The sequence below is a fragment of the Microcaecilia unicolor genome, chromosome 9 (genome assembly GCF_901765095.1).
Source record: "Microcaecilia unicolor chromosome 9, aMicUni1.1, whole genome shotgun sequence".
NCBI lineage: Eukaryota > Metazoa > Chordata > Amphibia > Gymnophiona > Siphonopidae > Microcaecilia > Microcaecilia unicolor.
In genome coordinates this window covers 135,824,252-136,977,684 of record NC_044039.1, presented here as the reverse complement: position 1 = coordinate 136,977,684, position 1,153,433 = coordinate 135,824,252, and the positions used below count along the sequence as shown (strand labels likewise).

General features: G+C 43.1%; 3 protein-coding genes across 12 annotated transcripts; 1 reads left to right on the top strand and 2 right to left on the bottom strand.

Moving 5' to 3' along the window:
- Positions 1-32,190: 32,190 nt before the first annotated feature.
- On the bottom strand, positions 32,191-93,061 carry DCAF4 (DDB1 and CUL4 associated factor 4). 5 transcript variants are annotated; one of them, XM_030214316.1, is made up of 13 exons: positions 92,960-93,061; positions 87,967-88,055; positions 81,130-81,284; positions 76,468-76,550; positions 69,800-69,908; positions 68,229-68,372; positions 62,429-62,478; positions 49,257-49,336; positions 48,599-48,724; positions 45,420-45,517; positions 37,070-37,246; positions 32,665-32,779; positions 32,191-32,465 (listed from the first exon to the last, which is right to left on the bottom strand). In XM_030214316.1, exons 2-13 carry the CDS (start codon positions 88,010-88,012, stop codon positions 32,251-32,253), a joined length of 1,398 nt encoding a protein of 465 aa, XP_030070176.1. In that variant the 5' UTR covers positions 88,013-88,055; positions 92,960-93,061; the 3' UTR covers positions 32,191-32,250. The 5 variants fall into 5 exon arrangements, with proteins under 5 accessions (XP_030070176.1, XP_030070179.1, XP_030070180.1 ...); XM_030214319.1 differs by having other exon boundaries at positions 48,599-48,694; XM_030214320.1 differs by having other exon boundaries at positions 48,599-48,691.
- A 57,362-nt stretch (positions 93,062-150,423) lies between these two features.
- On the top strand, positions 150,424-584,271 carry DPF3 (double PHD fingers 3). 4 transcript variants are annotated; one of them, XM_030214247.1, is made up of 13 exons: positions 150,424-150,497; positions 232,526-232,675; positions 233,760-233,812; positions 355,667-355,827; positions 404,296-404,403; positions 454,731-454,855; positions 463,476-463,568; positions 468,031-468,109; positions 497,365-497,511; positions 524,934-525,062; positions 570,302-570,414; positions 578,296-578,377; positions 582,501-584,271. In XM_030214247.1, the coding sequence occupies exons 3-13, from the start codon at positions 233,769-233,771 to the stop codon at positions 582,569-582,571; spliced, it is 1,152 nt and encodes a 383-aa protein (XP_030070107.1). In that variant the 5' UTR covers positions 150,424-150,497; positions 232,526-232,675; positions 233,760-233,768; the 3' UTR covers positions 582,572-584,271. The 4 variants fall into 4 exon arrangements, with proteins under 4 accessions (XP_030070107.1, XP_030070111.1, XP_030070110.1 ...); XM_030214251.1 differs by lacking the exons at positions 570,302-570,414; positions 578,296-578,377; positions 582,501-584,271 and adding an exon at positions 547,636-549,057; XM_030214250.1 differs by lacking the exons at positions 570,302-570,414; positions 578,296-578,377; positions 582,501-584,271 and adding an exon at positions 536,765-537,208.
- Positions 584,272-648,057: 63,786 nt separating this feature from the next.
- RGS6 (regulator of G protein signaling 6) lies at positions 648,058-1,143,161 on the bottom strand. Of its 3 annotated transcripts, XM_030214494.1 has the most exons (17): positions 965,726-965,806; positions 903,741-903,859; positions 902,445-902,481; positions 881,460-881,559; positions 782,372-782,422; positions 764,782-764,888; positions 756,584-756,635; positions 750,766-750,830; positions 747,782-747,858; positions 746,381-746,462; positions 742,892-742,966; positions 734,537-734,635; positions 729,787-729,848; positions 728,999-729,109; positions 721,340-721,465; positions 703,721-703,907; positions 681,307-681,553 (listed from the first exon to the last, which is right to left on the bottom strand). In XM_030214494.1, exons 2-17 carry the CDS (start codon positions 903,782-903,784, stop codon positions 681,344-681,346), a joined length of 1,485 nt encoding a protein of 494 aa, XP_030070354.1. In that variant the 5' UTR covers positions 903,785-903,859; positions 965,726-965,806; the 3' UTR covers positions 681,307-681,343. The 3 variants fall into 3 exon arrangements, with proteins under 3 accessions (XP_030070355.1, XP_030070354.1, XP_030070353.1); XM_030214495.1 differs by lacking the exons at positions 902,445-902,481; positions 903,741-903,859; positions 965,726-965,806 and adding exons at positions 648,058-648,787; positions 1,143,071-1,143,161 and having other exon boundaries at positions 681,464-681,553; XM_030214493.1 differs by lacking the exons at positions 902,445-902,481; positions 903,741-903,859; positions 965,726-965,806 and adding an exon at positions 1,143,071-1,143,161.
- Between the last annotated feature and the right edge of the window lie 10,272 nt (positions 1,143,162-1,153,433).

Here is a 1,153,433-nt window from a genome sequence, read left to right as displayed (position 1 = left end):
AAGCGGGAGGGAGCGCCGGCATAATTTAGATATCAATCCGACCACCGTCAAAACGGGGGGAGAAGAAGTAGCAGCTCACTGTAACACAAAATTGTCCCAACTCAGGAAAAATTCAATTGGAAGAACTTGAACACGAAGTCCTCCTGAACAGGAAACTTGAACCTGAAATATAACCAGAACACAAACAAAACAGACATCTGGGAGGGGCTATGGATTGATCTGCTATAATTAATGGAAAGAAAATTATCAGGTATGATACATAATTTTACCTTCCATATCATCAGGCAGATCAATCCATAGACTGGTGGGATGTACCGAAGCAGTACTCACCCAGGGCAGGACATGGAAATCCCTGAGCGCAACACTGAAGCTCCAAACTGGGCCTCGGCCCGAGCCGCCACATCCAAGCAGTAATGTCATGAGAAGGTATGAGCCGCTGCCCAACTTGCCTCTCTACAAATCTCTTCCAAGGAGATGGACCTGGACTTGCGCCATCGAGGCCGCCTGCGCTCTAGTGGAGTGAGCCTTCAGCTGAATAGGCAGAATCTTCCCTGCGGCCACATAAGCTGCCGCAATCGTCTCCTTGACCCAACGTGCCACCGTAGGCTTAGATGCCTGCAGACCCCTACGAGGGCCTGCAAACAGCACGAACAGGTGGTCCGATGTCCGGAAATCATTGGTCACTTCCAAGTATCTGAGGATGACTCATCTAACATCCAGACATTTGAGAGCAGGGTACTCCTCTGGGTAATCCTCCCTACGAAAGGAGGGTAGACAAAGCTGCTGATTCACATGGAAGCGAGAAACCACCTTGGGCAAGAAGGAAGGCACTGGGCGAATCGACACTCCTGCCTCAGTGAACCGCAGGAATGGCTCGCTACACGAGAGTGCCTGAAGCTCAGACACTCTTCTGGCTGAAGTGATAGCCACCAAAAAGACCGCTTTCAACGTCAAGTCCTTCAGTGATGCTCTCGACAAGGGCGGCTTCTGCAAGGCCCGTAGCACCAGATTGAGATTCCACGTAGGCACTACTGAGTGCAGAGGAGGGCACAGGTGATTAACCCCTTTAAGAAAGCGCACCACGTCCGGCTGCGAAGCCAGGGAAGCACCCTTCAGACGACTCCTGAAACAAGCTAGAGCTGCTACCTGGACTTTAAGCGAACTGAGCGACAGGCCTTTTTCCAGACCTTCTTGCAGGAACGCCAGCACTGTAGTAATTGGAGCAGTGAAGGGCGATTGAGAGCCTGCCTCGCACCACGATGCAAAGGTGCGCCACACCCTGGCGTAAGTACAGCGCTTCCTCGCTCGCAGCATAGTGGCAATGACCTTGTCTGAGAAGCCCTTCTTCCTCAGCCGCTTCCGCTCAAGAGCCAGGCTGTAAGAGCAAAGGGGGAGGGATCCTCCATCACCATGGGACCCTGATGCAACAGGCCCCGCTCCGCTGGCAGCCACAGAGGTCTGTCCACTAAAAGCCTGATTAGGTCCGCATACCAAGGGTGTCTGGGCCAATCTGGACCCACCAGGACCACCCGGCCTAGGACTCTGCCCATCATCGGCCAGGGCGGGAACACGTAGAGAATTGGCCGAGGACGCCATCAGGTCCAAGCTCGGCTTGCCCCAGCCCTTCGTGATGTCCAAGAACGCCCGAGCAGACAGCTGCCCCTCTCCAGGATCCAAGGTATGGCGACTGAGAAAGTCCGCCTTGACATTCATGACCCCCGCGATGTAAGCCGCCTACAGCTGTTCCAGATTCACTTCCGCCCAAAGGCATAGCTTCATGGCCTCCCTGGCTAGGGGGGTGCTCCTGGTACCTCCCTAGCGATTGACATAGGCCACAGCCGTGGCATTGTCTGACAGGACCCGAACTGGCCTCAGCACCACTACCTGAAGAAACTCTAGAAGCGCCAACCGAATGGCTCGGAGTTCCAAGAGGTTGATAGACCATAGCCTCTGCGCTGTCCTTCCCAGGCAGTGGGTTCCCCAGCCCGTCAAGCAGGCGTCCATCGTGACGACAACCCACTCTGGCTTCGTAATAGGCATTCCTGCGGACAGCTTGTCTGGCCTCAGCCACCAACTCAGTGCCTTGCGCACCGCTGGATCCAAGGGAAGGCGCATAGCGTAATCCTCTGAAACCGGAGTCCAACGCCGCAGAAGAGAGTGCTGTAGTGGTCTCATATGGGCCCTGGCCCAGGTCACCATTTCCATTGTGGCCGTCATGGAACCCAACAGCTGCACATAGTCCCAAGCCCGAAGAGTAGAGGAGTCTAGGAACCGGTCCACCTGGACCCGAAGCTTGAGGCTCCGGTTGTCTGGCAGGAACACTCTGCCCACTTGGGTGTCGAACCGAACACCCAGATACTCCAGGGACTGAGTCGGGTGCAGCTGACTTTTCTCCCAGTTGATGATCCATTCCAGGGAGCTCAGAAGAACAACGACCCTGTCTGTAGCTCTCCCACACTCCGCAGTGGAGGGGGCTCGAATCAGCCAGTCGTCCAGATAAGGATGGACTTGTACTCCTTCCTTGTGGAGATAAGCCGCGATGACCACCATTACTTTGGAGAAGGTCCGCGGAGCCGTAGCCAACCCGAATGGGAGGGCTCTGAACTGGAAGTGCCGGCCCAGTACTGCAAAGCGCAGAAAGCGCTGATGAGGCGGCCAGATGGGAATCTGCAAGTAAACCTCCTTGATGTCCAAGGATGCCAGGAATTCTCCTTTTTGTACCGCCGCTATCACGGAGTGGAGAGTCTCCATTCTGAAATGCTGTATTGTCAAGGCCTGATTGACTCCCTTGAGGTCGAGAATAACCTTCTTTCTTTGGCACCACAAAGTAAATGGAGTAGCGTCCCTTGCCAAGTTGATCTTCTGGCACTGGGACCACTGCGCCAAGGCGGATCAGGTTGTCCAGAGTCTGCTGCACTGCTGCTGCTGTGCAAGGAGACTTGCAGGGAGAGTTCACAAACCCGTCGCTCAGGGGCCGGCAGAACTCCAACTTGTAGCCGTCTCTGATGACTTCCAGAACCCAAGCGCCTGAAGTTACCCTGGTCCACTCGCCCAGAAATGAGGACAGCCGTCCTCCTATCTGCTCTGGGCCATGGACCAGGGCCCCGTCATTGGGTACGAGATCCTGGGGGAGGGCCGGAGGACAAACCTCCGGGACGGAGGTCTCTGTGAAAGGAATGCTGCTTGGGGGAGAAGTTCCGCTTGAAGGAGGAAGAGGAGCCTGACTTGCCCGGGCGATACCGACGGGCTTCCTGAAAACGGCCCTTGGAGGAACCAGGGCGAGCACTGCCAGCCCACGCCCTGACCTCCGGCAACCTCTTGCCTTTAGAACTGCCAAGCTCCGTCATGATCTTGTCCAGCTCGTCCCCAAAGAGCAGCTTGCCCTTATAAGGCAACTTGGCTAGGCGAGATTTTGAGGCATGGTCAGCAGACCAATGCTTAAGCCATAGCCACCGATGGGCAGACTGTCTGAGCCATACCTTTAGCCGAGGCTCTCGACATCATACAGCAAGTCTGCCAAGTAGGCCAAGCTCGACTCCAGGGCCGGCCAATCCGCCCTCAAGGAAGGATCCGAGGGGGAGGACCGCTGCAAAATGGTCAAGCATGCCCTGGCCACATAAGAGCCGAAACCGAGGCCTGCAAACTCAGGGCGGCCGCCTCCAATCTCCTGTCCTGAGCTTCCTTCAGGGCAGTGCCACTTTCCACCGGCAGGCCCGTCTTCTTTGTCACTGCGGTGATTAGAGAGTCTACTGTGGGCCAGAGAAAAACCTCCTGTTCCCCCTCCGGCAGAGGGTACAGACGGGACATGGCCCTGGCTACTTTAAGGCTCGCTTCAGGAGAATCCCATTGAGCCGAAATTAAAGTCTGCATGGTGTCATGAACATGGAAGGTTCTGGGCGGGCGCTTTGTCCCCAGCATAATAGCTGAGCCTGCCGAGGCTGAGAGAGGGTCTTCCTCCGGAGAGGAAATGTTTAAAATGCTCGTGGCCTGCAATAACAGGTTGGGCAAATCCTCTGAACGAAAAAGTCGTGCTGCAGAGGGGTCATCAGCTCCATCAGAGCGAGGATCAGCCTCCTCCAAAGAATCCCCTAAGGACCTTTGGGAAAACTCAGAGACGCTGCCCTCATCTACATCAGAGGAGACAGAATCCCCTAAGGCCTGAAGATCCACCCGAGGGTGTTTGATCAGGGAAGCCTCATCCCCCTTGTCTGACAGGGGCGCAGGAGCAGTGTCTTGCAGCAGAAAAGCCAGATGCAGCAGCAAAATAAATTCAGGGGAGAACCCCCCCTCCCGTCTGTGCACCTCTGCAGCCTGGGCCACAGCCCTAAAGGTACTCTCATCCTCCGCTCCAAGGAGTGGGGGGAGAGACGCGCTGCGCATCCAAAATGGCACCCGTCGCTCTGCGAAGGAGCCGCGCGGGAAGAATGGTGCTTCAATTTCGCCAACTTCTTACTGCCGCCCAAGTCAAGGGTGGCCATCTTATTACTGTCTCCCACCTCAAGTAGCCGTCCGAGCAGCGTGGCCGGCCAACACCGGAAGGGCGGCCATCGGGGGATGGGCGGCTAAGGCGGGAAAAAACACCGTTGCCCCCTCGGAGGAAAAACCGGCCAACTTGCCAAACTCCTGGAAAGCGCCCAAAAAAGGTGTCTCTGCCTCCGATCCCCGCGCGCACGCGGTCCGGGAAGCACTTTTTCGCGCCCTTGCTATCCGACGCCATTAGCCACATGGAAAACATTTGGGGACCCCCCTGCCCGCTAGGAAAGGTAAAATTTACCTGCTTCTTGCCCCGAGCTGCAACAAATTGGTGTCCCAGTGATCAGCTGCCAGGAAAGCTGTTCTGCTTCAAACTGTTTTTTTTTTTAACAGAGCCAGCGGGAGGGGGGAGAAAAGGAAGGACCTGGAACCACCAGGTTTCACTTGCTCACGAAGAGCCCTCAAACCCTAGGTACTCAACAAAACCTAAACAAATAGGCTTGGAGACCTAGCCAGAGCTGCTGCTGTGTGACCACACACATGCTGAGATAGAGAACATACTGAGGAGTTTCCTGCAGCACATGACCACATATAGGAAGGCAAAAGGATTGCTCTCTATCTCCACCTGCTGGTAGATGGACACAACACAGCAGTCTATGGATTGATCTGCCTGATGATATGGAACAGCTCACAGTGTAGGTGACTGCCTAGCGGCTCGCATCAGCTATGTTTCTGAAAATCTAAGAAGTGACAGTATAGAAAATAAACAATAATAATAATAAATTTGTCTGCCAGTGGGAAATCCAAATGCGTTGGACCTAATTAGTTACATGTGAATTAATTATTGTGGGACTATAGTCAATAGAATATATGACTAACCTATACTTTAACATGTACATGTAGATATACATGTGTGTCAGACTCCAAAACATCACAAGTGACTCAGAAAATTCAAAATGGGGATGATGCAGTAATTATTATAACCACTTACAGCAATTTGGAAAGAGCAAGACACAAAATTTGATCATACAGACCTGCATGGGTTTCTTCAAATTCAAAGTGCTCAAAGGTTTTCTGGCTTACCAGACCCAATTTGCACTTAACATAAATATTTTTTAAAGTTTTATTTATACAAATGTATGCATAATAAAGTTCATAAGCAAAACATTTGATACAGAAAAAAAAGGACAAGCTCTAGATCATAGTCCATCAACAAAAAGTATATGATTACAGGAAAAGTATATACAGAGAATTCACTCTTCCTAGCCCTCAACAGGTGAGATAACCAGAAACCAAGGAGGAATATAAGGAATTACTATATAAATCTATACCAAGGAATAAGGCATAAAGCAAGTATTGTTCAAATACCCAGCATTCTACGAATACCCATTAGACCCCTATGTTTGTATTTGCATTATTCACTTTAATCAAGCATTTCACAGGAAATTGAAGAAAAAGACACTTCCATTCTGAATCCCTCTAGTATGTTGAACTAGAAATTGCTGGTGGCATTCCTGAATCTCTTTGCATACATTTGGGAAACACCAAAGTTTCTTCTCCAAAAACATTTCAGTTCAATGAAGGAAATAACATATTTTGAATATGAAACTTATCAGTTTCACAAGTAAAGGATATCATCAGTGCTTAACATGGTAAGTTCATTCTTCATTCTGTTCACTGCTGGACCATGGAGCAGTATGTCTTTCTCAATCTCTAGTGTTATGGCTGGACTAAGACAATTTGTACCAAGGTTTGAAAATTTCACTTATTAGAAGGCTGCAACTGATACAAAATGCTTCTGTTAAATTGGAACCAAGAAATATAACTACTTTACTTAATAATTGGTTGAAGAACACTGGCTTCCAATTTCTTTTTATAGTCCAATTAAAATCCTCATTGTTCATTAGGATTTCTATTTGAGCAGCCTCTTGTTTATAATGTACTAGCTGTTAAGCCCGTAAAAACGGGCAAGATTTCCAGCTACCCTCCTCGCCGCCGCTGCCTGCAGCGCTTTCACATGGAGGTGAGAGGCGCTGTCAGGTCAGTGCAGGGGGCCCGGCACGGAGGGGGGAGGGAGCGGGGATGGGGGTGGAGGGTGGAAGTTGGTGCATGCGATGTTCGTTTCCAGGCGGCAGCGTCCGACAGTAACTCCGACTCTGTTTTCCTCTCTGTTCCGCCCTCTGACATCACGTCTTGACATGAGGGCGGGACAGAGAGGGAAATCTCTACTGCGCATTTGCAGGTGAGTCGGTCACTTGCTGTTTATATGTTTGATAGGGAAGGCTTAAACCCTTTGTTCTTCACTGCAAAACCTGTTATTTATTGCATCAAATGCACAGATGCATTTAGACAGGGGTTATCAACCCATTCCTCGGGACACACCTAGCCAGTCAGGTTTTCAGGATACCCACAATGAATATGCATAGCAGATTTGCATAGAATGGAGATAGTCTATCTCATACATATTCATTGTGTATGTCCTGAAAACCTGATGGACTGGGGTGAGAACCTTGGATTTAGACTCAGGCTGATTCACAGGACAGGGTTGTCCAGTCCTGGGTTTACCCCAGTGCATACTGGGCCTTGTAGTCTTGTGGTTTTTTTTTTTAAAGGGCATGTAATAGAGAAATCAGAACTGCGAGTCCCTGCAAGCAATAGGATAAACCCTGGACTGGATCAACCCTGTCCTAAAAGTCTAATCCAGTTGGCAGACTGGATTAGACTGTACTAGGTGCTGGTTAAACCTTGCTGAATATTGCCTGTGAACACCCAGGCTCTGTCTGGTTAGGACTGGCACAGTCTGGGAACAAAACCAGAACTTAACTAGTTAGCAGTGAAATACAGTTCACTAACCAGTTAAGTGGATAAAGTTAGGACAGCAAAAACTTAGTCTCCAAAGTAGTACACAGTACTCTAAATGAGGTCTCATCAGAGACTGATACCTAGCCTCTGTCATCTCTTTTTTGCTGCTGGCCATTCCTTTCCCTATGCCCCATGCATCCTTCTGACTTTTTTTTGCCATTTCATTTTCTACCTGTTTGGCCACCTTAAGATCATCAGCTAGATGAACCCCCAAAGTAGCACTCTTACGTCCAGAAGTACTTCACCCTCTGTACTGTTCTGCTCCCTTGGTTTTTGCAGCTCACACCTATGATCTTGCATTTTTTTTAGAACTGAAATTTTTAGCTTCCAAATTCTGGACCATTTTTCAAGCTTTGCTAGATCCCTCCCTCTTGTTGTCTACCCTATTACAGATTTTGGTATCATCTACAAAGGGGCAAACCTTTTTACAAAAATGTTAAAACGAGCCAGACCTATAATTGATCCCTGCAGCGCAGGTAACGCCTTTTTCCTTACCACTACGCTTTGTTGCCTTCCTCGCAATCATACATATTGTTTCACTAAGTCAGTTCCTTCAGGTGCCACTACCTAGTACATAAGTACATAAGTAATGCCATACTGGGAAAAGACCAAGGGTCCATTGAGCCCAGCATCCTGTCCACGACAGCGGCCAATCCAGGCCAAGGGCACCTGGCAAGCTTCCCAAACGTACAAACATTCTATACATGTTATTCCTGGAATTTTGGAGTTTTCCAAGTCCGTTTAGTAGCGGTTTATGGACTTGTCCTTTAGGAAACCGTCCAACCCCTTTTTAAACTCTGCCAAGCTAACCGCCTTCACCACTTTCTCCGGCAACGAATTCCAGAGTTTAATTACACGTTGGGTGAAGAAACTTTTTCTCCGATTTGTTTTAAATTTACTACACTGTAGTTTCATCGCATGCCCCCTAGTCCTAGTATTTTTGGAAAGCGTGAACAGACGCTTCACATCCACCTGTTCCACTCCACTCATTATTTTATATACCTCTATCATGTCTCCCCTCAGCCGTCTCTTCTCCAAGCTGTATAGCCCTAGCCTCCTTAGTCTTTCTTCATAGGGAAGTCGTCCCATCCCCGCTATCATTTTAGTCACCCTTCGCTGCACCTTTTCCAATTCTACTATATCTTTCTTGAGATGCGGCGTCCAGAATTGAACACAATACTCAAGGTGCGGTCGCACCATGGAGCGATACAACGGCATTATAACATCCTCACACCTCTTTTCCATACCTTTCCTGATAATACCCAACATTCTATTCGCTTTCTTAGCCGCAGCAGCACACTGAGCAGAAGGTTTCAGTGTGTTATCGACGACGACACCCAGATCCCTTTCTTGGTCCGTAACTCCTAACATGGAACCTTGCATGACGTAGCTATAATTCGGGTTCTTTTTTCCCACATGCATCACCTTGCACTTGCTCACATTAAACATCATCTGCCATTTATCCGCCCAGTCTCCCAGTCTCGTAAGGTCCTCTTGTAATTTATTTGAAATCTATTTTATTGACGATCATAGTAATACAGCCAATACGAAGACACATATACATTATCATCATAAACCCATAACATTCTTTAACTAGTTCCATAACGTCAATACCTTTTAATTTTCTCCCCCCCTCTCCGAGTATTCACAATTCCCTTCCTCTTGACCCATTGAAAATGACACTCATATATAATTAATACATATACATCAACACTTCCATATGAGGCTTGCCTCACCCATACAAATTGCCACCTTACACAAATCGTTAACTTGGAGTACTCTTCCCCCCTCCCCCTCCCATTCCTTATAGGTCTCCCCCACAAAATGATCTTATACCCCGTCCCCCCCTTCCCCAATCCCCAGACTACAACGTGAGAGTATTCATCAGTAAACTACGAGCTCTGCTAGACAGGGCCTGCACATATGGTTCCCATATCTCCCAGAATCGTTGCCTATTTCTAGGACCCCGACTCGCTCTATATGCCTCCATCATCACCAGTGAGTGAAACATATTCCTCCACAGCCAGTAAGATGGCCCTGTTTCCAAAGTCCAATATTGCAATATACATTGTTTCCCAATGATTAAAGCCTTATATATTAATAGACGCTCCCCTTGCCAAATAGCTAGCCCACTCTCATCCAGTCCCAGCACCATATTCTTGGGTGGCAGACTTATCTTCTTTTTTAACAATAGTTCACAATATTCCATGATTTTACCCCAAAACTGCCTAATTACAGGGCATTCCCATAGCATGTGAAATACAGACGCTCTCTGAAAATTGCATTTACTACAGTTTGGCTCCTGAATTCTTCCAGCATAATAGGCCTGCACCGGGGAAAAATATGCTCTCAATATGATTCTAAATTGTATCTCTCGATGTCGAGCACTGGTTACTTTATGTGTTATCTCCTTCAGGTATTTAACTATGTCCCCACTTCTTATCTCCACTCGCATGTCAGTAGACCATTTCTGAGCCACTACCTCATAACTTCGGGGTGGAGCAATCATTCTTAGCTGTTTATAAAGTATTGATACCGAAGTCTGTTCCCTACCTTGTGGTAGAAATAAGTTCACCAATAAATCATAGATTCCTCTATCACACTTACTTCTAATTAATTGCATAATGTAGCTATGTAGCTGATGATACTCATACCATGTCACATTCTTTGCGCCCTCCAAAGCCTCTCTTGCTATAACCTTCCCCGAGTCCTGCATAACATCCGCCACCAGGATCACCCCCTCCTGTGCCCAATTAGCAACCCTCTTTTGCATGTTCCCCGGGCCAAAATCTGCATTCCCCACTAATGGCAACTGGTCGGTACAATGTGGATTCTTATTCAATTGCTTTAATATGTGTTGCCACATACTACGCATCGGGTGCAATAAAATATGTTGCCTCCAACTCTTAGGCAGGTTTTTACCCTTAAGATGTAACAAATAATATGGATGGTAGGGACTGAATATTTCATACTCAGTCTTCCAATCCGTATACTCTTCCGTTTCCAATATCCAATCTGCTAAGTGTCTTGTCAAACAGGCCCAATTATATTGTTTTATATCAGGCATCGGTCCTCTTGTAATTTTTCACAATCCTGTCGCGATTTAATGACTTTGAATAACTTTGTGTCATCAGCAAATTTAATTACCTCGCTAGTTACTCCCATCTCTAAATCATTTATAAATATATTAAAAAGCAGCGGTCCTAGCACGGACCCCTGAGGAACCCCACTAACTACCCTTCTCCATTGTGAATACTGCCCATTTAACCCCACTCTCTGTGATATATTGATGGCACTGGATTTTCAGTCTCCTGCCTTTGTCTACTCTCTGCCATTTCAGGCCGATCTCCTTGTGCAGTGGTTGATTTTTGTAATCCTTCCATATCCACCAGCATAAGGGTTTTTGTTGCTTCTACTACAATGCAAACTCTTTAATGCTTCTTCTTTAAAGGGAAAAGTTTAAACTGAAGGGGGTAAAGCCATTTGCAGTATGGGTGTGCAGCTCAAAAATTTTAATTTTGTTCTGGGAGCAATATTATTTGTACATACTATTTGTGAAGAGGGTGAACCATTTACAAAACAGGATAAAACCTAAAATGTTGTTTTCCTGTTTTGAGAAATATTTTCCCCTGTCGTTTCAGGTCAAATGTCATTGACATTTCCTATGTTGTTCATATGTATTGTAACCTGGTTAGATTTTTTAGTGTGAGCTATACATATTTTTAAATAAATAAAAACCCCTCCTTTGTAGCACATGTTTCACCTGGCAGTTTTTTGATGCCCTGGTCAAACTCCCTCCTTTTGTGCAGCAGCACAGTTGAAAGGTCTGCAAATATGTTTACCGTGTGCTAATTAGTATGTCTGACTTGCTGAGCCACTTGAAGACCTCTTTATCAAAGAAATTAAGGAAGCATGCAATAATGTTCCTCAATCTATTACTGTTTCTGGGCCCAATATCTTCATGTGCTCACTTTCTCATTCACAGCCCTTTCTCCTAACTCCCAGCCACCTGCATGAACTCGGAACAGACATTCTGCGTTATTTCAATATAGTTCTCCTCACATATTTTCAGGGAGCTCCCTTTCTGGTAACATGTCCTGCCTGGACTAGTTTTCCAGATCCTCAGTTTTTAGGAGGATCTATGGTTGGGTTTTGTCAATTTGTTTAGTTGCTATTGTAATATTCTCTCTATAGTCTAATGTACCCTCAGCTTCCTCTATCCTGTGCTGTTTCATTAATATCTGCCCACAGTTCTTCCAGATCACTTGCTCTTGTCAAATCATTGGCACAGCTCTGTATGCCATGGCAGCTGTTCCCAGCTCGTGAGCCAGCTCTTGATACTACATGTCTGCCATGTGGACTGCATTGTCTGTCTCTCTTGGGCTTCATGGCTAATTCACCCTCTAAACTGCTGTTCAGCTTATTGATATCACATCCTTTCAGTTACATGCTCCATTTTTCTCTCTTCTACCAATTATTTTTCCCCCATGTCCCTAACCCTATCTATGCCGCCATAACAGCTTCATGCCTCACTCCCATTCCTATGCCTGTTCTCTATTTCCCAACTCTTTCTCTCTTCCCCAGCATCATCCTTCTCCCTCCCTTATGTATCTTCTGCCGCATGCCTCCTACCCTCCTCTTCCAAACTATCCACTGCCCTTCCTCCACCTCTCTCAGTAACTGACCATTTCATATGGTCTATGCCAACATATCAAGCATTTCAAAATCACAAGCTGGTTGCTGATCACCTGCTGTTATCAATAAATGTTAGTTTCTTAATGTACTACACAGGAACAATAGCAATATATATGAAATAAACTTAAAGGGCTTCAGGTGGAGGGCATGCAGTGTGTTAATTTTTCTCTTGCTCTGACACAACTATGACCCCATCTACTGTGGTAGATTTCAAAATTGCATCTAATTTGCCACAGTTTAATATCACAGTACATGGATAAACTGGTCACTAAGCTCCCCTCAGTTATGGCTACAAAATCTGCAGAGGGACAAGGCCAAACCTGTGGATGCCTGGGAGAAGAACAAAGTAAGTACTGCTAACTCATTAGTGCAGTAATCTACTTTCTCTATTGTTCAGATCAATTAGCTTCCATGACCCAAGAATTATCTAAATAAGGGATAAGGATCACAGGCATAGAACAGCGGATACTACACATGAAGCCATGACATAAATAACTGTCTTAAAAAAAAAGATTGTAGCAGCCTATAAAAGAAAGCTTGATGAACTGGAAAATAGGTTGCGGAGAAGTAATCTTTGCTTTGTTGGGTTGCCCAACTCATCTATATGCTGAATTAGTGGGCTTCCTTGAGCACTGGCTGCAGACAAATTATCACTGAACAGTAATCTGGGCAAAATGTGAACAGAGACAGCCTACCAGTTGGGGAGGAAAAATACAGATCCAATTGACTGCAAGTCATAATTGCTAAATTGTTGAACTTTGCCCATAAACCAGTCCTTCTGTAAGAATAGAAGAAAAGAAATAAGTTATGATATCAAATGTTTCAAGACTACTCTGCCAAGGTATATGCAACGTGGACAGACAGTTCACCAGGCTGCCGGAATGAAAATCTGCTTCACCATACCCAGCTACATCTAAGAGTTTGCACATGTGCTCTATTGATTGCTAATCGAGTACCAGGTCCAGTTGAAGGTCCTTTGTCTGGTTTGCCAAGCCTTATTTCAGGAAGGACCCTTATGCTTGTGAGACTTCTTACAGCTGGATGGAGGCTGAGATCCTCCCAGTAGATTTTCCTTTAGTGCATGAGAATTTTATTCAGGGTCTTATATTATGCTTCTATCCTGTTAACTTCAGTGTAGATTACAATCAAGATAACCTTAACATATGAGGGAGCTTACAGACATCTAAAATTCAAAAGTACATTAAACATTTAGGGCTAGATTCTACATATCATGCCTTAAAAAACATGCCAAAATTTCCATGCAGTATGCAGTTTATGGAATTATGCCAAACGCCCATCCACACAACTAAATTTAGTTACAGGAAGTTACTTGGTTTAAATGCCGATGCCTAAATTACATGCAGACTAGGTGTATTCTATAACAACATGCATACATTTTCGAAATGCTCATGCCCACACCCCTTTTCAATTATGCAACTTAAAATATATGCACATCACATTACAGAATATGCTTAGTTGTGCATATGAATTCTAATTAATTTCAACAACTGTCAATAATTGCTTAATTAGCAATGCTAATTGGCTTAACTAATTCAATTGCATGTGCAACTTCAAAATACGCCCAGATTTGTGCATGCAACGTACGTTCAGCTATATAGAATCTGGGGGTTGATATAAACAGATTTGTTTTAAGAGCTTTTTGAAAATACAAATAAATATCAATTTGTCTAATTTGAAGAGGAAGCTGATGCCAGACTGAAGTTCATAGTGAGTCCCAATTGCATCTTCTGACAAATACTTTTGAAAGAAGGAAAATCTAATTTCAATAAATAGGTACTCCGTGCAGTTAAAAAATGCATAGGAATTCTTAAACAATGAGCTAATCTCTCCAAAGTAAGACCATAAACTAATTTGAATACTAGACATGCAATTTCAAATTTAATTCTAGACCTCACAGGTAACCTTCTCAATACTAGAGCCGCTCTCTCAAATTTACTCATACAAAAAAAATTAATCTTGCTGCAGTGTTTTGTAATAACTGCAGTCTATCAGCCATACCACTATATATTGAATTACAATTGTCCAGATAAGGAAGTACAGTAGATTGTACATTGATTCGAAAACTGTGGGAACTTAGCACAGATCTCAATTGTCTCAATCTGGGGGGGGGGGGGGGGGGGGGGGGGAAACAAACTTGTTTTGACAATGCCTGCATCTGATATTCAAAGCCGGTTGATATTGTGTATCTGGATTTCCAAAAGGCGTTTGACAAGGTACCTCATGAAAGACTCCAGAGGAAATTGGAGAGTCATGGGATAGGAGGTAGTGTTCTATTGTGGATTAAAAACTGGTTAAAAGTTAGAAAACAGAGAGTAGGGTTACTGGTCATTATTCTCAACGGAGAAGGGTAGTTAGTGGGGTTCCCCAGGGGTCTGTGCTGGGACCGCTGCTTTTTAACATATTTATAAATGACCTAGAGATGGGAGTAACTAGTGAGGTAATTAAATTTGCTGATGACACAAAGTTATTCAAAGTCGTTAAATCGCAGGAGGATTGTGAAAAATTACAAGAGGACTTTACGAGACTGGGAGACTGGGCGTCTAAATGGCAGATAACGTTTAATGTGAGCAAGTGCAAAGTGATGCATGTGGGAAAGAGGAACCCGAATTATAGCTACATCATGCAAGGTTCCACGTTAGGAGTCACGGACCAAGAAAGGGATCTAGGTGTCGTCATTGATGATACATGGAAACCTTCTGCTCAGCGTGCTGCTGCGGCTAAGAAAGCAAATAGAATGTTAGGTATTATTAGCAAATGAATAGAAAACAAAAATGAGGATGTTATAATGCCTTTGTATCGCTCCATGATGCGGCACCCCGAATATTGTGTTCAATTCTGGTTGCCATATCTCAAAAAAGATATAGTGGAATTAGAAAAGGTGCAGAGAAGGGCGACGAAAATGATAAAGGGGATGGGACGACTTCCCTATGAGGAAAGGCTAAAGCGGCTAGGGCTCTTCAGCTTGGAGAAAAGGCAGCTGAGGGGAGATATGATAGAGGATTATAAAATAATGAGTGGAGTTGAACGGGTAGATGTGAAGCGTCTGTTCATGCTTTCCAAAAATACTAGGACTAGGGGGCATGCGATGAAGCTACAATGTAGTAAATTTAAAACGAATTGGAGAAAATTTTTCTTCACTCAACGTGTAATTAAACTCTGGAATTCGTTGCCAGAAAATGTGGTAAGGTAAAATTATGTATAATCATACCTGATAATTTTCTTTCCATTAATCATAGCTGATCAATCCATAGACTGGTGGGTTGTGTCCATCTACCAGCAGGTGGAGATAGAGAGCAAACTTTTGCCTCCCTATATGTGGTCATGTGCTGCCGGAAACTCCTCAGTATGTCGATATCAAAGCTCCATCCGCAGGACTCAGCACTTAGAGAATTACACCCACGAAGGGACACTCTGCCCAGCTCACCACCGCCGAAACGGGGGAGGGGAATTAACCCAGCTCATCCCCACACAAGTGGGGGAGGGGAATCCGTCCAGCTCATCCCCGCGGAGCGGGGGAGGGACACCACACCCGCCGATGCGGGGGATCTGGCTTATCCTGCAACCGCAACCGCGGGAGGAGCTGACTGACCCTAACACCGCCGAAGCGGGAGGGGTACAAAGCTGCCCTACAGCCGCACGAAGCGGGAGGGAGTGCCGGCAGAATTTATGTCTCAATCCAGCCCCGTAAAACGGAGGGGAGAGGAATGCAGCAGCTCACTGTAACACAAACTCGTCTCAACTCTTGAAGAATCCAAGTGAAAGAAGAACTTGAACACGAAGTCCTCCTGAAGTAACTGAAGGCTAAACTTGAACCTAAAATTCAACCAGAATATAAACAGTACAGATATCTGGGAGGGGCTATGGATTGATCAGCTATGATTAATGGAAAGAAAATTATCAGGTATGATTATACATAATTTTACCTTCCATATCATCAAGCTGATCAATCCATAGACTGGTGGGATGTACCGAAGCAGTACTCACCCAGGGCGGGACATAGAAATCCCTGACCTCAACACTGAAGCTCCAAACCGGGCCTCCGCCCGTGCAGCCACAGTCAAACGGTAATGCTTGGAGAATGTATGAGCCGAAGCCCAAGTTGCCGCCTGCATATCTCTTCCAAGGAGACGGATCCGGCCTCTGCCATCGAGGCCGCCTGAGCTCTCGTGGAGTGAGCCTTCAGCTGGATAGGCGGCACCTTCCCCGCGGCCACATAAGCCGCTGCAATGGCTTCCTTGACCCATCTTGCCACTGTAGGCTTAGCAGCCTGCAGACCCTTACGAGGACCTGCAAACAGGACAAACAGATGATCCGATTTCCGGAAATCATTGGTCACTTCCAAGTATCTGATGATGACTCGTCTCACATCCAGATATTTAAGAGCAGAGTACTCCTCTGGTAGTCCTCCCTACGAAAGGAAGGGAGACAGAGCTGCTGATTCACATGGAAGCGAGAACCAATCTTGGGCAGGAAGGAAGGCACTGTGCGAATAGTCACTCCTGCCTCAGTGAACTGCAGAAAAGGCTCTCGACATGAGAGCGCCTGGAGCTCGGAAACTCTTCTGGCTGAAGTGATAGCCACCAAAAAGACTGCTTTCAACGTCAGGTCTTTCAGAGATGCCCTCGACAAGGGTTCCAAAGGCGGCTTCTGCAATGCTCTTAGCACCAGGTTGAGATTCCACGCAGGCACCACTGAGTGCAGAGGAGGGCGCAGGTGATTAACTCCCTTGAGAAAGCGCACCACATCTGGCTGCGAAGCCAGGGAAACACCCTTCAGGCGGCCCCTGAAGCAAGCCAGAGCCGCTACCTGGACTTTAAGGGAACTGAGCGACAGGCCTTTCTCCAGACCTTCTTGCAGGAACGCCAACACTGAAGAAATTGGAGCAGTGAAGGGAGAAAGTGAGCCTGCTTCACACCATGCTGCAAAGATACACCAAACCCTGGCGTAAGCAGTAGAAGTAGAGCGCTTCCTCGCTCTCAGCATAGTGGCGATGACCTTGTCTGAGAAGCCCTTCTTCCTCAGACGCTGCCGCTCAATAGCCAGGCCGTAAGACCAAAGGGGGAGGGATCCTCCATCACCACGGGACCCTGATGTAACAGGCCCTGCTCCACTGACAGCCGCAGAGGATCGTCGACAGAGCCTGAACAAGTCCGCATACCAGGGCCGTCTGGGCCAATCCGGACCCACCAGGATTACCCTGCCGGGATGCTTTGCCACCCGGTCTAGCACCCTGCCCAACATGGGCCAGGGCGAGAACACATAGAGGAGCTCTTGTGTCGGCCACTGTTGGGAGAAGAGCATCTACTCCCAGAGATCGAGGGTCCCGTCCTCTGCTGAAAAAGCGCGGCACTTGGCCATTGGCCGATGACGCCATCAGATCTAGGCTCGGCTGGCCCCAGCGCTTCGTGATGTCCAAGAACGCCTGAGCAGATAGTTGCCACTCTCCGGGCTCCAAGGTATGGCGACTGAGAAAGTCCGCCTTGACATTCATGACTCCGGCAATGTGGGCCGCTGAAAGCTGCTCCAGGTTCGCTTCCGCCCACTGGCAAAGACTCATAGCCTCCTTGGCTAGAGGGGCGCTCTTGGCACCTCCCTGGCGGTTGATATAGGCCACAGCCGTGGCATTGTCCGACAGGACCCGTACAGGCTTCAACACCAGTACCGGGATGAACTCCAATAACACCAACCGAATGGCTCTGAGTTCCAGGAGGTTGATAGACCACTTGCCTCTGCAGGAGACTAGAGCCCCTGCGCTGTCCTTCCCAAGCAGTGGGCTCCCCAGCCCATCAAAGAGGCGTCTGTCGTGACGACAATCCACTCCGGGGTCACCAGAGGCAATCCTGCAGACAACTTGTCTGTCTGCGTCCACCAGCTCAGCGCCTTGCGCACTGCTGGGTCCACGGGAAGGCGCACAGCATAATCCTCCGACATCGGAGTCCAGCGCAGCCGCAGAGATAGCTGTAGTGGTCTCATATGAGCCCTGGCCCAGGGCACTACTTCCATCGTGGCCGTCATAGAGCCCAACAGCTGCACGTAGTCCCAAGCCCGAATAGGAGAGGCTACTAGGAACTAGTCCACCTGAGCCTGAAGCTTGACAATCCGATTGTCTGGCAGGAACACTCTGCCCACTTGGGTGTCGAATCGAACTTCCAGATACACCAGGAACTGAGTCGGGCGCAGCTGGCTCTTCTTCCAGTTGATGATCCATCCCAGGGAGCTCAAAAGAGCAATTACCCGGTCCATAGCTTTGCCGCACTCTGCATAAGAGGGGGCTCGGATCAACCAGTCGTCCAGATAAGGATGGACTTGTACTCCTTCCTTTAGCAGGAAGGCCGCTATGACCCCCATTACTTTGGAAAAGGTCCGCGGAGCAGTAGCCAACCCGAAAGGGAGGGCTCTGAACTGGAAGTGTCGTCTCAGGACTGTAAAACGCAGAAAGCGTTGGAGAGGAGGCCAGATGGGAATATGCAGGTACGCTTCCTTGATGTCCAAGGAAGCCAAGAACTCTCCTGCCTTCACTGCCGCTATAACAGAGCGGAGAGTCTCCATGCGAAAGTGCCGCACTTTCAAGGCCCGATTGACCCCTTTGAGGTCGAGGATAGGCCGGACAGAACCTCCTTTCTTTGGAACCACAAAGTAAATGGAGTAACGTCCCTTGCCAATCTGATTTTTGGCACCGGAACGACCGCACCCAGGCGGATCAGGTTGTCCAAGGTCTGCTGCACTACCACAGCTTGACCGGAGACTTGCAGGGAGAGAGTACAAACCCGTCTCTTAAGGGTTGGCAGAACTCTAGCTTGTAGCCGTCTCTGATGACTTCCAGCACCCACGCGTCTGAAGTTATAGTGGTCCACTCGCCCAGAAACGAGGACAGCCGTCCTCCAATCTGCACTGGGGCGTGGACCAAGGCCCCGTCATTGGGTACGAGACCCTGGGGGAGGACCGGAGGGAGCACCTCCGGGACGGCGGTCTCTGCGAAAGGAATGCTGCTTGGGGGAGAAATTCCTCTTGAAGGAAGAGGGGGCAGAGGAACCCGACTTGCCCGGGCGGTACCGATGGGCTTCCTGCAACCGTCCTCTGGAGGTATCGGGACGAGTACTAACCCGAGCCCTGACCTCTGGTAATTTCTTGCCCTTAGACGTGCCGAGATCGGTCACGATTTTGTCCAGCTCGACCCCAAAGAGCAGCTTGCCTTAAAAGGCAATCTAGCCAGGCGGGATTTAGAGGCGTGGTCAGCAGACCAATGTTTCAGCCAAAGCCACCGCCGCGCAGAGACTGTCTGAGCCATGCCTTTAGCTGAGGCTCTCCAGACATCATACAGCAAGTCTGCCAAATAGGCTAAGCCCGATTCCAGGGCCGGCCAATCAGCCCTCAAGGAATGATCCGAGGGGGAAGCCCGCTGCACCATAGTCCGGCACGCCCTGGCCACATAGGAGCCGCAAACTGAGGCCTGCAAACTTAAAGCAGCTGCCTCAAAGGACGACCTTAAGGCCGCCTCCAATCTTCTGTCTTGGGCGTCCTTTAGGGCCGTGCCACCTTCCACCGGCAACGCCGTTTTCTTAGTCACCGCAGTGATTAAAGAATCCACGGTAGGCCACAGATAGGCCTCACGTTCACTCACAGCCAAAGGATAGAGGCGGGACATAGCCCTAGCCACTTTAAGGCTCGTTTCCGGGACATCCCATTGAGCCGCAATTAAGGTGTGCATGGCATCATGCACGTGGAAGGTTCTAGGCGGGCGCTTCGTCCCCAGCATAATGGCAGAGCCAACAGGGGCTGAGGGAGAGACGTCCTCCGGAGAGGAAATCTTCAAAGTGTCCATGGCCTGTAACAACAGGTTGGGCAAATCCTCTGGGCTAAAAAGCCGCGCTGCAGAGGGGTCATCCGCTCCAGCCGAGCGGGGATCTATCTCCTCCAAGGAATCCGCAAAGGATCGTTGGGAGACCTCAGACACGCTGCCCTCATCTACATCGGAGGAGACAAAAGTCCTCCAAGGCCTGGAAATCAACCCGAGGGCGTTTACCTCTGGGAACCTCAACCTCTTTATCAGAAGAGGGAGCAGGGGCAGCGTTTTGCATGAGGAAAGCCTGATGCAGCAGCAAAACAAACTCGGGGGAGAAACCCCCCAGACTGTGCACTTCCGCAGCCTGGGCAACAGCCCTAGACGCACCCTCAACCGGCGCTCGCAATAGCGGGGGAGAGACATGCTGCGCATCCAAAATGGCGTCCGGCGCGAAACTCCGTGAAGGAGCCGCGCGGGAAGAACGGCGCTTAACTTTAGCCGCTTTTGTGCCGTCGCCCAAATTAAGGGCGTTCATGGCATTAATGTCTCCAACCTCAAGGGCGGCCCCGAAGAAGCCGTCCGAGCCGCGTGGCCGGCCAAGATGGCGGAGGCGAGGAGCGGGGGATGGGCGTTTATGGCGGGAAAAAACCGCCACGCCGGAGGAACGACCGGGACATTCATCGGTCACTAAACTATCACCCATCAAGGGCGAATCAGGTTGTAAAACCCCCGCATCCCCTCTAGAAGCGCTCCAGCGATCCGGGGAGCGACCCTTTGCGCCCTCGCCCTCCGACGCCATTGCCACGAGGAGAAGAATCGGGGAACCCCCTGCCCGCTATAAAAAGGTAAAATTACCTGCTTGCCGCTCCGAGCTGTAACGAACTGGTGTCCCAGTGAGTAGCTGCAATGAACGTTTAAAGAAACGTCGAATTAAACGCCTTTAAAGACGTTTTAAAATTTTTTTTTTTTTAAACGGAGCCAGCGGGAGGGGGGAGAAAAGGAGGGACCTGGCACCACCAGGTTTGCACTTGCTCAAAAGAGCCCTCAACCCAGGCCTCAACAAAACCTAAGGATTAGGCTTGGAGGCCTAGCCAGAGCTGCTGCTGTGTGTGACCACCACCTGCTGAGATAGAGAACATACTGGGGAGTTTCCGGCAGCACATGACCACATATAGGGAGGCAAAAGTTTGCTCTCTATCTCCACCTGCTGGTAGATGGACACAACCCACCAGTCTATGGATTGATCAGCTTGATGATATGGAAAGGCTGTTAGCTTAGCTTAAAAAAGGTTTGGACGGCTTCCTAAAGGAAAAGTCCATAGACCGTTATTAAATGGACTTGGGGAAAATCCACTATCTGGGATAAGCAGTATAAAATGTTTTGTACTTTTTGGGATCTTGCCAGGTATTTGTGATCTGGATTGGCCACTGTTGGAAACAGGATGCTGGGCTTGATGGACCTTTGGTCTTTCCCTGTATGGCAATACTTATGAATCTACAACCCCAAGATTGCTAGATCTATCGTCCATATTTAAAACTTCACCCAACAGCTCATAATTGCCAAACCAGACTAACTTTTTCTTTGTATGGTTTTATTTCAGAAAGTTATTGCACCCCTGATACCTACGTCAGATATAATTTGTTTCAAAAATGTCAGAGTAACTTCAATTTTATCCATTTCTGGATGTAACAGAAATGTGTCCTCAGCATATGTGAAAAGGCACTAAATTCAGAAAGCAGTCCTCTAATGCCTTAAGACAGATATTGAACAGAGTGGGAAAAAGTGGGAACCTTGAGATACCCCACAAAATGCCACCATGAGAAGGCTGTACTACTTCCTTTTTTTTTTTGCAGTTATAATATACAAAGCCTGAAAAACAACTTTGAAAGGGAATAATAAGAAAATTTAACATGCCAATTAATAGCATTAGCTAAGTACCCATAAAGAAAAGAAGGAAATAAAATTCCAAACTTGCTGACATCATTAGCAAGGCATTATTTAAACAGAAATAAACAAAACAATATAGTCTACAAACAAAGAAGGGGGAACCAAGGAAAGCTCCATGAGAAAATGGAGAAAATAAGAATTAAGATAGGAAAAGAGCAGTACCCTACAGATAACATTAAATAACCTACCTGCACTTCAAGAAGCTACAGTGACCCCATTACCCTCCAACAAGAACAATAATTGGGCAGGTTCATAGAATATATATCTTTTCCCTTCATAGGTACCAAAACATTTACAAGGAAACCGCAATTGAAAAACTGCTCCTAATGAAATAGTAGCTTGTCTATATGATAGAAATCACTTGCTCATAATTTTTTGTCCATCTTGAGACAGCTGGAAAAACTAATGGTGACATTCTTCAGCCCAAAGTAAAGTCGTAACACCATCTCCTTATCCTGTATAAAAACAAAGGAAACAAGCAAAGTAGCTCTTCTAGATACTTCTATTTGCAATGATTCTAACAATTCAGATAAGTTCAAATCCTTCCTTCAAATCACTTTTTGATTCTGATTCAGTATGTTGCAAATAAATCTTCTGACCAGGAGGAATGCTAGTTGCTGCTATCTTTAAAATTGTTATCAGGAACTTTTTAAAGAATTCCTGGGGCCCCAACAGTCTAGAAATTAGAAAATTAAGAAACCTTAAATTCAAACACTTATTTTGGTTCTCCAAGTTCTCAATCTTTCTCAAAAACAAAGTTTTATCATCAGCCTTTTGTGCCATCATATTCTGAACATCCAAAGAAGATTTCTTCAACTGATCCAACCTAGAAGAGTGCTGTTGAACCAGTGACTCAAGAGCTTGCAGCTTAGTTGATGAATTTAAAGACAGTCACAAAATTTGCATATACCAAGTAAAGGTTTTCCATAGCAAACCACATTGCATCTATAGTGACTGTCATCAGTCTCTCCAGTGGCTTAAGAGGGAATCATATGGATAGATTTACAGAAGCTAGAGAGCCAGAATTTCCTTGGGGTCTCCTGTTGCTCCACTCACTTACCAGTGCGAGCTACTGACTCCAGTTCACCCCCCCCCCCCCCCCCCAGGTTTGCTGTACATCCCCCGCAGGGCTGACCGCAACTCATCCTCCATTTCATGCACTGAGGACACCAACAGTGAACCAGGTCAAGGGGGAGGGGGGACAAGGTGTTCCAGGGCTCAGCAAAACATTGTCGTCCATGCCAGACTCTTCCTCTAGCCCAGCAGTGGATACACCCAAGCCTGCAGGGACGGTAAATAATGTCATTACCGTCTGATAAGGAGATGAAATCACAGAAATGGCTGGAGGGAAAACCCTCTGCTTTCCTCTTCTCTTTGGCATAGAAAATCAAAAACTGAGTAAGTAACCAAAGAAAAAATGCCAAGGAAGCGGGAGCCCTCAGCTAAACATCCTGCTAAAACGCCATCTTGGTTATACTAGTTCCCTCCTGAAACTTATATGATCTTTTCCATAGAAATCCTTCAAACCAGTTCAATACTTGAATTCCTAACTCATTCAATATATACAGAAGGAATGGTCAACTGCATCAAAAGCAGAAGATATCAAACTGTTAAAAGTACTGCCTGCTTACTCTTACTAAATAAAATCCTAATTTCAGAAACCAGCTCCACTAGCAGTCTCTATGCTTGTGCAATGACCTAAATTCATGTTGGGAACAATGAAAAGAATTTGGTAATGAAAGGTAATCAGTCAATTGAGAAAGCACTACAAACTCTAACATCCTAGCAATAGGTCTATAGTTTTCTGGTTTGGTTATATCTGCCCTAATGAGTTTGGAATGGTGGCCAAATACTTGTGTCAAATCATTTGGCTAATTTCCATCACATAAGACCAAGTTCACAAATTTAATCATACTATTAAACTTTCTGGAACATTATTTAGCAAATACAATGGACAAACATCTAACACACCATATTTTGGGGAAAGCCTCTTCAAAATATTCTCAACTGTGGCCTCATACACCAATGAGAATTGTGCCCAATTTCTATCACTTGATATTCCACTAATGTCAACTAAAATATCTTCCCTTTCTGCCAAATAATTTTGTGTATTCAAAGAAAACTTGCTCCGCTAGCAGATTCACACTTGGTTAAAGCACTAAACATGTTGAGAGAACTGATTCTGTTTAAGTTAAAGTAGAAAAAAAATCTGAAACAAACTCTTAGATGAGTTAGTAGCCTTATTAATTTGCAGCTCAAAATGCTTCTTTTTAGCATCCTGCACTGTCACTTGATATTGTTTAATCTATGATCTCCAGTTTTGATAGGACTGAGAGGATCCTGTTTACTAAGCTGTACTGTTTTTAGCGTGCACTAACACGAGAGACATCCATATATTCCTATGGGTGTCTCTCGCGTTAGCGTGTGCTAATTTTTAGTGCATGCTAAAAATGCTAGTGCACCTTAGTAAACAGGGCCCTAAGTCTCTTACCTTTCTCCACAGATGTTCCAATTTTTGACAACTTTTCTTTAAAATAAACAAAGTCTCTGTAAACCAAGGGTTATGCTTGGCTTTAATCCTACTGTTCCTCATTGGAGCTATTATAGCCAGAAGTTGAAAGTATAGTATTATTCCAAGATTGCAACATTTAAAGCTGGACTGCCCTCCTCACAAACTACCTCATTATCAACCTTTTCCAAAAATTCTCTGTATCCACCTTACTATGCTTAAAAGTATAAGGGCCCTGTTTATTAAGATGCACTAGCATTTTCTAGAGACACCCATATATTCCTATGGGAGTCTTTAGCATTTAACATGCGCTAAAAACGTTAGCGTGCCCTTAGAGTTGCTTAGAAAACAGGGCCCTAAGTATTGCTGGCTTTTTTCAGAACCTGTACATTAGGAAGTTTTAAATAGAAATTTGCCAAAAAGTGATCTGACCAAACAACAGGGTCCCCTCATCTTTGGTCAATAAGCGGTGTACAAACCTTCTCTTTTAGTAAAAGCAATAAAATCAAGCATATGACCTTTCTCATGAGTAGAATTAACTACATCTACCTGTAAGTTTGACTGATTTAAAAACTCCAAAAATTGACCCGACAGAATTATTTACATCCACTAGATATATATTAGTAACATCTAAAATAACCATATTTTTAAAGGTGGTTGAATAATAACTTATTAATTCAAATAACTTCTGGCTGATTAAATTCCATTTCCCAGGAGGCCTATAAATAATAATAAAGTTCACAGTATCACTAGTTACAGGCTGCAAAAATTGACAGACCATATACTATAAACCTTTGCCAATATGAGCTATCCAGTAATTTGATAGACTAAGGGTCCTGTTTACTAAGCCGTGCTAGAGGCATGTTAGCATTTTTAGCGCACGCTAACCGTGTAGATGCCCAAAATATTCCTAAAAACGCTAGTGCACTTTAGTAAACAGGGCCCTAAAAATCTTTGTAAATGAAAGTCAGACCCCCTCCTTTCTGATTCTTGCTTCGATAATGCATGGTGCGACCGCACCGCAAATATTGTGTTCAATTCTGGTTGCCGCATCTCAAAAAAGGTATAGTGGAATTAAAAAAGGTGAAGAAGGGCGACAAAAATGATAAAGGGGATGGGATGACTTCCCTATGAGGAAAGGTTAAAGAGGCTGGGGCTCTTCAGCTTGGAGAAAAGGCGGCTGAGGGGAGATATGATAGAGGTCTATAAAATAATGAATGGAGTTGAACGGGTAGATGTGAAGCGTCTGTTCTCGCTTTCCAAAAATACTAGGACTAGGGGGCATGTGATGAAGCTACAAAGTAGTAAATTTAAAACGAATCAGAGAAAAGTTTTCTTCACTCAACGTGTAATTCAACTCTGGAATTTGTTGCCAGAAAATGTGGTAAAGGTGGTTAGCTTAGCAGAGTTTTAAAAAGATTTGGACGGCTTCCTAAAGGAAAAGTCCCTAGACCATTATTAAATTGGGGAAAATCCACTATTTCTGGGAAAAGCAGCATAAAATGTTTTGTACTTTTTGGGGGGGATCTTGCCAGGTATTTGTGACCTAGATTGGTCACTGTTGGAAACAGGATGCTGGGATTGATGGACCTTTGGTCTGTCCCAGTATGGCAATACTTATGTAATGCAATGCTTCATAACCTGGTGGGCATACATTTAAAATATAAGGTGAATTAAAATCTGGCAACCATGTTTCAACTATAAAACCCAAGCCTGCTTGTGAATCTCCAATCAATTCTCTAACTGTAAGTGCCTTATTACAAATTGATCTAGCATTAAAATGCAAGCATTCAACTTGGATATCATCCTCATCGCTAATAACCATTTGTTGCAAAGTCAGCTGCCTCAAACTGCTAACATCTCTGCCTCTAAGCTAACCTATAAAAGATTTTAATTTTGGCTGTGGTCTTTTTCCAATTATCACTTCTGGATGAAACAAAGAAAACTTAGCACAATCAAAACATTAAGGTTCCTAGTTTCATTTAAAAAAACTGCCTGTAGTGGAATAACATACCCTAAATCCTCCACCCGATACCCACCCAACATGCCCAAACTAAAATGAAATAAAAATCAACAGTGCAATCCAAGACATTGTTCCTTCGCTGATACAATTAATAAAAACTTATCAAATATTTGTCCCCAGAAGATGCCTGCTAAAATACTGTGCTTCATTGGTATGCCAAGGACGTTGATGACATCACCAGGAGGCTGGGCTACACACCACACCGCTTTGCAGGTAACCGAACTCTTCTCAGGGTAGTGGTGGAGCAGAGAAAAGTCCAAATCTGAACTAAAGATGGGTAAAAAAACCACTGGGAAGGTACCCACTGAAATACTATGCTCTGTTGTTATGCCGCAGACATTGATGATACTACCGGGGGCAGGGCTGCACCTGCACTGCCAACAGCAGCGATACAGTCTATTTGTTCATGTGTGTTTATGGTGTGTGGCTCCAAATTGTGGAATGCACTGTTGGCTGAGCTGAAGTGTGAGAAGCATTATTTATTTATTTATTACATTTGTACCCCACACTTTCCCACCTATTTGCAGGCTCAATGTGGCTTACTTAATACCGTAAAGGCGTTCGCCAGTCGGTTGATAACAAATACAAGGTTATGTTGTGGTCGAATGAGGTAGTTGTGTATCAGGTACCATGAAGGTTGGAGGGAGTGAAGATTGTGTATTGTCAGTATGATCACTGGTTATGCTGTGTTGCTAGGTGTGGGGATTTACGTTGGATCGATGGGGTAAGCCTTTTTGAAGAGGTTTAAAAAAAATGTATTTATTTCAAATTATTAACAAGAGTACACTTATCAAATGAAATACAGCCAAGAATTATAAAAGATTTTTCTTTCCAAGCAACATAAAATAAAAGCACGGCGGCGGAATCCCACTTCAGCTGAAAAAGAAATTAAATCAACTATTATAGCATTTTAAACATTACGCTTTCTCAGACCACAATATTGGGGGGGGGGGGGGGGGGGGAACGAATAGAGAAGATTACATTACATATAACTATTAATTAGGCAAAACTGCGTATTCCTCCAATTTAATATTAAAGATGTTATTTCAGTTGTTTCATATCTAGAAACTAGGAAAAAATGCCCGTTTCTGAGCGGAATAAAACGGGCGCTAGCAAGGGGCCCCCTCCCTCCGTCCCTCGAAGCTACTTGCCTTGTTCGCCCTCCCTCCGTCCCTCGAAGCTACTTGCCTTGTTCGCTGTGGGCCGTTTCGGCCCTCGAGTGTCAATAGCTCCGCCCTCGACGTCATGACGTTTTGACGCGAGGGCGGTGCAGACACTCCAGGGCACACCGGATATCTCGGGCGCCTCAACTTCCGTGGAGGCTTCAGAACGTTGGGGTTGCCTTTTATATATATAGATGATTTTAGCTGATCAGGTGAATAAATAACGTATTTCGTCATACCCAACTTTACAATGCACTTACATGGATAAGCTAGAAAAAAGGATGCCCCAATTCCACTGTCCTTTTCTTCATAGCTAAAAAAGCTTTTCTTTTCTGTTGTGTTTGTTTTGTTACATCAGGATATATCCACACCTTCTCACCTCCAAGAGGATATTAGCGTTCTTAAAGTAAAGTCTCATAACAGAGTTAAGATCCTGTTCAAATATGAAAGAAACAATGAGTGTAGTCCTTTCTGTGGTATTATCTAGGGATTGTTCCAAGAAGAGGTTGGTTTTTAGTGATTTCCTGAAGTTTAGATGGTCATGGATTATTTTCACAGTTTTGGGGAGTCCATTCCATAGTTGGGCGCTTATGTAGGAAAAGCTGGATGCGTAAGTTGTTTTGTATTTGAGTCCTTCGCAATTTGGGTAATTTAACTTTTAGAGAGAAGTAAAAAATGTGACTTATCAGTCAGAATTTTGCTTAGATGGATATGGAAGTGGAGACAGCTAAAGGAAGTATAGCAGAATTAAGAAAGGTAAAAAGAAGGGTGATCAAAATGAATAAGAAGGCACTACTTATTCCTAGCATCCCTAGCATGGAATCTTGCTACATTTTTGGGATTCTGCCAGATACTTGTGACCTGGATTGGCCACGGTTGGTCTGAACCAGTATGGCAATTCTTATGTTCTTAGGGGTTGCTAGGGGAGGGTGGATCATAATAGATTAGGGGATAACATTTTGGGTGGTTTAGAAATGATTAAACATGTATATGCATCATATACTATATTGCTACTCAAGTACAATTATTTATTTCTTCCCTCCCCCCTCAATTTTTAGTACTGTAAACTGTGTGGAAGCTATTGTTTCATCGCGCTATAATAAGAAACTGTAAATAAATATTTTGACTAGGCTAAGCCACTGCTTCTTAACCCAGTCCTTAAGGCACACCGAGTCCCACCAGATTTTCAGGATAGCCACAATGAATATGCATGATATAGACTTGAACGCACTGCCTCCTTGGTATGTAAATCTATCTCATGCATATTTATTATGGATATCCTGAAAACCTGATGGGACTAGATGTGCCTCAAGGACTGGGTTGAGAAGCATTGGTCTAAGGGGCCCTTTTACAAAGCTGTGTTAGTTGCTAACACAGCAAAAAATGCCCTAATATGGGACTTTGATAAAGTGTTCTGTGTTAGTTTTGCCATGTGTGCACTCTAACCGTTTGCTAAATATTTTTTTGTATTTTATTTTGAGGGGGCATGTCAGGGGCTGAGAATGGGCATTCCTGTGCTAACGAGTTAGTGCATCTATATACAGCGTACTAACTGGTTAGCACACAGATACTGTAGAAGCCCTTGCCGCCTACAAAATAGGTGACGATAAATGCTCCCACAATAATTTTAAAAAATAGCTGCTCGCTAATGGCAACATTAACCTACAACTATTAGTGAAATAAAAAAAAAACAATCTGTTTTTTTTTTTTTTTTACAGTGGCAGTAAAAATGGCCTTAGCGCACGGGAATGACCCGCATGAGGGTGCACTAAGGCCAATTTTTTAATGTAGCTTAGTAAAAGGACCCCACCGTGATCTATTGTAAGTGTGCTAGAATGACAGGGCTGTTAACTCACTTCTCAAACAGTTATTTATATTACTCCAGTATCAAATAACATCCACCGGTTAAAAAAAGTGCGTGAATTTCTTTATGTGCTTTTCAGTTTTGCCATGTAATGTTACAGTTCAGTGAAGTGTCCAGAATTCAGATTTATAATACATCTTCCCCCATCTCTAGCGCATTTTTAATGCAGTCAGCCCTTTTTCCTTCTTGCCTTCTCTTACAATCTTTCCCACTGTATTTCTCCCATAACCTTCTGACAAGTAGGGAGGAAAAATGATTCACCTTATGCCTTTAGTTCCTGTGTGTGAGTAGTAAATTCACAGATTCACCTCCTAATAAAATGGCACAAACCTGAATGCTGAAATCAATTTGAACTACAAGCCTGGGCCTCAGAGTGTAAAAAGCTCACATAAATGTGTAACTCAACTGGCTGTAGCTCAAATGCCAGGGGTGGCAATCTGCAAATCAGCTGTTTGATAAATTTAAATTCAACTCCTAATAAAAAATGGCATTAAGTTGAGTGCTCAAATCAATTCACACTATAGACCGAACACACACAAATGTGAAATTTCTGACATCTGGGAAAGGGAAACTGCTCTGCTCTTGAATGTTCGTTGTAAAGCAACAACTCAAATTCTTATGCTAGTCCAATAAAAGGTATCAATATGCCAAGAATCCATTTGTACATAGCCAACACAAAAGTATTTTGTAGTTTCCTACATAGAAACATTGCTATGAAAGCAAACCATTCACAAGCTGAACTGTATAACTTTTCCAGTGCACAAAACAGGTACTTGAAATACAGTTCTAATAATTTCTGTTTCTAAGTTTTACTTTCAAACTTACAGTTGATGTTTCCCACCTATGGTCTTAAAGAGTCAGATATATGTGCGACCCAATCAAATTCCATTCTTGGTGATGTCATTTGTGATCAGATGAGATGGCAGTTTTGACTTTCCCCAAAGGCGAGCTGGCTAAATAATTTCAATTCTAACAACGCAAAAGCACAGTTTCCAAATGATACAGGTTAGGTATTATTACTTGCCATGAAGACTTTTTACAGAGCACATGGTGGATTTTAATATTCTTTCAAAAATCAGTATAATTCGAATTATAAGATAAATGAGTGAGAAAGCCTGTCCTATATGACAGGAAAATAAAATCACATCCCCTATTCTGCCACATCCTCTCCTCATTCCAGGTCAAGCTGACATCTTCAGAGACTCAAATAATACCCAATCACCCTTGCCCAACTGGCACTGAAATGCAAAAGGTTTCGCAGCCACAATTTTGAATTTTGCAGGTAGTTTAACAGAAATGATCGGGTATGACCTTTGTCCCTCAAGGTGATAGCTTTCCCTGGATTATATGACAAGTTCCAAACGGAGAAGGAAAACAATTCTTCACAGATGGTGCCGATTGTGTTTGTGCGCATGTGAACTATACAGAGCATGCACGATCCCCCTAATCCTAGACAGTGTGCCAAAATATACCCGCCAAAATGCACGTTATGTGTCATAACGGAGGTGCTATTCTATAAAGAAGCACATAACTCCAAGGGGGGCATGCTTGTGTGCAGCTCATACACTTATGTGCGAAACTTATACACTTAAGTGCATGTCAACATTTAGGTGTACATGTTTATGCCTGCTATGTACATGGCTTAAGTAGGCATGTCATTGCAGACTTGCCCCAGTATTCTATAATGGCTTTAGTCTGCAAATTTGCCATTACAGAATACTAGCTTTGAACTCAGATTTTTGGCATCTTTTAGCACTCATTATAGAATTGCGCTCCTGTGTGTAACAAGCAGATGCTATTCCCAGTTAGCAATAAAACAAAGTAGAGGAGACAGCAAGAGTTAACAGCTCTGTGAGTATGTGTAAAAAAAACCCCACACAGGTAATTGTCCAGGAGAAAACCTATATTTGCATCAGTATGGACGCGACACGGGATCGTGTTTCAGCGGGGCAAACCCACCTGCCTCAGGGGTCGTAGAGTGGTTTGCTTTTTGATGTGGCGTCCTGTTGAGACTCCATGACACACTGTGGCTTTTTCAGCACCATTTTGTCTTACCATTCCCGGAGAGCAGCGTCTGTCTACATGTATATGGAGAAATTAGATCTTACCTGCTAATTTGCTTTCCTTTAGTCCCTTCGGACCAGACCAGGATTGGACTGATGGGTTGTGCACACCTACCAGCAGGTGGAGACTGGTGGGCTCACCTCCTGCCTGCTGGAGACTGAGAAAATACTGAGGCTAGGTTCACATGGCCAAGGCTCCTAGTCTTAGAATTTTCTCAGTCACCACCTGCTGGTAGGCGTGCACAACCCATCAGTCCAATCCTGGTCTGGTCCGGAGGGACGCTAATGAAAAGGTACTTACTCCAGGTTATTTGACTGTACTGATTTCCAACATCCATCGGTGTCTCTATGACCCCTGAGGCAGGTGCGTTTTCCCCGCTGAAACACGGTCCCGTGTCTGGTCCATACTGGTGCAAATAAAGGTTTTCTCCTGGACAATTACATGTATGGGATTTTTTCGTATATACTCCCAGAGCTGCTACTTTTGTTGTCTCCTCTACTTTGTTTTATTGCCTTTGTATCCTCATAGAGGTGGTTTCCGGTTCTCCTTGCTTCGGTTTTATTCCCAGTTAGCATGTATTAGTTCTAAGTAGCAATACATGTACAGACCAAGAAATTAAACTGCAGAGATTTGTCTCTAGAGAGAGAATCTGTTGGCATGAGTGACCCTCCACTGTATCTCTTAATTTCTTCAGTTCTGCTCAAAAGGGAAAAAAATTGTAGAAAAGGTATAACCTGAGCAAGTGCACCAGGCTTCAGATATGATGGGCATCAAAACTCTCTAAGCAAAAGTGAAAATCAGAATTTAATATGAGAATCGCCATTCTGCAAACTTTCTGTCTCTTCTTTAGTGTTCACACCAAGTGTCTGTATTATAAGAGAAGTAAAATAGGTCCTGTTTAACAGCCATCAACAGCCCAGGAACTCCTCGTCGGCCTCCAAGATGGGAAGAGAATGCCACATTTGGGATGGAGTCTTTCGAAGCGGGGTATGGAGAGGGGATGGTCCTGAGCAGTTGACTGTCTTGAAGACTCCAAATTCTTGTGTAGCAGTCTTGACCAACTAGAGAACAGCATTAAAAATAAATAATTTCATTTCATTTTTTTCACATATACAATAATTCTTAAATGTCACTTTCTTTATAGGGCCTCATTGTAATTATCCCATGGTGGTCAGATATCAAAACCAAACATCAAAATGGGATGTGCCAGGGAACAATAAAATAAATGTATTTAGTAAGAAAACAAGGTAACATCCATACCTGCTAATAGCAGCCCTGCTTCCTCATTAACATGCAAAGGAAGATGTGCATATTGGTTGTTATGACCTTCATACTGTTTTACACATTTCCTGGTTCTCAGGTCCCAGAGTTTGATCTGAAAATATACCATCACCAAGACTAATTAAAAGCTGAGACAAGGAATAATGCCCTCTTTATGAGCTGCCATTCAAAACCAAAATCAGGATGCCAGAAAAAGTTTTGAAATGTTGGTATCATGGATGGTCTATATGACTATTTCCAGTGGCGATCCTAGCCTGCATGACACCCGGGGCAGATCGCCGATGCGCCCCCCCCCAGGTGCAGCGCGGCCCCCCCCCCAGCGAAATGACACACACACCCCCGGTTGCACGTCGCTGGGGGGGGGGGGGCCGCGGCACGCGCCTGTCAGCTGAGTTCGCTAACTTCGCTGCAGCTCCCTCTGCCCCGGCCGGAACAGGAAGTAACCTTTTCCGGGGCAGAGGGAGCTGCAGCGAAGTTAGTGAACTCAGCTGACAGGCGCGCGCCGCGGCACCCCCCAGCGGCGTGCACCCGGGGCGGACCGCCCCCACCTTGGTATGCCACTGACTATTTCAACTCTAATGTCTACAGAGTGTTCCTCCAGCTTTTTTCATTTTTTTTTTAAGTGAAGAGTTCCAAAACTTCTGGGAAAAACTTACTGTTTTAGGGGATAACATTATATAGGATTTTTTGAATGTAAAGACCTGTTTACATGTGTGAGAAGTCTTTATAAAATTACCCCAAAGATTTCACATGTAAAAATATAGACAGTGTCAAGAAGTATGTATGTACTTTTTTACATGACCCTGCATATGGACACTGTGAATCTACCCGTCGTTTGACCTTCTCTCTGGAATAATTTGCCTCCTTAACTTCGAATGGAGCTCTCCGTTGTTAAGTTTAAATCACTTCTTAAACCTCATTTTTTGTTAGCATTTGGCCACAAATTACCACTACTACTACTTAACATTTCTAGAGCGCTACTAGGGTTACGCAGCGCTGTACAATTTAACAAGAAGGACAGTCCCTGCTCAAAGGAGCTTACAATCTAAGAGCCCAGTACAACTTGCTTTTCACTTTTCTTAGAGTGATAAGAACAGCTGTTTTTGTTTTTAATCCTATTGCTTCTGTTAGTTTTAGTTCCAGCTTTGGTAGTGTTTGTTATCTGATTTTGGCATTGATTTCAGTCCCATCCTTTTTGGAATGTTGGTGGGGTATCAAGTTTTTAATAAACATAAACATGTTCAGTGGTGGAGCACAGATGAATCACAATTTATGCAAGTTGTTTATCAAATATGGATGCATGTGTGTCCTTTATGCACAAACACTGCAATGTCTATGGCTTCAATCCAGTTGCAATTTCTGCCACTTTGCCGCTAGTGTTTTACAGGGCACCTATGTCTTTATAAAACAGGCTTGAAATAGGCGCAAAATTGGCCAGCACTCATAGACAAATTGAGAAGCGGTAATTCTATAAAACAGGTTATATACGTAAATGTTTAGAATAATGGCGCACATACGCTAGATGTACGCCTATGTGCTATTCTGTGTGTATGTGTGTGTATGTATATTCATATATATATATATATATATATATATATATATATATATATATATATATATATATATATATATATATACACACTAGCCGTTGAGCCCGTTAAAACGGGCTAGTATTGGAATGGGGGGTTTTCCAAGGCCCCCCCCCCCAAGGTCGCTGCTACCAGTGCCCCCCCGGGGCGAGGGCGGGACACAGGCAGGGAAGGAAGGCCGACGGGAGCTCAGCTGATCTGCATGCTGCGGTGATATAAGTTGAATAGCGAAGAGAGGGCCCGGGCCGGGTGGAGGGGTGGCGACTCCGGGGGGGGGGGGGGGGGGGGTACCGGTGGCGACCTCGGGGGAGGGGGGAGCGGTAGCGATCGCGGCAGTTCCCTTCTTCCCTCCTCTTTGCACAGTTCCCCTCTCTGTCCCGCCCCCGTCATCACGTACTGACGTGGGGGCGGGACAGAGAGGGAAGTCTCTACTGCGCATTTGCAGGGCGGGACAGAGAGGGAAGTCTCTACTGCGCATTTGCGGGTGAGTACGGTCACTCACAATTTGTATGTTTGATATATATATATATATATATATATATATATATATGTGTGTGTGTGTGTATCTTACAGAGTGCATGTTTTACAGGTGTGTACGTACATTTACGCATGTAACATATGGAATACTATAACCTATGCACTTATCACTGCCACCTAGATGTACACACACTGGCTCTGTGGCTGGTTTGACATAGTAACATAGTAGATGACAGAAGCTAAAGACCTGTTTGGTCCATCCAGTCTGCCCAACAAGATAAACTCATTACGTATGGTATGTGATACATCATATATATACCTGGTCTTGATTTGTCCTTGCCATTTTCAGGCCATAGACTGTAGAGGCCTGCTCAGCACTGTCCTTGTTCCCCAACTTCTGAAGCTGAATCTGTCCAGCCACGATCAGAGCACAGACCGTAAAAATTTGCCCAGTACTAGCTTTGCTTCCCAATTACTGGTGTTGCTTCCTAATCTCTGCTAAGCTTCTTTGGAACCACTCCTAAACAAGATTCCTTTGTGTTTATCCGCCTTTTTGAATTCCGGTACCATTTTCATTTCCACCACCTCCCGTGGGAGGGCATTCCAGCTATCTACCACCCTCTCCCATGAAAAAAATACTTCCTGACACTATTCCAGAATCTGCCCCCTTTCAACTTCAATTCATGTCCTCTAGTTCTGGTGTCTTCCCGTCTTTGGAAAAGGTTTGTTTGCGGATTAATACCTTTCAAATATTTGAATGTCTGTATCATATCACCCCTTGTTTCTCCTTTCCTCCAGGGTATACATGTTTAGGTCAGTAAGTCTCTCCTCATACGTCTTGCTACGTAAACACCATACCATTTTTGTCACTTTTCTTTGAACAGCTTCTAGTCTTTTTACAACCTTAGTAAGATACGTCCTCCAAAACTGAACACAATACTCCAAGTGGGGCCTCACCAACGACTTGTAGAGGGGTATCAACACCTCCTTTCTTCTGCTGGTTATATGCCTCTCTATTCAGCCTAGCACTCTTCTGGCCACAGCTCATATCTAAAGCACTCATTTGCATATACACCCAGTTAAACTAATATTCCATACAGGAAAGTAGGCGCTTACTTTCCTTTATAGAATATGTCCCATATAGAGATGGAGTTATAGAATTCCCCCGGTTGTGATGGTATACAAAAACTGATTATTTATGTGCTGCCTGAGTGCATAAATGTACAGAATACTGCTGCTTACTAGTGACAGCGACAGCATGGCCAGTAAGTGCTAATTTGTAAGGGCAGTGGCATGGTACGTAAATACAAGGTGGGAGGATACAGGGGCGGGGTTCTCACTTGCGTCCTTGCTGCATTTACACCAAGTGTATGGCTGGTGTAACTGCGAGTGTGTTAATGTACAGCTCACCAATATAGAGTGGGGCTGGGTGTCAAGATGCTGTTAGAGAACAGGCTCTTAAGGCGCAGAATTGGGGAGTCTAAATGGAGATGCCCACTTAGACAATTGACTCCTTAACGCCTTTACATTTTTAGAAGACCAACAACCCGAGAGTTTATTTACTATAAAAAGACTAGCTACAAACCACAGCAAATCAATCAGGTGATGCAGTTATGTGATCAGCTGTAAAAGTGCACACTAGTGGAATCTTACTAGACTCAAAAGTCTGGAGGGGCAGAAGAAGCTCAGAAAGATTGGGCTGAGCACAAGTCAGCATCGGGACAGGATGAAAAGGTCATCTACACACGTACCATGGCAAAAAAAAAAATTAAGAGACTGCACCATCTCTAAGTCTAAATATTTCAGAATCAACGGGAGGGCAGGGGAAGAGAAGGGATGGTTGTTCAAACACGGCATCTGGTACATACCCGTTACAGAACTTAAAGAAAGGACAGCTATAAACTTCAGGATTCAACAAATCCCAGCCACCAGGTCACCTATTAAAAACTTGGCTGTTTGAAAATACTACAAATAGTCAAGAACAAGTATATAAGATAAGCAGTGGAACTTCTATTTTTTTTAGTGATATTTTATTACGTATATTGCAAATTATCCTGTAAGTGGTAGTCTGTCATTACTATGTTTTTAGACTGTCCACCAGTTTGTATGCTCTGGAGATGATATTTTTTCTAAATTAAAAGATAATTTTAGATACATTTTCTGAACGTGAAGCGTCTCATTTTGGTTTCTCACTCCTCCACTGGTTTATCTCACCAAAATTAGCACAAACCTGCTGAAACAGATGACAATAGATGGACAGCCAGTAAACCAGCCAAAACCAATAGGTACTTTCAATCATTTGAAATGCGTCTAATTACCTTCCCAGCCATGTCTGCTGCCATCACGTAGTTTTCATCTTGTAAAATCTTCAAAGACGTAACAGCAGAATTGTGGAAGAAACAGACACGCTTCCTTCTGCAACGTTTCTTTGCATGTTGTCGGATGTCAATGCTAAAAATTTCACCTGAACGGCAGCCATTGTACAGTACTGGAGTCTGCAATAAACATATACATGCAATTTATACACACTTAGATATGTGCAACATGGGAAAGAGCAATTCTTATACATTGAAATGCAGAGCTGGTCAAATTCAAAACTAAGGGCAATGATGACCCTGCTGTTCCATCTAGACATTAAATTCACACATTAGGTGTCCTGAAGGAGTTTGGCTTTGAGGCTTTCCCATGGAATGGGGAAGAAATATAAGGGGAAAACTCGATATTTCCCCTCAGAACCTTAGCAAGCGCTGCCTTTTAGGCAGGCAACTATCCTGGAGCTACTCACCAGAATACCATCGTCACTGGATGACTGTGGGATGACTAAAGCAGTGTCTCTTGGAGAGGCAGAAACAACTTTGAGCCTGGTCCTGTGTGAAGCTCCACCTCCTCCAAGGACGGCATCTTCAGAGCTGGAACTTCAGCAAAGCCTCTCGCTTGACGGCAGGCTGGCTGCTGAGGTGAGTGACTGCCTGAGAACAGAGAAGCCTGGAACACCTCCCAAGGAACAGAGGGCTCCCGAAATTGAGGGAATGGCAGGAAGAACAGAGAGGATGCCACCAAAGCAGTCCTGTTTAGGGCAGGATAATCTGGAGCCTATAAGAAGCATTTCTCCTTTAGAGAAACCATCTACTGTGATACTGAGCTCTTTGTGGGACACTAATGGCACAAATCTATTACAGTTCTTACAGTTGCTGTGGCTCTTAATCTGAAAAGTTCTTCAGAAATATTGGGAACATTTACTACCACCCAGGAGAAACTGGATAAGTTAGAGAGGCAAATATCTGAGACACGTACTGCTCAACTAGATTTAAGTAAAGATAAGAGTCACATTCACAGAAAGCTTGAGATTAAAGAAAATTCAAAGTGTAAAAAAAAGTAAAGTGTTACCTTAATTTGCGTCTCTTAAATTTTTCAAAGCACTCTATTACGTCTGCTACAAATTTATTGAATAAATATCTGGTAGAAGTTCTGCATGTGCCTAAAGATTCACTCTCCCCCCTCCCCCTTTGCTAAGGTGTATTATATACCTCAGAAAAAGTCTTTGGACTTGGTGCACAGTGAAGTTGTTACTAAGACGAATGCAGATTTGACACAAAATGAATGTCACTACCTGCTCCCTAGACTCCATTCCTTCATCCTGGATTAAAACTTCGACTCTTGGTCTCTTACCCATGGTTCACCAGTGTATTTCCAAATCTTTATGTGAAGGTTAACTGTCAAAATCCCTTAAAAGTGCCCTAATTATGTCTATTCTAAAAAAAAAATCCCTAATTATGTCTATTCTAAAAAAAAAACATCCTTCCCTCGATTCTTGCCTTCCATCAAGCTATCAGCCTACCTCAAACCTACCTTTCTTATCTAAACTGATTGAAAGCACTATTTTTGTTCAGTTACAGGCCCATCTTGAATCAACTCTAATTCTTCATCCTCGCCATTCAGGATTTAGATCTGGCTTTAGTACAGAGACAGTTCTGACTTCTTTAGTAAGTGAAGTATTATCAGAAACTAGATGAAGGATTATATTGCTTTGGGTGTGCCACTGGATTTATCTGCAGCGTCTGATATCATTGACCATGCCCTCCTGTTTCAACGTTTTGCTGATTGTAGATTGTCAGGCGTTGTCCTGAAATGGTTTATATCTTACCTCCAAGATTATTCTTTCAGGGTAGTTATTGCAAGTGGTCAATCTGAATTGCGTACTCTGACTTGCAGAGTCCCACAGGGTTCTATCCTTTCCCCATCCTATTTAATACCGAGTTCAGCCCACTTGCATTCCTTATTCAACTTATCGGCCTTAGTACATATTTCTACGCTGATGACATCTTCATCATTCACTATGTATCCAGACTTTTACCAGATCTTACCCCTCTTCAGAAATGTTTAGACCAGGTTTCATCATGGTTAATAGAAAACAGTTTGATTTTAAATCCAGATAAAACTGCTTGTTCGCTAACTGGCCATGAACCAGTGCCAACTCTGGTTCCTGTACTATTTGGTACCCCTATTCAGCCAGTAACACAATTTAAATATTCAGGTGTAACCCTGGACTCCCGGCTAAGTTTTTCTATTCATATTTCTACAGTTCTTAAGTAAGGATCCTTTGCACTCTGGAGGTGTATTCTTGACTTTAATGTGCTCCATACACTGTACCACACATTTGTTGGTTCGCAATTAGATTACTGCAATGTAATTTATGCTGGTATCCCAAACTACACAGTTAAGAGATCGCAAAACACAGCGGACGAACAGCTGTGTTCTGAAGGGTCTGCAAAGTGTTGGGATCATGCAACGCTCCTGTTGATGAGACTACACTGGTTGCCCATTCATGAGCGTATCCAAGTTCAAAATTCTTATGTTAACCCATAAAGCTGTTCATACTGGACTTCTGGGATATCTGGCACAATAGCTGTTCCCTATGCTCCCTTTTGTTGTTTGCGTTCAATGTTCCCTAGTCTACGTCAAACCTATTGGGAAGTAACCTGTAAAAGTGCTTTTTATTTTTTGGCCCCTTATCTGTGGAATTGCCTTCCCCTTGACCTTAAAGCAGAATCATTCTTGAAAATTTTTCAAGACTAACTTACACCCCCCCACTTTACAAAGCCACATGGTAATGCTGACATCCCATTCAAAGTGTCGGCATTGCTGCGTGGCTTTGTAAAAGGGGGGGAATTAAAGACCTACCTGTTTTTCCAGGGCATTTCTACAGTGAATCTGGCAGGCACCCGAGATCCCAGTGTAGAAACATGGGGCCCTGTTTACTAAGCTGTACCATATGCACGCTATCGTTTTTAGTGCGCACTAACGCTAGAAACACCCATATGAAAATATGCGTGTCTCTAGCGTTAGCCTATGGACTTTTTAATGTATGTCTGATCTTTGGTATGTTTGTTTTTTATCCTATAATTTTATGGCGTTCCTTTCTTCTTCCGTTTTTTTTGAATTTTTAATGTAAGTTGCCTTGACTTACATGTTAAAAAAGGTGATCCATCAGATTTTAACAAACATAGACAGCTTGGGCCTAACTGCATTTCTGGAACAAACTGACTCAGAAGTTGTTAGTTGTGAAACTACAGGCCGGTAAGCCTCAATTTGGTTATTGGAAAAGTAATGGAAGCGATGCTGAAGGAAAAGATAGTGAATTTCCTGGAAGCCAATAAGTTGCAAGATCCGAGACAACATGGTTTTACCAAAGGTAAATCATGCCAAACGAATCTCATTTAATTCTTTGACTGGGTGACCGGAGAATTGAATCAGGAACGTACTATAGATGTAATCTACTTAGATTTCAGCAAAGCTTTTGACACGGTTCCCCACAGGAGGCTCTTGAATAAACTTGACAGGCTGAAGACAGAACCCGACGTGGTGAACTGGATTAGGAACTGGTTGATGGACAGACGCCAGAGGGTGGTGATTAATGGAATTCGCTCAGATGAGGGAAAGGTGAGTAGTGGAGTGCCTCAGGGATCGGTGCTGGGGTCGATTCTGTTCAATATATTTGTGAGTGACATTGCCGAAAGGTTAGAAGCTAAAGTTTGCCTTTTTGCGGATGACACCAAGATTTGTAACAGAGTGGACACCTCAGAGAAAGTGGAAAACATGAAAAAAGATCTGCGGAAGCTAGAAGAATGGTCTAATGTTTGGCAATTAAAATTCAATGCGAAGAAATGCAAAGTGATGCACTTAGGGAGTAGAAATCCATGGGAGACGTATGTGTTAGGCGGTGAGAGTCTGATATGTATAGTCAAGGAGAGGGATCTTGGGGTGATAGTATCTGAGGATCTGAAGGTGACAAAACAGTGTGACAAGGCGGTGGCCATAGCCAGAAGGTTGCTAGGCTTTATAGACAGAGGTGTGACCAGCAGAAAGAGATGTTGATGCCCCTGTACAGGTCATTGGTGAGGCCCCACCTGGAGTATTGTGTTCAGTTTTGGAGGCCGTATCTTGCTAAGGATGTAAAAAAAATTGAAGCGGTGCAAAGAAAAGCTACAAAAATGGTATGGGATTTGCGTTACAAAACGTATGAGGAGAGACTTGTTGACCTGAACATGTATATCCTGGAGGAAAGGAGAAACAGGGTGATATGATGCAGACGTTCAAATATTTGAAAGGTATTAATCTACAAACTAATCTGTTCCAGAGACGGGAAGGCGGTAGAACTAGAGGACATGAAATGAGGTTGAAGGGGGGCAGACTCAGGAAAAATGTCAGGGAGTATTTTTTCACGGAGAGAGTGGTGGGATGCTTGGAATGCCCTCCTGCGGGAGGTGGTGGAGATGAAAACGGTAACGTAATTCAAAAATGCGTGGGATAAACATAAAGGAATCCTGTTCAGAAGGAATGGATCCTCAGAAGCTTAGCAGAGATTGGGTGGCATCACCGGTGGTTGGGAGGTGGGGCTAGTGCTGGGCAGACTTCTACGGTCTGTGCTATGAAAATGGCAGATACAAATCAAGGTCAGGTATACATATAAAGTATCACATATGAGTTTATCTTGTTGGGCAGACTGGATGGACCATACAGGTCTTTTTCTGCCGTCACCTACTATGTTACTATCCAGCTTATTTTCGAAAGAGAAAGACGCCCATATTTCGACCCAAAGCGGGAGATGGGTGTCCGTTTCCCGTGGGCGCCCAAATCGGTATAATCGAAACCCGATTTTTGGCGTCCTCAACTGCAGTCCGTCACAGAGACGAACAAAGATAACGGGGGCGTGTTGGAGGCGTGGTGAAGGCGGGACTGGGGCGTGGTTATCGGCCAAGGAGAGATGGGCATCTTTAGCTGATAATTGAAACAAGAAGGGCGTTTTTGACGAGAATTTGGTCCGCTTTATTTGGATCCTTTTTTTTTCAGGTCCAAGTCCCAAAAAAGTGCCCCAACTGACCAGATGACCACCGGAGGGAATCGGGGATGACCTCCCCTGACTCCCCCAGTGGTCACTAACCCCCTCCCACAAAAAAAACCCCACTTTACAAACTTTTTTTCCCAGCCTGTATGCCAGCCTCAAATGCCGTACCCACCTCCATGACAGCAGAATGTGTTCTATCCTCTGACAGGTTTTCCCTGGTTCTGATGTGGGTCTCGGGTGAGTGTGACACCTTTTCTGTTAAGGGCACTGCAGAGTCACATCAGCAATGCATTGTGGTGGGTGTAGGGTATTGGGCTCTGTGATTCCACTAGCTTGTGTTAAATGCTCACGATGTTGGTAGTTGGTAGGCTCTACTCCCATGGTGCTTTCCCCTCTGCTTACTGGGTCAGTGTGCCCTGTTTTGTTTCCGGTAGTCCATGAGGTAGTGGCCATTTGTGTAAGACACTTTTAGATCCCTTTCATGTGTTAGCCACGTTACAGCACTTAGTTCTTACCTTGGATGTTGCTGAAAGAGGGCAATGTACACCATTCTGCCAGCTCGGACCTACTGCTAATCTCAGCACCAGCGAGACTCGTTGCCAGTGGGGCACAACCTCTGATCTGCAGTTAACTGTGAGTAAAGGTGCTTATTCAAATAAAGGATGTTTTCAGCAAGATTAATCTTCAGGTGTGAACTGCTGTGCCAAGGTTATACACCAGCAACAAGTCCTGTCCCTGGAGCACTTTTGGTGGGTACTGCAGTGCACTTCAGGCAGGCAGACCCAGGCCCATCCCCCCCCCCACCCGTAACACTTGTGGTGGTAAATGGGAGGCCTCTAAAACCCACTATACCCACATGTAGTTGTGTTACGTCTGTGGCCGTGACCACCCTCAGACTTACCCTGTTTCTGGGAGTCAGTGGCTGTGCTGGCTTCTGCTTGTCTCTGTGTCTGTCTTAGTTTCTCTCTGGCTCTGTGTGCTGATTGCCCTACTGAACCTCACCTGTGTGGGCTATGCCTTTTCCAAGATGGCTGCCGCCGACTCCTCTATGCCAGTATCCAAGATGGCTCCCGCTGGGCTGACTTCTCTGTGTCAAGCCTCTGTTTGGATGCAAGGTGATTGCTGCAGCTGTGCCTCTGGTGTGGAAAGGCTTTATTAATCACTTAGAGACTACAGCCCTGGCCTTTGCATTTCATCTAGGGCCCTGGTGTATAGAGTGCTCTGTACACTGTTTCAGTGTTTGCTCTGTGTGAGTTTCTATGTTTGACTAGATAGCTTAGGCACCGTGTGGCTTGTTAGCCTGTGTATAGCTTTGCTAGTGCTCTGTGTTTGTTTAGACTAGCCAGCTTAGGCACCGTGTGGCTTGTTAGCCTGTGTATAGCTTTGCTAGTGCTCCGTGTTTGTTTAGACTAGCCAGCTTAGGCACCGTGTGGCTTGTTAGCCTGTGTATAGCTTTGCTAGTGCTCTGTGTTTGTTTAGACTAGCCAGCTTAGGCACCGTGTGGCTTGTTAGCCTGTGTATAGCTTTGCTAGTGCTCTGTGTTTGTTTCCAGTGCATGACTTGTTAGCTTGGGCACAGCTTTGTTGTTAGCTGGTGTATAGCTTTCAAGTCTCCTGAGTGTGCTCTGTGTATGTTTCTTGTGTATGACTGGTTTGCCTGGGTATAGCGTTTCTATTAGCCTAGGTACAGTTTACTAGTCATTGTGTTTAAACCTGCCGACTGCCAGAACCCGGACAGTCCCTGCCTGTCGGCCTTGCCTGCGCCTAGGTGCCAGGGGGCACTCCTGGATCTTCATTCCTGCTGTTCCTGCTTGCAAGTTCCAGTTCCGGGTTTTCATGTAAGTCCTACCGGCTGCCAGAACCTGAGGGCTCAACCCTCGGGGAAAGGTGGTCAAGCGTAGGTGAAGCCTAGGGCCAGTGTGTTCCAGTCCAGCGGGTTTCACTCCTGTATGTTCCAGTCCTGTGGGCCCTCCAGTGTGTGCCAGTCCAGCGGGCTCCACTCCAGTGCGCACCCGTCCGGTGCGTTACAGTTCCGTGTATTCCGGTGTAGAACTCCAGTCCGGGGTTCCGGTCCAGTTTTGTCTCATCTCTACCTTGGAGGTGATCTTGCCTGCCACTGCCGCTCCACGGTAGTGGCCCATGGGCTCACGAACCCAGTGCTCCTGGGGAAGAAGCCTGACAGTATGCCAAGGTCCTCGAGCATGCGACAAGTTGCCCCCTTCACCCCTAAGAGCTATGGTAGTGTTGTACATTTGTCCTGCCCACGACCAAATGGCTTGGATTGGGACGTTTCTGAGCTGGGTGTTTTTAGTTTCCATTATCGCAAAAAAAAAAAAAAAACCAAAACACCCATCTCAGAAGGGACCAAATCCATGGCATTTGGTCCGTCCAAACCGTATTTTCGAAACGAAAGATGGACGCCCATCTTTTTCAATAATACAGTCTGTCCCGCCTCTTCACATACCCGTTTTCGGACATAGACGCCCATGGAGATGGGCGTTCGCGTTCGATTATGCCCCTCTATGTCACACCGATTCAATCCATGGATGGAACCTTTCATTTATAATTTCCTTGCAAATGTTTAGTAGTTATTTCCTTAACTGTTTTATAGAACAGTGCTCAAATGCAGGGGCCGCACATTAAATTTAAGCATGTCCATTTCCACCAACAAAAACGTGATGTAAATACCCATGCCTAAATTTACACGCAGAACCCCCTTATTCTACCCATGTTCCGCCCTAAAATGCCCATGAACCTCCCATGTCTGCACCCACTTTTCTGGGACAAGCAGATCACACAACCTAAATTTACATCTTAATTGATTTCAATTAATGCCAATAACTGTTTGTTAAAAAACCAATTATTGGCGCTAATTGGCTTGTTATTCAATTAAATTGCACACGCAATTTGGGTACATGCCCAAATTTGCACACACAATTTTTAGCGCTTTTTATAGAATTAGGGGGTTTGTCTTTTGCTCAATTTCTACTGAATATGTAATCACATTTAAACAATAATGACTGAGGTGTTATCAGGATATCCCTTCACAAGAAGCACTGCTTCTGGTTGCACAGTTTTATACTATTTTCTTAGGACTTTCAAACATTTCACAATTAGAATTATACTAAAAATTTCAGAGTGGTCAAACGAGTGTAAAACCAAGCAAGACATTATTACAGAATTTTCTAAACATATTGCACAGCACACACTAAAGTTCAGAAGCCACTACAAGCTGGGGGAAAATTAAGCTAATCAAAGGTGGGGGGGGGGGGGGGGGGGGGGGCAGGGGGGCGGCACTCTGGATGGATGGAAATTCATTCTCACCCGGGTGGCAAACTGTTGTGCCAGGACATCACTCTCGGTTGAAAAAGTCTGCGTAAGGCCTGTCACAATGTTGGTCACATACACCCGTCGGGTCGAACCTTAAAAATAAAATAAAAATCAGAAGGTCATGGTGCTGCATGGGCCTCTTGAGGCAGTCAGAAGTGTGAGTAGAGAGAATTAATCAGGCTTGGTATAGCTAACAACAGTGGAGCTGAAGCCTAGTGGTTAGAACTGTGGTCTGAGAAACGGAGAAATCAGGGTTCAAATCCTACTGATTTTCCTTGTGACCTTGGCCAAATTTCTTCACCTCCACTGCCTCAGGTACAAACATTGACTATAAGCCCTCTGGAGACAAAGAAACACCTACCTCTGGGGACAAGGAAACACCTACTGTTCCTCAATGCAATCCATCCTGAACTATCAAAGAAAAGGCTCAGTTAACCCTAAATAAATCAGTGTTAGACCAAGCCTGGATTTCCCCCCTCATTCTATACGTGAGTGCTTACATCTATGCACCATTTGTGGCTCAGATTATAGAATACTAGCACTTACGCATATGAATGTTACAGATTTTTGTGTAAGCACTAGCTATGTATCACTCCATGGTGCAACTGCACCTTAAACAGTGTGCAATTCTGGTCACCACATCTGAAAAAAGATATAGCAGAATTAAAAAAGGTACAGAAAAGGGTGATGAAAATGATAAAGGGGATGGAATGACTTCCCTATGAGGAAAGACTAAAGCAGCTAGGGCTCTTCAGCGTGGAGAAGAGATGGCTGAGGGGAGATATGACAGAGCTCTGTAAAATACTGAATGGAGTGGAATGGATAGACGTGAATCGCTGGTTTACTCTTTCCAAAAACACTGGGACTAGGGGACACACAATGTAATTAATCTTAATTTGTTGTCAGAGAATGTGGTAAAAGCAGTTTGCGTAGCAGGGTTTACAAAAAGGTTTAGCAAATATCCTAAAAGTCCATAAGACATTATTAAGATGCACTTGGGAAAATCCACTGCTTATTTCTAAAAAAGCAGCATAAAATCTGTTTTACTTTTCTGGGCTCTTGCCAGGTACTTGTAACCTGGATTGGCCACTGTTGGAAACAGGACATTGGACTTGGTGGACCTTTGATCTGTCCCAGTATGGCAATGCTTATGTTCTTGTGTTAAAAGCGCTATTATAGAATCTTGGCATGCACCTTGCACAGCACACTTTTGGAAACAGCATAGGCACTTCCCATAATTATGCACACTTTTTATAGAATAGTGTCATTTATGTGCACATATTTACATCTGCCATAGCCATGGTGTATGTGGTCACACCTAAATATGCTGGTGCATAAATGCCACCTTACAATTGTATTCTACAATAGAATGTGGACACTCAGATTTCATTATAGAAGTTGTGCTCAGCACCCAGTATTTTGGCACACTTTGTAGAATTGCTCCCTATATGCACAGGTAATGTAGGTAGTTGTATCCAGCGCCATCCGATCCCTATACCTGGAAATTCTCCCGTTTCACCAGGAGACAATGTACTGGACAGCCCTTGCTGTATAATGCTCTGGGCCCTCGCGTTCAAGTAGAAGGCAAAGAATTTTTTTTTTTGTGGGGGGGGGGGGGGGGGGGGGACTGAAGAATGGAGCAGAGCAACTGATTTTTCCACTGATGTGTCTATTCTATCTTCACCCCATCTCCTCCCAAGTGAACAGGCAGCATGTGGGGGAAAATGAAGGGGAGGGGGCTGGGACAGGCAAAACTAACTCCTGCAGCTATCCGAGATTCTAGGATTTGAAGATCAGCTCAGGACAGAGTGGGGGAGGTGGAAGGAGAAACCCCACGGAAAAATGAATTGGCTGCCATATGCATCGCCTGCCCCACGGCTCAAACTTGGGGACGCTTCACCTTTGGCTGGGTGCTATAACTCCATTTAACAGATGTAAAAAGATAGAGGGAGTGTGATCGCTTGTATCTGATACAGCACCATAGGAAACCAGGAAACAGTTTGGGAAAAGACTGCACTGAAAGTCCCCTTTTTTGTAAATTTCATTCCCTTTTTGTTCCTTTCCAAAGATAGGAGTGCATGCTGTTGGTAGCTCCTGCTATTGGACCCACAAAGGGTGAAAAGTGAGCAGGCACCACCTGGTACAAGAACCACAAGTGTGGGAAATCAGATCCCAAATGGGTTTGTTTCTAAGGGGTTGGGAGGGAAAATCATCCCCAAAGGACTGTAGCCCCAAGTATTCCCCCCCCCCCCCACCAGATTCAGTCTATACACTGGTAATCTATAACTAAAACCTTCCTGGGAGCAGCCTACTCACAGTTGCTGCACCAGGCCACGTGTCTGTACCATCTGCTGGTGACAGAGAAATACTGAGGAGCGAAGGCTCCACCAGCTCCTATAAGGATAGTGAAGTCAACTGAGTTTTTATTCCCTGTCACCATCTGCTGATAAGGAACAAGAGAGAGATAAAGAGTATGTGTGTGTGTGTGGTACTGTGGACTGGCTGGGGAATGGAGTGAGAAAGTTGACATGCGTCCCTCAGCTCTCACCACTAATCAACAGAAATCTCAGGATGACCACAACTCAAAAAGTCTGCAGGTATGCTGATCTGGCCCAGATCCGGAATATTGATAGGTATCCAGATGGACAATCTCCCCCCCCCCCTCCTTATTCATGAATGTAAATGGCAAGAAGTTGGCACAGGGCCTATAAGCAGAAGCACACTCACAGAACCTATGATGGCCCCTCCCTTTCATGTGTTTCTTTACTTAAAGGAAGCCTTTGTGGATGAAAGGGCAGTGCTTCTGAGTGCACAGTGCTCAAAAGCCCAACACCAACTTCTTTCCATTGCTGCTATGGACAGGACAGAGACAAATGGAGGAAGAGAGGCGAAAAAGACTTCAGAAAGTACAGAAGTGAAGAATTTGGAAAGGGGCACCCACTCTTCCTTCTGGTGCTTGGGCCCCTCTTACCCCCTGCTGACAGCACCTATGGGCATCACATCCAGTCCTGGACCAAACAGATTCCTTTGAAAAATGAACTGATGCAACCTGAAAACTTTTCTACACCAACATCTTTAATTGATTCTTTTTGGTCCAATATAAAGTAATAATAACCTGCAAAAACAACAGTACAGCAACTAAGAAGAAGGAAAGAATGTAAGGTCGGGCCTACCTGTGCTGAAACAGCTACCAACCTGGGGGTTCAGACCCCAGGCGCAGGACCAGGCCATGGGGATCTTCACGCTGCACAGCATTCTGGACTGAACTGCTAGAGACAGGAAGAGGTAAACAAGGACATCTACTACTACTAATATTTGTATTGCGCTACCAGGCATATGCAGCGCTGAACATGAGACACACAGAGACAGTCTCTACTCAAAGAGCTTACACTCTAGGTAAAAACACCTCCACCTCAAAATGTGAAACTATCCACAAACTAATCAAGAATTAGAGCGTATTCCCCCATCTAACAGTAGAGGAAACTGTTCCTCAAGTCCATATGAGGCAAAGTTATAAGAAACTACACGAGTCACACAGAAATTTAGTTCTGTATATTTTTTAAACAAAAATTTAAAAAATTCCCTATTCTTCAGATTCAATTTGTGTGTGCGAGTGGCAACAGGGTAGGGTGGGAGCATGAAAATGCAAATATGTTTCTCTGTGTTCATCTCTCCACCCCACACTGGTATCACTTTCTCCCCACTTCATTCCTCCTACCCAGAAGTTGGGCTTTAGGAGCTGATCCTGGACCTCCTGCATAGTACAGTACTACTGAGATAGCCTCCAACAATACACTGTTCTGCTTCATGTCATGCTACTAAACAACCTACCTTCACTGAAGTTGCTGAACTGGGAAACTGGAAGCAATCCAGAAGAGCCCGGAGTGTTTGCAATGCCCATGAGACACAATCTGAGGAAAGCTGTTAAAGAAAAATACTTTAGGGGGGGGGGGGGAGGAAAAGGAGACAGAAAGGCACTAACCCTAAAGTAAAGGAACCTCAGGCATGCACTGAAAACACTTTAAAAGTTTTCTGAAACTAAAGCACCAAACAATACCAGAGCTAACTCTATGCAAAGTACTTTCAATAGGATGGAGCTGCTACTAGGGAGGTATTAATTTAGGCCATCATTTTACAAGCCTTATTTGCATTTGATACATGCATAAACCACAGCTTAAAAGTTTATTTATTTATTGCATTTGTATCCCACATTTTCCCACCTATTTGCAGGCTCAATGTGGCTTGCACAGCCCTGTTGTGGCATTGCCATTCCAGGGTAAAAGATACAATTGGTGTTACAAAAGATCAGGATAACAAAAAGAACTAGTCAAATAGTTATAAAAGAAGACTTTCAGGGAAGGGTGGGGCAGTGAAGTGTTATACTTAAGCTACGGATCCTCGGGGTAGGCTTTGTTGATGAGGTATGTTTTCAGAGATTTGCGAAAGTTAGTTATTTCATTAATTGTTTTCAAGCTAGTTGGTAGTGCATTCCACAGCTGCATGCTCATGTAGGAAAAGCTGGTCGCATGTGTTAGTTTGTATTTTATTCCTTTGCAGCTGGGGAAGTGTAGGTTAAGAAATGTGCGGGCAGATTTTTTAGCATTTCTGGGGGGGAGGTCTACAAGGTCTAACATGTAGGACGGAGCATCTCCGTAAATAATTTTATGAACAATCGTGCAGATCTTGAACGTGGTGCGTTCTTTAAGTGGGAGCCAGTGTAGTTTTTTTCTTAGGGGTTTTGCACTTTCATATTTTGTTTTTCCAAATATGAGTCTGGCTGCGGTATTCTGGGCTGTTTGGAGTTTCTTGACCGTCTGTTCTCTGCAGCCAGCACAGAGGGCATTGCACTAGTCTAGGTGACTTAGTACCATTGACTGTACTAGGTTTACGAAAAATGGATCTTGGGAAGAAAGGCTTTACTCTTTTGAGTTTCCACATGGAATGGAACATCTTCTTAGTTGTATTCTTCATGTGGCTTTCGAGTGTAAGATTTCGATCAATGGTAACTCCAAGAATTTTCAGAGTGTTTGAATAAACATAGAAACATAGTAAATGTCGGCAGATAAAGACCTGCACAATCCATCCAGACTGCCCAACAAGGTGGCCAGAACTGAACTTTGAACTCTGCACAGGTTCCATTTCTTCATGATTAAACACAGGTATACTTAATCTCTGTCTGTCCCTGCCACTTTTGGGGCCACAGACCATAGAAATCTGCCTGAACTGGTCCTGCTTCCCAACTACTGGAATTGCCATTAAAGCCCACTCCAGCCTTCATTCTTTTTTTCCCCCCACTTTTATTTATTTTGTAAAACATACAGAACAGCATCATCAACAATTACATTCATCGTAAAAATGTTCAGTAACCTAAGCATATAACATACCGTACTCTGGCCTTGATTCTGATCTGTCTTTGCCATTTACAAGACCTAGACGACCATAGAGAGCAGTGGCCTAGTGGTTAGAGTGGTGGACTTTGGTCCTGGGGAACTGGGTTCGATTCCCACTGCAGGCACAGGCAGCTCCTTGTGACTCTGGGCAAGTCACTTAACCCTCCATTGCCCCAGGTACAAATAAGTACCTGTATATAATATGTAAGCCGCATTGAGCCTGCCATGAGTGGGAAAGCGCGGGGTACAAATAAAAAAAAAAATAGAAGTCTGCCCAGCATTAGTCATACTTCTAACCTCTGAAGCTGCCGTTAAAGCTCACTCCAGTTAAGAGGCGACCCTCAGGGGGAGGAATGCTGGCTTCGGTTTAACCCATGGTACGCCTTTCCTTGGCTGAGAGGTGCCCAGCTCTACCACTGGCTGCCTTTCAGGTGCTGTGGAAGACAGGTCATCTGCATATCCTTACAGCCTTCTCCGGGGTGACTCCCAGGTCCACTCCGATCCACTCGGGGCCTCCGCTCTAGGTGCCGCACGCCATATGGCGCGTGGGGCATTTTTTTCTTTACATTTATTTTTCTCACAGTTACTACTTATGGCTCCAGTACACTTTCTCTTCTTTGTACTGTCCCTTCCTAATCTGTTTCTCCATCTGAAACCACTGTACACTGCTGGAACACATTGTCCACCCTCTGTATTCACAATCTCACCATCTCTTTTTTCCTTTTCCTTCTTCTCAGCTCTCAACCTTCAACATTTCCTTCCTTCCATTAATCCCTCTCCTTTCTGAGTACATCTCGCCTTCGTCGCTATCATCATACCTCTCCTACTCTTCTCCGTACTCTCTTGCTCCTTCTGCTGCTCTCTGCTGGGGACATTAATCCCAATCCTGGTCCTCCACACCAGCTCTCATCCTATTTGTGCAGGTCACACCATGATAACTCCAATCTAATTTCTGTTCCTCTCCTCCCCCCTTCTTCTCTGCCTTTCACTTGTGCTCTGTGGAATGCCCGCTCTGTCTGTAACAAACTTTCCTACATCCATGACCTCTTTATCTCTCGTACTCTCCATCTGATTGCCCTAACTGAAACTTGGCTTTACCCTGAAGACTCTGCTTCAGTTGCGGCTCTATGCCATGGAGGTTATCTTTTTTTCCATACTCCTCGCCCAGTTGGCCACAGAGTTGGTTTCGGCAGTGGCGTACCAAGGGGGAGGCGGTGGGGGCGGTCCGCCCCGGGTGCACGCCGCTGGGGGGGTGCCACGAGCCTGTCTGCTCCGCTCATTCCGTGCTCCCTCTGCCCCGGAACAGGTTACTTCCTGTTCCGGGGCAGAGGGAGCCTGGAACGAGCGAAGCCGACAGGCGCGCTGCACCCCCCCCCCCAGCAGGTAAAAATGCACCCGGGGGGGTGTCCTTTCACCGGGGGGGTGGGGGGGGGTCACGCTGCACCCGGGGGGGGGGGTGTCCTTTCGCCGGGGGTGGGGGGTCGCGCTGCACCGGGGGGGGGGGGGGGGCGCATCGGCGATCCGCCCCGGGTGTCAGCCACCCTAGGAACACCACTGGGTTTCGGGCTACTACTTTCACCCTCTTGTAGATTTCAACCTCTTCTTCCACCTCACTCACTACTTTTCTTCCTTCGAAGTCCACTCCATCCATCTATTCCCTCCTCTGCCTCTCCGAGTAGCAGTCATTTATCGACCCCCTGATAAATCCCTTTCTTCCTTTCTCATTGACTTTGATGCATGGCTTTCCTTCTTTCTTGAACCTTTATCCCCTTCCCTCATTCTTGGGGATTTTAACATTCATGCTAATGATCCCTCTGACTCTTATGCTTCTCAGTTTCTTGCTTTAACATCCTCTTTCAATCTTCAACTGTGCTCCACTGCCCCTACTCACCAGAACAGCCACTGTCTTGATCTTATCCTCTTCTCAAACTGCTCACTCTCCAGTTTCAGTGCCTCAACTCTTCCCCTCTCTGACCATCATCTGATAACTTTCACACTTAAACACCCTCCTCCCCAGTCCCATCCAATCTTAAGTAACACATTTAGGAATCTTCAGGCTACTGACCCTTCTACTCTGTCCTCCAGTGTTTCAAATCTCTTCTCTACCACTATGTTATCCAAGTCTGTCAATGAGGCTGTCTCTTCCTATAATACTATTCTCTCCTCTGCTCTGGATACTCTTGCTCCTCCCATTTCCCGTTCTGTAAAATGTACCAAACCCCAGCCTTGGCTGACCTCTAGAATCTACTACCTACGTTCCTGTACCCACTCTGCCGAACGCCTTTGGCTAAAATCCTGTTCCCATGCTGATTTCAAATTCTTGCTGACCTCCTTCCAGTCTGCTCGTTTACTTGCCAAACAGGACTATTACATCCAGTTGACAAATTCTCTTTGCTCAAACCTCGACGTCTCTTTGCCACAATGAACTCTCTCCTCAAAGTGCCTTCACCTCCAACTCCCCCTTCACTTTCTCTCCAGACTCTGGCTGAGTACTTTCATGATAAGGTTCACAAGATCAAACTTGAATTCTCAACCAGGTCACCTCCACCTCTCCTTCCCTTAATCCATTCTCTCAACCCTCCAACCCCTGCCTCCTTTTCTTCCTTTTCTGAAATCACTGAAGAGGAAACTACACATCTTCTTTCCTCCTCGAAACTAACTACCTGTTCCTCTGATCCTATTCCCACCCATCTACTTAACACTATCTCTCCTACTGTCATCCCTTTTATCTGTCATATCCTCAATCTTTCACTTTCCACTGCGACTGTTCCTGATGCTTTCAAACATGCCGTAGTCACACCACTCCTTAAAAAACCTTCATTGGACCCTACCTGTCCTTCCAACTATTGCCCCATCTCCCTCCTCCCTTTCCTATCCAAGAAACTTGAACGTGCTGTTCACCGTCGTTGCTTTGACTTTCTTTCACCTCAAGCTATTCTTGATCCACTTCAATCTGGCTTTCGCCCCCTTCATTCAACTGAAACAGCGCTTGCTAAAGTCTCCAATGATCTATTCCTGGCCAGATCCAAAGGGCTTTATTCTATCCTCATCCTTCTTGATCTATCTGCTGCTTTTGACACTGTTGATCACAGCCTACTCCTTGACACGCTGTCCTCACTTGGATTTCAGGGCTCTGTTCTTTCCTGGTTTTCTTCTTATCTCTCCCAGCATATTTTTAGTGTATACTCTGGTGGATCCTCCTCTACTTCTATCCCAATGTCAGTTGGTGTAGCTCAGGGATCTGTCCTGGGACCTCTTCTTTTCTCCATCTATACTTCTTCCCTTGATACTCTGATCTCATCCCATGGTTTTCAGTATCATCTTTACGCTGACGACTCCCAGATCTACCTCTCCACACCAGAAATCTCAGCAGGAATTCAGGCCAAAGTATCAGCCTGCCTGTCTGACATTGCTGCCTGGATGTCTCACCGCCATCTGAAACTAAACATGACCAAGACTGAGCTTCTTATCTTTCCACCTAAACCAACCTCTCCTCTTCCCCCATTCTCTATTTCTGTGGATAACACTCTCATCCTTTCCGTCTCATCAGCTCGTAACCTTGGGGTCATCTTCGACTCCTCCCTTTCCTTCTCTGCACATATTCAGCAGACTGCTAAAACCTGTCGTTTCTTTCTCTATAGTATCACCAAAATTCGCCCTTTCCTTTCTGAGCACAGTACCAGAATCCTCATCCACACACTTATCACCTCTCGCTTAGACTATTGCAACTTGCTTCTCACAGGTCTCCCACTTAGCTATCTCTCTCCTCTTCAATCTGTTCAAAATTCTGCTGCAAGACTAATATTCCACCAGTCTCGTTATGCTCATATTAGCCCTCTCCTCAAGTCACTTCACTGGCTCCCTATCCATTTCCGCATACAGTTAAAACACCTCTTATTGACTTATAAGTGCATTCACTCTGCAGCTCCTCAGTACCTCTCCACTCTCATCTCTCCCTACACGCCTCCCCTGGAACTCCGTTCACTGGGTAAATCTATCTTATCTGCACCCTTCTCCTCCACCGCTAACTCCAGACTTCGTTCCTTTTATCTTGCTGCACCATATGCCTGGAATAGACTTCCTGAGCCGGTACGTCAAGCTCCATCTCTGGCCATCTTCAAATCTAAGCTAAAAGCCCACCTTTCTGATGCTGCTTTTAACTCCTAACCCTTATTCACTTGTTCAGAACCCTTATTTTATCATCCTCATTTTAATATTCCCTTATCTCTTATTTGTCCTGTTTGTCTGTCCTAATTATATTGTAAGCTCTGTCGAGCAGGGACTATCTCTTCATGTTCAAGTGTACAGCACTACGTACGTCTAGTAGCACTACAGAAATGATAAGTAGTAGTAGTAGGTCATTTAAGTTTTGCTTAAATTGGATTTTATCCTTTTTCTATATAGTGTTCCTCTGTGTTTATCCAAAACATTCTTGAATTCCATCACTGTTTTTGTCTTCCTGCGGGAGGGCATTCCAGGCGTCCACCACTCCTTCTGTGAAAAAGTATTTTCTTATGGCGCTCCTAAATCTCTCATCCTACAACCTCAACTCATGACCTCTGCAGTAGTTTACCGCTTCCCCTTCTCTGAAAGATTAGTGGGCAGAACGGGGCTGGAGTTGCAATGTATGCATGTATTTTACACATTACATGAAAGCACACCCATGTAGAGTGCGCACCTGCTTTGGAGTGCATGTAAATTTGTGCATCAGAATTTAAACACTACATCTAAGTCCCCATTTTACAAAGCCACAATATGTGCATAGTAACACAGTAAATGACAGCAGATAAAGACCTGAACGGTCCATCCAGTCTGCCCAACAAGATAAACTCATTTTACATGGTATGTGATACTTTATATGTATACCTGAGTTTGATTTATCCCTGCCTTTCTCAGGACACAGACTGTAAAAGTCTGCCCAGCACTGTTCCTGTACTAAAAGTTCTGAAGCTAACGTCGAAGTCCCTTAAAATGTACACTCCAGCCCATCCATATCTATTCAGCCTCAATCAGGGTGCAGAGCGTAGATGTCTGCCCAGCATTGGTTTTACTCTCCAATTACTGGCGTCGCCACCCAATCTCCACTAAGATTCCATAGATCCATTCCTTCTAAACAGGATTCCTTTGTGTTTATCCCAAGCATGTTTGAATTCCATTACCGTTTTCATCTCCACCACCTTCCGTATCAAACCCAAGTGCGTGCAAATGGCCAGGGGCACGGTCTGCTTGTGTTTTGTATAGGACAAAGGTGTGGTAAATTTATAGACATTTATTCTCCATTTCAAAAAGAGACGAAACGTCTATGTACTAAAATACCGATGTTGGGAGTTATACCTGCTAGCAAGAATGTTTAAGATTTGGGAAACAGCTGCTACTGAGCAGTGCTCCACTGAAGGTATTAGTAGGGGTGTCTCCTTAACCCCCCAGCGGGTTCTTCTCCCCCATACAAACTGGCAAAAAAACATGTCGCTGTGGGGCCCTTTTACTAAGGCGTGCCGAAAAATGGCCTGCGCTGGTGTAGGCGCATGTTTTGGACGCGCGCAGATCCATTTTTCAGCATGCCTGCAAAAAAGACCTTTTTTTGCAGCTTAAAATGGACATGCGGCAAAATTAAAACCAACGCGCATCCATTTTCAGCCCGAGACCTTACTGCCACTCATTGACTTAGTGGTAAGATCTCATGTATTAACCTGGCGGTAATCGTCAGCGTACGAACACTGCTGATTACCACTGGGTAAGCGCCACACGGTACAAAATTTCTACAGCGTGTTTTGGATGCGCGTCAAAAATGGAATTACCGCCTGGGGCATGCGGCTGCTCCAATCTGACATGCCTAGGTGCCTATGCGCCTCAGTAAAAGGGTCCCTGTGAAAGCAAAAGTATAATAACTGGTTACATTTCTAAGATCCCAAAGAAAACCATTATTTACCAGCTTCGAACCAGTCAATATTCTATATGTTTTTTTTCTTTCTAAAATAGATGTTTATGTTGCATGTGTCTGTCAAATTAAAGGCCATTTCTCCTGTATTTCAGTACAGGCTCTCTGTCGACAGATTCTGTTGTAAAAACCTGAGACAAACTGATTGAACGTCTCAATTCCTAATTCTATGACCTCTAAAATTGGGCTGGTAATGTAGTTAGAAGCAGAGGGTGGGTGTAATAGTATTAAAAATGAACTGATCCAGACTTTCGGTATTCCAACTATGATGACTGAATACATGGAATTTACACTCTTACAGCCTGATTTTATATGTGAGGTCCAAAAAAGGCACCTACTTTATAATGGCAGCATAGGAGCCTATGCACATTTATAACTAGTTACCCAGAACCAGGCCCTGTAGTATGTAAATGGTGACACAAAAATTCACACCCACTACAAAGCACACACACACTCATTTATTGTATAAAGCTGATGCAGACTGTCTGTAAGCACTTTTAACTGCAGATGAGGCCTGCAGAAATGCACATTTTCACCTGAAAGCATAGGAAACATCCACAGGAGTCAAAAAAAGCAGAAGGTCTTGAAAATGGACACATTACCTTAAACAAGGCAATTTTCAAAACAACACAGGGTTGTTGCAAGATCCCCGAGTACCTATCCCCCCAGATTTCACACCAGTTCCCTTTCAAGACTGCGTAGGGGAAAAGTCTCTGCAGAGATAATACCTCTGGCAAAAACTCACCAGCCTAGCCCTGCTCTAGGAATCCCTCCAGGAAACAAAAGGCACATGTTTTTGTTTTGTGGAACAATGTGTGCTTCCAGGGTGGGCAATTCTCTAAACTCCAGGTAAATGGCTTTTGAAAAGTGCCCTCTAAGGAGGTAACTTTATGAAGGTTTTTTTTCTGTGTGCAAAGCCTGTTTTAAATACAAACAAGGGTTTTATAAAATTGCCAGAAAGATCACATACACTTATAAACATACCATACGTAGTTATTTTCAGGACATAACTACAATGTACCTGTGTCTTTGTCAAACTATGTGACTACAATACCATTCAAAAGTGGTGATAGGGAAGAAGCTGGAAACTACAGGCCGGTAAGCCTCACTTCGGTTATTGGAAAAGTAATGGAAGCGATGCTAAAGGACAGGATAGTGAATTTCCTGGAAGCCAATAAGTTGCAAGATCCGAAACAACATGGTTTTACCAAAGGGAAATCGTGTCAAACGAATCTCATCGAATTCTTTGACTGGGTGACTGGAGAATTGAATCAAGGACGTGCTATGGACGTAATCTACTTAGATTTCAGCAAAGCTTTTGACACGGTTCCCCACAGGAGGCTCTTGAATAAACTGAACAGGCTGAAGATAGGACCTGAAGTGGTGAACTGGATTAGGAACTGGTTGACGGACAGAAACCAGAGGGTGGTGGTGAATGGAATTCGCTCGGAGGAGGAGAAGGTGAGTAGTGGAGTGCCTCAGGGATCGGTGCTGGGACCGATTCTGTTCAATATATTTGTGAGTGACATTGCCAAAGGGTTAGAAGGTAAAGTTTGCCTTTTTGCGGATGATACTAAGATTTGTAACAGAGTGGACACCGGGGAGGGAGTGGAAAACATGAAAAAGGATCTGCGGAAACTAGAAGAATGGTCTAAGGTTTGGCAATTAAAATTCAATGCGAAGAAATGCAAAGTGATGCACTTAGGGAGTAGAAATCCATGGGAGAAGTATATGTTAGGCGGGGAGAGTCTGATAGTTACGGACAGGGAGAGGGATCTTGGGGTGATAATATCTGAGGATCTGAAGGCGACGAAACAGTGTGACAAGGTGGTGGCCGTAGCCAGAAGGTTGCTAGGCTGTATAGAGAGAGGTGTGACCAGCAGAAGAAAAGAGGTGTTGATGCCCCTGTATAAGTCGTTGGTGAGGCCCCACCTGGAGTATTGTGTTCAGTTCTGGAGGCCGTACCTTGCTAAGGATGTAAAAAAAATGGAAGCGGTGCAAAGAAAAGCTACGAGAATGGTATGGAATTTGCGTTACAAGACGCATGAGGAGAGACTTGCGGACCTGAACATGTATACCCTGGAGGAAAGGAGAAACAGGGGTGATATGATACAGACGTTCAAATATTTGAAAGGTATTAATCCGCAAACGAACCTTTTCCGGAGATGGGAGGGCGGTAGAACGAGAGGACATGATATGAGAGTGAAGGGGGGCAGACTCAAGAAAAATGTCAGGAAGTATTTTTTCACGGAGAGAGTGGTAGATACTTGGAATGCCCTTCTGCGGGAGGTGGTGGAGATGAAAACGGTAACGGAATTCAAGCATGCGTGGGATAAACACAAAGGAATCCTGTGCAGAAGGAATGGATCCTCAGAAGCTTAGCCGAGATTGGGAGGTGGGGCTGGTGTTTGGGTGGTGGGGCTAATTCTGGCAAGACTTCTACGGTCTGTGTCCTGAAAATGGGGCTAGTTCTGGGCAAGACTTCTATGGTCTGTGTCCTGAAAATGGCAGATACAAATCAAGGTAAGGTATACACAAGAAGTAGCACATATGAGTTTATCTTGTTGGGCAGACTAGATGGACCGTGCAGGTCTTTTTCTGCCGTCAACTACTATGTTACAATAACATTCAAGTTGGGCACATTCATTTACCAAATCCTGCATGGGATATCTCCAGATTACATGTACCATCTAACAGAGATATCTTCACGAAAAGCCTCACTTCATGCCAGAGACTCCCTTCTACTCCATCCACCAAATTTTTAAAAAGTAATATACAAATCTGTTCTTTCTACTGACTTCACCTATATTGGAACCAAATATTGGAATTCTATTCCTAAATCTATTAGATTACCTACTATTCCGCAAATTATTAAAATCACATTTCTTCTCAAACTCCTTTCAAAATCCATCTCATTAAACTTTACCCTAACAAACCACAAAATTCCAGCTTCCTATTCTTTTATGACTTAATAGTTTACAAACTTTGAAGTTCACTTACTATATTTATATATTCTATAAAATGTCATTATCTCTCTAACACTGTAATATATTATTTTCTTTATTTTTGCAATCATTAATCTAATTCTCTAAACAAAATATGTACGCCACAATGAACTTGAATATACTTTTGGGATAACGTGGGATATGTCATAATAATAATAACAACAACAACAGGTGTATATTTATACGAAAGCATTTGTGTGCTATTGGGGCTGGTTTTGGATGCCTATGAGGCATATTTTCAAAGCACTAAGCCTTCCAAAGTTCATAGAAACCTATGGAACTTTGGAAGGCTAAGTGCTTTGAAAATGAGCCTAATAGGTAGCTATGTTGCCTTTATAAAATTAATAATCCATTAAGGTTCCAATAGTTTGAGAAAAATGAACACTACATTAAATACATGTCTCAAACATAAGAATAATTAATGTGATGGCCCATCAAACTGTGGAAATAGTGCTGAAGATTTAGGGGGAAATTCATCAAGCAGAATTATGGCCTTAATGCAAGTTAAGGAGATTAACGTGTGTTCTAAACTTTTCAGCATTAATGGTCCAAAGCTACGGCACTCCTTACCACCCTATCTGCGACTGCAACGTTGACTTGACAAATTTAAAACAGGCTTAAAGACATTTCTTTTCCAAGATGCCTATTCCGATGATGGCTGAGTCGGAGCATATATGCATGCACTGCTGTGTCCCTGCTCCCTTCCTTGTCACCCTCTCTGTCTCCTCTCCCCTATCAAAATTGTAGTTCCTTTCATTGTTTTTGCTGTATTGTAAATTTGTGAACCGCCTAGATAGTTCTAGTGTTGATGCGGTATATTAAATAAACCTAAACAGGAAACTTAAAAGCCCATAGTTATAGAATGGGCCTTTAGCATTTAGTGTGCACTAATTCCTTTAATGCATGTTAAGGCCATATTGCCGCATGATGACTATCCCCCTTAATCCACTATGGAGCCCTTTTATTAAAGTGTGTTAACTGATAGGTGCTAATAAGTGCTTAACCCATTAGTGCCCAATGTTCCCATATGTGGGAACAAATATGGGAGCATTGGGCACTAATAGGTTAATGCAGGAAAAATGGCCTAATGCAGGACATGGTAAAGTGTTACAAAATAAAAACCAGAGCGTGGCCATTTTTGGCCTGAGACCTTACCACCACCCATTGACTTAGCAGTTAAGGTCTCATGCGTTACCCAGGTGGTAGGTATGCAGCACGCGCCCACTGATGTTTACTGCCGGGTAAGCAACAACGAAAACCACAGGAGTGGAAAGAACACCGAGATCCCACGAGGAGTCACACAAAGAGAACAAGGAATGGGAACAGAGTCAGGCTCTTCAAAACAGACCAGAGATGCTGGATGAGGATAATAAACTTTTAATGAAGAGCCTGACTCCGTTCCCACTCCTTATTCTTTTTGTCTTAACTGCTGGGAAAGCGCCACGCTTTAGAAAATATTTTGTATTGCGCGTTTTCAGAATTACTGCCTGGGGCACGCGCGTATGCCCTTACACGCCTTTGTAAAAGGGCTCCACAGTGAATTATTTCAAAAATATTTCTTTCTAAAAATTTCTCCACTTATTACTTATCTTTAATGAAGCTTATATCATATCTTCAACTGCCATGCTTCATTAAAGATAAACCGGCTGATATTCAGCAGGCCGGAGGCAGGCTGGCAAAGTCCTGTGATTGGTGCTGAGCCCGGATATTCAATGCTGGGCTGTTTCTGGTGACCAGTTTTGAATATTCGGGGGGTGGGGATTGGCTGTTTTAAACTTAACTGGCCGAGTCAATATTCAGTGCTGGTTGGTTAAGTTTAAAGTGACCAAAAATAGGCCTGCTATTTGGGTGGCATGATTTAGCCGCAAAACTTCGCCAGCGATGTGCTGAATATTTGTGGCTAGCCGATTAGCCGCTATGCACTAAATGGTAATATTCAGTGGAGATAACCAGCTATCTTGCGCTGAATATTAGTGCTTAGTCGGTTAAGTGCTATTTAACCGGCCAGGAGCTGTTCCTGGCCACTTATATAGCGATGAATATCGGCCGGAAAGTAGTAATACATGGAGAAATAATTTTCACTGTGTGTGTACTGAAGAAATATAGAGGATTAAATTTTTTCTATTATTGGACTTATGATAATTTTATGGTGAATGCTGATTATTTTTTCAACTATATTCCCATGGTTTGATGGTCCATCGTGTTAATTATTCTTGTTTTCAGATGAGTATTTAATGTGAATATTAGTGCTTAGTCGGTTAAGTGCTATTTAACCGGCCAGGAGCTGTTCCTGGCCACTTATATAGCGATGAATATCGGCCGGAAAGTAGTAATACATGGAGAAATAATTTTCACTGTGTGTGTACTGAAGAAATATAGAGGATTAAATTTTTTCTATTATTGGACTTATGATAATTTTATGGTGAATGCTGATTATTTTTTCAACTATATTCCCATGGTTTGATGGTCCATCGTGTTAATTATTCTTATGTTTTCAGATGAGTATTTAATGTGACCTTTATAAGACAGACGTAAAGTAGACATATATTAGACTTTTCACATAGTTGCCTCATTAATGAAATTATCCCTCTTCATGGTGATCTTGCAAAGCAGATGCTTAAAAAGCAGCAACTCAATCAAGATATCGCTTGTTGATTTTTGAAAGGATACAGCAGATGAGAATCAGGATGAGTTACCGATACCCAGCATGCCGCATTTATCTGGAAAACAAATACAAGCCATGCATTTGATTTTTTTTAAACCCCTCCGTATTTTTCTAGTACAAGAGTGATTAGTAGTTAATCAATATGCTCTGGTTCAGTTTGATTAAAATGTTTTGCAGACACAGGACTTTCTCTTGATTACAAAAACAATTTACTCTGTGCTCTTTGGAAAGTTGAAATTTACACATCACTTGCAGTCTCCTCTTACAAGAGTAGCTTCACAGGAAAAACAGGCAGTTTTGTATGTCAGACTAAGGCCGCTACTTTAGCACCATTTACATGTGTATAATCGCATGCATGTATAAATAATATTAGAAAACCACTATTTACATATGGCGATCCACACCACGCAGAGATCTGGGGGTGGTTTCGGCACTGCTTGAGCAGAACTAAATTCTGTGGGATCAATATTCAAAATGATTAAAAAGAATTTCTTGTCCGGGGCTAACCAGGCGTTTTCAGTGACACTTAACCTGCTACTTTGGGGGCATTCCGGGGGTGAAGTCGGAACATAACCTGTAAATGTTAACCACACAAAAAGACAGTACTATCTTTATGCAGCTCTTTATAGCTGGTTAAGTGCTGAATATCTCACTTAACTGGCTCAATTTTGGCTGGCTCTGTATTCCTAGAAATTCAATGCTGGAGCATGGACATTGGCCGGCATTGAACTTCCAGGTACAATGCTGGCTGAACATCAGTCTCTACGTTCCTCATTTTATAAATGGAATATGGGTGTTTGGGGAAGAATATCCATGTTGGGCTTTACACCAGCTCAAAGTCACATGTAGGTTTTTTAAAAAGTGCTTGTGTGACTTAATAGCTTTCCCTTCCACTGGGTTGTGGAGAAATGGAGGCAAGATTTTGAGGTTTACATAAGAATAACCATACTGGGTCAGACCAATGGTCCATCTAGCACATTATCTCACTTCCAACAGTGGCCAATCTAGGTCACAAGTACGTGGCAGAAACCCAAATAGTAACCACATTCCATGCTACCAATCCCTTGGCAAGCAGTGGCTTCCCCCCATGTCCATCTCAGACTATGGACTTTCTCTCCAGGAAATTGTCCAAACCTTTTTTAAACCCAGATATGCTAACCCCTGTTACCACATCCTCCGGCAATGAGTTCCAGAGCTTAACTATTCTTTGAGTGAAAAAATATTTCCTCCTATTTGTTTTAAAAGTATTTTATTGTTTTAAAAGTGTAATTTCAATGAGTGTCCCATGGTCTTTGTACTTTTTGAAAGAGTGAAAAAGTGATTCACTTTTACTTGTTTTACACCACTTAGGATTTTGTGGACCTCAATCATATCTCACATCAGCCGTCTCTTTTCTAAGCTGAAGAGACCTAACCTCTTTAGCCTTTCCTCATATGAAAGAATCTTCAAAAAGGATTACAGGGTAGAAAGTAGCCATCTTTGGGAGCTCCACTTTAAATTTCTTCTTTGCTTATATATTAACCCATCCTGGGCTAAGAAAATGGGGCTGTTGACAGATGAAATATATCAAGCGTGGATATGAAGGTGGTACATTTAGCACTGTGTGTGGGAATGTCCGGGCATATCTGAATTTTGGCAGACTGTATGGGAACATTTGGGATGGATGTACGATTGGTGCTTCACTGTGACCCCCCCCTCCCCCCCCACACACACAATAGAAGTTTGCTGAATTGATGGATGATGTGGTTGAAGGTGAAAGTTTCTACTCTGTTTCTCTGTAAAGCATGCCTAATTGCAAAAAGATGAATTATGTCGCAATGGATAAAAGAGCAACCCCGACTCTGACGCTTTGGCGAAATCAGAAGCACTAACTCTTATGCACGGAGAGAATGTTGAAACTGCAGATATATTGTCTAAGAAACACTTTTCTAAGACCTGGGATCCTTATTTAGGAACTTTAACCACCCCAGTTTGATCTGCCTTGTTAAAGCATTTGGAGATTTAAAAGATCTGTCCTTCTTCTGGGATGTGTGTGTGTGAGGGGGGGGGGGGGGGGGCAAGAGTAAGAATTAAGGGGCCAAGGTAGTTGGGGGAGGGGGCATATTATGATTAAAACTGTTGTCATCTTTACTGTGTTCCTCAAATGTTGTTCAATGGACAATTTATTGATTTGTTTTGTAGGAAAGTTATGTGACTTAATAAAAGATACTTTCACCTAAAAAAAGTGCTTGTTACAACCAGGGCTTTACACAAGGAATTAAGGGAGTCTTTCTTTAATCCCTCATTGTTTTAATTTTGCCACCAAATGAAACCTAAATTGCAGCCTCACTATTTAACCGGTGGCACTTACGTCCGTAGATTTGGAAAATGGAGCAGCTACGCAGCTACATACAGTGGGGGAAATAAGTATTTGATCCCTTGCTGATTTTGTAAGTTTGCCCACTGACAAAGACATGAGCAGCCCATAATTGAAGGGTAGGTTATTGGTAACAGTGAGAGATAGCACATCACAAATTAAATCCGGAAAATCACATTGTGGAAAGTATATGAATTTATTTGCATTCTGCAGAGGGAAATAAGTATTTGATCCCTCTGGCAAACAAGACCTAATACTTGGTGGCAAAACCCTTGTTGGCAAGCACAGCGGTCAGACGTCTTCTGTAGTTGATGATGAGGTTTGCACACATGTCAGGAGGAATTTTGGTCCACTCCTCTTTGCAGATCATCTCTAAATCATTAAGAGTTCTGGGCTGTCGCTTGGCAACTCGCAGCTTCAGCTCCCTCCATAAGTTTTCAATGGGATTAAGGTCTGGTGACTGGCTAGGCCACTCCATGACCCTAATGTGCTTCTTCCTGAGCCACTCCTTTGTTGCCTTGGCTGTATGTTTTGGGTCATTGTCGTGCTGGAAGACCCAGCCACGACCCATTTTTAAGGCCCTGGCGGAGGGAAGGAGGTTGTCACTCAGAATTGTACGGTACATGGCCCCATCCATTCTCCCATTGATGCGGTGAAGTAGTCCTGTACCCTTAGCAGAGAAACACCCCCAAAACATAACATTTCCACCTCCATGCTTGACAGTGGGGACGGTGTTCTTTGGGTCATAGGCAGCATTTCTCTTCCTCCAAACACGGCGAGTTGAGTTCATGCCAAAGAGCTCAATTTTTGTCTCATCTGACCACAGCACCTTCTCCCAATCACTCTCGGCATCATCCAGGTGTTCACTGGCAAACTTCAGACGGGCCGTCACATGTGCCTTCCGGAGCAGGGGGACCTTGCAGGCACTGCAGGATTGCAATCCGTTATGTCGTAATGTGTTACCAATGGTTTTCGTGGTGACAGTGGTCCCAGCTGCCTTGAGATCATTGACAAGTTCCCCCCTTGTAGTTGTAGGCTGATTTCTAACCTTCCTCATGATCAAGGATACCCCACGAGGTGAGATTTTGCGTGGAGCCCCAGATCTTTGTCGATTGACAGTCATTTTGTACTTCTTCCATTTTCTTACTATGGCACCAACAGTTGTCTCCTTCTCGCCCAGCGTCTTACTGATGGTTTTGTAGCCCATTCCAGCCTTGTGCAGGTGTATGATCTTGTCCCTGACATCCTTAGACAGCTCCTTGCTCTTGGCCATTTTGTAGAGGTTAGAGTCTGACTGATTCACTGAGTCTGTGGACAGGTGTCTTTCATACAGGTGACCATTGCCGACAGCTGTCTGTCATGCAGGTAACGAGTTGATTTGGAGCATCTACCTGGTCTGTAGGGGCCAGATCTCTTACTGGTTGGTGGGGGATCAAATACTTATTTCCCTCTGCAGAATGCAAATAAATTCATATACTTTCCACAATGTGATTTTCCGGATTTAATTTGTGATGTGCTATCTCTCACTGATACCAATAACCTACCCTTCAATTATGGGCTGCTCATGTCTTTGTCAGTGGGCAAACTTACAAAATCAGCAAGGGATCAAATACTTATTTCCCCCACTGTATGGAAGTAGTTAACAGTTCCATGAGGAAGTTGTGGGTTTGTACCTTTCCCCCCCCCCCCCCCCCCCCCCCCCCCCCCCCCCCCCCCCCCCCCCCCCCCCAACATGTTTCTTTTTGCAAAATGGCTGCTCTCACTGCCAAGTGTTAGCAAAATACACGAGTGCTCCTGCTGGTATTTTAGAAAAGGCTCTGCATCAGATCATTTTCTAACACCATCGGAACTATGTCCTGACCTGAATGTCTCAATTCCGATCTCTACTTTCTACGTAAAACGGGGTTCTAAATAACACAAGACCTGTGACTCACACTCTTTCACTTTGAACAGCAACTAACTGCAGCTCAAAGCTTTTCATCTTACAATTTCAAATAAGGCAGCTGGGATGGAGAGATGATGAAAGTGATGTATGCCAGCCCCAGCTGGGTCACAGTAAACTGGAAGCTAATCTCACACTTTTTCATCATTTAAAAAAAAAAAAAAAAAAAAAGATTAATTTCCTTTTTAAAATTAAAGCTTTTCACCCATCAGTGGTTCTTTTGCCGATTCTTTTCATCCTCTTCTCTCCCCTCATGGTCTACAATTTAAGCACTGTACTCCTCAGATGCACAAATAAGCATGAATCCTCGGGAACACGTAAATTGTGATTTTAGTATTGTATACTGCTTTGGGGTTGAACTAAAAGGTGGCATATTATGATTATTAAACTAAACTAAACTGAAGAAACAATCAGCACAAGAAAAAAAAAGCATAAAGCAATGAAACTGAACCTTGGGCATATGTTTTGCTTCCTTCCCACACCTTCACCTGCAGTGACTCAGTTTGAGCTTATGATTTGATATTCCTTGCCAAAGATGCAGAAAAGGTGATCTTTACACCAAGGAGGTTATTTTAGAAGCATCCCCACCTGTGAATAGCAGCATTTACATGTGTAGATCACATCCAGGTGTAAAAGGCACAATAGATATGCTATTTATTAGGGCTGCAGTTCGATTACAATTTTTAATTGTGATTCAATGTGGGGCATAGCCAGCAGTCCACTGGGGGAGAGGCATGGGGGGGGGGGGGGCATGCATCCCCCCCCCCCCCCAATTAGATATCATACTTTTAATGGTGGAGATGCTGAAGTCCTGCCAGTCAAAGAAATCCACTGCCAAAGCAGTCCCCTTCCTCCTCAGCGGGGTGCCTCCAGCTGCCGATGCCAGCACTCCCTGAACATGTATAGTTCATGCACAAACTGAGCATGCTTGAGGAGTGCAAGCATTGGTGGTTGGAGGCACCTCACTGACTTCCTTGCTCCTGAGGCAGTATTTGTTTTACCCTTAATGGAACCCTTGCATGAGCGAAAACATGGCCATGTTGGGTCTTTTAATTAAATTATTTTATTAAACTTATATGTTTGTGTAATTTGCTTTGTTCTTACTCCTAACACATATTTCTGCCACACTGAGTCTACGTGTCAGAGAGGTATGGTATGGTTTTCAGTCATTTTTTAAGAATTAGTCACCTTTCCAAATCAAAAGTTCAAGGTCAGCAGGAAAGGTGGGTTCTTCCCTGATTTTTGGCCCACTGTGCTAACTATTAAGCAACTCTTCAACTCACAGTACAAAGAGCATCTCGCTGGCAGTGCATCAGAATTTCGCAAGTCACCAGGCTCTCGTTTCCACTTAAGTGGATAAACTGTCCCTGGGAAACTAATGAAGATCACCAGGTCAGGAGCTGGGGGGTTTGATGCAAATGCTCGTACGCTTAACCTTGCTCCTCTGGGGTTCATTTATACCTCACCATGAATGTTAGTTCAGGGGACTCCTTCCTGGAAGGCATACCTTGTGGTTTGTGAAATTGAAGTTGTCACACATATCTACTTGGAGGTGATCGTTCCATAAACTGTCCAGCTTTATTATTCCATACTTGCACTGTCCACGGTCAGCAGCGTTTACCGTGAATACCGTTTCACATGCTGTGTCTGCCTAGGAACAAGAACAATAAATGAGTTAACCAATCAGTCTGGGATATCTGATGGTCCTTCCATCTGGTTAAAGGAATATTGTCCTTTTATCATTAAAAAGTCACAGTTACCGTTCATTATACTCTCAGCGGCAGTATTGCATACTGCCCTCAGGAGGACCCGGGTTTAATTCTGGGGACCAGCCTTTCACACTTTGGGTTTGCTATGCCTAGGGAAGTTGTGGAGGCAGCGTTCAGGGCCTAGAGGGAGTAGAAAATTTATAGTCATCGTGCCACAGCAACACCTTGTGGCCAGAGGTAGGGCCCAGAATGGTAGGGTTCTAGGGGCAGTTCTGGTACATCGCCCTTAGCCGAACAATGTTGCCGCTAAATAAGTTGGAAGATAAAAATGGGGAAACAATCCCCCAGGTAGTTGCAAATGAAGATTCCTGGTGCCAGAGTCCAGTCCTGGTTCTGACAGAACTGGAAGCCCTAAAAATCAGGAGGAAACGGTTGGTACGAAATAAATAAGTAAAAAGTCTCACTTTAGTAGGCTACAGTGAAAAACATCTTGGCAAGATCTGCTTGGAAGGCTCTATGAGACAATCAGTATTAGAGGAACTCAGACACCCTGAACACATGTACCTGTGCTTGGTGAATATCCTGCCAGTCATGCAATGAAAAAGTGCCAACTCAACTAGACAATGCAAGGAACAGGGCCCTCAAAACATCTAGAGAGGACTAAGAAAATCCCAGGACTAAGCTCTGATGCTTCTGTACCTGCTTCGTTTACTTTGCAGTTAAACACAGCTCAATAGCAGGGGGGGGGGGGGGGAGAAGGGCAATTTTCAGAACTTTTTTTTTAATTATTATTATCACCACCACAAGTTAAAGTATTTATTTGTGAAAATCATACCTTCTGAAAACTGTCCCTCTCCCACAACATAGGAGAAATAGGATGAGGTAAGGCCAGGACCATTCCAGCCATGAGTATGCAAGGCATTTTATATATTTATTTTCTTATATATCGCCTGCAAGCCCAGACACTATCGAAGCAGTGTACATTCAGGTACTCATGAATACCTCCAAACAGGTGTATTCACCTGCAAACTCATGTGTAGAGTCCCTGCTGAGCCAGAGATTTTCTTTTTTATTGAATGGATTTTTCATATACAATTAACCAAGTGTGAGACACTGTTATTCCTTCAAACCAATATACATCCCACAGTATTCAAATAGATTTGAGCCAAAGATTTTCAATGGAAACCTCTATGGAGAAGTTCATGCCAAAAAGTAGGCAAATTTTCAGATTGCCTTAAAGGTATTTCTTCTAAGTGGCTGCAGAGGTCCCACAACTTTATTCATTAAAAAAAAAAAAATCTGATGCAAAATTAGTAACCAATAAAGAGAGGTTCACTTTCTATTTATAATGAATGGAGACTCAACTCACCAATAGCAGCTGAAAAGGGTTAGCGCTTGTGCTGTCAAAGAAATCTGGGGGACTCCGAATCTCCACCTTCTGCCTCTGCATACAGTTCACCTTCAGTTCATGGACACGCCTGTGTCAACAAACAGAGCAACAGAGCTGAACTCTCACTGCCATTACAAAGCCAAGAACTGGGGAGAGCTGAGAAACTTGGCTATGTGGAACTCCTCCTTTGAAGTAGAAAAAGCATTTCTACAGAGTTGAGATGGGACCACGGCAATCTAAGGATTTCAACTTGGCCAATGAATAGGAACACTTCCACGAATACAAATACAACATGTGCAGTCTTTTCTGACCTGTGATTAACATAATTTAGACCCATAAAAAACCATCTGGTGAGGACCCAGACATGCTTTGTCTGCTTCTTAACCATTCTTAATGACCTTTGCGCTAATCATGGTTTCACTGAACAGGAAGACAGAAGCAGAGAGGAACCTTCAATTAAAACCTCATACCTTGGCTAAAGCAGTGGTTCTCACCCCAGTCCTCAAGAGTACACCCAGTCAGTCAGGTTTTTCGGATACCCACAATAAATATGCATGAGATAGATTTGAATACACTGGAGGCAGTGCATGGAAATCTCTCTTATGCATATGCATAGTGGGTATCCTGAAAACCTGCCTGGCTGCATGTCCTGAGCACTGGGTTGAGAACCTCTAGGTTATTGGAAACCTCTGCAGAGGTAGGAAAACCATAGCAATGGTAAAACCTCCCCTGGTAGAAGTCTGAATGGAAGATCCTTGACTTAGAGCACCACTGCACCATACAAGGTATGAACCATAGAACAACTATTCCCATCAGTTCTCTTGCAAACATTTTCATATTAGTCCAGCTTTACATTATTTTCATTTTCTAAACTGCAGATGAGAGCTCCTTTACACAGTTTACACTGATTTAGTTTAATATTAGAACTGATGATCTACTATAAGTAAGACAAGACATCTCAAAGTGAAGTAACCCAAAAATACCATCACAATAAATAAAAACAAAAATTAAAAAACAAACAAACAAAAAACAAAACAAAACATGTGTTGTCCTATCCTAAAGGCCAAACAATAGACTTCTAAATGATTATCCTGGGTACTGAGTGCCGCTATTTAGGTCCAGTTCTCATGGAGTTTCTATTACAGACTCAATCACTGCTCTGTACAAGTTCAATACTTCTTTCTACCTTAAAATATTAAGCTGATTATATAGGATAAATTACTGTACGCCAAATGTAAATAGAATCAAATAAGAGAAGGAAGGTAAACAGCTGAAGGGAAATCAGTGGCTGGGTCTGGGCTGGGTTGGGCTTACATTGCGTGGGGTACCAGGGTGTGGAGTGGGGATTTACTGCTGGATTTTGGTGGAGGGAGGGGTTGAATGGTTAATTTGTGGTGCCAGGCAATAGCAGGAGGGGTATCACAAGATGGAGAGAGGCTGGGGAGGTTGGTGCAGCACTGGTCACCTAGACTTGGGTGAGCCAGCAATAAAGAAGAGCTCCTGGTCCCCTCCTCCCCCCAGTTCTGTTACCATCCCAGAACCTCTACAAAAGATCGCAATGCCAAACCTAGATTAATACTGGGAGCTTCTGTGGAGATTCTGGGGCATGGAGGAGAAACTGGGAACACTTTTCAATACTGGTGACATTGTATGGGAGGGAGGGGGGTTCTGGAGATCTTCAGTAATCATATATATCAGGAGAGAAGATGACTAGCTTGGGAGGGAGGTAGGAGAGGACTGCATTGGCAAATGCTGATTTTTAGCACTAATCAGCTATGCTTAAATTCTATAAAGTGTGCCTAGATTTATGTGTCACAATGCCACGCAGTGAGAGCCATTTTCTATAATGCAATCTGGACACCCAGATTCTGCTACAGAACACTAGCATAACCTGGTATCAGCACACCTTGATGCCCAGTCACATCAGCCATAAAACTTGCGTAAATGCAGAAACTTACTGTATTCTGTAAGTTGTGGCATACGGGACAGCCCCATCTATGTCCCACCCATGAATTTCACGCTACACCACTTACAGAACAACACTTAGATATTTTGCTGCCACCTAGTTGTGAAAGTGACAGTATTTTGTACACTTATGCGCTCAAGTGGTGCATATGTGTAGGTGCCCTGCTATACAACTATCCTTTCAGAGGGGAGCCTAATCTGTAAAGGAAAGTACTTTCCATTGTGGAATGCTAGTGGAAGCACTTGCACCAGCCAAAGAACTGGTGTTAACGCTCACACCTAGAAGGAGGCATGTGTGTAAATTTTGGTGTTCTATAAGTTACACATGTAAGTGTGAATCCTGCTCAGACTCTGCCCACATGTATGTCTACATTTCAAATACATACTATGTAAGATATGTGCGTATTTACAGAAAACGAAGTTACTCAACTGTAGCAGATGCTTTCCTGAGGATAGCAAGCCAGGTATTCTCACAGTTGGGCGAAGTAATCCGACACAGCCCAGTGCGGATGCTGACTAGTGAGAAGATTGTGAAAGTTTCTAGCAGTGTTCTACCACGCATGCACTGGTGCCTTCCCACCTGATGTGCAAGCACGGGTCTCTCAGTCATATGTAATATAGCTAAAGAATTCAACTGCAAGGGGAAGTGGGAGGGCTTGTGAGAATACCGGGACTGTTGTCCTTGGAGAACACCTGCTACAGGTGAGTAACTTTGCTTTCTCGGAGGACTGGCAGGTCAGTTGTATTCTCACAGTTGGGAATCCCTAGCTACCAGGCTCACCGAAAACAGCAATGCTAGGACAACAGGCCTTGAAGTCAATCAACCTGAAAACTATACACATTCTAGCGGTGGAGGTGCAGCCTGGAACAGAACAAAACTGGGCCTGAGGTGGGTGAAGTTGGATTCGAGACACTGAACAAGTTCTGCAGAACTGTTGGACCGAACCAGCTGTCACGCTGAATATCCTGCTCAAGGCAGTAATGAGATGTGAATGTGTGGACAGAAGACCACGTCGCAGCTTTGCAGATTTCCTCTATGGAGGCTGACCTCAAGTGAGCTACCAACGTCACCAAGGCTCTGACATTATGAACCTCGACATGACCCTCTAGAGTCAGCCCAGACTGGCATAAGTAAAGGAGATGCAATCTGCTAGCCAATTTGAAATTGTGCATTTGCAGATAGCTACCCTCATCCGGTTTGGGTCAAAAGAAACAAAAAACTGGGTGGACTGTCTATGGGCTTTAGTCTGCTCCAGATAGAAGGCTAAGGTTCACTTGCAATCTAAGGTATGCAGTACACTTTCACCAGGATGGTCATATGGTTTTGAGAAAAATGCTGGAAGAACGACTGATTAAGATGGAACTCTGACACTACCTTAGGAAGGAACTTGAGGTGCGTGCGGAGAACTACTCTATTGTGATGAAACTTAAGGTACTGTGGATCGGCCACTAGGGCCTGAAAGCTCACTGGCTCTGCGAGCTGAAGTGACAGCCACCAAATATTTCAGATGATAGGAATCAAGTGGCTCAAAAGGAGCTTTCATCAGCTGGGTGTGGACAACGTTGAGATCCCATGACAAAGTGGGAGGTTTGATCTGGGGGGGGGGGGGGGGGGGGTTGTCAACAGTAACCCTCTCAGAACAACTAGAGGTTGAGAGATGGGCTTACCTCCTACATGATGAAGGTAAGCACTGACTGAACTGAGATCTACCCTTACAGAGCTGGTTTTCAAACCAGAGAGTTGCAGGAGGTATTCAATCAGTTTTTCTGTAGGGAAAATGAGGGGGTCTAAGATCTTGCCCTCACACCAGATGACAAACTTTCTCCATTTAAAAGAGTAACACCTCTTAATGGAGTCTTTTCTGGAAACCAGCAAGATGTGAGACACACCCTCAGACAAATCTAAGGACCCAAATTCTACGCTCTCAACATTCAAGCCTTGAGGGCCAGGAATTGGAGGTTGGGATGCAGAACAGATCCTTCATTCTATGTGATGAGTGTTGTAAAACAGTCCAATCTCCACGGATCTTCTTAGGATAACTCCAAAAGAAAAGGAAACCAGACCTGCCTCAGCCAATAAGGGGTGATTAAGATCATAGTTCCCTGTTCTTGTCTGAGTTTCAGCAAAGTCTTCTCTATGAGAGGTATCGGAACATATGCATACAGAAAACTCTCCACCCAATGTAGGAGCAAGGCATCTGATGGTAGTCTACTGTGTTATCTGAGCCTGGAACAAAACTGGGGGACTTTGCTGTTGAGATGAGTGGCAAAAAGATCCATGAGGGAGTGCCCATTTCTCAGAAGATCTTGCGGGCTATGCCCATGTTGAGAGACAACTCATGCGGTTGCAAAACTCTGTTCAGTCTGTCTGCCAGATTGATTTCCATGCACTGCTTCCATTGTATGCAAATATATCTCATAAGAACATAAGAATATCCATACTGGGTCAGATCAATGGTCCATCTAGACAATAATCCTGCTTCCAACAGTGGCCAATCCAGGTCACAAGCACCTGGCAGAAACCCAAATAGTAGCAACATTCCATGCTACAATTCCAGGGCAAGCGGTGGCTTCCTCCATGTCTATCTCAATAGTAGACGATGGGCTTTTCCTCCAGAAACTTGCCCAAACTTTTAAAAACCCAGATACGCTAACCACTGTTACTACATCCTCTGGCAATGAGTTCCAGAGCTTAACTATTCTTTGAGTGAAAAATTATTTCCTCCTATTTGTTTTAAAAGCATTTCCATGTAGTTTCACTGAGTGTCCCGTGGTCTTTATACTTTCTGAAAGAGTAAAAAATCGATTCACTTTTACCCATTCTACACCACTCAGCATTTTGTAGACCTCAATTATATCTGCCCTCAGCCATCTATTTTCCAAGCTGAAGATACCCAACCTCTTTAGCCTTTCCTCATATGAGAGGAGTTCCATCCCCTTTTATCATTCTGGTCACTCTTCTTTGAACCTTTTCTAATTTTGCTATATCTTTTTTGAGATATGACAACTAGAATGGAACGTAATACTCAAGGTGAGGTCGCAACATGAAGCAATACAGAAGCATTCTAATATGCTTGGTTTTATTTACCATCCGTATCCTAATAATTCCATATTCATTGTGTAAATCTTGAAAACCCGACTGGATTGTGGCCTCTGGTCTAGATAATGTCTTAAGAGTGCCTTCCTTCTGCTCAAAAATGATCTTCCCAGTCAGCAACAAAATCTCAATGAAACCCAGGTGCACTGGATAGCTTTCTGACAGTTCTCTCCTCTAATACCAGTGCCACCATAGATCTTCCTTTTCCACTGTACAACAATGCTAGTGGCAATTTTAAAGGTCCTGGTGTCGATGACATCATAAAGATGCCTTCCTTTTGCCCACATATGACCTTTCCAGCCAGTGACAAAACATCAATTGGGCAAGGATGTACTAGGAAGCCCTTTCACAGCTCTCTCCTCTAGCACCACCAACACAGATCGTCTTCTGCTCCCCACTAGTAATTATTAAAAATCCACCATCTAACTTCAGCTGCCGCATGTAAAATGAAGCAGGGTAGAAAACTGCCACTGTAAAAGAGCCAGTACCTTCCCATTTAATCCTTTAAAATGCTAATGCCTGCTGCTACAGTCAGCCCACAGCTGGCTTCCTTTCCCAGGGTGCTGTACAGCAGGCTAGAGAGTGCACGCAGTGCTTGGGCAGTTCAGAGGAGGCTCTCCTCTCACAGCTGCATGCGATTCAGTTTTCAATATATTTCTCATTTATATCTCGGTGGTTTAAAACAGTTAACTTTATAAATGACCTTATATTTTGACTTCTGTTGCAATGTATTCCGTGATTAAAAATAGGACAAATATAATGCATTTGCCACACTCTGGGAATCAGTTTCATTCAGTTAAACGGCATCTGCTACATGCCTCTGAATATTTTCCAAATTCTCTGTTGGTAACACATAGCAGAAATAAGGAGGCAAGCTTATAATTTGGTGTCTCCAGTTAGGTGTGCCGATTCTATAATAGCATCTGTGCACCAAAATGCCATTATAGAATACTAATGTAAACCAAATTGGTGTGCCTTTAGGCGTGACCATTTATGCTAGGTGAATGGCAGGCACAAATGGGTGCGGCTAAGTGCACCATGCAATATCAATAACTTACAAAACTCTATAAGCTACCCATGGTAAGTTGGAGACACACTCATGACCCTCCCAAGCTCCAGCCATATATAAAAGAGACTTGCAGTTTTACGTGCTTCATTATAGAATAGCGTATAGTGCACTTACAGGCATAAGTGCCAATTTTCTCAGAACTTACACACAAGACGTGCATAATGGCAGGCACCTAGTTATAGTGACACATTTTTCCTACTGTATCTCTGCTCATTTTTTTTCATTGTTATTTGGTTGAGATTGTTGTGCTATTTTGAATCCCTTCCTCATGTATTTTGTGTTTTGAGGCTGATTTTAATTTTTAATGTAAACTGCCTTGATGCGTAATCTCTATGTGAATGACGGTACATTAAATGAAGCTACTGTAGAGGTAAAGCAAGTGATGAACAAAACTTCACTTGGTTATTTGGTGACCATCTTTACCATCCTGAGGAAGTTTGCGCAAAATCTCACGATGTGGATCTGGAGACAGAAATCACGTTAGAAATGATAGGAAACAATGTCCCAGCATCTTACCTGCAATAACTTGTGGAACTGAGCAAACCCAGCTGCCTCTTCTGGTGCAGAAATAAGGAATTCAGACCGGTTCTGATGGCTTTCTAGTTGAAAAGAAACATGTATTTATTAAAGCAAAATAACGTGCTTTACTGTATATAATTTTTGTCAAACCAGCCATTCCAGGGAAGAGACTTAAAAAAATCAGGGGTACAAGAAGAAGGTGCACAGTGTTCAGTCTTAAGGGGTGGGGGGGGGGGCAAGAGTAGTTACAACACTTTGGTTATACTACAGAAAGGTGGTAAAGTGGAACCCCAATATAATGCTATGATTGGGATCCATAAAATATAATTGCGTTAAATATGGGGTTGTGTTACAGTGGGGTCAATAGAACATGAACACAATTGAACCAAAAATTGATCTGTTACAAAGGAGCTATCTATAAAAATAAAAAAAAAGGGAGCCAAAACATGATTGCATTATATGTGGGTTCATATTATTGGTGGGTGAATTATATTGGGATTCCACTGAATATCAAGAATTTCATAAAAGAACATAAAACATAATTTCATAATAGGGCATCTAGGTGAAATGTCCAAAAAGACACCTACTTCACAAAAGCAATACGGACAGCTGTGTGTCTTTATAAAATAGGCTTGTGCAATGATCCAAGCAGGTCACAAATTTACAACTGCTCCGAAGGTGTAAATGTGTATTCATGCATATTTAATCAAATACATGCATACATCACAAGCCTACCCAAACTATACCCCAGGGAATGCTTACACACAGATCCCATATGACTAGGTGCAGTACATCTTTTACATGAGTATAACCCCAAACAATTTTATAAGATCCATTTTCTGAACTTCTAAAGCACATTTAAAATTACCCCCAGACATATAAAATATAAGAGCTAGAAGTCTTGACACAAAGGAAAGGAGAATCAGGAATTAGAACAAATAAGAGACCAGGAAAGAACTACGGGACCAATATTCAAAAGGTTTTTTTCTTTTTGAAATGTGTGTTAATCGTTTTGTTTAAAATTCCCAATTATTATTACAAAATCTTTTTATTGAAAATAAAACAATGAATATAAGTAATAGTATCATTACAAAAAAGTAGACCACTAACAATATACAACTAGATTAATTGCAATCTCCCCCATAACCCCTCTCCCAAAAAAAATTAACTAAAGCAATATTTCAAATAACACAATATCATGACCTGAGATCTTGACTCTGATGACCCCCGACCATCAATACAACAATATTCAAATGCTTAATTCCCCACTGTTTCCGGAAGGACTAAAGAAGTACCCTGAAATTTATTCAAAACTTGACTAAGTGCTTTTGGAGAAACTGATTGTAGGTATGGCTCCCAAATCAATAAAAATCGTTTTTGCCTCTTTGGATGGCATCTGGCCCCACAGGATTCCCACAACATCAGGGCATGGAATTTATTTCTCCAGTACCAAAAGGTTGGAGGCAGGTCTTGCATCCAATAGTTTAGAAGACATTTCTTTCCCACAATGTAAACATTTCCCAGTAAAGATCTTTCCCCGTTATCCCTAGCTCCATATACTGTAGACCTATAATACAATCCCTTCAACTGCCAAATGCAAAGAATGCCCCAATCGATGCTGTAAAAAGGTGAGAAGGGTAACCCAAAACACCTGTATTCGCCTAAATTGCCACAAGCCATGGAAAAGGGCGTTGTCACTGTTCTTACACTTCGCACAGCGAGGGATGTTGGCACAACCAGCATGAAAAGCCTGCTTCTGTGAAAAATAAGCCCTATGGACCACCTGAAATTGACACTCCTGCAGTTCTGCATTATGAACTAATTCAGGCATTGACTTTTAAGCAAATCCTGACACAGTCATTCTAAATGGTCTACCCAAATCTTTAATCCATGCATCCAACAGCGGAGTGTACAGTTTTGAAAGCTGATGTTTACTTAATGCCTTCTGAAACCAAGAGATAAATATCTGACCTGCCACACCTCCTTCTAAAAATTCCCGTAGCAGGTTGCCAAAACGTAAAGTTAGACTTTAAACAAGCCAGGTAGTGGGATATGTGTATGTATGCAAATCTATCTACAGAACTAAATGAAAACCATTGTTGTAATTCACTGGCTTCCGATCAGATACTGCATTCAATTCAAGCTTCTTCTTACCTACAAATGCACTCGGTCTGCTGCCCCTCACTATCTTTCTACCCTCATCTCCCCTTACGTTCCCGCCCGTAACCTCCGTTCACAGGATAAATCCCTCCTCTCAGTACCCTTCTCCACCACCGCCAACTCCAGGCTCCGCTCATTCTGCCTCGCCTCACCCTATGCTTGGAACAACCTTCCTGAACCCTTACGCCAAGCCCCCTCCCTGCCCGTCTTCAAGTCTTTGCTTAAAGCCCACCTCTTCAATGCTGCGTTCGGCACCTAACCCTTACCGTTCAGTGAATCCAGACTGCCCCAATTTGACTGCCCCTATCGGACCGACCGTTCACTTGTCTATTAGATTGTAAGCTCTTTGAGCAGGGACTGTCTCTCTTTGTTAAATTGTACAGTGCTGCGTAACCCTAGTAGCGCTCTACAAATATTAAGTAGTAGTAGTAGTAGTAATTCAGCAAAGGATAAGACAGAACCATCTTCTTGCATCAAATACCTTGAGCAGTCCAATGCTGTAACACCACATTATCCAGTCCAGGCTGAAATTCGGCATTCCCCAGAATAGGTAACAGTACATTGCTATTTGGGTCTTGATTCCAAAATCTAAGCAATTCTCTACACAAATACTGTAAGGGTCGCAACATTAAACTGTGCTTAACTTTTTTTTTTTTTTTGGGGGGGGGGGGGGATCTGAGGAATTCAAGCGTGTAATAAATAAACAGGATAACAAGGCTTAAAATAGTCATATTCAAAAGAGATATCAGTATAGAGAGTAGTATCTAATATCCAATCTCTGAGGTGGCGGAGTAAGCAAGCTTGATTATAAAGCTTTATATCTGGTATACCTAACCCACCCTACCCCCAATTACCTTTCATGTAATGCCATCACATTTTGGGTTTCTTCCTACTCAAGCAAAATTGACTTAAAAGCCAAAATTCACCTGATTATTAAATATATAATCTCTGATAACATATTTATCCTCATTTACTAATTTACCACACTAGCGACTGCTGCGTGGCAATGCCAACACAGCCCACTCAAGGTGAACAGGCTGTGTGGGCATTACTGCACCAACAGCTGCTAGCACGACTTAGTAAACAGGGGGGTTAATAATAATAACCAGAAACTAAAAATAAGGTTTTAATAAATTCTGTTACAGCAAACAATTTGTAATATAATAGTCCAAACCCCATCCTTTTATTCTGGGAGAAAAAAAAGTTACAGAAGTTTAAACATGTAACTTTTTCAGACTGCTTATGGACACATGACATGAAAAACTGGCCAGTCTCAACATTTTGGATCTGAGACTTGTAGTCACCTTATCTCAGAGACAGTCACATATTATCTTAGGATCCTGTTTACTAAGGCACGCTAGCATTTTTAGTGCTCGCTAATGCTAGAGACACTCATATATTCCTATGGGTGTCTCTAGTGTTAGCACATGCTCATTTTTATCGTGAGCTAAAAACGCTAGTGCACCTACAGCGGGCTTAGTAAACAGGGCCGTTAGATTTTTTTTTTTTAGATCACATTTTATTTCACAATTGTGATGACAAAACAAATGGTGTATAAATAGCAGGGTTTTTAGCTTGTAAGACTTACCTGCTGTTGGGTGAGTTATTTTACTAATACTCAAGTTTGTATATGTTATCTTATACTCTTGACTGCATTGAATTATGTTCCTGTTTTTAGCTTTTGCAACCTCAACTGCTTTAAGAGTTTTTATGTGATTATTAGATCTCCACTGCGTATGTATTTTTATTTTTGGAATGTCAGAGATTCGTATGTTTATTTAGATTTCATTATTATTTCTTATTTGATTGTGCTAATTTGTGTTTATCTCTTGATGCATCCCACTGGTAGGCAAAATGAGGCCATGTCGGGCAACTGTTGTGCGAGATCTTCACCAGTTGAAAATAAATGTTTCTGTCCCCCTTTTGATGTGTTATTTGCTCATTTGTGTCACTTACGAATCATCAGCACAGAAGAGACACAAAAACAGAGTTGAGGATGCAAGACAGACCAGGGTAAATGTGAAAGAGTCTTAGGGAAGTGAGATTTTTCCAAGAAACATCAATGTTCATTTTTTTGCATCAGGAGTAATGCTTCTTTGATATACCACCACTCTGTGGTACAATCAAACAGGTTTACATTTTGTTATATGCAGGTACTTTCTCTGTCCCTAGTGAGCTCACCATCAAAGTTTTTGTACCTGAGGCGATGGAGGTTTGTTACTTGCCCAGGGTCACAAGGAGCAGCAGTTGGAATTGAATCCAGTTCCTCAGGTTCTCAGCCCACCGCACTAACCATTAGGCTACTTTCCAACTACTGTTTGTTGGTTAAAACAATATCAGAAGCCCAGTTATAGGCAACTATCCATTTTAGAACAAAACATTAGAGATAAAAATATAGCTTTGTAATCAAGCAAATACAGTATTTTGGTGAACAGTTTGACAACACAATTTGCAATCTTCAGTACAGAGAATAGGGTGGAAAAACTGCCTACAGCCCACCTTTCTCTGCCGGTCTTCTTCTAAGAGCCTTAGTCTTTTGCTCTCCATCTCCCTCTGCCGAATGCTCTCCTTGGTCAAAGGATTGCAGTTGTTATTCCCAGGCAAGAGACGAAAATAACGATTCTTTTCTGGGTCATAGTAAAAACCTGGCAATTCTTTCAAAAGAAGAAAAAAGACAAGAACAGAAAACTGATTCCATTCTGGTTATCATACAATATCCTCCGTCTAAGAAGATGAGGGTGATTCCATACATTGCACCCAACACAACTGGTGGCTATTAAGTTTTTGAGGCCTGCAGGACAAGAAGCACATTATCAAAGGAGAAATTAGGTCTTACCTGATAATTCTTTTCCCATTAGTCCATTCCACTATTCCAGAACCTGTGGAATAGTTGTGTCCATCAACTAGCAGGTGGAGATAAGAGAACTGAAAATGGAGCTGAGACATCACTCTTGGCATCCAGTCCAGGTCCTCAGTATTTATGTAGACAAGCAGTAAGGGTAAACTCAGAATAAACACAACAACCTTAAACAACTTGCTAATCTAACTTACCAGACGAGCAAACGTGTAGACCTCTCCCATCTCTGGATAACTTGTAGAGAGGAAGAGATATGCAGGAAGCACCATGCAAGGTGACAGTTGTTATTTGACCCATTTTTTCGCATCAACTAAACATCTCAGAAACCTCAGATGGGCCTCTGGAATAGTGGGAAGGACTTCAAGAAGAAAGGAGCGACTGGGCAGGAGAACTCCGACTTGTAACCTTCTGTAAGAATATCCAGAATCCACTAGTCTGAGGTGATTTGGGCCCACACATCCCAAAGCGCCTGAAGACATCATCCCACCTGAAGAAGAGAAGAGCGGACCAGCCTCACATCATTGTGAAGCTCGGGAGACACTGGATGCTCTAGCTGACAGAGAAGGACTTCCTGTCTCCACGAAAGGAAGATTGGTGTTCCTGAAAATGGGACTTCTGACCATACTGCTAACGACCAAGCTGGTACCATCTGCTGTCTTGAAATCAAGAGCCCCCCTGAAGATGGACGACCAGAGGCTTTCGGCTTGCACGCACTACAATGCCCCAACAGGAAAATCACTTAACTGCTTCTGTGGGAGTCGCCATTCACCTCGACTGGCACAAGTGCAGCACAACACAGTCTCAAGTAGTGAGTAAGAATCCTTCCTCTGCATCAAGTAGAACTTGCAGCTCCAAGCTGTTTGAGTCAAACATAAGTCGGACTTACTACTGTTGGCTGCTCCCTCCAAGCTCAAAGTCTCCACAAATCTTACGACAGATGAAAACAATCAGGACTGATACTCTGTCCCATGCCCTCCAGCAAACCTCTTTCCTTCTTTTTTTTTTTTTTAAAGGTTGTTGTGCTGGAAAAGGAGAGCTCCACAGGAAACAGTGGAGAGATGAAGGGAGAGAAGAAGTAAATTTGCAGGGCGTCAAAGACAGGGATCTGAAGACCATCAGATTTGACTCTGTAGCCTCAAGCCACCCACAAAGCTCAACTGAGGACCAGTTGACCAACTGGACCAGAAGCATATCACTCAGGACCAGAGGCTGAAAAGTCTGTCCATCCACTTGCTGGAGACAGAAAATACTGAGGAGCTGGACTGAATGCCAAGACATATGTCTCAGCTCAGGTTTCAGTTCTTTATCTCCACCTGCTGGTTCTGGAATAGTGGGAACGTAAGTAATGGAATGCCATTTTTTTCCAAATATGCACTGATGTTAGCTCATTTAACAGCACAGGTTACTAAGATGCTGCACAAATAAAACTCTTAATACATTTATTTTAAAAATGTATCGTCTGCTAACCTATAATTCTAGGCAAGTAACAATAAAACATATGGTACATATTTAAAAACGAGGTATCAGATAAAATCAGACATGTTGAATTACTCCTTTAAGGTGGTTAGGACACAGCTCTCTGAGAAGGAATGCGACTTCCTCAGGAAGGAACTAGTACTCTGGAACAGTGGCCTGACATGCACTAGGAACTGCAAGCCTACTTGCTGGGGAAGAAGCAACCCCTTGAGGGGCTATCACAGAGGTCTGCATTAAATGATCTGCTTGGTCATTCATTCAGCAAGGGATGAAAGAGATGTAGAGCACCCAGGAAGAACAGAACATTTCCTTAAAAACTTTATGTAATTGTAAGTTTGGTATGTCTTTTTCAAACACTGTAAAAAAACATAAATAAGCCTACACAAATCAAAATTAAAAAACAAAAGCATGATTTATTCTAAAACGAATATAAATCACAGCCAAGTTGACAAGCAGCAAAAAAAGGAAGAAAAACACTGTCCCATCTTTGATGTTGGCCACCTTGGCTCTGATTCTGAATAGAGTATGTTTTAAAATGTGACTTACATTCTGTAAGTGTTGGGTTATGTTTGCAGAAGTTTTGACTTGTGTGTCAACTGTTGGCCATGCACAGTCTGTGCAAGCATCAATGGGCCTAATATTCAAAAACCCCATAACCAACATTTTGCAATGTTTAAAGAATTCACATATCGTCAGTACCACTATCTGTAAAAGCAGCGGCAATGAACATATGAAGACAGCGCTGACCTCCACTTCTATACAGACAGTGGTGACATATCAGCAGAGCTGAGTGGTTTAAGTTAGGACATTGTAAGGAGGAGGTAGAAGGAAGGCAGAGAAGAGCTGATAGTGACAGTAAGCGAGGAAAGGAGAAAAACCCTCAGAGGGGAAAAGGGAGTAGGAGACTGATGAAAAGGGAAGAGAACTACAGAGCCCAGCAACACTTGCAAGGGAGGAGGGAACAAGAGAAACAGTACCACAACTCCCAGCCGGTAGTAGAGTCAGGGGGTGATTGGGAGATGGAAGATAATCAGGGGGAGGGGCAGCACCTGGGAGAGAGGGTGGGGGAAGACTCCATGGAGTGGGAGGAGATTGAACTAGGAGAGGGAAGTGAAAATGTCATGAAGGAGAGTGGGGAGGAGCAGATGGAGTTCTTTTGCTCTAGACAAAGGAAGGTGGAAATGGGTGAGACTGCACAGAGAGAAGCCAGAGGTTTGGGGCCGCTAAGTGACAATGCCTAGTGGAGATCTGACTTCATGGAACTAGCGGGATTAAGTACCTGAAGAAGGTCAGTCTGAACATTTATGTGGGAGGTTGTCAGAGTGCTGGTGGCTGACAAGCGAGGGTGGTGAAAATGCCTCCAACTCCTAGGCAGTAGAAGAAAGGAGAGGAGGCATAGACTGATCCACAGGTTTATCCCAAGTTGTTGGCGAGTTCTAAGACTGAACTGTTCTGAACTGTTGTTGATTGTTGTGTGTTGGAGAAGTGAAGCAAGGTGCACAGAGACCAGCAGCGGTAGTACAGTGGACATACTGTTTTCCCGCTGTATTCCACAGTACTGTGTATAATTACTTTTTGCAAGTGAGCAGATGCAGTTCCTCTTAGGAGGTGGATTAGCCCCAATTGGGTGGGTGAAGGCGGACAACACGGAGAGGTGTTAAGTCGCGAGCAGACAGCACGGAGAGGTGTTGAGTGGAGAGCGGACAGCACGGAGAGGTGTCGGATCGAGAGCAGACAGCCCGGAGAGGTGCATGCTGACAACATCTTTGCTCTGCGCTGGCACTATACAGATAGCACCAGGGTAGTTGGAGTGTTTATGTTTATTAACAGTACTTGATATACCGCAATTTCCAAAAAGAGGATCATATTGATGCATAAACAATAGTAAAAATTAACAAATAAAACAAGGAAGGGAATGCCATAATTAAAAGCAAAGGTAAGTAAAAGTAAGAGGCAAACACAATAAAATTACAAGTCACAGGTTACAGGAGATTATACAGCTGTCAGAACTCAAGGGATGAGCCAAAAACAGAATGAAAAAAAATGAGTATTTAACAAAATCTTGAACTTGACAAAGGATGGTTTGGAACAAATCTCTGGAGGAAGGTTATTCCAGAGCTTAGGAGCTATGAAAAAGAATGCCGATTTCCGAGTAGTCTCATAGTGGGCACATTCTGGAGAGGACAATACGAGATGATTGTAGTCCAGAGACCTGAGGGCATGGATGGGAGTATATGGGATAACTACCGAAGAAATGTATGAGGGAACTCCTAGGTGTAAGGCTTTATGAGTAAATGAGAGGACCTTAAAACGAGTATTCAACGGGGAGCCAGTGGAGGCTGGAACTGAGCCCTGGACTAAGCTCTGACAAATCATATGCCGAGCTAAAGGCAGTAAGCCATGTCTAGAGGAAAACAACCACCTTGATGGGAGAGGATCAAGTGAAGAGGTGGTCAACTTCATGGTTTTCACATAGCTGTGTGAATTAAGAATGGCAGGGAGAAGGTAGACCAGACCAAGAGGAGGATAAGTCAGAGCAAGTAGAGTCTGGTATATGAGTAGGTAAAGGAAAAGAATTGTCTGAAGGAAAGGACGAAAGAAGATTATCAAACTTGGCTGAAAACAAAGATGAAAGGGCATCAGGGAGTAGTTGAACATGAGTGTTAGAATTGGAGGTAGTTGACAATATGAAACAGTTTTTTAGCAGGGTTGTGGGAAGTGGCAATCTGCCTAGAGAAGACGACCTTTTTTGCATGTTTGAAATGGGAACTGTATAAACGTGAAATGTTCTTGAAGGAAAGACGGGTGTCCATCATGTGAGATTTACGTCACAAGCGGTCAGATTTGCATAGCTGACGTTTGAGTAATAGTAATCCTGAATGGAACCACTGTTGCTGACTGCTACGAGCAGTGAATAAAACAAGATTCGAAGGATAAGAAGAAAAGGAACGCAAAGTCTGGTGCCAGCAGAGACTTATATCAGACAGGGGAAGAGAGGCAAAGTTATCAGGAAAGACAATAAACAGAGGGGGATATTCAGAAGGGTCTTTAGTCAAGAATGAGACGATAGCGAAGGGGGATAAGTCAGAGGAGAAGCAGTGGGAGGAAAGTGCAGAGTGGCACTATCTCCAGGATTCTGTATAGGTCGTCCAAATTTGGGTGCAGATCCCAGATCCACGTGTAAACTAATTAGCCAAGTAAGCGCTAATTATTGATGTTAACAAGCACTTAATTGGCACTAATTAGGACTTAACTGCAGATCTGCCCTATTCTATAACATGCACGCCTAAATTTCATAGCATGCAACTCGAAAGAGGCATGGCCACAGGAGACGCATGGGTGGGTCAGAATATTCTCAAAAATTAGGCACAATATTATAGAATACTTAGATTTGTGCACACAACTGCCATCAGCTGGGAGCAAGGATTTACACCACCTTTTGGCAGTAGCAAGTTCTTGTGCCTAGGCCCAGAAAGTACGCTACCCTAGTATTCTGTATGTAGTGCTATAGAAATGATAAGTAGTAGTAGTAGCATTAAAGGGCATTCTGCACACAGTGTCCTTTACAGAATACTAGCTTAGCGTGAATCTTAATGCCATCTAACTTTGGAAGCTGTTTACTAAATCTGGCCTTATCTATATAATACCACACGTTGATAACTTCCCCTTTCACTGCTTATGGAAATTTCAATGCTATTGACCATATCCATTAATATTTTTTAGTGTTATTATAATTGCTAAGCCAGCTTAGAAACACATGGAAAGGACAGGTAGGCTGGTCTGGCACTACATTTCTGCAGAAACCCCACAGAACCTGCGTCCATCCCTGCGGACCTAGTGGGGAATCCCCACAGAGTCCTGTGGACCCAGAGGGGACCCCTGTAGGATTCCCGCTAACCCCGTTCCCGTGCAGTTCTCCAGCATGGAACTCAGATCTGTAACTGCCTCCTCTTGTAATGTTATAAAATCTGGCATTGTTTATTTACTAGCACTTCCATATGTAAATACTGTCAAATACATGTCTAACACCCCGACTGAAGCCGCTCTTTCTCTGCATGTTTTTTGTGTAAATGTCGGCAAATGCACATATACTCCTGCATGTCCTTTTACATATTTTACAAAAAACCTCTGTGTTCAGTGAGCTTTTTATAAAATGACCCAGGAAATCTTCAATGTCCCAACTCAGACCCCCCCCTTTTCTGATCTAGACATCCTATGTAAAATGGGTACGTTTCCAACAACTGAAGTTACTTAATAGTTACACAAAATCCAAGCACACAGAAATGTTAAATATTAATTTTCAGTACAATCTTTAAATCAGCCTTACTGTCCACAAACCCCAGATGAACTGCAAGCTCTTCTGCCTAACCCCCTTTCAAGACTTTTCACAGCAAATCCAGTTCCACTAGCAACTGATATGAAGAACCTTACTGGGCTTAAAATGCATACACTATGCACTCCTGCCTACCACTGAATAATTTGGAAAGAGCAGTGGGAGGGATTATAGCGGGAGTACACAGTGAGTGCATTTCTTTCTTGAAACATGCAACTCCCCACTCAACTCAACTCTCTTACAGGCCCTACTCCCCCTATTTCCCCTCTCCCAGATGCAAGACTTTCCTCCTCCTCCAATTTCCACCCCCAATTCTCCTCTCCTCCCCGAACTCCCTCGCTCTCTTTTCTCCATCTCCCCACTCCTTCCTCCACCTGCTGCGGTTCTCTTTCTACCCAACTAGGCCTCAGTTGGGGACCAAGGACACAACTTCCTCCTCCTGCTGGGGATCTGGACTGGAACCAGTTGTATGGCTTCCTCCTCTCCAAGGCCAGTTCAGGGCCAAAGGATTGTGCTAACTCTCCAATTCAAAAGGTCCCTTCGGCTTTTTCAAATTCAGCTGTATGCACAGGGGAATATAAATTTGTCAACCACGCAGAATAAACTTTGCCTTTTATTCTCATAACCAGGATCTTGCAGATGACGATGAATCAGTATGAGCCTCCAATACCTGGTACTGTAGACGACCGAGATGTGACAGAGGAGGAGGAATCCATGTTGCTTGTGTCTGCATTCACTGGGCCATGAGGGTCTTCAGGCCTAACAAACACAATCACAACTGTTAAGGGACTGCACAACATGCACTAAAGCCATTCACAATGATGTACCAATGTGCATCTCTAAGGGAACATGAGAGTTATTGGCAAGCAAACAGGAAGGTGATGACAGCCGGGCCGAATAAGACTATGTGGCTGACGCTTACTTGAGAGGATGGAGAAAAAAGGATGTGTCCTAGGAATGTACATCTCAACAGGATCCAGCAACTTACACCTGCAAAACAAGTAGGGCTAAAGACTAGCACACATCCATCATGCTACAAAAAAGGATTCAGATAATTACATAGAAGAATAGAAAAATGAAAGTAGATAAAGACCATGGGGGTCAATATTCTGCTGGCAGTGATGTGCGTTTTACTGACTGCTGCCAGCGTTATTCCCAGATATTCAATGCCAGGCCATGTCCGGACTTCAGCACTGAATATCCAGCTTTTACGGAGCCAACTAACGCATAGCCAGTTAAGTCGACATCCAGCAGTTAACTGGTCATGGTTACCGCATAAAGGTAGGCTAGATTTTTTTGCAGTCTCATTTATGCAGTAACCCTGGCCTGTTAAGTGCAGAATATTGGCACTTAACCGACCAAGTGCCGACTCTGCCCCGGAACGCACCCAAAATAGCCGGTTTTGTGTTAAGTGCTAACTGGTCATTTTCAGTAGCACTAACTGGGTACGTGCCGCTGAAAATTAGTAGATAGCCCCAACCAAGTAATTTAACTGGTCAGCGGCCATTTCTGGCTGGTTCAATCAGTTTGAATAATGACCAGTTCATGGCCAATCCAGTCTGCCCATCCATGCCATCTACATGGGGCAAGCGAGAAATACATTCTGAACAGGTAGGCTTTCACAGGCACTACAGTTTTATCTAGTGCTTCTTTTTTGTACCTTCAGAGGTTTCCCAATAATACCCTTTATCTCATTTATATACAGAAAGCGTCTCACAAGATGCTGCTCTTCAGTGTTACCAAGCTTATTATATACAGAGTCCATAGAGCTTTCATATGCACAAGAATATCCCAGTTACAGGAGTCTTGAACAGAAATGTCATGTCTCTTCCCTGCGTTTGATGTTTGAAATGATAATTGCGGGTGCACGATGTCACACAAATTTTATTTTCTGTCTCTTCTACCAACAGCTGATTGGGCATGGCCCTTTTCCAGTGCTGCTTTTGGCTCTCTCCAGCTCTGCCTGGTCAGCAAAATAGCTGACTTTTATTTATAAAGCTTTCTATACCATTAGATCTGGCCAAAGCCATTCAAGGCAGTTTAGATGGTAAGCTCTCTTATGTGTGTCTCAGCAGTGCTACGCAAAGGTTTAACAGCAATACTAGAGAGAACAGAAAGTGGGAGAGCGACTCCCACTTTCTGTTCTCTGTTGTCTTTACCGTGGGGCGTTTGAGTTCTCCGCTTGCCAGCGGATTTTCTCTCCTCTTTAACAGCAATACTAACCACGATGGCTGCTGTCACACACCCAGAACAAGCTCTGGGACTGCCCACAATGAAAAGCAGGCACAGAACCCAGTATGAGAAAACAAACAGAGGAATACCAGCAACAGAGATCTCCATCATAGTTAATTGTTCAATGAAAAGGTGGAAAATCTCTGCGTATTTACAATGGGGTGGGGGGGGGGGGGGGCTGATGCAGGACATAAGTCCCTCTCCCTTGGGGCAGGCTTCATTTTACATCTTTTTGAATTTTGCCTTTGTTAAGATAGGAAAGAGGAAGGGGCCATCTTTGGAGCCTTCCCTCTGATGGAGCTGCAAGATTTCCTTGTCAGAGGGCAACCAGAGGTCCTGGATATGATGAAAGGTGCAAGTTTGGGAGGGCTTGTGTGAGATCACACTCTTGACTGTGAGGATACATTCACCCTTCATCAGCGCACACCTCCTCCACCACTTTTGGTAGCATCAGTGGGCTCCCTTGATGATCTCACTGCATCCAGAGCCAGACAGCTTAACATGCCAGATGAGAAAAGGGACTCCTTTTGTGGTAAGCACCATAAGAGATTGTACCTTAAGATCCAAGGGGGCTGGAGCCCCACTGGAAGCCCAGGCTGCTGTATCTCCAGTTAGGAGGCCAGAGTTTACAATCAAGCCTGGGAGCTGGAATGAGTTTGCAGGTCCTACTGATGCAAGGGCTGGATTTGGGACTTTGACACCCAGTTATTCAGTGGGGGTGGGAGCAGGGGGGCAGGTATTGGACAGTAGGGGGAGGTTTCCTAGGATGCTCCTGCCCTGGTCCTCCTCTCTCTATGCCCCCTGCTCTCTTTATTCCTCTCCTCTTTCCCCTTGACCATGATATGAATGGCAAGAAGTAGCACTGGACATGCGAGGAGGTGCGTGCTCAGAAGCCCTACAGCAGCCCTGCTCCTGTTACTGTGGGATCTGATGTGAGATGGGGAGGGTGTCTCAAGGTTGGGACAAAATATTTTTATATTGCTGCCAGAAGCAGGAAAAAAGGAGGGAAAGGACCATTTGGAAGGGAGAGGGGATGCTGGATTTAGTTCATGCCTTTTCAGTGGTAGCTCAAGGTGAGTTATTTTCAGGTGCAGTGGGTATTTACCTGTCTCTGTAGGGTTTACAATCTGAGGCAACAACTTGCCCAAGATCACAAGGTGCCGCAGTTGGATTTGAGCCAGGCTTCCCTGGTTCTCAGCCCACTACTCTAACCATTTAGGCTACTCCTCCACTCCACTGGATCCTTGCCAGCAGGACATACTTGGGAACTGTTGATAAGCAGGTTGAGGAGAAGGGTGTCAACTGATCTTTCATCTTCCATCCCACTCCCTATGCCAGTAATCCACACTCTTTCACACAATACTCTCTTTCCCCTCTGGGGATTCTCCCAATATTGTTCTCCTTCATCTCTCCCTGACTCCATATTCTCTTCCTCCTGAATTGTGCTTCCATTTTGACCTCATCTCATTCCCAAATCTTGGGATCATAGAGAACTGCAAGCTGAGCCTTAACTGTTCCTCTCCTGTTTCTCCTCAAAATCCCATCCTGTACCCTGCACACGGGAAGGGCAGGAGGGACAACAAGCAACTCCTGGGTACAAGGACCAGATGGAGCTTTCCAAATTTGGAGCTGGAGGTGATTGCCTATTATTCCTAAATGCAGGCCTAGGACTGCTGAGGAGTGATGAACTTCATGGAAAAATTTGGATATTTCACCACTGTCAGCATGAATCAGCACATTACAGGTCATACTGACACTTCAATTCTTTATGTGAATTGGTTAAAACTGCATTTTTATATACCAACTGCAAGCCATCAAGGTGGTGTACATTCAGGTAGACTAGGTATTTTTCTGTCTCTGGAGGACTCACAATTTAAAGTTTGTACTTGATGCAATGGAGGGTTAAGTGACTTGCCCAAGATCACAAGAAGCAACAGTAGGATTTGAACCCAGCACCCCATGATGTCAAAGCTGGTGCTCTTACTACTAGGCTACTCCTCTACTCCTGTCAATCATATGTTGGAGGATCAAAGTTTGTCTCTTTAAAACCATTCTTAATTTTCAGAAACCATGCTACTATTACTTATGCTATAAACCAAATATGTATGAGTCAATCCTTGCTCGACAGAGCTTACAATTTATTCTAGACAAACAGGAGAAATAAGGGATTAGGGAACTACTTACTGGGGGAATGATTAAAACAGACTCGCCCTCCCACAAGGTCCACCATCTAACCATCAACTCCCCCCCAATGGTTCAGCATTCTTTCCTTCTCTCTGCCTCCACTCCCCCCAATGGTCCAGCATCTCTCCCTCCACTCCCCTCCTCGTGGTCTAGCATCTCTGTCTCTTTTCCTCCACTCTTCCCCCCAATAGGTCCACCACTCTCCATCAACTTCCTCCCCCAATGGTACAGCATATTTCCCTCTCTCTCCTTCCACTCTCCCCCCACCCCACATGGTCCAACGCCTCTCCCTCCACTCCTCCCCTATAGTCCAGCATCTCTCTCCATTCACCTCCCCCCCAAAAGTCCAGTATCTCTCTTTCCACTTCCCCCCCCCCCCAGATAGTCCAGCATCTCTTTCCACGCCTCCCTCCCCCCCCCCCCAGATGGTCCAGAATATCTCCTTCCACTCTCCTTTATGGTCCAGAACCTCTCCTTCCACTCCTCCCACTATAACATAACATAGTAACATAGTAGATGACAGCAGAAAAAGACCTGCACGGTCCATCCAGTCTGCCCAACAAGATAAACTCATATGTGTTACTTTTTGTGTATACCTTTCCTTGATTTGTATCTGCCATTTTCAGGGCACAGACCGTAGAAGTCTTGCCCAGCACTAGCCCCACCTCCCAAGCACCAGCCCCACCTCCCACGGCTCTGCCACCCAATCTCCACTAAGCTTCATTTCTCCCTACATTCATCCACAATGGTCCAGCATCTCTCCTTCTCTATCACTGCACTTCCCCCTACATAGTCCAGGATCTGCAACAACTCCTACTTCCAAGGTCCAGCATCTTTCCCTCTCTCTCCCTCCACCCCCCCCCCCAACATGGTCCAACATTTCTCCAACTCCTACCTCCAAGGTCCAGCATATTTTCCTCTCTCTCCACTTCCCCATATAGTCCAGCATCTCTCCAACAACTCGTCCCTTTCCCCGAGGTCTAGCATATTTCCCTGTCTCCTTCCACTCCCCCACCAAGATGGCCCGACATATCTCTCTCCACTCTCTTCCCACACTCCAGTACCTCTCCATCAACACTCCCCTCCCATAGTACAGCATCTCACTCTCTCCCCCACCCCACATGGTGCAGCACCTCTTCACCTACATCCCCTCACATAATGCAGAATCTCATCCCGCACCCACGCCCCGCTCCCTCACTATCCCGCATTTTCCCTTCTTGCTGAACTCTTACCCCACCTCAATCTACCTTAAAACGTCTTTTCGCTTTTATAGGTCGCTGACAGAGGCAGTAACTCAGATTCGGCAGTGCCACTCTGTCTCTGGCTGAAGCAGGAGCCTTTCCTCTGGCTCTTCCGCCCCTCATGTGACGCAACTTCCTGTTTCCGACGGGGTAGATATGCGTCACACAGCAAAGGTTCGGGATCGGTCGGGTGATTCGGGGTCGGTAGCAGACAGTTGTCAGCGCGTGGAAATCACTGTCGTTTGCTAGCGACCGATACAAATGAAAAGTTTTAAGATAGACCGAGGTGGGGTTCAGAGAGAGGGAAAAAAAATTCCGTGGGTGGTGGGGAGGCAAACGGAGAGAGAGATATGCTAGGGTGGGGAAGGGAAAGAGTAAAGAGAGAGATGCCGGGCTTTGGGGAAGGGAAGGGAGAGATGCAGGGTTGCTGGTGATGGGAAGGGACTCGAGAGATAAATGCCAGGTCACTGGAGGGGAGGGGATGGGTGGGTAGTGTAAATGTAGGGGGAGAGCAAGAGCAATGGGAGGGTAGTGGAGGGGGAGAGATGCTGGACCCATGCCGAGGGAGGAGGAGGAGGAGGAGAATGGTGGTGGGGTGGAGTGGGGTAGTGGAGGGGGAGAAATTTATTTATTATTTGGATTTATTTACCGCCTTTTTGAAGGAGTTCATTCAAGGCATGTACAGTAAGAATAGATCAAACATGAGCTATAGGCAATTACAGCAGTAAAAATATTCTAAAACAATACAAAGTATGGCATGGTATAGTAGATCACAAAAAATCAGGAAGAACAAATCCACAAACCAAGTTAAACCTTAAACTCACTATATTAAACTTGGGTTCAAAATAATTTATCTTTTTTTATTTTTATGTATGCACTTTTAAAAAAAATACTATAAAGTGTTTTAAATTATTTTAAATGTGCTCAGACCATACCGTTTACACCCATTATATCCCAAAGAGGAATATGTGGTGGTGTCACAATGGAACCATCAGATGGTTATAGCATTTTTTTAAAAGTGCATACATAAAAATAAAAAAAGATAAATTATTTTGAACCCAAGTTTAATATAGTGAGTTTATGGTATAGTAGATGCCAGATTGTGAGCAGGGTATGGTGGGAGAGATGCAGCACCACAGGTGGGGAGAAGTTCCAACATGCTCCTTAACACATGTGAAGAAGGTTCTTGTTATGTGAGCATATGACTTGGTATTTCTTGCATTTTGTAAAAAGGTGAAAGGCAATTTTATAAGATGTGCCTAAATTTAGGCACAGATTACAAGCACCAATTTCTAGAATAGGTGTACTTATGTGTGTAAATGATTTTGCTAGTTGGAATTTACATGCATAAGTGCTAAGCGCTATTTCATAAAAATAGATGCCAAAATCACTTATCACATGGCGAGGGTGTTAGCTTAGCGGGGTTTTAAAAAGGTTTGGAAGGTTTCCTAAAGGAAAAGGCCATAGACCATTATTAAAATGGACTTGGGGAAAATCCACTGCTTATTTCAAGGATAAGCAGTATAAAATATATTGTACTCTTTTGGGATCTTGCTCGGTAATTGTGACCTGGATTGGCCACTGTTGGAAACAGGATGCTGGGCTTGATGGACCTTCGGTCTGTCCCAGTATAGCAGTACTTATGAAGTGGGCAGGTCATGGGTATATCTCCGAAATATAAGATTCTATAAGTTATGCACATAAGTTATGTGCACTTCAGGGCACACTTAGGTGCCAACAGTTATGATTGCCGCCAATGCCAACTTATGCTAGTATTCTGTAACAGCATCTTGGCGCTCAGTACATGGCATTGGTGTGCCTAAATTTATAGACTTGCCACCATAGCTTTGCATGATTTTGAACTATCTTAACATAGAAGTTTCAAATCACACTTTGACTGTGAAGCTGAATATTTACCTTGAGGGAATAATTCTATAAGGAGCTGCCTAGTTTTAGGTGGCAAGGAAACATTTAAATGGTGATATTTTAGTTACTTATGTGCGTAAGTGGCTACTTATAGAATAACAACTAGTGGAAAGTATGCACTGTAATTTCTGGTGCATACTTTGCATGGGGTGTACACATGACCACAATGTACATGAATGCATGGAAATTACAGATTATTATAATGTACTCATCTTCTGAGGAAAGACTAAATAGGTTAGGGCTCTTCAACTTGGAAAAGAGACAGCTGAGGGGGGATAAGATAGAGATCTATAAAATTCTGAGTGATATAGAATGAGTAAACGTGAATTGATTTTTTTTTTTTACTCTTTCAAAAAGTACAAAGGCTAGGGGACACTGAATGAAATTACATGGTAATACTTTTAAGTTTTCAACATTTTTATTGATGACAATCAGAATTAGACATATTCCATATCTGGCCTGAATAACATGGCCACAACATAACATATATAACAAAAACTAGTGTATAAGTCTGTCATCAACTTTGCTTTTTCCCCCTTTTCATCCCCCCTCCCACACCCTCCCCCCTCCCCTATCCCTCCCTCTCGTGCCCCAGGGCTTGGACTCTGATAGTCCTAGGGCACCCCCCCCTCCCCCCCTAGTGAAGCCATATATATCGTTTGGACGCTCTCTGGGACTCCTTTAGTATCCTCTTACCCCTTATTCAGAAGCAAGCTTCGCCCCTTAGGACTCAATGTCTGTAAATAGGGGCCCCAAATCTGTGTGAACCGCGCTAAGCTCTTCGGGGACCCCTTAGCCCCCCTGGCTTCCCAAGTAGCCAGCAAATGCACTTGGTTTCTCCAGTGCCAGTAGGCTGGCACCTCCGGTACAGTCCAGTATTGTAAGATGCTTTTCTGGGCCACCAAGCACAATTTACGGCTCAGGAGTCGAGCTGTCTTAGAGCACCTACCAAATGCCCCTTGCGTATTCAGCACAAAGTGTTCCCAGGATCCTATCACAGGGGTCCCCAATAGTTGAGTTAAGAATTTAGTAATCTCCCCCCAAAAAGCCTTCACTCCGGGACATGCCCAGAAGGCATGATATAATGTGTGTGGGTAGTGGCCGCACTTAATACATGTGGCCCCTTGCAGAAAATCTACATGAGCCAATTGTTGTCCCGACATATAGGCCCGTAGAACAACTCTAAACCCACTTTCCCGGAGCCTCTCGTCCTGGGTGATGGCTGGAATTCCCTGCAATGTGAGCCCCACATTCCATCCCGTTAATGTTGTCCCCGATTCCTGTTCCCATTTTTGCTTGATTTCTGCAAAGCTTTTAGGGGGCTTGCGTCTAACCAAAGCTCTATAGAGCGCTGACACTGACATTCCCGTGACTTCCATTTCCCCGAAAAAATCTTGTAGTTTACTTCCCAATCGTTGCCGTAGCAAGTCTGGATCTAATGCTGTAATGTAATGCTTCGCTTGGGCATACGCAAATCTAGCCCCCCAAGCCACCCCGATCCGAGATTGTAGTTCCTCATACCCTATTAAATTCCCCTCTTCACTTAATAGGTGTTCAATCTTGGTTATTCCCATCCGCTCCCACTCCATAAACGTTGGGTTATCTAGGCCTGGCAGGAAAGCTGGATTCCCCCTAAGGGTCAGCTGATCTGATGTCGAGGGACTCCCCCCCACTACCTGTATTAGTCCCTTCCATGCCTCTCGAATGGACTGTAGCATCACACTATTCCTCAGGCAAAGTGGGAGTTGCTTACGTGGAAGATGTAACAACGAAAAAAGTTCATATGGAGCAAAGAATTCCTTTTCCATGTCTATGGGAGTGTAAATGCAAGTTTGTGTGAACCAGTCCCCTAAATGTCGGGCCAGGCAAGCCTGATTATATAAGGACAAGTCCGGTATCCCCATACCCCCCTGTCTCCAACCTCCTAGCATGTATTTATATCGCAATTTAGGTTTCTTCCCCGCCCAGCAGAATTTACTGAAAGCCTTATGTATATTTTTCAAGTCTTTGCTTGTCAATCGGATTGGTAGTGTCTGTAACAGATACAGCCATTGTGGGAAGAGGATCATCTGTATCAGATTCACCCTTCCCCTCAGCGATAGGGGAAGAGGGCCCCACTTCTCCAGCTGCTTCTTAGTACCCTCCATAAAAGCCGTATAGTTTATAACATGCAACTTCCTCAAGTCCAGGGTCAGCCTAATTCCCAAATATTTAAATGCTCCCTCCGCCCAACTCAAGGGAAAGTCTCCACCCATCTTGCGTTTCACTTCTGCGGATGATGCCAATGCCTCAGATTTAGTTAGATTTAAACGTAGGCCTGCAAAATCACCATATTCCTTTATAATTTCCATTAAGGCCGCAAAAGAGGCCTGTGGATCTGTTAACATTACCAGTAGATCATCCGCAAAAGCCGCTATTTTAAATTGAGACGACCCTGTCTCTATCCCTTTTACCGATGGGGTATCTATAATATCCCGAATCAATGGGTCCAGAGACAGTACAAATAAAAGGGGGGACAGCGGGCATCCTTGTCTCGTTCCCCTGAGTATCGGAAAGGTTCTTGATTCCATCCCATTTACCAAAATCCTGGCCTGAGGGGAATGGTATAGGGCCCGTATCGCTGACATAAACCGCCCAGTAAATCCATATGCCTCCAGTGTGGCGAACAGGAAATCCCAATGGACCCTATCGAACGCCTTTTCAGCGTCGAAGCTTATAAGTAAGGACGGTGTCCCTTTCCTACCCCTTGTCTCCAATGCTGTTAAGATTTTTCTTAGGTTTTTTGCTACTGTTCGCCCCTCCACGAAACCCACCTGCGTCTCATGTACTAGCTCCGGCAACACCCTTGCCATACGATTCGCCATGAGCTTAGCCAGTATTTTCGCCTCTACATTTAGCAGGGATATAGGCCGGTATGATTCTGGTTGTTCTGGGTCTTTACCTGTTTTTGGCAGCACTACAATCTGCGCCAACGCCAAATGAGGCGGCAGTTCCTCCCTGTCGATTGTTCTGTTAAAATACTGAGTCAGGGTTGGTATTATGTCCTCCCCCAGCATCTTATAAAATTCTATCCGTAATCCGTCCGGGCCAGGCGCTTTAAGTAATTGGCTCCTCGCTATCACCACCGCTACCTCCTCTTCCTGCACTGGGCGATTTAATTCCTGCACATCTTGCTGTCTCAGGGAGGGCAAGTTAAGATTGTTCAGATAATTAATCCCTTGGAGCCCCTGGTCCAAAGGTTGTTCATACAATTGACTATAAAACTTAAGGAAAACCTCACAAATAGCCCCATCGGCCCGCACTTTCCCTCCTTGACCATCCTTTAACTGAAGCACCCTACCTCCCCCCCCTTTTGGACGTGCCAATCTGGCCAATAAGCGGCCTGTCTTATTTCCATGCTTGTACAGCTGGTATTTATAATAGGCTAAGGATTTGGTGGCTCTTTGGTGTAACAGCTCATTAAGCGCCACTTGTAATTCCATTAAACGCGTTCTATGCTCCCCCTTATGCGTTCTACCAAACAGTTGCCTGGCCCTACAAATCTGGGTACTTAATCTCAGTATTTCCCTGTTCCGCGCTGAGCGTGCGAAATGTGTATAGCTGATTACTTCCCCACGGAGCACCGCTTTCGCGGTATCCCAGAACAATACCGGATTGTCCCTATGTTCCCTATTTGATGACTCATATGCTCGCCAGCACTCCCTAAGCTTCTCTCTCAACCCCACATCTCTATACATCTCCACTGGGAATCTCCACGGACCATGTCTATGAGCCCTGGCTCCCATCTCCCATTCCATGCTCACCCAGGCATGATCCGAGATTGTATAAGGTCCAATTTCCGTTTTAGTTATTTTGCCGAATAAATCCTGTGAAGTTAGGATGTAATCAATTCGTGCCTGGGTGTCATGTGCACGGGAGAGGTGCGTATAGTCCCGCTCCATGGGGTGCAAAGTTCGCCAGATGTCAATCAAATCTAATAGGTTCCCCAGTCTTTTTAAGCCTTTATTTGATGCCCCCAAGTCGCTGCGAGCCCCTTGAGAACAATCAAGCTGGGGGTCCCACACCGTATTAAAGTCTCCGCCCACTACTACCGGTACTCCTGGATGATTCACTAGGTGTCCCACTACCTCTTGATAAAATTTCTTATCGTATTGGTTGGGGGCATAGATATTCCCAAGTAAGATTTTTTGACCCTTGCTCTCCATTTCCACCACCACATATCTCCCCCCCTGGTCCACATATAAGGGTTTGACCGCTGCTGCTACCCCTTTACGAATTAACACCGCCACCCCCCTTTTCTTCCCTTGGGCTGCCGCTGCCACACACTCCCCCACCCACCACGTTTTTAATTTAGCATGTTCCGCCTGACTGAGATGGGTTTCTTGTAATAAAGCAATATCAACCTTATGCCTCTGTAGGTGCTGTAAAATTTTTGTTCTCTTTATTGGGGAGTTAATGCCTCCCACATTCCATGTTACCAACTTTACCATATGTGTGGTGTTTTGAGCCACTCCAAGATAGTATCTCTATAACGAGACTCGAGCAGGCGTCCCAGCCTCCACCCTCCCAAGTCCACGCTCGTTTTCCCAAATATATTCCACTTGCCTCTTAGCCTTCTGCAGATTTGTGTGTCCCTTAAGCGTCCATCTCCATATCGTATTAATTCTTGATAAGCTCCACCATTCCCCCGACTCCCCCTCCCCCTCCCTCCCCCCCTCTCCCCACCCCCTTTCTGTACCCTACCCCCCAGTTCCCTTGTTCCCTGCCTGGGAACCATCACGTGTAGACACCCCCTCCCCTCCTTCCATTTTTCCAGGTTCCCCCATAGACTTCCTCATCATATCCCCCAATAGTAATCAGATTTTATCCCTCCTAAACAACAAAACATTTTCAACTGTTCAACACTTAAACATTAACGCTTCCAAACCCAACTTTAACTCGTTGCCCCCTTTTCATAGCTTACACTCCCCAAACCTATGCATTCAGGTTACTGTCCTCCATTTTGATTGTGGTTCCTGCCAGACGGTGTTCCACCCTCCATTCAGGTCGCCGCGCCTTCTTCTGCTTTATCCGCAAGCTCTGTTTCCAGTTGGGTTACAAAGTTCTTCGCCTCCTCAGCTGACTCAAATGACCTTGTTGTCCCCTTGTATGTTACCCTCAATGTAGCCGGATACGTTAAGGTAAACCGCACCTTCATGGCATACAGTTTAGCACACAGGCCCGAGAACGCTCTCCTCCTCCCTGATACTCCAGCTGAATAGTCTTGAAAACACAGGACTCTTTTATTTTCAAATGTTAGGGCACCCTCCGATCTTGAGGCCTGGAGAATATATTGTTTATGTGCAAAGTTCAACACTTTCATTATAATCACTCGCGATCTGGAGCCCTCTGCCTGGCGGGGACCTATGCGATGTGCTCTCTCTATTCTGAGGGGGCCCATACTGGCAGGGAAGTCAATCTTGTCTGTCAGCCATTGTTCCATCGTAGTTGCCAGATCTTTTCCCCCTAGGGCCTCTGGGATCCCCACCAAGCGCAAGTTGTTTCTCCTGGATCGATTCTCCAGGTCTTCCACTTTTTGCTCCATGTCCAACAGCCTCTTCTTGAGGCTTTTCTGCTCTCCCTCCACTTCCGTTACTCTGTCCTCCACCTGGCTGGTTCTGGTCTGAAACGCCACACATTCTCGGGTCAGGTCATCCATATGCGCCTGCAGCCTCTCCAGTTTTGTGTCTAGTGGTGTCAGCCGCCTCTCCAGCATCTCCTCTAACACCGCGGTCATCTCCGATGTTATCTCCGCGACCCATGCTGAGGCAACAGAAGAACCGGCGCTTTGCATCGGAGACGCCATCTTGGCTTCCGCCGGTTTGTTTCTGAGCTTCTCTTTTTGCGCCGCTTTCGATGCCATTTCGGGGCTCCCGATTCTCCCGCTTGACTGCACGGCGTTCCGCTCGTTGCCCGCTGTCAGATTATTTGTTTTGGGTTTTTTATGTTCGGTTTGATGCGCATGGGGAGAGTTCAGGGGCCGGAGAGTTCTTCACATGCGACCTCTCTCCGGCATGGCGTCACGTGATCCATGGTAATACTTTTAAAACGAATAGAAGGAAATATTTTTTTAACTTAATGAATAGTTAAGCTCTGGAACTCATTGCCACAGGATATGGTTACAGCAGTTATCATATCTGGGTTTAAAAAGTTTCTGGAGGAAAAGTCTATAGTCTGCTATTGAGACAGACATGGGGAAGCCATTGCTTGCCCTGGGATCCATAGCATGAAATCTTACTACTGTTTGGGATTCCTCCAGATACTTGTGACCTGGATTGGCCACTGTTGAAAACAGGATACTGGGTTAGGTGGACCATTGATGTGACCCAGTATGGCTGTTCTTATGTTCTAGATGATTATTAGGTATGAGCATTTTCACTAGCTGCAGGGCAAAGTGATTGTGCCTTAAAGTGTTTTAGGCCACTTGCACTATATTCTGTAAAGAAAGGAGCCTTAAATTAATGTCTTGCACATCTCCAGGAGGCCTTTAAGATGTTAATCCACTAATACCTTAAGAAAAAGAGACCCATAACTGATCTATTTTGTGGATCATCGGCATTTTTCTAGTTCTGCATATCTTTTAAAATTCCCAGGTTAGAGCTCACAGCTATAAAAGTTTGCTGTGATGATATCTTAGCTACATGATATTTCTGTCTGTAGTAACTGCGAAGCTATTTGGGTCAATTCATTGAGGGGAAAATTAATAGCCTGGGAATAGGAGATGACTGTAGGAGACGGCAGCACCAAAGGTTAGGGAGGTCTTGGTCTGGGTGACAGTTCTGGACAATAGAAATAGTAATTTATACAGTAGTGCGTCTCGTAACATAGCCAAAATGATGAAAAACAAACAATGAAAAAAGTTAATTAGAGAGATTTATCTCTAACACATTTCAGCCCAGATGGATGCTGGCATATTTTAAGCTAAATATTTGCCCTTCTGAATCTGTATAAATCTTGGTTTTACCTCTGTGCTTGTACTCATTCTGTCCTTGAAGCTGTAACTTGGACAGAGGCATGCTTAGACATCTGCAAAATGCTGCCTGACCTCAGTTTTGTCCTGACCTGAGGTGTATTTAACATTGAGGGGCCCAGAAAAGGAGTGGAGGAGTAGCCTAGTGGTTAGTGTAGTGGACTTTGATCCTGGGGAACTGAGTTCGATTCCCACTGCAGCTCCTTGTGACTCTGGGCAAGTCACTTAACCCTCCATTGCCCCTAGTACAAAAAATAAGTATCTGAATATATGTCGCTTTGAATGTAGTTGCAAAAACCTCAGAAAGGCGGTATATCAAGTCCCATTTCCCTTTCCCTTACTGGAGTAGAAGGCCAGGGTTAAATTTTCCTTGCTGTTTCAGTGCATCCTTGAAATCTTGACTCAGAACTATCCTGTAGAAAAGCAGAACACCCATTGTGATAAAATGCTATTTTCTCTGCAGTGTCAGGGCTGGTAACACCCACTTTACTGTCCTATAGTCCTGTGTGTGACCCACTAAACACTGCTCTGGGTGTGTAGATGGGGCAGGATTAAGGCATAGGTAAATTAGGCATGGGCCTAGGGCCCAAATGTTATGGAGGGTGCCGCTCATATGTGCTAATTCAAGGCAACGGGTAAGTAAGCTTCTGGCAGAAAGAAGGGAGGGGGTCAGAACTACAGCTACCTGCATTGGTCAGTCTGTTCTCTGCACCCCCTTTTTTTCAGTGAACAGCACCTTTTACCTGATGCTTCTTCCTCTGCCTACTCTCCCCTTCATATAATACAATAAGAGGAAACTGCCCCCTTTTAAAAAGTGGAACATCAAATAACAAGAGAAAAGGGGGGAACATGTAAATTTTCATGTAAAGATATACACTTCTATATGAAATAAATTGATGGGATATCTAAATATGATAACTAAAGAAAAAATGACAATAATAATAAAATCAGCACAATCTTAGGACCTCTTATAGTGCATCAAAGGAGATACTTCTTTCAAGTTATAGGGACTGCGATAGGGGTGACGGTTGCACAAGATGTGGCCAACTTGTCTGTGGGGCATTTCGAATCTTTTTTTAACCGCATTTCCATTCCAATATATTCTTTTGGGGGAGGGGTGTTTCATAGATGATGTGTTCATTCTTTGGCAGGGGACTGAAGTTCAGTTGCAAGAGATTTTGTATGGTTGAATGCTTGCGATAAGAATTTAAAATGTACTTTTTCATGTGATGCACATTGCGTTCATTTTTTGGATTTATCGGTTACACTGGTCATAATTTTTTATGATCCATCTATCGCAAACCAACAGATTCACAACACATTACTTCCTCATTCAAGTTGTCACCCAGTAAGCTACGTGAGGGGATTCCTGTTGGTCAATTCTTACATTTGAGAAGCATTTGTTTCACAGTTCAAGATTTTAAGGTTCAAGCTTCTCATTTATTTCAATGTTTTTCTGAATGCAGTTATCCATATTCAGTGCTAAAAAAAAGGTGTATAAACATGCTCGGTGGGCTGAGAGATTTTATTTGTTACTACCTGCAACTCGAGATTCTCATGTGAGACCCACTTCTGTGTTACCATATTCTCCACAGGCTCACTGTGTTCAAGCAGTAGTTTTAAAATATTGGCATATTCTTCAGCTGCATAGATGTTTTTCTGCTTCCCTATTGTTTGCTTTTAAGAAGGGCTGTAATCTTTGGGACATCTTAGTTCCCTCTTACTATCACTGCAAACATCTCCTACCCTTGAATATACTGTGGGACATTTTTCCTTGTGGGTGTTACAGTGTATGTGGATCCTCTCTGGCTCTGTTTTGTCTTTGAATTCTATTCCTGTTCGGTTCTCCAGCCGTTTTATGTGTCAGACCTCTCAGATGATGTATGCTGTTTGGTGTCCCTGTGTATTTGTATATGTTGGGAATACATTAAGATCTTTGAATATTTGACTCATTGAACATTGTAGTTCTCTTCAGTGCCAGGATCATGCTGCACTGTGGGTTTCTCACTGCCTTGAGTTTTCACACACTTTTAGGGGACCTTTTAATAAAGGGTTGCCGTGTAGTAACCTGGAACTACCGCCGGCGGTAGTTCCACCTCGAGTGTGCGCCATTTCTGGTGCTACAGAAAATAATTTCAGAATTTCTAGCACCAGGTTACCTCGGGAGCCCTTATCGCCACCTCAGTGCTCCCCCTCGCATGGCCGTGCGGTAAGAATAATCTTACCACATGGCCATGTCTTTTTAGGGGCTTTTTACCCGCTGCGGTAAAAAAGGCCCTGGCACATGGCAAAAATGGCTACCTACCGCAGGTCCTTTTTTTTACTACAGCTTGGTAAAAAGACCCCTTAATGATTTGTTTTACAGTGGAAAGATGGTGGATACATCAGTTATCATGTCTTGAGCCTCGTGGTTTAAATTGATCTGTTGATATAAAATTTGTCTCTTTTTGATTATCGTCTGCTTTGGTTTGTTCTAGATTAGAGCTGTGTGATAAAGTTTTCTTTGAATCTTTGTATCGTAACATCACTATGAGGGGCATAATCGAAAGGGACGTCCAAGTTTTGTTGAGGACGTCCTTTCAAAACGTCCCGATGGGCGGGGAAACCCATATTATCGAAACAAGATGGTCCTCCAATCTTTCGTTTCAATAATACGGTCAGGGACGTCCAAATCTTGAAATTTAGGTCGTTCCTAGACTTGGCCGTTTCTGATTTTCGGTGATAATGGAAACCAAGGACGTCCATCTCAGAAACAACCAAATGCAAGCCCTTTGGTCATAGGAGGAGCCAGCATTTGTAGTGCACTGGTCCCCCTGACATGCCAGGACACCAGCCGGACACCCTAGGAGGCACTGTAGTGGACTTCATAAATTGTTCCCAGGTACATAGCTCCCGTACCTTGTGTGCTGAGCCCCCCAAAACCCACAACTGTACACTACTACTATGGGACTTTCTGGAAGGCAATATGGTGGGTCAAGTCGCTGTTTCTTTGTTTCAAAGGGAATTGTGTAAGTTTCAATTCCCTAAAATATACACTCCTTTATTGGACACAAGAGCTAAGGATATAGGGCGGCCTTTATGGGTATGGTCTCTTCTGGATTTGCTTAAATCAATACCTGGGGTATTACAGGAGTGTCGATTGCGGGTAGTATATAGAGCATACTTCTGTCAGGATGTGCTGACCCCCCCCTCCCCAAATGTCTGAAATGTAAGTTATGTGACAACACACTCTTTCATGGCTTGCTGCAGTGTAGACTGATAAAATGCTTTTGAGTAGCACTGCAGGCTCAGCCTCTGACATTTTGATATTGGAGGAATAAATTCCACACATTGATGTTGTGGGAGTCTTATGCTGTTTATTACCACCTAAAAAGGCAAAAGAGATTTTTGATGATATGGGAGCCTTATATTCACTCGATATCCCCAAAGGCACATAGTCAAGTTTTGAACAGGTTTCATGATACACATAGGGTGGCACCTTAGATCTTCAGGGCTTGAGGATGCTTGGGCTAATATTAACATAGCCTCAAGTCATAGGAGTCTAGACCTTTGGTTTTTATTGATGTTGTTTTCAGCTGTGGTGTCCTGTATGCTCCTTGTGGGATTGTTTTTTTTATTTATTTTTTTTTTTTTGGGGGGGGGGGGGGGTTATTATTGTATCCTATTGAGGTTCTTACGTTTATTTAGTTATTTGCAAAACTGTTGCACTGCGGTATGATTCTTGAATGTTTTGTCATTTCAATAAAAACAGATTTTCTAGTAGGTGTGTGTGTGTGAATATATTCCCTTAAACAGAATATAATTTATTTACAAAAAAAAGTCAACCTTTAAATAATAGCAGCAAATTATCCTTTTTTTGTTATCTTGTTTGTAATCACATATAATTGATAGTTAACCCTTCCCTCATGTTTAAATGGCATTACTTTTTGTTGACACAAAGGCCCAGATGCACTAAACATTTTTCATCGTTAAATGAGCCCTTAAGGAAGAATTTCCTATCCTTTCCATGCACTAAAGCCTATTTTTCGACGGCAGTAGCAGCTAACGAAACTGGAATGCAAATGAGAAACTACCATTGAAATGTAGACAATTCGGAATGCACTAACCATACCGACGATAGCAACGATTCACTTACCACCAGAAATTTAACGTCAGCTCAGACCTGTCGTTAAAGCCTGAGCTGTCATCTCCCCACTGCCCCCTGCACGATGAAAAACCAAATTGCTGGCATGTTTTAAAAGAAAAGTGGCTCCCTGCTTCCCTGTGCCTAAAATAAAAAAGGAAACTAAATTAAAAAAGGATCGGGAGGGGGCAAAGGCGCTCATCAGCAGCGTCCTGTATGGACGGCCTGGCCTGGCCTGGCCTGGCCTTGCCTTGCTTGCCCCCCCCCCCCCCCCGAAGTCCCCGCTGCTCCGTTTGTGAAATAAAAGCTTTTAAAAATGAAACCTTTGCAGTTGCTGGGCTCCCCCTCCCTTCCTGTGTCTCTCTTTAGTCGGCAATGCTCCGCCTCCTGCCCTCCTCCACCTCTGTGCCCCGCCCCCCCCCCCATTTTGTCCCCGCCGCTCACCCCCCCCCCCCACCGGACCCCCCCCCTCCACCATAATGGCCGGTGCAGCGCCTCTCACCTATGTTTGAAGGCGCTGCACAAGGTGGATCAGCTATTCTTGAGCTCTTCTGTCTCCTCCGATGTCTCCTTTTTCTTCCTGTGACCGCCCTCCTCTGACGTCAGTTATCTACGTAGATAGCTGACGTCAGAGGAGGGCGGACACAGGAAGAAAAAGGAGACATCGGAGGAGACAGAAGAGCTAAAGAATAGCTGATCCATCCTGTGCAGCGCCTTCAAACATAGGTGAGAGGCGCTGCACCGGCCATTATGGTGGAGGGGGGGTCCGGTGGGGGGGGGGGGAGTGGCACAGAGGTGGAGGAGTGCAGGAGGCGGAGCATTGCCGACTAAAGAAGAGAGACACAGGAAGGGAGGGGGAGCCCAGCAACTGCAAAGGTTTCATTTTTAAAAGCTTTTATTTCACAAACGGAGCAGCGGGGAGCAGCGGGGACTTTGGGGGGGGGGGGGGGGGCAAGGCAAGGCCGTCCATACAGGACGCTGCTGATGAGCGCCTTTGCCCCCTCCCGATCCTTTAATGTTTGTGGAGACATGCAGGGGAAAGTGGGGAGCCACGTGTTTGTGTTTTCTTTTTTTTCTTACGTTTCTGGCATGCGCAGAGCAGCCAGCATAACGCTTGGCTGCTTTGCACATGCTTTACGAGCCGATTACCGACGGGGATTAGTGCATCGTTCTTTCCAATACCGCACCAAACTTTTTGGGGCTGTGTTTTTGGAGCATGCTTCGTTATTTGAGATTCGGTAAAGGTTTTTACGTTTCTGATTTTTTTACGTTTGCTTGATGCATCTACCCCAAAGTCAGATAATGAACAGAAGCTGAGAAGTATACCACTGGGTACAGCAATCACTCAGCAGCAAGACTCTGATCCATAAATAACACACAAAGATGTAGTGCCATAGAAAATGAAATCTAGATATTATTTAAGAAATATGAAATTCTGTTCTGGGCCTTAAACACAACAGACAAAATGTCATCAAATAAATTTAACACAACTTGAAACTCAAGCTTCACTGCTGATTATAGCACATTCAGCATTCTTTTTTTCAGTCAATAATGTATAGATTGTTTTAACATTTCACAAAGGCCTCAAAGATTTGTTGTCCAGGAGCATGCAGTGAGATTCTGTGCTACCACTGGCTCCATTATGCAGTAAGAGAGAGAAGAGAGAGAACGAGATAGTGAGTAAGAACTGCAAAAAAATGTACTTTTTATTCCTTTACATTTACATGTGCTACCCATCATCTCCTTGATGACCTATCAATTGATTCTGTAACTCAGAGGTTCTTAACTAGTGGTATGGAAAAGGGTCTCGAAATCTGAAACAACTTATTGAAGCTTTCTAGACAGCGTGAAGGCAGTTATTGGAAGTATAACCGTGTACTACTGTAATTTTAGTGACATGAGCGGCTAACTTATGGTAGCAGCTTCTCCTACATGAGCACACAACTGTGGAATGCATTACCAAAAGCCGTGAAAACAACATACGACCATCTAAACTGCAGGCAATCACTAAAAACTTACCTATTCAAAAAAGCATACCTTACTGACATAACCTAAAAAGCTTGAACCCTGCTACACAACTAAACTATCTAAAGCTAGTAAACAGACTTAATGCAATTCCTCTTCTCTACGATTCCTAAATGTGTCTGTAACACATGTATCTTATTCCATCATATTACCACTTTGTATTTGTTCTTTACCAGCTTGGCGTACCCCTACGGTATTATGTAAGCCACATTGAGCCTGCAAATAGGTGGGAAAATGTGGGATACAAATGTAAAAATAAGAATAATAACAGTGAGATACATAGCTCTCAGTAGTCACTAGTGGATAAATGGTTTAACAAGAGGTTGCTAGGGTTTCACTGATTAAGTTAAAAGCGTGCAAGAACTTAAAAAGGTTAAGAACCCCTGCTGCAACTCTCTCTTTTATTTAGGGCCCTGTTTACTAAGCCACGTTATAGGCGCATTAGCATTTTTAATGCACGTTAACCATGTACGCGCATTTACTGTGTATGCGCCTACAATATCCCTATAGGCACCTACATGGTTAGCTTACGTGCCAATTGTAGGCACGTTAAAAATGCTAACACGCTTTAGTAAGCAGGGCCCTTAGTCTGCTAAAAATCTCGGTGTGTTACAGGATCCTGCTCATATGGCCTCTTGGACGTCTGGAAGAATTTTGTTCCATAAAGAAGAGACCGCAAGCTGACTACATGGGATAGTCTACCGAGTGTGAGGTTCCCAAAGAAGACAGCAAGTAGGTATATCTGAGAAGAACAAATAAGAGAGAAACAACATGAAGCTAACTCATGGATGCATTTGAAAGTGAAAATGTGGGCTCTGAATACAATGCAATACAGCTGGGAGTCAGTTCAGTGAGCAAAGGAGAACAGTGATGCTAGAATCACAAGGGAATCCTGAAGAAGATGAAGTGGACATGAAACAAAGTATAACAGACCAGTAAGGAAACTTACATCAAAACTCAGGAGAAGAAAACGACTGCCAGAAGGAGATGGCAGATATGGATGATAACAGGTTACCTGTGTATGAAGGCCAAGTAGATGGCTTTTTCATTTCTGGCATGACTAGATTGAAGCTGTGGACATTTATGGCTGCTCTTGAAGATGTACAAGCCAGGTATGAATACTCAACACATAGCACATTCCTATTGTGTTCCCCCCACTTTTCTATCATAAATTGTAGTTCCCCCCCCCCCCCCCTGTTCTCACTAGCATAATTAGCTCATGCACTTTACCCCTTTTTTACTTTAAGATTGTGAACCGCTCAAAGACTTGGCTTGTTGAGCATGGTAGAAAACTCTTGAATAAACTTGGAAACTTAAATGTTAGCATGTAAAGTACACGTGATTTACACACCTGTAAAACAGCATGTACAACTTCACACAATTTACAGAAGATGTTAGTGAATCTAAATCACCTTCACAGCTATGCCTTCACTATCACATAGATAATGATAGCAGGAAAATGACTTCACAGTATTGTGGCTTTAAAACATCAATGATCATAACATCTCCAACGCCTCCTGTACTTACATGTTAAAACTGCACGTTCATATATGTAATTTGTGATTATGAGTATATCTTATGAAAAGATCTCTATGAACTCTTGGCTTCAAAATTGCACTGGTGCGCCAGTGCTTTGTAGCAGTACCGACAGTGGTAACTGTTTTGCGTACTCAGATTCCTCAAGATATGTTACTGCTACACCCATCGGTGCTCTGGCTTAGGATACCACGCTGTCATGAAAACTTAAGGGTTGCTGTGAACAAAAGTTCATACTTTGAGGAAGCCTGAGTAAGCAAAACTGGCTGCTGCCAAAAAAAAAAACACCCCACAAACTGTAACCATGGTGACACACCAAAGCTCCCCCTAGATTCAAGCAACCCCTGGATCTTATACCCCCTGATGCCAGCCCCAACCCACCCCCATAGCCAAACACCTTACCCCTGAGAGTTCAAAACCCACCCCCTGATCACAGACTCCCACAAAGTCTGGTTTTCACCCCTCCCCCACCCCAAACTTAGTTTGGATATTCTGCCGATATAGTGCCTGAGGTAGAAGCAATCCTCTTAAGCTTCTACCCCATTACTGCCTGGGTTCAGAATGCAGGCTTTGACCCCCTAACAATATCTCACAGTACTACCAATAGGGGTCAATTTTCCCAAATAAGGTGTGATAGCCTTATTTGGCAGATTGACCCTTAGTGGGGCCAGAGCTACCATTTTGAACTTGGATGGGAGCAGGCCAGGAGCATAGGGGAATCACTCCCATCCTGAGCCCTATACCACCAGGGACACCTCCACGTAAGTACCAGGGGAATTTTGTGGGGTTGGGTGTTTGGGGGAGGAGCCTGTAATGGGGGGGGGGGTGTTAGTCTTTGAGGAAGTCTGTGATCATGGAGGATTTTGGACTTCAGGGGAGGTTTGGCGCTGTGTCCAAGGGCCAGGTATTGGGAAATAGGAGAGGGTATGGAGCTGTGATCAGAGAATATGGTGTTGGGCTATGGGGGTTGTAGCTGTGATTGGGGAGGAGGTTGAGACACTTCACTGTGATTTTTTTTTTTTTTCGGTAGTGCCGAAGCCTGAGTTAGATGCATGGTTTACCATGATGTAAACTTGAGCCTTTGTGGTATGTGTGCTGCCTGTGTACTAACTGCAGGGCATTTGCTGACCATGCCCCTGACGGCCAAAGACTTTGCACTTATCATGCATTACTTTTTGCACCTAATACTTACTGCAATTTAGTAAACATGCCCCTAAATATATGTGTATTAAAAAAAAATCAACCATTATTTTTGGCTGTATGATTGCCAATTATAACTGGGCCATTATAGAGTTATACAGGAGCCATAATCTATATTTATTATTATTTCAGAGAGAACTACAGTTTAGTGACTGATCTTTGTATCCAAACAACTTTGGTCTACCATCTTGTTTGTCTATATGTCTCAACTGCACTTGTCACTTCGGTTTTCTGTTCTACATGTGGTGACCGACTATCCACTCACTTCGCACCTGGATTAACTTGCTACACACCCTGTAACTTAGACCAGTTCCTCATATCTTATTCAACTGTATAATTTGCTTTCAGTTAGCCACCTGTTTATCCCAATGATATATCTTAACTGCACTTGCCCTCTCTGCTACCTATTAAGATGTTTTATCATATTGTACAGTGTTAGTGCCATATATTATATGAGCGTTCTAATGTGTGCCTATTAAGGTGTTTATTTGTATTAGGCTGATATTGTGAGTATCATATCTGTGTTATAGGAATGTTCAAATGTGTTTCTATTAAGGGGTTTCATTGTATCATGCATTATGAACATCATACCTGTTATTTGAATGCTGTAATATGTTCCTTTTAATAAGGTGTTCCGTTTGTATTGTGCTGACCTCATAATTATCATATTATCTGTGTTATATTTAATATTCTGGTTTTTTTAGGGGCAATTTATCCAAATGGGTTAGTTTTGTGCATTCCATGACAGGAATGAACCTCACTCCTAAGCCAGGGTATGTGGAATATAATATCAGCCTCTCAGATAAATTGCTAACGCTAAATACAGGGTGTATAGTGTAATAATAGCAGTACGTTATTTCCTTTTTATCTTCAAGAGTCCATGTAACAGGTTTTAATCCTTTTACGTTTTTCGTCATTTTCTGTGGTTTATCTCCTGCCTATGGTGTATCATTTGTACTCTGCTGGCTGTCATATATTTGATATATAATTGTTTTACTGTGCAGTTTTAATGTGTATATGTCTGACACCATACCATGTTATTCATTTTGCCTGTCAAGTTTACCTTTTTGATTGATTGTATTTATACTTACATTTGGTCATTTTACTATTCTTAAATCTGTTAACACAATTGTAAATTTTAATTCAAACTGTACCTGCTCTTCATAAAAGTGGTTAATCAATTCCAATAAATAATTTAAAATGAAATAAAAATAAATATTGCCTATTGGGGATAATTTTATAAAGCTTAATCTGTGTGTAAAGCCTATTATATACCTAGAAAAAGGGCCTTTATAAACTGCAATTGCACATGTGTGTAAAAGTACATGTACAGAAAGTGTGTGGGTACTTTTGTTTGACCTGCACTTGGAGTATACTTTGGGTAGAGTGGCGGCTTGAGCTGTGATGTATATTTTATAAAATGTGTGTATTTTTGAGTACATGCGTGCATTTAACCAACTTTGGAGCAGGTAAATATGTGTATTGGCATTTCTTTTTGACATTATCCCATAGGCATCCTGTTAATAAAATCAAGCCCTAAGAGGGTCATTTTATAACAGGGGCACTATGGGTAGGTGTCTACAGCTCTCCCTACATTGGCACTATTACAGAGTCAACTAGGTGCCTACTTGTCTTTATAAGATACTAATGTATATGGCAGAGAACACATCTTGAATTTAGGCACGATCTCACCTATTCGAGAGCTGGTGTAAATGAAGATATGTACTTTATGTGCATATGTGTGTAGATTAAGGTATTTCTTAATTACATGTGTCCTAATTCCACTGGTTCTGTGCCCCAACTCGGCCCCATTCGTGTTCACCGACTACTTGCCATCATGTCATGGTGTGTAGTCTGTATAACAGACCATTTACAAGCATATGTGCCCACAAATACGTGTGACTGACTATCTAAAATTAAAATTTGTATGAACTGGTGAGTCACATGTTCATATTCCAAGATTGTTGACATAGCCGTTTGTCCTGTCAAGCTTGTAGGTGGATAGTGCTAATTATGTATTTTCTTTTCAAATGTAGTCTGCTTCCGTATCCTGGATGCGCCTTCACTGTGCTTACAACATTCACTTTTTGCTGTGCTGCATTTAAAGTGGAAAAAATCCAGATCCCTAGAAAATAGCCTTTCATATGACCCTCTGTTTCACCTTTATCTCTTCTTTTGTTGAAGCAAAATCTAATTATCGCTTCCTTATCTGCTGATCAGCTTCTCAATCTCACTGTCAATTCTGCTTTCTACAAATATCCATTCTCCCACTCCTGTTTTTAAATCAGCTACTTATCCCAGATCTCTTCCACTTGCTCATCCATTTCCCTGTTCACACAACATTCCTTTCCTTCTGAGGCTCCTAGGATATCTCATTTCCCCCCCCCCCCCCCCCCCTTTTTATCTCTCTCTTTTTCTGACAGCATTTCTCAGGCCAGTCCTGGAGTATGCCACAGTCAGGTTTTCAGGATAGCCTTAATGAATATACGTGAGAGAGATTTGTACATGCTGCCTCCATCCCATACAAATCTATCTTGTACATTTTCATTCAGGATATCCTGAAGACCTGATTGGCTAGAAGGTTTTCTAGGACTGGCTTGATAAATACTGCTCAAAGATGTCTGACATATTTTATAGATCCAAGTCCTGCTCCAGCCTCTCCTGTCTTCAGGAATCTTTCTAAACAGCCTTCAGCAAACTTGAAAATAAGGAGGGCCTGGATGGACGGTTCAGTGGAAGTCTGGCAGCATTACACAGTCTTTCACTCCATGGTCACCAGTTCTGATCATGCTTGGAGCAATAGAGGCAGGGGTTGTAGCTCTGCTAAATATATGGCTTCCAGTTTCGCTCAATGATTCAAGTCTTGCTTCATTTACCATTGTACTCTGAAAGTCATTTAACAATCTTGAAACAAATGGGTATGTGGCTTTAATTCAGTTTCCAGTGGAGGTGTCCAGATTGCTAAAATACTGAATCAGAATTTAGCATTAAGTGGCATCATTGGCAGTTCCAATAGAGGCCAAAGCTTAGCAGGGAGAAGTGATCTTCCTACACCAGGATTGAAGCACACTGGGGAAGTTTGCACTGCTGCTGCCCGTGTTGTACCTGTAATGTGGATAAATGGAGGATTTGTTTCCAATGCTGTCAGTTTTGCACTTTCAAAAGTGCTACATTTGAAATGTAAGTTATTTTTTTGTTTTATATATATACAAGCTAATTTGCTCGGGCTCAGTTTCTGATGGTCTAAGGGTTCTCTGAGCAGTCAGTCAGGTGGTACAGACGATGGGTGAAAGCTCTCAAAATTTAAGACTACTAGATCCTTCTGTAGCAGCTGTGATATATGTAAATCATGTATTTATCAAACTCAAATGCCCCTAATAAAGTTTTTAACAATACCTTTATTTCAATATTTTACCCTACCACCCCTAATCCATACATTACAGTCTCAGGAACTCAATCTCTCAAACCTTTCACTGCGCCATTCAGCTTCCACACCAGTTCCTTATTAATTAAACATGGTTCATCTTAACTTCTTCAGCATGCTACCCTGCTCACACAATACACAATACTAGTATGGTCAATTTAACATCTAGAGCAAAACACCATCCAGGAACAAGTCCATATATGTTGTGCCTAAGCACAAAGTCCTTACTGGCAAAGCAGAGTAGCTTTTGTGAAAAATAGTTCTTTAACAAGGTGAACCTTCATCCATACGCAAATAATAATCGCCGGTCAGCTCAATGGGTCAGTGTAGCTTGAAGAGAGCTTCCATTTGACTGCATCAAATTTGATTAAAATTCCTCTCCAGATTTACGCTCCTCTATGCGAGACCGCATTTCAGTTCAACCTTTCTCAGGAGGACCAACTCCCACAACCTGAAAAAATGAGTGTTCTTGCTCCTAGATAGTATAGTTATCCCCGGTTAGAGAGATATGTAAATCATGACCTGAAATTTCTTCAGATAGCTTTGGTTCCAGTTTGACTTCTTTACAAGGCTCTGCATTGGCACAATGTGAGTGTACACTGCTCTTAATTGTCTGTAGTGAGCATAGAAGGTTCCACACCACATTCCATTAGAGTTCGCAAACCTTTTCTTCCAGTATTGGTTTAACCTGATCTCAATCCAGTAGACAAACCACTGATGCATTTTATTCAAACTTCAGAAATGCTATACTTGGGATATGAAAGCACACAGCTTCTCCCCAGTTTACCTAAGCAAAAGATCTTCAGACTCCTCTGTTGAGCACTTTGCTTTCTTTGCTAGAGCTACCTAGTGAATCTTTCTCTCCCAGAGGTACAGTATAGTGGGGTTTCACATTCTCCTTAGAGTGTTTGTGTTGAACGACAGAGTTCAAATTCCACTTCTCCTACTGATGCTGCTTGTGACCTTGAGCAAAGCTCTTCTCCCTCGCTGTTACCTCAGGTAAGCCCTTAGGGACAGGGAACTAACTTTCACAACCTCAAATATAACCTGCATTAAGCTCAGATTTTTAAAAGTTAAGTAATGAAATCTAAAATCTGAATCCAGTTTTACTCACTCTTCCAGTTCTGTTTAATTTGGAACATCACACCAGTGGTGATCCATTTTATTTCTATGGACCCTGGTGCAGATAACTGGAGCTAAGCTTTAGTAAACAACCCCGTACGTTTGTACCTGAGGCAATGGAGGGTTCATGTCTTTTGCCAAAGATCACAGAGAACTGCAGTGGAATCAGCCCACTGCTCCAATCATTAGGCTACTCCTCCACTTGCAAAAATAAATGCATTGCCATGATGGTGCATACTTTGCTGGTAGGTGTGTACAAGAATGCGTTTGGGTGTAGTGCAGGCAAATGTAAATGTCTACGCCTGCAATGTGGGCACAATTTCTGTTGCTTTTGCTAGTATTTAAAAAAATAACACCTGACTAGGCATCTACTAGCCCTCTTAAATTAAGTGCCATTTATAAAATTACCCTCTGAGGGGGCAATTCTATAACTGGGTACCTCCATTTAGGTGCCCCAAGGCTGTGGTTTGAGCCTATTCTATAATGGAACTTGGGTGGTTAGGTTGTCATACAGCTGGGGTAAGTGTAAGTTCCTAAATGCAGAAGGGGTGCACATAAGTAACAGTATTCTGTAAGTTATACATGACAGAGTCCCACCCATGTTCTGCTCTTTGTACCCCCTGCAAATATGCGCGATGTAAGTTAAGTGTGCTGTTACAGAATAGCCCTTATTCATTTTTTTTTTTTGTTACATTTGTACCCCACATTTTCCCACCTATTTGCAGGCTCAATGTGGCTTACATAGTACTGTAGAGGCGTTTGCCAAATCGGTTGATAACAAATACAAGGTTATATTGTGGTCAAATGAGGTAGGTGTGAATTAGGGTTGAAGGGAATGAAGATTGTAAATAGTCCAGTACGATCATTGGTTGTGCTGTGTTGCTGGGTGTGGGGATTTACATTGGATCGGTGGGATAGGCCTTTTTGAAGAGGTTGGTTTTTAGTGATTTCCTGATGTTTGGGTGGTCATGGATTGTTTTCATTGCTTTTGGGAGTCCATTCCATAGTTGTGCACTTATGTAGGAGAAGCTGGATGCGTAAGTTGTTTTGTATGTAAGTCCTTTGCAATTTGGGTAATGTAGGTTTAGGTATGATAGTGATGATCCGATTCTGTTTCTGGTTGGTAAATCTATGAGGTCTATCATGTATCCTGGGACTACACCGTAGATAATTTTGTGGACCAAGGTGCAGATTTTGAAGATGATCCGTTCTTTGATTGGGAGCCAGTGCAGCTTTTCTCGAAGGGGTTTAGCACTTTCGAATCGTGTTTTACCATATGTCAGTCTGGCTGCTGTGTTTTGGGCGGTCTGGAGTTTTTTTGTGAGTTGTTCTTTACATCCCACATAGATTCTGTTGCAGTAGTCTGCATGGCTTAGGGCAATTGATTGTATTAGGTTTCGAAAAATTTCCCTTGGGAAGAAAGGTTTTATTCGTTTGAGTTTCCACATTGAGTAGAACATTTTCTTTATTACTGTGTTTACTTGGCTGTCGAGAGTAAGGTTGCGGTTGATTGTGACACTGAGTATTTTTAGGCTGTCTGAAATAGCGAGGGTGTGTTCTGGGGTGTTTATGGTTGTGGGTTTGTACTTGTTATGTTGAGATGAGAGGATGAGGCAGTGTGTTTTTTCAGTGTTCAGTTTCAATTGGAATGAGTTTGCCCAAGAGCCCCTGATGTTCAGGCCATCATTGATTTCATTGGTTATTTCTGTCAAGGTGTGTCTGAGGGGAATGTAGATTGTAACATCATCTGCATAGATGAACGGGTTGAGGCCTCGATTGGATAAGGACTTTGCCAGTGGGATCATCAACATGCATTGGTGATAATGGTGATCCTTGAGGTACTCCGCAGACTGCTTTGAAGAAGAAGTATGCTTTTACCTGTGGCTATTTCCTGCTTGAATTTGGCCAGGAGAGTGACTAGGACAGTTTCAGTACTATGGTGGGAGCGGAATCCTGATTGTGATTCGTGTAATATTGAGAACTAGTCCATGTATTCCGTAAGCGGTTTGGTCACCAAGCTCTCCATCAATTTTACTATTTCTCATTGAACCAAATCAAAATGGTTTACAATGTACAATAAATAAAAACTAGAAACTGGGAAAAGAACACCATACATTGCTAGGAAAGCACAATCTATCACTCAAGAACAATCAGACAGTCAAAATGCGGGAGTGACAGACTCTGCACACAATACTTTTAATAGTTTTTAATTATATACACAATCTCACAGGCAGTAGTCTACAACAATGTAAAAACACTTAATGTGGGTAAGTGTACATATACCTACGTAAGTGCTAGTATTCCAGTCATGTCCAAAGAGTGCATAAATGCAGGTGCCTAGATTACAGGATTGTCTTTTGAACGTCTAGCAGGCTGATTCTCAGAACTCCCTCAGTAAAGCCAACAGTGCAGATCCCATATCACCAGAGCAACGCAGAAAAATAGCTCTCCAATGCGCAAAGGAAATGATATTCAAATTATATGCATTCTATAAAAGCGAAAGCAAGGAGGAGGAACGTTCTTGGTGCATGCACAGAAGAATTTTGCGGTAAGCGTAGCTCTTGTGAGCAAGCACCAGGCACAACCAACTGTGAAGCACACATCGGTGCTACTCTTCTGTGCCTTTAAATATAAGCTTTTTAATTTTTTTTCTACTTGGAAGGCTTATATTTAAGCACAGAAAGCAGGCACCCATGTGTGTTTTCACTTTGGGGTTTGCTCAGTCTTGTGCACATTTATTTCTTAGTCCCAGCACTTACAGGCTTGCACGGGCTTCTGCTTCCAAAAGAAATCAAAATCATCAGATTTTAAACTCTACATCAAGACAAATTCTCTCTTCAAACCTTCCACTGCCAGCTCCGAGTTGGTGTTATTTTTCATGCGGCAACAGCAGGGTTTGTGCGCTGTTTTCTGAGCATTGGGAAAGCATAACAACAATGTCACTACAAAGTCAAACCTTGTTTGATTACATTTAAATACAATTTGCGGCCATCTCTTCCACACACGTTTCCCGTGCTAAAGCCCTCTGAGCACTTTGCGCAGATTTATATGCGTGCTATTTCTACACTAATTGGTCTTACCGCCGGTGGTAGGTTTTGAGAATTGGCTTGCAGGAGAGATGATTGACTGTAGAACAGCAAACACTGAGGCCTCAGTAATGGCATTACTGCTCACAAGTTTCATGCTTGTTTTGATTTAAACATTCTTCTGCATAGAAACCAGAGCTTCCAAGGAGAAACAATTTTTAAGAGGTGGATTTTCAAGCCACAGCATTGCATACTATCGCAGCTCCCTACACTGCCATCCTTTTAATGAAGTATCTTATTTAACCCTAGTGTTCACAGGGCTGGAGAAGAAAGGCAGATGGCAGTTCTCCACATCCATCCCTGACATAGGGAAGTTATCTAGCACATAAACCTGTATAATCTTGTGGAAGGCAGATTTCTAAGCCACTTATTCACATAAATTGTCTGCCTTAACTCAATCTGGATAAAACTACACTTGGAGTTCCATAATAGTGCATGTACTTTGAATTGAGGGGTAGGGGTGTGCTTTGAGTAGGATTGGAAATGAACGTGCATATACTGTGTAATGCCCCTATGTCTAATCACCTTGCTAGGGTGTCCTTGGGTCTCAAGCTAACCTTAGGTACATTCTGCTGGTCCCTGAATACTTAGCACCTAGTGCCTCCCACTCGAAAAGAAGGATGTTAGATGGGATTCCTTTCCTTCTTCCCATGGCTAGCAGTATTTACAAGTTGTATTAAATTATACAATGGTAGGTTCATAGAAAGTACCAACAGTATGTTTAAATAATTTGGTATTGATCCACATGAGGCATAACTGTTCAAGGAAAAGAGAATCTCCTGTGCATTTCTACAAGCTATCAGAAAGCCAATCGGGGTACTAATCCCTTCATAGTATTGCCATCTTGAAGTACACGAGAGCCCCTTGTTTTCATGTGTTTCACAACAGTTATCCCCCCCCCCCTTTTTTTTCTTCTCACTTTATCCCAAGTCTCACCTATGTGAAGGAATATATAGATCTAATTGGACCAATAAATGCTGGGACTCAAATGGAGGGAACTGTGTGTCTGGCCTGACCATCATCTCTACTGTCAGACCCAAACTTCCACTTCTGCTAGGTCCACCTCTCTTGGGGGGAGGGGGAGAGGCCCTGCTTCATTGCCTAGGTCCTACCCCTCTGTCCAGATTTCATTCATACTATCCAGTTCTGAATTTCTCTATGCTCAGTCAACCTACAGCTTTCCATCTCTCTCCCTCACTCCAGCTCTCCCATTCCCCTTCCTCTTATTCCCCAGTCTTCCATTAACTCAATCCTCTTTCCCTTTCCATCCAGCTTTTCCCCCTTTCTCGCCCCCCCCCCTTTCCACTTTGTATTTCCCCTCTCTCCTCCTCCCAACCAGCATTTCCCCTTTCCCCCAGCTTCTCTCTTCCCCCTTTCCATCCAGCATCTCTCTCCCCTTTCCATTGAACATCTCCCCTCTCTAGCCTCGCTTTCATCCAGTATTTCCCTTCTCTCTCCTACAATGCTTAGTGAATTAAAGTCAATATTTAAAACTTTATGCTTCACAAAACCAGTAACCAATGTAAAGAAAACAGACTAGGAGTGTATGCTCATAATGAGTAGCTCAATCAATAAGTGGGCAGCAGCATTTTGCACTACTTGTTATGCCTTTATCAAATGACTTGGTAACCCCCAAAGCCAAGAATTACAATACCAGAAATCAAGTTTTGTTAACATTAGTGCCTGCAATACTGATCTAAAATTCTCAGAGACTTAAAAAGAAACAAAAAAAAAAGAAACAAAGTTCATCAACAACTTAAATTCTTAAACTGCAGAACTGAGAAGCCACAGCAACCTGATACATTCATTCGCCATTCAATTGGGGGGGGGGGGGGGGGGGGGGGGGGGAAGAGAGGATGCAATAGAAAGAAGTGAACCTGTTTAACAACATGACTTCAATTCTAGCAGTGTTAAATACAAGTCTGTTATCCATCATTTATGATTCAATGTCACTCAGGCAATCATTAACAAGGTCAGTCTCAGTATCTGTTGAAGATGTAATGGAGGAGAAAATTGAATGTCATCTGTGTAAAGCCTGTACTGGACATTATACCATGCAACATTCTGTTTCAGCCTTAGAGTTCTGTTATTGCATATTTGTGTAGCAGTATGGGATTTTTACCTTCTCAATAAAAGTCAGGAATTAGTATTTTCCACCAGTAGCATAGCCAGACATGCGTTTTTTTTTTGGGGGGGGGGGGGAACAATGAGTGACATGGGTGGGCATTACGCATTCCCTTTCCTCTGCCTCCCCTTTCTTCCCCATTCCTCTTCTCTCCCACCCTCCCCTTCCCCCCACCAAAATAAAATTAAAAATACCTTAGCTAGCAAGGATCACCAAGCTCCACCAGCTGAAGAAATCTGCAGCCCACTTCCAAGTCAGCTAAAGAGTGGCAGTTAGTGGCAGAACTTCGAACTTTTGATGCTAGCACTGCTCCGTTCTCTTAGGCCATGATAACTAGCATGCTCTTGCTGTACTTTTTGACTCAACTCTAACCTTCTAACCCCTCATCTCTCATGTCATAAAAATGATCTACTCTATAAAGAAACTTCACAAAATCTGTGAATTTTTATTCATACTCTAGAAATCTCAAATTTTGACTACTGCAACAGTCTGTTGCGGGGAGTCAAAGTCTCTGAACTGAGTTGCTTACAATTAATCTAAAACTCAGCAGTAAAGCTTCTTACAGGCTCAAAAAAATTTGATCATGCAATTCCACTTTTACGTGAGGAGAACTGGCTCTCAATTACACACCGCATCTCCTTCAAGAATCTAATCATTGTACACAAAGTACATTTTTCAGGCTCTTCTCCCTACCTCTTTTGCTTACTAATCTCCTATGTGCCATCTAGTGTCCTTCATTCCTCCCAATCTAATACTCCAATCATTCCCTCTTTCCGTCATATCTGCTATGATTTTGTCAGGAAAATTTCCAGTGTGATTGGCCTATCCCTATGGAATGCTGTCTCATCATATCTTTGCCTTGAACAATCCCATGCAAAATCTGGATTAAAGATGTTTCTATTCAAAGATGCCTTCCATAACTAATTTTCCCTGGAAGCAATAATCTGGGAAATGACACTGGATGCATGACCTTGTTTGTTTGCTCTACAATGTCTCTAACGTTCCTCCCTATGCTATCGATTGTAGTTCTGCTTCTTCCTCTCTTCTTTTTCTCTTTGTTATATTTATTTACTTTTTATATTTTAGTTTTAATTCTATTTCATCCTTTATTACAAATTATAAACCACTCAGAAAGTATTTTGTATGAGCAGTATATCAAATATTAATAAAACTTGAAACGTTTTGCTCCTTATGGGCTTTATCCCTGTTTCCTTCACTCTTAACCATCTCACTTCTCACTCAGCTTATCTTCCCTTACTTCCTCTTGTACTTTATCTCTTATTGCACTCTCTCTCTCACCTCTTCTCTTGTGAGTGTCTGTCCCTTGCCTTCTCTTATGAATTTTCTCATTCTGTTCCTCATGATCTCTCCTGTTTTCTCTGTTTCTCATATCTCTTCTGTGCTTTGTCTCTGTCCTTTATCTCTCCTGTGCTCTCTCTAACCTTCATCTCTTCTCAAGCACACACTCTGTCCCTTTCTCTCTCCTGCTCATTCCTTGTCCGTCACCTCTTTCTGCACTCTCTGTTCCTCTCCTCCTCCCCAGTGCTTTCTTCCTTCCCACTCTTCTGCACTCCGTTCTCGCTTCTCATAAGCTCCTTCTGCTGCTTACTACCTCCTATGCTGTGTCCCTCACCTCTTCTCAAGTGTTCACTCTCTCTTCCCCTTCCTTCACCTATTGTGATCATGGCTCTTTTGTTTATTAGGGAAACCCAGGAGTAATGAGCATGCAATAGGCTCCTCCCCTAGAGATGAAGTTCCTGACCTGTAATGGATGTTTTCCCTTTGGATTGAGATCTTTGATGCTGGTGACCACTGGGTCAGTCTTAGCTCTGGGGAGAAGTACCCAACACTGAGAAACTCTGGAGGAGAAAGCAGGGTGCAAGAGCCAATGACACTGAGGAGCTGACCTTAGGAACAAGGATGGATTCCAGCAGAGGTTTAGTGGTACTGGAACAAGAAGACTTCCCTGGAGTAGAATTAGAATCTAAAGTGCAGAAAAGAAGTAACTAGGAATCCAAACACAAGGCAGCTCTGAAGGAGTGAAGAGCAAGCTTTGGCAAAGAGACCAATAAAGGACAAATAGGCTTAAATAGAAATCCACCAGGAAGAAGGCATAGAGCAGACCAAGGCAGCCAGCTAGCCTGCTCGCACCTAATGGCTGAGGTCAGGAATTCAACTAGGCAAATCTTTCTTAGTAACTGAGCCCTCTGCAGGTTGGTAGTGGAACCTCACCCCTATGCTCATTGTCTACCAGTCAGCTGCCTCTTCCTCACCTGCATGACATTACAGATCTTTCATTCTGTTTTTCCCTTCTGTTTTCCCAGGAGCTAGCCTGTAACCATAAAGTTAAGAATGCTGTTAGCTCCAAAGGACAGTTGTGCTTTCACTCCTATCCTCAGCCAAATTAATTGGCCACTGTTCTTCCTGAGGGCAGGGAGTGGAGAAGATCAATGCCTCCTGACATTGATTGGCCACAATCCTTTAGAGAGTGCTGTCTGTCAGCTGCTGTAGTGTAGATTGCACAGGAATCGGAGACAGACATTTTAGACACAGGAGACAGTCACATACATGGGTCTAGGGATGTGCTGTTATTTCAAATGACCCAGAAAATGTTAATTTCATTTGCTTTGGGCCACCATTTTTTAAAAATATGGCTGCTTGATGTCTGCTCTCCCTCTCTCCCAACCCAATGCTTCCATTGCTAACTATAAAACAAAAGCCCCTGGACCTCCCTTGGGTCTCAGACCACCAACTTTTCCTATATGCTAGTCTGTAAGGGCAGAAGCTATCCCCCATCACTCCTGCCACTAGACAAACCCTGAAGATTTAGAACATTTGGTGTAACCTGGTATCCACGTGCTTCACATTTACGTGCCCACAGTTACACAAAGCATTGACCTGGTGTTATTGCAGACATGTAAATGCAGCAAGGGTGAATGTAAATTTCAATTTTCTGTGAGTTACGCATATAAGTGGAAGCCCCCATTGCCTGCCCATCATCCATGTATGTGCCCCACGTCAATGTGCACGAAATATCCAAATCCTGATTTTCCAAAGGCAGAAAAGGGACATCCAACACTGCAGTACATCCAAATAGCAAGGGGACATATTGTGGGCATGTTTTGAGTGGGACTAGGGAGGACTTGAAATCAGGATGCCCCAACAGCGATTACCAAATAAGAAGAAACATCTAAGCCCCTGTCTCACCCCTGAAAGTGAACACAGAAAGGGATTCCAGGGTCTCTGACAGTTTCAGATATTATGGGTTTGGACAAATTCCTGGAGGAAAAGTCCATAGTCTGCCATTGAGACAGACATGGGAAGCAACTGCTTGCCCTGGAATTTGTAGTATGGAGTGTTGCCACAATTGTCTTCCCACCCAAACCCACTTCTCCTCTACCTCCACTCTCTATCTCAGTTGATAACACCCTCATCGTCCCCGTCTCATCTGCCCGCAACTTCGGTGTCATCTTCGACTCCTCCCTCTCCTTCTCTGCGCACATCCAGCAGATAGCCAAGACCTGTCGCTTCTTCCTATATAACATTAGCAAAATCTGCCCTTTCCTCTCTGAGCACACCACCCGAACTCTCATCCACTCTCTCGTTACCTCTTGCCTTGACTACTGCAACCTACTCCTCACTGGTCTCCCACTTAGCCATCTATCCCCTCTTCAGTCCGTTCAGAACTCTGCTGCACGTCTTATCTTCCGCCTGAACCGATACACTCATATCACCCCTCTCCTCAAGTCACTTCATTGGCTTCCGATCAGGTACCGCATTCAATTCAAGTTTCTGCTACTAACCTACAAATGTACTCGATCTGCAGCCCCTCCTTACCTATCTCCCCTTACGTTCCTACCCGTAACCTCCGCTCTCAAGACAAATCCCTCCTTTCAGTACCCTTCTCCACCACCGCCAACTCCAGGCTCCACCCTTTCTGCCTCGCCTCACCCCAAGCGTGGAACAAACTCCCCAAGCCCATACGTCAGGCCCCCTCCCTGCCCATCTTCAAATCTTTGCTTAAAGCCCACCTCTTCAATGTCGTCTTCGGCACCTAACCTCTACACCTCTACCCAGGAAATCTAGACTGCCCAACTTGACATTTCGTTCTTTAGATTGTAAGCTCATTTGAGCAGGGACCGTCCTTCTTTGTTTATTTTGTACAGCACTGCGTAACCCTAGTAGCGCTCTAGAAATGTTAAGTAGTAGTAGTAGTAATTTGGATTTCTGCCAGGTACTTGTGACCTGGCTTAGCCACTGTTTGGAAAACAGGATACTGGGCTAGATGGACCATTGGTCTGACCTAGTATGGCTACTCATGTTCTTATGGGCATTCTTAACAAAGCAGGAAGTAAGTCTGAGGAGTAACCTAGTGGTTAGTGTAGTGGATTTTAAACCAAGGTTCAAAATCCTACTTTAGTAGCCTAGTGGTTAGTGTAGTGGACTTTGATCCTGGGGAACTGAGTTCGATTCCCACTGCAGCTCCTTGTGACTCTGGGCAAGTCACTTAACTCTCCATTGCCCCTGGTACAAATAAGTACCTGAATATACTATGTAAACCGCTTTGAATGTAGTTGCAAAAACCACAGAAAGGCGGTATATCAAGTCCCATTTCCCTTTCCCTTTAATTCTTTTTTTTTAAATTATTATTATTGTGACCCTTCCAGAAACAGAAAAATACTCATTTTATATGAATATACATGGCGCCTGCAATCCTGAAGGCTATTGAAATGATGTACATTCAGCTATAGTAGGTATTTTTCTATTCCTGGAAGACTCACATTTACAAGATAAGAGTCAAAGTGGGATTTGAACCTGAGTCCTTTGCTAATCACTGGGCTGCCCCTCTTCTCTTTGCAGTGTGATCATTTGCTAAGAATGCTACCATACTAATGTCCATGCCCCATGTTTCTTGCCATTCAGAATTGGATGTTCCAGTTTGTAAAATGACCATGCTGGATATCTCCAACAGACAGACGTCCATCTCACGCATTTTCAAACAGGAAGCGAAAATACCTGTGAGATGGACGTTCCTACTTTGACTTGAATGTGCTTTCGAAAACGCCCCTCTTTATATTTACCCTTTTAGGGGGTAATTTTTCTAAAGGCCTTTTCATGCATCTAGGCTAGTTTATGTGCATAAAAGACCTCATATAAAATGACCCCTATGTGAAAGTACGCATGCTGACATGGTGGGAACGTGCTCATGTCTTAGTTTGGGCAGAGTGTGGATGAAGTTGTGAATTGTGCATGTTGTTATTACAATACACACATAGAATTACACAAGCTCCCGAGCAGTTGTACTTATACACAATGTCTTTTTACCCACAATTTCTGCAGGCGTTCTGCCATAAAATAGGCACCTACTTGACCTCCTCACTGTTACACATTTACCTTCCACATGCAGAGCTCCAAATCTAGCTTCAAAATAAAATCTTAGAACCGTATATTGGGGTCACGTGATGCTCTTTAGCTAAGCGGATGTCTCTTAGCCAAGCTCCGCTCCAGCCACCCCAAAATCATTTAATTTACCTGCGAGATCTTCCCTATGGGGGCCTAGAAGATCCCTGATGGCGAGATTAAGTCTCGGTGCACCCTGTGACGGAGCTCAAGTCCATCCTAACGGTAGAGCAGGGGGGTTATGCCCGTGAAGATCCCGCGACAGGAAGGCACCACGCACAGAACTTGGGCCTCAAGATGGCGGCAACGCAAGTGAGTCCTCCGCCGGCAAGTCTCTCGGTGGAGAGCACTAAAGACTTAATGCAACAGATATCAGCAGTGCTTGAGGACAAACTTTCTAAGCTGCAAACGTCAGTGGATCAAATTCGGGACTCCTTGGAGCGGCAGGGCGCACGTATCCAACAAGCAGAGGACTGTATCTCGCGCCAGGAAGATCGTGCTGAGATGGCGGACATGAAGATTTTGGCACTTGAGAAGCAATGCGCACTTTTAATGCAACAAGTCGATGACCAAGAGAATAGAGGATGGCGAAATAATCTCCGAATCATAGGCTTACCTGAAACTGTAAAAGAAGATGATCTATGGAACTTCATTGAGCGGTGGCTGTTGGAACAATTAAACATACAGTTACCAGACAAGGTAATGAGACTCGAGAGGATCCACCGAGTTGGGGCTATGCATGAGGGGGAACAGCACCCGAGACCTGTAATGGCCAGAGTACTTAATTATGCGGATAAAGAGCGAGTGTTACAGGCATACAGAGGAAAGAAATCGCTTGACTACAATGGTCATAAGCTTCTACTTTTCCAAGATTACTCGGCACGTGTTGCTGATCAGAGAAAGCAGAAGCGCCGACAATGTAAGTCCATGGGGGGTATGGAGTACCGAATTAATCTGTTGCGGATGATATGCTCCTAGTACTAGACAACGCGTCCTTTGGCTTGCCGCAGGTTATGGCTATCATATGGGAGTTTGGTGCATTCTCCGGCCTTAGTATTAATTTTGGGAAATCAGAGGTGCTGCCCATCAGTCGCCCTTGTGTAAGCATTTCTTTGCCCAGCTTCCCTCTGTCGTGGGCTGGGGTGGGCCTCAAATATCTTGGGATATACTTGGGGGCGGATCAAGCCTGGGTCTACAGGAAAAATGTCTTGGAAAAGTTAGATGTGATAAAACAATTGTGTCACCGCTGGAAGGACCTCCCTGTAAATTTTATGGGTCGTGTTGCATTAGTCAAAATGGACCTCCTGCCTACAATATTGTATCCTTTACAAATGCTACCACTCTGGGTATGTGGATCGGAGGACCGTCTATTCTGAAGCATCGTTAGTACATTTATTTGGCATGCCAAGAGACCTAGAATATTTTTTTAATAAGTTGACTTTTGGCAGAGCTCGGGGTGGGGGGGGGGGGGTCGACTGCCTGACTTGAGGATGTATAATGTTTCGGCGCTTCTTCATTGGGTACATGAGATCCAATCGGGAGTCAATTTCTTTGCCCCAGCTGATTTTTGGGATAGCTGGAGTGCCCCTTACAACCCTTTTGCAGTGTTAGGCCCTCATCAACCATGGGGTCTGGCTGTTTTACAGGGAAACCCTTATCTGGGTGCTCTGAGGCGAGCATGGGAGTGGTGGCAAGCTTGCATTGGAACAAGGGGAGGATCTAGCCCTTTTTTAAACCTTGGTGGGTAACCCCAACTTTCCTGCCAGCTGTGGTTCCCCAGTATTCAAGCGATGGGCTGAGAGTGGGTGTCGGTACTTGGGACATCTGAGGCAACTGGGGGGCAAAGACTTTCCATTCTTAGATCAAATCCAAGCGTGCATGGAATGTCCCAAACAATCACTTTTTTGTGTACCTCCAGGTGTGGGACTGTGTTCTGACCCTTGAGCGTCGTTGCAGGATGCCCGTGGCTTTCCAACAAGCGGACATGTTTTTTCTAAACCTGCCACCCAAGTTAAATAGGTACCAGTTTATTCGGGACTCCAAAAAGCCCCATTATTTGATTAAATTAGCTGGGGAATGGAGCTGGGATCTTGTGGAATGTGTCTCAGAGGCACAGCTGGGGGCTGCATTTGAAAGCATTAGCTCAGTAACACCTAATGTGGCATTGCAGGACATCCAGTTCAGGGTCCTACACAGAGTACATATCACCAAGCAGAGAGGGAAGACCATGGGGCTGTGGGAGAGTGATTTGTGTGTTAAATGCAAGGCGAGTGCTGGTACCTTCCTACATTCTGGTGCTGTCCTCAATTTGGACCAGGGCACTGGGAGTCATTGAGGCCACTTTCAGTCTTATTTTTGAAAGAGAAGGGCGCCCAAATCGGCATAATCGAAAGCCGATTTTGGGCGCCCTCAACTGCTTTCCGTCGCAGGGACGACCAAAGTTCCCGGGGGGCGTGTCGGCACTGTAGCGAAGGTGGGACTGGGACATGATTAGAAGATGGGCGTCCTCGGCCGATAATGGAAAAAAGAAGGCTGGCCTTGACGAGCATTTGGCCGGTTTTACTTGGTCCATTTATTTTTAGAACCAAGCCTCAAAAAGGTGCACAAACTGACCAGATGACCACCAGAGGGAATCGGGGATCATCTCCCCTTACTACCCCAGTGGTCACCAACCCCCTCCCACCCTAAAAAAAATGTAAACAAATTTCCTCTGTGCCAGCCTCAAATGTCATACTCAGCTCCATGACAGCAGTATGCAGGTTCCTGGAGCAGTTTTAGTGGGTGCAGTGCACTTCAGGCAGGCGGACCCAGGCCCACCCCCCCCCCCCCCACCTGTTACACTTGTGGTGATAAATGTGAGCCCTTCAAAACCCACCCGAAACCCACTGTACCCACATCTAGGTGCCCCCCTTCACCCCTTAGGGCTATGGTAGTGGTGTACAGTTGTGTGTGGGGGGAGACTTCTGATGCAGATACTACTCTTTGAGTGTCCCTGTGGAGGGAGGGTGGGGAGGGGAGGTGGTGGGTTTAAATCAATAAACTATGAATCAGAGGGGGGAGCTGAATCTAATCTTGGCAACTAGGAAGACCGGAATGTGATTATTGAGTTTGAATTTTACCTCTGTGTATTCTATTATGATTTGTAATGTGTTCTGTTGTAGTGCTTTTGCTGCACTCTGTTGTATGCATTTCTCTGATTCAATAAAGATATAAAAAAAAAAAGAACCATGTATTGCATATTTTAATTTGACAGCATTTTTTTTTTCTTGTTCAGGTTCTTTGTTCAGACTTCAAATAAATATATATTTATGATCTGTTCGTCCTAATTTGGTACATAAAGAAATATCCAGTGTTTCTGAAATCAGATTTCTCTTAGGTTTACTATACAAAGTAGGAGTCTGAGTCAGTCAGTAGGAAAATAGAGGAGTCAGAGTCAAAGATTTGGTGTACCAACTCCACAGCTAGCTCTATTCACATGGCAGCTGGTGGGCATCTTTTTTATGATCAAACCAATTGCATGGATCTTATTCCCCCCAGCATTGTTGGTCCATGTGGACATAAAAATGTGGCGTTGATTTATTGTCAGTTCCTGTGCAGGAATAAAAAGAACTTTGCCCAGATCAGTGATCAATAAAAATGATGTCACTTCCCCCTAGCACCAATCATTTAAACCATTCTACCTTTCTTATGTTTGCTCGCCACTTAAAAGGCAGTCTTTGGTTCTCTGTGGTATTCACAAGTCAAAATGTGTCGCAGCAATGATTAAGTGCTGAAGTGAAGGGGAAGTATTTAATCATATTTGAAAACCTTTTACTGAGACCATACTCTAGGGTAAAGAGCTTAAAATTAACTCAGGCAAAATGATTTTTTGTCTGTAGCAAAGCAGTAAGAATGGTGAAATAGACACTAACAGTGTGGGAGAGATTGCTAGCAAAAGAAAGCCTCAAGAAATCAGGCGTGTAATAGTGTGCTTAAAAGTGAAGAATTAAGAGTGGGTTTGAAGGTGAGGATGGGCCTTCTTGTAGAAATTATTTGTCAAATTGATTCTAGCATCGGTTTAGTTTATGCGGTGTTTATAGTTTCTGTGATAATGAGGGATGTTTTTTATATTCCTTTGCTGAAAATGTTTACTTGACAAACTCTTCCTGAGATCTGGTAGGTATTACTCACTCTTTCTTATAGCCACCAAAGTCTGCGGGGCCCTTTTACTAAGCTGCGTAGCGTCTACACGTGCCCAAGGTGTGCCAAAATGGAGTTATTGCCTGACTACCGCGTGGCTCTTGCGGTAATTTCATTTTTGGTGCGCATACAATATGCGCATCTGAAAAATATTTTTTATTTTCGGGCACATGTAACGGACGTGTGCCAAGTGGCATGTGGCAAGTGACGGTCATTACCGCCTGTATTCTTTACCGCTAGGCCAATGGCTGGCGGTAAAGTCTCAGACCCAAAATGGATGTGTGGCAATTTTCATTTTGCTGCACGTCCGTTTTGGGCAAAAAAGGCATTTTTTTTGTAAGTGCGCTGAAAAATAATTTTGCTTGTGTCCAAAACACGTGTCTACACTAATGCAGGTCATTTTTCAGTGCACCTTAGTAAAAGGACCCCTAAGAACCAACCAACCCACCCTCATTGTAGGGTAATTCCCTTCTTTTCCATTTCATTCATTTGCACAGAACTAAGTTGCAATATACTTTTAATCATATTTTTACTATGTTGCTAAAAGCAACATCAGGAAATATTTTTTTCACAGAAGGTGTAATGGATGCCTGCAATGCCCTCCAAAAGAGGTGGTGGAAGCAAAAATGGTGCTAGAATTCAAAAAAGAGTGAGATCTACACAGTAGATCCCTAAAAAGCAGAAGGATGTAAACCCCTGCTTTTTTTTGTAGGAAAAAAGAACCGGTACTCATATAGGGTCAACCTTAAGGGCGAGTGACTATCTATGACTCTGCACCTCACCCATTTTACCAGCCATGGAGTATATCAAAAGGCATCATTGAAAATACTACGCCAGTCCCTAGACCAACAAAAGAACCTCTACAAGTGACCATAAACTAATAAATTCTTTTTTTCTACCTTTGCTGTCTGGCCACATACTTTTTTTCAATTGTCTTGGTCCCAGTCTCTGGTTTCTACTTTCCTTGTCTTCTCTTAGCTCTGTTGTCAGGATTTCCTGTTCATTGTCATTTTTCTCTCCTCTTCCTTTCAGCTTTCTTCAATTTATTTTCTGCCTCTGTCCAGATTTAATTATCTCTATCCAGTTTTCAGTTTCCCTCTTTTGACTGTGTCTACCTAATCCCACATGAGATAGCCCATCTGTGTCTATAGCTTTCAGTTAGGCCACTGCAGGTATAGCTCCCTCTGAAGCATCTGAGAAGATGCAGATTTCTTTGTAAAAGGCAGTACTGAGTGCTGCACGGATGTGCGTACTTGGGATGTGCATAGCCACTGAGGGGGGGCAGGGGGGACAAAATTCCCCGGGCCTGGGCCTCCAAGGGGGGGCCCGGCGCCGCAATCCCACCCACCCTCCGTCGTCGACCGTCTGCCCCCTGCATTGAAATTGCAGTCTCACCTCCGTGAAAGCAGCACTGCAGGCAGCAGAACGCCTCCCTTTGGCTCTCCTTCCCTCCCTGTCCTGCCCTCGTCTGATGTAACTTCCGCGAGGGCAGGACAGAAGGAGGGAAGGAGGGCCGAATGGAGGCGTTCTGCTGCCTGCAGAGCTGCTTTCACGGAGGTGAGACTGCGATTTCAATGCAGGGGGCCCGGCCCGGTGGCGGACGGAGGGGGGAAGCGGCAGCGACCTTGGGAGGGGGGGGGGGGGTGCGGCGGCAGGGGCGGCCTTGCCTCGGGCCCGGCCCAGTCTCTCGGTGGCCCTGGGGATGTGCATTTGTTCCAGAATCTTTAAAGAATCTTTCCATTTCTCCTATTATTGTCCTATTTCTGGTGGTAGTGGAACATCCTACTCATCAGTACTTTGAGAAAGTTCTCTTAGTAGGGATCTTCCTTGAAAGGTGACTGGAGCAACAAACCCCAGTGGGTTGTACAGACTATTGACTGTAGACAGGACAGCTCTGCATGTATATGGCTTCACTTGGGTGGAGGTTTGAAAGGTGAAAATGTCTCTCTTTATATCCCAATGTAATTCAAGGCTTCTTTGAAGTGGAGGGGTGTCTACATTTTAAATCTTTGGCACGATCCTCTGCAGGAAATGCTCTCATGACTTCTGGACTGTTAGAGGTGATTTTATGAAGTCTCAGATTGGCCTCTGCCAGTATTGGTTGTGTTATCTTTAGCAAGTCATTGGCTTTTCCTACAGTAGGTAAAGACTTCAAACCATCGTCAACGTAAAAGTCTCTCTCAATGAAACATCTGGAATCGGTACCATATTCTCTTTCTCCCTCTTGAGCTGTCCTTCTAAGCCCATAGGTTGCTACTACAGATGATGGACTGTTACCAAAGATGTGAACTCTCATTCTATATTCCACAATTTCCTGGTTGATGTCATTTTCATGGTATCACATGAATCTCAAGTAATTTCTGTAGTCTGAGTGTACAACAAAGCAATAGAACATTTGTTGGATATCTGATGTTATGGAAATAGGGTACTTTCTGAAGCAGATCAAGACTCCTAATAAGCTGTTGATCATATCAGGCACAGAAAACAGCACATTGTTGAGTGAGATTCCTTGAAATTGAGCACTGGAATCAAACACAATCCTAATCTGGCTGGGTTGTTATGGATGATACACACCAAAGGTAGGTAAGTACCAACATTCCTTGTTGTCTTTTAATGGTGGAGATGACTCTGCATGGCCATTATATAGCATGTTCTGTATGCATGCTGTAAAGTGCTGTTTTCTCTCTGGTTTCCTTCCCAGAGTGTTTTGCAATGAATTGAGATGAGAAAGAGCTTGTTCTTTGCTGTTAGGTAGTCATGTTTTGGGCAACTGAAATAGTAGAGGATCCACCCAGCTATTTGACTCATCCTTGTAGAATTCCTTAGCCATGATTCCACTGAAAGCATTGGTTTGTCATCATCCTTGGTGACTTGGAGCACTGAGTTCCCCAGATGTTCTTCTAAATCTGGTGGAGAGGTATCCTGACAAATGGTTGAGCTAGGGTCTGGTTATTCCCAGTTGTAAACCTCCTTCACATGCAGATGGTTATGATAATGCTTGAGAGAGGGGGGGAAGAAAAATCCCTGAATATAGCCCCCAACGTACTGTTTATACTTTACAAAAGCCTTCCTTCAAGCTTAGAGTATAGAAAGAAAGAGAAAAAAAAAACAGTGGGATTTGAACCAGCACCTCTGGATTTCAAGATCACTGCTCTAACCATTAGGCCACTCCTCAACATCAGTTACATGACACCAATTAATAACATTTTACAGACTTTCCTTCCCACTCCCCTTCCCAAACCCTTTCCCTCCCAACCCTAACCCTCCTCTTAACTTCTGAATACCTTAGAATACCCTACGAACATAAAAGTTAACAAGACTAAATACAAGTGAATAGTATATCTGGGGTCTATTTGTTCAACAGGTGGCTTCTTGCCACGGTGGTCATTGTATTCCAGAACGGGCTCCAGCATTGCTGCAGTTTTACCCCTCCAGCTGAAGCAAAGTCATGAATTTCCATCCGCTCCATCCTCATGAACATGATCATCCTCATTCTCCATTGTTGAACTGTGGGGTAATTGTTAGATAGCCATTCTGTCAAAATGGCTTGTTTTGCCACTATAGTGGCTTTAAACACAAATCGTTTCAATCCACTCGGAGAAGGAGAACTTAATGTAGGGTGTCCAAACAAGAGCACCAAAACGTAGTTCCATCTCACGTTCCACATCCTAGACACCTGAATCAATATGTCTTTCCAGAATGTTACAATCCCTATACATGTCCGAAACATATGTCCCAATGTTAACCCTTCAGCTCTCCAACTGCAAAGAAAGCGCTTCCCAGCAAGGCTCTAAGGCCTTTGTCACAGCTGTTGTTAATTGTGCAAGTTGGGAATCCGAAAATACTGTGGTCGACTCCCGCGGGCTCTCCGCCATCTTGGGGTCTCCGCTCCTGGTTTTACTCTTCTCTTTCCTTGCCGATTTTTGTGTTATCGCCAAAGGAGATTTCTCCAGGAATCTGTCCATTCAATTAGCACTTCAATAATAAGCGCGGGGTGAGCAAAGTGCTAAAAAAAATTACACTAATACAGGGGTGTAGCCAGGTAGCCAGTTTTGGGTGGGCCTGAGCCCAAAATGGATGGCCACAGAATTCAAACCCTCCTGGCCTCCCTTCCACTCTGCTGTCTGCTCTCCCCCTACCTTCAAACAGAAAATATTAAATACCTGAACTGGTGTGGATCCCCAGATTGCACCAGCTGAAGATTTATTCCTCCTTGGGCAGCCAGTGCTCTTCCAAATAGCAGCTGGCAGCACTTGACTTGAGCTGACGCTGCTGCCAGAAGTCCATACATGCTCAGTGCTTCCGTCTGGTGAAAACTGAGCATGTGCAGAGGGGCCGGTGTGTGATGCCAGCTGCCGTTTGGAAGAGCATTGGCTGCCTGACAAGAGGAAATCTTTAGCTGTGGGATTTGAAGATTCCCATCAGCCATAGCAAGAGAGCCACAATTTTGGGTGGGCCTGAATACAAATTTGGTGGGCCACAGCCCACCCAGGCCCACCTGTAGCTACGCCACTGCACTAATATGGCTTGTTAAGAGGCGAGGGTCCCGAAGCAACAAGCAGAGGCTGCTTCTCTGCTCACTGCATCACGTGATCCCTCCCCCCCGGCACTAATTTTATAGCGCTGTTCAGAACAGCACAGGAAACTTGATCATCGGCCCCTAAGTGTTTAAAACATTATATTCATAGTGATGAAGATTAGCAAACTGAGTGGTCCTTTTACTTAGCTGTGCTAGTAAATAGACGTAATGTGCCCTAACGTGGGACTTTCCCATGCGCTAAGCCCATTTCTAGCAGTACCATCAAATAGGCATTTTTCTATTTGTTAAATTTCTGGCCATGTGCTCATGTTAGCATTAGTGTGTGGCCATTTAACACAGAATGCTTTAGTGTGTCCTGCAGCAGGCCATGTTTCCTGCATTAAGAATGCATAAGTGCTTAAAACAGCTTAGTAAAAGAGACCGAGAACTGTGTGGAAAAAAGTGCTGAAAACTTCAAAGAATATATCTGGATATAAAAAAGGTAAATTTGGGACAAAAGTTGTAGGTGGAAAGAACTCTTCAAGCAAGTAATAATTTAACTAATGCCTAGAAAATGAAGTGAGAGTTGAATAGTGACCTCATCCCTGAGCTGAAACCATAGCAGTTAAACTCATATGAAAAATTCCCCACAATAGTGCAACCAGCTTGTACTGTCACATTTACCCCCCCCCCCCCCCCCCGAAAGACAGGCTTTTCTGCAATCAGGATTGAAGGCCTGTGAAAAATGACACTACCATAGAGAAAACGTTAGAGAGATTTGTACCCTGTAGTTTCAACATGACTAGAAGATGAAGCATCTTAACAGATTTTAATACAAACTAAAGAATATGCTAGAGAAGGAAGGGCACAGGAGTTTGGTTTTTAAGGATATCACACACTAAAGCTCAGAAGTGTCAAGGTTGCCACTGTGTCGGGGACAATGTAGGGAAAACGCATTTCATCACCTAAGGATCACTTTAGAGCTCTGTACAGAAGGCAAAAGGGCCAACAGTGGAAACTGATACTGAGAAGTCCAATGGGATAAAAGTCTGCTCATGTACTTCGCTCCATAAACAGCCGTTAAATAATTCTACCAGGTCTGCAGGCCACACAACTTGAATCTACCAGATGGAGTGCTTTCTTTTTCACTGCAACCTTTCACTGGAATAATCTTCCATTCTCAATCCGTAGCAAACTTTCTTTTAATCATTTTAAAACAGCCGTTAAGACCTGACTATTCCAGAAGGCTTATGACTAGACTGTGATCATCCTCTTCCTCTCTCTCTATCCAGCTATATTTTATTTATTTATTTGGATTTATTTACTGCCTTTTTGAAAGAATTCACTCAAGGTGGTGGGTGTACAGCAAGAATAAATCAAACATAAGCAAATAGACAATTACAGCAGTAAAAATATTCAAATAACAATACAAGGTATGGCATAGTACTACTTACAATGTCAGTACAATGTGCAATACAACATTTTAATAGACAACTTATGGTAACCAAAGAAGGAATATATAGACAGATAAGACAGAGTAACAGGAGTAGGAAAATAAGGGGATTAATGTAAAGAAAGTTGCACACGAAGATAGAAAGGTGCATGACTATAAGCTCAGCTAGGATAGGAATGGATAAGATGTCCTGCTACCTTTTCCTCTCCCCTCTTCCACCCACCCACCCCTTCCTTTTAATTTGAAAGTTTGATCTTTTTGGGTGTGCTCTGAGTTCTTTTCTTACCTTTTTCCTGTAGTTTGTACACTGCTTTGTTCTGGGTGTCAGCTAAGGGGGTATAGCAAATCCAAAATTAACAATAAACAATTGTTCTGGAGTAAACACCAGCGTACCCTAGAACCAACTGTGTGTGTCAGAGAGGGAGGGAAGAGTAAGGCGTTAGATATGATCCACTGGAAAGGCAGATTACAGCAAAGAAAAGGCACAGTTGCTGAAAAACTGAAGATGCAAAATTCTCCTGAAGCAGAAATGCAGCCCCTGTCATAGTGTTTTACATCTTTCTTGGCTCAACGAACACATGGATGAATTATATAACGTTTTTGCACAGCACACCCCTTCATTGATTAATATTACAATTAATGCAAGTACTTTTAAACAGAAATTTTTGTTCTTCTTGATCCCAGAGTCAGGTGATAGGAGCTGGAAATTTTGACTCTGTGCTGGAGAGTGCTGCCCTGCCCCAGCCAGGATCCACCATGTTAGGGACAGCAGCAGGGTCTTGTTGCCATCCTTTTGGAGAACTTTGGAGGCCGTTCCACCTGAGAGAGAAACCACAGGGTCCAGGTACTCTTGCTGGTAGAAGAAATTCAATTCAATTAAAATCAGATCGTATATACCGCTAATATCCCCTGTTTAGGGTTCAGTGCGGTTTATATCATCTGTGGGATAGAAGTTGGTGCAATATTATTAGCAGGACATTGGGTGTTATACAGTGTTGTTGGTTGTATGTGGTTGGTACAATATTATTGATGGGATGTTAGGTGAATACAATCTTGTTGGTTACATTCAATGTTATCTAACAACTCTATAACGATATCGGGTGTGAGAGAGTAGTTGATTCATATGGTAGTTCTATAGTCCACCGGGGACTGAGGAGTAGTGATTGTTATGTAGCAAGCTTTGGGAAGAGGTACATTTTTAGTCTTTTCCAGAAACTGAGGTAGTGCAGTGTGTTTTTTCTAGCAAAAAAGATGTCGGCACTCAAATGCCAGGCCACCCTTCAGGGGTGGGGTGATCACTGAGGGACCCACCCCACAATAGCCAGGACCCTGCAACCAGTCACAGAATCTATGACAAGGCAGAATTGGTGTGTAGAGCCTGAGCTCTTTCATTAAAACTTGGGGACCATGGGCCAATTTTAGCAGACAATGGAAAAGGTGCCGGTACTCAGTACCCCCAAGTACCCCCTCAAAAAAAGCCCTGATTTCTCATCTCGTAGCCAGAGGGAGTGAGTTTCATAATGAAATGAATCTCTGTGGAGGAGGGCAGTCAAATATCTGACTAAAGCACCGTCAGATCCCAGAGCACTGGGAGCTCACACCCCCTAGGGCTCATCCTGCCATGTGACCCCCACCTAACTGTATTTTAAGAGAAAGGGTGTTAACCACCAGATTCTATATATCGCTCCCAAAATTGGGTACTGATATTTGAGCGCCATCCATAGAATTTCTCCATAAGCCCTTAATGCTGGATTAGCACATGCAAATAGCCTGGTACAGAAATGCGTTAAAGCGTTTTGCAGTATTTTGCCTATTTGTGTGTGCTAACCTGTGCATTACTGATTTAAAAAATATATATATTTTTGGGAGGGGGCATGTCATGGGCAGAGAGGGGGCATGGAAGCATTAACCAGCTAGCGCATTATACTTAACACGTGCTAACTGGCTAACATAGAGTTAATGTGGAAGCATTTATCACCTCCTAAATAGATACTAAGTACCCATGATAACATTTCACACCACCTGTAATAAAATATATTTTAAGAATCTCTCAGAAGTGCTGCATTAAATCTGGACTTAGTGCGTGGTAAAATCCCGTGTTACCATATGTTAAGCCCAGATTCTAGTGCATTTTTGTAAAAGGGCCCCTTTATTTGCAGCAAACTAATTCATGCTGTCAACCCAATTCTACATAGTAACATAGTAGATGACGGCAGAAAAAGACCTGCACGGTCCAACCAGTCTGCCCAACAAGATAAACTCATATGTGCTACTTTTTGTGTATACCCTACTTTGATTCTAGATAACTAATCACTCCGGGCTTTTTAAAAATATACTGACCGCTTCTCAAAATTTTAACTTACTATCATTGAGGTATATTTTAAAAAATTTAGGAGAGAGGGAAGTTATCAATGTGGGCTACTCTTAAGATGTATTATTTTACTGGTAACTCCAGTTATTTGTAGCACCAGTTAATGGTAAAATAACACGTCTTAACAGTAGCCCATGCCATACTGATAACTCCCCCCCACACACACTTTAGTGTGAAGAATTTCAGTCTCTGGCAACCAGAGCTGATATTGTGATGTTGCAATGCCTCAAAACAACTCGGGTATACATATAAAGTATTGCATACCATGTAAAATGAGTTTATCTTGTTAGGCAGACTGCATGGACTGTAAAGGTCTTTATCTGCCGTCCTTTACTATGTTACTATGTTATGTTTACTGTATGTTACTCTGTATTGAGCAGCGACGGAATAGCGCGGTCAAACAACTCTCTAATGCTCAATGCTAATGAGATGCTAATATAGGCATGCTGTTAGCTTTCTGCATTAGGGAGTCATTTTGAAGTTAAGGAGAGGACGGTGACTGGCGCTTCCGCTCAAGAGCAATGTATTAAGCACAGCTCTTGAGCGAATGTGGAGGAAGAGGTGCTGGTTGCCCAGCTCTGCACTTTTGGCAGCAGCACCCATATGAACTTAGTTCCCGATGGTTGACCCTTGTATGAGCAGTAAAGAGGAGATGGAGGTATTCAAATGTTCCCCCTCCCAAGAATTAAAAAAAAAATTCCTTATTGAAGAAAAAGCCACTCACTGACTTTCAGACTAGACTGCTGCAGAATGTGGGGGCTGGTTGCTCAGTAGTTGGCCTGACTGGTGGGAGAAACCTGCAGCGGGTGTACAGACTGTCTGTGAAAAACCACTAGCAAGTTTGTTCATTTTGCTGCAGCAGGACTGATCTGTTTTCACCCTGGATTCCCAGAAAGTGTCATGATTCATTGCTGGATGGGTACCCCAGACACCCTAACACCAGCTCTGAGCTGGTGTAGGATTTACAGTGGTAAAAGCTCCATTGTGAGGTACGCTGTTTTCTGATCATTGAATAGGAATATGAGAGAAACTCATATATTGTACATATTTCTGCCTACATTTGCATGCCATTTGCGCCATTCTTTCCTGCACTTGTTGTTTTCCATGGCGAGGATCTCTGACTATAGTGCGCTCGTTAATGCAGGCGCTAGTCTGGCACTAATGGCCTCTAGCACCCGCGTTTACTTCTGAGCATCGGCCTATAAGAGCCAACCTCATCAATGATGTCACAATGGCTTGATTGCCCTATACTTGGCTTACTTTTCTAATATAATAATTTGCTATGTGAACGTTCTAATGTGTCTCACTGGGATCGTAACCACCTGCTGATGTCACTGGCCAGCAGTAGAACCCTGCTTGCCTGACGTCAGCAGGGGGTTACGATCCCAGTGAGAGATGTGCGTTGAAGAACAGCGGGAGTAGGCAGAGACGTCCCTACGTGCATGTCACCCCCCTCCAAAATCGCCAACCTCCTTCTGCTACCCTCCCTTCCCCCCCTCTTACCGGGATCCCGGCGGCAGCAGTGAAGAGCCTTGCGATTCTGCTGCATTCCCTTCTCTTCGCTCTCAGCTCTGACTCTGGTCCTGCCCTTGCGGAAACAGGAAATGAGGGCGGGACCAGAGTCAGCGATGAGAGCGAAGAGAAAGGAAGGCAGCAGACTCGCGAGGCTCTTCACTGCTGCCGCCGGGACACCGGTAAGAGGGGGGGGGGAGGGGAGGGTAGCAGAGGGGGGTTGGTGATTTTGGAGGGGGGGCGACATGCATGTAGGGGGATGGGTGGGGCCAGTGTCGGGGAGGGCCGCAGGTGGAGGCATCAAAAGGACGTGTCTGTGAGACAGCGAGGAGGGGGGACTGGAACTCGGGGGAGGGACAGAGGGAAGGAGAGAGAGGGAGGGAGGGAGGGAGAGAGAGGGAGGGAGGGAGGGAGGGCCTGGAAATCGGAAGGGAAGAAAGGGGGCCGTGGGACTTGGAGGGGACAGAGGGAGAGAGCGAGGGAGGGAGGGAGGGCGAGAGGGATAACCTTGCTAGCGCCCATTTCATTTCATACCTAAATGGGCCTTTTTTACTAGTATTACATAAAGCAGTGATTTCAATTTCTATAAATATTTCTTCTTTCCTTAATTAAGGGGGAAATTTATCAATGTGGACTACCGTTAAGATGTGCTATTACTACTGTTAATCCCAGTTATTAAAATGGGGCCTGAACTAAAATAGCATGTTAGCAGTAAAAACAACCCACATTTTTATGGTAGCCTATGGTGATAACTATAATTCTTAATTGTTTATTTTATGCTTACAGTTCTGACCTTTTTAAAAAATACATACCTTTTTTATACTTGCTGATCAGTGCTGATTTTCTTTTAGGTTATTGACCACAACTTTAAAATAATATTTATCTATGCATTTTCAAATAACAAGTTACAAAAGTAAATACTCGTTCAAAAAAAAAAAAAACAGCCAGAAAACAAAGAAACAAATACCGTCAATAGGAGAAAAAAACAAAACCTATCCAGGAAAATCATCTGTTGTCAAATGACTACATTAGTCCCCCTATACAGGGCGGAAGGAGATAAGAAAGCCAGGGGAAAAATAAAAAAGTGAAAAATGAAGAATAGGCCCAGGTAAATGATTAGCATTCAGCCCTTACCACCAATCCCGGAGGTACCCAACAGTTTCTTGGCATCATGAAAAAGGCACAGCTGCTCAAGGGACAGAAAGCATTACTGATTTCCACATATTTATCTATACATTTGCATAATTATTACAACACAGAAAAATGCACCCAATCCGCAGTTTCCTGATGCATTGTCAAAAAAGCTTAGCAACTTTCCTGTGTAACCTTTGAAAGATCTGGATAAATTCAGATTCTACACCCAGAACACAAGACCAGAAACTTGAAGAGGGGGTCTGCTGCTAGCTCCAACCAAGTATCTTATTGTTTTTATTTTTAGATATTCACCACTGCTAATGTTTCTTTACCCTACTTTCCAAATTTACGCCCCCTGTTTATTAAGCCGCACTAGTGGCTGCTGTGCAAAGTGAATGGGCTGTGTCGGCATTGCTGCGAGGCAGTCGCTAGTAAGACTTAGTAAACGGCCCAGCATTGAATATCCGGGCTTAGCGCCGACCACGGGACTTAGTCAGCTTGCCTCTCATAGGCTGAAATTAAAAAAAGAAGGTAAACGTGGGGAAGAGGAGAGTGCTGCCTCAGGTCCCCGCCTCATTTGGCCTAATGGTAGGGCCATCACCGACTGTAGGTTTCTAAAACGTAGACACTCCATTATAGAATTATCCCATGGAGAACAATTCTATACACAGACACCTAGATTTAGGCATCTTGAGGGTGTCTACTAAGGAAAGCAGGCAATACTTTCCTTTAAAGAGTATTAGGATAACGAGATGTATATACAAGTATGTGGCTAGATGCGATCACTTAATGGCATACCAGCACATATGCGCATAAATGACAATTTCCTGTAAAGTCCTAGCAGGTAACAGCATGCCCTAATTTACATTGTGCATAAAATGCAAGGAGGAGTGAACACATGGGTGCGGCTGCCATTTACATGTGCAAATTACAGAATACTGTAAGTTACACGTCTTCCAGCCACATTACAGACTAGATTCTATATAAGATGCCTAAAAAATTGGCGCCAAAAGGAAATTTAGGTGTACTTTATAGAATAAGCCCAAATTTCTGCATGGTTTATGGAATATGCCAAACTCCTGTCTGCATAACAAAATATAGTCAAGGGCATTTACGCTAAGTAAAATTAGGTGCAAATGCCGAAACCTAAATCAGGCACAGACCGCGCGCATTCTATAACAATGCGCATAAATTTTAGAAACACCCATGACCCTCCCATTCCACACCCATGCACCTTTTTCAACTCTGTGCCTTAGAATTTACACGCATCGTGTTATAGAATACGCTTAGACAGTTCTGCGTATAAATTCTAATTAATGCCAATTAGTGTCAATAATTGCTTGTTAAGTGGCAATTATCAGCACTGATTGACTTATTAACTGATTAAACTGCATACACAAATCCAGAATACGACTGGATTTGCGAACGCAATGTAAGTCGCGCTATACAGAATCCAGGGGTAGACGTTTGCACGTATGCCAGGGCAATAACATGATATAAATGCTAGGTGTGATGATACTGGGTTACACTAGTATTCTATAACAGAACCCGGGCACCCAATATAGAATAGACCCCAGGGGCGTAGCCAGAGCCCAAGGTGAGGGGGCACAATTTGGTCGCTGCCTCCTCACCGCCCACCACCACCGCAAATACCTTGGCTGATGGGGTTTCACAACCCTCACCAGCTGAAGACTTTGTCCAGCGCTGGTCTCCGGTGCTGCCGCATTGCCTGCCCTGCTCTCTCTTCCCTTAATGTCCGGCACACTCCTTTTAGTGAAACTGAGCATGCTCAATTTCACTAAAAGGAGTGTGCCCGACGTGAGGGGAAGAGAGAGCAGGGCAGGCAACGTGGCGGCAACGCTACAGACCAGTGCACCTAACGCATGCCAAAATGTAGTTAAAGCACAGTTACCGCGTGGCTCTTGCGGTAATTTCATTTTTGGTGGGCGTCCGATATGCGCACCCGAAAATAAATTTTTCAGACGTGCGTATTGGACGCAAGCAAAGTGGCACTTGACGCGCATAGGTCATTACCGCCTGATTACCATGTGAGTCTTTACTGCTAGGTCAATGGCTGGCAGTAAGGTCTCAGACCCAAAATGGACACGTGGCAATTTTGATTTTGCTGCACGTCCATTTTCAGCAAAAATTTTAAAAAGGCCTTTTTTACAGGCGCGCTGAAAAATGGATCAGAGCGCGGCCAAAGCCTGGGCCTACTCTACCACAAGCCATTTTTCAGTGCACCTTAGTAAAAGGATCCCTTAGTTACTTCTTCCATTAAAGGCCTGGCTATGGAGGACAATGCACTATAAAAATTGCACCGATTCCATGAATAATAACATTTTGTTCCAGATCAAACTGAGAAGACCTGATACCAGTCCCGGCTGCCATTTTTCCCCATAAAAACACTACAAATGCTTATGCATGTAGTTTGTGCTCATATTCTGTTGTTATTTCATCAGTATGCCAAAATGTCAGCATACAGTACTTTTTTTCATGAACTAAAAACATTTATGGAGAGTTTGAGAATTAAAAAGTTTTAAAGAACAGATCTCTGCTCTGCTATCATATGTACTCATTTTCTCTTCACAACAGTTGGTAATGGAAAACTCAAGGAGCACAGACCAAAGGACTTCATTTTGTAAAAATGTGTTTTAGAGAGCTGGTGGGATTCCTTTCTCTTCCTGCTGGTAGCAGTGATGCTAAGATCAGCACTGTAATCAGAGGTGTTACTGGCTGCGTACAAAACCCCTCTCTCCCTCTTCTCTCCTGGTTTCATCCTTTCCCACAATACAGCAAAAAGCACCAGGAGACTTCAAAAACGGGACACAGTTGTTCCCCGACTCAATTACGAAGGGACGGTTTTTGCTCTGAAAGTGCAGATTAACCACTTTTTCAAGTGGATGGAATTTGTCAGCTTCATTTTTTTGAAGACGTTTGTTTGCACACAGTATTCATATCATATTAGAACACATTGGACCCCTGAAGCAGGCGCTGTGTGCCGAAACACGGCCCGTGTTGGGTCAGCCTTGTCAATTTACCTCCTAATAAAAGGAACTGTGTCCCATTTTTGAAGGTTCCTGGTGCTTTTTGCTGTATTTTGGACTTTGTTCTGTACTTTGGACCCTCTCCATCCTTTCCCACCCCATCTCCATTGGTGCAATTTTCCTCTCCGCCCCTCCTCTCACCAACAGGAGGAGAGCAGCATTATGTGCTGAAGTCAAGGCACAGAGTTCCCTGCTGGGTCAGATTGAAGCTGGAAGAGGAACAGATGAATACTGCTCTCATGTCTGGGAATGAAGGGGAGAAGGATCACTTGGAGGGAGGAGGAGAATTGTTATGCAAAGGATTAAATCCAAAGGGTGAAGGGAAAGAGGATCACAGCATGACATAAGACATGCCATACTGGGTCAGGTCAAAAGCCCTTCTAGCTCAGTATTCTGCTTGTAAAAAGTGGTCAAGCAGGATACTGGTAGAATGCCCCAAAAGAAGGAAGACTCCATGCTACCTAACCCAGGGATAAGTAATGGCTTTCCCTAGGTCTACCTTAATAATTGTTTTTCTTGTCCCCCCCCCCCCCCCCCCCAATTTTTTTTAATAGAACTACATTAACTGCTTTTACAACATCCTCTTGCAACAAGTTCCAGAGCTTAACTGGGCATTGAGTAGTAAAATATTTTCGCCTTTTTGTAACCAAGGCATATCCCCCCATCTTTGTATTTTTTTAAAGGGTAGTGGAGGAGTGGTCTAGTGGTTAGAGCACTGCTTTTGACATCCAGAGGTGGCCATTTCAAGTTCCACTAGTGCTCCTTGTGATCTTGGGTAAGTCACTTAACCCTCCGTTGCCTCAGGTACAAACTTAGATTGTGAGCCCTCCTGGTACAGAGAAATAGCCAGTGTATCTCAATGTAACTCACCTTGAGCTACATCCCATTCTCTGTACCTTTTCTAATTCTGCTATGGAGATATTAAGAATATGCATCAGAGAAAAGAAACGTTTTGAGCTCTGTTATAAAGTTTTGGAGGGATGTCTGATGCCGAAGAGGCCGTTGACCAGTTAAATTGCTTGTTCAGGGCTGCTAATTTTCAGCGGCATTTAACCGGTCATTGCTACTGAAAATTAATGGTTAGCACATAAGTGAAAACTAGTTGTTTTGGGGATATTCCAGAGGTGGAGTCAGCAGTTAGCTGGTTAAGTGCCGATATTCAGCACTTAACCGGGCAGGAACCTAGATCAATGGGACCATATAAAACACAGTCTTATTTTATGTAGTAACCCATAGCTGCTTAACTTCTGAATATCGTTAGCTGGCTCCACATGAACCGGATATTTAATGCCGAAGCCCAGATATGGCCTGGCATTGAGTATTTGGGAATAACGGCAGTTGTGGTCATCAAAACGCGCATCTTGTTGGCTGAATATTGACCCTCATATGGTCTATCTAGTCTGTTCATCCGTATCATCTATTATCTCTGCCTTTCCCTTAGATATCCTTGTGTTTGTCCCATGTTCTCGTGAATTCAGATACAGTCTTCATCTCCACCATATCCACCGGGAGGCTCTTTCATGCACCCCCCAGTACAGAACTCTGTGGTTCTTCACTATTTTCCACTGAGAGAATTGTCTATTTAACTCTACTCTCAGTTTTCTATCTTTTAACCAGTTTCCAATCTACAACAAAAGTCTCTCATGAGAACTTTGTCAAAAGTTTTCTGAAAATATAGTGGTTTTCCTTTATCCACATGCTTATTCACACCTTCAAAAAAATGTAGCAGATTGGTGAGGAAAGATTTCCCTTGGCTAAATCCTTGTTGATTTTCCCCCATGAAATTACGTTTATCTATGTTAATTTTGTTTCTGTCACCTTGCCCAGCATTGATGTCAGGCTTACTAGTCTATCGTTTCCTGGATCACCTCTGTAACCCTTTTTAAAAACTGGCATTACATTGGCTACTTTCCAATTTCAGATATTATGGAAGATTTTAATGATAGATTAAAGATTACTAATAGTAGATCTGTACTGGGATATACTGCCTATACTTGTTTGTATGAATAAGGTCTGCACTGCCTAACTGAGGCCTATGAGCCAAATTCTGACTAGGCCAGGAACCATTTTTAGGACAATACTGTTATGGCTGTTACAAGACTTCCTACAGCAATGGAATTCTGTCTTTTCCCTCTCTGGGGCAAAACCTACAAAGTGAGATTTACACTGACACTGGTATATGATCATCTTTGCTGACCATAAACCACATAGTCACCTCAGGTATCACTTGCGGTATATCAATTGCTGATTTTTTTTTTGTTAGGCGTCAGCAGTACCAGTTCTGATCAGGAGGATCATCACCAAGGCCAGGAGCTTCATTATACCTTCTGCACAGGCCTTCCTGTGCCCAGCTAATGAGAATTACCATCTGGTTACAGTGATCCTAGTAGACCCACTGTCCACGTGCACACTTCATGCCAGCAGTCTTTGTCTGCCCAGCTCATCCAATCAGAGAACTGTTACACATGTGATATGATGTGCACTATATGACTGAGAGGAGAGGAGTCTACTCAAGGAGTTAGACAGAGTCAATTACTCTGGGTATCACGAAATTTCAATATTGTTACACTCTAATAAATTAAAATATCAATAGTAACTACTACTACTACTACTATTTAACATTTCTAAGGAGCTACCAGGGTTGCGCAGCGCTGTACAATTAACAAAGAAGGACAGTCCCTGCTCAAAGGAGCTTACAATCTAAAGGACAAAAAGTGCAGTCAATCAAGATTGAGGCAGTCTAGATTTCCTGGATAGAGGTACAATGGTTAGGTGCTGAAAGCGACATTGAAGAGGTGGGCTTTGAGCAAGGATTTGAAGATGGGTAGGGAGGGGGCTTGGCCTATGGGCTCAGGGAGTTTATTCCAAGCATAGGGTGAGGCGAGGCAGAAAGGGCGGAGTCTGGAGTTGGCGGTGGTGGAGAAGGGTACTGAGAGGAGGGATTTGTCCTGTGAGCGGAGGTTACAGGTAGGAGCATAATGGGAGATGAGGGTAGAGAGGCAGTGAGGGGCTGCAGATTGAGTGCATTTGTAGGTTAGTAGGAGAAGCTTGAACTGTATGCGGTACCTGATCGGAAGCCAGTGAAGTGACTTGAGGAGAGGGGTGATATGAGCATATCGGTCTAGGCGGAAGATAAGACTCGCAGCAGAGTTCTGAACGGTTCGAAGGGGGGATAGATGGTTAAGTGGGAGGCCAGTGAGGAGTAGGTTGCAGTAGTCAAGGTGAGAGGTAATGAGAGAGTGGATGAGAGTTCTACTAAATATAAAATATACCTTTATTGCACAAACTCTAAATTTGCAATATTACTCACTCTGCTTCATTCACACTGCAATAAATGTATACACTATTTTCTTCTTTCTTTTTTTTTTGTTATCTTTTTCCTTTGCTTAAAAAAAACACCCAACAATCAATAACACTAAAAAAAATATATAGAAATGGCCACTTAGCTTCCTCAACAAATCCGGCCACTTCACTCCCAGTCTCGTTACTCCCGACGGGGACCCGTTTCGCCCTCTGGCTTTCTCAAGGGAGAACGGGGAGCTCACCAAGGTGTTTTGTCTTCTTCCTTGCATTCAGTTCACAGTATGCTCAGCTCCCCGTTCTCCCTTGAGAAAGCCGGAGGGCGAAACGGGTCACTGTCGGGAGTAACGAGACTGGGAGTGAATTGGCCAGATTTGTCGAGGAGGCTAAGTGGCCATTTCTAAATATTTTTTGGCATTATTGATTATTGGGTGTTTTTTTGAGAAAGGAAAAAGATAACAAACAAGAAAAAGGAAAATAAAAGTACTCATTTGAAAGAGGTTTTTGGCCAGTGATAATGTCACTGTAGCACTGGGGCTGCTTTGAGGTCTTTTCCTCCTTATGTTAGTTTTACTCTTAAGCAGCAGACAAGTACATTTCTACAGTGTTTTGTTGCAAATTTGTTGAAGTTTCTATAGAAGAGTATACACGTTACTTTGAAGTACACTACTATATGCAGATCAAAACTGTGAACCTGCAATTACAAATGTCCCATAGATTGTTCACAACACCCTAGATCAGTGATGGGCAACCTTTTGAGCTTGGTGTGTCAAAATTCGCCAAAAAACCGAGCATAACTTGGGTGGTGTGTCACTTTGAGAAAAAAACCATAATTTCGCGATATTTATCATGGCATAACCTGCTGTTATATTACTTAAATTTATCCCAAACAATTTATCATGGGAGTCCATTCTTAAGAATCTTACCTCACTGTTATGGCGGCGGCTAAGCAAGGGGCAGGCAGGGCACAACAAGAGAAGAGTCACAAGACAGAGACCAGACCGTCCCGCTGCAGCCTCGTGCGCTCGTCGACTTGCGATTATTATGGCAGCGGCTGAAGAGAAGGTGGCAGGCTGCAGACAGTAGAAGTAAGCCACTGCGCCTGCGTGAAGCGTGCAGGATTATCACCAGCTGATGCTGAGCAGGCAGGCGCTGGCTGGCAAGCGCACAAGCACAGATGCTGCCTCTAGCCTGCCTGCGTCGCCATCGCACATGCATCAGAGCAGAGGAGTTAAGAAGGTGAGGGATTCGCGTGCTCATCGGAGGATTCTGTCGGGGAGTGCGGGGCGGATTTGTCGAGAAACCTGGACCAATCAAGGAAATGCAGAAATCCGCCACGTGTTAGCGAAAATGGTACACGTGTCAGTGCTGACACGCGTGTCATAGGTTCGCCATCAGGGCCCTAGATTCAGAACATGCGACTAATAGTTGCTGCTTCTGATAGAAGTACAGCTGTCAGAATCATTTCCACATCTATCACTGTTGTCATACAAAACTACACAGTCCAAATGCGATTCAAATTCAGGAAGTTCTCACGCTGAATCTTTGTGTATGATATGATGGTGCTGCCAGTCGCGCTATCATACATAAATGCGGATTCCAATTTAGAGTGTCTCAGCACCACAACGGCGTGCTTCCAACTCTTGACTTTACTGTCTATTTAGTGTATAGTTTAAGCCCAAGATGGTCCCATGTTTCACTGTCTCAGCAAGTGTCCAAAACACGCACTGATGATAGCAGCATAGTAAAAGGGCCCCTAAGAATCTATGGGGAAAGTTGTTCAAGGTGATAAGCATCTGTTTGTTCTGTTTTATAATATATTGAAGCAAAAAAAAAAATCTTAGCATGAACTGTTTTGGGTTTCATTGCTTTTCTGGTGGTTTGTAAAAGAATTGCCAGACAAAAGTGGCATACCATTGCAACTTTCTGGAAAAATTTGAATAAAATGTTCCTAAAGCTCCCCTTTTCATGCTATTTTGAAGGCTAAGATGGAAACAAGTTATAGCAAGGAGATGCTTTAAAAGTTACTTTATCGGACTGGATATTGTCATCTTCCATACTCTGATGATGAAATGTAACTTTTAATTCCTTCTGACTCAAAGTTGATTGTTAAGTTATTAAAAAATTCTTACCTCATAACTCATACTAGTTTCTATATATTCAATAGGCCTAACATTCAGCCACATAATCCTAGTTAATCATTATCAAAAGGCACCTTAAGTGTAAAGATTTTTGTCCAGGCCCTTTGCATACCCAGATCTCAAGATAATGTAGTTGGGCCTCAAAAAGATACTAGACTTAACAAGTCACTCTTTAGACTTAGAGAGTATAAACAAAAATAGTCCAGGAGTCTGTTTTTGACCATTCTCCATTATGTAACTATTGTAGTGGCTGCAGGATAATGGCTGACACTGATAAATTCCAGGGGATGTAGGAGGGGAAGTAGTGGGGGTTGCACTGGTTGTTGGCAGGAGTTCCAAGGAGTCCTGGGGAAGGTAGCTGAAGATAAAGAAAATATGGGAAAGTGCATTAGATTCCTACGCAGCAGCAAATGTCAGGTCACACGCAATTTATTTCCTTTGATGAAATGGCTGGCGTCCAGTTTTTTGTCAAAGAATAAGGCGGCTTGCTCTTTGGACATGAGACAGAGGAACGAAAGAAGACAGCGCATGAGCCGTTTTCTTCCCTCGTGGTTTGGTTTCTTATTTAATCTAAAGACGGTACGTTGCTTAGTGGGTGAGCGCGACGATCAGCCAAAAGTCAGATCCGGTTTGGCTTAGGGCTGACGGCTCAGCACTGCACCTTTAAGACTTACTCTCTAATCTTCCAGCTCCACAAACGGGAGTGACCTCTGGGCTTTGACAGCTCCCTAATTACTACCAGCCTAGACCCCGCCCAACCCTTGCACTGTCACTGCGATTGGGCGGCGGACCGGTAGTTTACGCTCTGATTGGCTGGCACATGCCTCAAGCGAACCTTCAGAACTCTGAGGCAGACAATATTCTGTTACATTGTAGCAAAATGGCGACTGTCATTCACAACCCCCTCAAAACGTAAGTAAGAATAAAAAAATGTACAGATTGCGCGTGTTTAAATATGAAAAAGGCGCCTTTCCACCCGCTGCATTGCCAGGCACCGGTCTGTGCAGCCCTGAAAGCCGGAGCTGCAGCTATCTGGCTTTCCCCCCCCTGCCTCTCTAGGCGGAAGGCATGATCTGCACTTTGGAGGGACGCGCAAGTTGCAGAAATTGTTTCTTTAGGTTTAATGCCCATAGTTTTTCTTCTCGGCTGGTTACTTGGGGGATCGACGGGCGGCTCCGATCGCAGCGGGTGGGAGGTGCTGGCGGATGGTTCGGGGGCTCGAGTTCTGGGTCTGTACACTTGCCGGAGAGTTCAGGCGTACCGAAGAAAGTTAAAACAGGATCTTCTATGGCAGCACATGTAAGGGATCCGTTAGTGATGCGGGACCCTTACTCTTAAGTGGGTTGTTTTGTGCAATGTGCGTGATCAGGGTTTTTTTTTTTTTGCGAGCTCTCAGTGCTTCTTTCAGTTTCTGTCCTCTGCTCCGCCGATAAGTGACAGCCGAAAATAAACAACCACATGAATTCTCCTGGGGAAGCCTGGTGGACCACACTCCGGAACTGGCTCTTATGCATTTATTTTTGGCAGAATAATTATAGTGTGTGTGTGTGTGTTTTTTTTTCTGGTTGCAATCATTTCCGTGCTGCCACTGTCTAGTGTCCCTTCATTTAGGCTTGAACCTGTATGTTGTGCGCGGGAGCGATTGGGTTTTTGTCTTTCGGGTGGAAGTGAAAGCTGACCGCTTTTCTTTCGTGTCCGGAGAGTGATATGAGGTGCACTTTTTGGGGCGGGTGGGGGGATTTGGCTTCTAGATAGAGAGGATCAAGAGATGCAGCGGCTGATTGCGTTAATGAGGGGCGGGCCACGGGTTTTCTTTCTGGTCTGCGGTACCTTTTTTATACCCCCAATGAACGAATCGAAGTTGCAGTGCCCAGTAGAACAGCGAGAATCGAGATGCAGCTCTTTCTGTACTTTATTTCTGCTCGGAGTTTCTGTATGCTCATTTCCTATTTTCTTCTGTTTTGTTTTGGTTGGTGTATATGAAAGTAGCGCAAGTTTTTAAAGAGATACAGTTCGAGATTTGAATTGGATATTTTCGGGCTGCTTTATGATAGACAGAGCAGTCCGATTATGGCTAACCCTGGTCAGATGAAACATCATTTTGTTGGATTGTATTTGATAGCTGTGGAGGTGGAAATATGTAGCTGGAAGTGAGTCACGATCACCTTATGTTGGATGTTTATACTAGGTTATCTTATCAGAGGCTAACATTTCGACTTACAAAAATAAAAATGGGGCTTTATTGGTTTGCAACGGAGCCAAAATATAAGCATACCTCTCAGTACAGGATTAGACTAGCAGCCTGACTGCAGGCAAGGGACATGTTTTTGGCTTTATTGGTATTTGCTAATGATATAGTGCATTTTTTTTTCTTTTCATATCGTGGAAGGTTCTGCTTTCCATCACAAGCATGGAAATATTTATAAAACGGAGGGTGAATGAGAGGAAGAAGACTGCAGAGAGGAGCACCACAGCTGGTTTAGCTTTTTGGAAAAAGTACAGATAAACATGGGAGCTTACTAAAAATAAGATTCGTATTTGTCAGGCAGCGTGCGGTGGCACTTTACATGCTTGTGTTGGTGAAGAGAGCCTGGAGGTAGAGAAGGTTTAAAGGAGAACAATTTTACTCGATGGGATCTGTCCGCTATTATGATTTGGGGGGTTTGGCTTTAAGATTTCAGATCAGCAAGTTGGTGAAGTGTTTGGATACCGACGTTCCCCGTCAGCCATAAAGAGCAAACGTGCCATTGATTTCAATGTAAACACAATATGGGAAAAACTCGTGCCATGACTGGCCATTTGGTGCCGTCCTTGTTATGTCTTATCAAATGCTGAAAGTTGTTGATGAAGAAAATGACTCGTGTGCAAAGAGTTAATTTGCCTTAAGCCAGGCGATTGTAAAAGAGGGCCATGTCATTTGTCCTTCCTGACAGTAGGGAGGGAGTTGACTGATATTAGCATTTTTTGTAAGCCACTCACTAACGCCCCATGCAGAAACCAGCCACACAAAAATGACAGAGGCAGATGGCACCTTCTAGATTAACTAATTTATTGATGGTGGAGCTTTGGGGGACCAAGAGTCCTGGAAAGCTCCTGCCTCAATAATTTGGTTAGTCTAGAAGGTGCCACCTGCCTTTGTCATATTTGTTACACCAGCCTAACACAGAGACCCATTTTAACATTTTTAATCACACAAAGGTTCCCCTTTACAGAGTGAGTAATGCAATATTGTGTATCCTCAGTAAGCAAAATTGATGATGATGATGGACTCTTCCCTTCTACCATTATTGTGGCAATTCTACAAATTGGCACCTCAGTTTAGGGGCCTCACTGCTGTGTACATAGCAGCGATTCTATAATGGCATTTTGGCACAAGTTCCTGGAGGAAAAGTCCATAGACACATGGGGAAGCCACTGCTTGCCCTGGGATTGGTAGCAAGGATGGAGTGTTGCTACTAGTTGGGTTTCTGCCAGGTACTTGGATTGGCCACTGTTGGAAGCAGTATGGCAATGCTTCTGCTGTTCTTAAGATTCTACTACCGTATGTGGGTATTGGAATGCCCATGTTTAGGTGTGCCCTCTTACACTATGTCAATGGTAGGCATAAGCTGGCACACCTAAGAGCACCAAGCGTTGTGTACAATTTTTAATATTCTATATACTGCTTGCATAACTGGGAAACCTGCTCATGACCTGTCCATGTGCACACCCTCCTTGCAATTAGGCGCTGTGGCACTTATGTGCTCCCTTATAGAATAATGCTTAGTGCACATAGGTGCTTAACTGTGAATCAGTGGTGCCTTTGACATGCCGAAGTGGCACATACCTCTAGGTACCGACTTATAGAATTGCCCTATATGACTTTTCAGCAGCTCCCTTTGACTGTTTATATGGCTATTGATGTTCTATAAGACCAATCCTTGACCATACATGGTGCAGGTGAAGCTTGCAGTTGGACACTGACCTTTCTTCTCTTATTCCTTTCCGTTGCTATTTGTGTTCATTTGTTTTTCACTGTTTGGGCAGCGAGGTGGCAGAGCTGCATCCATCTGACCCTGTCCAAGGCTGGGTCTTCTCAACTATTGAAATCTACCTGGTTGTACTTGAGTAGGAGTTTGTAACCTTTTTTGGTCTCCGCACTCCTTTAACTGATCAATGAAATCCTCGTACACCCTTCCTAAACCACATGTACACTAGTGATTACTGTCATGTCACTGTTAGCCACTGACAGTGCTAACTGCTAAAATTACAGTAGTACTTAGTTATACTACCAATAACTGTCCTAATAACTGCTCTTCACTGTCTAGAAAGTTTCAATAAATTGTCTTAGTTTCAAGACTTTTCTCCACACCTCATCTAACCACTTCCATACACCTTGAGGGTGTCCTTGAATGCAAGGCAGGGTTTTCTCTGAGATCTGTAATGCAAATTTTGGAATTCTAGTGTACTTTCACCATCATTGCCTGCACAACTGAAGTAAAATACGCTTTTAATATGGTTTTAAAGAGTTGTGAGTATATGATGTTCGATAAACTAAAATGCATTCTTTTGAACAGATCAGTTTCCAAATTCATGCCATCTTTCAGTTTATGCAATGCTTTCATTATGTCAGATGTTCATTTATAAGGATCTCATTCCATGTCAGGGTTGAGAAACAGAAAAGTGAACACGTCAAGGGAACTTTTGAACTAGTGCCTAGCTCTGGACGTGTAGGGCTATATGTTTTTTTTCTAGATGAAAAATAATGTTTACCAAGGTATTCTGGAATTTTTATGTACTGGGTTCTTCTGATATCTGCCCTCTTCTGATATCTGATCGCTGCTGGATCCTAGCAGAGAGGTATAACACTGGCTTTTTGAATCTTCACTCTAGTTCTGGGTTGCAGAGTGTCAAAGCGGGGAGGGGGGAAGAACACTTAGCACCCAATCATAATACAGAAATAGGATTTTTAAAAATAGCCTCATTTTCTGTCCTTCCTACCCTGAAATACTTGCAATGCAGACCCTTTACTCACTGAAATCTGAAAAGCCTTCCATGGAGCCAAACACTTCAGTGTCTTTGTTGAACAGCAGAGGTCATCCTTACAGGGAGGCAGGCCTCCTCTGTGTCCCCTGGGACTTATTGCATCACCAAGGGTGGGTGAGTGAAACTGGGCATCCTACACAGCATCTCATCATGTTGCCCTTCGAATGCCTTGCTTTATTTAAGTCTTTGGTCTTTACTCCCAGTCCTTGAGGGCTGCAGACAGGTCAGGTTTTCAGGATATTACTACTACTATTATTACTATTTAACATTTCTAGAGCGCTACCAGGGTTACGCAGTGATGTACAAAAAACAAAGAAGGACAGTCCCTGCTCAAAGGAGCTTACAATATAAAGGACAAAAAGTGCAGTCAATCAAAGATTGGGACAGACTAGATTTCTTGGGTAGAGGTACAATGGTTTGGTGTCGAAAGCGACATTGAAGAGGTGGGCTTTGAGTAAAGATTTGAAGATGGATAGGGATTCCTAATGAATATACATGAGACAGACCTGCATGCCTACCAACTCCATTGTAATCAAATCTCTCATGCATATTTATTAGATATCTTGAAATCTTTACCTGTTGGTGGCCATTGAGACCCGGGAGTGAAGTCCAAGGATTTAAGTAAATATTAAAGCCCTGTTGAAGTGTTTCTTTAAGAGACCTGCTCTTTTCATACTGCCTGCTTTTTTTATGAGAGAATTATAAATTCATTCAATTTCCATAAAATGTACAAATGTAGTATGAAAGAGAGACATAAGTTAACTTTTAGGGGTTGGTTTACTAAGATTTTATTACAGTGGTGTTCACTCTCAGTCTTTGAGAGCCACCAGTGGGTTCGGTATTAGGATATCCCTAATGAGTATATGTGACAGAGATTTGCATACACATCTTTCTTATACATATTCATGAGGGATATCCTGAAAACTCGACCCACTGGGAGCCCTGCGGGACTGGGAGTGAATATTACTATTCTATTGGACATGATCTTGATGAATCAGACTCTTAATACAATTTATATTATTGTATAACTTTATTTTTTAATTAGAAGTTTAATCTTTTTAGTTTTGGCTTAGATCCAAATGGCTTCAGTGTGGTCAGGAGATAGAATTAAACCTCTTCCCCCAGCCCCTATCTATCACAGAGATTCTCAACATCAACTAAAAGGTTGAGAAGGAACTCTTCTGATGATAACCTCAACCTTACATCCTTTCATATGGTCTCGATCATAAGAGGCTGATATTGCCCAACAGATTGGATCCTAATGCAACTGACACTTTGACTGAGCTACTTCCCACTGCTGCATCATTCAGTCCTGTGTTACTGTGAGCGCTTAGATCTGGCGAGTTGAAAAACCCTTTAGCTCTTAATAAAATCCAAGAAACTGTTGGTTCACTAGACTGACTTAAAAGAAGACATTAGGGGCTGGCCTGGTGGCTCGGTGCTGGTTCTGTACATTCCATATGGAAGGTCCCTGGTTGGTTTGGCCAAAGCTGGAGATGTGCAAGAGGCATGTTCACAGCCCCCAGGAGGAAGTCTTGGTCATTTCTCAAGAGTGACACCTACTGGCTGGATTTAGGGGCCAGGACTGATGGATTTGCCAAAACTGTCACTGCAATGGTCAGACTAGATCTGAAGTGTGGGGGGGATGGGGGATATGACAGAGGAAAACTCCTTGGCTTATTGAGAATGAAGGTTCATGGTGCCAAATCCTAGGTCTGGCTCTGAGCTGAAGTAGAAAGGAGCAGGAAGAAGCTATCAAATCAGAAACAAATCTGGACGCATCCTCATTTGTTTGTAAGTTAAAAAAAAAATAAAAGACACACCCGACCATTTGGAAGTCAGTCACTTTTATTCTTCAGTTTTTCAAGAGGTTTCTCACTTTTGGAAAAAGCTCCGAATAGAGGTAGTCTACTCACTGTTGGGCCTCTGGAATTCTCAATCTTGAGCCATTCAAAGCAAACCAGGCAGCCAAATATCCAATGACCTAGCAGTGTTCTAAAAGTTTCCCTCACTTTCTGCTTATGCAAAACATTTAAGGGCCAGTTCAAATGATTTCCATGACTGCATGTTGGCCATGCAGCTTGGCCATATGTATCAGGAATGTCTGAATTGTCAGACTGGCCGGTTGGGCTCATGGTGCCAAATATTGCTGAGATGCACATGCTGACTTCTGCAGTGCAGATAGTATGACTCTACCTTTTTGTTTGATTTTAAACATGTAAATATCCCATAAAAAGTTACCCCTCCTTTTACAAAGCTGCGTCGCAATGCCGACGCAGCCCATTCATTTTTGAACAGGCTGTGTCGGCATTACCGCACCGGCAACTGCTAGTGTGGCTTTGTAAAAGGGGGGAGGGGTAAGCTTGCAAACTACAGAAATTTGAAACAGCTGTTTGTATAAGGCTGAAGGCATTAAACCTATCTTGCTTTGCCCTTTTGGGCTGGGCAGTGTAGGAATGGGCACAGGAGCCACACAACCAGCAGGGAAGAAGCTCTTTAGTGAGCTGCAGCAGGTCTCGTGCCTTCAGCTGTGGCCTGACAGCTAATATTAAATGGTTAATGGACTAACTGGTGAGAATTTCTTACAATATTTTGTGCTCCTATTTAATTTTTCCCTTCATTGTTTTACTTTCCTCATCTACCTACACTATTACAGTTTGCCCCTCTTGTATACTTTGCTGTGTCTCTCAGTTTGGCTCTGCTCACTTGTTCTCTCATTGAGCTCTGATTCTCTGCTTTGTACCTTGCTGACATGTTGGAAATCCTGGCTTCCCACTGAGACTGCTGGCAGCTTTCTCATTCCCAATCACTGGTGGGTGTTCAAACCATCTTATGATTTTGAAGTAGCAGATGACCTCCGCGTTGACCTGCCGTCTCCCTGTTACTTCTTTAGAAGTTAAAAAATAGTGTTGTGGCTAGACTGCAAACAGGCATTACAACTAAGATTGAAGACGGTCTCTGGATGACTTTAACACTTTTTTTGAGTAAACATTTAAAATTTAAAAAAAATATATTTAAAAAAATGTAAAAAAAAGAAAAAAAACCTAAAGAAAACCATTTCCCCCCCAGACTTTATCTTTCATAAAGGCCAGAAATCCTTTCCCTCTTTAGCCTTATCTGCATCTGATAAATTGCAGGAGATCCTTTTAGATCCACATAGCTTAGTGTCTGTGCTGGTTTTCTTCTTGCCTGTTTGTAAAACTGCAAATCTGAAAAAGGAAGACCTTTGTATTTCTATGTGTGTGTTCCACAACAACTCAACTGTTGCCCATTTTAGCTTCCAGGAAATGCGGGGAAGTCCACAGAACCCCACCTGTTTGAGAGACAAGTGAAATTGGCAGAGACATAGCAGTGGTAATGAATCTAAAGTAATTGATGCAGTTTCCTTCAGGGTCTGCCTTTACACTACTCTAAGTTAGTTGGATGTACTGAGGATCTAGGGTAAGTGTTCCCTTCTTCCTCCACCCCCCTCTGGTTCACCCTGTAGTGTCCAGCCTTTGGCATGTGAGGGTGCGCTGGCTCAATGATGCATGGCGATTGCTTTTAATGAGCTCTCTTTGGTACCCTTCAGGGATCAGGCCTGCATCAATGATTTGAATATCTGGCGTTTTAGTGTACTTTGTTAAAGATGAAGAGAAGGAATAGAAAACCCAACCAGGCATCTAGATTACAGCTGAAATATTATGTTTAGTTTTGGAGGGAGATGATTGGGGGATCCTTCACATAGCTGTAATCATTAACTCGGTTATGAAATGCATCACTTAAGAGCCCTAGTTAAACCTAGTTCTGTAGAACTGACATATAGTGGGCAGGCCTCACCATACAAATCTTCCAGTGCCCCTTTGTGGCTGTTCCTTTTCCTGGGACTAACTAAGCCACTGCTGAATAGACCGCTAGCGATGTCGAATTGTGCCTTTTACACTGATGGGGGGGCAACGTTTCGAAATGGGTTATTTTTGCACATACCGTGACAGTGATGGACCTCACTCCTAAGCCAGGGTATATGGAGTCTGCTCTCACTCTCTCAAATTTACTAACGCTCACTGTGTTACTTACATTGTGCCAAAGAGCTTCCTTCTGGAGTTCATAAGGCTTTGTGGTGTATCCAGAACTCGCTCACATACAGCCAAGGTGATCAAACTTGTGACTTGGTTTGACCCCTGCTCTGCCGATTTGATGCGTGAACACCTAGTCTCTTGCCTTTGGTAGTGAGGCTAGTGAAGAAAAAGCACTTCCTAGAGTAACCATGTGGTATTCTGAAGGTTTCACAGTATGAACTGGAAATAGTGCCTGTGTTTATTTTATATTTTGCAGTTTGATTTCATAACCTCTTATCCTGGAAATGTACTTTTGGCTCTGTTATCTCTGGAGTCTTCAAGGTTACCCATTGCTAAGTAACCACAACACGGTTTGGGACTATTCTGCTGATGTGCTGTGAGTACTTGTTGGGTTTGATAAGACGCCAGGGTCCCATTTCTGCTGGGAAGAGAGTGCAAACAGTCTTGTAGACAAGATGAAGGTCTTTTTGGCTGGGTGTGTGAATAGTATTAGGTTGTTAATGCTTTGTGAACTGTGACATTTCCCTTCCTGGATGTAGGCCTACATCACAGGGCCTGTAGCTGTCTACTGCTTTGCTTTCCAGTGAGAATGCTGTCCTTATCATTTTGGTAATTAGCTAATATTATACTAGTACAGTGATTGAAATAAAAATGAGTCTCCTTTCTCAAGCAATTAAGCAGAACTCATCCTATCAGACCTCGACCTGCCAGTGGTGCATTCTCTTCCTCTGTGGAACTTTCTCATTGCTGTAAGTGATAAGGGGATAGAGCTAGGAATCAGGGTGGAAAGGGTGCTGGATACACTGCACGGCAAACTGGCGGAAGCAGAATTCAGGAAGGTGTGGGCTAAGCAAAGAGGACACCTAGTTGTGAAAGAAGGAAGATAACTAAGGTTTCTGGCCCTGGAACAGGAGTTAACTTGCACAGCCTTGTATTCTCTGTCTCTGTGTTAGTCATGTCTATATTGCACTGCATTCATACTGGAGTATCGCAGTGAGCTGCTCTCTCTTTGAGTGTCTGTATACCTGACTGTTAACCTTTTTTACTGACATTTTTACCAGAAGGCGGTCAGGCTTATGAAGCATCTTTGCATTAGACCAGAGGTTCTCAGCTCAGTCCTTAGGACACACCTAGCCAGTCAGGTTTTCAGGATATCCACAATGAATATGCATGAGATAGGGCATGCAAATCTATCTCCATTGTATGCAGGTTTATCTCATGCATATTCATTGTGGGTATACTGAGTGGCCCTTTTACTAAGCCACGTAAGCATCTACACGTGCCCAACACGCTCCAGAATGGAGTTACTGCCCAGCTACTGCGTTCTCTTGCAGTAATTTCACTTTTGGCGCGCATCCGATATGCCGAAAAATAATTTTTATTTTCGGACACGTTCCAAGTGGCATTTGATGCGCGTAGGTCGTTACCGCATGAAACTTGTGACAAGGCAAGCCCCAGAGATTCCCCAGTGAAGCAGTTGAGCCCAGAACTACAGGTCCCAGAAGTCATTGCAAGAATGAGAGAAGAGAGTAGTCCTAAAGAAATGGAATGGATTCCCAGTCCCAGCAGGTGGAGCAATGGCTCGAGGCAGGGTGAGCCTGTTACTCCCTTCCCCACTAGAGGGAGAGGGAAGGATGAAGCTCAGTTTCCCTGGCTTCACCATCAGTATATAATTCCCCCAAGCTGTGAGAAGGGGAGAGCAGATTTCTTGGAGGCTCTCAGTCACCAGGAGAGAGGAGAGACGAATGGAGAGAGAGATTCCATGGAGTATGTGGAGGAAGGAAGTAGCCTGCCACTAGAGCTGCCTAAGGGAGAGGAGCCAGCTACTATGGAGTGGGAGAATTCAAAGGTTGCCCTGCCCAGCACTTGAAGGCAGTGGAGGAGGCCACACCAGGCGTGGTGCTGAGAGGTGGGAGAAACTGCCAACCCTGCTCCTTACAGGGTTGCCTCTGTGCTGTGAAAAGGCAGGTGATTTGTGGTATTGGTTTGATGTGCAAAGACTGTCCATGAAGATTTGTTCTGAACTGTTGTGCTATATTGGAAGTGTGTTGAACTCTTACTAAACCCTTCTGAAGGAGGGGGAAGGGAAAGCTAATGCCCTAATAGAAGACCTGAGCGTTTGCTGAGGGATTTTGGGACCTGGACTGTACCTTTTTTTTTCTTTTGAAGACTATATTAAGAGGGCTGTACTTTTTGTTTTGAAGAATATAATTATGATTTTTGGTATGAAATTGCCTTGATAATAAAATACTTTGGCCCTGAGTCCCAGTATCAGCAGCATTCTGTCCTGGAACCCTGGGAGCCCTGCAGGCTTGCTGGCTCCACCCAAGAGGAGGAAGCGGACCGCCCCCCCCCCCTTTACAGACTTTACCGCTAGGTCAATGGCTGGTGGTAAGGTCACAGACCCAAAATGGACGCCCGGCAATTTTGATTTTGTTGCATGTCCATTTTCGGCAAAAAGTTTTTAAAAAGGTGTTTTTTACAGGTGCGCTGAGAAATGGATCAATGTGCGCCCAAAACCTGTGCCTACACTACCGCAAGCCATTTTTCAGCGCACCTTAGTAAAAGGACCCCTGAAAACCAGACTGGCTAGGTGTGTCCCGAGGACTGGATTGAGAACCCCTGCATTAGACACAAAACTGCAATGCCTGGAAATAAGTCGGTGCCTGAAACAGCTGTTGACACATGAAAGATTTTCATTTGCCTCTTGTTCTGCGTCGCTGTTGTATCTTACAGATGTCTAATGTTAGACAGCTGCCTAGATGGGCAGTCCAGAGAGATGGCTTCACTTTGGATGTCTAGATGTAACTTTCAAATCACAGGAGGTCCAAGTGTTAATGTCACAGTTCTTGCATCTCATTGTGCCTCTAGTATTAAACCATCTCAGCAGGAAGATGTTTTGGCTGGGAGGGTTGCTGTGGCTTTTTTTAAAACTAATTTTCTAGCAACAATTTATACCCATTTTTGATAACATACATTGTAGTATTGGACTCTACGTTTTCAAAAGATGTGTTTTAATTTCTCCAGCGTCGTATTGATTCCTGCACAGTCTCTACGCTGTTACACAAGAAATCTTCTGTATTCATAGGGTGCTATATTCAGAGTTTTAACGCTATATTGCTGTTCTCTTTATAAATTAGCAGTGTGTTGTGCTGCTCCCTTGTGGTACAAAGCTAAGGCAGTTCTTATGTATCAATGCCTTGATTGGTTGGCTCTGAGGTGGGAAGCAGCATATTGTGAGTATTTTTTACCCCATGTGGCAACCCAGTCCTCAGGACACACCCAGACATTCAAGTTTGCAGGGTGTCAACTATGCGTATACATAAGATGGCTTTGCATGCACTGTTTCACCTCCTGTATATTCATCAGGAGTGAACTGACAGGGATCTAGGTACTTGGGCAATAAGAGGGTCCTGGGCCCATCTGCCCCTGAGTCCCATATCCCTCTCCCTCTGCCCCTGGGTCCCACATCTCTCACCCCCCTCTTTGTCTCTAGGTCTAGCACTCCCTCTCTCTCAATACCACCTCCCCTCCCCTTCTCTCATCCCCCACACCCTCCCATTTACCTCAAAAGTCCTTTCTCTATACAAGGCCCTGACTGTCTGCCGCTGACCAGAACCTTCTCTCTGCCGCTGCCCACCCTTGTGGAAGCAAGAAGTTATGTCAGAAAGGGGTAGACCGTGGCGCAGAGAAGGTTCCTCTCAGTGGGAAACAGCCGGGCTGTGTATGGAGAAAGGACTTTTGAGGTAAATGGAGGGTGGGGGGTGAGAGAGGGGGAATGGAGGGTGGGGGGTGAGAGAGGGGGAATGCTGAATTTATCTGGATGTGCCACTGAATATTGGGCTTAAATAACTACATTTGAAAGGGTCTAAAAACCTGGGGCCCGATATTCAGACCACGGGAGGTAGCTGGGCTGCCTCCTGTGGTCAGTACTGAGCCCAGTGACCGGCACTGAATATCCAGTTTATCTTTGGCTGCGAAGAACATAACTGGCCAAGTCGATAGTCAGTGCTGGCTGGCTAAGGTCATAGAGGCCAATATTCAAAGTAATTTAAGCTTAAATAGCTTCCCACTGCCTAACTGGGGATATTCAGCGGCACTTGACTGGACAGTGCTGCTAAGTATCCCCTAAGACTACCTAAACAAAAAATGGGCAGATCAGGGGCGGCACTGGGGAGTAGCCTCAGGTTATGCAAGTGCTGGCAGTAATCAGTGTTGGCACCCGCATAGCTAAGCGGCTTCATTTAGGACAGCAGCTGTCCTAAATAAGGCTGCTTAGCTATGTGGGTGGTGGCTTTATCGGACTGGCACCCGCTAACTTAAAAAAATGTTTTTTAATTTCTTTTTTTTTTTTTTTTAAACTAAAGCCTCCATCCCCTCCAGCCCACATCAAGACCTCCCACCCCGCCAGCCTTGCAGCCCTTATGCAGCCCTGGCTGAATATTGTCAGGGCCCGCATAAGTGCAAGGTGCCCAGACCGCCCACAGAAATCTCCGATATTAAATTCCGGCTGGGCACTGAATATTGGGGGATAAGTTGGCCAGCAACAATCCAGCATTTAAAAAAAATGCTGACCACCACCGGCTGAATATTGGGGGGGGGGGGGGGGGGGGGGTTAGTGGCCAAAGATAGACCTGCTAGTGATATGGCCAGGTTTGGCTATAACACTTACCTGGTGAAGCAAGATACAACTGACCATCCACTAAGCGCTAACCAGTGATATTCAGCAGGAGAAAGCTGGCTATCTCCCGCTGAATATTGCTGGATAGCTGCCTAAGTACCATTTAACCGGCCAGGTGCCGTTCCTGGCCGGTTTAAATGGTTTTAAATATCGTCCAGCTGGTTCTTTCAGCAGACGTTTGGGGTCCCAGAGTAAGAGACCAAAGTGCGTGGGATACAGATATTGGCTACTTTTCCTTATACTTAGATTGTGAGCCCACTAGGGACAGTGATAGTACCTGCATATAATAAAAACGAAAACCGCTTTGATTGTGCCACAGAAAGGTGGTATATAAAATCCCGTTACCCACTATTCCCTTCTTTCTCTCCTTTTCTACTCTGTTTTGAATTTTTGTAAACTTGTACACTGCCTTGATACCCAAGGGTGCAAAAGCAGTGCAGCAAATGTATATTGAACATACTAGGGTCCCTTTTGCTAAAGCTTAGCATGCGCTGATGGACATTAGCACATGCTAAATACTGTGTGTCCTATTTTATATCCGTAGGTCTTGTGTCGCTTAGCGCATGCTTCTGCCTGTTAGCATGCGCTAAGCTTTAGTAAAAGGGTGTCTCAGAAGCCCTTAAAGGGAAGGGAAATGGATATGGGACTTATATACCGCCTTTCTGTGGTTTTTCCAACTACATTCAAAGCGGTTTACATATTATATACAGGTACTTATTTGTACCTGGGACAATGGAGGGTTAAGTGACTTGCCCAGAGTCACAAGGAGCTGCAGTGGGAATCGAACCCAGTTCCCCAGGATCAGAGTCCACTGCACTAACCACTAGGCTACTCCTCCTTAAAGAGCATTAAACCCTCAGCTTGTGGTTAGTGTGTGAGAACAGGCTACTGCAGAAAAGCGTTAAGGTGTTTTGCAGTATTTCACCTGTTTGGATGCACTAATCAGCGCATTATTGATTAAAAAAATTTTTTCAGAGGCAGCATGTCATGAGTGGTGAGTAGGCATTCCTATGTTATCCTACTAGTGCGTTATAATTAGTGCGCTATGATTAGCGCAGACTTAATGTGGGAGTACCTAGTGCCTTCTAAATAGGACGCAGCAAGTGCTCCCATGTTCTCTATGTAGGTACTGCAGACTAATAACATTAGCGCATGACCTACAATAAAATATTTAACCTCCCCCACTCCCCCCATAAGGGGCAAGGCTGGCGTAGGCTTCAATGGCAAGTAGGACTGGTGCCAGGCACACTTCTACGGTTTGTGTTCCAAAATTGGCAGGGATAGACAGAGATTAAGTACACCAGTGTTAAATCATAAAGAAGTAGAATGAATAGTTCCATATTCAACTCTGTCCACCTTGTTGGGCAAACTGGATGGACCATGCCGGTTTATATCTGCCGACATTTACTATGTTATTATAAGTGCCTCATTAAATCTTAGCGTGTGGTAAAATCACACATTAAAATGCGTTAAGCCCATATTTTACTGTTCTTTAGTAAAAGAGCCCTAAATTGTCTCTTCTGAATAAACATTAGAATTAATAAGCAGGCCCTGTTTACTAAACTGCGCTATAGATGCGCTAGCGTTTTTAGCTCGTGCTAAATGCTAGAGACACTCATAGGAATATATAGGTGTCTCTAGCTTTTAGTTTTGCGCTGAAAACGCTAGTGCATCTTAATAAACAGGGCCCTAAGACTGGAACCTTTCTGTGTAAGATTTAGACAATTACTAAAGTTCTATTTATTTAGGACGATCTTGAAGGTCTAATTTTTTGTTCTTTCATTTTCTTGATATATTTTGTGTTATATTATCTGGGATATTTTATTTCCCTTCCTAATACCTTTCTTTACTGTAATCTGCACTAAGCCTTCTGGCAAGTTGCAGACTAGAAGTCTCCATCTTTTATGGTATCAAATGCACACAAATAATGAATGCAATTTCCAAAAGTCGTTTACCCTGTTAAATGGGCTGTGTGAAGTTGCCCACCCATTCTGCAGGTTAAAGTACATTGATGACTCTTTGTGTGGCTGTTGGGATCTGTTGTTTTGCTTTGACTGCATCCGCTCTTTGCTGTCCACCTGAAGCTGCTGCCCTCGGCCACTGCCTGGTTGCATTTAATGGTTGAGCCATCCCTGGCCTGTGCTCCCAACACAGGAAAATCCCTTGTCAAGACAGCCGCCAAATTTCCAGCACTCCTCATCCCCAATGGACCATAAGAACATAAGAATAGCCATACTGGGTCAGGCCAATGATCCATCTAGCCCAGTATCCTGTTTCCAACAGTGGCCAATCCAGGTCACAAGTACCTGGCAGAAACCCAAATTGTGACAACACTCCATGCTACCAAACCCAGGGCAAGCAGTTGCTTCCCCATGACTGTCTCAATAGCATACTATGGACTTTTCCGCCAGGAACTTGTCCAAACCTTTTTTTAAACCGAGATACGCTAACCGCTGTTACTACATCCTCTGGCAAAGAGTTCCAGAGCTTAACTATTCATTGAGTGAAAATATATGTCCTCATATTTGCTACTTGCTAGGTCCTTAGCAAGCGTTGGATTGCATCCTCTTATTACCACTGCCAATCTGGTTCTTTAATTCTAATTCTGTGTGTTTGTTTACTACCAGTTATATTGTTCTATACATTTTTCTTTCTGTTTTATTTGAGACATGTGTTCTGACTGGAAGAAGTTTGATGTTGCTCCTTGCCAAAGAGTTTGGATCATTGTGATTCGACAGTTCCTTTTTGTGCAGACCAGTGTCATGGAACTTTCTAAGGTCCTCTATTACGCACAGATTGAGGGGTGAATTGACTCCTAAGCTGTGTCATTGATTATTTTCCTCAAAGTGTTGTAATAAATGATGGTAAAAGCTGCTCTCTGTAATAGTCCAATTATCGGGATTGCCTGTACTACTCTTTAGTATTCTACCATGTAAGACTTTTGAATAATTGTCACACTTTCCCCAGTTGATTGTAGAAATCTCTCTTGGGCTATATTCCTCTCATTTCTGTTTCATTGACATATGTTGATTGTACAGGGGGCAATTTCATAGACAACTTGTTTACATGCTGAGTGTGAAGGCTCTCAGAAAACAAGGGCACCTATTTGTATATATTCCCAGGGATGGAAAACAAGACGCAGTGGAATTCAGTGCAGGGGCTTAAGAACCAGGAGAACTGGGTTCAATTCCCACTGCAGCTCCTTGTGATTCTGGGCAAGTCACTTAACCCTCTATTGCCCCAGGTACAAAATAAGTACCAGTATATAATATGTAAACCACTTTGATTGTAACCACAGAAAGGCGGTATTTCAAGTCCCATCCCCTTTCCTTTCCCTTATCTATTGTTTTTAGTTGCAGGTGTTTGTTAAATCAAGTATTGTCCAAATGAAAATTTTTTTTTCTTTTAGTGGGGTAGTTACTTATGTACATTGAAGGAATAAAGCACTAGTTTTGCCACAAAACAAGCATTAAATGACCAAAAAAGTCATGGGCCTAATATTCAAAAAGAGCTGAGCGTCTAAATTCGGCTCATACTTTTGTGTCTTTATTTTCAGCCACACTTAGGAGCCTAAGGGGCTCTTTTAGCAAACCGCAATAAAAAGTGGCCTTAGCGCATTCTTACTTGGGAAAGGGAAATGGGACTTGATATACTGTCTTTCTGTAGTTTTTGCAACTACATTCAAAGTGGTTTACATATTATATACAGGTACTCTGGAGGGTTAAGTGACTTGCCCAGAGTCAGAAGGAGCTGCAGTGGGAATCAAACCCAGTTCACCAGGATCAAAGTTCGCTGCACTAACCACTAAGCTACTACTTGGGTCTTTCCTGCGCACTAACACCATTTTTACTGCAGGTGTAAAATGGCTTATTTAGCACATGGTCATTAATACTGCAAATAGAAAAATTTCCCATTAGCAGGTGGCCATTAGCGCGTGGCAGGGGCGTAGCCAGACTTCGGCGGGAGGGGGTCCACAGCCCAAGGTGAGGGGGCACATTTTAGCCCCCCCCCCCAGCGGCGGCGCTGCCACCACCAACTTTGACCCCCCCCCATACTGACAACCCTCTCGACCTCCTCCACCGCCGTCGTTGCCTACCTTTGCTGGCGGGGGACCCCAACCCCCGCCAGCCGAGGTCCTCTTCTTCCGGCGCAAGGCTTCGTTTTGTTTCTGACAGGACGTCAGACTCACAGAAACAGAACAAAGCCTTGCACCGAAAGAAGAGGACCTCGGCTGGCCAGGGTTGGAGTCCCCCGCCAGCAAAGGTAGGCGACAGCAGGTTGGCGGCGGGAAGGGGGTCGAGAGGGTCGTCGGCAGGGGGGTCCAGGGCCAAATCTATGGCCCCACATAGCTACGCCACTGGCGCATGAGCCCCTACTGCCACCTATTTTGTAAATGGTATGGGCTGACACGCTAGCTGAGCCAACTGTTGGAGAACATGCTTACTCTCCGCCTCAGACCCTGGATAATGCACGCTGATCCCGAACTTAGCGTGGGATACCCGAGGCATTTTTGCTGTGGTAAGCATTAAAAGGACCCCTTAGCTTTCGGCTGAAAATTCACCTTAATTTAGGAGCATAAAAATGATTCTTATTAATTTAGGCCTGCTAGATTTATGAGCCTAGAGCTGAAAATCAGTGTGATGTTCATAACCTTTATTTCCCCACCTTAAATTCACCTCTGTTGCTGCCTCATTTCTTTTCTTATGCTCCCAGATTTAGGAGTTTTGTTACTGCTTGAGAGAGAAGGCTTACCGCAAAATGCAGTAAAGCGTTTTGTGGTAATATTTTTGGTTTCATGCGCTAAGAGTGGGTTTAACTATTTTTTAAAATTATATTTTTTTGAGGGGGCGGATCATGGGTGGAGAATGGGCATTCCTGCATTATCCAGCTAGTGTGTTAACCCACCATTATCCAGTTAGCATGTGGTAATCTTAACATGGGAGCACTTTGTGTCTCCTGTGTCCTAAATAGGAGGTGTTATTATTTTGCACGTGTTGCGTGGTAATGGGAACATTGTCGCATGACCTGCCAAAAAGCAAAGATAATGCCCAACGTTAATACTGCAATAAATCTGGGCATAGCATGTAGGGAAGTCCTGCGTTAGGAACGCGCTAAGCCCAGATGTTTTTTACTGTAACATGTTAATTTACCTTGATGGACATTAGTTAATAGAGAAACAAGGCATGCAAATGCATGCAAAGCACTTCACTGTTAACGCAAATTGAATAACAGAGCTTAGTTTAAACTTAGCCTTCTTTTGAGTCATAAGAGCTCTGTTTCTCCTTAGTGTGACTTGCCAAGTGCAAGCAGCCTTTGTGCCTAACATTTATTTATTTTGTATTTATTCATACTTGTGTCGCTCAATTATCCAAAAACAAGTTTCTGTTCAATGTGGCTTACATTTAACAGTTGTTTAGAGATTACATTGATTCAATTACATTTACAAGGTTGTATGATGCTGTGTTTTACAGTGGTTGGCAAGATAGCAGCTATTAGTGCGTATGGAATAGTCATTGGGTTTCTTGAGAAGATATTTCTTAGTTCGTTTCTTAAATGAAAAGATATGTTACAGTTAGAGGTTGTGTTGTGTATTGTTGTTCCAGAATGATTAGTGCCACACTATCCACACTAGTTGCATTTTATTTTTTAGTAGATTGTTACTCGTTTTTCTTAAACTGTCTATTTCCCTCCTTTTTCTGCCCCCATATTGTGGACTTTAAGGATAAGAATGGAAAGAAGGATTTTTTTCTTTTTAGTTTTTACTTTTATTTTTCTTTTTCTTTACAGTGTTGAGGTTGCTTGTTACTTGTCAAGTGTTATGCTTGTATAAATTTTGAAATGTTATAAATTTAAAAATGCTGCCTCTAAGCAGCCCAACACTGAGAGTGGACTGAGGGCAGGAATCAATATTATCCATATAGGGATAAATTCTACAAGTGGCACCTAAAATTGGTGCCAAAACTTTTACACACTGAATGCTATTCTACACAGGATACATGTCCTTTATAGAATAGTGTTTGTTTAGGGCATAAACTGCGCCTAACTTTAGGTGCTGGCAATAACGCCTGCTAAAAGCTGGTGTAAATGCCGGTGTTTAAATTAGGTGTGGTTCAGCTGAATTCTGTATTTATGAGTGTAAAATTTTGTAATACCCCTGAAATGCCCCTAACCTTGGGCCCCCCAAATTTACACACATTAGGATTTATGCACGTACCCCTAAATAAGGCTAATTAACACCAATAATTGGTTAGCAGCCAATTATTTGCACTGATTGGCTTGTTAAGCAATTAAGTTGTGCATGCAAATCAGCTATGTCTACCGATTTGCACCATAATGTTAGTCACTGTTTATAGAATCCAGGGGATAGTGGTGATATTCTGCCTTTATTCTCCTAATTCTAGAAAACTAGGAACCCAACTTTATGCTTAGTGCGGCACTTCCGGTTTAGCGAACGGTATGCCAGCGTTGGGCTTACCGCCGCTAAGTAAAAGACCCCCTAAATTTCTGCACCACTTATTGAATTTACCTCTATATGTTTAGTTTAGGCTTTAACTAGATTGATTGCAGTGGTGGCTATCACCACTTTACACGTATGTTCAGCACCACGGATGTACATATAAAGATGCTGACTTTATGCATTCATTTAAATGCTGCTCATCATGGTTTTGTGGTTTTCTTTCAGTTTTTTTTTTTTGGTCCTTGCCCCATGGTCTCAGTTCTCTTCTATTAGAAAGGGGTGTTAAGGGTTCAATGCTGTTTCTTATCCTTTTTAGTAATCCGTATTCATTCAGTGAAATTAGGCTATTTGTTTGACTTTATGGCTTACATTTATGTGGTCAATATCCAGAGTTATGTCTTTTAAGAAGAATGGCAGAGGTGCTCAGTTCCCTGAATGATTATGGGTTTTGGGAGGGTGTTTGGGAGCAAGTAGTTTACAGCTGAATGTGGAGAAAACAGAGGTTTTGAGGTGAGTAGCTCCCCCTAACTTGAGGTTTTTTTTTTTTTGGGGGGGGGGGGAAGTGATCAACTTGGGCTACCATTAAGGTGTGTTACATTACTGTTAACCCCAGTATTTAGGTCTCGCATCATGAAATGTGCTGAAATAGCATGAATTAATGGCAAAATAATACATCTTAATGGTAGCCCACATTGAGAATGTCTCCCCTTAGTGTGAACAGTTTTTCAGTGAGTTTCAATCTCTGGGAACCAGAGCTGATATTGTGATGTCATAATGCTTTATTCCACCAATGCCTAAGAGCCAACCTCATCTGTGATGTCACAATGGCTTGACTGCCCTATACTTGGCTCACTTTTATTACATATAGTAATGATTTTGATTCCTTGAGACATTTCTTTTCTCGTTAATTAAGTGGGGAAGTTATCACTCAGGGTTACCACTAAGACATGTTATTTTACTGTTAACCCCAGTTATTAGCAACTAGGTCTCGCTGCATAAAATAGGACCTGAGCTAAAATAGCATGAATTAGTGGTAAAATAACATGTCTTAATTTTAGCCTATGGTGATAACTACGCCCCTTAGGTAGACCACCCAGTAGTAAAGAAACTATATCCTTTCTACTGGAGGTGCATAGTTGAGAAGTTTTGTTGAATTCCTCTCTTACTATGGAACCCCAGGTAGCACCGATTTGAAGAGGCTGACTGAGGTTGAGGTTGGTTTATTAAGTGTAGTCCTTCTTGGATCCACAACATTTTTAAAAGTGTGTTGCTGGCTGCGTTTGTTAGTCCCTTGGATTATTGTAATGGTCTTTATGTTGGCTTTTTTGCCTCATAAGATATTAGGAAGACTTTGAAAAGTCTGGCAGCTGAGGTCATCACTCATAGTAGCTGATGAGATAAGGTTTCCCCCTTCCTTCAGGCTCGTCACTGGTTACCTGTTGAAATGTGTATTTAATTCAAGATACTGTGTGTGAGTTTTCATGCCTTACAGGGGAGGGGGCCTCTATATCTCAGAGAGCAGCAGTCTAGATATATTCCAGCGTGGGCTTTGATCCTGTCAGGCTTTTAGGGGCCTTTTTACTAAGCTGCATTAGGCACTAACACAGTTTAAAATGGCGTGCCATGGGGCGTGCTCATAACTGGCAAATCTGTGTTCACTAACTGCGTGCTAAAAAAAATATGTATTTTTGGAGGGGTGTGTGTCTGGGAGGTGGAAAAGACCTGGGCTGGGAACTGAACCCAGATCCCTCTGCCGGGCAGTAGATACTATTGAGCCATTGGCTGAGCCTGTCTACGTGTGTTAACACCACATTACATGAAGCTTTATCGAGATGGTTATAAGTGATGAACTATAAACTAGCCTCCAAGGTGGGGTAGAAAGTCACATGCAAATAACATGTATACCATGGCGATAGTAATACTTCAGGTTAGGCAGCCCAGATTTCTCTGTGCTAAGAGTCCCTAAGTGAAGGATTTTCCCTGACTCCTCATCCCGAAACACGATTTCAACCATCCCATCTGCCACCCCATAATCTATTACTGGCCTTTTAGAGTCATGCCCTTCGCCCCTAGACCCTAGGGTTTCAGAATCATTGTTTGCAGGTAAAAGCCAGTTTGTTTCCTGATGGCAGCAGGGTTAAAATCACAGTGGAGGACAATTGATCGTCTTCTGACCCAAGCAGCAAAGCATTTGGTGATGAAGAAGAGTGCAAATTGAAGACCAGTCAGGCTCAAGATATTTCTTGGGGGGGGGGGGGGGGTCCCTGAAGAACTGAGGTATTTTGGGGTTGGAGGGAAGGGTTGGATTTGTTGAGAATCTGTAAGATTTATTAGTTTTTATTGCTGGGGAGGGGGTGGGGGGCCCACTCTAATAGGGTTCTTAACGGGATTTTGTTTGGAGAGGAGGAGGAAGGGATTTGGGATTGGCCTGAAGGTCCTACTTTCTGTTCCAGGCTGGGCTTTGGACCCTGGAGGTTGTTAAAGTGAAGTCTATTGTTGATTTGCAGTAATAAGTGGCTCATGTTAAGCCTCATGGATATTAACCTTGGGTAGTATAGCCAGCACTGATGCCAAATGAGATTATTTGCGTTTTTTGTTTGCTTATTAGGCCATTGGCATATGTCAGTTGGGAAATCAGTACTAGTGGTAATGTACATACAAATACATTGCGTTGTACATGGGCATTTGCTAACAGACTAATACCCCTTAGTACTTAGGCCCTTCTACAAAATATTTTTGCAGGGTCAGGAATTAATGTCCCAGGAGTTAGCATGCGAAGTAGCAGGGTCTGTTATTTGTCATTATAAGCAAGGTCATTTATTTTTTTCCCACATACAGTTTTCATTTGTGGGAGTAAACTGAGAACTTTTCTCAATCTGCTTTTGAGTTTTGGTGATATGAAATGTAACAATTAAAGAATGTTTGTTTATTTTTGGCTCCTCACTCCCCTGATAAAGAAATTATTCATGTGAGAAATTACTTTGTTTTCATGGCCATGGTGGGGTTGGGGATGGGATCTTTCCCTTTTCTTCCCTTTTTCCACACTTAGTAGAAAGCTCTGCAGTATTTACATAAAGGAACATTTCTTGAAGTTATTAGGGAAGGAAATACGTAAACCTGCTTCTCACTCTTCTGAAGCCTCCTCCTATAACTTCCCCTGTACTTTGTTTCCCTATGATTGTAGGTAAAGTGTGTATAAAAAGGAACATTTCTTGGTTATTAGGGAAGGAAATACGTAAACCTGCTTCTCACTCTTCTGAAGCTTCCTCCTGAAGCTTCCTCCTATAACTTCCCCTGTACTTTGTTTCCCTATGATTGTAGGTAAAGTGTGTATAGTGTCACATATACATAGACACCTTTAACACAGATATACACACATACACATATATTGGTCCATTGGAACATCAACCTTTCTTTTATACATTTCTATGCTCATTGATATAACTCAATTTCATAGTTTCCCTAAGATGGCGATTTGAGATTGTTGGCTTCCTGAACAGAAGGGAATTCTGAAACAGCTTCTCGCACTCCTTAGCAAGAAGAGTCAGAAATATCCTTACTGTCTTGTTGTGACTGATTTCCTGCTTTTTCACGGTTGGAGGAGATGATGGGGGAATTTGAAAAAAACAAATCAATGTGTTGATAACCAAGTTAAAATTTAAAGCTGACTTGACACAGACTTTCGAGTTTGAAGTACACTTAAGGGGCCCTTTTTACAAAGCGACGGTGAGCACTAAAGTGTGCTTGCCGCGTGCTTAATAAAGCATTACCGCGGGTTGCGCTCAGGCACCCTGCAATAGTTCTGGGATTGACACGTGCCCATCCTCCACTAAAAAATATAAAATAATTTTTAGCGTGATAATGATGATCTGGTTTTATATCCTGCTAACACCTCACAGTTCAAAGTGGGTAACATAAGTACAAGAGACCAGAACAATCTTCTGGTAGTAAAGAACAAGAAAAAATGATTGCAATTGGGGATTATGGTGCAAGACAAATTTCCTAAGAAAGAAATGCAACTGAGAAGAATGAAAGATGTCAGCAAGATCCTTACAGTGACTCGCTGCCTGGAAGGCCAAGGTTAATTTAAATAAACATGTTCGGAGGTGGAGAGTAGGTGAGCCTTGCGCTAACTGGGTGGTGCACTAATTGGGAAATTAGCAGGTGGCCATAAAGGAGAAAACAGAAATTGCGGCCACTTTACAGCCGCATTAAAAAGTGGCCTCAGCAAGCGAGAAACCCATGTGCTTAAAAATAGCGCAGGTCAGCTTTGTAAAAGGGCCCCTTAGTTTTTCAAGGGCTCAGAGTCTGATTCTAAACCATCATGAACGACCCCGACCTGCAAATCTTTTTCAATTTTATAAAAAAATGCTTATTTAGTGCTCTCTTTCTCCCATTTTTAGCTCTTTCCTGCTATTTTGAATAATTGTATTACCAGAGGAAGCTTCTCTGTGGGTGAAGCACAGCTTTATGTGCAGAAATGGGCTTTTACACAATCACATGCCCAATATGAGGTACATTTTTAGGACAGGGCACCTATACAAATTTCCAAAAAGGCTTACATTTTATGCCTGTGTGGAGTGGAGGAGTGGCCTAGTGGTTAGAGCACTGGTCTTGCAATCCAGAGTTGACCAGTTCAAATCACACTGCTGCCCCTTGTGATCTTGGGCAAGTCACTTAACCCTCCATTGCCTCAGTACAAACTTAGATTGTGAGCCCTCCTGGGACAGAGAAATATCCAGAGTACCTGAATGTAACTCACCTTGAGCTACTACTGAAAAAGGTGTGAGCAAAATCTAAATAAATAATAGATACATACAGAAAACCCTCTAAATGCATGATTTAGTGGACCATCACACTTTAAGCAGTTAGTGGTCAAATAAGCTATTTTTTCAGCTTCTATAATATAATTGTCACTCCATATCAGTACAAAAATTGATTTACTTCCTTTAAAACCTGTTTATTTTCATGCATTCTAAATCACCAGTAGAGCATCAAAAGGATCATTTTAGAATGCTGGTACAATCTTTGATTTTATCGCAGATAGATTACTGCAATGTTTTGTATGTGGGCTGTAGCACTTTAGTAAAGAAGAGATTGCAAACTGTGCAAAATGTAGTTGCTATTTTATCCAAAACTAAGGGCCCCGTTTATTAAGGTGCACTAACGTTTTTAGCGCGTGATAAAAATTAGCATGCGCTAACCATGTAGACACCCATAGGAATAATTATGGGCATCTACACAGTTAGTGTGCACTAAAAATGCAAATGTGCCTCTAGCACAGCTTAGTAAACAGGGCCCTAAATATGAAAGAGTGACCCCTTTTGTATGTTGGAACTACACTGGCTCCCAGTTGGCGGCAAGGGGGATTTTTAAGTTGCTTACTTTAGTTTGCTTGATACTGTATAGATGGAATACTACTCAAATACTCAGGCATTTATTTCCCAACTATAGGAAGAGGAGCTTAGCGGGTAATTATCTAGATTTAATATTCCTCTCACCAAGAGGAATTAGATATAAGACATTAACATGAAATTACTCTACCATATTCGTCGGCAAAATGGTGGAATGATTTACCAATTCAGACAAGGATTATCTCCTGTTATCGAATGTTTCATAAGACTTTGAAAACTTGTTTGATTGAAAAATATGGATTGGATAGAATTTAGGATTTGAGGATTTGAGCCATTTCTTTTTTAATTCTCATTTGTGTTATATTGTAATCTCTTGATATATTTAATTTATTTCTTATTAATCGTAAACATATCCAAAAAGAGTTCTGTGCGATTTACAAAACAAAGTAAGTTAAAAAAAAAAGTCAAAAATGTATCCTGCACATGCACATTCCAAAAAATTCAAACAAAATTAATATACCACATATCTTAAAACAAGCTCCATGAAGCGTATCTCGGCCTGTCTTATACGCCTTTAGAAAATAGGCCCTGAACCATCTCCAGTAGTGCACAAATGCTTGTGCACACATTTACACCTTTGGGGGCCTCTCCCTAATTTTTGCCCTGGGCCTCAGCATGTCTGATACTCGCCCTGTGAGAGAGAATACCACTGCCTTAGGAGGTCATTTTAGAAATCAGTTTTGCAGGTACAATAGCATTTTACCTGCAGAAATGGGAATTTATAACATTGCCTGGGGTATATCTGTGTAAACTTATGCAACTACAACCCTATATGCACATAAATTTCTCATAAGAACATAAAAGGTGCTGTACTGGGACAGACCAAAGGTTCATCAAGCCCAGTATCCTGTTTTCAACAGTGGCCAATCCAGGTCACAAGTACCTTGCAAGGTCCCAAAACAGTACAATACATTTTATGCTGCTTATCCTAGAAATAAGCAGTGTATTTTCCCAAGTCCATCTTAACAATGGCTTATGGACTTTTCTTTTAGGAAGATATCCAAACCTTTTTAAAATTCTGCTAAGCAAACCACTTTTATCACATTCTCTGGCAACAAATTCCAGAGTTTAGTTACACATTGAGTGAAGAAATATTTTTTGTTTTAAATTTACTACACTGTAGCTTCATTGCATGCCCTCTAGTCCTAGTATTTTTGGAAAGAGTAAACAAGCTATTCACGTTTACCCGTTCCACTCCACTCATTGTTTTATAGATCTCTATCATATCTCCCCTCAGCTATCTTTTCTCCAAGCTAAAGAGCCCTAGCTGCTTTAGCCTTTCCTCATAGGGAACTCGTCCCATCCCCTTTATCATTTTTGTCGCCTTTCTCTGTACCTTTTCTAATTCCACTATATCTTTTTGAGATGCAGTGACCAGAATTTGCACAAGGTATTTGAGGTGCGGTTGCACCATAGAGCAATATAAGAGCATTTTAAAATTCTCATTTTTGTTTTCCATTCCATTCCTAATAATACTTAACATTCTATTTGCTTTCTTCGCCACCGCTGCACACTGAGCAGAGGGTTTCAACGTGTTATTAACAATGACACCTAGATCCTTTTCCTGGTTGGTGACTTCTAATGTGGATCCTTGCATCACATAGCTATAGTTCGGGTTCCTCTTTCCTACATGCATCACTTTGCACTTGCTCACATTAAACGTCATCTGCCATTTGGATGCCCAGTCTCCCAGTCTAATATGGTCCTCTTGCAATTTTTCACAATCATCTTGCGATTTAACAACTTTGAATAACTTTGTGTCGTCAGCAAATTGAATTACTTCACTAGTTATTTCTATATATAGATCATTTATAAATATGTAAAAAAGTAGTGGTCCCAGTACAGACCCTTGAGGAACCCCACTATCTACCCTTCTTCATTGAGAATACTGACCATTTAACCCTACTCTCTGTTTTCTATCTTTTAACCAGTTTTTAATCCACAATAGAACAGTACCTCCTATCCCATGACTTTCCAGTTTCCTCTGGAGTCTTTCATGAGGTACTTTGTCTAATGCCTTTTGGAAATACCTTTTATCCACATGTTTGTTCACCCCTTCAAAGAAATGTAATAGATTGGTGAGGCAAGATGTCCCTTCACTAAATCCATGTTGGCTTTGTCTCATTAATCCATGCATATGTATATTCTATGTAATTTTGCTCTTTATATTAGTCTCTACCATTTTGCCTAGCACCAATGTCAGACTCACTGGTCTGTAATTTTCTAGATCACCTCTGGAGCCCTTTTAAAATATCGTCGTTACATTGGTCACCCTCCAATCTTCCGGTATCATTCTTGATTTTAAAGATAAATTACACATTACTAACAATAGTTCTACAAGTTCGTTTTTCAGTTCTATCAATACTTTGGGATGTATACAGGGCCAACGAGAGACTGGCCTAGGCCCGGGACAAGGCCGCCCCCGGGCCCCCCCACCCGAGGTCGCTGGGCCCCCTCCACCCGCCACCGGGCCCTCTCTGCACCCCCGGGCCCTCTGCACAGACCTTAAGTGCCTCACCTTCGAAAGCGCAGCAAGCAGTGGCAGACCACTCCTTCCTTCCGTGTCTTGCCCTCGCGGGTTACATCAGGCGAAGGCGGGACACGGAAGGAAGGAGTGGTCTGCCGCTGCTTGCTGCGCTTTCAAAGGTGAGGCGCTTAAGTTCAATGCCAGGGAGCGACGGAGGGCAGGCGAGCCGGACTGCGTCGGCGCCGGTCCCCCCCCCCCCCTGGAGTCCCGGGCCCGGGGAATTTTGTCCCCCCCTCTCGGCGGCCCTGGATGTGTACCATCTAGTCCACTTGAACAGATGTGTTATGCCCAGATATTCAGTGCCGGGCCACCAGCATTGAATATCCGGGTTTGTATGGCTGACTGTCCCTTATCGGTTTGGGTTTGATGTTCAGTACTTATCCACCTAGATCAGTGGTTCCCAAACCTGGTCCTGGAGGCACTTCCGCTAATCAGGGTTTCAGGATACCCACAATGAATATTCATGAGAGAGATTTGCATGCATTGCCTCCACTGCATGCAGATCTCCCTCATGAATATTCATTCTGAATATCCTGAAAACCTGACTGGTTGGGATGCCTCTAGGACCAGTCATGGGAGCCACTGGCCTAGATGAATCCAGACAAAGACAGGACTGTGTCTTATGCAGTCCAATTTGCCCAGTTAAATCGCTGTTAATATCGACACCCCCCTATTTGTTTAATCAATATTTGTAAGAATAATCTTATGTGGTTAATTCATTTTCTAATCTGCATTGAACCTCCTGTGTGGTAACTGCAGAATATAAGTGCTGTATTGTATTGCATATGCTCCTGGGCTGGAATTTGTACTTAAGCACATAAATTAAAATGAAAAAGTTGTGCATTCTTCAGAGCAGGTGTAACTGTGCAAAATCTGTTGGGGGGGGGGGGGGGGGGGGGGGGGGAAGTAATTTTACAATGTCACTTATGCCCCTATGTTTTCTTTCTGAAATAGGCAGCACAAGTTAAACCCATGCACTAAAAATAGGACAGAGAACGTTAGTTTTTCAAGACCTCTGAATCTGAGTTCAGATTCTAAATCATCATGAACAACCCCGACCTGCAAATGTTTTGCTATTCTGTTAAAAATACTTATTTAGTGCTCATTTTCTCCCATTTTTGATTAAACATTTCGCAGGTCTCCTTCTACCTTACATCGTTCAAATAATACAGAAGAGCATGTTGGAAGGCTTAGTGCCATCTTAGTGGAAATTGGCCACTTTGTGTCCAAAAATTAAAGATATCCAACAAGATAGGGACCTGGTGTCCAACTACAGACCATTAGCTTAGCTGTCATTTATTTCCAAAGTTGCTGAACAGATCATCCTAGATTATCTGACAGCTTTTGTGGAATCCCATCATGCGTTGCATCCTCATTAGACAGGTTTATGCCCCCATCACAACACAGAGGCTGCTACGTTAGGTCTTTTCTTAACTATTCAATCAGAACTGGTTAAAAAGCTGTCTGTTCTTCTGCTGTCCCTGGTCCTGACAGCAGCTTTTGATATGCTTGTTCATGAGTTGCTTCTTTCTCGTTTGGTGGAGATTGGAATAGAAAGTTGAGTACTTCAATGGCTTCATTCATATTTATCTGGTAGAAAGTATCAGGTTCTTTGGAATGATGTGCGTTCCACCCCCTTTGAGTTTCCTTGTGGGGTTCCCCAGGTATCCCTACTCATCCCCATTTTATTTAACATCTACATGTCCTCATTGTCTTCATTGATACAGGCCTTGGGATTTACATCGTACCTTTATGCGGATGATGTCCAAATTTTGGTGCCATTGGATTCAGTAGACGCCACCTCCTTGGCGACTGTTGGTGACCACTTCCTGCAGATCACAGAAACTTGTGCTTAACATCCAGAAGTCATAGTTTCAAATATTTGGTAAGTGTCCATGGCCCATTCAATTACCAACACTCCAAATAGGGTCAGATATCCTTCAAGCCAATAACACTATCAAGGTATTTGAAGTGGCACTGGTCTCGGCCCTTTCATTTCATATGCACATATCGAATGTGGTTAAGCTTTGTTTTTTCAGTTGAGATGCATTAGATCAGTAAAGCATCTGTATAACCAGAATGCACTTCACATTCTTCTCCACACATTCATTATAACTCAAATTGACTATTGTAATGTCCTGTTGAGGGGGCATCAGCCAGAGAGAGATCAAGAGGAGATGGCTGATTCAGAAAATAGTGGTTAAGCTACTTTTTAATGCCAGTAAATTTGACCACGTGACTTCGCTGCTATGCGATGAGCACTGGCTTCCAGTAGAATGCAGTATTAAATATAAAATTCTGCTACTGGTATTCAAAGTGCTACATTTGGGCACTCCCATTGTTTTGCTCTCTCATCTGACACCTTATGTCCCTTTCTGAACTCTGCTGTGTTCAGGAGGTGCCCTCGGGCACATTCCAGAAATTAATGTTCAGTATAGTGGAACCTTCCTTGTGGAATGGTCTTCCTCTTACACTACATACAGAGGATACACTTTCCAAGTTTAAGAGTATGCTAAAAGCGCATTTGTTCTGTTCAGTTTATGGCCTCTGATTGTTTTTTGGATAGGGCAGAATGATTTCATGCTCTCCAGAGCCTGTGGACTCTGGATTACAGTAGTTTTCTTATCTTTCTTTCTTCTTCACTTTTCTATTCTTCTCCTCTATGTAACTTTATTGAATTGGTGTTCTTTTGTGATTGATTGTACCTGCTTTGATGGGACATCCTTAAGCGGAATATCAAATAAATGTAACCTTGAGCCTTGAAGCGATCTGTTAACTAATTATCCCCAAGAGAAATAATTCTGAAAGGGACTTAAGTATATGGAACTATTTTATTCATTCAGGTAGGTTCTTATAATATTGTCTGGGGGTATATACACATAAATTGGTGCACAGAAACATAGCATCAACTTTTTTAAAATGATATGCATACAGGAAAATAGGCAAAATGAGGATAGGATTGGCACTTCACAAATTCTTTCACACAAACTTACAACTGCTGTAAAGAAGGTGTAAATATGCACGTGTGTACGTCATATTAGAGGGCGACCGAAACTGGAGCTTTCAGTTTCAGTCCAAACGGAATCTGAGGCTGAAATTCACCACTTGGTTTTGGCTGGAACTGAAACTGGAACAGTCATCCCCACCCCTTCTGCAGAAGGGCCACATCCACTGATGACATACTCCACCATCCCCCCACCTGTAGGCCCTCCCCGGGCCTGCCTTCAAAGCCTAGTACTGTAGTGGTATCTTCAGGGCAAGAGCGATCCCTAGTTGCTCCTGCCCCTACTGACTTCACAGTCAAAATGGCTGCCACAATTTCCAGCTAATGAGACTGCGGTTGGAGGTTGTGGCAGCCAGTTTGAGATTGGAACCAGCATGGGCCGAGTGACTGGGGATCACTTCTGCCCCAAAGAGGCCACTAAACCATTAGGGTTTCGAAGGTAGGCCAAAGAAGGGCCTACAGGTGGTGGGAGGGCAGTAGAGAGTGGTAGCGGAGGGGGGTGTAGAGAATAAGAAAATTAAAAAGAAATGATGGAATTCTGGAATATAAAATTTGATAAGCAAGAATGGTGACTTTTTAAATTGCATCCTAAAGAAAATAGGAAGTCAGTGCCTCTGCTCTTCTGATAAAGGTATACTATCGTATAAAGGAAAGTAGGTGCTAACTTTCCTTTATAGAATAGGTGTCTAAACCTAGAATTAGGGAGATGGGGCAGCCCAGCACGTAAAGTTGAGTGCCCAATTTATAGAATAAGGTCAGTTGCGCTCACAACATTTTAATAATTGGTTGTTAATTGGAGTTAATAGCCAACTATTGGCTTAAATTGCTGTTAATTGTCACCAATTGGCAGTTGTACATGCAACTGACGTTAGTTGATATTCTAGAAGCTGCACCTGTAATCTCTGTCACGCACAGCTTCTAGGGTGCATGGTCATGGGTGAGGCATGGGCAGGTTAGTGGCATGCCTAGGAGTTACACATGCATGCTATAGAATGCCATGCACGAGTACTTATATCAGCCTTTGACATTGCATAAGTGCTTGTGCCTAACGTTAGGCATAGAAGTACAAACTTAGGCTATTGTTCTATAATGGCAGTTCTGTGCAGAACTGCTGTTATAGAGTTCATGCTCGGTGTGCGCCATGCTGGCATCTGAATTTTGGCGCCATTTATAGTTACCCCATGTGTGCAAAATTGTAGCATTCTATATGGCAGTGGCATAGCCAGACCTGTCATTTTGGGTGGGCCCACAGTTAAAATGGGTGGTTCTTTCAAAGCTTTCCCCTTTTGTCCTTTGTCTCTCTCCCTCTCCTCCACCCTTGGATCCTGCATTTGCCCCCCCATCCGTGGCCCACAATACCTCACCCCTTTCTGACTTCCCCCTTTTGTCCTTTGTCTCTCTCCCTCTCCTCCACACTTGGATCCTGCATTTGCCCCCCCATCTGTGGCCCACATCACCTCCCCCCTTTCTGAAACCCTACCTCGACATCTTTGCAACAGCAGCAGTGATGCACATCCCTCTGCTGCATCCCACCCTCACTGACACCACTTCCTGTTTCCTTTCTGGTGGGACACGGCAGAGGGAAGCCTGTGAGGCCGGCACAAGCAGCTGCTGTGTCTTACTGTTGCTGCCTGTGAAGATGCAGAGGTAGATCGGGGAGGGAGGGAGTTGCTGGGCCACAGGCAGAGGACAAATGCCGGATTAAGTGGTGGGGGAGAGGTGGTTGCAGCTGAGCACTTTTGGTACGCCTAAGCCAAGAATGGCCACCCAGGGCCACGTATCTAAATCACTGCTATATGGTCTTAAAATTGGTTAGAAAAAATTAATACAAATAATTTATATAGGTAAGAAGCAGCCATGTAGTTTACATTAGAAGCTTCTACTGTGTCTTTTATTAATGTTCTCTAAGATCTGACAGTAAGCGTTTGAAAAGCGCTTTTACTCATACAATTGAATTAGCTCGAGACTGATGAAAAAGTTCATGTCCCTGAATTCAAACAAGAACATGCATCTTGAAAATGTCCACATAAGTTTGTATAGATTTTTTTCAAAACTTGTGTATCATTTTTCTCTGAAAGTGATTGTCTTTTGTGTATGTGAAACACTTTTGAAGTTGGCTCCTTGTACATCTACCAGTCATTATTCCGCCTGCAGCTGTCCGTTTTTTTTTTTTTTAATGCTGGGCCGTGTTCTGGTCCTGGATCTGAATATCTGGGGCTAATGTTGCATATGTTGGCCACCGGAGCTTATGTGGGTCCTGGCCGATATTCAGTCAGGATCTGCATCAGATACTTATGTGGGCCCTGGCTGAACATCAGCTGGGACCTGAAAAAGTAGGAGTAGGTTCCCTCACTCCCTCCAATTCCTTCTCCTTCCCTTCCTCAGTCCCCTCTCCCTCCTTTCCCTGAAGCCAAATCAAGCCCCGGCCTGAGCCCCCACCTCTGACCTCTGTAGGTTTCCCCTTGGTATACCTTGAATCTGATGGTCTAGGGGGTGCTACAGGCAGGAGCGGTGCCCATTCAAGGTAGGCCCAGGGATGTCCTGTAAGAGTGGTGAGGGCTCGATTTGCCTTTAGGGAGGGGTTTGGGATGTGGGGGGGAGGAGAATCCAGAAACCTCAGTGCTGCTACCTGAAAGTTAGTTGGACACCAGCCAATATTCAGATTGGTGCCTGGTTAGCGCCACAGCTAAAGTTAGGACAGCCCTTTTGCTGTCCTAATTTTAGCCACTTGCTTAACCAATTAGTGATCTGAATGTTGCTACTAACCGGTTAAGTACCGGCTCTTCCTAGGCTCCGCCCAAGCCCAATACTAACAGTGGAGGGGCGGTTAGTGCTGATATTCAGAAGCACTGTCTGGTTAAGTGCACTGTTCCCTCTAAGCTGAACAGGTGTCCTCCTACTGCATTGCTACCAGTAGGGGGTGGTGCTTCATTATTGTGTTTTCAATGCCTAGGGACAGGCAGGTTCCCTGGAGTCTGCAGAACTTGCCTGTCCTTCACTATTGAAAATGTGATAGTGAAGCAGCAACCCCCCCACTGGCAGGACAGTAGATAGAGGACTCCTGCTCAGCTTAGAGGGAACAGTGGTTAAGTGCTGCTGGATATCAACATTTGGACGGCCACAAGCAATTTAATCAAGCAAGAGGCTCTCCTATCCAGTTAAATCGCTTTGAATATTGGGTGGCTAGAGTCGATTTTCAGTGGGATAGTGATCATTTAAAGAGACGAAGAAAGTTTAAATGGCTTTATTTCACAAGTAGATGAATGGACTCGACACGGCACCGTGTTTTGGCAATAGCGCCTGCCTCAGGAGTCTAAAATTTACAAACAAGCATCTCAATATATATATATATATATATATATATATATATATATATATATTCACAAATGTAAATGCAATAAATAAGTTTAAAAAAGTTTCAATCACAGATTAAAAATATATAAAACATTCCAAAAATAAGCAAAATAAATAGTTAAAATATATTAAATTCAAATCTAAACCAAGTTAACGTATAAAATGAAAATGTATACATTACATATAATACACATATTTGTTGGTCATTTTTTTTTGTCTCTGGAGCAAAGTTTAGTGCACACTCTAAAGAGAGTGCACTATTCGGAAAAAAATGTACTTTTCTGAAACAGTACACACTCCTTTCCTGATAGCATTCATAGGCGCTGTGTTTGCACCTGTGTGATGGTTCGTGCTTGCACAATGGTGCACTATCAGGGAAAGAGTGTGTCCTTTTTCCAAATAGTACACCTTATTTCAAAAGAGTGCAAACAAAAAAACATGAATTTTTTTTTTTTTTTGGGGGGGGGGGGGGGGGGGCTCTGCTCAATTTTAGATTTTAACAACATGCAATGATATGGGATATGTTGTTGACATTTCCAGAGTCGTGGCAAATGACAGCCCATGTCTAATTTCTAACAAATTTCTAATAAAGAACATGTGTTGTAAAGCAAAGGAACATTTGTACTTGAATTCAGGGCAGTAAGTCTGCACTAATACTGGAGAAGACAGTGGTGGGCCAGAGGAGTGAAGAAAGAGAGAGAACTTAGATCAGGAGTAGGCAGCCTCAGTCCTCGAGGGCTGCAACCCAGTCGGGTTTTCAGGATTTTCCCAATGAATATGCATGATAACTATTTGCATACAATGGAAGCAATATGTGTAATTATCACTGCGCATGAGTAGCGCTGAGAGAGGAGTTAGTTGCCTTTTCCTGAATACCGGCGAGTGGACTATACTGGCAGAAGCCACAAGAAACAGATAATAACAGCAGAAAGTCAAAGCCCCTGACGATGCTAGAAGCGAAACGCGTAGGGCCTTGACAAGTTTTAACTAATTGGCAACGCTGGAATCACAACAAATCCTATTGAATTGCCAGAAGTCAAGAATCATAGAGTTTTCGATTTAAAGGAAAGTGAAATCTTTTGTGAAAAAGAAGAACGGATGACCTAACAAACTGTTAGAAGGACTGAACAGTTCATCAGTCAGATAAGTGGAATATTAATTGACAACATCTGAAGAGACTGTGATAACAATAACAGACTTTAAACTTTATTACCTATAACGATCTGGTATATGTATATGGAGGATAAATATAAGTGGGAACATGTAGACAAATAAACTGTTATTGTGAACTATGTTTAAATGTATCCTTCAAGAAAAGGATAGTAGGAATCCGTTGAGAGGAAAGAATGTGAATGAGAGAGTAATAAGGCATAAGGCACTGTTTTAAAATTGTACAAGTATATAAAGAATAAAGATAATAGTGAAATAAAAGAGAGTGATAGAAAGAAAATTGTGGAAGTGGTACTGGATTTAGAAAGTATGCGTGTTCATTGGGGAAATCCTGAAAACCTGACTGGGTTGCAGCCCTCGAGGATTGAGGTTGCCTATCCCTGACTTAGATAGTTGAGATTTTCAGCTGCCCTTCAGAATAGAAGATAACTAGTGAAGGAGATCAGGGCAGAAGGGCAATGATGCCATCTGATATCCCATTGAACTTGGTCAAGGATGGAGCAGCCTAGCTTCTTTGCAAGCACATTGTGATGAGTCTGATGAGGAATTAGTAGTGAGATTAATGCTAAATGTCAAATAATTACAGAAATACACAAACTACAATATCTCCATTCTTCTAACATTTTAATGGACTTTTTTTTTTTATCAAAATGGCACATTTGTACAAGATTTTCAGAGACCTAAGTCTGTGCAAGCACAGCAGAACAAAAATTAGATGGCCATACACTAGTATAAACCTTGCTGGCAATTTATCAACCCCAATTCTGGCTGAATTGCTGTCATTAGACTATCACTAATGAGAACACACTTTAATGGTGCTTGTGGGTGTACCTCCTGCACAACATGAAGCTGTCTCACGGTACAGATATTTGTAACGATGTTAGTTACATAGCTTAATCTCATCTGAAAACTGTTAGTGGTATCGTTTATGTCATTTTTTTGTAAATGAAAAGTAATTAATGTAATTTAACTAATATGGTTCTTCAGTGGACTGTGTGCATGGAGGGAGATTTGGGAAAATAGCTGCTTCTTAATAGAAATATGCTGCAAGCTGTCCAGGGAAGGATTTCCAAAATGGCCCGAGGTCTGCAGTAAAAGCTCTATGATAAGACTTAAAAATTCTAAATGTATACACCCAGGAGGAGAGGAGAGGCAGGGATATTCAAAAAAACTGGAACACCTGAAATGGAAATCCCTAAATGGTGTCAAGGGGGAAGACTTAGGTTTAATGTCAGGAAATGCTTTTTCACAGAAGAGGTGGTGGATGCTTGGAATTCCCTCCTGGAGTGAGCAGGGGAGGCTAAAATGGTAACACATTTTCTGAAAGACATAAGGATAAACACAGAGAATTGTTAGATGTAAAAAAGTAAAAAGTAGTCCTTCAGCTAACAGCACATGTTTTGAATGTTAAGTGCCATATCAAATGACTCAGTCGTGTTTGAGCTACTAGAATGTTAAAGTGCTTAATATGAAATGGTAGAAGTTGGTTTATTTATGTACACCTATGATGCATGATCTCTATGCAAATTGCAAAAAAACCCCCAATGAAATCTTCATAATATAATGCTATGATAGAGTTAACTATCAGCTGGTTCTGTCTGCAGGCTGCAGGTACAGTGGAAGTCCTAGTGGAAATATACGCATTCAGATATTTGAGTATGTCTGGTAGGCTGCAAGTACAGTGGAAGTACTAGTGAAAATTTATGCATTCAGATAGCTGGGTCTGTCTGGCCAGGGGTGGATTTGACAGTGCCCTGGGCTCCCAGGCAGTGAGGGTCATTGGGTCCCCCTGGCTGCTGCCTGCCATCTCGCCACCCCACCCCCGTCCTCACGCTGCTGCCGCTGCCCCATCTCACACACTACAGTCCCCCTACTGCTGCAGCTGCCACCCCCCTCCCACACTACAGTCTTCCGAGCTTCAGTGGGCCCTCCCCAGTCCCACCTTGAAGGGCCCTGGTGGTCTACTGGCTTCTTCAGGAGGGGGGCAGGAAAGAACCCCACTCTTTTCTGCCCACTACTGCTATTCTGCCCTGGGTTTTTAAAATGGGTGCTGAGAATTCCTATGGTAGTCTCGCGGGCCTCGACAGTATTGTGAGACTGCTGCAGAGAGTCTTGGCAGCCATTTTAAAAACATGGCAGCGCTGGGCAGAATAGTGGCAGTGGACAGGAAAGAGTGTTATTTCCTGCTCCTGCGGAGACTAATAGACCACCAGGGCCCTTCAAGGTGGGTCCGGGGAGGGCCTACTGAGGCTTGGGGTTCAGTAGTGTGTGGTGGCGGTGGTGAGGTAAGAACCTCTGGGCTCTCGGGCACTGGCCGGTGGTCCAAATTGTCAATCTGCCCCTGTGTCTGGCAGGCTACAAGTACAGTGGAGGTCATAGTGGAAATGTACGCATTCAGATACCTGGGTCTGTCTAGCAGGCTGTGTTGTGGACTTAACACTTAAGAGGCCAAAGATTTGGGCAGCAGCCATGCTAGGATGAGTAGCTAAGTTAGGTGAAGCTGCAGTGATAGAATTAAACTTAGGGCTCTGTGTGGCAGACTGTGAATATAGTTATAATTTAGAAGTCCTAGTGAAAATGCAGGCATTCATATAGCCAGTTGTCTGGCATGGTGGACAGGGAACTAAGGAGGTCAAATATGCAGCAGCGTCCGTGCTGATATTGGTTGTAATTGAAATTGTTACAAAACTTGTGTTTAGTTGTAAGAAAGGAGGGATGTGGATATGAAATAATAGGGAGCTCTTGTATGACAGAAATCATTCTAGATAAACAATGATATCTTACAAGCAGTCATGATCTTTGAGTGGCAACTGGGCAGACTCAATGTAACCCTGGGGGGCCCTTTTACAAAGGCGCAATAGGGCTACCGCATGGGTAGCACATGCCAAAACAGCACTACTGCTGGGTGCTCCATGGTAGTAATTCTGATTTTGGTGTGCTCCGTTTCCCGTGGTAGAAAATAATTTTCTAGCGTGGGGTCCTTTCCTGTGGTAATCGGCAGCGCGGCTACATTGGCACACGCTGCCCGATTACCACTCGGTTAGTGCGTGACCCCTTACAGCCTACTAAATAGGAAGCAGTAAAGGCTCACACGGTAAATGGCCAGGTGCTAATTTAGAAACTAGTGGCTGGCCATTATTGCCATACATGGAAAATTTTGGCTTTTTTGCAGTCGTGCTAAGAGGTGGCCGGAGCACATGGGAAAACCACATGCTACAGCAACAGACAATTTTTCTTCACTCAACGTATAATTAAACTCTGGAATTCGTTGCCAGAGACTGTGGTAAAGGCGGTTAGCTTAGCGGAGTTTAAAAAAGGTTTGGACGGCTTCCTAAAGGAAAAGTCCATGGACCGTTATTAAATGGACTTGGGGAAAATCCACTATTTCTGGGATAAGTAGTATAAAATGTTTTGTACTTTTTTGGGATCTTGCCAGGTATTTGTGATCTGGATTGGCCATTGTTGGAAACAGGATGCTGGGCTTCATGGACCTTTGGTCTTTCCCAGTATGGCAATACTTATGTACATCCAGCCACCTTTTAGTGCACCTTGTAAAAGGACCCCTTGGTCTTTACTTGCCATAATCTACCGTGCTACTGTATTATTAAAGGGGCAGAAACTTGGCCTCAGAGTGAGACTGGACAGTGGTAATAGTATGCTTCAGGATTACTAAATCTCAACCATTACTTACAACGTGCTTCAAAATATGGAACTCTCAACCTACACCCATCAGAACAGAAAACAACCTCAACTTCAGTAAGAGGCTAAAAACCTTACTCTTTCCAAAGACTGCTTCATTCTAATCCATCATGACTTCTACCTCCCAGTATCATCCATTATCCTTTCCTTAATGTTTTTAGTCTCATGCATTAATCCAATGTTCTCTAATGTTTCTCAAACCTCACACTAACACTATTTGCTTTTGTCTCACCTACAACGTAAACTGCACTGAACCCTGGAAAGGTGATATCAGCGGTGTACAAGAATTGATTTGAATTGAATAATCTTTCGAGACCATTTTTGTAAAATTAGAGTTACTGTATATCTTCTGGGTAATTATTCTGAAGAATGAGAAGAGATAAATAGTTTTTTTAGATGGAGTTAGTGATTTGATAAAACAAAAATAAGACACTAGTATATTTTAGAACATTTGATAGGACATCAGAGGTAAAAATAGCACATTTGTTGCTTAAGATTTCATTGGGGTACAGTATTTTTAATCACATCGAGTTATTGCTGTTCTATCAGAAGTCTGACTTGGGAGGACTCATGTCCCTGGCGTATTGTACAGTCTGACCTTTTGCATCTTCATGTAGCTACATCTGGGGACCACCTTTTTGCATCTTGATTTAATTTAGTATGTGGTCCAGCTGGTGCCCAGTCTGACATGTTTCAGTGTTTAAGTGGGTGTGTTAAGATATACTGTAGTATACAGTTCATGATAACAGAACCGTTCTGGAAGCATGTATGCTGAAGAGAATGCACAGAAATATCAATAAGAGGCATATTATGTGAATCCTTTTGTTACAAAAATTCTACAAAATCACATTAGATTAAAAAGCCATATAAACTATATATGTAAACATAATTTACATACTGAAACTAAAGGGTATGTTTACTAAATATATTTTTGCGTTTATCATACCTAACTGCAAAAGTGAAGGTGCGATAAATGCAAAGCTTGAGCAGGAAATGGAGTGGGCATACTTTGCATCTGCCCTGTTTTTACCACACAGGGCAATCGCTTACTGCTCAGGCCCTGTGGTACATACAGTTCCAGATAGCATGGGAGCTCTCACACGATCAGATATTGCATGTAACGGACTGTCAGCAGATTGAAAGTCCCTGCCTGTGGCAGTGCATCTAGCCCACCCCCTGACAGTCAAGTCACCCCTTCTTATTCCCTCCTGACAAATAGAAGAATCCTACACCCCCCCCCCCCCCCCCCGGAGCCCCCTGAGAACGTGTGCATGTGAGCAGAGTTTGGACGTAGCATGCACAGAGTGCACAAATATGCGCATAAATTAGAGTGTTCTCTAATTCCTACGTATTCTGGTTAACTTCTACGTGTAGGTATTTACACCAGCTATAGGGGCTGGTGTGATCGTGCCATAAATATAAGTACTTTTTCGGCTACTTGCACTATTGTTCGTTTAAAAAAAATGTTTTTATTATTTTATTTATTGCATTTACATTTTATTTCAACTACATATTCTTTGAAACAGAAAAGATGATTACAAGTCAATATAAATGTTAGGAAATTACAAGCATAATTAAATCTTAATCTTTGATCTTTTGCTCATCTTTAGTCCACAATATGGAGACATTACACAATTACAAAGGAAACCTTTAATTAATCTCTACTTTATAGAAAAGAAAAAGAGAAAAAGGCGGCAGAAAAGAAGGTCTAGTGATATTATACTTATTGCGGCGTTGAAGTTCTTACATTCCTTGGTTGTGACATAGGTGAATTAGCTATCTTGGCATCCAAAAAAAGAGTTCAACTGTTTAGAATCAAATAAAATGTATTTAACAGAATTAAGCTTTAAGACACATTTACAAGGAAAGTTTTGCACTATTGTTCTGTAAGGGAAAGTAAATGCTACTTTTCTTTACAGAATAGGCTTGTAATAAGCACTTGCTTATCCTAGGAAATGGTTTTATAACAGGCACCTTCAGTTAGGCACCTTGAGACTGTGCGGTAAGAGTCTATTCAGTCATGGAACATAGGTGCTTTTCATGCCTCTCTCTCCCTTTCCACAGCATAATGCAGCTGTAATGATCTATTTGATAAAATTACCTTACTTGTCTTGACTTTGCTGTCCACCTGCAAAAATCCATATTAAAAACCCACCAGCTTTCCCACTATAGATTTTACACTTCCTCTTCTGTCCTGAATAATTTGGTGGCCTTCTATCTTACGATTTAGGTTTTGATCTTGTTCTTTTCTACCCGTGTTTTTTCCAACTATTCCTCCAGCTGTGGTTCGTTGTGTATGAGTTGAAGTTGATATGCAGAATTAGAGGTCAGAAATACAATAGAATATTAGTGTAATTTGATATCAGCGCAAGCAGTTACTGTAGCCATAGAACTGGTGTTAAGTGTGGGCGTTTAAAAGTGACAGGGATGTACATAGCTCTCTGTATTCTGAAAGTTATGTGCTTGTGGGAGACTTGCATATCTCCTTCCCATGCTCCGCTCCTGTGCGCGCCCCCTTGCAAACATTTAGCTATTTGCATACCAGCGCCTAGGTGACCTGATTTGCACACACACGCCTAAGTGCTAGTATCCTAAACATTTACACATGTAGGGTCAAATTCTATATATGGTGCTGAAAAAAAATGATCTCTAAGTGGTATTCTGTAAACAGAGCTCTGAGTTGGGCACTATTTATAGAAAACCGCGTAGTGATGGGATCTGTGCTAAACTTTCAGGTGTGAGGATTTATGTCAACTGAAACCTGGTGGAAATTTAGGCTCGGATCTGCCGTATTCTTTAACACTGCAAGCAAATTCTTGGAATGCCTCTGACCCACCCGTGCCTGTTCCATGGCCACTCTCCTTTTCAGGTCTATGCATGGGCGTAGATTGGGGGGGGGCGAGGGGGGGCATTGCCCCCCCAAACGAGTCGCACCGGCGAACTGGCGGGGCTTAATTGTGTCTTCCCCGCCGGCGCTGCCTCGGTCTCTGACTCCCTGCAGCATTTTTGTCCGTCGCCGTCAGCGCTGCCATGCATTCTCATAGGCAGCCTCGTTCCCGCTCCCCTTTGCCGCGTCCTCCGGCTCTCTCTGATGCACTTCCTGTTAAACAGGAAGTGCATCAGAGAGAGCCGGTCGGAGGAGTGGACGCGGCAAAGGGGAGCGGGAACGAGGCTGCCTGTGAGAATGAATGGCAGCGCTGACGGCGATGGACAAAAATGCTGCAGGGAGTCAGAGACCGAGGCAGCGCCGGCGGGGAAGAGCGAGGCAGCATGCTGGCTGGTGGCAGGGAGACAGGGAGAGACAGTCACAGGAGCACTGTTGAGGTGATGGGGTAATGCTAGGTAGAGGTGAGCGAGAGAGGTGGGGAATGTTGGTGGGGGGAGATGCATGGGGGAGAGAGAGGGAGAAATAATACTGGATGTGGAGGAGGAGGGAGGGACAGCAAGAGAAAAGGGGAAATGTTGGAACATGGAAGTGGGAGGGAGGGAGACAGAGAGAGATGCTGTATGGGGATGGGAGAGATGCTAAAAGGGGAAGGAAGAGAACGAAAGAGATAGATGTTGGGCCCAGGGTGCAAGGAAGGGAGATACTGAGAGTGATGTGGGCAGTGAGAGAGAAGACGGAGGGAAGAGAGGTTGTACATGGGGATAGATGAGAGGGAGGGATAGATATACACTAGAGGGGAAAGAGAAAAAGAGGGAGATTGTGGATCCAGGGACAGAAGGGAGTGAGGGAGAAATGCTGGACAATTGGAGGGAGGGAAGAGAGAGAGGAAGAAATGCTGGACCACAGGGAAGTGGGGGCTGGAAGATGCTGGGGTGTGGGTGTGTGTGTGGAAGGGACAGGGAGATATTAGGCTACAATGGGAGAAAGGGAGCAGGCGTGCTGGGCTAGAAGGTTGGAGGGAGGAAGTTGCTGCAAATGGTGGAACTATTTGGGAGAGGCCAAAGGGGAGGTGGGAAGGAAACAAATGAGAGGATGATAGTGATGGGGGGGGGCAGAAATGTGGTAATGGAGAGTTGATTAAAGATGAAAGGAAATTAAAGGTTGGAGGAAGGACTGAGAAGAGGAATGGGGCAGCTAGTGGGTGAGAGAAAGAAATGGAATTTGATAGCTGAAAACTAAAAAGGAGAAGGATGAGGACGAGGGTGAAATTTAATTGATCAGAGAGGAAAGAGCTAAAAAAAGAAATAATGTGTCAAAGGTAGGTGTAGTGAAGGAATGGAATAAGACAGGAGAGAAGAGAAAAGACAAATGGACAGCAAGCAGTTGAAGGAGAATTAGCAGAAAGACAGGAAAAGAGGAAACTGGAACCAGCATGATTGAACAGTAAAATGTCCAGACAACAAAGGTACAAAAAAGTATTTTATTTTGAATCTATTAAATGGAATATCAAATGGAAAGAAGACACTGCATAAAACAGAAGACACTGGGACCAAAGCGAATAGAAAAACTAAATGATCAGACAACAAAGGTAGAAAAAAGTATTTTATTCAGAATTTATTAATTGGAATGTCAGCTTTCTGTGAAATTTTGCATGTAAGTTTCAATTTTTCTGGTATTGCTGCATGCTGAGTCTGACTTCTTGAGTTAACTTTCCAGTTCAGTATTTTGCCTTCATATTTTCTGCTTTCTAGTTCCTTGTGTCATGTCTGTTGTGTCATGTGTTTTTCACGAGGTAGTGTATTGGTGTTTTAGAGCCTGGTGTAATTACAGTTCTGCCTTTTCACGCATAAGGTTGCAGCTCGTCCTGTCCTTGGAATTAGTGCTGTTATGGTTTAGTAAGGTTATGAGTGTGTTTTTGCACAAGTTTGTGTATAGTGTGTTGCAGTGGAGAGATTGTGTGTTGGCTGTACTGAGGTGGCACCAAAACATCAGAAAGGGTGTAGAGCGTAAATCATGACACACTACCTCTTGAAGGATCTACATATAGAGCTTATGCATTTCTAAGGTCAACACTGGCATGGTATGGGAAAAGGGGTGGGGAAATACTACTGGAGTGGAAGAAGGAAAGAAGGAAGGGAGAAAGAGCTGGCTTGATATCTCATACATATTCATTATGGTTATTCCCAAAAAAAGCCAGCTTTTTTTCCCTTCCTTCCTTCCTCCCTCCGTATTAGCATATTCATTTGCATATGTATATATGCAAATGAATATGCTAATATGCTCCGCCCCATCCTTTGCCCCCCCAAATGAAACAGTCAAACTACGCCTATGGGTCTATGCATAAGAATTCATGAATGCAACTGTATAGAATAGTGCCTAGCAAGATGCGTGTGTAAATTCTAATTATTGCCTATTAGCGCCCAATTAGCACTAATTGGCTTGTTACTCAAGCTGTGTGTGCAAATTGGGCGAGAGCCCAAATTTGTGCGCACAATTTGAGCACCATATATAGAATCTGGGGGGGCTTATAGAATACGCATAGTGCTCTCCCCACAACTAAAGTTTAGGCATGGCCATTTACGCCAACTAAAACGTGAATTGGGCATATTCTATAACAGTGCATGTAACTTTTAGGATGCCCTTGATGTGCCTATGCTCCTCATATGGCCATGCCCCTTTTGAGATCTGCATGGTAGAATTTACGCCCACCACTTAAGCATATTCTATAAAGTTGCGCACATGATTTGGCAGTTTGGCCAAAATTTGCACGCGCAACTTTAGTTGCCATATGTAGAATTCCTCCCTTAGTGGGTCATTCTATAAGGAAACAATAAAAACAAAAGAGTGAGGACAAATATGGAGGAAAATCCAAGAACCTTTATTGATAATCAACTAATGACCTGACACGGCCGTGTTTCGGCATCAAAGCCTGCATCAGGGGTCAAACAAATCTTCTATGGTTGTCACTTGATTAAAAACCAAAAGAAAAGAGGGTTGTTGGACCTTAAAATGAAGAAGTTGAGAAATCGGCTATAAAGCGCCTCGACGGCAATACACAGAAATATAAAGGTTCTTGGATTTCCTCCATATTTGTCCTCACTCTTTTGTTTTTATTGTTTTCGTTTTGCGTGAGGATTCTCCTCTCCGCTTGTTGCTTTCCATCTAATTCTATAAGGAGCCATGTGGTTCTAGGTAGCAGGAATATGTATAAATAGTGGTATTCTTGTCATTGATGTTCATAAATCACTGTTTATAGAATACCATCTAGCAGTAAAGTACCCACCATGATTTGATGGCATGTACTTTGCCAATGGGCATGTGCATGGGTGGAGTTGAGGTGGAGTATGGACAGACTGCCCAGGTATGCACATAGATTATAGAATTCTATCATTTACACATAAACATGCCAAAGATTAGCCATGACTTGAAAGGATAACACTGATCTTGTGTCAGTGGAGGACAGCTATAGTCAATCTTCTAACATATCCCAGCACCATGCAAAACTCTCTCTAGTCTTTGTTTAAGGTTTGAGGGACCATCAGAAGGAGGTTAGTTCTTCAGATTCACTTGTGTCCGAGAACAGCTACATCCAAACTTGTCATGGGTCCAAACATTTATGTCCACCATCTATCAAAATTCTTCACTCAAAAGTATTCTTTACTATGGGGGTCTTTTACAAAGGTGGGCTAACATTTTTAGTGCCCGCTAAATGCTAGAGACGCCCATAGAAATATATGGGCTTCTCAAACATTTAGTGTGAGCTTATTTTTGGTGTGCCTTTGTAAAAGGACACCTATATCAATTATCGTTAAATGTAGCTTTTCAGTGTGAAAGACATGAATAATGTTTCACTTGTCTTGCATCATGGTAATTGGTCATCTTAAAGCTAGTAACTGTATGGGAACATGCTGAGAGCATCCCCAACAGTTAGTGTGCAAGTTTTGCACTAACTGCGTATTAAGGTTTACCTCTAATGCATGAGTAAGTGCAAAACTTTGCTGTAGTTTAGTAAAGAAGTCTCTTTGTCTCCTGCAAATGAAACTTAAACATGTGAAAAATTGCTTCTTGTGCAAAATATTTTTCCTTGGATTCTATAAAGAGTGCTCAAATTTGCGCACCCAAATTCAGTGTGATTCTAAGATGCACTCGCAATAAATTGGGTAACGAGAGCCAATTAATGTAAGTAATTGGGCACTAACAATCGATTCTTGATGTTAATTGGCACCAATTTGGATTTGCGTGCACATCTCGCTATGCGCTATTCTGTAAAACTGCACGCTCAAATCACATAGTGTGCAACCAAAAAGGGGATGTGGCCATGGGAAGGGCATGGGTGAGTCAGAGCATTCCAGAAATTTGTGCGAAGTGTTATAGAATACCACAGATGCGTGCCCAAATTGGGTCCCAGGAATTATACCCAGCTTCAGCAGGCATAAGTCCTGGCAGCCAAATTTGTGTGCGTGAATCGGCGTTAGGCATTATTCTATAAAGGGCTGTCAACCTGGAACACCCTTTTTAGAACAGCACTGGGTATCAATTTCTTTTTACTGAATCTGGTCCTTTGTGCTGCTTTAAAATATTTTGGATCCTTTTAGGAATATTAATTTGAGATATTTTGGGGAATCACATTTTTGTAAATCCCTTTTTGTCTTAAAAGCAGACACATTGGAATCACCATACTGTATTACAGAGACTAGATAATGTACCATTTAATACCATAACTCTCTTTATAAAGGAGTTAACAAGATGCATGTACATGCCACCTTAATAAAAATGATACATTTTCTATAAGAACATAAGAATAGCCATACTGCATCAGACCAATGGTCCATCTAGCCAGTATCCTGCTTCCAATTAGTAGCAACATTACTTGCTACCAATCCCAGGGTAAGCAGGGGCTTCATCTTCTGTCTCAGTAGCAGACTATGGACTCCTCCTCAAGGAACTTGTACAAACCTTTTTGAAACCCAGATACGCTAATCACTGTTACTGCTTCCTCCAGCAAAGAGTTCCAGAGCTTAACTATTTATTGAGTGAAAAAATATTCCCTCCTATTTGTTTTAAAAGTGTTTCCATGTAACCTCCCCTCATCCATCTCTTTTCCAAGCTGAAGAGCCCTAACCTCTTTAGCCTTTCCTAATACGAGAGGAGTTCCAACCCCTTTATCATTTTGGTCGCTCTTCTTTGAAACTTTTCTAATTCCGCTGTATCTTTTTTGAGATACGGTGACCAGAACTGAATGCAGTACGCAAAGTGAGGTCGCACCATGGAGCGATACAGAGGCATTATAGTATTCTCGGTCTTATTTACCATCCCTTTCCTAATAATTCCTAGCATCCTGTTTCCTTTTTGGCCTCCCAACTATTGGTATTAGAGAATCCAAGTGAACATGCAAGGCCAGAGATGCTAGAGGCAGTCCAAAAAGAAGAAAAACAATTTTTATAGGTGTGGGAGCACTATCTGCACAGCCTACATTCACGATTACGAAGTCTCTCTTGTTGAACACCTTATAACTGGGAATAGAGGATAACGTAGGGAGGGTATAAATCAGAAGCACATGAAGGGAGGTATATTAACTGGTGTGATAAGGGATAGGATGCCATTTTTAATACAAAGGCATGGAGGGTACAAGAACAAACGCCCTCTGGAGTTGGACTGGTTGTTGGGGAAAGTGCCTCCTACACACTGTTTAAGTGCATGAGGAGGAGTTGAGGGGAAAGAGGTGGGTGGGATGGTTTTGGATTGGGGAAGGAGGGGGTAGGGGTCCAAAATATTGTACAAAAAAGAAAAATAATAAGACTGTTATATCGTTGATGTATTGTAACTTTTATTTTTTGTTACATTTGTACCCCGCGCTTTCCCACTCATGGCAGGCTCAATGTGGCTTACATGGGGCAATGGAGGGTTAAGTGACTTGCCCAGAGTCACAAGGAGCTACCTGTGCCTGAAGTGGGAATCAAACTCAGTTCCTCAGTTCCCCAGGACCAAAGTCCACTACCCTAACCACTAGGCCACTCCTTTTATTCATGATAATTGTTTTAAACTAAATTTGTTATAACTGACCAGTGTAGTCTTAAAGCTTATTTCTACAGGTTAGGGATTACCATTCATGATTTCTGAACTAGGGCAAGAATTTTCCATAATCCTGTTAATAAGAAATAGCAGTTTTTTGTAAGTTTGATATAAACTGATGGTGGGTAGTTCATGGGTTTGTCACTAGCACTATCAGTCTGTAGGCATTCTGGCAGCATTTCTATAAAGAGGCGTCCGTAGGTGTGCCCGTGTATGCCAGGTCAATGGCAATGCCTAAAAGAGCCAAGTAGCATGTGCAACTGATAGTATTCTATAAGCTGAGCATGTATGTGGGAGACACATGTCCCACCCATGCTCTTGTCATGTGTGCACCCCCCTTGCACATGATAGCAACTTGGGCGTTTTTATGCATAAGTGCCAATTAACCCTGCGTTTAAAAGTGCAAGGTGCTCATAAGTGCAAGCCCGTAGTTCTAGAATTGCCTTTTGTGTAGGGTTGGGGAATGTCCACGTCATTTTAATTGGCGTCTATCTTTCAAACTTGACTCTTGGTGCACCTTGCGTGAAATGCTTATCAGGCTTTCTGTTCTACCCTGACTTGGTTTATTTTGCTTGTTTGCTGGATTATCTTTCTGTTCCCCTGGTTTTGTTGCTGTACACTGCTCTTCCCTGCTCTCGGCACTGCGCTTCTGCCATTTTCTCTTATTACAAGGCTTGGAGACTTTGTGTGGTATCGCTTGTTGCTTTCTGAGAGAATATACAGGCTGAAACGGAGTACATTACTGAAAGGTGTACTGAATCAAGGCACGGAGATGTAGTTATACATTGCCAGAATGGCGATGGAGGCGTGAGGAGAAGTTGTCCCCAAGGGTAAAGACAGAAGAAGGAAACTAATTGCCCTGTCAAAACGGCTGCAGTGTAGCCCACAGCCCTATCACAACCTGCCACCGCAGCCACTGGAGCCGCAGAGCCTGAAGAGAAGAGAATGCAATAAGAGAGGAGACAACTGAAGTAAATAAAAAAAAAAAAGTCACAGAATGAGCAGAAGAATTCTGGGTCTGAAGTAAAAGAACAGAAAAACTGACTGTTTTCCTTCTGTAAAATAACAGGCTGTTGCCTGTATGCCCAAATCAAATTGGGAGAGATGCTTAGCTCGTTTAACATTTTGTCCTGTTGGAATCCTTCAAGTGAATTTGTGTAGCATTTGCTACCTGAGACACTGATTCTAAAAGAAAGAAACCAGTGAATGGAACCTGGATCACTCTTTTCTTGCTATGTTTCAAGGTTTAAACTGTCTTTCCACTATATCAGTGGAACAATGTATGATTTATAATGTATCATGGGACATTTAGGACTTCATTCACAAAGGATTTTCTCCTATTCTGTGTCTATAGTATTATTATTATTATTATTATTATTAAGAGATGCCCTACTGGGTCAGACCAAGGATCCATCTAGCCCAGTATCCTGTTTCCAACAGTGGCTAGTCCAGATTAAAAGTACCCAGCAGAGTCCCAAAGAGTGGAAGTATTCCCTGCTACTTAATTCCAAGGGTATAGGGAGGAAAAAATTTAGATGGCCTTTTTAAAGGGAGTTAGCAGAGGGACTCTAAAGCTTAGAATTAGTTTATATCTATGGGCTTCTTAGCATTTACCGTGTGCTAATTCTGTTTGCGTGTGCTAAGCTTTAGTGTAAAAGGGCCCCTAAACCTCTGGTTTTGAAAATTATACCCTACTTCCCTATTGAACAGTTCAGCCTAGTATCCTCAATTCACAACGTGGCTAAATTTAGCCACTTAAAAAGCTAGATTCTATATATGGTGCCTGAAAAATTATGCCTAGGTATAAAGTTCACCTAAATTTTATAGAATACACTTAAATTTCCGCGTGGTATATAGAATTATGCCGAGTGCCTCTCCACATGACCAAATTTAGTTGCAGCCATTTAAACCATGTTTTACTTGGCATAAATCCCTATGCCTAAATTAGGCGCAGAGTGGGCGTATTCTATAACAACACATATAAATTTTAGAAATGCCCCGCCCATGGCCATGCCCCCTTTTCAACTGTGCAACTTAGAATTTATGTGCACCATGTTACAGAATGTGCTTAGCGAGTTTTGTGCGTAAATCTTAATGCCAATTAGTGCCAATAATTGCTTGTTAACATCCAACTGACAGCGCTGATTAGATAGTTAACCAATTAAGGGGCCCTTTTACTAAGGTGCTTAGGTAACTACATGCATCCAACATGCATCAAATTGCAACTGCCACCCAGCTACCACATGCCCTGGGCGGTAATATTTTTATTTTCTACTGCGTGGCGCTTACCCAGTGGTAAGCGCCAGTTTACACGCACTGATGCTTACCTCCCGGTTAGCGTGTGAGACCTTACCGCCAAGTCAGTGAGTGGTGGTAAGATCTCAAGCTGAAAATGGACGAACGCTGGTTTTAATTTTGCTGCATGCTCATTTTCGGCCACAAAAAAGGCCTTTTTTCCAGGCTCGCTGAAAAATGGACCGGCACGTGTTCAAAACACGTGCCTACACCAGTGCAGGCCATTTTTTGGCGTGCCTTAGTAAAAGGGCCCCTAAGTTATGTGCATTGTTATAGAATACGCTTCGATTTCCACACGGAAATTAAGGCGCGATATATAGAATCCAGCAGAACATGGGCAGCAGTGTGGGTGGGCTCAAAGTTGGCTGGCTAGCATGGGTTTTCAATCCTACCTGACTAACTTGGGCAAAAATAGGTATGCAAATTGTAAGGTTGAGGCCATTATTTTAGAAACGTATCCATGTGTAAATAGCTAGATTTGCCCATGTATGTTGCATACACATGTGACCAATTTCAGAAAGCCACTGTTTGCACGTGAAGTTCCACACCATGCAGAGATTTCACCTGAGGGTAGTTTGGGTGTGGCTTGGGCAGGACTAAAATCTGCATGTGCATTCCCTATTTTACAAATTTAATTGGCATTTATAATCTGCTTAATCTTGAAGTTCTATGTGGAGGACAAATCCATTCAGGAGCAGAATTGCACTTTGAAACTCAATTAACCAAAAAATCCTTACATGAAAACAAAGGTAAATATCCTGTGTAATAATTTGCACCTCCAACATTCTAGGTCTGGATGCCTGGGTTTGTAACATCCATTCCCCCTTATTGCCCCGCCCTTGCGTCAAAACGTAATGATGTCAAAGGATGGAACAATGAGGGGGAAGGGAACGCTGGAGGTGAGATGATGTCAGGAGGAGAGTATCGCGGGACATCGAGGGGAGGGAGGGAGGGAGGAAGGGGAGGACAGGGCAGAGGAGAATTGATGGACATGGATGTGATGGGAGGACAGTCATAGGTGCCCCGTATAAGAGGCTTGAAAAGGCTAAACCTCCCGAGCCCAACCATGACCTTCTCCTGGCTGCTGCCCCCCCCCCCCGAACGCAGGGCTGCCTCCACGTTTAACCCTTTTACTATGAAGCACAGCGACGGCAGTAAAGAGGACAACACAGCTTCTCCCTTCCCTCACACAGTGTCCCGCCTTCTGCAATGATGCATTTCCTGTTTTCGTGAGGGCGGGACACTGTGTGAGGGAAGGGAGAAGCTGTGTTGTCCTCTTTACTGCCGTCACTGCGCCTGAAAGTGAAAGGGTTAAACGCGCACGGGGGGGAGGAATGGAGAGGAGGGCTGTCAGGGAGCTGAGGGAGGGCAGGGAGAATCGGACACGGATGGGAGGGCAGGGGGAGGGAAGAGATTGCTGGAATTGTAGAGGAGGGCAGGGGGAGAAGAGATCGCTGGAGAGGAGGGGAAGGCAGGGGAGAGAAGAGATCGTTGGACAGGAGGGGAGGGCAGGGGAGAGAGGAGAATTGCTGGACATGGATGGATGGAGGGGGCAGGGGAGAGAGGAAATTTGCTGGATATGGATGGATGGAGGAGAGGGCAGGGGAGAATGGAGAGTTGCTGGACATGGATGGATGGAGGGGAGGGCAGGGGAGAGAGGAGAATTGCTGGACATGGATAAATGGGGGCAGGGGAGAGAGGAAATTTGCTGGATATGGGTGGATGGAGGAGAAGGCAGGGGAGAATGGAGAGTTCCTGGACATGGATGGAGGGGCAGGGAGGGCAGGGGAGAGAGAAGAATTGCTGAACATGGATAGATGAATGGAGGGGGCAGGGGAGAGAGGAAATTTGCTGGATATGGGTGGATGGAGGAGAGGGCAGGGGAGAATGGAGAGTTGCTGAACATGGATGGATGGAGGGGAGGGAAGTCAGGAAGGAGATGCACATGGATTGAGGGGAGGGAAGAGAGGAGAAATGATGGACATGGACTGAGGGGAGGGAAGAGAGGAGAAATGCTGGACATGGACTGAGGGGAGAGAAGTCAGGAAGGAGATGCACATGGACTGAGGGGAGGGAAGAGAGGAGAAATGCTGGACATGGATGGAGTCTGCATACTCTTTATCTTTTAAAAAAATGCTATAAATAAAAATCACAAAAAAGAAAGATTAAAAAAAAAAAAAAAAAACATAGATAAAACAATCCGTATCTCATACCCCTGGAGCATATTACTCATTATACACCCTTCCCAATTACTTATCATGACAGAACATAATTGCCATTACATGATAACCTTGCTAGCACCCGTTTCATTTGAGAAATGGGCCTTTTTTTTACTAGTTGTTACATAAAACATAGGAGAGTAAAGTTACAAAGTGTGTGTGTTTTCAACCAGGTAGCTGAAAGTAATTCTGAGATTAATGCAGAGTTCATGTCATTACTTTGAGATGTTTGTGTTCTTATATTGAGTCCCTTAGGAGGTCTTTGAGTGTAATTCCTATGTTCCCGTGGTTCCTAAGTTGTGCTCATTTGTGGCCCATAGTGTTTGTGAAAAAGCCAGGTTTTTAATTCTCTACGGAAGGCCAGGGAATACATGTGTATAGGGAAAAGTTTTACATCAGCTCAAAGGGATACCTAGGTTTTTAAAAGTGCTCATTTCAGCCAGGACCTTACCTAAGAGATTAAGGGAGTTATTCTTCTTAATTCCATGTAGTTTATTTTCAGCTCAAAAATGAATCTGTTAAAATTGCAGCCTCACTACTTAACTGGCAGAAAATACAGTTGCAGATTTATGAAAAAAAGGGTCAGCTATATGTGATCCGCTCTGGGAAAAGGTGACTAAATTCTCAGATCCAAAACGTTCAGAATGTCTGATTTTTCAATGTTTTTTTGATATTTACTGACCTTTATCTGTCTTGTCCATAGTTCAAAGGTCTACTCTTTACGTAAATTGTTAGAAATATAAAATTCTCTAAACAATTAACATCATTTCTAGCTATCAAGTACCTTTAATTTGGAATGCTCTACCTGAAGCAATAAGATCGATTAAGAACTATTAGATATTTAGAAAAGTATTAAAAATGTATTTGTTTAGAAAGTTTGTACTAGATAAATGGTGACTGGCCACATGATTTAAGTTACGTTTTGATATTGCAAACTTGTCGTTGTTATGGATTTTATTGTGACTTTCTAGGGTTGCCTGGTAATAGATTGTGATCCACTATGAAACAAACAGGTATTTGTGGAATGCAAATGTTGTAATATAATGTAAAAGTCACTGATCCTTAAGCAGTCTGAAAAAGTCAGATGTTTGTACTTCTGTAACTTTTTAAATTTTTTTTTCACATAAAAGGGTAGAGTTTGGACTGTTGTATTACAAATTGTTTACTTTAACAGGTTATATTAAAACCAGATTTTTTGTTTCTGGTGACTTTATTCACCTTTTCCCAGAGATTGTCCCATATGTGGAAGTAGTACCACTCACATGTAGAAGTTGTCAAATTGCCACTTTCATAAATAGCTGTGCTGATCATTTTTTCACGTGTATTGCATTTCTGCAGCTATTTTAGAGAAGGCTCTGTGTTGGCAGATTCTTTTCTAAAATACAGCTAGAATTGAGTATATCTTAACCTGGATGTTTTAATTCCAATCTATATACTACTACTACTACTACTACTATTTAGCATTTCTATAGCGCTACAAGGCATACGCAGCGCTGCACAAACATAGAAGAAAGACAGTCCCTGCTCAAAGAGCTTACAATCTAATAGACAAAAAATAAATAAAGTAAGCAAATCAATCAATTAATGTGAACGGGAAGGAAGAGAGGAGGGTAGGTGGAGGCGAGTGGTTACGAGTCAAAAGCAATGTTAAAGAGGTGGGCTTTCAGTCTAGATTTAAAGGTGGCCAAGGATGGGGCAAGACGTAGGGGCTCAGGAAGTTTATTCCAGGCGTAGGGTGCAGCGAGACAGAAGGCGCGAAGTCTGGAGTTGGCAGTAGTGGAGAAGGGAACAGATAAGAAGGATTTATCCATGGAGCGGAGTGCACGGGAAGGGGTGTAGGGAAGGACGAGTGTGGAGAGATACTGGGGAGCAGCAGAGTGAATACATTTATAGGTTAGTAGAAGAAGTTTGAACAGGATGCGAAAACGGATAGGGAGCCAGTGAAGGGTCTTGAGGAGAGGGGTAGTATGAGTAAAGCGACCCTGGCGGAAGACGAGACGGGCAGCAGAGTTTTGAACCGACTGGAGAGGGGAGAGGTGACTAAGTGGGAGGCCAGCAAGAAGCAGATTGCAGTAGTCTAAACGAGAGGTGACAAGGGTGTGGATGAGGGTTTTGGTAGAGTGCTCGGAAAAAAAGGGGCGGATTTTACGGATGTTGTAAAGAAAGAAACGACAGGTTTTGGCGGTCTGCTGGATATGAGCAGAGAAGGAGAGAGAAGAGTCAAAAATGACCCCAAGGTTTCGAGCTGAGGAGACAGGGAGAATGAGAGAGCCATCAACAGAAATAGAAAACGGGGGGAGCGGGGAGGTGGGTTTGGGGGGGAAAATGAGAAGCTCGGTTTTGGTCATATTTAATTTCAGGTGGCGTTGAGACATCCAGGCAGCAATGTCAGACAAGCACGCTGAAACTTTGGTTTGGATGCAAGGTGAGATATCAGGGGTAGAAAGGTAGATTTGGGAGTCATCAGCATAGAGATGGTAGGAAAAGCCATGGGATGAGATTAATGAACCAAGGGAAGAAGTGTAGATAGAAAAGAGGAGGGGACCAAGAACAGAACCCTGGGGTACGCCGACAGGCAGAGGGATAGAAGGTAGAAGAGGATCCACCAGAGTGAACACTAAAGGTGCGGAGGGAGAGGTAGGAAGAGAACCAGGAAAGGACAGAGCCCTGGAATCCAAGTGAGGACAGGGTATCGAGAAGTATGCTGTGATCGACAGTGTCAAAAGCAGCGGAAAGATCAAGAAGAATGAGGATGGAATATTGACCTCTGGATTTAGCCAGTAATAGGTCATTGGAGACTTTAGTAAGCGCAGTTTCGGTTGAGTGGAGAGGGCGAAAACCAGATTGTAATGGGTCAAGAATAGCATGTGAGGAGAGAAAATCAAGGCAGCGGCGGTGAACAGCACGCTCAAGTAATTTGGAGAGAAAAGGAAGGAGGGAGATGGGTCGGTAATTAGAGGGACAAGTAGGGTCAAGTGAAGGCTTCTTAAGGAGAGGTGTGACCACAGCATGTTTAAAGGCAGCAGGGACAGTCGCAGTGGAAAGTGAGAGGTTGAGAATGTGACAGATAAAAGGAATAAGAGCAGGAGAGATGGCATTAAGAAGGTGGGTGGGAATGGGATCAGAGGAACAGGTGGTACATTTTGAGGAAGAAAGGAGAAGTGTAGTTTCCTCAATAGTAACTTCAGGAAAGGAGGAAAGGGAATGAGGGGAAGGAGAGCGAGGGGAACGGACTAGTGGAGGGAGAGCTGGTGAGGTAGAGAAAGCAAGGTTTATCTTTTGAACCTTGTTGTGAAAGAATTCAGCAAGAGTCTGAGGAGATAATGAAGGGGGAGTTGGGGGAGGGGGCACCTTGAGGAGAGAGTTCAATGTGGTGAAGAGAAGTCGAGGATTAGAGCCAAGAGAGTTGGTCAGTTGGATATAATAATCCTGTTTGGCACGTAAAAGAGCAGATTGGAAGGAGGTCAGCATGAACTTAAAGTGTAAGAAATCAGCAAGGGCCCGAGATTTCCGCCAGAGGCGTTCGGCGGAGCGGGTACTCTATCTCTTGCAGTTACAAGATTAGAAATTATGAACTTTTTGGTGGTTGCCTCTGAGCTGCTTTAGTGTAAACTGTTAACATTTTAGGAACCCTTACCCTGGTCCAAGTGAAGGTGCCCACCTACTACATATTAATATACACAAAATTTGCTTCTGGGGGAATTCAGCATCACAAAAATAGAACAATTTTCTGCTAACAATATTTAAAAATTTTGGATCTCTAAGGGCTTGACCCCGATCATCCTCTCTCCCTTTCTTCCTCCCCACTTCTCTACACCTTGATACCAGATCCTCTTTCCCTCTTCCTCTTTCCCCAGTCCCCCATGGGAAGTTACAGTTGCATTTTGAAGAATACAGTATCCTAGTGATATCCTGGCATACCCACAAGGCTTGCTAGTGATATTGTTTGGTTAATAGACCCATGACTAGAACCAGTAGAGCAGGAATTATTATGAAATGGCACTAACCTTCTCTTCCTGGCACTGTTCTCTCCATGCTGAGTGGGAGTCCTCCACCTACAGTCCTGCCAGTGGAAGGCGCTGTTTCACTGTCACATTTTCAATAGTGAGGGACAGGCAAGCTCTGCAGGACTCCAAGGAACTTGCCTGTCTCTAGTGACTGAAAACACAATATTGAAGCACTGTCCCCACTGGCAGCAGTGCAGTTGGAGGACTCCTACTCAGAGGGAACAGTGCTTTGTGGACTGGTGGATCTGGGGAGGGCAAGCAACTATAAATGGAGATGAACAGGGGGAATGGGAGAATGTGGGTCCATAGCAATTTCCATGGAATAAAATGTATATTCTATGCAAATACTGCAATACAATTACACATTGCAGTATTTTTCCAGGAGTAGAAGCTAAATAAATTTATATCACTGTTTTACTCTAGTACATATATATCACAGAATCAGAGCAGGGAAATCAAATAGAATACATTTAGAGCAGCATTTTAGAAAGGACATGGAAACTGGAATTGAAACCACCAGGTTGGGATGTCTCAAGTTCCACTAGTACAGTGATGGCGAACCTTTCAGAGACCGAGTGCCCAAACAGCAACCCAAAATCTAATTATTTATCGCAAAGTGCCAACAGGGCAATTTAACCTGAATAACAGCAACGTGGGTTTTAAACTGGTTCTAGCCAGTTTAGAACGCAAGTAGCTATAGAAATGATAAGTAGTAGTAGTAAACCGGGGACATGCACAAAAGGGTATTTTCCTGTCACAGTAGCAGCCAATGAAAATGATATGCAAATGAGCAAATTAGTATTAAAATACTAATCCGATGCGATGCACTACCATTTTCCGAGGAAGTCACCGTGGAAAACCTAACGGGAGGTCTGCACCTCCTGTTAGGCTTTTCTCGTTGGGGCTGCTGCCCTCCTGCTCGCCCTCCCAGCACCAGGCATCAGGCTTCCCAGCACCAGACATCAGGCCTCCCTCCCTCCCAGCACCAGGCATGCCTCCCTCCCAGCACCAGGCATCCCTGCATGCCTCCCTCCCTCACAGCACCAGGCAGGCCTTCTGAGCACCAGACAGGCAGGCTCCCTCTGAGCACAAGGCCGCCCTCCTGAGCACAAGGCTGCCTGCCCTCCGTCCGAGCACAAGGCCGCCTGCCTGCCCTCCCTCCCTCCGAGCACCAGGGCCCCCCTCCGAAATTTAAAAGTCATACCTGGTTGGGGTTAAGGCGGCGTCGGCAGCGGCAGTGAAAAGCGTGCTGGCTCGGCACACTTTCAGCCTTCCTTTCTGTCTCTCAAGCTCTGGTCCCGCCCTTGCGGAAACAGGAAATGAGGGCGGGACCAGAGCTTGAGAGATAGAAGGGAAGGCTGAAGCCGCTCTGAGCCAGCGCTTTTCAATGCCGCTGCCGACGCCGCCTTAACCCCGAGCAGGTATGACTTTTATTTGGAGGGGGGCTGGAACTGGCTGAGGCAAAGGGACGCGTGCCAACAGAGAGGGCTCTGCGTACCCTCTCTGGCACGCATGCCATAGGTTCGCCATCACTGCACTAATATTTGAGAACGGGACCTGCCAACATAGAGCCTATTCTAATATACATCAAGGACAGGACATTTATATGCTGGTTTCACACAGCAGGAGCATTAATTTTAAAACCATAAATCTCTCAAATATCAATGGGATTAACATGGAAAAATCTACTATAATAAAACTCACCCTCAACGTTCTGAAGACAACGTTCTGAAGTCACTCAGTCACTCACTGAAGGTTTCATGGATTCATGGTGGTGAAGCCACAACACTGACCATGTCTCTCTGCCCCGCCCTCGCATGACGGACCAATCAGAAAAAACACCCTCAACATTCTGAAACACAAAGGACCATCACAACACCGTTCCCAGGCAACACTAGGCAACGTAAGACGGACCAATCAGAGGAAACTACGTGACAATAAGGGAGGAGCATTCCCCAGCAGAATGGCTCATTATCTGTGCAGCACGGAGAGCACAGAACCACCGCTGGAACGAGAGAAGAATATTCCTGCTGTGGGTATGTGCAAAAATAGACCGGGGGAGGGGGGGGAGAAATTTTTAAATGCCTAATGCCAGTACTGAAGAGTGCCAGAGGGCCTATAGCACAGACTATATTTGGGATCGCTTGACATGGAGTCAGAGGAGCCAGAAAACAACGTGCCCGTCACCATCTGGGACGTGGGCGAACAGGATAAGCTGCAGCCCAGCTGGAAGGATTACCCGCGACCCAGCCAGCAGCAAACAGCGACCAAGGAAGGGGGAGGAGTACTCCTTCCCTGCCTAGGAATCGCTGGAGACTGGCTGCCAAACTAACGAAACAACCGCACACCGACGCACCACCTCCATCATTCGAAAGGCATCCACTCTTTCTTCAACAGAAATGCAAACTAATAATACAAAACAAAGAATACATGGTTTCTTAGGCGGCTGCAGGTAACTCCCCACCCCCTTCCTCTTCCCCTTTTGCCGAAGCGGCCAAGGATGTGCCCAACCATCCCCAGCCTCAGGCAAGCTGTCTCCCACCTTGGGGATTCCCCGAGCACCCGGAAAAAGACGGCGCTGATTCCTGCAGCGCATAAATGTTCCAGCATTCCCCTGCAGCCGGCCTGAAATGGACCAAACAAGTGCCAGAGCTTAACTATTCTTTGAGTGAAAAATTATTTCCTCCTATTTGTTTTAAAAGTATTTCCATGTAATTTCATTGAGTGTCCCTTGGTCTTTGTACTTTTTGAAAGAGTGAAAAATCGATTCACTTCTATGCGTTCTAAACCACTCAGGATTTTATAGACCTCAATCAAATACCCCCTTAATCATCTCTTTTCCAAGCTGAAGAGCCCTAACCTGTTTTGCCTTTCCTCATATGGGAGGAGTTCCATCTTCTTTACCATTTTGATCACTCTTCTTTGAATCTTTTCTAATTCTGCTATATCTTTTTTGAGATACTGCGATCAAAACTGAATTGAATACTCAAGGCGAGGTCACACCATGGAGCGATATAGAGGCATTACAATATTCTTGGTCTTATTTTGCATCCCTTTCCTAATAATTCCTAGTATTCTATCTGCTTTTTTGTCCGCCACCACACACTGGGCAGAAGATTTCAGCATATTGTCTACAGTGTCTACACCTAGGTCTTTTTCTTGCATGTTGATTCCTAAGGTGGACCCTAGCATCAGGTAACTGTGATTTGGATTATTTTCCCAATGTGCATCACTTTGCATTTGTCTACATTAAATTTCATCTGCCGTTTGGATGCTCAGTCTTCCAGTTTCCTAAGGTCTTCCTGCAATTTTTCACAATCCGCATGTGTTTTGACAACTTTGAATAGTTTTGTGTCATCTGCAAATGTAATCGCCACGCTTGTTGTTCCGTTTTCCAGGTCATTTATAAATATGCTAAATAGCATCACTCCCAGTACAGATCCCTGCGGCATTCCATTATTCACCCTTCTCCATTGAGAAAAATGGCCATTTAACTCTACCTTCTGTTTTCTGTCCAGTAGCCAATTCCTAATCCACAGAAGGACATTGCTTCCTATCCCATGACTATATTTATTCTATTTCTTGGAGAGATTTCAGATATAACTCCAAATGTAAAGCGGGAGTTGAATATTTGAAAAAAATGGGCCTCAATGTTTACCATATTTTTCGGACTATAAGACGCACTTTTTCCCCCAAAATTTGGGAGGAAAATGGGGGGTGCGTCTTATAGTCCGAAGGTAGCGAGTTCGGGATCGCCCTCCCGTACTTACATCACGCGATGTTCCCTGGTGGTCTAGTGACGTCTGGGCAGGAAAGAGCCCCCTTTTTCCTGCCCAGCGCGCTGCTCTCCGTCCTCCTGACTGCTTCCTGACGGTCTCGGCGAGATTCAAAATGGCCGCCGAGAATCTCAGCGGCCATTTTGAATCTCGCCGAGACCGTCAGGAAGCAGTCAGGAGGACGGAGAGCAGCGCGCTGGGCAGGAAAAAGGGGGCTCTTTCCTGCCCAGACGTCACTAGACCACCAGGGAACATCGCGTGATGTAAGTACGGGAGGGCGATCCCGAACTCGGACAAGACGCACCGGAGCACCTAGGTTTTAGAGGAGGGAAAAAGGAAAAAATTTTTTTTCCTATTTCCCTCCTCTAAAACCTAGGTGCATCTTATAGTCTGAAAAATACGGTAAATTGAAGCTGAATAAGGAAACAGCAAAATTTTTGCTACTTAATAGTTCTTTTCATACTGCTAGCATTATTGACAGAATTAATTTCCCCATAGAGTCTACTTAAAAAAAATTCTGGGAGTTATTTTTGATAGATGCCATTTGAACTTCAGATATCTGCAGTGGCAACTAAAGTTTTCAAGTTGCTATGGAAATTGAGATGCATTAGATCTAGGAATCGCCACCCAGGAAAAGGATTTAGGTGTCATTGTTGATGATACATTGAAACCCTCTGCTTAGTATGAGAATGTTGTAATGCTTTGGTTTCTGCATTTTTGTTTTAGTTGTGACAGCTGTTCTGAGAACCAGGGTGATTTTCGAGTAGTTTGACCTTTTTAGAAGTGATTGGTGCTATTTTATCTAAGACTGTGTTGACTTTGGTGTCCCAGTCCGTTTTTACATATTCTTATGTGAGGCTTTCAAGGGTGAGGGAGTTTTTTAGTTTGATCCAAAAGCTGGATTCATGGATTTTTCCCTCTGGTGGTTATTGACTTAACAGAGGGTGATGGTTAGGATGGTTCGTTAGGCAGATATTAATGGTAAAGTCCAATTGGAACTGATCAGACCAAGGTATAGCCTTCCATGTGGAGGATCCAATCAGGTTGGTAGGGTAGGAAGTAAGGAAATATAGAGTGTGGCCTTGCTCATAGGTTGGACCTCTCCCATGTATAGTGAGTTCAGTTGATCTCAAGAATGATTTGAAGTTATGAACATTGGTATCTGTGTCATTCTCTAGGTTTAGATCTCCCAGGACAACTAATCTGGGAAATTGGGACATTGCAGATGAGATGACCTCCAGTATGATAGGTTTGGCCTTAGTCCAGGCTTCTGGTGGATGATAGATCAAGAGTAGAGTGCTCTGACTAGCTTCTTTGGAGTTGTCATGGAATTTGCATAGCATGTATTCTAGTTCTGGGAGCATTCCTGTTGTAACTAAGGATACGTGCAGAAAGCTTTTGTAGATGTGTGCTAGGCCTCCTCCTTTTTTTGTGTAGTCTTGGAGAATGGAGAATGTCATATCCGGTGGGTAGAGATAGGGTAATATTGGGCTGTTGATTTCTGTGAGTCATGTTTCTGAAATAAATAAATAAGCCTAGATCAGACGATTCTAATAATTCCCTTATTAGTAAGGTCTTATTTACCACAGATCTTGCTTTGATATAGATTCCTGATGCAGGAGTTGGATGGGTCATGTGGTCTGAGCATGAGGGTAGTTTGGTCAGGTTCAGAAGAAATCGTGTTTTGGGTCGAGTGATGGGCTTCTTGAGCGGCATATGGACCTTTGCGGGTGTAGAGCTCTGTGGCCAGGTGTCAGAGCTCTCTGAAAGGTGTCTGTTAGTGGGTCTTTGTTGTTTATGGGTATTAGGTTTTCTGGGTAAGTCGCAGATTATTGGAATTTGTTTAGTGTCGACTCCTTCAGGTAGGTTGTCCATCAAGAAACCCAAGAGGGCTAAGACTTGTTATTTTTCATCCAGGCGGTATAAATTAATCATTCGGAAGGCTTTAGTTTCCCTTCCTGCTTTAAAAAAATGTTATTAAAAAATATATTTTTATTTGTGTGTGTGAGTATGTTTGCTTGTGTGAGCTCAGTGGAATTTGGTTTCATTCTTTACCTGGAGTCGACTTCCCTACTGTCTCCCATATCAGTTCTGGATTGTGGCGTTCAGTTTCATTCGTTGCCTGGAGTTGTCTTTCCCGTCTTTCTCCCTCTTACTTTTGGATGACCCCGACTCATCTCTGCCGTTTGTGCCTGCAGTTACAACAGGTTTATGGTTGTGTAGATATGAGGGGGTCATACTGCCAGGCTGCAGTGGGAGCCTGGTTTCCAGACTCTGTTGCAACAAAAAAGTCCATAAGCCATTATTAAGATGGACTTGGTTAAATCCACTACTAATTTCTAGGATAAGCAGTGTGTTTTAGTGTTCTGGGATCTTGCCAGGTACCTGTGACCTGAATTGACCACTGTTGGAAACAGGATACTGGGCCTGATGGACCTTCAGTCTATCCCGGTATAGCAACGCTTATGTTCTTGTGTTCTAATTTTACTCCTGATGTTTTGAGAATGATCACACAAATAATGGTACTAGCCCATATATATTACTGTAACATCATCTGCTTGGGCTGTAAAGAGATTATTATAAAGAAAATACCGCATGATTTTTACGTTGCTAAATTTGACAGGGCTATTCCTTTACTGTTGCAATTGCACTGGTTTCCGGCTCATCCACACATTATATTCAAGTTGTGTTCATTAGTCTTTTTGCTTTTGCATGGCTTTGCTGTAAGCTATATATTTTTGCTTATTCATTTATCAGCCAGAAATTCAAGCCCTGAATCTAGGTAATTCTTCATATTATATTATCCTGACCCTAAGAAGATTGTCTAAGAAGCTTTTTTTCGGCAATGTTTGCATATCAGGCTGCAAGTTATTGGAATGAGCTTCTGGGTGTGATTAGATATCAGACAAATTATGGTGAATTTCAAATAGTGAAGACTTATTTGTTTAGGAAGTATTCGATCCTTAACTGATTTTAACTGGGTTTTTTTAAAGTACTGTTTTGTGATGCTCCTGGGAATTCCCAGTTTCTTATTCTGTAATTCACACTGAACTCGGGAGGTGTGTGTGGGGAAATAAATGTCATCATGTAATATAACATACATGTTTAAATGTCAGTTTATGAACATCTAAAATGTGAACAAAGGGCTTCTAAAATATATGCCTTAATTGAATACAGCTAGGAAGATGAAAAATGTAAAAAACAGACTGATTTTCATAAGAACCTGATATTACAGAGTGGGACTAGGAAAGGTAAAATCAGAAAAGGAAGGTAGAGATTAATGTTATTTTTAGTTATAATAGAATGAAGGAGTAATATGTATCTGCTGGCACAAAGTGTATATAGAACTCGAAAGATGTCAGTCAGTGGAAGACGATCTGAAAATAAAATTGGTGACTAGTCCATTTTTTTATTCAAACTGACTGGCCTGATTTTGTTAGAGAAGTCAGAATGATGTGTTCATGCAGGGGTACAGCAAGAACTGGACCAGTGCGTATTTAAAACAGAACCGGAAGGAGCTGGCATTCTTCTCTGGAAATAAATAGGAATTGAGTGTTCTCGTTTGTTTTCCTTATTCTTCTTTAGTAAAGTATTCTACAACTGAGTGTCTGTGTTTACACGACCCGGGGATGCTCAGTGGTAGCCTAATGGTTCCATTGTAGAATACTACTGTAATCTTGTATCAGTGCACCCAACATTTAGGTTATCACAGTTTCACCAGCCATAGAGTTTACATAACTGCAGCTGTATAAATGTGGCAGGGAACCACGCCCCTGCCCCACCTACATGTACACCCCCCTTGCAAATACATGCCACGTATGTTAAGCAAGTGTTTCCAGAATAGCTATTGATTACATGGAAAGTGCACACAAACTCCTGTGAGTGCATATATTCTAGACTTAAGTGTGCACGTGCTGCGTAATTGGGGGCATCTAGGACCCGATAGATATTCAGCCCACCTCAGTAAACGGCTTGTAAGTCACTTGCAGCCACGGGCTGAAATAACACTGGGTATTCAATGCTGGGCATGTCCAACATCTGGCACTGTTTTCCAGGTATCTGCTGTCACCCAGAAGTTATCTGGGTACCGGCCGATATTCAGACCGGCTAACGGCAGATAAAGTTAGGACTGCTTTTTAAAAATCTTTATCCACATGCTTAGCCAGTTAGTGGACTGAATATCACTGCAAACCAGCTACCTCTAGTCTGTGCCTAAACTCTGCTTCCTGACCTAGCTGGTTAAGGAATGACCAGTTAGAAGTGATATTGTTCTGCTGAATATCGGTGGCTGCCCAGCTCAGCTGAGTTAAGCCAGGCCCCCAGTTTATAGAATTGCCCTTCACATGTTTAAACTGTAAAGACAGTGTTTCTGAACTGTTTTTCTCCATCCACTTCTTAGACCTGAGTTGTCCTTTGACTCATTCATTTTCATTTCTGAGCCTCTCTCTGGAGTTCCTGTCTTCAACACACAGATGTGCATACACACACCCCACTGCTTCCTGTTCCACTCCACCACATCCCATCACCCACATTACCATCTGCTGTTCTATCATCCAAATGCCTTCCATTGGACAAGAGCCTGTAGGATCATCTGTCCCCTTCAATTAGTGCAGAAATTACTCTAGAAACTAGTGGGGGTTCTAAAGACTTCTGAAGAAGTTTAACTGACAGAATCCCCAGCATTAACATGGGGGGGGGGGGGGGGGGGGGTGAATTTCCAGCATTTTCCCATACAGTTAACAAGTAGGAAATGTTTTTAATACATGTTATCTGCATTGCAGGTAGCACAGTGCAGTTAGTTACCCTTACTAAGGAGATGTTAATTGCACACAGCTTTATTAGCAGTAACTAATTCCAGCCCCCCTTCTGGAATGTAAGCCACATTGAACCTGAACTCTGTTTGGGATAATGCTGGATACAAATGTCATTATAAATAAATAACCCATTCTGTATTAGCTGTGAATGTAAAAAAATTAATGCAATGTGTAAGCGGATAACTTTATAATTGGCCGCCTACTTAAGAGGGCAAGAAGGTGCCTGGCTTTAGCTGATTTTACAAAGAAGCGTGGGGGAATCTATCAAGTGGTGTTATGGCCTAAACGCGCGTTAAAGGAATTAGCACATGCTAAATAATAAAAGCCCATACTATACCTATTGGCTTTTAGCATTTAGTGCACGCTAATTCCCTTAATGTGCATTAAAGTCATAACAGCACTTAATGAATTCCCACCCCCCATAGGTACCAGTGAGGCCCTTTTACTAAAGTGCACTAAAATTTACAGTTAACACGTTTCAACACAGGATATTATCATGCAGCTGCATATTTTACAAGACACTTTTTTTGCAGGTTGTGCACTATTGTTACCATTAGTCCGGGGTAGCTGTAGAGAATTAACGTGAGAGCACTTACTGCCTTTGTATTGTTCCATGGTGCGTCCACACCTTGAGTATTGTGTTCAGTTCTGGTTGCCGTATCTCAAAAAAGATATAGTGGAATTAGAAAAGGTTCAAAGAAGAGTGACTAAAATTTTGTACCTGTGCCACTGGTGCATGCTGTCAGATTCACAGCAAATGCAGCTTACTGAACAGACCCCAAACAAGGAACTACTAATAAACTTGTGTGAAGGCTGCGTGGTGGCGCAAACTTCTTTGGTAATGTTCCATTCTGAGGTCCTTTTACTAAGTTATGGTAAGCACTAGCCTGTGCTTACCACAGCAAAAAAGGGCTCACCGCGGGGTGTGTTCAGGCATCCCGCGGTAATTTTTGAATGTGTGCGTGCTACCTATGCGGTAACAATAACAATTTTATTAATTTTTTTATTGCTGGGGTGGGCCGGGTGAAGAATAGGCGTGGTTTGCACTAATCGGGTAACACAGCTACATTGCCACACGCCAGCCAATTAGCATGTGGTTAGCACGTGAGCCCTTTCTGCCTACAAAATAGGTGTCGGTAAGAGCTCACTTGTTAATGGCCATGCACTAATGGGAAAATTAGCGCATGGCCATTAATGCTGGAAATGGAAAAATCGGCCTTAGCGAGCAGGAATTGCATGCATAAATACGTGCTACGGCCACTTTTTACTGCAGCTTAGTAAAAGAGCCCCTTTATGAAGGATGTGTTTTTTTATTTTGTATTAACTTGCATGATTTCATAAATTTAGGGGCCTTTTTACTAAAGTATGTTAAGCCCTTAACGCGAGGCATGTGAAAACAGAATATCGCACAAATGCATTAAAGCATTTTGCAGTGTTTTTCCTGTTTCCGCATGCTAAACTGCATTATTTAATTTTCTTGGGGTTTAGCATAGGCGGAGCATGGTTGTGGAAGTGTTAACCAACTAGTGTGTGATGATTAGTGTGCGTAACTGGCTAACAAAGAGTTAATGCAGGAGCTAAGTGCTTCTGGTTTAACTTTCTCTAGGTTCTACGCATTAATGGGAACATTAACGTATGACCTGCAAATAAACAGATTAAAATCTGGGCTTACCCACGTTATAAGTCCAGATTTTATTGCACTTCAGTAAAAAGGCTCCTTTCAGGCTTATTTTCGAAAGAGAAGGGCGCCCATCTTTCTACACAAATCGGAAGATGGGCGTCCTTCTCCCAGGGTCGCCCAAATCGGCATAATCGAAAGCCGATTTTGGGCGTCTTCAACAGCTTTCCGTCGCGGGGACGATCAAAGTTCACGGGGGCATGTCGGAAGCATAGTGAAGGCAGGACTGGAGCGTGCTTAACACATGGGTGTCCTCGGCCGATAATGGAAAAAAGAAAGGCGTCCCTGACAACCACTTGGGCAACTTGGCCCTTTTTTTTTTTTACGACCAAGCCTCAAAAAGGTGCCCCAACTGACCAGATGACCACCGGAGGGAATCGGGGATGACCTCCCCTTACTCCCCCAGTGGTCACTAACCCCCTCCCACCCTAAAAAAATATTTTTTGCCAACCTCTATGCCAGCCTCAAATGTCATACCCAGTTCCATGACAGTAGTATGCAGGTCCCTGGAGCAGTTTTAGTGGGTACTGCAGTGCACTTCAGGCAGGCGAACCCAGGCCCACCCCCCCTACCTGTTACACTTGTGGTGGTAAATGTGAGCCCTCCAAAACCCACCAGAAACCCACTGTACCCACATCTAGGTGCCCCCCTTCATTCCTATGGGCTATGGTAGCGGTGTACAGTTGTGGGGGGTGGGTTTTGTGGGGCTCAGCACACAAGGTAAGGGAGCTATGCAGCTGGGAGCTTTTTCTGAAGTCCACTGCAGTGCCCCCTAGGGTGTCCGGTTGGTGTCCTGGTATGTGAGGGGGACCAGTGCACTACGAATGCTGGCTCCTCCCATGACCAAATGGCTTGGATTTGGTCATTTCTGAGATGGATGTCTTCGGTTTCCATTATCGCCAAAAATCGGGGATGACCATCTCTAGGGATGACCATCTCTAAGAGCGACCTAAATGCTGAGATTTGGGTGTCCCCGACCATATTATCGAAACGAAAGATGACCGCCCATCTTGTTTCGATAATATGGGTTTTCTCACCCCTTCGCGGGATGTCCTGAGAGGATGCCCTCAGGAAAACCTGGACGCCCCATTCGATTATGCCCCTCAAAGTGTGAAATGAACAAAGAAGTCCCCAAATATTGGGGGATAAAGTTGAAAATGAACCACTTGGCTGCTGCTCAGTGGTAGGAAGAATTAGAGGGTCAAAGAGGGGAGAATATGAAGCATCATGCAGAAAGTGGCAGCATTTCTAAGCCCAGCACTATGGCTGTTAGGCTTCAAGGAGTCTGATGTCAACCCAATGGAGTAACCAAATGTTTCAACAGCGGCCTCAGCAGTTTTGACACCTTGAGCCTTCTGATACGACCAAGGTTGACTATTTGGAAAAATGAAATGGAACGAGAAGGAGTCCCTACCATTGTTTAAGTGTGGGAATATCTGTGTTTGTATACCAAGAGTGATAGATATCCAATCAGAAAGGCAACTGGGTAATAAGCTGGATGGGCCAATTGTATTTATCCACCATCATCTGCTGTGTTAGAAATGAGGTTGCGCTGGTTTGTGAAATTTCTCTGAGCTGGAGATATCATATGTACCAGCATTAAATATTTGAATCAAGTCACTAAAGAGTCTACGAGACTGCAAGACCTCAACAAACGTCACACTTCTGGTTCATTTGGTAAGCAGTTTGAGTAAGTTCTTATATGAGATTAACCAGACACCAGGCTGATTAATTGAATATTTAATCCTAAATAAAGTAAAGCAGCAGAAGTTTATACAGAAGTTATTTTTGTGAATAATCAAAGGTCAAAAGTAAGTAAATTAAAACAAAAAATTTGAGTATAAACAGAGAGCAGAACTTTTACCTAGTAACAAACTGTAACAGAGGACAGCAGATCAAGACTGATCGGCCCACCCAGTTGTCCTCTATACTGTATAGGGCTGGATTTAGTAAATGGTGCTGAGAATTAGGCACCGGGAAGAATAAGTGCTTAGTTCCATTTTATAAAGGAAGCTCCGGGACTGGTGCTCTTTATAGAATAGTGCATAGCACCTGTTCTTGTGACCAGCTTTGGTTATAAATCCTGGCATGTAAGTTGAGTGCACATCTCTGGAATTGTTTACGGGATGCCCCTGACCTGTCTATACTCTCCCATGGCCACACCCCCTTGTGGGTTGCATGTTATGGGATTTGTATGCGCAGTGTTATAGAATAGCATACAGCCAGACCCAGATGCACGTGCAAATCTTAATCGTGCCAATTAATGTCAATAATTTATTGTTAAACTCACTTTAAATGGCAATCACAATATTTAATTCCAAGGATACAATATCCAATGCTTTATAAATTGCTGGAATTTAAAAATCTATTCATTAGCCAGATGCATCGTGCCGACATAAAGCCTTCAGCAAAGATGGCGACCAATGAAGAAGGTGGTGCTTAAGTCTTGGTGACATGAGTTAAGTTCATTGAGCTGCACGGCTGAGGTCTTTTGAACCTCTTAGAGTGGTGATTTTTAAATTCCAGCAATTTATAGAGCATTGAATAATTTATTGTTAGCATCCAGTTGTTGACTGTTAATGGCTCATTAACCATGAAGTTGCATGTGCATTTTAGGATTATGCTCAAATTTTGGCACATAAATTTGAGCGACCTATATATAGAATCTGGGGGATAGGGGGCAATTTTATAAAACTTTTCTATCTATATAGGGCCATTTTTTTACAATTTGATCCCTAGTACTTGCACAGTGGGACTCCTGCTAGGGGTTGGGTCCCCCATTCCAACCAGCCACCGGGGAAATCCCTATTAAGTTCTGGAGGTAAAGGGTGTAGTGAGGGTGGGGGAGGTTTTGGGCTTGGGTTGTCATGTCAGGGAGGAGGACTACGGGGTGTGAAGGTTAAGTAATTGTCACGTGTCCATTTAAGTGGCTCCTTGGGAGCTTCAGGCCACGTGTTTGTGGCTTGATTCTTTTGATGAGGAAAGGCTCATATTAACTTTCCATGCGTAATACAACTTGTAAAGTTAAAAGCAAGCTGCATTTTTTGATTTTCATAAAAATTAGGGTTTTTTTTTTACATGCTTTGCATTTTGTCAATAGTTCTCATGTGTCACGGTTGTGCCCCTGTTTCATGCTCTCATTCATCTCGCCACCTGGTGGTCAGACCTGGTGGCTGCGATGGATTGTCTGCTGTTTCCCATGTTCCAGAAGTCATGCCGGTCCAGTCCGGATCTTCCAGCCTTCCAGACTGGATTGGGATTTTTGGAACTTAGCAGCACCCTTCCTAGTGAACTCCCTTGTATGTGGCCTTTATTAAGCACCTGGGAACTTTCAGACTTTGCCTTGACAACAGAGGTCTTCAGTCCTGTTCTTGTCCTTGTTGGTCTGTTGCGATTCCTGCCCTGAAAGCTTGTTTTGCCTGTTTTTGACCTTGCTTGTTTCCTGGTTTGTTCTACTGTCTGCCGCCTGCCCAAGACTCTGCTTGATTCCTGATTTACTATTGATTGCCGCCAGCCTACAGACTCTGTGTGGTTCCTGGTTTCCCTACTGCTTTGCTGCATGCCGGTAAGACTGCTTGATTCATGGACTATTCTCCTGCTTCTGCTTAGTGCTTCTGCTCCAGTCCAGCTGCTCCAGTCCGGCCTGTGCCCGTCTGTCTGCCTTGCCTCCTGTTTGGGTGATTTGCCTGCCGCTGCTGCTCCTTGGCAGTGGCCTAAGGGCTCACTTTTCCTCACCAGTGTGACAGGTTGCCAAGGCCATGAGCTCAGCAAGATCATCCTTCCAGCTGGGCTTCCAGCCCAAGACTGTTTTTTCTGTTGGCAATCCAGGTCTAAGCCCAGGTCCAGCCCCTAGTTCCAGTTTGGATTTCAGTCTCGACCCACTTTCTGCTCTTGATGATTTGATGACACTCCGAAATTACCGTGATAAACTTTTTCTTGATCCAGCCTTGAGGATAACTCCTGAAGCTGCAGCTGAGAGAAAGCGTGCCTGGGGGTTTGGGTTTTCTGCAAACCCAGTTTCGGCGATTGATTCTTCTATGATGTTGACATACTACTGCTACAAACTTCTCTCGGATCCAGCCCTGCAGGATACTCCGGAAGCTGATGCCGAAAGAAGGCGCTGTGGAAGTCCCGAGTACAGGGCTTATACGCAGTTTTGGGGAGATTTCTGAGGGCCACTCTCGGTTCAGTTCCTGATTCCAGTCCGGGTCCCAGTCCCGGTTCAGCTTTTGTTCACAGATCCAGCCAAGAGGCTGAGTCCAGACCGAGTTCCAGTTCCAGCCAAGATGCTGAGTCCAAGTCGAATTCCAGTGCCAGCCAAGATGCTGAGTCCGGATCGAGTTGCAGTTCCAGCCAGGATGCTGAGTCCGGATTGAGTTGCAGTTCCGGCCAAGATGCTGAGTCCGATCGAGTTGCAGTTCCGGCCAAGATGCTGAGTCTGCTCTGAATTGCAGTTCCGGCCAAGATGCTGAGTCTGCTCTGAGTTGCAGTCCCAGCCAAGAGGCTGAGTCCAAGCCGAGTTACAGCTCCAGCCAAGAGGCTGAGTCCAAGCTGAGTTCCAGTGCCAGCCAAGATGCTGAACCTAGGCTGAGTTCCAGCTCCAGCCAAGAGGCTGAGTCCAAGCTGAGTTCCAGTGCCAGCCAAGATGCTGAACCTAGGCTGAGTTCCAGCTCCAGCCAAGAGGCTGAGTCCAAGCTGAGTTCCAGTGCCAGCCAAGATGCTGAACCTAGGCTGAGTTCCAGTTCCAGCCAAGAGGCTGAGTCCAAGCTGAGTTCCAGTGCCAGCCAAGATGCTGAACCTAGGCTGAGTTCCAGTTCCAGCCAAGATGCTGAGTCCAAGTCGAGTTCCAGTTCCGGCCAAGATGCTGAGTCCAAGCCGAGTTCCAGCTCAGACGCTGAGTTCAATCCGAGTTCTAGCTCCAGCCCAGAGGCCAAGTCCAGGTCGATTTCCGAGTCCAGTCAAGATGCTGAGTTCATTCTGGGTTCCAGTCCTGATTCCGGTTCAAGTTCCAGCCCAGCTACCCCTGGTCATGTTTTGAAACTCCTCCATAGGTTTCATCATTCCTACCCATGGAGACCTGAATCACCCGGGGAGACCGGGGGAGCATTGAGGGGGAGGTACTGTCATGGTTGTGCCCCTGTTTCATGCTCTCATTCATCTCGCCACCTGGTGGTCAGACCTGGTGGCTGCGATGGATTGTCTGTTTGCTGTTTCCCATGTTCCAGAATTCATGCCGATCCGGTCCGGATCTTCCAGCCTTCCAGACTGGATTAGGTTTTTTGGAACTTAGCAGCACCCTTCCTGGTGAACTCCCTTGTATGTGGCCTTTATTAAGCACCTGGGAACTTTCAGACTTTGCCTTGGCAACAGAGGTCTTCAGTCCTGTTCTTGTCCTTGTTGGTCTGTTGCGATTCCTGCCCTGAAAGCTTGTTTTGCCTGTTTTTGACCTTGCTGGTTTTCTGGTTTATTCTACTGTCTGCTGCCTGCCCATGACTCTGCTTGCTTCCTGGTTTGCTCTACTGTCTGCTGCTTGCCCAAGACTCTGCTTGTTTCCTGGTTTGCTCTACTGCCTGCTGCTTGCCCAAGACTCTGCTTGTTTCCTGGTTTGTTCTACTGTCTGCTACCTGCCCAAGACTCTGCTTGTTTCCTGGTTTGTTCTACTGTCTGCCGCCTGCCCAAGACTCTGCTTGATTCCTGATTTACTATTGATTGCCGCCAGCCTACAGACTCTGTGTGGTACCTGTTTTCCCTGCTGCTTTGCTGCCTGCCGGTAAGACTCTGCGTGATTCATGAACTATTCTCCTGCTTCTGCTTAGTGCTTCTGCTCCAGTCCGGCCTGTGCCTGCCTGTCTGTGGTCTGCCTTGCCTCCTATTTGGGTGATTTGCCTGCCGCTGCTGCTCCTCGGCAGTGGCCCAAGGAGTCACTTTTCTTCACCAGCGTGACATCATGTTGTAGTAATGTATGATTTTCTATTTAGAAGGTCATTATATGAGGAGAGTGCCAAGATTTAGCACCAATTGCCATTAAAACCGTAAACCTGTATTGCCAACTAGTAAGATTGCTGATCCACAGGGTGGACTACAGTGCCACTCAGTGGAATTTTGCCTAACTAGCTTCTGACACAAAGAATGTGCCTTGGTCCGGCAGACCAAGAGACCTCTGGGATCTCAGTGGTGTGTGGGAGAAGAAACTATAATCCCCACCAACCAAAGAAAAGGCAAAAGTGCAAGAAGTCAAACACCTACATAACAGTACTTAAAAGATCACTTCATTGCCACACTAAAGGTTCCCCCAGCACCCCCAGACCACCCTTTGGAACTATAGGACTGGTGAATGCCAGATGAGCTGCAAAGAAATCCTCAGTGATCCATGATGTCATATGAACAGCATCTTGACATCCTAGGAATAGGTGAAACCTGGCTAGATGAAAGTGGTATACCGAGCAGCTTGTAACAACACATTGTCTGTGCAAGAACTCCTAGACATTACTTAAGTGACTCTGAATTGCCCTAGGCTGGTGATCATGGGAGATTAAAGTCTACACATTGAAACAGATACCACCACAGTTGCTTTTCTGCACACGATGACAACACTAGGATTCATGCTGTTGATCAATTCTCAGCCCATGAAAAGGGTCACATATTAGACCTGGTATTCTACAAAGGGGTTGATATCCCAGAATTCTGGGATAACAGTATTGAAATAACACCCCTATCATGGTCAGACCATTTTCTAATTAAATTTTTCCTATATGACCACCTGAAACAAATGGCACCTCCCAGAGTTTGGAAGGAAATCAGAGACAAAAAAAAGCTCACCGTTGAGAATGTCCTAGAGGCCTTGGACTATCCACAGGTGATTAAAAAGAGAACTGCAGTGTCATAACAGGTTGACATTAGGAATATATACTTAGCCAAGTCCTTAAAGAAAATGGCACCACTAAAAAAGGTCTTATGCCCCACTAACAAACGCTCATCTTGGTTTTCTCCAGAACTTCAGATCCTTAAACGTGAATGATGGAAACTGGAAAGGAGATGGTGTAAATCTCGCCTGGATGAAGACAGGCTAAACTGTAGGAAGCACACGATAACGTATCGCCAAGCTTTAACAGCATACCAACAATATTTCTCTTAATGCATTGCACAGGCTGCCAATTCATCCAAGCAATTGTTCAGTATAGTAAACAGCCTTCTGCAACCCCCACAACAGAACCAGCCTGCCCAGTCTAAACTGAACTACTATGATTTTGCTGCATACTTTGCCAACAAAATTAAGTCTCTACCGGGATTTACAGGAAGTCCCACCCAATTAACCAGGAGAACACAAACTTACCCCCTCCTGATAGAGACAGATGGGACACTTTTAATCTAATGACAGAGCCTGGACAAAATCCTAAGAGACCTTCGACCAACTACTTGCTCTCTCGACCCCTGCCCATCAAAGATAGTGCAGCAGGCAAGTATGGGCCTCATAGAAGGTGCCACAAAAATTGTGAACTCCTCTCTTTCTAATGGGCAACTACCAACAGCATTAAAAAGGGCAGTGGTTCACCCTTTGCTAAAGAAAAACAACCTTGACAAGGACAAACTTGAAAGTTACCGGCAAGTATCCAACATCCCATTTTTAGGGAAACTTATAGAACAAACAGTTTGTGTTCAGCTCAGTGATTGGCTAGAAGAGAGAAACTGGCTAGATCCATGTCAATCTGGATTCAGACCTGGTTATGGAACAGAAATGGTCCTTGTATCCCTACTAGATGATCTTCACAGAAACTGAGACAGGGGATTCGCCTTGGTGTTAGATTTTTCATCAGCAACTCATCGCCACCATGGGCACTGACCTGTGGGATACCACCAGGGGCGTAGCTACGGGTGGGCCCAGGCCCACCCAATTTCAGCTCTGGCCCGCCCACTCCCATTGCCGGCCACTGCTGCTTTTCCTGTTGAGCAGCAGGGCCGGCGCTACAAAAAGAAGAAGCGCTCAGCTGACTGAGCTGAGTGCCGCCGCCAACGTTAACAACGAGAAAAAATGTAAAAAAAAAAAAAAAGCGCGGCACCGCAGGCAGCCTCAAAGCATTGGCTGCTGGCTCTGCAGGCTCCTCCCGTCTCTTACGTCACTGCCCCTGGAGCGAAGCAGGGGCAGTGATGTAAGAGACGGGAGGAGCCTGCAGAGCCAGCAGCCAATGGTTCGAGGCTGCCTGTGGTGCCGCGCTTTTTTTTTTTTTTACATTTTTTCTCATCGTTAGCATTGGTGGCGGCGCTCAGCTCAATCAGCTGAGTGCTTTTTCTTTTTGTAGCTGGGGCTGGCAGGCCTGAATCGGGTGGGCCTGAATCGGGAGAGGGAAAATGGATGGCAGGATGGGGACTGGGGAGAAAGAGGGAAAACAGAAGGATGGGGAGAGAAAGAGGGAAAAACAGAAGGATGGGGAGAGAAAGAGGGAAAACAGATAGAGGGAAAATGGAAGGATGGGGAGAGAAAGAGGGAAAACAGATAGGAGGATGGCAGAGAAAGAGGGAAAACGGAAGGATGGGGAGAGAAAGAGGGAAAACGGATGGATAGGGAGAGAGACACTGGATGGAAGGATGGGGAGAGAAAGAGGGGAGATGGATGAAAGGATGCAGAGAGAAAGGGGAGAGACTGGAAGGATGTGGAGAGAGAAGGGACACTGAACAGAAAAGGGTAGAGAGACACTGGTTAGAAGGAGGGGAGAGAGAGACATTAGATGGAAGGATCAGGAGAGAGGGTAGATGGGTGGAAGGATGGGGAGAGAAAGAAGAGAGCTGCTGGATGGAAAAGGAGAGTAGTGAAAGACTGGAGAATAAGAGGAAGGGGCATGGGGAGAACAAGGGTGAGAAAAAGATGAAAAGCCATAAGTAGATGAAGGAAATTAAAGAAAGGATAGTAAGAATGAATTAAATCTGGAGAGAGAGAGAGAGAGGCAGAAAAATATTGAAGAAAGCAAAGAAAAAGGAGAGAAAAATGACAAATGGCCAGGAAACCCTGGCAGAAGAGTTAAGCGAAAACGAAGGAAAGCAGAATCTAGAGACTGGGAGCAACACAATGAGAAAAAGTAAATGGCCATACAACAAAGGTAAAGAAAATAATTGTATTTTTAATTTAGGATAAAGTAATATGGTGTTAATAAAGTTTCAGAGACCAATACTTTCTTCCTTAGGTCAGGAGAGGATACCGTAACAGCATTATACTGACCTGAGGCAGGAGGTTTTGGCCTCTGACTGCTCACTGAAAAGGATGTTAGGCTATTAAATAAATTGTCTGAAATCTGATGCACTGAAAAGCAGCACTTTACCCTGTGTGACAAATGTATCTGAGTGTGACTACATTTTGCTTGGGGAGGGGGGTAGAGAGAAAATTTTGTGCCCACCCACTTTGGGTTCAGGCCCACCCAAAATTGGCAGTCGCCTATTCTGTTCAATATCTACCTCAAGCACTAACTGAGCTGATTTGGTCAGTGGATACTCAGTTCTACATCTACGCGGATGATGTGCAACTAGTCAAACACGATCTAAAGGAAATCACCAACGAGATCAATCAAGGCCTCCAAATCATGCAGTCCTGGGCTGATGCATTCCAGCTAAAACTCAATGCAGAAAAGACACAATGCCTTATACTCACCTCACAACATAACACAAATAACTTCACCACCATAACCACACCTAACTTTTCTCTACCTGTCTCAAACAATCTGAAAATCCTCGGAGTTACCATCCATCGAAATCTCACACTCGAAACCCACGTGAAGAATACAATGAAAAAGATGTTTCACTCCATGTGGAAACTCAAACAAGTAAGACCTTTCTTCCCAAGATCCATTTTCCGTAACCTGGTACAGTCAATGGTGCTAAGCCACCTGGACTACTGCAACGCACTATACGCTGGCTGCAAAGAACAGACTATCAAGAAACTTCAAACAGGCCAGAATACCGCAGCCAGACTCATATTTGGCAAAACAAAATATGAAAGTGCAAAACCCCTAAGAGAGAAACTTCATTGGCTCCCACTTAAAGAACGTACCGCGTTCAAGATCTGCACGATTGTTCACAAAATCATCCATGGAGATGCCCCGAACTACATGCTTGACCTCGTGGACCTGCCTCCCAGAAATGCTAAAAGATCAGCCTGCAAATTCCTTAACCTACACTTCCCCAACAGTAAAGGATTAAAATACAAGCTAGTACATGCGACTAGCTTCTCCTACATGAGTACACAGGTACGGAATGCACTACCAACTGACTTGAAAACGATCAACGAAATAACTAACTTTCGCAAATCTCTGAAAACCTATCTCTTCAACAAGGCCTATAACGAGAAACCATAGCTTAACCATAACACTTCAACACTTCACCCTATTCTGATAGTCATCTTTCTATAACTGTTTGCTTAGATCTATTGTCGCATCTTTGATCTTGTTGTAACACCAATTGTATCTGTTACCCTGGAATGGCGATGCCATAACAGGTCTCTGTAAGCCACATTGAGTCTGCAAATAGGTGGGAAAATGTGGGATACAAATGTAGTAATAATAATAATAATAATAATAATAATAATAATAGAACCTGACTTACCTACAGCCCTGAATAAACTAATTACCTGTCTAATATCAATTCAAGAATGGGCTAAACACAACAAACTTTGCCTGAATCTAAGTAAAACTGAGCTTCTCTAGGTCCCTAACACAAGTGGATACATACCTGACATCAAAATCTCTTTTGGGAAGTACAAACTCCCCCCTCAAATCACAAATCAGGAACCTTGGAATACAGTTATATTCAACACTTACTCTTGTTTCCCCAAATCGAAGCAAACTTGAAGAGCTGCTTACAGCTACGCTGCCTCTCTCCATACATTGATAAGGTAAATCTTATCCTAGTTGTGCATGCCATGATAACATCAAGATTGGATTACTATAATGCACTCTACAACGATCCTACTACAAAGAGCCTGCACCAGCTCCAATTGATTCAGGATGCTACCAATACAATACGGGGCTAAATTTAAAACTCTTGTTTGATCTTCAAGGCCTGTAAAGGAAATGGCCCAGAGTACCTGAAGAATATGTAACCCATGGTTATTTTAGCATTATGATAGATTGTGCCTTGGGTAGCAGGTCATTAGGGGAGTGACTGGAGGACCCAGGAAGAACTCAGAGGATATATAAGGGAAACCTTGTAGGAAGAATTTTGTCTCTGGTTCTGCCTCTTGATAAAGTAACCAGCTCTGGATATGGGAGTTGTGTTACTATCAGTTCCCCTGCCAGATGACCCATTGCAAGAGAAGGGGAAGTCCAGTAGCATTGTAAACAGTGGATTGATTATGTGGACAGTAAGCTGTTATATTGCATCAGCCATTTGAGCAGTCAGAAATTCGGCGGATTGGGGAGTCCAGCCGTAACCGGGGCTCGGGTGGAATTGCAGTCTACGCCTGGCTGATAGCGAAACCTTTGGGGTGGCAGCCCGAAGGGAGTATACAGTTACTGGAAGCCCATCCCATTTGGTATTGAAGTACCTTGAGAGTATGAAATCTGCTCTGGGTTTAGACTGAGCTGCAGGAAAGGCATGAGGGTTAAGCATGTGTTTTAGCCTGGATATGTATTATTGCTTATGATCACCTATAGAGCAATATGAGTTACAACTTACTGTAAGAAGACCAATGCAGTGGAAACTATCAGTTAAGAGTTAATAAATGTTTCAGTTCTTTTAATCCTCTGAGTACCATGTGGTTCCTGAGTGGATGAGCTGATGGGACCAGAGTGAGTAAGTAATAAAACATGCAGTACCTTTCGAGCCCCTTCTAACCTGGGATAGCAGGACCGGATTACAAATAGGATAATCCTCTACACACCTCCAAGGACACTAAGGTCCTCTCAAGGACTATCACTAACCACACCCTCTCCAAAAGACATTACATGATCTGATATCCGCAAGTGAGCCTTCTCCAGAGTTGCCCCCACACTCTAGAATGGACTTGGGGAAAATCCATTGCTTATTTCTGGGATAAGCAACATAAAATGTATTGTACTTGTGACCTAGATTGGCCACTGTTGGAAACAGGATACTGGACTTAATGGACCTTCGGTCTGGCCTAGTATGGCAACACTTATGTACTTATGGAATGCACTCCCTGAAAGGCTCCACTTAACACAAGACTTTCTCTACTTCAGGAAGCAGGTGAAACCTTGGCTCTTCAACCAGGCCTTCAATGGAAGAAGTAACTAACTTGTTAGTCTCCCTCACACAGAAGGAGTGACACGGGCTACACATACTGCAGCAGGACATGTTTATCCACTCCTACCCTAGTTGAGATCACATTTAATCATCTCTCTGACCTCATGTGCAACTTACTTTAAATTAATACCCTTATTTTCTAACTCCTCTTACTCTTTTACCTATCTATATGTTTCATCTTTGCTTATATCCTACACTGTCAATTAAAATATTCTATTATGTATTGTGTTGACATTGTAAGTAGTATACTATGCCATACTTTGCATTGTTGTTTGAATATTTTTACTGCTGTAATTGTTATGCCTGCAATGCACTATTCTATAACTGGCTGTCTAAAAGGTGGTCACATGGATGAAGTTTGAGTGGAATGTGGATGGAATGCATATTTACGAATTTCTGTGAATTTATCTTTTGTTTACCAATTAAATTCCATTTTGTAAGTATCCTTTTAATTAAGCATTAATTTTATTAAGGATGAACCACAGAATATAAAGCATACCAGCATCAAAAGAATATTAATAATAATAATAATAAAGCACAATCCAGGCAACAAGATACAAAAGTGTGCATGGTCATCCTCAAACAATATTTACCTGGCAACACCAGTTAGAAGCTGTTAGTGTGGACTCTTCACAGCAGCTTCTCCGTAGCATAACGTAACATTTAGGTTATAGAATTCTATAATCTTCTGTATTTACACCAGAATATGGGTGTGTTCTTAGCATGTTACATTGATATTCTATAAAGAAAAGAGTTACCTATGTTTCTTTTTAGAATTGGGTCCATTAAGAACCCCTTAATAGAATTGTCCTCCATATGTGTGTTAAATGCTAAAACTCATTCATTATTCCCTTAACGTGTGTTAGTTAACTACCCCTCGATATTGGCGAACTACAAAGCAATTGTGAAGATATTCAACAGTCATCATGCTACTAATCAGAGTTTGAAGAAATTCTAGAAGGAGAAGCTAGGGAAGGAGAGGGCAGTGTTATTACTAAGAAAGAGATGGGGCTCAGTTGCAAAGTATTTCCCTAGCTTGTCTACAAAGAACTGTTTTGCAATGTTCTTCAATAGATGCCACAGTATCCCAGATTATTCCTGGGAATATCTAAATGCATGTTATTGACAGTGATATATTCTGGGTTCAAGCAGTATTCAGTTTGCTACTACCAATTTTAGTGGCTATCAAGAAACTTGAAGGATATAGACCAAGCCTTTCAGATATTTCAGAGATGTTCAGTCAACTGAATGAAAATCTAATTGAGCTTTCGCCTTCTTCACATTTATCCAAAGAGAAAGAAAGTGATATAGGAGATAGGTTTTACTTAGGAGTTTTGCTTTCATCTGGTCCTTCGGGCAGGAAACCTGTAGAATCCTCAACACAGAGGATAATGTTTATCGGAAGACGAATTGTCTACTGCCCTTGAAACAATTATAGCAGTAGCTGAGTACATCCCTAACACTGACAGGATAACAATAATGAAAGCCATTGCCAAATACGATGGAAAAGAAAAAGGAGCCCTTTAACGGCATGTAATGTATGGAAATTGTGGAGGCTATGTAGTAACTGTTAGGATGGAAGTATATCCTCTGCAGTTACTGAACTGAAAAGTTCTTTACTACACATTAAAGCAATTTGTAATTATTGTGGGTGCACTTAGGTGTCTTTATCAAGCTGCGGGAAAAAGGGCCCTGTGCTAGCGGCAGGGGCCATGTTTCCTGCTTGCCAGGATCCTTTTTTCCTGCATGCCAGGGTCCTTTTTACTGCAGTGGGTAAGAAAGCCCTAGCAGACATGGCCATGTGGCAGGGAGCCCTTACCTCAACCCATTGAAGTGGTGATAAGGGCTCCTTTGCTAACCCAGCAGTAACCAGGCAACATGTGGCGATGCTAGATTACCGCCGGGTTATCGCCGCACAAGCCATTTCTGGGGGGTTTCTTTTCCCCCTGGAAATGGTGTGTGCTGGGGCCCAGCGGTAGTCCTTCAAGAGTGAGCGTTAAGCCCGCTTTGGGCTTACCGCCGCTCTGTAAAAGGGCCCCTTAATGCCTCAGTGCTCTGTTAATAGGGCTTCAGGGAATATGTATGGATAATGACATAAATCACATTTCTAGGTTGATAATTCATCTGCCGTTTGTATCATTTCAACACTATGCTATGCCTAAACCAGAATATTGTTTTGATGTCTGTTTGACAATTGTTTTTCCAGTGACTGGATCCCAGCCTCATAGACTCTCTTTTGGCACTTTATTTAGATAGTTCTTGTACTGTAGCCAGTGGAGGGTTTCTTCCCCTATGATGGTAAGCTGGACCCATGCCTTAGAACTGCTGTCGGCTGGGTGGTTCAACTGAGGTTTTTTCTCCATTGCATTAGTGTGCTTGAACGTTGGGGTGTCAGAGTATCTCGATCCTTTGGGACTTTGTAAACTGTTTTTGATAGATTTTCAGAAGATAGTTTTTGAGCTTGGGGGTTAGGATACTGCCAGTGCTGTATATTACTGGGAAAGACAGATGCCAATGAGGGGAAGAATTGACTAGACAGCAAAAAATGTGTTGGTAATTTTTATCACATTCTGACAAGACTGACAGCAGTTGTTTTGTCCTTTATAGCACGATAGGGCATTGGTGGGTTTTTGGTGGTTTTTCTATACTTTAATATGCTTTTGATACATGTATGAGATAGAAAATGTTGCAATCATTGATTTCTATGGAGCAGGAGTGAATAAGTGTGTGAGAAAGTATGTGCATGAGACAAACTTCCTATTGAAACACAGGTAAACATTTTTGGCTAGTTTGTGGTGCTTAGTTTGTGCATAATTCAAGAATCCTCCAGACATACTTTTCCTATAGGTGACAGACCTCACCAGAGTGACCTTGCATGTCCAGCAAGGGATAATGAGGTTCATTCATATTGTAAAAAGGCCGAGAATGCATTCCATGTCTTGGAGTCTGACTGGCCCCAAGTGCCTCATTATATTCTCATTATCAGCTTGTTTGCTGCCCTTTGGCCCCCTGAAGCTATCCTTCCTGAATAGCTGTTCACCCTGGCCTCCTTTTTACCTCTAAAGGAGAAATTAAGCCTTTAGGGAATGATGGTACAGAGGATGATGGTTAATTTAGTTTAGAGGAGGACAGGGTTTTCTCCAGGGGATCCAAAGACCATCCTGCAATAAAAACTACGAGGAAAAGGGATTGTATGTCTCTCAGCATAGGCAACTTTTCACAGGTTAATTACCAGAATATATAAACTGGTCAAAGATTTGAAAACCTTGTGCATTTTCCACCCCAAAGAAAAGTCCAACGGCATCTTGCATTTTATAAACCACCGTCCCAGTGGAGACTCAAATAACCTTGAAGGACCCCCATGGAACAGACAAAAATAAGTTCTGAGATGGCCATGAAATATTCTTTTGTGACATATGATTTGTCACTAAAAAGAGCAATTTATTCAGCTTATGCCTTGTCATCCTTGATCAAATGGCTTCAAAATATAGAAAGATACAGTTTAACCTTGGAAGATTTTGAGTTTAATGAAATCTTTACTCTTCTCATTTTGACAGCCAACTTTCTGAGGGAAACTGCATATGACACTATAAGATCTGTGGCCAGGAACTTGTCATTGAATGTCTCAGCATGCAGAGGCCTGTGGTTGAAACACTAGCAAGCAGACAGTGCATCTAAGGATTTCCTCCTGAATTTACCTTTTAAAGGTATTTCTTTTATTTTGAAAGGCCTAAGTTCCTTTATCAAAGACTAGGCAGATTAAAATTATTCTACCTCAAGACAAATCTGTGTCCCTATGATTCTGTTAGTGCACATATGGACCTATTTATTAAGGCTCATTCATGCTGATGCCGTGTTAGCACACATTAAATGCACTTACTGTTAAACACATTTGGGACTAAATTCTGTTATGTGGCGCTGAAGAATCGGTGCTGAAAAATATGAATGCTAAGTGCTATTCTATAAACAGCGCTCCGAGTTGGATGCCATTTATAGGGGTCCGTGCCCTGTTTTGGGAACAAGGATTTACACCAACTGAAATCTGGTGTAAATCCTTGAACCTAAATTAGGCCCGAATCGGCCTTATTGTGTAACACTGCATGCAAATTTCAGGAACACCCCGATCCACCCATGCCCCTCCCATGGCCACATCCCCTTTTTTGATCCATGCATAAAAATTTATCTGCGCATCTTTATAGAATGGCGACTAAAAGATGTGCATGTAAGTTATAATTATTGACAATTAGCACTGATAACTGATTATTGGTGCCCAATTATTGGCACTAATTGGCTCATATGCAATTAAATTGCATGCACAAATTGGGTATCCGCATAAATTTGCATGCACAATTTTTAGTGCCATATATAGAATTAGGGGTTTAGTGTGTGTTAAAGTAATATTAACACACTTTTCTCAACGTTAGTGCAATGTAACGTGTTAGGATAATTAAATGAATGGATAAAATGTGAAGATAGGCTAATCAGCTTATTTGAATATATAGCAATTTGTGTTAATGCATGCATCCACATTAATACAGCTGTTAATGCAAAAACTTTAATTATAAACCTCTAGAGGGCATATTTATATGCTTGTGTAACGTGAGATTCACTAGCAGCTATAGTGAATTGTGTGTTAGCTGTTCCTAAACACCAGTAGGACCCATGCTCAGCACAGAGGAATGAAATGTTTACTCTCCAAGAAAAGATTTCTTGGAGTTTTCAGGTTTTCACAATAGTCAAATAGATCTTTTATGGAAAATCTGAAATTATCTCCCTTTTCATTTACACCAGTCTCCAGGTATGAGATTCAAGGGCTTGACATCTCCAGAAGTGTCTGGGAGAAGGTATGTTTTTAGTGAGATCAATTCATTTCTATCCCATCTTACAGTTAAGTAGAAAAACATTGCTGAGATTTAGTAGAATTTGAAAAGTTGCTGCAAAGAAAAGATGTATTTCAGGCAGAATTATTTCTTTGTTGAGCAGGAAGAAATAAATACATTTTTATTTATGGTTACCAAAAGTCTCCAGGCCTTAGATCAGTAGCAGATTTTAAATCTCTAGGTTTTTTTTCACATTTTCATAAGGAGATGTTGAGATCAACAGCATTTAATAGTGACTACAGACATTCATTCTGTCAGGCAGGAGATCATATGGGAAGAGAAATGAACGTATGGCTTAGAAAGGTTAGCTGTCATAGATCGAACAAATGATGATAATAATATTTATTAAACTCAAGGTAGACAAAATGCAACTTTGATTTTGACTAGATTGTTAGATGTTCCTTCTATGTCTATATTAATTGGGGAGGGGGTAAAAGGAATGATGGGGAGGTGGTGGGTTATGGACTGCTACTTACAGTTCGTTGCTGCAGATTGTACTATTGGGTGAGGGGAAGCCATAGTCGAAGCTCCCTTCATCTGGGATAGTTTATTTTGCTTTAGGGGAAGGAAGGAGGGAATTTATAGATGATGCAGGGGGGTCATAGAATGGGAGAGTTATTGCTATACAAAGGAGGGGGATAATATATATATATATATATATATATATATATATATATATATATAAGTTTAATGACACTTTCATGTTTCTGGTTCTATATATGTATTGTACTATACTGTATATTTATTCATTGCTTGATGGATATTTCTCATTTGGTCATCAATAAAAAAATTTGAAACATAAAATTAGGAAGAATTTTTCTTTCAGTACAGACATTCTTACTGAACCTAAGAATATCCTACATAGTAGATAAGCTGAATCTAAAGGTGGATTGTTTGAGGAGGAAATTGATTCATCATGAGAGTGGTCTTTTCTTTAAGAAGATTTTAAGGACATATATGTGTTATGGGAATGCCTCAAAAAGCTCCAGAAAGAGTGTGAACACATTTTCCCTACAACTCTGAAATGCACAAAAAGTAGTTTGTAATGCTTTTGTTTGTAAATGGTGGATCATTTTGGGATATAATTATTCTTATAGCTACTCATTTTAGAGGGTGACCGAAACTGCGTTTTTCAGTTTCGGCCAAAACTGAAACTGCCACCGAACCGAAACCAAAATTCAGTTTGCCTCTAACTCATGTCAAAGAGTCTGAGAAAAAATAAGCACAATACATTAATGGGATACCTATTGTTAAAAGTACAAAAGGCACCTATTTTGTAGGGCATCTAGAACCAGCCCTACTGCTGCTCCAAAGATGATGTGAATGTGGGTACATACTCTAGACAAATACTTTCTCAATAGCTTGTATACTTAATAATTAGTAGATGATAGAACAATATCATATAGATGCTAGTAATATTATGGCAGTGGAACAGGACACTATAAAAGAGGAGCATATGGAACAAAAGATTGGCTGATACAGTATAAAGCTATTAAGACAGCTGTAAGGAAAATGTAAATTTTGAAAAGATGATTTTGATCGAAAAGGAGGGGGGCAGAAAATAGAAAACACTTTTTCTAGTTGACTCCCAATAAGCATGTGAGGGACTGGGAAGAACAAGGCGATGGAACATACGAGATCATCAAGGAGGCTAGATAGTCTGGGTTCTGGTGTGGAGGGCTTTATATGTCAATGAAAGAATCTTAAATCAAATTCTATATTCTACTGGCAACCAGTGTAGCTTCTTAAGCAGTGGGGTGATGTGGACTCTAGGTTTGGCATGACACTGTACCCAATATGCCAACAGATACAAGTCTCTTTAAAAGAAGTTTATGATTAATCAAAGGCAGCAGTTAAATTAAGTGAAACTGCCAAAGTGATATAACTGTTGTCCAGTTTACTGTGAACCTCACTCAAAAGTTTGGCTAGGACAGTTTCTGTGCTGTAGCCAATTCTGAAACCAGATTGATGGGGAGGTAAGGCTGATACTGATTCTAAGTGAGATTGCAACTGCTGGAAGTCAATATTTTCATTAATGTTTGCTAGAAATGGAAGATTAGAAATTGGCCAATAGTGGGCTGGGACAGAAAGGTCTTCTTCAGTAGATTTTTTTTAAGGATTGGCTGAATTGTTGCAGTTTTTAATCTATCGGGGACAACTCCCATCGGTTAAACAATGAGTGACAATCTGGTGGATCAACGGCAAAAGTCCAATGAACATTATTTTTTATCCAGGACAATGGAATAGGATCTAATTTAGCACAAATAGTGATATTCATTCCTGAGAGGGATTTGGAGAGTAAATTAAAAGAAGACCACTGGTGACTAAGGAATGATGAATGCTGGTGCGCTAACTGTACTATGCAGACCACACCCACTCTGCCTATGACTTGCCTAGTTTCAGCCCCCTAACACAATGTGCAGTTAAGGTGTGAATTAGTGCGTGGTAACTGCTATGCAGTTGGCATGTAAGCAGTTAACATGCACTGAGTAACCCCTCAACTGCTTAGCACAATTTAGTAAAAAAAGGCCCCTGCTGCTAATATTGTGCTGCATGCACTGCCAGGGCTATTTGAAAATTAAAACAATTTATTTTAATTATGAAGCTGTAGTAAAATTCTGAAATTATTTCATATCATTAAAGTTCCTTAGGATTCTAGTTTCTACTGTGTTTCAGCCTATGGGGATTTGTTTTACGTTCTGTTCTGGTTGGTTGAGAACAGATTTACACAGAGATACATTTCTGATGTATGCTTTAGCTAGATAAATAATGACCAAGGCTTTATTAAAATTCTTTTAGGTTTTGTCTGCCCTCCTCATTTCCATCTCACCATGGACTGAGTCGAGAATATATTTACATTTGTAATGTATTTTTTTTAAAAGTCAGGAGTAGTTGTTGAGATCTGTCTGTGCATGAACCAGAGAAAGGGCACAATAAGACCATCATTAGTGGCACCTGGGACATTTTTCCTCATTAATCCCCTTCCCCCCCTTCTGGCCAGGAGCTTACAAGGATCTTCAAGATCAAAGAAACTGTTTCCTAAGATATGAACTGGAGGGCAGGTCTTCAGAAACTGAGAGACTGCCAGCCTTCAGGGACTATGAACCCTGCATTCAGGAATACTTTTTCTTATTAGTACAGAGCAATGCATGAGCTGTAAGAAGCAAAAACCTGGATATCACGAGTGCTGCTTACAGAGAACCCCAGCAATCTTGTTGTTCCAGGTTTGATTGATGACTTCACAATATGGATTTCCTTCGACTCATTCTCATTGTTAGTTTTAGAGAGAATGGGGAGAATTAACTGCTTCAAGCATTGGATAATGCTGAAATTTTCAAAACAAGCTTTCATTCTGGAATAAAGGAGACATCAATGCATTGTCCTAGTATTAAGCTGGAATAGCAAGAGATGGCACTGTGTTTTTTTCCTACCACACAGCTTAGAATTGTGTTTGAAACCCTTTTGCTATCTAGTTTCCCCTCTTCTGCTTTAAGATACAGAGAATGGGACTTGGGGCCAGATGCACTAAACTTAATGAGCCATTAACGAGCAAGTAGTAAACCGTGGCATGCACTAAAGGCTTCTCCGAGCCATTTTCCGATCACGGTAGCAGCTAACGAAAACGGAATGCAGATGATCCAAAGGCTATTATAATGAGCTGCACTACCGTTGCAAGGCTATTATAATGAGATGCACTACCATTTTCCGATCCCCTTACCGTGGAAAACCTAACGGGAGGTCTACACCTCTCGTTGGGGCAAAGGAAAGAATCGGAAGAAAAAAAATGTTGTCAGGGACGTCCTTTTTGGACGTCCTTCACCTGTAACCCCCCCCCCCCACTCCAAAGACGTTCTTTTTGGACGTCCTTCACTTAATAATCTATATATATAAAACTCACCCTCAACGTTCTATTGTCTGCTGACGTCACTGAAGCCAGTTTGTATGTTCGAAGCTCTGAAGCCACGAAAATCACAGTCTGTGGGCCCCGCCCTCGCGTCAAACATTATGACGTTCAGGGCGGAGCAGATTCTCACCTCAAACGATCTACTCAGGCCACAAACTCCGGATTTCCACACTGTAGGTCTGCTCCGCCCTCGCGTCAAAACGCGATGACGTCGAGGGCGGGGCACGAAAACCGCCACCCACACAGAGCTACAACGGAAACAGCAGCGGTGCACGCCACGAACCAGGTAAAACCGCGACGAGCCATGCAGCATGAAACCCTTGCTAGGGCCCGTTTTATTGCGCTCAGAAACGGGCCTTTGTTTACTAGTAATAATAATAAAAACCCACTCCAAAAAGACATCCTTTTTGGACGTCCTTTACTCAAAACAACAAAAAAAGGATGTCGTACTTCTTAATTTTTACTCTCGCTCTTCTGTTTTAAATCTTCCTTTGAGACATTTTTCCCTTCTTCATTGGCAGCTGAAAAGAGGGCTAATGGACGATTGTGAGGCCCCCCCCCCACGGTCTCTCAGCCAATCACAGTGCGTTTAGCTGACACCAGTGACAGCTAAACGCACTGTGATTGGCTGAGAGAGACCTGGAGGAGGGGCATAATCAAGCACTCTTGAAGAAAAGCCTGTCCTGCTCATTAGGGATGTCGTTTTTTTGGTTTAGTGAAGGACGTCCATGTTAGGCACTTTAGAAGGACATCCCTGATGAGCAGGACGGGCTTTTCTTCAAGGGTGCTCAATTATGCCCCTCCTCCAGGTCTCTCTCAGCCAATCACAGCGCGTTTAGCTGTCACTGGTGTTAGCTAAACGTGCTGTGATAGGCTGAGAGGCCATGGGGGGGGGGGCTCACAATCGTCCATTAGCCCTTTCTTCAGCTGCCAATGAGGAGGGGGAAAATGTCTCAAAGGAAGATTTAAAACAGAAGAGCGAGAGTAAAAATTAAGAAGTATGACGTCCTTTTTTTTTTTGCTCGTCAGAGACGTGCTTTTTTTTTTTTTTTTTTTTAGTGAAGGACGTCCTTAGCATGCGCAGAGCAGCCAGCATAACGCTTGGCTGCTCTGCACATGCTCGACCGGCTGACTGGCCGACTGTTTTCTGAGGACATAGAGAATGCAAGTGAGCTACAGCGAGCAGCTCATTTGCATTCCATTTCCTTGATGCATGGCCGTTCCCTACCAATTCGCTATGGAATTGGTAAGGGAACGGCTCTTCCGAGGACTTTAGTGCATCTAGCCCTAAATCCCCCTTGAATCAGGAGCCCAGCAGTGCAGGAATCCATTCTGGAACAGCATTTCTTCCTCTGCTGAAAAGTATAGTAGTAATGCCCTGTAACTTGGAAAGTTATTTGTCTGTAACAGATGCACTGACTTGTTTTAAAAAAAGGGAAAGAGGAGTTGGCAATTACTTTTTAAAAATCATAAGCCCATAGAAATCATCGGCAAGGCTTACTTTTAGGCACATACTTCACTTGCATTGCTAAGGCTACTGCAGCTGTCTGCGATTGGACAGTAATGCTTTCATTACTGTCCTCCGATACACCTACCCCACCCCTGGATGATCCAGATAGTCACATTAACTATACATAGTATTATATTTGCATGTACTGTCTCCATATTTTGCATATTTCTTGCAGATATCCTAAATCCCAATGAGCTAGTGATACCTGAGGACAGGTTTGGGAGCTGTTGGATATCAGAATTGCTTTGTGGAATGACCTACTCTGCTTGCTATCCTGTGTTTCTGTTTTTTTTAAATTGTATAACGTTAGATTATGTTTCTTCATGTTCTGTATATTTCTCAGTAATCTTGGGGGGGTGTGCAGAGGGGAGAATAGATTTGAAATCCCTTCTCATCTGGGCAGCACTTGTTCCTTTTTTAATACAGTTTTTTCAGTAACAGTTTGGGTTGAATTATGGATTTGTTTTCTTTTTGTTATTTTTGTAAATATTTTCATGTCTTCAAATTTTCATAGGATATTGGAGAGGCCTATCATGGTAAATATTTTAGAATGCATACAAAAAAGTAAAACCCTTTAACAATACAGTTTAAATAGCTTTACAGTTTTACATTTTGAAGTCCTTACTATGTTGCTGGCCCAAAACTTACATTTACTGCTTGAGCACAGAGAAGATAAGCTAACAGCAAAAAAAAGGGAAGCTAGTGTGGCTGGCAGCTGGGAGATGTCCTTTAGCATTCTAGGCTGCCATAAGGACATCTAATATTTTTCTATCCTTGTGGATCTGCTGTGGTATTTAGGTAAATATGCAACTAATAAGAATTTTCCATTGAAGGGAGATTCATAGAAATTGAGATAATATTGAGGGAGGTGCTGCCCATCCCCAAGGGTGGGCAGAAGTATAACGGGGACTTAGAACCCTTGGATGTAGGGACGCCATGAAAAGCATGCTTTCGCTGGCTAGACTGTCCATAGCAGTCCATCATCTGCTATACCATCTGGCCCCACAAGGCTTGCCTGGGGAAAGCCCTGCTGTGATATCGGAGGAAGGAGCCTACAGGGTGGGACAGTTCGGGGAGGAAGTCTCGATGCAGGCCACAGGCAGCCTATGAGTGCTGCTGCCGGGTGAAGACACCGAGAGGATTTTAAGCGGAGGTGGGGGTGGCAGATGCACCCCCTGTAAAAGGTTCCTGGCTACGCTACTTCTTCTGACCAAGTACAACAATTTCATACAGAGAGAAATTAAAGCTACAGTGACATCTGTTGTGATGGATAATTCATCATAGATTAGAACAAGTGGAAAATTTCAACAGGAGATGGAATCTTAGAATACTGAATATTCCTAAGGCTGTTGGAGTAACTCCATGGATTTCCTTCAGAAAAATATTTATTGGAAATTTTAAAATTGACTTGTGAAACAATTGCCCCATTGAATAAGGTATATTATTTCCCTATCAAATCTTCAGGGGTTACTCCAGAAGAACAAGATCAGATGCAATTCCAAGATGGTGAAAATAATAATGATCTTAAAGATTTATCTCTAATATTGGAGTACTCACTTTTAGATGTTAACACTAGAGCTACATTATTGGTTTCGTTCATCTTTGAGATTGTATTTTAATAATTCACAATCATTATTTTGTGGTCAAAGGCTGTGGGTATTTCCTGAAGTTACTAGAACTACTTGAGAGAAGGAAGGAGATCCTACTTATGAGAGAAGAAACTAGATCTTTGGGGGCTTCATATTTGTTAGCATTTCCCTGCAAATGAATTGTGCAATATTTAGGTGTAAAGTATGATTTCTTTGCACCAGAATATTTGAGATATTTTTTGGACTTGAAAAAGCTATCCAGAAGTGGTATTTCATCATAGATTGTTGAAAGTAGTAGTTTGTGGGTAATTAGGCTGGGCTTTTGCCTCCCCCCCCTTTATTTCCTGAAAGATCTCTTTATCTTTTCCGACCACTCCCCCTGTACTTCTTTTTACTTGTGGTCTGAGGAAGAGTTTAATATCATTGTTACCGTATGCTTTTTCAAAAAAATATTTTATTTCCTGTTGTTTTGTTACTTTCAACAAGTGTGTATGCTTGTTAATTAAGTTGCAAATTGATAAATAATAATAATTAAAAAAAACCCTTGGATGGTCATCAACCAGAGGAGCAGGTGGGAAGTGGTCAAGGGCACTGTTCTCTCCAGTATGGGGAAGAACAATGTTTTTTCCTTTTCCTGAGTAGTGGGTTGCTGTCTTGACACAACTGAGGTGAGTTCAGGAGAGACTTGCTTAAGCAGTGCACAGTAGGGTGAATATTCCCAGGTTTTGGAATTAGGAACTTTGTCCTTGCCTCAGTGTTCTGGGAAAAAGCAGGAGCTGTGATTTTCTTTCATTGTGAACGAGGAGGATTTTTGCCAATTGCAGAAGGATTAGAGAAGAGGAGCACCAGAAGCTCGAAGTTTTTCCTGCTGTTCAATGGAAGAATCTTGTAAAGTGGATTTATGTGTTTTTCTGCCTTTAGAATTGTGTGTTTCTGTAGAGAGATCAGACTGCGAGTTTTCTTTGAGTTTATTATTTTTGCTGATTTGGGGGTTTTAGTAAAATTTGCTCTCTGGTTTGGAACAAAGCTGTGATAAGCAGCAAACATTGGTTTTACTATCTGTTACACACATTAACACACATGCACGACAACTTCTAATGCACGTTATAACAGCCAGTGGGGCAAAAATCCACATTAGCTGCTTAACATGGTTAGTGGGCATGTTTAGGCGAACAGAGGTGCAGCCGTCAGTGACAGATAGTGTGTGGGTCGGTACTGTGCACTCGCTGTCACACCCGCACATAGCACAGCTGCACTTATTTCCTGCGCAAGAAAGAGGAGTAAGTGCAGTCATGCTACTTGTAGTCTAGTAGCACAGCCACAGTTCTTAAGGACTCCAGTTCCCTCCAAATCCAATCTCCCCCCTGGTCTGAAGACCCTCCCCATCCTTACAAAGGATGCCTCCTAGAGGTAGTACTGCAAAACTACTGCTATGTGTCGTAGCAGCCATTTTGTTGCCAGAGACTGATGGGGTAGGAGCGGAGATGGACCATTCTTTCCCCACCCAACCCCCCTATGTCAGTTGGCTCTTGAGGAGGGGGTGTGAAAAGAAGGTAGAGCTACTCCTGACATCCTGACATGTCCTGTTCTGGAGGGATCAGCTTCAGGGGTTTTGGATTGGGTGGGAGAGGTCTATTGTGGGTGTCAGATTGTGGGGAGTAAGACAATCATGGGGATTCAGATAGGGAAGGGTGTCATTGGGAGGGAGAGGTAATCTTAGGGATTTGGATATGGGGGAATAGGATCAGAGGAGAGGAATTATTGAGGTTACAGATATGGAAGGGTGTCAGATTGTGGGGGTGTCATATTTGGAGGAGAGGAGATCTTGGGGGTTTGGATATGGAGGGTGTGATATTTCAGATCAGGGGAAGGATTGGATTGGAGGATGATCAGCGGTTGAGGGGTTGGAAACAGGGTCAGGAGTGGGTGGATATCTCTGCTGCACAAGTCATTGTGTTGACAGGTAGAGGGCCAGGGCCACATTACATGCAGTAAGGGTTTGCCCTGTGCAGTAAACGCTGGGTAGATGCTGGGCACACTCGCAAGTAAGTGGAAAATCTTAATGCACTTTAGTAAACATACCCCTGAGTGAGCAATCCCCCAGGGCATTACATCATGACTGCTCCTCATTCTGGAATCTGTGTTTGAGATACTGCAATGAGTTTTCAGTACTCAGCAGCCTCTGAAGGTGGGTCCTAGTCTTTACAGACAGTGCCCTGCTATAGGTATATAGATAATTTCAGATACAGATCATTGTCTTGCACAGTTGAACGACAAGACAAGACAGAGGTGTGTGTCAGCAGGTCAGACCTCAGATTGGATTACAGCCTTCCTCCTTTCTCAGTACTTTGTAAACTTTAGTTCCAAGGAATAGTTACAGCCAGTGAACAGTAGACCTGGAATTTATGCACTGTTATTAGTGCTGGTATCTTTTTTTTATCCTGCCAGATGTTAACATGTATTGTAATTATGGGTTTATGGGGGGGGGGGGGGGGGGGATCGGAGAAGGTGAAAGAAAAGTGTTCTACTACCTTTCAGAAAAAACAGTGACGGGTAAGATAAAAATCGGTGAAAGTCCTTTGAGAAAGTACAGGCAGGTTGAAATGAAACAGCATCATGTAGTCATGGCAACTGAAGGGAATTTCACCAAGTGGTGGTGGTAGCTGGAATTTGGAGGGCAAAGCCCTTTGTATGCTTTCCCTTGGGATTGAGAGTGTGTATGTGAAAGAGGATGAGAGAGAAGAGGTAATTGTATAGTAGGAACAGAGGTTCCTTTCTTTCTCCCTTATTTTTTCATCTTTTATTTTCATAAACCTGTGTGTAAATGCTTAGGAAGAGTCCCATTTTGGGGGAGATTAGAGCCGTAGAATACAGAAAAGCCTTATTAAACCAGGACCTAAGTGCAGTTTCTCAACACCTTGCACCAGTGTGCTTAACAATTGCCTTTTAAATGAGAATTGCCGTGGTTTACGTGCTGGAATATGAACTAATTTAATTCAACTGTTCTGTATTTCTGCCAATAGTAACCTCTTATTTAGTAATGATTTCTCTCTGTTCACTGCCATATATTAATATTGAGAGGTAACAATAAGGGTTGGGACTACTGTCAATTGCATTTGAGACAGCAGAACTTTGAAAATATGTTTGACAATCTTTAAATTGTATCACTTCTGCAAAACCTTGATGTTCCTCTCTTTACCTTTAGAATTTAATAATCATGCAGTATAAATTTTGACCTAAGGTTCAACTAATCAGTTCCTTCCATGACATACTATTTCACAGACACTCTGCTTCGACATTAATTGTGTCTACATGATGTGGAAGTGCCCATCTATTACGTCTCTAGAGCATAAGAGCATAAGAATAGCCATATTGGGTCAGACTAATGATCCACCTAGCCCAGTATCCTGTTTCCAACAGTGGCCAATCCAGGTTACAGGTACCTGGCAGAAACCTAAATAGTAGCAACATTCCATGCTACCAATCCCAGGCAAGAAGTGGCCTTTTCTAATTCCGATATATCTTATGGTTTAATGGTTTTTATTCCTGATCAAAAGAACCATACATCAAACAACTGAACAACAAGCCTAGACAAAGGCATCAATCTGTTACATAATAATGAGTAAATAAAAATAGAATAGTAAACAAAACACCTTACAGTACAGAACTGAAAAACATATGATCTCAATTTTATGACCCCCCCCCCCCCACAACTGTTGACCCATTTCCTTTAAACTACATTTGAGATGGCTTATTGTCTGGATTTTTATGACCCCAGGGCATCTTTGAAATGGATATGCCCAATATTTCCTAATCTTCCTCCCCCCAACCCAAGCAGAATCAACCTTTTGTGAAATAGTAACCAAATTATGATACAATCTAGAACCTATTCAATACCACACTTCTAGCTTTGTGCGATATATTTTGTAAATAACAATTCCAGACAGACATAAAAGCTGTTTTTCTGCTTTGGGTAGTTTGAGCAGCCTGTGTCTCCCATAACATTAAGACATGTAATCTATTTCTGCAATACCAAAAGGAGAGAGGCTCATTCTGCATTCAATGATTAAATATACATTTCTTCCCCAATTATTCCGCTGTATCTTTTTTGAGATACGATGATGAGAACTGAACGTGATACTCAAGGTGGGGTTGCACCATGGAGCAGTACAGAGGCATTACAGTATTCTTAGTCTTATTTACTATCCCTTTCCTAATAATTCCTAGCATCCTGTTTGCTTTTTTGGCCGCTGCCGCACATTGGGAGAAGATTTCAGCGTATTGTCTACAGCATCACCTAGATATTTTTCTTGGGTGCTGACCCCCAAGGTGGACCCTTATCCATCCTCTTCTCCTCTACTGCTAATTCTAGACTCCGTTCCTTTTATCTTGCTGCACCTCACGCCTGGAATAGACTTCCCGAGCCTGTACATCTAGCCCTGTCTTTGGCTGTTTTGAAGTCCAAACTTAAAGCCACCTCTTTACCACTGCTTCTGACTCCTAACCACCACTCACTTGCCCTGTCCTTTATCCTCACCTCTTTATTCTCTTACCCTTAATTGTTCTGTCTGTTTACCTGTCTTATTTAGATTGTAAGCTGTTTGAGCAGGGACTGTCTTTTTGTGTTTAGTAACATAGTAGATGACGGCAGAAAAAGACCTGCACGGTCCATCCAGTCTGTCCAAGAAGATAAATTCATATGTGCTACTTTTTTATTTGTACTGTCCTCTTCAGGGCACAGACCGTATAAGTCTGGCCAGCCCTATCCCCGCCTCCCACCACCAGCTCTGGCACAGACTGTATAAGTCTGCCCAGCACTATCCTCGCCTCCCAACTACCAGTCCCGCCTCCCACCACCAGCTCTGGCACAGACCGTATAAGTCTGCCCAGCACTATCCCCGCCGCCCAACCACCAGCCCCGGCACAGACCATATAAGTCTGCCCAGCACTAGTCCCGCCTCCCAACCACCAGCTCTGCCACCCATTCTAGGCTAAGCTCCTGAGGATCCCTTCCTTCTGCACAGGATTCCTTTATGTTTATCCCACGCATGTTTGAGTTCCGTTACTGTTTTCATCTCCACCACCTCCCATGGGAGGGCATTCCAAGCATCCACCACCCTCTCCGTGTATGGTGTACAGTGCTGCGTATGCCTTGTAGCGCTATAGAAATGATTAATAGTAGTAGTAGTAGTTAAGTATGATTCGGATTATTTTTCCCAATGTGCATCACTTTGCATTTCTCCACATTAAATTTAATCTTTCATTTGGATGCTCAGTCTTCCTGCAATTTCACAGTCCGCTTGTGTTTTAACAACCTTGAATAGTTTTGTGTGATCTGCAATTTTAATGACCTCGCTCGTCGTTCCGATTTACAGATCATTTATATATATGTTAAATAGCACCGGTCCTAGTACAGATCCCTGTGGCACTCTACTATTCACCCTCCTCCATTGAGAAAAATGGCCATTTAACCCTACCCTCTGCTTTCTGTCCAATACTACTACTACTACTTATTATTTCTATAGCGCTACTAGACGTACGCAGCGCTGTACACTTGAACATGAAGAGACAGTCCCTGCTCGACAGAGCAATTAATTAATTAATTAGTAATAACCAATTACTAATCCATAACAAAACATTGCCTCCTATTCCATGACTCTTAAATTTTCTCAGAAGTCTCTCATAAGGAACTTTGACAAAAGCTTTCTGAAAATCTATATTTTCAAAGCACTTAGTCTTCCAAAGTTCCATAGGTTTCTATGGAACTTTGGAAGGCTAAATGCTTTGAAAATATGCTATATCAGCCAGCTGAGCTCACCTTTATCCACATGTTTATGCACGTCTTCAAAGAAATGAAGCAAATTGGTGAGACAAGATTTCCCTTGGCTGAACCCATGCTGACTCTGTCCCATTAAACCATGTTTATTTATGTGTTCTGTAATTTTATTTTTTTAATAAAGGTTTCCACTGTTTTACCTGACACTGACATATGTTAGTCTCTCTAGGATGCACTCGGTTCAAGATAAAGTTATCTGTAGACTCAGTTGTTCACTCATGCAAAATCCCAGTTGTTAATTCTCTCCACCAATACGTTATTCTCTATGATGCACTCAATTCAATATATCTATGAATTTGTGTAAGTGCTGGTGTTCTGGCTGTGTTTGGTGAAGAGAGATGAGCAGTCTCCATTGTAGTTAATGTTCTCCTGATGACTCCATAGCAAGGCGAAACATGCCAGCATGTAGAGAACGAAGAGAGAATATGGGGAAGAGCACTTACACAATTTTCACTCCAACCCAGCGTTCAAGGGCGGAGCTCCCGATGAAGCATTTGGGAAACAGAAGCTTTCTGTTGAGCACACCCTCCAATCCACGCATAGCCCAGATAGGTGTTATTACTCAGTATTTTGGTATTTAAGACAAATTAAAACCAGAGTTATAGTACTGATTATGTTAGCGGAGGTTTTGACTAATGAGGAACCTGTATCATGATCTCGATGGTGAAATACGCTTGAGATTGATAACAGTCTGTAATTCACGAATATTTGCATTTGAAATCACATCCGTTTCAAGAAGAATTGAGATTCTGGTGGAGATACATTGACGATATACTCGTACAGGTTCATTTCATTAAAGATTGTACTGTTCCAGTCTTGGAGGCCTTTTTGTGCTTTTTCTTGCTACTAAGCTGTGCTAAAAAGTGGCCTGCACATGGGTTTCCTACGTATTGAGTCCACTTTTTGCGTGGCTGTAAAATGACCATATTTTCCATTTTTGCAGTAATGGCCACACGCTAATTTTCCCATTAGCACGTGAGCCCTTAACTATACCTGTTTTCTAGATGGTAAGGACTCACTCGCTAACCACACGCTAATATGTTAGCATGCAGCGATGTAGCTGCACTAACCGATTAGCATTGGGCACGCCTACGCTCTGCCTCCAATCAGACCCCCCCCCCAGCATGTAGATGCCAAAACTACTGTGGACGCCTGAGCGCGCCCTACAGTAGTGGTTTTTAAGCTGTGGTAAGCACACATTAGTGCATATTGCAGCTTAGTCAAAGGGCCCCAAAGGTTGCTGTCGTGTAGATATATAATATACTAGTAAAAAAGGCCCGTTTCTGACACAAATGAAACGGGCGCTAGCAAGGTTTTCCTCGGAGTGTGTATGTTTGGGAGAGTGTATGTGAGAGTGACTGTTTGAGAGTCAGAGTGAAAGTGTGAGTGTGTGAGAGAGAGAGTGAGTCTGGGTGTGAGTGTGTTTGTGACAGAGTGTGTGTGTGAGAATGAGAGTGTGTGCAAGTGTGTATGTGAGACACAGTGTGAGAGAGAGAGAGTGTGTGTGTGGGCGAGAGAGAGAGTGTGTGTGAGACACAGATTCTCTGTGAGAGTGAGTGTATGAGACCAAGCGAGTGTGTGAGTGACTGTGTGGCACATAGAGAGTGAATGTGATACAGTGTGAGATAGAGTGTGTGAGAGTGAGAGTCAGAAAGACATTGTATATGAGAGAGAGAGTGTGAGCCCTGCCCTCCCAATTCATGCCCATCTGTGCCCTGCCCCCTCCATTCATCCTTTTCCAGCAATTCCCCTCTCTCCCTGAGACCTGCCCTCCCAATCCATGCCCATCCATGTTCCTCTGTCACCTGCCCCCTCCATTCATCCCTATCCAGCAATTTCCATCTCTCCCTGAGGCCTGCCCTGCAATCCATATCCATCCATGCCCATCTGTCCCCTCCATTCATCCCTATCCAGCAATTCCCCTCTCCCTGAGTCCTGCCCTTCCAATCCATGCTCCTCTGTCACCTGGCCCCTCCATTCATCCCTATCCAGCAATTCCCCTCTCTGCCTGAGGCCTGCCCTGCAATCCATATGCATCCATGCCCATCTGTGCCCTCCATTCATCCCTATCCAGCAATTCCCCTCTCCCTGAGTCCTGCCCTTCCAATCCATGCCCATCCATGCTCCTTTGTCACCTGCCCATCCATGCTCCTTTGTCACCTGGCCCCTCCATTCATCCCTATCCAGCAATTCCCCTCTCTCCTTGAGGCCTGCCCTGCAATCCATATCCATCCATGCCCATCTGTCCCCTCCATTCATCCCTTTCCAGCAATTCCCCTCTCTCCCTGAGCCCTCCCCTCCCAATCCATGGCCATCCATGCTCCTCTGTCCCCTGCCGCCTCCATTCATCCTTTTCCAGCAAGTCCCCTCTCTCCCTTCCATGACCCCCCCTCACATCCATGCTCCTCTCTCTCCCATGTCCCAGCCTGGCCCGCCCTCTTCTCCCCCCCCCTTCGCATCCATGCTGTCGTTTCTCCCCTGCCCTCCCGCTCCCATTGTTGTACTTTACTGGCCACCCTCTTCTGTCCCCCCAACATGCGTTTTTTTTTTCTTCTTGTTAAATTTACCTCCGTGGCGGTTCCGGCAGCGAAGCGTCAGGGAAGGAGGCGGTGCTCCCGACGTCTAGGTTTCCCTTCGCTGTGTTCCGCCTTCTTTTGACGTCATCCTTGACGTCAGAAGAAGGTGGAACACAGCGAAGGGAAGGCTAGACGTCAAGAGCGCCGCCTCCTTCCCTGACGCTTCGCTGCCGAGCGATGCGATTGGTTGAGTGTCATTGCTCCGCCCTCGACGTCATCACGTTTGACGCGTGGGCGGGGCAGACACAAAGCGATCTCACCCCCTTCACTTTTAGAATGTTGGCTAAGAGAGGCTTCATTAGAACGTTGGAGGTGCGTTTTATATAGAGAGATTTTAATCCATGTGAGTAATTTATCATCCGAAAGCTCGAAAATCTCAGTCATATACATCATATTTTTCGGTGAACCACCTAATTCTCTGGGAGAATTTTAAAAAATTGCAGGTTTCTGCTCCTAATAATGTTGTCCAGAGTTTCTACCTTGACATGAATATTGCATGTAGGCAACTTTATAAAGTCACATAGCTACATATGTTGCCTTCATACATCATTGTGCTTTCCCTGTCAAGGCTACCTACTACACCATCACCCTGTAGAAGCCCACATAAGTGGCAACTATGCAGGTTGTTTGAAAATCCCCCCTCCCCTTTACTATATATATTTTATAAAAGAATTAATTAACTTATGGTGTATTTTATGGTTCATTTACATTTGACAGCTAATAATGAAATACCAGTGTAGTCTGAGTCTAGTAACAATGCTTGCGATATTGTGCATTGTAAAATTTGCTTTGCAGCTAACAGCTAGTGAAATATTTCTTTGTGCAAAATATGCAGCTGTTTATATTTGATTATAATTCATTTCATCTTGAAATATATGTATACATTAGGATTAGTTATAGCAACATGAGAAAACAAGTCAATTACCTGGGCAAATATATACTTAATAAAGTGTACACTTTGCTATATTCAGTCATCCCTGTTGACTTCCAGAGTTGAGTCACATCATGGGTCTGCTTCCTGTTATTTTCTGATTCTTGGCCTCTTGGCACTGTAGGAAGCTCAGCTGGTCTGCAGCACTGATTGACAGCAACCTAAAGCTCTGCCCTTGATGCGTAGTGCATTTTAAAAAAATCATTCTTTAGAACTTCATATTTTAGCTTTCAGGAGCAACTCTAGACTGAAAAGGGTCATTTTATAAAGCAGTTTCCACTTGTGAAGCATGTTTTACACATGGAAGATGGTTGCTATAAAATTTCATGTGTGCATATAATCGTAAGAAGCAAGTCTGTATGTACTTTTGTCTGATTCGTCCATCGGCATTCCCTTGGGCATAGCTGGAACATAGCTGGGGAGCAGTTGTGATGTATAATGTGTATATTTCATAAAAGACAAAGAACAGTATTACACAGATGAACAATGTCCTTGAAAGATGTAACTCTTTATTAAAACCCTACATGGCCACGTTTCATCCTCAGGCTATGTCAGGGGTCAAACACAAGATTATTTCAGTATCAGAATAAAATAGACTCTTTAGAATGAACACTTTTTAAATGAATACTTATCAGAACTAGCTGGAGTAAACACACTCCCTATGGCTCACAATCAGGCCACCTGTTTCATTACCCAATAGCAAAAATAGAACTTGTCTTATACAACCTGATGGTAAGGCAAGTCTCATGCCCACTCTGAGGTGTTCCAGCGATGAGATGAGTAAAGGTAAGTTCAGAGGAGTTCATGAGAGAAATAAAGATGATGATGCAAACCTGAGATAACATGACCCCGGTAGATGCTCGTATCATCATTATTGATAAAAGCACTGTCTCAGAAGATAAGATAGCTGATTGGTTACACTCTCTATGTTATAAGTACATAAGTGTTGACATACTGGGACAGACTGAAGGTCCATCAAGCCCAGCATCCTGTTTCCAACTGTGGCCAGTCCAGGTTACAAGTACTTGGCAAGATCCCAAAACAGTACAATACATTTTATGCTGCTTATCCTAGAAATAAGCAATGGATTTTCCCCAAGTCCATTTTAATAATGGCTTATGGACTTTTTTTTTATGAAGCTATCCAAACCTTTTTTTAAACCCTGCTAAGCTAACTGGTTTTACCGAATTCTATGGCAATGAATTTCTGAGTTTAATTATATGTTGAGTGAAGAATTATTTTTTCTGATTTGTTTTAAATTTACTACTTTGTAACTTCATTGGGTGCCCCCTAGTCCTAGTATTTTTGGAAAGAGTAAACAAGTGATTCACGTCTACCCATTCCACTCCACTCATTATTTTATAGATCTCTATCATATCTCCCTTCAGCCGTCCTTTCTCCAGGCTGAAGAGCCCTAGCCGCTTTAGTCTTTCCTCATAGGGAAGTCGTCCCATCCCCTTTATCATTTTCGTCACCTTTCTCTGTACCTTTTCTAATTCCACTATATCTTTTATTGAGATGCGGTGACCAGAATTGCACACAGTATTCGAGGTGCAGTCGCACCATGGAGCGATTCAAAGGCATTATAATGTCCTCATTTTTGTTTTCCATTCCTTTTCTAATAATACCTAACATTCTATTTGCTTTCTTAGCTGATGCACACCGAGCAGAAGGTTTCAATGTATCATCAATGATGACACCCAGATCTCTTTCCTGGTTGGTGACTCCTAATGTGGACCATTGCATAACGTAACTATAGGTCGGGTTCTTCTTTCTCAAATGCATCACTTTGCATTTGCTCACATTAAACATCATCTGCCATTTGACGTCATGCTGGAGACTTTCTCCAAATTCTGGCACCAGGGAGACTGGGTTGCCCTGAGCAAGGGCCCTTGCTATGATTGCTCACTTCTTGCATCAGCCAAAGTGGGTCACAAGTATCTTTCTTCTGAAGTGCTAGTAATAATAAAAGCAAAATTCATGCTGTATTGAAGAATTAGCGCAGCACATTCATATTCTGGAGCACAGAAAGTTGTTGACCAAGCCATAAAAATGTGCCCTAAATGACCAGATGACCACCGGAGGGAATCGGGGATGACCTTCCCTTACTCCCCCAGTGGTCACTAACCCCCTCCCACCCTAAATAAATGTTTTAAAATATTTTTTCCAGACTCTATGCCAGCCTCAAATATCATACCCAGCTCCATGACAGCAGTATGCAGGTCCCTGGAGCAGTTTTAGTGGGTACTGCAGTGCACTTCAGGCAGGCGGACCCAGGCCCATCCCCCCCTACCTGTTACACTTGTGGTGGTAAATGTGAGCCCTTCAAAACCCACCTGAAACCCACTGTACCCACATCTAGGTACCCCCCTTCACGCATAAGGGCTATGGTAGTGGTGTACAGTTGAGGGTGAGGGGTTTTGGGGGGCTCAGCACACAAGGTAAGGGAGCTATGCACCTGGGAGCAATTTGTGAAGTCCACTGCAGTGCCCCCTAGGGTGCCCGGTTGGTGTCTTGGCATGTCAGGGGGACCAGTACACTACGAATGCTGGCTCCTCCCATGACCAAATGGCTTGGATATGGTCGTTTATGAGATGGTCGTCCTCAGTTTCCATTATGGCCGAAAATCGGGGACGACCATCTCTAAAGTCAACCTAAATTTCACGATTTGGGCGTCCCCAACCGTATTATCGAAATGAAAGATGGATGCCCATCTTGTTTCGATAATACGGGTTTCCTTGCCCCTTCGCCGGGATGTCCTGCAAGGATGTCCTCAGGAAAGCTTGGGCGCCCCTTTCGATTATGCCCCTCCACGTCTACTTAAGTTCTCCATTGTGGTTATTTTAGGTTTCTGCTCCTAATAGTGTTGTCCAGAGTTTCTACCTTGACATGTTAAGTAGAGGAGTGTGGTAGCCGTGTTAGTCCACTCTTAATGTTATCAATAGAAATCAAACAAAATAAAACATGGAAAAGAAAATAAGATGATACCTTTTTTATTGGACATAACTTAAATAACCTTCGAAAGCTAATCAAGAAATGTATTAAATTATGTCCAATAAAAAAGGTATCATCTTATTTTCTTTTCCATGTTTTATTTTGTTTGATTTCTATTGATTACCTTGACATGAATATTGCATGTAGGCGACTTTATAATGTCATATAGCTACATATGATGCCTTCATACATCATTTTGCCTTCCCTGTCAAGGCTACCTATGACACCATCACCCTGTAGAAGCCTACATAAATGCAACTATGCAGGTTGTTTGAAAATCCCCATCTACACTTCTGTAATCCCCATAACTTCATAATTAAGGACTTTTTATCTTATTTGGATACAGCTTTTATCCAAACCATCACACGCTGCTAGGCACATGCTTGACTTTGTTATTACTTTTGAAGCTTGTGTCCCCTCCATACAGCCTCTCATAGTAGCCCCAGTCCCGTGATCAGACTACTTTCTTATTATTTTTACCTGGTCTTCCATTATTCCTCTGTCTAAGAACCTTGCCCACAAGCTGTTTAGACATATTAAGGCACTTAACCTAGATATTTTTTTATGTTGGGGTGACTCTTTTCCTGAAGATTTTTAATCTTTATCACTACTCACCCAGACGTGCCTATGGGATATTGCTTTGTGATCAGCCTTGTACAAGGCAGCACCTTTACAGGACCAACACTCTGCATGTTCTAGGTGTTTTTCTTCCTGGTATCACCATAGACTACGCCTCTTGAGAAGGAATCTACATCACCATGAATGTCCGTGGAGAAAGTCCTGCTCAGTTGCTGCCCTAGCTAGCTACAAAGAATTTGCTAGGTTCTATAGAGTCTGTATCTCTAAGGCAAAGCGGGAATATTATCTTACCTTATTCAAGAAAGACATCAACTCATCAGACTCTTTAGACTTGTTAAGAAACTAAATAATACTTCCTCTTAGCCTTCTGATATTCATGCCTCACTGCTGAAGACCTTGCTCAGGATTTTGTAGAGAAGATTGCCAGAATCTACCTTGCTCTTCTTTCCTTGCATACTGTGCCTCTAAGTGATTCTTCTGGTTGTACCACTTCTGATTTTTCTTTTTCCTCTTTTGCCCCTGATTCTTCTACCTCTCATCTTTCCTTTGGTGGTCTTTCTACCTTTCTGCTACCCTTGTAGATCCAATCCCTACCCCTCTTCTTAAGCATTTTTTTGGTGTCTTCACTCATGCCATAATCATTACTAGCTTCAGGGATGGCATATTTCCTTTGGTATGGAAACAAGTATTTATTCACCCCCGACTAAATGAACTACGAGCAGATCTCACAATTGCAGCTCATTTCCAATATACTGTCTGTTTGTAAAGTGATTGAAAAGCTCATTGCAACCCAGCTTTTACCATATCTGGATAAAATCCCAGGCAAACTGCCTTGAGTTCCTATCATAGCACTAAATATGCTTTTCTCGCACATGTGGACTATGTTACGATTAATCTAGATAAAGGTAAAAATGTTCTACTAATTTCATTAGTAACATGTGGACTATGTTACGATTAATCTAGATAAAGGTAAAAATGTTCTACTAATTTCATTAGATTTCTCTGCAGTATTCAGTTTGGTGAACCATTCCATTCTCCTCCGGAGACTTTCAGATTGTCATATCTCTGGTACTGTGTTTTCTTGGTTCTGCTCCTATTTAGAACATTTTTTCTTTAAGTAAGTAGGTCATACTAAGAAGAGGTAGACTGGGACCAATCTTGTGCTGTGCCTCAATGATCAATTTTAGTTCCCATTCTTTTCAATATATTCCTAGCCATCCTGGCACTGTTAATCCAATCATTAAGATTTATATTTTTCATTTAAATTTATCACATTATAGGATATGCTATGAGTTTATCTTGTTGGGCAGACTGGATTGACCATTCTGGTCTTTATCTGCTGTCATCTACTATATATTTATGCTGTCGAGATTTGATTCTGACCACTATAGAGTCTTTCTTCACTGATCTGTCATCAGTACTTTCTTACACCAAATTCTGAATTACTGCCGGGCACACGTGCTATCCCGGTGGTAGTGCTGTACCCGTTCATTAGCCCTCGTGTGCCTTTGTAAAAAAGCCCCTAAGTGTGTAAATTTATAGAATACCGTCATTCACATGGGTAAGTGGGTAAATGGGAGAGTACTCCTAAACTTGTATAGCATGTAATTGTTAGGGTGGCATTCACATAGGCCAAGCATGAGTGGGCAATAGGTGAGGCCAATATTTATGTGGACAGCTTTCAAATACTGTAAGATGCACATATAAATATCACATCTAGGCACTCCATAGACCTATGGTAAATGTTAATACCTACATTTAGGTGCGCTGATGCAGGCTTATGCTAGTCCTATATAATAATTCTCACCTCCAACGTTCTGTGCTTGGGACCGTGGCTCCCTGGCTGGAGGTGGTCTGCGAGGCAGACACGCACGGACGTCACTGATGTCAAGACAGCTGATTCCAAGGCAAGGGGAGGAGTAGGGAAACACGCAGCGTGTTTCCCTACTCCTCCTACTGCCTCGGAATCATCTGTCACCCCCCGCACTATGGCCCCCTCGAACCCCCCCCTCCGCAAACCTGTCGATCCCCCCCGAACCGCCGAAAAACGCCCCCCCACGCCGCCATTGTGCATTACCTGTGCTGACAGCCCAAGTGTTGTTCTGCCATTCGCGTAGGTTACTCAATCATCTTCACTGAAAGTTTATCTGTGTGCATCTGACGTCAGACGCACGCAGAGGAACTTCCAGACAAGATGATTGAGGAAAGTACGCGAAGGGCAGAACAACACTTCGGCTGTAAGCACAGGTAGCACAACAACGGCGGCAAGGGAGATGGGAATCAACAGGTTCGCGGAAGGGGGGGTTCGAGGGGGCCGGAGGGGGGGGGGGGGAATTTGCCTGCCTAAGACCCGTTTCCTTGCCTACAGAAACAGGCCTTTTTTTACTAGTAATCTATAAGAACACTTACGCACAAAAGTGTCCTCATAGAATAGGCTCATTATCCTCGTTATTATGGAGCCCAAATACTGACACCCTAGTATACAATTGCCTCAAATATGTATAGAGAATGGCTAAATTATCAGCAATGAAACATGAAGATCTAAGAGTTCCACAGAGTGTTGGCAGCCTATAAAGGACAGAGACAGAAGAATGTATATTGCGATACCACCATGACACTGAAATTGACTATAGATATAAATAACGTGGAGGGGCATTTTCGATATGATATCTAAGTCCGAAATGTCCAAAATCTAAATAGGAAAGAAGGTCATTTTCGAAAAAGAAAAATGTCTATCTCTTTTTTTCGAAAATACTGTTTTGTGATTTTGACGTTTTGTGTTTTGGACATTTTGTGATTTGAACGGGTTTTTTTTTTGGTCCATTTTCGAACAAAAAAAAATAACGTCCAAGTGCAAAACGCACAAAATCAAGCCATTGGGATGTAGGAGGAGCCAGCATTTTTAGTAGACTTGTCCCCCTAATATCCCAAGACAGCAGTAGGGCACCCTAGGGGGCACTGCAGTGTACTTCATAAAAAGCTCCCAGGAGATTGTAAGCTCCTTTGAGCAGGGACTGTCCTTCTTTGTTAAACTGTACAGCGCTGCGTAACCCTAGTAGCGCTTTAGAAATGTTAAGTAGTAGTAGTAGTACACATCTCACCATTGCTACTTTAGCTTGTCTGCTGAGCCCCCCAAAACCCACTATCCCTAACTGTACACCACTATCATAGCCCTTACGGGTGAAGGGGGCACCTATATGTGGATACAGTGGGTTTCTGGTGAGTTTTGGAGAGCTCACAGTTTCCTCCACAAGTGTAACAGGTAGGGAGGTAGAAGCCTGGGTCCACCTGTCTGCAGTGCACTGCACCACTACTAGACTACTCCAGGGACCTGCATGCTATTCTAATTGACCTGAGTATAACATCTGAGGTTGGCATAAAGGCTGGCAAGTAATGTTGTTCATCACATTTTGGGGGTGGGGTGGGAAGGGGTTAGTGACCACTTGGGGGAATAAGGGGAGGTCACTCCTGATTCCCTCCAGTGGTCATCTGGTTATTTAGGGCACCTTTTTGTGCCTTATTCATTATAAAAACAGGTCTAGCTCAAAATGTCTTAGTTTTAATCCTGGACGTTTTTGTTGTGTTCCATTATGGCTGAAAAACATCTAAGTCTTAGGAACACCCAAGTCCCGCCCTGAACACGCCCCTGACACACCATTTTGAGATTTGGACGTACTTCTGACGGACTTCATAGAAAAACGTGTAAAAATAGGTTTCGAAAACACTGATTTGGATGTTTTTGTGAGAAAAATGTCCAAATGCTGCTTTATGCCACTTTTTAGACATTTTTCTGTTTTGAAAATGAGCCCAATAGTAACATAGTAAGTGACGGCAGATAAAGACCTGAATGGTCCATCCAGTCTGCCCAATAGTCACATTCTTTATGAATTCAAAATTAAATTAACAATGAATGTTCCAAATGACTGGAGTTTCCGTCGAAGCACTCTCCAGCCCATCCTACAACCATATTGCTATATGCGAGACTCAGACCATACAACCCAGCCCAGCACTGGCTTTGGTTGATACAGCCAGAGTTGCCATCTAAGCATCACTTGACATGCAAACACATATGCAACCCTTTTACGTTTTTTTTTTTTTTATACCATTCATTTTCTAAATAGAGATCCTCTTTGTTCATCCCATGTCTTTTTGAATTCTGCCACAATTTTTTTCTCCACCACCTCCCTCAGGAGGGCATTCCAGGTATCAACCACCCTCTCTGTGAAAAAGAATTTTCTGACCTTACTCCTGAATCTACCCCCCTGCAACCTCAATTCATGTCTAGTTTTACCATTTTTCCTTCTCTGGAAAATATTTGTTTCTATAATAACCTTGTGGTAGTAAATGTGAGATCATATTTTGGGTTGTTTTCAAGTAAGTTCATTTTAAAAAATACATGTAACTTAGGCACACTTTTTCAGCATAAGGTAGATGCTCTGTTATTACTTTGGCAATATGTTTAAAAAGGTTACACCTGTAAAATAATCTGAATCTGATGTTCCAGTGCAAAATCATCACATTTGATAAGAGAGGATACACAGGAAAAACTTAACAATCTAGAAACGCAATAGATTCAAATGTAGGACATGGATACTGGCAATCTGTGCACGTAGGAATTCTGGTGTCACTCGATTCAGAGGTGACAATAATATCCTGTGTACCTTTAGTATCTTATTTATTTCTATCTCTTGCCTACCAACCAGAGGGCGTCCCCTTTCTTTCTCACATCGCTTCTTTTCCTCTCCCTTCCCCCACAGAGAAACCTATCTCCTCTGCCAGAAATACTTAGCACATTAATAAGAGGCTTAACTGCCAGAGCTACACGTTCTTATGAGCTGCAGAACTGCATAGATAGCATTCCAGGATCTCTTCCAACTCAACTGCTGGCTGTTTTGACAGCTCTGGGTGGTAAACTAACCGGTTGATGTACCAGTAAACTTCATTTTCTGCTTCTACACAGGTATAGAGACATCAGATTAATATACTGGTTCTCAACCTTTTTTGAGTCGGGACCCACCTGACGGACAGTGCAGGTGCGACACTGCATCTGTGACCCTCATGGACATTTGTACTGACATAGTATAGCAATTCTTATGAATTAAATTTAAATATGCTCTGCAGTTACAAAAATCCTACTTCCCCTAAACAACAGCTGCAGATCAGAACTAGGACATTTCTTGATGGAAGTCATTATGTAAAAAATATTCTGATTATCAAGTCATCTGTGTAATAGAAACGTAAATCCCTCCGCTACGAAGCACACTGTAAAATACAAAACCTGAAAAAAAATCCAAACATACATGTAGCTGGCTCCTAGGCAGTACTATAAATATTACACTGGGCCCTGAAACACCAATACACCTACTACTGAAAAAAGAACAAATGGGACTTCTACAGATTTCTACACAAAAATTACATGCAAACATATTGCACTTCAGTCACACATACAGCAGAACAAAGGATTACAAATTTGAAATAGAATATGAAGACAAAAATTAAACTGGGAACCCTGAGAAGCCAATCTTGGCACATAGTACAACACTGGAGAAACAATAAAAGAAATGCATTTCTTTTTGTACTGAACATTATACAAAGACAGCTGTAATGCATATTTCTAAAATAATTAACATATTCCAATCAATTAATTAATTCAAAATAAAACTTTTTTCTCTACCTTTATTATCTGGGCATTTTATTTTTCAGTCATGTTAGTGCCAGTTTCTCTTTTGCTTTCCTGTCTGTCATCTCTAACTTCTGCCATCCATTTCTCACTTTCTCTCTCTTCTCCTGACTTTTCCATTCCCTCACTACATGTGTCTGAAATATTGATCTTTTAGATATTTCCTCCCTTTCTATTTTTTTCTGCCTCCCTTCTCTCAAATATCTCTCTCTTTCTCACCCTTGTATTCTCTATCTCCATTTAAAAAATTTTCACCTATCAACTTTCCATTTCCTTCTCTTACCTTGTAACTCTCTCATTTCCCCTTTCTCACTTCTTTCATTGCTTCCTATTTCCTTCTATCTTTCATCCATTCCCCATTATCATATTTCTACCCTTTGCATTCACTATCCTCCTAACACTCATTTCTTTGACAACCCCCCATAGCCTTTCCCACTAAGGGGCCCTCTTTCTAAAGATTAGCAAGTTCTAATGGAATTAGCACACACTAACCCCTTAATTCTATTAATAGTGCTCAAAATTGCAAGCACAAATTTGGATTTGTGCCCAAATTTGTACATGTAATTTAATTGCTTAATGAGCCAATTAGTGCCAATTGGAATTTACACAGGCATCTTTATAGTCACTATTCTATAAAGATGTATGCTAACTTTTTCCGTGTGGATCCAAAAATGGAGCATGGGCGGGTCAGAGGTGTTTCTAGGATTTGCACAGTGTTACAGAATTTGGGGAATCCGTGCCATCCTTGTGCTCAAAATTGGGTGAGGATCCTGGTGCTAAGCGCTATTCTATAAATGGCACCCAACTTGGAGTGCCGTTTATAGAATAGCACTTAGTACGTAGCCATTTACAGAACTGAGCCCAAAATGCTAAGAAGCCCTGGGTATAAAATAGTCTTCTTAACATTTAGAACCCGGAAAGAGTGGAGGTGACCAAAAACGTGGAGGTGAAACCACGGACTTCTGCCCTTTTTGGGTTCTTTGTATAGTCTGTGGAGATTTCTCTTCTCTGTGTGTTCTTAACATTTAGTGCATGCTAATTCTAATAGCGAGCGCTAAGTTTTAACAAAAGGGCCCTAAGTTTATACCTCAGGCAGTGGAGCATTAAGTAACACAAGGAGTGTCCACGAGTTTTGAAGAGTTTTCAGCCCATTAGGCCACTCCCTTGCAATTTACAGGTGATTTTTGATACTGAATTAGCCTGGATTTCTATATTTCCCTGATAGCGAGTACAGCTTTTAAGCTTAGGATATTACCCAAACATTACCCTTTCTTGGATTTTAGGACCTTTAGAATTGTGTGCTATTTTATTTGGGCTATTGTAATGGCCTGTGCATAGGTCTCCCAGTGAGACTCATGGGCAGGCTTCAAGTGGCCAAAAATGTGCTGGAAGTTTTATTTTTGTCCACTCAAAGTTTGCTTAAGCCATTCCCCTGCTTTAAGACTTTGAGACATTCATTGTTTAGTTTTGTATTCATTTTAAGATTCTCTCTCTCTCTCGCTCTGTTTGAGCTTTACAGCAAAAATTGAACTGCCATCCATCTGGACTCCAGTTGTAGTCCAGCCACATGGGGCTATTAGTTATTCCTTTTTGTAAAATCGTGAAGCATGCTTTGATAAGGTCCAAGGTGATTTTGCTGATGGCACCTGTTCTTCAAAACAAGTTACCTACTGAGCTTAGGATGCAACAAAATTATTTGAGTTTTCATAAATAGTTGAAAGCATGGCTTTTCATTTGATTTGGGGATGCCAGGGATATGTTGATATCTTTATAACATGAATTTTTTTAAATTTTTTGTTACATTTGTACCCCGCGCTTTCCCACTCATGACAGGCTCAATGCGGCTTACGTATTATATACAGGTACTTATTTGTACCTGGGGCAATGGAGGGTTAAGTGACTTGCCCAGAGTCACAAGAAGCTGCCTGTGCCTGAAGTGGGAATCGGAACTCAGTTCCTCAGTTCCCCAGGACCAGAGTCCACCACCCTAACCACTAGGCCACTCCTCCACTCTCTGCATTTGCAGTTTTTGCTTTGTTCTAACTTTTACTAGATGTAATCTTTGCGTGTTTTGATTCATTTTGTTTGTTTTATTGTTTGCAGCCTTGGGCATTTTTTTTTTAAGACCAGGGTGGCAGTCTAGAAAATTCTTTACTAAATAAATATGTATATGTGTGTGTGTGTATATATACCAGGGCTGTGGAGTCGGTACACGACACCTTCGACTCCAGCTCCTTTATTTTTCTACTGTCCGACTCAGACTCCTACTGATATAGGCTTTAACCCTCCCTGATATTTAGCCGGCGGCAGGCAATGCTGTTAATGTCTGCTGCTGGCGTTGAACCTGGATATTCAATGCCAGGCCATATCTGGTCGTGGGCATTGAATATTCATTTTTTAAAGCCGGGTAGCACATGCCCAGTTAACTTGATATTCAGAGCTATTGGCCATTCGTTAATGCGTCAAGATAGGACTGCTATTTATGTGGTCTATTTAATATGCTAACATTGACCTCTGAAAATTGGAACCTAACTGGACTCTGCCCCTGACATTGGCAGCTTGCACATTGTGCTAACCGGTCATTTTCAGCAAACATAACCGGTTAAATGCCACTGAAAATGACTGGTTAGCCACTGACAAGCGAGTTAACTGGCCAGTGGCCATGGCCAGCTGGTTACCTCACGCTGAATATCAGCTGGTATATTTTTTGTTCTGGATGTAAAGACAAAGATATAAAATGATAATTTTCACAAATGTTATAATGCTGTAAGTTTTTATTTTGAAGCTGGAGTTGGAGTTGGTACATTTTTAACAACTCCAACTCCACCCAATATTGCTTCAGACTCTATGACTGACTCCACAGCCCCGATATATGGTGTACATAGCCGGGCTGTATCTAAGTGTAGACATACTCAGACATATTAAAAAGAAAAAAAAAACCCCAGGTGCCTGCTAAATTCCAGTGCACTGACATCGGAGTGCTGCACCATGTGACCTGCGATCAGGTACCTAACAGAACAGTTTACTGTAAATGAAAAAAATAAGAGGCAATCATAATAATACAAAAGCTACCCTATCAAGGGTCAGATCATTTTTATACAACCTGGCAGATGTTCCCTGAATCTGTAATATGCTGCTCTTTGCTGCTGCATATTTCCTGCTGTGCTTCTGTCCCAGAGCTACTGTTTTGTGTTTATTTACAGAATTAATCCATTTCAGCCTGGGGAGAAGGAAGGAAGACAGTGACACACACACACACTCTCTCTCCTTCATGGACACCCCCCCCCCCCCCCCCCCCCACTAAGTGCCAGCCCTGTGGATTGAACATCTTGCTGTTACTGCAGCAATCCTGGGTCTTGTGGGCCATTCCTGCTGCTGTACTCCCACAGGCTTATCTTTTTTATGCTGCTGCCTCCATGCTGGCTTCTGTGCATGCTGGTGTCATAGCTCCTCTGTGTGCGCTTACTCTTAAGCAGTCTCTCAACTCCCCTCCCCGCCAGCTTCTCTATCTGCCCTGATATCCCCACTGGATTTTCTCCTCCATTTCTGCAGGCCAGTTGTTTTACTGTCAGAGCCTCAGCTATATTGACAGCTCTTGACTGATCTAATTCCTACCATCGCCAGCTTCATTCCAGTCCGCATGCATGTTGATGTCACAGCTTATGTGTGAGCACCTCACCCCAGCGTCTTGAGGGTCAGGGTGCCAGGCTTCTTTTATTGGAGAGTGACAGATATATGACTTTCATTATGTAGAATTGAAACTATTTACTTTTGACCTGATAGTTTTCTCCTGCACCTTTTGGGCTTTTAGCAAATTTGGATCTAGTCTACTACACTACAGCACTATGATCCTCCATTTCCAACTATTGAGAAATTTTCCTCTATTTTATATCCTACCTCCCAATTTACTTAGCCAAGTTAGTACAGCGATACCTTCAGCTGGGTGTCACATCAGTGCTCGTTCTGGAACCCTACAGTCATCGTCCCTGCGTCAACACTAAGTGTCACCCAGAGTCAGATTTAAGCAGGAATGCCCATAGGACAGGGGATGGATGTCCCTCCTTCTCTCCTTCTCTGATTGCCCCATCCAGATTTTACCCTCACCTTTGCCTCTATAGCAGTGGCTTTCTATAATTTTTCAGTCGGGGCCATTTTGGATCCAAATGAGTTGAAGGAGAGCTGACAAGTAACTTCCCATGTGAGACCCTGACACTGCTGATCAGTGTGTGTCAATGATGTCCACTCACCAGGCTGCCTTCAAACGTTTTATTGTGTGTATCCTCAGGGAGGTGGGCATTTCCAAATACATTTTCTTTGATTTTGATAAATGCCTTATCCTTCAAGCATATGGCTTTTCCTCCCAATCACTTCCCCCTTTGTGCTATGAGCTTAAGTAGAGAGCAGAGAGTAGCAGAAAAAAGCCAGAATGATGATGAGGGCCGTCCCAGAAGCCTCCAGATTCCTGCCATTGGCCCTTGCATTGAAGAACACTACTCAATAGCATCAGCCCTGAGAAGAAGCAGCAACTTTTAATGTGGAATTCAGCACAGGGCATGCAAGTCCTTCCAAACTGACGGGCCCTGTGAGGCTCCACCCCCTTCACTTGCATGAGTTTACTGTTACCGTGGGAATCCATGCAAGCAGAGGGGTGGAGCTTAGCAGAGCGCTCGGAGTGAGAGGGTTTGTATGCCCTGTGCTGAATTCCGCTTTTAGGAGTTTCTGCTTCTGCTGAGGATCGACTACCAATCTGCAAGGCAAGAGCACTGCAGCCGTGGGCTAAAATTAAGGAATAGCAGTGACGATAATGCTTTTTAAAATGTGATGTTGGAGGCAGTTCCCTATGCCTAAACCTGGGCCTGGTGTCATCATTGAGCAATGACTGAAGCTGCTTACCTGCGAGAAGCTGTGAGCCCACAGAATAGCACAGCTGACCTAGGAAGTGAACCCAGGTCCTTTGTATGATACCAGTGGTGGCCCTACCATTAGGCCACCTGAGGCCCTGTTGTGAGGCAGCATCACCCCCTCGCCCTTCCCTCCCCAACCCCCTTCCCCAAAATTACCTTTTTCTTTTCTGTTCTTGCTTTTCAAAAGAAAGCAGCAGCAGTGATTCCCATAGGCTGCCCTGCTGCCTGTCTCGGCCCCATCTTTCTGCTACGGGTGGCCCGCCTCTCTGACGTAATTTCCTATTTCATTGGAGGTGGGCCTTCCACAATAAAGAGAAGGAGCCAGGACCGGCAGCAGGACAGCTATGGGAGTTGCTACTGCCGCCTTCTTTTGAAAAACAAGAAAAGAAAAGATAATTTTGGGGAAGGGGTTTGGGGAAGGAATGGCAGGTGGGGGATGTGGAGGAGCCGGGGCGGCAGCTCATTTCTTGCCTCAGGTGGCAGATTGTCTTGGGCCACTCCTGTATGACACCCTGCAACTTCTGCCACTGTACCAACCCACAATTTTTGCTTCTATGTGCTTTGGTGATTGCCTTGTGCTTTGGAATTCAGTTGGTTTGACAAGTACTATACAAAAGTCAAAATTCTTTCTGTGAACATAAAACTGCTGAAAATGATGGGTGTATGATTGTCTTCTTTAAAACATTTTTTGCAGATTTTCAGTCCTGTTTTACATTAGACCATTAGATTGCTTTTCTGTTCTTGGTTGTGGAACTGTATCAGGGTGTTAATGCAGTGCCATGATTTTGCTATCATTCTTCTGATGATAGTTATAGCTTAGCCTAATGAATACATTGTGCCATTCCTCAAAGGAAAGCACGGTCATAAAGACAGGCGAATATTTTTTTGGTGCAAGTACATGAAATTCCAGAGCATTGTTGCATTTGGCAGTAGTGCCGACTGCATGTATACTTTTTTTGAGAAACATGTATGGTAGTTTTGCAGATAAATTAGTTTGCTTTATATGTGTGGAGGGTAATTTTATAACAGGGAGCCTAGTGTGTGCCTAATGTGGAACCGTTTTATAAAGACACGTGGAGGGGCATAATCAAAAGGGACGCCCAAGTTTTCCTGGGGATGTCCTTGCAGGATGGCGTCCATCTTTCGTTTCGATAATACGGCCGGGGACGCCCAAATCAGCAAATTTAAGTTGACCTTAGAGATGGTCATCCCCAGGACTTGGTCGTTTCTGATTTTCAGCGATAATGGAAAGTGAGGACGCCCATCTCAGAAACGACCAAATCCAAGCCATTTGGTCATGGGAGGAGCCAGCATTCATAGTGCACTGGTCCCCCTGACATGCCAGGACACCAACCGGGCACCCTGCAGTGGACTTCACAAATTGGTCCCAGGTACAAAGCTTCCTTACTTTCAGCCAGATGCACTAACTGAACGGAAAAAGCCCTTCCCTTACCGATCCCTTAGCAATTCGGAAAGGAACGGGCATGCATGAAGGACATTGCATGCAAATGAGCTGCTTGCTGTTAGCTCATTTGCACACGATTTCCTTCCTAAGGAGGGGAAGCCAATGCAGAGCAGCCAAGCATTATGTGTGGCTGCTCTGCGCATGCCAAAGACGGCTTCATACATGCAGACAAGCTGCGTATATAATAGCCGTCTACAACCTTAGAAAAACACAAGTCCAGGTGAAAACGTCCAAGTGCTCGTCAGGGATGTCTTTTTTTTTTTTAAGACTTTAGTCATGGACTTTGAAGTTTATTGTTGAACTGTTACTAACATTCAGAGGAAGAGGACAAGACTGTAAGGTCAAGTTGAGGTTTGTCCTGTCCCAGGTGTGGTGGCTGTTGGAGTGAAACTTCTGAATACTTTGCCTGTAAGGAGTCAGTCTGATATTTGAGCACTGTTTAAGGAAAGCTGGCAAGAGAAAACCTTCAGATAGCCAATCCTTCCCGTTGAATTTATCTGAGAGACTAATTAGAATAAACCCATGAACTGAATCATTATTGGAGCTTGTGTGCCTTTGCCAGAAGAAGCACCAGGGATGAAATGAGAAAAGGACTATGCTCCAAGTAGGAGCAGTATTTGCTATTGGGAGAGGCCATTTGAGTTGTGAAAGGAATTCACCCTGAGTGGACAGTGAGTGGGAATGAAAGACATAGTTAAATGCGCAGCTTCTCTCTGATTCCTTTTTTTTTTTATTTTTTGCCTGGATGGGCTTGTGATCAGTCCTGTTTCCCAAGCTCAAGGGCAGACAGTCTCTGAAACTACCCCTTGAAGCACTGAGGACCGAGGGCATTCTTACAATTTACACAGGTGACGTGCATACACATTTTCTATGGGCTCAATACTGAAAAGGATTTAACCAGGCAAGAGAGCTAGTTAAACCCCGCTGAGCTGGCCAGCCACCGATATTCAGCAGCACTTAACTGGCTAGTACCACTGAATATTTCTGCTAACTGGCCATTCCCTAATTGGCTAGGTTAGGGTTGGTCCAGGGGCAGAGTTTGGGCAGAGCTAGCATTATCCAGTTTGTGGTGGTATTCAGTCTGCTAACTGAATAAACAAGCACATAAAGTTAGGTTAGAAAAAAGGGCTGTCTTAACTTTATGTGCTGAGTTAACCAGGCATCTGTGCCTGTTTAACTTCCAGGTCAGCGCATATACCAGATATTCAATGTTGGGATCCGTGCATGCCCTGGCATTGAGTATCTGGGGTTAGTTGAACCTGTAGATGGGAGTGGCTTACAGGCCACTTACTGCTGCAGGCTGAATATTACCACCTATGGGCTAGATTCAGTAAATGGTGCTCAAAATTTGGCACCGAAATAAAATCAATATTCTGCTCAATCGGTGCTCAATGCTATTCTATAATGGGCACTCAAAGATGAGCACCCAATATAGAAATAACATTGAGTATCCACGTGGGAATTATAGAACACAAAATCCATCTGTTTGCAGATGACATATTGTTATTCTTAGGTCACCCATTGTTATGCAATTATTATGCCACCATCAGGCTCATTTGCGAAAGAGAAGGATGCCAATCTTTCGACACAAATCGGAAGATGGGCGTCCTTCTCACAGGGTCGTCCAAATCGGTATAATCGAAAGCTGATTTTGGACGCCCCCAACTACTTTCTGTCGCAGAGACAACCAAAGTTCACGGGGGCGTGTCGGAGGTGTAGCGAAGGCAGGACTTGGGCGTGCCTAGCACATGTACATCCTCGATCCATAATGGAAAAAAAAAGGGCGTCCCTGATGAGCACTTGGACAACTTTACCTGGTCGTATTTTTCTTACGACCAAGGCACAAAAAGGTGCCAGATGACCACCGGAGAGAATCAGGGATGACCTTCCCTTACTCCCCCAGTGGTCACTAACCCCCTCCCACCCTCAAAAAAAAAATTAAAAAATATTTTGTGCCAGCCTCTATGCCAGCCTCACATGTCATACTAGGTCCATCACAGCAGTATGCAGGTCCCTGGAGCAGTTTTAGTGGGTGCAGTGCATGTCAGGCAGGCGGACCCAATCCCATCTCCCCCCCCCCCACCTGTTACACTTGTAGTGGTAAATGTGAGCCCTCCAAAACCCACCAGAAACCCACTGTACCCACATCTAGGTGCCCCCCTTCACCTGTTAGGGCTATGGTAGTGGTGTACAGTTGAGGGTAGTGGGTTTTGGGGGGCTCAGCACAAAAGGTAAGGGAGCTATGTACCTGGGAGCAATTTGTGAAGTCCACTGCAGTGCCCCCTAGGGTGCCCGGTTGGTGTCCTGGCATTTGAGGGGGACCAGTGCACTACGAATGCTGGCTCCTCCCACGACCAAATGGCTTGCATTTGGTCGTTTCTGAGATGGGCGTCCTCGGTTTCCATTATTACCGAAAACCAGGGATGACCATCTCTTAAGGACGACCATTTCTGAGGTCAACCTAAATGTTAAGATTTGGGCGTCCCCGATCGTATTATCGAAACGAAAGACGGACGTCCATCTTGTTTCGATAATGTGGGTCTCCCCTCCCCTCCATCGGACGTTTTGCGAGGACATCCTCGGCAAAACTTGGGCGTCCCTTTCGATTATGCTCCTTTACGGGAGTTTTAGCATCTTGAAGATCAATTTTGATAAATCAGAGGCTTTGAGAATGGGCCAAAGTCGGTTGGCAGGGTGGTTTCCTTTTAGCTGGGCTTCGGAAAGCCTAAAATATTTGGAAATTTATTTAAGTGAGGAAGTAGGTCTCATTTATAACATGAACATTGCTAGACACTTGGATCAAACAACAAAAAATAAAAGTCCAGTGATTTGTATATGGAAATATAATTTTTCCAATTTCAATATGAAAACCGAGGAAAAGACCTCATAACGCCCAACGACGTACTCACAAATTGTCAGCAGCTTTAACTCAGGGCGTGGTGTTCATCATTGGTCATAAAAACCTTGTTTTTTACAAAATTATTTAATTTTTTAAACTTATTTGTCCTTTAATTGAAAGATTCTCAAGACTTTAATTCATCAATACTTTCTTATTAGCAACCTATCTCTTTAACAAGGCCTACCACGAGTACCCATAACTAACTATAACACATCACCTATCCACCTTTATTCAGAATGTATCTTTCTATAACTGCTTGACCAGATCCTCTTGTTTTCCTTGACTTCTGTGTAACACCAATTGTATTCTTTACCCTGGTATAGCGATGCCATAACAGGTCTTTGTTAGCCACATTGAGCCTGCAAATAGGTGGGAAAATGTGGGATACAAGTGCAATAAATAAATAAGATGGTAGAAAGCTCCTTACCAGTTGTCACGTCTGTGGCCGTGACCACCCTCAGGCTTACCTTGTTCCTGGGGGTCAGCTTCCTAGCTGGCTCCTGTTTCTTCTGTCTGTCCTTTCTGAGCTAGCTCTGGCTCTCTGTGCTGGCAGCATCCAGCAGCATGACACTAATTGCTTCACTATACTGCACCTGTGGGTGTTGCCTGGGTTAGCTCTTTCTCTCTCTGTGTGTGCTGGCTGCTTCCAGCATGACTCTAATTGCTCCACTACACTACACCTGGGTGTGGGAAGCCTCTCTGTGTTTCACTGTGCTTTCTGCCTGCTCTGTGGTTTGTGCCTGAACAGCCTCCGTAGTTACTTAGAGATTGCTGCAGCTGTGTCTCTGGTGTTGAAGGGCTTTATTAATCACTTAGAGACTGCAGCCTTTGCCTTTGCATTGCCTATGCCTCCGCAGTGCCTTAGGTCCCGAGGTTAGTGTGCTGTTTGCACAGTTAGCTTTCCTTGTCTTTTCTTGTGGGCTTCCATCCCTTCTGCTTTGCAAGTTACTATCACCTGTGGGCCTTGCCTTCTGGCCCTTCTGTGTTTATTGCTCTGTGGGCTTCCAGCCCTTCTGTGTCTATTGCTCTGCGGGCTTCCAGCTCTTCTGTGTCTATTGCTCTGTGGGCTTCCATCCCTTCTGTGCCCATTGCTCTGTGGGCCTCCAGTCTATCTGTGTATATCCCTTTATCTGTGGGCTTCCAGGCCTTCTGGGTGTATTACTGTGGCCTGGGGGTTTCCAGCCTTTCTGTGGGCTTCTAGCCTTTCTGGGTGTATCTCTTTGACCTGTAGGCTTTCAGCCTTTCTGTGTATATTATTCTCTGTGGGCTTCTAGCCTGTTATCCCTGTGCAGTGGCTCTGCTCCCCGTCTGAGGTTGGTTAGCAGCTGATGCTGCAGCAATTTCTCTCCTTTCTATCTGTTAGCTACTGTAGCTCCAGTCTAACTCTTCCTCTGGCAAGCGTAGCTGTCATTCCCATTCCCTTAAGCTTAGCTTGTATGTAGCTCCTGTGTCCTCTTCCCTGCCTGTCTGCCTTGCTTTAGCCTAGGTACCTGGGAGCACCGCTGGATCCTGACTCTGGTTGTTCCTGTTGCTGGTTCCAGTTCTGGTTTTCCTGTAAGCCCTACCGGCTGCTCGAACCTGAGGGCTGAACCCTCGGGGAAAGGCAGCTAAGCGTAGGTGAAGCCTACTCCAGGGTGTTCCGGTCCGGTGCGTTCCAGTCCCGAGTGTTCCAGTGCAGGACTCCAGTCCGGGGTTCCAGTCCAGCCTTGTCTCTTCTCTGCTCCGAAGGTGATCTTGCCTGCCACTGCCGCTCCTCGGCCGTGGTCCAAGGACTCATGTACCCAGGGTTCCCGGGGAAGAAGCCTGACAGAATACCAAGGTCCTCGAGAACACGACACCAGTGTGGATATGCAGGAAACTTTAAGATAACACATAGGAAGTACATTACCCGAGCAGAGGGGGCCAAATTGAATATGTGGGAAGGGGATGTCTGCATCAAATACAAACAGCTGCCGGGGATTTGGGTGCACTCCTTCCTGGAATATTTAGCCTCAAGGGACCTTTGGACTATTGCCATTGGGGTAATTGAATGAGTGATAGGCCAACTACTGCAGACTACTTACAGCTTATTGATATTGGGAATATGGAGCAAAAAAGAAGATCACCAAAAAATATATTTAAAAAATGTCCAGTTTATTTACCACTATTGCTGCTGCTGGTTTTCTGGAGAAAAGCTGTTTAAAACCAGTAGGTGAAATTCTATGACAATACCTCTGGTTGCTGCAAGCCCTTGACACAGCCCTTTGAGAGGGCAAAATATGACCATGTCGGATTTTTAACTATTTATTTATTTAGTATTGTAGTGGTGGACATTTTTTGAATATATTTTTTGGCGATTTGGTTCTTTTTTTGCTCTATGCTGGATCTTGTAGATTGTCTGCCCACTTGTTTTCATGGATCTTCATTGTTGGGAATATGGAACATAGGAGAGCGAGAGCACTTGCCACCCAACTGAAATGTTTTGTTCTTACTGCTCTCCTGGTCTGCAAAGTCATTTTAAGATGTTGTACTCGGGATGTGCCTCCTCCGCCTGAAGCCTGGCTAGCCCTTATGGGGCACACAATGGTCTTTGAGTGTTGGATGGCCAAGGCAGGTCGGCCCAGGGTGATGATGCAGTATACACAGTTGTGGGATCACCACTGAAGAGGTCACCCACAGGTTTTTGCAGATCTGGAACATGGAAGATCTATAGGGTCTGGTGGTTGGGGGGGAGGGGGAGGGAGTTAGTGTGTGTGTGTGGGTAACATGTAGTGAGTGGTTCGATGGGAGGGAGGGGTGCTATGGAGGCGGGGGGTAAGAACACAAGCACTGAAAAAGAACAGATTGAGGAGCTAATCCCCCTTGGATTCCGGATAAGAGCCCACTGGGAGGAGGGGACGCGACCCACACTTAAGCTATAACTTTGTACTAGTTTGTTTTACTGGTTGGGGATGCTGATCTTGTTATTTTTTGTGACATCTGGTCATAATTACTACATTTCATTTTTGCTAGTTTTGTATTCTGTTTTCTATGTACACCGTATCAGTGCATCATATATAAAATTTACAAAAAAAAAAAGGGGATAGCATTGAGTGCCGATTTTGGTGCTCAAATTTTGGCACACCTCCCCAATATTGTATAACACTGCTCGTAAATTTTAGGAATGCCCCTGACCCACCCATACACCTTTTATAGCTATGCCCCCCCTTTTGGGTTTTGTGCAATGGGATTTGGGTGCACATTCTTATGGAATAGTGCGTAGCAAGATGTGCTTGCAAATTTAAATTGGTGCCAATTTGTACCAATTAGCACCCAATTATTAGCACTAATTATCTCATTTGCCAGTTTAGTTGGGTGTACATCTTGGACCGGCACCCAAATATTGGCACTCAATTTTGGGTACCATATATACAATCCACACATGACTCCACACATACTACACCCCACATGCAGGGCCACTGCATTGATAATAGGTGCCCTAGACCAGAGAGTTTCAACACTGTCCTCAGGGTACAGCCAGTTGGGGTTTTCAGGATAGATATCCTAAACACCCCAACTGGCTGGGTGTGCCCCGAGGACTAGATTGAAAACCTTCAGCCTTACACTCCCCTTCAAAGAACCTTTAGGCTCCATTGTCTCCCCCCCCCCAAAAAAAAAATCATAATCATGTAATCCCACCCTTCCCAAAATAATCTGGGTAAATGGGCAATTTGAGTACTGCCCACCCTCTTTGCTAGTCAAAGCACCTTTTGTTGTTTAAGTTTATGTGGTTGTCAGAGCCTGTTGATTGCAACTTCTTCTTGGCACCTATCAGAAGCTCAACTGCTTAGTCTTGCCTAATGGTTGGGCTGGACTGATTTTCATGTGTAAAACAAGGTTTATGCATGGGAAGGTGTAAAAAATTACCCCAAGAATGGCCAAATTTAACCATCCAGCAAAGGGATGAGGGTAACAAAAATCATTATATGTTCAGTGGCCAAATTCAACAACAGGACATAATTTATCTGCTGTCTTGTTAATGGTAACTAGCAGGTCTAACTCTACAAAGTATAGGGGTAAATTCTATATATATGGTGCCAAAAAAAAATCAGCTCTGAAAAGCTCTATTCTATAAGCCACGCTTAAAGTTAGGTGCGGTTTATGGAATAGTGCTGATGACCGGGAATCATGCCTAATTTTAGGCATGGTCATTTGCACCAGCTGAAACATGGTGCACATGTATACATCTAAATTGGGTGTGTATCCCCCTTATTCTGTAACAATGTGCGTAAATGCTAAGAACGCCCCTGTTCTGCCCATGACCCTCCCATTAACATGCCCCTTTTTTTACTCACGCATAAATTCCAATTAAATCTAATTAATGCCAATAATTTCTTGTTAAAAGGTCTATTATTGGCACTAATTAGCTCATTCAGTTAAATTGCATGCTCAAATTTGCACGCTCAATTTTTGGCCATTTTTACAGGATTAGAGGGTTAAAGAGTAATTTTTTAGAAATAATTTTTCATGTGTAAAAGTCTTTTTATGCACATAAAAGGGCTTTTATATAATTACTCCAGGGGTTATGCACATACAAATATGCACAATGCCAAGAAGGTATGTACTTTAACTTGACCCACGTATAGGTATCATCAAGGTGGAGACTGGGCAAAGTACTGAAGGAGTTGTGATTTACGCATGTTTATAAAATACTCATGTGTATATTTTACATGTGAACATTTATGCCTGTGTATGCAGTTTCAGTCTAGGCACAATTTTTGCCAATTTGTCCCTAGTATGTTAAAAAGATGCATAGCCACTTATTTCTCTTTATAAAGTAGTTTTGAAATTGGCTTCTATTCTGCGATTTCTATTCCATTTTTAACTTGAGATTCAAAGCGGATCACATAGCAAAGAGATATCCCAACCAGACAGAATTACATTAAATTCAATAGTTTAATCTTAATAAAAATATTCATCTAAGTCAGTTTTATAAAACATATTAAGAAACAAACAAATAAGTTTTTAAGACCTTTCAAAAAGAACTGTAAGAAGTAGTTAAGTGAACTGTTGTAGGTAGACTTATTTCATATTTTTGTGCCTTGGAAGGCAAAAGAACATTCCTAAATAGACGTTAATCTCATGTTTTTTTACCGAAGGGACTTCGAGAGATGGATCTTTAGAACTACTTAGATGCCGTCTACGATTTGGGATTATAAGCAAGTTTCCTACTATAACTGAATTAGCACCATAACACATAAGACCGGCTATTTTAAATTGAATGTGAGGTTCTAATCTTAGCCCGTGTAAGTTGTTCAACAGAGGACCAACTTCACAGAACCTGCCTGAGCCAAACATTAATCTAGCAGCTGTATTCTGCAGAAGATGGAGTTTTTTTTTTTGTTACATTTGTACCCCGCACTTTCCCATTCATGGCAGGCTCAATGTGGCTTACATATTATATACAGGTACTTATTTGTACCTGGAGCAATGGAGGGTTAAGTGACTTGCCCAGAGTCACAAGGAGCTGCCTGTGCCTGCAGTGGGAATTGAACCCAGTTCCCCAGGACCAAAGTCCACCACCCTAACCACTTGGCCACTCCTCCACCACATTTACCGCATTTGTTGTTTATTTATACCGCAATATAAAGAATTACAATAATCCAATAATGGAAGCAAAATTGCCTGTGCTATTGTTAGAAATCCACCTCTTAGGGGGTAATTCTGTAATAGAATGCTCTCTATATAGGCTCCTACTCTATAAATAAAAATAGACACTTATTTTCCTTTATAGAATACTAGAGTAATCGACAGGGCTGTGCAGTTAGTACACCAAATCTTTGACTCCAACTCCTCTATTTTTCTACTGTCCGAATTCATCTCCAATTCCAACTTAAAAATTTTTTTTTCTGGATCTGAAGTACTGTTAACTATAACTTTAGATCCAGTACAAAGATATGCATATCCTATATAATAATTCTCACCTCCAACGTTTTGACTTGCTGCCTGGGACCGTGGCTCATTTCGAGTTGGTCAGGACGGCTCTGTAGATCAGGCTGACATCACCGTAGCCATTAATGATATCAACTTCAGAACCTGGGGGAAAAAACATGCCTCACAGCTGATCCATGTCCAGAGGAGGGTCGCTGGACATGGATGGCTGGAGGGGGGGCAGGGGAGAGAGGATCATCGCTGGACATGGGTGGCTGGAGGGGGGGCAGGGGAGAGAGGAGGGTCGCTGGACATGGGTGGCTGGAGGGGGGCAGGGGAGAGAGGAGGGTCGCTGGACATGGGTGGCTGCAGGGGGGGCAGGGGAGAGAGGAGGGTCGCTGGACATGGGTGGCTGCAGGGGGGGCAGGGGAGAGAGGAGGGTCGCTAGTCATGGAGGGCTGCAGGGGGGGCAGGGGAGAGAGGAGGGTTGCTGGACATGGGCGGCTGCAGGGGGGGCAGGGGGAGAGGAGGGTTGCTGGATACGGGTAGCTGCAGGGGAGCCGAGGAAAACCTTGCTAGCGCCCATTTTATTTGTGTCAGAAACGGGCCTTTTTTACTAGTGTAAGTATAAAATTATAAATTTACCATATATAATAATATATTTTTTTAGTTTGAAGCTGGAGTCAGAGTTGGTTCATCTTTACTGATTCCGACTCCACCCAGAGTTGCTTCCGACTCCAACTCCAACTCCACAGCTCTGGTAACCAAGTGTATAAGCGCTTAGGCACAAAGACTTATGACAGCCATAGAGCTGGCGTGTGTGCCCCTAAATGCTGGTTATACATTTGCAACTTGTACTGTTCTATAAGTTACACAAGGAAATGTGCAACTCCCACCTCCCCTTTCCACCCAGAGTTGACTTATGTGCATGCCCGCCTGTAGAATACACACTATGGGGTCCTTTCACTAAGCCACAGTAAAAGATGTCCTGTGGTAGTGTGGGCATAAGATTTTGGTGTGCACTAGGCCATTTTTTTTTTTTTACTGTGGCTGGGGAAAAAAGGCATTTTTAATGGGGGCAGTAAATGGCTGTGCGCTAAACTTAAAAGTAGCGCATGGCTATTTACTGCCTGAGCCCTTACCAAAACCCATTGACCTAGCGATAAGGGCTCATGCGCAACACATGCAGTACTCATGCAGTGCGTACCAATGCCTCCCCCCCCCCCCCCCCACAATAGAAAATAGAAAAATATTTTCTACTGCGGTAAACAGGCATGTGCCAACTTCGAAATTACCATCGGGTGGGCGCACTGGGCGGTAGTATTAATTTTTAGCCCTACCACCACTTTGTAAAAGGGCCCCTATGTAACATAATGCGTGAATATACAGCATGACACATAGGCATGTATCTAGCTGGTGTGAAGTAATGGGTCAAATAATGGTGCTTCCTGCATATCTCTTGTTCTCTACAAGTAGTTCAAGAATAAGAGAGGTCCACACATGTTTATTTGTCTGGTTAGTGTTAGGTTAGCGAGTTGTTTACGGTTGTTGTGTTTATTCTGATTGTTACGCTTACTGCTTATCTACATAAATATTGAGGAGCTGGACTGGATGCCAAGAGAGCTATGTCTCAGCTCAGTTTTCAGTTCTCTATCTCCACCTGCTGATTGATAGAAACAAATATCCCACAAGTTCTGGAATAGTGGGAAGGACTAATGGAAAGAAAATTATCAGATAAGACCTAATTTCTCTATCCCTCCTTTCCTCTAGAGTATATGTGTTGAGGTTTTCAAGTCTCTTCTCATACATCTTTTGGCATGAGCCCCGTATTATTTTTGTCTTCTTCCTCTGAACCACCTCAAGTCTTTTGATTCCCTGGCCTCGATAATTGAACACAGTACTCCAAATGGGGTCTCACCAATGACTCTAGGAGCTTCCCTTTAACTTTGTTTCCCATATAACTGTCTGATAACATTTCAAAGGAAGCAATATACATTTTTGGATTCTTTGCAGTTGGAGGAGTTTCTAGATAGGAAAGATGGAGTGTCTGGTGCCAAAGTCTGACTTTAGTCTCTATAAATAGAGTATAGGCAGGGCTTTTTTTGAGGGGGTACTTAGGGGGGACTGAGTACCGGCACTTTTTCCATTGTCTGCTAAAATTGACCTATGGTCTCCAAGTTTTAATGAAAGAGCTCAGGCTCTACACAACAATTCTGCCTTATCATAGGTTCTGTTACTGGTTGCAGGGGACCTGGCTATTGTGGGGTGGGTCCCTCAGTGATCACTCCCACCCCTGAAGGGTGGCCTGCCATTTGAGTACCGGCACCTTTTTTGCTAGAAAATATGCACTGGGTATAGGGGTAATTGTATATTAATAATCAGGTGATAGTTGTGCAGTTACGAATTCTGATTCTTTGCTTATGAAAGTTTTCATTGAATTTATGCCTTTTGTTGTTGCTACTACTACTACTACTACTTATCATTTCTATAGCGCTACTAGACACACTGCATTTTTTTTCTAGCAAAAAAGGTGTCGATACTCAAATGCTAGACCACCCTTCAGGGGTGGGGTGACCACTGAGGGACCCACCCCACAATTGCCAGGCCCCCTGCAACCAGTCACAGAATCTATGACAAGGCAGAATTGGTGTGTTGAGCCTGAGCTTTTTCATTAAAACGTGGGGTCTATGGATCAATTTTAACAAACAATGGAAAAGGTGCAGGTGCTAGTAACCCCAAGTACCCTCTCAAAAAAAGCCCTGACTAGACCTATGCAGCGTTATACACTAAACGTGTAAGAGACAGTGTTGCTCCATGATGTGGGTCGTATACTGGTTTTACATTCTTGTTTTTCATTTTTTCTTGGTATGGAAGTTTGTTTAAATGATTAACCTCATCAACCGCTCAACAACTGTATTGGGATTGTCAGAGTTGGCACTTTTGCAGATATGACTGCTGAGAATATGTATAACTTAAACATTTAAAGTTGGACATTTTAAAGTTAAATGGCAGCTGTACTGCTGAATATTGCCCTCACAGTATTTAATTTGCATTCATCAACATTCTTTGACAGCTTTCCTTTTTTTTTTTTTAATTCTTTTTGAAGACTGGTAAGCTCTGACATTTACTAGGCTGCTGCTGTCTTGACACCATATAGTATAAAATATTTTGCTGGTACTATGCCTAAATTAATTTGGGATAGTTTCAGTTGTTTTTTTTCATACCTACTTGCAGAAAATAACACAAGATGCTGGTTGAAATTGCTTGTATTTTTATAAAGAATACACTTGAATGTGCCACCTTATGAACAAGTTGGGATGGATAGTTGTCTCTCCAGAAAACTGGACGGCAATGTCACGTTTAGCAATTAAAGTTGTAGGACATACAGTATAGGCAAAGCTCTGTGCTGCTGTTCAGTGGAAAATCAGAATTATAACATGATTTTCTTTCATTTGGTTGAAACTAACTTGATTTGATTCCAAATGCTGTTATCAAATTTCCAAACCAAAATTGTTTTGGAATGAAAGATGGGAAGAGACTGTACATTATAAACATAAAAGTGGAGAGAGATTATCATAATCCATTTCATCAAATAGAATTAGAATATGTCTAAATCTCACATCTAAAAAAGAAGAGCAGATATTGGATTTTTCTGTTGATTTATCCTAGGGGTACACTTGTCTATGTGCTTTCCTAGCCCTGAGCTATGAGCATTTCTGTTCAGATTGATATATTTATTCTAATCTTGCATTGTGTCTGGGCTATGCATTTCCCCCCTAATTCTATAAAAGTGGCCAAAAATTGCATGCACACCCAATTTGCGTGCACAATTTAATTGAATAATGAGCTAATTAGTGCAAAACAAGCAATTGTTGGCACTAATTAGATTTAATTGGCATTTATGCATGTAAATTTAGGTGCGGGATAGTGCCTAAAATTACGTGCGATCTGAAAAAGGGGTTGTTGAAATGGGAGGGTCAAGGGCGTAACAGGGGTTTTCCTAAAATTAACACGTATTCTTATAGAATAATGGGGATACACGCCTAATGTGTGTGTGTACATTTGCACCATGTTTCATTTAGGGGCCCTTTTACTAAGCCGTGTAAGCATCTACATGCGCCAAAATGGAATTACCGCCTGACTACTGCGTAGCTTTTGTGGTAATTTCATTTTTGGCGCGCGCAAAGTGGCATTGGCACGCGTAGGTCATTACCAGCCGGTTACCGCGTGAGTCTTTACCACTAGGCCAATGGCTGACGGTAAGGTTTCAGACCCAAAATGGACGCGTGGCAATTTTGATTTTGCCACACATTCATTTTCGGCACAAAAAAAGTCCTTTTTTACAGTCGCGCTAAAAAATGGATCGGCGTGCACCCAAAACCCGCGCCTACACTACCGCAAGCCATTTTTCAGCGCACCTTTCTAAAAGGACCTCTTGGTGAAGATGGCCACATCTAAAGTTAGTCGCGATTCCTGGGCATAAATACTATTCTATTAACCATGTCTAATTTTAAGTGTGGTTTATAGAATAACACCTTTTCTGATGCTGATTTTTGCACCATATATAGAATCTAGCCCTGTAAGTGTTATTCTGCAACTCTTTGACAGGCTTGGGTGGGGGTGGGGAGGGTGGCATCCTCCAATGAGGGGAGAATTTAGGGTTGGGGCATTAGATACTTCAGGGAGGGGAGTGCAGAAGATGCATAAGATGGAGCTTGTTTGATGAGAGGGTTGTTGATTCCTGGAGTGGCCTATTGACAGAGGCAGCCAAAGTTATGACAGAATTTGGAAATGCTTGAGACAGAGAGGAGGGGGTTAGGGGCCGGTGGGGATTACTTATTTGAAGACTAGAGGTTTGACTTTGGGAGGTGCCTGCTTTTTGAAATTTCCCTGTAAATGTTTCAGGATCTTTCAGGAGAAAAGTTATTCTTTAGTAGGCCCTACTCAATTGGGAAACGTTCTGGTGGAGGATTCAGTGTCGGGGATAATCTGTTTAGTATTAGGGTTTGATAGTAAAGGTTAAGGGTGATGCATTTGATACACCGCCTTTCTGTGGTACAACCAAAACGGTTTACATTTATTTTATGCAGGTACTTTCTCTGTCCCTAGTAGGCTCACAATCTTAGGGCCCCTTTTACAAAAGGGTTACCGTGCAGCAACCCGGAACTACTACCTCGAGTCTGCACCATTTCTGGTGCGCCGGAAAATATTTTTATTAATTTTACCACTGTGCTAACTTGGCGATAATCACTGCCTGGTTACTGCGGGAGCCCTTACCATTACCTCAGTGAGTGGCGGTAAGTTCTCCTCACCTCATGGCCACGTGGTAAGAGTAACCTTACCTCATGGCCATTTTATTTTTAGGGGCTTTTACCTGCTGCGGTAAAAAGGGCCCGGGCGCATGGGGAAAACAGCCCCTGCTTCAGGTCCCTTTTTACCGCAGCTTAGTAAAAGGACCCCTAAGTTTTTGTATCTGGGTAATGGAGGGTCAAGTGACTTGCCCAGAGTCACAAGGAGGTGTACTGGAAATCAAACCCAACTGCCCAGGTTCTCAGCCCACTGTGCTAACCATTAGTCTACTTCTCCACTCCACTCCACTCGAAAAACCATTAGTCTACTTCTCCACTCCACTCCACTCGAAATGAGGTTCTGGGAATTGTGGGTTATTAGGTAGTGCGGTGCTATCAGATGGGTTTAATACAAAAAGATTTATTTTTATCTTTACTGTCACTACTTTCTCCCTTTTATGTGGGTTAATTTGCGCATCTAGCAATTTGTATATCCTCTTATTCAACATTGTTTTTGTATATTGAACCTGATAATGCTATCTTTCTTGTAATGTGGATTTTTAGAGGTAGATTTCAGAAAGGCTGAACAAATTTGAATTGAGATGTCTGCTTGTATTTTTGAACAGGATCTGCTAATGTGGCTGATTCATGGTTATGTGCAGCAGGAGCCTCCATTTTATGGTCATAAATGTCTAAAATAATAATGGGTCACCAAGGGCACATAAATGTTTATGTGCCGGTACATACACATTTTATTATGAAATAGCAACCGAAACATTTGTGTGCCAGAACGAAAATGTTTATGTTAGCCATTTTAGAAACATAAACGTTTAATGTTCCCAAAGCTGTCACAGAGCCTGGCATCATAGTAACATAGTAAATAACTGCAGATAAAGACCTAAATGGTACATCCAGTCTGCTCAACAGTCGCACGTGTTATCAATTAATGATTAAACCAACAATGAATGTGGTATAAAATGCTTGATCATGATCTTTCTTTGGCATTTCTGGGACAGAGACCGTAGAAGTCCACTTGGCCCAGCCTTACATTCCAACTACAAGAGTTGCCATCGAAGCCCACTCCGGCCTACCTGAATCCATCTTGTCATTTGTGAACACAGACCATAAAAGTCTGGCTGACACTCCCTTGCCAATTTTGCTGTTGGGGGAGGGTGGTACAACCACTGGAGGATTAAGGGTTTAACTTCCCCTATTCCCTCCAGTGGAGTGCTGCTCAATAGGATTAATTTTTTGAAACTTAGACATCCTGGGTAGGAGGTGTGAATTGCAACATCTATATTTTTGGACACACATTCATTCCCCTTATAAAATGGGAAATACGCTTTCATTTTGTAGTCCCGCCATAGTCCAACCCAACAGTCGCCCAGATCGTGCCCCTTTGCTAATGTGCACATTTTAAAATTTTAGACATGTATATCTGGGCTTTGTAAAATGGAGATTAAGATGAAAATGCCGATTTATGCACATCCAAATCACAGATGCTGCTTCTAACATAAGCATCTGTATATTATCAAAGTGAAGAAAGGAGCAGTTTTTAGTGTTCTGTATCATGTGATTTTCCAGTAACTCAAGCCGATGTGACACATGGAAGTCACCAGATATATATATGCAACTCTAAGGGGCTAATTTTCAAAAGACAAAAACGTCCAAAAAGTGGCATAAATCTGCATTTGGACATTTTTCTCACAAAAATGGCCAAATTGGTAGTTTCAAAACCAATTTTTAGATATTTTTCTATAAAGTCCATCAGAAATGCGTTCAGATCACAAGGGAGCATGCCATGGGCATGTTAAGGGCGGGATCTTGACGTTCCTAACACTTGGCCGTCTGTCTCCAGAATGGAACAACAAAAACATTCAGAGCTATAAGTTGGATGTTTTGGTCTAGACTGGCTTTATTAATGAATAAGCCACTAAAAAATGCCCTAAATTACCGGATGACCACTGCAGGAATAAACGAATGACACCCCCTTACTCCTTCAGGGGTCACTGACCCCCTCCCAGTCCTCAAAGATGTAAATGGAACAGGACATACCAGCCTCTGTGCAGCTTTGGATGTTAAGATCAGTCCTATAGAAGCAGCAAACAGTTTTCTGGAATAGCTTAGTGGTCAGTACAGTGCACTGTAGAGAAGGTGACCCAGGCCCATAATCCACTCTATTACACTTGTGGTGAAAAGTGTCAGCCCCTCCTCCCAAACCCTCCAAAACCTACTGTACCCACATATAGGTGACACCTGCAGCCTTAAGGACTATTGTAGTGGTGTATAGTTGAGTACAGTAAGTTTTTTTTTCTTGGGTTTTGAAGGGGTCACCATACAATATAAGGGGGTAATGGTGAGATATGTACCTGGGACCTTTTATGTGAAGTCCACTGCAGTGCCCCCAAGGATGCCCCACTGCTCTATTGGGATGCCTGTGTGTCCAGTCTGCTAGGAAAGCTGGCTCCCCATATGTCCCAATGCATTTTTCACCTGGACATTTTTTTTAATGGTCCAAAAAGATAGATGCGCTAAGCACAACAACATGTTGTTGTGCTTCTTTCCTCATGTACACCCTGGAGGAAAGAAGGAACAGGGGTGATATGATACAGACGTTCAAATATTTGAAAGGTATTAATCCGCAAACGAATCTTTTCCGGAGATGGGAAGGCGGTAGAACGAGAGGACATGAAATGAGATTGAAGGGGGGCAGACTCAGGAAAGATGTCAGGAAGTATTTTTTCACGGAGAGGGTGGTGGACGCTTGGAATGCCCTCCCGCGGGAGGTGGTGGAGATGAAAACGGTAACGGAGTTCAAACATGCGTGGGATATGCATAGAGGAATCCTGTGCAGAAGGAATGGATCCTCAGAAGCTTAGCTGAAATTGGGTGGCGGAGCAGGTGGGGGGAAGAGGGGGTGGTGGTTGGGAAGCAAGGATAGTGGAGGGCAGACTTATACCGTCTGTGCCAGAGCCAGTGATGGGAGGCGGGACTGGTGGTTGGGAGGCGGGAAATACTGCTGGGCAGACTTATATGGTCTGTGCCCTGAAAAGGACAGGTACAAATTCAATTCAAGGTAAGGTATACACATATGAGTTTGTCTTGGGCATACTGGATGGACCATGCAGGTCTTTTTCTGCCATCATCTACTATGTTACTATGTTAACATCTAGAAAATATCATTTTGAAAGAAAAACGATAGATGTTTTTCTGGTTTGAAAATGGCATTTTCACTACTTGATTTTTGGATGTTTTCAGCAAAACGTCCAAAGTCAGATTTAGATGTCCTATCAAAAATGCCCCTCTATGTAACTCATACCACTGGAAGGTTGCCTTGATTAAGCAACACTCCTGTGATGTCTTGATTAAGCAACACTCCTGTGACTAGCAGGCATGGCTGAAAAATAATTGCATGTAGCTGCAGCTGGAGTCTTGAGTATAAGGCCAAGGCTTTACTGCTAATCCAAGGACAGCTGTCTCTCAGGAGATCTCATGAAGCAAATGTTGTAGGGTACTTAGAAAAGAGAAAAAAGTAAGGTCAATATTCACCTGCATGAAGAACATAGAATTTGCTCTGGAGCAGGTGTAAATGTCTATGCTTATATTTTTTATGTATGCATGTGCTTTATAGAAGTAGTGCTTTGGTTCAAACCCAGTATTCCTTACCATGCCTCTCCACAAATCTTCCGTAATCTAAACTGACACTAGCACTAGCATCCAAGGACCCTGACATAGCTTGTGAAACAGACCTGGCTATCTGAGCGTCTGCATTTCTGCTGAATTATCACTGTGCTTGCAGCATGCCAGATAAATTCAGCTGCTAGCTTAATTCTATCATTGAAGCCTGATGTAAGTGCTCACCAGCACCAGTGTGGCTATTTCCTGAACATCCAGCTTGCTAGACAGACCCAGCTACTTGAGCACCTCCGTTTTCACTAAGACTGCTACAGTTTCATGTCCACTTTTCCCGTCATTCTGGCTGTCTTTTCATTTGTTGAATTGTTTGATTATTGTACTTTATAAGCTTAATCATGTTGCCACTAGGCAGTGCTTTTTCTCTCTTCACTTTTTGCAAATAAAGCTCCTCTGTCCCTTAAGGTGCATTGCTGTTTTATCCATCATCACCTGCTCCAGTAGGGCATTCCTGATAGGCTGAGGAGCAATATTGGTTCAGAGCATCATATTATGAGCCTTTGTGCTACAACTTCCCATCTGTTGAAAAATGGTCTTCCATATCATCAAGCTGATCAATCCATAGACTGGTGGGTTGTGTCCATCTACCAGCAGGTGGAGATAGAGAGCAAACTTTTGCCTCCCTATATGTGGTCATGTGCTGCCGGAAACTCCTCAGTATGTTCTCTATCTCAGCAGGTGGTGGTCACACACAGCAGCAGCTCTGGCTAGGCCTCCAAGCCTAATCCTTAGGTTTTGTTGAGGCCTGGGGTTGAGGGCTCTTTTGAGCAAGTGCAAACCTGGTGGTGCCAGGTCCCTCCTTTTCTCCCCCCTCCCGCTGGCTCCGTTTAAAAAAAAAAAAAAAATATATATATTTTAAACGTCTTTAAAGGCGTTTAATTCGACGTTTCTTTAAATGTTCATTGCAGCTACTCACTGGGACACCAGTTCGTTACAGCTCGGAGCGGCAAGCAGGTAATTTTACCTTTTTATAGCGGGCAGGGGGTTCCCCGATTCTTCTCCTCGTGGCAATGGCGTCGGAGGGCGAGGGCGCAAAGGGTCGCTCCCCGGATCGCTGGAGCGCTTCTAGAGGGGATGCGGGGGTTTTACAACCTGATTCGCCCTTGATGGGTGATAGTTTAGTGACCGATGAATGTCCCGGTCGTTCCTCCGGCGTGGCGGTTTTTTCCCGCTATAAACTCCCATCCCCCGCTCCTCGCCTCCGCCATCTTGGCCGGCCACGCGGCTCGGACGGCTTCTTCGGGGCCGCCCTTGAGGTTGGAGACATTAATGCCATGAACGCCCTTAATTTGGGCGACGGCACAAAAGCGGCTAAAGTTAAGCGCCGTTCTTCCCGCGCGGCTCCTTCACGGAGTTTCGCGCCGGACGCCATTTTGGATGCGCAGCATGTCTCTCCCCCGCTATTGCGAGCGCCGGTTGAGAGTGCGTCTAGGGCTGTTGCCCAGGCTGCGGAAGTGCACAGTCTGGGGGGTTTCTCCCCCGAGTTTGTTTTGCTGCTGCATCAGGCTTTCCTCATGCAAAACGCTGCCCCTGCTCCCTCTTCTGATAAAGAGGTTGAGGTTCCCAGAGGTAAACGCCCTCGGGTTGATTTCCAGGCCTTGGAGGACTTTGTCTCCTCCGATGTAGATGAGGGCAGCGTGTCTGAGGTCTCCCAACGATCCTTTGCGGATTCCTTGGAGGAGATAGATCCCCGCTCGGATGGAGCGGATGACCCCTCTGCAGCGCGGCTTTTTAGCCCAGAGGATTTGCCCAACCTGTTGTTACAGGCCATGGACACTTTGAAGATTTCCTCTCCGGAGGACGTCTCTCCCTCAGCCCCTGTTGGCTCTGCCATTATGCTGGGGACGAAGCGCCCGCCTAGAACCTTCCACGTGCATGATGCCATGCACACCTTAATTTCGGCTCAATGGGATGTCCCTGAAGCGAGCCTTAAAGTGGCTAGGGCTATGTCCCGCCTCTATCCTTTGACTGAAAGTGAACGTGAGGCCTATCTGTGGCCTACCGTGGATTCTTTAATCACTGCGGTGACTAAGAAAACGGCGTTGCCGGTGGAAGGTGGCACGGCCCTAAAGGACGCCCAAGACAGAAGATTGGAGGCGGCCTTAAGGTCGTCCTTTGAGGCAGCTGCTTTAAGTTTGCAGGCCTCAGTTTGCGGCTCCTATGTGGCCAGGGCGTGCCGGACTATGGTGCAGCGGGCTTCCCCCTCGGATCATTCCTTGAGGGCTGATTGGCCGGCCCTGGAATCGGGCTTAGCCTATTTGGCAGACTTGCTGTATGATGTCTGGAGAGCCTCAGCTAAAGGCATGGCTCAGACAGTCTCTGCGCGGCGGTGGCTTTGGCTGAAACATTGGTCTGCTGACCACGCCTCTAAATCCCGCCTGGCTAGATTGCCTTTTAAAGGCAAGCTGCTCTTTGGGGTCGAGCTGGACAAAATCGTGACCGGTCTCGGCACGTCTAAGGGCAAGAAATTACCAGAGGTCAGGGCTCGGGTTAGTACTCGTCCCGATACCTCCAGAGGACGGTTGCAGGAAGCCCATCGGTACCGCCCGGGCAAGTCGTGTTCCTCTGCCCCCTCTTCCTTCAAGAGGAATTTCTCCCCCAAGCAGCATTCCTTTCGCAGAGACCGCCGTCCCGGAGGTGCTCCCTCCGGTCCTCCCCCAGGGTCTCGTACCCAATGACGGGGCCTGGGTCCACGCCCCAGTGCAGATTGGAGGACGGCTGTCCTCGTTTCTGGGCGAGTGGACCACTATAACTTCAGACGCGTGGGTGCTGGAAGTCATCAGAGACGGCTACAAGCTAGAGTTCTGCCAACCCTTAAGAGACGGGTTTGTACTCCCTCCCTGCAAGTCTCCGGTCAAGCTGTGGTAGTGCAGCAGACCTTGGACAACCTGATCCGCCTGGGTGCGGTCGTTCCGGTGCCAAAAAAAAAATCAGATTGGCAAGGGACGTTACTCCATTTACTTTGTGGTTCCAAAGAAAGGAGGTTCTGTCCGGCCTATCCTCGACCTCAAAGGGGTCAATCGGGCCTGGAAAGTGAGGCACTTTCGCATGGAGACTCTCCGCTCTGTTATAGCGGCAGTGAAGGCAGGAGAGTCCTTGGCTTCCTTGGACATCAAGGAAGCGTACCTGCATATTCCCATCTGGCCTCCTCTCCAACGCTTTCTGCGTTTTACAGTCCTGAGACGACACTTCCAGTTCAGAGCCCTCCCTTTCGGGTTGGCTACTGCTCCGCGGACCTTTTCCAAAGTAATGGGGGTCATAGCGGCCTTCCTGCTAAAGGAAGGAGTACAAGTCCATCCTTATCTGGACGACTGGTTGATCCGAGCCCCCTCTTATGCAGAGTGCGGCAAAGCTAGGGACCGGGTAGTTGCTCTTTTGAGCTCCCTGGGATGGATCATCAACTGGAAGAAGAGCCAGCTGCGCCCGACTCAGTCCCTGGTGTATCTGGGAGTTCGATTCGACACCCAAGTGGGCAGAGTGTTCCTGCCAGACAATCGGATTGTCAAGCTTCAGGCTCAGGTGGACTAGTTCCTAGTAGCCTCTCCTATTCGGGCTTGGGACTACGTGCAGCTGTTGGGCTCTATGACGGCCACGATGGAAGTAGTGCCCTGGGCCAGGGCTCATATGAGACCACTACAGCTATCTCTGCTGCTGCGCTGGACTCCGATGTCGGAGGATTATGCTGTGCGCCTTCCCGTGGACCCAGCAGTGCGCAAGGCGCTGAGCTGGTGGACGCAGACAGACAATTTGTCTGCAGGATTGCCTCTGGTGACCCCGGAGTGGATTGTCGTCACGACAGACGCCTCTTTGATGGGCTGGGGAGCCCACTGCTTGGGAAGGACAGCGCAGGGGCGCTAGTCTCCTGCAGAGGCAAGTGGTCTATCAACCTCCTGGAACTCAGAGCCATTCGGTTGGTGTTATTGGAGTTCATCCCGGTACTGGTGTTGAAGCCTGTACGGGTCCTGTCGGACAATGCCACGGCTGTGGCCTATATCAACCGCCAGGGAGGTACCAAGAGCGCCCCTCTAGCCAAGGAGGCTATGAGTCTTTGCCAGTGGGCGGAAGCGAACCTGGAGCAGCTTTCAGCGGCCCACATTGCCGGAGTCATGAATGTCAAGGCGGACTTTCTCAGTCGCCATACCTTGGAGCCCGGAGAGTGGCAACTATCTGCTCAGGCGTTCTTGGACATCACGAAGCGCTGGGGCCAGCCGAGCCTAGATCTGATGGCGTCATCGGCCAATGGCCAAGTGCCGCGCTTTTTCAGCAGAGGACGGGACCCTCGATCCCTGGGAGTAGATGCTCTTCTCCAACAGTGGCCGACACAAGAGCTCCTCTATGTGTTCCCGCCCTGGCCCATGTTGGGCAGGGTGCTAGACCGGGTAGCAAAGCATCCCGGCAGGGTAATCCTGGTGGGTCCGGATTGGCCCAGACGTCCCTGGTATGCGGACTTGTTCAGGCTCTCAGTCGACGATCCTCTGCGGCTGTCAGTGGAGCAGGGCCTGTTACATCAGGGTCCCGTGGTGATGGAGGATCCCTCTCCCTTTGGTCTTACGGCCTGGCTATTGAGCGGCAGCGTCTGAGGAAGAAGGGCTTCTCAGACAAGGTCATCGCCACTATGCTGAGAGCGAGGAAGCGCTCTACTTCTACTGCTTACGCCAGGGTTTGGCGTATCTTTGCAGCATGGTGTGAAGCAGGCTCACTTTCTCCCTTCACTGCTCCAATTTCTTCAGTGTTGGCGTTCCTGCAAGAAGGTCTGGAGAAAGGCCTGTCGCTCAGTTCCCTTAAAGTCCAGGTAGCGGCTCTGGCTTGCTTCAGGGGCCGCCTGAAGGGTGTTTCCCTGGCTTCGCAGCCAGATGTGGTGCGCTTTCTCAAGGGAGTTAATCACCTGCGCCCTCCTCTGCACTCAGTGGTGCCTGCGTGGAATCTCAACCTGGTGCTAAGAGCATTGCAGAAGCCGCCTTTGGAACCCTTGTCGAGGGCATCTCTGAAAGACCTGACGTTGAAAGCAGTCTTTTTGGTGGCTATCACTTCAGCCAGAAGAGTTTCCGAGCTCCAGGCGCTCTCATGTCGAGAGCCTTTTCTGCAGTTCACTGAGGCAGGAGTGACTATTCGCACAGTGCCTTCCTTCCTGCCCAAGATTGGTTCTCGCTTCTATGTGAATCAGCAGCTCTGTCTCCCTTCCTTTCGTAGGGAGGACTACCCAGAGGAGTACTCCGCTCTTGAATATCTGGATGTGAGACGAGTCATCTTCAGATACTTGGAAGTGACCAATGATTTCCGGAAATCGGATCATCTGTTTGTCCTGTTTGCAGGTCCTCGTAAGGGTCTGCAGGCTGCTAAGCCTACAGTGGCAAGATGGGTCAAGGAAGCCATTGCAGCGGCTTATGTGGCCGCGGGGAAGGTGCCGCCTATCCAGCTGAAGGCTCACTCCACGAGAGCTCAGGCGGCCTCGATGGCAGAGGCCGGATCCGTCTCCTTGGAAGAGATATGCAAGGCGGCAGCGTGGGCTTCGGCTCATACATTCTCCAAGCATTACCGTTTGACTGTGGCTGCACGGGCGGAGGCCCGGTTTGGAGCTTCAGTGTTGAGGTCAGGGATTTCTATGTCCCGCCCTGGGTGAGTACTGCTTCGGTACATCCCACCAGTCTATGGATTGATCAGCTTGATGATATGGAAGGTAAAATTATGTATAATCATACCTGATAATTTTCTTTCCATTAATCATAGCTGATCAATCCATAGCCCCTCCCAGATATCTGTACTGTTTATATTCTGGTTGAATTTTAGGTTCAAGTTTAGCCTTCAGTTACTTCAGGAGGACTTCGTGTTCAAGTTCTTCTTTCACTTGGATTCTTCAAGAGTTGAGACGAGTTTGTGTTACAGTGAGCTGCTGCATTCCTCTCCCCTCCGTTTTACGGGGCTGGATTGAGACATAAATTCTGCCGGCACTCCCTCCCGCTTCGTGCGGCTGTAGGGCAGCTTTGTACCCCTCCCGCTTCGGCGGTGTTAGGGTCAGTCAGCTCCTCCCGCGGTTGCAGGATAAGCCAGATCCCCCCGCATCGGCGGGTGTGGTGTCCCTCCCCCGCTCCGCGGGGATGAGCTGGACGGATTCCCCTCCCCCACTTGTGTGGGGATGAGCTGGGTTAATTCCCCTCCCCCGTTTCGGCGGTGGTGAGCTGGGCAGAGTGTCCCTTCGTGGGTGTAATTCTCTAAGTGCTGAGTCCTGCGGATGGAGCTTTGATATCGACATACTGAGGAGTTTCCGGCAGCACATGACCACATATAGGGAGGCAAAAGTTTGCTCTCTATCTCCACCTGCTGGTAGATGGACACAACCCACCAGTCTATGGATTGATCAGCTATGATTAATGGAAAGAAAATTATCAGGTATGATTATACATAATTTTACCTTTCTACTGTGCCTCACGAATCCCTTTTGGTTACTTGAATGCCTCTATTGTACCTTCCTCTTTCTCTTCTCCACTAAAGTATTAAAATCCTTACGTCTCCTTGCATAGAGCTTTTGGTTTAAGTGGAGGAGTGGCCTAGTGGTTAGGGTGGTGGACTTTGGTCCTGGGGAACTGAGGAACTGAGTTCGATTCCCACTTCAGGCATAGGCAGCTCCTTGTGACTCTGGGCAAGTCACTTAACCCTCCATTGCCCCAGGTACAAATAAGTACCTATATACAATATGTAAGCCGCATTGAGCCTGCCATGAGTGGGAAAGCGCGGGTTACAAATGTAACCAAAAAAAAACTCCATACTGTTTCGGTAACCTTTGTCTAGACCGCCTTCAGTTTGTCTATGTCCTTCCACTGGTACAGCCCCTAGAAATGAACACTGCTCCACATGGCCTCACCAATGACATGTACAATGGCACAATCATTTTTTTTCTCTCTTTGTATTCTAGTATCTTTCTGGCCTTTACTTTGGCATTTTGCTACCTTGAAATCACTGGATATATTCACTCTGAGATCGTTCCTGCCTTGTGGCGGTTAGGAGTGGAGGAATAGCCTAATGGGTGGTTGACATGAGGGAGCTAGGATTCAATTTTTTTTCTCATTTTTTTCCCCATGACCCCTCCTTGTGGCCTTGAACAAATCATTTTAGCATCCGTTGCCTCGAATACGAACTTAAGGCCTCATTGTCTTAATGCATACTAATGTGATAAATCAAGCCCAATTATTCTTAATGGGGCCGATGGAGCAGGAAGTGGGGTGATTAACATGACGGCCAGACAGGCAGCAGGCAAGAGAATGATCCAGGTACAGGCAGAGTCATTAGGCAGGCAGCAGGTATGAGAGTAATCCAGGTACAGGCAAGGTCAGTAGGCAGGCAGCAGACACAAGAGTAATCCAGGTACAGGCAAGGTCAGTAGGCAGGCAGCAGACACAAGAATAATCCAGGTACAGGCAGAATCAGCAACGAAGAACAAAGTAGATGAGAGGTACACTACTGAGCAAGTAACACCTACCAAAGTAGAAGCTGAAGCAAGGAGTCTAGGGAGAGCTCAGCTGATAAAGTGCTGGCATCTGACATCAGCAGGGAGAAGGGGCATAGCCATAGGACAAGAGCAGGGGAAGGAGGAACCGGAAGACCAATAAGAGAGAAGCAAGGAAGCCAGGCAGAGAAAGAGCAGACCCAGGTAGGTGGAAGCAAAGCAATCAGGGAGCCTGGAAGCCAGGCAGAGAGAGAGAGAGAGCAGAGCCAGGTGCATGAAAGCAAAGCAATCAAGGAGCCTGCAGCCAGAGAAGATACACATACATGGGTCAGGGCTGTGCAGGTCAAGTGTGCTTGTCAACGGGACCCTGCACAGCCTGAGGACGCCGCTTGTGTTGAGGTAGGGGACATGACACATACCTGCCAGTCGGGTTTTCAAGATACCTATAGTGAATACACATGAGATAGATATGCATACCAAAGAGGCAGTGCATGTAAATCTCTCTCATACATATTTATTGTGGATATCCTAAAAACCCGACTAGCTGGGTGTGCCTCAAGGACTGGGTAGAGAGCCACTGCTCCGTTTCATGAGGTACAACACATTGAATCACTGGCTGGGGTTGCGGCTATTCTGAAGAAACTTCAACAAGAGTTTATCACAGTACTCTGTGCCCAAATATGGGCTCAAAAGCGCAAGAATGTGTCCCAGTGTTCTGACTTCCCCATTCATGCTGAAATTTTCTCCATTCCTATGAGGTCATGAAACACAATCCTCTATTAGATCAGGGTAGATGGATCCCACCCCGCAGAAATGTAAATGAGATAGTCATACCAGCCTCTGTGACAGCTTCAGATGTTAAGGCCAGTCATATTAGAGCATTAAACAGGTTCCTAGAATAGCCTAGTAGTCGGTACAATGCACTGTAGAGAAGGTGAACCAGGCCCATAATCCACTCTATTACACTAGTGTGGAAAGTGTCAGCCCCCTCCCAAACCCCCCAAAACCTACTCTACCCACATATAGGTGACACCTGCAGCCATAAGGACTATTGTAGTGGTGTATAGTTGAGTACAGTAAGATTTTTGTGGGTTTTGAAGGGGTCACTGGGACCTTTTATGTGAAGTCCACTGCAGTGCCCCCAAGGATGCCCCACTGCTCTACTGGGATGCCTGTGTGGCCAGTCTGCTAGGAAAGTTGGCTCCCCATATGTCCCAATGTCTTGATTTTGTGCATTTTCACTTGGACATTTTTTTTAAATAGTCCAAAAAGATAGACGTGCTAAGGACAACAACATCTAAGAAAAATGATCATTTTCACTACTTGATCCTTGGATGTTTTCAGCAAAATATCCAAAGTCGAATTTAGACATCCTATCAAAAAAGCCCGTGTATGTAATTTATACCATTGGGTCTAAATGAAAGATTTTTGACCAATGCAGATGTGAGGTTACCTCAAAGAGGGCATAGATCATATTTAAGAAAGAACATGATAGAAGATTATCTAATTTGTGGATTGCTGTGAGTGTATCCTGGATAATATCTCTATCAGGCTCCTTATTAGTTATTGTGTATCCAGTCCTACATTTAAGAGGAATAGGGCCGGAGACAATAAAAATTGTTGAAAACTAATATAAGCCAAACAGGAGAAACTGCAGTAAGCTAATGGTAACTATTGACATGCAGCCCTTAGTAGAAAAGCTGAATTATAACATTTGAAAACAGGGAAATCAACACCACCAGACTCTTTGGGACATTTTTATTTTTAGAGGACGATTTGAGGCGTCTTATTATTCCAAAGAAATCTAGCGAGTAATCTGTCAATACTGGTAAAAAATGATTTAGGGAATTGAACCAGTTCTTCCCCGTGGGTTGTACATGGGTATGGGTTATGCATAGCTGCAGGGTATATATTCAAAATTATGGTACATGTTTATGGGTGAGAGGGCAAGTGTGTTTTGCATTTTCTGTGAAAATTGCATGTTGAAAGTGGCATGAGAGGACATGGTTTGAGAGAACATGGCATGTGGAAAAAACCAAATTGCTGCATGTGTGCTTGGGCATGGAAGGTATATCAGAGGGTAAGTATGGTGTATACCAAAGAGGTTACATAAAACAGGTACCAAGTATGTCAAAACGTCAGTCAGGTTTATCTCTATTTCTCTATCCCCACACAGCTGTCATCGCCGTACACTCAAAACAAAGCAAGCAAACCTATGAGCTGCTGCATCCATGTTGTCCTTTATTGTGGGTATATTTTTATTTAATCCCACTTATATTTTCCAACATACTGGCTTGTGCAGTATATGGATGCACACAGAGGAAGTATAATAACGGAATAACTTTTCATAGGTAAAGTAGTGATTTGTTATAAATCGTAATCAGTGTGTCATTTGGAAGGGCTGGTTATAGGGACACCCTAGCACTGTTATATTCGTGCAGAGATTTTTTTTCTCCTGGTAAGGTCCACTAAAACAGGCATCATGTTATAAGAATCATCTGCTCAACATTAGAGTTTCTATCTATTTATTTACTTATTTATGACATTTATATTACACATTAAACATGAATTAGGTTGAAACATGGGAACATTTAAAAAGTTTTTATTACTACAGTTTAAAAAACAGATATTCAATAATAAGGGCAGAACTACCTTCATGCAGAAGTCCAGAGTCAGTCTAAATGTGCCAACATTGTCCAGTTCAGCACACTATTAGCCGCCAAGTTCATACAAAGGGCCTCGTTTACTAAGGTGCGTTAGTGTTTTTAGTGCGCCTGTTAGCTCGTGCTCTAACCATGTAGGCGCCTATAGGGATATTGTAGACACGTACATGGTTAACGCACATTAAAATGTTTACACGCCTATAATGCTGCTGTCTGGAATTTTGGAAGATGGAAATAAGAAAATAAAAATTAAATTTTGGATGTACTCTGTAGAAGTTGTTGTTTACTTTTGCAATGTGATGGATGCCTGTTTTGGTGTGTGCATGTGATAATCTTTGAATAACTGCCTATACTTATGGCTATGATTTCTGAACATGTGTCATCATTAAAGGACACATTTTTAAATGCCCAGTTGGTTATAAATGCTAATCTCAACTTTAAATGTTTCAGACATATCCATCTATTTGCTCCCGTGATATAACTGAATTCTATTATTCTGTCTCACTGTATTTTCAAATGTAAGTCACATTGAACCCGACTTTGCTTGAGATAATGTGTGATGTAACTGTAAAAAAAAAAAAAAAAAATCCTTCATCCTCCACCATTTAAGACACTGTCTACCCGCTGGATAGTGATGGCACAAGGAAAGCAATGAAGACTAACTCAAAATAACCTGATCCTTAACTGGACTCTAGTATTACCATATTGAAAATATGACCATACTATGCCTCTGTGGTTATGTTCCACTAATAAGTTCAACAGTTAACTGGCTTTCTTGAAAGGATTATATAAACTTTGGATGCATGACTAGGGACACAAACATACACTTTATTCAATGTCACGATTCCTGATGTACAGCCACAGAACAACGTTTTAGGGTGGATAGTGTTCACAATGAGCTCCTTTTATTATCGACCAGATAGAAATAAGAGTTTTCAGTTTTGGCACAGTATAAGTCATTACAAGAACAAAATATAAGAAAGCGAAAGGACTGCATTAAGTTCTTATAGCCCATTTAGTTATGCTTAAACAAAAGAGATCTGCATGAAACAAAATAATGATTTTTATTTTGACTTATAATACCACTTGCCCCTGAAATATGTTCAAAAACTGAATAATCCATTTGTGTATGGAAAAGGTAAACTTGTACAAAACAGATGAAGATGTGATTCTATGTGCCCCAATGAAAGGAGAGTTTAATTCTGCTTCCATTTAATTTCAATATATTCCATCATATTTATTACACCAGGCTTCCCAAGGCAGATTACAACAACCATTAAGATGAACCCATCAGGAAACAAGATATCCTCACTGAAATTTAGCCATCTGTATTGTATAGAACACTGTAGAAAAATGAGCACAAAATACAGAGTTAATTGTTTCTACCATCTAAAATAATTTTTGAAGCTGTTTTAATGATATTCAGTTTTGATTTCATGGTATTTATATCAACATATGGGAAGCTTTCAAATAAATTAAAAAGCTGTCCAATAAGTAAAAACAGGGCTTTTTTTGAGGGGGTACTGAGTACCGGCACCTTTTCCATTGTCTGCTAAAATTGACCCATGGACCCCAAGTTTTAATGAAAGAGCTCATGCTCTACACACCAATTCTGTCTTGTCATAGATTCTATGACTGGTTGCAGGGGGCCTGGCTATTATGGGGTGGGTCCCTCAGTGATCACCCCACCCCTGAAGGGTGGCCTAGCATTTGAGTACCGGCACCCTTTTTGCTAGAAAAAACACACTGAGTAAAAAAAAACCCCAAAACAAAAAAACTCCCAACAACTTTTCTCCTACACCTTTTAAGGCACTGCCTACAGAACTGTAACAGCTTTAGACTTGTTACAGATGGATCACGCATAGGCAGTCCCTTATTTTTAATAATCTTTTGCTATTGTTTTCAATAGCGTTTGCTATTGTTTTGGGTGTACCCATAGCAAGCTCCGCCTCCTGCCTTCAAGCTGTGCCTACTGGCTTCTGCTCATACAGTGGACTAGATAGGCTCATTTTGTCGCTTGTTTTATCCAACCTCCTTGGTGTATACCGCCTTAATAAAAGTAGTTGTTTATAGGACTGTAAATTAATCCGCAGTTAACTCCGTGTTAAATGTATTACTGATTAATCGTGATTTTAAAAATGAATAAAGTTACAGTGTTTCCTGTCTCCTCCAAACATATCTTCTGCTCTCTTTCACTCCTATGTTCTGGCATCCTTCCTACCACCCACAATTCAACATTATCCCCCCATGCTAGTCTACCTTAAAGGTGGTCTTCTGTTTGTCCCCAGCAGTGGCAGCATTTTTATATGCTGCCTTTGGCCTGGTTCGAGGCTTTCCCTCTAATCCACCCTTAGTAATGTCAGAGGAGGTGGGACGGGCCAAGGGGAAAGGTTCAAAGCAGGCTGCAGACAGCATATGTGCAATACTGCCACTGCCTGGAACCAGCAGAAGACAGATGCTGAACCTTGGGTGAGGAGAGGAGAGTGAGCTTGTAGACCTCTGAGTAGAACTGAAGGGGCCACCCATGAGCAAAACTGTAAGCTATGGCTGAGGCAGTGAGCTCCAGCAGCCATGAAAAGAGCTTGGTGCTGCTCACCACCAGATTTTCATTGCTGCTCATGGGGGTGGAGGGAGGGGTGTTGGACAATGGGAGGAAGGGATGAGAGAGAGCGAGCGCGATAATAAACCCCAGGAAAGAAAGAAAGATAATGGACCTGGGGAAAGAGGAGAGATGTTGGATCTGGGAGTGGGAGGGAAGGAGATTAGCCCTTTAGGGAAGGGAGGTAGGATTTAATATACCGCCTTTCTGTGGTTACAATCAAGTGAGTTGTCCAGAGTCACAAGGAGCTGCATTGGGTGGGTGGGTGTGTGTGTGTGTGGGGGGGGGGGGGGGGTGTAGGAAAAATATCTATATAAATAAAATCCCCCCTCAAACGTTCTGAAGCTCAAATCCCCCCTCAAATGTTCTGAAGCTCACTCGCTGGCAGTGAAGCACTGAACTCCTGTACTGTTCATAGGCTAAGCTATCACCCTCACTCATAGACCCGCCCTCAGCCACACCCCATCTGCACATAAAAAGCAACCTCAACGTTCTAAGGCTCACTTTGTGGCTTCAGGGTTCGTAAGTTCGAAGCTCTGTAACCACTTTTATCTATCTGTGCCCCGCTCTCACGTCACAATGTTATGATGTTGAGGGCGGGTCATAATGAACACAAGTACACGAAGGTAGGAAGCCCATTCTGTTATTTCTCTTTCCACTCCCCAACGCAGCCGTCATTCCCATACAGTGTAAACGAAGCAACATCGACACTACCTAGGCGTCGCCCCCCCTCCAAAATCCAACCCCCCCATCTTACTCTCACAGATGCCCCTGCACATCACCCCCCCTCCAAAAACGACAAACCACTCCCATCTGTCTCTCAGCCATGCCTCCACCCGTGCAACGGCCCTCCCCTCCCTGACATAGGCCCCGCCCATCCCCCTACGTGCACGGTCGCCCCCCTCCAAAATCGCTAGGCCCATCTGCTACCCTCACTTCCTCTTACCGGGGTCCCGGCGCAAGAACTGAGGGGCAAGGTTGCTTGCAAATTCTGCTGCCTTCCGTTGTCTTTGCTATGAGCTCTGTGCCCTGACTCTCTGGTCCCGCCCAACAGGAAATGAGGGCGGGACCAGACAGTCATGGCACAGAGCTCATAGCGAACACAACGGAAGGCAGCAGAATCTCCGAACTACCTTGCCCTTCAGTTCTGCCGCTGCGGCTGGGACCCCGGTAACAGGAGGGGAGGGTAGTAGAGGGGGGTTACTGATTTTGGAGGGGGGGGGGGCGACGTGCACGTCCGCAGGATGGGCGGGGCCTATGTCGGGCATCGGAGGACCTTGCTAGGGCCCGTTTCATTGCTGCCAGAAACGGGCCTTCATTACTAGTATAATATAATACCTTTTAATTTTGTGATTACTCACAATTAAAATGGTTTTAATCGAACTTCAGCCCTAGTTAATTGCATGGGAAGTCTGGGAGGAGAGAGGGTGGGTTAGAAGTATCAGGATGAGAATGGAGGCTACAGAAGTAGGCCTAGAAAGAACAGTGCAGTTACACAGTGGGCAGAACAAATTCTTTGCATATAAAGTAGATAGGCTACAAAGCAGTCTGACTACAGGGGTATGCAGAAAGGCAGTGCTTCTCAACCCAGCCCTCAGGGCACACCCGGCTAGTCAGGTTTTCAGGATATCCATGAGATAGATTTGCATGCACTGCCTCTTTGGTATGCAAATGAATCTCATGCATATTCATTGTGGATATTCTGAAGACCCAACTGGCTCAATGTGCCCTGAAAACTAGGGGTGAGAAGCACTGCAGTAAGAGATACAGCACAGCCTAAACCATGCACATTATGACAGAGAGGGTAGGAAGGCAGGACAGTGCAGTAGGAAGAGGAAGGACTGGGAGAAGAAGAGAAAAGGACAAGAATTTAAAGAGGCTAGGACTCTTCAAAGTACATTCCTTCTGTCTTTCAAGGAGGTACAGCATATTGAAGAGAGTACAGAGTACTTTGAGGATGAAAAGAGCTTTATATTTTGGAGTTGGTCCTAGAGAATTTTAGCATGCTGTTTTGCAGAGACTCCACAAGGTTATAATTTGCAGCAAAATTGCTCATTTGGAAACAGATTGCATCAGAGGTCAGAAACTTTGGAGTCGTCTGCCCTGGAATATGGTGTAGGTGAATCAGTCCTCAGGAAATTGAACAGAGTTACTAAGAAAAGGCATATAAGATCCATCAGAAACACTGAAAGTGGCCATGGCTTTCCCATTCGCTTCACACCTATGAGTAATGCCTTTGTGAAAGGTTATGTCCAGACATCATCGGTCTCCCTGGAAATCATGGATTCAGCATCAACAATACGTAAAGGGTGCTCTGGTGAGTTATCTGTAATACAAGAACACAAAGTAGGATATATATCCCTGGATTCTATGTAGGTCACCCAAAGTTGGGTGCAGATCCCAGATGTGCATATAAATTAATTAGTCAATTAGGCACTAACAACCGATTATCTTTAATTGGAGTGGATTGACACTTAATTGGCAGTAATTACGAGTTATGTTCGCATCTTTCTTATGCCCTGGGCCTAGTCTATAATATGCATGCCTAAATTTCATAGTGCACAACTCAAAAGGGGGGCATGGCCATGGGTGGGTCAGGGGCATTTCCAGAATTTAGGCACGATGTTATAGAATACTTGGATTTACATGCTCAACTGCCAGGATTTACATCAGGTTTCAGCAGGCATAAGTCCTCTTTGGGCGTGGGGATCTACACCAAGCACTGTTCTGTAAAGGTTGCTTAACACTAAGTGACCTGTATAGAATTGGGGCTTAACATGGACCTTAATGGTGATCAGTCGTTTCAAAGCCTAAAATTTTTTTAAAATCAACATCCAAGACTTGACATGGGCCGTGTTACTATCGGGCCTGCCTCAGGAGTCTGCAAAAGGATGTTTGCCTGGTAGAGTGACTTGTTGTCTCTGGGACAAAATAAAGATCGCTGTTAGATGATGCTAATTATCTGACCTGCTCTCGGTCAAAGCTGCACCTTGCCGAAGAACAAGAAAGCCATAACTTAACCATAAATGCTCCTTAGAACACCTTGAACACAGCTTACACTGAATTCTTGTATGAATTTTGTCCCAGAGGCAACAAATTACCGTGCAAACATCCTTTTGCAGACTCCTGAGGCAGGCCCGATAGGCCGAAACACGACTTGTCGAGTCTTGGATGTTGAATAAAATTTTTTTTAGACCTTTGAAACATTTGATCATTTTTTGAGTCACCTTTGCTGTGTTTGGTGTGTCTTTGTGATTTTGAGGGCTTCTGTTCTTTTTTTATTTGTGTCCAGTGGCGTAGCCAAGGGTGGGCTGGGGTGGATTCAGGCCCACCCTCTTTAGGTTCAGGCCCACCAAGTAGCAGCACACCTATAATGTGTTTGGCAGGGATCCCAAGCCCCACCAGCCAAAAACTCCCAACAACTGTTTGCTGTCGGTGAAAATCTGCTATTTAAAAGGTATACGGGGGAGAGGGGATGTTTGAAAGACCATATGGCATGCAGGCGAGAGAGGGAGAAACCAAATCACTTGTAGGACAAGGCGGAGTTCTGCCCACCCACCTTGGGTCCAGGCCCACCCAAACTTGGGTGGCTACGCCCCTGTTTGTGTCACCTAATTTTGGGTGCCATTTAGTGAACTGGCCAGAGAAACACCACACAAAGTGTGGAGGTGCACTTAATCCCCACGAGACAAATAGGAGGGAACAAAGAAAGGGTGGGGAAGATAGGCTCTATCAAAACAATGGGGGAGACGTATAATTTAATTAAACAATGATATTTATTGCAAATGGTGGACTCAACACAGCCGTGTTTCGGCTTCTTCAGGAGTCTATGTTTAGTGAACTGGCCCATAACGAAAATCTAGTAACATTCCTTAGAGTTTTGGGCTGGCGTGAGAGTCTAGCAGGTGCAGGACCTTTGAGAGAGGTAGAGAAAAGCTGGTCCAGGATCTATTAAAAGGATTATGTAGAGATTGAAGAGGAGGAGAATTGCAGAATAAGGGCTTAGCTGTAGAGGAGCCTCACTTTTCTGGTGGCACCCCAAACTCACTGACATACAGGATGCATGCTGCTAGATCCCACAACTGCCACAGAGAGAGAGAGAGAAAGGGAGAGAGGAATTGGAGCAGATAGGCAATGGATTCATTCAGGAGTCTGTGCCATACACACCACAGATGCCCATCTTTTTACCTCAGATGATATCCAACCTGAAGATTGTGAAAGGAGAAGGACTAAGTTCAGATGTTTCTTGACCTATTTCTGTGAGACATGCATGGAATCTTACAGCCCTGACTTGAGAGAGCAATATCATTCCATCAATGGTATGACAACACAATAGTGAGGGGTTTAAAGCTTCTATACATAGAGGGAGCTGCATGTTTAAACCCAAAGAATTTCAAGAAATGGGGGGCTGGAAGAAGCTGAAGTCTTTAGACATCTGCAAGTGGCCTATGGGCAGACTAACAATAGAATTGAAAATAACAACCACTGCTATATGCAAGCTAACAGAGTCCAGACGATGAATGCCACTACCATGCTTCTCATCTGCTGAAGTTACTCTGACCCTTTCTACCATATGCTGTGTAGAATTGGCTACATTGGATGGGTCTGATCAGAAGTGGAAAGATTTCAGAGGGACATTCTAAATTTGGTGGGTAGAGGCTGCCTTCTAATCATTCCTTCTGGTTCCCTCCATCTGCCAATAATTTCTTTAAGGGACTTACCCATCACTCAGGGGAGCCAACTTTTCAAAATTATTGGGGGTGCTAAATTGAATAGAAATGACCTCGCCCTTGACACAGTCAAGGAATTTGCTCAATATTGGGGGTGCTCAAGCACCCACAGAGCCCCACAGAGCCGGCTCCTATGCCGTCACTTACTACATTCTCATCTGTATTGTGACACCTGTCTTAAATACTATGAGAACCATTTGAGTCTAATCAGACATAAGTATGCATCCAGTGAAACATTTGTGCACAACCATGGCAGGGGCAAGGAACTTGTAGAACGGATCTTTATTTTCATCTGTGACAAAATTATTTTCTTTTCTTTAAACAGATGCCTGGCAATGCTTTTGATCCTTTAAGAACAGCCATGCTAGCAAGTTAGTAACAAATTACCAGGGAAGTTCTTTTCTCGTCTATCAATTTTGTGAAATAAAGGAATGTTTTGTTTTTTTGCATTTTTTTCTTTGCTTTTACTGTTTGTGATGCAGCAATTCATGAATACCTTTTTGTTGCAGCCGCAGTTGTCTCTTCTCTACCTTCCAGGTCTAATCTGCTATTGCTCTATCTGCTTTCCTCCTGGGCCTCATCCTTCTGCCTACACCTCCTTACTTTTGGGAATCCCATCTGTCACTGCAACCATAGAAGTCAACTTGGTAAAACAATTGGGGATGGTGAGCTCAGCACAAATGACCCCACCTTGAATTCAGTAATGGATTTTGCATAATAATCTAGGATGCTTAAGCACCTGCTGCACCTACAGAACTGGCACCTATGACTGCAGCTGCCTCTGCATTCTGCTATCGGGCCTCATTTGCTGCTATCACTGCCTCCTTTCCACCTTCCCCCCCCCCCGGATGAAGTAAATAACCAAATTAGATAACTAGTAGGGGCAGTTAAAGGAATTTGCTTTACCTGCATTGTAGTCGAAGCATACCCAGAGTGGATCAGAGAAAACTTTCACTTTGGAAACTGGAACAAAGGTTGTGGCTAAAGTATTCATAATGTGTACTTTTGTATTTCTGATCATCATACTCCAGAAAAAAACAGCACATAGAAGTTCATGGGGTCGATTTTTAAAACTATTCATCCAGGCAGATGAGGCTCTTGCCCAGTTATGGGGGTTGTAGATTTAGGAGTAACATCAGGAAACACTTTTTCACAGAGAGGGTGGTTGATGTCTGGAGTGTCCTCCTGAGGGATGTGGTGGAGACAAAAACGGTGATGGAATTCCAAAAGGCATTAGATAAACACAGAGGATCCCTAATTAGAAAAGGATGGTATAAAACTAAACTTAAGTGACTGCATGTGTGTTGATGTGTTGAGTGAACTTAGATGGTGACTCCAGCTGTGAGGAGCTAAGGCCAGTGCCGGGCAGACTTCTATGGCCTGTGTATGGCAAGACAGATTAGGGCTGGAGAGAGCTTTGATGGGAATTCTAGCAGTTGGAACATAAAGACAGTGCTGGGCAGACTTTTACAGTCTATGTCCCATATATGGCAAGATGGATCAGGATAGATTGGAGCGAACTTTGACGGCAACTCCAGAAGTTGGGACATAAGGACAATGCCAGGTGGACTTCTATGGTCTGTGTCCTAAAAATGGCACAGAAAGATCAGGATCAAGTATATGTATGGTTTAGTCATGAACTGATAATGAGTGTGACTGTTGGGCAGACTGGATGGACCAGTTAGGTCCCCACTAAGGACATAGCTAGTTGGCTGTGTTGGGCTGCATATTGTGCAGTTCTGACTATGCCTGGTTAGCCTTCCAGGTATGGCACTGAATATCATCTGTAACTGGATAACCTCTGGGCACCATTGAGTACCTGGATATTCAATGTCCATATCCGAATAGGGGACAGCACTGAATATCCAGGCCTATTCAACCTGCATAGGTTAGCGCTGTCAAAAACGCTGACCCCTACAAGCTGAATATTGGGGAACGTGTTTAGAGTTAATATTCATTTTTCTCAATGAAGATTATACTCAAACATTTACTGGTCAAACCTCCAAATGTTGACCAGGTTTTGTTCGTGTAGAGCTGACTGAGGCCCAAATGCACATACATAGTAACATAGTAGATGACGGCAGAAAAAGACCTGCACGGTCCATCTAGTCTGCACAAAACCTAACAAGCCAGCAATGTGGTTTTTGCACTGGTTCTAACCAGTTTAGCTAGCACAGAGTACAGCGAGACATAAATAAAATGGTTCTCCAAGCTCTTTTCCTGTCATGGTAGCAGCTAACGAAAATTGCATGCAAAATCATTATAAGGAGCTAATTACTATACAAATGTACATGCAAAGTGATGCACAGCTGTTTTCTGAGCGATGTACACAAGCAGCCCCTATCTTTACCGTGGAAAATGTAATGGGAGGTCAGGAACTGTTGGTCCTGACAGTTCTTCACTGTCCCAAGTAGGAGAAGAGGAGAAACAAGTTGCGCCAGAGCTTTTCCATATGGGCTATGAGAATCCCTGATCTGTTTCCCCCTGGAGGTGGGTGCCACTTTTTCCCGGCAGCGGGGAGGCAGGGAAGATGCCGGAGCTCCAACACGGGTCTACCCGTCAGCCGCTGCTCCATCCCGCAGGGAAGACTCTGAGCACCCCGGCTTTCATTCACGCAGCTTCTTTGTATGTATGAAAGCCGTATACAAACGCCTCTCTGAGCATGCGCAGAGCAGCCACGCTGGCTGACTGGCTTCCCCCCTATCACATGCAAATGAGCTGTTCCAAAAGCAGTGAGTAGCTCATTTGCATGCAATCTTAGCTTTGGAAATCACTCTGTATTTTCAAATCGGTAATTTTTATCAAGGTGGAAATACAGAGTGATACCTTATAGGGGGACCTTTGTAAATCAGGTGTGAAGGAGAATGAAGCTTATATTTTAGCAGTCCATGAGAAATCATGACCTGAAAATTGCTAGCATTGCAGCATCGTCTTCAATAGCATTTGCTTGTTTAGCTCAGTATGTATATATATAAAAAACATCCCCCCTAAAAAACAAAAACAAACAAACAAAAAAACCCCAAGCATGCCATGTGTTTTCAATGAACTCTAACACTGCCCAGGCACTGATTTAAAAAGACCAGGTTTGAAAAACCAATAAAATGTATCATCACAGCCTACTAAGATGTCAGTATTCTCCAGGACCAGTATGTTAGAGCTTTACCTTCCTGTTTGACATGAAAACAGAGTTACTTTATCAGCATAGAACAGTTTCCTTCCTGGTTTGTGTCTGATACAGGAGGGAAAACAAACCAGGTAGTCGCTGCTTAAATCAAAATAATATTCACAGGCGTTAAATTCCCTTCTGCCCCTGTGTGTACTTCTACAATACACTTCTCCATTGTACTCATTATAAAGAGCAGGGTAGTTTTAAAGAAATATGTGTCTGTCAAAAAAACCTTCTGTGTTCTGCCAAGGAGCTGTTTACTGGTATAGGATTTTTCACCCACTGAAATTCATTTGTAAGTAAACAACTTTCGGAAATGTTCTCAGGAGGTTCACTGTTGCAGGGTTTCAGTATGAAATGTTTATCTCGCTTCTGACACTACCAGCCCTGTTAATGGGGGAGGAGGAGCCACCCAGCTGTTCATCAGCAATTTAGAAGAAAACTGAACCCATAGTTTTATTTTAAACATGGGCCTTGACCGCATTAGTAGTGATACACTTGCACACTTGAGTTTGATCGGTAGACCTCTGTCCAAAGCAAAAGAAATTCCTTTAAGTTCATGGTGAATTCTATAGAAGGGAGCTATTTTTGCCATTTCTGTCAGACAATAATATAATTAAAATAAAATTGACTAAGGGCTGTGCCGGCTGTGGAAGTGCACATCCTCTGTTATGGCTGGTACCTGTGTACGCGTAGTGGCCTGTCCCTGTGAGTGGGGTTGCATTTATCTTCATTCCAGTGCAGCATCTAATGCTGAATCACTGCATAGTCCTGCTTAATTTTGTAAGATGTAAGGAGTGATATATAAGGTCTAGGCTAAGGGTCTTGCACTACTGAGCAGAAGACCTGGCTCTTATTTTTAGCTACCAGCTTGAGTTTCTGTTCCTTTACACTTGTCAGTGTTGGGAGCGCCCAGCTTCTAAGGGGAGGACAAGTCAAATGCTGTTCTTAAGGTGACACATAGCAGCTGGTTTAAAAAAAAAAGCCAATGCCAGCATTGTGAATAACTACTTAGCAGACTGCGTTTGTGTTCTCCATCCCCAAAGGAATTTGCAACATGGCCTAAATATGTGAGGGTATGTGTAAAATAAAGGCGCTTCTTTGTTAGTGTGCCTTAAAAAATGTGGCATGCACGAAAAAAAGGATTTAGGACTACACTAAATAAATAGTGCCCAAATTTGGACGCTGAAAAATAGGCACTTTGGGTGCTATTCTATAAATGGTGCTCTCAGTTGGGCACCATTTATAGAACAGAGCAGTGGTTCCTGAACCTGGTCCTGGAGGCACCCCAGCTAGTCTGGTTTTCTGGATACCCACAATGAATATTCATGAGCGAGATTTGCATGCAGTAGAAGCAGTGCATGCGGATCTCTCTCATGAATATTCATTGGGCGTATTCTGAAAACCTGACTGGCTGGGGTGCCTCAAGGACCAGGTTTGGGAACCACTCGAATAGTGCATAGCACCAGGATCTGCGCCCAAAGAAAGCTGGTGTAAATCCTCACGTTTAAATTAAGCATGGATCCCTCATATTCTATTATAGTGCATGCATCTTTAGTGAACATCCCTGACCCACCCATACCCCTGCATGACCACGCCCCTTTTCAATTGTGTGCTAAATATTTTGCACAGACATCTTTATAGAATAGCGCTTAAGATGTTATGTGCAAATCCAAATTGTTGCCAATAATTGACCGTTTGTGCCCAGTTATTGGCAGTAATTGGCTCATTACTCAATTAAATTGCGTGCACAATTTTCAGTGCCTTAAGTAGAATCCGGGGATTAATGTGCATTAACCTAAAAAAGTAACATGTTACGACAATTAGGGGCCCTTTTATTAAAATGCAGTAGAATCTGGCCTTTACACGTGGTAACATTTTTATTTTAAACCGCTTCAACACATTTCTTGTAATAAAGCAGTATATCAAATAAATAAATCAGTTCATATCAAACATGGGATTTTACCATGTGTTAAACCCAGATTTCATGTAGCACTTTTGGGGGATTCTTAAAACATAATTTATTGTAGGCTATATGCTGATATTGTCATTAGTGCGTGGCACCTGCATAGAGGGGTCCTTTTACAAAGACACGTTAGCGTTTTAGCCCATAGAAATATACAGGTGTCTCTAACATTTAGCACATGCTTATTTTAGCGCATGCTAAAAACGCTAGTTGCCTTTGTAAGTGAACCCCAGAGTTAACATAGGAGCACTTACTGCCTCCTATTTAGGATATGCTCACTCTCCGTCCATGATGTGCCCCCTATAAACATATTTAAAAAAAAATCAATAACACATAGGTTAGTGCACAGAAACAGGAAAAATACCGCAAAGCGCTTTAACTTGTTTCTGTAGTAGCTTGTTTGTTATGGGCTGATTACCCTTTAGTAAATGGGCCCCTCAGTACAATGCACATTTGAAAAAAAAAAATCAATATTTAACTAAATGTGTAAGACCAACAAAAATTCTTCCAAAATTGGGAAAAATTCATGAAAACTTCAAACAAATTATTTGTTTGTGCACATCCCTAGTGGATAAGGTTGAAGGAAATTGCCCAAACACATAGCCCTGCAGGCACCAAATATCTGGTTTCAGTGCAGACTTGGAAGTACTGTAAGTACATAAGTATTGCCATACTGGGACAGACCGAAGGTCCATCAAGCCCAGCATCCTGTTTCCAACAGTGGCCAATCCAGGTCACAAGTACCTGGCAAGATCCCCAAACAATTCAATACATTTTATGCTGCTTATTCTAGAAATAAGCAGTTGATTTTCCCCAAGTCCATTTTAATAATGGTCTATGGTTTTTTCCTTTAGGAAGGTAGCCAAACCTTTTTTAAACCCCGCTAAACTAACCGCTTTTATTCCATTCTCTGACAACAAATTCCAGAGTTTAATTACACGTTGAGTGGTCACTATCTGGTTAGTGACCACATTCAGACAGCTAACTGGATAAAGTTCTCTGCCCTAATTTTTTCTAGTTAGCTATCTGGTTATCAATCTTAATGTGGCCACTAATTAGATAACCCCCAGCTCCATCCAAGGTCTGTCCACGGACTGCCCCACCTTTATCCAGATAATTAGCAGCACCTATTAACCAGATAAGTGTTTTTGAAAATCCACTGCAACCTTGTTATTTAAACCAGTCAGAAGAGTGTTAAGGTTTTACAAATAGGGAAGGATTCTATATATGGTTTGGCAAGTAGCGCATGTTAGATTGTGCATGTGGGCAATTTATATGTGCTACTCAATTGAATAATGAGTCAGTTAGTGATAATTGGCCAATAACAACCAATTATCACTAATTGGCAATAACTGGAATTTACGCAACACTTCTTTTTAGGCATATTCTAAAAAGAGGCATGCGTAAATTCTAATGCATGTAACTGGGAGGAGTGTAGGCATATCAGGGGTGTCAATCAAATTTACATGCATTGTATTTACACCAGGTTTTCAGTGGCGTAAATGGCCACACCTAAATGCACGCATGTTCTCCCGGCCTCCATGCAATTCTATAAACCGCATCTTACTGTAAATGCGGTTAATAGAATGGCGCTATGAACGTTATTCCAACTTACCTACATTTAGGTGCCATTTACTAAATCTGGCCCATAATGGCTATATGTTGTCCCTTCTGCTGTTTCATGGTTTTATAATTTGTTATTTGATCCCCCCTATCACTAGCAGCTGCATAGAAGTGTATATAGGAATTTTTATCCCTGTGTTTCCAATGGAGTGTGGCATTTTTATGAATCTTTTTGGAAAGCAAGCCCAGTGCACTCCGGTTAAGTGGAAGGTCTCAGGACTGGATTTTTATTTGCATGTAACCAAAGTTACCATTTTCACACCATTATTTAAGAAATCACACAGAGCCAGTGTAGCTTAACTTATTTATTACAGTACTGCTATTGCATTGTTAACAATTTTCAGAAAAAGGTCAATAAAACATAAATAAAAATTTGGCAACACAGAACTAGTGTTATTTAAAAGGTATAAAAAATTCTGGGGTCCTTTTACAAAGGCGTGCTGAAAAATAGCTTGCATTAGTGTAGGCACGGATTTTGGTCATGTGCCGATCCATATTTTAGCGCGCCTGTAAAAAAGGCCTTTTTAAAATTTTTGATGAAAATGGACATGCGGCAAAATGAAAATTGCCGCTCATCCATTTTGGGTTTGAGACCTTGCCGCCAGCCACTGACCTAGCAGTAAAGACTCATGCGGTATCCAGGCGGTAATGACCTATGTGCGCCAAATGCCATTTGGTGCGCTCCTGAAAATAAAAAATATTTTTCAGACACGTGAATTGAACATGCGCCAACAATGAAATTATCGCAAGAGCCACTCGGTAGTCGGGCGATAACTCAATTTTGGCGCGCTTAGTAAAAGGACCCCTCTGTAATTGTTTTCTGTACAGTGTTTTGTCTATTTGTTTTGTAGACAAGGTTCAGCAGGTCATAATAATGTTCATAACTCTGGCAACCATTACCCTCTAGCTAAGCTCTTACAATGTCCAAGCTTTGTAATGCAGCAGCAAATGTCACAGTGGGTCTTGCTTCACATTCACTGTTAACTTCCATCCCATTGGCTCATCATTGGGTCTCCGGCATCTTCAGCCACAGACTGCAACTCTGAGCAAATCTCTTCATTGTTTATATCCACAGATGTCTGCAGGTCGTCTTCAACAGCCACATAGCGGTCAAACTCCTCTGGAGTAAATCCTGCTGGGAGATCCACAGTGGATACAGGATTCTCATCATCATAGCATTCTTTCATAAAGCTAGCCCATCTATAGCAGTTGGTAATTATACTTTGATTACCACGATGTCAGTCCTCCATCTGCATGTGTATTGAGTCCATTAGGCTTAACTTGCAAGCCAACCCGGCCACTCAGTTCAACTTTACAGGCTACACTTTGTAGTACTCTGCTGCCACTACAGCCCACAGTTTTGGGCCTTAACTTCACAGCCCACAGTTTTGCTAGAGACACAAAATCAAACTTCCATTTACGGTTATCGGAAGAGGAATAAAATGGTGGGCACCCTCCTCCATTCAGCTATTCTATAAAGAACACTCATTTCAGAGCACCATTTATAGAATAGTACTGGACACCGATTTTTTTTTTTTCAGCACCCATATTTAGGTGCCATTTACTGAATCTGGCCCTTGGTGTGAATGCTTTTGTGTTTGATATTTTTAGACTATTTCTACATTTTTTAAATATATATTTTGTATTATACTTGAAGCTAGATTTATACCTTTGGTTTGTATTGCTATAATTTATACACCACACACACTTGGGACTTACAGAATTTTATACAAATACCTAGGACTTAATTTATGGATTGAAGGGAAGGGAAATGCATATTGATGTTTAATTTGGCAGCCTAAGGAGGAAGAGTGAACTCCCCCCCCCCCCCCCACACACCCACAATATAGACTCATCACTTTATCACACCCTGTCTTTTTATCTCACTTTCTCTCTGTCTTTATCTTTCTCTTATTCTCATAAATACACTTTCACTCTCACTTCCCCTTCTCAGGGACTGTTCCAGCAGTCTTCCATTCCCCCTACCTCTGCCTCTGAGACTGCAGCACCAGGCCAATTTAGCTGCTCTCAATGGTAGCTTTCCTCTTTCCTCTGGCCTGCACAGGCCTCTGCCGCCTTCCTGCCAGTATGGTCAAAGTCTGTGCCTTCTTCCAGCTCAGTGGGCTGATGCCACACTTCCTTCAGGCAGACAGCAGTAGGCACCTCCACCTGTAGACTTTCCAGCTCTGATTTCCACATGGTATTTTACAAAAATATACTGGAATGCTGATCCAGAGCATTCCATCGTAACTTAGCCGTGCAAATACCACAGACTGAGACTTATGATTAAAATATTTGGGTTCAAAGCTCTTCGGCAGAACCTCAGTTTTATACGGTTGTCCCAGACTGTTTGTTTTTCAGTACTGACCTCTTGTCTGGTTTTATTATACGTGAACTCACTTGCTGCTTTCTTATACTTCTTTTCTGAGTTGCAGCAACCAGTTAGTTTAATAGGGGGAGTCTGTCTTCGAAATGGGCTGGCTTCTTCTATGCTTGCTGTTCATTTTATGTTTGCTAGCTGTCTGGCAGTGGCGTAGCCACAGGTGGGCCTGGATGGGCCGGGGCCCACCCACTTAGGACTGAGGCCCATCCAACAGTAGCACATGGTAATGAAAATGCTGCTCTCCACAATACTGGCACCTTCGCATGCTCAGTTTTCAGCGCATGCCTGCTGCAGACTACCAAGGTAGAGACTGGAGAGAAGCATTTTCCCACCAGCTGAGATATTTTTTTGATGTGGGGACGGGGGAGAGAACATTTGGTGCCCACCCACTTCTTGCCTAGGCTACACCCCTGCTGTCTGGTATCATTACAGAGATTCAGATTGTGGTAAGAGACCATTTTAACTGATGAACTTTTTACTCTTTCTTGTCATGATAGACAGGGCCACTTTTATCTGTGGGCAAAGGGGACAGCTGCCCTGGGCCCAGCTAAACATAGGAAAGGACCCATAAGTAAAATCAGCCCTGAGCACAGGGCCCACTGCTGTCTAGCATCATCTTTCCCTCCCTTCTGCTCCTCAATCCGGCTGCTTCCTGGGGGTGGGGGTGGGGGTGGGTGGGGGGGAAGCAGCCTAAAGGTGTGGAGCAGATATCAGTCTATGGTGTTGATGGCTCTGCCAGTCTTATCTCTTAGAATCAGAAGGTTACAGCACAGACTAATGTTGGTTTTGTGCTTTTATGCTGCTTTTTCCCCCCAGGAAGCAGCTTGGCTGGAAGGGAGGTAAGCTGTGCTGCTGGACCAAGGGGTGAAACTGGGGGAAAGGATGGTGCTGGACTAGGAAGGGGGCCCTTGATTGCGGGGGGGGGGGGGGGGGGGAGGGGGCACTGTAAGTCTGGTTTAACAGGTGTGAGTAGCTGCACATCATCCACATTGATGCAGAACTGAGTATCCATTGAACGAATCAGCTCGCCTAGTGGCTTGAAGTAGATAAATGACAGTATCGATCCGTGTGATACCATGCAGGTCAGTACCCATGGTGGCAGTGAGGTACTGCCAAACAGAATGTGGACAGCTGCCTATCTGATAGATTGGATCTGAACCAGGCAAGTACTGCACCACTGATATTGTTTCTGCCAGTCCTGCTAGCATGATATTGTGAATCACAATGTCAAAAGTGGCTGAGAAATCCAGCAATACTAACACCAAAGTGAAGCCCCTGTCTCAGTTTCTGTGACGATCATCTATTAGGGATACGAGGACTGTCCCTATTCCATCATTTTGTCTGAATCCAGTTTAGCACGGATCTAGCCAGAACATATTTCCTAGAATTGGGATGTTAGATACTGGTCAAGGTTATTCTTCTTTAGCAGAGGACGCACCACTACCCTTTTTAATTCTATTGGTAGTTGTCCATTAGAAAGAGAGGAATTCACAGTTTTTATAGCCTCATTTTTAGGCCCCTGCTTGCCTGTTGCACTCACAACAATATTCTTCCCATCAGGACTATTCTATGGCATTGCCATATAAACTTCTTCCTACCACTACAGCACAATGTATTTGTTCACACCGGAAACAGCAATTGCCATTCCGGTACTATGTAAGCCACATTGAGCCTGCAAATAGGTGGGAAAATGTGGGATACAAATGCAACAAATAAATAAATAAATAAATCTTTGATGGGCAGAGGTTGAGGAAGCAAGTGGTTGGTCCTCAGGATTTTGTCAAGGCCCTCTTCTGTTATTGAGTTAAGAGTCCCATATGTCTGTGTGAGGAGGGGGCAAGTTTGTGCACTTCTGATGGGAGACTGGATGAGTCTGCCTCTAAACCCTGGTGGAAGCTTTTAATTTGTTGGCAAAGTGTGCAGCAAAATCATTACAGTTCAGTGTTGACTGGGCAGGATGCTTCCCTTGTGTGGTTTGCAGTGAGCTTAGTTGAACTGGCAGCTTGTTCAATGCACTGAGAGAAATATTGTTTTTTGGTTGCTGTTAAGACTTGGTGGAACTTTGTCATGTGTTTCCTACAGTTTAGCCCTTCCTCATCCAGGCGAGATTTACGCCAGATTTATATTGTCTCCTTTCCAGTTTTCATCATTTGTGCTTAAGGACCCGAAGTTCTGGAGAGAACCAAGGTGAGGGTTTGTAAGGGGAGCATATAAACAGTGCTTTCTCTAACATTGCTCCTTATATGTGCATGAGCAGTTAAAAAAAAAATCATCTCCTTGTCTAGCTTGCCATCTTTTGCTCATTGTGTTTTGAGCAATGAAAGGGTTAGGTCCTGCAAGCTAGTGAAGAAACATATAGTTTATAGTTTATTAAAACTTGCTATACCGCCCATGCTGACTCACTGAACCGGGCGGTTTACAATCAATAAAATTATACACAAGAAAGAGTAGAAAGGAACTACAAAATTCTGATAGGAAAGAATGTAAAACAGTCATATCAAGACATTCATCAAGCTAAGCTAGGAAAAGGCAAGAGAAGTGAACCAGAGGTAAAGGAGAGGGAAAAAGATTGAGCAGGAAGTGCAGGGAGAGGGTGGGGGGAAATGGGCAAGGGAAAGTCGACAATCTATGTGAAGTACTGAAAAACAACTATTATTTCAAGGAAAAATCTTGTTTAAAAAGCCATGTTTTTAGAGCCGTCTTAAAATTCTTAAAGACGACTCAGCCCGAAGGGAGAGAGGTAAAGAGTTCCAAAAGAAAGCAGCAGTGAAAAAGAATGCATGGTGCCGGGTGAATTCTAACTGAGCCAACTTTGGGTTAGGAAGAACTAGTCTGTGATTGTTTATAGAGTGGAGCAGACGAGTAGGAGAATATAGAATAGTAAATGTAGTGATATAATCAGGCAGACCTATTTTGTACGCTTTGACAGTAAGGATGAGCAATTTGAAAATAATACGTTCAGTGGAATTTTTGCAGTAGAGGAGAGACATGATCGAACCTACGCGCATGACAGATCTTAATAGCTAGTCCACTAAGAACCTATCCCATTATACCAGGGCCAGAGTACTGTATATAAGGTAAAGTACTCACAGGGATTTCGAAATGAAATCTCAGCATGTGCTGTACACTCCCACTGCAACCCTGATTCCAGCTCTGCCCATTTTTGCTGTGGTGAAAAGTATGCATACTACAGAAAGAATCATCTAATTCTATAATCTTACTGCCTCTTATGTGCATAACTTAATTGTTAATGCCAGTTGGGTCCTAATTTAACAATCTATAATTGTCTATTATTAATGTAATTGGCACTAATTTGCAGTTATGCGTGTAACTGCAGTTGGTATTTTATAACCCCGGATTCTATAAAGGTCACCGAAATTTGTGTGCCAAATTTTGGGTGCGATCCCGAGATGTGCACACAGTGTAATTACTTAACAAGCCAGTTAACACCAATTATTGACATTAATTGGCAATTATGTGGATTTGCATGCACTTCTGCCTACGTGCAATTCTATAAAGCTGTGTGCCAAAATTGTCTCGTGTGCAACCCAAAAGGGGGCATGGCCATGGGAGGGGCACTGGCGCGGGTCAGAGGTGTTCCCATAATTTGGTCACGATTCTATAGAATTCCAGGGTTGTGCCAGGTTTCACTTGGTGTAAGTTCGCGTGTCCACAGTTGGTTGAGGCAATTGCCGCTAAGCGCTAGTCTAAAAGGGTGTTTGGTGCGGAGTACTCCTTATAGAATGATATTAGCCTGGATCTTTCTGGCATCTAACTTTCAATTTCATTTACTGAATTCGGGCCTTGGTGCATGGGTCCCTGTAGATCAGCAAGTCGCCATCGGGTACCTTTGCTGGCGGGGGTCCCCAACCCCTGCCAGCCGAAGTCCTCTTCGCCGGCGTGGCCACGTTGCTGATCTAAAAGCAAGGCTTCTGTTTCTGTGAGTCTGACGTTCTGCACATACAACGTGCAAGTCCAGAGAAAAGGACTTTGGCTGGCGGGAGTTGGGGACCCCCGCCAGCAAAGGTACCCGATGGCGACAGCGGGTTGGCGGCGGCAGGAAGGGGGAGTCGAAAGGGTAGATGCCAGGGGGGGTCAAAGGTGGTGGTGGCAGGGGGGTCAAAAATGGCAGGGGGGGTGGCGGTGCCGGGGGGAGGGGGGCAAAATGTGCTCCCTCACCTCGGTCTCTGAACCCCCCTCCTGCCGAAGTCTGGCTATGCCCCTGAGTTAGGCATGGACGTTTACACCAGCCTTTGAGCTAGTCCTGCAGTGGTTCCCAAACCTGGTCCTGGAGGCACCCCAGTCAGTCAGGTTTTCAGGATATTCACAATGAATATTCATGAGATTGATTTCCATACCAAGGGGGTAGTGTATGCAAATCTCTCCTCGTGAATATTCAACTGACTGGCTGGGGTGCCTCCAGGACCAGGTTTGGGAACCACTGAGCTAGTGTAAGATCTCTCAATTTAAGTTAGGCGAGTAACAGCAGAGTTATTCTAGTATTCTATAACAGCATTTGTTTGGGCAATCGCCATTATGGAATTTGCACTCAGCGCATATACTTTAAGCGCCTAACTTAATTTTATTGATTTTATTTATTTATTTCATATTTTTGATATACTGCAAATTTGAGTCTGGTAGGCGACTGTGGTTTACAACACTTAAAACAACAGAGCAGTGCTGATAAAGTAGGCCCAGGGAAAAGATGAAAGGGATCAAGGGGGGGAAGACAGAGGAAAGTAAACAAGAAACTGAATTTTGAGAATTAACTCCAGTGTGTATTTTTAGCCACATAGATGGGGGGCAATTTTGAAATTACATTTTTGCACAGGTAAATGTATTTACTCCTGTAAAACTTAAAACTTGCTTTCTAAGGGGATACGTTTCTTAAAGTTTTTTTTTGTACGTTAAGCTTTTTATAAAATTATCCAGTGGGTTGTGGACTCAGTTCTGTAAATGGCGCCCAAATTTGGGCACCGATTAAAAATGATCTCTAAGTTCTATTGTATAAATGGTGCTCAGAGGTGGGCGCTGTTTATAGAATAACGCGCAGTGCCAGGATCCACGCCCAATTTTGGGAATGAGGATTTACACCAACTAAAACCGGGGGTAAATTCTCATGCCTAAATTAAGTGCAGATCCCCGAAATTCTCCAACAGTGCGCACAAATTCCAGGAATGGCCTTGATCTGCCCATCCCCCTCCCTCTTTTCAGATCCAGGCGTAAAATTTATGCGCAGATCCCGGCACTTAAAGATGTGCACACAAATTTTAATTAATTACAATTAACGCCGATAGTTATTAGACCTAATTATTGGCACTAATTGGCTTATCAATTAAATTGCGTGTGCAAATTGAGTGCACGCCCAAATTTACGTACACAATTTTTGAGTGCCATATATAGAATTAGGGCATAGATGCCTAAAAATACCTGCAGTGCTAAGAAGGTATGCATGTTTATGTGACTCGCATGTAGACATGTACTGAGGCAGAGTTGGAGGCTGGGCTTGGGGAATCTTGCCCCCTCCCCCACCCATCCCCCTTGGCGGCCCTGTACCTTTATACAACAGGCTGAAAATAGGTGTTTGCTTGCGTTTCAAATCAAGGTGACCTACTATAAAATTATCCTCTAAGAAGGTAATTTGAACTCCTTTTTCCATACGTAAAATACTAATGTAAAAATATGTCTGGTGCACAGTATGCTCAGGGGCAGAGTTTGGACACAGTTGCAATTAAACTTGCATTTTATAAAATCTTCACGTTTTTGCTAATACTTAGTCCTGTTTTTGAGGAAGCATATTATCCATGTCTTCAATCTAGATGTGATTTCTGCAGGATATACATTAATGTTTTTTAAAGACATGTAGGTGTGTGTGTACACTTTTTTGGGAGCCTCTTCTAATGTCTCGTTGCATATTTTTCCCTTTCCGTTGGCTTTTTTTTTTTTTTTTTTTAAGACGTGGTATTTCAGCGGGCACAGTTTTTTTTTTTATAGCCTGGGATGGAACTGAACCAGAACCTGTGAATTTAAAGTACCTACTATTGGAAGATTCTTAAGGGTACTTTTACTAAGGTGCGCCTAAAAATGGCCTGTGTTGTTGTAGGCGCGGGTATTGGATATGCGCAGGTCCATTTTTCTTTTTTGCAGAAAATACACATGCGTCAAAATAAAAATTGGCGCGCGTCCATTTTGGGCCTGCGACCTTACCGCCACCTATTGACTTAGCAGTAAGGTCTTGTGCGTTAACCGGGCGGTAATCGTCAGCGCGTGTACACTGCAGATTACCGCCTAGTTAGCGCCACGTGGTAGAAAATAAAAAATATTTTCAGCCACGTGCATCAGTCACGCATAAAAGATGGAATTACCGCCTGGGGCATGCGGTAGCAGTTCCAAATTGATGTGCATTGGACGTGCATAGGTGCCTACATGCCTTAGTAAAAGGTCCCCTTAGTGTCCACGGAGCAGACAGAATCTTGATTCAATGACTGGAAGTCAGCTTAAAATGCATCCAGAATAGCTCAAAATGGAGAGAAATAGTTGTTTCTATAAAGTTGCTAACGCTACATCTGGTGCAAAAAGGCAAATTCCTTCTTTGCATGGTCTTCTCCATCAACAAATATTTTTGTGTGTGTGTGTGTGTGTGTTTTTTTTTCTCTTTTCACCCTCCTTTACCCTCTGTGCACAATAAGGTCTTTATGAACTCCAGTGGTCTTTTGTACAGCATGAAAATGTGCAGGAGTCCCTAGCCTCTCCCGAACACTGCAAGATGAAAGGCTGCAGGAGGGTGGGAGGTGGAAGGAATGTGCCTCCTATGCAGGTCAGGTTACTAGCCAGTTTCTCCAGCCTGATAAGTGGCAGTCTCTGAAACAAAACATTTTAATCATGTTCATTCTGAGGTTGTCTGGCACATGAAAGCAATGCATGTTCCTAGTGAATTTATTATTTCAAGGACATGCTGTTTTGACCCTGTAGTATCACTTCCTGGTTGCCAGAATCCAGATTAGACCAAGCAATCATGTCCATTACCAGTTGGTGTTGGGAAGAGATTTAAACTCAAGGTTTGAAATCATGGACAAGGAAAGATTTCAAGTGTGAGGGATGAATGAAAGCCGTTGTCTGGTACTGGACACCAGCTTCCTTTATACCCTAGGTAATAACATACACAGAGGCCCTTTTACTAAGCCGCGTAGGCGCCTATGCGTGCCCAACACGCGCCAATTCGGAGTTGCCACCCGGCTACCACGTGGCCCATGCGGTAATTTCATTTTTGATGTGCGTCTGCTATGCACACCCAAAAATAATTTTTATTTTCTGGCGTGCACAGAAACCGGGTGGTAATCGTCATTCTATATGCGTAGACGATTACCACGCTAAGTCAACGGGTGGCGGTAAGGTCTCAGACACAAAATGGACGCGTGCCAATTTTAATTTTGCCGCACACCCATTTTTGGCAAAAATAAAGAAAAGGCCTCTTTTACAGGCGTTCTGAAAAATGGAGCTGTGAGTGGCCAAAATATACGCCTACACTAGTGCAGCCCATTTTTCAGTGCACCTTAGTAAAAGGACCCCACAGTTTGTTCAGGGACTTTGTAACCACCTTATAATCTTTGGTAATGGCTGTAACAAATGAGCTTGCACAGTGCTGTCAGCCGCCGCCCTGTTTGCTGAGTCACCAAGTTGTCCTGTGCAAACATGGCCGAGTAGCATCACATTCAAAAAATGGCCATATGTTTCCTATTTATGTTTGACTTTTAGTGCTGTATTTTCTGGAATTTACAACCCTGCCTTCTCTTTTTAATAAAAATCCCTGTATTTCAAAGGATGTGTGATCAAATAGTGTGATAAATGTTTATATCTAAAGCACATTGTAACATAGTAGATGTCGGCAGATAAAGACCCACACGGTCCATCCAGTCTGCCGAACAAGGTGGCCAGAATGTGGCACTCTGCACAGGTTCCACTTCTTCGTGATTTAATACTGGTTTACTTAATTGCTGTCTCCCTGCCAATTTTAGGGCACAGACCGTAGAAGTCTACCTGGCACTGGTTCTACTTCCCACTGGAGTTTCTGTGGAAGCCCACTCCAGCTTTAATCCGGATCTGTTTTTGTCATTTACAGGCACATGGAATATGATTTTAGATTCCCTTTTTTGCCAGGGCATACAGTAAGGGGTCTGTTTATGCAGCAGCGCTAGTGGATATCCATGCGCAGGTGCTGACACGGTTCATTCAAAGTGAGTGGGCCGTGTCGGCACTAGGTCACGGACAACTGCTAGTGCTGCTTAGTAAACCGGAGCGTAAATTAATAAAGAAAATTACTTAAACCAGTGGTTCCCAAACCTAGTCTTGGAGGCACCCCAGCCAGTCAAGTTTTTGGGATATCCACAATGAATATTCATGAGGTAGATCTGCGTGCAGTGGAGGCAGTGTATGCAAATCTCTCACATGAATATTCTTTGTGGGTATCCCAAAATTCTGACTGGTTGGGGTGCCTCCAGGACCAGGTGTGGGAACTACTGACTTAAACCCATGTAAACTGAACACATTCCCAACCCTGTACCATAGTTTAATATAGTGAGAATAATGTCAGAGTGCATGTGATGCTAGTATAACCCTCCTCTACAGTGGTATCCATTGCTCTGGAGCCCTGATGATAACATGCCTGAAACAGCCCTGCCTCCATTCCCCTGAGCTGCTTCCTGCTATTCAGAGCTGTTATCTCTAAGCTGATCTCTTGCCCTCCCTGTATTCCATTTGGCAGGTTGTCTGGACAGAATCCAGATTTTGGCACTTTAGTTGAACACGAGTGTGTGTGTGTGTGTGTGTGTGCGCGTGCGTGCTTAGTACAAATACTGGTTGGACTTTATTTTATTTTATTGACATTTCAAATAGGGCATGTTTTGAGTGGGACTAGAGCGGCCAAAAGATACATGTGCATTTCCCATTTCAGAAGAGCAGTGCACATTTATGTCCACGGACATCAGTGTACCTGCTCCCGAGAACGTCTAGTTTAGAGAAAATTGCAGCACCTCATTGGAGGGATTTGGGATGGTCAGCTGTTAATCCCCCATTATTTTTGATCCCTCCCCCAAAAGTGATGCTAGGAAAGGATATTGGATGCTAGGACAGCTTCAGCAAACAGAGAAACATATATTCCTAAAATGGCTGACATATATGTGTATGTGGTGAAATACCACTACAGATTCATACATGCTAGTACACATATGTTTGTTGTCGAGTTGACCCTGGTGACAATTTAGATGTTGATACTTGTAAAATGGATCCTCCCACTGCATGTAATTGATGCATACACTACTATTCCTGGATGTATATTAGAACAGGCTCTATGTTGGCAAATCTTGTTCTAAAATACAAGTGGAACTTGACACATCCCGATCCCGGAATCTAAGAATGTATACCTATATCCTTGAAGCTGCTTCAAATATTTACACAAATTACTGAATTATATCTACTGAATTTTTTTCTGTCAAACCTGAATAGAGCTTGAATTGTGAAAATATGTACAACTTTTTAAATATAAACTAATCCATGTTTTGAATGGAAAACTCCTGTTTTGTCTAGTTCAGTATAAAAAGGAAGCCAGTAATGTGGCCTTCCTGTAACCTTTTCTTCAACCTCTTTCAGTTCTTGTATGAGATCTAATTCCTCTGCCTCCTCCACAATTCTTCCTTAAGTAAATAATGTTCTTATTCCGGTAGTAGATGGAAGATAAAATACTTTTATCAGTAGAGGGATAGCTTCCTTTGAAATGTTGAGAGCTTCCATCAGGTACTGTTGGAACAATTGGAGGGTAGTATTTGTAGCCAAATTGTGAAGAGGAAACCTGTTTTTTAACGGAGACAATATCATTAGAATAAGTCTCCAAAGTCTGTGATTGAATGGAGCTTTTGAATTTGAATAATGTGAAAGCTATGGAGATATTCTGTATGTGTAAGGCTAAAACTCATTTCCAGTATCAAGATAACCTTCCATATTATTCCCTATATATGAACAGTAGGAGTACAAAAATACACTTCCTTGATCAGAAAGTCCATCTGTAGCTTCCGGAACTGATTCAAGGGTGCATTGTTCACATTCTCAGTCTCAACTTTGCTTTCCATAGAAGGAAATATCTTCATTCTGTGGTGTTGTGTGATTGGTCGACTCCAAAGGCCCTGAGGTAGCATCTACTTCTTGGTAGGCCGAGATCCTTTGATAGGTCTTTCACTGTATTTGTCCCTAGTACCAGTTACCAATTATATCTTGAGATAATCAATAGATAAAGATCCAAGAAAATGCAGGCAGTGAAACCTCCAGAGGACAACTGTGTTTGAAATCTCCTTTGGAAACAGTAGGAATAAATCATGGTCCATGCTAGGGATTCAACTGAAACACTGCTGTTGGACTGAGACAGGAATAACATGTATAGAATGTTTGTACATTTGGGAAGCTTGCCAGGTGCCCTTGACCTGGATTAGCCGCTGTTGTGGACAGGATGCTGGGCTCGATGGACCCTTGGTCTTTTCCCAGTGTAGCATTACTTATGTCTTGTTCCTGCTGCTGTAGAGAAAACAGGAGTCCATTGGACCGACTGCAGCTATGGCTCAGGAATTATCATAGAAGTGTATAATATTTTGTTCACCTCCTTTCTTCACCATAGGATAGAAAAAAAGAAATAATTCAGAAGAGCATCGTCAGCCTCCTGTCATCTTGATTCCCCCTTAACCTAATGGATGTTGATACAAAAGAACCATTTGGTTTATATTTGTGCCCCCTTGTTCCAGCCAAGACTCTTCTAGCTCTGGTTATGACTTTTCCTTTCACTTACCTGGCACTGCGGTAAAGAAAATCCCAGCTATTGGTTGTTAAAGCTCAGCAAACTTGATGTTTGTGGCTGAAACTCAGTGAGAAGAAATATGCTTAGAGTTAACTGAATAACTGATTTAGTTTATAGCTATCAGCTCTGTAGGTGTAGCGGGTACTTGAGTAAACGCCTTCATAGTAGCCAGGGAGGACTAATTTATGCTGAGTTTTCCCCCTACATTTGTTTTGAAAAGTTGACTCCTATGATCTTGTTAATGCAAAGCAGGTTTTCAGCCAGTGCATCTGGTTACGTTGGAATGCTGAATATGCAGTCAAACTTAAAAAAAATATATATTTATTTTATTTCAGATCAACATACAAGTATCCACTTGTTTTAAGAAAAACAGAAAGTAACAATTAATAATACAAAATAACATATCAAGAAAAAAAATCCTCTTTTTTCATTGACATAAGAAAATATGGATATCAAGGGAAAGAAAAATTAAACCTCCTTAGACCACAGACACAAAAAGGGGGGGGGGGGGGGTGGCTCCAGAAAAAAGAGGACAGATTGGTGTCTGAGTTCCATCTAAACCAGTCAATTGTCTTTCCAACATTTTTCCCCATTCTCATGCCCGTCCTGCTGAAAGCAGCTTGCACACCTTGGACTGTAAGAGAGCGTTCGCCTTTTACATGTAGCGGACAAAGCCCTTCAGACCGCCCAGTTGTTTGTTTCTTTTGTTCCCAACAGGAGGGAAGTCTCCATCGGAAAACACACAGTCTCCAGTTGGCTAGCAGATTACATTTCCTTTGCTTATACCCAAGCTGAACTGACTCTGGAGGGCCATATCATATCTCATAATGTCAGAGCCATGGCTGCGTCGGTGGCTCACTTAAAGTCAGCCTCCATAGAAGAGATTTGCAAGGCTGCAATGTGGTCTTCAGTCCACACATTCACGTCACACTACTGCCTTGAGCAGGACACCCGGCGCGACAGTCAGTTTGGGCAGTCGGTGCTGCAGAATCTGTTCAGGGTTTAGAATCCAACTGCAGCCCCCTAGACACTTTTTTTTTTGTTCTGTTCCAGGCCTACACCCCTTCCCGTGCACTCCGCTCCATGGATAAATCCTTATCTGTTCCCTTCTCCACTACTGCCAACTCCAGACTTCGCGCCTTCTGTCTCGCTGCACCCTACGCCTGGAATAAACTTCCTGAGCCCCTACGTCTTGCCCCATCCTTGGCCACCTTTAAATCTAGACTGAAAGCCCACCTCTTTAACATTGCTTTTGACTCGTAACCACTCGCCTCCACCTACCCTCCTCTCTTCCTTCCCGTCCACATTAATTGATTTGATTTGCTTACTTTATTTATTTTTTGTCTATTAGATTGTAAGCTCTTTGAGCAGGGACTATCTTTCTTCTATGTTTGTGCAGCGCTGCGTATGCCTTGTAGCGCTATAGAAATGCTAAATAGTAAATAGTAGTAGTAGTACTTCCATTGAAAACAAACCCGGACTGTCCTTCTTTTTCTGGAGCCATATGGTAACAGGGGAGGGGGGTGGAAAAAGATAAAGGAGATCATTAAACCTCATAAAATTAAAGTAAAAGAAAAGGTCTTAGCGTGAAAACAACCTTCTATACCTAAATCCTAAACCATTCCCTGGAAACCTTTTCATGTCCAAAAAGACCTCAATTGTTCAGGCCAAAACCCCCCCCCCCCCCCCCCCAAAACAAAACATATTTCAGTCCACCAGGTTTAACCAAACATTTACATGGGTAAGTTAACAGAAAAGAAGCTCCAATATTCTTAGTTTCTCGACTCATGGCCAAGAAAGATTTCTTCTTGAGTGATTTTAGTCACACCTGGATAAATCCAGATCTTTTTATGTCACGGTTGTGGCCATGTCCCATGCCTACACTCACCTCTCCTCCCGATGACCAGGCCCTGTGGCTTCTGTGGACTGCTTTCTCTCTGTTCCGCAATCCTGTATCAGAGGTTGTGCCAGTTCTATTTGGGTGTTCCTGCAGCCAAGCCTCTCTTCGGTGTTTCTGTAGCCAAGCCTTGCTCTGGTGTTCCTGCTGCCAAGCCTCATTCTTACTCGTGACATCATCATTAAATGCCTTTATAAAGCGCCTTGAAATCTTCCTGATTTGCCTTTGCAAAAGAGGTCTTCAGATGAGTTTTCATCTGTGTGTGTTTGTTGCAGTTCCAGCCCTGCTTGTTCCTGTCCTGTCTGCCTTCAGCTTCAGTTCCAGCCCTACTTGTTCCAGCCCTGTCTGCCTTCAGCTTCAGTTCCAGTCCTGTTGTTGCAGCCCTGCCTGCCTTCAGCTTCAGTTCCAGTCCTGCTTGTACCAGTCCTGTTTGTTTTCAGCCTCGATCCTTGTTTGGGTGGTTCGCCTGCTGCTGCCGGTCCTCGGCAGTGGCCCAAGGACTCACTATTCCTGACTTTTGTGACATTTTGACTTGGAACAACTTCTGAGAATTCTGAAAATAGAGTCTCATCACTGTGTTTAAGTCCTGTTCAAAGACAAATGAAACCAGCAGTGTAGCCCTCTCAGTCGTTTCTGACAAAGATTCTTCCAGAAAAGCTGACAAATTGTTTAAATCAAAACCACCTTCCTGAACTTGAACCCCTGGTCTATCTCCTGGAGAACTAGAAGCATTTGGTAAATAGTAAATTTGATTCAATAGAGGAATATTTTCAGGGGCAAAATTCAAAACGTCAGACAAATATCTTTTAAACAACTCTCCAGGTAGAATGCCAGGGGTCTTTGGAAAGTTAATTATTCAGTCTCCTATTATAGTTTTCTATTTACTCTATTTTCCTATTGAGAAACATTTTATCTTTTACTACCTTAAACTCTTGTAAACCTTTAATATCTTCACGAACTTGTTGAAATTGAGTAACACATTCCAGTTTAACTGAATCGACAGTCTTAGTTAAATCTTCCATTCTAGCAGACAGTTGTTTTACTTCCATGGTAGATTGAATAATCATGCTAGTCAAACGTTGAAGACCTCTCCAGACATGCTCCAGCGATACCACCACGGATGTTAGCTCTTCCAGTCCCACTAAATGGGCTCCTCCTTCAGAAGGCATACACGTCAGCACGGCTTCCTCCAATCCAGAGCCTAGAGCTGCGACTTCCACTCTCTGATGCTAGTGCTGACTGTGTCACTGGACATGGTGGCGGTTTGGGAGATGGTAACAGTGAGGGCTGCGGTGGCAAATCGATCTAGCATCAGTTGAGTGGGGGAGGAGGTTCGAACCTGTGAGGGAATCGCTCGAACCACTCCTTTCTGCTTAGTAGGGGGCACATCCACAGGGAATTAGATGACAAAAGGTAAGGGTCCCCTTAACGCAGACGGTGCTCACTGCCACCAAACTGATCTTGTAATACCCCCAGTACAGTCTTAACTTATCTAGATAAGTTAGAACAGCTATTTATGCAGTCCTACTTATCTGGATAAAGTTAACCAGATAGAATTGAATATTGATGCCTCCAGAACACCGCTCACCTCTTCCATAATTGGGCTGTTATATTTTGACCTGAAAATTTTCCAGTGAGAAATTAACTGCTCGTGGGCTTAAATTCTTTAGCTGTAACAGTTTATGCAGTTAACTGAAAAGATAACCACATAAATCATTTTGAATATCAGCCTTTTTAGTGAGCAGCTCAGATTACCTGGTTCACCTCACTTTGGATTTCCAATGCATTTTCCAGATGTGTGTATATTTTATATGGAAAGGCAGAATGGTGGGCTTGCAAGACTGTGAGTTCTCAGAAGCGCTCCTGCTTCAATATGACAGCCCCACTTTCTCAGCTACAAATTGCATCCATGTGTAAAGCATGTTTTACATGTGCAAAAGGGTTGTTATAAATTTACATAGAGCATACCTCAGTATATAGTGTAAGGTCTCTACCACCGGGAGACTCTTGGAAAAGTCTCCTGCACTGGGAGACTCTCGAGTCCCTCAGCCCTTTAGCTTTGCTGTGTGCTGTAATCCACTGCTAAAGAGCACATGGCAATCCACAAGGTCAGATCATTATACTTTATTGTAATCCCTTTGTGTCAACTGCTCCTCCAAAGGTAATTCCCACCACAGCATTTCTCAAGAAGCATTGCAGTTCAGCAGCATAGTATTCAAAACAAAACAACCCCCTCCCCAAAAGGTTCCAAAATCTCAGCAGTTCATATAAAGCAGTTATGCAAAGCAATTCTTCAAACAAAGTAGCTCAAAAAGGGCTCAAACTCCCAGTAGTTCATGTATAGCAGGTATGCAAAGTAATTCTCCAAACATGGTAGCTCTAGAAAGGGTTCAAACCCTCCCTAGCAGTTCATGTCAGCAGTTAGGCAAAGCAATTCCCCAAACACAGCAGTTCAGAAAGGGTTCAAACTCCCAGCAGTTCATGCATAGCAGTTATGCCCCAAACCACCACTCCTCCTCTCTCCCTTTCAAAAGAAATCAACCTAGGGAGAGTAGCAAGGGTCCCTCCCCAACCAGGCCAGCATTATACCCTGACCACCACCCGCATGACCCTTCCTTGGTAAACATGTTCTCTCATCTCAGCTCCCCTTGTGGGATAGCCACCTTTCCCTTCTTCTACTAGGCTGTCCTCCCGAGCAGCCCTCTCCTGTTTCACCTCCTTCTAGTTTAGTCAGAGCAGCAATCTCCATCGCGCCTCTTGCTCTAGTTCCTCCCCCTTTTCTTCCCCTTGCCAGTCCATAGGTTCCTCCCCACACCCATTGCTCAGCTGCTCTCAATTTGCTTGATTGGGCAGGTTCAGAACTCCTTCCCTCATCTTGGCTCTCTGGGACAGGTTTTTCCAACTCCCTTCTCTTGCCCTTCTCCTGACCTCCTCTGGGGGCTGTTGGGGATTGAAGTCCCTGTTTCTCCCATGGGACCTTCTCAGGGGCTGCTGGGAATTGTAGTCTTTTCTTTTTCTCCAATCCCCCAGGGGAAAAGACTCCTTCCTTTTTTCTACCCAGTCTCCCTCCCTCTCGAGCCTCCTCATTCCTCCATGTGCCTTCATTCTCCCTCTCACCCTCATATTCCTCACAATAGGTATTTCCAGGGGCATAGTTTGGGTGAATGGGATAGAGTTGTGATGTACCTGCATGCTTCATAACATACATTCATGCATACATATATATAGAGAGAGTACGCATACTCATTTACACTCTATGGAGCAGGTACTGGGGCTTCATTTTGAGTGTCTTTTTCATAAAGGCTCTTGCGGTCTTATAAACATGCATAGACAGTTAAACCAGCAGCCCAATATCCAACAAGGAAACAACTGTGTTTTTCCTAAATGGCAACTGTTTATTGCAAAATAAGCACAAACAGTTTACTTACTACATGCAGAAGCTGAAAATAGGGCTATGATACCCCGGGCAAGGGTTATGGTCTAGTCCTGTGACAAGACAAGGTAGCCAGACAAGGTATATAAATGTGAAAGTAAATATTTTATTCACTTGAGCCCTGGGACCTGTTGCTTCACAGGCCAGGAGCATCAGATGCAGCAGTTTCTCTTATTTGATAAGTCTTGAATAGGCCTCTGGCTAGCAGGCCAAGCAATCTGTGGCTGGTGGGGCTTCCTGCCCCAAATACAGCCTGTAAGTTCTCAGGTCTTCTGAGACTCAGCTCTGGCCTCAGCCTGTCACGGTTGTGCCCAGGTCCCTGGCTCGCAGTCACCTCAGTCCCCAGGGTTCAGACCTGGGGAATGCTGCGGTGATGGTTTACCGTTTCCCGTGTTCCAGAAGATATGCTGGTCCGGTCCGGTCCGGATCTTCCAGCTCTCCAGATTGTTTTGGGAGTTTTTTGGAACCAAGCAGCACCCATACCTGGTGAACTCCCTTGTGACCTGCCTTTATTAACCACCTGGTAAGGTTCCTAGTTGCCTTGCAACAGTGTTCTTCAGAGGCGTTCCTCTGAAGGCGTTCCCAGACCCGGATTGTTTATTGGACTATTCTTCTGCCTGCCGCCTGCCCAGACCCGGATTGTTTATTGGTCTATTCTTCTGTCTACAGCCTGCCCTGACCTGGCTTGTTTCTGGATTGTTCATTTGCCTGCTGTTTTTCCTGGAACCCAGCGTGTTTCTAGTGTTCCTGTTATTTGTCAGCCTGCTGCTGTGTCCTGCCTTGTCCTGCAAGTCCTACCGGCCGCCTGAAGCCCAGAGCTCAACTCTTGGTGAAAGGTGGCCAAGTGTAGGTGAAGCCTTACTCCAGTCCACTGTGTTCCAGTTCCGGTCTGCCTTATCTGGTGTTGGGGTGATTCTCCTGCCGCTGCTGCTCCTCGGCAATGGCCCAAGGGCTCACAAACCCAGGTTCCTGCTGTGTATACGTGACACAGCCAGACCTCAGCAAGGCTTGCAAGTCTTAACAAGAAGTAAAGATGGCTTACCCCCACCAGGTCACAGCAGCTAAACGGGTTTAGTAAAGGCATAGACTTGGGCTTCAGTTCTTCCTTTCCTGGACCTCTTTAACCTCAGCTTGGCTCTGACTTTTAATCTCCCAGGTATTGACTCCACCCTTCCCAACTTCCTTTCTTCCGGGTCGGAACCTGTGCTCTTAAAGTGGCCCAGGCTATCAGAGGGACTTTTCTTAAGGGTGAGGGGCAGTGTTCTATAAACCCCTCTCACAAGGGCAAAAGTCTGTTATTGGATACTGAACTGGTGCTGACAATATTGCAGAGAAGTGGATCTGGAGTACCTGAGGAATGGGTGTTAATTTATTGCATTTATTGCAGAGATGTAATGATGTGGAGAATAAACCTCACTTTCTCCCCAGACTGTGGCTGAGTACTTTCATAAGGTTCACAAGATTAACTTTGAATTCTCAACCAAGTCACCTCAACCTCTCCTACTCTCAGCCCATTCTCTCAACCCTCCTTCAGCTCCTGCCTCCTTTTCTTCCTTTTCTGAAATCACTGAAGAGGAAACTGCACGCTTTCTTTCCTCCTCCAAACTGATCCTTGGGTAGGAATAGGCTCTTCTGATCCTATTCCTACCCATTGACTTAACACTATCTCTCCTACTGTCATCCCTTCTATCTGTCATATCCTCAATCTTTCACTTTCCACCGCAACTATTCCTAATGCCTTCAAATATGACATAGTTACACCACTCTTCAAAAAACCTTAATTGGACCGAACCTGTCCTTCTGACTATTGCCCCATCTCCCTCCTCTATTTCCTATCCAAGATACTGGAACGTGCTGTTTACCACCATTGAGTTGACTTTCTTTCATCTCAAGCTATTCTTGATCCACTTCAATATGGCTTTTGCCCTCTTCACTCAACTGAAACAGCCCTTGCTAAAGTCTCTAATGACCTGTTCTTGGCCAGATCCAAAGGTCTCTATTCTATCCTCATTCGTCTTGATCTATCTGCTGCTTTTGACACCATTGATCACCACCTACTCTTTGATTTGCTGTCCTCACTTGGATTTCAGGGCTCTGTTTTCCTGATTTTCTTCTTATCTCTCTCACTTTTAGCATATACTCTGGTGGATCCTCTTCTATTTCTATCCCACTATCAGTTGGTGTACCGCAGGGCTGTGTCTTGGGACCTCTTCTTTTTTTTCCATCTATACTTCTTCCCTTGGTGCTCTGTTCTCATCCCATGGTTTTCAGTATCACTTTTATGGTGATGACACCCAGATCTGCCTCTCCACACCTGAAATCTCAACTTGCCTGTCTGACATTGCTGCCTGGATGTCTCACCGCCATTTGAAACTAAACATGACTAGGACTGAGCTTCTTGTCTTTCCCCCTAAACCCACCTCTCCTCTTCCCCCATTCTCTGTCTCTGTGTATAACACTCTCATCCTCCCTGTTTCATCAGCTTATAACCTTGGGGTTATCTCTGACTCCTCTCTCTCTTTCTCTGCACATATCCAACAGACTGCTAAAACCTGTCATTTCTTTCTCTATAATATCCCAAAATTCATCCTTTCCTTTCTGAGCACTCTACCAAAACCCTTATCCACACTCTTATCACCTCTCACTTAGACTATTGCAACTTGCTTCCCACAGATCTCCCACTAAGCCATCTTTCTCCCCTTCAATCTGTTCAAAATTCTGAAGCATGACTTATATTCTGCTGGTGTCGCTATGCTCATATTAGACCTCAAATCACAAATTGGCTCCCTATCCATTTCCCCATACAGTTCAAACTCCTCTTATTGACTTACAAGTGCATTCACTCTGCAGCTCCTCATTACCTCTCCACTCTTATCTCTCCCTACACTCCTCCCTGGGAACTCCATTCATTGGGTGAATCTTTCTTAATCTGTACCTTTCTCTTCCACTGCCAACTCCAGACTCCATTTTTTAAAATCTTGCTGCACCATATGCCTGGAATAGATTTCCTGTGCTAGTATGTCAAGCTCCATCTCTGGCTGTCTTCAAATCTAGGCTAAAAGCCCACCTTTTTGATGCTGCTTTTAATGCCTAACCCCTATTCACTTGTACAGTACCCTTGTATGTTTTATGTTTCCCACTCTGTATGTTTTATCTTTCCCACCTTATTAATTCCCTTATCCCTTATTTGGCCTGTTTGTCTGGCCTGATTAGATTGTAAGCTCTTTTGAGCAGGGACTGTCTCTTCATATTCAAGTGTACAGCGCTGCATACGTCTAGTAGCACTATAGAATGATAAGCAATAGTAGTAGTAGCAAGTTGGGAAGTGGGGCAAAAAGGTGATTTGTAAAAAGAGAGCCCACTTTCCAAGGGAGGAGAAAGACCAGTGCTATGAGCCAGAGTGGAGACTTCTGCTTTGCAGGAAGAAGGAGGCAAGAAAAAGATCCACAAGGCTAGAGGGCAAAGAAAGGAACCAATAGGGCTAGTGCCTGAGGGTAAGGAAAGGGACCAGTAGTATCGGTACAAGGAGCACTTATGCAAGCATTTGCTAGGACTTCAGTGACTGGAGTGAGAGGGTCACATGCAGAGGCTAACCTATCAGAATGCAAAATCCAAGGGCAATCAGCAAGTTACAGCAGCATTGAATGCACATTAAAACTACCAATATGAAAAACAAATGGAGAAAATGTAGATAAAACCATAGAGGCAGAACAAAGGAATAGTATTTTTCGGACTATAAGACGCACCGGACCATAAGACGCACCTAGGTTTTAGAGGAGGGAAATAGGAAAAATTTTTTTCCTTTTTCCCTCCTCTAAAACCTAGGTGCTCCGGTGCGTCTTGTCCGAGTTCGGGATCGCCCTCCCCTACTCACGTCACGCGATGTTCTCTGGTGGTATAGTGACGTCGGGGCAGGAAAGAGCCCCCTCTTTCCTGCCCAGCGCGCTGCTCTCCGTCCGCCTGTATGCTGCCTGACGGTCTCGGCAAGATTCAAAATGGCCGCCGAGACTTCAATTCTCGGCGGCCATTTTGAATCTCGCCGAGACCGTCAGGGAGCATACAGGAGGACGGAGAGCAGCGCGCTGGGCAGGAAAGAGGGGGCTCTTTCCTGCCCTGACGTCACTAGACCACCAGGGAACATCGCGTGACTTGAGTAGGGGAGGGCGATCCCGAACTCGGGGGGAGGGCGATCCCGAAATCGGACCTCGCTACCTTCGGACTATAAGACGCACCCCCCATTTTCCTCCCAAATTTGGGGGAAAAAAAGTGCGTCTTATAGTCCGAAAAATATGGTAGATGTCTATATTATGGTCTTAAAATAGACACTTTTTTGGAACTCAATGTTTTGTTAAAAAAGTATTCCCTCTGAGGGGGTAATTTTGTAAGGCGTTGCGCTGTTTTAAGTGGAGGAGCTAATATTCTACACATTTACGTATGCAAGAGGCCTCTTACAAGAATACCTATTAGCTGAAGGTTCTACACCATGCTTTGATAACATGTACTTAGCCAGTGGGCATATGCATGGGCAGAGTGAGCAAATGCACATGTAAATAATAGAATACTATAATTTACACGTGTTCTGGCTAAAATCCAGTCACGGGCATTTATACTAGCTAAAGCTCATGCATAAGTGATTGGGCCTTATATCTATGCACATTTTTGGCAAGTTATGTTAGTATAGTTAACAGTAGATGCAACAACAGTTTTTATTTTCAGTTTTTTTGTCAGTTTATTTATTTATTTATTTGCAGACATTTTGAAGTCCCTAATCTGGGGAGAACCCTACACATGGCAGTGTGCAACAATACATAGAATAGGTTGGCACTTGCCAGTTGGAGTAAGAAACATCTGTATGGGGATCTCCTGAACCACCCAACTGGTATTATGACTTTTACCATTGAGGGCATTAGACAATTCTGTTGTGTGGGGTACATTAAAATGGAAGTTGCTGAGAGTAGAGGAGTAAGGTTCTAACTGTTGGATTTTTCCCCTCTTTGAAAAAGAGGGGTCAAATGGAGTTTGGGAGAAGGCAGGAAATCTGGAAGGAGAAAGAGAGAAAAGGAGCAGGACACTCTGTCCTGTATTTCCATCGGTGTGTGGGTCTACAGTGAAAGAGGAGAATGATTGGCAGCAAGAGAGACTTGGTGCCAAGAGGGAAGAAGTGTCCAGGGACATGGAGTCCTGGGACACCAGTGGAGCCTGAAGTCCTCCTTTGGAACCATGAGGTAGCAGTCCTCCCATAGAACTGAGACCCCAGAGTGGGAGGAATGCCTAGCAGAGGGATAACACAATAAAAGACAGTATGGGAGAAGAGGCACAGAATAAGTGATCTTGACAGTATTAGAACCTTATAACTTATAGAAAGAATTCTCAGTGAACCTGAAAGACCTACTGAGCCAAAATCGACAAGTTAAAGAGAGATAAATCACCTGGAATGAATGGTATACCCCAGTGGCGTAGCCAGGAGGGACACCAGGGGAGCGGCCGCTCCCCCAAACGGAGCTCTGCCGGCGCCTATTTTTTCTCAATGTGTTGCATTGAAAATATGCGCCGGTGCTGGCGGAAGTCCACTGTCGCACTGCTTTTGCTCCCCCCCGCGCCATCAACCTGGCTCTGCTTCTGGTATACACCCCAGGGTACTGATAGAACTCAAACATGAAATTGCTGATCTGGTATTAGTGATCTGTAACCTGTCGTTAAAATCGTCCGTAGTACCTGGAGGGTGGTCAATGTAACGTCGATGTTTAAAAAGAGTTCCAGGGGTGATCTGGGAAATTACAGACTTCAGTGCTGGGCAAAATAGTGGAAACTATTATAAAGAATAAAATTATGGAACAAAGTCAGCATGGGTTCAGCCAAGGGAAGTCTTGCCTCACCAATTTGCTTCATTTCTTTGAAGGTGTGAATAAATATGTGGATAAAGGTTAAGCCGGCTGATGTAGTGTATCTAGATTTTCAGAAAACTTTTTGACAAAGATCCTCATGAGAAACTCCTGAGAGAATTTAAAAGTCATGTGATAGGAGGCAATGTCCTTCTGAGGATTAAGAATTGGTTATTGGACAGAAAACAGATGGTAGGGTTAAATGGCCATTTTTGTCAATGGAGGAGGGTGAACAGTGGAGTTCCGCAGGGATCTGTACTGGGTCTGGTGCTATTTAGCATATTTATAAATGATCTGGAAATCAGAACGAGTGAGATCTTGAAATTTGCAGATAACACAAAACTATTCAAAGTTATCACAACACATGCGGACTGTGAGAAATTGACCTTAGAAAACTGAAAAACTGGGTAGCCACATGGCAGATGAAATTTAATGTGGACAAATGTAAAGTGAACAACAAGAAAGAGAGGCAACGATCTGCTTGCTTAAATAAGCAAAATAAAAGAAAAAACAACAAGTAGATAAAAGAGAAGTGATTTATTAAAATAGTTACCCAACGTGGCCACGTTTCACCCTCAGGCTGCATCAGGGGTAAAAAGACTGTAAAATAAAAACATACATAAGAAATATATTTTATACATCTTAAAATACATAAATACTATACATTATGAATAAAAATTCTATACATCAAAATATTATTAAAAATATAATGAAAAAACAGGAAACAAACAAAGCATTGTACTAAATACTCACATACAGGAGACAGGTGATAATAGTGTGATATAGTATGTGTAGAAAAGACAAATAATTCAGTGTGACATTCTGTTCCATGATATCAATGTGAACTAGTTGCAAAAAGTGTGAAAAAATATATCTTTTAAACATTTTCATACCTAACTAAACATATCCCTTCTAGTTAGCAAACCAAACCACCTAAAATATAAAAAAAACATAATCAGACAACTCAATCTTATTATTTGGTCTCAATCTGATGTTGCCTTCAAATTCTACAGTATAGCAGATGCTCACTGATCTAATTGCTTGATTAAAAGACATAAAATCAATGTAAAATCCGTGTGTCTCCTGCTAAAACTGTCCATATTGACCAATCTTCTGTAACTTAAAATCAACATAAACCTATATCGATATATTTAGAAACACTATTTTTGCAGTATGTAATTCTGCACTATAGCAGAAGAACGTTTTACTTAATGTACTTTGACTCTTTCTGCCTATATCGGTTGACCAGCAGCGTCATACCAAACTGCTAAAAAGATTACTTCTAAATATTTAAAAACACTTTAAAAAAACAGTGCATATCAAAAATGCTCTTTTTATATATTGCATATTAGTACAATGAAATAAAATTCAATATATAAAAAACAAAAAACTTTACCAATCTTGTAAATTGGTTAACAACTTTGAATGCATATAAATGACGTAATTTCTATCTGTATGCTGCTAATGCTGCCCACATTGACCATTCATTTATATCTGAAATACCAGCACACAATGAATAAAAATTTACAGCATATTTTGGAAGAAATATTTAGACAACAGGCATTTGAGCGCTGTGGAAGAAAATCTCCTCACTCACTTAGTACACTTTGGCTTGTTCTGCTTGTGTTGGATAACCAGCACCCTCATACCATACTGCCTAAGTTACAAAACTCAATGCAGATCTAAAACACTATTCTAACAACAAACAATATAATGCCATAAAAACTTCTTACTTACTCAACACACTTCTCAACTTAACTCTTTCCACTCATGTTGGTTAGTCAGCAGCGGTATCAAGAACATGCTGTCTAATTGGTTGCTTATAAACCTCCTGTAAGGTTCAAAGGTCAATGCCAATCAAAAACTCTTACAGTCTAATTGAAAAACGAAAAAAGTGTGTTATTTTAAAAAGTGTGTTAGGCACGGTTTATAGAATAGTGCTCAAGGGGCTCTTACAAAGCAGCAATAAGCCCACCACAGGCTTACTGTATGGCAATCTGGAACTACAGCTGGCCCAATGCGGGTGACAGTGGCCATTCTACCCCCAGCATGTGGCATTTCTGGCGCCAGTGAAAATGTTTGAAAAATATTTCTGCAGGGGGTTACTCAGAGGTAATCAGGTTAGCGAAGGAGCCCTTACCACCACCTCAATGGCCATGCTGTAAGTGCAATCTTACCACATGGCCATTTCTTTTTTCAGCCTTTTTACCCACTGCGGTAAAAAGGGCCTCAGCACACAGCAAAAATGGTTACCACTGCTGGCGCAGGGCTCCTTTTACCATAGCTTAATAAAAGGACCCCTAAGTGCAGGAATCGTGCATAAATATAGGCGTGTCCATTTGCACCTATGAAAATGTGGTACAAATGCCCATGCCTAAATTTATGTGTGGAACCCCCTTATTCCATAAGTGCATGCATAACTGGAATCCACACCCACGCTGTACCTCAAAATGCCCATGACCCTCCCAGTTCTGTGTCCTCTTTTCCAGGATGCATGTAAAATTTAGGTGCAAATTACATTATTGGTGATAATTGACTCATTCAATTAAATTGCACACGCATATTGGGCACACACCCAAATTTACATGCACAATTTTTGGCGACTTGTATAGAATCAGGGGGTTAAGGTACAATCCTATACAATAGCCCTATAGGTGGTGTAAATGGCCGTACCTAGATGCATGCATGAATGTGCACCAATTATATTTTATAATTTATGCGCATAAGGAAAATGCTAATATTTACATGGCAAATACATGCACAGTGACTAGATACCAGCATATAGATGAATATGTGTGCACATACCCTCCTAAATGGCAAAAAACTGATTATGTGCTATTCTGGAAATACTTGCCATCGAAGAAAATCCCTCAAACTAGTATTAAAGAAATCAAATATAATATAATATAAGAGAGGTTTTTTAAAGTGGTCATAATTAGTGAAAGGAAAAGCAGCACCAATGGTGTCAGAAAAAAAAACTCTCAAGGGTTTTAATCATTGCACTAAACCATTGCAAATCATTCAAAGTTATTTTTAAATGGCAAAATTAAAAAAAAAATAAGGAAGGAAAAAAAAAACCAACCTAGTTATAGTGAAGCCATCCAGAGTGGCCTAAATTTCCAATGAAACCATTTCGAATAGAGAAATATTGAGCAGAGCAACACCAATCTGGACAGATGGTGTGAATGCAAAATCTTAAATATTCAAAACATGAAATATCAGGTCCCTGATATGGACCATGTTTCGAAAACCTGTTTCAGGAAGACGATCTGCAGCAAAATGTCCAATTCAACCACTTGTCACAGAAAATTTCATTCTTGTCAGGGCTCATAAGTCCAATTTACAACTGTAGCTCTCAATAAGGTATCCTCTTTGATTGCTTTAATACTAGCCAGAGAGATTTTCTTTGATGGCATTCTTGTGATTTTTCCTTCTAATAACCCCTGTGCTTTGTGGTTTCACTTATTCTATAAATTCATGCATATCTTCCATAGTGCGTCTTTTGCAGGTGGGAACCCACTTTCCTTTCTAGATCTAGACTAGATTCTGCTTAGGTGACCCTTTATAGAATTGCACTTCTACTCTACTAATCATTTCTATAGTGCTACTAGATATACACAGCGCTGTACACATTATATGCAGGTATTTTTTCCATCCCTAGAGGGCTCACACCTAAGGGCCCCTTATACCAAGCTGCGGCAAAAGGGGGCCTGCATTGGTGTCAGTGCGTGTTTTCCAAGCGCGCCGCGGTCCCCTTTTACCACAACGGGTAAAAGGGAAGTCTTTCTTTTCTGCAGGAAATGGCAAAGTGGCAAGTAAAGCACTTGCTGCGCGGCCATTTTGGGGGAGAGCACTTACCATCACCCATTGAGCTGGCGTTAAGGGCTCCCTTGCTAACCCGGCGGTAACCAGGTAGCGTGCAGCACTGCCCGATACAAAAATAAATATATTTTTGTAGTGCTGGATGTGACGACGTGCTAGGGGTGGGAAGTACTGCCGGGCTGCTGCGGTATCCCGCCGGTACTTCCCATTCAGCGAGCAGTAAAAGGGGCCCTACGTCAGTGGCGTAGGAAGGGGGGGGCAGTGGGGCGGTCCGCCCCGGGTGCATGCCGCTGGGGGGGTGTCATCTTCGCTTGAACCAACGGAGCTGACGCAGCTCCCAGCGACTGCACTCGGGGCGGAGCGGTCCTCCCGCCCGCCTCCCTTGGTAAGACTGCACTCCGGGGTGGGGGGGGGGTTGTGCGCTCTGGGGGGGGGGGGTGCCGTGCTGCACCCGGGGGAGGGGCACAGCAGCGAACCACCCCGGGTGTCAGCTGCCCTCGCTACGCTTCTGCCCTACGTTTTTGTACTTTTACTGGGTTTCCAATCTATGCAAATTTATCTCATGCATGTTCAGGCAGACATGCTGAAAACCCAAATGACTATGGACAATTTATACAAAAATGCAAGTTAGTAATGAATTTAGCTTAACCTAGTCTGATTTTAGCTTAATTTAGATGTGTTCCCAAATGACTGTTGTAAAAAAATGAGATTTAAAAAAATAACACAATAAACTGAATGCTAACTCATTGGACTCTCCGGATCAAAAACATGAGGAGCTACAATCCCAGCAGGAATTCAGAGACCTGAAGGGAAATGAGCTTGTCATATCTCAACATAAAATACTTCCAGTGGGGAGAAGCAAATAAAAGCAGAGACAGGGAGGCTCTGACTCATTCCACACCTCCCACATTACAGCCCAGGGAAGCACAAGTGTTCAGGCCTCTTGCATCCATAGGAGTCTGTCTCTCTGGCTGCATCTCCGATTTTATGTATTTAATTTCTTATATACTGCCTGCACGCCCTAAAGCTATCAAAGTGGTGTGCATTCAGGTAAAGTAGGTACTTTTCTGTCCCTAAAGAGCTCCTAGTTTGACATTGTTGAATTCTCTCACTTTTTCGATTCTTTGGGACAAGCTGATAGGATGTGATTGATAATAACTTCAATTTATAATTTATTGATTTTTTTATACCATTCTCCTGATCAAAGATCATTCAAAATGGTTTACACATTTAATAAAAGCATTAAAAGACTGAAATTGAATCCCAAGAATCACGTGGAGGGGCATAATCGGACGTCCCCGCGAAGGGGCAGGGAAACCCATATTATTGAAACAAGATGGGCGTCCATCTTTCGTTTCGATAATAAGATTGGGGACGCCTAAATCTCAACATTTAGGTCGACCTTAGAGATGGTCATCCTTAGAGATAGTTGTCCCCGGTTTTCAGCGATAATGGAAACCGAGGACACCCATCTCAGAAACGACCAAATCCAAGCCATTTGGTCGTGGGAGGAGCCAGCATTCGTAGTGCACTGGTCCCCCTCACATGCCAGGACACCAGCTGGGCACTCTAGGGGGCACTGCAGTGGACCACAAATTGCTCCCAGGTGCATAGCTCCCTTACCTTGGGTGCTGAGCCCCCCCCCCCAAAACCCACTCCCCACAACTGTACAACACTACCATAGCCCTAAGGGGTGAAGGGAGGCACCTAGATGTGGGTACAGTGGGTTTCTGGTGGGTTTTGGAGGGCTTGCTGTTTCCTCCACAAGTGTAACAGGTAGGGGGGTATGGGCCTGGGTCGCCTGTCTGAAGTGCACTGCAGTACTCAGTAAAACTGGGTATGACATTTGAGGCTGGCATAGAGGCTGGCAAAAAATATTTTTAACGTTTTTTTTTTTTAGGGTGGGAGGGGGTTAGTGACCACTGGGGGAGTAAGGGAAGGTCTTCCCCAATTCCCTCAGTTCGGGCACCTTTTTGAAGCTTGGTCACAAGAAAAAATGGACCAAGTAAAGTCGGCCAAGTGCTCGTCAGGGACGCCCTTCTTTTTTCCATTATCAGCTGAGATCGCCCGTGTGTTAAGCATGCCCCAGTTCCGCCTTTGGTATGTTTCCGACATGCCCCCGTGAACTTTGGTCGTCCCTGCAATGGAAAGCAGTTGAGGACGCCCAAAATCGGCTTTCAATTATGCCGATTTTGGCGACACTGGGAGAAGGACGCCCATCTCCTGATTTGTGTTGAAAGATAGGCGCCCTTCTCTTTCGAAAATAAGCCTGATAGTGCAATAATCCCTGGGACCAGCCTTCTGTTAGATACAGCAAGCTATGTACAAGTGTTGAGGATTGGTTTAATTCAATATCTCACCTTTGCCTCTTCCCTGTGGGAGGGACAGGAAGGCCAGGAATGATTAGGACATTTTGTTTCTGAAGGGGCCACCTTAAGAAATAAATCTCTTTCATTCTACTGAAGAGACAGCTCTAAGTATGCATTGGGCAACATTTTCAAAACTACATACAGAGGAGTTAATAGAAGTCACCTCTTGTTCTGTATTGCTTTTAACTACCAATAAAAACTGTTAAAAAAAGTCACCCCTTTATGAACCCAAATTAAACACTTTTATCACCACATATACATCTGATCACATATATAGTAGTCAATTATTGTTTTTATTTTTATTTTACATGCTTTTTATGTAATGCATTGTGATACACTCAGAATAATAGAATGCACAGAATAAAAATCGGAGTAAATAAATAAGTCTTTAAGGGGCATATTTGGTAAGCTGTGGTAAGTGGCTAGCAAGAATGTTAGCATGCAGTAGCTGTTAGTGCAGACCTATGCTAACAGTTCCCATAAGCTAAAACCAACACAGCATGGTAAAAATACAACACTAGCTGCTTAGCAAGGGTAGGAGCGAGATGGGGCATGGCCTACTGTGACCGTGTTTGGGACAATATCGCACACTAGGTGGCTTTAAGCGCAGCCATGGCATTCTTTCCTGCATTTAGGATGGTTAGTAGCACATTAGGTTTTTTAACATTATGATTTGGTGGATAGAGTAGGGATCAACATAAAATAACACAGTATTAGTAGTGAGATTGAGAATACCTGACTCCTGATCTGCAAGTGATGACAAAGTGAAACTTAAGTCGGAAAGTATTGAGAAGAGATTGGTGGGTGGGGGGGGGGGGGGGGGGGGTGGACAATGAGGATTTCTTCTTTTGGAAGACTTTTTGATGCTATCTGTTACAATATTGCTTGTAATGTACTTACTCTTTTTCTGAATGTCATCAATAAAAATGATTTGAACATAAGTGCAGTCATGTCTATTAAGAATCCCCTTGGTTCCCCTTGATCATGTCTCCCCAACCAGCACAGTAAGAATATCTTGCTATTTAGTGAGGATAGGGGTGTGATCTGGGTGAGTCATAGGCAGAGATGAATCATGGCCAACCCTGACAGCAGAAGCGTAGCCAGGTTGTGACGCCAAGGGGAGCAGAGAGGTGCGTGCGCGTGCTACATAGGCACGACAGACCGCCTGAAAAATAGGCGCCATCCTCATCCAAAGTCCATTTGGGGGAGCTCCACCTAGTTACGCCACTGCTTGACAGCTAGTGTGCAAGACATTACCATATGGGATTGTCAAGACTGCTGGTACAATGGTTGCATTTAACACCACCTCAAGTACAATTGCAGTACCAGCAGCAGTTATAGCAGCCCCATAGGTAAAAAGATACCTCAACCAATCCTCATTACAGCACCCTTTCCTCCTCCCCACCCCTCAAAAACAAGATTGTGGCCCCTTCACCTACCCCATAATCCCTCCTTAATTCTTCTCACAGGAGTGATCACCAGCCTTTCCTGTCCTCTCTGGTACTGAGTTCCAAATAAGCTGGGCAGGGGGATGGGATGACATTTCTTTTTACCTATGGCATTGGCAGATAGTGTGGGTACAATGGCACTATCTGCCACTTGCTTTTTCACAAGCTAGCCCCCTAATTCCCTAATATTGCAAGCACATTCTCACATTTAGGATTAGATTATATATATGGTGCCTGAAGAATCATTGCTGAAAATATTTCCGTCTAGGTATATTCTGTAAGTCGTGCCTAGATTTAGGCATGATTTATAGAATACGCCTAGCATTCATGCCTGTGCCTAACTCTAGGTGCATCGATTTACGCCAAGTAAAACCGGCACCTAATTTAGGTGCAGAGCAGGTGTATTCTATAGATTTTCGGAATGCCCACAGCCCGCTCATTCCACGCCCATGGCCACACCCCCTTTTTGGCAGCATACATTAGAATTGGCACGCACCAATTTACAGAATACGTCTAGCAAGTTGAGAGCGTAAATTCTAATTAATGCCAGTTGGTGTCAATGACTGCTTGTTAAGTAGTAATTATCGGTGCTGATTGGCTTGTTAAGTAAGTAAATTGCATGCGCAAATCCAGAATACGACCGGATTTGTGTGTTCAGTTTCAATCACACTATATGGGAGTGGAGGAGTAGCCTAGTGGTTAGAGCACCAGTCTTGACAAACAGAGGTGGCCAGTTCAAACCCCACCTCTGCTCCTTGTGATCTTGGGCAAGTTACTTAACCCTCTATTGCCTCAGGTACAAAATTAGATTGTGAGCCCTTCAGGGACAGAAATGCCCAGTGTACCTGAATGTAACTCACCTTGAACTACTACTGAAAATAAATAAATAGGATCTGGGGGTTAATATGCAAAATTGTACACACTGGTTATAGAATAATGGCAAATACATATATAACACTAGTAAAACATGCCCGTTTCTCACATAAATGAAACGGGCGCTAGCAAGGTTATCCTCCGAGTTCCAGCTTGGCCCCCTCCCTCCCCCTCTCATCCGAGTCCCAGGCCCCCCTCTCCTCCGAGTTCCAGGCCTCCCTCCCTCCCTCTCTCTCGTCCAAGTTCCAGGCCCCCCTCTGTCTCCTCCAAGTTCCAGGCCCTCCTCTGTCTCCGAGTTCCAGGCTCTCCTCCCTCCCTCTCCTCCGAGTTGCAATCCCCCGCCCTCCTTCCCTCCCTGTCATCCGAGTTGCAGGCCCCCCTCTCCTCCTCCCCCTCTCCTCCGAGTTCCAAGCCCCCTCCCTCCCTCTCTCTCGTCTGAGTTCCAGGCCCCCCTCTGTCTCCTCCAAGTTCCAGGCCCTCCTCTGTGTCCGAGTTCCAGGCCCTCCTCCCTCTTTCTCCTCCGAGTTGCAGGCCCCCGCCCTCCTTCCCTCCCTGTCCTCCGAGTTGCAGGCCCCCCTCTCCTCCTCCCCCTCTCCTCCGAGTTCCAGACCCCCTCCCTCCCCCTTCCCCTCCCTCCTAGTTCCTGGCCCCCCCTCTTCTCCCTCTCATCCGAGTTCCATGCCCTCTCCTTCTCCTCCGAGTTCCAGGCCCCCCTCTCTCTCTTCTCCGAGTTCTATGCCCCCTCTCCTCCGAGTTCCAGACCCCCGCGCCTCCCTCCCTCTCTCTCTCTCCCCTCCGAGTGGCAGCCTGACCTGCATTGCCCGCCCTCTTCTCCCAGTCCTCCGCCTGCCCCTCGCCTTCCTGCGTGCCGGCCTGAATTTAAAAGTTCTTATCTCGGGGTCCGGCGGCAGCAGTGAAAGTCGAGCAGGCATGGTGCTTCAGCCTGCCATCCCTTCTGTCTCAGCTCTGCCTCTGGTCCCACCCTCATTTCCTGTTTCTGGAAGGGTGGGTGGTTCTCTCGGAGCCTCAAAGCAGAGTTTCTAGTCCGCATGTTACTGCGCCCTCTATGTTCGGAAGGAAATGGCTGCCAGGAGAGAGCTAAAATTCTCTTTGCAAGAGTGCGACCTCTGGGTGGTGCTGTCTGTAATCACCACAAGGAGCTCTTCAGGTGCCGCAGAAGGCTCCCACCAGGGGAATAGTATGTTGGGCTAGATTGGTCGGGGGGGGGGGGGGGGGTGTGTGGAGGGAAAGATCATGGTTTGGTTATGGGGGCGTGGAATGGTAGTATGATAAGGGAGGTTATTTTGTCATTTTTGAGGGGGGAGGGATCAATGTAAAAAGTTGTACACAAGTTTAAATTTATATGTGGAGATTTATTTTTTTACTTACAAGGCTGACGCTCTGTCTTTGCATGACTGAGACCTGCCAATGTACTTGTATTACATAAAGCTAGTTCAGATAATGTCAGCTGCAAGTATCTATCACATAGTTAATCAGTGCTCCATCAAGGCTTGTTTAACAGTGGACAGGAAACTACGCACACGTGTATTCCCTGTGCACTCAAACGTATTTCATCATAACTTATCACAGCTGAGATTCTGGGTCTCAGGTCTGGTGCCTGTTCTGAAAGGCTCCCATACAATGTTTGGCCATGAGGCTATGGAGAGTAAAGTCAGCTGTCGTCCGTGACTTGGAGCCTTAGTGGGATTTGAACCCAGCTTCCCTGTTGGACATCCCACCACCACAGTCATTAGGCTACTTCTCCTCTCCTAACTGCTCTTGGCTCTGTAACATCCTTAGGAAAACAAGACAATGTAAACACGGCTAATGATACAGGGTCCAGCCCTACCGCATTGTTACGGACAGTATTGTACAGCTAACAGACCTCTGCTACCATATAATCAAGCTCACTTGTCCCATATGTTTGTCATTAGAGATGTCAGCTGTCTCGTATTAAGTCTGTCCCTGTCATAGTACAGCAGCCAGAAACCAGTGAGCCTTTTGTGTGGCCAAAGTCGTTTGGAATCACGGCCAGCAGCTGTGACAGCACAGGCTCATCAATCTGTCACTGGTATTTCGCCCATGAAAACTTACCCATCAGCCACTCAGTTATGTAGCTCACAATCAATCACCTATATGTCAATGATACTAGTGCCACATCCACGGAGCACTATAATCAGCCCTTGTGCCCTTTCCCTACAGATGTGAGCACTGCAGGTGGGGTACACCAATACCACAGTGCGCCATCAGCTCATGTGATAGTGGGACATTGACCCTTAGTATCCACCAAATCAGGCCAGGCTTAAGTGCTGCAGACCAGCCTACTGGCATACACACTATGAGGTCACAACACAAAGTCACACAACCATGTACAACAGCTGACCATCACTCACTTCCTTTACACAGTATGTCACCATGGGGACATCCATGCCTTGATGACCCAGCTGTGCCATGGCCTCCACAAATACTATACTTGCAGCCCTCAGGTACAGTAGCCATATCTCTTGTGTGATTTCTTTCATAGTAACATCAGGTGCAAGTTGAAACATGGTCACTTCAGACAGACGACTTTTGTACCGGCAAATTAACTATACATTATTAAAGATTTAAATTTTTTTTTTAACCATACTGCATTGTTTTCTTTGTTTTTTTTTAATAGGGTTTTTCTGGGGAAGGTGATGGGATAATTATGATTGCTATTTTATTATGAAAATCGCCAAGGGTCCTAGAGATATAAAAGATAACTGGGTTGGGGGCAGGTGTGCTATGCAAAGCTGAAGGTAGGGAGTCTAATAACCTTACGCTAGCACTGTCTAAGCCCTGTTGAGTTGTGCATTATGGGCCAGAGGAATCGATGTTGCAGAGCCTGTCACCTTTATCCGCAATCCCAGTCCAACTCTGGATGATAGGGATTTAAAAAGGTGCCTTATACAAAATGAACCGGTGGTTTCTGTCTTCCTCCAGGAGCCATAGCAGAAGCTGAAATCAGCAAATTCTGCAGCATTCCTTGTCACTAATTTGTGACAAGGATGAGAGGGAGAGCGAGCGAGAACATTGTGCATTGCTGGGTAGGTGTCCAGACTGGGCGAGAATGGCTTCTGCAAGAGGAGGAGGCAAGATTGGAAGCAGTACAGTGTAACTGTTTTAAATGGCTGGATTTCATTACTATCCCAGGTCCTGACTGCTGTTACAAATTAAAGGAACAGGAAGTTTAGACTGGGGAATATTTTTTTTTTCAGCTAGCCACTTTTAAGTTAACCTGATATTTACCAATGAGTCAATTTAAGTTACTAGAGAACAACATTTTATTTGATACTTACCCTACATTGGAGTTCAGAGAACTGCTGCTTACTAACATGTTCCTTTCAAAGCAATCATTATTTTTTTTTAGTTTACTCACCTGTGTTCTTTATATGCAGTAAGTTCTGAAAACTACAAACCACTAACTATTATTTAGGAAAAATCCCAGAATACTGTTATTGCAGAACTTGTAGTTTGAATATAATTGTGGAGAGGCTCTTTTTTACATTGTCTCTTCAACAGTGGGTTGAACAAGACTGAAATGAAATATATTATGCGTTATGGGGGAAATTTTAAATGCTAGTGCCCGGACATGGCTCGGCATCGAATTTCCAGATTTAAAGCTGACAGCAGTCACCAAAATGTTGATCACCACTGGCTGAATATTGAGCCCCCATTTATTTAGTCACAATCACTTCTATGTAAAAATGAGTAGGAGTAATATTGATTCATTTTACTGTGTGTAGATATCATGTGACTGTCTTGTTCTGCCAAGCCCTAGACTTGCCCATCTTGAAACTGTTGGAATGTAATTGTATTTTACATGCATTGCCTGTCACCTATTATTTCTCTGTGATTACTCTGTGACCTCTGATGTGAATTACTTAGAGAGGTCACACTGCTATGCAACTTCCTGTGGGGGTCAGACACAGCACATGCAGCACATGGAGCACATGGAGCTCATGATCTCTCCTAACCTGAGAGGATCTATGGTGGTGTGAGCATCCATTACCATCTAAGCACATGGAAGGAGCTGATAAGACAAATGTATAATAATATGTATATATAAGCCTGTCTGATTATAATCAAACTACAAACTGTGAGTAAACAGATGTTTTGTTACTTCAACTTTAAAGTGACTCAGCAGTGAATTATTCAGGGGTGAATGAGAGAGAGATGAAGAAAGAAATTAACATTTCTAAAGCTGAAGCTGTGTGTACTAAAATCTGCTAATTATTTACTACAAATAATCCAACAAAAGGGTTATGGGCCCAGGGTCCAGGAATTGAAAAAGAAGAGAAATATTACCAGGCAGAAAAAAAGGCCACATTTTTCTCTTAAGTTTTAAAGGAAAGATTCAGTCTGTCTCTCTCTCCCCCCACACAGCAGACAGAAGGCTAAGAAAATGGCTGAGGGAAGAAGTTCACCATTGTTCTATTCTCTCAAGGTGCCTAAATTAACTGAGTTTAATTATCAGCAGTGGGAATTAAGATTCATATGTCTCCTTCGAGCAAAAGGATTAGATATATGCTTAGACCAAGACAGAACAGCTGAAAATATGGCTGAATGGGACAATGCAAACTATTATGTGAAGTGCATGCTTTTGGAAGCTCTCTCAGAGAAACAAGCCATATTAGTGGAGGGAAAAGATACACCAAAGGACATTTTATATAAACTGAGAACTATGTATGCAACTACATATGCAAAGCAGCAACCAATTTGGTTGGCAGAGTTGAATGAAACCAAATTAAGGGATAAAAGTAAATGTAATGATCACATTATGCATCTTATGTCTTCATTTCAAAAGCTAGAACTTTCTGGAATTCCCATGTGTGATGCATTGAAAAGAGCATTTCTTTTTACCTCACTATCAAAGAAGTTTGATGTTTTTAGGTCTGTAAATGAGGCCATTGAAGGGCAATCTTTTGAACAGGCAACATCAAAACTAAGGCAGGAATGCATAATAAATGATTCTGAGGAGATGTGTTCTCAAAGTCAGTCAGAGAGAAATGAAACAAATTTCTTGGCAAAGAACAGAGGAAGGCGGAGCTATGGGAAAACTCCACCCAAGGGCAAGCTGATTTGCTACTCATGTGGAAAGGAGGGACATGTATCTAAATGGTGTAAGGAAACACAAAACACTCCCTCTAGCTCACCTAAGCCAATGGAACTAAAGAATTCTCAAACCAGGAAATGTATGAAGGACAAAGATAAACACAAGGGCTTTCTAATGGCAGAAAAATCTTTGACTATGGTAAATAATAATTCAAATGAAAGTACTTGGATTTTGGATTCGGGGAGCACATGCCATTTAACCAATTGTAAGGATTTCTTTCAGGAAATGTGTCCAGAGGAAGGTATTCTTAAAACTGCAAACGCAGGGACTGCTAAGATCCAAGCAAAAGGTATTGGATTCTTAAAATGCAAAGTGTCTAATGAAGTTACAGAAATTCCTGTAAGTGATGTCTTGTATATTCCCCAAGCAGTTTGTAATATGCTTAGTGTATCTACATTAGATAAGAAGGGATTTGTGATTCATTTTGAAAACAGTAAGTGCACAATCTCTAAAAATGATGAAGTGTATGCTGAAGCTTTTATGCATAATGATGTTTATAAACTGAGCATTTCAGGTGAAGCCTCACATATGGCGCAAGTAAGGAAGAATGATGGTAAATGTAGTCTGGAAATCTGGCACCGCCGCCTGGGACATCGTGATTCTAAGGTGATCCAGGATCTTTACAGTAAGCAACTGGCCACCGGCATTCAGATAAGTGCAGATGCTGGTAAAATGGAGAAATGCATAGACTGTGTTACTCAAAAAGGTGTGAGACCCTCATTTCCTGCATACACAGGAAATAGGAGTAATAAAGTGCTGGACTTAATACACAGTGACTTATGTGGACCGTTTAATATCCCATCATTGGGAAATAACAGATTTGTGCTAATATTCTTGGATGATTTCTCTAGATATTGTGTGGCCTATTTGCTGAAAGAGAAAAGTCAAGTCACAGACATGCTGAAGAAATACGTAACCATGGTGAGCAATAAATTTGAAAGAAAACCAAAGGTTCTTCAGACCGACAATGGTGGTGAGTTCACTTCACAAAGCATGCGCACATTTCTAGAACAAGAAGGCATTCAGCATATCACAACAGTAGCTTATACACCAGAGCAAAATTCTGTTGCAGAGAGAAAATTTAGGTCACTTGTGGAAATGACCAGATGTATGCTGTCAGATAGCAATCTCCCTAAAAGACTATGGGGGGAAGCCATTCTCACAGCAGTGTACCTACAAAACAGAATGCCAACTAAAGGCGCTGAGCGCACACCACATGAGACATGGCATGGTAGGAAGCCAAACCTGTCACACATAAGAACATTTGGAAGTACAGCATATGCTCATGTACCAAAGCAAAGAAGGCATAAGCTGGATTCCACAACAGAAAGGGGCATTTTAGTTGGCTATACTCCAGGACACAAAGGATATAGAATTTGAATCTGAAAACTGGCATTGTTGGCATAAGACATGTTACATATTTTGATGAAAACAAGAGGGTTGATAAAGGCTGGATTATCCCAGATGAGCCTTATCATCCAGAATATGAAACTAGAACCATAATAGACATGCCAGTGTATATAAATGCCATACCAAGGCAGATGTCTGAAAGCAACTCACCTGTATCTAACGAGGAACAGGCAGAGGAAGCAGACACAGAAAGGATCATTGAAGAAGACAGTACAGTTGGAGAAGGGGAATCAATTGGAGAAGGACTCTCAGATTTAGAGGATGCAGAAAGGTCAGACCAACCTGTAGTCAGACGCTCATCCAGGGAAAACAAAGGTGTTCCACCCCCAAGACTGTCTTACTTAACAAAGTCAGCAGAAGCTCAAGAGCCCTTAACATGGGATGAGATTGAGAAAATGCCAGCAGAAGAAGCTGCTGAATGGCATAAAGCTGCACAAGAAGAAATTGATGCATTGGATAAAAATAATACTTGGATTCTTACAAAATTACCTCCTGGCAAGAAAGCTATAGGATGCAAATGGGTATTCAAGTTAAAAAGGAATGCACAAGGAAAAGTGGAAAGGTATAAAGCCAGATTAGTGGCAAAGGGATATCTTCAAAAATATGGAGAAGATTTTGATGAAGTGTTTGCACCTGTAGTGAAACACACGACAATAAGAACACTTCTGAGCATTGCAGTCTCAAAAGGCATGCAAGTCAAACACATTGATGTGAAAACAGCGTTTCTTCACGGAGATATAACTGAAGACTTGTACATGGAACAGCCAACAGGTTTCATAAATACAAAACAAAGACAGCTAGTGTGTAAATTAAACAAAGGTCTTTATGGATTAAAGCAAAGTGCAGAATGTTGGAATGAAAAATTGCATGAAATATTGACAAATTTAGGATTTAAGCAAGGTGAAGCAGATAAATGTTTGTACACTAGGTGCACAAATGGACAATATGCATACATTTTAGCTTTTGTTGATGATCTGCTCATTGCAAGCAAAAGTGAGCAAGAGTACAAGGACATTGTAAAGTGTTTAAACCACAATGTTGAGATAAAAGAACTTGGTAATGTGTCATACTATCTTGGTATAGAAATTGAGAAACAAAATGATGGTTCTTATCTTCTAAGCCAGAAGCAGAAAATAAATGAGCTTATTGAAAGTTTAGGTATGCAAGATGCCCAAGTTGTAAGCACTCCCATGATCACTGATTTTCTGAAGGATGAAACAGTAAGAGAACCTTTACCAGATAACATCCAATATAGATCAGCCATAGGTAAGCTTTTATATCTAGCTACCACATACAGGGCTGATATAGCAAATGCAGTAGGAATTTTGAGCAGAAGGGTCAGCTCACCTACCAAATCAGATTGGACTGCAGTTAAAAGGATGGTAAGGTATTTAAAGGGTACCATTGATTGTAAATTAAAGATTTCAGCCAATAGTAATCCAAAACTAATATGTTACTGTGATTCAGATTGGGCAGGGGATCATTCTAATTATAAATCCACAAGTGGATATGTGTTTATGTATGGAAATGTACAAATTTCATGGGCCAGTCATAAACAAAGTATTGTGAGTTTGTCTTCTACAGAAGCTGAATATGTGGCTGCATCGGAAGCGTGCAGAGAACTGATGTGGATTGAAAAACTTTTACTGGATTTCGGAATAGCTGAAAAGAGACCAATCCAGATAATGGAAGATAATCAGAGCTGCATCCGACTGTCACAGAATGACAAGGTTCAGTCACGCACCAAGCACATCGCAACGAAATACCACAACGTGCGAGAGTTGGCGAAAGAAGGGGTCATCAGTCTACAATATTGTCACACCAGTGAGATGACAGCTGACATCATGACCAAACCGTTACCCAGAGAACATTTTGTGAATCTGCGTATAAAGCTTGGACTTTGTATGAATAAATAATTGCATGACAGTTATGCATGAGAAGGGGTTTGTTGGAATGTAATTGTATTTTACATGCATTGCCTGTCACCTATTATTTCTCTGTGATTACTCTGTGACCTCTGATGTGAATTACTTAGAGAGGTCACACTGCTATGCAACTTCCTGTGGGGGTCAGACACAGCACATGCAGCACATGGAGCACATGGAGCTCATGATCTCTCCTAACCTGAGAGGATCTATGGTGGTGTGAGCATCCATTACCATCTAAGCACATGGAAGGAGCTGATAAGACAAATGTATAATAATATGTATATATAAGCCTGTCTGATTATAATCAAACTACAAACTGTGAGTAAACAGATGTTTTGTTACTTCAACTTTAAAGTGACTCAGCAGTGAATTATTCAGGGGTGAATGAGAGAGAGATGAAGAAAGAAATTAACATTTCTAAAGCTGAAGCTGTGTGTACTAAAATCTGCTAATTATTTACTACAAATAATCCAACAGAAACAACCAGGCATTGCGCTTTTGGATCTTCAGCCCCCCCAACCCCCCCCCAAAAGCCCTGGTAGCCCAGTGGGCCACAAATGCTAGCCCACCCCACCTGGTGGACTAGCGTCCTCTTACCCCTGTACCTTAGTGGTGGAAGAGGGAGTAGCAGTGCTATCTTGAAAACGGCAATGCCTAGCCTTGCCCAGTACATCCTGGAATGCGCTGGGCGGGGCTTCACTACCATAACCCGCATAATCTGGGGCTCCTCCCCAGTACTGCCACCAGTGCCGCCTCTGGCCTGCCCACTGGGTGATCTCAGGGGATATTCAGTGGCCTCTATATGCGTTGTTATAAAATACACCTGGAGGGGCATAATCGAATGCAAACACCCATGTGTAAAAACGTCCATCACCGAGAACGGGTCCGTGAAGGCGCGGGCCGAACCGTATTTTCGAAAAAGATGGACGTTTATCTTTAGTTTCGAAAATATGGTTTGTGCCGGCCAAATGCATTGGATGTGGGCGTTTTTTGAGCTGGGCGTTTTCGTTTTCCAGCGATAATCGAAACTGCTGCTGGCCATCTCAAAAATGGACCAAATCCAAGGCATCTGGTCGTGGGAGGGGCCAGCATTCGTAGTGCACTGGTCCCCCTGAGATGCTTCTATGCCAGCCTCAAATATCATACCTTGCTCCATGACAGCAGTATGCAGGTCCCCGGAGCAATTTTAGTTTAGTTGGTGCTGCGCGGGACCCATACAGAGAGCAAAAATCGGAAGAAAAAAAAGCATGCAAGTGCAGTCAGGGACGTCCAAATTAAAACAATAGTAATAGGGGGATTCAAACCAGCCACCTTCTGATTACAAGACCTGTGCTCTAACCACTGCACCACTTATTCAGTTGTTTAGACACTCTTCCCTTTCCATTAAGTCCCTCCAAGTTTCTGTCAGCCAATCATAGCTCATTTAGCTGACATCTAGTCCCAAATGCTTTGTTAAAGAAAAAGGCTTTCAGCATCATTTTAAATTCTTTTAATTTTGGCTCCGCTCAAATATAACTCAGAAGTCCATTTCATAAGGTAGGGGCCATCCAAAAAATACCCTCTTGTGTATTATTTCCCCGTATACTCTTGATACATCAGGCAAGACCATCCTATGATCTTGTAGAGATCTTAGAACTATATTAGGAACACAGGAAATTTGAGCAGGATGACTGTTCATAGTACGCTATCCCACGGATTCTATATATGGTGCTCAAAATTTCATCGTTTTTAGCCTGTCCTCCCAATTAAGCCCAGAACAGGTTACAAAAAATGTACATAATCAGTTGACACAAAATAGGACAAAATAGAACAACCTAATAACATAAAACTATAAAACTATTTATGTAATGCTTATTATTTATTTTAATGTGTTGTGACAGTTTTATTTGCCCCTGACGCAGCCTGTGGTTAGGACGAAACATTGCTTTGTCAGGCACTTTTTATTAATCCTCAAACATGTTGTAGACAACTAATAAACTCATCAACAGACTGTTTCTTCATGTGATCTGCTTCTTTTCACCTCCATCTTTGGATCTTACGGACCAGTTGCATTCCTGCTTTCTGTAACGCGAATAATCTTGACATAGTTAATAGACAATTATAGCAGTTTGTTTGTGTTTGTTATCGAATTTACTATACTGCCTTTCCAGACATACAGTTTTCCAAGCTAAAAATAGACAAGAAAGGAATGCCAGTTTACAAGAGGAAAGATGTATGCACTCACGTAGGGGAAAGAATTACAAACATTCAGAGATAAACTGAGAACTGATCATTGTAGGCAGTTGATGCTTTCACATATCAGAAGCCAGGCACAGATACCCATAAGTGGTCATAAAGAATTACATAAATGATAGTTTCCCTTGTATAATGGGTGGAAGATTTTTTTTACAGCCTTGGGGCCAAAAAGAAAAAAGCAGAATACCTAGTAGATTTATAATGAGCATGCACTCAAGCGGGAGCACAAGACGATGGGAATCAAGTGATCTAAGGGCCTGGTTAGGGGTATATGGCAGGGGGCGTAGCTATGGGGGGGCACGGGGGCCTGGGCCCCCGCAAATTTCATCCAGGCCTCTGGTTTGGCTGGCGGGGGTCCCCAACCCCCGCCAGCTGAAGCCTTCTTCAGCATCGGTGTGCACAGGAGGAGCAAGAAGAAAGAAGAGCAGGGGGCAGGCAGCGAACGCGGCTGCGCCGGAGACCGGTGCTGAAGAAGGTTTTGGCTGGCGGGGGTTGGGGACCCCCACCAGCAAAGGTATTTGTTTGTGAGGGGAAACATCTAATAAGCACATGTTAGAACATTCAAATAACAATAGATATGATGCTAATGGTTTTCTACAATACAGCTTATCATGTAGCCGAGGGGCAAATTGCAGATATATAGATGGGGATAAGATGGGTGGTACAGAGTCAGTTGGGATAAATAGATGGGTGGCTAAACTCAAGGCAAGTTCTTTGTACAGTTAAAGAAGATTTAAGGAACTGGTCTAAGTTACAGTGTGTGTAGCAAGCTAGTTCAGGTGCAGAGTGGTGTATAATCAGTCGTCTTATGTATTAAAAGGAAGGGCCAGGTTTTCACCTGCTTCCTGAAGTAGAGGTAGTCTCGATTTAGAGTAAATTCTAGAGCGTGGGAGCTACTCTTGAGAAGGCTCATAGGGTCCCTTTTACAAAGCTGCAAAAAGTGGCTTTAGTGCACTGGTATAAGTCTTGCCCTTGTCCATTATAATTATGGATCTACCTCTTTTCATCCATGAAGCATAATTACATAGTAACATAGTAAATGACGGCAGATAAAGATCTGTACGGTCCATCCTGTCTGCCCAACAAGATAAACTCATTTTACATGGTATGTGATACTTTATATGTATACCCGAGTTTGATTTGTCCTTGCCTTTCTCAGGGCACAGACCGTAGAAGCCTGCCCAGCACTGTTCTTGTACTAAGTTCTGGAGCTAACGTCGAAGTCCCTTAAAATTTACACTCCAGCACATCCCTATCTATTCAGTCACAATCAGGGCATAGACCATAGAAGTCTGCCCAGCTCCCATTTTGCTTCTCAATTACCAGCGTCGCCACCCAATCCTCCCCTAAGATTCCGCGGAACCATTCCTTCTAAACAGGATTCCTTTGTGTTTATCCCACGCATGTTTGAATTCCATTACCGTTTTCATCTCCACCACCTCCCGTGGGAGGGCATTCCACATATCCACCACCCTCTCCCTGAAAAAATACAATTATTTTGGGGTCAATATCCAGCTGGTGATGGTGAGTGCTTTGCTGATGACCGCCTCTGGTGTTATTCGTGGATGTTCAGTGCTGGGTCTGGCTAATGCATAGCTGGTTAAATTGATATTCAGAACTTTTAAACAGCTATTTGTTAGTGCATAAAAGAACCCTATTACTAAGTTGTGATGAAAGGGGCCCTGCGCTAGCGGCTATTTTTGCCAAGTTCTGAAGCCCTTTATACCGCAACGGGTAAAAAGGCTAAAAAAAAGAAACGGCCATATGATAAGATTGCACTTACTGCATGGCCATGCGGGGGGAGCACTTATCACCACCCATTGAGGTGGCGGTAAGGGCTCCCACACTAACCCAGTGGTAACCATTCATTGCCCGATTACCACCAGGTAAGTGCTGTGCTAAAAAAAAATAAGGACCTATATTCCCTAGTGCCGGAAATGGCACATGCTGGGGGTAGAACTACTGCTGGCGCCCGCATTGGGCTGGTGGTAGTTCCAGATTGCCGCACGGTAAGCCCGCAGTGTGCTTACCGCTGCTTTGTAAAAGGGCCCCAAACTTAGGACTGACTTTTATATGATCCCATTTATGCAGCTACTCTATCCGGTTAAGTGCTGAATATCAGCACTTAACAGGCCAACTGCTGACTCTGCCCCTGGAACACCCCCAAAATAGCTGGTTTTCACTTAGGCGCTAACTGCTCATTTTCAGCGGCAATAACCAATTAAGTGCCACTGAAAATTAGAAGATAGTCCTGAACAAGCCATTGAACCGGTCAGTGGCCAGTTAAATAATTTTGAATATCAACTAGTTCCTTGCCAAAATAATACATGCAATTGGGTGTATATAAGTGTATAGCTCAGCACAACAAAACGTACTCTCCTCACCCCCCCCCCCCCCCCAATATTTAACCGGAACAGTCAATATTTGTTTTAGACGCCAGTAAGTACAATACAGACAGAGAGGGCACTACAGTATACAAGTAGACAAATCCAAAGAAAAAAGCAACACTGGGCCTTCAGAACTAGGACAACAGGAGTACTTTATTAATCAATGACCCGACACGGGCCGTGTTTCGGCGCTAACAAAGGCGCCTGCTTCAGGGGTCGATATGCTGACGCAATGGCGTGCAGATGACAAAGCACGATTGCCCCAGGATTTTCAACCTGCTGATCTCCTTTGGACACACAGTCCACCACAAGTCCATAGGGGTAGCAGCAGAAGAAAGAGGATCCCCCTGGAAAGAACTGGCTACCCCTATGGACTTGTGGTGGACTGTGTGTCCAAAGGAGATCAGCAGGTTGAAAATCCTGGGGCAATCGTGCTTTGTCATCTGCACGCCATTGCGTCAGCATATCGACCCCTGAAGCAGGCGCCTTTGTTAGCGCCGAAACACGGCCCGTGTTGGGTCATTGATTAATAAAGTACTCCTGTTGTCCTAGTTCTGAAGGCCCAGTGTTGCTTTTTTCTTTGGGTTTTAGACGCCAGTGTCATGGTCAAGTTATACCATGATATTCAATGCCAATATCTAAGTGTTCACCAACACTGACAGGCAGGTTGGGAGCAGTGGCGTAGCCACAGGTGGGCTTAGGTGGGCCGGGGCCCACCCACTTAGGGCTCAGGCCCATCCAACAGTAGCACATGGTAATGAAAATGCTGCTCTCCACAATACTGGCACCTTCGCATGCTCAGTTTTCAGCGCATGCCTGCTGCAGACTACTAAGGTGGACACTGGAGAGAAGCATTTTCCCACCAGCTGAGATATTTTTTTGGTGTGGGGGTGGGGGAGAGAACATTTGGTGCCCACACACTTCTTGTCTAGGCCCACCCAAAATCTACTGTCTGGCTACGCCCCTGGTTGGGAGTTTCCAGATGACAACGAAAATCAACGCCATTATCTGGATAACCATTGAGAAAATTTAGGACAGCTTTTTTGCTGTTATTCGGGTAACTTCTGGCTCTACCCCATAGCACTCTGGTGCAGTCTACATGGATTTTTGGTAACATTATTCAGATAGTGTAGTCGAAAATCTGGGTATTACCCCAGTCTGCAACACTTATCTTGGTATCCTCCCCTTCTTCCTGGATAAGTTCTTCTGAATATGGGACCCTGGTCTTTTATTATAACATCCAAAAGAATATAGAGATCTGAAAATATTGTATGGCATTAATAATAATAATACTTCTAATATTCCACAACCTGGACAGTTCTATGCTGAGTATAGATAAGCTGCTAGTCATCTATGGGAAATACAATGATTTCTAACACATAATATCGAGAATAGAAAAACAGTAGTTAGATCATTAATGTATCACATGGCAAGCCCAGATCAAGGTTGGATTCTGACACATAATGAGAGAGGGTGTCTGCAATGTTTTGCAATTCTTTCCCAGGTCCCAGATTTTGGCTGGGCCAAGAATGAAGTGATAAAAGGAGTAAAGAGGAACTACAGGGGAGAACTGAGAGAAATGTAAAGAACTGAGGGATGGCCCACAACAACTTTCCTTTTTAGAAGTTTTAGACATTTTTATTAGTTCATCCTTTTACTTAATAGTAAATAAGAGAAAATTTTTCCTTTTGTATTTTTAGAAAGTGTGGGAGGTCTTATGCCACTTTGGGATATGTGCATCAAATGAGGTGTGTGGATGGAACTTGCTGCCAAAACTGATAGGCAGTTATTGCAACCATTTGTAATATTTTTCTTTAACTAGTTTAGTGATGATTGTGTTTTCTCATTGCAGGCTTGGGGATCAGTTTTACAAAGAAGCTATTGAACATTGTCGCAGCTACAACTCCAGACTCTGTGCAGAACGCAGTGTTCGTCTTCCTTTCCTGGACTCTCAGACTGGTGTTGCTCAAAATAACTGCTACATCTGGATGGAAAAGAGGCACAGGGGACCAGGTGTGTATTTTGTCAGCATGGGTCTGATAATGGGTGAGCCCTGTAAACCCCAAGAGCTTTAATTACCAGAAAGTTAAACTGCTTCTGGACTTGATGCCATTGTTCAGCCCTCCAGGTACTGAGGGGATTCTCTTTAGTTACTCCAGGGAACATCGCCTAATTATTCATTCCTTCCTTGAGTTAAGGTGTGCATCATGATTATTTCTCAAGCTGTATTATCACAGCTGATCTTTGTTTCCATGGAACACAGATTATTAATATTGATCATTGTTAGCAAGTGAAGCAATTAAGTACACAGAACTGGCTAGGTATTTACCTTAAAAAAAACATTCCCTGCTCTGCCTGGCTTGTTCCAAAAGTTAACAGTGATGCTAATTTCTTACTTTGCCTTTCTGTATTGAAATATTTTGCCAATTGAAATTTCGGGGTTTTTGAAAATATCCATCTTCTTCGTTTTCCTTGTTTAGCCTTGTAAATAAGAGCTTTGGGATTACACTGTATTTTGTCTGGGTCTGTAGGGGCTTTGGCGTTTAAAATCCCTCCCTCCCCCTCACTTATCTACCCAAGAGCTTCCTTTTCTTATATAGTCTTCTTAGGACACAAAGCTAATAATCTTAAGTGCTAATCAAATATTTTTTTCTTTTCCTTATAAATACAAATGCTCTATATCAAACCCAATAATAAAAATAACTATTATTCAATACAATAACTATGGTTGCCTAGTCCAAATGCAGTGATCATTACTATTTTTCTAGCAGGGGCCATATTGGCAAAATAATGAATTTCAGTATTAGAAGTAAGATCATTCCTAGACAAAACAGCACAATGGATCATGGAATTATACTGCAATGACACAGTGTCCTGATGGGTTCCTTCTCAGTACAGTTGGTCTGACTACCCAGTCAAATTTGGAGTAATTTATGTAATTAAAATAATTGTAACCCCCATTTTCTTTCCCTAAGCTCATCACCCCCATATATTTTCTATCCGTGTTCCCTAGTTCTTCTCTCTAACATGCTCCCTTCCAAATCCATCCTAGCTAATCCCAATCCCCATTCTGATCCCATCCCCACCAGTCAGCCTTCACCACCCTTTCTCCACTTCTAACCCTTTAAAGCTGGTTTTCCCCTTAGATTTTTAATCCTCCTATATTTACTCCATAGCTAAGTTGGCAGTGCCACCTCTGGAACTGTTATTCTGTTTTCTTTTGGCACCAGATGACTGTCAGAAAGTTTGAGCTGCTTAGTATCCAATCACCAACACTGACCTCTCAATCTTATGAGAATGCTCAAATTTACAGAGAGCTGAATGGTGCACGAAGAAAACAGGACAACTGATAAGTGCCAGTAGCAAGACTCTGGAGTTAGGGGAAGAGTTAGGGGGCCACATATACCCCCAATTTCTATATAGTGCTCTGCTTGGTCTAGGCCTTCCATAAGTATGCCTCCACCAATTATGGAAGGCCTAGACCAAGCAGCTCCTAGAGATCTGTGACAAGATTGGTGCGGATTCTGTAACGATGTATGTAACTTAACAAGCTTAACAAGCTAATGAGCACAGATAACAGCACTTAAGCATTAGTGAGCATTAATTGGCACTGATTAGAATTTAGGCGCACAACTCGTTAAGCGTATTCTGTAACGATGTGCACTGAACTTCTAATGTGTGCAGGCAAAAAGGGGTGTGGTTATGGGCGGGGAAATGGGCTTTCCAAAATTTACATGTCTAGTTATAGAATATGGCCTAGTGCACCTAAATCTATGCACAAGGATTTACACCAAGTTTTCATTGGTGTAAATGGATGCGTGTAGATTTAGGCGCTGAAATATGAACTAAAAGTATTCTATACTCGGTTCCTAAACCTAGGCACCGATATTAGAATACACTTAGTCGGAACTGATTTCAACGCTGATTTGTTTTAGGCGCTATATATAGAATCTCCTCCATAGGGTTCATGGGGGCTACCACTGGCCTCCAGGCATTGCAGTGAAGAGCACTGTTCCAAGGCAAACTATTTGGAAGCCTAGGGCTTGCCCCATCAGTCTCTTACCTCTCTAATATGAAAAAAAGTTCACTCAAATAGGAATTAGCTGTAATTAAGAACCTCCTCCTTAGTTCGGCATCCAGGCAGTGTACCCCTTAGATTGTGAGCCCAGTAGGGACAGAGAAAGTACCTACATATAATAAATATAAACTACTTTTGTTGTACCACAGAAAGGCGGTATAATGACCCTTTAACCATTACCCTTGATCCGTAATTCCATAAAGAACTAAACAGCTCAGGAATAAATAGATTGCAACGGTTACTATCTGTGATGCAGAGCAGTCCGTTCCCCCAAATGATACTCCTACAAAATGCCTTTGATGCCTTCTAAGATGATGATGCTCTAATAGGAGAACATGAAGTGGTGTTAGAGATGAAGGTGACAGCCAGTATATCCCAAATCCCCAAGGCAATGTTAAAAATCTTAAAATAGAACACTTCTACTGCTGTAGGACTCTGTTATCAGAGGCATTAGCTTGAGAGCACAGTTTGAGGGACACAAAAAGGTTAACTGTCTCCTAGGATTCTCAGCTAACAGGAATACAAACCAAATCTAAGTGAAATGAAAGTAAAGCCCCTAAAACTGATGTTAAAATGACCTGGCTAGAAACAGCATCTCTGCAGTGCTGAAGGTTTCCAGAATTTGAGAGACAGGCTTAAGCCTATATTAAACAATCTAGCATTTTCCAAAGTACTATCAGTTTGTGGTAAGGGAGAAAAAGAAGACTGCATCACACAACCAGCCTCTATACATGCTTCCAAACCTGGTGTAAACAAAGATTTAGGTAAGTAGGTAGCAATGACACTGTACTATAACGATGTAGTTCATCTTTCTGTGACAAGAAAAAGGTTCCTAAACAAGAAATTCGCATAGTATATAGGGGCCCTTTTACAGAGTGGTGGTGAGCCCAATCCGGGTTTACCGCTTGCTGTTACGGGACTACCGCCAGCCCAGTGCAGCTGCTGGCGGTAGTCCCGCCCCAAGTGCATGCCATTTCCAGGGGGAAAAGAACCCCCCCCCTGGAAATGGCTTGCGCGGCAGTAACCCAGCGGTAATTTGGCATCGCCACGTGCTGTCAGGTTAGCGTGGGAGCCCTTATTGCCACCTCAGTGGGTGGTGGTAAGAGCTTCCCGCCGCATGGCCATGAGGTAAGAGTTTTCTTACCGCATGGCCATGTGTGTCTATGGGTTTTATACCCGCTGCAGTAAAAAGGGCCCTGGCGTGCGGGGAAAAACGGCCCCCAGCGTTAGCGCAGGGCCCTTTTTCCTGTAGCTTGGTAAAAGGACCCCATAGTTAGGTATTTAAATAGAGCAACAGATGTAAGGGAATGGGTTTGGGATGTCTCCCCAGTAAAAGCATGACATTAATGGAGAAAATAATGATCGTCTTAATTCATTCATCAGTGACAAAGTGGAATACAAGCAAACTATTGGAAAATAGCTGGAAAGCTGTTAGTAAGGATGTGCATTAGATAGCTTGTATTCAGTTCATTAGCATGCCTTAAAAATTTACCCACAGATTCTATAAAGGGTGCTAAAAATTGGAGGCGCAGTTGGGCGTGCAGGGATGATACATGCATGCAACTAAATTAGCTAATTGTCTAATTTATTTATTTATTTATAACATTTGTATCCCACATTTTCCCACCTATTTGCAGGCTCAATGTGGCTTACATAGTTCCATAAATGGTGATACCAGTTCCGGAGAAAAGAAATACATAGGGTAATGCCTAATTAGGCATTCAGGACAAATAATTGGTGTCAACACGCATTAATCGGCACAAATTTATATGACTTACATCCCTATTCTATAAACTTAGGGCCCCTTTTACCATGCTGTGGCAAAAAGGGTCCTGCACTGGTGCTGGTGTGTGTTTTTCACACATGCGGAGGCTCCCTTTTACCGCAGCGGGTAAATGGGAAGTCTCTCTTTCGTGCAGGAAATGGCCGTATGGCAAGTAAAGCACCTGCTGCGTGGCTGTTTCGGGAAGGAGCCATTACCGCCACTCATTGAGGTGGTGGTAAGGGCTCCCGCGCTAATCCAGCGGTAACCAGGCAGCACACGGTACTGCCCGATTACTGTTGGGTACAAAAATAAATATATTTTTGTAGTGCTGGATATGATGGCATGCTAGGGATGGGAAGTACCGCTGGGCTACTTTGGGCTTACCGCCACTTAGCACTTAGTAAAAGGGGACCTTAGTGCCTAATCCAATGGTGTGCAATGCCAAAGAGGGGGGAGGAGTGGATGTAGGCGGGACATGGGTGGGTCAGGGGTGTGCTAAGCAATTAGGTGCTAAGTTATAGAATACTGTCAAGTTAGGTGTGTGACTGCCAGTATATGGGTGCAAATATTTACACCAACCATTGACATGGCATAAGTGCTCGTGCCTAGAGTTAGGCTAATATTCTACAACAGCAACTATGCGCAATATTGCCGTTGGCACCTAAGTTTTAGCACCCTTTACAAATTGAGCCCTCCGTGTGTGCAAAATAGATTTAACACAGGTTAGCCTACAAATGTGTGAAATGAACTGAAAACACCCAAAAATGGAATTTCTGAAAATTTCTAAAATAAGCCATATTTTTTAGCCTATGCACATTTATACTGTGAGCACATAAGCTCAAGAGTCTAAGCAATAAAATTTCAGATCTGGAAACCATAATGGTGGAAGCAGACTTGGACATTGTTATGATAACACAGATGTGGTTCAATGAGTCTTTATGGGATATGACCACACTGGCCTATAATCTGACTAGGAAGGATAAAGATGGCAGAAAAGGAAAAACAGAAGCTCTTTCCGTCATAAATAATATAAAGGTGAGTGAAATGCAGGCAGTATGGGGAACATAACATTACAATAAAACTTATGTTTTTGAAATTGTACAGGAAAATGTGGGTTATAAATGTCATAAATAAATAAATAATATTCCGCCATATACCTCACAGTTCAATGCGGATTACATTTGCAAATAAACTGGACATTTCCAGGACGTACAGAAACTAAACAACATGATAAAATAATAATATACAATTTGACTACATAAATGGCCATTGCTAATCATTGCCGTTCAGCACAAATTTCCTAAACAGATAGGTTTTTATTTTATTTTCGGAACTGGCTATAGTTTATTGTTGAAAGCAATAAGCCTTGAGCATTCTTATCCAAACGAGCTGCCTGAAATGAGAAAAAAAATGTCTAATAACCTAGTTCTTTTTAGATACTTTAATTAATGTTGGAAAAGTAAATAGAGCTGATGTTCTAGTAAATCTAGATTTTTTTTTTAATTTTTTTATTATTTCTTTATTCATATATTTCCATATATCATCACAATACGTGAATATGCAATCGGCATTTATACAAAAGGCAAAAATAAAAAATAAAGAGAAATATCATTAACAGCCTTTCTGTCCACAAGTTTAGGAAATTTGGAATCCAAGAATTAGAACTTAAAAATAAAACATATAGCAATAATTACGAACTAATGGTTGCAACCTCTGGATCAGACCCCAGCCTGCATTTAGGGAGGGCACACAACATTCAATTCCACTCTAGAATCTAGAAATTGTTTTAACTGTTTTGGGTCTACAAATTGAAACTGTTTACCCTCAAGCATTACATTACAATAACAAGGAAAATGTAATATGAAAGTTGCCCCCAGTGCCACCACCCTAGATTTATGTGGGAAAACTATATGGAAATACTAATTAATGTATGTTTGATTTGCCGTGCTTTCTTATCAATTATTAGATTTCCTAGATGTTATTATGAGTGTTTTTATATGTTTTAAATATTTTTTCTTTTATGTAAACCGTTCTGTTTTGCTAGCAATAAGTAACGGTATAGTAAATAATAAACGATAAACGATATGGTTCAAAAGATAAAGATGAAGCTAAGCCATATAATATCTTATAAATAAGACAGAAAGTTTTAAACAATATCCTAGCAATGCCAGGAAGCCAGTGAATCTTTCTATAATACAAGGAAACACCGTCGTATTTTTTCAATGTCTAGATTAGTTGCAACACCACACTATGGATGGTATGAAGTTTCTTCAACAATTATTTACGAGCTCCTAAATAGGTGCTCAGAATCAAGGATTGCACTATAAACTGAAAATGATTATGATCAAAATATTTTTGCACTCGTCATAAATTAAGCATCAAGAAAAATGATCATTGGGTAAGTTTATTAATCTGAAGATCTAGAGACAGCTTACTATCTAACAAAATTCCTAATACTCTTATTGAAGGAGAGAATTGATATAATAACTGATTATCAGCTCAAAAAGAGGAGGTGGCACTTCCACATCTCTGACTCAGATGGAGAAGCTGGGCAGAAATTTCACTAAAGATATAGAGGCTGATATTGAAACTGTGAGAGTTAGTCCTAAACCCGGATATCGAATGCTGGGCCATTACTGGTAACCAGCATTGAATATCCAGTTTATTTTTGGCTAGTTTGAGCATAACCGGCTAAGTTGATATTCAGACTTAGCCAATTATGTTCAAACCGGTCAAAGATAGTCACTAAAGTGGGGCTGAAAATCGGCGGATATCTGGTTATATCACCCAGTATAACCAGCTAGCTGCTAACCAGTGATATTCAGCACAAGACAGCCGGCTATCCTCCGCTGAATATCACTGGATAGCCAGTTATGAGGTATTTAACCAGCTAGGTGCCGATTCTAGCTGGTTAAATGCTTTTGAATATCATAGGGATAGAAAAGGTAGGAAGGAAGAGAGAGATGGTGTTATTGGTACACAGTCCAGGGGCATAGCTAGACCTCGACAGGAAGGGGGGCCAGAGCCTGAGGTGGGGGGGCACTGTTTAGCCGCAGACCCCCCTCGCTGCCGCCACAACCGCAAACCCAACCCCCCGCCACCACTTTGGACGCCGCCGCAACCGCAATCCCCCCCTCCGCCGTTGCTGCCGCCGCATCAGGTACCTTGTTTGCTAGCAGGGGTCCTCAATCCCCGCCAGCCGGAGTCTTCTTCAGCACCGATCAACTTCAGCGCCTTCGTTGTGGGATCATCTGTTTCTGACGCCTTACGTCCTGCACGGTGCTACATGCAAGGTGCAGGACGTAAGGCATCAGAAACAGATGATCCCACAACAAAGGCGCCAGAGTCGACCGATGCTGAAGAAAACTCTTTGGCTGGTGGGGTTTGGGGACCCAGGCCAGCAAACAAGGTACCTGATGCGGCGGTGGGGGGGGGGGGGTGTCAAATGTAGAGGGGGCCAGGGCGTAATCTGTGGGGGCCCCTGCCCCTGTGGCCCCACGTAGCTACACCCCTGGTACACATTATCCTGTCAGATATGGATTGGAGTATCCTGTCTGCAGAATCAGAAAGAAATAGAGAAATTGTGGATGCCTCATATGGGGGCTTTGCTCAGACAAATAGTGATGGAACACACCATGGAAGGGGTAATGCTGGGTCTAGTAGTTACAAAGGGAGACATTCCCCCTCATTCTATAAAGCTGCCAGCCCAACTTTGGAATGAGCTCACAAAGTTGTGCACGCAAGTGATAGAATAGGGGCAGTTGTGCGCATAACTTGGAGGCCGTTTTACAAAGCTGCAGTAAGCACTAAATGCATACTTCCTGCAGCAAAAAATGGATTACTGTGGGGCCCGCTGCGGTGTCTGCGGCAATTTGGGGATGTGTGTGCGTTACCCATGTGCTAAAAATTAAAATTGATTTTTTTAGTGCTGGGGGTGGGTCTGGAGGTTGGAGAATGGGTGTGTTCTGCGTGAAGCAGTTAGCGTGTAGGCATTGCCACACACTAACCGATTAGCACAGGTTTAGCGCTTCAAGTCTCCATGACCTACAAAATAGGTGGCGGTAAGGGCTCTTGTGCTAATAGCCACACGCTAATGGGAAAATTAGTGCATGGCCTTTAATACGAAAAGCATCAAATTACTGTCAATTAGGAAGCTTTGCGTACAAAAATCTGCAGAGTTATTGTGTGATTTAAAAAACAACAACAACAACAAAAAAAACAGCTGCAGCATATCCCGTCATTCTTAAGGTTGGTTTTGCTGCAATAAAAATATATTCTGAGACCTTCTCATTAAATGAAGTACTTAGTATTTTGCTGCATACTTCATTAGATCTCCTTAGTCATCAGAGACATTAGCTTAATAGTTTGGGGAGCTGTCCATTAAGTTGTGAGGCCCACTTAAAAACAAAGATGAATTCCTCAGACTGGCTGTACCCCAAACAAAAACTAATTAACAAACCTCCCTGGCCTTGAGCTACCAGTAATTACTCTACTTTGGTACTATTAAGATATATCACAGTTCATCTAACTGTTATTAATTCAAGTATGTACAATAACCACAAGCATCAAAATCCCTAAGCCTAAATACAGGTGAGAGCTTTAGAGATAAAAATATACAATTCCAACCTGATTAGTGAATCAGGGGCCCTTTTACTATGCCGCGTAGGCGCCTATGCGCGCCCAATGTGCATCAATTTTGAGTTACTGTTAGCTACCACGTGGCCCTTGTGGTAATTCAATTTTTGAAGCCCGCAGGAAAATATTTTTATTTTCTGGTGCACGGGCGGTAATTAGGCGATAATCAGCATTTTATACGCGTAGACCATTACTGCCCGAGACCTTACTGCTAGGTCAATGGCTAGCGGTAAGATCTCACACCCAACATGGACGTGCGGCAATTTTCGTTTTACCGCATGTCCATGTTCAGTAAAAATAAAAAAAGACATTTTTTTTACAGGCGCACTGCAAAATGATTCTGCGCGCACCCAAAACACACGTCTAAAGTATCGCAGGCCATTTTCAGCACGCCTTTATAAAAGGGCCCCGTAGACTTTGTTAACAGCCCTTGACGAAGCCCCTGGTAGGGCAATACATGGCCGTGTTGGGCTTTTAACTATTTATGTATTTATTGTTTTATGTGTGGTGAATAAAATTTGGGCAGTTTTGTTTTTGAACCCATATGATTTGTTGTTTTGTTGTTTATTCTGGATCTTATGGATCATCTTTCCATTTGTTTTCTGGGACCTTCTAAAAGAACGGGCCCAGATGCGATAACACTTATTTTGCATTTACATGGGTGAAGTATGGGCAGGGTGCACATTTACATTCATGGATTATAAAATTTTATAATCTTCTCACACTGCTTTGCAATATAAGCACACCCATTTACATTGGCTCTATGGCTTCTTACGCTAGTATTCTGTCATGAGGAGTAGGTGCTGACTTTTCTTTGTAGAATAGGTCTCAAAAAGGCACTTTCCTAGCACTTAAATCTAGGCACCCCTATTATAGAATTACCCTCATAAGGAATAATTCTATAAAGTGGGTGCTAATATTTATATGCTGAATACAAGTATATGATTAAAATAATTGCATACACATGTGTATGTGTGCACTTAGGCATATAAGCACTATTCAGTAAATATTCACATGCCTTACATAGCACATATTTTACTGGTAGGTGTGCACATGGACAGAGCCTGAGCATTACTTTCATGTGCGTGACTTCTAGATTACTATAATTTAACTCCCTAATTCTGTAAACTTGCATGCCCAATTTTGCGTTTAGGGGTAGATTCAGTAAGTGATGCCTAAAAAATTGTGGCTGAAAAAAAACCTGCTTAAGTGTTATTCTATATGCTTTGCCTAAAGTTTGGTGCAGATTATAGAATAACACTTAAGCAATATGGTCATGCGTAAATGTAGGCATAACCATTTGCACCAAGAAAAATGTATGTGCAAATGCCTGCACCTAAATTTACATGTGGAGCACTGTTATTCTGTAATTATGCATGTACTACTACTACTTAACATTTCTAGAGCGCTACTACGGTTACGCAGCGCTGTACAGTTTAACAAAAAGGACAGTCCCTGCTCAAAAGAGCTTACAATCTAATGGGCGAAATGTCAAGTTGGAGCAGTCTAGATTTCCTGAATAGAGGTATGGTGGTTAGGTGCCGAAGGTGACATTGAAGAGGTGGGCTTTGAGCAAGGCTTTGAAGATGGGTAGGGAGGGGGCCTGGCGTATGGGCTCAGGGAGTTTATTCCAGGCATGGGGTGAGGCGAGGCAGAACGGGCGGAGCCTGGAGTTGGCGGTGGTGGAGAAGGGTACTGAAAGGAGGGATTTGTCTTGAGAGCGGAGGTTACGGGTAGGAATGTAAGGGGAGATGAGGGTAGAGAGGTAAGGTGGGGCTGCAGATCGAGTGCATTTGTAGGTTAATAGGAGAAGCTTGAACTGTATGCGGTACCTGATCGGAAGCCAGTGAAGTGACTTGAGGAGAGGGGTGATATGAGTATATCGGTCCAGGCGGAAGATAAGGCGTGCGGCAGAGTTCTGAATGGACTGAAGGGGGGATAGATGACAAAGTGGGAGGCCAGTGAGGAGCAGGTTGCAGTAGTCAAGGCGAGAGGTATTGAGAGAGTGGATGAGAGTTCGGGTGGTGTGCTCAGAGAGGAAAGGGCGAATTTTGCTAATGTTATAGAGGAAGAAGCGACAGGTCTTGGCTATCTGCTGGATATACGCAGAGAAGGAGAGGGAGGAGTCGAAGATGACTTCGAGGTTGCGGGCAGATGAGACGGGGACGATGAGGGTGTTATCAACTGAGATAGAGAGTGGAGAGAGAGGAGAAGTGGGTTTGGGAGGGAAGACAATAAACTCGGTCTTGGTCATGTTCATTTTCAAGTGGCAATTGGACATCCAGGCAGCAATGTCGGATAAGCAGGCCGATACTTTGGCCTGGGTTTCTGCAGTGATGTCTGGAGTGGAGAGATAGAGCTGGGTGTCATCAGCATAAAGATGATATTGGAAACCATGAGAGGAGATTAGGGAGCCCAGGGAAGAGGTGTAGATTGAAAAAAGAAGGGGTCCAAGGACAGATCCCTGAGGAACTCCAACAGAGAGAGGGATGGGGGTGGAGGAAGAACCATGAGAGTGTACTCTGAAGGTACGGTGGGAGAGATAAGAGGAGAACCAGGAGAGGACAGAGCCCTGAAACCAAATGAGGACAGTGTGGCGAGAAGTAAGTTGTGATTGACAGTGTCAAAAGCGGCGGATAGGTCGAGGAGGATGAGGATGGAGTAGTGACCTTTGGATTTGGCAAGTAACAGGTCATTGCAGACTTTAGATAGTGCCGTTTCTGTTGAGTGTAGGGGGCGAAAGCCGGATTGAAGCGGATCGAGGATGGCATGAGAGGAGAGAAAATCAAGGCAGCGGCTGTGAACGGCGCGTTCAAGTATCTTGGAGAGGAAGGGTAGGAGGGAAATGGAGCGGTAGTTGGAGGGACAGGTAGGGTCAAGTGATGATTTTTTGAGGAGTGGTGTGACTACAGCATGTTTGAAGGTGTCAGGGACAGTTGCAGTGGAGAGAGAGAGGTTCAGGATATAACAGATGGGGGGGGTGACAGTAGGAGTGATGGTGTTAAGTAAGTTGGTGGGGATGGGGTCAGAGGAGCAAGTGGTGCATTTCAAGGAGGAGAGAAGATGGGCAGTTTCCTCTTTGATGATATCAGGAAAAGAGGAGAAGGAGGCCTGGGTTGGTTGGTAGAGGGAATGGGTTATAGGGTGAAGAGGAAGAGATGATTTGGTGGTGAATTCGAGGTTGATCTTCTGCACCTTGTCGCGGAAGTAGTCAGCCACGCCTCGTTCTACCCCGAAACACCCATGACTGTACCTTTTCTGCACCACCCTTTTTTGGGATGTGCGAAATGTTTAGGTGTGCAAGACCCAATTAAATCTAATTAATGCCAATTATTGGCACTAATTGGCTTGTTATTCAATTAAATTGCACACGCAAATTGGCAATGCCCCTAAATTTGTGCGTGCAATTTTTGTCGACCTTTTCAGAATCAGGGGGTTAGTGTGCAAATTGCATGCACAAGTTATAGAATAGATCTCAGTTATCCACAGTTCCCAGCACATGAAAAGTTTTCACATATAATCTGTTGTATATATCAGATCTTACCTTCAGCTGCAACATGCTAGTCTCAATCTCATTGTATACTCTAAATATTTTATGTAATTTAAATATTTTTGGGGGGTCTGTCAGAAATGGTGCAATTTTTCGAGCATTATCTCTAATATAGCTCAAAGGGCACTCAATTCAGCATCAGTCCAGTAATTTTTAAACAATTATAAATCAAGAAACTCAATTTGAATCTCATAAATCATCGTATCTTTATATATATATATATATATATATATATATATATATATATATGCATTAACATTCTGAAAAATCACTCACGTCTCATGCAGCATTAATAACTTCAAAATAAGCTACTTTAGTGTTCTGTTTATAAACTTCACTGGCTGCTGTAAATTAAAAATGGCAGACGCATCTTTTTATGCAAACTTATGGCTTAGTCACATGACCAGTGGAGACCGATATGAAACACTAGTTTAAATTAAAGAAGCCCAATCAATTTCTAAATTTAGGCCAAAAGTTGTAACTGGATTTAAGATAGCAACTCCACCGTTGTTCTTTATAATTAAGAAATATTCAACATTATCACCCTCCTATTCCAGCTCTATAGAGTCCAGCGTAAATCTGTCACAGTGTTTATATTCCATTCAATGTTGAACTACTGATGCTGTTACTACCTGATGTAAGATTTGAGATTTATGTTCAATCAAATGTACTCTAACTGCTCTTGAGGAACGTCCTATATAATTAAGGTTACAGGGACAAGAAATCATATATATATATATAGGGGCTCATTTTCAGAGCACATAGACTTACAAAGTTATATAGTAACATATGTAACTTTGTAAGTCTATGTGCTTTGAAAATGAGCCTCATAATGTTTTTTTTAAGTACATGTGGTAGTAGACTTTGAAACTGTCTCTTCATCTGAGCTTCTACCCATTCCATGCCTTCAAGGGATGATGCACATCATTGGCAACCTTCAAACTTAAAATATCCCAAAACAGTCAAACTAGTTTGTTGATAATCTCAATACTTATGTCAAAATTTCACCACTTATTAGAATACTAGATTATCAACAAAGTAATTTGACTGTTTTAGGACATTTTAAGTGTGAAGGATGTCAATAGTATACATCATCCCTTGAAGGCACATATTGGGTAGGTCCTCAGGTGAAGAGATGATTGGTTTCAAGATCTGCTACCACATGTGCTTCAAAGAACATTATAGTTCATTCTATTTTTGTTACCATGTAGTGTCCTCCCAGATGAGAGGTGCACCATTCCTGGAGATACTGCAATACCAAGTTAATGGGTGGAGTGGATGAAGCAAGCTCCTATTCCATCTGAGGGGCATTTTCGATATGACATCTAAATTGGGTTTTCAATGTTTTGGGAAAAAAATGTCCAATAATCCAGTAGCAAACATTGCCATTTTCAAATTGGAAAAACGTCCAAGGGGAAAATGCATAAAAACAAGCCATTGGGGATGTATTTGGGGGGGGGGGGGGGGGACCAGCATTTATAGTACACTGGCCATGTAGACATCCCAGCAGAGCAGTGGGGCACTCTAGGAGGCACTGCAGTGAACTTCACATAAAAGGTCCCAGGTATGCATCTCAACGTTACCCCTTATATTGTATGGGGAGCTCTCCAAAACCAAGAAAAACCTACTGTACCCAACCTGGGTCCCCTTCTCTATGGTGCACTGCATTGACCATTAGGCTACTCCAGGGACCTTCTTGCTGCTCTAATAGGACTGGCTATAACATCTGAAGCTGTCATAGAAGCTGGTATGTACCGTTTCTTTCACATCTAGAGGGGTTGGAGGGGGGTCAGTGACCACTGGGGGAGTAAGGGAGGGGGGTCATGCCTTAATCCCTCCAGAAGTCATCTGGTCATCTGGTCATTTAGGGCACCTTTTTGCAACTTAGTCATGATTGAAACAGGTCTAGACCAAAACATCTAACTTTTTTTTTTGTATATTTAGTTTATTGCAATGGTCAAATATAGAACAAACATTGAAAGTCATATCACAAATCATGTCAAAAGTCATGTCAAAACAAAGCCGGTTACTATAGGGGCCAGAACAGAAACTGTAAAGGAGCACAATAACAAAGCCCCCTAAGCCCCCCCCCCCCTAATAAAAATAAAAGCAAACACTGGAACATCTAACTTTTAGCCCTGGACATTTTTGCTTTGTTCTTTTATGGCAGAAAAAAAGTCCAGGTTTTGGAAATTCCCAAATCCCATCCCAAACACACCCCTTGTGATTTGCACGCACTGCAGAGAAAAATGTTTTAAATCTGAGTTCTGAAAATCGCGATTTGGACTTTTTTGGACAAAAACTTTCAAATGCCACTGTCATTTTTGAGATGTTGTTCTCTTTTGAAAATGAGACCCTATATATATGATTGCTTGTCCCTCTAACCTTATTTACGTAGGATGTTCCTCAAGAGCAGTTTGAGTAAATTTGACTGAACATAAATCTTGGATCTTACGTCAGATGGTGATTATATTCCATCAACACTGGATGGAATAGAATCACTCTGTGACAGATTTACACTGGAGGACTTTGGAGGAGTCTATAGAGCTGGGATGGGAGGGTGGTAATGCTGAATATCTCTTGAAATATAAAGAACAGTGGTGGATTTACTATTTAAATTCAGTTACACATTTTGGTCTAAATTTAGAAATTGATTGAGCTTCTTTAATTGGAATTGGTGTTTCACATTGGTCTCCATTGGTCATGTGACGAGCTTTAAGTTTGTATAAAAAATTCATCCATTGTAATTTACAGTGGCCAGCGAAGTTTGTGTGTTTGATGAAATTGAATTGTGTTAGCACCTAGTCCTTCAATGTCTTTCAGATAAGTGTTCTGTTATCAGTAAAAACTTTTAATGATACAAAGAGGATTTATGAGATTCAAATAGTTTATTGATTTATAATTGTTAAAAATTACTGGACTGATGATGAATAGTATCCTTTGAGTAATATAAGAGATAAAATGTTTGAACAATTGCACCATTTCTGATGGTTCCAAAACCAAGGGTTACATATATTATTATTATTATCAGTTACATTTGTATCCCACATTTTCCCACCTTTTTGCAGGCTCAATGTGGCTTACATATAACCATTAACGGCGTTAGCCGATTTCGGTCTGAACAAATACATGGTATGAATGAATACAAAGTGATATTGTGGTAGACTGAGGTACATGTATGGTAGGTACAATTGGGGGGAACTTAGGGAGGGAAAGGGGGAAGAAGAGTTAGGTAATGTCCGTTACGGTCTTTGGTTACATTGTGTCACAAGTGTCCAGGTATTTTTATGTTGAGTCGGTGGGGTATATGCTCTTCTGAACAGGTCTGTCTTTAGTGCTTTCCGAAAATTTAGGTGGTCTAGTGTAGTTTTTACTGCTTTTGGCAATGCGTTCCATAGTTGTGCGCTTAGGTAGGAAAAGCTGGATGCATAGGTGGATTTGTATTTGAGTCATTTGCTGCTTGGGTAGTGGAGGTTTAGGTATGATCGTGCAGATTTTGTGGTGTTTCTGGTTGGCAGGTCGATAAGGTCTGTCATGTATCCCGGTGCCTCGCCGTAGATAATTTTATGGACAGTTGTGCAGATTTTGAAAGTGATACGTTCTTTAATTGGTAGCACTTAGGTGCACAAATGCTAGTTTTAGGCGCCAGTATTTATATAAGCCTTTGACATGGTAAAATTATGTCTTACCTGATAATTTTATTTCCTTTAACGCAGCAGATGAATCCAGGAACTAGTGGGCTAAGTCCGCCCACCAGCAGGTGGAGACAGAGACAAACAAACCAAAGGCAGCGATGTCAGACGACCAGCTCCCTCCTCAGCCAGTATGTCATTCGTAAGCATTTGCCAAGGCCAAAAATATGAAACCAATAACAACCAGAAACCATCCTCACTATGAAAAACAGAGAACCAAATAAGAACTTCAAAATAACTGCACCTTGATGCAGAAATCAGAATACTTTCCATGTTCCCATATCTGTCTGAACTCTGCAAAAGAGAACCCGGAAAAAATAGCCACACTGCGCGGAAAATGAAAAAACTGTCAGCTGAACTAGGAAGGGATCCTGGATTCATCTGCTGCGTTAAAGGAAAGAAAATTATCAGGTAAGACATAATTTTCCTTCCTTGACACTTGCAGCAGATGAATCCAGGAACTAGTGGGGATGTACCAAAGCATTCCTTAAGTAGGGTGGGAAGCCGACGTTCCCCACGCCAACACTCCTGCCCCAAAACTTGCATCCTCCCGAGCAGACACGTCTAGCCTGTAATGCTTCGCAAAAGTATGACGGGACGCCCAAGTAGCCGCCCAACAACTCTATTCCAGAGATAAGGCCGACGCCTCCGCCCAAGAAGCCACCTGTGCCCGAGTAGAATGTGCCTTAAGGGCCACTGGAGACCCGCCCTTGTAGCAGATACGCCGCTCCAATGGCTTCCCTAATCCAGCGAGCAACGGAAGCCTTAGAAGCCGCCTCACCTCTTTTTGATCCCGACAAGAGCACAAAGAGATGATCCAAGCGTCGAAACTGCAAGTACCAAAACAAGGCTCTCTGCACATCCAGGAAATGTAGCGAGGCAAACTCCTCCGGATAATCCTCTCTTTGAGGCTTAGCAGGTGATGTATGTTGTTTGGAGACCATGCTGTGATCCTGCGTTCTGCGCACTTTGCACTCAATACAAAGCCACATTGCACAAGAAACCATGCCTGCCAGACCAGAAAGAGAGGCAATAGGATGGCTGGGCCAGATGGAAGGGGGCTCCTGCAACCTAATACAGAAGAAATCACAGCTGCTGGTTAGCAACAGAAAGACGGAAGGGTATTTTGCAACCTAGCATAGAAGAAACCACAGCTGCAGGATCATAAGGGGAGATAAGTGGATAGCTGTTTCACAGAGATGGACTTTCACAGTCTAAAATGGAGAAGGAAGGTCAGATTGAAGGATGTTAGCCAGAACAAATTGTTACAGTTAGGATGGGGAGATGGGAATGAGTGCTGAGGTTGGGCTGAGAGGATGGAGTAGGTGGGAGAAGAAACAGGGACACAAGAGGTGTTGCTAGGCATTTTCACCCTCTCTCTCTCTTCTTTTTCACTGAATTTTCAGTGGATGTCAACTAGTCCAGTAATAATATTACTCACAAAACCTAGGCTGATCTCACAGATGTAATATACCTGTGTAGCTCTCTAGAGAGAATAGGAAAGTGCATCTAATCCTCTACCAGCCATTATTTATAACAAGCCGAAAAAGTGTGTGACTTGCAATAAGACTTTATAGGTGAAAACCCTGGTGAGGGCAGTGATTGCTTTAGTGCGTTCCCTACTGAGAGCTGCAAAATTGGGGATGCAACAGAACAAATAAGCCTTAGAATTGAAAAAGGTGGATGATACGAATTTCAGACTGCCTAGCTGAAAAAATACTGCCGGGGATTAGAAACTGTGGTCCTAGAGTACTGCAAGTTGGTCAGGTTTTCAAGATATCCACAATGAATATGCATGAGATGCATTCACATGCACTCCCTCCGTTCCATGCAAAGGGAAAGGGAAGGGAAATGAGACTTGATATACCGCCTTTCTGAGGTTTTTTTGCAACTACATTCAAAGCAGTTTACATATATTCAGGTACTTATTTTGTACCAGGGGCAATGGAGGGTTAAGTGACTTGCCAAGAGTCATAAGGAGCTGCAGTGGGAATCAAACTCAGTTCCCCAGGATCAAAGTCCACTGCACTAACCACTAGGCTACTCCTCCACTCAAACACATCTCGTGCACATTCACCGTCCAAATTCTGAAAACCTAACCAACTTATGGCACTCAAGGACTGTAATTGAATACAGTATTCATATTTTCAAAATACTGGGTGCAGTGCGTATTTATTTTTTGAATTTTGAGTTTGATTTTTATTGTATTTTATTTTTATATTGTTTTATGTTTGGTTTTATTTAATTATGTGTATTTTGTGTCCATAAAATGCCTTCCAGGATCCTCAGCTAGCAGGAGTACCAGGCAAATACTCAGTATAATCAAAGTAGAGACTAAAGGTTCTAACATTGATGTTGTTCTCCACCTGGGAACAAATGATCTAGCCAATAATACCCCGTCTGTAGTACAGAGAGCTTTCTAGGAGTTGGAGGAAGGGGTTACTACTACTACTACTTATCATTTCTATAGCGCTACAAAGCATACGCAGCGTTGTACACTATACACAAAAAAGACAGTCCCTGCTCAAAGAGCTTACAATCTAGATAAGACAGGTAAATAGACAGGTGAGGTTAAAAACTATAGCTTTTTCTGAAGTTCTACCTACTTATGGAAAGGGAGAGGAAAGACTACAAAATACTGAGAACTTCAATAAGCCTGGTGTCACTAAGAAGGTTTTAGGTACATAGGAGGATGTAAAAACAAAAGACTATATTGTAATGATGGGCTGCATCTCACTGTGGCAGGAAAAAGAATGCTTGGTGAGAAATTCAGACAATGTGTTTCTAGGCATTTAAACTAGAAGGTGGGAGTGGCATTTGGAAGCAGGTCAATCCAGGTAGTCACCCCCAGCAAAAGATAAACTGTGACAGTAGTAAAGAAAACAACAATCATTCACATCTTAGCAATACCATAGAAAATGAGATGAAACAAAAAATCTATACATATGATGAGACTGCCACTGAAATGTAGCTGGAAAGCAATGAACACAAATGCTCGCAGTCTAAGCAACAAACTTCATGATCTGCATGCCTTGATGGTAGAGGCAGATTTAGATGTTGTTGCTATCATGGAACAAATAGAGAGGGTAATGCAGCATACATAGAAAGTATACAAACAAAAAAAGCAACACTGGGCCTTCAAGACTGAGACAACAGGAGTCCTTTATTGACAGGGCCGTGTTTAGGCATTAAACAACGCCTGCCTCAGGGGTCAAGGTTTGGTTCTGCAGTATGCAAATTGTATAAGTCCAATGCCTTTTTCTAACAGCTGCTACTTCCCACAGGACTCTGGTTGTTTGTAAGGCACAGCCTGCTCCCAAATATATATTCACACCAGGGTTTCGCATTCAATTCTCTTCTTTACTGTTCCAAATACATAGACAGCAGTGGAGTGGAGGAGTGGCCTAGTGGTTAGGGTGGTGGATTTTGGTCCTGAGGAACTGAGTTCAATTCCCACTTCAGGCACAGGCAGCTCCTTGTGACTCTGGACAAGTCACTTAACCCTCCATTGCCCCATGTAAGCCACATTGAGCCTGCCATGAGTGGGAAAGTGCGGGGTACAAATATAACAAAAACAATATATGTTTTTCTTCACTTAGGAATACTTGCATTAACAGTTCCAGCCTTCTCCACAGTTTTCTATATTTTCTCTTAACCTTTAGAGATGCTACTCAGCATTCTCCAAGGCCTCCAAGTACTGCTTCCTCATTCTTCAATAATTCAGCGCAGCCGCACTTCCTCTCTGCCCGGGCTGATGCAGCTACTGACCTCTACTGAGGAGAATAAACAAAAGCAAGAAAAAAAAAGGAAACCGATATGGTTCTCCAAACAAGTGGCTGAGAAAATAAAGGCAAAAGAGTTGGCGTTCATGAAATTCAGAAAAACTCAAGAAGAGGAAAACAGAAAAGAATACTGAATGAAACTGAAAGAAGCCAAGAGAGATATACGTCTAGTGAAAGCACAGATTGAAGAACAAATGGCTAGAAATGTAAGGAGGGGAGATCAACATTTTTGCAGGTATATTAGTGAAAGGAGGAAGGCTAAAAATATAATTGTGAGACTGAAAGTTGCTATGGAGAGCAATGAGGAAAAAGCAAACGTACTAAGCAAATACTTCTATTCTGTGTTCATGGAAGAAAATTCTGGAGAAGGATCATGATCGGCTGGCAAAGATACACATGAGAACCGTTTATAGAAGGAAATGTTTATGAACAACTGGAAAAATTTAAGGTGGATAAAGCCATGGAACTGGACGGGATCTCTCCCAGGATATTGAGGGAGTTTAGAGAGGTCCTGATGGATCCTCTTAAAAACTTGTTTAATAAATCCGTGGAGATGGGAGAGGTTCTGCAGGATTGGAGAGAGCGGATGTGGTCCCTCTTCACAAAAGTGGTGACGGAGAAGAAGTGGGAAACTACAGGCCGGTAAGCCTCACTTTGGTTATTGGAAAAGTAATTAAGCTTTGCTGAAGGAAAGGATAGTATATTTCCTGGAATCCAATAGAGTACAAAGATTGAGGAAACATGGTTTTACCAAAGCTAAATCGTTTCAAACAAATTTGATTGAATTCTTTGGTCAACCAGAGAATTGGATTGAGGATGTGTGCTAAACAGTGGCATTCCCGGGGGGGGGGGGGGGCGGTTGGAGCGGTCCGCCCCGGGTGAATACCGCTGGGGGGGTGCCATGCGCCTGTCTGCTCCGCTCGTTCCGTGCTCCTTCTGCCCCGGAACAGGTTACTTCCTGTTCCGGAACAGAGGGAGCATGGTACGAGCGAAGCAGACAGGCGCGCGGCACCCCCCCTAGCAGGTAAAAATGCACCCAGGAGGGGGGTGTCCTTTCGCGGAGGGGAGGTGGCCTTTCACCGGGGGTGGGGGCGCTGCACCCGGAGGGGGGGGGCGCATCAGCGATCCGCCCCGGGTGTCAGCCACCCTAGGAACGCCACTGGTGCTAAATGTAATCTATTTGGATTTCAGCAAAGCCTTTGACATGATTCCTTATAGCAGGCTCTTGAATAAATTTGACAGGCTACAGTTAGGACCCAAAGTTGTGAACTTGATTAGAAACTGGTTGTCAGATGCCAGAGGGTGGTGGTTAATGGAATTCACTCAGAGGAAAGAAAAGTGAGTAGTGGAGTGCCTCGAGGATCGGTGCTGGGGCCAATTCTGTTCAATATATTTGTGAGTTATATTGCCGAAGGGTTAAAAGGTAGGGTTTGCCATTTTGTGGATGACACCAAGATTTGTAATCAAGTGGACATAACGGAGGGAGTGGAAAACATGAAAAAGGAACTACAAAAATTAGAAGAATAGTCCAATATTTGGAAGTTAAAATTTGATGCAAAGAAGTGCAGAGTGATGCATTTGGAGGTGAGAGGCTGACATGCACAGACAGGGAGAGGGACCTTGGGGTGATGGTGTCCGAGGATCTTAAAGTAACAAAACAATGTGACATGAGGTGGCAGTAGCCAGAAGGATGCATCAAGAGAGGCATAACCAGCAGAAGAAAGGAGGTGTTGATGTCCCCTCACCTGCAGTATTGTGTTCAGTTTTGGAGGCAGTATCTTGTTAAGTATGTAAGAAGACTAGAACCAGTCCAGAGGAAGGTGACAAAAATGGTATGCGGTTTGTGCCAAAGACGTATAAGAAAAGACTAAAGGGCCTGACTTTGTTTAGTGTAGAGGAAAGAAGGAACAGGGGAGATATGATACAGACGTTTAAATACTTAAAAGGTATTAATATAGAAACAAATCTTTTCCAGAGAAGGGGAAACAGTAAAACTAGGACATGAATTGAGGTTGCAGAGTGGTAGACTTAGGAAGTTCTTTTTCACAGAGAGGGTGGTTGAAACCTGGAATGCCCTCTTGAGGGAGGTGTTAGAGACAAAAACGGTGACGGAATTCAAAATGGCATGGGATGAACACAGAGGATTTCTAATTAGAAAGTGGATGGTAAAAAAAAACCCCTAAACTTAAATGGCTGCATGTGTGTGGATGTGTTGAGTGACGCTTAGATGGCGACTCCTGCTTTGATAAACTAGGGCTGGTGCTGGGCAGACTTCTATGGTCTGTGTCCCATATAGGGCAATCCTGTTTAGGATGGGCTGGAAAGGGCTTCAACAGCAACTTGTGGCTGGAATCTGAGGACAGTTCTGAGCAGACTTTTACAGTCTGTGTCCCACAAATCAGTGGCGTAGGAAGGGGGGGGGGGCGGTCCGCCCCGGGTGCACGCCGCTGGGGGGTGTCGGCTCCGCACTGGTGCACTGCCCTCTCTGCCCCAGAACAGGTTACTTCCTGTTCCGGGACAGAGAGAGCAGTGAACCAGCGAGGAGCCGACACACCCCAGCAACGTGCAGTCGGGGGGGGGGGGGTGCGCTCCAGCGGGAGGAGGGTGCGCCGTGCTGCCCCCGTGGGGGGGGGGGGGGTGCGCAGCGGTGACCCGCCCTGGGTGTCAGCTCCCCTCGCTATGGCTCTGCCACAAATGATAAGATAGGCTGGAGTGGGCTTCGACAGCAACTCTAGTAGTTGGAACCAAAGGACAGGGCTGGGTGGACTTCTATGGTCTTTGTCCTAGAAATGACAAAGACAGACCATGAATCAAGTATTTTACATCACACTCATTGTTGATTTAATCATGAATTGATAATGAATGTGACAGTTGGGCAGACTAGATGGACTTTTCAGGTCTTTATCTTCCGTTACATAGATTTGTATATGAGTGGGTTTAAATAAATAAAATACATTTGATAAGAGAACTTGCTACATGGAGCATCTTTGCTCCAGGTAGAAGTTTCACTTTAAAGAAGCCTAATCTATCCACTTCCTTAGTTTATAAATAGATATTTTAGTTTTCTGATGAGACAGTAACATTAAAGCTGTAGTTTAATCATTTTTTCTTTTTTTTTGCTGAGTTGTTTTGTGTGATCCTCTGTTTTCCCATTTCCTGTGTCAGTAGTTCTTCATCTTAGCAGCTCTTCTACAGTTATAACAGTAATTGTCAGTGTTGATTGTCAAGATAAGAGACCTAACTCAGTCTTTCACCACCTGCTTTCATTGTGGTTATAGCACCTATCAAAACTAGATGTTTTAAATCACAAGTTGTACCTTGTTGAGCTAGTTATAGAGAAAGCATACAAGTATTTTTGATTACTCTCACTATAGGCTTTTATGGATTAACAAAACACAAAAAGGGTTTGAATTTAGAATTAGTACCCGGGCAACTGTCTATTTGCATATTTTTCATTTATATTTAAAAGTCAATCACTTTAAAAAAAATTTCTCTAGAGAGATCACATCTTACAGACACTCACTTCCTGCCTGGATCAGAAAGGGCTGAGCATTTTGGCTGCTAGTTTTTGAGGAGTTTCTTTAGAAAATGTAAATATCAATGGGGAAATTATCAGGGGAATGGATTGTCCAGTGAGGAGAGCGAGGCTGGGGACTGGGAGAGAAGCATACATATAACTTAGATTGTGAGCTCATTAGGGACAGTACAAAATACCTGTAATAGAAATTGTAAACAACATAGAGGGGCATAATCGGAAGGGGCGCCCAAGCTTTCCTGAGGGTGTCCTCGCAGGACTTCCCGGTGAAGAGGCGGGGAAACCCGTATTATCGAAACAAGATGGGCGTCCATCTTTTGTTTCGATAATATGGTCGGGGACTCCCAAATCGCGAAATTTAGGTCGACCTTAGAGATGGTCGGCCCCGGTTTTCGGCGATAATGGAAATTGAGGACGCCCAGCTCAGAAACGACCAAATGCAAGCCATTTGGTCATGAGAGGAGCCAGCATTTGTAGTGCACTGGTCCCCCTCACATGCCAGGACACCAACTGGGCATCCTAGGGGGTACTGCAGTGGACTTCAGAAATTGCTCCAGGTGCATAGCTCCCTTACCTTGTGTGCTGAGCCCCCCCAACCCCCCCCCCCCCAAAAAAACCCACTCCCCACAACTGTACACCACTACAATAGCCCTAAGGGGTAAAGAGGGGCACCTACATGTGGGTACAGTGGGTTTGTGGTGGGTTTTGAAGGGCTCACATTTACCACCTCAAGTGTAATAGGTAGGGGGGATGGGCCTGGGTCCGCCTGCCTGAAGTGCACTGCACCCACTAAAACTGCTCCAGGGACCTGCATACTGCTGTCATGGAGCTGGGTATGACATTTGAGGCTGGCAAAAAATATTTAAAAAGGTTTTTTTTAGGGTGGGAGGGGGGTGGTGACCACTGGGGGAGTAAGGGGAGGTCATCCCCGATTCCCTCTGGTGGTCATCTGGTCAGTTCGGGCACCTTTTTGAGGCTTGGTCTTAACAAAAAATTAACCAAGTAAAGTCGCCCAAGTGCTCATCAGGGATGCCTTTCTTTTTTCCATTATCAGTCGAGGATGCCCATGTGTTAGGCACGCCCCAGTCCCGCCTTCACTACGCTTCCAACACACCCCCATGAACTTTGGTCGTCCCTGCGACGGAAAACAGTTGAGGACGCCCAAAATTAGCTTTCGATTATGCCAATATGGGCGACCCTGGGAGAAGGATGCCCATTTCCCGATTTGTGTTGAAAGATGGGCGTCCTTCTCTTTCGAAAATAAGCCTGATAGTCACCTCAGGGATCACTTGCAGTTTTTCAAGTGCTGAAAATAAATAAGTAAATAAAACATTTTTTTTCAAAGTAGCTGCCAACAGCTCTTTCACACCCCTCACAGGTCCTCTGCCCCTCTCTCAGCCCTTTTCCCCCTTCCTCCTTATCAGCTCCTTATTACCGTTTTGGGTACCTCTATCGGCACATCTCCCTTCTCTGTGGTAGACCAAAGGAAGGAAGCCTGTCTGGTCTACATTGCTGCTGTTTTCTGTTTCTCCTGTTAGCTCATTGGTCAGCTGTTACTTAGCCAGTCAATAGGCTGTAGGAGGAGGTGGGGGTAAGAGACACATCCTTTCTTCCTGACTTTCTGCAGCTCAGCCAGGGTCAAGGAGGTTTAATGACAGGAGTCAGGAGATGGCATGACATCACAAGGCTGAAGCCAGTATCCTCCAGCAGCTACCATCTTGATACTTCCAAAGCAAAATATCAGCTTCTGCATCCAAAGGACAAAAAAATACTATGTCATAATCAAAGAGCAAAGAACTATGAATTAAAATGGAATAAATGAAGTGGTCCTGCCTAGGTTCTTATCCAGGTCATAGACGCGCTTGAAGCCAGTCATGCCACTGCAGGGGTGGTAGCACTGGAGGGAACAGGACAGAGAGGCACTGATGAGCACTTGATGGCAGTGGCGGCAGCAAAACTAGCAGTTGAAGTTGCTGTCTGCTGAGGTGCTCTGAGAGTCCCATCCTCAGCGACCGGGAGGAGGGAAGAGTTGGTCACTGGGCACGCGCGAGCTTCTGGCACCTGCCACCCACTCCTGCTCCACCCGTATGCTTTATCATTGAGGAGCGGAAGAAGCTTGGGTTACCTTGTGCCATGTCTCTCTTGAATGAACACCCATTCACTAGAGGAGGAGCTGGGATAATGGCCACCAGCGGCTAAGTACCCAGACCCTCGCTTCCTTCTTGGTCCCCACAAGCTGTGACTTCCATTGCCTCTTTCTTTTACTGTTCATGCAACAGCTGACCCCTCTCTTTATTCCCTCTCTTGCCCCATGGCTGTTTTAATGATTTTCAGTTGTATTTCATGATATATATCTACATATGGGAAGCTGTCAAATATATTTTTGAAAAATCCTTTATCCTGCATTTTTTAAGGTACTGCCTATCCAACTGGAAGAGAAGACAGCTCAAAATTTCCCCAGAACAAAGAAGCTCAATGTATTTGTCTCCAGGCTCGATGAGTTGCCCCAACTTCTTCAGAAACCAGTTATTCAGAATGTTTGCCACAGTGCTGTCCAAAGAATGAAGAAAGGAGAAATTTTGAGCCGTCTTCTTTTCTTCTTCTAAGATAAGATCTATTTTTTGGTATTGTTATTGTTTGATGTGAATTTTTTCATACTTTTTTGATATGGGGTTGTATTGCCATCTTTTTTGAACTTTTATGATTGTGAGCACAACACCATGAGGATCTCGTACGTTGGCAAAAATTGAGTCCGAGGATGTTACAACTCAGTGCTAAAGCAGTTTCAGTTCTGCATTGCTTATATAGCACCTATAGCGCTTATCACGCTGTGTACCGAGGACTCTTTCACATTCAATAGTATTATTTATATATCTATCTCTCTCTATATATACATATATAAGATATCCCTCTGGGGGTTGTGTCTCTTTTAGTGTAGAGAGCTTTTGTGTATTTATGTTTAGTATTTTTAAAAAGACACATAGGTCCTACTTGCCCTCTTAAACTAGGCATCTTCTTATAAAAATTACCCTCCAGGTGCCTAGGTATACATTGGACACATGGTGATAATTTATTTCCTGAAGGATTAATAAAGAATTTAGGGGGCCTTTTGCTAAAATGTGCTAACATTTGTAGTTAATGCATTTTAATTAGGATTCTAATGCGCCATCTTTTTGAGGGCTTTCCATTTTTATTTTTTGCAGGTCTTTCCCTAACATTCCCATTAGTGCTTCTTACCTGCCAAATGTTAATGCAGGAGCTCTTACTGCCTCCTATATAGGAAGCAGTAAATGCTACTGCATTAGCCAGTTAGAGCATGATAATTATAACACGTTAGCCAATGGGGGGCAGTAGGTTGTTTATGTAATCAGTTCATTTTAATGATGCAGGTGCTGAAGGGTGGGGATTCTCAAGATGACTTACATTCCCATGCCTCTCAGTCTATTAGACCATCACCCCTCCCCTTCTCAACCCTACAAGAATAAAGTATTAGTATAGTCACAAAGTTGAACAGTTTGCTTCACTCTAGGCGTGGTTGTTTTCAATGTTTGTGATAAATTAGGGGGGTAGTGTAAAGGTATGGGTAGGATTGGGGGGGCGAGTATGTTTTGGGGATAAAAACAAAATTCATTGATGATGTTGATGTTATGCCATATTTGTTAAGTGTATTTGAACATTAGAATTTTTTGGAGGGATACGGTTGTAATTGCTGTTCATGTTTCTTGTCATCAGTAAAAAGAGTGAAACATAACACACTAGCCAACTAATGCTTCTACGCTCACTCTTTGCTCATGCCATACCCCCAGATAGACGAATTCATAAAAATTATATAATGAGCGGTTTAGTGCATGTATACAGTTAAAATACTACAAAATGCTTTAATGCCAGTTTTCATGTGTTAGCTGCGTATTAAGTGACTAAGGGGCTACTTTACTAAGCTGTGGTAAAAGGGCCTTGTGCTAGCAGCAGGAGCTATTTTTGCCGTGCATTGAGGCCCTTTTAACCGCAGCGGGTAAAAAGGCTGAAACAAACCATGGCCAATTCAGTAAGATTTCACTTATCACGTGGCCATATGGGGGAGGGGGAGAGTACTTAATGCCACCCATTGAGGTGGCGGTAAGGGCTCCCAAGCTAACTCGGTGGTAACTGGGTAGCGCGTGGTGCTGCCCGATTACTGCTGGGTGACTGCTGCGCTAAAAAATAGGGATCTATTTTCCCTAGCACAGGAAAGGGCATGTGCTGGGGCTGGAATTACCGCTGGCGCCTGCATTGGGGCTGGCGGTAGCTCCAGATTGGCGCGTGATAAGCCCGCGTTGGGTTTACCGCCACTTTGTAAAATGGCCCCTAACACACTTTAGTAAAAAGGCCACTTAGATGTGTAGTCAACTGACTTCATACTTCGAATGTCCAAAAGTAGGTTCCATAATAGAGCAGATCTGGTTCCTATAGAAAAGCTTTCCCCAGTATATACAAACAGACCCCACTCACTTTGTCTCACTGTAAAAATCCTTCCCACTCCCCTGGTCCTTGCTCTATACACTGTATGCCTTCCTTTCCCCTGTCTCCTCCATTTACCCTTCATCTTTAACTGATTGCACTACTGCTGAGTGATACTGTCTATCCTATCAAATATTGTAGTTCTTTTCTCAATTTTCTGTTTTTAGTCTGCAGACCGCTCAGATCTGCAAGTTTATTTATGACATTTGTATCCCACATTATCCCGAACAAGCTCAGGTTCAATGTGACTTACATTTAAGAAAAACATCAAACATATGATACAGTTTGATAATTAATTATAACACTTAACATATTATGAATAATTGAATGTTAGCCTAGGCAGTATAGTAAGTGCAAATAAACTATAAAATATAAATGATTTTAGTACTTTATCACATATGACAAATTTTTTATGCAGTCAAACTGTCTCATCCGCTATAGGTTGGATGATGATTGTTAATGTGGATCAGTAGGTTCAAACTTCAGGGGCCAATGTAGTCTTGAGTGGAGGAATAGCCTAGTGGGACTAGGTTTGATTCCCACTGTAGCTCCTTGTGACTCTGAGCCAGTCACTTAACCCTCCATTGCCTCAGGTACAAATAAGTACCTGTATATACTATATAAACCGCTTTGAATGTCTCCCCGTCTCCCTCCCCATGGTCCTTCCACCTCGCCTTCGTAGCAGCACCACAGTGATTAAAGCAGAGCTGCCTTGGAGCCTTGTCCTTCCCGGGACCATACCCCGGGCCCTCTATCCTCTGATGTAACTTTGTTTTGTCCCGCTCTCATGGAAACAGGAAGTTACATTAGAGGAGAGTGGAGCGGGGTATGCTCCAAAAAGGCTGAGGCTCCGAGGAAGTCCTGCTTCAGTTGCTGCAGTGCCGCTACGGAGGCAAGGTAGAAAGACTGTGGGGAGGGAGAAGGAGGGGTGCTGAATCCAGTAAAAAAGTGTTACTCTGCTGGGTTGGGCCGAGAGGTGGGAGGGAGAGAGGTGTGCTTGGAAGGTGGTTAGATTGAGAACAGGAGACGGTATGAGCCTATCTAGCCCATTATTTGGGCTGAAGCCACCCAAATCAGTAGCAAAAGACTATTAGAAATAAAGGACTGCCTATGCATGGTCCATCTGTAAAAAGTCAAAAGCTATTCCAGTGGATAGGCAGTGCTTAGAGGGTGGAGGACAAAAGATTTTTTTGTTTACTTATTTGACAGCTTTTTATTTATTTATTTGAATATTTCCCATATTTAGATATAAATATCATGAAATAAAAATTGAATATCAACAGCTTAAAAATTATTGTAGCTGGTGGAAACAGCTAAATTCTGTATTTTGTGCTCATTTTTCTACATTGTTCTATAGAACAGATTTGGCCATCTAGACAGATGGCCAAATTTCAGTGAGGATATCCTGTTTCGTGATGGGTTCATCTTAACTGTTGCAATCTGCCTTGGGAAGCTTGCTGTTATAAAGATGAAATATATTGAAATTAAACGGAAGTAAAATTAATCTCTCCTTTCATTGGGACGCGTGGAATCACATCTTCACTTCATCTGTTTTGTAGAAGTTTACATTTTAAAGACACAAATGGATTATTCAGTTTTGAGCATGTTTCAAGGACAAGTGGTTTTATAAGTCAAAGTAAAAATAAATATTTTGTTTCATGCAGATCTCTTATTTGTTTAAACATAACTAAATGGGCTATAAGCCCTTAATGCAGTCCATTGATTTTCTTATATTTTGTTCTTGTGCTGACTTATACTGTGCCAAAGCTGAAGACTCTTATCTCCTCTAAATGGTCGATAATAAAAGGAGCCATTGTGGACACTATCCACCCTAAAAGGTTGTTTTGTGGCTGTAAATGAGGAATTGTGATGTTGAATAAATAAGTATATGTTTGTGTTCCTAGTCATGCATCCAAAGGTTATACAATCCTTTAAAGAAAGCCAGTTAATCGTTTAACTTATTAGTGAACATGACCAGAAAGGCATGGTATGGTCACATTTTAAATATGGTAATACTAAAGCCCAGCTAAAGAACAAGTTATTTTGAGTTAGTTTTCACTGGACCAATCTTGCTTTCCTTGTGACATCACCATCCAGTTGGATAGGCAGTGCCTTAAAAGGTGAAGGCTAAATGAATTTTTTTCGACATTTATATCCCATATTATCCATTACTACTACTATTTATCATTTCTTTAGCACTACTAGACGTACGCAGTGCTGTACACTGGACATAAAGAGACAGTAACAATCTAATTAGGACAGATAAACATAACAAATAAGAGATACGGGAATTACTAAGGTGGGAATGATAAAACATGGGTACTGAACAAGTGAGTAAGGGTTAGGAGTTAAAAGCAGCCTAGATTTGAAGATGGCCAGAGATGGAGCTTGTGTACCGGCTCAGGAAGTCTATTCCAGGCATATGGTGCAGCAAGATAAAAGGAACGGAGTCTGGCGTTAGTAGTGAAGGAGAAGGGTGCAGATAAGAGATTTACCCAGTGAATGGAGTTCCCGGGGAAGAGTGTAGGGAGAGATAAGAGTGGAGAGGTACTGAGGAGCTGTAGAATGAGTGCACTTGTAAGTGAATAAGAGGAGTTTGAACTGTATGCGGAAATGGATAGGGAGCCAATGTGACTTGAGGAGAGGTCTAATATGAGCATGGCGAGACTGGTGGAATATAAGTCATGCAGTAGAATTTAAGAGAAGAGAGATGGCTAAGTGGGAGACCTGTGAGAAGCAAGTTGCAATAGTCTAAGTGAGCGGTGTTAAGAGTGTGGATAAGGATTCTGGTAGTATGCTCAGAAAGGAAAGGATGAATTTTGAGATATTATAGAGAAAGAAATGACAGGTTTTAGCAGTCTGCTGAATATGTGCAGAGAAGGAGAGAGAGGAGTCAAAGATGACCCCAAGGTTACGAGCTGATGAGAATGTTATCGACAGAGATAGAGAATGGAGGAAGAGGAGAGGTTGGTTTAGGGGGAAAGATAAGAAGCTCATTCTTGGCCATGCTTAGTTTCAGATGGCGGTGAGACATCTAGGTAGCAATGTCAGACAGGCAGGCTGATACTTTGGCCTGGATTCCTGCTGAGATTTCTGGCGTGGAGAGGTAGATCTGGGAGTCATCAGCGTAAAGGTGATACTAAAAACCATGGGATGGTACCAAGGGTGGAGGGGTAGCAGTATTGATTCGGGTCACAATCAAACTGCACAGAATATCCATCCCCCAGCTACATGGATCAGAATCTCTTTTAATCCAGCTTGAAGAGGGGAAGCCAATCTGGCTGCTCATGATTTACAGAGCACCTCGTAACAACACATTATCTGTGCAAGAACTCCTAGACCTGATTACTCAAGTGACCCTGAATTACCCTAGGCTGGTGATCATAGGAGACTTCAATCTACACATCAAAACCCCAGATACCACCACAGCTGCCTTTCTGGACATGATGACAGCACTAGGATTTACACAGGTGATCAATTCTCCAACCCACGAAAAGGGTCACATACTAGATCTGGTATTCTACAAAGGGGTGGATATCCCAGAATTCTGGGATAACAGTATTGAAATAACACCCCTATCATGGTCAGACCATTTTCTAATTAAATTCTCCCTAAGTGACCACCTGAAACAAATGGCACCTCCCAGATTTTGGAAGGAGATCAGAGACAAAAAAAAAGCTGACCGCTGAGAGTTTTCTAGAGGCCTTGGACTATCTGCATATAGATGAAAAGACAACAGTGGCAGAACAAGTTGACATCTGGAATACACACCTAGCCAAGACCTTAGAGAAAACAGCACCACTAAAAAAAGGTGTTATGCCCCACTCACAAACGCTCACCTTGGTTTTCTCCAGAACTTCGAATCCTTAAACGCGAAGGACGAAAACTGGAAAGGAGATGGCACAAATCTCACCTGGTTGAAGACAGGCTAAACTGCAGGAAGCACATGGCAAAGTACCGCCAAGCCTTAACAGCAACCAAAAAACAGTATTTCTCTCAATGCATTGCACAGGCTGCCAATTCAACCAAGCAGCTGTTCAGTATAGTATAGTAAACAGCCTACTGCAACCCCCACAACAAAACCAGCCTGCCCAGTCTAAACTGAACTGTAATGATTTTGCTGCATACTTTGCCAACAAAATTAAAAGTCTTCACCAGGATTTACAGGCAATCCCCACCCAGTGCCCAACTAGTCAACCAGGGGTGCACAAACTCGCCCCCTCCTAATAGAGACAGATGGAACACTTTTAACCTAATAACAAAGGAGAGCCTTGACAAAATCCTAAGAGACCTTCGACCAACTACGTGCTCCCTCGATCCCTGCCCATCAAAGATAGTGCAGCAGGCAAGTATGGGCCTTATAGAAAATTGTGAACACCTCTCTTTCTAATGGGCAGCTACCAACAGAATTAAAAAGGGCAGTGGTTCGCCCTCTGCTGAAGAAAAACAACCTTGACCAGGACAAACTTGAAAGTTACAGGCCAGTATCCAACATCTCGTTTCTAGGGAAACTCAGAACAAACAGTCTGTGTTCAATTTAATGAATGGCTAGAAAAGAGTAACTGGCTAGATCCATGTCAATCTGGATTCAGACCTGGTTATGGAACAGAAACGGTCCTCGTATCCCTGCTAGATGATCTTCACAGAAACCGAGACAAGGGATTTGCCTCAATGTTAGTACTGCTAGATTTCTCATCAGCTTTTGACAGTGTGGATCATGATATCTTGCTAGCATGACTGACAGAAACAGGTATCAATGGAACAGTACTTATCTGGTTCAGATCCTATCTATCAGACAGGCAACAATCCATAATGATTGGCAGCAACTCATCACCACCATGGACACTGACCTGTGGGGTTCCACAAGGATTGGTACTGTCACCTATTCTGTTCAATATCTACCTCAAGCCACTAGCTGAGCTGAGTCGGTCAATGAACACTCAGTTCTACATCTATGCGGATGATGTGCAGCTATTCATACCCATTGAACCTGACTTAACTACCTACAGCCTTGAATAAACTGATCACTTGTCTAACATCAATTCAAGAATGGGCTATACACAACAAACTTTGCCTGAACCCAAGTAAAACCGAGCTTCTCTGGGTCCCTAACACAAGTGGATAGATGCCTGACATCAAAATCCCTTTTATGAAGTATGAACTCCCCCTCAAATCACAAGTCAGGAACCGTGGAATACAGTTAGATTCAACATTTACTCTGATTCCCCAAATCCAAGCAACATTCAAGAGCTGCTTCTACTATTTGTGACAGCTACGCTGCCTCTCTCCTTACATCGAGAAGGTAAATCTTATCCCAGTTGTGCATGCCATGGTAACATCAAGACTGGATTACCTCAATGCACTCTACAATGGTCTGACTACAAAGGGCCTGCACCAGCTCTAGCTGATTCAGAATGCAGCAGCAAGACTCATAGACGGTTGCAAGCGACGTGACCACATCACACCATTTTTGCAAAAACTTCATTGGCTACCAGTACAATACAGGGCTAAATTTAAAACTCTATGTCTGATCTTCAAGGCCCTGAAAGGAAATGGCCCCAAGTATCTGAAGAATAGGATGATCCTCCACACACCGCCAAGGACACTAAGGTCCTCCCAAGGACTTTCACTAACTACACCCTCTCCAAAAGACATTACACGATGTGATACCCGCAAGTGAGCCTTCTCCGGAGTAGTCCCCACACTCTGGAATGCATTACCTGAAAGGCTCTGCTTAACACAAGACTACCTCTACTTCAGGAAGCAGGTGAAAGCTTGGCTCTTCAACCAAGCCTTTAATGGAAGAAGTAACCAGTGCTTTTTTTGTAGAAAAAAAGGTGCCGGTACTCATTATGGGCGGGGTCACCACATATGGCTCCACCCCTATGATAGCCACACCCACATTAACCACACCCCCTATACCAGCCATGGCGCATATAAACAGACGTCATTGAAAATATTACAGTACTATAGGAGAAAAAAATAACGTGATTTGCTAAGTAGTAGTAGTAGTATACCCAGTGCAAAATAAGACAGCCAATGTAAATTCTCAAATTGGACATATTACAAACACTAAAATGAAAATAAAATGATTTTTTTCTACCTTTGTTGTCTGGTGACTGTTTTTCTTTCCATATTGGTCCCAGTCTGTGATTCTCCTTTCCTTTGTTTTCGCTTAACTCTTCTGTGCCATTTTTTGTCTCCTTTTTCTTTGCTTTCTTCAATATTTTTCAGGCTCTCTCTCTGTCCAGATTTAATTCATTCTTACTATCCATTCTTTAATTTCCTTCATCTACCCGTGGCTTTTCATCTTTTCCTCACCCTTGTTCTCCCCATGCCCCTTCCTCTTATTCTCCAGTCTTTCTCTATTCCCCTTTTCCATCCAGCAGCTCTGCTTTCTCTCCCCATCCTTCCAGTGTCTCCCCTATTTCTTTCTGCATTCTTCCATCCAGCGTCTTCCCTCTTTCTCTCCCTATCCTTCCGTTTTCCCTCTCTCTCTCCCCATCCTTCCATCTGTTTTTCCCTCTCTCTCTCTCCCCATCCTTCCATCTGTTTTTCCCCCTCTCTCTCCCCATCCTTCCATCTGTTTTCCCTCTCTCTTCCCCCATCTTTCCATCTGTTTTTCCCTCTCTCCCCAATCCTTCCATCTGTGTTTTTCCCTCTCTCTCCCCATCCTTCCATCTGTTTTTCCCCTCTCCCCAATCCTTCCATCTGTTTTTCCCTCTCTCTCCCCATCCTTCCATCTGTTTTTCCCCTCTCCCCAATCCTTCCATCTGTTTTTCCCCTCTCCCCAATCCTTCCATCTGTTTTTCCCTCTCTCCCCAATCCTTCCCTCTGTTGTTTTCCCTCTTTCTCTCTCTCCCCAATCCTTCCCTCTGTTGTTTTCCCTCTTTCTCTCTCCAATCCTTCCATCTGTTTTCCCCTCTCTCCCCAATCCTTCCATCTGTTTTTCCCTCTCTCTCCCCATCCTTCCATCTGTTTTTCCCTCTCTCCCCATCCTTCCATCTGTTTTTCCCTCTCTCTCCCCAATCCTTCCCTCTGTTGTTTTCCCTCTTTCTCTCTCTCCCCAATCCTTCCCTCTGTTGTTTTCCCTCTTTCTCTCTCTCCCCAATCCTTCCATCTGTGTTTTTCCCTCTCTCTCCCCATCCTTCCATCTGTTTTTCCCCTCTCCCCAATCCTTCCATCTGTTTTTCCCTCTCTCTCCCCATCCTTCCATCTGTTTTCCCCTCTCTCTCCCCAATCCTTCCCTCTGTTGTTTTCCCTCTTTCTCTCTCTCCCCAATCCTTCCCTCTGTTGTTTTCCCTCTTTCTCTCTCTCCCCACCCTTCCATCTGTTTTCCCCTCTCTCCCCAATCCTTCCATCTGTTTTTCCCCTCTCTCCCCAATCCTTCCATCTGTTTTTCCCTCTCTCCCCATCCTTCCATCTGTTTTCCCTCTCTCTCCCCAATCCTTCCCTCTGTTGTTTTCCCTCTTTCTCTCTCTCCCCAATCCTTCCCTCTGTTGTTTTCCCTCTCTCTCTCTCCCCAATCCTTCCCTCTGTTGTTTTCCCTCTTTCTCTCTCTCCCCAATCCTTCCCTCTGTTGTTTTCCCTCTTTCTCTCTCTCCCCAATCCTTCCCTCTGTTGTTTTCCCTCTTTCTCTCTCTTCCCAATCCTTCCCTCTGTTATTTTCCCTCTTTCTCTCTCTCCCCAATCCTTCCCTCTGTTGGTTTCCCTCTCCCTGCCAAGTTTCCCGCGAACGGCGCGAAGTCGCGATGCACGCGGCACCAGCCCCTATTTCCGGCTGCTGCTGCTTCTCCTGTTGAGCAGCAGCGCCGCGGCCGCTACACAAAGAAAAAGAAGATAAAAAAAAAAAAAATTTGAAACCTGGCTGAAACGCGGCACCCCGGCACTGTAGACAGCCATTAGACATTGGCTGTTGCCCCACAGCCGCTCCTCCTCTTGCCTCTACGTCACTGCCCCTGGAGGAAGACCCCGGAGGAGCGCAGTGACGTAGAGTCAAAAGGAGGAGCGGCTGCGGGGCAACAGCCAATGCCTAATGGCTGTCTACAGTGCCGGGGTGCCGCGTTTCAGCCAGGTTTGAAGTTTTTTTTAAAATCTTTTTCTTTGTGTAGCAGCCGCTGCTGCTCAACAGAAGCAGCAGCGGCCGTAAATGGGGGCTGGCACTGCGTATGTCACGGGGCGGGGGGAGCAAAAAAAAAAGGTGCCAGTACGCCGTACCGTTGCGTACCGGCACAAAAAAAGCACTGGAAGTAACTAACTTGTTAGTCTCACTCACACACACAAGGATTGACTTGGGCTGCACATACTGCAGTGGGACATGTTTTTCCACTCCTACCCTAGCTGAGATAATATTTAACCATCTCTTGGACCTCACGTGCAACTTTCTTCAAATCAATCACCTTACTTCCTAATTCTTCCTACTTTCTTACTCATCTGTATGTTACAACTTTGCCTTACCCTTCACTACCAGTTATAATGTTCTAGTACATATTGTGTTGTCATTGCAAGTAGTATACCATGCCATACTTTGTATTGTTGTTCGAATATTTTTACTTCTCTAATTGCCTACTACTCATGTTTGATCTATTCTTACTATGCACCACCTTGAGTGAATTCCTTCAAAAAGGCGGTAAATAAATCCTAATAAATAAATAAATACGGAAAGAAGTATAGATGGAGAAAAGAAGAGGTCCCAGGACAGATCCCTGAGGTACACCAACTGATAGTGGGATAGAAGTGGAGGAGGATCCACCAGAGCATACACCAAGCAAACTTGGGTTCAATGTGGCTTATGTTTGAAAATACAGTGAGACAGAATGATAGAATTCAGTAACATCATGGGAGCAAGTAGATGGATATATCTGAAACATGTAACAAAGTTGAGATTAGCATATATGCCCAAGTGGGCATATATGCTAATGATACTGCATGTTCAGAAATCATAGCCCCATATGTGTAGACAGTTATTGAAACATTATCACATACACACACACCAGAACAGGCATTCATACACACATTGTAAAAAGTAAACAACAACTTCTAAAGAGTACATCCAAAACTTAGTTCTTATTTTCTCATTTCCATCTTCCAAAATTCTAGACAGCAGATATACAGATCAGTAGGACCCAAAGCAGTCCAAAACAAGTAAAGTTAGAAACAATACAGTTTATACCTAATTGTTCAATCACCCTTAGTATTCATCTTTTGGTTTAAAAAGCAGTGTAAGGTCTGGATAAATGAATTAAAACAAAGTTGAAATCAAATGTCCATAATATGTGATACTTGGTAGCAACAATGAAACAGTGATGGATTATTCACATAGCAAGTAGCTTGAGCCAACAGATTTTTTTTCCACTGAACATAATTAACTTTTTATAAACTTGACAGCTAATAGTGTGCTGAACTGGGCAATGTTGGCACATTTAGACTGCCTCTGGGTAGCACATCTGCAGGTAGGAAGCCCTTCCCTCATTATTCAATACCTCTTTGTGAAATAGTAGTAATAAAAAAAACCCAAGTGCATTTTTATAATATACCACTGAATTCCACAAAACAAAAGGAGCAAGCTCTCATATAACATCTTTTTCTTTTGATGTACGCACAGAAAAAAAAAGATGTCAAGTACTCCCAGGTTTCAACCTAATGAATGTTTTTAAAATTGTACCTATAAATAGTAAGTCTGATTGCTGAGCACCTGATTCTCATAACATAAATTCTGTTTTGGTGGCTTTTTACTAGGTGAAAACATCTCTGCATTAATACAGGGAGTCCCTATAACCAACCCATCCAAATGACACAACGATTATGATTTATAGGCAATAATTGGTCGTTAATGCCAAACAGCAGTTAATTATTAAATTATATGCACAACTGATACTATTCTATAATTTGCGCACACAACTATGCGCTCTAAGTATAAAGATGTGTGCGTGCAAGTTTATAGAATTAGGGGCAATGGACTAAATTCAGTAAATGGCCCGCAACTTTGGAGTGCTGAGCGCTGTTCTGTAAATGGTGCTCTGAGTTGGGTGTCGTTTATAGAATGGCACATAGCACCGGGATCCATGCTCATCTTTTAGGTGCAAGGATTTATACCAGCTGAGACCTGAATTCCCGAATACTGTGTTCATCTTTAGGGCCCCTTTTACCAAGCTGTGGCAAAAGGGGCCGGCGCTGGCATCGGCGCGTGTTTTACACGCGCTCCAAGGCCCCCTTTTACCGCAGCTGGTAAAAGGGAAGTCTCGCTTTCCGACAGGAAATGGCCAGGCTGCAAGTCATGGCCATTTCGTGGAGGAGCCCTTACTGCCACCCATTGAGGTGGTGATAAGGGCTCCCACGTTAACCCGGTGGTAACCAGGCAGCTTGTGGCACTGCCCAATTACCACCGGGTACACTCCGGTGCTATAAAAATAAATAAATTTTTGTAGCGCCAGAAATGACGGCACGCTAGGGGTGGGAACTACCGCCAGACTGCTGCGGTAGCCCGGCAGTACTTCCTGTATTGTGAGCGGTAAGCCCATGTTGGGCTTACTGCCACTTAGTAAAAGGCACCCTTAGTGAATACCCCTGACCTGCCCATGCCCCTCCCATGACCATCCCCCCTTTTCACTTGCACACTAAAAGTTTTATGCAAATGTCTTTATTGAATAGCGCTTGGCAAGATGTGCGCGCAAATCCAAAATGCTGCCAGTTAGCACCAATAATTGATTGATAGCACCCAATTATTGGTAAGCTCGTTACTCAATTAAATTACTCATGCAAATTGCGGTGCACCCTAATTTGCACGTTAGTTTTAAATGACATTTATAGAATGTTTCAGGAGTAATTGAAAAGACTTCAGTTACCTCATTTGAAAATATAAGAAAACATTTCCATTATATGACAAGGTGAAATATTTTCTCTGAAAGAGGAAGATGACCCAGCTGGACCTGTTCAAAGCAGCTGTAAGGATTGGCAGACTCTCTGATGCAGCTGGGGTTGAAGGCAGTGGCATTGGGCACTGGACAGCAGGGCTGTACTTGCCAGCTAATGACACAGAAACAATCAACCTCCTGCTTCTGGACAAGTTTCTACAGCCAAGAGGTGGGAGGGTGTCCTTAGCATGGAGGAAGGTGATAATCACAGTTAGAAGAGTGGAGGAAGGGAAAAAATTGGCAGACTGGGCCAGTCCGCTGACATTATTCTACAATGAATGTAGAAAACAGAAAAGCACAATAAAATCTCACAGAAAATAAAAAAACGTTTTATAAAAGGAGCAATTATTGAATGCTACACATTGAAAACACTCCTTTTCATTTCTTAATTGTTCGGGGACACACAAATGATATGCCTACTGCTGCTTATCTTTTCTGTTGTACTACTAGATGTCTGCAGTGCCGTGCAGTACACATGAGACAAAAATGACAAAAAAAGTTGGTGGTAGATTAGAGACTAACTGTTACTCTATAAGGTAATCTAGTCAAGACACAGACAAGATATGGTGCAGCAACGTGGAAAGTACAGAGTGGCCTAACGTGGCAAAAAAAGCCTAATGTGGGATACGCTAATGCATTTTGTGTTAATTTTGGGATATGTGTGTACTAACCGTGCACTAATTATATTGTTTTGCATTTTTTTGGAAGGGGTGTGTCGAGGCAGAGAGTAGGCACTCCCTCTCTAATCAGTTAGTGCATGTACATTACCCTGTGCTACTGGTTAGTGCACAGTTAACATGGGAGCCCTTTCCGTCTCCTTAGTAAGTGGTGGTAAGTGCTCCTATAGTAATTTTTTAATATGGTTTCATACTAATGGTGCCATTAGTGCATAGCTATAAATGAAATAAATAGAACGTAGGGTTTTTTACAGCCACGATAAAAATGGCCTTAGCGCACAGGAAAGACCCCGCATAAAGGCATGCTAAGGTCAATTCTTGTCGCAGCTTAATACAAGGACCCCAGAGTTAGGAGTTGGCAATGGAGAAGAGCCACTTGCCCATTAAATGAAGTCAATAACAGGTTTGGGAGGGGACTAAAAGAGGAGAGGTATTGAGCACTTGCAGTTGAAGGTGCTTGTAGGTGAGTAGATGAAGCTTGAATTCTCCGAGGCCAAGCAGGCCGCACTATTCTCACATGTGGTGACGTCATCCGATGGGACCCGGTATGGATGCTGACAAGTGAGTAGATGTTAGTAGAAATTTCTAGCGGCATCCCACCGTGCATGTGCAGGTGTCTTCCTGCCTAATGTGTCAGCGCAGGTCTTCATTTTTCTGTGGAACAGGGAAGACATTTTATTGTTCATCATGAATATGACCTGTTCTATATTCGGAGGTCAGGGGAACAAAGATTCTGGTATACATTGGAGAGTGGAGTAGGGAGTACTAATGGCATTGGTTTATTTATGAAAATGTATGATTTATGGTGAGAGGAATAGAGATGCTGATGCAAACTAGAGAACACAACAAATTATTGAACCACTGACTGCAGGTGGCTATATTTATTTAAAAGCTGAATTGGCCACATCCTCGAAAAAAAAAACCAAGTATAACACGCAGTCTTTTGGTGGTTTTTCCAATCATTTTTCCTAATTTCTAACTCAGAGTTTGCATTCTCCCCTCAGTGCAGCATACCACTGAACATAATTCAGAAGGCAGTTTTCACACTACCCCACATAGTTGCAAGGCTGCTGATGCTTTTTCTTGCAGTCTGTGCGCCTGTGTTGAAAGTGAAAGTACATGTGCATGCCTTCACTTTAGAAATTGCTTAAGAGGCAGAAGTGCCCCCAGATATTTGTATTTACTTTTTCAGTGTGTACCTCTCTTCTGACTAAACTAATATGTGTATTTACCAAAAAACAAAATACTTTTGTTGTTGCAGTTTCCACCCCAGCCCTGCTCCTGGAAATTCCTCCAGTGAATGCAGATAAAGGTGGGCTGTGGGAAAATGTACTTCTCTCTAGATAGATGGCCAGTTTTCAAAGAGCTCATTTTCAAATTGTCCTCTTAAGGACCATTACAAAATACAAAAAAAAAATAAACAGAATGTTAAGAGGTTTATTTTCAAAGCACATATACTTACAACATTAAGTAAGTCACTATGAGGAGCATTTTCAATATGACGTCTTAAGTTGGAATTTGGACATTTTGCGCTAAACGTCCCAAATCTGAATAGCAAATGTAACCATTTTTGAAAAAAGAAAAATGTCTTTTTTTTTTTTTTCAAAAATACCATTTCAAACAAGGTTTTGTGCTTTGTGTGTTTATCTTTTTAGGTAATTCTCGAAAAGAAAACCCCACACAAGTTAAAAGCGCACAAAATCAAACTATTGAGATGTAGGAGGGGCCAACTTTTTTGGCAGACTGGTCCCATAGACATCCCAGGAGAGCAATGGGGTACCCTAAGGGGCACTGCTGTGGACTTTATATAAATGCTACCAGGTACACATCTCACCGTTGCTCCCTTATCTTGCCTGCTGAGCCCTCCAAAACTCACTACCCCCAACTGTACACCACTACAATAGCCCTTTTGAGTGAAGAGTGCATCTATATGTGGGTACAGTGGGTTTTAGTGAGTTTTGTAGGGCTCACCGTTTCCACCACAAGTGTAACAGGGAGATATGGGCCTGGGTCCACCTGTCTACAATGTACTGCACCCACCACTAGCCTTTTTCAGGGACCTGCATGCTGCTCTAATGGAACTGGCTATAACATCTGAGGCTATCATAGAGGCTGGTGAGTACTATTTTTATTCACATTGTTTGGGAGGGGGGGAGGGGGTCAGTGACCACTGGGGGAGAAGGAGGGGTTCATCCCTGAATCCTTCCAGTCATCATCTGGTCATTTAGGTCACCTTTTTGTGTCTTATTCATTAGAAAACAGGTGTAGACCAAAATGTTGATGTTTTAGCCCTAGACATTTTGGTTTTGTTCCATTCTGGCTGCAAAACGTCCAAGTGATAGGCACGCCCTAATCCCACCTTTGAAACGCCCGATGCGCTCCCTTGTGATCAGGATGCACTGCAGACAAATTGCATAGTTAAACATCTGCAAAATAGGTTTTGAAAATATGATTTGGGCATTTTGAGAAGAAATTAATCCAAATGCTTCTTTAAGACACTTTTTGGACATTTTTCTCTTTTGAAAATGAGCCCCTATGTAACTTTTATGTCTATGTGCTTTGAAAATGAGCACCTATTAATATGCTAAAGTAAAACTTCCTGTTCCTACCACTCTGTTGAATTACAGTGCTGGCAGTGAAAAGCTGTTTATATTTTCTATTATGTGCTTTAATGATGCAGGATGTCAGTAAGAGAGAGAGAGACAGAAAAAAAAGAAAGAGTATGGAAACTTCTCTGAATTGGACAGGTAGTAATTCTGAGAACTAGGAGCTGAGAAAACCCCTATTTTTTGTGAGTTACACATGAGGAGACTAATTCTATTAGTACAAAACAGAAGATCAAAACCCTACGCCAAAAAGTAATCCACAAGTACAAAACAGGAATAAGGTTTTGATCTCCTGCTTTGTACTTGTGTCAGGTCCTTGAGCTTCATTGTCCTGGTGGAAAGTCACTTTGAATTCTTAAATTTCGAATGTGTGATTTGTTTCTGTAATACAGACTTAGGGCCTGATAGACTGTGGGAGATAGCCGGACTGCCTCCCACGGTCATCGTTGAGTCCAGTTATTCAATGCCAGGCCATTTCCGGTGACCTGCATTGAATATCTGGTTTATCTTTGGCTGCTTAGAACGTAGCTGGCCAAGTTGATATTCAGCACTGGTCAGCTAAGTTCATAGCAGCCAAAGATATCCCTGCTATGGGCACGGCCAGATTTGGCCGCAAAACTTAGTTGGCAATGCGCTAAAAATTGGCAGATAGCTGGTTATATTGCACGATATAACCGGCTATCTGCTAAGTGCTAACAGGCAATATTCAGCAGCCTATAGCTGGCTATCTCCCACTGAATATCGCTGGATAGCCAGCTAAGTACCATTTAACTGGCCAGGTGCCGTTTCTGGATGGTTAAATGGTTTTGAATATCAGCCGGTTTGTGTACTCCACCTTTGGTCCTTCAGTTTGTGGAAACCGATAGGTCCATCCCTACTCCGAAGAACTTGGGAGGCTAATTCTATAACATGGTGCCCATGATAGATGCGGGTTATGGTACTTATTTTTTTTTATTACAATTATATACTTTACATTCAAAGAATAAACCTATGACTGATAACGGAAAAATCAGTATTATGCCATGTCAAGAAAAAAAATTTAAAACTCTATTAAGAGTAAAATAAGAAATTACACCCACAACTTAGACCACTATATTTTGGTTCAAGATACTAGAAAATAAAGTTAAAGAAAAAATAAACTATGTATTTTAGACAAACATTAAGGATAACACTCACAGCCAGTCACTAAGCATTCCAATCAAGCAGGACGATCCAAAACTTGAGTTCCAGCCTCTTCCATGGCAAACACAAATTTTTGCAATTTTTTTGGGATCAAAGAAAACATAATTAATATTTTCTAGAGACACCAAACATCTACAGGAAAATTTAAAACAAATGAAGCCCCCAAATCCAGAACTCTAGGCCTCAAAGCCAAGATTTCCCATCTTCTTTTCTGTCTCTAGAACATATCAAGTGAAATCAAATTCAAACATATCATCGCCATGGAAAGTAGACTGCGGAGTACCTCAAGGATCACCACTATCACCGATCCTCTTCAACCTAATGATGACCCCACTAGCCAAGTCTTTATCCGACCAAGGTCTTAACCCTTTCATCTATGCGGACAACGTCACAATATACATTCCTTACAAACACAATCCGTCAGAAATAACCAACAAAATTAATCTCGGCTTGAACATCATGGACTCATGGGCAAATGCATTTCAACTAAAACTCAACACAGAAAAAAACACACTGCCTCATCCTCTCATCCCAATACAACGTGAACAACCCCATAAATATAAATACCCCAGACTATACCCTCCCCATCTCAGACAGCTTGAAACTCCTCGGCGTTACAATCGACTGCAACTTAACACTAGAGAGCCACGTGAAATCCACAACTAAGAAAATGTTCCATTCAATGTGGAAACTCAAACGCGTGAAACCATTCTTCCCAAGGGAAACATTCCGGAACCTGATACAATCAGTGGTACTAAGCCACCTAGATTACTGCAATGGAATTTATGCGGGATGCAAAGAACAACTCATAAAAAAACTTCAGACCGCTCAAAACACGGCAGCCAGACATATATTTGGAAAAATGTGATTCGATAGCGCCAAGCCCCTCTGTGAAAAATTGCACTGGCTCCCAATCAAAGAACGTATTGCTTTCAAAATCTGCACTCTGGTTCATAAGATTATCTACGGCGAGGCCCCAGGATACATGACAGACCTCATCGACCTACCAATCAGAAATACAACTGGATCAACACGAACATATCTAAACCTCCACTACCCAAGCTGCAAAGGACTCAAATACAAATCAGCGTATGCATCCAGCTTTTCCTACATAAGCACACAACTATGGAATGCACTACCAAAAGCAGTGAAAACAACGTATAACCACCTAAACTTCCGGAAATCACTAAAAACTTACCTGTTCAAATAGGCATACCCTACCGACCCTACTTAAATACCTGAACCCAGCAATACTACCAAACCAAAGAACATAATGGCCATAACGTACTCTTCCTCTATACGATTCCCTAATATGTTTGTTCCACATGAAGCCCTATTCTACCATAACATCACTGTGTAACTGTTTATACCGGAATTGGTGAACGCCTTTACGGTACTATACATTGAGCCTGCAAATAGGTGGGAAAATGTGGGCTACAAATGTAACAAATAAATAAATAAATCAGAAATGCGTGCACTGTAGAACCCAAAAATGTTGCTTTCATATTTATTTATTTAGACTTACCACATCACCTTTGCTAGTGTATAGTTCAAAGTGGTATACAAATTTAAAAATGAAACATAACACACAAGACAAAGAAACTACATGTTTAAATAGGAAAGGAAAGAAGAAAAGAGAGTGGGCTGAATAGAAAAACCAATTAAAAAAAATAGACCATTACACACCTTGAAACACCTTGAAACACTTAATTCAAGTTATGGAAAAGACTTGTTGAAAAAGACAGGATTTAAGTAGGGATTTGAATATCTTTTGGGAAGATTCTGCACGGATAGTGGGGGACAGAGAGTTCCAAACGGCTAGTGCAATAAAGTAAAATACACGATGGCATGTAGATTCTAGAACAGCTTGTTTCAGGTTAGGGAGGAAGAGATGATCGTCATTAAGCAAACGAAGGGAGCAGGAAGGACAGTAGGGGATAGTGAGCGATGAGAGGTAGAGGAGGATGCCGATGCAAAGGGCTTGAAAGCTAAGCATAAGAACCTTGAAAATAATCCATTGTTCTATGGAGGCTAAAGTGGGTGTAATCACTTCCTGCGCCTGAACACAAAAATGCTCCAGCGTTGCCTTTGAGGTAAGACCTCCTCCGGAGATAAGGGGGACTCCCTAGGTTTTAGCCTTCTGTTTCCCCATGCACCAGGGGGAAAACTCCCAAGAGACAGGCAAAACATCCAGAGCAGGAGGAGATCAAGCAGAAATGTCTGCCTCTGATGCCGTCTTGGTCCTCTGAAGAATCTTATGTTGTTGTTTTAACTTTAGTTTATTGAAATTTAATATACCATCTTTACAATCTACAAGGCAGTTTACAATAAAATAATAATATAATAACATAACTGGAAAGGAACTACAACTAATAAGAAAAGAGAATGATAGAAAAGGAAGAAGCTAAAGAGGAGTGAAGGAACAGATGTGGAGATCCAATTGTACTGGGTGCCTACTTTATAGAATACTAGTACAAATTCCTGAAAATTCACATACATTTGTAAATGATAGACTGAACCCATGCTCCACCCAAACTCTGCCCATGCACATGTCCACCAGCCAATTACATACCATCAAATCAGGGTATGTCCTTTTTTGCTAGGTGCTTTCCTGTTGCCTAAAGCTAGGCAGCTCCTTATGGAATTACCCCATAAAGGGTAATTTCATGAGATCATGCCTAGTTGTAGATGTGAATATTGCACATAAATGTAAGTACTATAGTCATTTGTGGGTGGACATGTGAGTAGTGACCTCTTATAAATACCAACCAACGTAAAAATATGTGCGTTGTTTGTATGGTGCATACTTTCACTCTGGGTGTACGTATGGGTGAAGTTTGGGCAGAGTGTGGGCGGTGCGAGCAGTTAGAATATTATGGTTTATGCATGTTCGTACAAAATGTAGGTGTGTTCTTTTATACCAGCTAAAAGGTCACACCCTAAATGAGGCATAATTGTGGCCACTTCTGCTAGTATTTTATAAAAAATGTAGACTCATAAAATAGGCTTGAAATAGGTGCATTGATACTGCCTTAAACTAGTCACCTGGATATAAAATTACCAATGACGCAGCCAGAAAGCAATTTCTAGGGGGCCTAATGGGTGGAATGGGCCGCATGAGGTATTTTTTTCTCTGCTCCCTTAGCCCTGGTCCTCCCGCAAAACATTACTTTGGCTTGATCAGCTCAAGACATTATCAGCTGGCTGAACTCCTGGGCCATAAGAACACTGCAGCAGTGCTCTCAGCCATCAGTACCCATATCTCGTGCATGCTCGCTTCTTGCACATGAGCATTGGCAGCTAGGAGCTCTGCAGCTGGCTGTTGTGGTGTTCTAACTGCCCAGTGGTTCAGCAGGCTGAGAATGCCTTCGGTTTGGGGATCCCTGCCTGTTACACCAATGGTGTGTGCCGCTGCTGGGAGGGCCTGAGCCAAAAGTGGATGGGCCCAGGCTCTCCCAGGCCTACATGTTGCTAAGCCCATGAAAATTACTCTCTAAAGGAGTAATTTTATAAGGTACCTTCCAGTTTTATATAGAAAGAATTCGTGTACATGCTAGTATTTTATTTATTTGCATTCATAAGTGGCCACTTACACTTGCAAATGACCTCTGATAAAATACTGATTAGCGTAAAGTATGCCATAATTTCATGGCATGTACTTTTACAGTGATATATACGGGGTTGAATTTGTGCAAAGTGCGGATCAAATCTGCACTTATGTGTATAGTTGATAAAATCCCTTTATTTAGGTGTGTACTTGTGGAAAGTGTATGCAAACATTTATATCAGCATGTCAGCTGGGTAAGTGCTGGTGCCAACATACATACATATATACAGTGGGGGAAATAAGTATTTGATCCCTTGCTGATTTTGTAAGTTTGCCCACTGACAAAGACATGAGCAGCCCATAATTGAAGGGTAGGTTATTGGTAACAGTGAGAGATAGCACATCACAAATTAAATCCGGAAAATCACATTGTGGAAAGTATATGAATTTATTTGCATTCTGCAGAGGGAAATAAGTATTTGATCCCCCACCAACCAGTAAGAGATCTGGCCCCTACAGACCAGGTAGATGCTCCAAATCAACTCGTTACCTGCATGACAGACAGCTGTCGGCAATGGTCACCTGTATGAAAGACACCTGTCCACAGACTCGGTGAATCAGTCAGACTCTAACCTCTACAAAATGGCCAAGAGCAAGGAGCTGTCTAAGGATGTCAGGGACAAGATCATACACCTGCACAAGGCTGGAATGGGCTACAAAACCATCAGTAAGACGCTGGGCGAGAAGGAGACAACTGTTGGTGCCATAGTAAGAAAATGGAAGAAGTACAAAATGACTGTCAATCGACAAAGATCTGGGGCTCCACGCAAATCTCACCTCGTGGGGTATCCTTGATCATGAGGAAGGTTAGAAATCAGCCTACAACTACAAGGGGGGAACTTGTCAATGATCTCAAGGCAGCTGGGACCACTGTCACCACGAAAACCATTGGTAACACATTACGACATAACGGATTGCAATCCTGCAGTGCCCGCAAGGTCCCCCTGCTCCGGAAGGCACATGTGACGGCCCGTCTGAAGTTTGCCAGTGAACACCTGGATGATGCCGAGAGTGATTGGGAGAAGGTGCTGTGGTCAGATGAGACAAAAATTGAGCTCTTTGGCATGAACTCAACTCGCCGTGTTTGGAGGAAGAGAAATGCTGCCTATGACCCAAAGAACACCGTCCCCACTGTCAAGCATGGAGGTGGAAATGTTATGTTTTGGGGGTGTTTCTCTGCTAAGGGCACAGGACTACTTCACCGCATCAATGGGAGAATGGATGGGGCCATGTACCATACAATTCTGAGTGACAACCTCCTTCCCTCCGCCAGGGCCTTAAAAATGGGTCGTGGCTGGGTCTTCCAGCACGACAATGACCCAAAACATACAGCCAAGGCAACAAAGGAGTGGCTCAGGAAGAAGCACATTAGGGTCATGGAGTGGCCTAGCCAGTCACCAGACCTTAATCCCATTGAAAACTTATGGAGGGAGCTGAAGCTGTGAGTTGCCAAGCGACAGCCCAGAACTCTTAATGATTTAGAGATGATCTGCAAAGAGGAGTGGACCAAAATTCCTCCTGACATGTGTGCAAACCTCATCATCAACTACAGAAGACGTCTGACCGCTGTGCTTGCCAACAAGGGTTTTGCCACCAAGTATTAGGTCTTGTTTGCCAGAGGGATTAAATACTTATTTCCCTCTGCAGAATGCAAATAAGTTCATATACTTTCCACAATGTGATTTTCCGGATTTAATTTGTGATGTGCTATCTCTCACTGTTACCAATAACCTACCCTTCAATTATGGGCTGCTCATGTCTTTGTCAGTGGGCAAACTTACAAAATCAGCAAGGGATCAAATACTTATTTCCCCCACTGTATATATATATATATATATTTTTTTTTTTCTTTCATGCCTACGCTAATTTTTCATAAAGTCAAATAAGTGACTGCTTTATAAAATAGGCGTCTGAAAATGCGTATTACCTAGGTAATTCATATCTATTTTGTATGTTTCCAAGGATTAGCTCCTGGCCAGCTGTACACATACCCAGCTAGATGTTGGCGGAAGAAACGGCGTCTACACCCCCTTGAAGATTCCAGGCTGAGAATGCTTGATATCAAACCAGGTATAGTAGAAAAATGCCATGGTGGATTGTCTAGATGTAAGTTAAAATCTCCAAGCACAACTGGGTTCTGAGAATGCAGAACTATTGTTAGTAATATGTAATTTATCTTTAAAATCAAGTATGGTACTGGAAGATTGGAGGGTGGACAATGTAATGCTGAGTTTTAAAAAAGGTTCCAGAGGAGATCTGGGAAATTATAGACCGGTGAACCTGACGTCAGTGCCAGGCAAAATGGTAGAGACTGTTATAAAGAACAAAATTACAGAGCATATTCAAAAGCATGGATTAATGAGACAAAGCCAACATGGATTTAGTGAAGGGAAATCGTGCCTCACCAATCTATTACATTTCTTTGAAGGGGTGAACAAACATGTGGATAAAGGTGAGCCAGTTGATGTAGTGTATGTGGATATTCAAAAGGCGTTTGACAAAGTACCTCATGAAAGACTCCAGAGGAAATTGGAGAGTCATGGGATAGGAGGTAGTGTCCTATTGTGGATTAAAAACTGGTTAAAAGATAGACGACAGAGAGTAGGGTTAAATGGTCTGTATTCTCAGTGGAGAAGGGTAGTTAGTGGGGTTCCCCAGGAGTCTGTGCTAGGACCGCTGCTTTTTAACATATTTATAAATGACCTAGAGATGGGAGTAACTAGTGAGGTAATTAAATTTGCTGATGACATAAAGTTATTCAAAGTTGTTAAATCGCAAGAGGATTGTGAAAAATTACAAGAGGACCTTGGGAGACTGGGCGTCTAAATGGCAGATGATGTTTAATGTGAGTAAGTGCAAAGTGATTTGGGAAAGTGGAACCCGAATTATAGCTATGTAATGCAAGGTTCCACGTTAGGAGTCACCGACCAAGAAACGGATCTAGGTGTTGTTATTGATGGTACGTTGAAACCTTCTGCTCAGTGTGCTGTGGCAGCTATGAAAGCAAATAGAATGTTAGTTATTATTTGGAAAGGAATGGAAAACAAAAATGAAGACTTTATAATGCCTTTGCAATGCTCCATGATGTGACCGCACCTCGAATATTGTGCTCAATTCTGATCGCCACATCTCAAAAATGATATAGTGGAATTAGAAAAGATGCAGAGAAGGGCGACAAAAATGATAAAGGGGATGGGACGACTTCCCTATGAGGAAAGGCTAAAGTGGCTAGGGCTCTTCAGCTTGGAGAAAAGACTGCTGAGGGGAGATATGATAGAGGTTTATAAAATAGTGAGTGGAGTGGAAAGGGTAGACGTGAAGCATCTGTTTACTCTATCCAAAAATACTAGGACTAGGGGGCATTCAATGAAGCTACAAAGTAGCAAATTTAAAACGAATCGGAGGCAATTTTTCTTCACTCATCGTTGCCAGAGAATGTGGTAAAGGTGGTTAGCTTAGTGGAGTTTAAAAGGTTTGGACGGCTTCCTAAAGGAAAAGTCCATAGACCATTATTAAAATGGACTTGGGGAAAACCCACTGCTTATTTCTGGGATAAGCAGCATAAAATGTTTTGTACTATTTTGGGATCTTGCCAGGTATTTGTGACCTGGATTGGCCACTGTTGGAAATAGGATGATGGCCTTGATGGACCTTTGGTCTGTCCCAGTATGGCAATACTTATGTACTTATGTAATAGTTGGAAAATGGTAAGAGGTGGGGGGGGGGGGGGGGTTGGAGATGAGTAGAAAGTTCTAGTCTAGTTGGAAAGGTGGCAGCTCAAAGGGGGGGGGGGGTGTAATTGGAACAGCTTGGCGAATGGGTAAGGTGCAGTGATATAAGACAGCAATAAGCCTCTATTTCGATCTACCAAAGGATTTTCCTCCTGTTTTTATAATTCCTTCTCCATCTTAAACTGGCCATTGCAATGAGAATTCTCTAACAGATGACCACAAATTGCAGCTCTGTCCAGAACCTAGCTGATGTGCATCTCAAGTCTGATCATTAGGAGCTGTTCCATGATCGTTGGGACTCCCTTCTCTTCCAGGGCTAGTAATTACCGCTTTCGTAGTATCCTCAGATACCTGGCTTGGGAATCAAACCCAGGTCTGCACAGCATTATTGTTGAAGCCAACCCCTCAAGTACTATTACTGTTAGAGTAATTTTTCTTAAAACTTCTGTTTCTGTCTTAAGTGTTGCAAAGAAGCTGGGATTGGTGTAATTGTCAGTGCCTGAGGGGCAGCTGCTTATCAGCTTTAGTTTCCATGGCAATAGCACTCCCGGCATAAGCTACACAGGGAATGATAAGTAGGGATTTTGCTTTCCCAACAGATTCAGTCTCCCATTTGTGAGGTTTCCTTATGCAGAGTTGCTGCCTCTAGTACATAACTTCTCTGTGTGTATTCAGAACAAAATTGAATCCTGGTGCGCTGTCCTTCCCTTAAATCTTTGCAAATCTGTTATGTAAAGAGCAGTGATTTTTCTCTATAGTGTGAGGTTCCCCAAACATGAGTCCATCTTAGCTTTTAAAAATTCATGTGACCCTAAAAGATAAAAACAATTTACAGTGGGAGAGATCCCCCTCCATGAAAATTTCATCCTTTTCTTAACCTTCCCCCAGCTGATCCCCTCTCTCTACCTTCCCCTTACAGCTGAACCTCTCTTGTATTCACTCCCTTCCTCAAGCTTTCATCCTTCTGGATCATCGTGTCTCTCATCCCCTCATCTCAACTTCTCTCTTATACTATTCAGTTAGTCTCCCTTCAAAGCTGATCCTCTCCTGCCCCACAGCACCCTCATCTCTTATCCCAACCCAGGCTTTACCTTCCTCGGACCACCTCACCCAGACTTATTTCCTACCTCTCAGCATCCTTTCTGGCTCATCTCCAAATTCTCACCCACCCCCTAGGCTCATCACCTCTCTCGCCTTCTATAAGTTCATCTCTTTTCATCCACGACATTGGCCTCACCTCCTCTCTTTGCCATTTCAACAGCTTTAGCAAGTGTTTATTTCAGTAGGATTTAGCAAAGTAGAGCCCCAGATTATTTGTATTCGAATTTAAATCACTATTCGGCCGAATACGAATAATGTGTTCGGGGCCAAATCAAATACAAATATTTGGTACAGTCCTAATTAAAACCTTCAAATCTTCAACATCTTTATCAGATTGTGCAGATTATCATCCATCCACCCTGCCATTTTTGGGAAAAAATGATAGTTAATTGTTTATGGAGGAATGTGGTCTGTTAGGTGTTTGATAACACGGCTTTCAGTCCGTCCATGAAGCTGAGGTGATGATGATATCTATATTGGATTTACTATTAATGGATGTGGAAATGAAAGTTTTAGATTTTTTGTTATTGATCATAGATCTTTATGCTGCATTAGATATAGTGGTCCACGAATATCAACGAATTAACTAACTTCCGCAAAGCTTTGAAAACCCATCTCTTTAATAAAGCTTACCACGAGAACCAATAATGACTAAAACACAACCCTTATTCTTTTCTTCAACTGTTCTTTCCGACTCTTCCTCCAGGTGTGGTTCGTTGTGTATGACTGTGGTCAGCTCGGGTGTATGAGTTGAAGTTGATACGCAGAATTAAAGATCAGAAATACAGTAAATGTGAAGAAATTAATTGCACAGTATGAAGAGAACATGCATGTGCTATATGTCTTCTTGAGTGACATGGAGGGGTATAATCGAATGGGGCGCCCAAGGGGTGGGGAAACCCGTATTATCGAAACAAGATGGGCGTCCATCTTTCGTTTCGATAATACGGTTGGGGACGCCCAAATCTCAACATTTAGGTCGATCTTAGAGATGGTCATCCTTAGAGATGGTCGCCCCCGGTTTTCGGCGATAATGGAAACCAAGGACGCCCATCTCAGAAATGACCAAATCCAAGCCATTTGGTCATGGGAGGAGCCAGCATTTGTAGTGCACTGGTCCCCCTCACATGCCAGGACACCAACTGGGCACCCTAGGGGGCACTGCACTGGACTTCATAAATTGCTCCCAGGAAGATAGCTCCCTTACCTTGTGTGCTGAGCCCCCCAAATCTCCTCCAAAACCCACTCCCCACAACTGTACACCACTACCATAGCCCTTATGGGTGAAGGGGGGCACCTAGATATGGGTACAGTGGGTTTCTGGTGGGTTTTGGAGGGCTCACATTTACCAGCACAAGTGTAATAGGTAGGGGGGGATGGGCCTGGGCCCACCTGCCTGAAGTGCACTGCACCCACTAAAACTGCTCCAGGGACCTGCACACTGCTGTCATGGAGCTGGGTATGACATTTGAGGCTGGCAAAAAATTTGTTTAACTTTTTTTTTTAGGGTGGAAGGGGGTTGTTGACCACTGGGGGAGTAAGGGGAGGTCATCCCCAATTCCCTCCGGTGATCATCTGGTCAGTTCGGGCACCTTTTTGAGGCTTGGTCGCAAGAAAAAATGGACCAAGTAAAGTCGGCCAAGTGCTTGTCAGGAACGCCCTTCTTTTTTCCATTATCAGCCGAGGACGCCCATCTCTTAAGTACGCCCCAGTCCCGCCTTCGGTACGCTGCCGACATGCCCCCGTGAACTTTGGTCGTCCCCGTGACGGAAAGCAGTTGAGGGCGCCCAAAATCGGCTTTCGATTATGCCGATTTGGGTGACCCTGAGAAAAGGACACCCATCTCCCAATTTGTGTCGGAAGATGGGGCGCCCTTCTCTTTCGAAAATAAGCCTGATATTAAACCTTTGTGGAGCATTTAGCAGTGAAAGCCTTAAACCAATCATTTTCTTTGAGGACTATTTAACCGCCAAACTACAGATGCTTGTGTTTAGAAGTTTTTAGATCATTAGGACTCCTGAGGCATGTGGTTGCGCCGAAGCATGGCACAGTGTTGAGTCCTTCCCCTGAACACTCACTGTCTTTAGGGATTTTTGTACAGATCCGCTGGTCTACGTTTTATTTTTTTACAATAAACTTGGCATTTGCCATTCTTTGACTCAAGGTTTCCTTTTTTTTTTTTTGTTGGTCCTTTTCTATTTCTCTTTTTTTTTTTTGAGTGATTGTACATTTCAGGGCTGAGTACAGTAGGACAGGGGTAATTCTCCTAATGGGATAATGACTTTCTATAGACATTTGAACTGAAACTCTTGTTTAGGCATAAACCCCTGGATTCTATTTAGCATAACTTGAGTTGTGCATGCAAATTCAGTCATATTCCAGATTTGCATGTGGAGCTTAATTAGTTAACAAACCAATCAGTGCCAGTAATTGCCACTTAAGCAATTATTGACACTAACTGGCATTAATTAGAATTTACGTGCACAACTGTCTAAGAGTATTCTGCAAAGTGATGCACGTAAATTCTAAGTTGCATAGTTGAAAAGGGGGGCATGTCTATTTGACACTCATACTGAAGGTGTGCATGAGCTCTATATTGTGGGATACATGGAGGAATATATTATAGACAAGCTTGAAAATCATCAGATGTTTTGAATTTGTCTATATGAGCCTCCTCGTCATTGGTGTGACCCCTGACACAGGTGCGGTAGCACCGAAACACGGCCCGTGTCGGGTCTCTCTTCAATCAAAATTCATTATTAAAAGGATTTTAAATACAAGAACTGTGTCCCTTTTGTTTTTAAAGGCCCTTTGTGCTGTTTTTTTTTTTTTTGTTTGGACTTTGTTTGTACTTAGCTCCCTCTCTTTGTTACACATGGGCGACTCATGGACATTTCTCAAATCTATGCACTTTGTTATAGAATATATTTTTTCGGCACGGATTTTTCAGGCACCATATATAGAATCTAGGTGTAAGAACAGAGTTCTTGATGATGTGATTGGAACAGGAAGTTTTCTCTTTAGTTATCCCCAATAGCAGGTGTAAATGCGTGCACCTAAATGCAGCACTTTAGCATCTAACTTAGTGTTCTGTAACTTACGTGTGTAATGTTGGACATGCCCATGCCTTGTTCATGCATCTCCTGCGCACGCTCCCTGGTATTTACTGACTGATTCTAAAAAGTAGTATGTCCAAATTTGTGGTCAAAAGTTATAGAATAAGGTCAATTCCGTACGTGACTTAATTTTTAATAAAGAATTAATAATTGGTGTTAATGAGCAAGAGGCTATCATTGGCCTTAATTGATGCTAATTGGCACCAATTACCAGTTGGTGCATAACTGCCCTTAGTATCTAGTCTATAAGTTGCACTCTCAAATTCTAGAGGGCGCAACTGGAAGGGCGTGTCCTATATTTATGCATGAACATTTTATGCCAGAATTTGAGCTGGTGCAAGCGCTCAAACCTAAAATTAGTTACATAAATGCAGACTTATGCTAGTTATAGAATTCTAGAGCCTAAATTTCAGTGACGTTTTGAGAATTTACCCCTAAGTGAGTTATGCACTGAAGTTATGAAATTCTGTTGAACATCCAGCTAGCATTTACTTGCATAATTATAATAATCATGCACATAAATGCTAGTATTCTATATGTGCACACTTTGGGGGTGGGGGTGGGGGAGGAATTTCTATAAATGGTGCCCAGAGTTAGGCACAGGACGATTAGTGTTAAACTAGTATTCTATAAAGGGTGCTCCACGTGGAGTGCCCTTTATAGAATAACTAGCCTTTGAGCCCGTAAAAATGGGCTATTATAGGAAGGGGGGGGGGGTTGAAAGGCCCGCCCCTGCCGCTGAGTTCGCCGCTGCCCCTCCCCCCGAATTCGGGCCCCCCCCCCCGAGCCGTCACCACCCACCTTCCACCCCGCCGGGCCCTCGCTCCACTATTGAAACAGCGAGGGTCCGGGAACGCAGCACTGAGCTCTGCTGAGCTGCCGACGTCGGCCTTCCTTCTTCTTCTCTGCCTTTCCCGCCCTCGTGTGACGTAACGTCGTCGAGGGCGGGACAGAGGCAGAGAAGAAGAAGGAAGGCCGACGTCGGCAGCTCAGCAGAGCTTAGTGCTGCTTTTCCGGACCCTCGCTGTTTCAATAGTGGAGCGAGGGCCCGACCGGGTAGAAGGTGGGTGGCGGCGGCGACTCGGGTGGGGGGAGCGTTAGACGGCGGTGTCCCTCCCTCAGAAATAAGCAGTACAGACCCTCTCTGCTCCGCCCCCCCGTCATCACGTATTGACGCGGGGGCGGGGCAGATAAGGTCTCTACTGCGCATTTGCGAGTGAGTACGACACTCGCCTTTTATATATATTGATATTTTAGCATCGATATTCCACCTGAGTTTGGACACTACACTTGCACCTGCTAAAACCTGGTGTAAAAGCTGGCGTGCAATTAATTGCAGTTGGTCATATAAATAACTGTATTCTGTAAAACATTGTGCTTAATTTCTGGGAATGCTCCTGACCTGCCCATGCCCTTCCCATGGCCAAACCCTCTTTTGAGTTGTGTGTTATAAAATGTAAGTGCGCAAGTTATTGAATAGGGGTAAGGGCTGATCCTCATGTAAACCTAAATCAGTGCCAATTAACACCAATTATTGATTAACGTTAACTAATTGGTTTGCGTGTGGATCTGGGATCCATGCCCCAATTTGGGTGACCTATATAGGATCTGGGGGTTGGCATATTAAATGTAGACACCAAGGCCCACCCAATTTGGGGTCAGGCCCACTCAGTAGCAGTGTTCCTGCAAGTAGCTCGCAGCGATTCCGGTCGCAGGCTCGGCTCGCAGCGATTCCCACATGCTGTCTGCCAATCAACAATCTCCTTGCAGCTACTAAGCGCTAAACCGGAAGCCTCTTCTCTGCCACATCTTGACTGGGCAGAAACTGGAAGTTGTGGCAGAGGAGAGGCTTCCGGTTTAGCGCTTAGCGGCTGCAAGAAGGTCATTGAGCAGTAGGCGGTGAGGTGTATGGAAATCACTTGCACTGCCAATGACCGGGAGAAGAGAAGGGAAGGGGATGAAAGATCCTACACAGGGGTGAGGGAAGATGGGGTGAAAGATGCTGTACGGGGGAAGGGATGATGGGGAAAAGATGTTGCACGGGGGAGGGAAGACGGGGACAGATGCTGCACAGGGGTGAGGGAAGATGGAAGGAAAGATGCTGCACAGGGGGGAGGGAAGATGGAAAGATGAGGCACGATGGGTGGGGGAGATGCTGCATGGGGAAGAAGGGAGAGATGCAGTAAAGGGGTGGAGGGGTGAGGAAGGGAAAAGTCTTGGCTGCATATGAGGTGGAGGGGAGGGAGACATGCTGCATAGAGAGGGGATAGGTGGTGAGAGGGGGAGAAATGTTGAACATAGGGGTGGAGAGGAGGAAGAAATGGTGGGCATAGGGGTAGAGGAAAGGGAGAAATGTTAGACATAATGGTAGAGGGGAGGAAGGGAGAGATGCTGCATGGGAAGGGGGGAGAGATGTTGGACCCAGAACACAAAGGAGAGGGAGAGAGAGAGAGATGGTGGACAGTGGGAATGAGAAGGGGAGATGGACAATGGGGGTGGATGAGAGGGAGGAAGAGGTACACAGTAGGTGGTGAGGGGAGAAAGAGGGAAAATGCTGGGCCATGGGGGAGAGGACAGGAATTGAGAGAGAAGGGGCAGGAAAATATAAGGCTACCAGGGTTAGGGTTACCATATGGCTCCAGAAAAAGGAGGATGGATTGAGCCAGCCAGGTTTTACTTCCATTGCTTTGAAAGCAATGGAAGTAAAACCCAGCTGGCTCAATTACTTCCATTGAAAGCAATTGCTTTCCATTGAAAGCAATGGAAGTAAAACCCGGCTGGCTCAATTCGTCCTCATTTTTCTGGAGCCATATGGTAACCCTAACCAGAGTGGGGTGGGGAGGGGGATCAGATGCTGGTTAGAAGAGTGGAGGGAGGAAGACGATGGGAATGGTGGAACCCTGTGGGAGAGGCCAAGAGGGGGAGGAGGGGGTGGCAAGGAAATGAATGAGTGATAGTGATTACAGAGGGTAGAAATATGGTAATGGGGAGTAGATTAAAGATGAAAGAGAAAGTAGGGATGGGGAGGAGTAAGATGGGGAATAGGAGAGCTAGTGGGTGAAAGAAGAAGATGGAAATTTGATAGGTAGTTGAAAAGTAAAACGGAGGCGAAGAAGGGTGAGAGACAGGCAGAAAAGAGCTAAAAAGGAATGATCAATATGCCAGAGGCAGGAATAGTGAGGGAACAGACAGGAGAGAGGAGAAAAGATAAATGGACTGCAGCCGCTTGAAGAAGAATTAGCAGACGACAGAGAGGAAAGCAGAAAAGAGAAACTGGAACCAGCAAGATGGAAAAATAAAATGTCCAAACAACAAAGGTAGAAACAAAGCATTTTATTTTGAATGTTTTAAATGGAATATGTTAGCTTTTGGAAATGTGCATAGCAAACGCCTTTGTATAGCAAACGCCTTTGTATTGTGTTCCATAGAAAAGGAAATGCATCTCTGTTTTATGTCTGCAGTGTTGCAGTAATGTTATGTTTAACTTCTTGGGGTTCCCTTTCAATTTTTGTCTAAATATTTTTATTTCTAATTTGTGATCCCTTGTTCTATATTTGGTGAGGGTCTGTTGGCGTGATAGTAATGGCAGGTGGGAAATTGGAGGCAAAGAGGAGAGGGAATCAGGGAGGAGAGCCCTCCTTTATTTTCTGTCCTGGGCCCAAGTAGATCTAACACCAGTCCTAACCCTTACTGTATAGCTGGTGAGGATTCCCAGGCATCCCCAGCTAAGGACCTCCTCCAAAGGCGGCCAGAACTCCCTTCTACCAAGCTTTGGCAACAGCATCCTTGAGCTATCGGCAGCCAAGCATGTGTGGAGTGCTGGCATCAGTGGCTTAGGGTCATTGCTGCTGCGTGCCAAGCTTGGTAAAAGAGAGTTCTGGCCACTTTCAGAGAAAGTCTTCAGCTGACTGAGCTTGAGGATCCTCATTAGCTAAAGTATTTATATTTTGAGGTAGAGGTAGGGCGGAGCACAGAAAATTTTGTGCCCACCCACTTTGGGCTCAGGCTCACCCATAACTGGCTGTCTGGTTACGCCACTGGGGCACACACTTTATATAAAGTGTACAATCTATTTCAAAGAGTGCATCATTCTCTAGGTGGCAGTGGAGGGTTAAGTGACTTGCCCAAATCACAAGGAGAATCAGTGGGATTTGAATCCTGGCTTCCCTGATTCTCAACCTAGTTCTCTAACCATTTCGGCTACTCCTCTACACGTGGGACTACTTCTCATCCTCCTATAGCTCAAGCACATAATCACTCTGTTGTTCCAAAATTACTCTGTCCCCTATGGTTTGTTCCCTTAGTTTGATATTCTGCTCCTCTTGTCTCCTGAGACTGGAGTACTATGGAGGCAGTGTTCATGTTGGGGGAGGGGAGGAGGAAGGAAAGGGAGCCAAGCTGGTCACTGAAGGGTAACACCTAGAAGCTGGATTCAGAGTGCAAGATTGCAGAATTCTGGAGGGAATCCCAATGCGTTGCAATAATCAGATCAGGTACATCGGGGGTTGGAATAATTTCATAAAATAAGGAAAGAAATCCCCTGGGTGGTTGTGACTGAAGGCTCATGGCATCAGGTTCCCAGCCCTGGTTCCAACTTGAACTGAGGTTACAAAGGAGCAGGAGAAATTTACTAGGGGAAAAAATAAGCAAGTAATTAATTAATTAAATAGAGACAGAAGCATCTTGGTGCTCTGTGTTTTCTTTGTGTGAAAGAACTGCATTGTGGTTTTGCAACCCTTTTGCTTCAGCAGAGCTCTGGTTGCCTCGGGCCAGCTGCTGCACCAAGCTCAGTAAGCCTGGAACCCACATCTGGAATCACTGAAGCGAAAAGGTGCAGAATGTGGGCCAGTCCTACACCACAGTTTAGAAACCACAGGTGTTTTTTTAAACTGTGGCATCAGGAAATGAAAACAGTTACAAAATTGTATGTGTTGCCATTACTTTTCTGAAGGTTGCAACTAAATTAAAGCAGTGCGTTAATATATATATATATTTTTTTTTGAAGGGAGGAAGGGTTAGAATTATTTTTATTCATTCTATTGAGATGATCTGTAGTGAGGTAGTGACAGATACAAAAGGAGAATTTGGGGGTGATGCTCCTGCAGGGGAGCTGAAAATACTTGAAAAGAAAGCAAGGGAGTGCAATGAGAAGCTGAGAGAGTGTAGGGGCATGGTGAAGGCAGCTAAAAGATGGGGAGGCAGAGACAGAAGGGACTAGAAGAGAGAAGTGAGAGGTAGATGGGCTTTTAAGGAACGGGTGAAAAAGAGAAACAAGAGAAAATTATGGCAGATAAACATCATATGGCCTATGCAGTCTGCCCATCCATACCAGCTATAGTTTATTGTTTATTAAAAACCTGATATACCGCTTATACAACAAGTTGGTCAAAAAGAACGCTGTTAATAACAGGCCGGCGAACATTCATTCAAAGGGAGAAAGATGGGGAATGGAAAAGTGGTGTCGACCCTTGCAAGAGCAGGACATGGCTCTCTTTTTACTGGAAAGCATCTTCCTTAGGCATTAGTGGTAATGGGCTAGATTCTATATATGGCGCCTGAAAATTACACATGGAAAAAAAATACGCTTAGGCATATTACGCCTAAATTTGATAGAATAGGCTTAAATTTCTGTGCAGTATATAAAATAACGCAGAGAGCCTCTCCACACGACCAAATGTAGTCACGGCCATTTACGCCATGTTTTACTTGGCGTAAATCCCGACACCTAAATTAAGCATAGAGCAGGTGTATTCTATAACAATGCACATAGATTTTAGAAACGCCCCGCCCATGATCAAGCCCCCTTTTCAACTGTGCGACTTAGAATTTAGACGCACCTCATTACAGAATATGCTTAGCAAGTTGTGTGCTTAAATCTTAATGCCAATTAGAGCTGATAATTCTTAACGTCCAATTTACAGCACTGATTAGCTAGTTAACCAATAAAGTTATGCGCATTGTTATAGAATATGTTTATCCTGGGCAATGTGTCCAAACACTAATTGAAAAAAAAAAAAGTCTTTAAAAGTTGTTTCAATTTTTAAAATGAAGATTCAGCTCTAATTAAGGCTGGGAGATCATTCTACAATTTCGGGGCTACAAAGAAAAAAGCAGAAGAGCGTGTTGAGCTACTAATCGTTTAGATCTACTAAGCTCTACAATTCCTTCTTCCTCTCTTTTGGAGATCCTTCGTGCTTGTCGCATGCTTTCTTGAATTCAGATAGAGTCCTCGTCTTCACCACCTCCAACGGGAGGCTATTCCATGCATTCCCCACCCTTCCTGTAAAGAAATATTTGCTTATATTACTCCTGCGTCTACCTCCATTCACCTTCATCCTATGACCCCCTTGTTCCAGAGCTTCTTTACAAATGAAAGAGGCCTGCCTCCTGTACATTTATGCCGTGGAGGTATTGTGTCCAACATATTTTCCCTCTTCCTGATTAGAACGCTATAAATGGGGGGAGGGGGGTAATATGGGTGAAAAAAAGATGAGGATAGGAAGGAAAAGTAGTTTTATGAGCAAATGAAGGGATAGATTTAAAAAATGGAAGGATGTCACATGTTTGTGTTTATTTGGTACTAGCTATACTTCCTGTCCAGTAAAAATCGAAGTAGTGTACAGTCTAGACTAGAATGGGACCATCAAATTTATGTATTTTCCCCACTTCAGAAGGGGAATGCATGTTGTGTGGTCGCAGAGATCAGCATCTGGATTTTTTCCTACTCTGAAGGAGGGATTAGGAGAGATTACCCACTGTCTTTTCTTCCGTCCACTGGATTATGAATACTGCAGTGAAACATTTTGAAATCTATTTATATGGAAATAGAAGGCTAACTACTTGCTTAGAGCAGTTTCAAATTTACTGCAGCGCTGGAGATCAAACATTTAGATTTGAAGATCCCTCCCGACTGAAGATAAGTAAAAATGTGTTTTTGGACTATTAAAATTATTTAGAGATATATGAATATGAAGAGTTTGTGATATTTGAAGAGATTTTTCAATTAAAAAAAAAATGGGAGGTGGTTTAATTAGAGTTTTTTTTTAAGGACCAGTGATGGTTTTGTACTTTTACTTTCCTGTTGAGTTTTGTGGAGGTGTTTTGTTTTCCTTTTTTTGGACGTCACTATTTTGAAAGCAACCAGATTGCTTTACTGAGATCCATTTTCTCCATTCTACTAGGAATTGTTTGGGATGGGATTTGATTATGATTTCCAATAATGTGAGAAGAATTTAGTCTGGTATTGATGGAATTCTTCTCTTAATCTAGTATTTTTGGCCAGAAAATAGACTCCATTAATTCCGAGTGGATTCTCTTATTACTGAAGATCCGGCTATACGGTCACAACTCGTTTTAGCATTTGGCTGGATTACCACATGCACTAAAACCCCCATTGTTTGGCAAGCATGGGGAAAAGTGGTGACCAGTTAATCAAATATACCAGCTGAGAGTCCTCTGTATCCTGCTCCAGTTCCTCCTCTGCCCTCCAAGGCAGCAGTATGGTAGAGGCTGGAGTGGTCACAGCACAAAGAAAACCAGAGTAGAGTTACTCTGCTCCCTTAATTCTGCCCCCTCCTTTCTTGTTATTTCCTCTCTGCTCATCTCCTGCCTCTTCTAGGAAATAGCAGTGGAGAGAATGATGCTAGAGTGACAGAACAGAACAGAGAAAAAAATGCTCTGTTCCCAAATTCAGCCCTCCCCTTCCTGTCATTCCTCTCCACTGAAGGTTCTGTGTAGGAGAGATACTGTAACTTGAGCATGTCAGATAATTAAGGTGGTCATTTTAAACATGTTATTTGTGTTTTAGATGTGCATAAACCAGCATTTAGATGTGTATATTGCGTACACGGATTTAGGTTTTAGAAAGCTGGGCTATACACCTCCAAAACGTGAACATATGCTTTTGGCAAGGGGTCATGGCCTGGATGTGTTTGGGTCGGACTAGGGTTGGCCGAAAAGACACACTTGCATTCCACGTTTCAGAAGGAGAATGTGTGTTATGTCTACTGATATCAATGTCGGGATTAATATCTGCTCTCAGGGATGTCTGAGGGAGAGAAAGTTGTTCATTTTGTGCCAGTGCTTCACTACAGTGATTAGGTGTGGTCACTCTCCCCCACTCCACCTTAATCCCCAGTGTATTTTTCTTCCCGAAAAGCAATACTGGCAAAGGATATCAGGCTCTGAACATATGTGAAAATGTAATACAAGGGTTTGTTGTATAATGATGGAGTTTTTTTTTTTTTTTACTTATGATAGAATCTATCTCACAAGAATTAATCTCCACTATAGAGTGATGAACTACCACTGAGGTCTCTTTTCCTCCTTTCTATGCGAAGTCTGTAGACTATGACTGTACTGCTTAGTATAGTGGTTTGTTTAATAACAGTAGTATGTGAGTATGTTTTCATTTTGAATATGGTAGTATTGTGTTTTGAAATACTGACATAAATGTGTATTGTATGTTCCAGCACATATATGTGTGTTACTGTGTTGAACCCATTGATAGTTTAGACATGATGCTTGTGAAATGGATGCTCCTGCAACTCATAACCAGGGCATGAACTTTCTTTGCTGTATGTATTTCAGATCAGGCTCTATATCTGATTTGTATGTTGTTGTTGGTTTTTTTTTTGTAAAATATGCCTCTAAATGTTGCATAATGTGGATTTTACTGGACTTGGAGGTCCTTTTATTAAGGTGCTCTGGAAAGTGACTGGCGCTGTGATTAGCGTGTGGGTTTTCTGTGCGCTCCAGTCACTTTCTAGCATGGCAGAAAAATAGCTGTGCTTGGCTTTTTAAAAAAAATGGCCATGTGCTAATTTCCCCATTAGCATGTGGCCATTACTGCCAGGAGCCCTTACCGCCACCTATTAAGGAGGTGGTAAGGGCTCCCGTGCTACTCCTGCATTAATTGGGTAGCATGTGGTAATGTGCCCACGCTACCTGATTAGCGCAGGCATGCCTACTCTCTGCCCCCAGAGACGCCTACCATGGCAAAAAATAAAAAAATATATTGTTGCCGCGGGAGTAGTGTGCGCTGCTACCCATACTACCATACTACCATGGAGCACCTCAGCGTGTCCCATGGTAGTGCCCTTACATGATAGAGGTATATAAAATAATGAGTGGAGTGGAACAGGTGGATATGAAGCGTCTGTTTACGCTTTCCAAAAATACTAGGACTAGGGGGCATGCGATGAAACTACAGTGTAGTAAATTTAAAACGAATCGGAGAAACTTTTTCTTCACCCAACGCATAATTAAACTCTGGAATTTGTTGCCAGAGAACGTGGTGAAGGCGGTTAGCTTGGCAGAGTTTAAAAAGGTTTAGACGGTTTCCTAAAGGACAAGTCCATAAACCACTACTAAATGGACTTGGGAAAAATCCACAATTCCAGGAATAACACGTATAGAATGTTTGTATGTTTGGGAAGCTTGCCAGGTGCCGTTGGCCTGGATTGGCCGCTGTCGTGGACAGGATGCTGGACTCGATGGACCCTTGGTCTTTTCCCAGTGTGGCATTACTTATGTACTTTTACTGCATGGTAGGACCATAGTAGGCCAACTGTGCCTCTTAAAAGGGCCTCTTAATTAGTTGAATAGATTGTCATATATCTAACGAAAGAGAAATTCTTTAAACTATGTAAATCTTTTTCCAAGGAGGCTGAGTAGGTAACTCCATCAGCCTTCACCAGTTAAAACTGTGGTTCACATCTTAGACCGTTTTTTAAACTGATTTGACTTTGCTGGTCTCCGTATTCATGCTGTAGAATGCTTGGATCACAAAACTGCCCTGCAGTGTAAATATATTCCAATTTGCAGATTTCCAGACGTTGAATATTGGGAGCGATGCATCTCCGGACAAATGTTCTCGGATCAAATTGTGTATGAAGTGTGTCGAGTTCCTACTCCCATAATTTTTGTTGGGTAAGGCTTGACACACTTTTTGTGATTTGCATATAGAAGAGTTAAAAATCTCACCGACCCTCTAGAACAGAGTAGAATGTTCCAATCAATTAGATTTTTGGTTTTGCTCTTAATTCCTTTAATGTTAGAAGAGAATCCCTAAACTTTCTGACAGTTGTACTGAAGACAATTGTGTGTTTATAAATCTGTGATATTCCTCCATTTTCTCTTCCCTTTGATGCCCCATGTAGAGCATTTGAAAAAGACATTAAATACTGTAACCAGGTGTTTGGCAAAAGGAGAAAATGACCGCCTTCTGCCCTGCAGAGGGAACCCATCTGCTAGCTCGCTTAAATTGTATAAGCCCAGTGCAGTTGGAGGATGGATGCTATTCAGAGCAGTGAGGAAAAAGGGCATTCTATTTATCACCCAGAACAATGCCAGCCATTAGTAATCAACTTAAATATTATTACAGCTCCTTCCCAGGTGAACTCCTTGTTGAGGGAATTAGGGGAGCTGCAGAGGGAATCCCAAATAGTCATTATTTTTTAAATAACTTAATAGAGAAGATACTTTTTAAAGCAACTTTTTTGGGGGGTAAAACAATGATTTATGCAGGAAAATGGGCTTTTTGAAAACTACCCTCTCTGTATGTGGTAAGCTTATGTGGATACTGTCTTGTCATACCTAAGTTTACCTGGACTGGACGGGCATCCAAATGGCAGATGAAATTTACAAAAGTACATAAGTAATGCCATACTGGGAAAAGACCAAAGATCCATCGAGCCCAGCATCTTGTCCACGACAGCGGCCAATCCAGGCCAAGGGCACCTGGCGAGCTTCTCAAACGTACAAACATTCTATACATGTTATTTCTGGAATTGTGGATTTTTCCCAAGTCCATTTAGTAGCGGTTTATGGATTTGTTCTTTAGGAAACCGTCTAACCCCTTTTTAAACTCTGCTAAGCTAAATGCAAGGTGATGCACATTGGAAAGAATAATCCAAATCATAGTTACCTGATGCTAGGGTCCACCTTAGGGGTCAGCGCTCAAGAAAAAGATCTGGGTGTCGATGTAGATAATATGCTGAAATCTTCTGCTTAGTGTGCGACGGCAGCCAAAAAAGCAAACAGGATGCTAGAAATTATTAGGAAAGGGATACTATAATGCCTCTATATTGCTCCATGGTGCGACCGCACCTTGAGAACTGCGTTCAGTTCTGGTCGCCATATCTCAAAAAAGATATATAGTGGAATTAGAAAAGATTCAAAGAAGAGCGACCAAATTGATAAAGGGGATGGAACTCCTCTCGTATGAGGAAGGGCTAGAGAGGTTAGGGCTCTTCATCTTGGAAAAGAGACGGATGAGGGGAGATATGGTTGAGGTCTTCAAAACCTGAGTGGTGTAGGATGAGTAGAAGTAAATCGATTTTTTACTCGTTCCAAAAGTACAAAGACTAGGGGACACTCAAGGAAGTTACATGGAAATACTTTTAAAACAAATAGGAGGAAATATTTTTTCACTCAACGAATAGTTAAGCTGTGGGAGTGGAGGAGTGGCCTAGTGGTTAGGGTGGTGGACTTTGGTCCTGGGGAACCGAGGAACTGAGTTCAATTCCCACTTCAGGCACAGGCAGCTCCTTGTGACTCTGGGCAAGTCACTTAACCCTCCATTGCCCCATGTAAGCCGTATTGAGCCTGCCATGAGTGGAAAAGCACGGGGTACAAATGTAACAAAAACAAAACTCTTTGCCGGAGGATGTGCTAGCAGCGGTTAGAGTATCTGGGTTTAAAAAAGATTTGGACAAATTCCTGGAGGAAAAGTCCATAGTCTGCTATTGAGACAGACATGGGAAGCAACTGTTTGCCCTGGGATTTCTAGTATTAAGTATTGCCATGATTTGGGTTTCTGCCAGGTACTTGTAACCTGGTAAACGGGATACTGGGCCAGATGGACCACTGGTCTGACCCAGTATGACTACTTTTATACTCTTATGTCTCAATGGAAGCTCTCCTGTGGGCATACTTTTGAAATTTCCAGTGTCTGCATGTAAATTAACCCTGAAAAATTGTGCATCTTAAGGAGCAGGTGTGCACATAGCTTTCCTTGGGGTAATTTTCAAAATGGAAATAATTGGGTGCTTTTGCTTTGAAAATTTGGCAAAATCTGAAGAGAGAAACCTATTGGGCTAATATTCAAACAAGTTATGTGTTTTGCCAGTGGACAAGAAATATTTAACTCGCTTACCTGCTGTTTTCAAAACTCATACAAATAATTTTGTGCCACCTATTTATTACTTTATGAATTTAATTTATTGTACAGCAAGAATGAGCCAAAAACTGTCAATAGTTTGGTATATGTTTAGCAAACTAAGGAGAGATGTCCTCAACATGGGTTACAGTTAAGATGTGTTCTTTTACCACTAACTCTCGCTACGTAAGTGCCTGAACTCTGCAACACAGCAAAACCACAGCTCGTAATGGACACCACATAACCCTTCCTCTCTTCTATCCCCATTGCGTCTGAAACTCATGAACCTTATTCGACCACAGCATCACCTTCTATTTGTTATCTACCAAACTTGGCGAACGCCTTTACGGTACTATGTAAGCCACATTGAGCCTGCAAATAAGTGGGAAAATGTGGGATACAAATGTAACAAATAAATATGTTAGTACAAGTCCCATTTTATGATAATGGTAAACTGGTCTTTTATCCCACTATTACCTCGCAGTTCTAGCTGGTTACAATTTATAAGAAGCCAGTTAAATTTAATTACGATTTAACTGGATTTAACTCATTGTACAATGAGACCTAGTTACTAATAACTGGTAACTTCCCCCCCTAAGTTACAAATAATACAAATAAATAATAAATAAATACAATATTACGTTATGGGATAGTAGGTCCCAAAGTTGGAAACTATTTGCTGAGAAAAGCAGGAAATTTGCTAAAGGGAGGCCTATTTTTAGGCTGTGGTAAAACGTGGCCTGTGCTAGTGTGGGCGCGTGAAATTGGTGCACACCGGGTCATTTTTTACTGTAGTGGAGAAAATGGCCTTTTTAAAAATAGGGCAGTAAATGGCTGTGCACTAACATTAAAATTAGCATGCAGCTATTTACTGCCTGAGCCCTTACCACCACCTATTTACTTGGTGGGAAGGGCTCATGCGCTACTCGTGCGGTAATCATGCAGCAATATGGCTGCTCTGCCGATTACCGCCGGGAATGCCTCCCCCCCCCCCCCCGGTAGAAAATAGAAAATTATTTTTTACCGCGGGAAACTATCCTGCTTATAATCGAAATAGAAAAACGCCTATATTGTGACCCAAATCGGGAGATAGACGTTTATCTCACAAAAACGAATAAAGCGGTATAATCAAAAGCCGAATTTGGACGTTTTCAACTGCACTCCGTCGCGGATGCGGACAAAGTTGATGGGGGCGTGTCGAAGGCGTGGTGAAGGCGGAACTGGGGCGTGGTTATCGGCCGATCAGAGATGGGCGCCTTTCGCCGATAATGGAAAAAAAATATGCGTTTTTAGCGAGAATTTAGGGCACTTTTCCTGGACCCTGTTTTTTCCACGAATAAGGCCCCAAAAAGTGCCCTAAATGACCAGATGACCACTGGAGGGAATCGGGGATGACCTCCCCTGACTCCCCCAGTGGTCACAAACCCCCTCCCACCACAAAATACGCCGTTTCACAACTTTTTATTTTCACCCTCAAATGTCATACCCACCTCCCTGGCAGCAGTATGCAGGTCACTGGAGCAGTTATTAGGGAGTGCAGTGGACTTCAGGCAGGTGGACCCAGGCCCATCCCCCCCCACCTGTTACACTTGTGCTGGTAAATGGGAGCCCTCCAAACCGCCCCCCAAACCCACTGTACCCACATGTAGGTGCCCCCCTTCACCCCTTAGGGCTATAGTAATGGTGTAGACTTGTAGGCAGTGGGTTTTGAGGGGGATTTGGGGGGCTCAACACCCAAGGGAAGGGTGCTATGCACCTGGGAGCTGTTTTATTTTTTATTTTTTATTTTTTTGTAAAAGTGCCCCCTAGGGTGCCTGGTTGGTGTCCTAGCATGTGAGGGGGACCAGTGCACTACGAATCCTGGCCCCTCCTACGAATAAATGTCTTGGAGTTATTCGTTTTTGAGCTGGGCGCTTTCGGTTTCCATTATCGCTGAAAAACAAAAACGCCCAGCTCAAAAAAAGATAAACTTCCATGTTTTTTGAAAATACGGTTCGGTCCGCCCCTTCACTGACCTGTTCTCGGAGATAAACGCCCATGGAGATAGACGTTTCCGTTCGATTATGCCCCTTTATATACACCAACTTTGGAATTAGTGGGCACTTGCGCTACCCTGGCAGTACGCTCAATTTGGCACGCACTACCCACGCTTTAGCCTTACTACTGCGTAGTAAAAGGGCCTCCAAGAATGTGCCTTTTCGAAACCCATACTTTTTTTCATAGAATACTAGCATAACAGGCAAAACTACATGTCTATATTTTAGGAATGATCACTTATATCAGCCATAGAGCAGGCGGAAATGCTCACACCTAGACTGTGAAAGAACACACAGACCATTATAATATGTTATAATGTACACATGTAAATGTGCACTTCACCCACGTTCTGCCCATGTGAATGCCCACCTCCACTATACGCGCCATTAAATATTGATGCATACTTACAGAATAGTGTGTAGTGTAAAAAGGGGGGGGGGGGGGGGGGTCCGCTTCTTCCTGTTGGGTGGAGCCTGTGGGGCTCCCAGGGTTCCAGGACAGAATACTGCTGATACTGGGACTCAGGGCCAAAGTATTTTATTATTATCAAGGCAACTTCATACCAAAAAGGTAGAAAAGATCATTTTATTTTCATTATAGTGTTTGGAATATGTTCACTTTGAGAATCAGGTGCTCAGCATTAAAAGTTTATATTTATTTACTTATTTATGGCATTTTATCCCACATTAAACATGAATTAGGGTGTTTTGTGGCTCTACATGAGAATTGTGATATTATGATCCCTTGTTTCATATTGTTGACGGTCTGCATTTTCCGTATGGGTGCTATATTGGTGTATTAGGTTCTGCCCAGTGTAATATTTATGGTACAGTAAGGTTCTGAGTGTGTTTTTGCACAAAGTTGTGCATAGTATTTTGCAGTTGAGCGATTGTGGTTAGTATATGCTTTGCGCAACCAGTTTATTCTTTGACATATGATACATATCTAATATCTAAATTTAATAAAAGGTATTAATTGTGACTTTTATTTTTATTTATTTATTTTTTCTGTTATGAGACAATTATGGATTTAAGCGCCACCCCTGGCCCCACCCCCTAGCCACGCCCCTTTAGCCTCCCCAAACAGTTGGGCCACTGACTGCCTATGGTTTTGTCTGTTATTGAGATGGACTTGGAGGAAGCCACTGCTTGCCCTGTGATTGGTAGCATGGAATCTTGCTACTATTTGGGTTTCTGCCAGGTACTTGTGACCTGGATTGGCCACTGTTGGAAACAGGATACTGGGCTAGATGGACCATTGGTCTGACCCAGTATGGCTAATCTTATGTTCTTAGATATCATAAGCCTCTTTAAAAAGCCATGCTTTAACCTAGACAGCAGGGACATAGCCAGATGTCCATTTTTGGGTGGACCTGAGCCCAAGGTGGGTGGACACAGAATTGGAAGAGCGGTGGCCTACTGTGGGGGGGGGGGGAGTATACAGGTCCCTGGGGGGAAGGTATGTGTGTATCAGCGGAGGCATAACAAAGGCGTGGACGTCCTCAACTGCCCCCCCCCCCACAGGGACAGCTACATTTCAAGGGAGTGAAGTGGAGGAGTGGCCTAGTGGTTAAAGCACTGGTCTTGCAATCCAGAGGTGGCCAGTTCAAATCTCACTGCTGCTACTTGTGATCCAAAATCCAAATAAATAAAGGGGGTGTCAGAGGCATAGCAGGCATGGACGTCCTTCTCACAAACATCCATATTTTGGACGCCATCGCAGGGACAGAGGCATAGTGAAGGACGTCCTCAACTGCCGTCACAGGGACAGAGGCATAGCGAAGGATGTCCTCAACTGCCATTGCACGGATGGAGGTATAGTGAAGGACATCCTTCACCCATACTCTTAAAAAAAAAAAAAAAAAAAAAAAAAGACAAGTTTTTAAAGTTGTTTTTTCAGGGTGGGAGGTGGTTAGTGACCACTGCATGTCTTTTTCCATTCAGTTAGTGCATCAGTTAGTCCACTGCAGTTCCCCCTAGGGTGCCCGGTTGGTGTCCTGGCATGTGAGGGGGACCAGTGCACTATGAATGCTGGCTCCTCCCATGACCAAATGACTTGGATTTGGTCATTTCTGAGATGGGCGTCCTCGGTTTCCATTATCGCCGAAAACCGGGGACAACCATCTCTAAGGACGACCATCTCTAAGGTCGACCTAAATGTTGAGATTTGGGCATCCCCAACCGTATTGTAGAAACGAAAGATGGACGCCCACCTTGTTTCTATAATACGGGTTTCCCCGCCCCTTTGCGGGAACGTCCTGCGAGGATGCCCTCAGGAAAACATGGGCGCCCCGTTCGATTATGCCCCTCCACATAAGTTACTCACTCAGGGCCCTGTTTACTAAGACACGCTAGCATTTTTAGCTCACTTTAATGTTAGAGACACCCATATATTCCTACTGTATGGGTGTCTCTAGCATTAGCGCATGATCATTTTTAGCACACGCTAAAAACGATAGCACGTCTACAGTGTGGCTTAGTAAACAGAGCCCTCAATGGCTAAATGAATGTGGCATCATAACAGATTTTAAAAAACTCAGCACAATCTCTATCCCAGCCTTTGACAGGGCATAAGTAGTTGCACCTAAAGTTAAATATGTAAATGTGGGCTTTAGTATTCTGTAACTACATGTATACCCGTAATTGCTGATACAGAATTTGCACAAAGCGTGCAAGTATCCCGGTGTCTAACTGTAGGCAGTCTATAGAGAATTACACCCTTTAGGAGACAGTTCCGTGAATGGCACTAAAAGTTAGGCTCCAAAAATCTCTCCAAGTTTCAAGTTTCTAAGTTTATTTAAATTTACTAATCCGCCAGCCGGGAGTGCCATCTAGGCGGCTTACAATTCCTTCAAATATAAGAAAGATAATAGAATGTGCATACTGCAATTTGAAAAGGGCAAATGCAAGCGAAGGTGATTCGATTGGAAAGCAAAAAAAAAAAAAAATTACAAAAAACAGCAGGAGAAACTAAAACTTGTGCTGGTAAGGATGAAGAAAGGGAGGAAAAAACCAACACAGACCCATTGAAGAAGATGTAGCTCGTATTAAAAAGTGCTGTGCGCTAACGAAAGTAGTGTGTATGAAGAAAGAGCGCTTCACCATCCAATGGTGATTCAGCCGAAAAGCAAAATAATGCTCAATGTAAGCCACATTGAGCCTGCAAATAGGTGGGAAAATGTGGGATACAAATGCAACAAATAAAAAAATAGCATTTATGAGAGAGAGAAAACCGAGCACTTTGAGAAAGTGTAAGGCATAGAAATACCTCTGAGTTGATGGATGGTTAGTAGCCACCAAAAAGGGTTCTGCTGTGACAGCAATGAGTTAGGTGCATGGTGTATCGGATATTTAAGTCTAAAAAGGCACCAGAGAGGGGAGGAGGAGTCAGGTGATGATGTCAGAATACATTAAGTGTTCTAGTGGCAATGTGGGAAGTGAACTTTGTGAAAGAAAAATGGGTCTTTTTACTAAGCCGCGGTAAAAGGTGGCCTGTGGTAGTGTAGGTATTGGGCGCGCGCTGAGCCAGTTTTTACTGCATCTACAAAAAATGTTTTTTTAATGGGATGGAAAAAGGGACTTCAGTAAAAATGAAGCCAGCACGTGCCCAAAACCAGCCTGAGCCCTTAACGCCACCCATTGATCTAGCGGTAAAGGCTCATGTGCTACATGCGCAGAGACCGGTTGGCGCGCACCAAGTGCTGATTACCACCAGAACCGACGTGTAGAAGGAAATAAATAAATATTTCATCCAGGCATTATGGGCGCATGCCAAATCTGAAATTAACGGCAGGAGGGTGCACTGGCCTGGCGGTAGTCTCATTTTGGCGCATGCTGCAAGCGCTTAGAGCCTGCTGTGGCTTAGGGAAAGAGCCCCAAAGATCCTTAACTAGTACAATGAAACTGGGCGTTGGTTGCTTTTCATCTTAAGCCTTATCTTGTATTTCTTCTTTTCTTTATCTCATTATCTTACTGTTGTTTCTCATACTCTTATCATAGATATTGTGTTCATATTTCTGTCCTTCTTGCAGGCATTGCTATCTCTTCTTTCTTTTATCCTTGTTCTTCTCTAAGCTCCTATCTTTCTTTTCTCTTTTTTCTTCCATTAGATCTTTTTTTCCTTGTTCCCTTTTCCTGTCTCTATTTGTGTCTCTTGTTCCTCTTGCTCCTACTCTGCCTTTTCTCTTTGTTCCATCACAGTATTTTGTTATGCACCACACTAGATACAATTATTCCATTTGCCAAATAAACAGACTGTGGTCGTTATATGAAACTATTTTTTCTCAACATACCACAGAGCCAATTAAACATAATTTCCTTCCCGCAGTAGGTAGTGTGGACCCCAGATGGCAAGCATGTGCCTGGAACTGCCCTCTGGCACTCCTGTAGAGAATATCACATTGATTTTGAAGGTGACCTTGTTTATACCCCAACCTTTTCTTTCATGTTGCATTGCTGAGCCAACAGCCTGGATTTACTGAACTGTGTTTTCCTCTGTTGTTTGCAGTCATTGTTCACTCTTGGTTGTTCTAGTTTTACAAAGCACTTATGACGAGCACGGTCAATCCCAAAACTGGCAGAGATAAAATTAAAACAAAAGAATGTTTATTTGTTGAACCTGATTACGGTTGTCAGTTGATGCCTCTATTACGGTTCTAAATTTTTTGTTTTGGGTTATTTGGGTCTCACTTCCTTTGGGCTATAGCACCATAAATGCTCATTTGCATCTATTAGAATTGTTTGCCCATTCCATAGCCCCTTCTCAACCCTGCTTTGGGTGTTGTAATCCTTGGCCAGAGGCCACAAACCATGGCTCCCTCTGGACCTGATCAGTAGGTGGTGTTGTGGTGTGATGGCTCATACTCCTCAGCCCTGGTTGGCCTTGGTGAGCAGGAACCAAATTCAGATATTCTACATGGCAGCACTGGGTAGTTGGGCCGGCCTAGCTTTTGCTATGTAAGCAATAGGAATCAGTTTTCAGGATGAGGCTGAAATGGGTCAAACAATGGAAACAACTGCAAGTCACTTTGGGCTCCTTTTACAAAGCCACAGTAAAAAAGTGACCTGTGCTAGTGTGGGTGCGTCTTTTGGGTGCGCGCTGGGCCACTTTTTACCGCGGCTGGGAAAAAGGGCATTTTTAAATAGGCCAGGAAATGGGCGTGCACAAAAATTAAAACTAGCATGCACCTATTTACGGCCTGAACCCTTACCACCAGTCATTGACTTAGCGGTAAGGGCTCACATGCTACCTGCATGGTAACCATGCAGCGCATGCCAATGTGGTCACTCTGCCGATTACCGCTGGGAACGCCTCCCGCAGTAGAAAGTAGAAAAATATTTTCTACCATGGGATTCGGCACGTGCCAAACTCGGAATTACCACCGGGCGCATGCGCTACCACAGCGGTAGTGCCGATTTGGCGCATGTTACCTGCGCGTTAGCCCTCCCACAACTTTTTTTTAAAATTTCCAATAATTTTTTTTGTTTTTTGAAACATAACAAAGAAATTAACAGTAAATCATTTTTATTGTTTTTCAAAACATAAAGAAATGAACAGTACAGCAGAATATTGATAAAGGAATCAAGCCTGGCAATAAGGCTGCAATATAAAAAAAACCCCAAACATTGTCATATTTAAAGAAACCAGCAATGAGAATATCAAGAAAACATGAACCAGTAACAAGAAGATACAAATCCCAGACAGAGTTTCCAGTAGTCTTTTGTTCATTTAGACTTGATTAGGCAATTGCTGCTAGTCGCCTAGGGGAGCTTTTACTAAGGCGTGCTGAAAAATGGCCTGTGCTGGTGTAGGCGCATGTTTTGGTTGCGCGCAGGTCCATTTTTCAGTGTGCCTTGGAAAAAGGCCTTTATTTTTTGTGGCCGAAAATGGATGTGCGGCAAAATTAAAACCAGCACGCGTCCATTTTCGGCCTGAGACCTTACCGCTACCCATTGATTTGACAGTAAGGTCTCGCGCGCTAACCGGGCGGTAAACGTCAGTGAGCATAAACTGCCGATTACCACCAGTTATGCACCACATGGTAGAAAATAGAAAATATTTTCTACCGTGTGTTTTGGACGCACATCAAAAATGGAATTACCGCCCAAGGTACGCGGTAGCCAGGTGGTAGTTCCAATTTGACATGCGTTGGACACACGTAGGCACCTATGCGCCTTAGTAAAAGTGCCCCTAAGGTCTGTATTGCACAAAAATGGAAAAACCGTACTCTCCCAACACTTTTGGCTGGATAAAGTTTGGCGGATTTAGGAATGCTGGGACATTCGTTTCCTACTACACTGAGTGACTCTCACTGAGAATATTGCTTTCTTCTTAACTTGTAAAGCAGAAGTTTGGTGACAATATTCTTTCATTTTTTAAACAGACTACTTTTGACTCCTGACGCAGGCACTGTGGGCTCAAACACGGTCTGTGTCGGGTCTATATTGGAATATTGATTTTACTAATTAAAGGAAGTGTGTCCCATTTCTGAAGGCTCTTGGTGCTTTTTGTTGCATTGTGAAGTAATTAAAATAAAAAAATATGATCATATGACCCCTTTGCTGCCTGAAGAACATTGGCTACCCATTAATCACAGAATAACCTTTAAGATCCTGTTTTTACTTCACAAAGTTCACCATACCAGCACACTGCTTTATTTATCATAACTCTTGATTCCCTTTGTCCCTTCTTGAGCTTTGAGATCAGTGGAGCAGAACCAACTAGTTATCACCTCTTTCTGTATTTTTTGCTTAGACACCATCAGGTCCAGGATATTTAGTGTCACTGGGCCCACTCTTTGGAATTCCATTACTTTGGTTCTTCATGAAGAGCATTCATTGCAAGTTTTAAAGAAGAAATTGAAAACGTTCTTGTTTCAAGATGCTTCTGACACGTGGAGGGGCATAATCGAAAGGGACGCCCACGTTTTGCTGAGGACGTCTTCGCAAAACGTCCTGATGGAGGGGCGGGGAGACACGTATTATCGAAACAAGATAGAAGTCCATCTTTCATTTCGATAATATGGTCGGGGACACCCAAATCTTGAAATTTAGGTCGTCTTTAGAGATGGTCGTCCCTAGACTTGGTCATTTCTGATTTTTTGGCGATAATGGAAACCAAGGACATCCATCTGAGAAACGACCAAATGCAAGCCCTGGGAGGAGCCAGCATTCGTAGTGCACTGGTCTCCCTGACATGCCAGGACACCAACCGGGCACGCTAGGGGGCACTGCAGTGGACTTCATAAATTGCTCCCAGGTACATAGCTCCCTTACCTTGTGTACTCAGCCTCCCAACCCTCCCCCCAAAACCCACTACCCACAACTGTACACCACTACTATAGCCCTTATGGGTGAAGGGGGGCACCTAGATGTGGGTACAGTGGGTTTCTGGTGGGTTTTGGAGGGCTCACATTTACCACCACAAGTGTAACAGGTGGGGGGGGGGGGGAGATGGGGCTGGGTCTGCCAGCCTGAAGTGCACTGCACCCACTAAAACTGCTCCAGGGACCTGCATACTGCTGTGATGGACCTGAGTATGACTTGTGAGGCTGGCATAGAGGCTGGCACAAAATATTTTTAAAGGTTTGTTTTTGAGGATGGGAGGGAGTTAGTGACCACTGGGGGAGTAAGGGAAGTCATCCCTGATTCTTTCCGGTGGTCATCTGGTCAGTTCGGGCACCTTTTTGTGCCTTGGTCATAAGAAAAACAGGACCAGGTAAAGTCATCCAAGTGCTCATCAGGGATGTCCTTTTTTTTCCATTATGGGTCGAGGACGTCCATGTGTTAAGCACACCCAAGTCCCGCCTTCGCTACACCTCCGACACACCCCCATGAACTTTGTCATCCCCGCGACGGAAAGCAGTTGGGAAAGCCCAACTTTTGATTATACCAAGTTGGGCAACCCTGTGAGAAGGACACCCATCTTCCGATTTGTGTCGAAAGATGGGTGTCCTTCTCTTTCAAAAATGAGCCTGTTAATCATTTAATTATGATTTGTTAATGCCCCTCTAGTCCCAGTAATTCTCTGAATCTGAGCTGGAGCTGGAGGAAGTCCTTGCCGGTTGTATGCTTGCTAGAGATTTTTATTTTATTAGTTTACTCTCTCTGTCCAATGTATAATTTCGAGTTCCTTTTATCCTTCTTATTTTTAGATATTGTAAACTGCTTAGAAAGTCCTTTGAATGGGTGGTATATCAGAAACTTTCTATGCTCATTCTCCACTCATGACAAGCTCCCTAACATAAAAAGCAGTTTACCACACATTTGCTGCAAGAATACTGCAAAATCCCTGAGGGAGCCTTTTACAAAGCTTTGCTAGCATTTTTAGTTTACAGTAGAAATCAGATGGCGGTAAATGCTGAGATGCCCATTATGTTCCTATGGGTGTCTCGGCTTTTACTGCCGTTTGATTTTTAACATGAGCTAAATATGCTAGCATGGCTTTGTAAAAGATCCCCTGAATGTGGTTGTGTACTAGCAGTTACAACACAGTAAGCTATGCATTAAGGACTAGATTCAGTAAATCTAACCATTTCTATTCCACTTTACTGAGGTGGTTCAAGGCGGATCACAAACAAGATACAAATCAAAGAGATAATCTTCCCTATAACAACATGTTTCATTTATGATTATCCTAGTTCATATTATGTCTAAATACCTGTCATACATAAGGTAAAAAGAAAACCTTAACCCATTCTCCTAAAAGTATTATAACTAGTGATATTGCGGATATTACATGGCAATTCATTCCACAAAGCTGGGCCCCTACCAGTCAAAGTTCTCTGTCTGGTAGTCGATTTCCGACAAGTTGATATTGCAGGCAGTGGTGTAGCTATGGGTTGGCCTGGGTGGGCATAGGCCCACCCAGCGACAGCACCCCAGATCAACATCCCTCCTCCTCCTTGGCTTCCTGGCATCGGACCGCCCATCGCTGAACCCCATCCCTTCCTGGTTTACTTTAAAGGCATCTCCAGTGCCTGCAGTGATTCAGTTATTGCTGCCTGTGCCAGCCCTGCAGGCTTCCGTTGGCCAGGTCCTGCCCTCACTTTCATCATTTCCTGTCTGGCAGGACCCGGCCAATGGAAGCCTGCGGAGTTGGCACAGGCAGCAATAATTGAATCACTGCAGGTGCCGGGGACGCCTGTAAGGTACACTATGGAGGTCAGATACTGGGATGCCACGGAGGAGGAGAGATGTTGATGTGGGGTAGGTGAAAAAAAATCTATAGTTTTTAAAAATATCTCCGGAGGGGGGGGGGGGGACTGTGGAGTTCCGTGCCATGGTAAGGCGCCTCTAAGTTAGCTCTGGGCCCATCCAAAATACTGGGTCTGGCTACGCCACTGATTGTAAATACATATTCTAACTTCCTAGAATGCAACATCCTAGAAGGGGAATAAACAAAAATTATATATTGAAAATATTCGGGAGCTAGACCATATAGAATCTTATAAACGAGCGACAGTAATTTAAAATGTATCCTAGCCTTTTCAGGCAATCAATGCAATTCAATGAGTAATGGGGTACATAGGAGCCGACTCTGTGGGTGCTGTGGGTGCTTGAGCACCCCCAATATTGAGAAAATATTTGTATTTGTTTAGGGAGGGGTTATTTCCATTGGGCTTAGCTCCCCCAATAATTTTGAAAAGTTGGCTGTAACATGATCTTTGTAATTTCCTCCCAAAATCAATTTTGCAGCTGCATTCTGTATAATTTGGATTCAACGTTAATTGTCTTTCGGGTAATCCTGAAAGAATGATGTTGCAATAATCAATCTGACTCAGTACCATAGATTGCATGAGCATCCTAAATTGAGGCATCTGTAAAAATGGTTTAATCTCTAAAAATGGTTTAATCCAGCCAAGTATTTTCAGTTAAAAAAAAAGAGATTTCTTAACAACTATATTCACTCAAAAGTTAGGCACAGCACTGGATGATCAATGCTAAGACAATATTCTGTAAAGGGCACTCTGCACAAAGAATCCTATCTTAGGGGCCCTTTTACTAAGCCATGGTAGGACTAACACGTGGGTAGCATGCACTAAATTGACACTACCTGTGGAGTAGCACAGGTGCCCCGCGGAGGCGTTCCCAGTGGTAATCGGCAGCATGGCCACATTACCATGCACTGACAGATTACTGTATGAGTAGCGCATGAGCTCTTATCGCCAAGTAAATAGGTGGCGGTAAGGGCTCAGGCAGTAAATAACCGTGTGCTACTTTAAAAAAAAATGGCCCAGCTTGCGCTAATTTCACCCATCCAAACTAACGCAGTCCACTTTTTATCATAGTTTAGTAAAAGGGCTCCTAAGTGTGCAATTCTCGCCAAACTTTGGGCGTGAGCATTTATACCTGTCAAAGGTTGGTATAAATGATGATGCCCAACTGATGGCAGTTAAACATGCAAATGCAGTGTTCCTTGTCATCAAGCAGATGAAGCCATTACGTATGGGTTATGTCCATCAACCAGCAGGGGAGATAGAGAGCACTCAAACTTTCACAGTGCCCTCTTGGCCAGCTAGCTCCACTGCCTCTTCAGTATTCTCTATCTCCCTTAGCAGGGTGGCTGCAGCTTGTTCGAGCTCCAGAAAAATCTGCCGGGAGGTGGTTCCTGGCTTGCCAGTTGTTAACCGGGGTGTTGGAGGCTATAGCAGCTTCACTTTAAAGGCACATAGGTTAGCCCTTTCCCTGCCTTACCCATACCTCTGTGGATGTGGACATATTGCCTTGCTTTCCCTGTCCTTACCCACCAACAGTGGATGCAGGCATATAGGTTCGCCCTTTCCCTGCCTTTCCCACTCATCTGAGCCTCCGGAGTCTTCAATACCTCTGCTTTCCTCACAGCTTAAAAAAAAAAAAAAAAAAAAAAGTCGCGTCGCGTTTTTAAACGCAGAGACGCTGGAACAGAGGTTTTTGACCTGATTTTCAGCAGGATCGTAGTTGTACACTAGATCCTTTGAGGTAAGAGTGTTTTCCAACTCCTCCGGGGTGGGCCCGCGATCGTGGCGATTTTGGCGCAAAACCGCCATTTTGGATTTTACCGCCGTTTTTCGGCGATGGCTGCGGACAATGTAAAGCGCTGTTCCACTTGTGGCAAGCGCAAATCAGCAGCAGGGCTCTGTAAATCGTGCTGTATTGGCGTAGGAGCTGGCCCGAGCATGGCGAGCGATGTTTCTTCCCGCTCTGAGCTGGCAGCGGGCACCATTTTGCTTACCCGCATGGCGCGGCCTCCGTGGACACGGAGAGACCTGAGCCGGGTGGGGCACCTCGAGATGAGGTTATTTCAGGAGTGGCTAGCACCGGACAGGATTTGGGTGCCCAGGGTGAGATTTTCTCCCCGGATTTTGTGCTTTTGCTGCATAAAGCATACATGATGAAAAGAGCCCTTCCTCAAGGGTCGCCTGAGGCTCCTCTGATTGCCCCCCCGATGGATTCTGGCCTGGGACTGCCCAGTGAGGCTTTTTTCCTGGATGCTTGGCCTAAAGATAAGCGCAGAAGGGTTAATTCCCCTTCAGATTGTGGTGCACCTTTTTCCCCCCCGTGGTCGGGGTGTGAGGATTCGGAGAACTCTGACAGACGTTCTTGGTCTGAGGAACCAGAGTCAGGTGCGGATTTACCACAGGATCTGGATGATCCCTCCGCGGTGAGGATTTTCCACTGTGTTGAGCTGCCAGCGCTTATTTCAGATACCCTGCAGGCCCTCTCGATTGAAGATCCTGACAGTGGCATGGCCTCCTCGGGTAATCCCAGGATGGCTAGTACCAAGAAAGCTGCTCGGGCCTTCCCTTTGCATGACTCCATCCTAGAGCTTGTTTCGGCTCAGTGGGCTGACCCCGAGGGACCTTTGAGAGTTTCCAGGGCTATGGGGCAGTTATACCTTCTGCGTGAGGGACATATGGCTCGTTTTCAAATGCCTACAGTGGATGCCCTAGTCACTGCGGTGACAAAGAGAACTACCCTCACTGTTGAAGGAGGTGTTGCCCTGAAGGATGTTGAAGACCGTAGGCTGGAAACAGCGTTGAAACGGTCCTTTGAAATTGCAGGTCTCACTGTTCGGGCGTCTGCATGCAGCTGTTATGCTGTGAGAGCCTGCCTAGCTTGGCTGCAACAGGCAGTGGCTCAACCGGAGATGGAGTGGAGCCCTTCTTGGATGTGGCTCCGCGGATGGAGGTGGCCTTGTCCTTTCTGGCTGATGCCCTTTATGACCTTGTCAGAGCTTTGGCTAAACAAATGGCAGTAGCAGTGGCGGCTCACCGTCGTCTGTGGCTACGACACTGGGCAGCGGACATGGCCTCTAAGCAAAGGTTGGTGAAGTTGCCTTTTCAAGGACTTCTCCTATTTGGTGAGGAGTTAGAGAAAATTGTGAAAGGCCTGGGTGATCCAAAACCCCAGCGCTTGCCCGAAGATAGGCAGAGGCCTTCCTCTAAGGGCCAGGCGGTCCACTCCTCATACAGACCTCGCTTCCGTGAAGCTAGAAGGTACCGCCCGGGGCGTTCTGCTGGGTTCACTTCACGTGCCCGTGGTCAGCAGAGGAACTCCTTTTGCTCGGACAAGCGTTCCGCAGCCGGTGGCTCAAGACCAGGAGTTCAGGGGCGACCCTCTCAATGATGGTGTGCCGGCCCTCTCCTCGATGCCTGTCATCGGAGGACGGCTTTCCCTCTTTGTCGAGGAGTGGGCCAAGATTTCCTCAGATCAGTGGGTTCTGGACCTGATCAGAGATGGATACAGAATAGAATTCAACGCCCCAGTAAGAGACGTGTTTGTGGAGTCCCGATGCGGTTCTGCCGTCAAACGGGCGGCGGTGGAGGAGACTTTACAAGGTCTGATTCAGTTAGGGGCAGTGACCCTGGTGCCTCCCCCCGAGCAAGGCTGCGGCCGATACTCCATCTACTTTGTGGTGCCGCGAAAAGGTGGGTCCTTTCGCCCTATTCTGGACTTAAAAGAAGTGAACAAGTCCCTGAGAGTGCGGCATTTCCACATGGAATCCCTGCGCTCCGTCATTGCGGCGGTTCAGCCAGGAGAGTTTCTCACGTCTCTAGACCTGAAAGAAGCTTACTTGCACATACCGATTTGGCCCCCGCACCAGAAGTTTCTGAGGTTTGCGGTGTTGGGGAAAACTTTTCCAGTTCAGGGCCTTGCCTTTTGGCCTCGCCACAGCTCCCCCGAACCTTTTCGAAGGTAATGGTGGTAGTAGCTGCTTTTCTCAGGCGAGAAGGTATCAGGGTTCACCCGTACCTAGTCAACTGGCTCATCAGAGCAGACTCTGCAACAGAGAGCTTACAAGCTACAGCCAGAGTGGTCTCAGTACTGCAATCTCTAGGCTGGGTCGTCAATATGGCCAAAAGTCACCTGTCCCCTTCACAATCTCTAGAGTTTTTGGGGGCCAGGTTCGACACAGTCTCGGGCTATGTGTTCCTACCCGAGCTAAGGCGGTGCAAGCTTCAGAATCAGGTCCGTCTGCTCCTGAGGATGCCCCGCCCACGAGCTTGGGACATTGTCCAGCTGCTGGGATCGATGACAGCCACGATGGAAGCGGTACCCTGGGCGAGAGCGCACCTGAGACCTCTACAGTATTCCCTACTCCGGAGATGGTCTCCTATTTCTCAGGATTACCAATGCAGACTTACTTGGCTCCCTGCGGCCCGTCTCAGCATGGAGTGGTGGCTCTCGGACAGCATGCTGCGGCGAGGAATGCCGCTGACGCTCCCCGTTTGGTGCCTAGTGGTAACAGATGCCAGCTTGAAGGGCTGGGGCGCACACTGCAAGGGGAAGCATGCCCAGGGTCTATGGACACCCGAGGAGTCGGAGTGGTCCATCAACCGCCTAGAGTTGAAAGCGGTGTTTCAGGCGCTTCTGGCCTTTCAAGTGACCCTGGAAGGATTGGCTGTCAGAGTGATGTCGGACAACAGGACAACGGTGGCCTATATAAATCGACAAGGCGGAACAAGGTGCAGAGCACTAGCTGTGCAGGCTGAACTGATTTGCCACTGGGCCGAGCTGCATCTTCAGTGTCTGTTGGCAGCTCATATTGCAGGTCAGAGCAATGTGCAGGCCGATTATCTGAGCAGGCATCAGATCGATCCAGCAGAATGGAATCTGGCAGACGAAGTACTCCTGCAGATCTGTGCCAAATGGGGCAAGCCCGTGATGGATCTAATGGCGACAATACCAAAGTCCCGTGCTTCTTCAGCAGACGGAGAGATCCTCGCTCGGTGGGGTTGGATGCCTTGGCTCAACCCTGGCCTCCGGGTCTACTTTATGTGTTTCCCCCATGGCCCTTGATAGGGCGCCTGCTCTTGCGGATTCGGCTGCACCCAGGAGAAGTGGTCCTCATCGCCCCGGATTGGCCAAGGAGACCTTGGTATGCAGACCTCCGACAGATGCTCCTGGAGGCTCCTCTGCCGTTACCTCTGGTACCGAACATGTTGACTCAGGGACCGGTAGCCATGGAGGACGCCGGCCGCTTTGGTCTTACGGCATGGCTATTGAGAGGGCGCAATTGAGGGATAAAGGTTATTCCAATAAAGTTATTTCCACTCTCCTGCAAGCCCGCAAGCGGTCCACTTCCGTGGCTTATGCCAGGATTTGGTGCCTGTTTGAGTCTTGGTGTGCTTCCAGAGCCATTGTTCCAATGCGGGCTCCTGTCTCGCCGATTCTGGACTTTTTGCAGGAAGGTGTATAAAAAGGCTTGGCCTGCGGGTGCAGGTGGCAGCGTTGGCCTCCCTTCGTGGTAAGGTGGAAGGCGTGTCTTTGGCTGCTCACCCAGATGTGGCACAGTTTCTTAGAGGGGTGCTTCGGCTCCGACCTCCAGTGCGAGCACCCTGTCCAGCTTGGAACCTGGGGCTAGTTTTGAAAACCCTGCAGGCATCTCCTTTTGAGCTGCTTCGGCGAGCATCGGAGAAAGACTTGACACTGAAGGCCGTTTTTCTGGTGGCCATTACCTCGGCGAGACGGGTGTCAGAGCTCCAGGCGCTGTCCTGTAGAGACCCATTTCTGCAATTTTCAGAGTCCGGAGTCACGGTTCGGACCGTGCCTTCCTTTATGCCTAAGGTGGTTTCAGCCTTTCACTTAAACCAGCCTATTTTCTTGCCCTCTTTTTCAGAGGAAGAGTTTCCAGAATCTTTTGGGCAGCTGCACCTTTTGGATGTGCGCAGGACTCTGCTGCAGTATCTGCGAGTTACTAACTCTTTCAGGACTTCTGATCATCTGTTTGTTTTGCTATCCGGTTCTCGCAGAGGGTCTCCAGCATCTAAAGCCACTATTGCCCGCTGGCTCAAAGAAACTATCTTTTCAGCTTATCTGCTGGCCGGCAGGGTTCCACCTGTAGCCTTTAAGGCACATTCTACTAGAGCGATTTCTTCCTCTTGGGCTGAAACTGGAGCACTCTCTCTTCAAGAGATATGCAGTGGAGCAACATGGGCTTCTAAGCTCTCCTTTGCCCGACATTACAGGCTGGATGTGGCTGCCAGGAGGGATGCGCGTTTTGGTGCACAAGTGCTAGCGCGTGGTGTGGCTTGTTCCCACCCTATCTAGGGATTGCTTTGTTAAATCCCATACATAATGGCTTCATCTGCTTGATGACAAGGAAGGGAAAATTAGGTTCTTACCTTGGTAATTTTCTTTCCTTTAGTCATAGCAGATGAAGCCATGAGCCCTCCCTGTATGATTGTCTGTATGCTGTGAATCTGTTTTTCAGGTTCTGTTCTAATTTCCTGAAGTTCCTTCCTTGGGAGAAAGTTGGAAAACAATCTTCAGGATTCATGTTCAGTTTAAATTTAGGAGGATGTGTTCATTCCCTCCAGCATGTTTTTTTGGGAGGATGTGTTGATTCTCTCCAGGAGGCGCGTGTGTTCCCCTCCAGTTCTATAAATAGGAGGATGAGTTCATTCCCTCCAGTGTGTTGGGAGGATGTGTGATTCCCTCCAGGAGGCACGTGTGTTCCCCTCCACTTATACAATAAGGAGGATGAGTTTATTCCCTCCAGGAGGATGTGCATTCCCTCCTTTATGAGTTCATGCCCTTGTGATGGGCCATCGTTCGCTGTAAGGAAAGCTCTTGTGATTCCCATTGCGGTTTGCCATACTGCTTTGGAAGCTTCAAATACTGAAGAGGCAGTGGAGCTAGCTGGCCAAGAGGGCACTGTGAAAGTTTGAGTGCTCTCTATCTCCCCTGCTGGTTGATGGACATAACCCATACGTAATGGCTTCATCTGCTATGACTAAAGGAAAGAAAATTACCAAGGTAAGAACCTAATTTTCCCTTCTATAAAATCGCACCCAATTTCTGGGAATGCCCCTGACCCGCCTATGCCCTCACATGGCCACACCCCCTTTGGAGTTGCATGCTATGGGCATAGGGCATAGGGCAGATCATGCTTAACTCCTAATTACTGCCAATTAAATGTTTGTTAACTCCATTAATTGATTGATAGCACCTAATTGACTAATTAGTTTACATGTAGATCTGGGATCTGCCCTCAAATTTGGATGACCTATACAAAATCCGGGGGTAAGTGCTTAACACAGATTAGTAAAAGTCCCCCTTACTGTTTTAAATTTGTACACCACCTAGACCATTTTTAAGATGGGCGATATAGCAAATTTGAAATAAACCATAAAACAGACTTTATACAAAGAGAAACCTTTATAAAATTACCCCACATGTATATGTAAAGAAAGACACTCTGGGCCTGATATTCAGACCATGGGAGTTAGCTGGGCTGACTCCCATGGTTGGCGCTGAGCCCATATGTTCAATGCCGGGCCATTTTCCGTGACCAATTTTGTGTATCTGGGTGTTTTTTGGCTAATATTCAGCGCTGGCCAAACCGGCCTAAGATATTCCAGCTATTTCAGTGACCTAATTTATCTCCTAAACTTAGCCTGGCAATGCACTGAATATCGGCGGAATACTCTTGCTGGAATTCTGTGACAAAAATTCAAAATTCTGTGCTAAAAAAAATTCAAAATTTGTGCAAAAAAATTCAAACTTATGCGCAAAAAATGTAAAATTCTGCAAGTTTCTTTAAACAATATTTTTGCACCCACAGCCATCCTTGTTCCCAGCCCCCTCTCCCTGCACTCACACTTCATCCATCTTACACCCCCCTCCTTGTACAGATACCATCCATATTTATTTTTCCCAGCCCTCCTTCCCCTCACACCCACACTTCACCCATCTTACAGCACCCTTCCCTGTACAGATGCCATCCATATTTATTTTTTCCAGCCCTCCCACCCACACCCATACTTCACCTACCTTACAGCCCCTCTCCTCTCTCCCTCCTTCTCTCTCTGTCTCCCTCCCTCCCTGTACACAGATATCAATCATCTGTTTCCAGCCCTCCAACCCTGCCACCCCTGCACTCACCGGTCCTGTGTGGGAGGAGCTGCAGAGGTGCACATTGGGAATGTCTCTTAGGGCAGGAAAGAACCTCACTCTTTCCTGCCCGCTGCCGCTGCTTTTGCTGATACTACTGCTTCTTCAAAATGGCCACCGAGACTTCCTGTGGCAGTCTCACGAGATTGCTTCTTGAAGTCTCAGCGGCCATTTTGATGAAGCAGTGCTACCGGCAAGAGTGGCGGCTGTGGGCAGGAAAGAATAAGGTTCTTTCCTTCTCCAAAGAGGCCACTAGACCCCCAGGGCATGTTAAAGTAGGCCCAAGGAGGGCCCACCGAGGCTCGGAGGATTGGGCAGCCAGCCGACCTTTACTACTACTACTACTACTACTACTATTTAGCATTTCTATAGCGCTACAAGGCATACGCAGCGCTGTACAAACATAGAAGAAAGACAGTCCCTGCTCAAAGAGCTTACAATCTAATAGACAAAAAATAAATAAAGTAAGCAAATCAAATCAATTAATGTGAACGGGAAGGAAGAGAGGAGGGTAGGTGGAGGCGAGTGGTTACAAGTGGTTACGAGTCAAAAGCAATGTTAAAGAGGTGGGTTTTCAGTCTAGATTTAAAGGTGGCCAAGGATGGGGCAAGACGTAGGGGCTCAGGAAGTTTATTCCAGGCGTAGGGTGCAGCGAGACAGAAGGCGCGAAGTCTGGAGTTGGCAGTAGTGGAGAAGGGAACAGATAAGAAGGATTTATCCATGGAGCGGAGTGCACGGGAAGGGGTGTAGGGAAGGACGAGTGTGGAGAGATACTGGGGAGCAGCAGAGTGAGTACATTTATAGGTTAGTAGAAGAAGTTTGAACAGGATGCGAAAACGGATAGGGAGCCAGTGAAGGGTCTTGAGGAGAGGGGTAGTATGAGTAAAGCGACCCTGGCGGAAGATGAGACGGGCAGCAGAGTTTTGAACTGACTGGAGAGGGGAGAGGTGACTAAGTGGGAGGCCAGCAAGAAGCAGATTGCAGTAGTCTAAACGAGAGGTGACAAGGGTGTGGATGAGGGTTTTGGTAGAGTGCTCGGAAAGAAAGGGGCGGATTTTACGGATGTTGTAAAGAAAGAAACGACAGGTCTTGGCGGTCTGCTGGATATGAGCAGAGAAGGAGAGAGAAGAGTCAAAGATGACCCCAAGGTTTCGAGCTGAGGAGACAGGGAGAATGAGAGAGCCATCAACAGAAATAGAAAACGGGGGGAGCGTGGAGGTGGGTTTGGGGGGGAAAATGAGAAGCTCGGTTTTGGTCATATTTAATTTCAGGTGGCGTTGAGACATCCAGGCAGCAATGTCAGACAAGCACGCTGAAACTTTGGTTTGGATGCAAGGTGAGATATCAGGGGTAGAAAGGTAGATTTGGGAGTCATCAGCATAGAGGTGGTAGGAAAAGCCATGGGATGAGATTAATGAACCAAGGGAAGAAGTGTAGATAGAAAAGAGGAGGGGACCAAGAACAGAACCCTGAGGTACGCCGACAGGCAGAGGGATAGAAGTAGAAGAGGATCCACCAGAGTGAACACTAAAGGTGCGGAGGGAGAGGTAGGAAGAGAACCAGGAAAGGACAGAGCCCTGGAATCCAAGTGAGGACAGGGTATCGAGAAGTATGCTGTGATCGACAGTGTCAAAAGCAGCGGAAAGATCAAGAAGAATGAGGATGGAATATTGACCTCTGGATTTAGCCAGTAATAGGTCATTGGAGACTTTAGTAAGCGCAGTTTCAGTTGAGTGGAGAGGGCGAAAACTGCGGTATTGTACTGCATTGCGTGAACAGGGACCACGGTAAAGTTTCTGCATGAAAAAAGTAAATTCTGTACAACTTCCAAATTCTGCTTCACAGTCACACAGAATTCTGGTGGGAATAAATATTCAGCAGGAGATAACCGGCTATCTCCCACTGAATATTGCCAGATAGTCGGTTGTGCCATTTAACCATGCAGGAATGCTCCTGGCCGGTTAAATGGTTTTAAATATTGGGCAGGTTAAACTATGTATGTCTGCATACAAACCCCCCCAGCAGACATAAAAGTAATAATAAAAATAATAATTATAATAATTGCATTTAACAGTTGTTACAGTTCTCTCAGTGTTTCACGTAAAACAAATTGAGGGTTTTATTTAAATGACACTGTTTTTCTCATTAGTGCTTTTCAGTTTAGACAAGTAACTGAGCTTTAAAGAGACCTGTCTGGGTTGGTATTTCATGTGGTTATAGAGATAATGGCCCTTAAATGTAAAAAAAAAAAAAAAATCCAAACGCTGATGTTTGTAATGGAATTTAAAGTAATTACAGTATTCATTTAAATGCCAAGTGCTAATGGAGGCAATGATATTTTAATGAGAGCTGTAAGTTGTTAGGGATTCATTACCATTGTACATTAAGGAGGGGATGAATAAGAGAAAATCAGCCTACCCGCAAATGGAGCTGGACATGTTCAAGTGATATTTATTAAAGACAAACAAATTGATGCCATTTTCTTTAAGTATGTAGTTTGGCTATTATTCCATAGAAAATTATTTGTTGCCTGATCAGCTAATCCAGGAAAATGAGTGAAGCAGTTCATAAATTGCAGTCAGCATTCTTGCTAGTCATTATCTTTGGCAAGGGCTTAGGTGTGGAGGAGTAGCCTAGTGGTTAGTGCAGTGGACTTTGATCCTGGCGAACTGAGTTCAATTCCCACTGCAGCTCCTTGTGACTCTGGGTAAGTCACTTAACTCTCCATTGCCCCTGGCACAAAATAAGTACCTGAATATATGTAAACTGCTTTGAATGTAGTTGCAAAAACCTCAGAAAGGCAGTATATCAAGTCCCATTTCCCTTTCCCTTTTACTAAGGTGCGCTGAAAAATGGCCTGCAGTAGTGTAGACGCATGCTTTGGGCGCGCAGAATCATTTTTCACCTTGGCAAAATGAAAATTGCAGTGCGTCCATTTTGGGTCCAAGACCTTACCACCAGCCATTGACCTAGCGGTAAGGTCTCATGCGATAACCGGGTGGTAATGGTCTATGTGCATAAAATGCTGATTACTGCCCACGTGCCAGAAAATAAAAATATTTTCTGGCACGTGTAGCAGACTCACATCAAAAATGAAATTACCGCAAGGGCCATGTGGTAGCTGGGCGGTAACTCAAAATTGACGCGCGTAGGAGCCTACGCGACTTAGTAAAAGGGCATCTTAGCTTTTTTTTTTCACGATCACTGTAAATACAGTTTTAAAACTGTCCATTTTAAGAGAAAGTTAACACAGTCTTCATACCAGTTTCCAAAAAGAAAGTGCATGCACATTTGATTTCAAGCTTGCAATGGGGTATATGTGACCATCTTTGCGAAAGGTTGACTAAAGTCACCAGAAACAACACATGAGGTTTTAATGAATTTGTAATACAGCCATCTAAACCCATCCTCTTATGTGCAAACATAAAAAAGTTAGACGTTCAAACATAACTTTTTTCAGATTACTTATGGACCGATCACATGAAAAATTGGCCATTCTCAACATTTTGGATCTGCCACTTTAATCACCTTCTCCCAGAGATGGTCACGTGGAGGAGAATAATCGAAAGGGACGCCCAAGTTTTGCTAAGGATGTCCTCGCAAAACGTCCCGATGGAGGGGTGGGGAACCCGTTTTATTGAAACAAGATGGACGTCCATCTTTCGTATCGATAATACGGTCAGGGACGCCCAAATCTTGAAATTTAGGTCGTCCTTAGAGATGGTCGTCTCTAGATTTGGTTGTTTCTGATTTTCGGTGATAATGGAAACCAAGGACGCCCATCTCAGAAACGACCAAATGCAAGTCCTTTGGTCGTGGGAGGAGCCAGCATTCGTAGTGCACTGGTCTCCCTGACATGCCAGGACACCAACCGGGCACCCTAGGGGGCACTGCAGTGGACTTCATAAATTGCTCCCAGGTACATAGCTCCCTTACCTTGTGTGCTGAGCCCCCCAACCCCCCTCCCAAAACCCACTACTCACAACTATACACCACCACCATAGCCCTTATGGGAGAAAGGGGGCACCTAGATGTGGGTACAGTGGGTTTCTGGTGGGTTTTGGAGGGTTCACATTTACCACCAGAAGTGTAACAGGTAGGGGGGGAATGGGCCTGGGTCCGCCTGCCTGAAGTGCACTGCACCCACTAAAACTGCTCCAGGGACTTGCATACTGCTGTGATGGACCTGAGTATGACATTTGAGGCTGGCATAGAGGCTGGCACAAAATATTTTAAAAGATTTTTTTTGAGGGTGGGAGGGGGGTTAGTGACCACTGGGGAAATAAGGGGAGGTCATCCCTGATTCTCTCTGGTGGTCATCTGGTCAGTTTGGGCACCTTTTTGTGCATTGGTCGTAAGAAAAACAGGACCAGGTAAAGTTGTCCAAGTGCTCATCAGGGATGTCTTTTTTTTTCCATTATGGGTCGAGGACGTCCATGAGTTAGGCACGCCCAAGTCCCGCCTTCGCTACGCCTCCGCCCCATGAACTTTGGCCATCCCTGCAACAGAAAGCAATTGGGGACGTCCAAAATTAGCTTTTGATTATACCGATTTGGACGACCCTGTGAGAAGGACGCCCATCTTCCGATTTGTGTCGAAAGATGGGCGTCTTTCTCTTTCAAAAATAAGCCTGATATTGTACCAATGGCCATTCTTACCTGCTATTTCTCTGGGTACATTTTTCATGGAAAATAATTCATGTAGATTTGAAAATGCAATCTGCACATATTTTCATCCTTGATCTAAAGATTCTTCCAGGGACACCTCCTCTAATGATACTAAATCACACTGGGAGAGGGCACCGATTAATGGAGAGAAAATTCTTTGGACATTGCCCTTTGCATGCTTTAAGAATGAACATGTTCCAGTTTATGGCTCCTAAAAGTGGATGTGTTGAAGTATTTTGCTACCTTTTCCTTTGTCATGTTAGCTATAGGCTGGAGAAAATGCCATACTACATCTAAATGTAAGACCATGGAAGGAATTATTTAATTTGATAATTATAAACTGATTTATTGTAATGCATGTTTTAGGCCCTTAGGGGCCCTTTTACTAAGCAGCAGTAAGCCCACCGCGGGTTTACTGTTCGCCAGTCCGGAACTATTGCTGGGCTACCGCAGGAGCCCGGTGGTAGTTCCCACCCCTAGCATGCACCATTTCCGACGCTACATTGGAACTTAACCGGCGGGAATCGGGCAGCCACGTGTGCTGCCTGGTTGCCACCGGGTTGACTCAGGAGCCCTTACTGCCATCTCAATAGGTGGCGGTAAGGGCTCCCCCCACCCCCACCACCGAAATGACCACACGGTAAGTGTTTCACTTACCGCATGGCCATTTCTTTTCCTCAAAAAAGACAGCCTTTTACCCGCTGTGGTAAAAGGGGGCCTCAGCACATATCAAAAGCATGCACTGACGCTAGCGCAGGCCCCCCTTTACCATAGCTTAGTATAAGAGATCCTTGTTTACTTGAGCGTGATACGGTTTTGTAGTTGCTTCACGTTAGAAAGGATATCCATCTCAGAATAAGTACATCCAAGTCGCATGTATTTTAGAACAGGCTGTACATTGGTAGATTTTTTTTATAAAATAAATGAGAAATGGATGTTCATGTGATGGTTACAGTTAGAATGAGCACCCATTTTACAAGCTGAAACATCCAAACTAAGAACAGGGCAAAACAAGAATAATGGGGGCCCTTTTATTAAGCCACGTCAGCGTCTACATGCGCCCAACGCCAGCCAAAATGTAGTTACCGCGTGGCCCTTGCGGTAATTTCATTTTTGGCGCACATCCGCTACACACACCAGAAAAATATTTTTTAATTTTCTGGCACGCATCAGCTGCGTGTGCCAAGTGGCATTTGGTGTGTGTAAGTCATTATCGCCTGGTTACCGCATGAAACTTTACTGCTAGGTCAATGGCTGGCGGTAAGATCTCAGACCCAAAATGGATGTGCGGCAATTTTCATTTGCCGCACGTCCATTTTCAGCAAAAATGTAAAAAAGGCATTTTTTTTGCAGGTGTGCTGAAAAATGATTCTGCGCACGCCCAAAAATGGCCACAGGCCATTTTTCAGCACACCTTGACTCCATGAACATCTGTGTGGTAGCAAAGGAACATTCATGTTGTAAAGCAGGCCACAGAGACATGTAGAGGTATAGCCTAAAGGTTAGAGTAGTCGGCTGAGGACCAGAGGACTCTGGTTCAAATCCCAGTGTGGCTTTTTGTAATTGGAGGTTTTTTTTTTAAATTGTGAGCTCTCCAGGGACAGAAAAAAATACCTACTGTGACTTCCCTTACTCCGTCCAGTAAAGAAACTGCTCAATCAGAGCAATTTTCTATAACCCAGATGGGCTGGGTTCCATGTCCCAATACTAACGTCCATCTTTTTGGACATAGTCACCCCTTTCCCTTCTGAAATTAAAGTTAGACATCCATATTTTGACTCTTCTGTTGTCCCACCACAAACATTCCCAGATCACAGCCATAAGGATGTACTACAGTTTTTAATGTCCATATCCCTGCTTTGCAAAATCAGGGTTTGGACATTCATGCAATATAGATGTCTAAATGCTGATTTTCAGACATCCAAAACACGAACAGAGCTTCTAAAATAAGGGCTGTGTTTGTGAAAATTAATGCATGGTAAATTCGGAACCTCCACATTAACTGTTGAGGTCATTCCCAGCATTTTTGGTAGGGTTAACATACGGTTAACATAAAGAAAAATTTGCTACCACCCATTAACTATATGGCAGATAATGCTCCATTCAGTTAGCTGTATTGCTTGAGATGACAACTGCTATGTGTTATCTGCTGCTGTAACAGTTAATATGATGTAATGACGTCTGCACTGTAGGAATGGTACCTATTCCTTCCTTGTCTTATAATGGCATTTTAATCACACTAGCCATTTAATGTGGGAATTAGTACGAATGCTATGTTAATGTTTAGTGTGTAGTAGTGTGCATTAAACAGCTTACAGACTTTGATAAATAAACCTCTTAGGGGCCCTTTGACTAAGCCGCGTAGGTGCCTACGTTTGCCCAATGCATGTCAATTTTGAGTTATTGCCCGGCTACCGCTTGGCCCTTGCAGTAATTTCATTTTTGACGCGTGTCTGCTAAGCGCGCCAGAAAATATTTTTATTTTCTGGCACGCGTGCAGTAATCAGGTGGTAATCATCATTCTACATTCGTAGGCCATTATCGCCTGGTTAATGGCTGGCGGTAAGGTCTCAGACCCAAAATGGACGTGCAGCAATTTTCATTTTGCTGCATGCCCATTTTTGTCAAAAATTTAAAAAAGGCATTTTTTACAGGTGCACTGAAAAATGATTCTGTGCGCCAGGGGCGTAGCCACGGGTGGGCCTGGACGGGCCCAGGCCCGCCCATTTTCCCTCCAGGCCCGCCCATCCTTCGCACGCTGTCGCTGCCCTTTTGTCCCGCGGAGGCAGCGTTCAGCGTTTCCTTCCTGCCCTGTCTTCTCCCCAGGCTCCCCTGCATCGTCCCGGCCTGCAAGTGGAATCGTTTTCCTTTTCGGCCGTCGCGCTGCGCTGCCATACACACAGGCAGCTTCGTTCCTCCCCCGCCGTGTCCATTCTGGCCCTCTCTGATGCACTTCCTGTTAGGGCTGGATGAACGCGGTGGGGGAGGAGCGAAGCTGCCTGTGTGTATGGCAGCGCAGCGCGACGGCCGAAAAGGAAAACGATTCCTCTTGCAGGGACGATGCAGCGGAGCCTGGGGAGAAGACAGGGTAGGAAGGAAATGCTACCTCCGCGGGACAAAAGGGCTGCGACAGCGCGGGAAGGATGTGGATTCGCGGGCCTGGGGGGAAAGTGGCTGAACTGCTGGGACATAGGAGGGAGAGGAGGAAGGGACTTGAGGGAAGGGAGAAGCTGCTGGGACATGGGAGGGAGAGGAAGAAGGGACTGGAGGGAAGGGAGAAGCTGCTGGGACATGGGAGGGAGAGGAAGAAGGGACTGGAGGGAAGGGAGAGAGCTGCTGGGACATGGGAGGGAGAGGAAGAAGGGACTGGAGGAAAGGGAGAGAACGTCTGGGACATGGGAGGGACTGGCGGGAAGGGAGAGAGCTACTGGACATGGGAGGGAGAGGAGGAAGGGACTGGAGAGCTGCTGGACAAGGGAGGAAGAGGAAGAAGGGACTAGAGGGAAGGGAGAGAGCTGCTGGACATGGGATGGAGAGGAGGAGGGGATTGGATGGAAGGGAGAGAGGTGCTGGACATGGGAGGCAGAGGAGGAAGGGGCTGGAGAGCTGCTAGACAAGGAAGGAAGAGGAAGAAGGGACTAGAGGGAAGAGAGCTGCTGGACATGGGAGGATAGGGAGAGAAAGAGGGGAGATGGATGAAAGGATGCAGAGAGAAAGGGGAGAAACTAGAAGGATGTGGAGAGAGGGAGGAGACTGAACAGAAAAGGGTAGAGAGATAGACACTGGATAGAAGGAGAGGGGAGATAGAGACACTAGATGGAAGGATCAGGAGAGAGGGTAGATCAGTGAAAGGATAAGGAGAGAAAGAGGGAAGACACTGGATGAAAGGGTAGGGAGAAAAAGGAGACGCTGGATGCAAAAGAAAGAGGGGAGACACTGGAAGGATGGGGAGAGAAAGAGGGGAGCTGCTGGATGGAAAGAGGGAGAGGACAGAGTAGGGAAAGACTGGAGAATAAGAGGAAGGGGCATGTGGCGAACAAGGGTGAGGAAAAGATGAAAAGCCATAGGTGATGAATGGACAGGAAACCCTGGCAAGAGAAAGACGAAGGAAAGCAGAATCTAGAGACTGGGAGCAACACAATGAGAAAAAGTAAATGGCCATACAACAAAGGTAAAGAAAATAATTTTATTTTTAATTTAGGATAAAGTAATATGGTACCTTTGTTAATAAAGTTTCAGAGACCAATACTTCCTTCCTTAGGTCAGGAGAGGATACCGTAACAGCATTATACTGACCTGAGGCAGGAGGTTTTGGCCTCTGAAAGCTCACTGAAAAGTGTGACTAAATATTTCCTGGGGGAGGGGGGTAGAGAGAAAATTTTGTGCCCACCCACTTTGGGTTCAGGCCCACCCAAAATTGGCAGTCTGGCTACGCCACTGCTGTGCGCACTCAAAACACACATCTACAACTCCATACATAAGGCGCGTGTCTTTAGCGTTTAGTGCACGCTAAAAATGCTAGTCCACCCTTATCACAGTTTAGTAATCAGGGCCCATAGTCTGTATTTTAAAATTCTCTCGTTTGGCAAATAAAATTCAATGGGTTGTCTGTTGACACTGGCATATTTTAAAAATGTGTTTTAAGAATAAGCGCTTAGTTATAGCATACTCTAAAGAAAAGCATACGCTAGAGAAAAAATTATACCATCAATATTGCCTGCACTTCCTTGTTCATCCAATCAGATTTCTCATCTACGACATAGAAAGTATGGGTCATGCAGTGTCTGTAAACTTGCTCTGGAGATACACATCATCATACCGTGAAAATCATTCCAGTGTTTCATACATCAAATTGCAATTTTTCACAGGTGATTTACATTATACAGTGCCCATGTCCTTTTCTCTATGTAGGCAAAACTATGAGAATGGTTACGATACAGATTGTAGATCACCGCAGTTGCATTAATAGAAATATTGATTCTGCTCTCTTGGTTAATCATTGGAATACCTTAGGTCATTCAGTAGATGATTTAAAATTGTTTATATTTAAGATTTTCAAAACCAACTGGAGGAGAAGTGATACAGAAACTTTATTGCTTTGTGAAGAACAAAAATTGATTTTTAACTTACAACTGTTACCCCATGTGGTTTGAATTTGGAAATAGATTGTAGACCTTTTCTTTAGTTATGCTATCTTCAAATAGCACTTAGCCAACCTGGGGCCCTGTTTACTAAGCTGCGCTGTAAGCGCGTTAGCATTTTTAGCACACACTAATACTAGAGACACCCATAAATTCCTATGGGTGTCTCTAGTGTTAGCATGCACTAATTTTTAGTGCACGCTAAAAACACTAGCGCTCCTTAGTAAACAGGGCCCCTGGTCAAGCAATATGGAAAAATATAAGTAAGGAAAGAATATATGTTTGTTTGCATAGAGAGATGTGCGTGTTTGTTTGGCAATGAGTGTGTGTGTGTGTGTGTATTTGTGCATTCAAGTGCATGGATATATCCCTTGGTACCTAAGACCTGCATGACATTTTCAGGCTTTGCCAATATCGATATAATTTCATAACCATTTAGTTAAAGCTGACACAAACATGGATATTATCATAGTATGTTGGTGGCAATTAGATATACTTATATACATTTCACATTCAACTTATGCTTCATGGGTTTTGAATTCATATCTATAGATATATTTTATTTTCAATTTATGTTCATATTAATATGGATAATATCTGTATTGATAGAAATCACAGAGATATATATATTTCTATTCATTTTGTGGTAGATCATTTTATATCTATGCCTGTGAATCTTCCAGTATTATTTATGCCAGATCACTCTGCATGTTTATATTCTTAAGTTGTTTAACATTTTTGTGTTGAGGACGTCACTGTTTTTTTTACATTTTTCATGTACTCTGTGGATTATTTGCACTACTTATAATTTGGATTGTTTCTGTCAGTTGTTTCTGTTGTCTTATGTTCTTTTATATTCTTGTAGCTCTTCATGCTTATTTAAAATCGGTACAAAAGACAGTTTAAAATAGACATAATTTATTGTTTGGAACACCGTGTTCTCTCCATTCATTTAGGGGGTCTTTTACTAAAGCTTAGCTTGAGTTATGTGCAGCAGGGCCCATTTTATTCCTGTTGCTCCTGCTGCAGATAACTCGCGCTAAGCTTTAGTAAAAGATCCCCTAATTTAGTACAGTTAAAATACCTTCAGTAGTTGTTTCTATCAGTAGTTATTTTCATACCATTTGCATTTGGTCATGTTTCAGCTCACCAAGGGGTTCTTTTACTAAGCTGTGAAAAAAGGGCCTTACGATAGCGATGGGGGCTGTTTTTCCCCGCACACCAGGGCCCTTTTTACCGCAGCCGGTATAATACCCCCACCCCAAAAAAATGGCCATACAGTAAGATAACTCTTACCGCATGATCATGTGGTGGGGAGCACTTACTGACACCCATTGAGGTGGCGGTAAGGGCTCCTGTGGTAATTCGGTAGTAATCGGGCAGCGCGTGGTGATGCCCGATTACCTCTGAGTTACTGCTGCACTAGAAAAAAAATTCTGGAGCACTGGAAATGGCGTGCGCTCGACCCAGAAATTTCTGGAGCGTCAGAAATGGAGTTCAATATTGTAATACATAAAAAGTGAGGTCACTATTCAGCAGAGTGGTTGCTGTTTAAAAGTTAAGAGGATCATCACAGGTTAAAAAAATGTTCAAAACATACTTCTTTCAAAAATCCATGGAACCTTAAATATTAAAAATATTAATAGTTCTTGCCCCCTGCTACTTCACCTTGTCCTTGCAGGGAAAATTATGTAGCTTACATACTGAACTGCAATAAGAAATTAGGGCAAGATTTCATGTGTGCTGTAAGATCTGGGCAGTGCTAACTGCTACTGTATGTTCAGCAGCCATTGTAGTAGAAATCGTGTGCTGACTACTAAGCTTGTTGTGGAGAGAGAACTGTGTCGGTTATGGCCAGAGAATGGGCATGCGCATCTTAATTGGCTAACAAGGCATTAAAGAGCAATAATTAGTCACTAACTATTGACATTAAAATAGGCACCAATTGGGATTTGCACACGCATCTGTCTGTGGGCTATTCTATAACACTGGGCACCACTGTTCCCTCTAAGCTGAGCAAGAGTCCTCAATCTACAGCCCTGCCAGAGGGTGGTGCTGTTTCACTATACATTTTCAATAGTGAGGGTCAGGCAAGCTCTGCAGGACTCCAGGGAACCTATCTGTCTGTAGCTCTTGAAAACACTACACCCCCCCCCCCCCCGGCAGTAATTTAGTTGGAGGACTCCTGCTTAGCTTAGAGGGAACAGTTCTGGGCACCCAAATCCCATAGCGTGCAACTCAGAAGGGGGCATGGGCATGTCAGGGACATTCTGAAAAATTGTGCACATTGTTACTGAATAATGGGTCAGCACACCCAACTTGGGTACAAGCATTTACACCAGGTTTCAACAAGCATAAGTCTGGTGCCCAAAGTTATGATGTGGGAATCAATGCTAAAGGGTTCGCACCCTTTATAGAATTCTGCCTAGCGCCAATTTTTTCTGGCATCCATTTCTGAGTGCTATTTATAGAATCTGGCCCTGTAAGTTGTTTACCTGTGTGGTAACTTCAGGGCTGATACTGGCCATGCCCTGAAGAGTTACTGCATAGGCTTTGCACTTACTTTGTGTTTTATTTTGCATTTAACTTGCAGTAAAATTAGCCAAAAGTATCATTATAGAGGAATCAGGTCCTTTTCAGAGGGAAACAATGCTCTAGAAAAGAGGCCAGGATATGATTCTGTAAGAGGTAAGAAGCAACATCAGGATGGGTTTTGCTATGGTAGATGCATGGAATGGCCTCTGATTGGAGGAGGTGGAGCAACTGATAGCAGAATTAAAGAAAATCTTAGATAAGCCTAGAAGATTCTTACTTGTGAAAAGAGAGCTGAAAACCAATAAATGAACTAGAAGATTTTTAAATTTGAAAAATTAGCATGTAAACCTAATCCCAGGTTGTTAAGTCTCAATTCAGTGTTAATATTTCCATAACTCTTTAACAGTACTATTGCCTCTGAACTGATATCTTATCTCTGAAATGGAAATGGGTTGGATTTAGATCTTTTTGCTTGTGCATATACTCGTCCAAAGTTTAAACAACTAATGAGCATATTCCTCTTGTCAATTTCAGAAGTAGAACTTCCTCTTAAGAAGGATGGAATAACATCAGAGGGAACCACACTGGAGGCATTATTGCGTGGTGAAGGACTTGAGAAGAAAGATACAAAAGATGAGGATACTTTACTAGAAATTCAGGTAAAGAGGAGAGGACCAGAGTCATTGATTAAATACACCAGTGGGCTACATTATCCAGAATTTTGAACCTCCCTTTGATTGACCCAATACATTCTGGTTTATTTGTCAGTGCACTTCTTTGCAGCCTTTTGTATTTTTTCTTTCCATTACATAGCTTCCCACTATTCCAAAATCTGTGGGATAGTTGTCTCCATCAGCCAGCAGGTGGAGATAGAGAACTGAAAACTGAGCTGAAACATACCTCTCTTGGCATCCAATCCAGCTCCTCAGTATTTTCTATCTCCAGCAGGTAGGTAGACATATTTTCAGGCTTGGGTTCTGAGTGATTTGCTCCTGGTCCAGCTGGTCCCCAGTTGAGCTTTGTAGGTGGCTTGAATTTGTAGAGTCATTCTGGAGGTCTTCAGATCCCCTATCTCTGGTGCCCCACAAATTTATTTCTTCCCTCCCTTCACCTGTTTCCTGTGGAACTGCTCTTTTTAAGCACAACAACTTAAAAAAAAGAGGAAAAGGAAAGAGATTTACTAGAGAGCATGGTAAGACTTGTGGAGAACTTGAGGCATGTTGGGGGGCCAGCCGGCAGTGGTAAGTCTGACTAAACTTTGACTCAGAACCACTTGGAGAGCTGCAAGTTCTTCTTGGTTCAGGGGAAGGATCCTGACTCACCACTTGGGACTGGCTGCTGTGATGCTTGTGTGACTCTTGGGATAAATGGCGACTCCCATGTAGGCAGGTAAGCGTTGTTCCCACTGTGGGATCCGTTGGTCGGCGTCGGGGTATTCCAGTTTGTGTAAGCTGGGAATTCCACGGGACGTGGAGGAAATGGTTGGGGGCAGCATGTCTTTGGTTTGGCACAGTATCCCAATATGCTGGGGACTTCAGGCTCTCCAGCAGGGCTGGTGCACAGTTTGATGCAGGAGAGCACAGGAAAGGGTGCCATTTTGTTGGAGCTGACTGGCAGTGAGGAACAGCCTCTGTCTAATCATGCATGTAGCGCAGTCACCATTTATAACCTCAGGGCCCAACAGAGCATTCGGTTGCATCGGGATCTTTGTTTTATCCTGAGTTTATATTGCTCTTACACCAGGCCTATTGACTGAAGCAGAGATGGTCAGGGTTGCTCCAAGGTGCTTCAGTTTTTTGCCCCGCTGCCCCTCCGGCTCCCAAGAGATCTCATTTAAACCTCTAGGAGTAGGCAGATAAGACTATCTGCTTCTCCCTCCTTATCTGATTTGGCCTCAGTCTATTCAGAGAAGCAATCATTGAAGGAGCCATTAGAGGAGAGAGAGCACCCTCCTGAGGAGGAGGTTGACCGGAAAGTACTGAAGTTGTTTTATAAAGAGGAGCTCAGTACTAGAGAATGATATGGGGACAAAATTTGTCCCCGTCCCCGCCCCATCTCCGTGGGTTCTGTCTCCATCCCCACCCCATCCCCGCAGGCCCCATCTCCATCCCCGCCCCATTCCCGCAGGCTCTGTCCCCGTCCAAGCCCCATCCCTGTGGGCTCTGTTCTCATCTGCAAAAGCCTCGAACACTTATAATTTTGTATTTAAATCTTTTTATTAAAGTATAAAAAGAACAATATGATGTGCAACTGTTGTGTATAAATTACAAATAGAAAACAATAATAACAATGAGCAGCTATAATAACCCTCCCACCACCACCATCCTCTACCCTTCCATCCCCAACAATAGCTACTTCTAGTACCCCAAGGACTCCTAATCCAACCTGTTAAAATGTCCAGGGGTACAAAGTACAACCCATTCTGTATGCACTAGAGGGAGAAATATGCCCTATGAAGCACTGTTATGATTTTTTAATCTCTGCATCAATAAGAAGTCATCACAATCTCAGGATTCAGTCTAGCTGTCCTGTCTTCCACAGTCTCTCCTGTAATAGAAGATGTCTTCTTAGAAGATGTGCTGGTAGAAGGATGTGCAGGATCCCCCATGCAAATTTTGCTAGCAGTTTGCTTATTTTTTCCAAAAAATAAAAATATTGTCGTCGGCATTAATCAAGCATAAATAACAGTTCAGTTCATTAACAGGTTTCAAAGTAAAAAGTGACACAGGGACTAAGTTTGTTCCCGTCCTTACGGGCTCTGGTCCCATTCACGTGGGATCTGTCCCCGTCCCCACCCTGGCCCCATAGGATCTATCCCTGCCCCGTCCCCATGGGCTTTGTCCCTATCCCCGTGGTTACTGCGGGTCCCCTTCCCCATGTCATTCTCTACTCAGTACTCTCCTTTCTGAGGCACTGGCAGTGCTTTCCATTGAGGAGCCTTCTGTTTGGGAGGCTTAGAGGTCCTTCTAAGGCCTTCCTGGTAAATCGTGACATTCAAGATGATTACAGCAGAATGGGTCTCACTGGACTTGGGGCTGAGAGTGGGAAGAGCCATGGGAGAAATCGCAGCTTCCCAGGGTGACTCCCTTGTTATGGTGGTGACTAAAAAGACCTTTCTGGTGGAAAGAGGCATTGCCCTAAAAGATCTACAGGATAGGAAACTAGAAGGCTCACTGAAATAAGCCTTTGAGGTTGCCTCTTTGGGTCTTCAAGCGACAATGTGCAGCTCGCTTCTGGCAAAAGCATGCCTGAAGTGGCATCAGCAGTCTGCAACACAAGACAGATGCCATAACACCCAGCAGGAAACGGCGTTGGCCTACTTGGCTGATGCTATTTATGACATGTTATCGGTTATGGCCCACAGTATGTCTTTGGCTGTCACTGCATGTCAGTAGCACTGGTTGTGGCAGTTGGGTAGTGGATGCAGCATGAAAGTCACATTTAGTTAAACTGCCCTTTCAGGGCAAGTGATTATTTGGAGATCTCAGTAACTTGGTGAAAGAACTGGGGGAAACTAAGCTATAGTGGTTGATGGAAGATAAGTCTAAAGCCTCTGGTTGTCCATCTTCAGGGGGCTCTCGATCTCAATTTCAAGACAGCAGATGGCACCGACCCGGTTGTCATCAATATTGTCAGAAGTCCCGATTTCAGGCACACCAATCTTCTTTTCTTGCAGACAGGAAGTCCTCCACTCAGTCAGCTAGAGTGCCCAATGTCTCTTCAGGAGTTTCAAGAGGTGTGGGCCACAATCACATCAGACAAGTGGGTTCTGGATATTCTTACAGAAGGTTACAAGTTGGAGTTCTCCCACCCGGTCACTCCTCTCTTCTTGCAGTCTCCTTGTTGAAAGAGAGCCAAGGTGGCCCAGGTTCCGGCCACTGTAGATTCCTTGCTGGCACTCCGGGCCATTGTTCCAGTTCCTCAGGCTGAACAGGGACAAGGCAGATCTGCTTCATTGTCCCAAGGAAGGAAGTCGCCTTTCATCCAGTCTTAAATCTCAAAGGTCTAAATTGATGTGTTCCACTTTCACATGGAAACACTAAGAGCAGTCACAGCCTCAGTTCAACTGGGAGAATTTCTCACCGCCCTCGATCTCAGAGGCATACTTGCATATATCCATATGGGCCGCCACATCAGAGGTTTTTACGTTTTGTGGTGCTGGGCCATCATTTCCTATTCAGGGCTTTAAAACAACAAGGCAAACGATCTGCAAACTCCAACGTGGAAAATAAACCAGCAGATCAGTATAAAATGTAAAGTTGTAAAGATTTTATTAATAATACCATATACCAAGAAATTGCCCACCACAGGCCCTGTTTCGCCCAAAGGGGCTACGTCAGGGGCTAAAATAGACAAACACATAAAATTACAAATATAAAATAATATAAAAACATAATATGTCACACTTAAAATAAATATATATAAAAAATATATGTAAAAAGAATAATAAACAAATATTCCTCATAATTTAAAAATGTAAACAATATTAATAAGTAGATTAAATACATGAATAAATATAACAAATATATCACTGATCAAACAACATTAATTATCAAGAGAACCAACAAATATTTACCAAAGTTATTGTGGTAGTGGGGGCCTTCAGTGCCAGGGAATCAGAGTTCACCCGTATCTTCATGACCTCATCATTCGTGTGTTGTCCTATTCAGACAGCATGGCAGTGACAGTTGTTCGTCTTTTGCAGTCATTGGGTTGAGTAATCAATTTCAAGAAGAGCAGTATAACTTCATCGCAGACACTGGAGTATCTGGGCACTCTATCGACACAGCAAGAGAGAGATTCTTTCTCACAGAATGCAGGAGGCTGAAGCTGGTTCAACAGATTTATCTTCTCCTCAGTCATGTCAGACCAAGGTTCTGGGGTCAATAATAGCAGAAATGAAAGTGTTGCCTTGGGCAAGGGCTCATATGTGGTCCTTACAGGAGTCTCTTCTCAGCCGCTGGTCTCTGGTGTCACAGAAGTATGACCTTCATCTTCCTTGGATGCTGTTTGCCAGATGGAGTATGCAGTGGTGGTCATCACCCAGGAATTTGACCATCGGAACTCCCTTTCTGATAGCATAGTTGGAGGTAGTGACAATGGACACTAGTAAGTTAGGTTGGGGAGCTCATCACAAGTTGCATGTGGCACAGGACACATGGATGGAACAAGAGTCTCAGTGGTTGATATATCGCTTGGAACTCAGGACAGTATGGAATGCCTTGTGCAACTTTGCTCCTTTTCTGGTATTGGCTCTGGTCTGAGTTTTCACTGAAAGTGCGACGGCGGTAGCATATATCAAAAAGCAAGGTGGGACCTGCAGCAGTCTGATGGCAGTGGAGGTGAGTTGGGCAGAGAAAAATCTTTTCTGCTTGTTGGCAGCTCACATCACTAGGTCCTTAAATGTGGAGGTGGACTTTCTCAGCAGGTACTCCTTGGTCCCAGGAGAATGGGAACTATCCATCCAGGGTTTTCAGCTGATAGTAGACAAATGTGTTCTCCGCTTCTGGACTTGCTGGCGACAAAATGAAATGCCAAAGTGCACAAGTTCTTCAGTCATTGGAAGAACTGGGCTTGATGGGGATTGATGCCTTACTGCAGCCCTAGCCAGAGACACATCTACTGTATATCATCCCTCCTTGGCCCATGGTACACTGTGTGTTGAAAAGGATCACATTGTACTGAGGTCCAATAATTCTTGTAGCCTTGGATTGGCCGAGGAGGCCATGGTATGTGGACCTGATTCAACTGCTGGACGGGGATCCTCTCTGTCTTCTGCATTTACACAGCCTACTGAAGCAAGATCTGTTGCTTATGAGGGATCTGTGCCCCTTTGGTCTTAGGCCTTGGCCATTGAAAGGGCTTGGCTGATATGAAAAGGTTATTCTGATTTGGTCATTGCTACCTTGCTTCAGGCTCAGAAATACTGTACATCCATGGCATATACGACGGTGTGGAGGATATTCAAGGGCTGGTGTTCTGAGCGTGGACTTTCTCCCTTCTCTGTTCAGATCGCACACATCCTAGCATTTCTTCAGGCAGGACTTCAGAAAGGATTGGCAATGGGTTCTCTAAAATTTCAGGTGCGGCTTTTGCCTGTTTCAGGTGCTGACTGCAGAAGACATTTTTGCGAAGAATGGGCCGCTTGCGGGGAGCGGGCTGCTTGCAGCATCTCTTTTGTTCGCTATGTCCAGAGTCCTTTGGGCTATTCAGAAGCCTCCTTTTGAGCCACTCCAGAAGGCCTCCTTGAAAGATCTTAATGCTGAAGGCTGCGTTCTTTCTGGCTGTTGTGTTGGCTTGTAGGGTTTCGGAGATTCAGATTCTCTCTTGTTGGGATCCCTTTCTCTGCTTTTGGAGGTGGGGTCTTCCTGCACCTGGCTAGAACATAAGAAAATAAGAATAGCCATGCTGGGTGAGACCAATGGTCCATCTAGCTCAGTATCCTGTTTCCAACCGTGGCCAATCCAAATCACAAGTATCTGGCAGAAACCCAAATAGTAGCAAGATTCCATGCTAAGTCTAAACCATTTTAAGCCCAGATACACTTACTGCTATTACCATATCCTCCGGGAATGAGTTCCAGAGCTTAACTATTTGGTGAGTGAAAAAATATTTCTTTCTATTTGTTTAACAATATTTACATTTAACTTCATTGAGTGTCACCTAGGCTTTGTACTTTTTTGAAAGAGTAAAAAATCAATTCACTCCTACTCATTCTACACCACTCAGGATTTAGTAGATCTCAATCATATCTCCCATCAATCATCTCTTTTCCAATCTGTAGAACCCTAGCCTGTTTAGCCTTTCCTTACATATGAGAAGAGTTCCATCCCCTTTACTTTTCTGGTTGCCTTTCTTTGAATCTTTTCTAATTCCCCTATTTCTTTTTTGAGATAAGGCTACCAGAATTGAATGCAGTACTCAAGATGAAATCACACCATGGAGAGATACAGAGGGATTATAGTATTCTTGGTCTTATTTACCAACCATTTCCTAATAAGTCCTCATCAGGGCCATTTTCAATGTTGCAGCCTGCCGTGAAGCTGTGTTCAGCAGACATTAAACAATGTATACTGATATACAATCCCGAATTGAATGACCCTGATGAAGGCAGTTTTTGGTGGTGAAACGGGTGCCATAGGAGGATCGGGTTTGTTCTTAAAGCTAAGTATTTGCTTTTTATATGAGCTAAGGCTGCACAATGAGATATTCTGCATTGAATTGAAGTTTTGTATTTAGTGAATGATAAAAAAGGAAATGTGATTTGAAAACTGGAACCATTGCAGCACAGACTAATTACGTTTGAAATGCAAGGTTTGTACAAGGTTACCAAGATCCTTTTTTCTCCCTTTTAATAAATAACAGCTGCTGTTGGGCTTGTAGTGTCAAGTGAAGATTTCCCTTTTGTTGTGGCATTATACCTTTGATCTCATTTTGTCCTGTAATTTGCAGTAATTATTTACCAGCTTTCCTAATTTCTGTAAACATTTCTTCATCTGTTTGTTCATTCTGTCCTGGCGGATGGTAGTACAGCCCTACCAGTATATTCCTTCCCTCCACAAATGGAATTTCTATCCATAATGATTTCATGCTGCTGTTTCATGTGGAATGTTTGTTTTGTTTGACTGAATTCCCTCTTTAACATATAGCACAAGCCCCCCATCCAAATTGATCCACTCTATCATTACAATATAATGTATACTGTTCTAACACAGTGTCCCATTGTTTATCCTCCTTCCCCAGGTCTCTGAGATGCCTATTATATCTACCTCTTCATTTAGTGCTATATGCTCTAACTCTCCCATCTTATTTTTTTAGACTCTAGCACTTGTATACAGATGCTTCAAATTGTGTTTTTTCTGTGCATCTGCAAGCTGCGTAGAAGTTGACGGGGGGATAATATGCACCATTTACTGTGCTCTCCCCTTAAACACTCCTAGCTTTCTTTCATCATTATTGAAACCTCTCAGTTGATGTTCCCTAAATGTCCTGTTTCAATAGTATCCTTTAAGCATACTCCACACCAAACCATGTGCCCCTGAGTGACTCTCCCCTCCCCGATTTTCTTCCAAAAGTGGTATTACCATTTCATCTCAACCAATCTGTTGAGCTCCCATCCTTTCGCAGAGAGGATAAAGAGGCTTAGTATTCTTGCTTGAAGCTTCTCAATGTTTGTAGAGTCCTCATTAGATATCTGGAAATCATGAATGACTTTCACAAATTGGACAGACTGTTTTTTGGTAAATAGAGGCTTGGCTTCATGGCTTTAAGCCCACAATTGCTGGATGGCTGAAGGAGACTATCACGTCAGCTTATTTGTTTACGGTACAGCGACATCCTGTGTGGAGACTACCTTACTGTCTCTGGTAGATATTTGCAAGGCAGCGATGTGGTCGACATTGCATACCTTTGCCAAGCACCACAAGGCAGACATGGTGCGCTCAGAAGCCAGATTTGGGTCTTCAGTCCTCAGGGTGTGGCACCTGGATCCCACCCACTCAAGGGATTGCTTTTATACATCCCACAGGTTCTGGAATAGTGGGAAGCTACATAATGGAAGGAGAAATTAGGTCTTACCTGATAATGCTCTTTCCATTAGTCTTTCCCACTATTCCAGAGAGTTTCTGATATGTTTAGTTGGTGCAAAGTAATCGGTCAAATAACAACTGTCACCTTGGATGGTGCTTCCTGTGTATCTTTTATTCTCTACAAGTTCTCCAGAGATGACAGAGGTCCACACATTTGCTCGACTGGTTAGTGTTAGGTTAGCAAGTTGTTTAAGGTTGTTGTATTTATTCTGAGTATTATCCTTTCCTCTTGTCTACATCAATACTGAGGAGTTCGACTGGATGCCTAGAGAGGTATGTCTCAGCTCAGTTTTCAGTTCTGTATCTCCACCTGCTGGTTGATGGACACAACTATCCCCCTGGAATAGTGGGAAGGGCTAATGGAAAAGTAATGATCAGGTAAAACCTAATTTCTCCTTCTTAAGCTGCAAATTGTATGTTGGTGCAATGTTTTAATTTATCTAGGTTAAGATGAGCCCTCCCTTTGGCATACCCTTTTGTCTTTCAACATTTCAGTTTATTCTACTGTAATTTGGTGTTACTAATATTGCTCCTTTTTTTTCCCTTTTTTTTGTGTCTTTCTCATAGAGGTCAAATGGCAGAAACATCCTGCCAGGCCATCTCTCACCAAGATGTCTGCCTACAGGTCTCTGATATTTGACTGTTACTGCCTAGTAACTTTCATTAAGTTCTTTTCTTTTCCTAAATACAGAGGGTACTGGAAAACGATGAAAATGCTGATGAATTAAATGAGGAAGAAGATATGGAAGAGGACGTTCCAAAAAGAAAGAACAGGAGAGGCCGAGTAAGTACAAGATAAGGAGAGAACAATACAACAGTACTCTGGCTCATTGCTAATCATAGATCAAAATGGGAGTTCTTCAAAGCAACATGGTGCATGAGATATTCTTTATATAAACTTTTGCGTACAGAACAGAGAACCATAGAAGAAACATTTGAGTGTATTGTAATAAAACTATTCATTTGGAAGTCAGAAAAAATATTTGAGAGCATCTGCTTGGCTAGAATGATTGGAGACTATTTTAACTTGCATTTGGCATTGAACATAAGATCTCTTCACAGGAAATTGATAAGGTTTCAAGAGATTTGTACTGAGTATAAATTACATAGAGGCATATTTTCAAAGCACTTAGCCTTCCAAAGTTCCATAGAAACCTATGGAACTTTGGAAGGCTAAGTGCTTTGAAAATATGCCTCATAGTGATTTTCAGGATGGGGTAAGTCTATAACTGGGCACTTGCTTTGAGCCTATTCTATAAAGGAATATAGGTGACTACTTTCCTTTATAGAATACTAGCGTAACATTAAAAATATAGGCACAAACCTTTATGCCAGCCATATTGCTGTGTGTGCCTAAGTTCCAGTGAAATATATTGTGTAAATTATGCGTAAGTTGGAGTCCTGCTGATGCTCTACCCAGATTCCACCTGAGTGTACATTAACCTGTAAAATATGCACAGATTTGCAGAATAGTGCTTAGGCAGAATTTTGGCATTTATATGTGCCACTATTGTAATGAAATATATATATATATATATATATATAGTTGGCATGCAACTATTGTGCATACTTGAAAGAATTTCTCTCTATATGCTTAAAGTATAGTCCTCTGTAAGTTGAGATGCTCAGGAATAGCATTTCCCAAACTTTCATCCAACTTGACCTCATTTTAACACTTGCATTTACAGTGGTGGAAATAAGTATTTGATCCCTTGCTGATTTTGTAAGTTTGCCCACTGACAAAGACATGAGCAGCCCATAATTGAAGGGTAGGTTATTGGTAACAGTGAGAGATAGCACATCACAAATTAAATCCGGAAAATCACATTGTGGAAAGTATATGAATTTATTTGCATTCTGCAGAGGGAAATAAGTATTTGATCCCCACCAACCAGTAAGAGATCTGGCCCCTACAGACCAGGTAGATGCTCCAAATCAACTTGTTACCTGCATGACAGACAGCTGTCGGCAATGGTCACCTGTATGAAAGACACCTGTCCACAGACTCAGTGAATCAGTCAGACTCTAACCTCTACAAAATGGCCAAGAGCAAGGAGCTGTCTAAGGATGTCAGGGACAAGATCATACACCTGCACAAGGCTGGAATGGGCTACAAAACCATCAGTAAGACGCTGGGCGAGAAGGAGACAACTGTTGGTGCCATAGTAAGAAAATGGAAGAAGTACAAAATGACTGTCAATCGACAAAGATCTGGGGCTCCACGCAAAATCTCACCTCGTGGGGTATCCTTGATCATGAGGAAGGTTAGAAATCAGCCTACAACTACAAGGGGGGAACTTGTCAATGATCTCAAGGCAGCTGGGACCACTGTCACCACGAAAACCATTGGTAACACATTACGACATAACGGATTGCAATCCTGCAGTGCCCGCAAGGTCCCCCTGCTCCGGAAGGCACATGTGACGGCCCGTCTGAAGTTTGCCAGTGAACACCTGGATGATGCCGAGAGTGATTGGGAGAAGGTGCTGTGGTCAGATGAGACAAAAATTGAGCTCTTTGGCATGAACTCAACTCGCCGTGTTTGGAGGAAGAGAAATGCTGCCTATGACCCAAAGAACACCGTCCCCACTGTCAAGCATGGAGGTGGAAATGTTATGTTTTGGGGGTGTTTCTCTGCTAAGGGCACAGGACTACTTCACCGCATCAATGGGAGAATGGATGGGGCCATGTACCGTACAATTCTGAGTGACAACCTCCTTCCCTCCGCCAGGGCCTTAAAAATGGGTCGTGGCTGGGTCTTCCAGCACGACAATGACCCAAAACATACAGCCAAGGCAACAAAGGAGTGGCTCAGGAAGAAGCACATTAGGGTCATGGAGTGGCCTAGCCAGTCACCAGACCTTAATCCCATTGAAAACTTATGGAGGGAGCTGAAGCTGCGAGTTGCCAAGCGACAGCCCAGAACTCTTAATGATTTAGAGATGATCTGCAAAGAGGAGTGGACCAAAATTCCTCCTGACATGTGTGCAAACCTCATCATCAACTACAGAAGACGTCTGACCGCTGTGCTTGCCAACAAGGGTTTTGCCACCAAGTATTAGGTCTTGTTTGCCAGAGGGATTAAATACTTATTTCCCTCTGCAGAATGCAAATAAATTCATATACTTTCCACAATGTGATTTTCCGGATTTAATTTGTGATGTGCTATCTCTCACTGTTACTAATAACCTACCCTTCAATTATGGGCTGCTCATGTCTTTGTCAGTGGGCAAACTTACAAAATCAGCAAGGGATCAAATACTTATTTCCACCACTGTATATGACCCCCCCCCAAAAGAAATTTCAGATCTCTATTCCCCCTTCACTCCCTTCCTTTCCTCCATCTTCTTCCCAACTAATCTTCTCTCCCCCTTTTCTCACCTCCATTTCCGTCCCTTCCGTCTTCCTCAGTTGACATTTGCTTCCTCTTCCCCCAACTCAATAAATCCCTATTTCTTATCAGTGAGGTTCTCGCACCCAAGTTACCTAAAACAGGGAATCATCGGTAGTAACAGGAGAGGTGGCAGCACCATCAGGCAGAGGAATGGCAGTAGAAATGACAACCAAAGTCAATGCATGCTCATAGATCCTCCACATGGGTAATCTTAGTTTGGGTCTCTCTTCCAGCAGCAGGCTCATGTGATTGTGTCTTTGTGCACTGGCTGGCAGGCTCCATGCTGACTGCACTGTTGGGTTGCCTGGTAGCTAAGGTCTTCAGCTCCCTAAGCCAATGAGAATGATTGTGCTGTGGAGGTAATTCATAGCTGGTGGAATGGAAGGAAGTCATTGCACAATGGTGACACCCAGTAGAAATAAATTTGAAGGAGAGGTTAGAGAAGAGGTCTGGAGAGAGAGGGCAGTAGATGCCTATGCTGAGAGGATGGAAGAATGACCCTGTTTCTTGAACCTAATCGAATTCTGTTAATGTAATGACTACTGATGTGAATGTTGCTTAAGTGATGTATTCAATTGTTGGACAACCAGAAGCTTATTGAGATTGAAATCTATCTTGAACTCTGTTGGTAAAGTGGACATTAAGGAACTCATTGCCAGAGGATGTGGTAATGGCGGTTAGTGTATCTGGGTTTTGAAAAGGTTTGGACAAGTTCCTGGAGGAAAAGTCCATAGTCTGTTATTGAGATGGACATGTGGGAAGCCACTGCATGCCGTGGGATTGGTAGCATGGAATGGTGCAACTAATTGGGTTTCTGCCAGGTACTTCTGGATTGGCCACTGCTGGAAGCAGGATACTGGGCTAGATGAACCATTGGTCTGACGCATTATGGAAATTCTTAAGTTCTTAGCTATGATTGCTGAGTTGATGATTAGCTGTCATATGAAAACCAGCTATGCCTTATACTCCTTCTGAATGACAAAGAAAGAGTAAAGTTTCTTTTCTATTGCATAAAACTCCAATCTAGAATTTTCATGTGGTCAGGCATATTGCTAGGCATACTGGAACCCTAGGTAGTCCAGGGGTAGGGGGGAATGTCTACTGTTGAAGGATAGGGTGGGGCCAGTAGCAGTTAGTGCAGGATCCCGTTATGATGATGTCACCCTGACTGGGATACCCCTGTGATGATAGGGCTGTTTTCTAGAAGTGAATTATGTACTCACCTTACCTGTCTATTAGCTGAATACAAACCAGCAAAATAAGAGGGGAAGTTATCAGCGTATTAAGATGTGTTATTTTACCGTTAACTTATGCTATTTTAGCTATTGGTAACTAGATCTCATAACTTAAAAAGGGACCTATGCTAAAATAGTATGAGTTAACGGTAAAATAACTCATCTTAATGGTAGTCCAGTTTGATAACTTTCACCCTAAATGGGTAGATGTCATCTTTATTAGGCTCTGCTTTGAAATGTTGATCTAAAGTGGAATGTGAAATTTAACATTAAACTGTGTCTTAAGAGGTTACATTCTGGACTACTGAGATCCCTTCGTCAGGTAATTGTAATTTTTCAGGTGAACATAATGATCTCTGCAGCTCACATAATTGAAGCATGGCAAGCAAATTAGCAAGAAAGAACAGATAAGGTTCCCTAATTGGTTTATTTACATAGAAAATAAGCCTTCAGAAGTTTTGGTGCAACATTCACAGACACATACAAAACTTGTGTTCAGGGCTTCTTACCGGTTTGCTGAAAGAATATCCATATATGGATGTAGAGGAGAAAATTGTTTTTTGAGCATTGGTAAAGAGACGTAGGTACACCATTAATCTCCTTGTTGTTTGTTTCAGGCCCGTGGTTCTGCAGGTGGAAGGCGGAGAAATGATGCAGCTTCCCAGGAAGACCATGATAAACCGTACGTTTGTGACAGTAAGTAATTTCCCTCCGCTCTTCCCACGCCCTTGCCCTAGCCAGCCTGCCATTCCACTCGCTCAAGCCTGGTCTAGATCAGAGCAGCAACACAGCCTGCTCCTTTTCAGCAAAATATACTGCTTCTGCAACTTGCATGTTTCATTTTATGTATGTATTGATTTGCATTCATGACAAAAAGGAAGTATTTGAGCAGTCCTACCTACCCTGTTGCAGAACAACTCATCTCTCCATATGCTTTCTTCCTTTTCATCCTTTTTTTCCTTTGATTTGCTTTGTGTTTGTTTCTGCTGGATATTTTTTGCCATGTAGCCTGTTTTTATTTTTCAATGAGTTTCTTTCTTTCTTTCTTTCTTTCTTTCTTTCTTTCTTTCTTTCTTTCTTTCTTTCTTTCTTTCTTTCTTTCTTTCCTTTCTTATAGTTACAAACAAAAGCATAACTTAAAAACATCCGGCAAAGGTATTTTACCATTGTTGCCTCTTTAAGAAAAAATGTCCTTTTTCATGGCCTTTTTGATATTATTATAATTATTCATTACTAATAATATTATTACTTACAATTCCATTATTTGTTTCTCTTTGTACTTTCTTTGTTTTTCTCTCTTTAAGTCCTTCTGAGTGAGAACCAGTCTAATTCCATCACTTTTGGCTACAAATAAAGGCCCGATTTATGAAGGCTTTTTCCTCATTCTTTCCCTAGGGGAAAATAAAGCTCATAAATCAGTTTATAAGTGTAGATGGTAGAAATACATTCACCAGCCTAATTTTAATTGTATTAGAAGATATTTTGTAGCTGTGGGGGTGAAGAGAGTTGTGAGATATAGCAAATGTTTTGATGATCTCACTGTACCTCATTCCTTTGTGCATTAAATGTTGTTATGTTGATTTTATGGCTATTATGGGAATAACTTTATAAAGGGGTGCCTTTTTTTAGGTGAAAAGAAGTTGCCTATTTGAAGCATATTCTGTAAAAGAATGTTATAAAATACTAACATAAAGAGCCTTCAAGGTTGGGTAGGTGTAGAAATGTAACTTTATTAAATGACCTGACATGGTCTGTGTTTCGGCGGAACACCTGTATCAGGGGTCTTTTTGGTAGTCAGTAGTCTATAATTGTAGTATAATGAACCAGCATTTTGACGGCTGATGGTGATGTGCAGAGTGGCGCTTTCAGGATATTTGAAAGTGCACACTTTTGCTTTCTGTACCCAATATTGTAAATTTGTAAAGCTTTCTACTGGACTTTTTTTTTCTGGTTTATTACACTGCAATTAGAAGACTATTAACTACCAAAAAGACCCCTGATGGAGGCGTTCCACTGAAACATGGACCATATTTGGTCTTTTAATAAAGTTACATTTCTATGCTTTCCCAACCCTTGAAGGCCCTTTGTGTTTTTTACATTGTTGGATTGCTCTGCTGTGCCTTGTATTCCCTCTCTTTTGTCTGTCCTAAAATAATAGCATATTTTAGGTATGAACACTTACGCCAGTCTTAGTGATGGTGCAAATGTTCACATCTAGATTGATAAAAAAAACCCCCACATGATAATTATAAAATTTTATAATTTACGTGTATAACTGTCTGTCTTGCCCAGACTCTACCCATCTACACACCCACCTTCAAAGTACACACTACTGTGTTTAGGTGCTATGTTACAGAATAATGTGTACGCTCATATATTCTGGTCATTTTCATGCTTTATTGGTACCTAAATGTTGATGACCTCCTTATAGAATTACTCTCCATCCCCTAGTTTCTGTATTGGTCTCCCAAATTTGGTTACGGATCCCAGATTCACACATTAATTAGTCAATGAGGCGCTAACAAGAGTTTAATTGGCAATATTAGGATTTAAAGCAAAAAAGTGCACAAGAGCCTTCAAGACTGGGACAGACATAAATTGTTTATTCAAAAGTGACCTGACACAGGCAGTATTTTGACGGTAATCCACCTGCATCAGGGGATCAAACAGAAGTCCCATATTCCTTTAGTGAATATTGCAGACAAATCCTTAATAAACAATACAGAAAATTCAGTATTTGAATAAGAACCCATGCAAATGCAGAAAAACAGTAGCAACAGTCTTAATTATATGACTTCTTTGAAAATGCCATCACTGGGAAAGTGCCGCTAAATTGCATGTATTTCCCTACGTCCTATTCTATAACATGCACACCTAAATTTCATAGTGCACAACTCCAAAGGGGGGTTGGACATGGGAGGGGCATGGGTGGGTCAGGGGCATTTTCAGAATTTAGGTGTGATGTTCTAGAATACCTGCATTTGTGCGCCTAGCTGCCATCAGTTGGGCGCAAGCATTTATATCAGCCTTTGGGAGGTGTAAGTGCTCACACCCAACAGGGCTGCTGAGAGACTGAGCTGGGCCTGGGGTAAGCCGCTGCTGTTGGGCCACCCTTAAGGACTGCCGCTGCCACCATCCTGGATAGCCGTGTAGCCAGACCACAAAAATTGGAGGGGGTGGAGCCCAAAGTGTGTGGGGGGGGGGGCACATTTTGCCCCATCTCTCTGCCCCTGCCAGAACTCCACATACCTTGGCTAGCGGGGATCCCGAAGCCCCGCCAACAGGAGCCTTCCTCCAGCGCTGTTCTCTGCCGCGTTGCCTGCCCTGCGGCGGAGAACAGCGCTAGAGGAAGGCTTCTGCTGGTGGGATTTGGGAACCACCACCAGCCAAACCAGAGGCCCCAAAACCCTGTGTCGGCTCCTCCTGAGCCTCTAAGGGGGGCCCAGCGCTGGAGTTTTCTTTCTCTTGCTCCTTTCGGGATGCGATCACCTGGGTCTTGTCAGAAGTAGGAGAGACACAGACCACGGCTTTGGGCCCAGTGGAATCTTGCCCCCCCCCCCGCCCCCCATCTCTGCAGCCCTGACACCCAATGTCAGGCACAAGAAGCACACTAATTCAGTATTCTGTAAAGGGTGCTCTGTGCAGACCATCCTTTACAGAATCCTAGTGTAGCATGGATCTTAATAGTGCCTAATTTTGAGTGCCATTTAGTGAATCTGCCCCATATGCCTTCTTCTTTGTTTTTAATCAAAAAGTTAGGTGAACTGTACACCAGTGGCATAGCTACGTGGGGCCACGGGGGCCTGGGCCCCTGTAGATCTGGCTCTGGACCCCCTGCCGATGACCCTCTCGACCCCACCTTCCACTGCCAACCCGCCGTCGACTACCTTTGCTGGCGGGGGACCCCAACCCTTGCCAGCCGAGGTCCTCTTCTTCCGGCGCAAGGCTTCGTTCTGTTTCTGATGTCAGACTCACAGAAACAGAACGAAGCCTTGCAGATCAGCCAGCAACGCGGCTGCTGGCTGATCTGCAAGGATTCATTCTGTTTCTGTGAGTCTAATGTCCTGCAAGTTGTCGTGCAGGATGTCAGACTCACAGAAACAGAACAAAGCTTTGTGCTGGAAGAAAAGGACATCGGCTGGCGGGGGTTAGGGTCCCCCGCCAGCAAAGGTAGGCGACGGTGGGGGCGGGAGAGGGGTCGAGAGGGTAGTCGGCGGGGGGGGGGGGGGGAGGTCAAAGTTGTTGTTGGTGGTGGCGGCAGCGGTCAGCAATGGCGGGGGGGTTAGCGGTGCCAGGGGGGCTAAAATATGGCCCCTCACCTCGGGCTCTGGACCCCCCTCCCGTCAAAGTCTGGCTTTGTCCCTGCTATACTCCTACCTCTGTTTTCCTTGTGTCCAAGTTCCAAATGGGATTGGGGCTTTTGCAGAGTCATCTGTTCATGAAAATATAGTTGGATGTTGTAGTGCCATTGCTCCACTCATAATGAAATGACAAAAAAGTTCTTAATTGTAACAGTGTACATCAGCAGATATGGAAAATTTGGCTCCCCCATCATCAAAATTACTGTTTCCTAGACTATTTTAGGCCTGGTCATCTTTTTTGTAGAATATATACCTGTGACAAACTCCCCAAGTGCTTCTGTGCCTGTCCTCCTCAAAGGTGTTATCCACAATTTAAAATCAGTAAGTGGAAAAAGTAAAGGAAAAAATTGAGTTTTTTAAAATTGATAAATTAGTTTTGAGGGCAATTTCAAAGCAATTTATTTGGGTAAAAAAAATGGATCCACATTAATTGGCTTTCTGGAAACTGCCTTTCCTCAGTGAGGCAAAAAGTCTATGTGTCATGCTTCTGGCTATAAAGGAGGTATTCCTGTTGGTATGTTTTGTTCACAAAAGGAAAATAATGCTTCTAGATGGCATTTTACAGGATAATAAAACACATAAGGGCCCTTTTACCAAGGTGCATTGGATTTTACACTTAATGTAGGAAATTAATGTGCCCCAAGTGCTGAACTATCATGCTATCTACTGGGGGGGGGGGGGGGGGGGGGGGGGCATGTCCAGCATGTAACCTGCAGTTACTGCATTAAAGTGCCTATTTAGGAGGCGGGAAGTGGTCCTGTGTTAACTGCGCATGAGTCAGCATATGGTAAGTGTGATGTGCTAAGTGCCAAACACTTTCCATGCCTATTCTCCTCTCATGCCCTGCCCAGTTCTGCCTCTTCCAAAAAAATGACCTTAATGTGTGACTTACTACACCAACTGTAAATATACCTTGTAGGCTGTTACACATTTGTGACTTAGCTGATAACATGCGTCAAACCGCGCATTAACAACCTAACACACGTCAATAAAAGGACCTTATAGTGCTGTTTTCAAGGAAAACAATATAGCTGTAGAGAGAGACAGAGAGCAGAGGTACATATCAATGGGCATTTTGTACCCCGGTGAAGTTTAAAAGTGAAAGCATTCATGCAATTTCACACTGAACATTGGTGCAATGTCCATGGGTTAAGGACACCCACAGAGTTTGCCCCAATGTGGACAGTTTAAAATTTGCCCCCTTTTCTTTAACTTTTAACCCATTTCACTAACGTAGCATGAGCCTGGATTGAGTCAGAAGTTACAAAAAACAAAACAAAACCTACGTCGTGACAAGATAACACTTTACCAAGAACACACCACAGCAGGAGAACATTTTTCCAGTCTGTTATAAAAAGTAGACCGATACACATATATAAAAACAAAGAAATAATTTATTCAAACCAAGATAAAAGCAGTACCCGACGTGGCCACTGTTGCCTTTTTTGTTTTTCTTTGAACATTTTTCCAGTCCACATCATTCTATGGCTAAAATATGCCTCTATTTTATTTATTTAGATTTTGCTCACACCTTTTTCAGTAGTATCTCAAGGTGAGTTACATTCAGGTACTCTGGATATTTCTCTGTCCCAGGAGGGCTCACAATCTAAGTTTGTACCTGAGGCAATGGAGGGTTAAGTGACTTGCCCAAGATCACAAGGAGCAGCAGTGGGGTTTGAACCGGCCACCTCTGGATTGCAAGACCAATGCTCTAACAACTAGGCCACTCCAAACAAGCATTAAGAAGCTAATTTTTAGAGCTGCTTATGATTTTAAGATGTTAGTTTGACCCCACTCATCTATATGATGTATAGTAGGGGGAGTGGCCCTTTAAAATAGACTGCAGTGTTGATTTGTCCTGGTGGTTCAGGTCTTCAGCTCCACAGACCAGTGGGGATGATTATTCTGTGGACATAATGTCACAGCTGGTGGGAGTGTGGAGGAAGTTGTTGTGAACAGCGACACCTAGTGACTAGATTTAGGGCCCATGATCACCTTCTAAACTTACCCACCCAATCACTTCCTTCTTCTTCCCCTTACTTAATCTCTACATATTACTAATTGTATCTGATATCCTGGAATGACAATATCATAACTAAACTATGTAAGCCAAATTGAGCCTGCAAATAGGTGGGAAAATGTGGGATACAAATGCAATAAATTGTTCCAGATGGAGCCCTTGTACAAAGCCTTTGGTTTAGGACAGTGTCTGCAATGACTGGAATATGTTGGGAGGGGATATAAAATGTGGGGAAAATCCCCAGGTTGTCGTTAATAAAGGTTTTTAGCACCAGATACAAGCCCTGGTGGATCTAGAAGTATAAAAGGGAAGAAATTATTGAATAAAAAAAAACAAAAAAACAATATTGACTACAGTGATGACTTTGGCACAAGGAATAATCCTACTGTCTCTGTCAGTCTTCCTGCCACTCTGCTGACACATCACCTACTCTTCCTTCCTTGCTACTTCCTTTTTACTTTACATTCTATTATTATGCAGCCTGCAATTTACATGTGTATTCATACAGTATCATCCTTTGCATTTGTAGCAAAGTACTTGTACCCCACACAAGACCTGAGAAGGAGGCAGCCAGGAGCCACTGGGGAGATAACCTACTGAGTATAGTAGGAAAGGAAAGTACAAAAGGAAAAAGCAGAGGTCCCCCTTGAGTGGAAGTGAAGGAGAGGGAGGATCGGAGCTTCAGCGTTGCCCTTAGAACGCCCTAGAAAGCTTAAGAGCAAACAATTGGAGGGATCTGACTGTAAATAAGATGCAGGCTAGTCCCCTACAGAGAGACAGATGACTCTAGAAAGGACAACAGGTTCAGCGATCCTAGAAGCAGCTGAAGAAATCTCAGGTATTGGGAAAAGGTAGACCCTATTTGGAAGGTAGGGAAGGGAAGTGATATATAGGCAAGTCTAACCAGCCTTAGTGTCCCGTTCTGGGCCCGTACCTGGGGGCCCCCAGCGGGGGGCGAAGACCAACGGAGGCCGCGGGATCCGGGGCGGCGAAGACAAGCCGCCGACGGGGCCGGTGCTCCCGTGGGCCGCTCCGAGGCCGGCGATCCGCTGGAGCGAGCGCCGGCCTCGGAGAAGGGGATACGCCGGCCAAGATGGCGGCGCCGGCGTCGTCGTCTCCCTCGCTGGAGCAGACCAGCGAGCCAGCCCCGTCTACTCGCGCCGGATTGGCGCATGGACAAGGAGACCCTGCCCGCCGGGCACGCTGGCCAATCCAGGCCTCCCTTGCCTGCCTAGGCCGGGGGGATTGGCTCCAGCTGCTTCAAGGGGATGGACGGGCGGGGGATTTAAACCACGAAACGGAAAGAGACGGGTGCTTCCGTTTCGTTCGTCAGAAGCCCCCACAGTGGATCGGAAGGCTAATCACCTTCAGAGACTGTATCCTCTTCAGCTAGCCGTCCTTGCTAGCCACCTTCAGAGACTGCATCCTCTTCAGCTAGCCGCCCTTGCTAGCCACCTTCAGAGACTGTATCCTCTTCAGCTAGCCGTCCTTGCTAGCCACCTTCAGAGACTGTATCCTCTTCAGCTAGCCGTCCTTGCTAGCCACCTTCAGAGACTGTATCCTCTCCAGCTAGCCGTCCTTGCTAGCCACCTTCAGAGACGGTGTCCTTCCAGCTAGCCGTCCTTGCTAGCCACCTTCAGAGACTGTATCCTCTTCAGCTAGCCGTCCTTGCTAGCCACCTTCAGAGACTGTGTCCTTCTAGCTAGCCGTCCTTGCTAGCCACCTTCAGAGACTGTATCCTCTTCAGCTAGCCGTCCTTGCTAGCCACCTTCAGAGACTGTGTCCTTCTAGCTAGCCGTCCTTGCTAGCCACCTTCAGAGACTGTATCCTCTTCAGCTAGCCGTCCTTGCTAGCCACCTTCAGAGACTGTGTCCTTCCAGCTAGCCGTCCTTGCTAGCCACCTTCAGAGACTGTGTCCTCTTCAGCTAGCCGACCTTGCTAGCCCCTTCCGAGACTGTGTTCCTTTTCGGCGCTAGCTGTCCTTGCTAGCTGCCCTTTAGAGACTGAGTTGCTGACTACCAGCCAAGCCGACCGTCACCCCGCGGTTCCAGCAGTCCTGCTGGCCGCCTGCAGCTGGGGGCTCAACCCTTGGTGAACGGCGGTCGCCGCGGGTGAAGATTCGGGGTGCGCGGCGGTCCTCGGAGGTCTTGCCAGGCCTCAGGGAACCTAAGGGCTCACCAACCATCGGAACAGGACACTTAGCAGATGATGGGGCCTCATGGATGTGTCCTTAGGGCTTGGCAGAGCTACGATTTTGTTTGTAGATGATTGTCACCCTGTGTTTTGAGCTTGTATCCCTCATATCAGAGAAGACAACTTGGTGTTGAAAGGGTTTGCCAATCATGGCGCTCTTAGGGCCTCATGTCCAGGTTGCTGCACTATGGGCAGGAATCGACCTGCCCAGGCACTCACGTACCAAGAACACTCCCACCAGCACTTCCACAGGAGGCAGAGCTCTGCAACCCCGATGATGTCACCAGCCTGGGACTATTTCTGGCAGCTTAGCCCCCCTCCCCACCATGCCTTTGCAACGAGTTGCCTTGTGACGGAGTTCCTGCTCAGTGTCTTGTCTCCAGCCCTGCCTCTGCATCTTGTCTCCAGTTCAGTCCTGCTTCTGCATCTTGTCTGCAGTCCAGTCCAGCCCTTCCTCTGCGTCTTGTCTCCAGTCCAGTCCAGCCCTGCTTCTGCGTCTTGTCTCCAGCCCTGCCTCAGCATCTTGCCTCTAGTCCAGTCTTGCCTCAGTGTCTTGTTTCCAGCCCAGTCCAGTCCAGGTCTGCTTCTGCATCCAGTCACCAGTCCAGACTTACATTCCTGTTTGTCTCAAAGTCCTCTGGGTCCTGGTTCTGCTGGGCCTGCTCCCAAGGGCTCTTCTCAGATCCACTCCAGGTCCCAGTTCTGCCGGGCCTGCCCCCAAGGATCCTTTTCAGGGCCACCCACCACCTTCACCCTTCTCGAAGAGACTCGCCCATCGTTAGCTGGAGCCTTTCTGACACTCACCTACCCGGCTAGGCAGTCCAATGGCTCACTCAGCTTTAGTCGTGACAAGACCTTCTTGGCTTGTTTAACAATTAAATAATATAGATGTGATTTCATTTGAAAATGAAACAAAAAAATGCTGCATTTTCTAATGAAGTGAATTAAAGATGCCTTTGAAATATTCATTTCATTCTTCTTTTTTTTTTTTAATTATGTTCTGTTTGCCATTCAAGTCTGTGGCCATTAAGGTCTATGGGAAAATGGAAGCGCTGAATGTTTGCTTTTCAACCCAGACAGCCTGGAGCCAGTGAGGACATGTGGAAAGGAGCAGGACCAGTCCTTTGCCAGTGTGTTGGTACCAGCCAATCCCTCCCAGCCTTACTGGAAGTGAGACAGAAACAGAAACAGACACCATTTTGCAGTCACTTGTGTGAAAGATTTCAGACAGAATAAAAGCAACATGAGAGTTAACTTTTTTTTTTTTTTTTAAAGTATACTTAAAAAAAAAGTATATAGAGAAAGGATGGGGATAATTTCACTGGGAAACAAATTTCAGGTAAATATTTATTTTTTCAACAAATTTGGATTAATCTAATTAATGGAATTTTCAACCCTGAATCAGAATAAAACCTTGCAATATTTCTGTCACGCAGGGTGTAGCTGAAATGTCTACTTCAGTAGCCAAGTCATTTCATTCAAATTGAGTTATTAAATTGGGTTTGCTTGATTGTGCTGGCTGAAAATCTGGATCATTTTTACTGTTGAAGTCTAGTGTCTTATCTGCTACTTTGGTGATGTGGCACTGGTTTTCGAATTGACGGTAGATTAAGGTTTGCTTTTGGATAAAAATCTGAAACATTTGTCAAACAGAAATAACAGTCTGTAACATGATCTTTCTGCTGTCTCTATATTATTGGAACAGCAAATAGCATGATTGGCCGTGCACCGTTGATCCAAGCTCTCAGACAACAAATATGGAGAGCCCAGCTTTTGTCTTAATTGCAAAATTTACATCCAAAACATAGTTCATAGGCCTTCTTCATCAGTGGAGTCATGGTTCTTCTTTGCACCTTCAGACAGAACTCACTGCAAATGTAGTAGAAAGTGTCAGCATTATTAATTCATTTCCACAGCATTTTCAGTTTATTTTTATTTTATTTATTTATTTGTTGCATTTGTATCCCACATTTTCCCACATATTTGTAGGCTCAATGTGGCTTACATAGTACCGGAAGGCGTTTGGCGGCTCCAGTGAGAACATTACCACAGGAACTCTATCCTCCCACAATATCACTTTGCAAAGTCACGTTCAGGGAACCGTGCAGTGGAGGAAATGAAGTTATGTCCATTACGTGCTTTAATTTTGTTGTGTCGCAGAGATCAGACATTTAGGTTGGATCCGCAGGGGATGCCTTTTTGAATAGGTTAGTTTTTAGTGATTTCCGGAAGTTTAGGTGGTTATGCATCGTTTTCAAGGCTTTTGGTAATGCGTTCCAGAGCTGTGTGCTTATGTAGGAAAAGCTGGATGCGTAAGTTGATTTGTATTTTAGGCCTTTGCAGCTTGGGTAATGCAGATTTAGATATGTTCGTGATGATTATGAGGTGTTTCTAGTAGGTAGGTCGATTAGGTTTGTCATATAACCAGGGGCTTCTCCGTAGATTATTTTGTGAACTATGGTGCAGAATTTGAAGGTAATGTGTCCTTTAATTGAGAGCCAATGTAGTTTTTTGCGGAGGGGTTTTGCGCTTTCATATCATGTTTTTCCAAATATAAGCCTAGCTGCCGTGTTCTGAGTGGTCTGAAGCTTCTTTAAAGTTTGTTCTTTGCATCCCACGTAAATTCCATTGCAGTAATCTAAGTGGCTGAGTACTATTGATTGTACCAGATTGAGAAATGTATCTCATGAGAAGAATTGTTTCAGGCGTTTGAGTTTCCACATTGAGTGGAACATTTTCTTTGTTGTGGAGGCCACTTGGCTCTCTAGTGTTAAGTTACGGTCTATTGTAACTCCAAGGATTTTCAGGCTGTCTGAGATAGGAAGGGTGTAGTCAGGGGTGTTGATAGTTGTGGGGTTGTCCGCGTTGTGTTGGGATGAGAGGATGAGACAGTGTGTTTTTTCTTTGTTGAGTTTTAGCTGAAATGCATTTGCCATCAGATCATGCAATATCTAGCTATTCATCAACTTTTCCTAGAAGCAATACATAAAACTAGAGCTAAATGACACCATAATATATTTAAACTGAATGGTATCCATTTACTAAAGATGTTGTGTTGACACACATATGTCATAACAAATTTCTGTAAAACTGTACTTTATAGAAAAATGTTGATATAATTTCTGTGCCGAGCAGATTTATTAGAAGCATACAATCTCAGTATAGAAACAAAAATCATGTTATCCAGCTGGTGGTGGTCAGTGTTCTTTTTCTTGTTATTTATTTATTTACATTGGCCACTGCTGGCTGAATTATAGCTGAGTATCTGAGCAGTCAGTGACCTGCTTAGAGTTACTTGAGTACCACTGATGTTCACAAGTGCCCTACACCTTTACTGATGAAACAGGTGTCTTCTCTACCCCAATATTTAAACTTGCACTTGTTCTGCCCAACTTTAGCCTCCCCTAATATCTAAGTCACTGACCACCTATGGCTCCCTTGCAGGACTGTCAGCTAATACTTCCTCCTACTTTATCTTCCACCACCTACGGTCATTGCAGGAGATGCTCTCCTGACACAGGCATTAGTTTCAGCAGTTGACAGTAGAGACCTGTATGACTCCCTGCTCCTCAAAGGGGAATCATGCACACTTGATAAACTATCTTTCTGTAGATACAGTCAAAGCAGTTTACATATACTGTTTTTGTAGGTACTTTTCTTTCCCTAATGGGCTTACAATCTAAGGTTATTTGTACCTGGGGCAATAGAGGATCAAATCCAGTTCCCCAGATCTGAAACCCACTGCATTAACCATTAGGCCACTCCTCCATTCCAGTCACATGCTGCATGGCAGAGTCCATTGAGGACACAGCCATAAACCCCTTGGCAAACTGGGCACACGAGACTGTGGTCTAGCCAGATTTTGCAAGTATCCTCAGCAATTCCTTTCCTTCCCACTAACCAGCAAGCCTAGTTAATGAGTCATCAAGAAGGTGATTTTATAACAGGTTTCCTATGTGTGAAGGACACTTAAGTGTCTCTTGTTAGCTTGTTTTATAAAGACACATTAGTGTCTGTGTGTCTTTCTAAAGTACTAGAGGTAAGCTGGCAGAAATTGTGGCTAGATTGAAGCACAGATATATTTGCCTGCTCAGAAGCAGGTATTTTATGAAATATGTGTGTAAATTACAAATCAGCTTGTACTCTGCCTAGACGTGAAGATGAATTTGCCTACATGCAAGTCAAAATAAAAGTATCTTTAAGCAAGCCTACTCTAATGTCCTAATCTTATCAACCTCCACTTCCAATTCTGTTCTGACACTGATACCAACCTCATCATTGGTTTTACTTACCCCACCTCCCCATTCCCCCTCTACTCATCCCAACCTTCTCTTCTCCATCTCTCCTTTACTATATCCCTCCTTACCCCATTTCCACCAACCTATACTATCCTATCCTATTTACCCTCCCTTATCCTAATTATACATTATCAAGTTCAATTTTATCATGTTTCATTACAGTTTGAAATTTCTCTCCTTATAAGAATTTGTATTTCGAATTACTATGTAAGCCGCATTGAACCTGCATTGTGTGGGAAAGCGCGGGGTACAAATGTAATAATAAATAAATACTTGTGCATATGTAAGACCTGCAATTTTATACAAGCCCTTTACATATGTAAAAAGGCCTTTACATGTGAACAATTCCTTAAAATATTAGCCCCCTTATGTCCATATTGTTCATGATGGCAAGTTGATCTTCATGAAGATGAACCTCCCTCGACTGACGTTTTCTGATTTTCCATGTGGGTGGCAGGAGGACTGAATGCACAGATACATTTCACATCTTTGGGGGTTTCCTGCCCACTATGAGCACCAGTGGTTGGATCTTTGGGAATTCATTCCTACTGAACTAATGTCCTGCTGCTGCTGTCCAACCAGTTCCTGCTGCCTGTTTGTTTTGTTTGTTCCACTGGGGTGTTTTGACCCTTGAAACAGAAAATAAACAAGAATCCATCTCCCCTGCCCCGCTCATGTTGCCTTGGTTTGTTCATTGCACAGTTGATTTTGCTTTGCCTTTCTTTAGATGCATTGGGGGGTGTTCATGCTGCTGTTGGTTGCTGCTTTGGCCCTCTCCTGGTTATGTTAGGTTGTTCATTCTGTTTGTGCTGCTTTACCACTCCCCCAGCATCTTGGACTGTTCATGTCGTTGCCTGTGCCTTGGATACACTATCCAAATCCTAATGACCATACCATTAACATCAGTTGGGAATGTTCCACAAAGTTGGGACAGCCACCAAAAACATTCTCAGCTGGAGCTCATTCTAAATCACAAAAATTAGCTACCAACAAGGCTCTCTGATTATGCTTAAATCTGGTCCATTAGCTCTTAAAGTCTTAAACGTCAGGCTTAAAATTTTAAACTTAACTCTGGTCTTCATCAGAAACCAGTAAAGCTCTTCAAAAGAGGAGTTGCACTCTGCCTGTCAGACTTCTCAAAAAAATATTTTAGCAGTGAAATTTGTAATATGTGGAGAGGTGCTGAACATTTATAGATAGCAAGCCTATGTATGGGCTATCTTAAGTACTCAAACCACTATCTTTACAGAATCCACATCCAACAAGGGAGGGAGCTTTCTAGTCAGCTTATATTTATGAAAACTCTACTCACCGCCAAGGAAATCTGTGACTCAAACTAGAACTTGGGATTTATGAAAACCTCAAGATTTTGTACTATCACAACAGGAGACAAAGCTATATTATTCAATACTATAGGAGATGGCAGCTTAACAATATCTCTCAATTCATAAAAGCAACTTCTGTCTTGCTTACATTAATCAACCGAAGACTCCTCAAAATGTTGTTTGCAATTTGTTGTAGTGCTTCATTCAGACTCTCCACTGCAGAGGCCACATTCTAGCCAACTGGCATAATTGTGCAAGCTTCATCCACATAAATAAAACCAGACATTTTTCAATCATGGATAATCTCCCTAACATTCTTATTAAGGGATCTTTTACAAAGCAGCGGTAAGCCCAACGTGGGCTTACCGCACACTAAAACGGAACTACCGCCAGCCCAATGTGGCTGCCGGTGGTAGTTCTGGCTGGAGCATGCTACTCCAGGAAATTATTTTCTCTAGCACAGCGCTAACCTGGTGGTAATCAGGCATTGCCACGCACTGCCTGGTTACCACTGGAGCCCTTACCGCCACCTTAATGGATGGTGGTAAGTGTTCCCTGCCACTTAGCCACGCAGTAAGGGTTATCTTACCACATGGCTTTTTTTTTGGGGGGGGGGCTTTTTACCCACTTGGTAAATAGGGCCCTGGTGTGTGGGAAAAATGGCCCCTGCCACTACCACAGGGCCTTTTTTCCCGCAGCTTAGTAAAAGGACCCCTAAAATATTAAATTAAGTCAGGGATGACAGAGGCCCTCTGGGGAACTCCATAATGAAAGTGGTTCTGCACTTTGATCAGAAAAAATCTCTCTTCCAAAAAAGAGATCAAATTAAGTGCGCTCATCTATCCAAACCTCCTAACAAAATTTCATGCTGTTTCAAATCAAGGCACATGACATCTAATGCCATCAGAAAAACCTGATCACCCTTATCGAAATGTTCTGTCACTTGAGTCCGTACTGAAAACTTGACACAGATCAAACCCTCCTGACCTTTTGAAAAAGCTACTAGTTGAATGTTTCCTTTCTTGTCTATTAAATTAAAAAAGGAATGACGCCTTGAAAAGCAGTGGAGAAAGAACAAAGATGCTACTGATAAATCCAAATGGAAGTCAGCCTTCCGATGCTACAAAAAGAAGGTAGCAAACTCAAAACGCCAATACTATAGCTGCTTAAGGGGTCAAGATGATCTTGACAACCAAAGACTTTTCTCCTTCGTTAAAACATTAGCTTCCACTAACAAGGATGGACATTCACAGAAAACATGTCCCACCACCCAAGACCTAGCTGATCATTTCGCCAACAAGATCCTCCAAATTAGGTCCGAACTATCTAAAGCTACACCAACAGAGGAAAATAGTCCAACCTTTAGCTCAGCCTTAATTGCCAGAGATCCTACAACCCAAGGACTCAAAACTGACCAAAAATGGGAATCTTTTCAACCACTAACAGTTGAGGATGTAAGATCAATGCTGTTGAAATGCTCCTGAGCTAACTGCTCTCTGGATCAATGCCCAAAACACCTACTCAAATCCATCCCTATGGAAGCAGTGAACTGGTTACTTGATAATCTCAATGACCTGTTAAAAACTGTCTCTCTTCCTCCTGATATGGGCAAAATTGTTCTCACTCCACTACTGAAGAGATCTGGGCTAGATGTAACATCGCCTGCAAACTACTGTCCAATGGCAAGCGTACCACTTTTTACTAAAGTATTAGAAACCTACATTAGTAAACATCTCTCTTTATATCTGGAAAAATTCTCTATTTTACACTGGTCATAATTTGGCTTCAGGTCGTCATATAGTACGGAAACAATGCTGCTAGTTCTAACTACACATGTCAAACAACATCTATGCAAAGGTGACCAACCAGCTTATAATCGAAAGTGATCGCCGGCCATATTCTGACACAAATCGGGAGATGGCCGGCGATTTTTTAAAAGCGGCGAAATCGGTATAATCGAAAGTGGCATTTTTGACTGCATCGCCGCTTTCCTGTCGCTTCGCCGGCGAAAGTTCAAGGGGGCGTATCAGTAGATAAGCGAAGGCGGGACATGGGCGTGGCTACCAGATGGCCGGCTTTCGCCGATGATGGAAAAAAAAAGCGACGTTAAGCAGTATTTCGCCGGCTTTACTTGGTCCTTTTATTTTCACGACCAAGCCTCAAAAAGGTGCCCCAACTGACCAGATGACCACTGGAGGGAATGGGGGATGACCTCCCCATACTCCCCCAGTGGTCACCAATCCCCTTCCAAACTAAAAAAATAAAACTAAAAAACTTTTTTGCCAGCCTATATGCCAGCCTCAAATGCCGTACCCACCTCCATGACAGCAGAATGTGTTGTATCCTCTGACAGCCTTTCCCTGGTTGCGATGTGGCTCTTGGGTGAGTGTGACACCTTTTCTGTTAGGTGCCCTGCAGAGTCACATTAGCAATGCATTGTGGTGGGTGTAGGGTACTGGGCTCTACTCCCCTGGTGCTTTCCCCCCCCTGCTAACTGGGTCAGTGTGCTCTGTTTTGTTTCCTGTTGTAGTCCATGCGGTAGTGGCCATTTTTGTAAGCCAGTTTTAGTTCCCTTTCCTGTGTTACCCATGTTAGAGAATGTAGTTCTTACCTTGCATGGTGCTGAAAGAGGGCATTGTACACCATTGTGCCAGCTCTGACCTACTGCTAATCTTAGTACCAGGGGACTCTTTGCCAGTGGGGCACAACCTCTGATCTGCAGTTAACTGTGAGTAAATGTGCCTATTTCAAGAAAGGACTTTTTCAGCGAGATTAGTCTTCAGGTGTGAACTGGTATGCCAAAGTTATACAGCAGCAATAAGTCCTAGAGGCTGTATGCAGGTCCCTGGAACAATTTATGGGTACATTTATGGGTAGTGGGGGGGGGGAGGGGGTTGGGGGGCTCAGCTCCCAAAGTAAGGGAACTATGCACGTGGGAGCTTTTCTGAAGTCCAGCGCAGTGACCCCTAGGGTGGCTGGTTGGTGTCCTGGCATGTCAGGGGGGCCAGTGCACTAAAAATGCTGGCTCCTCCCACGGCCAAATGCCTTGAATTTGGCCGGGGTTTGAGATGGCCGACATAACTTTCCATTATCGCTGAAAAACAAACCTGGCCATCTCAAACCCGGTGAACTCCATGGGATTTGGCCGGGCTAAAATGTATTATCAAAAAAAAGAGATGGCCGGCCATCTTTTTCGATAATACGGTTCCGACCAGCTGTAGCGCCGCCGCCAACATAGATCGCTGGCGATCTATTTGGCCGGCGACGTTCGATTATGCCCCTCCAAGTAATTCTTCTCCAGTTGATGTGGTTGACCGCACATTGCTACTCGAGCGCCTGGATCAGATAGGAATAATAGGGACTGTGTTCAAAAATGATTCAATGAATTCCATTCAAATCGAAGTTATTCTGTCAAGCAAAACAACCAGCTTTCCAACTTCTGGTCTCCTAACTGCAGGGTCTGCAGGGATTTCCCCTCTCACTTATCTTGTTCAATCTCTTTATGTCATCCCTTGCCTCAATACACCTGGGACTTAATGAACTACTATTATCCTATGCGGATGACATCCTCTTTCTCTTACCAGTGGTAGAATCAAACAGAGATCCAACTCAATCTGTAGCGAATAGTATGACTTCTGTTAGCACTTGTGCCCTGAACAATAAATTGAAATGTGCAAAAATCCAAGGTCCTATGCTTCTGAAATCAGGGAGTTGAGGTCCCATCATCAATATCTTTTATACTAATGATCAAATCTGTACAGTTGAATCTGAAACCAGAGTACTAGGGGTCTTGCTTGATTCTTCACTCACCTTCTCTTCCCATATTAACCAGCTATGGAAGAAAACACTATTCAAAATGAGACAGCTATGTCTAGTCAGATCATTCTTCGACCAAAAAGCCTTTGCACTACTAGTCCAAATGTTAGTTTACTGTAACGTTCTATTTCTTGATATTAAGTGTCAATATCAGAAAAAGTTGCAAATCATACAGAACATAGCTACTAGACTTATATACAGATTGAATAGATATACTAGTGTTTCAACTCATCTAAACAAACTGCACGGCTCCTCAAGCAGAAAGACTTAGGTTCAAAGCTGCTTGTTTAGTTTTCAAATCGTACAGTGCTTCACCTCTGAAATGCTGACTAAGACCGCTTTGCTATGTCTGTTCCAGTCTAACAGAGTGAAACAACAACTGATGCTAGCATCACCGTTACAAAAGACAATTCAAAATCAGAAGATTTTCAGCAATCTATTCCCCATTCTTGGAGAAAAAAATTTGGAACTCTCTACCTGTTCCCATCAGAACAGAAAACAGCTGCCTCATCTTCAGGAAGAGGCTAAAAACCTTTCTCTTCCCAAAGACTGCTTCATAACAATCCAGCATGAGTTCTACCTCCTAGTATTATCCATCATCCTTTCCTTAATGTTTTTAGTCTCATACATTACACCAATGGTCTCTAATGTTTCTCATACATCCCACTAATACTATTTGCTTTGTCTCACCTAGAATGTAAACCGCACTGAACCCTGGAAAGGGGATATTAGTGGTATACAAGAATTGATTTGAATTTGAAAAATTCACCAGTAACAGAAGGTTATACTCTGGCCTATATTTTCAACACAAGGATAGATCCAAACCAGGCTTTTTTTTTTTTAAGCGAGTTAACAGAATATTTAATTCAGTGAAAAACATCTTTCACTTAAGGAAGCCATAGCAATGATTACCAGTCACTCTTCCACTAATTCAGAGGCAATCTTCTATAACTATTACTACTACTAATGATTTCTATAGCACTACTAGACGTATGCAGCGTATGTGCAACGTATGTGTTGATCTGGCCTGTCCAACCATGTTCTTGACCTTCATTCTTCTGCTTCTCCAACCTTTTATTTTCTGACAACTGGCGACTAATGCTAAAATCTAAAAGGAAAACCTTGGGTGTATACCAGTGGCTCCCAAACCTAGTCCTGGAGGCATCCCAGCCAGTCAGGTTTTCAGGATATCCACAATGAATATACATGAGAGAGATTTGCATGCAGTGGAGGCACTGTATGCAAATTGCTTTCATAAATATTCATTGTGGATATCCTGAAAATCTGACTGGCTGGGATGCCTCCAGGACCAGGTTTGGGATTCACTGGCATATGCTACAAGCCCTGGCAGCTTCTGAGTACCAGAGTGGTCATCCTGAAGGGAAAGGAGACTGTTATCGGTGAAAAAAGGGGAGGGGTCCTCACAACTTCCACAGGAAAAGTAAGCAAAAAACAAGAAGAGTGAAAGTGATGAACGTTCCAAATGACTAAGACAAGCAAGGAGTAAAAGCATCCAAAAGTTTATTTGCCAAAGTGAACTGACCCAAAAGACCCTACATGGGCTGTGTTTCAGCACAAAGCCTTCCTCAGGGGACAAGATGGTTCAGATAGATCAGCTTTGCAGAGAATGTAACTGGTAGTAAGTCTTGCGAGGTCGTCGCTTGAAGTCTCAACAGTCATTTTGAAGTGGTGCCGGCAGCGAGCGGGAGCAGCATCGTGGGGCAGGAAAGAGTGGGGTCCTTTCCTGCCCCAAAGAGGCCACTAGGCCACCAGGGCATGATAAGGTAGGGGAGGGAAGGGAAGGGGAGGACACCCTGAGGCTCACCAGCAAGCCAGCCAGCCTGTCCACTTGCCTGCAAACCCGGAAAAATTGGCAGGCTGAAAAAACCCGCCCCGATGTCCCGCGGTGTCCTCAAAAAGAGGACATGTCTGGGTAAAACCAGACATATGGTAACCCTGTAAATACCAGATGGGTATTCAAATTTGTGTGTCTTCAGTAACTTTCTAGGCTGCTGGATCTCAGATTGAGCAAACCTTTTTTTGCTTTCTTTGGCAAGAAAGGGTGCACCAACGTTCTTCTAGAGCTAACAGTATATAGGGAAACGCTATTTCCTGTAAGCTGGGCAGGAGTCCTCCACCTATAGCCCTGCCAGTGGGGGATGCTTTTTCTCTACCACATTTTTAATAGTGAGGGACAGGCAAGCTCCACAGGACTCCAGGGAATCTGCCTGTCTGTACCATTTGAAAACACAATATTGAAACAGCACCCCCCCCCACCCAAGAGCTGCCGAGGGGTCCCGATTTTTGAGAGGGAGATTTTAGTACACACCCAGCCACCCCCACTGCCTTGGCTCTGCCCACTCTGCCTTGTGTCTGTCCACTCTGCCTCATGTCATCTTTTTCTTTTGATGTAGGCATAGGGAAAAAAAGATTTTAAATGCTCTCAGGTTTCAACCCAATTCGTGTGGGATATAAATGAAAATAGAAACTCTGAATGTTGAACACCTGATTCTCATAACATGATGTCTGTTTTAGAGGCCCTTTACCCTGAGAAAAAAAAATCTCTGCACAAATATAACAGTGCTAGGGTGTACCTATAACCAGCCCCTCCAAATGACACACTGATTACAATTCCTAACAAAGTTTTTGGGATCTTGCCAGGTACTTGTGACCTGGATTGGCCACTGTTGGAAACAGGATGTTGGGCTTGATGGACCTTCGGTCTATCCCAGTATAGCAATACTTATATACTTATGTACTACCCTACCTATGAAAAGTTATTCATAAGTACATAAGTACATAAGTAGTGCCATACTGGGAAAGACCAAAGGTCCATCTAGCCCAGCATCCTGTCACCGACAGTGGCCAATCCAGGTCAAGGGCACCTGGCACGCTCCCCAAACGTAAAAACATTCCAGACAAGTTATACCTAAAAATGCGGAATTTTTCCAAGTCCATTTAATAGCGGTCTATGGACTTGTCCTTTAGGAATCTATCTAACCCCTTTTTAAACTCCGTCAAGCTAACCGCCCGTACCACGTTCTCCGGCAACGAATTCCAGAGTCTAATTACACGTTGGGTGAAGAAAAATTTTCTCCGATTCGTTTTAAATTTACCACACTGTAGCTTCAACTCATGCCCTCTAGTCCTAGTATTTTTGGATAGCGTGAACAGTCGCTTCACATCCACCCGATCCATTCCACTCATTATTTATACACTTCTATCATATCTCCCCTCAGCCGTCTCTTCTCCAAGCTGAAAAGCCCTAGCCTTCTCAGCCTCTCTTCATAGGAAAGTCGTCCCATCCCCACTATCATTTTCGTCGCCCTTCGCTGTACCTTTTCCAATTCTACTATATCTTTTTTGAGATACGGAGACCAGTACTGAACACAATACTCCAGGTGCGGTCGCACCATGGAGCGATACAACGGCATTATAACATCCGCACACCTGGACTCCATACCCTTCCTAATAACACCCAACATTCTATTCGCTTTCCTAGCCGCAGCAGCACACTGAGCAGAAGGTTTCAGCGTATCATCGACGACGACACCCAGATCCCTTTCTTGATCCGTAACTCCTAACGCGGAACCTTGCAAGACGTAGCTATAATTCGGGTTCCTCTTACCCACATGCATCACTTTGCACTTGTCAACATTGAACTTCATCTGCCACTTGCACGCCCATTCTCCCAGTCTCGCAAGGTCCTCCTGTAATCGTTCACATTCCTCCTGCGACTTGACGACCCTGAATAATTTTGTGTCATCGGCGAATTTAATTACCTCACTAGTTATTCCCATCTCTAGGTCATTTATAAATACATTAAAAAGCAACGGACCCAGCACAGACCCCTGCGGGATCCCACTAACTACCCTCCTCCACTGAGAATACTGGCCACGCAATCCTACTCTCTGCTTCCTATCTTTCAACCAGTTCTTAATCCATAATAATACCCTACCTCCGATTCCATGACTCTGCAATTTCTTCAGGAGTCTTTCGTGCGGCACTTTGTCAAACGCCTTCTGAAAATCCAGATATACAATATCAACCGGCTCCCCATTGTCCACATGTTTGCTTACCCCCTCAAAAAAAATGCATTAGATTGGTGAGGCAAGACTTCCCTTCACTAAATCCGTGCTGACTTTGTCTCATCAGTCCATGTTTTGTATATGCTCTGCAATTTTATTCTTAATAATAGCCTCCACCATCTTGCCCGGCACCGACGTCAGACTCACCGGTCTATAATTTCCCGGATCTCCTCTGGAACCCTTCTTAAAAATCGGAGTAACATTGGCTACCCTCCAGTCTTCCGGTACTACACTCGATTTTAGGGACAGATTGCATATTTCTAACAGTAGCTCCGCAAGTTCATTTTTTAGTTCTATTAATACTCTGGGATGAATACCATCAGGTCCCGGTGATTTACTACTCTCAGCTTGCTGAACTGACCCATTACATCCTCCAAGGTTACAGAGAATTTGTTTAGTTTCTCCGACTCCCCCGCTTCAAATATTCTTTCCGGCACCGGTGTCCCCCCCAAATCCTCCTCGGTGAAGACCGAAGCAAAGAATTCATTTAATTTCTCCGCTACGGCTTTGTCCTCCTTGATCGCCCCTTTAACACCATTTTCGTTCCAGCGGCCCAACCGACTCTTTGGCCGGTTTCCTGCTTTTAATGTATCTAAAAAAAATGTTTACTATGTATTTTTGCTTCCAACGCTAATTTCTCTCAAAGTCCTTTTTTGCCCTCCTTATCTCCGCTTTGCATTTGGCTTGGCATTCCTTATGATCTATCCTGTTACTTTCAGTTGGTTCTCTTCTCCACTTTCTGAAGGATTGTTTTTTGGCTCTAATGATTTCCTTTATCTTACTGTTTAGCCACGCCGCCTGACGTTTAGTCTTTTTTCCCTTTTTTCTAATACGTGGAATATATTTGTCCTGAACCTCCAGGATGGTGTTTTTAAACAGCATCCACGCCTGATGCAAGTTTTTTACTCTGCGAGCTGCTCCTTTCAGTCTTTTTTTCACCATTTTTCTCATTTTGTCGTAATCACCTTTTCTATAGTTAAACGCTAGTGTACTTGATTTCCTAGTTTCACTTCCTTCAATGCCAATATCAAAACCGATCATATTATGATCACTGTTATCAAGCGGCCCTCGTATCGTTACCCCCTGCACTAGTATTCCCTTATTACAATTCAGAATCTCTTCCCTTCTTTTAGCTATCCTTATTTATTTGTTACATTTTTACCCCACATTTTCCCACCTATTTTTGTAGGCTCAATGTGGCTTACATAGTACTGGAGAGGCCTTTGCAGGCTCTGGTGTGAACAAATATAGGGTGATGTTGTGGTAAGATCAAGTTCATGTGGCACAGCCACATTAGGGAATCGGAGAATGGAAGAGTTGTGTTATGTCCATTACGTGCTTTAGTTTGGTTGTGTTGCAGAGATTAGGCATTTAAGTTGGATCAGTAGGGTATGCCTTTTTAAACAGGTTGGTTTTTAGTGATTTCTGGAAGTTTAGGTGGGCGTACGATGCATTCAAGGCTTTTGGTAATGCGTTCCACGGTTGTGTGCTTATGTAGGAAAAATTAGATGCGTAAGTTGTTTTGTATTTAAGTCCTTTGCAGCTTCGGTAGTGCAGATTTAGATAAGATCGTGTTGATTTGGATGTATTTTTAATTGGTAAGTCGATCAAGTCTGTCATGTAACTCGGGGCTTCTCCGTAGATGATTTTGTGAACCAGGGTGCAGATTTTGAAGGCAATGCGTTCTTTGATTGGGAGCCAGTGTAGTTTTTCGTGGAGGGGTTTTGCGCTTTCAAATCGTGTTTTACCAAATCTAAGCCTAGCTGCCGTGTTTTGAGCGGTCTGAAGTTTCTTTAAGGTTTGTTCTTTACATCCCGCATAAATTCCATTGCAGTAATCTAAGTGGCTTAGTACCATTGATTGTATCAGGTTGCAAAATGTTTCCCTCAGGAAGAATTGCTTCACGCGTTTCAGTTTCCACATTGAGTGGAACATTTTCTTTGTTGTGGATGCCACTTGACTCTCTAGTGTTAAGTTACGGTCCATTGTAACACCAAGGATTTTCAAGCTGTCTGAGATAGGAAAGGTGTGATCTGGGGTGTTGATACTTGTGGGGATGCCCGTGCTGTGTTGGGATGAGAGGATGAGACAATGAGTTTTTTCTTTATTGAGTTTTAGTTGAAATGCATTTGTCCATGAATCCATGATGTTCAGGCCGAGCTTGATTTCGTTGGTGATTTCTGTCAGTTTGGTTTTGTAAGGAATGTATATTGTGACATCATCTGCATATATGAAAGGTTTAAGGCCATGGTTGGATAAGGACTTGGCAAGTGGGGTCATCATTAAGTTGAATAGGATCGGTGATAGCGGTGATCCTTGCGGTACTCCAGAGTCTGCTTTCCACGGTGATGATATGTTTGAATTTGATTTTACTTGATATGTTCTTGTGGTTAGGAAGCCCTTGATCCAGTTAAGTATGTTTCCACCAATACCAAACTTATGTAGTAATCTTATTAATATATTATGGTTTACCATGTCGAATGCACTAGACATGTCGAATTGGAGGAGAAGGATGTTTTTGCCTGTTGCTATTTCCTGCTTGAATTTGGCAAGAAGAGTGAGTAATACTGTTTCTGTGGTGTGGAGGGGCGAAAGCCTGACTGTGATTCGTGTAATATTGAGAATTTGTTTATGTAATCTGTAAGTTGTTTGGTTATTATGCTTTCCATCAGTTTGACCACCATTTGCATCTACCTTTATTGGAAGCAGAATTTATCTGGAAAATAAAAAAATGCAAGCTACACATTTATTTTTCCTCCCTTGACTTATACATTACCCTGGACATAGGCACTGCAATGAGGGGCCATGGCACCCTCAAAATTTTCCTTCCTTCCTTCCCTTCTTTCGGCCCCATCTATGTCCTTGTCTCCATCTCCAACACTTCTCTCCTTCCCTCCCCCTCCTTGTGCCCTCCAGCATCTTTCGTCTGTCTCCCATGCAAAATAATTTATTATCTCTCTCCCCTGGCTGGTGGTGATGCAATCTGCTTAACAAAATGACATCATGGCCAGATGGTGCAGAACCTTGAACATCTGGAAAGAGAAGAGATGCTGAAGAGGTGGGGGGGGGGGGGGGGAGGAAGGAGAGAAACCCTGGACACTGTGGGCTGGGGGTTTAGAGGTAAGGAAGGAGAGAAATGGTGGACACCATGGGGCTGGGGCTTGAGGGGGTAGGGAAAGAGTGATTTGAGTGGTAGGGCAGGAGAGAAATGTTGGACACCAGCGAAGGGGGGAGGTTGAGAGAAATGGTGGGCACAATGGGGATGGAGGGGGGATTGAGAGATAGGGAAGGAGAGAAATAATGGGCACCATGGGGGGGGGGGGGGGTTAAGAGGTAGGGGAAGAGAGACATGCTAGATGCCATGGGGAGGGGTACTATAGAATGATATGGAAGGGGAGATGCTTGGGTTGGGGGTGGGTTGGAAGTAGAGCTGGGATGGTGATGGAGATAGAGTTGGGAGCAGGCTTGAGCTTCCCCCCAAAAAAGTCTTTCCATTGCTCCTGGGAACACTACCATGCAATGTAGCTAAAGTATAAGGGGCTGATATTCAGTTACTACTACTACTTAACATTTCTAGAGCGCTACTAGGGTTACACAGCGCTGTACAATTTAACAAAGAGAGACAGTCCTTGCTCAAAGAGCTTACAATCTAATAGACAAGTGAACGGTCGGTCCGATAGGGGCAGTCAAATTGGGGCAGTCTGGATTCACTGAACGGTAAGGGTTAGGTGCCGACAGGAGGTAGCCGGGCGGCGTTCCATGATCAGCGCTGAGCCTAGATATTCAATTCCGGACAGTTTCCGGTGACTGGCATTGAATATCTGGCTTATTTTTGGATGGCTTAAACATAACTAGCCAAGCCAATATTCAGCGCTGGCTTGTTATGTTTAAACTGGCCAAAGATATTATACAGAAAATCAGTGGGTAGCCAGTTATATCAGGCGATATAACTGGCTAGCCGCTAACTGGCGACATTCACCAGGAGACAGCTAGCTGTCTCCCACTGAATATCTGTGAATATCAGCAAAGTATAATTTAACTGGCCAGGTGCTGTTCCTGACCAGTTAAATGGTTTTGAATATTGAGGGGGGTGTCTTGGAACTAACTCTACACAATCTTTTAGCAACATTGAAAGAGGGCAGTTTCAGATGGCTAATTGATGTGGGCACAGGCATTTTATCTACGTAAATCACATTGAAATGATCCTGTATATGATTAAAGAAAAAAGTGGTGTCTTTGGAGTATTCCAAAAGGAAGATGAGTTACCCACATCTTTTCTCCATGATCGAGCATTAAAATCGAGCATTGAAAAAAAAACCAACAACAACAACAAAACAGTAAAAATCTCCAAGCAACCTGTTGTTTTGTAAATACAATACCACCCCTGATAAAAAGAAAAAAACAAATGAAACCTCATGGCACCCACTCTGCCAATATAAAAATTCCTTATTTGAGGCAAATCACTAGAAACAAACCTTTCATGGGTTCTATTGTTGTTTTTGGAGATATAGAATGACAAAGAAACATTTTACATAGATGAGGTGTGGTGAAATTTTCTTTTACATATACATAGTAACATAGTAGATGATGGTAGAAAAAGACCTGCACGGTCCACCCAGTCTGCCCAACAAGATAAACTCACATGTGCCATTTTTTGTGTATACCTTACCTTGATTTGTACCTGTCTTTTTCAGGGCACAGACCGTATAAGTCTGCCCAGCACTATCCCCGCCTCCTAACCACCAGCCCCGCCTCCCACCACTGGCTGTGGCACAGACCGTATAAGTCTGCCCAGCACTATCCCCACCTCCCAATATATATGTTTATTAGAGGATTACAAGAGGACTATTTTGGTAGAAGGAGAATGTCTTTTACTTTACTTTAGCAGGTGCTTATATTCTGCTCATACTTTGAGAGGTTCGGAGCGGACTACAGACTAAAGAGAATATGTTCATAAGTCTTGAATTTCATAACCTATTAATTTACCTTTGGCAAACAACTCCTTGTACCATCTCAACTTCAAGAGACTGAAGTCTTCTGGAGGAAATTTGATATCTTCTCTTTACAAGGGATCGCATACTCATCTCACTTTTTCAGTCTGTAATCTTGGTGTCATCCTTTATTCAAAACTAATTTTCATATCTTGATTCATCAATATTTAGAGATTTGTTGTTCATCATTTTTGCCACATAACTTGCAGCTGACATTTTATGGGCACAGCTTCATCCATGATCATTTGTCATGCCTGGTTTATAAGGATTCTTTGAATTTCTAATATGTCTGAGATGCTAAAACTTGTCTCTTTAGGTGTTCCAAAACTGAACCTGCTGCCTCATTCTTCACAATACTCTACAACTGTTAAAATCCTCCTTCATTTTGCCTTCTTCACTGTCAAAATCATTTATGGCTATATTGCTGCCCACCTTAGGTACCTTATTTTTATTTTAGCCTCTTGTGCCCTCTTTTCTTATTTCTTGATGTACTTAAGAGACTGCATTTCCGGTCCTACAAGGGACCTCCCAAAGTAGTGTACACAATGGAAAAGAAATGAACCATAATCAATAACAAACCAACAAACAAAGACTGCAACCCACTAATGTACTCTTTAATAAACTACTACCCTACAGCCTATATTTATCACCCCAAGCTAAAATCCTGCTTTCATATCACCTCTCCCCATGTATTCAAAACCATAAAACCAACCTAACTCAACACATGAACTTAAAACAAACAAACATATCTTGTCATTTCTTTGTACTCAGTCTTAATCCGCCTACAGTGGGCAACCGATATCTCTTTACTGCTGCCCTGTGCCTCTGCAGTGGGACACCGGTGTTGACTGCTGTCACGTATGTGAATGTTTCCTTGTTTGTGCTTACCTTGCCCTCTAGTGGCCAGAACCGGTGGCTGCTATGGACTGTCACCTGTTCCAGACTTCAGCCTAGTCCGGTCCAGATCTTCCAGGCTGCCAGACTTGCTTTTCTTGTTTGTGCCTGAACAGCACCCGTAGCTGCCTTGTGATTCCTGCAGCTGAGCGTCAGCAGCTGATGGGCTTTATTAATCACCTGGAAACTTCTGTGTTTGCCTTTGCATCGTCTAAGGTCCCTGGTTTGTTGGTGCTTTGTTGCAATTCTGCCTAGTCTGGTTTCTTGTTTGTGTTTCTTGTCCGGTTCTAGTTAGTCTGTGTGTAGTTTAGCTTAGGTTTATTGTTTATTTCTTAGTCTTGTTTCTGGTTTGTATTCTTGGTCTAGTTTCTGTTTGTCTGTGTCTCTTGCTTAGTGGCTGTTCTGCAGCTTCCAGTCCTGTCTCTTTTCCGTCAGTGTGTGTACCCTGTTTCAGTGGCTGCTTGTCAGCTTTCAGTTCCTGTCCTTTAGCTTGTCCATTTCCTGTTTTGTGTAGTATTATCTGTCTGTGAGTCCTAGCCCTGTTTCCTGCCTTGCTGCCTATGTTTATTCCTTTCCCCTCTGACCCCCAGTCCCTGTTCAGCCTAGTTGGTATCCAGTTCCTGCCCTGTCTAGTAAGTCCTGCCAGCTGCCTGCACCCAGGGGCTCAACTCCTGTGGAAGGGCGGTCAAGTGCAGGTGAAGCCTAGCTGTTTCAGTCAGAGTTCTGCCTTGTCTCTGGTGTGGGGTGGTTTTGCCTGCCACTGCTGCTCCTCGGCAGTGGCCCAAGGGCTCACGAACCTAGATTTTGCCTTGAAAACCTGACAACTGCATTCTTTATACAACTATAATGTTTTTAGAGCTTCAATTACCATGCATCCAGCAGTGGTGAGACTGCAGTGGGCTTCCAAGAAAGCACTAGTGCAACCTGCACAAAGTGGTTATAACCTAGCTAACAATGCTTTCAAGAAGGTAGTGGCATAATATGTTAGGTTTGTAATCGCCACTCCAAGCAACAGTGGTATGGCTGCAAAGAGATTTCAAGAAGGAATGGTGGTAATGAATCAATCACAGTTAAAATATCAACCTTCAATGAGCATGGAGAGGATGGAGAGGTTTTGGATAATAACTTTGCTTATTTTGGTGACTGTGTGGATTATTAGAAATCTTGGAAACAAGATATGAAAGGGGAAAATCAGATAGGAAAAATGAGAAGACCTGAACTTGCCAGCTACAGGAGGTAGTGGACCTCACCACTTAGCAGATTCTAGGTACCATTGAGACTGATATGGAGAGCAGTGCTAGGAAAGGACTAGACATAAGGGTGGGGAGCTGATGTTGGGTTGAGGATGGGAATTCACATCTTTATCTACCCAAAGTGGAAGTATTACAAGTGGACAAACTGAGTGGGCCAATTTGTTCTTTTTCTGCCATTGTTTACTATTGAAAGCTGCCTTTAATCCTAGAAATGTGCATTCATCGGCATGTATTTGACTTGTTAGTGTGTCTTAAATTTAGTGCACGCTAAAACGATTTAACATGCATTAACCTATGAGTTAACGCACGTTGTCAATTAGCGTTTACAAGTTTTTATGAAAGTAAATGTGTGAAAAAAAACTGGAAAAAGTCTGTAAATCAGGAAAAAAGGCCAAATGGATTGAAAATGGCCTGTAAATGTTTGCCCTGTGCACATCTCTATTTGATATTCATGTATTTATTCAATAGCCATGAAATAAAATTAGATTTATTGCAATGTTAACAAACATTACTTGCTCTGTGCATGTTAAAAGTTTAAATATTGAAAATACTACATTTTTGTGAAACCTAATTGTTGTGTTTTGTTTTGATCCTTTGAACTGGGGCTGATAGTTATAACCAGCTCGCGTTTATCAGGGTATAAAATGAACTTGGGGAAATAAAGGCGTGAAAGTACTAAATCCATTTTCCTTCCTTCTGGTTTTGATTTTAGTCTGCGGTAAACGTTACAAGAACCGACCAGGGCTCAGCTACCATTATGCTCACACTCACCTCGCTGACGAAGAAGGGGAAGATAGCAGGGACCAAGAATCACGATCACCACGGTCCCCACCCACCCACAGAAATGAGAACCACAAATGTGAGCACCACTTACTTCTTCAACACATTTTTATTTTGCAAATGAACATGATTTTTTCTTTATAGAACTTGACGAGGTTCTCTTTGTTTTGTTTTGTTTTGTTTGGTTGGGCTGTGTGCTCTATAAATCATTAGCACATGAACTGCTAGCTCTGTTGAGAATGGGGAAGATGGTTAGTTACAGCTTTCTTCAGCGCTCAGAGCAGCCACAGGAGAGTTCAGAATGTGCTTCTGCAATGGAAGCCCAGCAGGTGAGGGGGAGGGGAAGCGACAGGGCTTAGAAATGAAGCTGCTTCATTCCACATGACTGTCTTCCCTACCAAGCAAAACCGTGGCCCTTGGGAGGGTTAGTCTGTCAGTCTGTTTTGTTACTTAGCCAAGTCATTGTGGAGCTGTATGTTGAGAGAAATTTTTAAGCTACGTTGTCCTTCTGGTATCCTCAAATCTGTTGTGTTGTGGGAGATGTGCAGCTGCTGAATATGTATCCTTTAGAGTTCAGACTGTAAGTTGTACTGCATATGCACCTGGCCCACATGGCTGAAGGAATGACTTGCTGAAAAGTCAAGGATACTAATTATTCTGTAGGTGAATGTATCCCCCTGGCTGGAGAATAGGTTTTAGTACCAAAGAGATGGTAAGTGAGTTTACCTTAACAAGAGCCTACCTACTGCAGTGCAGGAATGGGGAATGGTGTCAGCATAGTCTCCATTTCCCACACCGGGACTTGGCTGCTTTGTGGTGCAATACAAAATGGATGTTGTCATTAGAGACAGGAAAATGGATGCTGTCATTAGAGGCAAGAAACCCTTGGCAAGGTAATTAACTAAGACACACTTGTATTACCCTGTCAAGGGGATACTTTCAGCAGGTGGGACCCTTAGCTTCTGATATTTGTGAATGAGTTCAGTTTTCTACAGCATACACTGAATGCTTCATATGTAGATTCCATTTACAAACTCTGCTTATGGTTCGTAAGAATTCTGTTCAGAAGGCTAAAGATGGTGTACGGACTCTAAGTGGTAGAGTATATTCTGTATACCTTAGGGATGTGCATTCATCAGCATACATGTAGTTCATTCGAGTACCTAAATGCATGTAGATTGATTGTACACATATCTACAAATTAAAGCATGTACAATCGATTTACAGACATACAAAAGATCTAGCATGCATGCAGTGTACACATTAAAAACGAATGTGTGAAATGAACCAAAGAAACCACCCAAGAATCAGGAAAAAATGAAAATGAACCATAGCTTTTTTTTTTTTCCTGCCATGGACATCTCTAGAACACTAGTACTGTATATGTAAAAGTGATGGGGTGTAGGTTACAGCATGACTGCACACAAAGGATGCCACAGTATTCCTTTCTGCTCTTTGGGCCATTGCTTATGCTTCCTCAAGCCCTATAGAAAGTGGTGGCCCTACCTTTAGGCCACCTCAGGTGGCACTGTTCTGAGGCGGCATTGCTCTCCTTCCTTTCCTCCCCAACCCCCTTCCCCAAAATTACCTTTTTCTTTTCTTTTCTTGTTTTTCAAAAGAAGGTGGCGGCAGCAGCTCCCATAGGCTGCCCTGCCACCAGCCCCGGCCCCTTCTCTCTACTGCGGATGGCCCGCCTCCGACGAAACAGGAAATTATGTCAGAGAGGTGGGCCCCTTAAAATGGCTGGGAGATGGACGTGGTTTTTCTGGACATAATCCCCTGGATTCTATATAGCTCGACTGAAATTGCAAGTGCAAATCCTGTTGTATTCTGGATTTGCACATGCACTTTAATTACTTAACAAGCCAATCAGCGCTAATAATTGCCACATAACAAGCAATTATTGGCCTTAATTAGAATTTACATGCACAACTTGCTAGACATATTCTGCAAAGTGGTGCACGTAAATTCTAATGTGTGCTGTCAAAAAGGGGGCATGGCCGCAGGCGTGGAATGGGTGGGCTGTGGGCATTCCAAAAATCTGCGGGCAGGGTTACAGAATACACCTGCTCTGTACCTAACTTAGGTGTAAATGGATGCGCCTGGAGTTAGACTCAGGCATGGCACTAGGTGTATTCCATAAACCCACTAGGCATATTCTATAAACTGCACCTAGAGCTAGGCACGGTTTATAGAATACGCCTAGGCAGAAATATTTTTGGTGCCATTTGTTTTTTCATTAAAAAATGCCCCTCCATGGTTGCAAAGTACCAATGCACTATGCAACTGCTTTTAATTTTAGGAAAATGTTTGCTGAAAAACATATAGAGGTAGATATTCAAAACAATTTAAGTGGACAGGAGATGCTCCTGCCTGGTTAAATTGCACTGGCCATCTCTCTCTTTGCTATTCAGTGGTACTTTCCCAGATTGCACTGTTGAATATCAGCTCTGACTGCTGCAGTCAGTGACGGTCCTACCATTAGGCCAACTGAGGCAGGGGCCTCAGGTGGCACTCTTCATGGAGTGGCATCTTGCCACTGCTCCTTCCTCCCGGGCCAGCATCGCTCCTTTCCACTCCCCCCACCGATCGTGGTGTGGCATCTTCCCCCTTCTTTCCTCAATTCCATTCCCCAAGTGTACCTTCTTTTTTTGGTTTTTCAAAAGTCGGCAATGGCAGCGATTCCCATACACTGCCCTGCCACAGGCACCGACTTCTTCTCTGTACTAGGCCACCCTCTCTGATGTAACTTCCTGTTTCCTCAGAGGCCGGCCTCAGTAGAGAGAAGAAGCTAGTGCCAGTAGCATGGCAGCGTATGGAAATCGCTGTAGCCACCGCCTTTTGGAAAACCAAAAAAAGAAGGTACACTTGGGGAAAGGGGTTGGCACGCCTTGGTGGGGTGATGCAGCGGCGACAAGCTAGGAACGCCCCTGCACAGTTATCACTGATACAGAGAAGGAGTAGATTTGAAATAGTCAGTGTCATCATGTAGTGCATGTGTGCGTTTAGCACTAATATTATATGCTAATTTTTAAAGAAAACCAATGAGGACAGTATGTCTTTGAAAATTAATGTAATGTACACATGTTAAATGCTGTTGTTTTGTGGTCCCTTGTTTGGGGTCACTTCCATATTTCCAAGGGGTCCTCCCTATCCTACACTACCTTCACAGGGAAGTGATCTCACTTCAAGGCTTAAAATGGCTTGTCTGACCCAACAATGCACGACCTAACAAACTTCTGGAAATCGTTAAAAACCAACCTGCTCACAAAGGCATACCAGAATGATCCAACCTAAACACCTGAACCCTGCAACACAATCAAAACTCTTACCAGAACTGGACAAAACTTAACTCTCTCTCCTTGAATACTTAATATACTCTGTCATCTATGAACATTAACACTAGACCACTCTGTATTTCTCTTACCGGAACTGGCGATCGCCATCACGGTACTATGTAAGCCACATTGAGCCTGCAAATAGGTGGGAAAATGTGGGATACAAATGCAACAAACAAATAAATAAATAAATAAATAAATAAATAAATAAACAAACCAATAACACACACAGGGGTAAAGTCAAGGAATGACATTGAGATTTAGGTACCCAGATGATGCATGCTGAGCATGTTATTTTATAACAGCAGTTCCACGCAGAACTGCTGTTATAGACTACTAGCGTAAGTCTGCAACTATGCGCCTAGTGTTATCCTTGAGCATTTACGCCAGCTCAAAGGCTGATGTAAATGGTCACACATAATTGACAGTATTCTACAACATGCACTCCTAACTGTCTGACTTGCCCCGTCCCATACCCACACCCCTATTGAAGCTGCCGCTCTGGAATTTGAGCTTCCAACTTACAGACTAACAACTAAGGAGAGTTACATTCATAACTGCTAACTAGTGCCAATTAGCGCCAATAAAAGTCATTTATAGCCAGTAATCGCACATGCATTTGACCTTTAAATTGTGCTTGCAGCTTGGCACGGTAAGCATAAAGCTGGGCTCCCAACTTTATAGAATTAGGAGGACAGTTTCTTTTTAGTGTGGTGTTCCAACCAATCTGTACACCAGACTTGAGTTAAATAGACAATTTCTTTGAGGTAGACGATTCCTCAAGATAACGGTTGCCTAGTTGCTGGGCAAATCTAATCCCTAGAATTGGGCTTCTTATTGTTTTGTCACAGGAAATTCCCCACCCTCTGTACCGGAATCTTCTTCAGCACATAAACTCCCTTTGGGAATTTTTCACACTGTGAGGTTAATTCTCTACTGATTGCCTAAAGTTAGGCACCAGGATGATGCGCGTTAAGCGCAAATTCTATATCGACAATTGTGCGTGCAATTGCTGTTAATAGAGTAAGGCCACATTTACTTGCCTAACTTTAGGCGCGAAAACCTACACCAGCTCAATGGCTGTCGTAAATAGTTTACAGTTTTATTAAATTTACTATATCGCTCTAACTGGCGAGCAGAGCGGTGTACAAATCAATTAAAAACACATAATATAAGAAAAAGGAAAATAACTACAATTTTGATAGGACAGTAATTTCATTCATGCAAAATAAAAAAGGGATAAACTAAGAAGCAGGGAAACATCACCAAAGTATAAAAACAAAAAAAGAGAGAGAGAGAGACTAATGGGCTCATTTTCGAAAGAGATGGACGTCCATCTTTCGACATAAATCGGAAGATGGACGTCCTTCTCCCAGAGAAGTCCAAATCGGTATAATCGAAACCCGATTTTGGACATCTCCAACTGCAGTCCGTCGCAAGGATGTCCAAATTTCAAGTGGGTGTGTCGGAGGTGTAGTGAAGGCGGGACTTGGGCGTGCCTAAGACTTGGACGTCTTTGACTCATAATCGAAAAAAACAAGGACATCCCTGACGAACACTTGGACGTTTTCACCCGGACGTGTTTTTATTACGAATAAAACATAAAAAGGTGCCCGAAATGATGAGATGACAACCGGAGAGAATCAGGGATGACCTCCCGTTACTATCCCAGTGGAACTAACAGGCTCCCACCCTCAAAAAACATCTTTAAAAATATGTCGTGCCAGTCTCAATGCTAGCCTCAGATGTCATACTCAGGTCCATGACAGCGCTTGCAGGTCCCTGGAGCAGTTTTAGTGAGTACTGCAGTGCACTTCAGACAGGCAGACCCAGGCCCATACCCCCCCCCCCCCCCCACCTGTTACATTTGAGGAAACAGCGAGCTCTCCAAAACCCACTACAAACCCACTGTACCCATATATACAGTGGGGGAAATAAGTATTTGATCCCTTGCTGATTTTGTAAGTTTGCCCACTGACAAAGACATGAGCAGCCCATAATTGAAGGGTAGGTTATTGGTAACAGTGAGAGATAGCACATCACAAATTAAATCCGGAAAATCACATTGTGGAAAGTATATGAATTTATTTGCATTCTGCAGAGGGAAATAAGTATTTGATCCCCCACCAACCAGTAAGAGATCTGGCCCCTACAGACCAGGTAGATGCTCCAAATCAACTCGTTACCTGCATGACAGACAGCTGTCGGCAATGGTCACCTGTATGAAAGACACCTGTCCACAGACTCAGTGAATCAGTCAGACTCTAACCTCTACAAAATGGCCAAGAGCAAGGAGCTGTCTAAGGATGTCAGGGACAAGATCATACACCTGCACAAGGCTGGAATGGGCTACAAAACCATCAGTAAGACGCTGGGCGAGAAGGAGACAACTGTTGGTGCCATAGTAAGAAAATGGAAGAAGTACAAAATGACTGTCAATCGACAAAGATCTGGGGCTCCACGCAAAATCTCACCTCGTGGGGTATCCTTGATCATGAGGAAGGTTAGAAATCAGCCTACAACTACAAGGGGGGAACTTGTCAATGATCTCAAGGCAGCTGGGACCACTGTCACCACGAAAACCATTGGTAACACATTACGACATAACGGATTGCAATCCTGCAGTGCCCGCAAGGTCCCCCTGCTCCGGAAGGCACATGTGACGGCCCGTCTGAAGTTTGCCAGTGAACACCTGGATGATGCCGAGAGTGATTGGGAGAAGGTGCTGTGGTCAGATGAGACAAAAATTGAGCTCTTTGGCATGAACTCAACTCGCCGTGTTTGGAGGAAGAGAAATGCTGCCTATGACCCAAAGAACACCGTCCCCCACTGTCAAGCATGGAGGTGGAAATGTTATGTTTTGGGGGTGTTTCTCTGCTAAGGGCACAGGACTACTTCACCGCATCAATGGGAGAATGGATGGGGCCATGTACCGTACAATTCTGAGTGACAACCTCCTTCCCTCCGCCAGGGCCTTAAAAATGGGTCGTGGCTGGGTCTTCCAGCACGACAATGACCCAAAACATACAGCCAAGGCAACAAAGGAGTGGCTCAGGAAGAAGCACATTAGGGTCATGGAGTGGCCTAGCCAGTCACCAGACCTTAATCCCATTGAAAACTTATGGAGGGAGCTGAAGCTGCGAGTTGCCAAGCGACAGCCCAGAACTCTTAATGATTTAGAGATGATCTGCAAAGAGGAGTGGACCAAAATTCCTCCTGACATGTGTGCAAACCTCATCATCAACTACAGAAGACGTCTGACCGCTGTGCTTGCCAACAAGGGTTTTGCCACCAAGTATTAGGTCTTGTTTGCCAGAGGGATTAAATACTTATTTCCCTCTGCAGAATGCAAATAAATTCATATACTTTCCACAATGTGATTTTCCGGATTTAATTTGTGATGTGCTATCTCTCACTGTTACCAATAACCTACCCTTCAATTATGGGCTGCTCATGTCTTTGTCAGTGGGCAAACTTACAAAATCAGCAAGGGATCAAATACTTATTTCCCCCACTGTAGGTGCCCCCCTTCACCCATGGCTATGGTAGTGGTGTACAATAGTGGGTAGTGGGGTTTGGGGGGCTCAGCACACAAGGTAAGGGAGCTATGTTCCTTGGAGCATTTTATGAAGTCCACCACAGTACCCCCTAGGGTGCCCGGTTGGTGTCCTGGCATGTGAGGGGGACCAGTGCACTACAAATGTTGGCTCCTCCCATACCCAAATGGCTTGCATTTGGATGTTTTTGACATGGATGTCTTTGGTTTCGAAAATCGCCAAAAGTCAGAAACGTCCTTGTCTAGGGACATCCAAATCTAGGGATGTCCAAATTTAAGGATTTGGATGTGTCTGACGGTATTTTCAAAACGAAAGATGGACGTCCATCTTTTTTTGAAAATACGGGTTTCCCTGCCCCTGTATTTCACTGTTTTGCAAGGACGTCCAAATCGCAACTTGGATGTTTCTTTCGAAAATGCCCCTCCACCTGTAACTGGGAACCCTAATGCCATACCCTAGACCAAGGCATCAGGAAAAAGCCAGCTTGTGCCTAAATGTAGACAGTTAGGTGTGTAACTGATAATATTCTAGAAGCTAGGCTTGCCTCTGACCCGCCCATGCCCCTCCCAAGTCCATGTCCACCTTGTAGTTGTGCGCTATGTGTGCCAGCAATTAGCAGAATCCCAACTAGGAGCAGTAATACAGGTAACTGCTAATTAGTGCCAATTAATACTAGCTATTGCCAATAATGGTTGTTAATGCCAATTAACATCTAAGACCCAGGAACCAGAGATTACCTACTACTTCACCTGCCCAACCAAAAAAACGTACTATAGAAGTCCACCTACATGGCAGGATTTAGCTACCTGGGCTCAGAATGGTGGAACTCAATTCCCATAGTCATAACAAGCATCGTGAACTACCTCCAGTTCAGAAAAGACCTACATGTTCAGGAAATTGTATGAGTAAAATATGCACTAATCATTCTGGAATAACAATACACAACACAACCTCTAAATGTAACACATCTTTTCAGTTAAGAAACAAACTAAGACTTATCTTCTCAAGAAACTCAATCACTAATCCATACGCACTAATAGTTACCTTGCCAACCACTGTAAAACACAGCATCACACTACTTTGTAAGTGTAATTGAATCAATGTAATCGCTAACAACTGTTAAACGTAAGCCACATTGAACCAAAACCCTTTTTGGATAATTGTGGGATACAAGTATGAATAAATAAATATTGAATTACATTATGTGCACAGCTGATCCTATATAATAAAACTCACCTTCAATGTTCTGAAGACACTGACGTCAGTGAAGCCAAGCCACTGACGTCACTTCCTTCAAGACGGGTTCGAAGGGTTCGTGTGGTGAAGCCACCGAAATCGCCAAGTCTCGGGGCCCCGCCCTCGCGTCAAACGTGATGATGTTGAGGGCGGAGCAATGGCATCACACACCGAGGGCGGAGCAATGGCGTACGGTGCGTTCAGGAGGTGTGGAGCAATGGTGTCAGAACGACGAAGGGGTCGGCAGGTAGGTAGGGAGGGAGGGAGGGAGAAGGGGGGGAGGTGTTGGGGAGGAAAACCTTGCTAGCGCTCGTTTCATTTGCTCCAGAAACGAGCCTCTTTTACTAGTACTATTATAAAACTCACATGCACAACTTTGTGCACTAAGTGAAAAATTGAAGCAAAGAAAAAAACCCCACAAGGGCCTTCAAGACTGGGACAAGTACTTTATTCATGAAGGACCTGTGTTTCTTGCTAAGAAAGTTTCTCATTGCCTGCACATGAGCAGCTATTCATCCAAAGAATGTTTCTTTGTTTTTGCTTTCTAAAGACGTGTCCGCACATTCAAATATTTATGTATTTAACATAATTTATAACCCGCACATCCAGCCATCTGAGTGGGGTACAAGAAAACAACAAATCAGATAGAAACACACATTTCTTCAAACCCCACTCCCCACAAAAAAAAAATAGATGTTCAGGACTTTTTATTGATTTCTGACGCAGGCGGACTATCGCTGAAACACGGCCTGTGTTGAGTCCTTCATGAATAAAGTACCAGTCCCAGTCTTGAAGGCCCTTGTGTGCTTTTTTTTGCTTTGATTTGGTTGGTGTACTCTTGATAGCTCTCTCTTTCTGGTCTAAGTGGAAAATTGGGCATGCAGGTTTATAGAATTAGGAGGTGAACCTCTCTCCTTATATTTAGCTCCAGTTGGAGGCTCTCACTTCTTCTCTTTACCTCTCTTGCTCATATACCAACTTAGAATCTTCTTTGCAGACTCTTTCCTCAAAAAATAAGAGGGATGAGTAACCACCTCTGTTTCCAAACGTACACTGCATGAGGGACACAAATTAAGACTTGAGAGAGGTTCTTCACGAAACTGGAAAACACATGCTCTGTACACACAGAATATGTGTGACCACAAGAAACCAACTAACAACCACCACACTAAACTTAGGGGTCACTGGTTTATAAAGATTTAGGGAAATCCATCACAGCAAACCCAGATAGATTACACTCCTCACAGCTCTACAAGACATGGTCCTGCTGCTAAAGCCTACAGGGATAGTAAGGGTCCTGAGTGGACCCCCTTACATGTGGATGAATGAAAGGGGTAAAATTAGTTACATTTCAACATTTATATCCTGCTTTAACCTTCAGGTTCAAAGCAGATAACAACAAGAAAAAAAATTACCATACAGTATGGCTAAATTATTATTACAACGACAGGCAATGCATCTACAAATATTTCTGAAACAGCTTTCCTAAAACACATATATCCTGGGATTCTATATATCGTGCTGAGATTTCCTCATGGAAATCGAAGTGAATTCCATAACAATGCGCATAAGCTAATTGGTTAACAAGCTAATCAGTGTTGATAATTGGATGTTAACGGCCAATTATCAGCACTAATTGGTATTAGTTAGAATTAATGCGCAGAACTGTCAAAGCGTATTCTGTAATATGGTGTTCATAAATTCTAAGTCACGTAGTTGAAAAGTGCGCGTGGCCATGGGCTACTCATAGGCATTTCTAAAATCTATACGCGTTGCTATAGAATACACCCAGTCTGCGCATAATTTAGGCGTCGGGATTTACACCAAGTTTTACGTGGCCTAACTGCCCACGACTAAATTTATTCGCATGGAGCAATGCTATGTAGAATATAGCGCGATATATAGAATCTAGTCCATAGTGCTGAATATTTCTTATATCATATGGTAAACTGCTAAAGTTCAGAAACTCTTCCAAATAATTTACTGTTTTTTTGTGCTGAGCAATCGGCAGCACATACAAGATGGAGGAGCTAACAGCAACTCCTGTGAAGACTGCAAACATATAAGATTTTAAAAATAAAAGCTAATAGTTTATTGCTTGTACCGGTAACCAGTGCAATTCACGCAGAAAAAGTATCTTAGTCTATGTAACAACTTCAATTTGAACAATATCATTTGAACTAGATGGTTAACGTTGTGTTTCCGTGGTTAGGCCAGAATCAAGCCACACTCCTTTAGGGAAAGTTATGTACAGGTTATTTTTGTCCTCCAACCTAAACATGCCTCAAGAGTGTTTCTCTGCAGTCCAGCTATGGATGAGCATTCATATTTTTAGCTGTCTAGAGAAGGGCAATCTTTAGGCAAGCCATTTGAGCCAGGTAAACTGCTATTTTCTTAGGTAAATATCTTTGAAAATTGTACTCTATGAGAGCAGTTTTCAGAATCATGCCCCTAGAGATTTCCCTCTTTCATTTGGCATTGTGCTCCACATCCAGATGAAGGGAGTAAATTTTATGACAAGAGGCCTGGCTATCAAGGCACATAGGATATCAATGTTTTGACTATTTTATATAGGCGACACAGTGACAGGAGCTTATGTGGCTTTATTAAATTACCCCCAGGGAAAGCAGGCACATAGATATAATCCCTGGATCCTGCTGACACAGACACATCTGAGATTTATCATTGTTCATGTTTTTTGTGGCTGTGCATGTCTATTTACATAGCTGACTCTTCTATGCATGCTTTTAAGGGTTTGGATTTGCTCCAGAATGTTTAGTTGTAGCTCTGCAAATTGGGGTAGTGCTTTAGTTTTGCTTTAGGCCAAGTTACAAGTGAGGTGGGGGGGGGGGGGGGGGGGGAGAGGGAGGGTGAGTAGTAGTATCGTTTGCAGTGGAGTGCATACCAGTATTCTGCAGCATATAGCTGCCTCCCATAAGCACCAAGACCACATACAGACACACAAAAGCACCTTCCAAACTTCTTTTCCTACTCCTGCTGTCACACAGTTGCAACAAGGTGAACAAGATACTCCAAATGTAAAAGCTACAGTGAAAAATACTACTACTACTACTACTACTATTTAGCATTTCTATAGCGCTACAAGGCATACGCAGCGCTGCACAAACATAGAAGAAAGACAGTCCCTGCTCAAAGAGCTTACAATCTAATAGACAAAAAATAAATAAAGTAAGCAAATCAAATCAATTAATGTGAACGGGAAGGAAGAGAGGAGGGTAGGTGGAGGCGAATGGTTACAAGTGGTTACGAGTCAAAAGCAATGTTAAAGAGGTGGGCTTTCAGTCTAGATTTAATGGTGGCCAAGGATGGGGCAAGACGTAGGGGCTCAGGAAGTTTATTCCAGGCGTAGGGTGCAGCGAGACAGAAGGCGCGAAGTCTGGAGTTGGCAGTAGTGGAGAAGGGAACAGATAAGAAGGATTTATCCATGGAGCGGAGTGCACGGGAAGGGGTGTAGGGAAGGACGAGTGTGGAGAGATACTGGGGAGCAGCAGAGTGAATACATTTATAGGTTAGTAGAAGAAGTTTGAACAGGATGCAAAAACGGATAGGGAGCCAGTGAAGGGTCTTGAGGAGAGGGGTAGTATGAGTAAAGCGACCCTGGCGGAAGATGAGACGGGCAGCAGTGTTGTAATCAGATGATTCATTTTGGGTGGGCCTGAGCCCAAAGTTGAGTGGTCATGGAACATACACTGTTCTCCACCCCCAGTACTCCCCTATCAAAGAGAAAATATAACTACCTGAGCTGGCGAGATCTTCAGGCCTCACCAGATTAAGACTTCCTCTAACAGCAGCAAAAACATGTTCCCACCTCAGCAGCTTGCAGCACTGTCTGTGAACCGCTGCCACTGCCAGCCCCATCCCCCTTTCCTCCTCCTATGCTCAGTGTTAGCACATGCATGAAAACTGAACATGCAGGGGACAGGGCCGACAATGGTGGGGGCTCACAGATAACTGCTGTTGGCTGCTGAGGTGGGAAACATTTTGGCTGCTTTTGTAGGAGGTCTTCAGTTGGTGGGGCTTGGGGATCCCCGCCAGCCACAGGATGGATGGGTGCTTCAATTGTGGGTGGGCCTGAGCTGAAAGTGGGTAGGCCAATGCCCTCTCGGGCCCACTTGTGGCTAGGCCACTGATAACATATGCTCAATATATAAACTAAGAACCTTTTCACCTCCTCTCTACAAATCTACATTGGAAAGCATTCCCAAAATGATGTTTCTGCACACTTTCCCTACCTGATCACTGTGAAGAGTTTTAAAAACAGTTGTAACATAGGTTTCTAAAAGAAGAGAGAGTGCTTATGGGTGAGGATCCACACTTACCTATCTCTCATCATACTTATTGTTGCTGTAGATTAAAATATTAGTTATACTATGAGTTTCACAACATTCTCATTATTTCACTACTTCTGTTCTTGGGTATACACATCCACAACACACACAGAAAGATTTAAGGATGCTCTTTGCTCAGTTAATCCTGTGCAGCACCCTTCTGTTTTATATGCTACATCCCATAATCTCTCTTATTAGCTGAAGAAAGTCTTAGTTGTATAAGAGAAGGAGGCATGTCATGTGCCATCCAGTTTGTATTGGTCTGGATTGTTTCATATTGCGCTTCCCTCTTCAGTGCTTGCGTTACTGAAATTGAGTTTTGGAAATAAAAAGATGACTGGTAGTGTTAGCTAGTGCCAGGTGCTGCTCAGCCTTTGCTATGTCTGTGCATTTCAGTTTCTGGGCCGTCCTGTGACCTGACCTGTATGACTGCTGCAGGTTAAGGAGAATCCCTTTCTAAATCACGTGGCATTCCTGTGGATTAGGATTCCTTTCATTTGACCTGTGTCAGGATTATCTAAAGACACTGCTAAACCTGAGCTCCAGAGACATTAAGAGGAATTCTGCAAGCTGGCACCTGTTAAGTGCCAAATACGTGTCTAGGTTATAAAATACTAGCACTTAACATGCGGCATTGATGCCAATAATTAGCATGTAAGTGCTAGGTGTTATTCTATAAAATATGCACCAAATTCATTTAGGGGCCGATGATCAAAACTCCTGTGCTATTCTGAACAGCGCCATAAAAATACCGCTGGAACAGCGCAGAAGAACAACGCAGTTATGCTCAAAGGTAATGAGATGCAAATAGAGGTGCGCTCACAGCTTTGAGCATTAGGGAGTTCGGCAGAAGGATTGTGATTTGGTGCGGGAGGATTGTGCTTGGCGCATGCCCGGAAGAGTTCAGCTCCTGTGCTCATGCGCCTGGTAAAACCCAAACGTGAAGCACACACTGGTGTATGTTTTCTGCAGCCTAAATATAAGCATTTAAAAAAAAATTTCTGGATGCTTATATTGAGATGCAGGAAACAGATGCCAATATATACTTTCTTTTTTTTTTTTAAAGCGTGGCCGGTTTTAAATTTAAATGCAGGACAAGAATGCCAATGTGTGCTTTACGTTTGGGTCTGCTCTTTCTCACAACCAGCGCTCAAGGGCTTGCACAGGCTTCCTAAAGCAATCAAAACTGGTAGATTTTCCAGAAGAAATCATGAGAGAAGCATGAGAATCATGGGAAATCCTCTTTTCCAACACCCTAATGCTTGCTCAGTCCTGGCGTTATTTTTTTTACAACGGGTGCTCTTTTCTGATCATTGGGGAGGAATACAAAATGACCTCATTTAAATGAGCTTGACTATATTTGCATGCTATCTGCGCTAAGGCCTGGTGCGCTCATTATTTGCTGTGTTAAACCCCTCTGATCATTTGGTAAATGCGGGAGCTATGTCTCTATGTGAAAAGAGTTGCTGCCGAGTACCATGAAATTTAGGTACCGGTAATATAACAACTTCATTTTATAGAAGCGTTGGGTTACTGTAAATAATTGTTGGTTTTATCTCAAGAAGGCACATTTGAGGTAATTCTATCATTTGGTGCCATGATATAGGCGCTTTGCACAGATTCCATGATGGCAGTCTGACGCACCTAAGGCGTTACAGGATACTGGTGTAAAAGCTTGTTGGCATGCGGAAACTTCGTCATGTTCACTTAAGCAGATCAATGGCTGGTATAAGTTGGCATACTAAGCACACCACGCAACACGCACAACTGATAGCATTCTATAAGTTGCGCATATCACATGGCCCACCTCTGCCCACATGTACACCTTCCTTGCAGGTATGCATCAGGGCCCATGCCAATTTATACCAGCCATTGATCTGCTTAAGTGAACATATCAAAGTTTCCACATGCCAACAAGCTTTTACACCACTATTCTGTAACGCCTTAGGTGAGTCAGACTGCCATCATGAAATCTGTGCTAAGCGCCTATATCAAGGCACCAAATAATAGATTTACCCTAAAGGTGCCTTCTTGAGATAAAACCAACAATTATTTATAATAACCCAAGGCTTTTATAAAATGAAGTTGTTATATTACCAGTACCTAAATTTCATGGTCCTCATCAGCAACACTTTTCACATAGAGACATAGCCCCTTGATTTGCTGATATCATCACCGGTCTAATACATTTTCCTGAAGAATTCTTCTAATCACTTATTCACATTAAGAAAAAATTGTTTTGGAACAACACTTGTCTTTGCATTTTTATAAGCCCACTAATAGGACCCCAGCCAACATGGGCCAAGTTTTGCCAGTGCTGTGGTCCTTATTAACTGCTATGTGTCACTTTTACCACGGCGTCTTCCTTTCATTAATTCATTCTTGAGATAAAACATCATGCCAGAAAGGAAGACATAGATATTGCCAAATTTCATGTGGGCAGATATGCACAGGAGGTGGCCGAGAGCACCACACTCATTATGACCCAGGGTCTGGTTTCAAGAAATTGAGTTAAAGTCTTTCGAAGGAAGAGTTTGAAATATTCATCTGCCATCCCATTTGCACAGTAACACAGGTTAGAGTGAAGGGAGACCATTGGGCCATCATATTCAGCCCCTTGGCCAGTTCGTATGAGCACAGATTATGCCTCCTTTTTCCACTCTGTGCCCCTTCTGCTGCTGCCTTTCATGGCTCTGTTCACCATTGCACAGCCCGACATCTCTGGCACAGCAAGGGAGGATTCTCATTAAAAAGAAGATGGTGGGGAGTCAGAACGTTATAACCTTCCTGTAAATACTGCTGGGTATTGCATTATGAATTAAATGTGACAGCTCTGTGGTATCGCAAGGTCTGTGCCTCAGGGATCCTCTCCGGATGAGCTGGAGAGTCAAGTGAGGGAAGGGGGGGGGGGGAGTGAGTGACAGTTAATCAGCAACCCACTGAATGCACGACATACAGAGATATATGGGAGAGATTTGTTGTTGATTCAGCAGAGCACTTGATAGATGCTATGCTTTCATTCAGAGTAAAAAAAATATATATTTGGGAGATGTCAGTGGTGAGGTACCAACTTGGAAGTAAGCGAGATTAGAATATGGAGGTACAGGGGTGGCACTGAAATGGGGCCGTATTTTAAAATCTTTCTTTTATTAGTAGTGCTGTAGTTGTACTAGCCATTAGACACAGGGAAAAAAGTGATGGTTGCTGCTGAAGGGCATTTCTAGAACAGAGAACATCATGGGGCTTACTGTGAATCCCAGCAGCAGAAGGACACTCTGATCTTTTTCATATCAACCTCCATAAGGCCACCTACACCCTTCCTAAACTCTCTTGTTATTTCTCTGTTTCATCTCTCTGTATGTCGACTTGCATGCGGCTCATCAATTTTCAGCAATACACGTCTGTCCAAAAGAGCGAGCCATGAGGGATATGGTTTGGCAGTAATGCCATTAGTTCGCAAGTAGATTGGACTGTAGAAGGGGCAAGCTGTACTGTCTGCCCCCCCCCCCCCCCCGCCCGCACACTGCTGTATCCTCTAAACAGCAAAACAGAAAAAAAAATCTCAACAAAGAAACAATTTCTTGGCATGTACGGTTCCTGCTGATCCAAGGGACTGCAGATCAGACTGAAATTTTTTTTTTTAAACTTAGGAGCTTGTCACTCCTAGAAGCTTCTGAAAATAACAAGGGTGGACTCAATTGACTTCCAGTTTTTTAATTAATAAAGGATAATCATTATTTTGACTTAAAATATGACAATAGTTTCATGTTAGGATACATGAAGTGTTTTGACTTCTGAAATTACAAATGTAAGGATTGATATTCAAAGCCGTAAGAGAGCCTTTTGTACCATTAACTGGTACTGACTGGGCCCTGAGGGAATATTCAGCGTTACTTACCTGGATAGTGCCATTAAGTATCCCCTCTAACCAGTAAAGCTGAAACCAGCTACTGTGTGGGTGGTCTGGGGTCAGAGTCAAGGCAGAATCGGCACTTAACCAGATAAGGGCCGATATTAATTCGTTAACCGGTTAAATTAACTAGCCAAATAGGACCACATAAATAGCAGTTCTGTTTTTGACCGGTTTAACTTAACCGGTTAAGGGTTGAATATCGACACTTATTTCTGTGACAGTGGTCAGCATTTAAGAAAACATTAACTGCTTCTGGCTGAATATTACACCCGTAAATTAACTCCTGACTAAAGTTCTTCTCTCAGTTACTAACCCATTGTCCAGCTTATAATCGAAAGTAATCGCCGGCTATTTCCCGACACAAATTGGGATATGGCCGGCGATTTCGCAAAAGTGGGGAAAAGCATATAATGGAAAGCTACATTTGTGATAGCTTCGCCGCTTTCCCTTCGCCTCGCCGGCGAAAGTTCAAAGGGGCGTGTTGGCGGCGAAGCGAAGGCGGGACATGGGCAGGCTTGGGCGTGGCTACCAGATGGCCGGCTTTGGCGGATAATGGAAAAATAAAACCCGGCGATAAGCAATATTTCGCCGGGTTTACTTGGTCCTTTTATTTTCACGACCAAGCCTCAAAAAGGTGCCCCAACTGACCAGATGACCACCGGAGGGAATGGGGGATGACCTCCCCTTACTCCCCCAGAGGTCGCCAACCTCCTCCCACACTAAAATTATTAAAATACAAACCTTTTTTGCCAGCCTGTATGCCAGCCTCAAATGTCATACCCAGCACCCAGACAGCAGTATGCAGGTCCCTGGAACAGTTGTTGTTGGTTGCAGTGGACTGCAGAAAGGCAGAGCCAGGCCCATCCCCCCCCCCACCTGTTCCACTTGTGGTGGGTAATGTTGAGCCCTCCCAAACCCCCCAAAACCCACTGTACCCACATGTAGGTGCCCCCCTTCAGCCCTTAGGGCTAGGGTAATGGTGCACACTTGTGGGCAGTGGGTTTTGGGGGGGGGATTTGGGGGACTCAGCACACAAGGGAAGGGTGCTATGCACCTGGAAGCTAATTTGGTTGTTTATAAAAGATGTTTGAAGTGCCCCCTAGGGTGCCCGGTTGGTGTCCTGGCATGTGAGGGGGACCATTGCACTACAAATGCTGGCTCCTCCCACGGCCAAATGCCTTGAATTTCGCCGGGTTTGAGATCGCCGGCATTTTTTTCCATTATTGCTGAAAAACAAAAGTGGCGATCTCAAACCCGGCGAAATCCAAGGCATTTCGCCGGCCCACACCGTATTATCGAAAAAAAAGATGGCCGGCCATCTTTTTGGAAAATACGGTTCCGGCCAGCTGTTGCACCGCCGCCAAAATAGATCGCCGGCGACCTATTTCGCCGGCGACGTTCGATTATTCCCCTCCACGGTACTAACTGGCACATATCTGATAAAATCTGGGAGGAAAAAGTCCTACAACAGACTATACACTGTAATATGTCACTGCTGTGGTGATTTACTTTGCAATTACTGATATTGGATAGCACACTGTAACAGTGTCTTGAACTAACCGTTACCATTTCTGTGTTGCTCAATAGATCATAGGGGCCAGGTCTGTGGGGCTGTCAATGCTTGAACACCCCAAATATTGAGCAAACCTCCATTTCTCTGACGAGGGAGCATCCACTGTTGTTGAATGTAGCACCCACAGTCATTTTGAAAAGTTGGCTCCTGTGCCCTAGACACAAAAGACATCAGGTTGGAAGGGTGGCAGAAACAGACATATGCCCACTGTGGAAACATTTGTGTTAGGCCAACTCAGTGCTGATTTTGGAGAGCATCTCCTTTCTCCCCACCCAATACTTTTTACATAGTAATATGTCAGCTAGGGGAAAAGTTGAGGAAATGGTCAGTAAGGCTGAGTGTAGTCCCATCTCTAGTAATTGTTACCATTTCCTATACAATGCTGCTTACCAACCTTTGTGACCATGATCCAAATTTATGCACCACAGAAAGCGTGCAATCCCTGGTGACGCAGAACAGTGAGATCCTATGGAGCACTCGCCCAGATTGCGACCCCAAATGCGGGTTTCTTGACTCCATTTGGGGTTGCAACTCGTCTGAGGCTGGAGCCCCTTTCTTGTCTCTCTTCCTCCATGGACAGCATCCCAGGCTCCCTGACAAACAAAAGTGTATTGCTTATTTTGAGCTTTTGTGCAAAATTCTGAGGTTGCTAATTTTAACTAAAGCTGCCAGATGGCGATGCAGTGGACAGGGACATCAGTAGCTGAGAAAACACCTGGTCGTCTGACACAATGCCATTCCTAGGTATGCTGTGTGATGGCTCTTTTTTTTTTTTTTTTTGTTCTCCTTCCTTCCTTTTCTCTTTTATCCTCTGCTGATCCTTCTCTCTGCTGGATGAATTCTAAGCAGCAGAATCAGGATGGCTGCCTGGAATTGTTTACACTTGAGAGATAAAGCAGTGACAGGTGGCAGGACCAGAGGCTGCCAGAGCCTTGGATGCTGTTTCCATGACAACATGCCAGACCTGTGGAGGGCTAAGGTTTGTCATCAGTGGGGGGAGAAAACAGAAAAAGAAAATGGGGATTTTCCCCCTCCGGTGTACAAATCAGATGCTCTTAAATGATAAGAAAGCCAGTCCGAGCCCCCAAGCTGCCTGAGATTCTACCTACCGGTTCTGAATTGGAACTGAACAATGATCTGCTGAAACAGAAGGAATATACTGAGGGTACTGAAGTGCCTGCTGAAATGTATTCTGTGTCCTGTAGAGCAAGGAGCGGTTCATTGACCTGTGTATAATGTGGTTGCTTGCAGTTAGAATTTGTGGACTGATCTGAGATTAGCAGAAAGGATGAGCAGCCTTCTTCTGGTCCTTAGTGGTTCTTCCTGTAGATGGCGCACACTTCAAGTAGTCCTCAGTTAACCTTCTCCAGGGTGTTTATGAAACCAGGTTCCATTGTATAGTTTGTAGCAGTCAAAAAAAAAATCTGTTTTGCACTTATTTGATGAGTAGGTAGTGGTGTGCTTTGGGCTGTATATTAAGTCAGAAGCTTTTTCACTTAGGTTATGGGTTTTTCAAATTTTGTTATGACACCGGTTGTAAATAACTCATGTTTGCAGTGTATATAGGCACTTTTACAGTTATCCACTGCAGCCAGTTTTCAAAGGGGAACTCACCTGCTTTGTTTTCCTTTGAGAATTAGCAGCTGCAAAGTATGTACCTTATGTTCTTATATTTTTACCTGCTGTAGTGCAAATATTATCTCTGTGCATTTCTCTGGAGAATGGGCAAAATTGGAGCCCCAGAATTCAAAGCAACCTGAAATGGGGTCATTGCAGAGAAACACTATTTCAGTTCAGAACTGAAGTTTAAAGTCTACATTCAGAATCCCAGAAACCTCTGGGATTCAAGATTTTGATTTTGGATTTTTACGGTGCTGAAATCCAGCATTCAACAGTGCTTGACAGTGGGAAGGAAAAAAAACATTAGAAAATGCTAATTGATGGTACTCACTGATCAACAGCTGAAGAAATATTTTATGAGAATAGCAGTACATGAAGAATGCAACCAGCAGCACAGTGAAAGCCACAAGATAGAATTAACCCATCTCTTTATACTGCATTACACATATCTGTACCTTTGCATTGCAACTTAAATTTAATTCTAAATGCAGGGCTTAATTTGTGCCGGAATGGAGCAGAACTGCATTCCGGCACTTTTTTGGGCCCAGGAAGTGATGAAGAGAAGGGGAGGGTAGAGACAGCAGGATTCTAGAAATGAAGTGGAAAAAAAGTGGAGAGATGCTGACTATTTGGGGGCGAGAAGAATAATGGGAGGCGGAGGAGATGAAGTGGAAAGAGAGGGGGTGATGCCAACTATGAGGGGAAGGATAAAAAAGGGATAGAGAGGGGGATGCAGACTATGGGTGGAAGGAGAGAGAAAAAAGGAGAAGCTACATTGTTGGCCAAAAAGGAGAGAAGCTGCACTGTTAGGGGGACATGGAGGTGATAGGCTACAAATGTTGGAGAGTGGTAGGGGAGAGAGGATAGATGTTTGGCTACAAGAGTATGGGGTGGAGAGAAGGAGAGAAAGGGAAGACGTTGGGCTACATCAGAATTGGGGTGAAAAGAAGGAGAGAGAGACACACACACACACACACAAAAGATGCTGAGCTGCAAAGGTCGAGGGTGGGGACATGCTGAACAACATGTGGGAGAGGCCCTGAAGGGTTGAGAGGAGAGTGGTATGGAGAGTAAAAATATGTAATGGGAGGGAGGGGACAGAAAGGTATAGGAGAATGAGTGAGCTTGGAAATGGGAGAGCTAGGGACAGAGAAGAAGATGGAAAGTTGATAGGTATGTGAAAAGTAAAAAGAAGAAGTTGGAGAACAGGAGAGTGAGTTGCTAGATATTGTTCCTTATTGGCGGCAGTGGGTGCCTTAGCATAGTCTCTGAGAGCCCTCCTGTGCCCTTTCCAGATTAATGATGCTAGAGGAGATTTTCCTATTATGGGCAGTAGTATAGGCTATGATTGCCCCGTGAAGGACCACTTTAGCCGAGTCCCTGTATAAGATGGGGGGTCTCTTGGTGCCAGGCAAAATGGTAGAGATTATTATAAAGAACAAAATTACACAGCATATTCAAAAGCATGGATTAATGAGATAAAGCCAACATGGATTTAGTGAAGAGAAATCTTGCCTCAGCAATCTATTAAATTTCTTTGAAGGGGTGAATAAATGTGGATAAAGGTGAGCCAGTCGATATTGTGTATCTGGATTTTCAAAAGTCATTTGACAAAGTACCTCATGAAAGACTCCAGAGGAAATTGGAGAGTCATGGGATAGTAGACAGTGTCCTATTATGGATTAAAAACTGGTTAAAAGATAGAAAATAGAGAGTAGGGTTAAATGGTAAGTATTCTCAATGGAGAAGGGTAGATAGTGGGGGTTCCTCAGTGGTCTGTGCTGGGACCGCTGCTTTTTAACATATTTATAAATGATCTAGAGATGGGAGTAACCAGTGAGGTAATTAAATTTGCTGATGACACAAAGTTATTTAAAGGTGTTAAATTGCAAGAGGATTGAAAAATTACAAGAGGACCTTATAAGACTGGGAGACTGGGCATCTAAACGGTAGATGACATTTAATGTGAGCAAGTGCAAAGTGATGCATGTGGGAAAGAGGAACCTGAATTATAACTATATAATGCAAGGAGTCACCGATCAGGAAAGGGATCTAGGCGTCATTGTTGATACGTTGAAACCCTCTGCTAAGTATGCGTCGTCATCTAAGAAAGCAAATAGAATGTTAGGTATTATTAGGAAAGGAATGAAAAACAAAAATGAGGACATTCTAATGCCTTTGTATCGCTCCATGGTGCGACCGCACCTCGAATATTGTGTTCAATACTGGTCACCACATCTCAAAATGATATAATTAGAAAAGGTACAGAGAAGGGCGACGAAAATGATAAAGGGTATGGGACGGCTTCCCTATGAGAAAAAGCTAAAGTGGCTAGGGCTGTTCAACTTGGAGAAAAGATGGCTGAGGGGAGATATGATAGAGGTCTATAAAATAATGAGTGGAGTGGAGTGGAACAGGTAGACGTGAATCGCTTGTTTACTCTTTCCAAAAATACTAGGACTAGGGGGCACAAAATGAAGGTACAAAGTAGTAAATTTAAAATGAATTGGAGAAAATTTTTCTTCACTCAACGTGTAATTAAGCTCTGGAATACTAGAGACTACTTTAAACCCGAACTCTGAAAGGTCAACTCTAATAGTTTCTTTTGTCTTTCAGCAAGACCTAGACGCAGTATTAAGATTATACTTTAAAAAAATGCAGACAGCGTTTAGGGGTAAAAGAATCTTGATATATCCTGATATAACAAAACAAACTCAAGAAAGGAGGAAATTGTTCTTAACTTTAAGATCAGAAGTTATATCCTTAGGGGCTTCCTTCTATCTTAATCACCCCTGTAAATGTGTTATAAAATTTCTGGGATTGAAATATATTTTCTATCAACTCGAACAACTTAAAGTCTTTCTTAATATGAAGAAATTGACACCGTTAACCCATTGAAGATAATCACTATTTAATGTATCAGATAGGTTTGCATGTTAAGCATATCTCTTCTTTTGTATATTTCTTTAAATTTAGTCTTCAGATTTGATAGACCTCCCCCTCCTTTTTGTGGTCTAAAGAAGATTAAAATTTTTCCTTTGAACAAATTTTGTTTTATGGGAAAGAATATTGTTTCCCATATAATATATTTTCTGTCTGTATTTCCTCTCAAATGTAACAATTGTTTAATTTGATTAAAATAAAAATATAAATTAAAAAAAAAAAAAAAAAAAAAAAAGCAGTTAGCTTAGTGGGGTTTAAAAAAGGTTTGGATGACTTCCTAATGGAAAAGTCCATAGCCCATTATTAAAATGGACTTAGGGAAAATCCACTTCTGATTTCTAGGATAAGTGGCATAAAATGTATTGTACTTTTTTGGTACTTGTGACCTGGATTGGCTACTGTTGGAAACAGGATGCTGGGCTTGATGGACCTTTCAGTCTGTCCCAGCAAGTCAATACTTATGTACTTATGTAGTACAACGGTCCTCCCATTGGCCTGCAAATACATTCGAAACTCTGTCTTGGGCTAGGTAGGTTGGGAAACGCCAGGCACAGGCTTGCTGAAAGTAGGGCAGTGGTGCTAGGGTGAGCGTTACTGGTGCGTGGTCTGAGACTACAGTGGCCCCAATCCCCACATCGTGCACCCAAGTAAAGCAGGGGGTCAACATCAGGAGGTAGTCAATGCGGGAGAAGGAGCCTCGCGCATGGGATAAATGGGTGTAGTTCCTAGTTTCTGGGTACCGTAAGCACCAAAGGTCAGATCCAAGGACAGGCAAAATCAAAACAAATCTTGTATACTGCTAAAATCCTATTTTCTGGGTTCAGTGCGGTTTACATCATAGGTGGAACATAGTTTGAATACAAAGGGCCCCCCCCCACTATCTCTGTGGACCCTACAGGAGCAACTGGGCATCGCTTCTGCCTGAAGACCATTGGACCACCAGGGAATGTGCTGGTAGGGCCTACAGTGATGATGAGGGATCCTTTGGGGGCGGAGGGGGGGTTGATGGTATAAGAATATGTTAGGAGGGGTTGTGATGGGGAGGGGGAGAGTAGAATTGGCACTGGTATTTTAGGCTCCGATCTGGGAGCATCAGGCTGTGGCTTATAGGCTGAATGCTCCTAGGCCTCTCGAATAAAGTTGTTTTATAGGGAGCTCACACGCAACGTTATTCATTTATCATGATAGTGAGCAACCTATGGGACTGTTATTCCACTAGTTGTTGGCTCCCTTGGTAAATCAAAGTGTGGTAAAAGCTTGCCTATTACTGCACCTTGATACCTTCCTCCCTAACATAACCCGTTAGGAATAGCTTGATTGCTTTTCATGTTACAATTTTTATAACCAATTTAAAAAAAGAGAGTTATCCAGCTGAACTCTTTATAAACTCATCCCATATTTTCCAAGGAAAAATATCACACAGCCTGTTTTTATAGTTTTATAATATATATGTGTGTCTTTGAGAGGCTAAATCACAAGATAACAGGGTAGTACTTGCTCACACGCACATTTTGCACATTTAAATGCAGGGTTAATTGGCACTTGCGTGTAATCAACCTAAATGCCATTCTATAAGGGTGTGTGTAAGTGCTATAGTGCATAAGTGCAAGGGGACATACAGCTGGGTGGAGCAATACTGTCAGTTTGCATGTTGCTTGGCACATGTAGGTGTGTCCATTTGCGCCAGCCATTGACCTGGCATACATGGGTGCGCTTACATTTAGGCACGCTGATGCGGGTTTATGCTGCTGTTCTGTAATGGAATCTGGGTGCCCAGATGTCATTACAGAAGAAATGCCCCCACTCTGCATCCAATAGGTGTCCTTTTATAGAATTGCCTTGTAAATGTACTAAATATTAGTAAAACCTATTCATATAAACATAGTGGATTCGATTCAGTAAATGGCGCCCAAATTTGGGCATCAAAAATGTGTTATGAGTGTTATTCTGTAAACAGTGCCCCACGTTGGGCACCATTTATATAATAGTGCATAGCAGCGGGATCCACACCCAACTTTGGGTGCGAGGATTTACACCAACTGAAACTTGGTGTAAATCCTCATTTGTAAATTAGGCTCATTCCGCAAATTCTATAATAATGTGCGCATCTTTAGTGAACACTTATGCCCCTCCCATAGCCACACCCCGTTCCATTGCATGCTAAAAGATTTATGTGTGCATCTGTATAGAATAGCACCTATTAAGATGCATGCATAAATCCAAATTGTTGCTAATTAGCACCAGTAATTGATAGCCCTCAGTTATTGACACCAATTGGCTTGTTACTCAAATTGGGCATATGCCCAAATTTGCACACTCAGCTTTGAGTGCCATATATAGAATCTGGGGAAATATGCCCTTCTGATCTTTACATGTCAATCAACATATATTAGCAGCTGATAGCCTGTTTTTTTCTCTGGGTTACACTAGTCTGGGTGAGCCTGAATTTTTACATCTTGGAAACTGAACAGGGCCAACCCTGGCAAGTACTAAGATGAGGGGCCATCAGGGTACACTGAGTGTTATGGGTTGCAGAAGGAATGGCAAATCTACCAAGAGAAGGTCACATGTACTATGGTGAGGGGCCTGTAATTTCATAGTACAGCAGTAGTTAGAATAAGAAGAGAAAACTGATTTTCTTTCCATCACCTAAACAGGTGTCTCCTGATGTCTTATCTGTGTCATCCTGAATGTCTTCTTGCTTTCTAAAGCTTGACCTTTCTAAACCTGAAATACTCTGTCTATATTCCCTGGCCACCAATTAGTTTTCTTTCTTCCAACTCTATTCCCTTCCATTTCTCTTATTCTGATAAGAATCACGGGGGTTCTTTTAGCACCTGTTATCATTTTCTTTCTATGGGCCTTGCTGCAGCAGTTAGCATCTGCTGTTAGTGAAAGACCCCCCTTGACCTTTCTGTTCTCCCACACCCTCAAATTTTCTTCAACGTGGTTATCCCTCTGCCATTAGCCTCATATGTCCCTGGTGTACTAAACCCCCTATTTTGTGTCTCTGGGGAAAACCAATTAGTGCATCTGACCCTTAGTGTTCATAAAATGTATTCATCTCTGTCTTCTGATGCCTGTTTCTACTTCCCCTGTGCTGTTTTTTGGTCTTACTATAGGGGAAAGCTATCAAGCTGCATTAGGACAACAACCTTTGTCATTTGCCCTTTAATTTGAATTAAAGGGCACTAATGCAGGTTGTCTTGCCCGCTTGCAGCACTATTTAAGTCACTGGGGAATAAATAGTAATGAGATGCAAAACATGCACATGCATGTAAAACAGCACATTACTATTTAAATTCAACATAGTAAGTGACAGCGGATAAACTCCAGAATGGTTCATACAGTCTGCCCAACAGTCTCATTCATTCTCAATTCAAGATTAAATCAACAATGAATGTGGTATTATATACTTGATCATGGTCTTTCTGTGGTGTTGTTAGGACATAGACTGTAGAAGTCCACCCGGTTTTGTCCTTATGTTCCAACTACTAGAGTTGCCGTCAAAGCCTACTCCAGCCTATCCAAAACCCTCTTGTCATTTGCAGGACAAAGACCATAAAAGTCTGCCTGGCACTGTCCTCACATTCCAAATTACAGCCCATCCTAAACTGGATTGCTATGTGAGGGACTCAGACCGTACAAGCCAGCCCTGCACCAGCCTTAGTTGATACAGGCCCAGAGTTGCCATCTAATCACCACTTGAAATGCAAACACATATGCAACCCTTTAAGTTTTGTTTATATACCATTCATTTTCTAATTAGAGATCCTCTGTGTTCATCCCACACATTTATGAATTCTGCCACAGATTTTTTTTCTCCACCACCTCCTTTGGGAGAGTATTCCAGGCATCAACCACCCTCTCCGTGAAAAAGAATTTTCTGACATTACTCCTAAGTCTACCACCTCGCAACCTCAATTCATGTCCTCTAATTTTACCATTTTCCCTTCTTTGGAAAATATTTGTTTCTATATTAATACCTTTCAGGTATTTAAACATCTGTATCATATCTCCTCTGTCCCTCATCTCCTTTACGGTATACATCTCCAGGTCTTCCAGTCTCTCCTCATATGACTTTTGGTGCAAGCCCTGTATCATTTTTGTCGCCTTCCTCTGGACCGCTTCTATTCCTGGGCTGCAACTTAAAGGTGCCGTCAGAGCTTTCTACCCCAATCACCATCCCTCTCAATCAGGAGGCCCACCCCTCCAAAGGATCCCTTGAATGTTGTGGACCTACTGCCATTTTTATGGTGGTCTAGTGGATCCCAGGGCAGCAGCAATCTTTAGTCAGTCCTGTCCTTGCTGGTGTTGTCATCCAATATGGCACCCCTAATGGTAGTTTTGTAGTACTACTGCTAGGGGTCATGTTTCCATATTAGGGAGTTGGGGGTCGATCAGGGAGGGTGGTGGGGGTCTTGGCCAAGTGGGGAGACTCCAACAGTCCCTTTAAGATGTAGCCTGAGAGCATTGGGCCACGCCTTTGAGGCCCAATGCTCTCGTTCCACTGGAACAATGCTACTTTGAAAGTAGCTCAGAAGCACCGTTATTCATTTACCATAGGAGGGTTGGTGACTCCTGTGGTAAATCAAGGTGTGGTAAAAACCTGCCTTTTACCACACCATGATAACTTTCTCCCTTTGACTACTGCATAAGTCTCCTTATGGTTCTCAGTGACTTCTCATTTTTACTGTACAAAATTGCTCAGCTCTCCACACTCATCCCAGCTACTCTCTCCCACATCTCTTGGCTGATAGTCTTTCTTTGTTCGCTTCCTGTCAAGTTCCCTTCTGTCCTCACACTTCTACTCTTTACTTATAAACACTTCCATGGTCTGGCACCACACCATCCCTCTGCCCTTGTTCTTTGTTATTACTCTCTTCACCTCTCACAGTTTAGTTGAAGAGTTGCAATGGAATTCTGTATTTTCTGTTCTAAATTAAACATGATTTCTTTTAACTTCTCTTAGCCCGGAAAGGACCAGATGGTGCTATCCTTCCCAATAATTACTGTGACTTCTGCCTGGGAGGCTCCAATATGAACAAAAAGAGCGGACGGCCAGAAGAACTTGTGTCTTGCTCTGATTGTGGGCGCTCTGGTAAGTCTGTTGTGGTTCACTTTATTCCTCCGTATAACTCTCAGAAAGCAAGCTCTAAAGTTCTCTTTGGCTTTTCCTGACTGGCTATTCTGTTTCTCTACCTTGGATGATGAATATATTTTTGCGGTTGTTTTGATTGGAGAATATTTGAGCCAAGGGATTTAAAAGAGCACGACAGGTTGTTAATTTAAGAGTGCAAGCTTTAGTATGTAAATGTATTCCCATTAAAGTGAAAAAGTACATCCATTTGTAATATTACAGGATTGTTATTTTATTTGATCTTCATAATAGATCCTTCAATAACTGTCTTTTCTCTATCTAGTGTTATTTCTCATTTCATTTATTTCATTATTAGTGTCCCTCACTTTTTACTTTTGTTGCTGTTAAACCAACTATAGCAAATCCTTGTTTCAAATTCTCAGAGTCCATTTGAAAATTGTTTTAGGCAAGTTTTAAATGCACTTCTTCATACCTGAAGAGAATTCAGTTTAAAGTTTGAAATTGTTTTTACTCTTCTTTCTAAACTCGTTGAATAAAGGAGCTGTAGTATATTATAGCATGGCATATGCCGTGGAAAGTCTCTCCCACTTTGGTTCAAAAATGCTGGAAAGAAAATAAATAAATAAATAAATAAATGACTTCCCACTGACTGGGAAAGATGAATATATGAGTTTTGCCTCAAGAAGCAACTTAAATCGTAACTTTAAAATAAAATGCAATGCAATGGCCTCAAAAGAAATTTAGCTGGAATTTAACAATCTAATATGCGAAGATTTGAAAAGAACACTCATGTGGTTATAAGCTTTAATAAAGCAATAAGGTATTTTAAAGAGGCTTCTACCTACTCTTGTTTTTTTTTTAAACTGTACTTTTTATTAACATATTTTAAAAAATACACCCCATAAGCAAGAAGATTAGCAACAAAAGAAGCATGACCACAAGAATCAACTCTCCCTCATAATTCTATACATCCCCCTCCCTGCATATAAGAACAGACAGCGGTCCCATCCCACCCTTCCTCCTGCCTTCCCACCCTCCCCTCCTATTGGTATAGACATTAAAACTGGTGTACAGATGAACCACACATGCTATGCACAGGGAATGTAGGGGATAATACACTGTCTACAGAAAGGAACTTCAGGAGGGTCAAAGGCCCACAACCAGCGGGAAGATATTAAATGAACAGTACCCATTAAAAGACATACAACTACAGCTCTGCCACAGGGAGCCACAAACTGTCATGATCTTGGCTTTTGCCTCTAAGATCTTCAGTAATTTTGTCATAGATCCATAATTCCCTAATTGCTGCATGCCACGAGTGAATCACTGGGCCCCCCAGGTGCTTCCACACCTTAGCTATACTCATTTTAGCTGCCAGTACCAAAATATGTGTGACACCCTGTTTAAGCCCTCCGTGAGGTACCCAATTTGGTATAAGCCCTAACAAGCAGGCAGCCTTGTTTCCAGACAAATTCTCACCAGACCATACATAAATTTTGGACCACACCTGGTGCCAAAACTATTGGATGATCAGACAATCCCACCACATGTGCTCCAAAGAGCCCACCTGACCACATTGCCTCCAACATATACCCAAGGTGCTATCATCTGTCATGGCACCCCACATAGGGGGCTGTATGCACGTTGATATTGTAGCAGGTTATAATCTGTAATGTGTATGCAATTTTGGGCATAAACATAAATGGTGTTCCAAGATTCCTCCCCCAAGGGGGAACCCAACCACTCATCCCACTTCTTCTCTAATGGGGCCCTTTCAGCCAGGAACATTTTCACTAAAGAGACATAAATACGTGAAAGTAGCTTTTTCCTAGATTGAGATTTGAATAGCACCACTTCTAGGTCATTGGAAGCCCGAAAAAGATCATTCATCACAGAAGGACAATACAGTAAATCCTGTACCTGAAAATATTGATAGAATGGAATTTTTACATTGCGTATGTCTTGAAGTTTGGGTGAGTTAAGTATATTCCCCTGATACCATAAATTTGTACAATGAGTAAACTCCAAATCTCTCAGAGCAGCTAATAAAGGAGCAAAATATCCCGAAGCCCACAAGTGAAAATCCTTGAGTAAACTAGCAGGATGGGTACATCCCAAATGCACCTTTCACCTTTCTCCACATCTCCAAGAGCAAAGATAGAAAAACATGCCAAAGTGGAGCTCCCTACCTTATTACTAAGCTTCCCCCCATCTCAAAGAGTGAAAAAGGATGTAGAACACATTTTCCAATTGCACCCAGTGCACCAAAGGATGTTCCATGTGATGTTCATTCACGGCTCTGAGCACAGTCCCAAGATAATACTGACATAAGTTCATTAAACCCACACTCCCATTAAACTTCTGAAGGGTGGACCATATCGCCTTAGGGCATCTTTTTCCCCAGAGAAAAGCTCTCAGAATTTTATCCCACAACTTAAACTGCTTCTCGGGGATATGAATTGACAAGTGAGCAAATAAAAATAAACATTGCGGCAATATCGTCATTTGCAAGACTGCAATCCGTCCCCACCAGGTCAGCATCAAAGGTGACCATGAAGCTAGATCAACTTGAATGTCCTTAGAAAGGTGGCCATAGTTAAGCTTGAATAAGTCAGAAATTGTATCAATAATTATAACTGCTAAATACCAAAACCCTTGCCGTGGTACTCTGAAGGGAAAGGACCCAAAATCCAAAATCTGAACATTAAATTTGAGAGGCTATCTGGATCTAAATTGAACATAGAAAAGATGGAGGCTCTTTTGTTTAGTTAGCTACAAAGCCACTTAGCAAGCCTGTAAGATGGCAGAAAACTCCCTTCTCCTTAGTGGGGGAGTCAAAGCACATCTAGAGGAGAATTTGAAAGTGGCTATAGGGCTTGTAGAGTTTCCGTTTGAAAATCTACTTAGTTTGCACAGTTCAGGTATAGAAGTATCTGTGCATTTTGCATGGGAGCAGGCACAAAATTTGCACAGATATTCCAAACTGAAATCTCCATGCATTGTTAAGTTTCCAACATTCTCCTGGCTTCCTTTGTTCCAATGGATAAAGGTATTCATGCTGCAAATAGCGCACACACCTTTTTCTGCACTTGGGGTGGGTGGGGGGAACAAAAGTTTTTTTTTTTCTACAGAAAAACATCTATTTTCAATGAAAAAATATATTTAAATATTTCCTCTTTAATTATTTAAGGCTCAATTTCCAATGAATGTTATACCAGTTAAGGTTTTTTTTTCTAAAGCATGATAACATGTTGCAGCTACAGCATGGTATTATACATTCTCGCTTATAGGTCACAAACTTATGATCAATTTAAAAGTCAAAAGTTGGTGAGGCAACCTATATACAAGTCTATCTACAAGTCCAGCATTTCCCTTCCTTATTCTCCCCCAGGGTTCACCTTCTTATCCCTTGGTTCTCCACCCAATCTGGTGGCCATCATCTTTCCCACCTCTTTGGAAAGAGGGTGCACTCTTTGAAGAGCTCCTTAATAATTATTATTGATTTGGATTTTGCTCACCTATTTTTCAGTAGTAGCTCAAGGTGGAGCAGCAGTGGGATTTGAAAAAGGCATCTCTGGATGTCAAGACTGGTGCTCTAACCACTAGGCCACTTCTCCACTCCTTTTCTTGTCAGGGAGAAGGCAGGACATGCAGCGTTCTGGAGCACGGGCCTGAACAGAAAAATGCTGCAGTGGGGCACAGCATCTTTGGAGCACCAGAAGAGGTGTGGGGGACAGTTGCCACATGGAGAAGGGAAGGAGGCTATGATACTGGCCACAGGAACTGAGGAGAGCCCAGGAAATGAGACCCTGGTCCCAGGAGGAGATAGAAAGGGGAAGGGAAGATGCTAGGCATGGTATTGGGAGATAAGCTGCTAGATCCTGGGGGAGAAGATAGGGAGGGGAGGAAGGATGCTGGTCACGTGAATGAGAGATGAGATGCTGGACCCCGGTAGAAGACATATAGAGAGGGGAAGAGGAGATGCTTGACATGGGAGGGGGATGATGGCCACGGGACTGGGTGCCTCTCCCCAACTGTGATCTATATGTGAGTCAATCACATTTTCTCAGCACTTAAAGGGAAAGTTTGAGATGTGACTTATACATGAAGGGTGACCTATGTACAAGTATCTTCAGTGATTACCAAAATTACCATGCAGTAACTGCAGAGCATCTGCATTAAGTGTTAAGAATGTTTCCAACATCTGCTCATACAGTTACAGTAGGGAAAATACACTTAGCACATATTAACTGCACTACAGACAACTATGCACTTAATGCTACCTTGGCATTAACTGCTCCTTGTTAACAAATAGTACCCTATCTTGGGTTAAGTGTAAGATGCTGTCCTTGCCCACTCTATATATTATACAGTTAAGGTGCGGTGGGCATTAGTGCATGCTAAGCATCAAACTATTAGGTTAACTGTTAACAGGAGCGTATGCTAATAGTGTGTGCAAATTCCCACATTAACTGCATAAAGCGGTATAGTAAACAAATTACTAAGTCTAGTAGATAAACCTCTGAACATCTGCTTTCTAAGGGACCAAGCTACGCATCACATGGTACCTTGTATATGGATACTGAATGGATTTGCGGCCATGTGCATTAAATAATATATTATGAGGAATATAGCAGAATCCATGAAAAGGAATTTTTTTTGAACACTCAATTCCATTACATATCTTCCCACTATTCCTGAACCTGTGGGATAGTTGTGTCCATTAACCAGCAGGTGGAGATAGAGAACTGAAAACTGAGCTGAGACATGTCTCTCTTGGCATCCAGTCCAGCTCCTCAGTATTTTCTATCTCCAGCAGATGGATGGACACACTTTTTAGCCTCTGGTTCTGAGTGATTTGCTCCTAGTCCAGTTGGTCAGCTGGTCCCCAATCGAGCTTTGTGGGTGACTTGAGTCTGCAGAGTCATATCTGGAGGTCTTCTTCAGATCCCTGTCTCTGATGCCCTGTGAATTTACTTCTTCCCTCCCTTAACCTATCCCCTGTTTCCTGTGGAGCTCTCCTTTTCCAGCACAACAACCGTGAGCTTGGGGGAAGCAACCAACAGTGGTAAGTCCGACTAAAGTTTGACTCAGAACCAGGGCCACTAAGGGGGGTGGGCAAAATTCCCCAGGGCCCGGCCTTCAAGGGGGGCCCGCCTGGCGCTGGCATGGCTCGCCTGCTCCTGTGCGTCGCAGAGCAGAGTTAATGTTAACTCTGCTCTGCCAGACACAGGTCCTTCTTCCTGCCACATCCCGCCTCCTGCATGAAATAATTCCTGTTTGGATGTGGCAGGAAGAAGGACCTGTGCAGCCGAGCGGAACAGGAGAGGAGACAAGTAAGCAGGTCTGGGGGGGGGGGGGGATTGTTTGCCATGGACCCGACTTTGTCTCTCGGTGGCCCTGCTCAGAACTGCTTGGAGGGCTGCAAGTTCTACTTGGTGCAGGGGAGGAATCATGACTCACCACTGGGGACATGTTGTGCTGCACTTGTGACAGTCAGAGTGAATGCTGATTCTGCACATAGTAACATAGTAGATGACGGCAGAAAAAGACCTGCACGGTCCATCCAGTCTGCCCAAGAAGATAAATTCATATGTGCTACTTTTTTATTTGTACTGTCCTCTTCAGGGCACAGACCGTATAAGTCTGGCCAGCCCTATCCCCGCCTCCCAACCACCAACCCCGCCTCCCACCACCAGCTCTGCAGAGGTGGTTAAGCAGTGGTACCCATTGTAGGATCTGCCAGCTGGTGTCAGGGCATTGCAGAGCGTGCAAGCCGGGAATCCCATGGGATGGGAAAGAAACAGTCGGCAGCAGCATTCAGCTGCGTTGGGATTGTATTGTATTTGAGTATTTCCATTCCACCTGTAGCATGAGTTACGTCTTTTTTTTCTCCTGAATTTATATTGCTCTTACACCAGGCCTATTTAGTGAAGCAGGGACAGTCAGAGTTGTTGCAAGGTGCTTTAGTTTCTCACCCCTCTGTGGCTCCTAAGATATCTCGTTTATATGTCCAGGAGTGGGCATCTCGTTCCTTAACTGATGTGGCCTCAGTCTATTCAGAGGAACCATCACTGAAGGAGCTGTTAGAGGGGGGAGAAGTCCCTCCTGAGGAGGGGGATGATCCAAAAATACTGAGGTTGTTTGATAAAGAGGACCTCAGTACTCTTATTTCTGAGGCACTAGTGGTGCTTTCCATTGAGGAGCCTTCTGCTTCAGCATCAGGAGTTCCATCTTCGTTGATTTTGAGGGGGCTTATAGACATTCAGACCTGATTACAGTAGAATAGGCCTCACCGGACTTGGGGCTGAGAGTAAAAAGAGCCATGGCTCGCCTCTACCCATTAGTTCCAGAGGAGGAAAATAAATTGCAGCTTCCCAGGGAGGACTCCCTGGTTACGGTGACTAAGAAGACCACCTTGCTAGTCAAAGGGGGCATTGCTCTAAATGACCTACAGGATAGGAAGCTAGAAACAAGCCTTTGAAGTGGCCTGTTTGGGCCTTCAAGTGACAGTATGTAGCTCATTTTTAGCAAGAGCATGCCTGAAGTGGCATCAGCAGTTGGCGACACAAGTCAGGCACCATAATGCCCAGATGGGTTGGCTTACTTGGTGGATGCTATTAATGACATGTTACGAGTTATGGCCTGCAGTATATCTGGTTGTCACAGCACAGCACATCTCTGGTTGCAGCATTGGGTAGTGGATGCAGCGTTAAAGGCATGTCTAGTTAAACTGCCCTTTCGGAGCAAGTGGTTATTTGGATACAATCTCAATAACTTGGTAAAAGAACTGGGGGAAGCTAAGCCACAATGGTTGCCGGAGGATAAACCGAAAGTCTCTGGTTGTCCATCTTCAGGGGGCTCTTGATTTTGAGACAGCAGATGATACCGGTCTGGTCATCAGCAATATGGTCAGAAGTCCTTCTTTCAAGCATGCAAGTCTTCCTTTCATGTGGATAGGAAGTCCTCCTCAGTCAGAGTGCCCAGTACCTCCAGACCTTTGCAATGATGCGAGGCTGGTCCATTCTTCTCTTCCTCTGGTGAGAAGACATCTTTTGGAGATTCGGGAGGAGTGGGCCAAAATCACATGAGACCAGTGTTACAAATTGGAGTTCTCCTACCCAGTCACTCCTCTCTTCTTGCAGTCTCCATGTCAAAAGAGAACCAAGGCAGTCAAAGTTCAGGCCACTGTAGCTTCCTTGCTGGTACTCTGGGCCATTGTTACAGTTCCCCTTGCTAAACAGGAACAAGGCAGATACGTCATCTACTCCATTGTCTCAAAGAAGGAAGGCACCTTTCATCTGATCTTAGATCTCAAAGGCCTAAATGTGTGCCTCCGAGTGTCCTGCTTTCACATGGAGACACTAAGTGCAGTGATAGCCTCAGTTCAAACAGGAGAAATTCTCACCGCCTTCGATCTCAAGGAGGCATACTTGCATATACCCATATGGCTGCTGCATCAGAGGTTTCTATGTTTTGCGGTGCAGAGCCATCACTTCCAGTTCAGGGTTTTTCCCTTCAGTCTTGCCACAGCTGCAAGAATGTTTACCAAAGTTATGGTGGTGGTGGTAGCCGTGGCATCCTTCCTTCAGTGCCAGGGAATCAGAGTTCACCTGTATCTCAATGACTGGTTCATTCATACATTGTCCTATTTGGATAGCATGGCTTCAACGGACAAAGTTGTCTGTCTTCTGCAGTCGTTGGGTTGGGTGATCAATTTCGAGAAGAGCAGACTAACACCATGACAGATGCTGGAGTATGTGGGCGTTCTGTTCAACACAGCATGGGAGAGAATCTGCCTCACCGAATGCAGGAGGTTGAAGCTGGTTCAACAGATTTGTCTTCTCCTCCATCAAGACAGGCCCAGGGTCTGGGACTATGTCCACGTTCTGGGGTCAGTGATGGCAGCGATGAAAGTAGGGCCATGGGCAAAGGTCATATATGTCCATTACAGGAATCTCTGCTCAGCCACTGATCTCCTGTGTCACAGAAGTACAGCCTTCATCTTCCTTTGATGCTGGTTGCCAGACTGAGTATGCAATGGTGGTTGCTGCCCAGGAATTTGACCGGTGGAGCTCCCTTTACGATAACATAATGGGAGGCGGTGAAAATGAACACCAGCAAGTCGGGTTGGGGAACTCATTACAAGTTCCATTTAGCATATAGGACACCTGGATGGAGCAGGAGTCTCAGTGGTTGATAAATCGCATGGAACTTTGGGCAGTGTGGAATGCCTTTTGCAACTTGGCTTCCTTTCTGGTGGGGGCCCTATCTGAGTTGTCTCCGACAATGTGATTGCGGTGGCTTATATCAACAAGCAAGGTGGAATCCACAGTTGTCCCCCTCATCAGTTGGGCAGAGAAAAATCTTCTGTGCATTCGGCTGTTCACATTTGTGGGGTCCTTGAATGTGGAGGTAGCTTTTCTCAGCAGGCACTCCTTGATCCCAGGGGAATGGGAACTATCCAGCCATGGATTTCAGCTGATAGTGGATCAATGGGGTTCTCCACTTCTGGACTTGATGGTGACAGAAAGGAATGCTAAAGTGCCCAAGTTCTTCAGCCGTTGGAAAGAACTGGGCTTAATGGGGATCAGTGCCCTACTGCAGCCCTGGCTGGAGACACATCTTACTGTATGTCTTCCCTCCTTGGCCCAAGGTAAGCCGAATGTTGAAAAGGATCGCATTGCACTGGGGTCGAATAATTCTCATAACTCCGGATTGGCTGCAGAGGCCATGGTACGCAGACCTGATTCAACTGCTGGTCAGAAATCCTCTCCATCTTCCACAAGTATACAGCCTACTGAAGCAAGGTACAGTGCTCATGGAGGATCCATGCCCCTTTGATCTTATGGCTTGGCCATTGAAAGGGCTCAGTTGAGATGAAAAGTATTCTGATTTGGTCATTGCTACCTTGCTTCAGGGTCTCTACATCCATGGAGTATGTGAGGGTGTGGAGGACTTTCGAGGGTCGGTGTTCTGATCGTGAACTTTCTCCCTTATCTGCTCAGATCATGCACATCCTAGCATTTCTCCAGGCAGGTCTTCAGAAAGGATTCAAGAAAACAAAGGGGCAGACGATCTGCAAACTCCAAAGTGGAAACAGTACAAAGCAGATCGTTGATAAACTGAGATGTATTTAATTAATATAACAGAATTAAAATATGTATACAAAAACTCATATACATGTACATATCATAGCCCGACACAGGCCGTGTTTCGCCCTACTGGGCTGCTTCAGGGGCTAGAAAATAATAAATACATAATAGGTTATGCGTCTTAACATCTAAATAGAAACATAAAATAATAAAAAATATCACATTAAAAACAGATATATGTGTATATACATCTATAGTTACATATAAATAAATATCATTAAAAACTATAACATCAAAATCCCACAAAATCCCACAAACTCATTGTTCCTAAGCTCATTGTTCCTAGGAACAATGAGTTTGTGGGATTTTGGGGGATTTTGATGTTATAGTTTTTAATGATATTTATTTATATGTAACTATAGATGTATATACACATATATCTGTTTTTAATGTGATATTTTTTATTATTTTATGTTTCTATTTAGATGTTAAGACGCATAACCTATTATTTATTTATTATTTTCTAGCCCCTGAAGCAGCCCAGTAGGGCGAAACACGGCCTGTGTCGGGCTATGATATGTACATGTATATGAGTTTTTGTATACATATTTTAATTCTGTTATATTAATTAAATACATCTCAGTTTATCAACGATCTGCTTTGTACTGTTTCCACTTCAAAAAGGATTGGCATTAGGGTCTTTAAAAGTTCAGGTTGTGGCTTTCGTCTCATTCAGAGGTTGATTACAAAAGATGTCTCTTGCGGCTCACCCAGATATCATTCAATTCTTTTGGGGAGCGAGCCTCTTGCTGATACCCTTTCATATGCTGTGTCCAGAGTGGAACCTTAATTTAGTCATTTGAGTCCTTCATAAACCTCCTTTTGAGCCACTCCAGAAGGCCTCCTTGAAAGATCTTATGCAAAAGACAGTGTTCTTGGTCGCTGTTGCGTTGGCACTTAGGGTTTCGGAGCTTGAGGCTCTCTTGTCGGGATCCCTTTCTTTACTTTTCAGAGGCAGGGGCTCCCTGCACACAGTTCCTTCCTTTCCTCTGTAAGTGGTATTAGCATTTCATCTCAAACAATCTGTGGTGCTTCTGTCCTTTCTCAGAGAGAGCGAAGAGGTGTTCAGTATTCTTCCTTGAAGTTTCTTGATGTGCATAGAGTCCTCATTAGATATCTGGAAGTCATGAATGAGTGTTGCAAATTGGACAGACTGTTTGTGCTTTTTGATAAACAGGCTTGGCCTCATGGCTTCCAAGGCTACAATTGCTAGATGGCTGAAGGAGACTATCCCACCAGCTTATTTGCTTTCAGGAAGCAGGCTCCTCAGGCTTTGCGGGCTCATTCTACGAAGCATACAGTGACATCTTTGACGGAGACTACCTTACTGTCTCCGGTGGATATTTGGAAGATGGCAACGTGGTTGATGCTGCATACCTTTGCCAAGTACTACAGGGTGGACATTGCGGTGTGCTCTGAAGGCAGTTCTGGGGTGTTGCACCTCAGGGTTGCAGTGCCAGGATTTCACCCACTCTGGATTGAATTTGAATATTCCACAGATTCTGAAACAGTGGGAAGCTATGTAATGGAAGGAGAAATGGTGTCTTACCTGATAATTTTCTTTCCATTAGTCATTTCCACTATTCCAGAAGCATGCCTGAGATGTTTAGTCAGTGCGAATTAATGGGTCAGGTCATGACTTTCACCTTGCATGGTGCTTCCTGCATATCTCTTGTTCTCTACAGGTTGTCCAGAGATGAGAGAGGTCCACATATGTTTGCTCTTCTGGTTAGTGTTAGTTTAGTGAGTTGCTTAAGGATGTTGTGTTTATTCTGAGTTTCTCCTTAGTGCTTGTCTACATAAATACTGAGTAGCTGGGCTGGATGCCAAGAGAGATATGGCTCAGTTCTGTTTTCAGTTGTCCATCTCCACCTGCTGGTTGGTGGACACAACTATCCCCCAGGTTCTGGAATAGTAGAAAGGACTAATAGAAAGAAAATTATCAGGTAAGACCTAATTTCTCATTATTATGAATTATTTTCCTTCGATTTTTTTTATGGTCAGGATGTTTCTCTTTCTATGGAGAAGTTGGGCTGAATGACTCGAGGAATATTCTAACACAGAAAATCCATAGCAGTGAGGGTGTTTTGTTCTCTCTGCTGAATATTATTTTAAATAGGCCCAATATTAGCACATCGTTTCTGAGTAAAGTTGAACCCTCTAATCTCTTCTGTTCTGCCAAGAGAACTGTGTGAGGCAATAAAAAAATTAGTATATAGCTGATTGATTACCTGGGGGTTACTCAGAAGTAGTTATTTCATGCAAATCGCATGCAAAATGGATGGGCAATCATTTGTACATGAAACTATTTATCTCTGATGGTATCTTATCACCTGTATCAAAAACAGAAATTAAAATGTGTTTAATGGTTCCTTTAAGGAGAGGAAAAATAAAATTAACCCTTTCGCTGCAATTGCTTTATCTGGGCATTTTTTTTTAATATGTGCCATTTTCCCCCTAATTCTACTATCCATTAATGTATTAGTGATGTGAATAATGATGACTGTTGCTTAACCCATGTGCTGATATATTCATCATACATGTCAGCTTATATGGGAAGAGAAGGCAGGAAGGAGAAGGAGACCCGCAGCGCGGAGGATTTGTTTGGGTCCACGTCAGAAAGCGACACATCAACATTTCACGGCTTTGACGAGGATGATTTGGAAGAGCCTCTGTCGAACTGAGGTGACAGCTCTCCCATCGCAGATAGAAGGGGCAGCTGCTAGCGATCCAGAGGCAATTCACTGTCCTCCTGTTCCCATTTTTTTACAGTTTTGCCTTTTAATTTTTTTTTTTTATGTGTGTGCCCTGAAAGCACAAACCTATAAACATAGAAAGTAACTCTGAAAATGTGGGAATGCTTCTTTTTCTTTTTTTTTTTTTTTTAATTTTGTGCTCTTGTTGAAAATCCAGATAGAATGTGGATATTTTTTTTAAAGAATATTTGTTTTAATGAACAGAGGCACATTTCTGTCTCTAGTATTTATCAGAAAATACGAACTACTCAACTTTTTTTTTTTTAGTTCTTATATATATATATATATATATATATATATATATATATATATATATATATATATATATATATAGAAAAAAATACTTGAAAAAGTAATTGAAGTCTACTTGATAATCTTCCTGTTTAAAAAAGCCACTATTAAATGGATTACGTCAGTGACAAAGGAATTACTTTGTGATGAGTTCTGCATTGTAAAATTTGCACTTTGTATGTGGAAGATACAAACTTCCCTGTTCTTGTGGCCTGAAAAATGCAGGCAGCTCTGAAGATACCTGATATCTAATTTGATTATCCCAGATCTCTGTCTTTCCTGCTTCTGTTTGTCCTCAGTAGATGCTTTTTTTCTGTATGAAGAGCTGTTATCAAGCACTGAGATGGATTATAAGTGAACCCTTTCCATCTCATGAGCACAGAACTTTTGGGAGGAGATCTTTAGTGAAGCAACAAAAGGAAAAATACCTCACCTTTTTTAAAGACTTGTATTTGCATATTTTTTGTTAACTACAGTTTTCTATAGTGTCTGTGAGACACATTTGTATTTTAATTTAATAGCACCTCTTAGAATTAACCAAAGCAATACTTTTAAAAGCCTTGAGGGCAATGAAGTGTGAGCATCTCTTTCAACATCAGTTATCCCAAGAAGGAGGAGAAGCAGTTTTCAAAAAGGTATGTGTTTGATGCTAATTTATATATATATATATTTTCTATTTCTCACATTCTCTTCTTTCTCTTATTATCTGTTTATTTTTTAATTTCATGCTATAGCTGTTTTTGATGTCTGTCAGAACCTGATATGTTTCAAATCGAGTTTTCTGATTTCTTGAAGGCAAGATACTGTTGTGCTACTAATTGATGCCAGAATCCTTACACAAACCATGGTATTGGCTGTATTCTGAGTACAGTCCCTTTCCTATTTTGTGTGGATCAATGGCGTGGCCATGAGGGAGCTTCGGGGGCCCATGCCCCCTCACCTTTGGCTTGGGACCTCCCTGCCTTCATGACTGGTGGGAATGCCAAGCCCTACTATCCGAAGGTGTCGCCTACCTGAGTCGCACCTGCAGGGCATTTAATTCACTCAGGTGTGCTTCAGCCGCAAATGCCGGCTCTCTCACACATGTTCAGTTCAGGACTAACTGAGCATGCACGGGAGAGCTGGCATTAGCAGCCGAAGCACGCCTGAGTGAATTAAGTGCCGTTGCAGGCGTGACCCAGGCTGGAGATGTCTTTGGCTGGCAGGTCTTGGCATTCCTGTCAACAAAGGTAATATTGAGGCAGGCAGCAGCCAGGGGAGGGGGGAATGAATATCAGGACCTCCCCCCACGTCTGGCTATGCCCCTGAACTGTGGATACCAAAAGATCCTTGCAGTGAAAAGGATTTACCAATATAGTGTAGAGCTGAGGACTCATGACATATAATGGAATTTTATAGGGCTGCTACAGTGTTGGTAAACCACCGAACTTTTAGTATTAATGCCATCACTATTTCATGTTCCCTGTCTCCTTGTAGTTGTAGTGCTGGAGTGTTCAAAAACTACCCATGAAAGAGTTACTGGGATCCTTCATAGAAGCTAGGACCTACAAATGATAGTAGTGGCTGCACCAAAGAAACAATGAGGCGCGTTTTCGATATAATGCCTAAATCGATTTTGGATGTTTTACAGAAAACCTGCAAATATCCAGAAAAACGTCCAACTTTTTGTTTCAAAAATGGCCATTTGCTAGATGTGTTTGTGCTCAGTGTGTCTATCTTTTTGGACCATTTTTGAAAGAAAAAAAAAGTCTTAAGCGAAAAACGCACAAAAACAAGTCATTAGGATGTATGGAGAGCCAGCATTCTTAGTAGACTGGCCACACAGACATCCCAGCAGAGCAGTGGGGCACCCTAGGGGGCACTGCAGTGGACTTCACATAAAAGGTCCCAGGTACATATCTCACTGTTACCCCTTTATATTGTATGGTGAGCCCTCCAGAACCCAACACAAATCTACTGTACTCAACTGTGCATCACTGCAATAACCCTTATGCCTGCAGATGTCACATATATGTAGGTACAGTAGGTTTTTGGTGGGTTTTGGAGGACTCACACTTTCCACCACAAGCATAATAGAGTGGGATATGACCTGGGTCCCCTTCTCTACAATGCACTGCACCAACCACTAGACTACTATGGGGACTAACTTGCTGCTCTAATAGGACTACCCATAACATCTGAAGCTGTCATAGAGGCTGGTATGTACTGTTTCTTTTATATATTTAGGGAGTGGGAAGGAGCCATCACACCTTAATCCATCCGGTGATCATCTGGTCATTTAGGGCACCTTTTTGTGACTTAGTTGCGATTTAAACAGGTCTAGCCCAAACATCTAACTTTTAGCCCCAGATGTTTTTACTTTCTTCCACTATGACAAAAAAACGTTCAAGTTTTGGGAATGTCCATATCCCGCCACCAACACGCCCCTATGTGATTTGACACACTGCATAGAAAACTGTCTTAAAATAGATTTTGAACATAGCAATTTGGACTTTTCAGCAAAAAACAAAAGTACATCTGCCACTTTATGCTGCTTTTTGGACATTTTTCTGTTTTAAAAATGAGTGCCAATGTGTCATGAAATACCAGGATGTGAATTTGATCTATGAATTAAGTAGGTTGTAATAGGGGTAAGAGTGGATCATATATAGCAAATGAAATATAGAAGTAGAAAAAAGAACCATGCATCTTTCATCACTGCTGTTTTGCAGTTTTGTTCTGTTTCATAAAAGAAAGACTGTAGACTATTAAAAAAAATTAAATATTGCTTTCCCAATCTGAAGGCCATCAAAGCAGTTTGCAATAATATGAAATTAAAACAATAAAAAAATCTAAAAACAAAACAACATAGCCAAAAATTAAAAGCAACAAAATAGCAACATAAATGTACTGAACAAATAAGCCTAAAATTTCTGTTAGTACCCTAGCATTTTCACAGCCCCTTGGGGTGGGGGATGGGGGTGCTATAGTCATCATTCAATGGCATCACCTAGCGAGTAATTCTATAAAGAAGACGCCAACATTTAGATGTCAAGAATGCACATAGATGTTGGCGTCTTCTTTATAGAATTACTCGCTAGGTGATGCCATTGAATGATGTCCATGTTTATTATCATTATGTTTATTAGTTTCTTGATATACCACCTTTGCGTGGTACAACCAAAACGGTTTTCATATAGGTACTTTCTCTGTCCCTAGTGGGCTCACAATCTAAGCTTTGTACGATGGAGGGTTAATTGATTCACCCAGGATCACAAGGAATTGAACCCAGTTCCTCCAGGTCTCAGGCCACTGTGCTGTTAGGTTGCTCCTCCACTGAAGCTAAGTTCTTCTGCTGGAAACTGTGCTTGATGGAAGCTGATGTGAGCCTGGAGGTTTTTTCAGAGCTCTGGTCAGCAGAAACCTGCTCCTGTCTGGTAGCAGTTAGAAAGCTGAAGGCAAGGCATGTATATGAGAAAGCACACATAGATAAGCAGACATCAGGCACAACAAATCTTATCAACAGCACACATAAGAAAAAGCCAAAAGAATATTTCTTGTCACCTCAGGCATTTCCCTCCTGTCCCAGGTCTTATGAAACTAGTTAAGGAAATCTATTCTAATCTAATGTCACCTTGCATTCATATTCTGCTTTTCTAAGGGTCACTTGCATGTAGGGTAGATCGCATACAGTTAATCACAAATGAATATCTGGAAGGAGCCCTGGTGCCTGTAACTAAAATAAGATAGGAAGGGATGTAAAACAGGGGAATAACCCCCTGGGTAATAGCAAATGAGGACTCCAGGGGCAACATCTCCAGCTCTGGCTGCAATTCAGTTAGTATCCGAAAGAAGCAGGAGATGATCACATCAGATCATGATTATAGAATTCCTTGGGATTTATTTAGTCATAGTCTGAGATTACATTCAAATGAGCTGGAAAATTGGGGAATGGATAACAAAGTCCAGGCACAATGTAAACCTCACATGGTATCAGAGACCTGGATCATGTGACCCAAGATCAGGATTTGTTGATGCATCTGTAAATAATACACTGCATGGACTGATGCGCTCTTCCACATCTGATTGCTGCATTGTCCTAATTTGAATATTATGAAGACCTGTAACCTATTAATATTTTCTAAATGAGCCCTGGCTTTTATTGGAGTGCTTCTGCCATGGTTTATATTGTACAGACTATTTGTAAAATGTGCCAAGACTGTTACTTTTCTCAGTGAGCTAAACCACCTGATATTTGATTATATATACATTAATCCAAATTTACGATCAATTTTTATTGTGTATGCCACTAGAAGTAAAGTAGTTAAATTAATCCCAAATGCGTCTTGTAATTGGTTGGTTAGGATGAAAGAAGAAAAGCTCATGAAGTGTCACTTTCTGATTGCGTAATCAGGGTGGTTTAAGCAGGCAAAATGGGCTCCTACTCACTTAAACCACACTGAGCAGGCTGGCTGCCAATATTCAGCAGCACTTAATTGGTCAGTGCCATTGAATATTGGCTCTGACCACACGGCACTGTTTAGGCAGCACTGGTGCGGTCTGTAGACAGTCAGAGAGGACCCTGGTCATAATCAGTGCCAGTGCCCAAATACCCTGGGATTCTATGTAGCTTGACTTAAGTTTCACGCACAAATCCAGTTGTATTCTGGATTTGTGCATGCAACTCAGTGGCCCTTTTACTAAGGCATGTAGGCGCCTATGTGCGTCCAACGTGTGCAAAATTGGAACTACCACGTGCCCTGGATAGTAATTCCATTTTTGACACGCGTCCACAACATTTGGTAGAAAATATTTTCTATTTTCTACCATATGGCGCTTACCCGGCGGTAATCGGCAGTTTATGCACACTGGCCGCTTACTGCCCGGTTAGCGCGTGAGACCTTACCGCCAAGTCAGTGAGTGGCGGTAAGGTTTCAGACTGAAAATGGACGCGCGCTTGTTTTAATTTTGCTGCACATCCATTGTCAGCCACAAAAATACAAAAATTCCTTTTTTCCAGGTGTGCTGAAAAAATTATCTGCGTGCATCCAAAATGGGCACCTACACCAGTTCAGGCCATTTTTAAGTGCACCTTAGTAAAAGAGCCCTTTAGTTAACAAGCCAGTCAGTGCCAATAATTGCCAATTAACCCCCTGGCCACGAACTTTTCCATCATCTCTGTCGACTTCTTCTTGAATTCCTCAGTGGAAGAGCATAGTCTTCGTAATCTGAGGAATTGACTGACAGGAACTCCTCTTTTCAACGCACCATGATGAAAACTATTGTAATGTAGCAGGGTGTTCCTGTCAGTCTGCTTCCGGAAAATGGTAGTAGTAAAACTGCCATTATCTGATCTGATAATTTTGATGTCCAAAAACTCAATCTCTCGTTGATCTACCCTAACTGTAAATTTAATGTGAGGATCAGCGGCATTGAGGTGCTCGATAAATGTCATCATCTTACTCTTGGGTCCCTTCCAAAACAAAGTAACATCGTCTATGTACCTCTTCCACATAACAACATTGGCATACTGTGGGGAGGTATATACATATTTATTCTGAAACTGTGACATATAAAGGCATGCCAATGAGGGTGCTATAGTCGCCCCCATTGCCACCCCTTGCGTTTGTATATAGAAGTGGAAAGCAGCGTGCACCAACTTCGAAATTACCGCCGGTACTATCGATTTGGTGTGCATTACCCATGCATTAGCCCTACCGCTGGTTAGTAAAAGGGTCCCTTAGACTTACAAAGTTACGTGGAAGGGCATAATCGAACGCGGCGCCCAAGTTTTCCTGAGGACGTCCTCGCAGGACGTCCCGGCGAAGGGGCTTGGAAACCCGTATTATCGAAACAAGATGGGCAGCCATCTTTCATTTCGATAAAATGGTCGGGAACATCCAAATCTGAACATTTAGGTCGACCTTAGAGATGGTCGTCCATAGAGATGGTTGTCCCCGGTTTTCGGCAATAATGGAAACCAAGGACGCCCATCTCAGAAACGACCAAATGCAAGCCCTTTGGTCATGGGAGGAGCCAGCATTCGTAGTGCACTGGCCCCCCTGACATGCCAGGACACCAACCGGGCACCCTAGGGGGCACTACAGTGAACTTCATAAATTGCTCCCAGGTGCATAGCTCCCTTACCTTGGATGCTGAGCCCCCCAAACCCCCTCAAAACCCACTACCCCCAACTGTACAACACTACCATAGCCCTAAGGGGTGAAGGGGGGCACCTACATGTGGGTACAGTGTAACAGGTGGGGGGGGGGGGGTATGGGCCTGGGCCCACCTGCCTGAAGTGCACTGCACCCACTAAAACTGCTCCAGGGACCTGCATACTGCTGTCATGGAGCTGGGTATGACATTAGAGGCTGGCAAAATGTATTTATAAAGTTTTTTTTAGGGTGGGAGGGGGTTAGTGACCACTGGGGGAGTAAGGGGAGGTCATCCCTGATTCCCTCCGGTGGTCATCTGGTCAGTTTGGGCACCTTTTTGAGGCTTGGTCGCAAGACAAAATGGACCAAGTACATTTGTTAAGTCCCCAATTTATGAGTCCTTTATACTTGTACACAAGGTAGTCTTCCTGGTGTGGTATATTATCCGCTATGCACTGTTTTGTGGCCTGTGAATCTTTAATCCGAATATATGATAAAGTTGCCACTTATCTCTCATGTTGTCCTATGTACATCACTTATGTCTCAGGCACCTTCCCTCAGTACTTCCGAGGCTATCTTGTTCTCAAAATGATCACCGCGCTTGTGTCCAATTATTGATTCTCAATGTACCACCATGTTCCTTCCATTCACATTAACGCTTAATCATGGCTGTGAGGCTTCTGCATACTCCTCCAAATTGAATGAAGTTACTGATTCACCATCGGTTCCTCTGCGGATCACATTTCGTGGTACTTCCTCAGGATGAACCACTTCTTAATCTATAACAATTCAACAACATGTATCCTAATTACTAACTATATTCTTACTTAACAAACTCAATTAAACCGTCATTTACCTTACATTCATATGGATAATAATAATGTTAGTGGCTGCTTACCAGCGGGATTACTGTCCTGGCGGACCATCAAACTTCCACCACTGAAACTTCCTCTCTCTAACTATTTCTTCCGGGGTTAAATACCTGACCTTTTTGGTACTACCCACCCTAATTTAAAAAGACAGTCCTTCATACCCACTCCACCTCCAGGTTCAGGCCTTTCGGGGCCACCGTATCCCACGTAAAAATATACCGTTGCTCAATCGCCAAAAGTTGTGCACTAACCTCCTCTTTTAAGGGGGGCAATTTGAACCAGTACACATTGAAGCTGTTCAATGGAATGATTTTGTTCAATCCAATGAGCAACTAAAGGTGCTTCTTTCTTTTGATGCTTCAGATTACTGATGTGCTCCGCTAATCTGTGTTTTAGTTGTCGCTTCGTATGACCAATGTAGTACAATGAACAAGAGCATGTAATACAGTATATTACTCGCTCACTATTACATGTGGTCTCATGTTGCAAGTAAAAGTGCCTAGTAGTCCCCGGAATAGTAACCGCCCTGGTGGTAACTGAGTGTTTACAATAAACGCATCTCCCACAAGGGGAATGCTGACCTTGGAGCCTGTCTAAACCTGGTCTCTTAAGTAATTCCCCTACATTTGCTTTCCATTTGTACGCAACTGTGTCCTGCCCTCGTGGAAATAAGAAGTTACATCAGAGGAAGGCGGGGCATAGTGAGGGAAGGCCCGCCCGAGACGATCTGCCGCTTTTGCAGAGAAGATGCTACGCTGCTGCTTTAGAGATTTTTTTTAAATGTAGGGGGTCAGAAGACAGACAGGAGGGAGCTGAGGGTAGGCAGGTGGAGATGGGACTGCGGCACCAAAGGCCTGGGAGCAGGAGAGGGCGAGAGACTCTGGCGCTGGGCCCTCGGTGGCCCGGGCCTGGGGAATTTTACCCCTCCCCCCCCTCGTTGGCCCTGGCTGGATGTGAAACGCTGTAAGCCTGATTCTGGGTGTCACCGCTCGACATATTTTAGCTTGATGTGTATTATGTTTGTACCACCAGTCTTCATTTTTACACTCTTATTTATGTGATCAGCAGGATAAGGCTCCTGATGAAGGCACGCCTGCCGAAACATGGCTGTGTTGATCTTTTTGACAATTGGCTTACATCATTTTTGAAGCAATAAAGACCTGATTAGCTTTGGTTTCCTCTTTTTTGTTCCCTCACTCCTGACTGTTGGCTTTAGCGCCCAACTCTTGCCATTTGGACACGGGCTATTCTATAACAAGACGTGCAATTTTTGGAATACACGTCCCCTTTTGAGTAGCACACTAGTGGATCTGAACACCCGGTGTTACAGAATAGCGAACAGGAAGATAAGCATGCAAATTCCAATTGCTGCCAATTAACTTCAATAATTGATAACAACAAGTAATTGTAGTTAATGGCTCGTTAGCTAATTTGCCTGTGCATCTTCGATCCGTGTGCAAGTTTCGGTGCACATTTTTTTGTGCCATATATAGAGTCTGGGGAATAATCTACGTTACCATGCATATTTTACATAGAAAACATGTGCTTTTCAACTTCACCTTTGCTCCATCCTTAGTCCATCCCAGATTTTTTACTAGTAAATCGACTTTTTACTAGTAAATCGATTTTTTACTTGTTCCAAAAGTACAAAGACTAGGGGACACTCGAGGAAGTTACATGGAAATACTTTTAAAACAAATAGGAGGAAATATTTTTTCACTCAACAAATAGTTAAGCTCTGGAACTCTTTGCTGGAGGATGTGGTAACAGTGGTTAGCGTACCTGAGTTTAAAAAAGGTTTGGACAAATTCCTGGAGGAAAAGTCCATAGTCTGCTTTTGAGACAGACATGGGAAGCAACTGCTTGCCCTTGGATTTGTAGTATGGAGTGTTGCCACAGTTTGGGTTTCTGCCAGGTACTTGTGACCTGGCTTGGCCACTGTTTGGAAGACAGGATACTGGGCTAGATGGACCACTGGTCTACTCTTATGTCCTTAACATGAATACACACCCATACTTTTCTGTGAGTAACCTCGGAGTAGTTTTATGAAAATTCTTTCATGGGTGTAAAACAGGTTTTACACATAAAAAGGTTTATAAAGTTATCCTTCCATGAGACTATTGCCTTTTCCGCAGTACAGAGCAGTGTTCGTTACTTGTAAAGCACTTTGCTGGATCTACTACTACTACTATTATTTAGCATTTCTATAGCGCTACAAGGCATACGCAGCGCTGCACAAACATCCTTCTTCTAACACAACTAGCATAATGCTGTCACATCTCACATGCGCTCCCTCTTTAAACCTGACTTTGGGGTCCTTTTACTAAGCAACTTACACAGGTCTTTTCTACATGCTAAGGCCATTTTGACCACAGCTGTTAAAATGGCTTTGCTATATTTTTGTATTAATGGCCATGTGCTAATGTTGCCGATAACATGTAACTATTTTGGAAAATTACTACAAAAGCACTTACTGCCACCTATTTTAAGGGAAGAACCACCCATGGAAAAGCAGGAGCAAATCTCTGTGGGTACTTTATGAAAGTGAAAGTACATATATCAGTATGCTTTCACCTGAATAACAATATCTGTGGACTTTACATGAATGCAGCCGTTTGGAAAATTGACCCATTAAAGGGTAGACAATATGTTCATCAATTAAGAAGCAGAGTACTGACATGGAAACTTTTTTATTTTGGGTTGTGGGGAGTTTAGACATATTTTTGCCTTTTAAGACTGCAGGTGTTCATACTTTCTAACTTTCTAAAACCACTTACAAAGTTTAACTTTCTCAACTAAGAGATTTTTATGAGGCAATAATAATAAAACAGCTTCCCTTTTCAAACTTAAGTGGCTGTGGAAAAGCAAATATTTGGAACCCTCCTGTATTTTTGTAATGGAACCTGCAGGAGAGTTGATGTGGGGCTTTCAAAATGAAATTTCCTTTCATACAGAGCTCCCAACCTAACCCCGCCTTGTTTTTGCATGGGTAAAGGTACCTGCACTATGAGCAATGTGGAGACTTACCATGGTCGTGAGAAAGGCATGGGACAATTTTCACATAGAATTTCCTAGTAAAACTGCAGATTTCATAGTGGGCCTGAAAAAATGCCAAATTCCTGGCCATGTTGGTGCAACTTTCATATCAATACCTGACTATACCCATTTCTCTAATCTCATAGATGAGTAATGAGCACAGAGGGAAAAACTAATAATATTTACTTCTTATTGTTGATTATTTCTTTATTTTGATTGGTTTATAGTAGAAAGCACGTACATTGGAAATCAGATTTGATTAAAGTATCACAAGCATCCATTTTTAAACACGCGGCTTTTTTTTCTTTATTACCTGTCTTCTGCAGTCAGCCCTGTTCTCTTGTGGATACCATCCAGGGGGCCATTCTGAAGGAGAAGCAGATATTCCAAATTGTTCCTAATGCGCTTTCCCATATCCACACCTTGGCAGAGAAGCTGCAGTTACAATCTTGGGACTGCCTTGAGCTCGTGCAATATGAAGAAAACCCCTTTCCTCAGAAGTCTGTTGTCTGTTCACTGTGTTGTAAAATAAAAACCTGGAACTGACGCAAAAAAGAAACAGACTGAAAAATTGAAGCCGCAGAAAAGCAGCAGGAAAAGACAGAGGAGAAGACTAGTTTATTTAAATGTTTAAGAAAACTTCCACCCGAATGCTCAAGTTGCACAGAATTTCAATTTTGTGAAAAGGGAAAGGGAACTCCAAAAAACATTTCTGTAAAAATAAAGGCAACTATTTAATAGAGGGTAGAAGGTTATTATTAAAATAAGAATCAACTTTGCTCTATTTTAGTTTACAAAGAAGCCATTCATTGTGTGAAAGAATATTTTTGCAAGTTGTAGGATGTGGTAAGTGACAACTACTTTTTATTTTTATATGGTAAAGGCTTGATAGTAGTCTCTTATGTATTGTTTAGTGAAAAAGGAAAAGTAAAATGTTAGGGGAAATAAGAGACTCCAGGGTTCTTTGTGAATGGTGACTGTGATGCCTGGAAGTGGAATAGGGATTTAATATACAGGCAACTAATAAGGAATGTGAGGTACTAAGGACATAGTTATCAACATGCGTGACTAATAAGACATGTTATTTTACCACTAAATCATACAATTTTAGCACAGGTCCCATTTTATGCAGTGAGACCTTGTTACTAATAGGTGGGGGTTAACAGTATAATAATCCAATGTTGATAACTTTCCCCCCTCTTAATTAAGGAAAAAAGAAATGTCTCTAGAAATTTAAATCACAGCTATATGTAATACAAGTGAGCCACTAGGGCAGTCAAGCTATTGTGACATCACTAATGAGGTTGGCTCTTAGGCATTGGTGGAATGAGGCATTATAACATCACAATATCAGCTCTGGGTCCCTGAAACTAAAACTCTTTATTCTAAGGGGGTGGGGGGGAAGTTATCAACGTGGGTTACCGTTTTTGATGTATTATTTTATCACAGGTCCCATTTTATGCAGTGAGACCTTGTTACTAATAACTGTGGTTAACAGTAAAATAACATCTTAACAACAGCCCATGTTGACAATTCCCCCCTTAAATTTTTGTTTAATCCTATTGGGGCCATAGTTATTAACATGGTCTACTGTCAAGACATGTTATTGTATCACTAACTCGTAGTATTATAGCACAGGTCCTTTTTTATGCAGTGAGGCCAGGCCCAGCTCAAAGGAGTGTGGTGCCCTGAGCCAGGTTTTGAATCAGTGCCCCTCCCCCCAAATCTGGTATCTCTCTCAAGACCCCCCCCCCCCCCCGCTGATGTTAAAGGGTGCCAAAATTAGAGCAGTTCTATAAATTGGCACCTCAGTCTTGGCACCCCAACACCATGCACTTAGCATCAGTTCGAGCATAAGTTGACAGTGAAGTGGCCATGTTTAGTTGTGCCCTCTTATACCCTGTCAGTGGCAGGCATAATTTGGGGCACCTAGGGGTCCTTTTACAAAGGTGTGCTAGCTTTTTTAGCGTGCACTAAACACTAGAGACACCCATAAGAATATATAGGCGTCTCTACCGTTTAGCGCACGCATATTTAATGTGAAAGGACCCCTTAGTATGCCAAGAGAGGTGCGTAATTTATAGTATTTTATAAATCACATGCATAACTGGGAGGCACACCCAAGTCCTGCCTATGTTCTGCCCATATGTATGCCCCTTTGCATTTGGGCATTATGGTGCATAAGCACTACCATCTAGTGCACACAGGTGCCTGTCCAGTTAATGGTGCCTTTAACGCATGTAAGTGGCGCCATCTGATAGAACTGCCCCACATAGCTCATGATAAAAGTATTTTGTACCTGCTTAAGATGAGTGTCCCCAGAAGCACCACTTTTTAAAATAACTAAAATATTGCACTGAAGGAGTCCGCACATGCTTTTAGGGAGGCAGAGGGGGAGGTGCAGTTTTCAAACAGAATGATTTGTGTGAAATATGTCTTTTTGACATCACAGCATCAACCCTCTCCCACCCCAAAATGGTCCAGTATATCAGCTGTCTCTGTCTCTTCCCCTTGCCATGATTATCAGCCTTTAAAAAATCGCGTACACACACACACACACGAAAGAGCAGCTGCCACAGAACCTCATTCTCTACCATTCAACCAGGCTCTTCTGTCCATGCAGCCATGGCACCAGAAAATGTGCATCAGAGGGAGCGGATCCGGTAGAACACAAGGCTCTGTGCCAACTGCTGTTGTTTTTTTTAAAGGCTAACATTCACGGTAATGGGAAGAGGCTGCAGAAAAAAAATCAGATGGGGGGAGGGCAGCAAGAAGCAGAGATGCTCCAGGGAGGGTTGAAAGGGAACAGAGAGGCAGATGCTGGACCATGTGGGGAACAGTAGGGAGAGAAAGGCACTGTGTCAGTGGAAGCATTCAGGTAGGCCCTGGGCTGGCTTACTTTATGGCACCCCAGCTAGTCAGGTTTTTGGGATATCCACAATGAATATTCATGAGATATTTGCATGCACTGTTTCCACTGCATATAAATCTTTCTCATGAATATTTGTCGTGGATATCCAAAATACCTGACTGGCTGGGGAGCCTCCAAGATCAGGTTTAGGAACCACTGCTCTATGGGGCCGATGATATCACAGACTTGGGCATTTGTTGCCTTATTGCCAGCTCCCTGAGCCAGGTCCATAGGTTAAGCCGGCCATGATTGAGAGCTAGTTACTAACAACTGGGGTTAACAGTAAAATAACACATCTTAATGGTAGCCCTCATTGATAACTTCCTGTCCTAGTTACTAATAAATGGGGTTTCTTTTTGTTTGTCTACTATGTGTGAGTATGCTTTCCTGTCATATACTGGAGTTCTTTTCCTTTTATGCTTATTTTCATTTTTAATTATACACCGCTGTGGTTTTGTACAAACTTATGCAGTTTATCAAGATTAATAAAGTATAAAACTAATATGTCAATGATAGCCTACCTTTATAACTTTCACCCTAAATTTGATTTCAACCTCATAGGCAGGCATGGTTATTAACATGGTCTACTGTAAGATGGTAGAACTCATGGTATTATAGCACAGGCCCCATTTAATGCAATGAGACCTAATTATTAATAACTGGGGTTAACAGTAAAATAAGAGAAAATCCGCCGCAAGGCGGAGAACTCAAGACTCCCCAAGGAGAACAACAATAATACAAAAAGTGGGAGGACGACCAAGGATCCCAAAGACTGAGAAGATGATTATTGAAAGAGAAGTTTATTGTGATATATCACAATAAACTTCTCTTTCAATATACATCTTCTCAGTCTTTGGGATCCTTGGTCGTCCTCCCACTTTTTGTATTAACAGTAAAATACACATCTTAGCATTAGCCCATGTTGACAGCTTCCCTCCATTGTGTCAGAATGGGAGTAACGCTTTAGCAGGTACTTCTACAACATAGTGTCTCCATTCAGGCACCCAAGTAAAATGGGGTGAGAGCCCATTCTGTATGGACACTTTGGCAATCAAGTGTCCTTATAGAATACTAAAATAACATTTAGGTGTCCCCATTTGCACCTACCATAGACCCGGCACAAATGGAGGTTGCCTAAATGTAGCAGGCACACAGGCAACTTATAGTATTCTGTTGGTTGCCTGCTCAAATCTCTGCCCCACCTAGGGCTCACTCATATGAATGCCCTCTTTACAAATATGCACTATGCCAATTAAACACATATTTAAAGAATGCCAATTGGGTGCCCTACTGGTATTTTCAAGGGTGAGTGTACACTTAGGTGTGCAAATGTTGGAATTGTGTACATGTAGATGCACAATTTGCGTGTATTCATAAGTGATGTTATAGAATTGTCTGTTTAGTTCCTTGGTTTTCACTCCCACTCCTTGAGGGCAGAATCGTAGCCAGGTTGAGGGCATGTGGGAGCGGAGAGTGGACTGCCGACAGCACCGGCGTGTATTTTAAATGCTACAGATCGCATCACAATATGCACCATTGCTGTCAGAAGTCCATTTGGGGGAGCAGCCGCTCCTCTGGCGACCCACCTAGCTATGCCTCTGCTTGAGGGCTACCAGGAGATCACGTTTTCAAGATATCTGTAGGGCTTCATTTTGATAAAAATTTTAATTGCGATTAATCACACAATTAAAGGTATGCTATTTATTTTTGTTCCCACTGCAGCTCTTTGTGACTCTGGGCAAGTCACTTAACCCTCCATTGCCCAGAGTCATAAGGAGCTGCTGTGGGAACAAAAATAAATAAATAACGTACCATTAATTACACAATTAATTGTGATTACAAATTGTAATCAACATGCAGCCCTAAAAAATGAAAGAATAAAAAGCAGTGAAAAGATAAAAAATACAAAATATAAACTGAAAAATTACAAATTAAAGGGGTCTTTTACTAAGCCGAGGTAGCGTTTTTAGCTCGCGGTAGAAATCAGCTGGCGGTAAACACCGAGACGCTTAAGCACTGTCCTGTAAATATCTGCACAGCTTTCATAGTGCATATTTTACTGGTAGGCATACACATAAGTTGAGTCTGGGCAGAGCATTACTGGCACTCAAATTCACATGCATGCAGTAGATTCAAGAAAGGGTGCCAAAAATGGGAGCTAAGTAACAACAATTACACGCAAAATAGTCATTGTAGAATAGGGCATAAGTCGGAATGCGTGTGCCTAACTTTAGGTATGAGCTCTTATGCCATGTCAAAGATTGGTGTAAATCTCATGTGTATTCATTAGAGTATCCTGTAAATCTGACCTTTTGGTGGCCCTTAAGAACTGGAAGTGAAGGCCACAGCCTTAGTGAATCAGGTGCATCTTACAGAGTAAATCATGCTTTATATGTCCTGTCATATCAGTACAATAAATTAAAATAAGCTAGTTTTAAATGCTGCATTGAAATTTCCAACATTCCGTCCGTTTAGAGTTGTAGGTAGTGTATGCTTAATACTGGAGTATCTACAGGCATTACAGGGGCACTGTGATAGTACTTGTGGAGGGAAGTATGGTTCCCTCTTTAGCTGTCCTGGTCTTGCCCTGATTTCAGGCCGTGATTATAAGAACATAAGAATATCCATACTGGGTCAGACCAATGGGCCTTGATATACCAACTTTCTGTGGTATTTTGCAACTACATTCAAAGTGGTTTGCATATATACAGGTACTTATTTTGTACCTGGGGCAATGGAGGGTTAAGTGACTTGCCCACAGTCACAAGGAGCTGCAGCAGGAATTGAACCCAGTTCCCCAGAATCAAAGTCCACTGCACTAACCACTAGGCTACTCCTCCACTGGCAACATTCCATGTAGAAGCCTGCCCTTGCAGATCAGCAATCCAGCCGTGCAGGCTTCTGTTTCTGTGAGTCTGACATCCTGCATGTACGTGCAGGACTTCAGACTCACAGAAACAGAAGCCTGCGCATTGCTGATCTGCAAGGGCAGGCTTCTACATGGAATGTTGCTAGTGGAATAGCAACATTCCATGTAGAATCTCAATTAGTAGCAACAGAATCTCAATAGTAGCAACATTCCATGTAGAATCTCATAGGGAAAGGTAAATGGGACTTGATATACTGCCTTTCTGTGGTATTTTGCAACTACATTCAAAGCGGTTTACATATATTCAGGTACTTATTTTGTAGCAGGGGCAATGGAGGGTTAAGTGACTTGCCCACAGTCACAAGGAGCTACAGTGGGAATTGAACCCAGTTCCCCAGGATCAAAGTCCACTGCACTAACCACTAGGCAGCTAGTCCACTATCCTGCTTCCAGCAGTGGGCCATCCAGGAACGAAAAGTGCTGCTGTATACAGAAACACATACTTAACATCTATGGTCCAATTCTACCATTTCTAGATTGAATAGACATGCTTGGCCTTCTGAATGTTGTGGACACATTATTGATAATGGTTTTTATATATTCCTAAATTTGCTGATGTCCCTGGAGAGTTTGCCTAGTTTTCAAATACCTTTGTCAAAAATACCTCAATTAGACCAGACAGCAGACTGTGTGAAAGCCTCTAGCACTGTAAAATTAAAATGCTTCCTATGATTGTAAATTAAATGTATCCTTCAGTTTAATCCATGCTCTCTGGTTATAGTCATTCATTTACTGGCCCATGAATAGTCTTTTCACATGAATCTATGCGTGACGCCTTTAAATATTTATGCAGTGTTGTTATCATATTCCCCCTTATTCTCACTTTCTCCTAGTGATCATTCCAAGTCTTTCTAGCTTCTCTGAGAGCAGCTGACTGGGTGGCCCACACATAAATCCCCTATCCGTTCATTAAAAAAAAAATATATATATATAATATCAGACTGTTTAAATCCTTTTACCAAGCTGTGGGAAAAAGGGCCCTGCGCTAGTGGCGGGGGCCATTTTTCCATGCGCCAGGGCCATTTTTCCCACAGCCAGTAAAAGCCGAAAAAAATGGCCACTCAGTGAGATAACTCTTACAGCATGGCCATGCGGCAGGGAGCCCTTACTGCCGCCCATTGAGGTGGCGATAAGGGCTCCTACGCTAACCCGGCAGCAACTGGGCAGCGAGCGACGATGCCTGATTACCGCTGGGCTATCGCCGCGGAACTACCGCCGGCGGCCACATTGGGCTGGCGGTAGTCCTGGAAAAGTAAGCGGTAAGAAAAGACCATTTTACGGCTGCAGTAAAAATGGCCTTAGCATGCAGGAAAAACCTGCATAAGGGTGCGCTAAGGCCACTCTTGCCTCAGCTTAGTAAAAGGACCCCTTAATAATTTATATGCATACTTGTGCCTTCTGCCCAGTCTCTGCCACCCACCAGCAAAGTACACACCATTAAATTATGGCATGTATTTTTCCACAAGGCAGTGTCCTGTGAGAGGTCATTTATGCATGTAAGTGGCCACTTACACATGTAACTGACTAGAATGCTACAAGAAACGAAAAGGGAGGAGAAAAATCCTCACATGCAACAAAGCAATGGACAAAAAAGTGAGGACAGCTCTCTTGGTTAAGCCACCAGCCACAACACAAGAGATTTATTTGACCCCTTATGCAGGTTTTGGTGCTGAAACACGGCCGTGTCGGGTCGTTTTTAAGCTATCCACATTAAAGACTTCCTGATATCCTCTTCGAGCTGGCCTCATTTTTTTGTCCACTGATTAGAATGCTGCCGGCTACATTCTAGCCTGCCACCTAAGGACCTCCTTAAAGTTTTACCCCCTTAGTGGTAACGTTCAGCTACTAAATAGATAATTATCAGATCCATATATTCAGTGCCAGAACCCGTACAAAGATCAGCACTGAGTGTATGGAGTAAGTTAAATACTATAGCTGATGTTTTGCTGAATTTGGTTATGGCGCTAGCTCAGAATTGACCCCAAAGGAACCTAGGTACCTAGATTGCTGGGTTTGATAGTTTCACTGGCAGAATACTAAATACTACCACATAGTTTCACAAGGCAATTATGGGGTACTGTTAACTAAGGTGCGCTGAAAAATGGCCTGCGCTAGTGTAAGCGCGTGTTTTGGATGCGTGCAGATCCATTTTTCAGCGCACCTGTAAAAAATGCCCTTTTTTATTGCCAAAAATGAACGTGCGGCAAAATGAAAATTGGTGCACGTCCATTTTGGGTCTGAGACCTTACTGCCACTCATTGACTTAGCGGTAAGGTCTCATGCGTTAATCGGGTGGTAATGGTGTACGCGCGTAGAATGCCTTTTACAGCCCGGTTAGCGCCACGCTCCAAAATATAAAAATGATTTTCTGGCGCACATAGTGGACGCATGTAAAAAATGAAATTACCACCCGGGCCACGCGGTAGCCAGGCGATAATTCCAAATTGATGCACGTTGGGCACGCATAGGTGCCTACGCGGCTTAGTAAAAGGGCTCCTATATTTGGCAACTGGTAAAGGATGCATTCCCAGGATCATGTGTGGGTCAAGGAGAAAAAGTCCAAGCACATAGTTCAGCTTTCAAGTAGACATGCTTAGTTGCTTTTGCTGAAGCTTCAGGCACTCATATGGAAGGTAATTTTACAACAGGGCACATAGGTGTCATTTTATAAAATATTAGCATAAACCATGCCTAGATTGAAGGCACGGATATTACGCCTGCCCAAGAGAGTCATCAATATTAGTGTGTACATGTGCATTGTATAAAATAAACATGGAAAGTTCAGGTCTGTCCACGCTCTGCCCCATCTCCTGTCCTGAGCATGCCTACTGAGGAAGTACGTGTTGGCTTGCACTGCACATACTTTTACGAATGAGCTAAATTAATGAGAGGTCTTTTCTGTGTGTAGATCAGCATTTACACATGGAAACATTACCTCTCTAGTGGGGACATTTATACTTGTGTATCATCAGCTAGTTTTCAAAAAGAAGTTACCCACTACATAGTTCATTGAAATTAGTCCCCTCCGTGCATGTTAAGTAATCCATTTCATGTATAAGCCTTATTGCTTTTCTTTAAACCTCTGAAAAATATATTTATTAATACTTTATATAGAGCCCACTTAACATCTTTACCTAGGTGTCTCCACTATAAAGAGGATTTATGGTACATGTCTGGAAAGTCTCATTTGGACTGACCAATTGAGATAATTTTGGCACATGCAGCTCTTGTATGTAGGAGGCTATTCACTTGAGTGCGACCATTGAATCAGGCCTGTTCTGTTTGTCATTTCATAGGAAGGGGAAGAAATTTGATATATTGCCTTTCTGTGGTTACAGTCAAAATGGTTTATATATTATAAACAGGTACTTATTTTGTACCTGGGCCAATGGAGGGTTAAGTGACTTGCCTAGAATCACAAGGAGCTGCAGTGGGAATCAAACCCGGGTCCCCTAGTTCTCAGAGTACTGCAATAACCATTAGGTTATTCCACTCACGGAAGGGAATCTAGAGTCTAACTCAGGGTTTCTCAGCCCAGTCTTCGGGGAACCCCCAAGCCACTCTGATTTTCAGAATATCTGCGATGAATATGCATGAGATATATTTGTCTGTACTGCCTCCATTCTATGCAAATAGATTTCATACATATCCATTGTGGATATCTTGTAGACCAGCCTGGCTTGGGGTTCCCCCAGGACTAACTTGAGAAACTTCTCTTTTATTATATGCCTACAGGGAGAGCCACTGTTAACTTTTCTTTTTTGTATAAAGAGAGAAATGAGAGTTTGGAAGGTCATCATCTGTAGGAGACTTGCAGTTTTTACCTGTGTAACTTGCGGCATTTATACGTTTAAATGACCTCTGCATGTAAAAAGCTATTTTAGAAGCCTGCTGTTTATACATGTAAAACTGCAGCGTGCACTCTTCCAAAGATGGTGTACTCTAGCCAGGTTGGCAAAGTTTGCATGAGAAATATACAAATTCTTCAAAAAATATAGATGTTGGTATTTACACTAAATGCAAGGTAGGCATACTTGTCAGCTAACTGGTTAGCCATCTATATATTTCTATTACAGATAAAGAGGGAAATTGTACTTACCTTTCTGGTGACCCCCTTAGAATTGCATTAGAAAAGACTTTTGTTGCTTGACACCTAAAAGGCTCTTCCTGGCCATCCAGTTAGGGGTCCTTTTACTTAGCAGCGGTAAAAAGTGGCCTGCGGTAATGTTTTTTGGCACACGCTGGGCCTTTCTTTCCTGCGGCTGGGAAAAGGGCATTTTTCAATGGGCCGGGAAATGGGTGTATGCTAAAATGAAAAGTAGCATGTGCCTATTTCCTGCCTTATCCCTTACTGCCACCCATTGACCTAGCGGTAAAGGCTCATGCACTACCCTTGCAGTAATCATGCAGTGCTCCCCCCCCCCCCCCCCCAACGTGGCCGTGCTGCTGGGAATGCCCCTGCGGTAGAAAATAGAAAATTATTTTCTACCACAGGAATCAGCCTGCACCAACCTCAGAATTACCGCCAGGCACCCGTGCTACCCTGGCAGTAGTGCCGATTGGGCACGCACAACCTGTGCATTAGCCTTACCGCTGCTTAGTCAAAGGGCCCCTTAGGTTGTACAATTGGCACCTGTGTGTATGAGTTATGGTTACTTATACCTTCAAAACCAGAAGTGATTTTCTTCTTTTTCTGACTGTTTTATACCGAAAGGGTTTGTCCCACTGCACACATCGGCATTTGCACATGTATTTTCCGCACACCCTTATATGTATTTTACACAAATTTTCAAAAATACACAGGTAAGTGTGACATTTCCCACCTATATACCTTATGCAAAATTAGGATTCTCAGTTGGTAGTTCAGGGCTTCAGCATTTTCTCTTCAGTACAAGCTTAAGCGGTACAGAAGGAAACGCTGGTGACGTTTGTGCATTAACTTGTCATATAGGGATTTTTCTCCAGATGCTTTTTAAAATCCATTTCATCTTAATTTCCCATGTTCCTGATTCCTTCTTGAATAACCAATCAGTGTAATGGAGAGTGCGTAATGTTTGAAGGACACAGGAATAAAGTGGTATTTCAGCAGAGCAGAGCAAAAGTTGACTAGACTACAGTTTTCCCCAGGTGATGTTACAGGTTTATATGCCTTTGTTGTGACATTTTACAGTCTTGCCCTTTTTAATAATCCTTTAGACCTCCTGTTGGGATCTATCATAGTGCATGAATTCCTACATAGGGATTAGCGGAGAAATTTCTTGTTAAGAAACACATAGGGAGTAATATTCAACCCGTGGTAATCAGTGCTTTTTTAAACGCTGACAGCCGGCAGAATTAGCCCCAGTATTCAGTGCTGGGCCCCAGACTGCACAATTACTTAAAAGATATATGGAGCCCTGGGAGCCCAGCCCCTGAAAAAGCCCTCTACTTCCCTAACTCATCCCCCCAGCCCACACCATTCAGAACCCCCTTTCCCTTTGTAAAGCCCCCCAACCCCCCTCTTGATCTAGGTAGCCCCCCCCCCCCTGGCTATATCTTAGCTCCTTGGTGGTTCAGTGGGGAAAATGAAGAAGATGATTGCAACCTTGTGGTAGAAGTAGAAAAATTCAGGAAGCTGTAGCCCTGTGTCCTGGATGGCTCAGACATGATCAGTTGATGGATGATAAAGATGATAAAGATAATTTATAATAAAGATTTTGCATTCTATTCCACTGTAAATTAAATTACTATGTAGATACAAGTGGTATTGGTGCCTGGTGTTAGGATTTTCCTTACTTCTCCTTTGTAAGGCAGTCTGACCTCTAGTGGTAGTACTGCAAGATTATCGCAAGGGGCAACTAGCACCATTTTCTTATAGGCAACCACTGGAGTAGGAGCAAGTAGCGATCACATCTGCCCCCATTGCCCCAGGTCCCTTTGTGGTGGGTTGGGCGAGTGTGAGTGCCAGGGTTAGATGGTGGTGCTGGGCCAGCAGGCTAATCCTCAGCTTTACTGGTAAGAGGTATTACTTCAGACAGTGAGGGTTTAAAACCTCAGACCCATGTCAGGGCTGGAGAGGGTGGACATCAAGCCCAAAGAGCTGCCATGGAGTGGAGGACCCCTGTAGAGGCCTCCAATTGAGGCTTGTGGGCTCTTTAATATTATTGCATTGCTGTGCAAAGGGGACTTTGGGTAGAATACCTCACATGTTGCCACAGTACAGAATGTACAAAGTTCCTGCCTGTGGCAAATACATGAGAAATTCTTTGCAAACTTTTTCTAAGGATGTGAATGAGCCCCAAAACTCATTTGTAACACTTAGCTAGATTTGCCAGTAACAGGTACTATCCCTGCCTCCCTCCTCCCTAGTGGCAGAAGTTCATATTAGGGCCCCTACATATATTATCGAAAGGGCACCCAGGACATATGAGAGAGCATCTATAGGTGGGTCCTTTCCTTTCATACGCTCCCCACCCTGCCAGACCTGCTTGCAAGGAATCTACTCAGTCTACAACTTTCCTGAGGCAGTGAAAAATAGTCCAAAAATTGGAACTACAAAAAACCTTCTCAGACAAAGCCACATTTCATCTGTGCTTCATCAGGGACAAAATCTTTTGCAAGATCTATAAAACAGTTTAAATTAATCTCTCAACCACAACATCTTTCAAAAACCAACATAGTTTGAGATTTACTTACTCTGGAAGACACTTCATCTTTCACAATCCTCTTGTGATTTAACAACTTTGTGTCATCAGCAAATTTAATTACCTCACTAGTTATTCCCATCTTGAGATCATTTATAAATATGTTAACAAGCAATGTCCCTTCACAGACCCCTTGGGAATCTCACTATCTAAGCTTCTCCATTGAGAATACTGACCATTTAGCCCTACTTTCTGTTTTCTATCTTATAAGCAGTTTTTAATCCATGAAAGAATACTACCTCTTATCCCATGTCTTTTTAATTTCCTCAGGAGTCTTTCATGAAGTACTTTGTCAAATGCCTTCTGAAAATCCAGATACACAATATTGACTGGCTCACCTTTATCCACATGTTTATTCACCCCTTCAAAGAAATTTAGTAGAATGGCGAGGCAAGATTTCCGATAACTAAATCCATGTTGGCTTTGTCTCATTAATCCATTTTTATCTATATGCTTTGTAATTTTGTTCTTAGTCTCTATCATTTTGCCTGACACCAACACCAAGCGCAACAGTCTATAATTTCCCGGATCACTTCTGGAACCCTTTTTAAAAATTGGCATTGCATTTTATTTATTTATTTGTTACATTTATATCCCACATTTTCCCACCTATTTGTAGGCTCAATGTGGCTTACATAGTACCGGAGAGGCGTTACAGACTCCGGTGTAAACAAATACAAAGTGATGTTGTGGTAAGATAAAGTTCATGTGGCACAGCCACACTAGGGAATTGTACAACGGAAGAGTTGTGTAATGTCCATTACATTCTTTAGTTTTGTTGTGTTGCAGAGATCAGGCATTTATGTTGGATCGGTAGGGTATGCCTTTTTAAACAGATTAGTTTTTAGTGTTTTCCGGAAGTTTAGGTGGTCGTTTGTAGTTTTCAAGGCTTTTGGTAATGCGTTCCACAATTGTGTGCTTATGTAGGAAAAACTGGATGCGTAAGTTGATTTGTATTTTAGTCTTTTGCAGCTTGGGTAGTGCACATTTAAGTACGTTTGTGTTGATTCGGATGTGTTTCTAGTTGGTAGGTTGATCAAGTCTGTCGTGTATCCCGAAGCTTCACCGTAGATAATTTTGTGAACCAGAGTGCAGATTTTGAAAGCAATGTGTTCTTTGATTGGGAGCCAGTGTAGTTTTTCGCGAAGGGGTTTTGCACTTTCAAATCGCGTTTTTCCGAAGATAAGCCTAGCTGCCGTGTTTTGAGCAGTCTGAAGTTTGTTTAAGGTTTGTTCTTTACATCCTGCATAAGTTCCATTGCAGTAGTCTACATGGCTTAGTACCATTGATTGTATCAGGTTGCGAAATGTTCCCCTCGGGAAGAATTGTTTCACACGTTTGAGTTTCCACATTGAGTGAAACATTTTCTTTGTTGTGGATGTCACTTGGCTCTCTAGTGTTAAGTTGCAGTCCATTGTAACGCCGAGGATTTTCAGGCTGTCTGAGATAGGGAGGGTGTAATCTGGGGTGTTGATAATTGTGGGGTTATCCGCGCTGTGTAGGGATGAGAAAATGAGACAGTGTGTTCTTTGTTTAGTTTTAGTTGAAATGCATTTGCCCAAGAGTCCATGATGTTCAAGCTGATCTTGATTTTGTTGGTGATTTCTGTCAGTTTAGATTTGAAGGAATGAATATTGTGACGTCGTCTGCATAGATGAAAGGGTTAAGGCCTTGGTTGGATAAGGACTGGCCACCCTGTAATCTTCCATTACCATGCTGCATTTTAAAGATAAATTACGTATTACTAACAATAGCTCTGCAAGTTCACTTTTCAATTCTATCAGTACTCTGAGATGTATACCATCCAGTCCAGGCAATTTGCTACTCTTCAGTTTGTCAAATTGCTCCATTACATCTTCCAGGTTTACAGAGATTTGTTTCAGTTTCTCTGACTTATCAGCATTGAATACCATTTCTGGCACTGGTATCTCTCCAAGAGAATCTGCCAAGATGGAGAACTCGAATGTCCCACGGGAAACCACAAAAGTGTAAACAGAAAAGGGTGGGAGGTTGACCACGGATATCAAAGACTGGAAAAAATGAGTCTTTTTTCAATAAACGATTTTTTGCTTTTAAGTCCACTGGTATCTCTCCTACATCTTCAGTGAAGACCGAAGCAAAGAATTAATTTAATTTCTCTGCTTTGGCCTTGTCTTCCCTGAGTGTCTCTTTTACCTGTTGGTTAATTAGAGGTCCAACTGATTCTTTTACTGGCTTTTGCTTCTAATATATCTAAAAAAATTTTTATTATATGTTTTTGCCTCCAAGGCAATCTTCTTTTGAAAGTCTCTCTTTGCCTTCCTTATCAGGGCTTTGCATGTGACTTTCCATTCCTTATGCTGCTTCCTTTTCTATAAAGTGCACACATAAAAGGCCGGATTCTATAAATTACATTCAGAAATTGGTGGTGGAAAATATCAACACTAAGTGAAATTCTATAAAGGATGCCTTTATAGAATTGCACTTAGCACCAATTTTCGTACCCAAACTTCAATGCCTGCTGAAACTTGGTGTAAGTGCTGGCACCCAAGTTAGACGCACTGGCCCAGTATTCTGTAACTATGCAGGCAACTTTTGGGAATGCTCCTGACACACCCATTTGCCTCCTGTGGCCAAGCCCCCTTTTCAGATACGCCTTAAAGACATATTTGTTTTCTGATATAATATATTGTTATGATATTTCATTGATTGCAATTCTCGTCTGTTGGAGGATTTCCAATGTTTTTAACTGGATGTTTAGAGAGATATCTAGAAAAATCTGGCCATTCAAATATGGTTGGTGAAAGATACCTATTTAACTTCATATGGTTATCTTAGGCCTGCGACATTTGTATCTGACTTCTCCCTTGTTGCCATATAGCAACTGAAATAAGTTAAGCATTTATGGGCATGGAAATATGAACATGAAAAGGTTAATCAAATAGCACTAAATATTGGCGCTGTTCAGTAAATAGTTTTGGCAAAGCCGCAGCACGCCTCCCATTGCTAAACAGATACATTTTGGCTGAGACATTTGCAGCCAGATGGTGATTATTTAGTTAGTTAATTTGATCTAGTTTTTATTAAATGAGTCTGATGTATGGATGAGTACTCTTGATATTTTTTACTTCCCAGTGTGCATGCACTTTATTTTTCACGTGCACCTTTCTTGGCCTAATGAGAGATGCTGAGGCTGGAATTGTACCATTTTTGCTTTGCTTTGTTTTTTTGAGCAGTGACATAGCCAGACCTACTACATTGGGTGGGCCCAGAGTTAACTTTGGCGGGCCCATGTCTCAGAATCCCTTATCAGCACCCCCCCTCCCCATAAAATGCAGGATTTTTTAAAAACTTTCCCCTCTACCTCCACATCCAACATTTCTCCATCTGTCATCCTTCACACCCCCTCTACTCCTGGCCCCAAGGTTTCTACATGTCTTTTCTCCCCCCCCCCCCCCCCCCCACCACCAGTGGACTGGCAACACCCCTCTCTCTGCTCTCCCTCATTCCTTCCCAGTGTAACTCTGGGGTATTGCCAATGGCAGCAGCAATTCATATTTGCTGCCTGTGCCGGCCCCATAGGATTCCCTCTGCCATGTCTCACTTTCGCTGACATCACTTCCTGTTTCCTAACTGGCATCATGCAATAGAGGGAAGCCTGTGAGACCAGCACAGGCAGCGAATGTGAATCGCTGCTGCCTCAGAGGTACACCGAGTTCAGAGAGAGGGGCAGATAACGGGCCATAGGTGGAGGAGAGGGAGAAAGGGGAGTGAGTGCAGCTGGGTGTGCCTGAGCCAAGAATGGGCCTGTGCCTACTCAAGCCACCCGTTGCTACGCCACTATTTTAAAGTAGAGCATTATGTTATGTAGAAGCTGGTTATGCTATTAATTCTGTTAGCATTTTGCTTTCCCTTCTTATCCAACTTGGTAGTATGGAACTTGGAGTCTGTCCTCATCCAGTTAGCTGTAGTTGATGTAATGGTGATGTCGCAAGCAAGGTCTTAAGACCTCAGATGGACTGCCGAAAGAATAGGTGAATTCCGGTAGCAAACTCCTCATTTTCATGTAGAATGTTCTCACCCTATGTGGATAGAAAGATATAGTACAAGTATGAAGGGAGGTGGGGCCATGAGGTAGAGATCTTTACAAGTAAGAGGTTATAAGAAAAAAAAACCCTCTTGCCAAGCTTTCAAATCTGGACCAATACATCCCAGGCCTGAGAAGGAGGGGAGGGGAATGGGGGATAGGAAGAAGGGAGGGATAGAGGATTGTTGAAGGCTGGGGGGGGGGGGGTTCTTTTTTGGGAGGGGATATGCTTATTGGATTGTGTGTATTTAGTTTCTATTATAGGAAAATGTATAAAAATGTTTCTACATAGTACAAGTATGGAAATGTACAAATGTAAAAAGATTTTATATAAATATTTTGGTTTCCCTAGTATTTCCTGATGATCAGTATAGTAGCTCTTTATCTCCTATGTGCCAGGTGATTTTTCCAGCTGGTATCTATTTTCCAGATATAGTCTGTAGCTGGATCTCTTCTACCAAGCAGTCAGTGCTCTTTGACAGGCTTGATAGTAGCAAATCAAATCAGAAAGCAGAAAAGATTGGGCAGTTCTCATATACACAATTATCCAGAATTTATCTTTATAATGGAAAAAGTCAGCACTCAGAACAAGTTTCTGCACATTCTAGTCACTGCTCATGAAATCTTAAGGGGATAATCTTATAACTACCTATATTAGCAAAACATATACACTTACTTTTTGGTGTGTTAATTTTGCTGAATTGTCGAAATGAATAAGTGCATGTGCTTTGGCTTTGAAAATTACCCCAGGAAAATCATGCAGACATGTTTACATCCCTTATTCAGTGTACACAGTTCATGCATGAAGAAGAATGGTCATGTGGTTGAAATTTCAAACTATGCCTGTAAGTTCCAATGCCTCGCTTGCACCTCCTCTGCTAGCTGCAGGTATGTGCATATCAGGCAGATCGGGGGTTACTCTATATAGATCAGCTAAAGATAGGTGCCAGAAAGATGTGCGCTAAGTACAGATTTTATAACGCAATTATGTGCACAATTGCCTTGATAAACTAAAGCGTAAGTCCTCGTTTACATGCCTTACTTTAGGTACGAGCGCTTATACTATCTCAATAGCTAGTGTAAATGCTCACTCCTCACTGTAGGTGCAGTATAACAAGGCATACTCAGGGCGGAGTCATGATTTATGCACATTCTTTATAAACTATCCCCGGATTCTATCCCCCCGATATTCAGTGGCATTTGACCAGCCACGATCGGCACCTGGCTGGTTAAATGTCATAAAATCAACTATCTGCCGATATTCAGTGGTACATGGCTGGCCATGTACCGCCGAATATTGCCGGTTATTTATCGGGCGATATAACCAGCTATCCACCTACTTTTAAAATGTGACCGGCCAAGTTGGTCGGCCATATTTGGCTGCGTGCAACCCTAGAATATCTTTGGCCAGTCTGAATTTGACCGGCCAGGGCTGAATATCAGTTTGGCCAGTAAAATTCTAGCCGGCTGAAGAAAAACAACAGGTATTCAATGCTGGTCACCGGAAACGGCCTGGCATTGAATATTGGGTCTCAGCGCAGACCATGGGAATTAGCTGGTCTAACTCCTGCAGTATGAAGATTGGCCTGTAATATATGTTGCTTTGAGTTGCATGTGCAAATTTGGAAGTGCATGCAACTTCATTAATGAGCAAATCAGCGCTAACTGGGCAATGACAAACAATTTTCAGCACTAATTGGCAATAATTAGAATTTATGCATACATCTTTTTAGGCATATTTTGTAAAGAGATGTGCATAAATTCTAGTGAGTGGATCTGAAAAGGGGGCATGACCAAGAGGGTATGGGCAGTTTGGAGGTATTCCTAACATTTATGCGCATTGTTATAGAATTAGCGGGATCGACGCCTAATGTACGCATTGGGATTTACACCAGCTTTTCATTGGTGTAAATGGTCATGCCTAAATGTAGTCATGGTTCCTGGTGCTATAAACTATGCCTAACTATTAGCGTGGATTATAAAATACCTCTAAGCGCTATTTTTTCAGTGCCGATTTTTTAGGCGCTATTTATAGAGTCTAGGCCGATCACATATGAGTACTCTTTACATACTAATATTTACTTCTGTTTCTGAGTAAGCAAAAATGTCTGCGGCTTCAATCCAGGCACAGTTTCTGTCAGTTTATCCCTAAGCATCTGTGTGTCTTTATAAAACTGGTTAAAAATTGGCAAGCTGTTACTTCCCAAATGTGCAGGTAGAATGAAGACAATGTGCCTGTAAAGGCACAAAGCTCAATAAAGGATGGTGAAAAGAAAGTCTGTAAATAATGTAATACAACTGTGATATTTTTGTTTCAATTATATTTTAATATAACTTATATTAGACGGTAACTAAGAGGTAGAGAAAAATGATAAAAATGTTTTGGGACTTTGAGTGACTGTTGTACAATGCTGTTGTGATTTATGTTCCTTGAATACTGGAAAGAAAATTAAAGTATGCCTAGCCTAAATATTTTCTAATTTATAAAATAAACTGTATGATTCTTACATTGTCTCCAAATAATCTCTGTATTTGGATTGCTGAACATACGTGAAGTTGATTAATTGTGTGTCTAACACATCCATTCATTTTGCTTATAAGTAAATCAGGTATTGGCTGTCAGTGCTGAGCAGCAAAATTCACTGCCTAATATTACAGTCCGTCTTCAAGATCAAAATTTAATTGGAGTGTTTTATTTCTTTAACCCATGTCCCTATTGGAACACCTAATGGAATCCCCAATATGACATCACAGAACACTGAAAGGAAGAAAACCAATACAATGAACTATAATAACCTGAGGATATTTCAGTTGATGTTCTGTTCTTCGAATATTTGACTCCCTTATGCCTTCAGCTTAGTGCCTTCCATTGTAAGCAAAAGCATGATGACTTGAACTTAATCACCAGCTTGATGGTGCTCACCAGAACTCAAGCTAACCCGAGATCAACTCTGATCCCCATTTTGGACTCAGTTTGGCAAAGTGGGGCAAGGGTGCCTTAGAGCTGAAATTAGATGGGAGAGCTACTAACATATCAAGAAAAAAGACTTCTCAAAACATACTGACCTTATAGTAAGCACATCTGGCAGGCTTTTCCAAATTTCGACTACCTTGGCATGTCATGAAACTCATACAAATAACATTGCATCTTGTAAGAATACAGCCTGTTTGCTTCCATATAACATTCACACTGTTGTATTTGACATGTTTTAGCCATAAAAATATTGTAATACTAGTGAAATAAGAAAATACCCTGAAATGGAACCTTACAGGTCAATACTGAATTCACCGTGGGTGTTTTATACCTGGATATTCAGTGCCAGGCTGTACCCAGACACAGATGCTGAATGTTTGGGTACAGTGTGGCTGCTGGAACTTATCTGGTTACTGGTGATATTTGGACTGGTACTGGATAACTACCCAGATTAAGTAAGGACACCTTTTTTTCAGTCCTAACTTTAACTGGATAGTTGTCCAGTTAGGAGACTAATTGCCACTAATCCTCGGATTCTATATAGCACAACTTAAGTTGCGCATGCAGATCCGGTCATATTCTGGATTTGCATGTGCATCTTAGCAAGCCAATCGGTGCTGATAATTGCCAATTAACAAGCAATTATTGACACTAATTGGCATTAATTGGAATTTACGCACACAAGCATATTCTGCAACGTGATGTGTGTACATTCTAAGTCACATAGTTGAAAAGGGGGCATGGCCATTGGCATGGAATAGGCAATTCATGAGCATTTCTAAAATCTATGCATATTGTTATAGAATACACCCGGTCCGCACCTAATTTAGCTGTCAACATTTACACCAAGTGTTACTTGGCGTAACTGCCCGTGACTAAATTTAGCTGCGCAGATGGGCGCTTGGTTTATTTTATAAACCGCACAGAAATTTAGGCATATTCTATAAAGTACACCTAAATTTAGCCAAACGTTTTTTTCAGCACCAATTTTTTAGGTGTGATATATAGAATCTAGCCCTAACTGGGTAATTCTCAGCTCCACCTAGACTCCATCCCAGGAGTGTCCTGTCATTGCTCAGATCGCGCTGAGGTGGTCTGAAAATCCAGGTATGATGTGTTGAGCGTGACTTATCCTGCTGAATATCGGGCCCTTCAGTTATAAGGTTGCCAATGGTTCTCTGCATAACCTCAAATATTTCAAGTTTTAACATTCCTAAATAAACATTTGTTTTCTAATTAGTTTACATTTATGGATGACAATTGATGAAAATTGAAAGTTAATAGCACTTTTGGTGATATGGATTGCTATCTACTTTGACCAGTAGTTTTATTTGTTTGAGGTACTTTGTCTATAATAGATGCATTGATGAATGAAAACTACAGTCAGACTGTGTGTTCACATAAACATACATAACCAAGATGTACTTTTAGTCAATCAGAGAGTTATTTTCTTCCTGGCAAGTATGAAGTGTCTATATCTATTGTATATATGTGTGTATGCATATTTATGGCCCTTATTTTAGAATCATCCCTATGTGTAAATAGCAGCTTTTGCATGTGTAGATCGGCAGACACATGTAAAAACTATTTTAGAAAGGGATACTTGCCACATTTAATTTGCCAGGATGCTTAGTGAGGTTGGCCCAATATATTGATGTGGATTCCCCATCTTAACAGTAGGAACTATGTAGAGGGCAAAAGCTCTAGATGTTTGCATACACCTTTCCTCCAGGCACATATAATGCCTGTTTTAAGGGGCATATGCCAATTCTGAAGTCTAGGGTCTGCCCCCCCCCCCATCACCCTCTAAAGCATTATTTCCCCCAGATCACCTCTGGCAGCCTCAGATGATACCCTTGTAAGCCATCCATTTCCCCCAGACCCAATGTATCAAGTCCCTCCAGGTGCTTCCAACACATCTGATCCTCCTCAGGAACCTTCTCTAGAAAGAAGATCCCTCTCAATTGTACGGCAACAATGAGCCTCCTCACCTCAAGCCCCCTCCCCCCAGCCATCCAATCCTCATCCTCAGTCTTACCAGGGTCCCTGGTGTCTAGCAGGAGCGATCCCTTTCACTCCTGCTTTTATGGCCCCAGGTTCAAAAATGGCAGCCATGAGCCCTAGCGGTAATACTACAAGATTACCTTTAAGGGGGGCCATGGCAAAGGGATTCATCATTGACAGGGAGTTCAGGTGGGAATTTCTTTCTGAGGAAGGGAGTGTGCAGTATCAGATGTGTTGGAGGTGCTTGGGGATGGATTAGATATGTTGGAAGAGATCAAATGCTTTGTGGGGGAGGAATCGATGGCCACTGGAGTAATCAGGGGTGGGGGGGGGGGGGGGACTGGTGCTGCAGGATCAAAGTATTATACAGAGTGGGAGCAGTGATTTCAAAATGTTACTCCCATGCACAGGTTGCATGTTTGTTTTCTCCATGAGCAGCTGTTTGAAATCACTGGTCCTGCTGATGTGGGAAGCCATCAACATGCAATTCTGCACCTATTTCCAAAAGAGGCTCTATAGTTGGCTGATCCTCTTGTAAAATACTGTGGGTATTGCCCATATCCCTTCCTGGATGTCTGAATTCCCCTTTCCACATCCTTTGAATAAAAAGGCTCCACATTTATAGTGCCATGGATTTATATACTGTACACATTAGTATGTAGAAATTCATGGTACTATGCCTGATCTAGATAGGTGTGTCATGTATCCTGTGTTTCTCCGTCTTCTGATTTGTTTTGCAGAAAGAAGTTTGACATTTTTCCCAGAGTCCTCACTGCTGGTTGCTGCTGTGGAACAGGAATCAACAGTGCATGTAGGGGAGGGAAACGAAAAATCTTGCATTTGTCATTTTCCAATAGATGTGACTGTTTTGCCCAGCTTTCTTCTCTTTCTGTTTTGGTTTTGGGGTTTGTTTCCTCCCCTTTTTATTTGATATTTCCAAGGGCTAACTGTGTGATTTGGTTTGTGCCCCCAGCTGCAGTAATAAAGAGCTCTTAAAAATACTTTAATCAGTAAACAAAAAAAAATTGTAGAAAACAAAACTAAGCAAGATTCCACATATCTATCGCAAACATTTCTACTTTGATTCCAAAGAGTATGATTTCTGTATTTGTATGAAAACTGGTATTTGTTTCAGCCATATCTTTCATTCTGGTAGAATTTGCCTTGGATCATGAAACGATTCCTCATTCAATTGTGAAGCTTGTGAGTTTTCTTAAGAGCTCTCAGCAAAACTGCTTTACCCATCAGTGGGAGGGGAGGAGTATGATTGATTTCTTGTGCCCAGCAGCGAAAGGGTTAATGCTTGCTTTTTCTCTTGTATGACTTAGCTGCCGTCCCTGTTGTGATGAGTCTATATGTCTGTGTGTTAGAAATGCAATAGTGTGGGGAAGAAACACTATCCCTATTTCTTTTTTTTCCTTCCAGGCCACCCCACGTGTCTGCAGTTCACAGTGAACATGACCGAGGCTGTCAAAACTTATCAGTGGCAGTGCATAGAATGCAAATCCTGCACCCTTTGTGGCACCTCGGAGAACGATGTAAGTTCTAATTCGGTACCATTTGGAGAGGTACTTGAGATATAGGGTTGAATGATTATATAAATAATCAATGAGTTTATCGTTAACAGTGCCAATACTATAATTGATGGACTGATAACCATCATGGAAATTGTTTACTTAAGTGAGTGAGTACAGAAGTTAATGACACAAAACCACTGAGGATCACAACATGCAAAAACATTTCAGTACAAAAAATTAAGAACTAATACCATATTAAAAGGATATCCACCAATTAGTTAGGGTTACCGACTGATTCTGTCTGAGCAAATAAACTGATGTAGTTCTAGATTTTTCCCATTTAAAACATGGAGTTGGAGTTCTGATTATCTAAGGGAGCTTAGATAATCATTGAAAGGCCTGGGTAGGGCAGTGACCAGTTCCATCATCTAGATAATGGCGATATTCAGCACCTCTATCAGACAAAGGTCTGGATAACCTTGGATAATCTGGATGGAGGTGCTGAATATTGCCACTATCTGGATAAAGGGCAGCTCTAAAATCTAGGTTCCTGCAAAATTGAGGCCCCGCTTGGAGTATGAAAACTAATCTTTTTCAGAGGCGGGGGATGTGGTCGAACTAGAGGTCATGAGTTGAGGTTGCAGAGTAGGATACTTAGGAGCAATGTCAGGAAATACTTTTTCACAGAAAGGGTGGTGGATGCCTGGAATTCCTTCCCATGGGAGGTTGCGAAGAGATAAATTGTGATGGAATTCACGTGGGATAAACACTGAGGAACACTATATAGAAAAAGGATGGAATCCAATTAAAGCAAAACTTAAATGACCTCATAACTGGAGTGACCTTTGACAGCAGCTTCAGAGGTTGGGAAGTAGGCCCAATGCCAGGCAGACTTCTAAGGTCTGGATCCTGTAAATGGCAAAAACAGATCAGAATCGAGGCTAGAGTGGGTTTCAATGGCATCTCCAGTAGTTGGGAAGTAGGACCATGGATGTGCAGATTTCTGTGGTCTGGTAGGGAGAGAAAGAGATTAAGTACAGTAGTGTTAAATCATGAAGAAGTTGAACCTGTGCAGTGTGCCAGATTCAACACTGGCCACCTTGATGAGCAGACTGGATGGACCATGCAGGTCTTTATCTGCCGACATTTCCTATGTTATTATGTAACTCCAGTTCCATGTATGCAGCTGGGCAAAAGGGGACTGGATCAGTCTGTTTGGATGACCCAAGGTGAGCTGGAAAACCTAGGTCAATTTTTAAAAGGCATTTATCCAGGAGCAACAATTGCTACCTAGATAAAGTGCCACTAACTGGGACCAGTCAGTGATTTTCAGTGGTATTACCTGGATAATGCTCTGAAAAATCATTGAGACCTCCCCGGTGCTATCTGTATAGCAGGGATGGACAACCCCAGTCCTCTAGGGCCACAGCTCGGTGGGGTTTGCAAGATTTCCACAATAAATATGCATGAGATTGATGTGCATGTACTTTTTCCATTGTACGCAAATAGATCTCAGGCATATTCATTGTGGAAATGTTGAAAACCCAACTGGGTTGTGGCCCTTGAGGACCATGGATGCCCAACCTGGCCGTATAATGTTGGGCTGGTCAGGAACAGAGCAATGCATTATGGGAGCAATTCTATAAATGGGCGTCCCAAAGATGTGCCTATTCTGTAACGGTGTCTGGGTGCCCGAGTTCTGTTATAGAATACTAGCATAACCCAGTATGGTCATGCTTAACATTTAGGCACGCACAGTTGCACCAGCCATGGAGCTGGCATAAGTGCGGGTGTCTAAATGTGGCATGGCTGTGTGTGACTTAAAGTATTCTGTAAGTTATGTGTGTAAGAGGGAGTCCTGCCCATGTGCACTATCCCCCTGATATTCAAAACCATTTAACCAGCCAGAAACGGCACATGGCCGGTTAAATGGTACTTAGACGGCTATCCGGCAATATTCTTGGGGGGGGGGATAGCCAGCTGTCCCCCACTGAATATCACAGGTTAGCACCTATCAGATAGCCGGTTATATTGAGCGATACAACTGGCTATCTGCCAATTTTTGGTGCATCACTAGCTAAGTTTGGCAGCCAAATTTGGCGGCCTCAATAGCAGGCCTTTCTTTGGCCATTTCCAACTTAACTGGACAGCGCTGAATATTGGCTCGGCCGGTTAAGTGAAACAGCCTAGCGTTGAATATCTGGACTCGGTGCTGACTGCAGGAGGCAGCCTGGGTACCTCCAACAGTCTGTACATCGACTCCTTAGTAAGTTAACCAGGTATATGCAGAACAGCGCCTAGGTACCCCTGTGGCACTCAGATGCGTGCACACATACGCTTGTTAAGTTTCTAGTATTCTAGACATTTACACTTGCAAGGTGGACGTAAATTCTGGCACCTAGATTATGTTGGAATCTTTTTTAATTCATTCACAAAAGAGAGGGTAGAACAGCATACAAGCACACAACAAGAACAAAAAGAAGCAACACTGGGCCTTCAGGAAAGAGATCATTGCCATTTTCAAACTGACGGCAGTTTTCAAACTGACAGCGTCTAGTTGGACGGAACAGATGGTTAGCAGCCATTGGTAAATCGATCTAGACTGTCTGAATAATTTTATTTACATAGATTGTGAAGATATACTCTGACCCCTGAGGCAGGCGTTTGTGCGCCGAAACATGGCCTGTGTCGGGTCTTTTTCATAATAAAGGACGGCAATGATCTCTTTCCTGAAGGCCCAGTGTTGCTTCTTTTTGTTCTTGTGGAATCTTTTTTAATAGCATCAACAGATGCAAAACATGCCCAAAATTGCATGATTCAGCATAGACCTGTTTTTAGAATGAATAAAGCACAAAAAGGTGCCCTGAATGACCAGATGACCACTGGAGAGAATCAGGGATGACCCCTCCTTACTCCCCCAGTGGTCACTGACCCCCTCCCATCCCCCAAAGATGTGAATAAAAATAGTATTGGCCAGCCTGTATGACAGCTTCAGATGTTATAGCCAGTTCTATTAGATCAGCAAACAGGTCCCTGGAGTAGTATAGTGGTTGGTGCAGTGCACTGTAGAGCAGGGGCGTAGCTACGAGGGGCCTCGGTGGCCCAGGCCCCCCATTCCCTGCTCAGGCCCCCTGCACCCATGCCTCAGGTATCGCTAGTTGCTTGGCCGGCATGCAACCCCCTCTCCACATGCACTCCGGTATTTATCTCCCTTCCATCTCGCGATCTGGTTTCTGAAACCTTCCTGTGCCCGCCCCTAGCACTGCAATCCTCTGACTTTTAGCAGCAATGGAGATGAAAGCAGCCTCCCATCCATCCTGTCAGCCCTAGAAGCTTTCCCTCTGCATAACTTCCTGTTCCTGAGGCGGGGCTCTACTGAGGAAAACCTTCTGGGGCAGGCTGGAGGGAACGCTCCTTTGATCGACGACATTGTCACTGCTAAAAGGCAGAGGATTGCAGGGAGGGGGTGGGCAGAGGATGGGAAGGGATGCCGGACCACAGGGTAGGGATTGAAAAGAGATACCGGGCTTCTTCACTCCCTCTCTCTCCCCTTCCCACCCTCCACCATGCAGCATCTTTTCTTTCTCTTGGTGCCTCTTCCGTCGAGCGGTGGTACTAAAGTGAGAGAGTAAGCGTGTGACTGTCCTGCCTGGTGCACATTCAGAGACAGGAGGTGCAGTAAAGTTCCACTCAGGCTCTAACTTTCTAAAATATTGAGAAGCGCTGAGATGCAGTTGAGCCATGAGGCTGCTTTTACTGTGTAACCACACTCGTGTTGCCTTGCCTCCCACCTTTAATGTAATAGAAGCCTTGACATGCCCCCACTGACGGTGGCTGCCGGTATTTTCGCTCGTGCTGACTTTAACCCCCCTCTCTCCCTTGCAGCGCCTTGAACCCTGGTGGTGGTCTGGTCACATCAATCAAGTGGAGGGGCTGGGCTGGGAGGAGCTCTGCAGAAACTTTTGCTTTCTTTCAAGGTTCCTGACAGGAAAGTTAAAGATGCACGGGACCGCATGCGCTACTTCCTCAGGAAGCTCCACCCCCTCTGAGAGAGAGAGAGAGGGGACCAAGGAGGTTTATATTTGAGGGGGTGGAACTGCCAGAGAAAGTAGCAGTATGTAGAGTCAGGGTCTCACCGAATGGAGAAGGCACCAAGAGAAAGGAAAGATGCTGCATGATGGTGGGTGGGAAGGAGAGGGTTGAGAGAGGTAAAAGGGATATAAATGAGGGAAGGAATGTTGGACTGGAGAGACTCAAGATCATGGCAATACTTGATTGGGGTGAGAGAGAGAAAGAGACAGAGGTAGACTGGTGCAAGAGATGGATGGGATGGAAGAGAGTCAGAGGCAATACTGAATGAGGGATGGGAGAGAGACAATAAATGCTGGATATGGGGGAGAGAGAGATAGGTGCATACTACATAAGAGAGAAGGGAGAGATGGAACAATGCTAGATGGTGGGAGAGAGAAAAAGAGATGGGAGGAGAGAGAAAGAAAGGCAATGCTGGGTGGGATAGAGAGAGAAAGGAGAGCAATCATACATAGGAAGGAGAGAGAGAGAGAGAGAGATGCTGGTGTGGAGGGAGAGACAGTGACATTGCTGCATGCCAGAAGCAGAGACAGACAGGGGCAATGGTGGATGGCAGGGGTAGAGAGAGAGAAAATGCTGGATGTTGGGGGCATGGAGGTAGAAAGAGCCTGGATATCAGGGGGTGGAAGGTAAGGAGAGATTAGGTGGCAGGGGGGGGAGAGAGGAAAGAGTTAGTAAAAAAAACTAGAGAATAAGGAATGGGAATGGGGGCTGAGATGAAGGGAAAAGATGGAAAACTGTAGGTGGACACAGTAAAAAGAGGGAGAGTGAAGACTGGATAATAAAAAGTAATGAAATCTGATTGGCTAGAGCAGCAGAAAAAAAATGGAAGAAAGCTGAAAGGAACAAACCAAAGTTGAAGCTGGATGTAGTGCAGAAGGTAAAGAAGACAGGAGGACAGTGAAAATGGCAGATGGACAGGAGATCCTTGGAAAGAGTTACGAAAAGATAGAAGAAAGCAGAAACCAGACAACAAAGGTAGAAAAATAACTTTATTTTTAATTTAGGATTAACCCCTGTTTACAAAGCTGTGCTACCAGCTGGAAGTGCATGTGTTACTTCTGTGAGCTAGTGGTGTTACAGTGCACTAGATTAGCTCTATAGGTCCTGAGTGATTTTTGTAGGTTTTAATTACAGGTACTTCACAATATGCTTGGGACAGGAGAGGGTTTATATGTTTACAGACATTACACAAAAATCAGAACTTTTTTGTATTTTGAGTTCCTGGAAAATAAGGCATTTATATTTGTTATAAAGCAAAGTTGAAGGATATGTGCCATTGTGGTAATTTTGCAGGATACTATGATGTATGTTGAGATGTTGACCAGACTCAAGTCTACTATAATGCCAAAGTTTAAGTTATGGGATAATGTGACTTTATTTTAAAATGTTAGTGAACTTCCAAGATTCCATAAGTGTGTATGTGGTTTATGTTGATGCAGGACAGACTGTTTACTTAGAGTTTACTTGATGACAGATTTCTAAGGCATTATTTAGGAGTATATCAAGCACTATTCATGCATAGTGCCCCCCATGTTAACTCTGGGCCCCCCCCCGCCAAATGCCAGGTCTGGCTACACCACTGCTGTAGAGAAGGGGACCCAGGCCAATATCTCACTCTACCTGTCACACTTATGGTGGAAACTGTGAGCCCTCCAAAACTCACCAAAAACCTGCTGTACCCACATATGGGTGACCCCTTCACCCATAAGGGCTATTGTAATAGTGTACAGTTGAGTGTGGTTAGTTTTGGGTGGGTTTTGGAGGGCTCAGCAGACAAGATGAGGGGGTAATGGTGAGATATATACCTGAGAGCTTTTATATGAAGTCGACAGCAGTACCCCCTAGGGTGCCCCATTGCTCTCCTGGGATGTCTGTGTCACCAGTCTTAGTGGCTCCTCCTACATCCCAATGGCTTGATTTTGTGTGTTTTACACTTGGAATTTTTTTTCTGAAAATGAACCAAAAGATAAACACACAGAGCACAAAACCATCTAGCATGTGGCCATTAAAAAAAAAAAAAAAAAAAAAAGATGTTTTGCTTTTTCGAAAATGGCTATTTGGAGCAAAACATCCAAAGTCGGACTTAGATGTCATATTGAAAATGCCCCTCTGCGTCTCCTAGCTATAGCAAGAAAGTGAATGGGTTAAAGAATTCTGCCTATAACTCGTCCTTATGATGGAACATGCTGCATCTATTCCAAAGATGTATCACCCATTACTTAAAATTCTCCAAAGAGAAATTCTACCTGTAGGAAAAATATGAATGTCATTTAATAGGAATAGACACCCATTGGGTATACTGTTGTTATGGTTAGAGTGGGAGAGTGCAATAGTGGCCTCTCCCACTCTGACCTTAGGGCAGTGGCCTTTCTTAATTTTTAAACTGGGGCCACTTTAGATTCTAATGAGCTGAAAGAGAGCCACCAAATATATTCCCAATCAGGACCATGACACTGCTGACCAGTGTGAGCCAATGACATCTATCCCCACCAGCCCACCTTCAAACTTCATTGTGAGCATTTCCAAATGTGTTCTCTTTTGTCTATGGAGAAATGTTTTGTCCTTCAAACATGCAGCTTTTCCTCATCTACTTCCCCTTTCTGTCTTAAGCCTGGATAGAGAGGCAAAGTAGCAGAAAATAAAAACCCAGAAAGACAATAGGGGCCCATTCTAGATGTCTCCAGGGCAGTCATTGAAGAACACTGCCTTAGAGGCAGTGTTATCATAAGGAACTATTTTTAAAATCACAATGATATGATGAGGTGAGTTTCCTCAGTAAAATGATTTCCATTGTTAGTGGCAGGGGATGGTACTACCGTGTTTCCACGAAAATAAGACAGTGTCTTATATTAATTTTTGCTCCCAAAGATGTGCTAGGTCTTATTTTCAGGGGATGTCTTATTCGGGAGTAGTAGGGGGACTGTGGCGGTCGGGAACAGTATTGAAGTGGGGGGCGGTATCCTGCAGGAGTAGGCCATGGCTTACAGTGACCGCAGGACTCGAGCGGAGCAGAGCCGCCCTGGCCGGGCTGGGAATGGAGGAGGGGTACGAACTAGGGAAGGTAATGAAATGTGGGGCCGGGCTGCTCTGGCTGGGGGTCTCGGGAGGTTGTGAGAGGGCTTAGGGCGCAGGATCATCCCTACCGTATTACAAACGTTAAAACAAATTCTACGGTAGCTCCGTTCCCCGTTGGTGGCGCTTTATGCGCTCCTGTACATTTGCTACACTTTCCATCCTTCTAGTCTGACTTAGCCCTTGGGCGATAGAGCAGCGCCAAAAGGGCTCGGTTACTCATTTTCTTTTCTTTTATTATTTCTGCAAGGGGGATGTTTCTTTTCTTTCTGGGCTCACTTACCGGTAGTTGATCTTCACAAAAGCGTGAAGGAGGATGGTAGGAGTCCGCTGGACGATAGATTTTTCACCTCAGTCTTGTTTCTTGCATTTCTTTTATGTTATTTCGTCTTTGGGTTGCAGCGAAAAAAATTAAGGTTTCTGTGTCCATGTCCCATCGGGGCCAAACAAAAACTTTGCTAGGTCTTACTTTCAGGGGAGGCCTTATATTTAGCAATTCAGCAAAACCTCTACTAGGTCTTATTTTCAGGGGATGTCTTATTTTCGGGGAAACAGGGTAGCAACAAAATGACATGCATGACATGGAAAAAACCCTCCCACAGTTGCACCCGTCCACCATGGTTTCCTTCACTTTAATGTACTGAGTGGTGCAATGCAAATGATTCTCCACATTTCTGAAAGGTAGAGTATTTCTCCCTAGTTTAACATGCAACATTCTCTCCCTCTGTTTTGCCCCAGGAGCAATTGCTATTTTGTGATGATTGTGACCGTGGCTACCACATGTATTGTCTAAATCCACCAATGGCTGAACCCCCAGAAGGTAATGTCTCCATGTCGTCCACTTTAATAACTGTTCCAGTGACAAAGTTTGTGCACAGAGGTTAAATGGAGCTGACACACCCTTCATGCAACTCCGCCGATTCTTTATGTGATTGCATGAATTCTGAGGGGCTTAGACAGCAGATCTCTTAATTATGTGAGTGACTCATCTTGCAGCCATACATCGCCACCTAGATGGGAAACACCAACCTCCTAATTCTATATTAGTCGCCAAGTATTGTGCACGCAAATTTGGGTGCACGCCTAATTTGTGTGCACAATTTATTTGAATAATGAAACAATTAGCACCAATAATTGGCTTTTAAACAAGCAATTATCGGCACTAATTAGATTTAATTGGTATTTATGTGCCTAAATTTAGGTGCGGGATCCACATCTAAAAGTTGCGCCCAGTCGGAAAAAGGGGGCTTGAAAATGAGAGGGACTTGGGCGTAATGAGGGTGCTCTTAATATTAACACGCACTGTTATTGAATAACAGGGATGTGCATCTAATGTAGGCACGTATATTTGCACCACGTTTCAGTTGGTACAATGGCTGCGCTTAGTTTGGTGTGATTCCCGGGCATAAGCACTATTCTATAAACTGCATCTAACTTTAAGTGCGGCTTATAGAATGGCGCTTTTTTCAGTATCAAATTTTTTTGGCGCCATATATAGAATCTAGCCCCAATGGTGCACAGTGTTGTGTTAGATAAAATATAGGAATGGACAGAACAAAGATTCAGTAACCAGAGCTGCAGCCAGTGGAGAATTTACCGAGTCACAAACAACAACTGATGCACAAAGGGAATGGCATGGAAATGAGATGCATGGATCCCCCTTTGTGCATCGGTCACTGTTTCCAATTGACAGTAGAGAACCACGGAGTTTTTTGAGTTGCGGGGCAAGGGGGGGCTTGAGAGGAGGTCCATTGGAGTCCAGTGGCCCCCCTCTCAACTCCCCCCTGCACAACTCAAAAAAACCCTCTATGGTAGTCTAGTGATCCCCCTTCCAGGAAATCCCTGGTGGTCCAGTGAACCTCCTCCCGACTCCCTTAGTGCCCTCCCACGAATCCCTACTACTACTACAACTACTATTTAGCATTTCTATAGCGCTACAAGGCATACGCAGCGCTGCACAAACATAGAAGAAAGACAGTCCCTGCTCAAAGAGCTTACAATCTAATAGACAAAAAATAAATAAAGTAAGCAAATCAAATCAATTAATGTGAACGGGAAGGAAGAGAGGAGGGTAGGTGGAGGCGAGTGGTTACAAGTGGTTACGAGTCAAAAGCAATGTTAAAGAGGTGGGCTTTCAGTCTAGATTTAAAGGTGGCCAAGGATGGGGCAAGACGTAGGGGCTCAGGAAGTTTATTCCCCTGAATTAAAAATTCCTGGTGATCCAGTGGACCCCCTTCTCGAGCTCCCCTTCACTCTAGTGACCCCTCTCCCCTCCCAATACCTTAACATATTAGAGAGAGGAAGGCAGGAGCAACACCTCCCTCCTTCCTCTGGGCCCACCCTTCGCAAAATGGCAGTGCTAAGCCTATGCCCAGTACATCCTGGGATGCACAGGAGATAAGCACCATTATCCCAGGATGTACTGGGCAGGGGCTGGGTGCTGCCATTTTCTGAAGGGTGGGCTTAGATGAAGGAGGTGTTCCTCCTTCCCTCCTACCTCTAACGTTTTAAGGTATGGGGAGTGAGGGGGGCTTGAGAGTGAGGGGTTTATTTGGGGGCCTGGAGGATCACGAGGGAGCACAACCAGGGAGTTTTGGTTCAGGGGGGTGCTGGGGGGGGGGGGGGGTTGGGAGAGGGTCCACTGGACTGCCAGGTAATTTTGATTCGGGGAGGGGTGCTAGGATGTAAAAACGGAGACGCCAAGAGTGGTCCATCCCAGTGCTGGAGATTTACCACCACAATGCTGGAGATTGAAGGCCAGTGAATGAGATTTTTCTGTCATGCCCCAGCCAAGTCTAAAACTAGTTCTGGCAGATTCACATTCCAAAAACTGACATATTCCATTCAATAAATAAAAATAAAATTCTTTTTTCTACCTTTGTTACTTGTCATTTCATTTTCCTCATCGTGTTGATCCCAGTCTCTGGTTTCTGCTTTCCTCTGTCTTCTCTTAACTCTCTTGCTAGGGCCTCTTGGTCCATTTATTATTTCTTCTCTCTCCATGTCCACTATCCATTTTCTCTCTATGTTGGTATCACTGTGTTTAGTATTTCCTGTGTCCCTGCTCCTATTCTTCCACAATGTTAAGTATTGCTCTTCTCTGTGTCTGTATTCTTGCCTTATCCAGTATCACCCTTCTGCGTCATCATCCCCCTCGTGTCATCATCCCTTTGTGTCGCTATCCCCCCCAACCTGTTCATTATCATACCAGCAAAGGTCCCTCTCTTTCATGTCCCTGACCCCACTTCTCGCAGGTCCACTATCTCTCTTCCTCCTTCCCTTGCAGATCCCAGCCATATTTCATTTCCTTCTCTCTCTCTTCTACCCTCCCCCCTCACCTCCTGTATTTCCCTCCCCCTTCAGGTCCTGCATCCTCTAGCTCTCCCCCTCTCTCGTGGCATGGCAGCTATCAATCCCTTCCTTCCTCCCTTCCTCCTCCTCCCTTCCCCCTTCTCATGATGTGACATGATCTCTCTTCTTCCCTTCCCTCCCCTCACCCACAATCTGGCATCTCTCTTCTTCCCACCCCACCACCACCCCCTCATGCTGGCATCTCTCTTCTTCCTTTCCCTCCCTCCCCACAATCTGATCTCTATCCTTCCCTTCCTCCCACCTCGGTGATGATGTGGTGGCTCTTTCTCCCTTCTCCCCTCGCAATCCACGGGTGCGGCATTTTGCTTTCCTGCAATCTCTCCCTGCAGAATATGGTAGCACTCTCTTCTTCCCTGTAGCACTGCCCTCCTTTCATGTTCCGAGCCGACGGCAGTGTCAGTGAGGTAAGCACAGTGCTTTCGACTGTCCGGAAGTTTTCCCTCTGCTAAAACGTCCTGTCCCCCCACCCCCCACCCCCTTGGCTACTTTAACAACCAGTTCCCAAAATTTGGACTCAGACCCCTTCCTGAACTCCCTTTTACTTTGCTGGCAGGGATGCCGAGCCCTGACAGCCAAATAAATGGACTACTGCCACACCCTGCTGTTTGTTTCTGGCTCTGAGCAGTATACCGGGACTTCTTGCGCATGCTCTGAGCTGCTCAGAGCTGGAAACAAGTAGCGGGGAATGGCAGCAGTCTATTTATTTGGCTGGTGGGGCTCAGCGTCCTTACCAGCAAAGGAATGCTTAGCGTGCCTGCACTGGGGGAGGAGAGGAGGGGAGGAATGTGTGCCCCCCCAGTCTACCCCTGCCCCCCCCCCCCATTGTTAAAAATTATCAGCACACCACTGCATATATATATCTGGTTAGGCTAATATTTATATTCCTTTATAGAACAGGCTCATATCAGGTAGTCAGTGCATTATATCTGCGGGCAGGAGCATAGCCAGACCTCGCAGTGGGAGAGGGCCAGAGCCCAGGGTGGTGGTGGTGGGGGGGGGGGGGGACAATTAGGTCTGCCACCTCGCCGCTCCCCACCCACTGCCGCACCAAATACCTTGGCTCCCCACCCACTGCCGCACCAATGTCCTCTGGGCCCCTGGTTTTGCTGGCGGGGGTCCCCAACCCCCGCCAGCTGAAGCATTCTCGGTGCCGCCACATTGCCTGCCTTGCTCTGTCTTCCCCTCACATCCTGCATGCTGCTTTTGCTAAAAGGAGTGTGCCAGACTTGAGGGGAAGACAAAGCAGGGCAGACAATGCGACGGCGACGGAGACTGGTGCTGGACAACACTTCAGCTGGCGGAGGTTGGGGACCCCCGCCAGCAAAACCAGGGGCCCAGAGGAAATTTGGGAGGGCCCAGGCCCCTGTGGCCCCACCTAGCTACACCACTGTCTGTGGGGTACTATGATCTTAATTTGGGAAGAATAGTGTAGCTTGCAGGATTTTATATGCTTCAAGGATATGGTTAAAAATTGAAAGTTTGAACTCAACAGTAGACCTCTGGAATAGATGAAGCCTAATAAGCAGGAGCCAGTGACTAACACTAGTATGTGTGTGTTATTGATTTTCCAGGGAGCTGGAGCTGTCATTTGTGTCTTTGCGAGCTGAAAGAAAAAGCATCTGCCAACACTGGCAAGTCCTAAAGTCCTGGGAGGCCAGATGAAACCGATTACAGGAGACATTGTCCTAGCGCCCATTTCACATTCAAAACCAAACCAAGAGAAAAGATATTGGTGGTGCATAGATTCAGTGTGTTAGATGTCCTGGTCATTCCTGCTAGAAGGAAGTTTTAATTGGAGGTGTGGGGGAGGGGGGGGGGGGGGAAGAGATTTTAAAGCAGAATGTCTATGAAAAGTTGGAAAAAGGCCCCTAGTTTAAGCCTATTTGTAAAGGCAGCATAGGTGGTTGTGTGCCCTCAAAGTAAACTCACAGAATCAGCCCCAATAGCACACACAAATGTATACCTGCTCCAAAGAAGGTGTAACTTTGGGTGTGTACTCTGTGGGGCTAATTTTATAAGTGGGTGCCTACTTTTAGGTGCTTCAATGACATGCAATGAAAGCCTGTTCTACATTGTTTTAGAATACCAGGAAACCTGACATTGGCCCGCCTTGCATTTAGGTTTTGCAGTTACACCTGCCATAAACCCGGTGTAAACCTCATGTAACCGAGTGTGACAGGGCTCACGTAACTTACACTCTTTGTAAACTACGCACGTTACTGGAAGTCATGTCCATGCTCCACTCACATGTAAGCCCCCCTTGCGGTTGTGTGCTATAGCACTGATGTGTGCCTTTATAGAATAGCATTTACTTTCCACCGCATTTACGTGCAGAAATGCCTGTGCATTTCATAAAATACACACGTGCATCGCAATATATAAGTATGCTATGTGTACCTCTATGCATGTATACAGCCACAGAGTTGTATAAAGCTCTTTTCCACATATAAAAACCTTAGGGGTAATTTTATGAAGGTTTTTTTTTTTTAATGTGTAAAGCTTGTTTTTCATGTGAAAATGGTTTATATAAAATTGCATGGCAACATACGCACATGTAGGTATTCGCACTGAAAAGATTATGTGAGCTTGAATGTGTGCAAGGGGCGGACTGTCCCTTGGGACAACAGACCAGTGTCTGAGGGCCCACAACATGGGGTGGGGGGGCATTCTCCCCTAGGCTCCATCTAGTTTAATCAATTTTGATATGTTGTTAGGGGCCCATGACCCTTATTGCCCGGGGGCCCAGATCACTGTCACTCCGCCCCTAATGCACCCTACACGTTATGCATTCCCAGTGCATAGCTTGTGTGGAGTGGAGGTGGGGTTGCAATTAAATAGGCAAATATATGCAAATTTACACCATCTTTAGAGCAAGTGTAAATTTGTGCACCAGTGGGGCTGGTTCTGGGAGCCCATTTTATAAAGGCACATAGGTATTTATGTTGCCTTTATTAACTAGATATATAGTGTGTTTTTCACCTAAATTGTCTCACATGGAAGTCGGAACATCAGAAGGTGAATAAAGTGCTCATGTTGCACACTTATGCCATTCACCAAAGTTCCTCATAGATCCAATTCTTTTTAACAAAAATATTTCATTTTTTCCTATGAAAAACAAAGCGCTTATCTGGAAACAGTGTCACAAACCTTTGGTCAGGCACCCTCCCGACATGACATCATGTTTCACTGTGCTGCATCAAAGTACAGGTTCCTGCAACAATGAAAAAATGTTCAAATAGTGTCATAATTTTAACATTCCCACTTCATTTGGTACTACAATTCTAATTTTTTTTTCAGATAAGTGCTTTAAATATTTATGGGCCCGATATTCAAAACAATTTAAACAGCCAAGAGAGGCTCCTGGCCGTTTTCTCTTATCCAGGCTAACTGGATAGTGCCACTAAAAATGCCTAGTTAGCACCCAAGCCAAAATCAGCTATTCTCTGAGGACAAGCAGGCCTAGTTGTATTCTCACATGTTGGGTGATGTCATCCTACAGAGCCCGGTGTGGATGCTGGCTAGTGTATAGATGTTTCAAGAAAATTCTAGCAGCATCCCACCATGCATGCGCTGGTATCTTCCTGCCCAACGCACGAGTGCAGGTCCCTCAGTCTTCGTTTTTCCATGGAGCAGGAAGGACATGTCTTCGAAGTCTTCCCTCAGCACTTTTTTCTTCTTTTATAGTGCCTTCCCATGCAGATACTTTTTCCCTCATTTCTTCATTTTTGTCTTTAATTTCATTTTTAATTATTTTTCCTCTTAGTTCTTAGTGTTTTCGGACCTTCAAGTTTTCTTTCTTTTTCGCGGTTCCATAGGCCTGCTTAGGCCTGAGCACCGACCTTGATTTGGGCTCTGCCCCTGTTTGTAGTCCAAAATTGAGGAATTTAATTTGGCCGTGATTCTTTTCCCAATATTCAAGAATACCCTCAGTGGCTTCATGAGGTGTGCCCAATTTAATCAGGTGATTTCAGTGAAGGACCCACATATTTGGTGCACCAGGTGCCTTGGGCCTAACCATGACCCTAATTCCTGTTCTCTCTGTTTGAAAATGCAGTTGAGGACACAGAGGGTGCATCAGATCCAGCAGCAGATTTTTGGTTCCTTAAAGGCTGGTCCATCGACATTGGCACTGGAAGCATCGACTTTGATGGCTGACCAGACATCAGCTACCACTGGCATCAAGAAGGTTTCCATCTCCCTCAACATTGAGCGTTGATAGTCAGCCCCAGGACTAGTCAGCATCGGACCCGACACCGAGGATGCATACTGGTTTGATGTCATCCTCATTTGCACCAAAGGACTGCGATGCTCAGCATCAAGGGAAGCCCAAGAAGCACAAGCATCAGTCCCCTTTGACACATGGTGCCAGGAGTGCAAGGTCATTGGCATCACCAGTACCTGAGAAATGCCAATCACCAGGAAGAGCACTCCCCCTCCTTGGTGGAGCTGCAAGTGCGCCAGTCTCTGGGTAGCCAGGTTCTCACTTCTGGTTTAGCAATGACTCCTTCACAGGCAGTCCTTGTCCCATGGTATCGAGTCATGCTCAGAGAGAAGCTGGTGCAGATGTTACAGCTGCAAACCGCTCAGGCATCGAGGGTGCTTGCACCAGCTTCTTCTTGAGGCTCCTACCTTGCCTGTGGAGTGGTCTTCAATGCTGGTGCCCCAACAGGTGTTGACGTCAACCTATGCAGAATCACTGTCAACATCTGGAGAGTAAGTTTTCCCGGAGACTGAGGGTAGCCTGGTGCTGTTTGGGGCATGGGCATGGTACCACTGAGCCAGGGCAGGTACAGACTCACTCTGTTCAACCCGAGTATTGTGAGGAGTCTGATTGGGACAGCTCATGGGACTCAAGACCCTTATTACTTCTCAGAGAAGGAGTCTTATGGGGTCTTTTCTGATCCCTCCCTACCTCAAGCGAGACATCAATCGCCATTTGAGGGTCTATCACAGATTTTGTGAAGGAGCAGCTTCAGCCATCTCATTTAAGTTGGAGAAGGATGAGTAGCCCAGGGCAGAGATGTTGTCTGTCCTGGATTATGAGTTACCTCCTAAGGAAGGAGTTAGGTTCTATTACATCCTATCCTTAAAGATGCACTGACGAAGAACTGGAAATCTCCCCTCTCAGCAGGTTGCATCTAAGAAGGTGGATATACAGTACTGTATTCAGAAGGCTCCTGGATTTGAGAGGGCTCAACTGGCTCACTACTCTTTGGTAGTCAAATCCGCCCTCAAATGAGTTAGGTGTTCCAGGACTCATGCCTCAGCTCCCCCAGGTAGAGAGGCTCGGACACTAGAATCGTTTGGGAGGAAAGTTTATCAGGTCTCAATGCTTATTGCCTGCATCCAGTCCTATCAGCTCTACAGGAGCATCTACTTGAAGTCTTTGCTATGCAGTATGCTTAGTCTTGCGGACTCTTTCCCTCAGGAGTAGACCACTGATCTTCGCCAGTTGGCCGGTAAGCAGCTGGAGTACAGAAAATATCAGACCAAGGGCACTTATGACACTTTTGATGTTGCATCCAGGCTCTCCACCATGGGTGTGGGGATGCACATACTCTCATGGCTGCGTGTTTCTGACCTAAAACCAGCAGTTCAGGAGAGATTGGCAGATGCACCTTGCCGAAGAGACAATAATTTTGGGTATAAGGTGAAGGAGATCTGACATTGCTAGAATTTTCTTTAAACATCTATACTCTAGTCAGTGTCCACACCAGGCTCTGTCTGGTGACATCACCCAACATTTGAGAATACCTGGCCTGCTGTCCTCAGAGAATGCCTGCTACAGGTCAGTAACATCATGTTTTGTGAGCATTCCAAGGCGTAGTTGACACTTAGCAGCTAAGATAACTGCACAAATAGGACTGCATAAAATGCAGTCCTATCTTTATGTGGTTCATCATAGCTGGTTACGTCCCAAATACCGCACTTAAGTGGCTATGATTTTGCTGCCTCCGTATACCCAGAAATTCAGTGCTGGAGCCTGGACATGGCCTGGCATTGAATTTCTGGAAATAATGCCAGCAGTGGTCAGCAAAATGCTGATCCCCGTTGGCTGAATATTGGGCCTAAATGTTTTTCATAGAAAAAAATGACACAGTTTTGTTAAAAAGAATTGGATCTATGAAAAACTTTGGTGAATGAAAAAGAAGTGTGCAGTTTGAACACTTTATTCACCTTCTGATGATCTGACTCTTATGTGAGACAGTTTAGGTGAAAGACACGCTATATATTTGATTTGATTGCTTTTCCTCAGAATAATAGTTTATAACCACAGTATTCAGAGCCTTTATAATTTAGGCTTAAACTTGACACCTTTTTTCCAACTGTAACATAGATGCCCTGTCATAAAAGTTCCCCCTCCATGCATATTTTGTTTAACTCTGCTTCAGGAGGATACTGGACCTTTTTTTTTGTATGTTGAAGGGTAAGGTAGAATTGTGCACACTGTAGTAAATTTTGTGTGGTCTTGTTTAACCACCCTTTCTGAATGGGATATTGTGGATAAGTCACATATTTCACACTTGTGTCTTGAGCTACTTTCTTGCAAGTGATTGCAGAGGGCTCCTTTCCCTGTACGTTTCCACAGTATTTTATTACTGCACTTCATTTTCTGAATCTTAGGAGGCAACTTTAGAACTGGCCGCACAACTAGATGTAAAATGTGATAATTTTAAAAAGAGAAGAAGACATTTACTTTTCTTTCTAAAATTGATGCTCACGTGTGCACTCAGAGGGGGCAGGCGTGAATACACACATGTATATAATCTGGGTTGGGCATCTATATTTTACATTTTGCAAAATATATCTGCAGACTCCTGCTTTATATACATATATACATTGCATCACTACCTGCATATACTCTTATATGTATATATGGCAATGAATTTTGTATAACTGTTTCCTATGTGTAAAACCTGATTTTTCACATTCAAAGCCTTTCTAAAATTGCCCCCTTAAATTGCAGAAATGGGTTTTACAGGAAAACAGTATTAGGAGAGGTAAGAAGAACATATCGTTTGTCGTTATTTCATGTAGAAAAGTGGAGTGTCTTAGTTGATTCTATATTTAGCAAGGTGATCATGTTAGAAAAAGAAGAGGAAAGAAAATGAACTTACATTTGGTGCCTCTGTGTCTTCAACCAACAAGTAACAAACTCACGTGGGCCCCCAGTCTGTTTCGTTTGAAGTTATACCGAAGACAACAAAACAGTGAACAACACTGTTAAAGAACCAACACAGCGTTATTTCAAACAACCTTTATAGTACATGTAAGACCCAACACAGCCGTGTTTCAGCAGCAAACGCCTGCATCAGGGGTCACACAATCCAGAGGTGGTGTCACTGATACAAAACAACACATACAGGTTACAGAAAGCTGCTGCTTTGTCTCAAAGTGCTCCAAACTCATTAACAATTTTTTTTAAAGCGCTACTTAAAAGCACTTGAAGGTATACAACAAAATCAGACACAGGAGTAAACTTCCATGGGACAAGAAAGAATAATCTCCAAGCCAACCCTGACATTCTTTTCACAGCAGGAGAAAAAAAATGACTCAGTTCGTGTATTGGCAAACACACAACTATTCATATCACTTCGGGGTTTTGAACAGAGGCCACAAAAAGTAGAGCCGAAAAATGCCATTTCACAAGGTAAAAATGTCAGCGTCATCAGATCATTCTCCAAAATACAATCATGGAAACGGCGTTCATGGGTGTGTACTACAAAAACTGTACCATGTTGGCGATTTCTTCAAGTAGAACACAATTATACAAATGTAAATTTATGCAAAATATATACATACTTTTAGTGATGTGACATTTGAGGACATGTAGCTGCTTGGTCCTGGATCATAGTTCTCTATCCCTAAAGAGGCAACCCTAAAACTAACAAGTTGAATAAAAGGCGCCCAGGCACCTACTGTATGCTTATGGATAAGGATTTAATTTCTGTCCTAGTTCTCCCAAACCACATTTAACATTAAGAATACACCAGATGATACATTCAGAATTAAAGACTTCTTACAATAGCAGCATAGTATGGTCACGAAAACATCCCTTCCTCTTAGTATCGGGAATGGTGTTCTTGGTTCATGTAATAGTTCTGACAACCTTTCAAGAACGAATGGTATAAACAGAAAATAATTTATTTCTTTTGCAAAAGGCACTCTGAAATTGTAATTTGTGCAATAGTACACTACAGGGGTCATTTACTAACAGTTATTGTAAGTAAAGGGGTCCTGAGGTAGATAAGGTCGGTTAACCATTAGTAAATGATCCCCCTAAGACTTATGCAAATACATTTTTAAACAGTTCTTTTATTTTGATTTCTTTAATTGCATTTTTGCTTTTTATTAAAATGGTTTCTTCCTTTTGCAAGTTGATTTACTCTTTTCATCCCTAAAATTGCACGCATGGACTTAATTGTATTCTATGCGCCTGATATTTAAAACAAACAAACTGACCTTCTACAATTGTATCCTATTTTCAGCCAAACTTAGGAGCCTAATTAAAGGGGCCCTTTTACAAAGCTGCAGTAAGCACTAATGCATGCTTACTGCAGCAAAAATTGGCTTACTGCAGGGCACGCTGAGGCATCCCGCTATCATTTTCAGATGTGCGCACACTACCCATGATTACAATTCACTTGCCTATATTTAGGAGCTTAATTTATCAGCCTTATGAAATGCAGTGCTAATTTCCTAACTTCTTTTTCTACCCTAAGTCCACCCAAATTTTCACCCACTTTTTATGGTCCTAAATGTAAGAGTTTAGTGGATTTTCGAGCACAAATTTAGATACTCTAGTAAATTGTCAAAGAGACTAATTTAGGAGCCTAACTTTCAAAGTTAGAAGTGCAAATCCTTTGAATATTGGACCCTGAATTCCTAACCCTTAGGAAATGACCGTGCTTCCTTTCATCACTTAGGAGTCTTTTTTCAAAGCTGCAGGAAAAAGGGCCCTGCGCAAGTGGTGGGGTCCATTTTTCCCACACGCCAGAGCCCTTTTTACCGCAGCGGGTAAAAAGCCCCCAGACACACATGGCCATGTGGTAAGAGAACTCTTATCGCGTAGCCATGCGACTGGGAGCCCTTATTGCCACCCATTGATGCCCGATTACCGCCGAGTTACTGCAGCACCAGCCATTTGCAGGTGTTTTCTTTTTTTCCCAGGAAAATGGCACGCAATCAGGGTGGGACTACCACCAGCGGCCATGTTGGGCCAGAGGTAGTCCCGGAAGAGCAAGTGGTAAGCCTGCATTGGACTTACTGCCGCTCTGTACAAGGTCCCCTAAATATTTCTTTTCAGTATTTATATAGGAACCTATTTAAAAGCTGTGCAAGCTGTTTAATGTGGGAATTAATATACTGTAAAATGCATTAAAACACAGCTAGCACATGGAGCAACATTTTAGGAAGGATGTGCAGATCAGAATTACTTCTAGAGTCAACACTGCACTGATACCCCAAATCCTGTCTTGCAGCAATCCAAAAATGGGCTAAAACCAACAAACTTTGCCTGAACCCAAATAAAACTAAAATCCTATGGGTCCCTAACACAAGTGGTAACATATTAAAAAACCCTTTTGGGAACTACAAACTCCCCCTTAAATCACAGGTTAGGTTGTGCGCCCAAAACACGTGTCTACGCTACCACAGGCCACTTTTTACCAGGGTTTAGTAAAATGACCTCATAGTGAGCAATCAGTTTTGTACCATGCAGAATTATTCTTAACAATCTCCATTTCCCCAGTGGTGTGGAATATGCATGTAATTCGATTTGTTTGAATTTAAAAATACTAATGTCCTTGTAGAATTCAGGGGCAGCTAATTAGTGTATGGAGTTCCACACTGACAAAAAGCAAACACTGGAAAGTTAAATCTGTCTCTTAGATTTCTATTTTCAGTTCTGGTTCTCAGTGAACACCAACTTTCCATATACATTTTAATTGTACCAACATTTGACATATCCAAAATACATTCTTGGCAACTTGTGTCTATCTGCCTTTCCTAGTTATCCATCTATCCTTTATCCTTATTCATATAGTACAGAGCTCATAACTTATCAGTGGATGCTTGCAGAGTTCTTTAACATTTTTATTTTTTTGAAATGTCATGCTGAATGTTATTTAGAATATTTCCTGAGTCAACAGAGAAGTACTGAAGTCTTATAGGACAAACCCTGCTCATTACTTCCATGGTCCCGAATCATGTTTACATGGACTAGAAGCACTAAAGAATCTTTCCACTTTGGGGTAATGCTATCATGGGGGTTTTTTCATGCATATAAATCTGGTTTTACACACAAAAATGGGCTTTTATCTAATTTCAACGAGAAGGAATGAAAGGAGCCAAACAAATCAGGATGTCATAAATAGGCATATTTTCAAAGCACTTAGTCTTCCAAAGTTCCATAGAAACCTATGGAACTTTGGAAGGCTAAGTGCTTAAAATGTCTCAATTTATTAACAAAATGGTTTCAAGGGTCATTGATATACTCTGAAGTAACACAGTTTGTTTATGCTTCCTTGGATATTGTACATTTTCCTGAAGATTGGACATTGTCCCTTGAAGCCTTTTTGTTAATAAATGGAGCCATTTTACAACATCCTGACTTGCGGAGTTTGGCTCCTTCCGTTCCTTCTCTTTGCTTGGCTTTTTTTACATGAGGATTTTGTTCCCTTTTTCTGTTTGACTTTTATATAATTGTACAGTCATATACGTGCCTATAAATATATGCAGTTGCAAGCTTGCATACACGCGTGTGCTATATGGAGACATTCCTTTTGTGGTTGGAGCAGGGGCAGAGTTGCAATGCACATGTGCTTTTTATAAAATACATGAGTAAATGTACAGAGTACACATGTGTGCTATCGGGAATAGTTCTTTGTGGCTATTTTAGAAAGGTGCCTGCTCTGCTTTGATGAAATATAGGTAAAATATGTCATTTTTGGACTTTTCGCTTAGGTGCTGTGTTATAAAATTATCCTCCACGTCTATGGGAAAATGCTACATCTGACAGCCTGAGCAATGAGGAGGATGTCATTTATCCCCATATTGAGCTATATAATATGGAGAAGCTACGAGCTCAACAAAAGACATTTCTATTAGACTCAGATAGGACCCCGTTTACTAAGCTGCGTAAGCGTCTATGCGTACCCAACGTGCACCAAAATGGAGTTACCGCATGGCTCTTGCGGTAATTTCGTTTCTGGCACGTGTCCGATACGCGCGTCTGAAAAATATTTTTTTATTTTCGGACGTGCGTAACAGACGTGCGCCAAGTGGCATTTGACACACATAGGTCATTACCACCCAGATTCTTTACCGCTAGGTCGATGGCTGGTGGTAAGGTCTCAGATCCAAAATGGACGCGCAGCAATTTTGATTTTGCCACACATTCATTTTCGGCAAAAAATAAAAAAGAGGCTTTTTTTACAGGTGCACTAAAAAATGGATCGGCGCGTGCCCAAAACCTGCGCCTACATTACCGCAAGTCATTTTTCAGCGCGTCCTTGTAAAAGGACCCCTTAGTGAAACTATTTCTCTTTGCTCTTCTGACAGTGCTCATACCAGGGGACCTTCTCCAATAAACCAAGTCATAGATGCCAATATTTCAAAATGATTTGGGGTACCAGACACAAAACAAATTACTCCTCCTTAGACACAATGACGGAGTTTGCTCAAGATTGGTGATGCTCAGCACTCACTGGCACCCACAGAGCTGGCTCCTACGAACCAAGTTCTGGAGTGATTTCACTTACGTATGTATGTATTAGACACCAGAAACCACACTATAGGAAAACTTGAGAGAATGAGATCAACTTCAACTCATTATAAGTTTGTTTTAAGTAGTTTGAGAAATGAAATTAGGAAAATGCCTTCACATTTTAGGACAATCCTACAAGCAGAACATAAATGTAGGTAAATTATAATAGATTTCAAGCTGTGTCCTATTGGAAGGCCAGAACTTTGGGAAAGGAATGATTTTTTTTCTTGTAATAAGTAACATGCTTCCCCATTCTGGTTAAAGGGAAGGAAATATGATTGGGAGGCAGCCAAATTGTCTTAAGGACAGCATACAGTGGACAAGATAATTAACTTCTTCAAATCAGGAAGCTAGTGAGAGAGATTTTTAGAGCTGGCATGGTTTCTGTAATAAAACAGTAAATAAACTTTTATGTCTTTGAAGACTACAATGGGAAAGGCAAGGGATGTTATTTGCACGTCCTTTAGCTAAAGTGAGGCCTCTGGAGATTAGGCCTTGTTGTACTTCAGAAGTTCTGTGACCATAGCAACCAGTGGCAGCAGTTCATTTGAGTTTTGGTGTGTTGTTTCACAGTGATGTCTTTAGGCCTAGCAGAGTATGTGCTTAGGGGGGAAGTTACTAAACTGGAATTTTACTGCCTCTTGGTTTGCCATGACTCCTGCAGTGCATGAATAATGCAACTTGTGATCAACCTTGCAAGCTGAGTTATTCTGCTCCCTGGGAGCACTGGGTTACTAACCTGCAGTCTGATTCTTCCAGGGAGCCATCTGAGAGCCAGATCACTAGAAATAGCAAAGGTAATAGAGAGCCCCCTCTTTTACCTTGCCTCCTTAAGAATGGAATCCCCACTGAACAGACTTCCATCCCGCACTGCCCAAAGATACTTTTCATAACCTTAGTCTAAGCTTCACCTCCAAACTCCTTGTTAATGACCTTCCCCAAAGACTCCCTTGAAGACCCCCCCCCCCCCAGCCATACCCTGTAGACCTGCCACAGGCCTACCTGGCTCAAACCTTGATGGTGTAATGGAATGGAATAGGAGCAATCACTGGTTACTCCTACTCCTTGCAGCTCTGGTTTCAAAATGGCAACCATGACCCCTAGTTGTAGCTTTATGGTACTATAGCTAGGGGTCACAGTGTCTAAAATGAAGCCACAGCCATTTACACCTGCTCAGAAGCAGGAGCGTAGCCAGACTATAGATTTTGGGTGGGCCTAGACAAGAAGTGGGTGGGCACCAAGTGCTCCCCCCCCCCCCCCCCAACCACCACCAACAAAAATATCTCAACTGTCGGGGAAATGCTTCTTTCCACCATGGCAGTCTGCAGTACGCTTGCGCTGAAAACTGAGAATGCGCAGGTGCTGGTATCATGGAGAGTAGTGTTGTCGTTACCATTAGGGGGAAGTCTTCAGCTGGCTGAGCTTGGGATCCCCACCAGCTACCACTAAACGTGTGGTACTGTTGGGTGGGCCCGAGCCCTAAGTGGGTGGGCCCTGGCCCACCCAGGCCCACCTGTGGCTACGCCACTGCTCAGAAGTAACTGTAGATGGTCATGTATTTTGTTAAGTATGCATGTGAATCATAACTCTGCTCATGCTTCACCCAAAACGTGTCCCCATGGGGATTAATTTTATGTGCTATTTCACATGTGTTTATTTACATATGTACACATATGAAATGCCTGTATAAAATTACTCTTACAGTGTAGAATACAAATGTAATATATAGCTTAGAAGCTTTCTTTCTGGAAATAGCATTACTAGATAATAGAATTGTTATTGTCCAATGCTTTTGTTCCAGAAAGACCAGCTAAAGAATGACAGTCAGTAGTCTATGTAGGTATTACCCTAGAAAGCACCAACTTTAGATTAATATTCTGTTTTGACAGTGAAAAAACTGTGGAAAAGAAAAGTAATTTTAACCACTAAACTGAAAAATATTGTGCAGAATTCTCAGAACAGCTATTTATAGGCAGCTGGAGGGCTTTTCCCACAGTGCCTGCATTACAGAAAGACATGAAAAAGGAACAGCGAGCACTTCAGAAGGACTTAAAAAATAGGTAACTTCAATCAACTTTTCCATATAAAACAGCTAAAGATGTTTTCCATTTAGTATAAGAAAGACTCTATGATTTTATCAACACTTTACCGCTTTGTTTCCATTGGTAGAACTTATTCAATGGAAGTTTACTAATGGCAAAATCTGATACTCTGGAGCACTTAAGAGCGCATAACCCCCTTCAAATGTACATCCAAGAAAATCATATGGATGCAAAATTTTGACAAACTGGTTTCCCAGGAAAATGGTTTGTGAATAATTAGTAACCTAGGATAAAAAAAATTGTTTTTGTATTTTGTGGCTAATTATGAAGCACGTATTTTGGATTTAACTTTTAGTTCATAGGTGTAGTTTGCTTACTTTTGAGGGGCAACATGTAAGGAAGTCATATTGGCAGTGGGGGGGGGGGGGGGGGAGGAGGGAGAGAGGGACCAATTTAGTATTAGCACCCATAACATTTCCATGCCCACTCCACACTATACCTGTGCTTACCACCAAGATTAAATAATTTATATTCATTTCAAGGCAACGCAACGCAACACGATATATTATCTGTTTTGAAATAATGAGAAGCAACAATGGCCCCTTTGTCCTGCTTATAATAACATCTGCTCTGCTGTAGATTCAAAGACAGTTCATATGCAACCTTAACTCTTTTAACCTAGAAGTTTTGTTTCTCCTTATTAGATGAGGAGAGATTTGCACATATATGAGAAATGTTCTCCCTCTGTGTGGGACCCCACAACCTTTCCTCTTTGATATCTATATGTATTCATATGTTGAAGGCATCTCCAACTGCTGTTAGTATCTTGTACTGTAGTTTGGTTTGGCAGCAGTGTCGAGTATCTGTTACCAGGCTTTGTTATATAGTGTGAAGAAAATGTAAATGATCAAAGAAATGAACCTAGGACTTGTAGGCAAACTTTCTTTTTTGATAGTACATTGATTAAAAAGTATGAGAAAAATACTGTGGTCTGTCAATATTTTGCATGTTGTGTGTGTAATTTGTGACTTACAAAGCATAAGCCTGTAAAAACATGGCCCAAAGTGAAATTAAAGTACTCAGATCTGAAAGCCTGTAGAATCGGGATGTGGCAGGACCAGTGGCGTAGCTAGGTGGGCCTGGGCCCCCCAAATTTCATCTGGGCCCCTAGTTTTACGGGCGGAGGTCCCCAACCCCCTGCCAGCTGAAGCCTTCTTCAGCGCCACTCTCTGGCGCGCCGCGTTCCCTGCCCTGTGCTCTTTCTTCTTTCTGATGTCCCGTACATTCCTTTAAGTGAAACTGAACATGCTCAGTTTCACTTAAAGGAGCATGTACAGGACATCAGGAGGAAGAAAGAGCACAGGGCAGGGAATGCCGCTGTGTGCTGCGGCAGGGGAGCGGCAAGGCAGTGGGGGGAGCAGCAAGGCGGTGGGGGGGGGGGGGGGGGAGGCGAGTCAGTGGGGCAGCAGACCAAAATGTGCTCCCCCCCACCTCGGGCTCTGGCTGCCTCCCACCGCAAGGTCTGGCTATGCCCCTGGGCAGGACATCCATTGGAATCCCTACCTTATGATGATTAAAGAAAGGACCTCTGTGGGTAAGTGATTTGTAAAGTTCACATCAGTGCTGTAATGGACTGCTGGCAGTTACGTGATGCCAATTAGTGCTCGTTATTGCTTGTTAATTGTTGTTAACAATGCTGATTGGCTTCTTACGCCAATTAAGTTACATGCATTGTTATGGAACATGCTTAGATTTAAACACGGAATGCTAGGTGCGATATATAGAATCCGGCAGTTACTACCTTGAAAATGAGCGACTATAAGTGCTCACCCAGTAATTTTTTAAATGGCAACATTAGTGCATGACTATTAATACAAAAAAATGGAAAAGCATCCATTTGACGGCTGAGGTAAAAGGGCCTTGGTGCATAGAAAAAATCTGCACAAGGACGTGTTAAGGCCCCTTTTTGCCACTGCTTAGTAAAAGGATCCCTTAGGAGTGCTTTTACCAAGCTACACTAAAAAGAGCCCTGCGTTAGTGGCGGGAGCCGTTTTTGCTATGCACTAGGGCCCTTTTTAGCACAACGGATAAAAAGAAAAAACACATGGCCATGTGGTATTCTTGCACTTAGCATGTGGCCATGCAGGGGTGGGGGTGAGGTGGAACACTTACCACCATCCATTAAGGTTGTGGTAACCCCCTGCGATATATATATATTTTTAAAAATCCAGCAGCACTGGAAATGGGGCATGCTGGAGGTGGAACTACTGCCGAAGGCCGCATTGGGCCGGCGATAGTTTTGGGTTGCCACACGGCAAGGTCCCTTAATTAGCTTTCTGGTAATGTGGCATTTTCATTCCAAACAGGATCCCAATCTGTCCTACAGTTTACTACTTCAAATACATACTTAAAGGTCAATATAAGGTGGCAGCACATGCTATAAGAGTTTTCAAAAAAATTAGGATAGAAGTAATTCTGTTCCTCTTATTAACACTGCTAAACTGAAGAACCATTTCTGCTTTATTCTCTCCGTAAATCAGTTTCTTTTGCCTAAATTAAAATAAGCCAAGGAAGAAAAAAAAATATTCAAAACATCTTTGCAAAATTCATCCTTTTTTATAGTAAGTTTTTCTGCGAGGTTTCTATTCAAATAGCAGCTTGCAAAGGCTGGCACACACCTCTTCCAGGAAGGCTCAGTTTCATGTTTGACTCCTTGTCAATTTTCACGCCCAACTTCTGCTTAATACTATCAACAGATTATTTGGGACTGAACAACAAGCAGTCACCAAGGCTTAGCAGAGATTTAATATTTTTTAACAGGCTAAACTTTAGTCAATTATTGTTGGCGTTCTCGCTGCAATACAGCAGCTGTGAGCCTCATTAAAGTGCTTTCCTAGGGGAGAGGAAGGCAGCTCCCATGTCATCTCTGGTTTGCTTTGTACCTAAATGCTTTGCTTTGTACCTGTTATTATTTTTATAAGACCTGTGTTTATCAATACTCCTCCTTTCGCCCTTCTGGTTCCAATCATCCAAAGGTACATCTGTCACATGCATCTTATTTAAAGAATAGGGGAGGGCCAGTGGGTATTTTCTTGCAGTTTTGCACACCTGAGCTTCAAACACGGTGGGAAGTGCCTCAGCTCTTCACATTTATGATAGAAAAAGTATGAAACGGAGGCAGTGTGGGCCTACTTTTCAAGCCATCAAGAATTTATGCCTGATTAAGCCCTATCTACTTCCCGCTGTAATGCAGCCCAACTCATTGATAGGGCTGTCAAACTTGTTAAATCAGATTATGTACATCCACCGATAGATATTAGTTTATTTATTGTGCAAAGAGTAGAAACTCTGCATTGCTTTCAGTTGGCCTGATAAACAGGAAGCAAATCTGGGATTTAACCATGGACCTTCTGTAAGTTCCTGCTCAGATGTACCACTGAACCATCAGTAGGCTAAGGGGAAAGTACATTTTACATGACATTTAGGGGCCCTTTTACAAAAGGGTGCTAAGACCTTAAGACACAGTTAGGGCCAGATTCTATAAATGGTGCCTGAAAAATCTACATGGAAAACATTTCCGCCTAAGCGTATTCTATAGATTTAAGCGTGGTATATAGAGTATGTTTAGTTGGCACCCTAGCTCCTAAAACTATGCATCTCCATTTACACCATTGAAAACATGGCATAAATCCTGGTGTGTAGATTTAGGCACAGAGGGCCATATTCTATAACAGTGCATGTAAATTTTGGAATGCCCATGAAACGCCCATTTCCCTGCCCATAACCATGCCCATTTTTTGCCTGCACACATTCAAATTGAGGCATATTGCTTTATAGAATACGCTTAGGGAGTTGTGTGCATAAATTCTAACGGTTGCCAATTAGTGCTCAATATTGCTTGTTAAGTAGTGTTAACAACGCGGATTGGCTTGTTAAGCCAATTAAGTTATGTGCGTTGTTATAGAATATGCCTGGATTTTATCACAGAACGATAGGCGCGCTGTATTGAATCCGCAACATGTTACAACATTGTGGGGTATTTTCCTTGTTATTGCATGCTAAACTGTGCGTTAAGAATTTTCCAAAAATGTTTTTGGAAAAGGCATGGCCACTGTTTCCTCTACACTGAGCAGGAGTCCTCCATCTAGTGTCCTGCCAGTAGGGGGTGCTGTTTCACTATCACATTTTCAATAGTAAGGGACAATGGCATACCTATGGATGGGCCTGAGTGGGCACAGGCCCACCTAATCTTGGCTCAGGCCCATCCAACTTCAGCGCCACACTGCTCTCTTCCCCCCTCTCCTCCATGGTGCTCTGGCATCTGCACTCTGGTCTCTGAACCCCTTCCCTCCCCAGTGTTGGTACAGGTGTCCTCAGCGCCTGCAACGATTCATTCTTGCTAGGAGTTTTAAAAAAATACTTAGCCATGCATGTGGTGGCACACAGATATTTTAAAAAGAAACACATTTTAAAAGAGTGGCATCACGGGGGATTCTGCACGTGTAAGTGAGGATTTTGCAATGCACGAGTGTATGCGGTGATACTTAAATATGTAAGTGGCAGATTTCATAAAACTTGATGTCCAGGGAAAGCCAATTAAGGAAATGAGCAAAAAGAAAAGCGTTTAATAGAAATTTGAGTTGAAGTACTGTAAGCACGATTACCCGCTCAGTTACTGGTGCAAACCCCAGGTACAAGCACTGACACTAAGATCCAGTCTGAGTGTTGATGTCTAGATTTGTGTTGCCTTTGTAAAATTGAAAATATGCACATAATTCCAGGCCCACAACATCCTCCCAAACTATGGGGCACTTTTACTAAGCCGCGTAAGCGTCTATGTGCGCCCAACGCACACCAAAATGGAGTTAGTGCCCGACTACCATGTGGCTCTTGTGGTAATTTCATTTTTGGGGCGCATCCGAAAATATCAGCCGCATGCCAAGTGGCATTTGATGCACATAGGTCATTACTGCCCGGTTACCGTTTGAGACGTGACTGCTAGGTCAATGGCTGGCGGTAAGGTCTCAGACCCGAAATTGACGCACGGCAGTTTTCATTTTGCCACACATCCCTTTTCATCAAAATTTTTAAAAAAAGGCATTTTTTGCAGGTTGTGACAAGGCAAGCCCCAGGGATTCCCCAGTGAAGCAGTTGAGCCCAGAACTACGGGTCCCAGAAGTCCATGCAAGAATGAGTGAGGAGAGTAGTCCTAAAAAGATGGAATGGATTCCCAGTCCCAGCAGGGGGAGCAATGGCTTGAGGCAGGGTGAGCCTGTTACTCCCTTCCCCACTAGAGGGCGAGGGAAGGATGAAGCTCAGTTTCCCTGGCTTCGCCATCAGTATATAATTTCCCCCAGCTGTGAGAAGGGGCGAGCAGATTTCTTGGAGGCTCTCAGTCACCAGGAGAGAGGGGAGACGAATGGAGAGAGAGAGATTCCATGGAGTATGTGGAGGAAGGAAGTAGCCTGCCACTAGAGCTGCCTAAGGGAGAGGAGCCAGCTACTATGGAGTGGGAGAATTCAAAGGTTGCCCTGCCCAGCACTTGAAGGCAGTGAAGGAGGCCACACCGGGCGTGGTGCTGAGAGGTGGGAGAAACTACCAACCCTGCTCCTTACAGGGTTCCCTCTGTGCTGTGAAAAGGCAGGTGATTTGTGGTATTGGTTTGATATGCAAAGACTGGCCATGAAGATTTGTTCTGAACTATTGTGCTATATTTGAAGTGTGCTGAACCCATTGCGCCTAAATTTTAACACACACTTCCAAAAAGGGGTGTGGCTATAGGCAAGGAAATGGGCGTGTTGTGGGTGTTCTGAAAAACTACGATAATGGTTATAGAATATACCTGCTCTGTGTGTAATTTAGGCGCCGACATTTATACCAGGTTTTACTTGACTTAAATGGCCGCGGTTTGGTCATGTGGAAAGGTACTCGGCATATTCTATATACTGCATGGAAATTTAAGCCTATTCTATAAAATGTAGATGCACTTTAGAGAATAAGCCTAAGTGTAATTTTATTCTGCGCAGATTTTTCAGACACCATATATCGAATCTCCCCCTAAGCACCAGTTCTATACCAGTTAAGTGTCCTAGAGCACTAGCCTAAGTCCACATTTCAGCTCCTAAATCTAAGCACCAGCACATTTGCCATATCAAGGGCTGGTGTAAATGTTTCCACCCAAATACTGACACATATTTCTATGACTGTATCTAGAAATTACCCAAAAGAATTAGATTAGATTCAATGTACTTTATCTGAATTTTATGGATCATTTTCATGGTCCTAAATTGCAAACTGTTTGCCCCTTTCCAAACTACCCATCCAAAAGAAGGAGTAACAACATATATAATTTTATTTATTTGGATTTTGCTCACACCTTTTTCAGTAGTAGCTCAAGGTGAGTTACAGTGAGGTACACTGGGTATGTTCCTGTCCCTGGAGGGCTCACAATCTAATTTTGAACCTCAGGCAATGGAGGGTTAAGTGACTTGCCCAAGATTACAAGGAGCAGCAGTGGGATTTGAACTGGCCACCTCAAGACTGGTGGTCTAACCACTAGGCTATGCCTAGTGACTCCTAATGAGATATGACTATCCTTAAAAATTGGTTTTCAAACAAAAGGGAAGGATCCTATCGTAGTCAGCTACAGCCCAGAAAGGCAATGCTTCCAATCTGTATTCACCTGCCTGCGAGCCCTATAATTACAGTTAATCAAAGTAAATCCCAACAGGTAATGTGACACAAAGGAATGTGAAGCAAAAAGGGAAATATCACCCATGATGATAACTGACAGAGCTGAACATTTTTCAATAAACATATTTGTTGTATGATTATAAGAGTGAATTTATCAATCATGTTAAGTTTCATCTTGGATTCTTTTACAAAGTGCACATGTGAGCATTTGGTGTTTATCAGCTTGGTGCACAGAATGCATTCATTCATATCTGCACAATTCTAATTTCACACCTAACTCTCCTTTTCAAAACTCAAGTGTCATTTATGACTACAGTAGAACCTGGGTGTACTAGATTTTCTGCAAGTGCAGACACTGTTTACCGAGTAAAGGATGCCGTCTGTTTTGAGAAATGCATCCATTTTTCTCACTTTGTTTTAGGAACTTTCTGCCCATCACTATCCTCATAACAGTTTTTAACTTAAAAGTTGCTTTCAGTAATGTGTCTGAAAACAGACATACATATGGCAAAAGGCAATGAAAACTATCTGTATATGCATGTTTTTTGCGTGTGGTCTTAGTGCAGATTTGAGAGGGAGCAGGCTGGACTGGTACAGGGTCTCCTTCGTTAATCTTTGACATGGAAGATTTGAATTTTGAGCAACCAAGAATAAAAACAGTACCCAACAAGAAGCATTGGTTTGTTAGGACATTTGAAATCAATTTCATGTAGTTTCATAAAAAATGGGAAAAACTCCTCAAAGCAAGACTTGTATAAAATGAAAAATTAAGCCAGTTGCAACATTGCAAATGCAGCTCCACAAAATTCCTTATAGTCCTGTCCTGGTGTGTGAAATCCATCAAATTTCATTTATTATGTAAATGTGCAATACATTCTCCTTTTTTCAGAAAATGATAAAGGGGATGAGATCACTTCCCTATGAGGAAAGGCTAAAGTGGCTAGTGCTCTTCATCTTAGAGAAAAGATGGCTGAGGGGAAATATGATAGAGGTCTATAAAATAACAAGTGCAGTGGAACGGGTAGATGTGAATCACTTGTTTACTCTTTCCAAAAATACTAGGACTAGGGGGCATGCAATGAAGCTACAAAGTAGTAAATTTAAAACAAATCAGATAAAATCATTCTTCACTCAATGTGTAATTAAACTCTGGAATTTGTTGCCAGAGAATTGGTAAAAGTAGTTACTTAGCGGGGTTTAAAAAAGGTTTGGCTGTCTTCCTAAAAGAAAAGTCCATAAGCCATTATTAAGATGGGCTTGGGAAAATCCACTGCTTTCTAGGACAAGCAGCATAAAATCTGTTTTCACTGTTCTGTCTTTTCACATGGTATGAAGACGCATTTTTCTTCTGTGTTCAGTAGAATAAATATAGGGTCCTTCTATCAAACATTGGTAAAATGTGGCCTCAGTGTGCCCTTATGTGTGTCTTTTCCTTACACTAAGGCCATTTTTACCACCGGGGTAATATAGCTGAGCTTTCTATTTTTAATTAAAGGCTATGTGCTAATTTTCACTAAATTGACAAAATGTGAAGGAAGTGAGGTACACACAAACTGCAAAAATATACACCTATTATCTTCAGCAATACTAAAACAAGTATATAGTAACAAACTTATGCAAATTCACATGGAGGAAAAAGCCTCAGCAAACCCAGACCATCTTTTCACTTGGATTATAATGGGCTTAGTTGCAATCAAGGGCATAAAAAAACCTCCAGTGATAACTTATTCATTTCTACTTTATTTTAAGTTATCACTGGAGGATAATGGGTGTATATGCGTTAATTTTGTCATTAGCACATGAGTCCCTACTGCTACCCATTATGTAAGCAATAAGGGTTCATGCACTAATCACATGCAAATAGGCACATAGCAATGTAGCTCTGCTAACCGATTTAACGCAGAACACGCCCACTCTTTGTCCCCAGACATGCTCCCTGCACTAAAACATACATGTTATTTTTTTAACATGTGGGATCCCTCAGCACAACCCACGGTATGCCATAGGTTTGTAAAAGGGCTCCATAGAGGGGTAAATATTGAACAGTGGGTGACCGTGTAGCTTTAGAAGGAAAAAGGATAGGGTTCTTTGGATTTTCAGCAGCAGTAAATGCAGCAATGTCACCAGTGAGGATCTACACAGAACTTTAAATGAATTTCTTATCCGTTTAAAGTTATTCCTGGTATTCGTGGAATTCAGAGTTCAGTGCAGAAGTTATGTGCTCAGTGGTTGAATTATACTGCTGAATGGATAACTCTTAACCCTGTCCTTAGCTCCCCTTACCGTGCCCTTTTCAAAACATATACCTTTGGCCATATAGCAATTTAAAAGGATAAGTCCATTGTTTTAGAAACGTGTCCACATGTAAATAGCATCATTTACACATGTATAAATAAGAATTTCATGAAGCTGCTATTTGCACATGCAGATCTACAAAATGTAGAGATTTCAAGGGGTGAGGTTTAGGCAGAGCATTGGGGGGTCTAAAATCTACACATGTATTCCTCATTTTACAAAGAGAATACGTGTGTATGGTGAAAAATTTCTATGTCTGGTTTTACACCAACTTAAAGGCACAAATAGAACCACTAGGGGTCATCAACACCATTATGGATCCTGGCATCTTTGAAAGCAGGAACAAATGGGTATTGCTTCCGCCTGCCCACTAAACACCAGGAAATATAGGTAAGCCTGGGAAGGGGGCTTTGGGAGGGGGTTGGGGTGGCATCATTGGGGGAGGAGTCCCTTCAAATTGGTTAGAGGATTTGGTTGGAGGACACTTTTGGGGGCCTTGCAGGAAGACCTTAGGAAATTGGAAGACTGGGCATCCAAATGGCAGATGAAATTTAATGTAGACAAATGCAAGGTGATGCACATTGGAAAGAATAATCCAAATCATAGTTACCTGATGCAAGGGTCCACCTTGGGGGTCACACTCAAAAAGAAATCTAGGTGTTGTTCTAGATAATACGCTGACATCTTCTGCACAGTGTGTGGCGGTGGCCAAAAAAGCAAACAGGATGCTAGGAATTATTAGGAAAGGGATGGTGAATAAGACTAAAAATACTATAATGCCTTTGTATCATTCCATGATGCATCTGCACCATGAGTATTGCATTTAGTTCTGGTCACCATATCTCAAAAAAGATATAGTGGAATTAGAAAAGGTTCAAAGAAGAGCGACCAAGATGATAAAGGGGATGGAACTCCTCTCGTATGAGGAAATGCTAAAGAGGTTAGGGCTCTTCAGTTTAGAAAAGAGGCGGATGAGTGGATATGATTGAGGTCTACAAAATCCTGAATGGTGTAGAATGAGTAGAAGTAAATTGATTTTTTACTCGTTCCAAAAGTACAAAGACTAGGGAACACGCAAGGAAGTTACATGGAAATACTTTTAAAACAAATAGGAGGAAATATTTTTTCACTCAACAAATAGTTAAGCTCTGGAACTCTTTGCCGGAGGATGTGGTAACAGTACTTAGTGTATCTGGGTTTAAAAAAGGTTTGGACAAAATTCTGGAGGAAAAGTCCATAGTCTGCTATTGAGACAGACAGGAAGCAACTGCTTGCCCTGGGATTTGTAGTATGGAGTGTTGCCATGATTTGGGTTTCTGCCAGCTTGGCCACTGTTTGGAAACAGGATACTGGGCTAGATGGACCATCGGTCTGACTCAGTATGGCTACTCTTATGTTCTTATGACTTTGTTTGGGGGGGGGGGACAACAAGAGAGTCTTTCTGTTGGGTGGGTGCTCTTGAACCAACTTGTTGCTGGCCCCTTTAAGAGATGGCCTGGAAGCAGATTGGTGACTCCAGTGGTAAATCAAGGTGCAGTAAAAGCCTGCCTTTTGCTGCACCTTGATAACTTCCCCCCTATGTCTGGAATCTTAATGCGCTTCCAAAAACGATGGTAGAAAACCAACCAGTAAGAAAACGAAACCTGACCTGGATAAGGACTGAAAGCCTTCAAGTGGTTAAATTGCTATGGCTGGTAGCTGGCATATATTCTTGCAGAGTGGTATAACTGGACAGACTGGATTAGATAATTGGCCTTTTCCTGCCATCATATTGTATATGCTACTATTTTAGTAGATAGATGAGAGATCATGAGCTCTGATCTTGAAGAACCACATATAGGTCTCATTTTCAGGATGCAGATATGTGTGCAATCATTGTCTCTACTGTATGGAAATATGTATTTTGGATATTTTTATGCTTTTAACTCCTAACTCCTATTCACTTGTTCAGTACCTGTAGCTGTTTTATTCATTCTCACCATACTTAATTCCCTAATCCCTTATTTGTCCTGTTTGTCTATCTTGATTAGATTGTAAGCTCTATCGAGCAGGGACCGTCACAGTGCTGCATAAATCTAGTACTGCTATAGAAATGATAAATAGTACATGAATCCCAGACCTGCCGGATGCTCTTGAAGGTCACAGTTGCCCAGGCCTTGAGTATGTGAGGTGATTACTGGTCATACTATGGAAAGGGTTAACTGTCGTATTACCAGGATTCAGGAACTGATGCCACAAGAGTTGGAGGTGAGAAGAATATCTTGGTTCAACAGTATGCAACAAAAGGCCTGATATTCAAAGGATATACACTCCTAATTTTGAGAATTATGCTCATAAATTGGCCTCTTTGAAAATTTACTAGGACTGAATGCATAAATGTTTACTAAAAAAATTTCACTAAACTCTTAAATTTAAGAGCATAAAAAGTGAGTGGTAACAAGGTCAAATTTAGCTCTGATTTTCAGCAGTAGGCTCATAACTTAGACAGAAGAATGGCAGGCCTGAATTTATAAGCATAACTTTTAAACTCCTAAGTTAAGATGAATTTTCAGCTGAAAAGTTATGCTCCTAAATTTGGCTGAAAATAGAGCAGAGATGTAGGAGGCTATCTTAAGAACATAAAGTTAAGAGCTCAGCATTTCCTAATATTGGGTGCAGATGATAAGTACAAACGGCAGTATATATTTAAAGCCAGCCTGCCACTACGAGGATCTAACAGGCACTGCTACCAGCAGCTTATTATTGTCTGAACTCTTCAAAACACATTTGACCAGTGAGGTGTAATAAATGATTTATTGCTTGCTGGTCCCTATTTAGTACAAGGTAAATCCTCTGCACAAGTCAGGTTTCAAGGGTTTCCAGCTGAGTTATACTGTTTATTTTTACAAGCTCTAGTGCCTCCTTTCTCCTTTTGATTGTGGGTGAATATTTGGGCTACATTTGATTCTTTCTTTTCTGCGGAACGAGGTGGTGTACATAACATAAGAACATAAGCATTGTCACACTGGGACAGACCGAAGGTCACCTAGCCCAGTATCCTGTTTCCAACAGTGACCAATCCAGGTCACAAGTACCTGGCAAGATCCCAGAACAGTAAAACAGATTTTATGCTGCTTATCCTAGAAATAAGCAGTGGATTTTCCCAAGTCCATCTTAATAATGGTTTATGGACTTTTCCTTTAGGAAATTATTCCAACCTTTTTGTAACCCTGCTAAACTAACTGCTTTCAGGGGAAAGGGAGGGGGACAGCAACCACTGGGGGATTAAGGAGGGGTCATGCCTTAATCTCTCCAGTGGTGATCTGCTCAATCAGAGCACCTTTTTAAAACAGGTCTACATAAAAACAGTAAATCTGTAAACTGCTAAAGAACAATTTTTTGTTCGTGAAGTACAATAAGGTAAAATCTGATGATACCAAGAGGGAGTATTAATCATACAAATAGAATGAGTCAACTTATAGTAATGTAATACGAGTAGTGTCACAAGAGGTTATTAAGGGGTTCCAAATTTTGCTAAAGGTATTTAAAGCATTGGCTTCCCACCAAGTAACGTATTGCCTTCAAGGTTTGCACTCTTGTCCACAGGATTATTTATGGTGAAGTTCCTGGATACATGTTGGACCTCATAAAACTACCACCCAGAAACAGTACCAGCCTATCCCGAACTTATTTAAATCTGCATTATCCAGACTGCAATGGACTTAGATACAAATCAACTTTTGCATCCAGCTTTTCTTACATAAGTACACAATTGCGGAACGCTTTGCCCCAAACTGTGAGATCTATCCATAGCCATCTTAACTTCAGGAAACTACTGAAAACCAACTTGTTTAAGAAGGCCTACCCCATGACCCAAATTAACTTTCTACTTCCTGCGACACAGCAAAATATGGACCGTACTAGACTTCTATCACCACCCCCTCTTTATTTCTTTGTTGCTTCATACTTATGTTTCTTACATGCTTACTACTAAACTATGTATTTGTATTATTGAACCGGAGCCTACCTCTATGGTATTGTGTAAGCCACATTGAGCCTGCAACTAAGTGGGAAAATGTGGGATATAAATGTGTTAAATAAATAAATAAAGAGGCATTAAGTTCTGCTATGACTTTTTCATATCCTATATAATAAAAAGCACCACCAACATTCTGAAGCTGACTCCGTGGCACTGTGGCAGTGTAGGGTTCGTAAGTCTGTGGTTCAGCGTTTCATTGGCTTTCACTGTCCCCGCACTCACGTCGAGGAAATAGAATGCTGCATAGTTGCCAAGCAAACAAACGCGACACCACAGGAACGAAGAACCAATCACACAGAATGGAACTTGGAGGAGAGAAGTGAAGTGGATTGAATCTCTAACAAACAATCATATACAGGGAGGTACGAACATCAGTGGAGGCAAGTGCACAGAACGGAAGGGAAGACAAACATTTAATCACTTAGTCACTCACACACACACACACACACACACACACACACACACACACACACACACACACACACACACACACACTCAATCACTCTGTGTATCTCTCTCTTACACTGTCTGTAAAACACACTGTCACTCTCAGTTGCTCACATGGGCAACTGTATGTTGCATTCTCATAAGTAAGGAGCTCGTCTGATGTGATTGTTAAACTGATTGAAAGGCCTGAACAAGGAAAACTTTTACCACATTGTAACACAGTTTACACAAAAAATATTGTATATAAAGAAATCTTACACATGTAAACAACAATTATATTCAGAATACAACCGTGGAAACATTAATGGCAGGAACTCATTACATTGCTAGCGCCCGTTTCATTGCGTTAAGAAACGGGCCTTTTTTACTAGTTTAAAAATATTACACATAGAGGCCAACCAAAAAGAAAAGGTAACCATTTTGTGATTTTTCCAGCTGTGTATAACAATAGTAATAACAATAGCTAATAGTATGTCCATTAATTTTAAGGTACAATCAGGCATTATGGTGGTAAGTATGAAGAATGGAAGCTCACCTTATACCCTTTAAAAACACATGACTACTATTATAAATACCTGAGCCGTGGGGTTTTACTAGCACAGGGTTTGTACATGAGGGATCCGTAATTACAGATCACGGTGTATGGATGTTGTAGGGCCCACTGCTGCCCCTTTCTACCTAGGGTCCTTGTGTGAGTTTTGAAAGTTGATGGTGTTAGAGATTTGCTGTATTGGCCCTGAATGACTTTTGTAGGGTTTTGTACTACTTTATTTCATTTTTCCTTTTCTTTTCATTTATTTGTTCTTATATCCCACATGTTCCAAAACATGTTTGGTTCAATGTGGTTTACATCGCCATTTACAATAACAAGTGTGTAGCTTACGTGGTGTAACAAGTGAGTTTACAAGTTAACAATAAACAAAAGTGACAAAAGTAGCAGTTAACGATAAAAAAGTAGTAACCAATTAAAAGTGAACAATGGCAACAGTGGCATCGTGTGAAACCAACATTGATGTTGTAACAATAGTTTTACATTTAGTAATGGACACTAGTGGCCAGACATTTGTGTCCTAATATTGTGAAGTATGTTTACAATCATCAAGAAGTATCAATGACCAACAGTATAACAATGAACAATAGGCCATTTTTGGAGTAATAGACAGTATTCAGTGAGATGGGTAAGTTAAGAGGTGCTAATCCAGGTGACAGATGCAAACGTTTAATATGTCAGGGTATTGTAATGTGGTTGGTAAGTTGGGTCTGACGTGGAGGGGCATAATTGAACGAAAACGTCTATCTCCATGGGCGTTTATCTCCGAGCACGGGTCCGTGAAGGGGCGGACCGAACCGTATTTTCGAAAAAAAAAAAAATAGTCGTCCATCTTTTATTCGACAATTTGTGAGCTGGGCGTTTTTGTTTTTCAGTGATAATAGAAAATGAAAGCGCCCAGCTCAAAAACTAATAAATCCAAGGCATTTGTTCATGGGAGGGGCCAGGATTCGTAGTGCACTGGTCCCCCTCACATGCCAGGACACCAACCGGGCACCCTAGGGGGCACTTTTACAAAAACAAAAAAAAAGGTAAAAGAGCTCCCAGGTGCATAGCACCCTTCCCTTGTGTGTTGAGCCCCCCCTAAATCCCCCTCAAAACCCACTGCCCACAAGTCTACACCATTATTATAGCCCTAAGGGGTGAAGGGGGGCACCTACATGTGGGTACAGTGGGTTTGGGGGGTTGGACGACTAATAAGCATTAAGCAGCACAATTGTAACAGGTAGGGGGGGTGGGCCTGGGTCCACCTTCCTGAAGTCCACTGCACCCCCTAACAACTGCTCCAGGGACCTGCATACTGCTGCCAGGGAGGTGGGTATGACATTTGATGGTGAAAATAAAAAGTTGTGAAACATCATTTTTTGTGGTGGGAGGGGGTTAGTGACCACTGGGGGAGTCAGGGGAGGTCATCCCCGATTCCCTCTGGGGGTAATCTGGTCATTTAGGGCACTTTTTGGGGCCTTATTCGTGAAAAAACAGGGTCCAGGAAAAGTGCCCTAAATTTTAGCTACAAACGCATACTTTTTTTCCATTATCGGCGAAAGGTGCCCATCTCTCCTCGGCCGATACCCACGCCCCAGTTCCACCTTCGCCACGCCTCCGACACGCCCCTGTCAACTTTGTACGCTTCCGCGATGGAGTGCAGTTGAAAATGTCCAAAATCGCCTTTCCATTATACCGATTTATTCGTTTTTGTGAGATAAACGTCTATCTCCTGATTTCGGTCGAAATCTAGGCGTTTTTCTCTTTCAATTATAAGGTGGATAGTGAACAGGTGGGGGTGAAGTTCCCTTTATGCCTGGCACAAGAGAAGGTTTATGTTGCTGTTAATGAGATGACTCCAGGATCAGATTTTTAGAAAATTTAATTTGTATGTTGGGTCCTATGGGAAAATGTCTTAGTTCTGCTCTGCACCCAATGGTTGGGGAGGGATTTCTTTAGATGCAGAACATACATTCAAAAATAAAAATTGAGAACAGTGCAGTTCATAATAACTTTATTTTGGTGTTCCAAACTGCCCTGTGCTTCTTCACTTTTCTTTTTGTTCCTTGGTGTTTGAACACAAGGAGGTTGAAGAAAACAGGAGACGTCCATGTCCTGTGATTCTCCCCTCTCCCCTGCCCTTCCCTCCATGTCCAGTGATTCTCCTTTGCCCCTATCCTTCCCTCTTATCCATGTTCACCGATTCTCTGCCCTCCCTTCCATGTCCAGCGATTCTCCTTTCCTCCCTATCCTCCCCCTCCCTTCCATGTCCAGTGACTCGCCCCAGCTTCCACCTGCCCATCCTCAGCTCACCAACTTTCCGTTCTGCCCTCTGCAAATCTAATATTTACCGAAGTCACAGTGGAACCGGCGGCAGTGAAAACAGTAAGCAGGCAGGCTCGCTTCCTTGTCGCTTCCCTGCCCTCTCTTAGCACAGCATCCTGCCTTCATTGCTTCCCTGCCATCTCAGGGTCCTGCCCTTGCGGAAAGGAAATTACATCAGAAGAAGGCTGAGAGGAGGAGAAGAAAGACCATGAGAATATGGAGAAGAGAATAGGAAGCGTGGTGACAATGATCAGGGTGAGAGGCTTTGGGAGAACAGAGGTGGTTGAACAAGAAGAAGAAAACTTGGAAGCTGAAGAGCAGAGGACAAGGTAGGTGAAGAATTTAAAGAATGGGTAGTGTGATTTGAAATAGTGAATAAGATTAGGAAGTAGGGTTGTACTGAATATTAGGATTCAATTTGATTCAGACCTGAATACATTCATATTCAGTTGAATAGTGATTTAAATTTGAATACAAATAATCCAGGGCTCTAATGTGCTAAATCCTACTGAAATAAACACTTGATATCTGATTTCACATTGCTTCTTGTATTATTTGTTATGTTAAAGCTCAATGCCCATTATTCGTATTTGGTACAGTACAGTCTTGATTATCCAACCTTCGTTAATCTGACCATCCAACATACCTGACAGGTTCTTTTCCTGGTTTCCAACTTCACACACTGCTGGTTAATGTTATTAAGCAATACTGTATTTTAAATACAGATACCCTATTCTTTATGAATTAAGTATGTTTTCTGTGCATTTTTAAGGGGTTACCATTGTTTTCTGTATTATCCAACAAGAGCTTGGCCCTGTTTAGGTGAGATAATCAAGACTGTACTGTACTTGTTTGGCTGAATAATTTATTTAGATTTTGTTCACACCTTTGTCAGTGGTAGCTCAAGGTGAGTTACATTCAAGTATACTGGGTGTTTCCCAGTCCCTGGAGGGCTCACAATCTAATTTTGCATCCAAGGCAATGGAAGAATAAATGACTTGCCCAATACCACAAGGAGCAGCAGTATGATTTGAACTGGCCACCTCTGGACGTCAAGACCAGTGCTCTAACCACTAGGGCAGTCTTCCGTGCCTTCTTTTTTTTTTTGTATTATTTTTCATTATTTGTATTCAGCTGAATAGTAAAATACACAATTCGGAACAGCTATATTGGGAAGATTCAGCATCAAGAAAAGAAAGTAACAGTCATAGGAAACAAAGAGAGAAGAAGAGAAAAATACAAACCTGAGGTGATGGTACTGGCCACACCTTCCGGAAACTGGCTGAGTGGGATGTCAGCAGCTGAAGCCCAAGTATGTCTTGGTGCCCTTGTGGACTGCCACCTTCCCATCAGCTGGTGATGACACCAGTCTGCCTGCTTATTCCTGTCAAGAATGCCCCACAGTTTGACTGCTTGTGAGATATCGTTACTTATCCGGACCAGGTCCTGTTTTCATTATTTCAGATAGGCAATTAAATCCAATTTATTTAAACTAATTGAGTGACGCTACAAGGGATGAGGCCTTCTAGGAGTCTATGTAAGAAATCAGCCTGTGGGGTGGTTGGAAGAGACTTTACTTTCTAAAAGTTGGCTTATCTGTAAACAGGGAGTGAGATCCACAATGCCCTCAGGTTAAGGACTTTAAAGGATAAATTCCACAGGCTTCATATAATGCAAAAACATTAACATCTTCCATGGTAGATCAAAGTTACTAATACTAGTGAGACTGTTGCCTGTGAATATCCTGCCTACTGGTTCCCTCTGTAGCCTGCACAGACTGCCAGAGAGACCCTACTGCACATGTCCCTGCATTTTTGCTTGGGCTTCTTTATTGTTTTTGACCCAGCAGTTTCTTCCTGCTCCTCTGTATCTCTAGGGATCTGCCACCAGCAACCTTCATCTGCAATGACCCAAGGATTTTTCTTTTATTTTGTATTCATCTCTCTCTATCATCCCTATAACATACAGCATACCCACTTATCTATTGATTGCAGTGATGGTCCTGGCCAGAGACCATGCACCAGGCCTCCTTCAAGGGTTCTGCAATCATGTGCCTAAATCTTGCCACCAGGTGTCATTCATAAGCAATGACCTGACTTCTTTCTCCCCCCCCCCCCCTCCCACTTCAGAAGCTCTGAGCATTACCACTGCAGCATCCCCAGCCAACCAGATGAGTGGAAGACCTGATTGGTGAATGGGGAATGGAATCAGGGATCTTTCACATGACACTGCATAGCCCTAGCCACCTGAGTCACTGGGCCAGCCCATCTGGTCAGACTTCACAGTCAGGCAGGCAGACTCTGCTGCTAGATAATTCTGTGTTGCATTGTGGCCTGCTAAATAGACAAAATACGTGAATATCTGGCTGCAAATAGTGAACATGTGGCATTACATGTCAGTTTCCTATTCAGAAGTCATCAGGATTTGGCCCTCAGTTTTGCAAACAATGATAAAGAGGAGTGATGATGCCAGAACATCACAATGAAACCAGGTTGCTTGTGAGCTCTGTTATTGATCTCTGTTTGGTTGGCTAAGTCCAATCTTCTCTGGCTGTAGTGTAAATCAATAGGCATGAAAGAAATATTCATTAAATTACTGAGTGCTTCTCAAAGACCCCATGTGTGTGTGTGTGTGTGTGTGTGTGGGGGGGGGGGGGGGTGTCAAAATCAGTCATAACATTTTAAATGAATAATATATTGCTCTATCCAATAAAATAATATGATCTGTCAGGAACAACTTAATTTGTATCACTGGTTACAGAGAGTTCCACTGCTTACCTCATTTTCATTATGCACTCCCCAGAATATTATCTACTGCCGTCAAGTTTCAGGGTTTATTGATCACTTTAATCCGGTGAAGCTACAGGTTTATTTATTCATGTATTTATTTATTTATTGAGATTTATTAACAACCTTTATGAAGAGATTCACTCAAGGCAGGGAATACAGTACGTACAGCTTGGCATAAAACATAATTTTGTTAAGCAACATAACAATAGTAAAATGACCAAATATAAACATAAATACAATCAATGAGTTAACTTTGAAATGGCAAATTGATTCCTAGTAATAGGACTAATATGAAACAGTATCAGAACTATAAACATTCTACAGCACTGTAGAACAATCATAATAACAGAAATATTATAAATGTCAGTACATTACAAATGATTCCTTAGTAGGCAGCATGGAAGAATTTTCCTATAGCATAATAAAAGACTCACAAAATCAGCACAATACAAATTAAACACCTTAATAAGCACATATAAGAACAAGTGTTTTATATCACATGCATCGTTGGTTTAATCATGAATTGATAATGAGTGTGACTGCTGGGCAGACAGGATGGACCACTGAAGTCTTTATCTGCTGTCATTTACTATGTTACTAGATCATTTTCAAAGCACTTAGACTTACAAAGTTCCACAGGTTACTATCAGGTGAATTTTCGGGCGCCCATCTTCCGACACAAATCAGGAGATGGGCGTCCTTCTCGCAAGTTCGCCCAAATTGGCATAATCGAAAGTTGATTTTGGGCGCCCTCAACTGCTTTGCATTGCGGGATGACCAAAGTTCATGGGGGCGTGTCAGTAGTGTAGCGAAGGCGGGACTGGGGCGTGCTTAGGAGATGGGCATCCTCGGCCGATAATGGAAAAAAGAAGGGCATCCCTGACGAACACTTGGGCGACTTTACTTGGTCCATTTTTTTTCACGACCAAGCATCAAAAAGGTGCCCAAACTGACCAGATGACCACCGGAGGGAATCGGGGATCACCTCCCCTTACTCCCCCAGTGGTCACTAACCCCCTCCCACCATAAAAAAAAATTTTAAAATACTTTTTTGCCAGCCTATATTCTAGCCTCAAATGCCATACTCAGGTCCATCGCAGCAGTATGCAGGTACCTGGAGCAGTTGTAGTGGGTGCAGTGTACTTCAGGCAGGCGGACCAAGGCCCATACCCCCCTACCTGTTACATTTGTGCTGGTAAATGTGAGCCCTCGAAAACCCACCACAAACCCACTGTACCCACCACATGTAGGTGCCCCCCTTCATCCCTAAGGGCTATGGTAGTGGTGTACAGTTGTGGGTTTGGGGGGCTTTCAATTATACCGATTTCGCCGGCTTCAGGAGATGGCCAGCCATCTCCCGATTTCTGTCAGAAGATGGCCGGCCTTCTCATTCGAAAATAAGCAGGACAACTATTAAAGGCTTGGGAGAAGAGCCAGTCTTTCACCTTCCTGAAGTAGAAGTTCAGCATAGCCCCCCCCCCCCCCCGGGAGTAAGTTACAGAGCGTGGGGATGCCTGAGAAAGCCCACTGGTGGGTATCACATCATGCAATTTCTTTTGATGAGGGTAAAGGTAGTGATGCTCCTTGAGAGGACCTTAGAGTCTACAGAGGTGTGTAAAGGGTTAACATTCTTTAAGTACTCTGGCCCATTTTGTCCGAGGATCCTGAAAATCAAGGATAATTTGGCCCTGTAAGGTACTGGTAGCCAGTGCAAACGTATTATTAATAGGGAAGGGGAAATGGGACTTGATATGCCACCTGTCTGAGGTTTTTTGCAACTACATTCAAAGCAGTTTGTTTACATATATTCAGGTACTTATTTTGTACCAGGGGCAATGGAGGGTTAGGTGACTTGCCCACCAGAGTCACAAGGAGCTGCAGTGGGAATTGAACTCAGTTCCCCTGGATCAAAGCCCACTGCACTAACCACTAGGCTACTCCTCCATTCCAATAAATCCACTCTAATAAAATCACTCTCAAGGGACCTGTTTTTATATGACAAATATTAGCAAATCAGATTTTTCCATCTCTGATAATTCTGCACCCTCTCTACCTTGCAAAGGAGAACTCTAGTTTTTAGGCATTCTCATTAAAAACATACACACAGATTTATGGTTTGGAATTGGCCTTTGTGAGGATCAGAAGTTAACATTTCATATAGCAATTTATGTTATTTGGTTTTGTGTTGGGAAACGATTATCTTGATTTGCTATTTGGAAGAAATGTTCTCTTTCTGGGTAAGTTGGCATGAGCAGTTGGAGGATCTTGAAATAGAGAATGGCTCAGATTTGAATCTCCTTCCTAAAATGTTGTAGACACCATGGACCAGAGTCTATAAATGGCGCCTAAAAATTGTCACCGAAAAAAATAGCACTTAATGTTATTACATAAGTACATAAGTACATAAGCGTTGTCATTTCGGAACAGACAGAACGTCCATCAAGCCCAGTATCCTGTTTCCAACAGTGACCAATCCAGGTCACAAGTAACTGGCAATATCCCAAAACAGTACATTTTATGCTGCTTATTCTAAAAATATGCAGTGGATTTTCCCAAGTCTATTTTAATAATGGCTTATGGACTTCTCTTTTAGGAAGCCATCCAAACTTTTTTAAAACCCCGCTAAGCTAGCTGCTTTTACCACATTCTCTGGCAATGAACTCCAGAGTTTAATTACACATTGAGTGAAGAAATATTTTCTCTGATTCATTTTAAATTTACTATTTTGTAGCTTCATTGTGTGCCGCCTAGTCCTAGTACTTTTGGGAAGAGTAAACAAGTGATTCACGTCTACCCGTTCCACTCCACTCAGTATTTTATATACCTCTATCATATCTCCTTTCAGCCATCTCTTCCTCAAACTGAAGAGCCCTAGCCTCTTTAGCCTTTCCTCATAGGGAAGTCATCCAGTCCCCTTTATCATTTTTGTCGCTCTTCTCTGTACCTTTTCTTATTCCACTATTTGTTTGTTTTGACTTTTATTATATGCTCAATGAGCCTAAAATTTTAGATATTTATGTTTTGCTTTATGTGTTATTTAAGATTTTATTTATTAAAAATCTTTATTGATGTTTTTAATATGTTTATGGAATATCTTATAAATGACTTTTTTATGTAAATGTAGTTTTTTATGGTTTTGATATTTGGTTTTATATCCTGTATTTAATAGCTGTTTTATATTAATACTCCTGATGCAGCCTTAATTGGCGAAATGTGGCCACATCGGGTCTGTAAGAATAAAGGAACTGTTTGGACCTCCAGTGTCTGCTTTCTGTTTTTCTTGTGTGGGTGCTGGACACTCAGCGCCTCTTTGTTATTCCAACCAGTATAAAGGACAGGGCCAGACTGAGGTTAAGGAGGACCAGGGAAAGAAGAATCAAAGTCCTAGCATACATCACTGCAACTTACATTTAACAATTATGACCTGGCTGAGAGGTAAGCAGGGCTGACGAGAGACTAAACTTGGCCCAGGGCAAAGCCGCCCCGCCTCCACCCCCCCTGCCGCTGCCACCCCCACCACCATCGCTCCCCCTGCCGCAGCCATCCCCTGTCGCTCCCCCCGCCGCCTGCCTCCACGGCTCCGGGCCCCCTGCATTCGAAGCAGCAGTCGCAGATCGCCTCTCTTCTGGCCTTCCCTCCCTGTGACCTGCCCTCATCTGATGTAACTTCCAGTTTCTGCGAGGGCGGGTCACAGGGAGGGAAGGCCCGAAGGGAAGCGATCTGCGACTGCCACTTCGAATGCAGGTGGCTCGGAGCCGAGGAGGCAGGCAGGTGAGACCAGGGACTGCAGCGCCGGTGGCCTGACCCGGGTGCTGGGCCCCCCTTGGAGGCCTGGGCCTGGGGAATTTTGTCCCCCCTGCCCCCCCTCTCGGCAACCCTGGAGGTAAGTCACTTTTGTTTCCTGTCTGAGACTTGCAAGCCTTGCTCTGAGGTCTGCCCATAGTTAACCCTGAAGGGGAGAGAGAAGAAGCAGACTTCTTCTTACTCCCCTCCCCCTGTTCAGATGTGCTTTTCACCCAACATCCACCTTACCTCACAGATTTCTTATACAATAAGTTTGACAGCACACTGCAGCACCTGAAGGAAAATTCTGCATGAGGTCTCACCTAGCCCTTGTGTGCTGAGAAGTTTTACTGCAGGCTTTTCCAAGTTCAGTCCTCAAGAGCTGAAAACTATCCAGGTTTTCAGAATATCCCTAATAAATATGTGTGTGAGAGAATTGTATACCCACTACTTTCATTGTATGCAAACTCTTTCATGCATATTCATTCACACTCGTCTCCTTGTTCACTGTGCGTATCCATGAGCAGAGGAGAACCCTCAAAATGATTGCTTAAAGGAGAATTTGATTTGAATTAGAATTCATGACTTTATTACTGATTTTTGCAGACTGGTTTGAAATTGTGGTTGATTAAGCAATACCACTACAGCATTGGAAGATTGCTTATGGAGGAAATCTTTGAGGAATTAATGCGGCACAATTTCGATCATGAATTTTAGCCTGCTTTAATCCACATTCGATTTTTGAGGCGTTCTACACATCTCATATTTTAACCTTTGGGACATAAGCTGGAACATTCTGTGGAAGATCTTTACTAAGCACCTATAGGAACATTAACAGATCAGGGGCATAGCCAGACCTTGGGGGGAGGGAGGTCCAGAGCCCAAGGTGGGGGGCACATTTTAGCCTACCTCCCACAGCCGCTGACCCCCTTGCTGCCGACCCTCCCCACCACTTTCAACACCCCAGTCACCACCGACCCTCCCCCGCCACTTTCGACCCCCCCCCCCCCCGTCACCACCATCGACGCAAGGTACCTTTGCTGGCAGGGTCCCCAACCCCCGCCAGCCGAAGTCTTCTTCAGTTCTGGCCTCCAGCGTGTTCTCTGATCTGTGCTGCTGTCTTCTTGAGTCCTGATGTCCTGCACGTTCCTTTACATGAAACTGAGCAGGACTCAAGAAGACAGCAGCGAGGCTCCATTCTGAATTTTCCTTGGGATGCTGCAGGCTGCCACTGATTTTATTCTTGAGGATGAACACCAGCAGTGGGAATCTTGGTTTGAGAAACAGCAGCGGAGGCAGTGTTCTGCCACTTATTAAAATGTGGTGTCTTTTCAATAAAATGATTTTTCCATAAAATGTGGTGCCTGAGAACTGCAGTAGGAGCAGGAGAGGGGCTAGGGAGGCATTGAAGGAGGCAGTGTGGTGGCATGATATGGAGTTAGGAGAAAGCACTGGGGTCAAGTGGCAAAAGCAGCAGGGTGAGAAGGGGAGTAGATGCATCTGGGAAATTTCAGTGCGTTTAGACACATGACCTGCACTTGCTTCACTCCGTATGTATCTTTAAAGAGGTCATGTGATATTCTCACATCTTGGAAAGCAAAATGGTTACCACAAGAACTCATGCCATTAACCAGGTCAAGAATGAAAAAAAAAATCACAGTTTAATGAAACAGGTGTATTATTTTATTACCTTCTTAATAAACTATAGCACTTTTTGGTACATTGTGGTTTTTATTTCATTTATTTCAAGAAAACATTGCTATATATATCTGTATACATGCAAAGAAGTTACTGCTCCTAAAGAATCATCCAAATAAAGATTAATGCAAGTCTGCATTAAAAACTGAAAATTAGGACACAATTCATTCTGATCTAGTTCAGCACCTAAATGTTGCTTCTGGAGTGACATTAACTATCTTCTGAAACATTGTACAACAAGAGCCGAAAATGAAACAGGTGAGGAAAGGGTCAAAGATTCCACTCTGACAAAACTGAAATCAGTATGATTGCTTCACCTATACATTTTTTTTCTGCATTCTAATATGAACTCAAACTGGAAATACACTTTTGTGATCAGAAATCTCATCTGCCCCAAAAGATCACAAGTAATGTTCTAAAACTAACTAGCTGATGTAATAGCCCTTGGGATTTCCCATGGTTTAGTGACCCTGGTGCAGCAAAGAGTTTTGTGGCAAATTTCTGCGAGAAACTAATTCAGAGTTTCAGTATAATTTCACAACCATTGGTCTATGTGCAAACCTTTACAATTTGCGACAGGTGAAATTTGCAAATTGTAAACCGCAACTACATGTGAAAAGATGTGCAAAACAACCTGTTGGCATTTTTGCATGCTTTGGGGCAGCCTTTCCCAAACCAGTCCTTTGGGTACACCTAGTCCCATCGTGGTTTCGGGATATCCACAATGAATATGCATGAGCTAGATTTCCATGCGTTTGAGGCAGTGCACGCAAATCTATATCACGCGTATTCATTGTGCATATCCTGAAAACCCATTTTTGGATATGCTGAAAACCCGATGGGACTAGGTGTGCCCCGAGAACTGGGTTGGAAATGACTGCCTTGGATGTTTAACCTATTTTCTTCACAGGTAGCTCCTAGTTGCAAACTAATTTCACACATAGACCTCTACGTATGCTATACATTAAAGCACTATATAGTTATCTTTCATACATAACACCAGATTAGCTTCTGATTCAGAAATAAGTACTTAGATAATTTCTGCAATGTTTTACTTCCCTGAAATGGATGATTTGCCAGTTTAATCAGTTTAAATATTAGAGGATAACATAATAGCCCAAGTTCTATAAATGACACCTTAAATATTGGCACTGAAAAGCACACGGTTAGAATGATTATGTAATTTATAGAATATGCACACATGCCGTTCTTGTGACTACAATTTAGGTGCACCTCCTAAAACCAGGCCTAAGTACCTGCACCTAAATTAGGTGCAGATCGGGTGTATTCTATAATAGTGCGCATAGCTTTTTTGAAACACCTACAACCCACCCATTCCATGCCCTTGGCCACGCCCCTTTTCAACTGCATGCATTAGAATTTACGAGCACTGCACTGTAGTATATGCCTAGAAAGTTGTGCAAGTACATTCTAATTAAAGTTAGTTAGTGCCACTAATTGGTTGTTAATTACCAATTATTGACACTGTTTGGCTTGTTAATCAATTAAGTTGTGCACTCAATTTGGCTGTGCAGCCAAATTAGCGTTCACAAGTTAAGGCGCCATATATAGAATTTGAAGGAACATGTGCCATAATGGTCCTCTCACATTGCAACAGATGGGAACTTTGAAGGGGAGGGTGGTATCAAAATGCGACTAGATGCCTCTGTTCTAGCTTCATCTGGATAAAACTACTGTCCTACATATCAATTTATCACATCAATGAGATTGTTCTTTTATTTATGTACTGCTTTCAACCAAACAATGAACAAAACAATTGAGGATAAAACATAGTCAATGTGAGAATGGAATGTGAGAATCAGATGAATGAGTGACACACAAAATGATAGGTTTATCTAGATCATACCCTGAAAATGCTAGTTCCAAGAGATAGCTAATAATGAAACTGGAAAAGGACAAAGGGGGTAGGGTCATGGGAAGTACTCTCTTCCCAAAAACGGCTTGAGAAATATAATGTAGCATATGTGGAGCTGCCAGCATCTGTGGTATAATAAATTTATTTAATTTCAGTTGCAGATGAAAATGTATGTGTCTCAGATATACTATGGACCAGCTTCTAAGAAGCTCAGGTGTATCAGGATATACATATAACTGATAATTTTAGAAAAAACTGCTACTTACTCATGAGCAATTTTAGGATTGCAATACACATAAACTTTGGAAAATCCCTCACAGACATTTACACTGGCCCCAAGTCACACACAACCCAAGCTAGCTTACTATTCTGACATTGGGTTTGGAAGAGTGTTTAAGGCGGGGGGGGGGGGGGGGGGAATTGCGTTCTTCTCTCTAGCACTGAAAACTTTTCATCAAAAGTTTGAGTTTCTGAGCTCGGCTCTTGAACCAGCTTCCCACAAGATGTAGGCTTACAAGTTTGGTCCCTTATATGTGCAAGTAGGGTTATTTACATGCTCAAGTAGCAAAATCACATCTTATTTTTCATGTATGGCATGTACAAGATATGACTTTGCAAGTGTAGTGATGACATTCTTTTTTTAAGCATATTATTTTATAAAATGGCTTTTCCTGTTATATGCAGCAACACATATATGCGTTTCTTTGGTGGTGCTATGCATATTTTATAGAAGGCTATGATTGGCTATGCTTTTTCTAAAATACTTCAAGTCAATATTTAAAAAGCATTTAAACCTTTCGGGGAAAATTCTATTAATGGTGCTCAAAATTCGGCACTGAAAAAAAATCAGCTCTGAATGGTATTCTATAACGGGTGTTCCAGGATTGTCGCCCTTTATAGAATAGCGCTCCCATATCAGGAAAGGCTAAAAAGGTTAGGGCTCTTCAGCTTGGAAAAGAGACGGCTGAGGAGGGATATGATTGAGGTCTACAAAATCCTGAGTGGTGTAGAACGGGTAGAAGTGAATCGATTTTTCACTCTTTCAAAAAGTACAAAGACCAGGGAACACTCAATGAAATTACATGGAAATACCTTTAAAACATAGTAGGAAATATTTTTTCACTCAAAGAATTGTTAAGCTCTGGAACTCATTGCTGGAGGATGTGGTAACAGCAGTTAGCATATCTGGGTTTAAAAAAGGTTTGGACAAGTTCCTTGAGAAAAAGTCATTAGTCTGTTATTGAGGCAGACATGGAGAAAGCCACTGCTTGCCACAGGATTGGTAGCGTGGAATGTTGCTACTAATTGGGTTTCTGTCAGGTACTTGTGACCTGTATTGCCCACTGCTCGAAGCAGGATACTGGACTAGATGGACCATTGGTCTGACCTAGTATGGCTATTCTTATGTTCTTATAATGCTGGTATCCATGCTCAACTTTGGGTGCAAAGAGTTACATCAACTGAAAGCAGATGTAAATTCCAGCATGCAAGTTGGACGCGGATCTCCCAAGTTCTATAACACTGTTCGCATTTTAAAGAAATGCCCCTGATCCTCCCATGCCCCTCCCTTGGCCATATCCCCTTGCAGAGCCACTTAGAAGCTATTTTATAAATGGGCACATAGGTGTGTTTTCAAATGGTCCTGCTATTTCTGCTGAAAGTTTGGCGTGGAAGTAGCACCTAAATGTCAATGCCATATTATAGAAATTCCCCCAGGTGCTGTCCTGTTTTTAAAATCTGGAAACATTATGGCCTAGATTCAGTATATGGTACTCAGAAATCAGTGCCAGAAGAGATCGGTGCTCAGTGCTACTCTATAAAGTTTGCTTCGGGCCGAAGCTGAAACCAGGTGTAATTCCTGGTGTCCAATTTGGGTATTCTGTAATGCTGAGGGCCAGATGCACTAAACTTAACGAGCCTTTAACAAACAAGTAGATTACCCTGGCATGCACTAAAGGCCATTTTCCGACGACGGTAGCAGCTAACGAAAACGGAATGCAGATGAGCAAATTGTGTAGAAACCCCATTGTAACGAGATGCACTAAGCTTCAGTTGGTGCAAATGGCTGCGCCTAAAGTTAAGCGTGATTCCCAGGTGTAAGCACTATTCTATAAACTGTGCCTAACTTTAAGCACGGCTTAAAGTTACAATTTAAGCATGGCTTAAAGAATATACTACTTTAAAAAATGCAGAATCAGCATTTATCAAAATACAATCACGGCTGCCACTGAAAATTTTATGTTTAGTAGCACCAATTAAATGACTATGGTCACTGAAATCGGGTCCTATGTTTTTTGAGCACCTACTTCAATGTACATATACCCCTGGGAAATTTACATGCTGAAGTTGTATCCCTACTGTGGTCAGTAAGGATACTTTTACTCACATTGAAGTGAGGCAATATCTAACTTAAGGCAGGAGAAATCAGGTACTCTAGTAACCCAGCTTTGCTTGGGAAATCCAATATCTGTTGACATATTAGAATATGGTTAGCCAAAGTCAAATAAACTTTCATAAGAGGTCTCAGAGGTGATATTATAAGCGAGGCTGAAATTTCATGAGGTAATTTTTTTGTCAGTTACTAGGGATATGATTATTAAAATATTGTCTGCCATGTCTTTTGCTATTAGCTCTCTGGACCCTGAGTTATCAGGATACTGAAAGATACAGCAGCTGATCCATTAAGTAGGATAGTGAACACCCCCTTTAAAGACAACTGTTCAACCTATCTTGAAAAAAAACTTTTCTTGATCGAACTGACTTATTTTGTTAGTGACTTAATTTCAGTTTGCCCTGTTTGGGTAACATTATTGAGCTTGTACTATTCTAGGTGTAGGATTTTTTGGAGGAGAATCAGTTGTTGGCCTCTTATCAATATGGCTTCAGAAGCACGTAGGGCACAATATCTTGGTTCACTTTGATTTTTGATGTGCTTATACATGGTCTTGAACTTGAGGCTTATGTAATGACTTTTGTACATTTCAACTGCGTGATACTGTCAGTCACTAGATATTGTTGAGACATTTTCATAATATTTGAATTAGTTTTTAGGTATTAGCCTGTGTGAGGGAGTGACTGACATAGGGCCTGGCATCCCTGGAAACACTCCCTCACTGAGATTGCAGTTCAGCAGCTTCAAGGCAGGTGGTGCTAAACCTACCGGGTCAGAGACTGAACTGCAGAGTCAGGTGAGCATAGGGATGTTGGACTGGCTGGCCAGAAGGGCAGGGCTTCACAGTGAGCAAAAGGTAAAATCTCTCCTTCAGGTCAGAACAGGGATGCCCCGATACAGAGGCCCTAGGAGGAGAGAAGCTGCCCTCTAGTGTAAGGGTCCCCCAGCTGTTGTGTAAACTACCAGAACGTGGCTGAGGTAAGCCACTTTTGCTGCTTGATTAAGACTTGCAAGCCTTGTTTTGAGCTCTGGCTGGAGCCAGACCTCGGACTAAGTGAAGAACTGAGAGCTTACAGCTGTGTTTGGAGCGTGGCAGCCAGGGGTGTAGCCAGACTACAGATTTTGGGTGGGCCTAGGCAAGAAGTGGGTGGGCACCAAGTGTTCTCCCCCCCCCCCCCTACCACCACCACCAAAACAATATCTCAGCTGGCGGGAAAACACTTCTTTCCACCATGGCAGTCTGCAGCAGGCATGCACTGAAAACTGAGCATGTGCAGGTGTCAGTATCGTGGAGAGTAGCATTTTCTTTACCATCAGGGGGAACTCTTCAGCTGGTGGAGCTTGGGATCCCCACCAGCAGTGGCGTAGCGAGGGGGGCTGCCACCCAGGGCGGGGCGGTTTGCCATTGCACCCCCCCCCTGGGTGCAGCACAATGACATACCCCCCCCTCGGCGCATCGACACCCCCCCCCAGTGCCCACCCTCCTCCATCCAACCAGCTCCCTACCTTTAAAAAAATAGAATCTGAAGCGAGGCGCAGCGCCTCGCGCCTGCACGTAAAAGAAATGTGCACCGTCTCATCAGACCTTCTCTCGCTCTGACTGTCCCACCCTTGTGGAAATAGGAAGTTGTGTCAGCGGAGGGCAGGACAAACAGAGCGAGGGAAGGCCCGATGAGACAGTGCACAATTTCTTTTACGTGCAGGCGCAAGGCGCTGCGCCTCACTTCGGATTCTGATATTTTTTTAAAGGTAGGGAGCTGGTTGGACGGAAGAGGGTGGGCACCGGGTCGGGGGGGGGGGTGTCGATGCGCCAAGGGGGGAGGGAGCTGGCAGGGAGCACCCCCCCAACCTGACACCGGACTGCCCCTCCTGCCCCCCCTTGCTACGCCACTGCCCACCAGCTACCGCTAAACGTGTGTTACTATTGGGTGGGCCTGAGCCCTAAGAGGGTGTGCCATGGCCCACATAGGCCCACCTCTGGCTATGCCACCGGTGGCAACACACCAGCCACAGGTTGTTTGGGGCCTGCCACCAGAGGCCTGCTTAAGATTGTGTTTTCTGAACCACAGAGTTTTTTCCTTATGTTCTTGTCTGGCTTGATTAATTTGCAGGGTCACCCACAACCCTTGGCCGGGGGTAACAGCCAGGTTTACATCTTTTCTGACTGATAACGTGCAAACAGATGTTTCTGATTGGATGCTTCTTCTAACAAGGACATCTCAGGACCCAGCACTGTCTATATTTTATTTGTGCCATGTATGTGATTTGTTAAGTTAGCAGAATATATCTTTAGGCTAACAATTTTAAGAACATTTTGCCTGTTAAAACAAGTGTGACTGACACTTAACACAGTTTATGGACTGCCTACTTGTGCTATCTAATTTGTGGATAGGTAATAATTTAGTGGTCATGGTGGTGAGTTGCTTCCTTATTTCTGGTATCGTAAGTGGTGTGCAGATTAAGGACCAGATATTATCAGTTTAACCTGAAATCTGATATTTGGTTGTGATTCTTGATCAGTAGCTATCGCTGAAGGTGCAAGTCCTGCAATGGTTAAACCTGTCTTTTATATACTTCATAATTTACACAGATTGAACCTTTTATCTCCTCTGATCACTTTAGAATTGTGTTACAATCTCTTGTGTTCTCAAAGTTGTATTACTGTAATGCAATTGTACAGGGTTACTCAATCAAACAATTAAGGCTTTGCAGATGGTGCAAAATATTGCTTCACGCCTTATTACTAGTTGTAGAAAATGTGAGCATATTACTAAGATTAATTGCCTTGAATTGGCTACTGGTGAGAGGACTTATTACATTTAACATCATTTGATGCTTTTAATGGTCTGGCTCCACAGTTAATGGCATCGTCTTTGGCTGTTTACATACACTCCTCCTTCCTGTGCTTTATATTCCTTGACTCATAGTCTTCTGAAAGTTTCAGCTATTAAGATCGGACACTAGAAACTAGAAATTGTATTTTATCAGTGTTGTACACAGTACTGTGGAATCAACTCCCCTTGGTCTTAAGATATGAATATGTTCTGTCGACATTTTGGAAAAAGCTAAAAGCTTTTTTGCTCACACAAAAGTTTCTGGAACATAGCTGAGAATTTCTCAAGCATTTTCAGAATTTGGGCTGAGATTTTAGTATGTGTAATGGTTTTGATGATGTAGTATTTTTGTCTCAATTTTAGTTGTGTTGTTTGATTTTAGGGGCCCTTTTATTAAGCTGTGGTTAAAAAGTGGCCGTAGCCCTTACGCAGGTCTTTACCATGTGCAAAGGCCATTTTTACCGCAGCTGTAAAAAATGACTTTTTTTTCTAGTTTTAGTTTTAATAACTTTGTGCTAATGTTGCCATTAGCACACGGCCATATTGTCTAATTACCCCAAGTGCACTTGCCACCACCCAGGAGAGTGAGCTGATTATCACTGCTCTCCAGATACCTTCTAGCTCCGTCCAAATATTGCCCTGACACAATCCAGATAGTGCTGAGACAGTCTGTAAGGATATTCAGTGGCATTGTCTGGATAGTCCTGAAGCATTCTGTAAAGAAATTCAGTGGCATTATCTGGATAGTCCTGAAGCATTCTGTAAGGATATTCAGTGGCACTATCCGGAAAGTGCTGAGACAGTCTGTAAGGATATTCAGTAGCACTATCCGGAGAGTGCTGAGACAGTCTGTAAGGATATTCAGTAGTACTATCCGGATAGTGCTGAAGCAGTCTGTAAGGATATTCAGTGGCACTATCCAGATAGTGCTGAGACAGTCTGTAAGGATATTCAGTGGCACTGTCTGGATAGTCCTGAAGCATTCTGTAAAGAAATTCAGTGGCATTATCTGGATAGTCCTGAAGCATTCTGTAAGGATATTCATTGGCACTAGCTGGAAAGTGCTGAGGCAGTCTGTAAGGATATTCAGTGGCAGTATCCGGAGAGTGCTGAGACAGTCTGTAAGGATATTCAGTGGCACTATCTGGAGAGTTCTGAGGCAGTCTGTAAGGATATTCAGTGGCACTATGGATAGTACTGAAGCAGTCTGTAAGGATATTCAGTGGTACTATCTGGATATTGCTGAGACCGTCTGTAAGGATATTCAGTGACACTATCCGGATAGTGCGAATTAGTGCAATTATTGTCACTAATTTGATTTAATTGGAATATATGCACTTAAGTTTAGGCTTGGGATCCTCACCAAAATTTTACAAGTGAGTTCAAAAAGGGGACGCAGAAATGGGAGGGTCATGGGCAGAACGAGGATATTCCTAAAATTAACGCTTGTAGTTATAGAATAAGGAGAAAATGTGCCTAATTTAGGCACAAAGATTTGCACCACGTTTCAGCTGGTTAAACTGGCTGTGCCTAAAGTTAGGTGCTATTCCCGGGTATAAGTGCTATTCTATAAACCGTGCCTAACTTTAAGTGCAGCGCTGTATATATAGAATTCACCCCAATATGTATATTCAGTGCCATCACTTATCTTCTTATTGGTGAAGAATATACTACTTTAAAAAATGTAGAATTAGCATTTATCAAAATGCAATCACTGCTGCCACTGAAAATTAAACTGATGGCTTACAGTATTATAGTGTCAGCCTGTAACCTCTGGTTGTACGGATTAAGGGCTTCTTTTATCAAACCAATGCTAGCACTCCCCGGTGCAGTAATGCCAACAAAACCCATTTGAATGGGCTTTGTTGGCATTACCGCGCGGCAATTGCTAGTGCAGCTTGATAAAAGAGGCCCTAAGTCAGGAACCCTGTAAGGACATGAAACCTTCAGCCCAGTAGGTCATGGGAAGTAGATTGTGAATATTCTAGAAATTTCTCATTTGAAGTGTCCAGTTTTCTATTTAGTGACATAGGATATCATATTTTCTCAAGTCAATCCTCAGAATCTTCAGAAAGCTGTTTATGCTGAGTGACATATGTCATGACTCTTGGGGCTTGATAATAAGAAGCCCCAATATCATGGAGCATAACCCTGGCACAGCAATCACCTGAAGTCTCTATTATTTTATAAAGTCTCTTTTATTGAATAAATCACAGATAATTTACTCACAGATAGATGTTCAGGATACAGAGACTTCTTAATCTGGAGGCTGTGGGAGGTGGAGATCTGAAGAGAGGTAGTTGTATTACAGGGGGAGGGGAAAGTAGTTGAACAGGTAGAAATAGTCCAAAGCTGGGTGACTGCAATGTGCAATATCTCATTTGGAAGAAGATATTTACAGGGTAAAAAATCCAGGTTCGTTACAGGGAGTTTGATCAGGACAGAGCTGTCTGGAGTGTGATGGTGTTGGCCCCATGTCCCTGGCTGTAATGGAGGAAGAAGCCCCTCATGGCTGGAAGGACAAAGAAGTGTTGGGGCTTCACACAGGGAGGAGCAGATAGAGACCAATGGGGACAGAGCCTGCTATCGGATAGCAAGGGGTAGTCCTAGAGATAGGAGGGAAAGGTCATACCTGGCTGACCTCTGTGGACAGAATAGTAAGACTGAGCAGGAAGACAAAAGAGCCAAGCTTGGCAGAGAGAGAGGGAGAGAGAGAAGGTCTGAGCAGCCTCCCAACCAGTGATAGCAGTTCTTACACAGCCAAACAAGTGTGGTTGCACTGCCTGTGAACTACATTACCCACAGTGCATTGCTCATGTATTTTTCCAGTGGGGAAACTGCAGCAATGATAGTCCTTGGGACTGAGAATAACAGTAAAGGCATTACACACATTTTAGGATCACGTTATAAACTAGTGCGAGGCTGTCGGAGGACAGAACAACATATACTTTTAAAAGAAAGGGCTTTCTACTGATCTTGTGGCTATGGTTTCTTTCTGATACCTCAAAAATCAAGGAAAGCTTTTAACAGCTGTATCACATACAATACAAATTAGTGCTTATTTACTGCTAAAATCCCATTTTCAGGGTTCAGTGCGGTTTACATTAATCAGTTTACATTAATCCGTTACTGGACTATTACAATGTTGGGTGTTCATGATAAGGGTAGTGGGCTACGGAGGGATTGTGAGTCTGTGACAGCAGTCTGAGTGCAACTATGTGGGATCACCCTGAGGTCAATGTACATATGGCTGGCTTTGGGAACAAAAAGGTTTTTTAGCTTCTTCCTAAAGATTTGGTACAGTTATTTTAATTCCATTTCATCTCACAGTAAATTGTGTTATTCAATTGTTCTGTAATAAATTGCTTTGGGAGTTAAGAAGCTGGCTAATCTGGTATGTGAAGGTGAATCCTGGTTTAATTAGTGACACATTTGTGAGGTTAAATTTTTGACCTTTAGAAAGCAGATAGTTAAAGAAAGTTCCGTGGCTGGTTTGTGGAGTATGACAGGATTAGAAATGTTTAGATATCTGTTATCTCAGTACAGAAGGATATGGGAAATCATGGAAATTGTGCATATGGTTAGTTCTTCTGAGAAGGCGGTGTAATATGATGGCGATAGGTGGTGATTAGCAGTAGAGTAATTTATTTGAGATTAGAAATTCATAGGTGGAGCTCTTGAGCATTTGGTGGAGCCTATATAGGAAAATGTCTCGACAGTTTCAGAAGTAGAAATTAGGAATTTAGTAGCTAAATTGGGCCATGACTCCTGTGAGCTTGACCTTTTCCTGCAAAGTTGTCAAAGGATCCCTCTGATAGAGAAAGGGGATGGGAATTGATATACTGCCTTTCTGTGGTTACAATTAAAGCGGTTTACGTATTATATACAGGCACTTATTTTGGGGTCCTTTTACAAAGGCATGCTAGCATTTTTAGTGCACGCTAAAAATAAGTGTCTGTTAAACACTAGTGTTTAGCACATGCTAAAAACGCTAGTGCACCTTTGTAAAAGACCCCTTTGTACCAGTGGAGGGACCAGTGGAGAGTTAAGTGACTTGCCCAGAGTCACAAAGAGCGACAGTGGGAACTGAACCTGGTTCTCAGGCCAATGCACTAACCGTTATGCTCCACTTTTATGATATGATAGTGTGGCATATGGAGCTAAAAATTTGGCTCTGTAAAGGGGGAAGTTTCTTTTTTTTCTATGAAATCTCTCCTTTTGAATCTTTGTTTTTAAAAATAGCTCATTGGATTTAGCAAAGTGTGATAGCTACAGGCCAGTGGCAAATCTGCTGTTTTTGGCTAGGAGCAGTAGCTACTTTGCAATTGCAAGATGCTTATTCCAGAATAATCTTTTGGATGTATTCCAATATAGATTTTGGAAATCTTATAGCACTGAAACTATCTGTTGTTATTTATAGAATGGAAGAAAACCAAGTCCAAAAAGACCAGTACTGAAACCACGGTGGTAAGAGCACCAAAACCACAGTTTATTGGGACCCTACATGGTCCATGTTTCGGCTACAAAGCCTTCCTCAGGGATCAACAAATTGACGTGTATAGATTAAGCATCTGAGCCTCTCAAAAATGGGGTGCAATGAGCTACGCAGTGCAGTCCACAATCCACGGTGAGAGAGTGATTGTGCAGAGAAGGACAACGAAAATGATAAAGGGGATGGAACAGCTTCCCTATGAGGAAAGGCTAAAGCGGCTAGGGTTCTTCAGCTTGGAGAAAAGGTGGCTGAGGGGAGATATGATAGAGGTCTATAAAATAATGAGTGGAGTTAAACGAGTAGATGTGAAGCGTCTTTTCACGCTTTCCAAAAATACTAGGACTAGGAGGCATGTGAAGAAGCTACAATGTAGTAAATTTAAAATGAATCGGAGAAAATGTTTCTTCACTCAATGTGTAATTAAACTCTGGAATTCGTTGCCAGACAATGTGGTAAAGATGGTTAGCTTAGCAGAGTTTAAAAAAAGGTTTGGCCTGTTATTAAATGGACTTGGGGAAAATCCACTATTTCTGGGATAAGCAGTATAAAATGTTTTGTACTATTTTGGGATCTTGCCGGGTATTTGTGACCTGGATTGGCCACTGTTGGAAACAGGATGCTGGGCTCGATGGACCTTTGGTCTTTCCCAGTATGACAATACTTATGTACGCTACTGTTTAGTGCAGTGGTTTTACACTGATTTTTCCATACTTAACTTTCTTCCTGTATCAGGAGTAAGATTAGCACAGCAAGATGAAATATAAAGCCATTGAAAACTAATGAGTTATGTAATTAACTCCAAAAGCCCCTGTATGCTCTGAAAACACAAGCATTGGACCCAAATGCATAGTCTCAAAGCCACAAAATATTTCAAAATATGAAACTGACAAAGATGGCTACAATGAAAAAAAAAAAGAAATATGGCATGGAACCAAAGAGAGAATGGTACATGTTAACTACTAGTGCTACAGACCCAGAAGGATTTAGCAAGCTATAAATCACCTCAGATGCCATTAGGACTTATCAATTCCTCCCTGAAAGACATCTCACATTCCTGAGAAAGATAAACACAGGGGAAGGCTTTCAAGAAAAAGAGTTTTAAAAAGCCATTGATCTTTAAAATAAATACCACTGCAGATGCAGAATTAAAAGTGGAGAATTTAAAGGAATATTTACACATCACCCATTTTGCATTTTAGATATTTTTTATAACTGGTTAATTTTATAACTGGTTATTTTTAGCCGGCTTTTGAGTAATCAGCCCATTAATATTTTTTCTTTTATCATGTGTGGGCAGACCGTGGGACAATTATATATGTTTTTACATAAACAGATACTAGCTTTTTTTTTCTCCAAAAAGTGTTTTGTATAGCTTAGCCTTTGCCATGTACCTCATTTGTCCTTTTAATCCTTTAATCAGACTTTTATGTGTCATTTTCAGTTCTCGTATCTTATACAACTGCTATAATGTGTCCTGTAGATTTAGTCAATTTCATTACCAGTTCAGAGTTGGATTGACCATGTCTCCCATTCTCCTTATTGCTATCCCCTATCTTTTCCTCTCCATCCTCCCTACGCCTACCTCCCAACCTTCATTTCCTTCTACACTCAATCCCTCCTACGTTCAATTTACTTATCTGTCAACCCCATTATTATTATGTTTACTACAGTTTGCATAATCTCTTAAAGACTTTGTAATTCTTTTTTACTGTTACTATGTAAGCCGCATTGAGCCTGCTATGTGTGGGAAAGCGTGGGGTACAAATGTAATAAATAAATATTATCCTGTCCCTTTCTTTACACAGATTTGCTTTTGCCTTGACTCTGCTCATGTTTAGAGCAGATTTATCTAGGAACTGTTTGTTACACGTTTCAGCTTCAAGGTGAGCTTATTTATCTGGCATATCCTTGACACTTTACCATGTTCTTTATGGCTTTTATCTGGTATAATCTCAGGTCCCACTATGTATATTACATTATGTTTATCACATGTTTTAATTGCTTTCCGTATAGATATATAGATATATATTTTTACTCATCCTTAGTGTAGTTTCAGTTCCTTTTAATATTTCATTAAATATTGCCTCAGGTACAAACAGATTGTGAGCCCTCCTGGGACAGAGAAATATCCAGAGTACCTGAATGTAACTCACCTTGAGCTACTACTGAAAAAGGTGTGAGCAAAATCTAAATAAATAAATATGCTACCATATTAAATATTACCATATTTTGAATCTACAATTAATGTAGAACGAGAGGACATGAAATGAGATTGAAGGGGGGCAGACTCAAGAAAAATGTCAGGAAGTCTTTCTTCACGGAGAGAGTGGTGGATGCTTGGAATGCCCTCCCGTGGGAGGTGGTGGAAATGAAAACGGTAACGGAATTCAAACATGTGTGGGATAAATATAAAGGAATCCTGTTCAGAAGGAATGGATCCTTAGGAGCTTAGCCGAGATTGGGTGGCAGAGCCGGTGGTGGGAGGCGGGGCTGGTGGTTGAGAGGCGGGGATAGTGCTGGGCAGACTTATACGGTCTGTGCCAGAGCTGGTGGTGGGAGACGGGACTGGTGGTTGGGAGGTGGGGATAGTGCTGGGCAGACTTATACAGTCTGTGCCAGAGCTGGTGGTGGGAGGCGGGGCTGGTGGTTGGGAGGCGGGGATAGTGCTGGGCAGACTTGTATGGTCTATGCCCTGAAGAGGACAGGTACAAATCAAGGTAGGGTATACACAAAAAGTAGCACATATGAGTTTATCTTGTTGGGCAGACTGGATGGACTGTGCAGGTCTTTTTCTGCGGTCATCTACTATGTTACTATGTTATTAGTGATCAATCATGTTTGATGTTTGTAATTTTAATTTTTATTGTATTGAACTCTTACTGTACTATACTTTATATGTATTTCACACGTCTTACAATGTTGATGTTCATTTTTACAGTACTGTTATATTTGACCCCTGAGGCAGGTGAGTGTTCCCGCCAAAACACGGCCCTGTGTTGGGTCTCTTCTGGTGCCTTAATAAACTACTCTTTTGACGATACTCCCTGTTGGAAGTCATTGTGTTATCATCTACTTCTCTGGTTACTTTGAACTCTCATAGAGGTTACCTTCCTGTTTTATTTAGACCTCTCACAGTAGCAACATGAGGCAGCAGTAAGGCTTGAGAGAGCCAGAATACAAGAGGAGGAAAAGAGGGCAGCTGCTGAGGCTACTTAATTTCTTTCTTTCACACTTTTGATATACCCAAACTGGGTTTGATTCCCACTACAGCTCCTTGTGACTCTGGGCAAGTCACTTAACCCTCCATTGCCCCAGGTACAAATAAGTACCTGTATATACTATGTAAACCACTTTGAATGTAGTTGCAAAAAAACACAGAAAGGCAGTATATCAAGTCCCATTCCCTTTCCCTAGTGGATTCCAATTAAGCGAAATGGGGACTATGGAGACATAACTGGTGGTCATTTAATGATCGAAGGAGACTTGCTAGGGAGTAAGGGACAGTAAGATTGGCTAAGTAAGAGAGAACACCTATGCAATAAGCTTTGGAAGCAAGAGTGAGCGTCTTGAAAACAATTCTTTGCTCAACAGGGAGCCAATGAGATTTTTTGAAGAGTGGGGTAACGTGATCATATTTTTGAGTGTGATGAAGCAATTTGATAACAGCATTCTGAAGTGCATCTTTACCCAGTTGACTGTGTAGAAATTTGTGGAGATTGGTAAACAGTTTATGGTGATTGATAAGAGGCTCCAAGGTTTGGATCCTCAAATTGCTACTCTTTAGGTGGCTGGGGCATTAAAGATTAAGAACAGCCTCTCTGTGCATTTTGGTATTGAGAAGCTTGAAAATTCACTATACTCCAGGAACCTGAGGTTTTTGAATTTTCCTCAGACTAGACTTTTGTCTTCAGATATTTTGTTAAAACAATATTTAAAGAGGTGTTGAAACTATCTCATTCAGATGAAATTATGATTTCCCAGGGTTATTATATTCCACAACTCTCTTGAGTTAGGAATGTGACTGGAGGTGGCTTGGATATTATCTTGGAGTCAAGTTTGGACTTGACTAATTTCCTAGAGAATTCTAATGATGTGATTAATACCCAAGCTACTCTTCTTGTCAAATTCACATCTAAGAAGCAAAACATTTTGATATTAAAAACTTACTTTAAGAATAAGAATGTGCCATTTTGTGGTCAAAGAATCCAGATCTTCCCTGATGTGACTTGTTCCACACATTTGAGAAGGAAGCAATTTATAGCTTTTAAAGCTTGGGTTCTTGCTATGGGGGCTACTTTCTTTTTGAGGTACCCATGTAAATGCTTGGTCAGCTGTTAAGGGAAAGAATATGCCTTTTTTTAATCCACTCAGTTGGAGAATTTTCTTTGAGGCAGGAAGTAGTTTCTTTGTATTAGTAAGACAGGGTGATTGGGGGTTCTAGTCCTTAATTAGTTGGATACTCCTTAGATAGTTTAGAAGATTAGATCTAATTAGACCTAGTTATACTCTAACTTGATTGCTTATATGATTTCTTAACTAGGATTGTGCGTATATCTTCCTAGAAGTGGGCTAAAGTAACCTATTTTTCTTTATAATAATCTATTGAGTCTATTACTTTTGTGATCGGTAGTTACTTTTGTTATTATGATTTTTGTAAAAATCTTGACATTTTCAATAATTAAAAAAAATGGATTTAAATATAGTCTGCTTGGAATCCAGGTATGCATACTTAGAAAGGTACTCTACTTCACACCAACACCCCAACACTCTACAGGGTTGATGTTCAGCATGGTTTAAATGGGCAGGAGAGGATCCTACTTTTTAAACAACACTGAGCAGGCCAACTGCCAATATTCTACTGTACTTAACTGGGTGGTGCCGTTGAATATTGACTCAGACTGCCATATCTGGTTAGTGCAGGGGCAGTCTTAGAGCAGAGCTTGACACATACAGATTAGAAGCGATATTCAGTCTGCTAACTTGTCAAATAAGTGAAAACCTGCTCAAACAGTATGGAATCTACGAGGGTGCTGCTCTTTCACAAATCACTTCTCTAGCTCCAGAGCAACCATTAAAAAGCACAGTGTGACAGCAACAAACATGTTCTCTCTACACCTAGATGCTGCAAGATCTAGCTCTCCTAAAGCTTCTCCCTCTGTTCTGAGGCATGGCAAAGAGAATGATAGAAAAGTGTTGTAACGAAAATTGCTGCCAAATGTACTTGAGTTGGTGAAGAATGGCGTGATGGATGGTCCTTTTGTAAACCATACATAACCGAGGTATACTTGAAGGAATAGATCAATAAAAATGTATATCATCATGGATGATCAAAGTAGTAAATCACTACCAATTTCAGAATTCTACTCCCCAGATGTGCTCAATGTGTAGGTGCAGTAAAGACAATGGGATGAAAAGTGAATGGGTAGGGGACAGAGGCTATAGATTGCAACAACAGATCACTCCTTCCCACTTTCATAGAATGCAACTGGATACCAGACAATAGAAAGAAATTCCTACATCAAAAGTTGCATGGTATCATCCCCATACAAAGTCTATAGCTAAATATATCCCATCATTGAATCAAGAGGTTAAATTCTAATACTATCTGGCAGAGACATGCTGAATCTACACAAAGTTTGTCAACTGTGCAACAGTCCACGCAATATATCCTATGCCTATTGCCTTGACAATGGATGGTTGTAATAGGTGACTCCTGCATTGGCAAAATGCTTAAACCAGGCAGTGTTAGTGCCTTTGATACTAGTATATTAGGGAATGAATGCACATTCTTGTTGCAGTCATTATGTAACCATTTCTCCTTAAGAGAAACAATTGACCATAAGGAGAGACAAAGTTATGATCATCAGACTCACATAAATGTCTCCACACCAAGACAGAAGAGCATCTGGCAAACACAGTGTTCAAGGATAAATAATAAACTTTCCCTTTTACTAGAAAGGGAAAGGGGCTTGATATACTGCCTTTCTGTGTTTTTTGTAACTACATTCAAAGTGGTTTACATAGTATATACAGGTACTTGTTTGTACCTGGGGCAATGGAGGGTTAAGTGACTTGCCCAGAGTCACAAGGAGCTGCAGTGGGAACTAAACCCAGTTCCCCAGGATCAGAGTCTGCTGCACTAACCACTAGGCCACTCCTCCACTCAGACAAAGAGCTCCCTGAAATGGGTAAAGAACTCTTCAAAGATGAGTCAAATAGTTGGATGGACTCCTCCGTATTGTACATGTCCAGACACTGACTCCCTAACAAAACACAGATCCTGTCATATCTTACTTCACTGGGAAGAAAATCAGAGAGAGAACACCATTTTGTGACTTTCATGAAGGACTTGTTCATTAGGTTGCATGGAGCCAGTTCCACTTCTGAAGGACTGTGAAGAATGCTGGCACATTGTCACCTTTGGTATATGCTGATCACAGAAACCAGGTCAAATCAGTTATATTCAACTCAAGTGCTTAGTTTCAAGGAACCTCTCTGAACAACATATCCGCGTAAGTGCTGACTCCATCCTTGGACCACCCACAAATTAGCTGATTTCAGCTTAGGCACTAAGTGCAGATATTCAGCTTCACTAACTTTATAATTGCTGCTGAATATCTGCGGCTGGCCCTAGACAAGCCATTTAAATTGCTTTGAAAATCAACCCCTTAGATAATAATGGCATTTTCCAATACCAAATGAGAAGTGTGCTGAACATAAAGCTTATATTTTGTGTTATACTGCCACTCTGTGACTTTTGGTTGTCTGAATTAAATCAGAGATCTTCTAGGGTATGTAACCTTTGATACAATAGCTGATGGGAAGTGTATAATCTGCAAATTTCTGGTGTTCTCTGCTTTCTATTTCCTAACTCAGGATATACTCTTTATCCCATATGTGTGAAGCAGGGTGTCTTGTGGAAGTTTACACTGAGTGATATATTTTCTTTTGAAGCAACTTCCATCTTTCCATGAGACTTCAAAAGAAAGCATTATCTTTTCACATTGCATTCAACTGGACTATTTTATGAAAGACTCAAAATGGCTGTATCATTCAGTTGAAACAAAGCCAAACAGGAAAATACCCCACGAGCAAAAACAACACAACAGCAAGAAGTGGGGTCGAACAAAGGAAAACTCTTCAGCATTGTTGTATAGTAACAAAGTAAAAGTAACGCGTTACAATACTTAAGTAAACATTTCAGAACTTTTACCCATTGCTGAGAACATAATAAGACTGAGCACCTTTACTTGTAATGCAGTATTTTCTGAAACCAATTTGAAGTGCTTTTATCTCATTACAATTTGATTTCATTACAAGTAACATGGCAGCCATTTTTGTACCGATGTGAAACGGAGACTATAAGGTGTCTAAGTTACTTGGATGTGTTTAAATTAAGAAATTCCTCCAGGAACTTGTCTAAACCTTTTTTAAACCTAGATACTCTAACTGCTGTTACCACATCCTCTGGCAACACGTTCCAGAGCCTAACCATTCGTTGAGTGAAAAAAAAATATTTTCTCCTATTTGTTTTAAAACTATTACCGTGTAACATCCTGGAGTGCCCCTAGTCTTTGTACTTTGACAGAGTAAACAATTGATTCATGTTTACCCGTTCTGCACCACTCAGAATTTTGTAGACCTCTATCATATCCCCTATGATAAAGTTATGTGTGTCAATGCTATACTGGCAGAGTACAAATAATAGCATCATGTTGCAATGATGCCTATTCAATCATCCAGGAGGTAGGCTCTCTGCACTTCTGGGTCTATGTGTACTCCTGTAAACTGGGGAGTCCTTTCACAAAGGCGCGCTAGAGTTTTTAGTGTACGCTAATGATTAGCACATGCTAAACACTACAGATGCCCATAGAAATATATGGGCATCTCAAACTTTTAGCACATGCTTATTTTTAGCACACACTAAAAACACTAGCATGCCTTTGTAAAAGGACCCCTGGATGATAATTTGTGTTGGAATTCTATTGGTTGATGAGAAATTCCAAGTTTTGGATTATAAATTCCAGGTTTTTTCAGTGTAACCATGGTAACCTGGCACAAGAACAGAGCTTTTGATACCAGTGAATACACTGGTGAAAACACCAAACACTAGGGCTTGATACTGGTAGGTAGTGGAAGTGAAGGAAGGTGGATAAGATTGTGGGTGTAGACATCTTGTCGATCCAGCGAAGTATGCCAACCATCTCAGCAGAGCAGAGGCAAGATGGTTGTGAGAGAGTTCATCCTTGATCTCAGATGTTGTAGTGATTCACATCTAGGACCTCAGAAACTTCCTGGATTATATCCTGCATTTTCTTCAGAATAGAACATTAAATCAATTTTATGTACACTAAGGGGCCCTTTGATTAAAGGGTGTTAAGCCCTTAGAGATCCTTTTACAAAGGCATGCTAGCATTTTTAGTGCATGTGTTAAGTATGCGTGTGCTAAACACTAGAGATGCCTATATATTCCTCTAGCATTTAGCGCATGCTAATCATTAGTGCATGCTAAAAACGCTAGCGCACCTTGGTAAAAGACCCCCTTAATGCGCAGTTAGGGCTAGATTCTATATATGGTGCCAAAAAAATTGGAGGGGGCTTTAATGGCAGCTTCGGAGGTTTCGAAGACCAATGGCAGGCAGACTTCTATGGCCCATGCCCACAATTGGTAGGGAGAGACAGAGATTGAGTGATGAAGAAGTGGAATTTGTGCAGAATGCCAAATTCAACTCTGGTCACCTTGTTGGGCTGACTGGATGGACCATGCAGGTTTTTATCTGCCGACATTTACTGTGATACTAAGGGCTCCTTTTACTAAGTGGTGGTAAGCCCAATGTGGGCCTACCGCTCACTATGCAAGAAGTACCGCTGGGCTACCTCAGCAGCCCAGTGGTTCTTCCCACCCCTAGTGTGCCATCATTTCCAGCGCTACAGAAATTTATTCATTTTTGTAGCGCTGGATTGTACTCAGCTGTAATCGGGCAGTGCCGCATGCTGTCTGGTTACCGCTGGGTTAACATGGGAGCCCTTATCGCCAACTCAATGGAAAGTGGTAAGGGCTACCCCAAAAAATGGCCGTGCGGCAAGTGCTTTACTTGCCACACAGCCATTTCCTGCAAGAAGGCGAGACTTCCCTTTTATCAGCTGTGGTAGAAGGGGGCCTTGGCGCACATGTAAAACATGCGCCAATGTCAGCGCCAGCCCCCTTTTGCTGCATCTTGGTAAAGCGGGCCCTATGTACAGAATAGCATTTTATTTACGTTAATAGAACTCCTGTGTTGTGTCGTTATTAAATTATTTTATTTTTCAAATAAATAGAAAAACAAGGTTGAAATGCCTATGGACTAGTGAAAAAGGGACTGATATTTGCTCATGGACAAGTTTGGATATCTTTACACTGACATTTGTTTTTTTTTTTTTTTGTGCTCTCTTCTATGTATTCTTTTCACATGTCATTAAGTTCATAAAAAGACTTCAGTGCCTCCTTTCTTGTACGAGATACCTAACCGTGTATAACACGACTATAGTCCAAAGAGCCAGAATGAGCTGGACAGAGATTGTGTCAGATTTGTTATTTGCAAACCATAGCAGCAAAACCTGTTCTGCATTTCTACTGTACAGACTTAGAAGGAGCCTTAAAGGCATCCAGAATGACAAATCCAGGAACAGGTTCTGATTGGTTCACATATTGTCTTCGGAGGAAAGTTATCAACCTGGGCTACTTGTTTTATCACAACTCTTGCTATTTTAGCACAGATCCCATTTTGTGCAATCAGACCTAGGGCCATGTTTACAAACCTGCTTATTTTCGAAGGAGAAGGCCGGCCATCTTCCGACACAAATCGGGAAATGGCTGGCCTTCTCCTAATGCCGGTCAAATTGGTATAATCAAAAGCTGATTTTGGCCGGCTTCAACTGCTTTCCATCACAGGGCTGGCCAAAGTTCAAGGGGGCGTGTCGGCAGTGTACCGAAGGCGGGACGAGGGCGTGGCTGGCTAACAGATAGCTGGCCTCGGCCGATAATGGAAAAAAGAAGGCCGGCCCTGACGAGCATTTGGCTGACTTTACTTGGTCCCTTTTTGTTTACGACCAAGCCTCGAAAAGGTGCCCGAACTTACCAGATGACCACTGAAGGGAATCGGGGATCACCTCCCCTTACTCCCCCCAGTGGTCACCAACCCCCTCCCACCCCCCCAAAAAAAAATTTAATACATTTTTTTGCCAGCCTCTATGCAAGCCTCAAATGTCATACCCAGCTCCCTGACAGCAGTATGCAGGTCCCTGGAGCAGTTTTTAGTGGGTGCAGTGCACTTCAGGCAGGCGGACCCAGACCCATCCCCCCCTTGTGGTGGTAAATGTGAGCCCTCCAAACCCCCTTCACGCCTTAGGGCTATGGTAGTGGTGTACAGTTGTGGGCAGTGGGTTTTGGGGGGGGATTTGGGGGGCTCAGCACCCAAGGTAAGGGAGCTATGCAGCTGGGAGCAATTTGTGATGTCCACTGCAGTGCCCCCTAGGGTGCCTGGTTGGTGTCCTGGCATGTGAGGGGGACCAGTGCACTACAAATGCTGGCTCCTCCCACAACCAAATGGCTTGGATTTGGCCGGGTTTGAGATGGCCGCCATTAGTTTCCATTATCGGCGAAAACCAATGGCGGCCATCTCTAACGCCGGCGATCTCTAAGGGCGGCCCAAATGTTGAGATTTGGCCATCCCCGACCGTATTATCGAAACGAAAGATGGCCCGGCCATCGTGTTTCGATAATACAGTCTGGTACGCCGCTTGAGGGGGCCATCGTTAGAGATGGCCGCCCTTAGAGATGGCCGGCCCCATTCGATTATGCCCCTCAAATGTTTTTAACGTATGCTGCTAACTGTGTACATGCCTATAATATTCCTATGGGCATCTACACAGTTAGCACACACTAATTTTTAGTGCATGCTAAAAACGCTAGCATGCCTTTGTAAACAGGGCCCTTAGTTACTTATACTTTGGGTTAACAGTAAAGCAATATATCTCAACAATAGTCTAGTTGATAATGTCTCCCCCAATATTATTTCATAACATCTCTTTATAATGATTTAAATTCAGTTTCCATTTTATTCTCTCACCCTTCCTTTGTCCCCTTAAAAGAAAAATAAAACTAACTGATACCATTAGTATAGCCAGAACTCATTTGGGGTTTTTTAGGGGGGAGGGGCAAAGTTACCACAGTGAGGGAGCACTAGGCATGCTGGCCTGCCTCATCCTGCACCACCCGTCATTTCCCTGTCTCCCAAACCTCACACCTTCACTCTCACCTACAGCAGCAGTAAAAGAGCTGCGGTGCTCCGATATATGACCCACATGGCTCTGCAGTCTCTGTAACACATTGCACTGAAACCTTGCAGGCGGCAAGTCTCATTCACGATCAACATGGCACAGAGAGGCTACAGAACCATGTAGGTTGTGCATCAGGCCACCACTCTTCTCAAATTGCTGCTGTGGCTATGGCCAGGGAGGAGAAAGTTGCTTCAGCAAAGATACTTTTGGCTGGCAGGGCTTGGGAGGGGCTGGCCTGAGCATTGGAGGGGCCTGAGAAAGTCGAGGGGCCTTTGCCTCCTCCAGGCCCCCATGGCTACTCCCCTGAATGCACACTGCCCTCAATGTGCAAAAATAATAGGAGCATATGGTGTTCAATTTTTTATTTTAAGGGTAAGTTTGGTTTCTTATGTGCCTGATTAGATAGCTACATCAGTGTTTATTGCTTATGTTTTACTGTAGTAACTCTACATTGCTGCACCTTCAGGATGTAATTTATAAGATCTCTAAATGGTCTCCATTATTAAAGGCATCTGTAAATTGCTTATTCTTGGCCAGTTTTTATCACCTTCCAAAAAGAATGGTTCGGTAACAGCATCTTTAGACCATGCACGGGGTTAGAAAATGGTTTTAAGAGCTAACTGCAATTTTCCATCCTCTTTTCAGACAGGTGAGGTAGTTTGCTCAGAGGTCCGGCAGAGCAGGGCTATTTTGCTGCAGTAGCAGAAGGGAGTCTACAAGCAGATGTAGTACCTGTACATGATATGAACATGCATCTAAAATCAATTCCTTAAGAATAAGTATCAGATAGACCCACTATATAAATATCATCATGCTTAAATAAAGAGAGCAAATCAACTGGTTACATGTTTGATATATGACACTTTATCCCCCTCTTTACATACATTTGATAGGAAAATGGAAGGCGCACAGTGCTTTGTAAAAACAATAGCAGCTGAACCTGCAAGCCCTCTCCTTGGTTTTACAGATTCCTCAGTTTAACCCACCATATTTTTATGAACGTATTGGTCACTGAGCCAAGAACTCAAGGAACACTTCCGTCCTTCCCATACACTTTTGCATCTATAAAATGTCCTTTCACAAACGCACAGTTCCCACTCCTCTGCATCAAACCTCTAAGCGTGCTGAAGGCTCAAATATAGATTGTTTATACTCACAAAGTTTTCTTTGAACAGCAACATTCGTATTTGCTCCCTACGCATTATTTTGGGATAATCACTGCATGAATACTCGCATGCTGCATATAATATGTTTCTGTGAAGGCACAATCTTTGTTGCTATTGTGTTCAGTCAAACATCTTGATAACACTGGCTATCGGCATGTGATGTGCTGTCATTGCTCAGAGGGTGGAGAATTCGAGATGGGAGAAAGGGGGAGGGGCTAAGGTAATACAGAACTAAACAGGCTGAGTACCAGCACATGCTGAGATATTATTTTGGGAAATTCTACCTCCCCAAGACAGCATTTTTGGGTACAACATAACACTGCAGTGATGCTGGATACTTGTACAGTTCTGGAGGACACTCAAATGCTATTTTCAACTAGGCACACTATTTTCATCTTTCTATTAAATACTGTCTATTGTTTTTTTTAAGATAAAATAGAATAAGTGATAAGATTTCACAATTATTCCTTGATCATTTTATTTTAGACCTTTTGGAAAAAATGCTTTCTTTTCCTGGAAATACTGTGAATTTTCAATCTAATGAAAAAGATAACATTTCTAAATTCCATAATACTTTTAGTCTTAATTTTATTATTGACTAATGATGAAAATGTGCTGCATATGTCAATGGGAAATTCTACATTCCCATGTGTTCTGCTGTCACACTATCTATTAGGACTTTCATATCAACCACCAGGCTCTCTAAAGCATCTTTGCTCTTTTGAAACACTGAATAGCTGAGCCATAAATCCAAGCCCTGGTGAAATTCCTCTGCAAGATCATTCTTTTAAGAATGATATTCAAACATAGCCTAAACAGTTAATATGGAAAACTTGAGTAGGAAAACAGTGCGTTGACACTAAAGTGCACTATTGCTTTAGAATGCGTTGACACTATTAATGTGTGTTAATAGTAAATAGGTCCTTTGCATAAAGTGGGACTTGTGGTAATGGTCACACATTAATGTGTTGGAACACACACTAACATAGTAGCACACTCTGATAAATCTAGCCCAATGTGTTTGTTGGTACAGTAAAAATACGATGGTGTTATCATAAAAAAAACATTGACAAACAATACATTGAAAAACTAGAAATGTCACAAGTAGGTGAGTAAAGCAATGATTTGTATTATTGTGCATCAATTTCACAATCAGATGCCCCTATTCTCTTTGACGGTAATTCTATAAAGATCGTCTAACGTTAAATGCCGGGATGATTCACACAAAGCATCCATTCTATAATGGCAATTATATACACAACTGCTGTTATAGAATACTAGCGTAAGTCCGCAGATAGGCACTTACATTAGCTCAATGGTTGGCATAAATGCTCATGCTTACCTGTAGGCAGTTAGGTGGGTAAATTCTTGTATTCTATAACCAGCGTGCATAACTGCTTGATACACTCTTGACCTGCACATTCCCCTCCCATGTCCATGCACCCTTGCAGTTGTGTGCGATGGATTTTGCATGCACCACTTATAGAATAGTGACTAATGGCAATTACATGTATAACCACAACTTTGTTATATATATCAGATCTTTTGCATATCTTAATCTTAATAAATATCCATTTTTAACTTTTCAAATATTTTAGCAAAATAGGAGAATACTCATCTTAAAACTGTATATAATATCAGTCAGACGGGGAACTAAATGCAATTCAGGGGATGGTCCTTGAGACAGCCTGGATGGGCATAATATGAACATGTTAGATGTTGAGTCCCCCCCATCTGACTGATACTATATACAGTTTTAAGATGAGTATTCTATTTGCTAAAATATTTGAAAAATTAGAAATTGATATTTATTAAGATTAGGATACGTGAAAGATTTGAGATATATAACAAAGTTTTGCTTAGATAAATATCTGAATACCGATGAAGAGGTTGGTGTTGTAAAGTCTTGCAGAATTGAAAGACTGCTGGCAAGTTACACTGCTGAGGTTTTCAGAGAAAAAGTTTAAAAAGTTTTCTGGTGTGGGACAGAATTTGGAATTGTATCATTATAGTCCCACTGTGAGAAATTTACCTTGGATAGAGTGTGACTATTCTATAAACTGCATACACAAATTTGCACGCTAACCCCTAATTCTATACAATTTGCCAAAAAAATTATGCATCTAAATTTGGGCATGTGCCCCAATTTGTGCGTATAATGTAATTGAATAACAAGCTAATTAGTGCCAATAATTGGTTTTTTAGCAAGCAATTATTGGCAATGGTTAGATTTAATTGGCATTTACACACGATCTGAAAAAGAGACGTGGTAATGGGAGAGTCATGAACATAATGAGGGATTGCTAAAATTAACATGCGTTATTATAAACTAACAGAGATATACACCTAATGTAGGTGCATAAATTTGCACCGTGTTTCAGTTGGTCAAATGGCTGTGCCTAAAGTTAGGTATGATTCCCAGGCGTAAGCGCTTTTCTATAAACCATGCCTATCTATAAATGGGTTTATAGAATAGCACTTTTTCGGTGTCATATATAGAACAGTGTTTCCCAAGTCCGGTCCTAGAGTACCCCTTGCCAATCAGGTTGTCAGGCTTGCCACAATGAATATGCATGAACTTGATTTACATGCACTGCCTCCATTATATGCAAATCTATTTCATGCATATTCATTGTGGATACCATGAAATTCTGACTGGCAAGGAGTACTCCAGGATCAGTCTTCGGAAACAGTGATACAGAATCTAGCTGCAAGTGTAAATTTGGGCGTGCAAGTTTGTAGAATTAGGCAGTGTATGTCTGATTTTCAAAGCCCATTAGATTTAATAGTATGGATTTGCCTTTTTTGTTGTTTCATTTCATTTCATAATAGTGGATGCTATTTGCAACTAGTACACTAAATAGAACGCATTAGTACTAAAAACACATGCTATTACAGACATGAAATAATACAAATGATAAACAAAGCAGAACAACACAGGAAAAAGCTCAAAATGAAACAAAATGCTCACATATCCCTACTTAGTTGTATGGTTAAAGAAACTCCAGATGTGACAGAAATTGGTATAAACAGCACCATTATTAATTCTATCATGAGCTAGTACAATTTAATACAACAACAGATGGTACCTCGGAATGCTCTGCTCAGTGCCATGGCCAAGACTGGGTGGAAAATTGAAGATGACTCCCTATTAAATGATCTTTCCCAAGCTAAGGGGACTGAGAGTGGGAGGGGGATCTCTTTCAGAGCTCCAGTCAGGGAGCGGGAGGGGGACGTGGAGGGCTGGAAAATGAGAGGTATTTGCAATAGAGAGTGTATGGGTGGATATCTGGAATAAGAGTTTGTATGGGGCTGGGGTTTTGGTGTGTTCAGCAGGAGAGCACATACAGGGTGTGTAGAGAGGGACCAAAGACAGTAGGTGTGTGTGTGTGGTGTCTCTGCTGTGGGTGAGATATCTGAAGTGTGGGAGGAGGGGCTTGGGTATGTCAGGGGCACAGAAGTGTCTGCAGGTGAGGTGTGTCAGTGGGAGGGGGGAGAGGTGACTGAGGCCATGGGGGTAATGTAAAGCAGGTGTGTGTGTGTGTTGTCAGATGCATAGGTCATGGGGTTGGATCACTGTATTCTGAGAAGGGCTTCTGAAGTGGTGGGCACGGGGGTGGTGATACTGGTGTCTGAAGTAGGTTTGCAGAGAAGGTGATGAAAGTAATTGAGAGCTTAGGAAACACTCTCCCTCCTCATCCATTCCACTAGAGACTGTAAAACATTTTTATAATCTAGGCAATGGGAGGAGGTGAGTGTGACGCACACAGCATTTAGTTCTAGCAGTGCAACTGTTGTGTTACTTCCTGATTCTAGTCTTCATTGTCCCTCATGTGGTGGGGCAGCACTTCATCTTAGGCTATTGAGTGGCCAAAGTCTCACGGGATGAGCTGTGAGATCATGGCACTATCGTGAGACTTTGGCCCCATAGCAGCTCAAGATGAAGTGATCAAACGCTTTATCAGCTGCCTAGGGCATGGGGGGGTGGGGTGGGGTAATGAAGTACTGGGATCAGAGAGCAGCACAGCGGCAGCACTTCTAGATGTGCAGTGTGTGCTGCATACACACCTCACAGTATCACCACCACCCCCCTCTAGTTTTTAGTCTAAAATAAAACCTTTATCAGTCTGACAGCTGGTAGCCCCTACCAGTAGGCACCAAATAGCAAAAGAGAGGGCTCAAAAGTATACAAACCGAGACAGCAAAGAAAAAGCACAAAAGGGCCTCCAAGACTGGAACAATGGTAAATCTGGGATATTTATTTTCTACTAAAAGAATACTGGTTTGACCCCTGAGGCAGGCGCTATTCTGCGATGAAACACAGTCCGTGTTGGGTCCATTTAATTAAAGATTGTACCATTGTTTCAGTCTTGGAAGCCCTTTTGTGCTTTTTCTTTACTCTACCAGTGGGCAACACCGGGCTTTTTTTTTGCCAGGCTCACTCAATGATATTTATGCTCCTGGGCAAACTAATTTATTTTATGTCTAAAATTGGAAAGATTTTATAATAAAAAGAATACATGTGAACTACTGATGAGTAAAAATAAATCAAATCTAAATGTACCAGTGGATTGGACTTAACAAGTTCCACCAGTGAAATCCATGTTAACTGCAATAACCAACCCCCACCCCCACCTGTCCCAGCAGAAAGCATATATTGTGATTGTATACAATGAACTTGTAAATGGACATGTGTAACCTGGCCTGGTACCTTTATCTTTGGACCAGCCAGATGATCTTTGAAAGAAAACTAGTGCAGCCCACAAGGACTTTGAATAAATCATTTAAATAGTGAAGTGAAAGTCGAAATGCCTGCAGAGTGAGAGCACAGAAACAATGCTTCATAAATGTTTAAGGAGTAGCAGCTTTCCGAGGTTTACTTATTGGACCTAAATGGTAAGCAATGGGGCACAAATTCCTAACGGTGGAAGAATCAATTGCAAATACTAAACTAGGGAGTGAGGAGATTAAAGTTTAATACCAACCTTACTTGGTTTCTTCTTCACCTAGTTGCCTGTTATTGCTGAATTCTTAAAAAAAAAAAAAGAAATCATCTGCCTTTGTTGACCCTCCATTTACAGTAAAATGCGCTCCTCAATCAAGCTAGAAACAGAAAAGTACCTTTGCAACTTAGTATTATTACAAAGCTGTACAAGTAGAAAGTGTTGATGTAAACTATGAAAAGAACCACCTCCGATGGGGCTGACCTATCTTGACCTCCATTTTTTTTCTCTCTCTCACAGTGGCCCATTCTTCTTCCAAAGCAAAAATTATTCCTGGAGTTCAAGAATAGCTGTCTTTCATGTTGTCAGTGACTGCTTGCTTCGCTGCATCTGTCAGGACGATTGCATGAGACCTGTGAGGCGCTTGGATGTCAGAGACTTTCCCTACAAAAAAAAATGGCAAGGACCATGAGTGAACAGCCACAGACGATTCTTGTGAATTTAATTTCTTACTAAAATGGTAGACTGTCAAATTTTGGATGACCCCGCCCTCCCCTCTTTACCCCAGAGCAGATACAGCACAGGTAGTGTTAGTGACAGATTCCCTCACACTGCTCTGCTGAGAAAGCATATGCATATATTTATTCAACTTTTTTTTTACAGTTCAAATATTTTTTTTATTAGTTTTCTACCATAAACCATAACCAAAATCAACAAATAACAAGCAATGGGCAGATATCAATACGAATCAAAACCATAAAACTACATTATAGCAACATACAAATCCAGTGCCTTCCAGACATTCAGCCTGGCCCTAACCAAGGAATGTTTTTCTAATGTAGCCCTCTCGTATTTATTATTATGACATTTGTATCCCACATTATCCCAAACAGAGCTCAGGTTCAATGTGGCTTTCAATCCAATTATAAGCAGGCATTATTTCTGTCCCTAGCAGGCTCACAATCTTGGTTTTTGTACCTGAGGCAATGAAGAGTTAAGTGATTTGCCCAGGGTCACAAGAAAATGCAGTGGGGATCAAAGTCTGCTGTGCTAACCATTAGGCCACTCCTCCACTCCATTTACAACAAAGACATACCAAATTTCACCAGTAATGCTCTGCTATCTATGCAACATTCTTCCAATTATCATTTATAATTTTTTAGGGCAACCATCAGGAGGAAGTCAAATAACCTCCTCTGCTTTTTTTTGAGGAAGTGGGTTGGCAAGTCCGAGTGACTTCCAAATGATGAGCTTACACGTAAGTTGAAATATTTTGGATATCATTTCCCAAATTGCTGCCCAATAATGAAAAAGCAGTGGACAGGAATATACAATATGCGACAAGGTTCCAATATCTGGTGAGCAATGCCAACAGCGGCTATCTTTTTTCATTGGAAGCCTAGACACAGTAGAGTCATAATAGAGACATAGTAGAGACTTTGATGTCTGCGGCATAAGGGGTGGATCCTTGATAAAGCCATGAAGCGAAAACAGCGCATGTTGGATAACGCAGCCCCCTTGCTGACTTTGTTCTTCAAGAACACTTATTAAGCTAAGTCTTTAAGTTAAAAACTCTTTTGGTTTAAATTATATTTCAAATGATTGAGTAGAATTTAAATTAAAGACCGATGACGAGTAAATACGTAAAGCTTTGAGCGACGAACATCTGAGAGCTTGGAGTGGTGCTGCTGAGGTCTATCAGTTAAGAATTGCTATATATTTTGAGTATATTTTCATCCAAAATAGTGGTGGACATTTGAAGCAGATTATGTAGATATCTATTTGGGATACTGATTGGAGCCTGGTTTGTGGGTATTAGACATTTTATAAGGCATCCAATATCATTTATGAATCAGAAAGTAAGAAGTCTGACGTAATGCTGCTGATTGTGAAGTATACTGCAATGATGATAGCTGTTGACCCAGATCATGCTCTCATACTTGTTCCACTTGGGAGGAGTGGCCTAGTGGTTAGGGTGGTGGACTTTGGTCCTGAGGAACTGAGTTCAATTCCCACTTCAGGCACAGGCAGCTCCTTGTGACTCTGGGCAAATCACTTAACCCTCCATTGCCCCATGTAAGCTGCATTAAGCCTGCCATGAGTGGGAAAGCGCGGGGTACAAATGTAACAAAAAAACACCCTCAGTTTACAGTACAGATTACTCTATTTGAATAATTTATAAAATCGTGCTCCAGCATGTGTTAAAGGCCCTCCTTTTGAATCATAGCATCTAAAGTTTTTACGTTTGGGGAGCGTGCCAGGTGCCCTTGACCTGGATTGGCCACTGTCGGTGACAGGATGCTAGGCTAGATGGACCTTTGGTCTTTCCCAGTATGGCACTACTTATGTACTTATGTACTTATGTACTTAAAGTCTAAGTAATGTCCAAATCAGACAGGTATTTTGGATTTATGTATAGCACTACATACGTAACTACAGCCATTAAAAGAATTGTGTGGAAGGTAGATCATACACCTTTTGCAAGTCTGCAAATGACAGAAATTGTTGATTTTGACAGAGATGATGCAACGTCCAAGCACCATACCGTTGCCACAATATCCAATTCAGTATCTTGTTATCGATTTTAATGTAACTATTATTCCTTATAAGCAAATGTATAAAATACGATCAGACTTATCCAAACAGTCATTAAGCTCCTGATAAGATTGTAATACACCTAGTCCATGCCTAATTTAGGCGTCAACATTTATACCAAGTTTTACTTGGCGTAACTGCCCGCAACTAAATTTAGTCACACGGACGCATGCTCGGCGTATTCTATAAACTGTGCAGAAATTTAGGCTTATTCTTTTATTCTATATAGTACATCTAAATTTTGTCGTACTTTATAGAATATGCCTAAGGATATTTCATTTCGGTGCTGATTTTTTAGATGTGATATATAGAATCTAGTTCTAACTGCTAATTTTCAACAGTGATAACCGGTTAAGAGCCGCTGAAAATTAGCAGATAGCCCTGAACAGGCAATTTAACTGGTCAGTGGCCATTTCTAGCCAGTTAAGTCATTTTGATTATTGACCAGGTGGAGTTTATTGTGCCTAAGCCTCACTGAAATCATGTCCAACCACAGCCCCTTGAAATAGCTATGTACCGTGGATTTCATGTATATAGGCTTTCTGAAAGGGAATTTAACACATGTATGTGCTATCCACATGTAAATTCTGGTATTTATACATGCCAAGCACAAATAAGCCTTCTAAAATAACTATTATAGATTGTAAATCAGCCACTGACATGTAAGTGTTACTACTTACACTTGCAAAGCCCCAAGTGATGTCACTCTTTTTTTTTAATGTGTTTCTTTACAAAATGGCTGTTCCTCTGTGTGCTGTCAAATACTTGGGGTTTTCCTAAGTCCTTATAGGTGTTTCTACAAGCTTTTTATAAAACGTACTGCAAATAGTGAACATCCAGGTTGGACATCCTCTTTTCTGAATAATCATTCAATACAAAATCAGGCTTTGCATATCCATAGTCCCAGTTTCTAAAGCACCGAAGACCTCATTATGGGGCCTTTTTACTAAGCGGCGGTAAGCCCACCATGCGTTTACTGCGTGCCAAACAGGAACTATATTAGGCCACCCCCCCAGTGCTCACCATTTCTGGCGCTACAAAAATATTTTCTATTGTAGTGCTGGTGTTTGCATGACGGTAAGCTGCTCCCTCCTGAAATGGCCGCACGGTAAGTGGTTCACTTACCGCATGGCCATTTCTTTCTCAGCGCACGTCATAAAACACATGCTGACACTAGCACAGGTCCCCTTTCACCACAGTTTTGTAAAAGCACTCCTATACTATTAGAGATTGCTCCTTGTTTTTGGTCTGCGATGCAGACTCTGTGTTAGAATAGCTTTGTCTTTTAATTAGTTCAGGACCCTTTTACTAAAGTGTGTAAAGCACTTAACACTTGGTTATCATGCGAATACAGTCTACTGCATGACTGCATTATGATGTTTTTCAGTAATGCACCTGTTTTGCTGGGCATTAAACTGTGTGTTGCTAAATGTTTTAGAATTTTTCATTATGGGAGCGTGGCGTGGGCACAGAATGGGCATGGAAGCATTCGCCAGCTACCGTGTTATACTTATTGCATGGTAACTGACTAATACACTGTTAATGTGGGACCATTTAGTGCCCCCCTCAAGAAAATTAAGCTAAACTATTAAAAACAAAAAGGCATCCTTTAAAAAAATAAAAGGCAGAACCTACAGAGGAAAATAGGAAAGTATGTAAGCACTGGAAAATTACATTTAAAACGTTACTAAGCCAGGCCAGGAGAGAATTTGAAGAAAAACTTGCCACACAGGCAAAACAATAAAGCTTGCAAGAGAGTCAGTTTGCCATTAGATGATCAGAAAGTAAAAAGTATGCTTGGAGAGAACAATACCCTTTCAGGAAAACTAAACGATGCATGCTTACCGCAAATTAAAATGGCATACTGTGGGGAGTGCTGAGGCGTCCTGTGGTATTTTTGATGTGTGCATGTGCTACTGGTACAGTAAAAAAATAGCATTTATTTATTTTTCCTGAGGGGGAGTCTGGGGATGGGCGTGTCTGCACTAATCAGTTAGCGAAGCTTCATTACTGTGCACTAACTAATTAGCACAGGATTAGTGCTTGAGACCTTACTGCCTACAAAATAGGTGGTGGTAAGGGCTCACATGCTAATCATTGTTATTGACCACGTGCTAATGGCCAGAAAATGGAAAATTGGCCATTAGCGCGTGGAAAAGACCAGCCGAAGCGCACGCTGCCACTTTTGGCCTTAGCTTAGTAAAAGGACATCTTGGTTTGTTAGCACACCTTAAAAAATTTAGCACATAGACAATCAATTTAATGCACATTAACCTATGAATTAAAAAACACAAATTTGATTTGCATATGTTCATTTTTTAAAATTAACGTGTATGTGTAAACCAAACCACAAAAAAGTTCAAAAAGTAGGATGAAAGGCCAAATGAACATTTTTCCCCCTGTGCATATCCCTAGTGGCTGCATGTCTGAATTTGTGACTACAGCACTGGTGAGCAGCGAAAACCCACTAGACATTTAAATCATTTTCTATTGTGCTTCCACTATAAAAGGATGTCACTTTCTTTACAAAATGCTTGATTAATTACTAATGTACTGTTTCAGACTGTTTCTTGTTTGGCTGTATTTGTCAGTCCCTTTGTAATATTATCGACCACAGCAACATCAATTACATCTGATTGACCAGAAATGATCTGTTGCATGTGCACAGGCCTGTTGCAGAACAGTACTTAAAAGAGAACTATTGTGTCCTTTCAACAGATAATCTCCCTGGCTGGATACAAATTAGAAGACAGAGTAGACTGCAGGTACACTGATGTGAAAATTGAGTTTCTCAGTTGCTGAGAACATCTATGTTGTGTCCAGCAGTGAGAAGAGTGTGATACTGGTTTATCCCCTCTCTAAGAAAGGCGATGTACAAGGGAACACCAATACTTCTGTTTCTCAGCAAGAAAATAATTCACCTAGCAGATGAAATGTAGGATTTCCTTTATTAGAAAACTGCTTTATATCTAACTAGTATCCAATGAAGAGATTCTCACACCCCGCTGAACACTCTACAGCTACCCACTGATAAGTCACGATAGTTGTCCTTTAACATTCTAAAAGACAATCCCTCCGATATTCAGCGTTATTTAACTGGGCAGAACTGCTGCTCACCGGTTAAATAGTGCTTAACTGGCTATCTGCCAATATTCAGCAGGGGATAACCGGTTATCCCCTGCTGAATATCCTTGGCTAGCGGCTAGCTGGTTATATTGCCTGATATAAGTGGCTATCTGCTGATTTTTATATTGGGTTTCGTGGCCATATTTGGCTGCATGAAAACCTGGTATGTCTTTGGCCAGTTTAAAGATAACCAGCTAAGTCTGAATATCGACTTAGCTGGTTATCGTTAAACCGGTCAAAAATAAACCAGATATTCAATGCCGGACACTGGAAATGGCCCAGTATTGAATATCCGAGCTTAGCGCCAACTGGGGGAGTTAGCCAGTCTAACTCCCACGGTCTGAATGTTGGCCCCAATATATATATACAATACTTTCTACAATTTCATTCAATGCATATCCGATTCTCAGTTATACAGAGTACCAGTGGTGTAGCGAGGGCAGCTGCCACCTGGGGCGGGTTGCCGCTGCGAACCCCCCCCCCCCGGGTGCAGCCCGATACCCCCCCTCGGCGCATCGATACCCCCCTCGACGCAGCAACCCCCCTCCCCCGGAGTGCAGTCTTACTTGCTGGGAGCTGCGTCGGTTCCGCTGGTTCCCTGCTCTCTCTGCCCTGGAACAGGAACCTGTTCCGGGGCAGAGGGAGCAGGGAACCAGCGGAGCCGACACCCCCCAGCAGCGTGCACCCGGGGCGGACCGCCTCTCCTGCCCCCCCTTCCTACGCCACTGCAGAGTACACTCTACTGTAGATACTATGAGCCCCATATTCAAAGGGGTTATACTCTCAACTTTGGGACCCTTTTATTAAGCTGCACTAAAAAGTGGTCTGCTCTATTACTAGTGCATGGGTTTCCCATGTGCTGAGGCCACTTTTAGTGCGGCTGTAAAATGGCTGCATTTCCATTTGTTCAATTAATGGCCATGTGTAAATTTCCCAGTCAGCATCTGGCCATTAGAGCAGCAGACCTTACTGACACCTATTTACTAGGTGGTAAGGGATCCAGCGCTAACCACACACTAATCAGTTAGGAGGTCTTTTACAAAGCGGCGGTAAGCCAAATGCGGGTTTACCGTTCGCTAATCTGGAACTACAGCCAGATCAATGCGGCCGCCGGCGGTAGGTCCAAGTGTAGGGCACACCATTTCCAGTGCTCCGGAATTTTCTTTTCTGTAGCGTGGTGCTAACCTGGCGTTAATCGGGCATTGTGCTGCTCGGTTACTGACAGATTACCGCAGGAGCCCTTACCGCCACCTCAATGGGTGGTGGTAACTACTCCCTGCCACATGGCCACGTGACAAGTGTTATATTACCACGTGGCCATTTTACCCACTGAGGTAAAAAGGGCCCTAGTGTGCGGGAAAGATATCCCTCACCACTACTGTATGGCCATTTTTCCCGCAGCTTAGTGCGCGGTAATGCAACTTCGTTCCTACTCTCCACCTCCAAACAAGCCCCCGAAGCTAAAAAAATATTTTCTATATTTTAGCACATGGAAAGTGAGCGCTGATTCCCAAACTACAGTGGGATGACTCAGTATGCCCTGCGGTAAGCACATGTTAGTGCTCACCTCAGCTTAGGAAAAGGACTCCTTTGAGAGTTATGCTTATAAATTGACCTCTTTGAAAATTTACTAGGGCTGAGTGCATACAGTTTTACTCAAAATTTCACTGAACTATTCAGTTTAGGAACATAAGAAGTGGGTAGCAACAGGGGTGGAGTTTGGGCAAGGAAAAGAAGTTATGAGCTTATCACTTATTTTCAGCACTAGGCCAATAAATCTAAGCAAACAAATGGAAGGACTAAGGGAGTCTTTTACTTTCCAATCCAACTATCATCTTTCCAGAAGTTCTAAACTTCCCCTAGAAACAAGTTCTTGTTGTCAGCAGGGCAGCCAATCAGATTCATGCCATAAGATTCTATGGATATAGCCTGCCTACACAGATCCCTGCACAGCTCCTAACCTTTCAAAAAACATTATAATTTCACTATTTAAAACCCTCTGTTTAAACTTTAATCACTCAGAACACCTTACAGCCATGCTTTAAGCAGTAGTATGTAAAAATCTGCATCTTTATACACCCCAGGAACTCCCAAATACAACTCTCTACAGCGGAGAGATTAAATTAATTCTTTGCTTTGGTCTTCACCGAGGAAGATTTGGGTGGGATACCGGTGCCAGAAATGGTATTCGAAGCTGACGTTGGAGAAACTTAATGAATTCTCTGTAAACCTGGAGGATGTAATGGGGCAGTTCTACAAACTGAAGAGTAGCAAAACTCCTGGGCCGGATGGTATTCATCCCAGAGTATTGATAGAACTGAAAAATGAACTTGCGGAGCTATTGTTAGTAATATGTAATTTATCCTTAAAAATCGAGCATGGTACCGGAAGATTGGAGGGTGGCCAATGTAACGCCGATTTTTAAAAAAGGTTCCAGAGGAGATCCAGGAAATTATAGACTGGTGAGTCTGACGTCAGTGCTGCGCAAAATGGTAGAGACTATTGTAAAGAACAAATTACAGAGCATATTGAAAAGCATGGATTAATGAGACAAAGTCAACATGGATTTAATGAAGGGAAATCTTGCCTCACCAATCTACTACATTTCTTTGAAGGGGTGAACAAACATGTGGATAAAGGTGAGCCGGTTGATATGTATCTGGATTTTCAGAAGGCGTTTGACAAAGTACCTCATGAAAGACTCCAGAGGAAATTGGAGAGCATGGGATAGGAGGTAGTGTTCTATTGTGGATTAAAAACTGGTTAAAAGATAGAAAACAGAGAGTAGGGTTAAATGGTCAGTATTCTCAATGGAGAAGGGTAGTTAGTGGGGTTCCCCAGGTGTCTGTGCTGGGACCGCTGCTTTTTAACATATTTATAAATGACCTAGAGATGGGAGTAACTAGTGAGGTAATTAAATTTGCTGATGACACAAAGTTATTCAAAGTCGTTAAATCGCGGGAGGACTGTGAAAAATTACAAGAGGACCTTACGAGACTGGGAGACTGGGCATCTAAATGGCAGATGACGTTTAATGTGAGCAAGTGCAAAGTGATGCATGTGGGAAAGAAGAACCTGAATTATAGCTACGTCATGCAAGGTTCCATGTTAGGAGTCATAGACCAAGAAAGGGATCTAGGTATCGTTGTTGATGATACGTTGAAACCTTCTGCTCAGTGTGATGTGGCTAAGAAAGCAAATAGAATGTTAGGTATTATTAGGAAAGGAATGGAAAACAAAAATGAGGATGTTAAAATGCCTTTGTATCGCTCCATGGTGCGACCGCATCTCAAATATTGTGTTCAATTCTGGTCGCTGCATCTCAAAAAAGATATAGTGGAATTAGAAAAGGAGCAGAGAAGGGCGACGAAAATGATAAAGGGGATGGGACGACTTCCCTATGAGGAAAGGCTAAAGCGACTAGGACTCTTCTTCCTGGAGAAAAGGTGGGTGAGGGGAGATATGATAGAGGTTTATAAAATAATGAGTGGAGTTGAACGGGTAGATGTGAAGCGTCTGTTTACGCTTTCCAAAAATACTAGGACTAGGGGGCATGCGATGAAGCTACAATGTAGTAAATTTAAAACAAATTGGAGAAAATATTTCTTCACTCAACGTGTAATTAAACTCTGGAATTCGTTTCTGGAGAATGTGGTAAAAGCGGTTAGCTTAGCGGAGTTTAAAAAAAAGGTTTGGATGGCTTCCTAAAGAAAAAGTCCAAAGACCATTATTAAATGGACTTGGGGAAAATCCACTATTTCTGGGATAAGCAGTATAGAATGTTTTGTACTTTTTTGGGATCTTGCCAGGTATTTGTGACCTGGATAGGCCACTGTTGGAAACAGGATGCTGGGCTTGATGGACCGTTGGTCTTTCCCAGTATGGCAATACTTATGTACTTATGTACATTCATCTATGTTCAAACGGAGCTCAGATGACATCATAGCACACATTTATAAGCTCCCCACACCTTAATTCTTTATTTAAAAATTTTTTTGACACTATAGAAATTCTTTAAATATTAATTTTAGTGTGAAGGTGTCCATGCAGTTCTCCTTGGAACTCACGGCGCATGCGCCTGAAATTGTGCCATTTCTACTACAGTACACTTGAACATGAAGAGACAGTCCCTGCTCGACAGAGCTTACAATCTAATTAGGAAAGACAAACAGGACAAATAAGAGATAAGGGAATATTAAAGTGAGGATGATAAAATAAGGGTTCTGAACAAGTGAATGAGGGTTAGGAGATAAAAGCAGCATCAAAAAGGTGGGCTTTTAGCTTAGATTTGAAGACGGCCAGAGATGGCATATGGTGCAGCAAGATAAAAGGAACAGAGTCTGGAGTTAGCGGTGGAGGAGAAGGGTGCAGATAAGAGAGATTTACCCAGTGAATAGAATTCCTGGGGAGGAATGTAGGGAGAGATGAGAATGGAGAGGTACTGAGGAGCTGTAGAGTGAATGTACTTATAAGTCAATAAGAGGAGTTTGAACTGTATGCGGAAATGGATAGGAAGCCAGTGAAGTGACTTGAGGAGAGGGCTAATAAGGACACTGGTGGATTATTAGTCGTACAGCAGAATTTGTGAGCAGATTGAAGAGGAGAGAGATGGCTAAGTGGGGAGACCTGTGAGAAGCAAGTTGCAATAGTCTAAGCGAGAGGTGATAAGAGTGTAGATGAGGGTTCTGGTAGTGTGCTCAGAAAGGAAAGGGCGAATTTTGGTGATATTATAGAGAAAGAAACGACAGGTTTTAGCAGTCTGCTGAATATGTGCAGAGAAGGAGAGGGATTACCCCAAGGTTACGAGCTGATGAGACAGGAAGGATGAGAGTGTTATCCATAGAAATAGAGAATGGGGGAAGAGGAGAGCTTGGTTTAGGGGGAAAGAATACCTCTGGAGCCATCGGCTCTGTTAGGGCAATTGCACTTGTGCTCGTGATGTCATCGACAATATCTCTGACCATCACAGTGTCGCACCTGCCCCTGCAGCCATTTTCATACCCAGCTCTCCCAAATACTGACACTTGCTCTCTCCGATCCCAGAGCAGCTCGGACCGAGTGCACCCGAGGTGGGATCGATACCACCGCGACCCCCACCCGCAGGCACTCCAGATGTCTGCTCCAACTCCCTGAGCCCTCCCCAGGTAAAATATATACCATGGGTTACATTATGTTCATCAGGAAGCTATATTACCAGTGATGTGCCACAAGGTTAGTTCTTGGGCCAGCATTGGGAGATGACGGGTACTTTCAAGTTACTTGAACTGGCCACTGTCAAAGACAGGATGGTAGAATCAGTTGACCAGTGGCTTAACCCTATGTGGCCCTTATTAATTTTGGCAGAAAAGGGAAGTTACTAGTGATGTGCCACAAGGTTCTGTTCTTGGGCCAGTTCATTTAAAAATTTTTGTAAGCGATGTTGCTGGAGGGCTGGCTGGTAAAGTTTGCCTCTTTGCAGATGATACCAAAATCTTCAATAGGATAGACACCCCTGACGGTATAGATAACACTAGGAAAGACCTAGCAAAGCTTGAACAATAGTCCAGAATTTGGCAGCTAAGATTTTATGCTAAAAAATGCAGGGTCATGCATTTGGGCTTCAAAAATCCAAGGGAACAGTACAGTTTAGGGAGCGAAGAACTTTTCTGTACAAAAGAGGAGCAGGACTTGGGTGTGATCACATGTGGTGGTCGTATGTGATGATCTTAAGGTGGCCACTCAAGTAGAATGGCTGACAGCAAAAGCTAGAAGGATGCTTGAGTGTATTGGGAGAGGAATGGCCAGTAGGAAAAAGTAGGTGATGATGCCCCTGTATAAGACACTGGTGAGACCTCATTTAGAATGTTGTGTACAATTCTGGGGATTGTACCTTCAAAAAGATATAAACATGATAGAGTCAATCTAGAAGGTGGTTATGAAAATGGTCAGTGGTCTTTGTCATAAAGTGTATGGGGATAAACTTGTAGAGGGGCATTTTTGATATGACATCTAAGTGCGAATTTATAGAACCCCCTAAATATTCTCTATAACAGAAACTGGGTGCTCAGGTTTCATTATAGAACAGGCTCTCAGTGCGCTGTATCCGGTGCTGAAATGGTGGTACCCACGTATAGAACTGCTCCCAAGAAAGGGTCCCTACAGTAGTTCTGAGGGCAATTTTACAATACAATACAATAAAATTTCTATTCCACTATATACCACCAAAGGACCAATGCAGATTTCAATATAAAATAAAACTAGGCAAACACTACACCATCATTCATAATCTATCTAAGCTGACTTAGTACATCAAGGACCCCTTTTACTAAGCCAAGCTAGCATTTTTAGTGCACGCTAAAATTAGCACATGCTAAATGCTAGAGTCGTCCATATAGTCCTATGGGCAACTTAGCGTTTAGTGCGTCCTAATTATTAGCATGTGTGTTAAAAATGCTAACGCACCCTTAGTGCTGGTTAGTAAACAGGGCCCCAAGTAATTTCAATAAACTAATTATTTTAGATAGCAAATAAATGAGGGCCCCTTCTACCAAGCTGCAGCAAAAAGGCGGCCGGTGCCTGCGTGTGTTTTACACAAGCGCCGAGGCCCCCTTTTACCACAGCTGGTAAAAGGGAAGGTCTCGCTTTCCTGCAGGAAATGCCTGGGCAGCAAGTAAAGCACTTGCTGCGTAGCCATTTTGGGGGGGGGGTAGCCCTTATCGCCACCCATTGAGGTGGTGGTAAGGGCTCTCGCACTAACCCGGTGGTAATTGGGCAGCACGCAGCACTGCTTGACTACCGCCAGGTACAGTCCGGAGCTACAAAAATAATGATGGTGCAGTAGGGGTGGAAGTACCGCTGGGCTGCTGCGGTAGCCTGGTGGTACTTCCATTATAGCAAGCAGTAACCCGCGTAGGGCTAACCGACGCTTGCTAAAAGAAGTCCTGAGTCTTCAATAACTTTCGAAATCTCACATAAGACATCGTCAATCTCAGCTCCAAAGGAAGGAAATTCCAGGACTGCGCTGAACAATAAACAAAGCCAGAGTCATGGAAAAATTTGTATTTCACATTTTTTACAGTGGGAAACTAAAGCAAACAACGATCCCTAGATCTAACAGAACGCCCTACATTGCCCACAACGAATAACTCCACTAGATAGTCTGGAAGATAGACGTAAAACAACTTATGCACAAGAGTGCAGAGCTTAAACTTACATCGAGCCTCGACTGGAAGCCAATGAAGAGATTGCAAAAGGGAAGTTACATGATTAAACTTACGTCTACCACAGATCAGATTTCAAGTTTTCTTCCATGATAGCTTTGCATTTACAGGATTGCAAACTCATTTGCAAAGGGGAATATTCCTTTGAAAGTGTCCTGCTTTTGCCAGTTTGCAGGCCCACAGTCCGTGCTGGAAGGTTGTTAATAAATTCTCCATACAATTTTGCTGGGATTGCTCTAGTGCTGACCTTTTCCCCTGTAGTTTGCACACTTTTCCGATATTGGGGTCACTAAATAGAGGCAATTTTAATAGCGGCTCAGTTTTCCCTAAGGGTATTTACTCATTGGCTTCCAGAAAATCCTTATGAAAATAAACCAGAAAGTGCAATACCACCGTGCCAAACGAAGCAATATCATGCTCATTCTAACATGCTATTTAAACTCCTAGCTCTTCTGTTGTTAATATTGTTTGCTACTAATATCAATGTGAACTTTGGTCACTTCATGAAATATGATAAATGCCTTTGGTTTTTTTTTTCCTTTTTAGAGGGAGACTTGAAACAAGATACAAGCAAATAATCATTAAAAAAATTAGCAAATTTAAGGCTGAGGAAAGAAAGAACTTACCACACTGCGAGTGAACTTTTCTAGGGAAGTTCTACGACCTTGCTCATTCTCAGGCTTAAAAAAAAAAAAAAGGAAGAGGAGGAAGGAAAATACAGAAAAAAATCTTCAGCTCAGAGCAGTTTGTGCTTTTAATGGCAGAAAGTAGGTAAGCGAAACGAACAAAAACAGAAAAAAAGCGGCCACTGGAGTTTGCAATAGCAAACAAAACAAATGTAAAAACAAAAAAACAGAGACCTTTGAAGAAACATGAAGGGTCAGCCTGCCTCCCTAAAGCTAAATGTTCCTTTTTAAAAAATCTTTTTCTTGATGTGCAGTCCAGGACTCGGATGCAGTGTTTCATAAAAGAACACAGCCTGGATCTGTGTAGTGTGGCCTTGAGTTCTGCTTACTAAACTTCCCTTTAAAATCTTTTTAACTTGAAGTATTTGTGACCCACACTGGCCACTATCTGATGGGATCAAAGGACCTCGGCCTGATTCATCATGTTTTTTTTTTTTTAATGTTCTTATAATACTTCAGATTAAGGCCAGGAGCATCTGTTTAAGTGGAATATAGTTCTTACATCTGTTGTCTTCGCCTCACCCTTCTAAAAAAAGCTGAACAAAACTTCCTGCACCACTGTATTGTCACAGCTCTGAGTTTTGCTATGTGCAGCTATTTGATAGTAATTAAAGCTGCAGTGCGCAAAATATTCTGTACACATAAGGCACGCCAAGATAAGATATGTTGAAAAGGCACACTGAGATATGGTTATGCTGTCCAGCTCTCTCCAAGGCCCTGCAGAAAGCTTAGCTGTACTTGACTGAAGACTTTATTGAGGGGTCCTTTTACCAAGCTGTGGTAAAAAGGGCCCTGCGTAAGCGGTGAGGGCCTTTTTTGCCATACACTGAAGCCCTTTTTACCTCAGCAGGTAAAAAGGTAAAAAAAAAGAGAAGGCCATGCGGTAAGACCACTCTTACCACGTGGCCATGCGGGGGGTGGGGAGTACTTACTGCCATCCATTGAGGTGACAGTGAGGGCTCCCGCACTAACCTAGCGGTAACTGGGTAGTGTATGGTGCTGCTTGATTACCACCAGGTTAGTGCCATGCTAAAAAACATAGGCCGATTTTCACTAGCGCAGGAAATGGCACACATCAGGGCTAGAATTATCGCCGGTACCCGTGTTGGGACAGATGTAGCTCCAGATTTGCTTGCGGTAAGCCCACATTGGGCTTACTGCCGCTTTGTAAAAGGGACCCTGAATGAAGACGCCAGGGTTTAGCATAAGAAGCTCCAATAAGTCAGAGATCTCCATTTATAAATGGAGCTGAATGGACAAATGAAGAAAAGCCAGCGGATCTTCAGCCCAATTTAACTGGACAGGATCAGCTCCTGGCTGGTTAAATAGCACGTAGAAAGCTAAGCATTAATATTTAGTGCGAGGTAACCAGTAATCTCCACTGAATATTAGTGCATAGCACAAACCCCTGGGTTCTATATAGTGTCACTTAACTTGTGCCTGCAAATCCGGTCATATTCTGGATTTGCGTGTGCAACTTAATTAGCTAACGAACCAATCAGCGCTGAAAATTGCCAATTTACAAGCAATTACTGACAGTAATTGTAAATTATAAGGCGCATAGTTGAAAAAGGGGTGTGGCCACGAGTGTGGAATGGGCGGGTTGTGGGCATTTCCTAAAACTATCATGTTGTTATAGAATATACCCAATCCGAGTCTAATTTAGGTGTTGACATTTATATCAAGTTTTATTTGGCATAACTGGCCATGACTAATTTTAGTCGTACGGATGGGCACTAGGTATATTCTATAAACTGCACCTAAATTTAAGCGTACTTTATAGAATACTCTTATGTGTATTTTTTTTCTGTGCCAATTTTTTAGGCATGATATATAGCATCTAGCATATAGCGGCTAACCAGCTATATTGCACGATATAACTGGCTAGCCACAAATATTCAGCGCTTCACTGGTGAAGTTTAGCGGCCAAATTGGACCGCATAAATAGCAGACCTATCTTTGGCCACTATAAACTTAATCAGCCAGCACTGAATATTAACTTGGCTGGTTAAGTTAAAGCTGGCCACAAAAAAAAACAAAGAACAAAAACCAAAAAAAAAATAATCCAAAAATCAAAAACAAAAAAATGGACATTCAGTGCCGGTCACCAGAAATGGCCCAGTATGAATATCTGGGCTCAGCGCCGATCATAGCACTGAGTCGGCCTGCCTTTAATGGGCTGAATATTGGCCGGAAAGAACGTAGGGGCCAACTGGAGTCATTTTCAGTATAACCACAATGAATATGCATGAGACAGATTTGCATACAACGTAGGTAGTACAGAACATGCAAATTTCTTGCATGCATATTCATTGTGGGTATACTGAAAACCTGACTGGCTGGGTGTGTCCTGAAGACTGGGTTGAGAACCCCTGCTCTAAGGGAATGTAGGTCCTATATTATTTTACAGAGTACTAGCATAACTGGGGTTATACATGCCTAAAAGTTAGGTGAAAGCACTGAAGGTGTAAATGCTCACACCAAAATGTGGTTGATACATGTGTAAGTTTGAGCTCCGCCCATATGCACACCTCTCTTGCGAATATGTGCTAAGATAAGCAGGTATGTGTTGAATGCAGTTAGGCTGTTTTTTGCATTTACGCACTTGGGGGAAATTCTATAAATGGTGCCAAATCTTAGGTGCTGAAAAAACTTGGTGCTACGTGCTATTTTATAAAGGACACGTGACATATAGAATAGTACTTAGGCGTGGATCCCATGCCTAACTTTTGGGTGCTGGACTTACACCTGTTGAAACCAGGTGTAAATGCCAGCGTCCAAGTTAGACGTGGATAGGCAAAATAATGTAATTCCATGTGCAACTTTTCGGAACGCCCCTGACACGCTATCCAAAGGTAGTAGAACAGACCATTGATACTGTGGATAGTGTTACTGTTCTACTGTTTTCCAATGCACAATGACTGCTTTACAGGTCCTAAAAGAAGCTCTGGATGAAGCTGTTGGAAAGGTAGAGAAAGAGGACAAATTAAAAAGGCAAGATGGGGTGTGTTTATGCGTGTGTATTTTATGTTAAGCCTGAGCATGAAAAATGCACTGGAGAAAACTAGCTTATGCACAGTATTGCTACGTCAGATATGTATGTCACAGCATAACAGCAAGACAACAACATCACTCATCGACACTAGTAGAAACACCACAAATGAAAAAACATACAAAAAAAAGAAAAAGAAAAGCTCATCCAAGCAAGTACCACAGCATGCAAAAGTAAAAAAATTACAGTCGTCATCAATGCTGTACTTATTAGTTAACCTAGGTTAGGGGTGCTTTAAAAACCTTTTATTAAAAAGAGATAAATTGGTGATGGACAAGAAATGACATTTAGGGTTAAATACTTATGTTATCACGTTAATACAGTCATCTAGGTCCTGGTACACAGGAGCAGCAGAGAGACAGACCTGGAAGCAGGCAGGCAGGAAGAAACTTGCCAGCTCCGGGCCCCCCACCCCCTTGGAGGCTGTGCCCAGGGAATTTTGCCCCCCTTCTTGGTAGCCCTGGGTGTAACTCCCACGCCCAATGTCAGGTGCAGAATGGCCTAATTCTGTAAAACTGTACCTGACATTTAGAAATGCCCCTGATCTGGCCATTACATTCTCATGGCCACACCCCCTTTTAAGATCCATGTGAGGCCAGTTAGGCATGATTGGTGGAGAAGTGTGCGGATCAGAGATCCACGTGTAACCCCCAATTAGTGTCAAGTGCTTGTTAACACTAATTGCACCAATTAACCAATAGTTGACCCAATAAAGCAATTAAGTTGCATGTGGATCAGAGGCTTGAATTCAAATTCTGGCGCCCACCTTTCGGCCCATATATACTCTAGAATTCTGGGGATGTTGTATTAGATGCAGCCAGTAGAGAGAATTATTTTCTCTTATAATCCATGGAAGTCAAAACTATACTGCAACGTCTGTAGTGTTGCACAGATTAAGAGACCCTTTTACTAAAAAGTGTTTTTAAGCACTAATGTGTGCTTAGTGCATAGGAAAATGCTTACCGCAAAGAGGAAGATTCTATATATGGCGTCTAAAAAATTGGCATGGAAATCAATGCTGACTAAGCATATTCTACAAGCAGCGCCTAGATTTAGGCGCAGTATATAGAATACGCTTAGTTGATATCTCAGTGCCAAAAACTACGTGCCTCTATTTACACCAACGAAAATGTGGCTTAAATCCTGGTACGTAGATTTAGGCACAGTGGACCATGTTCTTTAACTACATGTGTAAACTTCAGAATGCCCATGAAATGCCCATTTCCCCACCCATAACCCCTTTTTGCCTGCGCATGTTGGAAGTTAGGCGCACTGCATTACAGAATGCACTTAGCGAGTTGTGCGAATAAATTCTAATGACCAATTAGTGTTCATTATTGCTTAAGAGCTGTTATCAATGCTGATTAGCTTGTTAAACCAATTAAGTTGTTGTTATATAATGTATATGCCTTCCTATGCTTGGCCTGCTACTAAGGGCTAGGCCTAAGGCCTGTACTGTCAGTTTGGGTCTCACATGATAGCCTATTATAAGTTCTCTTTCTTATTTTTCCAGCTGTTGGGGCTGTAGTGCTTTCCCTCCCTGGGGGGCTAAGGGACGGAAATACACAATAATATACTTGGATTTTGGCACCGATCTCTTGGCGCTATGTAGAATCTGGGGGGAAATGCATTAATCTAGTAAGTGGTATTATGTTAATTTTATTGCAAGTCCTGCACACTAATGGAAAAATTAGCTCAGGAGCTGCAGAGTTTTTAATAGCTATTTTAAAAATGGCCTCAATACTGCTGAGTTAAAAATGGGCTTAGCACACAGTAAAGTCATGTGTTAGCATGCATTATGCCCAGATTTTGTCATGGCTTAGTAAAAGGCCCTAAGACTGATGGTGCTGGTTTCATACGTTAGTAGAACTGTGGTTTATATCTTTGTCACATTAAACTTGTAAGCAGTTATACATGGTTAAAGTACTGACCTCAGCACATCTTAACTTACTAGAAGGCACCCAAGAGTGTTATGTACAGACCCAAATACAGATTTATAACAATGGATAAAAAGCCATAAAGCTAAATTTCCAATCTGATTACAGTTTTCAGAGAAAAACCTTTGATTTTTGATTAGTTTGTTCAGTATTCAATTTTGGAGCAGTTCATTTCATTTCCTTTCCTCTTTAAATCACAACAGAATAACATATCTGTAATAATTGTGAATTCATTTTTTGCTCTGTTTATCTCTAATACTGAAAAATATGAGATATGTACCCACTGGTCACAAGACCAAAACCACTTCAGAAACAGGCTGGACCTATAAGACTATGATGGTCACTCTGATAGCATTCTCAATTTTATAATTTTACAATTTTGAACTTTTTCAAAAACATTTTTATTACTGTTATTAGATTTTTAATTAATTAATGGAGGAGAAAGGCCTCCAAGGCCTAACAGCACTAAGAGTAGTGTTAATCCAGCCCAATATCTCAAATCGTCAGTCTTAAAAAAACCTCCACAAAATCTTCAACTTTTTGATTTTGCCTGCTTCAAAACGTATGCTAGGATCTGGACTTAATGTGGGATTTCACTGCACACTAAACCAAAATTTAGGGGGGCTTTTACAAATGCACGCTATTTGAGCATGTGCTAAATGCTAGAGACACCCATAGGCAGTGTGTTTTTTCTAGCACAAAAAGGTGCCGATACTCAAATGCTAGGCCACCTTTCAGGAGTGGGGTGATCACCGAGGGACCCACCCCATAATAGCCAGGCCCCCTGCAACCAGTCACAAAACCTATGACAAAGACAGAATTGGTGTGTAAGGCCTGAGCTCTTTCATTAAAACTTGGGGTCCATGGGTCTATTTTAGCAGACAATGGAAAAGGTGCCGGTACTCAGTACCCCCAAGTACCCCCTCAAAAAAAGCCCTGCCCATAGGAATATATGGGCTGCTCTAGCTTTTAGTGCATGCATATTTAATGCACGCGCTAAAAACACTAGCGCACCTTTGTAAAAGGGCCTTTAGTACCACACTTTTGGGGTTTTTGTAAAAAATATTCTACTGCAGGTTGTGTGCTAATGTTGTCATTAGCTCAGGGTACCTGCATAGAGTTAATGCAGGAGGTACTTACTCCCTCCTATTTAGGAGGTGATATTGTACCCATTTTATCTCTGCTCATCTAGTTAGGGCACACCAATCTAACAAGCTAGCTGGATAATGCGGGAATGCCCACTTTCTGCCCATGATACACCTCATCCAAAAAATATTTTTAAAAAATCGATAACCTGCAGATTAGCTCACAGAGAGACCCCTTTTACTAAGACGCATGAGCGTCTACACGCGCCCAACGAGTGTAAAAAATGGAGTTACCACCCAGCTACCATGCGGTTCTTGTGGTAATTTCATTTTTGGCACATGTCTGAAATATGCATCCTAAAATAATTTTGATTTTCGGATGCGCGTATTGGGCACGCATCAAGTGGCATCTGCTCGTAACCTTGGGGTCATCTTTGACTCCTCTCTCTCCTTCTCTGCTCACATTCAACAGATCGCCAAAACCTGTAATTTCTTTCTTTACATCTCTGAGCATTCTCAGAACCCTTATACACACTCTTATCACCTCTCGTCTTGATTATTGTAACCTACTTTTCACCGGCCTCCCTCTTAGCCATCTCTCTCCTCTTCAATCAATCCAAAACTCTGCTGCGCGACTCATCTTCCGCCAAAGTCGCTATGCCCACATTAGCCCTCTCCTTAAGTCACTTCACTGGCTCCCCATCCATTTCCATATTCAATTCAAACTTCTCCTATTAACCTATAAGTGCATTCACTCTGCTGCTCCCCAATACCTCTCCGCTCTTGTCTCTCCCTATGTCCCCAGTCGAGTACTCCGTTCTGTAGATAAATCTCTCTTATCTGTCCTTTTCTCCTCTACTGCTAATTCAAGACTCCGTTCATTTTATCTTGCTGCACCTCATGCCTGGAATAGACTTCCCGAGCCTGTACGTCTAGCCCCGTCTTTAGCTGTTGTCAAGTCCAAACTCAAAACCCACCTCTTTACCTCTGCTTTTGATACCTAACTCACTTGCCCTGTCCTTTATCCTCACCTCTTTTTCCCTTGCCCTTAATTGTTCTGTCTGTTTACTTGTCTTATCTAGATTGTAAGCTCTTTGAGCAAGGACTGTCTTTTATATATGGTGTACAGCACTGTGTATGCCTTGTAGCGCTATAGAAATGATAAGTAGTAGTAGTAGGCATTACTGCCCGGTTACGGCATGAGACTTTACTGCTAGGTCAATGGCTGGCGGAAAAGTCTCAGACTCAAAATGGACCCAGGGCAATTTTCATTTTGCCACATGTCCGTTTTTGGCAAAAATTAGAAAAAGGCATTTTTTTGCAGGTGCGCTGAAAAATGATTCTGCGTGCGCCCAAAACACGTGTCTACACTACTACAGGCAATTTTTCAGCACACCTTAATAAAAGGGCCCCACAAACAGGCAAAATATTGCAAAATGCTTTAACATGTTTCTGTGGTGGTCAGTTTGCATGTGGTAACTGTGCATTACCGCTGTGGTTTACTAAGCTGCTAGCGCGGCTGGCTGTGTGCTAGTGCTGATACAGCCCATTCACTTTGAATGGGCTATCAGCAATACTGCATGGAAGCTGCTAGCGTGGCTTAGTAAACAGACCCTTAAGGGTTTAATGTCCTTTAGTAAAATAGCCCCATAGTAATTATACTTCATAATTCACATAAAGAGCACTGTGAGGGAGTCTATAGGACATTAGAGCTTCCCTTTAATGACACTCCGTCACAGTGGCAGAACCACCTTAAACCTCACATTCCCACCAAAAGGGTGACGACACAGGAAGGGCGGAGCCAGGAGGGTGTGGCTCAGGGAGAATAAAATCTTAGGGCACAGCTAAATTGAGGAGGTTCACAGACAAGAATGCCTCCACCACCTACATATGATTCCCAGATGTTTACAGACACTACATCCAGGTAGGCCAAGTTCATCTTGGAGCCTTGCAGAACTATGTAGAAACCAACCCATGGTCAGTTGGTAACTAATATCTAGGGAGAAACAGAACTTTATCTCTGGGTTCCAAGCTCAAGGGAAGCTGAATATACTGTTTATGAGAGACAGTAGTCCTGGCCACAGGAAGACACTGTGAGTTTAAGAACTGGCTGTTGTATGTATTTTCTTCCTACCTGTAAAGTGAATAAGATTTCTCCCAACTCCCGGCATGTTAATAAATTATTTTTATGATCACCTTTAACCCGTTGTGTGACTCTCAGACTTACTTTCGAAAGAAAAGGGCGCCCATCTTCCGACCCAAATCGGGAGATGGGCGTCCTTCTCTCAGGGTCGCCCAAATCGGCATTATCGAAAGCCAATTTTGGGCATCCTCAACTGCTTTCTGTCGCGGGGATGACCAAAGTTCACGGGGAGCATGTCGGCAGCGTAGTGAAGGCGCGACTGGGGTGTGCTTAAGAGATGGGCGTCCTCGGCCGATAATGGAAAAAAGAAGTGCGTCCCTAACGAGCACTTGGCCGACTTTACTTGGTCCATTTTTTCTTGCAACCAAGCCTCAGAAAGGTGCCTGAACTGACCAGATAACCACCGGAGGGAATCGGGGATGATCTCCCCTTACTCCTCCAGTGGTGACCAACACCCTCCCACCATAAAAAACAAATTTTAAAAATATTTTTTGCCAGCCTCTATGCCAGACTCAAATGTCATACCCAGTTCCATGACAGCAGTATGCAGGTCCCTGGAGCAGTTTTAGTGGGTGCAGTGCACTTCAGGCAGGCGGACCCAGGCCCATCCCCCTCCACCTGTGAGCCCTTCAAAACCCACCAGAAACCCACTGTACCCACATGTAGGTGCCCCCCTTCACCTATAAGGGCTATGATAGTGGTGTACAGTTGTGGGGGTGGTTTTTTTTTTGGGGGGGGGGGGGTTGGGGGGCTCAGCACCCAAGGTAAGGGAGTTATGCACCTGGGAGCAATTTATGAAGTCCACTGGAGTGCCCCTTAGATTGCCCGGTTGGTGTCCTGGCACGTGAGGGGAACCAGTGCACTACAAATGCTGGCTTCTCCCATGACCAAAGGGCTTGCATTTGGTCGTTTCTGAGATGGGCGACCTCGGTTTCCATTATCGCTGAAAACCAAGGACGACCATCTCTAAGGACAACCATCTCTAAGGTCGACCTAAATGTTGAGATTTGGGCATCCCCGACCGCATTATCGAAACGAAAGATGGCCGCCCATCTTGTTTTGATAATACGGGTTTCCCTGCCCCTTCACAGAGCCGTCCTGCGAGGACGGCCCCAGGAAAAGTTGGGTGCCCTGTTCGATTATGCCCCTCCACGTTTATCATGGCTCCAGGCCTGTCCTTGTCCACAGTTCCACATGCACTTAAGGGTAGGTTTACGAAAGGGTGTTAAAAGCCCTTAATGCACGATAACAGGGCTACTGCATGACCGCATCAAGGCGTTCTGTGGTAATGTACCAGTTAGTACATGCAATAGGGAATTTTTCTGGGAGAAGGCATGGCATGGGCATGGAAACAAAGCCAGTTAACTGGCAGGGAATGGCTGCTGACTGTTTAACTTGCGTATCAGTGGATAACCCATCATTTTCAACAACATTTAACCGGTTAGCGTAGCTGAAAATGCTTAGTTAGCACCAAAAAAAGCTGGTGATGTGGGGGGCATTCCAGGGGTGACTGGTTAAGTTCTGATATTCAGAACATAACCAGCCAATCTTAGAAGGCAAATAAAGCTGCATAAAAAGCAGGCCTATGTTTGCCCGCTAAGCCATGGTCGGTTAAGTCTGAATATTGATTTAACTGGTCATGTGCTAGTTGGTGTTGAAAAACCCGGATATTCAATGCTGGTCACTGGAAACAGCCTGACATTGAATATCTAGTTTGAACGCCAGTGGCGGGCAGTCAAAGTGCCGCCCACTGCCGGCTGTATATCAGGAGATATGCTGTCAGTGCATTCTAGGTAATGTGCACTGATGGGATAACAGCTGAGTGAAGGCTGGCTCACGTAGCACCTCCTATATAGGAGGTGCTACGTGACCCCAGATTCTATATAGCGTGCCTAAAGATCTGCGCCAAAATCCAAGTGTATTCAATAACAACGCACTTAATTGGCTTAACGAGCTAATCAGTGTTGAGAACGGCTCTTAACAAGCGATAATGCTCACGAATTGCCAATAATTAGAAATTACATGCACAGCTTGCTAAGCACATTCTGTAATGAACTGCAACTAACTTCTCATGCATGCAGGCAAAAAGGGGCGTGGTTATGGGCGTTTCATGGGCATTCCGAAATTTACTTGTGTAGTTATAGAATATGGCCCAGTGTGCATAAATCTATGCCACATTTTCACTGTAAATGGAGGCATGTAGAAGGATATATCAACCAAGTGTATTCTATATACTGCGCCTAAATCTAGGCACCGCTTATAGAATACACTTAGTCGGCATTGATTTCCACACTAGTGTTTTAAATGCCATATATACAATCTCCCCCTAAGTGCCTTCTACATTAAATCTTAGCAGTTATTGAGCACTAATGACTACATTATCTCATGATCTGCAAATAACATACCCTCAAAAAAGAACAGCGTTAGATTTGCAGTTACCATGCACTAAAATCCATTTTAACTCCAAATCTTAATGTCCTTGAGTAAACATGCCCCTTAGGGCCCCTTTTACCAAGTTGCGGCAAAAGGGGGGGGGGGCTGGCATTGGCGTGAGTTTTTGACGTGCGCCAAGGCCCCCTTTTACCGCAGTGGGTAAATGTTAGGTCTTGCTTTTCTGCAGGAACTGGCCGTGATGCAAGTAAAGCACTTGCCGCACGTCCATTTTGGAAGGATCGCTTATTACTACCCATTGAGATGGCGGTAGGGGCTCCCACACTAACCCAGCGGTAACTGCGATTACCATTGAGTACATTTATTTTTGAAGTGCTGGATATGATGGTGTGCTGGGGGTGGGAAGTACTGCCAGGCTGTATTCCATAACAATGTGCATAACTTAATTGATTTAACAAGTCAATCAGTATTGCTGACAGCACTTAACAAGCAATAATGAGCACTAATTGGCAATAATTAGAATTAAGTGTATTCTGTAATGAACTGTGCCTAAATTCTAAAGCGCACAGTTCAAAAGGGGCATGGAATGTGCCGGGAAATGGGTGTTTTGTGGGCGTTCCCAAATTTACACGCGCTGTTATAGAATATGGCCCAGTCTACGTAAATCTATGTGCAGGGATTTTTTGCCACATTTTCATTGAATGTAAATGAACGCATGTAGTTTTGGGCGCTGGGATATCAACTAAGTATATTCTATATAACGTGTCTAAATCTTACAGAAAATGCTTAGGTGAAAATGATTTACACTTGGATTTTCCAGGCGCCATATATAGAATCTCTACCTATGCGCTAATGTTATAATTGGCACATAGCCATTAAAAAGAATTACCGGGTGAGCACTTACTGACATCTTTTTTGGAGGCGGTAATCCTGTGCTAACCAGTTAGTGCACAGTGATGTGGATGCGCTAAATGATTAGCACAGAAATGTCTACTCTCTGCCCCTAGACATGCCCCCACCAATGAAACACCTGAGTGCATCCCACTGTAAGCCATTTTAAGCTACGGTAAGCACTTTGCTAGCGCTTACCGCAGTTTTGTAAAAAGATCCCTATATATCAAAACAGTATTGTTTGATTAAAGTCCACAGCAGGGGCGGAACCTAAACTACTAAGAAAAAAAAAGAAGAAAAGAAAGGAGACCAAGTACAGTGTCTCATACCGAACATTTCAAATTGTAGAATTAAGTGGGAGCAACGGTGACCTGCAGGAGGAGATATAGGGCTTTTCCCAATAAGAAAAGAAGAAAGTTGTAACGATTTCAAAAAATACTTGTTTAACGTTATTATCTAATATCACACATTTACATGGGAATTTCAAATAATAATAAACCCCTATTTCTTAGACCTTGGTCGAAGGAGCAAGAACTGTCAGCACAGAGTCTGCGTGGCCCTAGCCATATGTGGAAAAACCCACAATTTGGTATTACAAAAAATAACTTGCTTATATTTTAAAATTTTTCTTAAAACCAAATCATGATCATTGTTTTCAGCAAACGTAGCTACTAACATATCTGAGTAGATGGAATATAATAACATTCACCACATTAGGTGGAATACTAAATTTCAAAACCTCTCTTAAATCTCTCAATAACATCTTTAAGTGTTATCCTCTTTCACAGGAGCCAACTTTTCAAAATTATTGGGGGTGCTAAGCCCTGTGGAAATAACCCTTCCTTGGACACATTCAAGGAATCTTCTCAATATCGGCTCCTATGTCCTCTTTAGATTCAGAAGATGAACAAATCTAACATTGTTTTATCTTGATATATTCTCTAGAACTTCTAATTTCCTGTTAATCGATAAGTTCTTTCTCATTATAGCCACATGAACAGATTCCAATGTTGATTGTCTAGATCCTGTACTTCTTTTCTTGCTCTCTCAGCTGAATGGTATGAGCTGCAAATGTTTCTGTAAGATTAGTTTCTTGAGATGCTTATAATTGATATTGCTCAGAGAAAGATTTTTTAAGTCATCAGCAATTTTCCTGATGACAAAGAACTCCCCTATGATGTCAAGTCCTGCTGAACTTGGCCAAGAGCCCCTACTCTCATTGGCATCTCCAATGTTCCGCAGGAACCACCTGCCACCAAGCTGGAGATATCCTCTCTCTGCCTCGAGAGGCTCAAGCATATCCCCAATGGTAAATTCCTCAACTTTTCCTCTGATGTCACTGCAGAATACTCTGCAAGGCAAGGAGGCATTCTATGCTACTCAAGACTAAGCACAACATCCTGGGCCTGGAGAGGCTCTGGTTCTTCCTTCTCCAGAGACACACCCAGGGGCACACCTTTTAGAGCCTAAGTTGCGGTAGAACCCCACTGAAGAAAGTATCAATTGGTCTAGCCACCTTCATCGGAGCAGTAACCGTCCTGGCACCTCATAAATAGCTCTTCCTTTTCCCCTTCATGGGCAAGAAAAGAAATAAGCGAAGAAAATGTGGAGCTCACATGACCTGTACATGCACAGCCACCATCTTGCTCCACCCCAACAATAATAGTCTTATAGGTCCAGCCATATTTAATACAGTTACACATGAAAAACCCTGTTTGACATAGAACATATGTATTTGAATTGAGATATCCAGGTTGGGACATGTTCAATTCTGGAGTTATTTTTAGTAAAGAATGTCTGATGCTGAGCCACTGTTCCCTCTAAGCTGAGCATTGCTGCCAGTGGGGGGTGGAGTTTCACTACTGTTTTTTCAATTGCTAGGACAGGCAGGTACTCTGGAGTCCTGCAAAGCTTACCTCTCACTATTGCAAATGTGATAGTGAAACAGCACCACCCACTGGCAGAACTGTAGGTGGAGGACTCCTGCATTGCTTAGAGGGAACAGTGTGCTGAGCCTTTTCTTACATTCCTGCAGGAGTGCATACGTATCTGCCAGCATGTGTAGCAAAAGCATCCATTTTACAAATATACACTTTGAAAAAAATGAACAGCATGGACCTGGAAACTTTCACATGGAGGTATTGGCACTTAAGCAGACACATGCATCTGTCACATTTGGCATACCTACACGTGTATGTGCCTCCAATTAAGAAGCGAGGATGTAATTTGAACATGTTTTCATTTTGGAGGTAGACATAAAGTACATGGGATAAGGAGAATGACTCCCTTAATCCCTCTTGTAAACCCTGGATGAAACAGGCACAGTTTTTAAACCTATACCTTGCTTCTGAGCAGGTGTAAAAGCCAACATGGAACTTTTCCCTCATATGCATGTATTCCCTTTGTGAAATGGGTAACACATGTGTAGACTTTAGTCCTGTCTGAGCCTCTCCCACACCACACCGCCTCTCTGCATAGCATGGATCTCCATATGTAAATAGATGCTTTCTGAAATTGTTTATTACATGTGTATCTGATATTGACATTAAATCCTGGCTTTTCCATGTGGAAATCATGAATAAGGCTTCTTAAATAACCCCCATTTTAACTTTATATTAGATATTTCTGAAGCAAGCAGGAAAATGAAGGATGGAAAGGAATTTGTTACTCTAGGATGGAAGTGGACTCACTCACTGATCATCTGACATGAATAAGAGCAGAAGAGCATCTAAAGCAAATGCATAGTTGCAACCAAATTAAGGATCAGTTGACAAGTGTTCAGGACATTTATGTACATCTCAGATTCAAGGAATCAAATCCCAGTAAGAGACCAACACTTCAAAGCAGGGCTACTGAAGAAAGTGTCAGTTTTATCCAGTGTTGTAGTAAGGGGGGGTGGATTACCCTAGGCATTGTCTTGGCAGGGGCATGGCGGGCACCCCAGCCCCCCCCCCCAATTGAGGCAGTTGGCTGGTGGAGGTCCCCAAGCCCCACCAGAGGAAGCCTTCCTGCTCACGTGCCGCACCGTCTGCTCCCCCACCTCTGTGCAATACAGGGTTTTTGCACAACCAAGCAAGTGCAAAGGAAGCCCGCCCCCATGCATGCACAGTTTTCATGCATGCATGAGGGGGAGAGGGAGGGCTTCCTTCACGCATGCTTGATTGTACAAAACCCAGCATTGCGCTGGGGGGGGGGGGGGGGAGTGTACACTATTTTTATATTTATTCTACTGAGTCATACAACCTCCAATCCATGTGTGTTACTTTTTTCTCTCACTCTCAAAACACATTCTAAATGCGGCTAAAAAGATATGTGCACGCTTTTACATAGAAACACAGAAAAATGTAGGAAGATAAAGACCATATGGCCTATCCAGCCTGCCCATCCATGCCATCTACTCTCCCACTTCCATCGGGAGGCCATTGTATGAATTCACTACCCTTTCTGTGATGAAGTATTTCCTCAGGTTACTTGTGAGTCTACATCCCCTTTCACCTTCATCCTGTGCCCCCTTATTCCAGGGCTTCTTTTCAACTGAAAGAGACTCACCTCCCGTGCATTTATGCCACATAGGTATTTAAATGTCTCTATCATTTCTCCAAAGAATACATATTAAGATCTTTAAGTCTAACACCATATGCTTTATGACGAAGAAAGTAATCCCAAACATCCACAGTGGGAATTAATCCCACATCCCCTGCATTCAAGGCTCACAGCCCTATCCCTACGCCAAAATGTGTCTTTTAGCTGTATTGAGAGAAAGCACTGTTCAGACTGCCAAGTTAGGTATATAATTGACTATTTACACACGATGGTGGCCTTCAAAATTGCCCCAATAAATACAGATTTATTATTGTCAACTTTATCACAATACAGATCATCACACAAGCAAAACATAGAAATTCCAGCAACAGTTTTTGTGTGTCTTGTACAGACTGCTGGTTCTGCATTTTTACTGTCCTACCAGGTCTAGAGTCTGAAATATCTGGCTTTATATATCAAAAGGTGATAACAATTAAAGACAAATTTTAAATTAAAAAATATGGGCCTGCTATTCAAAGGGGTCTAATCGGGCTGCTGAATATCTCTTCTAACTGCCATTCCCCAACTGGTTAGGTTAGGGTTTATTTGGGATGGAGTCTGGGTGGAACCATAATTTAGGCAGTTAGCGGCAATATTCGGCCCATTAACTGGCTAAATAAGCGCATAAAGGGGTCCTTTTACTAAGGCGTGCTAACAGATTTAGCACACGCTAACGATTAGTGTGTGCTGAATGATAAGATTTTTTATTTATTTATTTATTGCATTTGTATCCCACATTATCACACCTCTTTGCGGGCTCTATGTAGCTTACAATTCATCATGGATGTGGGAAATGGAAGGGAGCATACATTTATTATTAACAGTGAGTTTTGGGTTAGATGATGGTATTAAAGCAAAAGGTAGTATAAAACATTTCTGGGTAAGTCAACGATTATATAATTACATGTGTTGATCTTTGTTGTATATCTTGTTGAAGAGATAGGTTTTCAATAGTTTGCGGAAATTTGTCAGTTCATAGACAGTTCTCAAGTTGCGTGGCAACGCGTTCCAGAGCTGCGTGCTCATATAGAAGAAGGTAGATGCGTGCATTAATTTGTATTTCATGCCTTTGCAATTTGGTGGATGAAGGTTGAGGAAAGTGCGAGAAGATTTTTTTGCGTTCCTGGGTGGAAGTTCTATTAGGTCTGACATGTATGCTGGGGCGTCACCATGGATGATTTTATGGATTAAGGAACAGAGTTTAAACGTGATGCCATAGGAATATAGTGGTGTATTATCATTTAGTGCGCAATAATTGTTAGCATGTGCTAAATCTGTCAGTGTGCCTTAGTAAAAGGACCCCCAAACTTAGGACAGCAAATTGGCAGTCTTAACTTTATGTGCCGAGCTAATTGGGCACCGGTCTGAATATTAGCCAGTGCCCAGTTAACTTCCAGGTCAGCGCATATACCCAGATATAGCCTGGCAATCAATATCTGGGATGAGTTCAGCCCTCAGCTGTGAGCGGTTTCTAAACTGCTTATTGCTGCCGGCTGAATATTGGCCTCTGTATGTTGAGATGCACGTCCCTGCCACATTTGAGCACCCTCAATTATGCCATGTCTATGGTTGGTATAACTACAGGCATGTAAATGTAAGGGGCACTGGTACCAGGTTATGCTAGGGCCGTCGAGAGACAAAGCTGGGCCTGGGGCAAACAATCTTCAAGGCTCCGCTGCCGCCACCCCTAGCACCACTGCCCCCCCACCGCTGCTGCTGCCGTTCCCACCACCACCACTGCTACCCCCCCTCCTGCAGCAGTGAATAAGAGAGATTCCTCAGGCCCAGCCTCCAAGGGGGCCTGGCACCAGAGATCAAAAGAAACTGCTCTTCCGGCCACAGATCCTTCTTCCTGCCACGTACCGCCTCCTGTAACTTTGTGTTTCCACATAAGTGGGACGCAGCAGGAAGAAGGATCTGTGGCCGGAAGAGCAGTCTCTTTTGATCTCTGGTGCCAGGCCCCCTTGGAGGCTGGGCCTGAGGAATCTTGCACCCCCCCTCTCAGCGGCCCTGGATTATGCTAGTGTTCTATAACAGAATCTGGGCGCCCAGGGACCATTATAGGATAAGCTTTCACTGCATGGTCCTTAGTGTGCCTAAGTGGAGGTGCTGAGTTATAAAATTGCATGGGGCAATTGCAGTATATGCACCTGTAAGTAATGCTAGTGCATCCATTCTACCTGCTGTTCTAGTTCTAGTTGCAGCTTTAACTGCTATCAGATTGTAATTACGTTTGTCTTCTTTCATTTAGCTGAGGGGTGCTGCCCACGTTCATTCTGCGAGGGCTACAAACAGGTCAGGATTTCAAGGTATCACTAACGAATATGCAAGGAACACATTTGCATAAAGGCAGGAAGCATACAGATACATCTCATGCACATAAGGTCTCCTGAAGAAGTTATATATGAAACACGGCCTATGTAGAGACCGATTATGGATTTGAAGGAAGTGTATGGATGAAAAGGTTTCAAGACAAGTTCTGATGAATGACACGTTGAGCAGAGAATTGATACCAGCGGTTGTATCAGTTTGTGGACTTTTGAAACAGCTCATGTTTTAAGTGTCAGCTTCTTTTTTCATAAATATCGAAGCTACTGAATGGACATACAGCAGCAATTACTGCGATTACAGCATTAACAGCATATTGTATATGGACATATGAGAATGCCATTTGGAGCTGAATACAAGTTTTAATATATGTTATTGGCAAACCAGGGGTGATTTTGGTCACCGAGGTTTGGTTCTCAACAGTAGTGTGGATAAAAGTTTGTCTCTGTTTGATGTATAATTCATTGGGAAAGTCTTTGGGAAGTATGCATGATTAGGTGTGATAAGTTGTATTAACAAAGCCATTTGTGATATTGTGATGTGAGATGTTTAATTAAAATACTGGTAGATACTTGCATATGCATTAGGGATATCCTGAAAACCTGATCTGTTTGTGGCCCCAAGGACTGCACTTGAATATCTCTAATTTAGTTTATCGTGTACATTTATTTGTTCCTTTGAATATTTCAAAGTGTTCTGTATTTCAGAATATTTTATTTCATGCTTTAATACAGCCTGACATATAACAAAATAGACAAATTGATTACTAGACCTGATCTTAATAAAGGAGCAATCCTTATTATTTTGATCTGTCTTTATCCTGGTTTACATACAGGAAATGTACTGCACATAGCATTCAGGCATGCACCTCCCCCTCCCCCTTTCCCCTCCTAGACATATGCTGCATAGAGAGATAACCAACATTCCAGCTGCCTTTGGGCTCTTACTGACATGATTCACTATTAATAAACCTCTTGAAGTTGGGGTTGTGCTGTCATGAATGGATAGCTGAATTTGGCCTAAACAGTTAAAAAAGAGAAATAAGTCTTTATCAAAGGAGAACAAAATTTGATTCCTATTTTGCGAGGAGCAATTATTCCTCAGAGAACACTCGTGGTAAGAATTCAAGGTGACATTGAGCAGATATGCAATGGCAGTCCCTTAGACTCAAGCCCGTACTGATTTGGCTTACGCTGGGGAACTCTTTTGTGTGAAAAGCATCAGAGTAATGATGTCAAATGACCTTCCCCCCTTTGTGGCAAGTGGAAGCCACGTTGCTTCCACCGGCTGCACCTGCGTCTGTAGCACAGCTGCAGTCAATCCCACTCTTTAGTCTAAACTAAACTGTACATCCAAGAATGTTCCTTCACTTCACTGAAGACTGAGTAATCTCGAATTTAGAGACTGGAAATTCTTCCTTAATTTCACAAGTCTAAAATCTTTCAGAGTAAAGAAGATATCAAAGGGAAATCCTTGGTATGGTTGTACAAGCAGGGTCAGTGCAAGAGTACCGGACACCCTAGGTGAACCTTCAGCTTTAATCCCTCCACCCCAAAATTTGGATAATTACTCAGCAATCTGTTTATCCCACAACATGATTACACATAACTCAGAGACATACTTTTAAATATTGAAACTTTGTTTTCTAGATATATTTGGACCTATTATTTTACTATGACTGCAGTTGTAGGCAACTGCCTAGTGATGCCTTGAGCCGGCCCTGTAGGCAACAAATGTTGGGCTTTGAGATGCGCCAGTTTACAATGACTATGGCTAGATAAATCTTTTCTTCTTTATTTCTCTTCATTATAATTACAGTTGCTGTAATCTCTATAATTCCATCAGGCATTACAGTAGTAAAATCTACTGAAGTGCCCTGATATTTGATTGGTTGGCCAGTCAACTTCATTATCCTATACCGATTTGAACTTTAAAATGAAGACCTGCTCTGGGCCTATAAAGGTGGACTGAGTCAAAAGCACTACTCATTCCTCGTACAAACAAAAATAACAAACAAACGATATTTTAGTTTCCACATGAGCAGCAAGCAGCAGGCCAGCATTAGTAAGTGCAAGAGATGCAAGCACGTCCATCCCACAAGATACCTTCTTCTTTGAGAATAACAAGTCCTGGTATGCATTAGAGCGTAAGAATCGCGCATAGCTGTCACTCTTCATCAGCTTGTAAATATGTTCCTGCAGAGAGAGAAAGAAAGAAAGAAAGAAAGAAAGAAAGAAAGAAAGAAAGAAAGAAAGAAAGAAAGAAAGAAAGAGAAACACCTATTATAAAACTGTATTGCAAGACTGTCAACTGATACATTTTTGGACTGTGAACATTGAGATCCAAGATACAAAGACCAGGTCAGGGTTCTGCCTGAGGAGCGAACCTGCTTTTGGATTCTGATCCATGACCATGCACTATTAAATGCTAAGCATCAGAGTTAAAGAAAAAATACAATTTTGATCTGCTGAGATAATACATAATTAAGGGGCCCTTTTACTAAGCCACATAGGATCCTACGAATGCCCAACACGTGTCAATTTGGAGTTACCGCCCAGCTACCGTGTGGCTCTTGCAGTAATTTCATTTTTGACGAGTGTCTGCTATGTGCGGCGGAAAATAATTTTTATTTTATGGTGCAGCAGAAACCAGGCAGTAATCATCATTCTACATGCGTAGATGATTACTGCATGGTTAACATGTGAGACCTTACCGCTAAGTCAATAGCTGGCGGTAAGGTCTCACATCCATTTTCGGCAAAAATGTTTAAAAAGGGCCTTTTTTACAGGTGCGCTGAAAATTCGATCTGCGCGCACCCAAAACACAGGCCTACACTAGCGCAACCAATTTTTTGGCGCAACTTAGTAAAAGGACCCCTCAGGAATTTTAATCTAGATTTTTAGGGACTGTTAAATTCCTACCGCTGATTATAGCCCCAAGATTGGACTGCTTTTGATAAGCCTCATAATTAAAAAATGGGTTCATCTCTATTAAAAATCATAAAAGGCCTGACAATCTGTCCAATCTACATTACTAACTGATGTCTCGGCAATTTGTTATAAACCGGAAAATGTGGACGTTCCAATCTCAGCGGTCCTTTACTGAGCTGCGATAAGCATTAACCTGTGCTTATTGTAGTTTAAAATGCCTTACCGCGGGGCGTGCTCGGGCATTTCTCACTAATTTTAACATCTGTATGTGCTTTCCATGAGCTTTAGTGCTCGGGGGCAGGCTGGGGGCAGAAAGTAGCATGTTCTGTGTTCAGTTAGTGCAGTTACAGTGCTGTGTGCCAACCGATTAGATTAGTACGTGAGCCCCCACAGTTTACAAAATAGGTGTCGGTACGTGCTCACGTGCTAATGGGAAAATTAGCACATGGCCATTAATTTAAAAAAATAGGCCATTTTACCCATGGCCTTAGTGCATGGGAATGATCTGCGTAAGTATGCACTAAGGCCATTTTTTTAATGCAGTTTGGTAAAAGGGCTCCTCAGACTGTTGAATTTTCCTAAGGAAATAAATATCTCGGCTAAACTCATGTTTGAAAATTATTTGAAGGATGTATTCGTGTTATCTGAAGATTCTTGTCCATCCATTGTTCGTGTTTATTATCTTCCTGGGAAGTGTCACGGTCCAAGTATATCGGTTGGGGAAATTACTATGGATTCAGTGGAATCTTCTAGAACAGGCGAACATTTTTTTTTTTTGCTATACTGAGAGTGACTCTGCTAAATAGCATTCAAAGGGATCACCTGTAAAGAATATATTAAAATTATTTAAAGAAAAAAAGATCTATAAATTTACTGGTATATATCATGTGAAACCCAGAAGTGAAGGTGGCAGTTTCTGTTACTTCGTCCTGACATTTTACACGTGGGTGCTTCGTTTTATCTTACGTTCCCTTGGAAATATATTGTAAGATATTGTTCTGTGAAATATAATTATTGAGACCCTCCCATTCAATAACCTTTTCTGATACAGCTTCTGTGAATAGAACAGAGTGTTGATAAAATATCTGCTCTATGAAAATCTTTGTCCCTTTTTTTTCTTTTAAAAGTTTCTTCTTTAAATCCTCCTGGATCTATCATTGGAACCTTTACTTTGTGGACATGAGCATTTTCTTTTTCGTTATTACCCTTACTGTCGGCTTCCTTAAAATGTAATAATTAAGGGGGGCCTTTTATTAAACTGTGCTACAAAGTGGCCTCAAGTATCCCCAGTGCGGGGCTTTCCCGCATGCTGAGGCCCCTTTTAGCATGGCCTAAAATGAGCCCATTTTTCATTTTGTTTATTAATGGCTAAGCGCTAATTTCCCCACTAGCGTGTGAGCCCTTACGACACCTATTTTCTAGGTGGTAAGGACTTCCACACTAACCTCATTCTAACTGGTTAGCGGGTGGCAATTTAGCTACACCAATTGGGCATACCTGCTCTCCACCTCCCAGACCCACTGTAATGGAATAGAATTTTAAAGATTGTTTTTCAACCCTATCTGGACTGACCAGTGCACTCGGGGTCTGTATTGTTGATCAGAAGTAATTCTGTTTCAAAATGGTTGTTTAACTTTGATTGTACAAAAACAAGTTGGAATGCAGAGATAAGACACAGCTCTAACCAATTTGGTATGCAAAGGGGAGGATGGCACTTGTTTCACAGGCCCAGTTTGGCCACCTGGACTTGGGAAAGCATGTGACCACGTTCCCATAGATCTAAGCATTCTGTAATTTTCCATTGTAATTTTCCTTAGCTCTGAACATGAGCTCAGCCTAATAAAAAGGGAGGGCTTGTCACAGTGGGGTTGGGGGTTCATCTGTGAGTAACGTACGGACTGCGCAGAAGGCTTGTTCCTGGTCCAAAGCTCCTAGCTCTCACTGTACCGGGCCCCCCCCCAGCTGATGGTAAGAGCCTGGATGATGGAGATCAGTGATGATTTATGTATGTATATTATTGCTTCCTTTCCTGGTCTAAGAGATGTACTACTACTACTACTACTATTTAGCATTTCTATAGCGCTACAAGGCTATAGAGACCAGTGATGTAATGATTGTTTATACAGCTAACCATTGTGTTTATAGAGCTAATTATTGTATACTAGTAAAAAAGGCCCGTTTCTGCCGCTGATGAAACGGGCCCTAGCCGGCACTAGACTCCCTTCCCCTCCCCTTACGCTTGTCTCCCTGGTGGTCTAGAGGTACCTGTTCGGTCGGGGCAGGAAAGAAAGAGCCCCCTCTTTCCTGCCCGTAGCGGTGCTGCTAGCTTCCTTGCTGCATCGTGTGGGAGTCCAGCTCTCGGCATTTCAAAATGGCCACCGAGAGTTGAAGTCTCGCGAGGCAGCTTCAACTCTCGGCGGCCATTTTGATTCGCCGAGAGCCGGACTCAGACACGATGAAGCTGGGCAGCTAGCAGCAGCGTTCCGGGCTGGAAAGCGGGGGTTCCTTCGTTCCTGCCCGAGCGAACAGGTACCGCTAGACCACCAGGGATAGTGGCGTGCCGCGTAAGGGGATGGGAGGTGACGGGGGGAGAGAAGGTGATGAGGGGAAGAGTGTGGTACCGGGGGCGGGCCGGTACCTTGAAAGGGGCGGGGCGATGTGGTAAAAGGGGCCGAGGTGATGGGCACGTTGTCGTTTGCGGCTGGGATTTGTTGTAAGGGGAGGAGTAGGGAAACTACTGCTCCCCGTGCATTGATTTGCCTTGTTTTCGTGTTCCGCCCTCGACGTCATCACGTGTGACGCGAGGACGGGGCATGCAGACATGGTGAGTGTTGTGGCTTCACCACCATGAAGTTACTAACCGGTGTGTGAGTGCCTGCAGTGACGTCAGTGTCCTCAGAACGTTGAGGGTGCGTTTTATTATAGTAGATGTGCTAACCATTATATATATATATATATTAACCACTGTAGAATTTAGCTTCCCTAATAAAGGCTTCATTTACTTATTACGAATCCAAAAGAATCCATGGCAATTATTGAGCAGTCTGTGTCAGTGAGACAGGCTGTAAATTCCAAAGCAGATCACCCACCCCATAGCTAAAAAGTATTTTTTATTTTTTAGTGCGTGGGTAGTATGCGTCAAACACAAAACTACTGCAGGATGCCTGAGCATGCCCTGCAATAGTGTCTTTACCCTGCGGTATGCACACATTAGTGCTTACTGCAGCTTAGTAAAAGGGCCCCCTAGGTTTTTCTGTACAAGTTATTGCTTGATTTGTAATGTGAAATTCTATTTAAAACAATGTTAAAGAAAATTATAAAGGGCCCATTATTAAAAAAAAAGCTGTACTCCTAAATTTAGGCACTTAAATTAGCCCCCCTGTTTACAAACCGACACAGCCCATTCAAAGTGAATTTGCTGTGTCAGAATTAGCGCACCAGCAGCCACTAGTGCGGCTTTGTAAACAGGGGGGTAGGTGTCTAATTTGTCCCCTATTTTAAGCCAAACTTAGAAGCCTAAGAAGGTAATTGTATAAAGGTACAAAATTATATTTCAATCATGGATGAATGGGCAACTGATCATTTTTTTAAAGTTAAATAAGCAAAAAGCTAAACTTCTGTGGTTTGGGGATTTTGATCATGTTCCAGATAGGACAGTAACATTAGCTTTAGGAGAAAGCTTAACAACGGATGACCATTTATAAGTTTTAGGGATTATATTGGATTCTAAATTTTCATATGAATGACAAACTAATGCACTTAGGGGCCCTCTTACTAAGGTGCACCGAAAAATGGCCTGCACTCGTGTAGGCGTGTGCTTTGGACGTGCACAGGTCCATTTTTCAGCACGCCTGCAAAAAAAAGACCTTTTTTCTGGCTAAAAATGGACATGCAGCAAAATTAAAAAGAGCACGCGTCCATTTTGAGCCTGAGACATTACCGCCACCCATTGACTTAGCAATAAGGTCTCATGCGTTAACCGAGCGGTTAATCGCCAGCGCACGTACACTGCCGATTACCACCCAGTTAGCGCCACACAGTAGAAAACAGAAAATATTTTCTGCTGTGCGTTTTGGATGCATGTCAAAAATAGAATTACCACCCGGGACATACGGTAGCCAGGCGGCAGTTCTAATTTCACGCATGTTGGATGCGCGTAGGCACCTACACGCCTTAGTGAAAGGTCTCCTTAGTAAAAAGTTCTTTCTAAGGCTTAGACAATGAAGAGTGATTAGATCTTCATTATCCCACTATAGTTTTAGAACTATTGTCCAGTCAGTGTTACTTCCCCAACTGAATTACTGTAATTCTCTTTACAATGATGTCTCAGTTGTGTTGCAAAGTAGCCTGCAATTATTGTTGAATACAGTGGCAAGGTTTGATCTTTGGTCTGAATAAATTTGATAGTCTCCTGTATTTTCAGAGATCTTCATTGGTTAAACATCCACTGGCGGATAGCCAGTTATGGGGAATTTAAGCGGCCAGCAGTGGCGTTCCTAGGGGGGGGGGGGCGGTAGGTGCGGTCCGCCCTGGGTGCAAGCTGCTGGGGGGGTGCCGCGCGCACCTGTCCTCCGTTGTTCCATGCTTCTTCTCTGCCCCGGAACAGGTTCCGGGACAGAGAAGAAGCATGGAACAATGGAGGACAGGCGCGCGCGGCACCCCCCCAGCGGCGTGCACCCGGGGAGGGGTTCCTTCGCGGGGGGTGTCCTTTCGCTGGGGGGGTCCGCGCTGCATCCGGGGGGGGGGGGTGCTGCACCCGGGGGGGCGGGGCGCATTGGCGATCTGCCCCAGGTGTCAACCCCCCTAGGAATGCCACTGGCGGCCAGGTGTCGATCCTGGCCAGTTAAATGCTTTTGAATATTGGGGAGAGAGAAATCAAGGGAGTGTGTTTTGGACATGGTCTGGTGGACCACAAATTTATACATGTATTTTCTATCTTACAATAGAAATATGCATATTAAAAAAACAAACCAAGATATATGTAAACAAGTTTCCCTGTCAGGTTCTCCACCAGTTCAAAGATAGCAGAACAAAGAGCAGACCAACACATGTGAGAAACAGTAGCAAAACGTTGAGTTGAATTACAAGTTTTTGCAACTTCTTCTCATGTGTGATGGGTCTGCTGTTTGTTCTGCTGTGTTTGCATCGCAGATCTTCTGCCTCTCTTGTTTTACAGTTCAAACTATCAATAGAATTTTAAAAATTACTCAGTTTAGCTAGGGCTTTACACAAGAGGTTAAGGGAGCAAATCTCCTTCAGGTCATGTTTTTTTTAAATTTATGCCTCAAATGCATTAAAAACTCCCCACCTTAGGTGGCTTCCAGTGTTAATTGCCATCACTTACACATGCAGTTTTCTGTGTGCAGAGTCTATGGGGGTAACTCAATAACTAAGGGGCCCCCTTATCTTACTGCTGCTTAAAATGGCGTAACATGATGCGCTAAAAAATAAATATTATTTTTTCCTGCAGGGGTTGTATCTGGGGATGGAGAGTGGGCAGCGCTTTTGAGCAGGGACTGTCTTTTCTTCATGTTCAATTGTGAAGTGCTGCGTATGACTGGTAACGCTACAGAAATGATTTATAGTAGTAGTAGTAGTAATGAGTTAGCACAGCCACATTGTCATGCAGTAGCTGATTAGCGTGTACTAGCGCATGAGCTTTTACTGCCTCCAAAATAGGTGGCGGTAAGGGTCCACAGAGTAATGGCCATGTGCTAATGTGCGAATATGAAAAGTTCATCGCATACAGATATAATATATTTATGTGATTATGGATGTTTGAAAGAAGTATATCTTCAACCTTTTTTGATAACAGTGTGCATGAGGTTTGAAGGAGTAAGTGAGAGGATTGACTCAGAAGTTTTGAATTTTAAAGACATTTTTCTATCATTATCACTATTATTATTTAAATATTATCAGAGCACTGGTGTGTATTTGCTCATAAAAAGTACAAACATTTAGGGAGACGTTCTATGATCGAGAAACTTATCCACCCTTAGAGACGTAATTCACCTTGGTGTAGCCTCGCTTGGGTGAGTTCATACTCTGAGAACTTCCCTATCACTTCTAAAAAAACTTTTTCTCTTCATATACATATATTAACATCATTGTACAGATTTTCTGGCTCAGCCCTTTCACTGTTTTAGTTTTCTTCATATCAAATTCTGGTTCTTTGTAATTTATTACTGTGATTATTACCAGGGTTCATTTGGGAGTGGTGGCTGCCAGCAAAGGTATGCCTAGCGTGCCCGCACAAAGGGAGGGAGGAAAGAGAGGCAAGTGTTGCTCCTCTACTCCCCCCCCCCCACCCCGGCCAACCCTGGTCCTTCCAACTGCAGAGCTGGCTACGTCCGGAGAAAGAGCCTGTTGTTAAAAATTTACCAGCACACCCCTGTATATATTCTTTGATAAGCTGGTTCATGTGCTAATGGCAACATTAATGCAGAAAATAGACAATTGGCCATTTTCCGCTGGCAGCAAAAAGTGACCTTAGTGTGTGGAACATTTATTTATCCAAAATTTGCTATACCGTCTTAACTAACTAGCAGATCTAGGCAGTTTACAATCTAAAATTCACAAAGCATAATAGAGAGAAAAGAACTGCAATAAAAACAGAAAAGACTAGCCATGCATTCTACCACAGTTGTAGCTAGGATAAAAATAGAGGAAGGGGTTAGAAAGACTAGGAAAGGAGAGAAGCTAATAGGGAAAGGAAAGTTTTGAAAATTGCCCTATGAACAGCAACACACGCTGATGCATTTGCTTTGATATTTTCCAAAGGGATTACTCTGATGAATACAAACTTGGCCACAATACAATGTCTATCTTTTTGTATGATTCTGAAGATCACAGAATGCTGGTGAGCAGATTTGGCTAAACTCTTAATCAATATACTGTTACTATATTTCAGTATGGCGCTGTTCAGAGGCCTCCAGAATATAAGGGGTATATCAACAGTAAAAATGTTTTCTGGATGGTTATGGCTTTCATGTAGATTGCTTACAGTTCTGTATTTTGATAGTTCCAGAAATGTCAATAAAGTTTGAATAATAAAAATAAATACATACAGAGGTAGTGATTTAATTAAAAAAAAAAAAAGCATTACTTAAATGTTTATTCGGGATGGCATACATAGATTTGAAGGGGACATACTCCTGGCATGGTTGTTCTGCCCCCAGCAGCCTTGTTCTAGTTTTTATAGTGTAACCCTAAAATGTATTTAATGCTTTTTTTATGTTATTCTCACTTCTAAGGATTTGTACTGCTGCAGTAACTTCCTGCAATGATATATGAGCAATGCACCAATGCATTGTGTATAATGTAGTCTCACATGTGCTGTAGTCACCTCTGCTTGTTTGTATAGTTTGTTATTAGTTGCCTGTTCTGCAAAGGCCTCCTTCCTTTCTCAGCCAAGTTTGATTCCTTTGTTTACCTATTGTCATTTCCTGATTATTTCTACTATCTTTGTCCTGATGGGTCAGCTAGGGTATGACCTGTCTCTCCTATCGAGGACTGCCTTCTGTGACCACCTCTGCTACCTGGTCTCAGGCTCAGTCCCTATTGGCCCCTTTAACTCCCCCTCCCTGGACCTGGATGCTGTCTCTCCATGAGCTTAGATATTCTCCATCTTGTCTTGGACAGCACGTGTCCTCCTGCTCCCCTGCAGTGAACTTGTCTTTTTACCTCTCTACTTGTTCATTCTTTCTCTCAAGATATTGCACAAACCCAGTACCTCATCTCTGAACTGCTTTCATCTACCTGACCACTCTCCCATCTCTGCCATAAAACCTTCTTCCCTTCAAATTTCCATCTCCACCCATTGATACAGCTTTCAGAAATACGAAGTCCTTTGCCTTGGGGTAGTAACTTCTGAGACTCTACTAACTGTGAGTAAATTAGCTACATTTTTTCAATAAAGTAAATTTCAGAAAATAGAAAGACTTCAGGTGTGTGCTGGTGTGTGGAGGTTATACTTCTTGGATATTAAAGTTTTAAGGATATTACCCTTTAAGAGGCCTTGACATGGTTTTGGGACTTTACACAGTATGTTTCTAGACATTAAACTAGATGGTGGGGGTGACAAAAGAAAGCAAGGGAATTTTGAAAGGCACTCCAGGAAAAACATGATGGCAGTGGGGAAGGTAATGTTATATAGAAAACCATCTAAACTCACTTAACACATGGAAAGCAATAAGCACAAATGCTCGTAGTCTAAATAAAAAGGTTCAAGATTTGCAAGACCTGATGTTTAAGGAAGACTTGGATATTGTTGCAATTACAGAGAGATGGTTCAATGATTCTCATGAATGGGATGTGACCATACCAGGCTATAATCTTTTTACGAAGGATAGGGAGGGCCGGTGGAGGAGCGGCACTCTATGTGAAAAATAATATCAGAGCGGCTGAAATGCAGGGAACCTGGGAAAAGGAAGAAACTATGTGGATCATTCTGTAAAGAGAAGATGGAGCCTGTATTCACATGGGTGTTACCTATAGATCTCTGGCACAAATGGAGAAGCTGGACAAGGATCTGATAGAAGATATCCATAAGCTTGGAATGAAAGGGGAGGTGCTGTTGCTGTGAGATTTCAGCTTGCCTGATGTGGATTGGAACATCCCGTCAGCAGAATCAGAAAGAAGCAGAGAGATTGTGGATGCCTATCAAAGTGCTTTGCTCAGACAAATGGTGATGAACCCACGAGGTACCGGTCAACGCTGGATCTAATGCTCACAAATGGTGGAAGTGTTTCCAACGTCTGGGTGGGTGCTCACCTAGCCAGTAATGATCATCACACGATATAGTTTGATATAAGTGCAAAAGAGGAGTGCAGTTGCACAAAACTCAAAGTACTGGATTTCAGACATGCTGATTTTGGTAAAATGGGGGAATACGCACAGTGGTTAAAGCTGAAAGCTGCTATAAATATGGCAACAGATCTTTATACAAAAGCTAACATAGAATGGTGTGCTTTAACAAACATTTAAAACACACAAAAGACTGAACTTCACATAATGATTGTGGAAGAAAGTTCCACAGAACTGGCGCTAAATTAAAAAAAAAAACCAATATAAAGTCATAAGGGCTTTTATACTAAGCCACAGTAGGCACTAGTGCATGCCTACTATGTGGTAAAAGAGCACTGCCATGGGATGCGCTGAGGCGTCTTGAGGTAGTTTGGCCATCAACGCATGCTACTCCCATGTTAGAAAATATTCTTTATTTTTTGGCATGAGAGGCATGTTTGGAGGCAGAAAGTAGGCGTGCCCTGTGCTAATCATGTAGCTCTGGTACACAACTGCGTGCTGCTCAATTAGCACAGGAGTAGTGTGGATGCCCTTACCGCCTACTAAAGAGGTGGCAGTAAGGGCTACTGTGGTAATGGTAATGCACTAATTGGAAAATTAGCACATGGCCATTACAAAAACTATAGAAATGCGGCTATTTTACTGCTGCCTAAATGTGTCTGCAGCATGCAGAAAACCCCCTCACTGACAACAGCATTGTGCCACTTTTTAATTTGGCTTCATAAAGGACCCCATAATTCTTTATGTGATCCACTTTGGACCTCTGATTGGGAGAAGGTGGATTAGAAATATACAAGAAAAGATAAGATAAGATATTAATTTTGACAACTGTGATCATACATAGTTCACTTTTTTAATTTAATCTTATAATTAAGAGTTTGTTGCTTATCACATGGGAGGATTTTTATGAATACAAGAAGCAGCCCTCATTTGTTGGTATTTTCCTTGTAACATTATGATTTTTGGATTACTCTCCATTTCTTAGATGATTTACTCATTATTGCCATAATGATTAATTTATAGGTAATAAAGTACTGCCTGCCGTAAGTGCTTGCAGCTATCTTAGGGGTATGTTTACTAAAGGGCGTTAACCCTCAGATTCAATATAGTGTGCCTAGAGATCTATGCTGAGATCAGCGCGGATTCTATAATAATGTGTATAACTTAAGAAGCTTAACAAGCTAACGAGTGATAATAGCAAACAATAATGAGCACTAATTGGCACTGATTTCAATTTACGCACACACAACTTGCTAAGTGTATTCTGTAACAAAGTGCGCTGAACTTCTAACGTGCGCAGGCAAAAAGGGGCATGGATATGAACTGGGAAATGGGCATTTTGTGGGCGTTCCAAAACTTAACACGTATAGATATAGAATATGGCCCAGTGCGCGTAAATCTAGGTGCCGGGATTTATGCCACATTTTTGTTGGCGCTGAGATATCAACTAATCTTAACTAGAATCAATAGAATATGCTTAGTCAACACTGATTTCAGCACCAATATTTTAGGCGCCATAGATAGAATCTCCCCCTAAGCCCTTAATGCACGCCAACAGGGTGCATGAGTATGTTAAGTTGTTCTGCAGTAATATACAGTACCTGTTAGCACAAGCGTTAGGGAATTTTTCTAGGAGAAGGCGTGATATGGGCTTGGCATGGGCAAGGAATCATAATCCTATTAGCGTGTCCTCGTTAATGCATGCTAATGGGAAAACAGCTCAGTTAACATTGAATCACTTAGCACCTCTAAATAGATAACTGTTCCTACATTAAATCCTTACAGTTAATATGCGCTGACTACATTAGCGCATGACCTGCATAAAACATTCCCCCAAAAAGAACAGCATTAGATTCATGGTTAATATGCGCTACAATCCGAGTTTACTGCAATTCCTAATGCCTTTTAGTAAACACACCCGTTACGCTAGTAGTAGTATACCTCATTGGCTTTCATCAAAGCTAATTTGCATATTTTTGACAGGTGGCCACACCCAATGGTGGTTGTGTCAGCCAATCAGAAGTGAGGAAATGCCCAAGCCATGCCCACTCTCTGCCCACTCCCCCGTTGAAGATGTCACCTGATGTGATGTCATAATCCCACTCCTGCCCTGTCCCTTTTGTATAATCCCACCCCTAGTTCTGCCTTATTTGCATAGCCCCACACCCCTTTTATATAACCCCCTCAAACCCCACCCCTTTCAGTGATTTCACAGGAAGTAATGTCATAGCCATACCTCCTTTTCCAAGGGTGGCAAGCACTGGACACACCATGTCACTTTCTGTTTCACACTCTCTGCCATCTTGGATGGGGTTATGTGATGGGAAATGATGTCAAACACCACCCCTGATACCATCCTCTATAGCGTTGGAAGAATGTATGCAATTTAACCTTTTTTTCTCAAAGGAGAGAAAGTAGGCATTTTTTAAGCCTTCAGAATAAATGTTTCTTTTTTTAAAATTTTTCTTCCAAAAGGATATCATGCTGTTTAAACCACAGCTCTAATGATTTTAAGCCCTAAAGTGTGTTTATTTTAAGCTGGATTGAGTTAGGTCTGTCTGCTTTTAAGAACGACAGGTTGTTTGCTGAATGAAAGCTGTTTGAGAGCATGCAGCCCCCTTCCCTTCCTGATCCACTGCGTCTTAACAGCAACAAGCTGTTTCACAGCTACCCTCTTTCAGGAGAGATTTGACTAGTGCAAGAAAAAAAATATATTTTAGGCTTTAAAACAAAACTAATGGTTTTTACAATCGATTCACCTCGCCTCTCAGATTTCAACACAGAGTTCAACCCGTACACAGTTTTAAGCTGTTTTTGTCTATATGAGATCAAACATTCTACATTCTCTCTACCCCCTCAACCACTCCTTCCCCCTCCCTTTTCTGCAGACAGTTGTTTGTAAACCTGACTGGCTGAGGAGCCCCCAGGACCAGGTTTGGGAACCACTGGGCTAAGTGTTGCTGAATATCAGCAGATAGCCCTGACCAAGCGATTTCACTGGCTTGGAATCTCCCACATTCCCCCCTCACAGCCATCCTGTTTTCAAGACATTGTAGCAGTCTCCCTGTCTGTGTGAACTCATGCCTGAAGAACTGTTTGATTTTTAAGACAGCCCCTAAAGTGTGTATTTATATATAAAAAGAACTGTGTAGAACTTTTAAAGCAAATCTACTGTCTCCCCCCTCACTCCTCCCTATCACAGTGTGCACAGCCACCCCTCCCTAATCCCCTTCCCCTCTTCCCCCTTCCCTATCATCTACCCCCTCCTTTCTGCACCCAGACCAAATCCCTATTGCAGTGTGCAGCCACCCCTCTATAATCCCCCTCACACCTCCTTCCCCTCAACTCTTCCTATCACTCCCTCCTTTCTGTAGCCACTCCTCCCTAATCCCCATTTCAGCGGGCCTGAAGCAGAGAGAAAACTTCAGAGCCATGCATTTTACACTGTTTTTATCAATATGGCACAAGCCATACAAAACAAAGGAGTTTCTTTAGCTAAGAAGACTATATATAGCAGGTTCCAGAATTTTTATTGACTGAAAAAGTTACTGTTAAGCAAAGTTTTTTTAAACAAAAATAGTTCTTGAACAATGTTTTACACAAGGTTTGCTTTGCTCTAATAATGTTACTCTAAGGAGCATATGAAAGAGCAATCATTAATTTTTCCTCCCCAGGAGCGTTAGGCCACTTGACCATCTAGTGGTAGTACCATGCCGGGGGGGAGGGGGGGCAAAGACGATAGTTTCAGAACCTCAGGGCACAATTTCACACAGCATACATGCATAGCCAGTGCAAGTGTTGAAACACACACCGCCTTATGAAGTCATGCACAAAAAAATCCTAAGCGGAATTTATTTGAAGCCGGAGGTGGTCGAAAGTTTATATTTTCACTGTGACTTTTGATGAATTTGACACGCGCCTGCACCATGCATTCTTGTATATCATAGCAGGACCCTCCAACAGTGGTAAAAGTTTCTTTGTTAAAAAATTGTTAGAACATGTCGATCTTATGTTCAGCATGAAACCCGATCAAATCATATGGTGTTATTTCCGTTGGCAACCTATGTATGAAGACTTGCCAAATCAGTACCTATTTATACATTTTATGAATTCGCTGCTGGTGACATTTAACGATGACCTGTTGTTTCTGCTCTATAAAGTAAATCTGGTCATCATTGATGATTCTATGAAGTCCACTTGTAAAAAAGATGAGATCAAAAAACAGTTTAAAAAATATACACACCACAGAAATTTAAGCATTATATACATCATCCCGAACATTTTTTACAAAGGCAGAACAAGCTGCAGCATCACCATAAATACAAAATATATGGTGTTGTTTAAGAATCTGAGAGATAAGCAGCAGGTAGCTGTTCTCACCAGACAAATGTATCCAGGCAAGACGCATTTGTTTCTCGAGGCCTTTGAAGATGCCACCAGAAAACCATACGGCTATCTCATCATGGATTTGAATGCTTTGACACCCAAGGCTTACTGATTGAGGATGGACATCTTTCCCCCAGCTTTGATGGTTATATATGGTGAATAAACAATTGGTGCCTATAAAAAGAAATGATGAACTGCTGCTTTTTTCACACACTGTAATTTCACTCTCACAGGCAACATGTCTAGCCATCTTAAGAGGAACCTAGAGCTTTTAAAACTTTTAGTTCAGGTTTCACCCCGGCAGAGAAAGGCAATCCTTGGAATTGCTTTGGATGACTTAATAGTGGCTATAGCAGAGATAGCCCTAAATACTCTGAAAGGTAACATACCATTATCACAGCTTCAGATTAGCATCCTGAAGAGACAAAGGCATGCAATAAAGAGTCTTGGGACAAAAGGATACCTCTTAAAACAAAAGAAGAAGCTGATGACACAGTCTGGGGGTTTTATCGGACCTTTGCTAAGCTTTGCCTTGCCGCTGATCACTAGCCTTATCGGCAATGCAGTGCACTGAAATGATGTACTTAATCCCTAGCCAGCAGCTCAATCATTTACGAGGTACTCCAGAACCTAATGAAAACATTAGAATGGATACTGTTCAAAGTCTCGAAGAAGAAATGAGCAGTTTTCTTCAAAGTTCCGGACTAAGCACCTATGAAAAGGCCAAAAGTTATTCACTATGTTACAGTGCTACCTGTCACTTGCCAGACAGAGTGAAAGGGAAAGAGAAAAAATAAATCTGTATCTCCCTGAGCAAAGTCATAAGCAGATGGAGGCATCACTAGATAATGATGGCCCGCCTGACCCTGTTCTTCTGGAAGTGTTAAAAGGAATTGGTGCATATTACAGGAAAAATGCCAAATTGTTGCTCGATAAGCTATCCAGGCACAAGGATGTGGTGACCTGGGACTTTTATGTACAAGGGGTACCCTGTCAGCAGGTCTAATCTGCTCGAACTGGTTCGCGGGGCTATATAAACACACCTTCTTTTCCAACTTAGGAAACCCAGAGGTTGGAAAGAGCTCATGCGGTCCTTGGCCAAACTCAATATACCATCAATGGTAGCTAGCAACGTGAACTTAAAAAAAAGAAATCTGTGAAATATGTTAGCCTCTCCTATAAGAAACAATTTGCATTAAACAGATGACAGTAGTTAAATATGTAATATGTACAGTTTTAATAAAAAACATTTTGTATACAGACACATGACACCAGTCCCGTGATTCCTTTTCAGAATTTTATTTAGATGCTGTATGGCACTCTTTGTAGGAAACACATCTCTGTAGGTAACAAAACAGACCTCGAAAAGATCTACTGATACCGCACTCTTATGTATTTTCTCATCTATAAATAAATTTCAAAGGCAGATTACAATACTTATTTCATTGGATTTAACAGCAGCCTTTGACCTTATTGATCACAATCTTCTTCTTCAAAACCTTGCATCTTTGAATCTTGCTCATTCAGCTCTGGCATAGGTTACTTCTGATCTAGGGGACAGGTTATTCATTGTCCGCTGGCAAAGTAAGGATTCAGGTTCATATACAATGCCTTGTGAAGTACCTCAGAGAGCAGTATTAGCTCCTACTCTTTTTAATATCTTTTTAACACCATTGCTTGACCTTACACAGTCCTTAAGCCTCACCCCATATGCTTATGAAAATGACGTCCAAATACTTGTGATTCTTTCTGATATCTCTATGATAGAGTTACAATCCCCTAAGTTTTCTTGCATAGCAGAATGGCTCAGCTCTCATCGGCTTAAACTGAACCCTGAAAACCCCACTTTTGTTCAACTTTTCCATTTTCCATTTCTGGCACCGCTCTCCCTATTGTACAGACTACTAGGATGTTGGGAGTAATCTTTGACTCGTCACTCTCATTTCATGATCACATCAGTGCAGTAAGATCCTATTTTCACAAGTTAATTTACCCCACTCATTGAATTTTGACCTCCTCCGCTCTCCAGATTGTTATTCATTCCCTGATCATATCCCACTTGGATTATTGTAATTCGCTTCTGATAGGATCTCATGCGTCAGAACTTCAACGTCTTCAGCTAGAATAAAATTCAGCACTTTGTTTGCTCACTGGCTCTTCTAAATGCAACCACATCACTCCTTTGTTATCATTGCAGAATATTGGCTCCCAATTCCCTCTAGACTTATTTATAAGATATTTCTTCTGATTTTTAAGGTTCAAGTTACTAGTGTCTCCACTTATCTGGCACAATATTTAATTCCTTATGAACCCAATTGTGCTCTTAGATCATCCCAATCTTGATTATTAGTAGTATCTACTCATACATCTATGCGTTTGGTGAACTTCATACTTTTTTTTTTTGAATAGTGAGACTTCAAAACTCACCTATTTACCATAGCTTTTCCAGCTTGATTAACTGCTTACTATGCTTAGGGTGAGACCTCCCCAGTACTCTACTGTATATGAATGTATATGTATATCTCTCTTGTTTGTATATATCTACTGCTTTGCTGTTAAACAGGAGAACAAGGAAGAACACTGCTGTCTTTAGTTTTTGTTCATCACCTTTGCTGTCTTTGGTATTTTCTGTTTTGCTGCTACCATTTTATGTTCTAATCTGTTTTCTATTTCTTGCCTTTCCTATTGACGATGTAGTTCTTTTCATTTTCTTTTGATTATTATTGTAAACCGCTCAAATGGATGCCAATGGTGCAGTATATCAAATTACAATAAACTTGGAAACTTGGAGTAGCTTAGCAGTTAGAGCACCAGGCTGAAAACCAGGGAAGCTCGGTTCATAGCCTACTGCTGCTCCTTGCGGTCTTGGGCAAATCTCTTAACCTTCCACTGATATTCAGACTAGTGCCTGGTTAACTTAGCACATTAAGGGGTCCTTTTATTATGGTGCACTAATGGATTTAGTGCCAGATAATTACTAGTGCTCCCTAAATGCTGTGTAGCCCATTAAATTCCTATGGGCTGCATGACACTTAACGCACACTAATCTATTAGCGCGTGCTAAATCCATTTGCACGCCTTATTAAAAAGACCTCTTAGGGCCAGATGCACTAAACTTAACAAGCCATTAATGAGCAAGTAGTAAACCGTGGCATACACTAAATGCTTCTCCGAGCCATTTTCCGATCACGGTAGCAGCTAACGAAAACAGATTGCAGATGAGCAAATTAGTACCCCAATATGTATAAATCGTATTGTAATGAGATGCACTACTGTTTTCCAATTGCCTAACCGTGGAAAATCTAACAGGAGGTCTGTACCTCTCGTTGGGGCTGCGCAGCCTCTAAAAACTTCTATAAATGTAACAAAAAAAATCGGGAAAAAAAATGTCCAAGTGCTTGTCAGGGCCGTCCTTCTAAAGCGCCTAACATGGACGTCCTTCACTGAAACATTAAAAAAAAAAAGGACGGCCCTGACGAGCAATTGGACATTTTTCCCCGTTTTTTTTTGTGATGGGTGTTCTTCTGCGAGGACATCCAAATAAAAAAACTATTTGGACGTCCCTTTCAATTATGCCCCCTTGCCAGGTCTCTCTCAGCCAATCATAGCGCGTTTAGCTGTCACCGGTGTCAGCTAAACGCGCTGTGATTGGCGGAGAAAGACCTGGAGGGGGACATAATCGAAAGGGACGTCCAAATAATTTTGGACATCCTCGCATGTCCCGATGCCGGCGGTGGTAATTTGGTGCAACTCTCACCCCCCCCCCCATCGCCGCCCGTTCCCAGGGAGGAAGGACTGCACGGTCAGCCGCAATCCACCCCCTTCTTCTGAGAGTGGGGCGGCAGGGATCACCGGCTGTACCGACGGCTGCAGCTTGTGCTCCGGCTCGCGGCTCTGACAAGTGCTCGTCAGGGACATGCTTTTTGGATGTCTTTGGCACGCGCAGAGCAGCCAGCATAATACTTGGCCGCTCTGCGAATGCTTGACCAGCCGACTGGCTTCCGAGGGAATAGAGAATGCAAGTAAGGTACAACGAGCAGCTCATTTGCATTCCCTTTCCTTAATGCATGGCCGTTCCCTACCGATTCGCTATGGAATCGGTAAGGGAACAGCTCTTCCGAGGATTTTAGTGCATCTAGCCCTTAGTCAGAATAGATGTTTTTCTATCCTAACTTTATGTGCCAGCTATGCATATCAAACAAGAATAATGCTACAAAATTCAATAGTAATATACAGAAATGATGCCTGTTTTAGGAGTAATTCAAAGCCTAAATCATGTTTTGCCTTTTTTTGTTGCCTTTTAAACATTTAAAAAAATTATTTAGACTTTTCATCTCTCCTTTCTCCTTGCAGCTTTTGCTAAAAAAAAAAAAGTGCTGGAATTTTTGTGGGTTATAAGCAATGTTTCCCAGGGATAAATCATCAGACAAGTTTCTAATCCACCATTATGACAACACAGAGAGGAAACCATGTCTCCATGCTGGCTGAGAAATGAAACAGAGGGAAGTAAAAGATAAGGTACCATGCTGCCTTTCACTGTTACATGTTCTATCTCTGGTGAGAAAACACTAGGCTTTTTTTTTCCCATTTGGCAAGTGAGAAAAAAAAAGTCCAAAATCCAGAAGGCAGTTTTGATGGCATAAGTCACATCTTGAAGATGCACAGGCTAACAATCATCTATTCTACCCCTCCCAGTTTGAAAACTGATACAGTTAGGGCAGGTGGAGATAACCTGTATAGAAAACATCAGAAACAAACTTGTGGGATTCTAGTGAATGCTAAAGTTTCTATATGTGTATCAGTTTCATCTAGAGATCTCACATCCTTTTGCAACCGTAGAGATAATGGCATTGGGTATAAGGTATGATCTCCTGGAACCTGTTGTTGTAAATAGAGGTTGCAGTTATTCTGACCTGGTCTTCCTTGATGAGTATGTGGAGGCTTGTAATTAAAAGCTTTTATTGAGTTAAATTGTATCATTTTATCACATCAATGGGGCAACCGGATTGAAGGTGTGGACATCTTTCAAACAGTATAGCAGCCATTAAGAGTAGCTGCACATCTGTAAGTTAATGTGCAGTTAATCCACAGGAAAGTTATATATTACAGGGATAGAGAAGACAAGAGGTCGGAAACATGGAATATCCTGTCTGAACTACAATACCTTCATATTCAGATTCCACAGATAAAATACAGAGAAAACAAAGACTACAAAATTAGCCTCTTTCACCAATAAACTAAACAATGAAATCCAGCAAGAAGACAAGCAATTTAAGGAATGTTTTCTCTGGTTCCTAAAACTTTTTTTTTTGCTCCAAGCTTTCAAAATATTTTTTATCCACTACATTATGGGCCTACTTTGGCTAGCTTGAAATTGAAAGGAGGCATAATCCTATCTCTCGTCCCTAGTCCCTGACTGATTCCTGAAAACCATGCTTTTCTTTCCCTGATATCTGGTTTGCAGCCATCAGTGGCACTTGGGAGGCGGACAGTTGGCAATGCCATCACACCAAGCTCCCATCTGTGCAGTGTTGGACTCAGAGGGTTTGTTTTACTAAGTGGAGGTAAGCCCAATGCAGGCATACTGCTCACTAAAAAGGAAGTACCACCGGGCTACCGCAGCAGCCCAGCAGTAGTTCCCACTCCCAGTGCGTGCCATTTCCAGCGCTTCAAAAATATTTTTATTTTTGTAGTACTGAAGTTTACCTGGTGAAAATTGGGCAGTGTCACGTGCTACCTGGTCACCGCCAGGTTAGCATGGGAGCCCTTACCGCCACCTCAATGGGTGGCGGTAAGTGACCCCTCCCCCCCATATGGCACAACCATATCTTTAAAAAAAAGTATTTTTCCCTGCTTCAGTTAAAGGGGGATCTCAGTGCATGCCAAAAACATTTGCCACGGCTTAGTAAAAGGACCACAGAATGAGATAAGCCAAGGCTTGAAAACAGTTGAGGGCAAGACTGAAAGATGAGGATAATGTAGTGACACAGATGAGATAGTTGGGGATACAAAATGAAGAAATTGGAATCAAAGATTGAGGAAGAGAAGAGCAGAATTTGTTTGTGGAGGAAGCCAAGAATTGGGGAGGGGGTATGGGGTAGGAACAGAAGTAGAAATCGGAGTGAGATGACCTGGAACTTGGTGGGGGCGGGGGGGGGGGGGGGGTAGTGGAGAGGAAGGAAACCTGAGAATTGCAAGGATTGAGAAGGAGAGGGAAGAGGTAGGGTCTACTTCTTGGTTTCTACTATAGGCTCCAGTGTTTCTAACTCTCACTCCATTAGAAATATAGCACATGGGATCCAATTATTGGACATAACATTGTGGCAGGTGACCATTTGAATTTGGTTTTGAAACCCTAAAATCACCTGAAGAAAAACACTGTACAACTATTTTAAACAGATGGCTGAAATCAATGTCAAGGCAGAAATCAAGAATTTATGTCAGGAAGCCTGGCGTACTTTTGTACACAATGTCATGGTTTCAGAGTGGGAGACGATTTATGGGATAAACTTTCTATTTGCTAGCTATCTGGAGAAACCATACAAACAAAGAAGGCAAAGGGAAAAAAGAATGCATGGCAGGAAATTATCTCAGCAAACAGTCAATTATATGAAACAATGAGGTGATTATAGTAATTGCTATAGAGTTATTTACATTATTCCAGGAGCTCCTGAGTTCAATTGCCATGTGCTCTATATGCAGAATGTGTTTCAGCTGCCCAAGAAATGCTGTAGCCCTGTTATAGGATCTATCTATCTCAAAAACCCTGGAATTTAGAAAACAATTAAAAATGTACCTGTTCCAGCTGGCTTATAATAATTTGTGGCTGAGAGTCCTAATGCTGATGTTTGACGAGAACTGTTATTGATCAGTATCTGAGATGTGTTGTTGGTTCTCTCTGTTGCACTAATTTATGTACTGCTGAAGTTTATTTATGTATCTATTTTATGGCATTTGTATCCCACATTATCCCACCTCTTTGCAGGCTCTATGTGGCTTACATTTCGTCATGGATACTGGAAATATTTATGTCAATTAGAGAGGTATTTTCGATAAGACATCTAAATCCAATTTTGGATGTTTTGCTGAAAAATCTAAAAATCGCGTGGTAAACATAGAGGGGCATAATCGAACGGGGTTTTACTCGTTTAAGTTTCCACATTGAATGGAACATTTTCTTTGTTGTGTTTTTTGCTTGGCTCTCTAGAGTGAGATTTCGGTCGATTGTAACTCCAAGAATTTTCAGGCTGTCTGAAACAGGAAGGGTGTAGTCTGGGGTGTTTATATGTGTGTAATTGTTCGTGTTGTATGGTGATGAAAGGATGAGACAGTGTGTTTTTTCTGTGTTGAATTTTAATTGAAATGTATCCGCCCATGAGTTCATGATTTGGAGGCTGAGTTTAATTTCATTTGTGATTTCTGTTAGATCATGTTTGAACGGGATGTATATCGTGACATCGTCTGCGTAGATATAGGGGTTAAGGCCTTGGTTGGATATAAATACTGCAGTCAGCAGTTTTAAAAAACCACACTGACTGAGTTGTTTAAATATGGAGCCAGAGTCCACAACAAACAGGATAAACACCTCTATGGAAAGTGCAAGAGAAGCAGAAAGTAGAGATTGCAAACACGAGCTTCAGCGCAGGAAGTATTGATCAAAACACCTGTATTGCACCAAACAGAGACCTGACACGGGGCCGTGTTTTGGCAGGAAAAACTACCTCCCTCAGGGGTCAAAGGTTACCCTTACTGTGTTTGCTGTTGCATCTAAGACAGATATGGTATATGTAATGTCCACTATTTTGTATTTTTGCCTATATTTTGTTTTGACTCATTTTACTATATTGCCTAGATTTTAATCTGTTTCATATTTGTACATGCAGTCCAATGTGTTTTCTTGTGTGTTTTAAATATGTTACACTTATTGCAATTCCTAATCATATGTTTATATTTTTTTTTATAGTGAAATGCTTGACCCCTGAGGCAGGCGTTTTTTCCCGCCAAAACATGGCCTCATGTCGGGTCTCTGTTTTGATCAATATTTAATACATTGAAGGTCGTGTTTGCACTCCCTACTTTTCTACTTCTCTTAAATATGGAACCAACAGGTTTTAGAATATCATGGAGTACTATTCTTTATATGTACTGTACATTTGTTTAACAAAAGCACCTCTACTTAGAGCAAGAAACTTCAAATGAACAGTGAAATATTAATGCAAATTTAATTATATAAATCCCAACCTCTGCATCTTCATATGTGTACCTCCCCGGATCTTTGACATTTTGGCTTGTTCTCTCATAACTGTGTGAGTCCAGGTTGATAGGAAATTGGGCTCCAGGACCTAAAAACTCTTGCCAAATTTCTTCAACCCTTGTGGGTACATCTTGTAAGGGCTGCTTCTTGAGGTCTTGAACTGTCAACCAAAACCTTTCAAAATACACAAGAAAAAAAGAAAGCAAAGTCTTAAACATCTTACCTTGTGTCTCCTAAAGAGCCTCAAACACAGAATTACAGAATTTTATGAATTAACCACTAACAGATATGTTTTAGAGACAGGCACTAGGGCAGTGATTCCCAAACCTGTCCTTAGGACCCCCCCCCTCCCAGCCAATCAGGTTTTCATGATACCCACAATGGATATATATAAAATAAATTTTAATTCGATGGAGTCTGATCTCCTTCATGTATATTCATCGTGGATATTCTAAAAACCTGACTGACTGTGAGGTCTTTAGGACAGGACTCACTTGAAATTGCACCACAGTGTGGTTTCCTACTGTAAGAAACAAGGTATTTCATTTTGGTCATCCTCAGTCCAACCCATATTTCCTTAATCCTGGAAACCTCAAGTAATGACCCCTCCCTGGCCTTTATAGTCAATTTTCCCTAGAGTATCCAATCCTTCTTTCTGGGAGAACAGCCAAACTGTTCTGCATCAATAGGAAAAACTATCAAGTCTTAGGAAGCCTTTTACTAAGGTGTGCTAATGATTAGCATATGCTAAATGATAAGAAGCCCAATATATTTCTATGTGCGTCTTATCATTTAGGGGCCTTTTTACTAGGCTTACTGCACGCCAAACAGGAACTTCCGCCGGGCTATCGCAGCAGCCCGGCAGTAGTTCCCACCCCCAGTGTGAGCCATTTCCGGTGCTATAAAACTATTTTCTATTTTTGTAGCACCAGTGTTTACCCAGCGGTAATCACTGCTCAGTTTCTGCCGGGTTAGCGCAGGAGCCTTTACCGCCACCTCACTGGGTGGCGGTAAGTGCTCCCCCCTGAAATGGCTGCGTGGTAAATGGTTCACTTACCGCACGTCCATGTCTTTAAAAAAAAAAAGACAGGCTTTTACCTGCTGCATTAAAAAGGGGGCCTCAGCACTCATCAAAAACATGCACTGATGCTACCGCAGGCCCCATTTTACCGCCACTTAGTAAAAGGACCCCTTAATTACTGGTAAATAATCAGTCCGTGGTGGTCAGTATTTTTGGACCTTATTTTCAACACCAAGCCATATCCAGCACTGTATCAGGATTGCTCATATAACTTCTGGAATCACCCCAACTCTGGCTTCCTTTTACAAAGGCACGCAGAAAAATGGCTTGTGGTAGTGTAGGCGTGGGTTTTCAGCACACACCGATCCATTTTTTAGCCCGCCTGTAAAAAAAGGCCTTTTTTTGCCAAAAATGGACGTGCGGCAAAATGAAAATTGCCACGCGTCCATTTTGGGTCTGAGACCTTACCGCCAGCCATTGACCTAGCAGTAAAAAGGAGCCCTAAGTGTAAATCCCAGCATGCAAGCTGGGCGTGGATCCCCCGAATTCTATAACACTGCGCGCATTTTAAGGAAATGCCTCTGGCCTGCTTATGCCCCTCCCATGACCACGCCACCTTTGCAGATCCGCATGGAAACAATTTGGCGCTATTCTATAAATAGATGTATAAGTGTGTTTTATGCAGATCTGTTGTTTCTGCCCCATTTTGGCACCTTGCAGCCATCAGAACACTTTTTCACGCCGAAAATTTGACACAGAAGTAGCGCCTATGGTTCGGCACCATAGATAGAATTCCCCCCATAGTTCTTACAGACCACCTTGGCGCTATTGTGGTTAGTAGTGGAGCATGGGTGGAGCCAGGGAAGTCCAGGAACATCTCCGGATAGTGGCAGTATTCAGTCCACTATCTAGATAACTTAAGATAGAAAGCTTTCCTAAGTTAGCTGGATAGCAGACTGAATACTCCCAGTATCTGGATGCTCAGTGCTGGCCACTATCCAGGTAATGATGCTGAATATCTGGATATTTGGTCACCGCTGCAGACAGGTTTGAAAAAACTGCTGTCCATGGAGAAGGAATATTGACCTGATTGTTCCTTTAATTAGTAACAATCCAATGGTCCATCTAGCTCAGTATCCTGCTTCCAACAGTGGCCAATCCAGGACACAAGTACCTGGCAGAAACCCAAACAGTAGCACCATTCCATTCTAACAATCCCAGAGCAAGCAGTGGCTTCCCCATGTCTGTCTAAATAACGGACTATGGACTTTTTCTCCAAGAACTTGTCCAAACCCTCTTGAAACCCAGATTTGCTAACCGCTGTTACCACAACCTCTGGCAGCGAGTTCCAGAGCTTAACTATTTTTTGAGTGAAAAAGTATTTCCTCCTATTTGTTTTAAAAGTATTTCTAAGTAATTTCATTGAGTTTCCCCTGGTCTTTGTACTTTTTTGAAAGAGTGAAAAATTGATTCACTTCTACCTGCTCTACATCACTCAGGATTTTATAGGCCTCAGTCATATCCCACCTGTCTCTTTTCCGAGCTGAAGATCCCTAACCTCTTTAGCCTTTCCTCATTTGAGAAGAGTTCTATCACCTTTATCATGTTGGTCGATCTTCTTTGAGCCTTTTTAATTCTGCTATATCTTTTTTGAGACAATGGCATAAGAAAACATTTAGCTATCCAGTCTGCCTAGTTATTCTGTCCATATTAAAAGAACAGTTTACTGAAGTGTGCTAAGCGGTTAGCATATGAACTAGCGCACAGTCCCTGTTATTGCACTGGCATGACAGACACAACAAACCAAAACAACCTAGAAGACGACGCTTGTGCTATGTTACTTTTTATGTTGGTGACCTCTAAAATGGATGTCTGTAATATAGCCAATGCTTGTCTTCCTGCTTTCCAATTTGTTTTATATTTACTACTTAGTAGCTTCATTGCATGCCCCCTAGTCCTTGTATTTTTGGAAAAAGTAAATAAGCAATTCACTCCACTCAATATTTCATAGGCCTCTATTATAGTTATCCTTCAGCCGTCTTTTTTCCAAGCTGAAAAGTTCTAGTCTCTTTAGCCTTTCCTCATAGGGAAGTTGTCCCATCCCCTTTATCATCCTCTTTATCATAAGAATTGATCTGAGTCCATGTGTTTACCTCGTATGTCTTTATATATATGTTTATTTTAATATGTACAGTATGTTATATTGTGATCTGCCCAGAGTTGCTGGATAGTGTGAAATACACATTTTTTTAAAATAAAATAAATGAATTAAATCATTTTTGTTGTCCTTCTCTGCACCTTTTCTAATTCCACTATATGTTTTTTGAGATGCAGTGACCAGAATTGCACACAGTATTTGAGTGGTCACACCATGGATTTTTTTTTTGTTCCATTTGTACCCCGCGCTTTCCCACTCATGGCAGGCTCAATGTGGCTTACATGGGGCAATGGAGGGTTAAGTGACTTGTCCAGAGTCACAAGGAGCTGCCTGTGCCTGAAGTAGGAATTGAACTCAGTTCCTCAGTTCCCCAGGACCAAAGCCCACCACCCTAACCACTAGGCCACTCCTCCACTCGATTAATACAAAGGATTAATACAAAGGCATTATAATATTCTCAATTTTGTTTTCCATTCCTTTCCTAATAATTTCTAACATTCTATTTGCTTTCTTAGCCACCATTGCACACTGAGCTGAGTAGAGAGTTTCAATGTAACACCAACTGTGACACCTAGGTCTTTTTCCTGGGTGGTGACTTCTAGTGTGGAACCTTGCAACACATAGCTAGCTATAGTTTGAGTTCCTCTTTCCTCCATGTATCATTTTGCACTTGCTCACATTAAACGTCATCTGCCATTTGGATGCCTAGTCTCCCAGTCTCATAAGGTCATCTTGCAATTTTTCACAATCCTCTTGTGATTTAACACCTTTGAATAACTTTGTGTCATCAGCAAATTTAGGGGGTCCTTTTACAAAGGCACACTGAAAAATGGCCCGTGGTAGTGTAGGCGCGGGTTTTGGGTGCGCGCAGAATCATTTTTCAGCGCACCTGTAAAAAAGGCCTTTTAAAAATTTTTGCCGAAAATGCACGTGAGGCAAAATCAAAATTGCTGCGCATCCATTTTGGGGTCTGAGACCTTACCGCCAGCCATAGACCTAGTGGTAAAGAATTTGGGCTGTAATGACCTACATGCGTCAGATGCCATTTTGCGCGCATCTGCTACGCACACCAGAAAATAAAAAATATTTTTCAGACGCACGTAGCGGACGCGTGCCAAAATTGAAATTACCACAAGGGCCACACGGTAACTCCAATTTGGCATGCGTTGGACACATGTAGGCACCTACGCAGCTTAGTAAAAGGGGCCCTTAATTACCTCACTAGTTATTCCCATCTCTAGATCATTTATAAATACATTAAAAGCAGCGGTCCCAGCACAGACCCCTGGGGGACCCCACTACCTATCCTTCTCCATTGAGAATACTGACTATTTAACCCTACTGTTTTCTCTCTTTTAACCAGTTTTTAATCCACAATAGAACGCTACCTCCTATCTCATGGAAGCTTTGATCATGTTTCTCCTCTTCTTTCACAATGTCATTGGCTTCCTGTACCTTTTCGTATCCAACAAAGGTGCGCTGAAAAATGGCTTGCGGTAGTGTAGGCACAGGTTTTGGGTGCGCACCAATCCATTTTTCAGTAAGCCTGTAAAAAATACCTTTTTAAAATGTTGCCAAAAATGGACGTGCAGCAAAATGAAAATTGGCGACCGTCCATTTTGGGCCTCAGACCTTACCGTCAGCAATCGACCTAGCAGTAAAGACTCACGTGGTATTGACCTACGTGCGTCAAATACCACTTGGCGTGTGTCCGATACATGCGTCGGAAAATAAAAAAATATTTTTTGGACGCATGTATTGGACATGTGCTGAAAATTAAATTACCACAAGAGCCACGCGGTAGCTGGGCGGTAACTCAATTTTGGCTCATGTTTGGCGCGCATAGATGCTTACACGGCTCAGTAAAAGGGCTCATATCTTTCTTCTGTCATCATCCCATATACACCTGTCTGTTCTCTTTGCTCTGTCTCCCAACACCGTCTTATCATCCCTTCAGTTTTCTGTTCATGTCTTGAATGAATGCAATACTCTGCATTCTTCTGTACTGCCCCCATCACCGGAATTCTCTCCCTGCCCACATACATTCTGAACTTCCCTCAGTGGTCTGCGGCACTTCCCTCTGTTTTGATGGCAACAATCTCCCAACCTATATTTCTTTTGACTGTCTTGTCTTGGATTTGTGCTTCCTTTTCTCTTTCTTGCAGTGATTTTATTGATTTTATGATAAACTGCTTTGATTTTAATTTGAAAGGCGGTATATTAAGCCATGATAAACAGAAACAAAAACCACTGTGGGAGAGCATTTATCGGGATCTGGGCACTGCATCAATGACATTTTGGCCAAAATTCTAAAAGAGAATTTTAAAACAATCCAGGAACTTAAGACCTTTGAAATAAAGATGATAACATATTTTGACACTAACAAGACAGGACTTAACAAAGATCTGGGTTTCCTATCACATTAGACCCTAAAATATTACTGCATTGTCACTATCCAGCTCTCCCTGTTTCTCACTTCTCCTTTCCCCTTGACATTGTCACTGGAAGGCTTTTATAGTCCAGTATTGTCATCTTTTGCTCATGTTGTCCTGACCTGAGGAAGAAGGTTCTGACCTTTGGAAGCTACTCATAGCGGGTAAATCTACAGAGCAGGTTCTAACATTTTATGTGCCAATTACCTGCAAAAATGTTTAAAATACTAACACATACATGCGTTTGTGTGCACATAGTAACGTGGAGGGGAATAATAGAACATCGTCGGCGAAATAGGTCGCCGGCGATCTATTTTGGCGGCGGCGCAACAGCTGGCCGGAACCGTATTTTCAAAAAAGATGGCCGGCCATCTTTTTTTTCGATAATACGGTGTGGGCCGGCAAAATGCCTTGGATTTTGCCGGGTTTGAGATCGCCAGTTTTGTTTTTCCGCGATAATGGAAAAAACTGCCGGTGATCTCAAACCCGGCAAAATTCAAGGCATTTGGCCGTGGGAGAAGACAGCATTTGTAGTGCAATGGTCCCCCTCACATGCCAGGACACCAACCGGGCACCCTAGGGGGCACTTCAAACATCTTTAATAAACAACCAAATTAGCTTCCAGGTGCATAGCACCCTTCCCTTGTGTGCTGAGTCCCCCAAATCCCCCCCAAAACCCACTGCCCACAAGTGTGCACCATTACCCTAGCCCTAAGGGCTGAAGGGGGCACCTACATGTGGGTACAGTGGGCTTTGGGGGGTTTGGGAGGGCTCAACATTACCCACCACAAGTGGAACAGGTAGGGGGGGGGGGGATGGGCCTGGCTCTGCCTTTCTGCACTCCACTGCAACCAACAACAACTGTTCCAGGGACCTGCATACTGCTGTCAGGATGCTGGGTATGACATTTGAGGCTGGCATACAGGCTGACAAAAAAGGTTTGTATTTTAATAATTTTAGTGTGGGAGGGGGTTGGCAACCACTGGGGGAGTAAGGGGAGGTCATCCTCCATTCCCTCCGATGGTCATCTGGTCAGTTGGGGCACCTTTTGAGACTTGGTCGTGAAAATAAAAGGACCAAGTAAACCCGGCGAAATATTGCTTATCGCCGGGTTTTATTTTTCCATTATCCGCGAAAGCCGGCCATCTGGTAGCCACGCCCAAGCCTGCCCATGTCCCGCCTTCGCTTCGCCGCCAACACACCCCTTTGAACTTTCGCCGGCGAGGCAAAGGGAAAGCGGCGAAGCTATCACAAATGTAGCTTTCGATTATACGCTTTTCGCCGCTTTTGCAAAATCGCCGGCCATCTCCCGACCACAGAAAGGCAGTATATCAAGTCCCATTTCCCTTTCCTTTCAAGTTTAAGAAATTATTGAAGGTTTAGTTGTTTGGCAGTACTTTGAAACTTTTTTTTCTGTAGGGAGGTATGTAGGGATTTTTGTGTTTCCTAATGTTTCTCTGCTTTATCATGTCATCGTTTTTTTGGTTAAGATTGTTGTGCTATTTTGCTCCCTTCCTTTTGTGTCCACTGTTGTGTCATTTATTTTTGGTTTTACGCTGATTTTATTTTTTTTTTATAAACTGCTTTGATGCGTTATTTTTACATGAATGGAAGAATATTATAGTTTCTTAAAGAAAGAAAGAAAAAAAAACCTACGTTGAATGAGATGGAGGGCTTCATATATTAGCTTCTACTCTGGTTTTATCACAGGGCCCTTTTGCCATCTCTTTCCATCAGGTCAGATGCCTCCAAATTCTGGCTAGCAATAAGTGGCACTTTCAGAGGCACAGAGTACATGCAGGTAGGTATTCTGCAATGTTGATTGGCATCAGTGGTAAACAAGCATTCTGTGTTACCTGTGGATACCAATGAGCAGAGGAGTATTTTGTGAGCATTCTCTATGTACAGCTTGGTACTCTGCCAAACCCAAGGATGCCAGTTTATCGGATCATTCAGAGGATGTTTCCTGGATGCCATGATCAGTTTAATCGTTGCTCGTCTCATAGATTTGCTAGCAGTTTTGCACTCTTCATTCAGAAATTTCTGTTACCATTTTACATTACTACACTGCTTATATGAACAGATTTTCTCTGATAGTGTTTTTATGCCCTCTAGTGGTCAACTAGACATTTGCAAGTAGATAATGTATCTTCTGACAGGCAAATCCCACTGTAGTTTTCCCCCATGGGGTTTGCTAGGATAATCAGAACAAATCAAGTAATTTTGCTTTAATTATTTCCTAAGGGATAATGTGTCTCCTTTTTACACAGTTCCTATGTAAGGCATAACCACATGCACTGTTTTGATTTTTCTCAAAACTACTGCCTCAGACCACCTCCTAATCCGACAGATAAAACTATATGAGTTGTTTCCCATATCTGCATATTTTTACCCAGGGGCAGGGTGAGCACTAAGCAAAAAAGCCCATTTCTGTAGGTATAATGTTTTACAATTGCCTAAATTAGCTAAAAATACATGCATATTTTTATTATCAAGATCTTTCTGGATTTTATTTATTTATTTTATTTATTTATTTCAGGTCATTTATACCCCGCCTTTTGCCGCAGTTTTGCAGCCCCAAAGTGGCTTACAATGAACTAATTAAAATAAATACATTACAGTTACATTTCAGTAGTTAGGGTGGGAGAACAAGGTAAGAAGGGAAAGGTAAGGGAGGCAAAGATGAACGGCAGAAGTCCAGGCGGGCCAAGAGGGATGATGGAAATCCAGGCTGACACGAATAGGTCCAGCAAGGTGATCCCACTTGGGGACTGCAATAGGGCCCAGGTGGAACAAATGAAGCACCGAAGAACCAGTAACAGCATGCAGAGGCCGGACGAAGCTGGAGGCAGGCATCCACTGCGACGGAGTCAGCAGAGCAGGAAACAAGATGGCGGACCAAACGGTCATCCTCCGCAGCCCCAACGTGAAAGTACATTTACATTAATCTTGAAAATGATCACACACATTTACCTCATATACTTTAAACTCACTAGTATTCTATAATGGAATCAGGGCCCAAAGATGGCATCATAGCAGTGGCGTTCCTAGGGTGGGTGACACCAGGGGTGGATCGCCGATGCACCCCCACCCCCGGGTGCAGTGTGCCCCCCACCCCCGGCAAAACAATGGACACCTCCCCCCCGGCGAAACGACACCCCACCCCCGGGTGCATCTTTACCTGCTGGGGGGGGGGGGGTGCAGCGCGCTTGTCGGCCTCGCTCGTTCCCTGCTCCCTCTGCCCCGGAACAGGAAGTAACCCATTCCGGGGCAGAGGGAGCAGGGAACGAGCGTTGCCGACAGACGCGCGGCACCCCCCCAGCGGCGTGCACCCGGGGCGGACCGCCCCCCCCCCCTTGGTACACCAATGCATTATAGAATAGGCTCTCCCCTCACGGCATTGAGGTTAGAAGCCAACCAAAAATGAAACTGCCACCAAAACTGTCTGAAACTGCAGCCGAAACTCATCACCTGGTTTTGGCCAAAGACAAAACTGAAACCAAAAACGTAAGTTTGGTTGTGTGAATGTGGACCAGTAAGGGCTGCTGGAGATTATTAGAGCTTGCAGTCTGCATCCCTCCGCTAAATCCACAGTTTCAAGTCAGAATATAATAATTTAAATAATGAAAGACCATAATTTACCTCCAAGCAAAATGGCCTCCACACAGATGGACCGCAGCTAATGAAAACTGAAACTACAAGCCGCAGTGCCTTTACACTGGCTGACTGCGCCACTCTAGAAGTGACAGCTGATGTCATACTCCACAGAGAAGTTAATTCCTAAGGAGCGTATCACCCCAAATTGAAAGACTTAGGGGTATGTTTACTACCGGTAAGGTGTGTTAAATGTGCCTTTAAATTTAAGGCCCATTAAACGCTAACGATCCTATACATTTCTATGGGCACATTAGCGTTTAACAAGCGTAAACAATTTACACGCATTAAAAATGCTAAAGCACCCATAGTGCACCTTACTAAACATAGATGTTAAACTCCTGTTAACATTTTGTATCAAAAGTATTTATTTATAGCACTGCATTTACCGTATAAACCATTGTGCAAGATCATAACTGCATTACTTGCAAAAAAAAAATACAAAGAGTGGGTCCCCTTCTCCCAGGACTACTTTACAATCCCTGGTAGTCTAGTGGTATAGTCAGGGCAGGAACAATGCTCCAGTCACAGCAGCCATTTTGAGAGCAGAATCGGAATGGAAAGGAGTAACTGGGGATTGCTCTTAGTTGGGGGTTATACATGACTTAAAGTAAGTGTAAATGCCAGTGGTAAAACCCTGCTCTATATGGTGTGGCCGTTTTAAAATACATGATACAGATATAACTTTTAAATTAGTCTGCTTATTAGGAGTTTAGGGTATTTTCTAAGTGTTCTCAATAGATTTTGATATTCAATATTCAGTTGTAATGGTATCCTTAGACTGTAAGTTTTGAAATTGGAGTTTGTAAATGACTTCCCTTGTTGTAAACTGTCCTGAGCTAAGTGTTCAGGTGGTATATAAAAATCCTGATTATTATTATTACTTTGAAGAACAGACCAAAAACCACACTCAGAAAACACCTCCTTTAAATCTCTGCCTGCTTCTAAAATTGTCCCGTATATGCATATTTAGATCTGCCAGATCTACTTACTACACAAAATTAATTGGAGGACACTCACTAAATACAATAAATCTTTATGCTCTAGAGAACAGTTTGCTAGATACAAAACCATTAACCTTTACCTTCTGCACAGATTTTGAGGTGCCATATAGAGAATCTCATGGTTAGTGCAGATTTTTCCTGGCACTGAATTTTGAGCCCACGAGGAAAACAGGAAGGAACCTCTATAAAGCAGCAAAATGCAACAAGGAGTAGAGGGTAACATATGACTCTCACAATGGGAGTAGCAGAAGTCTTGTGACCCCTGAAGCAGGCGGCCAGTCTGCTGAAATACGGACCTGTGTTGGGTCTTACTTTGGTACCTTAATAAAGACTTGTCTTCTGCTACTCCCATCTTGAGAGTCATGTGTCACTCTGTACATGCCTTGCCAAGCGTGATAGGTGCAAAGGCTGTGTGATAGCTGTTGAGGGCGTGCCCAGCTAGACCTCTGCAGTTACCGCACTGAAAGTTCTTTACCAGACATTATTTGCAATTAGCCTCTTTAGGAGGCATTAATGGGCATTGTTACCAGGTGGGCGGTTTTACCGCCCAATTGGGCGGGTTTTCGCCAGCGGTGGCGGGAAAATTTTGCCGGCCGCGGGATGCGTTTTTTTTGGGCGGTTTTCCTGTTGCCGCTGTGCGAGTTTGGCGTTTTTTTCCGGGGCTTCTATTGGTCCAATTCGGTACAATAGAAGCTTTTCCGGGGCTTCAATCTGTTCATAACTCTGCTGCACGTCTTATATTCCGCCAGAACCGATATACTCATATCACTCCTCTTCTCAGGTCACTTCACTGGCTTCCAATCCGATACCGCATTCAGTTCAAGCTTCTCCTTCTTACCTACAAATGTACTCAGTCTGCTGCCCCTCACTACCTCTCTACCCTCATCTCCCCTTATGTTCCCACCCGAAACCTCCGTTCACAGGACAAATCCCTCCTCTCAGTACCCTTCTCCACCACTGCCAACTCCAGGCTCCGCCCATTCTGCCTCGCTTCACCCTATGCCTGGAACAACCTTCCTGAGCCCTTACGTCAAGCCCCCTCCCTCCCCATCTTCAAGTTTTTGCTTAAAGCCCACCTCTTCAATGCTGCCTTCGGCACCTAACTCTTACCTTCAGGATATCCAGACTGCCCCAATTTGACTGCCCCTATCGAACTGACTATTCACTTGTCCTTTAGATCGTAAGCTCTTTGAGCAGGGACTGTCTTTTTATGTTAAATTGTACAGCACTGTGTAACCCTAGTAGCGATTTAGAAATGTTAAGTAGTAGTAGTAGTGGCTTCTATTGGTCCAATTTGGTCCAATAGAAGCTTTTCCGGGGCTTCTATTGGTCCAAATTGGACCAATAGAAGCCTTTCAGGGGCAGGGTTGACGGCAGGGATGACGTAGGGGGCGGGGTTAGGTGATGCGGGGGCGGGGTTATGTGATGTGGGGCGGGGTTAGTAACGCGAGGGGTGAGGTTCGGTGACGCGAGGGGCGGGGATTGGCTACGGGCGGTTTTTGGGCGGGTTTACGGCTAGTTTCAGGCTGGGAAAATTTTTCCCAGCTGGCAACCCTGTTAATGGGGCATGCCTGTTTACTCAGGTATGAACACAGCTATGTGTGCAATGCTAGCATGGTACCTAAGTGCTATTCTGCAAACACCCTCTTGAATTTGAAAGTGTGTATCTGCAACAGGGTGTGCATATAGTCAGAGCATGGGCAGGGACACAGGTAGGCACACTTACATTAGCTATATGACTGACATAAGTCCAAGGACCAGTAAGGGCTGCTGGAGATTATTAGAACTTGCATATTAATACTCTGTTACACTATTATTCTAGAATGAAAAATAGATGCCTACTTTTGGTTACAGAATAGGCTCCTCCATGCACCCTCCAGGCACCCAGTTATAGAATTGCCCCCGTGTGCACCCCTGTTAACTGTTCAAGTGACAGTGCATGGTAAATACCGTGTGCTCACTGCAAAGTGCAGTCCATGTTCATTTTTCTGCCATAATCTGTCCAGTTCCTCTGCTCTAACACAACATGAAGTTAACATGTGAAATGGTGTATACATTAGTAATATGGAAGGGCATTTTAGAAAGGACATTTAAATCAGAAATCAGATGTCCAAGTTCCTGTAGTATTTTAGAACAGGATCTGTTGATGTAGAGCCCATTCTAAAATTCAAGGTGAAATGGATGTCTATGGCTACCTATGTGCAGCACGAACGTCAATTTTATTTAAAAAAAAGAAAGAAAGATTCAAAATATGGACAGCCAAAACGTAGGCACACAGAGGTTTCTTTCACAGCACATGAACGTCTACGTAGACGTACATGTGCTGTGACCTGACACCCCTACCAGGAGTGCCTGATCCCCTCTCACACCTCTCATGTGCTCTGATCTCTCTCTTGAGTTCCAATGCCCCTAAGCTCCACCAGTTTTGATCCCCCTCTTGCCCCCCAATTGAATCTTGATTGCCCAACACCAAACCTAGCCTCAGGTTAGAAAAAAGCATAGCACCCCCAACTGCTACCCTCACCCACCCACCTGGAACGTACTGGAGATGTAGATCAGGGTTCCAAGTGATCCCAGGCCACAGCAGTCCTCAGGATCAAAGATGGCACCTCTGCCTTCCAGCATTGCTAGAAAGCAGAGATGCCATGATCTAAGATGGGATGGGAATTTGGTCCTGCCAAGGAGGGTGACTGGAACGGGGGGACATGGGTTTTGGGGGTGCACCACCACAGTGTGTTGGGTTATGGGAGTTCAGCATGCCTTGTCCAGTACATGCAGGGTAGATGCTGGGCACACCCCCTGCATGTACCATACAGGCTTTTGCACTTGTCCTGTGCTATACTTTATAGTGAACCCAGGGTAAGTGCAAACAGTTACTGATCTTTCCAACAAGGGTCTCCTGGATGTTTTAGGTAGCAGGTCTAAATCTGAACGTCTACATTTATGGACCTGAATGTTCCTTCTTCTTCTGCAATGGGGAATGCAAATCCATGGGGCCGATATTCAGACTGTGGGAGGTAGCCGGGTTGCCTCCCATGGTCAGAGCTGAACCTGGATATTCAATACCAGGCAGTTTCTGGTGACTAGCATTAAATATAAAATTTATTTTTGACCAGTTCCAACCTAACTGGCCAAGTCGATATTCAGCACTGGCCGGTTAAGTTGGAATTGGCCAAAGATATACTATCTATTCACTTAGACAAATATGGCTGCCAAACTTAGCCAGCGATACACTGAAAATTGGCAGGTAGCCAATTGTATCATGCAATATAAATGGCTATCTGCTAGGTGCAAACCAGGAATATTCAGCAAGAGACAGCCAGCTATCTTCCGCTGAATAACGCTAGATAGCTAGCTAAGTACCATTTAACTGTCCAGGTGCCGTTCTTGGCCAGTTAAATGGTTTTGAATTTCAGGGGCCATATTTTTAGGCTGCCTAAGTCCTACCCCAAACCTGCCCAGACCATGCCCCTTTCCAGATGCCTGTTCTGCAGTTTCAGATACTGATATCCTGGTTTGTAAAATCAGGATTTGGATGTCCATGCAATTTATGAATAGTCTTCTTTAAAGCACCATAGTCTTCAGAAAAGCACACAATTACATTTTATCAGTGCTTTTTTTGTAGAAAAAAGGTGCTGGTACTCATTATGGGCAGGGTCACCACATATGACTCCACCCCTATTGTAGCCACACCCACATTGGCCACACCCCTTATACGAGCCACAGCGCATATAAACAGACATCATTGAAAATATTATACTAGTATAGGAGAAAAAAATAACGTGATATTTTTCATTATAAATAATTTCTGTAAGCTATTACAGCTCCAGTATACCCAGTGCAAAATAAGACAGCAGATGTAAATTCTCAAATTGGACATTTTCCAAACAGTAAAATGAAAATAAAATGATTTTTTTCTACCTTTGTAGTCTGGTGACTTTGTTTTTCTATCCATATTGGTCCCAGTCTCTGATTCTGCTGCTCTCTATCTGATCTCTTAACTCCGTTTCCAGGGCTTCCTTTCCATATATTTCTTTACGTTCCTCCTTCCTTCATTTCTTTCCCTACATCCATACGTAAAAGCTGGGTCCTCCTCCATGGAATTGACTGGAGGAGGTATGATGTGGATCCAGCTTTTGCCTATTTTCTCCATCCATGTGCAGTTTTTCTCCTCTCTTCTCTTTCCCTCATCTCCATCCATGTGCATCTTCTTCTTTTTTCTTTCCTCCCCTCCATCCATGCCCAGCACTTCTCCTCTCTCCTCCCCTCCATCCATGTCCAGCATTTTTCCTCTCTCTTCCCTCCCCTGTATCCATATAAAGCAATAATTCTCTCTCCCCTCTCCTCCATCCAAGTCCACCATTTCTCCTCTCTCCCCACCAACTTCTCCATCCATCCATGTCCAGAAATTCTCCTCTATCTCCTGTTCTCCTCTCCATCCATTTCCAGCATTTCTCCTCTCTCCCCTGTCCTCCCCTCCCATCCATGTGCATCTCCTTCCTGTCTTCCCTCCTCTCCATCCACATCTAGCATGTCTCCTCTCTCCCCTGCCCTCCCCTCCCATGTTCAGCTATTCTCCTCTATCCCCTGTCTCCCCTGCCATCCATGTCCAGCCATTCTCCTCTCTCCCCTTCCCTCCCCTACCATCCATGTCCAGTGATTCTCCTCTCCCCTGCTCTCCCCTCCCATCCATGTCCAGCGATTCTCCTCTCTCCCCTGACCCCTCTCCCATCCATGTCCAGCAATTCTCTCTTCCCTGCCCTCTCCTCCCATCCATGTCCAGCATGTCTCCTCTCTCCTCTGCCCTCCCCTCTTATCCATGTCCAGCAATTCTCTCTTCCTTGCCCTCCCCTTTCATCCATGTCCAGCATGTCTCCTCTCTCCTCTGCCCTCCCCTGCCCTCTCTCCTCCTATCCATGTCCAGCAATTCTCTCTTCCCTGCCTTCCTCTTAAATGCATGTCCAGCGATTCTCCTTTCTCCCCTGCCCTCCCCTCCCCATCCAGCAATTCTCCTCTCTCTCCTGCCCTCTGTCCCCTCCATGTCCAGCGATTCGTTCAAGCCCCAGCTCCCTGCCCTCCCTCAGCTCCCCGACTTTTCTTGAAATCTTTAATTTACCCGAAGTCGCAGTGAACCGGCAGTAAAAACAGCTGGCAGGCAGGCAGGTTTGCCTCCTCGTCTCTTCCGTTCCCTCTCAGCGCGCTCCGCCATCACGGATAGGAAATTACATCAGAGGAAGGCAGGACACGCTGAGAGGGAAGGGAAGCGACGAGGAGGCAAGCCTGCCTGCCAGCTGTTTTTAATGCCGGTTTGCCGTTACTTCCGGTAAATTAAAGATTTCAAGGAAAGTCGGGGAGCTGAGGTAGGGAGGGAGGGATGGGGCGGGGCGGGGGGAGCACGGGTGCATGAACGGAAGGGAGCGGGCAGGTGAGCCGGACCTCACAAAAAGGGTGTGCCGTTACGCCGTACCAGCGGGTACTGGCACAAAAAAAGCACTGCATTTTATTGTAATAGTGTCAAATGATTTCATATTGTCTAGCAAGAACTAATGAAGAAGCTGTTGCTTGCGGATGTCTTTTTATATTTTAGTAGCAATTATTCTTGAAAGAAAGCAATCTAAAGAAGTTGTAACAGGATACTTTGGGGCTCATTTTCAAAAGAGAAAGACGTCCAAAAAGTGTCATAAGGCAGCATTTGGACGCATTTCGTCTCAAAACGTTCAAATTGGTATTTTCAAAACCTGTTTTGCAAATGTTTATCTATGCATTTTATTTGCAATGCATCCAAATCATAAGGGGACATGTCGGGGGCAATGCGGAGGAAGGAATAGGGCGGGCTTAGAGCATGCTTAACACCTGGATGTTTTATAGCCATAATGGAACAAAACAAAAACGTCCCGGGCAAAAATCTAAATGCTTTGGGCTAGACCTGTTTTTAAAATGAATAAGGGACAAAAAGGTGCCCTACATGACCACTGGAGTGAATCAGGAATGACCCCCCCTTACTCCCCCAATGAGCCCTGACCCTCTCCCACCCCTCAAAAAATGTGAATAGAAAAATTACTCAACAGCTTCGATGAGCAGCACGCAGGTCCCTAGAGTAGTGGAGTGGTTGGTGCAGTGCACTCTAGACAGGTGGCCCAGGCCCTTACCTCCCCCTACCTTTTACGCTTGTGGTGAAAAATGTCAGCTCCCCAAAACTCATCCAAACCCTCCTGTACCTACATATAGGTGCCCCCTTCACCCATAAGGGCTATTGTAGTGGTGTATAGTTGGGGGCAATGGGTTTTGGGTGGGTTTAGAAGGGCTTAGAAGACATGATAAGGGGTTAACGGTGAGATGTGTACTTGGAAACATTTATATGAAGTCCATAGCAGTGGCCTCTAGGGTGCCCCATTGCTATCTTGGGATGTCTGGGGGACCAGTCTGCTAAAAGTGATGGCCCCTTCTACATCTCAATGGCTTGATTTTGTGCATTTTTAACTTGTGTGGGTTCTTTTTCTGAAACGCACAAAGCACAAAACCTTGTTCGAAACGGTATTTAAAAACAAATCCACGATAGACATTTTATTTTTTCGGAAATGTGAGTATTTCCTATTCAGATTTGGTACGTTTAGCACAAAATGTTCAAAGTCCGACTTGGACACACTATCGAAAATGCCCCTCCACGTGTAATAACACAGAAATGCAGAATGAAGATAATTCTATAAACCAGGCACTAACATTTACCTGCATGATATACAAATAAATATTTAGAATACCGGCACATATTTGCATACATACATACTTAACCCATGTATATGCTGCCTAGGAGCTATTCTGCAAATACCTGCATAAGAACATAAGAATAACCATACTGGGTCAGAACAATGGTCCATCTAGCCCAATGTCCTGTTTCCAACAGTGGCCAATATAGGTCACAAGTACCTGGCAGAAACCCAGATAGTAGCACCATTCTATGCTACCAATCCCAGGGCAAGCAGTGGTTTCCCCCCATGTCCATCTCAATAACAGACTATGGATTTTTCCTCCAGGAACTTGTCCAAACCCTTTTTAAGCCCATAACACATATTTACATGGGCAGAACACGGGCAGAACTCACGCGAGCACCTGCCACATTTAGGTGCTTGTACCAGCTCTATGGCTGGCATAATTATTCGAGACTGATAAGCTCTTATATACTCAGTACAGTAGAATTCTATCAAGGAAAATATGCGCCTACATTCCTGTATAGAACAGGCTTCTACTGTGCCCTCCGGATGCCTATTTCTGGGCTCCCTGTTATACAGTTGCCCCCAAGTGTTCATACGGTATGCTAGTACTGTATGTCAGGGACTTACCTGAGGTTTTCGGAACTAAATTCTGACTCCAGGAAACGAAGGAACTGATCTCGCCCCACTGGGTCCTTCAGTATCTCATCTATGGAAAATCCCCATCGTTTCACTCGCTGTTGGCTGGGTTCTTTGCTTTTAGACCACACAAAGGGGAAGAACATTTTTAAATGACTAAAAACTGCAAGAATCTTTTTATTTATGATGAGTGATAGATCATCAGCATCATAATAGAATTACATAGGGGCAAATTTTATAAGGCCTTTTCCACGTGTAAAGCATGTTTCACGTGCAGAAAACTCTGTGGCTGAATACGTGCATATAAGGACACACACCAACAAGATGGCATACGCTTGTATGTGCACGGTGAGTAGGCATTCCTGAGGACATAGGGTAGGCAGAGCAGGGGCAGAGTTCTGATCTACACACATGAGGGTAATTCTATAACAGAACGTCTGTGGTTAAAATCCAAGATGGAAGCTTCTATGGGATCCTTTAACTAAGCTGTGGTCTTAATGTGCCCTTAATGCAGGTCTTTCCCACACACTAAGGCCATTTTTACTGCAGCCCTAAAATGGCCAGTTTTCTAGTTTTTGTGTTAATAGCCATGTGCTAGTGTTGGAAACCAAAACAGCAGATCGCAGGGGATAAAGATCAAACTGTCCAGTTTAATCACCACATAAACCAATCAATAAATAAATAACTAAAAGTCTGACATGGCCATGTTTTGCCCTCTCAAGGGTAGCGTCAAGGGCTTGTTAAAATACCTCAGAATACCACCTACTGGTTAAAACATTCTCTCCTGTATAGCAGCGATCTGCTGTTTTTTGTTTCCGTGCTAGATCTTGTGGATTGTCTGCCCGTTTGTTTCTTGGGACCAGGGGCGTAGTCAGACTTCGGTGGGAGGGGAATCCAGAGCCTGAGGTGAGGGGGCAAAATTTAGCCTCCCCCGCCGGCACCGCCGACCCCCCCCCCCCGCCAACAACTTTGACCCCTCCCTGCCATTGCTGAACCCCCCCTGGGAGGGGGGTCCAGGGGCAAATCTACAGGGGCCCAGGCCCCCGGGGCCCCATACTGGCTACGCCACTGCTTGGGACCATGTGCTAATGCTGCCACAGTCATTTAAAAAAATGACTGCATGGTTACTTACCATCACTCATTTCGTAGGCAGTACGAGTCATGTGGTATTCCTGTGCTAACCAGTTAATGTAGATGCACTAAGAGTTTAGTGCTGCAGGAATGCCCACTCTCCCTGACCTACCCCCTCAAAAAGCATATGCACATTTGACAGTTACCGCACAACGCTCCAGTAGTGTGTACATATCTGTGCTCTGACAAACCTATGCCTTTGAGAACACCTACATGTGGAAAAGCCTTTATAAAATTATCCCTCTATAGAACACATGTGCACACTTATATATATATATATATATATATATAATTTTATTTTATTTTATTTTTTGCAACAGGTTTAATTTTGTGCAATAACATCTTGCCAAAATGTCTGTAAGCTGAGTGGAAGTCCTCCGACTACATTCCTGACAGTGGGGGGGCTGATGCTTCAGGGGTCCTTTTACTAAGCCGCAGTAAAAAGTGGCTCGCGGTAGTGTGTGCGTATGTTTTTGGCATGCGTAGGGCCATTTTTTACCGCTGCAGGGGAAAAAAGGCTTTTTTCAATACAGGCAGTAAATGGCCATGAACTAGAATTAAAGTTAGCACGTGGCTATTTACTGCCTGAGTCATTACCACCACCTAGGGTTACCATATGGCTCCAAAAAAAAAGTAGGACAGATTGAGCCAGTCTGGGTTTTACTTCCATTGCTTTCAATGGAAGCAAAACCCGGACTGGATCAATGTGCCCTCCTTTTTCTGGAGCCATATGGTAATCCTACCACCACCCAATGACTTAGCAGTAAGGGCTCACACGCAGAAGCGGAGCCAGGATGAGGCAGGTTGACGGCGTGAGGGGAGCAAGAGCGGACTTCCGACGGCGCCGGCACACATTTTCAATGCAACAGGATTAAAAAAAAATAGGCACCGGCGCCGGCAGAACTCTGTTTGGGGGAGCGGCCACTCCCCTGGTGCCCCAATTAGCTACACCACTGCTCACACGCTCCACTCACACAACTCATGCAGCACGTGCCAATGTCTCATGCATCATGTGCCAATGTGGCTGCGCTGCTGATTACCACTGGGAATGCCCCCCACTGTAGAACATAAAAAAATATTTTCTACCAATGGACAAAACAAGCGCCAACTTTGACATTATCGCCGGGTGGGCACACTAACCGGGCGGTAGTGTTGATTTGGCACGCGCTTTGTAAAAGGGCCCCTTAAATATTTTGATTTCAATTGCTAGGGACAAGTAAGTTCTCTGAAGACTTGTACAGCTTGTCAGGCCTTTGCTATTGAAAATGTGATAGTGAAACAGCACCCCCTACTGGCAAGACTGTAAGTGGAGGACTCCCATTTAGCTTAGAGGGAACAGTGATTTGTGAAATATCGGAGGTCATTGTATGAGCCTAGTTTATAAAGGTATGTATGTTGCTCTTTTTACCTAAGTGATCGAGTTGAAGAATGTGAAATTATTAAGCTTAAAACACCTATTAAGCAGAGCAAGTCACTTCAGAGAGTGCTACAACCTGATGCAGAGCCTGTGCTTGAAACGTGATCATGTCGATGCTTTATTTTTTTTTTTGCAAAATAAGACTTACTACAAGGCAGTGGTTTCTCTAGCTTTGCATGTGTGAATTATTAATATTGCATTGAATATACGGACTGTTCTGAAATACACAAAAAAGAAAACGAGTACAAAGGAATAAGTCACACAGTTAAAATGTTTGTTTTTATGAATGTGGGATTGATGATTAGATTTACAGGAGGCGATTCAAATGTGCTCTGTGTTTATAAAAACCTTATGCCTCCTTTATGATGGTCCCACCACCATATAAATATTTGTTATACAACTGTTTTTTAAAGGGTTTCTTTGGATTGTACATTACTTTTATAAAATAGGCACGTTTTTTGGAATATTTACCAAGGTGTCCTGTTATAAATTTAGCATTATGTTATCTAAGCATACATACACCACCAGAGGTCACCAACTACCTTCTTAACACAAATATATCCCAGCAACTTTCAACCTATGGCAGGTGCTTTCAAGATTATTCCTCAGAAATGTGTTATTGTTTGGCCTACTATACAGAAAATATTACATGTTTTCAGTCCCCTTTGTTATAATATTGTGATTCTAAAATCCGTTGAATGTGAACTAAATGATAATAATGGAAGTATGTTTTTGGATATTTTGCTTATTTTAGCATAGAAGGTTATTTTTCCCTCCTGGAAGGAATTTCAGAAAGTTACTTATCTTAATTGGTGGAACAATGTTTTTATGATTTTTTGTTATGAACTTTATCTTGCTAAAAAAGTCATAGGCTCACTAAGCGGCCTTTTTACTAACCAGTGGTAGGGTACTGCGGTAGCGTACGCTGAGTCAGCACTACTGCGGGGCACCCTGAGGCATCCCGCGATATTTCTAGCATGGGGGCGGAGAGTGGGCATGCCCTGCGGTAATTATCTAGCATGTGGCCATTGCCAAGCGCTGACGGATTACCATACAATTAGTGTGTGAGCCCTTATTGCCTTCTAAATAGGTGGCGGTAAGGGCTCATGCAGTAATGGGCATTTGCCAATTTGGAAATTAGTGCATGGCCATTAATGGCACAAATAGAAATTTGGCCATTTTAGAGTCACACTAAAGAGTGGCCAGAGCGCACAGGAAACCCACACACTATTCGCTATGCCAGCCACTTTTAAGCATAGCTTAGTAAAAGGACCCCTAAATGGTTACTTACATGGCAGCCTGTGAAATATTTCCTTAATAATATATAGTTTAAATTTTGAATTACTAAAAGTGATTAATGTAATATTTTTGTTTCCACTTGTGGGTTTTTATTTACTTATTTTATTTTTTGTATATACTGTCTTTTTCTGTTGAAATTCTCTTGTTTATCACTCTGCTTTAAATTGTTTTTGTCATTTGTATTTTTTTTCTTAATAAATAAACAAAGACTTAAAAAAACCAATCAGACAGACCAACTAACCCTGGTCACGTGCATGACCTTTGCACCAATGCTACTTTGTATTTCAATGCTCTCATTTGAAGGCAGTATAGAAGTGCAGGGTTTTTTATGTATTAATTTTTGTGCCACTGGTTTCTTCTAGCTCAACTGGAACTGACCTCCATTGGACTATGGTGCTATAAGGCTTCATTTGCAACTGCCAAGGGTTTTCTCTTTATAACTCACCTAGCCTAACCATTGAAATGACCATAAGTTTCTGCTTCCTCTGGAACCAGGGGGTGGAGCCAGAGGTTTGGCGTGGAAATTATCTTTAAGTGCTATTCTATAAACAGTGCTCAATGTGGAGCATCATTTATAGAATAATGCTCCGCATGGACTTTTTTTGGTGCTGTCTTTTGAGCACAAGAACATTCTTGTGTATGCAAATTAGTTGTACATGTGTTTAATTTATAGGTGTATGCAAATGCAAGTGATTTGAGCACATTTTTCATTTTTAGGTGCCCATCAGGCTTATTTTCGAAAGAGAAGGGCGCCCATCTTTTGACACAAATTGGAAGATGGGCATCCTTCTCACAGGGTCACCCAAATTGGCATAATCAAAAGCCAATTTTGGGCGTCCTCAACTGCTTTCCATCATGGGGGCGACCAAAGTTCACGGGGGCGTGCTGGAAGCATAGCGAATGCGGGATTGGGGCATGCCTAACACATGGGTGTCCTCGACCCATAATGGAAAAAAGAAGGGTGTCCCTGACAAGCACTTGGGCGACTTTAATTGGTCCATTTTTTTCTTAAGGCCAAGTCTCAAAAAGGTGCCCGAACTGATCAGATGACCACCGAAGGGAATCGGGAATGACCTCCCCTTACTCCCCCAGTGGTCACTAACCTCCTCCCACCCTAAAAAAAAAACTTTAAAAATATTTTTTCCAGTCTCTATGCCAGCCTCAAATATCATACCCAGCTCCCTGACAGCAGTATACAGGTCCCTGGAGCAGTTTTAGTGGGTACTGCAGTGCACTTCAGGCAGGCGGACCCAGGCCCATCCCCCTGCTACCTGTTACACTTGTGGTGATAAATGTGAGCCCTCCAAAACCCACCACAAACCCACTGTACCCACATGTAGGTGCCCCTCTTCATCCCTAAGGGCTATGGTAATGGTGTACAGTTGTGGGGAGTGGGTTTTGGGGGAGGGGTTGGGGGGCTCAGCACACAAGGTAAGGGAGCTATGCATCTGGGAGTTTTTTCTGAAGTCCACTGCAGTGCCCCCTAGGGTGCCCGATTGGTGTCCTGGCATGTCAGGGGGACCTGTGCACTACAAATGCTGGATCCTCCCACGATCAAATGGCTTGGATTTGGTCGTTCCTGAGATGGGCATCCTCGGTTTCCATTATTGCCGAAAACCAGAGACGACCATCTCTAAGGACAACCATCTCTAAGGTGGACCTAAATGTTGAGATTTGGGCGTCCCTTATTGAAACGAAAGATGGCTGCTCATCTTGTTTCGATAATACGGGTTTCCCCGCCCCTTTGCGGGGACGTCCTGCGAGGGCATCCTCAGGAAAACTTGGGCACCCCATTCGATTGTGCCCCTCCACATGAACTGCATGCACACTCATAAATGCATACCCCTACAATTTAACCCCCCCCCCCATTTTTATAAAGCTGCCTAGCGGATGCCAAGCAGCAATGCCGACACAGCCCATTCAAAGTGAATGGGCTGTGTCCACACCACCACAACAGCAGCAGCTAGCATGGCTTTGTAAACGGGGGGGGGGGGGGGGGGGGGGGGGGGGTGGTAAGCCTGTTCAAAACTGCAGATTTCTGGATATACCTGCAGGTAGCTGTATGAAAAGCAAAGTAGGGTTTATTTATTGGGATGTATTAACCACCTTTATGAGGAGATTCCCCCAAGGCAGTTTACAACAGGTACAGTGTAGCATAAAACTAACAATTTTGTTAACAGCATAACAAAAGTAAAATGACCAAATATAAACATAAATATAGTCAATTAGGTACATTTGGAAATGGCAAGTTGAAACTAGTAATAGGGCTAACATAATACATTATCAGAAATATACACATTTAACAGCACTGGAGAACAATCATATAACTGAAGTATGACAGTTGTCAGTACAATACAAATCAAACATATAAATGGCAAGTGACCGTACTCACTTGCAAATGCGCAGTACAGACTTCCCTCTCTGTCCCGCCCTCGCGTCAAGACGTCATGACGTCAGAGGGCGGAACAGAAAGGGAAACAGAGTCGAATTGTCAGACGCCGCCGCTGCCGCCTGGAAAGGAACATCGCATGAAACAACCTCCACCCTCCCCCCATCCCCGCTGCCGCTCCCGCCCCCCTCCATATCGGGCCCACTGCAGCGATCTGCTGCTGCCTGTAGCGCTTTCACACGGAGGTGAGAGGCGCTGTTAGGTCAGTGCAGGGGGCCCGGCATGGAGGGGGGAGGGAGCGGCGGCGATGAGGGTAGATGGACATGGGGGGAGGGCAGGGGGGAGAGGCCATGGTTCCTGGACTTGGGGTGAGAGCAGGGCACAGAGGAGGGTTGCTGGACATGGGGGGAGGGGGGGAGGCCAAGGGAAAGAGGAGGAGGATCGGTGGACGGGGTGAGGCCAGGGGAGAGAGGAGGGCTGCAATACTCGCCCGTTTTTACGGGCTTAACGGCTAGTGATATCATAATAGACAGCATGGAAAAGCATTCAAATAACAGATATGATAAGATGTCTGCATAACACCAATGGCACACATTAGAACATTTGAGTAACAGAGATCTGCAGCTAAAGCTATTTGTACAGCATAATGAAACATCTTGCTATGTAGCTGAGGGGGCAAATGCAGATGAGATATTTAGATGGGGATGAGATGAGTAGTAAAGTCAATTGGGCTAAATAGATGGGTGTGAAAATGGAGCAAATTATATATAAAATTGAAGGATATCCCTAATGAATATACCTGAAAGAAATTTTGTGTGCCCTGATATGTAACCATTTCTGTCTGCTACTAGATCTGAAGTATGTAGCTAACTTAAGGGCCCTTTTATGAAGCTGTGGTAGGGTTACTGCAGCAATGGCACATGGCAAATCAACCCTACCACCAGGCTACCGCAGGAGACCAATGGTAGTGCTGGTGGGTGCTGCACACCATTTCTGGCGCTCAAAAAATAATTTAAAATTTTTTTAGCACTGGGGGCTTACCTGGCGGTAATTGAGCAGTCCCGCGAGCTGCCTGATTGCCACTGGGTTACTGCGGGAGCCCTTACCGCCTCCTAAATAAGAGGCGGTAAGGGCTTTCCCTGGAAATGGCCGTGCGGCAAATGCTTAACTTACAGCATGGCCATTTCCAGTTTAAAAAAACCCTTTTACCGAGCAGCAGTAAAAGGGGGCCTCGGTGAGTGGCAAACCCGTGCACCAACGCCACCACAGGGCCTCTTTCACTGCCATTTGGAAAAGGGGCCTTTAAAATCCAAAATGTGATGAATAGTACATAACTGAATGACATGGTCAATGCATTAGTGCTTTTTCTACAATAATTTGCCCTTTCTGTACATATTCTTGACATTTCCATTACCTCATTTCTAGATCCCATAGCGTGGTATCATCACTTATCCAAGGATTGGAAGGGTCAGCTGGGGTCAAACAAGGATCATATTCTACATACTGCTCCGAATAAGCAATTAAACTGTGGAAAGAAAAAGCAGTTTATGACATAAAAGTGCTAAACTGACAAAGATCTTCATATCTCTTGTATCCTAAAAGAATTTATTTTTATTAACCAGCTTTGTGGAAAGATTCATCCAAGGCAGTGTACAACAGCTATTGTATAGCTTGTGTTAAAAATGATCAAATATAAGAATAAAATACAATCAAAGAGGTAAACCTGGAGAAAGGCATATTAAATCCTAGTAACAGCAAAGACATGATACAGTATCAGAAATGGGGTTGATATTCAGGCAAGAGAGGTTCCTGCCTGCTTAAATCACCCTGAGTGGGCTGGCCGCCAATGTTCAGAAGCATTTAACCAGACAGTGTCACTGAATATTGGTTCTAATCACCCAGACACAATCTGAACGGTGCCAGGGCAGTCCAGAGGTGGTCTGAGGAAGAGCCGGCAGATATGTGAACATGTTGGGCTTACCACTGCTCTGTAAAAGGGTCCCTCAGTTACAAATAATTTTAATTGAAATATATACGCAAACAATCATAACCATGCTGATTTTCATCATGGCCATGTTTTTAACCAAGTTTCAAGCCCTAATCATGGGGTGTAAACTTGTGACTTAGTACAGGAATGTGCTACAAAGTTCTCCAAACATGCGCTATCAGGCAGTAAAAGATAAGAAGTAGAGTTTCACTTACCTATCAGCTACTTTGGACATCTTTAGACAATGCCGGTCCATTTGTACATTCAGAAAAGATATCTAGTGATTAAAGAAGAGAAAACAATGACATTATTTCAGAATGTTGGAAAAGTACCAGAGAGAGGGAATGGACCACGGCTTCCCAACAAAGGAGAAAAGAGGCACTAGAGGTAAAGGGTCAATTGGAAATTATTTTAATCATTAACATGCAACTGCTATATAAAGTCCACCTGAGAGTAATGCAACAGAGCTGTAGGACCCGACACGGATCCATGTTTCGGCACGAGTGACTGCTTCAGGGGTCACAGTATAATCTTCTGCAGTGGCAGCTTCTGCCAGAGAAAAAGTTTGGTCGAGATGTGGCTGTGATTACTGTTCCCTCTAAGATGAGCAGGAGTCCTCCAACTACATTGCTGCCAGCATGGGAGCCAACTTTTCAAAATTATTGGGGGTGCTAAGCCCAGTGGAAATAACCCCTCCCTTGACGCATACAAGGAATTTTCTCAATATTGAGGGTGCTCAAGCACCCACAGAGCCGGCTCCTATGGCTGCCAGTGAGGGGTGGTGCTTCAATATTACGTTTTTCAGTCGCTAGGGGGAGGCAGATTGCCTGGAGCCCTGTAGAGCTTGCCTGTCCCTCACTATTCCAAATGTGATAGTGAAACAGCACCACCCACTGGCAGGACTGTAGGTGGAGGACTCCCGCTCAGCTTAAAGGGAACAGTGGCTTTGATCCCTCATAAAGGGGCCCTTTTACAAAGGCGCGGGAGGGCTAACGTGGGGGTAGTGTGCACCCAATCAGCACTATCGCCAGGGTAGCGCATGTGCCCAGTGGTAATTCTGCTTTTGATGTGCACCGAATCCTGAAGTAGAAAATAATTTTCTATTTTCTACCATGGGGGGCATTTCTAGCAGTAACCAGCAGCATGCCCACGTTGGCGTGCGCTGCATGGTTACCATGTGGGTAGTGTGTGAGCCATTACCGCTAGGTCAATGGGTGGCAGTAGGGGCTCAGGCCGTAAATAGGCATGCACTAGTTTTAATATTAGCGCAGTCCCATTTAAAAATAGCCTTTTTCCCAGCCATGGTAAAAAATAGTCCAGCGCGCGCCTAAAAGACACGCCCACACTACCAAAAGGCACTTTTTACCATGGCTTTGTAAAAGGAGCCCAAAGTGATTGTTCTCCTGTCAGTTCAGCTGGGTAGATGTGACAAGCTAGAGGGAATACTTGAATTGTGCTTCTCTCTAGAACTAAGAACAATGGCAGAAGCTGTGTGGAGAACTGCTGATATTGATGGGGCTATTTGTCATTATTGAGAAGTGCAGTTCAAATATTTCCTCTAGCTCGCCACCTCTACCCAACTGGAGCTGAAAAGAGAACAATCACTTTATAAGGGATTACAGCCGCATCTGGACCAAGATTTCCTTTGGTAGAAGGTGCCACTGTAAAAGATTATACCGCGACCCCTGAGGCAGGTAGTCATGCCGAAACACGGATCTGTGTCGGGCCCTGCAGCTCTGTTGCATTACTCTCTCTGGTGGACTTTATATAGCAGTTGGAGAAATATTGGTTTGGCTTCCTTGCACGTTGATGATTAAAATAATTTCTAGTTGATGCTTTACCTCTAGTGCCTCTTCTCTCCTTTGTTGGGAAACCGTGGGCCATCCCTACTCTGTCTGACCTTCTTTTTGGCTTCACGTGGGGTGGCTCATCTCCTTTGGTCTGTGTTTGTTGAAAAGTACCATAACATATTTTAAGATCTGAAAAAAGGTATGCTTACCATGTCCCGGGCAGCATGTCAAAGATCTTTGGAAGTAATTATGCTCACCCAGTACAAATTGAAAATGTCGCTCTATATTTTGAATATCTCCGAAACTCATTATGAAGCACTCAACTGCCATTCCTGCTACAATTCATTAAAGTATAATGTTACTCATTAAAATGTTTTGATTTCAATAGGAAATCTAAATTGCAAGTGCAGTTGCTGTACAATTAGGCATACAGGCCTACTAATGCAGTGTATGCCATAGTTGTCCAGCTGTGTTGATTGATCAGAGTATATTTAAAGATAATAACTGAACCATGACACTTGCAGTTACTATATGATCACTACTTGCTAATGTATGAATTTTTGAAAATGCCATGATACACAACACACTTACTCAAGGAGGCATATCTGTACCTTTCCTACACGTTTTAGGAACCAAAATTATATCTGAGTGGAGGAGTGGCCTAGTGGTTAGAGCACCAGTCTTGTAATCCAGAGGTGGCTGGTTCAAATCCCACTACTGCTCCTTGTGATCTTGGGCAAGTCACTTAACCCTCCATTGCCTCAGGTACAAACTTAGATTGTGAGCCCTCCTGGGACAGAGAAATGACCTACATGTAACTCACCTTGAGCTACTACTGAAAAAGGTGTGAGCAAAATTTAAATAAATAAATATCTGTATTTCTTAAATCAAAAAGTGATGATGGCACTCTTACTATAGATTAAAATATACATTTATGTGGGACGATTTTTATATTTTAAAAACCATCTAGACCAGTATCCAGGGCTATGTATTTGGCATGGTGGGGTATAGTAATACGGAAAGGAGGCGAGAGGCAAAACAAATGGCAGGAGGTCTGATAGGCTGACAGACTTGCATAAGTTTAGCTTTCACAGGTTCAGTGAAATATTAATTTCAGAATTTTGGCAACACACTCACATATTTAAAACGCTTTGGAAACTGTACTTGTGGAAATTCCATATAATCCTATGGAAAGCGGCATTTACTCTCCATACTACGTCTGTGTCCTACTAGGGAAGAGAATGTGGATAGAGGTGAGTGTAGTGTGGACTGAAATATTTTACTCTAGCACTCGTCTCAGCAGTGGCTATGGTGGTGTGGCCCCATGAAAAGATTCTACACAGTCTTCTTGGGTGTCAATCTGTTTGGGAGTTGGCTTTGTATTTCGGGGATCCAGATCAGAAGTTCTTAGCTGAGGGGATCATAGACTTGGGTTTATCGGGTCCATGGTGGGCCTTTACGGGCAACAAGAAGTTAAATTACAAGCCCTAAAAAACATTCTAAGCATTGGGATATCTATGTCAGGTTAGATATGTTAGATGGACTCTGCCCCAGGTCTCCCAAGCCACCTACCTATCCACATCTACTCATTAACTACGCCCACCCATCTGCTAACACCCCCCCCACTGCACCACTTCTCACTAATAAATGGGTAGGGTAGTTAAGTGGGTTCGGTTGGTAGGTAGGTGAGGAGTAGGATAGCTAATGTGTAGGAATATTTAATTGGGTTGGAAGCAGTTGGGTAGCTGGGAAGTGAGTTGGTGGATGGTTGATGAGTTGGTGGGAGAGTCCACAGTCCAAGTTCCTCTAGCTTTGGGGTCCCAGGCTTGGTCAAAGAGGCTCCAATTTTTTTCAATTCAATGGTGAGAGGTGTGAGTTAGATTTAACTTACTGCCTTGGGTGAATTTCTTCTCTAACGAACGACTCCACAGTTGGCGTTGCTTTAAAACACTTGACCCAGCATTTAAATTTATATCAGGGCATTAGCAGCAGCCAGCATGTGGATACTGGCACTGAAATTCAGGAATAACTGCCCAATTTCAGGTATTCGGGTACCAGTGATGTTCAGTACTTGTACCTAGATATGCTCCAGATAGACTTAGGATTGCCATTCATGCTGTCCTAACTTTATCCACGTAGTTAGGAGTAGCCTAATGGTTAGTACAGTGGGCTGAGCCTGGGGAGCTGGGTTAAATTCTCACTGCAGCTCTTTGTGACCCTGGGGAGGTCACTTAACCCTCTATTACTCCAGGTACAAAACGTATGTGATCCCAATAGGGATGGAGCAAGTACCTGTATATAATGTGTACAGTGCTGTGTATGTCTATTAGTGTTATAGCAGTGATAAGTAGTAGTAGTTGTTAACCAGTTGGCAGGCTGAATATTGATACTGATGGGTAACTGGAAACGTCACTCTGGCTGGATTTTCAGCAGCATTATCCAGATAACTCCACTGAAAATTGGGGTAGGGCCAGGTGGGTTGCACTTATGGATCTTCTCCTGCCTGAATAAATGCCACTGAATATTGACCGTTTTTTTTGTTCCTTTCCATTATAAAAAGGTGCACTGTTCTTAGTGCATCTTTTCACTTATGTTTTGTACGCATTTTATTGTCTTGCTTTTTGAATTCACAATGCAGTTGTGCAATTTTAGTGTACATTTTTTTTATTCATGTTTTATTACATTGATCTCTTAGAGTTTTACATCCAGTCTCTGGCAACCACACCTGCCAAAGGAAATAGACAGGATGGAACTGGTTCAAAGGGAAGCTACTAAAATGATCAACAGTCCTCACCATAAAGCACAGAGAAGCTGGAATATACCTGAAACTTCCAAATACCTGCAAGGAATACATAACACTCAGAGCAGGCCTTTTTCTGAAGTAAGGAATGCTTGAGATTGAGGGGTCTTGGGGTGAGGGTGAAAGAGGTGCAATCTGAGGAAGTATTTGTTTATAGAAAGGATGAGGAATCTGTATAATGCTCTCCTATTAGAGGTGCAAGAGATTAAAAAAAAGTGTCAGATTTCAAGGAAGTAAGGGATGCAAGCAAAAAGGATCTCTGAGGGAGAAAAGAATTACAATTCTTAGGACCTTTATCTGCTGACATTTTCAATGTTCCTGTCATGAGACCTGCAGTGATACTCACCAAGGCAGAATGTGGCATGCGTTACTCACTTGTTTTCGGACGTCATCCTTTGTGGTTTTCCTTAGTATTTGCAAGGGCATGTGAATGGGGCTTTGAGATTGAGAATCTTCTATAACTCCATATACCGACTATGAAGAAAACAACACACTAACGGTCAACTCAACATTTGGGAATTCATTTAAAGAAGCAAGTTGTTACCTGGCAACAAAAAATAATACTGCTCCAATTCTTAACAGTGTACATTGTTAATGTAGGGGAGCTGAGGAGAAGGGGGTATTGGGTAAATATAAAATAAAATAGTCTTCCTGTATTTTCAACAACATTTAATGAGGAGATTGGGATGTCTATGGCCATTATGTATGAGGCTGGTATGTTTCTGTTCAATAAAGATTTAGGGGTCCTTGTACTAAAATGTGTTAAGTTTTGAGCTTAATGCACAACAATGCAGAATTTTAATGAATGGCAAGCCCAGAATTAACACTGCATCAAGAAGGGGCTTTCCCACAAATTTTTACTGCAGGTCGTGTATTAATATTCAGATTAACATGCGGTACCTGCTCTCAGTTAAAATGGAAGTACTTAGCACTTCCTATTTAGGAGATGGTAAGTGGTCCCACGTTAACTCTTTGTTAGCCAGTTAGCACACAGGAAGTATATTGTGCTAGCTGGCTAAAACTTCCATGCCCACTCTTCAGCCATGCCACACCCCCTAACAGAAAAATTTGGCAAAATTCAGTAATGTACGATATAACATGTAGAATAGGCAAATTACTGCAAAATCCCTTATTGCGTTCATGTGATAACCTGTTTCCGCTCGCTATCCACGCATTAAGGGCTTAATGTCCTTTACAAAAAGGGCCCCTAAATTTGGAAAAGAGTTGAGTGGTACTTTGTCTTTTTCTTTTGTCAGGAAGTACTCAGACGTAGAAAACCTAAATAGCATAACGTTTTGCTAAAAAAGGCAATCTTTGAATATTAATTTCCCATGTTTTCATATATTTCATAGTGTTCAACCAAGCAAACAGCACACACATGCTCTCTGGCAGCTACCAACAGTAAGAGTACATATATTTCAGTCACAGAATGGTCTCTTTCAGCTACAGAGAATCATTTTCTACAACTGAAAATCTACATTATGACCTCCCCTCAGTGTTTCTGTACTGTCTTCATAGGAGTATGCCATAGTTTGCACAACAGCTTTCAAAACTGAAAAATAAAGATTGTCTATATTAAATAAAAAGTTGTAACTTGGAGGAAGTTTCCTCTTGAAACACACCCTAGTCTAGAATGACAAAGGTAGAGTCGAGCTGCCCACAACTCACAATTATGAACATGCATATTGGTAAAAATATGCCAACCCAAAAGTAGCTCTAAGCTATTGCTCGGATGGCCACACCTTCAGAAGAAGCACAAATGTAAAGTGGAGGATCCCAGGCACGAAAAGAGAGGGGTGAGAACATATTAAGAGCAGGGGCGTAGCTACGGGTGGGCCTGGGTGGGCCCAGGCCCACCCAGTTTAGCCTCAGGCCTACCCACCTAGAATCCGTGTTCTCCAATCAATCCTCGCCCTCTCCCACTTCTGCCGCAGTGCCGCACCTCACAGTCTCCAACCCCTGAGGCAGCACTTACTCTTTGCTGATAGCAACTCGCGGCGCCGACATCCTGCTCTGGGGCCTTCCGCATCCTGCCTCCATAAACAGGAAGTTACATCAGCGTGGCAGAGGGAAGTCCCCGGAGCAGGACGTCGGCACCGTGAGTTGCTATCAGCAAAGTGTAAGCGTTGCCTCGGGGGTGGGTGACAGAGCTCCACTAGGGCCAAGCGAACGGGGCGGGATCCATAAGAGCAGGAGGAGTCCACAGGACCATAGTGCACCGTCACCAGTGACCCGTCCCGGTGAGAGCACACCGGCAAGAGAGCTTGCGACGACCATAGTGATGGGGAAGGAAAAGGATCTCCCGTGGATCGTAGTGATGCAAGGAAGCTCCGAAGTGACGGTGGGAATAGGGCGCTTTGGGATTATAGTAATGGAGAAGACAGGGGTTGTAGTACTGGAACTGTTTCTTGGGGGGGGGGTCCTAGGGGCTCCAGTGATGAGAGGGGGGGGGGGTCCTAGGGACTCCAGTGATAAGAGGGGGGGTCCTAGGGACTCCAGTGATGAGAGGAAGGGGTTTTAGTGATTGTGGAAAGGGGAGAAGGGGGTTCCTGTGGATTCTATGGGAGAATCTTGCCCTGAACCCTTTATCCCCATCTCTTTAATTCCCTTACCTCTTAGTTATTCTGTCTGTCTGTGTCCTATTTAGATTGTGAGCTCTGTGAGCAGGGACTGTCGTTTCATGTATGGTGTACAGTGCTGCATATGCCTTGTAGCGCTATAGAAGTGAGAAGTAGGTGCAGGAGCAGTGCCGACAGCATTAAATGCAAGTGCTGCGGCTGGTGTCGGAGAGGGTGAGAAAGTTAGTGGGATGCTGCTGGCCCTGCAAGGGGAGGGGGCTGAAGGGAAGGGAGAGGTGCTGGACAGGGAGGGTGAGGAAGACAGTGGGGTGCTGGCCCTTCAAGGGGAGTGGGCTGAAGGGAGAGGTACTAGGTGCTGGACTTGTTGGGGGGGGGGGGGTAAAGAAGATTTGAAGGTGCTGGCCCTGAGAGGGGAGGGGCCTGAAGGGAACAGAAAGGTGTTGGACTTGCCAGGGGCAGAGGGTTGGAAGGGAGAGAGGTACTGGACTTCCAGAGGGGACAGGGGAGAGGTTTTGGATTTGCAGGGGGAGGTGGAGGGAAGGGAAGAGGTGCTGGATATGCAAAGGGTTGAAGTGAAGGGGAGAGGTGCTGGACATGTTGGGGGGCTGGATGAAAGGGAAAGAGGTGTTGAACATCTAATGGGGGCTGGATGAAAGGGAGAGAGATGCTGGACATGGAGGGGGGGCTGAAGGAGAGGTGCTGGATATGCAGATGATGGCTGAAGGGAAAGGAGACAGATGTGGACCTGCAAGGAGGGCTGGAGCAAAGGGAGAAAAGGTGCTGGACCTATGGGAGGGGTTAGAGGGAAGGGAGAGAGATGCTGGGAGAAAGAGCCAGATACCTAAGGGAAAGGAAAGAGAGGAAGAGAAGCTGGTTGGGGGGGGGGGGGGGGGGGATCAGGGAGGAGAGAGAAAGGGGACATGGGGAAGTATACAGATACAGAAGGGAGATGATAGGCATTAGGTGGGAGCATGGGGACAGGGACACAAATGTGAGATGCTGTATGGGGATGGCACATGGGCACAGAGGGGTAATGCCTGACAAGGGGGGGAACAAGGATATGGAATAGAGATAAAATGCTGGACACTGGAGAGGGGGGGTATATGGACACGGGGGGGGGGGGGGAGATACCAGTCAAGGGGGAGAATAGGAACACAGAAGGGATTTGCTGGGCATGGGGTACATAGGTGCACAGAAGAATGATGATGGGTGAGGGGATATGAACACAGGGGAGATACTGGACAAAGAAATGTAGGAAAACAGAGATGGATGATGGACATGAAGAAATGTCAAATAGACAGGAGACCCTGGCAAGTGAGTTAAGAGAAGACAGAGGGAAGCAGAAACCAGAGATTGGGACCAATATGATTTGAGAAATAAAATGACCAGACAACAAAAAGGTATAAAAATTATTTTATTTTCAATGTTGTGAATATAATATGTTGGATTTGGAATGTACATCTTGCCAAAGTTGATGTTAAACATGGCTGGGATCCAGGACAGAAATCTAGGAAACGACCCCAAAGTACATTACCAGGCTGCGCCTTCAGCTTCCAGCATGCACAATTGCCCTAGTTGCAACCCCTAACACCATCCCTGGCATGTGCCATCTTTATATTTTGCACAGGAGCAAATGCCTTTCTTTCTTGTTTCTCTAGAGTTGTACTACATGCAAGGGCTAGTTTCTTGGGGTTTCCATTTAATTTATATTTCTAGAGTTTGTGGTCACTTATTCTGTATTTGGCATTTATGTCCTGTGTGTGTGTGACTGAGGTATTCTGTTAGCATGACGTTTCCATGTAGCATTCTGTAGTAATTTGGCTTGTTCAGCTTTCCTGATAAATGTATTTGTATTTTGGGGCCCCACTATAATATTTAAGGCACTTCTTTTTCATAGGTAGGATCTTTGTTTTTGGAAGTTAGTGTTGGCATGGTAGGTTTGCTCTAGGTTCTGAGTGACTTTTGTTTTATAGATTTTTTAAAATTAATTTATAATGTGTCTGTAATTGAGATTACACTAGAAACCAAAATTTCTTTGTATGATGAGTTTTATGGAGAATTGTCCTTGCTGTGCTCTGTATCCATTGTTGGTGGAGGGCCAGGAGGTTCTCTTGATGCAGAATGTGTTTGGCTTCAATACCATATATGTGTTGGAGGAGCATGACTCAGTGGGGCTGAATAGTGCAGTCTATTGTACTTCCCTTAGGTCTCAATTGGCCTGCAGCCACTGAAACCTGCACTGCAACCCTCATTGAAGTTATGGGGAGTTGGGTAGGGACAGAGCATGGGTGCATCTGGTTGCTGTTTTTTCTCTTTCAAAAAAGTTGGCAACTCTAGTGCCCACCCATCCAACCTGTAGGCCCACCCAAAAATTGCCTTCTGGCTACGCCACTGATTAAGAGAAGTGGTGTTTCTTCAATGTTTAACTTTTTAAAACCAGGTGTGTTTTATCAGTGTTTATTGGTCAAACCTTAAATCAGAAGCCCTACATCTATCCTAGTGCTATTATCGTACACATGAAAAATCCTTTATCAAATTACCATTATTGGGAGGTAATGTTATAAACCATTTTCGTGTGTAAAATGCTGTTTTATGCAACTCAAAGGGAAGGGAAGGGAATGGAGATGGGAATTGATATACCGCCTTTCTGAGGTTTTTGCAACTACATTCAAAGCGGTTTACATATATTCAGGTACTTATTTGTACCAGGGGCAATGGAGGGTTAAGTGACTTGCCCAGAGTCACAAGGAGCTTCTATAAAATTGCTTCATGCTTTAAAATATATGCAATGCAAACAGGCATGCACTTGTAAGTTACTTCATAGTAGGTGTGTTCAGAGGGAGGTGTTTGGGTGGAGCACAGATGGAGTTGCAAATGTGCCCATGCTGATTTCATACATTTCAAATTCTTGCTGATCTTTTTCCAGTCTGCTTTTTCACCTGCCAAACAGGACTACTACATCCAGTTGACAAAATCTCTTGGCTCAAACCCTCGACATCTCTTTGTCACACTGAACTCTCTCCTCAAAGTGCCTTCACCTCCAACTCCCCCTTCACTTTGTCCCCAGACCCTGGCTGAGTACTTTCATGATAAGGTTCACAAGATTAACCTTGAATTCTCAACCAAGTCACCTCCACCTCTCCTTCCTTCAGTCCATTCTCTCAACCCTCCTTCAACCTCTGCCTCCTTTTCTGAAATCACTGAAGAAGAAACTGCACATTTCTTTCCTCCTCAACATTAAGTACTTGCTCCTCTGATCCTATTCCCACCCACCTACTTAGCACTATCTCTCCTACTGTCATCCCTTCTATCTGTCATATCCTCAATCTTTCACTTTCCAATGCGACTGTTCCTGATGCCTTCAAACATGCTGTGATTAGAACACTCCTCAAAAAATCTTCATTGGACCCTATCTGTCCTTCCAATATCGCCCCAGCTCCCTCCTCCCTTTCCTATCCAAGATAATTGAATATGCTGTTCACCGTTGTTGTCATGACTTGGAAAGGGGCAGGACAAAGCGGCACTTCAGCATGGGTCTCCACTTAAAGAGCACCTGCAGTGCTACCGTTGATGTTGATTTAATCTTCAGACTGGCCCGGAAGGAGCTAGGGGGCAACAGTGGCAGGCCCAGCAGCAAGAAGAGAAAGTAGAAGATGCTGGATATAGGATATGGGTAGGGAAGAAGAGATGAAGGGGAGAGGGGGTTAGAAGGGGAGGAGACATGCTAGCCATGGGGGAGGGAAGTAGAGAGAGGAAACCTTGTGGATATATGAGGGTGGGGGGAAGCATGACTGAAGGTATGCTTGCCTATGGTATCTGATACCCTTGGGTCAGCCATGTCTGGGCATTTTCTTTCTCTAATCATATTGGTTAGTCTCTTTTTACTACTTTCCTTGTGTCAGTTTTCTCCTGTGATCCCTCCTAGGGTCTTCTTTCCATTTCTTCTCTTTCTCTCCTTGTCCTCAGTTACAGCAGAATAGTTTAATAAATATTTTCATGCCTTTGTAATTCTTGATGTTCTATTTTTATTTTCTTACTAAATTTTTCTTTCTTGAGCCTTCTGTGGTTACTCCGTTTTACTTACCCAGTTTTCATTTTAGATTTTCCCATATTTACTTCTCTTCTTTATTTTCTAAATTTCCTTTTTCTATTATCCATTCTATTTTTAATACTTCTTATTTCATACATATATCTTATTTCTTTTGTTTCCCTTTGGTTTTTCATTATGCTGCTCAAACTCTTGAATTCTCCTCCTTCCCCCTTACACCTTTCCTCCTCACATACACACATCTCTTCTCTCCAAGCACTCACCTTGTCACATACTGTCCTCTTCCTGCTCATATCACACTTTCCTTTCCTCTTTCCCTCATCCTCTCTTCTCATCAACCCTTTCTTCTCTCATCTCCTACCTTTCTTCTTTTATCAAATTTTAATAAACATAAACATCCTTTTCCTTTTTTTCATCCTCCCCTCCCCTCTCTCATCTTTCTCTTTCTTCCCTTTCACACACTCACATTTTTTTCACCTGCCTTCTTTACTCCACCTTCCTCTTGTCTTCCCATCACTTCTTCCTCCTTCACCCTCCCATGCTCTATTAACCATTTATTTTCTATTTCTCCTCCAGTCCCATCCTTTCCTTTCCTTTTCTTATCTCTCTCATACTTTGATAGTTCTTCTCTGCCCACTCTTTGTCTCACACCACACTCCTTTCTTCTTTTCCTGTTCCCTCCATCTCCCTGCCTTATATCTCCCCTTCCTTTCCTTTATCCCTGGCCCCCTCTCTCCTTGTCCCTGTTCCTCCAAACCCTGGGTCCTCTCTCCCCAACTGCTCTGATCACCTGCTTCTCAATTATGGACAGTAGTCATGTAGTATGTCCTGTGCCTCATGTCTTCCGAGCTTCGTACAGCCTGTCTTGCTGTAGTTGCCACAGGATCTGTTGGAACCCACACAGCTCAGGAAGATGAAGCAACTCTTTGAACAGTGCTTGCTGTGCGGGGAGGAGTTGCATCCATCATTGTTCTTTCCCACTGTCTGCCTGCTTGTTTGTCATCTCTGCCCTTGTGGTCTAGGGCCGACACTTGACTACATCGGAGTATCTATGCTACAACTGGAGTGGCAGGACATTTCTGAGGGTGGCATTTGCCACCCCATAGTGACTGACACCTATGTACACTTCAAGAAGAAGCTTAATGTTTGGCCACTGCCAGCTATGACATGCCTCTGTTTTCTGTCTTCAAGCAGTGCAAATTTTGTGGCACACCATGAACAAGAACTTGTGTGTTTGTGTGTCTCATCTGACTGATACATAAACTCCATGAGCAATGGCTCTCAGAAGAGGAACCTTTTACGTGGCCTTTCTGATGTCTGTTTTTCTTATTCTTGGTTCTGATTTTTTTTTTGTCTAAAGATATTTCAATTCTTCTAGCTATGCAACATGCTATTACGATCACTCTCTTTCTTTCTGTCAGCTAAGGTTATTCTTCTGCTGTTGTATGCTATATAAATACTTTCCATTTATTGACCTTCTGTCAACATAAATTTATGATTATATTTCACCTAACAGTTCCCCAATGTCCTTAGATACACAGTGGTGGAAGCTGATAAGAAGGAAGAGCCTTAACCTGTGACAGGATGAATTTAAAACATATTGTTGCTAATGCTGCAGCTTTAACACTTCGCCATACTCGTTATTATCATGAGGTAATTCTCAGTGTTTTGCATTAAACTGGTTATTCTATAAATTGTGCAATCTATGAGAGATTAATTCGAATTGACCTTGCTGAAGGCTTCAGTTTTCACATTGCTTTTTAAAGTCAAAAAAATATTTATAGCTAAATTTGGATAAAGTGAGGAGACTTACGATACACGATCTTACATGTGGCTTTATGTCCCCTTCTCATTCTGTGCTTTTCTATACCATAATTGCTGGTTATTGGAAGAAGATGACAAATTGGACACTCTAAACATACCTTGTTTGCCAGAAATTTACTCTCCACAACCACTGCCTGACACTAGCGGAGACACGACGCTGTGTGAGATGAGCCAATTTGGCAATTCCTACATATAGTTATCTATCTATATATAACACAGTTAGGACTAGGAGACATCAGCATTTGCTTACTTCTAAGTTACTTTGCCGAGTAAACTGACCTTTTTGATCTTCTGGGGATTTTTCATCCGACGGCACTTTCTGATGTCCATTTCCGTTGTGTTCACACACCCTGGCTGAAGAAGAAAGGTTCCCCAGATTACTATTTATAGTCATAACTTACCGGACGGTGTGTTACCCCCTCACTGTTCCACTGGAGCGAAAGTACAGCTTTTAATTATAGATCAACAACATGATATGTGTTAATTGACTCTGCATGCTTTGTTCTGTGGAGACAGATCTGTGTGTGAGTAAAAAAAACTTTTTAAACAGAATGTAATTAAACAAACTCTTCGTGCTATCAGGTTTCCAGCAAACCATGTTGTGTTTATTCTGAGGTACACTTGAGCAGGAAAATAACTTTTCTGTGGGTAAGCTTCCCTAGAAGGTTTTAATAATGACCTCCATCTAACTTACATTTTTGTTATTTTTTGGTCTATTAGAGTTTAACATGGATTAAATTAGGTCTTTTCTCCGTCTTTCTTTTCATTACCTATGTCTCTCCCTCCCCCCCCCCCCCCCCATCATTATTTCATATTTCAAAAAAGGCATAGAGGCCCTTTTATCAAACAGTGGTAAAACATGGCCTTCGTGTGCCCAGGTCTTTCCATGCTCCAAGGCCATTTTTATCACTGTGGTAAAATGGCTGAATTTCCTATTTTTTTGTAGTAATGGCCATGAGCTAATTTTGCCATTAGCTCTTGGCCATTAAAACAGATTAGCATTTGGGCCCTTACTGCCACCCGCTATGTATGGGATAAGGGCTCAAGCACTAAGTACATGCTAATTGGTTAGAGTGCAGCAATGGAGTTGCATTAGGCGATTAGCGCAGAATACGCCCACTCTCCGCCCCCCACAGTCATGCCCCCTGCACCAAAAAATACATTTTATTTGTAGCATGTGGGTAGTGCACACACATCCTGAAATTACCACAGGATGCCTCAGCGTACTCTGCAGTATGCCATTTTTTGCTGCAGTTAGCATACGTTATGTCACGGTTTTACCGTGACTTGGCGACATCCTAGGACCATGCTGGCCTATGAGAGTGAGGAGGAGTCTACAGTTGCACCCACCAGTGCTTTGTCAGGCACCGTTCTGGAGATTGGACGGGCTGGCGTCTGTTTTGGATGACGTCAAACCCGATTTAACTCCGCCAATATTTGAATCAGATGCTCTAGCGTCAAAGCTGCCCCAGCCTTGGTTTGTCAGGTACTGCGGGTTTTGAGACGTGTGCTGCTTGTCTCAGTGTGGGTTTGCCTTCAACCTTGTGCTTGCTGAGTATTGCTGCTTGGGTCTGTGTGAGCTTACTTCTTGACAGGGCCACCGAGACACTAAGCCAGACAAGGCTGCCTCCCCCCGCCACGGCCCCCCCCCCCCCCACCACAGTCCCCAGTCTCACCTGCCTGCCCTCGGCTCCATCTGCCATCGGGCCCCCTGCATTAAAAATCGGCAGCGCCTCAGCTCCGTTTGGAAAAGCAGATCGCCTCCCTTCGGGCCTTCCCTCACTGTGTCCCGCCCTTGTCTGATGTAATTTCTGGTTTCCGCGAGGGCAGAACACACAGGGAGGGCCCGAATGGAGGCGATTTGCCTTTCCAAATGGAGCTGAGGCACTGCTGATTTTAATGCAGGGGGCCGGGTGGCGGACGGAGCCGAGGGCAGGCAGGTGAGACCGGGGACTGCAGCGCTGGTGGCCTGATCCCGGTGCTGGGCCCTCCTTGGAGGCCCAGGCCCGGGAAATTTTGTCCCCCCTGCCCCCCCTCTTGGCAGCCCTGCTTCTTGACCTTGCGCCTGTGTGTGTTATCAGCACAGCATGTGCTGCTTGTCTCAGTGTGGGTTCACCTTTAACCCTATGTTTGCTGCGTGGCAATAAGGGTGCCTGCACTAACCCTGCGGTAACCGGGCAGTGAGCGTCAATGCTCGATTGCCACCAGGTTATCGCTGTGCAAGCCATTTCCGGAGTTTTTCTTTTTTCCCCCAGAAATGGCGTGCGCTTGGGGCGGGACTACCGCCGGTGGCCGTGTTGAGCTGGCAGAAGTCCTGGAAGAGCAAGCGGTAAGCCTACCAACGCTCTGTAAAAGGACCCCTCTATGAACTAAAATAGTTTTCACGTGTATCTGCACTGTCATATTCAAAACCTCAGATATAGATAGTTGCCAGAACATGTCAGGTAATTGTTCTAATAGTCTGGCACGGGCTTAGCACATAAAAAATGAAGACTCGAGTAGGCATCCTGTGGTAAATTGCAATCTGCACAGACTGTGCACAAAAAGTTTTTTTATTTTGGGGGAGAAAGCGTACACGGAGAGTGGGTATTCCTGCACTAACCAGTTAGCTCATCTTTGGCTGCAGTGGAAATTGAACCCAGTTCCCCAGGATCTCAGCCCACTGCAGTAACTATTAGGCTACTCCAGGGGTGTAGCCAGACTTCGGCGGGAGGGGGGTCCAGAGCCCGAGGGGAGGGGGCACATTTTATCCCCTCAGCGCTGCCGACCCCCCCCCGCCATTTTTTTACCCCCGCCGCCACCACCACCACCACCTTTCACCCTCTCCGGCACCAACCCTTTCGACCCCCCCTTCCCGTCACCACCAACCCTCCCCGCCGCTGCCATCACTGTCGGGTACCTTTGCTGATGGGGGACCCCAACCCCTGCCAGCCGAAGTCCTCTTCTCCGGTGCGGCCGCTTTGCTGGCTGATCTGCAAGGCTTCATTCTGTTTCTGTGAGTTTAACGTCCTGCACATTGTGCAGGATGTCAGACTCAAAGAAACAGAACAAAGCCTTGCAGATCAGCAACGTGGCCGCACCGGAGAAGAGGACCTCGGCTGGCGGGGGTTGGAGTCCCCCGCCAGTAAAGGTACCTGACGGCGACAGCGGGTTGGCAGCGGAAGGGGGGTCGAGAGGGTCATTGGCAGGGGGTCCAGGGCCAAATCTAAGGGGGCCCATGCCCCCGTGGCCCCACGTAGCTACGCCACTGGGCTACTCTAAGCACTATTCTATAAACGGTGCTCCATGTTGGGTGCCATTTATAGAATAGCCCTTAGCACATGCCCAATTTTGTACCAACTGAAACCTGGTGTAAATCCTCATGTCTTAATTAGGCACGGATCTCTCGTATTCTATAACACTACACCCTTCTTTAGTGAATGCCTGTATTCTATAATACTACACCCATCTTTAGTGAATGCCCCTGACCTACCCATGCCCTTCCTATAGCCACACCCCCTTTTCACTTGCATGCTAACAAATTTATATGCCTAAAAAAATAGAATAGTGCCTAGAAAGATGCGCATTTAAATCCAAATTGGTCCCAATTAGTGCCAATAATTGATTGTTAGCGCTCAATTATTGGTGCTAATTGAATCATTATTCAATTAAATTACACATGCAAATTGGACTTGTGCATGCAATTTTGAGTGCCATTTATACAATTTGGGGGTTAATGTACAAACTATGGCCTTTAGTTTCAAAATGCACTGAAAAGGAAAACTTTACCACTGGTCGGTGAACATCCCAGAAGCCTCTCTCTTGACTGTCTAAAATTTTTCTTTCAGTTTTATCCTTTTTCCTGTCAATTCTGCGAGTAAAGAGAACAAAAACATTATCTGAGTTTGGCAATCATTTTTTCTGATGATTTGCTAATTATTAATTTCCCATAACAGTGCAGAGTGGAAAAAGATGAACAGTTCAGAAAAGATGTGAAACACGGTGGGGGTTTTGAACCCATGGTTCTATTTGAAATCCTCTGGGGTACATAGTCAGCAGGTTTAAGAAGAGAGGATAGGCTCCTGCCTGCTTAAACTGCACTCATTGGGCCTTCCTTGGATATTCATGGAAAATGAAAAATTGAAAACTGAAATAAGAAAAGCAAAGAAAAAATTTAGAAAAGGGAGATCTTATGAAGATTTGCACCACAATCATTTTCTTTGAAAAGAAAGAACAGAATTGTTCATATGAGTTGTGCTGCAGTTAGATCTGATGATCCCCAAATAAAATAATAAATATACTGTTTAGTCTATTGCAGTCATAAGATATTTGGTATAAAGATTTGGATGTTTGGGACACTGGATGAAGTTATATAGTTGTTAGTCCCCACACTGGTTATTTTGGTGGGTTACAATTTGAATAATTGGTTGTTAGCACTGAATTGTCTAATTGGTTTCCACGTGCGTCTGGGGGCCCAACTTTGGATGATCTATATAAAATCCAGGAGAAAATGGGATATATTATATAAGTAGTGCATAAAAAAATCAGCGCTGAAAATTTAATGTGCTTAGTGCAATTCTATAAAGAGCATGCATCCTTTATAGAATCACGCTTAGGCATAAACTGCGCCTAACTATAGGCGCCTGCAATTAGGCTTAATGCTGGTACCTATAGTTTAGCGCAGTTCAGCTATATTTTATATCAATGCACATAACATTTGGGAACGCCCCCAGAAATATCCCTATCCATGCCCCAAATATGTACACACACATCGTTATAGAATACAATATGCGGGTAAATCCTAATTATTGCCAATTAGTGTTGCTAATTGGTTATCACCCAATTAGCGCTGATTGGCTCATTACTCAATTAAGTTATGCACTTCAATTGGGCATGTGCCCAATTTAACACATGTAACTCATAGTGCCATATATAGAATTTGGTCCAATGTGTTTCTTTCTCCTCATTTTCATTTAACAACACTTAACGACGCAGGATATGTTATTGCAAATGACGGCCCATTCCTACTGAACAACTGACGATCTTGGCAATGATTTTAACTTTATTGCTATGACCTGTGTGTGAAGATACAAAGCCCATCTGAAATGGCTAACCTACTGTATTGTGCGGATACTGGTTTCCATTTCTCTCATGCAGTCTCACTGTTCAGCACATTTAATTAATACCTACTTGACTTGAGCCTCTGCTTGCATAAAGATGAATTCCCATTTCCTTGCAAAAGCTCTCTGCAATCTTGCTAAATTTTCCTAGGAAGAGAGTAAAAAGAGTTAGGGTAGATCACTAACCCTCCTTCCCTTTTACAAAGCTGCGCTACTGGCTGCTGCACGGTAATGCCAACACAGCCCATGTGTCGGCATTACTGCGCAGCAGCCAGCAGCACAACTTTGTAAAAGGGGGAGGGGTAAGTTATATATCTTTATTCACTATGCACTGCAGTAAAAAAACATTCTAGCCAGGGCCGTGCCTAGGGTCTCTGGTGCCCCCCTGCAGACTATCAGTTGGCGCGCGTGCCCCCCCCCCCCAGTCCTCCCTGGCTCCAAGGCACGTCTGGGGCGCAATGGAGGAAATGGCTGGGTTTGGCCTGAGCCTCCTCCATTCCATACCCAATTCCCCGGCGCTTTAAATTTACCTCGCTCCGGCTCCGATGTCTGCGCAGCGTCAGTGAAAGCGCTGCCTGTCTGACGTCTCTCCACCAGCCTTCCCTTCGCTCGTTCGTTCCCTCTGTGTCCCGCCTTCTTCTGACATCATTTCCTTGAGGGCGGGACACAGAGGGAACGAACGAGCGAAGGGAAGGGAAGGCTGGTGGAGAGACGTCAGACAGGCAGTGCTTTCACTGACGCTGCGCAGACGTCAGAGGCGGAGCGAGGTAAATTTAAAGTGCCGGGGAATCGGGGATGGAGCGGAGGAGTAAGTTGTTTTTTTTTAAAATACAGCTCGACGGTGTGGCGCCCTTAAAGGCAGGCGCCCCCCTGCGGCGCTTACCGCACTTACTGTGTTGGCACGGCCCTGATTCTAGCCCTTCCCTGGAATAGGTGGTCCTTGATACTTCTCACTATTAAGGCTCCTGAGCAATTCTGGTGTTCAGATATCAATTCTGAATATTCTTGCCATGTTTGTAAATGTTTGGTCTGATAACCAAGTTAATTTGCCTGTTCTCGTCCCTAAGATATCCAGTTAAGAACTAGGACCCTAAAACTAGCATGACAATGTAAAAATATTTGAAGGTCAATTCTATAACTGGGCACCTGTATTTTCATGCCTCTTGGGCATTGAAAATGACAGAATACTGGCATGTATGCCTGAGCTGTACAGTAAGTGCGTGCTGTAAGTGGCATAGCGCATAAACGCAAGCAGGGCATTCACATAGGTGGTCATTGAGCAGGGCTGCCACTTACATGCGTGAGACATTTAAATATCTCCATTGGTATAAATGCACAGCAGGCAGGTCTCTTTAAAAAGAGGAAGCTCTAGAATGAGAGGGCATAAGATAAATTTAAAAAGGGATAGACTTAGAAGGAATCTAAGGAAATACTTTTTTTACAGAAAGGTTGGTGGATGCGTGGAATGGTGGAGACGAGAACTGTATCTGAATTCAAGAAATCATGGGACAGGCATGTAGAATCTCTGAGGGGGAGGAAGAGATAGTGGATGATGTGGATAGGCCATATGACCTTTATCTGCCATCATTTTCTATGTTTCTATATAACTTACGGAAGGAACCCTGCCACATTTACATGATCTATGGCTGGTGTCAATGCCGGGTTATGCCAATATTCTATAACAGAATTTGGGCTGCCAGATGCTATTATGTAATAGGCTCTCCCTGCATGGCACCAGGTGTCTAAATGGAGATGCCACTGGCATGGGGAAGAATGGTTTCCTATGTTAGACTGATCCATTGATAATCAACTCCACAATATCTAGTTTTGCAACCTGTCTATAATACTGAAGGTGTCATATTATGCTATCTTTATGGAATAGATCCAAAATGCGAAACAGGGAAATCCTCTACGATGACGAATCACAGCAGGCAAAAGTAGAGGCTGACCAAAGACGAATCAACACTGGAGATATGAATCCAACAGTCTTTATTGATATAAATAAAAGAAGGACCCGGCATGGGCCGTGTTTCGACGCATGCAAGCGCCTGCTTCAGGGGTCAAATAATGTACTCAAATGAGCACACACTTGCAATGACTGCAGGAACTTGTTGCAAGTGTGTGCTCATATGAGTACTTTATTTGACCCCTGAAGTAGGCGCTTGCATGCATCGAAACACGGCCTGTGTCGGGCCCTTCTTTTATTTATATCAATAAAGACTGTTGGATTCATATCTCCAGTGTTGATTTGTCTTTGGTCGGCCTCTACTTTTGCCTGCTGTGATCTTTATGGAATAGTACATTTGTACTGAAAAATGGGAAAAATCTGAGAGGGTTCGTGCTCCCAATGCCAAGGAAAATCCACCAAGCCATACAAAAAAATGAAAGTAAATCATTGAGCTTCAGAAATGGTCAAATCTTGTGAGGTATTCATGCTGAGAAGGATTACTAAAATTACTTTAATGTTTTGGTGAATTAAAAAAAAACTACAGTACTAGCACAGATTTAAGGGCCCTTTTACTAAGCCACGTAGGTGCCTACATGCGCCCAACGCATGTCAATTTGGAATTAGCACCCGGCTACCGTGTGGCCCAGGCGGTAATTTCATTTTTTACGTGCATCCACTACGCTCACTGGAAAATCATTTTTATTTTCTGGTGCGTGGTGCTAACCGGGAGGTAAAAGGCATTCTACGTGCGTAGACCATTACTGCCCGGTTAACACGCGAGACCTTACCGCTAATGGGTGGTAGTAAGGTCTCACATCCAAAACGTATGCGCACCAATTTTCATTTTGACGCATGTCCATTTTCAGCCAATATCTAAAAATGGCATTTTTTACAGGTGCACTGAAAAATGGATCTGCACGCATCCAAAACACACCGACACTAGTGCAGGCCATTTTTCAGCGTAGCTTAGTAAAAAGACCCCTTACTATGGTCTGTTGACCAGCTGCTGTTTAGCTCCTGTAGTTCTAAAATAAAAAAACCCTTTTCTGAAACCCCTCACCCCTTCTCATTTCCCATTCTGCGCTGACTGCAGCATTGGTACCTACGGCTTCAAAATCTGCCAGCTCAAGTCTTGCTTTGTTCTGCATGGTCCGCTTGCAAAGGTAAATAGCTGCAAGAAGGAAAAATTGCACAAACAAAAAAACATCACTCACACGGCAGAGATAAATAAATAATTAAATAAATAAATCAGATCTGATGAAGTTATTGGAGGAGGTATAGTGTATATATACACATGGATTTCAGTGGTTGGTATCAAAGTTAGGTGCATATTTCAATCTGGTTTCCTTTCCTGCTCAAGTCTTCCCATTTCCCAGGTCCCTCAGAACTGGGATGCCGCAGAGACAGTTTGCTTGATATTCAGCGCTAATTAACCAGCCAGAAATGGCTCTTGGCCAGTTAAATAGCACTTAACTGGCTGTCTGTGAACATTCAGCAGGAGCAGTGGCATTCCTAGGGGGGTGGACACCTGGGGCGGCGCCCTGCCACCCCGGGTGCAGCACCCCCCCGATGCAGTGTGGACCCCCCCGGGTGCAGCATCCCCCCCCCTGATGCAGCGCGGACCCCCCCAGGTGCACGCCGCTTGGGGGGTGCCGCGGCGCGCGCCTGCTCAGAGTTCCCTGACTTTGCGCGTTCGCTGCAGCTCCCTTGCTCTGACCCGGAACAGGAAGTAACCTGTTCCAGGGCAGAGGGAGCTGCAGCGAACGCGCAAAGTCAGGGAACTCTGAGCAGGCACGCACAGCGGCACCCCCCAGCGGCGTGCACACGGGGCGGACCGCCCCCACCGCCCCCCTTGGTACGCCACTGAGCAGGAGATAAACAGTTATCTCCTGTTGGATATTTGTGGTCAGCGCTTGGAGGATAACTGGCTATATCGCTTGATATAGCCGGCTATCTGTGAATATTCAGCGCATCGCCAACTAAGTTTGGCAGCCAAACTGGGCTGCTGAAATAGCAGGCCTATTTTTGGCCAGTTTAAACTTAACCAACCAGCGCAGAATATCGACTTGGCCAGTTATATATAAACTGGCCAAAAATAAACTGGATATTCAATACTGGTCATTGGAAACGGCTTGGCATTGATTATCCAGGCTCAGAACCAACTGCTGGATGCAGCTCGGCTAACTCCCATGGTCTGAATATCGGGCCCAGTGTTCACTGCCATTTGGGGTGGGGGGGGGAGGGGTAGTCATAATACATGGACCTAGCCTAGGACTGGCCACCAGACGCTTTGGTCCTGGGGAACTGAGGAACTGAGTTCGATTCCCACTTCAGGCTCCTTGTGACTCTGGGCAAGTCACTTAACCCTCCATTGCCCCATGTAAGCCACATTGAGCCTGCCATGAGTGGGAAAGCGCAGGGTACAAATGTAACAAAAAAAACCCCACAGGAAATGGTGCTTAAAAGATGCTTTATTTGCTACTTGGTCAAAAGGACCTGACACAATCCGTATTTCTTGCCTCAGGGGTCACAGTGATCTTCAAGTAAGTCCTGAATTAAAGAAATTGCCCAAAGAACTCCAGGTAATGCTATGTGTCTGTATTTTATCCTGAACAGAGTTCTTTGGGCAATTTCTTTAATTCAGGACTTACTTGAATATCACTGTGACCCGTGAGGCAGGCGTTTGATTACACCAAAACACGGACCTTGTCAGGTCCTCTTGCAAAAGTAGTGAATAATGCATCTTTTAAGAACCATTTCCTGTGTTGGAGTGTCTATTGGCCAGCCTCTGCTTTTATTTGATTGTACTGTCCACATGGAGATGTTTCCTGTTTGCTATACCTAATCCTAGCCTAGGACTACCACAGCAATGACACTAAATATTGATCCCAGTTACAACTGAATGGGAAGCTCAAGGGAACAGGAGGAAAATACTGAATCAAAATTGATCATAACAAGAGGCAGATGTCAACCTGAAGCACCAAATTTTCATGGTTTCCAGTAGGGAACAAGCTTTGAGGAAGTAATTTTATAAATTAATTTTCACACATATGTAACTATATAAAATTTCACCTGGTGTAAAAAATAGAGTTGTTGATACGACGGTGCATACTTTTCTAGTAGGTATGTACAAGTATACAGTTTAGGTCAAGCACAGGCGGAGTTTACAAATATGAACACAGATTCTAAAACACATTAATTTACATTGATAGTTAAATAATCTAGGTATGGATATTTACATCTGCTCTTCAGCATATACTCCCTAATTCTATAAAAGTTGCCCCAAACTACATGCGCAATTTAATTGGATAACGAACTAATTAGCACCAATAATTGGCTTAACAAGCAATTATTAACACTAATTAGATTTAATTAGCATTTAAGTGCATAAATGTAGGCATGGGATCCACGCCTAAAATTTACACGTGATAAAAAGGGAGTGCAGAAATGGGAGAATCATGGGCGTAATGGGGGGGCGTTCCTAAAATTAACATGCATTGTTACAGAATAACGGGGATATGCGCCTAATATACTGTACGTACATTTGCACAATGTTTCAGTTGGTGCAAATAGCCGCGCCTAAAGTTAGGTATGATTCCTGGTTGTAAGCACTATTCTATAAACTACACCTAACTTTAAGCGCAGCTTATAGAGCGGCACTTTTTTTGTGAAACTTTTTTCGGCTCCATATAGAGAATTCATCCCTTAATGCTTAGATGTCAAAATTGTAAAATATGATAAGGAACTGAAACCAGGAAAGATTAAAACCTACAAACAAGGCCAGTTATGTGAAGGATGGATGATATGACTTGACTGAATTCAAAGAAACAGATAAACAAGTCTATAAAAGGAGGAGAGGTTTCATATTCCATCTCTTCAAAATCTTTTGGTTCCTCTACTGAGACTAGAAGTTCTGATGTGGAATCCCTCCATGTTGATTCCATTCTGACTTTCCTCAACTGCCTATGTACTGAGCAGCCTTTAAGAAAAACAGTTAACCTATGAATATTTCAGATATTTTCAGGCTTGTAGGAGGAGTAAGTAACAGTCACATTCTGCCAATGCAGCTAATAGTCATCGTAATTCCACCACGCATAGGAGCACAGCACCCACAGAGTCGGTTCCTATGCCACCAAGTGAAAAGCAGAAGTAATGCAATCACAGAGGCACATTAAATTATCTTGGAATTCATCATGTGAAGTATTCAGTTAATTGCTAAAAGTGGCAGGGACTCTGTAGATAACTTATTTTTCAAGCTAAAGAAAATGGACTTGTGAAGACAGAGTCTTTCCTTCAGTTTTATAAAGTAAAGCAGTTACCATGTTAGTTCTAGTAGCGCTATAGAAATGATAATTAGTAGTAGTTCACTTGAATACATAAAGATAAAGGGTGGCTAACAATGCATGTCTTGACTAACTTTTGAGAGCTGGCATTCCCTTTCTTGTGCTCTGAAATGGGATGTTCAAAAGATGATATTACAAATGGATCACAAAGTGCATTCAAATGATAGTGTTAACGGGTAACGATAAGGGAGTGGAATGGAAGCTGGAATGGTCAGAAGATGACAGACAATGGAATTTTATGACTGATAAGAAGTTTCCAATAAAGACTGAGGGGTTCTTTTACTAAGGTGCGCTGAAAAATGGCCTGCGGTAGTGTAGGTGCATGTTTTGGGCATGAGCAGAATCATTTTTCAGCGCACCTGCAAAAAACGCCTTTTTAAATTTTTTGCCGAAAATGGACGAACAGCAAAATGAAAATTGCCGTGTGTCTAGTTTGGCTTTGAGACCTTACCACCGGCCATTGACCTAGCAGTAAAGTCTCATGCGGTAGCTGGGCGGTAATGACCTATGCGTGTCAAATGCCAACTGGCACGCGTCCGATATGTGTGCACAAAAATAAATCGGACGTGCACTAAAAATGAAATTACTGCAAGTGCCATGCAGTAGCCGGGCGGTTATTCCATTTTGGTGCACATTGGGAGCGCGTAGACACTTATGCGGCTTAGTAAAAGGGCCACTGAAATGACACAGATGGCTTTAAATAAAGAGCACACAGACATAAACAGTCTTCAAACTGCTTGTATCACTTGCTAATAAGAAGGTTGTGACTACACATAATAATAATAGTACTAACAAAAATGTATTTTAAAATATCTGTTTGTGAATGCCAGAAGTATAAAAAATAAAATTGGTGAATTAAGACATGTGGCATTAAAGGCTAACATAGATATACAGTAATAGGCACCAGTATCACAGAGATGTGATGGACACTGTGATACTGGGGCATAAATTATATTAACATGACAGGGAAGATCAAATTGGTGGCTGAGATGTGCTATATGTTAAGGATGAAATAGGCTCAAACAGAATAAAATTTCTTCAGGATAAAACTGCACTGGAAGTTTTACAGATAGGAATTCCAAGAATGATAGAGAAAGGTACAGCACTACAGCTGCCCATCTTGGATAAAGAAACAAACCATTAGAGGTCAATAAAATTGGAAACACAATAATAATGGGAGATTTCAATTACACCAGTAGTGATTGGGTAAACAGCATAAACATCAGCCCCTATATTCTATAAAAAGCGCTAAAAATTACATGCGCAAATTTGGGTGCATGCCCAATTTAATTTAATAACGAGTCAATTAGCACTGATAATTGAGATCTTAACAAGCAATTATTGGTGCTAATTGGAATCCACGCATAAATTTTATGCAAGGTCCAAAATGGGCATAGCCATGGGAGGGGCGTGGGCATATCAGGAATGTTCCTTTAATTTACGCACGTTGTTATAGAATTTACACCAAGATTTCATTGGTGTAAATGGTCACACATAAATGTAGTCACGGTTCCCAATGCTAAATGCTATTTTATAAATGGTGCCTAAATGTAAGCGCCCTTTATAGAGTAACGTTTAGCATTATTTTTTCAGCGCCAATTTTTTAGATGTCATTTATAAAATTCAGTTACATATACTAGGGAGGTAACCAGCAATATTCAGCACTGACAGGCTAAGTTTAGCGGCAAAATCTGACCACTTAAATAGCAGTCATATCTTTGGCTGCTATAAACTCAACCAGCCCGCACTGAATATTGATATATCCGATTAAGTTTGAGCTGACAAAAAAAAAATGGATATTCAAAATCCAGCCCAGCCTCCCGTGGGCTGAAAATCAAGCCTCAATATCTCTTTATATATATATTCATGTGATCTATCAGGCTTTATTTTGTATCAGGTCTTTATCTGCCCTTATTTACTATCTGGCCAATATTCAGTTTGCGATGGACAGTGTATTTTTTTTGTCCACTGCCAGTGCTAAAACCAGAAAATCAATGTCAGGCCCTGTACAGTCTCCGGTATTGAATTTCCAGGTTTTTTTTAAAAGCTGGCTGGTACATGACCGGTTAAGTTAATATTCAGACTTAACTGGCCGTGGGTTAGCACTTAAAGATAGGACAGCTATTTATTTGGTCCTATTTATGTGCTAAACTTGGACGGTTAAGTCTTAATATCGGGACCTAACTGGACAGTGCCCTCGGAATGCCCCCAACATAGCCAGTTTTAAGTTCAGTGCTAACCGGTCACTTTCAGCAAGGATGACTGGTTAAGTGCCGCTGAAAATGACTGGATAGCCACGACCAAGTGAGTTAACTGGTCCGTGGCCGTTTCCAGACGGTTAACTCGCTTTGAATATCGGCCGTTATGTTACTAAGATGTTTTATGTGGATAAGGAAAAATAGATCTAGGGGATGAGGAATGAGGCAACTGTAAAAACAGTAGGTAGAGTTTTCAATATTTAGGGAAGCAAAATAAAGCCCATGGGATGGGTGATAAACAGAATATAGTAAGAAAAGAGAACAGTGGTACCATCGCATAAACATTCACCTGTAACTTTAAAGATAGGATGGGAAATTCTCACCATAGTCTGTGTTTTCAGGTTCCCAGCAATTTGAAGGCCAAAAGTATGGAGCCTATAAAACAGCAAAGAAAAAAAAACAGAGGAAAAAACAGATCACAATTCATGTAAAACATCACCACCTAATTTATTGGAGAGCTATGAGCCAGGAATCATAAATCCACATTGTCAAAGCAGCTACACTGGCAAACTGTTTGTAGAGCATTAAATTGGAAGTGCTGACTCCAAACTTTCAGGTGGTTTGTCCATAGCCATCAGAACGGGGGAGTTATAGGTGCTGTGGCACCCCCCAAAATCTGGAGGGAGTAGGAGATGCACCAGGCTTTCATCATTTCCACTCAACACCCCGCTGCCGTGCCCACCACTGCTGCTACTGCTGTTTTAGCAATGGCGGCATAAACAGAGAAAAAGATCATAGGGCCTCGCTGTTCCTGCTCACGGCTGCCGGTCCTGCCTTCCTCTGACATCGTTTCTGTTCCAGGGCAGAGTAGGCAGCCGCAAGCTGGAACAGTGTAGTCCCGTGATCTTTTTCTTTGTTTTTGCCGCCACTGCTGAAACAGCAGCAGCAGCAACAGCCGTGGTGGCCGCAGAAGCAGGGTGTTGGGTGGCAGTTGAGAGAGCCTGGTGCGCCACTGGCATTGGGGGTGTCCGGTGGGAGGGCGGAGATAGATGCTGGATGTTGGGGGCAGTGGCGTAGCTACATGGGGCCTGGGGGGCCTGGGCTCCCCTAGATTAGGTCCTGGACCCCCTGACGATGACCCACTCGACCCCCCTCCCGCCGCCAACCCGCCTACCTTTGCTGGCGGGAAACCCCAACCCCCCAAGAGCCAAGGTCCTCCTCGCAAAAGGCTTCCTATTCCTTTCTTGCAGACTGATCTGCAAGGCTTCATTCTGTGAGTCTGACGTCCTGCACATACAATGTGCAGGACATCAGAAACAGAAGAAATAGGAAGCCTTTTGCGAGGAGGACATCGGCTGGCGGAGGGTTGGGGTCCCCGCCAGCATAGGTAGGCGGGTTGGCGGCGGGAGGGGGGGTCGAGTGGGTCATCGGGGAGGGGGGGGTCGACATTGGCTGGCGGGCGGGCTCGGCGGCAATGGGTGGCGAGGGGGTCGGTGGTGCTGGGGGGGGGGCTAAAATGTGCCCCCTCACTTCGGGTTCTGGACCTCCCTCCCACCGAAGTCTGGCTACATCCCTGGTTGGGGGGCATGAAAAAAGGGGCAGATGCTGGATAGAGGGGGGAGGGGAAGGGAGAAGAGGAGGGCCAGATGCTGAATGGAGGGTGAAGAGAAGGGCCAGATTCTGGATGAGGGAAAGAGAGCGGACAGATACCGGATGGAAAGGAGGAGAGAGGTGGCAGACGGATGAGGGGAAGAGAGCGGACAGATACCGGTTGGAAAGGAGGAGAGAGGTGGCAGACGGATGAGGGGAATAGAGTGGACAGATACCGGATGGAAAGGAGGAGAGAGGTGGCAGACGGATGAGGGGAAGAGAGTGGACAGATACCGGATGGAAAGGAGGAGAGAGGTGGCAGACGGATGAGGGGAAGAGAGGTGGCAGATGCTGGATGAAGGGGGTGGGGGAGAGGGGACAGATGCCAGATGGAAGGGGGAGAGAATAGAGATACCAGATGGAAGGGGGGGTGAGAGGTTGCAGTCACAGGATGTAGGGGGAAGAGGAGGGACAGACACTGGATTAGGGGGAGGACAGATGCCGGATGGAAAGGGAGAGGAGGCAGACGCTTGATGACATGGGAAGGAGAGAGAAGGCAGACACTGGATGGAACTGGGGAGAGGGTTCAGACTCTGGATGAAAGTGAGGCGAGAGAAGGGTCAGAAATTGGGTGGAAGGGGAAAATAGAGAGGGGGCAGACACTATATGGGAAGGGAGAGATAGAGATGGGGCAAATATTGAATGGAAAGGGGAGAGAGATGGGGCAGATGCTGGATGGAAAGGGAGAGAGAAAGATGGGGCAGATACTGGATGGAAAGGGGAGAGAGAGAGAGAGGGGGGCAGATACTGGATGGACAGGGGGGAGAGACGGGCCACATGCTGGATAGAAAGGGGAGAGAGAGAGAGGGGCAGATGCTGGGTGGAAAGGGGACAGAGAGAGAGAGGGGCAGACACTGGATGGAAAGGGGGGGGGGAAGAAAGAGGGGCAGACGGATGGAAAGGAGAGAGAGAGGGGGGCAGACGCTGGATGGAAAGTGGAGAGAGAGAGGGGGAAGATGCTGAATGGAAAGGAGAGGGGGCAAGATGTTGGATAGAAAGGGGGGAGAAAGGGGGCAGACGCTGGCAAGAGAGTTAAGAAGACAATGAGAAAAGCAGAAAAAAGAGACTGGGACCAACACAATTAGAAAAAATAAATGGCCAAAGGTAGAAAAAATGAATTTTATTTTTAGTTTAGGATAAAGTAGTGTGGTAGCTGTGTTAATAAATACAGAAAATGGAAATAAGGTGATATTTATGCTTATGTTTATATTTGTTGAAGACTTGATATACCGCCTTTCACAAACAATTGAAGCAGTGTACAAAAAACTAAAAACAAAAGAAATATGAAAGGAACGCCAAAATCAAACAAGAAAGAGGAAGTAACATGTTAGAACAGAAAAGGAAGAGAATAGATCAACATGAGTAGGGGAACAGAGACAACCAATTGCCTGCCAGTATCTTGGTCTCCAGATAAGATAAGGTTAATGAAATGCCTGAGAGAACAAGTGTGCTTTAAGAAGACAACAAAAACAGGGGAATGAGAGCTCAGACTTCAGAGAAAAAGGTAAAGAGTTCCAGAAAAAAGGGACCAAACAGAAGAATGCAAAAGCACATGTAGAGCTAAGATGGGGGCAGTGAACAGAAGGTACACACAAGTGGCAGTCAAATGCAGAGCGAAGGTTGCGGGCAGGACAATAGGGAGTGATGAGATTAGCTAAATATGGAGGTGAACCCAGATGTAAAACTTTAAAAATAATGGTCAGGATTTTATGGTAACTTTATTGGACTAATTTTAGTACATTTTTGACTAATGTTTGGAGACCAAACCCTCCTTTTTCATGTCAGAACAGAATACCATAACATCAGTATACTGTCCTGACCTGAGGAAAGAGGTTTTGGCCTCTAAAAGCTAATTGAAAAATGTATTTAGTCCAATAAAATGGTATCATCATCATATTTTCCATTTCTTTTATTTGTAATTGTTAACTTGTGTAGTGATTAGAATATCTCAGTTTTTGAAATTTATGTCTGCTGTACTTATATTTCCACAGTACAGAGGGACATGCATCACTTTTTCTCTTTCTCTGGAGTTGCACTGTGGCTTTTTGGGGGTTCAGTTTAATATTTGTCTATGTATTTTTATTTTTAATTTGTAGTTAGTTATTTTATATTGCGTGATGGTCTGAGTTCTGTGTATATAAAACAGACATGGATTTCTGTTTATCATTACCTGTGCAGGATGGATCAGTACTAATCTGGCTTTTTTAGTTTTCCAGTAGGGTTTATTGATGTTCCAGTACCCACTGCAGTGTTTCTGGTGCTGTGTTTTCCTAAGTAAGAGCCTTTTATGTCACTCGTGGAAATTACACTAGTGATTATAATCAGGCCTTCTGCGCCTAACTTTGGGCTGTAGCATTTATGCCTGCCAAAAGCTGGTGTAAATCCCAATTTATGGCAGTTAGGAGCGCAAATGACAGTATTATATAACATCTCGCCTAAATTCTGGGAATGTCCCTAACCCGCCCATGTGTCTACCATGCTCACACCTACTTTGGAATTGCATGCTATGAAATGTAGACACTCGTGATAGAATAAGGTGCAGGGAAGATCGCATGTAACTCCTAATTACTGCTAATAATCACCAATAATTATCACTTAATATGCTAATGCACTGATCTGGGAACCAGGAACAAAACTGTGCGCCCAGCTTTGGGTGACCTATACAGAATCCACTGAGTGGAGTGCAGTTCTGTAAAGTACATGCTCACAATTGCATAAGAACATAATAGTAGCCATACTGGGTCAGATCATTGATCCATCTAGCCCAGTATCCTGTTTCCAATAGTGGCCAAGCCAGGTCACAAGTACATGCCAGAAACCCAAATAGTAGCAACATTTCATGCTACCAATCCTGGGGCAAGTAGTTGATTCCCAATGTCTGTCTCAATAGCAGACTATGGACTTTTCTTCCAGGAATTTGTCCAAACCATTTTTAAACTTAAATACGCTAACCTCTGTTACTACATCCTCCGGCAAAGAGTTCCAGAGCTTAACTATTCATTGAATAAAAACATATTTCCTCCTATTTGTTTTAAAAGTATTTCCATGTAACTTCCTTGAGTGTCCCCTAGACTTTGTACATTTGGAATGAGTAAAACATCGATTTACTTTACTCATTCTACACCACTCAGGATTTTGTAGACCTCAATCATATCTCCCCTCATCTGTCTTTTTTCCAAGCTCAAGAGCCCTAACCTCTTTAGCCTTTGCTCACATGAGAGGAGTTCCATCCCCTTAATCATTTTGGTCGCTCTTCTTTGAACCTTTCCTAATTCCGCAATATCTTTTTGAGATACGGTGACCAAAACAGAATGCAGTACTCAAGGTGGGGTCGCACCATGGAGCAATACAGAGGCATTATAGCATTTTCGTCTTATTCACCATCCCTTTCCTAATAATTCCTAGCAACCTGTTTGCTTTTTTGGCTGCCGCTGCACATTGAGCAGATTTCAACGTATTATCTAAGACACCCAGATCTTTTTCTTGGATGCTGACCCCAAGGTGGATCCTAGCATCAGGTAAGTATGATTCGGAATATTCTTTCCAATGTGTATCAGGTTGCATTTGTCCACATTCAGATTCATCTGCCATTTGGATGCCCAGTCTCCCAATTTCCTAAGGTCTTCCTGCAATATTTCACAGTCCGTACGTGTTTTAACAACCTTGAATAGTTTTGTGTCATCTGCAAATTAAATCATCTCACTTGTCATTCCGATTTCCATATAATTTATAAATATGTTAATTAGCACCGGTCCCAGTATCGATCCCTGCAGCACTCCACTGTTCACCCTCCTCCATTGAGAGAAATGACCATTTAACCCTACCCACTGTTATCTGTCCAATAACCAATTCCTAATACACACCAGAGCATCGTCTCCTATCCCATAACTCTAATTTTCTCAGGAGTCTTTCAAGAGGAACTTTATCAAAAGCTTTCTGAAACTCAAGATACACTTCATCAACCGGCTCACCTTTATCCACATGTTTATTCATGCCTTCAAAAAAATGAAGCAAATTGGTGAGGCAAGACTTCCCTTGGCTGAACCCATGCTGACTCTGTCCCATTAACCATGTTTGTCTATCAGGCTTATTTTCGAAAGAGAAGGGCACCCATCTTTCGACACAAATCGAGACATGGGCATCCTTCTCCTAGGGTCGCCCAAATCGGCATAATCGAAAGCCGATTTTGGGCATCCTCAACTGTTGCGAGGACAACCAAAGCTCAAGGGGGTGTGTCGGAAGCGTAGCGAAGGCGGGACTGGGGCGTGCCTAACACATGGGCATCCTCGACCGATAATGGAAAAAAAGAAGGGCGTCCCTGACGAGCACTCCTTGGGCGACTTTACTTGGTCCATTTTTTGTTACGACCAAGCCTCAAAAAGGTGCCCGATCTGACCAGATAACCACCGGAGGGAATCGGGGATGACCTCCCCTTACTCCCCCACTGGTCACCAACCCCCTCCCACCCTAAAAAAAAATTAAAATATTTTTCCAGCCTCTATGCCAGCCTCAAATATCATACCCAGCTCCATGACAGCAGTATGCAGGTCCCAGGAGTAGTTTTAGGGGGTACTGCAGTGCACTTCAGGCAGGCGGACCCAGGCCCATCCTCCCCTACCTGTTACACTTGTGGTGGTAAATGTAAGCCCTCCAAAACCCACCACAAACCCACTGTACCCACATCTTGGTGCCCCCTTTATCCCTAAGGGCTATGGTAGTGGTGTACAGTTGTGGGGAGTGGGGGTGGGGGGGTTGGGGGCACAGCACACAAGGTAAGGGAGCTATGCACCTGGGAGCTTTTTCTGAAGTCCACTGCAGTGCCCCTTAGGGCATCTGGTTGGTGTCCTGGCATGTCAGGGGGACCAGTGCACTATGAATGCTGGCTCCTCCCACGTCCAAATGGCTTGGAGTTGGTAGTTTCTGAGATGGCTGTCCTTGGTTTCCATTATCGCCGAAAACCGGGGATGACCATCTCTAAGGTCGACCTAAATGTTGAGATTTGGGTGTCTCCGACCGTATTATCAAAATGAAAGATTGATGCCCATCTTGTTTCAATAATACGGGTTTCCCTGTCCCTTCGCGGGGACGTCCTGCGAGGATGTCCTCAGGAAAACTTGGGCACCCCGTTCGATTATGCCCCTCCAAGTGTTCCATAATTTTATTCTTTATAATAGTTTCCACTATTTTTCATGGCACTGACGTCAGGCTTACCTGTCTGGAATTTCCTGGATCACCCCTGGAAGCCTAACGTGGGAACTGGCATGTGCTAGTGCTGGAACTACAGCCGGTGCCCGTGTTGGACTTACCACCAATTTGGGCCCCTAAGAGAATGCTGTGAGTTACATGCATATCACCAGAACTTAGGCATACACACTTGTGCCAGCTATATGGCTTATGCAAGTGCATGCGTCTAAATTATAGGCATGCATTTTCACTTATAGTCAGAGGCGAACTGACTATTCAGGCTGAGGGGAGATATGATAGAAGTGTATAAAATAATGAGTGGAATGGATCGGGTGGATGTGAAGCGACTGTTCACGCTATCCAAAAATACTAGGACTAGAGGGCATGAGTTGAAGCTACAGTGTGGTAAATTTAAAACGAATCGGAGAAACTTTTTCTTCACCCAACGTGTAATTAGACTCTGGAATTCGTTGCCGGAGAATGTGGTACGGGCGGTTAGCTTGATGGAGTTTAAAAAGGGGTTAGATAGATTCCTAAAGGACAAGTCCATAGACCGCTATTAAATGGACTTGGAAAAATTCCGCATTTTTAGGTATAACTTGTCTGGAATGTTTTTACGTTTGGGGAGCGTGCCAGGTGCCCTTGACCTGGATTGGCCACTGTCGGTGACAGGATGCTGGGCTAGATGGACCTTTGGTCTTTCCCAGTATGGCACTACTTATGTACTTATGGGCAGTGCCTGAGGGCTCACAGGCTCTGCCCAGTTGCCCGCCACACATTACAGCCCTCACTGGTCCTACCTTGAAGGGCCCTGGTAGTCTAGTGGCTTCTGCAGGGCAGGAAAGAATCCCACTCTTTCCTGCCCACTGCCACTACTCTGCCTTGCAACACCACCATGTATTAAAAATGGCTGACGAGAGTATTTGCTGCAGTCTCACAAAACTGCCGAAACCCACGAGACTACTGCGGTAAGTCTTGGCAGCCATTTTGAAAACACAGTGGCACTGGACACAGTAGCAATGGGGTTCTTTCCTGCCCCCCAAGAAGCCACTAGACCACCAGGACCCTTCAAGGTAGGATCGAGGAGGGCCCAATTTGGTCCAGGGTGTGTGGGAGGGGGGCAGCAACTAGAAAGGAAAGTAGGCACCTAGTTAAAATTACAGGCACCAGCAGTGGCGTACCAAGGGGGGGCGGTGGGGGCGGTCTGCCCCAGGTGCACGCCACTGGAGGGGTGCCGCGCGCCTGTCAGCTCCGCTCATTCCATGCTCCCTCTGCCCCAGAACAGGTTACTTTCTGTTCCGGGGCAGAGGGAGCATGGAATGAGCGAAGCCGACAGGCGCACAGCACCCCCCTCCCAGCAGGTAAAAATGCACCCGGGGGGTGTCCTTTCGCCGGGGGGGGGGGGGGGGGGGGGGGCGCTGCACCGGGGGGGGGGGGGGGGGGGGGGGGCGCATCGGCAATCTGCCTCGGGTGTCAGCCACCCTAGGAACGTCACTGGCACCCAGTTATAGAACTACACCCATAGTGCTGCTGAAAATTCATGGATAGTACACTTTTGCACTCAGCAGTCATTGCTAAACATGTGAATACTTTTGAATATTAGGCTGTGTATCCTTTCAGTTTAAACTTTTGTGTCTGCGAACCATTTGCTGTCACCCAAGAGTTTGGCTGTGCCCTCGAACCTGTCCAGAAGAGGGATGAAGAGAAGCTGCAGCATCAGCATGACCAAGTCTGAGGAATAACTCACCTGAAAGCGATAAAAAGTGCTGTCGTCTTTCAAAGTAAGGACGTGATCTGAGATGGGGAAGATGTAGCCTTGTGCTGATATTAGGCTTCCTAAGTGTATTGCTTCCACTGTGAAAAAAAACAAAAAAATGAAAGCTAATGAAAACATCCCCAACAATGCAGCCAGACATCTATGAGTTTATCTTGTTGGGCAGACTGGATGGACTATATAGGTCTTTATCTGCCGTCATCTACTACATTACTATGTTACATCCCCAACAACCTGAAGGAACTTTGTCATTGGCATGCAAACCACTTCCTATGGTAGAGAGGAGAACAAACACAAAGCATATGCAAACCATTTATTTGTTAATCTGAATGCTCTTTCAACACTTGGCATCTGTATGCTTCCTGAGCAATATCCATTAACACTAATGCATACTGTATTCATGCAGCTCCTTAGAGAAATATCAGATCCTGGCACTAATGACTCCCCTTCTCACTCCCTCACACACTCACATTTTTCAAGCTGATTCAAACAGAGTCTGTCAATATGGTTATAACAGGGCCGGCTCAACCACAACACGACTAGGCAGCCACCTAGGGCAGCAGCTTCTAAATGGAGGTAGAGGGGGTGCAGCAAAACAACTGAGGTCAAAGCAAAAGAGTAAAATCCTAACAGCCACAAAAACTGAAAGAACCATCAGCACTTGCAAAACAAAGATGAATATTTAAAAGCATGAGGTTCAATTTTGTGTTTTTATAGGATAGTTGTAGGGCGATTGTGATTATGTTTGTAGAGTTTAATTATCAAAATCTTGGAGCAGGGAGCTGATGGACTAGAGACCTGAAAATTAACTGAGAGGAGCATAAGGTTGAAGGTTGGCCTAGAGTGTCCAATACTCTTGCATCAATCCTGGTGTATAGAATAATTTTGTGCTTTTGTACAGGAAGGACACTATTGATATTACCTGTAGGGATTGCAGTTCTGGGGATACAACCGTAAGCTCATTAAAAAAATGTACTGATTTGCACATATTTGGAATCTGAGAAAATGGCCCCTTTAAGACCCTGTCACACTGGGACGAGGTAAATTTTGGGCAAACTGTTCATTTGTTGCTACAGCCAGAGTTGTGTAAACTTCCTGGCAAAATCTGAATGAGCCAGGAGCTCATTTGCACCCCTAGCTCAATTTCACAAAAATGACTGGTAAACTGTGAAATTTTTCTTGGCTTGGTACATTGGCCTCATTATTCGAAAATGCGACCTACACCTTCTAGCCTCCTCCCCTAGCCTAAAACCTTCAGAAGAACGTTCCTTCTTTGCCAATAAAAACAGAGATACTGGTGAAAAACAAATGCACTTTTAATTGCATAGTGGGAGGGCGATTTTCAAAAGGCTATTTTATCTAAGTAAATGGCTGTTGAAAATTGTCCTGCCTGTGTATGGAATGCTGATAGAATGATGAACATGTCTTCTTTCTTAAACTAATCACAAGTAAGGCAATGGATATAAAGATTGCTTTTAAAATTTAATTGCTTACCTTTCCAATCCAAGCTCAAAGAGGGTTACAGATTGCTGTAGTTATTCATTGATGGGCCATGTTGAATATCTGGGTTTAAGCAGTTGGCTATCTCTTATCCAGTTACGAGGCCCTTTAAATAAGGTGTGGTGGGCCTAATTCGGGCCTACTATGTTGTATAAGGGCACTGCCGTGGGACGTGCTGAGGAGTGACAAATACAGAAGAACAAAACCTCCGCACAAGTAAAGCCAAAGCACAAAGTCACAGTGTAGGAGACAAGATGGATGATGTCAAAAATCTTCTACTGGACTTGAAAAAAGAACCCAAATTATAGCTACGTCATGCAAGGTTCCATGCTAGGAGTTACAGACCAAGAAAGGGATCTGGGTGTCGTTGTCGATAATACACTGAAACCTTCTGCTCAGTGTGCTGCTGCAGCTAGGAAAGCGAATAGAATGTTGTGTATTATTAGGAAAGGTATGGAAAACAGGTGTGAGGATGTTATAATGCCGTTGTATCGCTCCATGGTGCGACCGCACCTTGAGTACTGTGTTCAATTCTGGTCGCCGCATCTCAAGAAAGATATAGTAGAATTGGAAAAGGTGCAGCAAAGGGCAACTAAAATGATAGCGGGGATGGGACGACTTCCCTATGAAGAAAGACTAAGGAGGCTAGGGCTTTTCAGCTTGGAGAAGAGACGGCTGAGGGGAGACATGATAGAGGTATATAAAATATTGAGTGGAGTGGAACAGGTGGATGTGAAGCGTCTGTTCACGCTTTCCAAAAATACTAGGACTAGGGGGCATGCGATGAAACTACAGTGTAGTAAATTTAAAACAAATCAGAGAAAAGTTTTCTTCACCCAACGCATAATTAAACTCTGGAATTCGTTGCCGGAGAACGTGGTGAAGGCGGTTAGCTTAGCAGAGTTTAAAAAGGGGTTAGACGGTTTCCGACTAGTGGAGGAGTGGCCTAGTGGTTAGGGTGGTGGACTTTAGTACTGAGGAACTGAGTTTGATTCCCACTTCAGGCACAGGCAGCTCCTTGTGACTCTGGGCAAGTCACTTAACTCTCCATTGCCCCAGGTACAAATAAGTACCTGTATATAATATGTAAGCAACATTGAGCCTGCCATGAGTGGGAAAGTGCGGGGTACAAATGTAACAAAAAAAAAAAAAATGGACTTGGGAAAAATCCACAATTCCAGGAATAACATGTATAGAATGTTTGGGAAGCTCGCCAGGTGCCCTTGGCCTGGATTGGCCACTGTCATGGACAGGATGCTGGGCTCAATGGACCTTTGGTCTTTTCCCAGTGTGGCATTACTTATGTACTTATGAAAAAGTTCACAGCAAAAGTTTATTATTATTATTTATTTAGATTTTGCTCACACCTTTTTCAGAAGTAGCTCAAGGTGAGTTACATCCAGGTACACTGGATATTTCTCTGTCCTAAGAGGGCTCACAATCTAAGTTTGTACCCGAGGCAATGGAGGGTTAAGTGACTTGCCCAAGATCACAAGGAGCAGCAGCGGGGAAAAAGCCACCTCTGGATTACAAGACTGGTGCTCTAACCACTAGGCCACTCCTCCACTCAAAACCTGAGGAGTCCTATGGTAGTTTGGCAATCAGTGTGCACTACTCTCACAGTAAAAAATAAGTTTTATTTTTTGCAGCAGGATGTGTGGCTGGGGTGGAGAGTAGACGTGCCTGTGCTAATTAGGCAGTGCGGGCACATTACTGCACTCTACCTGATTAGGTGGGAGAAGAGTGGGAGCTCTTACTGCTTCCTAAATAGGTGGCAGTAAGGGCTCTCAGCGGTAATGGTCATGTGCTAATGGGGAAATTAGTGCATGGGCCATTACAAAAAAAAAAATGAACGCGGTCATTTTACTGCCTTGCTAAAATTGGCCGCAGTGTGTGGGAAGCCCACATGCTGAAAGCAGCGCTGGACACTTTTTAGCTTAGTTAAAGGACACCTAAATGCGATATTCAGCACTAAGTGAAACTGGATAAAGACAGGACTGTGTTTTACATGGTCTGATTTGTCCAGTTAACTTAGGAGTCCTTTTACTAAAGGGTGTTAGAATCTGGGCTTAGCATGTCTTACCATGGAACTTTCCCAAGCTAAATGCCCTGATTCAATATGGCAGTATTTAGGCCTTTTTATTTTTTTTGCAAGACCTGCACTGATTTTTCCATTAGAGCACAGGACTCGCAAAAAAATTAACGCGTGAGCATTTACCGCCTCCTAATTCCTGTGTTAACTCAACGTTACCAGTTAGTGCATATTAATGTGAACGCACTAGGTGGTAAACTGTTCCACACCCATTCTCCACCCAGGACAAGCCCCCTCTAAAAAATATTGTTTGGAAAATAGTTAATGCGCGCTTAGCACATGCGAACAGGCAAAATACCTCAAAAAAAGGCTTTAACGTGTTCTGTGGTAGCCTGCTTTTCACATGCTAAGTGTGTGTTAGGGCTTAAGACCATTTAGTAAAAGGGCTTCTTAGGTGGTTAAGTGCTGAATATTGGCACTTAACCAAATAAGTGCTGAATCCACCCCTGGACCGCTTGACGTTCAGTTTTTTCTATGTTGGGTTATGAAGGGAAACATACTAGTTCTGCTCTGCACTTATTGGTGTTATGATTTACTATATTTACTATATTTATTAACACGGAGGAGCATTTTATAAACGATGTCCAGGGTTTTTTTTTGAGGGGGTACTTGGGGGTACTGAGTACCGGCACGTTTTCCATTGTCTGATAAAATTGACCCATGGTCCTCAAGTTTTAATGAAAGAGCTCATAGATTCCGTGACTGGTTGCAGGGGGTCTGGCTATTGTGGGGTGGGTCCCTCAGTGATCATCCCACCCCTGAAGGGTGGCCTGGCATTTGACTACCGGCACCTTTTACGCTAGAAAAAATGCACTGTGGACATCCAAGTCAGAACGTCACAAATGGACGTCCATCTCACATGTATTTTAGAACAGGATACAGCCTGTTGTAAAATACATATGAAATGGATGTCCATGTACTCAAAATGTCCAGCATGAAAATCCATTTTACAAACTGAAATGTTCAAATTATGATTAGGGGAAAACAAGGGACATGGATGTCTGTGTGGTGGATCAGGAACATTCATCTTATAAAATGGTCACACAGACTTCCATGCAGAGCAGAGGAAGAGTCTAATAGTTAGAACAGTGGGTTGAGAATCAGGGGACTCAGGTTTAAATCGTACTTTAGCTGTTTATGATTTTTCTTTTTTATTGTAATCCCTCCAGAAACAGAAAAAATACCTACTGTACCTGAATGTACACCACTTCTATAGCCTTTAGGCTTGCAGGTGTCTTATATATTGATGTACAGTTTATTTATTTATTTAGATTTTGCTCACACCTTTTTCAGTAGTAGCTCAAGGTGAGTTACATTCAGGTACTCTGGATATTTCTCTGTCCCAGGAGGGCTCACAATCTAAGTTTGTACCTGAGGCAATGGAGGGTTAAGTGACTTGCCCAAGATCACAAGGAGCAGCAGTGGGATTTGAACTGGCCACCTCTGGATTGTAAGACCAGTGCTCTCACTAGGCCACTCCTCCACTTCTGTCCCTGGAGGGCTCACAATTAAAAAAAACAAACACAGAGCTGAAGTTGGATTTGAATCTGGGTCCCTTGCTTCTCAATCCATTGCATTAACCATTAGCCTACTCCTCAAATCTGTGTGCTGCTCTCTTAAGAATGGCCACAGTACCTGAAGCTGTAATACAGCCTGGTATCCCTTGCAGGTTTCATATTCAGGGGACAGGAAGAGGGATAGCAACCACCAGTGGTGTAGCCAGAAAACCAATTTTGGGTGGGCCTGAGCCCAAAGTGGGTGGCACAAAGGTTTCTCTGCCTCGCCCTACCTTCACTTCAAAATATAAATACTTTAGCTAATGAGGATCCTCAAACTCTGTCAGCTGAAGACTTCCTCTGAAAGTGGCCAGAACTTCCATTTACCAAGCTTGGCAGGCAGCAGCAACATCCCTAAGCGACCAAAGCTGGCACCCCTTGCATCCTTAGTTGTCAGTAACTCAAAGATGCTGTCGCCAACTGCAGAGCTTGGTAGAAGGGAGCTCTGACTGCCTTTGGAGGATGGATGCTTGGGGAGCCCCATCAGCTATAAAGCAAGGGTAAGGGCCAGTGTTAGACATGCTCTGGCCCAGGTAGGAAAATAAAGGAGGGCACTCTCTCCAATCCCCTCTCTTCCCTGCCTCCCTTCCGATTTCTGTACCTGCCATTACTATCACACTGACAGACCCTCACCAAAAACAGAACAAGGGATCACAAGTTAGAAATAAAAATATTTACACAAAAATTGAATTGAGAACCCCAAGAAGTTAAACTTAAAATGTACTACAACCCTGAAGAAATAAAAACAAAAATGCATTTCCTTTGTACTGAACACAATGCAAAGACATTTGCTATGTACTTTTCACAAAGCTAGCATATTCCATTTAAACATTCAAAATAAAATGCTTTTTTCTACCTTTGATGTCTGGACATTTTATTTTTCCATTATGTTGCTTCTAATTTCCTGGCGTCTACTAATTCTCCTTCAAGTGACTGCTGTGCATTTGTCTTTTCTCCTCTCTACTGTCTATTCCCTCACTACATCTACCTCCGACATACTGATCATTCCTTTTTAGCTGCTTCCTCTTTTTTCTGCCTCTCTGTCAACTCAAATTTTACTCTCTTTCTCGCCTTTCTCCTTCTTTTTACTTTACAGCTGCTTATCAGATCGTCATCTTCTTCTCTCACCCACTAGCTCTCCCATTACCCAACTCACTCCTTCTCCAGCCATTCCCTTTCATCTTTAATCTACTCCCCATTACTATATTTCTATCTTCTGTAATCACTATCCTCTCATCCAATTCCTTGCCACCCTCTTCCTCCTCCCCCCTCCAGCATCTCCCACATGGTTCCACCATTCCCAGCATCTTCCTCCATCCACCCTTCTAGCTCCCTGTCTCTTCTCTTCTCTCCACCCCTGTCCCTTCTCTCCTCCCCATGGTCCAGCATTTCTCCCTCTCTCTTTCCTCCCATTGTCTGGCATCTCTCCATCATTCTCATTTGCTCCTGGATCCAATATCTCCCTCTCTCCCCTCTCCTATGAATCTCCCCTGCCTCTCATCCAACCCCATGTCCTACATCTCCCCCTCTCTCCCATTGTCCACATCCTTCTTTCCCCCTCCCTTGTACCCCAGATCCAATAGCTGTCTTCCCCCTCCTTCCCATGCAGCATTCTCTTCCTTCCTCCACCATGTCCAACATTTCTGTCTCTCTCCCACTGTCCACCATCTCTGTCTCCCCCTCCCTTGTGCCCTAGGTCCAATATGTCTTTCTCCTCCACCCATACAGCGTCTCTCCCTTCTTCCCATCCACTGTCATGCCCAACATTTCTCCCTCTCTTCTCCGTGCACCATCTCTCCCTCCCCTCCAGCCCCATATACAAGATTTCTCCCTTTCTTGCCCCCCTCTACCCCTTTGTCTCTCTCTCTCTTCCTTCCCTCCACCCTCATGCACCATCTCTCCCTCCTCTTCACCTGTGTCCAACATTTCTCCCTGTGTTCTCCCTCCATGCAACATTTCTCCTTCTCCATCCACCCCATATCTCTTGTCCCTATCCCCTTCTCCCTCCAGGCAGCATTTCTCTCTCTCCTCCCACTAAACAAGATTTCTCCCTCTGCTCCGCTGCCTGCCCGGTACCTTGGCTGAGTGAGCACCAAATGTAGCTATGCGCACCTCTCCCCAGGCTCCGCTTCGCCGCATGATCGTCACTCCCTGCACTCTTCCTCTCGCCTGCCACGCTGCACAGGCATTCACACAGGCAGCCGCGCTCCCCCCCCCCGCCGCGTCCATCCGGTCCTCTGATGCACTTCCTGTTAGGACCAGATAGACGTGGCAGGGGAGAGCACAGCCGCCTGCATGAATGGCAGCACCGCGCGACAGGCGAGAAGAAGAATGCTGAGCAATGCAGCGAAGCGGAGCCTGGGGAGAAGCAGCGAGCGAAGAAGGATGTGAATGGGCGCCTGGGCGGGCCTGGAGGGAAAGTGGGTGGGCCTGGGCCCACCCAGGCCCACCCGTGACTACGCCCCTGGCAACCACTGGGGGGTTATGGAGGTGGATGCCTTAATCCCTCCCAAAACACACCCAGATCTTGCCCCTTGCCATATGGACGTACTGTAGTGTTTGACGTCCATATGCTGCCTTTGTAAAATTGGGATTTGGACATCCATGCAATATGGATATCTAAATGCCAGTTTTCAAATATGCAAAACAAGAATAGAACTTCTAAAAAAGCCACCCTAGAATAAAAAAAGAGCAGATGAGATTTTAGAACATTTTTGCACGATGTGATGTGTATTGAGATAGTTGCCTTTATAGTAGAGTTGTGTCTAGTTAGACTTAAATTAAGTTATGAGATACTACCTCTGGAGTCATCTTTAAATATATTGGAATTGATATTTGCAGCGATTTAAGCGGGCTGGAGAAGCTTTGGCCTGCATAAATGGTCTGTCGCCGCCCAATCATTGATATTCAGCAATACTACAGGGAATGCCAATGGATATCGCCTCTGACTAGGCCAAATAAAAGTGGGCCAGTCAGGGTTGGGCCAGGAGGCAGCGTTGGGGAGGAGCAGGGGCTTATGTGGGTGCCAACTACATTCAGCCGAGGCCCGCATAAGTTAAGCTGTCCTAAATTCACCAGCTTAGCTTTTGCGGGCCCTACCTGAATATTTATTTATTTATTTATTTATTGTTCACTTATATCCCATATTTTCCCACTCATGCAGGCACAATGTGGCTTACAAACATTAAATAAAATACAGAATAGGAAAACTTAGAAGAATATACAAGGAGTATGCAGGGGGAGAAGCATCTAACAGGGTGAACTAGCAGGATAGGAGCCAGGGAGGGTGCATCAAGCAGCGGTATAAAGTGAGGAGTAGGTCTTGGCAAAGAAGTAGGTCTTGAAGAGGGCGTGGTCCGCTTGAGTTTTAAGGTGTTGCGGGAGAGAATTCCAGTGCTTCGGACTCCAATAGCGGAAAGATGAGGCGAAGATCCTCTTGTACTTGACACCCTTACAGTTTGGGAAGTGAAGGTGGAGGAAGGAACGAGCAGCAGGGTTGGCATTCCTGGGTGGGAGGTCGATCAAGGGGTGCATATACTCTGGGGCAAAACCCGGATAATTTTATGGGTCAAGGAGCAGAGTTTAAAGGCAATGCGCTCCTGAACAGGCAGCCAGTGTAATTTGAACCGTAAGGGTTCGGCATGTGCAAAGCGTTGCTCTCTCAGGATGAGTCTCGCAGCAGTGTTCTGAACTGTTTGGAACTTTTTCAACAGAGAGGCCTGGCAGCCCGCGTAAATTCCGCTGCAATAGTCCAAGTGGGAGAGGACAAGCCAGTGGACAAGTGTGTAGAACAAATCTCTAGGAAGGAAGTATCTGATACGCTGAAGCCTCCACTTGGTGTGAAACATTTTTTTGGTGACCAAGTGCACATGATTGTCCAGTTGGAGGTGTGTGTCCAGTTGCACTCCTAAAAGCCGCAGGCTTGTGGCAATCGGAAGGACAGAGCCCAATACTGGGAGCACCGTGTCAGTTACTGGAGTGTGGATGGACAAGAGGATGAGACACTGTGTTTTGTCCTTGTTTAATTTGAAACGGAAGACCTGAGCCCAATGTTCTAAGGTGGAGAAGCAGGCATCAATGAGGTGAACAATTTCTGACACGGTGGTGCGAAAGGGAATGTAGACTGTAATATCGTCGGCATAGATGAAAGGGTTAAGGTCCAGTTTTGCGAAAGCAGCAGCTAAAGGCATCAACATAATATTGAATAAGGCTGGTGAAAGTGGGGAGCCCTGCGGAACCCCACAGGAGGCCTTCCACGGATCAGAAGTAACCGAGTTCACTGAGACCTGGTAAGTTCTTGTTGTTAAAAAGCCCGCAAACCAGTGTAAGGACCTCCTATACCAAAAGAGTCCAGCAGATGAAGCAAGATTTCATGGTCCACCATATCAAAGGCACTAGACATGTCAAATTGAAGCAGTAACACCGGGACCCGCATAAGCTTTTTTAAAAAAATAAATATGAGCCTTCCTGAGCTCCCCTTGCATCCCCCTCTCTCCCCTCTCTCTCCCCCAGCCAGTGGCCATAAGCCACTTCCTCTCCCCACTCCAACCACTCTATTTCAGGTAGCCCCCCTGGGCCAGCCTTGATCCATGGTGGTCCAGTGGTGGTTGGTGGGGGCGAAATGGCTGTCACAACCTCTCACAGTGGTTGTGCTCTTGCCACGGACAACCACCACTGGACCACCAGGGATCAAGGTTGGCCCTGGGGGTGGGGTAGGGTGGCTACCTGAAATACTGAGTGCTTAGGGCGAGGGGGGGGGGCATTTTGACTGGAGAGGGAGTGGCTTGTGACCATGGGCTTGGGAGGGGGAGAGGGGGATGCATCAGGGGGGGTCAGTGGGCTCAAAATAAAAAAAAAAGCTTATGCAAGTCTCACTGCAATATTCAGCCAGGGCCAAATAACTCTTATGTGGACCCTGGCTGAATATCAGCTGGGCACGCATAAGCTCCGCCACCTAGCCCACTGACCATCGCCAGCTGAATATTGGGGGGGGGGGGGGGGGGGCAAGGATTGTATTATTTCCATAGGACATATATGTGGTTTAGTGTTGGTAAGTGCTTGAAAAAACTGAGTTTAAAATATGGTGGGAGCCTATTCTTTAACAGCATCTGCAATAGAATACAAAGTAGCCTGGTATGGGCATGCTTACATTTACACATCCACAGTTACACCAGCCATAGACCTGGAATCAGTGCGACTACATAAATGCAGCAACGATGCACAGAACTTATAGCATCCTGGGAGCCCCATCCATGCCACACCCACATTCTGCCTATGTATACACCCCATTACACTTATGTGCTAGGTAAGTTACACACAGCATTGTTGAATAGCACTTAGGAGCCGAGATAGTACTTTCACTGGTAAGTGAACGCTTTGCTAACATTCTATGCATTTGTGTGTGCAACGAACACATGAAGGGACATAATCGAACGCGAACGCCCATCTCCATGGGCGTCTATGTCTGAGAACGGGTACGTGAGGGAGCGGGACAGAATGTATTTTTGAAAAAAATGGGCGTCCATCTTTTTTTCGCTAATACGGTTTGTGCCGGGCAAATGCATTGGATTTGTGTGGATTTGAGCTGGGCGGTTTCGTTTTCCAGTGATAATGGAAACCGAAGGTGCCCAGCTCAAAAACGAACAAATCCAAGGCATTGGGTCATGGGAGGGGCCAGGATTCGTAGTGCACTGGTCCCCCTCACATGCCAGGACACCAACCAGGCACCCTAGGGGGCACTTGTAAAAAGTAAAAAAAAAAAAATTAAATACCTCCCAAGTCCATAGCTACCACCCCTTGGGTGCTGAACCCAAAACCAACTGCCCACAACTCTACACCATTACTATAGCCCTTATGGCCTAAGGGGGGCACCTACATGTGGGTACAGTGGTTTTTGGGGGTGGTTCGGAGGGCTCCCATTTACCAGCACAAATGTAACAGGTAGGGGGGGATGGGCCTGGGTCCACCTGCCTAAAGTGCACTGCACCCACTAACAACTGCTCCAGGGACCTGCATACTGCTGTGATGGAGCTAGGTATGGCACTTGAGAGTGGCATACAGGCTGGAAAAAAAGTTTGTTATTTTATGGTGGGAGGGGGTTAGTGACCACTGGGGGAGTCAGGGGTGATCATCCCCGATTCCCTCCGGTGGTCATGTGGTCATTTAGGGTACTTATTCGTGAAAAAAGGGTCCAAAAAATGACCCAAATTTGTGGTAAAAACGCCTTTCTTTTTTCGATTATCGGCCGAGGGCGCCCATCTCTCCTTGGCTGATAACCACGCCCCAGTCCCGCCTTCACCACGCCTCTGACACGCTCCCATCAACTTTGCCCGTTTCCGCAACAGATTGCAGTTGAAGACACCCAAAATCGGCTTTTGATTATACCAATTTGGGTGCCCACGGGAGAAAGTACTACTACTACTACTACTATTTAGCATTTCTATAGCGCTACAAGGCATACGCAGCGCTGCACAAACATAGAAGAAAGGCGCCCATCTCCCGATTTGCGTCGAAATCTGGGCGCCCATCACTTTCTAAAATAAGGCGGATAACCTGCTTTTAATATTGGCCCCAATATGATTAAAAAACTTCCACAATGCTGGGATTAAACTGCGCTATTTTGGCAGTTTAATGTTATGAACACCTTCTTTGATCTCAAGGATTCATGTATGCATCAATAGAGAAAGAGCAGTTTGAGTCTTAATAGGCTATACATCATGAAAAATAATCTATCAACTGACTTTCACATTGGATAGTACCCTAACAGGCATATTTCCAAAGCCCTTAGACTTACAAAGTTACATGGAGGGGCATTTTCAATAGTATGTCTAAGTCAGACTTCGGACATTTTCCGCTAAATGTACCAAATCCGAATAGGAAATATACTTATTTTTGAAAAAAGAAAAACTTCTTTTTTTTTTAAAATACTGTTTTGAACAAGGTTTTGTGCTTTGTGTGTTTATCTTTTTAGGCCATTTTTGAAAAAAACCCCACACAAGTTAAAAATGCAGAAAATCAAGCCATTGGGATGTAGGAGGGGCCAGCTGTTTTAGCAGACTAGTCCTCCATACATCCCAGGAGAGCAATAGAGCACCCTAGGGGGCACTGCTGTGGACTTCACATAAATGCTACAAGGTACACATCTCACCATTGCTCTCTTATCTTGTCTGCTGAACCCTCCAAAACCCACCCAAAACCCACTACCCCCAACTGTACACCACTACAATAGCCCTTATGGGTGAAGGGGGCACCTATATATGGGTGTAGTGGGTTTCTGGTGAGTTTTAGAGGACTCACAGTTTCCACCACAAGTGCAACAGGTAGGGGGAGGTAAGGGCCTGGGTCCACCTGTTTACAGTGTAATGCACTCACCACTACACTAGTCCAAGGACCTGCATTCTGCTCTTTTGGACCTGGCTATAACATCTGAGGCTAAGTATGTAAGTACATAAGTATTGCCACACTGGGACAGATCAAAGGTCCATCAAGCCCAGCAGTGTTGGAGCCAATCCAGATCACAAATACCTAGCAGGATCCCAAAAAAGCTCAATACATTTTATGCTGTTTATCCCAGAAATAAGCAGTGGATTTTCCCCAAGTTAATTTAATAATGGTCTATGGACTTTTCCTTTAGGAAGCCGTCCAGACTTTTTTCTAGCCCCACTAAGCGAACCGCCTTTACCATATTCTCTGGCAAAAAATTCCAGAGTTTAATTACACGTTGAGTGAAGAAACATTGTCTCAGATTTGTATTAAATTTACTACTTTGTAGCTTCATCGCATGCCCTCTAGTCCTAGTAGAGGCTGGTGAATACTATTTTTATTCACATTTTTTTGAGGGTGGGAGGCCCTAAATGACCCCCTCCGTCAGTGACCACTGAGGGAGTAAGCGGGGGTGGGGGGTCATCCCTGAATCCTTCCAGTGGCCATCTGGTCATTTAGGGCATCTTTTATGTCTTACTCATTAGAAAAACAGGTCTAGACTAAAATGTTGAAGTTTTCGTCCTAGACGTTTGGTTTTGTTCCATTATGGCTGTAAAATGCCTTAATCCTGCTTGTGATTTGGACGCATTGCGGATAAAGTGCACGATAGATGTTTGCAAAATAGGTTTTGAAAATACCGATTTGTATGTTTTGAGAAGAAATCCGTCCAAATGGTGCTTTATGACACTTTTTGGACATTTTTCTCTTTTGAAAATGAGCCTCATAGTAACCTATGGAACTTTGGAAGTCTAAGTGCTTTGAAAATGAGCCCCTTAAATTAAGTCTTCATTGTGCCATGCAACAGAAACTCAAAACAAACTGCTGTCAGTCTACAGTCACACCTTTCATAGAGAACTTAGCAACTGAATGAATCTTGGTCAGTCTTTGTTATTGCTGACCCTATCTGAGAAGAAAAGTCCAGTCTGTGAATTTTTCAACAGTATGCATGCCCTTTGACCAGTAGATGTAGGGGGCAGGGAGAAAGTGAGAGATGGAACAGCTCGTGATTATTGCATGCTTTCGTGCTGATTTCCAAAATATTATGCTCAGAGAAAGCAAGTGCCGGTCTCTGCACATTTTCCCTTTGACAATAATCAAAGGAAAGCTACCAGCGTATTTTCGTTTTGATTACCGGTGCAAAGCCTGCAGATAGAAGACCTTGTGGAATTAACACCAAAGTGCTGACTTTTCCATTTTTATCCCTTAACATCTACATCTACTAATTGCAATGAACCTTTCTCCGCTCTGATGAAAGGATATGCGAGGATGTAAAAAGACAGCATTGTGCCTCCTGACTTTCATAATGTTTCAGCTTCATGTACAGGTGCTGGTGATCTTTTTCGCTTCTGATTGATGTGAGCACTGATAGAGTAATAAGTTGCCTAATGTGAAGTGTACATCAGAAGAGGTCTAATGGGGAAAAAGTGATGAGGAGGCAAGAAATGTTTGTGTGCTGAAAGATTACAGCAGTAGTTCATAGATGTGGCAGCATTTATTGCTGCTGTTCTTGTGAAGTAAAATGATGCTGTCCATTCACAGAATGCTTTTTGGCTATTTCATTTTTTTTTTACTCTTTATTTCAGTCATTTTATTATGTTACATTGTGTTTGTATTTGTTTTCAATTCTGTTGTTTTGTTTCATTTCTATTATGCATAACAAACAGCTCAGAAGGAATCACCAACACAAAGAACCATGAGTAGCAGCAAGAAAGTGTAACTGGCCACAGATGGAATCACCAGGTGAAGCCAATATGGTAGAAGAAACGGTTTATTCATGGACCCGACACAGCCCATGTTTAGGCTAATGCCTGCGTCAGGGTTCAATGTGTATGTAACAGGAAATGTGATCCTCTCAAAATCTTCACAGCATTAAAAACAGCAAAAACTAAGACAATCTCAGCTTGAAGAGCAAGCTGGAGAATCAGCTAAATGACAGTCATTTTGCTGCTATTTAAGAAGTGGGCACCCTTGTGTTTGATACACCAGAGACTAGGTTATTACTTTCAGATGCTGTAGAGCACTGAGAAGTTTAACATTTGCACTATACAGGGACTCCTGAAGCAGGCCTCTGTGGCTGAAACACGATTCGTGTTGAGTCCATTGCATACTTTGAATAAAACTTCTGATGTGAACTCTTTGAGTCCGTTGGATGTTTTGTTTTACATCATCCCTGGTGTTACCTTAACTGTGTTTGCCTGCCTGCCTGTAACAGAAACACTTCGCGATGGGCAGCCAGAATATATTTTTTGTGTCTGTTCTCATGCCATATATCTGGGAATGTTTGGTTTGTTCAGCATTTGCTCGTTACAGGAGCTATGTCATTGAAAGTGTGCATCCTTATTAAAGAGTGCACACTGTTTGCAAAGAGGGCATACCTTTTTTTCAATAGTGCATGCACGCACACGCATGCATGATGATTCACTCAAGTGTAATGGTTCTCACATGCATGCACTACCTGGAAAAGAGTGCAACCTCTTTGCAAATAATGTGTATTCTTTAGGAAAGCAAGTCAAAAGCAGCAGTGAGACCTATTGATGGAGTCACTTCTGTGGGACTCCATATCATATTTTGTCTGCTCATTTTTGTTTGTTAATGACATACAATGACTTGGGACTTGATATTTCCAGTGTCTTTGAAAATGACAGAAGAATTAAAAAGAAAAAGCAGGTGTCACCATAGGTGAACAAGATGAGGGGGAAAAAAGTCCAAGCCAACAACAGAAGACACCACCAGTATGGTAGAAAATCTGATTTATTGAAGAATAATTTCATTCAATAAGACCAATGTGACCACATAAGTAACAGTCCTATTGGATCTCTAGTAGCACTATAGAAATGATTAGTAGTAGTATTAGTAGTAATCTATTCCATTCCATATAAACATAAGGTGAATAAAAGCAGTGACTCATATTAGTAGGGCCGGTTTTAGACATGGTTGGGACCAAGGCAGAAATTAAGGAGGGGACCCCTGATCCCCTCTCCTCCCCCTCTTTCTGATCTCCTTACCTTCATTGTTACTATGCGGTTTGGGCATCTCTTACCCTTCTCCCCACCACAATCCATCTGCCTCCCTTCCCTTCACCTTGCAGTCTTCTTCAAAATATATTTCTCTTTTCAGAGGGGACCCGGCATGGCAGCCATCTTCACAAGCTGCCTGAGGCTGCCACCCACAATCTGCCCATGCGGAAAAAGGAAATTGCATGGGGGGGGGAGGGGGGGCTCACGGCAGAGAGGAAAAACTTTGGGCAGCTGGAGGCAGCTTGTGAGGGTGGCTGCTGCATCAGGGCCCCTCTGAGAAGAGAAATACATTTTTAAAGAAGATCAGGAAGGGAGGAGGAGAAGGACTGTGATGGGAAGAAGAGGAAGAGATACCTGGACCAGGGGCCCCCTGGACCTGTGGGGCCCAGGGAAGCTGCCCTGTTTGCCCCCTCATAACATTGGCCCTGCTTATTAGCATCATGATTTGAGGATCCAAGGTCAAATACTAGTCAAGATGAAATCCAAGGATAGTGATAGTATCTTTGAGAGAAATAGCATTACCCAAATATGAGGTGAGCAGGAAGAAAGAGGATTCCTCTTGGAACACCAGATTACTTCAGACTTCTGAGGATTCAATTTTGGTTTATTTTGCAAAAGCCAATAGGCCACTGCATCGTCAGGCATTTAGATGGCCAAGGTCTGAACAGCACCTGGTTCTAAACTGGTGGCAAGTCGAAAACCATCAGCACAAAAAAAAAAAAAAGCCGATTAATGTACATCAGATTTTAATTTCAGAGGGAATGCCTTGGAACTTAGTTCCACCATTTCTTTTTGTACTCCAGAGCAGCAGGGGTCTTTTGCTCACGTCCTTCCCTTCTAGACAGCCTGCTGGGAAGAGGTGGGAAGGGCAGGAGCTCTCTAATCCAACCCCTCTTCGCCTGTTGCTCCTGCCCCTTGTCTGACCACTTCTCCCACCTCAACTCAGTTCTACTTCCTTTTTCTCTAGAAAATTAAGCCCTGATGTACATTAGCAAACCATTTTAATGCATTTTAGTACATTGGAATTTTAGAAAGAGAAGGAAATGGCCTTAAGCTTGGATCTGAAAAGACGAGTAATTATATCTGAATTTAAAATCCACATCTTATAGTTAGAGAATCATAATGTCATAACATAACTACTTTCACTATAGTTATTATTCAATAATCCACTCCAATTTACCAATTTGATTATACTGTGCCATCTGCTCGAAAGCTATGATGAGCCACATGGCCAGCCTAAGGCTTGGCAGCGCCTTCAAGCTTCTTTAGACTAACTTTGACTTCAGCAGTCTGCACTGTGAGCTAGACTTACTAATATCCATTATGTGATGTAATGCACATTATTTAAACACAAGCCCCATTGTTGTCAGTGCTGCCTATTCACCAATAAAGCACACCAACCCACGAATTCTATAAAAGTCGCTAAAAATTTCACGCACAATTTAATTGAATAATGAGGTAATTAGCGTCAATTGGTTTAACAGGCAATTATTGTCATTAATTAGATTTAATTAAAATATGCGTATGTAAATTTAGGAACAGGATTCGCACCTAAATTTTACACACAAGTTCAAAAAAGGGGCATGAAAATGGGAGGTCATGGGCAGAACGGGGGCGTTCCTAAAATTTACACGGCTAGTTATAGAATAATGGGGATACATGCCTAATTTATCCACAAAGATTTGCGCCATGTTTTAGTTGGTGCAAATGGCTGCACCTAAAGTTAGTTGTAATTCCCGGGTGTACGCGTTATTCTATAAACCATGCCTAACTTTAAGCGCAGTTTATAGAATAGCACTTTTTTGGCACCGATTGTTTTAGCAATATATATAGGATATATAGGATTCACCCCTAAAAACAAATTAATACACCATATTAAAATAAAGTCCTAAATTTTTACATTTTTTCACTGTTACCTGGATCTTCAATATTGAGATTCTTCATTAACCACTGTACAATGTCAGTACCTATAAGAAGAGAAAAGCAGTGCTAATTTAAGAAAGGATTATGTAAATGATCATTATTTTAAACATTATTTTTTGTACATTTAATACCTGCACAAGTTTCCAGACAGATAATGAAAATTGAGGTTTAACATATTCACATTATCACCCGGATTCTTTATAGCGCGCCTAGCATTCCGTGCCGAAATCCAAGTGGATTATATAACAGCGTGTTTAACTTAATTGGCTTAACAAGTCAATCAGTGTTGTTAACAGAACTTAACAAGCAATAATGAGCACTAATTGACAATAATTAGAATTTACATGCGTATTCTGTAATGTAGCAGGTTATGGGCAGGGAAATGGGTGTTTTGTGGACGTTCCACAATTTACGTGTGTAGTTATAGAATATGGCCCAGTGTGCCTAAATCTATGTGCTGGGATTTATGCCATGCTTTTGTTGATGTTAATGGATGCATATATACTTTTAGATGCTAGGATGCCAACTAAGCATATTCTATACACTGCGCCTATATCTAGGCACCGCTTTATAGAATACATGTAGGCAGAAATGTTTTTCGCGTGGATTTTTTAGGTGCTATATATAGAATTCCCCCCTATGGGGCTACCTTATAAAGGATTTTTCACACATAAACCCTGTTTTACATGTGTAAATAAAATCGCCCCTCTTGTAAAAAGTACATTGGTGACAAGAAGGTTCAAATTTTCATGTGTCCATGTGTGTTCAGAAACATAGGGGCCCTTTTTACAAAGGCATGCTGAACAATGTCCTGCGGTAGTGTAGACGTGTGTTTTGGGCGCACGCAGAATCATTTTTCAGTGCACTTGTAAAAAAGGCCTTTTTAACATTTTTGCCAAAAATGGACATGCGGCAAAATGAAAATTGCCACATGTTCATTTTGGGACTGAGACCTTACCGCCAGCCATTGACCTTGTAGTAAAGTCTCACGTGGTAACCGGGCAGTAATGACCTATGCGCGTCAAATGCCACTTGGTGCACGCCCAATACGTACCCCAAAAATGAAAATTACTGCAAGAGCCATGCGGTAGCCAGGCGATAACTCCATTTTGGTGTGCGTTGCACAGGCATAGACACTTACGCAGCTTAGTAAAAGGGCCCCCATTGTGTGAGCAGAGTCACACACTCCATTCATGTACATTTACACCAATTCCCAAGATGCTATTTCCAAAAAGACACATGTAAGCAGCTAACACAGGGTTTATTACACAGTAGTGCAGGCCATAGCAGCCAAATATTCAAAATGATTGGGGGATGCTAAACCCAATAGAAATTTCCCCTCCCTGGACACAGTAAAGGAGTTTGCTCAATACTAGGTGTGTTCAAGCACCCACAGCACCCACAGAGCTATCACCGATGGTGCAGGCCCATGCTAATGTCTCCTGCATTAAAAAAAGCAACAAGCACAGGAAAAGGATCCACGTTAGCTGCCAAACATGGGAGTGGGCAAGAGCTGGGCATGATATGGGTGGTTAGGAGGATTGGCTGGCTGTAACAGTTAGTACCTCATGCTAACTGTCACGACTGTTGATAGTGTGGCTGCATTTACCACCACATCAAAATGAGGCAGTAGGTGCGGCTGCACTACTGGCAGTCCAATGGCACAGCTGCAGTCATAATAGGTGCCACGGTGGCACTCCTCCCTACACTTCTGATAACCTCCCCCCCCAACACACCCAGCACCTTCAGAAACTTCTCCCTTCCCCCAACATCCCCAGTCCTTCCAATCTTCCTTCCTAAACCCTGCCCCCTGGACAAAAGCACCTCTCCTCCCCACAACTTGACCTTCTCCCCATCCCACAGACAGATATCTCCAGGACTTAACTGGGGGTCACCACTGTGGTTCCAGTGGTTCTTGACAGGAGTGATGCCCCTCCACTCATACCCAGGACTGCACTGAGATTCAAAATGCTGCAAATGACCCCTAGTGGTAGTCTCATGGTACTATCATTAGGGGGCATCCTTCTATAGGCTTAATTTTTGCTGTTAATGAGGGGGAAGGGCCAAACTTACCGCATTGTAGTAAAATAGCCCAATGTCTTCATAAAATATCCTCAAAATAGGTGTCTATTTTGTTTCCCAATCTAATTGACCTGTTATAAAATTACCCTCCCTATATAAAAGTTGAAAAGATGTAGTCCTCTTTGGAGTACACAATGAATTTTGTTGTGCCTCACCTTTTAGCATCTGGACAGATGGGAAACAGTTGCAAGCATGCACAATGAACTAATAGATGGACATTTTTCACTTTCAGAAAGAATCTACAATAAATGTCAGTATCAATGCAGATTTATTTAGAAACACACATACACATACGTTTTAGTGCTGTCCTGCTGCGACCATTTGTAGAAGTGTTAAAGCTATCTATTTTCCATTCACACTCTCTCTTCCATTTCTCTGCTGCAGATGCCATCATGGGTGCCAGCTGATACTGTTGAAGTACTTTTCAGTGTAAATTGAATTGAGGCTACCAATTCATCTTACTTAGGTCACTGCATGGCACCTCCCAACTTTCTTTTCTTAGGAGCAATATCTTCTTATTTGGCTACAATAATGTAGAATTTTACATTCTCCAATGATTTTTCTTACTTTCAATGGAAAACTGAATTGTTCCACTCTAAGGCCCCCTTTTACCAAGCTGCGGCAAAAGGATGCACGCCGTTTTTGATGCATGCCGAGGCCCCCTTTTACCACAGTGGGTAAAAGGTAGGTCTTTCTTTTTTTAAAGAAATGGCTGTGCGGCAAGTGAAGCGGCCATTTCGGGGGAGGGGGGGAGCCCTTACCGCCACCCATTGAGGTGGCAGTATGGGCTCCCGCGCTAACCCGGTGGTAACTGAGCAGCATGCAGCACTGCCTGATTACCGCCAGGTACACACATATATTTATTTTTGAAGCGCTGGATAAGATGGCGAGCTGGGGCTGGGAACTACTGCTAGGCTGCTGCGGTAGCCCAGTGGTACTTCATTTTTAGCGAGTGGTAAACCTGCGTTGGGCTTACCACCACTTTGTAAAAGGGCCCCTCAATTCTATGGTTCAAGGCCTCGGGTATTGATCTACCTTCATCTATTAGGTTACCCGATGACAAAATATTACCAGTGGAGGCTGAATCCAGAGTCTTAGGTGTAGTTTGTAGATTCATTTTTAACCTATGAACTTCAAATTAATCAATTATGGAGAAATACTATTTAAACGTTGAAACAACTACAACTAATTTGATCATTTTTCGATCAAGATGTTATTAGTTTGTTAGTTCGAATGCTTATACTATCACACCTAGATTACTACAATGTTCTCTATCTAGGTTCGTCTTCTAAACTCCTGAAAAAATTACAGCTAATTCAAAATACTTCAGCTCAGCTAATTTTTAGGCTCAACAAGTTTAGCAATATCTCTTCTTTTATTGCTAAGCTGCGCTGGCTTCCTGTTGGTGAGCGTATTTTATTTAAGACAGCTTGTTTGACTTTTCAGATTGTACATAGAATTGTGACTGCTATGCTGATTGAACGTGCTTCTATTTCTTTATCATTGCTCTCTTTTCAATTACGGAATCAGATGATGCTTCGACCCCCTTCTTTTAGAGGGGTCCGTTATACTAGACAGTTTACTTCTCTATTCTCTTTGGCTGTGTCATCATTTTGGAATTCTTTGCCTTGTGTTATAAAGGTTGTTGCAATTTACTTATGTTTTTGCAGAAAGCAAAACCATGTTTGAGAATGTTTACATTGTATTCCTGTGGCATTTTGACTCTTCATTATTTTTTAAATATTTGCTTTGAGTGTTTTATATTGGATGAAGTAATTTCATGATGTAATTCTACCAAATTTGTAAGCTGCACTGAACCTTAATTAGAGGATATAGGGCCAGATTCTAGAAAGGTTTGTTTGCGTTAAAAACCTTTTCCTTCCTGACGCAGCACAGAGATTAGCGAAACAAGGCGCTCTTGTTGGAGGGAGATGTGAAGATTTTGATCGAAAGATTCCTTCAGTGTGCTACCTTAAATGGTTGGAGTTTGATCTAAGATTGCCAGAATGACTGCCCGACACTTCCAGAGTGGCAGTTCTACTTAAGCTTTCATGAAAGCTAAAGCTACAGCTAAGTTTTTCTTTTTTTGAAGGGCTGGCCATGCTCATTTGGGTGGTTTGTTTTTGATTTTGGCTTCTATTATATAGATAGCTGATCTGGGGGGGGGGGGGGGGTCCTGCTTGTTCTTTATTTAATGCATTTAGTTTTTTTGCCATTTTTCTAGTATTATTTTTGTATGATCATTCACTTGTTCCCCATTTTGTGATTGAAAAAAGGTTTTTTAACTCATCTGATTTTCTCCTTTATGTTTGTGCAACTGATTCTTTTTTCTTGTCTTTGGGACCAATGATATTACCTTACTTCCATTAATGATAGTGGATTATGTTAATACTTTGAGTATTCATCTCTATCGGGAGTTTTGAGGTCTTATTTGTTTGAATTTGTATGATATGTTTCCCTGTTGAAACTTTGAGGATACAGGTGGATGAGATACAAAATATATTTTCAAACTCTTTTGGATAGCTTGTCAATTTTGACCAAGTTTGAATTCCCTGTTTAGATATAGAGATTTACTAGTCTACAAGAGCCAAAACCTTTCTCCAGATATACATTTCTAATAAGGATGGAACTCTTCTCATATGAGGAAAGGCTTAAAAGATTAGGACTCTTCATCTTTGAAAAGTGATAACTGAGGGAGATATGATAGATGTCTACAAAATACTTAGTGGTGTAAAATGGGTAAATGTAAATTGATTTTTTATTCTTTCAAAAAGTACAAAAGCTAGGGGACACTCAAGAAAGTTACATGGTACTGCTTTTAAAATGAACAGGAGGAAATATTTTTTCACTCAATGACTAGTTAAGCTCTGGAACTCATTGCCAGAGGATGTAGCATCAGCAATTGGTGTATCTGAGTTGAAAAATGTTTTAGACAAGTTCCTGGAGGAAAAGTCCATAACCTATGATTGAGATAGACATGGGGGAAGCCACTGCTTGTCCCTAGGATTGGTAGTATAGAATGTTGCTACTATTTGGCTTTCTACCAAAAAAAGGGAAAAAAAATCCAAATGTTTTTTTCTTTTCGTTCGTACTGCTCTCTTTTGTAGACGCTCTAATCCTTCCCATGTGTCTTGAACCAGATTCCCAGCATTATCAGAAAAAAGTGGGGGAATCTCTAAGAGTTTAGATAAATGACCTTCTGAGAAACTCAAGACAAAATCTGAATCTAATCCATATTGGCCATTATCAAACAAAATATGCGAAGTGAATAAAAAGAGTGAACAAGAACATTTTATTTTTAAAAAAGTGAAGAATGAATGAAGATGTTGTAGGATGTGTGTACAAATAGACACATAAACAACAATGACAACACAAAAAAAATCCCTTCAATCAAAATATCCACCAAAAAAAAAAGGGAAAAATCCAACCCTCTTTTTGCAATTAAAAACTATTTGGCTTTCTGCCAGGTACTTGTAACCTGGATTTACCACTGTTGGAAAAAGGATACTATGCTAGTTGGACCATTGGTCTGGCTCAGCATGGCTAAACTTATGTTCATTTGTTAAAAGAAACATAGATCAGTCAATATTTAGCTACGCAGGTGCTGGCACTGAATATTGCCGGCACCAGCATAGCTCCTGGCTCCTCCACCTACTCCACTTCCAAATGCCCTTTACCTCCCCTTACTCCCCCAGTGGTCACCAACCCCCTCCCACCCAAAAAAATTAAAAAAAATTATTTTTTTGCCAGCCTCTATGCCAGCCTCAAATGTCATACCCAGCTCCCTGACAGCAGTATGCAGGTCCCTGGAGCAGTATTTAGTGGGTGCAGTGCACTTCAGGCAGGTGGACTCGGGCCCATCCCCCCCACCTGTTACACTTGTGGTGGTAAATGTTAAGCCCTCCAAAACCCCCCAAAACCCACTGTACCCACATGTAGGTGCCCCCCTTCACCCATAAGGGCTATGTTAATGGTGTACAATTGTGGGGAGTGGGTTTTGGGGGATTTCGGGGCTCAGCACCCAAGGTAAGGGAGGTATGCACCTGGGAGCAATTTTTGAAGTCCACTGCCCCCCTAGGGTGCCCCCTGGTTGGTGTCCTGGCATGTGAGGGGGACCAGTGCACTACAAATGCTGGCCTTTCCCATGACCAAATGCCTTGGATTTAGCCGGGTTTGAGATCGCCGGCCTCGGTTTCCATTATCGGCGAAAACCGATGCCGGCCATCTCAAACCCGGCCATCTCTGACATTTGGCCAGCCCCAACCGTATTATCAAAACGAAAGATGGCCGGCCATCTTTTTCGATAATACAGTTCGGGACTGCTGTTTGCGGCGCCGGCCAAATAGATGGCCGGCACCGTTCGATTATGCCCCTCCATGTTCCCTACTCTGGAATAATACTTTAGTGGAGGCTAAGGGAGATGGGCTTCAACAACAGTGGAGGGTGTGGATTTCATGGAGCAGTTGTTCTTTCTTCACGTTTCCCAGTAGGTGCACTTGCAAGTAGTCTTCCTATAGTCTGTACCCATGGCTCACATCCCCCTAGGGATACATGTACCATGGCTTGACAAACACTGCATTAGATAATAAAACCATGTAACTACACAGTAGATGTGATAGGGACAGAGGACAAACGCTTTATAGAATTCTTCTGCTTTGCTCTTAACTTGAAGGATCACATCATTTCAACGTGGGGCAGCTAGATTCTTTTTCTTCTGAGCTTGCTGAGCCATTACTTCACCTGCCATATCCAATCAATTAATCCTTGTAAAAGTGACAGACCTATCCTTTTCAATTACTGCCATCATTAATACAGCATGCCAGTAATTTGAATTCATTCCTAAGGAAAACTCTTTTTCCCCTCCAACTTAATATTATTACTGAATTTGACTTGTATCGTTCATGTAATTACAAACAATGTAGATTCTTCTTTTCCTTCCATCACACAGGCTACAGCAGTAAAGTTCTGTCCACACTGAACAAAACTACCAAGTCTGCATCCAGCTGTGAAATATATTGTCGGGAGGGTAATTTTCAAAGAGTTTTCCACAGATAAAAGGGGTTTACTTTTACCCCTTAGAAAGATTCTAATTGAAAACTACACCCTCTAGTCATTCACTCACCCATCCATTCAATACTTTCCCCATTCTCACACTTACTCATCCATTCGCTGCTTTTTCTCCAATTCTCAACACTGCCCACTCAATGGACTCCCTCCAACCGACTAGAGGTATCACCCTCCCTCTATAGGGGTTCTTCCCTCTCCCTTCTCATCCTCATATTCTTCATTGCATCAATATGCTGTTTTCCCCTCTGTCAGCAGTAGGAGATGCGTTTAAAGATGTCATCTCTTACTGCCATGGGACCAGTCTCATGATAAGGGCTGAAAAAACTCACAGTTCTTATCATGAGACTTGTCCAATTGTAAAGAACCTCAGTGGAGTTGATGAGAAAGGCAGAGTATTTAAACCTGATTCGACACGGTCTATGTTTCGGCAACAGGGCCTGTGTCAGGAGTACAAATAATAAAAATACAAAAAAATATATATAATAAAACAAAGTTTAAAAAAACATGAGCAAATAACATTAAAAATCCATATATTTATAAAATAGCTAAAAGACAAACACACAAATTTACCATATCAGAAACCACAATGAAGAATTAATATCAAAATAGTATAAATATGTGTACTCTTTTCATATTTACTTTTCATGATTAGATTCCCTAGTATAGCTTGACATTTACATTTAAACATTAGCCTTACCAGTGTTTTAACATCTGCACTATGAGTTACACTTTTGCATATACACTTGGGCTCATTTTTGAAAGAGAAAAACACCCAAAAAGTGTTTTGGGTGGATTTCTTCTCAAGATGTCTTATGTAGAGGAGTGTGGTAGCTGTGTTAGTCCACTCTTAAGGTTATCAATAGAAATCAAACAAAATAAAACATGGAAAAGAAAATAAGATGATACCTTTTTTATTGGACATAACTTAATACATTTCTTGATTAGCTTTCGAAGGTTGCCCTTCTTCGTCAGATCGGAAATAAGCAAATGTGCTAGCTGAGAGTGTATATAAGTGAAAACATTCAAGCATTACTATGACAGTCTGACAGGGTGGGAGGATGGGGGTGGGTCGGAGCTATGCATGAGGACATCAAAGCATATCATTGATATTCTAACAGGATCCTGTTAGAATATCAATGATATGCTTTGATGTCCCCATGCATACCTCCGACCCACCCCCATCCTCCCACCCTGTCAGACTGTCATAGTAATGCTTGAATGTTTTCACTTATATACACTCTCAGCTAGCACATTTGCTTATTTCCGATCTGACGAAGAAGGGCAACCTTCGAAAGCTAATCAAGAAATCTATTAAGTTATGTCCAATAAAAAAGGTATCATCTTATTTTCTTTTCCATGTTTTATTTTGTTTGATTTCTATTGATATTCTCAAGATGTCAAAATCGGTATTTTTGAAACCTGTTCTACAGATGTCTATCTATGCATTTCATCTGCAGCTCGTTCAAATCACAAGGGGGTGCGTTGGGGGCATTTTGAAGGAGGGATTAGGGTGTGCCTAACCCTTGGATGTTTTACAGCCATAGTGGAACAAACCAAAATATCTAGGGCAAAAACCTCAACGTTTTGGTCTAGACCTGTTTTGCTGATGAGTAAGACACAAAAAAGTGCCCTACATGACCAGATGAACACTGGAGGGATTCAGGGATGACCCCCTTACTCCCCCTGTAGTCAGTGACCCCCTTCCACCCCCCCTCAAAAAATGTGAATAAAAATAATACTCACTAGCCTGTATGACAGCCTCAGATGTTATAGCCAGGTCTATTAGAGCAGTATATCTAATAAACAAATATGCAATAATAAAGATGATATAATCTATTGGCCAAGCAAGTACCTTCTAATGGATGTATGATGATTCTTAACTAGTCTTAATGGAATATGCATGAAGTCTGAAACCTGAAAAAAGAAGAGCGTTTTAAAAATAGCAATGTGTGACTGTATATCTAAAAAAAATGATGTAACTGCATATGTAGAAAAAAGAATCATCATACATCCATTACAAGGAACTGTGCTTGGCCTATAGATTATATCATCTTTTTATTGCATATTTGTTTTAGATATACTGCATCTAAATTAATACATTCTTTATTATATTTATATTTCTAATTCATTTTATTATCGGTATTGTGTCTAAAATCTTTTTTCATTATTTTATTTTATTCATCCCTTACTTATTCTTGTATAAAGATATTTTTGTATACAGATAGTATATATTCATACACTCTTGGACTAAAAGTCATATTTTATGTTTATTTACATTGTCATTATTTTAATGATATATTTGTATTTGTTTATTCATTAAATATATATATATATATATAATGTGTGTGTGTGTGTTTTTAGACTCCTGAGGAAGGCCTTTTAGGCTGAAACACGACTCATGGTTGAGAATCCCTGTTTAGACCCTTGAATATCTGAGGTACTAGTAAGTGTTTTTCTAAATGTACAGTAGCTATATCACAGTGCAATGCCCCACAAGGAAACATTTGCTCCCCTGTTTACAAAGCAGCACTAGCGGCTGTTGGTGAGCTAATGACAACATAGCCCATTCACTTTGAATGGGCTGTGTTGGCATTGCTGTGCAGCCTTGTAAACAAGGGGGTTAAATCTAGCTGTATTTTGGTTGGCTAATTTCAAATTCTACTGTAGATCCCTTCCTATGTCTTCATTACCAAGGAGGGGGGTAGCAAGGAAAGGGGCAGAGACTCCTTGACAGATGAGGTCTGACCTATTCATCTCAGTAGGTGCTACAATGTCCCTTACTGCAAATGAAACTAGACTCGACACAGGCCGTGTCTCGGCCAATAGGTCTGTGCCAGTAATCATCAGTAATTGACGATCTGATGATCTAGTGATAGCTTATTTCAATCACAATTTTCCATCAGTATGTGATTTCATTACATCATAGACATTCTATGTGATATTTTGTTCAGACTCCTGATGCAGGCCTATTGGATAAAACATGGCTCATGTTGAGACTAGTTTTATTTGCAATAAAGGACCTTTTAGCGCTGATTTGTATCTTGTGTCACCTCTGCTGTTCTGTTACTCTGGTTTGAGAATTGTGGAGGACTGTTCTGTTTCTGCTTTTGTTCTTTTTCCTATTCATCTCAGTACCAGTTCTATTACTGTAAAAGAAGGGAAGAGAAATTTCAGGGCCTTTAGAGATCTGGAACTTCTTCAATGCCAAAAATGAACCCTTCTAAAATTAAATTTTTTTCCAATGTAATGATCAATGTAATGATTTGTCTCAGGATTGCCTGTTGAGTGGATTCAAAGGACTCCTTTGCTTTCTGTACACACTTTTGCTGTGCTCTAATGCATTACAGGACGATCTCCTCTTTATCCTTCTAGTCAGTAATGATAGAAATATTTCTTCTGTACACTGGGTCATATTAGTTAAACAACTCAAGATGCAAATGAAAGGCAACACTGTGCCAAGGGCTGTGCACTGTAAATGGAGGGGCACAAATATTGCCCCCAGCCCCACTATCTTCTCTCATCGGCAGTGGCGAAGCAGGTAGGGTGGTGGGCACCAATGGCCAAATCTCACAAGGCATAACTATAGCTTGGTAGAGTCTTGCTGAAAGGTTCCCAGTCTCCTTACAGGTAACACCCTAGAGGCACAAAAGCTTCTTGATCCTCAAAAATAGAACTCTTTTTCTCAAAGGATAAGAATCCCTAAAGATAAAAGCTATCACACAGAAAATAAAATCTGCCGTACTGGGTCAGGCCAATCTAGCCCAGTATTCTGCTTCCAACAGTGGTCAATCCAGGTCACAAGTACCAGAATCCCAAGAAGAAGCAAGATTCCACGCTACAGACCCTGGGTTAAGCAGTGGCTTTTCTCAGGTCTATCTTAGTAGCAGAATATGAACTTTTCTGCCAGGAACTTGTCCAACCCTTTTGTAAACCCAGATATGCTAATTGCTTTAAGCCTTATTTCTAAAGAGGGTGCATTCTTAACAACATTGGTCCTGTAACAACAAAATGGTCACAGGAGCCATAATAAAAGGATATGGGAAATGACACAAAATGAAAATTTTCCAGCAGCCCACCCCTCAAAGAGATATGTTGCTGAGGTAACACAATCCATTGGGTCTTAATACTGTTTCAGCATATTATAGTTAGAAACAGAAAAAAGGATTTGAGGTTCTTTTTCTTCAAATTTCTTACCCTTAATTATGAATACTGTAGCACCATCACAGCGGGATATGGATTATTGATTGAAAAAAAATGCAGTAAAACAGTGACAAATCGCCTCATTAAATCACCAAAATTTCCATTTGAACAGAACATTAATACAATGTTATTTTCAATATTATGTGTCTTTACAGAAATTATTTTATGGAAATGATCATAAGCACTGATTCAAAAAAAAGCAATTTACTTTGTTGTGCTGCCTTTAATATGTTGATTTAACGCATGTTGATTAGACTAACCCAAATAGCTATTCAATGGGATGTGTCTAGGTTTGAACATATGGAGCTTTATTTTAGAAAGGATATGGAGTAGGAATTAAGATACCCAGGTCAGGACGTGAAGAGTTCCCACAGTATTTTACAAGAGGTTCAGTTGAACGCAGTGCCTCTTGTAAAATAGGCAGAATTGCACATGTGTGGGTCCCCAGTCCAGTGGGAGGAGTGATTTTAAAAGCTGCACATGGGGAAAACAGATGTGCAACCTCCATCTCCCCTCCCCCCTCCTGCAAAAACACACGTCCATAGGAGCAGCTATTTAAAATCGATGCTCCTGAAGCACCAGTTTCCCCTGCTCCCACTACACTATCAAGGACCCCCCCAGTAAGAGAGTTGAAAGTGCAGAGCCTAATGAGGGGAACCTTCAGGGGGTTCCTTGCCTTCTTTCTGGGTGTGGGGTGCATCTAGGGGGATCAGATGCTTTGGGGTATGTGGGGTGGGCTGGGGGTTTGGAAGCTTGAGAGGGTGAGGGGGTTCTGATACTGCGAGGGGGTTTGGATGCCTGGGAGGTGGAGGTAATGAGGGGTTCAGACCTATGCATTGACACCTTCCTCTTATAGAAGGCAGTTATTTGTGCTTCGGAGCAGGTATAATTGCAGATATTAATTTTTTTAGACGAACATGGATTCGCCTTGTGGAATGGGGAATCCACTTCAATATGTTAGGCCCACCCAAACCACTCCTTCTCTCCACCTCTATCATAACTTCTGGCAATTTGTACATGGTGAGCATCATCATGTGTGAACTAGCTCCTTTTGTAAAATGGTTTTTACATATAGAGATACTTCTAAAATAAGGGTCTAAACCTCATCTCATTTCCAGGGCTGTGGCAAGCTACAATTGTGCCCTATTTATTTATTTGGATTTTGCTCACACCTTTTTCAGTAGTAGCTCAAGGTGAGTTACACTCAGGTATGCTGGGTTTTCTCTGTCCCTGGAGGGCTCACAATCTAATTTTGTACCTGAGGCAATGGAGGGTTAAGTGACTTGCCCAAGATCACAAGGAACATCAGTGGGATTTGAACCAGCCACCTCTGGATGTCAAGACTGGTGCTCTAACCACTAGGCTACTCCCCCAACTCCTATGCAACTTACCTACCACGATGCCCCCATCTGTAGCCCCCACAAAGAACCCACCCCCTTCCTGAAATTCCCCTCCCCCCCAGGACCCCTCAAACACATCCATCCTCGCGGCTGCAACTTTGAACCTGAAGCCAGAACAGGAAGCAGCAAATAGGGATCACTGCTGCCTGCCCTATCTTAGACCAGCAGAGTATCCTTCAGGTAGGTCCAGGGGGGCTATAGGGAGGTGGGGGGCCATAGGGAAAGGAAAGGGAGATGGTGGCCAAGCAGGGCGGCAATAAGCGGAACACATTTTTGTTAATTTATTTTAAAAATTTATAATCCATTTATACTTAACTGGCTAACAAAAAAAATACATACACAAAAATTGCAATTACAGACATCACATTTCTCAGTTACAATATAGTAACGGCTGCTATCACTTCCCAACATCAAATAGAGAGAAAGGCTTGGACAAAAAGCTTAGGGGCTCTTTTACTAAGCCATGTAAGTGCCTATGCACGCCCAACATGTGCAAATTCGGAGTTACTGTCCGGCTACTGCATGGCCCGTGCGGTAATTTCATTTTTTTATGTGCGTCCACTACATGCGTCAGAAAATATATTTTCAGTGAAAATCGGGTGGTAACTCCGACTTGACTCGTGTAGGTGATTACCGCACGGTTAACATGAGAAACCTTACTGCTAAGCCAATGGCTGGTGGTAAGGTCTCAGACCCAAAAAGAATGCAAGCCAATTTTAATTTTGCTCAATGTCCAATTTTGGCAAAAATGTAAAAAAGGTATTTTTTGCAGGTGCGCTGAAAAATGGATCTGTGTGTGCCCAAAAACTCATGCCTATACTACCGCAGGCCATGTTTCAGCACACCTTAGTAAAAGGATCCCTAGGTTTTCAATAGCTTCATAAATAGTCTTTCATTAGCCCAGAGGTGTAAATGGCCAGGCAATGCATCTCACATTACTGGACCCGCTATCGAAAATGCCACAGCCCTTGTCAAAGCATAACCCCCGGATTCTATATAACATGACCAAAATTGTGCATGCAAATCCGTTCTCATAGGAGCGACCTCATCCAGAGCAGAAGATAAAGTATTATTCTAAATCTCAACTGCTTCTTCTATAGAATTACCCTAATCAATGCTCATCCTAGGGACTCAAAGCTCCCCTAACTTTTTAACTTCCAGTTGGGCCTGAATCTGTATCTATTCCTTCTTCAAACAAGCAGCCACCTTACCAGAAACAAATCACAAAGCAAAGGATATCAAAAAATGATCAGAACAGGAAACCGCTCGAACAATTGGAGATTGACATAAAACCCCCATCAATCCTGCAGATAAAAATACCAAATCTAGCATGTCCTGCACAATGGGTCATTTCTGAAATCAACTGATTCAGATGCAAGGCTCCCTTGTGCCCGATGCGGCCAGACCACCACATATAACTTGCTATGGCCTGCTCACTTCCGTGGTCCTGTGGTTTTCTTTGATTCATTGGTAGAGGAGAAAGTGACATGAACATGCTAGAATTTTTAATGGTTCACAATACACAGCCAGGTATGGTGGAAAGGTTTATAAGGGAGAAACCTCTGATGTTATAAATAATGGACCTGTGGTATGTTAGATACGGGCCCTGTCAGGAAAACACTTTTGGCACAGATCCCTATTAGACTTTGACTAGACAAAATAAAAATAGCTACTACAACTGGATTATTTCTTAAAGTTTACTATAGCATATATTCTTTAAACTATTCACTGTTATTTCCTTGTACTTAAACATGACAATAGAAAACATTCAATGGTATAAAAGTGCTGTATTTGATGAGCATCACTGGAAGAATATATTAATATTTTAGGAGCTTTTATGAACATTTTAAAAAGGAAAATTGGAATGACTGCTTAAAGTGCAGAAAGAAATTATGATTAATCAATCAGCATTATCCTAGTAAGCTATAAACCTGTCATCACAGGAAAAACAAATTTGAAGTCAAGTATTTAGACACCTGAATATCAGCCTGATTTAGTGACCTTTTTTCCCATTCCGTGCCTACGGGATGGAAAGTTTAGTATATCAGACTCATATATTAATTTAATGTAGAATTCAGGTACACCACAGCCATAAAATGGCATGATTTAAAAATCAGAACTGCACTGTTTTTGCCTGACATTGATGGCTGTTGAAACCTGGGGATACTCCTTGCCCTCACCTCAGTTCTTAGCTTTTAGAGCCCAAAGTGTGTTTGAGGAAATAATCAAACAACACAGGTTACAGTTAAAGCTATCCTTAGGAGAGATTATCATGTAGGTGCAAAAATCCAGCAGCCTTGCCAGATAAGTCTCTGATCTCTTCTTTAGCTGAGCAGCTTTTATTAGCAAATTTCAGAATACAGATTCATTGTTTAGCATAATAATATAATTGGCAAGCAACACACTTTTCCCTTTCTCAGGCCCTGTCTGTACAATCAATAGGTACACCATATCATGTTGGTCACATACATCCTTCTAAATCTTTGGCAATGCTACAGACAATTTTTCTGTTTTATTCAGGTCTGGGTTTCAAGGCCTTTTACTGGTACATTTGGTTTAACAAACGATTAGCCTAAGCCAAGCATTCATAGCTCATAGTCTTCATGGCCACTGTTTGTTTTCAGCTTCTGAAAAAAATTAAAACTTCCTTAATTATCCCCTATATTCTATAAAGCGCACTTAGAGATCCGCGCCAATTCTATAACAATGCAGGTAACTTAATAAGCTAATGAGTGCTGATAATACCACTTAACAAGCAATAATTAGCACTAATTGTCACTAATTAGAATTTAGGCACACAAGTTGCTAAGTGTATTCAGTAACGATGTGCACTGAACTTCAAAAGTGTGCAAGCAAAAAGGGCCTTGGTTATGGCTGGGGAAATGGGCATTTCATGGGCATTTCAAAATTTACACACCTAGTTATAGAGTACGGCCCAGCGCACCTAAATCTATGCGCTGGGATTTACGCCATGTTTTGTTGCTGTAAATGGATGCACATAGATTTAGGCGCTGAAATATCAGCTATGTGTATTGTATAATCAGTGTCTAAATCTAGCCACCAATTATAGAATGTGCTTAGTTGGCACCAATTTCAGTGCTAATTTTTTTAGGCACCATATATAGAATCTCCCCCTATATGTGTTATCCCCTTTTTTTTTAGTGAGACAATTCACTGCATATTTTTCAGGCTTAGGATTTTAGTTTGCAAAATTTGTCCTATTCTGTGTCCAATGAAGTAATGAATTACTGTTATAAAATAAAGCCCTCGACATTGTACCAGGTTTTCATTGGGAGTTTCCTCTGGTATTCTGGTATTTTAACAGGTCCTCACTTCTTTCGCTTAGGCCATGTAGGGACCGGCTGATAAGACTAGCTTAATCAGATACACGTGAGATGAAGAGGGAGAGTTTTAGATTCAGGGGGCAAGGGGAGGGTATCCTTCATTTCTACACACTCACACATACTGTGCCTTTCATCTGAACAGCAAAACATGCACATATATATAGTTACACACACACTGTAAGGGCAATTCAATAACTGGGTGCTCATAGTTCCGCATCCCTTGTCAGCAATAATTTATAGAATACTAGTACTTATGCACATAAGTGTTCACGCAGCCGTGAAAGTACCATCAGGGTATCTAAGCACTAGTCTGTAACAGCGAATGTAAGTAGCATAGCCCATAATGCAAAGGGTTGGGCACATGGGCTTACACTCGTAACTTACAGAATAGGGCTCTTCAGGTTGCAGAAAAGGCAGCTGAGGGGTGATATGATAGAGGTATATAAAATGAGTGGAAAAGATAGATATGGAGCGTCTATTTACGCTTTCCAAAAATACTAGGACAAGGGAGCATGCGATGAAGCTGGAGTGCAGTAAGTTTAAAACAAGAGAAAATTTTTCTTTACTCAGTGCGTAATTCGACTCTGGAATTCGTTGCCGGAGAATGTGGTTAAGGCAGTTAGCTTAGAAGAGTTTAAGAAAGGTTTGGACAGCTTCCTGAAGGAAAAAGCCATAGAATGTTATTAAATGTACGTAGGGAAAAATCCACTATTCCTGGGACAAGCATTACAAAATGATTTGCTCCGTGGACCTTGTCGGGTGATTGTGACCTAGATGGGCCACTGTCGGAGACAGGGTGCTGGGCTAGATGGACCTTTGGTCTGTCCCAGTATGGCGATGCTTATGTCTTATGTCCTCAGTGGCTTCAGTGCCCAAAACTTAGGCACATCGAAAAGCCTCACAAGAGACCAACACCATAGATCAATAACCCCCCCCCCCCCTATTTTTAACCACTTTAATACTTCTAAGTATATATTTTTTCTTTCTTTACTTTTTTCAAAATTATAATTAAATGACTAGTAGGAGGAGGAGGAGTCAAATAAATAGCATGCTACTAGAGAAAATTGAAAAGGTCCTTTATTAAAAGCAGCTCACATCAAATCTTTAAAGGGATTCGATATGGGCCATGTTTCGGCAAGACTGCCTGCATCAGAAGTCCAAAAAAGTAAAAAATATAAATATGGGATGTACAGATGGTAATCACATCACGATATGAAATATGAAACCATATTGGAATCTGCTAACACATGACTGGCAATAAACTATAGCGGGAATGCCCCTTCTTGACATAACATTAATTTGGGGCTTGCTGCATGTTATAGCATGGTAAGCCCAAACCTTAGTACTTTTTCCTCTATGTATCTTTATAAATTAGGTGGGAATTAGGGTGCATTTGGACCTTTGCATTTAGGTGGACTGAAATTAAATTACCCTCCAAACCTAGAAATGCCTTTGAATATGAGGTCTAAAATGATAGATAACAATTAAAAATAAAATAAAATAATGAAGTCCAAAAATGTCCACATTTCTGCAAGAATGCTTGTTTCAGAAGAATGTTTAAGACAGAGATTCTATGAGCAAGGTTCCTTGTCAATCTGTAAAGCCGGACATCCAAAAATATACTTTGAATTCCACACCAGGGATTCAATAATAATGCTTATGTGACCCTGGAAAAATGTTGCATTTAAAGACAAGTATCTTCACTAAGGAGAGGGTCCACACACCACTGAACCCAGTATCTTCAGAGTGTTGCAACATGTTGCCTATACTTGATGTCTGCAATGTGTATGGGATGTTACCGATATACTAATGCTATCTTTCACTTGTCATGAGTATATGCAGAATGAAAATAATCTGATTAAATTCCTACCTACGAATAGGGCACCCCAACATAATAGCCCTGACAAAATAGCTCCGACAAAACAGCCTTCTAACAAAATATCCATTGACAAATCAGCTCCTGACAAAATGGCCCCTCCCACAAAATAACCCTTGACAAAATGGCCCCTCCCACAAAATAGCCCTTGACAAAATGGCCCCCTTAACAAAATAGCCCCCTAGAAAAAAATAACACATCACAAAAAAAAGATGATAAACTACAAAACTCTTCACTGATAAAGGCTCCTACCAGTATTGCATTGTATAAAGGATATATATAAATAAAGAAAATTCTATAGCTACCAACTGGTATTCATGATCTGTTCTGCTGTTTAAGGAAACTATTATTCCATCAACATGCTAATTAAAACAAAAAAACAATATTGTCATCATTTTCATAGTCTTACCAACCTTATCCTGTTTGTCAAGGTAAGATTAATAGGAAAAAATGCATTGCTATATTCTGGGCAGCCTGATCGGGCCCTTTTGTCGGGGGGCTAATTTGTCAAGGGTTATATTGTGGGCAGACCATTTTGACAGTGGCTGTTATGTCAGGAGCTTTTTTGTTTGGAGCTTTTTTGTCGGGGCTATTTTGATCAGGTACCTTACAAATAGACGATAAATTCTGATGAAGACGACACCAGCGTATTCAAATCCTCAACACAGCCTAAGAACAAGAAGATCCTGTGCAGATGGCCATAGAACTGTCTTTTCTTGAGCAACACTTGCAACAGGAGCTGTTAATCAGTTAGAAGTAGAAAAAAAACCAGGCTAGACTTCAAAGACATCGCTTGCTAGTAACTGCTACAGCAATACTGTCTGATAACAATGAATAAATGTATGTGATAGAGGTTGAGCGATAAGAATAATTTAGTTTCTAGGCTATCATTTATGGATATATGCGTAATGTACAAATTGCATGCTGCGAGAAAAAAGTGGTGGAATAACAGGCTGAGTAATAACTATTTCAAGATTTTATGTGCAGCAACAATCCTACGATCACTAGTAAGTTCCTACAATGTCACCAGTTAGAAACCCGTTTGGAGTGTTTTCATATGAAGGTCCTTTTTTGACAGAGGGCAATGTATTTTGCCATAAGTCCAGTTCATGAGTTAATGTGCCCCTAAAACAGGTCATTGTGCCAAAACATGTCAGTCTCACGGTAATTTGAACATCTTCTGGACAACTGGAATATCCTTGGGTGGCTCTCTTTCCACTGGGCTGTGTATAATATATTGAGTTAGCCATAGCCATACTGGGTCAGACCAATGGTTCATCTAGCCCAATATCCTGCTTCCACAGTGGCCAATCCAGGTCACAAGCACCTGGCAGAAACCTAGTTAGTAGCAACATTTCATGCTACCAATCCCGGGGCAAGCAGTGGGTTCCCCCATGTGCAACTCAATGACAGACTACGGACTTTTCCTCCAGGAACTTGTCCAAACTTTTTTTAAACCCAGATACTCTAACCACTGTTACCACATCCTCTGGCATCTAGTTCCAGAGCTTAACTATTCTTGGAGTAAAAAAAACATTTCCTCCTATTTGTTTTAAAAGTATTTCCATGTGATATCATTGAGTATCCCTTGGTCTTTGTACTTTTTGAAAGAGTGAAAAGTCGACTGACTTTTACCCGTTCTACTCCAATCAGGATTTTGTAGACCTCAATTATATCCCCCCTCAGTTATTAATATAGTCTGTAATTCCTCCTGCTTTTTTCTCTCAGTGTTATTGTGATTGGACTTTGCTTCTTGTTTGCAGTTACTTTGTAGAAGTTGCATATAATTCGGTGCTTTTTCCCTTCAACAATGAGGGTCTGCAGACTACCACCAGGCTCTCTTCTCTATTGTCCTTCCATTTTATATAGACTGTAAGATTTGTTCCTGTTTACTGAAGCTATTATTGCTTGTTTTACAGCAAATCCAATTATCATCTGGAAGAAATTTAATCTCCCAGTGGTCTCTGTGGAAAATGGAGGTACTTACATAAATTACTTAACATGTACACTGAACAATATATGATAGCTATAGATGTAAATGCTAAGTGCACTGGATACTTGAGCACCTCCCTTATGGAGCAAACTCCTTCAATATATCTTGGCAGGGATGATTTGGGTTGAGATTAGCATCACCATTGTTTTGAGAAGCTGTTTCATATTTAATTATTTACTCACATGCATGCACTTGATGCTTTCCCAGTGAATTGCCCAGAGCATGTTACAAGGGGGATTTTTTTCTTTATAAGTTTATATTGCTGTGATAGCTGTTATTTTTTGTTGTTTTAGTAGAAGGGAGTTTTTTTTAAAGGAGCTAATTAGCTTGCTCTAGGGCTTTCATTATTTTTTTTTAACCTCTAGTTCAAAGAGGGAGAGAGGCTAATTATCCTCTTTGAAGTCATAGTCCTTCTAAGGTGTTAGCTCTCCCTACCCATTCCAACTCCCAACCACCCCATCTTTAAAATCTTTCTATATAGACCCCCCTCACCAATTAACTCAATTGAATTAGAAAGAAGTATTTGGTATTGTTTGGAAGGGAAATAGAGTAAATAGGTTAAATTGTAGTTATCTGCTTAAAGAAAACAAGTAATTATGCTTCAAGGGGACTTTGACATAAGTCTACAAGGAGAACATACTAGATTTCCTTGTAGGTGTGCTGTCTGCCTGGTATCAAGATTCAAGACATTATGGAGAGTTTGTTGAGACTCTTCAAGCCTACTGACTATTATCAAATGCTGATAATTCATGTTGGCACTAATTATACTGCTAGTTACCCCTCTGAATGTTTCAAAAGTGACTTCAGGGGTGTTCTTGCAATCCTCCCTGTTGAGGGTATGCATGACTCAAAGATGGTGTCATCGAAAGCATTTCAGCTTTCTGGACCATGGGATGATTTCCCAAGGACTACTGAGCAGAGATGGTGCCCGCCTACCAAAGAAGGGGTAAAGTGTCTTTCACAGCCTACTGAAAAGGGCATTAAACTAGGATTGGTGGGGACAGGTGAACAAGTCATACAGGTAAGTAAAAACTTAATACCTCTAGAGAAATAGAAAAAAGGGTGACATCTGGAAAGCTGTATATACTAATGACCTCGGTATGGGAAATAAAGATCTGGATCCAGAGGCTGTGATGACAGACGAAGCCTTACCTTTAGTGATGGTCAAGGAGGTCATAGAGAATCATGACTAGGATGTGCTTATATTGAACATTGAAAGGACAGAGTAGGAAGAACACCACCATTTATGCAGGTAAGTATATACTTATGTGCGTAATGGCAGAAGTGCACCTAAGGGCTATTCTATATTTCCATCCTAGAACTGTTTAGTGTATAAATTGTTAGGCGGGTGTTCACAAGAAAGAGACATGGGTGTAGCCAGTGGCGTAGCAGGGGGGGCTGCCACCCGGGGCGGGGCGGTTCACCATTGCACCCCCCCGGGTGCAGCACGATGACACCCCCCTCCCCCCCGACCAGCTACTGCACCCTACCTTTAAAAAGAATATCGGAATCCGAGGCGCAGCGCCTCGCGCCTGCCCTGCACGTAAAAGAAATGTGGACCGTCAGGCCTTCTCTTGCTCTGTCTATCCCGCCCTTGCGGAAATAGGAAGTTGCGTCAGCGGAGGGCAGGACAGATAGAGCGAGGGAAGGCCTGACGGTCCACATTTCTTTTACATGCAGGGCAGGCGCAAGGCGCTGCGCCTCACCTGGGATTCCAATATTCTTTTTAAAGGTAGGGTGCGGGAGCTGGTCGGGGGGGGGAGCTGGCAGGGAGCTCCCCCCCCCCTGAGCTGACACCCGGGGTGGACCGCCCCTCCCGCTCCCCCTTGCTACGCCACTGGGTGTAGCATAGATGGGGCAAACATTTATCCATACAACTTATAGAATTCAATAAGCTACACTTGTAAGTATTGCACTAAGGCCCCAATGCTCAAAAATAAACGAAGGCACTAGAGGCCATTAGCGCTGTACTAGCGCCCACATTTACTTGTGCAGAATGTTCAGAGGCCCGGAGCACAGGAACAAATGAGCATGCAGACGAACAATGCAAGTAGCATGTTAATGTAGTCAAGCTCATGCAAATGAGATCATTTTGTATTCCTCCCCAATGCTCAGAAAAGAACGCCCGAAACAAAACTGCCTTACCGCTGCAAAAAATAATGCCAGGTCAGAGCAGGCATTAGGCTGTTGGAAGAGAGGATTTCCCTTGATTCTTACGCTTCTCTCATGATGCTTTCTGCAAAATCTGCCAGTTTTGATTGCTTTTGGAAGCAGAAGGAAGCCTATGCAAGCCATTAAGTGCTAGTTGTGAGAAACAGCAGACCCAAGCAAAAGCACACATTGGCGTTTGTTTCCTGCATCTAAATTTAAAGTGGCCATGTTAAAAAAAAAAATTAAAAATGCCCAGTGAAAGCACACATTGGTTTCTGTTTCCTCCATCTAAATATAAGTGTCCAAGCTAAAAAAAAATGTAAAATGCTTATATTTAGGCCACAGAAAACAGACACCAATATGTGCTTCACATTCGGGTTTTACCGGGCACAGGAGCCGAACTTACCACAGAACTCTTCTGTGCATGTGCCAAGCACAATCTTCCAATGCCAAAGAATAATCCTCCCACTGAACTCCCTAATGCTCAACCTATATTTGCATCTCATTAGCCTTGAGCATTAGGGTGTTGCTGTTCTGCGCTGTTCCGGGGGTATTTTTACGGCGCTATTTGGAACAGGTTTGAGCATCGGGGCCTTAGGCACTAAAATTTATGGAAACTATAGATCTGTCGTAAATGTGTGCATCTAAATTTTGGTGTGTTGGTGCAGCTTTATGCTTGTATTCTATAAAGACACTTACGTGCATAAGCCTTCTAATAGAATAGGCTTACTACCCATGGAAATATGGTACCTAAATGTTGGCACCCTGATTAGAATTACTCCCAGATTATATTAGAACAGGGTTCAACAAATCCCAGGTACCAGACCACCATGGCAATTAGAAATTTGTTCTTGGTGCTTGGAATTTTTTTAAAAGCATTTTCGCCTCACGCTGCCACTGCTGAAAGCAGGAAATTCCTCTTCTCTGTGTTGTGCGCCTCTGTGTATGTCTGAGCTGTGCAATGCAGGAACTCACAAACTGGTCTCAAGTCTTGAGAGGCCAGTGTGAGAGTTCCTGCAGCAAATGGCTCACTTACAGGGCCGCCGAGAGACATAGCCGGGCCTGGGGCAGAACCGGACCACCGCAAGGCCTCCCCACTCACTCTGCCGCTCCCGCCTGCCTCCTTACCTTTTTGTCTTTGCCTCCAAAGGGGGGGAGGGGTGGGACCAGCAAGCCACTTCCTACATGCCTGTTCCCATGGGCTGTCCTCTCCTGCTTCTGTCCGTGCTGGGAGACCCCGATGACTGCATTAATGCGATATTGCGCTAATGCAATCATCCGGGTCCTGGGCAGCACGAAGGAGCAGGAGAGGACAGACCCGGAAACAGGAGCAAGAAGAAGTTTGCCAGCGCCAGGCCCGTGGAAATTTGCCCCCCTCTCGGCAACCCTGCTCACCTGTATGGTGCACAGAAGAGGAAGTCCTTGTTATCAACAGCAGCCATGGACAGCAAGGTAACAGGTTTCTCTGAGAGCTGGTGGGAAAAGAGGAGAGAAGCAGGCAGGCTTCCTTGCTAAGGATAGGGATGGGGGTGGCAGCTGCCTGGCATGATAGGGTATAGGCTGGGGGGGGAAGGGGTGTGTGGCTGCCTGGCTTGGTGGAGTACAGACGGGGGGAGGAGGGGTGGGTAGACACCTGGCTTGTTGGTGTACAAGACTGGGGGGAGGGGGTGGTTGGCCGCCTAGTTTGGTGAGGTACAAGGCTGGGGGGGAGTGAGTGGTTACCTGGTTTGGTGTGGTACAAGGCTGGGAAGAAAGAGTTGAGAAGCTGACTGGCCTGCTGGAGTACAGGCTGAGAAGGGCAACTGATTGACCTCCTGGGTGGTGAGGGCTAGATGTGGTGAGACATAGGCGTGGGAATGGGAGGAGCCACAGATACCATGGTACTCCCAAAATAAAGAGCATATCTTTTCCAATTTAGTTTTTTCCCCAGTTTTTATCAATTTTGTTATATCCTTCAAAAAAAAGTATTGCATTTTAAATATTTAATAATTGAAGCTTGCACTTAAAAACTTTTAAATATTTAATAAGTGAAGCTTGCACTTAATTTTGCAGTGCAACTTGCTCAGCTGGACCCAGTGTTTTGTTCTCATCTTCAGGGAAGTGGTGCATTGTGATGTAATACGTCTTGCTGCAGCATATTTAAAATTTCAGTGCTTTTTTAAAACATTTTTTCAATGATATAAAAAAACTAATAAAAATTGACCCCGCCCCCCCCAAAGTGGAAAAGATATGCTGCTTATTAAAGGACTTTATGGACTGATGATGATATAAGGTGAACAGCAGGCAGTATTATACTGAATGCTTGAAATATGCCGCCTCTGATGGTCCTAATTACTATTGAAGAATGTGGTTGAAAAGTTATGAACTATTTGAAGATTTTACTGGTTGCAAAATTTAAGGACATTAATGGATATAGCTATGGATTCCATTGACTATTATTTAAATGATTGAGGCACAGTGGACGTTATCTTCACTGATCAAGTAGTAACTATTTACAGTCTTTCCTCCTCTTTCCAGACATAAATGAAAATAAAATTTATGGTTACATTAATTCCCTTAGGGGTCCTTTTACAAAGGTGCACTGAAAAATGGTCTGCGGAAGTGAAGAAGCGTGTTTTGGGCACGCGCAGAATTATTTTTTAGCGCACCCTCAAAAAATGCCTTTCTTGGCTGAAAATGGACGTGCGGCAAAATGAAAATTGCCACGTGTCCATTTTGGATCTGAGACCTTATCGCAAACCATTGACCTAGCGGTAAGGTCTCATGCGGTAACCAGGCGGTAAATTCCACTTGATGCGTGTAGCTGCCGCGTGTCAGAAAAATAAAAAATATTTTTCAGATGCTCGTAGTGGACGAACGCCAAAATTGAAATTACTGCAAGGGCCACTTGGTAACTGGGCAGTAACTCCAATTTGGCGCATGGTGGGTGCACATAGGCACCTAAGCAGCCTTGTAAAAGGGCCCCTTTAATTGATTAAACCTACCCACCTGGTTGGTGAGGGTCTTTTAAGCGCACAGTTTAGGATATCTGCTGTTCATATTGACAGATGTTAAACATTTATCAGTGCTCAGTTATTATTCTTGTACAGTTTTCCCAGCCTCCAATTGTTGGCAGGTGGCTCCAGTAGACAAGATGGTAATAATTGGTAGATTGTTATACCCTTCAGCAGAATTGTACAGTAACTAGTTACTGTACTTAAATAAAAGTTGTGTCACTTTTCCTTGTAAAGAAATACAGAATAACATTTGTTACTTTTGCTTTTATTGAAGTAATAATTTTTTCCAATTTTTCCTACATTTACTCAGTTACATCTGATGATTGCAGTTACAAGTAAAAAGTAAAAGCAGACGCAAGACATAAATCACAATTTCTCAGTAAACCAAATGAAACAACAAAACTGTGAAGAGGATTACTTCGACACGCAAACAGTGGATCGTCTCATCTTAAATGTTGCTGTTAAGAACAGTGGAGTTGCCTCTGTTTGTTGAACTGGTTACTGCTTTCCAGCCAAACAGAACAGTGAGGAGTTGGGACACTATAAAGTTGGTTACATTTCTTGGTGAATAGACATAGGTGTCTATCACAACAGACTGTTGGGGGCCCTTTTATAAAGGCATGCTGAAAAATGTCCTACGGTAGTGTAGACGTGTGTTTTTGGCGCGCGCAGGATAATTTTTCAGCGAACATGTTAAAAATGCCTTTTAAAACTTTTTTGCCAAAAATGGATGTGCGGCAAAATGAAAACTGCCGCACATCCATTCTGGGTCTGAGACCTTACCGCCAGCCATTGACCTAGCGGTAAAGTCTCACGTGGTAACCGGGTGGTAATGACCTGCATGTGTCCAATACCTGCATCCGAAAATATTGATGCGCATATTGGACATGTGCCAAAAATGAATTTATCGCAAGAGCCACGCGGTAGCCGGGCGGTAACTCCATTTTGGCATGCGTTGGGCACGCAAAGTCAACATGGATTTAGTGAAGGGAAATCTTGCCTCATCAATCTACTACATTTCTATGAAGGGGTGAACAAACATGTGGATATAGGTTAGCCAGTTTATATTGTGTATCTGGATTTTCAGAAGGCGTTTGACAAAGTACCTCATGAAAGACTCCAGAAGAAATTGGAGAGTCATGGGATAGGAGGTAGTGTTCTATTGTGGATTAAAAACTGGTTAAAAGATAGAAAACAGAGAGTAGGGTTAAATGGTCAGTATTCTCACTGGAGAAGGGTAGTTAGTGGGGTTCCCCAGGGGTCTGTGCTAGGACCGCTGCTTTTTAACATATTTATAAATGACCTACAGATGGGAGTAACTAGTGAGGTAATTAAATTTGCTGATGACACAAAGTTATTCAAAGTCGTTAAATCGCGGGAGGATTGTGAAAAATTACAAGAGGACCTTACGAGACTGGGAGACTGGGCGTATAAATGGCAGATGACGTTTAATGTGAGCAAGTGCAAAGTGATGCATGTGTGAAAGAGGAACCTGAATTATAGCTACGTCATGCAAGTTTCCACGTTAGGAGTCACAGACCAAGAAAGGGATCTAGGTGTCATCGTTGATAATACGTTGAAACCTTCTGCTCAGTGTGCTGCTGTGGCTAAGAAAGCAAATAGAATGTTAGGTATTATTAGGAAAGGAATGGAAAACAAAAATGAGGATGTTATAATGCCTTTTTATCACTCCATGGTGTGACCGCACCTCAAATATTATGTTCAATTCTGGTCGCCGCATCTCAAAAAAAATATAGTGGAATTGGAAAAGGTGCAGAGAAGGATGACAAAAATGGTAAAGGGGATGGGACAACTTCCCTATGAGGAAAGGCTAAAGTGGCTAGGGCTCTTCATCTTGGAGAAAAGGCGGCTGAGGGGAGATATGATAGAGGTCTATAAAATAATGAGTGGAGTTGAACAGGTAGATGTGAAGCGTCTGTTTACGCTTTCCAAAAATACTAGGACTAGGGGGCATGCAATGAAGCTACAATGTAGTAAATTTAAAACGAATCAGAGAAAGATTTTCTTCACTCGACGTGTAATTAAACTCTGGAATTCGCTGCCAGAGAATGTGGTAAAGGCGGTTAGCTTAATGGAGTTTAAAAAAGGTTTGGATGTCTTCCTAAAGGAAAAGTCCACAGACTATTATTAAATGGACTTGGGGAAAATCCACTACTTCTGGAATAAGCAGTATAAAATGTTTTGTACTTTTTTGGGATCTTGCCAGGTATTTGTGACCTGGATTGGCCACTGTTGGAGGATGCTGGGCTTGATGGACCTTTGGTCTTTCCCAGTATGGCAATACTTATGTACTTATGCACTGATCATTTCTAGGATAAGCAGCATAAAATGTATGTACTGTTTTGGGATCTTGCCAGGTACTTGTGTCCTGGATTTGCCACTATTGGAAACAGGATGCTGGGCTTGATGGACCTTCGGTCTGTCCCAGTATGGCAATACTTATGTACTTATGACCTTTATTTTCAAATAATTACTCTTGAAAAGTGTAAACATGAAGTAACCCTCTCTTCTCTTCTATTCTGATACTTCTATAGCGCAATTACCACATATTTCTAAGCAGTTTACAACAAGACTAAATATCTTAATCAGATATGATTTCCAGCTTTCAGTCAGATTAAATTTCCAAGAAAAAAGCCTACAGAGTATACAAATAAGATTTTAAGACCTTGTGAAAAAGATCATAATTCGATATCAATCTTATAGATACCGGTATACTATACCATATTTTTGGGCCTTGGAAAGAAAAAGAATGTTCCCAAATGGTTTTCAATTTAATTTTCTTTATAGATGGAATATCAAGTGTCAGATTTTATTTAATTCCTCAAATGTTCTCTTAAACCTGAGGATGGTATCAAATATCATTACCGAATTCATACCATAAATGCATTTATAGATTTGACAAGCAATTTTAAATTGAATTCAAAATTCCACTCTTAACCAATGTGATCTTTCCAAAAGAGGATTAATTTCAGTAAATTTACCCAAAGCATAAATCAGTCAGGCGACAGTATTTTGCAAAAACTGAAGATGATGCAATTGCTGTCTGTTAACATTAAAATACAGTGAATTACAATAATCAAGGAGCGGAATTAAAGTAGCTTGCGCAATTGTTCGGAATCCAGATGAAGTCAAAGATGATCTAATTAAAGTTTGTGTAAATGAAAGAGACATTTTCTCACAAGTGCATTAATTTGATACTCATAAGGAAGTCTAGAGTCCAAAATTATACCAAGTATTTTAGACTTAGACTCGAAGAAAGGTTTATTATTTTAGAGGAAACACCAATAATATGAAACACAGTAATAACAACATCAGGGTATTTATATGTTGAGAAAGTTTGAGACCTCCTACACACCCTGTCAGAGTATGCACAAAATGAACCAATTTGGAGAAATATATCTCCGGTTTCTATATATGGAGCCCAGGTTTGCGTGCTCAAATTTGTGTATGTACCTTTAACTATCAAAAATCAGGTGCTAACGACCAATTATTGAAGTTAATTGGCACTCATTCAAATTTTTGTGCACATCTGGATGTGTGCTATTTTCTAAGGCATGGTACTTAACTCTACTAGCACATAACTCAAAAGGGGGTGTGGCCATGGGCGTGTCAGTGGTGTGGCAAAAGGTCATGTGAGTTGTTTTAGAATACGAACCAGCATTTACAGTAGCTTTTAGCAGGTATAAATCTGTTGCCCAAAGTTTGGTGCAGGAATCAGCAGTAAGCGCAATCCTATAGAGGGTGCACACCCTTCATAGAATCGTGCTTAGTGCTGATTTTTTCCAGCACTGAATTCTGAATGTGATTTATAGAATTCCTTTCATATCGTCTACAAGTGACATAATGGCATCTAAAACTATTATAAATGCAGGCAACAGAATTGTTATACTGGGTCATCCAACCCAGAGGTGCATCTATTTATGAAAAGAAAGAGCTGTAAATTGCATTGGGACCATGAGAGGCTCCAAGAGTTATTATCACTAAATAAAGAGACAAAACAGGCAACTCTCATTCTCTCACATTTTCTCTCAGCAATATTCCAAACTTCTAGGTGTCAATACAAGTCTCTTTCACTGCACGGCCACTGTAAGTTCTGCAGATAATTTACAGCAGTTCAAAGTTGCTTTCCCAGCAGTTTTTATCCTTCCGTTACAAAAGAAACCAATGCAAATAACTTATAAGAGATAAGTGCTTGGACTACAGCCATGTACTAAATGTCTGGATGCTGCTTCTCGTCTTGCTACAATAATTTAACAGCAAAAGAGCAAGGAAAGCACTCTGTCTAAATGCCATTTTGAATCTCTTAGTGTTTTACCATGCTGAAAGAGATGCTTATCTCTATTCTAAAAAAATCAGTCTTCCAAAAGAAGTAGGTCAACATCTTGGCCATGGGACTGCATGACAATGATTAACTATTTCTTAAAGAAGAAATTCTCAACTAGTTACCACAGGAAAACTTTGGGGGTGCTAGAATTGTGCTACTTGTACAACTCATGCGACTCAAATCTACTTATTACTCCTCATGTATGTGACTCTATGGTAGATAGAATAATATGGAGTAAACCACTGTCGTATTCACTCATTGACTAGTCATTTAGTTTTTATAGGGGAAAGTCTCATAAATAGTCACTGGGTAATTTTTTACTCACTCACTGGTGAGACCCCTTATATGACAGTTTTGTAATCATCGACAAAACCCCCTTCCTCTCTACATATGCACTTAATCTTCATTGAACATCAATATTTTTCTTTGTCACACTTTTTTTTCCCCTTATTTTGTCTGTTCCTTTACACATGTATCTATAATCATAACAATTCTAGTGATGGCAGGCCAATAATGGTCACTTATCTGGACTCATCCGGTGTGTTTCCTTGTCTTTACACCATATCGTGAAGTCTTAACGCCTCAAATCTTAAAACCCCGACAGGTGCCTGTTTCGCTATTCCTGCTTTGTCAAGGGGAATGCAAGAACATCGGGTCGCCACTGTGCCATCTTCTTCCTTCAACTGCTACTGGCAGAGAGATGAGGCAGATTAAAACTGTCACTGATGACAGAAAAGTTTTAGGGGCCCTTTTACAGAGGCACACTGAAAATGGCCTGCGGTAGTATAGATGCGTGTTTTGGGTGCGCGCAGAATCATTTTTCAATGCACCTGTAAAAAATGCCTTTTTTAAATTTTTGCCAGAAATGGACGTGCGGCAAAATGAAAATTGCCACGTGCCAATTTTGGGTCTGAGACCTGACCGACAGCCATTGACCTAGTGGTAAACTCTCACACGGTAACCGGGCAGTAATGACCTGCGCATGTCAAATGCCACTTGGCGCATGTCCAATTCATGTGCCCGAAAAGGAAAATTATTTTTCAGATGCACGTAACGGATTCACGCCAAAAATGAAATTACCGCAAGAACCACGTGGTAGCCGGATGGTAACTCCATTTTGCCGTGCATTAGGCATTTGTAGATGCTTACAAAGCTTATAAAATGGCCCCTTAATCTGTTTCTTTCTCTTAGTTGCTGCACCATCATCTCCAGCCAGCAGGGGGAAATTAGAGATCAGCACAAATTTGCTGCCTGTGCATCTTGGAAAGGCTTCCCTTTTGAAGTCAGAACTGTGCAAGGCCAGAGAATCTCAAGAGATTACAGAGCGCCACTTGGCTTCAGAGGAAAACCAGCAGAGGAGGCAGTGGCAACAGCAGCTGCATGTGGAAAACAAACCAGCAGATCAATATAACAAGTAAAGATTTTATTAATGATACCATATACCAGAGAATCGCCCGGCACAGGCCATGTTTCGCCCAAAGGGGCTGCGTCAGGGGCTAAAATAGACAAACACATAAAATTACAAGTATAAAATAATATAAAAACAATTACAGTAATATAATATATCATACATAATCAAAAAACACCAACATAAACATAAACATAAATAGTCATCATAATAATATAGAACATAGATACTAAAAACATAAAATATAATCATATTGTGTGATAACAAGCAATCAAATTACAACAAAAAATATTATTTAAAAATAATATAAATCGTATTATTATATGATAAAAAACATAATATTATATGATAAAAACCATAATATTGTATGATAAAAATAGGACACCTACCTAGAATGAAAACCATCAGAAGGTTTTCATTCTAGGTAGGTGTCCTATTTTAAATAATATTTTTGTTGTAATTTGATTGCTAGCTATGACACAATATGATTATATTTTATGTTTTTAGTATCTATATTCTATATTTATATGTACATGTTTGTATAAGTGTTTTTAATGGGATATAGTTAAATTCAAGACGTGTTGATATATGGGTAAAAAGCAACCTTATGCATATATATTCTTCGTTCTGTTTTGAAAATGGGTATGGTGACGTGGTGAATGGTTCTCTTGATAATGAATGTTTTATAATAGTTTTTGATCTGTGATATATTTGTTATATTTATTGTTATATTTATTAATATTATTTACATTTTTATATTATTATGATGACTATTTATGTTTATGTTTATGTTGGTGTTTTTTGATTATGTATGATATATTATATTACTGTAATTGTTTTTATATTATTTTATACTTGTAATTTTATGTGTTTGTCTATTTTAGCCCCTGACACAGCCCCTTTAGGCAAAACACGGCCTGTGCCGGGCGATTCCCTGGTATATGGTATCATTAATAAAATCTTTACATGTTATATTGATCTGCTGGTTTGTTTTCCACGTTGGAGTTTGCAGATCATTTGCCTTGTTGTTTTTTGGAGCAGCAGCTGCATGGTCAGAAGTACTGCCTGCTCAATTTCTCTTGCTAGCTAGTGTTTGGAAGTGATTCCAAGGGAGGGAAATTGATTACTTGGGGGTGAGGAAGGGGATAAGGCCAGTAATGGGGTGTAGGCAATAATGATGCCAATGGATAAAGAAACATTATTTCGCCAGGGGTCCATGATGATGATGGTGATGTCAATGGAAACAGGGGAGGGAAAGTAGTGATGCTGGGGCATGGATCCTTGCACTCTTTTTTGGGTGCCTCCTTTATAAAGCTATGCAAGCGATTCCTGTGCAGTAAATGAGAGGAAGCCCATTCAGGGAGTCTTAAACAAAGGCGTGCTAGCGTTTTTAGTGTGCGCAAAACGCTAGAGATGCCCATAGGAATATATGGGCGTCTCTAGCGTTTAGTGTACACTCATTTTTAACGCACACTAAAAACACTAGCACACCTTTGTAAAAGGACCCCTCAATTCCTGTGGGCGTCATTTCATTTGCTGTGCGGGAATCGCTAGCGTGGGTTTGTAAAAGAAGCCCTTAATGTCCTGACATTGAATGTTTGGTGGCGACACAAGAGGCTATTTGATTTGATCTATTAACTTGATACATCACTAATCTATCAGAGATATCGAGTAGTTTACAATGAAAATGAAATTACGTAAAAATATAAGTTAAAACATCTATCCCTACCTAAAACCTAATCCCCTTCCCCCGTCCCACAAAAACAGAAATCATAAACAGAAACTCCCCCTAGCTAGTCTCATTCCCAAATGCCTTGACAAGAAAAGCTATGCTTTCCAAAACTTAAAAAAACCCAGAGAGCTAATCTCCAACCTAAATTCATTCCACCACAAAGGACCCCCTTTATAGCACAAATATATTATTTATTTATGTGTTAGGATTTGGCTCAAGTCTTTTTCAGTTTTAACTCAAGGTGAGTTATATTCATGTGCAGTAGGTATCTCATGCAAAGAAACCAAAACTAAACAGCCTGTCTGGGAGGGATGAACAGTTTTCAAAGAGGAACAAGCCTCAAGTTCATCAGCCAGGTAGAGGGGTGTGACCCTTATGTAAAAGCCTGATAAACCATGCAAACTGAACCCAAACAATATGGACATTCAATGCATTTGCTGCTACTACTGTGCTTACCAAACATTTTCAGGCTGAGGCCATATGATTGCAGCTGAACCAACATCCGTAACCATGCCAAGGGCCATAATAAAGTGCCTATGTAGAGCCTGCCCAGGCCATGACCCCAAACGCAGTGTGCATGACCCCATTTGGGGTAACAACCTACAGTTTGGGAAGTGCTACTGTACTAGCTGCAGCTTCTGCAAGCTAATCTGGGAGCAGCCTAAAATCAAAGATTTGCAATAATCCAACCTGCTCCTGAGCAGGAGTCCTCCACCAACAGACCTGCCAGTAGAGGGTGCTGTTTCACTATCACATTTTTCATAGCAAGGGGTAGGCAAGCTCTGCAGGACTCCATGGAACCTACCTTTTTCTAGAGAATGAAAACACAATATTGAAGCACCACCTTCCACTGGCACCACCTCCAACTAGCTTAGAGGGAACAGTACTCCCTACCAAAGTCAAAATCAAAATACACAAGTTGCCCCACTCTAAAAGCATCCTAAGCTTGAGAATCAATGGAAGCTAGTAAAAACATGACCGCACAATGTCAGTATGCATTGACATATTCAGCTGTGCACCAAAGTATACACCCAAACTAAACAACAAAGGCCGGCACTTCCAGGGTTGATTATCGTATATAAAATACAAGTGGAAGAGCACACACACCTCAAATGCTGGTTATAAAATCCAGTTATTTATAGCAAACACTTAAAAAGTCAGTGCAGGGGGCCAAATGATGCTGTGCAAGGTGAAGGCAGCAGAACTGTCCAGCTCCTGAAGCACTCTTTAAATGCCCTGTTTTATAACACCATAGTGAGTCATAAATTGAGATTTGATGCCTAAGGAGCCCAGAAAGCATTCAACACCAGCCTACAAAAGAACCAGTCATAAACCAATGCAGGATAAAGTGGGCTTACCAGACTGGCTGACATCTAATGATGAGGGGAAACCTGAGATCTCAGAGTTGGCAGGTGCAGAGCAGGTGATACCATATGAGTGCTCTCTCTCTCTCCAAAAATTATGGCCAGCCTGAATGCAAGGCTTGAGGAGATAACAGTTAAGGCAGCTGCATCCCACTGACAGAGCTGCATGTGGAGGAGTTAGAGGTGTTTGTGACTAACAACTCTCAGAAACTTAAGGCATTGGAGAACAGGATTAAAGCTGTTATCCAAGTGGCAAGAAAACACTGAGATCAGACAGCAGAGAAATACCTTGCAGGAGGAGGGTGGCAGGCATATTAAATTGTGCTTCAGGTATATAACTTGCAAGATAAAGGGGCTTATGTATTAACCCATGAGAATGTTCCAGTCTTGGTGAAATTTAGTTGTGGGAAGCAAATGACTAATCTGCATCTCACAAATATATTTCACAAGAAATTTGCCTGCCGACAAAGTGAATGGGCTGTGTTGGTATTGCTGCACCGACAGGGGGGGTTAGATTGTAAGCCCACTAAGAGCAAAGAAAGTACCTGATTGCTTGTACTTTAGAGAGGCAGCATATCAAATCCATGACCCTTCAGAGGGAAATTCTATAAATGCTGCTCAAAATTTAGCACCACCGTTCCCCTCTAAGCTGAGTGGGAGTCCTCCTATTTTCAATCGTGAGGGTCAGGCAAGTTCTGCAGGACTCCAGGGAACCTGCGTGTCCCAAGCAATTGAAACCATAACATCGAAGCACTACCCCTCCCCCCTGACAGCAATACAGTTGGAGGACTCCCACTCAGCTTAGAGGGAACAGTGTTTGGCACTGAAAAATTAGCACAGAGTGGTATTCTATAATTTATTTATTTTAGATTTTTTGCTCACACCTTTTTCAGTAGTATCTCAAGGTGAGTTACATTCAGGTACTCTGGATATTTCTCTGCCCCAGGAGGACTCACAATCTAAGTTTGTACCTGAGGCAATGGAGAGTTAAGTGACTTACCCAAGATCACAAAGAGCAGCAGGGTCGTTACGTTCATATATTAGCCCTCTCCTCAAGTCACTTCACTGGCTTTCTATCCGTTTCCGCATACAGTTCAAACTCCTCTTATTGACCTATAAGTGCATTCACTTTGCAGCTCCTCAGTACCTCTCCACTCTCATCGTTCCCTACATTCCTCCCCAGGAATTCCGTTCACTGGGTAAATCTCTCTTATCTGCACCCTTCTCCACTGCTAACTCCAGACTCCGTTCCTTTTATATTGCTGCACCATATGCCTGGAATAGACTTCCTGAGCCGGTACGTCAAGCTCCATCTCTGACCGTCTTCAAATCTAAGCTAAAAGCCCACCTTTTTGATGCTGCTTTTAACTCCTAACCCTTGTTCACTTGTTCAGAACCCTTATTTCATCATCCTCACTTTAATATTCCCTTATCTCTTGTTTGTCCTGTTTGTCTGTCCTAATTAGATTGTAAGCTCTATCGAGCAGGGACTGTCTCTTCATGTTCAAGTGTACAGTGCTGTGTACGTCTAGTAGCGCTATAGAAATGATAAGTAGTAGTAGTAGCAGCAGTGGGATTTGAACCAGCCACCTCTGTATTACAAAACCAGTGCTCTAACCATTAGGCCACTCCTCCACATAATAGATGTTCTGGTATTGGCCCCATTATAGAATAGTGCGCAACTCCAGGATTTGTGCTCAACTTTATAGAAGAGCGTTTAGTGACCATTTTTCCAGCACCCGCTTTTGAGCATCATTTATTTATTTATTAGGATTTATTTACCGGATTTTTGAAGGAATTCACTCAAGGCAGTGTACAGTAAGAATAAATCAAACATAAGCACTAGACAATTGCAGCAGTAAAAATATTCAAATAAAGTATGGCACAATGTCAACACAATATGTAATAGAACATTTTTAAAAGACAGCAGAGGGTATAAGCACAGATGAATCATAGATAGGTAAAGGGAAATGGGACTTGATATACCGCCTTTGTGAGGTTTTTGCAACTACATTCAAAGCGGTTTACATATATTCAGGTACTTATTTTGTACCAGGGGCAATGGAGGGTTAAGTGACTTGCCCAGAGTCACAAGGAGCTGCAGTGGGAATCGAACTCAGTCCCCAGGATCAAAGTCCACTGCACTAACCACTAGGCTACTCCTGTAAGATGAGTTAGAAAATAAGATGACTAATTTAAAAAAAGTTGCACATGAGGTCAGAGAAGTGATTAAATATTATCTCAGCTAGGGTAGGAGTCGATAAACATGTCCTGCTGAAGAGGGAATAGAATTTTTTCTTAAATACTGCGTGATAACTGAAGTGTGCAGTCCACATCAGTGGCCATTAACGGGGGATGCACTCAGCAGTCACGCGGCTGCCGGCTCTGCCGGCCTCCTGCTCCAGAACAGGAAGTTGATGCCAGAGGGGGCAGGGAACCGGCAGAGCCAACAGTCGCATGACTGCTCAGTGCACCTCCTTGCAGCCTGTACCTGGGGCAGACTGCTCCCGCCGCCCCGCCCTTGATGCGCTAGAGGTCCACATCCATTTTCTGCCCACATTCCATCCAGTTTTGGCCCCTAACATAGCATGCTCGTATAGTAACAGCGCACACTACTTTGCATGTTAAATGCTTAATGCACTTCAGTTGAAGGGACCCTATGTCTATGCCTTCTGGGCACAGATAAAGGAAGAATTCATGCAGATCCTTAATGCTCATATAACCCTAATCCCACAGCTATGATTTCTGTGATGTCACTTTTCATACAGGGAGGAAAGAACTAGTTATTCAGCTGGTGTATGTAGTGAAACCTACTGCTGCCAATGAAAGCTGAAATCCTTGGACGAATGGAAAAATGCGATTCACCATGTTGCTACTTAACGATTATTTCTTTTATCAATGGTCTTTCTAAAGACCAGCTCATGCTCTTTTAGCAAGAAGAATTATCAACGTGTGATTATCAGATATATGTATCAAGACTCCTGAGGCAGGCACGCATGTGCCGAAACATGGTTCCATGTTGAGTCAGTTTAAACATCCATAATTCCATTCCGGCATCCTGAGTCTGGTTCTTGAAGAGCCTGATCCAGTTCCCACTCCTTGTTGTTTGATTCTATCCACCCAGTGGGACCTTTGTGTTCTTTCCACTTTTTCTGGTTACTTTGCATTCACCATGTTGCCATAGATGAGATACTTACATACTGAGACATAAGACTGAGACCTAGCATAAGGTATGGGATCCGTACTGGAGCTACTGCTTTAGCAGTGGAAGTGGATGTGTGTGTCACTGTTCCACTGTTGACTCCATGTTCTTTTATGTACTCCCCAGTCTGGGGTATCACCCAATGGAACATGTGTTTGTGATTTGTGTCAGATGTTTGTTGTTAAAAGAGTTATAAAATTAACAGTCAGTGCTTCTCGGCAGGGTTGCCAACTTTCAGTAAATTTATGATGACCAGTAAAAGAAAATTAAAATGTCCTTAAAAGTAATTTCACATCTGCAAAAATGTCATGAGCAATATGCCTGTGTCTTCTGTGCCATGGGTCAGGCTCTGCAAGGCTACAAGATTCAGGAGTCAGGGATAATGTCCTTCTGCATAAGGGGGTGAATCTTCACATTGTCCCACTAACTCTATAAAGGTCGCCAAAAATTATGTGTGCAAATTTAGGTGCGTTCCCGATTTGCATGTGCAATTTGATTGAATAACGACCCAATTAGTGCCAATAATTGCCTTTTTAACATGCACTTATTGGCACTAATTAGATTTAATTGGGACCAACACATTTAAAGTAAGGTGCAGGATCTGCGCTTAAAATTTACATGTGGTCTAAAAAGGAGGCACAGAAATGGGAGGGTGTTTCAGGGTGGACAAGGGGCATGGATTCAAGTTACAAGCATAATTACAGAATAATGGTGCTCCGCATGTAAATTTAGGTGAGGGCATTTACACCATGTTTTCATTGGTGCAAATGGCTGCGCCTAAATTTATGTACAACTCTCCATTTATGCGTGTATTCTATCTACCATGCTGAACTTTAGGCGCAGCTTATAGAATACCATTTACACAGGTATGTTTTGGTGCCAATTGTTTAGGCACCAAAGGTAGAATCTAGCCCTGTATGCATAGGCACCCGGTATAAGAGGCTTAGAGAGGCTAAGCCTCCCCTGCTGTGCTCTGAGGGGTTTAAATTGTTGATTTACCTCATCCTCACAGCAGGAGCTGCAGTGAAAGTCCTCTAGCCTTGTGTAACCAGTTCTAGAAATTGGTTTATGGTTTGTTTACCTTACTGCTGGGAGAGCAAGGGGATTGGCTGGAGGTGTCTTGGGTTGCCAGGGAGATATTTAACGAGGATGACTTCCTGACCTGCATTGAGGACAGATAGCAGCAGAATCGGATACTGGGCCAGCATGATCAGAAAAAGTCACCAGACAACAAAGGTAGAAAAGATCATTTTATTTTCATTATAGTGTTTGGAATTTGTCCACTTTGAGAATCAGGTGCTCAACATTAAAAGTTTATATTTACTTATTTATGGCATTTTATCCCATATTAAACATGAATTAGGGTGTTTTGTGGCTCTACATGAGAATTGTGATGATATGATCCCTTGTTTCATATTGTTGACGGTCTGCATTTTCCGTATGGGTGGTATATTGGTGTATGTACAAAGAAGGCACTTTATTTATCAGGGTTGTTAAACTATTACTACAAACATAGTAAAATGATGTTATTCATAGCACATGAGTGCTGTGAATAAACAGTATGCATTGCACTAAAAATTACACACAGGCTTCGCTCCCTCTTCCTTCTCCCCGCCCCCCCCCCCCCCCCCCCCCCCCGGTAACCTCTCCAATTGCTCATCTGTCAGTCTCTGCATTGAGCCCAGTTATTAGGTTATTAGAAACAGATTTTTAACATTGGTTTCTTGGAATGTTTCACTGCCAGTTCTAGAAATTCCCAATGGTCCTGCAGTTCTGTTTATTTTGGGTCTGAAACCTTACCACCAGACATTGATCTAGCAGTAAGGTCTCACGTGGTAACCGGGTGGTAATGGTCTACGTGCATAAAATGCCTATTACCGCCCACATGCCAGAAAATAAAAATATTTTCCCGCGCATGTATTGGATGCGCATCAAAAACGAAATAACCGCAAGGGCCACGCAGTAGCTCAAAATTGACGCGCGTTGGGCGGCTTAGTAAAAGGATCCCTTGAAGAATTGAAAAACAACCACCAAACACCAGTCAGTGCCAACTGGTAGAGATTACCAGAGTACCCAAATCCACAATAGCATAGCACACGCTGTGCAACAACAAGAGGAACTGATAAATGAGTGGACATTAATTGAAAGACAACAGGGAGTTTCCCAAAAACGAAAGTGTGACGCTAAAGATCCTTATGTAGAAGAGGCCCTGAATCAATGGTTCTCAATTGTAACAGGAAGAGGTGTCTGTGTGAGTGGACAAATGATAAAAAGCAAGTCAGAGGAGTTAGCTAAAAAACTCGGTCACAATGATTTCAAAGCAACAGATGGCTGCTTGTCACGGTGGAAATGCAGGTTCGGGTTTATTATTATTATTATTTATTTGGATTTTGCTCACACCTTTTTCAGTAGAAGCTCAAGCTGAATTACATTCAGGTACACTGGATATTTCTCTGTCTCAGGTGGACTCACAATCTAAGCTTAGTTAAAGCTTGGGATAAAGTTTGAGCATGTGGTGAGAAAGACAGTGCTGTTGCCATAAGTGCTGAACAACGGAAAACCACAAAGCTTCCACATTTGCTTTGTAAAGTTTGTGCGGATGGCATCTACAAAGCCGACGAAATAGGGCTGTTCTACTGTGCCACACCTGATGGTTCCGTGACCTATAAACATACAACATGTCAGAAACTGACAAACGCAATCTGCTGGTTATTGAAAAAAAGTGCTAAGCCGCGGTGTTTTAAAAGGACCAGTATGGAAAGTTTACCTGTTCTGTATCATGGATGATATCAGAAAGTTTTAGGAAGTGGTTAATAAGCTGGGATATTGAATTACAAAGGAAAACTAGGAGGATTGTGCTAGTCCTTGATAATTGTGCAGTGCAGCCACACATGGACTCTTTGAAAAACATCCAGGTGGAATATGTGTCTCCCAGCACCACATCTCTGGTGCAACCAATGGACATGGGAATCATGACAAATTTGAAGACCTTATACCGTGCTAAACTGGTACCTGATGATTTTGTCCAACTGCAGGCAATGAAGAGAGCTCGTCAAGGTACACTTGATCGATACTTCCAACATTAATACAGTACTATGCTGTTTTCAATGAGAAACTTTTCTTTTCCTTTATTTCAACATTTGCATTACAGAATAATTGTAACATTTTAAATTATACTACGCTATGCTGTACTGCTTTTCTTTCCTTCAACTTTTGTGTTTAACAATAAAAGAGAAAATTAACTTTTATCTGACACTAATACTGTACTTATTTTTTCCTGGTAACCTGAGAACTTTATTTGGGCAGCCGTTTAATCGGGACAAAGTTCTGTGGTCCCGATGTGTCCCAATTAACCAGAATCCACTATATTAGCGTAAGCAGCAGAAACTGTGCCTGTAATGTATAGGAGCCATATGGTAACCCTAGTAATGTAGGCAGATGAGGACATATACACCGGTTCTTGAGTTGATATTAATGTCCTTGCCTAGATTATTTAAGAATGCATATAAATTAACTTGGAACTTTCTTCAATCATTAGTTTCAAACTCTCAACCACAGAGTATAGTTGACCTGGGCTGTGAATATTTTATACCTTCAAATCACCTCCACTCCAGTCTTGCTTGGGCAGCAGCAACGGCACCCATTTGCTACCTGTGCCTGTACTGGGACTTTCTCTCACTATGAACCATCCTGTTCTGCACAAAACAAGAAGTCATGTCAGAAGGGGAAGGATGGTTCAGATCAGTGCGTTTTTTCTAGCGAAAAAGGTGCCAGTACTCAAATGCCAGGCCACCCTTCAGGGGTGGGGTGATCACTGAGGGACAATAGTCAGAACCCTTCAATCAGTCACAGAATCTATGACAAGGCAGAATTGGTGTGTAGAGCCTGAGCTCTTTCATTAAAACTTGGGTCAATTTTAGGAGACAAAGGAAAAGTTGCCGGTACTTAGTACCCCCAAGTACCCCCTCAAAAAAAGCCCTGGACCTTCTGTATGTCCCTACTTAGATGTACCACTAGGCTAAGGGGAAAATACATTTTAAATGACATTTAGGGGCCCTTTTTTTCTAAAGGCTGCTAAGACCTTAAGACACAACAGGAAGTCGTGTCAGAAGGGGAGGGATAGTTCAGACTGAGAGAAAGTCCCGGTGCAGGCACAGGCAACCTATAAGTGCTGCTGCTGCTGCTGCCTGGGCGAAGACTGGAGCAGAGGTGATTTGAAGATGCGCAGGGGGAGGGGGAATTGCAGAGCTATACGGGACTGAGAAGGGAAGTGAGAGATGTCAGACAGTTTATGTGCATTCTCCCTCGGAGGACAGGAGGTAGAGCACAGATAAACTATCTGACAGGGGGTGCATATGCAACACACTCATCTTGAATAGATAAGCCGCTGTTTAAGGTAGTTTGCCTGTTTCTGCATGTTAAACTGTGTGTAACTGAATTTTTCTGTCAGGGGTGTGGCATGGGCAGAGTGTGAGTGTGGAAGCATTAGCCAGCTAGAACATTACACTTACTGTGTGCTAAATGGTTAATGCACAACATAGCCAACTTTTCAAAATTATTGGGGGTGCTAAGCCTCCATGGACACATACAAGGAATTTTCTCAATATTGGGGGTGCTCAAGCACCCACAGAGATGGCTTCTATGACAATTAACCGGGGACCTCTTACTGTCTCCTATATAAGAGTTGCTAAGTGCTTCTGCATTAAGTGGGAGCAGGTACCATGATGCCACCACATTGGTTTGGGGCTTGCTGCACATTAAAGTTCTACACTATAGCACACTAAGCCCAAAATGTAACCAGGTCGATATTCAAAGACAGTTAACTGGATCCTGCCCAGTTAAATCACGTGATTGAGCTAACCACTAATTTTCAGCGGTATTTAACCAGTTAGTGCTGTGAATAAAAATCAGCTATTTTGGGGGCATTCCGGGGGCAGAGTTGGCACTTGGCCAGTTAAGTACAGATATTCAGCATTTAAACCAGTCAGGCTAACTACATAAATAGGACTGCATAAAAGTCAGCCCTATCTTTATGTAGTGCTGAATATGTGTTAGCCAGCTCCGCAAACCTGGAAATTCAATGCCACTGCCCAGATATGTCCCGGCATTGAGTTTCTGGGTTTAATGCCAGCGGTTGATCACTGAGGTTGAATATCGGGCCCCACATATTTTAGTAGAAGGGCCTCTATGCACGAACTGCTTCTTGAAGCATCAGAACTGATATTTTGAGTATGAAAAAGGAGGTGATGATGGCCCTGTATAAGACTCTGATGAGACCTTATTTAGAGTACTGTGAACAATTTTGGAGATCACACCTTCAAAAAGATATAAACAGCTTCTAATATGGTTTGTAGTCTTCATCATAAAGCGTACGGGGACAAACTTAAAGATCTCAACGTGTATTTTGAAAGAAAAGCAGGAGATGGGAGATATGATGTTTAAATACCTCTTTGGCATAAATGCACAGAAGGGGAGTCTTATTCAACCGAAAAGAAGGGGGCATAGGATGAAGATGAAAGGGATTAACCTGAGGAAAAGGGTGATGAATTCATGAAACGACCTCCCGGTGGAGGTGGTGGAGACAAAGAGTGTATCTGAATTCAAGCAAGCTTGGGTCAAGTACGTAGGATCTCAAAGGGAGAGGAAGGGATAGTAGATGGCATGGATGGGAAGACTGGATAGGCCATATGGTCTTTATCTGCTTTCATTTTTCTCTGTTTTTATGTTTCCCTCAATAGAGTCTTGAAACATTGTCCACCCGCTCCAGACAAGAACCCTGGTGAGTTTGTCTTTGACTCTCTGAGAGCAGAAGGGCGAAAAATGGTAATCTATCGAATTTGTAAAGTTATCAGCTTTGTAAAAACTGAAGAAATGTTCCTACTAAAAACATATTTGTTTCATGAACCTAAACCAGGCGCTTGCTGACAGAGCACAGAAAAACATCAGGCTCGCTTCTGTGTTTGACATCATTGTCACAATAACTAAGCAACGGAGCCCGTGATCTAATTCCGCCAGAAGCTTCAATTGATAAGAAACTCTGGAAGCAGGTGAAAATCTCAAACTCATCTGACTGCTGTGCCAAGAATAGCAACATAATTTAGAAAAGAAATCACTTCTTTTGATTAGTGCATTGTAGCAATCCACACTGGGAAGATTGAGCCTATGTACTTTTAAATCGTTATATCTGCAAAGCATTTAATAGTCAAGGAGCTGCCGTACTACAGTGACAGGAGAATGCAGATCCTGCTGTTGTGCCTGTAAACCAGGTAGAAGGGGAGGGGGAGATGGGATGTAGCTCACCATATTGCTGTTTATTTTTTTTCTGCCTGCTTTGAGTGCAGGTTGCCAGTAGTAATGACCAATGTCTACAAACTACCTATTGCACATCAATGTCAACCAGACATCTGCTTTTATTTGAAATGAAATAGGAAATGCCACCATTTCATTTCATTTTCAAAGTAAAAAACTATTAAAATGTTCTATTACATATTGTGTTGACATTGTAAGTAGTATACTATGCCAAACTTTGTATTGTTATTTGAATATTTTTACTGCTGTAATTGTCGATTGCTTATGTTTGATTTATTCTTACTGTACACCGCTTTGAGTGAATTCTTTCAAAAAGGCAGTAAATATATCCTAATAAATAAATAAATAACAAAAGAAAAATGAACACGATTTTGGTTTACTTTTCTTTTGAAAGGCACTTCTGCCCCCGATGATAAACTAATGTAGTGGACTGCTCAGATTCTGGGGCTCAAGGCTACCCCTATGGCTGGGGTACAAACCATGTGAGTGGTGTCTGTGGCTAAAATGCACTCCAATTCTCCCAAAACTTCTCTCTCAAAGGTCCCTGATGGCAGGCTTAGGGGCCCATTTACTAAGCTGTGCTAAAAACTGGCCTGTGCTGTGATTAGTGCATGGGTTTCCCATGTGCTGAGACCAGGGCTGATGCTAGGGACTCTTGTGCTCCCGTGCAAGCTATCAGTCGGTGCCACAGCCCCCCCCCCCCCATTCCAGTATCTCCCTTTTCTCTTCTCTCTCCTCATTCTCCCACCCACCCCTTTTTCCAAGCCAATTATTTCTTCCACTTTACCTCTCCCCCACCCTCTTTCCAGCATCTTCTTTCTTTGAACCCTTACCCAGCCCCACCCCTGTCCGGCATCTCCCTCACCTGCCTGGTCTAACTTTAAAATGTTTTTATTTTTCTAAGCAGAGGGTTTCCATCATGGGAGCGATTCAAACATGCTGCCTTCGACCTCCTCGGCACTCTCCCTCTGCCATGTTCCACCCCCACCTCTGATGCAACTTCCTGTTTCCATCTGGGCGGACTGCGGCAGTAGAGGGAGAGTGCCGAGGAGGCTGAAGGCAGCATGCTTGAATTGCTTCCACACTGAATACCCTCTGTTGAGAAAAATAAACATTTTAAAGTTAGACCTAGCAGGTGAGGTAGATGCCGGACGGGAGTAGAGAGAAAGGGAAGATATGCCAGTCCAGAACGTGCCATTTCTGGCGCCCCCAAATGTTGGCATTCCCCCTGCCATACATACCCTACTTACCGCATTCCGCTGGCCATGGCTGAGGCCACTTTCAGTGTGGCTGTAAAATTGCCACATTTCCTACTTCCCACATTAATGGCTACACGCTAATTTCCCAATTAGCGTGTGGATATTAGCATGGGAGCCCTTACCAACACCTATTTACTAGGTGGTAAAGGTTCCCACACTAACCACATGCTAATCAGTTAGCACACTACGATGTAGTTACACTAACCAATTATTGCTAGGCATGCCTATTCTCCAACCCCCAAACACGCCCACAACACTAAAAATTAAAAAGTATTTTTTAGCACGTGGGAAGCGCGCACTGACCTGAAAACTACTTTGGGATATCTGAGCCCACCCCACGGTAGTGTTTTCTAGCCTGCGGTAAGCACAAGTCAGTGCTTACCACAGCTTAGTATAAGGGCCCCTTAGGATGTTAATTGTTAATCCTGTTAGGCACAGGAAATTCAAAAGGCAAAAAGTGACTGTAGTGGAGACTGTTCTTAATTATAATTAAACTCCCTTCTCATGGGCTATCCAGTAATGTACCAGTATGTTCAAATGAAGGCATAAGAAAACAGTGAGGCAAATAGTCTGTGAAAAAAAGGGCCTGATATTCAAAGTAATTACGCTCCTAACTTTGGGTCCCTTTTACTAAAATGTGCTAAGAAATGGGTTTAGCGCATTTTAACGCAGGACTTTCCTGCGTGCTAAGCTCATTTCTACAAAACAGCTTTTTTTTCTTTTTGCAGGTCCTGTGTTTATTTTTCCATAAGCATGCGAGACCTGTGAAAATATTAACATGGGAGCACTTACCACCTCCTGTTTAGGAAGTGCTAAATGCCCCTGCTTTAAGTCCATGCTATCCAGTTAGCATGTGCTAATATGAATGCGCTAACTGAATAATACTTCCATGCCACACTTCAGTTGGCCTACATACATACATGTGTGTGTATCTATGTATATAGTGCCTCTATCTATATAGTAACACTGTTGTCATTGAGTAGCCTAGTGGTTAGTGCAGCGGACTTCAATCCTGGGGAACTGAGTTAGATTCCCACTGCAGCTCCTTGTGACCATGGGCAAGTCACTTAGGTGTCCTTTTACTAAGGTGCACTGAAAAATGGCCTGCGGTAGGGTAGGCGCGGGTTTTGGGCGCACGCAGATCCATTTTTCAGCGCACCTGTAAAAAAAATGCCTTTTTAAAATTTTTGCCAAAAATGGATGTGCGGCAAAATAAAAATTGGTGTGCATCCATTTTGGGTCTGAGACCTTACCACTAGCTATTGACTTAGCGGTAAGGTCTCATGCATTAACCGGGCGGTAATGACCTACGCACTTAGAATGCCACTTGCATTAATTATTTTTCAGCAATGCGTAGTGGATGTGCATTAAAAATGAAATTACCACAAGGGCCACGCAGTAGCCAGGCGGTAACGCCAAATTCGCGCCCACTGGGCACGCGTAGGCGCCTACACGGCTTAGTAAAAGGTCCTGCTTAACCCTCTATTGCCCCAGGTACAAGTACCTGTATATAATATGAAAAACCAGTTTGAATGTAGTTGCAAAAAACCACAGAAAGGCGGTATATCAAGTCTCAATCCCTTTCCCCCTTTCATATATGCAGCACTGTACATAGACACATAAGTGACAGTTCCTGTTCAACAGAGCTTACAATCTATTCAGGCCAGACAAACAGCACAAGTAAGAGATTAGGGAGTATCATTTATTATGGGAAACACTGAGTGGGAGGGGGGAACTTATCAACATGGGCTACTGCTAAGATGTGCTATTTTACTGTTAACCCCAGTTATTAGTAACTAGATCTCATTGCATAAAATGGGACCTGTGCCAAAATAGCATGAGTTAGTGACAAAGTAACATTTTATAATGGTAGTCCACATTTCTACACTCCTGAATATATGTGTTCATTTGAACATCACAGCTAGGGTTTAAAGAAATATGCTGAGAATCCAGTCCTGTGTTTTTATGTGTCCACATTTTCCAGAGAATAATACAGTATCAATATTGTTAAGTGCGGAGTGGAGGAGTAGCCTAGTAGTTAGTGCAGTGGGCTTTGATCCTGGGGAACTGGGTTTGATTCCGACTGCAGCTCCTTGTGACTCTGGGCAAGTCACTTAACCCTCCATTGCCCAGGTACAAAATAAGTACCTGAATATATGTAAACTGCTTTGAATGTAGTTGCAAAAACCTCAGAAAGGCGGTATATCAAGTCCCATTTCCCTTCATTTCAATTGAAAGTTCAATTACATTTTGTGTAATCTAATAGACTGGAATAAAAGGTGTTAATCCCATAGACCTTCAGAGAATCATCTGTGCATGTAAACCTGGCACTTGACAAATACTGAAATAATTCCACTCCTCCTAAGCTCTTTAGCACATTTTTAACAATGGGACAATGATGATCTAAGATGTTTCCACCAGGTGGAGCTGTTGCCTGTAAGGCATCAGCCTTCACAACTTTCCTGAATGCCTGCTGTGCTTATACACATGCTTGCCTATTAAGAGCACAGTCTACCATTTATAGGCTTGCTGGTACTTATACTGTGCCTCTGTTGTATATATGCTTCTCTGTGCCTATGCTAATGTTTAGGTGCTTGCATGCTGATTCTTGGTAAGAAATACAATGAAATTGATTTTTTTGTTTCTTTTTAAAATAGTAATTATAAAGCCCATATATGCTACTTAGTTTTTTTTTCCAATGATTTTTATAACAGTTCAATTAACATACATGAGAACATTAATATAACAAATTCTATAAAAAGTACAACAGTTGTAATGTAAATAATCAGGAATATAGCTGGAGTATGAGGGGTTAGTAGAGAGAGGGATATTATTTAATGAAGACTGAAAGTTATCAAAAGGTAATCATAATTTCTGGAAATGAGAAAAGCAATGGAATTTCTGTGCAGCTGATTCTTCATATGACTGGATGGCACAAAGATGATAACGTAGGCCGATATCACATAGGTGCGTAGGTCATTACCGCCCGGTTAATGCATGAGACCTTACCTTGCACCGCACTCACTCTTTCCAGACAGCATGACAACAGGAATTTCGTACAGATCAGAGCAACAACATAACAACTTTATTGATTGCAGGCAATAATCTTTGTTCAATAGTGGGCAAAACAAGGCTGCAGTTTATTAAACACAAATATCTATACTTCTGGGACGCGCCCAAGCCCTGTTCCTTTAAGTCCTGTGCCTTGTCCTGCCATCAGCTATTTGAGGCATTTAATCCACAATGGATGCACAATGACCCGCTGTCAAAATGTCCAGCTTGGTCGCATGTGTTTCAGTCCACGCCCGCCTTAAACTGGAGCTGGATGTAACCACTCTGCAGAGCGTCCATTGTTATTTCTTTTGCTTGGCAAATACTGTACTCCATCAAACGTGTTTCCAGATGGCACTTCCTTGGCTCAGGTACTCCCCTTCCTACTAGCTGCAACAGAAGCAGAAGATACACAGCTGCAACAATATACAAGCCAAAAATGTATAGATTGGATGGTACATTGGTCATGTACAATGGCTAAAACCATAACTAACTAAACAGTGTTAGCGCTGACTTGCAGACATAAGTTGACAGAAACCCCTGATTTGTCCTGCCCCCTCCAACAAACAGCAGGGTAGGAGGGAGAAACTGGAGCGCCGGCAGCTAGGGAAGCAAAGACCCAATCCCGCCCCCCACCAATCACTTGGCTCAGCACCCCCTGTGCCAGCAGCAATGTGTGCCCACTTCACCACTGATGAAAGGGGCCCAGGCCAGCCGCAGGAAGGGAACTCGTGAGGTGGCGGCAGTGACGCCTTTCCATGTGGCTGCTGCCATGTTATTCTTTGGCAGTGCACGATGCTGCGGTGGCCTTCTCTTTCCATCACTCATGTACATTTAGGTTATTATTATTTTTCCAGTGAAGCACAATAATATAAGAGGCCAGTGTCATCATTATATCGAAGAGTTTATGAAATGGTTCTTGAATAGAAAGATCCGGTGAAGCAGAATGGAGAATAAAAATTTGGTAGGAAATATGATATTTAGAGTCTATTGAAAGAATTTTGGATATTCTTTCCCATATCTCTGCCCAGTAGGTGTTGACACTAGGACAGTGGAACAGTAGGTGTTTGAGTGAACCTTCTAGGGATGAGCAGGAACAACAGGTAGGTGGAAGGCAACTTCATGTGACTTTAGATACTGTAGCTGGAGTCTAGTATGTATTGTGAAAGATGAAAAAGGAGGATTGCAAGATTCCAGCAGAGTTGGTCAATTAGCTTTGGACCAAAATAGGTTCCAGTTCACAGTGCTCACAGACAATTCAAATTGGGATTCTCAGGCATTCTCTGTGTTCTTGCAGGAATTAAATAAACATTCATGAAGTTGTTTATAAATTTTAGAGGGTCCAAGAAAACAGCAAGGCAAACGATCTGCAAACTCCAAGATGGAAGGACAAAAAAAGCAGATCAATCAAAGAAAATAGTTTATTGAATGACAACCAAATAAACAAATCAGGGCTGATTTGTTTATTTGGTTGTCATTCAATAAACTATTTTCTTTGATCTGCTTTATAAATTTTAGAGACCATTTTATTACTCATGCATATTAGCTGACAAAAGGAGGAGAGATCATCTAATATAATAAAACGCACCCTCAACGTTCTGAAGACAACATTCTGAAGCCATCTGACGTCACTCCCAGGCTGAAGGGTTTGTGGATTCATGGTGGTGAAGCCATCCCACTCACAATGTCTCTCTGCCCTGCCCTCGCGTCAAACGTTATGACGTCGAGGGCGGATCTGTAACAGTGAAGGGATCGCTCGAACCACCCGACCACGCCCCCACCCACACAGATGTCACTCTTCCTCCAACGCTGCCACTTCAACGCCCCTCCCGTCCCTCCCACCGACTTCAACACTCACCCCTCCCTCCAATTCCAACACCCCCCTCCCTTCGCATAACTGCCCCCCCGGACCACCCCCTGGCACGAACCTGAGGACAACATGCTTTCCTGCGGAAAACATCACCCAAAGAACGAACACTGCCTCTCATATCGCTTCTCTTCAGGTCTTCTTCCCTCCCTGTGTCCCGCCCTTCCTGGAACCTACGTCACAAGAGGGCGGGACACAAGGAGGGAAGACGACCCGAAAGGAAGCGAACTGCTGGGTTGGCGAGGCGTACTGCGTGCAGCACTAGACCGGAGCTTCTGTGGGCCAAGTAACAGGTTGGTGCGCCAGGGTTGGAAATGGTGACCGCCGATCTCAGGGGCAGGGCCATGGATGGCCTGGCCTGCTGCGTGCAGCACTTTATAACGGGGGTAAGACGCCGCGGGGGGCGGCGGCCATGACTGGCGATCTCGAGGGCAAGGGCGACCGCAGAACTCAGGGGGAGGGCCATGGATGGGAACAGAAAGGGAATGATGCATGGCAGGGCAATGTAGGAGAAAAGGCAGAGAAGTCAAGGAAAACTCTGGAACTGGGAGGGAGAGAGGACACTCCAACTGTGACGGAGGAAGGGATCCAGAAACAGGGAGGGAGGGAGGGAGGGAGGATCATCAAACACAGAGGGAAGGAGCTGGAACCTGGAGGGAGGGAGTGGGGGACCAGGAACTGGGAAGTAGGGAGGGACCAAACCTGGAACTGGATGGACCACACATACCCAGTCTCACTCTCTCTCACACACACCCAGTCTCACTCTCTCTCTGTCACACACACACACTCGCGTATTCACTCTCTCTCTCTCTCTCTCACTCTGACACACACTCTTTCAGACATACACACTCTGAGGAAACACCTTCCTAGCGCCCGTTTCATTCGTTTCAGAAACGGGCCTTTTTCACTAGTGTTTAATAAGAGGTTCTGAGGGTGTGTTAAGAAAGGAGGACACCTGTTTAGTAAGCTGAGACCATAAATCACGCTGATCAAGGGGTAGACCACGTGAGGAGTTCAGGACTTTCAAGGTTAGCAAAATATCATTTGAAGAATTTGAGATAAGGAAAGTATACCACACTCAGGCCAGGTAGGCCAGTTAATAGATGATTCATTAATTTTAATCTGGGAATTAAACCAGAGGGAAGTCAACTAAGGAGAGGTATTGGTCAGTTTGAGTGTACTGCTGCATTCTCTATGGGCAGAAATGGTAGAGTGAAGCAAACCTAAATGCTCAGGATATTTCAATTTGTCCACGGAGAGCAGAAGGGGTAGAGGGTATGGATGTGCTATATGCCTTTCAAAAAGTAACCATCTGGGGGATCAGGTAAATTTGTATGTAAATTTGCTTGATACAATTTAAATGCTAGGTGATAGGTTTTGAAATTTGGTAAATTAATGCCACCATTATTTTGGTCATCTTAAGTTTTTGCATGGCAATGCGAGGAGGCTTGTTAGGCCATAAGAATTTAGATTTTTTGCTATCAATTTTCTTAAATAGGCTAGGTGGGAAGGAGAAGGGAACCATACTGAAAATAAAATTTAATTTAGGAGCTAAAACCATTTTGATTGCCTCTGCTCTGCCCCACAGAAGGCAAAAGTAGAGACTAATAGACGATTCACCACTGGAGACGTGAGTCCAACAGTCTTTATTATATCAGAGATAACGACCCGACACAGGCCGTGTTTTGACGCTAAAAAGCGTCTGCATCATTTTGCTCTGATAGTTTGTATCCAGCATATTCTGTTTGGTGCTACGTGATCAGTGAGTTGACAACACATATACAAGAAGGACTCTTCGTTTTGCATTCATTACTTGGTGTATTTATTGACCCCTGATGCAGACGCTTTTTAGCGTCGAAACATGGCCTGTGTCAGGTCGTTATCTCTGATATAATAAAGACTGTTGGACTCACGTCTCCAGTGGTGAATCGTCTATTAGTCTCTACTTTTGCCTTCTGTGATTCGTCATCGTAGAGAACTTTTCCTGTTCTATATTTTGGACTCTGCTCTGCCCCACCACGAGAGGTACAGAGGGGACCATTTTTCTAACAAGGAGGAAGTAATGTTCAGTATGGAGGAAGAATTTAATTGGATCGTTTATAGTGTTGTACCAGATACTTAAGTATTTAATTTTATGTGGTTCTCAGGTAAACGGAAACGGAGAGAGATGATGTTTAAGAACGTAGGTGGAGAAAGGCATAACTGCAGATTTGGTCCAATTAATTTTGTATCCTGAAATTTTTGAGGAGGAGTTAGTAGGTAGGGAATGGAGTCCACTGTGGTATAAAGAATAGCATCTGCATATATTGAGAGTTTAAAGTCAACATCAAACATACTGATTCCCATATTGAGGGGTTAGATCTAATGGCCATTGCAAGAGGATCTAAGGCCAGGTTAAATAATTGGGGAGAGAATGGGCATCCTTGTTTGGCACATCTTTTAAGGGAAAAGGGGAAAGAAGTTGTCCTGTTAACAGATATGGTGGCTTGGGGATTATTGTATAGGTTAGACCATAGAAAGAAATGTGTTACCAAAGCCAAACCATTTGAGAGAGTTGAATAAGTAACTCTATTCTATCCTGTCAAATGCCTTCTCTGCATCTAAAGAAATAATAATATACGGATCAGAGGAAGAGTTAGCATATGACTGGATATTCCAGAATAGTCTGGAGTTGTCGTTAGGAAGGCTGTTGGGGGTGAAACCATTTTGATCTGTATGTATAAGAAGGGGCAAACCTTTTGGAGTCTGAGGCAGTGCCGTAGCGAGGGCTAATGGCACCCGGGGCGGGTCGCTGCTGCGCACCCCCCCCTCGGGTGCAGCACGGCACGACCCCCCCCCCCCCCTCTGTGGCGCACCCTCCCGGAGTGCACCCCCCCGGACCGCATTCTTACCTGCGGGAGGGCCGATCCGCCCCGAGTGCACATCACTCGGAGCTGCGTCGGCCCCGCTGGTTCCCTGCTCTCTCTGCCCCAGAACAGGAAGTAACCTGTTCCGGGGCAGAGAGAGCAGGGAACCAGTGGGGCCAGCACCCCCGAGCGCGTGCACCCGGGGCGGACCGCCCCTCCCGCCCCCCCTTCCTGCGCCACTGGTCTGAGGGCCAGGATTTTTGCATAGATTTTATTGTCAGTGTTAATAAGGGAAATAGGCCTATAAGTTTTGACTTTGGTGTGATCTTTATCAGGTTTAGGGATAACCACTATGTTGGAGTCTAAAAAGGAACCTTTAGGGGAGGAGTCATGAAGCATTAAATTAAAGAGCTGAGATAGTTTTGGAACTAAAATATCTGAAAATGCTAAATAAAATTCAACATTGAGGCTATTATTTCCAGGAGCTTTACCAGTAGGGAGATCCTTAATAGTTGATAAGATTTCTGATTCTGTAATGTCATGCTCTAGCATATTAAGGAGATGGGGTGGTATTTCAGGAGAAGAAATACATTTTGTAAATTCTGAAAAGGCCAAAGAAGAAAAATTAATCTCAGGGCTATAAATTTTTTGTTAGAAAGTTCGAAATTGCTGTGTAATTCCAGAGTCTGTGATATGCACGGAGCCAATGGGGCCAGTAAATTGAGAAATTCCGGACCTGTTACTCTTGGATTTTACATATTGAGCTAGAATGTGACTAGATTTGTTGTTTTCCGCATAGTATTTGGATTTGAGAGAATATATACAGGAAAGAGCTTCTTTGGAGAGTATGGAATTGAATTCGGTTTTTAGTTTTTGGAGGTCCACATAAGTGGAGGAGGAGTGGAAAATGAGATAGAGTTTCTAATGACTTGATCTTATCTTGCAAAACTTTCAAATGCGTTTTATGTTCTTTATTTTTTCCAGCAGTGAAATTAATTATCGCTCCTCTAACTATGGCTTTGAAGGCATCCCCACTGGCTACTAATTTTAACATCTGAAACAAGGTTGTTAGTAAAATATTCTTCAAAGACTTGTTTTATGAGGGCAATAAAGTTAGGATCCTGTAATAGGGATCTTTGGAATATCCAGGGTGGTTTGAGCCTGTCAAAAGAGGGTGTTGATGGGATTAGTGAAATAGTAGAGTGATCAGAAATACTGGAACTTAGAATTGAGGCATTGTTAAGGTGTTGCAGAATTGAGGAGGAGACCAGGAAAAAGTCAATGCGAGAGTAACTGGAATGAGGAGGGGAAAAGAAGGTGTAATCTCTAACATGGGGATGCAGTATTCTCCAAGGGTCACTAAGGCCAAAGGTTGTTTTTACGTCCTCTAGTGTGGTTGCAGATTTGGAGAGACAAAGAGGGCACCTGGATTGTCTATCCAAGATATTATCCTGAATAAGGTTAAAGTCACTCCCAATGATGAAGTTGTGGGAACTGAAATGAACCAGTTCTGTGGCGATTGACTGAAAAAAGCAGAGTTGTCTGAGTTGGGACCATAAATGCTTTATATAGTAAATAAGCTGCTAATACAGTTCAATTCTAATAAAATCCAGTGGCCCTCTGAGTCTGGTGACAGAGGCAGGGAAGTTTTTGTTCATTAGAACCAAAACCCCATTGTGTTTACGTAGTAGCAGAATATGCCAATAAAGTACGATGCTTCTCATTAAGTCTTTTCTTGTCAGCTTTAGGTGGGTTTCCTGGATTAGTGCAACATCAGCTTGATTACCTTTAAGGTAAATGGAGAGGTTTTTTTTACGTTTAATTGGGATGTTTGATCCTTTAACATTAATAGATACTATTTGCATGGGAGGTGTAGAAAGAATATAAGAGTGGAGACATGGGAACAGCAGGAAGAAATAAGGGGAGATATGATGATATCGAGAAGAATAATCAGTAGTATGATTAGAAACGAAATCCAGCTATGCATAATATTTGAGTTGCACTGCAAATATAACATATTAAAACAGAGATAAAGTACCAAAGAAGAAGAACTACTTTGGTAAACATTGAAGAAACAGCGTGGGTTGTGGAGGCCTGAAAGATATGGAGAGTCCGACTCCCTTCAGCTGAACAGAGTATACTAAGGGAACAAGCAGAAAAATATATATCACAAGCAAAACTAAGAGGATTGACTAAAGGAGACATATGCTTTATGATGAGATAGAGCCCATGATCTAAGTGTGCATAGCAGGACATGCAAAATGAATAACACATGCAACATTAGCCAGTGCGAAGCATGCTAATAAAATCAAATGTATTTAAATATTGAGAGGCAAACAGAGAATTGTAAAAGGAACATTATTAGAAAGGTCAATATTATGTACCAGAATTGTGAGGAGAAACAGTACATATAATAAAAGATTCATATCCTTATTGGCATACATACTGATCAATACATGCAATATGATGAAATTAAGCATGTTAGCATGAGAAAGTACCAACAAAGTAGAAGAAAGTTCGGATGTAAGAAGTAAATAAGAGCAAAGCACAGTGCACAAAGTTGAAACAGGGAGATAATAAGGCTGATAGTTCAGATGTCAGAGAATTAGAAAAATATTTATGATGGTAGCGAATCAAGGTATCCCTGGAGGGCTTCTGGTTTGTCAAAGGAATGGGTTTAGTGTGACTCTCATGGTGGCAGGATAATAGAGGCCAAATTGGTCACTGGCGTGTTTAAGGCAGCCTCTCATTGCCAGGAACTTTTTGCATTTCTGGGCAGTTGTCTTGCTAAGATCCATAAAGACCATGATCTTCATTTCATCATATATATGTAGGGACTTCAGCTTTACTTGTTGCAGAGTAGCCAAAAGTATGCGAGTACCGAAGCATTTAGAGTACAATTAGTCTTGGATATTTTTGATTAGCGGAGCATGCCAATGGAATGTGATGAGCTCGTTCAGTTTCTATGGGCTTAACAAAGGTAATATCTAGGAGCTTAAGGAGGAAGATTTCGAGGAAAGCAATCTGGTATCTATCTTCTACTCCCTTGCAAATGTCCAGCATACGGAGGTTGTTTCTTCGGGACCGGTTGTTGAGGTCCTCTAGCTGTTTATGCAGGGAGTCAATTTTCTGGGCCTTCCGCTGAAAAGAAGAAATGGCCACTGTGTTCTTGGTGCACATAGCTTCAACAGCATCAAGGCAAGTGCATGCATTGGAGAGATGAGCTTTTAGCTCTGAAATGACTTGTTGTCGTGAAGTCCTGGTTGTCGTGAAGGAGTTCCTTCATCAAAAGTAGTTCATCCAATATAGTGTGAAGGGTGATGTCAGAGTTTGGGTCTGATGGCGACTTCATCAGAGATTGTGGTGCCTGCTTGAGTCTGTTAGATGCAGGAAGAGGGACACTTCTAGCATCTACTTTGAGGTTTTTGTTTGCCATGTTAGTTCCAAGAGGATGTTTAGGAGGAAATTGGAGATCCAAGGGAAGTCAAGACTGCTTATAATCCCAGAATTTGTAAGCAAAGAGATAGGAGCCAAAGGATCAGGTGTCCATACTAGTCATGTAACCTAACTCTACCTTTTGTTTCTATCCATTGCTCCAACCATATTAAATTTTAATTTGTGAACTGCTTAGCCATTTGTATTATAGCAGTATATTAAATAAAGCTGAATTGTGAACTATGTACACACATATGAGGTATATGCTAGTATTCTAGGCATTTATGTTACCACCTACTTTGTCTAATTATGTCTATCAAATGTATCTCAGTTATAAATTTGTGGAATGATTTTGCAGTCTTGGTATTTCACTCTGACAGACGAGTATGCGATTCATATTTCCAATTACAAAGGTTGTGACCTGCTCATTTTGTTTTGACCTGAGGAAGGGACTGTGAACTGCTGAAAGCTAGTCAAGATATATTTATTATTTATTATCTCATTTATTAACTGCCCAAGGCAGCTCACAATCTGGATAACAATAGCATAAAACACAACCAATTAATCAAAACAGTAGGAGATGAGGAGTTCATTTTAGAATTATCTACATGGATAGACTGCAGACACATGTAAATAGCTATTTCAGAAAGTTGCAATTTGCATATTAGATGCTCCAAGATGCAGAGATTTCAAGGTGAGCTTGGGAGAGATGAAAAACTGTATGTGTATTTCCCATTTTACTATGCAAATACATGCATATTGTAAAAAATATTTCTGTGTCAGTTTTGCATCTGTTCCAAGGCACACCTTGCTGCCTATTCATTTGGATCTGAGGTCTCTACAAGTGACTGAGGGGACAATTGTATTTGCCTCAAAAATTCTTTCACTCAGGTCTTTAATTGGCTCCATTTGTGTTGTGAAACTTTGTAAAATCTGGTACAAACACATGTAAGCACTGGTAAATACATATATATGTTGCAAGATTGGCAGCAGAACTTTTACCGCTCTACGCCTCCCTAATAGAGTGGCTTTGGGCTGCAACATGGGGATCTCTGGCCAAAAAGCTCCCCCGAAGTCATCAAATTGTATAAAATACTATCACAAGAAATTTCTTTTAAAAACAGTTCCATAAATCTACTCCTAAAGAATCAAATTTATCACTTAGTGAAATCTTCTCAACATTTTTAATTTTCAGGAGTAGATTTATGGCACTGATGTTTAAAAATGTTTTGTGCAAATATTTTATACAATTTGGTGAGTTCAAGGGGAGTTTTTATGGCTAGTGATTATATGTCACAGCTCAAAGCCACTCTGTTAGGGAGGTGTACAGTTGTGGAATTTCTGAGGCTTTTTTTCCTCTTATTCTCCTGCATTGTAACCCACTGTAAGCAAATTAGTGTAACTTGTAACACAACTTAGGGGTCCTTTTACAAAGGCGCACTAGCATTTTTAGTACACGCTAAAAATAAGTGTGCGCTAAACATTACAGATGCCCATATATCCCTATGGGTGGCGTTTAGCACATGCTAAAAACTCTAGTGCGGCATTGTAAAAGATGCCTTTAGTTACATAGGGACCCTTTTACAAAGCTGCAGTAAGCACTAACGTGTGGTTACTGCAGCAAAAATTGGCATACTGTGGGCGTGCTGAGGCATTTCGTGATAACTTTGCCATATGCACATGCTACCCACACGCTAAAAAATAAAATGTATTTGTTGACGCAGGGGGCATGTCTAGGGCTGGAGAGTAGGCGTGTCTATGCAAATCAGTTAGTGTGTCAGCACTGCCTCATGCTAACCAATTAGTGCAGATTTAGCAAGTGAGTTCCTACCTGTACAAAATAGGTGACAGTAGGGGTCACATGCTAATGGGCAAATTAATGCATGGAAAGAAACAAAGGGAGCAGAAATGGGGGGCAGAGCTAAATGCTTTAGCGAAAAGGTAAGTTTTAAGAGTAGCTTTGAAACTTAAGAGTGAAAGTTCGGACCATAAGTGGGTGAAACAACCGAGACTGAGATGGTTCTTACTAAGTATGAGCGCACCTGAAGAAATGAAGGTACTACTGCTATTGGGAAGAGTATGAGTATGAGGTGTTTGAATAAAAGAGTGGAAGATCAGAGTGAAGAATTCAGAAAGTGGTAACAATGATCTTATGCTGAAAATATGCCTCGGCGCTATTCTGTAAATATGCGCAACTATGTGGAACAAATAGAATAATATAAGTTACACATATATCGCTGGTATGTGTGACCACTTATTCCAACTCTATGGCTGGTGTAAGTGCTTACATCTAACAGTACATACGTGTATGTACCCGGTTGTACTACTATTCAATAAAGTTAAGCAGGTGCGTACTTTCCTTTATGAAATAACCCCCAAATTCTCTAAAAGGTGTCCAAAAATGCACGCAGAAATCTGTGCGCACTTCCGTTTGGTGCGCACAAGTTAATTAGTTAACAAGCCAATCAGCGCTAATAATTAACCCATAACAAGCAATTGTCAGCACTAATTGGTCTTTATGCACACATCCCCTATGAGTATTCTAGAAAGTAATGCGCTAGTTTTCCAAGGCGCACAACTGAAAAAGATGCATGTTGAGAGGTGTGTTCAAAATATATGCGCGCTGTTATAGAATCACACCTAATTGTGCAGAAACTGGCCGCAGAGATGTAGGCCTGCTCTGAGCAGGCCCAACTGCTGGTGTATACATTGTTCAGTGCATAAGTGCGATTCTGTACAACGCACTTTTTTCAGTGTGGTTTTCCCCAAATTTTCTATGCTGGTTAGATGAGCCTGAAATGGACTGAGAACCTTAGATGTGGTGGAGGGTTTAGGGGGCTGCTTGGAATTTTGGTGACTGGGCCATGGTATAAACAGCTGTTACAACCTACATTGTACCTCACATCACTTACTAGGGTGCTTTCTGCTTGGCCCTAGATCTGGAATATCTACCCTATGCAGTGCTATGGGTCCCTCATTGGAACAATAAAGAGTGTGTGTAGACCAATGGCCTAGTGATAACAGCTTAGGCCTGAGGGTCAGGTGAATCAGCGTTCAATTTCCACGTGATCCACAGCTGCCCCACTCCTCCACCCCTGTGCTACTGTTTTGGGACTGACAACCAGACCTTGTGGAGAGATGTAATAGGGGAAGTGTTTAAGGTTAAATATTGTGAATGGACTACATGGCTGTTTGGTATTCAGAAGGGTGACATCATTGATGGACGTCTTCAATGCTCTCTCAGATTTCTGGAAACCTCATTGTTGGAGTCTGCAGACTGTAGTCACCTGTCCCCCAGAGATATCTGCACTTCTTCGCTCAGAGATGTGCATGTTCTTTTCCTAAGGTATCAGTACAAATGCCCATGAGTTACTGCTTCAGAACATATGAGGTGGCCTAGTGCAGAAAACAGTTGACCTGTTGCTCAGCGGTAGTGAGCTCCAATCCCAAGGAAATCAGGTGTGTTATCCATGCAGAACTTGCATTCAGGAAAGAAAAAAATGTATGCGCGCAAATGGCAGCTACCCTGCATTCTGATGACCTCTGAATTTTGCATCAAAATTTGAACTCTCAAATGATGGCAGCCGAGTGGTTTTTTTTTTTTTTTTTTTTGGGGGGGGGGGGTTTCAGACATTGTGTTGCCATGTTGTAGATATAATTGGGAATTCATATGGATGCATGCTTTCAGTGCACCGTGCAGCCTATTCGCTTGCATTCTGTCCTTGCTACTCTACCGTACACTCTTCTGGCCTCTTCCTGCACTATCTGTGTCCCTTTTTCTGTTCCCACTCATCTTCTGTCCATTACCCCCACCCTCTGTTCCTCTCCCTGACCATCCTGTATAAAAGCATGTGTGTGTGTTTCTGTGTGTAGTATGTTTTTGGGTTGTCTGACTGTCTCTGCGGCTACCATTTGCCTGCAGTCTATGTCTGTGCCATGTAGCTGCTGGAGAAGGCAAGAGAGCTGTCTATATCATTGCTGCTGCACTTCACAATCTGCAGATGCACACACAGAGGGGAGAGGGAGAGATCTGGTGCAGCAGATATATAGGTCTAGGATACAGTTCATGCACCTCACAGATAGCCAGTGTATACACGGAGAACCCCTACAATAGGAAGACCAGCAAATACCTCTGTGGGCAGCTGCAGGCAGATATGGAGGTCAATACTTGGAGGGGACATGCCCTGCCTTTGACTTCCCTGGACACAGGAACCTGGCCAGCTCCCCTGGGAGATGGTGCAGGCCTTAACCAGCCGGCCACCTCATGACACATTGTAATGTTCCTGTTGTCTAAATGGGCCTACTCAGAACAACAACAACAGACCATGACTGCCTTGTATAAGTTGGCAGGCCCCCAAGGCGAGGAGGGTGCTAACAAGATTCAGTGGATATGCTGAAACATACACAATAGAGGTATGTTTCTAAACTGTCCTTGGCAGGTGACCATGGCTAGCCCCTGTGAGCATGGCTGGTGAAACCCATTGTGCACCCACAGGGTGAGCCTGAAAAGAGGTACAATGATATTCCGTTCCCTGGATCTGGCGTGTGTGTGTGTGTGTGTGTGTGTGTAGGGGGGCTGCACAGGTACACCCAAGTATGTGAAAGCTGTACAGAATGCTACATTCACCTTGCACTGAAGCACTTCATGCCTCATGTAGGAAGGAAACTGACCAGGGAGACAGACGAGGCACCTCAGAAACAGACCTAACACAGAGGGCAGCATGTGAGAGAAGAACTGATGCAAACACAGTAACACAACAAAAGGTCTGAACATTTTTATTGAACCAAAACAAGAAAACAGCCAAAACATTCCTCCTACTATTTCCCCACCCCACCCCCTTCCCTCAATAACCAAATGAAAGTGTAGAAAGCTGTCTTTAAAAGAAAAAAAAATCCTACCCATTTTGGGGCGAAATGGAATGGCGTGATTATGTCAGCACCGATCTCTCATAAATGGCGTTCAGGTGCATTTGAATTTGTCCTTGGGACTCAGAGGATGCGTTTGAGTTCTCTGGTGCCTCTTGTGATATTTTGCAATCTTGGTGTGTGCTCTGGCCCTACCCTATATTCATTTCCTTAGGTTACTGTCCCTGCTGCTCCTGCTCACTTCCTTCTCACCTCTACCACCTCCACTTCTATCCATTCATCCCTTCCCAGAGGACTGTTTGAAAACTGTACATGTTACATTTTAATATAAAGAAATGCAAGATTTTCTATGGATATATATAGAGATATTTTGTCAGATCACACTAATCTATTTGATAACTGACAACCTCACACATAACTTCTTGAAGTCATTTTTTACAATTATCTCCAAAATTCCCCTTTGCCCCTAGATATAAATGTTGCACCATTCCAGTTACAAGTGTTAATTAGATATTTAATTGAAGTTGGATGGAGATATGTAAAGACCAATAAAAACTTATTTTCACTCATTACACAAGTTAATTCATATCTCAAGAGGGAGCAATAGATTTTGGATTTGATTACTCGCTTTTACAAACTCGACCACAATGTAAGTTACATGTTAGGTACAATAGATATATCTCTGCCTCAGAGGCTTTCACTGTAAGGACTAGATTTACTAAATGTGCTCAATGTTAATGCACGGAGTGGAGGAGTGGTTTAGCGGTTAGGGTGGTGGACTTTGGTCCTGGGGAACTGAGGAACTGAGTTCAATTCCCACTTCAGGCACAGGCAGCTCCTTGTGACTCTGGGCAAGTCACTTAACCCTCCATTGCCCCATGTAAGCCGCATTGAGCCTGCCATGAGTGGGAAAGCACGGGGTACAAATGTAAAACCCAAACCAATACACTTAGGGGTAAATTCTCAAAAGGTTGCCAAAATTTACACAGCAGGATGATGTGCACTAACCCCCAAATTCTAGAAAAGTCACCAAAACTTGCACGCCCAAATTAGTGCATGCAATTTAATTGAATAATGAGCCAATCAGTGCCAATGATTGGATTTAACATTGGCACTAATTAGATTTAATTGGTATTTATGCGCCTAAATTTTATGCACATCCCAAAAAAGGGGGCACAGAAATGGGAACATTATGGGCATTTTGGGGAGGATCAGGGATGCGGTTTTGAGTTATGTGCATAATTGGGGCACCATGTGTAAATTTAGGCACAGGTTGATGCAAATAGCCACGCCAAAATTTACTTGTGACTCCTGCGCCTAAGAGCTATTCTATAAACTGTACCTAACTTTAAGCACAGCTTAGAGAATAGCATTTTTTGGCACCAATTTTTTAGGCGCCATATATAGAATCCAGAGGTACGTGTGAATGAATTCTGAAAAAGCAGGTGTGTGTGCAACTGCCATTATAGAATAGTAGAGTAGGTCTGGAGTTATGCAACTAACTTTTGGTGCCAGCACTTATGTAAGCTCATTGGCTGACATAAATGCTCACACTTATCTGTAGACAGTTAGGCATGTAAATAAAAGCATCCTATAACCTGTGCACGTAACTACCCCGCCAGCAAAGGTACCTGACGGCGGAGGCGGGGGAGGGTTGGCGGCGGGGGGGGGGGGGGGGGGTCGAATGTGGCGAGGGAGGGTCGGCGGCGAGGGGGGTGAAAGCAGGGGGGCCAGGGCTAAATCTGCAGGGGCCCATGCCCCCGTGACCCCACCTAGCTACGCCCCTGCATGGGGCACACCCAGGCAGCCAGGTTCTCAGGACACCCAGAATCAATATCCAGGAGACAGATTTGCATACAATGGAGGCAACGCATGCAAATTTATCTCATGCATATTCATTGTGGACATCCTGAAAACTTGGCTGGTTGGGTGTGTCTTGAGGACTGGGTTGAGAATCCCTGCTTTATACTAATCTTTGCGTAATCGAGCTTTCCTTCAGTATACAAACTGTTTTCTTGTTGCCCCTTTCCCTTCTCTGGGTTAGTGCTATAGAAATGTATTCAACATGGCATATTTCATGCAACGGTATGCCAGAATGCTTTACAACTGCAACAGAATATACAGCAAAACAAAGTTCAGAGAGAGGGAAAATGGGAATCAGAGCAGAAAGGATGGAGTTGACAGAGTATGAAAATCAAATTTGGCAACAAATCACATCAGAGTATGGAGGGATGCAGAAGAAGAAAGGTTAAGAATTAAGGGCAAAGTGAAAGAAGATGAGTTTTGTGAGGAGATTTGAAAACAGAGCAAAGCAGGCAGAGAGAGGAAAATGTTTTGTGTGTGTAGGAGGTGGGGGATGCGTTCCACATTTTGGAGACAGAAAAGAAGAGTACTCTGTAATCAACAGTGACAAGACTGAGGAATAGGAAAGTAAGCAAGTGCTCAGAGACTGGAAGGGTTGTGGAAAAACCAAGTCAGTAGGAATAATAATCAGAGAGAAATTTAAAGAAAGTCAGTTTTGAACTGGAGTTTGCAGTGAAGTACTTAAGGATAGGAAAATGCAATTTTGTTATGTGGTATAATGAAGTCCACATATAATTCTGTAAAAAAGTCACCTAATCCTCAAGAGCTGGGGCAGAATTGAGAGTGACCAAGAGTTGATAAATGATAAAAGGGATGGGATGACTTCCCTATGAGGAAAGGCTAAAATGGCTTGGGCTCTTCAGCTTGGAGAAAAGATGGCTGAGGGGAAATGTATATAAAATACTGAGTGGAGTGGAATGGTTAGATGTGAATTGCTTGTTTACTCTTTCCAAAAATACTAGGACTAGGGGGCACGCAATGAAGCTACAAAGTATTAAATTTAAAACAAATCGGAGAAAGACCTGGATTGGCCACTGTTGGAAACAGGACACTGGGCTTGATGGACCTTCGGTCTGTCCCAGTATGGCAACACTTGTGTACTTATGATTTACGGACAGATAGAGGGATGCTATATTTCTGCAAGGCAAGAAGAGTCAGATGTAGACAATTTGCAAAGATGGTGATGAGCAGTTTTGCAAAGAGTAGGAAAACATAACACACAAGACTAAGGGGTCCTTCTACAAAGTTGCAGTAAGCACTAGAGCATGCTTGCTGCAGCTTGAAAGGGCCTACTGCAAGACACACTGAGGTATCCCATGGTAATTGTGCAATGTACTCGTGCAAACCACGTGCTAAAAAAATGGTGCTACATGTGTTAGGTGCTTATTTTAGTAGTTAGATTGAAGTTGCAGAAATCATAACTGCACCTGTGATCTACTCACGCTGTATTCCAGAACACATCTTCATGTGGGTCCCATAAACGTGGAGGGGCATAATCGAAAGGTTTCCCCCTCTCCCCCTCCCCTCCAAAAAAGCAAAATTGGCACAGGAAACTGAGGTCTGTGACAGCTTTGAGAAAAATGGGTGTCTATGTTTCCAAAATTGATGATGTAACTGTTTCACATTTCATCTTTATTTGAGTAGAGAGGTGTGGTAGCCGTGTTAATCCACTTTTAAGGGTAATCAATAGAAATAAAACAAAATAAAACATGGAAAAGAAAATAAGATGATACCTTTTTTATTGGACATAACTTAATACATTTCTTGATTAGCTTTCGAAGGTTGCCCTTCTTCGCCAGATCGGAAATAAGCAAATGTTGGTAGATGACAGTATATATGAGTGAAACATCAAAGCATTTCAGTGACAGTCTAACAGGATGGGGGTGGATAGGTGAGAGTCAGGGAGACAGGAAGGTGACAGAGTAATACAATTTACAAAGCAATACAATTTTATGCTTTATAATGGGCTAGAAAACCCAGATCTTTGTTAAGTCCTGTCTGGTGGGTGTCAAAATATTTGATCATTCTGACTTCAAAGGTCTTACGTTCCTGTATTGTTTTAAAGTTCCCTTTTAGGATTCTTACCATGAAATCACTGGTACAGTGTTCTGGTTTTGTAAAGTGCTGCCCCACAGGCGTGATATTTTTATTGGTACAAGCATTTTTCATATGGTGTCTATGTAAATTAGCATCTGACTTGTTTCACCTATGTAGCAGCCTCCATTGCATTTTTTACACTGAATGATATATACCACATTGGAAGATGAGCACGTGAAAGATTCCTTAATGTTGAATATTTTTCCTTTGTGAATGACCGTGGGGTCCTGTGAAATATTTTGGCATAGTTTGCAGCTGGATATATTGCAAGGATGTGTGCCATTCTTTTCTTTTTGAGAGTGTGTTGGGAGCTTACTTCTAATTAGCTTGTGTTTTAAGCAGTGGCATACCAAGGGGGTGCGGTGGGGGCGGTCCGCCCCGGGTGCACGCTGCTGGGGGGTGCCGTGGCGTGCGCCTGGCTCCGAGTTTGCTATCTTCGCTGCAGCTCCCTCTGCCCCGGAACAGGTTACTTCCTGTTCCGGGGCAGAGGGAGCTGCAGTGAACGAGCGAAGTTAGCGAACTTTTCGGAGCCGACAGGCACGCAACGCGGCCTCCCCCACCCCAGCGTCGTGCATCCAGGCTAGGAACGCCACTGGTTTTAAGTTGGATGGTTGTCGGAAGGCCAGCACTGGTGGGGATGGGAATATCTTTCAGTAATTCATCCTCCTGGAGTAGAGGCTGCAGATATTTTATGATTTTTCTTAATTTTTCCAGTGCTGGGTTGTATGTCACTATAAGGGGGATTCTGTCTGTGGCTTTTTTTTCTTTGTACTGTAGCAGATTTTCCCTGGGTGTTTTGAGGGAGGAGGCAATATTCTTGGAGATTATTTTAGGGTTGTAGCCTTTCTGTTCGAAGGATGCAGTTAGGGTTTCAAGGTGTCTGTTTCTGTCCCCTGGGTCAGAGTAGATACGGTGGTATCTTGTGGCTTGGCTGTAAATAATGGATCTTTTTGTATGTGAAGGGTGGAAGCTGGAGTTGTGGAGGTAGCTGCATTTGTCTGTGGGTTTCTTGTATATGGATGTTTGTATATAGCCATCGCTGATTGAGACTGTGATGTCCAAAAAGTTGACTTTTTCTGGGGAGTAGTCAATTTGATATACTGCATATAATCGAAAATATCTATGTGGTTTATATTTTCAATGAAGTAGAAGGGAGGTAAAAAGGAAGTACATAAGTAATGCCACACTGGGAAAAGACCAAGGGTCCATCGAGCCCAGCATCCTGTCCACGACAGCGGCCAATCCAGGCCAAGGGCACCTGGCAGCTTTCCAAACGTACAAATATTCTATACATGTTATTCCTGGAATTGTGGATTTTTCCAAGTCCGTTTAGTAGTGGTTTATGGACTTGTCCTTTAGGAAACCGTCCAAACCCTTTTAAAACTCTGCTAAGCTAACCGCCTTCACCACTTTCTCCGGCAACGAATTCCAGAGTTTAACTACACATTGGGTGAAGAAACATTTTCTCCGATTTGTTTTAAATTTACTACACTGTAGTTTCATTGCATGCCCCCTAGTCCTAGTATTTTTGGAAAGCGTGAACAGACGCTTCACATCCACCTGTTCCACACCACTCAATATTTTATATACCTCTATCATGTCTCCCCTCAGCCGTCTCTTCTCCAAGCTGAAAAGCCCTAGCCTCCTTAGTATTTCTTCATAGGGAAGTCGTCCCATCCCCGCTATCATTTTAGTCGCCCTTCGCTGCACCTTTTCCAATTCCGCTATATCTTTCTTGAGATGCGGCGACCAGAATTGAACACAATACTCAAGGTGTGGTCGCACCATGGAGCGATACAACGGCATTATAACATCCTCACACCTGTTTTCCATACCTTTCCTAATAATACCCAACATTCTATTCGCTTTCCTAGCCGCAGCAGCACACTGAGCAAAAGGATTCAGTGTATTATCGACGACGACAACACCCAGATCCCTTTCTTGGTCCGTAACTCCTAACGTGGAACCTTGCATGACGTAGCTATAATTCAGGTTCTTTTTTCCCACATGCATCACCTTGCACTTGCTTACATTAAACGTCATCTGCCATTTAGCCGCCCAGTCTCCCAGTCTCGTAAGGTCCTCTAAGGATGGCTAATTTAAAATAAAGTTATCATAAAAATAACATAGAGAGTTAAAAACGAGAGTTAAAATTAACAGCTATCAGTATAAGATACAGTAGGAAGGAAAAGTGTGAGAGAGAAAAACAACATAGGTGGAGCTGCCACGGCAGGGCCACACCTGCGACGATCAAATCAATCAAATTAAGCTTAGTGAGGGGAATTTGCTTGGGAAAGTAGCAAGTTTTCAGCAGGTCTTTAAATTTCTTGAGAGAGGGTTCTGATCTGAGCTCTAGAGACAAAAGAATTCCAAAGATTTGGGGCGACATTAAAAGTGGATGATCTGTTATCATGTATTTGCTGGCTACGTTGTCAAGTTGAACACACGATTTCTTTGGCAAGTGGAAAACTGTTTCATGTATTGTTTTGTGACTGACAATCTTTGTTATCTGTGGATCTACAAGGTCATTTATAGTGTTTTTGATAGTTACCACTCCAACGTGAGTGCAGTCTCCTGATGCAGGCTATACCGCCAAAACATAGCCCGTGTTGAGTCACTTCTGAAGATAATTAATAAAAGCCAGTTTTACACCATTGACTTTGTTGGTCACCTCCACTGTTTTCTCCTTGTGCGGTTTGTACTGTGGAGGTCAGTTCTTCTTCTGCAGTTTGTTTTAATGTGATCATATTTGCCATTTCATATCATAGACATTCATAGGCCGCCACAGACACATTTATGTTCCTGTGTTGCCCTGTTCATATTTTTAAACAATCAATGTCAACAGATCTTGTTCTAACATACTAGTGGAACATCAGTCATCCCATCTTGTTTATCTAAATTCCAATTTAAACGTCCTTTCTAAAATGCCGCCCCACGTGTCATTAGATATACTCAAAAAAACTGTAAATGGAAAGTAATGGACTATTCTTAGGTCAAAACAATAATCTTCTGTGCCTCTTTATCCAATGTTCATACTTTACTCAGTTATTGATTAAATGTTAATGTCACGCATATCACTGATTCATAAGATACTGAGGGAACGTGTTAAGCCACAGGGAAGTGGCTGGACTGCGTATTTTCACGTGTGCACCTAAATGAGAATTAGATCTCATAGCCATTTTAAAGAAATGAGATATGAAAAGAGTTCAGCACGAATGCTTTATAATCAAAACTGATACTTCACTGAGAATAAAGCAGGCAATTTCCTTTGGAAATGTTTCAGTCAGAGCCAGTGATGCCTTCATAGATGTCTCAGAAATGATGTTCCCTACCAAATGAATTGAGCAATACAGTTTTACTAATGAAGTAAAGCATTTTTAGGTGCTGCATCCAAGGGGCAAGTGTTTCATTCCTGTCATTAATTAGAAAATGAAGCATGTTTGCTCAGTAGTCAGACTAATTTTAGGCTCTCTCCCACTGAACTTCTGCTTAAACCTCTGCCATGACAATTCTGGCTCACTGCCCGCATTTCATTGTTGTTCAGTTTATATGTAATTAGAGGAGTGAAATAGCAGAAACTTAAGCCGAACTCATCATGGTTAACCTACTGATAAAAATAAACTCACATGATCCACACGTCATTTCATTTGTTCAGCACTGCCGTCCTCATTCAGCGGGATTTTTCAATCAAAGTCTTATTACACACAGCTCTCTGTATAAGTGAGGTTTCATGGTTTTTGATTTCACCTGAGAGGTCAAATCATCACAGACCAATTCCAACATCAATATCAGATTAAACCTTCCACGGGACATGGCTAAGTTGAATCTCATTTTAGATAGCATGCCTCGCTACATCTGAGCATTATAGAATAACAAGGGGTATCTAGTCAAAAATGGAACAAATAATTTCAGATACAGAGGTTTACTGCAAACCCGGTGAAATCTAGTTCACATTTTTACTTCCCATTGTGGCACACATATTGTCCTGTGGCAGACACATTTCCTCAATTCTTTCATGAAATAGCATAAGAAGTATCATGGACTAGATTCAGTAAATGGTGCTCAAAAAAGGGCACTGAAAAATCTGTGTGGAGTGCTGTTCTGTAAACAGTTCCACCGAGAGACAAAGCTGGGTGTGAGGCAAACACCCCCCCGGGCCCGCCCCCTCCTCCTGGCAGGCCTGCCCTGCCGCCCCCCCCCCCCCCCCCGCCTGCTCTGTTTACTTGTGCTACTCCTGTCACTGCGTGGCAAAATTCCCTAGGGCCCGGCACTAGCACTGTTCTCCTGTTCCTATGTACAGCAGTGCCACAGAGCAGAGTCCTTCCTTCCTTCCTGCCGCATCCAAAGAGACTGTTTGGATGCGGCAGGAAGGAAGCACTCTGCTCTGCTCTGCTGCCACGCACAGGAATATAAGAGCAATGCTAGCACTGGGTGGGCCCCCCTTGGATACCAGGCCCTAGGGAATTTTGCCCCTCTGCCCCCCCCCCCCCTTGGTGGCCCTGTCTGTAAACGGTGTTCTGAGTTGTGCACCAATTATAGAATAGCGCTTAGAACTGATTTCCGCGCTAAACTTTGGGCACGAGGATTTACACCACCTGAAATCTGGTGTAAATTCTGGCATGTAATTTAAGCGCAGATCCCCGGTATCCAGTAATACTGCGCACATGTCTAGTGAATGCCGCTGACCCACCCATGCCCCTTCCATGGGCACGTCCTCTTTTGAGTTGTGTGCTATAAGATTTGCACACATATCTTTATAGAATAGTGCTTAGTTTAGTTTATTAAAAATTTGATATACTTCCCTTCGCAGGGGTATCAGAACGGTGTACAAAATAATAGTGCTTAGCAAGATGTGCACGCAAATCAAAAATGTGATCACTGAACACCAATAATTAGCACCCAATTATAGACACTAATTGGCTCGTTAGCACATCTCAGGATCGTGCACAATTTTGCGAAAGGAAACTTGTGTGCCATTTATAGAACCGGGAGAATACACGTGAGGTTGAATTCTGCTCCTTACCTATGAAAATGCAGGGGTCCCAAAAAACAACAAGGCAAACGATCTGCAAAATCCAATATGAGAAAGAAAGCCAGCAGATCAATGTCACAACAAAAAGATTTTTTTGAAGATACCGTGTATGAACAAATTGCCCGACACAGGCCGTGTTTCGCCCACCTAGGGCTGCGTCAGGGGCTACAATGAACAAATATATAATAATTATCATAGATCATAATAAATAAATATGAAAATGCAGGCAAGTGATAAGATTGGATGAAAAGACGGAGAAAATCATTTCGACAGTGGCGTGGCTAGGTGGGGCGCCAGGGGAGTGGCTGCTCCCCCAAAACGGAGTTCTGCCGGTGCTTATTTTTTTCTTGTCATGTTTCATTGAAAATGTGCGCCGGTGGAAGTCTGCTCTCACACCGCTTTCGCTCCCACCGCACCGTCAATCTGGCTCCGCTTCTGCGTTTCAATCAGCTTCACAATGAACAAAGATCATTTTTTTGCCAGGCTTCCTTTTGAAATCACCCTACCACTGCAAAGATTTTAAAATTTATGATCAAGAAGTTGCATTTTCAATTTCTAGTATTTTGTAGTTGCTGTAAAAGTGTTCCACTGGATCTGGGGTTTTTTTCTGCAATAGTTAGTTAAGACTATTATTGAGAGAATATAAAATCTTGGAATGACTGTATTTGAGAACCAAATCAAATAAAATTGCTCTACCATCAATACTTATTAGTTTAATTAGTGCATGAAGCAGTAGCTCAGAGAAATAATTTTCTTTTCCAACAATTTTAAAATTTCTTTAAGCCTGAGGTTGATAACTGCCCTTTATTCAAGCTAGCAATGCGACAAATGCTTAGTGTTAACAATACAGAGGTGTGGCCTAGTGGTTAAAGCAATGGGTAGAAAATCAGGGTTCAAATCCCACCCTTCCTTTAGATGCTCTTTATGACCTTGGGCAAGTTCACTTTGCCCTCCATTCTCTCAAGTATAAACTAAATTAAAAGCCCTCTTGAGTAGGGCTGAATTTAGGTATAGTCAATTTTGATGTTGTTGAATAAAAGCATAAAAATGTTGAATAAAAGCATAAAAAATTGGAGTGGAATGCTTCAAAAAAAACATGCAGAGCTAGCTGTTTCAACACTAAAATCTCCTGGGACATGATGGGGCCCACATTAGCCAGAGGCACGGCTCCAGAAAGTCTGGAAAGAAGGGGGAGCAGTAAGTGAAAGCAGATGTTCTGCACATGATTAACAGTTTGTGGTATTCAGAGACTTGCACAGGAATGTTGTATGAGAGAATTAGTCAGAGGCCCGGTATAAAACTAGAGGGAAACAAAGACGTAGCAAGCATTTTGAATTTTTCTTTGTCTGTCTCTGATTTCTTTGTCTGCATATAGCATCCTGATTTCTTTGCTTTACATTGCTTTGTTTTGATCATTCATTCTGGCTTGTATATTGTTTATCAAGAAATGCTTCCTGCAATAGCCCATTGAGCTATGCAGAAAAATTGTAAATACACTGTTTATATTAAATATCGTCTAGCCTTCTCTACAAAAGTGGCGGCATCCTTTTCTTCAAAGTGGCAAGCCAGCCAGGAGTAGGCCGCAAACGGAAAAGAGAAGGCGAGACGAAGAACAAATTAAGTGTTTGTTGTTAATGAAGTTTTTTACAGGATTTTGAGAGAGAGCAAGCGTTGTTTACGCCTGATTACTATGTACCACGGATTTGGGAGTGATCAAACTATTGAAGTGGACATACAGGTGACGACTCCTGGGCTTGCTAAAAAGAGAAATAAGAAGATGCGTGAGTAAGCTTACACTGTGGCCTTATTACTGGTATATTTGTTTAGCTTTGTAGTTTTCTGTTTTGTATATTTTCTTGGTTTAGGTGCAGTAGTATATTTTTGTAGGTTGTGGCTCTATAGGAGAAATTGTAATAGTCAGAATAAAATGAAAGGGAAAGGGGCAGATAAGAAAGAAAAGCCTCCTGTGTATGCTATGTATTTAGATTTAGATAGTTCAAAAAAATGCTCCCCTTTGCAGCATGTCATAGAATTATTCCCATTAGAAAAAAAACAGATTGAAAAAATACATGAGAAATGGATCAAATATGATGCAAACTGGTCTCAGTATGGATCATTTGATCGTCCAAAATTATTATCTCTCCTGGAATACTTACAACAAAATAAAAAGAAGAAGAAAAGCTTAGAGAAGCATCTTACAATTTGGAATTTATTTTCTTTAGCAGCAGATCTGTTTCATGCTGATGTAGATAGGATACAAAAAGAGGCAGAAAGAAATAATCCCCCGTCATATGAATCTAGCAGGGACACGTTGTGCCCCCTAAGGGCGACTGATAAAATGAAGGAATCAAAGGCAAAGCGCCCTGTGCCATGCGCTGGGTATTCGGCTCTTGATGACCCCCCCCAGTGAGTCAGAAAGTGAAAAGGGAGGGGATAATGAGGACAGTGATGTGGGGACTAGGGAACAGAAAAAGGAGAAAAAACGGGTGAGACAGAAAGAAAAAGGAAAATCTAGTGCAGAATCAGGCACTTACCCTGATTTGAAAACCCTAATTACATCAGAACAATATGATCTGGCAACACAATTTGAAATTGAGGGACGGCTTCGGCTATGTACCGAGTCACCCCCTGAACCTTCCTTTAGAGTGGATCCTCAGACACCCACGTTTAAAATCAGGGAAACACCGCCCAAATTGACACCCAGACCGTCAAAGGCAATTTTTAAGGAAACCTATGTAGCTGCAGAACTTGTGAGATTGGATAAAACTAAATATGGGGCAGAATGGTGGGGAGTTACTAAGAACCTGTTGGAAGTTAAAAACCTCCTTTTCCCCTGTGATAAGGGAGGACCTACCTCACATGAGGACGTACAGAGTTTGACAAACGTAATAAATAAATATTGCCCCAAGGCGGGAAGCCTGGACTTTATTAAAGCAGGGCTGGAGTACTGGGACGATTGGTTTTACAAAATGAAACAGGCTGAAGAAGAGGTGGAAGAGGAAGGTAAACAGGAGATTTGCAGTGCTTTAGATAGTAGTGCTTTACATATGCCAGTTATGACGCGCTTAGACGCAGCTGGCAATCGAGTACGCCATTACAAACCATACACCCCCGTAGATGTTACAACTTTAGTTGCAAAAATTCCCAGTATAGTGAAAGGAGCTCGTATGTGGTTAGATGGGATAGAACAGGCAACTGCAGGGACTCAATTGACTATTGGAGATTTTAAAGCCCTGTGTGCAGCGTCAGGTATTAGTATTTCTCAACTGGCAGTGCAGTGTGGATATCGGCGTCTGCCGTCACATACTGCAGATGGGGATGTATATGCAGGGAATGTTAAGGCTGCTCTTTCTGCAGCTCTGCATGTGATGTATCCAACCCCGATTGATTTTTCAGCCATAACAGCAAATAAATGGGACCCTAAAACTGATTTTTCGGCACATTTAACAAAATGTATAAATTTGTATAAGGCTCAAACAGGGCAAGATGCAGATGTGGACCATAATGTAGCAGTATTTTTACACCTATTCATGTCCACACTGCCTGATAATATGCGTAAAAATTTAGACGCTGTCATTGCCCTGTCCTCAAAGCCATGGCCAGAAATAAGAGAGACATTGATGCATTTTAGTAATGTGCATCGTAAACTGATAGAGACCCCACAGAAAGAACAGGCAAAATTAACCTCTAAGTTAATGACTATGCAGTTAAAGGATTTGGAAAGCAAGGAACAGGATAGAAATAAAAAACAGGAAACAATGGTAACACCCTCTGCCTCACCTCCACAGGTCATTTACTATGTACAACCGGGATATAGCCGGCCGTACCAACCAAGGGGACGAGGTATGGTTAGAGGCAGGGGTAGAAGTCGAGGGATGCAAGGATCAGGACTATCACCTAACAGGAGGGCACATGTACAATGTTGGGGATGTCAGCAATTTGGTCACTATGCTTCAGAATGTTATCAGAATGCAGGAATGCCCCAAGTACAAATGCAGACGCAGCAAGGATTGATGCCACAAGTAATAGGGATGCCTGTGAGTGCCCCGCAGACTGCAATACAGCAGCCAGCGACGCAATCACAGGGACCAGGGGCTGCAGTACAGAGACAGGGTACTGTAAATGCTTTTCCAACTTGGCAGAATACTCCAGACCAATGCTATTGACTGGAAGCAGACCAGTGTCAGGAGGAGGGAATGATTTTCAGATTAGACACAAGGGAACCCTTTATTACATTGACAATTGGAAAATATGGAACTCCTGTGAGATTTTTGATAGATACAGGGGCGAGTACCTCTGTGTTATGTGCAAAACCGCAGGGAGTTAAGCTTTCAAATCAGTATAGAACAACAGTGGGATTTACGGGGATAGAACAAAGAAAAAGGCTAACGGAACCGACTCTGGTGCGCTTGGAATGCCAACCGCACGGTTCAAGGGAGGCTGTGGTACCCTTTTTAGTGGCACCTGATTGCCCAGTAAATTTGTGTGGTAGAGACTTGTTGTCTCAATTAGGATTGTGTTTAGATTTTGGAAATAAAGAAATACCAAGTTTGCTCACTATGGTCCAGCAGTTGAATAATGAAAATAAAATAAGGGTTATGGAAGAATTACCACAACATATTTGGAGTACAAGTGATTCACCATATGGACTAGCCATAAATGCAAAACCCCATAAGATAGAATTAATAGAAGGGGCAAAGGGGCCGAAGCAAGACCCTTACCCCATACGACCTAAATTAGTATCCAAAACCCTGGAGCACATTGATAAATTATTGAAATGTGGTATTATTGAACCTTCAGTATCCCCGTATAATACCCCATTGTTTCCTGTCCCGAAAGGGGAAAACAATGTAAGGATAGTACATGATTTAAGAGAGCTAAATGAGGTTACAAAAAATCAATTTCCGATTTGTGCAAATCCTGCTACACTTCTGCACACTCAGAATATATATGCATATAACACTGTTATTGACTTGTCTAATGCATTCTTTTCAATACCTCTTCATCCAGAGTCTAGGGATTTGACGTCATTTATAGTACAGAATGAGGCATATAGGTGGACTAGGATGCCTCAAGGCTTTACTGATAGTCCATCGGTATTCTCAAAACAACTAATGATGGATTTAAAGGATTTCAGGAGTCAATTGCCTGACACGGTGTCATTGTTTGTCTATGTAGATGATATTCTACTGTCTGCTGAGACTGAAGCAGAATGCCTAGATTGGACTACAAAATTATTTTTGTTATTAGGAGAGTTAGGATATAAATGTAACAGGGAAAAATGTGTTATAGCTCAGTCTACTGTCACCTTTTTAGGACAAAATGTTTCAGCAGAACATAAGGTAATTATACCGGAGGTTATATCTATTTTAAATGAGACTCCGGTACCGCAAACAGTTACCCAGTTACGTGCTGTTTTGGGAATGTTAAATTACTGCAGACAATGGATACCAAATTATACACAAAAAGTAATGAGACTGTATAAACATTTGAAACTGCCCGCAGCCACACCAAAGAATACACTAATTGTATTGGAAGAACAGGATAAGATGGTATTGGCTAAGATTGTGAGGGATTTGTTATCTCCAGGACCGTTAGCAGTAATAGATATCCAATCACCTGTGCATTTGTGGGTAAAAGATATGGGAAATAGTTGGGCAGCTATGATTAATCAAAATAATGAAGTAAATGCACCAGTAGCGTTTTTATCAGGCTCTTTTAATCATGTGGAGAAGGGAATGAAAGAAATACCAAAGTTACTGACAGCTATAGTGGCTGCAGTAGGTAAATGGAGAGCACAAATGCCTTTTGTTCCTATTGTAATACATACCAACCACACGATTAAAATGCTGTTGAGCCCTAGCCAAACAGCATTGACAGCCACTAGATTTGGAAAATATCAAGCAGTACTTTTAGGACAAGATATAAGAATAATACCATTAACTAAAGAACAGAGAAATAAGATAGATCTGCTTTTTCCTGTCAATCTAGAGGGTGAGATCGATACTATAGAAATCCCTACATTTCACTGTCTTACTTTTGAACCCTTATCTGATGGATTAATATGGTTTACAGATGGAGCTTGTGAAAGGACTGTTGCAGGCTTTGCCTGCGTGCAGGTAGATGAGAATCTAAGAAAGATAATGCAAGTACAATATAAAACCCCTCCTAACCAGACTGCACAGCATGCTGAACTTTTAGCCGTTATTACGGCCTTACAACACACTGATATGACTCAAAATGTCACTATATATACTGATAGTGGTTACGTTGCAAGTTCACTACAGTATCATATATTAAAATGGCAGCGTAGGGGGATGATAACCAGTGCAGGTAAAAATCTACAACATTACACATATTGGAAATTGCTGTTTGAAATTTTGGCAAGAAGGGAACGTGAAGGTAGAAAAACTGCAGTTGTGTGGACCCCGGCCCACACTGAAAAGCCAACCTTTGAAGCACTAGGTAATGCAATGGCTGATGCAGCAGCAACGGAGGTGGTTAAGCAAAGTGAAAAGATTTTGTATAATACTAGACAGACACAGGAAGGGCCACTTACGAATGTAGATAAGATTGAAATGTGGCAGCCAGAGGGACAGGAAAGTGAAAAATGGTTGAAGAGAGGATGTATGAAATTGGGAAGTGAATGGTTTAATGCAGAAGAAGGATTACCTTGTATGCCAATGAGCCAGGCGATTAAGGTATTGGCTGGTTGGCATGCAACCATGCATTGGAATAAGGAAACAATGAGACAACAGTTTGAACAAAGGTTTTGGACTTTAAAAATTGATAACCTGATTCAACAGGTTGTGCAAAATTGCATGGTATGCAATATTAACATACCTAAACGAGGTCCTAAAATATCGCCTGGGACACTTCCAATACCAGAAGGCCCAGCAAAAGAATGGTATATTGATTTTACCGATATGATTGTTCCAGTGCAGGGAAAAAGGTATTTGTTAGTTTGGGTGGATGCTTTTTCAAGGTGGGTAGAAGCATTTCCATGTAAAAGGGAGACAGCACATGAAGTGGTACAATGCCTGGTAACTCATATTATGCCAAGACATGGGTGTCCATCTAGAATAATTTCTGATAACGGGACACATTTTAATAACAGTGTTTTGAAAGAAATGGCAACGATTATGGGTTTAACACACAGAAAAGTATCAGTGTATCGCCCCACCTCCAATGGTTTGGTGGAACGCTACAATGGTATTTTAAAAACTAAATTGAGAGTATTACTGAAGGCTTTAAACAAGGAAACAGCAGGTAAACCATATACCTGGCTTGATTTGTTACCATTAGCTTTGATGGTTATAAGGGCCCAACCTAATGGGCGTACTAAATTGACCCCATTCCAAATTCAGACAGGACGTCATTTCTTCCCGATGCAGACAGCAAGTACTGATAGCACAACTCAGTACTGGCAAAAGCTACAACCTATGTTGAACCTGACAAGTGATATGATCCGAACAAATGTAGTATCACAAGCAGGGACTACTAATGATGTTTGTGCTTTTAAAGTAGGTGATCTAGTACTGCGAAAGAACTTTACACATAAAACATGGAAGGATCCTGTGTATGTAGGACCTTTTGCTATCACGGCCCTTACTCAGACCGCTGCCTGTCTGGAAGGTCATACTTCTTGGATACACTTATCAGATATTCGACGAACTAATAATATTGAAATGGACAAAGAATAAACAAACATGTCCCGAAACATGATGGTATTGGGATGTTGTTGTTTGTTAATGGACAATGAACACATATGATAATAGACTTGTTGCAGCGGCCAAGATGTTGAATCTGACTGATTGTATCATATGTGCCCACATCCTTGTCCTTGCCAGCTATGATATATGGGACTACAATGATAAAATTGAGTGGGCACCATGACTGTGATCCCAATAATACCTGTGTAAGAGATGATGAAAACCTTCATTGGACAAATGAGACTATTTATAAGCAAGCCTTGCTTATGGACAAGTACCCACAGACATCATGTTGGTGTCTGATGAATAGTATGACAACTGAACACATTCCCCCGATAAAGTGCACTTACATGCAGAATGTTGTAACAACTGATTCAATGAATGTTATGCTTTTAATTTGTGTAATTTTTAATGCCACATCAACTAATGAGAAGTAAGAATGAATGACAGTGTATTCCCCTTTGATGAAGCTCACTGTCTGTATTCAAAGGAAATATAAATTTTGTACCCTAGTACAATTGAATCTGTTTAATGCAACATGTATTAGCATGTTTGCAAAGATGTGCCAGGATGTTTTTAAAATAACAATGATAACTGAAATTCAGAATAAATAGAACTTTAATATGTCAGCCAAAAATATTGAAAAAGCGTGCAGAAACTGAATGCCACAAACAAGGGGGGAGGAGATTTAGAAAGGAGGTAAGAAAACAGACTGGAGCTGAAACAGATGTGTTGAGGCCTGGAATATCAGTCCTCAAAGGGAGGATGTTGAATAAAAGCATAAAAATGTTGAATAAAAGCATAAAAAATTGGAGTGGAATGCTTCAAAAAAAACATGCAGAGCTAGCTGTTTCAACACTAAAATCTCCTGGGACATGATGGGGCCCACATTAGCCAGAGGCACGGCTCCAGAAAGTCTGGAAAGAAGGGGGAGCAGTAAGTGAAAGCAGATGTTCTGCACATGATTAACAGTTTGTGGTATTCAGAGACTTGCACAGGAATGTTGTATGAGAGAATTAGTCAGAGGCCCGGTATAAAACTAGAGGGAAACAAAGACGTAGCAAGCATTTTGAATTTTTCTTTGTCTGTCTCTGATTTCTTTGTCTGCATATAGCATCCTGATTTCTTTGCTTTACATTGCTTTGTTTTGATCATTCATTCTGGCTTGTATATTGTTTATCAAGAAATGCTTCCTGCAATAGCCCATTGAGCTATGCAGAAAAATTGTAAATACACTGTTTATATTAAATATCGTCTAGCCTTCTCTACAAAAGTGGCGGCATCCTTTTCTTCAATGTGTTGCCATCATACGACCATCAGCGCTCCTCAGCCAGTGCCTAGAGCTGTGGTAACAAATGGAAATCAGTACAGGGCCCTGCAGTATTCTATATGCTCCTCCCCTAAGCCCTTTCTTTTTCTAAGGAATGGCATGAACAGTGGAGCTGTTACATGATCTGTGGGCATGCTGGATTTTAGGCTCTACACTGTCTTTTATTTGTTGCTGTATCTAGCTAAAGTTTTGCAAGAATGCAAAGTGGGGGAAAGGGTATCTCTGGCAGGGGCCTTCACTGTAGATTTCATGTATTTTCCCCCAACACATCTACTGTTTTAGTGTTTTCAATTCCATCAGTACATGTCTGTGAGGGAGTGGATGGTATAGTGAAGAGCACTCCTTCACTGATGGTGCAGTTCAGCCTCCTTACAGTAGGTGGCACTAGTCTGCTGAGGCTGATCCAGAGAAGCGGGGCTCAGACCATGCTGGAGTTAAATCCCTGAGGCTGAATAGATCAGGGAGGCCCTCAGTGCAGAGGACTGGGGTAGGGGAAAAGACGCTGGATGGAAAAGCACTCAGCATGTGTTCCTCTCTCTTCTCTCGCTCCTGTTCTGTCTCCCCTTTGCAGGACCAGCATATTTCCCTCTTCCTTCTTTCCCCGCAGGTCCTAGCACCTCTCTCTTTCCTTGTCCTCCCCACTTTCTTCCTCACCCCTCTCATTGGAAATCTCTCTTCACTACCTGACCTCCTGCCCAGCATCTCTCTCCCTCTTTGTCCACCTCATGTAGCACCTCTCTCCTTGCCCACTCTGATGCAGAACCTCTCTCCCTCCTTGCCCCCCCAATACAGCACCTCATTCTCCCCTTGCTCCCCCACAATGGCATCTTATCCCATTCTCTCCTTCTTCTCCTGAAGGTCTCTTAGGACTCTGTCCCACCCTAGACCTACCTGAACGATGATCTTGTGGTCTAGGGTACCAAGTCACTGCTGCCAGTGCTGGTTCAGATGTTCAAAATGGCGGCTGCGACCTCTCACATGAGTTCACAGCCACCATTTAAAACTGAGGAGCTGGCATGGGAAGCTGCGACTGGGAATCACTGCTGCACAACCTATCCTAGACCACCAGGGCATTATTCGGGTAGGTCTGGAAGGGGATAGGTAGTGGAAGACTTTCAGGAGGCATGTTTTTTCTGGGGGAGGTTAGCTGACTTTCACAAGAGAACAGAGTGCCTGCACAGTAGGAAAAAAATTCTGTCCTCCCTGAATGCATGAGAGGAGGGAGCTCTGGTGTGTGAGTTGGGGAAAAGGGGCGAATACATGTCACACATCAGATGTGTGTGACTTGGAACCGTGTAATTTTCAAAAGTACAAACGTATTTGCCCTTTAAAAATTATCCTGAATACAAAGCGCTCATGGAGTATGCACTTGCTTGTTATGTGGGTACAATTTCTATGCAAAATAATGCACACAGATTAGAAAAGACCATCTGTGCATGCTATTTTCTGATTCAATCTAAACATGCCCCTAGGAATCTCTCCTCTATCCACTGAAAGTATGCACACTACTGAACTCCGTACATGCTGGCTTGAGGGACAGCAATTTTCAGACAAGCCATTTACCCTGGAAATTTCCTATTCACCCTTGTTAGAGGCTTTGAAAACTGCAGCAGCTCATCCTTCACATCCTCCGGGCTTGGCCGAATCGGGAAGCAGAGACAGGGAGGATGCGTGGGTGCTCCAGGGCAGGCAGATGGAACTGCCGAGAGCCTGACCAGCGGCACCTCGTACCTCAGCGACCAGAGCGGCGGTGATGGCGAGGGGTTCAGAGGCAACACGGCGATGAACTCCGGATGCCGTCTGCCCGGGATCAGATGCGTGGCGGCGCAGCCCGAGGCTGTTGCCTCCATCCCCAGCTCCTAACACTCCTAATTCACAAGACTGTGAGTAAACTATCTATATTCATCTAAAAAAAATAAATAAATCCAAAGATCCAAGTCCCATCACGCACCCTATAGAACATGACCTACCAAGAGCCCAAACTGAACTATCACCAAAATGAACACCATCAAATTACTCCAAGTAATTTACTCCTTATCACTGATCCACCTAACACTAACTACCCCTCTCGCAGAAAGTAACATCATCCCCATACTACATAATCCCCAAAGACTGACCAGACACACCCCGCCTCAGCAAACCGACAACAACCAAAACAAAGGAAGAACATCAACATGAGGACAACCCCAACAGAAGGGAAAGAACCACCACAATAAACCCACAATAACAAAGAAACAACAACTAACAAAAATCCACATAACACCAAACATAGCTGACCCATACCAAAAAATTAAAATGGGCTACATCAACGCCAGATCCGTAGTAAACAAAACAACACTAGTAACAGACTGGATCACGTCAGAAAACCTTGATCTACTTGTCATCAATGAAACCTGGATCCATGACCAAAAGGACCCCATAATCCTAGATCTTTGCCCCCCCCCCCCCCCAGGTTATAAAATCGTTTACTAGACCAGAAAGGAAAAGAGAGGCGGAGGCATAGCATTAATCTATCGATCCCAGTTTACCATCGAAACCACTGCCGAGTCCATAACACCCCAACTTGAAATTGCCTCAATCAGAATCCAAAACAAAACCCTGCTTGATCACCTGAACTGTGTCCTGTTGTATAGGCCACCAGGAAATTGGAACGAAGGCCAAACTATCTTCACTGATTTCATCTCAAACACATGTGCGACCAACACCAATGTCCTAATACTAGGAGACATCAACCTTCACCTAGAAGACCCAAACTCCACTAACACATGAGAATGTAAGGAATTCCTCCACTCATGGGATCTCACATGGTCACAAATGCAAGCAACCCATGTCAAGGGCATACACTGGACCTCATCTCATACAAACTACCAACAGACCAGAACCTAATAATAACAGATATTAAATGGACAGAAACACCATGGACCGATCACTACAAATTAAACCTATCACTAAAATGGCGGAAGAAGGGCTTATACCGCACACAAGAACACACAACCTACAGCACCAGAGACGAAATAGACCCGGAAACATTCTGGTCACAGATATACAATAACGAATGGACAGCACAAATGGACTCCACACACTATCTCACAGAATGGGCTAAAATATGCAGAAGCATACTAGACGAAATAGCACCCTTATGAACAAGAACCTCACATAGGCATAACTCTGTACCATGGTTCAACGATGAACTGAAAAAATTAAAAACACAATCCAGGAAACTCGAACGAGCATGGAAAAAAATAAAAGATGAACACACACTTAATGAACGGAAACAGATACAAAGAAAATACAAATACGCTGTAAGACAAACCAAAAGGACATACTACAAAAGTAAAATAGGGGCTGACTACAAAGACACAAAGAAACTATACCAACTCGTGAACAAACTACTAGACACTACAGCGGTCACTGTAACCAACACAGACATCCCATCTGCAGACAAACTTGCTAAATACTTCAAGGAAAAAATTACAAACCTACGCAACACGCTACCTCAGGACAATACCGAAACTGAAAACTTCATCAATAGCATGGACCCAAACCCTGGAGTATACCCAGCTGACTGCACTTGGTCAAACTTCACGCTACTCACCGTCAAAACAGTTGCCCAGGCGATCAAAAGGTTCTCCAGCACCCACTGTAAACTGGATACCTGCCCCAGCTACCTACTAAAATCCGCCCCTGACCGCTTCATAACAGACCTCACATTCCACCTAAACATCATGCTTCAACAAGGTCTCTTCCCTGAGGAGTATGGCAACATCCTACTCACCCCTATCCCAAAAGATACCAAGAAAAACACAAACTCGCCAACTACCGCCCAGTTGCATCTATCCCACTAGCAGTCAAACTGATGGAGACCATGGTGACCAAACAGCTTACTGACTACGTGGACAAGTTCTCAATACTACATGAATCACAATCGGGATTTCGCCCCCTCCATAGCACCAAAACCGTGCTAGTCACTCTCCTGGCCAAATTCAAATGGGAAATAACTATAGGCAAAAGCATACTTCTCCTCCAATTCGATATGTCGAGCACATTCGACATGGTAAACCACAATATACTACTAAGACTCCTAGACTACTTCGGAATTGGTGGAAATATACTTAGCTGGATCAAGGGTTTTCTAACCACCAGAACATACCAAATGAAATCAAATCCAAACATATCATCACCTTAGAAAGCAGACTGCTATTAAATCCATATATACTGCTCTCCATATACATAGTGGCTCTAAATATATGTATTGACTGCGCCAGCACTATCTATTTAGATTGTCTATTACTCAGCAAGCCTAAATTATATGGATAGTTCAGCGCAGGATAATTGTTTAGTGGCTGAAAATCACTATTAACTGGATCATTTGTAGTACCGCCTGTGTTCCTCCCCTAGCCGGCCCATAATTGTACAGACCATTAAATGGCCCAACAGTATCTGTAAAATCTCTGAAACTATACATATAGGGGAGCTACCATCTGCAGGTGAACGCATTAGCTTCCTTTCAGTATTGGTCTGTATGTGTCTGAAGGGCTGACATTTAAACGAAAAAAGCACTTATGTGGTCTGCACCACTGGCTTTTGAATGCTGACCCCTACATTTCTGTGTTCCTCGAGGAACTCTTGTGTATCTCTTTTGTTAGACAGTCTAAGTACAAACATAGAAACAGAACTGCAAATAAAACTGGTGCAATTCTCCTCCTCTTTAACAGGGATTATTTGTCTTCTGGCATAGGATCAAAAGGGCTTAGGAAAAAGTCAAACAAGAAAATTGCAAGTTTCACAGTATTCAAATTGGAAGTGATGTGGCTAATGCTGTGTGATTCATGGAGCCTTCTGAGGGAATAAGCTGGCTTTCCTTTCACTAGGGGAGGAACAGGACATTATTTTACTATTCCATCTAATTTAGAGGGCTGCACAAAAAGGTAACATTAAATCAATGTGGCAGCCAACAAATCTCTTCCACTCATGTTTATTCAGCTTAAAGGGAAGTAGTTTGAAAACGTTACAGAAAAACAAATTTTATGAGTTTGTATGTGTGTGTGTATTTATAGAAACGCACAGGTAAGTGTAGGCAATATCCTCCGGATTCTATGTATGGATCTCAGATTTGCGTGCCAAAATTTGCACACATGCCTGAGATACATACACAAATTAATTGACTAATGAGCTCTAAACCATCAATAAGTGGGTGCTTACAACCAATCATTGCTGTTAATTGGCACCTATTAAAATTTGCATGCACATCTGGCTGCACGCTATTCTATAAGGCAGGGCATCCAACTCCCAGGGTGCATATCTCAAAAGGGGGCATGGCCATGGGAAGGGCATAGATGTGTCTGGGGTGTTCCAAAAGGTTACGCACATAGTTATGGAATACTGGGTCAGCAGGCGTGAGGCTAGTGCCCAAAGTTAAGGCATGTGAATAAAGGCAGATTTTTTTTTTAGTGCCCATGTTTGAGCGCCATTTATAGAATCCAGCCCTTGGTGTGCAATATAAATACACTAGTGGAACCATGCCCATTTCTTCAACAATGAAACGGGCCCTAGGAAGGCTGTCATGTAAGCTTTTTTTTCTCTCTCCCCCTCCTCTCCATGTCCAGTGATTCTCCTCTTCCCTGCCCTCCCAACCGTGTCCCGCGATTTTCTCCTCTACTGTCCTCCCATCCCATCCATCAATTCTCCTCTGCCCTGCCCTCCCCTTCCCTTCCTCCCTCCCCTCTATGTCCCGCGATTCTCTCCTCCGTTCGATTTGTACCTGAACGTTCTTTGGCTGGCTGGCGCTGGCTTCCGTTCCGTTCGTAACATCCCTCCTGACGTTAGCTCGCCTCCAGTGTTCCCTTCCCTCTCACTGTTCTGCTCTCTGACGTCATTACGTCTTGACGCGAGGGCGGGATAGTGAGGGGGAATGGAACACTGGAGGCTGACTGACGTCAGGAGATGTTACGAACCCAGGCAGCCAGACATGGAACGTTGGAGGTGCAAATTATTATATAGGATGTGTAGGCATCTTTAGATTCCCCACTAGTAAATGTGTATGCTATACAAGGACATGAAGAGACAATTATATAAACGCATGTAAGTCACTGAGCACTTACGTGCATGATTGGTGCCAATAATTGCAAGTTACCTGCATACGTACTATGCATTACTCTATAATAGACATGTGCAACTCACTTAGCATGCAACTGAAAGAAGGCATATACATGGGTGGAGCGTGGGCTGACCATGGGCAGGTCACCAGACCACAGAGATAACTTAGAGAACACTATCAGTTGCACGTGTTGTATGGTGCACTCAGGACAGTGTTAGGCAGACTTTTATGGTATGTGTCCCACAAATGACATGACAAATTCGGATAGGCTGGAATGGGCTTTGACGGCAGCTCCGGTAGTAGGAACATAAGGACAGAGCCAAGTGGACTTCTACAGTCTATATCCCAGAAACACCAAAGACAGACCATGATCAAGTATATATTCTCACATTCATTGCTGATTTAATCTTGAATTGATAATGTTGGGCAGACTGGATGGATGGATCGTTCAGGTCTTTATCTGCTGTCACTTACTAAGTTACACTATTGCTTTACAATAGATTAGACATGCTGAGAAGTCTCTTCAGAATTGGTGCTAAGTACGGCCCATTGTGGTCCCTAAATCGAGGTACAAGAAGGCAAAGACCAAAGATAGTAGGTGTCTACAGTTCTTTATTACACTTCTATATGACGCATAATGGAAGAAAGTTGCTGTAGACTGGCTGTAAATTGTGGGTGTAGTTTACTCAAGAGTTGAACATAGACCTTTGACTCCTGATGCAGGCATTGTAGCTGAAACACAGCCCATGTCGAGTCATATAGAAGTGTAATAAAGGAATGCAGACACATACTGTCTTTGGTCTTTGCCTTCTCCACTGTGTACTTGTGCTTTGTGTTACCTGTTAAGATTTGTTCTTCTGTGTTTTGCCTGCCCTAAATCAAACTTCCAAGTTATAGAATTTCCCACATGATTCTTTTTTCTGGGGAGGGGGATTTAAAAAGCAGTGTGTTGTGTTTGTGTAAGCACCTCTTTTGGTTGTTTCACAATGGAATGTACCTTTGAAGAGATAAATAAACCTCTAGGGAGCAATATTTAAAGACATGGCTGATGTAAAGATAAAAGGATGATGTATCCACTTACGCTTATTTCCAGTGTTGAATGATACTGTCTGTTTAGGTAGAACTGCTGAATATGAGGTCCAAAACATGAATGAATTAATTATCGTTTAAGTTAGGAAGCTATTTGTGCAGGCCTACTAAATGGAAATAGTTATCTGGATAGCGGTGAAATATCACCACTATTTTCACAACTTTTGGTCCCCCTTTGCTAGAATGCCTCTAATCCCACTTCCTCTGAAATGTGTAACTTCTGACTGCACATCAAGTTATTTGGACAAGAAAGTTATGCACTTGGCAAGCCAAGTTTTTAAAATAAATTACTTATGTGGTATGCACCCAACACTGACCACTTAAGTGCTTTTCAATATCAACCCCTAGTGTTCTAGAGAACTCGGTGTGTGAGTCTCTGTGTGAGAAGAAAGGGACCAGCCACAAATTCAGGCTAAAGTCTGTAAGCTTTCTCCAAACTGTAAGGGAGGGAAAAGCAAAGCTTCAACTGCCTCAGAAAGTTTTACCATTCTAAGGTCAAGGACCGATAAGACCGATGGCTTTTCAGCTTTCAAGAACTGGAATAAAGCTTTTCCTCTAGGCCTTTTCAATTAAAAATTCTATCTTTAGAACAAGAGAGTTCCAGTTTTGGATTCTTCAGATAATAGAATGGAGTGGAGTGGGTTTGGGTTGGGTTTGGGGAGGGATATGCCCTTTAGAAGTCATCAGAGGTGGTCAAGGAGGTTAACAAATTCTGATATAGGCCAAATCATCAGAATCATCACCCAATTCATCTTACTAGCAGATTGCAATTCAGAAATATTAACAGGACAAAATTCAGCCGGTTGCTTCACTCCCGCTTAGATCCTCTTCACTCATTGGAGTTGCAACAGCACTGATTCTATACTATTTATATTCCACACTATCTAAACAATTCTAGATGGCTTACAAAATAACATACACAACCAGGTGGAGGACAGCAGACAATAAAACGAGCATAAGAAATAAGCCAAAATAAACTTCAGAAGACTTAAAAGTATAACTAAAACACTTGACGCCAATCCCACAGCAGCAGCAAATCTGACAAGAAAATTTAACATTGGCCTTGTAAGCCCTCACGTGTTGACAAGCCCTGTGCAAAGTTGCCATGGTAACAGGAAAGAGGGGACAAGGCCATTGCAGGATCTGCCAGCATGCCCCACACTGAAGTTTCTTGTTGAAGTTGTGGCTGGCACCACTCTAAAGGTCAAAGCCCAGATGGCAGTACAACAGTTGTGGTTATGCACAGGTGCCTGTGACAATTAGGCACTGGAACAGTTGCTCACATTACCTCTACCTAAATCTGGGTCTGGTTGTCTGGAGGAGATCTTCAGGAGGAAGGAGTCTTCTATTAATTAGCCAGTCAACGTGTTTGAAGATGCCAACAGGGTATTTCAAACCAGGAAGAAGAGTAGTGCATGCCAACATGGCACTTAGAGGAAGGAAAGGAAAACAGAAACATCTTTTTTTGAAGAAGAGGTATATGTATACAGGATTTCAGCTGCAAGACATGTAGGAAGCCCTACAGCATGGCCAGAAGTAAAATCTCATACAAGAAAACAGTAGAGATGACCAGAAAAATCAATGGTGTATAGTTGGCTTTTATTAGTTGTCTTCTAAATGACTCATGTTTTGGCTGTATGGCCTGAATCAGGAGTTCGCACTCATGTCTGAATAGTGGCTACCAAACACTATAATGACCTTATAGATCCAAAATCTAATATTTAGGTTATTGAGCACTCATACGTTCTCAGTATGCCAATGATGTGAGAATCTATCACAGAAGCAATGCATTCAAAAACTCAACTGCGTAGTCAATCAACTGACTACACAGTTGAGCTTTTGAATGCAATCCTTCTGTTATAGAGGAACTGATTCTAGACTAATTCTTCCCCTAGTAAATATGTGGGAAAGAAATTCTTTTACAATAAATGTTTTTTGGAATACCACCTGGATACTGTTTTCTTCAAACCAAGCCATTGTACTACAAGGGCCTAGGAATGAAAGTTTGCCCCTTTTCTTTGAAAAGTTGATCACCCACTCTGTTGTAGTGAGGACATGGTGGGGGCAGGGATTACATTGTCATTAGTGAATGCCATTAAAAAATTAGCACGTGTTCACTTACTGTCACCCATTTTGTAGGTGGTAAAGGCTCAAGTGCTACAAAAAGTACAGAGAAGATGACTCAAAAATAGGGTCTTTAGACAACGTGTAAACAGTCCAATTTATTGATGAGTCCAAATCCAATAAAATAACTCAGAGACTCGACATGGCCTTGTTTCGGTCAACCGGCCTGCCTCAGGAGTCTTTATGCTCTTTTGCAATAATCTTGTTCAGCAAACTGCATCTCTCAACTTATTTCCAGAATGGAACTTTGTTTGTAGAGCTGTTCGTTTGGAACAGGCAACATTTCACTGCCGCTCCTGCACCACACAGTTTCTTGAGCTTTGAGCTCGAAAAAATGTCCGAATGAAAACGTCCTGCCCCATAACATCCAACCCCTCCCCCCTCCACACTCATCTCACAGCTATTCTCAAACAGGAAAAACGTTCAGATTTCCTGTTTGAAAATATGTGACAAGGACATCCTTACGCTGGTGTCGTCCATTCTGAACTACCATTTTACAAGCTGAAGCATTTTTGGACATGTTCTTAGTATGGAAGCCAGCTCACACAGGAGTGCTCTTTGCTGAAAATATTGGTTTCGATACACAAAGCTGAGAAAATTTCAGTTGATAGGCTGTATAGAGACATGGAGACAAGCATTTTTCAGATGTACTGCTATTGGAATTTTCCTAGGTCTACCTCAATTACTTCCTTTAAATTTTACATTTTGAAGTAGAGTTTGTATAAGTTGTGATGCCTTTTATTGCATGAAAAAGAATATACGATGTTTTTTTATCCCAGTCCTAGCATTCAAAAACATTCAGCTGCACACCCTTAACAATTTAATTTTAGAATCTCATTATCCTTCCAAATTATGTTCACTCTATGATAATCATATAAAGAAACGCTCCGCTTTCTGAAACCAGGTAACTTATCCCATAATCCATATTCTGGTGGAAAGGGCCTTTCTACCTGCACACTGATTGGTTTTGCAGGGCATCATGGGAAATGGCACTTGCTTTCTCTACAAAAAGAAAGATTTCTGATTCTTCTGTCCTCTGGTAAAGATGAACCCCTTTCAGCTGCCCTTTCTTTTAGAAAGGCTTCTAGATCTTCACTAGACAGCAGTTCAACCTTGAATGACAGGTTAATTAAATGAGACTTTAAAGAACTGTCTGTGAACTACATTTTCAACTAGATCATTCTCTTGGCTGACACTGATGTTGAAGTAAACTTTGCAAGAGTGGGCATCATTTCGCTGGCACTTCCTCTCAGGTAATTTTCTGCTGCTCAGATAGATAGGAAGACTTTCAGCAAGTCTGCTCTGGAGATCTCGACAGAGATTTACAACAGTTTAACAAACAACCTCTTGAAACACTGGATGCACAAGCCAAGTACACAAATGTATAGCTGCCCCACCACTCCAAAAGCTGCCTTTGTGATAGATTCGTTTTTGTGTGTGTGTGTGTGGGGGGGGGGGGGGGGGGGGGGGGATTCTATATATGGCACCTAAAAAATCCAGTGGAAAACATTTTTTCCTAAGCATATTCTATAAGTGGCACCTAGATTTAGGCATGGTATATAGAACACCGCAGCCAGACTCATATTCGGAAAGACGAAATACGAAAGTGCAAAACCCCTAAGAGAAAAACTACACTGGCTGCCTCTCAAAGAACGCATCACGTTTAAGGTCTGCACTCTAGTTCACAAAATCATTCACGGAGATGCCCCGGCCTATATGTAAGACCTTATAGACCTGCCACCCAGAAATGCTAAAAGATCAGCACGCACATTCCTTAATCTGCACTTCCCCAATTGTAGAGGACTAAAATACAAACTAATACATGTGTCCAGCTTTTCTTACATGAGCACGCAGTTGTGGAACGTGCTACCACTTAACTTAAGAACAATTTACGAACGAATTAACTTTCGTAAATCCCTGAAGACCTATCTCTTCAACAAGGCATACCACAATGATCAATGACTAGAACTGTAAATCATCACTACTCCACCTTATATTCTGTATGTTCTCTTACTATATCTACTTGCTTAACTCAAGAATGTCATCCATGCTCTCTAAGCAATCCAATTGTATCTTTCACCCTGGAATGGCGAATGCCATGACAGAACATTGTAAGCCACATTGAGTCTGCAAATAGGTGGGAAAATGAGGGATACAAATGCAACAAATAAATAAATAAATAAAATACACTTAGTTGATATCCCAGCGCCTAAAACTATGCGCATCCATTTACATCAATGAAAATATGGCATAAATTCCAGAACGTAGATTTAGGCACAGAGGGCCATATTCTATCATTTCAGAGTGCCCAGAAAATACCTATTTCCCTGCCTATAACCATGCCCCTTTTTGCCAGCGCACATTAGAATTTAGGTGCAGTGCGTTACAGAATACCCTTACTGAGATGTGCATGTAAATTCGAATTATTGCCAATTATTGCTTGTTAAGTGTTCTTATCAATGCTAATTAGCTTGTTAAGCCAATTAAGTTACACACGTTGTTCTAGAATCCACCTGGATTTCAGCGCAGATCTCTAGGTGCGCTATATAAAATCCGAGGATTAATGCACACTAATTTATTAGGGGATGCTAAATTCATTAGCACAGTTTAGTAAAAGGACACCTCTAAAACAATACAAGAATATAAGACTTTTGAAGTTAAAACAAAATACAAGAAAGGATTTAAAGATTTGGGTTTCCTATCACATTCAAAACCAACAAATTCTACTGCCTGTCACCTTCCCATCATCCACCCATATTTTCCTCAATTTCCCCACCCCTCCCCTACCTTTTCCCCTTGAGACTGTCATTAGAATGTTTTTATGTTTCACTTACATACTGTAGCATTGTCATCTTTTGTTCATACTATCCTGACCTGAGAAAAGTGGTTTTAATTTTTGAAAGCTAGTCAAAAATCTATTGCTAGTCCAATATAAACTATTTATTTATATTTTGCTCACACCTTTTTCAGTAGTAGCTCAAGGTGAGTTACATTCAGGTAAACTGGATATTTCTCTGTCCCAGGAGGGCTCACAATCTAAGTTTGTACCTGAGACAATGGAGGGCATAGGAGCCAACTTTTCAAAATTATTGGGGGGTGCTAAACCCAGTGGAAATAACCCTTCCTTGGACACATACAAAGAATTTTCTCAATATTGGGGGTGCTCAAGCACCCACAGAGTTGGCTCCTATGATGGAGGGTTAAATGACTTGCCCAAGATCACAAGAAGCAGCAGCGGGATTTCAACCAGCCACCTCTGGATTGCAAGACCAGTGCTCTAACCACTAGGCCACAACTAGGGCTGCACATGAGTTAAAAATTTTGTTTGCTTAATTAATTGCGATTAAAATGTTTAATTACATGTTTAATCATGCAAATCTCCTGAAAAGTGCAAAATATAAAGACAGCAGATGTAAATTCATAAAACTGGCTAATTCAATCACTAAACTGAAGTAGAATCATTTTTCATATCTTTGCTATCTGGCGATTTTATTTTTCTAATCATCTTGTTCTCAGACTTTAGTTTTATTTCCCTTTGTCTGTACGCTGAACTCTGTTTCCGGGCCACCTATCTGCTATTTCTTTTCTCTCCTTCACGCTCTTCTCTTTCCTTCCATCCATGTGCAGCATTTTCTCTGTTTCTTCCCTTCTCTCTTCACTTCAGGTCAGTGGCGTAGCTACGTGGGGCCACAGGGGCCTGGGCCCCCATAGATTTGGCCCTGGACCCCCCTGCCGATGACCTTCTCGACCCCCCTCCCGCCACCAACCCTCCCCCACCGCCGCCGTCGTCGCCATGTGCTACCTTTGCTGGCGGGGGACCTCAATCCCCGCCAGCCGAGGTCCTCTTCTTCCCGCGTCAGACTCACAGAAACAGAATGAAGCCATCTTGCAAGGCTTCGTTCTGTTTCTGTGAGTCTGATTTCCTGCACGTACAACGTGCAGGACGTCAGAAACAGAACGAAGCCTTCGCGGGAAGAAGAGGACCTCGGCTGGCGATGATTGGGGTCCCCCGCCAGCAAAGGTAGCCCATGGCGATGGCGGTGGGGGAGGGTTTGTGGCAGGAGGGGGATCAGCAATGGCGGGGGGGGGGGGGGGGGGTCGGTGGCACTGGGGAGGGGCTAAAATGTGTCCCCTCACTTCGGGCTCTGGACCCCCCTCCCGCTGAAGTCTGGCTACGCTCCTGCTTCAGGTACACTAGACTCTACATATCCATGTGCAGCATCTTCCTTCCATAAGCACATAAGTACATAAGTATTGCCACATTGGGACAGACCAAAGGTCTATCAGGCCCAGCATTCTGTTTCTAACAGTAGCCAATCCAGGTCACAAATGCCTGGCAAGATCCCAAAAAAAGTTTAATACATTTTATGCTGCTTATCCCAGAAATAAGCAGTGGATTTTTCCCAAGTCAATTTAATAATAGTCTATGGACTTTTCCTTTAGGAAGCCGTTCAGACCTTTTTAAAACCCTGCTAAGCTAACCACCTACCACATACTCTGGCAACGAATTCCAGAGTTTAATTACACATTGAGTGAAGAAACATTTTCTCCAATTCGTATTAAATTTACTACTTTGTAACTTCATCACATGCCCCCTAGTCCTGGTATTTTATGAAAGAGTAAACAAACGATTCACATCTACCTGTTCCACTTCTCTCATTATTTTATAGACCTCTATCATATCTCCCCCCCCAGCCTCCCCTCAGCCGTCTTTTCTCCAAGCTTTCCCTCAATCCATATGCAGCTTTTTCCCTTCACTCTATTCATGAGCAGCATCTCCCCTCCTTTCTTCCATCCTTTATTTCCAACTTCTCTTCCTTTCTCCCCTGCCCTTTCTCCCCATCTCCAACTGATGTGGCCTGGCACTTCTCCCTCTCTCTCCTTCCTTCCCTCTGTGTGTCCAACATCTCTGGCATTCTGTTTCTCCCCCTCCCCCCAATCCATGTTCTCTCTCTCTCTCTCTCTCTCCTTCCTGCATAAGTCTAGTTTCTCTCCCTACCTTCCTCTCCCTCCCTGATCCTCCAAACTTGCTATTTTTGCCAGCAGAGGCCATGATCAAGCTAGGCTGCTTCCAGCCAGTTTGAGACCTTTCTCTCTGCTGCTTCCCACCCACATGGAAACAGAAAGTTGCATCAGAGAGAAGGACCACAGAGCTGGCCAGAAGCAGCCTGGATTAATCTCTGCCAGTGTGGCCTGCGCTACTTTTAGCGGGTGATTGTCCCGCGCGCTTAGACCACCTCTTAGCATGTTTGCCAAAAAAAAAAAAAAAGAATTTCTATTTTAGTCAAGGTTATCAATAGAAATCAAACAAAATAAAACATGGAAAAGAAAATAAGATGATACCTTTTTTATTGGACATAACTTAATACATTTCTTGATTAGCTTTCGAAGGTTGCCCTTCTTCGTCAGATCGGAAATAAGCAAATGTGCTAGCTGACAGTGTATATAAGTGAAAACTTCAAGCATTACTATGACAGTCTGACATTTCTCTGTATTTCTCTGTTGATCACCCCACCCCTCAATTATCCACACCCATCCTGTTAGAATATCAATGATATGCTTTGATGTTCCCATGCATACCTCCGACCCACCCCCATCCTCCCACCCTGTCAGACTGTCATAGTAATGCTTGAATGTTTTCACTTATATACACTGTCAGCTAGCACATTTGCTTATTTCCGATCTGACGAAGAAGGGCAACCTTCGAAGGCTAATCAAGAAATGTATTAAGTTATGTCCAATAAAAAAGGTATCATCTTATTTTCTTTTCCATGTTTTATTTTGTTTGATTTCTATTGATAACCTTAAGAGTGGACTTACACGGCTACCACACTCCTCTATTTTAGTCAATAATGGCCAGGCGCTAAGTGCAAAATTGGGGCCTGGCCATTTACCGTGTGAGCCCTTACCTCTTCCTATTTACTTGCTCCCCCTCCTCGCGGTAAAAAATAGCATATGCCAAGTTCAGTACTACTGCCAGGCTCCTGTGCTACCCCGGCAGTAGGGCTGATTTAGCACACACTACCCACTTTGTAAAAGGGTCTTTTAGTGTGGGGGATAACAATACATGGTAAGAGCAAAGGCTGTGTGGTATCTGTTGAGGCGACGATGGGTGCCTTTGTGCCAACTGCACATTTGATAGCATGTGCTACTTACCATCTGCCAACTACACTATAACAATCCATACCCAAACTCCACTCTATCCCACCAGTCCCCATCCCATTTCACACTAAGCAGACTGCATCGGATATTTACCAGACAGGCTATTGTACCACACGGTAGCCATTTGCACGGGCCTATGCTTATGGTTAATGTTTGGTAAAACTCACACTAAGAACTAGATTCCTTAAATGGCACCCAAATAAATCCATGTGGAGCACTATTCTATAAACGGCACTCTGAGTTGCGCGCCATTTATAGAATAGCACTTAAAGTCAGTTTCTGCGCCCAGAGGATTTACACCAAATGAAACCTGGTATAAATCCTGGCATGCAAGTTACGCACTGATCCCCAGTATTCAGTAATACTGCGTGCATTCTTAGTGAACGCTCCTGGCCCGCCCATGTCCCTCCCATGGCCATGCCTCCTTCTGATTTATGAGCTTTAAGATTTGCAGGCGGATCTGTATAGAATAGCGCGTAGCAAGATGTGCGTGCAAATCCAAATTGTTGCCAATTAACGCCAGTAATTGATTATAGGCATCCAATTACTGGCGCTAATTGGCTCATTAGCCAATTTAGTTGCATGTGCATCTCAGAATAGCCTGCAATTTTGTGTATGTAAATTTCTCCGCCATTGAAAGAATCTTGGGCTAACTGCTTAGCATACTTCAGGGCCCTTTTACAAAGGGCGTAAGGGCCTATGTGCGCGCAGCATGCGTCAAATCGGCATTACCACCCGACTAGTGCGTGCACCTGGTGGTAATTCTGAGTTTGGCGTGTGCCAAAAACCCACAGTAGAAAATAATTTTCTATTTTCTACTGCGGGGGCGTTCACGGCAGTAATCGGCATTTGGTGTGCGCTGGATGGTTACCGCATGGGTAACGCGTGACCCTTACCGCTAAGTCAATGGATGGCATTAAGGGCTCAGGTTGTAAATAAATGCATGCTGGTTTTAATTTTGACGCATGTCCATTTCCCGGCCAAAAGAACCCAATCTGTTTTCTAGATGTGGTGAAGAAATGGTCCAGTGCACGTCCAATATACAATTCCACATTACCGCAGGCCACGTTTTGGCACGCCTTTGTAAAGGGCCCCTCAAGTAAACCTGTCCCTAAATTAGTTCATGGCTTGGCCTGGAATAAACATGGGCTGATAGTTTCAAAAAGTGTAATATTCTTTCCTAACTAGTAGCAGTTTGATCTGGCTACAGGCTGAGTACGCCCTGTGCTGAACAAACAAGTTTCACAAATATTCTCTTTGGATGAGTTGATCAGGTGTAAGTCCCATGACATGACAAATCATACAACTATAGTGCTTTTAATTTTCAGGCTACAGATGGACAGACGTTAAGTTTTTCACACTTTAGAGCCTCCTGATGGAGACGATTGAGGAGTTTCCGTATAACAAGCTACAAATTGTGCTAAACTGGGTCAGTTTAGCACAAGGTAGCTTCACACGTGATATAGATCTCTAGCTGTCAGGAGAGTGGACTGAAAATATCAATTTGTTTCATACAGAAACTCAAGCTGGATTTTAAATCGAATTCCAAGGGTGAAAGGTGAATATTTTTATCAGCTAGAGCCCTGGCTTATCCTTTTCCAGTTATGTCTTCTTTCAGTACATCAGACTGAATCAGATACACTAAGCCTCAGATTTCTCTTTTTTTGTCTGTAAGAAACATGATTAATTTAACTGGCCCTAACTGCTCAAACTGGTAATAACAGGAGGGTGCTGATTCTTCAGTGTGGGCAGTATCGTCCAGGTTGCAATCCTTATCAGGGATGTGCACAGCCAGAAAGAAACTCATTTTTTTTCATATGTTTTCTCATTTTTATTTTTTCCTTTTGTTTCATTCATTCATTTTTGGATTGGATTTATTAATTTTATATACAGCTTTATACCAAAGTGTCAAAATGGTTTCAAGTACAATACTCATTACATTTACAATCACAATACAAACAGTGCAATCTAAACTCAAACGTGTGAAACAATTCTTCCTGAGGGGAACATTTCGCAACCTGATACAATCAATGGTACTAAGCCATGTAGACTACTGCAATGGAATTTATGCGGGATGCAAAGAGCAAACCTTAAAGAAAGTCCAGACCGCTCAAAACACTGCAGCTAGGTTTATCTTCGGAAAAACGCGATTTGAAAGTGCAAAACCCCTTTGCAAAAAACTACACTGGCTCCCAATCAAAGAACGCATTGCTTTCAAAATCTGCACTCTGGTTCACAAAATTATCTACGGTGAAGCTCCGGGATACATGACAGACTTGATCGACCTACCAACTAGAAACACATCCGAATCAACACGAACGTACCTAAATCTGCACTACCCAAGCTGCAAAGGACTCAAATACAAATCAACTTACGGGTCCAGTTTTTCCTACATAAGCACACAACTGTGGAACACATTACCAAAAGCCTTGAAAACTACGAACGACTACCTAAACTTCCAGAAAACACTAAAAACTAACCTGTTTAAAAAGGCATACCCTACCGATCCAACATAAATGCCTGATCTCTGCAACACAACAAAACTAAAGAACGGAATGGACATAACACAACTCTTCCGTTGTATAATTCCCTAGTGTGGCTGTGCCACATGAACTTTATCTTACCACAACATCAGTTTGTATTTGTTTACACCGGAGTCTGTAACACCTCTCCAGTACTATGAAAGCCACATTGAGCCTACAAATAGGTGGGAAAATGCGGGATATAAATGTAACAAATAAGTAAATAAATATGGACAGAAGGGTCCACCTCTCTCCCATAGTGCACCACATGTTCGTGGGGAACCCGGTGCTAAATCATGCTCATTGATTATAATATTGTCTTCAAAATATAACACTCAAAATTATTTGCAATTATCATTTCCAGGAACACTCTAAATGACGGATTTGTGTTCCTTCACTCTTGTGGTTGAGCCCCCAATTACCATTTCCTTTATATAAAGGATTGCGTTCCAAAAGAATTTTATCTAGCCTTTTCTTTTACTAGGCAGCCAAAATTTGGAACTCTTTGCCAGCTTCAGTTACTTCTCTTTCTTATTATATGTCCTTTCGTAAACTGCTTAAGGCAGTCTTATTTTGGAAGTATGTGCTCTCAGGTTAATTTTTTGGTTTAGTTGCAGCTGTTATAAAAATATTCTGATGTATCTGTTGTAAGCTCCCAGTTTACTGTACTGGTTTTTACTTGCAATGTAATTCACTCCAAACTAATCTCTGGTGTGAGCAGAACAGAAATCCCAAGTAATGAGGAAAGGCTAAACAGGTTAGGGCTCTTCAGCTTGGAAAAGAGACGGCTGAGGGGAGATATGATTCAGGTCTACAAAATCCTGAGTGGTGTAAAACAAATAGAAGTAAATTGATTTTTTTACTCGTTCCAAAAGTACAAAGACTAGGGGACACTCGAGGCAGTTACATGGAAATACTTTTAAAACAAATAGGAGGAAATATTTTTTCACTCAATGAAAAGTTAAGCTCTGGAACTCTTTGCCAGAGGAGGTAGTAACAGCGGTTAGCGTATCTGGGTTTAAAAAATGTTTGGACAAATTCCTGGAGAAAAAGTCCATAGTCTGCTCTTGAGATGAACATGGGAAGCAACTGCTTACCCTGGGATATTGTAGTATGGAGTATTGCCACGATTTGGATTTCTGACAGGTACTTGTGACCTGGTTTGGCCACTGTGTGGGAAACAGGATACTGGGCTAGATGGACATTGGTCTGACCCAGTATGGCTACTCTTATTATCTTATGTATGTAACTCCTCACATAACATTAGCACAGAAAAATTGATGGCCTAACTTTATCCAGATGTATCACTTCTATGGGGCCATTATTCAAAGAGATTTATCCAGCCAGAAACGATTCCTGAGCTGGTGCCGTTGAATATCATCATAGACTACTAAACTCAAAGCCAGCTATTTTGGGGGCAGTCGGGGGATAGATTTGGCACTTATGTGCTTAAGTACTGATATTCAGCACGCAATCACCTAAGTTTAGCAGTTAATTCAGTCTGCATAAAAGTCAGTCCCATCTTCATGCAGTGTCGCTTATGCGGTTAAGTGCAGAATATTGCACTTAACCACATAAGAGATAGCCGGCTGCATAAACCCAGATTTTCCAGACATGGCCTGGCATTAAATATCTGGGAATAATGCCAGCAGTAATTAAAAAGTGCTTACCACCATTGGATGAATATCTACCCCTATATGGATAGCTCCAGCACTGCCTGCTCAATACAGACACTCAGTGACACCCACAAACCAGATAGCACTGTTGAATATTCATACTGTATTGAACCAGAGTGGTCAGCATTTAAGCAAAAAAATTGACCACGCTGGCTGAATATGTATTGATTTATTTATTAGGATTTATTTACCACCTTTTTGAAGGAATTCACTCAAGGCGGTGCAAAGTAAGTATAAATAAAATATAAGCAATAGGCAATTACAGCAGTAAAAATATTCAAATAACAATACAAAGTATGGCATAGTATACTACGTACAATGTCAACACAATATGCAATAGAACATTTTAATTGATAGTGAAGGGTAAAGCAAAGATGGAACATTAGATAGGTAAGAGAGTAAGAAGAGTTAGAAAGTAAGGTGACTGATTTAAAGAAAGTTGTACATGAGGTCAGAGAGATGGTTAAATATTATCTCAGCCAGGGTAGGAGTGGATAAACATGTCCTGCTGCAGGATTGACCATAAGTCTACATTTCCCCCATAACAAAGCAGGGACTGAGCCCTAGAAATTAATTTGTCTTACCTGTGACTACACTAGGGATTTTAGACAGAAAGCTCTTGACTGTTCGAATGGGTACCCCACCTGCTTTGTCGTCTTGCATCCTTGTAATAATATCTTCAATCTGGAAGAAACAAGAAAGAGCAAAACCAATTCAGTTTGTCTTTCAATTCATGTTTTGGGATTTTTTTTCAGAACTTGCAAAAGATGAATTGCAAAAGAAAAATCATCTGTGGAGAAATGATTGAAACCCTTGAATGTATTGTGCAAACATATGGCTAGAATTAGTAATGAGCCATCACAATAATGCATGTTATTGGTAATGTAATCAGCTTTGCTCATGCTCAGTTATCCGTGCTTCACTGGGACTTTGATGGAAATAGTCGTGACCTACTCCCAGTTTTCACACCACCAAGCGTTAGAAGCTGTACAGGTCACTAACCTCGCCCTTCACTCCCGTGAAGTGAAGAGGGAAAATAATCTAAAAATTGGATTAATCCTGATTTTGGGAAGAACCAGACCTACTAGTACGATTCAGTAATTTTGTATTTATTGAGTTTAACAAATATAAAGTAAAATTTAAATAACACTTATCAACTTATAACCCAGGCTTTTGACTCTTTAACCAGTTTCCTTTTCTGTACAGACACCTTAACAAAAAGAATTACCCTTTAACCTATATTTTTCTCTCTTTCAGATTCTTCACCATTACCGTCACAGTTCAGAAATGATCAGATAAGTATTGCTTCTCAATACCCCCTTTCTGTGAGTGTAAACGTATAGTTTTTAAATAAACCCTTTGTATCTGCAACCTGTGTATATCTCTATTTAGAATTTGATTCTTTGTTCCACTTTTCTTTTCCAGGTATCTTTAGGATCTTCACTCCCGGGAGACTTAAGGTAAGTATGTTCTCTGTCAGTTTTTTGTTTACAGTGTTCCTTCACTACCCTGGTTCCCACAAATGTACTTAGCTGTAGTGCAGCAATTGTCCACGGAGTCTTTCTTGCGGTGGGGCCCAACTATTCCTCTGGAATGGTTGCTTTTTTCTGCCGTGCAATCTTCTGGCTACACATCTCACTTAACAAAAATAAATGGCAGCAAAACCCTGTCTTCCTACTTTTCTTCTTTATGAATATCTATCAATAAGTGACTTAAACATATAACTGGGGGCTGCTACCTTAAGTAAAATAAAATTAATTTAAATACCCTTCCTTTCTCAAACCTAAACTATGTTTTTTTTTATTCCCTGAACCTAATCAGAGTGTTTGCTCTCTTTCAGTAGTGCAGCATAACTCTCAACATTCCGCTGACAGGCTTTCTCCCCAACATTCCACACTTTTTCATCCCTGCACACACAGCCTTTAAAAATTATTTTCTCTTTTCCCTCTTAATATCCCAAAACCCAATTCTAATCACACTCAACTCCGTCACCTAGCCTCCCACCTACCCTAATTAACCTTACCTTCTCACTCACCCACCTCTTGCACTCCCAAAAACATCCAAACTCAAAATTGCTAATGGAAGCACTTTCCACTTAAGCTTTTACTTCCACCAAGATGTTCCTTGATCACCCTTAATTGTCAGGTTTCCCTAAAAATATTCTTTCCCACCTTTTTCACTCAAAATCACTCCCTCTCACTCACAGACCCTGCAGCGCTTCCTCACTCACTGAAGACCAAAAACACTCTGCCCAACCGACAACCAAGCCGTCTCCCTGGTTACCGGACCTCGGCTTGGGTTCTAATCCCCCTCTGACCAATCAGATACTCCCCAAAAATTCCATTTTTTTTTCTTAAAGCGGTTTGGAATGTTCACCAAAACCACCCAACCCCCATTTTAATCTTATTTTTCCCATAGGGAATAATGGGAAAAATACCAAATACCAAATTAAAATAACACCATTCACTCAAAAATGCCCAAAGTCACCCCAACCCCTATGCACTACTTTCCCCACTAGACCATGTTTTTAAAATGTAAATTTAATAAGTTTTTACGTCCGCCCCCATCTTTCTCCCATAAAACCCCCCAAAAATCCCAAAATTGAATTCAACCCTTATTAAAAATTAATTCGGCACCTTTCCTAACTATACCGTCGAAATTAATATTTTTAACCCTTTCCATACCCTTATTTTAACACTTTAACCCAAACTATCATTTAAAACAATTAAACCCCAAAATCAACACACCTGAAAAATTACTAAAAATTCCCTGATCACAAAACAGAAAATCCCATCCAAATCCGATAAACCCCTGATTTTTTAAAAAATCAAAAACCGCATTTTCACATTTTAAAATTAAACTAATTAAAATTTCGGGGTGAAAACCCCCTTACCTTATTGCTGAATTTTCTCTCACACGAAGACCCCCGCTGGTTCCGGTCCTCAAAATCCCCGACTGAAATCGGAAGCAAAAATAAAAAACTGAAGCTCGGCCCAAAATTTAGGCCCCGGCTTCGGCCTAAACGGAATAATGCGCGCCCCCGATTTGTACATGAGGCACGCCGCCTCATGCACGCATGCACACCTTTTCAGACGTCTTCTTCTCGCCGGCCATGCTCCTTTTCACTGCTGCCTCCCGCAACACATCTCGCACGCCTCAGACCCGTCATTCCTCCTTCCTCCGGCCCCGTGACTACCGCAAAGACGTCCGCGAAGCCTGGCCCAACATCGCCTGCCAGCAAGATCAGCCCCGATCCATCTCGCCACGCCCGGGAACATGCCCAACTGTTCCCAGGCCACCGAAACCCCGGCGCAGCTTTTAGCTGCCCATTCCGACCCAAAAACGGCCACGCCGGTGTAGCTTGCCAGACCCGGAGATGAACCCAACCATCCCCGAGCCTCCAAAATAGCGGCGCCAGTCTCTCCCACGCCCCTCTCTATCAATACGGCCTAAAACAGGCCCGAAAACGCTGGCGCTGCTCCCCGCAACGTCCCTCTGGACCTGTAGTGCCCCTCTCTCCTCTTGGCCTACCCCTGTCCAAAATGCCTTCGCAGCTCCCCGGACACCCCGAAAACGTCAGGAATGCCCCGGATCCACACCTTCCCCAGGTAAGTATTATTTTTTTTTCCTAAGCCCATATTACAGTAACTCGGCCCCACTGTGTAAAATAGGACCTGTTTTAATATGACGTGTGCTAACGCAGTAGTACATGTTAGTAACTCTAGCAAATAGGTCAACATTTTTCTACTGAACAAGGAGAGACAGCAGAGAAGAATTTCATTTTTATGTTATCCTAAACAGTGTTCATCAAAGAGCATTATGGCCCTTATCTTAGAAACCCTAGTCTTGATTTACACATTTTTGAATCAATTATTAGTATGTCTCTATTGAAAATTGATAATCTTGTCTTTAGTGTGTATGTTAATTTTGACACAGTATTTTATTTTATGGTTTGGTTATTATTCATTTTTAATAAATGTATGTTTTTTATGTTTCACCACTCGTTATTTAATCCCTGACACCAGGAGCGGACTGACCATTCAGGCAACTAGGCAGTGCACTACAGCCATCCCCGGTCCTACTTTTAAAGGCGCACCGCTGGTGATCTAGTGGCCTCTGCGGGGTGGGGTGGGGGAGCATGTTCTTTCCTGCCCATTGTGCTTCTGCTATTCCACCTGCCCGGCACCGCCGTACTTTAAAAATGGTGGCTGAGACTCCCTACGGAAGTCAAGTGAGAATGTCGAGACCCGCAAGCCTACGTATCGGCTGCCATTTTGAAAACACGGCGGCGCCAGGCAGGCAGGAGAATAGTGGCAGCGCAGTGGGCAGAAAAGAACATGCTCCCCCCGCAGGCACCCCCCCCCCCCACAGAGACCACTAGACCACCAGGACCCTTCAAGTAGGACCGGGGCAGCGGGGGTGTCAGATGCAGCAGTATGGGGCAGCAGCATGGTGGTAGGGGGTGTGTTGGGCAGTGGCTTGATGAGGTGGCCCAGACCACCCTCAGTGTCCTGGGGCCCAGATCACTCTCAGTCCACCCCTGCCTGACACAGCCTCTAGAGAGGCGAAACGTGGCCATGTTGGGTTGTGTTTTAAAGTGGCAAGAATAAAAGCCTTTTTAATTATTAAAAGACGTGTATTCTGCTTTTGTGGATTGTACTATTTTAGCAAGTGTACAAAAAATTTAGTGAATCTTTTGTTAAGCACTGTTTTAGAGTGCACACAAAAAATTTTAATGGGTGCATATGAAAATTTTATCATGAATTTTCATATATAGGCCCCAGAGAACCTGAATTGTTGTAATCAAAATATGATAACGTTTCACTTCTTAAATCATTTGTTTAATTGGAAAAGAACCCATGTAAGGCAAAAAGCCTGAGGCATTCTAACTGATATGTTGACTCCCCAATCATTCTTTGTTGTCTGTTCTTTTGAAAACCAACACCTGTGTAATGCTTGCTTGGTAGAGAATAACAAATTAAATCTCCTGCTGCAATAAAGCCATTAAACATGAGACTGTTTCAGAATGGCACAAACCATTTGTTTCATCTCAGTAATTGCTTTGCTAAACCACTAGTGGACAATTTTATGCAAATGTAACTGCAAGTGAACACACTTGCTTAATTGGAAACACGTCAGCAATAAAACAGAAGGAAAAGAGCTGCAGAATTTAAGGACAACTGGATGCTGTACATATTTCTTCATGCTTACAAAGTAGTTTCAGATGGAATAGTTACCAAGGGATATTTGCCTCCTCGTGGCCTGAGCCAAAACTCTCTATCTCCCCCCCCTCCTCCTAGGTATTCCAGGTTATCTGAGTACTCCTCCCCCTTCTCCCTTCTTACTAATAGGTCTCCTAGTGTCCATTTTCTTGTTTCCTTGCCACCCCATTAGCTCTTTTCAAGAGCAGAGCTGCATTTTAGGTTACCATGTGGCATTTTCCAAGAGCACCTGTTAAGATGACTCACCATTCTCCTTAGTGGCCACAGGCAAAACAGCTTGGGCAGCTCGAAAACCAACCAATGATATTCTATATACCAGTGGCATTCACACCCAGTCCTCAAGGGCCACCAACAGTTCAGATTTTCAGGATATTTCCAATGATTAGCAGATGAGATTTGCATATGATGGTACTGGTAGGCATGCAAATTTCTGTCATGCATATTCATTAGGGATATCCTAAACACCTTACCTTTGGTGGACCTCAAAGAATGGGAGTGAAGACCAAGGGTGTATACTGATAACGATTTTAAGGCAGAAACAGAAATTGCATGCAAGTTAAAATTGATATTGTCTCGAAAAATGTATTTAGCCCTCTTGGAGACATAGAGGGCCTTTTACAAAGGTGTGCTGAAAAATGGCTTGTGATAGTGTAGATGCGTGTTTTGGGCGCACACAGACTCATTTTTCAGTGCACCTGTAAAAAATTACCTTTTTAAAATTTTTTACCAAAAACGGACGTGCAGCAAAATGAAAATTGCCGCCCGTCCATTTTGGGTCTGAGACCTTACTGCCAGCCATTGACCTAGCGGTAAAGTCTCACGTGGTAACAGGGCGGTAATAGTCTACATGTGTAGAATGACAATTACTGCTCGATTACCGCCCACGCGCCAGAAAATAAAAATATTTTCTGGCGCACCTAACAGACGTGCATAAAAAATGAAATTACCGCAAGGGCCACGCAGTAGCTGGGCAGTAACTCAAAACTGACGCACGTTGGGTGCACGTAGGCACCCATATGGCTTAATAAAAGGGCCCCAGAGTATGTAACATACTAAAATAAAAAACAGCACAGCACAAGAAACAGGAGGGTAAACAGCTTACTAGGATCTTCTTTCAGCTGACTGTGTGAAGGGATTTGTGCAAATCTATAACAAGGAAAATGGGAATGACCTACTTACAGTCTAGAGCACTTTAGTTAAAATTCAGCACTTATTCAAATAAAATTATAAAACATTGCATTTAATTATTGTATCTAAATTTTAGTAACTAATGTTCTAATAATGTGGTGAGAGGGTTGTTCTGAAAACTGTGAAAAAAACAATTGAGTGGGAAAGCTGATTTATGTAATGAAAGTACTGTTCACTCGTGCTTTCTGTAGGCGACGCCTACACCCGGCACAAGTTACAATAGGCATAATAGTGCAACATTGTAATGTGTTGGGCATGGGCTTTGCCTTCCGAAAACGAGAGTGAACAGTACTTTCATTACATAAATCAGTTATTCATTATGAGGTTCTTTTATTAAGCCACGCTAAAAAATGGACCCCGTTACTTTTAGTGTGTGGGTTTCCCACGTGCTGTGGCTCCTTTTAGCACAGCAGTAAAATGGCTGTTTGTCTTTCTTTTTTTTTTTTTTTGTAACAGCCACACGCTAATTTCCAAATTAGTGTATGGCCACTATTGGGGGAGCCCTTACAGCCATCTGTTTAGGAGGCGGTAAGGGCTCCTGCGCCGCTACTCTCACGCTAAGAGGTCCTTTTACTAAGGTGCACTGAAAAATGGCCTGCGCTAGTGAAAGCGCGTGTTTTGGATGCACACAGTTCCATTTTTCAGCGCATCTGTAAAAATGCCTTTAAAAAATTTTTTGACTGAAAATGGACGTGCGGCAAAATGAAAATTGACACGTGTCCATTTTGGGTCTGAGACCGTATCGCCGCCCATTGACTTAGCGGTAAGGTCTCACGCATTAACCGGGCGGTAATGGTCTACGCTCGTAAAATGCCTTTTTACCGCCCAGTAGCGCCGCGAGTCAGAAAATAAAATTTATTTTCTGGCACGCGTAGTGGATGCTGGTTAAAAATGAAATTACTGCCTGGGCTATGCGGTAGCCAGGCGGTAATTTTAAATTGACATGAGATGGTTGCACATAGGTGCCTACGGAGCTTAGTAAAAGCCCTTATTGGGCAGCAACTGGTAATGTTCCCTCTGTTACCTGATTAGCATAGGCACGCCTACTCTCCACCCTTGGGCATGCCTCCTGTGCTCTAAAATAAAAAGTATTTTTCAGTGTGGGATTAGCATGCGAAAACCAGTACACTATCGTGGGACACCTCAGCACGATCCACGCTACTGCTTTTTTAGTAGGCATGAGCTAGGCCTACCATGCCTTAGTAAAAGGGCCCTTAATAAACCAGCAGTTGTTTTTCACAGTTTTCAGAACAACCCTCTCTCACCCCTTTATTAGATGTTAGAACAGCATAATCATTAGAATTCAGATACAGTCATCTGTGATTTCTATAACGTTCTATGGATAAGTGCAGAATTTTAATTAAAGTGCTCTAGATTGTAATTAGGTCATACACACATAAATATACGCAACCACACACAAAATACAATCCAATCTGTTACAGTCCGACCCTCTCTGCATTCTCACTAGGAAGCACATTTATCATCTCCCACCCCAGCCAAATCTCCACTTTTCTTGTTCAGAGCTTTCGCACTCTCCGGAGAGTATAAACTCTGTGAAGTGTGGAAAGACTAAGAGCAGGATGAAGGCTGGAATATCACGACTTGCACAGAGCCATCAGCCAGATATTGATTCAGTCAACCATTATACTCCTGCTCCAACTGCTTGGAAAGATACACAAACTGAGAAAAAGAAATATTCTTTTTTAAAACTTGTATTTATGCAAACAGCAAGATGACCCACAACAAACTGTGCTTATTCAAGAACACATGGAAATTTAGGTATCACAACCCTGAACAACCAGTAAATCAAATAAAACAACATAAAAGGAATGTTCCCCTCTGTTATCTCTTATCTGAGTGGGAAGCCTGTGAGTCAGTCAACTCGTTCCAAGTATTTGAAAAAGAAATATGTTTTTTAGCATAGAACATAATAAGAGTACACAGGCTAGGCAAGAGCCCTATAAAACTACACATATTTAATGGCAATAAATAGAGGAATTTTCATACCACTGAAAATGGCTTCCTTTCAACATGAGTAAAAGTACCCACATTGTTCACAGTCTGGTTCCATTTAGCTACAACAAAAACACGATGGGTTAAGTCAGGGCAGGGAACTGTTTACACTTTCTACATACCAATCCCATCTATTCCACTAATAATAAACAAAGAGATGCATTAATAACTTATTTTCTTTTGTAAATATTTCTATATGACCAGCACAGACCATATTGGTCTTACACTGTCAACGGGTGATATGGACCATTTTTCACTGGACTGCTGTTTCAAGGGACCCAACTCTAAAATTTCATGTCAGTTGTAGAGGTCCCACTTAAAGCATTCAACACAAAACACTGTGGCCACAAAACATGGTCTATGTCGCTTGTGGACAATGTAAGGGGGAAAGGGAATTGGACTTGATATAGTGCCTTTCTGTGGTTTTTGCAACTACATTCAAGGTGGTTTACATAGTATATACAGGGCATATATCTGTACCTGGGGCAATGAAGGGTTAAGTGACTTGCCCAGAGTCACAAGGAGCTTCAGTGGGAATCAAATCCAGTTCCCCAGGATCAAAGTCTCCTGCACTAAACATTAGGCTACTCCAATATAAGACCAATACAGTCTGTGCTAGTCCTTAAGAAAACCTATGAGCACATAAAAATATTCACAAAAGAAATAGATGGGATTGTTATATAGAGGCTTTTTTATCCCATAATTTTATTTATTTTCCCATTGTTCTGTGATGGTTTTTCCTATACTTTCTACATAGACATTTGCACCTGCTTTATGTTTACAGGTATAACAGGGCAGTGGCGTACTCAGGAATTTTTAAAAGAGGTGCGTCTCCTGTGCTCTACATCCTCCACGCCCCTTGCAGTACCTTAAAATCACTTCCGCTTCAGGGTAGCAACAGTAACATAGTAACATAGTAGATGACGGCAGAAAAAGACCTGCACAGTCCATCCAGTCTGCCCAAGAAATGTGCCACTTTTTTGTGTATACCTTACCTTGATTTGTACCTGTCTTTTTCAGGGCACAGACCGTACAAGTCTGCCCAGCACTATCCCCGTCTCCAGTGGTGTGCTGGTAAAATTTTAACAACAGGCTCTCTCCCCGGTCCACCTCGGCGCCCCCCCGTCCACCACTGCACCCCCCCCCCAATCCACCTCTGCGCCCCCCCCATCCACCTCTGCGCCCCCCCCCCAAAATTGCAGAGCTAGCTATAGCCGGGGGGGGGGGGGGGGGGGCAATGCATTACTCTCTCCAGGAAAAAAAAAAATTAAATGATCCCAGGTTCCAATCTAATTCATGTTTAATATGGGATAAAATGCCATAAATAAGTAAATAAATATAAACTTTTAATGTTCAGCACCTGATTCTCAAAGTGGACTTATTCCAAACACTATAATGAAAATAAAATTATTTTTTTCTACCTTTGTTGTCTGGTGACTTTGTTTCTCTGATCATGCTGGCCCAGTATCTGATTCTGCTGCTCTCTATCTGTTCCCTTGACTCCGTTTCCAGGGCTTCCTTTCCATTTATTTCTTTTCTTTCCTCCTTTCTTCTTCATTTCTGGTCCTCTGCAGACTTGACTGTACAGTGGATCCAGCTTCTGCCTATTTTCTCCATCCATGTGCAGTTTCTCTCCTCACTTCCTTTTCCCTCATCTAATCTCCTTTCTCTATCTTCCCTCCATGTCCAGCATTTCTTCTCTCTCCCTTCCCTCCCCTCCATCCATGTCCTGAAACTCTCCTCTCTCCCCTGTCCTCCTCTATCCATCCATACCCAGCAATTCTCTTCTCTCCCCTGCCCCCCTACCCATCCATGCCCAGCAATTGTCTTCTCTCCTCTGCCCCCCTCTATCCATCCATGCCCAGCAATTGTTTTCTCTCCCCTGCCCCCCTCTACCCATCCATGCCCAGCGATTCTCCTCCCTCCCCTGCCCTCCCCTCCCATCCATGTCCAGCGATTCTCCTCCCTCCCCTGCCCTTCCCTCCTGCTCCCATCCATGTCCAGCGATTCTCCTCCCTCCCCTGCCCTTCCCTCCTGCTCCCATCCATGTCCAGCAATTCTCCTCCCTCCCCTGCCCTCCCCTCCTGCTCCCATCCATGTCCAGCAATTCTCCTCCCTCCCCTGCCCTTCCCTCCCGCTCCCATCTCATGTCCAGCGATTCTCCTCCCTCCCCCTGCCCTTCCCTCCTGCTCCCATCCATGTCCAGCGATTCTCCTCCCTCCCCTGCCCTTCCCTCCTGCTCCCATCCATGTCCAGCAATTCTCCTCCCTCCCCTGCCCTCCCCTCCTGCTCCCATCCATGTCCAGCAATTCTCCTCCCTCCCCTGCCCTTCCCTCCCGCTCCCATCTCATGTCCAGCGATTTTCCTCCCTCCCCTGCCCTCCCCTCCCGCTCCGATCTCATGTCCAGCGATTCTCCTCCCTCCCCTGCCCTCCCCTCCCGCTCCCAAACATGCCCAGCGATTGCCCTTTGCCCACACTGTCCCCTCCCGCTCCCATCCATCTTTTTTAAATACCTCCTCGCCGTTGAAACGCCGCGTTAAAGTCCTGCTGCCCGTCTCTAGCTTTCCCTCCCTGTTTGCTGCAGTTCGCGTGAACTTCGTGCCCTTAGTCCCGCCTTCTGACGTATGACGTCAGAAGGCGGGACTAAGGGCACGAAGTTCACGCGAACTACAGCAAATGGAGGAAAAGCTTGGGCAGCAGCAGCAGGGCTTTAATGCGGCACTTCAACGGCGAGGAGGTATTTAAAAAAGATGGATGGGAGCGGGAGGGGACGGTGGGGGCGAAGGGCAATCGCTGGGCATGTTTGGGAGTGGGAGGGGAGGTAAGCATGGCGCCCTCCTGCCATGCTTACCTCCTGCAATGGATCCGGCTCGCCCCAAACAACAACCGGCTCGCAAGAGCTGTCAAAATTTAACAAGCGGCTCCTGCGAGCCGGAGCGAGCTGGCTCCAGCACACCACTGCCAGCCTCCCAACCACCAGCCCCGCCTCCCACTACCGGCTCTGTTATCCAATCTCGGCTAAGCTCCTGAGGATCCATTTCTTCTGCACAGGATTCCTTTATGTTTATCCCACGCATGTTTGAATTCCATTACCGTTTTCATCTCCACCACCTCCCGCGGGAGGGCATTCCAAGCATCCACCACTCTCTCCGTGAAAAAATACTTCCTGACATTTGTCTTGAGTCTGCCCCCCTTCAATCTCATTTCATGTCCTCTCATTCTACCGCCTTTGTATCTCCGGAAAAGGTTCGTTTGCGGATTAATACCTTTCAAATATTTGAACGTCTGTATCATATCACCCCTGTTTCTCCTTTCCTCCAGGGTATACATGTTCAGGTCAGCAAGTCTCTCCTCATACGTCTTGGGGCACTCATAGGCTGCCTGCGGCCCGCACTGGGACTTTCTCTCTGAACCATCCCGCCCTTCACAAAACAGGAGAGGAGGAGCGGCTGCAGAGACTGCGTTGTAAGACTTGGGCATTTGCGAATGATTTGGGCTGGGTTTAAAAACATTTATCGCTTCTTTTCGTTTTGTAGCAGCTGCTGCTGCTCAACAGAAGAAGCAGCAGCGGCGGCCGGACAGCGTTACTACTGGCATATGCGGGTGGCGATGGGGTTTGATGCGCCGGGGGGGGGGTGTTGATGTGCTTCAGGTGGGGGGTGTTTGATGTGCTTGGGGGGGGAGGGGGTGTTTGATGTGCCGCGGGGGGGGGGGGGGGGGGGGGGAATTGGGTGATGCACCGAGGGGGGGGGGTTCTGTGGTGCCGCGCTTGTAGTTTTTTGATGTGCCACTCCCTGCCACTTGCTCCGAAGTGGCACGGAGCAGCGCACTGACATCTGATTCCCAGGCAGGGAGAGGAGTAGGAAAACATGCTCGTTTCCCTACTCCTCCCCCTGCCTGGGAATCAGCTGTTAATGACGTCATCCTGGCTACGGAGCCTAGTTCAGCAACTCCAGGAGCCACGGACACAGGCAGTCGCACATTAGAACGTTGGTGGTGAGAATTATTATATAGGACTAGCATTAACTAGGTACCATATACAGGTGTATATGTGCTTAGCAGTCACAGAATTGGCTTAAGTGCTCACGCCTAAACACCAGAGATTAGCACAGAAGTGATAGTAATTTACTGTGCATCTGATGCAACTTTGTCAGTGCGCACTCCAGTTTTGATACGTCTGTGATTAGATGTGTTCTTTTCAGACATCACAGAGCGCTGAGGAGTTAAATACCTCTACACTACAGGGACTCCTGAGGCAGGCCTTTGTGGCTGAAACACGATTTGTGTCAAGTCCATTACATCTTTTGAATAAACCTTCTGATGTGAAATAATCTTAGCTATGTTTTGCCAATATTCTATAAGTTACATGTGTAAGTCCTACCCAGACTTTGCCTATGAGCATGCCTACCTGAAAATATACTATGTACGATACATATGTATTTACAACACATTTTTGGCATGTACGGACCCAATATTCAGCCAGCAGCGATCAATGTTTTCCTAACCACCCCTGGCATTAAACCTGGAAATTCAGCGCTGGGCTATGTCCAGGCACCAGCACGGAATTTCCAGGTTAGCAGAGACAGCTAACACATAGAGGGGCATTTTCGAAAGAAACGTCTAAATTGTGATTTGGACGTCTTTGTAAAACATCCAAATCCAGAGGCGGGGAAAAGCTCATTTTCGAAAAAAGATGGCTGTCCATCTTTTGTTTCAAAAATACCAAGGATGTCCTTAGATTTGGACGTCTTTGACTTTTGGCGATTTTCGAAACCAAAGACGTCCAAGTCAAAAACGTTCAAATGCAAGCCATTTGGACATGGGAGGAGCCAGCATTTCTAGTGCACTGGTCCCCCTGACATACCAGGACAGCAATTGGGCACCCTAGGGGGCACTGCAGTGGACTTCATAAAATGCTCCAAGGTACATAGCTCCCTTACCTTGTGTGATGAGCCCCCCAAAACCCACTACCCCAACTGTACACTACTACCATAGCCCTTACGGGTGAAGGGGGGCACCCATATGTGGGTACAGAGGGTTTCTGGTGGGTTTTGGGGGGCTCGCTGTTTCCTCCACAAATGTAACAGGTAGGGGGGTATGGGCCTGGGTCCGCCTGTCTGAAGTGCACTGCACCCACTAAAACTGCTCCAGGGACCTGCATGTGCTGTCATGGACCTGAGTATGACATCTGAGGCTGGCACGTAATATTTTTAATGATGTTTTTTGAGGGTGGGAGGGGATTAGTGACCATTGGGGGAGTAAGGGGTGGTCATCCCCGATTCCCTCCGGTGGTCATCTGGTCATTTCAGGCACCTTTTTGTGCCATATTCGTAATAAAAACATGTCTGGGTGAAAACGTCCAAGTTGTAGTCATGGACGTCTCTGCTTTTTTCAATTATGGGTCAAAGACGTCCAAGGCTTAAGAATGTCCAAGTCCCACCTTCACCACGCCTCCGATACGCCCCCTTGAAATGTGGACGTCCTTGCGATGGACTTCAGTTAGAGACATCCAAAATCGGGTTTCGATTATACCAATTTGGACGTCTCTGAGAGATGGACGTCCAAGTACCGATTTATGTCAGAAAATGGATGTCCATCTCTTTAGAAAATGAGCCTGATAGCCAGTTAAGGGCTCCTTTTAACTAAGGTGCATCTTGTCATTTAGCACACACTAATCATTAGCAAGCACTAAATCCATTAGCGCACCTTAGTAAAAGGACCCCGGACTTAACCAGCTGTGGGTTGTTGCGTAAAGATAGGACTGACTTTCATGTGGTCCTATTTATGCAGTTAATCTGGACGGTTAAGTGCTGAATATTGCACTTAACAGGCCAAGGGCTGACTCTGTCCCTGGAACACCCCTCAAAATAGCAAGTTTTCAGTTCAGTGCTAACCAGTTATTTTCAGAAACACTAACCAGTTAAGTGTGGTTGAAACTTAGCGGTTAGCCTTGAACAGGTGATTTAACCCGCCATGAGCTGTTTCTGGTTGGTTAAATCGCTTTGAATATCGACCCCCTATGCAAATCTATACAGTATTCTAATCATTTGTGCATTTAAAAGACATGCAATTCTTAGCATTCTGTTTCATAGAATTATTCCAAAGTGCTACACATCACTGATATTCAAAGGGAAGATTCTCTTTGAAAATTATTTATCTTTTTGGATTTGCTCACACCTTATGTCAAGATGAGTTATATTTAGGTACACAGGGTATTTCCCTGTCAGGCTCACAATTTAAAAGTTTGTACCTGCAGCAATGGAGGGTCAAGTGATTTGCCCAAGGAGCAACAGTGGGATTTGAACCAGGTTCCGCTGGATATCAAGCCCACTGCTCTGACCACTAGGCCACTCCTCCACTCCACACAGTTCGCAGGCTCACAGATATATTGCACCTATAAGGTTGCAACCTCCAGATCCACTCTAAAAATAGCTCTTTAAGGGGCCCTTTTACTAAGCCATGTAGACGCATATGAGCATCCCACACACATCATTTTGAACTACCACCCTGCTACCATGTGGCCCAGGCGATAGTTTCATTTTTTATGCGAACCCGCTATGTGGGCTGGAAAGGTTTCCGGTGCGCAGCACTAACCAGGCTGTAATCGGCATTGTACGCAGGCTGACGATTACCACCCAGTTAACGTGCGAGACCTTACCGCTAAATCAATGGGTGGCAGTAAGGTCTCAGGCCCAAAATAGATGCGCACCAATTTTCATTTTGCCGCACGTCCATTTTCGGACCCCCAAAAAAGAGGCCCTTTTTGCAGGTGCGCTGAAATATGGACCTGCGCGCATCCAATACATGCGCTACACCAGCACAGGCCATTTGTCGGCGCATCTTAGTAAAAGGACCCCTAAAACTAATATTAAGCTTTTTCTTCCTCTTCCCCTTTCCTAGTTACAGTCCTTGTTATGAATGATGCAATACAAGATCATTGCAGTCATTTGTTATAACAAAAAAAAAACAGATCCAGTCTACTGAAGATTAAACAATCCATCATACAGCTCATTTAAACAGCTGCTATGGTGATAACACACAAAACTCTAAGTTTAGCCCTATCTCCTCTAGATTGTATAATTTGATTCCCACCATCCCTTTCCTGCTGTCTTTGTTTTGGTTTATCCTGCCCAGTAATGAATAAAACCACAGCTTTACAACCTTTCTGCTAGTTTTCCACTACAATTATAACACATATTTCAGCTGGTCAAGAACTTTATTTTAGACAGACAAACGTTATTCAGGGTTCTAAATTAAAAATAAAAAAATATATATATAGGCAGTGACGTACGAGGAACATGTGTGAGAAGATGAAGAAAAATCACAGAAAAAGACAATGCTTTGCATGAATGGATTTATTTTTATTGAAACCGTTCATCATCGCTTTGCAAACAGATGCCTTTTCATAACTGTTAATAGCTATCACTCTGACTTTTGTATTTCATTACGTCCCTTATGTCTTCTGGGAAGTGGTGAAAAGATGAGTCCTTGGCTGCTTTATCTCATCGGTCCTGGAGGCGGTAGGAGCACAAGCGACTCAGAGCCATATTTTTTAATCCAAAAAAATGCAAGCTTCAGTGGGCTGGCGCCTGCCCAACACAACCTGAATAAAATTAGCCCATGTTTTCCTTTTTATGGCAAGCTATTACTTCTAATGTATCTCTGAAAAGAGGAGCAGGTGGCTTATACTGATAACAGTTGCCTTTTGTAGTGTCCGTGTATGTTTCAAAAATCAGGAAGCTAAACAGATATAATAGGACATGCTAGGAAGATTATAGCAAGAGTGGTTGCATTTGTTGCTCCTCAGGAGCTGAAGTATTAAAAACACACATTATTTTAGCACAGGCGTTATTAGGTTTACTATTACGAAAAATGCACTATAAAAAGTGCTAAATTTAGTACAGAGGCTCCTGCACTAGAAAGGAGAATAAAACCCTTGCCTACCTATGCAGGGAAAAACAGGTCCCTCTCCTTTCAATTTTTCATCTCACCCATGCACTCAACGGTGAAAAATATATACCCACCTCCCAATTCCCCCCTCACAGAGGCTCTACCAAAAACAGGTGTTCTTCAGGTACAGTGGGATTATCAGCCACATATACCATCTCCTTCTTTTGGAGCTGGCTTAATTTTAAGGTATTATACATTTAACCCAGGATGGGAACAATTCTTATTAAGTTGGCAAAACATCAGGAACTTCAGCCTTGAATTGTAAACATGTATGCAATTCCACAAAATAAAACCTTTTCTATGCTTCCACTCTTAACCTTGATATTCACTCATGAACAATTTGCCTAGTTATGAAGGTATCACAATGGCTCCTCAGATGGCTTATGTCAAAGAAGATGACCTTCAGTTTCCCAGTGCTAGAACAGAACGGCCTTGACAGCTTATATAATTAAAGTAGCTTTGGAAATGTAGACCCAGACCTGTCATGTGACTACTCAAGGTTAAGGTGTTGCTTATAGATTAACAATAGTAGACAAGAGTGAATTGTGCATAATTAGCCTTACATAAGCTCTGTTCAATGTTTGTGTTCAATCTATTGTGATGTTCATTCTCGCTACTGGCAACCAGGGCCGTGCCGATGCGGTAAGCGAGGTAAGCGCCGCAGGGGGGCGCCCACCTCTGGAGGGCGCCACCGCGGTGCTTACCCTCGCCCCGCGCCGCCGAGGACTTTAAACTGCAGCAGCGTCGGTGAAAGCGCTGCCGACGTCTCCCTTCCCTTGCACTCATTGGTTCCCTCAGTGTCCCGCCTTCTTCTGACGTCAGAAGAAGGCGGACACTGAGGGAACCAAGAGCGCGGTGGGGGCGGTCCGCCCCGGGTGTCAGCGGGTGGGAGGTGCTCCGCTCCCACTGCTCCCAGCCTACCTTCTTAAAAAAAAAATAAATCAGTAAAGCGGCGTGGCAGGCAGCGCAGCTTCGCGTCTGCCCTGCTTGTAAAACAAGTAGATCTCCTCGTCGGGCCTTCGCTCACTGGGTCCCGCCCTCGAGGAAATAGGAAGTTACCTCAGAGGAGGGCGGGACCCAGTGAGCGAAGGCCCGACGAGGAGATCTACTTGTTTTACAAGCAGGGCAGACGCGAAGCTGCGCTGCCTGCCACGCCGCTTTACTGATTTATTTTTTAAAAGAAGGTAGGGTGGGAGCAGCGGGAGCGGAGCACCCCCCCCCCCCCACCCGCTGTCATCTCGACAGAGCTGCTAGTCGGGTCGGATCAGGGGTGCCCAGATGGCAGAAGGGGAAGGGGATGGGGATGGGGATGGGGAGGGGAGCCCAGATGACAGAAGGGGATGGGGTGCCCAGATGGCAGAAGGGGATGGGGAGGGGAGCCTAGATGGCAGAAGGGGATGGGGTGGGGAGCCCAGATGACAGAAGGGGATGGGGAGGGGAGCCCAGATGACAGAAGGGGATGGGGAGGGGAGCCTAGATGGCAGAAGGGGATGGGATGGGGTGCCCAGATGACAGAAGGGGATGGGGTGCCCAGATGGCAGAAGGGGATGGGGAGGGGAGCCTAGATGGCAGAAGGGGAGGGGGGGGGGAGCCCAGATGACAGAAGGGGATGGGGAGGGGAGCCTAGATGGCAGAAGGGGATGGGGTGGGGAGCCCAGATGACAGAAGGGGATGGGGTGGGGAGCCCAGATGACAGAAGGGGATGGGAGCCCAGATGACAGAAGGGGATGGGGTGCCCAGATGGCAGAAGGGGATGGGGAGGGGAGCCTAGATGGCAGAAGGGGATGGGGTGGGGAGCCCAGATGGCAGAAGGGGATGGGGTGGGGAGCCCAGATGGGGTCTGGGGCTGAAAGGGGAGGCCCTAATGCAAGGCATGTGGATGAAGGGAGCTGGAACTGGGGGCTGAAAAGGAGGGTAGGTGGGATAAGGGGGCTAGTATTGGGACTGGAGGCTGAAAAGGGACAAGAGCTGAAACTGTGGGGACTGGGGGCTGAAAAGAAGACAGGGAGAAGTGGCTGGGGCTGAAGCTCGGGACTAGTGAGAGAAAAGGGCTGCGTTTGAAACTGGGGGCTGAAAAGGGGACAGGGAGAAGTGGCTGGGGGCCGAAGCTCAAGACTGGTGGGAGAAAAGGGCTAGGGCTGAAACTGGGGACTGGTGGGATAGTGGGGCTGGAACTGGGGGCTGAAAAAAAGGGGCAGAGAGAGGGGACAGATCCTAGATGGAAGGGACCTTGATGGATGGGAGAGGGAGGGCAAATGGTGGATTGAGCGGACAGAGAGAAAGGGCAGACAGTGGATGGAAGCGATAGAAAGGGCAGACAGTGAATGGAAGGGGGAGAGAGAGAGGGCAGACAGGGGCAGACGGTGGATGGAAGGAGCAGAGATAGAGGGCAGATGTAGATGGAAGGAGCAGGGAGAGAGGGCAGACATTGGATGAAGGGGACAGCAGAGAGGGCAGACACTGGATGGCAGAGAGAGAACAAAGACAGATGCTGGATGGAAGGAAGGAAGACAGTGAAAAGAAGATGAGGAAAGCAGAAACCAGAGACAACAAACTGTAAATAAAATATTTACTTTTATTTTTTTGCTTTAGGATACAGTAGTATTGTAGCTGTGTTAATAAATGTTTATAATAGGTAATCTTTTTATTGGACTAATTTTAATACATTTTGACTAACTTTCGGAGAACAAAACCCCCTTCCTCAGGTCAGGATAGGATACTGTAACAGCACTATACTGTATTGACCTGAGGAAGGATGTTTTGGCCTCTGCAAGCTAAATGTATTAGTCCAATAAAATGGTATTATTTTATTTTCTATATTTCTTTTATTTCTATTTGTTAATTTGTAAAGTGGTGATTGGTTCTTGTTAGTTTTTTTCAAATTTACATCTGCAGTCTTTATATTTTGCACAGTACTAGGGGACAGTTTCTGTTTCTGTGGTGTTGCATTGTATGCAGAGTCTGGCATCTTGGGGGTTCAGTTTAATTTTTGTCTAAATAGCGTTTGGAATATGTCCACTTTGAGAATTTACATCTGCTATCTTATTTTGCAATGTATAGCAATTTGTTTCTAAGAATATTGCTGACAAGTGGTGATCGATCATTTTCACCGGGGGGGGGGGGGGGGGGGGCGTGATCATTTTCACGGGGGGTAGGGGCGCCAACTGATAGTCTGCAGGGGGGCGCCAGAGACCCTAGGCACGGCCCTGCTGGCAACTCTGTATATTGAATACATGTTAATAGAGTATTTAGGGGGTGGGGGGAGGATAAGTAGCACTGAAAATATAAGGGTAGTATGAAGAGTTTCCTGTATACCCATTCCTAGATGTAATAAATGACTGCTTCTTGGAGCAACTGGTCCAGGAACCAACAAGAGGGGGAGTCATTTTAGATCTAGTCCTTGGTGGAGGGCATAGTAGGAGAGGTAATGGTGTTTGGTCCACTGGGAAACAGTGAACATGAAAAAGTTTGAGCTACTATCTGAAATGAAGCCACAAAGAAAATCTCCTGTAGCAGCATTTAATTTTTGAAAGGGTAACTATAATAAAATGAGGAAAACGGTTTAAAGGAAGCTTGAAAAAAATCAGCTGCAAAGGTTAGAACATTAATTCAGGCACGGGCGTTGTTTAAAAATACCATCTTGGAAGCTCAGATCAGATGCATTCCACATATTTACAAAGGTGGAAAGAAGAAAAAACAACAGCCAGCATGGTTAAAAGGTGAAATGCAAAGGCTATTGCAGCCAAAAGAATGTCCTTCAAAGAATGGAAAAAGGACACAAATGAAGAAAAGAAGAAGCTAAATGCAAAGCACTGATAAAGAAGGCTAAAAGAGAATATGAAGAGAAACTTGCTGCAGAGGCTAAAACTCACAGTAACAACTTTTTCAGGTACATCAGAAGCAGACAACTTGGAACCATTAGATCATGAAGGTGCAAAAGGAGCATTCAGGAAGGACAAAGCCATAGTGGAGAAACTAAATGAATTCTTTGCTTTGGTATTTACAGAAGAAGATGTAAGAGATCTGCCTGTACCAGAAATGGTTTTCAAGGGTGATGATGAGAGGAACTATGTTGTGGATTAAGAATTGGTTATTGGACAGAAAACAGAGGGTAGAGTTAAATGGCCATTTCTCTCAATGGAGCAGTGTGAATAGTGGAGTGCCACAGGGATCAGTACTGGGACAGGTACTATTTAACATATTTATAAATGATATGAAAATCGGAATAATGAGTAAGGTGATCCAATTTGCAGATGGCAGGTTGTTGAAACACATGTGGACTGCGAAAAATTGCAGGAAGACCTGAGGAAATTGGAAGACTGGGCATCCAAATAGCAGATGAAATTTAATGTGGACAAATACAAAGTGATGCACATTGGAAGAATAATCTGAATCATAGTTATCTGATGCTAGGGTCAACCTTGGAGGTCAGCACCCAAGAAAAAGATCTAGATGTTGTAGACAATATGCTAAAATCTTCTGCCCAGTGTGTGGTGGCAGCCAAAAAAGCAAATAGGATGCTATGAATTATTAGGAAAGAGATGGTAAATAAGACCGAAAATATTATAAAGCTTCCTTATTGTGACCTCACTTTGAGTATTGCGTTCAGTTCTGGTGCCGTATCTCAAAAAAATATATAAATGTTCAAAGAAGAACAACCAAAATAATAAAGGGGATGGAACTCCTCTCATATAAGGAAAGGCTAAAGAGGATAGGTCTCTTCAGCTTTGAGAAGAGATGGCTGAGGGGAGATATGGTTAAGGTCTATAAAATCCTGAGTGATATAGAACAAGTAGAAGTGAACTGATTTTTTACTCTTTCAAAACGTACAAAGACTAGGGGACACTCAATGAAATTACACGGAAACACTTTTAAAACAAATAGGAGGAAATATTTTTTCACTCAATGAATAGTTAAGCTCTGGAACTCTTTGTCAGAGGATGTAGTAACAGCGGTTAGCGTATCTGGCTTTAAAAAAGATTTGGACAAGTTTCTGGAGGAAAAGTCCACAGTCTGCTATTGAGACAGACATGGGGAAGCCACTGCTTGCCCTGGGATTGGTAGCATGAAATTGTGCTACTATTTGGGTTTCTGCCAGGTAATTGTGACCTGGATTGGCCACTATTAGAAACAGGATACTGAGCTAGATGGACCATTGATCTGACTCAGCTATTCTTATGTTCTTATGTTCCTACCTGCCATGGTTTGGGGGCACCTTTAACATAACAGCATCTGCAAAAAAGGAAAAGAACACACAATTACATCAGGCACCACAATATCTACCACCCTCATTTACTATGACATAACATCACTTACACACCACTCCTTATTGTAACTGCCAGATAACTCTTAGGTGAAGTTCTGGCATATTACACAAGTGCTCTGGGATGCTGCTTTGAGATCAGTCCATTCATTGTTCTCCGCATCATCCTTTTCTCCTGCCTCCACAGTTACACTCTCTAACCATGGAAGAGAGCCCCTGACACATCAAAAAGCTTGCTGATTTTGGCAGAAGCAAGAAGTAGGAAACCTCATGCATGGTTCAAGGAATGACACTATCTTTCGAAGGATCTTGGTGAAATGGTGGGACTCTTCTGAGGCAGAAGAGGTATCAAGGAATGGACTTTGCAGCCAGGCGAACAGGGGGTAAACATTTTTGCTTAAAAGCACTGCCAGACCAGGGGCGTAGCCAGACACCCAATTTTGGGTGGGCCTGGGCCCAAGATGGGTGGGCAGAAGAACTCTGCCTTGTCCCACAAGTAACTTGGTCTCTTCCTCTCTCGTCTGCATGCCATATGATCTCTCAAACATCCCCCCTCCTCTGCATACCTTTTAAATAGCAGATTTTCACCAGCGGCGAGCAGCAGCTAATACACACTGCTCATGTTGACCCCAAATCCTTCCCTCTGATGCAACTTCCTGTTTCTGCGTAGGCAGAAATACATCAGAGGGAAGGCTGTGGAGCCGCTGCAGGTGAAGATCTGCTATTTACAAGGTATGCAGGAGAGACAATTGTTGGGAGTTTGACTGGTAGGGCTTGGGGATCCCTGCCAGCCACATCATAGGTGTGCTGCTACTGGGTGGGCCTGAGCCCAAAGTGGGTAGGCTCAGACCCACCCGGGCCCACCCTTGGCTACGCCACTGTGCCAGACTATAGCATCCCATAAAATTCTAGAACCTACTAAGGGCCCAATATTAAAAAAAAAAAAAAAAGCCGACTTCTAAATTTAGATTCCTAAATATGCTCCTAACTGAAATCTGTCTAGATTTATAAGCCTAGTGCTGAAAATCAGTGCTAAGCACTTGACTTCTTTTCCTGCCCTGAATCCGCCCCTGTTGCCACCCACTTTTTATGCTCCTAAATTTAAGAGTTTAGTGAAATTTTGAGTATAAATGTAGGCATTTAGCCCTAGTAAATTTTGAAATAGGCCAATGTTAGGAGCATAAATCCTTTGAATATCACTTAAAAGCTCATCAATTCAAGTACTTACCCAATGAAGCTCCATCTCCAGGATCCAAGTACACAGGTACTCATATGAAAGGCTCTGCTTTAATATGTATGAAGCATGGCGGCAAGCAAAAAAACTGGCAACCACTCCATTACCTGCAACTAATGGTTACAACACATGTAGATGTTGAGACAGTAAAAATGCTTAAGATTTTGATAGATGGCTTCCTGGTTTTCTGAAGAAACCAAGCTCTCTGCAATGGTATTGGCCCCCTAAAAGTGTAAATGAATCTGCAGAAAGAGAACTGATAGTTGCAAGTTGTGTCTCCCACCATTCCTTATAGGGATCATATGGCTCCTCCATGCCCTGCTTCCCCACGCTACTAATCTGCATTTTTTAGCCTGCATTCTCTCCCCTGAGTACTGGGAAGACTACTAGATGGGGTCGACTACCCCTTAAAGTTGTGGTGAGTCAGCTTATGGCATCTAAAATGTTAAGGAACGAGTGGGAAAAGCAGGAGAGGGAGGATTGATGTGGGGGGGATTTAGAACTGGGGGTATATTATCCTACCATATCCGTGTATCTTGGTGGAGAGTCATAAGAAACCAGGCTCTCCACCTACCTTTTGAATGTTGACATTTTGTACACTTTGTTATTGCTGGTTTGTTTGCATTAGCTGTTTTATATATGCAAATTAATAAAAAAATATATAAAATTAAAGATCCAAATATGTATACTTTGGAAGATAGGCAAGAAGATAGATATGAGACATTTAAATACCTGCAAGTCAGGCCTCTTTCAATTGAAGGAATCTCTGGATTGAGGGGTCAAAGAAAGAGGGTAAGAAGAGGAGCAGATTCAGGAATAATCTAAGGAAATATTTGTTTTCCGGAAAAGGTAGAGGATATGTGGAACTGCTTCCCACTGGAGATGGTGGTGAGGACATTCCCTGAATTCAAGAAAGCATGAGACAATGGGACCCTGTGCTAAAATAGCACAACTTGTGGCAAAATAACCCATGTTAACAGTAGGCCATATTGATAACTCCCTCCCTTAGAGGCCCTTTTATTAAGGCGCACCTAAAAGAGGCCTGCGCTGGTGTAGGTGCATGTTTTGGATGTGCGCAGGTCAATTTCAGCGTGCCTGGAAAAAAGGCATTTTTTTGTGGCCGAAAATGGACGTGCGGCAAAATTAAAACCAGAGCACGTCCATTTTCAGCATGAGACCTTACCACCACCCGTGTCATTTTCTATTTGGAACAGTAGAGGGTGGTGGTGGGAAGGAGGGTTATTATAGCTGCTCATTGTTATTATTGTTTTCTATTTGTAATTTATACACAACAGTTGCACAGCATATTGTTCCTTTTTATATTTTAATAAAAAGATTTAAATATAAAATCATAAGTGTTCAAGGCTTCTGTAAATGAGGACAGACACCACAGGGACGGGGCAGGGACGGGAATAGAACCTGTGGGGACAGGGCGGGGATGGAGACAGGGCCTGTGGGGATGGGGTGGGGACGGAGACAGAACCCACAGGGACTGGGACAAACCTTGATCCCATGTCATTCTCTAGCCCAAACATCACTCTCCTGGAACATCTTCCTCGGTGGCATTCTGCAGCAGTGAACTAAGAACTAGGGAAGTTCAGCAAGGCATTTTCACCCTCCATTGCCTCTGATACAAACCAGAGATTGCCCCAAATAATGAACTTACTGGTGATGTGTCTGAGGCATACAGTGGGGGAAATAAGTATTTGATCCCTTGCTGATTTTGTAAGTTTGCCCACTGACAAAGACATGAGCAGCCCATAATTGAAGGGTAGGTTATTGGTAACAGTGAGAGATAGCACATCACAAATTAAATCCGGAAAATCACATTGTGGAAAGTATATGAATTTATTTGCATTCTGCAGAGGGAAATAAGTATTTAATCCCTCTGGCAAACAAGACCTAATACTTGGTGGCAAAACCCTTGTTGGCAAGCACAGCGGTCAGACGTCTTCTGTAGTTGATGATGAGGTTTGCACACATGTCAGGAGGAATTTTGGTCCACTCCTCTTTGCAGATCATCTCTAAATCATTAAGAGTTCTGGGCTGTCGCTTGGCAACTCGCAGCTTCAGCTCCCTCCATAAGTTTTCAATGGGATTAAGGTCTGGTGACTGGCTAGGCCACTCCATGACCCTAATGTGCTTCTTCCTGAGCCACTCCTTTGTTGCCTTGGCTGTATGTTTTGGGTCATTGTCATGCTGGAAGACCCAGCCACGACCCATTTTTAAGGCCCTGGCGGAGGGAAGGAGGTTGTCACTCAGAATTGTACGGTACATGGCCCCATCCATTCTCCCATTGATGCGGTGAAGTAGTCCTGTGCCCTTAGCAGAGAAACACCCCCAAAACATAACATTTCCACCTCCATGCTTGACAGTGGGGACGGTGTTCTTTGGGTCATAGGCAGCATTTCTCTTCCTCCAAACACGGCGAGTTGAGTTCATGCCAAAGAGCTCAATTTTTGTCTCATCTGACCACAGCACCTTCTCCCAATCACTCTCGGCATCATCCAGGTGTTCACTGGCAAACTTCAGACGGGCCGTCACATGTGCCTTCCGGAGCAGGGGGACCTTGCGGGCACTGCAGGATTGCAATCCGTTATGTCGTAATGTGTTACCAATGGTTTTCGTGGTGACAGTGGTCCCAGCTGCCTTGAGATCATTGACAAGTTCCCCCCTTGTAGTTGTAGGCTGATTTCTAACCTTCCTCATGATCAAGGATACCCCACGAGGTGAGATTTTGCGTGGAGCCCCAGATCTTTGTCGATTGACAGTCATTTTGTACTTCTTCCATTTTCTTACTATGGCACCAACAGTTGTCTCCTTCTCGCCCAGCGTCTTACTGATGGTTTTGTAGCCCATTCCAGCCTTGTGCAGGTGTATGATCTTGTCCCTGACATCCTTAGACAGCTCCTTGCTCTTGGCAATTTTGTAGAGGTTAGAGTCTGACTGATTCACTGAGTCTGTGGACAGGTGTCTTTCATACAGGTGACCATTGCCGACAGCTGTCTGTCATGCAGGTAACGAGTTGATTTGGAGCATCTACCTGGTCTGTAGGGGCCAGATCTCTTACTGGTTGGTGGGGGATCAAATACTTATTTCCCTCTGCAGAATGCAAATAAATTCATATACTTTCCACAATGTGATTTTCCGGATTTAATTTGTGATGTGCTATCTCTCACTGTTACCAATAACCTACCCTTCAATTATGGGCTGCTCATGTCTTTGTCAGTGGGCAAACTTACAAAATCAGCAAGGGATCAAATACTTATTTCCCCCACTGTATATTTACAATTCCACTTGTGAAAAAAAAGCTTCACAAATGGAAGACTCAAAAGAAAATGATATTTAGCTCTCTTTGGTGCTGCTGAAAGGATACAGACAGCGTGGAGGACAGTTTTCAAATGAACTTGTGAATGTAACTTAATAGTTTGGGTAAATTCTCTAGGCTTAAAACTTTCTTTTCCACAAAGGATGCACACAAGTACATTTATACCAGTGGGCCTCTCCATTCTAACCCAGTCTTTTCAAAGAAAAGTATTTATAAAACTTTTCCCACCAGAGGCACAAAAACATACCCAAACACATGCTGTCTTGCTCTTTAGATATAAGTACACACGCATGCACTCTTGCACTCTCATTCTTCAGGCATACACACCCACATGCATACACCCTCACTCCTCAAGTGCGTGCATACTAATTCTTCAAACACATGCAAACTGTCTTTTCTGGTACTATGTTACTGTTTGCTTCATGTGCTTTTTCAGCCAGTGCTCTCCCCTGATCAGCTCTGCCCATCATGTAATGTTCTTGCACTTGTCACCAGCACTCTCAACCTGCGGCAGCCTCCTCACACTTTCCCCCCTGTCTTTTACATTCCTATCTTTTCTCAATATTCCCCTCCCCCCCCGGGATTCTACTGGCTCTCTCCAGGGTCCCATGCAGTGCACTCTCTGCCATGCGCGGCTCGTGCTGCAGGTATTTAAACAAGCCTGGAGCCCGCCTCCCACGGCCTTCTATTGGTCCAATTGGACCAACAGAAGTTATCACGGGAAAACCACTCAACCTGCGACTGCAGCAGACAAAAACACCCAATTACCCATGACTTAAAAAAAAAAAAACACGGTGGGTCATGGGACCACTTGCAGCTCTTCCCCTCTGTCCTGTGACTAAGCAGCCTTTCCATTGGCTGGCTCCTACCATAGCCTCTGAATTAGAAGGGGGAGGATTGAAGAGCTATACAGAAGAAGGCTAAACTCTGGAAAAATATGCAGACACTTTAGTCATCCTATGGATTCCACACAGTAAATTTACAAAGCTGTAGAATCCTGAAACAACATTCAGATAGCCTCCTGAGTCCTGAGCACAACTGACAGCTTTCCTCCCCCCGACTTTTGGGTCCTAGGCAGATGCATAGTTTGCCTATGTCTTAATCTGTCTCTGGTTATATATTCAGAAAGTAACTTTACCATGAGACACATAGACAGATAGCCTCAGTCCCTTATGTTTAATTTATTTCCAATGCCCATTGGGTTACAGAGAATAGAAACATATATAACAGTCAAACACACAGAAGTCAATATCAGCAAGATGGCAACATATAATTTGAAATGGCTAATTTAAATGGTTTCAGATTATGCATATAGTCAGTGGAACTATCCATTTAGGCAGTGCTGCTGAACATACAGATAGAAGTGGAGAGTCTGAAGTAGATGTTTCACTTACGACTTGTATTTTGTGCAGCACAGCTAGATGTGCGAAGGGTAAGTTGGAAGGCCAAATAGACACCTTTTCTAATGGACTAAGCTGGTGCTTTAATTGAATAAGGTACATTTCAAGAAGGTAAATATGAAGAAAAGGGGATTTTTGGCTGCATGTGTATGTTTCATATAGCGGTACATGCTTATGCAGTGTATTTTTGCTTACAGGGGACGGTCCTTGAGACAGCCTTGGTAGACGAAACATAATCATGTTGGACATTGCGTCCCCCACCTGACTGAAAACTTTCAGCTTTAAGATGAGTATATTATACCACCATTTGGAATAAAGTAGAATGAATAAGTTTCTTCATAATTTGATAATGAGATGGAATTGAATTTTTAAGACGTGATATGAGGAGGTTGGTGCTGTAATTCTTGCAGCGTTGAAATCTGAGTTGCTGTCTAGTTGCACCACTGAGGTTTTCACATATATTTCTTCTATATAAATATTTGTGGACATTGGGATGGAAGAGTGTTCATGTGATTTATTCTATAGTCCCTTTGAGAATTACTATTGCCTTGAAGACAGTGTTGTTCGCATACTTTAATGATGCCATTAGCAAGTGGTCATTACCAAAAATTATCATGTGAGCCCTTACTGCCACCTATTTTGTAAATGGTAAGGGCTCACGTGCAAATCCTGTGTTAATCAGATAACAAGCGGGAATGCAGACGCATTAATCAGTTAGCATGTGGCAATGCCAAAGTGCTGATTAGTGCAGAAACACCCACTTTCCACCCCCAGACACATTCCCTCAGCCGAAACATTTTAAATATTTTTAGTACATGGGTAGTGTGCACACTAGAAAAGGAATGGAAAACAAAAATAAGGATGGTATAATGCCTTTGAATCACTCAATGGTGTGACCACACCTCAAATACTGTGTGCTATTCTGGTCACCGCATCTCAAAAAAGATATAGTGGAATTAGAAATGGTACAGAGAAGGGCAACGAAAATGATAAAGGAGATTGAACAACTTCCCTACGAGGAAAGGCTGAAGTGGCTAGGGCTCTTCAGCTTAGAGAAAAGACAGCTGAGGGGAGATATGATACGGGTCTATAAAATAATGAGTGGAGGGGAACAGGTAGACGTGAATCACTTCTTTACTGTTTCCAAAAATACCAGGACTAGGGGGCACACAATGAAGCTACTAAGTAATAAATTTAAAACAAACTGGAGAAAATATTTTCCACTCAATAAGTAATTAAACTCTGGAATTCATTGCCATAGAATGTGGTAAAAGTAGTTAGCATAGCAAGGTTTAAAAAAAGGGTTGGATACTTTCCTAAAAGTCCATAAACTGTTATTAAGATGGGCTTGGGAAAAATCCAATGTTATTTATAGGATAAGCAGCATAAAATCTGTTTCACTCTTTTGGGATCTTGCCAGGTACTTGTGACCTAGATTGGCCACTGTTGGAAACAGGATACTGGGCTTGATGGACCTTCGGTCTGTACCAGTATGGCAACACTTATATTCTTATGTTCACATTTGAAACTTACTGTGGTAAGCCTTTTTATGCTTCAGTAAGCACATGTTGGTGTTTACCACAGCTTAGTAAAAGGACCCCCAAGTAATCTTAATAAATCCCCTTAATCCGTCTACTATTCCTTCCTGGGAATTATTCATCAACGTTAGTCCACAAAAATCCTACCAAGTTTCTCAGTTTATCTGTTCTTTCGATCTAAAAATGTCTTCTGAGCTGGTTCTGACCCCTGAATAGCAAAGTTAAACTAAAGTTGATCATAAAATATTCTGACCGATATATTTGAAAGATTTTGATATTGCTAAAACTGAATGGGGAAAAAAAATATCAAGGAGATGTCCTGAAATGTGCTGGTTCCTTTATCCATTGAAGCCTACCTAAGTCATGCATAAGTTTCATAAAATTCTCTGGGAAGCCTCCAGTAACAAAATATCTATACAATTTCAATTCATCTAAATGAATGAGGCAAGAGTAGACAATTGGCATTCAACAATAAGGGTTTCTTAAAGGCCCTCCTACCTCCCTCCCCCAGTATTGCCATTTAAAAATTGACCCCCCCCCCCCCCTCAAACTGCCTCCTGTGCTCCCAGCCCTTTGGATGCCACTAAATCTATGGACTCTCCGTGGTTGATATGGGGCCTCATTAGGTCCCATTTTCAAATTGGCACTGCCTTAATTTTGTAGTTCCTATGGCAGGACTGAGTCCTGGTGAAGGGCTCATGCAGGATATAGACAGCAGTGGTTAGCAGCAACAAGATTAGAGCTCTAGAAGGAAATGCATGGTCCTTCATCTCTAACTCAGGGCTCCTTTTACCAAGCTGCGGCAAAAGGGGGCCTGAGCTAGCGTCATAACCCCAAACAGCATAATATCTCCAACTCAAATATCGCCCCCAATGATGGCAATCTGATGAAAGAGTCAAAGCACATTATCTCAACATTGACTACAAACAGCATTTGAATAAAATGTTAAAACTCAGTTTGTGATATTCTGCACCTTTACTAATTAGCACATACACAATCACACAATCATGTAATCAATAAAAATAATAATTACACAATTTATAATAATATTCATATTAGTAATACTTGTCATCTTCTATAATTAGTATGGTATAAAACTAGTTATTAACAGTTCCTAGCAGTATGTTATCAAAGCATATGCTGAAGACAGGCAACCGAGGACAAGAATTAGAAAGAGGAACTTGTACCTCGTAACCAAAAACTGCATTACATTTTCACAAAGAGCAATGCTGAAACAGATCACCTAAGTGCATGGTTGAGAAAGGTATACTATTCTGAAGAGCAATATATTACTGAGAGGTGCACTGAGTGTACTCTCTGAGCAGGGTTTAACTTAAAAAAAAGAGATGATTGCTGTTAAGATCTGTGATTCTATCCATCACACAACGGACCTGAACTGGTATTGCAAACCTTAAACCCACCTCATTAAAAAGAGAAAAAAATCTCTCAGATTCAAATTTAGATTAGTCCTAGAGAGATCTTGTTCTTTGGTTTGTTTGTTTGTGTGTTTGGGTTGTTTTTTTTTTTTGGGGGGGGGGGAGCAACTATTCAAAGTAAAGCTGAGCTCCTAAATTTAAACTCCTAACTTAAGTGCCAACACCCACTATTTTTAGCCAAACTTAGGGGCCCTTTTACTAATGGATGTTAGCATGCGCTAAATGCTACATGAGCCATAGATATAAAATAGGACATGCAGCATTTAGCACACACTAAACTTTATTAAAAGGGCCCTTTAGGTGCTTAATGCTAAAAAAAAATCAGTGCTAAGTTCCTAAATATTTTTCCTGCTCTAAATCTACCCCTGTTACTACCCACTTTATTAGGCACCTAAATTTAGTGAAATTTTCCAGTCAATATTCAGCCTTCTACAATCAGTGTTTTTTTAGCTCCCAATATACAATGCAAGGACAATTCCTGGCACTAGAATTGAACATTGGCAGCTGACCATGCACGGGCAGACCACTAGGACCCACATAAGACCCGATATTCAGCCGGGACATGCATAAAGGCCTCTTCAAGCAAGCCTACACAAAAGGACTTGACTTAAATTAAGATCCTTCTGCGCTTCCCGGATCTCACCTATGACAGATCCTGAAATACGCTTCCTCTTTTACCCTTTTTGATTTCATCCCTCTTCCGGCCATCATTATACATTCTTCCTTAATTATAACACTCCATCCCAATTTACACCCTCGTCCCACTCTCTACCTCTACCACCTTCCTCCCTTACCCATCTTATTTACCCACTTTTTATTGTCCACCTCTTTATAAACTATATTCAGCTGTTTTATCCATTTTGTGTTATCTTGTAAACCTGTTATATTTGTAAGCCGCATTGAACCTGCTAATAAGTGGGAAAGCGCGGGGTATAAATATTACAATACAATAAGACACAAGTACCGTGGCAGCTATTTTTAAAATGGAACAGCTTAGGACAGGAGTGAGTGGGGTTTGCTCCTGCCCCCATTGCCATACTGGACCACCAGGGAAGAAAGTAGGCCCAGGGAGGCCTGTTCAGATGGGAGGGAAGGGGGCTCATATGTGTGCCGGGGGAGGGGTGGGAGGAGGTTTGCAAGCTGTGCTGGCATAGGTGGGAGGGAGGGGAGGACAATTGTGCTGTGCAGGCCGGAACCCGGGTGCTGGCTGATATTCAGTGCTGGCACCCATTTAGCTAACCGAGGGAGAGGGGCCTTTCACTAAGCCATGTAGGCGCCTACGCACACCCAATGTGCGCCAAATTGGGAACTAGCACCTGGATACCGTGTGGCCTAGGCGCACTATGCGCACTGCATGGTTACCGCGCAATTAACGCGTGAGACCTTATCGCTAAGTGAACGGGTGGCGGTAAGGTCTCAGGCCCAAAATGAACGCATGCCAATTTTCATTTTGACGCACGTCCATTTTCGGCCCCCCAAAAAGGCCTTTTTTGCAGGTGCGCTGAAAAATGGACCTGCGTGTGTCCAATACACGCTTCTACAACAGCGCAGGCCACTTTTTGGCGCACCTTAGTAAAAGACCCCCAAGGTAAAGTAAGGACTACTTTTATGCGGTCCTGCATGCCCAGTTAGCTATGCAGGCACCGCCACTGAATACTGACAGCACTTGCATAACTACAGGATCCTCCCCTGCTGTGCCCCCTGCACTGCCTTTGACCTACCCATTTCAACATTGGCTGGTCAGAGCTGATATTCAGTGGCACTGTCTGGTGAAGTGTTGCTGAATATCGACAGACAGGTGACAACAAGCGATTAAAAGCAGGCAGGAGCCTCTCTCTATTTTCAGGCATAAGTGCATTATTATTCTCCCTGTGTACAAATTCAATGACTTCTGCCACATCTCTATCTTCTTTATTATATTATTGTTATGGAATCAGTTTAATTGTCAGGATTATTGAAATATATGTAGCATAATTATTGATTATGCTGAATCAGATACACCAATATAAAAATACAACTTTAAAAACATATTGAAACTGCAGCAATGAAACTGGCTTTCATGTCAAGCCCCTCTTTCCCCTCCCTTTTCCTGGGAACTTCAGATAGCAGGACTAGTCAATTACAAACACTTAACAGAGACAAAAGGGCACTGCTCCAAAGAGAGATAAAACTTCCTTCTCCTCCCACCTAACAAGGACTGATAACAAAAGCATGACTAGGTGGATACTTGAAGGCTCATCAAGACTTCTGCAGAAATTAAACACAACTGCAGACAGAGGGTCTGGAGAAGTGTAAATCCAGGTACTGAAAACAAAGGACTCAGAGGAAAACCATAAACAAAACATTTGCCTGTCATCAGATGTATACCTGCCCCCTCCCATCAACTATCAGACAAGAAGACGTCAGGACACCTGCAGAAAGGAAAGACTTATAATGTGATCATGTGAACAGACTACATTAACCATAATACCTTGGCATTATCCAGTGCAAACCAGGAAGCAAGTGCTGAGGTTCATGTGATCATATCCTCCTGCAGCTTGCAATGTATAAAAGACATAAGCTGTTCCAGACACAGATCTCTTGGGACCTGCTGCTCTTTGGGATCTGCTGCTCTGGGGACCTGTAGCTCATCTCCCTGCTATGAGGACCTCTCCTGTAACCATGCGGCTCATCACTCAGCTCCTATAACAAAGATTTTTCTGTAAGTTAAAAACCTTTGATTTAAACCTGTTGCCTGACTTTAAGCACAGATTCTCTGTAAGATCTCTTAAAAGAACTACCTCTTGCAATATTATTTACATGATTTGTATATTAAATAAACCTTTTCTGAAGCTAAATAGGTGGTCTTTTGTGTCCTGGGTACATGCTTTTAAATCTTGCAGCACAGGATACTGCATTTCAACAGAGATAATCATTGCAATTGTGAATCTTGTTGCCTAAAAGGGCAACTGGTGGAGAATTATTCAATATATATCTTAAAACTTATAAATATTAGCTAGTGCTCTACAGCAATATCCCCAAGTTATAAGTAAATTCTTGTTACATTATCATTTGCTTTTTTTTTTCAAATCATAGGTAAAAATAATAATAATAATAATAATAATAAAGTTAAATAACTGATTCCAGCAATGGACTATGTGGTATTCTACTTATCAAATGACTCTAACTAGAATGGGAAAGGTTAATGATAAGCTAATGCCTCCCTTTCATCTAATCCTGAATCCATACATAAATGTTACCACTGTAGCCCCCTCCCACAATTAGAAAATAAATTTTTCATAAGAAATCATGCCAGCCCCTATGCCAGCCTCAGATGTCATACTCAGGTCCGTGACAGCGCATGCAGGTCCCTGGAGCAGTTTTAGTGGGTGTGGTGCACTTCAGACAGGTGGACCCAGGCCCATACCCCCCCCCACCTGTTACATTTGTGGAGGAAACAGCAAACCCTCCAAAACCCACCAGAAACCCTCTGTACCCACATCTAGGTGCCCCCCTTCACCTGTAAGGGCTATGGTAGTGGTGTACAGTTGGGGGTAGGGGGTTTGGGGGGGCTCAGCACACAAGGGAAGGGAGTTATGTACCTTGGAGCATTTTATGAAGTCCACTGCAGTGCCCCCTAGGGTGACTGATTGGTGTCCTGGCATGTCAGGGGGACCAGTGCAGTACAAATGCTGGCTCCTCCCAGGTCCAAATGGCTTACATTTGGACTTTTTTGACTTGGATGTCTTTGGGTTTGAAAATAGCCAAAAATCAAAGACGTCCAAATCTAAGGATGTCCAAATCTAAGGACGTCCTTGGTATTTTCTAAACGAAAGATGGGCATCCATCTTTTTTCGAAAATGAGCTTTTCCCCGGCTCCGGATTTGGACGTTTCACAAAGACGTCCAAATCCCAACTTAGACGTTTCTTTCGAAAATGCCCCTCAAAGTGTGCTTTTTTTCTGAAAAACTGCAAGGTCGAGGTGAGGCGCTATGATTTGAATTCAGGGGGGGGCCCAGCCCAGTGGTGGACGGGGGGGGGGGGGGGGGGGGGCGGCGACGACGATAACCTCAGGGGGGGGGGGGCGGCGGGGGCGGACTTGCCCCAGGCCCAGCCCAGTCTCTTAGTGGCCCTGCCGTACTGTACCCACCTGTACACCACTATAATAGCCCTTATAGCTGAAGGTGTCACCTAGGTTTTTGGTAGGTTTTGGGGGGCTAACTCTTTCCACCACAAGTGTAGCAGTTAGAGTCGATTACAGGCCTGGCTCCCCTTCTCCACAGTGCACTGCTCCGACCAATAGGCTACTCCAAGGACCTGCTTGCTGCTCTAATAGGACTGGTCATAACATCTGAAACTGTCATAGAGGCATTCATTCACATCTTTAAGGGGTGGAAGGGGGTCAGTGGTCATCTGGTCATTTAGGGCACTTTTTATGGCTTAGTCATTATTAATAAAGGTGTAGACCAAAATGTTCAACTTTTAGCCTTGGAGATTTTTTTTTTCTGTTCCATTATGGCAGAAAACGCCCAAGTGTTAGGAACGCCCAGATCCCGCCCTTAAGACTCCCTTGACATGCCCCCTTGCGATTTAGATACACTGCAGATGAACAGCATTGAAAAACATGTAAACAAAATAATGATTTGGATGTTTTTGCAACAAAAACGTCCATCAGCTAGTTTATGCCACTTTTTTGACTTTTTTCTTTTCGAAAATGAGCCCCTTTGTCATTATGAATCATTGCTCAAATCAGTTTTATTCTCATAAAATGAGGTAATGCAAGAGACATGCCCAGGGGTGTGATAGCTAAACTTTATCCAGCAGGGATAAGGTTAGGTGGTTAAGTCTGGTTGAGGTAAAGACTCTGCTAAAGTTATGACTCTGCTAAAGTTACTCAGATACATTTATCCAGCTATATTCAGTGGCAGCCTTGTCCAGAAAAGTCCCACTAAATATCTGGCTAGAATTATCTGGATAACTTGACCACTTGACAGCTCCTTGAATATGTGACCAGGGCATTTAAAATGAAAGCAAAATAAAAGGAGTAAAAGGATGAATGTGCTTTCAAAAGCTGAAATGGAAGTGCTTTTAAGTCACAGATTTCTAGCTTCCTTTTCTATGAATGAATCAATCAATCCTAACAGCATTAATGCCAAGGCAATTATTCTCAGTGATTACAGGAGAGAATTCATCTCTGCTTTTGCCTCTCTCAGGCTGAAATGTCTATTTTATCTAAACTCCCACTTATGTCACAAAGGCAGTTTGAGCCAAGTATTACTGTATTCAATTATCTTCTTTGTACCTAAATGGTTTCTTCAGAGAAGAGCACGATTATCACTTGGAAACATTCAGGAACCAATGGTAATGCTTTTCCAAAATGGTTTTAAAATATATATACATATTTTCAAAGAAAGTTGAGCTCTATGTAGTGTTTCAAAAGTAGATGGAAAGTTTCCTGAGCTAGCTCTTCTTTTTTTACACCCCAGATAAATTGCCTAGATTTGGATTTTCTCTGCTATACTCAGGGACTTGTGGTCCCTAAGAAAAGCAAGATACCATGTTCATGCATGCAGGGATGTAACAGTAGGACTAGATTAGCTTATTCTGAAAATGGCAAGTAACCCTATTCCGTAAACTACTGAAGACCCATCTCTTTAACAAGGTATACCACAAAGATCAATAAATGTGAACTCCTACACATATATCCAGAATTGCCTTACGATATTTGCTTGTTATACTACTATCATGCTTTATCATTATCATATTACCCAAGATCCTTATGCAATACTAAATATCTATTTTCTAATGTATTTCCACTATTCATGATGTAATGTAAGCCACATTGAGCCTGCAAAGAGGTGGGAAAATGTGGGATACAAATGCAATAAATAAATAAATAAAATAAATTTCAGAAGCATGGAAAGCAAAACCTTTCAATAAGAACATAAGCGTTGCCATACTGGGACAAACCAAAGGTCCATCAAGCCCAATATCCTGTTTCCAACAGTGGCCAATCCAAGTCACAAATATCTGGCAAGATCCCAAAACAGTAAAACAGATTTTATGCTGCTTCTCCTAGAAGTAGGAGAGCTGATTGACGCAACAGAGATGTGTTAGAGATGTAAATATATATATAGATATAAGGAGCGTCTCATACAGTCACATAGACACTTATATGTGTCTGGCTTTTGTTGAGCCCATATATTCGTGACAAAATGTAATCATAGATTGCCCCCAACCACCTGTGGTGCACAAGATTTGCTTTCTGTGAAATTCCTTATATACAATTCTAAATATATGTGCTTTAATCTCTCATTCTGATCATCATACTTTTTTAGAATAATTTTTTTTCTCCGGTGCACTCACGGGGTTTTAAGTCTTTTCCTTAAAATGCTGTTGTAGTCAAACAAAGCAATATAGAGAGGACAAGTATATATTTAACTTATCTCAATTTTCTTTGGAAGCTGCGGGTTACTATGTTGCTTTCAATCCAACGATTGTTGTACCCCTCGCACTTCACTTGTAGAAACTTGATCAGATCTCCGAAATCAATGCCCATCCGACAGGAGCCTGTTTCGCTGTTGTTTGCTTTGTCAAGGGCAATAGGCATATATCTGTTTGGAATATGGAGAACATGAGCTTAATCTACAAAGCTGTTAATAGATATTAAATGTTTTACATACCGTATAAGTTTATGGCGTTAGGTCTCACTTTAGCAGTGCTCAGTATAGGCAGTATCTGATGAAAAAATGGCGCCGGCGTTCAACTTTTGAATGCACAGAGCTCCACCTCCCAATTATGACGTGTGGGGCGGCTGTGCATCCTGATTCTTAAAAAAAAACAAGTCCAATGTAAAGAGGTATTAAGACCATGAGGTTCTAATGTGTTAAGGCGATATATCCATCGTGCTTCTCTTTGTAGAAGTAACCTGTCGATATTACCGCCTCGAGTATTGGGAATTATGTGGTCAATAACCATACATTTTAAAGATTCACTAGAATGTTGGTTGCTGATACAATGTTGTACTAATGGGGCACCCAACGTATTTGCTACTATGCGAGATCTATGTTCTACCATACGTGCGTTTAGAGATCTTTTAGATTTACCGATATATACCTTGCCACAAGGGCATATAATGTAGTATATAATGTGTGTTGTGCGGCACGTGGTTTGATGCTGCAATTGGTATAAAGTACCATTGTGACAAAACTGGGCGGACTCAATAGTTAAAGGGCAAGTTTTACAGCCAGTTTTATTGCACTTAGAATGGCTACCTTGCTGTCTGATGTGTGCCGAACCCAATGGAGGCAGGTCTGCTGGACTTAGTATTTCACTTAGGTTGCGAGATCGTGATAAAATCATACATTTTTTAGATGTTGAAGTATGCTTAAATCAATGTACATTCCAGACTAGGGTATATACTAAATCCACAGATAGGAATACCATTTTGGAATATGGCAGCTGCCACCCTAGAACTCTTCGTGACAGTCTGCCTTTTTCACAATTCTTACGGTTTAAACGTATATGTACAGAAGATGCTGACTTCAGACAACAGGCTCACACCTTCAGTTCAAAATTATTACACAGGAGATACCCCAAGAAGGTCCTTAAGCGAGCCTATACTAGGGCTAAATATGTCAATAGAAACCTACTATTTCAAGATACAAAACGGGACTCTCAAGAAGATCAAGTTATGACATTTGTAATGCGTTATGTGCAAGGTGGAGAAACAGCATCCAAAATCATTAAACAGCATTGGGATATCATGCGCGCTCATCCCGTTTTTGCCAATTATCGCATGAGAACAGCTTTTTCACGATCTCGCAACCTAAGTGAAATACTAAGTCCAGCAGACCTGCCTCCATTGGGTTCGGCACACATCAGACAGCAAGGTAGCCATTCTAAGTGCAATAAACTGGCTGTAAAACTTGCCCTTTAACCATTGAGTCCGCCCAGTTTTGTCACAATGGTACTTTATACCAATTGCAGCATCAAACCACGTGCCGCACAACACACATTATATACTACATTATATGCCCTTGTGGCAAGGTATATATCGGTAAATCTAAAAGATCTCTAAACGCACGTATGGTAGAACATAGATCTCGCATAGTAGCAAATACGTTGGGTGCCCCATTAGTACAACATTGTATCAGCAACCAACATTCTAGTGAATCTTTAAAATGTATGGTTATTGACCACATAATTCCCAATACTCGAGGCGGTAATATCGACAGGTTACTTCTACAAAGAGAAGCACGATGGATATATCGCCTTAACACATTAGAACCTCATGGTCTTAATACCTCTTTACATTGGACTTGTTTTTTTTAAGAATCAGGATGCACAGCCGCCCCACACGTCATAATTGGGAGGTGGAGCTCTGTGCATTCAAAAGTTGAACGCCGGCGCCATTTTTTCATCAGATACTGCCTATACTGAGCACTGCTAAAGTGAGACCTAACGCCATAAACTTATACGGTATGTAAAACATTTAATATCTATTAACAGCCTTGTAGATTAAGCTCATGTTCTCCATATTCCAAACAGATATATGCCTATTGCCCTTGACAAAGCAAACAACAGCGAAACAGGCTCCTGTCGGGTGGGCATTGATTTCGGAGATCTGATCAAGTTTCTACAAGTGAAATGCGAGGGGTACAACAATCGTTGGATTGAAAGCAACATAGTAACCCGCAGCTTCCAAAGAAAATTGAGATAAGTTAAATATATACTTGTCCTCTCTATATTGCTTTGTTTGACTACAACAGCATTTTAAGGAAAAGACTTAAAACCCCGTGAGTGCACCGGAGGAAAAAAAATTATTCTAAAAAAAGTATGATGATCAGAATGAGAGATTAAAGCACATATATTTAGAATTGTATATAAGGAATTTCACAGAAAGCAAATCTTGTGCACCACAGGTGGTTGGGGGCAATCTATGATTACATTTTGTCACGAATATATGGGCTCAACAAAAGCCAGACACATATAAGTGTCTATGTGACTGTATGAGACGCTCCTTATATCTATATATATATTTACATCTCTAACACATCTCTGTTGTGTCAATCAGCTCTCCTTTTTCAATTTGTGTATGCTACAACCACATTGAGGTAGAGCTCAGCCATTTCTTTTTCTTTTTTTGTATGTCTCCTAGAAGTAAGCAGTGTTTTTTCCCCAAGTTCATCTTCATATTGGCTTATGGACTTTTTTAAGGAAATTATCCACACCTTTTTAAAACCCTGCTAAACTAACTGCTTTTACCACATTTTCTGGTAATGAATTCCAGAGTTTCATTACACATTGAGTGAAGAAATATTTTCTACAGTTTGTTTTAAATTTACTACTTAGTGGTTTTATTGCATGCCCCCTAGTCCTAGTATTTTTGGAAAGAGTAAACAAGTGATTATTTTTTTTAATCTGCCTGATTCTCACCTCCCAATATAACACAAAAGAATTCACAGCCATAAACACATCAAACCTGAACCTTCAAATCTCAGAAACGTTAAAAATCCTTGGAATCACTATCGACCGCCACCTAACGCTTGAAACTCACGCTAACAACACAACAAAAAAGATGTTTTACAGCATGTGGAAACTGAAAAGGATAAGACCATACTTCCCAAGATCCGTCTTTCGCAGCCTAGTGCAATCCCTCGTGCTCAGCCATCTGGATTACTGCAACTCACTATACGCAGGTTGCAAAGAACAAACACTGAGGAAACTTCAAACAGCCCAGAATACGGCAGCCAGGCTCATCTTTGGAAAGCCAAAATATGAAAGTGCAAAACCATTACGAGAGAAACTGCACTGGCTTCCACTCAAGGAATGCGCCACTTTAAAAATGTGCACATTAGTCCACAAAATCATTCACGGCGAAGCCCCAGCCTACATGTCTGAGTTGATAGACTTACCACCCAGAAACGCCAAAAGATCATCCCGAACCTTCCTTAACCTCCACTTCCCCAATTGCAAGGGCGTGAAATACAAAACGCTACACGCGTCAACCTTTTCTCACATGAGCACGCAGTTTTGGAATACACTGCTGCGCAACTTAAGAACAATCAATGAGCAAGCTTCCTTCCGCAGATCATTGAAGACCCATCTTTTCGAAAAAATTTACGGAACGCAACAAAACACATAAAGTCCACACTTACTGTTCACTAATGCATCATACATTCACCTCTGAACTCTCATTCCCATAATATCACATCACTCACACCTTTACTCACAGAAAGATATATACCATATGTCTTTATGCCTTTTTATCGCCCTCTAAGCTCCCATTGTTTCCTACCAAAGTTTCAATGTTTATGTTCCATTGTTACTTTCCTTAACGACACCTCAATTGTTTTGCATAACTCTGCACAATGTAATCCATAACCAATCTGTAACAAATTGTATTTCCAACATTTAACTCATATTGTAAGCCACACTGAACCCGCAAAAAGGTGGGAAAATGTGGGATACAAATGCAATAAATAAATAAATAAATAATCGTTAGTTTCATGGAGTGCCTTCATATTTGTTGTTTGACAGATTAAAAAATCTTTTCACTCACTTTAGAGATGTGAAGGGGCACTTTCGATATGACGTCTAAATCCGTTTTTGGACATTTTACTGAAAACATCCAAAAATCAAGTGGCAAACAAATTGATTTTTAAACCAGAAAATTTTCAAAAATGGCCATTTCCTAGATGTATTGTTGACATTTTGTGCTCAGTGCATTTTTCTTTTGTAACCATTTTTGAAAAAAAAAAAGTTCAAGGGAAAAACGCATAAAAACAAGCCATTGGGACGTATGGGAAGGGGGGGGGGGGGGCAGCATTCTTAGTAGACTGGCCACACAGATATCCTAGCAAAATCGTGGGGCACCCTAGAGGGTACTGCAGTGGACTTCACATAAAAGGTCCCAGGAACACATCTCACTGTTATCCCCTTATATGGTATGGAGAACCCTCCAAAACCTACCGTACCCAACTGTACACCACTACAATAGCCCTTATGGCTGTAGGTGTCACCTATATGCACCAACCACTGGCTACTCCAGGGACCTGCTTGCTGTTCTAATAGGCCTGGCATTACATCTGAAACTGTCACTGAGGCTGGTATGTATGGTTTCTTTCACATCTTTGGGGGGTTGGAGGAAGTCAGTGACCACTGGAAGAGTAAGGGGAGTTCATGGCTTAATCCCTCCAGTGGTCATTTGGTCATTTAGGGCACTTTTTTATGACTTACTCATGATTGAAACACATCTAGACCAAAACGTCTAACTTTTAGCCCTAGACATTTTTGCTTTGTTCCATTATGACAGAAAAATGTCGAAGTTTTGGAAAAATCCAAATCTCACCCTCAACATGCCCCCTTGTGATTTGCTGAACCCATACTGACTCGTTCCCATTAAGCCATGTCTATCTATATAGTCAGTAATTTTCATTTTTTCAGTATAGCATCAATCTTTTTGCCAAGTACTGATGCCAAGAACAGCACACTATTTCTATAGTTTCCTGGATCCCCTTGGCCACCCTCCAACCTTCAGGTATCAAGGCCATTCTGAATTAAGGGTTAAAGAATATTAGCAATAGTTTGCCAATTACTAGCAATTCAATGCAAATCCCAACATCTCAAGGAAGTCCATAGAAGCCAATTTTAGAAAATAATTGGGGGGTCTGTACTCATGAATTCAATGCAAATTAATCCCCCATCCCCAGCTGCAGCAGGAAAAGCAAGCGGAGCATGTGTTACATGATTCTGGCCTGGCCTAGTCTTGGATTGGTGCCCTGGGGTGTTCTTTGCTCTTCTAGTCAGAATCTCTGATATTCGGGTCTATATACTCTTGAGCCTTTTGTTTCTGTGTCTTTAGTGGCTGTTCAGGGTCCTGCCCAGGAGCCCTGGGGTAGGGCTGCAGAGAGACAGAGCCAGGCCCAGGGCAGGGCCACTGCAGCTGCACTCCCCCCCCCCCCCCCCCCCCCATTCCAGCCGCTGCTTGGAGGCCAGGCCCAGGTAATCTTGCCCCCGCCCCTCTCGGTGGCCCTGCCCTGGGGTATTTCTGCCCTTGCTTCGGGTTTTTCTTGTATATCATGGTTTCTCTTCCTTCTCTTGTGCTGCTGCTGTACTCTCGGATTCTTGCCTTATTCCAGTGTTCCTGGGTTTTAATTGTAACCTAAATTTCTGGCTTATTCAAGTGTTCCTGGATTCTAGTCCTATCTTAGTGTTATCTTGCTTCTCTCTCTCTTGCATGTTTTTCCTTGTTTGAATACGGTTTGTGCACCGCAACAAGATAAAGTGCTGTTAAACGTTCCTTGTTATTTAAAGGTCAAGTACTGCTAAACTTGTCTTATTACACTGAAGGTAAAGTGCCATTAAATGAATGGAATCTTTAACCCTGGAAGCTGCCTACATCCCAGCTTGCTCTGTTTATGTCTCTGACCTAGAAGGGCAGTTTGAAAGGAGCAGCTCTAAAAAACTCCATTTGGATAAAATAAAAAAATGAAATCAAGTATGATAATGTACCTAGCTAACAGATGTCAATGTCAACAGCTTTGAAAAAATATATGGACGTCCTAGTGGTGTGGGATGGTATTACAGCTCTTATGGTGGAATTTTTGTCACTGCTTTTGGTTTCCCTATAAATCGACACCACATAGGGAATTCACAAGAAAAAGACAATATTGTGATGTTTAAAATATTTTATTGCACAAAAATGTCTTAATACATATTTTTTAAATGTTAAAATGGTTAAAAATAAATATAATTTAACTTTAAAATTCAGATTAAAAATACGCAGCTGCATTAAAATCAGGTAAAGTGCAAGGTGTTAAGATGAACACTTTGGTACAGAGTGCAATGTTTTTTTAAAGTGCAAATTGTACAGCAATGCTAATTTAACAAACAAAAGGTTAGTTAAATTAGCATTGCTGTACAATTTGCACTTTAAAAAAACACTTTAAAAAAACCCGAACAGTTTCTACTAATGTTCTTCTTTGAACTATGTAAATTAGGATTTACTTCTAACAACTCAACAAGTCAATTCTGATTCAACCAGAAATTCCAAATGAGATAAGTATTTCCTTTTTGAACTAACCTTCCTTACTGTAACCTCTTTATTCTTTTGTTAATCCCAATTTTCCTTAAAAGGCCTGATCCTTTGTTACTATTTTTGTTTTACAGGGTTTCCCAACCAGGATGCTTTAGACCCTCTCAGGTAAGTGTAGAACTCCACCCCAAGCACTATCTCCAAGTCCCAACATAGAATGTAGCTCTCCTTAGGTGTGTAGGTGTGAATGTCAATTATCTGGACTCTCTCTTGAGAGGACTTTGGCCTTGCTTGCATGGGGGCCCATGACATTGTCCATGAAAATGTGTTGCTCCAGTAGCTTGTCACCTGTCTTTACAGCAACTCAAAGGAGAAAACCCCTTTCTCCCTCACTCTCAAGAGGTAGTCCCCTAACTATGGAACAAGTGATTACTGTGGGATTTTAACTAACTTTACAACAAAATTAATTATTTTCCACGTAAAGTCCCCTGTTCTTTAACTTTGTTTCCTGAACTAAAGGAGCCAGGCTGCTTTCTGGAGTTTCTCGGCCCACTCACACCACCAGTTCGCTCATTCACTGAGCCCTCTCTACCCTCTCTTGGCACCAGGGGCGTATCTGAAATGCGGCGGTAGGGGGGGGTCAGGGTTAGAGTGAGGGGACACATTATAGTCCCCCCCGGCCACCACTGCCGGTGCCAACCCCCGCCCCGCCACCGTCACCTACCTTTGCTGGCGGGGGACCCCAACCCCCGCCAGCCGAGGTCCGCTTCCTCCTGCCGCTTTTAAAAATATTCCTTCGGCTGGCGGGGGACCCCAACCCCCGCCAGCCGAGCCGAGGTCTTTTAAAGTTATTTTACGTCCTCCGGAGTTTGTGCTGTTCAAAGCTGCTCCTTTCGAAGTCTGACGTCGCTGCATGTCCCTTTCAAAAATGGCTCTGACATATTTGCACATAAGATGTCTAAAAAGAAGATCCATTTTCCAAACTGACACATCCAACATATAAACACCAAACAACCAGGCATTAGAACATCTTTCTGGCATAATTTTTAGAGAAATGGCCATATAGATGTCTCTGCAGATCAGAGGGAGAGCCTAGTGGTCAGTGCAGTGTGCTTCAAACAATGGCACCCAGGTACAATTCCAACTATAACTCCTTTATTTTGTATTGTGATCCCTCCAGGGACAGATTAAAACTTACTGTACCTAACTGTACTCTATTACAATCACCTTCAATCCTGCTGGTGTCTCCTATATTTAAGTACAGTAGGTAATTTGGTGGTTTTGGAGGGCTCACAATTTCCACGAGAATTGTACTACGGGGAGTGGGTTTTGGACCTGAATCCCCCTTGTTCACAGTCCACTGCCCTAGTAGTAGTAGTACTCCTGGGAGTTGCTTGCTCCTCTGTTGGGTATGCCCATAATACCTGATACTGTCAAAGCACCCGGTATCCCATTTCAGTTTCAGTTCTTAGGGGGTGGGAGGGGGAAGCATTCACTGGAGGATTAAGGAGGGGGTCAAGCCTTAATCCATCCAGTGCATCTTTTTTTTAACTTGGATATAATTGAAACAGGCCTAGATAAAAATATACTTCTCTTTAGACATGGACATGTTTCTGTTCCATTATCACTATAAGATGTCCTAATTTTGGGTCCACCCTAGTCCCACCCAAAACACCCACAACACGCTTCCTTGGTACTTAGACAGACTCAGTGTAAAATGTCCATATTCTGCCTTTTTGAAAATCGCGATTTAGATGTTTTCGGTAGATGTATGCGTTTTGGGCCATTTTGAGATATCTGTCTGCTTTGAAAATGACCTCCATAGGGTATAAGGGTAATCTTGCAATCAAGACTATAAGTTCCAATCAAATGCAATCATGGTGCTGAAATACTATATTGCATGTAGTTTGTCTCCCACATGGTCTCAGATGATATGAATAGACTGCAACCCAGGTGCTGCAGCACATACAAGGATGTAGCAGTTGAACTGTAAGTCCTTCACAGAAGGCATAAGGTGGGAACGAAGAGTGATGGTGATGAGGTCATAGTGATGAGGTCATCTCTTCTCACCAAAGGTTTGGCATCTCTTTCTAATATTTCCAGCTCTACATTCACTATTAGTCTGGATTTATTTACTTGTCTTTTCATCTCTAGTTCAAGGCAATGTGTATTCCAAGTATAGTAGGTGTTTCCTTGCCCCAAAGAGCTTGCAAAGAGGTCTATTTACTAAGCTGCATTATGTCAGTAATGCATGTTATCAGCTAATTAATGCATATTAATTGTTTCAAGTTTATTAACAGTTTGATATACCACCCTATGGCGAGGCTTTCAGGGTGATTTACAAAATTAAAAAGAATATATTAGAAACTATAGTGGAGAGAGGAAAAAAAGCGGAACAACAGATGGAAAAGAGATTGGGGGGGGGGGGGGGGGTAGATAACTCCATTTAATCAATAGGAAATAGGATCCAAATAGTGAGGGGGATAAAGGTCATGTATTATCAGAACAGAGTCATCAGCCCTTGCTGGCCTACAAACTGCAGTAGTATAAATCCTATGTTTTATTGGGCTGATTAAAAGCATCTTTAAAGAGAAAGGTTTTGAGGGTTGTACAGCAGGATTGGTCAATGAACACAATGGAATAGGTAGGGACTTCCACAGGGTAGGGGCAATTACACTAAAGTATTTGGACCAGATGGAATCAAAACAAAGCTGGCATAGTAAGGGAATGTGCAGTAGGTTAGAAGATGAGGAGTGTAGAGATCTGGGAGGGGTGTAAGGAACCAAATGCCAAGCAAGATATAAAGGTATATTGGATTGAATAATTTCGTGGGTCAGAACAACAGTCTTGAATGTTATCCGATATGTAATAGGGAGCCAATGTTCATCTATAGGGAGTGCTGTGACATGGTCATATCTTTTAGAGTTTGTCAAAAGTTTCACAGCTGTATTTTGGACTAATTGAAGATGGCACTTTTCAATGAGGGTTGTGCCATGGAAAAGATTATTGCAGTAGTCTAGAGTGGATGTGATAAGCAAATGGATAAAAACCTTTAAGGCTGATTTGGTAAAAAGATGGCGAACAGAAGAAATCATTTGAAGTTTTTAAAAGCTATGCTGAATTATGGCTGAGATGTGGGCATGATAGGTAAAAGATGGGTCAAAAGTAACTCCTGGGATTTTGAGAGTAGATTGAAAAGTGATAAGGGAAACAGCTAGAGTGATGAAAGGGGTTCCAGTTGGGAGTCACCACAGCTGGTCAGAAGTAAGGCCTTAGATTTTTCTGGATTAAGTTTGAGTCTGGACAAAGAGAGCCAGTTGGCCACTGAGGAAAGCTTGCTATTGAGAGAAGTTATAGAAAGAGAGGTAATATGATTAAGAGGGGCTATAACATTTGTTAGTTGCCAATAAAGCAGTTCATTATTATGGAAGATGAATAACAGCTCCTTAAAACCACCAGCTAGTCCATCCATTGAATTCACAGCCCTTAGTAGGGCTCCCTCCAGATCCTGGTATGCATGCAACCTAAGTCTGGCCAGTAGCTGCCTCTGCAGCCTCATGAACAATCACTATCCTGGGGATCTAGAGAAGGTCTAGCAATTGAAGCCAGGTTTTTTGGCATAGCAGTACTTGGCACTTTTACTGAGCCATTGAGTTAACCTGAAAAGCTGTTTTAATGAACACTGTAGGATGTATGTGCTGAGTACAAAGCCCTCATTCAAATGCACTGGACTGGATGAATATTTTTGCAGAATGAGCTAAAACACGGTTGCTTACTTTTTCATCAAATTGTGGGACTTTTTCTTCTAATGGAGGACAATTGAGAACTTTTATTATAAATATAATGCAATATAATTCACATGATAACCAAATGATGCAACAGTGGTATCAATGCAGAAGGATGATCCTTATCATACGGGATTGTAATCTGGCGTATTACTCCCAAATTGCTAACACAGATTGCCATGGATGCTTCTTTCTCTTTTGTTTTATTTATTCTCCAGAAAGGATACTGCAGCATAATTTATATAAAATGGATTCTGTTTATCTATTTTCTTAGTTTCCTTTCTATGGACTGACCAGTGGTGAGCCAAATTTCATAAAGACATCTTTTCTCCATTCAATAAAAAGACAGTTCTTGTGATGGTTATCAGAAAAGAGCACGTCAAGCTGCAAAGTGTCAAGCTGTATCTTCAAGGGATAAAAGTGCATTTTCAAAAAAAATGCAGCTGCTAGCCTTTCCAAAACAAAACATCAAGAAACTGCAGGAAATATCCACAAGCCACAGTAAAAAGAGCTTATAGAGGATGAACTATTATTTTCTTTTGTTTTGCTCCCCTTCCTAAGTTAACAAAGACATGAACATTTTATCCTTGGATATGTAAATTACTCCACAGGATACCCCCTCTCTGATTCTGGACTACAATATATTTAGAGTATGCATGAGCTAACATACCACAGACAATAAACAAAAGTATTCTCACACCTGGGGTGCACCATCAAGACACTATTGTGTGGTAGTTCTGTGCAATACATTCACAATTAATATGGCCAACAGAAGTGCATGTTTACTGTATATAATTGCTTATAAGCTGCACCCACATATAGGTTGCATCTCTATTTTCCCATTTAATTTCTGTGTCCATGTGTTGACTCATATATAGCTCCCTTCCCTTCCCACCCACTGTGGTTCCAGCATCTACCCTTCCTCTCCGTATCCCCCTGCTGGGATCTCCCCTGGTCTGGCTGGTAGTAACTGTAGGCATAGTATCCCCCCTCCCTTCCCCATGAAGTTGCTTTCGTTCAAACATTTTCCTGGCACTGCAAAGCAGGTTCAGCAGTAGGTTCTACTTTTTGCCCAACAGGAAGCTCCAGTGATGCACTTCCTGTCTGGCAGGTGTGGACCTGTACAGGAAGGCCTACGCTGGCATTGAAACTGCTTTGCAGTGCCAGGAAAACTTTTGAATGAAAGTGACAAGATGGGGAAGGGAAAGGGGCCACTATCATGCTTATTTTCGAAAGAGAAGGACGCCCATCTTTCGACACAAATCACAAGATGGGTGTCCTTCTCACAGGGTCGCCCAAATCGGTATAATGGAAAGCCTGGGGTCGTGATAACGTTATGAGCAGGAGGCCGCCTTAACCCTGAAGAAAGAATACTGAAACCTGTGGCGTCAGGCGTGTTCAGGGGAAGGCGAAAAGTTGGAGATTTATTTTCAGACACAAGGAGATATTGGACACAGCATAAAAGTAACGCGGATACAGCATGACTCAGATAAGTGTTCAGTAAATATTTTAATATTAATCACCTTAAGATATCACTGATATTGATGAACATTGGTGCAGGTTACACTTCTTTGAATTGCAAAGGCTGGTATTGAAAGGCTGGTAGGACATTGTTATTATATCATTTGAAGAATTATACCAGTCTGCTAGCACTTATTCGGTGATTCACCATGAAAAAATGAGTAACCCGATGAAAGAAGTGCTACACCACTAAGCAACAGATATTTGTTGTGTTTTCTATAGTGGGAATATCTGAGGGTGCTCTCAAAAAAATTACGAAAGAAATGATAAAACTATTAGGTTTATTATATCCTGGTTATAGTAGTTTGTCACCTTTGATTTAACTACCAGAGATTAGAGGATACCTAGTTTTGGTTCGAGCCATGATGTTTAAACGTATACATTGTTATTCAGCAATGGCTGCTATCTGGATATCGATGCTGAATATCAGGTACATAAGTAATGCCACACTGGGAAAAGACCAAGGGTCCATCGAGCCCAGCATCCTATCCACGACAGTGGCCAATCCAGGCCAAGGGCACCTGGCAAGCTTCCCAAATGTACAAACATTCTATACATGTTATTCCTGGAATTGTGGATATTTCCCAAGTCCATTTAGTAGTGGTTTATGGACTTGTCCTTTAGGAAACCGTCTAACCCCTTTTTAAACTCTGTCAAGCGAATCGCCTTCACCACGTTCTCCGGCAACAAATTCCAGAGTTTAATTATGCGTTGGGTGAATAAAGATTTTCTCTGATTTGTTTTAAATTTACTACACTGTAGTCTCATCGCATGCCCCCTAGGCTTAGTATTTTTGGAAAGCATGAACAGATGCTTCACATTGTGAAAAGAAAGAGGCTGTCCTACCCTGGTTAGGCCCCTAGAGGGCGCTGTTCCCCTAAAATGTCCAGGGAGAAGGGCTGGGTGAGTCACTAAGGGGATGTATAGCTGGAGGTCGCTAGGACCGAGGAGAGTCCTGGGGATAGAAACAGGTGCAGCAGGTTATGGGCTGGGTCCTGTTGGGCCATTATCCACTTAATACCCCACCTGAGTTGTGAGGGAGAGAGGAGAGCTAGCGGCTGAAGAAGAGAGCTGGTAGCTGAAGCAGGAGGATCCCCATGAGAAGTACTGGCTGAGCCCTTTGGACTGGTGGTGAACTGTGTGCAAAGCAAGGAAGCTGGCTGGGGTAAAAAGGCCCTAGAGTGTCAGGTATAAGAACTGTGTGTTACAAGGAAGGACTGGGTGTCCATGTTACAAGGAAGGACTGTGTGTCCAGGTGTTTAAGCTGGAAGATTGAACTGAGTAGGAAGAACTGTTTAAGCTGGAAGAACTGTTTAAGCTTGTAAAAGTGTTTTAAGCTGGAAGAGGTGTGCCCCAGGAAGCGGGAATAAAAGATTTGTATGAGAAATATCCTATTGGTGAGACCCGACTATGTTTGCCTTTTGAGAACCAGGTCACCCCGAGTAGAAAAGGGTAGTAGACTATTTTGCATAAAATCTGCATACTGAGAACCAGCTCACCCTGAGTAAAAGAGTGACCTGGGATCCTGAGGTGGGAGCTTCATCTTCACAGTAGCCTCATAGTCACAACATCCACCTGTTCCACTCCACTCATTATTTTATATGCCTCTATCATGTTTCCCCCTCAGCCGTCTCTTCTCCAAACTGAAAAATCCTAGCCTCCTTAGTCTTTCTTCATAGGGAAGTCGTCCCATCCCCGCTATCATTTTAGTCGCCCTTCACTGCACCTTTTCCAATTCTACTATATCTTCCTTGAGATGCGGCAACCAGAATTGAATACAATACTCAAGGTGTGGTCGCACCATGGAGCGATACAACGGCATTATAACATCCTCACACCTGTTTTCCATACCTTTCCTAATAATACCCAACAGGGCCGGTCTTAGCAAGTGCGGGGCCCTATGCAGACCAATTTGGTGGGGCCCCATCGAGGGCGGGACACTGAGAATGAACGAATCAGGAAGAGCTTCTGCATTCTGCTAGAGATGTCGGGGGGGGGGGGGGACTCGGGAGGGGAGGAACGCTTTCAGTGACGCTGCTGTGCTGTCCAGTCGGATTGCGGCGACAGAGGGTAAATTTAAAAGAAAAATGATCCTTGGTTGGGGGGAGAAGAAGAGGGCAATAAGTGGCGGTAAGCATGGCGCGGCGGTGCCCTTCAGGTTGGTGGCCCCCTGCCATGCTTACCTTGCTTGTTGGTTACTGTCCGTGTTGGACCGGCCCTGGGAAGAGGCTGACTGAGGCACGCCGCGCGGGGCCCTATGCGGCCGCCTCGGCCTAAGACCAGCCCTGATACCCAACATTCTATTAGCTTTCCTAGCCGCAGCAGCACGCTGAGCAGAAGGTTTCAGTGTATTATCGACGACGACACCCAGATCCCTTTCTTGGTCCGTAACTCCTAACGTGGAACCTTGCATGACGTAGCTATAATTCGGGTTCTTTAAACCACATGCATCACCTTGCACTTGCTCACATTAAATGTCATCTGCCATTTAGCTGCCCAGTCTCATAAGGTCTTTCTGTAATTTTTCACAATCCTGTCGTGAGTTAACGACTTTGAATAACTTTGTGTCATCAGCAAATTTAATTACCTCGCTAGTTACTCCCATCTCTAATCATTTATAAATATGTTAAAAAGCAGCGGTCCTAGCACAGACCCCTGAGGAACCCCACTAGTTACCCTTCTCCATTGTGAATACTGCCCATTTAATCCCACTCTCTGTTTCCTATCCTTCAGCCAGTTTTTAATCCACAATAGGACATTTCCTCCTATCCCATGACCCTCCAATTTCCTCTGTAGCCTTTCATGAGGTACCTTGTCAAACGTCTTTTGAAAATCCAGATACATAATATCAACTGGCTCCCCGTCCACATGATTGTTTACTCCTTCAAAGAATTGAAGTAAATTGGTCAGGCAAGATTTCCCCACACAAAAGCCATGCTGACTTGGTCTCAGTAATCTATGTCCTTGGATGTGCTCTGTAATTTTGTTTTCAATAATAGCCTCTACCATTTTCCCCGGCACCGACATCAGACTCACTGGTCTATAATTTCCCGGATCTCCCCTGGAACCTTTTTTGAAAATTGGTGTTATATTGGCCACCCTCCAATCTTCTGGTACCACGCTTGATTTTAAGGATAAATTGCATATCACTAACAGTAGCTCCGCAAGCTCATTTTTCAGTTCTATCAGTACTCTAGGATGAATACCATCCGGTCCAGGAGATTTGCTGCTCTTCAGTTTGCTGAGCTGCCCCATTATGTCCTCCAGGTTTACCATGAAGTCAGTAAGTTTCTCCGACTCGTCCGCTTGAAATACCATTTCCGACACTGGTATCCCACCCAAATCTTCTTCGGTGAAGACCAAAGCAAAGAATTCATTCAATCCCTCCGCTACGTCTTTGTCTTCCTTGATTGCCCCTTTTACCCCTCGGTCATCCAGCGGCCCAACTGTTTCTTTTGCCGGCTTTTTGCTTTTAATATACCGAAAAATCTTTTTACTATGTTTTTTGCCTCTAATGCTATCTTTTTTTTTCATAATCCCTCTTGGCCTTCTTTATCTGCGACTTGCATTTGCTTTGACACTCCTTATGCTTCGTCTTGTTATTTTCAGTCAGTTCCTTCTTCCATTTTCTGAAGGCGTTTCTTTTAGCACTTACCAGGGGTTAGGCCAAAGCTAGCATTCCTCCCCCTGAGGTATTCTGCCAGCCGCTGCTGTTATCTGAAGAACAGAAATATTTTGGCACCAATGCACGTCTGCCCTAAAAATGAAGAGTAAATGTTAAACCAGGTGGTTCCCTAGTGTGCAGACTGAAAGGATAGTGACAGGGAAGAGTAATACCAAGAGACACATACTACCACGTAATGGAAAACATAAGAAAGACAAATGCGAACAAAGAAACCAAGACACAATCATTGCTAATAATAATAGAGTCTATTGATCTAAAATAATATTAAACTAACAAGATGTAACTCTATGGCTTCTGTTTACACTACTGAATGTATTCATTTATAGTTAAATGCCAATATGATGTAATTTTTGTTACCTTGCTTTAAATGTAAAGCAATAATGTAACACACTGAAACGTAAGACTGTAATAGTGGAAACCATTGTACAAAGAATAAATGGTGCAAATCACTGAAAATTTTAAAAACTTCACTAAAATAAAGTGTAAAAAAAAAAACTACCCAGGTAACTTAAAGACAGTTTTTTTTGCTACAGTCCAGTCAATTTTAAAAGAAGCCATTTCTGTGCATAAACCTGCTTTATCTGTGCAAACGACTTTTAAAATTGATCCCCAAGTATATTGCAAAAATTGAACCTTTGTGCATTTAAAAAAAAAGTGGTAGAAACAATGAAAAAGAAATGCGAGCCTCATTTCAGAATTCATTTTAGCGTGGCACAGAAGGGGCTTAATGTAGCAGGAAATTACAGCATACAAGCTGAGACACGGATAGCAATAGACTAAGTACAACAGAAGTGTACAACTGCTACAATATTATTTTCAGGATACTTAAAAAGTATGGTATTTTCAAGCAGGATATTTAAATGCCAGAAAGCACATCCTAGGGTCTAAAATCCTAATGAATTAGTTAAGCCTTTCTGTAAAAATGGAAAAAGAGAGCAATATTCTTTGGCTGCTGCTGCTTTGGCGATGGTGCCAAGCCTCTCCCTTAGTGTAGGGCTGCAGCTATCCATGAAATGAGAAAGGACACAACACCCCTGAGATGAGCCAGTAGAGGCCCCATGATGGTTACTGCACCTGTTTCTTCACAGCAGTGCACAAGGAGAAAGAGGAGGGGTGTACTTCTGAATAATCAATGTGACACAGAGCAGGACTGAAGCTCTATTGCCATCATTTTTTCTGTGAAATTAGATGGACGGAAAACATACTGATCTTGCTGTTAGTGTCACAATCAAGGTTGAGCGGCATGAATGACATTTTGTTGCAAAATCTTTTTTAACTCTAGAAATCATTAGAGATTTTCATTTAGTCTACCTATCACCAAACTTCTAAATGGTTCACAATATCCATGATAATCAACAAATGGGCAGCATTGTTTTAAACGAGTCAGAGGTCACGCGGTCAGTATATCTCAAGCTTTTAGAACAGAATCTGCCAACGTAGAGCCCATCCCATTCAATTTTCATCCCTCAGCAGCCAGTATTTTTCTAAATGCTGAGTGCCACAGGGTGCAATTAGTCCCAGATATTCAATGCCAGGCCTTGCCCGGACACCGATACTGAATGTCCAGGTCTAATTTGTTATTAAGTGTTAGCCTCCAGGTCTTATGGATAAGGATATATGGAAATCTGGTCAGGTCCTCCCCCCCCCCCCCAAGATTCTGATCACCCCTCCCCACCCACCCCCAGAAGATCCAGAAATTCTGATCCCCCTGGAAAAACAAGAAAACCCTCCTTCTGATCCCCTTCCCTCCCTCCCTGACCCCCTCCCTGAACATTCAGACCCCTCCCAGATGCCCATTATCCTACCTGCTTGATCCGTAGTGATCTAATGGGAAATGGGCAGGAACAAAATGCGCTTGCTCCTGCTGTCATGGCTGCCCCCTCAAAATTGCTGCTGTGACCTCTAGTGGCATCTTCATGGTACTTTGGTAATACCATAAGGCTGCCACTATTGGTGGTGGCAGCCATTTCAAAAGGGCAGCCATGACAGGCAGAAATGAGTGGGCATCATTCCTGCCATTTACCACTAGACCACGAGGAATCATGCAGGTAAGCCCACAGGGATCCTGGGAGGTGGGGAGATTGGCAGGAGGGGTTTCTTTTTCATCCGGGGGGGGGGGGGGGGGGGGGGAAGGGGAGAGGGGATTGGCATACTTCAGGCCGGTACCCAGAAGTTATGCTGGATGTCAGTTAATATTCAGTACTAAATGACTTAGGACTACTATTTATGCAGTCCTAATTGGTCACTTACAGGGGCGTAGCTGCTATGGGGCCACAGGGGCCAGGGCCCCCATAGATTTAGCCCTGGACCCTCCTGCCAATGACCCTCTCAACCCACCCTCCCGCCAACAACCCGCCGCCAACCTGCCATTGCCGTCTGCTACCATTGCTGGCGGGGGACCCCAACCCCCGCCAGCCAAAGTCTTCTTGCTTTGTTTGGTTTCTGAGTCTGTCTGACGTCCTGCATGTACACAACGTGCAGGACGTCAAACTCACAGAAACAGAATGAAGCCTTGCGATCTGCAGGGCTTCGTTCTGTTTCTGTGAGTCTGACGTCCTGCACGACGGCAGACAGACTCAGAAACCAAACGAAGCAAGAAGACTTCGGCTGGCGGGGGTTGGGGTCCCCCGCCAGCAAAGGTAGGCGACGTCATGGCGACAGTGGGCGGGGGGGGGGGTTGACGGCGGGCGGGCCACAGTTGTTGGAGGTGGCTCTGGCGGAGGCAGGGGTGTCGGCAATGGCGGGCGGGCGGCGGTGGCACCGGGGGGGGGGGGGGGTCATCGGTGCCGCGGGGGGGCTAAAATGTGCCCCCTCACCTCAGCTCTGGACCCCCCCTAACAGCAAAGTCCAGAAACACCCCATGTGTGCATTGGCACTGAACATTGCCGGCACCTACATATCTGCCAGCTTCTCCCTGACTCTGCCCTCGTAACGCCCCTCTCCAACCCACTTCAGAAATGGCCAGTTAAGTGCTGCTGATTATTGCTGGCCGGCCCACACAACTTAAGCAAGTAGGAGCCAGTTAAGTAAATGGATAAATTTAGGACAGCAAAAAGGCTGTCTTAAACTTTGTTGCCACGCTAACCATGCTCCGGTCTGAATATTGGCTGGTACGCAATTAACTTCCGGCTGACCACTGTAACCAGATACTCAGTGCCAGAGCCCATACATAGCCCTGCATTGAATATTCAGACTCAGCTCAGCCTGTGGCTCTCCGTGGCTTAAAAACCACTGAGCTCTGGGGGCTGAATATTACCTCTGAAAATTTTTAATTTTCTTTCATTAGGTGCGACAAAGTTTAACAATTTCCTGTTTGTACCATGACACTGATGGTTTTAGCTTTTATTATTAATGCCAAGAGGATGGCGTAGGATGGTAGAACAAGAATTTTTGTTGGTGATAAAACACACACACACATTTCAGCATTCTACATTTTGAAAACGTCATCCTTATAGCTCCATCCAGCTCTATTTTGTTTCAGTGTGGTACATACTCATCATGGAGGAATACAAAACAATTGTATTCTTTTGTTTTGAATGAAAGGCCAAATACCAGAAGCTTGAAGGACGTGATTCAGTTCATACATTGAGCATGCTTCCTTTGAGTAATATGTAACATAGTGATGGTATTAACCATTTCTTACATACTTGGTGTGTGACTGGCAGCAGTACTTCTGGGAATTACATCACGGCACAGCTGTTCAAAATGCCGGTAATTAAAGTACTTTTCATGCTGCCTAAAGTGGAATTAGCAAAACAGGCAATTTGATTCTCCGTGCTTTATTACGTGAAGGCCCATTGCTCTTTGCAATGCCAAAGCTGAGAAATAGGTTTTAAAATGACATGTCATACCTCACTATAAAGTAAGCATACATTTCAATCGATATACTGCAATCCAGCTAGAACACTGCAACCTTCTTTGTATGAAAAAAAAAAGCCTACGGAGAAGACATTAAAATTTCATTAGCCTAGATAGTTGTTTTTCTAATTAACTGCTGGATAAATCCATCACATTAGGATTAGATTGAATATTTCCTTTCTGAAGCCACTAATGGAGGGCTCTGCTTGATAAAATAGTCTCATTTCTTGGTGGTTCAAGTGAGGAAACTCATCATTTCAACAGGAAATGTGAAAACTAGACAAGAACGTCAGCTGGGAGACTGTGGTATCCCTAGTGATATATAATCAACCAGTTAATAGACAGTTCCTAGGGGAAAAAGGGTAAAATCTAAGAGGGAAGATGCAGGGCTGGATTAACCATTAGGTGAACTAGGCGACATAGGAGCCAACTTTTCAGAATTATTGGGGGTGCTAAAGCCCAATGGAAATAACCCCTCCCTGGACACACTCAAGGAATTTTCTCAATATTGGGGGTGCTCAAACACCCACAGCACCCACAGAGTCGGCTCCTATGCGTAGGCGACCACCTAGGGCTCCAGCAAGCAGTTGCATTCAAGGCAAAACAATAGGTCCTGACAGCCACACATACCCAGAGAAGCATCAGGGTGTACTTTTACCTGCAGGGAGCTTGGGCAATTTTCAAATAGCTCATTTACCCAGATAAATGCCTTTCAAAATTGTCCTCATTATGTAAATCTATGCAAAGTAGAAGTTCCATACTATACTAAGTGCATCTAGCCTGCCTTACCCTCACCATAGTAGGTTCAAGGCAGATAACAAATATTGTAGATACATTAAAAAAAAACCAACACCACCAAGAATTATCATCCTGCAACTTCACAGACTTTCTTAAATAGATAACTTTTCAATAACTTCCGAAAACTAATATATGCACGAGCAAGATGAACATTTAACAGCAGACAATTCCAAATTTTCACTGCATAAAAGGGAAATATTTCTCATAAATTAACCTGTATCTTAGACATTTAATAGTAGAAGAGGTCAAAAGCAACCGGGTAGAATTTCTGCTGGTAAAAGAAGATCCTAGTAATGAAATCAAGGGAGTAAAAACCTCAGGAGCCTGGTCAAATAGAGATTTATATACCAAGTGAGAAATCTTAAACTCAACTCATCCTGCTTCAGGATGCCAATGATACTTCATTAGCACAGGTGTAGCATGATCAAATTTTGTCTTACCAAATATCAATTTTGCAGTCATATTCTGAATTAAACACAGCTTCTTTTGCAATTTAAATGAGTTGCAATAATCTAGAGAAGACAAAATTACCATCTGCACCATTAACCTAAAATGGTCCTGAAGAAAATAGCCTAAGTTTAAAGAAACTCTTATGCAAGATGATGTTAATCTGAGGTTCCATACTCAAACAACTAAGGGGCCCTTTTACTAAGCCACATAGGCGCCTACGCGCGCCCAACACAGGCCAATTTGGAACTACTGCCCGGCTACCACGTGGCCTGGGCAGTAATTTCACTTTTTAAGTGTGTCCAGTACATGCGCCGGAAAATATATTTTATTTTCTGGCGTGCAGCTCTAACCGGGCGGTAATCAGCATTGCACATGCACTGATGATTACCACCTGGTTAATGCGTGAGATCTTACCACTAAGTGAATGGGTGGCGATAAGGTTTCAGGCCCAAAATGGACGTGCACCAATTTTCATTTTGCCACACGTCCATTTATGGCACAAAAAAAAAGGCCTTTTTGTAGCTGCAATGAAAAAATTGACCTGTGTGCATCCAATACGCGCATCTAAACAGCGCAGGCCATTTTTTGGCACACCTTAGTAAAAGGACCCCTAAAACACTAGCGTAGTCTCAACCTTCAAAGATATTCCATCTGTAAAAGGACACTGTTTTGGGGATCAGGTCTTGGTTAAAGCTAAACCACAGAAGTTTGGTTTTATCTATATTTAATTCAAGATAAACAGTAAGGGGCTGATATTCAGACAATGGGAGTTAGCCCAGCTAACTCCCACCATTGGGAGTAATGCTGGATATTCAATGCTGGGCCATTTCCTGTGACCGGCATTGAATATCTGGTTTATTTTTGGCCAGTTTGAACGTCACTGGCCATACCGATATTCAGGGCTGGCCTGTTAACTTCAAACCAGCCAAAGATACTCCTGGTATATAAGTGGCCAAAAATGGCCACCAAACCCATGCTAAAAATTGGCAGATAGCTGATTATATCACGTGATATAACTGGCTATCTGTTAGACGCTAACCGTTATGTCCTGCTGAATATCCCTGGATAGCTGGTTAAGTACCATTTAACTGGCCACGTGCTGTTCCTGGCCAGTTATATGATTTTGAATATTGGGTGGGGGAGGGGATTAGAGACCAATTTCTTCTCAACAACATTACTAACAACCTAAAAAGAGAAAGATGTATTAAATTCAATGGGAACTAAAATATAAGTACCATCAACATAGGAAAGAATGAATTCTCCATTATTAATGGTGATCATGTCCAAAGTAATCATAAAAAGATTATAAATAACAGGCGATATCAAATTGCAGCAAAACCGTTTGTAACCCTTTACCCAGTAGTTTCCTGAATTCTGATGTTAAAGCTATTACGCCTGTGTTTACAAAGGTGCACTATAGGCACGTTAGCATTTTTAACGTGTTAAATGCTAGCACATGTCAAACGCTAACAGGCCTATAGGAATGTATTGGCACGTTAGCGTTTATTGCGCCTTAACTTCAAAGGTGCGTTAAAAAATGCTAATGCTCCTTAGTAAACATACCCCTTAGTAAAGTTTCGGTACTATAAAAACTTCGGAATCCATGTTGGAAAGAGCTTAATAGATCAAATTACAATATATAATTTGATAATTGAGAGCTGACCAAAAATTTTATTAACTTACCCCCCTGTTTTCTAAGCCTCGCAGTAATGCCGACACAGTCCAATAAAAGTGAATGGGCTGTGTTGGCATTAGCGCACTGCAGCTGCTAGTGCGGCTTAGTAAACAGGAGGGGGGATTAATAAACAAATGCTTGCAATGGGCTTAAAGCTAGCTGGTAAGGAAAGATCTGTAACTTTAGGGATAGGAGTTAACACAGTATTTCCCACTGACACTGAAAAGTAATTCTGCCTTAAAACTAAGTTCACCAAATCTATCAAACAGTGAACAGTAAAAGCTGGAGGTTCTGAGGTTTGCCAGATGTTTATCTAAAGTGCAATTAGAAACTCTGTAAAGGACAATCAGATCCTATCTGTTGGACTGGCAACCAACCCCTTCCCCCTTTTACAAAGCCCCTCCTCAGTGGAGATGCCGCCCCCCCCCCCCCCCCGGGACAAGATGCTTCCCCCCTTCCTACCTGCCACCGGCATCCAGCATCTCCCCTTTGCGGTGTTACCATATGCTGCCCTGCTGCCGGCACCCACCTCTTCCCTTTACTGCAGCTGCCTGAGCCTCTGATGAAACAAAATTGAAAACATCTCTAACTGATGAATGTGAGAAAAAGGAACTTGAGCAGGAAGATATAAATAATTATCTAGGAGTAGAAGAAGGACCAACTATCAAGCAGAAATCACTGAGAAAAAATTAGTGAAGATTATTATAGGAGACTAAAACTGATATTGAAGAGTGAATTAATATCATAGAATAAGTTACTGGCTATTGATCAACTGGCACTCCTTGCATTGCATTCTCATGTAGCTTTGATATTATAGACTGGCCTTTTAAAAATCTTGAAAAACTAGATGTGTGAATAAGAAAACTCTTCCATGCCCATGAGGTCATCTATCAGAATCAATGTATGCCAAGACTGTACATTCCAAGAGCTGAAAGAGGAATGAGACTCATAAAAATAGATTTTACCTATTGAGCTAATATCATAGACCTCTAGACTTACTTAATAGCATCATCAATGCACAAAAGGTGTTGAAATAAGAAAGAAAACTTCCAGAATTCAGCTGTATTATTAAACTCTGACAAGTGTTCCAACGAGTAGAAGGAATGGGTTAAAATTCATCAGTGTCAAAGGGGAAGGCAGCAACAGAATTTAAAAAGGAAGAGAAAAAAACTCCAAGGAATTGGATCAGCAGGGGAGAAACCGCAAGTGGAAAATGCATAAGAACAGCAGAAATTACAGTGTTATTCCAGGAACAATTTGTGGATCAAAATCGGACATACGAATGGTTAAAGAGATGTGAATTGAAACCTAAGGATAATGAATTGATAGTTGCAGCCCAGGATAGTGCATTACGGACAAGATGGCTTACAGTAAGTATTGGAAAAAACTGGTGCAACAGATATCTGTAGAATCTGTAAGAAAGAGTTAAAACAGTTACTTACCTCATGGCTGTCTGCAAAGTGCTGATGCTGGAAAAGCTTTATACAGAAAGGCACAACAAGGTAGCACAATTCATTCATTGGAAACTCTGTAAGCATTACCCAACATTACAACATCAGTGTATCTGAAAAACATTGGGATTATGACCCTAAGAGAACTGTGGAAAACAAAGAGGTTGTGATCACCTGGGACATCCCCATCCTGACTGATAAAAAACTGGATGCAAGAAAACCAAATATAGTGGTAAAAGAGAAAAACACTAGAATGGCATTGATTATAGAGGTATTGGTCCCAAGCGATTATTTGGTAAATTGTGTGGAGAGAGAGAAGATCCTCAAGAATCAAAAAATGCAGTCGGAGACCAAGAAAATGTGACAGAAAGATAGAGAAATATTTCCCATTGTTTTGGGTGCCACAGACTTGATCAAAAGGAACTACTGAGCGCACTTGGATAAGTTGCTTAAACATGTTACATCTTATGAACTCCCTAATGAAGTTCTCTTGGTACAATGCAAGTACTACAGTGAGCATTTGCAGTAAATTTGAGAGACTGAGATCATACTCCACATTCCCTGGCTTTTGAGTGAGGTCCATTCCTGTCATGGTATGCACAAAACTAACCCATTTGGAGAAAATGCACCATGGGAAAAACTATTTTATCTACGGTTTATATAATGATAGATTTCATATTAGGAGTCACCACCCAAGAAAAGGATTTTAGAGTCAGAATGGGCAATACAATAGAATCCTTAGCACAATGAGCAGTGGTGGGCAAAAAAAGCAAATAGAATGTGAAAGAAACAGAAAACAAAACTGAGAGTATAATAATACATGTGTATTGATCCATGAATTGACTGCTCCTTGAGTATTATATGCAGTTCTGGTTACCCTACCTTAAAAAAGACATAGCAGAACTCCTATTAAGTACAGAGAAGGGTGACAAAATGATAAAGCAGATAGAACAGCTGTCCTGTGAAGAAATGCTAAATAGGCTTGGAGAAGAGAACTTTTATTTGGTAGCCTGATTTGCTAGCAGGAGTACCATGAGGCTACCCGTAGGGGACTGTAGACACATTTTGACTCTAGATGCTGTCAGAGAAAGAGTGAACAAGGATAGATTCTGCCCTTCCTCACTAGCCACCAGGTAGATCCCTAGTATGTGTTGGGAAGATATATATAGTAAGAGCATTGGGGTCGGGTCTTAGGGGTTTTGAGGGAATGTGCAAGAAGGGACATCAATGGAAAGGGGTACTTTTCTAATGGCCTGGCCCTGTAAAATATAACCGCAGTTCTGAGGTACCTGTAAATTTTGCTGTAGTTAAACACTGCATTTTACTGTAGATTAGTGACTTCCCCTCTGGGTTAATTTTATGATGATAATCTTCATCCTTATTTTTCACCTTTGTAAAACAAGCAACAAAAGTTTCTCTAAATGGGAGAATGAGGATAAAGAAGTGTCTCGTGGTTAGAGCAGCAGACTGGGAGCTGGAGGACCCAGGTTCAAATCCCATGGCAGCTCTTTGTGCCCTTGGGCAAACTACCTAACCCTCCATTGCCCTAGAATGGCTGGGGAAAGTGTTGGCAGCCCATCCCACTCATGACCTGCCACAGAAACTATTACATGTGTGGCTACCCCCAAAAGTAATCAGAGCTTGTGTGCAAGGGAAACCACCATGCCAAATGGAAGAATAATTTGATTAGTGTGCATATGAAAAAAAGTAATACCATTTCATGCAGTATGTGTCTTAAGGAATGCAAGATGTTAAGAATAGGGGTTCCCTACTCTCATCAATAATCTGCCACTCACTATTCCATTTCATCCTCAAGAACCAACATAACACAGAACCCATTATACCCAAGTGGCTTAATATAGACATTAATAAACCATGATACACTATATCAAATGTTGTAAATAAATCCACTTGCATCATCAACAACTCTTCTTATCTGTTTAAAAAGCTCTTAATTCAAACAGTAAGGCAACCATCACAACTTCAGTATTGTGCAGGCTACCAGTAAGCAGCTCTGTAGCTATTGCAACTTAAAAGTTTATCCGTGAAAAGAATAATGGTAAATAGCCAGTAATTTCTACACTGTCCACCATCCAGAACCTTTTAATATGGAAATTCAGATTAATTGATGTAATGTAAGATACCCTCTGCTCTTCACTTTATGAACACCCTGAATGTTAAAATATTTAAATTAATATATGCTGAAATTGTAGCCACTGTAAAATCTTCAACACACAGGTAGATCTCTCAAGAAAAACTGAGCTGCCATGTTTTGCATTAAAGTTATTTACATTTTATCTGGGCTTCCAGGATGTTATTTTTAAGCATGTACATTTTTAACACTTGCATCCACAACTCATGCAAAATATTTAACCCTTGTTCGTAATTTTCTCATTTTATCATAGCCTCTCTTTTTAAAGATTGCACTAGATTTACTTATTCTCACTCTGGTGATAATGATAAATTGTTTTACATTATGGTCACTATTGCAATGTAATCCCCCCACTAATTGGCAAATAACCAACCAATCCACACACCTACCAGCCAAACAGTGACCCACCAAGAGCTAGATCTAAAGTAGCTCCACTTCTCATTAGTATGAGGCTAGCTGCTCTATGAAACAGTCCTTGATGACAGTGTTTCCAAAGTCCAGTCCTGGAGTACCCCATGCCAGTCAGGTTTTCAGGATATCCACAATTAATATGCATCAACTTAATTTGCATACACTGCCTTCATTATATGCAAATCTCCTTGCCAGTTAAATAGTGTTGAATATTGGCCAGAATATATTAAGTTGCTTATACTGTTTACCCATGACCTACTATTGACTAAAATATATCCAATTTATGGTCCGATTTTATTTTCTATTATTGCAAATGTATTTTTTCTCTCATCCTAGCCCCCTTAATAAAGCTGAGGAGCCCAGAGAAGGGCAGTGAACAGGAAAGGAATTTAAAAACTCAGGTCCAGAAGGGAACAGAGAGGCCCAGGTTGGACAGAGAAAGGTACCAGGAATGCTAGGAGTGTTCTATAGAATACTTGGTCGTAATCTTGATCTGAATCTGTGAGGTCGGCCAGCTTTGTTGATGCCCCATACCCCAGGACACATAATTTTGTGATCCAAGTCAAATCAGATGGCAATTCATTGGAATGTGCGACTCTTGACATAAGCATTGACGCTGAAACACAGCCATGCCGAGTTCTCATTTTTCCATTTATGCATAAATGAGCTCCTATTTCATTCTCTGTATGTGCAATTGATGATTTTATATCTTGTGACAGATCTCCAATAAAGAAGGATTTTTTGCCAGAATTGCTTGAGAACTGATCAGTACACCAGCCTGGTTCACCCAATGACTATGTCATACGTACTACTAGTTATCTTGCCAGCCACTGTAAAACACAGCATCATACAACCTTGTAAATGTAATTGAATCAAGGTAATCTCTAACAATTGTTAAATGTAAGCCACATTGAACCGAAACTCGTTTTTGGATAATTGTGGATACAATTGTAAATAAATAAAATAAATCTAACTCTGATCATCCTCACTGTTTGCCACACTGTCTTTTTTATGAGGATCCTGCTCTTCTTTGTTTTGGATTGCATTGATTGGAGAGGAGGAGTGGAAGATGAAGGTGTGGAGTAGAGGAGTGGCCTAGTGGTTAGAGCACTGGTCTTGCAATCCAGAGGTGGCCAGTTCAAATCCCACTGCTGCTCCTTGTGATCTTGGGCAAGTCACTTAACCCTCCATTGCCTCAGGTACAAACTTTGATTGTGAGCCCTTCTGGGACAGAGAAATATCCAGAGTACCTGAATGTAACTCACCTTGAGCTACTACTGAAAAAAAAGTATGAGCAAATCTAAAACAAATTGATATTTCCTATATGTCATTTCAAACCAATGCTCAACCCTACAATCTTGTTATTACTCTACAGCCATTTTCACCTCTAAATAAACATAAAGCTGAAAATAGCTCAAGGTATTCATTTTTTAATTCAAATGTCCCTCCCTTTTTTTTAATCTCCTAGAAGGCATTTCTTGTATGTTTGCCTTATCAGGTCAAATTACTACTACTATTTAATATTTCTAAAGCGCTGTACAGTTTAACATAGAAGGACAGTCCCTGCTCAAAGAGCTTACAATCTAAAGGACAAGTGTACAGTCAATCAAGAAGGGGCAGTCAAATTGGGGCAGTCTAGATTTCAGACGTTACATACATTGACTTTGTCTAGGGCAGTCTCCTCAGTTGCTGTCATTGTTCCAGGGTCTGGAAATAAAACTTGCTTTGCAGAAACCCCACTGACTTTATTGTGCATGAAGTAAAATGGATGGATAAACACTTTAACAGCTGTAAAAGGATGTATTGTGTTAATGGAAATCAGTTACCTCTGATTTTCAGTGACAATGGCTTACAGATTAAAAGACTCATTACTGCAAAATAATATTTATCATGGCAGATAAAGGATTATAAAAAGTATAGCTAATGTGTGTGCCATCTAAATTACACTGAGGGAAAGATAGTTATAATAGAAAGACTGATAAATTTGGGAGAAGATACGGTATTGAATGTTTACTGATGTATTATTTGCAGAAAATGTTTTTATCCAGTATATTAGAGATGGAATAGTAAATTCTGTTGGCAAAATATGTGATGTTCTCTAATGTTAAAGCATAATAAAAAGATACTTACAGTTCATTTAAATCAAAAACACTACTACAGAATTCGATGCATTTAAAACAAAACATTTGAACTATCACTATTTAAACTTATGGGTCAATATTTAAACATACTTATCCAGACAGCAGCACCAGCTATCATAAGTACATAAGTATTGCCATACTGGGAAAGACCAAAGGTCCATCAAGCCCAGCATCTCACCTCCAACAGTGGCCAATCCAGGTGACAAATACCTAGCAAGATCCAAAAAAAAGTACAAAACATTTTATACTGCTTATCCCAGAAATAGTGGATTTTCCACAAGTCCATTTAATAATGGTCTATGGACTTTTCCTTTAGGAAAACCTTTTTAAAACTCCTCTAAGCTAACTGCCTTTACCACATTTTCTGGCAATGAATTCCAGAGTTTAATTACATGTTGAGTGAAGAAAAGGTTTCTCCGATTCATTTTAAAATTTACTACATTGTAGCTTCATTGCATGCCCCCTAGTCCTAGTATTTTTGGAAAGCGTAAACAGACACTTCACATCTACCAGTTCAACTCCACTCATTATTTTTTAGACCTCTATCATATCTCCCTTCAGCTGCCTTTTCTCCAAGCTGAAGAGCCCTAGCCATTTTAGCCTTTCCTCATAGGGAAGTCATCCCATCCCCTTTATCATTTTCGTTGCCCTTCTCTATACCTTTTCTAATTCCACTATATCTTTTTTGAGATGACGTGACACAATTATACAGTGAACCAACATACATATCCCCCCACCCCTCCCAACATACATATCCCCACCCCACCAAGTATGCAGCTTTGTACTTTAACAGAGGAGTAACAAAACTCCTTGGAGAGAACCTCAGAGCGGTCTAACCAGGCTATGTAGTCTGCCCATACGCGACGAAACTGAACTAGCTTATTCCTTTTTAGGGCTGTCATCTTACACGTTAGATATAGGTAGGACACCTTGGCCTGCACCACCAACAATTCCGGGACAGCCAGCCATTTCCAGGTCGTGGCCAATACCAAGCGCCCAGCTGCATGACTAGCTCTGAGGGCCCCAGATGAAGCAAACAACTGGCTATAGTATTAGTAATGTGGAGTCCAATAATAGTTTGAGTCCGACCCACCACAGTGTCCCAAAAACATTGTACCTGAGGACAAGACCACCAAAGATGAAAAAAGACTCCATGTGCCTCACATCCCCACCAGCATCGGTCAGTTCCATTTCCATCATAACATGCAAACGTGCCAAGGTGTAATACCACTGGTACAGTATTTTGTAGCCATTCTCTACCAAGTTACTGGCTACTGAAACCTAGAGAAGGCTTTTATAAATTTTCTCCCATGACTTAAAATCAAGCTGGGTCCCCAAAATAGCCTCCCATTTATCCACATGATAGCGTAGGCTGGGAGACAGTGTGTTCCCTTAACGATATTCATTACCACAGGAAAAAAATATTGCTACTGTCTGGTTAAGTTCCAGTGTGGACCACGTTATCCAGATATTCAACACTGGCCACTATGGACCAAATGCTATAAATGGTGCTGAAAAATCAGAAATGAAGGACAGCTAGACAAACCACTGGTTCTGACAGACAACTGAGATTCTCAGTGCGATATTGCTTAAACCTCTGACAGTGAATGGTCTATATATACACGGTCTTTTTAAAGACCTATACATTTCTTCTAGTCCTCACTAGCATCATTCACTTTTCTTGAGTCCTACGCTAGCAGACTCCTTAAGCAGGTATCATGTATGCCGAAACACGGTTGCCGTGTCGAGTCTATATACGTTTGAAGAATAAATTGGATTGGTTGAACCAGCGGTCAGTCTAGCTGTTCTTCATTTCCCACTTTTGGACTTCCTGTTGGTTTCTCTGTGGGATTTTTTCTGTGTTCAGTTACCGTTCGGTTGCTGAAAAATCAGTGCCAAAAAAAGCACACACTAAGCGCTATTCTATAAATTCCACTGTTTATAGAATATTTATGTATTATAATATTTGTGTCCTGCATTATCCCAAACAGAGTTCAGGTTAAATGTGGCTTACAATCCAATTAGCTTATCTCTGTCCCTAGAGGGCTGACAATCTTGGTTTTTGTACCTGAGGCATTGGAGGGTTAGGTGACTTGCCTAGGAGTTGTAGTGGGAATTGAGCCCAGGATGCTGGGATCAAAGTCTGCAGCAACAACAATTAGGCCACTCCTCCTGGGATCTGTGACTAACTTTAGACACAAGGATTTACGCCAACTAAACCCTCATGCCTACTTTAGGTCATGTCTGTCCTAACCCTTATCCCTTACTTGTCCTGTCTGTCTGTCATAATTAGATTGTAAACTCTATTGAGCAGGGACTGTCTCTCCATGTTCAAGTGTGAAGCGCTGCGTAAGTCTGGTAGCGCTATAGAAATGATAAGTAGTAGTACTAGATCCCCTTTATTCTATAACAGCACGCATAAATTGCAGGAATGCCCCTGATCTGTCCATTACCCTCCCATGGCCGCACCCCGGTGCCTACAACTACATGTGTAAATTTTAATTAAGGCCAGTTAGCAACAATAATTGATTGTTAGCATGGAATTTCCCAAATTTGTGCAAGCAATTCTGACATTTGGGGGCACATGGATAGTGGCAGTAATGAATATCCAGACAGTTTTGAAATACCACAACTGGCATTCAAAAAAAAAAAATATCACTGACTGTTAGGTTTTTCTTTGGGCTATTTTGTTTGTTTGTTTTTTTCTGTCTTTTTTTTTTTAAGTTTAGAGTATTGGAAAGATTGGGCATTTATGAGAACGACTTGTGCCACATAATACAGTAAAATGAAGAACAGTAGATCTGTAACCAAGGGAGAAGAGATGTGACAAAATGACTGAAAAGCCCGGGGGGGGGGGGGGGGGTGAAAAAATAACAGAAAAGCATATATGACCAAATGTCAGCAGGAAGAAAGGGAAAGGGAAATGATATACTGCCTTTCTGTGGTATTTTGCAACTACATTCAAAGTGGTTTACATATATACAGGTACTTATTTTGTACCTGGGGCAATGGAGAGTTAAGTGACTTGCCCACAGTCACAAGAAGCTGTAGTGGGAATTGAACCCAGTTCTCCAGGATCAAGGTCTGCTGCACTAACCACTAGGCTACTCCTCCACTCTACCTATAACTGAGGATGAAAGTAGAACAGATTGAGTTGGGGAGAATAAAATGATCTGGGAATCAGAGTGGAAGGGATAGAGGGAGACAGAGATCAGAGTGGGTGAGGGGCACAAACATACCTAATTATGGCTCTGTGCAATGACATTCACATGAGGTTTGCCAAAGCCACTACACAAATCCCTCTTTGAAAGTCTTGAACCCCATTTACATATGAAAGCAGTGAGTAAACCAAAAAGGCCAAATGCCACTTATCTGGAGAATGAGTCAACTCAGAACAGCAGAGTAACTTATTCAAAGCAAAGAAAATAGAACTTTGTGGGTGAGTGAGTGTATATGCATGGCTGCTTTCTGAAAAGTATGTAAGAGCTTGAACATAAATAAGATTTATTATGCATTCACACCACATAAGCAAAGCACTTTATGTACAATGCTCATTTAATCATTTAAATGTATTCAGACTCAGCCGTTACTGTACCAGTCTCAGTCATCAAACACACCAAGTGTTATTAAAGGCTATTATTATAATAAAGGTAATTATGAAAGGCCTAATTTAGTTTGCATCAGAGATCAAGTAGCTTTGCATTGATACCAGAGAAGCTCACAATGAATTTGCTATCATTAACCTGGGATACCTACCAAATGCCAAGTCTCGATTTTTGAAAGAAAAGCCGAAATCACGTCATAGACTGAATACTAATGAACTATTGTCATATTCTAACTTAAAAACACTATTCGCTTGATTTTATAATTCATTCACATTTACCCACACCTAGGGGTCCTTTTACTAAGGTACACAAACAGATTTAGCACACACAAATTAATTAGTATGTGTTATGTGCCATGATGCAGCCCATAGGAATACAATGGGCTGTGCTAATTGCTAGCGCGTGCTAAATCTATTAGAACTCCTTAGTAAAAGGTCTCCCATAATTTGAAATATTTGTTAATATTTTTGAACAGGATATCATCAATAAAATGATTATTAAGATATTTTTTCATTTCTCATGTGAATGAAAAATGTTTGGAAATTTTATTTTAGCTGAATCAAAACACACACACTTTTTCCTCAAAATATGTTTGAAGCTTGTGATAGAGTCACATCCAGGATAGTTGGGTAAAGGCAGTTTCAGTCTGAAATACATAGTTCCAACAGCAGCATTCACCTTCCATCTTAAGCACATATAAGCCACCTGAAAGTGTGTGGCAAATAGTCCCCTTTAAGCAGTAGGCTATCAGCACATACCAGGATTCAATACAGGCTCACAGTCAGCTCCAGTCTGGGCTCTTTATCCAGTGCACAATAAGCAGTAGTTCAATTCCAAATAGAAGAGGTTCATTCAATTCATCATCACAGTTAAATCACAAAGCAGCAGTTTCTCCCTTCTACTCTCTTTACCTTCAGGAGAGTTCAATATTTTAGGGACTCCTCATACCCAAGGGATCTCACCCTGCATCAGCTTCACTGGTAAATTCAATACTTTAGGGACCTCCCTTACCTAAGGATTTTCAGCCTGCAACTGCTTCTCTCTTCTAGGACTCCTTCCCACCTACCAATCAACCCCTGGCTTCTGCTCTCACAACCAATCATTCTCCTTCCATTAGCTTCCCCCACACCCATACCAGCTGAGTTGAGCATTAGACTAATGATGAGCTCCTGCACACAGGGTTTCCCCCTAGTGGCAGCCAATCTACACATCCTGCCAGCTTACACACGTCTTCCTCTATTGCAGCTAGGAGTCCAGTCCGGGTTCCTTATCTCACCCCCTGGCTCCTTGCCTGCAATGCCTTCTGGGACTTGTATTTCAGACTGACACTGCCTTAACCCAACTATCCTGGATGTGACTTTATCACAAGCTATATAATTCCTCAGTTAATTCTGAAATATATTTTTTTAACATTTTGAAACCAATAAAATTGTATCAGTACATCCCAGACCCTCAAAAAGAAAGTGACCTGATCTGATGACCCAGCTGAGCTGAGTGCATAGGAACTGTATCAGGACCAGTTCCTGCTGAGACAATTCCCACCTAGGACAATTCCCACCAAGGGCTCCTCCCCCCCCCCCCCCCCAAAAAAAAAAAATCATTTCTCACCCTTCCTCGTCTTTTTTTTTTTTTTTTTTTACCAACTGTAGCATCTTTCTTGTATCATTTCTGGGAGAAGGTAGTTAGAGCAGCATACAGATGTACACAGAGGACATATAATAACAGAATAACTTTTCATAGGTAGAGCAGTAATTTGTAATAAATCGTAATCAGTGTGTCATTTTGAGGGGCTGAATTAGGTTGAAATCTAGTTTGGGGGTGTGTGGGGGGTAATGCCCCCCCCCCCACATGAACTTCAGTTTGTATTTATCTATTAATTTATTTATTTATTTACTTATTTATGATATTTAGATTCTGGATTAATCATGAATTAGGTTGAAACCAAGTGTGTGTGGGGTGTGGGGGGGATGCATAGTAACATAGTAACATAGTAGATGACGGCAGAAAAAGACCTGCATGGTCCATCCAGTTTGCCCAACAAGATAAACTCATATGTGCTACGTTTTGTGTATACCTTACCTTGATTTGTATCTGCCATTGTCAGGGCACAGACCGTATAAGTCTGCCCAGCACTAGCTCCGCCTCCCAACCACCAGCCCCGCCTCCCCCCACCGGCTCTACTACTACTACTCAACATTTCCAAGATGCTACCAGACTCACGCAGCGCTATATTGCCACCCAATCTCGGCTAAGCTTCTAAGGATCCCTTCCTTCTGAACAGGATTCCTTTATGTTTATCCCACGCATGTTTGAATTCCGTTACCGTTTTCATCTCCACCACCTCCTGCGGGAGGGCATTCCAAGTATCCACCACTCCGTGAAAAAAAACTTCCTGACATTTTTCCTGAGTCTGCCCCCCTTCAATCTCCTTTCATGTCCTCTCGTTCTACCTCCTTCCCATCTCCGGAAAAGGTTCGTTTGCAGTAGAGTAGTAATTTGTAATAAATCATAATCAGTGCATCATTTTGTGGGACCGAATGAGGTTCAAACCTAGTTTGGGGGTGTGTTTGGGGGTATTGCCCCCCCCCCCCCCATGAACTTCAGTTTGTATTTATCTATTTATTTATTTATGACATTTAGATCCTGGATTGAACATGAATTAGGTTGAAAGCTAGTTTAGGGGGTGGGGGTTCATTTGCCCCCCCCCCCCCCACAATGAACTGCATGTCTGAAAGGGGAAAGGAATGTGTAAAAGATAATGTTGTGGGAGGGTGTGAAGGGGTAGGATCTGGAAGATAAAACAGAGGGAGATTACTTGCCTTGTGTGCTTTGTATTTTGGGGGTTATGGGTGGGAATTGTCCTCTCTGGTGTGGTGGGAATTGTCCAGATGGGAATTGGTGGGTGGGACCTGTCTTAACCTAGAACCATAGGAACAGGTATAAATAGCAGTTTATCCATTTTGATAGCATGAGCTCACATCAGTGGCGTACCAAGGGTGAGGCGGTGGGGGCGGTCCGCTCCGGGTGCACGCTGCTGGAGGGGTGCAGAGAGCAGCTGCGCGCCTGTTGGCTCCGCTAGTTCCCTGCTCCCTCTGCCCCGGAACAGCGGAGGTGAGAGCTGTGCAGCTGCTCCCAGCAGCTAAGAATGCACCCGGGGGGGGGGGGGGGGGGGTTGATGCGCCGGGGGGGGGGGGGGGGGTGTCGTGCTGCACCAGGGAGGGGGGTGTGCATCGGCGATCCGCCCCGGATGGCAGCTGACCTAGGATCGTCACTGGCTCACATTGCACTAAGCTCCTGTCTGATGAAGAAGAGTTTAGTGGTATGAGTATACTTCTGCGCCATCTGCTTGGTCAGAATGAAAAGACAATAAAATGCTAACAAAAAACCAAACAAACAACATATTTAGCAATAAAATAAGAGGAATTCAGTTACCCCAGTACTGACTGGTTAGATGCAAAGCATTGAGGTGAAATAAACTGTCATTTCCCATTTCCTGCAAACAGTTCTTCAGACTATAGGGTAATAAAGAATGTGAAGTCAAGTTATATCACACTACTAACTTGTTAACTTGCATCAGACTTTTTATACTTGACTAAAATTACTACTTATTATTGTTCAGTGTCGCTTTTTCAGAGGAATCCCAGAGAGAAGGGGAATTCAATTTCTTGAGAAACAAAGCAACATGGGCAATCACTGAGAAATAATCAGTCATTATTAAAGAAGTGTGTTCAACTCATTAACTCATTTAGGCTCCTGTTAACTAAAGTGCTGTAAGATTTTGCAATTATTAAATGTTAATGGATGAAATTAATGCACATTAATTGCGAAATTTCAAGGTTAATTGTCAAGTTCAGTTAACACTGAGACAACATGAAGTGGCAGCCCTACTGTTAGGCCACCTGAGGCAGGGGCCTCAGATGGCATGCTCCATAAGAACATAAGAGTAGCCATACTGGGTCAGACCAATGGTCCATCTAGCCCAGTATCCTGTTTTCCAAACAGTGGCCAAGCCAGGTCACAAGTACCTGGCAGAAACCCAAATTGTAGCAACACTCTATATTACAAATCTCAGGGCAAGAAGTTGCTTCCCCATGTCTGTCTCAATAGCAGAATAAGATCCTCCAGGAATTTGTCCAAACCTTTTTTAAACTCAGATACACTAACCGCTGTTACCACATCCTCGGCATAGAGTTCCAGAGTTTAGCTATTTGTTGAGTGAAAAAATATTTCCTCCTATTTGTTTTGAAAGTATTTCCATGTAACTTCCTCAAGTGCCCCCTAGTCTTTGTACTTTTGGAAGGAGTAAAAAATCAATTTACTTCTACTCGTTCTACACCACTCAGGATTTTGTAGACCTCAATCATATTTCCCCTCATCAGTCTCTTTTCCAAGCTGAAAAGCCCTAACCTCTTTAGCCTTTCCTCATACGAGAGGAGTTCTATCCCCTTTATCATTTTGGTTGCTCTTCTTTGAACCTTTTCTAATTCCACTATATCTTTTTCGAGATACGGCGACCAGAACTAAACGCAATACTCATGGTGCACCATGCAGCGATACAAAGGCATTATAGTATTTTCAGTCTTATTCACCATCCCTTTCCTGCCGCCACACACTGAGCAAAAGATTTCAGCGTATTATCTACAATGACACCCAGATCTTTTTCTTGAGTGCTGACCCCCAAGGTGGACCCTAGCATCAGGCAACTATGATTCAGATTATTCTTTTCAATGTGCATTACCTTACATTTGTCCACATCAAATTTGATCTGTCATTTTGATGCCCAGTCTTCAAATTTCCTAAGGTTTACCTGCAATATTTCACAGTCCCACCAGTCCCAGTACAGATCCCTGTGGCACTCCACTGTTCACCCTCCTCCATTGAGAGAAATGACCATTTAACCCTACCCTCTGTTTTCTGTCCAATAACCAATTCCTAATCCACACCAGAACCTTGCGTCCTATCCCATGACTCTTTAATTTTCTCAGGAGTCTCTCATGAGGAACTATATCAAAAGCGTTCTGAAAATCTAGATACACTACATCAACTGGCTCACCTTTATCCACATGTTTATTCATGCCTTCAAAGAAATGAAGCAAATTGGTGAGGCAAGACTTCCCTCGGCTGAACCCATGCTGACTCTGTCCCATTAAATCATGTTTGTCTTTGTGTTCTGTAATTTTATTCTTTATAATAGTTTCCACTATTTTGCCTGGCACTGAAGTCAGGCTTACTAGTCTATAATTTCCCGGATCACCCCTAGAACCCTTTTTAAAAATCAGCATCACACCCTCCAATGTTCACATACTACAAACGATTTTAACGACAGATTCCAGAAGCAGCACTCTCCTTTTCCCTCCTCAATCCTTTAAGTTATTTGTTTCTTTTCCAAAATGCGGCAGTGGCAGCGATTCCCATAGGCTGCCCTGCCACCGGCACCAGCCTGGTCTCCCACTGTGGCCTGCCTCTTGTTATAACTTCCTGTTTGTTCAGAGGCAGGAAACGGTAGCGAAGAGGCCGGTGCTGGCGGCAAGACAGTCTATAGGAATCGCTGCCGCCTTTTGCAAAAAATATAAGGTCAACACAGGGAGGAGCGTTGAGGAGGAAAGGGAGGAGATGTTAGACCGGGCAGAGGTGTAGGCGGCATTTCATCCCTGCCTAGGGCGGCAGATTGCCATGACCTGTTAATATAGCCAAAGATAATGTGATATAGTTAGCTATACTTATTCAGGTGGCATTAACTGAACAATGAAAACAGGAAGGCAAACAGTTTGCAAGACCCAATAAAGGTATCAAGAAAAAGAGCAGATCGAATGAAATTTGCAGGCTTCATTCATTACTTTAGCTGCCAGGTTTTATACACACCCCCCCCCCCCCCCCCCACAACTTAGTTGTATTTCACCAAAGGGGTTGCGTCAGGGGCAAATGGACACCAGTAGGTCTAATAGTCCAAACTTTACCTAAACTGGTCGTCAGAGATACAGGGTCCGATATTCAGACCACAGGAGCTAGCCAGGCTGCCTCCCACGGTTGGCACTGAGCCCACATATTCAATGTCGGGCCATTTCCAGAGGCCGGCATCGAATATTCGGTTTATTTTTGGCCAGTTTCAACTTAATTGGCTAAGTCAACATTCAGCACTAGCCAGTTAAGTTGAAACCAGCCAAAGATAGGCCTGTTATTTTGGCAGCCCAGTTTGACCGCAAAACTTAGCCAGCGATGCGCTGAATATTAGCAGATAGCAGGTTATCCACTAATGGCCAGATTCTATATATGGTGCTTTAAAATTCCACGCAGAAAATATGCATGGTATATAGATTATGCATAGTTGACATCCTAGTGCATAAAACTACATGCATCCATTTACACCAACATAAATATGGTGTAAATCCTGGCACACAGAGGGCCATATTCTATGACAACATGCATAAATTTTGGAACACCCATAAACATGCCCCTTTTTGTCTGCACACAATAAAATTTAGGCACAGTGCATTACAGAATACGCTTAGGGAGTTGTGCGTGTAAATTCTAATTATTGCTCATTATTGCTTGTTAAGTGCTGTTAACAACGCTGATTGGCTTGTTAAGTGCCATACCCCTAAGAGAAAAACTACCACTGGCTTCCACTCAAAGAACTTATTACGTTCAAAGTCTGCACCCTGGTTCATAAAATCATTTACGGAGATGCCCCGGTCTACATGTCAGACCTCATAGACTTACCACCCAGGAACACTAAAAGATCGGCATGCACATTCCTGAATCTCCATTTCCCCAGCTGCAAAGGACTAAAATACAAATTAACACATGCATCCAGCTTTTCCTACATAATGCACTACCACTTGACATGAAAAAAATGCGCGACAACCAACTTTCAGAAATCATTGAAGACCTGCCTGTTCAACAAGGCATACCGCAACGACCCATCATATGAACCTTAATGCAATACTACTTTCTCTTATCCCGAATTGTGATCTCTTTTATACTTGTTTGATTAATCTACTATGTCACTCATGATCTTTATGTAATACCACTGGTATCTCTCACTCTGGAATGGCGATTGCCATGACGGAACAATGTAAGCCACATTGAGCCTGCAAATAGGTGGGAAAATGTGGGATACAAATGCAGCAAATAATAATCAAGTTGTATTTGTTGCTATAGAATACGCTTGGATTTTGGTGCAGAACGCTAGGAGGCTTATTTTCAAAGCACTTAGCCTCCCAAAGTTCCATAGAAACCTATGGAACTTAGCCTCCCAAAGTGCTTTGAAAATATGCCTCTAGGTGTGCTATATAGAATTGCTGTTTTTATGTTCTTATATTCTTAAGAGTCACGTCTACCTGTCCCACTCCACTCATTATTTTATAGATCTTATACAACTTAACCAACTTTCGCAAAACTTTGAAGACATTTCTCTTCAACAAAGCCTACTAAAATAATCCTTGATGAATCAAACTACAAACCTTTGAAGACATTTCCACTCAACACAGCTTACAAAACAATCCTGATGAATCATACTACTCCGTACATCACCCAAACACTCTAAAACACCTCGACATGACCTTACCCAATACCTCTAACTAATTCCTCTTACTCCAATTCATTACCAATTGTATCCAACTCTATGTAATGATCATACCAAACTAACATCCTGTAAGCCACATTGAGCCTGCAAAAAGGTGGGATAATGTGGGGTACAAATGCAATAAATAAATAAATCTCTAGCCCTCAGTGATTTACACCAATGTGGGTTATGGTAAAATAACGCACAGCTTTGTTGTTTAAACGCACCTTTAAGAGGCAATTGCATGTGATTCTCTTCAGGCATGTTAGTAACTACCCTTCTGTGTGTGCATGTCATTAGGGTGTGAAAGATTGCCTCATCTGTTGATTACACCTCCACATACTGGCTTAAGCTGGCAGTAAGCACCATGCTGTGGATGTGATGTCAGCACTGGGTGACACTAAGGGGTGAAGTTATCAAGCTGTGTTAGCAAATTTTGCAGGACTCCAAATTTGCAGCCCTACATAAAAGCTGTCCTTACTTAATCTGGTAGCTGGTCTGAATATTTCCAGTACCCAGATAAGTGCCAGACACTACATTATACCCGGATAGTTAGTGCCAGTTTGTGGGTACAGCCTGGCACTGAACATCTGGACATTCAAAACCTGCAGTAGCTGGTGTTTAAAAAAAAACACTGACTACCACGGGCTGAATATCAGGGGGAGGGGGGAGATACTTCTAATATCTGCTAGTACCCTGACCTATGACCTTTTTAAAACCTTTTTATTTATCTTAATTTAGCCAAAAATGTAAAAGTAACCCTAAATGCTTGTAATATCTATCAGCTGCAACAGACGTGAGGATCTCAAAACAGAATGCTATTTACTTTTCTCCTTCTTCCTCCCTCCTAAATAAAATAAAATACTACTTATTTAACCATTGCTCTAATAATGATTTAGATCCAAATGTATCATTTCTCTACAGATAAGGAAGCAAAAAAAATGTTTTCAAGTCGTGTCGAGACTGGCAATGAAGCTACCGTTCCCTCTAAGCTGAGCGGGAGTCCTCCAGCTACAGTCCAGCCAATGGGTGGTGCTGTTTCACTATCACATTTGCAATAGTGAGGGACAGCCTGTCTCTAGCCATTTAACACACAATATTAAAACACTGCCTCCCACTGGCAGCAATGCAGATGGAGAACTACTGCTCAGCTTAGAGGGAACAGTGTGTGAAGCAGCTCAGCTGGAGATCAGATTCACAAAGGTTCAATCAAAACATATACTTACCAACCAGCAGGCTGGCTGGCTGTTAAAAGAGGGACCCTGTACTTAATTTGCAAAGTGAAAAAAATGAGGGACCCTGTGGCACACAAACCAAAAACTCTGTTCCCAGTACAGAGAAGCTGCACATTTGCTCTCAACAGTCATTCTATTCAATTATTTCTCAATCGCTTGTGTCTTCAACAAAGAGCTTATCATACACCCAGCTACCTCATGTTCAAATTGCTACCTAAATCTAATTCTAAAGGCCATTTTCCCAGAAGCAGGCAGTTGTACCAACACTGATAAAAGCACAGCTTTTCAGATCAAATGGGCCACTGAAAGTTGTTATTTCAATGAATGTATGCATCTTCTGGAACTGTTTTCTCCTCTATCCTAAAACAGTTATTTTGTATAACTAGACAGCATGTTCACATTTCGGATGAAGTCAGGAAAAAAATATAGCTTTTGGGGTCTGTGGTTCACTAGCAATACTGTTTACTATAGGGGGAAAACTGTTCTATTTCTGCTGCTCCAACACCTTTAAAAAGGTCCTCTGGGCATTGTTTGTATCACACAATAATATTCAATAGTGGGCAATATAAAACTCACTTCACAGCTATTAACTGCTATTACCAAAACAAACCCTCACAGGTTGTGTCACTGCAATACCCCAATGTCTCATCCAAATACAAATAGATGGAGAAATCCGTGAACTTCTGCAGGAATGAAGTAAGAATGTCTGCTGTGACCCAGGATTGAGCCTGGAGGTCTTTGAAATTGAATGGGAAGTGCAATTGATCAGAAGATGATTGCAGATAAGTTCTGTTTCCTACTGCGCTATTGAATTTAAACTGCGGGGTGTGTTTTCCTGCTAATCCCTTTTTCAGTCTCTATTAAGTGATGGAGTATTTTTATGCCGATGATAAGATTGAAGGCAGCTATTGAACTGAGATATAAAGCTGCCACTTAGGTTTGAGGCTTTTTTCTTTCCATCTATTTGTATTTGGATGAGACATTGGGGTATTGCAGTGACACAACCTGCAGAGGTTTGTTTTGGCAGTACTGGTTGATAGCTGTCCTGTGGGCATTGTGCCCTGTGCTATTGGCCCGATGCTCCTGGGCAGGAAAAATAATGGTACCTTTAAGCTGGTTTATTCGTCCACTACAAAAATATAGCTTATGAAGTTCAACTCAAGTTGCTTTTTTCAATTTGCATGCTTTATATCTTATTGTTACATAGCTTTCAGTGATTTACTTTGTTATTTAAATGCACCTTTAAGAGGCAGCAATTGCATGTGATTCTCTTCAGGCATGTTAGTAACTACCCTTCTGTGTGTGCATGTCATTAGGGTGTGAAAGATTGCCTCATCTGTTGATTACACCTCCACATACTGGCTTAAGCTGGCAGTAAGCACCATGCTGTGGATGTGATGTCAGCACTGGGTGACACTAAGGGGTGAAGTTATCAAGTTGTGTTAGCACCTTAAGCCACGTTAACACAACGGGCAGCTTATCTTGCTTTACTGTGGTGATATTTAGGTCACCACAGGTCACATAGTAGTGAGATGCAAAACATGCAAATGCATGTAAAGCATCTCATTACTATGTAAAAATGTAATGCACTCATAAATGTTAGCATCTAGTTCATAGACTTGCTCTGTAGATGAAAGCTAGTGTGTTTTTTGTTCATGCTAAAGACATTAAAATGCTCTTATAGTCTGTTACGAGTTGATTTACATAACAGAATTCAAAAATGTGTGGGATAAACACAAAAGAATCCTGTTTAGAAGGAATGGATACAAAGAAGCTTAGCATGTGGCAACACCAGTAATTTAGAAGCAAAATCAGTGCTGGGCAGACTTCTCTGGTCTGTGCCCTGATCATGGCTGAACAGATTTGGGTGGGCTGGAGTGAAGTGGCGTCTCTAGACAGAAATATCTCTTGTGGCACCAGGGGGCAGGGGCGTAGCTAGGTGGGACCAAGGGGGCATGGGCCCCCATAGATTTAGCCCTGGCCCCCCCTGCTTTCACCCCCCCCTGCCGCCTACCCTCCCCCGCCATATTCGACCCCCCTCCTCCTCCCACCGCCGTCAGGTACCTTTGCTGGCAGGGGGTTTTGGAGGGCTCCCATTTACCACCACAAGTGTAACAGGTATGGGGGGATGGGCCTGGGTCCGCCTGCCTGAACTGCACTGCAGTACCCACTAAAAACTGCTCCAGGGACCTGCATAGTGCTGTGATGGAGCTGGGTATGACATTTGAGGCTGGCATAGAGGCTGGCAAAAAAATGTTTTTTAATTTGTTTTTTTGGGTGGGAGGGGGTTGGTGACCACTGGGGGAGTAAGGGGAGGTGATCCCCGATTCCCTCCGGTGGTCATCTGGTCAGTTCGGGCACCTTTTCAAGGCTTGGTCGTGAACAAAAAGGGACCAAGTAAAGTCAGCCAAATGCTCGTCAGGGGCGCCCTTCTTTTTTCCATTATCGGCCGAGGACAGTCATCTCTTAACCACGCCCCATCCCGCCTTCCATACACTTCTGACACGCCCCCTTGAACTTTGGCCGTCCCTGCGACGGAAAGCAGTTGAAGCCAGCCAAAATCAACTTTTGATTATACCGATTTGGCCGGCCTTGCGAGAAGGGCGCCCATCTCCTGATTTGTGTTGGAAGATGGCTGCCCTTCTCCTTCGAAAATAATCTGGATAGTAACATAGTAGATGATAGGAGATAAATACCTGAATGGTCCATCCAGTCTGCCCAATAATCACACTTGTTATCAATTCATGATTAAAATGACAATGAATATGGTATAAAATACTTTATCCTGGTCTTTCTTTGCCATTTCTGGGACATACACCTTAGAAGTCTGCCCAGCACTGTTCTTACATTCCAACTACTGGAGTTGCCAACAAAGCTCTCTCTAGCCCATCCTAAGCTGTCTTGACAAATATGGAGCAAAGAATGTACAAGTCTGCCCAGCACTGGCCTTAGATCCTCACAGCTGGATTCGCCATCTAAGCATCACTTGACATATCAACAAACATGCTTTCATTTAAGTTTCGCATTTTATACCATCCTTTTTAAAATTAGGGATCCTCTGTGTTCCTCCCATCACCATTTTTGCCTACACCACCTGGGGAGGGCATTCCAGGCATCGACCACCCTCTCCGTAAAAAAAGATTTTCCTAACATTACTTCTAAGTCTACCACCCCGCAACCACAATTCATGTCTTCTAGTTTTACCATTTCCCTGTCTCTAGAAAAGATTTGTTTCTATATTTAATACCTCAAGTATTTAAATGTCTGTGCCATATCTCCCCTGTCCCTCCTTTACTCTATCATCCATACATGATAGAGGCCTCCTTTACTCTACCCAGCTAATTTGCATGTATAAAAAAAATAGTACACAAAATTCACAATAGTGTGCACTAAAATGTGCAACAGTTCATGTCCCTCCTTGCATCACTAAGGGGTCCTTTTACAAAGGTGCCTTAAAAATGGCTTGCAGTAGTGTAGGCAAGGGTTTTGGGTGCACGCCGATCCATTTTTCAGCGTGCCTGTAAAAAAGGCCTTTTTAAAATTTTTGCTGAAAATGAACGTGCAGCACAATCAAAATTGCCGCGCATCCATTTTGGGTCTGAGACCTTACCGCCAGCCACTGACCTAGCGGTAAAGTCTCGCATGGTAACCAGGTGGTAATGACCTACGTTCATCAAATGCCTCTTGGTGCGTGGCTGATACATGTGGGAGAAAATAAAACTTATTTTTCAGACGTGCGTATCGGACACACGTCAAAAATGAAATTACCACAAGAGCCACAAGGTAGCTGGGCTGTAACTCCATTTTGGCGTGCGTTGGGTGCACGTAGACACGCACACGGCTTAGTAAAAGTGAAACAGGAAGGGCCCCCCTAAATATTGGTTTACAAAATATCTAGCACTATGCTACAATGAAAGAAAAGAGTAGAAGAAATTATTTTATATATAAAGCCTTTAGATTCATAATGCTGTTGCTTTTCTACCTCCTTACTTTAATCCTCATTAAGTCTTCTGTATTATTCAAATCTTTTAAACTACACTTTCCGCTACAGCATAATAAATTGCTATAATATTTATGTGCCAGCTGTGAAATGCGTATTTGGCCCTAAGGCTGCATCTTAATAATTGCTCTTGATAAATGAATGATAAACTACCACCAAAATGAGCTGATAAAAAATTCTTAGCTCAGAAAACCTTCAATTATTTCTCTGTTTCTATAATGGTAATTTATGGGCCCAATCCAAGTTAGACTTAAAAGGGTCAATACTCAAAGCAATTTATTTATTTATTTATTTAACAGCATTTGATATATTGCCCATTGCAAAGAATTTAATCGAGCAGGAGAAGCGTCTGCTTGGATCTAAGAGGAAATCTGCCGTTCAGTGGGCAGTCCGGGGGCAGAGTAGGAGCCAAATAGGACCAGTAAATAGCCAATTTATCTTAACTGATTAAGGCTGAATATTGGCATTTAACCAGTTAAGTGCCAGTGGCCACACATACCCAAAAATTCAGTGTTGGTGCCTGGACATGGCCTGGCATTGAAGCAGGAGGAGGAGGTGCGAAAATCGCTGACTGTCACCAGCTGAATATTTATCTCAAAGTCCTTTATCTGAGCACAGTTTCAAATTGAATGCTGTACCTAAGAAAGCCAATTCTTTTCACTGACTTTAAGGTAACAGGAATGTTTACTTCCACCAATAAATACAGTGATTGAAGAGACCAAATGATTGCCATCATTCTTATGGAGATGCCACTTTATAACAGCCCCCACTGGCTCTTAATATAAGCAGTGTGGAGGTGTGTTAAGAGGACCTGATTTTATAAACTATCACCTATGTGAAAAGTGCAAAAAAGCATCTGTTTTAAGCCTATTGTACAAAGGCAACTTGGTGCCTGCGGCCTTTAGAAAATAGGTTTCAAGGTCTGACCTAATAGTGCACACATAGACAGACTGACCATTCAGGCAACCAGGCAGTGCCCGAGGGCCCAGAGTCTCTAGGGGGTCCAGAGAATGCCCCCCGCCTCCGCACACAACAGCCCCCTGAGCTGCAGTAGGCCCTCCCCGGTCACACCTTGAATGGCTCTGGTGGTGTAGTGGCCTCTGTGGGGGCAGGAAAGAACAACATTCTTTCCTTCCTGCTGCTGCTATTCTGCCCAGCGCCACTGTGTTTTAAAAATGGCTGCCGAGACTCCTTGCGGCAGTCTTGCGTGACTGTCAAGACCCAAGAGACTACTGTGGGAAGTCTCGGCACCCATTTTGAAAACTTGGTAGCACAGGGCAGAATAGCGGTAGTGGGAAGGAAAGAGTGTGGTTCTTTCCTGCCCCCGAAGAAGCAGCTAGACCACCAGGGCCCTTCAAGGTTAGACTGGGAAGGGCCCACTAAGGATCGTGGGACTGTAGTGCATAGGAGGGCACTCATTATAGAATATGGTTGAATGCCGAACCCAGTGCTCAACTTTGGGAGCTGAATCTGGCACTTAACTTTGGGTGTGAGGAATTATGCCAGCTGAAACCTGATACAAATCCTGGGGTGCAAATTGGGCATGAATCCTGACTATTCTGTAATACTGCTCACATCTTTTGTGAATACCCCTGACCCACCCATGCCCATGCCCCCTTTTAAGCTGCATGCAATACATTGTTACAGAACACTGCATAGGCAACTTGGCGCCCAAATTATAATTAGTGCCAAATAAGTGCTTGTTAGCTCCAATAATAAAATTGTTGGAGCCACTTAACTAATTATTTTGGGAGTCGGCCTGAGATCAGTGCTCAATTTTGAGCAGCCAAATTTGGGTGACCTTTATAGAATCCAAAGATATACGTATATATCGCCCTGCCTCCATTCCACCCAAACTACACCCCGGGATTGTCCACATGCAGATCGCATAAAAGTGGGTGCACACTTCCCATTTGTGTACTTTTTTTTAACATTAAATTTTTATTGAACAAAATGGGTTTGAGTACAATATTTCCAGTGCAAATTACAATAATATAATCTTCAAACTTACACAAAGTGCACTTAGAATCATAACAAAGGTATAACTTGAAGTGTTAAATGCCCCATCCCCAAACTAGAATCTCCTCTTCCCACCCCCTCCCTGATCCCATCCCCACAAAACCTTTCAGAATTCTGGGTTAAGGTATTAAAATGAGCCCATAGAACAGAAGAGGGGTCATAATGGCCCAGTCTCTTGTCCGTAAGTTGTTTCATTTCTCCAACCAAAGATAATTTCAAAATCCAATCAAACTCAATTGGTCCCACTGATTTTTTCCCATTTGTGTACTTTTTATGCACATAAGCATTTGCACAATTTTACAAAACCCTTTTCTGTGTGTAAAGCACTCCTGTACATCGAAGGATCCACGTGGCCTATAAAGCAGGCTGTACACATGGAAAAACAGTATAAAATGATGAGCTGCCAAAACTGTGTTTATCAGTACTGTACTGAACAGTTAATTCTCAGCAGTTATGTAGCAATAGTCAGGAGTTTACAATAATTACATGGACGTTGGCTGTCACGGCAATGAACTGAAGGTATAAAAACCAATGCATTACAAATGACTTTAAAAAAAAACACAAAATCTAAACCCCTGTAGGTTAATATCCAGTTTGGGTGGCCAGCGGTTTTGGGGGTTTTTTCAATGTCGATAAACAAACACATTTAGTAGTGCTAAATGGATAGTGAGCCATTTAGAATATACCTGTAGACTGCTGAATAGCTTAAAATTAACCGCTTAGCTATACATATGAGGGCGGAATATTTCTGCTCTCCATCTATCAAGGCATTAAAAACCCCAGCTCCACCCTCATTCCACCAAGACATCATGCGGATAGAGCAATTTTCACTGGCACTATCTTTAGAGTGCATTGAAAATTCCTGGCCAGTGGGTTTACATGTTTACAGGCTCCCTTTTGAATACTGACCTGCTGTTTTATCGATGAGTTGCAACTGCGACATGGATAAATAGCTTCAAAGGAAACTGAAGGCAGGATATTCATTCTAACTATTTGGCTTGGGGAGCATTTAACCTATCAGACTGCACCATGAGATTCACAGTAGCAAATGATAAACTTCTCTCACTAATAGAAAACTAGTGACATGAAGTTTTCATAACCTAATTAAAAGGGCCTATTTGTGCTCGAAGTAATAAGTTACGTGTTAGAACAGTGCTCTAAGCTTCAGCGCACAGGGTTCTGACATAGAAAATGAAAATAAATGTACTCCTGATATACTAAATTAATGGCATATAAAAGAGAACTGGGGCTTTAATAAGTATTGATAGAAAAGAGAACACACTGCCATGGTAATCTGAAATGGTTTGCTGTATCAGGAGTAAAATATTTCTTTCTTCATTTATTTATTGGGATTTATAATCACCTTTATGAAGACATTCACCCAAGAACTGACTCACACTGACAGGAATAGAGACATTTTTAAAAAGTTTAGCCAGACTACCCAACAGCCTGTCAAAGTTTCTTGACCCAGTCCGACCTTCCCTGGACTCCCACTGACCCCCCTCCCTGGGCACCTTGGGTTATTTGACAGGTTGACTTCAAGTGATGCCTGGGTCAGGAGTGCCATGACTTGGGGTTCCCTGGCCCATGGAGACAGGAAGAGGGATGCTCGAGTTTGGCGACTTGAGGTTCCTCTGGCCAGATAGCCTTAGGTTGGGATGGCTTACCACTTTAGCCACAAGTCCACTGCAGCAAAATGCTGCATTTCATCTCAGATGAGTGAGTTGTTTCGTCCTTTAGATTGTAAGCTCTTCTGAGCAGGGACTGTCCTTATTTGTTAATTTGTACAGCGCTGCGTAACCCTAGTAGTGCTCTAGAAATGTTAAGTAGTAGTAGTAGTACATAGGATCTTTATTTCAGCCCAAAGCTGAAGTAAACATCCTTCTGTGCTAAAGTTTAAAAAAAAAAAACCCAAACTGTGCCAGAATGCACTTTGGGTGCTCCAAAATGTATGTGTGTATTCCCAGCCTTGCACAGGAATACAACATTTTAAGTAATTCTCCTGTATGCATTTGTACATCTTCCGAAGCAAGTATAACTAGGATCAACATGTTAGTTTTGGCCAGGACTTCAGAAGTGTGATTCAGCCCAAATATATGTTGCCCGCTGGTAGTTCAAAAGACCTTTAAACTCTAACAATGGCATGTGGCTTTTATATGAGTTACGCACTGAACTAGTGAAAATTGGCCCATATACCCCGGATTCTATATAGTGTGCTTAGATTTAGGCGCCGATATCAGCGTGGATTCTATAACACCGTGCATAACTTAATTGGCTTAACAAGCTAATGAGCGCTGATAACAGTACTTAACAAGCAATAATGAGCACTAATTGGCACTGATTAGAATTTAGGCCACAACTCGCTAAGTGTATTCTGTCATGATGTGTACCAAACCTCTAATGTGCAGAGGCAAAAAGAGGCGTGGTTATACGCGGGTAAATGAGTGGTATAGGACATATTAACATAGAAATATAGAAAAATGTAGCCAGATAGGCCTATCCAGTTTGCCCCATCCATGCCATCTATTCTCCCTACCACTCCCTTAGAGATCCTATGTCCTTGTCCCAAGCTCTCTTGAATTCAGATACTGTTTTCATCTGCACCACTTCCACTGGGAGGTCGTTCCATGCATTTATCACCTTTTCTGTGAAGAACTATTTCCTCAGGTTACTTCTGAGTCTATCCCCTTTCCAGAGGCGTAGCCAGGTTTTGATCTCAGGGGGAGCAGACTTTTATAAAATAGGTGTCGGTTGGTGTCAGCTACACAGCAGTGTCTGTGTTGTTGCTCAGGGCTGTAGCGGGCACTGATTAATACAGGCTGTCTCTGTTGTGTCCTGCCTACAAGGAAACAGTAAGTTACATCAAGAGGCAGGACGCAGAAGAGATCCCTGGACTGGCCAGAGCAGGCAACCTGTCTTCTTAACTACAAAGTAAAAATATTCAAATCGTGACCATCAGGAATAGCACACACATTCCTTCCACTGCTAGACACCTTGTTTAAATCAGATGGGCATTTGTTTGTGTGGTGATTCTACAGGATGTGATGAACACTAGTCCTCAGCATTTTTATTTTAGGTGACAAGGGCCACCAAAGGCGGCCCTTGCCCCAGGGCTAGACATTTTGTGAAATAACACAAACCCCTGCAAAAAGATACCCAAAACCTATACTGAAAACTTACCACACCATAACAAGCCCTAATCCACCTACAAAAAGACAGTGCTATAAATATTACAGTGGGACCTAGAGAAATGTTTCCCTAGGTGGTCCTGAAATACCCCCTTGCCATTCAGGTTTTCAGGCTGTCTACAATGAATCTGCATGAAAAAGATTTGCATGTAATGGAGGCAGTATATACAAATCAATGTCATGCATATTTATTGTGGATAGCCTGAAAACCTGACTGGCAAGGGTGTACTCCAGGACCAACTTCGGAAACACTGCCCTAGAACACAAAACTTACCATACTATAACAGCCCTAACCTACCTATGAACAGACAGTGCTAAATATATTAAACTGGGCTCTACAGCACCAATTAGCCTACTATTGGGAAACTGGAAGAAGCTGCACTGTTACACATTCCTACACAGATGCTACCAGAATCCTTCACCTCAGGCACACATGCAGAACATGGACAGACCCTCATCTATATAACATAAGAGTAGTCATACTGGGTCAGACCAATGATCCATCTAGCTGAGTATCCTGTTTCCAACAGCGGCCAACCCAGGTTACAAGCACCTGGCAGAAACCCAAATTGTGACAATATTCCAATCTAATACAAAATAGGGAACCATAAAAAAAAAAACCCAAAACAAAAGAAACCACTACCAACAACAAGAACAAAAACTGAAATACAGAACCCCCTCCTCTCTGCCCAATGAAGCCAGACTCTATAAATAGTGCAATACTGGTAAAAAAAAAAATAGAAAGAAACAGAAATGCATTTTCTCCAGTACTTTGCAAAATAAAAATATAAAAAATGTACATTTTACAAAGCAGGTACATCTCAGTCCTTACAAAGTATTAAATAAAAATATTTTTTCTACCTTTGTTGTCTGGGAATTTGGCTGGTCCCAGTCTTTTTTTCCATGTTCCATGAGTCAGCCTTACAAATTCTTTTCCAGGTTGGCCTTTACATTTCTTCTCTCGCCTCTTGTCTTTTTCTTTTCCTTCTCTACGTCTGTTTGGCACTGATCTTTCGTTTTATGTCCCCACTATCAAATAGCTGTGTATAGAGCTGCCAAGTGATCCAGTTACAGAAGGGAGATTTTTCAACCAGTCCTAGTGTGAACTCACATCCCAAATTCATGTGGGATTTGCAGTCCCTGATTCTACCCATCAAAATCTGTGCTGCAGTACATCCAAAATGACTTAAGAAAATGCACTCAGACCCCTGCAGGGTTGCTAATTTGAAGGTATCGGAGATGTGCATTTTTGAATACTGTCATATTCCTAATATCAAATTGGAAATAAAATACCTTTTTCTACTGTTTTCTACTCTGTGTCCCTATCTCCTCCCCTTTCCAGTAGTGCCCTGTGTCCCTATCTCCTTCCCCCCTTTCCAGTAGTGCCACTGTGTCCCTATCTCCACCCCTTTTCAGTAGTGCCCCTGTGTCCCCATTTTTTTCTTTCTCCAGCACTGCCTCTTTGTGTTTCAATGCCCCTACCCTCTTCCCTGTCCAGTATTGACTCTGTGTCCTTCTCCATCCCTGTCCAGCATTTACTAAATCCTTCTCTCTCCCCATGTTAACCTTTTCCCTGTCTCTTTCAGCGCTCTGCAGTGTTTCATTTGGAGGGGCTGGTTATAGGGACACTCTAGCATGTGTTATATTTGTGGAGAGATTTTTTTTTCTCCTGGTCAAAGCCACTAAAGCAGACATCATGTTATGAGAATCAGGTGCTCAACATTCAGAGTTTCTCTCTATTTATTTATTACATTTATACCCTGCATTAAACATGAATTAGGTTGAAACAAAACAGAATAATCCATTTGCATACCTAAAAGGTAAACTACAAAACAGATGAAAATGTGATTTCATGTGCCCCAATTAAAGGAGAGTTTAATTCTACTTTCATTTAATTTCAATATATTCTATCTTCCCATGGCAGATTACAATAACAACAACAAAATCCTTTATCCTCCACCTTTTAAGACACTGTCCAGCTTATTTTCGAAAGGAGATCGCTGGCTATCTTCCGACACAAATCGTGAGATGGCCGGCTATCTCCTGAAGCCGGCAAAATCGTTATAATGGAAAACCGATTTTGGCCGGCTCCAACTGCTTTTCATTGCCGGGATGGCCAAAGTTCCTGGGGGCGTGTTGGAAGGGTAGCGAAGGCGGGACAGGGGCGTACCGGGGCGTGCTTAAGAGAATCGGCTGATAATGGAAAAAAGAAGGGCGTCCCTGGCGAGAATTTGGTCCACTTTATTTGGTCCCTTTTTTTTCAGGTCCAAGTCCCAAAAAAGTGCCCAAACTGACCAGATGACCACCGGAGGGAATCAGGGATCACCTCCCCTGACTCCCCCAGTGGTCACTAACCCCCTCCCACCCTCAAAAAAACAACTTTAAAAACTCTTTTTGCCAGCCTCAAATGTCATACTCAGGTCCATCGCAGCAGTATACAGGTCCCTGGAGCAGTTTTAGTGGGTGCAGTGGACTTCTTCAGGCAGGCGGACCCAGGCCCATCCCCCCCACCTGTTACACTTGTGGTGGAAAATGGGAGCCCTTCAAAACCCACCCGAAACCCACTGTACCCACATGTAGGTGCCCCCCTTCATCCCTTAGGGCTATGGTAGTGATGTATAGTTGTGGGGAGTGGGTTTTGGGGGACTCAGCACCGAAGGTAAGGAGCTATGAACCTGGGGCCAATTTGCGAAGTCCACTGTAGTGCCCCCTAGGGTGCCCGGTTGGTGCCCTGGCATGTGAGGGGGACCAGTGCACTATGAATCCTGGCCCCTCCCATGACCAAATGCCTTGGATTTGTTCGTTTTTTAGATGGGCGCCATTGGTTTTCCATTATTGGCGAAAACGGTGATCTCAGCATTTAGGTCGACCATCTTTAATGTTGACCTAAATGTTGAGATTTGGGCGTCCCCAACCGTATTATCGAAATGAAAGATGGACGCCCATCTCGTTCGATAATACGGTCGGCCCCGCCCCTTTGCGGCGCCATCCTCAGAGATGGGTGCCCTTAGAGATGGGCGTCCCTGGTCGATAATCCACCTCCACGTATCCTGCTAGATAGTGATGGCACAAGGGAAGCAAGTTTGGTCCAGTGAAGACTAACTCAAAATAACCTGTTCCTTAGCTGGGCCCTAGTATTACCATATTAAAAATGCGACCATACCATGCCTCTGTGGCTATGTTCCACTAATGTTAAATGATTAACTGGATTTCTTGACTAGGGACATAAACATACACTTATTTATTCAATACCACAATTTCTCATGTACAGCCACAAAACAACTTTTTAGGGTGGATAGTATTCCTTTTATTATCGACCAAATAAAGAGTGTTTAGTTTTGACACAGTATAAGTCATCACAAGAACAAAATATAAGAAAACCAAATGGACTGCATTAGGGATTTATAACCCATTCATGTTTAAGCAAAAGAAATCTGCATGAAACAAAATATTTATTTTGACTTATAAAACCACTTGCCCCTGAAACATGTTCAAAACAGAATAATCCATTTGTGTACCTAAAAGGTAAACTACAAAACATGAAAATGTGATTTCATGTACCCCAATGAAAGGAGAGTTTAATTCTACTTCCATTTAATTTCAATATATTCTGTCTTCCCACGGCAGATTACAACAACAGTTAAGATGATAAACCCATTAGAAAACAGGATATCCTCACTGAAATCTGAATATCTGTATTGTATAGAAGCACAGTGAAGAAAAATCAAACTATAGAGTTTATAATTGAAGTTTCTACCAGCTACAATAATTTTTGAAGCTGTTTTAGTGATATTCAATTGTTACTACATCTACATTTCTCATCCAACTTTTAAGGCACTGCCTATCCAACTGAAACAACTTTAGACTTGTTACAGACATGGACCAACAATAAAGAATGACAGCATGGATACACAGCTGCTCATACGTTTGGCTTGCTTTTTTTATTTTTTTTTTGTTACATTTGTACCCCGCGCTTTCCCACTCATGGCAGGCTCAATGCGGCTTACATGGGGCAATGGAAGGTTAAGTGACTTGCCCAGAGTCACAAGGAGCTGCCTGTGCCTGAAGTGGGAATTGAACTCAGTTCCTCAGTTCCCCAGGACCAAAGTCCACCACCCTAACCACTAGGCCACTCCTCCACTCACGTGAATGGCAATGATGGCTGCGTGGGGGAGTGGAAACAAATCAACCAAACTGGCTTCCATGCTTACAGTGGACTAGATGGCTCACTTCCACTCCTGTCTATTAAGCTTTTTCTCCCTTCTCCACCCCCTACCCACCGACCGACTGACTTTCTTGGCCAGCTTTTTCTCCCTTCTCCACCCCCCACCTCCCTCTCTTCAGCCCGCTCTCTCCTGTCTCATGGTTATTTTTACTTCCCCAAAGCCCTTTCCCTCCTGCTGCACTGGCGATTCACAGTCAGCTGTTTGCCAACGTCGGGGCCTCTCCTCAGGAGCGTCCCGCCCACTCTAAGCAACTTCCTGTTTTCCGCAGAGGTGGGACGCGTCTGAGGAAACGACGCTGGCAAACAGCTGACTGTGTCAATCGCCAGTGCCGGAGGGAGAAGATGTCAGGGAAGTAAGAAAGACCACGCGTTGCGGACGGGAGAGAGAGCGGACAGGAGAACAACAGATGCAAGACTCGCGAAGGGGGGGGGGGGAGATTTTGCATGTGGCACATAGGCACCATTTTTTCAAAATATCTGTTTAGAGGAGCGACTGCTCCCCCCTGCGCCCCACCTAGCTATGCCACTGCCCCTTTCACCTTCATCCTATGCCTCCTCCCCCCCCATTCCAGAACTTCCTTTCAATTGAAAGAGACCCGCCTCCTGTATATTTATACCATGCAAGTGTTTATCATACCTCCCCTTTCCTGCCTTTCCTCCAGAATATACATATTGAGATCTTTAAGTCTGTTCTCTTATGCTTTAGGAAGGAGACCACTGACCATTTTAGTAGCCTCCCTCTGGATCAATTCCATCCTGTTTATATCTTTTTGAAGGTGTGGTCTCCAGAATTGTACCACAATATTCTAAATGAGATCTCACCGGAGTCTTATACAGGAGCATCATCACCTCCTTTTTCCTAGTGGCCATTCCTCTCTCTATGCACTCAAGTATCCTTCTAGCTTTCACTGTCGCCTTTTCTACCTGTTTGGTCACCTTAAGATCATCACATACGATCACACCCATTGATAAGGAATGGCTACTTACTGTAATAGTGGTAGGATTGAGAGGCATGCCATGAAACTAAATAGCAGGAGACTTTAAACAATTATTAGAAAATATTTTTTCAATCAACACATAATTAGGTTAATGGAATTTGCTGCCAGACAACATGGTCAATGCTAGTAATTTTGCTGAGTCTATAAAAAAACGTTTGGACAACTTTCAAAAGGCTAGGTCCGTTAAGTATTATTTCACCAGATAACCTTAGGGGCGCCATCTCCCACTTTTGGAAGTGAGTAGCATGCAATGGGCTTCCCTATTTGGGATTTGCCAGGTATTTGCAAATAACTCAGACTAGTCTCTGTCAGGAACAGGATGCTAGGTAGGTTCGATGGACTATTGGTTGACCCAGTTTGACATGTCTTCTGTTCTGTAAACTTGATATCTTCCTATAAATCTGCCATTTCTGTTTCTACCTTACACCTACATATCGCCTTTTCCCAAATAGCAGAAGTGAAACAAAAAGGTCTTTGAGTTGTTTGGACCTGGCAAGAGCAGCCCACTTTTTAAACCCCTGTAGAAAAGAACACATCTTCAGCTCTAGTAGGGGCCCCATAGGACAGAGAAAGTTGCAATAGTGAGACTTCAAAGAAGCAAAGGAGAAGTGGAAGAGCTAGGAGACCGGGAAAGAAGAAAATAGACAGTATGAGGAAGGAGAGTGGAGAAGATATAGAAAGAGGGATTGAAGGATAAGGAGCTGAAAAGCAGAGGGAGAGTAAATGGGTAGAGATGGAGGATGACAGAAAGTGGAATGCACCTGGGTGAGGCAGATGGGAAATGGAGGAGCAGGAGAGAAAGGGCTATATGGGGGTCAAGTGGCATTTGTACTCCCCAGGAAATAAATGAATTTATAGTATGTACTCTCACCATTTCCTCACCAAAATAAATTATTGGGAAGGAGGTGGCATTTTATTCCCATCAGGTACGTTTGGATACATTTTTCAAGCTTTGGAAATGAATGAATCGTGAATTCACTAATATTATTTTTTTTCCTGAAGACGAATCTGCACATAAAATAAAATATATCCCTAATTCTGACACAACTCTGTGCTGTTGCAGATATATAATGCGGTGTGTCCACATTCATGCTTTGCCTTCATTCAAGCTCAGCATGAGACTTCGTTTCTGGAAAGGCTGATTCCAATTAAATGAAAAGCACAAAGTAGAAGAACAGAATGGGTTCATTAACCTAATTTACCATGCTTAAATTAACATTTTCATTTTCTCCTTCATTTGCGATCACAGATTGTTGATTGTCTGAATATTAGCAAACCTTCAGAGGACTGTAAGAGACGGCTGAAGGGCCTTTATCTTCCTTGGCTGCCAGCCTCAGTGTTGCCCTAAATGCCCTGGGATGAAATCCAGTTCCCTGTAGCTAGTGGAGTCTCTGAGTAAAGAATTTTTAACACATCCAGAGCAAAGGGTATAATGACAGGAGTAAAGAATTTTTAACATATCCAGAGCAAAGGGCATAATGAGAGGAACGGCTCCCAGGAGGGCCTTTCAAGTTGAAACTCCAAATTAGGTAAAAATGGAAGAGAACGTGGAAATATGGGGAAAAGAGACACTGCACCCAGTTCTACACAGATGATTACAAAGTTAACAGCGCACACCATGAAGTGTAGCACAGCTGTTATTCAGAAAAGTGTGGAACTGTTAAGAAAGCAAATTTCATCCCTCTGTTTTTCTTAAAGATGCTTATGGACCAGTTGGAATTTCCAGAAAATTAAGAACTTAAATTCATTGGAATGATTGAAAAGTCACAAAATATCCAAAGCATTAAAAATGGAAACACAGAAAACACAGAAGCATAGAAAAATATGTAAGGATCTTTGCAGGACCCTCACTAGGATCATACCAAGTCAAAGTAGAGACGGGGTATATACCATCTAGTTAGATATCCATGGCTGCAATGGTATAGCTTGCCTTTATAAGTCAGAACTCTTAGAGTTGTAGTGGCTGTGAGTACTTGTTAAGAGAAGAAGCATATGCAGGGCCCCTCCATCTTTATTCTTTGGTTTATGTTCAGGGACAATTTCTCCAAGTGGGTTAGTTTTGCGCATACCAAGACAGGAATGAACCTCACTCCTAAGCCAGGGAATGTGGAGTATGATCTCAATCTCTCAAATTTACTGCTACTTCTCAGCATAGTACTTATCAGTGTGAAGAATCCCTAGACCTTATAGTCTGTGTCCAGTGTGAAGTGGATGTGACAGGCTACAGCAGTGGTCTTCATTAATTTTTAAATTGGGGCCACTTTGGATTCTAATGAGCTAAAGGACAGCCACCAAATATCTTTCCATGTGGGTCACGACACTGCTGACTAGTGTGTGTCAATGACATCCATCTCCACCAACCCACCTTCAAACTTCATTGGGAGGTATCCTCAAGGTTGTGAGCATTTCCAAATGCATTCTCTACTGTATATTGAGAAACGCCTTGTCAACCAAGCATGTGGCAATTTCTCCAAGTGGGTCAATTTTGCGCATACCATGACAGGAATGAACCTCACTCCTAAGCCACCGCATGTGGAGTATGGTCTCAGTCTCTCAAAATTACTGCTAACTTTCCTCTTTCTGTCCTGAGACTAGGTAGAGAGGCAGAGTAGCAGAACCCCCCCCCCCCCCCAAGAAAGAATGTGAGCCACCCCAAAGGTCTCCAGGTGCTGCCATTGGCCACTAGGCCTTGCACTGAAGAACACTGGGCTAGAAGTTTACTTCATCCCTCTGCCTGCTGTTCGATAGAGGATTGGAGAAGACACTTGACCTTTAATCTGACAGGACCAAGGGGAGAGAAGCCTCACTTAGGGGCTGGACTAAATGTCCAGTGTACAAGATTATTATTCCCAGGAAGAGTTTCTGAGGAAGTGCATCCCAGGAAGGAGAGACTGTGTATGGAGCTAGAAGGGGATATAGTTAACTGAGACCCCGGGAGACCTCTTACCGTAAAGAACTTATTACTGGGGGAAACTGGTTTGCCCCACAATCTGGGAGGTCAATTACCCCAATAGACTGATTACTGCTAAAGGGTCCACACGTGTGGAACCTTACAATGTTCATTCAATGCTGTACAACCTTAGGTCTGAAAAACTATCTCAGAACTGTACCATTTTGCACTTAAGCTCAGCAAAGGAGTTGGAGCACCCCCCCCCCCCCCTTCTGACTATGAGTAGTCTTTGGGAATATTTCTATGCCAAGGCCTTGAAGAGAAATCCTCACACACCCCTCCCCCTGAGATAACCTGCTCGCTAGGAAAAGCAGTAACTCAATCCAGGACAAAATTGGGGTTCTGAATCAAAAATATTACTCAGTAATAATCTTCAATCAAAGAGGACAACTCATAACAATAAAGCAGAGAGTAAAAATAACGTAAGTGGAGTGGAGGAGTGGCCTAGTGGTTAGCGTGGTGGACTTTGGTCCTGAGGAACTGGGTTCAATTCCCACTGCAGGCACAGACAGCTCCTTGTGACTCTGGGCAAGTCACTTAACCCTCCATTGCCCCAGGTACAAATAAGTACCTGTATATAATATGCAAGCCGCATTGAACCTGCTATGAGGGGAAAGCGCGGGGTACAAATGTAACAAAAATAAAAAAAAATAAGACACTCATGGTCACTTGGTTTTCCCCAAACTTTCCAAATCCTATGAGACTCCTCTTTCATTATTTCCTCTTTAATACCTCTCAGCACTGGATTGAACTCAGATGAGGTTTCTTCTACCTGGTTGGCCCTCCCTGCTCAGATCCAAGGGATATCCATTATGTCCATTCCTCTTCCTGGACCAGTGGCTCCCTGCTGCTTTCTTGTACTCCAAAGCTGCTTAACTCCTCTCCCTCTTTCTCCTGAGAAGTAATGGTGTGCTGATGCTTTTACCCAGATCTCACTCTCAAAGAAGTGCAGAAGCCTAAGAAGCCCTGTCACTTTTCACCCCTTTTTTACTCATTCTGGTACAAAGGCTGGGTTAGCCAAAGAACTTGATCCTCTTACAGCAGAAATTCCTAAACCTGTCCTGGGGAAACCCTAGCCAGTCAGGTTTTCAAGATTACCAGAGACAGTTCAGGAGTGATATGATTGAGGTCTATAAAATCCTGAGTGGTGTTGAACGTGTAAAACTAAATCAATTTTTCACTCTTTCAAAAAGTACAAAGACCAGGGAATACTCGATGAAATTACATGAAAATACTTTTACAACAAATAGAAGGAAACATTTTTTTCATGCAAAGAATAGTTAAGCTCTGGAACTCGCTGCTGGAGGATGTGGTAACAGTAGTTAGTGTATCTAGGTTTAAAAAAGGTTTGGACAAGTTCCTGGAGGAAAAGTCCATAGTCCGTTTTTGAGATGGACATGGGGGAAGCCACTGCTTGCCCCAGGACTGGTAGCATGGAATGTTGCTACTAATTGGGTTTCTACCAGGTACTTGTGACCTGGATTGGCCCCTTTTGGAAGCAGGATACTGGGCTGCATGGATCATTGGTCTGACCCGGTATGGCTATTCTTATGTTCTTATGAGATCTTATGACATACACTGCCTCCTTGGTTTTGGAATCACTACCTTACAGAATGGTGCAGTAGCCTGGAATCAGAAGCCAAAAACAAGGATTTCAAATAGGGCTGGGGTTTTATACCAGTCCCAGTTTCCCTCCACAAGGAGTCTCCACCTACCATTACCTCACTGGTCAATGGAGCCCTGCTTTGCTCTGGAAATTGCAGGAGTATAAACAGGTCACAGTACAATACTTTAGTCGAACCACTAGAGGCATCTGCCATTCACTTCTTAAAGCAGAACCTTAGGGTCCTTTACATACTTTCGCAGTTTATTAATAGATTTTCCTTGAACAAGACCATGGCAATTCTGCATAACTTTCAAAACACACCCCTCCAGTCTCATTCTTTGTTATTTCAAGGTATTACTTTCAACTAAATTGACCCTCAATCTACACTTATGTTCACAAAACTACCAACCCTAAGTGGATAATACAGCTGATACCAAATTGAATTCACAAACAACTTATGTGAAAAGAAAGAGAAAAGTGTGGTAATACAGCACCCTAGCGGACTGGTCTGTGAAACGCTCCTTTGGCGCTCAATTAAAGCTCTGTCGGGTGAGGGTTGAGAGAGTTTTAGTAGTTTCTTGTGGTTTAGTTAGAAGGTTTAGTGATCTAAGTGTCTTCTGAGCTATGTGCCAGGATGGTTGGCTCTTGACATCAAGAAGTTAAGGATAACAGGTGTCTACTCCTTCCTGGGGTGGGGGGAGGGAGGTTGAGAGGGGAGGGAGGCGTTGTTAATCTTGCTAATTAGGGGCAGCATGAGTTTATTGTTCAACCTACTTTAAGAGCTCGAGGATGCGCCGGTTGGCACTGAGTAACATGCTGGATCAATAATCGGGGGGATAATATAATTTAAGGGGGGTGGGGTAATGATCAGGGTGGGGAGGGGGAGAAAATTGGAAAGTTTTGATGAGGGATATCAGCGTTTTCATAATGGGCGGTATGTTTTGATAATTGGATTGTTAAGTGTTAAGCCTGCTGGCCATGTTTAATGATCAATCATCAATAAAAAATACTGAAACATACAGCTCTGTTGGGGCTGTCCACACTAGACCTCAGTCTATCACTGGCAAAAACCCTTTCATCAATATCTACCCTTTATATATCATTTATTTAACCAAAAAATATTTTTGTATTTCTTTTATATGTATAATCTCATATGACAATAAGCGCACTTGTCCGTACCATAACATAAGTTGTTTGTGAGTTCAGTTTGGTTTCAGCTGTATTATCCACTTAGGGTTGGTAATTTCAAGATATTAAACATATTTGTGCCAACAGGATTGGATACTGTGTGAAAGTTACATACATATGAGTATCTTGGCCACATACATTTGGACTTGTTGTATCAATATTCAAAAGAGCTTATGTGGCCATTTTCCAGGTTCTGGTGCTGTTTCATACTGTCCCTGATCAAATTATGTTTCTGGCCTGGTGACAGGATGCAACATATTTTGCTGCTATAGCTGCTGTTTCTTCCATTTCCTGCAGGTTAATACAGAGTTTTACCTCCTTGTGTTTGTGTGGAAGACTGATTTTCTCTGCTAGTTTTATTTATTTTTATTTTATTGCATTTGTATCCCACATTTCCCCACCTATTTGCAGGCTCAATGTGGCTTACAGAGTTTTGTTATGACAAAGTCATTTTGAGAAGTGTATTGCTTTGCATTCTTTCTATGTTGCTCAATTAAGGAAGAAACTTCATTTGCTGTTTCTGTAGCAGTTGTCATCTTACAGGATTGGGTACTAGCCCAATACCCAACCCTCATCTTTTCTCAACTCTGCCATTGCTGGACCCAAGTCATACTAAAGGAAGAGGGTTGGGTGCTGGGCCTGTAAAACCACCGACTGCTACAGAAACATACTGAGCAACACCACCTTTAAATCTAGTAAATTTGGGGGCCCTTTTACTAAGCTGCGTAGGTGCCTAGATATGCACAACGTGTGCCAAATTGGAGTTACTGCCCGGTTACCGCATGGTCCTTGTGGTGATATTTTTTATTTTCTTACACGCGTAGACCACTACCGCCCGGTTACCGCGTGAGACCTTACCTCTAGGTCAATGGCTTGCGGTAAGGTCTCAGACCCAAAATGGACATGTAGCAATTTTCATTTTACCACATGTCCATTTTCGGCAAAAAAAAGGCATTTTTTGTAGGTGAACTAAAAAATAGTTCTGCGCCTGCCCAAAACACACGTCTACACTACCACAGGTAATTTTTCGGCACACCTTAGTAAAAGTACCCCTTGATCATGTAGCACCTGTGGAGGGACATAATCAAAAGAGGCACCCAAATTTTCCTGAGGATGTCCTCGCTGGATGTCCCGGCGAAGGGGCGGGGAAACCCATATTATCAAAACAAGATGGGCGTCCATCTTTTGGTTTGATAATATGGTCGGGGACGCCTAAGTCGCGAAATGTAGGTCGTCCTTAGAGATGGGCATCCCTGATTTTCGGCGATAATGGAAACCGAGGCCGCCCATCTGAGAAACGACCAAATCCAAGCCATTTGGTCATGGGAGGAGCCAGCATTTGTAGTGCACTGGTCCCCCTCACATACCAGGAAACTTACCGGGCACCCTAGGGGGCACTGCATTGGACTTCACAAATTGCTCCCAGGTGCATAGCTCCCTTACCTTTGGTGCTGAGCCCCCCAACCCCCCCCCCAAAAAAAAAAACCCACCCACAACTGTACACCACTACCATAGCCCTAAGGGGTGAAGGGGGGCACCTACATGTGGGTACAGTGGGTTTTGAAGGGCTCACATTTACCACCACAAGTGTAACAGGTGGGGGGGGGGGGGGCCTGGGTCCGCTTGCCTGAAGTGCACTGCACCCACTAAACTGCTCCAGGGACATGCATACTGCTGTCATGGAGCTGGGTATGACATTTGAGGCTGACATAGAGGCTGGCAAAAAATATTTAAAAAGTTTTTTTTATGGTGGGAGGAGGCTGGTGACCACTGGGGGAGTAAGGGGAGGTCATCCCCGATTCCCTCCGGTGGTCATCTGGTCAGTTTGGGCACCTTTTCAAGGCTTGGTCATGAAAAAAATTGGACCAAGTAAAGTCGCCCAAGTGCTCATCAGGGACACCCTTCTTTTTTCCATTATTGGTCGAGGATGCCCATGTGTTAGGCACGCCCCAGTTCCGCCTTCGCTATGCTTCCAACACGCCCCCGTGAACTTTGGTTGTCCCCGCGACGGAAAGCATTTGAGAACGCCCAAAATCAGCTTTCGATTATGCCAATTTGGGCGACCCTGGGAGAAGGACGCCCATCTCCCGATTTGTGTCAAAAGATGGACATCCTTCTCTTTCGAAAATAAGCCTGTTACTGATGTGATTGCATTTGCTCCAATTAAAGGCTAGAATAATTTTCAAATCCTCCTGTATCATTCATAAAATTTTATATGGACTAACCTTCTGCAACTGTGATCAGTCCAACTAATAACTCTTTTAGACCAAAGTCTCTTTGAGCTTTATAGCAATAGAATTGTGTTTCCCATCTTTTAAAGGTATATAATATAAAATAATTTTTTGAGGTTAGTTTTTATACCGATCGATCTGAACATGGAATAGTTTACCACTGGAAATAACATGTCAATGTTCCTAGTTTTTAGTTCATAAATACTTAAAGATGTATTTATTTGATAAGTATCTGATTATCAGTACTGTAGTAGTTTGTAATGTTTGTTTTACTTTTGTTATTTTATGCATTTTTTTCTCTTTTGCTAATTTGTAAGCCACTTTAGACCTTTTTAGGGGCGTAAAAGTCAAAATAGATTAGATTACATTAGATTTTGAAATCTAGGAGTCAGTGGCATTCCTTGGTCAGCTGCTATCCAGGGTGGATCACCACTGTGCACCCCTCCCCCGGGTGCAGTATCGCCTGTCCATCCCCGGGTGCAGTGCCCCCCCGGCACAATCAGGTTTGTCATACTCTTCGGTAAGATTACATTTATCAGCTCTCTCAGTGTTCCACGACCCTATTGATAACTTGACCCTTATGCAGCATCCTATTTCAAAACGATTTCTTAAAGGACTAATGCATTGTGATTGTGAAAGATGGAGAAGATAATCCAATAGACGAGATATTGGTACAGATTTAGGATTCAGATGGTAGCTCTCCTTAGCCCCCAGTCCCCTGACTCTACAGGCTTCTCTCTCAAGCTCTGCTTTTCCTTATTCTCCAGAGCCCCCCCCCCCCCCCCCAATTCAAAAGTGCAAACACACTCCTTTATTATCTCTTAACCTCCGCTCCCCTGTCACTCTTCTGTATCAGGGCACGTTTCCTCTGCATTTTGATTCATAAACATTTCCATGGGCTGGGATTCTTCCCACCCAGGGACCTCCCAGTCACTTGAAAGTGACTCTACACAGGGACTTACTCTCTTCAGTAATCCCAAATTTAACAAGGGATTACATTATTATTGGTCTGATTTTCTATTGCTTTCCTAATAATTCTTAGCATCTTGTTGGCTTTTTTGACCACCGCCGCACACTGTTGATCTGTTATAGAATGAGGGGGAAGGCGTCACACCCATAGTAGCAGCATCCACGTTTCCTTTCTCGCCGCAGGTCTAAGTATACCACTTCCAAGGTGTATCTGGGCACAAGTGGATATAAGCCAGGGGAGGACTGACAGTGTTCTGGGCCCTTGGGCAACGAGGGTCTTAGGCCCCTGACCATCTATCAAAAGTGATTAAATTAGATGGAAGGTAGGGGAGGGTGGGTTCCCTACAACTGTGCACCCTCGGGCACTGCCCTATTGTTCCAGTGGTCATTCTGTCTCTGATATAAGCTTTGAATCCAGCTCTCCTACAATGGCACAAATCCATCCTGTTTTTTAAATTGTGTACAATCATGTGCATATAAATATTAACTTACTGTATTGTTTTGAGGGAGCAGAGAATACAGCATGATATATCTTGGGACAGTGCAAATGCTAGATAAATTCACTCCCCTGAACGCCAAAATGAAAACAGTATATTATTTGAAAACAAAACAGTACTGCTGATTTTGACATCAGCAAAAATATAGAACAAAGATAAATATTAGTATCTGAGCAGCTTCGTTAAGACAGAGTTGGCAGTATAATAAATAATGCCTGGGTTCTTAAAGCCTGGCTGTGTTTTCCAGATTTGGATGGTAAACATTATTTTTGTACGGAGATAGTGAATGAGCTAGAAGTTGGAAATTTGAAGTCCGGAACATGAGCTCTACGTGCCCCTGTGACCTTGAGCAAGTCATTGTATCTCTCTCCTCGCCTCTGGGTTTGGAATCCCGGACTTTGACCTTGGGATACCCTTCACGTTGGATCATCTGGCCTTATAACTGTTTGAGAAAGCAATTTGATTGACAGCATTTTCCACATCTGTAACAAAACCATAGTGTCAGTAACTCCTCTAGGGAAACAGGAGCTGGAGCTGGAACTGATATTTGAGGTAGAGAAAACAGACTGAAGAAAAATAAGGAAGAATTTTGTTAGCCTGGAAAGAACAAGCCTTAGGTCATCATATTGTCCAACACATCCTTTACAAGTCTGGTACAGTAAGTGTGTGTGTGAGTGTGCATGTGATGCATCCATTTAAATTCAGACAGCTACAGCTTTCTTGCACCTTCCAATGTTTTAAGTGCTTCTTTCTGATTATCTGATGTAAGCCTGGCTGACGTCCTTTTTATTTTTAGCAATGTACTAACAGCTCAACAACTGATGACTTATGGACAATCTGTGTGTCTGTGAGTGTCCTATTAGACACTCACTAGGTGTGTGAACAGCACGACAGCAGGTCCATTAGCAACGACCTACAGCAAAAGAAACAGATTGATCTGGTCTGGCAGTATCCCAAGTCCTGAGTGCTAGAAAAGAGAAGAGAAGATTCTTAAGCAAGAGTTCAGGACTCTGACATACAGTTTTGCTATTGAATTTAACTTTTTCCCTTCAGCCTATGAAAATTTTAATTGGCAAATATGCATACAGCACACCGTGCCTTGCAGCACGCAAACAGAGCTGTAGCAGTAGCCCATGAGTGCCATTTTGTCCCTAAAACTGCTAGCTGACAGGACCTTTTAGAATAATGTTACAGTGAGGGTGAAGGATGCAACCAGCGTCAATGTATGTGCACTGCAGATACCCCATTTAAAGGGGTCAGTTCACCTAGCTAAATTTACAGCTTGATGGGAAGACACTAATGGGAGTGGAGGAGTGGCTTAGCGGTTAGAACACCAGTCTTGACATCCAAAGGTAGCTGCTTCAAATCTCTATCTTCCGATTCACTCACCAACACCAGCGTGGGATCTTAATTTAGTACTCAATGCTCTTACTACTTCCCCCTTTGAGCCACTTGAGAACACAGAACTCAAATATCTCACCTGGAAAACTTTGGTTTTAATAACTTTAACTTCAGCAGGTCAGGGTGATTCCAGGAGAGTGGACACCGCTGGGGAAGGATCAAGCCATGAGGGTTTCAGCTGATAAGGAAGTGCTTCCTGGGATTAGAAAGGGAGCAGTGATTGATATAAAAAACTAACTCAGTACAAACTGCAACGGAGAACTGTATATAACTGTACATATTTTTAACTGCCCTGAGTATCCCTGTAAATATACCTGGCAGGGAAGAGATGGGATTCCCGGAGGGGAACCACAGAAGACAGAAAGAGAGCTTGCTTCCAACTGAGGATTAGAACCTGAAACTGAGTTTCCTGGGGGAGAAGAGGGTCACCCCTGCCACTAACACTTCTTTTCCCAGGTGGAGGCACCTTGCACCAAGTGAGTAAGTGAGGGTCTGATGGAGAATATCTTCGGGGGGGGGGGGGGGGGGGCTCCAGCCCACTCAGACCCCAGACCCAGAAAGCATCCAGGTAAAGGGGCGTTACAGGGCCTCTGTTTCACTCCATGGTGCAACCTCACCTTGAGTATTGCATTCAATTCTGGTCAGCGTATCTCAAAAAAGATATAGCAGAATTAGAAAAGGTTCAAAGAAAAGCAACCAAAATGATAAAGGGGATAGGACTCCTTCTGTATGAGGAAAGGTTAAAGAGGTTAGGGCTCTTCAGCTTGGAAAAGAGATGGCTGAGGGGGGACATGGTTGAGGTCTATAAAATTCTGAGTGGTATAAAATAGGTATAAATGTTCTCGATTTTTCACTCTTTCAAAAAGTACAAAGAACAAGGGAAACTCAGTGAAATTACATGGAAATATTTTTAAAACAAATAGGAGGAAATATTTTTTCATGCAAAGAATAGTTAAGCTCTGGAACTCACTGCCGGAGGATGTGGTAACGGTGGTCAACGTGTCTGGGTTTAAAAAAGGTTTGGACAAGTTCCTGGAGGAAAAGTCCATAGTCTGCTATTGAGACAGACATGGGGAAGCCACTGCTTGCCCTGAGATTGGGATCTTGCTAGGTATTTGTGGCCTGGATTGGCCAGTGCTGGAAGCAGGATACTGGGCTAGATGGACCATTGGTCTGACTCAGTATGGCTATTCTTATGTTCTTATGTAATACTAGTGCTAACATGCATGATTGTTACAGTTACATGTGTATGTGCTACTCATGCACTCAGTGGTATTCTACAACCTAGGCACTCAACTCGCTTATATAAATGCAATGGAGACATACACATGGGTGGGGTTTGAATGGGTCCAAATTTATGTGAGTAACTTACAGTATACTGTAAGTCAGGGGTCCTCAAATCCAGCGTGCACAGGAGGAGCAAAAAGAAAGAAGAGCAGGGGGCAGGCAGCGAATGCGGCTGCGCCGGAGACCGGCGCTGAAGAAGGCTTCGGCTAGCAGGGGTTGGGGACCTCCGCCAGCCAAACCAGGGGCCCGGATGAAATTTGCGGGGCCCAGGCCCCTGTGCCCCCCCGTAGCTATGCCCCTGCTTTAAAGTATACCTTCCAACTGACGGTACCAGGTGTCTCTTTAACTCCTCTGTTATTGCTGGGCAGGATGTCTCCTGGGTCTCATAGTCAGTCATCAGACTCTCAAAGTCTTCTGAAGTCGTCTTCTGACTCCCAGAGTTGGTACCCCTGATTACTTAGGGGTGATTTTATTAAGCTGCAGTAAACACTCACGTGTGCGTACCACAGAATAAAATGCACTACCGCAGGATGCACTCAGGTGTTCCATGGTAATTTCACGATTGGCGTGAACTACCCATGCACTAAAAAATGAAATGTCTTTTTTTAGCATTGGGGGCCTTTTTGGGGGTGGAGACTGGGCACGGCTTTGCTAATTGGTTAGCGCATGAGCATTACTGCATGCTAACTAATTAGTATATGATTAGCGCATGAGCCCTTACTGCCTACAAAATAGTTGGCAGCAAGGGCTCATGTGCTAAAAGCCACACGCTAATAGGGGAAATTAGAAGGTGGCCATTATTGGAAAAATAGAAAAATCTGCCTTTTACAGGCAGTGCTAAAAGTGGCCTCAGTGTGCGGGAAAGACCTGTATTTGGGCTACTGCAGGCCACTTTTTAGTGCTGCTTGGTTAAACGGCCCTTAGTCTATATCACACCTTACTAAACGTAGCCCTTAATTTTATCAGCATTGAGTTTTAGTTTATGCTGAAGCATCTAGGGGTCCTTTTACTAAGGTGTGGGAGGGGTAGCGTACGCCAAATCAGCACTACCGACAGGCCAGTGCGTACACCCAGCAGTAATTGAGTTTGGCGCGTTCCGAATCTTGTGATAGAAAATAATTTTCTATTTTCTACTGCGGAGGGCATTCCTGGCGGTAATCAGCAGTTGGCAACCCCTGCATGGTCAATTGGTGGCGGTAGGGGCTCAGGCCGTAAATAGGCGTGTGCTAGTTTTAATTTCAGTGCACAGCCATTTCCCAGCCCATTAAAAAAAGCCCTTTTTCCCAGCCGCAGTAAAAAAATGGCCTAGCATGCGCCCAAAACACACAGCCACGCTACTACAGGACACTTTGTACTGTGGCTTAGTAAAAGCACCCCCCGCCCCCAATTACCTAGTAAGATTATACAATATTGCACCCTTTCAATTTCAGAGATGGAATTAAATGGGTTAATAACAGAAATATCATTTGCATAGCTATAAACTATGAAATCATTGCTTGCCAACATAAACCCCAATGATTGTAGAAAAATGTTAAATGAAATAGGAGAAAGGGGGGGAACCCTCGGTAACACCACAGGAGTTCGATCAGATTGGCGAAAAAAAAATTTTTTATTTTTGAAAGAGAAGGACGCCCATCTTTCGACAGAAATCGAGAGATGGGCGTCCTTCTCACAGGGTCGCCCAAATCGGCATAATCAAAAGCGGGGACGACAAAAGTTTCCGGGGGCGTGTCAGAGGCATAGCGAAGGCGGGACATGGGCATCCTCGACCCATAATCGAAAAAAGTAGGGTGTCCTTGACGAGCACTTGGACAACTTTACCTGGTCCTTTTTTTGTTATGACCAAGCCACAAAAGGTGCCCGAACTGACCAGATGACCACCGGAGGGAATCGGGGATGACCTCCCCTTACTCCCCTAGTGGTCACTAACCCCCTCCCACCTTCAAAAAAATTCTTTAAAAATATTTTTTGCCAGCATCAGCGGATAGCTGGTTATATGACATGATATAACCGGCTATTTTTAAGCTGCTAACCAGTGATATTCAGTGTCAGATAGCCAGCTATCTATCGCTGAATACTGCCGGACAGCTGCTTAAGTGCTGTTTTAGCAACCATATCCTTCTGAATATCAGCCTCTATATTTCTAAATCTTGGCAGATAAATAGCAAGTCTAATTTTAAATGGATAAGTTTCCATTTAAAGATGTGGAATGGCATGTTAGAAAGGACGGCCATACCTGATTTGAGCTGTCCAAGTCAGGGCACCTAAATTTAGGCAAGTATTTCAGAAAAGGATCTGCTGACATAGATCCTTTTCTCAAATGCATGCTTCCATGAACATCCAGCAAGAGCACCTAGTTAGCACAAGCAGATGTTGATAAAATAGATGCCAATAACCCTGCCACATAGATGTGCCAGGTTCGGCACTGCCACATCTATGTGTGCATTTTAACACAAACATTATAGTGTTGAACACTGTACATCCCCAATCACCACTTCCTGACCCCACCCCCATCTCCATATCACCACGTCCCGTCATCCCCGTCCTCTGATCACCACTTCCAGACACACCTCTCCCACACCCCAGGACCTTCCAGCCACCCCTGGGACTACCCAAGGGTCCTCAGCAGTGGTGCAGTGGTCTGGGGCAAGATTGGTGCTCGCTGTTCCCATACCATATGGCTCTGGCTGTCAAAATAGCAATGCTGACCCCTAGTAGTAGTAACATTCCTGCCCTGCACTGCTGTACCACCGCGAGCCTGAGTATGGCCAGAGTCATGGTAGTGAGGAAGTATCTAGCAGTGGTGATCGGGGAGAGGGTGTCTGGAAGTGGTGATTGGGACAAAGGCAGGCCCAAGGCAAATAATGTTAAGAGGCCCATCACCCCCCCCCCCCCCCCACCTAGTCCTTTACTTTGCTGGCCACGGGTCCTTCTTCCTACTGCATCCCACCTATGCAGAAACAGGAAGTTACTGCACAGGAAGTGGGATGCGGCAAGAAGAAGGACCCTTGGCTAGCATTCAATGAGTCCAGGCAAATAGAGGACCAGGGGGGGTGGAAGGGAGGGAAAAACACTGGATCTCACCTAGGCTGCCAACGTTGGACCCCCTTGGAGGCAAGGCCAGGGGAATTTTGCCCCCCCCCCCCTCAGTGGCCCTGATCGGGGATGGGATTGTGTCTGGAAGTGGTGATCGAGGGGAGGAGGTATCTGTGGTAATCAGAGAGGGAGTTGTCAGGGGTGGTGACCAGGGGTAGGGTTGTCTGGAAGTGTGATTGGAGGTGTAAGCTGTCTGGAAGTGGTGATTGAGGGAGGAGGTGGTCGGGATTGGTGATCAGAGCTGGAGGATGTCGGTGGTAAGGCCTTTCTCATGTTACCAGCAGTCTGGTAGCATAGCTGCACTTACTGACATTTCAGTGAGTGGAGCTATGCTATCAGCAGTCCTGACAGTTATTGCATAGTACTGACCATGTGTGCTAGCTGTCACAGTCACCCAGATTGCATATCGATTCATGCAATATATACATTTAATTGCCAGTTTATTGATGTCTAAAACACAAACAGGGTTTCTAATCTAAGCACCATATTGTACTTTGAAAGTGACATGTACACATTTTTCCAGTGCCGTGAAATTATTTAGAACTTTAAATGTATGATATAAAGTTGTTTGGCAGACCAGAGCCCCGGAATATTGTACGGGTGGGCATGGAGTGGCATCAGAACAAAAATACTCTGGCTGGTCTCAAGCTGGTAATCTGCAGGATTTTAATTTATTTTAAGGATTTATCATCCACCTGCTCATTCTACAGGATATCTCCACAGCAGAATTTTGAAGGGAAGACAGACAAAATGATCTTTTAAGGCCATTTCCCTTGCAGAGAACCAGGCTGAAAAGAACACGGTAGTCTACAATAATATCCAGACACTAAAATGCCTCCTTTAAAGAATGGAGTTGTTAAAATCTAGCTATGTATAAGTCTCTTTGGTATTCTACATACCAAAAAGATTGTGACTCAGGGACTGACCAGGTCTGAGCTCTAAGAATATCCTTCTGTTCTTTTTCAAGCAAAGGTTTTGGACAGCATGTATTAATGTTTCAAAGAAGGTCTTTTATAACATAACTGCGAGCTACAAGGCAATAGTTCTATCATTAATGATGGCTTTCACAACAGGTATCAATCGACAACAGATCACAAGGAAGGTACATATTGCAATGCCCTTGGCTCTTCTAAAGATCTATGAGCTGCTTGTTACAGTGCCATCATAAGGGCATTATGTATGACTTTAAAGAATTCACTGATATATTCTCTCTGTGGTCAAAAGATTTACCGCTTGGTAAACTATTTTAAACAACGTTAATGGAGAAAGGTGGCTTCTCCCATTAAGTAAGGCCTCAGATCTACAGAATTCCTGTGCTGGGAGCATAGGCAACTAGCTCCAAATATGTAGGGTTACCATATATCCAGATTTATCCGGACGGGTTTTGCCAATCTGCCCGTTTGTCCAGATCGCTGGACAAACGGGCAGGCTGGTGGGCGGACAAACGAGTAGATTGCTAGCGTCCCCTCCCCTTACTTACTACTGCTGTGGTGGTCTAGTGACCTCTTCCGCCTTTGGGGCAGGAAAGAGCCCCCTCTTTCATGCCCAGAGCACTGCCCTGCATGCATCCTTCCTGTTGCTGATCTTGGCGCCGATTCAAAATGGCCGCCCCAGAGTTGAGGTGACCTTGTGAGACGTCAACTCTCGGCAGCCATTTTGAATCGGCACTGAGATCAGCAACAGGAAGGATGCATGCAGGCCAGCGCTCCGGGCAGGAAAGAGGGGGCTCTTTCCTGCCTCGAAGAGGTCACTAGACCACCAGGGCAGTAGTAAGGTAAGGGGAGGGTGGTGACGGGGGGGGGGTGCTGGGGGGGTGCAGGGGTGTGTGACGGGGAGGGGAAAATGTGATGGAGCGGAGCGAGGGCGTGAAAGGGGGGCGGGGTGGGTGTGAAAGGGGCGGGCGGGTATGTGGTGGGGCGGGGCATGTGTCCTCCTTTTTGGGGGACAAAATATGGTAACCCAACAAATACGTAAACCACAGCATTTTCCCCATACTTAACGAATAAAAGATATGTGACTCACTTCAGGGAATATTTGGCTCTGATCTGTACATATTTGCTATTAGTGCTACTTCTTATATATAGTGTGCAACTAGACTTACACAGTGCTGTACAGCTACATATACTGTGATCGGCCGATATTCAGAGATACTGAACAGCCAGGAATGGCTCCTGGCCAGTTAAATAGCAACCAGCTATCTATGAATATTCAGGGGGAGATAGCTGGTCAGTGCATAGCGGCTAACAGATGATATCATGCAATATAACCGGCTATCCGCAAATATTCAACGCTTCACTGGCCAAGTTAAGCGGCCAAATTGGGCCGCCAAAATAGCAGGCCTATCTTTGGCCACTATAAACTTAAATCGGCCAGCGCTGAATATTATCTTAGCCGGTTAAGTTTATAGTGTTCAAAAAAACCCTGGATATTCAATGCCGGTCACTGGAAACAGCCCTAACCCTTGGACTTAGTTGGTCTGTCTCTTGTGGGCTGAATATCGGCCTATAAGAGAGAGCCCTGGATCCACAGTGCTTACAGTCAAGTCAACACAATATACTGGACTTACTCCTGAGTGTAATTTCTTGCATATCTCCTAAACTTGAATACTTACTCATAGAGAAGAGAGGACAGTAGAGATCCTAAGGTAAAACACCTCAACCATATAGGGGTAATTTGATAAGTTGGCCCCTCTTTGTCAGTGTCCCAATGATGAACAGTGAGAATCTATTCTATAATGGCACCTGGGCACCCAAATTCCATCATAGAATACTAACATAACCTGGTATCCATGTACCTTATTTATTTATTCATTTATTGTCATTTATAAATCGCCTTTATGAAGAGATTCGCCCAAGGCGGTGTACAGTAGGTACAGTTTAACATAAAACTTATAATTTTGTTAACAGCAAAACAATAGTAAAATAACCAGTAATAAACATAAATACAATAAATGAGGTAAACTTGAAAACAGCAAATTGAAACCTAATAATAGAACTACCATGAAACAGTATCAAAAATATACACATTTAACAGTGGTGGAATTCAAATACCAGAGATATAATACAGTGTTAGCATAACAGGTCAGTTCATGCGATGTTACTGGTAACTGGAGATTTCCATTCTGTGAGACATGTTTGTACTTGGAATTCAATTTTCTCACTTGCTGGTCCGCAGATTTGGAATGCACTACCTGGAGTCATTAGATTGTGTTAGTAATATGACACCTTTTCGTAAATTATTGAAGACAGATGTATGTGTGCAGGCATGGAGCTAATGTGTTTAAACTTTTTATTTTGACACAACAAAATGTTTTATTTGAAAATGCTGAGATTAATTTTGTATGAGTTATCATGGGCTAATATGTTATAATCTTTATTTGTATTTGTTTTTATTTGAATTGTACTTGTTTTTATTTTTTAATTTTGTATGTGATATTGTTATCCGCTTAGTTGTAGGCAGAATATAAATTTTTAAATGAATAAATACTAATGGTATACCTAATAAGCATGCATTGGAACATAGATATGATGCTAAAGATTTTCTACAATACGGCTTACCATATTGCTGAGGGACCAAGAGCAGATATATGATGGGAACAAGATGCAGTTAGGATATTTTATGGTTAACTAAACTCAAGGCAAGTTTGTTGTATAGTTAAGCAACAGATAAGGAATTGATCTAAGCTACAGTATGTGTAGCAAGCCAGACCAGATGCAGAATGAGTGTATAGTCAGTCATCCTATACATTAAAGGCTTGGGAGAAGAGCCAGGCTTTCACCTACTTCCTGAAGTAGAGGTAGTCTATAAGTAGTTATACACAACCCCTCTGGGAGCATATTCTAGAGCATGGGGGCTACTCCTAAGAAGGCTCGCTGGCAGGTATCACATTGTAGAATTTCTTTTGACAAAGGTACAGATAGTGATGATCCTTGAGAGGACCTTAGAGGTCTTAAAATGTGTATATGGCTAACTTATTCTTTAGGTACTCTGGCCCATTTTGTATGAGTGCGTTGAAAATCAAACATAGAGTTTTAAATTTACCCTGTAAGGTACTGGTAGCCAGTGTAGCTTTTGCGGGAAGGATGTGAAATGGTCACACCATTGCAGCCTTCTATCAGTCGTGCTGCAGCATTCTGAATTAGTTGGAGCTGATACAAACTAGGCTTTTACAAAGCCATGCTAGAGATTCCCAAGCAGCAAATGAAAGGAAGCCCATAGGAATTGAATGGGCTTCCTCTCATTTGCCGCACCAAGAATCAGTAGCGTGGCTTTGTAAAAGTAGCCCTCTTTTTGGTTTGGCCAGTTTACAGGGCATTACAGTAGTCTAGTCATGAGGTTATCATGGCATAAACTCAACTTTCCAATATATAGAGAGACATTTTGTACCTGCCATAGATGATAGAGACAATTTTTGAAGGTTGTTTGAATTTGTGGGATCAGAGTGAGTGTTGAGTCTAGCAGTAAACCAAGATTACTGACCTGTGATTTTAGGGGGAGTTTATACTTCCTAGAAAGTATTTTCAAGTCGGGTATTTGTCTACTTGTGTTTGGTACCCACAGAATTTCTGTTTTATTTGGGTTCAGGCAAAGTTTGTTGTTGTTTGCCCATTCCTGAGTTGCGGTTAGGAAGGCATTCAGTTTACTCACAGCTGTGGGTAGATCTCATTCAGTGGGTATGAGTACTTGCACATCATCAGCATAGATGTAGAATTTTATGTTCATTGACTGAAACAGCTCAGCCAGACGCTTGAGGTACATTTTAAATAAAACGGGAGATAGTCTGGATCCCTGTGGCACCCCACAGTCCAGTGCCCAAGGTGATGATGTGCTGTTGCAGAACAGAACTGATTATCTGACAGATATGAATCCTGCAGTTACACCATGATGGTATTCCTACTTACCTATCTGTTCTTACTATATGCTATCCCCCAAATTCTATATATGGTGCCCAAATTTGGGTATGCTGCCGAATGTGCGTGCAAATTAATTGGTGAACAAGCTCTTAATCATCAATAATTGGGTGCTAACAACCAACTATTGACGTTAATTGTCACTTTTAAAATTTGGCCTTGGGCACCACTTTTGTGTTAGAATTTCCTCGTGTAGTTTTTGAGGTTAAAATCTATAGATTTTTTACCATAAGCAATTATTGGACTTTTTATGGGCGAAGGAAGAATGGAAGATACATGTTCAAACTCATAAAGATTAGTGTTCACTGTTTAGAGACTCTATAGTCTGGCTGAGGTGTTAGGTATAGATTACATTCTATTTTGTTACTTATGTATGGGGGGGGGGGGGGGTTCCTTGATGCTTTGATCTACTACTTTTACTGTGGATGAAAGATTATTTTCCTTTTTGATTGATTGTAAATTTTCCTTGTGATTGTGATTCTTGATTTCTTTGGTCACTGTGTGGAAACTGGTGATATATATGATTGTAACTATAAATTTGCGCACGTATCTAGCTGTGCACTATTCTATAAAGCACAGCACCGGATTCCCATAGCATGTATTCCGTAAGGGGTGTGGCCATGGGAGGGGCATGGGCATGTCAGGGGCATTCTGAAAAGTTATGCGCACAATTATAGAATACTGGGTAAGTGCGACTAACTTGGGCACCAAAGTTTTATACCAGGTTTCAGCAGGCATAAGTCTGGCACCCAAAGTTAGGTGCGGGAATCATTGTTACATGCTGTTCTATAAAGGGCACAGCCCTTTAAAGAATAGGGCCCATTTTGAGCACTATTTATCGACTTCTCCCCTCAGTCCCCACACACTAACTGCGCTGTCTGAAGGACCATAGGCTAGTACTTCCTAGTCCTTCCCACGCTCATTAGGAATCTACATAGAACAGCACATTTTTTTATAGCACTAACCTTTTGAATAATCTATTTTTATCCCTCTGCTCTGGTCTTTCATATAAAAAGTGTAAAGCAATGCTTAAATCTCATTTGTTTAATATTGAATTTGATAAGTCACTTGGAAACTAAATTCATGTGATCAAGCATCTCCTTTCTTCCAGTGTGGGATAATTAAGAGAGGACAATTGTGAACAATCCTTGTTTTGATTGAGTCTCTGTTTGTTTGTGGCTTTCTTATGATTGTTATGGAGCTCTTTTGTCTTCATCATTTCGTTTTAGACTGTACACCGCCTTGACTTGGCTTTCAAATTAGGTGCTATTGAAAACTGAATATAAACAATGAACAATGAACAGCCATAGACATGGTCCCCCTGATATTCAGCTGGAGGCCACTGAATGAAACTCGTAGTACTACATAGTAACATGAGCTGCCACGAGATGTTGTGGCACCCATTTTCATCCAGTGGCTGCAAGGTGCAGGAGTGAGGGGCCTGCGCTCCTGCCCGCAACGACCACCACAGACCACCAGGGCTACCGGTAAGCCCTGCTGAGGCGAGTGAGGACCCTCTGGTGGGGGGGGGGGGGGGGGGGGGGGGGGGGGGGGTGTCATGCCGCAGGCTGGGGGGAAGAGGGAAGGAAAGAGTTTCATTGTTGGGGGCACGAGCTGGCTCGGGGGATTTTTGGTAAATTTTTAAAAAGTTATATGACCCCGGCCTGATTCGGGGTGCCGGAACCCATGAGCTGTTGTAAATTTGGTCACTTAGCTATGCGGGTCTTGGCACTGAATATTATCAGAACCCACATAACCCTGGACTCCTCCTTAATGCCACCCCCTCCCCCCCCCCCCCGTACCACCCCTGACCTGCCCTTTTTATGGTGGTGGTCAGAGGCGATACTCAGCAGCATTGCCGCGGAATATCGGAGGGTAGGCGGCAACAAGCGATTTAATCAGGCAGGAACCTCTCCTACCTGCTTAAATTGCTTTGAATATCTGCCCTGGTGTAACTGTGGGCATCCAAATGTGGCAAAAGTGCATGTAACTTACAGTAAACTGCAAGAGGCATGTGTAAATGGCAGCCATGTTAATGTCTCTCCCAGGTTCCACTGATGTGAATGCCCCTTACATTTACACACTATGGGCACTGAAAATAATCGGCACTGCGCATGCTATTCTATAAAGAGCGTCCACCATTTATAGAACAGCGCTTAGTGCCAATTCCCACACCCATGCCCTCTGAAACCTAGTGTAAATGCTGATGCCCAAGTGAGGTGCACTTATCCAGTATTCTATAACTGCGCGCATAAATTTTCAGAATGCCCCTGACACGCCCATGCCCCTCCCATGGGTCACGCCCCTTCTGAGGTATGCGCTATGGAAGTCGACACCCAGTGTTAAAGAATAGCGCATAACCAGATGTATGTGCAAATTTTAATGGGTGCCAATTAAGATTGGTAATCAGCTGTTAGCACCCAATTATTAAGGTTTTTGAGCTCGTTATTCAGTTAATTTGCACACGGATCTTGGGTATATTTACAAATTTGGCCAAGCAAATCTAGGCACCATATATAGAATCTAGGGGGTATGCCTTATACCCACACCCTTAGAGAATTTGGCTCAGTGAATTTACTACCCCTTATCCCTCGGATTTTATATAGGGTGCCCAAAATTGTGAACCCAAATTATTTGATGCACAAGTCGCACACACAACTTAATTGAGTAACGAGCCATTAACGAGCAATAATTGAATGCTAACAACCAATTATTGCAGTTAATTGGCTCAAATTAGGATTGCACACGCATCTTGCTAGGTCCTATTCCCATGGCTCCCAAACCTGGTCCTGGAGATACATCTGGAAGAAGCTGGAAAGCAGCGGGCAAAACTAAAAGGAGCTATCATAAGGAAACAAACCTTTATGTATGGAAAGTAAATAAAAGTAAGAGAAATAGAAGGCTGCTTTGGTTCTCAAAAGTAAGAGCTGAAAGGTAAGGAAAAAGACATTAGCCTTTATAAACTACAAGAGATCGCAGAAAAAGGAAGACAGGCAACAATATCTGGAAAAGCTAAGTGAAGCTGGTAAAGTAGTCAGGAAAACAAAGATACAAATGGAATTTTAAATAGTTAATACGGTAAAATGAAGGGACAAGACATTTTTTAGATATGTTAGTGATAGGAAGAAGTGCTAAAGTGGCATTGTGAGACTCAATGGTGAAGGGGAGGAATATGTAGAAGCTAATAAAGATAAGGCGGAATTGCTTAACAAATATGTTTGTTCTGTGTTTATATCTGAAGGGTCGAGAGCAGGACTGTCTAAACTAAAGGTGGACAAAGCGATGGGGCCAGATGGCATACAACCGAGGGCACTGAAGGAACTTAGGGACATTCTAGTGGCTCTGCTGGCTGACCTTTTCAATGCTTCTCTAGAGTTGGGAGTGGTCCTGGAAGACTGCAGAAGGGCAGATGTGGTCCCTCTGCACAAAAAACAGATGTAAAGAAGAGGAAATATTTCTTCATGGAAAGGGTGGTGAATTTATGGAATGGCCTCCTGTTGGAAGCGGAGGAGATGAAAACAGTATCTGAATTCAAGAGAGTTTGGGGCAAGTACATAGGATCTCTAAGGGAGTGATATGGAGAGAAGATGGCATGGATGCGTAGACTGGATAGACCATATAATCTTTATCTTTCTACATTTTTCTATGTTTCTAAGAGAGCTCTAAGGAAGTGACAGGGAGAGCAGGGGAGAGCAGATGACATGGATGGGCAGACTGGATAGGCCATATGGTCTTTATCTGCCTACATTTTTCTCTGTTAATATTATTCTATATCTAACTCCTGTTACTCTATCTTATCTGTCTATATGCATCACCTCCACTTATACCCTATGCTGTCTAATGCGATGTTTTATTTTCTATTGTGTAGACATTGTAAGTAGCATTCTATGTTATAATATATAATTTGAATATTTGTTCTGTTGATATTATCTATTGCCTATGTCCAGATTAATCTTGTTGTATACTGTCTTGGGTGAATTTCTTCAAAAAGTCAGTAAATAAATCCTAATAAATAAAATGTACATTCTCCCTGGAGTGGGGATTCAACGTATGGGCATACGCTTCTAAAATAAAATGGTGAATTTTCACATGTAAATGTGCATGTATCTTTTGTCTATGGTGGTGTAAATGTATGTGTATATTTTGTATTGGGCAGGGCTTTTTTTGAGGGGGTTCTGAGTACCGGCACCTTTGCCATTGTCTGCTAAAATTGGCCCATGGTCCCCAAGTTTTAATGAAAGAGCTCAGGTTGTACACACCAATTCTGCCTTGTCATAGATTCTATGACTGGTTGCAGGGGTCCTGGCTGTTGTGGGGTGGGTCCCTCAGTGATCACCTGCAGGGTGACCTGACATTTGAATACCGGCACCTTTTCGCTAGAAAAAACACACTGGTATTGGGTAAATCAGAAATATGTTGACCACCCCAGGCATTTAAGTTGGTGGTTCAAAGTTTAATTCTAGGGAAACTTGATTATTGTAACATCACTTATTTAGGCTGTCTGAAATTTCTCCGTAAAAATTGCATACAAAATACCTCAGCCAGATTAGTATTTTCAGGGCATGTTAATGAGCAGATTACTCCTCTATTAATACGTTTACATTGGTTGCCGTTAGAGGCCCGAGTTGAGTTTAAACTTTGTCATGATTTTCAATATTCTATATAGTAATAGACCATCTTATATGTTAGAATTAATTGTTTTTCCTAATCCAGGCAGTTTTAGTCTATCTAGAAATCCTTTATTGTTACAATATCCAAGTTCAAAGAATGTTTGTTTGAATTTGGTATTTTCCACTACTTTTTTATTTCTAGCAGTACGGGCCTGGAATACTTTGCCAGTTCAGTTAAGAACTTTAACCAGCTATAGCCAGTTTAGGAAGTTTTTAAAAACATTTTTGTTTAAGAAATTTGTACTATGTTAATTGTTGTAGGGTATTATTGTAATTTGTAATTCTCCAGGAATTTGCCTGGACTCTTTAATTCTGTAATCCGCATAGAACTTGGTGGTTATCGCCGACTAGAAGAATAAAATTGTATTGTATTGCGTTGTATTGAGTAGTTTTAAAAGGGAAAGTAATGCCCTTGAAAAACTGGTGTAACTTATGGGCATACCTGCCATACAAGTTAAGCCGCCGGCTCTAAAATTCAACTGGGATTGGAATTATGGCCACCAAAACAGAGCATTCTCATTGTAAATATTAATATCCTACTTTAATGTATTTATTGAGGCAGTAAAGTTGTAAACCATGCACAATTTAGATCATTAGGAGAAATGTAAAGTCTGTCCTGCTACAGGGCTAGAGGGTGATCAATGATAAAGATGACCCAGATGAAACTTCAAAAGGGGTAAAGTCAATTTGTACTGTAGATGATATGTATTTTTCTTTGTGCTAAAAATGAACTCAATTTTTCTCTGTTTATTGTGCCTTCTGCGGGCTTTTCGTTTTTTATTCATATTCTATGCAAGTTTTCATGATACCACATTTATAACACAGCTGCATCTCAAAGCTCCGTTCAGTGCTCCCTACCAAACAATGCATAAATCAGGACAGTTCATTCAAGCAAAGACACAACAGCCCAGGAGAATATTTCAATTAGTCTGCTGGGCATCCGCTTGCCATTTCTACATAGAATCCACAGTATGTAATTGTTCTTTTTTTCTTTTATTCATCCAGCATAGCTTTCTTAATTCATCGAGTATTAAAATAAATCTCTTTCTGTCTTGAGGCCTAGCTCATTCATGCTTTTTTCCTCATTCTGCCTATGGGTAATAAACTTAGGGAGTCATTTACTAACAGTAAAGGTGTACCAAAGCCATTACTTATCATAAAGTCCATTTTATGCAACGGACCCTGTTATAAATAATGCACATTAGCGACATCATCAGTGCACACTAACCTTTAGCAAATGAGCCTCTCAGTGAGTTATTTCCATAGTGCTGCCTTTTTCTGGCAGGAATGGAGATTTATATGCATTAATTGCGACCGCACCTTGAGTATTGAGTTCAATTCTGGTCGCCGCATCTCAAGAAAGATATAGTAGAATTGGAAAAGGTGCAGCGAAGGGCGACTAAAATGATAGCGGGGATGGGACGACTTCCCTATGAAGAAAGACTAAGGAGGCTAGGGCTATACAGCTTGGAGAAGAGACGGCTAAGGGGAGACATGATAGAGGTATATAAAATGAGTGGAGTGGAACAGGTGGATGTGAAGCGTCTGTTCACGCTTTCCAAAAATACTAGGACTAGGGGGCATGCGATGAAACTACAGTGTAGTAAATTTAAAACAAATCGGAGAAAATTTTTCTTCACCCAACGTGTAATTAAACTCTGGAATTCGTTCCCGGAGAAAGTGGTGAAGGCGGTTAGCTTAGCAGAGTTTAAAAAGGGGTTGGACGGTTTCCTAAAGGACAAGTCCATAAACCGCTACTAAACGGACTTGGAAAACTCCAAAATTCCAGGAATAACATGTATAGAATGTTGTACGTTTGGGAAGCTTGCCAGATGCCCTTGGCCTGGATTGGCCGCTGTCGTGGACAGGATGCTGGGCTCGATGGACCCTTGGTCTTTTCCCAGTAAGGCATTACTTATGTACTTATGTAATTGGAAACCAGTATTATAGATATGATACCAAGAAAAATAAAAGATTTATGCAAATATAGAGGGTCATTCACTAATGGTTAGCACACACTATTAATAAATGACCCTTATAGAGTTCTATTTTGAAGAGAATGTTGCCAGAGAATCAGCATCAACTGTGTTAAATATAGTTTTAGCAAAAGGTACTGTGATGAGATAATCCAGAATGGAAGCGCCATTAGCGTTTTCTTCATCACATTCCTTCTTTGCTTTCTTATACAAAAGATGCAAGATGTAGTAAAGGAGCAGCCTAATGCTCAGAGCCGTGGGTTGAGGACCAGGAGAGTATGGTTCAAACCCACTGACACTCCTTGTGATCTTGGGAAAGTTGCTTAACTCTCCATTGCCTTAGATACAAACTTAGGGGGGTCTTTAATCAAAGGTTGTTAAGCCCTACGGCACACTTACCCTCGGATTCATTATATGGTGCCCAAATTTGTGTGCGCTTCCGAGATGCGAGCTCAAATAAATTGGATAATGAGCACTGAACCATCAATAACTGGGTGGAAAGAACCAATTATTGATGTTAATCGGCACTCATTAAAATTTGCACACGCATCCAGATGTGCACCATTCTATAAGGCGCCTGACTCCCATAGTGTGCATCTCAAAGGGGGCATGGCCATGGGTGTGTCAACGGTATTCCGAAATGTTTGTGAGGAATTACAGAATACTGCCTAACCGCGTCTAACTTGGGCACTAGCATTTACACCAGGTTTCAGCAGGAATAAGTTTGGCGCGGGATCCACACAAAAAAACCACTATTCTATACAAAGCGCACATCCTTTATAGAACAGCACTTAGCACGGAACTCTTTCAATGCCTAAGTTTCAGCGCCATTTATGGGATTCCCTCCTAAATGCATGAGAAAATGCTTACTGCAAAATGTTTTCAGTTCCAATTTCAAAACACTAACCATGCATTCTTTTAAAAAAATATTTTTGAACAGTGCATGCCATGGGCAGGGAATGAGCATGGAAGTGTTATTCAGCTAGTGTGCTCTGATTAGTGTGCATTAACTGGTTAGTGCAGAGTTAGTGGGTCTTTTACTAAGCTGCAGTAGCATTTTTACTGCGCGCTAAATGCTAGAGATGCCCAAAGGAATATATGGCTATCAAAAAACCAGAGTATAATCAAAGAGAACCAAAGGAGATAGATCAGATACCCAAGTATTTAACTAATCATATTGCAAAAAATATTTTATGAATAATGGAGAATTCTCAGAGTATAGACTCACCCAAGCGAGACTACACCAAAGTGATTTATATCTCTAAGGGTGCATAAGCTTCTCGATCATGGAATTTCTCCAAAGTTTTCAATTTTATGTGTGAACAAAATACACACCCGTGCTCTCTTTACAATATAATTAATAAACTACTTCAATATTTTAAAATGTCTGAATCAATCTCAACCTTTGCTCAGTCCAATCTCATACACATATGGGAAAAAAAACTTTTTGTGTTTATCAAGAAGGTATAACTCCCTTCTTGCTTTCTCAATAAAGTATATGTATGCTGTAATAATGTCTTTAAGATACTTGATGGTGTTTTACATATCACATAACTACACAATATAATCAACTGGGCACTTAGCATGAGTTAAAAAGGTGGTCCACTCCCGGATGTAACTTGATCCAATATACAATGTTGAATCCGTTCAAGTGGAATCTTTTCCCTCAGGAACGAGTCCAATATTATAATCCCGATTTCAAAGCGCTCCTGCGCCTCTAGTAAATCATAGCGAGGAATATATGGGCATCTCTAGCATTTATCGCATGCACTAAATCATTAGCATGCACTAAAAACGCTACCGCGACTTAGTAAAAGACCCCCTTAATACAGAATCACTTATCTCCTAAATAGGGGGCAGTAAGTGCTCCCACATGCACTAATGACAACATTAGTGCATGACCTGCACATAATAATAAAAGAAAACATCTGATTTTACTGCTTCATTAAGGGGTTCTTTTACTAAGATGTGCTAACAGATTTAGGGACCCTTTTACAATGCTGCGGTAGAGTTACCATGGTGTTATCATGCCTATCTGGTACTACCGCCCCAGAACATGCCATTTCTGGTGCAATAGGAATTTGGGGGGGGGGGGGTTACTGCTGGGTTAGCGCAGGAGCCATTGCTGCCACCTAAATAGGTGGAGGTAAGGGATCCCACAGAAATGTCCGTGTGGTAAGCGTGCACTTACCGCACAGCCATTTTTTTTGCTCTTTTACCTGCTGTAGTAAAAGGAGCCTCAGCGTGTGGCAAATCTAAGTGCTGACGCTACCGCAGGGCCTCTTTTACCACAACTTGGTAAAAGCACACAAACAATTAGTGCACACTAAATGGTAAGATGCCTATAGGAATATGATGGGCTTCTTATCATTTAGCACATGCTAATCATTAGCACGCACTAAATCCATTAACGTACTTTAGTAAAAGGACCCCTAAAAATGGGCTTAGCACATGGGAAAGTTGTGCATTAAAAAGTGCTATGCCCATTTTTTATGTGTTTTTGTAAAAGGGACCCCTAGATTGTGAGCCCTCCAGAGACAGAAAAAAACTGTACCTGAATGTACACCACTTCAATGATGTGTAGGCTGTATACGGCAATAAAACAGAAGAACACCAACCCTTGCAGTCACACAAACAAGTCAAGGGGTGACAAATGATTGAACAGCAGATGAAGTCCAATGTATTATAGCTTTATTTGCAACATTCGAGACTCGACATGAGACACAGGCTGTACTCTGGAAGGTTCAAGGTATACAACATTATATTTGTTTTACAGAGGCTAGCTAGGAATTCCATACATCCAACAGAAGACTCCTAAGGAAGGCCATTTTTGGCCAAAACACAACTCATGTCGAGTCTCAGTTGTTGCAAATAAAGCTACAATACATTGGACATTGTCTGCTGTTCAATCATTTGTCACCCTCGCTATGTTTGACATGTAGGCTGCATATACATATTAATAATGACACAATAAGATGATACAACGCTTCCACGCTTATTCCCTGCCATGTCATGTCCCCTCCAAATAATAAATCCCAAAAAATAAATAGGTCACGATTAACGTGTGCAGACAATGAAATTACCACAGGATAGTGGGATAAGCAGTATAAAATGTTTTGTATATTTTTGGGATCTTGCCAGGTATTTGTGACCTGGATTGGCCACTGTTGGAAACAGGATGCTGGGCTCGATGGACCTTTGATCTTTCCCAGTATGGCAATAAATATGTACTTAGTTTAGTGTGTTTTGCTCTAAACCTTTTCTGGTGCGCTATGCCCGTATTAGGTAACACACCTTAGTAAAAGGGCTCCTTAATCTGAAATAAAATCTCATTCATCTTGGAAAATGTGTTTTACCCCTCTCCTCCATCAAATTTTTCTAAATGCTGAGAACTTCCCCTTCCTCATAAGAGTTGCCTTGTATCCCTGCTTTGCCAACAAGGGCAGGAAGGAATTTCATCCTCCTAAGATTCTATGCGAGACACAGAGGAAGATTACATCTCTGCAAAACAATTTCTCAAATGTCAAAAGAATTATGATGAAAACCACCAATAGCTTTACCCTTTGATAAGGAAAAATCTTTTGATTCAGCTACATGACTATTTTTGGAAACAAAGAGTATACGGCAAACATCTGTTTTTATTTTGTTTGAGAGAAGCAGCCTGCTTTTCTTTGCTATTGTGATTATAATGTCTTCATGGCTATTTTTCTGCATCAGTGTATCAACATAATTAATACTATTAGCCTTAGAGTCACCCCACGTGAGCAGTTTCTGGGATTCTGGCATGATTTTTGCTTCAGACACACTAGGTGCCACTTCATTCAGAATTTTCAATAGGGCATAAAAAGTCATATGGTGACCATTGACATGGACAAAGATTTTCTACAGTTGCTGAATTATTTTTTTTCTGTCACTTTTTAAACATCTCAGAGGGAAATGGAGGGAGAAAGGAGGGTGAGTGCGCAAGTAAAGGGACTAACATTGGAAGAACAGTTGAGAGCAGATCTAACTTCCCTCTATTGGATTTCTCTTCTTTGATCTCCCCTGATATCTGTTCACTCTCCACCAGATGCCTTTCTTCCCCCCCTTTGAGATCCCTTCTTCTTCTCTTCCACCATTGCCCACCCCTATTGTTTATGTCACCTCTCCTTTCCCAGCACCGATTCCTAAGATCTCTTTTCTCCCCAACAAGAGAACAAAATAATTTATCCAGGGACCCTTTTACTAAAGGGTTTGTGCATGACAATGGGTTTGCCGTGCGCCAATCCAGAACTACTGGCAGGCTACCGCAGGAGCACGGTGCTAATTCCCACCCCCCAGCGTGCACCATTTCTGATGCTACAGGAATTTGTTTGGGTTTTGTAGCGCTGGAACATAACCGGCAGTAATCGGGTAGCACTGCACCCTGTCCGGTTAGCGCGGAAGCCCTTACCACCATCTCAATGGGTGGCAATAAGGGCTCGCCACTGAAATGGCCATGCGGTAAGTGATTCACTTACCACACAGCCATTTCTTTTCATCAAAAATAAACATATTTTTACCCGCTGCGGTAAAAGGGGGATTAAGTGCGCGCCTAAAACATGCGCTGACGCTACTGCAGGCTCCCTTTTACTTCAGCTTAGTAAACAGGCCCCCTAGTCATGCATATGTGCCACATACACAAATTCAAAAACTTTGCCACACAATTTACTTATTGTGAGGCCCTTTTACTAAGCTGCAGGATGCACTAATGTGTGCATACCACAGTTTAAAAAGCACTACCACAGGGTGCGCTCAGACATCCGCAGTAATTTTGGGATCGGCACATGCCACCCACATGCTAAAAAACAAAATTTATTTTGTAGTACTGGGGGGGGGGTGTCTGGGGGGTGGAGAGTAGGCGTGTTTTGCACTAATTGGTTAGCACAGCTACATTGCCGCACGCTAACTGATTAGCAAGTGGTTAGTACGTGAGCCCTTACTGCCTAGAAAATAGGTGTCAGTTACGGCTCACACACTAATGGCCACGTGCTGATGGGAAAATTAGTGTATGACCATTAATGGGAATAATGGAAAATGGGGCCATTTCACCGCTGCACTAAAAGTAGCCTTAGCACGCAGGAAAGACCCGTGCTGGTCAATTTTTAGCACTGCTTAGTAAAAGGGCCTCTGTATGAGCTGCTACAGAGAACTGTGTCTATAATAAAGCTCAAACAAGTACTGTAGCCTAACCCGGGATTTGGATTCGGCTCATATATTTTTCAAGTTACTTTGACTGCAGTAGATTGGAGATGTGCACAGAATTTCACCATATTTTTTATCTGTCATTAATAAGTGTGCATTATTTGTGAAAAAATATTGAAAAATTGTGCATACTCTTTGCAAGTACTGTACACTATTAACAACACTGCCCCAGAAATAACAATTTAAAATACATATTTTTTTGATCCCAAGCAACTTTTGGATTTTTTAAAGTTCTAAATAAGGACTCATTACTCCTAATGTTAATTCCCAAGGTAAAATTTTACACTCCATTGCTAGGTAGATATGTGACTCTGCTGACCTCTATATACGTTTCTTTTATTTCCTTGTTTGTTTTTTTCCTTTTTCTGGGCCCTTGTTGTGGTCAACCTTTTTGGAAATGATTACCTTACAGTATTTTACTCTTAGAACGCACTGCTAAATATGTTGACAAATTTCTGCAACCTTGTTTATAAAATGTGAGCTCTTATGTTCAAGATAGTTCTCATTTTTTTAAGATTGTTGGAATCTTTTACATTTTCATGAGGAACATAAGATAAAAATATAATTAATAACAAAAGATATAAAGAATTTGGGTCTTTCAACATAAGAAGTGCAATCATTTACATGTAACACTGGCCCATTCAATAGCCTGATGCTCAGCAGAGCATTTTCTGACCATGCCCCCAACAGTTAGACATAGACTTTTCACTTACCATACTTTAAGTTCAAACCTAAGGTGGAATAAGTGCAAAAACTTCCTCCACTTTAGTAAACCTGCCCCAAAGTACATTCTTCTCCAATTCCCCACTAACATCAAGCCTTATGCACTTTGGCAATCCTAAACTTCCATCAATCGATCCCCACCCCCCACCTGGTGGTCCTGTGGCCCTTCCCCAGCCCCCCACCTTCAGTTGGAGGAGGGAGGTGGCCTCCCTCCAGTCCATTGGCGCCATCTGGAAAATGGCGGTGCCTAGCCCTGCCCTGTGTATCCTGGGATACATTGGGTGGGGCTTACATTGTGTGAAGAGACAGCAGAGGGGAGATATGATAGAGGTATATAAAAGAATGAGTAGAGTAAAATAAGTAGACGTGAATTGCTTGTTTACTCTTTCCAAAAATACTAGTACTAGGGGGCACTCAATGAAGCTACAAAGTAGTACATTTTAAACAAATCAGTGTGGTAGCCGTGTTAGTCCACTCTTAAGGTTATCAATAGAAATCAAACAAAATAAAACATGGAAAAGAAAATAAGATGATATCTTTTTTATTGGACATAACTTAATACATTTCTTAATTAGCTTTCGAAGGTTGCCCTTCTTCGTCAGATCAGAAATAAGCAGCTTATTTCCGATCTGACGAAGAAGGGCAACCTTCGAAAGCTAATCAAGAAATGTATTAAGTTATGTCCAATAAAAAAGGTATCATCTTATTTTCTTTTCCATGTTTTATTTGTTTGATTTCTATTGATAAACAAATCAGAGAAAATATTTCTTCACTCAATGTGTAATTAAACTCTGGAATTCATTGCCAGAGAATGTGGTAAAGGCAGTTAGTTTAGTGGGGTTTAAAAAAAGGGTTGACTAACTTCCTAAAAGAAAAGTCCTTAAGCCATTATTAAGATGGACTTGGGGAAAATGCACTGCTTCTTTCTAGCATAAGCAGCACAAAATGTAATGTACTGTTTTGGGATCTTGCCAGGTACTTGTAACCTGGATTGACCACTGTTGGAAACAGGATGCTGGGTTGATGGGTGTTGGGGCTCCCAGTATGTAGAACCTCTCATGGGCAGAAGGAGTTCCTCATTGAGGAGGCCTGAAATTGGGGTATGGATTAAGGATTAGAGGGGCACTGGGTATGTGCTTTTCAGTGTTAGAGCAGGGATCAGCAGAACATTGGGTACGTGAACCGCGATTGGGGTAGGTGTGGGTTATTTTGGCAGCACTGGTGCTGCTGACATGAAGTACATTGGCAGATAACGCTATTCCATTGCTAGCTGCTGATGCATTTGTGACCCGCTGAACAAAAAGGTACCAAAAGAGGGATCACAAATAACAGAGATAAAGGCTATAAAAGTTTAGAGGGGCAACTTTCATTTCTGAAAGTTTTGTGTACTACAGGGTCAGTAGAATGGGATTATGCAATTACAGCTTTGATGTTTTTCATGTTCTATAGTTTAAAAACTGCAGGTACCTAAAGTGGGATATGTCATTTCTGGGTTTTTTAAAGATATAATTAGTCCATACCTGAGACTGAAATTTGGCAGGATTATGCAGTTGATATCCCTCTATCTTGTGGTATAAATAAGTCAGCAGGTCACATTTAACACTGACCCATTCAATAGCCTGATGCTCAGCAGGGCATTTTCTGACTGTGCCAACAGTTAGATATAGGCTTTTCACTTACCACACTTTAAGTTCAAACCTAAGGTGGAATAAGTGCAAAACCTTACCCCACTGTAGTAAACCTGCCCTAAAGTACATCCTTCTCCAGATCCCCACTAACATCAAGCCCTATGCACTCTGGCAATCCTTTTTTTTTTTAACTGTATTTTTTATTGAATTTTTCCACATACAATATGTCAAACAGCCAACTGCATATTTACATATACTTTCTACAGCAATGTGACCCTATCCCCAACTTTAGCCCTCCCTCCCTTCCCCCCCCCCCCCCCCCCCCCCCCCCACCCCGGTGGTGAATGAGCTTGTTCTTTGTATTGTTCATAAAGTGTCCATATTTTGCTGAAGGCCTGCATGGACCCTCTTTGCATGGCTGTGAGCTTTGACATTTGGTATAGATGATCCACTTTCCTATTTACCATCTGTAGCGAAGGTGGTTCCACTTGCTTCCAAGCTCGAGCCAGCCCAAGTCTTGCTGCCACAAAGTATTGAATCACCAGCCTGTGTTGCCAGCTAGGAATTGGGTCGAAAATGTAAGAGGCAATGCTCTGCTCCCCATGGGTATGTCCTCTGTAAGACTTTATTAACCACCTGCAATACATCTTTCCAGAATCTTTCCACTTTCCCACAGGACCACCACATATGGTAAAATGTGCCCCTGTGGCCACATTCCCGCCAACATTGCCCCGAGACTGTCGGGTACAACTTTTGTAGCTGGTCAGGGGTGTAGTACCACCAATATAACATTTTAAACCCATTTTCATTCACAGTTTGTGCTAGAGAAGCTTTAAGCAAATATTTGTAATTCCCCGTCCATGTTGTTTTAGGGTATGTGGTTTGTAACACCTTCTCCCACTTTGCTTGATATAGTACCTGAGGATCTGTCCGTCCCAGCAGGGCCAGGTATATATGTATAATCCCTCCCCTCCCACCCCCTCTATTGACTGCTACTTCCAGAGCTGTTTCAGCTAAATCTAGTTCATCCTGTGCCTTCTTCTTAAGGAAGTCGCGCAGGTTGCAATAATATGTTAGGTCTCTTTCCATTAAGCCATATTCCTCCTGAAGGTCTGTGAAGTTTATCATCTCCCCATCCTACCATACCTGACCTAATGTGCGCAGCCCTGCTTGAGCCCATCTATCAAATATCTTTTCTGATCTCCCCAGTGGGAATCCTTTCGCCCAGCGAATCGCTGTTTGCCGATAGTATAACCTCTCTGGGAACATGTCTCTCCTTACTAGATACCATGTCCATAGTGGATGTTTCAACCCCATGGGCATCTTTTTGATTATGGGTGTCAGCTCTTCACCCGGTATCCACAGAATTTCCTCTATTTCTCGCCTGCCCAGCCATGCTCTTTCCCAATGTAGCCATTTCTTAGATGCCCTTGGGGCCCATTCTGCCAAGACTCGTATCTGGGCCGCCTGATAATACAGGTAGAAGTTAGGGACTCCCATACCTCCCCTTTCCCATGTTTGAAACATCATTGTTCGCTTCACTCTTGGTGGACGCTTTCTCCATATGTAGGCGAACATTTTGCGGTTGAGTTTTATAAAGAAGCTATTGGGAAGTGGAATCGGGATAGCCATAAATAAGTAGAGCACTTTTGGGAGCAACATCATCTTAATAGCATGTATGCGCCCTTTCCAAGATATGTTAAGGCCTTCCCGCCTATCTAACTCCCTAAAGAGTTCCTCCACTTTCTGGGGGAAATTTGCTGCATATAGTCCCTCCACTTGCGGCGTTATCTGGATACCCAAGTATTTTATAGTTTTCTTCGCCCAGACAAACGGGAACTCTGTCTTAAGGGCTGACAGCTCTGTGGGGGGTATTGTGAGATTGAGAAAGGTTGATTTCTCCAAGTTGGGCTTAAATCCGGACAGTTGCCCAAATTGTGTAAGATGTTCTATTATTATTATTATCCATTCACTCTGGCAATCCTAAACCTCCAAAGGTGAAAAAAATTAGAAAACAAGTTGCATGAAATGAGTAATTTAAATAGGCATGCAATTGAAATATACATTACAATACAATAATTTCTTTGAAGTAGCTTAATGCCTGGTCTGAGCATTTACTATGCACAAAATGAAACTGTTCATAGAAATCTCACTGTTCCCAAGACAGATTTTAGATGCATATTGTATAGAAATCATCACCCCAGTCTACTGTATAACTGTTCTCTGGCCATTATTTTCCCTCTACCTCCTGCCAATGTGTTCTCCCATGACTCATATATGCTCCTAACCAGTGCGATCCGTGCAGAACTTCCTCCTCTATATCACCAGATTCCTTTGTTTACAGTGCCACCCAAGTTTTATTTCTTTGCATTATTAAAATTCAATAAGTTAGGCTTTGTCCCATGTGTGATGTGAGGCCTCACTGTCAATCATGAAGACCATTTGATTAACATAATTTAGAAAAGCACCTGCTAAAGTTTCTAAAACTCACAGCAAGGCATCTTTAACACTTACAATCCTCATTTTATTTTGGTAAGATGTGCTGTTCATTTAAAGTTTGCTGTGCAGGTACTTGGTTAAACTTGTATCCTTACCTTATGGAGTCCCCCTTTATTACGGCTGCCTGACCCTCTGACTGAAACAGGAAGTTACATCAGAGAGGCGGCCACAGTAAAGGGAAGAGGTGGGTGCCAGTGGCAGGGCAGTGTAAACTGGGTTTGGAATGTGACCAAACAGGTAAACGTGCAAACAGGGTGGCTGCTCCCCAAAGAATGGAGAGTAGCCACCCCTGAAGAGTGCCGCCTGAGGTCCCCACCTCAGGTGGCCTAATGGTTGGGCCGCCCTGCCTATACCATCCCCCCCTCCAATATTCAGCGCTATTTAACCGGTCAGGAACAGCTCCTGCTGCAACATACGATTCAGATAAGTGAATAAGCTTTGTCCATCCTCCAGCTGTTTTTATACAAAAAAGAAGAAAAAATGTAAAGAAATCATGTAATAGTGAAAGAAAAATGAATTAATAGAGACTGTTTAAAATAAAAAATTGTGGGGGTGGAGGGGGTTTGGACCGATGATACAGTTGATACCTGAAGTGACTAAGGGGTCCTTTTACAAAGGCATGCTGAAAAATGGCTTGCAGTAGTGTAGACACAGGTTTTGGGCGCGCGCCGATCCATTTTTTAGCACGCCTCTAAAAAGGCCTCTTTTATTTTGCCAAAAATGGGCATGCGGCAAAACCAAAATTGCCATGCATCCATTTTGAGTCTGAGACCTTACCGCCAGCCGTTGACCTAGTGGTAAAGAATTTGGGTGGTAATGACCTACATGTGTCAAATATCACTTGGCGAGCGTTCGTTACACGCGTCAGAAAATAAAAAATAGTTTTTAGACGCACGTAGCGGACGTGCACCAAAATTGAAATTACCACAAGGGCCACGCAGTAACCAAGTGGTAACTCCAATTTGGCGCATGTTTGGCGTGCATAGGTGCCTACAGGGCTTAGTAAAAGAGCCCCTAAGATAGCTGCAACACAAGGTGGCACATATATCACTGGGTTACATTTGAGGTCCTTTTTTCCTCTTATATTGTGGATTTGTAAGGTTCTATATTTGGTTGAAGTTCACACTATTCAGTTTTTTAGAACCTGGGTTTTTCTTTGCCATAAACAAGTTTATTAAGAACATTAGTGCATGGCCATTAATGCAAAAAGTACAAAAAAGGCATTTGTACAACTGCGGTGAAAATGGCCCTAGTGTGTGGGAAAGACCCATGTAAGGGACACTATTTAACCACACCTTAGTAAAATGATCCTTTAGATAGTTTTTAAAGTATTATTAAATAAGGCGCCTTATTATTAAGATATTGTAAGCACTAACGTGTGCCTGCTGCAGGTTAAAAAGCATTACCGCAGGGCACGCTCAAGCATCCATGATAGTTTTTGAATGTGCACACGTTACCCACTCGCTAAAAAATAGTTTTCATTGCCATGTGCTACCTCATTAGCGCATGGTTAGCGCGTGAGCTCTTACCGCCTAGAAAATAGGTGTCGGTAAGTGCCCATAAATTAATGGGAAAATTAGCGTGTGGCCATTATTGGCAAAATAGAAAAATCAGCCATTCCCCCGGCAGCACTAAAAGTGGCAGTAAAGACCCATGCTGGGGACAGAACAGGCTGCTTAATAAAAGGGTCCCTAAACTTGAAATGTGAAATCCAAACCCAGGGGCCTTGTTATAAAATCACCCTCCACATGTATCTTCTCTGCATTCACTGCATACGAAGATGGTGGGAACGCCCCTGACAGTTAATGCAGAGATTTTGCAGTTTCATTTCTGCAGTAATTTGAGCAATTACCGTGGAAGAACTGTAAAACTTTACCACATTTTTGTAAAAGGTCCCTCAAGTCTTCATTCTTAGTTGTCATGATCTTCATACCTGAGGCATCTATTCTGCGACAGGTAGAGGTTTGGTATTGGATGTGTTCTAGTAAATTCTTACATAAAGAGGGTGGGATGACTTCCCTATGAGGAAAGGCTGAAGCATCTAGGGCTCTTCAGCTTGGAGAAAAGATGGCTGAGGTGAGATATGATAGAGGTCTATAAAATACTGAGTGGAATGGAATGGGTAGACGTGAATCATTTGTTTACTCTTTCCAAAAATACTAGGACTATGGGGCATGTGATGAAGCTACAAAATAGTAAATTTAATACGAATCGAAGAAAATGTGTCTTCATTCAACGTGTAATTAAACTCTGGAATTCATTGCCAGAGAATGTGGTAAAGGCAATTAGCTTAGCAGGGTTTTAAAACGTTCTGACGGCTTCCTAAAAGAAAAGTCCATAGACCATTATTAAATTGACTTGGGGAAAATCCATTGCTTATTTCTGGGATAAGCAGCATAAAATGTATTGAACTTTTTCGGGATCTTGCCAGGTATTTGTGACCTGGATTGGCCACTGTTGGAAACAGGATGCTGGACTCGAAGGACCTTTGGTCTATCCCAGTGAGGCAATACTTATGTACTTATGAGATTTTAGTCAGGTCAAATCACAACTGATCTGCATTCAGCTATGAGGCGGCTGTTGTATTAAGCTATCATTTGGTTAAGCCAGTGAAAAGTGCTTGTTGCTTGCAAGGCACAACTCAATTTTAATTTGTCTTCACTGAAGAGGCGTATGGGGGTGCTGTGTTCTCCTTATTTTCTCCTTCTAGTGCCTTTATTGATTAGTCATGGAGAAATGCATAAATAGTTTCCATGACTGTGGGTAGAATTATAAAATAAAGATGCTACTTTCCCATTTGCTTGGCTTTTCTCCAATTAGATCGATTTTTTTTTCAAGTCTGCAGCTACAAAAGGCTCTTCTCCGATAGACATTTTTCAATTTAGTTTATTCAGTTTGATTTCCCACCCTATCATTATAGCCAAGAGTGAATTACAACAATCAATAAAAATTCATAATACTGCAGTGCACATTGAGAATACAAGTAATGCAATCATAATTGTGGGGTCCTTTCCTAAGCTGCGGTAAAGAGTGGCCTGCTACCGCACGTGTGGGCGCATGTTCTTGGTGCGCACTGGGCCATTTTTTTACCATGGCTGGGAAAAAAGTATTTTTTTTTAAATGGGGGCAGTACAATTAAAAGTAGTGTGTGGCTATTTACTGCCTGATTCCTTACCACCACCAGTTGACCTAGCAGTAAGGGCTCACGCGCTGCCTGTGCGATACTTATGCAGTGGGAGCCAATGTGACCACGCTACCAATTACCGCTGGGAACACCCTCGCCAGTAGAAAATAGAAAAACATTTTCTATCGCAGGAAACAGCGTGCACCAACTTCGAAATTACCTCCGGGTGGGAGTGCTAACCAGGCAGTAGTGTCGATTTGGTGCCTGTTACACACGCCCTACTAGCCCTTTGTAAAAGGGCCCCTGTATAACTTTAACAATACAAAACTCATTAAGAACATCGTATTAAGAACAAAGGGGTAAGAGGTAAGGGTAGGACATTTGATATATCACTTTTCTGTAGTAGAACCAAAGTGGTTTACATATTATATAAAGGTACTTTCTCTGGATCTAATGCACTCACAATCTAATGCGCATTTTTACGTTTTTAGTATTTTTATTGATTTTCAATACAAACTTAGTCAGGAAGCAACAACAATGTAACAGTAAACAATTATACAAAAAGGGTGAAAAATCAAAAGGAGAGAGAGACAGAAGAAAAAAAAAAGGAAGGTACATAGCAAAGGTACACTTCGTTAATGGTACATTTCGTTAATGGTATTTAGCGCAACATGTCACATTAGGAATCTTTAAAGTAAGATAGAAGTGGAAACCATTTCTCCTCATGCAGAGCAAATTTAAGTGATTTTTTTGCAAGGTATGTTTCATATTTATAGGAATGAAACAATAAGTTTCACCATTCTTGATAATGTGTGCTTAACGCAGGATACATTAAAGAATGTTATGTTAGCTTTGCCAAGTACATGTGCTAACCTCATAGTATTCATTTTTTTGGAGGTGGCGTGTTAGGGGCAGAAAATGGGCATGGAAGTGTTATTCAGCTAGTTTGCTGACATTAACGCATGCTAACTGAATAACATGGGAGCCTTTGCCATTAATGTTTTTTTCAGTGGTCGCGTACTAATGCCAATATTAGCACATGGTCAGAAAAAGAAATAATTGAAGGCCAAATTTACAGCTGCGCTAGAAATGGGCTTAATATGCGGAAAAGCAGGACAAAATAAACCCATTTTACTAGTGCACCTTAGTAAAAGGGCCCCTACGTGAATACCCCCAAAAATCCCTACACTCATAGCCACCAGCAGAACTAAGCACTGTGAGGGGAAGCAGCATAAATAGCAGTCCTATCTTTAAATGGTTTGGCTTATGCGGTGAGTGGCTGAATATTGATGTAACCAGCTATGTATTAACTGACTCAAAAAAAAAAAAAAGAATAGTCAATGCCAAAGCCCAGAGAGGGCCTGGCATTGAATATAAAGGAATAACGCAGGCGACATTCAGCATAACGCTCACTGCCGCCAGTTGAATACTGGCTGAACAGGCCTTTACCTTTTAAAAAAAAAAAAACAGGTAAAAATGTTCCCTCCACATTTCAATGCAAGAAAGCTGCAGGTAACTGGAGCCTAATAGATGAAAGTCTTACAACTTGTAGCTGTCAGCTTGACAGCAGCTAGAGGGCGCACATTAAACAGGGTCCTGGTTGGGATATAACTAGTAAGTTGATCAGCCAAGTGCTTATGCAAAGATTGATGACAGGACCTAAATACAAATCAAAGGACCTTAAATTTGATCCTACTTTCAACCGGCAACCCAAAAAAAAAAAAGTGAAATATGGCTTTAGCTTTTAATTGCAGAAAATAAAAAAACAGAAGGGCAGCCAGCAGGCTCAAAACAATTTATTAAAATCTATACAAGATGAAAAGATGGTTCCAGGTGTATGCATTTCTCTCTCCAGACTTCATACACAGTCATTAAATCAGCCCAACATATTTTGGCATCACAGCTCCTAAACTGGGGCAAATTTAAACCTTATTGCGAGTTGGATACTCACATAGAAATCCACCTACATACTGAATAAGAAAACAACAGAGAAATAAATCAGACAGCAGACAAAAACAGAGAAGGTAGAGAAAAGGCAGTGCGTTCTTTCTAGCAAAAAAGGTGCCGGTACTCAAATGCTAGCTCACCCTTCAGGGGTGGGGTGATCACTGAGGGATCCATCCCACAATAGCTAGTCCCCCTGCAACCAGTCACAGAATCTATGACCAGGCAGAATTAGTGTGTAAAGCCTAAGCTCCTTCATTAAAACATGGAATCCGTGGGCCAATTTTAGCAGACAATGGAAAAGGTGCCGGTACTCAGTACCCCCAAGTACCCCCTCAAAAAAAGCCCTGAGAAAAGGTGACTAGGGGGCTCATTTTCGAAAGAGAAAAACATCTAATCAATGGCAAAAAGCAGCATTTCAACATTTTTCTCGCCAAAACATCCAAATCAATATTTTCAAAACCCATTTTCTTGTCATTTTTCTATGCTGTCCATCTGCAGGGCATCCAAATCTCAAGGGGGTGTGTTGGGGGCATGTTAAGGGTTGGATGTTTTTCAGCCATAACAGAACAAAATGAAAACATCCAGGACTAAGATGTTTTAGGCTAGATCTGTTTTAATAAAGACTAAGCCACAAAAAAAGTGCCCTACATGGCAAGATGACCACTGGAGAAATAAATAAATGACCTCTCCTTACTTCACCAGTGGTCACTGACCCCCTCCTACCCCCCCCCCCCCCAAAGATGTAAAAGAAAGTGCATACCAGCCTCTATGACAACCTAAGATTTTACAGCCAGGCCTATTAGTGCAGCAAGCAGGTCCCTGGACTAGCCTAGTAGTCAGTGCAGTGCACTGTGGAGAAGGGAACCCAGGCCAATAATCTACTCTAACTGTTACACTTCTGGTGGAATGTGTCAGCCTTCCAAAATTCACAAAAAACCTACTGTACCCACATATAGGTGACATTTGCAGCCATAAGGACTATTACTGTATTATACAGTTGGGTACGGTTTTTGGTGGGTTTTGGAAGGCTCACTGAACAATATAAGGAAGCAACGGTGAGATGTGTACCTGGGAGCTTTTATGTGAAGTCCACTGCATTGCCCCCTAGGGTGTCCCACTGTTCTACTGGGATGTTTGTGTGGTCAGTCTACTAAGAATACTGGCTCTTCCTACATCCCAATGGCTTGAGTTTTTGCTTGGAAATGGACCAAAAAGATAAAGCACAGAGGACAAAAACATCTTGCAAGTGGCCATTTTTTGGGGGAAAAAAAGATGCTTTGATGTTTCTAAAATCGCTATATTTGCAATCCGGATTCTGTATGTTGCATGTATTTACCTTCTAGATTATACCACCTCAATTAGAAATCAGTAAAAAAGAGCCTTTATCAGGCAGTGCTTCAAGACAAAAGGACCATAATACAAAATCATTTCAAAGGGAAAGGGGTCAAAACACAAGACAAACAAAAAAAGTGCTGCAAAAATATCATTTAAAAATTATTAGGATCTGGTACAGGTCTCAATGATTATTTGGTCAGCATATTAATCTTTCAAGGACCAGATGGTATAGGTCTCAGGGACACTTGCACACACACCTTCTTGCATTCTTGCCCTTCATGTGTGCATTAAATCAATGTATTGCAAGTTAACCATGGGGCTAATTTTTAAAGAGCTTAGACTTACAAAATTCCACAGCTTACTATGGAACTTTGTAAGTCTAAGGAACTTTGTAAGTCTAAATGCTTTGTATGTCAATTAGGGGGAAATTCTATAAATGGGCACCATGAATTTGGCAGCTAGCTGCAACTTGCTGAGCACTAATTCTATAATAGTATCTGGGTGCCCAGATTCCATAATAGAAATATTAGCATAAGTCAGCATCTATGTGTAATGCCTCCTCCGGAGCACCTCTGGGTTCAGGGTTTGGCCTAGCAGGAGCCCCCAGGGCCAGCTCTGTTAGTCTCTCATGTATATGACACCTGGTGCCTCCACCTAAGGTAAAAGTGTTGGATTTTCCTTTCTCCAGGAAAAGTAGAACAAATACTTCAGTAAACTTAACTCTCCCTCAGTGAAACTTTAACAAACACTTCAGTGAATTTCAACTCTCTCAGTATTTTCCACATCTCTCTTATCTGTGACCTGTCTCCTCTCACAGATATCACCCAAATCCCCCTTGGAGAAGAGAAATCACACTCTATGTACACTCTCCTCAAGAAATCTCTCTCTACCAGCAAAGGTTGCCATGGAGAAGAGAAAAAGACACACGTCACTGGCAACATGTCCTTAGCGCACAAAAATGTCTCATCAAAAACTGTTAGAGAATTTTTCACAAATCAAACTTAGATGTCCCATTAAAACCCTTATTGGGGGGGGGGGGGGGTCAAATGTATCTACATTTAGGCACACTCAGTTATGCCATGTCAATAGCAGGCGTAAATGCAAGCACTTTAATGCGTAACTTACAGTAGCCTGTAAGTTAATCACCTAAATTATTTCTTATTATTTATTTTTTAAAATTTATATTCCACACTATAGCTGAAATTCGAGGTGGATTACAAAATTACATACAAAATAGTAGTACTCACAGACTCAGGAGTGACATAATTTACTCTTCAATGTACAGGACACACCAATGTCCTGCACATGTGCTTCCCCCTGTGTATGCCCCCTTGCATTTATTCACTAAGGGGTCCTTTTATTAAAGTGGTCTGTGCTGGTATAGATGCGTGTATTGGACGCGCGCAGGTCCATTTTTCAGCACACCTGCAAAAAAGGCCTTTTTTTGGCCAAAAATGGATGTGCAGCAAAATAAAAATTGGCTCACGTCCATTTTGGGCCTGAAACCTTACTACCACCCATTGACCTAGAGGTAAAGTCTCATGCATTAACCGGGCGGTAATGGTCTACATGCGTACAATGGCAATTACTGCCACACGCCAGAAAATTTCCGGTGTGCTTAGTGGACGCGCTTAAAAAATTAAACTACCACCCAGGCCATGCAGTAGCCGAGCAGTAGTTCAAAATTGACATGCATAGGATGCACGTGGGCGCCTATGTGACTTAGTAAAAGGGCCACTAGGCAAGTTATATGCTGAATTTATAGATTACTATGTACTGCTATGGATTTACAGCCTGTCTCACTAACACAGACTACTCAATAATTACTGTGGATTCTTTTGGATTCGTATTAGGTAAATGAGACCTTTATTAGAGGTGCTAAAATCTACAATGATTAAGATATATATATACAATTAAATCATCTAACTAAAATAAAGCTATAAGACAAATCTAATATAATAATTCGCACCTCCAATGTTCTGAAGCTGACTCCGTGGCAGTGAAGCTTTGTAGGGTTTGTAATCGCCCCGCCCTCGAGGGAACTCTGTATAGTTGCCAGGGAAAGAAAAGTGACATCAGAAGGAGAAGGGACCAATCACAACCCTCGCACTCGCTCTCAGTGCCCCGCCCTTGGAGGGAAGGGAAGGTTGCATATAATATTCACCCACCGGAAGTTCGTTCCCTCCCTCTGAGTTCCAGGTCCGTCGTCCGTCCCTCCGAGTTACAGGGTCGTCATCCCTCCCTCCCTCCCTTCCAGTTCCAGGCCCCCTCCCTCCAAATTTTAAAAGTCATCCTGACTTCGCACGGTAAAAAGTGTGCAGGCTCGGCACTTCAGTTTTCCCTTCTCTGTCTCTCAGCTCTGGTCCCGCCCTTGTGGAAACAGGAATGAGGGCGGGACCAGAGCTGAGAGACAGAGAAGAAAACTGAAGTAAGTGCTGAGCCTGCACGCTTTCTACCGCTGCTGCCGGCTGCCGTAACCCCGACGAGGTAAGTCAGGATGACTTTTAAAATTTGGAGGGAGGGGGCCTGGAACTGGAAGGGAGGGAGGGAGGGACGACGACCCTGGAACTGGGAGGGAGAGAGGGGGGGACACTGGAATTGGGAGGGAGGGGGGATACTGGAACTTCCCTTAAAAACATTAATGGCAGAAGGTGATTGCGCCCTTTTCATTTCAATGAGAAACGGGCTTTTTTTTTACTAGTATATACATATTATACATACATCACTGGTGAGGAATTTCAGGCCCTTATCTCATCAGCTGGGAGGCCCGTTGCAGCGAAAGCCCGAAGTCTCCTTATGACTAGAAACAAGTCCTCTATGTGATACGTCTACCCACAGATGAGCCTCAAAACTCTGCTGCAACAAGCCCCCCTTTTTATAAGGCTTAGAACTCATATTCAGAGCTAAGGGAAATTACAGAATGCTTCTCTGTTTAGGTACTGTGGGAACGTGGTCACATATTTTCCAAGTCCATGTGGCCAGGCTGAACTCCGAAAATAAGCACCATCCTCCTCTTCACATACCAAATTAATTAGAGCTGTGTCTTATCTTCTGCATTCCAACTTATTTTCACAGAATCAAAGTTAAACAATCATTCTTAAACAGAATTACTTCTAATCAACAATACAGACCCTGAGTGCACTGGTCGGTCAAGACAGAGTTGAAAAACAATCTTTAAAATTCACTTTTATTACATACTATTAGCTCTCAACTAGCACTTACAAACATAATTATATAAGTATCATGTATAAATGCTAGCATTCTATAACTTACATTCACATTTGTCACATAAGCATAGGTGCCAAGTTATAAAATGAGAGGATTAGTGCACACTGTAAAATTCAGATTCATATTTTAAAAAAAGCTTTTATTACAACTAATGTATGACTCTAACTGAATAAAAGTCTGAAAATTTGGGGAAAAAACCAACAAACTGAAAACAAACACATTGCTTCCAAGTTGAGCCTCATGAGGAACAGCAGAGATCTTGTGCATGGGTTGTGTTTATTCACCTAGAGCAGCCTCCTTTCCCTTTGGGTTGAGCCATTCTATACTCAAAAGATTGCCAGGACTTAACACAAAAACCCAAGATGTTCCTTGCACAGTAATCATAGGTGCCACCACTCAGAAAATGGAATTGCCAGGTGGAAGGAACCCAAATCAGCAGGCAAGAACATAGTCAGAAAACAAGTACAGGTCAGGGCAGGCAGAACAAAATCAGAACCTAAACATAAGCAGTGTGTTTCTTCTAGCGAAAAAGGTGCCAGTACTCAAAGGACAGGCCACCTGTCAGGGATGAGGTGATCACTGAGGGTCCCACCCCACAATAGCCAGACCCCCTGCAACCAGTTACAGAATCTATGACAAGGCAGAATTATTGTGTAATGCCTGAGCTCATTCATTAACACTTGGGAACCATGAGTCAATTTTAGCAGACAATGGAAAATGTGCCGGTACTCAGTACCCCCAAGTATCCCCTCAAAAAATGCCCTGAACATAAGACAAAGTCAGCAACTGAGTATAGCCAAGGCACTAAGACACCGATGAACTTGCACAAGAGAGCTATCCAAGGGGAAGATAGAATGTGAATTCCTAAGTTAAAATGGGTACAGAGACCAATTAAAGAAGATGCATTCTCAGAATACGAATTAGGCGAAAGTGCATTATCAGCAATCCAATCATAGCAAGCCACATCATCAATGTGTAGTTACATAAGTACATAAGTATTGCCATACTGGGAAAGACCAAAGCTCCATCAAGCCCAGCATCCTATTTCCAACAGTGGCCAATCCAGATCACAAATACCTGGCAAGATCCCAAAAAAGTACAAAACATTTTATACTGCTTATCCCAGAAATAGTGGATTTTCCCCAAGTCCATTTAATAACGGTCTATGGACTTTTCCTATAGGAAGCCGTCCAAACCTTTTTTAAACTCCGCTAAGCTAACTGCCTTTACCACATTCTCTGCCAACGAATTCCAGAGTTTAATTACACGTTGAGTGAAGAAAACTTTTCTCCAATTCGTTTTAAATTTACTACATTGTAGCTTCATCGCATGCCCCCTAGTCCTAGTATTATTGGAAAGCGTGAACAGACCCTTCACATCTACCTGTTCAACTCCACTCATTATTTTATAGACCTCTATCATATCTCCCCTCAGCTGCATTTTCTCCAAGCTGAAGAGCCCTAGCTGCTTTAGCCTTTCCTCATAGGGAAGTTGTCCCATCCCCTTTATCATTTTCGTCACCCTACTCTGCACCTTTTCTAATTCCACTATATGTTTTTTGAGATATGGCGACCAGAATTGAACACAATATTTGAGGTGCGGTCGCACCATGGAGCGATACAAAGGCATTATAACCAGTGCCGTAGCGGGGTGCCTGACACCCGGGGTGGGTCGCCGCTGCGCACCCCCCACCCCGGGTGCAGGGCACGGCGCACCCCCCCCCCCCTCCGGAGTGCTCCCCCCCCCCGAAACGCACCCTTATCTTGCAGCAGGGGGCAGGCGGGAGGGCCGATCCGCCCCCAGTGCACGTCACTGGGAGCTGCGTCGGCTCTGCTGCTTCCCTGCTTTCTCTGCCCCGGAACAGGAAGTAACCTGTTCCGGGGCAGAAAGAGCAGGGAACCAGCGAGCCGACACCCCCCCCCAGCGGCGTGCACCCGGGGCGGACCGCCCCACCTTCCTACGCCACTGATTATAACATCCTCATTTTTGTTTTCCATTCCTTTCCTAATAATACCTAACATTCTATTTGCTTTCTTAGCTGCAGCAGCACGCTGAACAGAAGGTTTCAACGTATCATCAACGACGACACCTAGATCCCTTTCTTGGTCCGTGACGCCTAACGTGGAACCTTGCATGACATAGCTATAATTCGGGTTCCTCTTTCCCACATGCATCACTTTGCACTTGCTCACATTAAACGTCATCAGCCATTTAGATGCCCAGTCTCCCAGTCTCGTAAGGTCCTCTTGTAATTTTTCACAATCCTCCCGCGATTTAACGACTTTGAATAACTTTGTGTCATCAGCAAATTTAATTACCTCACTAGTTACTCCCATCTCTAGGTCATTTATAAATATGTTAAAAAGCAGCGGTCCTAGCACAGACCCCTGGGGAACCCCACTAACTACCCTTCTCCATTGAGAATGCTGACCATTTAACCCTACTCTCTGTTTTCTATCTTTTACCAGTTTTTAATCCACAATAGAACACTACTTCCTATCCCATGACTCTTTAATTTCCTCTGGAGTCTTTCATGAGGTACTTTGTCAAACGCCTTCTGAAAATCCAGATACACAATATCAACCGACTCACCTTTATCCACATGTTTGTTCACCCTTTCAAAGAAATGTAGTAGATTGGTGAGGCAAGATTTCCCTTCACTACTACTACTACTATTTAGCATTTCTATAGCGCTACAAGGTGTACGCAGCGCTGCACAAACATAGAAGAAAGACAGTCCCTGCTCAAAGAGCTTACAATCTAATAGACAAAAAAATAAATAAAGTAAGCAAATCAAATCAATTAATGTGAACGGGAAGGAAGAGAAGAGGGTAGGTGGAGGCGAGTGGTTACAAGTGGTTATGAGTCAAAAGCAATGTTAAAGAGGTGGGCTTTCAGTCTAGATTTAAAGGTGGCCAAGGATGGGGCAAGACGTAGGGGCTCAGGAGACAGAAGGCGCGAAGTCTGGAGTTGGCAGTAGTGGAGAAGGGAACAGATAAGAAGGATTTATCCATGGAGCGGAGTGTACCGGAAGGGGTGTAGGGAAGGATGAGTGTGGAGAGATACTGGGGAGCAGCAGAGTGAGTACATTTATAGGTTAGTAGAAGAAGTTTGAACAGGATGCGAAAATGGATAGGGAGCCAGTGAAGGGTCTTGAGGAGAGGGGTAGTATGAGTAAAGCGACCCTGGCGGAAGACGAGACGGGCAGCAGAGTTTTGAACGGACTGGAGAGGGGAGAGGTGACTAAGTGGGAGGCCAGCAAGAAGCAGATTGCAGTAGTCTAAAAGAGAGGTGACAAGGGTGTGGATGAGGGTTTTGGTAGAGTGCTCGGAAAGAAAGGGGCGGATTTTACGGATGTTGTAAAGAAAGAAACGACAAGTCTTGGCAATCTGCTGCTGTTAATAGATTAGCCTTATAATTAAACTTTGTTTTGTAGAAATAGCAAAATGTTTAAAGATGAATATTTTCTCTTGCTGAACTTTGCTGCAGGTGCCATGTTATCAATGTCTTCCTGAGCTTAGCAGAAACGCAATCCTATGTGATGAAGGAAGGAAATAAGACTTTGAGGGGCATTTTCAAACGTGGACGCCCATCTCTAAGGGCGGCCAACTCCAAGGACGGCGCCACGAAGGGGCGGGGCCAACCGTATTTTCAAAAAAGATGGCCGGCTATCTTTTTTTTTTTCGATAATATGGTTGGGGCCGCCCAAATGTCAGAGATGGCCGGGTTTGAGATGGCCGGCCTCAGTTTTTGCCCATAATGGAAACCGAGGCTGGCGATCTCAAACCTGGCCAAATCCAAGGCATTTGATCGTGGAAGGGGCCAACATTTGTAGTGCACTGGTCCCTCTCACATGCCAGGACACCAACTGGGCACCCTAGGGTGCACTTCTAAAAATTAAAAAAAAAGATAGCTCCCAGGTGCATAGCTCCCTTACCTTGGGTGCTGAGCCCCCCAAAACCCACTCCCCACAACTCTACACCATTACCATAGCCCTTATGGGTGAAGGGGGGCACCTACATGTGGGTACAGTGAGTTTTGGGGGGGTTGGAGGGCTCCCATTTACCACCACAAGTGTAACAGGTAGGGGGGGATGGGCCTGGGTCCGCCTGTCTGAAGTCCACTGCACCCACTAAAACTGCTCCAGGGCCCTGTATACTGCTGCGATGGACCTGAGTATGACACTTGAGGCTGGCATAGATGCTGGCAAAAACGTTTTTAAAGTTGATTTTTTGAGGGTGGGAGGGGGTTAGTGACCACTGAGGTAGTACGGGCAGGGCATCCCTGATTCCCTCCAGTGGTCATCTGGTCAGTTTGGGCACTTTTTGGGGACTTGGACCTGAAAAAAAAGGGACCAAATAAAGCGGACCAAATTCTCGCCAGGGACACCCTTCTTTTTTCTATTATCAGGCGAAGCCGGCCATCTCAAAGCACGCCCTCGTTCCGCCCTCGTCCCGCCTTCGCTGTGCTACCGACATGCCTCCTTGAAGTTTGGCCACCTCCGCGATGGAAAGCAGTTGAAGCCGGCCAAAATCGGCTTTTGATTATACTGATTTGGCTGGCTTCAGGAGATTGCCGACCACATCTCCCGGTTTGTGTCAGAAGATGGCTGGCGATCTCTTTCGAAAATAAGCTGGTTTGTCTCATTAATTCATGCTTTTGAATATGCTCTGTAATTTTGTTCTTAATAATAGTCTCTACCATTTTGCCCGGCACCGATGTCAGACTCACCGGTCTATAATTTCCCGGATCTCCTCTGGAACCTTTTTTAAAAACCGGCGTTACATTGGCCACCCTCCAGTCTTCCAGTACCACACTCCATTTTAAGGATAAATTACAATTTCTAACAATAGCTCCACAAGCTCATTTTTCAGTTCTATCAGTACTCTGGGATGAATACCATCCAGTCCAGGAGATTTGCTACTCTTCAGTTTGTAGAACTGCCCCATTACATCCTCCAGGTTTACAGAGAATTCATTCTCGACTCGTCAGCTTCAAATACCATTTCTGGCACCGGTATCACTCCCAAATCTTCCTCGGTGAAGACCGAAGCAACTAATTCATTTAATCTTTCCGCTACGGCTTTGTCTTCCCTGATTGCCCCTTTTACTCCTCGGTCATCTAGCGGTCCAACTGATTCTTTTGCCGGCTTCCTGCTTTTAATATACCTAAAAAAACTTTTTACTATGTGTTTTTGCCTCTAACGCAATCTTTTTTTCGAAGTCCCTCTTAGCCTTCCTTATCAGCGCTTTGCATTTGACTTGACATTATGTATGCCGTTTCTTATTATTTTCAGTTGGTTCCTTCTTCCATTTTCTGAAGGATTTTCTTTTAGCTCTAATAGCTTCCTTTACCTTACTTTTTAACCATGCCGGCTGTCGTTTGGTCTTCCGTCCTCCTTTTTTTAATACGCGGAATATATTTGGCCTGGGCTTCCAGGATGGTGTTTTTGAACAACATCCACGCCTGATGTAAAGTTTTGACCCTCGCAGTCGCTCCTTTAAGTTTTCTTTTCACCGTTCTTCTCATTTTATCATAGTCTCCTTTTTTAAAGTTAACCGCTAACGTATTTGATTTCCTAAGTATACTTCAAGGCTAATATCAAATCTGATCATATTATGATCACTGTTATCAAGCGGCCTCAGCACCATTATCTCCCGCACCAGATCATGCGCTTCACTAAGGACTAGGTCTAGAATTTTTCCTTCTCTTGTTGGTTCCTGTACCAGCTGCTCCATAAAGCTGTCCTTGATTTCATCAAGGAATTTTACCTCCCTAGCGTGTCCCGATGTTATATTTACCCAGTCAATATCGGGGTAATTGAAATCACCCATTATTATTGTGTTGCCCAGTTTGTTAGCCTCCCTAATTTCCTTTAACATTTCTGCATATAGATGTTATAGATAACATAAAAAGTAGGAAGAGACCAAAGTTCACTAAGTATGTGAAGAGGGCATCGGGGGAAGGGGGGGAGGGAGTTAATACATGGCAAGAACTGAATGTGGACTAATGAATGTATCTCCCTACTGGTTTTTTATCCAAAGGCTCAACACTGTGGCAGTTTAGTTCCTCAGTGACAGATTAGAACCTATTTAGCTTGGGAAGCAGGAGCAAAGTAAAGTGATCCTAACCTAGCAACTATGTTTAGCCAATTAATTATATAGAAAACATCTGAAATCAAAAAATAGATTTAAATATCCAACAGTGACCCAGAAAATTGATGATCTGAAGATTCAGCTGTCTGCTTCACTGAGACCTACATTACTGACATGCAAATTAAAATATACTTAGTGCTTCTATTTTAAGGCATTTATAAATTGTTGGTTTTCCAGCTAATTAGGGGTTCTTTGAGTATACACAAAAAATTGGCATTTATTTGTGTCTTGGCAGGTTCTATTGCTGGGTATCTTGTCTGGTTTGATCAAATACATATATTTGTTGTCATTGTCTAGATGAGTGAGCCCTTGGACTGCAGCTGTGGAATCCCGGCTGATGGCAGGCAAGTACTTCTTAATGAGAGGAAGCCAACAGCTCTGAAAAGAGCCCTTAGGGACAGGCCCAGTAGAATCAGGACTTAGAGAGGGGTAGTTTCAAAAGGGATGTCCAAGGTTTGATGAGGACATCCTTGCAAAATGTCCCCATCCAGGGGCAGGGAAACCTGTATTTTCGAAACAAGATGAACGTCCATCTTTCGTTACAATAATACGGTCAGGGACGCCCAAATCCTGAAATTTGGTCATCCTTAGAGATGGTTGTCCCTAGACTTGGTTGTTTCTGATTTTCGGCGATAATAGAAACCAAGGACATCCATCTCAGAAATGGCCAAATGCAAGTCATTTGGTTGTGGGAGCAGCCAGCATTTGTAGCGCACTGGTTCCCCTGACATACCAGGACACCAACCGGGCACCCTAGGGGGCACTGCAGTAGACTTCATAAATTGCTCCCAGGTACATAGCTCCCTTACCTTGTGTGCTGAGCCCCCCAAACCCCCTCTAAAACCCACTACCCACAACTGTACACCACTACCATAGCCCTTACAGGTGAAGGGGGGCACCTAGATGTGGGTACAGTGGGTTTGTGGTGGGTTTTGGAGGGCTCACTCTTTCCTCCACAAACATAGCAGGTAGGGGGGGATGGGCCTGGGTCCGCCTGCCTGAAGTGCACTGCACCTGCTAAAACTGCTCCAGGGACCTGCATACTACTGTGATGGACCTGAGTATGACATCTGAGGCTGGCATAGAGGCTGGCAATCAATATTTTTAAAGATTTTTTTGAGGGTGGGAGGGGGTTAGTGACCACTGGGGGAGTAAGGGGAGGTCATCCCCAATTCTCTCCGGTGGTCATCTGGTCATTTCGGGCACCTTTTTGTGCCTTGGTCATAAGAAAAATACGACCAGGTAAAGTCGTCCAAGTGTTCGTCAGTGACGCCCTCGATTATGGGTAGAGGACATCCTAGTGTTAGGCATGCCCAAGTCCCGCCTTCCCTACGCCTCCGATACGCCCCCTTGAACTTTGGTTGTCCCTGCAACGGAAAGCAGTTGGGGATGTCCAAAATTGGGTTTCGATTATACCGATTTGGACGACCCTGTGAGAAGGACGCCCATCTTCCGATTTATGTCAAAAGATGGGTGTCGTCTTTCAAAAATGAGCCCAAGAGTGACCCTGAAAAGAGCCGTTGGAGGCAGGCTTGGCAGAACTGGGACCTGGGCTGGCTCTGAAAAGAGCCCTTGGGGCAGGCTTGGCAGAACCGGGACCTGGGATGAAGCAGGAACAATCAGAGGAAGGCTGGAGACAGGACAGAGTTGAAAGGAGACAAGGCAAGGCAGGCAGGAGATGGGGCAACGCAAGGCAGGAGACTGGGCAAGGCAAGGCTAGCTGAAGATAGGGAGCAGCAAAGCTTGAGATGGGTAAAGCAAGATAGGCAGGAGCAAAGCACAGGAGTGCTTGGAAACCCATTTCAAAGGCAGTAGTGATGAGGAACAACCTTCTTAATAAGGCACCGGCAGTGATGTCATCTCTAGGCACCCAGCCAGACTCCCACCTGTGTCCCTTTAAACTTATCGGTACCTGCCAGAACAGCGCATGGCCGGAGGAGCAGTCCAGAATGCAGCAAGATAGGTGGCCCAGCCTGACAGGGGCACCATCAGAAGCTGGAAGAAGCTGTGGGACCTGACCCCCAGGACGGCATGGTGAGTCAGGGTGCAAAGACACAGCTACTGCTGTGACAGTACCTCCTCTCCAGAGGCCCCTCCATTCCAAGGACCGGGCTTGGGTTTATGGGGAAACATGCAATGGAATCTTCTGAGGATCATTGGGGCTACTGGAGTTTGCAGCACATTATCCTAGAATCTTCTGGACCCCATAGTCGGTATTGGGGTCCACAGCAATGGGATTTGGTGCAGGCGGGTTCTGTTTTTCTGACTCAGAATATGTGGTTTGAGAAGAGAGACATGGAATGTGTCATGAATATGAAGAGTAGTGGACAATGTAAGTTGGTAAGCAGCAGGCCCTACATGATGGACGACAGGATATGGCCCAATGAATAGAGGGGCAAATTCAGTGGACTGAGTCTTGAGTCACAAGTTCCAAGTGGACAACCACACCAGATCTGCAGGACAGAAATTGTGGAGCTGGGCGTCTCTTTATATCTGCTTGTCTCTTATACTTCTTGGTGGCTTGGACTAAGAGTTCCCAAGTAGTCATCTAGAGAATGGTGAAAGACTCAATAGCAGCCTCCGCGGCTGGTATGGTTTAAGTGTTTGAGGGTACTGGCAAGGGTATTTTCAGGAGTCATCCAAACACAATCTTGAATGGCAGTATCTCCGAGGATTCACTTACGTGGTTATTGTAGCAGAATTCTGTCCAAGGTAGCAGTTGTGAAGACACGTAGTTGGGAAGGTACGTAGCTTCACAAGAAGGATTTCAGGATCTGATTGATCCTCTCTGTTTGGCCATTAGACTGGGGGTGGTACCCCGAAGAATAGCCTAACTTGATCTGCAGAGTCCCAGAAAGATTTTGCCAGAATCTGGACATGAACTGCACTTCCCAGTGGGACACAACAGATTCCGGTAGACTATGCAAATGAAAGACCTCCTTAAAAAAAAAGTATTGGGCCAAAGCAGGGGCAGAGGGTAGTCCAGGTAAGGGAATGAAGTAAGCCATCTTAGAGAACCGGTCCACGACGACCCATATGATAGTGGATCCATCTGATTCTGGGAGGCCTGTGATGAAATCCATGGCTATATGACTTCATGGTACTGCAGGTATCAGAAGCAGTTGGAGAAACCCCAATGGAAGCGAGTAGGATGGCTTGTGCCAGGCACAGATGGAGCAGGAGGTCATATATACATCCCTTCTCAACTTCGGCCACTAGTATACTCGAGAGATGAGCTCCAATGTTCCCCAAATTCCATGGTGACCAGCGATCTTGGACTCGTGCCTCCACTTCAGTACCTTGTCCCAAAGGTGCTTGGGTACCACAGTGTTGCCCAGGGGAGCCATGTTGGATACTTTTATCTTTCCTATCAGAATTTGTTGTTCTTTTCCTTTCTGATATTGGTTTTAATTAATTGTAAACCACTAAGACCTGATAGTTAGCATTAGCAATATAGCAAATCTTAAATAACCTATAAACTATAGTGATGGCTGTCAGGATCTTGGTGGGGGTCCAGGATAGTCAGGGCTTCCATCTGTTGCTTCAAGTGACCGGGACAGGGCATCGTCTTGGACGTTCTTCTCCACCCGATGAAAGACTACCTTGCAGTCAAATTGGGAAAAGAAAAGAGACCATCAGGCCTGGCAGGGATTGAGCCTTCGAGCCTCTTGTAAATACAGGAGGTTTTTATGATCTGTGGTCACAATGAACAGATACTTAGCTCCTTCCAGCAGATGATGCCATTCCTCCAGGGCCAACTTGTTGGCTAACAATTCCTAATCTCCAATAGTATAATTCCTCTCTGCAGGCAAGAAATTCTGTGAGAAGGTGGTGCAGGGTAACAATTTGCCTTTCTCATTCGATTGTGAGAGGATGGCACCAGCTTCCACAGAGGAAGTGTCAAATTCAATGAAGAAGGGTTTCTCCAAGTCAGGATGACGAAGCACCGGGACCAAGATGAAGGCTCAGTTCAACAGGTCAAAGGCTGAGATAGCTTCCTCAGGCCAGTCTCAGGTATTAGCATCCCTCTGGATTAGAGCCATGAACATCGCAGCAATGTGGAATAGTTCTGGATGAACTGCTGATAGTAGTTAGCAAAGTCCAAAAAACACTGTAAGGCCTGTCGCCCCTGAGGTTGAGGCCAGTAATGAATGGCCAACAACTTCGCAGTCCCCGACTGGATATAGCCCAGGAAAGGTAGTTCTTCTTGCTCAAAGATGTATTTTTTCCCATTTGCAGGTGTTGCAAGACCTGCTTGACCTGTTCTCTGTGTAGCACAAGTATCTTGGAAAAAATGTGGTCCAGATAAACCAGGACACAGTTCTGTAGCAAATCTCAGACGATATCATTGATAACATTTTGAAAAACGGCAGAGGCATCAGAGACCCCGAATGGCATGACTAGATACTCATAGTGATAATCTCAAGAAAACCAAAATGAACAGTACAATTGTGTTTGCGAGGGAAAAGTCTCAACTTTACGGCAACAACTTTAAATTGTTATGTTGCACGTACAAAAAGTCATCATAGACTCAAAAACCCTCGTGATATTTTTTTGGGTAATTTTTCAAAACAATAGAAGTTTATATATTGAAAAGTCAATTAGAAAAAAATATATATATATCTGTGTATGAGATCTATAACTCTGTCAGTTCTCAATGACTCAAATGCACTTATCTCGCAATTTCACACTCCAGCTTGCCAGATGATTCCAAAGGTCCCGTTTTGTTCATCTTCATCAGGGAACCACGCAGCAAAGAATTTTAAAATCGCTAATTGCTGGAGAAAACTCAAACAGATTATCAATTGTGGTGAACAGTATTGATCTTGGGTTGGATTGCTAGATACTCATAGTGACCATCTCTCTATTGAAGGCCATCTTCCATTTGTCTCCTTTGCGAATGTGTATCAGATTACAGGCTCCCCTCAGATCCAGCTTTGTGAAGATGTAGGTCCCTTGTAGACGATCAAACAATTCAGAAATCAGGGGAAGTGGGTACTTGTCTTGATTGTGATGGTATTCAGTCCTCGGTAATTACTATTTACTACTACTATTTAACATTTCTAAAGCGCTACTAGGGTTACGCAGCGCTGTACAATTTAACATAGAAAGACAGTCCCTGCTCAATGAGCTTACAATCTAAAGGACAAATATACAGTTAGTTAAGTAGGGGGTCATTAAATTGGGGTAGTCTAGGTTACTTGAAGGTATAGAGGTTAGGTGTCGAAAGCAACATTGAAGAGGTGGACTTTGAGTAAGGCTTTGAAGATGGGTAGGGAGGGGGCTTGGCGCGGGGGCTCAGGAAGTCTATTCCATTTTGATGCGGTAGCTGTTGGAACAGGCCTGTACTAATGGCTACCACACACTAACACCCACACTAACTGCTTAGCGTGATTTAGTAAACAGGTCCCTTAGTGTACACTAAATTGATTTAATGCACATTTATCTACTAATTAACTTGCATTACATCAGTTAGAATGCATTAAAAAGTTCTAATGCAAGTTTAAAAAATATATTATAACAAATCGAAAAAGTCCAAAAATGTCAGAAAAAATTCCAACCGATCCAAAGAGCTTTGCCTCCTAGGCATAATTCCACCTGATGTAGTAGCAGAGCTCTAGGATATATAGAGTTTTGAGTGCTTCTATTTTATGCAATTGCTGCTGGATTCTATATAGTGTGCCTAGAGATCCGTGCCAAAATCCAGACATATTCTATAACAACGTACATAACTTTTTTGGCTTAACAAGCCAATCAGCGTATTTAACAGCACGTAACAAACAAGAATGAGCACTAATTAGCAATAATTAGAATTTATGCATATAACTCGCTAAGCAGATTCTGTAATTAACTGCTCCTAAATGCTAAAGTGCGCAGTTCAAAAGGAGCGTGGTTATAGGCAGGGAAATGGGCATTTCATGGGCGTTCCAAAATTTACACGCGTTGTTATAGAATATGACTCAGTGCAATTTATGCTACGTTTTCATTGGTGTAAGTGGACACATGTAGTTCTAAGCGCTGGGATATCAATTAAGCATACTGTATATATCGTGCCTAAATCTAGGAGTTGCTTATAGAATACGCTTAGGCGGAAAAGTTTACTGTATGGATTTTTTAGGCACCATATATAGGATCTGGCCCTTGATGTCTCACTTACCTTCAAAAGAATGCACCAAAACGTAACAGAATGAGAGTGTGAACAATCTTGATCCAAACAAGTATTTTAGAAAGCACTGATGTCAAAGGAATCCATGAATTCCCTTATCCCTAAAGGTCAAGCATATTGATTCTTGTCATGTGCGTGCCATTCTCCTTGAAACCAAAAGTCACAAATCTGTGCTAAACTAGAATTCACAGATTCAAGCTGCAGTACACAGTGACATTTGAGATGTTAGAGCCTTTTCCAGTGAGCAATTTCAGCATCCTTTAGGCATTAAAACTTTAACAGTACCTTGACAGCTTTCACTGTCTTATGCATGATTTATCCCAGTACTTGTTTCTGAAAGAGCATAATCATGGACTGCTCTAAACCAGAATAAGTATATTGCATGTGGCTAATAGGCATTTTGTTGAATTTTGGCCAAATAAAAGCAGCTTTTCTTCTTTGTGCAACTATATGGCTGGAAGCAGGTCAAACAGCACAGCAATAAATAAATAAATAAACATAAAAATAAAAAAACAAAGCACCACCCACATATATAGTGTGAAGGTGAAGTAGCAATTGTGAATTACATAGGAATTTACTTCCACTGCAATTACCAGTTCCTTGTAACAGAAGATTAATTGAATCAGAAGGTATTCACATAAGAACAAAAGTGATGGGACATTATTCATCCTTGATGCCCAGCAGGTGAATTTAGATGCCAGTCACAGTATTTAAAAATAGACATATATTTAGTGCAAGTAGACATATAGTCTGCAGCTCTGAATATACATACAGACCATTGACTGCCAGATTCTAAATAGCACGCCTAGCGTTCTGCGCTGAAATCTAAGCATATTCTATAACAACACGTGTAACTTAATTGGCTTAACAAGCTAATCAGCATTGATAACAGCACCTAACAAGCAATAATGAGCACTAATTGGCAATAATTAGAATTTATGCACACAACTCGCTAAACGTACTCTGTAATGAACTGCACCTAAATTCTAATGCATGCAGTTGAAAAGGGGCGTGATAATGGATGGGGACATGGACATTCTAAAATTTATGTCACATTTTCGTTGGTGTAAATGGAGGCATGTAGTTTTAGGCACTGGGATATCAACTAAGCGTGTTTTATATACGGCACCTAAATCTAGGCACTGCTCATAGAATATACTTAGCTGGAAATGTTTGCCACATGGATTTTTTTTTAGGCGCCTTATATAGAATCTGGTCCATAGCAGCAATATTCAGCCATTACACCCCTAATTCTAGAAAGTTGCATGCTTAAATTTCTGACTAGAGCGCAACTTTGCGCACACAACTTATAGAATAAGGTCAATTGTGTGCATAACTTAATAGATTAAATAAATAATAATTGGCCTTAACAACTGCTATAATTGTTGTTAATCGGCACTAATCAGTAGTTACGTGTATAAGTGCCCTTAGCATGCTTTATTATGCGCTCAGATTTCCGAGAGTGCAACTTCAAGGGGGTGTGGATCTGGGAGGAGCAATGGCGGGTCAGGGGCATGTCAGGCAGTTACATATGCAGGTTACAGAATATTAGCATTGGCTGTTGTAAATGCTTGCACCAAAAGTTAGGTGTGTAAATAAAGACTGATGGTGGTATTCTAGAATGGAAGAGCCAGGGCCGGTTCAAGGGATAGTGGTGCCCTAAGCCAACCTGCTTTGGTCATGCCCCCCTCTATTGCATCGCTTTGGCACCCCCTACCACCTCCTCCCCCCCCCCCCCCCCCAAAGGTTCGGCATCTCTCCTTTCATAGGACTGGCATCTCTACCCCCCCAATCCAGTCTCTTCCCCATCCTCTGTCCTCTTCTCCACAGGTCCTTCATTGCTCTCTCACTCCCCCCTCAGTTCTGAGAGAGGTGAGGAAGCAGTGCCAGACCTGTGGGGAAGTGGAAGACAGGACAGAGACCAGATCAGAACAGTGGGGAAGAAACGGTTTAACCTGTAGACCAGGTAAGGCCAGAGGCTGGGTATTTTGGCACCTTTGATCGCTGGCACCCTGGGCCAAAGCCTCACCTGGTCCAATGGTTAAGCCAATCCTGGTAGAAGCATGCACAGCTGCCCTAATAGAATTTACACTTAACATGCATCATCCTGGCCCTAACTTTAGGTGCTCCATTGAGAATTACCCCTATGCACATAGCTAAATGGTATAATTTACAGCAGCCTTTTTGCTAGCAACCTAAAAAGTAGCAAGATTCTATGCTACTTAACCCCAGGGGTAAGCAGTGGCTTTCCCCGGGTCTACCTTAATAACAGTTTATGGACTTTTTTCCAGGAACTTGTCCAAACCTTTTTAAAACTCAGCTATTTAGCAACAAATTCCAGAACTTAACTATGCATTCAGTGAAAGAATATATTTGATCTTTTTTGCTAATGCACAGTATGATGTTCCTGAGGAGCCATTTTAAAGGGGCTAAAACAGTAGAACTAGCAGGCATTTCTGTCCCAAACAACCCTCTCCCCCTCTAAATCACTCTTCATCACCTTAGTCAGTGCTCCCCTCTACTGTCCTGAACTATGGTCATTGGCCTCCCTGGGCCTACCTAACTCAATCCCTGGTGATACAGTGAAATGGGGTAGTACCAATATCTAGTCTTCTCTGAGGAGCCTTGTCCCTCTACCCTCTCACCGACAACACCCGTTACCTCCCACTGGAACAGTGTGAAAAGAAAAGAAAAGGATTCTTCAGGTCATTATAGCACCGGCCTGCTAGTTCCACTCATTCCAGAGCAACCTCCATTTCTTCCTGTTCTTCTGTCACAGGTATCTCGTCCATCTCTCCCCCTCCTCTTCTCAGAGTTCTTATTAGCCCATGGGCCCCCTCCCCCTCCCAGCTCCAACAGCTATCCATATTATATTGCTTAGTAAGCCAGGGAGCTTGTGCTAAGTATGGATCCTAGTCTGCCCCTGCGGACCTGCTCTACAATTGCCAAGGAGTGCCTAACAATCTGGATCCCCTCCCTTTCTCCAGCCAGACCAGGCTTTTAACCCACCAGTTACTGTACTCATACAGATCTAACAGGCAGGTGCACATCTTAGTGCACATTAAGTTTGTTAGGGCTGCTGACACATTTTAGTATGCACAAAATCATATAAACACAAAGCCTAGGAACCAGCGGTGGCCTGACGCGATCTGGGCACCTGGACAATAAGAGGGTCTCGGGCTCCTCCGTCCCTGGGTCCCATATCCCTCCCCCTCCTCTCCTGGGTCCCACATCTCTCCCTTCATCCCCCCCAGATCCAACATCTCTCCCCCTCCCCATATCCAATATCTTTCTCCCCTCCCTCCCAGGTCCAACATCTCTCCCCCTCCCTCCCAGATCCAACATCTTTCTCCCCCTCCAGATACAACATCTCATTTTCTTATTCTTTCTCCTCGATGCAGCATCTCTGCCCCTCCCTCCCTTGCCCAGATCCAACATCTCTCTCTCCTCCCGAGGCCAACATCTCACCCTCTCTCCTCTTTGTTCCTGGATCTGGCTCTCTCTCCCCCCCCCCCCCCCCCCCCTCACATTTACCTCAAAAGTCCCTTTCTCTGTACAGGGACCTGGCTGTCTTTTGCTGACTGGAACCTTTCTGCCGTGGCTCACCCTTGAGGAAGCAGGAAGTTACATCAGAAAGGGGCGGGCCGCAGCAGAGAGAAGGTTCTGGTCAGCAGTAAACAACCAGGGCCCCATACGGAGAAAGGGACTTTTGAGGTAAACGGGGGAGGGGGTGAGAAAAGGGGAGTGCTGGACCCAAAGATGGAGGGGAGAGAGATGTCATACATGTGAGGAGAAGGTACTGGGCCCCTCAACTGCACTGGGCCCTCGAGCACTGCCCAGTTGCCCGAATGGTCAGTCCACCCCTGCTAGGAATTCACATGCATTGAAAAGTTCTAATACTAGCTAAAAATTATTACTAAACCAATGTGTGATAAACTGAGAATAGTTCTGAAAATTCCAAAAACATTTTTGCCTGTGCACATCCCTAAATTCTACCAATATCTATAGTCTCATCAACTCTTCTAATTTGATTTTCTCACTTAGTTATGTGCTTGGACTGACAGGTTTAATAGAGAAAAATAGTAGTAGTAGTAGAAAAAGCTTTATTTTTTAATTTCCATGCAAAACATATAACCCACACTAATCTACAAATATAGGTGCTTACAAACACACATATAATTTAATACATTTAGGATCCTATTTACTAAGGCCTCTGTTTACAAAGCAGTACCACATGGCAATGCCGACACAGCCCATTCAAAGCGAATGGACAGTGTCAGCGTTTGCTTACCACCAGCCGCTAGTGCGGCTTTGTTTGCAGGGGGCTAAGTTTGCTCAGCAGCTAGTGAGGGTGTTTGTTTGTTTATGGTAGCCCTTAGTGTGTACCTGCGCTAACAGACATCATCTGACATCCCTTGGTCAGACCATAAAATGCTGGAGTTCACTCTTTACTGGAAAGAAGTTACTAGATCTTTTCAGTCCACTGTCACCTCTCCTTCTTTTAAATTGAGAGGCGGAATTGATCCTGTAAAATTCTCCAGACACAGACAGCAAGGATTTCTTGTGTAAGTGAGATGAGTTATGTAGTTCTACCTTGGATAGTATGGCTCCCATCAAAGTTTTGCCCAAGCTCACCCATAGGGTGTCTGCCTGGTACAATCAGGATATTCTCCTCCTGAAGAGGCAGTGTAGAAAATTAGATAGGAAGTGGTCCAGACATAAATCTGATAAGAATAAAATGCTTTGGAGGAAAGCTACCAGGGATTATAAAGAAAAGATTGTAGAAGCTAATAAAACCCTCTACTATAAAGAGCAAATTGGTCACAACCATTTAAACACCCATAAGCTCTTTAACCTTATTAATAAGCTTGTATTGACTGATAACATCAGTAACTGTAGCCATTCCCTCTGCTAATAAATTAGCTACGTATTTCAAACAAAAAGTAATTAACATTAGGGGGGTTGTGTTGCAACTTAAGGCCACTGACGTTAATCTTGCTTCAAGCAGCCTAGTCTGAATGCTGGCATTGCGGTTGACCAACTGTGGTCCTCCTTTCTGCTACCCACTCATAAGACTGTCAAATCCTTTCTCACAAAGTATTCTTTCTCACATTGCCTTCTAGATTCTTGTCCAAGTTATTTATTAAAAACAGCACCAGCAGGATTTGTTGCCTTCTTCAACTCATATCTCGTTTTTGCTGACTCAAGGGGCTTTTCCTCAACGGAAAGGTTCCATACTTACCCCAATCTCTAAGACCACCTCAGCTTCATTGGGAGATATTAGTAATTACAGGCCTGTTGCTTCTACCCCATTGTTGACTAAAGTAATGGAGGGAATAGTTGGTACTGAGCTTATGAATCACCTTTCCTCTTTCTCCCTCTTGCATAAATCCCAGTCGGTCTTTAGGCCTTGTTATAGTATCGAGACAGTCTTGACCACCTTAATTTCTGATTTTAGGAAAGCAGACAGCCTAGGCTTTAAGTTTTTAGTGATGCAATTCGATATGTCAAGTGCCTTTGACCTTGTTGATCATGAGTTGCTTTTAGATCTGTTGGATCAGTTTGGATTATGTGGGAATGTCCACCAATGGTTCTGCAGCTTCCAAAAATCTAGATCGTATCAGGGTAATTTGTCAGGTTCTCTCTCATCTTCCTGGTCTCCTGACTGTGAGGTGCCACAGGGCTCGCCATTTTCTCCAATCCTATTCAATGTTATGATAGCTCCATTAGGTGAACAGCTAGAGGCAGCGAGGTTCTGCACTTTTATTTACACAGACAATGTCATAAGCTATATCCCTTTCAAGACTGGTCTTCCAGAAATTGTCCATAACATTAGGCTTGGTCTGGATTTGTTGGAATCCTGGGCTTCTGAATTTAAGTTTAAGTTAAATAGAGATAAGTCTAAATTTCTTGTGGTAACCAACCCCTTTGACCTTACTGCATATAATAATTTTACTATTGACAATGTGTCATACCCCCTAGACTACGCTTAGGTTACAGGGTGTATTAATTGGCAGTCACCTCACGTTCAAGCGACAGGTTTCCTCAGTAGTGAAAAAATCCTGAAAGTCTCTTTGGAAGCTGAGGAGAATCTGATCATATTTGTCGCCAGAAATCTTTAGACTGCTAGTTCAATCCTTGGTTTTAACTCAGTTCGATTACTGCAGTTCCATCTATTCTGGATGTAAGGAGGGTGTCCTAAAATGGATCTTCAGAAGCTTAGCCGAGATTGGGAGGCGGGGCTGGTGTTTGGGTGGTGGGGCTAGTTCTGGGCAAGACTTCTACAGTTTGTGTCCTGAAAATGGGGCTAGTTCTGGGCAAGACTTCTACGGTCTGTGTCCTGAAAATGGCAGATACAAATCAAGGTAAGGTATACACAAGAAGTAGCACATATGAGTTTATCTTGTTGGGCAGACTAGATGGACCATGCAGGTCTTTTTCTGCCGTCATCTACTATGTTACTATGTAAAATGGCTACAAACGGACCAAAATACTGCAGCTAGGCTTGTCCTCAAGGTATCATGTTTTGATAGAGCCAATCCATTATTATGCAAGCTGCACTGGTTGCCCATTAAAACCGGGATTATTTTTAAATTATGTTTTTGTCTTTCAAATATTATATGGAATGACACCAGATTATATGCAGCCCTTAAGGTTTCTGTTTGTTGATGGTAGCATGGAATGTTGCTACTATTTGGGTTTCTGCCAGGTACTTGTGACATGGATTGACCACTGTTGGAAGTAGGATACTGGGCTAGATGGACCATTGGTCTGACCCAGTATAGCTATTCTTATGTTCTTAGTACTAAAGAAATACAAACTATAGCATGAAATTAGGAGACAGACATTTGTCAATTAGAATATCCTGGTTCTGTATCCTTGTGGTCTGGATATATATTTGATATTTAAAATATGTTGTCATAGGTGCAGAACCCTTTATCATTCAGCTGGACACAGGCATACAGCCAGCACTATATTATTTAATTTCCTGCAAACTAGGAGAGGTGCCCTTTATTTTTTATTCAAAATGAACAACAGCTCTTGCAGAAAGCAGCTGCTCCACCACTGGAACCTATTAGCATTGCAGACAATAACATATGAAAAGCTACTTCTCCACAGTGCTTGATTTTGTATCAGAATTCACTGTTGAAGGAAAAAGAAGTGTTAGTCAAAAGCAAACATGAACCAATGAGGTATGTCACATATCGTTTATGATACCACTATGATGACTTCAGATTCAGAGTGTTCTCCAACATGGTTGTTCATTTCTTTCTTGTAGTCTAAGCAAAATAAATAAATAAATGCTTATATGCAAATGGTACAGTAGTAAGGAAAGCAAACTGTTAGACTATCACAGTACAATATGGTCACTATAGTAACATTACTCAATAAAATGTTACTGCATCAGGAAATACTAAGGATGAGCATTTGTGAGTACACATTCCGTTCCTTTGGACACCTAAACATGTAAATGACTTCTATCCATGTATCACAAGTAAGCCAATAACTTAGTGAAAATCAATTATTATGGGGCCCTTTTACAAAGGCGCATAGGCGCCTACACGCATCCAACACGCGTCAAAATTGGCATGACCACCCAGCTACCGTGTGCCCCGGGTAGTAATTCCATTTTTAATGCACGCCCAAAACACGTGGTAGAAAATATTTTCTATCGCGTGGCGCTTACCATCCAGTGAGACCTTACCGCTAAGTCAATAGGTGTCAGTAAGGTCTCAGCCCAAAAATGGACGCGCGCTGATTTTAATTTTGCCGCATGTCCACTTTCTGGCACAAAAAAGCGCCTTTTTTTCCGGGCACGCTCAGCAAATGGACCTGTGTGCGTCCAAAACAAGAGCCTACACCAGCACATGCCACTTTTAGGAGCGCCTTAGTTAAACGGCCCCATATCACTAACCCCAAGGGCATAAATTAAGAAAACAAGTACGCACACCAACACCACCTTTGGACTTGCAGGCTGTTAAAGAAATGTACATTCAAGCACTGTAGATATTTTTCTGTCCCTGGAGGGTTCACAATTTTAAAAAGAATCACAAAGAGCTGCAGTAGGATTTGAGCTAGGGTCCCTGGCCCATTGCTCTAACCTTTAAGCTATTCTTATATTTGATGATTTTATAATGTGGACATTCCTATAATGCCACAATGCCATCTGTGTCAAGGCATTGCAAGTAGTTCAGAACGGCTGCTAGAACAGTAATGGGGGTAGCAAGGTATTTTCGTATAACACCTGTGCTTGAACAACTTCACTGGCTCCTCGTTTTACAGAGGATTCAATTTAAAGTATTGACTGTTGTACAGCAAGTCCTTTTCTCTATTGCTCCATTCTATTTGAAACAAGCACTACAGATTTACTGCCCACGGCGTACACTGAGGTCTGAAGCTGCTATGCTTCTTTCAACTGATGTGATTAGACAATTGCATTATGTGGACACTCAGGTCTCAGCTTTCGCTCCAGCTGGTATCAATTTGTGGAATGCACTATCCGGACACCTTCAGCAATGAAGTAGTAAAACACAGTTTAGAAAGTTGTTGAAAACACAGCTGTTTATGTCTGCCTTTTTTTAAATTTTATGAAGAATTGAACAAATTTTAAAGTGATTCTCTGGTGTATGTATATAGTTGAGTTCTTTTTTCTTTTTGAATAATGTGAATGTTATCTTGTAAACCACCTAGTCGTAGGTGGTATAGAAATATTTTAAATAAATAAATATGTCCCTTGTTTTGCCTTGTTCATAGTTTGGATGTTTCCATTTGTAAAATGGATGTTTATGCTGGACGTCACCAGCACATGGACGCCCATTTCTCATGTATTTTAGAACAGGCTGTACATCAGCAGATCCTGTTCTGATATGCTAGCACCACCAGCAACGTACTGACCTGGACATCCTTAGCAGTAGCGTTCCTTGGTCGGCTGCCACCTGGGGCGGATCACCTCTATGCACCCCTCTGGGTGCAGTGTCCCCCCCCCCAGGGGGCAATGACCCCCCCCAGTACATCACCGTTCCCTCCCTGGCGCATCACCTCCCAGCTCCCACCCTCCCGGGTATATTCTTCTTATCTGCTGGGGTGCTGGGAGCAGCCGCAGGGCTGTTGGCTCCACTGGTTCCCTGCTCCCTTTGCCCCGGACCAGGAAGTAACAGCACAGGGAGCAGGGAACCAGTGGAGTCAACAGCTGCATGGTTGCTCCCTGCACTCCTCCTGCAGCAAGTACCCGGGGCAGACCGCCCCCCACTGCCCCACCCTCGGTACGCCACTGATCCTTAGTCTGAGTTGGATGTCCTTTTAAAAATCTGCTTCTAAATAGGGAAAATAAGAAAATTCATAGTGCCAGTACTAAGCACTTGTTCTGAATGAGTTAGAAGTGAAAAGCAGCAAGAGAAAATGGTTAGGAAAAGAGAACCCTTCTCTACTTTCCACTGATAAAAGTCATGTTCACCAATGTCCAGAATAATAATTGCTTAAAAGACTTGACAGAATCAGCATATTAAAATCTCTTCAATGCTTATTGGCCATGTTCCTACTTATAAACCTCATTAAGAGAGTATAGACATTGTGGCATTAAGAAGATTTATTGGCTGGCTGTATAGGAAATACGATAAGGAACTCTTGAAGCCAGACATGGAATGGGTATGCTGGGTCTTAGCCTTCTGCAAGGTATAGCTTTTGTAACTGTACAGTAATATCTAGCAATGTCAATGGAGACAATACAATTGGGCAAGCAAGTCTTGGGCTAGACAAAAGTAGGGGACTCAAAATGTAGACATACTGCAACAATGCCACCTATAGCTCCATGTGCTTTCTTCCAACATAGGCGTTCAGTGATTCAGCTAAGTCGGGGTGTGGTTATGGTGGAGCTGGGGTAGGACTAAACTTAAGGCAGAAACAACACCTGTGTAGTAAAAGAACAGTGAGGGCACTTTTGGACACAGCAATGAAGGACCTCTTCACTGTGTCTCTGATGCAAATGCACAGGCTATCTTCCCCTAGTACCTCTATTACTGATGGTATGCACACTGAGGGGTCCTTTTACTAAGCCATGGTAGCAAATGGGCTGCATTAGAGCAAGTGTGTCTTTTGGGTGCACACTGGGTCATTTTTTACCGCATCTAGGGAAAAGGGCCTATGTTAAAGGGCCCGGAAAATGGGCGTGCGCTAAAATTGAAACCAGCGTGCATCCATTTTTGGCCTGAGACCTTACCGCCACCCACTGACCTAGCGGTAAGGTCTCATGCGCTACCTGCATGGTAAGCATGCAGCACGCACCAACTGCTGTTTACCGCCGGTAGAAGTCTGAACCACATCGCCATTACCAAGTAGCCATTACCGCTGGAGCCCTTACTGCCACCTATTTAGGAGGTGGTAATGTACCCACGCTACCTGATTAGTGCAAGGCACGCCTACTCTCCACCCACAGACACACCTCCCATGTCAAAAAATAAAAAATATTTTTAAATGCGGGAGTAGCGCACGCTGATGGCCAAACTACTGCGGGACATCTCAGTGTGTCCCACGGCAGTGCTCTTTTAGTGTGCTGAAGGCCTGCATTAGGCCTACCATGCCTTAGCAAAAGGACCCTTTAGTGTTTAAAATTCTGTTTTCCATGGAACTCTATCCTCTGCCTTAGACACTCTTGCACCTTTGATGACCCGCCCTGTAAGGCGTACAAAACCTCAACCTTGGCTGACTTCTAATATCCGCTACCTACGTTCCTGTACCCGCTCCGCCGAATGCCTCTGGCAGAAATCTCGGGCCCTTGCTGATTTCTTACACTATAAGTTCATGCTGACCTCCTTCCAATCTGCTCTTTTACGTGCCAAACAGGATTATTATATCCAACTGACCAACTCTCTTGGCTCTAATCCTCGACTTCTCTTCACCACATTGAACTCTCTCCTCAAGGTGCCCCCTCCCCCAACTCCCCCTTCATTATCTCCTCAGACCCTTGCTGAATTCTTTCACAATAAGGTTCAAAAGATAAACCTTGCTTTCTCTACCTCACCACCTCTCCCTTCACTAGTCCGTTCCCCTCTCTCTCCTTCCCCTCACTCCCTTTCCTCCTTCCCTGAAGTTACTATTGAGGAAACTACACTTCTCCTGTTCCTCTGATCCCATTCCCACCCACCTTCTTAATGCCATCTCTCCTGCTCTTATTCCTTTTATCTGTCACATTCTCAACCTCTCACTTTCCACTGCGACTGTCCCTGCTGCCTTTAAACATGCTGTGGTCACACCTCTCCTTAAGAAGCCTTCACTCGACCCTACTTGTCCCTCTAATTACCGACCCATCTCCCTCCTTCCTTTTCTCTCCAAATTACTTGAGTGTGCTGTTCACCGCCGCTGCCTTGATTTTCTCTCCTCACATGCTATTCTTGACCCACTACAATCTGGTTTTCGCCCTCTCCACTCAACCGAAACTGCGCTTACTAAAGTCTCCAATGACCTATTACTGGTTAAATCCAGAGGTCAATATTCCATCCTCATTCTTCTTGATCTTTCCGCTGCTTTTGACACTGTCGATCACAGCATACTTCTCGATACCCTGTCCTCACTTGGATTCCAGGGCTCTGTCCTTTCCTGGTTCTCTTCCTACCTCTCCCTCCGCACCTTTAGTGTTCACTCTGGTGGATCCTCTTCTACTTCTATCCCTCTGCCTGTCGGCGTACCTCAGGGTTCTGTTCTCCTCTTTTCTATCTACACTTCTTCCCTTGGTTCATTAATCTCATCCCATGGCTTTTCCTACCATCTCTATGCTGATGACTCCCAAATCTACCTTTCTACCCCTGATATCTCACCTTGCATCCAAACCAAAGTTTCAGCGTGCTTGTCTGACATTGCTGTCTGGATGTCTCAACGCCACCTGAAATTAAATATGACCAAAACTGAGCTTCTCATTCCCCCCCCCCCCCAAACCCACCTCCCCGCTCCCCCCGTTTTCTATTTCTGTTGATGGCTCTCTCATTCTCCCTGTCTCCTCAGCTCGAAACCTTGGGGTCATCTTTGACTCTTCTCTCTCCTTCTCTGCTCATATCCAGCATATTGCCAAGACCTGTCGTTTCTTTCTTTACAACATCCGTAAAATCTGCCCCTTTCTTTCCGAGCACTCTACCAAAACCCTCATCCACACCCTTGTCACCTCTCGTTTAGACTACTGCAATCTGCTTCTTGCTGGCCTCCCACTTAGTCACCTCTCCCCCCTCCAGTCGGTTCGAAACTCTGCTGCCCGTCTCGTCTTCCACCAGGGTCGCTTTACTCATACTACCCCTCTCCTCAAGACCCTTCACTGGCTCCCTATCCATTTTCGCATCCTGTTCAAACTTCTTCTACTAACCTATAAATGTACTCACTCTGCTGCTCCCCAGTATCTCCCCACACTCGTCCTTCCCTACACCCCTTCCCGTGCACTCCGCTCCATGGATAAATCCTTCTTATCTGTTCCCTTCTCCACTACTGCCAACTCCAGACTTCGTGCCTTCTGTCTCGCTGCACCCTACGCCTGGAATAAACTTCCTGAGCCCCTACGTCTTGCCCCATCCTTGGCCACTTTTAAATCTAGACTGAAAGCCCACCTCTTTAACATTGCTTTTGACTCGTAACCACTTGTAACCACTCGCCTCCACCTACCCTCCTCTCTTCCTTCCCGTTCACATTAATTGATTTGATTTGCTTACTTTATTTATTTTTTTGTCTATTAGATTGTAAGCTCTTTGAGCAGGGACTGTCTTTCTTCTATGTTTGTGCAGCGCTGCGTACACCTTGTAGCGCTATAGAAATGCTAAATAGTAGTAGTAGTAGTAGTAGTAGAACTGAGGTGGGGGGGGGGGCTGCATTTCTTGTTATACAGCTGAATCCTTTCCATTGATAGGAGCATATGCAATGAAACTGGTGCAAAACCAGTTTTAGGGTGGGCTTGTAAAAAAGCCACTTAAAGATTTAACATGCTTGAAGTATAAAAGTCAGAAGTAGTTTGGTCATTCTATCCTTATGCATGGAAACCCAGAATTACATTGGTTACAAATGGGAGCATATTACATACATAGTGATAGCGTGCTAAACTGACCATGCCATGGTTTGTTTGTTTTTCTATCTTTGTTCTCTCCTTTATTTAATAGTTTTTGCTTTATGGGTCAATAAGGTGCACGGAAGAAAGGTGTCAGAGGTGGATGGAGACAGAAGGAAGCATGCTGCCCGACTCACAAACACACCACCATTTTACTAGCTCCCCCTCTACAACCATCTTATAGTACAGTGAGTCACTGCTATAATTGCACCACACAGTTTGCTGCTGCCTAAAGACTTTGCAGATATGAATTCTGCACTCTAATCATAATTATTGGTGAGCTCAAAACAATTATGAGGCTCAGGCTAGTATTCATTCTCAGGCTTCTGAATGTATCATGTGATATTTGCCTATAACAAAAAGTCACTGACAGTAAAGACCTTTGTCCTCTGGGAATCTATTGCTGCCTTGGAAATACATTTGCCTTATGTAAAGAGTGGCAGATTTATTGTGTGTGTTTTCTGTCACCCTCCCTTCAGTATTTGTCATTCTGTCCCTCTTCTCCTGTTTCTGCTGCTGCATTTTAAAACATTTCTTGGTATATTTCAGCGCTGCCAAGATATCTAGTTCCAGGAGGGAAACAATTCGGTCAGCTCTGGTTTTGAACTTGCATCCCAAAGCAGTGTGGTACTTACAAAGTGATGTGGAGGGGCATTTTCTAAGGGCGCCCATCTCTGAAGATGTCGCCGTGAAGGGGCGGGGCATCTCGTATTATCGAAATCTTTCGTTTTGATAATACGGTTGGGGACGTCCAAATCTCAACATTAAGGTCAACCTAAGAGATAGTCAACCTAAATGTTGAGATGGTTGACCTTAGAGATGGACGACCTCGGTTTTCGCCGATAATGGAAACCGAGGACACCCATCTCAAAAACAACCAAATGCAAGCCCTTTGGTCATGGAAGGAGCCAGCATTCGTAGTGCACTGGTCCCCCTCAGATGCCAGGACACCAACCAGGCACCCTAGGGGGCACTGCAGTGGACTTCACAAATTGCTCCCAGGTACATAGCTCCCTTACCTTTGGTGCTGAGCCCCCCCCAACCCCCCCCCAAAACCCACTCCCCACAACTGTACACCGGTACCATAGCCCTAAGGGGTGAAGGGGGGCACCTACATGTGGGTACGGTGGGTTTCGGGTAGGTTTTGGAGGGCTCCCATTTACCAACACAAGTGTAACAGGTAGGGGGGGTGGGCCTGGGTCTGCCTGCCTGAAGTGCACTGCACCCACTAAAAACTGCTCCAGGGACCTGCATACTGCTGTGATGGAGCTGGGTATGACATTTGAGGCTGACATAGAGGCTGGAAAAAATGTTTTTAAATAATTTTTTAGGGTGGGAGGGGGTTGGTGATCATTGGGGGAGTAAGGGGAGGTCATCCCCGATTCCCTCCGGTGGTCATCTGATCAGTTCGGGCACCTTTTCGAGGCTTGGTCGTGAAAAAAATTGGACTTAGTAAAGTCGGCCAAATGCTCGTCAGGGACACCCTTCTTTTTTCCATTATAGCCGAGGATGCCTATCTCTTAACCACGCCCCCGTCCCGCCTTCGGTACACTGCCGACATGCCCCCGTGAACTTTGGTCGTCCCCACAACGGAAAACAGTTGAGGACACCCAAAATCGGCTTTCGATTATGCCGATTTGGGCAACCCTGAGAGAAAGACGCCCATCTCCCGATTTGTGTCGGAAGATAGGCGTCCTTCTCTTTCGATTATGCCGCTGATAGTAATGTGGAAGGGCATTTCGAAAAGGAGGTCCAGCTCATAATGTCAAAATGGATGTCTATCTCACTTTTCTTTTTTGAACAGGAAATACATTAAGCTTTCCTGTTTTAAAATACGTGAGATGAATGTCCATGTGCTGGAGACATCCAGCATGAACAGCCATTTTACATACTAGAACCCCCAACTTATGAATGAGGAAAAATAAGTGACAAAGGATGTCTGTCTGGCAGGATGCTTAGAAAATGCCACACAGACAGTCCTGCTGAGCAGAAGGGCAGGCTAATGGTTAGTGCAGTGAACTGTAAATCAAGGTACCCAGGTTCAAATCCCACTTTAGCTCTTCTATTTTAGAATTGTGAGCCTTCCAGGAACAGAAAAATATCTAATATATATTACTAGTAAAAAAGGCCCGTTTCTGACACAAATGAAACGGGCGCTAGCAAGGTTTTCCTCGGAGTGTGTATGTTTGGGAGAGTGTATGTGAGAGTGACTGTTTGAGAGTCAGAGTGAAAGTGTGAGTCCAATCCATGCTCCTCTGTCACCTGGCCCCTCCATTCATCCCTATCCAGCAATTCCGCTCTCTCCCTGAGGCCTGCCCTGCAATCCATATGCATCCATGGCCATCTGTCCCCTCCATTCATCCCTATCCAGCAATTCACCTCTCCCTGAGTCCTGCCCTTCCAATCCATGCCCATCCATGGTCCTTTGTCACCTGGCCCCTCCATTCATCCCTATCCAGCAATACCCCTCTCTCCCTGAGGCCTGCCCTGCAATCCATATCCATCCATGGCCATCTGTCCCCTCCATTCATCCCTATCCAGCAATTCCCCTCTCTCCCTGAGTCCTGCCCTCCCAATCCATGCCCATCCATGGTCCTCTGTCCCCTTCCCCCTCCATTCATCCCTTTCCAGCAATTGCCCTCTCTCCCTGAGCCCTGCCCTCCCAATCCATGGCCATCCATGCTCCTCTGTCCCCTGCCGCCTCCATTCATCCTTTTCCAGCAAGTCCCCTCTCTCCCTTCCATGACCCCCCCTTGCATCCATGCTCCTCTCTCTCCCATGTGCCAGCCTGGCCCGCCCTCTTCTCCCCCCCACCCTTCGCATCCATGCTGTCGTTTCTCCCCTGCCCTCCCACTCCCATTGTTGTACTTTACTGGCCACCCTCTTCTCTCCTCCCAACATGCGTGTTTTTGTTTTTTTCTTGTTTTTAAATTTACCTCCGTGGCGGTTCCGGCAGCGAAGCGTCAGGGAAGGAGGCGGTGCTCCCGACGTGTAGGTTTCCCTTCGCTGTGTTCCGCCTTCTTTTGACGTCATCCTTGACGTCAGAAGAAGGCGGAACACATGGAAGGGAAGGCTAGACGTCGGGAGCGCCGCCTCCTTCCCTGACGCTTCGCTGCCGAGCGATGCGATTGGTTGAGTGTCATTGCTCCGCCCTCGACGTCATCACGTTTGACGCGTGGGCGGGGCAGACACAATGCGATCTCACCCCCTTCACTTTGCTAAGAGAGGCTTCATTAGAACGTTGGAGGTGCATTTTATATAGAGAGATTATTATTAACATTTGTATAGCGCTACCAGATGCACGCAGCGCTGAACACCTGACACAGAGAGACAGTCCCTGCTCGATAGAGCTTACAATCTAAAAATACAGACAGACAAGACAATTAAGGGCGAGGAAAGTACTGGGTGAGAAGGAACAAGAATAGGGGAATTGAGTAGCCACTTCAATAGCCTTCAGGCTTGCGGGTAGTTTATATATTTAGGTACAGTATGTATTTTTCTGTTTCTGGAGGGCTCACAATAAAAAAAAAAGTAAACTGGGATTTGAACCTGGGTTCCTTGATTTAAATTGAAATTTAAATATCCTTCTAAACATCCTTGACTAATATGGAATCTATGGAGCCGTTCTCGGGCTTCTTAAGGTCAAGATCATATCAATCAATCACGGAGTACCCCAAGGTTCTCTGCTATCTCCCATTCTATTCAACAACTCCTCTAGGCAACTTACTAAAGAAAAATGCTCTTCCTACAATCATATATGCTATGATGTTACCATTTATATCCCATATACCAAAGAAATACAAGAAATCTCACATCACATCAGATTAGGCATCTCTCTAATGGAATCCTGAGCATCTAATTTCAAATTAAAACTCAAAACTCAACAAAATTCCTAATACTTACTAATCCTCATCACCCCATAAACTTTAAAAAATTTACAACTGAAAACACTACTTATCCCTTTGACTCGACTATGAAAATCTTAAGAGTCATGTTTGATCAATGTCTCACCCTTGAAAACCAAGTTTCTAAAGTGACATCAAGTGTCTTCCATTCATTAAGTAAACTAACGCGACTAAGACCATTCTTTACTAAATCATTCTTTTGTACTTTAGTTCAATCCCTAGACCTAACAAAATTTGATTACCTGCAACTCTTTCTTCTCAAGAAATTACAAACTGCTCAAAAAAACTGCTGCATATCTCATATATAGATCACCGCACTATGCCAAAGCATCTTCTCTTCTGCATGGCTTGCATTGGCTACCAATAAGAGATAGAATATTATTTAAGCTATGCATTTTCATTCACCAAATTTTGTTTGGTTTGGCTCCATCTTATATCAACAACCTCACTGAATTATCTTCACGTAATGCCTCGTCATTATCCAGAGAATATCTTACCCTACATTTCCCTAAATGCAAGAATGTAACATACAAAACAATTCATACGACTAATTTCTCATATCAAAGCACCAAAATTTGGAACTCTTTACTACAAAATATTAAATGCATGACTGCTTATTTGTCATTCCAAAACCTATTGAAAACTCGTCTCTTCAGTTTAGCCTATAAAGGTATAAGAATCTCTATGTAATAAAATCCAAACATGTTCCTTTACCCCATCTTCCACAAATTCCATCTGGTGTCTATTAACTATGTCCTTATATAATTCTTCAAGTTATAACTTGAATACCCAATTTAATTCACAACGCATTACCTTTCTCTATTTATACTTGCTCTTATCAAGTTTATTGTCATACCACTTCATGATGTATTTTACTTGCTGTTAATTATATGTACATGATTACTATCTTTTTCTAATTCTCAAGTAAGCCACATTCAACCTGAGCTCCTCTCGGGCTAATGTGGGATATAAATGTCATAAATAAATAAATTCCACTGCACTAACCACTAGGCTATTCCACAGACTTGCTTCCCACTTTGCTAAGAATGCCCATAATAGCTGAAGATGTCATACAGCCAGGTATCCTCTTTCAATTTACTTTCAGGGGAGAGGGAGAGAGGGACCAACCACTGGGGGATTAAGAAGGTGTCATGCCTTAATCCTTCCAGGGTCAACAACTCAACCAGATCACCTTTTTGTATCCTGGACGTGATTGAAACAGGTCTAACTTAGATGCCCGTCTTTTTAGGTTTGGATATTTCTTCTTCTTCAGCAATTGCTGTTGGACATCCTGATTTTGGGCCCTCCCCAGTCCTGCCAAAAACACACCCACAACACACTCCTTTGCTATTTGGACATACAGCAGTGTTGGTCGTCCCTATTCTGCCTTTGCAAAATCAGGATTTGGATGTTTCAAGCATATGGATGTGAATTTCTGCCTTTTGAGCCTTCCATATGCTTCAAAAACAAGCACCATATACACCTGTATGTCTTTATACAATACTGTGACAAATCCTTCAGAAATGGTGCCTAGGTGTAGCATGATATGAGGATTTTTTCAGAATTATTGATTTTGCTGGAATCAGATACAATATATATAAAATATATATATATTTGCAAAGACTTCTTGGAGTAGTATCAGAAAAATTGGTCTGTAATAAAGTCTAGCTGGGTGGATGCTTAAAACGTCAATCACCACATCTCCAAAGAACAAAAGTCTGCATATTGACAGCAATCAAAAAGATGGGATGAAACTCACAGACAATGACTCAGAAACTGAAAAGCCCATCTACCTACCTACCTAATCTAATAAAAGAAAGCCCATCTACTCCAGACAATGACACTTTTAATCCTGTCAAATACCAGATGGCCAGCCAGGAACTCTTATGATGTTACTAAACATGTGACCAGCTACCCTGCTCCATTTTCAAAAACCAAAAGAGAACCTGTTTTCATTAGATCAAATACACCCCACCTTTCAGCCTATGATCTAACAAGAAATTATAAAACCCTAGAACAATCTCAGCCCTCTCTCTCTGCTCCGCTCTGATCTGCATCTCTATGGACCTTCACTGAATCCCTGGGCCTTGCTGGACTTCACACGCATCCAAGATAAGACTTTCTCCAGGCTCCAGCAACAACTCTGCAACAAAAAGACTTCTTTTCCAGCAGGGACCTCCTTCACCACTCCAACCAGCAGCCTCCACCAAAGTGAGTTACTATTAATCCAGCCTAATTTATAATTCAGACTTTCTAACAATATTTATCTTATGGCACATTTCCCTTATGTAAAATCCCTAAAAAGAACTGCCTTTTTAACATTATTATATTACCTGTATTGTAAATAAACATTTTATGTTCTGAGCACATGTCCTTAAACCTTACAGCAGGTTAATGTAATTCCCCAACTATATCCCTTCAATCCCCTTTCCCCTTTTTTTTTTTACATTTTTCAAGGGCTATCCCACTTATAAATTAAGCCCATAGATAATATAAGCAGCTGCACTTACTATAAAGATAACTATACTAATATACTGAATGGCTGTTTAGTCTCATTTCTCTCATTTTAATTTACATGCACTTCAATATTTTTTTAGTTTTACATTCTCAGACACTCTATCTACTGATTGTATTAAAAATATTATACACTGGATGCCAAGATTGTGTGCCAGCACTCAGTGCCAAGATATTGGTGCCACAGAACTTCAAATTAGGATAACATCGTTGCCAAATCTTCTTCTGATGCAGGGGAAATATTTGGAAAACAAGTATTTTCCTTTTCCACACTTTCTCCCTAAAATGTACCCATCCCATCCTTATGAATGTTAATGGCAGCTTCATCTCTTGGGAGCTTGTACATTTTGGCCTGTACGTTACAATGGCTACAAAAATAAAACTGCTTCTAAAATTTAAGAAAAAAAACAGTTTGATGAGTACACATCCCTGATCAGAATGCAATGATATTAAAAAATACATATTAACGCTTGCCAAATGATTGGATACCATCCAATGAACAATAATCAACCCATATAGAAAGTACATCCCCTCTATTTTCAGAGTAGACAAAGGAATAATTTGGCTATGTTGTAGTTTATGTCGATCAAATCCCTGACAAATACTTTCCTCTCATTATAATTTTATAGTTTACTAAACCTTGCCATATCGCCCAAGCTGACTCGCAGAACTGTCTGGTTTACAATCTAATAAGAAACACACAACAAAGGAATGAAAAAGAATTACAGTATTCAGCAGGAAAGAAGAGAGTCATACCTAAACAGAGGAGGGGAAAGGGAGGGAAAGAAGTAGGAGGGGAAAGAAAGAGGAAAGGGAGAACACATGGGTGATGGTAACTGTAAGAAAATTAAAATTCTGAGGCGAAAGCCTGTTTAAAAAGCCTAATTTTTATACCAGATTTAAACTTCTTAAAAGATGCCTCTGCACGAAGGGAGGGGGGAAGAGAATTCCAAAAGAAAGGAGCTGCAAAAAAAGAAAGCATGATGGTGAATAAATTCTAACTGGGCTGATTCGGGGTTTGGAAACACTAACCTGTGGTCATTAAGGGGCCCTTTCACTAAGGTGTGCCGAAAAATGGGCTGCGCTAGTGTAGGCGTGTGTTTTGGGCACATGCAGATCCATTTTCAGCACACCTGTAAAAAAGGCCTTTTTAAAGTTTTGCCAAAAATGGATGTGCGGCAAATTAAAAATTGGCGTGCAACCATTTTCGGTCTGAGACCTTACTGCCAGCCATTGACTTAGCGGTAAGGTCTCACGCGTTAACTGTGCGTTAATCATCTCTGCGCACAGAATGACGATTACCACCCGGTTTCTGCCGCGCACCAGAAAATAAAAATTATTTTCTGGCACACGTAGCGGACTGGCGTCAAAAATGAAATTACCGCAAGGGCCACATGGTAGCCAGGCGGTAACTCCAAATTGACGTGCGTTGGGCGTGCGTAGGCGCCTACGTGGCTTAGTAAAAGGGCCCCTAATTGAGCAAAGCAGACGGACAGGAGAACAGTAAAGCAAGGTAATCTGGGAGACCTACTTTACATGCTTTGAAGGTAAGGGTAAGTATCTTGAAAATTATACGCTGTTCTATAGGGGAGCTGATAAAGTCAGCTTATTAAAGCATTGTAAGTTGGTGTAATTTTGCCTTTATCTTAGTGACCTCTCCGTATTTTTCACTTTCTACCCTGTGGTAGAACCGCAGCAGGATCTTGTGGCTGAAAGAGCTGACTACAGACCCTTCAAGAGCCACTTTCAATGCTGTTGTATGGCCATCTGTTAAAGGTCATCATACAATCTGTTCCTGTCTCAGTTCACCTCACAAGGGCATTGAGAGCTACTTGAGCAGCACTTTTACTTACAGCCAGTATCGGAAGAACAGAATCGAGCATTACACATTGGAGGTCGTTTTATAAACTTGTTCACAGGTAAAAAGGCTTTTGTAACATTCCCCCAGGGGGTTACATGTATAAAAGTAGGTGAAGCGCAGAGGTGTCCCCCATCCCCAGTCTGTTTGGATTCATCCTCACCCCAGCCATCCCCAGTCAAACTTTTTTCCATTCCCACCCTATCCCTCATCTTCTTCCCCATTTGCCATCATATCACTACCATCCCCCTGGTTTTCTTTCCCATCCCTGTACCCAACCTGCATTTGAGTGATCTTGTAATTTCAAGAAAAACATATGTGACCCGATGAGTGAAAAGTTACCAAAAGTGGGGTTACAGATAAAGGCTGTAAAAGTTTGGAACAACAACTTTCATTTTTGAAAGTTTTCTGTACTGTAGGGTCATCAGAATGGGACTATGTAATTTTTTCACGGCTTTGATGTTTTTCACCTTCTACAGCTTAAAAACTAATAGTGTCTAAAAGGTACCTAAAGTGCGGGTACGTGATTTCTGGGGTTAATTACTTTTTTTTTTTATTGATACACACTTCTTATTTTATAAAGACATAATTAGTCCATATCTGAGGCTGAAATTTGGCAGGATTCTGCAGCTGATATCTATCTTGTTTATATTAATATTTGTTTATGTTTATCTCATCTTGATGGATTGCTTTTTTAACACATAAATCAAAGCAATGTACACAAATACATAATAATTAGTTAAATGAAAAGAATGCCAATAAAAACAGCAAAGAACCTTGTGGTATAAATAAATCACATACCCCACTTTTGGTACCTTTTTGCTCAATGGGTCACATATTCCTATTATTAACACTTTATGTTAAGCAAGTAAGTAAAAAACTTAAGCAAACAAGTAAGTGTGTACTGATAAGTAAACTGTTTTGTTAAATATCAGACTCCATATTGTTCTCACTAATTGACACTAGAGGTGTGCACAGGGACATAATCTAGTCCCTATCCCACTCTGTCGCCAGTCAGTTTGGATCCATCCCTTCCTCATCCCCAGTCAATTCTTTTCCATACCCACCCCATCCCCATGTACACCTCTAGTATACAGGCAAAGCAGCACCACTTTTAGCTGCCTGCCCTTGCCCTGCATCGTTCTCAGTCTCGGCTCGGGATTCAATATGGCCGCCGAGAGTTAAAGCCATTTTGAATCCCGAGCCGAGACCGAGAAGGATGCAGGGCAAGGCAGCGCTCCGGGCAGGAAAGAGGGGGCTCTTTCCTGCCCCGAAGAGGTCACTAGACCACCAGGGCAGTAGATAGTAAGTAAAGGGAGGGGAGGGGAATTTGTGATCCGGGGGAGGGGAGGGGAATATGTGACCTGGGGGAAGGGAATATGTGACAGGGGGCGGGGTGAGAGCGAGAAAGGGCAGGGCGAGGATCCGAAAGGGACGTGGTGTGGGTGGGGCAGGGGCGGAGCAGGGGGCGTGACATGTGTCCTCTTTTTCAGAGGACAAAATATGGTAACCCTACACATAGGCGGGAATATGTCAGAGGGATGGCTGTGAGGCTGGCACAAGCAGTGTGTATCAGTTGCTGCTCACTGCTGGTAAAGATTTGCTATTTTAAAGGTATGCAGGAGGGAGAGTTGTTGGGAGTTTTAGGCTGGCAGGACTTGGGAATCCCTTCAGCCACATCATAGATATGCTGCTACTGGGTGAGCCTGGGCCCACCCATGGCTATGCCATTGATAAATACACAAAGGTATCTATGTGTCTTGATAAAACAAGCTCAAAACAGTCACCTATTTTGCCTTCACATATAGGTGACCTGTTATAAAATCACCCCCATATAGCTCAGATCTCCCTCTTCCCAGTGGAGAGTTAACTATGGAATCATCTGGTTGCAAATGATCACAAGACTGGGAAGTTAATGAAATATTTCTGTTCAATACACGTTTAGCATTTAAATTGTTTTCTGTGATAAGGTTTCCACTGACCTCATAGCAATTTCCCACTGCTGATTGCTTTTGCGTTAAAATACTGCAGCTTTGTGTCCTCACTTCTTTTTTAAACTGACCCCATAAATAATAAGATGATCTCCTGTACAAGCTGCAACTAGGCGCATCAGATAATGGGCAGGGAACATGCAAAGCAGATTTTTAGCTCCTTCAGTTACCAGAGTGACTCCTAATTATGTGCATAAGGAAACTGACCATGCATTTTCCCTTACAGATCAGACCAAACAACAAAAATATATGTTTGCTTTGCTTTGATTGCTATTAAAAATAGAACAAATGAGTACAACAGAGCAGAAAGTGTGGTACCCTGAAAAAAATGCTACAGCGAACTGCTATAGGAAAAGATAACTGTGCACTGGACTTCTGAGATTTTCCAGCCCTCTTCCTGCATTGAACCACTTTGGACGTGTCCCTTGAGAGTACTGTCTCAAGGCAGCAAACCTGGAAACCTCACCTCCTGCAATCTGGGTTGGATACCTCTGTCTCTCTAAGCCTACCTGACCTCCCGCAAGGACCTCTGGGCAATGGCGTAGCCAGACCTGACATTTTGGGTGGGCCCAGAACTAATATGGGTGGGCAAAATATATGAGTATTGTTTCTTGGGATACTACAAAATAATGCCGTAGAATGCACTTGATGATGGATTTCTAAGTAGTCTGCCCAACAGCTGCCCTGCGCCAACATAAACCATGTACATACTTAGGGCTAGGTTTACAAAGCGGTGCTATGAGCAAGTTAGCGTTTTAAACTCATAAATGGTTTACGCGCTTTAAACGCTAATGCGCCCATAGAAATGTATAGGAGTGTCAGCGTTTAGCACGCATTAAAAACATACCCCTTAATGTGAAAAAACCCAATATTTTAAAATATAGTTACATTATGCCATATCAAACCGCCTACACTTTTTTTTTTCATTTTAACCTAGGCACTGCAGAGACCACCCCCACCCAAAAACCCACCAAAATGAGAGAAATAGACAACTTTTTAAAAAAATTAACCTGGGCACTATTAAAATTTATTGTTGGGCAATTTCTGGGTGGGGATGGGCTCCACTGCCTAGAGCAAAAGAGATATATTTAATCATTAAATATACCTTTTTACCCTAGGCAGTGAAGTGCTTACCCCACCCAGAAGCCCACCATCACCACCAGCCAGCATTTTTGAGTATAATTATACATTTAAAAAAGATATGTATTTATTGCCTGGCTCCTGTAGCTGTGTTGTGGGGCCATGAGGGAAGTGCTACTGCTGCTATTGTGACTGTGATTGACTCAGGAACAGACACCCACTGAAAATCATAGACCCCACCGCAGGCACAGGCTGACAGGCACAGTGTGGATTAAGGAGCCGCGCCCGTGAAGTCACATTCAGGCCGGCAGCCTTCCCATGTGGCACTGCGTGCAACGCCATCAAGTCTTTCTGTCTTGTACAGTGAACAGAGATTATTGGTTGCAACCCTAGATAATAAGGAACACTGACCAGTGTCAACTTGGATTGCATTGATTATTTTTAACCCGCCCTTGTCCAGAGCAGCTTACAAAAATATATACACAAACATACAATTCAAATTTTTCACAATACAGATCAAGGAAAAAGGAAAAATTATCTACATGCTTTTTAACTAGACAAAGAAGCAACATCAGCAGGTACATAATATGCCAGGCATAATCAATGTGCTTTCATCTGACGCTTAAATGCTTGTGCCAGTCGCTCATTTTTAAGACGGTTAGGCAATTTATTCCACATCTTTGTTTCTTCTTTATGCCTCACTCTACTAAAGGAAAAAACCAGGGTGGGGTCATGAAACTCTGATCCCATCCTCTTCACAGAATCCCACCCAAGAGGTCTGACCTATCTCTAAAGTTAGGCTTTCCTGTCCTGTATGGTTCCTGGTTTATTCTTCTGAGGATCGGCTAAAGCAGGGTGGGCAACCTCACTCCTCAAGGGCCGCAACCCAGTCTGGTTTTCAGGATTTCCCCAATGAATATGCAACCAATGGAGGCTCATGCATATTCATTGGGGAAATCCTGAAACCCAATGGGTTGCGGCCCATGAGGACCGAGGTTGCCCACCCCTGAGCTAGTACATGATCAGTTGCACTGCTCATCTGTCTTACCTTCCTGTTGTTGCTCTCTTTGAACTCCACTCTCCGTACAATATGGAAACTATCCCTTTCAGGAACTAATATAAAAGCATAGTACAGCAGTGCATGACGGAGTAGAGGAATGGCATAATGGTTACTGCAGTGGACTGAGAACCAGAATAACTGGGTTTAATTCCCACTGCAGAGGGGCGTAGCTAGGTTGGGCCACGGTGGCCTGGGCCCCCACAGATTTAGTCCGGGCCCCTGGTTTTGCTGGCGGGGGTCTTCAACTCCCACCAGCTGAAGCCTTCTTCAGCTCCGGTCTCCGGTGCGCCACATTCACTGATCTGTGCTTTCTTGAGTCCTGATGTCCTGCACGTTCCTTTTGTTGGATTATTTGTAGTAAATAATTAGCAGATTTTAGTACACACAGCTTCAGCTTTAGAAATGTTAATTTCTTTCTTCATCTCTCTCTCATTCACCCCTGAATAATTCACTGCTGAGTCACTTTAAAGTTGAAGTAACAAAACATCTGTTTACTCACAGTTTGTAGTTAGATTATAATCAGACAGGCTTTTATATACATATTACTATACATTTGTATTATCAGCTCCTTCCATGTGCTTAGATGGTAATGGATGCTCACACCACCATAGATCCTCTCAGGTTAGGAGAGATCATGAGCTCCATGTGCTCCATGTGCTGCATCTGCTGCATCTATCCCCCACAGGAAGTTGCATAGCTGTGTGACCTCTCTAAGTAATTCACATCAGAGGTCACAGAGTAATCACAGAGAAATAATAGGTGACAGGCAATGCATGTAAAATACAATTACATTCCAACAAACCCCTTCTCATGCATAACTGTCATGCAATTATTTATTCATACAAAGTCCAAGCTTTATACGCAGATTCACAAAATGTTCTCTGGGTAACGGTTTGGTCATGATGTCAGCTGTCATCTCACTGATGTGACAATAGTGTAGACTGATGACCCCTTCTTTCGCCAACTCTCGCACGTTGTGGTATTTCGTTGCGATGTGCTTGGTGCGTGACTGAACCTTGTCATTCTGTGACAGTCGGATGCAGCTCTGATTATCTTCCATTATCTGGATTGGTCTCTTTTCAGCTATTCCGAAATCCAGCAAAAGTTTTTCAATCCACATCAGTTCTCTGCACGCTTCCGATACAGCCACGTATTCAGCTTCTGTAGAAGACAAACTCACAATACTTTGTTTATGACTGGCCCATGAAATTTGTACATTTCCATACATAAACACATATCCACTTGTGGATTTATAATCAGAATGATCCCCTGCCCAATCTGAATCACAGTAACATATTAGTTTTGGATTACTATTGGCTGAAACCTTTAATTTACAATCAATGGTACCCTTTAAATACCTTACCATCCTTTTAACTGCAGTCCAATCTGATTTGGTAGGTGAGCTGACCCTTCTGCTCAAAATTCCTACTGCATTTGCTATATCAGCCCTGTATGTGGTAGCTAGATATAAAAGCTTACCTATGGCTGATCTATATTGGATGTTATCTGGTAAAGGTTCTCTTACTGTTTCATCCTTCAGAAAATCAGTGATCATGGGAGTGCTTACAACTTGGGCATCTTGCATACCTAAACTTTCAATAAGCTCATTTATTTTCTGCTTCTGGCTTAGAAGATAAGAACCATCATTTTGTTTCTCAATTTCTATACCAAGATAGTATGACACATTACCCAGTTCTTTTATCTCAACATTGAGGTTTAAACACTTTACAATGTCCTTGTACTCTTGCTCACTTTCGCTTGCAATGAGCAGATCATCAACAAAAGCTAAAATGTATGCATATTGTCCATTTGTGCACCTAGTGTACAAGCATTTATCTGCTTCACCTTGCTTAAATCCTAAACTTGTCAATATTTCATGCAATTTATCATTCCAACATTTTGCACTTTGCTTTAATCCATAAAGACCTTTGTTTAATTTACACACTAGCTGTCTTTGTTTTGTATTTATGAAACCTGTTGGTTGTTCCATGTACAAGTCTTCAGTTATTTCTCCGTGAAGAAACGCTGTTTTCACATCAATGTGGTTGACTTGCATGCCTTTTGAGACTGCAATGCTCAGAAGTGTTCTGATTGTCGTGTGTTTCACTACAGGTGCAAACACTTCATCAAAATCTTCTCCATATTTTTGAAGATATCCCTTTGCGACTAATCTGGCTTTATACCTTTCCACTTTTCCTTGTGCATTCCTTTTTAACTTGAATACCCATTTGCATCCTATAGCTTTCTTGCCAGGAGGTAATTTTGTAAGAATCCAAGTATTATTTTTATCCAATGCATCAATTTCTTCTTGTGCAGCTTTATGCCATTCAGCAGCTTCTTCTGCTGGCATTTTCTCAATCTCATCCCATGTTAAGGGCTCTTGAGCTTCTGCTGACTTTGTTAGGTAAGACAGTCTTGGGGGTGGAACACCTTTGTTTTCCCTGGATGAGCGTCTGACAACAGGTTGGTCTGACCTTTCCGCATCCTCTAAATCTGAGAGTTCTTCTCCAATTGATTCCCCTTCTCCAACTGTACTGTCTTCTTCAATGATCCTTTCTGTGTCTGCTTCCTCTGCCTGTTCCTCGTTAGATACAGATGAGTTGCTTTCAGACATCTGCCTTGGTATGGCATTTATATACACTGGCATGTCTATTATGGTTCTAGTTTCATATTCTGGATGATAAGGCTCATCTGGGATAATCCAGCCTTTATCAACCCTTTTGTTTTCATCAAAACATGTAACATGTCTTATGCCAACAATGCCAGTTTTCAGATTCAAAATTCTATATCCTTTGTGTCCTGGAGTATAGCCAACTAAAATGCCCCTTTCTGTTGTGGAATCCAGCTTATGCCTTCTTTGCTTTGGTACATGAGCATATGCTGTACTTCCAAATGTTCTTATGTGTGACAGGTTTGGCTTCCTACCATGCCATGTCTCATGTGGTGTGCGCTCAGCGCCTTTAGTTGGCATTCTGTTTTGTAGGTACACTGCTGTGAGAATGGCTTCCCCCCATAGTCTTTTAGGGAGATTGCTATCTGACAGCATACATCTGGTCATTTCCACAAGTGACCTAAATTTTCTCTCTGCAACAGAATTTTGCTCTGGTGTATAAGCTACTGTTGTGATATGCTGAATGCCTTCTTGTTCTAGAAATGTGCGCATGCTTTGTGAAGTGAACTCACCACCATTGTCGGTCTGAAGAACCTTTGGTTTTCTTTCAAATTTATTGCTCACCATGGCTACGTATTTCTTCAGCATGTCTGTGACTTGACTTTTTTCTTTCAGCAAATAGGCCACACAATATCTAGAGAAATCATCCAAGAATATCAGCACAAATCTGTTATTTCCCAATGATGGGATATTAAACGGTCCACATAAGTCACTGTGTATTAAGTCCAGCACTTTATTACTCCTATTTCCTGTGTATGCAGGAAATGAGGGTCTCACACCTTTTTGAGTAACACAGTCTATGCATTTCTCCATTTTACCAGCATCTGCACTTATCTGAATGCCGGTGGCCAGTTGCTTACTGTAAAGATCCTGGATCACCTTAGAATCACGATGTCCCAGGCGGCGGTGCCAGATTTCCAGACTACATTTACCATCATTCTTCCTTACTTGCGCCAGATGTGAGGCTTCACCTGAAATGTTCAGCTTATAAACATCATTATGCATAAAAGCTTCAGCATACACTTCATCATTTTTAGAGATTGTGCACTTACTGTTTTCAAAATGAATCGCAAATCCCTTCTTATCTAATGTAGATACACTAAGCATATTGCAAACTGCTTGGGGAATATACAAGACATCACTTACAGGAATTTCTTTAACTTCATTAGACACTTTGCATTTTAAGAATCCAATTCCTTTTGCTTGGATCTTAGCAGTCCCTGCGTTTGCAGTTTTAAGAATACCTTCCTCTGGACACATTTCCTGAAAGAAATCTTTACAATTGGTTAAATGGCATGTGCTCCCTGAATCCAAAATCCAAGTACTTTCATTTGAATTATTATTTACCATAGTCAAAGATTTTTCTGCCATTAGAAAGCCCTTGTGTTTATCTTTGTCCTTCATACATTTCCTGGTTTGAAAATTCTTTAGTTCCATTGGCTTAGGTGAGCTAGAGGGAGTGTTTTGTGTTTCCTTACACCATTTAGATACGTGTCCCTCCTTTCCACATGAGTAGCAAATCAGCTTGCCCTTGGGTGGAGTTTTCCCATAGCTCCGCCTTCCTCTGTTCTTTGCCAAGAAATTTGTTTCATTTCTCTCTGACTGACTTTGAGAACACATCTCCTCAGAATCATTTATTATGCATTCCTGCCTTAGTTTTGATGTTGTCTGTTCAAAAGATTGCCCTTCAATGGCCTCATTTACAGACCTAAAAACATCAAACTTCTTTGATAGTGAGGTAAAAAGAAAATGCTCTTTTCAATGCATCACACATGGGAATTCCAGAAAGTTCTAATTTTTGAAATGAAGACATAAGATGCATAATGTGATCATTACATTTACTTTTATCCCTTAATTTGGTTTCATTCAACTCTGCCAACCAAATTGGTTGCTGCTTTGCATATGTAGTTGCATACATAGTTCTCAGTTTATATAAAATGTCCTTTGGTGTATCTTTTCCCTCCACTAATATGGCTTGTTTCTCTGAGAGAGCTTCCAAAAGCATGCACTTCACATAATAGTTTGCATTGTCCCATTCAGCCATATTTTCAGCTGTTCTGTCTTGGTCTAAGCATATATTTAATCTTTTTGCTCGAAGGAGACATATGAATCTTAATTCCCACTGCTGATAATTAAACTCAGTTAATCTAGGCACCTTGAGAGAATAGAACAATGGTGAATTTCTTCCCTCAGCCATTTTCTTAGCCTTCTGTCTGCTGTGTGGGGGGAGAGAGAGACAGACTGAATCTTTCCTTTAAAACTTAAGAGAAAAATGTGGCCTTTTTTTCTGCCTGGTAATATTTCTCTTCTTTTTCAATTCCTGGACCTGGGCCCATAACCCTTTTGTTGGATTATTTGTAGTAAATAATTAGCAGATTTTAGTACACACAGCTTCAGCTTTAGAAATGTTAATTTCTTTCTTCATCTCTCTCTCATTCACCCCTGAATAATTCACTGCTGAGTCACTTTAAAGTTGAAGTAACAAAACATCTGTTTACTCACAGTTTGTAGTTAGATTATAATCAGACAGGCTTTTATATACATATTACTATACATTTGTATTATCAGCTCCTTCCATGTGCTTAGATGGTAATGGATGCTCACACCACCATAGATCCTCTCAGGTTAGGAGAGATCATGAGCTCCATGTGCTCCATGTGCTGCATCTGCTGCATCTATCCCCCACAGGAAGTTGCATAGCTGTGTGACCTCTCTAAGTAATTCACATCAGAGGTCACAGAGTAATCACAGAGAAATAATAGGTGACAGGCAATGCATGTAAAATACAATTACATTCCAACACCTTTAAGTAAAACCAAGCATATATTCACTTAAAAGAAAGCACAGATCTGTAGCGAACGCAGCGTGCCGGAGACCAGCGCTAAGGAAGACTTCGGCTGGCGGGGGTTGGGGACCCCTGCCTGCAAAGGTAACTTGTGGCAGTGGCGGTACTGGTGGCGAGGGGGGGTCAGAAGTGGCAGGGGAGGGGTGGTGGCTGGGGAAGGTGGCCTAAAATGTGCCCTCCCCCCACTTTGGGCTCTGGCCCCCCCTCCTGCCGAGGTCTGGCTATGCCACTGCTGCAGCTCCTTCTGACCCTGGACAAATCATTTAACCTTCCATTATTTCAGGTACACTTAGATTATGAGCCCACTAGGGATAGATAAAGTACCTGTATATAACATGTAAGACACTTTGGTTGTAACCACAGAAAGGCAGTATCTCAACTACCTTACCTTTATAACTGTTGTCATGATGGAGGGTGATTTCATAACAGGCCATGTAGGTTAAATATGCAAGCTGCATTTTTCTAATAAATCGTTATAGGGGAAATCCTATATATGAAGCTGAACATTAGAATCTTCTTGCATGCCAAATTTTCAGCATGAAAAAAGCATTATAATGATTGCAAGGTGCCACAATGGGGCAGAAATGACAGAACCATGTGAAAACACCCATTTACACAGGTGTGTCTCCGTGTGGATCTGCAAAGGGGCCAGGGCCATGACCATGGGTGGGCCAGGGACATTCCCTTAAAATGCACTCAGGGACCCTTTTACTAACTATCGCCGGCCCAACGCGGCCTCCAGCAGTACTTCCACCTCAAGTGCACGGCATTTCCAGAGCAACAAAAACTTTTTACCACGGCACTAACCTGGTGGTAATCGGTAATTGGTTAGTGACGGGTTACTGCAGGAGTCCTTACTCAATGGGTGGCAGTAAGTGCTATGAGTGACACTAAGTGCTGCCCACTGCATGGTCATGCAGTAAGAGTAATCTTACCGCATGGCCATTTGTTTTAGGGGCTTTTTGCCCGCTGCAGGAAAAAGGGCCCTGGCACACAGGAAAAACAGCTCCTGCCACTACTGAAGGGCCTTTTTTTACCACAGCTTAGTAAAAGCCCCCCCCCCCCCCCTCAGTGTTATAGATTTCAGGGTATCTGCGCCCAAGTTGCGCACTGGGATTTACACCTGGTTTCAGCAGGTGTAACTCATCATGCCCAAAGTTGAGCGCAAATCCCGGGGCTACACGCTATACTAGAAAGGACACTGATTCCAGGAACACCAGTTATAGAATACCGTTCAGTGCTGAATTCTTTCAGCAACATTTATAAAATTTTCCCTTATATGTATATCAGGAATTGTCTAAAAAGGATCACAAAAACAATAAGAGGTTAATCTTATAGAGGTAACATGAGCACCTATTTACCTTTATAAAATAGGATTTCAGAAATAGCCTTAAAGGCATACAAATTCTCTTGCACAAATTTACATGTGCGCATTCACTCTATGCATTTATGCACATATACAATATGGCTACTTTGTAAATTTAAGAAGACCTCAGCCGTGCAACTCGATGGATGAAGAATTAAGCACTAATGTTGTCATTGGTCTTTTTCTGTATTAATTCTATGTTAGTCGCTACTTATAATCGCACAAAAAAATCTTTAATTATTAATAAAGAGTAAAGCACTTATCTTTGTCGTTTCAGAGGTACACAGTCCGACATGACTCATGTTTCGCAAACTGCTTTAACAAGCACCAACCCCCGAAAAAAATGTGAAATTTACAAAGTGGTCATGTCCTTTTTCTAATATCCAACAAATCTAATAGTGGTGGGTAGTACAATGTTGGAATTAATAATTTTTTGGCCATCAAGGTTGAGTTCATTTTATAAAATATTCATGTACATTCCAGCTCTGCCCCAGCTCCACTCAAACGCCTCCCTCAAGAACATCTATGCACAGATCACACACATGTAAACATACTCTTGTCAGAACCAGTGTGTTTTTTTTCTAGCAAAAAAAGTGCCGGTACTCAAATGCCAGGCCACTCTTCAGGGGTGGGGTGATCACCGAGGGACCCACCCCACAATAGCCAGGCCCCCTGCAACCAGTCACAGAATCTATAACAAGGCAGAATTGGTGTGCAGGGCCTGAGCTCTTTCATTAATATTTGGGGATCATGGGTCAATTTTAGCAGACAGTGGAAAAAGTGTTGGTACTCAGTACTCCCAAGTACCCCCTTTAAAAAAGCCCTGGTCAGAACACATATATTCCTCCCCACCCCTAATTTTAAAACATATTTTAAAATGGGAAATGCCTTATAACATACCCTATCTAATTGCATCATGAAGGAAATGAATTTAGTATCTACTGGTATTCATTTTTAAAATGCATGGTGAAAGAGGCAGGAAGTGTTGGAAAGGGCAGAGGAAAGTGATGTCAGGGATCTCTTAACATTCTGTGGAACTGAAGAACACCGCCGAATATCGCCGATCGCGGAACACCCCGGGATACACTGTGGGCGCCTGAACCAGGGAGCCTAGCTGACGGAGGGTAACACCTCCGATCTGCATCTCCATTGCCCTGGTACACCTCCGATCTCCATCGCGGACAGGACCTTGAATACCTGCTTACAACGGGAGAAAGACATCCTTTGAATGCGAAGACGCCGAGACTGAGATCGTTTGTAGACGAGCAAGCAAAGAACGACGCGCAGACAGAGGCGAATGGGCCATGCAGGCTGAGTACTCAACACACCGACGGGAGCAAACAAAGAGGACTCCTGAACCTTTTTTTTTTTCTTCTACTCCCGCTGCAGAGGACTGAAACTCCTCCTCATGTAAGATACCTTATAGCTTATGCAATAGCTGTATCACAATTACTTTAATACCTAAAAACTCCTCTACACGTAAAATACCTTACAGCTTTAAGCTTTGCTTTGCCTTGCTTTGCTTATGCTTTGCTTTGCTTTGACCACAAACCAAGCATGATCAGCATGAACTGTTGCCAAGCTTAAATGTAAATGCAGGCCTTGCCTCACTTTGAATGTAAACCAGCAAATTGATTGTCATAGCGCCTAAACACTGATATGAATACCAGCAAAACACTCCTCACAATATACTGTCTTACCCTACTCTCACACGCAAACACAACCCATGACCCAGACAACAACATATCCATAACTCACAAATCATACATCACTCATATACACAAAATGTCTACCCTAAAAAACACACATAACAACCCAACCACAATACACCAACTCTGTGTACAACCTATTAACAAACTACCAGACCAAAGACACAATAACCAACCAAAAGGAAAAAACTCCACTTACGAAAACAACCAACAAAAAGAGGAAAACACCAACAACAACAAATACAACCAACGAGGAAATAGACAACTAATACAAATAAACACATCGAACCCCCCCCCCCCCCCACAGAACCCTACCACTCAATCCAAATAGGATACATCAATGCTAGATCAGCAGTAAGCAATTTAATAGATATATTAGACTGGATTACCACAGATAATCTAGACATCCTATTCATCACAGAAACCTGGTTCCACAGCCCTACAGACCCCGCCATCTTAGAGACATGCCCACCAGAATACAAAATCACCCACTGGACAAGACATGGAAAAAGAGGAGGCGGAATAGCCATCATCTGCAAATCCGAGTTCACCATTACAACCACTGGTGAATCCACCTTACCACAACTTGAAATTGCCTCGACAAGAATTAATCATCCAAACCTACTAGGACACCTTAACGCTATTCTATTCTACAGGCCACCAGGAAAATGGCAAGACGCCCAAACACAACTTATGGACTTCATCTCAAAGACATGTGTCTCTGCCTCAAACATCCTCATAATAGGAGATATCAACCTACACCTTGAAGACGACACCTCAACAGGCACACGAGAATGCAAAGACTTTTTAAAACTTTGGGATCTACACGCACCTAACACTCAACCAACACACAGAAAAGGACACTCACTAAACATCATCACACACAAATTCGACCCAGACTCAACCATCCTACTCATTGGCACAAGATGGACACCCACACCATGGTCAGACCACCACAAAGCACATGTCTCCCTTCACTGGCGATAAACACACAGAAACGCAATCAACAAACATGAGCGAACAACGTACACCACGAGAGGAAAAATAGACCCCACAACATTTTGGCAGCAGATATACCAAAACGAATGGTCAACAAATGCAGACACCATCCAATTCCTCCAAGAATGGGACGATATATGTAAAACAACATTAGACAAAATCGCCCCTATCCAAACCAGAACATCACATAAGAAAAAATCAAATCCATGGTTCACCGAAGAACTGAAAAAACTCAAAACACAAGTCAGGAAACTAGAACGCGCATGGAACAAAAAGAAGGATGAACAAACACTAAATGCCTGGAAACTACTTCGGAGGAAATACAAATACACCATAAAACAGACTAAAAGACTACAGTACAAAGAAATGATTGGACCAAACTACAAAGACATACGCAAACTCTTCGACCTTGTGAACAAATTACTAGACACCACACCAGTTACTAACAACAGCAAAGACACACCAAGTGTTGACAACCTTGCGAAATACTTCAAAGAGAAAATTATACAACTACGACTTAAAATACCCACCAGCCCTACAGAATACGCCACACTACTAGACTGTCTAGACCCAGTAGACGGAATATACCCAGCAGACAGAACCTGGACGGAATTCAGACTACTATCAGAAGACCTCATCTCTGAAACACTCAAAAGATTCGCCAAATCCTACTGCAAACTAGACATATGCCCAAACAACCTCATGAAATCAGCCCCTCAACAATTCATAACAGACCTAACGAACCATATAAACTCCATGCTGCAAAACGGACTCTTCCCAAAAGAAAAAGGAAAACTTTTACTTACCCCAATACCCAAAGACGCAAAGAAAAACGCAAATGAAATAACTAATTACAGACCAATAGCATCCATACCATTAATAACCAAAATAACTGAAGGGATGGTAACAAAACAACTCACAAAATATCTAGACAAGTTCTCAATACTGCATGATGCCCAATCAGGATTCCGATCGAATCACAGCACTGAAACAGTACTAACTACACTAATGACTAAATTTAAACAAATGATTGCAACCGGCAACAATATACTCCTCCTACAATTTGACATGTCAAGTGCCTTTGATATGGTCGACCACGGAATCCTACTACACATACTCGAATATTTTGGCATCGGAGGCAATGTCCTAAACTGGTTCAAGGGGTTCCTAACCTTACGCTCATACCGGGTCACATCAAATTCATCTACATCCGCAGCATGGACACCAGAATGTGGAGTACCGCAAGGATCACCCCTCTCACCAACCGTTTTCAACATAATGATGATACCCTTGGCAAAACTTCTTTCGAGCCATAACCTTAACCCATATATATACGCCGACGACGTAACAATATATATTCCTTTCAAACAAGACATTAAAGAAATCCTTAATGAAATCAACCAAAGCTTACACATCATGAACACCTGGGCAGATGCATTCCGATTGAAACTGAATGCAGAAAAAACTCAATGCCTGATACTTACCTCCCAATACAACACGAATGAATTCACCGCTATAAACACACCAAAACTAAATCTCCCTATTTCAGAAACTTTAAAAATCCTTGGAGTCACTATTGACCGCCACCTAACACTCAAAACTCACGCAAACAACACAACCAAAAAGATGTTTTACAGCATGTGGAAACTGAAAAGAATAAGACCATTCACGCATCCACCTTTTCCTATATGAGCACTCAATTCTGGAATAAACTGCCACGTAACCTGAAGGCGACCTACGAGCTGACCGACTTCCGCAAATTACTGAAGACTTATCTTTTCGAAAAAATCTATCGAAAGGATCAAAACACATGAAGTCCACTCACGATTTCAGTAATGCATCTATACTTTCCCATCTGTACTCTTATCCCCCGTAATCTTAACACACTTACACCTTAATCTACAGGTAATAAGGTTATACCCGAACGATATTATTATGTAATCCTATCAATGTCTGTTGCTCTTTCATTGTTCCATCATTCTGCCTCATTGTCTTATTCCCCTTAGCGATACGTAGACTTTGTTTTAACCTAACCCCTCACATGTAACAATAATCGAGTTGTAACAAATTGTATTTCCATCAACATAATGTATTGTAAGCCACACTGAACCCGCAAACAGGTGGGAAAATGTGGGATACAAATGCAATAAATAAATAAAATAAAAAAATAACTCAACAGAACTAGGTTATCTTTGACTGAATTCATCTTCATTTAGACAACTCTCAAAATTATGTTTTGGTAAATGCATGAAGCTTGGGCTAATGCTTAGCGGTTAAGCTCTAATATATTTGATCTCATACGAGAGGCGGGAAAGAGACCTTGGACAGATAGTTTCTGAGGATATGAAGGTGACAAAACACTGTAATAAGGTGGTGGCCAGGGCTAGATAGATGTTCAGCTGCATAAAGGCATAACCAGCAGAAAAACAGTGGTAGAAATGGTCCTATACAAGTTGTTGGTGAGTTCGCATTTGGAGTACTGTGTTCAGTTTTGAAGATTTTATCTTGCCAAGGGCATAAAGAGACTCAAGCCATTCAGAGGGAAATGATTAAAATGGTGTGAGGTCTGCACCAGAATATGTATGAGAAGAAACTTGAAGACCTGAATATATATACTCTGGGGGTGAGGAGAGATAAGGGAGATATATTTACATATTGTAGAGGCAGAAATGAACAAACCTTTTCCAAAAATGAAGAGGCTACAAAACCAGGGACATGAAAGGAAGATGCAATGAGAGAAATTTAAAAGCAACATCAGGAAATACTTTTTCACAGAAAGGGTAGTGGATGCCTGGAATGTTCTGGTGGTGAGGAGAAAAATAGTAACAGAATTCAAAAAGGAATGGAATAAACACAGAGAATCCCTATATAGAAAGAGGATGGAATAAAAAGCATAGCGGAATACCACTAAATGCAAAACTTAAATGACTTTTGGGGTGGGGTTGGGGGGAACCTGTACAGAGCAGCAGTTATAACCTTAGCCACCTTTCTAGTCAGATTGGATGAGCAACGCTAGTCTTTATCTACCCAATATGGCATTCCATGTGTTCACAAAATCATCATTATGTGTGAACAAAGTCTGTGCTTTTTCTAAACACAAGCCTCTTGGGATCATATGCATCTTAATATGCTGTGTTAAAGTATCACCAAGTAGTTCTACTTGGATCAGCCACTTACTTACTTTATCCAGTTCTGCCCAGGATACAAGTGGAGCAGATGATGAATCCTCACCTAAAATGACAGATCTTTGAACCAATTTAGAAATCTGCTTATCCAAATATCCAAATGTGTCCAACTCAGGTTGCATCGGATGCACAGGCTGTGTCATTCTATCACCATCCCAAGCCCAAAACACGTGATAAATTTGTTTAAAGGAGCTCCTTATATGTGGGGAAATTACATCAACAATATGCAATGTATCCTAGCAACATGTCTTCTTCTGAGGACACTTGCATCCTGGGAAGAACTGGATAAAGTAAATAAGCATCTGATCCAGGCAGAGCTACATGGCGGTCTTCATCTACCATCACTTACTATATTTTATATTACTATGATCTGAGTTAAGGAGCTTATTCTAACTATCCAAATGCTCTTGTTTTCTGCAGTTTGGCTGGCTTGTCAAGGATCTATGAATAGAACATTTTTAGTTTTATGAATAATTTGGCAAAAAAAAAGGAAATAAGCTGGCAAATGGAAAACCTGACAGCAGGATGGCAGCTGCAGAAATATCATTGGATGATCCATTGTAAATTGAAATCACAGTTTCAAATCAGCCAGACGGTGGTATTCTATACAGGCTCATTTTCAAAGCACTTAGCCTCCCAAAGTTCCATAGAAACCTATGGAACTTAGCCTCCCAAAGTGCTTTGAAAATATGCCTCTATGTAAACTCTATATGGCATCAAAACTGCCAAATCATCACAGAGTAGGGCTCATATGGAAAAGTGCTGAAGAACTTGGAGCCCAATTTCATATAGTGCATCTGGTTAGGTTAGGTTAGGTTAGGTTAGGTTAGGTTAGGTTAGGTTAGATTAGGTTATTTATTCTTGATATACTGCTTTAACTAACTCACAGACCAAAGCGGTTTACAAAATCAAAATTAATAAGAAAGAACTACAATGTAAAATTGAACAGATTATGTAGTTATACCAAAAGTAAGATGTAAGGAAATATAGAAGAGATGTTTCGAGGAAGATGGTACCCAACCCCAAGCGCATATGTATTGAAAGTGTATCAGTGTGAACAGTCTGTGGAACAGTGGGCAAGAAGATTAAAAGATCTATGAAATCATCATGTGTTTGTCCAATGGTTTTCAACCCAGTCCTCGGGACACACCTAACAGTCATGTTTTCAGGATACCCATAATGAATATGTATGAGATAAATTTGCATGCGTTACCTCCCTGGTATGCAAATCTATCTCAGAGATATTCATAGTGGATATCCTGAAAACCTGACTGGATAGGTGAATCCCACAGACTGGGTTGAGAACCTCTAGTTAATCGCACACAAAAATACATGTATATATTTAAAAAATTTCCCTGGCAGAATTTCTATTACAAAGACGCTCATAAGTAGCAATGAAATGTTCATTAAAGCTATGGATTTAGAACAGTGACTCAGGGGGTAATTGTGCATGACCCTCTAGATTTTAAATTATCTTTAAAATATAAAAAATTGCCTTTTGAGCTTGGTTGCTCTTATAACAGTAAGCAGCGGAGATCGGCAGTTACATATAACTACCAGCACTGGTACATACAAAGTACTGTGTTATGTTACTCTTTTTGTAAACTTGTATTTTTGAAAATACTTGCTTCTGCTGCCCATTTAGACATGTTTATTTCCTGTGGCTCTATATGTATTTAACAAATGAAATAAATATACACGAAGAGACTCTTTCCTACAATCTAGGAAACACCCATTACAATGTGTACAGCTATAAATGTGTGACTGGTGTCCAGAATCAAATGTGGTCTCAGCTTGCTTAGCTCAAAGGCTACATATGCTGATTACATGGAACTCAATCATTGTACCTTAATAGCACCTATCAGCATACTGATCAAAACAATTGAATTAATCACCCTCCTCCACTGAGAGAAATGGCCATTTAACTCTACCCTCTGCTTTCTCCAACACAGGAACAACAGAACATTGTCTCCTATCCCATGACACTTTAATTTTCTCAGGAGTCTTTCATGAGGAACTTTGTCAAAAGCTTTGTGAAAATCTAGATACTCTACATCATGTTTATTCTCGCCTTCAAAGAAATGAAGCAAATTGGTGAGGCAAGACTTCCCTTGGCTGAAACCATGCTGACTCTGTCCCATTAAACTATGTTTATTTATGTGTTCTGTAATTTTATTCTTTACCCAGCACTGCTGTCAGGCTTACTGGTCTGTACTTCCAAGAACACTTCTGGAACCTTTTGAAAAATCGGTGTCACATTGGCCACTCTCCAATCTTCAGGTACTACGGACGACTTTAATGACAGGTTACATTTCACTAACAGCAGATCAGCAATTTCATGTTTGAGTACTTTCAATACCCTTGGATGTATGCCATCAGGTCCTGGTGATTTACTACTCTAATTTGTCAATTTGGCTCAGTATGTCTTCAAGGTTTACTGAGATTTCTTTCAGTTCCTCCGAATCATCACCCTTGAAACTATTTCTGGTTCAGGTAGATCTCTCACATTTTCTTCCATAAAGACCTAAGCAAAAAATTAATTCAGTTTCTCTGCTATGGCCCTCCCTGAGTGCCCCTTTTGCTCCTTTATGATCTAACTGTCCCGCTGATTCCCTCGCAGGCTTTCTGCTTCTGATGTACCTGAAAAAGTTGTTACTGTGAGTTTTTGCTCTGCTGTACAAAAGGCTTAGCATTCAACAGGCCTTTTGCACAGCAGGCTGGAAACTGTAAACATCCCAACTTAGATTTTCAATGTAGACACCCTCTAGATGATATTAAAAATAAGTTAATTGGTCATAGACAGCCACTGGCCGGTTTAAATTACTTGTTTACAGCTAACTGGTCATTTTCAGTAGCACTTAATCAGTTATCTTTGCTGAAAATGACCGGTTAGCACCAAATTCAAAAGCAGCTAACTTGTGGGCATTCCAGGGATGGAGACAGGTTAAGTGCCAATATTCAGTCCCTCACTGCATAAGTAAACTGCTTAAATCTGGCTGCATACATGGCAGTCCTATCTTTAAGCAGTTTGGCTTATATGGTCAGCTCAAAAAATAAAAATATTAAATGCCAAAGTCTGGACAAGGCCTAGCATTTGACATCCAAGAATAACTCCGGCAAAACACTCACCACTGCTGGCTGAATATTGAGGGCCCTATGCAAAAAAGTGGTGTTGGCTCTTCCCCCACCCCTCCACAGCCTTGCCCCCTACTCAACCTGTGTCCCCAAATTAGTCCCCCAATTATCTCTGGATCCTCCTCATCTACCCTCATAGTCAGGGTCCAAGTGGAGTTAGAGTAATCTCCAGTCACTGCTACCCTGTTGATGCCATGCTTCAACATGTCACCAGCTGACCCAAGGCAGGAATCATTCCGGAGTATAGCTGTTATTCCTGTCAATAGAATTAGCACACCAAACTGGCACCCACCTTGGATCAACTGTGTCATTTTGAAGAACGGCATTGGTGGGGCAGAAGCAACTAGGAATCAGTTCTGCTCCATTTCAACCCCATTTATGGGTAAAATGTGGGGATCAAAGGTGGTATTTTGGAGACAGGGGATGGAAAAGCAAGCAAGGCTAGTGGAAAAGGCCCTCACTTGATAACATTTAAATTCAAATGTAGTGTACTTATGTACTTGTTTGGTGGTAGGAGAGGTGGAGGAAGAGGGGGAGGAGAGAGAGAAAGTTGTTCCCTTTTTTTCATGTAAAAAAAAAACAAAACAGTAAATGTTGTTGGCATTTTGTTTTAATCAACAGCACATCCCTAATTATTGCTGCTTAAATTTAAACACTAGCCTTGAGCACAATTATCACTGTATTAGTGCGAACTTTATTTACCCCTGTGAACAAGACAGTAAAGTGCTTCCTCGCACGCTCCACCCCCACCCTATGGTGAGGCAAAACTTCACAATATTAAAATCTGAAAATTTGTGAAACTTTAAACATTGTGTAAACATGGAGGCATTTATAGCCCGCTCCCAGTACAGGTATGCATTAGCCTCAAGATTTACAGCCACTGTAATCACTACTTTCAACCTACCCTACTGTTCTACTTTACCTAGATGTTCTCACTCTGCCGTCCCCCCCACCCCCACCCCCACCCCCATCCCGGTACTCCCTATCTTAAATTTGGCAGTCCTTTGTGTGATCCATTTCTGCTTTGGGGCTTACATTAACAGATACCACTTGGTGATCACAGGATAACACTTTCCCATATTAAGAATACATTTTGGCAAAATTATGAGGAAAGAAGTCCTCCTGCTTATTTTACAATGGTTACCCAGTTGCTTTGCCTTTCTGAGCCACAGTGAGAAACTCTATAGAGAATATTTCTGGAATATTCATCCCAAACCACGCAGAGGATGTGCTGCCAGGTAGGAGGTGCTTACTATTAGAAATCCTTGTCAAACTGGCAAGCTTGCAGGCCATCTGCTTTTTGCTGCCTCATTAGCTATAACCAGGAAGTAGGGGAGATACAAATATCCTCCTTCGATGACTAGCTTCAGACATACTGGCAGACTATGGAGACGTAAAAACAAATGTTTCTTTATTGAAGAACTGGAATATCTTTATCCAGTGTTTTCATTCGACATGATATTGTGATAAGTGTGATGTGTTTATATGAATTGTTATAAGTGAAATGTCTATAAATAAAAAAAATGTTTTAAATAATCAAGTAACAACTTGTACAGCAAGGCTGATTCAGTGTGAAAAACAAAAGTGAAAAAAAAAAAGGTGCAAACCTATCAAGAGGTAATCAAGCTCATCACTGACACAAATAACGTCCCCAAATAAAGAGGGCATCATTGGAAACCCATAACAAAAGTTAAAAAAAAAACATGACAGAGAATTGGCTAAGGTCAAGATAACTTATTAAGACAATTCTTCATTAACTAATAAGGAAGGAAGGGGGTACAGCACCCACATCAGAAATATTCATAGTAGCTATAAAGATGGTCAAATGTTGTGCTGGATCAAAAAAAACCCCAAACATTCCACTGATCAATATTTAATAATACACTTTCAGAGAAATTTCAGGAAAATTAATGCACTGAGCTGACTGTAAGAGAATGAACTGCCGTCATTCCCTCTTTTAGAGACATCAGGGAAAATCCTTATCTTAAAATTCAAGAATAGTTTGTCCCAGTTCCTAAACAACCATTTTTTAAAAATCAGTCTTTATCTGAAGATAACACACAAGTGATCATCATTGTAGGTGCAGTGGCCATTTCAGAATCTGACCTCTCTAAATGGTCAGAAATCCTTCTCCAAGGGACTCTCACCTTGGGTTTGGGATCTGCACTTTTTGTTCGCAGTTGGCAGATAAGCAGCTTGGGTGATTGGAGGAATCAATTCAGGAGACACCCCTAATGCCTCAGAAACATATGTCATGAACATATCCTGTGGTATAACCATGGGTAAATGTGGAAACACGAAAACAGAGAAAAATGTAGGCATATAAAGACCATATGGCCTATCTAGTCTACCTATCCATGCTATCTACTCTTCCTATCACTCCCCTAGAGATCTTATTTATTTGTCCGAAGCTTTCTTGAATTCAGATACTGTTTTCATCTCCACCACTTCCACTGGGAGGCTGTTCCATGAATTCACCACCCTTTCCATGAAGAAGTATTTTCTCAAGTTACCTCTGGGCTCAATTCCCACTACAGCTCCCTGTGACTCTGGGCAAGTCACCTAACCCTCCATTGCCCCAGGTGCAAAAACTCAGATTGGGAACCCACTAGAGACAGAGGCAGTACCTGCATATAATAATTGTAAACCACTTTGATTGTACCACAGAAAGGCAGCATATCAAATCTTATTCCCCTTATTGTCAGTCCCATTATACTGTGGAGGTGGAATGGATACCTACCTAGCAAAGCAACATTCATTCATGTGGAAGGGTAACCATCAAACAGATGGTAGGGGAAAATCCCTGCAATATATGTCATACATAGGATCAGGTAAAAGTGGACAGGAATGGTGGATAATCTCAAAGTAAATTAGAAATACTTCATCATGATTAAAATCATCATCTTTCTTTTAGACAGACAAGGATTTAATCTGTTGAAGATCAAGGACTTTACACACCATATGTGATGAAACAGATTTCCAGATTTAAAATCTATGTCTATTTTGATGCTCTGCATATTACCATCTGCTAGCATCCCCCATCTTCTCTCATCCAACCATCCTCCTTGCCTCCAAGAGAAAAGACAAAACCATAGCACACAAGGATTACTGTGTCACTTCTGCAGCTTCAGAGATTTGTGAGAAAGGGATTTATCTGGGATACGGTTGCAAGAATATTCACTCCCTCTAGCATATGAACTGCTGGAGTGGCATGGAAAACAAATAGTTAAAAGCCAAAAAGACAGGGAAAAGGTCCAGTATGCAGGTCACAAAAATAGATGAATCCGAACAGACAGAAACACCAGAAGATTTAACAATTTCATTTTAACTCAGCCTTGTTTTGGTATCTTGATAATTGAGTACCTGGCACTGTTTTATTTCTGCTTTGATAACTTTACATTGCAGTAATTTTAAATTTATCCATAAGCACTTTTTGTTGGTTGGTTATCTGTTTTGCCAGATCTAGGAGATCTTTATCTAAACTGCATTAAGTACTAACGCGTGCTTAATGCAGGAAAAAAGACTTACTGCAAAATGTGCTAAATTGTTTTGTGGTAATTTGCCTGTCAGCCTGCGCTAATCGCACACTATTGAATTAAAAAAATAATTGGGGTAGAAGCGCCTCATGAGTGGAGGATGGGCGTGGAAGTGTTATTCAGCTAGTATGTTTGTATTAGCACGTGCTTTGATTGTACCACAGAAAGATGATACTTCAAATCTTATTATCCTTAACACGGGATCACTTAGGGGCAACCTGGAACTACCACCGGCCCAACATGGTCATCGGTGGTAGTTCTGCCTCCAGCATGTGCCATTTCCAGTGCTGCTGGATTTTTTAAAAATACACCAGCAGGGTAGCACGGGAGCCCTTACCGCCACCTCAATGGGTAGTGGTAAGTGCTTCCCCCCAACTCCTCACATGGCCACGCGGTAAGCGCAAGCTTACCACATGGCCATCAGGCTTATTTTCGAAAGAGAAGGGCGCCCATCTTTCGACACAAATCAGGAGACGGGCATCCTTCTCTCAGGGTCGCCCAAATCAGCATATTCGAAAGCTGATTTTGGGTGTCCCCAACTGATTCCCGTCGCGGGGACGACCAAAGTTCCCGGGGGCGTGTCAGAGGCGTAGTGAAGTTGGGACTGGGGCATGCCTAACAGATGGGTGTCCTCAAGTGATAATGGAAAAAAGAAGGGCATCCCTGACGAGCATTTGGGTGACTTTACTTGGTCCATTTTTTGTTACAACCAAGCCTCAAAAAGGTGCCCGAACTGACCAGATGACCACCGGAGGGAATCGGGGATGACCTCCCCTGACTCCCCCACTTTTTTTTGCCAGCCTCAAATATCATACTTAGGTCCATCACAGCAGTATGCAGGTCCCTGGGGGGAGAGGTGTGTGTATGTCAGCAGAGGCATAGCGAAGGCGTGGACCTCCTTCTTTCAAACATTTTGGACATCCTGAACTGCCCCCCCCCCCCCCACACACACACACACACAGGGACAGCCAAATTTCAAGGGAGTGGAGTGGAGTGGAGGAGTGGCTTAGTGGTTAGAGCACTGGTCTTGCAATCCAGAGATGGCCGGTTCAAACCCCACTGCTGCTGCTTGTGATCCAAAATCTAAATAAATAAAGGGGGTGTCAGAGGCATAGCAAAGGCATGGACAGAGGCATAGCAAAGGCACCCACCTTCACCCATACTAAAAAAAAAAAGACATCCCTGAGGTGCAGTTGGACATTTTCACCTGGACTTTTAAGGTTGTAGACAGCAATTATACACACAGCTTGTCTGCATGTATGAAGCCGTCTTTGGCATGCATGCATAACGCTCGGCTGCTCTGCACTGGCTTCTCCTCCTTAGGAAGGAAATCGTGTGCAAATGAGCTAACAGCGAGCAGCTCATTTGCATGCAATTTCCTTCATGCATGCCCGTTCCTTTCCGAATCGGTAAGGGACAGGCTTTTTCCATTCAGTTAGTGCATCAGTTAGTCCACTGCAGTGCCCCCTAGGGTGCCCGGTTGGTGTCCTGGCATGTCAGGGGGACCAGTGCACTATGAATGCTGGCTCCTCCCATGACCAAATGAGTTGGTTTTGGTCGTTTTTGAGATGGGCGTCCTCAGTTTCCATTATTGCCGAAAACCAGAGACGGCCATCTCTAAGGTCGACCATCTCAACATTTAGGTCGACCATCTCTAAAGTCGACCTAAATGTGGAGACTTGGGCGTCCCCGACCATATTATCGAAACGAAAGATGGCCACCCATCTTGTTTCGATAATATGGGTTTCCCCGCCCCTTCGTGGGGACGTCCTGCAAGGACGCCCTCAAGAAACTTGGGCGCCCCGTTCGATTATGCCCCTCCATGTGTTTTGGGGGGCTTTTTACCCACTGCAGTAAAAAAGACCCTGGCGTGTGGCAAAAACAGCCACTGCCGCTACCACAGGGCCCTTTTTACCGCAGTTTAGTAAAAGAATCACTTAGTGCCTCCTAAATAGGAGGTGGTAAGAACTCTAGCATTCATTTTTTTTTTTTTTGCAACTCCTGTGTGGCAACAAGTGCAAGTTTAGGGCAAGGAAAAAAAGTAAATGAACATCATGGAATAAATAACTAAGGCACCTTGATGGGGCACCTTACTCTGGGCTTCTTTTACAAAGCTGCACTAGCGATTCCCATGCAGCAAATGAGAGGAATTAAATGGGCTTCCTCTCATTTGCCACACCGAGAGTCGATAGCGTGGTTTTGTAAAAGAGGCCCCCAGGCTCTTTATCTAGGTATACAGTGGGGGAAATAAGTATTTGATCCCTTGCTGATTTTGTAAGTTTGCCCACTGACAAAGACATGAGCAGCCCATAATTGAAGGGTAGGTTATTGGTAACAGTGAGAGATAGCACATCACAAATTAAATCCGGAAAATCACATTGTGGAAAGTATATGAATTTATTTGCATTCTGCAGAGGGAAATAAGTATTTGATCCCTCTGGCAAACAAGACCTAATACTTGGTGGCAAAACCCTTGTTGGCAAGCACAGCGGTCAGACGTCTTCTGTAGTTGATGATGAGGTTTGCACACATGTCAGGAGGAATTTTGGTCCACTCCTCTTTGCAGATCATCTCTAAATCATTAAGAGTTCTGGGCTGTCGCTTGGCAACTCGCAGCTTCAGCTCCCTCCATAAGTTTTCAATGGGATTAAGGTCTGGTGACTGGCTAGGCCACTCCATGACCCTAATGTGCTTCTTCCTGAGCCACTCCTTTGTTGCCTTGGCTGTATGTTTTGGGTCATTGTCGTGCTGGAAGACCCAGCCACGACCCATTTTTAAGGCCCTGGCGGAGGGAAGGAGGTTGTCACTCAGAATTGTACGGTACATGGCCCCATCCATTCTCCCATTGATGCGGTGAAGTAGTCCTGTGCCCTTAGCAGAGAAACACCCCCAAAACATAACATTTCCACCTCCATGCTTGACAGTGGGGACGGTGTTCTTTGGGTCATAGGCAGCATTTCTCTTCCTCCAAACACGGCGAGTTGAGTTCATGCCAAAGAGCTCAATTTTTGTCTCATCTGACCACAGCACCTTCTCCCAATCACTCTCGGCATCATCCAGGTGTTCACTGGCAAACTTCAGACGGGCCGTCACATGTGCCTTCCGGAGCAGGGGGACCTTGCGGGCACTGCAGGATTGCAATCCGTTATGTCGTAATGTGTTACCAATGGTTTTCGTGGTGACAGTGGTCCCAGCTGCCTTGAGATCATTGACAAGTTCCCCCCTTGTAGTTGTAGGCTGATTTCTAACCTTCCTCATGATCAAGGATACCCCACGAGGTGAGATTTTGCGTGGAGCCCCAGATCTTTGTCGATTGACAGTCATTTTGTACTTCTTCCATTTTCTTACTATGGCACCAACAGTTGTCTCCTTCTCGCCCAGCGTCTTACTGATGGTTTTGTAGCCCATTCCAGCCTTGTGCAGGTGTATGATCTTGTCCCTGACATCCTTAGACAGCTCCTTGCTCTTGGCCATTTTGTAGAGGTTAGAGTCTGACTGATTCACTGAGTCTGTGGACAGGTGTCTTTCATACAGGTGACCATTGCCGACAGCTGTCTGTCATGCAGGTAACGAGTTGATTTGGAGCATCTACCTGGTCTGTAGGGGCCAGATCTCTTACTGGTTGGTGGGGGATCAAATACTTATTTCCCTCTGCAGAATGCAAATAAATTCATATACTTTCCACAATGTGATTTTCCGGATTTAATTTGTGATGTGCTATCTCTCACTGTTACCAATAACCTACCCTTCAATTATGGGCTGCTCATGTCTTTGTCAGTGGGCAAACTTACAAAATCAGCAAGGGATCAAATACTTATTTCCCCCACTGTATATTAAGGTACTTTGTTATGGCACTCTGGGCCCTTTTACAAAGTTGTGTTAGGTGCATAACACCAAAAAATGGCCTAATACGAGATTCATTAAATTATCTCACTTTCGTTTTTTAAGGGGCATGTCAAGGGTAGAGAATGGGCATTCCTGCACTAACCAGTTAACACATGTACATTCCTGTGGCGCATGAATAATGCAGGAGCCCTTACTGCCTGCAAAAGAGGTGGCAGTACGTGTTCCTGCAGTAATTTTTCTAAGAAGGCCACAAGCTAATGTCAACACTTTATCTATATATGGGCACTGTGGTCAGAATACTCTTTTTCCCATTTCAAGGCTTCAAAACTTGGCTTTTTGAACAAGTGGAGTGGAGGAGTGGCCTAGTGGTTAGCGTACCAGTCTTGAAATCCAGAGGTGGCTGGTTCAAATCCCACTGCTGCTCCTTGTGATCTTGGGTAAGTCACTTAACCCTCCATTGCCTCAGGTACAAACTTAGATTATGAGCCCTCCTGGGACAGAGAAATATTCAGTGTACCTGAATGTAACTCACCTTGAGCTACTACTGAAAAAGGTGTGAGCAAAATCTAAATAAATAAGCCTTATCTACAACTTAGTGATGGGCCTCTGGTAACTACAAACAAGCACATCTACCATCCTATAATGTGGACGTGTGTCTCTGTGTTTGGGTGTGATATTTAGCATTTACTGGCTATGAAGAACCGCATATAGGGGCCCTTTTACTAAGACGCATAGGTGCCTATGCGCGTACAACTTGCGTCAAATTAGAACTACCGTACAGATGAGAATCTTTCATTATGCCATAATATTTGGTGACTGTTCCAGATAGACATAGATTAAAGATTTTTTTAAATGTACCTCTACTGTATGTATATTTCTTGGCTATTATAGTACAGATGCATAAACTTAATATTAGTTGCAATACATCTTGGGGCCGATATTCAGACCGCGGAAATTAGATCAGCTAATTCCCGCAGTCCCAAGGTCGACACTGAGCCCAAGTATTCAATGCCAGGCTGTTTGCGGTGACTGGTATTTAATATCCGGTTTATTTTTAGCCGGTTTAAAGATAACCGTCTACGTCGCTATTCAGAATTAGCCGATTATGTTTAAACTGGCCAAAGATATCCCACATTTTCACGCAGCCAAATATGGCCGCTAAACTGGCTTTAAAAATAGGCAGATAGCTGGTTATATTGGGCAATATAACAGGCTATCTGCTAGCCACTAACCAGGGATATTCAGCAGGGGATAGATGGTTATCCTCCGCTGAATATCGGCAGATAGCCGGTTAAGTATTATTAACCGGTCAGCAGCTATTCTGGCCAGTTCAATAGCGCTGAATATTGGGGATGGGGGGTATGCTTAATTTTTGTGGGGTCTATACTCAAAGTGATTTAGCCATCCAGAAACGGATCCTAGCTGGTTAAATCAGTTGTTTGGGGCTAACCAGTCATTTTTAGGGGCGCTTAACTAGTTAGTGTAGCTGAAAATAACCAGACAGCACCAAACTCAAAATCTGCTATTTGGGGAGGGGGGGGTGCATTCCGAGGCGGAGTCAGCACTTAACTAGTTTAGGGGCCCTTTTACTTGTGGTCAGCTCTATTGAGGCCACTTTTAGCACAGCAGTAAAATGGCCCGTTTTCCATTATTTCCATTAATGTCCACATGCTAATTTCCCCATTAGCGCGTGGTCATGAGTGCCTGAGCACTTACTGACACCTATTTTCTAGGCAGTAAGGGTTCCTGCGCTAACCACATGCTAATCGATTGACGTGCACTGATGTAACTGCACTAACCAATTAGTGCAGAACATGCTTACTCTCCACCCCCGGCACTAAGAATAAATTCTATTTTTTAGCATGTGGGTAGCTGGGGATTTCTGGGTTGCTAGCATCTAGACATGTTTCGACCATGCTATTACTTGTAACACAATGCCGAAAAGAAGAGGGAGAGCGCCAAAGAGAGCTTCCCCGATGCCCTCCCCCTTACCTTCGGGCCCGATGGACCTTCTCGCGAGGCCCCGAGGACAAGCTATGGGGGTTGGGAGCGGTCCCGTTGGAGCCGCCGGGGTTATTGAGGAGGTTTTGGCGGCCCCTGGGCTTGATGTCATGCTGAGCCCCAACCCACAGGCGCCCCCCTCCGCAGCCACAGATGACCAGCTTCCCCTCCGTGAAATCGACGGGGTCCCCGCCACGTAGCGGAGAGGGCACGCTGTCGAGAGAGGCTCAGGAACAACTTGAAGAAGAGAGAGGAAATCAACTGGACTCCCTTTTTGGGACCAGACAGGGACCGTAGAGGTACATATTCCTGCTATAGGAGCTGTGAAGCAAAGAGGATCAGAGCAGTGTAAGGAACCAGAACGTGGAGAGACTAAAAGCTCTCATGCAGAAACCGGCAGAGGTAACTTTAGAATGCCTTTGGGATCTTATTTCTAACTCAATACAAACTTCTACATGCCAGTATGAAGTGTTAACTAAAAAGACAACAGAAACGGAAAAAAGACTTGAAAAAATAGAAGTGGATGTGAAAACATTGGTAACTCGTGTAGATACTGTTGAAAAGAATGCTGTTAATTTGGTAAATTTACAAACGGATATGTTAAATGATAAAGTGATATTGAGGAAGAAATCAGAAATGTATGAAAATCATATGAGAATTCACAATTTAAGATTCTTGAATTTCCCAAAAGTAAAAATGGTACACCCAATTGATATGTTAAAGAGATACCTTATTGAAATTATGGGAGTTCCTGAATCTGCTATGCCACCATTTATTCAGGCATATTATATTCCTCAAAAAGAACAAAATGATTTAAATGTGACTGCTTCACTGGAAATCTCTGAAACAAAATGGCACCCTGGTTAATTTTCATAAAGTTTGGGACACTTGTCAAGCATGGCGGTCACCTGGGGTGGCTCAGCCTTCTTGATCCTCTTCTTCCTATGTTAATCCCTTTAACTGGACTTGCTCAGACCTTGCTTAATTGACATTTATAAGTATGTTTATTAGAACTCTTGCATTGGCTTCTTGGGTGGGATAGTGAGGGATGTTCTATTGGAGGGTCCTCAATAATGTTAACATAAGGACTTTACTGCAATTGTTCTGCTTTATAGGTTCAGATAATGTGCTGTATTTCCATACTTTGTCTATTGGAAATGTTTCCATATTATAAAAGTAATTAAAAAAATTCATTGCTGGAGCCCAGACATGGCCTGGTATTGAATTTCCAGGTTTAACACAGGCGGTGTCATGATCAGCAAAATGCCGATCACCACTGGCTGAACATCTGGCCCTGTCTTTTTATTGGATTATTGTAAACTACTCTGCATTTTAAGGGGCAGAGTATGAAATCCTGTGAATGAATAAATAAATAAATAGATATAGAGGGGCCCTGGCGCAGCAGCCACGCTGGTCCGGCTGCCCCAAAGCTTTCCCTCTCTGCCACAATCTGCCCCCCTCTGATGCAATTTCCTGTTTCTGCCTGGGCGGATTGTGGGCAGCAGGGAGGAAAAGCTTTGAGGCAGTCTCAGGCAGCTTGTACGAATGGCTGCTGCGCCGGGGCCCCTGTAAGAAGGGAAATACATTTTTAAAGAAGACTGCAAAGTGAGGGGAAGGGAGAGAGACAGACCGTGGTGGGGAGAAGGGTAAGAGATGCCCGGACTGCATAGTAGCAATGCAGGGTGGGGGGGGGGGGGATCAGGGGCTCCCTCCTTAATTTCTGCCCTGGGCCCCACCACATCTAAAACCGGCCCTGCTTGGGTTCACTCCAGAAACACTGTGTAGCTTCAGTGACATCACTAGGCTCCTCCCCTAGAATCCATTCCAATGGGGAAAGCCAGCTAGAAAAATTGCTACATTAAGATTCCCCAATACATCAGTAGAACATACTAAACCATCAGCACTTGGATTAATACTGAGGCACATCTCTCTATATAAAACGCACCTCCAACATTCTAATGAAGCCGGAAGTTGTAGTTGTGCAGATCGCTTTTGCCCATGAGCATCTGCCTCGCCCTCGCGTCACAACGTGATGACGTCGAGGGCGGAGCACTCACACTCACCAACTCACCATGGGAGGGAGGGTGTGGGATTACCTTGCTAGCGCCCGATTTTCATGACGTCGCATAACAGACCTATCCACCACCCGAACAACAGCAATTGCCGGCGCAGAGAAGAAGAGAAATGTGGCTGTCATCAGCACAGGTACGCGATGGCGAAGGGGGAGGGTTTTCTGCGGAAAGGGGGGGTCAACAGGGTCACGGCACAGGGGTCAAGGGGTCAGTAATGCAGAGGGGGGGTGTTGAAATCGGAGGGAGGGGGGAATCTGGAACTCGGTGGGAGGGGCATGAGGGGGCCTTGAACTGGTAGGGAGGGAGGGGGGTCTGGAAGGAAGGAAGGAAGGAAGGGAGGGAGGGAGGGGGGTCTGGAACTCAGAAGGACAAGAAGGAAGGAAGGGAGGGGGTCTGGAACTCAGGAGGGAGTGAGTGAGGGAGGGGGGTCTGGAACTCGGGAGGAGGGAGGGAGGGAGGTCTGGAGAGAGGGAGAGAGAGAGGGAGGAGGGTAGGGATTACCTTGCTAGCGCCCATTTCATTGCATACCAAAACGGGCCTTTTATACTAGTATTAAATATTAGGGCATTCCGTGAAGAGGTCATACACCTGCATGATGCATCAATTATTTGTGCCTAACAACCCTCAAATATATTTGTTTCTGTTCTGGACTAGAGTACTTCTAGGTCAAAGTGCTATCTCAGGCATTACAGCTGCCAGAATTCATGTATGGGATGAACAAAAAAAAATTTCACCCTGTTGGAGAAATTTTGACATATTAAAAATATGTGCTTAAGTTGTACCCACTGATCTACCAAGGCAGTTGTTAGGTGAATGGTCAATTTGGGCAGCATCCAAAAAGCTCATTTTCACTGCCTAAACCACACTGCAGGATTTTTGCTTTACAACTCCTGTCAACGTACATTTATTTATTTTCAAAAAAATTGATATATCGCTCATCTAAGCAAGCCTTCTCTCAGCGTCTGTCCTAAATTGAAGAGCTTGGCTGTACAGATAGGAGACAGTTAAGTGGGGGCCTCCTTTTAGTCACTCTGAGGCCATGCGGTGACAGCCTGTTCTATACTGGCATTTGAGCGTCCAGGCTCTATTATAGAATTCTAATGTATCCCGGTATCAGTGTGCCTTACATTTACATGCCCGCACTGCAGGGCTGCCGAGAGGGGGGGGGGCAGAGCGGACAAAATTCCCCGGGCCCGAGCCTCCAAGGGGGGCCCAGCGCCACAGTCCCTTCCACCTGCCCCCCTCCGTCCACCACCGGGCCGGGCCCCCATGAATTCAAATCATAGCGCCTCACCTCGACCTTGTTCCGTGTGAAAGAAGCGCAGCAGTGGCAGTCTGCAGATTGCCTCCCTTCGGGCCTTCCCTCCCTGTGTCCCGCCCTCATCTGATGTAACTTTCGCGAGGGCGGGACAAAGGGAGGAAAGGCCCGAAGGCAGGCGATCTGCAGACTGCCACAGCTGCGCTTCTTTCACACAGAGCGAGATCGAGGTGAGGCGCTATGATTTGAATTCAGGGGGGCCCGGCCCGGTGGACGGGGGGGGGGCGGCGGAGATGACTATCTCGGGGGGGCAGCGGGGGGCGGCCTTGCCCCAGGCCCAGTCTCTCGGCGGCCCTGCCGCACTGACACCAGCCATAGACCTAGTGTAACTGTGGACGCCTAAATGCAGCAATGGCACAAGTAATGCACTATATTCTGTACATTGGGCATGTAAGTGACAGGCCCCACCCATGTCCCACCCATGTTCCACCCATGTGAATACCCCCTTACATTTAAGCACTATGCCATTTATGTGCACACCTACAGAATAGCACTCAGTGGATTTGTTAACACTAATATGTGGAGGAGTAGCCTAGTGGTTAGTGCAGTAGACTTTGATCCTTGGGGACTGGGTTCAATTCCCACTGCACTCCTTGTGACTCTGGACAAGTCACTTAACCTTCCATTGCCCCGGTTACTTTTCCCTTTATGAACCTGAGTGACAGTTTTCTGTACATTTTTCACTTGCAAGGAGCACAAAACTTTTAGCACTCTGTTATACAATTGCCCTTAGAGTGGATGAACGTCCCCAATATCCAGGACTTAATCTGTGCCAAAACAGAGTGGAATGGTGTTCTGGAACTTTTGAAGGCATAGAAGTGATGTCACCGCCACCCCTGTTGTCATCGCCCACAGCATTACCCTTCATCTCTCTTGACCTTCCCCCATGTACCTTTTAAATTTTCTCTTTAGTTGTTGGCGACAGTGAGCAGTAATTCATAAAACTTGCTCATGCCAACCTCCGAGCCTTATCTCTGATGTAACCTCCTGCTTCCACATAGGCGGGAGGTATCGGAGAGAAGGCTCTGTGGTTGGCTCAAGCAGGCTTTATAAATCACTGTTCGTTGCCACTAACCACTAGGGAGCATTTGGGGGAGAGGGACAAAAACCACTGGGAGATTAAGGGGACAACTTCCTCTAATCCCTCCAGTGGTATGCTGCTCATTAACAGTTGTCTACCAAATCCTAAATGTATTTGGTAGCAGGTGTAACTCCCAATGTCAATCTTTTAGGACATAGATATTTAATCTATCAAAACACCTTTGTCCCGCCAAAAACACACCCAGACCAGGCCCCCTTGCCTTACTTTTATGCAAGGTAAACATTTAAGTGCCAGTTTATGCACGTCTCAAACACGGACAAAACTTGTAAAATGAAGGCCTAAATGAATTTAGCTCACACTACATTTTTCAAAACACACTATCAAACCAAACATGCACTAACAAATGGACATCCCTAGAAAGTATACTTTTCATGTGATAATCTCCTTTGAATTGTGCACGGAGTGAGCAACCTGCTCTAAAATTATCCTCCCTATAAAGTGCTTTTATTTACAAGCTGTGCTTCATGACTTCTGAGGACATCGTTAGTCTAAGAAACACGGGCTGTAGTATGTCCTCCATTATAACCACTGGCAATTTACTATAATCTTTTCACTTTTACATTATCTCACTCCTTATGCCCTACTATTTGGGCTGCAACAAAGAGTGGGATATAACTGTAAATCCCAGCAAAGAGATAATTTCCTGAACTGCTGTTTCCTTCTGGTGTATTTGATTGACTATAGACCCTATAATAAGGTATAAATCCATTTCTGTGATGACAAAATTGAAAGAGAAACATTACTATAAAATAGTACCATCTGTTTTATGGTAGCAGGTACAATCCACAATTGCACTACGTCCAAAATAAGGTAAACAGAACTGAATTTATGTAGTGCAAAGGGAATGCCGTTCACTGTCAAGAGCACACACTGGGGGAGGAGGGATTTTATAAATGGTGCTCAAAATTTCATGCTAGAAATAAATCAGCACTAAGCTCATGTCACGGCCAGCGCCATGCCCTGTGCCCTGACTCACCTGCGGGCCTCGGCGGGGGTCAGGGTCCTGGTCCTGCAGCTTTCTCAGGAGGATTCCCAGGAAGAATATTCAGCGCAGTGGGCTTGCGGCGCCACTGCCTTTCGGGATCCCAAGGCGTTTGTCAGAGTTCTCCCTCCTGACCTCCTGTGCTGACAAATGCTAGCCAGCAAATGCTAGCCTTCTTAGGTGCGCACACCGGAAGTTTATTTAAAGGGCCAGCAGCAGAGGGACAGGCTGGGCTCTTTCTGATATCAGGTTCCTGGGCCCAGATAAGGTGACTGTGCCTCCTCTCATACTGCCTTTGCAATGGGTCATCTAGTTGGTCTAGAGGTGCGTTTCAGCCTGCTCCTGCCCTGTCTCCAGCCCGACCTCAGCTTGTTCCCATCATCTCCAGTCCCGCCTCTACCTGCTCCTGCCTCATCTTCAGCCCAGCCTCAGCTTGTTCCTGTCATCTCCAGTCCCGCCTCTGCATGCTCCTGCCTTGACTACAAACCATCCTCAGCTTCTTCCTGTCATCTCCAGTCCTGCCTCTGCCTGTTTCTGCCTTGTCTCCAGCCTTGCCTCTGCCTTCATCTACCTCGTCTCTAGTCTGTGACCTTACCATGCTCTCTAGCTCTGACATCGTCAGGTCAGCCCCCAAGGGCTATTTTCAGAGCTACTCCCAGGTCCTGATCCTGCTAGGCCTGTCCCCAAGGGCTTTTTTCAGAGCCAACCCTAGGTCCTAATCCTGCCAGGTCTGTCCACAAGGGCTCTTCTCAGAGCCACCCTAATTCCTGATCGTGCTAGGCCTGCCCCCAAGGGCTCTTTTCATAGCCACTCAGCCTAGTTCTTTCTGAGGCCTGATTCACCTGCCATCAGCCAAGGCTCACCTAGACTTCGGGTTAGGTGGGCAGAGACTACCTGACTGTGGTCCAATGGCTCACCTATCCAGAACAGCAACAGATTGTGAAGGCCATGAGCTTGGGCGAGTCAATGGCCTTGCAGCTGCTTCAGTGGTTGGCCCTCCAGCTTCAGCAACTCTTGGGCTCTGTTCGGGACCTGACTACTCGCATGGATCATCTCCAGATGTCTGCAACACCACAGGCCATGATCCCTCTTCTATTGGCCACCAGTTCAGTCACAGTAGCCTCATCTGCAGCACTAGAAGTCAGGCTTGTGGCCCTTCCCCGCTATGGTAGGATTCCTAAAACCTATCAATGCATGATAATTTTTGAACGCCAGGCTAAGGACTTCTGATAGATGCTGAGTAGCTTACATCATATATCTACTGTCAGACCAAGCCCTTGCTTGGGCATTTCCACTCTGGGAACAAAACAACATAACCTGAATGATTTCCTAGAGCAATTCTGGAGGGTATTCAAGGAACCTGAAAGGGTCTCCTCTGCAGCTTCCAAGCTCCTGAAACTGAGATAAGGGTCCTAAACACTTGGAAATTACGCCATCCAGTTTTGCACTTTAGCTGCAGACCTAAATTGGAACGACAGCCTAGTGGTGCTTTTCTGACAAGGGTTGGTGCCCCAAATAAAAGATGAATAGGCTGGACTGGATCTTCTTTCATCACTGGATGACCTTATCTGCCTTTGTAACCGGATGGAGCCCGCATTTTCATGAAGCTGGACCTGAGAGGAGCCTACAACCTGATTCGTATCCATTAGAGAGATGAATGGAAAATGGCCTTTAATCCCAGAGGTGGTCATTACTAGTACTTCATTATGCCGTTCGGGCTCTCTAGTGCACCAATGGTCTTCCAAAACTTTGTGAACGACATCTTCTGGGATCTATTACAGGACTGCATTCTTGTTTACTTGGGTGACATATTGATATATTCCAAGATGCTTGCCCAACATCAGGAACAAGTCAAGCAGGTCCTGCATTGCCTTTGTGAAAAATCACCTGTGTGCTAAGCAGGAGAAGTGTGTCTTTGACAGGAGCGAGTTGCCCTTTTTAGGCTATATTATATCTGACCGAGATCTCATGATGGATTCTGTGAAGTTATCTGCTATCCAAGACTGGCCTCGCCCCAAGGGGTGACAAGCTTTACAATGTTTTTGGGGATTTGCAAACTACTATCGCTAGTTTATCCATGGTTACTCTACCACTGCTGCACCCCTGATTGCCCTAACTCAGAAGGAGGCTAACACTCGGGACTGGCCTGAAGAAGCATTATTAGCTTTTGACCTCCTGAAACAAGCCTTCACTATAGCTCCGGTACTATGTCATCATGATCCTGAGAAGCCATTCTTTGTAGAAGTCGACACTTCCTCCATAGGTATCGGGGCTATCCTCTAGCAATCCAACACCAAGGATAAAATGTTGCCTTGTGCATTCTTTTCCAAGAAATATACACCTGCAGAAAAGAATTACACTATTGGAGATCGGGAGTTGTTAGCCATCAAGATGGCACTGGAAGAATGGCAAAAACAAAACAGGAAAACAAAATCTTCCACAGGCAAAAGCAGAAAACACACAGAAGTGGAAGAAGCCAGTCACAATCTCCAAAGTGATCAAAAAGAGACATCTATTTTCCAGATCCAACATGTAATACATACTGACAGTAGAGATCCAACACAGGCCATGTTTCGGCACCTAAGCCTTCATCAGAGGTTCTTAAAAGCCAGCCATAAAAACATAAGACAATGTGAATGATGAAATAAGAGTATAATACCAAGCATGGGAGTTTGGCTCCATGGGCTTCAATGATAACGAAAAAAATATGCGTCCTTTTATTTGCCGCTTCTTTTGAAGATGAATAATTTTTTTGTCTCTATCATTGAAGTCATGGAGCCAAGCTCTCATGCTTGGTGATATACTCTTATTTCATCATTTGCATTGTCTTATGTTGCCTGTGTTGAGTCTCTACTATCAGCATGTATTACATGTTGGATCTGGAAAATAAATGTCTCTTTTTGATCAACTTGGAGATTGTGACTGGCTTCTTTCAAATCTATTGGAAGAATGGTGTCACCTCCTGGAGGGAGTCAAATATCTATTCACTGTGACCACAGACCACAAGAACCTTCTGTATCTTCAGGAAGCCCATAGGCTCAACCCCCACCAGGCTTGATGGTCTCTCTTTTTCTCTCAATCTGACTTTTGAGTAGTCAAAGCAAGGAATCTCCTTGATGATTTAAGTGTCTAACACATTGTGGAGATTGAAACGACTGAAACCTTTCTTTCCAAACTCTATCCTACGTTCTTTAGTCCAATCATTGGTATGTAACGCTGCCTACGCAGGATTAAAAGACACTCTTCTCAAGGAACTTCAAACAGCACAGAACACTGCTCCTCATTTTGTATGCAGGGTTCCTTGTTATACCAAAACAACCCCTCTCCTGGTAAAGTTATATTGGCTTCTATTAAAAGCTCAAATTACCTTCAAACTATGTATATTTGTTTATCACATTTTGTATAGTTTATCTCCTTACTATATACAAAACCTGTTAGAATTACCTTTATGAAATGCTTCTCATTTGTCATGAGACTATCTTAACCTTCACTTCCCAGGTTGCAAGAAACTCCATTATAAATCAATTCATAATGCAGGCTTTACTTATCTAGGTACAAAAAAATGGAACTCTCTACCAAAACAATTGAGATATGTTACTGATTACCTACAATTTTGTAAACTGCTGAAAGCATTCTTCTTCAGTAAATCCCTCACCAACGTCTTTAACTAATAACTCTCTGATAAACTTGCTACCTTATTCTTGTTACTTTATAATAGCATAGTCAATGTATTGTATTATATCTACATCTATCATAGCTGTTTATTAATCGTAAAGTACTATTATAAATGTTTAATGTTGAACCTGAACTTGTTTGGGAAAATGTGGGATACAAATGTCTCAAATAAATAAATAAAATACAAATCTGAACAAAATGAACATTTCCAGAAGCAAGATGGGGAAACAACACTAAATAAAAAGGCAGGTGCCCAGAAAGATGATGCTTATTTTTAGTGTAAATCTTTTTATTGAAAACATTATAAAATACTAGTAAAAGAGGCCCGTTTCCAACAGAAAGGAAACGGGCGCTAGCAAGGTTCCAGGGCCCCCTCCCTCCTCCGAGTTCCAGCCCCCCTCCCCTCCGAGTTCCATGCTCCCCTACCTGCCTCCTTCCCTCTCCTCCGAGTTCCAGGAACCCCTCCCCTTTGAGTTCCAGGACCTGCCCCTCCCCCCTCCCCTTCGAGTTCCAGGATCGGCCCTCCCCTTCCGGTGGCATTCCAAGACCCCCCCTCCAGTTGCATAGGAAGGGGGGTGGGCGGTGGGCCGGTCCGCCCCGGGTGCACGCGCTGGGGGGGGGGGGGTGTTGGCTCGCTGGTTCTCTGCTCTTTTCTGCCCCAGAACAAACCTGTTCCGGGGCAGAGAAAGCAGGGAAGCAGCAGAGCCAACGCAGCTCCCAGTGACGTGCACTGGGGGCGGATCGGCCCTCCCGCCTGCCCCCCGCTGCAAGGTAGGGTGCATTTTGGGGGGGTGCGCTCCGGAGGGGGGGCGCCATGCCCTGCACCCGGGGGGGGTGCGCAGCGGCGACCCGCGCCGGGTGTCAGGCACCCTCGCTACCGCACTGCCCCCTCTCATCTCTCCCCCTCCCCCCTCTCATCCCGTGCCCTCCGAGTTCCATGCACCCACTGTCGTCTGAGTTGCACAACCCCGCACCTTCCTCACTCTCTCTCTGTGGCCTCCGAGTGCAAGCAGGCCGTGTGCGGCTGCCCCTCCGCTTTGTAAGTGCCGGCTGTTCTTTACAACTTTTTACTTCCTGGTCCGCCGGCAACAGTGAAGTCGAGCAGGCACAGCATGGTGCTTCAGACTGCCTTCACTTTGCTTCTGTTTCAGCTGTGCCTCTGGTCCCGCCCTTCCGCAAAAAGGAAATGAGGGCGGGACCAGAGGCACAGCTGAAACAGAAGTGAAAGCGAAGGCAGTGTGAAGCGCCATGCCGTGCCTGCTTGACTTCACTGTTACCAGCGGACCAGGAGGTAAAAAGAACAGCCGGCACTTACGAATCAGAGGGGCAGCCGCACACATGCTGCTTGCACTCAGAGGCCACAGACAGAGAGAGAGAAAGAGGGAGTCTTGGTGTGGTGGAACTCGCACGGGCCGGTGGAACTCGGAGGAGAGGGGGGCGGTGGAACTCGCGTAGGCCGGTGGAACTCGGAGGAGAGGGGGGGCGGTGGAACTCGGACGGGAGTGGAAGGAGGAAGGGAGGTAGGGGGGTATGGCACTCGGGGCGGTGGAACTCAGAGGAGAGGGGGGCCATGGAACTCGGACACGAGTGGAAGGAGGGAGGGAGGGAGGTAGGGGGTCATGGAACTCAGAGGGACGATTCTGTACTCACCTCTGGTGGCTGGTGCTGGGTTCCCTTCCCTCTCACTTCCCATTGGTCCACCCTGTGATGTCATCCCTAGGCGGACCAATGGGAACTGTGTTACAAACCCAGGCATCCAGACGGAGGTGCAAATTATTATATAGGATAAACAGTGAACATACATGGAGCCAAAAATACAATATCAAATACACCAAGAACATATATTTATTTATTTATTGCATTTATACCCCGCTCTTTCCCGCTCAGTAGCAGGCTCAGTGCGGCTTACATTGTATGGAATTACATAGTATCACAGAAAGAACCCAGCTGTAGCAATAGTAGAGGTATGATGTGGTAGTTAGGAAATAGGTTGAGATAGGTGAAATGGGCAGGGGATGTAGGGGTAGGTAGGAATAGTGTAGAGTGGGTTCATAGGTTAAGTCTGGTCATTTGGGTAGGCTTGTTTGAAGAGGTAAGTTTTTAGCAACTTCCAGAAGGGTAGATGGTCGCTAACTGTTCGAATGGGTCTTGGTAAGGCATTCCAGAGTTGGCTGCCTATAATGGAGAAGTTGGATGCGTAGTACATTTTGTACTTGAGACCTTTGCAGTTGGGAAGGTGTAGATTGAGATATGTTCGAGAGGATTTTGATCCGTTTCTAGCTGGTATTAGCCATGAGCACATTTTAACAAGAAGTTTACATTTTATTCCTCCCCCTCAGTTAACAGTGATATCTATATAAAACCTGTGACATATCAAAATAAAAAAAAAAATAAAAATAAACTAACAAAACCCAAACAGTGTAGATTCTTGAATTATTAATTCCACTATGGTCTCTCCCTCCTACCTATAACCCACTATCACTAAGGTCAAATGAAAATAACTCAGGTTTGGATGACTTCCTAAAGGAAAGGTCCATAAACCGTTATTAATTGGACTTGGGGAAAATCCACTATTTCTGGGATAAGCAGTATAAAATGTTTTGTACTTTTTGGGGATCTTGCCAGGTATTTGTGATCTGGATTGGCCACTGTTGGAAACAGGATGCTGGGCTCAATAGACCATTGGTCTTTCCCAGTATGGCAATACTTATGTTTAGAAAACAGTATGATGAAAACAAACAGCCTAGCCAGGGAGTGAAACTGGCTATTGTGTCACACAGGACTAGAAAAGAAGAAAAGGAGGGGCCCCTTTTCTCAATATGAGACCCCCCTCATCCTGCATCCCTATAAGGAACTAAGGGGTCCGGGTAAACACCAGCACTACAAAAATAAAAATATTTTTGTAGTGCCAGAAATGGGACACACTGGGGGTAGCAACTATTGTCAGGCTGCTGCGGTAGCCCGGTGCTACTTCCTGTTTAGCGAGCGATAAGCCCGTGTTGGGCTTACCGCCGCTTAGTAAAAGACTCCCTAACTACCAAACTCTAAACCCTGGGGGCAAGGATTGTAAATAGTGTATAATTATACTACAGCAAGAGGCCCTCACTGGATGCCCACCGAAAGGGTGGAAGGCCAGATTTTAGGACTCAGGCTGTAAAAATACCAGCTAGGTTTAAAAATCTATGACTGGCTGAGCATGGACTTGCTTTTCCTGCAAGTTAATATGTGTTCTACCCTAAGATCTATCCACTGGAATAGTGGCAGGCCAAACTACATAGCTTTGTACAGCTGAAAAGCACTGCCTAGGCCTGATAACCTACTAATGGCCTTATAGAACAAAATCAGGTACAAATTGAATGTAGCACTTATTAAAATGGAGTTTGTCTTTCTATAAGATGAAACTTAGATCATAAGATAATAGAAAAAGGGGAAGTGAAACTGATATGCTAAGAATAAGATGTTCTGGCAGAAGAGAAAAACATGTTGACAAAAGAGGAAATTGCGAAATAACTTGCAATAGCTGGAACGGAAAGAGTTGGGTACAGAACAACAGATGGCAGGACACGACAGTTTAACCACAGAAATTGAGAAATAGTTGAAAAAAAAACAGGTCCCAAAATAGGTCCAGCCATAGACTTCTATTGAGAGAAGAGAGTATAAAAGAAGGGTGATTTGGGCTTAATTTCGGAGTCCGTCCCCAACGCCTTGAAAGCAGCGAAGTTCTGTCCGGTTACTTCCAGAATCGGTACCGAACTGAAGACCCTACTCGGGGTGAGCTGTCAGACTGAATCTGTAATTTGTACCAACTTGAAGACTTGTGTTTGGGTAAGAAATAAATTATACTTATCTTCCTAAAACTATGTTTGTCTTAATTTCTGTCTATTCCTTATTTCCTTCTTATTCTACCAACGAAATTAGAAAATACAATTGACACTCATTGCCTGTACAAAATACTGTTACATTTTAATAGAATACATTTGGGTACACAGATAACTAATGATTCATTTAGATCCTGATAGACATAAGACCATGATCATGGGCCTTATCTTAGAGTCAGTTGTACACCAGGAATATTACTGGGATGGACTTTCAAGAGAATTTAGGCAGGCAGCCCAACAGATAATGGAAGCGCAGACCTTTTGTCCTTGGAAAAGGGTACTCCTGGTGCGCAAAGCGGGCCAATAGATAGAATTTACATTTGGTGACCCCCGATCGCTGATAACACTGACCTTTTGCCCGCCCGCGCTAATTTTTGCACACAGAGGGGATTAATCTATGTGTTCAAAAATTTCTTTCCTGTCTTTCCATTTTCTTCTCTGTTCTTTTTCTGCCCCTCTCTTCTGTCCTTCCTTTTGATTTGTGAGGTGTGTGCACGTGAACGTTTGGTGTATGATTGGCGCATAATTACGCGGCCAGGAGACTGCGATCGTGTTTATGCTGTGAGTATTTTTCACGCTCAATTCTTTGGATCAGTCTTTATGCTGGCATTCTTGCCTAATGATCCTTTGATTTTGGCCGTTTTTTCTGTTGCTTCCAATTCCTATTCCCATCCTCTCCATCCTTCTCCCTTTCCTACCTCTGTCCAAGCCCTCATTCACTGCTCATTGCAGTTCTTGGACAGTACACTCCATCTGCCCTCCTGTATGTCCTGCGCTCTCAACTAGGATATCTCTCTGTCCTGATTGCCCTCCCCTATTGCCCTGTTTTTATTACCCCCCTCCTTTTCGTCTCACTTGCCTATTCTGGCTCTCTTCGTACTTACTCTGATCCCTGTTCTCTCTCACTGCAGTTCTCTGACATCATTCCGGTCTGCGTCTTTTCTGCACCTAATCGCTCTTTTTCTCAGCGCTGCACTTAAACCTCCGATTCTGCTTCTACCTTGTAAGAAATTGTCCCGCACTGTCTCTGTGAATTGCTGTATTATCTTTTCTTCTTCCCTTCCCCCGTTTTCTGACACTTTGAACAGTTGAACTTAGAGACGGGTTTCGTTTTCCCTCTATAATTTTTTATGCTGCAAAACACAGACTGGTAGATCTTATCGCAACCCACAATGTGGTTCTGCATTTTTAACCTTGACTTTTCTGTGTGACCACACATGGCTCGCTTAGCTTCCTTTCTCTCTCGATTTCCTCTCTGTTACAGAAACCCTTACATTTCAGATTCTGTCTTTTTACAGCTTTGCTCTAAAACCCTTTTGTTACTATTGCGGTACATCCTTTTGTAATATGATTTGGTTTCCTGCCATTACAGTTAAACTACATCTGTATAATGGTTTTTCTAATTACTTTTACTTATAGGATTAATTAAGGGAACATTTACCTAATAATCCGTACTTGCATGCGTGGCCCCCCCTTAGGTTTTTGTTCTGTTATGGTCCAGTCAAAAGAGGGTGGTTTTCACTCCGGTATTTGGTTTTTGCCATTGTCTTTATGTGACATGATTAATATGCATATATTTCCTATACTTGTAGCATTTCCGGATGCAAGCTACATATGAAACCACAAAATTTGTTTTGCCGTTAAGAAGCTGGTGTTTTTAACCTTATGCCAGTTTAACCTATATCCCACTAACCTTTCTCCCTACTATAGTTTTCTGCATGTGCTATGCTGCTCATTTTTTTATTCCTGCTTTCCTAGCCATCCCTGTGTTATCTCCATCTCTCCTTATTCTTTGTCCTCCTCTCAAGGCAACTGTCCCTGTGTTTTAGGGCCGTCCATTGTTTTTTTTTCCTGTTCTGCTTTCATGTCTATCTGTCTGTAGATCTTGCACTCAGTAAGACCCAGGATTTCCTCTCTAGTGTCTCACGCCACTGCTTTCTCACTGCTTTTGGGATTTATTTCTGCCCGAGTCACATTTTTCTATATCCTTAGCTTCTCCATTTATAAATGCGTGTAATGAATTCCTTCTTAGATTTTGATGGTCGCCAGACCTCTCTTAAGAGAAATGAAGCTGTCTCGAATGCCTTTCTTTCTCTCTACTTCCTCGCTTATATCTTTATGATTATGTCACAGTTTTCGTTCATCCCTTGACCTTTACTTTCTAACCCTTTGGATATAATGCTATAGTGTCTGCCCTTTTAATGCATTTTCCTTCTAAAAATGGGTTTTCAATTGTGCTAAGTTTGATTGTTCAGCTTCTATAACAGAGGAAGGCTCAAGAGAATGCCAAAACAAAATACTTCTTAGCACATAAATTCAGTTGTAATCGTCTAGGAAGCCTTAGTCCGGAAACTAAAAATTAACCCTTACTTTACAGAATCAAGTGATATACTGGTAGTAATGAAATTTAGATTGCCGTTATTTTAAAGACACAGTAGAAGACATTAAAAATTTTTTTGCTTTGAAGGAGTTGCCGTATCAAGTGTAGAATTGACAGCTTTTATATGAACACAGAATGATTACGGCGGTCTATCTGAGCAAGTAAAATAGCAACGTAGTTAGATTTGTCATACTTCCTCACACATTAACTCCCTGCTTCCTTACATAATAGTTTCTAAGAACTTCTATATGTTTGATTTGATAAAATCCTATCCTGATTAATTATACCAGCATAAAGTTTTTATGTGCTGTTTAGTCCTATTTTCAGTAGCCGTAATGTCCGATGCTTGCAGTGAGCACTAAACTCAAATTAAGCACAGGAAGCACACTTCCCTTCTGGTTTTTATTTTCCTTTTCCTTTAACATCTGCATCAACATTAAATCCTTTTAACAATCTTCTGTAAACCCGTATATATCTTAACCACAATGTTTCCTCAGACTGTGCTGACTTCCTAGCCATGCTGAAACGGAATCTTATTCACAGATATGTGTTTTCTGCCTATGGATAGAACGGTAACTTTTCACCCCCCCTTCCCTCAAATGCTAAGCCTGTTCTGTTCGTCATCATTAAGCATTGTATTTGGACTGCTTGATTCAATATGTTATAACACAGCCTTATTAAGGAACCATATTCAGAGCTGTAAAAGCATTTCAGTACAAGGGCCGTATAGCTGGAAACTGACAGAACAATAACTTATGTGCTTTTTCCAAATGATTGCTAGTCCTGATCTGACTCTAAATAATTCTATAGCTACCGGAAACTACAGGAAACCACAGATAATTTATCTGACTTTGAATATAAGTGCATAGTTTCCCCGTAGCCACTTTTAGCTACACTTCCGGGTTTACTTTTCTCTGCATTAATCCCGTCTCTGCCACTTTCGACACCTTTCTGTCATACTCACTATATATGTAACTATTACTACGCTCTAAGTCTTCTACCTTTGTATTTTGTCTTTGCTAAAAGTCCTAAAAGTCCTGCACCGATCCTGACAGTAAGCTGCCGTTGTTACTGCTTCTCAGAGTGAATTTGTCACTTTTTCTGTACCCCCTCACTCCTGTCACAGCTTTGGCTGTAAGACTGTTAAACTTATCTCACTTCCACCTATACTTTCTCCTTGCAAAAGGTCTCTTGTCCATTATACAGCATTCTCCTGTCCCCTGTCTCTGTGACTTGTTTTTCTAAGCTATCTGCACTTCAGAAGCATGCTCTTCTCCTTCATGTACTGTCAGTACTTTATACTATAATTTATGGCTGGCTATCATAGTATACGGCCATCTTCCGGTTTGCATTACTCACTTTTTTATTGCTTTTGCGTGTTTAATCCACTGGGTGTCAAATAAAATATAACTAATGTTATTTCATAGTCGCTATTCTATTGCCTTGTCCTTGTTAATTGCTCCTGTATAGTTGCTACTGTGAAATGTATTCCTTTTTATTTTTCAGTTGTAATTTTAAATTTGTACTTGTCCTAGTAGCTGTTATCACACCCTTTTAATTCACAATTTGTTTTGGGACAATGTTATACTTTCAATTAATAATGCTTAAGGTTTGTCATTTATTTTCCTATCTGTTTGTATTATACTGCCCTAGATATGAGGGGATCTTATACACCCTTTAGATAATATTCTCATATGCTTTTGATCTCCGATACTCATATAGTTTTGGTTTCTTGTGCTCTGTTTTAATGGCGTACTCGTTTAAAAGAAATATAAGCTACAGCCCCTGCACCGTACTATCGTGTTAGTTTTTTTAGGATGCTTTTTAATACTTTTTAATCATCGGTGAGCCTGACTATATTATAACGTTATCTACAGGAAATACTGCACTTCCTCGTTTGCGTTGTGGTTTTCGTCCTCCGAGTGCATACAGCCTGCACTGGCTTATTTTAAACACTTGCAGTAATGACTTATGTTATAATGTTTCCGGATGAATATTTCCACGTCCTGAGAATGACAATCGCTTTTAAATAATATGGTTCTATAAAGAGTTAAATTGTGTAAGTCTTTATAACAAGTTTGATATGAACTAGGATGCAACACAGAAAGTCACATGAAATTACAATGGATTATTGTTACATTAACAGTTAGATAACCCCTTATATAACTTATATGATAGTGGAAGTATTCTGAACTATAGAGAAACATTTCTTTGCTTTTACATTAATAGATATGCATATAAAATAAGTTTTACCTTTCCGGTTGAGAAGATGATGGCTGCGTGCCATGAGAATACAGCGTTGTTTCACTTCAGTTATTTCCTGTTGGTCCTTTATAACCCAACCTTCTCTTTCCTTCTAATGCTGCAGCTGTTCTGTTTGTCATCATTTAGACATATCATTTCAGTCACTGACTAGTATGTATGTTTTATGCCGTATCATTGGAAGTTCTTGATGTAAGAATCACATGTTTTAATTTGTTCTTTTTCCCCTTTCACCTGTTTAGCCACAAAAGCTTCCTGCCATTGCATTCGGGTTTATTTTATTTACTATGTCCCTTTTCTGAGTGTATATTTATGGGTATGAGCTTGTCATCTTTACACCACGATTCTGGTGTCCTGTTTCAAAATTTATTGATTTATATGCTTCTCTTATATTTAATATGTCTTTGTTAATATACATTTTCTTGCCTTTTGTTGAAATCGGTGTTTCCTTTCACTGGCTTGTTGGATGGAAAATTCTATTTTCCATTGCTGCATGACAAGTGATGTCTTTGGCATTTTTAGTTCTGGCTAATGTGTTCCAACTAATGACTTTTTTGTGACTGTGCCTTCCCCGAAGAGCTTACATTTGTTTTGTTTTGCCTTGGAATATTTCGTCTTTCTCTCTATTTTTCTACCACTTCTATAGTAATTTTCAGGGGCTTTTCCCTGGAACATACTATACTTTCTTATATACCAGTGTCACGCTATAACTATTGGGTTTGATATCGATGCCTGGGGCTTACATCCATCGAAGGTGGATGACGGTATCGCAATTATTAGATTTTAAGCAGAACCCCATTCTATTTTTGGAATGGCCTGCATTCACTGAATTGGACTATTGCCCATATAGAAGTTACCGGTACAGATGCGCGCTGGGGATATACAGAGACGTCTAAAATCCTTTAGTTGCAAATTTAGACAGGTTGACTGGGGCCCTAAATTTTTGTTCTCTTCTAGACGAATATTTAAGCATCTATTGGGGGTTAGCGACAAAATGGCGAGTGTATTCCCATATATGGCGAGTGTATTCCCATATTTCTAACCGGCGAAAACCAATTAGATCGCTGCCCTTTAATTTTAGAGAACTTATTTTCGCTGTTCGCTAAAATCTTTTTTTGGAGTTTTTGCTTCCCCCACTTTTGGGGTTTTCAATATGGCGAGTGTTATCCCATATCCAAATTCATGGCGAGTGTTATCCCATGTGCGATCCCAGGCGAGTGTAGTCCCATCACATGGCGAGTGTTATCCCATGTCAAAATTCATGGCGAGTGTTATCCCATGGTCAATTTCTATAGAAGCATACTCTGGAGGGCAGTATTTTTAGAGTAGGTTATATATAGTAAGTGACACAACTGACTCCTGCACTATTCTCATGTTCATGGCTATCATTTCTTTGTTAATATAACCTGCGGCAAAAGCATTGAGCTTTCCGCCAATTAGTAATTTATGTTTTAGGTTCCGCCAATGGGACGCTCTTGAAGACGCGTGAGTATAAGTGTTTTTGTTATACGCATGATGCATGTTCTTTTGTTTAGATAATTTTCCCGTGCATGGTTTTGTTTAGTTGCCCCTGTTATAGACCTCAGCATTTTGATTTGAACCATCTCACTTGTAGATATTGCATTATATTGAATACACTCTTCTATGAGTTCCTATGTGAATTGTCTTCCCCCTATTTCTGATCCCACTATGCCCACTTCCTCGTCCCCTACTCCCTTGGAAAGAGTCCTTAATTTCTTTCCCGCTGATAGAAAAGAACTTACCCGGTTATGTCAAACCTGGCATACCGCTTGGTCCGCTAAGGATCAAGGACTGGAATGGCCATCAAGGGGCTCATTTGATCAGGGCAAACTCCAAGCCTTGGTCTGCTACAATGAGTCCAACAAAACGGGAAAATCTAGGGATAAACATTTAGCTGCCATTAACAAATTCATACTTATTGCACGAAACCAGCACGATAGAGCTCTGGGTAAGTCAGATACCGATCAAGCCCCCTATCAAGATCCTGTAGCACCTACAGCTCCACCACCTTATGATGCTGCTACTGCTGCAAGTACTACCAAGTTGTTACCATGTGCAGTGGGATATACCCCAATACCCCCAGGATATTGTGATAAACCTGACACAAATCCTCAGCTACAGATTTCTCAGGGATCTCAGACAGTGACACCCCCGCTGCCTGCAGTATCTCCTGCTCCTATGATATTTGACCCACCTACTACCGTGCACATCGCCGGTGTTGTTGATCTATCTCTTCCCTCATCACAAAAAAACTCAATTCCAATATCTCAGGGGTCAGTACAAACTCAGACGCCTTTAACCCCTTCAACAATCCCAGTGGCCCAACCAGTAGCCCTGATTTCGGCCCAATTACCCACTGTTACCTCTGCTCCAACGATGCAAGCAACAACCCAGACGCTAACCCCACCACCGCCTCATGTATATCGTACTCTTGGAGGCTATGAGATGGAGATACCCCCTCCCATTATTGAGCAATATCCTTGTGTCCCGAACCCATCAGTTCCGGCCACCGTCCAGTACCCTGCTATCAGTCAAATTGACGTAGCTGCCCAGACCTCCACCTACCCTAGCCTAGGATCCGGGTTGACTTCACACATGACCACCCAAACGACTACCTACCCACATATGGGACACACAACTCAGACATCACCTCCACCACTACCTTTGGACTCTTCTGTCCAAACTGGTCCCTTGCCAGCTGAATCCCTACAGTCTATCCTGTCTCAATTACGACAGATGGGTTTCATTCCATGTAGTCCTGCTACACAGACACGGGCTATTTGTCAGGAACTCTATGATCGGGGTTTCATTAAACCACCCCCTGCTCCAGTGAACCCTTCAATGCCCATTCTAGAACCTCAGTGTTCTATTCCTCCTAGATGGGACACGTTAGGTGCACGGCCAATGCGTCCCTTGGTACTCCCAGCCAAACCAGCTAATAAGGAGCGACCGAAGGTTAGACTCTCCCCATTAGACGAAGCATGGGAAGTTTTAAAACAACAACTCCCCACAAAATCGGACATAGAGGATATTCGAAACGAGCCTCCTCCGATGTTCCATTTCTCCTCTTTTTCAGATAGTGAAGTAATCCCTTCCCTTGCAGACGATTCACCTCGTTTCACGTTACCTAATACCCCAGTCCCCTCGGAAGAACAATACGATCACACATTGGCTAGTATGGGAGATGGCCTCGCGTTTGTTTCAGAAGGACTTCGTTCCTTACACAAGTCCCTGACAACGCAACCGCACCCTGATACCCCGGACACCGTGGTATCTGTTGCACCAAAATCTGAGTTTCCTCAACAACATGATGTTATTTCTCATCATACTAGACAGCGCCATCCTCACAGTTATCTTACTGATGAAGGATCTAGCCGCTGCCTTGCGGTTATTGACAATTCCCCACACCCTACAAGTTTGAATATCAGTACAGACCCTATCTTATCTAGTCCGCCTAGCACACCTGCCCAATATGTGGCTTTGCATGAGAATTCATGGCATTACGTTCACCCATGGGTTGATAATCTCGCAGGATGGTCTGAGGCGCTCCAGCCCCAGTCCGCTCTCTTCCCACGTGAAGGATCCTTACGTTCTGACAAGCTTTCACTTGTAAGAGATCTAATTTATGACCACCCCGACCCCCATTGGGATCAGAAAACAACCCTCTATCTAATCCAAGGTCTTCAGGTTTGGAAAAAGTATGAGAATCAGTTTCCCCCAACCACCTCGATTGATCTCCTTAAATCAGTGAAACTTTTTCCCCTGCTGAATAAAATGTCAGGTGGTGTCCCTCATACGGAATACACCCCACTTTCAGCTGTTGAATTGAATAGCCTCATACTACAGCTCCCGGATATTGCACAGGGAGGTAACCGCTGGTTAAAGAAATTACAGGACATAACCCTGGGGACTACTCTATCAGTAGGTGATATGAAAGCGCTCCTGGGCAGAACCCCACACGCTAGTATCACTGACATATTCACTCAATCGGGCTATGCAAAATTTGCCACCGATACTCAGTATGATGGCAACCCTTTGACAGAAATTCAGACCAAAGTATTCCAGGAAATCCGGACCATGTATCCGACCCTTAAAGACTTTTCGGTTATCACTTCCCAAAGATGGGAAATGGATTCAGAGCCTATTGAGGCCTATTTACTCAGACTCCAAGACCTCTATAAGGAAGAAACAGAGGAAAAATTTGACTCTGATAATGCCCTCCCAGTATTCTACCATTTACTGAAGGGAACCTTACCTTCAGAAATTAAACTTAAGTTAGAGAACACCGTGGGTCTCCAATTAGAAAAATGGCCTAAAATTCGTGAACACATCCTTCATCATTGCAGACGACTTATTAAAAGCAAGCAAAATGAAGCCCAACATCGTAAGACAGTACACACTAACTTGGAGGTGCTACAGACTGAAGATCTCAAAGAGAAAAGAGCCTCTAAGAGCTCTGACACCAATACCAATACTCCTAACACTTCTCCCCCTGTTATTGTTATGTATGCTGATCAACGCTATGACAATAACACCCGAAATCAGGGCCCACGGCCCTACCGCCCAGACCGTAGAATTGATTACCCTGAAGAAAGAGGTCGTCGCTCTCAACCCCAGCGAGGTCCCCCAAGGGGCCCTCTTGGAGATACTAGGCGACAACGAGACTATCGTTCCTGGCCTAGCCCTGATCGCTATCCTGATGTGCTCTGTTATCGCTGCCAACAATACGGTCATTATGCTGCTGAATGTCTTCAGACACAGCCATATAGATTTAGAAAATCGCAGATCCGTCAAAATCCCCCTGAACGGCAGTCATTCCCTTTATGGAACCCGGATCAACACCGTCCGCAGTGACCACAGATTTAGGGATCAATATTACCCACCCCATAATGACTAGGCGTAATCCGAACACGATTTGATTTTGTTGCTCTCAGTTACTCAAAACTACTCGGCTCCTCATTTAGTATCCGGTAACCATTTCTCTGTATATGTGTTGGTTTGATGTTTCTGTTTCCATTACAGGTAACATGTCTTTATTTTATATTCCTCTAGGTTTAATAGCAAGTGTATATTTATGGTACCATACAAATGACCTAACTAAGTCAGCAAGTTATTTATTTGTTTCTATGCATACCTTCCCTGGGGAGTTCTTATCAACTGCAGGGATGAGCGATCCCCAGAGGATATTCATTTTATGTTTTTTTATATATACCTGAACTGACTTATTTATGCCATTTTACTTTATACGGGATCCCTTTTAAATAAAAGCTGTGTATTGCTCATTGTTAAAATGTTTTCTGCTTTAACTGTTACGCTGTTTACATTCACTTCTTTAGTTTTTTCATGAATATAAAGCCTTCATTTTTGAAATCTCTCTATGGTATGTGTGATATCTGAAAGCTTTTCATTATTTCCTTGTCTAAGAAAGAAGCAATATTTAATAACCATTATCCGTTTTATGGAATAAATGCGAGAAATATTCCCTTGAACTGGCCATTTGGGGGAACATTTTGCGCTGATCATAGATTTTGTAGTATTCTTGAATTGAGAATTGGTGAAGCTTTCAGTCATAAATAAGGAAAATTATGCATTCAACTTTCTGATTCCTTTCTATTTAAAACAGTATGCTTTGTGTATTTAACTAACACCTTGCTTCAACTAACTCTTGCCACGTGGTGATTTTGTCTTGAAGCGATATGCTTCTTCCTACTTCTTTGTCTGATTGAAAAAGGGTTACTTAAACTCTATGTGAAGGTCAATAACTTTTGAATGTTTTTTTTCATTTGTCTTTTTAAAGGAACCTTTTTCTGGCATTGCCTTCTGAATATGCCTTGCTGCAATTCAGATGTATCATATTTGGTTTTATTTTTATTTTTTTTTTATTAAGCCTATTTTTATCTTACACCCTTCAGAGTGTTTTTTTTTTTTCTTTTTTCCATTTTTTAATTTTTTTTAATTTTTTTTAATTTTTCATTTTCGATACTTTTCTGTTTTGGGGACACACCATAGTAGGGATACACCTCACGGCCCTCCTCTCTGATGCTGACGTCCCTCACCGAGGAGACGACTGCTAGCAAAGAAGAGCTACCCGATAATGTGTCTGATCTGAAGGCTATGTTGCAGCAAAGAATCGCTACATTAAAGGACAGATGCACAGACCCCAACATTACCCGGTGTGAGATACGAGACATTATTGAGTGTGAGTTTCAACAGATACATCGATTGGTCCATGAGCGAAAGAGATAGGCTCTCCACTTACTGGAGTTGCAAGAAGCTTTGGCCTCTACCCTTCTTTCTGAATCGTCTAGCTCGTAAGTCCTGCTGGCCTCCTGCAGCTGAGGGCTCAACCCTTGGTGAATGTTAGTCATCGCAGGTGAAGATTCCATATCTATTGGCGATAGATGGCAACACATTGCCCTCCATACATCAATAACTTGAACATTTACCATCATCTCTAAATTTTTATTGTTAGTTTTTGTACTTTTTTTGTTCCATATACTTAACCATTGTTATTTTGATCATGTGTTCGTTAAAATTACCAATCTGTCTCGCACGTTATGCAAGCCAGAAGTGGGGATATATTATGCACATCCCAATTTCTAGTATTAAGAGGGTTGCAATTGACCCCTACCAAACAGGAGATATAATTTTATATATACTATTGCTATTTATGAAAATTGGCTTTTCATTATTTAACCCTTATGGTTTCCCTTTTGTTTTTGCACTTAATTAGCACTGATTTCTCCATGTTTACATTGTCTTTCATTTCTCTTGACATTTATATATTATTTTTGCTTATTCAATTCACACTGATTATGCCCACCAAGATATAGCAATGTATCATTCAGGCATACAGTTATTTTGCTTATTCCTTTGCCAGCCTCTGACTCTTGATGGACTTGATGGTATATGCCTAGAATAAAGACATGGAAAGATCCAAGTTTGTACACCATAAATACGTCTTCAAGATCTATCCAGGCCCAAATGATGTTAGATCCCCTAAGGTTGTGGCAATGATCTTTACACCTTGCAAACTACTGGACCACAAGTCTTGGGTCCATGTGAAAGATATACGTGTTTACTCAGTCGCAGAACCTGATGTTACCAGCCTAACCATCTCAAGACCAGCCACTTCCTTCAGCAGGCCAACCATGAAAATCCAGCCCTGTTAGATCTTCCAGATCTCCGTCCAGATTCTTCAGCGCTTCCACCGCCTCAACCATGATCGATGAAAGAGAGTTCAGAACTGATACTTCATTTGAGATTAACTGTTGCTGTTTATGGACATTATAGATTCATATTTTGTTTTATTTTCCAGTTTAGCAGCAATCCTGTCTATATATATTGAAAAGGTTTTATTTTTATTTTCCTATTATTTCCTTTATTGTTCTAATTGTTTTTCTAAGAGTTTCCCCGTTATTTCTGTTTATGTAATGCAGGTATAAACCCTGCTTGTATCAACCTGTTATGCAATTGTTTAACTTTGGTATAGGCTTACTTAAGCTGCATGTCTTTCTGTAGGTTTGACTAAGCTCCAAGTGGGGTAACGGATATATAAAATGCTTGCCATACTTCCAGGTCATTATGCATATGTCAATATCCATGCATGACCTTTGTTAATATAAATTTTCCTAGGATTGACCCTTTTTGCTGGATATGACAACCTCATACTTGTTTAAGGATTCTGAATACCTACAACCTAAAACAGCCTGCAATCTGAGTACTAACCATATATTTGTTGAGCCACCATAACAATGCTTAATCAAAACCACTGTTCCTTCCGAGGACCACTGAGATAGATACATTAGATTATCTCCCCATGTACTATGCAACAGATGCAATAGAAGTCATAGCAAGACCTGAAAGTATTTATTAGTATGATCCACCTGAAATTGCTATTACCCACATACCTATACTTCATGAGATTTTGCAGATGAACTCATGGATTTGTCCCATTCATAAAACCTCTCTCACTACAGGTTTGAGTTAGCCTCAAGAGGGGTAACATCAAGATTAAGGCCCAAGGGATTGAGTAATATAAAGGGAATTCCATATGCCCAAATAATATATCACCTGAGAATGAAGTTTCCTATCTTGCACCATACCTTCTAACAATTTGTAAGACCAAAACTCCCCCTCTCGTTTGATAGCTTACCACCTTCTGGAATGGATGATGACAAGCTTGACGAGCTTTGTGTCACCCCTCTCCAGAGGGGGTGACAAGTGGGGAATGTATAATTATACTACAGCAAGAGGCCCTCACTGGATGCCCACCGAAAGGGTGGAAGGCCAGATTTTAGGACTCAGGCTGTAAAAATACCAGCTAGGTTTAAAAATCTATGACTGGCTGAGCATGGACTTGCTTTTCCTGCAAGTTAATATGTGTTCTACCCTAAGATCTATCCACTGGAATAGTGGCAGGCCAAACTACATAGCTTTGTACAGCTGAAAAGCACTGCCTAGGCCTGATAACCTACTAATGGCCTTATAGAACAAAATCAGGTACAAATTGAATGTAGCACTTATTAAAATGGAGTTTGTCTTTCTATAAGATGAAACTTAGATCATAAGATAATAGAAAAAGGGGAAGTGAAACTGATATGCTAAGAATAAGATGTTCTGGCAGAAGAGAAAAACATGTTGACAAAAGAGGAAATTGCGAAATAACTTGCAATAGCTGGAACGGAAAGAGTTGGGTACAGAACAACAGATGGCAGGACACGACAGTTTAACCACAGAAATTGAGAAATAGTTGAAAAAAAACAGGTCCCAAAATAGGTCCAGCCATAGACTTCTATTGAGAGAAGAGAGTATAAAAGAAGGGTGATTTGGGCTTAATTTCGGAGTCCGTCCCCAACGCCTTGAAAGCAGCGAAGTTCTGTCCGGTTACTTCCAGAATCGGTACCGAACTGAAGACCCTACTCGGGGTGAGCTGTCAGACTGAATCTGTAATTTGTACCAACTTGAAGACTTGTGTTTGGGTAAGAAATAAATTATACTTATCTTCCTAAAACTATGTTTGTCTTAATTTCTGTCTATTCCTTATTTCCTTCTTATTCTACCAACGAAATTAGAAAATACAATTGACACTCATTGCCTGTACAAAATACTGTTACATTTTAATAGAATACATTTGGGTACACAGATAACTAATGATTCATTTAGATCCTGATAGACATAAGACCATGATCATGGGCCTTATCTTAGAGTCAGTTGTACACCAGGAATATTACTGGGATGGACTTTCAAGAGAATTTAGGCAGGCAGCCCAACAGATAATGGAAGCGCAGACCTTTTGTCCTTGGAAAAGGGTACTCCTGGTGCGCAAAGCGGGCCAATAGATAGAATTTACAATAGCCTCCCCATATCAGAAGAAAAGCGGGAGGATCTGGCCCCATTAAGTTTCATCAACATCAAAAAGATGAGTATTTTTCTGCAATCTACTTGTAGACAGTCCCAGGGGAGTAGTTTGGATGAAGTTCAGGTGCAGGTGTGATTTGTGTGTGTATTTTATATAATCTCTATCTGCACAGTGATACACACCCATGTTTACACCTACAGATTTAAATTTGTGCAAAAGCATTCGTGCGGTACTGAGGCTCATTATTCAATCTTATTTTATAAAGGTACATATTGCAGGTGCCTATGTTCCCTCTACAAACTTGGTGATTTTTGACATTTGGTTCCTGCTATGAATTTAAATAGCACCCCCCCCCCCCCCCCCCCCACACACACACACACACACTTGTTTCCTCAGCTGTAAGGAAACAAAATCACATTGAGAAATATCTTCTGGAATGTGTAGTTTTCAGGTTTTGAGCTGTAAAGCTAATTAAAGACAATTAGTCAGCTGAAGCCAATAAAGGAAACTGCAACTGAAGTAAAAACCCAAACTGCTAGAGGAAAAGCAAAAGAGGAGGGGCAGAAATGAAAGGTAAACTGCACCAATGGAATCTAATTGCTTGATAGGGGGCAAGCAGCTGCTAGAAAGCTGGTTATGGACAGGTCAAAATCCTGGGGCTGAATTCTGAATTGAGTTACCATATTTGCCATGTTAAAAAAGAGGACACCCGCCACGCCCACTGCCACACCCCCACCACATCCCTGCACCGCAGTGTCACCTTGACCCCCCCCCCCAAGAAAATCAGATTCCCTTCCTCTTCCCCCATGTACGTCCCATCCTCCATTTTTTTCCACATCCGCTCCCCTCCCATATCTTATCGTGCCTGGTGATCTAGTGGCCTCTTGGGGGCAGGAAAGAGCCCCCTCTTTCCAGCCCACCACTGACGCAGACCTCTCACTCCCAGCACCGCTTCAAAATGGCTGCCGAGAATTCAAGCGGTGACCTCGCAAGACTTCTGCAGAAATCTCATGAGGTCGCCGCTTGAAACCTTAGCAGCCATTTTGAAATGGCTAAAGCCATTTTGAAACATGCTAAAGGCCTGCTGGCTTGTCCACTCTCTGAAGGGCAGGAGACAGCAGGCCTTTAGCATGCACAGATGCTCAAAGCCCTGCACTGGCACATACCACATGAATTCACATGCACTGTCATGCCAGTATGGTAACAACTGCCGCAGCCATATGCTACATTACCGCATGCTAATTTATTTGTTAACTTCTTAGCCCAGTTAGTAAAAAGGCCCCTTAGATATGGCACACTTCAAATGCTGATTTTGTAGACATCAATTCCATTATAGTCCCCAGTATATTTTCACTCAGTTTTAAAATGGATGCCATTTGAACAAGCTCATTTTCTCAAGCACATATGAACCTCAAGGAAAGCATTTCAAACGTATATGACGCGTATAGAGGGACATTTTCAATGTAATGTCCAAATCCGATTTTGGACGTTTTACAAAAAACACCTAAAACTTCCAGTGCAAAACATGTGCCTTTTCGAACCAGAAAAACATCTATCTTTTTGGTTTGAAAATCACCCTGTTTTAGATGTTTTTTGTGCTCAATGCATCTTTCTTTAAGGGCCATTTTCAAACAAAATATGTCCAAGGGGAAAATGCACAAAAAGAAAATCATTGGGATATCTCGAGAGGGGGCAGCATACATAAGTACATAAGTACATAAGTACACAAGTAGTGCCATACTGGGAAAGACCAAAGGTCCATCTAGCCCAGCATCCTGTCACCGACAGTGGCCAATCCAGGTCAAGGGCACCTGGCACGCTCCCCAAACGTAAAAACATTCCAGACAAGTTATACCTAAAAATGCGGAATTTTTCCAAGTCCATTTAATAGCGGTCTATGGACTTGTCCTTTAGGAATCTATCTAACCCCTTTTTAAACTCCGTCAAGCTAACCGCCCGTACCACGTTCTCCGGCAACGAATTCCAGAGTCTAATTACACGTTGGGTGAAGAAAAATTTTCTCCGATTTGTTTTAAATTTACCACACTGTAGCTTCAACTCATGCCCTCTAGTCCTAGTATTTTTGGATAGCGTGAACAGTCGCTTCACATCCACCCGATCCATTCCACTCATTATTTTATACACTTCTATCATATCTCCCCTCAGCCGTCTCTTCTCCAAGCTGAAAAGCCCTAGCCTTCTCAGCCTCTCTTCATAGGAAAGTCGTCCCATCCCCACTATCATTTTCGTCGCCCTTCGCTGTACCTTTTCCAATTCTACTATATCTTTTTTGAGATACGGAGACCAGTACTGAACACAATACTCCAGGTGCGGTCGCACCATGGAGCGATACAACAGCATTATAACATCCGCACACCTGGACTCCATACCCTTCCTAATAACACCCAACATTCTATTCGCTGGCCACACAGACAGCCCGAACAGAGAGGTGGGGCAGCCTAGGGGGCACTGCAGTGAAGTCCCAGGTACACATCACATCATAACCCCCTTATATTATATGGTGAGCCCTCCAGGAATAGCAAAACGTGTACTGTACCCAACTGAATATCACTACAATAGTCCTTATGCCTGCAGGTATCACCTATATGTGGGTTCAGTAGGTATTTGGTGGTTTTTCAGGTGCTGACACTTTCCACCACAAGTGTATCAGTTAGAGTGGGATATGGGCCTGGGTCCCCTTCTGTACAGTCTACTGCATCGACCACTAGGCTACTCCATGGAGCTGCTTGCTGCTCTAAGAGGAATGGCCATTATATCTGCAGCTGTTATAGAGCTTAGTATGTACTGTCACTTTCACCTCTTAGGGGGATGGGTGGGAATCAGTGACCACTGGGGGATTAAGGGGAGGTCATGCCTTTAACCCTCCAGTGGTCATCTGGTCAGTTTAGGCACCTTTGCCACTAAGCCATATTGAAATAGGTCTAGCCAAAAAGAACACCCTATTTTTTGCCCTGGATATTTTTACAACATCACAGAAAAACCTCCAAATTGTAAGTCCACCCCAGTCCCACCCAAAACATGCCTTCAACACGTCCCCTTCAGATTTAGATGAACTGCATAGAAAAAGTTCTTAGAAATGAGTTTTGAAAATAGCAATGTGAATGTTTTTGTGAAGAAAATAAAAAGCCCATCAGCCGCTTTGTGCCATTTATTGGACATTTTTCTGTTTCAAAATCAAGCCCTGTAGGGCTAGATTCTATATATCGTGCCTAAAAAAAAAATCAGTGCCAAAAGAAAATACACCTAAATCTAGGTGTAGTTTATAGAATACACCCAACACCCTTTTTCTGCGACTAGATTTAGTCACGGCCATGTACGCCAATGAAAACCTGTTGTAATTGCCGACACCTAATTTATGCATGGAACAGGCATATTCTATAACACTGCAGGTATAGACTTCCCGAGCATGTACGTCTAGCCCCCTCTTTGGCCATTTTCAAGTCCAAACTTAAAGCCCACCTCTTTACCACTGCTTTTGACTCCTAACCACAGCTCACTTGCCCTGTCCTTTTATCCTCTCCTCTTTATTCCTTACCCTTAATTGTTCTGTCTGTCTGCCTGTCTTATCTAGATTGTAAGCTCTCCCTCCTTTTGCTCTTATTTGTGCCTATGGATCGTTCCATGAGAAGTTTGCAGTTTGAAACAACAAATGAAGATAAACTTATATTGTGGTTTGTTTGCTCATAAAGAACAATTTGTTTTTCTTTTTGTTGTAAAGAAAACTCAGGAAATGCTTTTCCCCAAAGTGAAGAAAACACAATTTGCATTTCAGAAGTAAAGGAAACATAATTATCCTTCATGGTTGAGGTACGCTGCTTGTTCCACAAGGATTCATTTCTGTTTATTGCAAGATTGCATTGCTTGACTTCAAAATTTCATACCTGCAGTTAATGAAGGATAACAGCTATGATGAGGGTTATAAGAGGAGTTCAACTAAGGAGAAAATCTCTTCTCATGTCCAATCCAGACTCTTCCCAGCCGATATTAAGCCAACGGAAGGCAGGCCGGTTAAGTGCTGCGATTGGCGCTGAGCCCAGATATTAAATACCAAGTCGTTTCGGTAACCAGCATTGAATATCTGGGGGTGTTTTGGCAGGCTTAAGCTAATATTCAGCCGCTACTAGCCGGTTAAATTTATAGTGGTCAAAGGTAGGACTACTAGTGCACATCATAAATTTGATATAGCTATTGATTAAGGATGGGCAACCAGAAAATGTTAGTTTCATATTGTTTCCCATTTCTTGTTTGTTAGTTTATGATAACAGTGCACACTCTTTGGAAATAGTGTGCATTATCGGGGGAATGCTATATATGGTGCAGAATGTTAAGCGATATTTCTGCACCAAATTTTCAGTGCAGAAAAGCATTGTAAAGGATACAAGCAGGGCCACTGAGAGGGGAGGCGGGGGGGGGGGGGGGGGGGGAAGATTCCCTAGGCCCGGCCTCCAAGGGGGGCACGGTGCTGGGATCTGTCTCTCTCCTGCTCATGTGTGTTGGGACTTGGGTGATTGTGTTAACGTGATAACCTGGATCCCGGCACACAGGAGCAGGAGAGTGATAGACTGAGGGAGGAGCAGATGCAGGAAGGTAAGGGGGCGGGAGCAGTAGCTGCTGAAGTAGAGGGGGCTGCTCTGGGCCTGACTGTCTCTCCAGGATGCTGGATACAAGGCACCAAAACAGAGCAGAAATGGCAGGTCCATGCAAAAACACATTTACACACACATTTATAGAATTACGCCTAAGTGTTTCCATGTGGATCTGAGAAGGGGGTGTGGCCATGAGGGGGGCATGGGTGGGTCAGTTGAATTCTCTTAAAATGCACGCAGTGTTACAGAATAGTGCGGATTTGCACCCAACTTCCACACTGAGATTTACATCTGGTTTCAGATGGTGTAACTCCTCACACCCAAATTTGAGCGTGGACCCCGGAACTACATCCTTTTCTATAAAGGGTGCCAATCCCGTAATGCTCATTATAGAATACCATTCACTGCCGATTTTTTTGTGCCGAATTTTGAGCACCATTTACTGAATCCAGCCCTATGTAGAAAGAGGGGACACTATTTCAGAAAGAGGGTGCACTATTTTCCCAAGTTGGCGCATGCACAATGGTTCGCACATGCGTGGTGGTTCCACTATTCAGAAATAGTGTGCATTGTTTTTGAACTACTACTACTACTATTTAACATTTAACTATCGCTCACTAGTTTTACATAGGGTGAACTCTATAAATGGTACCGACATTGAGGTGCCAGATTGATGCGCGCTGAGCATGACTTTCTATACAGGCAGTTTTACATGGAACTCTCATTCTAAAATAGTAGCCTAAGGGGTCCTTTTACTAAGCTACGGGGAAAAGGGCTCTGCATCAGGGACGTAGCCAGACCTCGGCAGGAGGGGCGTCCAGAGCCCGAGGTAGGGGGGCACAGTTTAGCCAGCTGCTGACCCCTCTGCCACTTTTGACCCCCCCCCCCCCCCCGCCACTGCCAGAGGACATCAGGAGTCAGGACTCACAGAAACAGATCAGCGAACGCGCCAGAGACCGGCGCTGAAGAAGACTTCAGTTGGCGGGGTTGGGGACCCTTACCAGCAAAGGTACCTGGTGGCGGAGGTGGAGGAGGGGTGGCAGCGGCAGGAGAGGGGGTCGAAAGTGGCAGGGGAGGGTCAGGGGGGTCAAAAGTAGAGGGGGCCAGGGCTAAATCTGTGGGGGTCCATGCCCTCATGGCCCCACCTAGCTACGCCCCTGCTCTGCGTAGTGGTGGGGGTCATTTTTCCCGCACACCAAGGCCCTTTTTACTGTAATGGGTAAAAAGACCCTAAAAAATGGCCATGCAGTAAGAATACTCTTACAGCATGGCCATGCGAGGAGGGGAGCACTTACCACCACCCATTGAGGTGATGGTAAGGGCTCCCACAGTAACCCTACAGTATCTGGGAAGCGCACGGTGATGCCTGATTACCACCGGGTTAGTACCAAGCCGGCATTAAGAAAAACTAAAAAAAACTGAGAGACAGCCCTAACCCAAGTCCCTGGAGAAATCCGTTTTGAAACCCGCGGTATCGGGCGTATTTTGACAGCAAGGGGAGAGCAGTCATCTCTTCTGGATTTACAGCGTTTATGTCTTCGGAGCTCTGAGCATCAGAAGGTCTGACACAGGGCTCATAAGTTAAGTATATTTTCTCATTATTGTTGGTTTGAGATGCTGGCTATTTTTTATTTAGTACTGTGCTGATAGTCTTTTACTAAAGTCACTTGAGCACTGGGCACTCATAGCACAAAAAATCACAATGAGATGGCAACCCAATGAACGAAGTGCTATGCTTCACTCGTTAAGTCGTCTTAATGACTGTCACGTGGGTGTTTTTGTATTTCTGAGGGTGCCTCTCACATATTATATATAACTTAAGTGATTTTTGGTATTTACATTAGTACTTGCTTCCTGGTTTGGGTTTTCTTATTATAATTTAGTACCAGTGATATTTTTGGAATTTTTTGTTATTGACGCTATAAAATAAAACATTTTCTCCAGCATGCTGGAAATGATATGCGCTCAAAGCAGAACTACCACCAGCAGCCGTATTGGGCCAGCAGTAGTTCTGAGTTAGCATGCAGTAAGCTCGGGTTGGGCTTACAGACGCTGTGTAAAAGGGTCCCTAAGTTTGCAGTTTTGCACCTAACCTTAGGCACGAAAACGTGCACCATGTGAAAGGCTGGTGCAACTGCTCGTGCCTAGCTGTTGGCAGTTAGGCGTGTAACTCCTAGTATTCTAGAACATGCACATATAACTTATAGCCACACCCTTGAGCAGCCCATGCCCCTCCCATAGCCACAGCCTGTAGATGTTGTGCGCAACACGAATTGCACATGCAGCTTCTAGAATAGCGACTAAGGTCAGTTGCACTTACAACTGCCAATTGGTGCCAATTAGCACTAATTTAAGCCAATCATTGGCTGTTGACACATATGCATGGTAAATAGCATTAATCCAGGTACGTGTTATTCTGTTAGTATTATTATTATTATTATTAACATTTGTATAGCGCTACTAGATGCACGCAGCACTGAACACATGACACAGAGAGACAGTCCCTGCTCGATAGAGCTTACAATCTAAAAATGCATATATCTTTGATAGCACGTACTTTGCAGGCAGTTGTTCACATAGGCAGATGAGGAAGGCTTATGCTTAGAGCATCAGCTGATTTCCAATTCAATTCAATTGATTGACTACTGGAACTTGGATGAGTGACTGACAATACAAGTTGAATACACTGGAGTATCACTGTCTATTGAACATTTTCTGATGGACATATCGAGGTGGCATATGCTACTTTGTTTAGATTATAAGATCATCTTTAGGCAAACACACAGTGATGGATATTATTACAGCTGTTGTAAGGTTGATTAATGGTAAAAACTTTGAGTGAGGATGTTTACCTGGAGTGTATGTATGATGAGAGTTTATGTTTAATAAATACAACAAAGGTTATTGTTGATACTTTTGAATGTACAAACGTGAAAGTTGTATTGAAGTTAACATTAGTCAAATAATATGGAAAGTTGATATATATGTGACTAATCAATGAATGTTTAACCCTTTCAGTGGTAATAACCCAGTCTAGACATGAGATTTATACCAGCTCTATGGCTGGCTTAAGTGCTCACGTATATACCTGATCATGCCAATATTCTGTAAGGGAATATCGGAACCTATTCCATAAAGTAATGTAGGTGCTTAATAGGTGTCTTCTAGGGGCCTGATATTCAAAATGATTTAAACGGGAGGCTCCTGGCTCCTTAAATTGCCTCTCCAGGGCTAACCAGGCATTTTCAGCTACACTTAACCAGATAGCGCTGCTGAAAATGCACAGTTAGCGCTCAAGTCAAAACAACTTATGTGTGTGGGGGCAGGGGTCATTCCAGAGGCAGAGTTGGCACTTATTTATTTAAAAATTTCTATTCCACTCTATCACCAAGCTTCTAGGCGGATTACATCATCAACACAAATAACACAAACTCATTAATTCTCACATTACATACACCAGACATTATACGGCACTATTACCTCCCTCCAGAACATGGACACCCCTTTATAGAATTACCCTCTAACCCCCTCATCCTATTAAAATTACAGAATACTAGCACTTATGCATGTAAATTTACTCTTAACACATGTACCTGCTCATTGGGCATTAAGGGGTATACACTTGAACTGATGCATGCAACTCACAAAATACTGTAAGTTATGTGCTAAAATGCCACATTAAGGGGTGCGTTTATGTCAGCCATTGACAGGGCTTAAGTGGGCACACCTAAACGTAGCTGCATAGATGCTGTCTTATTCTGGTATACTATAACAGAATCTGGGCACCCAGACGCCATTATGGAATTAGCACTCAGTGTCCTATATCTAGGTGCCTAAATTGTGGAGCAAAGTTATAAAATTACCCCCTATGTGTAGCAGTGGCATAGCTATGTGGGGCCACGGGGGGCTGGGCCCCCATAGATTTAGCCCCCTGCCGATGACCCTCTCGACCCCCCTCCTGCTGATGACCCTCTCAATCCCCCCTCCCGCCGCCAACCTTCCCACGCCGCTGCAGTCGCCGTGGGCTACCTTTGCTGGTGGGAGACCCCAATCCACGCCAGCCGAGGTCCTCTTCTTCCCGCGAAGGCTTTGTTCTGTTTCTGATGTCCTGCACGGTGGCGGGAGGGGGGGAGTCGAGAGGGTCGTCGCAGGGGGGGGTCAAGAGGGTTGTCGGCAGGGGTCATCAAAGTTGGTGGTGGCGGCGGGGAGGGGGGTCGGCAATGGCGGGGGGTGTCGGTGCTGGGGGGGCTAAAATGTGCCCCCTCACCTCGGGCTTTGGACCCCCCTCCCACCGAAGTCTGGCTACCCCCCTGATGTGTAGTGTTCTTTTAGTATGTACACAGTCCTTAGTGCATTACCATAGATGATAGCATGTGTCCCATCTCTAGAAAGACCATGGGGCCAATGTTCAGCCTGTGGGAGGCAGGCCTGCTAAGTTCCGTGGTCGACGCTGAACCCAGATATTCAATGCTGGTCCATTTGCAGTGACCACCATTGAATATCTGGGATTTTTTGGCCACTATGAACTTAGGAGCCCTTTAGCAAAGGCGCGTAGGTGCCTTCGTGCGCCCAACACATGTCAAATTGGAACTAACACCCAGCTACCAAGTGCCCCGGGAGGTAAATCCAAAACATACCACGTGGAGCTTACCCTGCGGTACTCTGCAATTTATACGCACAGGCTGCTTACCGCCTGGTTAGCGCATGAGACCTTACCGCTAAGTCAATGGGTGATGTAAGATCTCAGTCCGAAAATGGATATGTGCTGGTTTTAATTTCACCGCATGTCCATTTTCCAGCACAAAAAAAATGCCTTTTTTCCAGGTACGCGAAGCAAATGAACCTGTGCGCATCCAAAACACATGCCTACACCAGCGAAGGCCATTTTTAGGTGTGCCTTAGTATAAGGGCCCCTTAACCAGCTAAGTTAATATTCAGCACTGGTTTGTAAAGTGTATAATGGCCAAAGATAGGCCTGCTATTTTGGAGACCCAATTTGACTACTTAACTTGTCCAGTAAAGCGCTGAATATTTGCAGATAGCCGGTTAAATCGTGCAATATAACCAGCTAGCCACTGTGCGCTACCGCAAATATTCAGCGGAACTAACCGACTATCTCCCGCTATTTGTGGATAGCCGGTTAAGTATTGTTTAACCTGCCAGGAGCCATCCCTGACCGGTTAAACAGCACTGAATATTGGCCAGCATGAGCTTTACCATCTGATTATGATAAGCAGAAAAAAACTATTATGACATCATTCAAAGGCCTCAGTTTCTCAAACATTCTTCTACCTAAGCATTTGAGTAGATAGAATGGTTATAAACTCTTGCAGACTTTGATTTCAATCAACTGAAGTCTTTCCAGCATTAATTCCATTTTTGCTCAGCATTTACTATAGGATTAAATTCCTTTTTATCCTAACTAGCCTTTTCGAGATGTATGCCCATAAACCAGTTTCTAATATGAGAATAAAAAGTGTATGAATTCCTCTGATGTTTCAAAGTACCCATGCATATTCAAGTGGGACAGCAGATCCTACATAATTTTAAGGAAGATTAAGTGTGGATGCTTAACTGATTGAATAATTCTCTCTTTTATCTATCTTTTCTCCATTTCACATTGCACTTGTCAAAAAAATTATTCAATAATGAATGCAGCAATCTTGAGCCAATGATCCCATTGAACACCTACTGCCACTAAATATTGTAAAGCTCAATATTGTCATTAGCTAAGAGCCTGCTAATAATTTTTCCTTTTTATCTGGTCTGATGACAAGATTTTTAAATTATTGAACACTGTAAAGCTTTTACAGCGGGTGCTTTGCATTAAGCCCTGACTATTTTGTATTGATTTATGTACTATTTATTTTGTATTGCCTATATATATTAGAAGAAGACCTGAGGATCAAACATATAAACGGCAAGTGACTTACTCACCTGCAAATGCGCAGTAGAGACTTCCCTCTCTGTCCTGCCCTCGAGTCAAGACGTGATGACGTCAGAGGGTGGAACAGAGAGGGAAATGGAGTGGACTGTCAGACGCTGCCGCTGGAGTCTGGAAACGAACATCGCGCGCACCAACCTCCACCCTCCCCCCCATCCACGCCGCCGCTACTGCCCCCCTCCGTATCGGGCCCCCTGCACTGTCCTGACAGCGCCTCTCACCTCCAAGAGGTTGGGAGATGTGGCACTAAACAAGCATTATGTGTATGATACAATCTAAACTTATGGTACGAGGGAACAGTAAGTAGGTTATACTGGGAGGAATCAAGAGATCAAGAGGGAATATAGGAATACATTGATCAGAGATAAACGTGGGAAGACGTGAGTAATAATTATGAAAGACAATGATAAGAAACCTGGAGGAAATTCTGTAAGTTACAGGCAGCCGATGTTCAGACACCAGAAGAGGAGTGACAAGATCAAACTTACTCTTATTGAAGAGTAACCGAATAGAGGTGCTTTGTTTAATCTGAAATGAACAAAAGCTGACAGCATGGAAGTCCTTGATATAAAAAATTACAATAGTCAAGCTTAGAGATCACAAGAACCAGAGACCTCACAGAGGAGGTATCCAGAATAGAATAAACTGAATGGATGTTTCATCTGCTCAAAATTAAGATTCTTATCAAGGATAACTATGAGAACCTTGACAGAGTCCTTCAAGGAATGACAGATCATTAATAGAAAGGGAGGAGTGAATGTAGAGTGCCATGAGAAGAGAATAGATTCTGATTTATCAGTATTTAGCTTCAGAGAGTTGAGAATTAACCAGTTAGAGATTTGATCAAGCTTGGAAGACAAAATAGACATGAACTCTGGAAAATATTGATCGTGGAAGGAGGAGCTGAATATCGCCAGCATAGATATAGAAGGTGAAGCCACGAGACTGCAGTAAGCCAGCAAGAGAAGCAAGGAAAAAATGGAATAATAGTGGACGCAAAATGAAACCTTAAGGAACACCAGAAGAGAAGGTAAAGGTACTAGGTGTAGTAGTAGATCAGACATTATCATACCAGATTTCCAATATGGTGAAATACTGTTTCTTCAGATTCTGAATGATTTACTCAGTAAAAAAATCTCTTCACAAAGGAGACTCCTCGTGTTATCACTCATTCTTTGTCATCAGTAATTTGGATTATTGTAATGCCGTACTAAATAGTTTATGATATTAAACATTTGCAACTTGTTCGAAATATGGCAGTTAAAAAAACTTGTGACTGGCTCCAGAAAATTTGATCATGTTATCCCCATTGCAATGATGGGCCATTTTTTACTGCGTCTAGGAAAAACGGCCTTTTTTTAAGGAGCCGGAAAACGGACGTATGCTAAAATTGAAACCAACACACGTCCATTTTCAGCCTGAGACTTTACCACCACCCATTGACCTAGCAGTAAGGTCTCACGCACTACCCACACGGTAAGCATGAAGCATGTGCCTGCTGTTGTTTACCACCGGATAAATGGCCCACGGTAGAAAATAGAAAGTTATTTTCTACCACGGGATTTGGCGCACACGTAATTCACAATTGCCACCTGGCTCACGTGCTAGCCGTGTGGTAGTGCCAGTTTGGTGTGTGCTGTACGCAAGTAGGCCCTCCCGTGCCTTTGTAACAGGGCCCCTTATTTATTTATTTTTTTATGATTTTAGTGATGAATAAATTGGACACAGATTTTTCTTGGCAATTTCCTTCTTTTTGTACTCCGTGCTGGATCTTGTATATCGTCTGCCTACCTGCTTTCTTGGACCTTCACTGTTAGGCGCAATGGCATTTTCTCCATGGAAGGGTATTTTGAGGTATAAAGATGAAGAACTTGCTAATTTGCTACTCCTGGACCTTTTTTTTTTAAAGAATAATAGGGGTCCTTATACTAAGGTGCGATGAAAAATGGCCTGCGCTGTTGTAGATGTGTATTGGATACGCACAGGTCCATTTTTCAGCAAACCTGCAAAAAAAGCCTTTTTTTTTTGGCTAAAAATGGATGTGCTGCAAAATGAAGATTGTCAAGTCCATTTTGGGCCTGAGACCTTACCACCACCCATTCACTTACTTTAAGGTCTCCCGCGTTAACCGGGCAATAATCGTTGGTGTGCTTACAATGCCAATTACCGCTTGGTTAGCGCCGTGTGGCGGAAAATTTCTGGCACGCCTACTGGACGCGTGTACAAAATGAAATTACCACCCAGGCAATACGGTAGCAGGATGGTAGTTCCAAATTGGCATGTGTTGGGCGCGCGTAGGCGCCTACATGGCTTAGTAAAAGGGCCCCTTAATGACTTAGATGACTTAATACCATTTTGGGAGGAAGCAATACAGTTGAACAAGAGACAGATACGGCTTGAATTACATGGGTCTACCCTATTATAATTTCATAGATGTAAGAGCATACCATGTGGATTATGTGTTAATAAGATGCCTGCAATGTTTAGAGAGGATGAAGTGTTTATGAAACAGTGGGAAGCTATTTTAAATAAGTGTTCCCTGGACCTGATGGTACTATTAATTAAGACATGTAAAAGTAAGGAGAACAAAGCAAAAGAGGATTTAGACAATCAATCGATGCTTCTAAGAGAGAAGGATGCTTGCTTTCATCTCTTATATGAGGATTTTTTAAAAAAGAGTTCTGATAAATTTGTAAAAGATTTAAGGTTGAATAAACCTGAGAAATATTGCAGGGATGAGTTAGACTATAAGAATGGAAGTATATATTTATGGAATAAAGAAAAACAACAATATAGGAGAGAATTCTCCATAGCAAAAAAAGCAGTCATAGAAAAAGCAATTACTAGAGAGAAAGAGGAGGTTGTTAATAATCAGGAGAGTCTAAATATAAGAGAGAGAAAAAAAGACCAAGGAGTGATTCGGCGTATTTTTTTGATCCTTCCGCCTCTCTCTATACAACCCCTCCTTGAACTAACATTGCACTTCAGGTTTTTCAATTAGGTCAAATTTTGAGGAGAAATTTGAATATGGACAGTTCACACTATGAATCAGTTCCAAAACAAAGAAAGAGGAGACAGAAGAGGAGAGGGAGACCATATCAGTATCCAACATCAACGTACAGGAAATAAGCAATAACAGTATTGATAAGCCCCCCGTTTTCTATAACAGCGCGCATAACTTAATTGGTTAACTAGCTAATCAGTGCTGTCAATTGGATGTTAACAAGCAATTATCAGCACTAATTGCCATTAATTATGATTTACACGCACAACTCACTGAGGCCCTTTTAATAAGGCATGTAGGCGCCTACATGCATCCAACATGCACCAAATTGGGATTACTGCCCAGCTACCATGTGCCCTTAGTGGTAATTCCATTTTTGACGTGCACCCAAAGCACACAGTAGAAAATATTTTCTATTTTCTACCGCATGGTGCTTACCGGCAGTAATTGGCAGTTTACACACACTGGCCGCTTACTGCCCGGTTAGCATGTGAGACCTTACCACTAAGTCAATGGGTGGCAGTAAGGTCTCAGGCTCAAAATGGACATGCGCTGGTTTTAATTTTGCTGCATGTCCACTTTCGGCCACAAAAAAATGCCTATTTTCCAGGCAAGCTGAAAATTTGACCTGCGTGCGTCCAAAACATGTGCCTACACCAGCACAGGACACTTTTAGGCATGCCTTAGTAAAAGGGCCCCTAAATGTATTCTGTAGCATGGTGCAAGTAAATTCCAAGTCGACAGTTGAAAAGGGGACTGGAATGGGCGTTTCTAAAATCTATGTGCATTGTTATAGAATACATCTGCTCTGCACCTAATATAGGTGTCAGGATTTGCGCCAAGTAAAACATGGCCTAAATGGACGCAACCAAATTTGGTTGCGTGTAGAGGTGCTCAGTGTATTCTATTTACTGTGTGGAAATTTAAGCCTATTCCATAAAATTTAGGCATACTTTAGAGAGTACACCTAACCATATTTTTTTTACCGTGCAGATTTTTCAGGCGCTATATAGAGAATCTAGCCCAAGGTGTATAACATTTCTAAGAGAGAACTAACTATCGTGGAGAAAAATGTACTGAGCAAAGGTCTGTCTTTTGCCAACACCATTTTATAATCCTTTCAATGTTAGAATGGATCTTTTTAGTTTATGAGGACGCTTAAGATTATTGATTATTTTTCAACCAATACTGCCAGTAGTAATGACTTGCCCTCAGGTACTGTAAATCCTTTGATACAGACATATGAAACTTTGACACTACAAGATATCGGTAAGTTAGAAGCAAAAAAGGAAAAAAATTATTTTTACAATATTAGTAAGGAAGAGAAGACAGCTATTGAAACAAAGCAGATAATGACATCACAATAAAACCCACTGTGAGGAACCCCTGAGGGTCAGGGAAGAAGGGATCTGGGAAAGGAGCAAGATGGGTAGGTTTCATACTCGGGATTCCAACTACAAGTCCCAGGATCCTAGGGGCTGGGAAGCCACGCCCCCACAGAGGCATAAGTTTCCCAAGAGCTGGAGAAGGGAGGAGGACTACAGTTCCCAAGAACCCCTGCAAAGCCCTGGGAGCAAGCAAAGGGAGCAGCAAGAGAACTACATGTCCCAGGATCCTGAGGAAGAGGAGGTGGATTGGCTGAGGAGGAATAATCAGGAGGGATAGGACCAGCTGGGAACCATAAAGGGATAGGAGCCCATGGAAGTGATTGAGAAAGTGAGCTCATGGAATTTGCTGCTCTAGCTCAGGTACAAGGGAAGAAGTTGAAAGGCTTCATAACAAACCTTCTTCAAGGCTGGGGAAAGCTTGGAGGAAAAGTTAATCAGCTGTTCCACTCAAGGGGGTGAGAGATGCCGTGCTGTAAAGCAGTGAATGATTTCAGCTATGGCCAGAAGTCAGACCCGGCTGGAGAAACAGGTAGTGACTTGAACTGTGTCCAGGAACCTGGCCATGCTGGGGAAGCAGTGAGTGATTTGAACTATGTCCAGAAGTCATGCCATGCTGGGGAAGCAGTGAGTGACTTGCACTGTGTTCAGAACACTGCCATGCTGGTGAAACAGTGAGTGATTTAAAACTGTGTACAGGAATCAGGCCATGCTGGGGAAGCAATGAATAATTTAAACTGTATCCAGAAACTGTGGCCGGTGGGAGGAAGGAACAAGGGGTGATATGTGCTGTAACCAAGGACTGTGTCTGGAAGAGGAAATGTCTTGGCCTTGCTGATGGAATAAAGCGGTTTTAAGCATATTTTTGAAATCTGCTTCTGGGAGTGCTGTGTCAAGGAACGGCCCTTCCAGGGTCAGCCGAGTTCATACCTGCAGGAAGGCCTGAAGGTGGTGGCCTGCTGACACCGCGGACAAAGGTGGTGCTGTAGTCGTTATGGACACTGCCATGTACATCTCTGAAATTAAGAGGCAGTTGAGCGATGTAATCTTCTATAAGAAACTTAAGAGTGACCCCACAACTGATATCAAAAATGAGATTAAGTCCCTTTTAGATATAGCTAAAGAAAGATAGTTTCTAACTAATAAGGAGATTGAGGGGTCCTTTAACTAAGCTACGTAAGCATCTACGTGTGCCCAATGTGCTCCAAAATGGAGTTACCACACAGCTACTGCGTGGCTCTTGTGGTAATTTAATTTTTGGCGCATGTCCAATACGCGCGTCCGAAAAATAAATTTTATTTTCTGCTGTGCGTATCTGACATGTACCAAGTGGCATTTGGTGCACCTAGGTCATTACCGCCAGGTTACTGCGTGAGACTTTACCGTTAGGTCAATGGCTGGCAGCAAGGTCTCAGACCAAAATGGCCGCGCGGCAATTTTCATTTTGCTGCACGTTCAATTTCAGCAAAAATTTTAAAAAGGCCTTTTTTACAGGAGCGCTGAAAAATGATTCTGCGCGCATCCAAACCTCGCGCCTACACTACCTTAGTAAAAGGACCCCTGAGTTCTTGGAAGTTAAACATCCAATCACTCCTACAATATATGTCCTCCCTAAAACACATAAAACCCTCACACCACCACCAGGGAGACCCATTATCTCAGCGATTGGCTCATTACTTGAACCACTTTCCGTATTTACTGATAAATTTCTCAGACCATTTGTATCTAAGATACCATCCAACACAAGGGACTCCACAGATATTAACATCTTGAACGATATAGAATGTACAGGTAATATTGTCCTGGCAACCTTGAATATGGAGTCCCTGTTCACAAATATTATGCAGATAGATGCAGTACATAAAATATGTGATACCATTAAACAAAGAGACTTTTTTAGAGAGTCCAAACAGAATTTGTTTTTGAAATTGCCAGCATTTCAATGGTGACTATTATCAACAGAAAAAAGGCACAATGATGGGTCAACTATGGCCTCATCAGTTGCCAACTTTTACATGGGGAGATTTGAAGAAAAGTTTCTTATATCACATGAGTACAGTATGAATATTACTTTGTGGAACAGATATATCAATGACATTTTTATCATATGGCAGGGCACACAAACACTTTTGTAAGAATTTTTACACATGATTGAATCAACTTGATCCTAATATCAGATTCCAGATACATACACTGTACCTTTTTTAGACATCCATATCTCATACTCTGGAGGTAAATCTATTACAGACATCTATAGGAAACCCACCGTCGTAAATAAGCTCTTACATTATAGTAGTTGTCACAGTAGATCACTCAAAACAAATTTGCCATATAGCCAATTCCTTAGGCTTAAGAGACTTCGCACAGACCAGATAACATATAAAGTGAGTTCTAAAGAAATGAGTAGGCTTAAGGAAAAAGGGTATCCTGAAGTCTGTATTAATGCCTGCCTTCAGTGTGCATCATAGGTAGATAGGAAAGAGCTGCTAAAGGTTAAGAAAAGGCAGATAAAGAGAAGATTGTCTATCCACTCACATTTAATCATATGTCAAATAGAGGGGCATAATCGAACAAAAACGTCTATCTCCATGGGCGTTTATCTCCGAGAACGGGTCTGTGAAGGGGCGGACCGAACCGTATTTTGGGAAAAAAATAGATGTCCATGTTTTATTCGACAATTTGTGAGCTGGGCGTTTTTGGTTTTCAGCGATAATGGAAAATGAAAGCGCCCAGCTTAAAAACGAATAAATCCAAGGCATTTGTTCGTGGGAGGGGCCAGGAGTCGTAGTGCACTGGTCCCCCTCACATGCCAGGACACCAACCGGGCACCCTAGGGGGCACTTTTACAAAAACAAAAAAAATGGTAAAAGAGCTCCCAGGTGCTTAGCACCCTTCCCTTGTGTGTTGAGCCCCCCAAATCCCCCTCAAAACCCACTGCCCACAAGTCTACACCATTACTATAGCCCTAAGGGGTGAAGGGGGGCACCTACATGTGGGTACGGTGGGTTTGGGGGGCGGTGTGGAGGGCTCCCATTTACCAGCACAAGTGTAACAGGTGGGGGGGGATGGGCCTGGGTCTACCTGCCTGACGTCCACTGCAGCCCCTAATAACTGCTCCAGTGACCTGCATACTGCTGCCAGGGAGGTGGGTATAGCATTTGAGGGTGAACATAAAAAGTTGTGAAACGGCATATTTTTGTGGTGGGAGGGGGTTTGTGACCACTGGGGGAGTCAGGGGAGGTCATCCCTGACTCCCTCCAGTGGTCATCTGGTCATTTAGGGCACTTTTTGGGGCCCTATTCGTGGAAAAACAGGGTCCAGGAAAAGTGCCCTAAATTCTCGCTAAAAACGCATATTTTTGTTCCATTATCGGCGAAAGGCGCCTATCTCTGATCTGCCGATAACCACGCCCTAGTTCCGCCTTCACCATGCCTTTGACACGCCCCCATAAACTTTGTCCACATCCGCGACGGAGTGCAGTTGAAAACGTCCAAATTCGGCTTTCGATTATACCGCTTTATTCGTTTTTGTGAGATAAACGTCTATCTCCCGATTTGGGTCGCAATATAGGCGTTTTTCTTTTTCTATTATAAGCTGGATAGTCTGATAGGCATATTAAGAAAACATTGGCACATTGTTCAGGGCATTAAGCATTTTCCCAATAGCGGTCTTGGGAGAAGGAGTGGCCTAGTGGTTAGAGTGGTGGACTTTGGTCCTGGGGAACTGAGGAACTGAGTTCCATTCCCACTTCAGGCACATGCAGCTCCTTGTGACTCTGGGCAAGTCACTTAACCCTCCATTGCCCCAGGTACAAATAAGTACCTGTATACAATATGTAAGCCGCATTGAGCCTGCCATGAGTGGGAAAGCACAGGGTACAAATGTAACAAAAAAAAAAAAACCTAAGAGATATTCTTATACCATCAGCTTTAGCATCTATAACAAAATTACCACTAAGACATTTTAAATGTGGTTTGTGTTCAGTTTGCTCAGTGAATTTAGAAATTAAGAAATTTATACATGCAGTTACTGGGGATCAGCTCTAACTGCAAGATCGTGGGAGTTGTGTATGCGGCTGTCTTCCCCTGCAAGCTCATCTACATTGACAAGATGAAGCAAAGTTTTAACACCAGGATCATTGAGCATAGAAGTGCAATTAAAAGACACATTAAGGATAAACCACTGATGGAACACTCTTAACAGACTGGCTATGTATTTGAGGATTACACATTCTTTGTACTGACAAGTCTAAAGACCTCATAGAGAGAAAGTGACCTTGACAAAATCTTACTGAGGAATGAACAGACTAATTTTTAGATTTCAGACCATAACACCATAAGGCTTGAACCAAGAGATGGACTTATTTGTCTTTCTGTGATTTTCTAAGTGACCTGAGTACCTTTATGTGCTATATTTATATTTTGCATCAGTTATAGTTTTAAGCTTTTTTATATGCTACTTATTATTTATATGCTACCCATTTTTATGTATGTTTAGTTCACATGATTTAGCATTTTTTATCTATTTACAGAGGCTATATTATTTATGTACTATTTATAATTATTGATCAATTATTTATCTGTTATTTATCCATAAGCTGTCTAGGAGGTTGTCTACTTCTTATTAATAACTTCTGGATGAGTTTAGTGGGGATAATAGTGCCTCAATTTTATTCTTTGGTATTGATGATGATTAAACTTAAAATGTCTGGATAGTGCATCTAAAGAAGGTTATCTATAGGAAAGATATATAGATAGGAAATTATCTATATAGTTTGTATAGTATGGTACATCTTTCTTTGTAAGGCACATTGGGGCTTATTTTCAGAGCACTTAGACATACAAAGTACCATAGTAATCTGTAGTACTTTGAATGTCTAAGTGCTTTGAAAATGAGTCCCATATGATATTATGCATACGCTGCCAGTTTCTATATATCTCATCTAGCGTTCCGTGCCTAAATCTAAGCAAATTCCATAACAATGTGCGTAACTGAATTGGCTTAACAAGCCAGTCAGCGTTGTTAACAGCACTTAACAAGCAATAATAAGCGGTAATTGGCAATAATTAGCATTTACACGTATAACTCGCTAAGCGTATGCTGTAACTCACTGCGCCTAAATTCTAATGCACACATCCAAAAAGGGGCATGGTTATGAGCGTGGAAATAGGCATTCCCAAATTTGCACATATTGTTATGGAATATGGCCCAGTTCGTGTAAATATACACATAGGGATTTACACCACATTTTCGTTGGTGTAAATTGATTCATGTAGTTTTAGGTGCTGGGATATCAATTAAGTGTATTCTATATACTGTGCTTAAATCTTAGAAAATATGCTTAGGTGAAAATGATTTCCACGTGGTTTTTCCAGGCACCATATATAGAATTTCCCCCATGATTCACTTTATCCAGCTCATTTTCAAAAGAGATCCCCGGCCATCTTCTGACACAAATCAGGAGATGGCCGGCAATCTCCTGAATCCGGCCAAATCGGTATAATCGAAAGCCGATTTTGGCCGGCGCCAACTGCTTTCCGTCGCGGAGCCGGCGAAACTTCAAGGGGGCGTGTCGGTAGGGTAGTGAAGGCAGGATGGGGGTGGGATGGGGGCGGGATGGGGGCATGCTCACGAGATGGCCGGCTTCACCCAATAATGGGGAAAAAAAAGCCAGGCTTGACGAGCATTTCACCAGCTTTACTTGGCCCCTTTTTTTCACAACCAAGCTTCACAAAGGAGCCCCAACTGACCAAATGACCACCAGAGGGAATCGGGGATCACTTCTCCTTACTCCCCCAGTGGTCACCATCCCCCTCCCACCCAAAAAAAATAAAAAAACTTTTTTGCCAGCCTCCATGCCAGCTTCAAATGTCATACCCAGCTCCCTGACAGCAGTATGCAAGTCCCTGGAGCAGTTTTTAGTGGGTGCTGTGCACTTCAGGCAGGTGGACCCAGGCCCCCCCCCCACCTGTTGCACTTGTGGTGGTAAATGGGAGCCCTCCAACCCCCCCCCAAAACCCACTGTACTCACATGTAGGTGCCCCCCTTCACCCCTTAGGGCTATGGTAGTGTTGTAAAGTTGTGGGTAGTGTTTTTGGGGGGGATTTGGGGGGCTCAGCACACAAGGTAAGGGAGCTATGTACCTGAGAGCTATTGTTGTTATTTATTTTTTTTAGAAGTGCCCCCTAGGGTGCCCAGTTGGTGTCCTGGCTTGTGAGGGGGGCCAGTACACTACAAATGCTGGCTCCTCCCACGACCAAATGCCTTGCATTTCACCGGGTTTGAGATGGCCGGGCCCGGTTTCCATTATGGCTGAAAAACGAAGCTGGCCATCTCCTCTACACCCTGCGATTGATTTAGCCAGCTCCAACTGTATTTCGAAAATACGGTTGGCTCCGCCCCCTTGCAGCACCGGCCCAGAAGATGACCAGCACCGTTCGATTATGCCCCTCTATGTTACTTTAAGGATATAGCAACTTTAAGTATGTCTTGTTGCACCCCAGAATTAGTCCAAATATACTGCTCTGTATCTAGACAGATTTGTAGTATGAACTATGTTCATATGTTTTTTTGTTTCAGCTGTTTAAACCAGTAGGTGAAATTGTCTTACTACACAACTGGGGTATGTATCTGTAATTTTATTTATTTTTAATCAATGATTAAGTGGCTTATTTATGGATATATGGATGGTTGACAAGTATGTGTTTTTATATATGGTCTGTGTTATATATGATATCTATGTTTTTTGTTTTTTTTTTTATTTTATTTTATTTATGCTTTTCAACAAATTACATTCATATTAATATAAATGCAGGATTAAAGATATATTACAAACAGAGATAAATCTCTCCATTATTAGGATTAATAAACAGGAAACAAAACATATACATATTGACCACCATAATTTGGAGGAACAAGATATAGGAAAACAAAACCTTAAAGGAAAACAAGGAAAAGAAAATACATTTCCTTCTACAATCACTCAGAGAGATGAGTATTAGACATCCACTAGATGGTATAACCAGCATGCCATTGGGGCCATTCAGGGCTGAACAGTTCCCTTTTCCTTAGCAATTATAAATTCAGCCATTTTTGGGGGGTCAAGAAATACATAAGTAACATTACTAACAGTTACCAGGCATCTACATGGATACTTCAAGATGTAAGTCCCTCCTAAGGCGAGAGTCCTCGGTTTAAGAGCCAAAAACTCTCGCCTTCTCCGTTGCGTATCTCTATTAAGATCCGGGTAAATCTGAATTTTACCCCCCAAAAAAGTGGCGTTCATATTCTTGAAATATAAGCGGAATATATTATTCCTGTCAACTTCAAAAGCAAAAGTAACTAATAAAGTCAATCTTTGTGTAATTGTCTCAAGAGAGTCTTCTAGAAAGGCTGTTACATTCAATTCAGGTGAGCATTCTGGTTTAGAAGATTTCCCAAATATATATTGAGTCTTAACAACAGGAGGAAAACTTTCTTTAGGAATTTTTAGGATTTCTTCAAAATATTTCTTAAGCAAATCTATAGGTGGTATTAAAGGTGCTTTGGGAAAATTAAGGAATCTCAGGTTATTCTTCCTATTCTGATTATCAAGATACTCGATTCTTTTTACCAGAGTCTCTTTATCTTTAATTATTAAAGTCGTAAGATTTTGTAAAGATTTCAATTCCCCATCCATATTTTCAATGTTCTCCTTATTTTTTTGAGCTTGAGAGGCTGTCAGGGTTTGCATAGATTTAGCTGATAATAAATCTTCTCTTAGAATATCAATTACCTGGATCAGGTTCTTATTCATGCTCTGCATGACGTCCCAGAGATTCTCTAAAGTTATCACTGCTGGTTTAACTACTCCCCGAACTTCTCCGGATACGTCCCTCGAAGCCTTAGCAGAAGTGGGGTTTCCCCCATCTTTCACGATGGAAGTCGCTTCTAAGGGCACACTTGCAGCGGGACCTCCTAACACAGCTTAGGAGCTAGGCACTTCGGTCCGCTCTTCTAGCTGTTCTCCGGCTGCAAAAGAAGTTCCGGGTCGAGGAGGGGCAGTGAATGAAGGCGAGCTCAACGAGACGCCTTCCATGCTGTAGTTCGATGAAGAAACATCGAAACTGGCCATCGTGGGCGTCTGCAACTCCAGTCTCCGAATTCCACAATTCTCGAGCGTCTGTTGGCAGGGAGTGGAATTAACGGGACCAGAGGAGGTTGGTTTCACCGCTTTCCCCTTTCTTTTCCCCATGATGGTATCGGGTAGAAAGTTCACTTCACCGCCGACTTTAGCAGAGATCGGGAGCTCAGAGATCTACTTCCTCTCTGGCCGCCATCTTGTTCCCTGGCTTTTTTTGATATGATATCTATGTTTATGTTATTATTTATACTCATATATATTTATGTGTTTATTAACAATTTGATTTCAAGCCCCTGATGCAGCCCTTTGAGAGGGCGAAACATGGCCATGTTGGGTGACAGTTTGCTCGTGATATGTGGAATGTGATTGTTTTCTTTCTTCTGAGTTTGTTTTTATTATGTATGTTATTTTGTAAACTGCCTATGTTCTAGGCAATACATAAACGTTTAAAATAAAGAAATAAATTTATTTATTTATTTATTTATGGTTTTAGTGGTGAATAAATTGGACACTTTTTGAAACTGAATTTTCTTGATGATTTGCTTCTTTTTGCACCTAGTCCTGGATCTTGTACATCGTCTCTTCCTGCTTTCTTGGACCTGCAATGGGGTAAATCCATGACTGGGTCAACCCTGTTGGGAGAATCTGGAGCCAATTGGCAACCTTATCCAGATAGGATGTGTATATGAACCATCAGACATGCAAGAATAACGCATGCATTAACGCACTATTGGGAAAGAGATGGGTAAATTCTATAAGTGGTGAAAAAAATCTACACAGTAAGTGCAATTCTATAAAGGCCACATGCCATTTATACAAGCGCACTTAGCGTGGAACAATGTGAAATATGTATGCGCCAGCAGTTAGGCCTGCTGAGAGCAGGCCTACAATTCGGTGGTGATTTTAACACATGGATAGGCCTGATTCTATAATATCACACATAAATAACAGACACCCCCCCTCGTCACACCCCATTTTCAGTTGTGCGACTTACAAACTTCATGGAGAACTTTATAGAATGTGCATAGAAGGATGTGCGTGTATATTCTAATTAGTGCCAATAATTGCTCATTAGTGGTCACACTCAATAGTATCACTTTCCATCTCTGAGAAGCCATTTTAGTTTCTGGGTTCATTGGATGAGATGTTTGGGGGGAGGGGAGAGTAGCAGCCAAGGGTGTAGTCAGACCTCACGGTGGGAGGGGGCCAGAGCCCAAGGTGAGGGGGGCCCATTTTGGTCTGCCTCCCCAGAGCCCCCACCACCACCACCACCACCTCGCTGCCCTGCCACCCTGCCGCTCCCCACCCACTGCTGCATCAAATACCTTGGCTGAAGGGGGTACCCAGCCCCTGCCAGCTGAAGCCTTGTCCAGCGCCGGTCTCCGGCACCGCTGCATTGCCTTCCCTGCTCTCTCTTCCTCCCACATCCTGCATGCTCCTTTTAGTGCAATTGAGCATGATCAGTTTCACTAAAAGGAGCATGCCGGACATGAGGGAAAGACAGAGCAGGGCAGGCAACGTGGCAGTGCCAGAGACCGTTGCTGGACAAGGCTTCAGCTGACAGGGGTTGGGGACCCCTTTCCAGCAAAACCAGGGGCCCAGCCCCCCATGGCCCCACGTAGATACACCAGTGGTAGCAGCATGGAGATTCTCCCTCCTGGCAGCACCCCCAGTATGAACCCTCCAATCTCTGACCTCTCCCCCCCCAACACCTATTAGGGATTTTCCTGGTGACTAGAGGGCATGGGATAGGACTAGTCCCCAACAGCTCCTGGTGCTGCAATACCCTAGTGGTAGTCTTACAGTACTACCAATAGGTCCCTGGCTGCCAAATAAAGGTGTGCTTCTTTGTCCTGTGTGTAAGTACTTCCATTTGCTATAGCTGCATTTGGTCTTTTTTTCCCCCACTCTGCACAGGACAGACCCAAAATGAATTTAACTAAATTCACCCCCTAAATAGTGTCATCAGGGACAGGCTGATATTTTGATTTTTTTTTTTTAATGTAAAGGATGAATAAATCCAGCAGTCAAAGGGGTGAATTTTGCAGTACAGACTTACAGCACAGGCTGGGTACACCCACCAGAGGAGTGGAAGAGTAGCCTAGTGGTTAGAGCACTAGCCTTGATATCCCAAGGTGCCCAGTTCAACTCCCACTGCGGCTCCTTGTGATCTTGGGCAAGCCACTTAACCCTCCATTGCCTCAAGTACAAAATTAGATTGTGAGCCCCCCAGGGACAAAGACATACCCAGTATACCTGAATATAACTCACCTTGAGCTACTACTAAAAAAAGGTGTGAGCAAAATCGAAATAGTAATGAAGACAACATATGAGGAAGGTCATATACTCTGTGACACACTATTTCAAAAGTTCTACTTAAATTTCCTACATACTGTATAAAATTGTTCAAGGTGGTTAAACAAATATGATGACTTGATTAACTTGAACATTCAAGTGTCCCTTGTTCAACCCTGCCTTTATTCCTCCATGGAATGGTACGCTTTTCATATTCATTTTTCATATCATGAGCAAACAGCACGCTCTCATCTATAAATAATGAATAAATGCGTGTCTTCTCCTGAACAATAGAAAGTGGCCTCATTCTCAGTGTGGAAGAGAGAGGTGCAAAATGTAACCAATAATTAGGGCATCTGATGGTTGGGGATTTTCATTTAGCAAAGATCTGAACTGCTCACTTCCTTCTGATGCTGGGAGATGCAGCAATACAGCAGTTTCAGGCTGCAGAAGGAAGTCAGTGCTGCAGATAGCTAAGAGGCCCTGCCAAACTCCAAGTCTTGCAACACAAGCTGCCCCCATCCAAAAAAATGGAAGTCACAAGGCTTAAAGTAAGTCTTACAGAGATGGATAAATTGGGTTGATATCCTGTAGGCGATGAGCAGTGAAGTGGAAGCAGAAAGGGTCAATGGTGATACATAAATACCCATTAGTGAATTGTTTCCTCTGACCATGGAAAAGCAGTTTCTTTAAAAGAAGAAGACAGCCTCATCAAATGTCTTGGGATATTAAACATGGCTGTCTAATGCAATTTCTTCTACATCCCTTACACAATTCTGTTTGCAGAAATGATTCCTCCTACCCAGATATGGAACTCTGAGCTTTTCAAAAGACATTCCTCAGCTTTCAAAATGATCATTTATGTAATTAGGGTGAAATAACTGTTTATTTCAAGTTAGCACATTTCCCATGACCCTCTCAGCTTCACTCTTTTATCATCCTCGTTAGGACATTTTCCTCTGAATTCTATATATGGTGCTCAGAATTCTGTGCACAAATTTGAGCACATGCCCAATTTGCACAAGAAATTGTAATTGAATAACGAGCCAGGGGCGTAGCCAGACAGCAGATTTTGGGTGGGCCTAGGCAAGAAGTAGGTGGGCACCAAATGTTCTCTCCCCCACCCCCACATCAAAAAAATATCTCAGCTGGTGGGAAAATGCTTTTCTCCAGTCTCCACCTTGGTAGTCTGCAGCAGGCATGCGCTCAAAACTGAGCATGCGAAGGTGCCAGTATTGTGGAGAGCAGCATTTTCATTACCATGTGCTACTGTTGGATGGGCCTGAGCCCTAAGTGGATGGGCCATGGCCCACCCAGGCCCACGCCACTGGAGCCAATTAGTGCCTAATAATCAATTATCACTGCTAACTGGAATTAATTTAAATATATGCGTACATATTTACTTGCCGCAATCCGCCCATAACTTTTAAGTGTGGCTCCAAAAAGGGGGTGTGGCCATGAGAGGGTCATGGGCAGATCAGAAGCATTCCTGAAAGTTATGCACGCAGGATCCGTTGCCTAATTTAGACGCGTGGATTTACACCAGGATTCAATTGGTGTAAATCTCAGTGCCTAAAGTTAGTTGCGGATCCTGGCGCTAAGCGCTGTTTTTTTTTTATTTATAGAATTTTAACTTATAATAAAGTATAACACTTGTACAGAAAAGTTATCTGGTTTTCATTATATAATATATGAAATCTTATGTTAGAGAAAAAAAAATATCTCACCAGAATATGCTCAAGTCCACAATTGGGATTCAAAATGTTACATATATGGATATTTAAATTAATTATCTAGAAAACAAAACAGGAATTTGCTGAGTCTGATTCCCAAAAGGTACCAGTTAATTATTGCACAGAGCTATTCCCTCCCCTCCCAGTAGATCCCTTAACTGTTAAAAAGGCAGTGAGTTGAGGGGGAATCAAAAAAACATACTTATTCATCTGATATTTAACAACGCACTTGCAAGGATATCTTTAAAAAAATTTCGCCCCCAAATGAAGTACCCCTGGCTTCATCATAAGAAATTGCTGTCTTCGCTTCTGAGTATCTTTAGTAACATCAGGAAAAACATGGATTTTCAGTCCAAGAAAACTTTTTTCCCTATTGTGAAAGAATAGTCTCATTAGCCAGTTTTTATCTGGAGTTAATGCCACAGTTGCAATCAGAGTCGACGGTATTACCATTTCACTATCAGAAGCTACTTTGATTCCATATTGTTTTATTGGCAGATAATATAGTTGAGAAAACGGAGGAATGGCCTCTTCAGCCACTCCCAGTATATCTTTTATGTACTTCCTTAACATATCTCTTGGAGAAGTCGCAAATTGTTTGGGGAAATTCAAAAAACGAAGATTATTATTTCTTATCGAATTTTCCAAGAATTCAGTTTTTCTTCTAAGGAATATTAAGTCCTTAGTTATACATTCTTGATATGATTATGTCTTTTTAACTTCATTTTCATATTCCTTATTTTTATTCATTAAGGTTTCCATTCTAGATTCAATATCTTTTGTCTTCTGCTCTAAAATGGATAAATCTTGAGTCAGTTTTTCTATCTGTGGACATATTGCTTTCCCCAACTCTACTATTAATGTCCATAGACTATCCAGAGTAACTTCACTTGGTTTGTCCATAAATATAGGAAATACAGTCGTTGTTACCTCTGTATTAGTAGAAGAAGAGCCATGTTCCTCACTCACGGCTGGAGTCTCCTTCGCTGTTCCAAGAGTAACTAGTAATACTCTTCCCATCTGGTTATCTAAGTCTCCTCCAGACCAAGTTCCCTTGGTCATGGTCATCACCTTCCATCTCTCTTCCCCTGTTCCGATTGTAGGCATGGGGATAGAGGGACGCCAACAGAGGAGTACTGCTCCCAGAGGGTTGAGGGGGAGGAGCTCTTTCATCTGGGCTGAGTGAAAGCTCTAGCCCTGGGAGCGTTGTGGGGTCTCCATCCACCCCAGAACAGACCAACGGGCTGTTCCCCGACGTGTCTGGCACCGTAGTTCTCTGAAAAAAGTCTGTATTGTAACCGGGTTAGAGGATAGGTTCTGCCGCTGAGGAGCGCTGGAGGAAAGCCGGCCCCTTCTCTTCAGCATCGCCAAAACTTGAGAGATTCAGAGAAGCAACAGGTATGTCGGACTCCAGCAATGGCCATCTTGAATCTCAGCACTGTTCTATAAATGGTGCCTAACTTTGAGTTAAACCATAACTTTAACCCAAGAGATTATCTACAGAATATATATTAAGGACAGGAAACCTCAACATCCAGGGGTGCCTATGAAGATGGTCTTCCCCTTTAAACGGCTCTTACCACAGGTTTCAATTGTACTCTGAAACCAATTGCAATGGAAAACAACTCCTACTCGTAGAAAAAACCATTGCAGTCAAAAATAACGGAGGAAAATATTTAGCAATAATCTACAGGGTTACTGTCATATCATAATACTGAAAAATATATACAATACTACATGTGCACAGAAAAAAGTTCCACTTAGCTTATCCACCCGGGTGGTCGCCACAACAACTGGGCTTCTACAAAATATCCAGCCGGGTAAAGCTCCAAAAGTAGATCTACTGTAACACAATGTGACTCCTTGACAAGGGGCCTCCTTGTTTCGCTTCTGCCTCAGGAGGAATCCACCACAAAGACTGAAATTCCTGGATTTTTCCGAGTAGGAATTATTTTCCACTGCAGTTTGTTTCAGAGGACAATTGAAACCTGTGATGAGAACCATTTAAAGGGGAAGACCATCTTCGTAGGTGCCCCTGGCTGTTGAGGTTTCCTGTCTTTAATATAGAATTTATAGATAATCTCTTGGGTTAAAGTTATGATTTAGGGCAAATTATTTAGTACTGGTTTCATGTTATTTTTGCTCTCCAGTATTTTTTAGATTTTTGGGCCTAACTTTGAGTGCCATTTATAGAATAGCGCTTAGCGCAATTTTTTTTGGTGCCATTTATAAAATTTGGTCTTTTGTGCTCATACAGAAACTATTTCAGGTCAGCAGTGAAATAAGAATGCCGCGTCCGACTCAGTTCTGAACCTGTGTAAAAGCAACAGTATTTTATCGCCATCAGTAGCCGCTGCACAAGACTGAGCCACAGAACTGAGCCCTTGTTCATAGCATCGCTTCTCTCTTCTCAACTGTGTTTCTTTCAGACCAGTGTGTAGAGGGCAAACGTTTTCAGTTTGTTTTCGGTTCAGTTAGTATTTTCCTGATTTTTGGATGTTTTTTTTTAGTTTATTTTATACATTCATTTTAATAAAAAAAATTAGAACATTTTAATGCATTCTAATTCGTAAGTTAACGCACATACTAAGGGGTCCTTTTACCAGGCTGCGGTAAAAAGGACCCTGCAGTAGCGGTGGGGGCCATTTTTGCCACATGCCAGAGCCCTTTTTACCACAGCAGGTAAAATGCCCCTAAAAAAGACATGACCATGCAGTAAAATTATTCTTATCACGTGGCCATGTGGGGGGAGTACTTACAGCCAGCCACTGAGGTGGCGGTAAGGGCTCCCGCGGTAACCCGGCAGTAACCGGGCAGCGTGTGGTGTTGCCTGAATACCGCTGTGCTAGAAATTACAGAATTATTTTCCGTAGCTCTGGAAATGGCACACGCTAGAGGCACACCCCTACAAATCATGCTAACCTTTAACCCAGGCAACCATTCCCTTTAGATTATTTTTCTAACTGGGTAACTCCCAGCGCCACTCCATGTGCTCCAGACTGCCCAACACTAATGAGAGAATGCCAGGTTGATTGCTTGGATTTGCAGTGACACTATACAGTTATGTGCCACTGAAAATCCAAGTGTAACCTGGTCCCTGGGAGATAATGGGGTAGTAGTTTCTGCCTTCTCCTACCAGGTTTTCTCCTGCAGAATATTGGAACCTTTAATTATTTGGATTGTCATTAGTCCTCTGTAGTTGTATCTTGTCTGGTATTGATTGTAATTTTGTTTGATGTATTGTATTCTCTATCAAAGTATGTAATCCACCAAAGACACTGATTGTTGGATCAATAGAATATAATAAATGTGTTGCATTTGTAGACTCAGTCCACAAAGATCTTGAACAGTTGGATGTAAGAGCAAAACTCCTCCATTCTAAGCAGGTATCTATAAGCAGGACTGACTGAAGGAAAATGGGTCATATAGAAATTTACATATATACAACTACTATCTGAGGTCCCCAGGCATCTTTAAAAGCATAAATGGACCCAAATACTGAAAAAGCAGTGAAGGACAAAAGTGACCAGGCAACATCAATCTCTATTGTTAAGCTAGAAGGAATGAGTGGAAAAAGAGGTAAAAGAATGTGCAAAACAAGAAAACAAAAGCTCTTTAAAGAATCGGACCAGCAAACAAGAAAACATAATTGGCTAAAGCACAAATACAGCATGAAATACAGTTACTTTGGCAACCAAGAATGGATTTAAATCTGATACAGGCACCCAATAACGTTTGCATGCACGTCTATCTGCAAGCTATTCTATAAGGCAGGGTGCACAATTCCCAAAACACGTATCTCAAAAAGGGGCACGGCCATGGGAGGGGAATTGGTGTTCCAAAAAGTTACATGTGTAGTTATGGAATACTGGGTCAGCGAGCCCAACTTGGACACCAGTATTTACATCAGGTTTCAGCAAGATTAAGTCTGGTGCCCAATGTTAAGGCACGGAAATCGGCACTGAGCACTATTCTATAAAGGGTTCACACCTTTCATAGAATAGGGCTTCACACCATTTATAGAATCCAGCCCTAAGAACACACCATAAAATGAATGTCTTGATAACAAAAAAATCATAAACACGTCCCATAATAACCAGTTCATACATGCATTATGAAAAGCAAAAAAACTATGCTCTAAGTGGAGCTATTTAGGAACTGCTTTCCATGATTCAGGACAATGAAAAACCTTAGGCAGGAAAATAAGACACAAACAACGATTAAAAATTCCCACCAAAAATATTTGAAAAAGGGATCCTCAGACTGAAAGCAATACCCAAATATCTTCTGTTGCTCTCATATTAATTCCATAACATTATGATTCAGGGGCATAACTAGAAAAGACCCTCCTCCAAGTACTGAAATACTTCAAATCCAATACCCCTAATATTTTCAACACAAAATCTTGAGATGAATGACACATCGAACAGGTTCATATTTCAGTTTCATTTTCCAAACACCACCTTAAAAACCATTATTAAATGCACTTTAAGGGGGGAAGTTATCAACGTGGGCTATTGTTAATTTGGGTTATTTTACCATAAGTCAGGTTATTTTAGCACAGGGCACCATTTCGTGGAACGAGTCTCTGTGTCAAAAAAAAAAACAAATTAACAGTAGCCCACATTGATAACTTCCCCCCTAAATCTTACAGGGGGTCAATATTCAAAAGGGTTTAACCAGGCAAGAGAGGCTGCTGCCCAATAAAGCCCTGCTGAGCTAGCTGAACGCGAATATTCAGTTGTACTTAACCAGTTAGTGTTACTAAATATCACCGCAAACCGGCCTTCTCATAGTCAGCTAGGTTAAGGGGTGGGCCCGGGGCTGAGTTAGGGCAATACCCAGTTAACTTCCGGGTTAGTGCACATACCCAGATATTCAGTGCCAGGAGCTGTGCATGCCCCAGCATTGAATATCCTGATTTGGATCAGCCCATGGTTGGAAGCAGTTTACAAACTGCTTACCATGGGCTGAATATCACCCCACCTATAGTACTAGAAGCCAACGCATAGTAGAAAAATTATACAGCTGTTCATAATGTGTCCACTATAAAGAACTTCCCTTTTGTATTGGCAGTTTATTCTTTCCCCTTTATCCTCAAGCTTAGTAGAAACTCGGGCAAGGATTTGGTGCCGTAAGTCTTCAATTCACAGATACCCAGGATTTTCCATCCTATCCTATATTCCTATCGCAATGTACTAAGCCCAGCTTTTACAGTGTCTTCCTGTCTAAGGGGGCTTTTACTAAAGCTTAGCTCGTGTTATCTGCAGCAGGGACCATTTTATTCCTATGGACCCTGCTGCAGGTAACTCGAGCTAAGCTTTAGTAAAAGACCCCCTAAAGGAGCCATGAGCCATTGCTCCCTCCAGAACCCAGCTAATGTGGATCCTAAGTCTGGCTGCTGAGTGTCACACTTAAGTGATGCATTATTTTAGAATTCATTTTTATCTTTAAAAATACATACAATGGAACCTGTATATAATCAGTACATAAGTAATGCCACACTGGGAAAAGACCAAGGGTCCATCGAGCCTAGCATCCTGTCCACGACAGCGGCCAATCCAGGCCAAGGGCACCTGGCGAGCTTCCCAAACATACAAACATTCTATACATGTTATTCCTGGAATTGTGGATTTTTCCCAAGTCCATTTAGTAGCGGTTTATGGACTTGTCCTTTAGGAAACCGTCTAACCGCTTTTTAAACTCTGCCAAGCTAACCGCCTTCACCACGTTCTCAGAAGCAACTGTGACATACCTTAAGCCAAAACATCAGTTAAATAGCAAAACATCAGTTAAATTAATAACAAGCAGTAACCTGTCCCTGAAGATAATCAAGACTTTTGGAAACCCCTCAGTTGTAAACCATCAAAATCCTTCTGAGGGATAAAAACCTCACTACAATCTCACTCAAACAGACACCTAATAACCACAAAAAGTGACCTATTTGTGATCTCCTGTTTATACAGCCAAACACTTTTTTTTGTTTCCAGTTTAAAGACAAACATCCAAAACAAGACCTCAAAAGAGAGAATTAGCTATAAAATTCTTTAAAATCTCAGCATCTAACACAATCCATCTAAAATGTATAGAATAGAGTAAAACCAAACGAGTCCTTACTTTTCTGTAGACAATCATATTTGGCGTGGTTTCTTCAGGATCCGCTGTACCTACAGGACTTGGCTCGCTTGATCCTTGGGCCATGTCTGCGTTTCTAACCCCCACTGCAAGGACAAGAATAGCATTCGGTGAAACACAACTATGATAAGGACACATTCCATCTTCAAAGGCAGCTGTACCAGGATGGGACAGAGGGAATGCACTGTACTGTTCTTTAGGAAAGCTAGGAGAAAGGGAAATGATGGGGAACAGTGAATAACATGGAAATCTATTTGAAAATAATGTACATGGTGTTAATATTGATTTATTCAAACCACCCAAAAAAGAAAACATAATGAAATTGACAGCTAATTTATTTATGAAGTGACATTTTACTACAATATATTCAAATTTAGGCAGTGCATTTTTCTTTTTTGCTGATGCCACCATCCTAAGGGGCCCTTTTACTACGTTGCGGTAAAAAGTGGCCTGCATGAGTCTGGGCGCGTGCTGGGCATTTTTTTAACGCTGTGGGTAAAAAGGCCCTTTTTAAAAATGGGACAGTAAATGGCTGTGTGCTAATATTAAAAGTAGTGCATGGCTATTTACTGCCTGAGCCCTTACCGCCACCTATTTATATGGCGATAAGTAGGGTTACCATATGTCCGGATTTACCCTGACATGTCCTCTTTTTGAGGGCATGTCCGGGCAACCGGGCGGGTTTTGCCCGCCTGCCCGTTTGTCCAGAAATCCGGACAAATGGGCAGATTGCTAGCCTCCCCTCCCCTTACTACTGCCCTGATGGTCTAGTGACCTCTTCCGCCTTCGGGGCAGGAAAGAGTCCCAGCTTTCCTGCCTGGAGCGCTGCCCTGCATGCATCCTTCCTGTTGCTGATCCTTGGCACCCATTCAAAATGGCCGCCAAGAGTTGACGTGACCTCACGAGACTTCAACTCTCGGCGGCCATTTTGAATCAGCGCCAAGACCAGCAACAGGAAGGATGCATGCAGAGCAGCGCTCCGGGCAGGAAAGAGGGGGCTCTTTCCTGCCCCGAAGAGGTCACTAGACCACCAGGGCAGTAGTAAGGTTAAGGGGAGGGGGGTGATGGGGAGGGGGAGTGACGGGGTGTGTGACAGGGGGCGGAGTGAGGGCGTGAAAGGGGGCAGGACATGTGTCATCCTTTTTGGGGGACAAAATATGGTAACCCTAGCAATAAGGGCTCATGTGCTACTCGTGCGGTAATCAGGCAGCATACGGCAATGTGGCCGTGCTGCCGATTACCGCCAGGAATGCCCCCACGGTAGAAAATAGAAAATGAATTTCTACTGTGGGAAACTGCACACACCAACTTCGGAACTACCACTGGGCATCTGTGCTACCCTGGCAGTAGGGTTGATTTGGCGCACGTTACCGGTACGGTAGCCCTACTGCAGTTTAGTAAAAGGGCCCCTAAAAGAAGTATGATGTAGCCATCTGGGGAAATGGAGTATTTCTGTGAAAAACATCCAAAGTCATTTTTTAAAAGTCATTAAAATTAAAAAAAAAAAAAAACCAGAACAAATTAATGTTATGATGACTATTTCAGGACTATTTACTCAGACAGGCATCTACTCTGCAAATTTCAGAGGTGTGTAAAAATGATTTATAAGAGTAAATCAACAGACAAATCTCTGGTGGAATTAGAAATGCAGCACTAGGGTCTAGCCTAATGATCTAGTGGCAGTGTTGTCCGATGCCTTGCAGGAACTTTGAGTTTGATGTCAAGATCTGGCATCTGCTCATTACGATTATAGGTGCTAAGAATGCTACAGAAGCAGAGTTTACAGCCCTCAAGGAAGAAGGAATCCTAGCCATTGTCCAACTGTTGCACCTAAAGGTAGGATTCAGGATGTTTAGGGCCTCTTTTATAAAGCCACGCTACAGATTCCCGGTACGGCAATTGAGAGGAAGCCCATTCGATTCCTATGGGCTTCCTCTCATTTGCCGCATAGGTATCGCTAGTGCAGCTTTGTAAAAGAGGCCTCAAGATTGCTATAGAGTTTTAGCTGGTTATCATTATTGTAATTGTTAGACGATCCATCACAAACATTAGTCTCCAATTCGGTTTGGAACACATTGTTTTTGACCTTTGAAATCCATGCCAGCCTTGTTGGTGTAAGGTTGTTGAACAGTAGAGATGCTACTGTTATGAGTTGAAGAAAAGCCAGCTGTGACTGTAAGTTATTTTGAAATGGATTCAGTAAATAGTGCCCACATTTGGGCCCCAGAAAAATTTAGTGTGGAGCGCTTTCTATAAAGAGCGCTATGAGTTGAGTGCTTTTTATAGAATAGTGTTTAAAGCCCATTCCCATGCTCAAATTTGAGCTTAGTAAAAGGGCCTCAAACTGAAATATAAATATGAAGAACTTAAAATGCAGTACATCACAGCTAAGGAATTATTGGTAATCCCCGGTGTGTGACATAAATGTTCGTGTAGCACTCCATACTAGGTATCCCTGGATCTGAGGCCAACCTAGCTGGAGTCCCCCTTGGGCAGGCACCATTGGTCCCTGAACGCTTGGTGAGGAACACCTGAGGAAAAAAGGTGTTGGCAGGTAGGATTTTCCTCCCTTTCCCCAGGTAAAACAAAAACAAGGGTGGCTGGCAATATTTAAAAGTTTATTCAGATTATACAACTGTAACCCTGGTCTCACCACAAGTTCTGGGCACCAGCTAGGTCTTCGGTCAGGTACCCGAAACCAGAGCCACAAACAGTAGTTCATGGGTGCAGGCTTGGGCACAATTTGCTAAGCGTATTCTGTAATGTGGTGTGCTTAAATTCTAAGTTGCATAGTTGGGTGGGGCATGGGCATTTCTAAAATCTATGCGCCTTGTTACAGAATACACTCGCTCTGTGTCTAATTTAGGCATCAAGATTTACACCAAGTAAAACATGACATAAATGACCGTGACTAAATTTGGTCACGTGGAGAGGCTTCCGGCGTACTCTATGTACCTCACAGAAATTTAAGCCTATTCTATAAAATATAGGCACGCTTTAGAGAATACATCTACAGTAGGTGTATTTTTTTTCCAAATGGAATTTTCAGGCGCCATATATAGAATCTAGCCCATAGGGGTTAATTTGATATGGAACTGCCTAGTTTTAGGCAACATAAGGTGCGCAAATGGTGGTATTCGAGTCATTTATTTTATTTATTTACTTATTTATTTGTATCCCACATTTTCCCACCTATTTGCAGGCTCAATGTGGCTTACATAGTACCGGAAAGGCGTTTACCGACACCGGTGTGAACAAATACAAAGTGATGTTGTGGTAGGTAAAGTTCGTGTGGCACTGCCACAATAGGGAATCGTACAGCGGGAGAGTTGTGTTATGATCTCTCCCTACCTCCTCCTAGAGGCGCTCTCTCCCCTTCTCACCTGGTTAAAAGTGCATAAGTGGCTAGTTACATGTGTTAATGACCTCACAGAATACAGCTATAGGGCTAATGTAAGCAGTTGCAACTAGATATATGCGCTTTCTTAGCCAGTTGCACTAGTATTCTGTAAAAAAGAGTACGCACCTAATTTTCTTTATAGAATGAGCGCCATAACCAGTGGCTGCAGTAGGGTCCCTGTTACAGACTTACCCTCATATGGTCCTAGCACCTCCTTTTTAAGTGTGTTTATGCCCTGAAAATGTTACAACTGCCTATTGAGCACGTGAAAAGGAAGTATAAGGGGGAGTGGGGGGTTGTTGCATCATACTACTACTACTATTTAACATTTCTAGAGTGCTACAAAGTGTACGCAGCGCTGTACAAACACAGAAGAAAGACAGTTGGTTCTGCCTGGGTGAAGTCTAGCCACTGCGTGTTATAGAACTGGTCTGGCTCTGGCTTGGAGTTGTGAGTAACTGGAGCTCTGCCTTTGAGCTATTGCATAACTGTGCTAAAATGAAGCCAAACAAGTGGAAAACAGGTTTGCCTCCTTTTCCAAGTTTAGATCTATAACCACGCCCTAGAGGACCCTGATTGGTTCTCAGGGATGTAAAAGGGGGTTGCTTAGAACAGAACATGGTCCCCAGCAACTTGAGGGATAGGAGTGTGCACAACATTTCATTTTTCAGTTTGCTTTCCTTTTTTTTACCATTTGTTTCATTTTGTTACTGAATGTGCACAAACATGGATTTCACATGCATAAAACATTCACAGGCAGAGAATAATGAATGGGAAATGAATTTATACCCCTCGCAGTCTATGAACTATGCTGTGGATCACAGATGCTGGTGGAGCAGTAACCCTACTTGTCGAACTGTTTGTAACCTTGCTAAAACCTGCTATTCTGGATTGTATTGATTGCCCACACTGCGATTTCTGATTTGCTTTGTCATTATTGCATTGGAATGCTGAGAAGTGTCTGCTCTGAGCCTTAGGAGATCCCATAAGCTATGTTTAATTAAGGTGAAGAGAACCTGCTTTTCCTTTTCATAGAGGCATTGCTCAGGACAGGATAGGACCTTGGGCAAGAAGGATGGCTCCCACAGCCCCAAAAGGACTCTGGGATACAAGGATGATGATGATGAATAAATCCAGCATCGAACCTACAAGGAATTGTGTTCAAGTATCATTTGGCTGGCTATCTGACATTGTGACAAGGACTTCAGGGAAAATGCAATACCCCTAAGGAAGTTTAAATTTGTTCTGGCAGTACAAAAAAAAGTGAAAGACAAGTTTTGGATAGACGTTAGTACAGACATTTTATTATAACAAAAATATAGATGATGTGGTGCTGGCTTAGGCCAGTAACCTACTGAATCCAACAGCCCATCTCATCTCTGACATTGGCCATTCCAGGTCATTTGGAAACACTGAAGTCAACATTACAAAATGATTGGAGTGCCAAACAATACAAATTACCCCTCATTCAACAGAATGAATGAACATTCTCAATCTTCATTGTTGTGGATTAGGAATTGGTTATTGGACAGAAAGCAGAGGGTAGGGTTAAATGGCCATTTCTCTCAATGGAGGAGGGTGAATAGTGGAGTGCTGCAGGGATCTGTACTGAGAATGGTGCTATTTAGCATATTTATAAATGATATGGAAATCAGAACAATGAGTGAGGTGATTAAATTTGCAGATAACATAAAACTATTCAAGGTTGTTAAAACACATGCAGACTGTGAAAAACTGCAGGAAGACCTTAGGAAATTGGAAGACTGGGCATCCAAATGGCAGATGAAATTTAATGTGGACAAATGCAAAGTGATGCACATTGGAAAGAATAATCTGAATCATAGTTGCCTGATGCTAGGATCTACCTTAGAAGTCAGCACCCAAGAAAAAGATCTAGGTGTCATTGTAGACAATACGCTGAAATCTTCTGCCCAGTAAGTGGCAGCAGCCAAAAAACAAACAGGATGCTAGGAATTATTAGGAAAGGGATGGTGAATAAGACTGAAAATACTATAATTCCTCTGTATCACTCCATGGTGCGACCTCACCTTGAGTATTGCTTTCAATTCTGTTCTCTGTATCTCAAAAAAGATATAGTGGAATTAGAAAAGGTTCAAAGAAGAGTGACCAAAATGATAAAGGGGATGGACTCCTCTCATATGAGAAAAGGCTAAAAAGGTTAGGGCTCTTCAGCTTGGAAAAGAGAAGGTTGAGGGGAGATATGATTGAGGTCCACAAAATCCTGAGTGCCAGTGGTGGGAGGCGGGGCTGGTGGTTGGGAGGCGAGGATAGTGCTGGGCAGACTTATACAGTCTGTGCCCTGAAAATGACAGATACAAATAAAGGTAAGGTATACACAAAAAGTAGCACATATGAGTTTATCTTGTTGGGCAGACTAGATGGACCATGCAGGTCTTTTTTCTGCCGTCATCTACTATGTTACTATGGTATAGAACGAGTAGAAGTGAATCGATTTTTTAATCTTTCAAAAAGGACAAAGACTAGGGGACACTCAATGAAGTTACATGAAAACACTTTTAAAACAAATAGGAGGAAATATTTTTCCCTCAACTAATAATTAAGCTCTGGAACTCTTTGCCAGAGAATGTACAAATAGTGGTTAGCGTATCTGAGTTTAAAAAGGTTTGGACAAGTTCCTAGAGGAAAAGTCCATAGTCTGCTATTGAGACAGACATGGGGAAGACAATGCTTGCCCTGGGATTGGTGGCATGGAATGTTGCTACTATTTGGGCTTAGCCACTGTTGGAAACAGGATACTGGGCTAGATGGACCATTGGTCTGACCCAGTATGGCTATTCTTATGTTCTTGTAATATTGGGAGGTGCTTAGCACTGTGTTACAGTTATAGTTTATTCCACTTGCTATACTGCCAGGCTTATAACTAAGATCACAGCAGTTTACAATCCAAAACATTAAAAACAATCCAGAAAGGAACTCCAATAAGGATAGGACAGACCCACTCAAACAAGATCACACATAACCACAACCACAATAAAGGTCACAAATGGCAAAAATGCCACAAAAAAATAGCTAATCAAACAAACAGACACCTAGGCTCAGTCCCCTCAATCCTCTGGGAGGGCCACTTCAAAAGCCAAACGGAAAAAGATGTACTTTCAAAAGGCACGTAAACAATGGAAGGGACTGCACTTCCCTTAGAGATTTGAAGGCACCAGATTAAAAAAAGGCCCATCCCCCACCTCTTTGTGGATATCAGGTGAGTCTCCTTCACAGAAGGGTCCGCCAACATCAAAGATCGTATTGGTCTAGATGGAACATACTCATGTATTAAAGTTGACAAAGATTATGCCACTATCTCATACAGAGCCCTATGAGTGAGAACCAACGATTTAAATCAAATTCAGTAATATACAGGTAACCAATGGTAATGCACATACAAGAACAAGCAGCCTTGCTAATAAACGAAGAGCAGTATGCTAAGTTTGAAGCTTCTTAAGATTATCAGTAGAAATTCCAGTCTATATTCCATTGGCATAATCAAACTGAGACATAAAAAAGGATTACATCAAAACCTGAAGTGCTTTCTTATCAACAAAGCCTCTCACTGGCCCTAATTTACAGAGCACAGTGTCATGTCCTCTACCTCAACGCAAGCAGCATCCACGGGCTGCGCGGGGTCCTGTTGACACACACACGACTGGCAGTGCCTGAGCCATGTGTGTGTAGTCCACTCTGGGTTTGTTCAGAGAGCGGTGGTTGCAGGCTCCTTAATTGCTTTGCTTCCATGCACCTGTTTCTGCTCTCTCTCTCTCTCTCTCTGCCTGGTTTCCAGGTTCCTTGATTGCTTTGCTTCCACCCACCTGGGTCTGCTCTTCCTCTGCCTGGCTTCCCTTGCTTTTCTCCTATTGGTCTTCCGGTTCCTCCTTCCCCTGCTCTTGTCCTTTGGCTGTGCCCCTTCTCCCTGCTGATGACAGATGCCAGCACTTTATCAGCTATGCTCTCCCTGGACTCCATGCTTCGGCTTCTACTTTGGTAGGTGTTTCTAACTCTGTAGTCTGCTTCTTATCTACTGGTCCCTCGTTGCTGACTTCGCCTGTACCTGGATAACTCTCTTGCCTGCTGCCTGCCTATTGACTTTCGCCTGTACCTGGATTACTCTCTTGCCTGCCTAATGACTTTCGCCCGCATCTGGATTACTTTCTTGCCTGCCGCCTGCCTACTGACTTTCGCCTGTACCTGGATTACTCTCTTGCCTGCCGGCTGCCTACTGACTGCTGCTTATACCTGGATTACTCTCTTGACCTACTGCCTGCCTGGCCGATACATTCATCACCCCGCTTCCAGCTCCGTCCCGTAAGTCCTGCAGGCCACCCGCACCTAGGGGCTCAACATCTGGGGAATGGCGGTCAGCGCAGGTGAACCATGGGGTTGTCCAGCCGCCAAGCAGAACCTGGTCCAAGTACTGGGCTCAGCAGCGCTCTACTTGGTACAAGAACTCACAAGTCTGACACACAGTAAAACCCCGCTGAACTACCAAGTCGACATAGGCCATAAAATTAAGTTGAAGATCTATTATAACACTCAAATACCAAAAAGTATCCACAACAGGCAGTTCCATTCCTAACAACTTAATGGAGACATCCAGCCAAAACTGTCTCCCCATCACTCAACAAGCAAGCATCGTATTCATATTCATGACCTAATGATGAATGGATAGCCAATCAGCCACCGCAGAGAGGCAAATGTGTACATTCACCAGGTCAAGCAAACTCTTGTTAACTTTCACCACTAACAACAAGTCATCTGCATAAACACTAATCCCAAACTGTTACATGACTCCCAATAATAGACTTTAAAAAATATTGAACAATATTGGAGAAAGTGCCAATCCTTGTGGAATGTTACAAGATAAGTGTTTGGAAGCCAAGATCTTTAGCTTGTAGGCTGACTTTGGGCATGTAGGCTATAGGAAAGCTGAAACAACACAACCCAAGCCCAATTATGCCCACCCAAGAAGGTGGTCAGAAGGTAGGTCTGTGTGTTGACACTCCCTTTTGATGGTTCTATCAGAGAATGGGTTGTAAATTGTGATAAACCACAGTGTCTGCCCTTACTTGAGGAGGCCGCCAGAGGGCGCTCTCCCATGGAAAACTGGGAGCTCCGGGGATCTAGCTGAGTATTGGCATGTATGGGCCAGTAGGGGGAGCTCCAGAGAGATAGCTGGGGGAGTGAGAAGAAACTTCTAGGCCAGATCTTTCTGGAACCAGAGGGGCGAGGTCTCAAGAGGTGGGGAGGTTAATTGGACACCTCATCAATAGCTTCCTCTCAGCAGAGGAAGGAGTTTTTTTGCCCATGGGAGCCTGGAGGCCGGAAGCCTGGGCTGTGTGATCCCGGTGCTGAGGAGGAAGGACTGTGTGTCCAGGACTGTGTGTCTAACAAGAGGAAGCTGTGCTACCTTCCAGAGAAGGGTGACCCAGGGGCCCCACCAGAAGAATTGGTAAGGTGGGTCGGTTACCAGGAGATACAGCGGGGAGGCCGGGCCAGGACTGCAGGTTAATGAAGAGGTCACCCTGAGGTAAAGGGGAGGACCAAACATAGAGGCCCGAGTCAACGGAGACAGAGAGAACTCTGGTCTCAAGGTGGTTCCCTGAAGCAAAGGGCTGGTGAGGCTGGGCAGGAGCCACTAGAGGGCCACTGCACATCAGAGAGCACCCCTGGGGGCTTACAATATGTTTAAGTTGATTACATCATAGGGCCAATTCCCATGACACAATCCTCATTAAACTGGACCAATCATAAAATGTCAAGCTCCATTACTTCCATGTTAGCCTGTCAATGACAGGACGTACTATTAATAGCTTTTGAGACAAATCCTATATAACATGGGATTTCCTGGATATTAGCCAGAGTGGGAGGAGGGGAGTATGCGAATAAGAGAGGAAGAGTGGAAGAGTGACAAAATAAGAGTGATTGTGAATGTAGAGAGTGAAGAGTTAGAATATGTGAAATAAGGTGGACTTCAGCCCCGCAGAGGGACTGGAAAGATATGCCGTGGAGAAAGATAGCTCACCAACAGAGGGAGCAAGAATCTCTCCTTGAGCAGAGGTGAGGAATCTCTCTTCAAATTGTGCTAACAACAGAAATGTTGCTACAGTGAAGTTCTGTTTTTAAATCAGACTCTTTTTGAAACAGTACTGGCCTGACAGAACAGCACTGTCTAAGTCCATTCGCGCAAACAGGGAGTAAGCTAGAATAAATATGTGGTATTGACTCTGTGTGGAAACATTAAAAGTGAATCTCTTAGTGAGACATGGAGATTGTAAATTTCTACATATTTCTTTCATCTGACCTTAATTAAATGTGTTAATTAATCTGTGTAACTATTAATTTAAGTTAAATAAAAGCCATACTTTAATTCCCAAGCAAAGTTGTATTCACTGTGAGCACCTCTCACTTACATACAGCATAGCATTAAGAGGATATTCAGGTAGTACCTAATAATGTATAATCAGATCTCGTAACAACTTCACCCATGGAGCTGGTTCCTAGGCTTGGTTGTACCTGGCAGATCCTAATGGGGAAATTCTTTCCATATACCTTCACCCCCAAAAGTAAGAGGTGCTGATGCCCAGGTCTGTCTGATTTATAGGCAATAGACTTATCTAAACTTGTCTAAACCTTTTTTTAAACCTAACTATGGGTCCTGTTTACTAAAATGAAGTAAGTTTTGCACATATCACATGTTAAAAATGTATGTGTGGTAAGTGCAGAGCCTATGCAGTAAATGCTGGGGGCAGCACCTGTCCTGCATTTAACATGCAGGGTAGACAGCACAGGGCACCCATGGTATTTAACAATGTGTGTAACACAGTGTGGGACCACTTACAATAAATAAATAAATAAAAGTGAACTGCTGCTGGCACAACTCCCACACCACCACCGAACCTCTCCCTCAATCCAATT

Bases quoted from the DNA above. Each gene is read 5' to 3' on its own strand.
- DCAF4 (XM_030214316.1), bottom strand. From the start codon at position 88,012: ATGGATTCCTCCTCCTCTGTCACATCTCGGTCGTCTACAGTACCAG. The intron at 68,373-69,799 runs GTGAGTTGAGTC...TCTTGTTCCTAG, and splicing joins ACCCTTTTCAGCTGCTATTG to GCAGACACAGCATGTGAAAC. The intron at 62,479-68,228 runs GTATGCCTTCCA...TTTGTTTTCCAG, and splicing joins TCAATTTCACAAACCACAAG to ATAAATGCGGCATGCTGGGT.
- DPF3 (XM_030214247.1), top strand. From the start codon at position 233,769: ATGAGATTCAAGGGCTTGACATCTCCAGAAGTGTCTGGGAGAAG. The intron at 355,828-404,295 runs GTGTGTATTTTG...TATGTTTCCAAG, and splicing joins AAAGAGGCACAGGGGACCAG to GATTAGCTCCTGGCCAGCTG. The intron at 463,569-468,030 runs GTAAGTACAAGA...TGTTTGTTTCAG, and splicing joins GAAAGAACAGGAGAGGCCGA to GCCCGTGGTTCTGCAGGTGG.
- RGS6 (XM_030214493.1), bottom strand. From the start codon at position 1,143,154: ATGGCCCAAGGATCAAGCGAGCCAAGTCCTGTAGGTACAGCGGATCCT. The intron at 756,636-764,781 runs GTGAGTTATTCC...GCTGTTTTATAG, and splicing joins GCACTTTTTATCGCTTTCAG to GCTCCATACTTTTGGCCTTC. The intron at 681,554-703,720 runs GTTGGGATTTAT...CTCTCTCTGCAG, and splicing joins ACACATATGAAGATGCAGAG to GAACATATTTACAAGCTGAT.